At 38.3% G+C, this 1,153,433-nt stretch overlaps 6 protein-coding genes, 1 long non-coding RNA gene and 2 pseudogenes across 12 annotated transcripts; 6 read left to right on the top strand and 3 right to left on the bottom strand.

The window, feature by feature from the left end:
- Positions 1-1,772: 1,772 nt before the first annotated feature.
- Positions 1,773-14,119, top strand: ARRDC3 (arrestin domain containing 3). Of its 3 annotated transcripts, XM_003404982.4 has the most exons (8): positions 1,774-2,255; positions 6,126-6,207; positions 8,321-8,468; positions 9,663-9,765; positions 10,142-10,398; positions 10,716-10,878; positions 11,164-11,318; positions 13,551-14,119. In XM_003404982.4, exons 1-8 carry the CDS (start codon positions 1,976-1,978, stop codon positions 13,605-13,607), a joined length of 1,245 nt encoding a protein of 414 aa, XP_003405030.1. In that variant the 5' UTR covers positions 1,774-1,975; the 3' UTR covers positions 13,608-14,119. The 3 variants fall into 3 exon arrangements, with proteins under 3 accessions (XP_064130084.1, XP_003405030.1, XP_023403417.1); XM_064274014.1 differs by lacking the exon at positions 13,551-14,119 and having other exon boundaries at positions 1,773-2,255; positions 11,126-11,283; XM_023547649.2 differs by lacking the exon at positions 8,321-8,468 and having other exon boundaries at positions 2,223-2,255.
- A 34,611-nt stretch (positions 14,120-48,730) lies between these two features.
- Positions 48,731-50,381, bottom strand: LOC100659680 (small ribosomal subunit protein uS5-like; annotated as a pseudogene).
- A 152,911-nt stretch (positions 50,382-203,292) lies between these two features.
- On the top strand, positions 203,293-218,776 carry LOC135228370 (uncharacterized). Its single transcript, XR_010318891.1, has 3 exons — positions 203,293-203,437; positions 208,096-208,144; positions 216,634-218,776. It is a non-coding gene; the product is annotated as an uncharacterized LOC135228370 (long non-coding RNA).
- Positions 208,634-823,053, bottom strand: ADGRV1 (adhesion G protein-coupled receptor V1). Its single transcript, XM_003404981.4, has 89 exons — positions 822,871-823,053; positions 821,521-821,670; positions 820,319-820,414; positions 817,513-817,617; positions 812,270-812,383; positions 810,112-810,677; positions 809,481-809,751; positions 808,775-809,104; positions 800,801-800,977; positions 798,785-799,008; positions 793,927-794,053; positions 793,643-793,828; positions 792,718-792,898; positions 791,489-791,652; positions 790,249-790,372; positions 788,990-789,256; positions 782,708-782,834; positions 781,852-782,069; positions 780,034-780,777; positions 777,784-778,157; positions 763,171-763,347; positions 759,823-760,003; positions 758,446-758,648; positions 753,313-753,442; positions 750,041-750,121; positions 748,491-748,630; positions 746,135-746,744; positions 740,108-740,323; positions 738,517-738,732; positions 737,586-737,830; positions 736,071-736,252; positions 733,870-734,681; positions 731,747-731,956; positions 716,474-716,604; positions 715,198-715,297; positions 714,370-714,549; positions 713,588-713,751; positions 707,430-707,523; positions 705,392-705,470; positions 705,151-705,289; positions 704,360-704,501; positions 696,228-696,490; positions 692,478-692,653; positions 691,551-691,675; positions 688,787-688,953; positions 688,544-688,690; positions 688,114-688,221; positions 686,995-687,259; positions 685,851-685,973; positions 664,922-665,144; positions 664,418-664,622; positions 659,932-660,078; positions 657,211-657,466; positions 655,582-655,784; positions 651,094-651,270; positions 650,540-650,722; positions 647,642-647,821; positions 644,140-644,304; positions 633,182-633,299; positions 631,441-631,564; positions 630,053-630,191; positions 629,705-629,890; positions 629,221-629,453; positions 626,609-626,757; positions 624,758-624,959; positions 623,798-624,017; positions 621,077-621,316; positions 619,850-619,999; positions 618,352-618,825; positions 613,123-613,266; positions 610,494-610,668; positions 607,490-607,625; positions 603,693-604,795; positions 599,727-599,844; positions 598,503-598,674; positions 595,448-595,690; positions 587,943-588,350; positions 581,502-581,686; positions 578,650-578,899; positions 577,818-577,957; positions 576,115-576,275; positions 566,072-566,172; positions 442,807-442,923; positions 429,290-429,468; positions 322,230-322,387; positions 290,736-290,857; positions 228,278-228,469; positions 225,007-225,184; positions 208,634-211,447 (listed from the first exon to the last, which is right to left on the bottom strand). The coding sequence occupies exons 1-89, from the start codon at positions 823,051-823,053 to the stop codon at positions 211,329-211,331; spliced, it is 18,909 nt and encodes a 6,302-aa protein (XP_003405029.2). The 3' UTR covers positions 208,634-211,328.
- Positions 823,054-918,251: 95,198 nt separating this feature from the next.
- On the top strand, positions 918,252-932,485 carry LYSMD3 (LysM domain containing 3). 2 transcript variants are annotated; one of them, XM_064273960.1, is made up of 3 exons: positions 918,252-918,448; positions 925,619-925,884; positions 929,881-932,485. In XM_064273960.1, the coding sequence occupies exons 2-3, from the start codon at positions 925,630-925,632 to the stop codon at positions 930,544-930,546; spliced, it is 921 nt and encodes a 306-aa protein (XP_064130030.1). In that variant the 5' UTR covers positions 918,252-918,448; positions 925,619-925,629; the 3' UTR covers positions 930,547-932,485. The 2 variants fall into 2 exon arrangements, with proteins under 2 accessions (XP_064130030.1, XP_003405028.1); XM_003404980.4 differs by having other exon boundaries at positions 918,297-918,530.
- A 2,243-nt stretch (positions 932,486-934,728) lies between these two features.
- Positions 934,729-985,400, bottom strand: POLR3G (RNA polymerase III subunit G). 3 transcript variants are annotated; one of them, XM_003404979.4, is made up of 8 exons: positions 985,269-985,400; positions 963,686-963,835; positions 961,178-961,307; positions 955,020-955,076; positions 952,582-952,632; positions 949,436-949,518; positions 944,175-944,318; positions 934,729-939,518 (listed from the first exon to the last, which is right to left on the bottom strand). In XM_003404979.4, exons 2-8 carry the CDS (start codon positions 963,800-963,802, stop codon positions 939,432-939,434), a joined length of 669 nt encoding a protein of 222 aa, XP_003405027.1. In that variant the 5' UTR covers positions 963,803-963,835; positions 985,269-985,400; the 3' UTR covers positions 934,729-939,431. The 3 variants fall into 3 exon arrangements, with proteins under 3 accessions (XP_003405027.1, XP_023403389.1, XP_010587726.1); XM_023547621.2 differs by having other exon boundaries at positions 949,436-949,515; XM_010589424.3 differs by lacking the exon at positions 955,020-955,076.
- A 125-nt stretch (positions 985,401-985,525) lies between these two features.
- On the top strand, positions 985,526-1,019,139 carry MBLAC2 (metallo-beta-lactamase domain containing 2). Its single transcript, XM_003404978.4, has 2 exons — positions 985,526-986,380; positions 1,014,958-1,019,139. Exons 1-2 carry the CDS (start codon positions 985,927-985,929, stop codon positions 1,015,341-1,015,343), a joined length of 840 nt encoding a protein of 279 aa, XP_003405026.1. The 5' UTR covers positions 985,526-985,926; the 3' UTR covers positions 1,015,344-1,019,139.
- Positions 1,019,140-1,073,748: 54,609 nt separating this feature from the next.
- Positions 1,073,749-1,093,171, top strand: CETN3 (centrin 3). Its single transcript, XM_003404977.3, has 5 exons — positions 1,073,749-1,073,881; positions 1,075,715-1,075,850; positions 1,077,662-1,077,776; positions 1,085,539-1,085,730; positions 1,092,786-1,093,171. Exons 1-5 carry the CDS (start codon positions 1,073,865-1,073,867, stop codon positions 1,092,827-1,092,829), a joined length of 504 nt encoding a protein of 167 aa, XP_003405025.1. The 5' UTR covers positions 1,073,749-1,073,864; the 3' UTR covers positions 1,092,830-1,093,171.
- A 16,896-nt stretch (positions 1,093,172-1,110,067) lies between these two features.
- LOC100659392 (ferritin light chain-like) lies at positions 1,110,068-1,110,632 on the top strand (annotated as a pseudogene).
- Positions 1,110,633-1,153,433: the final 42,801 nt, after the last annotated feature.

The following is a 1,153,433-nucleotide window of genomic DNA, read 5'->3' as shown; positions in this document are numbered from 1 at the left end:
ACGAATTTACCACTAGATGGCGAGAAAACACAAGCAGCATATGTTATCAAAGCTAGTACAGGGTCCCAAGTACTTTAACTAGAACTTCCTTCCACCAGGTGTCAACCAAGAGGAAAAATGAAGACACAAATTCATAATTTTAAGCAAAAGGATCTAAACTCTATCAGAGATCAATGGTCTGCCTATTAACTGTCCAAATCTGTACGCTATATATAATGCTGTTCAGTTCAAGATAATGCCTTGTTAACTAAAACCCAACTAATTAAAAGTATTCAGAAAAAAAAAGGGCAAGACCAGTGAGTTTGGTTTATGGTGACTCATTGGGTCAACCTATCCAAACATAATTCACAAAATAAAATGTTTAGACGTGACAGCCAAAAATCTTCCAAAGGATATTTGCTCATGTATATACAGTTTCAGATTCATATTTTATCTATATTTATTATAAGCAATTCTCTTGATTGCTGATAGTCTAGATGAATTAATGCTGTTATGCTTTGAAACCCAGTGTGATTTTATGAAAGTACTGTTATTTTTGTACCAAGAAATTCACAATAAAAAGGGGAAAATTTACCTAGATTTAAGATACAAAAATTACTATGTTGAACGGTCCAAGGCTATCAGTTGAAAATTAAGATGAAAGCTTTACAGAATTAAGCCCCATTTAAATACTAAATCATGCTTTCAGAACAGTCATCTTATGTGCTACCCTAATTTCTAACTAAGATTATTCTATCCTGCTGTAAACAATATGTCAGCTAAACCACTATGTCATGCTGCCTTTTTAGGCCTGTTTTAGGCCAAATTCTATTATTACTCCTCTGGACACGGGAGTAGCAATCATGTCCTACCCTGCAAATGTAGTCGTAGGTGGTGTCTTAAAAAAAGACTTTTTTTCCTTCAAGGAAGTGGTCAAGCCTTTCCCTCCCTGGTGTCATCCTGGAAACAACTTGGTTATTTTTCGTTGCTATTTTTTTTTTTTTTTTTTATCTAATTAGGAGACAGAGGAGAAAGCAGACTATTGACTAAATTATATTTCCTTCTCTTCCTTGATCCTTAGGAGTTATTGTCTTTTAAGATTCCTTTTGGCCTCGACTGAGTTCATTTCCACCCTACCTACAAAGTACCGGTTAAAAAAAGAAAAAAACCTCCAAGCCAATAATGCTCTTGTCTGTGAACAATAATTCTTGTCTGTTTTTATTACGTTTTCTTTTGAAATTCGTTAGATTATGCTCGGTAACCACCCGTTTGCCCAACCGGTTTCACCCCTTCCTCCACCTCCCTTCACACATCACTTTTTCCTCCTCCCATCCAGGCAGCTGGCAAAACCCTGCAGTGCCAGTAACCCACGCTTTGGGCTGGTCACTCAGCAGTTTATCCACATAGCTTTGCAAACAGCAACCCACCCAGTCCTCGTTCCCTAACCGCCCCCTCTTGCCATTATCTTTCTATCAGCGTGTGCTCGGTAAGGAGATAGAGATACCACGTCGAGAGTTTACGGTAGCCTGCCTACCAATAGGAGCCCTCAATGAAGAGAAGTCAGGTTCAGCCTCTCGGCAGCCCCAGTATCTCCGTCCCCTAGCTCGACACCTACTGTACCCACAAGCGAGCCAGCGAACGAGGGAGCGAGCCCGGAGCGGGAGGGGACGTGCAAGGAGGGCGGACAGCAGCCGCGGCGTGCGCATGCGCACTGGGGTTGTTTTTCCACAAAGCTGCTCTTAAAGTGAGCTAGCAGGCTTCAGCCGCCCGTCTTTGTACCAAGACCGCTGAGACGAGCAGGAGTGCGGAGCGGCAGCCTCCCTGCTGCCCTGCTTTTTAAGAAATCTCAATGAACTATTTGTAAAGAATCGCTGATCCTGCCTGCAAGCTTTTTGCATGGCAAAGACATCGATCAGTGTTCAGTGAAGATCGCATTTTATATGCGCTCTTGACTTTTTTTTTCTTACATTATATTTTTATAGATTTTGTTATAAACATGGTGCTGGGAAAGGTTAAGAGTTTGACAATAAGCTTTGACTGTCTTAATGACAGCAATGTCCCTGTGTATTCTAGTGGGGATACAGTCTCAGGAAGGGTGAATTTAGAAGTTACTGGGGAAATCAGAGTAAAATCTCTTAAAATTCATGCAAGAGGACATGCGAAAGTACGCTGGACTGAATCTAGAAACGCCGGCTCCAATACTGCCTATACACAGAATTACACTGAAGAAGTAGAATATTTCAACCATAAAGACATCTTAATTGGACACGAAAGAGGTAAGTTTTTATATTTTTCAGTAGTTTTTAGACCTGTTTTCTTTGGGAAGGTATTTTTTTTCTGAATTAATATGTCTATTTCTAGCGTAACACATAGTTTGATAAAGGCTAGCAAAGTTGGAGTATTTGGATTCTCCTTGACATTCATCGTGTATTAGCCGTAATGCATGCAGGCATCTGCAAAGTACTGCAAACTGCACTTATTCAGCTACCTCTAGTACGCACTTGGAATCCATTTGCACCTTACTTATAAATTCTGCTTAAATCCGATTCAGTAATTTTACTAATATGTTTTCAAATGAATTGCTAAAAGCTACAGCCCAATATTAGTTTTTTTTTTTTTAACTTTACAGCCTTAGCTCTAAAACTGAGTTTCAGTGAAGAAATAGAATATTTTTAAATGGGTAATAAGTGTATTTCATTTTTAATAGTGACACGCAGAAGACTTTAAGGATTGATCATTGTTCTTTGATAAAGGGTTTCCCATGGCTTATTTTGACATATGGTATTAACACCCCCATGTGTTTTTCCCCTATTTTTCCAGTTCTTTTAGACATTTACATCAAGCACGCTTTATTTTAAAGTACAATATCTATCATTATGATAGGCTTCAAGTCAGTTTTAGAAGCCATTTGGGGTCAGTAATTTTCTTTTCCGAGCATCATGTGTAACTTTGGAACATGCATTCAATGAAACCCATGCCAGTCAAATGGAATTGAAAAGTATTCGGCACATCGCATTTGATTTTTGGTTTGAAAAGGGAGATAAAGGGTTCTCAAAGGGAAAAGGGGTCCTGAGATTTCCAATCTATTGTTTAAATGGTTACATTGTGAAAATATAAGAGACTCTAAGCTTGTTTTTCTAAGTTTCCACCCTTTGTTAGAAGCGGTTCAATCCTGTTTGGGACCAGTTCTGGGGGGTGGTGAGGAGGGGCGCTTGTTCTGCTCTCAGCAGATTGGTTACACGCGTCAGGTGGTGGCGATGACTTAATTCCTAGCCCAAGAAGAATATAATGTTAAAACTGGTTATGTAATTTTGTGCTTCTCCTTTTTAATGCAGCATTTAGTTCAAATGACGATTTTTTTAGAAATAGAAGTACAGTTTTGCCTTTTTTATTTAAAAAATATACATCCCTGGCGAAGTGCTAATTGAACTAAGGCAAGTATAGAAATGAAGGATTTGAGTTACCGTATTAATATATTATTTAGAAAATATTATGAAGTCCTTTTAATAGGGTTTTCATTATTGTACACAGGCAACTTGCATCCTGAAATAATTGCTGATTAATCTCTCCAAGTATTAATTCTGATACAAAATGCAAATGTCTAATGACAGTTCTGGTATTTGCTGAAAAGCAGACACAGGAGTTCGTGTGTGTGAACCTTTCAGGAGATTGCAGCCTTTCATAAAATGGATGGGAAGAAACAAAGGTTTTTCTTTAAGGAGTTGAGACTTGGAATAGGGGAAAGTAGAACAATGAGTGTGGGGACAAATACAGTTTCATTAGTTGCTCTGTGATTTCATGGTAAAGAAACTGTCCCGCAACCCATGAGATGCCCCTAACCCCTGCAAAGCGTGGACGAGCGCTTAGCCTGGAATAGTTTCAATGACTTAAAAACTGGGACCTCTCAAACTAGCCTGGTAACTGAGACCCCGCCTCGGGCGGCCCGCGATAGGCAGAGCCGGGTTTGTTAGCCTGTTGCTAAGGCGATGCTAGGCGCTGATTGGATTGGTCGCGGGCGGGTGGGGAGAGTGGGCTCTGGGGCGAGGCTTGGAACCGGCGTGCGCCGGTAAAGGTCCCTCCAGGGCGGCCGTCTCCTCCCCTGCTCGAGTCCCTCCCGGGGCTTTTCGAGGCGCCTCGGGCCCGTGTTACGTCATGTTATCACCCCGATTTGCTTGGGGCACCAAAAAAAATGAATTCAGGCTTCCTCAGACTAAGAGGGGAGAAGCTTCTGCTGACCTTTAAGGTGCCGAATGGCCCTGAACGCAACTTTAGCTGGAAATCCTATTCAGAGGTGGGGTCGGTCGGGTAGCAGGACACCATTTTCCTGTTTTCCGAGTGAAGGGCTCAGGTGGCTTGTGCCAAAAGTGTTTTCCTCTAAGCTGAAGCAAAGTATTTCCCGACATACTCTAGTCACCAGACCAGCTACCTTGATTTGACCTGAGGGGATGGCAAAGGGTGGCCAAGAGCAGAACCGTTTCTAATACCGAAATCTGGGTGGGAGGGGGACCTTGGCAAGTATTCTTTCTCCCCTCCCTTATTGTTTATTGGTGCCTACTAACCCCCACCCACCTCCCAACCGCTCCAGTTTCCCCACTGTTCACTGTAAAGGTGTCGGGGTGGCCCGAGCCAGATCTAACCGGTCACCGGCTGGGGCGTGTAAAGCGGAAGCGCCGCCGCGCGCTCACTCCGCCCCCGTTGAGCAAGCTAGGCTGCGCGCGGGTGCGAGCGCCGCGCGACATATGCCGTATGTATAGCGCGCGGGCGGCGGCGGCGCGCGGGCGGACCGGCTGGGATCTGCTAGCGCCGGTTTAGGCCGGTCCTCTCCTGCTCCGGTCTAGTTCTTGATTGACAGCTCGGCACTTGTTTACCACGGCGCGGCCGCCGCGGCTCGCCTCAATGAGACTGCTGAGCTGGCACAAAAAGGGAGCGAGTAGGAGAGAAAGGGAAGGCAAACTTTGGGCGCCTTCGAGGGGAGAGAAATTAAAAGACCTGAACTCACTAGCCAGTGTTTGGTGCAGAAATCATTTGAGAGGATTTGCGCAGGGGACGACAAAAATAGTACTTAGATGTAAACGGATCACTTTTTTTTTCTTTAAATAAAAGCCGACATGTAGGGTTTTTTTTTTTTTTTGCCTTTTGTTGGATGTAAGAAAAGCTGGCTCACGTTTTTTGTGTAGTAAATTCAAGTTCGCTGAGGAAAAGTTAAACGGTACTACCAGCTTTTCTTCCTTTTTTGGTTAATTAGGAAGGTTTCTATATCAAGAAAACTACATGAATAAGACGAGTATATTATCTAATGCAGAACGCCTCCCACATGTTCGATAACATTTCTACGTTTGTGACAACCAAAAAAAAATAATGCATTTGGCCAAAAGAAATCGGTTATAAAATGGAAGGTCATCCCTTTTTTCTAGCGATTGAAAATAACCTTGTTAGACTGGTTTTTTCCAAGAATGTGGGACAATATTTCCCGGTAAATGGCCACCCTTTAAATCCTACCCTTTGTAATTGGCTATGGGTGTATTTTGTATAAATGCAAGCTTTAAGATGTTGCTAGGGAATTCATAAAGGAAAAGCGTAAATAAAGAATGTGCAATAAAGAATTTTTATTTTTAGTTATGAAACTGACGTTAAAATCACTGTTCTCTTTTTTTAACTCCAACGTCTATTTGATAAAAGTTCTCTAATGGTTTAGGAATTATAACGTGTTATATTCACATCTTTGGTATCATTTTCCCCAAACTGACATTTAAAGTTGACATGAACAGTATTTATTGTATACCTTACGGCTGTAATACGATACATTTAAGTGAACAGGTGGAGACAAAGATAACATTATCTTAATAGGATTTGAAACACTTGAGCTTTTTGTTGCATATATGCTAATATTAGATACAGGTGCTTTACAGTTTGGGTTATTTTCCATTTTCAAGAAAAGCTTGTGGGATATAAGTATTAATTATCCCCGTTTTACAAATGGCGGCTGAGAACTCAAAATGATGAAGTTGGGATCAGAACTCAGATCACTGAGACTCCGAAGCTTGTAGTTTCAATCATTATATGAGCATATGTAGAGCTTGGCGACCATGAGGACTGTGTAAAGGTTTCATAACATGCCTTTTGTTTTCTTTCTTTGCTTGTTTTAGATGATGATAATTCCGAAGAAGGCTTCAACACTATTCATTCAGGAAGGCATGAATATGCATTCAGCTTTGAGCTTCCACAGACGTAAGTATTACAGTAATAGGCATGTTTCATAAATACCCATGATCAAAAGCACTCTTAAATTTTCTAAAAGTAAATACTTTGATTAAAAAAAAAAAAACCCTTTCATTACCGGAACTTGCTAGAGAAAAACAATATTAAAGATAAGCTTTTTTTTTTTTTATCTAGCGTGGCAAAATTATAGAAAGCAAAGATCGATTCTTAGTACTCTGTCCCAAGGTTTATGAGAGTTTTAAAACATGAATAGTGTTTCATTTAACATGAGTGAATGAGGATGCCAGTCAAATGGTAAACATTTTCTAAGTTAACACTTAGTTTATTATCACTTGGCATTGTGAGAAAAGGAAGATGGAGCACATCAAGTCTCCTTCAGTAGTTTCAGTTTATACAAATTCAGTGTTCTACCTTTACTGGTGATACGAACCAGTAATAGTAAGTTTAGAAAGTAAAAATAATTAGAACTATCCTAAATTTAGAAATGATCTTCTTTTAATATGAATTCAGTAGCTTCTGTGCAAAAATCTATTGGGGAGGTGCCATAAGAGATACTATGACCTGGCCTTAAAAGGAAACACCCATCAGAGATGCTTTGAGGCTTGGAATCTAGTATGAAACGAAAATGATACGTTCTTAGTATAATAACGCATTGTTAGGTTATTCAAATTCTATTCAATAATGCCTTTAACGGATTTAAAAACCTTCGAGGTGGCGCTTGTACTGATTATTTTGGAGGATAAACTGAGATTTGCCTAAGACTTTATCAAGTGCCAATATGTACATAATTCTGTATTTGTTAATTCTAGTACTTGAGTAGTTATGTGTAAAACAAAACAAAAAAAAAAAACCCACAGCCATCAAGTCGATTCTGACTCATAGCAAGCCTATAGGACAGAGTAGAACTACCCCATAGAGTTTCCAAGGAGCGCCTGGAGGATTTGAACTGCCAACCTCTTGGTTAGCAGCCGTATCACTTAACCACTACGCCACCAGGGTTTCCAGTTATGTGTAAAGAGTTCATAAATGGTATTTTACATAGTATTCTGTTTACAGTATTACTTGAGAGAACCTCATTTTGAATAGAATGCCCTAATCTGCTTTCTGAGAAAAATCCTAAGTCTGTGGGTAGAATAAGGTTAACATTGGCCTGATTGTTTTCTAAGGATGAAGATAATTTAGGTTTTTTTTTTTTTTTTAAGTGATATCTAAACCAAATTGCTTAAAATAAACTTTCGAAGAGTAGCTTACAGTTTTAAGATTTAGAGTACTACATTTTATTTGTCTGTGCCATACAAGTTAACATGAGGGAGCCTAAAACACACAAAAAAATTGTAAAAATGCTACTACATTTCTCATACCAGTCCAAGCTAACACTCTGTCTTTTAAATAACTCAACGTGGGGTGTTTTTCTAATAAAGTTATGGGAAAAAAAAACCCTTTCAATAAGACCCTCCACAAGTAATAATGTATGAGAGAATTGAAAACTGATTCCCTTAATACAAATCGGTAAAATTCTTTTTTTTTTTTAAGCCTACAGAGTAAAGTTATAAAACATGGTCAGGGAAAAAAAAAAAACTGGTAAACTGGGAAATGTAAAGGCAGTTTTTCAGAGTTATGAGATGTAAAATATTTGAAACTGTAACGACTATTCTAGGCCTTTTCTAGACCTTTTAATTAGTTTCTATAAAAAGAGGTAATAGTTCCTAACTAATGAAGAGTGGAACACTACAGAGAATTTGGTCTGAATGTTTAACCAGCGTATAGAATTTCTGGGTAGAAATAGCTGAACCATTCTTAACTTTATTTTCTTGACCTTTTCAAGGCTTGTTCATTTCGAAACTTTCATAATTTTGCCACTAGCATTAAAAGTATCCTCTTCTTAAAGGAATAATGTTTTTCTGGCTCTTTTAAGCAAAATTTCTATAATAATTAACTATTATGTATCGTTGGAAACAATTTTTTTCCCCAGTGACTTATCCCTTTGGAAATTTAAAAAATTATGTTTGATACCTCATTGGTACATAAACAGTACAAAATGTCAATGTTTCTTTGCTGACCTACTGTATAAATATTAGAAAGAGGTATAAAATTAATATATTGACCTTTATATTCTGCACAGACCACTTGCTACCTCATTCGAAGGCCGACATGGCAGTGTGCGCTATTGGGTGAAAGCCGAATTGCACAGGCCTTGGCTTCTACCAGTAAAATTAAAGAAGGAATTTACAGTCTTTGAGCATATAGATATCAACACTCCTTCATTACTGGTAAGAATTGACTGAGTACTTCATTCTTTGTTTTTGGCACATAAATACAAAAGAATAATCACTTAAAACTATGCAGCCCCTATCGTTTTTAGATAGTGGTTTTATTTTAAAATTTTATAAATGCTAATTTTTTTAATGAATTCAAGAGCATACAAATTAATGAAGAATGCTCAAATTTTTTATATTTTAGTAACTTTAAGTAAATTAAAAACATAAGACCAGTACATCATATGAATTGTCTCTTACTCAGAAGATAACAGCAGTCACAAAAAATAAATCTGTTCCCTGGTTAATTTTGGTGAAAGAGGAACAGTGATACGTATTGTAAAACAATATCACTTAACTTGAAGATAATAAATTTAAAATTTGTACTGTATCGTATTATTCCAACATAGGGATAGTTGTCAAATGATGGGGAGATGTATCACTTTCATTAAAAAAAATTAATTCCTTTTCTTTAATGGAATCCTTTTTTTATTGTATTTTTTCATGATTAATTCAAATTTGACCCCAAGTTTATTTGGTTTAAACAAATGATAACATCTTTAAAGCAAATAAGAATTAATCTTAAAAATGAGTAGTTTTCCCTTTCTTAAAACTGATTTTCACATTCTCAAAGAAAGATGTTAACATTTGGGATTATAACCAAGTTTCTATGCTGCCTTTTTTTTTTAAGGTACTTTAAATGGAATGTGGAAAGGGTTTTTTTTTTTTTTGTTAGTGGGTTGGTTCATGTGTTTTGAGTTACTGTATATATAAACAGTGCAAGCTAAAACCATGTTTATGGGATTGATATTAAGACCTGCACCTCTTTTTTTAATCAAATGGGATATTATATAAAGAAAAATAACCAAACCCATTGCCGTCAAGGCAATTCTGACACATAGCAACCCTATAGGACAGAGTAGAACTGCCCCATAGAGTTTCTAAGAAGCTCCTGGTGGATTCGAACTGCCAACCTTTTGGTTAGCAGCCATAGTTGTTAACCACTATGCCACCAGGGTTTTCATAAAGACAAAAGTAAGGCTTAATTCAGAACTAGTTTTATAGTAAAGAAGATACATTTGGATTCAGGAGAAAACAAACAAAAAAATGTTTTTAATTTTAAATTCTTCAGGAATTTAGGGTTGTATTTTAAAATGCTCTAATATGTTCCAATTTATGCATTGATCTTTTTCTCTTTATTTCTTGCAGTCACCCCAAGCAGGCACAAAAGAAAAGACTCTCTGTTGCTGGTTCTGTACCTCAGGCCCAATATCCTTAAGTGCCAAAATTGAAAGGAAGGGCTATACCCCAGGTATGTTTAAGGTGGATTCCCACAAAAGACAATCTTTCTTCACTTAGCTTTCACGTATACATTTACAATATTGCTACTAAATACAAACACAATACAGTGTTAGTTGGTAATATAAATAGTGCTTATCCAGTTCACGTTTATAAATTGAAATATAATCTCTTCAAATAGGTAGTTCATTTTTATAGCTCTAGTTGCCTACCATTCCTAGGACATGTAGTTATTCATGTAGTCTGTTGAACATTCTAACTTTAGCCTGAGAATCTATATTTGTATTTTTTTTTAATTGTGGTGAAAATATACACAAGAATGCATTTGTCAATGCAGCAATTTCTACATGTCTGTATTTTACTTATTATTTTTTTTAAATATTCTCTAGGTGAATCAATTCAGATATTTGCTGAGATTGAGAACTGCTCTTCCCGAATGGTGGTGCCAAAGGCAGCCATTTACCAAACACAGGCCTTCTATGCCAAAGGGAAAATGAAGGAAGTAAAACAGCTTGTGGCTAACTTACGTGGGGAATCTTTATCATCTGGAAAAACAGAGACGTGGAATGGCAAATTGCTGAAAATTCCACCAGTTTCTCCCTCTATTCTTGACTGTAGCATAATTCGTGTGGAGTATTCACTAATGGTGTGTATAAATTTAAGGGTTATTTTGAAGTCTTAACAGTTACAATGATATCATTTTGTTTTTAATCAAAAATTTGATTTTTATGTTCTGTGTATAATGATTGTACAATCTATAGTATAAACAGTAATTACTAATTTTGTTTTATATGTAAATATACTATGTATACTAATGTATAATGGAAAAAATTTTCTTGTCTGTCGTATGTACCTAAATAAAGAATGAAGTAAATGATAGCCTCAGATAAAATTGCATTATTTGTTTTTAAAAAGGAAATGATACTTGGTATTCTAAACCTACCATATCATTTCACTCTATAGGTGTATGTGGATATTCCTGGGGCTATGGATTTATTTCTTAATTTGCCACTTGTCATCGGTACCATTCCTCTACATCCGTTTGGTAGCAGAACCTCAAGTGTAAGCAGTCAATGTAGCATGAATATGAACTGGCTTGGTTTATCTCTACCTGAAAGACCTGAAGGTAATTGATAATACATACCTAAACCAATCCCGTGTTTTTAAGAGCATAGTTTTGCTTAACATAGTTTTGCTTCTAATATTTGTGACCCTAGATGAACTTTTGTCTTTTCCCTAAAAAGAGAGTAGATGTGCCCCTAATGTTACATTTAAAATCTATGTCTCCCTAGTTTTGATCGCCGAATACTTATTATTTTACTTTGACATTCCTTTTTAATACCTATTATTCTGTATATTTTGACATGCATAAGAACGTGCTGTTCGAATTGCGTGAATCTTTTTCCTCTAGCACCACCAAGCTATGCAGAAGTGGTAACAGAGGAACAAAGGCGGAACAATCTTGCACCAGTGAATGCTTGTGATGACTTTGAGAGAGCGCTTCAAGGACCACTGTTTGCTTATATCCAAGAGTTTCGATTCTTGCCTCCACCTCTTTATTCAGAGGTAAGCATCAACCCCTCAAGTGTGAAATAGTCCGGTTCTCTTGGGGAACAGCATTGCACAATTTAAAAAAATACACTTAGATCTTGGTTATTGTGATGACAATAATAGAAGAACAAATAATTTAGAAAAACAAAAAATAACTTTTAAAGATTAGAGATGTCAGTATTTACTAGGCTTAACACAAACAGGACTGTTCAGTTACATTATTGGGAAAATAGGATAATGATCTAACTTCATGGTGAATTCACATTTTTTTTTTTTTTTTTGAAGAAAGAGTTCCTATTTTAAAGCTTCAGTAGAAATTTTAACTGGTATTTGCAAGCATTGATATAGAATAGGATTTATCTTATTTATGCCCCTGTTTCAATTCTTGCATATTTTAACAATCATAGGGAAAAATAACATCTTAAAAGCATTGCTGTACTGTTAGATTTTTTTTTTATTCATTTTATATCAATGGCAAGTAAGCACTAATGTGAATAAAACGTGTCCCCTATTTGGGAAAAGCTTACAGACTAGTGAGAAAAACAAACCTAGAAGCAAATTATTACATAGCAGTGTGGTGTAGGTATACACAGTTCATTTGAGGAACAATTGACTGGGCCTTGGAAATGGGAAGGGGCTTCCCTGAGGAGGTAACTGTTAAACTGAATCTTGAAGAATGAATAGTCCTCCAAGGGCCAAACAGTCCAGACTAGAAGAGCAGCATGTGTAAAGGCAAGGAGGTCGGACAGGGGAACCCAGCAGTTTAAGGAAATTTCAGAATGAATATGTATACATAGTATACATTTTAAGGGGCTCTGAAGTTGGTCTTGGTAACAAAATAATACCAAAATAATGTTGTAAATCATTAGAATCAGCTTTTTCTTTTGTTTACTGCAGTTTAGACAGCTATTCTATAAGATATTGCTTCCAAAGTAGACCATAAGAGGAATTGCTTTATTCTTTCAGCAGTTTTTTGTTTTTGTTTTTAAAAAACACCATGACTAGAAGAGTTGATTTTCCTTTGGATGTGGTTAATATGAGAGCTACTTTGTTGATTGTAGGATATTCAGAATTTGTTCTTCTAAATTCTTGATCAGACATCATTTTTCCTATCCCATTCCAATACATAAAATTTTACATTAGGTACTAAAAACATTCTGCCAGTTGTTAAATATTGTGGTATATCATTTTTATTCCAACATTTTTGTCTTGCTTATCAAGTCAGTCATTTCTGCTTGATTTGAGGCTTCTGGCTACCCAAGGGGCATTTGAAATAAATAGCAATGGAACTTCCATTAACTTTTGACAATTTGTTACAAATTACGAAGTTTTAAAAACCTGAAGTAAGTTGTCTGTGATTTAAATTGTTAGCATCAAGCCACATAGAAGGTACAGAGTTCTAGATTGTACTGTACCATCAGGGCTCCAAAACCATTTCAAATTTTCTTTTTTTTTTTTTCAAGGTTGCTCATTAAAAGACAGGTGATTTGGCTTTTTTCCTTTCTTTTACTTAAAGCCTCTGAAGGACTTTGGATTACCCCACATTTATGTGCAATTAGATGGAGCTTATCTAAAAGATCTTTCAGTAAAAGTGTTAAACCCAACAATTTGCGTTTCTATCCATTCTCTTTGTACCTGAGAAGCAACTGAAATATATTGACTTTCCTCAGTGTTCGTGAACCAGAGATATGGAATCCCCTAGAACGTTTCAGGTTTAGCATTGTTATCTCCTGATATACAGACTGTGTTCTCTACCTCCTCTGGGCTTTACACCCATGAGTTACCACCTCACATAAACACGAAGAATGCAGTTTGCACAACTGCATTCTTCCTAAAGCTTAGAAAAAGAGTTAACTTTCTTTGTACAGGGATGAAAGGGATACTTTATAAAAGATCATCGCTATGAAGATATTTTCTATTGTGTGTTTGAGTCTTAAGTGTTCCTGAGTGCTAGGTAAAAAATCTCAATTCTCTGATAAAATTTTACCATTGACTTTTGTAAAATAGAGGACTATTTAGGCATATTTTTATAAAATTTATTGGCACTTTATAGAAAACACCAGCACCTTTTCTTCTCCACCCAACGTATCAGATATGAAAAGGGAATAATTTGGTTTAATTTGCTACCAAGCTGTTTGTGCTCTTTCTGATTATTTTTTCTTAACTAGTACTCAGACTTAAAATTATTTGCTGCATTCTTCTAGAGTTTATCAAATAACTTTATAGTTTCATTCTCATTCTTTCTAGGTTGATCCAAATCCTGATCAGTCAACAGAAGATAGACCATCATGCCCCTCTCGTTGAAGGAATACTTGTTTAAATCAAGTTGATGTGGGTTCTGAACTATATCTCTTCCCAACTGAGGACAGAGGAAGTATCCTGGAGACACGTTTTCAGAGGAAGTGGAATTGCTTTTGCCCAGAAAAATGGCAAATACATGAAACAACCAGCGATCATGCTTTAGAAGCCTACAGCAACATTCTGGGACTGCTCCAACATGCTTGAAGATCTAAGCTTTTCTCCTTTAAAACTGGCACATACTCAGAGCAGTCTTCTTAGCCTATGGGGTCATACGTGTCAAGACACCACGTTGTAAAAGAGGGATGATTTCCTTCTTTTGAAAATTTGCACATGCTCAATGCTTACATTGTGCGGTTCAATGTCACTACAGCTTTTTTTTTTTTTTTTCCATTTATGCCAGACTCTTGATACTCTTTTAAAACTTGTTTGTGGTCAGCACAACAAGGAACAAAAGAAAGCTTTGAAAAAACTTTAACATGAAAAAAAAAAAAAACGCACTGACCTTTTTTATTTAATATAGCCTGGACTTTACCTGCGTATGCACATGCTCAGAATTGTCCTACTAGGCTGACCATGTATCACCTCTTCAGCTTGGATCCTATTGTGGATTTATTTACAAACATCAAATGCCTTCAAGCCAATCCTTCTTGCTGTATGTTTTGCAGCCTACTGTAGTAGATACGCAACAGATATGTGGGAAAAGAGATAAGAGGATGAAGCTAATAAGAGACTTTGTCAAGATTGTATACCTTCTTGGTTTCTTTTAAGAATTTGTTGCCTTTCTACTATTACAGCAAAGCAGCATTTTGTTACTGACTGCCTAAAATCACTTAATCTCAGGTGAACGCGTCACTTGCCAAACTGTTGGAATGCTATTTGTGTTTTGTTGCACTGTTAATTTTTTGTTGTTGTTTGGTTGGCTTTTTAGAGAGAGAAATTTGGAAAAGGGACATACACAAAAGTGATAACCCACCCACATTCCCGTTTTATCATCATACACATGAGAAGAAATTAGCAGAGCTAAGAATAAAGGCAGTATGGCAGGCACCAGCAAAGAGTTAAGGGCCATTGCTCTTAATAATTATTATTTTTATTGTTATTTTAAAATTGTGGAAGATTTCCAGTCAACGGGGAAAGTGCATTTATTTCTATACAGAGTTACTTAATTACCTCCAAAACACATATGTTGGAAATTGTTTTTGCTGGTGGAAAGTACTTTAATGAGCAGGAATATGTTTTGACTAGAGAGCTCAGTTTATGCATTTGCTATCCTGCTCAGGCTTGACAGAACATAGGAACCCAAGTTTTTTCTAAAAATGTATAACTTCAAGATTAAATATAGTAGAATGTGTGCTGGGATAACTGTTTTAGTTTTTTGTGTTCAGTTCCTAATGAGAATTGTTTTCCATTTCCTAAAGACTATTTTACTAAACGTGAGAAATCATTCACTTGGGTATGTATAGGTAAGATAGGAAGAGTGATCAATCAGTAATTATAGTTTATATTAAAGAGAATTAGCAGTTGGCTCATAAATATACCAACATCACAATGACATTTAAAATGCATTTTCCAACATACCAAGCGTACTGATTTTTTTTTTTTTTTTTAGAAGGAATTCAGCTCTGACGTTTTTAATGAAAATCAGCATCTCTGATGTTGAAACGTGTGAAATGGGTGTCACATCTATCCTGCCATTTAACCCCACAGTTAGTAAAGTGGCTGAAAATAATAGTAACTCTGGCTTGGTGCTTGACCTGGTTAAATACTGTCTTAAAGCTTCATTCAAAACAAATAGGCTTTTCCATAAGTGGCCTTTAAGAAAACATGGAAGACAATTCATGTTTGAAAACTGCTGACAGGGTGAAGAAAGCCCAGTGTAAAAATGAATCGCGTTTTAAGTGATTCAGTTTAAGGGTTTGGGCTCCCGTAAGCAAACTAATACTAGATAACAAGGTAATGGGGGTGAAATATTTTTTTATTACTGTTAATCATTTTGTGAATGTCCCCCTCAAAAGAAGCTAATGGAATATTTGGCATAAAGGGCATTTGGTGGTCTTATTTTTGTTTGGGGCGGGGATTGTCAGAAAATCCCTTTTCTTACGTCTAACTGACTAGGGAACAATTGTTGATAACGCATAGCATTGGAATACTTATCACCATATACACTTAAAATAACACAAGAAACAAGATGACCAGTATTCTAATAATTGGCATTGGCTCACAACATAAAATGTGATAAAAATTTAAATTTATAAAACTTTATCAAATAAAGTTTTATTTTCTCCTTTAAAGTATTTCTTTACTGTCTTATTTAGAGGCATTACTTTTTCCTAAATATTGGTCAATTTCTGACATAAGAGGTTGAGGTTCACAATTGTATTCCAGTATTGAAGATAGATTCCTGATTTTTCTTTAGGAAAATCCAAAATGTTAGCAAAACCAAGTGCAATATTAAATGTTTGCTTTATAGATTATATTCTATGGCTGTTCTGTAATTTTTCCCCCTTTTTTTATTTGGTGCTGAATATGTCCTTGTAGGCTCTGTTTTAAGAAAACAATATGTGGGAAGTGATTTAATTTTTCCTATTGCTCTTCCTTGTGGAAAATAAAGTGTTTTGTTTTTTCTTTTTTGTAAAATTGTTTGGAGGTTTATTTGAATGTTGATCATACTAGAATGTATCCTACAGGCATACACTACAATTACAGTCTGTTTTAAGCCATTCTGGATATGAGTTAGTTCTAGAACTCTACTAAAGAAAATTACTGAAGCTTTCGAATTTTTAATACTAATCATTACTGTTTTACTTACTCTAAGTTATCGACGTTATTTATTGTTACTTTCTTTTACTCAACTAAGTCAGCAATATACTCAACTTCTTAATACAATAAGAAATAAAAGTGTGGAGAAAGAGGAATTAAAGGACTAGAAGAGGAAACCTAGCTTCTGGGTTCTACAACTTTAGATGTGCTCCTGACCAAGATATGTGAGTGTTGATTTCTTCATCTACAAAGTGGATATCTAGCTCTCTAAGATCCTTTTCACCACTGAAGGCACGAGGTTAAAATTCAGCTTTTAGGTAAGGAAACAATGCTTTAAATCAACTATTACAACAAAGTAAAAACAACATACTGCTTCTAAGTTGTCATTAAAATTTTAGACCAAGTTCAGTACATTATCTCTTAGATTGCATTAAGGGCTATATATAGTGTGTGCTCTTGGAAAAGAACCCTGGTGGTGCAGTGGCTAAAGCACTCAGCTGCTAACTGAAATGTCGGTGGTTTGAACCCACCAGCAGCTGTGCTAGAGAAAGATGGGGGAGTCTGCTTCCAGAAGGACTACAGCCTTAGAAACCCTATGGGGCATTTCTACTCTGTCCTAAGGGATTGCTATGAGCCAGAGTCAATGGGTTTGGTTTTTGGTGTTATCTTGCTCTGTTTAATTCAACTACTCAAATTTCCCTTGTCATTAATTATAATTTATTGAATGGCTGAGCTCAGTATTTTTATCAGGAATTTCCGTTTTAAAAGAGAGAAACTTGAACTAGCCTAAGTAAAAGACTATTTGCTAATAATTCCGTGGATGAACTATCTTAAGGACATCTGGATCCAGGAATCCAAGTAATGCCCTGGGGATATACTATTTTGTCTTCCATCTTTGTTCACTTATCCTGTTTTCATATTGGCCTTATTCTTTCATATTGACCTTATTTTTTAACATTAGACGGACCAGGAAATATGGCCTGTTATTATAGCTCATAAAAGAAATATCATCTGCAGTCCCCAAATCACTTCTTAGGGAAGATTCTGGTTACCTGGGTCACATACCATACCTCATAGAATGGGCTCCCAGTAGAAAGAGTTGTTCTGTTTCCAGATGAGGGGAGAAAAGAGTTCGCCACATTCTTGGAATTTCAAGAAGTATGTTGTCCAAAACAGCAGGAAGGGAATCACCTGTGAGCTCCTTAATAAAGCAGAATATCAGGACCTGCCCAGAATATTGGCCCAGAATCTACCTGTTTACATGATCCCTAGGTGACCTGCATTTACATTAAAGTTTGAAAAGCTCTGCAGTACACCATGGAAAAGTAAAACAGATGAAAATACTGAATAGACAACTTTGTTTTCATGAATTCCAAGCTACTGCTAAGTGAAGATTTAGGACATTTAAGTGAAAAATAACCATGCCATTTTTAATCCCAAAGGGCATTTATGGCTTTATTATTATTTTTTAATATTTTATTGAGTTTTTGGTGAAAGTTTACACAGCAAGTTAGGTTCCCGTTTGACAATTTCCATACAAACTGTTCAGTGGCACTAGTACATTTATCACAACCTGCCAATATTCTCTAAGTTTCTATATGTACAATTTAGTGACATCGATTACATTCAAGTTGTGCAACCATTCTTACCTTTTCTCAGTTGTTCCTCCCTCATTAACATAAATTCACTGCCCCCTAAGGTTCCTGTCTAATCTTTCAAGTTGCTTTTGTCAATTTGATCTCATATATGTGGTTCTTAAAAGAGCATAATACTCAAGACAGACCTTTTTTTTTTACTAGTTATGCTAAGCTATATTGTTTGGCTTTAATAAGACTTAAGGGAATGTATTTGGTTTAAAGATTATCTCAGGGCAATAATTTCAGGGGTTCATTCACCCACTATGGCTCCAGAAAGTCTGGAGTCCAAGAGAACTTGAAATTTTTTTCTGCATTTTCCCCCTTTTCACCAGGATTCTTCTATGAAATCTTTGATCAAAATATTCAGTAATGGTAGCTGGGCACCATGAACAACTGCCAGTTCTGGTCTCATAAGAGGCAGTTGTTCATGAAGGCAATTCGCCACGCATTCCGTATCCTCCTCCTATTCCTGACTGTATGGCTTGATATTTTTGAGAAAACTTTGTAACAACTGAGATACCTTCAGAATTCCTGCGTGAACAGTTGGCATTTCTCAAAAAGTGTTAGGTGCTGTCCAGTCAGCTCCAACTGATAGTGACCCTATGCTATGCACAACAGAACGAAACCCTTCCCGGTCCTTCACCATCCTTACAATCATTGTTATGCTTGAGCTCATCGTTGCAGCCACTGTGTCAATCCACCCTGTTGAGGGTCTTCCTCTTTTCTGCTGACCCTGTACATTGCCAAGCATGATGTCCTTCTCCAGGGACTGATCCCTCCTGACGACATGTCCAAAGAATCTAAGACGCAGTCTCGCCATCCTTGCTTCTAAGAAGCATTCTGGTTGTACTTCTCCCAAGACAGATTTGTTCATTCTTTTGGCAGTCCATGGTATATTCAATATTCTTTGCCAACACCACAATTCAAAGGTGTCAGTCAGTTCTTCTTTGGTCTTCCCTATTCATTGTCCAGCTTTCACATGCATATGATGCAATTGAAAATACCATGACTTGGGTCAGGTGCACCCTAATCTTCAAGGTGACCCTTTGCAACAGATTTTCCCAATGCAATGTGTTGTCTGATTTCTTGACTGCTGCTTCCATGGCTGTTGATTGTGCATCCAAATAAAATGAAATACTTGACAACTTCAATCTTTTCTCCATTTATCGTGATGTTGCTTATTGGTCCAGTTGTGAGGATTTTTGTTTTCTTTATGTTGAGGTGCAATCCATACTGAAGGCTGTGGTCTTTGAGCTTCATTAGTAAGTGCTTCAAGTCCTCTTCACTTTCAGCAAGCAAGATTGTATCATCTGCATAATGCAGGTTGTTAATGAGTCTTCCTCCAATCCTGATGCCCCGTTCTTCTTCATGTAGTCCAGCTTCTCGGATTATTTGCTCAGCAAACAGATTGAATAGGTATAGTGAAAGAATACAACCCTGACGTACACCTTTCCTGACTTTAAACCAGTCAGTACCCCCTTGTTCTGTCCGAACAGCTGCCTCTTGATCTATCTAAAGACTCCTCATGAGCACAATTTGGTGTCCTGGAATTCCCATTCTTTGCAATGTTATCCGTAATTTGTTATGATCCACACAGTTGAACGCTTTTGCATAGTCAATAAAACACAGGTAAACATCCTTCTGGTATTCTCTACTTTCAGCCAGGATCCATCTGATATCAGTAATGATATCCTTGGTTCCATGTCCTCTTCTGAAACCAGGCTGAATTTCTGGCAGTTCCCTGCCAATATACTGCTGCAGCCGTTTTTGAATGATCTTCAGTGAAATTTTGCTTGCGCGTGATATTATTGTTCTACAGTTTCCACATTTGGTTGGGTCACCTTTCCTGGGAATAGGCATAAATATGGATCTCTTCCAGTCAGTTGGCCAGGAAGCTGTCTTCCATGTTTCTTGGCATAGACGAGTGAGCACCTCCAGTGCTGCATCTGTTTGTTAAAACATCTCAATTGGTATTCCATCAATTCCTGGAGCCTTGTTTTTCACCAGTGCCTTTAGAGCAGCTTGGGCTTCTTCCTTTAGTACCATCAGTCCCTGATCATATGCTACCTCTTGAGACAGTTGAACATCGAATAATTCTTTTTGGTATAATGACTCTGTGTATTCCTCCCATCTTCTTTTGATGCTTCCTGCGTGCTCTAGTATTTTCCCCATAGAATCCTTCACTATTGCTACTTGAGACTTGAATTTTTTCTTCAGTTCTTTCAGCTTGAGAAACGCTGAGCGTGTTCTTCCCTTTTGGTTTTCCATCTCCAGCTCTTCGCACGTGTCATTATAATACTTTGTCTTCTTGAGCCACCCTTTGAAATCTTCTGTTCAATTCTTTTACTTCATTATTTCTTCCTTTTGCTTTAGCTGCTCGACTTTCATGAGCAAGTTTCAGAGTCTCCTCTGACATCCATCAAAAAGTGTATGACTATGGGGAAAAGACAGTGTTTTCAACAAACGGTGCTGGCATAACTGGATATCCATCTGCCAAAAAAATGAAACAAGACCCATACCTCACTCCATGCACAAAAACGAACTCGAAATGGATCAAAGACCTAAATATAAAACCTAAAACGATAAAGATCATGGAAGAAAAAATAGGGACAATGTTAGGAGCCCTAATACATGGCATAAACAGTATAGAAAACATTATAAAGAACGTAGAAGAAAAACTAGATAACTGGGAGCTCCTAAAAATCAAATACCTATGCTCATCCAAAGACTTCACCAAAAGAGTAAAAGACTACCTACAGACTGGGGAAAAGTTTTTAGCTATGACATTTCTGATCAGTGCCTGATCTCTAAAATCTACATAATACTGCAAAAACTCAACTGCAAAAAGACAAATAACCCAATTAAAAAATGGGCAAAAGATATGAATAGACACTTCACTAAAGAAGGCATTCAGGTAGCTAACAGATATATGAGGAAATGTTCACGATCATTAGCCATTAGAGAAATGCAGATCAAAACTACAACGAGATTTCATCTCCCTTGAACAAGGCTGGCATTAATCCAAAAAACACAAAATAATGAATGTTGAAGAGGCTGTGGAGAGATTGGAACACTTATACACTGCTGGTGGGAATATCAAATGGTACAACCACTTTGGAAATTCATTTGGTGCTTCCTTAAAAAGCTAGAAATAGAACTACCATACGATCCAGCAATCCCACTCCTTGGAATATATCCCAGAGAAATAAGAGCCTTTACACGAACAGATATATGCACACCCATGTTTATTGCAGCACTGTTTACAATAGCAAAAACATGGAAGCAACCAAGGTGTCCATCAGTGGATGAATGGATACATAAATTATGGTATATTCACACAATGGAATACTACTCATCAATAAAGAACAGTGAGGAATCTGTGAAACATTTCATAACATGGAGGAAACTGGAAGGCATTATGCTGAGTGAAATTAGTTGCAAAAGGACAAAGATTGTATAAGACCACTATTATAAGAACTTGAGAAATAGTTTGAGAAGAAAACATCCTTTTGTGGTTATGAGAGGGGGGAAGGAGGGAGGGTGGGAGAGGGGTACTCACTAATTAATTAGTAGATAAGAACTACTTTAGGTGAAGGGAAAGACAGCACACAGTACAGGGGAGGTCAGCACAATTGGACGAAACCAAAAGCAAAGAAGTTTCCTGAATAAACTGAATGCTTTGAAGGCCAGTGTAGCAGGGGCAGGGGTCTGGGGACCATGGTTTCAGAGGACATCTAAGTCAATTGGCATAATAAAATCTATTAACAAAACATTCTGCATCCCACTTTGAAGAGTGGCGTCTGGGTTCTTAAATGCTAGCAAGCAGCCATCTAAGATGCCTCAATTGGTCTCAACCCACCTGGATCAAAGGAGAATGAAGAACATCAAGGACACAAGGCGATTACAAGCCCAAGAGACAGAAAGGGCCACATGAGCCAGAGACTACATCATCCTAAGACCAGAAGAACTAGATGGTGCCTGGCTACAACCGATGACTGCCCTGACAGGGAACACAACAGAGAACCCCTGAGGGAGCAGGAGAGCAGTGGGATGCAGACCCCAAATTCTCATAAGACCAGACTTAATGGTCTGACTGAGACTGGAAGGACCCCAGTGGTCATGGCCCCCAGACCTTCTGTTGGCCCAGGACAGGAACCATTCCCGAAGCCAACTCTTCAGACAGGGATTGGACTGGACAATGGGTTGGAGAAGGATGCTGGTGAGGGGTGAGCTTCTTGGATCAGGTGGACGCTTGAGACTATGTTGGCATCTCCTGCCTGGAGGGGAGATGAGAGGGTGGAGGGGGTTAGAAGTTGGAGAAAAGGACATGAAACGAGAGTGGAGGGAGAGAGCAGACTGTCTCTTTAGGGGGAGAGTAATTGGGAGTGTGTAGCAAGGTGTATATGGGTTTTTGTGTGAGAGACTGACTTGATTTGTAAACTTTCACTTAAAGCACAATAAAAATTATTTAAAAAAAAGTTATGACTGGCAAAAATCTTTAACTTCTTATTTCTTGATTTTAAAATCAATACAGAGAAGAAACAAAATCTTCAATTCACGAGAAAAATGTTATTGACATGAGGAAATTTATTTTGAATTTTGAGGAATGTAGCCTGTGATCTTTTTAAAAAAAAAATTTTTAATAACCAGGAGATGTGGTTAATGAGTGAATATGGAAGAGCCACTTCAAATCCAAGACAACTAGTAGTTTAAAAATCAACAAGCACATGCCCACTGGGAATGGAACCAGTACCCAGTACCCCTGTCCGATTGTGGCACAGCATGAAATTAAACATATAAGAAGAAAATTTTTTTTTTCCAAATGAGCTTCACATGTATGAATTTAGACAAATGATGTCAAGATGTATAGAGCAAAAAAAAAAAAAAAAGTTACTTCAGGATACTTTCTTGCATTTTTTTTTTAAAGTATATAGCCTAATGTGATTCAAGAGAAATAAGTATAAGAGTTTTATATTAAAATCTGATACAGCACAGCTTATTCTAACTGTAAATGAAATGTTGCTACTTCTAAATTCAAGACTTGCATGTGCTTTCTCATCAATATCCTAGCCAGAGGGAATGATCATTACCTCTGGCACTGATGAATCTCTGAGAACATCAATAAAGTTAGAAGGCTGAGCTAGAACATTACTTTGTATAATGTAGAGGCCTCTTTACTACTTACACAGAACAGTTTTACCAGTGAACAGAAAGATGTGAGAGATTCTAAAATACTGTCCCAATTTTTAACCTTATCAAACCAAACCCATTGCTGTCAAGATGATTCCAACTCAAGGCAAACCTATAGGACAGAGTAAAACTGTCCCGTAGGGTTTCCAAGGAGCAGCTGGTGGATCCGAACTGCCAACCTTTTGGTGAGCTGCCATAGCTCTTAAGCACTGTGCCACAGTGCTCCTTTAACCTTATAAGACAGTTAATTTTATCAGCTCTTAGCTCTAACTGTGATGGTACAGCTAATGAGAGTCAAGGTATTATGCTGTGATGATTTTAGGTGATAGAAATTTCTGCCAAAAAGAAAAGCACTCTGATCTGTATTGAATACAGGATTTTTTACTTATTAGGTAATTTTTGTCAAATTAATTGATAGCTTAAGTAATAACAAAAAAGCAGATTGTTAGAAGAAGCAACCAGCTGCTGGTTTACTTGTTTTGTTTTTTAAGGAAATCATCATGCTTTTGTAATCTAAACATCTTGACAGACCTGAATCCCAAGGAGTAGTTGTCAAGATGTTTAGAATAATAGAAAAATAATAGAAAACAAACACACAGCACATGCATCAGGCAAACAAATAGCATGCTGGTGGCCTGTAAAAGCGTAACCAAAACCTACATCAACAACAAAATCACACATACTCTCTCCTCCAATTTCTTAATTCTGATTTACGAGAGGAAAGGAAAAATGTTCCGTCTCCTCCACCACTTTTCCTCCCATTTGGAGAGCCCATCCTAGGAAACTCTTGTGAGGAAATAGACATAGCAATACATGCTGTGTAGGGAAGCAATGGACCAATGCCACTAACTGTTGAGTTTTTCTAACAGTGTTAAATGAAGGATCAGCACAAAGTTGGTTCCTATGAGGCAGACGTTAAAGATTTCCCAAATGTCCACTCCATCATCTCTAACATCAACTATTCCCTCTCCCCTCAGTACTCTCCCTTCCATCTCTGTGTTTCTTAATTCGCTGCAACATCTCACCGAACTTACAAGCCATATAAAGGAAGTGGCCTACACAGTTGTGGAGGCTGGCAAGTCCCAAATCTGTGCATCAGACATAGGCTTCTCCCAACCCACATAGCTGTAGGGGCTGAGGAACCCAAATCGGCAGTTCAGACTACAGGCTGCTGGTACACAAGGCTGCAGAAGCTAGAGAATCAGGTCAGAAGACAGGCCAACAGCCCACAGGGCAGTGGAGGCTGGCAAATCCCAGAGTGGGCAGGTCAGACAGTAGGCCTCTGGTTCAAATTCCAAGGACCAGAGGCCAATTGATCATAAACTGGACATGGGGTCCAAATGCAGAGAGAGAGCCCCACCTGGTCATCCACACATATACCTTAGATGCAGGCCACACCCCAGGGAAGGGTGTAACTTGAATAAGGGTACGACTTGAGTCATGCCCTCCTACAGGGCTTCAACATAAGACACACTACACCAATCTTGCCTCATCAACATGTAGAGGTCAGGATTCACAACACATAAAAATGGAGGACAACCATACAATATTGGGAATCATGGTCTAGCCAAGTTGACACATAACCCCAACCAACAAAGGTTCCAAATACCTTACTTGCATAGTCCCACTCAATCATTGTGTGTGAGTCACAAAGACCATGGCTAGTTAAGGGCCATTATTAAGTAATTCATTACACTGAAACTGTCTTAAGTAGACTGATCAGAAAAGGCCCAGTAAATGTCCTTATTGTATTGTCCCCTTAACCCCTCCAAAAGAAAACATGATAATAATGTAATATCTGTAAGGGAAAGCTACTCATCCAGAGTAAATACAGTTAGTTATTCCTCAATTTATAAAGTTCAGTTCTGAGCTGTAAAATCAGTATAAAGCAAACTCCCTTGCTTGACACGGGTACTATAGTGCGTAAGCACTCAACTGGGAGTCAAAAAATCTGAGTTCTGATCCGCATTCTACCTCTAAATGGTTAAAGGAACCTGAACAAGTCATTTAAGTTCTCTGGGGCCCTATTTTTCATTTCCTCATCTGTAAAATAAAGGTTTTTTGGAGTTCTTCAGGTAACAAGTTTTTAGCTAGAATGCCTGATGTAAGTTGGGTTACAGCTTTTTATTCAGGCTTACAGCTTCTGGTCTTCAAGTTTTCATATTATTATAAAATTTATCATTTCCCTCTATTTTAACCAATAATGTAGCTTAAAATGTATACAGTTTAATTTCACTCTAGGAAATAGTTTGTAGTACTATGTATGTCATTACCTTATTTCAAAACTGTAAAAGCTCTCCCTGTTCTTTTAAGCCAGCTACATTATTATCCAATAACCACAGTGCTTTGGAAAGAGCACCAAGTCAGGAATCAAGAATCCTAGATACCAGGTCTGCCTGTAGCCAGCTGATCACAGTGCAAACATTAGTATACTCTCTGGACATCAGTTTCTTCATTCTTTATCAATAAAAGTGAAAGTTTTACATGACTTCAGAAATTTCTTCTAGCTCAAATAGGCTGCCTCTAATTCAACAGGCATGAAACTCAGGTTACATCCACAGTACAGTGGGTTTCTCTTATATATGGCCTTTCTGGCCCTGGGTTTGTAATTCTGCCAAAAAATGACTGACTGGGCCTCAGTCTGCCCTGTGGTTGGTTTATTTTACTCACCTTGCGGGGATTGGCTGGTTCACTAGTCAGAAAGTTAGTGTGTAAAGCCACCCAGTAGGAATGAATGACTTGTGATCCACCAAGAGGATTGGTAGTTTCTCAGTTCTACTGTAAGGTCCATGTCTTGAAATTGACAAGGAGTTTGCTATGAGTCGGAATCGACTCGATGGCAGTGGGAGTGGTGGTTTGCTTACATAAGTGGCCAACCCCAAAGAGATTTTTCAGAGTAAGAAAGGAGGAGGGAACCTCCTAAAAGAGTTGCAACATGGGCCAAGGCCTGTAACACTGAAGAGGGTGAGAGGCCTGGAAGGGACCCGGCGGCAGAGGAGAGCAGCAGCTGAGCAAGCCGCTACACTGGCTATGAACTGAGCCAGCTAGCAGTGAAAAGGCTGACAAATGGAAGTAGACCAAAGGCAGAGAGGCCTAGACAGCTAAGATGGGGCATGCATAGCTGAGGGAGCCTGCTAGCGTGGCAGAGAGGCCTGCTAGTGGCAGAAAGCAGCTGTTCTGGTTGGAAGTTTTCCTGCACTGAAGAAGGAAATGATGTGCTGTCCACCTCAGAATAGCCTTCTGCCTTAGACTGGGTTCTCTAAGAGAAGCAAAACCAGTAAAGCATATAAACATATATAGAGAGAGATTTATATCAAGGAAATGGCTGGGGTAGCACACCCAAATGAGGAATATGTTGCCTACAAAATCCAAAGAGGCCCACTAGGCATTGTGCCTCCTTTTTAGTTGTGGGAGGGACCAGTGCAATAATTTATCCTTCACTTTAGAAGGAATATCTTGACATACCTACCCCACACCAGCGGACCCCTAGAAATTTCACTGAGGTGCAGGGTGCCTGAATTTTTGTCGGATCAATTTCCCACCCTCTAGCACACAGATGGAAACCCTGGTGGCATAGTGGTTAAGTGCTATGGCTGCTAACCAAAAGGTCAGCAGTTTGAATCTGCCAGACACTTCTTGGAAACTCTATGGCACAGTTCTACTCTGCCCTATAGGGTCGCTATGAGTCGGAATTGACTCGACGGCAGTGGGCTTGGTTTGGTTTTGGTAGCACATAAAAATTTTGCCAGTAAGTCCAGAGTTATTGACACTTCTTCCTTACTAGGTTCGATCAGTATAATGTCATCATCAATGTAATGGACCAGTGTGATGTGTTGTGGAAGAGAAAGGTGATCAAGGTCCCTGTGGACTAAATTATGACATAGGGCTGCAGAGTTAATGTAGCCTTGAAGTAGGCAACTGAGGGTGTATTGCTGCACTTGCCAGTTGAAGGCAAATGGCTTCCGGTGGTCGTTTGAAGCAGGTATGGAGAAAAAGGCATTTTTCAGACCAAGAGCTGCATACCAGGTACCAGGAGCTGTATTAATTTCCTCAAGCAATGAAACTACACCTGGAACAGCAGCTGCAATTGGAGTCACCACCTGGTTAAGTTTTCAATAATTCACTGTCATTTTCCAAGATCCATCAGTTTTTTGCACAGACCAAATAGGCGAGTTGAATGGGGATGTGGTGGGTATTACCACCCCAGCATCCTTCAAGTCCTTGATGGTGGCAGTAATTTTGGCAATCCTCTAGGAATGCAATATTGCTTTCCGTTTACTATTTTCCTAAATAGGGGGCAGTTCTAATGGTTTCCACTTGCCTCTTCCTACCATAATAGCCCTTACTCTATTTGTCAGAGATCCAATGTGGGGGTTCTGCAAGTTGCTGAGTGTATCCATTCCAATTATACATTCCTAAACTGGGGAAATCACTACAAGATGGGTTGAGGGACCCACTGGACCTACTGTGAAATGGATTTGAGCTAAAAAAAGAGCTAAGACTCCGTTAATAACTTGACCCCCTTATGCCCCTACTCTGACTGGTGGGCCACAGTGATGTTTTGGGTCTCTTGGAATTAGTGTCAGTACAGAGGCAGTATCCAGTAATCCCTGAAAAGTCTGATTATTTTCTTTTCCCCAAAGAACAGCCACTCTCATAAAAGGCCATAGATCCCTTTAGGGAAGGCTGGGAGAAAGATTAACAGTATTAGTTTTTGGCAGTGTATTGGAGTCCTTCCTCAAGGGGACCCGGCCTCCCTTTCATTCAAGGGTTTATAGGTCTTTAAACTCACTCAAGTCTGGGAATCGAGTGAGGGGCCATGACTTTCTGCTCTGGTGATTTGAGTTAGGCTACCATTCACTTGACCTAGAATTCTTTCACTCATACAGATCAAGTAAATATTTAGTAGATTTCCTATCTATTTCACTCCTAGAGACACCACGACTAAGTAGCCAATACCATAAGTCCATACAAGTCAGACAATTCTTATTACTGCTTTGAGTCTGCTGTCCATTACAGTAACCACACCCACCTTGTCTTTGTTAATTGAGTGCCTCCACTTGATCACTACTACCATGAGGTCCAGTCAGCCCCACTGTAGTTAGGTGTCTTAATTCAGTTAGGGCAGTTCCCATTGTCAAATCTGACTTTCATAAAATAGCAATCACAGCAGTCATCAAGGATGCTGGACCTCTCTTCACTAATTTGTGCCTCACGGTTGTGGTAAAAGGTGTGTCCTCTGGGCACTCCATGTGTGGGTCCGTGGGTCTAACCTGATAAATCCACTCTAGCATACCAATTTCCCTAAGCCTTTGGATACCTTCTTTTACAGTATACCAAACCAGTTCTGGTACTTCAACTTGATTTAGTGTAGGCCACCACATACTCCATGCTTCAGCGACCCAACCAAATAAACTATTAGAGCCTTTCCTAACCTCTTGACTGAAACATTGAATGAAGAATCTGTGCTTGGTGGGCCCATGTCAATAAACTCAGACTGATCCATCTTTATGTTCCTTGCACCATTACCCCACATTCTTAATAGCCATTCTCACACATATTCCCCAGGTTTCTGTTTGTACATATTAGAAAAGCCAAGCAGTTCTTTCGGAGTGTAGCATACCTCCTCCTGGGTCATGCTTTTTACTTCGCCTTTTGGGGCTGCTGGGACTTAAGTCTAGTTATAGTTCTAGAAGCCAAAATCAGTGGTGTGAAAGTGTTTTGACAACATTCGGCATTGTCTTGTAAGGCATCTGACTCAGGCAATGTCCCAGTCAATGACTCAAACAAATATCTTTAGACACAGCTGGGTTAATCTCATTAGATGGAGGTGGAGGGGCTAATGGTTTTACTTGGGAGGGTGGGTTACCAGACAAACATGGAGTAATCTTTTCAGATGAGAGTGAGAGGGCTGGTACTGTTGGCAGGAGTGATCCTATGAAATTTAGGGGCTAAGTGTCTTCAGTTTCCTGATTTTGTGCCCATATGTCCCCATCCCAAGTTTCAGGATCCCATTTCTTCCCAATTAATGCCCTCACTTTAACTTCAGACACTTCTCTAGTTTGGCGATTGAGTTGGTGTTGTAATTCATCAACTCTTGCTTTAAGACTCTAGGCTAGTTTTTTTGGCAATATCAGCTCTGTTACTACAAAAAATAAGACTTTCTTTCAAGGCACAAGTAGAAACTTTGAGGTCATTTATGCCACACTTGAACTTTGACTCTGAAGCCCTGAGCTCATCTCTGTCTTTCACCAGTTTGTCTAGCAAAAGTAGGACCAACCAATCAGCTTCCTTATACTTCTCATTATGACAATATTGTAGAAAGATATCACACATGCAATCATCCAGAGCTCACCTTTCACAAATACTTGATCTATGGGTGATGATATTTTGCTGATTTGTATTGCTACCTCATGCCATGGATTAGCAGTCCCCTCTTTACTACTGGAAGCAGACTCATCAACATCTTTAAGACTAACAACTTGAGAACTAATTTAGAAAATTCATCCTTATAATTTTGTTTCTCTAGAACCATTCTTGGTACCAAATGTCTTAGGCTGGGCTCTATAGAGAAGCAAAACCAATAAAGATGTAAATATATATGTATATATAGAAATTTATATCAAAGAAATGGCTTATGCGGTTATAGAGGCTGGAATGTCCAAAGTCCATGGGTTGGAATAGAGGCTTCTCCTGATTCACGTAGCTGCAGAGGCTGGCAGATCCAAGGTCAGCAGGTCAGAGAGCAGGGCTCTTGCTCACAGGCTGTGAAAACTAACAAATCCCAAGATTGGCAGGCAAGACCAGAGGTAAGCTGCTAGCTCAAGTCCCAAGAACCAGAGGTCAGATGAATAAAAGCCAGCTGCAGGATCCAGAGCCAGCAAAAGCCCACAAGCCTTTCCAGGATGTCCACTTATATTTGATGCAGGCCACATGTCCAAGGAAACTCCCTTTCAACTGATTGGCTACTCACAGCAGACCCAGTCATGGAAGTGATCACGTTATATCAAATCTCATCAGAGAAGTGATCACATCATAGGACTGCCAAACTACATCATATCTGAAAATCATGGCCCAGCCAAGTCGACGCAAAAATTTAACCTTCACATCTTTCAAACCTCACCTATGTGCTTCCTGATCCTGATCACAAGTTGTTCCTGTTACTTTCAAGTTTGTCCTGATCCTGAATTGTAGCCTGTCATTTCCCTATAAACCACATAACTGAAAGTATGGTCTGTGAGTTCTGTGCAGCCATTGCAACCAACTATCAAATCCAGCGGAGAAGTAGAGAGCGCCATGGAGGAAATGGCTGGTGTCAGAAATGGTGAAAAAGTTGGAGAGTGGAGGTATGTCTGACCTCCTCCTCATAGGAACCACTTTGTGCTAATCCTGACTGTTACTCCTATTGAATGTAGTGAGTTTCTTTTGTCAAATTTTAGACCCTTCTTTAAGAATGTCACCTAATAAAACTAGGTAATTTAGGTTAGTTTGGCTATTTAGGCATAATTCTCTTACTTACCTAGAATTTTCCCAATTCTAGCACCAAGATAAATATTTTTATCTAGCATAAAGCAATACTAATATATATTCCTAGTTCAACATGCTTAGAATAATAGGAAAATAACAGAAAATTGTTATTTTTATACATAATTTAATAAGTTTATATAAATAGGTATGGTTATATAATTTATGTAATGTATAATGTATATATTTAAATAGTTATATAATTAAAGTGTTTATATAATTTACAAATATATAAATTATATATAAAATTTCAGGACATGACTAGTAAATAAAACATATGTTGTGTTTTATTCTGCTTAAGATAGGAAACAAATTTGTAGAAAGAGCATAGGAGTCTTAGCATAAGAATTTAAAAAAAAAAAAAACCCTTTGCTGTCTAGTTGATTCCAACTCATAGAGACCCTATAGGACAGAGTAGAACTGCCCCATACGGTTTCCAAGGAGTACCTGGTAGATTTGAACTGCCAACCTTTTGGTTAGCAGCCTTAGCACTTAACCACTATGCCACCAGGGTTTCCTAAGGTGGTAAAACTTCTTCTGAGGAAGAGTTGGCTAGTCCTCAGGAGCAACTATAAAGTCACCCGCCTGCTTGTTTATGGTAAAAGGCACTGTTAGCTCTGGCTTACATAAATGGAGGGAGAAAAAATAGGAAGATAAAAGAAATTGAAATGTTCCTTGAAGGGAGATTAAACATTCCTTTATTCACCCTAATGCCATGTACTTCAATCATAATCTACAACTTAGTGTTAACAGTAGATTTTGTCAAGAAGAAAAAGTGAACCTGGGATATTTCCGTTTGGGACAATACCACTAAGGTACCAAGTAGAAAATCCTTGAGAAAAATGTAGTATAAATTCTCTGCTACCAATTTCCCCCTTATTACTCAGTGAGACTTCCTTCCCAAATACTCTTGGCTCAGCTCTAATGGAATACAACATAATAAGAGTTTTGTTACCTAAGGGTATTATCCACACCATTCTATGCCTCTTTGACAGTTAGCTTTCTTGATTCAATAAAGGAGAAGAAAATTGCTTCAATTTAAGGGAAATCTATTAACTTGCTTAGTTCTCTAAGGTCCTATTCTTTAGTATGCTGAAGCACTGGTTTACAAAAAAATAACATCATAGAAATTGAAAAAGTCTGCCCAGATAGAAGCTGGAGCATTTAATTCTCCCTAAATTAGAGAAAAGATTGTGAGATCTGTCTTCCTTAAGTACCTTCATCCCAAACCCATGTAAAGTGATTTGGCAAGTGAGAAATGGCACAAGTGTATTTTCCTTTGGCCTGTCATATAAAATATCATTCTATCAAGCTTCTAGATATGCCAGGTACTATGCAAGGTCTCTTTATGTACATTATCTTATTAATCCTTACAACAACTTTCAAAATAGCATTGTTATTTTTCATTTGGGGCAACTGTGCTGAAGAAACTTTAAGCAACTCTTTTAAATCACATACCTATCAAATTGACTTGTCATTCATACCCAGGATTGTCTAAATTCAATGCCTTGTATTTTACTATAACAATGCATGTATTATTTAAACTCTTATCTGAACCCCTTGTCTTCAGAAAGCCTCTGGTAAGCCCCTGGATAGCATGCAATTCAACAAGACACTGGAATGGTAAATATTGCTAGTACCCATTGCCATCGAGTCAATTCCCACACAGAGCAACACTACAGGACAGAACAGAACTGTTTCACAGGACTTCCGATCTGTAAATCTTTACGGAAGCAGACTGCCACATCTTTCTCCTTCAGAGCAGCTGACGGGTTCGAACTGCTGACCTTTAGGTTAGCAGCCAAGTGCTCTAACCACTGTACCACCAGGGCTCCTAAATATTGCTAGTAGGGGAGGAGAAAAGGCTAGAAATAGGAAAATCACCACCCATTGTCCTCACAGAGGTTCCTAAGGCCAGACTGTCAGCAGCAGCTGCAGGTACAAAGTGAAAGGTCAGTGACAGCAGGACAGCCAAGGGAAGAGGCTGAAGTAGGCTGGGGAGAGAGGACCTGACTCCATGGAGAAAACTGGGTCACAGTGCAGTACAGTGCTCTCCCAGACTTCATGCCCACGGGGATGCCTCAGTGAAAGTACAGGGACTAGTCCCAGCAGTCAGATGACTGGTCTGAACTCTAAATTAATTAACCCCTTCGTGAGATGAGGGAACAATTTCAAGTAATCATTTCTTCAGTGTGTGAGTAACAAACAATGCTTAAAGTTCTCAATTAAATAGAAGTAGGAAAGGTGGTTGATTTCAAAATATTCCTGAGGTACACTAGGCATTTTGGATTTTAAACTTCTAATGTTCATTCAGAAACCCTGGTGGTGTAGTAGTTAAGAGCTATCGCTGCTAACAAAAGGGTTGGCAGTTTGAATCCACCAGGCATTCCTTGGAAAACCCCTGGGACAGTTCTACTCTGTCCTTTAGGGTCACTATGAGTTGGAATCAACTGGACGGCAACAGGTTTGTTTTTTTTTTCTTTTAACATTCATTCATTCAATAACCAAATCAACCCAGTCAACATTCATTATACATAGTGCTAAATGATGTCTATATCCCTATGAAGTCAGAACTGAATCCATTAAATTTTCAGTAATCATATTTTTACCACTTTGCTGCTTGCTATTGCTAGATCTTTCAGGGTAATGGTGACGGCTGCTTTGCTCTTCTCTTCCCATATATCTCTTTACATGTTTTCTCAAATAAATCACTCATCCCCCCTAACATCAATTACCAATGCTATGATAATGCTTCAAACACCCCGTTATCACCAGTCCTACTTTTTCCCATCTCTTTGCTTTTATTCTCAGCTACATCACATGTATTTAGTTGGGAAATGATCCAGTCTCTCAAAAGAAACATTTCTAAAATGAACTCTTCATCTTCCCCCGTGTATTTAACCACACCCCCACAACTTCCCTCCTTCTGGGATTTCTGATCTCTGTTAAAGGAACCACTCTTCTCACCCATTCACTCCATGCCTCCGTTATGAAGTCCTCTCCATAACAATCAGTTATGAAATCCTCTTAGTCCTCTCTGTAAGACCTCTATGGTACCTAGTCCTTCCCTCCATTTCCATTGCTACCCTCCTGGTCTAAGTGCTTTTCTCTTCACACCTCAGAAGACAGGCCTGGCGATCTGCTTCTGAAAGGTTACAGCCTTAAAAGCCTTATGGAGTAGTTATGTTCTGCACATACAGTGTAGCTATGAGTCGGAATAGGCTTGACAACAACTAACAACAACCCTTCTTATTCCCTTACACCCATTTCGAAATCCCTCCTTAAGTCTCAACTCTTCTATAAAGGTTCTTTTTTTGACCATTCCAACTTTCATAGTGCTCTAGTTTATTGTCTTTTGGTCTTGCCTCTCCAATGAGATGACAAGCTCCTGAAGGTGGAGACCAAATTAGTTCTTTTGTATTTCACCCTGTTAGACCTCTACACTGCCACCCACCACACACACATACACACACACAAACACACACACACACACACACACACCCCATAGTGGTACCTGGTCCAGGCTGAGTGCAAACAGATGCTCAACAAATACTTGGGAAATTATTCACATTTGGGTACTGAGAGAAGTTGGTATTACCAGTTCTACTTCCTTTTCCCTTTTACTACTAAGGTTTTGTCCTTGTGAAGAAAAGAGAAGGCTACTCTACTGAGTATTCTTTCTCTATATGTGAAGTAGCAACTGAAAGGACTATCATAATTAATGAAGGTTCTTGGCTACATAACTTCTAAAGAAGGTGTCCAGCTTTCTACCCCTTTTTCATGGTAATAGTTTTCCCTAGCCTATAACTTTTAGCCATTTGGTATATACAAACTAATAAAAAGTGAGCCCTGCTTAACTTAATCTTGTTACCTTGGCCACAGTGAGTCATTCAAGGATGGGCAAATGACCCAATACTGGCCAGAGTAATATAAGGAGAATTTTGTGAGGGTTTCTGGGAAACTTCTTTGCTCTTGCCAAGGAGTTGTCAGGACAGATGTTCCCTCTTTCTTCCTCTGGAAATTGGTGTACACGGAACTACTGCAGCTGTTTATTTACTGCGAAGGAAGCCAAGCTAAACAATGAAGCAGACACAGAGACAAGGGCAGGGCCGAGATACATGAAAGAGAAGTAGAACTGGAGCCTTGATCCGATTATGCCTGAAGCCTGACCTCCGCCCAGTACTTTTCAGCTCTATGATTTTCCTTTAATTTCCTTTAATGCCTAAGCCAGTTTGAGTCTGACCTTTAATTACTTGCAGCCAGAAACATCCTACTTATAGAAGAGAAAGCTAAGCCCATAACACTCAGGAAACTATTCACAAAAGAAAATTCAGGCCCCCCACACCCTTAGTGTCTCAACCTGACCCAACTCATACTCCAATGCTTTGTAAGGATGTTTGTACACACTCTCCGTTATTGTATCTCTGCTGAGTGCTGGTCCGTCCCACTTTACTTTGGAGTACAGGAAACTGAAATCATATTAATTTATCCTCTCAGATCAACAAACTGAAATCTCTGATAGATAGAAGAAATAGAGAAGCAGAATGAATATTTAAAGAGAAAACGCAAGGCAGGATGCTTACGAAAATCAAAACTTCAATAAGACAAGTTGAGGAATAAATGTAAGACTGCTAAAGAAGGCATGGATATCACTTTTGTAGAAGCAGAATAGAAGTCAGCCATTTAAAAAGCGTTCAAGAAAATAGCAACCAGTAGGAAGCCAGGGGCAATATATTCTTGCTATAGTTAGAATAATACACATTAGCTATGTTGCAGATGCAGGGGTCAGAAATTGAGTTAAAAAAAAAATTCTTTTCGAGTGGGAAAGTCCAAAGAGAATCTAGTGACCATAGATTAAGCTCTATGAGGAAAAGTTTAAAACTGGGATAATTGAAAATGAAATACAATTATACTCTGACACACATGTGGTTGTCATGCATCAGAGCTGACTTGTTGGCAACTGGTGGTTTTTAATGTGGTCCAGAGGTCACAAACTCAAATGGCTTCCCTGACCAGAAGGTACTGTCTGTGAGTGAACTGAACACAGTTGGTGGGGCGGGGGGGGTGGGGGGGTGGGGGGGTGGTGAGGACCGAGGACGGATGCTCTGCCCAAAGTGCATGGGGGCTACTCAATTCCAGTTTATTGTCACCCTGTTTTATTTCATATTTTGCCATCTCTGAAATTGGACAGTGTCTTGCAATCTTTGTTGCCCCAACAGCAATCATGATGAAGTTGCCATTGACTGTGCATACACTAGCTTTTAGTTATCCCTGGTGGCAAGACTGGAAAACTATAACTCCTTCTCATTTTAGGACCTTTTGAATTGTGGTTGTTGTCTAAAGACCTTCTATCAATGCCTTTGTAGTTAATGAAGAAAGTGCCAGCATCAAAACTTGTTCATAGGTGTCAGAAGCTTGGAGAAAACATAAGGACAATAGTGAAGCAGTCTTTTTGAAAATGCTGCACCAGTATCTAAAGGCATCAATAAATCTGACTCAAAAAGTAAGTCTGACTCTCTGGACTCCAAAATTTTTTTAGAAATACCTTAATCAATTATTTTGCTTCTATTTTCCTTTTTCTATGTACAAGAGTGACATATGACAAAAATCTGTGTGTCAGATGAAAAGAACTTTTTCAATAAGCAAAAAGTATGTATATTGTTGTTGTTGTTAGGTGCCATCGAGTTGCTTCCGACTCATAGCAATCCTATGAACAACAGAACGAAACGCTGCCTGGTCTTGTGCCATCCTCACAATGGTCATTATGCTTGAGCCCATTCTTGCAGTCACTGTGTCAATTCATCTCCTTGAGGGTTTTCCTCTTTTTCACTAACCGTCTACTTTACCAAGTATAATGTTCTTCTCCAGGGAACCGTCGCTCCTGATATCATGGCCAAAGTACTCTATGTTCAAGAGCAAGTTTCAGAGTCTCTTCTGACATCCATTTTGTTTTTTTCTTTCTTTCCTGTCTTTTTAATGATCTTTTGCTTCCTTCATGTATGATGTTCTTGATGCTTTCCCACAACTGGTCTGGTCTTTGGTCATTACTGTGCAATGCATCAAATTTATTCTTGAGATGGTCTCCAAATTCAGGTGGGATATACACAAGGTCATATTTTGGCTCTCGTGGACTTGTTTTAATTTTCTTCAGCTTCAACTTGAACTTGAATATGAGCAATTGGTGATCTGTTTCGCAGTTGGCCATTGGCCTTGTTCTGACTGATGATATTGAGCTTTTCCATTGTCTCTTTCCCCAAATGTAGTTGACTTGATTCCTGTGTTTTCCATCTGATTAGGACCATGTGTATAGTCACCGGTTATGTTGTTGAAAAAAAGGTATTGCAATGAAGAAGTCATTGGCCTTACAAAATTCTATCATGAGATCTCTGGCACCATTTCTATCACCAAGGCCGTATTTTCTAACTACTGATCCTTCATCTTTGTTTCCAGTTTTCACATTGAAATCACCAATAATTATCAGTGCATCTTGATTGCATGTTTGATCCATTTCAGACTGCAGAAGTTGGTAAGCATCTTCAATTTCCTCATCTTTGGCATTAGTGGCTAGTGCGTACATTTGAACAATAGTCGTATTAACTGATTTTCCTTGTAGGCTTATGGGTGTTATCTCATCAGTGACAGCATTGTACTTAAGGATAGATCTTGAAATGTTCTTTTTGATGATGAATGTGACGCCATTCCCTTTCAATTTGTCATTGCTGGCATAATAGGCCATACGATTGTCTGATTCAAAATGGCCAATACCAGTCCATTTCAGTTCACTAATGCCTAGGATATCCATCCTTAGGCATTCCATTTCATTTTTGATGACCTCCAATTTTCCTAGATTCATACTTCATACATTCAACATTCTGATTATTAATGGATGTTTACAGCTGTTTCTTCTCATTTTGAGTTGTGCCACATCAGCAAATGCTTGACTCCACCCACGTCATTAAGGTCAACTCTACTTTGAAGAGGCAGCTCTTACCTGGATGTACTTTTTTTAGATTTGTGTATATATGGGAGACCTGGTGGCACAGTGGCTAAGAGCTACGGCTGCTAACCAAAAGGTTGGTAGTACGAGTCCACTGGCCACTTCTTGGAAACCCTATGGGGCACTTCTACTCTGTCCTATAGGATTGCTATGAGTTGGAATCCACTCGAAGGCAATGAGTTTGGAGTTTTGGTGTATATATATGTGTGTGATAAAAAGTATTATGTCATAGTTTAATTAGTATCACTTTTCTCTTTCTTAGTGTTATCTAAAATAATGGTACATCTCCCAGTCAATGACATGTTAGAGTCTACAGAATATGTTATTCTTAGAAAAGCAAACAGGATTGGAAAGGTTAAATTATTTACACAGACACACACACACACAGATTCCTTAAGACTAGAAGACAGGTCTCCTTTTCTTTGCGCTGCCATATTTTATCTCTCTTTTGAGCGTCTGTGCATGAACTAGTTTCTCAAGGGTCCCACTAATCCATGAATTCAATTTGGAGACAAGAGTATTTGCCTTCCGTGGAAAGTATGTGTATTTCTTCTCCAAAACACAGAGTATGTGAAATATAAAATGCCATGGCAAGGATAGTGTTTTCTTTTAATGTAAATCACTGCAAAGGAAGAGCTTGATTGTCCAGATTTTCGTCAGGGACTGCAGTGATGTAAGACACAGATTGTATATGTTAGAAGGAAAGATACATTGTGCACATGTGCTCGTTTATGACAGTATGTTTCATCGTAGCGCTTCATCCCCTGGAGAATGTCCTATGCTTTTGCTAGGCTGACGTGTAAAACACAGTGCAAGATGTTCTGATGATCTCTAGATTATGTTTCAGTTTTTAACTTCAGTGATTAATTGTGTAAATTAGTGATTAAAATCTCTGATGTTTTTAAAATCTGAAGGTGCCTAAAGGAAATTCTAGTTCAGTATCATCACAGTGTATATTAGCTCAGATCCTTACAAGTCCTTGCTGGACAGCAGGTAAACATTTGTTTAAAGAAAAAAAAAAAATGCCCTGAGAGAAAAGTTTAAAACAATGTGAGATCCTGGACTTTGTGACAGTGTTGAAGTGTTTAGGGTTTAAGAAAGAGAAGTATCAAAGATTATGCTTCGTATTTTACATTCAACATACAATGCTTTAAAATAAAAATAATAAATGGTTCTAAATTATCTGCAGGTAATGATTTGGAAACTGGACCGGGGGTCATTCAGATGAACGCGTCTATGGATGGGGAAAGGATAAAATCCAAGAGAACTGCTCCTGCTTTGAGACCTTTGATAGCAGTCTGCCAAACTCACAGGTTATGGGTTGTACTGACTTCATGGATGCGCTGTGGAGTTGGGGGTGGAGGTTGGGAGGCAGGACAGGAAAAGCTATGCATGCTGTAAAAATGCTAACAGTCCTACTATCAATCAGACCAATGATATTAAAATCCTTATACTTACTTAATTTTAATTTCTTTAAAGCAAATTATGAACTATTTTAAAAAACTATTTTAGGGCCAGATTTTTTGCCAACATCTAGTCAAGTTTAGAGATTTTTAGACAGTAATTTATTCAACAAAAGGTGCTCTGGTGGCTCAATGGTTAAGTGCTTGGCTGCTAACTGAACGGTTGATGGTTTGGACCCACCAGCCACTCCATGGGAGAAAGATGTGGCAATTTGCTTCTGTAAAAAGATTTACAGCCTTGGAAACACTATGGGGCAGTTCTACTCTGCCCTATAGGGTTGCTATGAGTTGGAATTGACTTGGGGGCAATGGGTTTGGTTGCTTTGTAATTTATTCAACACAATTTTCTGCCAGTCCTAAATTACAGACCCTCTAATAGCCTCAAACCTAAAGTATTTTTCATGTGAATCTAAAATATCCATGCCCTAAAAAAAAAAAAAAATTTTTTTTTTTTATGTTCAAGAAGGGGATAGACTCATCATCAGCCAAAGTTCTGTTACTTTCTGTATCACATCAGTGTTTGCAATGCACCTGTTTCCTCTCAAGGAAATGTTCTGTAAATAATCAGGAACACATCTCAGTCATTCTGAGAGATTACATCAGGGTTAAAAGAAGCCTCGAAATATATATTCTTATGAAGGCTTAGGGAAAAAAAGACTTTTTGGTGTACTTTTTTTTTTCCTCTTCTGATACAGGACTTGTAGAAAACAGTGTGAAATAAAAAAAATTTGAAGATGGACTAAATCCTTTTACCAAATCACTTTCCTTTTTTTCTTTATTACCCATATAAATTGAAATTTTATTATAGAATATTTTTAGAAGCATTCAGTTTTGTTGTGACTTTCATCTCAATTATTTTCAAAGAAGCCAATATGGACATTTTAATCATTTTTATCAATATCTATGTTCATATAGGCCAGCAGTTCTCAAATGAAGGCAATTTTGCCTAGTATCTGGCGTAGAAGTTTAATATTATTAAATGAATGAGCCCCAAGTGTTGTCTTTCAGGATAGTAAAATAAATGATTATTTTGTTTTCAGGGTCCTTCATCTTTTCAGTTCGCTCAGCACATCCTTGTTACGTTTTCTCCTCCTGGATCATCACTCCCCTTAAGCATTATAGCCTTAGAATAAAATACAGGAATACTTCAGGATGAGGGCTCTGCCAGCAGGTATCAGAGCTCCTCACAGCTGACTGCCTGTCCCTTCCCACAAAAAAAAACCCAGTGCCTTCGATGTGGTCCAAGACATGCATCAGGAGTCCCTGGAGCAATTGTTGACGTGTAGATTCCTGGGACTGCAGCTACTCCTATTGAATCAAAATCCCTGGAAGTGAGACTGGACATTTGTATTTTACCTTCATTCCGGGGTGATTCTTAAATCTCACTGATGTTTAAGATCCACTGCTAAGCGAAAAATCGGTGGTTTAAAACCACCAGAGGCTCCATGGGAGAAAGATGTGGCATTCGCCTTCCATAGAGATTTACAGCCTTGGAAACCCTGTGGGGTAACTATGAGTCTGAATGGACTTGGCAGTAGTGGGTTTGGTTTTGCGCTTTTTTTTTTTTTTTTTTGTCCCTAGACTAGACCTTTCTCCCAGGTCCGAATTCATCTTTCCTGATTCTAACTTCCTCTGTTCCCAATTCTCTGCCAAGGCTAATCTTCTGAGAGGTGTTTAGTCATTAATGGTGGATAGTCTTTTAATGTATTTGCTCCCAAAATCCCCTCTCCAAAATTGCATTCAATATCTTTACACACAATAGTAACCCATGGCAGGACTGCCTGCACATTTACAGGCTCAAGGAGGAGAGAATCTGTGATCCCTTTTCCAAAGAAGGCAATGCATCCTCTTTAATGGCCTGGCCTGGCCTGGGTATAACTCTTTAAAGAATATGATTTCTTCTTCCCAAAATCTCTTCTCTTTCAAGTCGTGTATTTGGGAAAAAACAAAAAGCAACGTTCTTGTTAACCATGTTTGTGTTTTACTTCACCACCTGCCAGCTTGACCTAGACAAAACCAGAAGAGTAGCATAAATCAGATTTGGCCTTGATCCTTTATACTTGCTGGGTTATAGGCCAAATACTCATATAGGTAGGTCCTTCTGGTATTTAGGAGAATAAAGTTATTCCAGTCTGCTTTTTTTTTTTTTTTTTCCTGTATGTAATTCCACTAACATGGCAGATGTTTTTTTAAAGCATGGCTCTTACAATGCAAATATTTCAAAAAATAAAACACTAATCATAAAAATATTGTGTATATATATATATATTTGTTGTTGTTGTTGTTAGTTGCCATTGAGCTGACCCCAGCTCAGGGTGACCTTATGTATAACAGAACTAAACATTGCCAGGTCCTGCACCATCTTCACAATCATTGCCATGTTTGAGTACGTTGTTGTGGCTGTTGTGCAAGCCATCTCATAGAGGGTTTCCCTCATTTTCATGGGCCCTGCATTTTACCATACATGATGCCCTTTTCTAGCAATTGGTCTTTCCTGATATGTCTAAAGCAAAGTAAAACAAAACATAAAAGTAAAATAAAAATTTAGCTAGCATTTATTGAGGGCTTATGTTGTGCCGGGAATATACATTAACTTATTTAATTCTTAAAACAGCCTAGATGGTGGACATTGTTATCCTGAACTTACAGCTGAAGAAATGGAAATTTAGCAATATTATTAATTTGCTCAAAATCACAGAACTCTAAGTGTCAAAGCAGAGATTCAAGATTTTGAAACAACTTATATGTCCTTCTCAGACATGCAAAGGGTTGATTTTTGCTTTGTATGTTTATTCATTTATCTGCACAGTTAAAACCTTAACTCAGACAACATTAATTTGAAGTTAATACTATTTAGCAGGAATTGTTGTGACATTATTTTTTATCAGTGAGAAAACAAAAACACCAAGACATTAAATTATTCTCTACCCAGACTCACAGATTCAATTTGTAAGACTAGGGATTTCAACATCCAATACTCCAGCCCAGGCATGAAGACAATCATGCTCTCTGAAAGCACACAGAATATTATTTCTACTAAAATAAATGGCAGTCATTTAAGTTTGATTTTGCCAAACTCTTCCTAGTATCTTATTAAATTAGACTGGTAATACTTCTCCGAGGATATTCGAAGGAGCATGGTAATCATAGCAGAATATATATGCTTTACTATTTAGCACTTTACTATATCAACTTAGGTAACATATTAATAGAACATTGTTAATTAAATAGTTCGTTAATTGTTTTAGATTAATTTCTCTCTCCACGTTGCTCCCACAGCACTTTGTACCAATCTCTATTTTACCACTTACTATGTGGTATCATAGTCATATGCTTACATGTCTGACTGTCCTACCACAAAATGAGCACTGAAGGTTTGGGATCCTATTTTACTCACTTTTGTATTGCCTAATATGGGTTTAATACAGTATCACCAAAGATGTCACCTTGAAAACTAAGGTGCGCTTGACCCAAGCCATGGTATTTTCAATCGCATCATATGCATGTAAAAGCTGGACAATGAATAAGGAAGACAGAAGAAGAATTGATGCCTTTGAATTGTGGTGTTGGAGAAGAATATTGAATATACCGTGGCCTGCCAAGAGAACAAACAAATCTGTCTTGGGAGAAGTACAGCCAGAGTGCTCCTTAGAAGCAAGGATGGTGAGACTACATTTTACATACTCTTGATATGTTGCCAGGAGAGATCAGTCCCTGGGAAAGGACATCATACTTCGTAAAGTACAGGGCCGACGAAAAACAGGAAGACCCTCAACGAGATGCAAGGACACAGTGGCTGCAACAATGAGCTCAAGCATAACAATGATGTGGGTATGGTGCAGAACCAAGCAGTGTTTCATTCTGTTGTACATAAGGTCACTATGAGTTGGAACCAACAAGAACAACAATACAGTATCTGACTTGTAGTACGTGTTCAGTAAAAGTTACTGAATTTGTAAATAAATGTACGGATGCATAAATTAATGATTGACAAAGTGAGGCTTGCCGTATATTAATTTTTGAGGTCTTCAAGTGTGGGACTGGGTCGATTGTTTCTTATTTCCATCTCATTCATATATTTAACACATATTTCTTGAGGACTTACTATATGCTAAACCAAAAAAAACAAACCCAGTGCCGTCGAGTCAATTCCAACTCATAGCTATATGCTAGGCACAGGTAATAAAGCAATGGTAAAAGATAGGAAAGATTCCTGTCAGGAAACTTAATGTCTCTAGTGGGGAAGAGGACACTAAAGAAGAAAACAATGACTTAACACAGTAAAAGTGCAATGAAGAGAATAAAACAGGATTACTGGAGCAGTCACTGGGCTGGAGGTGAGGGAACTCCCTGAGTTGGAAACATTTGAACCAAGATCTACTGATAGGGAATCAGTAGGGCAAAGATCAGAGGGGCAATTGTCCCGGGCAGAGGAAATGGCAAGGGCTTGACATATTCAGGGAACAGGAAAAAGGCCAGTTAGTGGGCGGGGAATGGTGAATGAGAGGCAGCATGGTAGGACATGAGGAGCCAGAGGGTATGGCACAACGTGGACCATGTTAAGGGGTATGGATTTTATTCTAAGTGTATTAGTATACATTTGAAAGGTTCTAAGAAGTGGGCTGAAATTATTTGATTTAGGTTTTTAAAATATCTTTTTGGCTGTTGTGTGGAGAATAGGTTACTAGGGGTAAGAGTAAATGTGGGAAGACAGTAGTGAGGCTACTGAGATAGTCCAGGTGAGAGAGGATGGTAACTAGAACTGGGAGAGGGTAACAATGAGGATGAAAGGTAGATCCTTGACTTAGAGTAGATAGGTGCGAAGGATGGAAAATACAGAATTCCTTTCTCATTTTCTTAGTTATTGTTATGATTTGAATTATGCACCCCAAAAATACGCGTTGTAAATTGTAACATCTATGCCTGTGATTGCTATGAGTCGGAAATGACTCGAAGGCTGTGGGTTTCTTTTTTTTTTTTTTATGCCTGTGGCTTACTCCCATTTGGAAATGGGTTGTCTTTGTTATGTTAATGAGACAGAATTAGTGTAGGGTGTATTTCCAGCCAATAGCTTTTGAGACATAAAAAATAATAAACAAGCCAGCAGAGAGAGAGACGGGGTAAAATAGGTGACAAGACACATGGAGATTTCCAAAAAACCAGAAAGCAGAAGCTGAGAAAACAAGGACCTTCCTCCAGAGCCAACAGACAGAAAACCTTCCCCTCGAGCCGGCACTCTGAATTCCAACTTATAGCCTCCTAAACTGTGAGAAAATAAATTTCTGTTAAAGCCATCTACTTGTGGTATTTCTATTATGCCAGCACTAGATAATTAAGACAGTTATCTAAAAAAAAGACAGTTACCTAGTGCTGCTATAACAGAAATATCACAAGTGGGTGATTTTAATGAACGGAAATTTATTTCCTCACAGATTAGGAGGCTAGAGTCCAAATTCTGAGTGCTGGAGCTATGGAGGAAACCCTCGTGCCATAGTGATTAAGTGCTATGGCTGCTAACCAAGAGGTTGGCAATTCAAATCCACCAGGCACTCCTTGGAAACTCTACAGGGCAGTTCTACTCTGTTCTACAGGGTCGCTATGAGTTGGAATTGACTTGACGGCAATGGGTTTGGAGCTATGGAGAGTAGCCCTGGTGGCATAGTGGTTAAGCACTCAGCTGCTAACTGAAAGGTTTGCGGTTTCAACGCACCACCTACTTTGAGGGACAAATGTGGCAGTCTGCTTCTGTAAAGATTTATAGCCTTGGAAGTCCTATGGGGCAGTTCTACTCTGTCCTACAGGGTTACTAAGAGTCAGAATTGACTCTGTGGCAATGGGTTTGGTTTTGGTCGGATCCAGAGAAGGGCTTTCTCTCTGTCTACTCTAGAGGAAGGTCTTTCCCTCTTTTCAGTCTCTTTTCCTGGTTCATCTGCATGTGCTTTGGCATCTATCTTCCCTAATCTCTGCCTGCTTAATCTTCTCCTTTTATGTCTCAGAAGAGATTGACTCAAGATACACCCTACACTAATACAGTCTTCTTTACATAACAAAGAATACCAATTCCTAAATGGGATTATAACCACGGGTATACTTTTTTTTATACCTGTTGCCATTGAGTTGACTTCAACTCAGAGTGACCCTATAGAACAGAGTACAACTACCCCATAGGGTTTCCAAGGGGTGTCTGTGGATTTAAACTGCCAACCTTTTGGTTAGCAGCCATAGCTCTTAACCACTATGCCACCAGAGTTCCCAATCACGGGTATAACCCAGGAGTAAGGAATTACTATACATATTTTTTGAGGACACAATTCAATCTATAACACCCATTAATAGTGAACAATTGTTTCCTCCCTGTTCTTATTTTCATCCATAACCTTAGAGATGCCAGAATATATGCTATATTATGTCCCCCACTGAAAAATTTTTATGAGCTGGATTAATAAAGTAGATGAGACGTAGTGATGGTGTTGTTTCTGTTAGATGCCATCCAGTTGGTTCTAACTCATAGCAACCCTATGTATAACAGAAAAAAACACTGCTTGGTCCTGTGCCAGCCTCACATTGTTGCAGCCATTGTGTCAATCCATCTTGTTGAGGGTCCTCCTCTTTTTCGCTGACCCTCTGCTTTACCAAGAATGATGTCTTTCTCCAGGAACTAGTCCCTCCCAATAACACGTCCAAAGTACATGAGACGAAGCCTCGCCATCCTCACTTCTAAGAAGCATTCTAGCTGTACTTCTTCCAAGACAAATTTGTTCATTCTTTTGGCAGTTCATGGTATATTCAATATTCTTTTCCAATACCACAATTCGAAGGCACCAATTCTTTTTTGGTCTTCTTGTTCATTGTCCAGGTTTCAAATGCATAAGAGGTGATTGAAAATGCCATGGCTTGAGTCAGGCTCACCTTAATCTTCAAGGTGACATCTTTGCTTTTCAACAAAGAGGTCTTTTGCTGCAGATTTGCCCACTGCAATGCGTCTTTTGATTTCTTGACTGCTGTTTCCATGGGTGTTGATTGTGGATTAAAGTAAAATGAAATCCTTGACAACTTCAATATTTTCTCCGTTTATTGCTTATTGGTCCAGTTGTGAGGATTTTTGTTTTCTTTATGTTGAGGTGTAATCCATACTGAAGGCTGTGGTCTTTGATCTTCGTCAGTAAGTGCTTTCAAGTCCTTTTCACTTTCAGCAAGCAAGGTTGTGTCACCTGTATAACGCAGGTTGTTAATGAGTCTTCCTCCAATCTCGATGGCGTGTTCATATAGTACAGCGTTTTGGATTATTTGCTCAACATACAGATTGAATAATTATGGTGAAAGGATACAAACCTGACTTACATGTTTCCTGACTTTAAACCACACAGTGTCCCTTGTTCTGTTCTAACGACTGCCTCTTAGTCTATGTTCAGGTTCCTCATGAGAGCAATTAAGTGTTCTGGAATTCCCATTCTTCCCAATGTTATCCATATTTTGTTATGATCCACAGAGTTGAGTGCCTTTGCATAGTTAATAAAACTCAGGTAAACAGCATTCTGGTATTCTCTGCTTTAAGCCAAGATCCATCAGACATCAGCAATGATATCCCTCCTTCCACATCCTTTTCTCAATCTGGCTTGAATTTCTGGCAGTTCCCTGTTGATATACTACTGCAACTGTTTTTGAATGATCTTCAGCAAAATTTTACTTGAGTGTGACATTAAAGATATTATTTCATAATTTCCACATTCTGTTGGACCATTTTTCTTTGGAATGGGCACAGATATGAATCTCTTCCAGTCAGTTGACCAGGGTAGCTATCTTTCAAACTTCTTGGCATAGATGAGTGAGCGCTTCCAGGGTTGCATCCACTTGTTGAAACTTCTCAATTGGTATTCCACAATTCTTGGAGCCTGTTTATCACCAATTCCTTCAGTGTGGCTTGGACTTCTTCCTTCAGTACCATTGGTTCTTGATCATATGCTACCTCCTGGAATGGTTGAATGTAGGCCAAAATCTTTTTGGTACAGTGACTCTGTGTATTCTTTCCATCTTCTCTTGACGCTTTCTACATGATACAATTTTTTTGCACATAGAATCCTTCAAAATTGTAACTTGAGGCTTGAATTTTCTCTTCAGTTCTTTCAGCCTGAGAAATGCAGAGCGTGTTCTTCCCTTTTGGTTTTCTAACTCCAGGTCTTTGCACATTTCATTGTAATACTTTGTCTTCTTGAGCTGCCCTTTGAAATCTTCTGTTCGGCTCTTTTACTTCATCATTTTTTCTATTTGCCTTAGTTACCCTATGTTCAAGATCAAGTTTCAGAGTCTCTACAGTCATCCATTTTGGTCTTTTCTTTCTTTCCTGTCTTTTTAATGATCTTTTGCTTTCTTCATGTATGACATCCTTGATGTCAGTCCACAGCTCATTTGGTCTTTGGTCATTAGTGTTCAGTGCATCAAATCTATTCTTCAGATGATCTCTAAATTCAGGTGGGTTATAATCAAGTTTGTATTTTGGCTCTCATGAGCTTGTTTTAATTTTCTTCAGCTTCAACTTGAACTTGTGTATGAACAATTGATGGTCTGTTCCACAGTTGGCCCCTCACCTTATTCTGACTTGATAATACTGAACTTCATTGTCTCTTTCCACAGATGTAATGAATTTGATTCCTGTGTATTCCATTTGGTGAGATCCACCTGTATATTTCCCATTTATGTTGTTGAAGAAAGGTATTTGCAATGAATAGATCACTGATCTTGCAAACTTCTATCACGTGATGTCCTGTGTCATTTCTGTCACCAAGCCCATCTTTTCCAAATACTGATATTTCTTCTTTGTTTCCAACTTTCACATTCCAATCACCAGTAATTATTGCATCTTGATTGCATACTTGATCAATTTCAGGCTGCAGAAGTTGGTAAAAATCTTTAAGTTCTTCGTCTTTGGCTTTAGTGTTTTGTGAATAAATTTGAATAATAGTCACATTAACTGGTCTTCCTTGTATGCATATGGATATCATCCTATCACTAACAATGTTGTACTTTAGGATAGATCTTGAAATGTTCTTTTTGATGATGAACGTGACGCCATTTTTGTTCATTTTGTCATTCCCAGCATAGTAGACCATATGATTGTCTGATTGAAAATGGCCAATACCAGCCCATTTCATCTCACTAATGCTTAAGATATCAATCCTTATGTGTTCCATTTCATTTTTGATGACTTCTAATTTTCCTAGATTCATACTTCATACATTCCACATTCCAATTATTAATGGATGTTTACAGCTGTTTCTTCTCATTTTGAGTAGTGCCACATCAGCAAATGAAGGTCCTGAAAGTCTTATTCCATCCATGTCCTTAAGGTCGACTCTACTTTGAGGAAGCAGCTCTTCCCCAGTCATATTTTGGGTGCCTTCCGACCAGAGAGGCTCATCTTCTGGCACTATATCAGACAATGTTCTCTGCTATACTTAAGATTTTCACTGGCCTTTTTTTTTTTTTTTTTTCCAGAAGTAGACGGGCTGCTGCTTCCTGCTAGTCTGTCTTCGTCTGGAAGCTCTGCTGAAGCCTGTCCACCATGGGTGACCCTGCTGGTGTTTGAAATACTGGTGGTATAGCTTCCAGCATCACAGCAGTACACAAGCCAGCATGATAGGATAAACTGACAGATGGGTGGTGGATGATGGTAGTAGCAACTATTTTTCAGTTTTAAAAGTGAAACAGACTTACTGGTTCTGGTCAAGTCAATTGCTATCTTTTCAAAATCGAGAGTGTTCTTGAGTTAAGATTTAAAATACACCTTATGATTTAAAATTTCATGTGCATAACAGCAGAATGTAAATTTGTATTGAAAGTTTTCTGGAAGTTAGTGTATGACTGATGTGATCCAGAGTATTAGAGTGGCAATTGAATTTTATAAACCTCTGCATTTCTTGTCAATGCCAATTACATGTTACAAATGCAGTTTCCTAACTTGCTACAATCATTTGTGGCTTTGTAATTACATTGCAAGCTAGATGTTCCAAACCTTATTTTTAGAAATGCTAAGTGCAGTCTTCTATTCTTTTACATTCTGTGCAGAAACATAGAGATTATTTTTACCTAACTTGTTTTTCTTTCTTTTTCAGGCTTAATTAGTTCACTTCATTTTTCTTGTATAAAAACACTGTGTGGTAGGTACAGCTGGAGCCTTGGTCCTCTGCACGAAGACTCTGGTGTTGGTCTTTACTAGATGGTCAGTGAATTCCTGATAGGAAGGCTTTGTGAACACAGTTTCTTTCCAGAGATTGGGGGTGAGATAGCTGTAGGTCTTGCAAGTGGCCTTGGCAAAGTTTCCCAGGGTGGCAGTGCAGCCCCTTGCTGAGGTGTTGTGTTATTGTGTGTCATCTAGTTAATTCTGACACTTGGCAACCCAATATGACAGAGTAGAACTGCCCCGTAGGGTTTTCTAGGCTATAATCTTTATGGGAGCAGATTGCCAGGTCTTTTCTCCTTTGGAGCTGCTGGTGGGTTTGTACTACCTATCTTTTTGTTGGAGCCCTAGTAGCATAGTGTTTAAGAGCTCGGCTGCAGTCAAATCCACCAGCCACTCTTTGGAAGCTCTACGGGGCAGTTCTTTTCTGTCCTATAAGGTCACTATAAATCCAAATTGACTTGACAGCAATGGGTTCCTTTCTTTCTTTCTTTTTTTTTTTTTTTATATCTCTTGGTTAACAACCAAGCACTTAACCCTTGTGTCACCAGGGCTCCTTGGCTGAGGTGTAGCAGTCATCAATACTCTCAGCAGCAGCTTCTTGGGCACCTGGGCCAAGACAATGCCAGTATCTGTGGGAGTGGGGATGAGGCACACCAGTATAGAGCCCCAGCAGCTGGGCACCTTTGCAATGAACAGTGTGGGGCTTGCCGGTCTCGTTTCCCTAGTAGCCTCACTGCAGGGGAATGATGGAGAGCTTGGCCAGGATGATGGCCCATGAATGGCAGTGGCCACCTCCTTGGAACACTTAACACCCAGACCAGTGTGGCCGTTCTTGTCTCCAATGGTGACAAATCCTCTGAACCTGGTCAGCTGGCCAGTGCACATCTGCTTTTGCACAAGTATAATTTTCAAAACTTCATCCTTGAGGGATGTTCCCAGGAAAAAGTCAATGATCTCAGAGGCCTCGATTTACAAACAGAAGAGATATAATACCTCCAGGGACTTGATATTCATGTCTTTGACCACGCTACACAGCTTGGTGACAACACTCCTTATCCTTGGCCTTGCCTACGTGATCTCCTTGCCTCAGTCCTGGCCCAGGAGGCTGCTGCCAGAGCCTCAGCGGAAGTCTCCAGGCCTACCATTCCAAGGGGCCCCCTGGGACCTCTGGGGCCTTCTGCAGCACCAGAGTCATCTACCATTTAGTGTTTTCTCGGAGAAGACCGTTTTTTTAAAACAACAAAAAAAAAATTCAGTTTTTAACAAATAGAGATGTAGGCAAAAATGAAATGTAAGTACTAGCACTTTGAGTACATTAAAGTTTACATTTGTGCTCTCTTCTAGGCAAGGTTGAACACAACAAAACAAGCTTTTTGCTGTACGAACCACAAGTATATGAGTCTAAACTGAAGTAGATATATGGGAAATATCTGTTTTTCTGCATAACGCGACCAGAAGTGTTTAAGAGGCAACAGAAGCTGAGTCATATCTTACATGAGGCCGGAGCATCAGTGGGGAAGACAGCTGTGCCTTCTAATTGCTCATGACGATGTTTTATCTATGTATCTGTATTTGAAACAGACAGTCCCCCAGCTCCAGCTCCATGGAAATACGTTTTGCTGAAGCATAGTATGCACATCTTTTTATCAGATATGGCAACTGTTCCAGGGCACAACCAAACTGATCCATAGGCCTAATAACCTGTCTTTGCTGTTTGCTTGTGAGAGCCAGGCTTACTCTTGGAGGGAACAGGAACCATTCTGTGAGAGGGACAAATTACTTCCGTGGCTGTCTGGCATGTAGGGGTGACACTAGACCGGTTTCATTAACACAGTCTGTGGGAGAAATTTTTTAAGTTTAATATAGTAAGAATCTAAGGGGATTCACCAAGATGAAAAAGTACAATAGAGAAAGAAGTGGAATGCCAACATTGAAGAGGAAAGGAAATAAGGGGGGAAAGGGGACATTCCAGGTGTTTTGCTTTATCATTGTTATTACGTGCTTCTTTCGAGAAGTGATTTTGTAACTTTTTGGCAGAGAATTCTGTATCTTCCTCTTTTCTAGGTTTGGGACATGTCTTTCTGTGAGTTAAGGAGTTACTGTAAATGCACGTCCATCTCTCCTCCTTTGACGAAGAAAGTTGCCATTAAACACGCTGCTGCTGCTCCTTTATTTTGCACCAGTGAATGTTTAAACATTCTAAAATAAACATGTTTCAGCTGACTGCTGGGTGAGATTCATTACAGCCAGGAGAAACTCAGTGAAACTGTTCAAGGAGATCTGGTTAATATCGCCATGATTTATGCTTGCGGTAGAAATCGCACTAATATTTACATGAAGGGCATGGTTTGAGGGCAATGGCAAGGCCCGATTGAAGTGGGAATTTGCACAGTCAATGCCCGCTAATGAAAATAGCTACAGTTCAGTGCCGTTTCCAAAAGTATAATTAGGTCCTTCAAATGACATGTTATTTTCACATTTTTACTCTTAAGCTGAGAACTTTTTCTTGTCATCCAGTGCCTGCACTGAGACTATTTGCAAAAATAATCAAGAAAGATAACAGTAGCCTACCTGATAACTTCTAAAAAATATTTGTTGAATTTTATTTTCTGAGCTTTAACAGTTAAAAACAAACAACAACAACAAAAGTCATTAAGTTTCCTAACACAACCAAACACCCTGAGGAACCCAGTAGCTGAGGCTGGAGCCTGGGGACTATGGTTTTGGGGGACATCTAGGTCAACTGGAATAACAAAGTTTATTAAGAAAATGTTCTGCATCCCACTTTGGTGAGTGGCCTCTGGGGTCTTAAAAGCTCGTGAGTGGCCATCTAAGATGCATCAGTTGGTCCCAACCCACTCGGAGCAAAGGGGAATGGAGAACACCAAAGACACAAGGAAAATATTAGCCCAAGAGACAAAAGGGCCACATAAACCAGAGACTCCATCAGCCTGAGACCAGAAGAACTAGATGATGCCTGGCTACCACCAATGACGACCCTGACAGGGAACACAACAGAGAGTTCTTGACAGAGTGGGAGAAAAGCACAGAGCAGAACTCAAATTCAATAAAAATACCAGACTTAATGGTTTGACTCAGACTGGAGGAACCCCCAAAGCCGTGGCCCCCTGACGCTCTGTTAACCCAGAACTAAAACCATTCTGGAAGCCAAAGACGAAGATTAAACTGAACTATAAACACACATAAAATAAAACTCATGAAGAGTGTGATTCTTAGTTCAAGCAGAAACACAAGACCAAACGGGTGGCTCCTGTCCAAAAGCAGGACGGGAATGCAGGATAGGACAGGAGCTGGTTGGATGGACACAGAAAACCCAGGGTGGAAAGGGGGAGTGTGCTGTCACATTATAGGGATTGCAACCAGTGTCACATAACAGTAGGTATATAAATTTTTGTATGAGAAACTAACTTAAGCTGTAAACTTTCACCTAAAGCACAATTAAAAAAAAAAAGCCATGATTCTCCGGACGGTTACTTTAAAAAAAAAAAAAGACATAAATTATCTTTATTTTGCCTCAGTAACATTGCAGAGCTGCATTGTTTGGCACTCTGAACACTTGAATGAGTTCTGCTTTGTTGGAGAAGAAACTTCAGACAAAAAAATTACACAGAAAAGACAGTTCTATTAAAATTCTTGTTGGTTTCCTCCTTAAATGATGAGTGAGACATGTGAAATCTTTAACACTGGGTTTGCCAAGTGTTATGGATAGAATTTTGTCCTTCCAAAAATGTGTATCAACTTGGTTAGGCCATGATTCCCAGTATTGCGTGATTGTCCACAATTCTGTCATGTGATGTGATTTTCCTATGTGTTGTAAATTCTACCTCTATGATGTCAGTGAGGCAGGATTAGAGGTGATTAAGTTATTTTTTATGTCAATAAGGCAGAACTCAATCTATAAGATTAGGTTGTGTCTTGAATCTATCTTTTTTGAGATATAAAAGAGAGAATGGAGCAGAGAGACTGGGGGGAATTCATACCACCAAGAAAACAGTACTGGGGGCAGAGTGCATGCTTTGGACCCATGGCTCCTGCACTGAGGAGCTCCAAAATTAGGGGAAGATTGATGAATAAGACCTTCCCTCCAGAGCCGACAAAAAGAGAAAGTCTTCCTCTGGAGCTGGTGCCCTGAATTTGGACTTCTAGCCTCCTAGACTGTGAAAGAATAAATTTCTACTCGTTACAGCCCTCCACTTGTGGTATTTCTGTTATAGCAGCACTAGATAACTAAGAGACCCAAGTTTTTACTTTTTTTCTTTATGCTTGCTTTCCTAGTCAGTGGTTCTCCAACTTCTTCAGGAGGCAGAACATTCTGGAAGTCAAGATGCTGTCACATGAGAAAATGTGGATATATTTAATTCCATCAAAAAAAAAAAAAAACCCGATGTAGGACAAAAATATATATCTATATAGACATCAGTTATCAATATCTATATTTAGACATCGAGATATAAATATAGATATACAATTATTTACATTAATTTTTTTTTAAGAATATTCCATTTAAGTATTTTAACTCACACTCCCTTGATCTTATGTTTCTAAATGAAACAAGGCTGTTTCCTTGTTTCCAACTAAGGCTGTTTCCATCTTTTCTTATTGGTGTTTGTTACTACTAATTCATTCACTTTTGTCTCCAGCACATAAGATGCAATAGCTGATACTTTAAGAAAAATTCATAGGAGAAAAAACCTAAAATTTAAAAAATTCTCTCCTTTTATTTATTTTTTCTGAGTGTTAAAAAATTTGATTATTTGATTTTAGCACTGAAGACATTAGTCCAGCTCATAGTCTATCAGCAATAGATCTGATCGTAGCTCGAGAATCATTCTTCTAGGTTTAAGTTGAGAATATTTTACAAATCTAATTATTGTTCCAAAGATAAAAACAGAGGGTAACAATATAACCCAAGCTTAGCTGGAAGGCAGCTAGAAACAGGGTCCTTTTAAAAATATATGTATTTATTGAGCTCAGTCTATGCACTTTATATGTATTAATATATTTAATCCTCAGTACAACTCTATAAAGCAGGTAATACCACTCATTCATTTATTAATTCATTTTACTAAGTACCAGGGACTATTCTATGCCCTGGGGGTAGAATATGAAAACAACAAACAAAATCCCTGCCCTTCTACAGTTTATAATTCTAGTCATGGTTACAATTCTATCTGTGTTTGAATCTCTGTTCCACCCCCTACTAGCTCTGTGACTTTCCACCATTTACTAGTTATGCTATCTTGGGCAGGTTATGTAATCTTTCTGTGCCTCAGCTTCTTTATCTCTAAGATACCTTCGAAGAATGACATGCTGAATAAATGAGTTAATAGTTATGAAACACTTAGAAGAGCACCTAGCAGATTGTTGCTCTTGTTAGTTGCCATCTGACTCATGGCAACCCCACGTATGACAGAACGAAACGTTCATCATTGTTTGTACACTCGAGTTCATTGTTGTGGCCACTGCATATTTTGAGTGCCTTCCAACAAAGGGGGCTCATCTCCCAGCACAATTCTGGACAACACTCTGTTGTAATCCATAGGATTTTCTTTGGCTAGTTTTTGGAAGTAGATCACCAGGCCTTTCTTCCTAGTCTGTCTTAGCCTGGAAGCTCTGCTGAAACCTGTTCAGTGTCATAGCAACATGCAAGCCTCCTTTGGTGGTGGTTGCACATGAGGTACGTTGGCCAAAATCAAAACTGGGTCTCCCACGTGGAAGGTGAGAATTCTACCACTGAAGCACCAACAACCTCAGCACATAATGGTAGGGTCCCAAAAGATATTTTATCAATGAATGAAGGAAGAAATTCTGTTGTAAAGGTAGAAGCAACATAGCAGCTTTATTATTGATAGAGGTCCGATTGTTAGATGCTGCTTTAGATGAGTTAGCCAAGTGGACTTGCTAATACTGAATTCAATACTAAACAGAAGGAGCCACCAGTCAGCGAGCGAATCACTTGACTGGTGCCTGGTAGCCCAAGGAAGATTTACATAATGGAAGAACAGAGGAGAGTGCCTGCTTTCTACTGGCCAGATCACTCCCTAGAGGGTAAAGGGCCATGCCTGGTTTTTCTGTCCCCATTTATCAATCAGATGAGTCAATCTATCTTCCCAAGAGCAGAGTGTCAAGGGACAGAGGCCAGGAACGTGCTTAGGAACCCTCTCTCCTGATGGAAACCAGTAAGAGAGGAAAAGGTGTTTCTAACAAATGAGATAGGCACACATTAGAGGGTCTTGAGCAGAGAATGATAGTTTGTGATTCACATTTAAAAAGGTTTCTTCCATTTGCCCCTCCAGATTCACTCTTCTCCCTCCTTCTCTTTTCCCCTGGGGTTAGGGGTGGGGTGGGCCTGTATCTGCAGTATCAAAGGGTTACATTTTGGTGATATCTAGGTATTCCGTTTTCTGGATTCTGGTAACATCTTGCTCTCTGAGGCTCCTTTTTGATTTCTCTGACACCTATCCATACCTCTGTAAATCATTCCTTTATTGCCTCAGATTACCTAGTTTGTGTGCGCCATCTGCTTCGCAACCAGATCCTAACTGATATATAGCCCAGGGTTAGCTGGAAGGCAGCTATGAATATATGTTTTTTGTTTTTTACGCAAATAATGCACAGCTTCTTCATGTTTGCCAACCTTACCCTCCCCTGTGAGGTATTTTCGTAAGCACGGCCATGCCATTTTTTTTTACACATTGCTGTTTAAAAAATTAGCATAGTGCCCTTACAAAAATACCTTGTGGGGGTGAGGGCATGGTTGGCAAACAAATGTAGAAGGTGCACATTATTCGTATAAATATATTGTACATACATATAATACACACACATATAATACATACATATATATAATATGTATACACATACATACGTAGTATATATATATATACATAAAAAAATACATACACATACATATATACATACGTTAGGGAGCCAAAGGTAGAAGCAGGCCGGTTAGGAATCTCTTGCAGTAATCCAGGAGAGAGATGATGGTGCTTTGCACAAGGGTGGTAACAACAGAGGGGGTGAGAAATGGTTAGAGTTGGGATTTATTTTGAAGGTAGAGCCAAGGGAACTTGCTGATGCATTGGGTATGGGCTATAAGAGAAAAAAAGTATCAAAAAGGCTCCTCATTTTATAAATCTGTGGAACAGAAAGGTGCTATTTAGAGGCCTGACAGAGAGGGAATTGACTGTGGTTTTTTTCAGTGGCAGGAGGATATCCTCCAAGAATTTGCAAGATTGCTTCAGCAAGTTCTTTCTTATTGGTAGTGTTCATCTCATGACTTTTACTCCTAGCGCCTGTTCTGTGGTCTTCCGTGGTTTCTCCAATGATCTCTAGAATGTTGCAAGTATCTCCATGCAAGGGAATGAATTTTAACCCACTTTAATTAAAAAAGCAAACACTGTATATGCCACGCAGCCTTTTTAGGAGAAGGGAAAGGGAAAGTTTTAAACCAAATTACCAAGGGACATTGTGATTGCAAATCTCTTGGTAACTCCTGCCCTCAGAATAACACCCTAAATTTCTGAGCAGCACAGAACCCACTAGCCATACAAACTTCTGACTACTTACTACTGATAGCATGTGCCCAGATAGTATGCATAGCAAGTTCAGTATTATCCTAACTGTACGTGTGTCTGCGTGTGCGTGTGTCTGTGTGTGTATAAGGAAACAAACACTGAAAGAATGTAAACCAAATTGCTAGGATGATACCAAAACCAAAACCAAACCCAGTGCCGTCGAGTCAATTCCGACTCATAGCAACCCCATAGGACAGAGTAGAACTGCCCATAGAGTTTCCAAGGAGCGCCTGGCAGATTCGAACTGCTGACCCTTTGGTTAGTAGCCATAGCACTTAACCAGTATGCCACCAGGGTTTCCTGCTAGGATGATAGGTAACTTTATTTTCTTTTTATAAGTTGTCACATTCAAAGTTTTCTGATATAAACAGGTATTAGTTTTAGAAACGGCTTCTATTCTGACACTGCATCCTTATACTGGGCTTACCTGACCGTCTATCTAAAATAGTGATAACCCCCAGCCCACTTGCCCACAAATGCACACGTATACTGTTTTACTCTTCTTCACAGCATGTACCACGACCTGAAATTATACTACTTGTTCATTGTTCATTCCCTCAATAAAATTTAAGCTCTCTGAGGCAGGGCCCTGGCCTGTTTTGTTTATTCTTCTAGTGCCTAGGACAGTGCCTGACATTTAGGAATTGCTCAAATAAATGGTTGTTAATTAATACACACACATGTTTTATTTTAAAAGTATTTGGCAACTGAGAGAAATTGCCATAGTGATTCTAAAATATCTCCACCACTTGTGAGAATAGAAATTGTTACAAATTTTCTAAGGAGGAAACCATATACACCCACTCCTCCCTTATTGACATGGTTAGGCTCCAAAGACCAGGTTGTTAATGTGAAAATCGGCATTAGGAGGAAATGGAGAGTGACCACATCAGATCACAAAATAGAGGCTAATTGTATCATTACGTAACTCTCAAATTGTATCATTAAATAACTGCTTAATTACATCATTACATAACTGCCAAACCATTCAGAATCATGGCCCAGCCAAGTTGACCCATAACCTTAACCATCACAGCCAGTGTTGCCCTCGCCCCACACCTTGGGGTTTGCTACTGCTAGACATATATCATTACTGAGTAAAATAGTCGGATAGTAGATATTTTACTATTGTCATAAATGCAAAATGTCAGCAAGATAGTCAATAAATGAAGAGTAAAAAAAAAAAAAAAGATCAAGATCTTGATTCAGAAACGCCACTTCTGGGGCTTTTAGGAAATTCACACGAATTTTTATTTACAAAAATGCCTTTGCAACATTCATATACTAGTGAGAAAAACAGGGTTTGGTTAAATACATTATGAAAAAGCCATGGAATAATAAAAGTTTCAATAGCAATTAAATTGATATAGAAAGAGGTGCATCATTTATTATTAAATTTAAAAAGTAGGTAAGAAAATAGCATGTTTAGTGTAATTCCTTATACCCGGAAAAACACTGGGAAGGGTGTACTTCAGAATATTAACCAGGTTTATTTCTGGGTGGTGAGATTGTAGATGATTCAGAGTTTCTTCTTTGTGCTCATCTACCCATTTAAATCATCTACAATAAACTCATAAAACAAAGAAGAGGAGGCTGCTCTCTCATTTGTTTCATTTTAAAACAGTGTTGGAATTATTATATACTTTTTTTTTTTTAATCCAAAATGGGCTTCCTAAGGACTCCAAAGTGTATCTCAAAGTGAAAGCGTAAAATCTGCAAATGAATTAGAATCATAAAAAGGTCTGACTATTTTCTCTATTTCTGTTAAAAAAAAAACCCAACATTTATTTAGCTCAAGTGGAAACAACATTTCTCTCAGGGCACCGAAAGGGGTTTGTAGAATTACTGACGTCTGCCCAGAAAAATTATTATTGCAGGTAATCATTTTAGGTTGACAATGAAAACCCTGGGGGGTAAATAAAAAAGCTACAAGCCACCATTACCCTTGAGTGGAATCTGCTGAGGCTGGAGTCAAGTGGAGAGCAACTCTTTCAAATTCAGATCAAAGTACCAAACCAAACCCTTTGCTGCCAAGTGGATTCTGACTGAAAATGACCTTATAGGACAGAGTAGAGCTGCTCTGTAGGGTTTCCAGGGCTGTAATCTTTACGGAAGCAGACTGCCACATCTTTCTCCGGAGGAGTTAGTGACTGGTGGGTTCAAACCACTGATCTTTCTGGTTAGCAGCCGAGTGCTTTAACCACTACACCACCAGGGCTCCTTTTTACATTACAGGACTCACTAAAGGGAGCTCTAAGGAAACAAAAAAGTGTGATCAAAATTCTTTGTTTCCTAGTGACTATTACTGAAGCAGCTAAGGAAATTCTCGTCAGGTAAGCTTGTTGAAGTGAGAAGGGTGGTGTTAGAGGAGAAGGCTGGGGCTGTGGACGTTTGGGTTACTCCCTTAATCTGAGCCAGGGGTTGCAAAAAGGTGATCTGATGATTGAATCAGCCCTACAGGCATGCTGTACACTTAACACTGTTAAAAAAAATTCTAAGTTTGATGCTGTCTTAAGTTCATTTCAGGCTTAGCACCTTGGGGATAGTCCGGTTAATAAATTTACATTATCTCTTCCTGCAGGTCCAGATTTTGATCCCTATATCTGAGCTATAATCCTTGGATTCCTCCTTGAAAGTTGACCAGCGTTGTCAAACAAAAAACCCAGAGAACACTGCTTGATGAAAGTATCGTGCTGCTATATTTTAATAATGGTAACTTCCTCAATTCTCAGGAAATAGCTACTAGATAGGATTTCCTCCCAGGCCTCTTTCTTAAAGCGTTGTCCTGCTACTGTTTATCTGCCAGGGAGAAAACAAAAGCAACAAACAGTAGCAAGCCAGTGTTAAGGAGAAAAACAAAACCAAATGAGTTATAGAGAGTTTAGCAGGCTGGAAAGGGCTGTGTAGATCAGTTGGTACAAGATCTCAGTTGCCAGGGCTTCAAGTTTTGACTTCACCCTGAAGATTATCAGGAATCCTTGATATGGAGATATCAGGATAGAAATTTAAAATCAGCCTCCAAATTTCAGAAAAGAATCTATTGATAAGAGTTCATTTTAAAGATGTGTTTCCATGCTAGGGGCATGAGATCATGCCTGTCACAGTTTCTGTCAGTAACCAGATTAGCAATGGGTGACTCGGCACCCAGGATAATGGCTGGCAAGAAAGGAGTGTGTGTCATATCACAGACTGTCACAGACACCCGGGGCAATGTGATTTTTCAATTAAAAGAGGCAGCCTGAGGGAGTCCCATCCTCTGGCTGCTGAGTCATCCTGCTCTGGTAGCTACTTAAACAGAAGTCTCCATCAGACACACAATCAACACTCAACTCAAACAATGCCCAGTCTTCCAGAAATTGCCCATCCTGCTTGGATTGCCCAAGCCAAGTTCAATTTTACAACTGTTTCCACCCTCTCTTCCCCATATGGCCAAACGACCTGGTTCCTTTCCTTGATACCAGCCTATCCAGCTGGTGCTCCTAGGGAATCTTGGCTCCAGAGACCAATTCTGTTTCAAGTTTTCTCACAGCAGCAGTGGTCTTTCTGACTTGACTTTCTTGTATTTTTTTGTTTTTCCATGTCAGCAAATACTGACTGAGTACCTGTTATGTGTTAGACATTGAACTACAGGTGAGGGTTGGTTAAGGAATGAACAAGACACAGTCCTCAGCTTTAGGGGCTCACTACCCAAGGGAAGAGATCGTCAGGTAACTAGGCAATGATGTGATGGCTCTAAGACCAAACCAAAACCACACCCACTGCAGTCAAGTCAATTCTGACTCATTGCGACCCTGTAGGACAGAGTAGAACTGGCCCATAGAGTTTCCAAGAAGCGCCTGGCAGATTTGAAATGCCGACCTGTTGGTTAGCAGCTACAGCACTTAACCACTATGCTACCAGGGTTTCCAGGCTCTAAGACAGGTAGGTACAAATGAAGTTCTGCACCGATTTTTACTGGGGCACCACTATTCTCTAAAGATCCATCAGCCTCTGTTTATGGCCATCTGGGAGGAATCGAAGGGTTATGGGAGGCATTAAAAGGATATAGGAGGGTGGATGTTCCAGACAGGCTTTTCAAGTCTAACAGTGTATTCCCATTTCCACTTGTCTACCAGCCATTGCCCTGTTTGACCTGGGCCCTCATGGCTGATCTGTCTGGCTATGAGTGCTGTTTATGGGTCTCTTTCCTGCCTATCCTCTAGGTGCTCCCTTCAGTGTGTCAGATAAGGACTCCTTTCATATTTGGCTGTCACCTAGCAGCCACAATTGTCCTGCCCAGAAGAGCTGGCTTTGGCTTTAAAGCTTGCTTCCTGGTTGGGATCGTCTGCCACTCTATTAAGGAACCAGTAAGCTTGCCATTTGGTATCACATATGCTGCAGGTGCTGTTGATGAAACCGCTAAAGAAGCTGGATGTGACCGACGTCTTTGGGAAGGATGAGACTTAGCGTGCCCACGTAGTTGTTGCATCCAAATGCTGTTCCTACCTGCCAACGGAAAGGTATTGTAAATAAAGAGAAAGGGCACTAGCTTATTTTAAGCCAGGAGCTGTGCTAGGCACTATGTAAAAGCTTTATTTAGTTCTCACTGTAATATCGTTCTTATGTTAGAATCTCATAGACTGAGGAAATTACAGCTCAGAGAGGTTAAGAGACTTGTCCAATGAAACACAGCTCTACAAAATTTTGTTGAACTCCAAACTGAACACAAGTCCAGGTGACTTAAAGAACCCTGATGACACAATGGTTAAGTGTTTATCTGTTAACCAGAAGGTTAGTAGTCCAAACCCACAAGGTGCTCTGTGGGAGAAAAAAACCTGATGATGTACTCTCATAAAGATTACAGCCTAGGAAACCCTGTGCGGCAGTTCTATTCTGTCATATAGGGTCACTATGAGTTGGAATCGACACAATGGCACACAACAACTATATGACTTTGAATTTCATATTCTTTAAACTACTGGAATATTTCACAGAAAGAGCTATTCTAATCTGATTATCAGTCTTCTGAGAGTGATATGGGGGCCCTGGTGGCACAGTGGTTAAGCATTTCACTGCTAACCAAAAGGTCGGCATTTCAAATCCACCAGCCGCTCCTTGGAAACACTATGGGACAGTTCTACTCTATCATATAAGGTCGTTACAAGTTAGAATGGACTCAATGGCAACGGGGTTGGTTTTTGGTTTTGGGTTTTAAGGGTGATATGGAACCCTGGTGGTGCAGTGAGCTACGGCTTCTTTTAACCTAACGGTCAGCAGTTAGAATCCGTTTCCGTATGGGGCAGTTTTACTCTGTTCTATAGGGTCGCTATGAGTCAGAATCAATTCGACAGCAATGAATACAGTGTTATAAACATAAGCCTGAGTCTCTGAATCTTTGTCCTGGAACATGTTACCCATCTGAGCAAACTAGAGTAGAAGGTAGCAAAAACACACACTAAAATCTAGTTTATCAGGTGGAATTATGGTTAAATATATTTACATTCCCAGAACTCTTAATATTGAAGGATAAAGCCCACAATGGGAAGATGATATGGGGAAAATATGCCTGTTTTTACGACTTGTTGATATCTATGGGGTTTTTCCTTAAGCCTCAGAACAATTCACAGCATTGCCAGCAGCATTCAGTACATTCAGAACAGGGCTATTTCACCCACAGTTGAACTAGGGCCATGCCTGGGACAGCACCAAGAGCGGTCTTCCAGCAGACATGCCTGGGAGTAAGCCCAGGTCAGGCAGCTAAGAGGAGAGCAGGGCCATTTAAAGCAACACAGTTTATGTAAGTGTGATCTAATTGCTTCCACTGGAAATGGGTCAGATTCAAATCAAGAGAACCAGGGGCCTTGATGATCCAAGTGAAGTCAAACAATGGCTTTGCTTCCAGACTCCTCTGAGATTATGGCCCTGTGACGAAATAACGTCTGGATTCATTCCAATTTGCCATTTTTCCCACTCCCTTCTTGCCTCCTCATAGTTGATTTGCCTTTTTTTTTTTTGGTTAAACATGCTAAACTAAACAGGATATATCGTATGACAGACTGGGATGAATTTGCTGTTGGGAATAGGGAAAAAGTATGGGATAAAGAAATAGGTCTTTTTTGCCTCTCTCACAACTGTGATTCAGTTCTGACTCAAAAGGAAGTGTGCCACAAACTGAATCACGGAAACCACTTCCTGTAGCTGTTTGGTTTATTCTGGAGGGGCATCAGGCCAAGTACTGCCCTGCCCTGACCCTGACTGGCTCTTCAGAGCCAAGGCGTTCACAGCTTGAGGTGGTTTGGCCTCGGATGCTTGAGAACACTACGTATTAAATTACAAGTGTTTTGTTTCCTAGCAAGGAAGCTTTAACAACATAAAAATGAACATACTTTATTTGCAAAACAAGTATATCATTACTCAAGCCGAATATCCTTACTTTTTTGTAAGGTATGTATTCTAGATGACCACTCTCGAGGTCTGAATGTACATTGGCTCTGTTTATCCTGTAGGCAACTTGGGCAGTCTGTTGCTGTTGGGTACCATGAAGTCAACTCTGACTCACAGATACCCTCTAGGACAGAGTAGAACTGCACCAGAGGGTTTCCAATCTTTACAGGAACAGATCTTTTCTCCCTTGGAGCTGCTGGTAAGTTTGAATCGCTGACCTTTCAGGTGGCAGCCAAGTGCTTAATTGTTGCACCACCTGGGCAGTCTGTAAGTTGGCATTAACTAGGTGAGACTTTACAAGTATCCTTTAATCACTGAAGAAATGCTACATTTGCACTTGTTCATTCAACATGTTTTTTTTTTTTTGAGCACATATTTTTTGCCATGTACTTTGCCAGATGGATGTAGGGGATGTTGTAGGTAACAAGACCATACAGCTCCTGACTTCATGGTGCTCAGGTTCTATGCTGTGTGGAAATTATGCCTTTCCCCTCCTGGACAGAGGGGTCATGCTTTGTTCACCATGCAACCCCAACATCTAGCACCCAAACCCAAGCCAAACCCATTGCTGTCGACTCGATTCCAACTCACAGTGACCCTATAGGACGGAGCAGAACTGCCCCGTTGGGTTCTCAAGGAGCGGCTGGTAGATTCAAACTGCTGACCTTTTGGTACCACCAGGGCTCCAACACGTAGCATCCCACCCACTGCCATCGAGTCGATTCCAACTCATAGCAACCCTATAGGACAGAGTAGAACTTCACCATAGAGTTTCCAAGGAGCGCCTGGTGGATTTGAACTGCCGTCCTCTTGGTTAGCCCCTGTGGCACTTAACCACTCTGCGACCAGGGTTTCCAACACGTAGCATAGGGCCCTCCTCCCTTCCTTCCTTCCATCCTTCTTTCCTTTTATGTGTTTATTCAGCAAAAAAGTATTGAGGGAGTCCTTTTTGCAAGGCCCTAACATGTAGCATGTAGCATAGGGCCTTGCAAAAAGGACTCCCTCAATACTTTTTTGCTGAATAAACACATAAAAGAAGGATGGAAGGAAGGAAGAGAGGGAGGGAGGGAGTTAGGAAAGAAGAGAGGGAGGGAGGGAGGGAGGAAGGAAGGGAGGGAGAAGGGCAGGAAGGAAGTAGGGAGAGAAGGAAGGAAGAAAAGAGAGACAGGCAGGGAGGGAAATAGGAAGAAAGGTCATCTCACCATCATATTTTGTTGTACTTGCAGATGAAGACCACAGCATCAAGCCATTTGTTTTCTTCTGTAGTGAGAATTTCAAATAGACTAAAGGTTTCTGTTCTGAGGTGGGTCTGGAGATTCTACAGTGCCTCAGGACACATGTGGCCTCTCAACCAGGGAAGTTCTGGAACAAAGGAGGCCCATTTTGAGACCAGGTGAACGCTAGAAGTTCTGAGAATCCACTCTGAGAGTAAAGAGCTCTTTGTCCCCTTCCTCAGAATGGGTCAGAATCCCTAATAATAGGGAATCTATTATCCTTCTGGTGGTCCATGCCCAAAAGTTGTGTCAGAGAATGGCTGTAAATCTGTGTAACACTGAGCAAGTTATTTACCCATCTGTATTAGTATGATAAGGAGCCCTCATAGCACAGTGGTTAAGTGCTTGGCTGCTAACCAAATTTTGGCAATTTGAACCCACCTGCTGCTCCACAGGAGAAAGATGTGGCAATCTGCTTCCATAAAGATTACAGCCTTGGAAACCCTATGGGACAGTTCTATGCTGTCCTATAGGGCCACTATGAGTCAGAATTGTTTCAAAGGCAATGTGTTTGGTTTTGATTTCTATTAGTGTGGTGCTGGGAGCTATGTCAGGGTATTTCAAATACCAGCACGGTCACCCACGGTGGACACATTTTGGTGGAACTTCCAGACTAAAACAGACTAGGAAGAAAGGCCTGACAATCTATGTCTGAAAATTAGCCAGTGAAAACACTGTGGATCATGACAAAATATTTTCTGATATAGTGCTAGAAAATGATACTTCTAGATTAGAAGGCACTCATGATACACAGTGGCCGCAACAATGGACTCGAGCATACTAGTGATAGTGAAGATAGTGCAGGACTAGGCAACGTTTTGTCCTGTTGTACATAGGGTCATCGTGAGTCGAGAGCAAATAGCAGCAACATTAGTTTCCTAGGGCTGCTATAACAAAGTATGATAAATTGAGTGGCTTATGAGAACAAAAATTTATTATCTTGCAATTCTGGAGGCTAGTAATCCGAATTCTGGGTGTTGGGAGGGCCATGTTCTCTCTGAAGACTCTAGGGGAAGATCCTTTCTTGTCTCACTCAGCCTTCAATAAGTAGCCACCCAAGGCTTTCTTTGGCATGCAGATACATTTTCACATGGCCATCTTCTTTCTGTGTCTCTTTGTGCCTCTTCACCTTTTTTATAAGGACATTAACAGATAGAATTAGGACCCACCCTACTCCTGTATGACCTCATGTTAACTGATAACATCTTCAAAGACCCTGTTTCCAAACAAAGTCATATTCACAGGTACTGGGGGCTAGGACTTCAGCATATCTTTTTGGAGGACAAAAATCAACCCATAACATCACTTCATAAAAATTGTAAGGATTCAGTGAAAAAATGTCTAGAATGTTGCTTGGCACATAATGGGGTCCTTGTAAACAGAAGCCATCACTACTCCTACTTCTTTTTAACACTACCATTACTACTTCTACTGCTTTGGCTTATGTTGCACCTGATAAAACCAGCTGTCTCCCCAGGTATGACAAATAGCTTTATACTTAACAGTAACATTCTATGGCTCAGTGAGCCTCAGCCTTTCTAATCCCATATCCTCCTTTTGACAATCATAAAAATCATGAATTGACCCCAGTCAGAAACTTCTGTCAAGAAGATATTGTCTAGATTACTTACAATGTTTACTATATGAAAGCAGTATTTTCCCCAGACATAAAATTATGATATGTTTGGACAGTCTGCTCTCTACACATTTGGACAGTCTACACATTTGGACTGTCTGTTCTCTACGCATTTGATGAAAAGAAGGAAAACAAAAAAGTTTTAAAAAGGGAAAATGGGGGGAAGAAGAGGAGAAGAAACAGAGAGAGAAGCAAAAAAAAAAACTCCCCACCAAAAACATTTAAGAGTAATGGAGGTTGTATTGAAGTTTTCATAAGTATTGCTATTTCTAGTATACCTCATCCCACAAAGATTGCTTAATATCTCATTTAAACCTTGACTATTTTCCCTTAGAGTCCACACTTTCTGTAGAAATTCCAACATCTCCCTTCACGCAGATTCTTTCTCATTTGAATGACACTTTCTTCCCCTATACCCTCCAAATTATCCTAGAGTGTATCCCTCTATTTTCACAAAGATCAGTTTAACTCCTCTCAACCTCCCCAGTTCTCCCCACCAAACAAAGGCCAGGCAGCTGGCCCTAACTGAAGTTTCCAAGGTATAGGCATTATAGTAGCTGTTTAACCAAGAATTGCAATAGCAATGACAGCAAGCAAATGAATTAGTTCACAACAGACTCTCAGAAGCTCTACAGTATTTTAAAACCTCATCTCCAAGTACAGTTTTGTTACTGTTTTTGTTTGGTTCACTGATGTATCCCAAGTCCAGTAAGAGTACCTGGCATGTAGTAGATTATAAAAATGTATATATATATATATATATAGAATAAATAAATTACTTTGAGAGTTAACGTTTCAAATAAAAGAAAATAGCATTAGATTATTCTCTTTTCTACTTTTTATCTTCTAAATATTCTGTGTGAGACAAATAGTCACACATACTGGCGCAGGAAAGGGTATAGTTTTCTGTCATTCATTTTTTATTATGTCACTTTAGGTCAAATGTCACAGAAAAGTATACTGAACTCTTGACATCAATCTATCTACTTTTTCCACTGCAATATTGGCCCAAGTAAGAAATAACATCAAGGAAAAATCATTTGGGGGCAGAAAAATGTCCTCTCTAAATTTTCATGTTTTGTTTTGATTTTTCCTTAGTGACTGGAGGCCAGTTTCAATCCACTGAAGCACAGATTCCAAATTTTCAATCTGGTTTTCTTGAGTACTGACTGAGTGCCAAGAATGATGCAATGACACAAGATCTCCACCAAGACACACACACATACTCACACACATGTGCACACACACACACACAGCAGAGTTCAGGGCGTATTCTGGTGACTTGCAAGCTTTTCCCCTCCTAATACCTACTCCTAAAATACATATTTGTATTTTAATTTCAAATGGATCCACTCCCTATACTCCTAGCCAAATCTCATGAATTTTTTGCTTAATACACTGGTCAGCGTATTCTAGACCTTAAAAGATATTATAATGGAATAATGTATTGACTAAAGATAGTAAGTATTCTCTACTTATTCTCTTTGTCACTTCTGTCTAAAAGTTTAATTTTAATATGTTTGGGACTGAAGCAATGACTATAAATGTAAAATAATTATTGAAGAAAGAAGTTTGTTTTGTCTTGGCCTAGTAAAAAAGGGACTAAATATTCTAGGCAGCGGCAAAAGAATCACATGTTTAATGTAGTGCAGAGACAGTTCCCTAAAGGAAAAGAAGGACAGCCAAAAGAACAGACGTCCACTACAAGTAACATGAGGACCAGGTCTGGACAAGACCCATCTCTGCCATGAGACTGGGCAATTCACTTAATCTGAGTTTTGGTATCTTCAGCTATGGAATAAAGACATTAATACCTGTCTACTTACTACTTGAATCTCTTTACTAAAGTTAACTGCATCTATTGTTCCATGATTCTATAAATCCAAGAATAATCTTTTCTTATTATAGCCAAGTTCTCCACTATTGACAGAAATATTTACCTCGTTGTTTTGGCTTCTCTAATCCTGCGGGTGTGAACATACCAAGGGGGGTTTTGGTCAGAAGTTAACCATGGCGGTTAAGCTTACTTGTGCTTTTGGTACAGAAGGGAGAATAATTTGAAAGGAGACCAGGATCCAACCACCAATAATATATATTTTTTAAACTTAGTAACTTTCCTGATAATGATAGTAGTTCACATTTGTTAAGTTCTTATTACATGCTAAGCCCTTTTTATGCATTAATTCATTTAATTCTCACAGTCATCTTAGTGGCTGGGTTTCAGTTAGGGTGTTTGACTATAAGTTACAGAAAACAGAACTCCAACTGACTGAAATACTAGGGGCGTTTGTAGGCTCACATTCCTCTGAGTCTTGAGAGAGAGCAGTTTTCAGAGCTGGTTGATGAATCCAGTGACTCCACATTGTCACCAGGCTCCAAGGTTCCTACTCTGCTCTGCCTTCCAGGGTTGGATTCTTTCTCATGCCAATTCCCCTCTGTTAGTAGGATGGTGGCCAGGAGGAAACTGCTTCCTTATATATTATCCAGCAAAGGGGAGATTGAGACCCCTAAAATAATGAAAAAGTTAAAAAATAAAAAATTCCTTCTTCTTATGATTAGCTTAACTTCTGTCAGCTTCTCATCTCTGAAATACTAGGTATGACTAGTATTTTTTTTTTTTGAGCTTCATGTTTCTTAACAGTTATATTTATATATAAAATTGTTTCTTCCAAAAAAAAAATTAAAATCAACTTAAAACAACAAGACAGAAAATCAAACAGGAGCAGAAGTGGGATTGAGGCACAGGTAAATTCCAGCGCTGCCCTGAGTCTTCTGGCTGAGCATAACCTGGAGAGGAGGCAGTGAGAAGGGCTGAGGTGCTCAGTCATCTTTCTGCTTGGACACTTGCACAGTCCTGTTGGCCAGAGCAGTGGGGCTCCCTGGGGATGAAGCATTTGATGTCTGAGAGGTGCCTCAAGGGCCACGTGGGGTGCACAGGTAGGTACACAATGTATGATTGACTAAAGTCCATCTTCTTGAAACCAGAGGGTTAGGATTATCTCGATCAATTTGAATGATTTAGAATTTTCTCCTGGAGCTGGGGCAATTCCCTGAATCATACTGTTGGCTATACAATGGAAGAGGGGTAGATTGAATTCTGGGACACAAACTACAATATGCACTACAAGTAAATACCCATTTTACATAAGAGGAAATTGAAACATGGAAACTTCAAAATAAGGAAGGGTGTTTAACTGAAAGACTACATCACTAGGCTTCAGTCTTGCCTTTTCTACTAGCTGTGTGATTTCTTTGAAAATTGGAATAATAAAATTACTGGAGGGTAGCAGATATTAAAATAGAAACTGTATGCAAAACCATGTAGAGGAGTATTTCTCGAAGAAGCATCACCAGGGAGATTGTTAGAAATGCAAATTATGGGGCTCCACCCCATATCCTGTTTCAACAAACAGATGTAACACTGGAAGCACTTGCTAGTCTGTGCCAAGAAATTTGGAACACAGCTATCCGGCCTACCAACTGGAAGAGATCTGTATACATGCCTATTCCAAAGAAAGGTGATAGAATAGAATGTGGAAATTATCAAACAACATCATTAACATTACATGCGAGTAAAATTATGCTGAAGATAATTAAAAAATGGTTGTACCAGTACATCGACAGGAAACTGCCAGAAATCCAAGCCCGATCCAGAAGAGGATGTGGAATAAGATATATCATTGCTGATGTTAGGTGGATCTTGGCTGAAACAGGGAATACCAGAAGAATGTTTACCTATGTTTTATTGACTATGCAAAGGTATTCCACTGTATGGATTATAACAAATTGTGGATAACATTGTGAAGAACAGAAAGGGAATTCGAGAGCACTTAACTGCACTCATGTGAGCCTGTACATAGATAAAGAGGCAGCCATTCAAACAGAGCAAGTAGATACTGCGTGGTTTAAAATAAGAACAGGTGTGTGTCAGGGTTATGTCCTTTCACCGTACTTAATCTGTATACTGAGCAAATAATTTGAGAAGCTGGACTATATGAAGAAGAACACGGTATCAGGATTGGAGGAAGACTCATTAAGAAACTGTGATATGCAAATAGCACAACCTTCCTTGCTGAAAGTGAAGAGAACTTGAAGCACCTACTGATGAAGATCAAAGACTACAGCTTTCAGTATGGATTACACCTCAACGTAAAATAAAAATCCTCACAACTGGACCAATAAGCAACATCATGGTAAGCAGAAAATACTGAATGTCAAAGATTTCATTTTTTTTACTTGGATCCACAATCAATACCCATGGAAGTAGCAGTCAAGAAATCAAACGATGTATTGCATTGGGCAAATCTACTGCAAAAGATCTCTTTAACATGTTAAAAAGCAAAGATGCCACCTTGAGGACTAAGGCGCTCCTGACTCAAGCCATGATATTTTCAATCGCCTCATGTGCATGCGAAAGCTGGACAATGAATAAGGAAGACCAAAGAAGAACTGATGCCTTTGAATTATGGTGTTGGAGAAGAATATTGAATATATCGTGAATTTCCAGAAATCCGTCTTGGAAGAAGTACACCCAGAAGGTTCCTTAGAAGCAAGGATGGCGAGACCTCATCTCATGCACTTTGGACATGTTATTAGAAGGGACTAGTCCCCACAGAAGGACGTCATGCTTGGTAAAGTGGAGGGTCAGTGAAAAAGAGGAAGACTCTCAATGAGACGGATTGACAGAGTGGCTGCAACAATGGGTTTAAACATAACAGGATGGACAGGACTGGACACTGTTTCAGTCTAGTGTTGTACATAAGGTTGTTATAAGCCAGAACCAACTCTACGGTGCCTAACAACAGCAACTCCATGTCCACTGATTCAGAAACTCTGGGGGTGGAACCCAGCAGTAAGTACTTTAACAAACCCTCCACCCAGGTAAGTGTGGTGATGGTGATGGTGATGTTTGCTAAAGTTTTTGAACCACTAGTCTAACACATGCTTCCACATATGCTTCCATAAAGATTACAGCCTAGAAAACCCTAAAGGGCAGTTCTATCCTGTCATAGAGGGTCACTAAGAGTCGGGATGGGAGTCTAACACATTGCCTGGTGATAAGCTTTTACTTGTCGTTATTGTTCTAAGGACAATGAGTGCATTGACCTCTCACCAGGAGTTCACAATCTACAGAAAGACAAAACTTCTTTAATAAAGACTATATTGATGGACAAGTGCTGTAATGTGCTTTGAAAGCTTATAAGAGGTTCAATTTATTTTCAACAAGATGAATCTCAGAAGGCTTTATAGATTACATGAGAAATGAAAAGGAAGAGAATTTATGAACTGTAAAGCAGTACAGATAATTAAACTTCCAGTGATTACTGCGAAGCTGTACTTAGAAAGTTAAGTCTGGTTGCCGTCAAGTTGATTCCGACTCATGCCAACCCCATCTGTATGAGGGTAGAACTGCACTCCATAGGGTTTTCAATGGCTGATTTTTCAGCAGTAGATAACCAGTTCTTTCTTCTGAGTTGCCTCTGGGTGAACTCAAACCTCCAACCTTTCAGTTAGCAGCTGAATACGCTAACCATTTGCACCATTCAGGGACCCCTTCTAGAAAGCTACCTTAAAATATAGCAATACAAACTAATCAATTAGAGACCTCATTGTGTATGGGAACAAAAACCCACCAAAAGTCAGAAGATGAGGATTTTAGTCCTGATGTTACATTACCAGCTGGTCCTAAATATCCTATTCCATAAAAAAGGAAGAGGTTGGTTTAGATTCCTGAATCTGAACCAGGGAAAAATCAGGTGGAGCCAGGGCTTGTGTAGGCTTAAAGATTCCACAGGGGTGTGGAGACACACTCTAGTTACCATTGGACTAAATGGTCTCTAATCTGTGACTGTAATAATAATCAAAGGTAAAGTTAACACAGTAAGAAAACATGTAAATATTATTAAAATCTATAAGACAGTCTCTGCTTATTTTGCTCAACATCTCTGAAGGTGCTCAGGTACCTGAATACCTAATTAGTCAAAGGGAAATATCTATAATATGCAGAAACTAAAATGTCATCTTCCTTGCATGGATCACGAAGTCCTTGGCAATCATTTCCATACCAGACTAGTGAGTATCGTTCTCATTTTTTAGGTGGGTAAACAGAAGCAACATGAGAATAAAGGCCTTGCTCAGTGTCACACAGTTTAGTCACTAAATGAGACACAGTGGGTATCGGTCTTCTCATCCCCTCAACAATAAAGAGCTTTCAAGCTCTTGCAGTCAACAAGAACTTTTGGAAAGATTACAAAGGCCAGCAAAGGCGTATATATGGATGACATCAACAAATAGTAGGGAAATCAATCTGAAGCTGGGTGTCTAACCTTGCTGACTAAATAGTAGAGGTAGAAGCAAAAGGAAAGTTTGAGCAAAGAAGGCTCTGAAAGAGAATATAGTTCTTCATCAAGTGCTAGATTTATACAGTAAAACAAGAGCAGAATTACTCATTTTTATGTAGTAATTTTTATCTTTTGACTAATTCATTAAGTCATTCATTTAATAAATATTTATTGAGCACCTTCTATGTGCCAAGCACTCTGCTCTGTACTGGAAATATAACAAAGACCAAAGCAGATAATAATAATAATGACAGTAGCCAATATAGCAAATACTAGTAATTGCTTGTTTAAAAATTGTCAAAATTCAGTATGAAATAGCATTCTCTTTGGGCTGTGTCTATTGACTATAATACAGCTAAGGTACCTTGAAATTCCTGCACTGTCTGCCAGAAGAAGCTGTTGAGGGAGCGATGCATTTACCAACAAGAATGGACTCATGCTCACTGCCATTGTAATGGGATCAGAAACTAACAGCATTGAGATTATTTTTACTTTGGCTTTTAAATTACCATCACTAACTCTTCTAACTTTTTCTGTTTCCAACTTACTTAAAGACTGGAAGAGATATGTGAAACAAATGCCATCTTAATAGTATTGCTTTAACAAAAAACAACGGCGTTCCTTTCAACTATGTTTGAGATGGAGTAAGACACAAGCAGATTTGAGAGCAGATATCAGTGATAAGTTCATTCCATATATAGGTAAACTATTAATTTTTAAGAGTAAATTATTGGGAGCTTTAAAAGACATCTCTTAGTCTTTTTTAACATCAACTTACGCTGATGATGCCCTCAGGTATTAGGAAATCTTTTGAGACAGAAGGAAGTGTTGGGAGGTAGGTAGAGTGATGCAATATTTTTTGGTGTCGTGTAATTTCACAATTGTTTTTCAATCTGTTTGGACTTCCAAAAAGGAAGACTGTCATATGTCAACAAGCATATGAACTGAAGCCTAAAGTACTAGAAACAAAAACCATCATGTTTCAAATGCGTGCCCATGTATGCACAAATGTATTCATATTTTTTTAATGGGATGTTGGCTGGCATTAATGTTTGACCTTCTTGTGAGAAACGAAAAATTTTCCCGGACATATTTGTAAGCTTTCTTCATTTGAACATATGAGCCTAAATACAATAAGAAATCTGTCTTCTCCAAGGTCCAAATTAGAGCACGTAAAGTGAAACTGAATTTTCCTTATTCTACAGTGTTCGTCATTCTTGTAGTTAGCATGGTTACAAAGAATATGAATCTCTTAAAATTAGTACAAAGTTGCAGCAAATATATAGATTAAATATAGATAAAAGATTAAATTGATTAAAGCATAGAGATTTTAAAACACAGCTATTGATCTCTCACAGTCTCAGATTTAAAGTTTAACCACTATGCTTTTATGTTAAGAAAAAGTTAATATAAAATTTTCATCAACAGATGAATAGATAAACAAAATGTGGTGCATACATGCAATGGAATATTACTCATCCATAATGAGAAATGAAGTCCTGATACATGCTACAACATGGATGAACCTTAAAAAAGTTATGCTGTGTGAAAAAGGTCAGTCACAAAAGGACAAATATTGTGGGATCCCACTTACATGTATAAAATTTATTAGCGGCTACCAAGGATGGGAGAGAGGGGAAAAGAAGGAATCGTTGTTTAGGAGGCACGGAGCTTCTATTAAGGGTGACGGAAATATTGAAACAGATAGTGGTGAGGGCTACACGACATGAAAATAAAAATAAATAAATAAAAAGTTAATGTAATTATAAATAAGACAACAGCCCATGGTCTTTTCTTTTTAGCCTGAACACTTACGAGAATTTGTGGTGGTTCTTATCAGTTAACCTACTCATTTTTTCCAATGTTCTGTGTGTTTCCTACCCTCTGTCCAACATTTCTGCTACAGTGGAGATGTCTCAGTGGTAATAGGTAATTGAGGAGGAAAGAAAAAACTTAAAGTTATGAAATGGCATTAAAAATAGCAGCAATAAAATATAATTATTTCAAAATGATAGCCTTGCACGCAGGGTGGCCAAATAAAATACGTATTTGGTTTGGAGTCTGGAGACGGTGGGAATTTGTCTCTATTGGGCATTTATTTGGCGAACTTTAGCTAGTTAACTTTTCTGTGACTCCTAATTTTTAAAATGAGGCTAAGGAAAATAAAGACATGAATGTAGTTTTAAAAGTAAAATTTACCCGTTAAATATAAAGTGGGATGAATAGATTTTCTAGAAATAAAATGCAAATTAAACGTTTTGAGGGCAGTTCTGGAAGCAAGGCCTTGAAACAACCTTCATTATAACTGTAGGATCTTTTCCAATGTATTCTTTCAATATTCTTTCAACATTGTATTACTGGGCACCATATACATGTTTAAATATTTCAACTCATAGTCAACTTTTCCATATAGGTTGAGAGTTATTCCACCACACGGCTGTGGCCTTATGTTAAATCCTATGCATGTTAACACTTAATTGCAGAAAAAGAATACCACCACACTAGAATTGTTATGATGATATGGTGAATCACATGTTAGTAGTAACTTACGTGAAGTTTTAAGCTTCTTAGCACAGGTATGGTACTAAAAATAAAATCCCACCTCCCCTAAAACCATTGGACTTCATTTTAAAAATAAACGTTGCATGTATTTCTTTTATATCTTGCTAGTCTAAAATTTTTAATACGCTTTTCAAAGTGTGTAACTCATTACTAGGTAGTAACTTAAGCAAAAGAAGGAATCTAGCTGAACCAGTGACTTGTCAGCAAGGTCTGAATCACGGAAGGTTGGTCTCTGGTGTATCCTCTGGGTCCAAAAAGTAGGAGGCCGGTGGTCCAGCCAGCCAGAAATTGCCTGGCAGCATGAACATCCTGGCTGTTGCTCCGGTAGGTTAAATTTTTTGGCTTTTGCTCCTGATCCAAAAGGTCAAGTGTGAAAACCAGGACTGAAGCCTCTTCTCAGCTGGAGCCAGGATACCCCCAGTTCAGCCAGAAGTTAGTATGAGGGTGGGGTGGCGCAGCATTCCAGGAGTGGCACATGTCAGGGGGAGGTGCCAGGGCTGTGGCCCAATGCAGAGCTGGACTTGCCACACACCCTTTACTTTATTAATATACTGATTTCTGGGTGACTGGGCAGAGATACGGTTGAGACAGAATCAAGATGTGACTTACGTGCTGAATCTGTTAGGACTGGAGACAGGTATTGGGTAAGAGTCAGACTCTGTCCTGTAGATTTTATACTTCCTTCTCCACAGTGAAACCCTGGTGACATTGTGGTTAAGAGCTACGGCTACTAACCAAAAAGGTCGGCAGTTCAAATTCACCAGGTGCTTCTTGGAAACCCTATGGGGCAGTTCTACTCTATCTTTTAGGGTCACTATGAGCTGGAATCGACTAGATAGCAACAGGTTTTTTTCGGTTTCTCCACAGTGAAGAGCTCTGGTGGTGCAGTGGTTAAAGCACTTGGCTGCTAAGAAATGGCAGTGGTTCGAACCCACCAGCTGCTCCACGGGACAAAGACGTGGCAGTCTGCTTCTTGTAAAGATTTACAGACTTGGAAACCGTATAGAGCAGTTCTACTCTGTCCTATAGGGTTGCTATGAATTGGAATCCACTCGATGGCAGTGGGTTTCATTGGTTTTGGTCTCCACAGTGTACCTGAAAGCTGTACCTATTGTTTGTCTTTATTAAGAGTAACGAAATCGTGTTTCTCTCTTTGCTTCTCTTCCATAACCAAATGCTTCTAAAACAGCTTGACTGCATTCCCAACTGCATTAGAAGGTAAGAAATTGTCTCCCAACCTGTCCTCTGTCATGACCTGTCCCTTAAACAGATGGTATTTGATGTTCTTTATAATAAATATAAATTAAAAAAAGAAAACAAAAAACGCCAATGAAAAACTATGCTCGTGGAAAAAAAAAATTATAACAGCTCAGAATTGTATAAATTGAAGGTAAAAGTCCATCTCCCCAACCCTCTGAAGGTAATTAGTGTTAACATTTTGGGATGTATTTTTCTGGATTTTTTTCTAAACACATGTAAGTATATATGTATGTAAGTATGTCTATGTGTGTTATGGACGTGTTATGGATTCAATTACCTCCCCCTAAAAGGTATGTTGACGTACTAATCCCTGATACTTATGAAAGTAACCTTGTTTGGAAATACCAAACCAAAAACCAAACCCACTGCTGCCGAGTCGATCCGACTCATAGCTACCCTATGTTTGGAAATAGGGTCTTTAAAGATATTATCAGTTAATTTAACTTGAGGTCATGCTGGCATACTGTGGGTCCTGACCCAGTGTGATTGCTATCCTTACAAAAGAAGAAATAACACTGAGAAGACAGCAGGTGAAGACCAGCCTGAGACTGGAATTATGCTGCCACAAACCAAGGAATGCGTGGGGCTATCAGAACCTGGAAGAGACAAGGAAGGATCTTCCCTAGAGACAGAGCTGCCCTACCAACACCTCAATTTGGGCTTCTAACTTCGGAGCTATGAGACAACAAATTCCTGTTGTTTCAAGCCACTCAGTCTGTGGTACTTCGTTGTGACAGCCTTAGGAAACTAATAACAATGAGTTTATGCTTTTCTTGTTTTTACAAAAATGGGATCTCGATGCTCCCTTTAACTGCTAAGATGCGTGTGTGGATGACAGTGTGGGCGGGGTGGGGGGAAGGTGTAAATGAGGTTTGCCTTCCTCCTCCTCTCCCTCTGAGGCTTGTCCTGAGCTCTGGCTGTGTGAAGTCCTGGTGGAGGAGAGCTTTCTGTTGTGGGGTCTAGGACATAGTCTGTGCATCCGGGCATGGCCACTGACACAAGCGCATTTCCTTGACACAAGTCATGTTGCCAAGACTGAAGTGTTGTGTTTTAGGGCCTGGCTCAGTCCAGAATCCGATTAATTTTAACCAGCTAGTGGGGACACGTGAATGAGTTTTTGATGTGTGATTCCACTGGAGATTTGAATGATTTAACTGCAGTGTAATTGGAATGACGCTTCCCAGTGGCTAAAATTTTATTGTTCACATATGCACTGTTGTTAGCACAATAGGCAATTATGATGTGTGTGAAAAATCATAGCCTAATTAGTTGCTCAAAAAAAAAAAAGTGTTTTCACACATTTTAATTGTTTTTCTGCTAAGGAAAGTGTAACTGCAAATCATAAAAGGGTAGAATCCTTTTACAGGTGAATTCCATTTCATTATCAGGTATATATCCTGATAATTGGTGAAAAATGAGGAAAAGGCAGACTTTATGGGAAAGTTGAGGTTAAGACACTGCTTTTATGAAAGGCAATTATGGAGACTTATGTTCTCATACACAAATGCACACATCTCTGTACAGAAATATTGTGAAATACTATTTTGTGAAATGTCTTAAGTTTTTCTTTTCTACATTTCTCGTTTTCCTACAGTAACTCATAGGTTAGTGGAATATATTGCCTCAGAGGGAGAGAGGATACAGACTAGAGTAAAAGACTAAGTCGTAGTTGTTTGATTCGATTCCAACTCATGGCGACCGCCTACGTGTCAGCGTAGAATTCTGCTCGATCGGGTTTTCATTGGCTGATTTTTCAGAAGTAGATCTCCAGGCATTTTTTTCTGAGGTACCTCTGGGTGGACTCAAACTTTCAACCTTTTGGTTGTGCATTTTGACTGTGAGTCTGAACTTTAGATTGGCAGAATTTAATTACCTGTTTTACACCTAACATGACACATCCAGGCACCAATAAAACCAAAAAACCAAACTGTTACAGGGCAAGGCTTCCCAGCTCGGGACTAATCCCTGCCTAGGTTCTTGCCTTTTACTGGACAAGAAAGACCAAGAGAGGCTCAGAGGTTCCACACAAACAAAGGTTTATTAGTGGCAGAAAGAAAGTGAAGGTTCGCAAATGGGGAACAGAGAAGGACCAAGCAACGCTAGCCTCTGCTTCCCTGAACAGAGGTTTTTCTGAGGCTTATACGGGTTTGGTGAGGATAATAGGGTAATGAATAATTAGTAGGTTTCTTTTAAGCCACAGGTACTTCTCAGAATGGCGGTACGTACTAAATTAGGCTGCTTGTGCATCTGGAATCCAAGATGGAACCCGTAGCAAAGGCTCCTGGGACTGGGTGGCAGGACTTATTTTGGGGCGTCATGCCTGTGCAGTCACCCTGCAGCGCGGGTCCAATTCCTGTTGCGGGTACTTGCATGATGCGGAAGTCATCCTTTGGTCACCTTGCAGATGTCTGCACATGCTCCAGGGACCAGATCAGGTTAGTCCTTCTGAAAAACATCTTACAAGGCAGTACATTGTTTTTTCTTTCCTTATCGCACACTCCAGGATGGGGGTTTTGCATTAGCCAAGCACATACTATTGTAAGTAAATTGGAAGTTGCAGCAGGTGTTGCAGGGCTCCTTGCCTAGGGGCTCAGTCCCTGTATCTTCCCTATCTCAAAACCTGTTACCATCCCATCAATTCTGAAAATAGCGACTCTGTAGGACAGAGTAGAACTGCCCCACATCCAAGGAGCAAATGGTGGATTTGACCTTTTGGTTAGCAGCCAAGCTGTTAACCACTGCACTACTAGGGTTCCTTTGTGCCTCTGGATCTTGGGGAATTTGAAGTAAAATCTTTTTTTGAGACAGGATGGAAATATAAATTTTAAATGGAGAAAGTCTGTTCCATACTTACCCCTCAAATGTAGGTGGGAAGTATGGTGGGTGGTCCAGTGACCCACATTTGGTTTCGTCTTTGGGGAGTTCATCAGAGACACAGTGCCCTTGAATCGTACCCTATACTCAGTGAAAGGCACTATTTCATGGCATACCATCCAAGGCTCTTCCAAGGAAATACAGTCATGTAGTACTACTTTTATTAACGCAACAGCCCATAATATAGTAAGCAGGTGGTTGCTATATTTCAACATTTCTGATACAGTACTAATATTTATAGCAAAGCCTCTGAGACTTCCTTCTGATATGAGAGATTTCACTAGACAGAGCATCCAAGATGCCTCACTATGCCTCTGACTTAAGTATCCAATACCTCTTATTCAAGGGTAAATGGGCAATCCTAGTCCCACCCCCAATACTATCAAAGCACAGAGCCTACAGAAATTCCTGTCCCAGGTAATAAAACAACACAGCCACATGCCCAGAGGTCTCTACTGTATTTGGCAGAAAATCTTTTCTGATGTCCGGGTGGCCTCAAATAAAGCATCTAATCTCTTCACCCAGTTAATTTATCTGTGATGTTGTTGTTAGGTGCCATTCTGACTCACAGAGACCCTATGTGTAACAGAAGGAAAGACTATAAAAGGGAATAATGATATTGTGCCAGTTTGCCTTGAAGGGGTCTTATGTAAAGTTAAAGATTGCATATGGAAATGCAAAGCACTATGCAAATGCTCTGATTATCATTAACTAGCACCGGCTTTGTTCACGTGGTGAGTCAGTTTGTTTATTGTTTACTACAGCCATTCTCTACCTTAATGTAAAGTGCGGAATCAGCATTTTAACTCTGGGCTTCTAGATTTTATTTAAGATTGACTTTTAATTATTTTGGATCTCTGTGTCTCTCATCCCTACATCCTGGAAAAAAGTAACCCTTTTTCACGGGAAATATAGTTCACTCCTACAAAGGGTGCAGTTTAGAGGCACAGGCGTGGCCAGATAAAAGAGGACAGAAGCATAGGAGCAGACTTAGTGAATTAGGTTTGTCTGACACACATATCTTTTACTTCATCTGGTTATTTTAAAGACAAAAAACAAGTTGTGAGTAGATCAACATTTGGCAAGTACTTTCAGTAAGCAGGGAGCCTTGGTGGCATAGTGGTTAAGAGCTTGGCTGCTAATCAAAAGGTTAGCAGTTCAAATCTACCAGCTGCTCCTTAGAAACCCTGCGGGTCAGTTCTACTCTGGCCTACAGGGTTGACTGTGAGTGGGAATCGACTCCATGGCAATGGGTTTTCTTTTAAGTAAGCAGAACTGTGGTTTCTTACAATTATTAATAAGAATAAATGTTCTGCGTGATGCAGACCTCAAATGCTCGTAAAAAGACCAGACTTAATGATCTGACTGAGACTGGAGGGACCCCAGAGATCATGGTCCCCAGGCCCTCTGTAAGCCCAAGACAGGAATCATTCCCGAAGCCAACTCTTCAAACAGGGATTGGACTGGACTATGAGACAGAAATTAATACTAGTGAAGAGTGAGCTTCTTAGCTCAAGTAGACACGAGACTATGTGGGCAGCTTCTGCATGGAGGCGAGATGAGAAGGCAGAGGGGACAGGAGCTGGTTGAAAGCTTATGGGAAACACAGGTAGAGAGGAGGAGTGTGCTGTCACATTAGGGGGAGAGCAGCTAGGGTTACATCGCAAGGAGTGTATTATGTTTTTGTATGAGAGACTGACTTGAATTGTAAACTTTCACTTAAAACATAACTAAAAAAAAATAAATGTTCCTTGGCATATAGATGTTATTAAAGTACTAAGAAGTTCCTGTATTGTTTAGAAATGTTGGTGAATCATTCTCCAGTCACACTTATAAAAATATATGCTGTATATACTTGTGGAACAAACACATACAAAGTTGCAAATGATCATTTTTAATTTTTAAAGTCAACTGTCTGATATGTGAAGCTATGGGAACGATTCGGAGGTTTTTTTGTTTGTTTTTGTTTTTTTGCTGTTATTTATGTTTCCTTGCTGAAGAGACTTAAATGAGACCTAGTCTACTGGGATGAATTCCAGTTTTATACTTAGGTCTGGCTGTGGAAAAATCCCAGGGTAGATCTAGGAATATCTAGGTTTGGGATGAGAGATTAGATCATGGCGTGGAAATTTCTCCTTTCCATATTGCCTCTTCCTCATAAAGGGCTCTGGGCAAAGCCCTCTTCACCTTGAAGCTGCCCTCACTGACTTGGGACCTGACCGATAAGAAGGCTGAGTAGGGTCAAGGCCTTCCAGGACATTTCCTGGGTCTAGAGAGATTATAGCCCTAGAACTTCTCTCTTGATTCTAGTCCCTAAATTTGATTATAAACTCCTGCAGGCAGGGATTTTATGGCTGTTTTTCCCTCATGGACTGTATCTTCAGATTTTCCTCTCTGAGGAAAAGTGGGTTCTGAGACAATTGAAATAAAAATTTGAACTGCGAGCAGGGAGCCAATTTTATTCTTCCTTAGAGATAGGACTGTGTGTCAGTCCTTATAAACCTAAGAATATACTTTATATACTTCGATTTTTCTCAAAGATTGATTCATATATTATAGTGGCTGCAACCCCATGCACACCAGTGTGTTCCATTTTTATATTACTGACATCTTCATCAGGGACTACTTTCATTTGGAAGGAACCCTTGGTGGCGCAATGGTTAACTGCGAGGCTGCTCACCAAAAGGTCGTTTGGCGGTTATGAGACCAGCAGTCTGCCCGCCATCTTGAATACGCAAAGGGCTGTGTCTGACATCTTCTGTGACATAGGAACTAACTCCCTGTCTTTAAGCCATCTCCTTATTTAGGTATGCTTCCTATTTTTGGCCAAGTTTAAGAAAATAAGAGACTGGCAGGACCAATTGAAACTGGCAAGAACTAAATCTGGCCTGCCTGACATGCGTAGAACCATCGACCCGGTCCTGTGGGTGACCCTGGAACTCTTCTCCCACTGGATGGAACCAAACTTTAGCGGCCCAAGATTGGGGGAAGGCTTTCAGAAGCGAGGGTCGGAGCCTAAGATCCCATTTGAGAGACGCCTCCCATTTTAGATGGAGCAAATACAGAAGACTGGACTGCTCTGGGAACGCCTTTCCAGCCAGACCAATCAGCAAGCTGGCCCCACCTAGAGGCGTTCCTGAAGACCCCAGACCTGATTTAGTTCACCCGTATAAACCCCTTGGGTTATTGTTCTGGGCACGTCTTGGCGACACAAGTCCTGGTGTGCTCCTTTCCTTGGCCAACCAAATAAAACTTACTCTTTTGCTTTCAGCTGTTTTGTGTCTCTGTAGCCTCTCTGAGCAGGCCTGGAACCGTCAGGTTACAGTTAGAACCCACTAGAGACTGAGGGAGAAAAGGCCTGGCAATCTGCTCCTCTAAAGATTAAAACCAAACCAAATCCGTTGTCTTTATGTCGATTGGGATTCAGAGTGACCATATAAGATAGAGAACTATCCCATAGTAGTTTGAACTGCTGACCTTTTGATTAGCAGCCGACCTCCTAACTAGTGAGCCACCAGGGCTCCCCCTGAAGATTACAGTCTAAGAAACCCATGGTACAGTTCTATTCTGTTCTATAGGGTTGCTATGAGTTGGAATGGACTTTGCAGCACTCAAGGATACAAGGATAACCATTTTCCTTTCCACTGACTTTTGTTTATAATTGGTGAATCTTTGGGGACTTGGAAAACTTTCCTAAATTAATAGATAAACTCGTTTATTTATTCAACAAATGCAATTGACTACATTCACTGTTCAATTGGAGTCAATACCAATAAACTCACTGTATTAGGATAAAGCAATTCCATTCTGAATATTCTTTGATAAAATAGATAAACAAACAAAAAAACAAATTGTTGACATCAAGTCCAACTTATGGCAACCCTATAGGACAGAGCAGAACTATCCCATAGAGTTTCCAAGGAGTGGCTGATGGATTCTAAGTGCCAACATTTGATTAGCAGCCAAGCTTGTAACCACTGCTCCACCAGGGCTCAGTAGATACCTGAAGCGTATTATAGGAGAAAATGAGCTAGTCTTGGAATCCAGCCCTAGCTCTACCAATCCTAGATGTGAAATTCTTGGTAAAAATTTTAACTTTTCTCTGTCACAATCTCTATATAAAAATGAAGGGTGACGAGATGAAGCAGAATAGCATTATGATTAAGGCCTCAGGTTTTGCAGTTAAGTAGATCTAGATTCAAATCCAATCCTATTTTGCTATTTACTAGTTTAGTACTGTTGAACAAGTTATATAAAGTTTCTGTCCCTGGTGGCGCAGCGGTTAGGTGCTTGGCTGCTAACTGAAAGTTTGGTGGTTCAAACCCACTAGCTGCTCTATGGAAGAAGTATGTGGCAATCCGCTTCTGTAAAGACTAACCAAACACATTGCCATCAATTCCAACTCATAGTGACCCTATAGGATAGAGTAGAACTGCCCCATAGGGTTTCCAAGGAGCACCTGGTGGATTAAACTGCTGACCTTTTGGTTAGCAGCCATAGCACTTAACCACTACACCACCAGGGTTTCCCTGTAAAGATTACAGCCTTGGAAATTCTATGGGGAATTTCTATTCTGTACTGGAGAGTTGCTATGAGTCCAAATTGACTCGACGGCAACAGATATTATTTTCTAGTTTACTTATCTTCGTTTACTTAAGTTTACTAAAAAAAAAAAAAAAAAAGGAGTAATACCACCTACCTCACAAAGTTTAAATAAAAGAATGTCTATAAGGTATAGACATTCTCAGTATCCGGCTCGTAACAACATTAAATTAACTATGGTTTTAAAAAATAACAGAAATCCTGAAAGAACACAAACTATAAACTCCTTCATTCCTTATGTGAGAAAACGGAAGTATGGAAGCTCCAGGTCACTAAACCAGAGTCTTTGTAATGTATATTTCCAATACTTTTATTAATTATGTGATCTGGACAGTGTACTACCTATTTGTGACCTAATCTCCTATTTACTAAATATATGGAATATTAAACTACCTTCTCATCAACTTTTTGTCCATGTAAAAATGCCAATGATTTCATTGCTTTTTCCGAGTCCTCCTATGTTCAGAGTGTGCTGCTAGATATTGTGGGTGCTACAACGGACGAATAAGAACCAGCCCTTGGTCTCAAGAGGATTAGCTGGAGAGATATTTACGTAGACAGTTATGAGACATGTAAACCATAGGTATAGCCACATGACACTGCCAAAGTTCAAGCATCAAAAGGATTAGACATGGACGATGAATTATATTGTTGGAAATGAGTGCCTTTGAGTTGACTTTTGACTCAAAGTGATCCCATGTGACACAGTAGAACTGCCCCCTGTACCCTGGGTTTTCTAGATTATAATCTTTAGGGAAAAAGATCACCAGGTCTTTCGCCTGCAGAGCCACCAATCTTTCCGTTAGCAGTTGGGTGCTTAACCATTATGCCACCAGGAGTCCTTGAATATATGTTACGAAGCCCTTAAAGCAGTGAAATCTGTTTGGCTTTGGGTGTTAGTGATGGCTTCACAGAGAAAATAGGACTTAACTGCATATAAAGTTTGAAGTAGATTTGGATACCCAGAAAGGAGAGGAGAGGGCAATTAAGTACCTTGCAATAGACTGCAAAAAAGTGTAGATGTAGAGATGAGCACCATTAAGCGTGAGGTACTCACTTAAGCACTGCCTCAATCATTTCTTATGTATAACTTAGTACTCTCAATGTCAACTTCCATTTTCCCAAGTGATGCATAGCCACTATTCATCTGTCAGTTTGTCATACTGTGGTGGCTTGAGTCTTGCTGTGATTCTGGAAGCTATGCCACCAGTATTTTAAATACCAGCAGGGCCACCCATGGTGGACAGGTCTCAGAAGACCTTCCAGACTAAGATAGACTGGGAAGAAGGACATGGCAATCTACTTCTGAAAAAACTGGCCAGTGAAAAACTTACAGATAGCAGCAGAACTTTGTCTGATGTAGTGCCAGAAGATGAACCCCTCAGGTTGGAAGGCACTCAAAATACAACTGGGGAAGAGCTGCCTGCTCAAAGTAAGAGTCAGCCTTAATGACATGGATAGAATAAAGCCTTTAGGACCTTCGTTTGCTGATGTGGCATGACTCAAAATGAGAACAAACAGCTGCAAACATCCATTAATAATCAGAACATGGAATGTATGAAGTATGAATTTAAGAAAATTAGAAGTTGTCAAAAAATGAAACGGAACACTTGAAGATAGATATCCTAGGCATTAGTGATATGAAATAGACTGGTATTGGCCATTTTAAATCAGACAATCATGTGGTCTACTATGCCAGGAACGACAAATTGAAGAGGAATGGCGTGGCATTCATCATCAAAAAGAACATTTCAAGAACTATTCTGAAAAACAACACTGTCAGTGATAGGATAATATCCATATGCCTGCAAGGAAGACCAGTTAATACAACAATTATTAAATTTAAGCACCAACCACTAATGCCCAAAGATGAAGAAATTGAAGGTTTATACCAACTTCTGCAGTCTGAAATTGATCAAACATGAAATCAAGATGCATTGATAATTACTGGTGATTGGAATGCAGAAGTTGGAAACAAAGGATCAGTAGTTGGAAAAAGCTGGCCTTGGTGACAGAAATGACTTGCAAGATCACATCACAGAATTTTGCAAGACCAATGACTTATTGATTGGAAATACCTTTTTTCAACAACATAAATGGTGACTGTACACGTGGACCTCGACAGAATGGAATATACGGGAATCAAGTTGACTACATCTGAGTAAAGAGTCGATGGAGAAGCTCAATATTATCAGTCAGAACAAGGCCAGAGGTAGACTGCAGAACACATCATCAATTGCTCATATGCAAGTTCAAATTGAAGCTGAAGAAAATTAAAACAAGTCCATGAGAGCCAATGTAAGACCTTGAGTATATCCTACCTGAATTTAGAGACCATCTCAAGAATAAATTTGACACACTGAACACCAATGACCAAAGATGAGGGGAACTGTAGGATGACATCAAGAATATCACAGAAGAAACCAAAAGGTCATTAAAAAGAAAGAAAAGACCAAAATGGATGTCAGAAGAGACTCTGAAAATTGCTCTTGAACATCAAGTAGCTAAAGCAAAAGGAAGAAATGATGAAATAAAGATGCTGAACAGAAGATTTCAAAGGGCTGCTCAGGAAGGCCGTTAAGTATTATAATGAAATGTGCAAAGACCTGGAGTTTGAGAAGCAAAAGCATTTCTCGAGCTGAAAGAACTGAGGAAAAACCTTAAGCCTCAAGTTGCAATTTTGAAGGATTCTATGGGCAAAAAATTAAAAGACGCAGAAAGCATCAAAAGAAGATGAAAGGAATACACATTTTACTATATCAAAAAGAACGGGCTTAAGTTCAGTCATTTCAGGAGGTAGCATATGATCAAGAACCAATGGTACTGAAGGAAGAAGTCTGAGCTGCACTGAAGATATTGGCAATAAACAAGGCTCCAGGAATTGATGGAATACCAATTGTGATGTTTCAACAAATGGATGCAACCATGGAAGACCAACTTTTCTTTGCCAAAAAATTTGGAAGAGAGCTACCTGGCCAACCAACTGGAAGAGATCCATATTTGTGCCTATTCCAAAGATAGGTGATCCAACAGTGCCTTAGTTTTTTAGTGCTGCTGTAACAGAAATACCATAAGTGGATGGCTTTAACGAACAGAAATTTATCCTCTCACAGTGTAGGAGGCTAGAAGTTCAAATTCAGGGTGCCAGCTCCAGGGGAAGGCTTTCTTTCTGTTGGTTCTGGGGGAAGGTCCTTGTCATCAATGTTCTTCTTGTCTAGGAGCTTCTCAGAGCAGGGATCCAGGTAAAGGATAGGCTGTGCTCCTGGTACTTCTTTCTTGATGGTAAGAGGTCCCCCTGTCTCTCTGCTTGTTTCTCTCTTTTGATTTAAAAAGAGATTGGCTTAAAACACAACCTAATCTTGTAGATTGAATCTTGCCTCATTAATATAATTGTTGGTAATCCCATCTCATTAACATCATAGAGATAGGATTCACAAAACATAGGAAAATCAAATCAGCTGACGGAATGGTGGACAATCACACAATACTGGGAATCATGGCCTAGCCAAGTTGACAGATATTTTTGGAGGACAAAATTCAATCCATGACAAATGGAATGTGGAAATTATCGAATATCATTAATACCAAATGCAAATAAAACATGCTGAAGATTATTCAAAAGTGGTTGCAGTAGTACATCGACAGGGAAATGCCAGAAATTCAAGCTGGATTCAGAAAAGGACATGGAACGAGGGATATTTTTGCTGATATCAGATGTATCTTGGCTGAAAGCAGAGAATACCAGAAAGATGTTTACTTGTGTTTTGACTATAAAAAGGTGTTCAATTGCATGGACAATAACAAATTATGGATAACATTGCAAATAATGGGAATTTTAGAACACTTAATTGTGCTCATGCAAAACCTGTACATAGACCAAGAGGCAGTTATTTGAACAGAACAAGAAGATATTACATGGTTTAAAATAAGGAAAGGTGTGCATCAGGGTTGTATTCTTTCACCATACTCATTCAATTTGTATGTCGAGCAAATAATCCAAGAAACTGGACTATATGAAGAAGAACACTGCATCAAGTTTGCAGGAAGACTCAATAACAACCTGCATTATACACATGACACAACTTTGCTTGCTCAAAGTGAAGTGGATCCGAAGTACTTACTGAGGAAGATCCAAGACTGGAGCCTTCAGTATGGATTGCAACTCAACATAAAGGAAACAAAAATCTTCACAACTGGACCAATACGCAACATCATGATAAATGGAGAAAATATTGAATTTGTCAAGGATTTCATTTTACTTGGATCCACAAATCAACATCTACGGAAGCAGCAATCAAGAAATCAAACGATGTATTGCGTTGGGAAAACCTGCTGCAAAAGACCTCCTTAAAGTGTTAAAAAGCAAAGGTGTCACCTTGGGGACATGGTGTTTTCAATCGCTTCATATGCATGCAAAAGCTGGACAATGAATAAGGAAGAGGAAAGAAGAATTGACGCCTTTGAATTAATGGTGTTGGTGAAGAATATTGAATATACCAGAGACTGCCAGAAGAATGAACAAATTCGTCTTAGAAGAAGTACAGCCAGAATGCTCCTTAAAGGTGAGGATGGGAAGACTTCATCTCATGTACTTTGGACATGTTATCATAAGGAGCCAAACCCACTGCCATTGAGACAATTCCAACTCATAGTGACCCTACAGGACAGAGTAGAATTACCTCATAAGGTTTCCAAGGAACGGCTGGTAGATTCGAACCGCCAACCTTTTGGTTAACAGCTGAGCTCTAAACCACTCTGTCACCAGAGCTCCCGGAAGGAACCAGTCCCTGGAAAAGAGACATCATGCTTGGTAAAGTATAGGGTCAGTGAAAAAGAGGAAGACCTTCAGTGAGATGGATTGACACAGTGGCTACAACAAAGGGCTCAAACATAGCAAAGATTATAAGAATGGCACAGGACCAGGCAGTGTTTTGTTCTGTTGTACATAGGGTGGTTGTGAGTCAGAACTGACTCGAAGACACCTAACTACAACAACAGTGGTGTATATGAGTGTGTGCATTCACATATGTACATGTTTGTCTGTGCTGCACATGTTAACAGGCTGTGCCTCAAACTTCCAGGCAGCCATAAGACTGCTATGAATGAGACATATGCAGCCACTGGTATTAACCATATTATGGATGCTAAGTTCATCTGAGATTGAGCAGAACATTCAAGACACACAGTGTTGGCAAAATGATAACCATTATTATTATTTATAGAAAGCAGTCAATAATAACAATAGATTCCTAAAGGGGAAACACTTCCCCTTCCCCAAATTATCCATGTCCATCTTATGTCACTGGGCAGGTATGCTGTGGTTCAGGTCAGATATCAGATGCTGTCTTCATGGCTCCCAAGGCTTCTACTTTGCTTCCGGGCCTTGCTGGCCTCTGCTGCCAGCTCCTGCCACACTACCCAGGCCCCCACTGCCCAGTGGGGGATGTGTGCAACCCCTGCACTGGGCATACTCAAGCCTCTCTTGCCCTGTATAAGTGTTACAGCTCTTTTAAATTCACTTTCAAGCCTACGCCCAAGGTGCTCAGCTTTCGTTCTGTGGGTTGGCAAGCCCAATGCCACTGTCTCTCACCATCTTTGCCATCTTTAGTGTTCACTCCTCCTCCTGGGTCTAGGAAGTTCTCAGCACTGGACCCCGGGTCCTTGGTACAAAGGATGTGCTCTGCTACAGACCCTTCTCCTTAAAGGTAGTGAGGTCCCCTCAACCTCTGTGGAACTAACCCTTATATAAGCCTAAAAAACAAAACCCACTGCTGTCAAGTCGAGTTGATTCTAACTCATAGCAACCCCCACAGGGCTTCCGAGGCTGTAATCTCTATGGAAGCAGACTGCCATATCTTTGTTCGTGGAGCCACTAGTAGTTTCAGACTGCCGACCTTTTGGTTAGCAGGTGATCATTTTAACTACTGCACCACCAGGGCTCCTTTATATAAGCCTACTTCTTGTCAATTTCAAAATGTGATCCTTCCACCAAGACCATGAACTAACCAATCCCCTCACTTGACCGTAAGTCACTCAATTTGCATAGTCCTAGCCAATCATTTTGTGGAAATTACAAGACCACAGCTAGAAAGGCCATATAAAAGTGATCCATTGGATCACAATGCTTGTGTGTACACACATGTCAGAACTCTGGACTTTAAATACTGGCCAGGGAAACAATCAAGCTCTTTGACTTCCCAAATGCTCACAACACAGAAAAGCAGATGTCATTTTTGATTCCTCTTGTTCTTGCCCTTCACCCCAAACCATCAGCTCCTCTGGTTCTTCTTCCTCAGCCTATGTCTCAGATCCATTCACTTCTGTTTCCACTGCTACTTATCCTCCCCAATATCAGCCTTCATTATCACTTGCTGTATCTATGCCACAAGTTCCCTGATTTTATTCCTGACACTTGCAATCCATTCTCCATAGCAGTCTAAGTGCTTCTAACATAGAACCACTCTGCTGAAAACCTTTCAATGACCACCAATTTTACTGAGAATATAATCCAAACTCTTTGCTATGGTCTTCAAGGCTCTGCAGGATCTCTCAGGTCTATCATCATTTTACTCTTTACCTCACTTGCTATTCCTTGAACAGGTTAAGGTGCTTCCAGATTCAAGGTCTTTGTGCTTGCTGTGCCTTTTGTTGAAACATTATCCCTTCTATTTTGTGGATCCTTCTTATTCTTCCAGTTTTAGCTTAAAATGTCACCTCCTCAGAGAGTTCTTTGATCAAACTATCAATAATTTCTCTCTGCTATTCTCTGTGATGGGAACCTATGAATCGTGCTTTCTAGCATTTGTCAATTTTTTCTTTCAATTTTTATACTTACGGAATTTGTTAACTTTTTTAAAATTATTTTTTATTGTTGTAAAAATATATGTAATACAACATCTTCCAATTCAGGTTTGTTAACTTTTTTATGTTTGTTTTTCCTATGAAAACATAAACTCTATGATTAAAGACTTACCTATCTTGTTTGCTGTTCAACCTCCAGGATCTCTTACTGAGAAGATCGCTGAGATTATTGAATGAATTAATGAAGTTAATGAAAAACCATGATAGCAAATAAAATTTCTTCATAAAATATAGTTAGTTTAATGACCAGGTTCACCTTCTGATTCTGTAAATACAGGACTATAATCATTTACAAAGTAGTTGCTTTCTTTTGGGAGTAATTTTAAAAAAGAAAAATTTGCTTTACTATTTCAAGAGAATGACTATTACCTTTTAAAAGTAGGTAGCTCAGAGGTGCTCGGAGAGGTTGATGGGAGACTGGCTGCTAACCTCCATCACTAGCTAAGCTCATCAGCCTTACATCTGGAAAGAACCAAATTCCCTTTTCAGCAAAATAAGGAATGGCTACATGTCCAGGGAGTTGACCTGTAATTTAAAGGACAAATATTATGTCCACTCAGCCCAGTGCTGACTATCCTATTCTATCAAGGAGCCCTCTTTGAGGATGGGAAAGGAAGGTTCCTGTATCACTTATCACTTTTCTGGCCAGCTGATGATTGTACATATTCTCTTGATGCAGATTTCTATCATTTCTCTTTCAGCTCTCCTCTCATAATCATAGAACATTAAACAGATGTTTTACAATCAAGTTCAATAATAGTGACAACAGGGTTCAAGCTTTTCTTTACTGAATTTTTTTTTTTACATACCTGGCACTATGCTGAACCTCTTATAGGCACTATCTCCTTTATTCCTGCTTACAAGCCCATAAAAGAGTGATTTCCATCTCCATTTTACAGTGGAAGAAATTGAGGCTTAGAGAAGCTAAGTAACTAGTCCAAGTTCAACAGCTACAAAGTAAACTTGGGTTTCAAACTGAGGTTTGTCTGATTTTATAAACGCCAATGCATTGCCAACATGGATAAGCTAAGAATAACAAATCAGAATCAGGCACAGCTTTTAAAACATCAAATAATGTATAGACATAGTTAAATTTTTTGATATTTTATACAAGAATAATTTAATGCCTTTTTTTTTTTTTTTTAGGCTAGCACATTAAATATATCAGATTTCATTTCCGGTCCATATTGGTCTGTACTACAACACTCATTTTGCTTTTCTGGGCTCTCGCCATCTATTTTCATTTTTTCCTTATTTTACCTCAGTTTGGTGACTTTTTCCTCCATTAAAAAATTGAGTAGTCATGCTTTCCTGTAAACCTGGTGAGGCAGTTCAACCTCTAATAAATTCAGTCTCCTCTGCCAGGAAAGCAGTCAAGATACAAGAACACAATAATGTTTTTTATCATCTCACACGCACTCAGGAATGAAGAGGAGTATAATTCTCTCAAAGCAAGACAATTGGCAACAGCTGGCACAACAACTTTTAAACACCCAGTCTGAGTCTGTCTTGAAAATTAGGCTCCAACTGTGCCTACATGATAATTATCACACCTGTACTGTGACTATCTCACTATCTCCACGTAATGACATAATACCTGCTGTCAACTTTCAGCATATACTCATTCCCATAATATTTTGTAAGACTAACAAGTATCATTTGCACATCAGGACAACAGGGTATTAGTTAAAGGTACAGAACACACAAAGGCATGGCTACCCTGTTCTTTGACAACCCCACATTAAATTATCACATATGTCTCCAGTCTGTAAAATAATTTAATTACTAGAAGGTGATTGGGTAAAATAGGTTAAACTATAGTATAGGTTTCCTTTTTACTAACAAACAGCAAATTGAGTTAACTTTTGTCCATCACCCAGCATTCAAAGGTACAACCGTAGCCACGTTATTATGATTTTAGACTCCAAAGCAGTGTGACAATTTGATGCTTAATTTTCAGCACATGCTTTATTAATTCGTTCTTCCTGTGCCTCATTTTTTTTTTTTTTAATGGAAAACTATAAAAAGATCAGCGCGTTACTCCCCTGCCGGGGGCGGGGTGGGGGGAGCCCAACAACACGAAAACAGCAAGAGCAACTGGAATCTCAGTTTTGAGGAAACACATGGGATTAAAGCATCCGCCGAAAAGCATCTGTTCCGTGTGACTCTTCCCTTCGGCGGTGAAGGCGGTGAATCCTGGACGCCACAGGCTCGGGCGAGGAGGCCGTGCGTGCAGGCGCGTGTGTGACCGCGGGGCCCCGCGGGGATGAGAAGGCGACACCGCCCTCGCAGCGCAGGGGAGGGTCTTCCAGGAAGCAGCGCGCGGACCTCGGCGAACTTAGCCGCTCCTGGTCCGGCCTCCGCCGCCTTCCCTTGCACGTAGCGCCGAGCGTGACTCAGCGCTGACTCACCGGACTCGCTGCCAGTGGGTTTCCCTGCCATCAGCTGCTCCTGCCCCGCCTGCCGCCGGAGCTCAGAAGACTTCACACTCAGTCCTTTCCTGCAAGGCACACCAGTCCTGTAGCTTTCAACAGACCAGGGCAGATTTTACTGCTTTCGAATCCCAACCACCACGGGACTTTACTTGCTTTTTTTTTTTTTTTGAGGACTGAATAAATCCAGTAATTAAATTCTGTCGTCAGAAGCTTGTTGGAACAAATCGCTGATACTGTCCTTCCACAATGACTTATACATGACCTCGACTCGGAATTCGCTGTTGTACCAAGCTCTCATCTTATTTTTGTCCCACATTTTGTGAGGTTATCTTTGCAATATGTTTGATAACTAACCTTGGCATAAACCCACGATTACAGTGACGCAAATCAGGTTGGCACTTGGCATCTTGTGCGGGCATTATGTGAGTTACTGTAATAACCTGGGAACACCTCATAAAGACCCTCTTATCTGCAATCCCAGTTGCTGATTAGATGCCATGTTCATTTTCAGTCTGTCACCACCCTGGAATAGGTTTCAGTTGACTGTTAACATTCAGACAGCAGCCGTATTTCTCCAACTGTAGTCCTCGGACCACCTACCTTGGAAGCTTTGAGGATATTTGGTTAAAAAAAAAAAAAAAAGTAGATTTTGAGATCCCACCCCAAACTACAGACTCAGAATCTTCTGGAATGGGCCCCAGAAATCTACCTTATTAACTGGCCTATCAGAGATTCTTATGTACACTTAGATTTGAAAACTACTAGCGACAGCTTTAGGATGTGAGATACTATACTATGTAGACTTTAGGATAAATCCTTACAACGTAGAACACTTTGCTATAAAGTTGATTTTGAAGTTCTGATAGAAGACTATCATATTTTACAATTTGGTTTTATGTATTATTGTGTTTGCTTTAACTCTATGTATTTTCTTCTTTTAGAAGTTTGAGTATAAAATAATATGAAGTCTGTATAGAGTGCATTTTTTCTTTTTTCAGAATTATATCCCAAACTTTACTTGACTGATGAACTGCCCACAGATCTTTACAAAACTCAAATTCCTGGGCCAGATACCAGCCTAAGAAAGCACTATTTCCCCAAAGATAGAGCCCAATGATAGGCGTTTTGAAATGCTCTGTGAACATTTGCAAACCACCACTATTCCCAATTATAATAGAAAGGTCATTAGCTCTAGAGTACTTGTCCTCCAGGAGTTCTGGTTGAGCACTGGGCTGCTAACCCAAAGGTCAGTGGTTAGAACCCACCAGCAGCGGCTCCAGGGGAGAAAAGACCTGGCAATCTGTTCCCATAAAAATGAAAAAAAAAAGCCCAAACCCTTGCCATTCAGTTGATCATGACTCATAGTGACCCTAAAGGACAGAGTAGAACTGTCCCATAGGACTTCCAAGACCGTAATCTTTTCAAAAGCAGACTGTCACATTTTTCTCCCATGGAGTGGCTGGTGGGTTCAAACCACTGACCTTTCAGTCGGCAGCCAAGTACTTTAACCACTGCACTACCAGGGCTCCTCCTGTAAGGATTACAGCCTAGAGAACCCTATGGGGCAGATCTGCTCCATCCTGTAGGGTTGCTATGAATAAGAATCAACTCAACAGCACACAACAACAGTTGTCCTCCATGAATAGTTGGCACTCTCTGTTCTCTGTCTGCAATGTTTCCCTTTGAAATCACCATTTGAAAAATGAAATTAAAAAGGTGACCACGTAAAATATCAATTTACTATTATACTGATAAATTCATTTTTCTGAAAAGCATCTTATGCTTGAAATCTATGTACCGGTAGTTGACTTGTAATGTAAGTTAATGTAGTTTGGCTCTGACATAAGTATCTCTTTTTTTTTTTTTCCTGTTGTTAGGTGCTATGTTTTTTTTTGTTTTTTTTTTATTGAGTTGGTTCCAACCCTTAGTGACCATTTGCAGAACAGAATGAAACACTAACTGATCCTGTGCCATCCTCACAATTGTTGGTATGTTTGAGCCCATTGTTGAAGCCGCTGTGTCAGTCCATCTCATTGAGGGTCTTCCTCTCTTTTGTTGACTCTCTACTTTACCAAGCATGATGTTCTTCTCCAGGACTGGTTCCTACTGATAATGTGAGACAAAGTTTCGCCACCCTCTTTTCTAAGGAGCACTCTAGCTGTATTTCTTCCAAGACAGATTTTTTTTTTTCAGTTTTCATTATTATTGCCTTTTTTAATTTTATTTATTTATTTCCATTGTGTTTTAGGTGAAAGTTTACAGAGCAAATTATTTTCTCATTTGACAATTTGTACACAAGATATTATCTTTTATTATCAGTATCCTTATAAATTCAATCTTTGAACATCTGCGAGGGATAAAACCAGCAAATTACTTGCTGCAACACTGTATGTAGTACATATTACTAAGGATAAGGTGTACCAAAAAAAACCAAAAAAAACCCAGACGATTGTAAATGCGGTTTGTCATAACCCAAATATGGCGTAAGTCAGGGACGACCTGTATTCTAAATCTTTTTTGGAGGAGGTTATTGGAGAATAATCCGGGAGCGCATTTTGAAATTTTCGTTATTTTTTTCCCCATAAGTACTTTGGAGCTTGGGTAGTGCAAGCGATTTGCGATTGGCTGCTAACCTAAAGGTTAGTGGAACGAATTCACCCAGCAGATGCAGGAGAAAAAAGGTCTGGAGAATTGCTTCCATAAAGATTAGAGCCAAGAAAGCCCTGTTGAGCAATTCTGCTCTAACGCATAGGGCTGCCATAAGCTGGAGTCAACTCGATGGATAACAATTTATTTGTTGTTTTTAGGCACTTTACTTGTTGGCATAGTGGTTAAGAACACAGCTTCTAACCAAAAGGTCCACAGTTTGAATCCACCATCTGCTCCTTGGAAACCCTATGGGGCAGTTCTACTCTGTCCTATAGGGTCAGAATGAACTCGACAGCAAGAAGTTTTTTTTTGTTAACCTGTTTACTCATTTTCTCCTCATTTAACTAGGTAAGATTTTTACACTTCATCTGGGCTAGCATTGTGGCAAAAAACCTAGATCTGACACACACCTGACATAGATGTCTCTCCAGGTAGGCATGGTCTGTGTACCAGCAGCATCAGTGTCACCTGGGAGCTTGTTAGACATGTAAACTCTCAGACTTCACACAGAGCTATTGAATCAAAATCTGCATTCTAGCAAAATCCCCTGGTGATTTGTGTGCATATTAATATTTGGGAAGCACTGTCTTATAATAATACTGAGAGTTAAAATCTGGGGCTGGTGGAGAAAAGGAGAAGAAACCAAATTAGGGGAATTTGGATTTTTTTTTAGTAGTTGGAAAGGCATCATGTAAAAAATAACAAAATAAGCATCTTTTAAAAAAACTCGTCATATTTTATAAAATAATTATATGTCATTCTCACTGGTTTTTATTTCACGTATCTTATATTCTCTCATCTAGATGGTGAACTCATTTTAAGGGCAACCTTCTTGGCATGACATCCCTTATAATACAACGTTGAGTTTGTAGTCAGAATTCAGTAGCTATTTATAATGATAATCAGGCTATGGCATAAAAAAAATAGAATTGGACAAATACGCAAAATCTCACGTTTGAACCTATCTATAACCCATTGCCATTCAGTCGATTCTGACTCATATCAACCCTATGGGACAGAGTAGAACTGCCCCAATGAACTTCCAAAGCTATAAATCTTTACGGAAGTAGACTGCCACATCTTCCCCACAAGGAATGGCTGGAGGGTTCAAACCGCCAAGCTTTCAGTTAGTTAGCAGCCGAATGCTTAACCATTGCGTCACTCGGGCTCCTAACCTATCTATGGTATAAAGCAAAACAAAAATTTTACCACAGAGGATTAGTGATCATAAAAATTAAGCCCTAAATTAAAGAAAATATGTATGTATAGCTAGGAAAACTAAAACTATCTCAGACTAGGGCAAGATTTATATTAAATCCTTATAACCTCAGAAAAAGATAGGAGTAGGAACAGAGAGGCAGCTCTAGGGGAATAATGACTGTTTTTAAAGCTCTTGAGAATTTGTGGAGTCCCTGGGTGGTGCGAACAGTTAAGTGCCCTACTATTATCTGGCAACTCGCCCAGAAACCCAAAAAATCAAACTTGTTGCCATAAAGTCAGCATAGCAACCCTGTAGGACAGAGTACAACTGCCCTATAGGGTCTCCGAGAAGCAGCTGTTGGATTCGAACTGCCGACCTTTTTGGTTAGCAGCCAAGTTCTTAACCACTACACTCTAATTCCAAAAGGTTACAGCCTTTGAAAACTCAGTGAAGTGTGGTTCTACTCTGCAATACACGGGGTCCCATGAGTCAGAATCAACTCAATGGCGAATTTTTTTTTTTTTTTTTTTTTTTGAGAATTTGTAGAGGGCATTTATTTTTGTTCGCCCAGCATTTATTCTCTTTCTTTCCTTTGACAAACCTCTCTTGCTCCTCTCCAGCATTTCCATGTAGGACTGTCAACCACAGAGCTTCCCCTACCTCCTCTTCCCCCAAGCTTGAACACGTAGGACCCTTTTTCCTATGCCCTGGGTATCTAAATCTGGAGTGCAGTCTCAAAAACACAGGAGGTGGTTAAAGCCAGGTCATGTCACAGATGGTGCTCAAAGACACCAACCAGATTTTTTGTGTTTTGTTTTTGTTTTTCACCATCAAGACCACTCAGCGCTGATGGCTATCTTCTCCAAGTCCCAATTGTTTAACTCTTCCTTTTGTGCTATGAGCTACCTGGTATCTTTCCAAATATTGTTAATTTACTATAATATTTTTAGTTTTTTTAATTAACAATTTTAATTTTATATTGTTAAAAAATTATTTTAGTGTATTTTATTTTTAATGGGACCAAGAGTTAGACCAGTTGGTTTCTATTGCTTGCAACGAAAGAAACCTAACTGCTACAAAAATACCAGTGGGAAAACACATACTACCTGCGGCTGCCCCACTATAACAACCTGAAATAGTACTCTGCATTCATGAAAAATTGAATATGTATGCCTGAAATATAACAAAGCTCTTTTCAGTTTCTTTCAATGGATTTTACCAGCTGTCATTATTGCCTGGTACTTCAAGCTGAGTCATTCTTCCCTTTTGAACCACCCAAATTGCCAGAGGGTGCCACTCACTCTTATTATGCTATTTGTGGACACTAATAATCTTCTTTATCGTGCCTCCAATTGCTCGTTACAGCTTTCATGATATTTGCAATATTAATAAAGGAAAGTGCTCCAAAGTTTCTAATTAGAGCTATTCTACCAAGGGGTCAATTGGCAAAATAGAAAAAGAGTACCTGTCATTCCAGGCTAAATATGACCTTTTCTCAGCAAACAGAAAAATAAGATTAGCCTAAAGCTGGCCCTGATCAGAAGGACATCATACTTGGCAAAGTAGAGGGTCAGCAAAAAGGAAGAAAACACTCAACGAGATAGATTGACAAAGTGGCTGCAACAATGGACCACATAGCAACGATTTCGAGGATGGTGCAGGACTGGGCAGTGTTTTGTTCTGTTGTACATAGGGCCGCTATGAGTTGGAACCGATTCGATGGCACCTAACAGCAACAACAAAGCTGTCATACTGACAAACGCTAAATGTGTGTTTTTGGAGTTTGGTTTTCTTTCACTTCTACTGGTAAAATTTAGCCCCTTCTCAAAATCCTTTCTCTTTACTCTCACCAATCTCCTTGCCTACACATGCTTATGCAAACATTGCAAGTAGGAAGTTGTTGGCAACCCTATGTACAACAGAACGAAATGCTGTGGGGTCCTGTGCCAGCCTCACAATCCTTATTTTGTTTGATCCTGTTATTGCAGCCACTTGTCAATCCATCTTGTTGAGGGTCTTCCTCTTTTTCGCTGACCCTCTATTTTACCAGCCATGATATCCTTCTTCAGGGACTGGTCTCTCCTGGTAATATACCCAAAAAATGTGAGACAAGGTTTCACCATCCTTGTTTCTAAGGCGCATTCTTGCTGTACTTCTTCCAGGACAGATTTATTTATTCTTCTGGAAGTCCATGGTATATTCAATATTGTTCGCCAATACCATTGATTCAAAGGCATCAGTTCTTCTTCCATCTTTCTTATTCATTGTCCAGTTTTTGCATCCATATGAGGGAATTAAAAATACAATGGCTCGGGTCAGATGCAGCTTGGTCCTCAAAGTGACATCTTTGCTTTTCAACACTTTAAAGAGGTCTTTTGCAGCAGATTTGCCCAATGCAACACGTTGCTTCCGTGGGCTTTGATTACACATCCAAGTAAAATGAAATCCTTGACAACTTCGATTTTTTCTCCATTTATCCTGATGTTGCTTATTGGTCTAATTGTGAAGATTTTTGTTTTCTTTATGCTGTGGTCATAGGAAGAATAAGCCCCAAAAGGTAGTTGTTTAAAATTAGAGTACATTATGAATGTCATGGTGGGGATTTTGGACTTAGCTTTAATATAATTCTTTAATTGTTTTTGAACTAAGGTAAAGGAAGTGATGTTTATTGAGTGCATATTATTTGCCTGGAACTACATTATCCATTGATTTCCTGCTTATGATATGTGAAGATTTAGCTCCCTCATACCATGTCTGATTTTAAGTAAAATGTTTAAACCTCAAAAGCTTTGTTTTATCAATGGCAGACAATAAGAATCCCACTTTTTAGTAGAGGCTATATGCTCTCCATCTTTCTCTTCATCTCTCTTTTCTCTTTGTACCTCCCAAATTCTGTCATTTGTATACTTCCTTTGACCACATTGATAATGCGATGGCTAAAGTTCTGTGTCAACTTGCCTGGGCCATGATTCTCAGTGTTATGTAATTGTCCTCCATTCTGTGACCTGATGCAAGGGGAGTTTCCTTGGGAATGTGGCCTACATCCAGTACTCTGGTTCTTGGGGTATGAGATAATGGCCTGCTTCCTGACTTGCAGATTTGGGGATTTTCCAGCTCCTGCAGCTCCCTGAGCCAGCAGCCTGCCATCCGACCTGCCAATTTTGGGTTCATCAGTTCCTGCAACTGCATGCATCAGAAGAAGCAACCAACCTGATGCCTGACCCACAGATTTGGGATTTACCAGCCTCCACAGCTGTGTGAGGTAATGGCCTTGAAATAAATCTCTCTCTATATATATTTATGTATGTATACATACTTCACTGGTTTTGCTCCTCTAGAGAACCCAGGTTAAGACAGAGATTGATAACATTTACGTAATTAACTGTTCTGGACTTTTTTATAGGTCAACATTGAAAGTAAAAATTCTTATACAACATTTGCATTGTTAGGGCTACATGAATATTTTCAAAGCAGAGAAATAATGTAGTGTCATTCCATGTCTTTTCCACAACCTATTGGTTTCCTAGAATTTCTAATTGCCTTTTTGGATTTTTTTTTTTTTTGCATTATTTCCCATAATTTTTTCCAAAATTCTCAAGCATCTATTTCTATGGAAACATCCGATTCTAAGAGACATCCAGCCTCTGGTGCCCTCCAGCCTCTTTGAGCCAATTGCTACCTAGGCCTGCTGTGTAGCTACCATTCAGACTTTGGTGCAGTGAAATTCTAGGTTGGAGCCACTGTTTTGTAGATCCTGGACTTATTCCTCCATCATCAAATACCTTTTAAAGAGTGTCTGGGAGGTAAACATACTAAATTATTACATACCTGAAAATGTTTTACCATGCCTTTTACATTTAATTGATATCGAAGCTGGGTATAGAATTCTTGGTTGAAAATAATTTTTCTTCAAAAAGTTTGATAGCATTGCTCCATTGTTTTTTTTTTTTAAATAATGTCTTATTGTGTTTTGGGTGAAAGTTTACACAGGAAATTAGGTTCCTATTTAACGGTTGCTACACAAATTGTTCAGTGACATTGGTTACATTTTTCATATTGTGTCAACATTCTTATTAATTCCATTCTGGATGTTTTATTTCCAGTAATCCAGTTTCCCTGTCCCCTTACCTTTTCTTCTTTGCTTTACAGTAATTGTTGACTCTTTGATCTCATATAGATGATTTTTTAAAAGTGTACAGTACTCATGTGTGATATTCTTTATTTTATGAGCCAATCTGTTATTTAACTCAAAGGTGACCTCAGGGGATAGTTTTGGTTGAAGGTTTAAAGAATATCTCAGAGCGATAGCCCTGGGGAGTCCTCCAATCTCAACTGGTCCAGTAAGTCTGGACTTTTTAATAATTTGAGTTCTGTTCCAGGTTGTTTTCCCATTCTATCAGGATTCATCTGTTGTTGTCCTGATCAGAATAGTCATTAGTGGTAGCCAGGCCCCATCTGGTTTTGGTCCCGGGGTAGATGAGGCCACGGTTCATGTAGACTGTTAGTTCTGTAGACTAATTTCTTTTCTGAGTCTTTGGTTTCCTTCTTTCTCTTTTGGTCCAGGTGAGCAGAGACTGATAGTTGTGTCTTAGATGGTCACTTTCAAGCTTTTAAGACCCCAGACACTACTTACAAAACTAGGATGTAGAACATAAACTTTATGAACTATATTACACCAATTGACTGAGTTGTCTCACAAGACTGCGGTCCTAAGCCTTCAAACTCAGAAAACCAATTTCATGAGATGTTTGGTTATGTCTAAGAAGTATCTGTAACTGTGTCTCCCATGTGGCTTAATATATATATGGATGTATATGCATACACACATACATATATATACACATACATATAAATACATCTATATGTGCACACACGTACACACACATACATATTCATATGCATATATACATACATATGTGGAGCTTTGGTGGCACAGCAGCTAAGAGCTCAGCTGCTAACCAAAAGGTCAGCAGTTCGAATCCACCAGCCACTCCTTGGAAACCTTACGGAGCAGTTCTGCTCTGTCCTACAGGGTCACTATGAGCTAAGATTTTTACAGAAACAGACTGCCACATCTTTCTACTGCAGAATGGCTGATGGGTTCGAATTGCTAACCTTTCAGTTAGCAGCCAAGCTTTTAACCGCTGTGCTACCAGGGCTTCTCCATAAAAATTACAGCCTTGGAAATTCTATGGGGCAGTTCTACTGTGTCCTGTAGGTCTCCATGACTCAGAATTGGCTCCACAGTAAGTAGTACTATCTAGAGAGTGATTCCCCCCTTCCCCCACGCCACGTGTCCCTGGTAACCACTAATGAACACTGGTCTCTGAATACCTATTCTTGTCTTCTTATAAATGTGAGATCATGCAAAATTTCTCCTTTTGTGATTGACTTATTTTACTCAGCATAATGTCTTCCAGATTCATCCACATTATGTTTGGAGAATTCATTATTATCATTTATGGCTGTGTGGTATTCCATTGTATGTATGTACCACATTTTATTTATCCATTCATCCCCTGATGGGCACATAGGTTGTTTCCATCTTTTTGCTATTGGGAAAAGTGCTGTAATAAACATAGATGTGGTGGTTAAAGTTGTGTGTCAACTTTGCTAGTCCATGATTCTCAGTGGTTTGGCAGACAGGTAATCACCCTCCGTTTTGTGATCTGATATGAGCAGTCAATCAGTTGAAAGGGGAGTTTCCTCGGGGGTGTGGCCTGCATCCAATATATTTGGATCTTCTGACAAAACTCAACCTCTCTCTCTCAAGCCTCCACTCAACCCTGCATTCACCTCATCGTTCTTTGACCTCTGGCTCTTGGCTTGCCTCAGAAGAAAGACCTGGTGATCTACTTCTGAAAAACACGAGCCAGCAGCCTGCCCCTGACCTGCCAGCTCCCGCAACCTGTGAACCAGCAGTTTGCCACCTGACCTGTAGGATTTGGGTTCATCATCCCCTGCTACCATGAGAGTCAGGAGAAGCTTCCAGCCTGCCACCTGATCTACACATTTGGGACTTGTCAACCTCCACAACTGCATGAGCCACATCCTTGAAATAAATCTCTCTCGTGTATTTATGTATACACGCTTCACTGGTTTTGCTTCTGCAGAGAACTCAGCCTAATACACTAGGCGTGCATATGTCTGTTTATGTCTTTACTATTAGATCTATATGGTATATACCTAAAAGTGGGATCACTTGATCATAAAGTAGCTCTATTACTAGTTTTTTGAGGAAGCACCATACTGTTTTCTACAGTGATTGCACCATTTTTCATCCCCACCAGCGGTGGATAAGGATTCCAACCTCTCCACATCCTGGCCAGCATTCGTTATTCCCTGCTTTTTTGATCAGTGCCATCTTAGCGGGGGTGAGATGATATAGTAGTTTTGATTTGGAAACCTGGTGGTGTAGTGGTTAAGTGGTACAGCTGCTAACCCAAGGGTTGGCAGTTCAAATCTGCCAGGTGCTCCTTGGCAACTCTACGGGGCAGTTCTACTCTGTCCTATAGGGTCGCTATGAGTCGGAATTGACTCGACAGCACTGGGTTTAGTTTTGATTTGCATCTCTCTATGGGGACTCTATGAATCGGAATTGACTCCATGGCAACAACAACAGCTGTGCTCCATATGGTTTTCAATGCCTATGATTTTTCAGAAATAGGTCACCAGGTCTTTGGAGGTACCTTTTGGTAGATTAACCATTTGTATCGCTCAGGGACTCCTCTTTATTCTTAGCTTTCTATGATTTCATAGTGTCGTTCCTAGTTGTGGGCATTTTCCAATTCATTCTGCTCATCACTTAGCAGAAATTTAAAATTTGAATACCCATGGTTCCCTTCAGCTCTTTAATTATTTCTTTCCCTTCATTTCCTCTACCCTCCCTTTCTGAAACTGCCATTAATTAGGTCTTGGGTTTGTAATTGATTCGCTATGCTTATATTTTCTTTATTCTTTATATTTTGAGGATTTTTCTTTTTTTTTTTTTTAATCTTCGAATCCTTCTACTTGTATTTTCAATTTGGAAATTAAATCTTTAATTTCCAAGGCTGGTTATTTATCAATTGTTCTTTTATTATAACGTTCTATATGTTGGTTTGCTATGAGTTGGAATTGACTCGACGGACTGGGTTTGGTTTTTTTGGCATATGTTGGAATTTCTCTGATAAATTTACTAGGGTTTGTTTTTGTTTTTAAGTTCTGAATTGCATCTGTTTCCTTGTCCCAGGTTTTCTGTTGATACATCTCTTTCATTTTCCAAGTTTTCTTCGAATGTCTGAGGATCCATCGTTGTATTTTTGGATTTAGGAAAGTGACACTGAAAGGCCCATTGAGTGCCCCCTGTATTGTTCATGGTGAGTACAACTGGCAGGCCTGGATTTAGTATACTTAAGCTCTTGTGTCCTCAAACTCCAGAACATTTTTGCTCTAAGGCAGTCACACTCAAAGAGTGCGACCAACTGCCATAGTTTCCTCAAGACAGTGTCTTCAATACCTCTTGATAAGAACATGTTGTTTCTTTGGATTGTAGCAAATTTCTGATTGTCAGTAGGTTTGAGCTAGGTGACGTGAAGCAGGGGAAAGGAGGGCTGGTTTGCTATGGTTCATTATTTTGTCTAAACCTGTTGCCATCGAGTTGATTCTGACCATTCTGCCTCATATCAACCCTGTAGGACAGAGTAAAACTGCCCTATACAGTTTCCAAAGCCATAATCTTTATGGAAGCAGACTGCCACATCTTTCTCCCTCGGAGTGGCTGGTGGGTTGGAACTGCCGACCTTTTGGTTAGCGGCTGGGTGCTTAACCACTGCACCACCAGGGCTCCTCATTCTCTATAGGACCTTCAATTTATCTGGAAGCTTTAGTTCTACTTCTCACTGCTACCCATTCTCATACCTCTCAGTCATTGAGAAGGCAGACTATCTGGGTGCTACAAGTAGGTAAATTTCCACGTTTTCCTAGGAAACTCCTAAAAAGGATAGATCCTTGGGCCCTACCTAAGGATTCTGATTAAGCATTTCTGGGATGGACCCTGGATTTTTTTTTTTTTTAATACCACTCCTGGATCATACATACATCCAGGTTTGGGAACCACCAATAAGTTCTAGCGATTTGAGGAAGAGGTTGCTATGTAAGATGAAGCAGAGGTGGGATCCTTATAGCTTGGCAAATGACTGGATGAGAGAAGAAAAAAGAGAGAAGAATAAAAAGCGACTCCACAGCAATGGGTTTGGTTTGGTTTTTGACCAGGGTTCAAGCCCGAGTGACTCCAAGATTGGTAGTGCCACTAGCATAAATACGAAAGTGATAACTAGTAGTAGGTTTTACTTCCTTCTTGGTATTTTTTCTACCAGACACTATAATAAATGCCATCTCCACAAAATATCACTAAAATGCCACTTTTGTAGTAAGATCGCTAATAAGAATGAGGTTAGATCACATTTGAATTATGAATAGATAGATGTACAAATACATTTTCAGGCTAAAGAACTAGAATTTATAGGTATAAGCTAAACAGCCTATCCACTTTTAACAATTTATGAAAGCAATTAAAAGACATGCATAGAGCATTCCAAAACTGAATGTGAGCAATCTACTGATAAAAAAATTTTCAATTTCTTTTTTAATTGCACCATAGGGTTTCCAAGGCTATAAATCTTTATTGAAGCAGACTGCCACATCATTCTTCCAGGGAGCAGCTCATGGGTTTGAACCGCTGACCTTTAGGTTAGCAGCCGATCACTTAACTGCTGTGTCACCAGGGCTCCTCCTTCTTTTTCAATGAAGTACCCTAATTTCTTAAATGTAAAAGAGCGAAATTTCGAATATACAATAGCTCTCATCCTTAGTCATTACCTCCGAACACACATGCAAGACAATGTTCTCTACAACTCTTCATAATAAGGCTTATATCCTTATTAAAATATTGCTGTTCACACAGTTCAATTTCTATTAATAGAACAGCTTGCTGACTCATTTTGTACATTTAGAGTCTAATGAGGATTTTCAGACCTGCAATAGCTGTGATGACCATTAATATCTCCCAACTATTCAAACACGTTTTTTAGGGGTTAAATAGTTCCAGAAAAAAAATTTTTTTTTTTTAATTAAGGTATAATTTATGTACAGTGTTTTTTACTCTTTTTAGTGCACAGTTCTGTGAGTTTGACAGAGGCATCCAGTCGTGTTACCACCGCCACAATCCAGATACAGAACATTTCCATTACTCCCCAAGGTCCTCCCAAGTCCCTTTGTAGCAAACCTTACCCCCATCCCCAGCCTCTGGTAATCACTGAGCTGTTTTCTGTTTCTATAGTTTCCCCTCCTCCAGAATGCCATGTAAGTGGAATCAGGCAGAGTGCAGTCTTTTGAGTTTGGTTTTTTTTCCACTCAGCATAATGCATTTGAGATTCATCCATTTTCTCGCACATATGAGTACTTTGTTCCCCTTTATTGCCAATAACATTCTATTATATGGATGTAGCAGAGTTTGTTGCTGCTGTAAGGTGCTGTCGAGTTGATTTAGGCTCATAGTGACCCCAAGTAGATCTGCCCCATAGGGTTGCCTAGGCTGTGATCTTTATAGGAGCAGATTGACAGGTCTTCCCACAGAGCGGCTGGGTGGGTTGAAACCACCAACCTTTTGGTAAGCAGCTGAGCACTTAACCATTGTACCACCAGGGTGCTGTATTTCGTTTATCCAAATATTGATATTTAACCATTTATCAATAACATCATTTTGTAGAAAAAATTGTTTTCATGACTATGAAATTATGCTTTTAAGGGTGGGGGGAAATAAATTTCCTTTACGTCTTGAATCCCTCATTTACTTTAGATTTACTTGATTATATATTAGGTGTAACTTTAAAAAAATATATCTTTTTCACATAACTAAGAAAACAATAGAGATTTGTTCAAGTCTTTAACTGTCAGTGTGCATTTGAAGTGTACGTTGTGATTTTAAAGGTTTTCTCTGCCTAGAAGGGGACTGTAACACACATGATTATTGTTGCTGATAGCACCAAATAATATTTTGCTTGAACGTCTGAAGGTAAGTGCTCTAAGAAGACCCTGTTCAACCCAGATCATTGAAATGGCTCACTTCCCATTTAAATCCTACTAATCTTTTATCCCACAGAGGCAACAGCTGGTTTAGAAAAGAGCCAATAGAAAGACCATTCTTGTCCTTCAGGATCAGCGCCAGTGGAAAAAAGTGACCTGAAATGCAGATCACAGGCTTGACATGATGAAAATCTAATGCCACAGCTGTCGTCTCTCGAAGCTGTCACTCATCGTGTTTTAATTTCACAGTTTTGATTTAATCTCTTCTAAATACAGCAGTGGATAAATACAGAACAAGATAAGAGTTCCCAGCAAGGAGCTAGGCAGGTATTAGCACAGCCCACTTTTCACCTGCTCTCCAGCCCTTTGGGTTAGGTTTTCTGTGATGATTCTTCCTCTAAGATACTACTTTTATGTTCATGAGAGCCAGGGCTTCTTTACCAGCTTATCAGCCTAACAAGAATCATAGAGTTTTGATTTCAGGCTAATGTCTTCTCACGGCGATCAGGAGGCTTTAGGAGCCATTTTAAATGGTGACACACAGAAGAGTTGGGTTTGAAGGAAAAAAAAATCAGATTTTTTTTTTGAGTAATCTGCTCTCACATTCCTCCCTTTTCTAAGATCTATAATTAAAAATACTATTATCAACTATGGATTACATTCTTTTTCTTATGAAGCCACCTTAAAAAAAAAACTGCATTAAAAAAGACTACAGCATCAAAAAAAAATTAACTATACTGAGTTATAGTTTACATACAATAAAACGTATCCTCAATACCAGCCAATTTATCTGCTTTCTCTACCATGATAGATTCATTTTGCCTTTTTCATAATAATCTATGAAAAGTATATACTATTTTATGTCTGACTTTTTCACTTAGTATATATTTTTTTGAGCATCATTACTGTCATTGCATATGTCTGTAACTTGTACTTTTTTTCTTCCTGAATATTATTTTGTTGTATGGATATACTGGCAAATGGATAATTGTCTACCTATTTGCCAGCTGACAAACATTTAAACTGTATCTACTTTTGGACTGTTATGAGTAAAGTTTCTATGGACATTTGTGTATAAGTCTTTATGAAGTATTCGTTTTTCTTGGACGAATATCCAGGAGCAAACGGCTGGTGTGTATGGTTAAGTGTATGTTTAACGTTTTAACAAACTGCCAAACTCTTTTCCAGAGTAGTTGTATCATTTTACATTACCACTTACCGCTTACCTTTTACCTTCTTAGAACACTTATATTTACTTTCCCACATTTTTACCAAATTACCCAATTGTTCTACATCCTGAACAGCACTTGGATTTATCAGCCTTTAAAACAATTATGGTCATTCCAGTAGGTTTGTTGAGGTATATCACCGTGATTTTAATATGCGGTTTCCTGAAGACTAAAGGTATCAAACATCTTTTCATGTGCTTACTGACCATTTCTTTGTCTTCTTTTGTAAAATGTATATTCAAATCTTTTGCCAATTTTGTATTGGATTGTTTATCTTCTAATTACTGAGCTATAAGAATTCTTTCAGCCTGGGTGGTGTAAGTGGTTTGCGATTGGCTGCTACTTAGGCAGCAGCTCTGCCGAAGAAAGGCCTGAAGGTCTGTTTCTATAAAGATTACAGCCCAGAAGTCCCTGTGGAGTAGTTCTAGTCTGTAACACGTGGGGTTCCCATGAGTCAGGGGCCAACTCCACGGCAGCTGACAACACGTGTTCTTTATATACTCAGAATACAAGTCCTTTATCAGGTATATTTATTATAAATAATTTCTCCCACCTGTCGATTGCCATTTCAATTCCTTCCCTCCTTCCCTCCCTGCCTTCCTCTTTCCCTCCCTTTCTCTTATTTTGAGGAAGTACAATTTATCAATTTTCTTCCTTTTATGATTTGTGTTTTTGTGTCCTAGGAAATCATGGCCTACCCGAAAGATGCAATGATTTTCTTTTAGAAGTTTTATGGTTCTAGCTCTTATATTTAGGTCTATGATCAATTTCTGGTTATATTTTTGTTCACAGTGTGATATAAGGATTGAGGTTCTTCTTTTCATTTGAATATTCAGTTGGTCCAGCACCATTTGAAGAAAAGACAAACTTCATTGACAATCAATTGGCAACACATGCTTGGGCCTTTTTTTTTTTTTGTAGTCTATTTAATTCAATGTTCATTCAATGAAAAGATGTACACAAATGTGCACATCTGAGAACGCAACTGTACATGAAGTAGGTTGATGGAATAGTCTGTTTTCAGCAGATACATACAGTTTAGCCATCTGATATTCTTCTCCTACCTTTTTTCCCTTTGGCCTTATTTAGGCTCCTATTTTTCCACTCGAGACCTTTCTATTATTGTGGCCCCATTTTTAATTCACCATTATATCCTCTTCATCTATATGTGTAGCAGTTACCAGTTACTTTCGAGTTGATTCTGACTCATGGTGACATGGTGACCCCATGTGTGTGCCAGAGTATGCCGTGCTCCACGGGGTTTTCACTGGCTGATTTTCTGAAGCAGATCACCAGGCCTTTCTTCCTAGTCAGTCTTAGTCTGAAAGCTCCACGGAAACCTGTTCAGCATCATAACAACATACAAGCATAGTGAAAATGGTTAATGTGCCCAGCACCTAACTTAAAGGTTGGGAAGAAAGGCCTAACAATCTACTTTTAAAAATCTAGCCTTTGAAAACCCTGTGGTGCATAGCTCTACTCTGACACACAACCGTTAGCTGATTTTTGTAGGGTCCATTTAAATGATAGCCCAATGAAGTACAAAGAAACTGGAAGAAACGATTTCTAAGAAATCTTTATGACTTGTGTATCGTGTAACATCTAATGCTATATAGTTGTGTAAATTTCTTTGCCACTTATTTTGCAATGGCAGAAAGTATTCAAATATATGCATGTAGGGGGAGGTTTAGAAATTCACACAGAAAGAACATTTGCAAACACATTTTAAAAAGCTGGTTTGGGGGCTGTAATTTTTAGTTCTATGATGCTGAATACATGGCATGGCAATTATACTTGACCTGAAATAAAATAGATAAATAAAGAGAGGAAGGTGATCTATACTAAGGCATTTGGGTTGTGTGGATTCATTTATTACATTGTAAATATTTTGAAATTACCATAACGGTAATTTGTCAGTCCTAAACACAACAGCTGTGCGTACTTGAAAAAATTAGACAACTAGACTGCTCAGTTCTGTGAGTACTGTTTACCAAACTAAGTTGGCTAGCAAAACTCTTATTGTCTTCCTGATATGATATAAACATATATTATTAAATATTAAACATTTATGACTACGTAGTTTAAAAGTTCGGAAAGAAAGCTTTTTACCAATTTTTACCAATTAAAGGAGAATTGTTTCTTACTAAGGCTTTAATTTTAATGTTTTTTAATAGTGCCTAGTAATGTGCCACATACAAGTAGATGCTTAATAATTTTTTTGTCATCAATCATGACTCAATACATCTACACACAAACACATACATACTTTAGCATCGTTGTTGTTAGGTGCCATCAAGTTGGTTCTGACTCATGGTGACCCTAGGTACAGCAGAGCAAAACACTGCCCAATGAGGTACTATCCTCACATGGTTGTTATGCTGGGTCAGGTGCACTTTAGTCCTCAAGCTGACATCCTTTGCAGTAGATTTGCCCAATGCAATATGTCATTTGATTTCTTGACTGCTGCTTCCATGGGCATTGATTGTGGATCCAAGTGAAATGAAATCCTTGACAACTTCAATCTTTTCTCCATTTATAATGATGTTGCTTATTGGTCCAGTTGTGAGGATTTTGTTTTCTTTACGTTAAAGTGTAATCCATACTGAAGGCCGTAGCTTTGGTCTTCATCAGTAAGTGCTTCAAGTCCTTTTCACTTTCAGCAAGCAAGTTGTGTCATCTGCATAACACGGGTTGCTAATGAGTCTTCCTCCAGTCCTGATGCCCCATTCTTCTTCATTTGGTCCAGCTTCTCAGATTATTTGCTAAGCATGCAGATTGCGTAAGTATGGTGAAAGGATACAAACCTGGTGCACACATTTCCTAGTTTTAAACCATGCAGTATCCCCTTGTTCTGTTTGAAAAACTGCCTCTTGTCTATGTACAGGCTCTGCATGAGCACGGGTGAATGTTTTGGAATTCTCATTCTTTGCAATGTTATCCATAATTTGTTTTGATCCACACAGTTGAATGGCTTTGCATAGTCAATAGAGCACAGGTAAACCTCTTTCTGGTGCTCTCTGCTTTCAGCCAGGATCCATCTGACATCAGCAACGATAGCCCTCATTCCACGTCTGCTTCTGTTTCCTGTTGATACAGTCCTGCAATTGCTTTTGAATTAACTTCAGCACATTAATGATACTGTTTGATAATTTTCTGTATTCCATTGGATCACCTTTCTTTGGAATGGGCACGAATATGGATATCTTCCAGTCAGTTGACCAGCTAGCAGTCTTCCAAATTTCTTAGCATAGACAGGTAAGTGCTTCCAGTATTGCATACGTTTGTCAGAACATCTCAATTGTTATTCCGTCAGTTCCTGGAGCCTTGTTTTTCACAAATGCCTTCAGTGTAGCTTGGATTTCTTCCTTCATTAGCATCAGTTCTTGATCATATGCTACCTCCTGAAATGATTAAACACTGAACAATTCTTTTTGGTACAGAGACTCTGTGTATTCCTTCCATTATCTTTGGGTGCTTCCTGTGTCGTTCAATTTTTTGGCCATAATTCATAACTCATTGTCATCGAGTTGTTTCCAACTCATAGCAACCCCATAGGACAGAGCAGAACTGCCCCCATAGGGTTTCCAAGGATCGGCTGGCGCATTCAAACCGCTGAGCTTTTAGTTAGCAGCCGTAGCTCGCCATAGCTCTTAACCGAGGGAATCCTTCAATATTGCAACTTGAGGCTTGAATTTTTCTTCAGTTCTTGCACCTTGAGAATTGCGGAGTGTATTCCTGCCTTTTCTTTTCTAACTCCAGGTGTTTAAACATTTCATTATAATACTTTATTTTGACTTCTTGAAACCTATCCCCCTTTGAAATCTTTTTTTCAGCTCCTTTACGTCATCATTTCTTCCGTTTCCTTTAGCTACTCTATGTTCAAGACCAAGTTTCATAGTCTTTTCTGACATCCATTTTGGCCTTTTTTTTTTCCTCCTATCTTTTTAACGACCTTTTGCTTTCTTCAGGTATCATGTCCTTGGTGTCATGCCACAACTTGTCTGATCTCCAATCAGTGTTCAGTATGTTAAATCTATTCTTGAGATGGTCTCTAAATTCAGCTGGGATATACTCAAAGTCACATTTTGACTCTTGTGGGCTTGTTTTAATTTGCTTCAGCTTCAACTTGAATTTTCATAGGAGCAACTGATGGTCTGTTCCACAGATGGCCCCTGGCCTTGTTCTGACTGATGATACTGAGCTTCTCCATTGTCTTTTTCCACAGATACAGTAGATTTAATTCCTGCATAATACATCTTGTGAGATCCACATGGATAGTTGCTATTTATGTTGTTGAAAAAGGTATTTCCAATGAGTAAGTCATTGGTCTTGCAAAATTTCATCATGTGATCTCTGGCATCGTTTCTATCACCTCAGCTGAATTTTCCAACTATGGATCATTTTTCTTTGTTACCAACTCTCGAATTTCAATCACCAGTAATTATCAATGCATCCTGACTGCATGTTTGATCAATTTCAGACTGCAGAAGTTGGTAAAAATCTTTAATTTCTTCATCTTTGTTATAGTGATTGGTGCATAAATTTGAATAATATTTGTGTTAATGGTTCTTCCTTGTTCTCGATATTGTTAGGTGCTGTCGAGTCACTTCTGACTTATAGTGACCCTATATACATCAGAACAAAACACTGCCTGGTCCTGTGCCATCCTCACCATGGTTGTTTTGTTTGAGTCCATTGTTGCTACTACTGTGTCAATCCATCCCATTGAGGGTCTTCCTCTTTTTCACTGACTCTCTACTTTACTAAGCATGATGTCCTTTTCTAGGAACTGATCCTTCCTGATAACATGTCCAAAGTACCTGAGATGAAGTCTAGCTATCCTTGCTTCTAAGGAGCATTCTGGCTGTACTTCTTCCAAGACAGATTTGTTTGTTCTTCTAGCGGCCCATGGTATATTCAGTATTCTTCACCAACACCATAATTCAAAGTAATCAATTCTTCAGTCTTTTTTATTCATTGTCCAGCTTTTGCATGCATATGAGGTGACTAAAAATACAATGGCTTGGGTCAGACTGACCTTAGTCCTCAAGGTGACATCTTTAACACTTTAAAGAGGTCTTTTGCAGCATATGTGCCCAATGCAATATGTCAATTGATTTCTTGACTGCTGCTTCCATGGGCACTGAATGTGGATCCAAGTAAAATAAAATCTTTGACAACTTCAATTTTTCTGCTTACAACTTCATACCTTGTAGCTTCATGAATATTATTCTATCACTGACAGCACTGTATTTCTGGATAGACCTTGAAATGTTCTTTTTGACAATTAATGTGACACCATTCCTCTCCAATTTGTCATTCCTGCGTAGTTGACCATATGATTCTCTGATTCGAAATGGCAGAGTTTAAACTGACTTTATTCACTATTCCTTGAAATTATTCAGATGATAATCAGCAATTCTATTTCTGTTTTACAGACAAAGGTATAAATATTTAAATGTGGTGTGACAAGCTAAAAATCACGTGAGTAATAGAATAGAATCATAGAGCGTGATTCATTAATTTTTTATTTACAGATCAGCGAGCCCCAGAATATCTCTGTTTCTGAGGTGTTTTGGCAGAATGGATTAAACTACATCTGTGTTTGCTGCTGAGTTGTTGGAAAGAGTCCTAATGCACATTTTATACTAGTGTAAGTTGAAAGTGAAATAAATGGGTAGTGGGAAAGATCATCTTTTCCAAATAAAATCCAGGCTTCATAAAGCAAACATAATCATGATTCATAGAATTCTAGGACACTAGAATGGGAAGAATAAATAAACTGATACATAAAACAATACACAAAGTTTCTTAGTGACTTTTCTCATTTTTGTGGCTCATTGCACATCATGTTTATTTTGCTAACAACTTTGGAAAAATTACTAAACAGCAGAAATGTGAATTCTGGATCTAGATCAATATAGTAACATATGTTAACATTAATATTACTCAAATTTTTTTTAATTCATTTTAATTGGTAAAAAAAAAAAAAAAAAAAAAAGCCTGTTTGGAAACTGCTGTAAATCATTTAACTGACAGGGGCATTGAACGTCTACTTTATGTCCATCAGTGGTCTAGAGTGATGGGGGAGAGATGAAAGTGAAAGTGAGGTGGACTTCCGGCCAACATGGCATCATAGACAGAAGCACCACACCATCCCTCCACAGCAAAGACCCAAAAAACTAAGTAAAATAGAGACAAATGTCAATCCTGGGACCCAAAGTGTCAAATGAAGAGATAAAGAACTTGGCCAAGCACCAAATAGAATAAGAAACTTACAAAGAACAGAGAGCAAGGAGAGAGATGTGCGGAGGTCCCCTATCAGCTAACGCAGCATGGATTCACCATCCTGGGCTCCTGTCAGAGACTGGCAGACAGGGAGCATAGGAAAACAGCTTCACAGAGCTCCCAGCAGGAAAGAGAGCACCTGGTAACCAGCAATACATGCTTCCCCCCACCCCCATTCTCTCCCCACTGCTCTATCTCCGCACCTCCTGGCTGGCAGCAGTGGCTTGGCAAGCTGGGAAGTGCAGCATCTATGCCACTTGGATCCACCCCACCCACATCAGAGATCGGTGGACAGGGAGTATGGGAAAACGTCTTCACAAAGTTCCCAGCAGGAAACAAAGCACCTGCTAACTAGCGATATACATTTTCCTAACCTCCACCCTTCTTCTCCCCACCCCTTTGGCCTCCTCTGCTTCCCACCAGCCGCAATTTATTGGCTGGGAGGCAATGGCTTCAGCCCCAAGCCGGTTGGATTCACCCCACCCACAATGGCTGGCTTCCTGAGTGCCATTTGTCTATTGCAAGTGTTGATTTTTTCTGTTTCTTTTGCTTTCTTCTGTGTCTACCACCACCTCCTCCTCATTTCTTTCAAACATCTGGCTCTGTGTGCCATCTTTGCTTCTTCTTGAAAGGCTGTGAAGTGCAGCTCAACTGGGTAATCACTCCCTCAGCCCGTGACACCACACTGGTGGGTTCCCTGGGGCTTTTTTTTTTTTTTTGCTTTGTTTTGTTTGTTTGAATTCTTTTTCTTTTCATGGCTTGGGAGCCCCATCTAGCCAGGTTGCACTGCACGGCTTAGGAACCACTGTCCCGGTCTGCACAGCCCAGTCAGTGGGATCCCTGGGGGGATTTTTTTTTTTTCTCTCTCTCTTTTTTCCTTTCTGTCTTTCTTCATTTCTCAGTTCTCATCTCTCTATACTTACCTTCTTTTCCTGTCTCCTGAATACCTGGTGCTGTGTGACATCTGTATCTCCTCTAGCCAGGCTATACTGTGCAGCCTGGGAGCCAGTTCCCCAGTTTTTGCAGCTGCACCAGTGGAACCCCTGAGGGCTTTTCTTTTCTTTTTTCCTTTTACCTAGTTTTTTTTTGGTTCTTTTTCCTTTTTGTTTTCCTCCATTTCTTGGTTTCTCATCTCTCCACCCAATGCCAAACTCCTTTAGCACTCTTTTTTTTGACTCCTTTTTCTCTCTTCTCTCTCTCCTCTTTCCCATACCCATATTAGCTCCACAAGTCACAACCTCTCCCCTCCTTCCTGCCTACCTTCACCATGTTCTGAACATCACACCCCCAAGCAGCACAGGCATGGCCTACCAGAACCTGCCCAGCACTGATTCCCAGCCTGCTCTGTCAGCCCTAGGACATGCCACAAACAACCCATCCCAGCTCTTCCCCTTCAGCTGGGCCTACACTACTGCACCACAGCTGAGTGACTGGCCCTGCCCATTGGACAAGGTGGTGAAAAATATTGTGACCAGAGGAGAACAAACAACAAAGAACGCAGAGCCTGCCTGCTCAGCCATAACCAAATAAAACAAAAAGAAGGACAAAGCAAACAGTTCTACAATCAATAAATGAAGAAAATAACTACTGAATGTTCCAAAGACAGCAGACAACATCAAAACATATTAAAAAAAGGACAGGATGGTTCCAGTAGGCATCCAAAATAAAACACCAGATGACTTTCCAGTAAAAGAAAAGGCACTAGAACAACTTGACAGGGAATTCAAATCTCTAATATTCAGAGCTATCCAAGAGTTGAAGCAAAAAGCAGACAAAAATGAGGAAAAAATAGGCAAATTCATGGAAAAGGCAGACAAATTCATGGAAAATACAGACAAAAAAATGGAAGAATTCAGGAAAATAATATAGGAACAAAATGCCAAAATAAATTCACAACTAGAAATCACATAAAAACAGTGTTAGAAATCCAAAAGATGAACAACAAGATTTCAGAAATAGTGTCATAGGAGGAGTAAGGAGCTGGTTTGAAATGATGGAAGACAGGATCAGCGAAAATGAAGACAAACACTTGGATCCAACTCTGAGGAAAAATCCAGAAAAAGAACAAAGAAAAATGAAGAAACCCTGAGAATTATGTGGGATACAATCAAAAGAAAAAATTTTAGAGTGATTGGAGTTCCAGAACAGGGGGAAAAAATGGAAAACACAGAGAGGATCATTGAAGAATTGCTGACAGAAAACGTCCCTAATATCATGAAAGATGAAAAGTTGAGCACCCAAGAATCTCAACAAACCCCTAGGCTAGTCCCCAAAAGAAAATCACCAAGGCATATTATAATCACACTTGCTAAAACCAAAGACAAAGAAAAAATCCTGAGAGCAGCTCAAGGAAAACAAAAAGTCACATACAGAGGAGAAACAATAAGACTAAGCTCTGATTATTTGGCAGAAACCATGCAGGCAAGAAGACGATGGGATGACATATATAAAATCCTGGAAATAAAAATCACCAACTAAGAACAATATATCCTACAAAACTATCATTCAAATATGGTGGTGAAATTAGGACATTTCCAGATAAACAGAAATTAAGGAAATATGTAAAAAAACAAACCAAATTTACAAGAATTATTAAAGGGAGCCCTTCAAACAACATCAGACCACAGCCTGAACCTAGGACGCAAGATTATACCAGCCAGATACCAGCCTAGGAAATGAACTCTCAAGGACTATCCAAAACCAAAAGAATTACAGCAGGGAACCAGAGAGGTTAATCTGTAAATAACAATGTCAGAACAATAAAAGAGGGAGTAAATGGTGTAAGTATAGAACTTTCTAACGGAGGCAAGGTGATACCAAGTAATAATAGACTGGTTCAAACTTAGGAAGATAAGGGTAAGTTTCAAGGTATCCACAAAGAAATTTAACAAACTTAATCATCAAAATGAAAAAAAAAAAAAATAAAGTCTCAATAAAAACAAAATCTACAGAAACAAAAGAATAGAAAAGAAATCCACAAACAAAAGGAATTCAGCACAGGAGAGTAAGAAGAACAAAGAAATGTCAGCATCACAAAAAAAAAAAAAAAGGAAGTACAAAATGACAGCAGTAACCTTACACCTGTCAATAATTACAGTGAATGTATATGGCCTAAATGCACACATAAAGAGAAAGAAGAACGGATTAAAAAAAAAAAAAAAAAGGATCCATCAATAATGCTGTCTATAAGAGACACACCTTAGAAACAAAGATGTAAATTTATTGAAAATCAAAGGATGAAAAAATATGTATCAAGCAAATAACTACCAAAAAAGAGGAGTGGCAATACTAACCTCAGATAAAATAGACTTTAAAACAAAGTCCACCATAAAAGACAAAGAAGAGCACTATAAAATGATTAAAGGGGTGATCTATCATGAGGTCTTACCTGTAATAAACATCTATACACCCAATGATAGGGCTCCGAAATACGTAAAACAAACTCTGATAGCACTGAAAAGAGAAACTGGCAGTTCCACAATAATAGTAGGAGACGTCAACACTCCAGTCTTGGAAAGAGAAAGTGAAATGGTCTTTGCACTCAAAGAATTTATAATGACTACTTTTTTTTTTTTTTATAGTGACTACTTTGTTTCGGTATGACAGAAATAAGCTTTAGGTATATCTTGATATGCTTCTTTAGAGAACCAGATTTTTGTCAGGTACACTCAACTAAATTGGAAGATACCAGGGAATAAATAAACTGTACTGAAAACAGCTGATGCAAGCAAGGACCTGATGTACCTGTTTGATACATTTCAATGTGGAAGAAGTCCTATCAGCCAGGCAACCTCTATGAACTTCATCACCCTCAGAAAGGAAAATAAATATTGGTTCTACATACTGGTGCTAGCAAGGAACACATACCATATATTTGTGTAACTGCACACGAAGGACTTCAATTTCATTTACAAACAGATTTCCAAAATGTCCAGAAGCCAAGAGTATAAAACAAGCAATTAAATTTTAGGAACAGAGCTTAAAAATAAAATATAACTAATTTTTCAATTTTGTTAGGCTTTCTGCCCAATCATCTCTTGTATTTCCTACACAGTCCAAACTGGTTCCTCTTGGTCTTCTTTAAAAGGAAAAAAATAATTATCTTCTTGGTGTCAAAATTTTTAGTAAAATCCCTCAAAGATTATTATCAGACTGCTAGATTCCTTATAGTTAGTTTTGTCTCATGGTCATTATGCTGAATATAACTGCATTTCAATTCAGCCATCATTTATTGTGCAAGTTCCAAGTACAATTCTCTGTGCTACACATGGAAGGAAACACATAAACATAATTATTACCCTATTTTTGAAGTCAAGACACTTACAACCTAACAGAAATAATTCCATAAATTCTATAAAGCCGAATTCATACTAAAATGCACCTGAAGGTGAATTTTCAAATAATCGTCAAAGTAAATAAGCTAATACTACTTTTATTTGTATCATTAAAAAATAGAATGAGGGACTGTCTGAGTCACCTGGTGCTGCCATAACAAAAATACTGTAAGTGGATGACTTTAAAGAACATAAATTTATTGTCTCACAGTTTTGAACTCTAGAAATCCAAATGAGGGCTTGGCAGAGCTATGTTCTGTCTCTGCACCTTGACCCATTGCTGTCAAGTCATTTTGAACTCAAAACTCATAGAGACCCTATAGGACAGAGTAGAACTGCCCTGCCCCATAGGGTTTCCAAGGAACAGCTGGTGGATTCGAACTGCTGACCTTTTGGTTAGCAGCTGAACTCTTAACCTCTACGCCGCCAGGGCTCCTGTCTCTGTAGGCTGTAGGAGAAAGACCTTTTCTTGTTTGTTTCAGTTCTTGGCAGCCCAGGCATTTCTTGGTGTTCTCTGGCATGTAGCCAAATCCTCACACGGTGTTTTTTTCCTTGTGTATATGTCTCTCTGTGTCTGTTTGTTTTTCCTTTATCTAAGACATCACTCAGAAGGGATTAGGTTTAGGACTCACTCTACTCCATATGACCTCATTAACATGCCAAAAGAAACACTCTATTTCCAAACAGGGTCACATTCTCGGGCATAGCGGTTAGGACTTCAACGTGTTTTCGGGGACACAATTCAATCCATAACAGGGAATATAAGGAAAATGTAGTTCTTACAGCTTATTCATTTTTTATATATCATTAAAAAGGAGTTTAATATACATAGAAAAATGTTTTGGTGTAAATTAAATTAAAAATAAATTAGCCCACATTATTGGAACCATCTCCTATTGAATTCAAAATACGAAGGAAATTATATATATAATAATTCCGTTTTAGAACCTAGAAAATGGGTAGCTTTTTCTGAGCCAATCTAAGAAATGCAAAAACTGATATAAAAGTTAACAATAGCTTAGTAATATTTTGAGAACCAAATAGAAGCTTCCTGGGTTTGCTTGAATCTTCTAAATTTAGGCCATTTTAAAAGACATCTATTTTCAGACATTTCTTGTAATCCTAATACCTATAGCTTCCAGAGTGCTTGCTGAAACAGATAAAATAATGAAACGTAGACTTCTAGGTAAAGATGAAGGACTGAATACATCCACATATTTTTGCTTCCGTTCTATAATCTCATCAAAATGACAGAACAGTGATTTAAAAAGAAGCATAACCACAAAGACAAAGGGGACAGAAGAGGAGTCAATACAAGAAAATTTTGGAAACTGAAAAGCAGACACAAGAACGGCAATTATCCATTAAAACTTTGTACCTAAACTGTAGGGAAAGCCAAGAAGTAAACTGATTTGCATTTCAGATTTTCTAAAGGCTCAGAAATTGTTGGCACTTGGTGTTTTTGAAGCAGGGAGAATGTGCGGCTATAAACAGAAGTTGAAAGTGCTTATAAGACCCAGTTAGATGCTCCAAACTTCCATCCCTAGTTTTTCCTCTGCTTTGTATAATGGATCACCTTTGCATCTCCAACTAGGAGAGAGGATTGCAGGTTTATTCTGGAGAGAGGCTTTGAAATGGAGGACACTAGACAAATTGAGTCTAGGGTTATCAAGCTAGAAACAGTGGAATTAAGCGAACTTACACATACTGAGGAAACCCTGGTGGTGTAGTGGTTAAGTGCTACAGCTACTAAGCAAAGGGTCGGCAGATCGAATCCACCAGGCGCTCCTTGGAAACTCTATGGGGCAGTTCTACTCTGTCCTAGAGGGTCGCTATGAGTCGGAATCAACTTGACAGCACTGGTTTTTTTTTTTTTTTTTTTTTACACATACTGAATACTAAGAACTCCAGCTATTTTCTGGAATTTGGTTCCCAGACTGCATACAGCCTCTTCCCTCTAGGCTGTGGAGGGATGGAAAAGTCACCTCTGGGTAATTTAATCAGTCAACAAGAAAGATCTAAAGATCTTGAGATCAGGGTTTCTTAAATGAAATGGACCACCCATATCACCCAAGAGCAAAGCCCTAGTTAATGTACTGCACTGAGAAAATGCTCAGAGCTTCCGATCAGCTTTCTCGTCCCCCATTCTTAGACAACCAGAGGTCACCTCAACATCTGAGAGGAGCTTCTGAAAGGAAAGGCAGAGACAGAAACAATTAGATAAAAGAAACATTGAAGAGATGAATGCAGGCAGGGGGAAGAAAATGAAAATATTACTATGCCCCAGATAGACAAGAAAGAATACTGTATCTGTAAAATCACAGCAGGGGATAGCTACCTTCATTTATTTATTCAGGTATTCAGATATTTATTTATTTAAAAAGAACAAAAAAGAGCCCCTAAAAATTCAAATTCTGAGAGTAGAAATTAAAAAAAAAAACAAAAAACAGAAGAAGATTTGAAAGAAAAGGAGGTAAGCTGAGGAAATCTCTCAGAAAGTAGAAAAAAAATGGGAATAATAAGGGATAAAAGATTTTTTTAAATTGGAGGACTAAAGGATGAGTCCCCAAACCACCAAACCAAACCCATTGCCGTCGAGTAGATTCCAATCCAACACGAAACTATAGGACAAAGCAGAACTGCCCTATATGGTTTCCAGGGAGCTGTTGGTGGACTCAAACAGCCAAACATTTGGTTAGCAGCCATAGCTCTTAACCACTGAACCACCAGGGTTCCTAAAGGACAAGTCCAGAAGGCCCAGTATGAGAAGAGTAGGAATTTCACTAAAGGAGATAAGAGAATATGGATAGAAGAACATGCTCAAATAAAAAAAAGAACATTTTACCGAACTGAAGGATATGAATTCCCACATTGAAAAGGACTACCAAGTGCCCAGAGCAACTATTTCTAATACTTACAGTGTTTTTGTTTTTACTTTTTTTGGGGGGGGGGAGCTAATTTATCCTTCACGTTTCTAAATAATATGCTTGTATTGCTGTTTCTTGATTTTTCACCTTTAGGCAGGGCAGGCATTATCTACTGACTTCCTCCTTTGGACTATGTGGACTTTGCACTGTTTCACCCTCTAACCCCATCATAGCTATTCACGCTTCCCTTCCTCCTATCCACCTTGTATAGTTATATTGCAATTTTGATTACATCAATATTCAAGATTTACATTATTATGTTGATGGAAGAGCTATTCACAGCTGAGCCATGTAGTGTTTTATGAATTTTGTTTGTTTGTTTCCTGTATAACCTTTTGTTTTCCTTGAAATTAATCTTTGTCTTGTGTCTGCATTTGTGAAATTGAGATGTCCAAGAGTTGACCTAATTTCAGACCTGGCCAGACACAAACACTGTCACCAAGAAACAATCTCCCTCCATTGATCTGCTCTGCTTTCTTCTCAGTTACCTTCATTCTCATGCAGGCATTCCCAGCATACATGGCTATAAGCAGTTCCAAGCTTACATGCCAACAGTTTAAAAACTTCAGCAGATAAGGGAGCCTTTTTTTCTGAACAACTCCAGCAAGAGAACCAATCTCTAGCGCAAGAGGATGTGCTCCTAGAGTGGCATCAGTCTTATTTGAGCCTCTTGCACTGAGAATGGGAGAAGGAGTCTGAGCAGACAAAAATGATAAGTAATGGAAAAATGTTAATGTAGTCAACATTTGTATCTTTTATAGCCATCTAGCTCAAACTCAAAAAGGTTCTAGAATTGTACAGGCTAGAAGGAATGAGAGTTTATTTAGTCCGTTCCTCTGATTTAATAAGAGTCATAACGAAATTATTCCAGATTCAGCATCCAAAATTCACTGATGTTGAACTCTGTAAGTGAAGCCTTTTGATTGAAGAAGCACTATATAATTCAAATATTTAAGTTTAAAGTAGTCCAAGGAATAACAACATTATGATTTTAGAGCTAATGCATGAACTTTGTGCTGATGCTCAAAGGGCAGAAATTTCTATGTAAATCAAAATTAAGAAGACATGAATAGATGACAGCCTTTAATATTATCAAACATGTTTTCTGCAGTTCATTTGCTCTTTTAAATGTCGTATTTCATGTTATTTTTTTTGAGTTCTGTGACTTATACAATCAGTTGAATGAGCCAATATTTGACTGTATGAAATTTAGTTTCTAAGCTACTCTACCACATTGTGGGTCTTTCGCCAAATGATTTCTTCCTGGTAGAAATTGCTACAATTTTGGTTTCCAAGGAGGCAAGGCCATCTTCATTTTTTCCCCCTTTTTTTGTAACGTGTCTTTTTTAGCAAACCAAAGTTCTTAGCTATACTCCTCCGAATACCTTGTACTGTAAAAAGATCAAGATTGGAAAAAATATTCTTACCAATAGAATTTCAAAACCAATTAACAATTCTGTAGTTCAGAGACCCTCTTAGTACTGTTACATATCAATCTTTGGTCTTGTCATATTTCTGTTTGTTCTGAGATTCTTTTATTATTTCTCTCCAGCGTGACTAAGTTTATATCTATGCATACAAGTTAAAAAAAACAAAACAGAAAACCTCATTATCTATTTTTTAGGGTTAGGAGACTATGATGACCACTTTTAGTTTATGAGAATAAAACTCTATTATTTGCAAATAGTGATGATAACAATAGGTAACATTTACCCTCACGAAAACCTTATAAGATTACATACATGTTATTATTATTCTCAGTATACTGGCTAGAGCCCAGCCAGACTAAACCCAAAACCTACACAAGGTAATAATAAACTGAAAAATATAGTGACAACATTGAACTGGTCATGACTTAGCCTGTTTCTAGTTGAGAATACCTGAAGGAGAAAGAGACCAATAAACAGTTTGAATGGCATACGTAATAAGCCAATAGGTTTATAATTTGGAGGAAGTAAAAGGTCATTGTTATAGTTGCTTGTAAATGGATCCCTAAGCTACGTAAATGGATAGACTACTCACGGAGTTCAACTACTTAGGATTATATCTATAAAAATGATAAAGATAAATAAATTGGTACAGATCAGAGCCCACCATGAAGAAGTCTTTTTTTTTTTTTTTTTTTTTTACAGTTTTGGAGACAGAGAGAATGTTCTTTTAGTGTGCTACCGTTCAGTGAATCTCTTTCCTGGCACCCCTCTCTATCAACTTTGATTCTTAAAAAAAAAAAAAAAAAAAAAAAAAACCTTTAAAAATATTTTGTTATAACATAAAATAAGTATACAAAAATACATAGACTAACATAACAAACGTATATGTACCTACATCCAACTTTACCAAATTCTAATATTTTGCCATATTTGCTTATTTTTTTTATTATTACGATTTTAAATCATCAGATATATTAGATCATTTGAATAGCATATAGAATAGGTATGTTTGACTTAAAGAAGACTAAAATGTACTCTCCAGCAAAATTAAAAAAAATAGGACATTATCCCTATCTTTGGAGTTCCCTGTATTTTGCTCTTTAATAATTGATAGTTTGGCTGAGTATAGAATTCTAGCTTGGAAATAATTTTACCTCAGAATTCTGAAGGCATTGTTTCATCATCTTCTCAGATATCTGATACCTTTCTGATTCTTCATTGTTCATATGTAACCTATTTTTCCCCCTCATTGAAAGCTGTTTGTCCCCAATATTCTGAAATTTCATAATGACAATATACTGTGATGTGGGTTTATTTTATCCACATACTAAGCACTCTGTGAGCCCTTTCAGTCTGGAAATTTATTACCTTCTGCTCTGTAGAATATTACTACATTACTTTTTTGATAATTTCGTCCAGGACATTTTCTCTGTTCCCTACTATTATTTGAGTGTTGGAACTGATGGACTGGTATCCTAACTTACTTTTATTTTCTCACTTATTTTTCATCTCTTTTGCTCTGCTCTCTAAGAGATTTTCTCAATTTTATCTTTAAGCCCTTCTAATTTCTTATTTTTGTCATATTTATAATTTCCAATAGCTTTTTTTCCCTGATTGTTCCCTTAATAAAGCATTTTATTCTTCTTTTGTGGTTGCACAATCACATTTATCTCTCTGAGGATATAAAAACTTCAAAAAATATATTTTTCTTCTCTCCGTGGTCACTGTTTTTTTGAAGTTGGTGTTTTCTGTTTCTTTGTTCTGGTGTCTATTTATTATATTCCTCAATATCTAGTGGAAACCCTGGTGGCATAATGGTTAAGTGCTATGGCTGCTAACCAAAAGGGTAGCAGTTCAAATCCACCAGGCACTCCTTGGGAATTCTATGGGGCGGTTCTACTCTGTCCTCTATGAGTCCAAATCGACTTGAATGTGAGTCAGAATCGACTCGATGGCAAAAGGTTTTTTTTTTTTTTTTTCAATATCTGGTAGTGATCCTTGGTTGTCATTCTCATTTAAGAACAGGGCATTAAACAGATGTTTGGAGTTACATGTCCATGTTGGGGACTTATTGACCTTGAGCTTTATTATGAGGTGTTTTAGAAAACCATTTCATTCGGGAACCCCTGGCATCTGTACCTCTAGGTATTTTTTATGAAAATTGGAAGATCATCCAGAAAAGACTCTTTCATTCTCCTGCCTTGTAAGTAAATCCTGGCTGCTAAAGTTTCAGAGTCAGGAGGCTGGTGGAGGAGTGCTGGTGTCTCAACATACTGTATGTAAACATTTCACTTAACCCCTCTGTTTTCAGTGTGGTAACCCTGTCCTCACTTGTGTCCTCCAGTCAAGAATTTTGAAGAACACTCTGTTCTATCCTCTCCAGAGGATAAACCTCCAGTGTTCTGCTGGAGTAGGGAAATAGCAAACTTCTCGTTACATGGAGATTCTGGGCTTTTTTGGTAAAGATTACAGCCTAAAAAACCCTATGGAGCAGTTCTACTCTGTCACGAGTTGCTATGAGCCTAAATCGACTCAACAGCACCCAAAACAACTGTTTTTTAAACAATGAGTCAACTCGCCTTTTGTAACCTCAACTTTATTTCCAAAGTTACCAGATACCACAACTGCTGAACTGCCTAAGAGTTTTGAGGCATATATTTTGAAGTACATATCCTTTTTTTTTTTTTTTTTTGCTTTCCCTACTTCATTTAGGGAACTTCTTGAGTTCTGTTTAATCCATCTGGTTTTCAGAATCCGCTCAGATTTCTCATTCTCTTTGTCCTGGTAGACAAATACATCTTTGTTCTGAAGTTTAACTATGATGAATTTAGGTGTGGTTTTCTTTTACCTAGCTTAGAATTCCTTATGTTCCTGAATGTGAAGATTCGTGTCTTTTATCAATCCCTGAATATTCTCAGCCACTTTTTTTTTTATTATCGTCTACTGGAAATTTTAATGTATATGTCACTGTGTTGAATTATTCATCTAGTTCACTAATTCACTGTTCAGCTGCGTCAATGAGCAAATTTTTCAACTGTATATAGAGTTTATAATTTTAATTATTACAGTTTTCATTTTTAGAATTTCTGTTTAGTTCTTTTTAAGTATTTTCTTTAAACACATTAAACATGCTTATTATTGTATATTCTGTAACTTATAATTTTAGTATCTTCGGTCTTTGCAGGTTTTATTCTGTTGTAATGATGTCATTGTATTTTCTTGTTGCTGTTTTTTGAGATTTTTTTAATTTGGCATTTCTGCTTCTTGGAAATTAATATGTGAGAATTCTTTGCCACCTGGATTTAAAACATCTACATTTTCTTCTCTCTGGGGCTATCTGCTATCTGGGGCACTACCAACCGTTTAACATAAATTTTTAGCTTGGACATTTTGAGCCATACTGACTCTAAACCTAGGTTGAAGACTTGAGGTTATCATTATTAAGGAAAACTTCTCACCCTCATCCAGAGCTGAGACCAAAGGAGGCCATTTTCATTACTATTTCTTTTTTCCTTAGTTGTCTCATTAAGGAGGACAGATAGGGCGGGAGGAAGTGATGGCCTCAAGAATTACCACTTGTCATGTGGTTGGCAACCAATGTCACAAAACAATATATATTTTAATAGTTTAACGAGAAACTAATTTTTTTTTTAAACATTCATTTAAAGTACAATAAAAAAAGGAAAAAATACATAAAAGAATTACTATACTAAATGTGTCCTCAAGTATGACTTTTATCCCTTGATTTAAGCTATTAAATCTGAAGCTGTAGACACCCTAGAAATAGCAAGTTCTCCCATCCCCTCCTTCTTGGGCAGCTGCTGCCTTCAGAGCTAGCTTATTCATATTTCTATATTCTTGTTTTCTCATTGTTTTTGGAGTCTGGGAATTGACCTTATTTATTTATTTGGCCAGCTCAAATATGCATTAAAAATATTTTTATACTTTAGCATTTTAAGGAGTGTTTTAAAAGGAATTTTAGGGTCAGGAGAAATTGCATGCAGCTTGCCCAGGATATGCTGTGGACTACAAGGAAGTTGATCTGTTTAATATGAGCTGGGCAGACCTGTGAGCATTGGGGGTGGCCAATTATTTTTCACGTCTCCCAAGTGTTTTTTTACCCCAGAGAGTCTTAGATTAGAACGTATAAAAAGCATGCCTATCAGAATGCAAATATTTTAAAATTCTGGCAGACAAAAAATAGTAACACTCACCAGAAAAGTCATGCATTTTTAGATTCCAATTAGCCATTTTCTGTGAGAAAAATTCTAGTGACTGGATATCTGGGTATCTGGATAATGCTAAGGTATCTCAGTGGCTTAATACAAGTTTTATTTCCTGTTTATATGACATTTCTTTATGGAGTAGGTAGATCTCCTCAGTGACCGTTCTTCAAGGTGTGGCTTGGTAATCTAGGCTCCTACGTAGCAGAGAAATGCCACCTGAAACATTTGACTTCCAAAGGTGTTGCAGAAGTAAGAAAAGCCTGTAGGATTGAGAAGGGTGTTTCCAAGAGACACACTTCTGTTCAATCTGTTTCATTGGCTAAATTGCAGTTCCAACCTAACTCCCTAAGAAGCTGAGATATATAGTCTTCTTGTCTGCCCAGGAAACCCTGGTGGCACAGTGGTTAAGAGCTGTGGCTGCTAATCAAAAGGTTGGCAGTTCGAATCCACTGGGCACTTCTTAGAAACTCTATGGGACAGTTCTACTGTGTCCTATAGAGTCCCTATGAGTTGGAATCAACTCGATGGCAATGGGTTAAAGGGTGTATACCCAGGAAAAGGATTTGGTGAACACATAACATGTCTGTGTCACTGAGAAACACTCTTGGGAATCTACTGGAATTAGAAAATGTAAATTTTTGAAATAAAATGAGTAAGTGCAAAATCGATGAGACAATCAGCACAGCAACCTAAGCATTTGAATTTGTAATTCATCAAATATGATTCAAGCAAATCAAGTTGGTGCCCAGTTCCCTGAGAATCCCTGCTCCAAGACTGTTTTACCACAATGACATGCTGTGAACTATTTTGGGAACCAGCATAATCCCTCAATGGTGATGCTTTGAAAATTATTGGTTAGTCAGGTGAATTTTCTGGATTTATGTTTTCTGGGAAATGTTAACAGATTTGGTTAAGCAAAAACCCTGACCCACAGTATTTCCCAAAACCTCACCTTTTAATCTGTACTTTCTTGTTCTCCATGTTTGAAATTCCTTGCTACTGTTTGCCTTCCAGATAGGCTTGTAATCATCACAAGTTCAGATGTTATCTTTTATCTAAAATCTTCTTGGAGTTTTCTAAAAATAATTGTCCTTTGAGTATTATCTGTAGTTTCAAGAGAAAGCATCCTTGTTGGTGTTCTTTTTTTTTAATATGATTGTGGTCCTCATCATACCCCCTTGTTCCCTAACACACACGTATACTCATAATTAAGATGTGAACATACTGGGAGTAAAGATTGTCTCTTATTGTGTTCAATCTCCAGAAGCTAGGACCGTCTCAAACATATCAAAGGTGCTCCGTAAATATTTGTGGCTTAGCCATAACTCTAGCTTTTCCACATGGTAAAATTATCCAGTTTAGCCCAAGGGTTGAGGAGATGAAATAACCAACTCCTGCTCTACGTCATAGCCCTATTACATGGTCCACATTATAAATCAGATCACTTTAGTCATAAGGAAAAAGAAGACATGGTCTCTAACCTTAATAATCATTATCTCTAAAGATATGCAAGACATATCTAAACACACACACAAATATACAAAGAAATTACAATTAAATTTAAATATGTAGGAATACTTATTAAGCAGAAGGGAGGGAAAGATGGAGCTGGTTGAAGGAAAAGGGAGCTTATGATGTGAGGTGAATATTCACAGGCAATGTGGCAGTGTACCCAGACTGGCTGTCCTCATTCACCCTTTAGTTGCATGCTGACGAAATATTCACTCCCTCTGCTTGGCAGCTGGAACATTTTTAGCAGCCTTGGAGTCCAGACTTGCACACATTTAGCTACCCACTGCTGTTCCTGATTGGCAGTCCTTAAAATGGAAGTCTCTGGAAATTTTGTCATTTAGGAGTCTAATGTTCCTCTGGAAGAATTAAAAAGCAAGTTGCATTGGTCCTTTTCCTATCCAATGTCATTAAACTGCATTTTTTTTACATACAGTTTTGAAATTACATGGTGCTATACATGGATTTTTTCCCATTGAATGAAGAAATCCTGACTCTAATGTTAGCCACTTTTTCAATGACCTCAAGTGACAGGGAACAGCATCGCCATCTTTACAGACATAGTGATAGAGTTAGCTACTTCAAGGAAACAACTATTTATCCATAGAGAAACTGAACTGGTTAGAGGGGAAAAAAGTACATCTTTTTTTTTTGGTTTTGTTTTGTTTTTATTCTTTTTGCCCTGATACAGCTTACCAGAATAGTGCAAGTTTATAAATGTGGGACTCCTGCTAACTGTACTGACTCATGCCCCACAAAAATCACCCTATTTCTCTTCCTATCCCCCTTTCCTGGGCACGCCTTTCTATCCCCCATCCCAATCCTGCTATTCTCAGCCAATCCTCCTAGTGTTGGTCTCTGAACCCTGCTGCTGAATGCTTTGAATGGAATCCTAAGGAGCAATCATACCAGTTGTTGTTGTTGTTGTTGTTGTATGTGGCTTCAGGGGGTGGGGGGGGAGGAGGGAGCAAGTAATGTTACATGACAGCTTGTCTCTGCTCCATGTTCTTCAGTGTTGACTATCAGAAGTTATTACCTGAGGATTAAAAATAAAAAGCTGAATAATAGGAACTTCCATTCCCAGTAATGGCAGGCTAGTAATTCAGATCAAATTTCCTACTCAGTTTAATTTGAAAAGCTGAAAAAAAAAAAAAAAAAGTCTATTAAAGGTACTTGTAAGCTAACAAAGCAGTGAAGGGTTACTACAAGATCTGGAAGAAAATGGAAATCTAAAGATTTGTGTCCTATGCTTGAGGCTGTTTTTCCCCTAAAGACATTTGAAAATTACGGAAAAGGCATGTGAAAGATTGAGAAACTGATGCTCCACATTTCTGACAGTCTGTTGATGCTAGGGGTTCAAAAGTCAAAGCTCATTTCTTCTCAAGCTTAGTATTCATGGGATTGGAACTCTGAAGACCTGTAACCTAGGGATAAGGATGACGTGGAGGCAGGCTAGAGATCTCGGATACTGTAGTCGAGTTCCAAATTATTTCAATCCCTGAAATTGTATTGTTTCCAGATTGCTATAATCCCCAAGTGCCTGGTAGAAGTAAATGCACATTTTCTCTGTGGAAAGATAATATTATCCCAGGCTTCAAATTATATCTATAAATAGTTTTTAAAACACAGGTCTGAAGCACAATCAAAAATACCCAGGACCCTGAGAGAAAAAAATTTCATGAAAAATTAAAAAAACAGACTTACAGGGACACCAGAAATTGGAGTCATCAGACACAGATTTTTAAAAATTATGCTTACTACATTAAAAAAAGCTAAAATGCAAAATTGAGAATTATAACAGACAGCTGAAAAGCATTAAATAAACCATAGCAGATTTGAAAAAGCATCAAATAGAGATGCTAGAACTGGAAAATGCAACGATTGAAATTGAGAATTGAATGACAAAATTTAATGGGTTTAATGGCAGAGTGTAGCTCTGATGGTGCAGTAGTTGAGAGCTACGGGTGCTACAAAAAGGTCGGCATTTTGAATCCACCAGCCACTCCTTGGAAACATTATAGGGCAGTTCTATTCTGTCTTATAGGGCCATTATAAGTTCAAATTGACCTGAGGGTAGTGGGTTTGGTTTTTATGGTTTAATGGCAGATTAGACACAATTGAAGGGCGTCTATGATCTGAATGGTAGGACAGAAGAAAATATGTAGACTAAATCACGAATCAGAATAAATGCCAAATGAAAGGAGAAATGTAAAGATTATAGTGAGACGGTACGATACACATGTGGGATTTCAAAAGCAGAGGAGATTGAAAATAAGACAAATGCGATAGTTGGACAATGACTGGTTGAGAATCTTCCAAAGTTGACAAAAAGCAATAACCCCTAAGAAGGATAAACAAACAAACAAAAATCCACACCTAGGCCAATTATAGTAGAATTGATATAAATAATAACAATAATATAGCAATCTTAGAAGCATCCAGAGGAAAAAGAGGCAGATTATTTTCAAGGGGCAACAAATAGATCAATACCTTAATTTTCAAAAGAAGCAATGGAAGCTAGGAAACAGTGGAACTATATCTCCAAAGTTTTGAAAGAAATAAGCTATAATTTACACTCAGTGAAAATATTCTTCAAGAATGAAGATGAAATAAAGACATTTGTTTTTCAAACAAAAACTGATAGTCTTGGATCAAAACTGCAATAAAGTAAATAATTCTGCAGGCAGAAGAAGAGTAATTCCTGGTGGAAGATCGGCTATTCAAGGAGAGAAGAGCAATGAGAAAGATAAATGTATGGGTATCTAAATGAATGTTGACTAAAGAAAATATTAACATCTGTGGAGTTGAAACATTTGTTGAAGACAATTCTCCACGGGTCTCTCACATTTCCGCACGATTTGTGAGCAGAGCTACCAACAGTTTTGTTTCAGACTATTTTTGAAAGATGTTTGTATAATAGCAAAGAGCCTTGGGAGAAGGAGATTGTGTCTCTCTCTAGAGCAGAGGAGGGAGGTTTGTTCACTGTCCAGTATAATAATGACTCTTTCTGGGGCAAAGTTTAAGCAGATTTACTTGCTCAGGATTTCTCAGCTGTAACACAAACTTACTGAATGCACAGTATCCGGGTCATTCCACATAACCTCAGTTAGCCTCAGGGGGTGTATTCCAAACCCATCGAGTTGATTCTGACTCATAGTGACACTATAGGACAGAGCAGAACTGCCCCATAGGGTTTCCAAGGCAGTAAATCTTTATGGAAGCAGACTGCCACACATTTCTTCCAAGGAACAGCTGGTAGATTTGAACTGCCGACCTTTTTTGGTTAGCAGCAGAGTTCTTTAACCACTGCACCACCAGGGCTCCTTCTGGGGGGTTGTATTAGTCAGGGATATATATATATATATATGTGCGTGTGTGTGTGTGTATATGTATATATATATCCTTGACTAATACAACCCCCAAGGCCAATTTCAATTTCCTTGAAATACTATATATATATATCCATGCATATAGTATTTCAAGGAGTTGGGTCATGTTATTATGCGGGCTGGCAAGTCTAAAATTTGTAGGTTAGGTTACTGGCAGGCTAGAAACTCTCAGGAAGGAGTTAATGTTGCAGTCTTGAAGCAGAATTTTTTCTTCCTCTGGGAAATATCTGTTTTACTTTTAAGGCCTCCAATCAATTGGGAACCCTGGTTGCATAGTGGTTAAGTACTAGGGATACTAACCAAGAGTTCAGCAGTTCGAATCCGCCAGGCGCTCCTTGGAAACTCTATTGGGCAGTTCTACTCTGTACTACTGGGTCACTATGAGTCAGTATTGACTCAACGGCAGTGGGTTTTTTTTTTTTTTTTAATCAATTGGGTGGGGCCTACCCATATTATCGAGAATAATCACCTTTTTGTAAAGTTTACTGATGACAGATGTTAATCAAATCTACAAAATACCTTCACAGAAACACCTAGATTAGTGTTTGATTGAATAACTGGGTACTAGAGCATAACCAGGTTGACACATAAGACAGACCTTCACTGGAGGGATGAGGAATTGACATAAATATGAAGCTCATGCTTCTTCCTGTGCCATCGGCAATAGTGTCCTTTGTCTCTGACCCAGGAATACTGTGACTTTTGCCAACATTCATGAAGCTGTGATAGGCTATTTTGTTAGCTTGCAAATAAAGTAAAATCTCAGTCCTTTCATACTTCTTGACAACTATATATACGTAGAATACACAATAATAACATATAAGCATATATGTATTACTTCCAAGTGGGGGTTAGTCAGGGAATTCAAGTTGACCTAACTTTTGAAAATCAATCAATGTAATTCACCATGTATACAGAATTAAAAAAGAAAAATTATACGATCACCTTAAAGAATGCATAAATACTATTTTAATAATTTCAATATCATACATGATTGCATTGGGCAAATCTGCTAAAAAAGGCCTCTTTAAGGTGTTGAAAAGCAAAGATGTCACCTTGAAGACTAAAATATGCATGACCCAAGCCGGTATTTTCAATCACATCATATGCATATGAAAGCTGGACAACAAATAAGGAAGACCAAAGAAGAATTGACACCTTTGAATTGTGGTGCTGGTGAAGAATATTGAATATACTATGGACGGCCAAAAGAATAAACAAATCTGTCTTGGAAGAAGTATAACCAGAATGCTTCTTAGAAGCAAGGATGGTGAGACTGTGTTTTATATACTTTGGACATGTTGTCAAAAGGAATCAGTCCCTGGAGAAGGATATCATGCTCGGTAAAGTAAAGGATCAGAGTAAAAGAAGACCCTCAATTAGATGGATTGACACGGTGGCTGCAACAATGGGCTCAAGCATAACAACGATTGTGAGCATGGTGCAGGACCGGGCAGTGTTTCATTCTGTGGTACATAGGGTTGCTATGAGTCAGAACCGACTCTACGGCACCTAACAACAACCACATAATTTAAATGCAACTCTAAGCAAATTAGAAGTAGATGGCCACTAAATTCTGCATGTAGGAAGCCATTGAATTGGTGCATGTTTTGTTGTGTATATTCTAACAACAACAATAAAATTTAGAAATAAAAAACAAGTATATGGGCATTACCATAAACTGAAAAAAGGTATCAGAAATAATGCAGAGCTAACATCAGTTGTATTTATATAGCAGAAACAAACAATTAGAAAATACACATTTTAAAATATACAATTTACAACAGCAGGAAAACACAAAATACCTAAAAACAAACAAGACGTGTAAAACTTCTGTGCATAAATCTATGAAATGTTATTGAGAGGAATTAAAGAATGTCTGAATTAACAGAGGGATGTGCCATGCTCAAGAATTTGAAGACGCAATACCATAAAGATGTCATTTTTTTCTAAATTGATCTATAGATTTCATGGAATTCCATCAAAATCCCTAAAAGTGTGTGTGTTTGTATGTGTGTGTATGTAATTGGCATCAACTGAGTCTGTAATTTCCATGGAAATGCAAAAGCTCAAGTGTAACTAGGACACACTTGAAAAATAAGATGGGAGTTCTACTAAATATCACACAAGAGAAAATACAAAGAAGAAAGAATCTTCAAAAGACCAACATTAAAGAAGTAGGTAAGAGTAGAAAAGCATTGAAAGGAAAAGTCATATTATAGACTTAAAATTTTGGGGAGAGGCTAACCCCAGGCTCTGAAATACATGTTATTTTCTAGCAAGTGCTTATTAAATACTTTGAATTTGGAGTAAAAAATTCTGTTTCATCTCTGACTAGTCACATGTCACAGGCATTCTTTCTACATGTGCAAAAAACACGAATTATCATCCCAATTTTACATGTGCAAAATTGGGATGATAATTCTAGAATTACTGAATCAAACATCTTTAAGATGAGAAGTATAATTATTATTATTAAGCTCAGTTTCCTCTGAGATAAGACACATGAAAGTTTTAAATTAGTTATCTTGATGGAAAATTTGGTCCATTCAGAGAGGAAATTGTTCAAACAAATATTTTGGATGAGAGTCCAATAAATTAAATAAAAATGTTCCCATTTTTCAGCTAATCCTATGGGAGACATGTAGATGAAAATAGTTAAACAAATTAGTGCCTGGAGCCCTGGTGGTGCAGTGGTTAAGAGCTGGGCTGCTAACCAAAAAGTCAGCAGTTTGAACCCACCAGCCGCTCCTTGGAAACCCTGTGGGGCAGTTCTACTCTGACCTTCAGGGTCGCTGTGAGTCGGAATTGATTTGACAGCAATGGGGTTGGTTTTTTTGAAATACCTAATGGGGACTAAAAATAGTGTTTCGGCTTATCTCCAATTCATAGTTAAAGTAATTAGTAGTTGAAATGAAAGTATCTCCTGTAACTCTCTAATAAGTATAATAAAAACCCGTCGAGTCAATTCAGACTCATAGTGACACTATGGGACAGAGTAGAACTGCGCCATAGAGTTTCCACAGAGCGTAGGTGGATTTGAACTGCCAACCTTTTGGCTAGCAGCTGTAGCACTTAACAACTATGCCACCAGGGTTTCCCCCCAATAAGTATAATATAACCATATAGATTAATAAATATTTCCTGAATAGCTTCATTGCCTGCTCAGCAATGCAACATTCTACATACATCTATTGCTTCTGTTTGCATCTATCCATTGTGGTTGCTGCTACTGTTAGTGATGCTTATTCAGCAGCCACTGTCAACTCTCTATTTCCTTCCAGGCATATACATGGACTGCAGTTGGAAGACTGTGAATAGCCTATCTGGCAAAAATTATTCATATGATATCATGAAGAATTTGCAAGCATAAAATGCAAATTAATGTATTGTGCAATATTTTAGGGGGTTAAAAATGTTGCTATTTCTAAACTTTGTTTGCCAGGGTTGTTAAAGCACTTGTTATTGAGGATTTTGTTTAAAATTTTAAAATAGTTCATTTTGAATTATCTTCAAGAAAAACACAATTTTGTCCTTCAACAATAAAAATAACCCAAGGTTGTTATAATTAAATATTGCTATGTTTATAGTTCTTTTTATATTAATCATGTACTGGGCAGCTGAGAGTAAACTGGCTAACATCTCCGTGTAGGGATGCCAGGAACAAAATTTCATAAGGCCTTTACCTCTTAATGAAAAATAATGTTTTATTTTTGATTCAGAATATATTTGGGGGGTTTAAATATCAGGAATTTGTGATTTGAATAAATCTTTAGCTCTTTTTTTCCAGGTGTAAAATGATCATTAATCATTATTATGAACATTTAAGAAGACTGGACCTTGGCAGTTTTGTTTAAAAAATAGATTTCATATCCAAATATGTTTATGTCCAATCTTCTCGCTTCAACCCAGGAAGCTGCTTTAAAAAGTTAACAAAAGTTTTCGCAGGTCAAATTTTGTGTGCCTTTAAGTGGGAGGCGAAGGTGTGTGCTGTACAGTGGTGTGATAGAGCTGGTGCATACTGACTCGTGAGAACCAGCTGTAAGCATTTCCTTCCAACTCCACATTCAGAGATGTCATGTTGATGACAGAAGTCAGCAAACACTATGAATCAGGTCTTTTCCCCTGGAGAGTCAGCTGCTAAACATTTACCAGCACACTGTTACTTTAGGGGAAGAAAAAAGAAAAGAAACACAGAGGTGGTTTTAGTTGTAGGAAGAATTTTTAAATGGAGTTCGAAGTGACTTTTTAGGTTTGGAATTAGAAAATATTATTTAAAATTTCAGGTATTTGAATAATATTTTCAGTCTTTTGCGAGATCAGTTAAGGTCCCTGGGTGGCATAAACGTTTTTGCACTGGTTGGTTGTTGGAACCTATGAGGTAGTGCCACCAATTTGCCTCCAGTAAAAATTACAGCCAAGAAAACCCTATGAAGCAGTTTACTCTGTAATGCATGGGGTTTGGTTTGGGGTTTTGGTACGATCAATTAATTTGGAAAAATTTTCAGGCAGCCTATAAGGAATTTAAAGTTATGGGAAGTCCTGAAGGATCTAGTGAATTTATAAAAGAGCTATGCAATGTGTGATCAAATTGCTGGCAAATGAGTATTGAACCAAGTACCTTGGTTCTAGTCTGCTCCAAGTAATCTTCATTTAAAACACAAAATAGTCTTCCATAGAACCTCAGCAAATCCTAATGGGAAGAATCAAAAGATTCTCAGGGCTCTTGGTATAGGCTTGCTCTCTGAGAAGTAAATACATACATGTAGGCAAGGGACCAATTTATTATATTCTCCACTTTGTAGAGCCAACAGAAGTCAGTTTTACCTCAGAGCAATGCAAACATGTAAACTTCTGAAACATTATAATTTGACATTATAAGTTGAGACCATCATGGAACTTTACAAAGAAAAACCCATTCCTATCATTATTATACCTGTCAATATATAATTTGATTTATTATGAAAAAATATAGAACTAGATATTTTGAATACAATATCAGCGCATAGACTGTCCTATCTATTATACACATATTTACAAGTCATAAATAGATGTATGTTCAAACATGTGAAATTACTGTGTTAGCCAGAAGATAAGTAGGTCTATTCTTGTAATTACCATTGTGTTTATTAATCAATGGAGTTCCGGTGATGCAATGGTTAAAAGTTCGGCTGCTAACCAAAAGGTCAGCAGTTCGAACCCAGCAGCTCCTCCTTTGAAACCCTATGGGTCAGTTCTACCCTGTCCCATAGCGTTGCTATGAGTTGGAATCAACTCAACAGCAACGGGTTCTATTTGTTTTCGTTTTTTTGGTTTATTAGTTAATAGTTCCTACCACACACATCCATTTCCTAGCTTATTTCTTTTCCAGTGCACATATCATCATATCACACAGTAAATATTTTTCTGTTTTTATATTGTCTGTTTCTCTACTAAGGAGCCCTAGTGGTACAGTGGTTAAGTGCTTGACCGCTAACCAAAAGGTCGGTAGTTCGAACCCACCGTTTCGTGGGAGAAAGATGTGGCAGTCTGCTTCTGTAAAGATTTACAGCCTTAGAAACCCTATATAGGGTCACTATGAGTTGGAATCGACTGGATGGCAATGGGTTTTAGTACTTCTATCTACTAGAATGTGGAGGCCCATGTAGGCAAAGACCTTTTCAGTATGTTCACTACTTTGTTCCCACTGCTGTGTCCCATCACTGGCGCCTGGAAGATACTCAACGAATATTTGTTGAATGAATGAATGTGAAGGTTGTTTCAGAAGTTCCAACTATGGAAAGCTTTCAGGATTCTACTCTGCTTGAGATTTCACAGTTAACCATTCAAACTCAGAAACAGAAAAGATGCACAAAGGGGGCAGAAAAATGTTACTGGTTTGCCCCAGCTTCATTAAGCATGGGAGTTAGTATATTGAAAGTAGGCTTTAGATATCATGTCTCTTCTCAGTATAAAGATTTAAAAAAAATCTTAATAATATTTTAAGCCTATAAGAAATGGCAATTTTCTATGGCATCAGGTGAGGCCACCATTAATTGACCTGACTTCAAGGACCAAACTCACTCATCCCTAAAAGTCTCAGAGACAGGATACTTTTCAACAACGAAATGAAAGATGATGGTTTTCTTTTCCTCTTTTGGAGATTCACATTCTTGCTGAGGGTTTCTTTGTAAAAATATTTAAAAGTGGTCTCAGGAAAATTTACATCCTACATAGATAATAGTTTTCTTTTCAACAACTTCCCATATGTAGCTATCCTTACAGTTCTTATATTACAAAGGTAATCTAAGGAGTCATTTTAGGTCCACTAGGAAGTAAGTTAAGGGAAAACTGGTAATTAGCAAATATGGGTTGGATAGTGGGGAGATAGCTAGCCTGGATAAATTCAGATTTCCCAGGTTTAAATGTTGTTAGTTGCTGTCAAGTTAGCTCTGACTCATGGCAATCCCATGTAAACAGAATAAAATGTTGTCCAGTCCTGTACCATCTTCATGATCGTTGGTATTTCGAATACCAGCAGGATCACTCATGGTGGACAAATGTCAGCGGAGCTTTCAGACTAAGACATATTAGAAAGAAAGGCCTGGGGATCTACTTCTGAAAATCAGCTAATGAAAACCCTATAGTTTCAGATTTATAGCACACAATATTAAAATCCATTAAATAATACTCTTTTTTTTTTAACTTGGCTTTGATTATATAAAGCTTGTCATAATAAAAACTTTAGTACTATTTCACCTTCTTACATGATATTTAAAAAATTGAGTTATCTAGATGTGTGTATATGTGTGTGTGTGTGTGTAGGGTTTAAAATACTCCATTATTAACAAAAAGTCTTCATCTGACACTGAGCTCCTGTGAGGGCAACAGCTTTGTCTTCCGTGACGTCTAGTATGGACCTGAGGCCACAATCAGTTCTCAATAAATATGAAATGAACATTGCATAACTGACTTTAAAGCTAAGTGTTCCTGCAACTAGGTCTATAGCTTTGAATTGAGAGCTGGACTGGATAGTTTGGACCCTAAATCTTATTTTATTTTTCTGTATTGGCCTGATCTGACTCACAGTGAAATTTGTATAACATTACTAGAAGTAAGTCATTTTTAGCTTATGTATTTTGTAATATCTGACAAAAACTTAAAAATTAAAAAAAAAAAAAAAAAACCTCTTTGGGCAAGAGAATTGGACTGGCCTATCCATATTTAATAATCCTACTCCAACCCTACCAGGTTCTCTTCTTTCTGCTGCTTCTACATCTGGGCTAAAAAAAACATCAACTGTTGGGTCAGTTCTACACCAGAAAAGTTAAGTGAAGAATCATTATTAATTCAAACAGCTTCAAAAGAAACAAAACAAATATACTCAATTAATAATTGTTTGGTGTACCTAAATTCTTCAGCTCTTCTTTCTAAATTTCTCTTTTTGTTTGCTGTGGGCACTATCTCGGAGTTCCTTTGCAAGGTAGGTAGAACTCTCGAAAATTTACTTTTGCTATTTCTACCTATTACTCTATTCATATGAAAAAAAATTTTTTTTAATTTTTATATCTATTAGTCTATTCATAAAAACCAAAAAACCGATTGCCATCAAGTTGATTTCAACTCACAGGGAACCTATAGGAAAAAGTAGAACTGCTCCATAGAGTTTCCAAGGAGCAGCTGGTGAATTCGAACTGCCAACATTTTGGTTTCTTAACCATCTATTTATAGGCATACTGATTGCATGCAAGTTTCCCATGTATGAATACTTATTTGTTTACTGCTATGTCTGGCATGTGGACATTATTTCTGCTCCAGTTTCATTTTTTCATCCATATTTTCCTTCAGGAAGCTTGTTTACAATGTGTCCTTCATTTCTCTTCTTCATTGATCTCCCTTTATTCTTTGTTCTATGAGAGGAATATAGAACCTGGAGCCAACAAAGGAAATAAAAATGTACAAAATAGTATTTCTAATACAAAAGTCCATGTGATCTTTAAGAAGAGTCCAAGTTCAATTGGCTGAAAAGTTTTCTGTGGGCAGAGCATCTTCCCGAGGTCAGTAGAGTTCAAAGAACACAGCAAACTCTGAGAAGCACGCCAATGAATTTTGTAAAAATTGTTTTTGTGTGTGTGCAAAGACACAGAGCTTGGCTGGTCATTCTGGTCTCCAGATGGTCACAGGATACAGCCAGTAATGACCATAGAACATCGTGAAATAGATTATTAGTTTAATCTAGCAACATATCATATTTGTTTGCTTGTAAGAGAATTTGTCAAAAATGTTGACTTTGTTTTCCATCTTTTCTGCTACTACTCCAGGCTAAGTGACCATTATTTTTTGGCTGAATTATTGTAATGGCTTCCTAACCTGTCCCTTGAACAACTTTGCTCCCCTAAAATCTATTCACTTTGTATCCAGACAGATTATTTTAAAACTTAAATTGGATTTTGTCAATCCCAGCCATGGGATTGGCTTCCTTGTCCTTGGCTTCCCACTGTAGTTAGGACAGAATGTGAAAATCTTCACCGAGGCCTACAAGGCCCTGCTTGAATTGGGGCCCCAGCTTCCTTCTACAATCGTAATTCATGCCACTGTCCCTTTGACTCAGTGCTGCAGCCACACTGAGCTTCTTGGGGTTCCTAAAAAGAACTTTCCCTCCTAGAACTTTCTCACAGCTCTTCCTGCTCTCTGCAACAATCTCCTTCCCAATCTAGTGCTGCAGATACTCTCCTAGACATCTCTTTAAAGTTTCATGAGGCAGCAGGCAGTGGTTGCTTTTACTTGGGCCAAAAAAGTAAGGCTTCATGAAAGCGGCGATTCTCAAACTTGAAGACGAATAAGCATTCATAGGCACACAAGTGGCACACAGTGTAATTTCCGCAGAGGGAACAGAATAGATAAAAACGTGGAAGGCAAAAAACAATTTGTTATAAAAATAGTGGTGTCATTTGTTAAAATAAAAAAATAGACCAAGGAACAAGTTATAAGAGAAAGATGAACTGTGCGTTAACCCCACGGCCATTGAGTTGCTTCTGGTCCATGGCAACCCTGTAGGACAGAGTAGAACTGCCCTGGTGGAGCGCCGGTGGTACAGTGGTTAAGAACTATGGCTGCTAACCAAAATGTCTGCAGTTTGAATCTACCAGTCACTTCTTGGAACTCTGCTTTGGACACGCTGAATTAGAGCTCTTTGGAACTGCAAGATGGAGATGAATAGAAAATAGGTAATTGGAAATAATGGAGAAGGACATTAACTGGATATATAAAAGACAGAGAAAAATATGTACATCCAAGAATTATCAACACATAAAATTTCCAGGGAAAACATTGTGAAGTAGTAAAAAAGAAACATCAACATTTAAATAATCGTTATTGTTGTTAGGTACCATCAAGTTGGTTCTGACTCATAGTGACCCTATGTACAACAGAACACTGCCCAGTCCTGCACTATCCTTGCAATTGTTGCTATGTTTGAGCCCATTGTTGCAGCCACTATGTGAATCCATCTTGAGGGTCATCCTCTTTTTCACTGACCCTTTACTTTACCAAGCATGATGTCCTTCTCCAGGGACTGGTCCATCCTGATAACATGTCCAAAGTACTTGAGACAAAGTCTCACCATCTTCACTTCTAATGTGCATTCTGACTGCACTTCTTCCAAGACAGATTTGTTCATTCTTCTGGCAGTCCATGGTACATTCAATATTATTTGCGAACTGCCCCATAGGGTTTCCAAGGAGGGGATGGCGAATTCGAACTGCCAACCTTTTTGTTAGCACTCAAGCTCTTAACCACTGTGCCACCAAGGCTCCTTTTAAATAGTAGGAACAAGTAAAGAAGATAAAGAAGGAGTGGTCAAAAAAGTTTGTGTCTCGAAAGCCAAGGGAGGCTAGAGTTTCAGGAAGGAAGTGGCCCACAGCCTAAATGCAGCAAGTAATTTAATTAAGTGAGAGCTAAAAAGACCTCATGGGATTTGACAATAGGAAAGTCTTTGATGAGTTTTGGCAGGGAAATGTGAGAAACTGGTATATAAGGAAATGTAGCTGGAGATTGAGTCCCTGGGTGGTACAAGTGATTAACGCAGCTGCTAACTGAAAGGTGGAGGTTCGAGTCCCAGAGATGTCTCTGAAGAAAGTCTGTTGAAAACCCCGCAGAGCACAGTTTAGCTCTGACACACAAGGAGTCACCGTGAGCCAGAGTTGACTCAATGCCAACTAGTGGTGGCTGATTTAGTTGGAGATTGAGGAGAAAGAGGGATATAAGAAAATGTAGCTAGAGGTTGAAGACCATTCTTTTGTGAAGGGTGGCTATGGAAGAGATTAGAGGGATAGAGGAACATGGTAGTCAACTATAAGGCACGCACAGAATTAAGGAAGAGTGTTTTATATGTATTTTTTGTAGTAGACAAGACTCCTGTAAAGGGAGAAGGAGGGCAAGGTTGGAAATACAGTATTCGAGGAAACAACTTATGAAACAAGATATTGCAATAGAGAGTAGGGGGCCGGCTTTTGAACCCAAGAGAATCAACTTTTAGTAGAAGAGAACTCTGAGACAGGAAGAAAAGAAATGTCATTGGTTGGTTACACATCTGTTCACTGCAGCTTTCTTCTGTGAGGTGGAAGATACCATCACTGGTAAGAGGTTAGAAGATGCAAAGAGTAGGTACTTGATCTCAGTAACTTTACTGATATATATGATGGTGCAAGACCATTGGGAGAAATACAGATTCTATATGTCAAGGATTCATAGTTATGAGGACTTGACCTACAAAAAAAATAATTTATTCAAGGCTTTGCCATTTCTGCAGATGTGTACATATGGCCTGCTGTGGCCTGGTCTGGCCTAGGAATAGAGAGGCAAGGACAGAGAAAGGGGTTTGAAGTTCAAGGATATGAAAGAATCTGGGAAAGCAGATGAGATCTCAGACAGTCACCATGATTGGTTCTTCTTTGACATAGGCCTCTTTCTTGCTATTAAAGTGTATTTAGGAATCAGCCACAATTCTAGGCACTTTCTGAGAATGCTTGTCTATACCTCACATTTGAGTTTTTAAACATTTTCAGATAACTTTTTAAGTTTGAGAGGTGCAAGAACTTTTTGGGGAGGGGTAGTATAAGGAATTTTCTTTTGTTATAAGAAAGGGTCATGCCTATAGCTCTCACTGGAAACTAGTTTAAATACGTTAATTTAAAACCATTTATCTGATGTATTTAGCATATATTTAATATGCACATTTGGTTTAAATCAACAGTCATATCCGTAGAAGATTCTTTACCCCGTATGTCTGTGAACGTATCATTGTCCCCTTCTACTTGCAGTGGTGCTAAAACTTTCTTAAATGTAACTTTCTTTTTTTAATCTCAATTTTTTAATATTTTGCTTTTTCCCCCCCTTGCCTCTAACTTTTTGACTTTGCCTGTGTTATCCTGCTGAGTTAACAGTGTTCTGGGCACAGGAAAGAGCTGGATAAATACCTGCTGATTGACTGACCCAAATCCCAAAGCAGGATACTCCAGTCACAGGGTCAAATCAGGAAAATCATGCTGCCAACTTAAACCTGTCTTTCCGGTTGCTTCAAGCCACCCATTCTTGGCTAAGCAGCATTTGTGAGCAAACAACCTCGCAGCATTGCTCATAGTGGCTATGCTATTCCTGTCAGGAGCGTAAAAGGAGAACTTACTAAGGTATAAAAGTTTCTAAATGGGGTTTTCTTTGTCTACAGCTGCTACTCTTGATAAGGCTGGTAAATTTTAGGATCACAGGTACACACAGGTACATACACAGAAACACATATGCACTCTCTGTCTATATATGTGTATACAAACACATACACACATATAGACACACACACACACACATACATATTTTACTATAGCTTCATTATGAGTAACAAAAATTCTTGGGACAAGGCCAATGGGTTAAAGCTATAACCAGAGGAAGAGAGGCTGTTCAAGTTAAATTATATTTGAACACCTATTGTTTATAGTCCATTAAAAGAATTTGGTGGATGTCTCTATCGTAGTAGCAAGCTGAGCCTGCTTTCTCCCTTTGTATTTCTGGCAAAGCCATGCTAGCTACTACTCTGCAGTGTTGTATTTTTAGCCTACTGTTTGACTTAAATGTTATTGATTTTTCCTAGAAAGTTTTAACTATTCTATTAAATATACAGGTTTAAAAGTCTTTGCCTGTTGTTTCATGTGTAAATGTTTTAAACAATGTCTGGAGGGCCAGAATTTTTCTATAGGAATGAGTCTTATTCAGTCATTCAATAATTTACTCAATAAATATTTGATCGGGGCCTAACATAACCTGGGATACCATGGTACACAAGATAGATGAGGCCTTTACCTTTGTGGAGTTTATCTGCCAGTGGGGAAGTTATTAAAAAAAGAACAAGTAAAATGACAAATATAAATATAGATTTAGGTGAGAATAGGCATTATGAAGAAGAATAAAACAGGGTGAAAGGATGGAGTAACGGGGGCTTACTGTTTTAGACAAGGTGATCAGAGAAGACCTTTGCGAAGACAGGATTTTTATGCAGAGATTGGAATGGAGTGAGGGAGGGAGACATGAGAAGGCCTGGCGAGGCAGAAGTAGGCAGAGGAGAAAGCAAGCACACAGCCCTGAGATGAGAGGGAGCTGATCAAGATGTGTTCCCAGAACCCGAAGAGGGCCTGTGTGCCTGGTGTAGAGTAAGTGGCCAGGGGGGTGATCACAGGCAAGTTAGGATCATGCTGGGCCACGTAGGCAATAGTGAGAATTCTGGAATTTATTCTACATGTGAAAGAAAGTCCTGAGAAAATCTTAATCCGGGAGTAATGTGAACTGACTTGGAGGGTAGTGATGTTCAGTGGTAGGAGTCTAGCCCTCCATGCAGGAGACCTGGATTCAGTTCCCTGCCAGTGCACCTCAAGCACAGACACCACGTGTCTGTCAGCGGAGGCTTACATGTTGCTGTGATGCTGAACAAGTTTCAGCAGAGCTTCCAGACCAAGACAGTCTAGGAAGAAAGGCCTGGTTGGTTTACTTCTGAAAAATCAGCCATTGACAATCCTATAGTTCACAATGGTCTGATGCTGTAGTGTATAGGTTGGCCATGAGTTGGGGGTTCACTCCATGGCAGCTAACTACAATAACATCATCCGACTTAAATGTTTAAAAGATCACTTTGGTCACTGTGCAGTGAATAGGCCATATGGAGAAAGAGTGAAAACAGGGAGACTAGTTATAAGACTAAGGAAGTAGTCAAGGTCAGAGAGGATAACAGTTTGAAACAGGGTGACAGTGGTAGAAATCAAGATGATATGTGGGTTTGGGTCATATTTTGAAAATAAAGCTGCAAGGACTTTCTGGATGTGGGCGAACATAGGAATTAGGGGAAATGAGGAAGCAAGACCAAGGTTTTAGATCTGAGCAACAGGGTGCATGATGGCTTCATAAACTAAGATAAGGAGCACTAGGAAAGGAAATAGGCCTGGTGGGAAAAACAAGTGTTGTATTTTGGACATGGTAAGCTTGAGCTGACCATTAGACATCCATGTGGTGATTTGGAATAAGCAGTTAGATGAGTATTCAACTTGCGGTGTTTTTATTCATAATCAACTTTCATAAAAGAATCTATTTCAGCAAGGTTGTTTCTTACTTAGTCATAAGAAATTAAAATTAACTTTAGCTGAATTAGACAGAACATTCACATACTGGGTAGCTCACGGAATCATTGGGAGAGTGGAAGAACCACACTTGGGCTGAAGTAATCAAGGAAATCTCCCCCCAGACATCCTAAACCAGAACTGGGTCTGAGAAGGGAACTGCTGCATACATTTTAGGATGATAATGTCCCAAGCTGGGCTTGAACTACCATTTTAGTTTCCATACTGTCCGAAGGCCAGCCTCCCGATAGCAGGTTTATTATATGGACTTTTCCACCAAGGAGAGTCCAATTGTTTGTTGTCATTGGAATAGATGATTTGACAATGATTCTGAATTTGAATTCTTTCCCTGCTCTCCATGATTCTGCCCAGCACCACCATTCCTAGGCTTACTGCATGCTGTATTCTCCATTATGAGCTACTGTAAAGTATATCTTCTGATCCAGAAACATATTTTATAGTAAAAGAAGAAAATGGATTAAAATTCATGGAATTGCTAGTTTTACCATATAACCCATCATTCAGAAGCAGCTGGCCTTATGGGCTTTTGGAATGGCACATCAAATATGCAGTTCTGGTGCCAGGTAGGAGACAACACAGTGAAGTTGGGATATTAGTCTATAAGGTATAGTATGTGCTCTGAACCAGTAAGCAGTTTATGGTACTAATACTTCTGTAGTCAGGATCAGGGAAAGGTTACCCAGTAAACAGTGTAGTGCACAATTTCACCTGTTTTTCACCACATCACAGAAACCCATGTGAAATTATGCACTACAGATTAGTAAGTAAGTAAACACAATTAAGCTCTGCATACCTGGCTTACTGTAAGCCTGTGCATACCTTGCTTACTGGTTAATCCACCCCTGGCCAGAATACGTGAGTCTGGTAATCGCAGGAGTAAAGTGGGAGTGATACCTCTCACTGATTCATCTAATAGCTCATTCACATAAATTTGTCTCCTACTATAGTCCTTTTGGAGCCCTGGTGGCACAGTGGTTAAGAGCTCAACTGTTAAGAAAAGGTCGGTAGTTCAAATTCACCAGGCGCTCCTTAGAAACCCTATGGGGCAGTTCTACTCTGCCCTATAGGGTCACTCTAAGTTAGATTCGACTCAATCGCATCGAGTTTGAGTTTGGTTTTTACAGTCCTTTTAAGCTCTGTTGGATGTAGCCAAGAAAGGACTGCTTCCACAGGGCACCAAATGAAGATTGGTTTAATTGAATTGGGAGCTGAGATTATCATTTGTCCATTTAGGGTTCAGAAACCATGGGATAAATAGTCAAAAAAAGGATTACAGTATGACTGGAATGACTGATCCTAGCTATAAGAGGGAAATAAGGAGCCCTGGTGGCACAATGGTTAACAGCTCAGCTGCTAACTGAAAGATCAGCAGTTTGAACCCACCCAGTGGCTCCGAAGGAGAAAGACTTGGCGACGTGCTCCCATCTCTTAAAGATTATAGCCTAGAATATCCTATGGGAAAGTACCACTTAACAGTAACTCAGCAGCACCTAACAAAAACAATAACAACCTAACATGGAAATAATGCTGCTGTTACACAGTGGAATCACAAAAGGTATTTATGGAAACTCAGTGATCTTCGGGGGTGCCTCTTAGTACTGCCATGTCCAGTACTAAGGAAATCTATAGCAACCCAATACAGGATAGATTGTCAAGGGGTCAGCTTTCTCGGGGATGAAATTATGGATTAACTGAGCAGGTTGAGAATCGTTGGCTGAGGACAAAAAGAACATGGAATGATAGTAAAGAAGGCAAGTCATCAATACCAACTATAGCCCCAAGATGAGTTGCAGAAGTAAGAGTTGTAGTATCTACTCATATTTTCTTTATTTATATATTTTAACAAGTTTCCCTTAATTTTTTCTCCATTTCCCTTATAATTTATATAGTATATTTTAGTGGCAGTGAGCTTTACATATAAGTCCATAGTTTATAGAATATTGAGATAGGACCATGGCACAACCCCAGGAGAACTGGATATCTTCCAGAAAGCCTGAATTTCTATCTGGATAAGACTAAAGGTTATTCCCTTTATATGGGAAGAATAATTACTTTAGGTTAAGTGAGAGCGTTATTTTTTTTGGAACTTTAAATATGGGGAGGAGCTCGTAAGTTGATGTTGAACTGCCAAAGGCTTGGCTTATAAGGGACATTTGTGACTCATTTTGGCTACATAGCAACAGAACCCCTTTCTATATTTGGGAAATTCCCCACTTATGAGTCTTGGTGTGGTGCAGAGAGTCTCTCCCTATAGAGCCATAGAATGCTAGATACTTAACAGCTTTCCTTAAAGTAGAACACTCTTGTGCCCCTAGGTCCAGAGCTGGACTTTGACTAAGGAGCTAGTGATGCAAGAAGCCAAGAACAGGGGTCTTTTTTTTTTTTTTTTTCCTGGTGACTATAGCAATACCAGAAGTTATTTCCTTACAAAAAACAGGTATGAGACTGAGTTCGAATTTTTTTTGGTGGATCGTTAGCTTGAAATTGGGCTCTCCACCCTCCCAATGAGTCTGTAAACTACCAATATCCTTTTGGTATTGAGCTCAACCAGGCAGAGTTGGTTTCTGTTGCTAGATACCAAGAATCCAGGCTAACATAATATCTGTTGAGGCAGTTCCCAACATTTGGCACTGTTATGAATCTCTTTTTAAAAATGTATTGGTCATGGAACTCATATTTAAAAATATTTTTAAGTCTCAAGGAAATGCATTTGTTAAGTCTGTGCAAATTTAGTGAGGTGAAATTATAATAATCATCAGTTTAAAAATATGGAAAATAACATATATGCTTCATCACTCTTTCCAAGAGCTCCAGGTTGAGGATAACAAGGTTGAGATAAACCAAGTGCACACTCGGCAAAAAGCCTCATTAATTCAAATGAAATTGGAGGAAGGACTGTGTACATCAATGAAAGATACCAATTTGTAAAATAAGGAGGTTTTATAATTTCCAAGTACTGATAGCAAATCACTGCATCTACATACCAAAAAACATTACAAGAAATGCTAGAAATTACTAAAAATCTTCCAAGCTAGATTTACAGACTAGACAAGAAAAAAACCTATTGCCATCAAGTTGATTCCGACTTATAGCAACCCCATAGGACAGAGTAGAACTGCCCGGTAGGGCTTCCAAGGAATGGTTGGTGGGATTTGAACTGCTGACTTTTTGGTTAGCAGCCAAGTCCTTAACCACTGTGCCACCAGGGCTCCAAAGAAGGGATAAACGGTACTTCATGCATATAAAGGAGCCCTATGAGGTTTCCCAGTAGTAGTTACACAGGGCAAGCAGATTGAGTAAGCTCCATGTAGGGTGGCCAGATAATTTATCCCCGAAGCCAAGACACTTTTAAGAGTGAAGGAGGGTTCTATTAATAATAATTATGCTGGAACAACAGGTATAAAATAGGACTGTCCTGGGCAAACCAGGATGTACAGTCACCCCAGACAAATGTGTACTTGTTTTCTTGTTAATTGTTTTCTATAAGGGACTGTGGTCAAGAATTTTGATGACGGAAATTGGAAGTAGGTATGTCGCGAGGTTGTATTTGCTGTATTAAGTATGTAGCTTAAAGAAAAACTAGTTCCAGGATTTGCATTTAGTCTAAGCAAATTACACATCTAGAACTTAAGCATCTACAATATGATTTGGGGACATCAGAGTTAGTAATGATAACAAGAATCAGGTCTCAAATCAGTTGGGAAAAGTACAAGTTGTTTGAGACACCTTACCCCCTGCTCCGGTTCCGTAACTAATCATGAAAGCAATGCAAATGTTTTTCTTTTCTTTGACTTGGGTCACATTCCATTGTGGGGTGATGGAATAGTTTTAACCAAGCATAGAATAGTAATTAGCAATTTGGGAGATCCAGTTCTAAAATCTTGCTTTGGTCACATACAACTTACAGTTAGAACCTGACAACATGAAACCACTTGATTTTCAAGGTTAATGGCACGCCTGTTTACTTTGGGCATATTTTCTAAGATTAAACTGGAAAAGCAAAGAGTAGTTTATGGTCCACTTGTCCAAAAAAAAAAAAAAAATATATATATATATATATAAGCCCGTGAGTCTTCTAGTATTTTTCCTATTACACTGGAGTAATAGCTCTTCTCTGCAAATAGCTAAGGCCTCCTGACTCTTGTTTGTAGTCTGCAGTTCTCAGCTGGGCTGCATATTAAAATCACCTGGAGCGACTTTTAGAAATCCTGATTCACAGGCCAAACACCTCCATTAAAGCATACTCACTGATGGTAGAACCCAGGTATGAGTATTTTAAAACACTACCGGTAATTCCAATGTATAGGCAAGGCTGAGAGCTGCTCCTGTAAAGTCAGCTTCATCCCAGCTTTGGAATAATTTAATAATTTAAGAGCTGATTTGAGGAACTCGAGCTGCGCGCTGTGAGCACAGAAGATTCAGTCGTCACAAAACGAACCTGACTTACCAGGTCCGGTATCTGAGCTTCTAGAGTTGCAGGCTGAAGTAAGAAAAAGAGAGAGAAGTAGCTTTGGGTTTGTTGTTGTTGGTTGCCATGTAGTCTGCTCTAGACTCATGTACAACAGAATAAAAAAATGCTCAGCCTGCGCCATCTTCCCCATTGTTGGTATGCTTGAGTTCGTTGTTCGACCACTGTGTATTTTGTGGACTTTCCAGCCTAGGGACTCACCTTCCAGCTCTATTGGATTACATTCTGTTGTGATCCATATGGTTTTCATTGGCTAATATCCAGAAGTAGATCATCAGTCTTGTCTTCCTAGCCTGTCTTAGTCTGGAAGCTCAGCTGAAACCTGTTCACCATGGGTGATCCTGCTGGTATTTGAAATACTAGTGGCATAGCTTCCAGCATCACAGCAACACACAAGCCACCACAGCCCAACAAACTGACAGACAGGTGGTACGCTTTGGATTCAAGAAGCTCCTATTTTTTTAACATGGAGCCCTGGTGGCTCAGTGGTTAAGAGCTTGGCTGCTAACCAAAAGGTCAGCAGTTTGAATCCACCACCCACTCCTTGGAAATGCTATGGGGCAGTTCTACTCTGTCCTATAGGGTCACTATGAGTCGGAATCGATTCCACGGCAATGAGAGTTTTATTTTTAACTCAGCATCAGGTATTTCAATTAGCTGTATACCTTCGGACAAGCTACTTATTCTCTCTTAGCCTCAGTTTCCTTATCTGTAAAATTGACCAGTAACCCCTGTTCTGGCCTGTTACTGTTCCTTGACTTGCTAATGAAACCAGACCTCTTTCCCCATTTAACCAGTTTTGGAAGCTTCCACCTCTAGAAATATCTAGACCCCTGTCTTGGTAACCTGATTTATTAAGATTTGACCTCTGCCTTGTTCATGTAGATTCCTTCTCAATGATTATAATCTGTCCCTGACACTAGTCTGACGGTTTGGATCCTGCCATCTACTGACAGATGTCCCTGATCTTATCTTCCCATGTACATGAGCATTTGCATGCTGTCCCATTCCAGATTCCCTGTTTCTGGGCTCTTGCCACCTGCCCGTTGGACTTTCCAGAACTTCTTTCTGGATATCACTGATATTTGTTACTTATAAGCACCAATATTTATAGCGTATCTACCAAATCGAAGAACAGAGGCACTGCACTCACAGAGAACTTACAATATAGCCAGGTAAGTAGACGAGAAAAGGTGTAATGAGTATAATGACAGGATAGTTCCAGCTCTAAACCATCCCTATATCCTCTTTTCTCATCAAAGCTTAGCACTTTCATTTCTGTTAATATCACAAAATGGGATACTTGTTAAATGTATATTTATTTTAATGTCTTTTTTTTGGCGGGGGAAGACTGGTAAGGAAAATAGTTATTAGCTCTATTATGTTGTACACTCACATTTTGCTGTACATAATAGGGAGGATTTCGATTATTAACTTTGTTTTGATAGTTTTTCAAAGCTCATTTTCTACTTTTTGGCGTACTGCAAGGACACCTTCAAACATATCGGTGAACCTCAAGTGAACTCCATGCGCTCCCTCCGGAATGAGTCAATGTACTGTGTAGATGAGGTATCCTCTGGCTCTGTAAGAATTTACTGAGCCGTCTCCATCTGTCAGTTTTGATAAAGAACTTGCAGGTACGTAAGCAAACCAGCATCAGAGAGAAAAAAGTGCTTGGTGGCTACTCTAGCAATCTACATTATCAAGGAATCAGTAGGGATGTTATCTGAGCCCAACCCAAACCTACTGCCTTCAATTTGATTTTGACTCATAGTGACCCTATAGAACAGAGTAGAACTACTCATATGGTTTTCAAGGCTGTAAATCTTTACTAAAGCAGGCTGTCACATCTTTCTCCCACAGGGCAGTTGGTGGTTTCAAACCACTGAAATTTCGGTTAGCAGCTGAGCACTTAACCACCGCACCACCAGGGCTCCTTAAGGATATTATCTAAGAAGCCCTTTTATCTTTTTTCCCTTCACTGTGCTTATCAGTCCTGACTCTCCCTTCTGTGCATTTCTGTCTTCCCATAACTGCTGCTCCTTTATGTTATCAACAAAAAAACACATCAGTTGTTCTTGAGTTGACTCTGATTCATGGTGACCCATAAGTGTCAGAGTAGAACTATGCTCCATAGGGTTTTTCAATGGCCGATTTTTCGGAAGTAGATCACCAGTCCTTTCTTCCAGCGAGACTCTGGGAGGACTCGAACCACCAACCATTTGGTTAGCAGCTGAGCAAGTTAACCTTTTGCACCACTACCAGAGGGATGAAAATCACTGACTTTACCAGAGACAATCGAAAAGTTGCATATGGCCTGTGGGGGTGATTATTATTATATTATTATTGTTTTGGTACTTTACAGCATTCAGAAATAATTTGCTATCTCCTGGATTCTCTGCTCATGACCAGTTTATCTCAAAGTCGTCCAGTTAACTTTGTGGTGATCAGAGCTGGCTTAGGAAAAAGTAAGAAGGAGAAAAAGGTTAGGATTAGTAAACAATTAATGTCTGGTCTCCTTGTGCTGGTTTCTTAGGGTGCCCTCTGCTGGGCCCCAACCTGGTCTTCTGACTCTGAGAAATAGACTAAGAAACCCATATCTCAGCTCTCATAAAAAACTCACCATTCTGTGCCACATGCAATCAAAAATCTAGTATTTGCTTTCCAAACTGATAATCTAGGTAAACTAATCTATTGTCAATGAACTAATGTGTTTTATTGTATAAATGCAAAAAAGTCCAACATTCTTTGCAGATCACCTCAGTGCACATTTAAATGGAGACTTTATGGAGATAATGCTTTTACTTGTTGTCTAACTCATTGGTGACTAATGCTGGGAATGGAAACGAGGCATACAGGGAAGGCTATGTTCTAAGAAAGCAAAGGCGAAAACTTTTTCCAACAGGCAGGTCCATGTGGCTCCCCCCAAATTATACTGTGTGTGCAGCTGTCTATCTATCTATATGGCCAACCACCATGGAGGTAATTTTCACCCTGCAAACAGGAAGAGAATGAACGTTGTTTACTCCTAAATTTTTGTGAAGAATGCCTTGAGCTCTTTAAAGGGTATTATCTAAATCCTAGTAACAATAAGTGTCTAGTATTGTTTCATGAATTAGTTTTCCGTAAACATGTACAGAGAGTATACAGTCATTGGCTTGACCTCTGCCACTCTATGTACTTTCTTGTCTACCGAAATCAGTTGGGCAATCCCTGTCTGTAAGTACGTTTCCCAAGAACTGGTTAGAACCAGTCTTCACAAGAGGAACCTGTTATGAAACCAGCTGCAGAGGATATTTACTTGGTTGAAGATTTTGAAGGTCTTTTGAAAGATCAACTTACTTGAAAATAAAATTGTTTTCTTTTGGCTCTCACCTAGCCCCTTGAAATCAGGGATGCTTGGGGCCCAGTTAGAACTGGATAGAAAGGGAAAATGACATGCTGGGCCTGATCTGCCTTTTTTCATAAGCTGGTCTCATTGTTTAAATTGGTACTTTTGTAGTTATTGAATGCAAGAAGATAAGCTAACCTGATAACTTATTATCAAGTTGTTGCTGTGCCCAAGATTGGGAACTTGAAGGACATAGAAAAACATTTTTGACAGCTCACCTTTTTTAAAAAAAAAAAAATTTGAATATGAATTTTTTAAATCTTTATCTTTAATATATCCATGTTGGTTTAAAGACAAAAAAAAAAATTGCTTTCCGGTTAAGTTACTATCCAAAAAAAAAAAAAAAACCTGCAGTTAAATAAATGTTCCAGTAAGAAGTATCTGTCTTTATTTTTTGGCTCCTGATATAGAAATTGTGTATCCCCAGAGACATATGTATTCAAATTTGAGAAGCACAAGTTCAGAGGAATAGTGAGGGAGAGGATCCAGTCAGAGAAAAAGAATGTGTATAAATGATTAGTCAGCAGGTGTGATGGTTTAGATTACATGTCAACTTGGATAGGCCATGATTCTCAGTGGTTTGGCAGATACTATATAATCATCCTCCAGTTTGGGGATCTGATGTGAACAGTCAATCAATTGAAAGGCCAATCAGTTGAAAGCCAATCAGTTTCCCTGGGAGTGTGGCCTGCATCCAATCCATATATGGACGTTCTGGCAAAGCTTTGGATCCTACATTTGAGTAGTCATCCTCTGATCTCCGGTTCTTGGGTCGTGAGTTAGCAGCTTGCCACCTGAACTGCAGATCTTAGTATTAGCCAGTTCCTGCAACCACGTGAGCCAGCAGCCTGGCACCTGACCTGCTGATTTGGGGCTTATCAGCCCCTGTACCCACATAAGTCAGGAGAAGCCTCCAGCCTGACAACTGACCTGTGGATCTGGGACTTGCCAGCCTCCACAACTGTGTGAGCCATTTCCCTGAGATAAATTTAGGATTTAATTTTTTCATATATGTCTCCCCTGCTAAATTATAAGACCAGGAAGGTAGGGACTATATTTATTTTGTTCTCTACAATACTGCCTGTCTGTAGTATAGTGTCTTCCATAGGTGCTCAAAAATACGTTGACTGAATGAGTGAATGAATATACTATATGTATATATAACTAGATTTTATAGTATTTTCTCTCTACCTCACTCCTACTCTACCCATTACTCTAGTACAAGGTAACAATGTCTTTAAAATAGAGTAAACATTTTAATTGTAGTATTAGTCTGCTGCAAGTTTTCTTTTAGCCTTTCTTCTACTGCATATTTAAGAATTTTACTCCACATGACCCTGAAAAAATTTTATTACTCTTCTGCAATCTTGAAAGAAATATCCACGGGTTAGACTGAAAAAAAAATACTAGCATACAATGGAATTACCTTGATTTATCTGAATAATGATGTTCTTGGCAATATGCTTTTAATTGTTGCAAAACACCTGTTATTGATGGACTGACCTTTTTTTAAGTTCTTATTTAAAATTTTTATGAGCTAATATCAGGAGAAATAATTTACTAAATTTAATTATTTAGGTTTATCTCTGACCTTTGGTTATGTGTGATATAATTTTATATTATAACCAAAGCAAGTGTGTGGTTGTAATTGAAATATTTTATTTTTGCATTAAAAGCAAATAAAGTGTGTTTGTGCGTGTGTTCGATCAGCTCCCCAACTCTAACACAGTCTAACTTACTTAGGATTTCCCTTGCCTATGGAAACCCTGGTGGTGTAGTGGTTAAATGCTATGGCTGCTAACCAAAAGGTTGGCAGTTTGAATCCGCCAGGCACTCCTTGGAAACTCTATGGGGCAGTTCTACTCTGCCCTATAGGGTCACTATGAGTCGGAATTGACTCGATGGCACTGGGTTTGGTTTTTTTTTTTTTATATAGTCCTATGATGACACAGTGATTAAGAGTCTGACTAGTAACCAAAAGGTTGGCAGTAGGAATCCACCAGCCGCTCCTTGGCAACCCTATGCATCAGTTCTACTCTGTCCTATAGGGTCACTATGGGTTGGAATCGACTCAATGGCAATGAATTTTTTTTTTTTTGTCCTCTTATGTTACCAGTTCAGATATAAAATTGAAAACTTTTTATGAGACTTTTATATCTTTTAAGACCACAATTAATTTTTTTTCCTCAGCCTGTTCTATTGTATGAAGAACAATCAAGAACTTCTAACAGTTCTAAAAAAAAAAAAAAAAAAAACAGAGACCTAATTTCTGATCCTTTAGTAATCTCTCTGGTTCTCCTCTGTATCTCTTTAAATTTTCTATTTTATGGATTATTGTATTAGTGAGTTTATTGCTGGAGAATGACAAGATCTATTGCCTTTCATTCATTCAACAACTTTGGGTTAGGCTTATGATAAGCTTTGGTATTAGAAAGATAAAAAACAGTGCCTGGCTATGGCAGAAGAAGCCCTGGTGGCACAGAGGTTGAGCACTTGGCTGCTAACCGAAAGTTTGGCGATTCAAACATGCCCAATGGCTCTGCAGGAGAAAAGACCTGGTGACCCACTCCCGTGAAAATTATAGCCTAGGGAACCCATGGGGGCGTTTCTACTCTGTCACACTGGGTGTCTTTGAGTCCGAACCAACCTGATGATAAATGACAACAAGAAGCTGTGGCAGAGACTGGATGATTGTTCACCAAAGCCATTTCCTCTTCTTTCTAGGTACACAACTAGACTACTTTTCCTAGGCCCTCTTATCAGAGGCGTGGCCATGTGCCTGAGGCCAAAGGTGTGCAGGCACAAGTGATGTGTGAAACTTGCAGGCCCGGCCCATGAAACTTACTTTTCCTCTTCAAAGTACCAATGTGTTGAAACTGGCTGAGCCACAGGATGGAACTTGGGACCCTGACTCATGCTTGGAGTAGAGCCACCTGGCAATTAGGAACACCTGTTTTGGACTTGATATAAACAAAAAATAAACCTCTGTTGCATTATGCCACTTAGATGTAGGGGTTTATCTCCTACAATGGCTAGCCATGCCCTAATTAATACACTGCACTCAAAATCAACTAGGAAGATATTAAAGAAAAAAATGAAACAAAACCCACTATACAGCACAGTGCTTATTAGTGGTAGAGCCTACTCTGATCTAAAGACAATGGATGGTTTGGGGAATCAGGGATAGTCTCTTAGTTATCTAGGTCTGCTATAACAGAAACATCACAAGTGGATGGCTTTAAAAAACAGAAGTTTAGTCTGTTATAGGAGGCTAGATTCAGGGCGCCAGCTCCAGAGGAAGGCTTTCTATGTCTCTTTCGGCTCTGGGGGAAGGTCTTTGTCATCAATCTTCCCTAAGTCTAGGAGCTTCTTAGTGCAGAGACCCCAAGCACAAAGGATACCCTACGCTCCTGATTCTTCCTGCTTGGTGGCATGAGGTCCCTCTCCTCTGTGCTCTATTGTACCTTTTATATCTCCAAAGAGATTGACTCAAGATATAAGCTAATACTATAGATTGAGCCTTCCTTATTAACATAACTGCCTCTAACTCACCTCATTAACATCATAGAGGTTAGGATTTATAACACATAGGATAATCACATGAGATCACAAATTGTGGGCAACCATAAATCCTGAGCATTATGGCCTAGTCAAGTTAATATACTTTTTTGGGGGACATGATTCAATCCAAAACAGATAGAAAAGGTGACATCTTAACTGACTTTTAGAGGTTGAGTAAGAGAATACCAGAAAGATGTTTACCTATGTTTTATTGACCACACGAAGGCATTTGACTATGTGGATCATAACAAATTGTGGATAACGTTGTGAAAAATGGGAATTCCAGCACACTTAATTGAGCTCATGCAGAATCTTTACATAGACAAACAGGCAGTCGTTTGAACTGAACAAGGGGATACTGCATGTTTTAAAATCAGGAAATGTGTGCATCACATTGTATTGTGTTGTATGTTTTCATCATATTTATTTAATCTGTATGCCGAGCAAATAATCTGAGAAACTGGACTATATGAAGAAGAACAGGGCATCGTGATTGGAAGAAGACTCATTAACAACCTACGTTATGCAGATGACACAACCTTGCTTGCTAAAAGTGAAGAGGACTTGAAGCACTTACTGATGAAGAGCAAAGACTACAGTCTTCAGGATGGATTACATCTCAACATACAGAAAACAAAAATACTCACAACTAGACCAATAAGCAACATCATGATAAAAGGAGAAAATATTGAAGTTGTCAAGAATTTCCTTTTACTTGGATCAATAATCAACACCCATGGAAGCAGCAGTCAAGAAATCAAAGGATATACTGCATCGGACAAATCTGCTGTATTAAAAAGCAAAGATGTCACTTTGAGGACTAAGACGCGCCTGACCTAAGCCATGGCATTTTTAAGCACCTCATATGCATGCGAAATCTGGACAATGAATAAGGAAGACTGAAGAAGAATCGATGCCTTTGAATTATGGTGTTGGTGAAGAATATTGAATATACTATGAACTGCCAGGAGAACTAACAAACCTGTTTTAAAGAAGCACAGCCAGAGTGATCCTTAGAAGTGAAGATGGTGAGACTTCTTACTTTGGAAATGTTACCAGGAGGGACTAGCCCCTTCAGAAGGACACCACGCTTGGTAAAGTAGAGGGTCAGTGAAAAAGAAGAAGACCCTAAACGAGATGGACTGACACAGTGGTCGCAACAGTGAACTCAAACATACCTACTGTTGTAAGAATGGCACAGGACCGAGCCATGTTTTGTTCAGTTATACCTGGGGTCACTATGAGTTGGAACCAGCTCGAGGGTACTGAACAACAACAACAACAGTCAGGAAAACTCAGTAGGGAAGCAGAGTTGAAGACAGAGAGAATTGCATGTACAAAATCCTCCAGGCAAGAAGAGCAATTTCAAAGAATGAAAAGAGTTTGAAAGGGTCAGACAGACAGTTGACTTACTTAGGGGAGAATGGTGATAATTGAGTATAGAGGTAAAATGGGGCTAAATAATAAAAGATGGATAAGCATCTGCCAAGTGAAGAATGAGATGGAGGTGGGGGTGGTAAGAGGGCATTCTGGGCAGAAAGCATAAAATGTACATCACCCAGAATTATAAAAGAATATAGTGAATTTTGGAAACCCTGGCAGCATAGTGGTTAAGAGCTACGGCTGCTAACCAAAATGTCGGCAGTCCGAATCCACCAGGTGCTCCTTGGAAACCATATGCGGCATTTCTACTCTGTCCTGTAGGGTCGCTATAGGGTTGCTATGAGTCGGAATAGACTCGACGGCAGTGGGTTTGATTTTTGGGGTTTTTTTATAGTGAATTTTGGAAATTAAACACAAGTGGTAAGGGTCAGATGATAGGAATACCCTCGTTCTCCTTACCCTGATTCTGAAGACAATAAAGTGCCATTGAATTTTAAAGAAGGGAGTAATGAAACATATTTTCACTTTAAAAATATTCTTTTAGCAGGAAGCTACGTGGGTTTATGTAGTCCCTTAACCTAACTGTGTGTGTGTCTTTTTTTTCCTACCAAAATGTTGTTGTGATGAGAGTTCCTATTGAATTCTACATTATCATTGGATAAGTGATAACAGTTTTAATGCATATAAATCATATCAGGATATACTGGATTTGGAAAGACTGGAAGTAGGGAGACACGTTAGGAGGCTATCCTATTGTCCAGAACATTAATGGTGATTGTACAAACTAGGATGGAGTCAGGGCAAAAACAGAAGAAAGAATGAATTTAAGAAGCAGATTAAGCAATTTAAAGAGGTGGTTTAGGTGGAGGTAAACATCAGAGATTACTTAAAGTCTTTATCTTGGATGAATAGAGAGATGGTGATGCTATTCACTCAAGAAAGACCCAAGTCATGGAAAGAAGAAAAGTTTGGAGGGGAATAAAGGGTTCAATTTTTAGCACGATGATTCTGAGGTGGCTGAAGCACATCCACCTGGAGGTGTTGAACTCTCATTTGGGTAGAATTACAGACTCAAGTTATCGTTATTAGATCAGAATAAAAAAAACCCAGTGCCGTCGAGTCGACAGAATAGGAGAACATAAATTGCAGAGTCTCATCAGTGCATAGAAGGCACAATGTAAGCCTAAATGAAAGTGACAGAGAACGTCTAGGATGAGTAGAAAGAAAGGAGAGCCAAGTATGGAGGCTTAGGGGACACATACATTTCAACACCTAACCAAATAAAAGGAGCAATAAAAGGAGTAGGAAGAAAACAACTTGAGAGTAAGGCTCAGAGTCCAGGGCAGCACAGTCATAGGTGATTAGGCACTTCAAATGCTTTAACAGTGAGGACCAGAAGAGGTTTCCCTATTTATTAATATAGAAGTCCTTGGAGACCTTTTTTTGGGAAGTTTTTTTTTTTTAAGTAATGTGTTTCTGGTGAAAGTTTAGACAGTACATTTTCCCACTTAACAATTTCTATAATATTGTTCAGTGACACAGTGACATTGGTTACATTTTTCACAATGTATCAATATTCTCATTATTTCCATTCTGGTTGTTCCACATCTGTAAATCTAGCTTTCCTGTCCCCTGTCTCTTACCTTCTCAACTTTGCTTTAGGGAAAATGTTGACTAATCTCACAGAGATGATTTTTTTAAAAAAGCTCAGTAGTCACTGCTGATATTGTTTATTTAATAACCCAATCTGTTGTTTAGCTGAGAAAGGTGACCTCTGGGAGTGATTTCAGTTCCAAGTTTAAAGGGTATCTCCAGGTGACAGTTTCAGGGGTTCCTCTAGTCTCTACCAGTTCAGTGAGTCTGGTTTTTTTTTTTTTTTTTTTTAAGAATTTGAGTTTTGTTCTACATTTTTCTCTCATTATATCCAGGACCATCTATTATGTCCCTGATCAGACCAGTCGGTGGTGGTAGCAAGGCACCATCTAGTTCTTCTGGTCTCGGGATAGATGAGGCCATGGTTCATGTGGGCCATTAGTCCTCTAGACTAGATTCTTCTTTGAGTCTTTGGTTTTCTTTTTTCTCTTTTACTCCAGACAAGTAGAGACCAATAGTTGTATGTTAGATGGCCACTACCAAGCTTTTAAGACTCCATATACTACTTACCAAACTAGGATGTAGAACATAAACTTTAGAAGCTATGTTATGCCAGTTGACTGAATTGTCACATTTGAGACTGTGATTCTAAGCCATCAAACCCAGTAAACCAATCCTGTGACGTGTTTGGCTATGTCTAGAAAGTATCCATAACTGTGCCCTCTATGTGCTTTATTATATGTATGGATATATATGCAGCACACACAAACAGATACATACATATGTCTACAGATACACCTGTACGTGCACATGAATATGCTCACAGGGAACTGCCAGAAATTCAGGCCAGTTTCAGAATAGGACGTGGAACCAGGGATATCGTAGCTGATGTCAGATGGATCCTGGCTGAAAGCAGAGAATACCAGAAGGTTGTCTACCTGTGTTTTATTGACTGTGCAAAGGCGTTCAACTGTGTGGATCATAACAAATTATAGATAACATTGCAAAGAATGGGAATTCCAGAACATGTAATTGTGCTCACGAGGAACCTTTACATAGATCAAGAGGCAGTTGTTTGGACAGAACAAGGGGATACTGAGTGGTTTAAAGTCAGGAAAGCTGTGCATCAGGGCTGTATTCTTTCACCATACCTATTCAATCTCTATGCTGAGCAAATAATCCGAGAAGCTGGACTATATGAAGAAGAACGGGGCATCAGGATTGGAGGAAGACTCATTAACAACCTGTGTTATGCAGATGACACAACCTTGCTTGCTGAAAGTGAAGAGGACTTGAAGCACTTACTAATAAAGATCAAAGACCACAGCCTTCAGTATGGATTGCACCTCAACATAAAGAAAACAAAAATCCTCACAAATGGACCAATGAGCAACATCATGATTAACAGAGAAAAGACTGAAGTTGTCAAGGATTTCATTTTCTTTGGATCCACTATCAACAGCCATGGAAGCAGCAGTCAAGAAATCAAAAGACACATTGAATTGGGTAAATCTGCTGCAAAGGACCTCTTTAAAGTGTTGAAGAGCAAAGATGTCACCTTGAAGACTAAGGTGCACCTGACACAAGCCATGGTATTTTCAATCACCTCCTATGCATGTGAAAGCTGGACAATGAATAAGGAAGACTGAAGAAGAATTGACGCCTTTGAGTTATGGTGTTGGCGAAGAATATTGAATATACCATGGACTGCCAGAAGAATGAACAAATCTGTCTCAGAAGAAACAACCAGAATGCTCCTTAGAAGCAAGAGTGGCGAGACTGCGTCTTATATACTTTGGACATGTTGTCAGGAGGGATCAGTCCCTGGAGAAGGACATCATGCTTGGCAGAGTACAGGGTCAGTGGAAAAGAGGAAGACCCTCAAAGAGGTGGATTGACACAGTGGCTGCAACAATGAGCTCAAGCATAACAACAATTGTAAGGATGGTGCAGGACCGGGCAGCATTTCATTCTGTTGTGCATAGGGTCGCTATGAGTCAGAACCGACTCTACAGCATGTAACAACAACAACAACATGCTCACATATGGCATCCTTTACACATATATGCATACATATCTACCTATACAACCACACACATTTTTTGGGGGTTATTATTGCTATTGTTGTAAAATTGTATATGTTACAGCATTTACCAAAAATGTCTCTTATTCTTGTGTATTTCTTAGTGTCATCATTTACGTTGGTCAAGTTGTGGGAACTTCACCTGCATTCTGAATTCCCTTTGGCATCACCAAAAATAATGTGTCTAGTACCTAGTAAGTGATTCCCCCTAGTAACCACCACAGACCGTTGCTTTCTATATTTATACCTATACTTGCCTTTTTAGGAAAGTGAGATTATATAATATTTGTCCTTTTTTGATTGACTTGTTTCACTCAGCATAATGTCCTCCAGATTCATCTGTTATAAGGTGTTTCAAAAACTCATCATTATTCTTTCTAGCTGTGTAGTATCCTATGTATGTACCATAATTTGTTTATCCATTCACCCACTGATGAGCACTTAAGTTGTTTTCATCCTTTTGCTATTGTGAATAATGCTGCAGTGAACATGGATGTGCTGGGAGAAGTTTTGTGAAGCTCATTTCAGATATTTACATAAGTCACATGTGTTTGTACTGGGTTGCAAATATAGAATATATTTCTTACTTAACCAGTTGCTGTCCAGTCAACCTAACTCATGGTGACCCCATGTGTTTTGGAGTAGAACTGTGCTCTAGAAGATTTTCAATGGCTGTTTTTTCAGAAATAGATTGCCAGGACTTTCTTCTGAGGCAGCTCTGGGTAGACTTGAACTTCCAAAATTTTGGTTAACAGTTGAGCATGTTAATCATTTGCAGCACCTCAAACTCCTGGGAAAAGTTTTTAAAAGTGTGGTTGGAATGGAGGCCAGATTGAGTGAGAGAGAAGCGTACGTAGATGAGGAAGTATCAAAGGTCACTATTTGTGAGGGTTAATGTTAATGTTATATGTCAACATGGCTAGGCCATGATTCCCAGTATTGTGTAATTGTCCTCCATTTTGTGATCTGATGTAATTGTCTTCCATTTTGTGGTATTGTGTAATTATCCTCCATTTTTTGTGTTGTACAGCCTAAACCTCTATATGTTAATGAGGCAGGATTAGTGCAGTGTGTATCTTCAGTTACAGCCTTACTAAAAGGCACGACTCAAGTCACAGCCTTACTCAGGTCACACTCTTACTCAAGTCATCACCTTACTCAGGTATCTGATGTAAGGGGAGTTTCCTTGAGGGTGTGACCAGTATTCAACATATTTGGATGATCTGGCAGAACTCTTTCTCACTCTGGATCCTGTATCAGACTCGTCATCATCTGACCTCTGGTTCTAGGGACTTGAGCCAGCAGCCTGTCATCTGTCCTGTCAGTTTTGGGATTTGTCAGTGTCCACAGCCCTGTGAGCCTGCAGCCTGGTGTCTGACCTGATTCACCAGCTTCTGCAGCCTCATAGGCCAGCAGCTTGTTGTCTGACCTGCTGATTTGAGTTTTGTCAGCCCCTGCAACCACATGAATCAGGAGATGCCTCCAGCCTGATGCCTGGCCTCTGGGTTTGGAACCTGCCAGTGTGCACAACCGCACGAGCCACTTCCTTGAGATAAATTTATATATATATAAATAAATGTATATGTACATATATATATATACATATACATGCTTCACTGGCTTTTCTTCTCTAAAGAACCCAGCCTAAGACACAATTCTTTACAGGAATTTTGCATGTGGCTGGAGATTGGAAGAAATGCAGGATATAGGAAACATTCTCTTAGGAAGTAGAAACATTTGAAAATGTCTATAAGGTTTGGGATGCCTCCAATGAAGAGGAAGGCATTGAAGATGAAAAAACCTGGGGATAATAGTAAGGCAAGCTCTTGAATGAGCCGTGATGTATAGATGAGGCCTCTGTTTTCATTGCTTAGAATCATTTTGGCAGCTTCTAGTACCTTGGCTCTGAAATGCATCCATTTCTAACTACGGCTTCCACAGAGGAAATTCCTTCTGCTCCAACAAATCTGTGAGCTTTGGGGATAATGGGACCCCTAGCATAAACACGGAAAGAGGCAAAACACTCACCAGCAAGAGAGGTACAAACTCACCATATGCATTAAACATTGATTTACTGGATAGATCTCAGTCATCTGAAGAAAACACACACACTTCAAAAAATTTGAAATTAAATGAGCTTAATGTAGAGAAATTAATGTTGAAAGGACCGCTTTAGAGGTCAGGTATCACAGTGTGTTTTTTTCTTTTTTTTCTTAAATTCTCCTTAAATCTTGAAAGATATGTATCTGAGGTATAAACCAAGTGTCTTTTTATTTGTTTGTTTCTTTGAATTAATGGTGAAAAAAATAAGCTGTTTCTCAGGGGAAAAATAATTGTTTTAGACTATTTGTTTCATTCCTATTTTTCAACTGGTTCTCCAAGAACATTTTGTTATTATAATTACTAATTTGAAGAAAATAAGTTGTTTTCAATACCACTAACTTTCTACGCCATTCAGTGAAGTAAAAAAAAAAAAACAAAACAGTTTTTTTCTACTTTGCCTCTAATTCTCTGTGTTTAAAATCAGTTACATGTTACCTACCTGCTTTCATGGAGTAGACACTTAATAAGATGGTTTTATCCTAGTTTTGGATGCTTGATGGAACAAGTGGTGACAAGGGATCTAGAGTCAAAGAATTCAGGTTTGAGTCCCAATCTATACCTTACACTAAAACCTAGGTTCTTGGTTTACATGGTAAAAACAAACGAACAACAAAAAAACAAACACGTTGCTGTCAAGTCAATTCTGACTCATAGTAACCCTCTAGGACTGGGTAGAACTGCCTCATAAGATTTCCAAGGCTGTAATCTTTATAGTAGCAGACTGTCACATCTTTCTCCTGAGGAGCAGCTGGTGGGTTTGAACCGCTGACCTTTCGGTTAGCAGCTGAATAGTTAACGACTATGCCACCTAGGTGCAGTAATACTAAATACTAAATATACTCCTTTCCTGGGCTATTGTGAGATAATATCTGTGAAAAAGGCCTATACAAGTATCAGTTAATTGAGACGTCCACAGCCCTTTTTTTAAACAAGTAATGTGATTAATAATCTTAATTGATATGAAATAACTTCATTTCTCATTGCAATGATTGTAAGGATGGCGCAGGACCGGGCAGTGTTTCATTCTGTGGTACACAGGGTCACTATCAGTCGGAAACGACTGGACGGCACCTAACAACAGCAATGACAACTTCATTTCTACAGATAGGGTATGGAAATACACACGGAGAAAGAAGAAAATTTTCACTAGGTTAACAACAAATATCAACCAGCAAAGTTAAGTGAACTTCAAAAAACTTCTTTTGAAGTTTTCCCACGAGGGTTGCTGATATCTGAGCCTTGTGAGTATGATTTGGACAACTAGCCTCTGTTCTTCAGGGTGGACTATGTACACCAGGCAGGATCAAAATAAAAAAAATGAACACCTTGATCCAAAGAATTAAAGTGCCTCTGTGGATTGGCTTTATATTTTTTACATGAACATTTTTTACATAAATAATAATGGAACCTTCAAACAGACTGCCTTTATATTTGCTTAGTTTATTCCCATATAAACTCAACGGTTGACTCTACTGCCTGCTGCCATAGAGTTCCCTTAAACTTTGATCTATAAACAACGTATATGCTTAATCTCACCTGTTTATTATCCACTTATTATCTGTTTATTTGTTCACTGTCTGTCACCTGCGTTTTCATTTTCTGAGATGGCAAGGCCACATACACGCCTTAAGTTGTTTGACGTGCCTTCTAGAGCCTTAATAAACACCTTTTGATCATTTTTATTTGCTGTGATAGAAATGTTCACATTTAGGACTCAATTAAATATGATTCTGATTGTTATTATAACATTAGAACAGTACCTAGGGCATCTCTTCAGGTTCAGATGGTTTATTGTGGACCTAAATTGAGCTCGCGCTGACACGCGCTCCCAGTATAGGGCTCTCCTACACTTTTGATGTACATCGTTTTAAAGCAGATTTTTATCTGCTCCAAAGCTTGCTCAAGTTTCCCGAGAAAATAACTGTTGAGTTTATATTGGAGAAAAGCTAGTGCATATCATAGTTTTTAGTACTGCTGTAACAGAAATACCACAAGTGGGTGGCTTTAAAGAACAAAAATTTATCTTCTCTCAATTGAGGAGGCGAGGAGTCTAAATTTAGGGCATCTGCTCTAAGGGAAAGCTCTCGTTCTGTTGTTCCTGGGGGAAGACTCCTGTTTCGACTTCTGTAAACCTGGATTTCCTTTGTTCCTTGTCATCCTCATAGGTGTTTCTGTCTTCTCCAGCTTGGCTGGCTTATCTCTGTCTAATCTGCTCTCATTATATCTCAAAAGCTATTAGGTTTAGGACAAACCCTGGACTGATATGGCCTCATTAACATAATGGAGAAAACCCTATTCCAAAATGGGATTACATCTACAAGTATAAAAACCCATTGCCCTTGAGTCAGTTGCGACCCATTGTGACTCTAAAGGACAGAGTAGGACTGCCCCGTAGAGTTTCCAAGGAGTGGCTGGTGGATTTGAACTGCCAACCTTTTGGTTAGCACCCATATCATTTAACCACTGTGCCACCGAGGTTCCATCCACAGGTATAGGAGTTAGTACTCCAATACATGTTTTTGAGGGACATAATTCAATCCATAGCAGTGCACTTCACCCTTTTCCATCTCTATCACACAGTACAGTCATACTCAGCTTCCTGAATTAGTCTACTTATCTTTTCCAGAGGCAATCTCATATACAGTTTGTGTTTCTTTTACTGTTAGTATTTTGATCTTTTTGAGTTGTCCTGGTTGAGTTGCACTGTGTGCCGTTTGTACATTATTATCTTTTAGAAGTTGTGGTATAAAGTAAGGATTTTTGATTGGAAGGTAGGCTTTCGATTTTTAAAAGATCTGTAAGCCATTCTAAGGTCTAAAGAGCATATGAGAAGACAGTAAGCCCCTCCCTATGTTTTCAGCTTTGAAGGCATTAGCACCCAACATGACTTGATTGCAACAGAAATACCTTATTTAGAACCACTTAGCTACTTGCTAAGGAGCTCTGGTGGCACAATGGTTAACCACTTGGTTGCTAACTGAAAGGTTAGGGGCTCAAACCCACCAGCTGTTCCATGGGAGAAAGACCTGGTGATCTCCAGCCTAAGAAACCTATAGGGCAGTTCTACCAGGAATCAACTTGACAGGAATGGGTTTAATGGAGCTACTTGCTGTGTTTTTATGTTTTTGTTTTTTGGCTATGCCTTTGGCTACTTGGAGTCCCTGGGTTGTACAGCTGGCTACTAACTGTAAGGTTGGTGATTCAAGGCCAACAAGAGGGGCCTTGGAAGAAAGGCCTGGCAGTTCACTTCTAAGGAGTCAGCCTTTGAAAATCCTATGGAGCGTTATCCTACTCTGACACACGTACATCGTGTAGCCATGATTCAGAGTCATCTCAAGAGCAACTGGTCCTGGTTGGCTACTTAAAAACCAAAACCAAACCTATCATCCTCGAGTCAATTCTGACTCGTGGTGACCCTCCTAGGACCCAAATTTGAAAGAGGTAATAGTTCTTTTCTGTATTTATACTTTTAAAGTTGTATCTTCTCCTACATTTTATAGATTTGTTAATGCACATTTCTTTCACATATTAATGTCTCCAAAATCAAGATATCCTGAAATTACTGGAGTGTATTTTTTAAATCAAGGTATAATTTCCACATTATAAACAGCTCTACGTGTAGTTTAATGAAATTTTACAAATGAATATATTCATATAAACCACATCTTAAGGTAGAGATTCAAGATACATATATATATAAGACACAGAACATTTCCCTTACTTTAGAAATTTCCCTCATGCCCCCACACACCTGCCCCCCACACAAAGGTCACCATGGTTCTGTTTTCTATAAACACGGATTACTTTTATGTAGTCTCGAACTTCATTTAAATGGAATCATACAATTCATACTCTTGTGCCTGGATTCTTTCACTCAACACAATATTTTTGAGATTCATACTTGTCATGTGTATCATTAATTCATTCTTTTTACTTCTACAGTTTTAGGCTGAGTTCTCTAGAGGAGCAAAACCAGTGAAGCATATACATAAATATATTGAGAGAGATTTACTCAAGGAAATGGCTCACACAATTGTGGGGGCTGGCAAGTCCCAATCCATGGGTCAGGCAGCAGGCTGAATGCTTCTTCTGATTCACATGGTTTCAGGGGCTGACAAACCCAAAATCTGGATGTCACGTGGCTGGCTGATGGCTTCTCCAAGAACTGGAGGTCAGTCAGGCCATGAGACGAGTGCAGGATCGCGGGACTGAGAGAGCACGAGCTTTGCCAGAACATCCTTCTATATTGGATGCAGGCCACACCCCCAAAGAGACTCCCCTTCCAACTGATTCGCTGCTGACATAAGATCACAAAGTGGACAGTGATTATACAGTATCACCAGACCACTGAGAATCACGGCCTAGGCAAGCCGACACATGCCGTTAAGCACCACAGGTGGATAGTATTACCTCGTATAACTATGTTGTTGTTGTTAGTTGCCGTGGAGTCAACTCTGCGTGTCAGAGTAGAATGCTCCGTAGGGTTTTCAATCCCTGATTTTCTGGCAGTAGATCACCAGGTCTTTCTTTCAAGGTGTCCCTGGGTGGATTCAAACCACCAATCTTTCAGTTAGCAGCATTAACAATTTGCACCACCCAGGGACTATGTATTTTCCTGTATATACATTCAAAAATAATAAAACAATTTTGAAATAAAAATAACTTCATAATTTTTAATAAGAATGCATATTAACTAAGCAGAGGTAGGTTTTTATACACCAACATATAATTTAATATTGATTTATTTCCTTTTGATTCCTGTGGGGCAATGAATCTCTTTTATATGGCCTTTCTAGCCATGGTCTCATAGCTTCCATAAAAATGATTGGCAGAGACTATGTAAATTGAGTGACTTAATGGTCACCAAGAGGACTGGTCAGTTCCTGGTGGCAGGGCCAGCTATGCCTTGACATTTACAAGAGGTTTCCTTACATCAGGGCCAATCCCACAGAGGTTGGGGTAGGAGGGCGCATTACCATCAAGAAGAGTCTGGAGCAGAGTGGTCCTTTGGACAAAGGACCTAGGGTCCCTGTGCTGAGAAACTGCTAGACCCAGGAGCGAGAGCTGTAACACATAAGATGGCAAGATGTGACAGCAAGCACAGCAGAGCCTAGCAGCAGAGAAACAGTGGCAGCAGTACAAAAAGCAGGAACTGAGGAGACGGGCACGAGGAGGCTTGCACGAAGCAAGAGAGAGCTGAGTGCATTCGGGCAAGGGGCTTGCTGGTGGAGCAGGGTGCCTCTGAGCACTTGCTGGCGGAGCTAAAAAAGCTATAACACTTGCCCACATAGGGCAGAGGCCTGAGTGTGCCCTGTGCAAGGGTTGCCTTGGAGGATCTCATGTAGGGGTCTTCCTATAGCAGGGCAGAGCCAGATGACTCTGGGCAGGAGGCTTGGCATCAGAGCTAAAGAGTTGCAGCACTTGTACAGGGCAAAAGAGGCCTGAGTGTGCCCTGTGCAGGGGTTGCATGCTTCCCCCCACTCAACAGCTGGGGCCCGGGTAACATGGCAGCAAGACAGCTCAGCAGGCTTGGGTAGCGTGGCAGGAGCTGGTGGCAGAGGCTTACAAGGGCTCAGTGGCAGATGCTGGGGAGAGCCTGTGTAGGGGTCTTCCTGCCAACAAGGCAAGGCCCAGTAAGGTCCAGAGGCAGAGCAGAAGCCTCAGGCAGCTTGGTGGTAGCTGGAGGCTGCGGTGACATGTACACAGCATCTGACCTGAACCACAGTGTGCCGGCCCAGCGACATAAGAATGATCGTGGGTAATTTGGGGAAGGGTAAGCGTTTCCCATTTGGGAATTTGTTGTTATTGTCTACCATTTGCTTTCTATAAAAAACAAAACAAACCCAGTGCCATCAAGTTGATTCCGACTCATAGCGACCCTATAGGACAGAGTAGAACTGCCCCATAGAGATTCCAGGGGGCGCCTGGTGAATTCAAACTGCAGAACCTTTGGTTAGCAGCCATAGCATTTAACCACTACGCCATAAATCATGGTAATGTCTTTCACTTTGCCAACGCGGTATTTAAGTATCTTGTGTGTCTGGCTTGATCACAGAGGAAGGTAGCACCCATAGAATGGTTGATACCAATGGGTCGAGGTGCCTCATTCCTAGCAATCTTATGGCTGCCTGAAAGTTTGAGGCACAGCCTATCTGCGTGTGCCATGCATACAATTCCCTGTAGTTGTATGCTTTCCTTTTTAGGGTAGAAGTAGAACAGAGGTAAAGTAGTGTTCTGTGGAATGTCTGCTTGTCCCCTACTTCTTTTTCTGCCACCCATATAGCCACCCCTAGTGGTGTAGTGGTTAAGAGTTATAGCTGTTAACCAAAAGGTTAGCAGTTCAAATCCACCAGGTGCTCCTTGGAAACTCTATGGGGCAGTTCTACTCTGTCCTATAGGGTTGCTGAGTCAGGATTGACTCAGTGGCAATGGTGTTTTTTTTTTTTTTGTATACAGCCTAAAGCATATTCAAAACTTCGAGCAGTTGTCAACTGCTTACAGAAGTGGTTCTCAAACTTTGGTAGTCGTCAGAATAACCTAGAATCTTGTTAAAAATGCTAATGTCTAGGCTCCACCCTGAAGATTCTGATGTTGTTTTTTTAAATGATACATGACAGAACTAGTCACATGGCCCAGGTCTGAAAATCACTGGCAGGACAATATCAAAAATTCTCAATCATAGAATAAAGAGCCTTACATGTATTACACCAACTTATCTATTTAGTTATAATTCCCAATATCCTTTAGGAAAGGCATTCTTCCTTCTTTCTCCCAAATATATGGTACCCATTCTCCCCGCCGTGCTTTTAGCTCAGTCAAATTACATTGCGTTGACTGCTGGCTCACTCTTTCTCTGTTTAGCTAAATTTTTCTCTAATTTCCAAGGCCTGACCTCTGTACCTAAAGATTCCGCAGGTAAGTCCAACCCATAGTCATCTCCCACATTTTTAATTTCTTTATAAAAACCACTGTTATTTAACTGCTTTATCTGTAAATGTCTTGCCTCTCACAAAATCTTCCTGAAACATGGCTTATACTTACTTGGTGTTTCTCACAATCTTCAGTTCACTGCCTGGGTTCACAGCAACAGGAATACATAATACATTTCTTTGCAACAATTGATTGAGTTTTCCCTCTCAGTAGTACAAGGCTTAAAATTGCTACTGCTTGAATGTGGTAAAATATGGTTGCTTCCAGGACTTCAAGCTCACTGGTCAGACTAATCAAAATATAAGGTCTGGTGCCTGAATACCAACTCAGTAGTGCAGCCAGAAGATCATCTGTATTAGCCAGGATTAGTAATGCTGGCGGCTGCAACAGACCAACCTAAAATTTCAGTGGCTTAATACAACAAAGATTTATGTTTCTACTCCACATCCTCATCTGATGCAGATCTGGTGGTCTTCTACAACCTTGTATTTATTCTATTGTACCAATTGCTGTACCAGTTTCCACCCACCGAGGCAGGGGAAGAGCTGGAAGTGACATGTTCCTTCTTCCCTCTTCCTGCAGAACTAGTCACATGGCCCAGGTCTAACTGTAAGGAAGGGTTGGGGATTAAAAAGCACATGGATATTTGTTAAGCACTAAAAATCTCTTCTAGTCCAAAACTCATTTTTTAACTAAAACTGGGGGTAGAGAAGCCTTAGCAACTTACCCATTGTAACCCCTTTAAGACTGAGCATTAGGAAAGATCTGCCTCAATGAGTTCCCTGAAAGCAAAGGATGGGAGATAATAGGGACACAGTGGCAACATAAGGGTACAATCATGGTTTCAGTGCTGTGTAGATCTCATCTGGGGCTCTGAATGTTAGGTCTCCTTAAAGTTTTGTGGCAATAGTGCTAGAAGCTCAAAGGTTGGGGTAGAATGTAAGATTTGGGTATTCCTTGTCCACGGCTTCCCAGCTCTCCCAGAGCTGGAATCAGTTGACCAATGAATCTGGGCTACAGACTCAATATCCTCTCCCTCTTGAGATCTAATGAGACGCCTTGGCCCAGCCTTGGGAAAGTGATTAGAAACTGGCTTGCAACTCATTAATATGGAGGTAGCAGCCCTTTTCTTCCAGGGCTTTGAACCAGTTCCTTCTGGGTGGAATCCCTGCTGGGAATTTGTATTTCCACCCCAGATATACTGAATCAAAATCCACATTTTAACAAGATCTATCAGAATCACCTGGGGATCTTGTTAAAATGTGGATTCTGATTCAGTATATCTGGGGTCAACATGCAAAATCTCGGCAGGGGTTCAAAACGGAATGAACCTGTTTGAAGCCCTTTTTCTTCAGTGACCTGGACTGAGATAAGACTGGACACGCATCCAGCAAAAAAAGAGATTTTATTTTCAGGCCTCTGTACTCCTAAGAAGGAAAAATAGATGCTGAACGCACTGCTGTGTAACAGGTATCCTAGGAATAGTCTAGGATATTAATATGTCCACACCTCACTGCAACCTCATTGCAGCCTGTTCCCCAAAGTGTGGTCACAAAATTAAGAATGATAAGTCAGCTTACTTGGAAATTTTCTTGGTTGGGGAATTTAAGCAATTTAAAGTGAACTGATTTCATTTTCAGTTTGATTTAGACTCACTCTGTTACATACCCCAGTACAGGGACAGGCAGCTGGCACGCATCCGCGTGATCGCTCTCAGGGCAGTAATAACCATCACAGTATTACCTTTCACTCATGGCAGGTGTTCCCGAGGAACTCCAGCACCACAGTTCTGTTTGGCCGATGGAAATACAGCCCTTTAATGCGCTCAGAGTTTCCGGAATCGACTCGACGGCAGCGGGCGGGTTAATGCGCTCCGAGAGCATTGAGGAACAATTGAAACATAACCGCGATGATGGGTAACCATTTTACAATGTGGCTATTGCATTATCTCTGCAGTAATGGCATATCATTGGCTACCACTCATCAATAGGTTTTTATGGCTTGAAGTCATCTAATAAAAAGTGGCAGATGGAGTTTGAGTCTCCTTGGAGAATTGACTAATCCTACAACCTGTGGAACTGCTCTCTTTACATTTATGCCATGGCCTTTTTCAGTGACAATAAATGAATATGACAGGGAAACTGATAGAGAAAGAAAGCAGTGTGCCAGAGTCTAGATTTTTGTGTGTGTGGGTACTGTTCAGGAGCTGACTCTTACTCAGAACGATGGTAATTCCTTTCCACGCCAGGCAAATGCATAACTTTTGTTCACGTTGGAAATTAGAACTTGAGCACAGTGCCCAGATTTGCCAACACAGTAATGGGGCCTTTCTGATACCTACCACTCTGAAAAGATTTTCTTTTTTTTAATAATTTTATTTTAGTTGTTGAGAATATACAGAGCAGAACATACACCAATTCAACAATTTCTACATGTACAATTCAGTGACATTGATTACATTCTTCGCGTTGTGCAACCATTTTCACTTTCTTTTTCTGAATTGTTCCTCTGCCTCACTGCCCCCTAAGTTTCCTGCACAGATCGTATGTTTTATTTCTAACGTAATTTTTGAACATGGACACTCTAATAGTTTCTTAATTGATCTCCCTGCTCCTCATTGGATCCCTATAATATATTCTCAACAGGTTTTTTTTTTTTTAAACAGCTTTATTGAGCTATAATTCACATATCATAAATTTAAGAGCTACGGCTGCTACCCCAAAGGTCGCAGATCGAATGCACCAGGCACTCCTTGGTAACCCTATGGGGCAGTTCTACTCTGTCCTTTAGGGTCACTATGAGTCGGAATCAACTCAACGGCAACGGGTTTTGTTTTTTTATAGTCACGGATACCTTGATATATGTATAATCACCTTTGGCATATATTTTTAAAGCCCAAAATACTGTTTTGTTTTAACAACAACAATTATGATTATTACTAACAACCACAAAAGGCCTTAACTCTAAATCCAGTTGTTTTTATCAAAATACAAAGGATGAAGTAGCCAGTCATAATAAGAGACTATTTTTGGACCACGCCTGAGACAATTGATTATAACCCATCAAATCAAATTAAGAGTCAAAACAAAGACGACTTCTCCATCTAGGTCAGCAATCTACACATGGCCCAGGCGCCAAATCTACAGAGCCCATGAGCTAAGATTGTTTTTTTATATTTTAAAATAATTGAAAAGCAATCTATATTCTGACTCGACAGCAGTGTTTTTTTTTTAATAGATGAATAATATTCTATGCCATCTTAAAATTATATGAAATACAAATTTCACTGTTCATAAATGAAGTTTTATTAGAACACAGCCATACCCATTGATTTACGTGTTGTTTATGGCTGCTTTTGAACAATGGCAGAGTAAATAGCTATGATAGAGACCAGTGGAATATCTGGGTAATTCAAGTGGTTAATGGCTTACTGTTAACTGAAAGCTTGGGGTTCAAGTCCACCCAGAGGGGCCTCAAAAGAAAGGCCTGGTGATCTGCTTCTGAAAAATCAGCCACTGAAAATCCTATGGGGCACAGTTTTGACACACATGGGGTCACCATGAGTCAGAATTGGCTTTACCGCAATTAGTTTGGTTTGGTTTAATAGTGTTAACCTGATTATACTAGGCCCAAGATGGAGTCATTTATGCTAAGCCCCACATCAGCAAACCAAAACCCAGCTAAATTTCTATTTCCTGTAACACCTGGCCTTCCCAAGAACTGAAACCTAAGTCAACCAATTCGCGCTTGTCTCCTCAGCTATGGCATGTGGCCTGGCTACGAAAGTTCCCAATCAAAATATAAGAAAAATAATTTAGAACTAACCAATCAGTCTTTGCCCAGTGTTACTTCCTTGTTCTCTTATACCACTTGTCCATATAACTTTGGCCTCTTCTGGTTGTCCTTCAGAAATCTTGCCTGACTTCTAGATCAGATGCCCCCCAATTCATGAATTATAAATAAAGCCTATAAGTTTGTACCCACATTCAATCTTGGGGAAATTTTGTTTTTAACAATAGAGACCAGCAAAGCCTAAAATATTTATTACCTGACCCTTGACAGAAAAACTTTTTCTGACTTTCATCTGGGTTGTGACTTTCAAAATCTTTTGACTTAATCCTCAGTAATGAAATTTACACTGAGCACTGTAGAGCTACACTGATACATAACTGAATAGTTGTAGAAAATAATACCTATACTATGTACAATGTACTCTGGTCCATTTCATTGCATTTAAAAAAACATTTTTAATGTTATCTCAAATTTTGACCCATGAATAATTGCTACTCACAGTTTGAAAAACATTAATTTGGATCTGGGATCCTCAGTCCTGGTTGCATGTTAAATCGCCTAGGACACTTAAAAAAATACTAGGTCCCACTCCAGAACAACCAAATCGAAATCTCTGTATGCTTGTTTTTGAGTATCAGTCTTAAAACAACAAGCAAATAAACAACCTCTCAGAACGATTTTATTGAGCAGCCACGGTCGAGAATTAATCACCTTGCTATTCAAAATGTGGTTCTCAGGTCAGCAATACCAACATTGCTTGAGAGTTTGTTAGAAATACAGGCTTTCCGGCCCCAACCCAGACTGCTGTAACAGATTCTGCTTTTTCACAAGTCGCTGGGTCCTGTAGAGTCAATTTTCGACTCATATTGACCCCATGTGACGGAGTAGAACTGCTCCATAGGGTTTTCTAGGCTGCAGTCTTCATGGGAGCAGGTCTTTCTCCTCCGGAGCCACTGGGAGCCAACCTATTGATTAGCAGTCATGTGTTTGCACCAATAAGATCCCCGGGTAATTTGTACGCACATTAAAGTGGAAGAAGCACTGATCTAGACTGAATAAGGGTTAGATTAAGCACAGCAGCTTTAGGTAGTCTTCTCTTCTGGAGGGGCGAAAGAGAGACGAAAATTAACATACTCGCCTCAGGTTAGGATTGGATTTGGATCTGCAAGGACAATATTTGAAGCAGCCAAGGATAAAATGTAACCAGAGTTAAAACCCATTTCTTCTTTATGGAAGCTTCTACCTGTAGAAGGCCACCCAAGTCCAAAAAAGTAGAGTCAGAACTGGATTCCGGGAGCATAAAAGAAGTAACTTGAATATGACATTAAAGCTGGGTCTTAGGATATTCTAGCCTTTCCCTCCTTCTCTCCAGCGGCTCCAGTGGGACTCAACCTTTGCACCTGGGCCAGAATCAGACTGACTTCTAGGAATCAAGGTATAGGCTTGACTACTGTTTATGTGATCAGAAACATTTGTGTTGTAAAAAATGAAAGCTCTCTGGTGCTTTTCACCTAAGTGAGATCAAAGGCACACAGGCAGAGTTTCTGCGTTTTCTCTGGTTGCTGAATCCAAGGCTTCCCAGGGACACGGTGAGTCACTGAGGAGCCACGGAGGGATGAAGGCTCCAGCAACCTACACAAACTCCTTGGCAACTGGAACCTTGGATGGAAAGTTTTCCCTCTGTAATTTCCTCAGCCCTCTTGTATGGTTTGAAGTATTTGTGTTCGCATAGCATTTCCAAATACTGGTTTTACCCTCTGCTGACCTGAGCAGTTCCTTTTGCCGCTGTTAACTTTTTAAGTGCTGGTAAGCAACCACAGCATTTAGTTTACATTTTGTTTTTTTCTTTAATTTGGTAGGGGGAGAGGATGTGGGAGCAGAGATACTGGGTTTAGAGGCACACATTGATGAAAATTTAATTAAGTAACACCAGGTCTAGACAAGAATATTAGAAAACCATCTCTTTCCTTTTTTTTTCCCTCCTACTTTTTAACAACTCTTTCCCAAACCAATAAACAAGAAACAAACAAAACCAAAAGTAGGTCTAATTTAAAATGACCACGTCTTAACCTCTCTAGGGAAGTTTTCACAACTTCCCTTGTATGTTATTGCTGTAGTTAAACCCAACAGGGAGAAGGGAGCTCTTTTTATGGCAATGGTTCTCCAAGTACTGTCACCTGGCCAAGAGAATAAGCTTCACCTGCTAGAAATGCAAATTATGGGACCCCCAACCCAGACCTACTGAATCAGAAGTTTTCAGATGACTTCTACCCTACAGGTGATTCTGACGTACAATAATATTTGAAGACCTCTGTTCTAGGGAAGAAGCCCTGGTAGAGTCACGGTTACTCGGCCGCTAATGAAAAGGTCGTCGTGGGTTCAAACCCCTCAGATGCTTCATGGAGGAAAGATGTGGCAGTCAACTTCCATAAAGATTTACAGCCTTAAAAGCCCTATGGGGCAGTTCTACTCTGTCTTACAGGGTTGCTATGAGTCAGAATCGACTCGACGGCAGTAGGTTTGGTTCTAGGGAATAAATGAATTCATACTAGCTGTAATTTAAACTAAGGAGCCCTAGAGGTGCAAGGGTTAAAGCACTTGATTGCTAACCAAAAGGTCGAAGGTTTGAATCCACTCAGCGGTTCCCCAGGAGATAGAGCTGGTGATCTGCCCCCACGAAGATAACAGGCAAGGAAACCCTATAGGGCAGGTCTACACTGTCACATGGGGTTACTATGAGTTAAAAATTGACTTGGCATCATCTAACAACAACAACAACATAATTGAAACTGGTCTCAAAACATGTTGATCTGTTCTGGAAAACAGATAGTTATCGACCCTTACTGTCTTTGAGGAGTTTCTGGATGCTGCAAATGGTGTTAACATGCTCAAATGCTAACCTAAAGGTTGACCATTCGGGTCTACCCAGAGATGCCTCAGAAGAAAGGCCTGGTGATCTACTTCCCCAAAATCACCCACTAAAAACTCTATGGAGCACAGTTGTACTCTGACACACACAGGGTCGCCATGAGCCGGAACTGACTTGATGGCTATTCGTTTTGGTTTACTATCTTTGAAAAACCTGGGTTTATGGAAAAAGATCCTTAGCCTGAGCATAAAGATCAACTTGGTATGGCCACGACAGCACTTTCCCAATAAAAGCTTGAAAATTTGTGTAAACATTACCAAGAGACATTAATCCTCATAGTGACCTGTGGGATGGTCATTTTGTGTTGAAGATGATGTTCTCTCATAGACATGAATCTATCAGATAGAAAAGAACTCATTTTCCAACTGAGTTATAACTTTCCATCCATAAACTAGGTAAATTAATATCTATCTGGGAAGAATTATATTGCCTTTAAAAAATGCAAAGCTTAGCTGTCAAGATTCAGTTAGCAGAAAGAAAGTTTTGCTCATACAACTGCTGTTGTTAGGTGCTGTTGAGTTGGTTCCGATTTGTAGAGACCCTATAGGACAGAGTAAAACTGTTCCACAGGGTTTCCAAGGAGCGGCTGGTGGATTTGAACTTTGAACTGCCAACCTTTTGGCTAGCAGCTGAGCTCTTAACCACTATGCCACCAGGGCTTCACTCATACAACTAGTGCTTTAAAACTAAAGGATGAGCCAATCTGCACACAAACACAAAGACACATGCAGTACACATAATGAACTTACCCAGTAAGTGGTAAAGCATGGCCTAGCAAGGATTTCTGAATAAAACGAAAACTAAAAGTTGCTGCCCAAACCTCTGTGACAGGTGTAATTCCTCTAAGGGATTAAGCCCGGCATCTGTTTAAGCCCTTAGTGGAAATATTTTGAGTTTACACTAACATGCTTTCAGGGTTGCTAAATAAACAGGAACTAAAGGTGCAAGACGCAAATATTTTTCCATTTAGAAAGATTTTTTAAAAAGTAAAGAGTAAGTTTTGAGCAATATTTAAAAAAGAGAACCTACTTGGTTTAGTGGAAAAGCAGGAAAAGGGAATTCCTGGTGGAGCGATTTCTTTGTTCTTAAAATTGACATATCATCCATCCTTTCATTCAAAAAAAACCCCAAAAACCAAACCTGTTGCCCTCCAGTCAATTCCGACTCATAGGGACCCTAAAGGACAGAGTAGAACGGCCCGTTAGGGTTTCCAAGGAGCAGCTGATGGATTTGAACTGCTTACCTTTTGGTTAGCAGCTGAGCTCTTAACCACTGTGCAACAAGGTCTCCATCCGTTCATTCATTCAGTAGTTAAACCAAACCCGTTGCAGTCGAGTCAATTCTGAATCACAGTGACCCTACAGAACTGCCCCATAAGGTTTCCTAGGCTATATGTAATCTTTACAAAAGCAGATTGCCACATCTTTCTCCCTTGAAGTGGCTGGTGGGTTCCAACCCCTAACCTTTCAGTTAGCACCCAATTGCTTAATAACTGCACCACCAGGGCTCCTTATACAGTAGTTAGTCCTGTTGTTTGTTCTTTCCTTCTCTTCAGCTGTTCACACTTCGAGCTTTCCTTTCCTCCCAGTGAAAAAAAAACCAGTTGCCATCGAGTCAGTTCCAACTCATGGCTACCCATGTGTGTCAGAGTAGAACTGTACTCCCTAGGGCTTTCAGTAGCTGATTTTTTGGAAGTAAATCCTCAAGTCTTTCTTCTGAGGTACCCCTACATAGACTTGAATGCCTAACCTTTCATTAATAAAGTTTTTTTTTTTAAATAATTTTTATTGTGCTTTAAGTGAAAGTTTACAAATCAAGTCAGTCTTTCATACAAAAACCCATATACACCCCACTACACACTCCCAAATACTCTTCTCCTAATGAGTCGGCCTGCTCCGTCCCTCCACTCTCTTTTTTTGTGTCCATTTCACCAGCTTCTAACTCCCTCCACCCTCTCATCTCCCCTCCAGGCAGGAGATGCCAACACAGTCTCAAGTGTCCACCTCACCAGCATCCCTCTCCAACCCATTGTCCAGTCCACTCCATGTCTGAAGAGTTGGCTTTGGGAATGGTTCCTATCCTGGGCCAACAGAAGGTCTGGGGGCCATGACCACCGGGGTCCTTCTAGTCTCAGTCAGACCATTAAGTCTAATAGGCAAACTTCTTAACCGTTTACACCACCCAAGGACTCCTCTCCTTTCCTAAGGGATCTAAAATCATCATTGGGTGATGAATATTCTTACTTATAATTGTTGATCACTAGGGAAACACAAAAAGTTTTGATTACTTACAAACTGTGGTCTTGAACAAGTTATTTAAGTTCTCAAGGGCCAGTTATTTTCATTTCTGCAAGCTGTCTCATAATACTTCTTTTATGTGGTTCTTGGTAGTAGATACCCTACACAATCCTGCCAATGTGATTTCCCTTTAATGAAGTGGAACATAGTGGAGAAACACAGCAAATGTTTATTTGGGTATTTTGTTGTATTTTGCAAACTTGATATCAATAGACCAAATCTCTGTTTACTCTAAATATCCTTTAAATGCAAAAGGTCCAGGAAGAAACTATTCACCACCTATCAAAGCCTTTTTATCAGTGGTGCCATATTTTTCTCATTAATCAAGCTAAACATGTCTGTTGTCTGCTTTGTTGTTGTTGTTGTTGTTAGCTGCCCCTTGAGTTGGCTGTCTACTCACAAGGCCCCCATCTGACAATGGGATCAGACTCTTGTGTGCCATAGGGTTTTCAATGACTGATTTTTAGGAAGTAGATCACCAGGCCTTTCTTCCTAGTCTCAGTCTGGAAGCTCTGCTGAAACCTGTTCAGCATCATAGCAACATGCAAGCCTCCACTGACAGACAAGTGTGGCTGCACATAAGCTATGGAGCTCAGTTCTACTCCTTAACGCAGAGTTGCCACGAGTCAGAATTGACTTGATGGCAGACGGTTTGGTTTCTTTGATAAACTACCCTCATTTCTTTTCCCCTCATCACAAACTTATATGTGGTGGTCTGTTTATATTTTACTGGAGGATTTGAGAAAGCTTACAAAAATGTGCACAGCAGGAGAAAAATACATTATGCCATGTTAAATAAAATAAAATTTTGAAGTGGAGCCAGAGTAACCCTCCTAAAATCTGGAGTGTTCAGCCAATTTTCGTGTTTGAAGTAGGCCCAATAAAATTCACCTGTAGCGATCTATCTATCTATCTGTACCTCTATATGCCTCTATGTGTAAATTAGTCAGGTCACTGAGTCGTGGATGGGCACTGGAGATGAGCAGTAAATTGCTGATATCTTTAGGTATTCAAAGACCTTCTAAAAGGTGACCCCATTGTTCCACTAAAACTTGGAGCATTCCAGAGGAAAACTGACATTTTATTTCAAAATAAACTTTGAAGTTGTTCAAGATAAAACTGAACATCTTTGAATATATGTTGAAATGGTGGAAGGACTGCAGGTATTTTGAAATAATTGGAAGCGTTCATGAAAATTGAGATTTGTGGGAAACCTACATCTCAGTTTCATAGAACTTAAAATACGTGATGAGGCTCAAAACAAATTAGCTGAGACTTAGAATGTTGGATTATTTTTCAAGAAAATGGAACAAATTTACTTCTCAATATGAAAAAGCAAGTGGACATTATTCTTGCCACACTCTTGTGTAATAACAATAATAATAAAATCACAGGGAACAGAGAACAATGTTTCAAATATTCACTTATGGATAGGCTGGCCAAATGTTCTGTTTTACCCTGGACGATCCAGGTTTACATCCGTTTTCCTAGTGTGATTGTTAGTAGTGCCCCCACTTGCTCTTACAAGTATCCTGGTTTAAATGATCAATTACATATTTATCCTTCGTTGTTGTTAGTTGCCCTCAAGTCGATTCCAACTCATGGACACCCCATGTGTGCAGAGTTGAATGGCTCCACAGGGTTTTTAAGGCTGTGACTTTTCAGAAGCAAATCACCAGGGTTTACTTCTCAGGTGCCTCTGGGTGGATTTGAACTGCCAACCTTTGTGTTAGTAGTCCTTCTATTAACCATTTGCCCTCCCCCCTCAGGGTTCACCCTTCCTATGCACAATTAGATGAACAACATTTTCTGTGTTGGCTAGTAAAATGCTTATTTGCCGTATTTATAAAAGCAAGAGTTCTCACAGAAACTATGTGCTCCAGTTGGAAACAAACCAACTCATTTTTTTAAATGGGTGCTAGTTCTAGGAGGTTTGGGGTCTTCCCAACATATAATGATAAAAATTCTGCTGGAATTTGGAAATTCCAGTGTCTGGTTAGAATTTTCATTTACTTCTTTCCGTTTGACAAACCACCTCTAAAATACCTCTGGGAAATGCTAGGATTTCTGGCAGGAACACAGGGCAGCTGGGAACATGAAGCCAAACAAAAGTCCACTTGAGGTAGGGATTAAGGGGAGTGTACTTATCGCACTGCAAGTTCCCTTGACAAGTCCTAGGGAGACCAATCTATTTAGAGGTCACAAACCAACTGTGAAGATTAATTAAACCAGCAGGTTAATTTTCCTGATTCAGTCCCCAATTTTCCACAAAAAGAAGTATTTCCAAGCTCTTATAACTTTATCTCTTTCCCATTCATGAGCTGTCTAGAAGAGCACTAGAAACTTCTCGGAGGTTCCATGGAGAGTTCTTATAGCCCTTTCAAGACCCAATTATCTCCTTCGAATTTTTTGTTGATACTATGCGTGTTCACTAATGAAGACATGCTGATTAAAGGACCAGTTCAGAATTTTTGTTATGAGTTATGGATTTTGACACCCATTATCTGTGATTCTGTATGTCTCAGCAGCTTGTGGATGACGTAAATCCTGCCAATATGAGTCAATGATAAAATCTTCTTATTTTTGTAATTTTATTTCTTGAAAATTTGCAGAACTTGAGGTAAAACATGAAGGCACCTGGCAATGACTGCACATGTATTTTATTCTAGTCTTCTTAGCTTTTTTATTATTTTTCATGAAACTTTTCAAAATATGGTACAATGCATTCTTCCTTACCAAAAGCAGTACTCGCAACTTAAATAAATAAAGCCAAGGGATTTTTTTTTTTTTTTAATCTCAGAAAAATTACCACTGCTATGTATTTTTTATAGCAAAAACAGCACTAACAGCTAAAACGCAGAAAAAGCTGCCCCGGAACACTGCAGAGCTGCTCACAGAGGTGCATTCCACCTGCTACTCTTGGAAACAATGATTGGGCCCTCAGAGTGTATGCAGGGTAAGAATAACTTATGTAGTTGTTGTTGTTAGGTACTGTCGAGTCAGTTCCAACTCATAGCAACCCTGTGTACAACAGAAGGAAACACTGCTGGGTCCTATGCCATTCTCACAATTGTTGTTATGCTTGAGCACATTATTGCAGCCACTGTGTCAATCCATCTCTTTGAGGGTCTTCCTCTTTTTCACTGACCCTCCAATTTACCAAGCATGATGTCCTTCTCCTCCTGATAACACGTTCAAAGTATGTGAGACAAAGTCTCGCCATCCTTGCCTCTAAGAAGCATTCCAGCTAAACTTCTTCCAAGACAGACATGTTCGTTCTTTTGGCAGTCCATGGTATACCCAAAATTCTTCGCCAACACCATAATTCAAAGGCATCAATTCTTCTTCAGTCTTCCTTATTCATTGTCCAGCTTTCACATGCATATAGTGTGATTGAAAATACCATGGCCTGAGTCAGCTGCATCTTAGTCTTCAAGGTGACATCTTTGCTTTTTAACATTTTAAAGGGGTCTTTTGCAGCAGATTTGCCAATGTAATATGTTATTTGATATCTTTTTTTTTTTTTTTTAATTTTTATTAAGCTTCAAGTGAACATTTACCATTCCAATCAGTCTGTCACATGTAGGTTTACATACATCTTACTCCCTTCTCCCACTTGCTCTCCCCCTATTGAGTCAGCCCTTACAGTCTCTCGTTTCGTGCCAATTTTACCTTCTTCCCTCTCTCTCTATCTTCCCATCCCCCCTCCAGTCAAGAGTTGCCAACACACTCTCCCGTGTCCCCCTGATTTAATTAGCTCACTCTTCATCAGCATCTCTCTCCCCCCCACTGACCAGTCCTTTTCATGCCTGATGATTTGTCTTCGGGGTTGGTTCCTGTCCTGTGCCATCAGAAGTTCTGGGGAGCATTGTCTCTGGGATTCCTCTAGTCGCAATCATACCATTAGGTGTGGTCTTTTAATGAGAATTTGGGGTCTGTATCCCATTGGTCTCCTGCTCCCTCAGGAGTTGTCTCTTGTGCTCCCTGACAGGGCAGACATCGATTGTGGCCGGGCACCAACTTGTTCTTCTGGTCTCAGGATATTGTAGGTCTCTGGTTCAAGTGGCCCTTTCTGTCTCTTGGGTTCTTAGTTGTCGTGTGACCTTGGTGTTCTTCCTTTGCCTTTGCTCCCGGTGGGTTGAGACCAATTAATGTATTTTAGATGGCTGCTTGTTGGCATTTAGGACCCCAGGTGCCACAATTCAAAGTGGGATGCAGAGTGTTTTCATAATAGAATTGTTTTGCCCATTGATTTAGAAGTCCTCTCAAACCAAGTTCCCCAGACCCCAGCCCCTGCTTCGCTATCCTTTGAAGCTTTCATTTTATCTCGGAAACCTCTTTACTTTTAATCCTGTCCAATTAGGCTGACCTTCCTTGTTTTGAGTGTTGTCTTTCCCTTCACCCAAAGCAGTTCCCATCTACAGATTGATCAATAAAAAGCCCTCTCCCTCCCTCCCTCCCTCCCTCCCCCCTTTGTAACCACAAAAGTATGTGTTCTTTTCCGTTTTTTCTATTTCTCAAGATCTTATAATAGTGGTCTTATACAATATTTGTCCTTTCGCAACTGACTCATTTCGCTCAGCATAATGCCTTCCAGATTCCTCCATGTTATGAAATGTTTCAGAGATTCGTCACTGTTCTTTATCGATGCGTAGTATTCCATTGTGTGAATATACCACAATTTATTTACCCATTCGTCCGTTGATGGACATCTTGGTTGCTTCCAGCTTTTTGCTATTGTAAACAGAGCTGCAATAAACATGGGTGTGCATATATCTGTTTGTGTGAAGGGTCTTGTATTTTTAGGGTATATTCCGAGGAGTGGGATTTCTGGTTTGTATGGTAGTTCTATTTCTAACTGTTTAAGATAATGCCAGATGGATTTCCACAGTGGTTGTACCATTTTACAATCCCACCAGCAGTGTATAAGAGTTCCAGTCTCTCCGCAGCCTCTCCAACATTTATTATTTTGTGATTTTTGAATTAATGCCAGTCTAGTTGGTGTCAGATGGAATCTCATCGTAGTTTTAATTTGCATTTCTCTAATGACTAGTGATCGAGAGCATTTTCTCATGTATCTGTTGGCTGCCTGAATATCTTCTTTAGTGAAATGTGTGTTCATATCCTTTGCCCACTTCTTGATTGGGTTGTTTGTCTTTTTGTGGTTGAGTTTTGACAGAATCATGTAGATTTTAGAGATCAGGCGCTGGTCTGAGATGTCATAGCTGAATATTCTTTCCCAGTCTGTAGGTGGTCTTTTTACTCTTTTGGTGAAGTCTTTAGATGAGCATAGGTGTTTGATTTTTAGGAGCTCCCAGTTATCGGGTTTCTCTTCATCATTTTTGGTAATGTTTTGTATTCTGTTTATGCCCTGTATTAGGGCTCCTAGGGTAGATCCTATTTTTTCTTCCAAGATTTTTATCGTTTTAGTCTTTATGTTTAGGTCTTTGATCCACTTGGAGTTAGTTTTTGTGCATGGTGTGAGGTATGGGTCCTGTTTCATTCTTTTGCAAATGGATATCCAGGTATGCCAGCACCATTTGTTAAAAAGACTATTATTTCCCCAATTGACTGACACTGGTCCTTTGTCAAATATCAGCTGCTCATACGTGGATGGATTTATATCTGGATTCTCAATTCTGTTCCATTGGTCTATGTGCCTGTTGTTGTACCAGTACCAGGCTGTTTTGACTACTGTAGCTATATAATAGGTTCTGAAATCAGGTAGGGTGAGGCCTCCCACTTTCTTCTTCTTTTTCAGTAATGTTTTGCTTATCCGGGGATTCTTTCCTTTCCATATGAAATTAGTGATTTGTTTCTCTATTCCCTTAAAGTATGACATTGGTATTTGGATTGGAAGTGCGTTGTATGTATAAATGGCTTTTGGTAGAATAGACATTTTTACTATGTTGAGTCTTCCTATCCATGAGCAGGGTATGTTTTTCCATTTAAGCGTGTCCTTTTGAATTTCTTGTAGCAGAGTTTTATAGTTTTCTTTGTATAGGTCTTTTACATCCTTGGTAAGATTTATTCCTAAGTATTTTATCTTCTTGGGGGCTACTGTGAATGGTATTGATTTGGTTATTTCCTCTTCGGTGTTCTTTTTGTTGATGTAGAGGAATCCAAGTGATTTTTGTATGTTTATTTTATATCCTGAGACTCTTCCAAACTCTTCTATTAGTTTCAGTAGTTTTCTGGAGGATTTCTTAGGGTTTTCCATGTATACGATCATGTCATCTGCAAATAGTGATAGCTTTACTTCCTCCTTACCAATCTGAATACCCTTTATTTCTTTGTCTAGCCTAATTGCCCTGGCTAGGACTTCAAGTACGATGTTGAATAAGAGCGGTGATAAAGGGCATCCTTGTCTGGTTCCCGTTCTCAAGGGAAATGCTTTCAGGTTCTCTCCATTTAGAGTGATATTGGCCGTTGGCTTTGCATATATGCCCTTTATTATGTTGAGGAATTTTCCTTCAATTCCTATTTTGGTGAGAGTTTTTATCATAAATGGGTGTTGGACTTTGTCAAATGCCTTTTCTGCATCAATTGATAAGATCATGTGGTTTTTGTCTTTTGTTTTATTTATGTGATGGATTACATTAATGGTTTTTCTGATATTAAACCAGCCTTGCATACCTGGTATAAATCCCACTTGATCAGGGTGAATTATTTTTTTGATGTGTTGTTGGATTCTATTGGCTAGAATTTTATTAAGGATTTTTGCATCTATGTTCATGAGGGATATAGGTCTAAAATTTTCTTTTTTTGTAATGTCTTTACCTGGTTTTGGTATCAGGGAGATGGTAGCTTCATAGAATGAGTTGGGTAGTATTCCGTCTTTTTCTATACTTTGAAATACCTTCAATAGTAATGGTGTTAAGTCTTCTCTGAAGGTTTGGTAGAACTCTGCAGTGAAGCCATCTGGTCCAGGACTTTTTTTTGTTGGGAGTTTTTTGATTACCATTTCAATCTCTTTTTTTGTTATGGGTCTATTTAGTTGTTCTACTTCTGTATGTGTTAGTTCAGGTAAGTAGTGTTGTTCCAAGAATTTATCCATTTCTTCTAGGTTTTCAAATTTGTTAGAGTACAATTTTATGTAGTAATCTGATATGATTCTTTTGATTTCATTTGGTTCTGTTGTGATGTGGTCCTTCTCGTTTCTTATTCGGGTTATTTGTTTCCTTTCCTGTTTTTCTTTAGTCAGTCTAGCCAATGGTTTATCAATTTTGTTAATTTTTTCAAAGAACCAGCTTTTGGCTTTGTTAATTCTTTCAATTGTTTTTCTGTTCTCTAATTCATTTAGTTCAGCTCTAATTTTTATTATTTGTTTTCTTCGGGTGCCTGATGGATTCTTTTGTTGCTCACTTTCTATTTGCTCAAGTTGTCGGGACAGTTCTCTGATTTTGGCTCTTTCTTCTTTTTGTATGTGTGCATTTATCGATATAAATTGGCCTCTGAGCACTGCTTTTGCTGTGTCCCAGAGGTTTTGATAGGAAGTATTTTCATTCTCGTTGCTTTCTATGAATTTCCTTATTCCCTCCTTGATGTCTTCTATAACCCAGTCTTTTTTCAGGAGGGTATTGTTCATTTTCCAAGTATTTGATTTCTTTTCCCTAGTTTTTCTGTTATTGATTTCTAGCTTCATTGCCTTGTGGTCTGAGAAGATGCTTTGTAATATTTCGATGTTTTGGATTCTGCAAAGATTTGTTTTATGCCCTAATATGTGGTCTATTCTAGAGAATGTTCCATGTGCGCTAGAAAAAAAAGTATATTTTGCAGCAGTTGGGTGGAGAGTTCTGTATAAGTCAATGAGGTCAAGTTGGTTGATTGTTGTAAGTAGGTCTTCCGTGTCTCTATTGAGCTTCTTACTGGATATCCTGTCCTTCTCCGAAAGTGGTGTGTTGAAGTCTCCTACTATATATGTGGAGGTGTCTATCTCACTATTCAATTCTGTTAAAATTTGATTTATGTATCTTGCAGCCCTGTCATTAGGTGCGTAAATATTTAATATGGTTATGTCTTCCTGATCAATTGTCCCTTTTATCATTATATAGTGTCCTTCTTTATCCTTTGTGGCGGATTTAAGTCTAAAGTCTATTTTGTCAGAAATTAATATTGCTACTCCTCTTCTTTTTTGCTTATTGTTTGCTTGATATATTTTTTTCCATCCTTTGAGTTTTAGTTTGTTTGTGTCTCTAAGTCTAAGGTGTGTCTCTTGTAGGCAGCATATAGATGGATCGTGTTTTTTTATCCAGTCCGTGACTCTCTGTCTCTTTATTGGTGCATTTAGTCCATTTACATTCAGCGTAATTATAGATAAGTAAGTTTTTAGTGCTGTCATTTTGATGCCTTTTTATGTGTGTTGTTGGCCATTTCATTTTTCCACATGCTTTTTTGTGCTGAGACGTTTTTCTTAGTAGCTTGTGAGATCCTCATTTTCATAATGTTTAACTTTGTGTTTATTGAGTCGTTACGTTTTTCTTGGCTTTTTTCTTGAGTTATGGAATTGATATTCCTTTTTGTGGTTACCTTTTTATTTACCCCTATTTTTCTAAGTAAAAACCTAACTTGTATCCTTCTATTTCGCCTTGTATCACTCTCCATCTGGCAGTTCATTGCCTCCTATATTTAGTCCCTCTTTTTGATTATTTTGATCGTTTAGCTATTGATTTCCATGATTTCCTGTTGTGTGTATTATTTTGTTTATTTATTTATTTTTTAGAATTAGTCTTAATTTGTTTGTTTTTGTGCTTTCCCTGTTTGAGTTGCGTTGATATCAGGACGTTCTGTTTTGTGACCTTGTATTGTGCTGGTACCTGATATTATTGGTCATCAGGCCAAACAATCTCCTTTAGCATTTCTTGCAGTCTTGGTTTAGTTTTTGCAAATTCTCTAAACTTGTGTTTATCTGTAAATATCTTAATTTCTCCTTCATATTTCAGAGAGAGTTTTGCTGGATATATGATCCTTGGTTGGCAGTTTTTCTCGTTTAGTGCTCTGTATATGTCGTCCCATTCCCTTCTTGCCTGCATGGTTTCTGCTGAGTAGTCTGAACTTATTCTTATTGATTCTCCCTTGAAGGAAACCTTTCTTTTCTCCCTGGCTGCTTTTAAAATTTTCTGTTTGTCTTTGGTTTTGGCAAGTTTGATGATGATATGTCTTGGTGTTTTTCTTTTTGGATCAATCTTAAATGGGGTTCGATGAGCATCTTGGATAGATATCCTTTCTTCTTTCATGATGTCAGGGAAGTTTTGTGTCAGGAGTTCTTCAACTATTTTCTCTGTGTTTTCTGTCCCCCCTCCCTGTTCTGGGACTCCAATCACTCGCAAGTTATCCTTCTTGATAGAGTCCCACATGATTCTTAGGGTTTCTTCATTTTTTTTTAATTCTTTTATCTGATTTTTTTCCAGCTATGTTGGTGTTGTTTCCCTGGTCCTCCAGAAGTCCCAGTCTACATTCTAATTGCTCGAGTCTGCTCCTCTGACTTTCTATTGCATTGTCAAATTCTGTAATTTTATTGTTAATCTTTTGGATTTCTACATGCTGTCTCTCTATGGATTCTTGCAACTTGTTAATTTTTCCACTATGTTCTTGAATAATCTTTTTGAGTTCTTCAACAGTTTTATCAGTGTGTTCCTTGGCTTTTTCTGCATTTATCCTAATTTCATTTGTGATATCTTTAAGCATTCTGTAAATTAGTTTTTTATATTCTGTATCTGATAATTCCAGGATTGTATCTTCATTTGGGAAAGATTTTGATTCTTTTGTTTGGGGGGTTGGAGAAGCTGTCATGGTCTGTTTCTTTATGTGGTTTGATATGGACTGCTGTCTCCGAGCCATCACTGGGAAACTAGATTTTCCAAGTAGTCAGCTAAAAAAAAAAATGCAGTCAGATCCCTATCTGAATTCTCTCTCTGGCTCCGGGTATTCGGATGTTAATGGGGTCGCCTGGGGAGGGTGGGGGAGGGATCTGAGAGCTAGGAGTGTAGCACCACAGAATATAGAGCTGAACACCACGTTCACGCTCCGCCCCCGTTCGCCAAAATCCGGGCTGGACGGGTCCCTGGCTAGGACACTGCTTTCCTTACTCGGAAACCAGTCCCTTCCTCCTGGGGACTTCCTCCGGTGCGCGGCACCGCTCGTGGGCACTGGGTGGGCGTTTCCCGCATGAACGGGTGGGCCTGCCCCCAGGGTCTATTCAGGCGATTATAATTAGATCCTGCGGTCACGCCCCGCCTGTGCGCGCGCCCAAATCCCAGCGGGATGACTTCCGGGTTGAGACGCTGCTTTCCCTGTTCGGGAACCAGTCACTTCCTCCCCGGGACTTCTCCTTCCGGAGCGCCCCACCTCTCGCGCGAACTGGGTTGGCGTCACCTGCACGGCCAGGTGGGCCCGCCCCCTGGGTCAATTCAGGGCAATAAAAATGGACTCCGTGCTCACGCCCCGCTCGTGCGCGCGCCCAAGCCCCGGCAGGACGGAACCCCGTCTGGGACGCTACTTTCTGCGCTTCGGGACCAATCAGTTCCTCCGCACGGCCAGGTGGGCCCGCCCCCTGGGTCAATTCAGGGCAATAAAAATGGACTCCGCGCTCACGGCCCGCTCGTGCGCGCGCCCAAGCCCCAGCAGGGCAGCACTCTGTCTGGGACGCTACTTTCTGCGCTTTGGGACCAATCAGTTCCTCCGCACGGCCTGGTGGGCCCGCCCCCTGGGTCAATTCAGGGCAATAAAAATGGACTCCGCGCTCACGGCCCACTCGTGCGCGCGCCCAAGCCCCAGCAGGGCGGCACTCTGTCTGGGACGCTAGTTTCTGCGCTTTGGGACCAATCAGTTCCTCCCGGGGACTTCTCCTTCCAGTGTGCCACACCTCTCGCGCAAACTGGGAGGGCGTCACTCGCACGACCAGGTGTTCCCGCCCTCTGGGTCAATTCAGGGTAATAAAAATGGACCCCGCGCTCATGCCCCGCCCGTGCGCGCGCGCGTGCGCGCTTGCCCAGATCGCAGCGGAATGGCTCCCCGTCTGGGATGCTGCTTTCCCTGTTTTGAGACCAGACACCTCCGGGGATTTCTCCCTCTGGTGTGCCGTGCCACACGCGCGGACTGGGTGCGCGTCCTCCCGCACGAACGCGTGGGCCCCGCCCTGGGGTCACTCCAGGGAAACACAGCTGACCCCCCCCCCCTGCGCGCGCCCCGTCGGCTTCTCGCCTAACTCCCGGCGGACGGCACGGCACCCCAGCTGGGACGCTGTTCTCCCCCCTCTCAGATCAGTCACTGCCTCCCGGGTGTTTCTCCCTCCGGCTGCGCCCCTACGCCGCCCGCGCCAACCTGCTAGGCTTCCTCCCGGGATGGGTTCGGGGGGGAAGGGGTGGGCCCCCTTTCTGTGCCGTCTGCCCCCCTGGGCTGTGCCCCAGATCGAGCTCCGAAGGTCACCTGCCTGGTGCGCTGGCTCCTAGTTCTGAAAACAGTCGCTGTCTGCCCGTATTTGTTCGTCCTCCGTCTCTAAGTCTGTGCTTGTTGTTCAGAGTTCATAGATTGTTATGTATGTGATCGATTCCCTTGTTTTTCCGAGTCTTTGTTGTAAGAGGGATCCGCGGGAGCATCCACCTAGTCCGCCATCTTGGCCCCCCCTCGTTATTTGATATCTTGACTGCTGCTTCCATGGGCATTGATTGTGGATCAAAGAAAAATAACTTACAGGAGTTCCAATCTCTTGCAAAGTACCTCTGCAATGCATTACCCCTTATTGAAAAGGCATTATTTACTGTTCAGAAGCTGGAAAAGAAAGGAACCAGTAATATCTGGAAACAGCAAATGGCATAAAGGAGAAAATGGCCCCTGTGACTGAATGAAGACTGGCAATAGCTTATTTTCACCCTAAGTACATTCTCGAGGGAACATAGTAACTGGGAAACTTAGTGAGGAGCCTTATCTCACAGAAATAAAGGCAAACCTGTCAAAGTTTAGAAAATTTGCACATCTGGGAAGCATCACCTAAGACAACGCTCAATCTATGCAAAAATGAGACTCCCATTTAAGATTTTTGAGTTTCAGGAATTTCAAAAGACTCCCAGCCTGTTTAACAAGTTTAACAGGCTAAACGTGTTAAAATCAGGCTTCCCCCTTTCCAAAGAACTCCAGAGGCAAAAAAAGAGCGGATGGGGTACCCTTGTCCCATGGGTCTTGAAAGGGATGGTCAGCCAATAGAGTCCAAGACTTCAATGGAATATTGCCAACTTGGAGAGAAACAATCCATGGCTCTTTAGGCAACTGTGTCCAGAGATCTAGTTTGTGTCACCAGGTCCTCTCTGTGATTCTTACAGGAGATAACTGACTTGAAACTCCATTAGAAAACTATTAAAAAAGACAATAAAGGTAGGATTTTTTTTTTTAAATTAAGGTTTCTAGCTAATTTAGGGAACACCACCCTCACCTTTATCTCAAGCTTTATATGCACAGTACTGAATGAGAGAATGTAAGTGATTATATGAGATGACAGGTAAGAACATTCTTTGTAAAGAAGTTATACAAATGGAGGGCAATGGTTAAAATGTCTGAATCTTTGGAGTGCTCAGCCCCAGGATAGTAGCAATGTTGAGAGCTCAATTGCAACAGACCAGCTGAAACCGGAGAGAGGTGAAGTTTATCATACTTCATAACAAGTAAGTGGGCGGGAGGTGGGGCAAATGTTGTTGCAAGGCTAATGCATTCGCTTCTCTTTCTCAAGCTTGTTTTGGCAGTCAAGTGAGCCAGCCAACTTCTGGAAACAGCAAGGGGAACGGGGCTGGGTCAGGAGTAAATCCTTGTCTTGTTGACCTGACTTTTTATCCTCTTTGTACAGCAATTTCAAGTTGACTCAGGTTGTAATTGTCTTTTCTTACTTGGGTTCAACATTCATGTTTCTAAGACACTGATCTCCTTGTCCCTGAAGCCCAAGAGGCAAATGAAAAAAAAAAAAAAAAGAGAGAAAAAAAAGAGAAAACTGAAGGTGAGAAGAAAGCTAGAAAGAAAAGAGAGCAAAACATGAAAGTGGAGATTATTATTGGACAAAGAGCTTAATTGTTCTGGGTTTCATTTTCTTTTTCTGTAACAGGAGGTAATGATAGTAAATACTTCTTCTGAAGAGTTTCCTCTTTTGTAACATGGGGTAATAATAGTAAATACCTTTTCAGAAAGTTGGGAGGATTCTACAGATAAAGTACATAAAGGATATTAAATATTACTGGTGGTCAAGAAATGTTACCTTTAATTATTATAATAAAAGACTAAAGAGAAGCAGAAGGAGTGTCAAAATTAACAAAAATAATTGTCACATTTGTACCAACGTATCTTTGGCCAAAGAGTGCTTCAAATTTTTTTTTAGTGAGAAACAAATCATAATTCTTGCCCTTGCTGAAATACATGGTACAGCAAACTGATCCTTGCCTCTGGTCACCATTCTTGGTTCCATGACCCAAGTATGCAGTGAATATATACAGCATTGCTTCCTCTAGACCACAATTCTGAACCTGTTATTCTTGTGTGTGTGGCCATAGTTCTTTTGTCATCCTTGGTTTACTTTTCAATAACAATGAAATGATTCATCAAATAACTCATGGATTTTTGCAATGGAAATAATTAGACAGTAGTCAGAGATGCCTCATGGGGTAGGACTCATCTCACTGAGAGTCACACCCTGAGTCCCAAGGGTTCTTTGGTGCCAAGGGTTGAACAGCTGCCACTTGGTGTTTCCGGATTCATCTGGTTTGCTTTTTGATGTTGCAAGAGGCAATAACTGAAAAAAGATGGGGATCCTAAAAGGCCTTAAGAGGCCCTTTTCAATTCTAGGTATTATGTTTGCAAAATTACGCTGGTCTCAGTGAGATCTGCTCCACCCAGAGGAGAAAGAAATCTGTAGCCAGCTAGAGAGAAATGAAGTTGATAAAGGTTCTGCATATAGAAATAAGGAAGAAGAAGCTGGGAAAGGAAGCAAATGTCATTATCTTTACCCTCAGGTACAGCTTATAAGAAGCAGACAATCATCTAGTCATAAACTCTGTCAGCAAGCTCCAAGAAAGGTTGTATGCAAGGCACAGTTTCTCCCTTATGGCAAATCTCTGAGGAGGTCTTCTCTGTCCCTACCTCAGCTGAGAGAAATTCTATGTTCCACTAAATTAGAATCTAATTGTAGTCTTGGTCACAATCTAGGGATAGAAGCAGATGCAATTGATATTCAGGGCATTTTCTCTGTCAATCAAGGAAAAGACTTAGCATTTAGGAATGTACATTTTATACACCCCAGCATTTAAAGACACACCATATGCCAGAGGATGGAGAAACACATAATACCTTTTCTTGCACTGTCTTCTGGACCTCCTTGGCTACTAGGTACGTTCATTCTTGCATAGGTCTTGTGTAGAGGAACTGCTGTAATGCCAGAAGACCATTATGGAAAGGAACAAATCGTGGAAAGCTGGAACTGAAAAAGACATTCAAAACCATCTAGTTTGGTGGTTCTTATCCCTAACTGTGTATTAGAATCACCTGGGGGAATTGTAAAAACTACCAATGCCAAGGCCCTACTCTAAGAGATTCTGATTTAATTGTTGGTGTTAGGAGTCTGAGCAAGACTAGTTTACAGTTTTTCTCCAAGGTGATTCTAATGTACAGCAAGAGCAGAGACCGTATCTTTATTTGTGGCTCTCTATGCCCTAACCGCATCTAACATATAATATTAAAAGAGTGGATAAATGCATTAATTAATTCCTAAGTCTGTAAATTAGACCTCTTCTAGGAAGTCGGAAACAAAGGTGAATATTATGAGTTATGAATTTGATTTTTTCCTATACCTCACTTTGGTAATTCATCTCAGTATTGTTCAATGTAATCAATAAAAAAAAAAAAAAAAAAAGGAAATTGGCTCAAAGGTAGGCTCTGAGGATGCCATTAAAAAAGATAATTGTGATGGTTTTAAAAAGGAATATTAAATTCAAGAAATGGAGACTAATTCCCCTCCCCTTCAATGTGAACTGGACTTAGTGACTTGCTTCTGGCAAATAATGCAGAAGTGATGATGTGTGACTTTGGAGGCTAAGTCAGAAAAAAAGCACTGTGGCTTTCATCTTGGTTGTTCTCTCTCTCTCTGGTCACCTTCTCTGGAGAGACCAGTTATCATACCATAAGAACACTCAGGAATCCCGCAGAGGAGACCACATTGTGAAGAACTGAGGCCTCTTGCCAACAGCAATGTGAGTGAGCCATTTGGAAGTAGATCCTCCAATCCTAGTCAAGCCTTCAGATGATTACAGCCCTGGCTTACAGCTTGACTGAAATCTCATGAGAGCCACTGAGCCAGAAGTTCCCAGCTGAGATGCTTCCAGACCCCTGGCCCTCAGAAACACTGAGATAATAAATGTGTTGTAAGCTGCTAAGTTTTGGCGCAATTTTTTATGCAGCAATATTCCATGGTCCTTGGCTTCCACAAGTTTGCTATGTAGTTGGAGAAGCAGATGTGCACACAAAAACATAACAAATAATAGAAGGCTCTAAATGTTCTATCAGATGAAGAGGATTGCTGAATATTATGGGGACATATGGAATATGTAAGTATTTCATTTCAGCTCTGTTAAATTTGAAGTATTATTCAATTGGAAACAACCAGCAGGAAGCTATAAATACAGGCTGGGAATAGAATGATGGCTAGGAGTTTGGGAGAAAAGAGAACTCTTAAGTTTTATCCTTGGGAATCATCCTCAAATCCTGAGAGGTCTGAGGAAGCCAATGATGGAACTAGGCTGTTAACCTGGACCTTTAGGTAGCACACTGAGTTTTCACGTAATATGCTAAGGGTCTTAGTCATCTAGAGCTACTATAACAGAAATACCACAAGGGGATGGCTTTCACAAAGAGAAGTTTATTCTCTCACAGTCTAGTAGGATAGAAGTCCAAATTCAGGGCTCCAGCTCCAGGGGAAGGCTTTTTCTCTCTGTTAGTTCTGGAAGGAGGTCCTTGTCATCAATCTTCCCTTGGGTTAGGAGCTTCTCTGTGCAGGAGCCCTGGGTCCAAAGGACATGCTCTGCTTCCAGCACTGCTTTCTTGCTGGTATGAGGTTCCCCTGTCTCTCTGCTCACTTCTGTCTTTTATATCTCAAGAGAGATTGGCTTAAAATACAATCTAATTTTGTAGATCTCATCAACATAACTGCCACTAATCCATCTCATTAACATTTAGTGATAGGATTTACAACACATAGGAAAATCACATCAGATGACAAAATGTGGAAATCACACAATACTGGGAATCATAGCCTAGCCAAATTGATACACATATTTTTGGGGGACACAATTCAATCCACAACACTACCAAATCAGTCATTTAATCAGTCAGAATAAAAAAAAAAATTCCAGTTTAAGTGGCTGACTCATCTTTGTGCAAGCTCACTTTTCTAGGCATTAACAGGAACATTTTCTTGCTATTTTTTATGGCTGTATATTGTGTTTCTTTGAACTCTACCAGCAGTGGGCTTCTAATGACCAGTTGTATGAAATGACCCAGCCCCTGCCACAATTGAGTAGATTGCATGTTGAAAACCTGATTCAAAGTAGAGCAACTTGAGACCCATTTTTAGGAATTTAGAATTGGGACTTATTTGGAATACTCTCTTAAGTGAAGGTTATGTTGGTAGCTATTTTCTTCCATATGAATTGGGAAGTACAGAAAGCTAGTCTGGAGAAAGAGAGAAGAGAGACGAGAGAGAGAGGGAGAGAGAGAGAGCGAGAGACTGGTTCTATGGAATATTCCTGTAATTTTATAATAAACTCTCAATTGTCCCTGATTATGGAAGCTGCTTATGAGTGTAGCTTTTCTACAACTTAAAGAGTGCAATGTTCTCACCATTTATGATTTTGCAGTTTTGATTATGAACACTGAAAATAATTTGAACTTTGTCAATTGTAAATCATAATAAGATCTCAATGGCAAAACATCTATTATTTTGTACTTTAAAAAGAATTTCTTTTTCCTAAGATGAATAATTTCCCAGAGAAATGTATAAGTAAAAAATTCATAAACAACATCTATCTAGCTCATGTGATTAGTTTTTTGTGTGAAAATTTGTCTTATTACTCACATAAGATTTTTTTTACCCTTTGGAAAAGAATAATCTATAATTTCCTGTAAGTAAAAGAGCCAAGGAAAAACTTTTCTTCAAGTTTAAGTTGTTTCTTCACTTCTAATTATCACACCTACTATCACCCCATTCAGCCAGAGAAATATAACCTGGTGTAAATCTTTAGAATAATTTTCATTAAAAAAAAAACTTCCAATAGCAAAAATAAACCAAAAACCTGTTGCCATCGAGTGGATTCTGACTCATTGCGACCCTATAGGACAAAGTAAAACTGCCCTGTAGGCTTTCCAAGGAGCAGCTGGTGGATTCTAGCCGCTGACCTTTGGGTTAGCAGCCAAGCTCTTAACCATCACCAGAACTCCTCAAATAGCAACAATGGGGCAATCGAAATCAAAAGTGCCGTTATACTTCCACAGGTCATTGAAGAGATGTAAATAAAGGCCTAAAAAAGTTTGAAACTTATACCCTATAAACATAATGTGTCATCATTTTTATTATAAAGTCAAATAACATTTTATTTTTACTATGTGTGATTAATCAGAGTGATGCGAGCAAAGATTAAGAAACCCAGCAATACTTCCCTCTGTTTTTTTTTTTTTCTTTTTTTCTTTTCTAGAAGGGCAGTGAGGTCTTCTCATGGTGGAAAATTGTCTTGTTTAATGACGTCTACTGTAAGAGATTGTTTTTCAGAATATTTTAACTCCTTTTTGGGTCACTGTCGTCCGTCTGAAAATTGCAAGATGTTTCCTCATGTGGTTTGTTCTTTGTAACAATCCTCTTTCATAACTCTAGTGTCTACCCCTAGCTATCTGTCCTGACACAGGATTTAGCTTTTCATCTCAGGGAATTTGAAGGATTTTAAACATGTATCAGAGTATCAAAAATACTGATTTTTCAGAAACTATTGTTTTTTTTTGTGTGTGTGTGTGTGTTAGTCTTCTTATGAAAAAACGTATGTTCTTATTTCAGTTTCTATCTCCTCTAGAGTTTTCTCATAGCCATTTGTATTGTGTTTCTTATATCTGGTATTACTGGTTTCTTAGATAGCCAGTGATGAGTCTATTAGCTTATTTCCCCTTCAGTTTTTATTCCTTACAAAGATTGAAGGGATTAACATAATCCTAGGCAAAGATATGGAGCTTGAGAAAGAGTGGTGAGAGGAGTTGGCAGGGAGTAATATGCTGAAATGGTGGGGAAGAATAGCTCCGGGTGGATTAAAATGATAATGTCAGAGAGGTATGGTAGAGGGGGTGGCACAGTGTCTGGGGCTGCAGGAGGAGTGACTGCATATAAACATTCCCTGGATAAGCGTTTTTCACCCGAGTTAGCATGACTGTGGGAAGAATTGGGAGAATCCCCCTATGCGGTCAAGACTGTTGGTGTTCACCTATGTCCTCCCCTTCCTGGCACACAACTCAACACATTTCCCAACCCTCCCTGCGTCTAGGTGGGTTGATATGCCTGAGTACCAGGGGAGACTTCTAGTTCTCATCGTAACACATTCCATGAAAGCTTCCATTTGCTCCCTCTTTCCCAATCCACCTTTCCAGAAGTGAAGAATTCCGAGGGCCTAAAAGATAGTGCCACCACATGATGGAAGGAGTTGGGATTTTTGAGTCACTGCTTGGAGGAGAGGCATATGGGACTTTGCGTAAGCAAGAAATAAACTTACGTAAAGAACTAAAAGTTAGGGTTTGTTACAGTAAAAGTTAGGTTTTGTTACACTAGCTAGTACTAATTATTTTGACTAATATATGGTATCACTTTGATTCTTATTTCTTCTTTAACGTCACCACTCTAAGGGAGTAAAGAAAGCAATAAAGAAACAGAAAAATATTACCAAAGGAGAGGATATCAGGGGATAGAAGAGAACAGATGGCATTAGACATGAAAGACTTTGAGAGAGAAAACACTCTGTAGATGTACTGACCTAATTTTAGAACTGAGCAGGACACCCCTAAATGTACTTTCATTTGGTGTATAAGTAGATTGACATGTTTTTAATAACTACAATTAAAAGCATATGCCAGCATCTATCTTATACAATTGTAAATGAAACACAATAAATTAAGTTTAATAGAAAATATAAAATAGGAAATATGAGATATCATGTATCAAGTTCTAAAATTAAAAAAATACATATATTTGTTAATGCGGAAGTAAGCTACATGTATTTCAAAATACCGTGGAGAGAAATAGGAGAGGCTCAAAGCCCCGAGCTTGCTGAGTGGAGGAATGCTGTGAGGACAGGCACTGTATGTGGAGAATGTTTGGATTGTGTGCAATTAAATACGGAGCATGCTGGGCCTGGGAGCCAGAGAAGGTGGCAAGAGAGGACTGCTTTTTCCCTTTGCCTTTCAGTACTTAAATATAGTCACTTAGAAGTCAGTCTCTATTCTACAAAAGAAAAATTTGCTAATCAGATTTGGAACTGTTATTTGAAATTACAGAACATTTGAAGGGTAAAAATTTAAAGCTGTAGTTTCCTTGGAAATGCAGAATAGTTTTTTTCTGAAACTTGGACTAAATCCAAAATTCTGAAATAATACCCCAAATGTTCACTCTTCCATGAATGATTCCTTTGTGACCGTCAAATATATAGTCATTATCTTTTAAATATGCTAACATTGTGGCACCCATTGATTAGGATAAAAGGCCTCCTTTGTTCCTTGCATAAACTGCTGGTGTAAGACTTTTCTTTTGGCTTGGGGCTTCCCTCTTCCTTTCCATGTTCAAATCAGAGATATCCTTGGGCTGAAAGGTAACTCTGAGAATTTATGAGTAGAGGTCCCACAGGCTCTAGCAGCACTCACAGCTCCAGTGGTCATGGAGAGCATGGTGTCCTAATTGCTGTGGTCACCCAATATTATCTGTAATGTAGATTACACAAGTGCATCATTTCCATCAGGAACAGGAAGGAAGCCCAAGGTCCTCACACTCTAAAAATCTCACCAGGTACAACTGCCCGACTAGAGGGTGACTAAGCAGAATGAATGATGCTTTAAGCAACATCTGTGCTAAACCCAGGGTTTAAATAATTTTCAGCCAACTAAATTTTTTTGCTGATTTCAAAGGTAATGCACATTTTATGCAGGAAACTTGAAAAATACAGATAAGTCATAGAAGAAATGGAAAATCTCTGTAATTATACTATTAACAACTTGTTATATACATGTATGTGTGTATAGGTGTGAGGGTAAATATATATTCATATTATAAACATAAATATTCTTTATATATAAATATGTATTACAGTAGATAGTACTTACATATTCATAACTTATAAATGTGTATAAATATAAAATGTATATACAGTAAAACCTGCGAAAGCCAGAACCTGTGTAAGGTAGAAACTTGTCAGAGAAGGAAAACGCAAATGTTTTCCACTAAAAAGAGCAATAGAAAAATGGCTCAGCTGCACCCTGTCAAAGGCAGAAAACTAGCCAGACCCAAAAAAACAAGGCAGTCCCACTCAGTTCCGGCTCTCACAGATTTCACTGTATTATCTTACATATTCATATACAATTATATACAAACACATAATATAAAATATGATATTTATATATATAAACATGCACATATACATATATTTATAATTTCATCATACATATTTTTGTTACCTGTCAACTTTAGATTATATAATGAAATTATCTCATTTAATTCCTAATATTTTTAAGACACCTAAAAAATTGTTTTCTTTCAAGTGATTTCACAATGAACTTTCTTCCTACATTTATTTCATCCTCCAAAAAATTTGTACCATGGAAGAGTACGTATACTATGTAATCTTCTAATCTTACCACTGTTATATTTCTTTAAAGCAAATTCTCTCCTTTGAAATGAAGTTTTAGTCATTAGTGAGAAGTGAGTGCGAGCTAAACTCATCTCTGTCATCAAAAGGAGGTACATTAAAATGTTTTATCGTGTGTACTTCTTTGCACACCATGAGCATATATGGTGCAGTGTCACCAGGGGTCATTGTAGAAACTAGATTTTAAAAGCCTACCTGGTTTGGTATGAATTTAATAGTTTTGGCCATTGTCTATGATTCTTTATGGTCCTTTAAGGGTTGGTCATTGCCTGAGGTGAGTCAGTGGTCCCTGTTTTTCTCATAATAAAAATGATAAATGATAAACCATTTTAATGGCTTCCTATTTCATTAGAAACCTTGGCACTCTCAAAATCTATTTATAAAGGACATTCACATAAGTCACTTGTAAGTATCTGATGACATGCTGAGCTTAAATTTTACTTTGCCTTGAAGGGTGTGAGCAATTCCTTTCCCTGCTTCATGCATGTTACACAGTTCTAAAACAGAAAGCAACTATTGTTTATTCCAAGGGCCATACAGGGCCTTGGGTTATACAGATTATACAACATGACCCCTGGAACTAAGCTGAAGAAATGCATGGAATTTATATTTCAAATTGGCATGTGTCCACTCTGAAGGTCTAAGTATTTCACCATTCTTAGAAGAAGGTGTGGAAGCCAACAGACACTGAAGTTAAAAGGCTTGTCATCTTTAGAGACTTTCTAAATTGTGGCCACAGTTTTATTTATTACAACCTAAATCTCTTGAAGAATGCTTGTTCTCCAAGAAGAAAACTGGTCAAGTAGTTTAAATGCTAGAAAATAAAGCAATCTTTTAACTCCAGATGGACAACCTTGAAGGTATTTGAACAAAATAAAAATCCGCCAACCTTTGATTATAGGCTTCGATAAGATGCATGAGATAGGAACGTATATCAAGTATAGGTATTACCCGGAAACCAAGAAAGTTAGGTAGTTGGACGTGTTTTGCTAATAGGAAATATAAACTACTCTCTTTGTAGCAATGAAGCTACATCTGAGCTTGCTTACATGGAGTCATGGCATGCTAAGTCTAATGGGGTTTTAGAAATATTTGGTGTTTGCATAGGAAGCTTCACAAAGCAGTCATTTAATGAATAATTCTGTCTCTTGGTAAAACCACCTTTAAGTAAACTAGGCAGACACTAGAGTTATACTATGATTTTTCAATCTCTTAGTAAATCTTTTGTGTTTCAAATTTGTCAAATATTTTATAGTGCTTACATCTTTGACTCCCTGACTTAAACATCTGTATTACAAAAGGAACCCAAGTACAGAGCGATGGATCACTTTGTGTGGCCTTTCTCTCCATGGTCTTATAAATCCCACCTAAGTGATTGGACAGAACTGTGTGATAGGGTAATTGTGGCCCACCAAAGGGATTGTTCAGTTTTGCCATCTGCTAGGTTTGAAATGAGCCATCCCAGAAGCGGGAAGGAGAAGTTCCCATCACCACCAGTGAAGAACAGCCAAGAGTGGAGAGCCTGTCCTTTGGACACAGGATCCCTGTGTTGAGAAGCTCCTGGAACCAAGAAACTGAGAAAAAGAGCAAGTTGTAAACTTGAACAGTGAGAAGCAGTGGCAGGAGAGATTGGCAGGAGAGACCGACAGTAGACCAAATAGTGGGCTGAGTGCCTGAGGTGCCTCTGGGGACTTAGTGGCAGGGGCTAAAAGAGCTTTGTAACGCTTGCCTGAGCAGGGCACAGGCCTAGAGCCAGAGAGAGGTATGCCTGTGAGCACAGCTGAAAAGACGCTGTCCTGATGGAAGAACTGTATGCTGAGCATTTCTGAGCCTGAAATGCAACCTGTTACTTCCTTAATAAACCCAATAACCGTGAGTATTGTCTGTGAATTCTGTGTCCATCGCAATGAATTATCGAGCCCAGCAGAGAAGGTAGAGAGCACTGTGGAAAGGATGGTTGTTGTCAAGGCTGGTAAAGATGGTGGAGAGAGGAGGCATGTCTGACCTCCACCTCATAGGAATCAGCCTTAGGCTGTTAGTGTTGATTCTCCTTCCCCCTCGTGGAGTGAAAGGAGGTCAGACACACTGCCCTCATGCCCTTTTTTATACCAAGTTATCTTTTGTCTTTAAGCCTTGCTCAATTTATACTTTTATTTCTAATAAATACATTTATTTGAGGCCCAGAATAGAGTCTCAACCTGAATAGAATTCCTTCTTTTTATTATTTGCTCTTAATATTGGACTCATTATGAAAATCCATTATATGTTCTATGCACTTTTCTTCAGTTGTGGAGTCAGTCTTATTTATTTACATAAGTTCCCTTGTTTCATATCCAGGAAAGTAATTTCCTTTACAGGGGTTCCTAGTTGTCAGCAGGCATAGTCTACTCATTTGAATTTCAGAGGAAACCATAAAAGTCCAAACCCGAACCCACTGCCATTGAGTTGATTCTGACTCATAGCAAGCCTATAGAGCAGAGTAGAATTGCCCCACAGGGTTCCCAAAGCTGTAAATCTTACAGAAGCAGATAGCCACATCTTTCTCCCATGGAGCAGCTGGTGGGTTCAAACTGCTGACCTTTCTTTTAGCAGCCAACCGCTTCGGCCACTGTGCCATAAGGGCTCCTTAAAGGAAACCAAGCACCATGTAAATAAAATAACTATTGAACTTCTTATGAGTCAATTATTTGATCTTCTTAACCCCTAGTAACTACTTCAGACTACTTCTAGTTTTTGAGTTTGTTTTTATTCGAGAGAGTCAGAGAGAGAGCAAGAGTGTGCACGAGAGCGCCCCTGAGCTGTGAGAAGTGCAAAAAGGTTTATACCATCCTGTCAGTTGCCTCTACATTATATTAAAATAATCCAGCTACCCACATTGGGGGGGGGGGATTGGGGGAGCTTTCCTCTGTCTTTGCCACAAATACAAACTGCAGTATTTGTGAATGTTTCTACTTCATCTATGTTGAAAGTGTACTTTATTGGAGAAAACTCTGACCTACTCCACCAGTTGCCACGAGTCAATTCAGACTCCTTGCGACTATGTGTGTCAGAGTAGAACTGAACTTCATATGGTTTTCAGTGGCTGATTTTTCAGAAGTAGATATCCAGGTCTTTCTTCTGAGGCACTTCTGGGTGGACTCAAACCTCCAAACTTTCAGTTAGTGGCCAAGTGCTTTACTTGTCTGCACCATGCAGGAATGATGGAAATTTTAGAGAACAGAAAATGCTAACTGCTCTCTACCTCTCTTAAGGCAGGGCTAGAGCTGGTATTTATTAGATGATTTTCTAAAATCTAGTATTGAAATATATAATCCATATTTCAACCCTTGATGAGGAGGAGGTAGCAACTGTGTGAAAAACAATATAATCTGACATTTACAGGCCAAAACTGGGAAGGGCTGTGTACAGGAACTACCTCCATGAGGTGAGAAGAATTTGCTGATAATTTTGGTTCTTTACTAATGCTGTGACTGGGGTCAGCCTTCAGAAATGGGACTCTCCCTGGTCTCTAATATGCCAAGCACCTAATGTAAGACTGCAGGTGCTAGCATGGGGTGGGGCTGATGAGGAAGGAGAGAGATTCTCAGACTGTGCTGTTGTTGCTAGGTGCCGTGGAGTCGTTCTGACTCATAGGGACCATATGAACAACACAACAAAACACTGCATGATCCTGCACCATGCTCACAATCATTGATATGCTTGAGCCCATTGTTGCAGCCACTGTGTCAATCCATCTCGTTGAGGGTCTCCCTATTTTTCCCTGACCTTCTACTTTACCAAGCATGATGTCCTTCTCCAGGGACTGATCCCTCCTGACAACACATTCAAAGTATGTAAGACGCAGTCTCGCTGTCCTTGCTTCTAAGGAACATTCTGGTGGTACTTCTTCCAAGACAGATTCGTTCGCTCTTTTGGCAGTCCATGGTATATTCAATATTCTTCACCAATACCACAATTCAAAGGCATCAGTTCTTCTTCAGTCTTCCTTATTCACTGGCGAGCTTTCACATGCATATGATGCGATTGAAAATACCATGGCTTGGGTCAGGTGCACCTTAAGAGTAACTAAAACTTCTAAAAACAGCATCAGTCCTAAATAAACCCTGGGCAATAAGATGAAAACAGAATGAGGAACATTTTCTCCATTGCCCTGCTTGTCCCGCCCAGCTCTAAATTATCACTAACTCATGCTGTGGTATCTGAGTTTACATATCCCCTCCAGCAACTAAATCATTAAATAAAAAAAAAAAAAATCATTACCAGGTGGTAATTTAGGTCCATAGGGGGCCCTGGTGGCTCAGTGGTTAAAGCTCAGCTCCTAACCAAAAGGTCAGCTGTTAGAACCCACCAGCCATTCCATGGGAGAAAAGATGTGGCAGTCTACTTTCATAAAAATTACAGCCTCAGAAATCCTATAGGGAAACTCTACTCTGTCCTATAAGGTCTCCATAAGTAGGAATCGACTCGATGTCAATGGGTTTGGTTTAGGTCCTGGGGAGAAGTGGCTGAACATATCCCATCTTAATTTTTTGATATTTCTTCATCTCAATATAACCTTTTATCGAAATACATATAATCAGGTTTCCCCATAATGCAGTGAAAAACATGATATGCTTTATTTAAAAATGTGATTTTAATATTTTTTCAGAAATGCTTATTTCAAAGAAGTGTGTATGCAGAAAAGCAGAAAGTGTAAATAAGCAGTTAAAAGGTAAAGATCCAAAGCTTCATTTGCTGTACTAATATTAGTGTGAGCTGACTTTCAAGGGAGATTAGGGAGGGTTAAAAAAAAACTTCCTTTTTTTTTCGCCTTGAAAAATCTATACTGTTCTAATTTATAAAATTTCTAAAATACCCAGATAAAAGACAAACTCAAAGAATATCTGTTCAATTTTTCAATTTTTTCTTTTGTTCATCCTTCAGAATAGACAATTCTGTATTTGCTATAGAGTCTGTTGTTGTTGTTGTTAGGTGCCATCGAATTGGTTCCAACTCATGTGACCCTGTGTACAACACAATGAAGCACTGTCCAGTCCTTCTGCATCCTCACATTCGCTGTTTTGTTTGAGCCCACTGTTGCAGCCACTGTGTCAATCCATCTCATTGAGGGTCTTCCTCTTTTTTGCTGACTCTCTACCAAGCATGATGTCCTTCTTCAGGGACTGGGCCCTCCTTATAACATGTATGTGAGACATAATCTTGCCATCCTTGCTTCAAAGGAGCATACTGGTTGTACTTCTTTCAAGACAGATTTGTTTGTTCTTTTGGCAGTCCATAGCCAACAGCACAATTCAAAGGCGTCTATTCTTCTTCAGTCTGTCTTATTCATCGTCCAGCTTTCACATGCATGTGAGGCGATTGAAAACACCAAGGCTTGGGTCAGGAGCACCTTAGTCCTTAAAGTGACATCTTTGTTTTTAATACTTTAAAGAGGTCTTTTGCAGGAGATTTGCCCAATGCAATGCATTGATTTCTTGCCTGTTGCTTCCATAGGCTTTGATTATGGATACGAGTAAAATGAAATCCTTGACAACTTCAATCCTTTCTCCGTTTATCATGATGTTGCTTATTGGTCCATTTGTGAGAATTTTTGTTTTCTTTATGTTGAGGTGTAATCCACACTGAAGACTACAGTAGCATTTGATCTTAGTAAGTGTTTCAAGTCCTCTATACTTTCAGCAAGCAAGGTTGTGTCATCTGCAGATCATAGGCTGCTAATGAGTCTTCCTCATATAGTCTAGGTTTTGGAATTATTTGCTCAGCATACAGATTTAATAAGCATGATGAAAGGATACAACCCTGACACACACTTTTCCTGATTTTAAACCATGCCGTATCCCCTTGTTCTGTTTGAACGATTGCCTCTTGGTCTATGTACAGGTTCTGCATGAGCACAGTTAAGTGTTTTGGGATTGCCATTCTTCTCAATGTTATCCATAATTTGTTATGATCCACACAGTCAAATGCCTTTGCATTGTCAATAAAACACAGGTAAACATCTTTTTGGTATTCTCTGCTTTCAGCCAGGATCCATCTGACTTCAGCAATGATAGCCCTTGTTCCAAGCCCTCTTCTGAACTCAGCTTTAATTTCTGGCAGTTCCCTGTTGGTGTACTGCTGCAAACATTTTTGAGTTATCTTCAGCAGAATTTTACTTACATGTGGTATTAATTTCTATGATATTAATGATAGTGCTTGATGATTTCCGCATTCCATTGGATCACCTTTCTTTGGAATGGGCACAAATATGAATCTCTTAGAGTCAATTGACCAGGCAGCTGTCTTCCAAATTTCTTGGCATAGACTAGTGACTGCTTCTAGTGTTCTACCCATTTGTGGAAGCATCTCAGTTGGTACTCTGTCAATTCTTGGAGCCTTGTTTTTCACCAATGCCTTCAGTGCAGCTTAGACTTCCTTCTTTCAGTACCATTAGTTCTTGATAATATACTACCTCCTGAAATGGCTGAACATCAACCAATTCTTTCTGGTATAGTGACTCTGTGTTTCTTTCATCTTAATTCCTCCTGCAGATCTACCCAGGGGACTTAAACCTGAACTGAAGAAGGATCTCAAGTGTTGGTGAGCACAAGATACATTCCTGAATGGAAATTTTTACTTTCTACTTTTTCTGGTCATACTCACATTGTTTGTTTAAACTTCTCTTGTCAGATTTGGGAGACATGGATAATATTGATTAAGCTGTAGAACACCTCAAGAGATTGTAGAACAACTAAAAGCTAAAGTTCCAGAGTGAAATTATTTCTATGTTTTGCTTACTATGATTCTCATTTGGATGCTATCTCACATTCTGTTGGACTTCTACTGGCTCTACCACCAATTGTTAACACCACTTGTACCCAAATAAGAAAGAAATCCTTTTTATATAACTCAAAAAAAAAAAAAACAAAAAACATAAAACAAAAAGAAAACAAATACAACAAAAACAAATGAGAAGCTGAGACATTGCCCAGGGAATTGGTAGGTGCCCTTTAACAGAAAAAGAGGAAATGAAAATTCATGGAGGAGAAGACAACATGCCCACCAAAAGAGAAAGACCACAGCAAAGGGTTATAGTTCCGGGCTTTCAGTTTTCATTTTGGAGAATTTTAGTTTTTTCTTCCTCTGCATTACTATACTTCCCTGGCAGATGTCCCATTTCAATCTACATTGAGAGGAAACAGGATAACAAACTATTGCTGCTGTTGAAATATAAAGCTTATTTGTTTTAGCACTGTGGCTTCTGGAAACCCTGGTTTTTGCTTCCAACATTTAAAAGAATCATGCCGAGCAGTGACAGGTAGTCCATTTGATCCCTTGAGTTAACAAAATGGTGTTTAGGATAACAATAGCAGAGCAGTAACCTGAAGTAAGAACGGTATCTGTCACTGGTCATGTTTTTTGCCAGGTTTTCCCAAATTCTGACAATGTGAAGAAATGAAAATAACTGTCAACTATTGCTGTTTTTGGAGTATGAGACATCTAACTATCTGCTAAAAAAGTCACCAGTGGCTGTGACTTGTGGAGTCTACCCAATAAAATCTCGTATTTCTATAATCATTACCTAAGCCCGAAATTCATTAAAACCCAATAACAATTTTAAAATGAACACCATTTCAGAATTTCCATTTTCAATTTCTGTGTAGTATAATCAATTTTACCAATTACTCCTACCCTAGTAGGCAACAGACGATATACAGCGCAATATAGGTTGAAAGAGAAAACTAGCTTGTCACTTAAAGTAAACTCAATTTTATTACCACCATTTCTAAAATTCCTAAAAAGGATTATCACTCCACCAGAGATTCAGCCTTTGTCTTTTATGCTATTTGATTTTGCTGTAGAGACTTTGTTTTCTACTTGGGATGCCAATGCAAATATGCCATGTCATGTTTTATAAAAAATAAAGTCACGATTCGCAGCAGGATAGAGCACTTGGAAAGTCTTAATCATGACTTCAAGGGAAATTTACTAACGATAAAATTTTCTCTTGGACAAATGCTTTTTAATTTTTTCTTGGGATGATACTGAATTTCTCAAAAATACTTAAGAATCCCAAAATGAAAGGTCAAAAAGGCTTCCTCAGAATAAACCTGTTCTGTTCCTAATGATTCTTCTGGAACCATAGCCAATGAAATAATTACGAACACAACAGGGTTTTTTCTGGTATAGCCTGATTTTCTCATTCTAGGATAAAAAAAGGACTGAAAAATTCAAATCAGGAAATATTTCTCTGAAGCAAACTCTACTCTTTAGAATGATTCTCTTCTAAAATTTTTTTTTTTTTTTTTTTTTAGCTGTGCTAAAATGCTTGATGGAGTTATTTTTAACTGGGGACAGAACACTCATCTTGGAAAATGTTCTAATCTCTAATTTTATAATGAGCAGAAATATATACTTTTGATGAATGACTATACCAACAGCAGTACTTCCACCAACACTTTGGTGCAGAATCATGAAAAGATAAAAGATGTTATGGTTTTCAGGAATTAAAATCTGTGTTCTAGATGAACTGCAGTCTTTAATCTGGATCACTTATATCAACGTTGGGGCCTTGGCGGCACAGGGGTTAACAGCTCAGGCTGCTAACCAAAAGGTCAGGAGTTCAAATCCACCAGCAGCTCTCTGGAAAATCTATGGGGCAGTTATACTCTGTCCTATAGGGTTACTACGAGTTGGAATCAACTCAACGGCAATGGGTTTGGTTTTTATTAGTTTATATCAATGTTAGAAGAAACAGCATTGGGTGCCTTTCTAGATAGAGTTTAGAGGGTCTAGATAGTCAACTGAATGACTAAGGGCCATCCTAGGCTAATCATAGTTTATATCACCAAATTACATACTTCATTTTCATCCTAGCTCTGTAATCTGGTAGAAACCCCCCAATTTTGGGTGATACATCGGTAGGGTCCTACTAGATAAAAGAATTGTATTCTTAACTGTTGCCATATGAACTGATTCTAGAATCACCTGAGAAATATGCTCAAAATGCAAAAGGCTGGGTCTGAGAGTCTTCCCATCTTCTCATCTCCTGTAATCTAGAGTTTTAGAAATTATACTGTAAAACTTTTTGTCTATTAACATTTAGGTGAAAAAGATCATGTACATGGGAACAATAGTCAAATGGTATGAATTATCAGTCATGCCTTAGTTTCCAAAGAAGTGTACAGAATGGTTAGTGCTCTTCACTAGGAATCAATAGGCCTAAAACGAGACCTATATATCGTGACATCTGTCTTATGTCATTTTAATAATCTGCAGAGGAAGCATATGATTTGAAAGTTATTTCTTTATCTTTTTTTTTGTTTTGCAAGTATTGAATTGGATGTCATAATTCCTTAAGAAATTTGAAAAGCAGAAATACATTCAATATGCATATGTTCTTTTATTGCTTTTTTTTGCCCATGCAGTTTTTCATGGTAAATAATGAGCCTAGTTGATATCAAATGGATTCCATTTTTTTATTGTTTGTTATTATTTTCATTAAACAATGTTAGCCATGCAAAATGATTAAAAAATAACTAATAATCTTGGAATATGTACATCCTATTAACTGATATAAATTGAACTGGTCTTTCATTATAGGAGTGATTTTCAGGTTGCACAAAAATAAGTCATTTATATTCCAAACACAACAATCATTTCTGGGATAACCATCCAGTACAGTTCACAGACTCCTATTACATGGCTGCATGTACTTATACAGTTCTATTGCAAAAGGCAATACAAATACGAGAATATCCTCATTCTAATAGTTACTGAGGAGCTAGAGGTGGGTGTCCGCGATGGGTATTCTCCTGAGTTCTACGATCTGGGAGTCAGTCAAGGTGCCTCCCTCCTGGCTGCCTTGACCAGATTCATTATCACTGACACTGAGCCCAGCACCTGCAATAGAAAAAGAAAAAAACACAAAACTCAAACTCTTGGTGTTGTGACTTCTTAAAGGTTAAGTTATATTAAGCCAAAACACATTTATTTTTATTAATTACGTTAGTCAAAAGTGAGTTACACACACAAGAAAAAAGGGACTGTTGGTAATTGTTATGGCATATATAATTTTGGAAAGAATCAAAAATATATATGTGTAGGTATATATGTATGTATGTAGTGTACTTATATATGTATGTATATATATAGGTACATGCATATATATATGTATTGGAAACCCTGGTGGCATAGTGGTTAAGTGCTACGGCTGCTAACCAAAGGGTTGGCAGTTCGAATCAGCCAGGTGCTCCTTGGAAACTCTATGGGGCAGTTCTACTCTGTCCTATAGGGTCGCTATGGGTCGGAATCGACTCGACAGCACTGGGTTTGGTTTGGTTTGGTTTATATATAGGTATATGCATATACATATGTATACCCATCTAAGCGACTGTATATATCCATATATATAATAAGCACATAGGGAGCATGGTTACAGATACTTAGACATAACAAAACACCTCACAAGGCTGGATTTCTGGGTTTAAGGATTAGGGCTATAGTCTCATAGGACATCTTGGTCAACTGGCATAATATAGGTCATAAAGTTATGTTCTATATCCTAGTATGCTGAGTAGTGTCTGGGGTCTTAAAAGCTTATGAGCACCCATCGAAGATACTGCTGTTGGTCTCTATTTGTCTGGAGCAAAAGAGAAAGAAGGAAACCAAAGACTCACTGAAGAAACTAGTTCAGTGGACAAATAGTCTACAATTTCTACGGCCTTATCTACCTTGAGACCAGAAGAACTGGATGGTGCCTGGCTACCACTATCAATCATTCTAATGAGCTCCATAATAGATGGACCCTGATAGAATGGAAGAAAAATGTAGAACAGAAACTCAAATTCCTACAAAGGAAAACAAACAAAAATACAGACCTACTTGACTGAGACTGAAGGACTCCCTGAGACTACTGCCCTGAGATACTCTTCAAACCTTGAACAGAAAATAACCCGAGATCACCTTGTAGCTAAGTAACAAATTGGTTAAAAAAATAGTGAAAATCATCTGTAAGTACTATGTGCCTTTAAAAAAATCAACTATATGAGACCAAATGGTCAACATTACTTTAAAACAAAGATGAGAAAGTAAGGGGGCAGGAAAACTAGATTAATGGAAATGGAACAACCAGAAAGGAAATAATGAGAATGTTCATGCATGGTGAAGGATGTAACCAGTGTCACCAAACAATTTGTGTAGAAATTTTTGAATGAGAGCCTAAACTTCTGTGTAAACCTTTACTGAAAACACAATAAAATATTATCTAAAAAATAAAATAAAAGTGAGCTATACACTTAGAATGCCCAGTTGTCATCAAGTCAACTCCAACTCATGGTGACATCCATGTGGGTCATAGTGTTTTCAGTGGCTGATTATTGGAAGTAGATCTTCAGATCTTTCTTCCAAGGTGCCTCTGAGTGGACTGCAACTGCCAACCTTTCGGTTAGCAGCCAAGTGCGTTAACTCCTATACATTTAGAATAACCCCTTACTGTCCGGTCAGTTCTGACTCAGACTGACCCTATAGGACAGGATACGACTGTCCCAATATGGTTTCAATGCTGCAAATCTTTACGGAAGCAGACTGTCATATCTTTCTCCCACAGAGGGGCTGGTGGATTCAAACTGCTGAATTTTGATTAGTAGCCAAGCACTTAACCACTGCACTACCAGGGCTCCTATATACATTTAGAATAAGTACTGTTAAAACCTAAAAATTATAGAAATATATTTTAAATTTTCTCTCATAGTTTTTGTTAATAGAAATTAATTTATGAAGTTACAAAGTTTGGGTTTGTAATCTTTTCTTTGTTTTCACATGGTTGATAAGGGTAAGCTATTCCCAAGAACAGCATTTTTCAATTATGGGGCTCATTACAATAAAAAAACAGGCAGGCTATTAGAATTTTCAGCAGAGGGGCAAGATGCACAGTTAGAAAACACACAACCCCAACCCCACAAGCACTGGATCTAGCAGGTCCATTGGTTGAGACTGTTGTGTCGTGATCTGTGAAGAAATACACGCATGTGAGACACACTGGTATCCTCTTAGTGCCCTGGAGACCCTGCTCTGAATGACTCAGATCTGATCACAAGATAAAAACAATTATGTAACACAATGGTAAAGCAGAACCACTCAGGAATCCCACAAAGGAGCTGTTATTAACTACAGACAGCACATATAGCCTGTTTTGAATAAACTCCACCATCCACTCACTCTGTTTTCCACAACTCAGACAGAATAACTCAGAAAATTTAAAACTATGCTATAGTAACACCTTGTTCTTTCCTTCTCTAATGGGTGGAACATAAACTCTCATGCTGTTTCTCTGTCTCTCTCTCTCACACGCACACACACGCACACACACACACACACACACTCTCTCTCTCTCTCTCTCTATGGGGATGTGGCCACGGGGTGTTCTGGTTTGAATCACCAGAGATGGGATTACAGCTCCTTGCTCCTCCCCTCTGGGCTCTAGACTCAGCAAATAAGGAGGGAAGTGAAAAACCAGTTGCCTGGGCAGCTGAGACTTCCCTTTCTGTGTGAGAGGTAGGAAAACCTATTCTGCAGAGTTGGCAGCTATGGGAAGATGGCGAATTAGCTTCATTTTAACCTATTTGGAGCTGGAAGCAGGAATCCACTAATGACCGCCTTCTAAGCCAACTCCTCTTCTGAGTCCCTATTCTTCCTACTTTCTGTTAAAGACTGCTGTTGAAACCCTACTTCCTTCTTTTGCTTCTGTGCCACTGCCCTTGTCCATCTTGGTCTCTGACCTGGCTCTTTCCAGGGTTCCTCTGCTTTCTCTTGCCTCTCTTCCTACCACGTAACCACCAGAGGATTTTTCTTCAGCCTGGCTTCAATGCTCCCAGGGTCTGTCTGACCCTCATCTTCACTCTAGCCTAATGTCTCATAGTATTTCTGAGCTCAGGATAGAGCTGCTTGTCTCCCTTTTCACACCGTTATTATGCTGGCACTTCTGCCTGGGATGCCCTTCTCATTCCCTGCCTACAGTATCTGGCTGCCTCCACTCTTCCTATAAATATCAACTCAGGCATCACCTCTGCTCCCTGTGAAAACATGATGATGATCTTTTTAAATTTCTGACACCCTTATTGGATTATGTCTTTCATATCTTTTTATCTCACAGCTCATAGGACAGTGCCCAGCACACTGTAGGAGTTCAGTAAATGTTTATTAAGGATATTAGCAAATTGTACTCAACACCCTAGTTCTTCAAAATGTACTCCCATCTTTATCACCTGTTCTTTTCCTCTGGCCCGTTCTGCATTCCACTGCATTCTCCTACTCAAGAACAAACATCAATTCCCACTGTCAATTTGTCAAGTTTGGAACCCTCTGCTTTGGCTCTTAAGATACTCCATAATCTTGTCTCCACTTTACTAAATGGACATATTTTCAACCTTTCCCCATGGACAGCTTTTTCTCAAACAGAGCAGATTTCCTCACTTATGCTGAATGGGCCATATTAATTCCAGTCTGACTGCCTTCCTGGCGATCCACTGAGGCTCATCTTCACACCCTTTCACATATACTTCTTATACCATTCCTTCAAAATGCAATAGTTGATACATACAAAGAAAAGTCTCAATTTATACCTGACAAAATTACTAATCATATCCCTCTTATATTCAAATTGCCCTGGTTTGGGGTCAACTCATACAGTGACCCCATGTGTGTCAGAGTAGAACTGTGCTCCATAGGGTTTTCAATGGCTGCTTTTTCAGAAGCAAGTCTTTCTTCCAAAGCCCTCTAGGTGGACTCAAAATAGCCAATCTTTCAGTTAGTAGCTGAGTAGCTAGCCAATTTTGCCACACAGACACTGCAAAAGATATATAATCCTATTATAATGCATATGTAAGTCATGAAGCAAAACGATTAGCAAATATCCATGGATTCAAATTAAGAAGTAGAAGACTGCCAAAGATAATGTTTTTAAAAAATTCATCAAATTGCCAAGATTTGTAAATTAATACATTTAACATAAAAATTCATATTTCTGGTTTCTCTTGAAAAGATCAGAAGGCCAGGCAACACTAGGCCTGCATTTCTGCACGGTGAAGAAGTGAAAATGTGCACTAGGCGGTACCCTCCAGTTTGCCGCTGTTTTCACCCTGTCCTCTTGATTAATTTATACTATTTGCCTGTCCCTAAAGGTAACACTTGAGTTGCCACAATGCCTTAAAATAACAAACGGGCCCATGCTTCTCTGCCAGAGCAAGCACAGAAGAGAGGAAGCTGTCCGACTTGGAGGAACCTTCCTGGTGAAGTAATACAGCAGCCGCTAGGAAAGGAGAAGGCCTCTGAGTCCCTGAGGGTGTAGCCCCTGAGGCATGTAGCAGCTTGATCCAGGTGATGAGGAGATAAAAGGCTAAATATAACCAATTTACTAGGGCAAAACTGAGAGGGCTCCATGATTAGCATCAAGGAAGAATGGAGCTGAATTATCTAACATGAACCAACTCCCACTGATTTCTGTGTGGGCCTGCTCTAAACCCCACGAGGAATGCCATAATAAAGCCAGTTTGACGACCACTGGGACAAAAAGAAAAAAAAACACAAGTCCTGAACTGAAAGCAGGCCGAGCAGACTGCAAAGGACCAGAGCAAACTGGACTGGGAGGTATAACGTGGGGTGCAGCTTTACAAGTCAATGGGGTTAATTAGCCTGCTTGTCTAGTTGCCCAGGGCCCTGTGAGGTGTCAGCAAGCCCTATTTATAGGCTCCCCTTGAGTCACCACATCTACGTGACCCACCTCATCTTCCTTTCCAATTTCTTCCCACTTTAAATAAATTCATATTATCCAGATATTAATCCCTCCCTGAGACTCAGAAAGGGCGCATACTACACATAACTATAACATGGTAGATCTGGGAACACAACTCAGGTCTCCCATTTCTTTGTAGTTCACTATTCAGATTTTCTGAAAGGTGTCCTCTGTGCTTAAATTTTAAGCCAAGATTCAATAAAAACATAGCAACGGTGATAAAATAACTCTCCTCTTTAGTAGAGAGAATAGGCAATCTCAACGGAATTATACTAATTTATCTTCATCTTGTTATCAGGAGGGACCAGTCCCTGGAGAAGGACATCATGCTTGATAAAGTGGAGAGTCAGCGGAAAAAAAGGAAGACCCTCAATGAGACGGATTAACACAGTGGCTGCAACAATGACCTCCAGCATAACAACGATTGTGAGGATGGTGCAAGACCAGACAGTGTTTCGTTGTATTGTACATATATGGTCACTATGAGTCGGAACAGACTCCATGGCACCTAACTGCAACAATACCTTCATCTTTAGCCTCAGCTTTTCTCAATATTTTAACATGCTTCTGTTAGGAAACGGTGACCGTTAATCCTATTTTAGAGATACAGGGACTGATTGAGGCTCAGAGGTGTTCAGTGAGTTGTCCACATTACACAGCAGGCAAGTAATGAAATGAAGATATCTACTCAGCCTTCTGCCCCAAATATGTAGGGTATTCTACACGATATTGCCTCTTGAGGTGGCAGCTCTAATCATTTTACTTCCTCGTCCCTGACGCCTCAACCTCAAATGTTCAATTTCGTATAGCGAAGAAATTTCAAACTCCTTGGCACATATTCAAGGCTCCCCCAATCTCAACTCACTTGATAGTTATGGTCTAGTGAACACCCAGAAGTTACAGAATATATTATGAGCATTTAAAATTGCTTTTAAGTATAACAATAAGGTGAACCCAACAAATAACTCATACCATGTACCGAACCTAAACTTTTGTCAGACACGGCACTAGATGCTTTTCATGGACAATCTCTAGTCCTCATGAAAATTTACAACTTAATTCTAATAATCGTTACATGATAAGTGAGGAAACCAATAGGTTAAGTCCCTTGATGAAAGTTACACAGCTAGATACTGTGGAACTATGATTCCAACTCAGGGCACTCAGACATAAAGGCCACTGTTACTATATTTGGTCTTTTTAAATGTGACACTGGTATGAAGGTCATTGTTATGGACTGAACTGTGTCCACCCCACCAAAAGTTATGTTGAAGTCCTAAACCCTGTACCTATAAATATGACCCTTTTTCGAGATAAGGGTTTTCTTTTGTTATGTTAATAAGGCCCTACTGGAGTAGGGTGGGTACTGTACCTAATCCCTTCTGAGCAATGTCTTATAATACGAGCAGAATAGACACATACACACAGAGAGAAGAGATCATTGAGAAATTGTCTACAAGCCAAGGAATGCCAAGAACCGTGATTATCAATAAGGAGAGACCTACCCCTAGCGCTGATACCTTGATTTGGATGTCTAGCTTCCAAAAGTATGAGGCAATATCTATCTGTTCCTTGAAGCTACTCATTTGTGATATTTTTGTTACAGCAACACTAGATAACTAAGATAGTAATATTCTTTCAATCTTTTCTTCAAAATCTTTCAAAATTTCACTTTCTCCCTTTGATTCCCACCTAACTTTGTTTAGTACATGGGGTCACAGAAGTTCTTGAGGTTAAATAAGTCATTGTGGTTTTAGGTCATGTCTCTGAAAGAGAAATTTATTAATGAGTTCTTTGAGGAGTCAGAGTACTTTGGGCCCTGATTCTGAGTGTTTTCATTTGTGTTCAAGGGGCAGTCATTCATTGTCTCCTGAAGGAACATGAAAATCGTGTATAAGTTTCCAGTAGGTAAATGTTTACTGTGGCATCTTTGTCATTGGCTTGAGGTAAAAACAAGGAGATGGAGGGGAATCAGGTTAGTCACTCCGGGAGAAAACGTCTGTGAAGAAAGTCCCTGTCTCTAAGCCCAATATGTTCCAACCTTGACATTTTTTAGAATCCTGTCAGCTTTGGATCAACATAAAAATGCCATCACTCAAAATACTCCTTCTTAAGAATGTGAATAGAGTATATTCCTTCTCATTCAGCTCTTATCCCTGGTGTGGACTGTGTTACTCAGTATCTGTGTTAGCTCAGTATCTTCTCTTTCCTTAAGTGGAGGCTGTTCCAGGTGACTGTTCCCATTCTCGGTATTCCTGGTTGAGGACACGGATGTTACATTAGAAAGTTATTTAAAAACAAAACAAAACTAATAATAAGCAAGGCGCCACTAGTCTCGAACTGAATGTCTCATTTGCCTGCGAAAATGCTGATGCATTTCAGGAACCAATAATTAGTGAAGGACATTAAGTTCTCCGTTTTATTTAAATGTAGATTTCTCATTAAAGGAAAAATATTTTATTAAAAAAAAAAAATCAATGGTGTTTCCTTTTCTTTCTTTTTTTTTTTTTTTTAAGTGTTCAATATGGTTAAACTTCAGATGGAAAAAGAAGTCCATGACTGGCTTTAGGGCCAGGTCATTTTATTGCACGACACATTATTTTAATACACTTGCATTTGTTCTTTTTAAATATGCAAACGAGTGTCTTGACACAATGACCCCAGAAAGCTTGTGTTGCTCACTTCAGAACTCAATTGTAGCCGTTAAACATGAGCTTGGGGCCTGCTGACATATTTGTAAAACAAAGCAATAGTGGTCCTTGAGATAGATCAAGGTTTGCAAACTCAAATGTCACAGAGTGTCTATGTGTATCAGTGAAACGTGCCTGCTGGGGTCTGGACAAACTAGAGAGGTATGTCCTGTCTAAAGAAGGCAACCATTACCCAGCTCCAGTCAAACAGTGTTGTGCTAGATTTCAAACACTCTCTTGCTCAATTTTGCAACAAATTTTGGATTTTCATGGGATCTCTCTAAATGTTTGTGTTGACTCAAAAAATGTTAAAATGCTACGTGGATCAAACAAAACACATCTTTGGGCTGAATCTGACCTGTGGGTCAAGTATAAATTCTGCTGTAGATGCAATGGCATGTGAAGTGCTCCTTTGATTTGACCATATTTTACAATGTAAAGTGTCTCAGGGAGTGGTACTTGATTATTATACTACTTTTTCTAAAAATACAGGAAACCAAGTTTAGAAACTGTTATTTTGGTCTTTTAAAGTATTTATCTCCTAATGAGCTTAGTGGACTTTAAAGAATGCTAGACTATATCTATAAGTAAGCAAGTCATTCCATGCATTCCTGAACAGGATGTATTTAAATACTTGTTATATATTTAGGACCCAGATCTAATTTAATTATGCTGCAAGAATTCATTTTATGTTTCCGGTATCACAAGCTACACCAACAACTGACAGCATTATGCTGCTGTGGACGTGTTCTGCTCTGAGAATTATGTGTAATCCGAAAGCCTTTTTTCAGTCCAAATTCTATTTTATGCAGTTGATAATTTCCTTCTTCCTGAGGCTCTTCTCCCTATTTAGTTCTCTCTCTGACTACACTGCAGTTTCGTTTGTAGGATCTTCTTCTATTGACTCCTTAAATACAGGTATGATCTAAGATTCTGTTCTTATTCCTCTTCCTTTTTCTTCTCTACCCTTCCCTTCCCTCCCCTCCCTTCTCCATCTCTTTTATTTTCTTCTCTTTATTCTCCTTCCCCTCCCCTAGATCCAGCTTACACATCCCTGTGCTTCAAATATCATCTCTGCATGGATGAATTTCAAGTCATGACCTCTAGCCCTGATCTCTCACCTATGATCCAAACCTGCATACTTAAGAGCCTGCTAGACATCTTCACAAGGATAATCCACGAGGCCTAATGATCAGCATGTCTCATCAGTTTCCCTCCCACAAACAGACACTCTACATACTATTCCTTCAGTCATCCAGGGGAGAGGCAGAGCTTTGCAAATACCCTCAGCATTCCTCTTGTGGTCATATTCTTGTTTTCATTTTCACTGTCTTGATTTGAGGGCTTAACCTCACTCCCTTGGAACATTGTAATAACCTCCCAGCCATTCTGATCTCGTCTCTAGATTTATTCCTCATACTTCCATATGAGTTATTTTGCTTCAAAAACCAGTGGGAACATGTCATTCCTTTCTTCTAAAACTTCCATGGCTCACTATGTCCTATAAAAAATCCCAACAGCTTAGCATGGCATCTGAACAGTATTTTGATGTTATGCAAAATATAAGTAAGTGTTCTGCTCTACTCAAATGAATCTATAACCAAAATAATACGACAGGTTAAATGAAGTAGAGTTGGTTTCTTTATTCTAGAACTTTTCAGAGCTGCTAAAACACTAATGTGAATTGTGAATCTCTGCAGTTTCCGAAATACACTTGGTCAGGGGAGCCTTCCATTGAGGAATAACTATAAATATCTCAAAGAAGTTGTTTACAGAAATCCAGCTGGGGTACTATAGTAAAGTGATAACAAAGTAGGTAAGCTACCTGCCATGGATTGAGTTGTGTCCCTAAAAATACGTGCTGGAATCCCAATCCCTACACCTGTGGATGTGATCCTATTTGGAAATAAGGCTTTCTTTATTATGTTAATTGAACCATACCTGAGTATGCTGGGTTCTAAATCTAATCACTTTTGAGTTATATTAGACACAGATACACACACACACACACACACACACACACACACAGGAGAAAACAGATGACATATGAGGATTGTCTCCAAGCCAAGGAGCCAAGGAATGCCTGAGACTACCTACGAGGAAAGAATAGACACAGATGGAACCCTGATTTGTACTTTTAGCCTCTAAAGCTGCAAGAAAAACAATTTCCATTCTTTAAAGCCACCAGTTGTGGCATTTCTGTTACAACAGCACTACATAGTTAAACACTACTATCTTTCAGGCCTTTCTCCTGCTGCCTCGCTCCGCTCACCCTTTGCCCCAGCCACACTACAAGGCTTGTTCTTTCCAAACAGGCTGTGCACCTTTAGCCTTCATGCTTTGGATAGTTCTATCCCCTCCATCGGAATGTCCTTTCCTCCATTTTTCAGATATTTACAACCTACACATTCTTCAAGGATCAACTAAGAGGTTTTTTCTAAAAAAAAAGTCTTGATCTCCTCAATAATAACTTTTTTTCACAATTTACTTTATTCCTTCTTATGTCATGTTTGTATGAATGTCTATTCCTCCCACCAAACCAGAGCCTTCATTTATGTATTTGTTTTTATTATTTACAATATCTAATAAATGGTTTTCCAAGTGACAGAGAACTGTTATTGACTCTAGGGATGAGTTCTTATTCATTTCAATACGATTTGCCAGACTTAACAAAGGACTTGAGAGGCAGTATGCATATTGGTTGAGAACACAGACTTAAGAGGCAGTCTGCCTTGATTTGTTCTGTGGCACTATCATTTTCCATCTAAGTGGTCTTGGGCAAGTTACCTAGACCTCCTGTAAATGGGCATAAAAATGGTTCCTACCTTTTAGACTGTTGTCAAGATAAAACGAACCAATATCAGTACTTAGAACCGTGCTAGACATAGAGTAAGCACTCAACAAATGTTAGATGCTACTCGTAGCTGGAACATAGAACTTATTCAATGGATGATGTATTAATTAAATTATTCGAAATTAACAGCTATTTTTAAGTTAAAAAAATAATTCTATCTCCAGTCCTTAGCTATTATCATACATTTACAGTAAATGTGTAAATACTATATCCTTATGAATCAAAAGATGGAATTATTGCTATGATTATACCTACCCCATTTTAACTTTTAAATACAGACAACAGAGGAAAAACTCTAGTTCAGATTTATTGAACTTGAATAATTGAACTTCAGTAACAGATTTATTGAACCTGAAGCAGAAGAATCAGTTTTGATTTCTGCCTCTGAAACTCACTAGCTACAGGAATTGACCAAGTTACAGGCATTCTTACACTCAGATGTCTCAGGGGTAGACCAGAACAGGGATGGCCAAGAGGTTTTATCTCAACTGCAGTTCTGACCGATGAGGAGTGGCTACCTGGAGTACCAACTTGAGAGGCATTCTGGCCTCCAGCTCAGCAGGAAAGTCTGATGTTTGATAGTAGTGTTTGCCATAGGAGTAGCAGAGGAGAGTGGTGGCAGCTGGCTGAGGGTTTGCCCTCAGGTGATCTTTAAGCAGTTTTCCTTTCAGCCTAGCTTTACATGAGTGTATCATGCAGTGATTATGCTGATGATGACTGTCAAAACTACCTAATTGATTCTTTTATTAAACATCAACAACTGAGCAGATAAATTGGTCAAGACAGTGCGCCGACCATTATAAACCTTTAAAAAGATGCATGACAGATTGAATTATGTCCCCCCAAAAATGTGTGTATCAATTTGGCTGGGCCATGGTTCCTGCCTCTATGATGTTAATGCGGGAGGATGGGCGGCAGTTCCACTAGTGAGGGAGGACTGAATCTACAAGACTGGATTGTATCTTGAGGCAATCTCTTGAGATATAAAAGAGAAGCGAGCAGAGAGACAGGGGGACCTCATACCACCAAGAAAGCATGCCAGGAGCAGAGAGGATCCATTGAACCCGGGGTCCCTGTGGGGATAAGCTCCTAATCTAAGGAAACATTGATGAAAAGGCCAACAGAGAATGCCTTTCCCTGGAGCTGACGCCCTGAATTTGGACTTTTAGCCTAGTTTACTGTGAGGAAATAAAGTTCTCTTTGTGAAAACCATCCACTTGTGGTATTTCTGTTATAGCAGCACTACATGACTAAGACACAGAGTTTCTGCCAGGATGTTTACAATTTGTGGGCAATAAATTATAAATGGGGGAGACAGACTCACCGGATATCCATGGGACACTGATACAATGTAGGTTATGAAAAACTTAAAGTTTGCTTTTAGGGAAACCCAATGTAAAAAGCGAACATTGTTGTTCTAAATATTTTATTTACCTCCCATCTGTTAATTCTAATGGCAAGCATTAACAATTTATCAATTTTAATAAGCATAAATAATTTTTCAAAATTCATGTATTCAGAAAGAACAGTCTAAAAATGAGAGGAATATAGAAATAATATGATAAGCCCACATATCTAGTACTCAAAGGGTACTTTCTCTTGCAAAGAGTTCCTTCCTTTCTCATGATAAGAATATTTGGATTATTTTGTAAATTCCCACGTGCCTAAACTCTTCTCATTTGGCTAACTTCTCCTCAACTCTTGAACTAAACTCTGGAAATTCATACTAGAACACCACTTTAAACCGGTGTCTAAATCAAATTAATGAAGATAATGAGTCTACGTTGAATATCAGTGTGAAACAGGAAGCTTAAGAACATCTATCACAATAAGTGCTTTAAAATTAATCATAAGTAAAACAAAACTGAACTAAATAAAAAGCATTTTAGATAATCTGCGTCATTAAAAAACCCACTGCCACCAAGTCCATTCAGACTCACAGCGACCTTACAGGAGAGAGGGGAACTGCCCCATAGTGTTTCCAAGGAGCGGCTTGTGGATTTGAACTGTCGATCTTCTGTTAGCAGCCATAGCTCTTAACCACTGTGATAATAATTAGAATTTAATTGCTTCAATTCCAAAAATAATACTTTTGAAGTCCTTTGAAGTATAAGAAACTCATAAAAGAGAAAATGAAGTTACAATAAGCTATTTAGGACAACATAATTACTGTAGTAAAAAATAAACAAAAAAAGATTTAAGGATAAGCAAACGGACAATAAAAAAAAGCAAAGAAAATTTTACCTTGGAATAATCATTAATTTATTTCATGAACTACCCAAAGGTACAAAGAAAATATGATGGTATTCCTAGGACTTCGGGAGTATTCTTAAGAGATAGCATGAAATTTTTACTTTATAATGGTAAAGAAAAACATTTTAGCAAAGCAATATACCGTATAGCCACTTAAACTGTATTTACAATATACTTTTAAATAAATATTCCAATAAGTTCATCTGTGATGTGAAGCACGGACATATTTTTTCTTGTTTGTAGAACTGGAAATTAAAAGTTTCACTGAAATTTTGTAGAGTAGTGACAGTTCAACATTTTTTGAGGAAAAAAAGAGAAAAAATCTGCACATATGATTTGAAAATAAGGAAAATTTCTTTATGTTCAAAATAGCTTTTCTAACAAATAATAATATACTATAAATCTAAATATTATTTAGACACTAGAAAGAATGACATTCATGAATTATTTCCCCCCAGAGTGTGTGACTTTCAACCAGGTAGATCCATGGTCTTTTAAGATACTCCATAAGAAGGTCTCTTTGGCAGGTCAGAGGCAAGCTCCCTCAATGAGATCCCAACCAAGATGTCTTATACTGAACTTGTCTCAATATTATCTGGGAGCTCTAGCAAGATTCCAGGACAGAGATATTTACATTTAGTTAGAGTATGTCTTTTTCTTAAAAGCAAATTATAAATCATTTTTAGGTTGTGCTATCTTTGATGCCAAGAACAAAATATCCTAGAGTTTGGCTGGGATTAGGAATGGGTCATGAGAATCAGGATGTAATAAGGGTGGCTGATTGCACTTCTTCTGAAGCTTCATGGGAAGGAGACACAAACTGTAGCACAGTAAGACTGCCTACTTTTATTGAGGTTTGTAGGGTCATACATACCAGTTTTTAAAGCAAATATCAAGTCATCAAACTCCTGGGATTCCTCATCGGCTATCAGTGACCCCTGGCCATATCCTCCCGAGGAAGGGAATGTGGAGCCATTTTGTGGACTTGCCTTTAAGTCAGGGCTGGCCTGACTGGCTTGTTGGAAGGATGCTCTCTCCCAGTCAGGTGGTACCTTTTTGAATTGGGGTAGGAGGGAAAAGAAACCATAATATGAATGCATAAATATTCACTTTTTATCTCTGTATATCATTGTAATGGCCTAGTGAAAGGGCTATTGAAATCTTTAGAAATTAAGTCTTTTAATTTTATCTTTGTTCCTTAGAAAATTATGTCTGTCCGTAAGCAGTCTAATCTGGTGATTCTGAACAATTTCTTTATTGGGATTACTTGTAGATTTCTATGCTGTTACGTGTAGAGAAAGAAAACTACTTTTTTTTTTTTAACTCAATGAATACATTTTACATTTTTGTAGGAGTTATGCAAAGAAAACTCTGTTAAGAAATATAAGAAATGGAGAAGAACCTTCTTAATCCTTAATTTAGGATAAAACATATATATATATGTTATAAAATATATATATAAATATATATATATATGTTATAAAATATAGGAGGCATCTATAAGGGCATAAAACCCAACCCACTGCCATCAAGTCAATTCTGACTCATAGCAACCCTATAAGGCAGAGTAGAACTGCCCCATAGAGTTTCCAAGGAGCGCCTGGTGGATTCGAACTGCCAACCTTTTGGTTAGCAGCCACAGCACTTAACCACTACTCCACCACCAGGGTTTCCTATAAGGGCATAAGGGATTGAAAAAAAAAAAAAAAGTTATTTCATAGCATTCTAAGCATTCCTGTTTTTTGACTGATAATTAAAAAGATAATTCTATCTCAAAATGACTAAATGTATTCATTTCCCTCTAGGCTACTGGTAAACAAGCCCTTAATCCTTCTTTTGCTATGCTTTCCCTCCTATGCATGGCTTTTTAGAATGTTTCTGACAGCCCCTCAATGGCTGCTGGATCAAGGCCAATTCTAAGCCTCTGAGGAATGCAGAGCACACTTTAGGGTATGTTGTTGGGCAGCATCAAAAAGGAATGCTTAAGCAGTGGGCTAGCCAGGAATTGGACTGTCACAGCTGCTGCCTCCCAATATGAGGGACGCCTCATACTGAGAAAAGTGACCTGAGGATTTTAGAAATAACTGGTGAAAAGGACCTTAAAAAAATGTCACTAACAAGGTGAACATCCAGACCAGCACTGTCCAATAGAACTTTTTGTGATGATACAAATGTTTTATATCTGTGCTCTCTAATACAGCAGCTACAAGACATATATGGCTACTGAGTACTTAAAATGCTGCCCGTCTGACTGAGAAACTGAATTTCTAATGTTTTTGAATTTTAATTAGTTTAAATTTGCATAGATACATGTGGCTGTTGTTGTTAGCTGCTGGTAAGCTGGCCCCCGACTCATGGCAATCCAATTCACAAAGGAATTGGACTAATGTTAGGGTTTTCACTGGCTGAGTTTTGGGAGTAGACAGCCAGGTTTTCCTTCCTAGTCTGTCTTAGTCTGAAAGCTCTGCAGAAACCTGTTGGGCATCATAGCAACATGCAAGCCTGCACTGATAGATGAGGATGGCTGTGCCTGAGGTGCACTGGCCAGAAATCCAACCTGGGTCTCCCACGTGGAAGGTGTGAATTCTACCACCACGGCCCTCTATATGTAGCTAATGGCTAACATATTAGACATTTCAGATACAGACAGATACTAGATTGGGTGAAAATTCAAAAAACTTAAACTTTTTTGAAAAGATTCACTTGTGAGTTGTTGATTCTAAAAATATCCATTTCCACTGGTACCAACTGTGATGTTAAACGATTCCCTTTAAAGGACTTTTGGGGTCGAGAAATGGCACTAAATGCCTAACAGTACGAATGATATATTCCAGCTTTTAAATACTATATTTGGTTTGCAGTTATGCTACTTAATTTCAACCTGACATGAATAAAATTATTCTCTACCTCATCATAGAAGGCAAAAAAAAAAAAAAAAAATCTCTGGGCAGTTCTATCTACCTATCATCTTCCTTTCAGATGGAGGCACCTGCCATTTTGAGGATGCAAACTCACATACTGTTCCTCTTGGGTCATTAATACAGAGAAGCAATATGCAATATGAGCTGTGTAAGCTGTGTGCCAAACAGACCTTGGGCACGGCCGGTAATTGGCTGCATTACCACCTCTTCCTGGTCAATGTCTTCAGGTATTTTAAAATCTGAGCAGTGGTCTCAGTAGTATGCACAGCATTACTGACAGGTCAGTGGCAAGGTGATTTAAACATAGGAGATCAAAATGATGTGGACAGAATGCAGAGAGCAGTGGGAGGTAGATGTTACAGAGGAAATCCTGGCTAGGTTTTCTGCTAGAGCTTGCTGAAGCAAGTTTCTGAGCCTTTGTTCTGAAATACTTCCTGATATTTAATTAAGTTAAAACGAATTTCACCCTATTTTCTTTCCACTGAGAGCTTGTTGAGATTGAGGTAATGAGTTGGGATGAAGGAAGAGAGCTGTGAAATTATTTTAAAGAGTAATAGTACTTTAAGAAAAAAAAAATTTTTTTTAATGCAGATTCAGACACTGCCGTGGCAAATTAGGAAGATTCTGAAGAAGGAGATGTCAAATTATGCTGTGTCATTCCCAATACAAATTGCTGGTACAGACCTCAACTCACAGGGTAAGAAAGAAAGAAGAATTAGATAACTGGTGTGAAACCACAGTACCCATTGCTGTGGAGTCAGTTTCAATTCATAGCGACCCTAAAAGATAGAGGAAAACTGCCCACCCCATGGGGTTTCCGAGGCTGTAATCTTACAGACTGCCACATCTTCCTACTTCAGAAAAGCTGGTGGGTTTCAACCTCCGACCTGTGGGTAGCAGCTGAGTGCCATCACGGGTCCTTGATACCACAGTAAGCAAATCAAGTATCTTAGATAAACCAAAAAAGACCCCAAACCTGTTGCTGTAGAGCCAATTCTGAGTCATAGCGACCCTATAGGATGGAGTAGAACTGCCCCATAAGTTTCCAGGGAGTGCCTGGTGTATTCGAACTGCCAACCTTTTCCCAAAGTGAGAGAGAAGCACGAAAAGGGATGGATGGAGTGGTGGGGGACAGGTGGTGGGGTGAGGTGGGAGTATGGGGTTGTGGTGGGCAGGGTTGGGGTGGTCGTAGGGGTGGTGGGAGGTGGTGGTGAGGGCAGGCACCTCCTCCATAGCACTGATAAGATTCTGGGTGGACTTGCTGATCTCCCCTCCAGTAGGAGGCATTCCGCTCCCAGGTGTGAAGAAGGCTGTGCTGGGCCCTGGGTGCCCATTCATTTCCACTGTGTAGCTGGCCTTCATGGGGCAGCACATCTGGTTGTGTAGAATGAAATAAACCACAAACACGTAAAGGCCCTGCAAAAGAAAAGAACACCAGCATGTCAAATGATGACCTCCTAGAATGGCTGAAGAATAAACCTGGTTTTATGTGTAGCTGATTGTTTTTTACAAGTGGTCTCCAAATTCTACCAAAAGCTAAGAATTCAACAACATGCTAGGAGACTAGCAAGATGTCACTACAAATTTCTGGATATAACAAAAAAGTTAGGAAAACTGCCCTCTCACTAACAATTTTATCCCCTTGGTTAAAACCAAAGTAACTGTGAAATCTAGTCCAACTAATACATGCAAACTGAATTGTAGAAGTGTATCTTTCTGGCTTCTAAAACAGAATGTATACTACTAATCAGACATAAGGAGATCCTTGGAAATCCTATATCTGATTAGTAGTGTACATTTTGTTTTAGAAGCCAAAACTCTTACCTTTCAAAAAATTACCTTCTTTTCCCATGTATCTCATTTATTCTCTCTCTCTCTTTTTTCTTAGCAAAATGGTTGAAACAACAACAACAACAAAAAAAACCCAAACCCATTGCCGTTGAGTCGATTCCCACTCATAGCGACGCTATAAGACGGAGTAGAACTGCTCCATAGAATTTCCAAGGAGCGCCTGGTGGATTTGAGCTGCCGACTTTCATGGTTAGCAGCTGTAGCACTTAACCACTGAACCACCAGGGTTTCCAAATGGTTCAGGTGGGACGCTAATTAACGCTCCAAGTCAGCTGTAGATTTCTGGAAGGCCAGTGCTAATCGATAGTCCTGATTTTATTGACATATCTCACCTACTTATCTCATCTGGAAATGGAATCATTGGGTAGGGACTCAAAAGAGTCTTGTGGACTGTTTAATACTTAGCATGCCTTGCTTCTTAGTAAATGTTACATAAGAACAACAAAGCTATCTTTTGTGTTCTTAAAGACCTGCTGGCCCTTTAAATTCTTTTGCAACCACGTCAGATTTGACAATTGCTCTGCTTTCGTCACAGATAGCAAGTCAAATTTTGTATTTGTGTTCTGGCTACCGTCTACACTGGCTGTCCTTCATGATTTCCACAAGGGATCTACTGTATACGTCTAATGGTGTTTCTATAAAACTTGTTAATTTCGACCTTTACACTTAGCCAATTAAAGTACATTCAATTATGCCTTTTTTGTCTGCTAATCCTGGTATCAAAGTTTTGGAAGCAAATAAGAATCTTAGTTACTAAAATACTTATATTAATACACAAACATAAAGGCAAGATACTTAACTAGTTTATTAAATATAAAAAGGAGTTAATGCCAAATTTTTTGAGAAAACACACAAAAAATATTTATTTTGTGAAATTTGCATTTTCCCATGGTTCCTAAAATTTCTAGGAGTGTAGAAACAATAATTGTACTTGTGGGCCTGAAACTTGCAACTGCTGGTATGAAGAATACAAAGTCCATTAGAAAACACCAGGGTTTAAGAATTACAAGCAGCTTTTAATATAAAATGAAATTAAAGGACGATTGCAAGATGTACATGCTCTAGCATTTGATCTCTGCTGCCATCTCGGGTTTGGCTTTTTTTTTTTTTTTTTTTTGGCCATCTCCAGAATAAGGTCATAAATTGATCTTTCTCCTTTTCTACTGGAATGACCCCTCCCCAGGCTGGCCTCTACTTTAACAAATATGTTTTAAAATCAATAGTTTATCTACTAAAAATATTCGTAAAATGTAATTATTCTAACAATGCTATAAAATGAGTCATATTTCTTTTTGAATTAGGGTTTTTCTCGGGGGGGCATTACAATTTTAAATTATGTAGGGAAAGATAATTAGTTTCACGTGTAAATGATGTGACCATTAGCAGAAACAAATCTTCCTGAAAACACACATACACATTCAAGATTGTTTTTGTACAAATTAATTTTTTACATGGATAAGACCTAATTCCACTGGCAACAGCGATAGACAAAACAGGAAAAAAATTAAACTGTCAGCCTTAAAAATTGTGCGAATGTCATTGATTTATTTCAGCATTTCTCTAAGGGCTGTGAAATGATAGGGTAAAAGCTAGATCAGGAAACTAAAACTAAGCTTTGAAATCCATCTCTAAGGACCCATTTGTAAAAACAGCACATTTTCTCTCTTGTTTGTTTTCATATCTAGCTCTTTGTGCTTCAGGAAAGGAACCGCCTGCTGAAAATAACTCGCATGTGAAAACTGCGTTCTTTTTTTTCTTAAAAGATAGAACTATATAGTAAATACTCTGAATCTTATAGTTGCTCCCCAGGAAACATAAACACTATTAAAACAGAAATGAAAGAATAAATGCAGATTGTATGACATTTGCCTGTGTCCAGCCAAGGCTGGGCAAATATAGGAAAAGGACCTTCATAATCTCAAGTACTCAGCTGTGGGGGTTTCTGACCTCAGAATAAAAACAAGTCCCCATTCCAAACATTACATACTAAATCTCAGGCTCTCCTCTTTATGCAGATCTGTAAAAGTACTTTAAAAGAGAAATCTAGAATCTCAATTATTCAACCTACTATTGTTGAACAGCTACTGTGTACACTGCCAGGCAATGAGATACAAGGATAAACCATGCTTTTTACTTTCAAGTTGCTTACGAATACAATAATATCTTACAACATAATGGGATAACTGTTTCAGAAGCAGGAGATACATAATCTATCTGTTCTTTCTATTCATTACCTAGTGAAGGCCTACAGAGAAGAGACTTCCCTTCTACACACTGCTGTTTTGGTTACTTTGTTTCCTCTTCTACTGCAATCATGAAAAATGCTTTCATATTATACAGCTATAGTAATCAGAACAGCCTGGTACTGGTATGACAATAGACACATAGACCAATGGAACAGAATTGATAGTCCAGAAATAAACCCACACATCTATGGTCTTCTGGTTTTGACAAGGGTGCTAAGTCCATTCGATGGGGAAAGAAGAGTCTCTCAATAAATGGTGCTGGGAAAATTCTATCTTCACATGCAGAAAAACGAAACAGGATTCATGCCTCACACCATATACAAAAACAAATTTGAAATGGATTGAGGACCTACATGTGAAACCTAAAAACATAAAATTCATAGAAGAAAATGCAGGGGCAATGCTGTCGGGACTACCTTTTAACAATGGGTTATCTAAAATAATACCAAATGCACAAACAACTAGAGACAAAATAAACAATTGAACAAAATTAAAAACTTTCGTCAAAAGACTTTACCAAAAAAGTGAGAAGACAAGTTACCAACTGGGAGAGTATCTTTGGAAACTGTACATCCACTACAAATCTAATGACCAAAATATATATAAAACTTTGGCAACTTAACAACAAAAAGACAAATACCCCAATCAAAAAATGGGAAAAGGACTTAAAAAGACAATTCACCAAAGAGGACATTCAAATGGCCACCAAACATATGAAGAGATGCTCAATATTATTAGCCATCCAAGAGATGCAAATCAAAGCCACTACACTCCCACTAGGATAAAAAACAAAACAAAAGAAAAACAAAACAACCAATGTTGGTGAGGATGTGGAGAAATTGGAATCCTTATCCATTGCTGGTGGGAATGCAAAAATGGTACAGCCATTGTAAAAACAGTGTGGCGGTTCCTCAAAACACTAAAAAAAAAAAAAAAAAAAGATTACCATATGACTCAGCAATTTCACTGCTGGGAATACATGCAAGGGACTTGAGAGCAGCAACATGAACAGACATATGTACATCCATGTTCATTGCAGTACTATTCACAATAGCCAAAAGGTGGAAACAACCTAAATGGTAATCAATGGATGAATGGGTAAACAAACTATAGTACACACATACAATGGAATACTACTCAGCCAGAAAGAGAAATGAAGTCTTGATACATGCTACAGCATGGGTGGAGCTTGAAGACATTATGCTGAGTGAAATAAGTCAGTCATAAAAGGACAAATATTGCATGATTTCACCTATATAAAAAGACGAGAACAGTCAAATGTATAGAGACCAAAGTTTATTAGGGATTATCATGTGGGAGGAGGGAGTGGGAAAGGGGGGTTATTGTTTATGGAATGCTGAGTTTCAGTTAATGATGAAGGAAAAATCACATTAAGGGTAGGGTTGCACAGCCAATTAACTAACTGCTGTCAGTAAGTTGTACAACTGTAAAAAGTTGAAATGGCAAAAGTTGTATGATAGATACATTTATAACAACAACAAGAAAAATTAATAAAGAGCAACTGCTAAGGCTGCTTATGTACAACTAAATAAATTATGGGATTTGGTTTCTTGGTTTGGAGGTTCAGGGTAATAGTTTCATGTGACAACCCAGTTAATTGGCCTAATAATATTTTAGTTCTACCTCCCAGCCCAATGAGTAGTACCTGGGGTTTTAAAAGCTTGCAAACCACCATTCAAGGTACAATAACTGATCTCCATTTGTCTGGAGCAACAGAGGAAGGAGAGTCAGGAATACAAGGAAATGGAATGTGTAGCTTATTGCCTCCATGAACAACAGCCTCCTCTGCCATGAGACCAGAAGAACTGGATCGTGCCTGGCTACCAATACTGAACGTTTTGATCTAAGGTTCTACAGAAGAATCCTGATCAAAAGGGGAAAATACAGAACAGATTTTAAAATTCTCATGGAAACCAGACTTTCGGGAGCCATATAGGCTGGATGAACCCCCGAAACTGCTGCCCTGAGATAATCTTTAAACCTGAAAACAAAAAATCCCCTAAAGTCTTCTTACAACCAAACAATACATAGCTTAATAGGTAAAGAACGTCTTCCTTGAGCATTGTGCTCTTTTAAGAACTATCTATACAGGATCAAATTGACACCACCAACTAGAAAGATTAGATAGGAAACTTAGGGGGCAGTAAGTTTATGCTAATGGTGGAGGAACAATTTGGAAAAGGAGAGTGAGAATGGTTGCACAACTTGAAAAATGTATTTGATGTCACTGAAATGTACTTGTAGAAACTGGTGAACTGGTATATGTTCTGCTGTGTATATTTTCAATGACAACAAAAATTAAATAAATTTTAAAAAATGCTTTAAAAAATCTTTAGTTAGACTATATCTGGATTAACCATGCCCACTATGGCCAATTCTGTATTTCTTTTGACTCAAGAATTTAAGCTTTCATTAAAAGTGAGATGTGAGACCATATGGTCTAAACCAAACCCATTGCCTTTGAGCCAATTTCCACTCATAGTGACCTTACAGGACAGAGTAGAACTGCCCCATAGGGTTTTGGAGGAGTGGTTGGTAGATTTGAACTGCCAACCTTTTGATTAACAGCTGAGCTCTCAACCACTGCACCATCAGGGCTCCATAATGGTCTAAAGGGTTAATAAATACTCTTAAAAATGTACCATTATCAAGAAGGAAAATAAGTACAGGAGATTTTGGCCGCTTATCTTAATAATTTTTATCAGTCTTCTAGATGAGATGGAAAAAGAATTGATATTACCATTTCACAAATTTAACCGAGGAGTGGTGGCAGGGGAGAAGTGAGTAAACAGGAAGGTTAAACAAGCTGCCTGTATCTGAAGGAAGTGAAGTCTCCGTCGTCATACTCATTTGGGGAACTAATCTGAAACCCAAAGACTTAAGATTCAACACTCAACTAGGAGCAGTTATGCCTTGTGTAACTTGTCACACGGTATCAGGAGAGAGTATAAAACCCATCTATTCTAACAATAACTGCATGCAGGTTGCCTATGTCAGCACCTTTTCGTCCCAGCCTCTCTTATGCAATCATTCTTTCATGTTACAGAAAGCTCTCTGGGCCCATTTCTTGAAGGTTATTTGTCTCTAAATAAAGTAAAACATTAGATTTTACTATGTACATTTCATTTTTCAAATTCTGAATAGTATCTGAGCTAGTGTGACAGACTTCAGATTATATCCTTCACTAATGAGCCGTAACACACTCATACTGCAAAAGTTCTCAGTAATCCTGAATTTAATGTGTTGAGCAACCTGACATAGTGACTCCATATGGCCCCTATTTCTAATATTTATTTTAATTCTGGCAAAGAGTTTTGACTAATGATGTATGATAAAAATATGCAAAGAAGACATTCAGGTAGCTAACAGATACATGAGGAAATGTTCACGATCATTAGCCATTAGGGAAATGCAGATCAAAACTACAAAGAGATTTCATCTCACTCCAACAAGGCTGGCATTAATCCAAAAAACACAAAATAATAAATGTTGGAAAGGCTGTGGAGAGAATGGAACACTTACACACTGCTGGTGGGAACGTCAAATGGTACGACCACTTTGGAAATCGATTTGGCGCTTCCTTAAAAAGCTAGAAATAGAACTACCTGTATGATTTAGCAATCACACTCCTTGGAATATATCCTAGAGAAATAAGAGCCTTTACACAAACAAATATATGCACACCCATATTTACTGCAGTACTGTTTACAATAGCAAAAAAATGGAAGCAACCAAGGTGCCCATCAACAGATGAATGGATAAATAAATTATGGTATATTCACACAATGGAATACTACACATCGATAAAGAACAGTGAGGAATCTGTGAAACATTTCATAACATGGAGGAACTTGGAAGGCATTATGCTAAGTGAAATTAGTCAGTTGCAAAAGGACAAATATTGTATAAGACCACTATTATAAGAACTTGAGAAATAGTTTAAACTGAGAAGAAAACATTCTCTTGTGGTTATGAGAGGGGGGAGGGAGGGAAGGTGGGTGGGAGAGGGGCATTCACTAATTAGATAGTAGCTAGGAACTACTTTAGGTGAAGGGAAAGATAGCACACAATATAGGGGAGGTCAGCACAACTGGACTAAACCAAAAGCAAAGAAGTTTCCTGAATAAACTGAATGCTTTGAAGGCCAGTGTAGCAGGGACAGAGGTCTGGGGACCATGGTTTCAGGGGACATCTAAGTCAATTGGCATAATAAAATCTATTAAGAAAACATTCTGCATCCCACTTTGAAGAGTGGCGTCTGGAGTCTTAAATGCTAGCACGCTGCCATCTAAGATGCATCAATTGGTCTCAACCCACCTGGATCAAAGGAGAATGAAGAACACCTAGGACACAAGGCAATTGTGAGCCCAAGAGACAGAAAGGGCCACATGAACCAGCAACTACATCATCCTGAGACCAGAAGAACTAGATGGTGCCCGGCTACAACCGATGATTGCCCTGACAGGGAACACAACAGAGAACCCCTGAGGGAGCAGGAGAGCAGTGGGATGCTGACCCCAAATTCTCATAAGACCAGACTTAATGGTCTGACTGAGACTAGAAGGATCCCGGTGGTCATGGCCCCCAGACCTTCTGTTGGCCCAGGACAAGAACCATTCCTGAAGCCAACTCTTTGGACATGGATTGGACTGGACAATGGGTTGGAGAGGGATGCTGGTGAGGAGTGAGCTTCTTGGATCAGGTGGACACTTGAGACCGTGTTGGCATCTCCTGTCTGGAGGGGAGAGGAGAGGGTGGAGGGGGTTAGAAGCTGGCGAAGTGGACATGAAAAGAGAGAGTGGAAGGAGGGAGCGGTCTGTCTCATTAGGGGGAGAGTAATTGGGAGTGTGTAGCAAGGTGTATATGGGTTTTTGTGTGAGAGGCTGACTTGATTTGTAAACTTTCACTTAAAGCACAATAAAAATTATTTAAAAAAATGCAGGAGATAGTACTTAATCTGCTATTAATATATATTATATACGAAGAATTGAATCAGGTTACATATTAAAATGTAAATTTTACAGTGGTACCAGCAGTGAAATGTTTTAGGAACAAAAAGACAGGTCTATAGGCAAGAAGAGACTGGTGAAAGGCCTCTGCCATAAGGCATCACATACATAACTGTTTTCTATGAGAGATGATCAAAGACTGTGTTGTCAGTAGCTGAAACTGACTATGGATACGGTATATCATGACCTCAAGGATTTGAAGAGAAAGGAAGAGATTTTGCTAATATAAAATTCCAGTGAATTAAGATGAAAAAGACAGATTAAAGGAATTAAAGAAGCCAATATTGTTGTTGTTGTGCGCCATTTAGTTGATTTTGACTCCTGTTGAACACGTGTTAAAGCAGAACTGCCCCACAGGGTTTTCTAGGCTGTACTCTTTTTTTTTTGTTTTCTATTTTTTTATAGTACTCTAGACGAAGGTTTACAGAACAAACTCTAGTTTCTCACTAAACTGTTAGTACACATATTGTTTTATGTCATTGGTTAACAACCCCACGACATGTCAGTACATTCCCTTCTCAACCTTGGGTCCCCTATTACCAGCTTTCCTGTCCCCTCCTGCCTTCTAGTCCTTGCCCCTGGCCTGGTGTGCCCCTTTAGTCTCATTTTGTTTTATTGGCCCTGTCGAATCTTTGGCTGAAGGGTGAACCTAAGGAGTGACTTCATTACTGAACTGAAAGAGTGTCTGGGGGCCATATTCTCAGGGATTCTCCAGTCTCTGTCAGACCAGCAAGTCTGGTCTTTCTTTCCGAGTTAGAATTTTGTTCTACATTTTTCTCCATCTCTGTCTGGGACTAGACTGTAATCTTTATGAAAGCAGATCTCCAGGTCTTTTTCCCAAGGAACCACTGGGAAGGTTCAAACTGACAAACTTTTGGCTAGCAGCCAAGCACTTAAGCATTGTGTACCAGATTGGTAATGGTATCCCTGAAATAGAGAATCCAATGACTGTAACCGAAGATGAATAAAGAGATAAGACATTAACACAAGAAAAGTTCAAAAATAAGTAATGGAGTCATACAACAAGTGGTCCAATCAATGTTGTTGCTGTTAGGTGCCATCTAGTCTGTTCTAATTCATAGTGACCTATGGACAACACAACTAAAGACTGCCCAGTCCTGTGCCATCCTCATAATCCTTGTTATGCTTGAGCCCGTTGTTGTAGCCACTGTATCAATCCATCTTATTGAGGGTCTTCCTCTTTTTTGTTGACCCTCTACTTTACCAAGCATGACGTCCTTCTCCAGGGACTGATCCCTCCCGGTAAGATGTCCAAAATATGTGAGATGTAGTCTCACCATCCTTGCTTCTAAGGAGCATTCTGGTTGTACTTCTTCCAAGACAGATTTGTTTGTTGTTTTGGCAGTCCATGGTATAGTCAATATTCTTAGCCAATGCCAGAATTCAAAGGCCTCAATTCTCCTTTGGTCCTCCTTATTGATCATCCAGGTTTCACATGCATATAAGGCAATTGAAAGCACCATGGTTTGAGTCAAGCACACCTTAGCCTTCAAGGCGACATCTTTGCTTTTTAACACTTTAAAGAGATCTTTTGCAGCAGATTTGCCTAGTACAATGCATCTTTTGATTTCTTGGCTGCTACTTTCATGGGTGTTGGTTGTGGTTTCAAGTGAAATGAAATCCTTGACAACTTCAATCTTTTCTCCATTTATCATGATGTTGCTTATTGGTCCAGTTGTGAGGATTTTTGTTTTCTTTATGTTGAGGTGTAATCCATACTGAAGGTTGTGGTCTTTGGTCTTCATCAGTAAATGCTTCAAGTCCTCTTCACTTTCAGCATGCAAAGTTGTGTCATCTGAATATTGCAGGTTGTTAATGAGTCTTCCGTTCTTCGTGTAGTTCAGCTTCTTAGAATATTTGCACAGCATGCAGACTGATTAAGTATGGTGAAAGGATACAACCTTGACACATACTTTCCTGACTTTAAATCACGCATCCCCTTGCTTTGTTTGAATGACTGCCTGTTGATCTATGTACAGGTTCCTCGGGAGCACAATTAAGTGTTCTAGAATTCCCATTCTGTGAAATGTTATCCATAATTTGTTATGATTCACACAGTCAAATGCCTTTGCATATTCAATAAAACACACGTAAACATCTTTCTGGCATTCTCTGTTTTCAGCCAGGATCCATCCAACAACAGCAAAGATATCCCTGGCTCCATGACCTCTTCTGAATCCTGCCTGAATTTCTGGCAGTTCCCTGTCATATACTGCTGTAGCCACTTCTGAACAATCTTCAGCAAAATTTTACTTGTGTGTGGTATTAATGATAAACCAAAAACCAAACCCATTGCCATCGAGTTGGTTCTGACTCACAGTGACCCTACAGGACAGAGTAGAACTGCCCCATAGAGTTTCCAAGGAGAGCCTGGTGGATTTGAACTGCCGACCCTTTGGTTAGCAGCTGTAGCACTTAACCACTACACCACCAGGGTTTCCGATATTAATGATATTGCTCTATAATTTCTGAATTCAGTTAGATTACTTTTCTTGGGAATAGGCAGAAATATGGATCTCTTCCAGTCACTTGCCCAGGTAGCTGTCTTCCAAATTTGTTGGCATAGAAGAGTGAGCGCTTCCAGCACTGCATCTGTTTGCTACAACATCTCAATTGGTATCCCATCAATTCCTGGAGCTTTGTTTCTCACCAACACCTTCAGTGCAACTTGGACCTTTTTCAGTACCATGGGTTCTTGACTGTATGATACCTCCTGAAATGGTTGAACATTGACGAAGTCTTTTTGGCACAGTGGCTCTGTGTATTCATTCCATCGTATTTTGATGCTTCATATGTCATTTAATATTTTCCCCATGGAATCCTTCAATATTGCAACTTCTTGCTTTGATGCTGGAAACTATGCCACCAGTATTCAAATACCAGGAGGGTCACCCATGGTGGACAAGTTTTAGCTGAGCTTTCAGACTAAGACGGGCTAGGAAGAAGGACCCGGTGATCTACTTCAGAAAAAAATTAGCAACTGATAACCTTATTAATAGCTGTGAAACACTGTCTGATATAATGCGGGAAGATGAGCCCCTCAGGTTGGAAGGCACTCAAAATATGACTGGGGAAGAGCTGCCTCCTCAAAGTAGAGTCGATCTTAATACCATGGATTGCATCAAGCTTTTGGGACCTGCATTTGCTTACGTGGCATGACTCAAAATAAGAAGAAACAGCTGCAAACATCCGTTAATTATCAGAATATAGAATGTATGAAGTATGAATCTAAGAAAACTGGAAATGGTCAAAAATGAAATGGAATACATAAACATCAATATCCTAGGCATTAGTGAGCTGAAATGGACTGGTATTGAACATTTTGAACCGGACAATCATATGGTCTACTAGACAGAATGCATAGGAATCAAATCAACTACATCTGTGGAAAAAAACCAAAACCAAAACCAAACCTGTTGCCATCGAGTCGATCCCGACTCATAGCAACCCTTTAGGACAGAGTAGAACTGCCCCATAGGGTTTCCAAGGAGTGCCTGGTGGATTTGAACTGCCGAATTTTGGTTAGCAGCTGTAGCTCTTAATCACTATGCCACCAGGGTTTCCATCTGTGGAAAGAGATGATGGAAAAGCTTAATATCGTTAATCAGAACAAGGCCAGCGGCCAACTGTGAAACAGACTGTCAGTTGCTCATATGCAAGCTCAAGTTGAAACTGAAGAAAATTAGAATGAGTCCTCAAGTGCCAAAGTATGACCTTGACTATATACGACCCGAATTTAGAGACCATCTCAAGAATAGATTTGATGCATTGAACATTAGTGACTAAAGACCAGAGGAATTGTGGAATGACACCAAGGACACCATACATGAAGAAAGCAAGAGGTTATTAAAAAGTCAGGAAAGAAAGAAAAGACCAAAATAGATGTCAGAAGAGACTGAAATTTGCTCTTGCATTCTTAGTAGCTAAAGCAAAAGGTTTTATTTTTAAAAGCGAAAGGAAGAAATGATGAAGTAAAAGAGCTGCACAGAAGATTTCAAAGGGCTGCTCGAGAAGACAAAGTATTTGTAATGACGTGCAAAGATCTAGAGGTAGAGAACCAAATGGGAAGGACATACTTGGCATTTCTCAAGTTGAAAGAACTGAAGAAAAAACTCAAGCCTTGAGTCTGCAATACTGAAGGTCTAGTCAATACTACCTATCTTTTAACTAGAAAGTGCTTAGACTCAACAACGGACTCATATATACCAAAAATCAGGAAGATAGCACAGGACTGGGCAATATTTTATTCTGTTATACATAAGGTCACTAGGAGTCAGAGCTACTAGATAGTAACTAAAAGAAACAACAAGAAAGTGCACAAAACAAGGCAGGATAAGAGAATTACAGGAATGAAAATCTTGATTAAAAAATAGGTCTTCTTGTGGGTTCTTTAGCTCCAGAATTACAAAATTGAGATTAAAAATAATAATACCTTCTATTAAACTGTAACTTCTACAAAAGCTGAAATGTTGTATTTTTTAGTTTATAAGCAGGGTGCATTGGTTGTTCAGTGGTGGAATTCTTGTCTTCCATGTGAGAGACCCAGGTTCAATTCCCTCTCAATGCACTTCATGCGCGGCCACCGTATCTCTGTAAGTAGATGCTTTGGTGTTGTTATGATGCTGAACAGGTTTCAGGGGAGCTTCCAGACTAAGACAAACTAGGAAGAAAGGCCTGGTGATCTACTTCCAAAATCAGCTAATGAAAATCCTCCTGTGGATCATAATGATCTCATTTCCTAAGTCTCCATGCCCGGGACCAGCAGCATTTCGGTCCGTTGTGCATGGGCTTGTCATGAGCTGGGAAGAGCAGCTGACAACAACGTGGTACCTAGCATGCAGTGGGGCTTACGAAATATTTGTTAAATAAGAGAATTTTGCTTTTAAATTTCATCAGTGGGAGACAGTAGGATTGGAGAGGGGACAGGAATCACCTTGACAGCTGTTGGATAGTCAACACAACTGAAACACTTAGAAAACCATGGGAACAATTATTGCCCAAATGCCTTTTAACACAAGGCTGCTAACGATGAAATGTTTCAGTTTATGTTTTTCTGACGACACATTTATTTCACCCTTTTTTGGTTAATATCGTTGTTACTAGTTGCCATCGAGTGGATTCCAACTCATAGTGACCCCACGTGTGCAGAACAGAACTGCTCCATAGGGTTTTCAAGCCTGTGACCTTTGGAAGCAGACTGTTAGGCCTGTCCCCTGAGGTGCCTCAGCTCAGTGGGTTCCAGCCACTAACTCTTCCAACTAGTAGTCAAGCACTTAACCATTTCTGCTACCCAGGGATCCTCTAAATGCTTTTAAAAATATTTGGGTGGGATAGGAAATTGCCTCTTATTTACCATAGGTTATGACAAGTTTTTTCGATAATTCCTTATTAATTTAAAGGACACTATGTATTCATAGGAGCCCTGGTGGCATAGTGGTTAAGAGCTCTGCTGCTATCTGAAAGGTTGGCTGTTCGAACCCACCAGCCATTCTGTGGGAGAAAGATTTGGCAATCTACTTCCTTAAAGTCTGTTGCTGTTGTTAGGTGTGGTCGAGTTGGCCTCTGTGCGCAACAGAACGAAACATTGCCCAGTCCTGAGCCATCCTCACAGTTCACAGTTTACTGCCTTGGAAACCCTATGGGGCAGTTCTACTCTGTCCTACAGGGTTGTTATGAGGTGGAATCAACTTGACAGCACACAATAACAACATGTATTCAGAACTAGTAAAATCAATAAAAGTTCAACTGGCTTGGTCTAGATGGCCTTAGACACGTCTGTGACTAAAAATATATCTGGGTAGCAACCTTCACTTTTCAAGATTGGGCTTAGATGTCTATTCAAAATTTTTTATTCCCTAGGAACAAGAATTCTACAAGTTTTTATTGTAAATATTCAGCGTACAGACACAGTAGTCTTTCTTTTATACAACCACTATTTCTATCTGCAATTTAAGAACATTTTCCTCTGTGTGTCACTACTGGACACAAATGTTTGGTTTCAGCTGACTTTGTGATAAATATTCATAAACCAAAAGACAATTATTAGGTCACGCTTCAGCAATCTCATCTCCAGATGATAAAATCTTTGTTCCTTTAGCCTTTCCTTTTGAGGTTTGTTCTACACTGCTTCATCTCTGAGGCTTTCAGTGTTCTTCGTGCTTCTGTTAAGTGTCAAAGCATGGAGCATTAATTAGTGGTGACACCTACTTATCAGGAGCCAGACTATTTCTGACATGATAGAAAGAACTGCAAATTAAGTTGTTTTTAAAGCTACAAGAATACAAACTCCATATCCCTACTAACCCCCTGCTTTGACAGTTCCTATTTCAAAAAATTATCAGAAGTACAAATCAAATTGGGTGGTAGGATTGAGGGGTAGGGAAGATTGGAAGTGGCCATAATACTACTGAGATAGAACTAAATAATGAAGAAGAGGTTTGGAATCTGAGAAGAGCTTCTTTAAAGTTTCAAGAAAAGAATAAAATTGGAATGAGCTTTGAATGAGAAAAAAATATAAAATTGTAAGAATATGTACTGTGATTACTTATTTAAATTTTATTATAATTGTTAAATATTTTTAAGCATACTTTTCTTCAGCATACTTTAAATTGCCCTTCTTAAAAAACAAATCCTTGAACATACATGCATGCACACACTCACATGTATATGCAAATATACATAAAACTAAAATCCAAACCCATTGCTGTTGAGTCAATTTGCACTCATAGCGACCCTACAGAATAGAGTAGAACTGCCCCGCAGGGCTTCCAAAGAGTGGCTGGTGGATTTGAACCTGCCAACCTTTTGGTTAGCAGCTGATCTCTTAACCACTGCATCACGTATATACACATATACATACCTATACACACATACGCATACATATGTACATAAGTAGCCACATACATACATTCTTCATTGTTGTTGCAAAATTATACATTTTCAAAAAAAATACATAAATTTTTCTAGCACTACCAAAAACGTCCTTTTTTTTGTGTGTGCATATGTGTACTTTTTACTGACATCATTTACTTTGGTCAAGCTGTGCACACTTCACTCACATACAGTACCTTTCCTATCACCAAAAATAACAACTGTCTACTACCTAATGAGTGATGTCCCCTCTCCCTGCCCAGCTCCCCTTGGTAACCACCAATGAACGTTGGTTTCTGTATGGATGTGTATTTTTGTCTTTTTATAAAAGTGGGATCATGCAATATTTGTCCTCTTGTGATTGACTCATTACACTCAGCATAATGTCCTCCTGATCCATCCGCATTATAAGATACTTTGAGGACTCATCATTATTCTTTATGGTTGCATAGTATTCCATTTATATATGTACCACATTTTGCTTATCCATTCACCTGTTGATGGGCCCTTAGGCTGTTTTCATGTTTTTGCTATTGTGATTAGTGCTGCAATGAACATAGGCGTGCATACGTCTGTTTGTGTCATTTATATTAAGTGTCTAGGGAATATACCTAGGAGTAGAATTGTTGGATCATAAGGTAGTTCTATTTATAGTTTTTTGAGGCAGCACCATATATGCATGTATCTTCATATACATAATAAAGCACATGGGGGCAAAGTTATGGATACTTCCTAACCTAAAAACCAAACCCAGTGCCGTCGAGTCGATTCTGACTCATAGCGACCCTATAGAACAGAGTAGAACTGCCCCATAGAGTTTCCAAGGAGCGCCTTGTGGATTCGGACTGCCAACCCTTTGGTTAGTAGCCGTAGGACTTTAACCACTACACCACCAGGGTTTTCAGATACTTCCTAGACACAGCCAAAAACCTCATGAGATTGGGGTACTTGATTTGAAGCCTTGGGACCATAATCTCATGGGACTACTTGGTCAATTAGCATAACACAGTTCACAAAGTTCATGTTATACATCTTAGTTCAGTGAATTACGTCTGGGGTCTTAAAAGTTTATGAGTGTCCATCTAAGATACAACTATCAGTCTCACTCATCTGGAGCAAAAGAGAAGGAAACCAAAGACTCAGAGAAGAAACTAGTCTATAGGGCCAATAGTCTATAAGAACCTTGACCTCATCTACCCTGAGACCAGAAGAATTAGATGATGCCCAGCTACCACTATTGATCAATATGATCAGGGCCACAATAGATGGACCCTGATAGAAAGGGAGAAAAATTTGGAACAGAACTCAAATTCTTAAAAGCCCAGACTTACTGAACTGGTTGAGACTAGAGGACTCCCCCAAGACTATCAACCTGAGATACTCCATAAACCTTGAACTGAAACTACCCCCTGAAGTCACCTTTCACCTAATTAACAGATTGGCCCACAAAATAAAAAATATTACCAGCGTGTACTGTTGCACCTTTAAAAAATCATCTACATGAGACCAAATGGTCAATTACTTTAAAGCAAAGATGAAAAGGTAAGGGGGCAGGGAAACCAGATTACTGGAAGCAAAACATCTAGAAGGGACTTAATGAGAATATTAAAACATTGTGAAAACATAACCAAGGTCTCTCAACAATTCGTGCAGTATCAAATGAGAACCTAACTTGCTGTGTAAACTTTCATCAAAAACACAATGAAATATTATTAAAAAACAAACAAAAAAACAAGGCCTTGAAAATTCAGTGTTCAGATATCTCAGTTAACCACTCTATGGATTAAGCTTACTTGTTGCACAATAATAGGTGACCAAAGAATAGTACCAATGACAATGAAAGAGAAAATTAGATAACCCAGTGACAACAAAAATAAGAGAAGAGAAGGAGTCACTTTTCTGTGGGAAGCTAAATTGAATTTCATACATGCTGAAGTATAAACGTGTAAAATATTTTAAGTACTGGACTGGGAATCAGGAGAGAAGGCAGGGCTAGAGATATAAGCATGGAAAATAGCTGTGTAGTGATGAAAGCTGAAGCCATATGGGTGTATGATTTTTTTTTTTTAAATACACTATATAGAGAATACAAGCCAAGTGCTAAGGATTAAACACAGCTTGGGACATGAACAGGAAGAGGAACCAGTGAAGTAAACAAGGAGCAACTGCCTGGTCAGGCTGGTCAGATAAGAGGACAACCTTAATTGCATCAAGGAAGCCAAGAGAAGATTCTATTCCAGAAGAAAGAGGTGATTTATATTGTCGAAAACAGACATTAAGGAGAACCAAAAAACCAAAACCAAACCCACTGCCATCGAGTTGATTCCAACTCATAGCGACCCTATAGGACAGAGTAGAACTGTCCAATAGAGTTTCCAAGGAGCGACTGGCGGATTTGAACTGCTGACTTCTTGGTTAGCAGCCGTAGCACTTAACCACGACACCACCAGGGTTTCCATTAAGGAGAAGGGGCACTGAAAAGAGGCATTTGTTCATTTTAGATGTAACTGATGCCTTTGGGTAGAACAAAATTATAAGAGGGAGAGAAGTGAGAATAGATTGAAATATATATGTTGCTGTTTGGTGCCATCGAGTCGCTTCTGACTCACGGCAACCCTAGACGACAGGGCAGAACTGCCCCATAGGATTTCCAAGGAGCAGCTGGTGGATTTGAACTGCCAACCTTTTCGTTAGCAGCCCAGCTCTTAACAACGACTATGCCATCAGAACTCCACGTAATATATAAACCAAAAAAATCAAACCCATTGTTGTCAAGTCGATTCCAACTCATAGCGACCCTATAGGACAGAGTAGAACTGCCCCATAGTTTCCAAGGAGTGCCTGATGGATTCTACTGCTGACCGTTTGGTTAGCAGCTGTGGCACTTAACTACTGCTTCACCAAGGTTTTCATATAATATATAGGGCTGTGAAAAAAAAAAAAAAGCAATCCTTTGATTAGGGTAATAATCTGATTTATTACATTAGATTAGCCAGTTAGATAAATATATGTTAACACTGTATGGGAGTGCTTTACCCCTTTTACGCCAACCACTTCACTCATTATTACTCTTATTCAGAGTAAAAGATTATACAGGACAGGGCTCAATCCCTTTAAGCTACAAACTCAATCCACCATCCATTTGTCAGTTTATTGGACTGTGGTTGTTTTCGTGTTGCCATGGTGCTGGAAGCTATGCCGCCAATATTTCAAATACTAGCAGGGCCACCCATGGTAGGCAGGTTTCAGTGGAGCTCCCAGACTAAAACAGACTAGGAAGAAAGTCCTGGCAATCTCCTTCTGAAAATTAGCCAATGAAAACCCTATGGATCACAACAAGCATTGTCTGATATAGTGTCAGAAGATGAGAGCCTTAGGTGGAAAGGCATTCAAAATACAGTAGCTGCAATGCAATAATGGACTTGAGCATACTAACGACTGTAAAGATGGTACGGGACCAGGCAATATATCATTGTATTGTACATGGGGTCATTCTGAGTCAGAGCTGACTCAAAGGCAACTAATAAATTCAATGAGGTGCTCCATCTGAAGACAAATACTGAATACACATTGCACGTTTCACATTCTCTAAGAAGCATGACTAATATGGGCGTATCTTCTTGTAAATTTTATGTCTTATTTGACACCAAGGATCCTTCTAGAGAGACTCAAATTTGTATTGCTGATTTACCCCTGTCCTAAAAATTGCTGAAAGTATTCAGGTAGCCAGCCAAAGACACATACCTACCAGACTTCTAAATTTGTTCTATTACTTTTAAAAGGAAAAAAAAAAAAAAAAATCTAGAAAACTTTTATGAAGGTATTCATTTCATCATAATGTGGTTAATTAAATATCAAAGATGATGTAAATGGCCTTGTTTTAGAAATATCCTTGTATGAATCAATTCTGAAACAATGACATAATCTGTGTATGCTTTTATAGATGTGGAACTCAACATGCCATGCTTTTCTGTATGGAAACACGTACACAGGTATAAACTACTCACTGAGAAGGTAAGAAGAAGTTTATCATTACAACTAGCAAAACTGGCAAATTCTGGGTAGTCTCGCTAGGAGATAAATACTCCTTAGAGATAGATATCGCACTTCTTTGGAACCTACATTTATAGGACTGAGATAATCTAGCATCTAAACAGAAATCAATAATAATTCTACATATTAAGAACTAGGATATATGTTGTCAAAATATTATTTGTTATTATTTTGAAACACTCTTTTCTGATGATTAAACAGCTGTTCAACAGGGAAAAATAATTTAATATCTTTTTTGTTGCAATTTTCTTATCAATGAAACAAGGACACTACAATTTCTCCTGGGCTGCTCTATGGAATAATTTTTTTTTTTAGTAGCAAAAGTCTAAAAATGTACAGATATTTTAATCTCAAAAAGCAAAAATCTAAAATCAACCCGAGTTCATGTTTCATATTTATTGCGGGGTGGAGGGAAGAAAGAAAAAAAAAAGAAAACATAGGGAAGCAAAAAAAATATATATATATATTATATCAACTTTTAACACTCAGAAATAACCACTTTATTTTGGATATGAACTTTCTTAAAACTACAATATCTGGAGAAGTTGAGTTGTGTTTTCTCACCCCAACCCATTAATTATGTTTGCATAAGTTTTCATCTGTAAGCACTTTTTTGGAATAAGAGCTCAAGGTTGGATTTACAGTTGGGCAATAACTCCGGATAATCTTGCATGCTCGTTTGTCTGTGACATCCTGACTTCGTTGGAAGTCTTTAGCCTGTTGTCCCGGTGTTTTTATTAATATTATCCCCTTCCCCTCAAGTGTTCACGACAATGAATTATACGGAGAATTTGGCAATTGCTTACCACGGGCTCAACATTGTGGAAGCTATCCTCTTAGACACAGCAGAGCTATCTATATTATCCTAATAAAAACGCACATTCTAACCAGTCCTCTTACGTGCAGATGATCTGCAATTTAAATTCTCCCCTGAAACTCTATGGGGCAGTTCTACTCTGTCCTATAGGGTTGCTATGAGTCGGAATCGACTCGACGGCACTGGGGTTTTTGTTTTAGTCCCTGGGTGGTGCAAATGGTGGTGATCAACTACCAGCCAAAAGGTTGGTGGTTCAAATCCACCCAGAGGAGCCTTGGAAGACAGGCCTGGCGATCTGCTTCTGATCGTAAAGGTTATAGCCTTAGAAACGTGATGGAGCAGTCCTACTCTGGCATAATTGGGGTTGCCATGAGTCAGAACTGACTTGATAGCAACTAACAACTGCCTGACTAGTCCTACTTATTAAATATCAGCTTACTCTAGGACACTGAGATGCTTGTTTGGCCACCCAGCAACCCCACACTAAACCCATTGCCATTGAGTCGATTCTGACTCATAGCGACCCTATAGGACAGAGTAGAACTGCCCTATAGTGTTTCCAAGGAATATCTGGTGGATTTGAACCGCCAACCGTTTGGTTAACAGCTGAACTCTTAACCACTATGCCACCAGGTTTAGGTTAGGTAATTCAGCTCTATGCTTGTGTACTCTGCACACCTCCCTTTTACAGCACTTATTATGCTCTATTATAGCTGCCAGTTTTTGTGTAGGTCTCCTACATTACACCATAAACCTGTAAACTTCTTCAAGGAAGATAACTGAATATCTTCACTGCCATAAACCCAGGACCAAAAATCAAACTCATTGTCAAATCAATTCCAACTCACCGCAACCTTATAGGACAGACTAGAACTGCCCCACAGGGTTTCCAAGGAGTGGCTGGTAGATTTGAACTGCCGATCTTCTGGTTGGCAATTGAGCTCTTAACCACTATGCCACCAGGGCTCCTTAAGCTCAGTGCCCATACTATAAATCCAGCAACAAAAATCAAACTCATTGCTGTCAAATTGATTCCAACAAATAAGGGCCCTATGGGACAGAGCAGAGCTGCTCCATCACGTTTCTAAGGCTATAACCTTTACAGAAGCAGGCTGCACACATTTTTTGCCTGAACAGTGCCCTGCAAATAGCAAGTTCTTCATTAATATTTGCTGAGTGAATGAATGAATGCGCCAAGTCCCGAAAAAAAAAAAAAGCCTGTATTACGTACAGCCTAATAAAATGAGGGCAAGAAAACCAGTACCTCTTTTTTGAAATTATCTAATGTGTCCTGACTCTTTGATGACCTGTATACACGGAGGCAAGAACAACCTCCATGCCTTATAGGCTCATTCTTAACTAAGAAATGGGTCTAAGTGTATTATTTATGCCATCTCCTTAACACGGCTTCCCAGAAATTTATACAGGTGACGCAAATGGTTTGCACTTGACTACTAACCTAAAGGTTGTTGGTTCGAACTCATCCAGCAGTACTACAGAAAAAAGGCCTGGCAATCTGCTTCCATTAAGATTACAGCCAAGAAAACCCTATGGAACAATTCTACTGTAATACATGGGGTAATGATGGCAATGAATGGATATTTAAATATATAGACATGGGGCGCTTTCTTTGGTAGCTGCTCCAGTGACTCAGATCCCAAGTAAGTAAGGGTATGACGTATGTAATCATGAACTTTTATGAGTTGATAACTTAGAACAAAAAAGCACCTAAAGTGGGAGTGGATGAAAGGCAATAAAAGCTGAACTCGTGTGTGTGTGTCTGTATGTGTGTGTTTAAAGCTCATGGAAGTACTTATAAAAGAATATCACATTTTACTACTTTACTGGTTTTGAACATAATTTTAAGTATATGAGGCGACAGTTGTGCTTAAAAAGAAAACTCGCTAAAATTAAGGAACACAAACCTCAAACCCCAAAATTTGGTTTACTTTATGTAGTTTTGAAAATCTCTCATGCAGGAAGTGGTTTATACCTTGACTTCAACTTTTCCCACCCTCATAATAGAATGTGTATTTTACAAAATAATGCAAACCTAGTTGGTAATTTTTAGAACAAATTAAACTGTGGCGTCTATAAGACAAAAAAAATGAAATTCCCATACTCTCTGAGAAAGATTCTTAAATACATAGTGAAACATTTAGGTTCGTATAAAGAAATGTTTGCGCAATTTATGAAAACAATCTATGTATATTTATATGCTATTGATGAAAAAGAGTAAATTTGTATATTCTATAACATGGCAAAAGGATGACTGTGATCCTTTATGTGACTTGTCATTAATAACAAAGTCTGAACATTGAGAAATGTCAGGCCCTTCCTTTCAGATGCTTTACAGAGGGCAAAACAGATTACTCTGTGCTTGCCCACTAACACAGATCCTTACCCATCTAGTTTACATACTGTTTCCTCTTCCCTACATATTTTATGTGTACATGTGAAATTAATAGGCCTGAAATGTGAGTAGTTTGGTCTTTTTCATTTTAATAAATCTTTAATATATAAAGGTGAAGTCAGTGAGATACCGAGCATTCTCTCTTTTTTTTTTTTTTAAGGGTAGTTCACTTTGGGAAAGGGCCACCACCACCATCTTGGTGCTACAGGCAGAATTACTGCCTAACTGACAATAGGTACATACCTTTAATATGCTATGTGATTGGGTTAATCTCTATGCAAAATCTGACAGACTAAATGTATTAAATGAATTAAAAACATGCTCATTGTTTGTACTAGCTAATCAGACCAAGTTAGTGGGATTTCTAGAAGTATAAGAACCAACTCACAAAAGAAGAAAGGTAATTTATGTCTCATTGCACTTCTAAATGTGCCAAGCACTGTATAAGTGGTTTTATAAATGTTGTCATTCGTAACTTCCAACAACCCTATGCAGTAAGTTTATCATTCCTACTTACAGACGTAGGAAGGGAAACTCAGACAGGCTTAATAACTCCCTTAAGTACACAGTTCTCCTGAACAGGCCCGGAAGTCTGGGTGTAGGCTGCAAGCCAGTGGGTTTGATTCAGGGTTGGGACTTTGGTGGGTGGATGGAGAAGGAGTAAAAAACCACAGGAAAGTGATGAGAGAGTAGTTCAGGTGACATCTGTGGGTGGAGACTGATGAGTGGAGTAAGCGAGGGCAGGCAGGAGTTGATGGGGGAAGAAAATGAAGTGGTCAGTGGGCTGGGAGTAAGGATGTGAAATGCCTGGAAGCACAGGGATTTGTGTTCAAAGACTAGAATGTTAGTATTTATATGTGAGCAGTATAGTAATTCAGGGTAATGGCAAACAAAGTTCAGGGTTGGACCAGGGGTGTGGCGTACTTGGAGAGGGCCAGGAGCTGTGGAACCAGGTGTAGGATAGATCAACTACAGATACTGAAGTCACCAGCATGGCCCTAGGACACCCGTGATGACTCTGTCTTTCTTCCCCCAGCCTCATATCCAATGTATTGCCAAGTTTAGTCAATTTTATATCACAAGTATCTCTCAAACCTTCAACTTCTTTCCAAATCCACTGCCAACATGTTGGTCAAAGTTACCACCTTCTCATTTTCATCAAGACATAAAGCTCTGTATTATCTCACCCTTTACTCTCTCCCTTTCCTTTCCTAAAATAATTATCCATAATAAAAAAATGTAACTTTAATGTTGTTATGGCTTGAATTGTGTCCCCCAAAAATGTGTGTTAACTTGGCTAGGCCATGATTCCCAGTATTGTGTGACTGTCTACCGTTTTGTCATCTGATGGGATTTTCCACGTGTTATAAATCCTACCTCTCTGATGTTAATGAGGCAGGATTAGAGGCAGTTATGGTAATGAGGCAGGACTCAAGCTACAAGGTTAGGCTGTATCCCGAGTCAATCTCTTTTGAGATATAAAAGAGAGAAGTGAGCAGAGAAACAGGGGGACCTCATACCACTAAGAAAGTAGTGCCAGGAGTACAGCTTTGGACCCCCTTTGGACCTGGGGGTCCTTGTACTGAGAAGTTCCTAGACTAGGGGAAGATTGATGACAAGGACCTTCCTCCAAAGCCGACAGAGAGAGAAAGCCTTCCCCTGGAGCTGGCGCCCTGAATTAAGACTTTTAAACTACTAGACTGTGAGAGAATAAACTTCTGTTTTTTAAAGCCATCCACTTGTGGATATCTAAGACAGATGTTTATAACTCTTCAGTGCTAACCACTGCTTTTAAAATAAAGGTTCAAACCTCTAATATGGCTTATAAGTTTCTGCATGACCTAGATTCTACTTACTTTTCTAAACTAATTTTGCAAGCTTTCCTTCAATCTTCACATGTAGCTATAGTAGTCTGATTTCAAGTCCCCCCGCTCCAGCCTTTCATATTCATTTATTCAATCATCTCATGAATGCTTATTACACCAGTGGAATGGCCAGGCATGGTTCTAGTGCTGTTCCCTCACATGCTGTTCCCTCTGACTGGAATACTCTCCTAGAACGCATAATCCCTCTTGGGCCTGGTACCACTTACTCAGCCTTCTGATCTCACTTTTTCAGGAATCCCCCAAATTAAATGATGATTTTCTGTTTATTCTCTTATAGCACCCTGGGCAGTTCTTCTGTAAAACTTATCATAGTTCGTAACAATGTTTGTGTGATTATTTTATTAAAATCCACCTCCTACAGTAGAATGCAGGCTCTGTGAGCTTACACATTCTGTTTGGGACCATTCCTGTTTGATTCTCCTCTGTACCGTCAGACCCTAACCTGGTGACTAACTTAATAAATACCTCAGAATGAGTAAATGAGATAAGCTACCTCTTAAAATCTTTTCAGAGGTAACCTAAAATATGAATATATAAATGTATTACAGATGAAAGTAATAACTCAACTTTATCAGAAATTCCAAAGAGCTTTCTAAATAAAGCCACACTGATATACAATGCAAACAGTAAAAATAAATTTAACAATTCATTCTATAATGACAAAACATTCAGTAAACCAATGACAAGTGATCATTTAGGTAACAACTGTTATAGTTTCTTCATCACTAACCAGTGACCCAAATATTTATTTCTTGATGCCCTACCCCAATTATTTATTTAGAAATACACTAATCTTCCATTCCTCAAAGGGAAGAGAAAGCCATGTTATTAGATGGCTTCAGCTTAGGGAAATCTTCTCAGCATTTTTTTTTCCTTTTTAATCTTACTGTTGATAAAGAATTTGGATTCTTTTATGAGTCTAGGTCCAACTTCTGATCACGAATCCCACTCCAAAATTAGGGAGGTGTTAGGGTTTGTGACGAGTACACAGATCTCTACTCGGGAGATCTAAGTTCTAGTGTCCATTCAGCCACAACACAGTGCTGAAAACTTGGGGCTCGAATTTCTACGTCTGCAAAATCAAGGTGCTGTGGACAGGGTTATGTCAAGAAGTCTTTCTAGAATTAAAGTTTGATTCTTTTCATAGCTGCAGAATATAGTTTCAGAATTTATGTTTTGTCTCCTCTTGGAGTTTATCACCAGGGAGTTTAAACTTATGAATTTATGTTCTGTAGACAACTGATCCATTTCCTTGGGCCAGGCATAAATCCCATAGTACACTAATACGCAGTATAACAATCATGAATATTTGTATAGTAAGTCAGCTTTCTGGAACCTGGTCAAGATCGAGTTTTGAACCTGAAAAGCTAAGGATGAAACTTTGATCTCTGGTATCCTCAAAGACAAAGGCAGTCGCTAAAATACACTTGAGAGAAAAAAAACAAGACCAACTTGAACCCATAATTAAAATACTGGCTAATCCAGTAAGGACAAATGACTCCACAATTCATAGGCTGCGAAGAATTCTACCGTTTTTTTTTTTCCCCCAAAGTGTTTAAATTTAGCCTGGCTTATGGTCTGTATGACAGAGAATAATTATTGTTGTGTGTTGTCAAGTTAATTCAAATGCACGTTGTTGTTATCGATGTTAGGTTCCTTTCAGTTGGTTCTGGCTCATAGCGACCCTGTGTACAACATAAAGAAACACCGCCCAGTCCTGCACCATCCTTACAATCATTGCTTTGTTTAAGCCCATTGTTGCAGCCACTATGTCAGTCCATCTCCTTGGGGGTCTTTCTTTTTTTCATGGACCTTCTGCTTCACCAAAATGATGTTCTCCAGGAACTGGTCCCTCCTGATAATGTGTCCAAAGTATGTGAGCTGAGGCCTCATCATCCTTGATTCTAAGGAACATTCTGGCTGTACTTCTTCCAAGATAGATTTGTTCGATCTTCTGGCAGTCCATGGTATATTCAATACTCTTTGCCAGCATCATAATTCAAAGGCAGCAAGTCTTCTTTGATCTTCTTTGTTCATTGTCCAACTTTCACATGCACATGGGGCAACTGAAAATACCAAGTCTTGAGTCAGGTGCACCTTAGTCCTCAAAGTGACATCTTCGGTTTTTAACACTTGAAAGTCGTCTTTTGCGTAGTTTTGCCCGGTGCAATATGTCATTTGATTTCCTGACTACTGCTTCCATGGTTGTTGATTGTGGATACAAATAAATTGAAATCCTTGATAACTTCACTATTTTCTCCATTTTTCATGATGTTGTTTATTGGTCCAGTTGTGAGGATTTTTGTTTTCTTTATATTGAGGTGTAATCCATACTGAAGGCTGTAGTCTTTAATCTTCATCACTAAGTGCTTCAAGCTCTCTTCACTTTCAGCAAGCAAGGTTGTGTTATTTGCATATCACAGGTTGTTAATGAGCCTTCCTTCAATCCTGATGCTGTTTTCTTCTTTGTGAAGTCCAGTTTATCGGATAATTTGCTCAGCATATAAACTGAATAAGTATGGTGAAAAGATACAACCCTGACGCACACCTCTCCTGATTTTAACCCACACAGAATCCCCTTGTTCTGTTTGAATGGCTGCCTCTTGGTCTATGTATAGGCTCCACATGGGCACAATTAAGTGTCCTAGAATCTCCATTCTTCTCAGCGTTATCCATAATTTGTTATGATCCACACAGTCAAATGCCTTTGCATAGTCAATGAAACACAGGCAAACATCTTTCTGGTATTCTCTGTTTTCAGACAAAATCCATCTAACATCAGCAATGATATCCCTTGTTCTATCTCCAATTCTGAATCCGGCTTTAATTTCTGGAAGTTCTCTGTTGATATATTGCTACAAGTGTTTTTGAAATATCTTCAGCAGAATTTTACTCGGATGTGATATTAATGATATTGCTCAATAATTTCCACATTCTGTTGGATCACCTTTCTTAAGAATGGGTACAAATATGGATGTCTTCCATTCAGTTGGCCAGGTGGCTTTCTTCCAAATTTCTTAGGATAGATGAGTGAGCCTTTACAGTATTGCATTCATTTCTTGACACATCTTGACTGATACTCCATCAATTCCTAGAGCCTTGGTTTTCACCAGTGCCTTTAGTGCAGTTTGGACTTCTTCCTTCAATGCCATCTGTTCTTGGTCAAATGCTACCTCCTGAAATGGTTGAACACCGATCAGCTCTCTTTGGTAGAGTGACTCTGTGTATTCCTTCCATCTGCTTTTGATGCTTCCTGCATCGTTAATTATTTTCCCTGTAGAATCCTTCTACAGGCTTAAGTTTTTTCTTCAGTTCTTTCAGCTTGAGAAATGCTGAACATGTTCTTCCCTTTTGGTTTACTAACTCCAGGTCTTTACACAATTCATTATAATACTTTGTCTTCTTCAGCGGCCCTTTGAAATCTTCTGTTCAGCTCTATTACTTCATCATTTCTACCATTTGCTTTAGCAACTCTATGTTCAAGAGCAAGTTTCAGACTCACTTCTGACATCCATTTTGTTTTTTTCTTTCTTTCCTATCTTTTTAATGACCTTTTTCTCCCTTCATGTATGATGGCCTTGATGTCATTCCACAACTCGTCTGGTCGTAGGTCATCAGTGTTCAGTGTGTCAAATCTATTCTTGAGATAGTCTCTGAATTCAGGTGAGATATACTTAAGGTCATTCTTTGGCTCTCATGGACTTATTTTAATTTCCTTCAGCTTCCACTTGAACTTGTGTATGAGAAATTGATGGTCTGTTCTACATTCAGCCCTTGGCTTTGTTCTGACTGATAATATTGATCTTCTACTTTTTCTCTTTCCACAGATGTAGTCAATTTGATTCCTGTGTATTCCATCTGGTGAGGTCCAAGTGTGTACCATCATTTATGTTGTTAAAAAAAAAGGTATCTGCAATGAAAAACTCATTGGTCTTGCAAAATTCTATCATGCTATCTCCGGTGTTGTTTCATCATCAAGGTCATATTTTCCAAGTACCAATCCTTCTTAGTGATCTGACTCAATAGTGACCCAATATGACAGAGCAGAACTGCCCCATAGGATTTCCTAGGCTGTAATTTTTGTGGGATCAGATCTTCAGGTCTTTTCTCCCAAAGAGTACTGGTAGGTATGAACCGCCGATCTTTCAGTTAGCATCTGAGCACTTAACCATTGTGCCTCCAGGGTTCCTGTGGTGTGATGGATCACCTTTATATGGTCTTTCTTGTCATTGTCTTGTAACTCCCACCAAATGATTGCATGGGACTATGCAAATAAAACAAACCAATGGAATCCCTGTGGAGCCAGGCAAATAAGGTGTATGGAATCCTAATGATGGGATCGGTCATTTTTTCCATCCAGCTAGGCTTAAAAAAGAGCCAGTCCCAGAGCAAAAGGGGGATTTTACTACCACCAAGAAAAAGGGCCAAGAGTGGAGCATGTCCTTTGGACCCAGGGTTCCTGTGCCCTGAGAACCTCCTAGACCCAAAAGACAGGGAAAGACAGCTGTAACACCCGAGATGGTATGAGACAGCAAGAAGCAGCCGCAGAAAAATGGTGGCAGCAGAACCAGGAGATCAGTGCAAAACGGTGCAGTGGGCTTCCTGGACCACGGAGCAAGGTGGACACAGTAGGCTTGTTGACCCATGGAGCAAGAGAGCTGAGTGCCTTCTCATAGGGGAGAGGCCAGCCCAAGGGCTCAGGGTCCTGAGGGAGAGGCCAAGGCTCTATCCTGACTGAAGAACGGTATTCTGAGTCATTCCTGATCCTGAATTGTAACCTACTACTTCCCTAATAGTGGGTACTTCCCTAATAAACCCCACAACTGTGAGTATGGTCTGTGAGTTCTCTGTGGCCACTGCAACGAATTATTGAACCCAGCAGAGAAGTAGAGAGTGCCACCAGAGGGATGGCTGGTGTCAGAATTGGTAAAATGGTTGGAGGGAGAAGGTATGTCTGACTTCCGCCTCATAGGAATCAGCCTTGGGCTGATGTTGATGGTGATTCTTTCTTCCCCCTCATGAAGTTATAGGAGGTCAGATGACCTCAACGCCATTTTTGTAGCCCCTTAGTAGAGAATGGTAGTAGGGGAAAAATTAAGAAACATATCTTAAATAATGATTTTTGCTCTTCTTGCTACATACATCACAATTATGTTAGAGAAAAAAAAGAGCCCCTCTAGTAAATGTCAACCATATTTGTTTAGAAAGAAAGGAAATGAATTCCAGAGCTAGTTCTAAAAAAACTCCGTACATGCAACAACATTCTACATATATCTATGTAAATAATTTTGATCTTAAAACACCCACGACAGTTTGCATTAGCTTTAGCCTAGAGAAAATTAAATAGTCTAAACCAAGGCTTTTCCTATTTTAAGCTAATTACTGCTTTTCCTCATCTATACTGTGACCTATGGTTTCAATTATGGAAGTCTTCTTTTGTTTTTTCAACATTAAAGAATCCTCGCCTCCTTCTTTTATAATAATCCTCTGGGAGCTTAGGGCAGCATTTATTTCCCAGTGAACCCTGCCCTTTTAGATTTGCCTAGGACTGGACAATGACGATGATTCAAGTGCTAAGTACTGGGAACACGGGATAGAGGATTCTAGAATTAGCATGGTCATTATCAGCTGGCTTTAAGGACAGCAGAATGAGCCTTTGTGTCTTTACTATATTTTCCAGGATGCATGTGTGGAGAGGGGGGCAGGGTGTCCTTTGAATTTGGGGTATGCCAATATAAGTCAACATGTTGAAAGGGTACACTGAACCTTTCATGATTTTTAGCGTTCATTCAAGTATTTTGTTCATTTACGGATCCATTCACTCATTCAACAAATACTGAGCACCAAATTTAACTTAGCAGAGAAAGTTAAAGACATTAGAATTATATTGTTTATGGAAGGAAGGGCTTAATGATGACTTTAAAATCATCTTCAAGTATACTATGGAATAATGAGGAAGATTTGTAGATGCTTTATTTCAGAAGGTATATATGTGTATATATATATATATGAAACATTGTCTAAAGAAATGAGTCAAAATATACATAAGACATTTTGAGCTCACTTCTAAATCTAGAGCATTATATTTATTTAGTTATATTCTAGTTGTTAGAAAACTAAACAGCGACTGTGTACTACTTCCAGAATTCTTGTATAAGGAAAAGCTGTTTCCCTAATTTTGTAGCTTTCTAGTTGTTGAAATTGAATCTTTTATGAGAAAAATACACAGACCTTTAAAAACAATAAAATTTTACAATCTTGAGGTCTGAAAATTTTTTAGAGCGGATACTGTACCACAGGATACTAATATAAGGAAGTAAAAATAAAACAAAAAGCTCTGAATACCTTCAAGGTATGAATGACTCAATTCAAAGTAAAATTGACTAAAAAATGTCCTGAATTTCTCAATCCACAGAATTAACTGAAAGTGAAAACGGAAGAAGTAGGAAATTGAGGCTTTCCCTAAGATCACGTGCTAAGGTTAACCACTGCAGAAGAGCCAGTGGTGTCGGAGGTCAGCCTTTAAAAAATCTTGTAGCAGTTTACTTTCAATAGATGACTAAAGGGAGTCACAGATGTTTACTTAAACAGGGCATATGGTTCCCAATGAGTACAATATAAGCACAAAATGAATCCTGTTGACTGTTCAAAATTATAATACTTAGCTGTGTGATTAGATTTTAAACTGTATTGTACAGTATATTGTGAGTAATACTTGGCGGGGTCATGACGGACTCTTTAGTTCTGTAAAGCTTGTATATTTCTAGTGAGTTCCAGAACCAGAGTGGCTTTATTCAGGAGTGGGTTAACAAGGTTGTGATTCAACAGCACAATAGACTGTTGATTTTGAAAGCACCTCAGATTTGCATTCTAAAAACAGAAAAGACTTAACATGGATCAGGCCAAGTACTGGTGTCTCCTATGAAGTTAGCTTCCTGAAATCTGACCCAGGTTTCACGCTGTCAGTAAGCTCCTGCTTTATCTGCTGTGTGACTACATGAGCTGTATATCCAGCTGAATAGATATTTTTCTAAGATACAAACTCTTCAAGTGGTCTCTTTTGTAATAACTCAAATCTTTAATATGATTATTATTATCTAACAAACATGAAATCTCAAATGCTTCGTAGGATGCCTGCAGAGTAAATTCAAGGGATAATAACAAACAGTCCTGGTTGGTGATGGGCTCCCATACTGGTAACGGTTAGCTCAACTCTGATCTGAAGGAGTTTATAAGAAGAGTCAAACCATAGCACCTCCAGGAAAGTGCAAGATGCTCTTTGTCCAGGTTGGTGGGAGATGCAATCAGATGTTGCGTGTATTACCTGCTTACTGTAATTCTAGAAACTAGGAACTGTAATCTACAGGACAGACACCTGGCCCCTTTGCAAAGCTGGATGCCTGCCTTCAGATGTTAGAAAATCAAAACCATTAGAATATGGATGTGTTACTTGTTGCCTCTGAGGGAGGCACGTTCATGTAAACTCCCGGCATTTCTCCTGTTACTTCTGCCCTTCTCTGCACCCCACCCCTCCCTACAGACATGGCCCATAAACAATAGAGCCAAGTCACAGAACAAATCTTGTTTCCAGTTCAATGCTGCAAACATAGATTAAGTCATATTTTGGAATTCTTCCACTGAGAAAACTTACAAGAAGCAAAGCAACTTTTCAAAGCATAGCAAAATAAACATTTGTTCCATGACTTTCGGAATTTGGCACATGGAAACTATGCACTTCCAGTAAACTTGGTGAGTTAACTGAGGCACCGACTTCACCCTTCTCATTGCTCAAGGCCACCAGACTGCTCAGGGGGTGGTGGTGACCTCAATTGTGCTGCTAACCCCAGCACCAAGTCTGTTACTTGAGGTAATCTTCAGCTACTTTAGCTCCTCTAAGTGAGATGATGCTGCTGGCGCTCACCACAGTTCTTAGGAAAAATGTTAGACAATTAAGTATGTTCTTTGAATATAAACATTGCTTTGGTAGTACACACTGGAAAATTATTGAGCATGTAAATAACTTGAAAATGTCAGTTTGGGATAAGGTGTTAAAATTCGTTCCTCATTTTAAGAGATATTCCCAAATTGAGGGGATTCGTGAGGGTGGCGGGGGGGGGGCCAGGGGGAGTAGAGACATTGGAAATTTCAAAAAAGAGATTTAATTCAACAAGAATTTACTGAGGACCTTGTGCCAGTCCTATCATTAAGCTTTATGGGCAGTACAGAGAGGAAATTTTCAAAGAACTGAGTAGAAAACAGCCCCAGGCAGCAGGGGATGAGGTGCCAAAGGAGCGAAAATATGGAATCCAGAGATGTAAGGGTTGGTATTAGAATGATTCCTGTAAACTAGTGGGGGCACAGAAGCTTCAAGGAAGTGGCACATCTAAATATGGACCCTTAAGAAAGGTAAGATTTGAAAAAATGTTTAAGAAGGGAGAACAAAATTGCAGATGGGCATAACAGCATGGTCAAAGGCTAGGATATGGGAATGAAATAAAATCCCTTTTTTTAAATCACAGATGACCATAATCGTTGTATTTATTCATTCCAGCTAATACACCCTAGTAATAGTGCTTTGCATGCTTCGTTGATCTGATTACCATGAAAAACTCTAGTACAAAATGCATTTACTCATAAATGTAGAGACTATTTTAAGGCCATGTAACTCTTCACTTTTCCTTTTTTTTAAATAATAAATTTCTCCTTTATTGAGTGCTTGTGATGTGCCAGGCCCTGGGCTAAGCACTCTATATGCGTTACTTCATTTACTGGGACTTAGGGACAGCACTGTAACTGGAATTCAAACTTTAGGCCTGTCTGATTGTGAGTCCTTCACTCTGCTGTAATGTACCACAACCAGTGTTGCCTGGATTCTCTCTGAGCCTTAGGGATTGTCAATAAACTCTCATGGAGCGGGATATTCACCTTAATAACTTCATGATGCAATGTCCTGGATTACAGCTTTTGCTATATTTTCTAACTGTACTCTTGATCTTTCCAAGGAAACACATTAATGCTTACTTTTTATGAAGACGGTAGTATACTGCATGACTCACGCAAAGGGAATGATATACCAGTTTAAAGACCATTGTTTGCATATCTGTAAGCAGCCCCTAGCTTGAAAGGCTCTCTCTTGACAAGTCCAGGGAGCTTCCATTCCTGTGCTTTTCCACTTGTATCAGATTGAGTGGAAGCAAGTTCTGAGACTTGAGAAAATCTGCCATAGGGAGGAGGGAGAAAAGCAGTGTGCTAATTTCTTCCTTTGTTCACTCTCTTGGTTTTATTCAAGATGGTCTCCGAAAGCCTAGCCTGAACCTGGCTGCTCTGCGGTCTCCACTGGAAACGTTGCTCAAACCCGAAGCCTCTGAGGTCTCGCTCCAACTAAAGAAAATCTCACAGCTCTCTCTCTTCTCCCTCCTATGTTTCTCACAAATATGGGCAGTACAGCTCTCTAGATTTTTAAACCTCATTTTTGAAGTGATGCATAATTGTACTAATTAAATTATTATTTTTGTTGTTAGTTGCTCTCGAATCTACTGACTCATGGCAACCCCATGTGTGTAGAGTAGACCTGCTCCATAGGGTTTCAGAAGCGGATGGCCAGGCTTGTCTTCTAACACACCTCTGGCAGGTGCAACCACCAATCTTTCAACTAGTACTCGAGCGCCACCCAGGGACTGCTGCTATTAAATAATAAAAATACGTCTTTAGAGGAGCCCTGGTGTGCAGTCATTAAGACCTCAGCTGCTAACCAAAAGGTCAGCAATTCAAATCCACCAGTCGCTCCTTGGAAACCATATAGGGCAGTTCTACCCTGTTATGTAGGGTCCTTGTGAGTTGATATCGACTCAACGGCAACGGGTTTATATGTTTTTAGAAGTTAACTATAAAAATGCCAATCACACAAACACAGATATAAGACAGCATTTAGGAAAACTATATGAAAACATACTCATTTTCATATAGTTTCTCTGAACTAAACAAATTTATCTGAAACTTCACTTCCTGACCCTATAATTAAAATGTCAAAGTTTGTTATGAACAGGATTTTTTGAGGAAAACGTCTACATTTTACAAAGATTTTTTCCCCCATATCTGTTATCTTTTTCTACTCCTCTATTATGCTAACTTCAATTTATCTTCAGTAGAGGGTTAAAAGTTTTTTCCACAACCATGTTAAATTTACCATTACGAGTTTAAATTCTTTAATTTCCAGACCTGTCTTTTGCTAGAAAATAGATTCCACAAGTACCTTTGTCCTATTTTGCTCACATAACACCTCCTTGGTAAATGATATTAAGCAAGTAAGTTTTAACTTCCTTTTGATTCAGCAACACTAGATGAACCAAAAGTTAAAAGGCAACTTTACATAATAAACCTAATATTAACCTGTTATGGGTTGAATTGTGTCCCCCCAAAATATATGTTTAAATCCTAATCTCTCTACCTGTGGTTATAATCCCCTTAGAGAAGGGGTTGTCTTTGTTATGTTAATGAGGCAAGATTAGTGTAGGGTGTGTCTTGAGTCAATCTCTTTTGGGATATAAAAGAGATTAAACAAGTGAGCAGGGCACAGATGGTGCAAGGGAGATGCCAAGCCCTAGGAAGACTGCCCAGGAACAGAAGCTCAAAGAGATAAGGACGTTTCCCCAGAGCCAACAGGCAGGAAAAGCCTTCCCCTGGAGCCAACATCCTGAACTGGGATTTCTAGACTCCTTGGAAACTCTATGGGGCAGTTCTACTCTGTCCTATAGGGTCGCAACGAGTAGGAATCGACTCGGCAGCAGTGGGTTTGGTTTTTTTTTTTTTTTTTAAACAGTGAGGGTTGCTATGAGCTGGAACCGACTCAACGACAACGGGGGGAAAAAAAGTGAGAAAATCAATTTCTGTTTGTTAAAGCAGTACTAGTTTGTTATGGCAGTACTAGATAACTACGACATAATCCCACTTTACTGTGAGAGAAAAACAGGAAAGACATTTTAAAAAATTATTTTTGCTGTATTTCTGGATGGACAAGCTCAAAATATATTGAAAATTTTAGGATAAAGGCCAAAAAATAGACCAAAAGATCTAGTCTATGAGATTATACATTCATTTTGTGACACTGACAATGTAATGGAATTCACTGATAGCCATTCAGAAATCACACATACACACAAAAATTCTATTAAAAAAAAAAAAAAAACGTGAACCAGACAGAGAAGCAGAAGCACTAAGGATGGACATTAAGACCCTTCCTTGCTTTCTTCTAGATGTGGTGATCACTTGCCTTCTTAAGGAGCCTCCCGTGACCAATCTACTTAAAAATTGCAACCCACTTGGCTGCCCCTCACTCTCCTGAACCTTGGTATTTATCACCTGCCTTGGTGGCATAATGGTTATGAGCTTGGCTGCCAACCAAAAAGCTGGCAGTTCAAATCCCCCAGCCACTCCTTGGAAACCTTACGGGGCAGTTCTACTCTGCCCTATAGGGTCCTTATGAGTTGGAATTGACTCAACAGCAATTTTTTTTTTTTTTAATGCATTACATGGTTTACTTACTATGTTTATTTATATTATCTATCTACCCCCATCACCTCTTCCCCGCTAGAATATAAGTCTCAGAGAGTAGGCATTTTTGTCTGTTTTATTCACTGATTTGTACAAAACACATAAAACAGTTTCTGAAACAGAGTAGATTGATAAATAATTGGTCAATCAACCAATCCATCAATCAAAATTAAGCACCTTCTGGCTCTAACTACAATAATGGGAATGGAGGGGTAATTTCAGAAAATGGAATCTACAAGACAGGGGTAGTAATATTGCGAATAACATTAACATGGCAATAACATACATTTAGCAAATATTTACTAGGTACCTCCATTTTCTTACATGCTTTACATATATTATCTCATTCAATTCTCACAACAACCCTGTGAAATAGTATTATTATCTTTCCCACTTTATAGATGAGGAAACTCAGGCACAGGAATGTTAAATAACTTGTTCAAGATCACAGAACTACCAAGTGGCAGAGCCAGAATTTGAACCCAGGGAGTGTGGTGGAGAGCTTTTGCTTGCTATCCAATCACCCCGGAAGGTGGATAACCAAGGCAAATGGGTTTTCCTATGTTCACTTTCTCTCCAGAACTGGAAGTGGTTAAGTTGTCTCTCTCTTTAAAATGCCATATCTGAAACTAGCAATTTATCTTTAAACCAAACCTGAACCAAACCCATTGCCATTGAGTTGATTTCAACTTATAGTGACTCTATAGGACAGAGCAGAACTGCCCCACAGAGTTTGCACAGCTATAAATCTTTACAGAAGCAGACTGCTGGTAGGTTTGAACCACTGACCTTACATTTAGCAGGTGAGTGCTTAACCACTGGACCACCAGGGCTCTGTCCTTTATCTTTAATGGAGGATTAATTAACAGTGGGACTCCCTGGGTGATGCAAATGATTAATGTGCTCACTACTAACTGAAAGGTTGGAAGTTTGAGTCCACCCAGAGGTAGTCTGGAATAAAGGCCTGCTAATCTACTTGGGAGTAATCAGTCCCTGAAAACCCTACGGAGCACAGTTGTACTCTGACACACATGGGGTCACCATGAGTTAAAGTCAACTCGAGAGCAACTGGTTTTTAAATTTAAAGACATGGGCAGCTGAGTGGGGAGCTACTAAAGACAAACTTTTGCATATTCTATTTTGACAATGTCATTAGTATGTGCTCTGTCAGTGTCAACAATAATCATTTCCCAGCTCATAGTCTGCTAAACTATTCTCAGCCAGTATAACAGAATTAGAAGATGAGATTCAATAGAAATGTATGCCCTTGCACTATTAAATAATGTGATTTTACTATTTTACCTTTTTTCCCAAAAAAGTGTATGAGGGTGTAGTCCATTATTGCTAGATCAAACAGTTCTAATAAATACTAATGGTTATTAGAAAATAACCTTGAAGAAATAGTGCTCCCCCCCCAGCTAAATGCATGTGAGTGCTTGACCGTTCATCATCAGTTATAAAAAAGGAGATGACATCTCTTCTGGAACAGCAAGTCCTGGTTACCATTTGGTAAATGCCACTGTGAAATGTATTGCCACAACTATGTTCTATTCATAAACAACTAAGGGCAGAAAAGCATAAGGGAAAAATTATGACACCCATCCATCCAACGTATATGATAAACTGTATTCTGAATATACATATATATATATATATGTACACATATAGAGTAATCATTAGTAACGTTTGCTGTCAAAATAGTTTCCTCCTTGTTTTTCACCAAAAGTTCCAGAAAGAGAAGGAAAGTAATACAAAGTCATTGATTTCACTGCAACTTAGTCTCTTGTTTCAGAGCCACCAAAACATTTTTAGACTTAATTTTACTGGTAAATAAAACACTTCAGAAGTTCAGCAACAAGTTAATGGTCCAAGTTTGGGGTATTTTTCTCTTTAAGCCATATTGACCTTTATAGAAGCAAAAGAACAACACTTGACATTTTGCTGAAAATAAAGAAACAGAATTTAGCAATTTTTGTCCAACTGTCACAAGCTACAGTTTTAGAGTTGCTCAACTTCTTCCAGACACAAATATCTTACAGGCGTGCTACATATTCTTTTTAAAATCACAAATAAATAAACAAAATTTTTAATTAGATGGGCCTGCTTCTCATATTTGGATGATGTCATCCTCTCCACTCTGGGAAAAAAACAAGAAACACAAGACACAGATGACACTGGGCATGTATGACTTGCTTTTGTCCCAAATACCGTACACATTTCTAAACTGCAACTTGGACAGAGACAAAATTGCAGGCCCTGACTTGGGTATTCAGGCTTCTGGACGGACTTTCATACCACAAAGGAGAAGCATACCCATGAGCTCAGGGGCTGACATTTCTTTTGACTTGCCCATGTTTTCATCTGCTCAGTTGGCCTATTCCTCCACTTGGAACAAAAATAGTCTGCTGTCTCTATCCCAGACACTGGACCACTGGCACTACTTCTATTTTTGGTGGAGATTTCCAATAGCCTGGTATTTAGATGGGCACATTCACAGAACAAGTTAGGAAGGAGCATTTCATCTGGCCTAATTGTTTTTTTTTTTTTTTTAATTGTTTAGCTCCTCTACTTTTGTTGTCAGTGGTCTTTTCTTACTTGTTGCTATTGCTATAGGCTGCCATTGAGTTGGCTCTGACTCATGGTGACCCCTGCACAACAGAAGAAAACACTGTCTGGTCCTATGCCATCTTCATGGTTGTTGGTATGCAGCCATTGTGTATTTTGAGTGCTTTCCAAACTAAGTGACTCATCTTCCCCCACTGTATCAGACAATATTGTTATGATCCACACAATTTTCATTAGCTTATTTTCAGAAGTATATCACCAGGCCTTTCCTCCTAGTCTGTTTTAGTCTGTAAGCTCCACTGAAACCTCTCCACCATAGGTAACTCTGCTGCTATTTGAAAAACCAGTGGCATAGCTTCCAGGATCATAGTATCATGCAAGCCACCACAGTATGACAAACTGACAGACAGGTGGTGGTTTCTCACTTAAGGCTAAGAAATGGGAATAAGCAGTGTCCGTCCCCCTACAATTGCCATTCTGTGCCTCCTTTATCTTCTTTTTGTCTCCCATAGCATCTCACTCTCTTCTGCGTGGACATGTCGCACACTGCCAAGCACAGCTGTGGAGGTCCGGGGCCTGGTTATACTGGGCATGCTCCTTTCCCCTCTGTATCAAGGATAAGTGGACTTGTGCCTGCTCTGGGGCTGTAGATCTGAGCCTCATTTGTAGCCAGGCCTAGCTTGTACTAGTCCAGATCAGGCCCGGAAGGCCTGGCTCTTCCCTTTTCCCCTCTCGGGTCAGCTATGGACTTGAGGTCACTTGAGGGGATAGATCACCCTGAGGCCACCATGGGAGCTGGGGTTCATTCCAGACTGAGTTCAGAAAATGGGTCCAAGAGCTCTAAAAACAACTCTTGAGTTTCTTTTTTTTTTGTATGTTCAGTGTAGAAAATTTGAAAAAAAAAAAAAAAAGAAAACAGACAAAGCCGGAAAAGTCTTTTTCCTCCCTGATCCACATGGACAATGAGGGAGGCCTTTAGTTCACTAGGAAACCATTGGCAAGTGCCTATTAGGTAAGCCAGAGGTTGCAAACTGGCAGCTCGGATACCGCCTGCCAACAGGTTTTGATTGGCCCACGCAGTGCTTAAAGGTTGTCTTTAAATAGTTGCCAACATTAACAAATTAGGAGCTTTCACATAAAAATCTGGTTTCTGTCATCTCTAGAAAAATCAGAAGATCTGGCTGACACTGGATCTGCTTCCTGTCTAGCATACACTAAACTGGAGCCAAGTAGTTGCTGCCCCCTTTAGACAAGCCATGCTCACTCTTGACCACAGTCTCCAGCCAGGCCTACTTCTAGCCCCTACAGACACTGGAGTCTGCAACTTCCGATAGAAGTACCCGTTGCTGTTGAGTCGATTCTGACTCATAGTGACCCTATAGGACAGACTAGAACTGCCCCAACCTAAAAATCCTAAAAATAACTATGCATGACTCGTCCACTGAGAGAGTAAGACTTCAGTACACAGGGATCTACTTCTGCATTAAAAACTCACTTAAGTGAGTACCTGGTGTAAGTACTATTTCTTGTCAATAGGTGATTGCATCAGCTCATCCTACTTTCTTATCTTTCCCATCCTCATCTCTACTGGCCTCTCTGAGCTGCCCTGAGGCTACATAAAAAAACAAAAAACTCATTGCCATTGAGTAGATTCCAATTCATAGTGACCCTATAGCACAGAGTCCCATAGGGTTTCCAAGGAGCAGCTGGTGGATTCAAACTGCTGAACTTTTGGTAAACAGCCAAGCTCTTTAACCACTTCACCACCAGGGCTCCTCAAAACCAAACCCATTGCTGTCTATTTCGAACTCATAGTGATCCTACAGGACTACGCAGAACTGCCCCATAGGGTTTCCAAGGAGCAGCTGGTGGATTTGAACTGCTGACCTTTTGGTTAGCAGCTGTAGCTCTTAACCGCTACGCCACCAGTAAAAATATTTTCCTTTGCCAGAAGGATGGGATGTCACAGTTCTCTGCTGTCCTTGAGTCTGGCGAATCTAATCGCAGTCTTGGCTGGCAAGGGTTTTTATTAGTGACAGAGATATGTAAGTTAAATAATTCTGCCAAGTATGTGTCAATATAAAGATATAAAGTCATGCCAACAGATAGTTCTGAATGCTAAAGGAGAAAAGGGGAGGGGTGTATACATTTTATTACTATGATTTTTAATGCTGATCCAAATTTGGGGTCTAAAGTTGATAAAGACATGATGCCTAAAGTCAAGATAACAAGAGCTCTAAAATATTTTCTTTGCTTTAACCCAAAACTATGGAGATCTCATTTAGACTCCATCTTCGGGAAAGTTGCCAGCCCTCCACTTGTAAAGTAGCAGAGGTTAGCTTTTGGTGACACTCAGCATGACTGCCACTGCAGGGCTAGGTGATAAGTTGGTAGCACAGGCAAAAGACAATTAGGGGCGATTTTCAAAGAGCTTCAGGGCCTGCAGCTGTAAGGCTCCTGTTGACTTCACAGCAGTGGTGTGTCTACATTTCTCTCTCTCACACAGTTCTAAAAACATACGCAATCAACTCTTGGCAGATTTCAGGAATCCGGTTGCCTATCTATGATCCCTCACAGCATCTGCCATTATTAACTCCTACTAGGAACGTGCATTGGCATTCTGAAATGGTACAAGTCTGGATGTTTTATTATTTCTTTCCACCTTTTCTGGATGAGAAATTCACCTTGTCTTCAAAAATGACAGATTCCCCTGCTGAACATTTCTTAAGTGGATTTTTTGGTTTGGTTTGGTTTTTAATGCAGATGTAGGTCCTTGTGTACTGAAGTCTTACTCTCTCAGAGAACAAGTCATGCATAATTATTTTTAGGATGACTAAAAGCCACTCCTTGGAAGCCCTATGGGGCAGTTCTACTCTGTCTTATAGGGTCACTATGAATCGGAATCGACTTCACAGCAATGGGTGAACAGGTAGAATCCCAAGTGTGTGAGAATGATCAAAGTGCATAAAAATGAGCAGAACAACGGGATGAAACAGAAAGCAGATGTTGAAAGGCAAATAAAAATGATAAGAAATTCCAACTGATGAAATAGTGATGGAATTAAGAAAAAAAGAGAGAATTGTCTGTGATTTTAGAAGGATACAAACAGTACCAAGCCCTGAGGTTCCCTCAATGGCACCATTCTCTAGGCCCTAACAATCACATAGTTATTTCACTTTAACGTCCATTTCTGTGGAATCCCAAACTGCAAGTGATGCTGGGAATTCCACTCAGCGGGTTCTCAGCACCGTAAGAGGTACTACGACACAACACCCATGGAAGATGTAGTAGTAAGAGGTACTATGACACAACACCCACGGAAGATGTAGAAGCCACGGCCCATGATCTCAAAAGATCACACTCGGAATTACAATTTTATTTTATGTATTTATGTAGTATTTATTTATGGTAAATCCCTTTCATGGTGCTCTGAGCTCACTCTGTCAGAGTCAATGACAGTGGGAGGAGCAGGTGCATTTGACTGTAGTTCTGTTTGGCAGTAAAGTAAACTCCCTTGTGGTTGTCTCTGAACTTGTCCTTGCTGATGGAATGCAAGAGGCCTGAGTTAAAAATTTGCAGAGCTTAAGGTATTACAAAAGGATAATTTTTAGAACTATTTTTTAAAATTCTTTGAACTGTTTGAATAGATACCATAATAATGTGGCACATAAGCTGCTCATGTCACTACCTCAAGGCCTCTTCAATGCTTTTTGCTACTATTCTCCTACATAAGCATCAATCCAGCCAATGATAACCACACTCTCTCCTGCCTTACGCCTTTGTCTATTCCTTTCTTCTACCTGAAGAATATGAAGAGACTTTCTTCTCCCGACCCATCCAAACTCTACATTCTTTGTACCCCAGCTCTAGGCCCACATCTTTCCTGAAGCCACTCTGACCATTCTAAGCCTTCTTATTAATGACTCTGATTATTATTATTTCTGAAAATCATTACAAATAATACTAGATAGCAACTACCATCAGTACAATGAGAATAGCCAATATTTTCTGAGCACTTCTCTAGCTCGATGAGAGTAGCCAATATTTTCTGAGCACTTCTCTAGCTCCACACACTCGGCCAAGCTTTACATGTACAGTAAGTCGGTAGGTTATGAATGTCTGACTTAGGGATGACTTCACCTTGCCCTTTAATGTTATGTAAATCTGCCCTCACTTTGAAAGAATTGTACCAACCTCTACTCTCAACAAATTCTTCATCACAATCATCCAAACTTGCTGCATCATGTGCAGCTTTTAAATCATCGAAAAGGCTTCTAGCCTTTTCTCGCACTAAAAAAACCCTGTTGCTATTGAGTTGATGTCGACTCATAGTGACCCTACAGGACAGAGTAGAAGCCCCATAGGGTTTCCAAGGAACAGCTGGTGGATTTGAACTGCCGGCCTTTGGTTAGCAGCTGAGCTCTTAACCACTGTACCACTATGGTTCCTTCCTACACTAAAAAAAAAAAAAAAATTAAGCAAGGCTAAATAAGAATCTTATGCACCTGTTCCAATTTACTTACAAATTCGACTTAAAGACACACTCAGAAACAAATCTCGTTCATAACTGGGGGACTGCCTGTATTGTATTATTCAGTCCTCTCAACAATCTTAAGGCAGATACTAGTATTATCCCCATTTTTTCAGAGAGGTAAAGGTAGGCTTACAGAAATTAAGTACCTTTCTCAGTGATTCTTAGTAAGTGATAGACAACTATTGTCAGTATCATAAATCTGGTATTTAATCAATGAATCAATCATTTGTGTCTAAAGTTATTTAATTTTGCTTGTCTATCTCTAATCATTTTTTTATTCCTTCATTTAATAAAATTTACTGAGCACTTGCTCTGTACCAGAATGTTCTATCTCCTAGGAATGAAGTAGTGAACAAAAAACAAAAGTTCCTGTTCTCAACCATACCCAAAGCCAACTCTTCAGACAGGGATTGGACTGGACTATAAGAAAATGATACTAGTGAGGAGTGAGCTTCTTGGCTCAAGAAGACACATGACACTATGTGGGTAGCTCCTGTCTGGAGGTGAGGTGAGAAGCCAGAGGAGGACAGATGCTGGCTGAAGGGACACGGGGAATACAGGGTGGAAAGGAGAAGTGTGCTGTCTCATTAGGGGGAGAGCAACTAGGAGTACACAGCAAGGTGTTTATAAGTTTTTGTATGAGAGACTGACTTGATTTGCAAACTTTCACTTAAAGCACAATTAAAAAAAAAAAACAAAAACTCCTGTCATCATGGAGCTTATGTCCTAGGGGAGGAGAGAGAGGCAATGCCTAAAGTAAATAAGTAAATGATAAATTATATTTAGTATTGGTACATTCCAAAGAGAAAAAATGAAACACGAAAGGGCATATACAATATTGGGTGGGTGGTATTTTAGACAGAGGAGCCAGGGAAGGCCGAGGTGAGATGAGTTTTGAGTTAAGGCCTGAGATTGAGAGAAGTAATCACGGGTATATTTGGAGGAAGAATATTCTAGGTAAATGCAAGAAGCATTCACAGCAATGCAAGAAGACTGGAGCATGCCTGGCATATCGAGGAACAGCAAAGAGGCCAATACAGCTGGAATGGAAGGAAGAAGGACAGCAGTAGGATATGAAGTCAAAGAGATTAAGAGAGCACTAATCTTTTAGAACTTTGGCTTTTACTCTGAATGACAGGAAAAGTAGTTAGAACGCTTTGAGCCAATGAGTGTCATGATCTGTCTTACAGTTTTCACAGGATCATTGTGGCTGCTGAGTTAAGAGAGACATCAACCAGTTAAAATACACCTGGCCCTGACCCTGCCTTCCTTCCAATCTCAACACACTGGTAGAGTAAATCCTTGAAGTGGGGTGAGGGAGACCATCTTAGAATAGACCACACTTCCACCCATCCCAAACTGTTGGAATCCTAGCTTAAGTTAAGGTTATGTGTTGGTTGGAAAGGAAGAGGTGAGACTTAAGTTGAGTTTGAGATTAAAGTTTTAAACTTCACTGACTTTTAACAACTGAATATAACCAAGAGCTACATCATCTACCAAGATACTAATAAGGTATGTGAAAAGGAGATCAGACATAACTCATTCGAATGCTGTGGTTGGAGAGGAATAAAGACATTTTAAGTTGATACCTCACTGCATGGAGACTCCTCAGTAAATCATATACATGTATATATGTTTTCTATTGCCACAAATATAAAACTATAAGTGAACACACTAGATCTCAATTAATGTCAAGTAAAAAAAATGTTGCAGAGTTATTCAACTATACTCATGTACTGCATAGTGCCTGTTTAGGCAACGTTTGACCGCATATATGTCCATGGTTCCATAAGGTTATGAGAGAGTTCAGAAATCCCTATCGGAGAACTGGACATAGTAGATGTAACTGGACGTAGCTAACACAACAGCTTGCCACACCCAACACATGTATCTCATGTCTTTTATAAATAAAGTGATTGTACTGCCAGGCATATAATGGTACAGTATACTACAGTATCCCATATAACTGCTATATATAGGCAGACCCCGGATTACAAATGATTCCATTCCTAAATGTCTTTAAGTTGAATTTGTACTTAAATAGGAATGCTTAGGTACGGTTCATATCTAATGTCAAATGTTTGTGTTAGTATATAGTATATAAAACATGTTCCCAAGGCAGTCTTTTTAACAAATGGTGATGGCATAACTGGATATCCATCTGCAAAAAAAATGAAACAAGACCCATACCTCACTCCATGCACAAAAACTAACTCAAAATGGATCAAACACCTAAATATAAAATCTAAAATGATAAAGATCATGGAAGAAAAAATAGGGACAATGTTAGGAGCCCTAATACATGGATAAACAGTATACAAAACATTATAAAGAACATAGAAGAAAAACTAGATAACTGGGAGCTCCTAAAAATCAAACACCTATGCTCATCCAAAGACTTCACCAAAGGAGTAAAAAGACTACCTACAGACTGGGAAAAAGTTTTCAACTATAACATTTCTGATCAGCGCCTGATCTCTAAAATCTACATAATACTGCAAAAACTCAACTGCAAAAAGACAAATAACCCAATTAAAAAATGGGCAAAAGATATGAATAGACATAAAGAAAACATTCGGATAGCTAACAGATATATGAGGAAATGTTCACGATCATTAGCCATTAGAGAAATGCAGATCAAAACTAAAATGAGATTTCATCTCACTCCAACAAGGCTGGCATTAATCCAAAAAACACAAAATAATAAATGTTGGAGAGGCTGTGGAGAGATTGGAACACTTACACACTGCTGGTGGGAATATCAAATGGTACAACCACTTTGGAAATCGATTTGGCACATCCTTAAAAAGCTAGAAATAGAACTACCATATGATCCAGCAATCCCACTCCTTGGAATATATCCCAGAGAAATAAGAGCCTTTACACGAACAGATATATGCACACCCATGTTTATTGCAGCACTGTTTACAATAGCAAAAAAATGGAAGCAACCAAGGTGCCCATCAACGGATAAATGGATAAATAAATTAGGGTACATTCACACAATGGAACACTAGGCATCAATAAAGAACAGTGAGGAATCTGTGAAACATTTCATAACAGGGAGGAACCTGGAAGGCATTATGCTGAGTGAAATTAGTCAGTTGCAAAAGGACAAATATTGTATAAGACCACTATTATAAGAACTTGAGAAATAGTTTAAACTGAGAAGAAAACATTCTTTTGTGGTTATGAGAGGGGGGAGGGAGGGAGGGTGGGAGAGGGGTATTCACCAATTAGATAGTAGATAAGAACTACTTTAGGTGAAGGGAAAGACAGCACACAGTACAGGGGAGGTCAGCACAATTGGACTAAACCAAAAGCAAAGAAGTTTCCTGAATAAACTGAATGCTTTGAAGGCCAACGTAGCAGGGGCAGAGGTCTGGGGACTATGGTTTCAGGGGACATCTAACTCAATTGGCATAATAAAATCTATTAAGAAAACATTCTGCATCCCACTTTGAAGAGTGGCGTCTTGGGTCTTAAACGCTAGCAAGCAGCAATCTAAGATGCATCAATTGGTCTCAACCCACCTGGATCAAAGGAGAATGAAGAACACCAAGGACACAAGGTGATTACGAGCCCAGGAGACAGAAATGGCCACATGAACCAGCAACTACATCATCCTGAGACCAGAAGAACTAGATGGTGCCCGGCTACAACCGATGACTGCCCTGACAGGGAACACAACAGAGAACCCCTGAGGGAGCAGGAGAGCAGTGGGATGCTGACCCCAAATTCTCATAAGACCAGACTTAATGGTCTGACTGAGACTAGAAGGACCCCGGTGGTCATGGCTCCCAGACCTTCTGTTGGCCCAGGACAGGAAACATTCCTGAAGCCAACTCTTCGGACATGGATTGGACTGGACAATGGGTTGGAGAGGGATGCTGGTGAGGAGTGAGCTTCTTGGATCAGGTGGACACTTGAGACTAGGTTGGCATGTCCTGCCTAGAGGGGAGATGAGAGGGTGGAGGGGGTTAGAAGCCAGCGAAAAGGACACGAAAAGAGAGAGTGGAGGGAGAGAGCAGGCTGTCTCATTAGGGGGAGAGTAACTGGGAGTGTGTAACAAGGTGTATATGGGTTTTTGTGTGAGAGACTGACTTGATTTGTAAACTTTCACTTAAAGCACAATAAAAAATTATTTAAAAAAAAACACAAGGGTTAAAAAAAAAAAAGTTCCCCTTGAGTCGATTCCGACTCACAGTGACCCTATGGGACAGAGCAGAACTGCCCCACTGAGTTTCCAAGGAACACCTGATAGATCTGAACCATTAACCTTTTGGTTAGCAGCCGTAGCTCTTAAGCACTACGCCACCAGGGTTTCCATACAGTATATAGTGTACCTTTATATGCATTAAAAAAATCAAAGAAACACCTCCAGATACACTAAAATATTTTTAACATAATAAAAACCCTGAATTCAAATCTGATTTCGACTCATAGCAACCGTATTGGACAGAGTAGAACTGCCCCGTAGGGTTTCCAAGGCTGTAAATCTTCACAGACGCAGATTTTCACATCTTTCTACCAAGGGGTGGCTGGCGGGTTAGAACCAAGAACTTTTCCGTTAGCAGCCAGAGTGCTTAACAATTGCTCCATCGAGGCTCCTTTTTAACAGAATAATACAATAATGATAGTAACAATGTTTTGATGCACATCGCAAAGTAGTGCCCACTTGTTATTATGAACCATTGTACAAACCTCTAATTTTTAATACAACAGGCTTTACATATGGGGTGTACGTAAATAGGATGTTGGTAACCTGGGGACTGCCTGTATATAATATGCTGTTCACACAACATCCAAGTCATATAACGTCCTGTTTCACAGAACATATCATGGATGTTAAGAGACGTATGACTGTATTTTAAATTCAGTGTTTGGACAAGTGATTTTCATAAAAAGCACAATTGGAGCTTCAAGGACAACATATACTCTTCCATTATGCCCGTGTCTGATATGCCAGTGTTCTGGGAGGCTTATGGAATATCTGAGATTGAGCAAAGAGAGGCTAAAAGAGCACCTACTAATGAAGAAAGAAAAGTGATATCCCAGGAAGACTAGTGATTTTTGCTAGAAACCCAGGTTTAATTTCCAGATGAATCCCTAAATGGCCTGCTACTCTAGAGGCTCCCCTCAATCTCTTGGGTCTCAGTTTTCCAATTTGAAACAAAAGAACAACAGAGAACACGGGTACTTGCAAAATCTACAAAAAGAATGAACGACAAAAGCAAAATTTACAAAACTCTGTTGGCTCCTAACACAAACTACTGTTCATTTTTATAAAGTTTTAGAATAGGATCATAAAGTTCCAGAGTTAGACAGGATACTGTCTGATTACATTCATTTTACAGATGAAGAAATTCCATCCTAGTGACTCAGTAAAGGTCACACAATTAGCTAGTGGCAGATCTGTGCTTCCCAATTCTTAGTCCAAAGCTTTGTTCATGGATTATCAGATCCCATAAGTATACCTCACTCCACAGGTGATTTTGTACAAGTCTATTATTATTTGGGTTATATAGTAATAAACTTTTAACTTATTTCCTTTTACAACAGTGTACTTCAAAGAATATTTTGGCCCCAAATGAAAAGAATTAGGAAGAGTAGAAATTTGAAAAAGGAAAGTTAGTGACTTTGCAAGTCAGCATCTCCAGCCTTGGTTCCTTCTTCTGCAAAATAAAGTCATTGATCCAAGATCACTACGTCAATGAGAATCTGGTAGAATGATACTTTTTTAAACTTCTGGTACATGCACTTGAATAAATAATGGCCCACGTTGTTGGAGAGAAAGGAGCAAAAAGGCAATATATGTTACGAGAGGTAGTAATCCAAAAGAGCAAAGAAAAGAAGGTTGGGCAGGGACTGGTGGCAACCGTAAATGGAAGAAGCACATTATGAAAAGTGTCGATCCCAACAGAATCAAGCACAGGATCTCTCAGAATTCTAGATGCAAAGAACGAGAAACAAGAGGACTTCGGAACACACAACGTGTAAGAGAAAGAACAGGGCTAAAATGAATTCTATAGATGTGAGGGACAGTCATGGCAGCCAGGGAGGATTCTTGGAAAATTCACAGCGGCAAGCAGAGGGATAAGCATGGCCACAAGTATACCATGACAGAACCAGCCCCTCTCTCTCCTTCTCTCTTATAGGCCAATAAAAAGAGGCAGGTGAGAGGAACGGTGTGAGCGAGCAATTAAGATTGGGGCTGTACCATAAAACAAAATGAGGCTAAATGGGCACAGCAACCCAGGAGCATGGACTAGGAGGCAGGAAAGCTGCTAATAGGGAACCCATGGTCGAGAAGGAAGAGCGCTGACATGTTGTGGGGTTGTTAACCAAGGTCATAGAAAATATGTGTACTAACTGTTTAATGAGAAGCTAGTTTTTTTTTCTGTAAACCTTCATCTAAAGTACAATTACAAACAAAAGATTGGGGCTGTATATGATTTTACTAATTCACACTGGTGACTTAAACAAAGCCAAATTACAACCAGATTTTACATTTTGTTTTTATTCACTTTTGCATTAAAAATGTGCATTCCATGCTTATTACGAGAGAAGGGTTCGTGACGCTATTAATGTGACCGCGCAATGTTTTTTAAGTATCCAGGGCTAAGAAAATGTGGTTTTGTTTTGGTAGAAATGAAATGACCTTTCCATTTCTCTGACTCTACTTTTCCTAATAAAATGTTTGATTTATATGTTTCAGAGGCATAAAAAAACAAACACCATGGATTCTATCCAAACAATAAAGTACTAAATTATAGTGTACTAAGAGAAACCTATGAGTTGCAAAACTCTCTGGCTTTCATCATTTATACGTAAATAACATACTGAAGCACCAAAGAGGAGGACATAATGAGGATTTTACAAGTTTAAGAAAAACTTAGATAATAAAATACAGTGAGTTCAGAAAACTTGGAGCACATGATTCAGAGGCACACATCCTTCAAGATACATATTGACTTTGTACATCATGGCTGCATCAAGCTACTTTAACATTTTCCTGATAATTTAATTTTGAAGTGGAGCTCACGGGTAAAGACCAGGACAGTGATGGGGTGTTAGTTTTACTACTGTCAACAGGAACCTGTCGATCTTCACTGACTGATAACATATTATTTCATTTTACTCAAGATTGTACACACCCAAAGCCATATTTGGGGCCCTGCTGGCACAGTGGTTAAGTGTTTGGCTACTAACCAAAAGGTTGGCAGTTTGAATCCACTAGCCATTCCTTAGAAACCCTATGGGGCAGTTCTACTCTGTCCTACAGGGTCACTGTGAGTTGGAATTGACTCGACGGCAATGGGTTTGATTTGGTTTTTAAAGCCATATTGTCACTGGTAAGAGATAAGAAAGCTCCCACCCTACCCCCCCAGGCCAGTATGTATTTGGAAATAAAAAGTATTTTTGTGGATATTTCCTCAAAATATTAGGACTGGTTAGGAAATAACCAAATATGCAAGTGTACAAAATTCAAGTAAAACTGTAAAATTTCTGCATATTTTTTCCCCCTTTAATGGCTATTTAATTGGGTTTTTAGGAAGAAGAAAGCAAACCTTTAAGATACAATGAACGAGATTCACTGAATAAAAGACAGCAAAAGGCTATTACAGAAAATAGTGCTCGGAAACTGGGTTTCTACACACAGAAGAACGAAGTGGACTCCTGCTGCACACCATATATGAATATTAACTCAAAATGGATCAACGACCTAAATATAAGAACTAAACCATAAAACTCTTAGAAAACATAAGGATAAATTTCAAGACTTTGCATTTGGCAAGGAATTCTTAGACATGAAAATAAAAGCACAATCAACAAAAGAAAAAAGAAATTGGGTTCCATAAAAAAAATTTTTTGTGCATCAAAGAACATTATGAAAAAAAAAAAAAGGACACCAAGAAGGTGAAAAGCCATCCTGCAAAATGGCAGAAAATATTTGGAAATCATATATCTGATAAGGTTTCGCTATCCTGAACATACAGAATATATAAAGAATTTCTACAGCTAAACAACAAAAAAGACAAGCAACCCAATTAAAAAAAAAAAAAAAGAGCAAAGGACTTGAAAAGACATTTTACCGAAGAAGGACTACAAATGGCCAATAAGCACATGAAAAGATGCTCAAAACCATTAGCTATCAGAAGAATGAAAATCAAAACCAAAATGAGATACCACTTCATACTCACTAGGATGACTATTATAAAAAGACCAAAAACAAAACAAAACAAACAGAAAAAAGAAGTGCAAGGATGTGGAAAAATTGGAACCCTACTCCATTGCTGGTGGAAATGTAAAATGGTGCAGCAGCTGTGGAAAACATTTTGGTGGTTCCTTAAAAAGTTAAACACAGCATTACCATAAAAACCAGTGGTTCCACTGAGGTATATCCCCAAAGGACATGAAAGCAGGGACTAAAACAGACATCTGTACACCGATGTCCACGCACTACTGTTCACGATAGCCAAGAGACGGAAACAACCCCAGTGTTCATCAACAGAAAAACGGATAAGCAAAATGTGGGATATTCACATGACAGAATATTATTCAGCCATAAAGAGAAATGAAGTTCTGATACCTGCTATGACATGATTGAACCTTGAAAGCATTACAGTGGGTGAAATTACTCAGACACAAAAAGACAAATATTGTATGATCTCATTATATGAAATACCCAAAATGGGCAACAGCATAAAGACCAAAGTAGATTACTTGCTACCAGGGGGTGGGGGGAGGGGAAAATGGAGAGGCATTGCTTAACGGGTACTGCATTTCTGTTTGCGGTGATAAAAAATTTAGTGGTGATAATTACACAACATGGTGAATGTAAACTGTATGCTTAAAAATGGTTAAAATGGCAATTTTTGTGTCATATATATTTTATGACTAAAAAATAAAAAAAAGGCTATGACAGAAAGTCACATTTCTTAAAAGTATCTCATAGGAATATAATATGATCACCCACAGGAATAATCACTTTTCTTAAATTTGTTCCAGGCGTGCATATTTCTGAAGACTCTGAGAAATGTAAAGCATTATCAAATGCATTATTAATCCTACGAAATTAGTAATAATAACTTATTACTACTAATATAAACACTACGGTAACAATATAACAAAGAAGCAGATTCCTCATGGAATTGGAAACACCTGACTAAATTTTCGTATAGGCATGAACAGTGAAAGGAAGCATCCCTGCACAACTTCCCTTTTATTTATACAGTGATTATTCCTGGAGAGTGGATAACTTAAAAACACATTATCAGTTATTAGATAACATTTACGACTGGTATAAAATTCATTTATTAAGACTCTAGCTCCTCCAGCTCACTGCAATAGCTATGGCTGTGCTGCCAGAACTTGGAGGTGAAAAGTATTTGATGAAAAAATCAGAACTGAATTTATTGTATTTTCATTTGCCTATCAATATTCCTTGAACACTGAGAAAAAAAAAATTCATCTAAAAGGACTTCCTTTTGACATATGATCAGGTCACTAATACAAGTCTAGTAATTAGATTAAACAATTCTAGTAAATTTCTTTCCTCATTATTCTACTCAAGATTCACCAACTTTGCTAGTGCTAGAAGAGGAGATAAGTACTCACCACAGCAAATCTTCAGTACAGACTGCTGCAACGACATCAACCACAACAGTCTGCACATACATGTGAAGACGAGAGAAAGCAGAGAAGCAAAAGGGAGGCAATAATTTTTCCAGCACCAATTTCCTCACTTCATTTTAGGAGACCCAGGCACATTTGGGACAACTGCTCCCTGCATTAAACACGGCCAGTGAATCCAGTTTCCCTTCTCTTAGTAATTCCATTACCTCAGTTAGTGCTAATAAGGAGTGCTGCTGGTATAGTGGTTAAGCGCTCAGCTGCTAACCAAAAGGTTGGCAGTTCAAACCCACCAGCTGCTCCGTGGAAGAAAGCTTTGGTAGTCTGCTTCCAAAAAGATTACAGCCTTGGAAACCCTATGGAGCAGTTCTGCTCTGTGCTGTAGGGTTGCTATGAGTCAGAATCGACTCAACTTGGCAATGGGTAGTTAGTGCTAAGTTTTCATTGTGACTTGTCTTCACACAGCAGCCATTAAGTGGAGAAAAGTAAAACCAGAGACTTCTAGTGCTTTCTAGAAATGTTAAAGGCATTTTTCATCTGCTGCCATGTCTCACTTCAGTTGATATTCACTGAAAGATAATATGTGTTGGGGATACCAGAAAACAGTGACATGCATAGATATGATAGTGTTCCAGGGGTTTGGAAAACCCATTCAATCTGGCCTGTTTAGAGGCTATTCAGTTCAGTGCATATGGCCTCTCTGAATGCCCTTTTCAAGCAATCAACATAGCAAAAACTTTAAGGAGTTTACCTCTTCTTTAAGAATCATGATTTTACCAATGTTCTTCCTAAATAAAACCCTAAATATCACATACCAAATTAAATATTACCTACTTAGAAAAGTTGGCTCTCTTCTCACGATGCCTGATTTTATGACTATTTTATAATGAGAGTTGCCATAACTGACCAAGTATCTGAAGTGTTTCTCCTAAATGTTGCACAACACTAGTTATGGAACAAAGGACCAAATATCACCAGTAGATTTTACGTCTACGTCACATATACTATTATCTATACATTGAGGTCTTGTTGCCAAATAAGATCACTGCGTTGCCAGCTCCATGAATGTGGCCTGTGCACCATTAGCATTCTGAACAGGATGAATAATCAGCAATTAGAGGAATGCTGCTCGCTGATTTCAGCTATGGAGGTCCGAAGCTCAGAGGTATTTGTTCCTATGGAAATTATCTTAAATGCACTCGCAATTATGGTGTCATACTAGGGGCAGGGGAAAGGCAGTTGATATTAAAGTATACCTAGTGTGTGTCAGAAATTTTAATATGTATATATTTTTAGGTACTTTCCACAGATACACTGTAAGATATTAAATAATGTGCCTAAGACCACAAAGTTAAAATTTAGTAGGACAGGATTTGTATTCCAAGGTACTTCCCACTTGCTATACCATGCTATTTCTCAAACTAAAGGGAACATTATTTAAAATGCTTGCAGATGGAAAAAAAGTGACGTGAAATTGACTTATTCTGAAGGATGAAGACAGAACTTCCAGGATTTATCTCTCTAAACAGGTTGTTGTTGTCGTTTAAAGTTCAGTCTACACTCCCATTCATGCCATTTAAAAATTTTTTTCCCCCAGAGAAATCTTAGTTGACATTTTTTTAATCCACATTCTAAGAAGGCTGACCTATTTCCTGGAATAGTAACCTTTTGGAACCTGTCTCTCCGGCTGCTCTTCTGTGTAGACAGTCTGATTTTCCTATTGTTTTATTTCCATTTTGTCAAATAGGTATGTGGTCATTCTGCAGCCAGAATATGATTTCTAAATCTCAATCTTCAATAGATATATTACAGATGCTCTGATACACACACACACAGTTCTCTCTCATTAATTCATTCTAGGTGATAATCAAGACATAAAGAGCACCTTATTGGTTAACCTTAAGATGTTGAAGCAAACTCCACTGAGGTGAGCCCCACATTAACTGCTACTTTTTCTCTTTGGGGAAGCAGTTCTTAGTGAGTTTTAATTGCTTGCTCATTCTACTGTACCTGACAGTCCAACATAAAAGAATGTTACAGAGAAATATGCACATAGAGTATTTACATACATAAAATGTACTCCTCCCCCTCTCCCCACCGAATTCTTGAATAATACAAGAAAAAAACAATAAATGTTAAAAACAAAACAAAACAAAACAATGTTAGGCCCTGGAAAAAAATGTAAATTAATTGCTACGGCAAAAGAATGTGGTTTACCAGGTAAAAACTGGTCACAAACTAGTATTTGTCTTGTTTTCCCAAAACTATTTTATAGAAGAGGTATGTGTCTTGACTATTTTAACTTTTGTAGGTTTGTCATCTCAAGTATTAGATCTTTTCACAGGTAGAGGACCACAGAGTCCAGCAAAGGCATGCCACAAGGTTACAATGCAAAAAAAAAAAAAATCAAATATTGCACAGAAGAAAACTTTATAAATGGAAAAAATCATGGGGTAAGAAACTAAAAGACAGAATGAATTAGGCCAGGAGAAATGGAAGCACCTGTTTTGGAAGGAAGGAAACAGGCATCAAAAAGTAGTCTGTTTAGACCTCTTAGTACTGAAACTGCATTCATGGGAGATATTTAGTGGCAGGTCAGACACCGACCCTGTTATCTAGAGAACCCAGTTCACAGAAAGTAAAAATCCTGCATCTGTCTGAAAAGCCCTGCCTGGCTAGTCAATGGGCTAATGAGAAGGCAATGTTAAAAATGCTGCTATTTATTGTCAAATGGAGTAAAATGAAAACACAAAGTTGTTTCACCAGCCCAGATTCTACTGAACACAGGCAGAGCGGCAGGACCCGATCAAGACAATATAAATACGCCTCCTTGTTTTAGCTTCTGTGTATTTATTTTGTAAAGCTTTAGAAATGTTCGGGATGTTTTTAAAGAGCACAGGAAGCATTCATCTGTTTTTCTGACTCACTCTACAAAACAAGTATAGTGATCATTTTTCACTGAACTTGACATGGATCTGGGACAAATCCATGACACAACCCCAACATTCCCTGACTTCTACATATTTATCCCAGGGTTTTCTGGGAAGATTGCCTTTCCACCGTTCATGAATAGCTCAGGTACTGTCTCCAATGGAAACAAAGTGACTTTTCTTATTACTGTTGGCTGTTGGAAAGCAGTTGCAAAGGGAGTGCCTTGAAACAATTAGCCCTCTGTAACTGATTATTTAACAATGTGTATTTCCCAAGAGCTATTTATCCTCAAAAGGAAGCAGCCAAGACTAAGTGTGTATTGAATCTAAGCAGACACCTGCACCAAACCCCTCTGGCTGCTGAATGGGAATTCTCACAGAAGGTAATTAAAGGGGGAATTATTAATTTGTTTCTATGTTCCATTTGAAATGGACTCTGTACCTTTGCATGAGCAAAGAAACATGTTTCGTCTCTCATGATACCACAAGGATCATTTTTCATGTAAGAAAATCCCTTCAAAAAAAATGGCTTTAGGTTTTTTTTTTTAATTGTGGTAAATATATATGTAAAAAAAAAAAATTCACCATTTTAACATTCTCCCCATGTACATTATTCAGTGACATTAATGTTTATCATGTTGTTCAACTGTCACCATTATCTATTTCCAAATTTTTCCATCACCCTTAACAGCAGCTCAGTGTCTCTTAAGCAATGAGTCTCCCTGCGTGTCCCCCCTCCTCCACCACCCCAGCCATCCCTGGGAACCACTAATAAACTTTGGTCTCTGTACACCTGAAGATGCCTTTAGTTTGAAAGCTGAAATTGAACAAACACCAAGAACAGAGACATGGCAAGTAAGGAGAGATGGAACTAAGGGAGGAAAAGAAAAAGAGGGAGAAAATGAGAGAGGGATGGAGGGAAGAAGAGAGGAGAAAGGGAGACAAAGAAGGAGAGGAGGAGGGAGAAAACGAGGAAAGAGGGAAAAGCAGGGTTTTTCTGTATAAGAAAAATGCTTTATATGTTCAAGGCACTTTGGTGGCCACCAAAGAACAATTAAAAGGAAAAAAAAAGAAGAAGGAGAAGGGGAAGAGAAAGGGGATGGCAAGCAGGAAGGGGAAGGAGAGGAAGAGGAAAAGAAGAGGAAGAAGAAACCATTCCTGCCTCTGAGTCACTTATTTCCCAGTACTTAGCAGTTTAAGACATGGAGCTAGGATTGGAAATGATTTTAGCCAGCTGATCCTTCAGTTTGAATACAGATTATATATTTTTAGCTACACGTTCCATGTTGTGACTCCTTCCCTGAAATAGGGAATGATTAAAAAAACTGCCATGGAACATACCGAGACCAGATGCTTATGTAAATGAACATGTAGAAGTCAGTTACAAGATGTTCAAATGAGACTCTGGAGAATGCAGTCTCATGGCCAGGGTGGGATAACCCGACAAGCAAGGTACACGTGGACTTCCTCGTGCATATTTACTAACCTGTAGAAAATAATTTCACCTGTTTCTCGCCACATCAAAATAAAAGAAACCCATGTGAAATTGTTCCCTATAGATGAGTAAGTAAATGCAAGTAAGCCCGTGCGTACCTTTCTTACTGGTTCATCTGCCCCTGCTCACGACTGGCATAATGAGAAGTGTCACACCCCACACTGTGTGAAGTTCTGCTCCCTTGCCAGCTTATGCATTCAAAAAAAATGCATTCCAGTTTTTGGAAAGCTGCTTCTATGTATGTGAACCTTCTCCAAAAACTTATTTTCTAGCATCTCCAAGAAATTCTGGCCTGTTGCTGCTGGTTATCTTCATTATCTTACATGGGATTCCCTACATGTAAGAAGATTGTCAGTGAAATTTTGTCAGAGTACATGCAAGAGAACTCTAGAAGACCTGAAGTAAATGCTGTTTGTCAGTCTAACAATGACTGGTTCGACCTAAAAATAGTACTTTAAAAAATAGTACTTTAAAAGAAAATAATTACAGCTCGGAGTGATATGCAAAATATATAACTTTTGTGGCACAGGCACTGACCAATCAGAATGGATGCACATCTAAGTGCTAGAACAGGGAACTGGAGGCTTCCTACTGAAATCAGGAATTAGCCTCGTAGCTTCTGGAGGTCTGGAATGCTGGGAGAGAGGCCTAAATAGCTGGGAAACTGGATCACATGCAGGGGGTTGGGGCAGTAGCTATTTCTGTATTAAAATTACTGATAGGGTCCTACCAGTGCCTGCCATCTGAGTATCAGCCTTGATGATTACCCCTCACCAATCATTACACAAGTCAAGATATACCTGGAACTACACAGTTGAAGAAAGTTGAGATCTATAAGTATTACCATGAAGCCACTTAGAAATGTCATATTCAACTCATTTATTATTATTATTTTTTTAAGATATGCATTAAGAAAATCAAATATTGGGTTAATAGATCAGGAATGAAAAAAAAATTAGACATAGTCCTTTATAAATTTCTTATAGATAATATAGAGGCATATGGTTATACAGTGGATCCCAAGGATATTCATAATAAGCTACTGTCACAGTGAAGAAGTTCCCTGGTGGTTTGCCGATAGCTATCCTTGGCCTTGTTCAAACATATCAATGAACAACAGAAAAGATAAAGCATGTTTAGTGGACATCTGCTGCTTTTGCCTGCCTAGTACTATTGTTCTTTTCTATTGGTGAAAAAAATCCTTTCTTCTGGTGGGAATTCTATGTCATGTGGTTTTTGTGAAATCAGCTCCACTCTTTCCACAGTTAAAGTCTGCTCATGACCCAGGCCTGGCCAGAGTATCTGTCACCATTTGATTGGTTCCTGGAGAGTTTAAGACCCAAGTCGGGGGCAATCCAATTTCTCCACAGGGTTTTTCTGTTGAAGAATAAGCTCTTTCCTGCTGGGGTTGGTAACCTGGTAGGAGGTGAGTCTTGCGTTGGTGGAGTCCACCATGCTCAGTGCACTCGGAAATCCTGTTGAGGAAATAGAGCTCCGAGGCTATTGGAATTTGAGATTAAACAAACCAAATAACAGTTGCCGTGGAGTCAATTCCAAATCATGGTGACCCGATGTGTTCCATAGGGTTTTCAATGGCTGATATTTATATTGGTCCATGAAACACAATACAATGCTCACCAATCTCCTTTCTTTACAAATTTCCACAAAAGCTCAACAAACCTTTTCCGTGAATATGTGGTCTGATAGGTTACCTTGGCTGCCATTATAGTCTTAAGGTTTAAAATTATTTTATTAATGCGTACTGGTTCAATAACAGAGCCCTAGTGGTGCTCTGTCATTATTTTTTTTAGTGGTGCAGTGGTTAAGAGCTTGGGGCTAACCAAAACGTCATCAGTTGGAATTCACCAGCCACTCCTTGGAAACCCTATGGGGCAGTTCTACTCTGTCCTACAGGGTCACTATGAGTAGGAATCGACTTGATGGCAAAGGGTTGGTTCAATAATAAATTGAAGGTTTCCAACCTCCATTGCATGCCACTGATTTCTAAGCACTCCATTTCTTGACCATCTTTCAACTCATCATAGTCTAAGTTACTTTCTGCCTAGAAACTGCTCCATACCTTTTACTATTTTTTACTTGAAGCTTTCAACCCACTGTCTCTCAGCAAATGGCCTTGCTTCCTGCCTTTCAGGAAAAAGAAAGGGCAATAGATGAAAATGCCATCAACTTCCCACTCTTTCTTAAGTCCAGATTAGTTTGTCACGTCCATCAATCCTTCCTTCTTCTCCCCCCAGCCTCTGAGAAAGAAACATCTCTACTCCTCCCTCAAATAACGCTCCACCACCTCTTCCGTGTTTTTTTCTGTCTCTTCCAAGACATTCCCCTGACAATCAAGTCTGTTCTCCAATTGCTAGTTTCTCCCTTCTTTGTTGGTACTTTCCATAACAAGTTGAAAAACAAACAAAAATCTCCTCTTGAATCAAACAACCTCTCTTCTTAAACTATTACTTTTTCTTTCTGCTTCCTCCATTAAACTTCTTAAAAAAAAAAAAAATGACTCTTCGTGTACAGAGTCCTGTACAGTAGCTTTATACTCGTTATGCCATTTAATTAAGTCACACTATAATCCTAAGTAGTATTTATCTTCATTTCACAGATGAGGAAGCAGAATTCAATAAGTAGCCATGACTCCACTGAGGTCAGTAGAGGCTAGCAGGGTTAGGATCATGTTCCACTAGACCAGTGGTTCTCACACTGTGGTTTCCAGACCTGCATCACCCAGACAGTTATTAGAAATGCAAATTCTCAGACCCCATCCCAAACCAACTGTATCAGAAACTCTGGGGGTAGAGCCCAACAATCTGTGTTGTAACAAGCCCTCCATGTGGTTGTGATGCATGTTACAGTTTGGGAACCACTACACTAGACCACACTGTTCCTCTGTTCCTATTTGACTTCTCGGCAACACTTGACAGAGTTAGACATCACTTCCTTTTGAAGCTTTCTTTTCCACCAGCTTCAAACTTTCCTATTCTTGTTCTTCCTAACTCTCTGATAACATATTCACAATCTTTTTCTTTAGCCCTCTCCCTAAACCTAGTTATTAAAACATCCCACAAACCTGTCCTCTACTGTCTATTCCCAGGTGCAACGCTTGAACATTTATAGTCTGGAATATGACAAGAGCCTACTAGCTGTTCCTCCTGCATAGAGCTGCCCTTCTTTTCAACACACCTTCCTAAAGGTTTCCAGTTATCCTTCCGAAGAGTAGATATAAACATGTCACTTCCATGCTGACAAAACGTGAAACAAAACAAACACAACTTTGATGGCTCCCTATTGCCTAAAGGCTGAAGTTTAACATTCCAAGTGTGATAACATGCTTTCTGTCTCATCTTCTTCCACTTCCTTTCTAACTGCAAAGTCCTTCTTCCCCCCTCTTAACCCTATGCTTAATCCAGCAGCCTGGACAACTAGAACTGTTCTCTCTGCCTGAGAAACCCATCTCTAACCATACACTCATCATTTATTTAATAAACACAAAAGAGTACCTGTTTCAGGTGCCACAAACTTAGAGGCTGGGCAGGTAAAATGAATGAATTAAGTATATCAGGTGTAACGTGAGGCCAAATGCCCCATCTAAAGGGGGCAGCATCTTCAGGACATGAAAATTGTTGCCATGCAAGTATTGTTTTTAAGGATAACTCAAAATCTCAGATTTTTATTTGAAATTTCTCAATTTAAAAAATTGGCAGCTAAGATTGTAAAACTCTAAAATGCTCTGCTGTGTATTACTGTGTCTCAACCAAGTAAAGTACATCGCTAGGCTGTCAGATTGGACCTGGATCTAATTTCTACTAGGCCCTAGGGATTAAAAAGTGACTAAGACAGGGCCTGTGGCCTGAGTGGTTCATCTTTGGGGCTCGGCTCAAATGCTAACACTGGCAGGATTAAACAGTCCCTTCACTCAACTTTCACAACACTTGGTTTACATCGTACCTGCCACAGTATATTATTACAGCTAATTGCCTCTTTTCTTCCTTGAATCAGGAGATCCCTGAGGAGCTGAGGAGCAAAGGCTGTCACTTCATCCTTGTACTGGCAGCACTAGCACACTGCCTGGCACGTAGTAGGTGCTCAATTATATCTACATGTATATAGAGATGTTTTGTGTGTGTATGTATATAAGTATTTGTGTGTGTGTACACACATATATCCTGATGGTGCAATGGTTAAGCACTTGGCTGCTAACCAAAAGGTTGGCAATTTGAACCTACCAGCTCCTCTATGGAAGAAAGACATGGTGATCTGCTCCCTAAAAGATTTTAAAAAAGTAAAAGAAAGCCCATTGCCATTGAGTCTATTCTGACTCATAGTGACCCTATAGGACAGAGTAGAGCTGCCCCATAGGGTTTCCAAGGAATGGCTGATGGATTTGAACTGCTGACCTTTTGGTTAGCAGCCAAGCTCTTTAACCACTATGCCACCAGGGCCTCCCCTTAAAGATTATAGCCTAGGAAACCCTGTGAGGCAGTTCTACTCTGTCACATGACATCACTATGAGTCAGAAAGGACTTGATGGCAACCAACAATGTATACACGCATATATATATATACACTGATATATACATATATATTTATATCAACTTAATTCCAAACTTGTAAATTATTTTGTATTTTTCTTCTCCTAAATTAATATTATACTTTGATTGGGCCCCCTCATGTAAGCTTTGATCTCACTCAAGAGTTTATCTCCTAAAAAGCAAATTTGAATATACTTTTAGTCATACTTCACTTGTATACTATAATCCTAAACATACGTACACATTGTCATTGAGTTGAGTCTAACTCACAGGGACCCTATAGGACAGAGTAGCACTGACCCATAGGGTTTCCAAGACTGTAAGTTTTTAAGAAAGCAGATCAGCACATCTTTCTCCCATGGGGCAGCTGGCGGGTCTGAACCACTGACCTACTGGTTAGCAGCCGAGCATTTAACCACAACATTACCAGGACTCCTAAATATATATAACCATACATATTTTTTCTACATGTGCTGCTTGCAAGATGGCAGTAAAAATGAGGACTTCTTAGAGAGTTTCGTAAAGCCAAGAAATTATTTTAGTCTAGGACAGACTTTTTCAAAGGAAAATGTGTTCATTTGTTCCATTTGTTAATTTCAGGATGCAACTTTTTTTTCCATTTAACAAAAGCACTAAAAAAAGTCAGCTTTAATTTCTACTACAGTTACATAATTTCTAGTTTTACTACCCAAGCATTCTCGCAAAACTAATTTAAGCTGGGCACTGCCGAATTTGGGAGATGTCAGCCATTTTTCAGTGAACCCAAAGGCTCTCGTTTCACTAAGCACCACGCTTAAGAGGAGACTGCCTGAACTCACTGTCTATTTCACGCATCAATTTATATAACTTCTAGACACAGTCACAGTCCAAATATGTGCATAAGTCCTATACTGCTGCCACCTCCAAAGTCTATAAACGTTGACCTTGCAGAAAAAGAAATAGCTTTTTCTAGTTACTTGTACATGTCAAAATGAAGTAGAGTCAATATTTTGTCTTCCCTGTCTGTATAATGAGTAAGCTAGGATATCAGCCACATCTCAGAGTTAAAGATTTAACCCCCAATCATTTTATTCCCAAACTCTTTATGTTTAGCTCCCAATCATTTATTTTATGACTCTTTGCAATGTTATTGTGTGCACAAATTCACCTATGTGTGAGCACTTTATTGTCTACAATGAAAAATCCACGTCCTGTGTTCATTAGGATGAATGTGTATCATTAATAACTGAACTAAGCCTTACCTGCAGACTGTTGAAAATGACAAAGAGGACTAACATCCAGAAGTGTCTGTAAGCCATGTGAAGTCCTCCCCAAATCCATGTCATAGAAATCAGGGCGAAGAGATATAAAACCAGTGGAATTTCTAGAAATCATAAAAAAAAGAAGAATTTTTGAGCTTTACAATACTGCATAGTCACACATACACACAAAAATATTTTTGGCTCCTTTCTGTGATACTGCATATGCTTAAGTACCCATTTTAAAAGAACAACCTTGGAAATCCCATTCTTGTGCCAGAGAAGAGAAAGCACATTGCTGAGTCCACATTCTTTCTCTTCTGTAAATGGGTTTTCTGGTAGGTAAGGGGGTGGGGAAGGATGAGAACTGTTCCTCTCCTAGACTACCACCTACTGGACCATTCAGGAAGTGCCACAGACAACTACAAAGATGAAATATTTTAATCCCAGTGGAACAGTAGATATGTAAATCTTAAAAAAGTGCTCCATCAGAAAACTGTAGGCAGAAAGGTGCTCTTGATATTAGTATATTCCCACCCAATATTTTTTTTAATTTATTTTACTTATTTTTGTTTAAAATAAACACAGCAGAACATACACATATTCAACAATTTCCACATGTATAGTTTAGTGACATTAATTATATTCTTCAAATTGTGCAACCATGTCACCTTGTTTTTACAAATTGTTTCTCCCCCATTAATATAAATTCACTGCCCCCTAAGCTTCCTATCTAATCTTTTGAGTTGCTGTAGTCAATTTAATCTCACACAGATTGTTCTTTAAAAGAGCACAATGCACAAGGCAGACATTCTTTACTGATTAAGTTAAACTACTGTTTGGTTTAAGGAAGACTTCAGAGGATATTTTTGGTTTAGTGTTTAAAAATTATCTACAGGCCATAGTTCCAGGGGTTCATGATATAAAAAGTTTTTTGTATGATGGAAAAACATGTATTCATCTTCTTTCTCTGCCTGAGAACACATCAATATTAATAGCTCAGGTTAACAGCAGAGATGAATTGACTAATTCACGACCGTCAATGCTAAGCTTATTCTACCCATCATTTTCTCCGGCAATTTGTTTCAGTAGTTTCCAGAACAGATTTCTTCAAGGCCAAGGGATTTCATTATCCTTTCCATTTTTTTCTATTTGGAATTTTCTTCGATATTTGGGTCTTAAAGATGGGATTTTAATATTTAAATGACAAGTTATATAAGATTTAGAAAGTAAATCAGATCTTATCAACCACAAATGAAACTCATTTTCAAACTGCTGAAAGGCCATGCCAACTGACAATTCTCATAATAGACCTCAAAGTACATATTTACCCACTGTCACCAATTAGCACTTAAAATTCACATGCACAGGATATTTGAACAGTTAAATAAAACATTACCAAACTGTAAATTTTATTTTGAAGCAATCTGAAACTTACAGAAGAGTTGTTTGGCAACAAAGTATGGCACAACAAACTTGTACCAAACAGTTGAAAACTGCCCATCTGATTCCGCATCACCCCCTGAATATTTTATATGTATTTCCTATAAGACATCCCCCCCCACCCCCATGTAAGCACAATACAGCCATCACACCAGGTAACTAAGAGTACTGCATTACTACCATCCACAAATCCCATTTAAGATTCATTAATTACCCCAGTAATTTCCTTAGTAGCATTAGGGTTCAGTTTAGAACCATTCCTTGCACGGTAGATATGTCTCTGTAGCCTCCTTTAATCCCATGGTTCCTCTGTGTGCCCTTGACTTTCATGACACTGGCACTTTTGAAGATTCCTGGCCAGCTTTTCTTGCAGAGCGTACTTAAACTTGAGTTTGTCTGATGCTTTCCCATGAGATTTAGATTATAAGCTTTTGCAGAAGTATCACAGAAAGTATTCTGTGCTCTTCTCACTGCAGTCTACTGAACGGCATAAGATTTCAATTTGTCCCATTACTGAGAACGTGCATTTTGGTCACTTGATTAAGTAGTGACTGCAGAGATTCTCTACCGTGAAGCTAGCCTTTTTCTCTTTGTAGTTAATAAGTATCTTCTGTGACATTACTTTGAAACTACTGTAAATATCTTTTTCCTTATCAAATGTTTGATTTATTCATTTATTTTTATCATATGAACTTAGGGATTCCTATCCTATTTAATGGATTAAGATTCATTATTGTTATTATTTGTTTTGATATCCAGAATGTCCTTGGTTTGGTTAGTGGTTAGTGTCTTTGTTATGCCATCATTCTGCATGTACTTCCCTGCTTTTTGGCTCAACAAGATATTGGAAGCTCACCTTATATTCTCCCTTTCCCAGTCTTGGTTTCTGTTAGGGTAGAATGGTATTTAGAAACCAAGAGCTGGGAACTAGATGTGCTCATTGCTATTGAGGTATTGCTACTCCCAGTCCCTTCTAGTAGACAGAGTTAGAGAGTATATGTATGTACACACATGTATACACACACACACATGCACGTTTCTATATCAATCTCTAAATAATGAAAATCATTAGTTCCGACCAATACTTCCAATTCCTATCCAATGCCACAGGGTTAACTCTAGTTGTCTCCCTTTCCATACTTATAGCTCCCTCTCTGTTAGTGAGAAATCGTTTTCTCATTATTCTTAATCTGTTTGATCAGCACCCCCGTATGTAACCAATCTTTTATTGTTGTTATCCCCTCCCCTACACAGATGCCCTCCTCAACTCACTTAGGATTGCACATCTCATGCCAGGCTTCACCCCACCACTCACACGGATGTCCTCTTCACAGTGACTGATCGGGCTCTTACACCCCATGCCTGACACCTTCCCTGTGCATGCATACCTTGCTCTGTATCAAGTAACAGCTGCAGGGTTGAATTCAGGAAGGCAAGGCATGCGAAAGGACCAATACGAGACGGTAAAGAAAGGAAAGGAGAAACGAGAAGAGGAAGGGGCAACGGGTATTTTTTTGAGATGAGAGAAGGCTTTAAAAAGAGGCTGTGCTGGTATCTTTTTCAGATACACCCTTCATAAAAAAAATACACAAATTTTCTGAGTTATTATTATAATTGCAAAAGAGAAAATAAGAATAAAAATATAAGGAAAAGTTTATATAGATGAATAATTCCTTGGTCATTAATGCTTTGCAGCAAGACAGGGGAAGGTATATTAAAATTTATTTAATTTTTATAAAAATTCATTTTTGTTTAGAACAATGATGCATCTGTGAAACATTTCATAACATGGAGGAATCTGGAAGGCATTATGATGAGTGAAATTAGTCAGTTGCAAAAGGGCAAATATTGTGTAAGACCACTATTATAAGAACTCGAGAAATACTTTAAACAGAGAAGAAAATATTCTTTGATGGTTACGAGAAGGGGGGAGGGAGGGAGGGAGGGAGGGAGGGAGGGAGAGGGGTATTAACTAAGTAGATAGTAGATAAGAACTACTTTAGGTGAGGGGAAAGACAACACTTTTGGTTCAGTCAGCACAACTGGACTGAACCAAAAGCTAAGAAGTTTCCTGAATAAACTGAATGCTTCGAAGGCCAGCGCAACAGGGGCGGGGGTTTAGGGACCGTGGTTTCAGGGGACATCTAAGTCAATTGGCATAATAAAATCTATTAAGAAAACATTCTGCATCCCACTTTGGTGAGTGGCTTCTGGGATCTTAAATGCTAGCAAGCAGCCACCTAAGATGCATCAACTGGTCTCAAGCCACCTGGAGCAAAGGAGAATGAAGAACACAAAGGCACAAGGTAATTATGAGCCCAAGAGACAGAAAGGACCACATAAACCAGAGACTCCATCAGCTTAAGACCAGAAGAACTAGATGGTGCCTGGCTACAACAGATGACTGCCCTGACAGAGAATGCAACAGAGAACCCCTGAGGGAGTAGGAGAGCAGTGGGATGCAGACCCCAAATTCTCATAAAAAGACCAGACCAAATGGTCTGAATGAGACTAGAAGGACCCCAGAGGTCATGGTCCCCAGATCTTCTGTTAACCCAAGACAGGAACCATTCCCACTGCCAACTCTTCAGACACGGACTGGTCTATGGGATAGAAAATGATACTGGTGAAGAATGAGATTCATGGATCAAGTAGACACATAATACTCTGTCGGTATCTCCTGTCTGGAGGGGAGATGAGAGGGCAGAGAGGGCCAGAAGCTGACTGAATAGACTTGAAAATGGACAGTGGAGGGAAGGAGTGTACTTGTCTCATTGAGGGGAGAGCAATTAGGAGTATATAGCAAGATGTATATAAATTTTTGTATGAGAGACTGACTTGATTTGTACACTTTCACTTAAAGCACAATAAAAATTAATTAAAAGAATTATTTTTTGTTTAATGACATCATGCAACTTCATAAAGGTCGAGAAGACTCATTTTTACTTCTGACAAAATAATATTTAGGAAACTGCCTAAATTCACAAAGTTTTGCAAAGATTAGGTATCAAGTCTGGCAATTGTTCTCTTTGCTCCCACTGTGTAAGTACAAAATTCTATTTATGGCTCTTGCAGAGTACAAAGGGACATGCACATTTTATATGAACAAGAAGGAAGCAATCTTTCAAAATTTGGCCTGTATGGTTCTCTAAGTGCCTAGAGCCAAGCACACCAAAAGCAACTGCTTTGTGTTCACAAAGCTTAGTGGAAAAGCCAAGAGAGCATATCAGGACTGACTGGAAACACCTATGGGCCATGGTTTTCTGGAACTCCGCAGAAAAGCGTGGTAGGTTGGCACCCTATATCACAACCCTTGCATGGAAGAGAGCCAGTCATGAACAACTCAGTGGACGAACAACAGACCCCAGGTTGGGTCTTAAGGCAGCAACGATCAAGATATGATTTCACAGAAAGAAATGTATCTAGAGGCACATCCAAATTCTGTGGGCCTGAAGCATATACAAATTTTGGAAACTTCTTAAAAGAAAATTGCAAAAACATAATTAGGTATAGGATCTTGTAAGGGACCCATGCAAGTGAGGGGCCCTGAAACTTAAGCTTCATCAGATTTACAGTAAATCTACCTCTGAGGAGAAACCTTTCACCCTCTTTAGGGCCTAAAGTAACAGTGATCAAAGAGAAGGCATGGTGGGAGTGGGTGACGCGGATGAAAGTTGAGGAGGGGGCACACTGTTGATTAACAAGTACTGTGAATTCCACTGGGCAAATTAAAAATTAATGCTCCATTTAATAAGAGCTCATTTAGGTTCCTATTTCCTACAGCTGTACCTTCAGATTTGGCGAAGTATTAGTAACTTCCCTGTTGTCTGTACAAGTCAACCTTTATCAGAGTAGGGCATTTATAATTGGCAGTACTAGAAACTTACGTTTAGCAGTAAATTTGTTAACAGAAAACAGAATCATTTCAATGTCTTCAACAAAGTCAGCTCTCAGAAATACTATTGGGCCCAAGGAGTAAGGGTATCTACATAAAAGACTACACTAAGAAAGCCAAGCTTGTGTTAGGATGCAGTTCCACTACCAGAAGAAAAAAATCAAATCGTCGAAGTACTTAATTTAAATACTTAAATTAACAAGGCGTCATTAACGTGAAAAACAAGTAGTTTGAAAAGGTTTCAGTGAAAGAAATTGCTTGTGAAAAAGAGGAAAACGGCAAGTGTATGTGTCGTTTAGTACCACTGTCATTAAGAAAGTCTACAAACAGGAGTTAGTAGATTCCACTGAGGAAGCATAAAATCTCTTCATTTTTTAGTGGAAATATGATTTCCGTTATTTTAATTGCCATATTTTAAGAAAGTCTAGGGCTGTATTAATCTGTTACCTTTGTAATAGCAGCCTTCTCTTTATTGCTATGCACCAGCGACAATAATGGCTTTATTACGGAAATCACACTTTATTTGCATGAAGCTGAAATTTATTCTGTGTTTACAATCTTCTAAAGTACTTGTGTTAATTTTACCTTGCTGACCTTCTGATTCTAACAATTTGGGATGTGCAACTAAAACAAACTCATCGTAAACCAAGGCACACAACTGTGAAATAATGTGGATTTTTTATGGGCCTATTTAGAACAACAGGAATGCATTACTTTTAAATTAGAAAGAAAGGAGAATTGAAAAACAAAAGGTGTCAAAAGCCTTATTTCTAAAATATGGGCCTTTATTCTGAAATTAACAGACTCTAGAGACAAAGAAGTTTCAGGGATCTGAGTTGCTTCTTAATTAAAAAAAATAATTAATTTTTTTTTTTAGTGAGAAAATACTGTATTTCTGAGCCTTCTAAACAAGGGTTAACATTAATTCCACAATGAATAGTTACCCATTAGTGTTCTCAGCAAATAAACCTAAATTCATATAAGCAGACAATAAGACAAGGAGCTTGGGTGGCATAAATGGTTAAGTGCTTGATTGTTAACCGAGAGGTTGGTGGTTCGAACCCACCCAGTGGCTCCGAAGGGGAAAAAGACTGGCAATCAGCTTCCATAAAGAAGATAGCCAAGAAAACCCTATGACTCAGTTCGTTCTACTTTGTGACCTGGGGACCTATAAGCCTAGTAGATAACAATACACCTATTTCAGAGGCCTGCCAAATCAGCATCAGCATACCCGTGGACAGAAAAGATAGCAAAGTTTATGGACTAGGTTTGCAAATTGTTAAACGCCCTACACCTCTCTGGGTTGCTTGCATTTCTAATATTTGGTCACTAGTCCTTTTTTTTTTTCAGTCCTATACTTTTGGAGCCCTGGTGGCGCAGTGGTTTAGAGCTATGGCTGCTAACCAAAAGGTCAGCAGTTCCAATCTACCAGCGGCTTCTTGGAAACCCTGTGGGGCAGTTCTGCTCTGTCCTAAAGGCTTGCTCTGAGTCAGAATCGACTGGATAACAATGAGTAAGTTAGGTTAGGTTAGTCCTACACTTGATCCCAATTTCAGAGTTGTTTTTTTTTTTTTCACTTCATTACTTCTCTACCACATTCCCAAAAGACCTCTTGAAAACCCAGGTGGTTTACAGAGAACCCACTCTAAGTTCTGTGGGTCTGGTATCCAGATACAACTGCAAATATTTGTTGTACCAGGTTAGACTTTGTATATCTCAACACTTTATTATGTGTCATGTCCTTAACTTTATTTAGACATCCTTCTAAATTCATTATTTAGATATCCATTAAGTTCATAATGTCTAGCAAGGACTGCCAGAAGAATGAACTAATCTGTCTTGGAAAAACTACAGCCAGAATGCTCCTTAGAAGCGACGAAGGTGAGACTTCATCTCATGTACTTTGGACATGTTATCTGGCGGGACCAGTCTCTGCAGAAGGACTTCATGCTTGGTAGAGGGTCAGTGAAAAAGAGAAAGACCCTCAGTGAGATGGATTGACACAGTGGCTGCAACAATGAGCTCAAATATAGCAACGATTGTGAGGATGGCGCAGGATTGGGCAGTGTTTCATTCTGTTGTACATAGGGTTGCTATGAGCCAGAACCAACTCAACGGCACCTAACAACAACAGCATCACCTTCTTTCAAATGTGCACTTTAGAGCCAACAATGTCAAAATCTGCATCTCCATCTTTCCTGAGCTCCAGACCTCTTGTTCAAATGGCCCGGCTGGAGACCCTCAACACATCTCAAACACAGTCCATCCAAAGATTAAGTTAGTGTTCTTCCTGTCAAACTTTTGGTTCCTTCTGAGTACTAGTAACACTATCATGCACATAGATTTACCCTGATGCCTTATTTTCCCTCATTGGCCACACCACCAAATAGGACAATAGAGTCTATTTTATCTACTAAATTTCTCTTCTATTTGTCCTTCCTAGGCAGGGACAGATTACACAATAAGAAAGGTGTACATGGGCTTACTTGCTAATCTGTAGTGCACAATTTCACCTGTTTTTTACCACTTCAAAGCTCTGGTGAAACCATGTGGCATTGTTCACTACAGATCAGTAAGTAAACACAAGTAAGCTTATGAGTAACTCGCTTAATGTAAGCCTGTGCATCCCTTTCTTACTGGTTAATCAATCTCATTCCTAGGACATTGCCTTCACTTGTCTCCGTATCATTTAGTGAGACGATTTTGACAGCCTCCTAGGTTGGGCCTTCTGCTCCTATCCATTCTCCACTGTGGCCAGAGACATCTTTTGAAAACATATATGTGTATATTTATATTTATATGTATGTGTCTATACACAGATTTGTGGTGGTTGGTAGGTGCTGTCAAGTTGATTCCGACTCATAGCGATCCTATATACAAAAGAACAAAAAACCACCTGGTCCTGTGCCATCCTCACAATTGTTGCTATGTTTGAACCCATCATTGTTGATACTGTGTCCATCCATCTCATTGAGGGTGTTCCTCTCTTTCACTGACCCTTTACTTTACCAAGTACGATGTCCCTCTCCAGGGACTGATCCCTCCTGATAACGTGTCCAAAGTACTTGAATCTTGCCATCCTCACTTCTAAAGAGCATTCTGGCTGTACTTCTTCCAAGACAGATTTTTTCGTTCTTTTGTTATCTTCAATATTCTTCACCAACATCATAATACAAAGGCATCAATTCTTCTTCGGTCTTCCTTATTCATTGTCCAGCTTTCACATGCATATGAGGTGACTAAAAATACCATGGCTTGGTTCGGGTGCACCTTAGTCTTCAAGGTGACACTCTGCTTTTTAACACTTTAAAGAAGTCTTTTGTAGCAGATTTGACCTAAGCAATATGTCATTTCATTTCTTGATTGCTGCTCGCATGGGTGTTGATTGTGAATCCAAGTAAAACGAAATCCTTGACAACTTCAGTCTTTTCTCCGTTTATCATAATGTTGCTTTATTGGTCCAGTTGTGAGGATTTTTGTTTCCTTTATGTTGAAGATTAATCTATACAGAAGGCTGCGGTCTTTGATCTTCATCAGTAAGTGCTTCAAGTCCTCTTTGCTTTCAGCAAGTAAAGTTGTGTCATCTGCATATTTCAGGTTGTTAATGAGTCTTCATCCAATCCTGATGCTGCCTTATTCTTTATCTAGTCCAGTTTCTCAGATTATTTTCTCAGCATATGGACTGAACAAGTATGTTAAAGGGATAAATCTCCGATGCACCTTTCCTAGTTTAAACCATGCAGTGTCCCTATATTTTGTTCAAATGACTGCCTCTTGGTCTATATACAGGTTCTGCATGAGCATAATTAATTGTTCTGGAATTCCCATTATTCGCAATGTTATCCATAATTTGTTATGATCTACAGAGTCGAATGCCTTTGCATAGTCAATAAAATGCAGGTAAACATCTTTCTGGTATTCTCTGCTTTCAGCCAGGATCTACCTGACATCAGCAATGATATCCCTTGTTCCAAGTTCTCTTCTGTATCTGGCTGGAGTTTTGCTCACTTCTCTATCAATGTACTGCTGCAACCGTATTTGAATTATCTTCAACAAAATTTTACTTGAGTGTGATATTAATGATATTGTTCGATAATTTCCGCATTCAGTTGATCACCATTCTTTGGAATGGGCACAAATATGGATCTCTTTCAGTCAGTTGGCCAGGTAGCTGTCTTCCAAGTTTCTTGGCATAGATGAGTGAGCACCTCCAGTGCTGCATTTGTTTGTCAAAACATCTCAATTGGTATTCCATCAATTCCTGGAGCCTTGTCTTTTGCGAATGCCTTCAGTTCAGCTTGGACTTCTTCCTTCAGTATCGTCAGTTCTTGATCATTTGCTACCTCCTGAAATGGTTGAACGTTGACTAATTCTTTCTGGTACAGTGACTCTGGGTATTCCTTCCATCTTTGGATGCTTCCTGTGTCCTTTAGTATTTTCCCTATAGAATCCTTCAATATTGCAACTCAAGGCTTGATTTTTTTGTCAGTTCTTTCAGATTGAGAAAGGCTGACCATGCTCTTCCCTTTTGTTTTCCTAATTCCAGGTCTTTGCACATTTCATTGTAATACTTTGTCCTCTCAAGCTGCCCTTTGAAATCTTCTGTTCAGCTCTTTTACTTCATTACTTCTTCCATTCACTTTAGGTGCTCTATGTTCAAGAGCAAGTTTCAGAGTCTCTTCTTACATCCAATTTGGTCTTTTCTTCTTTTCCTGTATTTTAATGACCTTTTGGTTTCTTCATGTATCATATCCTTGATGTCTTCCCACAACTTGTCGGGTCTTCGGTCATTAGTGTTCAATACATCACATTTATTATTGAGATGGTCTCCAAATTCAGGTGGGATATACTCAAGGTTGTATTTTGGCTCTTGTGGACTTGTTTTAATTTTCTTCAGCTTCACCTTGAACTTGCATATGAGAAACTGATGGTCTCTTCAGCAGTTGGCCCTTGGCCTTGTTCTGACTGATAATATTAAGCTTTTCCACCATCTCTGTCCACAGATGTAGTCGATTTGATTCCTGTATTTTCCATCTAGTGAGGTCCATGTTTATAGTCACCATTTATGTTATTAGAAAGGTATTTGCAATAAAGAAGTCATTGGTCTTGCAAAATTCTATCTTGCTATCTTTGGCGTCGTTTCTATAACCTAGGCCATATTTTCCAACTATGGATCTTCTTTGTTTCCTACTTGAACATTCCAAATACCAGGAATTATCAATGCGTCTTGACTGCATGTTTGATCAATTTCAGACTGCAGAGGTTGGTAAAAATCTTCAATTTGTTCATCTTTGGCATTAATGGTTGGTGTGCAAATTTGAATAATAGTCCTATTAACTGCTCTTCCTTGTATAAGTATGGATATTATCCTATCGCTGACAGCATTGTGCTTTACGATAGATCTTGAAATGTTCTTTTCGGTGATAAACGCCACACCATTCCTCTTCAATTTGTCATCACCAGCAGAATGGATCGTATAATTGTCTATTTCAAAATTGCTAATACCGGTCCATTTCAGCTTACTAATGCCTAGGATATCAGCTTTTCATGTATTCTGTTTCATTTTTGATGACTTCCAATTTTGTTATATTCATTCTTTGTGCATTCCACGTTCCAATCATTAATGGATGTTTGCAGCTTTTTCTTCTCATTTTGAGTCCTGGCACATCTGAAAATGAAGGTCCTGAAAGCTTTACTCCATCCACATCATTAAGGCCAGCTCTACTTTGAGGAGTCAGATCTTCCCCAGTCACATTTTGAGTGCCTTCCAGGCTGAGTGGCTCATCTCCTAGCACTTTATCAGATAATGTTCCTCTGCTATCTATAAGGTTTTCACTGGCCATTTTTTTTTTTCAGAAATAGAGTATCAGGCCCTTCTTCCTAGTCTTCTTAGTCTGGAACCTGGACTGGAACCTGTCTACCATGGATTGACCCTGCTGGTATTTGAAATTCTAGTGGCATAGCTTCCAGTATCACAGCAACACACAAGCCACCACAGTATGAAAAACTGACAGATGAGTGGTAGGGGCATAGGTAAGGCACTTAATTAATGCTTATTAAATAAAAGAACTGCTGATGTGACTTGGAACACCTTGCCTTTACTGCTGCTTTTATTATCTGAAAGTCTGGATTTCTCTTTAGAGAAGTCCTAGGTGTGAAAGTCCAAGAGTTAAGAGAATACACTTCAGGGAAAAGATAATGTGCTCTACAGTAGTTTGTCTAAGGTACCAAACCAAACAAACAATAACAACAACAACAAAAACAAGCTGCTATTGAGTCGATTTCAACTCAAGGCAACTCCATAAGTGTCACAGTAGAACTGTGCTCCATATGATTTTCAGTGGTTGAGTTTTGGAAGTAGATCACCATGCATTTCTTTCTCTGGGTACACTCAAACCTCCAACCTTTCAGTTAGTACTTGAGTGCTTAATCATTTGTCCCACCCAAGCAGAGACGTTAACTAAGGTATAGCAGGTAGAGTGCAAATCCTAGGGACTGTAAAACCTGAGCAATTTCTACTGGCCATCACAGTTTCCATCACCAGCTGGGAGAGATCATTCGGCAATTTAACACTAATTGCTCTAGGCACTATTTTCCATAGATAGATCCCTGCACCTAGGGAATTCTTGTCTAAGGTACACTAGTCCTTTAAGATGATCCATGAATTAGGCTTGATCTTTGGAGTCAGATCTGCATCCAGTTTCCCATTCAACCACTCTGAACCTTGTGTGTGAGTTCCCAGACTAGTTTGCCTCTCTGTGCCACAATTCCTCATCGATAAATATAAAGGATTGTTGTGAAAGTTTAGTATGATAACTCACCAGGGCTTCAAACCAGTTCATTCTGGTTCAACCCCCTGCTGAGAATGTGCATTTCCACCCCAGATATACTGAATCAGCATCTATATTTTAACAAAATCCCTAGGTGATTTTATGTACACATAAGAATCACCTGGGAATCGTATTAAAATGTACATGTGTACATAAGAATCACTTGGGACTCTTGCTGAAATGTAGATGAATACATAAAAATCACCTCAGGATCTTGTTGAACTGTAGATGTATACACAGTAGCTACAACAACAGGCTGAAACATGGCAAAGATTGTGAGGATGCAGGACCAGGCAGTGTTTTGTTCTATTGTCCACAGGGTCACTATGAGTCAGAACCAACTCGATGGCACCTAACAACAACTTGCATAAGAATCACCTGAGGATCTTGTTAAAATGTAGATTTGGATTCAATATATCTGGTATGGAAATGCAAATGCTCAAGAGGAGGTCAAACTGGAACAAATGGGTTGGAAGCCCTGTAATTCACACAAATTTGTCAAGTATTCATTGACGCTGATAGGACAAATGCCATGTTATTGAACACCTACTGTGCCAAGTACTTGGGTAAAGTGGTGAGCCAAACCATGTGCAAAGAGCGTTTAGCACGGAGCCTGGCACAAACCATATGCTCAATACACATTAACTGCTATCATCACCGTCATTACCACCACCCTCATCATCATCATGAGCTTTGATCAAGTTAGGAAAACAGCACTTGGCTATAGCTCCCTCTTGCATATCTGAAGCTCTAAAATATTACATAGTAAAAAAAGACATGTTAAACTTTTTTCATACTAGAAATTCCCAAACTTATTTGGTTACAGAACCCTTCTGTTTATACTGACATAATCTAAGAGCACGCTTTGAGAAGGTTCTTCTGTGGGCAGACTCTAAGTTCCACCATGTCTGAACTGTCACTGAAAATTTCTGGCCCACAGTATTTAAAATGGGCCTCTCATGTCTTCTATTTCCCTCTCTCTTTCATGATTCGTTTTCTTCACAGCACTTACTAACATCTAACATACTATATAATTTATATATTTGTTCTTTGTTTGCTCTTCTACTAGAATGTGAGACCCACAAAGGCATTATCTCAAGCACTTAGATCCGAGCCTCGCTCATCATGGTAGGAGCTCAATGAATTAGTAGAATGAATAAATAAAAGCCAAATTCTGGTTCAAATTCTTATGTAACTGACTAAGAGGATATGCTACAGTTAAAAGTAAACTTGAGAGTTAAACTGTATCCCCACCATCTCCTTCATGCTCTCTTTAAAGGGGTAGGGAAAGGGTAGGGTGAGATGTGGACTTCACAGCAGGGCAAGGATGGTTGCTAGGATGTAGGCACTTGTTAGAAAGCTTTGGTTTGTGGCTTGCAGGAAAAACTGCCCGTGAGTAACATTCTCATGGACAAAAACACTTCCCTGGGATATACTTATTTTTTATGGGAGGGAAAAAAGAGAGGAAGGGAGATAGAATGTGAGAGATGGAAGCACTAACCATTTCCCAGAATCAGCCCACTTTAAGATTTCCATAGACATATCAATTCCTTTATCAATTCCAGGGCCAATGAGAAGAGTCAGATTTACTCTAGAGTAGTGATTTTCGAACTTTCTAGACACAAACTACAGTAAGAAATGCATTTTACATGTGAACCACATAATTTTGAAAGGAAAATTTGATGAAATACTAATAACGTATGACATACTTTGATCCATTCCATTCCACTACCCTTAAAATATGCTGGCAGTAGGAGTCACCAAAGTGTGTGTGACCTACACTTTATAAACTTCTGCGCTGGAAGGTAATTTAAGTAGCCTGCAGGAAGTCTCAGACAAAGGCAGACATGGTAAACATAACCATAGTGGTGGCTTAAACCTACCACTGTCTGACATAGCTTTATGCTGACACTTTTGGACATATGAAGGATTCAAGCCTTATTTGGAAGTATCTGTGCAGGTGAGACACTGAATCTTCAGGCAGAGAAAAGAATCAACACTGGCCCAGAGTATATTTTCCAGGAGTAAAGAAGAAGAATCTGAGCAAATTCTCAGAGGAGTCTCAAGGTCTGCTGAGAACCTAAATTGCAGTGCTTTGTCAATGGCTGACTTAGGGCTCTCCTTGATGCTAAAGGACAGTCCAGTGTCAGCCCTCCTTTGAGTGTGATTTATTGGGACTGAAAAAAAAATGTTAGAAGCCTAGAATTATGGTCTCGCCTAGCAAAAGCTATATATAATTTTCAATTTGCAGGCTATAATTTTGAATCTAAGGAGAATAACCAAGTTAGATGAGACATACCCACATGGACCTTGCATGGACTGTTATTAGCATAATTCCATTTGAACCATGTACTTCAAGGTTGCCATATAATATCCTACAGAGGGGCGTCAAAATAGGTCTGTGACTATTAAGGAGAAGGTCAAATGATCTGTTTTCTTCTTGGAAAGAAAAATCTTTGGGAGCTATAGGGAGAGGACCTATCGGCCAACATAATTTTCTACGCACTTCATAAACATTTCATAGAATGACATTATGACAATTTTTTTTTTTTAGAACATCAGGATTCTAAAACAAACATGAATTTGGCCAGCTAAAAACTGAAGACTGGCTTAACCTAGTTTTCTAACTACATTATCAGTTACTCAGCCATTAAAGAGCTCAAAACATTCATCTCCAGGCATGCTCAGGCACCTAACAGCAATTTCCAACACACTTAGCTTTTACAATACAATGAAAATGTACAGTGCATCTTTTAATCTGTCTACATCCATATTTTGAATCTTACTAGATAGCCTCATAATTTTTAGAAATTAGGTTACTATGTATTTGGCCATAAATAGCCAGTTATGTTTTATAGATAATTTGATAGGACATCACATCTCAGTCATTAATATTTAATAGGCTCAAACTCAACACTGAAGTCTTGAGTCAAATATGATACATTTTAGAAAAATTAACATTGATGATAAAAATGTATACAAGGAAATATTTTTTATGGGGTTTTAATGTATCAGTTCCCCAAAACTGTTTTCTAGTAGACCCTATATGTCTCAGGGGCCCTGGTGGTGCAGTGGTTAAGCACTCAGCTGCGAACCAAAAGGTCAGCATTTTTTACCCACCAGCTGCTCCTCAGGAGAAAGATGTGGCAGTCTGCTTCTGTAAAGATTTAAGACGTGGAAACCCTATGGGGCAGTTCTACTCTGTCCTATAGGGTCACTATGAGTTGGAATCGACTTGATGGCAACAGGTTTGGTTTGGTTTTATATGTCCCAATCTGGATAAATGTCAGCTTATCCCAATGCCTGTTTTCTTTCTTATTTGTTTCTCCAGCCACCAAAACACAAAACTATGATCTGTTACCTCCACTGCCGTCGAGTCGATTTCAACTCATAGCAACCCTACAGGACGCAGTAGAACTTTATTTGACCTTTTTTGTTTCTATTTTTTAAGCTTCCTTTGCCTTGTCACTATTCTGAAAAATCTACTTGAGTTAAATCCTTTTGTTTTTCTCTGTCATAGTGATTAATTGCATCTCTTCTCCCAATAGCTATCTGATTATCAGGGCATTGTCTGGTCTTAAAAATAATGTTATATTTCCCAAAAGCTTTGGGGATATTACTTACTCTGTTGTTAAATAACTATGTCTGTAAACAGGGAAAACTAATACTAAACCAACAGACAGCTGTTTTCAGCAATATGCAACAACTGACCACAAAGCAGTCTGATATTTATGTTACATAAGGACTTGCCATTATCCATTTAAACAATAGCATGATACTCACAGGTGTGGCACAGACTTTCACGCATATGAGAGGGAACTAATATCTTACTGCTCATTCTTACTAACAACCTTGGCACCAAGCCCTTACTGAGAAAATAAAGAGAAAAAATTATGTCAAGGAAGAAAGGAAATCCCCGGATTGAATGCCCTGTCTGTGATCTAGGGAGAAAGAAGCTGTGGAAAAAAATAACTATATTGATAATATCTATATATTAGTGATTAAAGTATTTGCAGCCAATGATAGACCACTAAGATTTTCCTTCTGCAGTTATCTCTTAAGGTCATATATGTATCTTAAAATTCATGAGATTTTTATTCAGGTTTTTCTTTTCCTTTTTCTCCTCTTACACATGGAATTCCAATTGTTAAGGGTTAGACTGGTTCACAGGTGTTTGATCTCTGTAGCAAACGTAAGATAGGTGCCATAGGTTTTTCCTGCCCTAGGCTTTAAGCTATATGTTTCTACCTGTTTTTTTTTTTTTTTAACCAGGTAAAGTTTATCCAGTTACAAAGTTTGTGAAACACACTTACAAAAATCAACTTTCTTTTTATAGTGGCAAAGCCACTTTCATATAGCCACAGATGAAGTATTTATTTGTGAACACTCCGGCATTAGGGGAAAAAAGGGTGGGAAGGGAAATCCCCACACTTCTTGGAGATTGTATAATTAAATGAGTATAAGGCTTGAATATCACTCATTTAAATTACATGTTAATTTATAATCATACTGATTTATGTTGTTTTTATAAACTGTATTATAGGGCTTTAAATAGCTACTTGACACCTTTAGCCTTTTTTGTGACCCAATTTTTCTTTCTTGAAGTCGAGGCATCCTAATTATAAATCACATTATTTGATACCTTGAACATTATTTATATTAAATTATATAATTTTCTTCTGTCACATTCCATTAAAAGAAAAAGATGGCCTTCAGTCACTTAAATTAAACACATACAAGCAAACATGCACTGAGGTTGAATAAAAGATGCCTGGGGTGTGTGTGCAGAATTTACTCATGGAAGAGGTAGAGTAGCAGAGTAGCCATGAGCATGGGTGCTGGACCCAGACTACTTGATGGCCATTTACTAGCTATGTGACCTTGGGCAAGTTCATTAAATACTCTGAGACTCTATTTCCTCATCTGTGAGTTGAATATAGGAGCTCTAGTGGCACAACGGTTAAGTGCTCAGCTGCTAACTGAAAAGTTGGTGGTTTGAACCCACCTAGCCACTCTGCGGAGAAAGGTCTGGCAATCAGCTTCTATAAAGATTATAGCCAAGAAAACCCTATAGGGAAGTTCTACACTGTTACAATGGATTACTATGAGTCAGAATCCACTTGATGGCACCCAACGACAACAACAAATTGAAAATAGTATTAGTAACTCCCAAACAAGGTTTTGTGGGCTCAGTGAGGACTTAATAGTTGAAATGCAGAGCACTTAGAACACTTCTATATAAACGTTGGCTGTTTCTTGCTATTCAAGAAAAAATAGTTGAGCATTAAGTATGTATTAGATGAAAGTATAATAAGTATGTACTAAATAAAATTTCAAGTTGAAGCTGAAGGTAGTCGCTTTTCTTTGCCAAGAAATCTGGAAGACAGCTACCTGGCCAACTGACTGGAAGAGATCCATATTTATACCCATTCCAAAGAAAGGTGATCCAAAGAATGATCAGATTATCGAACAATATCATTAATATCACGTGCACGTAAAATTTTGCTGAAGATCATTCAAAAGCGATTGCAGTAGTACATGGACAGGGAACTGGCAAAAATTCAAGCCAGAGTCAGAAGAGGACATGGAATGAGGGATATCATCGGTGATGTCATATGGATCCTGGCTGAAAGCAGAGAACACTAGAAGATATTTACCTGTGTTTTACTGACTACGCAAAGGCATTCAACTGTATGGATCATAACAAATTATGGATAGCATTCCGAAGAATGGGAATTCCAGAATACTTAATTGTGCTCGTGAGGACCCTACCTGTACATAAACCAAGAGGCAGTTGTTTGAACAGAGCAAGGGGATACTGTCTGGTTTAAAATCAAGAAAGGCATGTGTCACGGTTGCATCGTTTCATCATACTTATTCAATCTGTATGCTGAGCAAATAATCCAAGAAGCCGGACTATATGAAGAAGAATGTAACATTAGAATTGGTGAAAGACTCATTAACAACCTGCGATGTGCAGATGACACAACCTTGCTTGCTGAAAGCAAAGAATACTTGAAGCAATTACTGATGAAGATCAAAGACTACAGCCTTCCGTATAGATTACACCTCAAAATAAAGAAAACAAAAATCCTCACAACTGGATTAATAAGCAACATCATGATAAATGGAGAAAAGATTGACTTTGTCAAGGATTTCATTTTACTTGAATCCACAATCAACACCCATGGAAGCAGCAGTTAGGAAATCAAATGACGTATTGCATTGAGCAAATCTGCTGCAAAAGACCTCTATAAAGTGTTGAAAAGCAAAGATGTCACTTTGAGAACTAAGGTGCACCTGACTCAAGCCATGGTATTTTCAACTGCCCGTATGCATGCAAAAACTGGATAATAAATAAGAAGACCGAAGAAGAATGGATGCCTTTGAATAATGGTGAAGAATACTGAATATACCATGGACTGCCAGAAAAATGAACAAGTCTGTCTTGGAAGAAATACAGCCAGAGTGCTCCTTGGAAGCAAGAGTTAATCTCACACACTTTGGGCATGTTATCAGGAGGGACCAGCCCCAGAGAAGGACATCATGCTTGGTAAAGTAGAGGTTCAGCGAAAAAGAGAAAGACTTTCAACAAGATGGTTTGACACGGTGGCAGCAACAATGGGCTCAAGCAGAATAAGGATCGTGAGGACAGGGCATGTTCAGGCAGTGTTTCATTCTATGTACGTAGGGTCACTATGAGTTAGAACTGACTCCAAGGCACCTAACAACAAATAAATTTGGTGGATATAAGGATGAGTTACAGTTACATCTGGGTTTAGGGACTGGCTGGAGTTAAAGGTCCATGAACTTGAGTACAAAGAAGAATGCAGTACTATGTCATGAAGGATTCTTAAGGGTCAGGTACAGCAATTCACAATTATTTGATAGAAAATGAAGACCCATGTAAAGTTTCTGAGAACTGGTATGACAAGATCAAAACAGAGCTTGATATCACAGAAAAGTATATGGGTTGGTGGAGAGAACGTTGAGGCAAGAACACAAGTTACGTAACTATTGCAGTGATCTCTGTAAGACACATGAGTCCCTGTGTGGTGTAAACAGTTAAGGTGCTTGGTTGTTAACTGAAAGGCTCAAAATTCCAGTCTATCCAGAGGCACCTCAGAAGAAAAGCCTGGCAGTCTGCTTTGAAAAATCAGCTATTAAAAACCCTATACGGCACAGTTCTACTCTGACACACATGGGGTCACCGTGAGTCAGAAATAATGAATGGCAACTGGTTAAGGGAGAAATAATGAGGACCTGAGGCAAGGGAATGGCAGAGGAATGGCGCCTGCAATGAAAAACAGGAGATTGACACAAAAACATTATAGAGGCAGAATCTACAGTAGTTTCCAAACATCGGAATAACATGAGAAACTTTTTAAATACACAGATTTTGGGACTGCATCATGCCAGATCTGATTCAGTAAGTCTTGTAGTGGGACTCATCAGATCGTAATTTCTGAAAGCATAAGTGATTTTGATATTTAGTGTTGGTGAGCACTGATCTGAAAGTCTAGGCGTGAAAGAAATTATACTGGTTTCAAGGCTTGGGAAATATAAAAAGGGCAAAGGAGAAAGGAGGAAAGGGGAGGAGGGTGCAAGACTTGTAATAGAAATAGGGATCAGAAGAATTAGAACAGGCATACAAGGAAAGTTAATGACAATTTTTATACTTTCTCTGAGGACAAGATATCGGAAAGAAAATGAAGATGTCCAAAAGGCATCCGAAAATGTGAGTCTCTGAGTGGAGAGAGGCATTGGGCTCCAGTTGATAGACTTGAAAATTACCAGTGATATTTAGAGCCATGAGACTGGATGACATTTTACCAAAGGAATACAGAGAAGAGAAAAAGGCCAAAGGTGATCCCTGGAAAACAGACGTATTTCAGAGTTATGAGAGAAAAGAAGAAAGAGCCATGACCTGGGATATGGTAGGAAAATAAAAATCATATAATGTCTTCAAAATCAAGGGAGGTGGGCTTTTAAGGAAGGGTGGTTACTGGTATTGATTGAAGCAGAAGAATTTAAGGACAAGGACTTGAGAGAGGTCGGTAGATTTGGATCCCAAGTTATGGGTGATCAATGAAGAGAAGCAGCAAGATATCCTCAAGGCTTAGCAGTGAACAGAAGGCAATGACCATAGGGAGCCAGGATGGGCTACATTTCAAGAAGTTTGTTAGTAAAGAAAAGGAGAAAGTCAGGGAAGTAGCTTGATAAAGCAACAGCATTTATGAATGAGTAAGCTCTTTTAGGCTGTGAAAACTGATGAATGTGTTTAGACAGAGAAGCTTACAATTAAGATGTAAGCTAACTGGAAAATTCAATGAAGCAAGTGCCAAGAGAAGGAAAAAAAAGAGATGAGAGCCACAATTAGGAGGGCTAGCTTTGGTGAGATGGGAGAAAAAAAGTAGCAAATAAGGAAGACAATGAAGAGAAATAATCAGATGAAAATAAGAAAAGCTGAGTGAGATAACATTGTGTAGTCTTCATCTCATGTATAGTTAGTGGGCATTAAAGGTATTAAGATTTACAGAGAGTGGAATGCTGTTTCCAAGATGATTTAAGAATCAATTAAAGATAATCCAAAGGATTGCCAGGAAGCGCAATGGCCTCGTTAAGGTTACTTAGAATAAATTAGTATCCATTACAGAGTAGCAGTAATTGGTTGGATAAAAAGAAGAGAGCTGTGTGGACGGGTGATCAGAAAAACTGCTTAAGGAGGAAATCAAGTTTGTAAGGATATTAAGGGAGCTAGTGAAAATATTCCTGAAAAGTCTAACAGTGGATTCCAGATTGGATTCTGCAAGGACAGTGACTTTATATACTTTAAAGTATGGTACAGGCACTGAATTATAATTGGAAACAACTTTAAATAACGAGAATGGCAGTAAATAACACATGAAAAAGTTGCAAATTAAGAATAAAATCTATACCTAAGAACTTAGAATTTGGCCAATTAGATAGAGCCATGGTATATGACAAGGTCCCCCCAGTTGATGCCAACGGTGGTCAAGGGGGAAATACAGTGTTGTCAAAGATATAAATATTCCAAGACAAAATAGCCCTCAAAAAATAAATTTTCTACTTTATAGAGGAGTTTTATACACATTCTTTGGCAATGATCTAAATACAAATTCTACAAATTTTAGAAAGACTCATTAAAAAAAAATCAAAGACTGTATTTTCGTCAGCCAAGAGTTAAAAGGAAGACTTCGGTGATCAATAAAAGAAAAAAACTGAATGTGTTCTTAGATCAAAGCAGTAAGCATGAACAACTGTTTTATGTAGGTTTCAAAGGAGTAGAAAGAAATCCCTCATCAGTAATTTTTCCAGGATAAATAAAGAAGGATTTGACCTTTAAAAAAATGTGGTATGCCAGGAGAATTGAAATTTAAACTTTTTATTAATTTGGAGAAAAACTGCAAGGAACCATATGGGAAGTTCACTTAGCCTAGGTACAAAAACTATAAACAATTGGGAATATTCTATTGAGTCAAACTGAGGCATGACAATGGTATGTAGATGACAAGAAATGTCAAACACATTGAGGATTAAAGAATGAAATGTTAACAACACTGAGGGTAAATGAATGTACAACACACCCAAGCAACAATGCAAATGTAATGCTCTTAGTTACTGATACTACACTGACCATGCTTTTCATGAACATGCTAAGCCTATTTATGACGGGTGTGAAGAAGAAAATTAGTTTTGATTCCACCCTCCTTCCCTTACCACCATAAATGAAGAATTTAGCAAGTGAGAGTGAATTCACTTGTAGTGTTAAAGTCCAGAATTATCAGAAATCATGTCACTTTTAGGGAGGGCACATAGTCAAGTATGGCTGGGTCATACAGAGATTTGATGTGGGGAAACAGTGGGAGGTGGGAGCAATTTCCCTTTTAGCTTATAGTCTAAGGGTTACACTGGATAATTTCAATGGTATGATCATTTCTGCCTTTTAGAATGCCTCAATGTGAAATGGGGACAGATAAGAGCCAAGGAACATCAGTCTCAATACTGTAGTTTAAATGTGAGATAATGGGGCCTACAACCTGAGAAACAAACCAAACCTATTGCCGTTGAGTGGATTCTGACTCATAGCAACCCTACAGGACAGAGTAGAACTGCCCCATATGGTTTCCAAGGCTGTAATCTTAATGGAAGCTGACTGCCACATCTTTCTCTCGCAGAGTGACTGGTGGGTTCAAACAGTTGACCTTTCAGTTAGCAGCCAAGTGCTTTAACCACTGTGCCACCAGGGCCACTTATAACCTGGGAAGTAATTATGAAAAAAAAAGAGGGAAGGCATATTTGAGTGATACTTAGGAAGTGTTCAGAACAAAGGAGTTAAGAATCTGTATTCCGTACCCATTACATATTTCAAGGGTTGTTATGCTAATAAAACACTAACACATATTGAGTACTTGGTATGTTCTAGAGAATGTACTAAATACTTTAAATGAGTTACCATTTAACCCTTCAAACAACTTTATAAAGTTATGTGGATGTTTCAATACCATAAACAGAAGGTAGAGTTCTCCTTGGAAATCAGAAGTTGAAGGAATAATTTTCTAGCCCAGGTCACTACTAATTCTTTCTGAGAAATGATGTCTAATAATTATTTTTGTAGAATTAGAGTTCTTTAGGTTTAATTTAATCTTTACATGTTATTAGCAATGGAAGTTTTAATAATGAAATGATAAGTGGTGAAATATCATTGCCAGAGAGTTTATGAGTCACTTGTTCTAATTTGATTCTGCAGTGTTTAACAGCTTTGTGAACTTGGACTTGTTTCTAAGCTTCTCTTTGTGAACTTGGACACATTTCTAAGCCTCTCTTTTCCTTGATTTTCTTCTCTGACATATGAGAATAATAACAGCCATTTCAGAGGATTCTTGTAAAAATTAACTGAGATTATATATATAATGGTCAGCATAGTGAGGTATATGGTGAATCTTAATTAGTAGTGATGATCATGATGATGACAATGACAAAGACGAGGATAACCAGAGCCCAAATAAATTCACATCTGCCACTTATACACAGTTCTCAGCTTTTTCTCTTTCTTTCAGCTCTACCATATCCATGCTCAATGCCCCCTGCCTACCTAGAAGAAAACTAAATTGAACTTAACAGTTTCCATTTGATATTGAAATAACACGAATAGGGAACTACCTTTGTCCTCATCATTGTAAGACTAAGTAAAAGACTGAGGTAACCCACCCTATAGGACAGAGCAGAATTGCTCCATAAAGTTTCCAAAGAATGGGTGGTGGATTCAAACTGCCAACCTTTTGGTTAGCAACCAAGCTCTTTAACCACTCTGCCACCAGGGCTCACTGAAGTAAAGATCATCAGAAAACTTGAGTTCTAGAAAGGCCCAGCTCTGCCACAAATTATCAGTCCCTTTTCTTCTTTGGTTACATGTGTAAATTAGGGGATTAAACAGAAATTTAAGCTTTCTTTCCACTCTGTGATTTTATTTTTTTACTTTTCTTATTGATGTATGAAGTCTTAGGCACATGTTTTTGTTCTAGAATTTTTTTAATGTAACAATAACAAATCATGAATGTTTTCAGAAATAATAATTCAAATGAACACTGAATGACTACATGTCATCTTTTAGGCTTAAAGATCTCTAATTTGAATCTTTGAAGATCAAGGTCATAGATCTAAATCCAAGCAGAGGATGAGCATCCATATGGTTTCTTTAAATATTTGGGATTTTCCTTATCACTACTAACAAAATGTGGGAAGCTTGTCTGAATTTGTGCTCATGGTGATTTTTTTAAGCTCAAGTGGAAGAGACTGTTCATTGTATAGTGAAAAGCTCTGTGGCTTTCCTTAGGTCTCTAGGCATTTTTTTTTTTTCTTTTCAGCAATAGAAATCTGGGAGTAGACAGCAAACAAGCAGCTTACTGCCAAGGACTTGTGAGAACTGTTACGTTGGTCATCCTGGCTTGTATTCAAGCACGTATTGTTACTAAGTAGGATCACTTTTACTCTGTCTTAGCTGAATCCTCAATTTTGCTTTAGGAAAAAAAATCATAGTGCATTTGTTAAATTTTATTTATAAACCGTGAATGTTTCTGAAAAAAAATCTAAAATGAAAATGACATATTTATAATTTTGATGTGAAAAAAATGAGGATACTAGAACCAGAGTGTTTCAGTTATTGATTGCTATGTAATAAACCACCCCAAAACCCAACGGCTGAAAATAATGCATTATTTTTCACACTTCTGCAGTCTGGGCTAGGCAGTTTTTCTGCTCTGTGTGATGTCTACTGGACTGGAACATATGAGAGGGCTAGTTCGCTCACATGTTTGAAATCAGAGCTGGGTTGCCTGAAACAACTGAGGCTGGCTGAACATGTCTCTTCATTTGGCTTCTCCGCATGACTAGCTTAAGATTTCTCACATTATGGTGGTCTCACGGTAATTAGACTTTGTACATGGTGGCTGGCTTCTAAGAGAGAGGAAGCTGAAATTGCTAGTCCTCTTGGAGGCTAGCCCATTCTTGGACAGTATTACTTCCATCACCTTCTATTGGTCTGTGCAGGTCCAAAGCCAGCCCAGATTTAAAGGGAAGAGAAACAGACTCCACCCTTTGATGTGAGGAGTAGCATGCACGTAAAGGGAGGGAAGTAATTGATGGTGGCCATTTTTGGAAAGTGCAACAGAGGGTGTACTTCACTTAGCAGGAGCTCTTTCCTTCTCCTGTTTTTCCTTTGGATTTCACTAAGTTACTTTCAACTGTATCCAAAATCCAAAAAATGTCAGGAGTGAAAAACTCACTCAAAATTTAGGATGTAAGGGACTGATACTTTGTAATAATCATTAAAACAAGTTTCCATTGATTTTCATGATAGCAATGAAATCTTAACGTATATTACTACTGTTGTTCACTCTAAAGATGAAGAAATGGACCCTCAAAAGAAATGGAAGGATTCGTCTTCATATACATTACCAGGTAGAGGTTAGAGTCATTACAAAACTAGACGATTCAAAATACCTCAGATTCACGTTATCCACTGCTAGCTGAATCAAGCCACCTTTACATTTTTACTCATCACATTGAAGCCTATGTGTGGGATTTTTATAAGAAGAAGATTTTTAATCACCTACTTCCTCTTTTTATTCAAGTTAATTTTCCTTCCCTGGTCCATGAATCATTTCTCACATAAGAACCAGCTTATGAATCAGAAAGGAGCCAGTAAATACTAATAAGCCTAAAAGGAGAGACAAGTTTATCATTGCCAGAGATCAAAACCAAACCCTAAAATTAAAGGCTTTGTTTAAAATGCTGTTTGAGACATTTTAAATTTAGTTCAGGGAACATACCTTTTTCATGACTCATTCTCACTGCATATCCACCCCACTGAAGGGAGGGGGGACCACTGAATTTCATTAGGAGGCACGGGCCTTCAAAAATTATGGCTCACAACAGTCAGGCATTAAAAAAGCCACAAAACCAATCTGCCATAGCTGTCCCAGGCCACTCTCAGGGAGGGAAATAATCGATGGTAGCCATCTTTCCTTTGGATACTATTGAATTCATTTGAACTGTCCGAAATGAAGCAATGGTCAGGAGTGAAAAAGTCACTCAAGTTTAGGTTGTAAAGGGATGATACTAGTATTCATTACAGCCAACAAATAAGTTTGTTGATGTAAACTCATTCCTGTTGTCAGGCACATCCAATCTGCAGAAGGGAGTGATTCGTTTAGAGAACACTGTTATAGAAATCACTGGAGATTTCTAGGAAGACGGCTGATGTGAGCTCACCAGTTATTCAAGTATGGCTGGTGCAGGTATTAACTAATTGTATCTGCTCACCAAACCTCACACTAAGATAAATAAATAATCATAGTCATTCTGGTCATTAAAAACAAAACAAATGAAAAACAAAAACAAAAGCAGCTTGGGTATAAAAGGACTATACATTGACTATACATTGATCTTTTCTTCCCATAATACATCTTAAGAAAAACCAAACCCATTGCTGTCAAGTTGATTCTGACTCATAGTGTTCCTACAGGACAGAGTAGAGCTGCCCCCTAGAATTTCCAAGGAGTGCCTGGTGGATTCGAACTGCCAACCTTTTGGTGAGCAGCCATAGCTCTTAAGTACTACGCCACCTGGGTTTCCTCATTTTTAAAAAGTGATATATAAACAAACAAACAAAACTCTTCACAACTTTGACCAAAAATACTGAAAATTTAGCATAATTTATAAAAGTAGAAAATTGCATTTTTTTAATAAGAAAAGGGGATATATTGTCTACTCTTAATTCACCCATTTGAAAATGTTTCTCGTGATACTATCTAATATACCTAAAAATGCTCCATGAATTTAAAAGCACAAGGCAAAGTAGACTAGTGGTTGCCAGGAGCTAGGGCACAGGGAATGAGCAGTGGCTACTAATGGGTACATAATTTCTTTTTGGGATGATGAAAATGTTCTAAAACTTGATTATGGTGTAATTGTGCAACTATGTAAATATACTAAAAATCATGGAACTGTCCAGTTTAAACAGGTGAGCTTTATGGTATGCAAATTATAGGTCAGTAAAGCTGCAAATAAATAAATAAAATTAAACGGGGGGTAGGTGACAATAGGGCTGTAGTTTCTGATCTTTGCTTCATATTTTGAGGGTCCTAACATCATTCTACTTTTATTTCTCTTGTGGATTAAATCCATGTTTGTAATCACTGATTCTAAAGGCTCTCTTTGCTAGGAAGAAGTTTTATATTGTAGCTAATTTCAAGTAGAAGTGTTTATTTCTATGCTTGTTTTCTCTCTCCTTCTCTGGCTACCTCTTCTTGTCTAATGGTTTTGTGATTCCCTTCACTCAGCCCTCCCCTGGCTCTTGGACCATAAAGAGGATTTATTTTGATGGCCCAGGCTCCTATCCACACAGTCACAAGGAATATGGCAGCTACAGTCTATGAGCTCTAAAGAACTTGGCCCAGGTACTTGCTGAGATGCTCTGCTTTCTCCTTGGTTTCTCAGATTCCTGAAAGCCAAAGCCTCAGGCTACTCTAGCAGCCCTTTTCTAGGCTTCTTTCATGCAGTTACCATTTATCTCATCTACTCATTTTGATAAGGACCTTTGGTACCTGCATTAGATAGTACCAAATTCACCATCACAGTAGTTGAGAACCTCCTGAATTCACCTATTTCTGGACCCAGAGGATATCAGATCTATGGTTTAACCTTGTTTTACTACTTTGTGTTTCTGCTCAATTTCTGAACCACAGAGATGTTAAATTTTCTCTTGTCATATTTTGTCTATAGCTGCTATGAATATGGAATTGGGAAGTGAGCAAAACATGAATTTACAGTGCCATCTTGACTGGATAACTTATAGGCTAGTGCAGTGGAATTTTAACAGAAAGATCCAAAGAGAGCATTAATGCCCCTTGGTAGAGTAGATGGAAATTTGGTCTAAAAATTTTGAATTTGAGATAAGTGGAGCACATTCAGGTGGAGATGAGTTACATTAAGTTGCAAATAAGACATAAATGATAAGATAAGATTATCTGCAGACAAAGCTGCAGATATAGATTTGGGACTCACAGATGTCAAGGAAAAAGAAAAACAGTCTTAATAACTTTCAAAGGGATGCAAAAAAATCAGAGCAACCTTATAAATCATTTAATTTCTACTTTTGATGATACAATTGATCCTTTGTCTTACTAATATTATATTTAGCTTGGGTATCCATTCCTACAATTACTAGGATTTATGGTACATTGATGAATATTAATTCATTCATTTATTCACAAATATTAATTATGCTCCTGCTAGTCACTGAGCACTCTGAACGGCCCTGGGAATTCATAGATGAATAATAAATGGTCCTTGCCCTCAAACAATTCATACTTTACTAAGGAAATCAGCCCCCCCACACACCCCAAAACAAGTCACCACCCTATTCTAACGTAAATGCTATAGTGGCTCCAAGTGCAAAGTGCTTTAAAGGCATAGATGAGGGAAGACTAATTCTTTTGTGTTGTCTGTAAAGAGACAATTCCAAAGCTGTAACAGGAGAGGCAGCTTGCTGGGAACTTCCAGAATTTCTATAAAGTAATGAGAAGTATCTTATTGACAGTAAGATCTAAGGATCTTAACTTGTACTCTATCTAGCACACCATTTTTACTTAGGTTATGGGTTTATTTTGGATAGCACTGGGGGAGCTGATGGAGGTCCTTCCTCCTTAAGCTTCTTCCACCTCTCCCTCACCCATCCATAGTTTCTCAAATCACTTAATGAGCACACAAGTGTTGTCAGCTAGTGAGAGGGAGTATTACATTCAAAGTGGAGGGTTCCTGACATGGGCAAAAATGGTACCATCAGGCAGTTTTAGGAAAGAGTAAATAGATTGAGGAAACCCTGGTGGCATAGTGGTTAAGTGCTACAGCTGCTAACCAAAGGGTCAGCAGTTTGAATCTACCAGGCGCTCCCTGGAAACTCTATGGGGCAGTTCTACTTTGTCCTATAGGGTTGCTGTGAGTCGGAATTGACTCGACAGCACTGGGTTTTTTTTTGGTTAAATAGATTGATGTGGTCAGAAAGCAGGCTAAGCAGTAACTAATTTGGGGATGGAAAGATGGCCTGGTGATGGACTGTGAGGACTCTTGTAAGCTAAAGAGATTGGACTTTTCTTTTGGGCAATGAGAGATATCTTGTTGGAGAGTGAGGGGGTCCAATTTACAATTCTGAAATATAGACATCTGAGGTAATACAACGCAGTGAAGAAAAAAAAAAAAGAGACTAGAATCAGAGGGACCAATTAGGAAGAAACTAGGAATATAAGCATAAGATAAGGACTGTTAGATTGTATTATTAAGGGAATAACCCAATCAAAAAACAAAGCAACTGCTGTCGAATCAATTCTGACTCGTAGGCACCCTGTAGGACACAGAACTGACAGAACTGCCCTATAGAGTTTCTAAGGCTGTCATCTTTACAGAAGCAGACCATCACATCTTTTTCCCCCAGAGCAGATGGTGGGTTTGAACCGCTGACCTTTTGGTTAGCAGCTAAGCATTTTAACCACCGCACCACCAGGGCTCCTATCAAGGGAATGGGGGATTAAAAATGCCATAATATCTTTTATTATGCAGGTAAACCTAAATTTGAAAAGCTACTTGTGATGGTTAAGATGGTGTGTCTACTTGGCTGGGCCATGATTCTCAGTGTTTATATGTGATCACTCCTGTGATTGAATCTGCTGTGAATAGCCAGTCAGTTGAAAGGGAGTTTCCTTGGGGGTGTGGCCTGCATCCGAATATAAGCAGATGTTTTGGCTTTTTTGGTCACTCTGGATCCTGCAGCTGCCTCCTGTTCATCTGACCTCCTGCTCTTGGGACTTGAGCTACAGGCTTATCTGCAGACCTTGGGATTCATTGACCATCACAGCTTGAGAGCAGGAGCCTTACTCTCTGACCTGCAGATCTTGGGTTTGCCAGCCCCTGTGGCTACATGAATAGAGAGAAGCTTCTATCCTGATCCATAGACTTGGGACATTCCAGCCTCTACAACTGTGTGAGCCGGCTCCTTGATATGAAAAAAAAAAATCTCACTCTCTCTATATATTTATATGCTTTGCTGGTTTTGCTTCTCCAGAGAACACAGTCTAAGACACTACTATGGAGTAATGCTTCCATTAATACTTTTCTGATATTACTCTTTTTAGTCAGAAATTTCATTGCAACAGAGGTTTTCCAAGTTGAGACACAAGCGTGCTGGAGCTTTTAGCATTCATTATGTTTAATGCTTGAGGGCTATATTTTTCAGATAATCAGAGTACTGTTTTCACTATCAGTGATGCTCTGTGTCACATCCAAGAGAAAGAGGTGATTTGAGCATGTAAAAGATTAACTATGTTAGGGGCTCTTATGTTGTCATTATTGAAGACATGCAAATACTGCCACTTTTACATCACATAAAAAAAACAACCTTACCATTTGGGTAAAGAAACAAGCAACTATTTCCTCCAAAAAAGAATATGCACTTCAATAAAACAAATCTCGAGTTGAATAAAAACACAGCTTCTGGATAAAATTCATGTCCCATGAAAAAGCAGGATTTCTAAATTGGATATTGACTTTTAATTAAATAATTTAAAATTAATTATTACCTTAATCTTTCTGTTTCTACAAATTTATGCTAAATGAGAGAAAAGTAGAGAAGAGCTGGATGGAAACAGTTTTTCTACAAATTATTCTACAAACTAACGTTAGTCTCTTCTCTTTACACCGTGAGGAACATTCTCTTTGTATCTTCTCAGATCTGGTTCAGGATCTAGAGGCTTTTCTTACGTTTTATTATCACACAAGTGACAATGTCTACTGAGCTCCTGACAATGCATTAGACACTATTCTAGGGACTTCATATATGGTATCTTGCTTAAAATCTGAAAAGCACTTAAAAGGTAAAGAATTCTTGTAAGACTGCTATTCATTTGGCTTTAGATTTGAAGAGCTTAGAAAAGAGGAGACTCATCTTTGCTAGCCCAAAAGGGATCCCCCACCAAGGCCTTATAAAATTCTCCCTGAAATCCTAGATGCTCACCCACAACATTTTAGAGTGAGTTTTCTGTACTTAGGTGTGTGGCTATTGTTCCTAGTTAAGAAAATTTCTAGGTGACTCTAATCTAAAAAAAAAAAAAAAAGAATCAAATCATAAAAACCTGTGCTAAGTGTGATTCAAAGGGAAAAAATGAGCTGCAGGGAAAGCCAATTTGAGCTGGAAAGACTTGTACGCTTAAGTAACCAGACATGTGCAGCCACTTATGAAGCTGTCTGAATACATATGTTTTTTAACATCTGTCAGCAGAATCAGAATTCCACATACAAAATATAGAACTCGTGAGTATTGTGGAGGTTGGTCCAGCCCTGAAGAAGTCTCAGAACTTGAGAGAAATAGATTCCGTAGGTTGAACAGGGGTTGTTACTGCTTGAGTTGAAGAAAACTTGGGAAGCAGTTCCCAAAGTCTGTGACTCATTTATTTGAACATTATTATCTTAAGGACAACATTGGAACCAACATTACAACCTTGAGGGCCCTGAAGAAAGAGATGTTAGTACGTGCCAAGAAAAAAAAAGAAGTTAAAAACCTATAGCTTAACTAACCAGGTTGGAATCAACTCAATGGCAATGGGTTTGGTTTCTTCTTTTTTAATAGCTTAACTTTTGGCTTCATAACTTAAAGCTGAGCCTAACCTCACTCCTTTTTTGATAAAAAATACTCAGTGACGTTTCCCCACCATTAAAAATTCCCATCTCCAAGTGCAAATACGATTTCTTTCAAACCTGCAGCATTTGTTCTTCCTCTGAAGATGTCATCATATGCTTTCCACTGTGGCTTCACCTGGTAGGCGTGGATGAATACCACAAACACCACCACAAGGCACATTAAAGGAACCAAAGCAGCAGTGAACAAAGCCGCGTAGATGTTTGGGATGAAACACCTGAGAGAGAGACGAGAATGGTATCAGACATCAATACAAACATGTCTAAACTCAGAATATATAATTTTGGCATGTCGTACTAGCTTTTTGTATCTACATGCTGGCAACTACAATTTTTTGGTTTGCCAAATTGGAGCTCTGTTTGAATAGAGGCTGCATGGTGAAATCTAGCCCATTCCTTCACAAAGCAGGTTTCATGGAGCATTCATCTCTTGAGATACTCATAAAAATTCACAAAAGGTTATGGCTATAAAAATTAGAGAAATGCATATTACACAAACCTCTTGGAGATTCAGGACACATATGTGTATTTTAAAAAAGACTATGGAAACTCATGGAGTAAGTAAATCTGGGCTCTGGAATCAGACTCTCTGGCACTGAATCCCAGCATCACAACTTCAAAAATGAGTGACTTTAGGTAAATTTCTTAACCTTTATGTACCTTTCCTCATCTTTAAAATAAGGTTTATAATGGTATCCACAATAAAAGTTAGTTTTGAAGATTAACTGAAATAATTCACACAAAACATTAAATTTTGTTTAACCCACCATTCCTAGACAACTAACCCACCACCAGATCCCCTCTTTTCTCTCTTCCTTTCTCTCTCTCTCTGTGTGAAACACACACACAGGGTCATGCTATATAGAACTAGTGTCTTCAGGAACACATTTTTGTGAATTACTCACAAATCTAACCATATCCAGTTTATTTTTCAAATTAGTTGGTGGATTCCAGGAGGATTCCAAGGTTCCTTTCTATTCCCTCCCTCTATTTAACCCCAAAAGAAGAAGAATGCTATTAAGGTTTATGGTCACAGGGCTTATGGTGTAGTCACTGTGTCCTGTCAAAGGTTGATCATGCCTGTCCAAGCCTCTCTTGACCTCTCTGGCTCCCCAGGATGAGGGGTAACAAGGGTTGGAACTTAGAAGGAAGCCAGAGAACCTCTGCGTTTTCTGTCTCCTTCCCTCCCTACCTCTTTTTTTCTTCATTTGGATTTTTCTTCCTAGGATGAGCCTAATAGTAGAAATAAGAGATGAACGATCATGTAACTATTGTTGTTGTTGTTGTTAGGTGCCGTCGAGTTGGCTCTGACTCATAGCGACCCTATGCACAACAGAACAAAACACTTCCTAGTCCTGAGCCGTCCTTACAATCGTTGTTATGCTTGAGCCCATTGTTGCAGCCACTGTGTCAATTCACCTTGGTGAGGGTCTTCCTCTTTTCCACCGACCCTGTACTCTGCCAAGCATGATGTCCTTCTCCAGGGACTGATCCCTCCTGACAACATGTCCAAAGTATGTAAGATGCAGTCTCGCCATCCTTGCTTCTAAGGACCATTCTGGTTGTACTTCTTCTAAGACAGATCTGTTCATTCTTTTGGCAGTCCATGGTATATTCAGTGTTCTTCGCCAACACCACAATTCAAAGGAGTCAATTCTTCTTTGGTCTTCCTTATTCATTGTCCACCTTTCACACGCATATGATGCAATTGAAAATATCATGGCTTGGGTCAGGTGCACTTTAGCCTTCAAGGTGACATCTTTGCTCTTCAACACTTTAAAGAGGTCCTTTGCAGCAGATTTACCCAATGCAATGCATCTTTTGACTTCTTGACTGCTGCTTCCATGGCTGTTGATTGTGGATCCAAATAAAATGAAATCCTTGACAACTTCAATCTTTTCTCCATTTATCATGATGTTGCTATTGATTCAAGCGTGAGGATTTTTGTTTTATGTTGAGGTGCAATCCATACTGAAGGCTGTGGTCTTTGATCTTCATTAGTAAGTGCTTCAAGTCCTCTTCACTTTCAGCAAGCAAGGTTGTGTCATCTGCATAATGCAGGGTGTTGAGTCTTCCTCCAATCCTGATGCCCCGTTCTTCTTCATATAGTCCAGCTTCTCGGATTATTTGCTCAGCACACAAATTGAATAGGTATGGTGAAAAAATATAAACCTGACACACACCTTTCCTGACTTTAAACCAATCAGTAGTATCTCCTTGTTCTGTCTGAACAACTGCCTCTTGATCTATGTAAAGATTCCTCATGAGCACAATTAAGTGTTCTGGAATTCCCATTCTTCGCAATGTTATCCATAATTTGTTATGATCCACACAGTCGAACGCCTTTGCACAGTCAATAAAACACAGGTAAACATCCTTCTGGTATTCTCTGCTTTCAGCCAGGATCCATCTGACATCAGCAATGATATCTCTAGTTCCACTCCTCTTCTGAAACCGGCCTCAATTTCTGGCAGTTCCCTGTTGATATACTGCTGCAGCCATTTTTGAATGATCTTCAGCAAAATTTTACTTGCGGGTGATATTAATGATATTGTTCTATAATTTCCACATTTGGTTGGGTCACCTTTCCTGGGTATAACTATTAGAGAGCTAATAAAGCATTATTTTGCCTTGCTTTTCCAGCTCCGTCTTCTTCACCTAAATTTCTCTTGGAGACCATATGAGAGAAGGTATTATCTGAAGGCAAATTTGAGGATTCCCAGGGCTCCATTCTCTCATCTTCAAAATCTTGTTTTTTGAATGAATGATACCTTTGTCATTCCTAAACTAGACATTTCTTCAAGAGTCATTTATTCTCTTGAAAGCTATATTACACAATTGTATCTATTATCACTGGAGTTTAAACAGAACAATGGAGACCAAGAGAAACTTACATTTTTTAATTTTTTGGCGGGGGGGCAATACTGAAACGCCAAGAAAAATGGTTTTAGAGATTTAACCGAAAATTTTTACTCAAGGGTCATAAAGTCCTCTTGTTCTTTACATAAAATCTACCAAAAACCTCAAAATGGAGGATCGTTAAGAAGGGACTCAATATCTAAAACTGTGGTTTTTAGGTATTCTTATAAAGGACACCCAAACAGTTTTGAGTACATGATGTTTTTACTTAATAAGAAACCTCAGCAGTAAGCACTGTCTCTTCAAATATCCTTTTCCCCTATCTTCTGTCTCCTTTTTTTTAAAACATAGAACATCTGAAATCCTGGATTATAATACAATCACCAATACTAATAGATTTTGAAAAAACAAACAAATGAAAAACATATTATCAGTTTAAAAGGAAACCTCATAACCCCAAATATAGGTAATCAAGGGAAACACACATTCTTGCAATTTGGGAAAATAGTGTCTCAATTTTATATTTAAAAAGAGACATTACTAAAGGCCATCATCAGAAATTATTTCTAATTAACATAATCTGCTAAATGTACCCCTCGTGTAAACAGGACACATTTCAAGAGATATTTCAACACACATTTTGCATCTGCAAAAGAGATGTCAGATTGATGAATTTCCTGGCTTTTAGAATTTAGTTTGGACAGCACAAAGCCTGAATCTTTCCCTGTACATGATCCATATGCAGTAAGACCTATAATTTCCGGATGAAATGTACGCGATTAAATAAAACCAGCAAACATTAATGTCCTTGATCTTGAATATACTTCTGCACTACAAATAGCAGTCATGTTGGCTACCTCATTATGAATCCACTGACACAGGCCTACAGGTGCTTAGACAAATTCAGGTGCTGACAAAGGAGCACACAGGCCTCACTGCCTCATTTTTACCTTGAAAAAATGCCATTACAGTTCAATTTCAGGCTGGACAATGGGGTAATTACTGAATGGATTATGAGCAGCTATAGCAGTATAGATGCTTTGTACAGAGTGCTGTGGTAAGGTATGACTCTCCAACATCCACACTCTCCAGTGGTCGGTCACATTTGGTTCTCACCTCTCCATTTGAAGCACTGTCCTAAAGACTTTTCCTCACTACAGAGGATAGCTTTGGAAAGTAGAACCCCTACTAATGGGACACCATCCTGGTTAAAGAAAAAAACAAATGTGAAAGACCTCCTGGAGGTCTGCATTGCCACTTAGGAAAAGAAGGGGATTCCCTAAGTGTTATTGCTCTTAAAAATTTCCCTTGTACGTCTTTCAACTTGTAGGATGACTTGATCACAATGGCCCATTCTTTCAGACAAAGCTGCCTAATCCTAAAGGTATTTCCATTTCCCCCGTTTCTTCAGGGCCCCACAAGTCATGGCCTCTTACAAGCACTGGGCCACTGAGAGTGGCTCAAGCTTGTCCGCTACAAGGTCAACATGGGGCCAGATCATTAACTAGAAGGCTCTGGCCCTACAGCATGCCAAATTCTTCTTGGCAGCCCCTCCTACCTCCCCGTCTAGCAAAGACACTGCAGTACTGCAGGCCCTCCTCCTGCCCACTGCTGCTCCGCTGTGACTCCAATCAAGTCACTCCTAAATGAAAATTACCTGTCCTAGCTCTAACTCATAGGAACTCGAGAGTCAGACAAATCTTCTGAAGCACTAATATTTGCAAACGTGACAAGACTAAAGGAAAACCAGTTGCCTCGAGTCAATTCTGACTTATGGCGACCCCATGTATGCTGGAGTAAAACTGTGCTCCTCAGGGTTTTCAATGGCTGATTTTTCAAAAGTAGTTTTCCAGACCTTTCTTCCAAGGCACCTCTGGATGGACTCAACCTCCAACATTTAGGTTAGCAGCTGAGTGTGTTAATCATTTGCACCCCTCAGGGACTTCAGGGCTAAAAAAGTAGCCTGCAAATGCAGATAACAGACAGGTCCCCACTACGTGAGAACTTCAGTCCATGGAAAGTAGGTGGAGCAGGTTGGTCATCCCACCTCCCCAAATCATACCTTATATACCTAATACCTTCTTGTTTTAAATTCTCCTGATATAACTTTTCCTTTAAAGCTGATAGGAATTATTCTAATTTTCTGCTCAATGCTGTCTGAACGGAATTTCTACTGGTGTATAATAAAATTTCCCATATCTAATTAAAAGTCACAAGATACGTGAATGGATCCTTAAAAAAAAAAAAGCTTTACCAACCAGAATTTCCATCAGTCTAACTGAATAGGACATACAGGTTCCTCCAGGTAGTTTAAGGATTAGATCACACAAAAAAGATGCAGGGAGTTTGGAAACTGTGAATATCACGTTAGAATAGTTTCTAAATAAGATCAGGAATAAATTCTTGGAAAAACTGAATGTAGTGCAAGAAACGACCAGACTGAATGCTATGTACACATGAAGGTTAGGGAAGTAGTTGATTAACATGCTGGCAGTTAATTTTGCCTCAAGAACAAAGCTGGCAGACACCAGAAGACGAGACAAAGGCCATAAGGATCTGATTTCTTAAAAAGGGCAAATAAAGTATATTCCTTGTAATTTCCAGCTCACCCAGCTTCAATGTTCTTCGGCGACCCTTCTCTCTTTTGGTATCGAGTACTCTTTCGAATACTTGCAATCATAAGACTAATTTCTGCTGTTCCTTTTTAAACTTTCATGAGTAAATTTTCTTTCTTATTATAACCCACAGGCAATCTTAATTTATCTCAGGACTTCAGTCTTTTCCCTTGTTTCCACCACAGGAAACAAGCTGATGCTGTTTCATTACCTGCAGATTTGACTCCTCCAAGTCTACCTCTGGAGCATTCACAGTGCTTTATGTTACTTTCTCATTCGTAAGATTATTACCCTCCCTAGGCTGCATTTTACACTTACTGAAGTGTTTTCACTTGTACTATCTGACTTACTTTTCAAAAAAACTTTTGTGCAGTTGGCATGGGGTAATTTAGTGTCTTTATTTCTGTAGGAAATCAGCATAAGAAGGAGCTCAGATGCAGAGGAGTCTAGGAAAGATGCAAGTTCCACTTAGAACTGCTGAAAAAATATTGGGAACTCCCTGTACGTGAGATTGTGATTTGAGTCTGTTTAAATTATATCTTAAAGAACAAGTTGACCCTGGCAAGCTGGAGGACTTGAAAAAATCCAGGCAGCCGACATCTGGGTCACATCTGATTATACAGATAGTTAAAAAAAGACCTAAGTAATAAAAAATTATAAATGTTCATTTCCATGGCCTTCTTTGTAAGCGCTTTTCCTCAACAAGACAACAATAATTGTTAGGATTCACTGGCTCATGTGCCAACATCCCTGAGGTAGGTTTTCTTAGTATTTCTTTAATGATGGTATCTACATCAAGGGCTACATTTGTTGCTTCAATCAACTTTTTCTTTTCCACATGCAAACTCACGGTGGATGCCCTACTTTATCCGGTGAGTAAAGGGGAGGTCTGCCAGTTTTTCTTCTTCAAATTTATCTAATATATGATCAATCAAGAATTGCTCATCATTTATTGCAAACTGATTTCTACTTGCATCAAGATCACAGTATGTTTATTGGCTCCATTAAGTTGAAGAATACAGATGTTTTTCATTATGTACTTATCATTTATAAATAAAATCTAAGCTAATACTTATGATTTCAATATACCTTTCGTTGCATATCTGATTTATTTTCTTTCCAAAGATAATGCTCTTATTTAATATACATCTTAAATTCACCCATGACTTTATGTATGTATGTGTATGTGTGTACGTGTGCGCGCGTGTGTGCGCACGTGCGTATGTGTGCGCGCATGTATGCGTGTGTGCATATGTGTGTGCGCTGCATGTGTGTGTGCGTGCATGTGTACGTGTGTGCGCACGTGTGTGTGTGTGTGTGCGGGCATGTACTCTAAACTGCCCCATTCAAAAGGGCTGGAGTAGTTGACAGAAACACGTTAAGTATGAATACATTTATAAAGACAGAGTGAAATGAAAATAAGATTTTAGGTTTAATTGGGTTCAAGGTAGGAAGATATATCCTTCTAAATGCCATTTTCTGTTGCAGTGCATATGGCAGTTTTCATACCAAGGGGATTCAAATGAATTCTAAAACAGACATTTTAAACTTTAAACAAGAACAATTTTAAGATTAAATTGCAGATTTGTATTTCACAAAGTGAAATGAAACATTAATACACAAACTTAAAAAGGGAGAGAATTGAGGGGGAAAAGGGGAGAAAACCAATGTATTTTCCAAAACTGAATTAGTTGGATAATTAGGAGTATTTTAAATATTACTACTATCATTACTACTATGACAACATACTACTACTATTACTAAAAACAATAATCATACCACACACACGCACCCATTGCCATCAAGTCAATTCCGACTCACAGAGACTCTATAGGATAGAGCAGAACTGCCCCACAGGGTTTCCAAGGCTATAATCTTTACGGGAACAGATTGACACATTTTTCTCTGTCGCGGCTGCTGCTGGGTTCAAACCTCTGAACTTTCCGGTAGCAGCTGAGCACTTATCCACTGCGCCGCCAGGGCTCTAAAAACAATAATACCAGCAGCAAATATTTACTATGTACATAACTCAGGCGCAGAACTCAATCCATACATACATTACCACATATGATCATCACAACAACCCCTTGGTGCAAAAGGGGAAAACGACACCGAAAATATACAAGGTCAAATTACTAAAAGCATAAATGGGCTTATTCACCTTCACTGCTACCTCTACAGTTCCAACATTATTTTCACAATTCCAGGCATGTTCCACAATTGCTGGCACAGCTCAAGCCTTCTGGAAAGGGCAATCCCATGCTCAGCATAACTCTACCCCACACTCCCAGCTACAGATGACTAGCTCGGAGATGGAAACCCTTCCCAAGGACAGCCATTCTTCTTCTTTTTATTTTTTAAATTGTGCTTTAAGTGAAAGTTTATAATTCACGTCAATTTCTCATACAAAAACTTATACATACATGTTTATGTGACCCTAGTTTCTCTCCCCATAATGTGACAGCACATTCCTCCTCTACAACCTGTATTTCCCACATCCATTCAACTAGCTCCTGACCCCCTCTGCCATCTCATCTCGCCTCCGGACAGGAGCTGCCCACTTTGTCTCACGTGTCTACTTGAACTAAGAAGCACACTCCTCACCAGTGTCATTTTATGTCTTATAGTCCAGTCTAACCTTTGTCTGAAGAGTTGGCTTCGGGAATGGTTTTAGTTTTGGGTTAACAGTGAGTGCGGGGGCCACATCCTCTGAGGTCCCTCCAGTCTCAGCCAGAGCATTAAGTATGGTCTTTTTACTAGAACTTGAGATCTGCACCTTTCTTTTCTCCTGCTCCATCAGGGACTCTCTGTTGTGTTCCCTGTCATGACAGTCATCCGTGGTAGCCAGGCACCATCTAGTTCTTCCGGTCTCAGGCTGATGGAGTCTCCAGTTTATGCAGCCCTTTTTGTCTCTTATGCTCATATTTTCCTCGTGTCTTTAGTGTTCTTCATTCTCCTTTGCTCCAGGTGGGTTGGGACCAATTGATGCATCTTAGATGGCCACTTGCTAGATTTTACAACCCCAGATGCCACTCACCAAAGTAGGATGCAAAACGTTTTCTGAATAAACTTTGTTAAGCCAACTGACCTAGATGTCCCCTGAATCTATGGTCCCCAGACCTCCACCCCTGCTACTCTGTCCCTCAAAGTGTTTGGTTGTATTCAGAAAAAGTCCTAGCTTTTGGTTTAGTCCAGTTGTGCTGACTTCCCCAATATTGTGTGCCGTCCTTCCTTTCACCTAAAAAAATTCTTGTCTACTATCTAGTTAGTGAATACCCCCTCCTTCCCTCCCCATCCTCGTACCCATCAAAGAATGTTTTCTTCTGTGTTTGTAATAGTTTTCTCATATAACATTTGTCCTTTTGCGACTAATTTCACTCAGCATAATGTCTTCCAGGTTCATCCATGTTATGAGATGTTCTGAGGATTCATCGTTTCATAGTGTTCCATTGTGTGACTATACCATAATTTGTTTATCCATTCATCTGTTGATGGGCATTAAGGTTGTTTCCATCTTTTTGATATTGTAAACAGTGCTGCAATGAACATGGGTGTGTATATATCTATTTCTGTGATGGCTCTTATTTCTCCAGGATATATTCCAAGGAGTGGCACTGCTGGATTGTATGGTAGTTCTATTTCTAGCTTTTTAAGGAAGTGCCAAATCAATTTCCAAAGTGGTTGGACCATTTGACATTCCCACCAGCACTGTATAAGTGTTCCAGTCTCTCCACAACCTCTCCAACATTTATTAGTTTGTGTTTTTTGGATTAATGCTAGCTTATTGGGGTGAAATTGCATCTCATTGTAGTCTTGATTTGCATTTCTCTAATGGCTAATGATAGTGAGCATTTCCTCATGTATCTGTTACTGCCTGAATGTCTTCTTTGGTTCATATCCTTTGCCCATTTTATAATTGGGCTATTTGTCTTTTTGTTGTTGAGTTTTTTAAGTATGATACATATTTTAGAGATCAGACGCCAATCAGATTTGTTGTAGCCAAAACCTTTTTCCCAGTCTGTAGGTAGTCTTTTCACTCTTTTGGTGAAGTCTTCAGATGAGCATAAGTGTTCATTTTTAGGAGCTCCCAGTTATCTAGTTTTTCTTCTGCGTTGTTAGTAATGTTTTTATACTGTTTATGCCATGTATCAAGGCTCCTAGCATTGTACCTATTTTTTCTTCCATGAACTTTATTGTTTTAGATTTTATATTTAGGTCTTTGATCCATTTTGAGTTTGTTTTTGTGCATGGTGTGAGGGACAGGTCTTGTTTCTTTTTTTTTTTTGCAGATGGATATCCAGTTACGCCAGCACCATTTGGTAAACAGACAGTCTTTTCCCCATTTAATGGACTTTGGGCCTTTGTCGAATATCAGCTGCTCATAAGTGGATGAATTTACGTCTGTATTCTCAATTCCGTTCCATTGGTCTGTATCTGTTGTTGTACCAGTACCAGGCTGTTTTGACTATCGTGGCAGTATAATATGTTCTAAAATCAGGTAAGTGTGAGGCCTCCCACTTTGTTCTTCTTTTTCAGTAATGCTTTACTTATCCGGAGTCTCTTCCCTTTCCATATGAAGTTGGTGATTTGCTTCTCCATCTCATTAAAAAATGTCATTGGAATTTGGATTGGGGTTGCATTGTATCTGTAGATCACTTTGGATAGAATACACATTTTCACAATGTTAAGTCTTCCTATCCATGAGCAAGGTATGTTTTTCCACTTATGTAGGTCTCTTTTGGTTTCTTGCAGTAGTGTCTTGTAGTTTTCTTTGTATAGGTCTTTTACGACTCTGGTTAGATTTATTCCTAAGTATTTTTTCTTCTTGGGGGCTATTGCAAACAGTATTGATTTGGTGGTTTCCTCTTAGACATTCTCTCTGTTGGTGTAGAGGAACCCAACTGATTTTTGTATGTTTATCTCGTATCCTGATACGTTGCTGAAATCTATTCGTTCCAGTAGTTTTCTTGTGGATTCTTTGGAGTTTTCTGTATATAAGATCATATCATCTTCAAAGAGAGATACTTTTACTTCTTCCTTACGAGTTTGGATGGGCTTTCTTTCTTTTTCTAGCCTAACTGCTCTGACTAGGCCCTCCAGCACAATATTGAATAACAGTGGTGATAAAGGGCATAGACAGCCATTCTTCTGCCTTGCCCCTGACATGAATTGGCAATCCTCCTCAGAAATTTGAGCTGAGCTAATTAGCTTTTCTCTCTCGAGAAACAGCTGCCAGTTAGTGGTAGGCTGTTGATGCTCACTATCTGGCTGCCCACCTCACTTGCACTTTTTTTTTTCTTTACGAGATCTTACATTTGCTTTAAAATTCTTTTAATTTAATTTTATTTTGGGGGAAGATATACACATCAAAACATGCTCCCATTTAACAATGTCTACACATATTTTTCAGTGACATTGGTTATATTCTTGACATAGTGTCAACATTCTCATTTCTGCTCTAGTTGTTTCACCTCCATTAATTTAGACTCACTGCCCCCCTAAAATTTTCATCTATGCTTTAGGGTTACTGCTGTCCCTTTGGTCTCATAAAGATAATTTTCTTTTTTTTAAAGCTCAGTACTCAAGGATGATATTCTTTACTTTTTGAATTAAACCGTTTGTTTGTTTAAAGATGGCTTCAGGATAGTTCGTTTCAAGATTTGAAGAGTATTCCAGGGTAATAGTCTTGGGGGTTCCTTCAGCCTCGACAGGTCCAGTATGTCCAGATTCTTTGAGAACTTGAAGTTCTGTTCCATGTTTTTCCCTTTTTATCAGGATCCATCCATCTGTTGTGTCTCCAATTGAAACGTTTGGTAATGGTAACTGGACACCATTCAGTTCTGGTTCATGTTAAAGGAAGCAGTGGCTCATGGAAGTTATTAGTCCTATAGTCCAGTTGCTTCTCTGATTCTTGGGTTTCCTTCTTCCTCTGTTGCTCCAGGCTTACAGAAACCAATTGTTGCATTCTAGATGGCTGCTTGCAAGCTTTTAAACCCCAGACACTACTCATCAAACTAGGAGGTAAAACAGAATCTTTAAAACCAGTATTATGCTAATTTACTTTAAAAAATAGCTTTATTGAGATGTATTCATATACCATACAATTCACCCACTTAAAATATATAATTCAATTATTTTTAGTATATTCACAGATACATGCGACCAACAGGACAGTCAATTTTAATTTTCACCAACTCAAAAAGAAACAGGGTACACTTTAACTATCACCTCCCTATCTGTCCAGCCCTAAGCAGCCACAAGTCTACCAATACTAGAACTGATGTAAAGTCAGGGCTAATAGCCATGTTGCATAAACACACAATGAGCATCCAGAAGAAACTGACAGAGAAAGGAAAGAGAGAGGGGAGGGAAGGAAGAGGAGAGAAGAGGAGGAGAAAAGAGGGTAATAGGGGATGGCCGTAAAGTAAGAGAAGTCTCTGTGGTCCCTGAGAGATGAGAGTCTGGCTTTGGTTTCCAGCATTCTAATTCAAGGTCCAACTATATCTCATTTCCTGCCTTTGAATGTCCATAAGAATGCCAGTGACTCCTTCTATTAGTTTCTCTTTACTTAGAGCTCTACGTGGCACAGTTAACACACTTGCTGCTAACCTTTTGGCTCGCAAGAAAGTCCTGACAATCTACTTCCAAATAAGCAGCCATTAAAAGCCGTATGGAGCACAGTTATATTCTGACATGCATGAGGTTGCCATGAGTAGGAATTGACTTGATGGTTACTGGCTACTTAGAGGGCTTTACTAGGTCTTTAATGCAACTATAATGACCATAACTAAAACATAACTAATGTGCAAGTGAAAAAGAGAGAGTGAACACAGCCACCTGTATTGTTCTTCGAAAAACACTGATCTTGAAGATGTAGTGGGCTATTTTTACTGTGTCTACCTGTTTTAGAGCTCACTATGTTTTTAATCACCTCATATGCATGCGAAAGCTGGACGATGAATAAGGACGGCCGAAGAAGAATTGACGCCTTTGAGTTGTGGTGTTGGAGAATACTGAACATACCATGGGCTGCCAAAAGAATGAACAAATCTGTCTTGAGAGAAGTACAGCCAGAATGCTCCTTAGAAGCAAGGATGATGAGACTACATCTCACATATTTTGGACATGTCATCAGGAGAGATCAGTCCCTGGAAAAGGACATCATGCTTTGTAAAGCAGAGGGTCAGTGAAAAAGAGGAAGACCCTCAACCAGATGGACTGACACAGTGGCTGTAACAATGGGCTCAAGCATAACAACAATTGTGAGAATGGCACAGAGCCAGGCAGTGTTTTATTCTGTTGTACATAAGGTCTGTTGTACATATGAGTCAGAGCTGACTTGATGACACTTAACAACAGAAACATATGCCAGGGTTAGTATTGCTATCTAACCAAAGAACAGGAATAAGGCTAACCTTTAAATATTTAAAACATATCCACATGTTTATATTACTTGAGAACATTAAGCAAAGAAAAATGTGAATATATCAGAGCAATAGTGTTTCATTTACTTCAAAAAGAGCAGATTTTTTAATTCTTTAGTTATTAAGCTGTCTAAAAATTTGGAATAGTCAGATATACTACATCCACTAAAATACAGAATCATATTTTATACAATTGGAGCCCTGGTGGCGGAGTGGTTAAGAGCTCAGCTGCTAACCAAAAGGTTGGCAGTTCAAATCTACCAGTAGCTCCTTGGAAACCCTGTAGGGCAGTTCTACCCTGTCCAACAGGGTTGCTATGAGTCGGAATTGACTCCATTGCAAGGAGGTTGGTTTTGGTATTTTATATAACCAGTTCTCAGTGAATAAGACAAAGTAGCCCACATGCTGGATCATTAAAAAGGTAAAATACATTTGCAGATAAATTTCAAAGATGAAAAATGGCCCAAAGTGTTAATAGGTTAAAACAAAACCAAAGTCATTGCTATCGAGTCAATTCTGACTCATAGTGACCCTATAGGACAGAGTAGAACTACCCACTAGGATTTCCAAGAGTGCCTGGTGGATCCGAACTGCCGATCTTTTGTTAGCAGCTGAACTCTTAACCACTACCCCATCAGGGTTTCCATTAGTAGGCTAGAGACAGTTAATAAAAAAACCGTCTGAAAATCATGACATACAAATAATTTTTTTTCTCTTGCTCTTTCAAGAAACTTGAGTCTGAGTCATCTGTTTCCTGAGCCATTTGATGATACTGTTGAAATCAACCTCTTGGACAGTGCTTGCCAATTTCCTTCCGGGTAGGTTGCAATGAATCAAGCTCCTTCAGGATTTAATCAAAATAAGGTCGGCATGACTTGTTATTTCTCTCATGTACTAAAGCTCTATGTTCTGTAAAATAAAATTTTTGGTACTGGGAAACATTGTCCTAGAGTATTCAAAGGTGTCCTGCCCTTACCTCTTGCTCACCAAGCTTCTGAATAGATGGTTAAAAATTGTTTTCTCTTTGTTATATTCTTCTTGTATCTAAGGATAGTAAAATTGTAGGTATTTATAGAGGTGGTCATGAGAATGCAAGATTAATATCCAAAAATATATTCCATCTTTTTGCCCTGTCAGAATCCACTGATCGCACCTGTGTACAATGGTCCTCAGTGTATGACCGTGATTAGGAAAACAGCTTCAGGTGAGGCTAATCCTTCATCATACAGTCCAAAGGCAGCATGACCCGAACTTAGGCGAATGTCAGAGATGCAATTTTGTTTTTAAAAATCTGGGATTCCAATAAACACAAAATATTTAGGAATAGTTTAAAAGACATTGGAGTCCCTCGGTGATGCAGTTAACATGCTTGGTTACTAACCCAAAAGTTAGAGTTCAAGTCCACCCTGAGGTACCTTGGAAGAAAGACCTGGCAATCTAGTGCTGAAACATCAGCCACTGAAAACCCTATGGAGCACTGTCTATTCTGACACACATGGGGTCACCATGAGTCAAAATCAACTCAAAAGCAGCTGGTTTTAGGAGAAATTGGGGGCCAGGTATCACAGATTAGCATAAATGTTATTTCCTTTTCCTCATAAAGAATTTGTAGGCTTCCAAATATTTCCTCCCTCAATACTCTTACAATACACTTGTATATGCTTCATTTATAGCCCATGAAAAATGTGAGAAGGCTCATGCTGTCACCATGAGCCACTCTACTAATAATGTAGTTGTTTCGAGTGGCTCTGACAAGGCAAAAAAAAAAAAATCCCGATAGCAAAGGTGAATATTTCTTGAAAGGGCACACATCACTCTGGAGACAGATACTTCAACTTTTCATTATCTGCCACAGTTTACAGAACAGCAACCACATTACATTGTCCTGAAGATTAGGCCAGCAGTTATATGGATTTATGTGAAAGCTGCAGATAACCCAGGAAAAGCCCTCCAGACTATTCATTGCAGGGGTGAAGACTCAGTTATACATTGTGCCATCTGTAGTCATGTTAACATTTACAGCACATTGGAGCAACTGATGTTCCTAAATGGTGACTGTCATGGATTGAATTATGTCCCCCCAAAAACATGTGTATTAACTTGGTTAGGCCATGATTCCCAGTATTCTGTGGTTGTCCTCCATTTTGTAATTGTAATTGCGTGTTAAAGGATTAGGGTGGGATTGTAACACCCTTACCAGGTCACATCCCTTTACTGGGTGTGGCCTGTACCATCTTTTATCTCTCAAGAGATAAAAAGAAAGGGAAGCTAACAGAGACGGGGGGACCTCATACCCCCAAGGAGCAGAGCATGTCCTTTGAACCTGAGGTTCCTGAGCTGAGATGCTCCCAGACCAAGGGAAGACTGATGACAAGGATCTTCCTCCAGAGCCAACAGAAGGAGAAAGCCTTCCCCTGGAGCTGACACCCTGAGTTTGGACTTGTGGCCTACCAGACTGTGAGAGAATAAATTTCTCCTTATTTAAAGCCATCCACTTGTAGTATGTCTGTTATAGCAGCACTAGATAACTAAGACAGTGACTTAGATTGATTAAGGAATTGTTAACTGTAGACCTACTATGCTTAAAATGGACCATACATTTCCTTGCACTACCAGCAACATTTTAATTCTTAAAAACCAGGTTAAGTTTCAACTATTAAGAAAATAAGGATAATGTGAGAACTGTATTTTTTTGCAAATAACATGCCCACGTCACACTTGGGTGCATGCACACACATACACGCACGTACACACACACACACACACACACACACACACACACACACACACACACACCACAGCAAGCCTAAGAAAATAATGCCCAAGGGGGTTGTGTGGTTAGCAAAAAAAAAAAAAAAATATATATATATAAAAGGTGCAAGTTATTTGCATAAAAATACAGGAGGTGGGGCTTTATATCAATCACTTTAAGGTCATAGGCCCAAGTTGCTGAAAATATATGGAGCTGTGGCTAGACTTTAACTCTGAGCTCTATGCAGGGCCCATTTCAATCCTGCTGTACTGAATTTTTTATTGAACAAATATTTAAGGATATTGGTCTTTACTGAGTAATGGGTTAGCACATCAAAAATGTGTCTTAAAATATCTAAACACTCTTAATAAGCTCATGGTAGATGGTTGCTAGAGTTGGTCTATGACAATACTATGAATTAGTATTTATTGAGCATTGTTTATATGTCTTGCAATCTTGCAGTTACAGCTGGAAACTTAAGAAATGTAAAAGGATAACTCCTAATGGACAGCCGTAAACTAGATACAGATCGACAGGTATAATCTTTTCATGATTTATGTAAAAAACAGTTCTCAGAAGAAAATGATGTTGCTTTTGAGGGTGTATATATATATATATGATTGATACAAAACCCCACCCACTGTATTTTTACGCAAATATGTATATATATATATATGGGGGAAAGGACATGAAGCCTTTTACTTATAGATTATGATAACAGATCTTACAAAAATAAAGTAAGTAAGTATACTGGTTAAAAATGAAGGCTCTGGAGATGGGCTATTTGGATCAGTCCCGTGTCTACCTCGTACTGACTGTGTGACTCAGGCCAGTATTTAACTTCTCCATACCTCAGTTTCCCCAGTAATACAATAGGGGAGAACAAAGCATCTGCCTCAAAGGAGTGGAGTGAGAGCTGTATGGGTCAGTACATGTTAAGATCTTGGATCAGAGTCTGCCACACTGTAGGGACTCAATTAAAGATAGCTATGTTTTTATTATTATTATTATCATCATCTATTACCAAGCCCCAAATCCTCTTACTTATATGCATTACTTAACCTGTATTTAAATAAAAAGAAGTTACCACATAATAGAGAACATTCATCACATTTTTCACGTGTCAGGGAAAATGCTGCCTATCTGAGTTCAGTGAAAGCAAAATCAACTGAGGTAGTCAGGGAAGCCGTCACGGAAGAGGTAAGATTTGAAACCAGCTTTATCTCTCTCTAATTCTTTATCAAACAGCAGATGCTTAATGTGATTCAACCATGCAAATAAGATCGTCAGCTGTGTCTACAGCCACTCTGTATGGGGGAAAGGAAGAAAACTTTCCTTTTGCTGTTTTTCCTCATGACTCATGCATGTTTCCGAAAAAGCTGTGGTTGAAACAGTTCACAGGGGGACGGATTTTTCCAGTTTGAAAGTCAATTATGGGCCACTCAAAAAAACATAGGTAATAATACTCAAAGAAGTCCAACATCACATGCTCACATCATCACAGGCTGACAAAGCAGGCTGGCCTAGGAGCAGTAGACTGAGCTGCTGGTTCAGGGGCTTCTCTAAAGATTTGAAGGAAGGTTCCTCCCCTGCCACACTCCAGTCTCCACCCCATCCTCCTTCTATCATAAAGTCTCAAAGAGAGAGCACAGGGAAAAGGCCGATTTGCTGATGTTTCTCTAGAAGACAGAGTGTTCTCGCCTCTAGGAAGCCTGCATTTTGTATCAGGTGCCTGCTGCAGGATTCCAGGGTTGACTGTTACAAAACAGGGCATTATGAATGTCCCTGTCTCACCTGAGCTGCCCACCAGAAAGATAACAGCACTTCTTTTCATTAAAAAAAAAATTTTTTTTCTCATAGAATCTTAGAACTAAAAAGGAATTGTAGAGGCAATCCCGTCCTCCCTCTCATTTTTTCCAAGAATTTTTGAGGCTTGCCCAGAACCTGATGGTCCAAACTCCTAGGTCAGTGTTCAAACTGAGGCTCCGAGGCATAAGTCAGATTCATCAGAAAAATAGCCCAAAATGTTTTCAGGGGCTATATTCTGCTAATAATCTAAAACCCCTTTTTAAGGAAGTGTTCTAAGTGCTTTATTTTACTCTGCATATGAATTCCTGGGGCTAGGTAGCTATGTGGAAGCCCTGGTGGCATAGTGGTTAAGTGCTACGGGTCGGCAATTTGAATCCACCAGGCGCTCCTTGGAAACTCTGTGGGGCAGCTCTACTCTGTCCTATTGGGTCGCTATGAGTCAGAATCGACTCGGCTGGCACTGGGTTTGGTTTTTGTTTTTAGGTAGCTACTTAAAAAAAAAAAAAAAATTTTTTTCTGAATAAATCATAGAACGAAACACCAAACATGCATATTTCTGAGCATAATAATCAGAAGTAATGACCCGAGTAGCTTAACCCATACTTATTCCTTTTATGAAACAGTTCTTAATGATACTACACATTAATTTTTTTGCCAAATATAAAAATTCATACAAAATAACAAATTGCATTCAGTGAGAAATGTAACACAGACATGAGGAAAGGGAAATGAATCCCAAATGGCATTCTGTTATTTATAAGCCCTCTCTTACCAGTGCTCTACACTCTCCCCCCAGAAAAAATTGGCTTCAGTTGAGTCAATATTTTATCATAAGGAATTTATTTTTGTCAACAGGATGTTCCTGTTATTTTCAAGTCCTGTAGTTTCAACAACAGGATTTTAGGGCAGTGAAACAGGGAACAGCAGAGCAATATTAATTTCTGGGCATACTCACAAATCTGTGAGAAAAATTCAAATAGTTCCAAATCTGCTTAAAAAAATTGAGGTGGTCTTTTTCATGAACTTCCTGAATTTCTTCTCATAAAAAATAATAATAGTAATCTTATATTCAGTGAAGATTTCCAGCTGAAGTTCTTAACTGCATAATTGTAGAGCTGGGCTGGCTAATGTCTTCAGAAGTTTCCCTTTATAAATGGTGCGCTAGTTTGTTCTTTTCTTTCTTTTTCTCTCTTTCTTTAGATAAAAGTTGCAAGTGCCACAAGATGGAAATAAGTTTTAGAGACATGAAATTTCAAGTGGGTAATATGCAGGCAATCTGGGTGGTATCATGTATTTTTTAATGTCAGGGCTGTTCTTAGTCCCTCATTTGGAGGCCTGTTACCCAGGTGTGTGGAGAGGAGTCATAAGAAATCAGCTCCTCTAAATCAAACCAGCACCTGCTCAAAGACTCGGCTGTCTGCTATCACTAAGAACAGGCTAATCTAACTGGGTTTGATTATGAGTGAAATATACCAAATCCACTACTGTCTGGGACATTATGAATTAGAGAACGGAAGAACAAGATTTCACAAAATAGACGGTGAGCACAAGAAGTGCCTACAGATGTGGATTCTGAATCAAACAGGCCTGGCTTTGAACCCTGGCACTGCTATTTAATAGCTGTGTGGCTTTGGGCAAGTAAGTTACCTCTAAGAGCCCCACCTCATTTGTAAAATAGGACTAAAATCTATCTTCTTCATAAGTCTATTGTGAGGAATAAATGAGACAATGCAATTAAAGTGCTTAGCACAGTGCCTAACACATGGTAAAAAAAAAAAAAAAAAAAAAAAAACAGGCGATGCCATCCAGTTGATTCCAACTCATGGTGACCCTACAAGAGAGGAGAACTGCCCCATAGGGTTTCCAAGGAGTGGCTGGTGGATTAGAACTGCCAGCCTTTTGGTTAGCAGCTAAGTTCTTAACCACTTGGCCACCACGGCTCCAACACGTGGTAAAACCAAAAAACTAAACCCACTGCCATCGAGTCGATTCTGACCAATAGCGACCCTACAGGACAGAGTAGAACTGCCCTGTAGAGTTTCCAAGGAGCACGTGGCAGATTCGAACTGCCAACCTCTTGGTTAACAGCTGTAGCACTTAACCACTATGCCACCAGGGTTTCCAACACATGGTAAGGATTCAGTAAATGAAAGCCCTTATTATCATTTACTTTAGCATTTGACTAGATTTACCTTGTGGAAACACTGGAATGCCTACTCATGTATAGAAATCATGCATGGCATTCAACTGTATTCATATTCCATTTCATATGACACCCAAACACTTGGTTAATACCACTGATTTTTCAATCCATAAAGCCATCATAACCTCTAAATGGATATCTAATATCGTTTCTCAGAAGAGCAAGCATTTCCTTCACAGCAGCCATAGCACTAACTTAAATATAAAAGCTCTGGGTCAGTGGTGAGTCAATCGAAAGCAAGAAAGGCATACAGTGATTTCAAAACGAGTATTTAAATCTCCATTTGTTTCTACCAAGGTAACTGAAAATCGTCTACGCTAAATCCTAGATTTAAAATCACAGAAAGATCAGGTGGTAATTCAGTCTTCAGGCCGGGATGTAGATTATGTAACCATGGAGAGATGAGTTTCTCCAGGGTTGCTGTTTAGACGGGTAGGGGCAACACACACGATCTCAGTGGCCTCCTGCACTTTGCCTAAGCTGCTATTTTCATAGCTACGTTACTGTACTTAGAATTCTGAAAGAAAAAACTTTGGCAGTTGAGGCAGTTTGTTAAAGGCTCCTATAATGTTATTTTAATATCTGAGAGCAGTAAATAGCATCTTCATGATTTTTGTTTTCAGACTTTCCTCTTCAGCAAAGAGCCCCTAGATCTTCCTTATGCTTCTTTATTATTTCTACAAAATTCTAAAGCCCAACTGGTGTTTCTAAAGGAGTTTTAGACAGCTTACAAAGACGCATACTCTACATAAGATAAACTAAAAGTTAAGGAAATTAGGCAAAGAAAAGTAACGAAATTAAGATTGAACTAGAAGTGTGTGCCCTTTGCTAAAAATAAGCTATACATTCAGTCCAGTTCTCTCTAGTAGCTATTTCAGACATGCATGTCCATATGTGCATACACACACACAGTAGTCCAAGAGAAGCTCAACTCTTTCCAATATGAGAGCAGCTTGATTACCATATCATGTAATGGACAATGTTCTTGACCTTATATTCGTGGAAAATCCATCACTGACTTTCACATGACTGCTGTTCATTCATTTAACATGCATTTCTAAAGCAACAACTACGTGCATGCTATTTGCTATGCTCTAATCATCCAGTGTTAAATAAGACGTGCCTACTGACCTGCAGAAGATCAGCGTTTACTATGGAGGAGAGACTCATGCCAAGTCTTAAAGCAATGTGTTAAGTGCGATAGCATGGCCACCTGGACTGTGGGGGGAGCTCAGAGGAAGGCATGAGTAACTGTGTGCAGGGGAGTTGGATGATGAAATCGTATTTGCTAAGAAAGAAATGAGATGAGAATTGAGGGTAACATTGTTACTTAGATGAATTGATATGAAAATAAATTGGGCAGTCTTGAGAGAGCCATATTCCTTTTCTCAGACAATGGCAAGGAAAGGACAATGCTCAAAAATTTTCTCAGCTTTGTTTCCTGTTGGTCCAGGAATCATCTGTGCTCCTAAAAAAGGAAATGTGGTTTGAGATTTTCAGGAAGATAACATAATTATGATTAATCTTTGTTCCTCTGGGGCTATAAAACTTTCAAGGTCAAGGATTTGTGAATGTGCTTTGGTTGGCGAGTTGTGGGAGGGGGCACTCAGAATTACTAATCACATGGAATTAAAATACAGACTTGATTGGCCCAAAAGTACAAGGCCTGTGTATTTTACTAAATTTCAGAAACAACCTACAGAGAAAGACGCATCATTTTATAACTCCTCCAATACAGTCCATATGAGGATAATTATGGAGGAAAGCCCAAGAGAGCTAGCATATAAGAATTTTAAAAGAGCCCGACAACCTAGAAATCACAGCTTTATCAGGAAGGAGGCAGTGACTGAACCAATGTTCCCATCTTAGGAACTTTCAACCAAATGAAAATGACAAAGTATGATCCATGAGATCAAAGCTGACGGAAGCAGAGTCGAGGTAAATTCATTCACAACCCCCTGAAAAATTCCACTTTCTTTTATTAGCCTGTACGGAGCTCTGGTGGTGCAGTGGTTAAGCTCTCTGCTGATAACTGAAAAGTCAGCAGTTCAAATCCACCAGTCACAGGAGAGAGACGTGGCAATCAGCTTCTGTAAAGATTTACAGCCTTGGAAATGCTATGGTGGCAGTTCTACTCTGTCCTATAGGGTCACTATAAGTCGGAATCAACTCTACAGTAATGGGTTATTAGCCTGTAACTAAAAAAAATAACAACTTATGAAAGTATCAAGAGTATAAAAGCAGAAGGCTGAAGAATACTGGAGAAACAATATTTCTGGGGGGAGAAGGCCTGTTGATACTGTTTTTTTCCCCTATCCAATATAAATTTCTCTTTTCTAATAAATAAAAATTCCTCTTAAATTATCGCTGGAATCTGACATACACAACCTAAACAAGACACAAGAGATTTAAGGTGCTTTTTTGGATGTTGCCTGCTAGTAGCATAGCTGTCAGCAAGCAGATATTCCCGTAAAGAAAGAAACATGGCAGAGTGTCTCATTTTTTCAATGCTATCCACAAAAACAGCACGAAACACTGCAATCCACTCAATAAATGCCGCTACAATGCAATTTTGAAAAGTTAGATTTGAAAATGCATCTTTTTTAGGAGAAAATTTCAAGAAAATATGTAGGTTACCAGGGTATCAAAGGAGCCCTGGTGGTGCAGTGGTTAAGCGCTCGGATGCTAACCAAAAGGTCAGCAGTTCGAACCTACCAGCTGCTCCTCAGGAAAAAGATGTGGCAGTCAGCTTCTGTAAAGATTTACAGCCTTGGAAAATCTGTGGGGCAGTTCTACTCTGTCCTATACGGTCGCTATCAGTCAAAATAGACTCGACGGCAGTGGGTTTTACCAGCCTATCATGCAAGCTAAAATCAGATGTCTAAAAGATCTTTGTAACTGCCTGTTAGGGACTGAATTGTGTCCTCCAAAAATATGTGTTGGAATCATAACCCCTATATCTGTGGATGTAATCCTGTTTGGAAATAGAGCATTCTTTGTTCTGTTAATGAGGCCATACCCTAAACCTAATCAGTTCTGAGTTATAAAAAGAGCAGATTTGACACAGAAGTGCACACACACTGGGGAAGACAGATGCCACGTGAGGATCGGCAAGAACCAAGGAACGCCTGGGGCTATGACAAACAAGGAATGGAAAAAACAAGATGTGGATTTGGACTTTTAGCCTCCGGAACTCAGAAAATACATTTCTGTTCTTTAAAGCCACCCACTTGTGGTATTTGTGTTACAGCAACACTAGAAGACTAAGACACTGCCTTTCCTCAACCCTCATAAGAACTCACTGTAGAGACAGTAATGTTAACGTTTGTATTTGCTTAGAGTTCCAAGTGGAGCACTTAGACTTCTTCCTTGACATTAAAGAAAAGCCAGAAAGTTCTACAGCTTGGGTGTAATCATCACTAAATAAATAATGCCAAGATACTAGTCAAATAAAACCACTAGCACTTCTCAGTCTGTGGTCAGGTAAAGTATTTAGTATATTCTTCCATGTTTTATGTAAAAGAAACATTTAAGCCAAATATAAGACTAATGGCTAATGAAATCATAATGAGGTTCTCATTGGTGTAACAACAAATCACTCAGAGTGGTATAACAGCCCTTATTAAGAGGAGAAAACTGATTTACTACTACCGATCAGTAAACTACACCATAGGTGTCTCATTCAGAACAAAAGAAAAAGACATAGCAAGTTAACATTCCAGTGTTCTTACCAACATGCTGGTGTTCCAAACGAATTAATGCTAGACCTGAAATGGCAAGCTAACACCCAGGCAATGCCTAACCCAACTGGGAAAAAAGGTCCCACTACTTTATTTCTAAAATTTAAAGACACTCTATACACCTGACCCTCTATGTACCTGAATAACCCAAACCAAACCAAACCAAACCCAGTGCCGTCGAGTTGATTCCGATTCATAGCGACCCTATAGGACAGAGTAGAACTGAATAGGTTATGGTTAATTATATTTCTATCTCTTTGTCAGCAGGATCTGGAGGAGGACATCTGGAATTTTCCTCAGCAGGCCAGCTCATGGCTCGTGTCAGTGGAATACTTGCACTGGGATACCTGAGAAGTCTGTACATTTTTATAAGGTGTTTCTAAACCTCATATATTTTTCTTCCCTCTTACACTCAGTTTGTTTCCTTCACCTAAGAAATCTCCATTTGAAAATAATCAAAAGACACTGGTGTTTCAAACTTTGAATTTAGCTTAGACTGACTTTTTTCCTCTCTTATGAGTCTGTCTATTTCCATTGATTATGGTCATTTCTTTAATCCCAGTATTTGCCTAAACACCAGCTATCAAGTAACTGCATTATACAATAAAAATTTCTACAATTCTGAATTAATATAGAGGACAACATTTGTCTATAAGTGGCCATTTGGTGTCCTTGGTGTTGTGTTGTTAGGTATCATTGAGTCAGTTCTGACTCATAGCGACACTATGTACAACATAACGAAACACTGCCCAGTCCTGTGCCATCCTCATGATTGTTGTTATGCTTCAGCTCATTGTTGCAGCCACTGTGTCAATCCATCTCATTGAGGGTTTTCCTCGTTTTCACTGACTCTCTGCTTTACCAAGCACAATGTCCTTCTCCAGGGACTGATCCCTCCTGACAACATGTCCAAAATATGTGAGACATACCTTCACCATCCTTGCTTTTACAGCGTATTCTAGCTGTACTTCTTTCAAGACAGATTTGTTCGTTCTTATGGGAGTCCATAGTATATTCAGTATTATTCACCAACACCATAATTCAAAGGCATCAATTCTTCTTCAGTCTTCCTTATTCATTGCCTAGCTTTTGCATGCATATGAGGTGACTAAAAACACCACGGCTAAGGTAAGTAGCACCTTAGTCTTTAAAGTGACATTTTTGCTTTTTAACACTTCAAAGAGGTCTTCTGCAGCAGATTTGCCTAATGCAATCTATCTTTTGATTTCTTGACTGCTGCTTCCATGGGTGTTGATTGTGGATACAAGTAAAATGAAATTCTTGACAACTTCAGTCTTGTCTCCATTTATCATGATGTTGCTTATTGGTCTAGTTGTGAGGATTTCTGTTTTCTTTGGGTTCAGGTGTAATCCATACTGAAGGCTGTGGTCTTTGATCTTTATCAGTAAGCGCTTCAAGTCCTCTGCACTTTCAGCAAGCAAGGTTGTGTTATCTGCATAACGCAGGTTGTTTAATGAGTTTTCCTCCAACCCCGATGCCCTTGTTCTTCTTTATACAGTCCAGCTTCTCAGATTATATGCTCAGCATATAGATTGAATAGGTATGGTGAAAAGATACAACCCTCATGTACACCTTTCCTGATTTTAAAACCATGCAGTTTCCCCTTGTTCTGTTCAAATGACTGCCTCTTGATCTGTGTACAGGTTCCTCATGGGCACAATTAAGTATTCTGGTATTCCCATTCTTTGCAATGTTATTGATAATTTGTTATGATCCACATAGTAAGCTTGGCAAGTCCATTAACAAACACGTGAATTTTGGGAATCACACTCAGGAAATACTGAACAAGTGGAAATATAAGAGCTGGAAGAAAATTGGAAATCCTAAGCACTCCACTTCCTAGAAAAACCTTCTACCCTTTGCTGCCATTATCGGTGATATCATTACCATCTCAAAGAGTCATCTTTGGGTGAATAATAAATGGAAATTAATTATACACTACTCACTACTAATCTTGAATGCATAACAAATCATTGTTTCTCTTATTTATTATGCCATCTCAATAATTCTATAAACATCATAAGTATAAAAAAAAAAAACTTTCAAAGTTTTGAAAGAGCTGCTTATGGTTTTTCCCAACCCAATTTGCTTGCTATATTCTTCATGTTTCACTACCAATTATTCACATAGTTTGGTGAGGTGAGTTGCAGTATTATCATATGCTTTCAAATAGATAAGATGTTGAGGATAATTTAATTATTGTTTTCTACTAAGCATTATGGGGATAAACCAAGGATGTCTCATTTTAATATGAAGGTAAGTGTAAAGGTTTAATAGCTTACTTAGAAATTATTCTTATACTTCTAAACCATATCACTCTTTAAATTCTCTTTGTTAACATGAATAATTAGTGATTGATTCAGATCAGTGGCCTACAATTTTTTTATGGAAAAGCAGGCTACAAATGTGAAAACCACACCAACAAACCTGGCTTTTTGAATAAGGTTATAATCTAGCTACCCTGGTGGTACAGTAGCTAAGCACTTGGCTACTAACCAAAAGGCTGGCAATTAAGACCCACCAGCTGCTCCATGGGAGAAAGATGTGGCAGTCTGCTTCTGTAAAGATCTGCAGCCTTGACAACTGTGTGGGAGAATTCTACTCTGTACTGTAGGGTAGCTATGAGTCCGAATTTACTCGTTGGCATGGGTTTATCATCCGCTTGTGGGGAATAACTGGAATTCCACACAAAATTCCTAAATAAAATAAACTGCCATAAATGTTGGCTAAATATTGAAGATGCAAGCAAGCTATGATTTATTTGTGTGCATGTGATTTTCATTTATTTAAATGAGCTTACAAAAGTACCTAGATTGTGATGTTAAAATAGAAGTTTTCGTTAAGACCCTAAAGTATTGGACATCAAAGTAAACTGGAAGACAGAAAATATTATAGAATTTGTGAAAATATGTGGCTGAGAATAGGCTAAACTTCTCTTCACACATCAAGGGCATTAAACAGGTAAAAAGAGAAGTCAAGAAAAAGGAGTTCTTTTTTTTTGAGAGAGAGTGAACGCATATACATAGCTAGTACATTGTGAGCTAGCTATGTATCCCTTGCGGGATGAAGACTTCTGGTGCTGACTCCCACTTGGGAAATCTAAAGGTGAGAGACAGGCTGGCTTGCTCCTCTTTCACAGGGCTGGAAGAGGTGGTTGGGTTGGGTAAACCTGCACTTCGTAAGTTCATTGGGTCAAAATGTGTATTCATGTTTCTCTGGTGCATTGTGCAAGGAGAACTGGCGTAAAATTATTCTAGCTCCTGTCCAATAGGACCTCCTAGAGGGGCCAACAGGCTTCAGCAGAGAGAAGCTATAGTTACTTCTGAGTTCATGGAGACTGCGAACATAATAAGCAACTAGTCAAGGACTGCAGCCAACTTACAACAGTACCAGTTAAATAAATATGCTTGTATTTTCCTGCCTCTCTTTCCTTTCCTCCGTCCCTATGTTCCAATCCTGGGGGGCCAGGAACAAATATTAGCTAGTAGAGGTGAAAGAGGCAGCGCAAGAAAGAAGTCAACCACACCCTCTTTCCTATATGCCAGTTGTGCCTTATCAAGTCCTTGCTGAGGGAAGGGTAGTAGTTCTAAAGGAATAAAATAGCAACTTTGACAATTCCATCTGCCACTTGTCTGTCAGTTTGTCATACTGTGCTGCCTTGTGTGCTGCTGTGGTGCTGGAAGCTATGCCATCAGTTTTTCAAATATTAACAAGGTCATGATGGACAAACTTCAGCAGAGTTTCCAGACTAAGACTGACTGGGAAGAAGGAGAAGGTGATTTACTTCTAAAAAATCTGGCCAGTGAAAACCTTATGGATAGCAGTGGAACATTTTCTGATATAGTGCGGAAGATGAGCACCTCGGATTGGAAGGCACTCAAAATATAACTGGTGAAGAGCTGCCTCCTTAGAGTTGACCTTAATGACATGGATGGAGTAAAGCCTTCAGGGCCTTCATTTACTGATGTGGCAAAACTCAAAATGAGAAGAAACAGCTGCAAACGTCCATTAATAATCAGAACATGGAATGTACAAAGTGTGAATCTAGGAAAATTGGAAGCTGTCAAAAGTGAAATGGAATGCTTGGAGATAGATATCCTAGGCATTAGTGAGTTGAAAAGCACTGGTATTGGCCATTGTAAATTGGACAATCATATGGCCCACTATGCTCAGAATGACAAGTTGAAGAGGAATGACATCACATTCATTGTCATAAAGAAAATTTCAAGATCTGTCCTGAAATACAATACTGTCAATGATAGGATAATACTCACCTACCTACAAGGAAGACCAATTAAGGCAAGTATTATAAAAATTTATACATCAACCACTAATGCCAAAGAAGAAGAAATTAAAGATTTTTGCCAACTTCTGCAGTCTGAAATTGATCATACATGCAATCAAGATACACTGATAATTACTGATGATTGGGATGTGAAAGAAGGAAGAAGAAGGATCAGCAGTTGGAAAATATAGCCTTGGTGATAGAAACAAAGCCAGGGATCCATAACGGGAATTTTAGAACACTCAATTGTGTTCATGTGGAACCTGTGCATAGACCAAGAGGCAGTTGTTTGAAAAGAACAAGGCGTATTACATGGTTTGAAATCAGGAGAAGTGTGCTACAGGGTTGCGTTTATTCACCATATTTATTCGATTAGTATGCAGAAGAAACAATCCAAAAGCTTGAATATATGAAGACAAAGGTGGCATCAGGATTGGTTTAAAACCAGGAAAAGTATGTGTCAGAGTTGTATCCTTTCATCAAACTTAGTCTGCATGCTGAGTAAATAATCTGAGAAGCTGGACTATATGAGGAAAAATGAGGTATCAGGATCGGAGAAAGGCTCATTAACAACCTGAAATATACAGATGACACAACCTTGCTTGCTGAAAGTGAGGAAGGGTTGAAGCACTTACTGATGAAGATCAAAGACCATTGCCTTCAGCATGGATTATACCTTAACATAAAGAAAACAAAAATCCTCAAAACTGGACCAAAAAGCAAACTTCATGATAAACAGAGAAAAAATTGAAGTTGTTCAAGGATTTCATATTAGTTGGATTCACAATCAATGTCCATGGAAGAAGCAGTCAAGAAATCAAACAACGTTTTGCACTGGGCAAATCTGCTGCAAAAGACCTCTTTAAAGTGTTAAAAAGCAAAGATGTCACCTTGAGGACTAAGGTGGCCCTGACCCAAGCCATGGTGTTTCCAATCACCTCATATGCATGCAAAAGCTGGACAATATATAAGGAAGACTGAAGAAGAATTGACGTGTTTGAATTACAGTGTTGGTGAAGAATAATGAATATAATAACATGGACTTCCAGAAGAAAGAACAAACGTATCTTGGAAGAACTACAACCAGAATGCCCCTTAGAAGCAAGGATGGGGAGACTGCATCTTACATACTTTGGACATGTCAGGAGGGATCAGTCCCTGGAAAAAGACATCATGCTTGGTAAAGTAGTTGGTCAGTGAAAAAGAAGACCCTCAGCGAGATGGACTGATACACTGGCTACAACAATGGGCTCATGCATAGCAACAATTGTAAGGATGAAGCAGGACCAGGCTGCATTTCCTTCACTTGTACATAGTGTCACTATGAGTGGGAACTAACTCAAAGGCACCTAACAGTAACAAAAAGTATTCAATGGAAAACCTGAATAGACAGGTGTAAGGATCCAGTCAGAGAAAGGTAATATTTACATTTATAAGGTATCAATCAACTGACAACACATGTTCTGGCCACTGGATGATCTCTAATTCAAACCATCTACTCTGGCCTTTCTTGTGCTCATTTTAATCTTTGCTCAGGCTATGCTTCATACCTGGAATGTCCCCCTCTCCTTCCACTGTACCTACTGAAATGCTTTTCATCTTTTAATACCTGGCTAAAGGATCTTCCTCCAGTCAGATCCTTCTCTGACCATTTAGACCACAATGCTCTCTTGTACCTGAATTTCTGCAGCACTAATCATGCACTCATCTCTGTATATCTCTCACTGCATTTGCATCTTATTTCTCCAAGCAGACTATAACCTTTTCAAAAACAGAGCTTCATTTGTGCGTGTGTGTGTGTGTGTGTGTTTTGAATCCTGCTCATTGCTAAACATATTGGTACATGACAAAGGCTGAAGAAACAAGAAACATTGGTTGTTTGATCTTTATGGTGCTGCCAGTCTGTACTTAAATGAGATTTCAAAAGGCAAAGTCAATTTGTTTTTATTTGAAAATACTGAAATGACAATATCAAAGCAAGTGTAGTTCTAGTTTGGGTGAGGTGGTCGTCCATTTTTCTGACATCCCCATTTTTACTTAACCTGCTTAGATTAAAGAGCCTGTGAGTATTTTACCCTGTGGTATGGTCCAAAGCAAAGCAAGAGCTTAACAATTCTCTGCTGAATTATTTAAAACTAAAAGTGAGAAAATATTTTTAATAGTAATACTGAAGAAATAAAACCATACTAAGTGATTACTACTTAAAAATCTGACTCTCAACCAGTGATAAAGTATTGCCATCCTTGTATCTTAAATCTTTAAACTTGTACCATTTTTCTTTTCCTGTTTCAAGTATATGTTAAAGTTTATGGATAATGAAAACAAAATTGACTTTGAGAAGTTAAACTACAAGTTTAGGCTATGCTGTGAATTACTATAGACATACTTGTGTGTTGGATATAAAATTTGTTGTTGTTGTTCTTAGGTGCCATCAAGTAGGTTCCCACTCATAGTGACCCCATATACAACAGAATGAAACACTGCCTGTTCCTGCACCATCCGCGCAATCATTGCTATGTTTGTGCCCATTGTTGCTACCACTGTGTCAATCCATCTTGTTGAGGGTCTTCCTCTTTTTCACTGACCCTCAATTTTACCAAGCATGATATCCTTCTCCAGGAAATGGTCCCTCCTGATAACATGTCCAAATGTATTGAAAACATAACCTAAAAACAGGATCTGATTTGTGTTGGGATAATTGTGATTATTTTGTGCTCTAGGGAATTCTAATAGAAAGATCTGTGTAGCTATAGAAATGCATTCCAATGTAAATATCCTTTTAAAATAATTTCTTCACTCATTCATTCATCAAATATTTATTGAGTACCCACTATATATATATATTCTAGGCACTGTTCTAGACTTTAGGGATACAGTGCTACACAGAAGGCTTCACTGAGATTCCCTGAGATTACATTCACTTCAAGAAAACAGATAGTAAAAAAGATCAAATAAACATAAATTACAATAGAGGTAGTGATCAGGACCATAAAGAAAAATAAAGCAGAGAATAGGGATAGAGTGAAAAAAAAGGCCAAGAAAAGCCTCTCTGAGGAGTGACATTTGAGTATAGACCTTAACAAAGTGAGAGAGCATGCCATGTGAATATCTAGAAGAACATTCCAGACAGAAGGAAGAGTAAGTACAAAAGTTTGAAATAAGAATAGCTATTAAAATATCTAACACAAATATTGCTCACAAAGTGCTGAGCAATATTCTGAGTAGTAGTTTACAGTAATCCATTTAATCCTCACAAGAACACTGAGAGGTAAGTACTTATATTATCATTCCATATTACAAATGGGGGCACCAAGGCACCGAGAGGTAAAATAACTTGTTCAAGGTTAAGCCCCAGGAAGAGGCAGAAATGGAGTTTGAACACAAGTAGTCAGTCTAGTTCCAGTATCCCTTTTCTAACCACTAAACAACACTGTCTCTATGTACGAGGGGACTGCTGGGGCTGGGCACTGAGTAATGTCTCTTTACAAAAGTTGTAGCCAGAACTTCTGTAGCCATGAAGAGTATCATCAACAAGGTTTATCGAATTGAACCAGTATAAAACACCCATTGCCACTGAGGGGATGCCTACTCAAAGCAACCCTATAGGACATAGTAGAACTGCCCCACAGGGTTCCCAAGGCTTTAATCTTTATGGAAGCAGACTGCCATATCTTTCTCCAGCAGAGTGGCTGGGGGGTTCGAACTACCGACCTTTTGGTTAGCAGCCGAGCACTTAACCACTGTCTCACCTCGGCTCCTTGAACCAATATAATACTTAATAAAACAATACCTGGCATAGAGATTCCTTTGGAAGAATAATGAACACAGATAGGTTTGTGTCCAGGCAACTCTACTGTACCACAGCCAAGAACACACCATAGGTTAACTTCTTTGATTACATCTGAAATAATGAAGCAGAGATGGAACTTCGGTGCCTCTTCTCATAACAGTTACATCTGGTTTTCCCAGATGGTGAACAGGAAATTGCAGATACACACTAAACTGTGGATAAAGCAACCATACAAGACGCAGGCTGTTGCTGAGCAAACATTAATAAAAATGCTTGGGGTTACTACTGGCTCAAACTATAGCTTGTTTGTTCTCTTGGGAAGGAAAAAGAAAAAAAAAAAAAAAGCCAGAAATCAAGTTTTAAGGATCTCAATAAAGAGCTGGGCAAAACAGTGAACCCTTTCAGCCCGCTGAATCACATGTAAAACCGTCATGGTGGCTGATTTCTAGTGTGCCTCCTGTTTATGGGTCTACAAGCAGAAGTTTGTTAAAGTGCACACATACATAACTTTAAAATGCATAAAGGAAACAAAAAAGAGATTGTTTGTTAATGTGTAGGGTATTGTTTTTTAAAGACTGCCGTATTTTCTTATACTGAAATTTTATTCATATTAAATTATCTTGATTTAATATTTAAAGAGAGCTCTCTGAAATGTGGCTTAAAACCAAATACAGCACGCTTAAGCAATGTGATATTTGCTTTAACACAAGAGGTGTCTCCCGATGTCCAAGTGGACAGCTTTGGTCAAGTGTGAATGAAACAAAACAGTATGCTTGTTGCCATAGAAAAGGTGATATTTTTGATAAAACAACTGCAATGTGATATTTAATAAATTCATGACTTCCAACAGTATTTTTTTTTTTTAATTTAAAATAAAAACAAGGATTTTCTCTGCAAAGAACAATCTTTTCCTAATGCATTAACTGATTATATAGAAGTTCTGGAAGGGTTTGGGAGGTCTTCAAACTGAATGAGCATGACTGTCTAAGCCAATGGCCTAGAGTAATTAGGTAGCAGGTGAACCAGTAAAGTTGATGAAGAGATCAAACTTAAGACATCTCTGAAACAGTACATTAACTTTCAAATTATTTTATCCTTGAAACTACTTCCTAGCAGAGAGTTCATTTTATAATCACACCACCTAGTTTTCTTCAAATCAATAACTTATATATAAGAAAAAGGAAAAACAAACACATTAAGCATGTGTTTAACTGCACACTTACTGAATTTATTTTCATAGCATCATAAAAAACAAAATTGTAAATACAATTAAGTCTTATGATGATTTTAAGATAGAGGTGATATCAACCAATTAAAACTATTTTTTTTATTAACTTTTATTGAGCTTCAAGTGAACGTTTACAAATCAAGTCAGTCTGTCACATATAAGTTAATATACATCTTACTCCTTACTCCCACTCGCTCTCCCCCTAATGAGTCAGCCCTTCCAGTCTCTCCTTTCGTGAAAACTTTGGCAGCCTCCAACTCTCTCTATCCTCCCATCCCCCCTCCAGACCGGAGATGCCAACAGTCTCAAGTGTCCACCTGATATAATTAGCTCACTCTTCATCAGCATCTCTCTCCCACCCACTGTCCAGTCCCTTTCATGTCTGATGAATTGTCTTCGGGGATGGTTCCCGTCCTGTGCCAACAGAAGGTTTGGGGACCATGACCGCCGGGATTCCTCCAGTCACATCGAGACCATTAAGTATGGTCTTTTTATGAGAATCTGGGGTCTGCATCTCACTGATCTCCTGCTCCCTCAGGGGTTCTCTATTGTGCTCCCTGTGAGGGCAGTCATCGATTGTGGCCAGGTACCAACTAGTTCTTCTGGTCTCAGGATAATGTAGGTCTCTGGTTCATGCGGCCTTCTCTGTCTCTTGGGTTCTTAGTTTTCGTGTGACCTTGGTGTTCTTCATTCTCCTTTGCTCCAGGTGGGTTGAGACCAATTGATGCATCTTAGATGGCCGCTTGTTAGCTTTTAAGACCCTAGACACCACATTTCAAAATGGGATGCAGAATGTTTTCATAATAGAATTATTTTGCCAATTGACTTAGAAGTCCCCTTAGAGCATGGTCCCCAAACCCCCACCCTTGCTCCGCTGACCTTTGAAGTATTCAGTTTATCCCGGAAACTTCTTTGCTTTTGGTCCAGTCCAGTCCAGTTGAGCTGACCTTCCATGTATTGAGTGTTGTCCTTCCCTTCACCTAAAGCAGTTCTTTTCAGCTAATTAATCAATAAAAAACCCTCTCCTTCCCTCCTTCCCTCCACCCCTCATAACCACAAAAGTATGTGTTCTTCTCAGTTTATACTATTTCTCAAGATCTTATAATAGTGGTCTTACACAATATTTGTCCTTTTGCCTCTGACTGATTTCGCTCAGCATAATGCCTTCCAGGTTCCTCCATGTTATGAAATGTTTGACAGATTCGTCACTGTTCTTTATCGCTGCGTAGTATTCCATTGTGTGAATATACCACAATTTAATTACCCATTCATCTGTAGATGGGCACCTTGGTTGCTTCCAGCTTTTTGCTATTGTAAACAGAGCTGCAATAAACATAGGTGTGCATACACCTGTTTGTGTGAAGGCTCTTGTTTCTCTAGGGTATATTCCGAGGAGTGGGATTTCTGGGTTGTATGGTAGTTCTATTTCTAACTGAATTAAAACTATTTTATGGTAAGATCAAGAATCCAAAAACTTTCTTCTAGCTTCAGGAAATTTTTCTCTTTCAAGTCTAGTCCAGGTTCTACCTTGAAGAGGTCATTTCACATTGGGCAAGCCACTTAACATAGCTAGGCCTCAATTTCATTATTGCTTAAGTAATGAAACAACTAGAAAAGAAGAGAATATCTTTACTGAACCCAAATTCTATCGCTCAATTCCATTTTGATCTGGATTCAATATTGAGTCTATTCATAAAGGTCTTACAGCCATGAGTTTTGTATTCAGTGTAACTCACGGTATTAGTAAACTCCATCTTCCATAAATACTGCTAAAACAAACTCTTAGTTGTTGATGGTAATAATAAACGGAGGCAGTGAACCAGATGATCCAAAATTGCAGACAGTTGAAACTTACTTGCATCAGTATCATACCGTCATTAATCTTTGACCTAGATTATATTAATTCCACATCCAGCTTCTATTCACTGTAAACACAGAAGCTTGAAAGTTGGCAGTTTACGACTCTGTTATGGGTAATGACAACACCAGCATACATATGATATTTGTTTCATAGATCCACAAAACAGATTCCATACACAGAAAATTATGAATTAGGGGTATATAAATTAATATCAACACACATTCACTCAGTACATATTTTAGAGACTATCAAACTCCAGTCCCTAAGATGCCAATTTGCACACCATGTGATTCCTGCTCTTGTGAAGTTTATAGTCATCTAACTCATCACTCTGCCTTGAAGCAGTATCGTACTTACGCTAGTCAAACACCTCAGTAGGAACACTTTTAAAGATCCCAGGGAAGGTACACAGTTCATTCCAACATTTATTAATTCCCAATTAAGAAAAAAACCACCCCATCTCTAATCCAAATGTTTGATGGTGTTTCTTGAATTTCTATTATTTTGTTTTATGTCAAATATAGACTTTAGAAAAACGGCCACTTTTTCTGTACCAGAACCACATATGTGAAGGCATTAAATTGCTGTTTTACTATTGCAATAATTTTACTTCTTTTATCATCCTCACAAGACTTTATTTTGAACAAAGCATTACACATATATTTATTGATTTTACATTTTATTTTCTAACCATTACTCATCTTTGTGGTGCTCTTCTGAATCTTTTCCAAAGGCTTTTCATCTCTTTCTTTAGCTGAGATGTCCCAACTTAGATACAAGGATATAATTTAAGGGTAGTTAAACAGTAAAATCAAATCATCATTCCCATATTCCATACATAGTTATTATTCATCCCCATTTTCCTTGCTTTTAAAATGCTGGCACCTCCTGATTCATAAGCAATACACTGTAGTCTTTTCATCTTTTATTTGTATTATTGCATAATTACTTCTTCATCTTAGATGTATGTACCTTGCTTTAGTCTTTGAGATCTGCAATTCTACATTTGCCCTTATTGAAATCATCTGTGGTGTCTCAGCCCTTCCCCAATTGACCCATTTGAAGTAGGCATCTATCGTTTATTAGTTTGTATGCCCGTCCATCATCCCTTGCTCATCTTCTGAAACTGTTTCCCGTATAATTCTGGTTAGGTCGGCCAAGACAAACAGGAGACCTAGGTTGGACAATCAGTGCCTTCTCTTCTGGCCCCAGTAATTGGTTCAGAGATGGGTATATAACTTAAACTGGCCCAAACATAGTCTTCCTTATTTTCATGTTGGGAAATTGACATACTTTTCCATTGGGAAGCCAGAAAGACAATATAGGCCTAGAGCTGCTAGTAGCCTTCTTTCCTGCCTCATGGAGACAGCTTGGCTGATAACAAAATAGAGGAACCCAGAGCTGAGTCATGGAATGAGACAGAGCCATGATGACATCTTTTGTATGCAAAGCTATCTGAATCCTACCTGTGATCATTAAGGTTGTGTGTCACCTTGGCTGGGTCATGATTCTCAGTGATTTGGCAGTTATGATATACTTCGGCAGTCGTATTATGTTGTGATCACTTCTCTGATGAGATTTGATATAACGTGATCACCTCCATGATGGGATCTGCTGTGAGTAACTGATCAGTTGAAAGGGAGTTTCCTTGGGCATGTGGCCTGCACTGAATATAAGTGGACATTCTGGCAAGGCTTGGGGGCTTTTGCTCACTCTGGATCCTGCAACTGACTCCTGTTCATCTGACCTCTGGTTCTTGGGACTTGAGCTGGCAGCTTACCTGAAGTCTTGCCTGTCGATCTGGGGATTCATCCATCTTTGCAGTGAGCAAGAGCCCTGCTATCTGATCTGCCGATCTTGGGTCCACCAGCCCCTGCAACTACGTGAATCAGGAGAAGTCTCTATTGTGATCCACAGACTTGGGATGTTCCAGCCTCTACAATCTGTAAGGCATTTCCTTAATATAAATCTCTCTCTATATATTTATGGAAACCCTGGTGGTGTAGTGGTTAAGTGCTATGGCTGCTCACCAAAAGGCTGGCAGTTCGAATCCACCAGGTGCTCCTTGGAAACCCGATGGGGCAGTTCTACTTTGTCCTGTAGGGTCACTATGAGTTGGAATCAACTCAATGGCAATGGGTTTTGTTTGGATATATATTTATATGCTTTACTGGTTTTGCTTTTTTAGAGAACCCAGCCTAAGAGACTACCCTGCTCCTAAGGTTTTTACTTACAGAAGCCATGCTTTTTCTTATGTTAAGGTTAGATTTTTGTCAACTGCATTTTAAATATGAAGATGCTTCCAGAAGTTTCTAAGGAATAACTTTCACATCAAGAAAATCAAGCTCAATAATTCTTTGAATATCTAATAAATAATTCAGAAAGTTTGTGAGCAATAAGACAACATGATAAAAGGACCTACACCTCAACAAAATGAATGCATTGGGAATTCAAGGAGCATTAATGATGGTGTTATACCCTAAATTAAATTGTGCAGCTTGAAAGGGAGCCTACTTCTAGGAAAATCTGAGGTGCAACTAATGGGACAAGGGTATTCTGTCTTCAGTGATTTCAAGCAAAAAAGAGGTGTCTACTGAGGTCAGAAGGCACTTGTGACATCTCAATTCCCTACAGCTCATCTTTCATCTGCACCAAACTTAGTTCTTAAGAGCTCCAGAGAGAATCAGGTTCTCTATGTGTATATAACTAAAATGCTTGCTGTCACTGAAATAGAAGGGAATTGATGAGATAAATTCCCAAGAGGCTAGTTTATTCTTTCTAGGCATTCTGCCTGCACAGTTGCCCATGCCAGAAATCTGAGAATCATCCATGACTTTCTTCTTCTCCCTCTAAATCAAATCAATCACCCAAGTCTGACAAATATAGTTTATAAATATTTTTTAGTCCATTCATTTCTCTTCATCTATACTGTCACAGTCTATAGTGCAGATCACTATCACCTCTTGCCTGGCCTATGGCAGGCAATAAACTCTCAACCCCGCTGTCTGCACTGACCTATTCCCCTAGGACCTGTCCCCTACACAGCAATCAAAGGGTCTTTTAAAAATGCAAATATAATCAGGTCATTCTCTTCCTTAACCCTTTGGTGGCTTTGTGTTGCCATCAAGATCAAGTTCAAAATTTAATCCAGCTCCTGATTATCTTATTCTGCTCTAGTTATCCTGGCCTTTGTGTAGTTCCTCCAAAATCCAGGCTTCCTCCCTCCAGCAGGGTTCTCCTTCTACATAGAACACTTTACTCCCTATTCTTAACTTTGTAATTCCTACTACTCTGCTAGGCCTTTTTTTCAAATGTTACTTCCTCAGGCATACCTTCTTTGACCTCATAAACTGTATCAAGTCTTCCAAATATATAACTTCAAACTTTTTGTTTTTTAAATTTCTGGTAGGATTCACTAAAATTGTAATTAATCATATATATCTAGGCTGTAAACTCCCTGAAGGTAAGCCCTATGTGTTATGTATATTTTATTTCTTTCTCATCCTTCTTATTATAGTGAAGAGATCATTACTTACTTATCCACCTGTATAACTAACTTTACCCCCACTTCCAAATGACAAGTGCTTTCCCCCCTGAATTGAGTGGACAAGTGCTAAAGATAATTATCCAAGGGTCTTTTGTGTTTCTGCATGTCTTGCCAGCAGAGGAACTGAGCTTTTGTTCTGGGCTAGCTCTTCAAGAATGTGTAGAAAGCTTTGGAAGACAGACATAGTGCTTTACTATCCAGTATAATAAAGATAATGTGTCCCTCCAGTGCACAAGTCAGACAGGTTTGCTTAGAGTCCATTATTGAAGATTATGTTTTCCTAAACTTGGGGATCCTCAGCTGTGATGCAAACCCACTGTGCAGGCAGCATCCATTTTGGTGATGGGTGTTGGGGGGCAAGGGGAACTGATATGAACACGGAGTTGTGCTGCTTGCTGTGCCATGAGTAATAAGGTTTTTTCATCTCTGACCCAGGGGTCTCATGCCATCTGTTAGTATCCACGAAACTGTGGCAGGCTAACTTGTGAACTAGCAAGAAGTGTAAAATCTCAGATACATCAGAGTTCCTGACAACAAGGGCATCTTTGCTTTGTAACCCTTAACATTTTTATTTTTTAATTTTTTTTTGCACCTAATTTCTTTCCATTTAAGCCAGGGATTCTTAACTTGGGGTACAAGGATGAGTTTCATGGGCACTGAGTCCCCTATGTAAGAATTCTAGTATTAACATAGTTCTTGAGACAGTATATTGCTTTTTTATCAAATTTTCAGAAAACACTTTTTTTTTTTTAAAGAATCATTTAAGGGTGCATGACTTATATCCTTTTTAATATTTTAAAAAATATCCTAAATAGAATATAAGAATATTTTGAGGATATTAGAATAAATATACACATCATAATTTCCTCAGTAGGCTAATTTTTAATACCAGATTTTTGGGATACTTAATCTATTGAGTTGTCTAATTCTGTAATTTCATTGTTAATCTTCTGAATTTCTGATTGCTATCTGTCCATGGATTTTTCCAGCTTATTAAATTTTTCATTATGTTCCTGAATAACCATTTTAATTTCTTCAATTGCTTTATCTGTGTGTTCCTTGGCTCGTTCTGGGTATTACCTGATTTCTTTCCTGATGTCTTGAAGGGTTCTGTATATTAATCTTTTGTATTCTGCATCTGGTAGTTCCAAGAGGGCATTTTCATCTAGAAGATCCCTGGATTCTTTGTTTTGATAGCTTTGTTGAGGTGATCATGGTCTGTTTCTTTATGTGACTCGATATTGACTGTTGTCTTGGAGCCATCTATAAATTATTGTATTAGTTTATTTTATGCTTGCTTACTGTATCATAGCTTCTTGCTTTGTTTTGTTTTGATATGCCCGAATGGGTTGCTTGAGTGAGCTAGCTTGATTATTTTCGCCTTTGGAACTATGACGTCCTGTCCCCACATGGCTAGAGTTGTTATCAAGTGTATCAGTCTAGGAGTCCATTCACTTTTCTTGTATGAATTCAGCTCAGGTATCCAGGTAGCTGATCATCTAGTGTGTGGTACAGGCTCTGTCCCACAGTCTTAAGAGGGTCAGGGGTGATTGGTATAGTTATTGGTATCTGGTTGCAGCAGGGGGTCATGCTCTGAAAAAGGCAGGGGGCTGAGAATTGTCCCCCAGGTGTCTCTGAAGAAAGCAGGTCCCTCTTCCCTAAAGTGTATAGGTGGGTGGGTTCTGCAGACGGACCATGGGCACCCAATGTTTTTGGTTGTAAGGACTGGGAGGTACAGTTATCTTTGGACCCCTGTCACGGGTGGCTGGGTGACCTGAGTGGATCCACCAGTCTTTAGGCCCCTGATGTGGATAGGTGAGGACCCTGTTTAATAGGTAGAGTGGTATCAAACATCAATCACCCAACTCTCCATTGCACAGCTGAAACAGTTGTAGTCTGCCAGCAAGGGCCTATTCTCCTGAAATAGGCCCACACGGGCCATGCAGTGGGGAAAGGTACTCAAAGTCCACAGACTGTTTATGCCTGGACAGGAGCCGCTTCTGTCCTGAGCTCCCCCCGTTAGTGGAGCTGGCAAATTATCTTTTCTCCCAATTGAGAATTCATCCCTTCTCCAAGGCCAGGAGGATGGCTCCAGGGAAATCAACAGCCACTGAAGCCGGCTTGGGGGCAGGAGGAGGGGCACGTAAAATATATGCAAGCACTTAGCTTTTGCCAAGAGTGCCGTTCTTCTCTGGTTCTGGAAATGTGAGTTGGCTGTGTGGCTGGCTGTTTCTCCCTGTGGAAACTGCGGCCAAAAGCTAGTACCAGCCCACCGCCACTGCTGCTCCGGGAATGGTGCCTGAAGGCTCCTGGCGATTCAGGTCCAGTAACTCCTCTCCGCTTCTGAACCGTCTCTTCCTCCCCCTGCTGCTCAGTTTGTTTTCTAACTTTGCCTTTGATGCTCAGGGCTCCTAGCTTGTCATAAATATACCCGTTTCACTTGTTTTTGGGGGTCTTTGTTATAAGAGAGCTTGCCGGAAGCATCTGTCTATTCTGCCATCTTGGCCCCGCCTGCCAGGATACTTAAAATCTAAAACTGTAATCTATCGGCCTCCTTCTATACCTGGTATTTTTGTTCTCAATTCCTTGAGATGATGTGTGTGGTATGAGTATATGAATCTTAGGTACCATGTATGTATACTGCTTAAAGGTGCCAGACATTGTTGTAAGAGCTTTATCTGTATTAAGTCATTTATCACTTATGATATCCACATTAAAAAAAAAAAAAAAAACAATGCCATCAGGTTGATTCCAACTCATAACGGCACTATAGGACAGAGTAGAACTTCCCCATAATGTTTCCAAGAAGCAGTTGGTGGATTCAAACTGCTGCCCTTTTGGTTAGCAGCCATAACTCTTAATCACTATGCCAGCAGGGTTCCCGATATCTATATAAGTATTATCGTTATTGGATGTTAAAAGGTGAGTTAACTGAAGAGAAAAAGGTGAAGTAACTTGTCCAAGGTCACATGGCTAGTAAGTGCTGGGCCAAGGTTTGCCACTAGGTAGGCAGACATATTAACACATCTATGACCTTAAATCCCCAAGTTATACCGGCTTCTCAATTTGATAAAAAGTCATTATCTTTTGGGGTATCTATTGTTGTTGCAGAAACCCTGGTTGCGTAGTGGTTAAGAGCTACGGCTGCTAACCAAAAGTTCGTCAGTTCAAATACACCAGGGACTCCTTGGAAACCCTATGGGGCAGTTCTATGCTGTCCTTTAGGGTCCCTGAGAGTTGGAATTGACTTGACAGCAATGGATTTATTGTTGCTACAGGCTGGCTTCAGTGTGCTCCTAAATATTTTTTTTTCTTACCAATAAGGCTACTAAATAATATAAAATAATAGCTTACCAATCACAAGAATTATATTCCTGAAAATTTCACTGTTGGTAGTATCAAAGCATTTCAGAAAATTAGGGTTAGGCAAAAAGTTGTAAAATCATTCTAAAACATATGTTAGGAAAAGTAATACTATTTCAAAATCTCATAGAGCAGAATTCCTCTTAGGCATATAGTTTATTTAGCAAAACTCCTTAATAAACCATTTGGAAGTAAAAGCATGAGCCTCAAGAGAAAGAAAAGGTGAGAGCAAGGGAAAGTTGATTTACTTTTCCAAATAAAATGAGAAAAAAATTGTTTTTTTTCCTGGGACATCCCAAAAGGGAGGCAATGAGACCTGAGGAAAGAGGAGTAGGTAGGGAACAGAGAATGTACGGTGCGCTAGATGGTGGAAGGACAGGGCTGGAAGTTGCAGATGATGAAGGCGGAGGGGGACTTTAAAAATAAAGATATTAAACAAGATGTCCATTCCACTGTTCTGTCTGTTCCTTACCCTGACTTGTGTTTGCAGAATTTGGCAGGATACAAAAAAGCAAAAGAATACTGTGGTTCACATGTGTATTGATAAGGAATACAGAGAAGAAAACACCAGAAAAGGAGTTAGATGCAGATAGAAGAGGGAGAATTCAGGCAAAGCAGGAATTCAAAGCAAAAGTTTCCATGGAGAGACTAGTGATGACAGCGTCCTACTCTCCTTTCCTGTGATGAGGAATCAGGCCAAGCTCTCAAAATCATGACATGCAGCACTTCATAAATAAAAGTTCTAGAAGCTTTCTCTTCTTAATAAAATAAAATAATTGGTGTTAATAATCTACTATGACAGGTTACCCTTTCTTAAATGTTCAGAAAACTCATTGTACTTCTGTCATTGACCGAGGCAAATTCTTCCATGAGTTTTAGGTTATGCAAATTTTTAATCTGTCTGATTCACAGCAACTCTAAAGGACAGAGCAGAACTGCCCCATAGGGTTTCCAAGGAGTGGATGGTGGATCCAAACTGCCGAGCTTTTGGTTAGCAGCTCAACTCTTAACCATTGTACCACCAGGGCTCCAAATGTCAAATATACTAAGTTTAAAAAATTTTAAATTGTGGTATCACATGTAATATCAAGTTGTCATAAAACTGCAGTTGGTTAGAATTCTGCACACTAAACTCTATTCAACTTAAATAAAGGAATTGAAATATTTGGTGACCTGAAACAAGAAAAGAATTTTTAAATCATGACATCTTTGAATAAGGCAGCATCAGAAATATGAATCAAGGATCTGATCTGAATATTAAAGTAAAAATGTGGAGAACTTCAAGTCAATATGGTCAGTTGAATACGGTCAATATGGTCACATGAACCTCAATTCTGCTCTACACAACTAAAACGCTAAAAATATAAACAAGAATAATAAAGTTTTAAATACATAGTTTAACTCAAAATATGGAACTACAAATCCCCATGTGCCAAAAATAAAGTCGGAACTCAAAGTTACATTAGTGAGTAAAGACTGGAGTTCAGTGTTTCACAGAGCAACCTGAACTAGGGAGGCCTGGGTTTAAAACCTGTGTAGAGTTAGTAGGGTCCTGCCTACAGGTTGCTAGGGCTGAGTGACATGTAGGAATCTAGGAGCTATGAATGGCTGCCAAGTTCATGAAAGAGGAACCAGAAAAATCTTTGCTCACTGCCCTGGGAAGTGGTAAATCATTCCCAGGCAGAAATTTGAGCTCCAAATCTTGCCCCATGTAGATGTGGCATCCAAATCCATACTATTCATGTGGATCAGGAGTATCAACCTGAATAATTAAGATAAAACTGGTCTGGCACCTGTGAATTGTGTAGCACCCAATCAGAAGGCATAGGGAATTCCCATAGAAAACAATCCTTCCGTTGCTGAGCTTACGATAAAAATTATAAACCATACATGGCAAGAAAGGTTCTTGCACCATTCAAGAAGAGGTTAAAGATGTTATTGACTTTATATTTTTTGCTAAGTATATGTATTTTAAAAAACTATATAAAGTGGTAAAACATATTAGTGTTTAGTCTAACAAATATAAAAAAGGAAGTGATAAAGAAGCGAACAAACTACTTGATTCACAGGAAATAAAAAAGGAGTTAGAAATTTCTCAAAGTTTGTCAACAATCACACTAAATACAAATATATTCAATCTACTAGCTAATAGGTCTGCAGATTTGATTTATACAAATCCAAATACATGCCATATGAGATTTACCTAAAAATAATGACCCATAAAGTTTAAAGTAAAGGGTCAGAAAATGACACATCAGAATAACTCTAATGAAAAGAATGCTGGTTTAGTAGTACTGATATGAAATAAAAAAGAAGTTAAGGCTTGTAAGCATTTATAGAGATAAAAAGGGTCATTATCCCTAGAAGATATGATCTGAGACCTGTGTGCCCCTTACAAGATGGCTTCATAATACATATTGCAAACACTGATAGAATTATTAAGTGAAATTGGCAAACCCACAATCATAATGGGAGATTTTGTGTCTTTCAGAAAGGGATCAAGTTCGCAAAAAATTAGCACGGCAACAAAAGAATTAAACTACATAAGTAAGAGACTTGGCCAATCAAAACAAAGGTCCCCCCCCGCCCAGTGCTGTCGAGTTGATTCCGTCAAATCCGAAAGAAAGGTAGAAAGATAAAAAATGGTTGATTGTTCAACTAGAGAAAGCAGAAGACAATAATAAATACATAAGCAAAAGTTGTTGTTGTTAGATGCCAAGTCGATTCTGACTCATAGTGACCCTATGTACAACAGAATAAAACAATACTCAGTCCTGTGCCATCCTCGCAATCTTTGTTATGCTTGAGCCCATTGTTGCAGCTACTGTGTCAATCTATCTTTGTTGAGGGTCTTCCTCGTTTGCCCTGACCCTCTACTTTAACAAGCATGATGTCCTTCTCCAGGGACTGATCCCTACAGATAACATGTCCAAAGTATGTGAGACATAGTCTTGCCATCCTTGCTTTTAAGGGGCATTCTGGTTGTACTTTTTCCAAGACAGATTTGTTCATTCTTTTGGCAGTCCATGGTATATTCAATATTCTTCACCAACGTCATAATCCAAAGGCATCAATTCTTCTTCAGTCTTCCTTATTCATCATCCAGCTTTTGCATGCATATGAGGTGACTGAAAACACCATGGCTTGAAGCACCATGGCTTGGGTCAGGAACACTTTAGTCTTCAAGGTGACATCTTTGCTTTTTTAACACTTTAAAGAGGACTTTTGCAGCAGATTTGCCCAATGCAATGCATCTTTTGATTTCTTGACCGCTGCTTCCATGGGCATTGATTGTGGAGCCAAGTAAAATAAAATCCTTGACAACTTCTATCTTTTCTCCACTGATTATGATGTTGCTTATTGGTCCAGTTGTGAGGATTTTTGTTTTAAGTTGAGGTGTAATCCATATTGAAGGCTGTGGTGTTTGATTTTCAACAGTAAGTGCTTCAAGTCCTCTTCAGTTTCAGCAAGCAAGGTTGTGTCATCTGCATAAGGAAGATTGTTAATAAGTCTTCCTCCAATCCTGATGCCCCGTTCTTCTTCATGTAGTCCAGTTTCTCGGATTATTCGCTCAGCATACAGACCACATAGGTATGGTGAAAGGATATAACCCAGACGCACAGCTTTCCTGACTTTAAACCACACAGTATCCCCTTGTTCTGTTCGATTTGGAAACAGCAAAGATACAAAACTTCAGCTTCCTCTCTGCACCTCCATGGCTGTGACCTTGGTCCATGTGACCATCATCTCTTGCCTCTATTACTGCAGTAACTTTCTAACTTCTCTGCCTTCTCCATTAACATTTGAAACTATAAATCAGATCATGTCATCCCTCCCACAATCCTCTCAATATAAACCCAGAGTCCTTACTTATAACCACCTGCTTCTCTGAGCTCTTCTCTTCTCCTCCTCTCCCTCCCTCTGCCTGAAATATTTCTTTCCAGATATTCACATGGCTAAATTCCCTGCCTCCTTTAAATCTTTGCTCAGATCTCATCTTCTCAATGACACCTGTCCTGTCCACCCTCTTTAAAACTGCAATCCATCATGTGTCCCCTCCCACCCTCCAGCCCTCCTGATCCTTCTCACCTGTTCCATTTTTTCCATAGCACTTATTATCTTCTAATATCCTACATAGTTTATTTTTTATGTTTTTTTTTTTTTTTAATTTGTCTCTGCTTTATAAACTGCACAAAAGCGGGGCCTGAAGGTCTGTTCCCCCTCCACCCCAATCACACAGCAAAAGGTCTGTCATACAGTAGTTACTCAATAAAATATATTGATTACATAAATGAAAAATAATTGTTTACAAAGCTACTTTTTAAAAAAAACTTGAACAATCTTTGGCTCTATTGATCATTAAAGAGAAAGAAGGCACAAATAACATTAAAAGTGAAAAAGGGGACATAATCTTAAACACATAGATATAAAATCATAAGAAAATAATATGAAAAATTTTATGTCAACAAATTTGAGTACTTAGATGAAATAGACTATTTTTCAGAAAAAATATAATCTCAAAAGTAACTCAATAAAAATAAAAAGCATGAATAAACCAAAATTATAAAAGAAATTAGAGTCAATATTCACCATATAACTCCAAGGCCCCAGGAACCACATCAATAAGGTTTTACAGGTAGATGTGAAGCAAACCTTCAAGGAACAGATTAGGCCATCTTTTGCTTTTTTCTATCAGAAAAATAAAACTTCTTTACCCCATTTTTTATGCTACTGTAACCTTAATACCAAAACCAGATTGGAAAAGTAGAAGAATCATAACTCAATCTTATTTATGAACAAAAATGCAAAAAATACAAATTAAATATTAGCAATCTCAGCCCAAGAATGGATTAAATAAAAGTGGGGCTCAGATTTCAAAGACAATATAACATTAGGATATCTATCAATATAATCTCATCATTAACACATTAAAGGAGAAATATCATACAGCAGTTAAAAAGAGTAAAAGGCGCTGGTGAAATTAGATCCCGACTTGACACTAGTCATAAAAAATACATTACAACAAATATCTAAGTGTAAAAAGTCAAACTTTAAAATTTTAGAAGATAATATAAGAGATCACTTTATGATACTGAGATAGGTAAGGATTTCTTAAGCAAAATAAAAAAACACACGAGGGTTAAAGGAAAATATTGGTTCATGTGACTGCATCAAACTTAAATAGATCATTTGATGCACAGAGTTTAAAAGACAAGGGATGGACTAGAAGTAGATATCTGCAATGTATTTAATGAACAAATGATTACAATCAAGAAAAAGTTATATAAAACTACAAAGTTAGAAAAATGGGCAGCTATTTGAAAGGACAATTCAGCAAGTGTTGTTGAAGCTGTGGGGAGATTATATTGGAAAGATTATATTGACCGATACACAATGTTAATGGCTGCTGGGGACATAAATTGTTTCAACCATTTTGGAGAGTAATTTTTTCAATATCTACTAACATTAATAAGTAGCCCTGGTGGTGCAATGGTTAACCAAAAGGTCAGTGGTTTGAACCCACCAGCTGCTCCATGGGAGAAAAAACCTGGCAATCTCCTCCTGTAAAGACTGTAGCCTAGGAAACCCTATGGCCAGTTCTACTCTGTCATATAAGGTCACTATGAGTTAGAATCGACTGGACAGCACACAACAACAACAATTAACATTTAAAATGTGCCTACATGAGGTCCAGCAATTTCTTTTCTAGTTATATATTCCAGAGAAACTTTAGCACATTTGCATGTGGAAATGTGTTCACTGAAGCACTGTTTATGACAATGAAAAATTTGGGAAAATCTACTTGTCTATCTATTGATAACCAATAAATTGGAGAAATATTATATTCATAGCTTGGCATTTGGAACAGTAAAAATGAGTGAACTAAAGGCGCATGCATCATCTTGGAATAACTTCTAAGACAAGCCAATTGCAGGAAGATAGCTACATTTACGCAAACTAATGCTCTATATAGCTCACAAAGAGTATAAAACATAGATGGAAAAGATACATGCCAACCTTCACACTATGAAGAAAGGGCAGTTGAACTATACCTATGATACATTTCTTAGAAAAACAAACAAAAAAACCTAAAAGGAAACACGAGCTCTTACACACACAGAATCAAAAAATACCTAATGTTTTCACTTGTTGGACTTAGGCCCACTCACGTTTGATAACATGGTAGGTCTGCCTAGAACAACTTGTGTTGAGAGAGGCTTGTCCTTGATGGTAGAGATTCGCTACACTAGAGCAGGGTCAAGGTATTACCAGATAATTAGGATGGATCTAGGGCATAAGTCTAGCCATGTATAAATGGGTATTATTATTGGGAGCCCCCACATGTCTATTCAATCTGTATGCTGAGCAAATAATCCAAGAAGCTAGACTACTTGAAGAAGAACAGGGCATCAGGATTGGAGGAAGACTCATTAACAACCTGCATTTTGCAGATGATACAACCTTGCTTGCTGAAAGTGAAGAGGACTCGAAGCACTTACTGATGAAGATCAAAGACCACACCCTTCAGTATGGATTACACCTCAACATAAAGGAAACAAAAATCCTCACAACCAGACCAATAAGCAACATTATGATAAACGGAGAAAAGATTGAAGTTGTCAAGGATTTCATTTTACTTGGATTCACAATCAACAGCCATGGAAGCAGCAGTCAAGAAATCAAAAGTCGCATTGCATTGGGCAAATCTGCTGCAAAGCACCTCTTTAAAGTGTTGAAAAGCAAAGATGTCACCTTGAAGACTAAGGCACACCTGACCCAAGCCATGGTATTTTCGATTCCATCATATGCATGTGAAAGCTGGACAATGCATAAGGAAGACTGAAGAAGAACTGACGCCTTTGAATTATGGTGTTGGCAAAGAAATTGAATATACCATGGACTGCCAGATGAAGGAACAAATCTGTCTTGGAAGAAGCACAGCCAGAATGCTCCTTAGAAGCAAGGACAGTGAGACTGTCTTATATACTTTGGACATGTTGTCAGGAGGGATCAGTCTCTGGAGAAGGACATCATGCTTGGAAAAGTAAAGGGTCAGAGGAAAACCCTCAATGGGATGGATTGACACAGTAGTTGCAACAGTGGGCTCAAGCATAACAACGATTGTGAGCATGGCTCAGGACTGGGCAGTGTTTTGTTCTGTGGTACATGAGGTTGCTATAAGTCAGAACCGACTGGAGGGCACCTAACAATGTTACTGGGAGAATAAGCTTAATGTGAGGGTGTGGTCTGGGTCAGACAGACAAAGAACAAAATGAAATGATACCAAAATCAACTGTAAGGATATCAAAGCCAACTTAAAGTTTATTGGAAGTATATGGCCACAAGTAAATACCCAACCAGTCGTGGAGGAACAATGAAGCAGATCTCAGTTTATGAAATTTTCTTGCACAAACTAGGATTGTAAACCAGGCCAGCCTTGGCTTTGTTTGGAACTCTAGGTTCTATGGGGTCAGATTCTCTATCTGGGTTTATGGGGAAAGGGGGAGTATGACGAAAAATAGGCAATAGTAGAATTGGCTCATAGTTTCAAGGATTTTTGTAGAAATCCTTCCCTACACCACAATCCAGACTGCCTCACATACATTCAGAACCAGGAATGTAGAGCTCTATTCTTAACCTGTGTATCTATCTCTTCCACCTCTTTTTAAAAGGAACAAAAGCGCAAAAAAAGTTGAAATTCAGCCATTCACTGGTTTATAGAATTAGAAAAAAAAAAAAAAAAAGGACATGAGTAGTAAGTCTGTCTCTTAGGCCCTCCAGCACACAAAACCTGCCATTTAAGAAATTCTGAATCAGGAAACAAATTCTATTAGCAACAAAAGAAAGTGAGCTGGGTTGGTGAAGCTTAGAAAACAGAAGGCTTTTTAAAAAGCTCACTGTAAGATTCAGTATTTACACCACCAACAACATTGTCAATAAATTAGACCTACTATTGTACAACACAGGAAAAAGCAATGTTCCTTGTTTATCTTTGGCTGCTATTTACTTTTAGCTCTGCTGTGGGGGGAAAAAAAAAAAAAAAACTCAACAATGCTAAGCTTTTCCTTAATGAGATCCTGATTAGACATTCTGGATCAATGTGTAAAGCACACTATACGAAGGCAGGAGATAAAAAATAAAATCTCAGTCATTCCCTCCCCTGCAAGCCAAACTGTTAGGTCATTACAGTTTGTGTTCAGGATGGCAATAGAGCCTGCCTCACTTCCATGACCTCTACACTTTCCACCAACTAGCCGCCCTAACTAGCCCAAAGGACTTGGCTTATCCAACTTCTTGACTCCCATTCTCATGCTCTTTTCATATCTTGGGCTGGTCTTGTTTTGCTCCCAAACAAGGTGATGCACCCACTGTATCTCAATTTGTCAGCATTATGAATAAGCAAAATCACCAAAATTAGGCATAGTAAAGAATTTGAGAGGTTTAATCCATAAGTTTTTTAATATGGGTTCTACCACTGGGTTTTAGGGACTCAAGAACTCCATGAATTTATGCCTGCACATATCTTAAGAGAGAGTTCTCAGAGTTAGTAAGTTATCAAAGGGGTTAGCAACCATTGATTTAGTCCACTAATGGTTTCATGGATTGGCAAATGGAGAATTGAGAGATTATTGCTTTCCCTCAGTTAGACACAGTGGCATCACTAGGGTTGGTGTTGCCCAGTGCAGTAACTCATGGTGTCATCCCTCCCTCCATGGACCTCACCCCATATAGACCATACAGAATCCTTAGTAATGCCGATCAATTTTAATCAAAGAATAATACATAATAAGTATGTTTGTAAATTGCTTAAATGCCATATTTCTTAGATTATATGAATACTAACAAAATTGTTTTGTAAAATCTTTCTGTATTGAATTATAACATTATCAGTTACAACATTATTAGTAACTGAGCAGAAGCCTTTTTTGATTTTTCTTCTTTTCCTTTAACTACTACTTTGTTTTCAAAAAAAGATACTGATAAGGTTCACAAATACTAATTACCACAATAACATATCTAAGACATCAGAAAATTTGACAACATCAGCGACTATAAAAACACTGGCGGCAAAGAAAACAGCGCATGTGGACGAAATCATGTGATTTGAAGCATCATTGTAATTGGGTAATAACGACAGCTCTGATCGGAGCACATTAAGAAGGTTCAAAAAGTTAATCAGCATAGAGTTTTAGGCTTGTAGGTATATTGATACACATAAGCTGGACTTAAGAAAAAAATGTTCTTATTGTTTAACTACAGGGGCATTTTTATAAAAAAATAATAGATTTCAGCTGAAACACTGAACAAAAATTTTACAGCCATCTTGGTGTCATCCTCTCTGAGAGTGTCACCTGGTGTAGTCCACACCCCCACATACCCCTAATGACGCTGCTCGTTAGACAGTTTGTTAATGGCAGAGACAGGACTAGTTTTGGGGGACGTGGGCTTCTTCCTGTTCCTATCCTCATCCCACTATAAAAGCTGAGGTTAACTAGTTTTTACAAAAAAAAAAAAAAATGAATTCTTATCTGATGCATTTTACCTGAGGCCTTCAGTGTTCCCGTCTCTGTCACCTGCCAGGTCTTTTTGGCACTCCTCTAAAATCCACTCATGGCACAGATGGCTGTGCCTCCTATGAATTCATGAATGTTTGTGTTCAAAGTGCTACTAAATCTCTTTAAGAGTGTCAACACTGAACATTTTCCCTCCAACAACTTAAATCCAAGGAGGCACCAATCCAAAGTCATCCCTAGTTAATAGTGTATACTTATTTCCCTCTAATCCTCAATATCAAGCACAAGGTTTATGCTTAAAATTTTCCATTTTTCAGGACTTGCATAGAACGTGGGAAAAGAGAATTGTACCAAGATAGAAAACAAACATTATTTCATAATTAAATTACAGGATTTTAAAATAGTGGTTTGATTAATATTTATAAAGCAACAAATGATTTTGACTTTTATTTTTTGAAAGGCATTATTTTATGCCTTGTTTAAATGAAATATTTTATATTTCACTTGCTGGCACCACATCTATTTTGCTTAAAATACTTGCATGTATTTAACCTTCTTTATGGTGCTCCTGGGCGGTGTAAATATTAATATGCTCAGCTGAAAACTGAAAGGTTGGAGGCTTGATTCCACCCAGAGGTGCCTTGGAAGAGCCAAACCAAAAACCAAACCCACTGCCATCAAGTTGATTCTGACTCACAGTGACCCAATAGGACAGAGCAGAACTGCCCCGTGAGGTTTCCAAGGAGCTGGTGGATTTGAACTGCTGAACTTTTTGTTAGCAGCTGTGGCTACTAAGGAAACCCTGCTGGCATAGTGGTTAAGTGCTGCAGCTGCTAACCAAAGGGTCGGCAGTTTGAATCCACCAGGCGCTCCTTGGAACTCTGTGGGGCAGCTCTACTGTGTCCTATAGGGTCTCTATGAGTCAGAATCGACTTGACGGCACTGGGTTGGGTGGCTATTAACCACTGTGCCACAAGGATTCCTCCTCAGAAGAAAGGCCTGGTGATTTACTTCCGAAAAATCAGCCACTGGAAACCCTATGGAGCATAGTTCTACCCTGAAAAACATGGGGTAACCGTGAGTCAGGGGTGACTCACCTTGATGGCAACTGGTACCTAATATCACTTATAAAACATGGAAAGTTTCTTAAAGGGAAACATGATGTAGGCTAGTGGCGTGGAGTACTGATCCTAGTGCAGGTTCAAATCTCATCTAAGCCACTTGCTAACTGTGTGACCCTGTACAAGTCTTATATAATTACTGTGCCGCAGTTTTCCCATTTCTAAAATGGGGATAATGGTATTAACAGTATCTACTTCATAGTAAGTGCTTAGTATTATTATTATTAGATGGCATTTTCTTGGTTATTGCCTCATAAATGTACTGTGCCCAAGTCTTCGAACTTCTGCTTTGTTGAGAGTTAAAGAGCTTTCATGTGTTGAAGCTAACCTGCCAAGCTTTTCTTTGTACCGTGCCTTATTCCTAAAAGAATGTCCAGAATTCTTGGACCAATCACAGTGGAGCAACAATTCTAAAACAGCTTTGTCTCAATTCCCTGTTTGGGTTATGAATCGAGGTAATTCGATTAAATGCAGTGGCCGATCATGGAAATGAAAACCTGTGGTCTTTGTGGTCACTTTTAACTGTTGCTGCTTGGTGACGCCATATGGTCTCTTAACTGTTACTGGTTGATGACTGCCCCTGGCTTCCAGGCTGCCATTCCAAATGCACTGTAGAACGATGGGGACAATAATACACTACTGGCCTTCTCTTTTCCCCATGCCAGTCCATTAAGAGATCAGTTGAAACAAACCATTTTGTCTGAAAGCTTGCCTTTCCTCAATGTGTCTTAGAACAGAAAGAGATCCTAGATGTTGTCCTTGTTTTTGTTAGGTGCCGTCGAGTCGTTTCCGACTCATAGTGACCCTATGCACAGCAGAACGAAACACTGCCTGGTCCTGCGCCATCCTCACAATCGTTATGCTTGAGCCCACTGTTGCAGCCACTGTGTCAATCCACCTCGTTGAGATCCTTCCTCTTTTCCGCTGACCCTGTACTCTGCCAAGCATGATGTCCTTCTCCAGGGATTGATCCCTCCAGACAACATGTCCAAAGTATGTCAGATGCAGTCTCGCCATCCTTGCCTCTAAGGAGCATTCTGGCCACACGTCTTCCAAGACAGATTTGTTTGTTCTTTTGGCAGTCCATGGTATATTCAATATTCTTCGCCAACACCACAATTCAAAGGTGTCAACTCTTCTTCGGTCTTCCTTATTCATTGTCCAGCTTTCACATGCATATGATGTGATTGAAAATACCATGGCTTGGGTCAGGCGCACCTTAGTCTTCAAGGTGACATCTTTGCTCTTCAACACTTTAAAGAGGTCTTTTGCAGCAGATTTGCTCAATGCAATGCATCTTTTGATTTCTTGACTGCTGCTTCCATGGCCACTGATTGTGGATCCAAGTAAAATGAAATCCTTGACAAATTCAATCTTTTCTCCATTTATCACGATGTTGTCCATTGGTCCAGTTGTGAAGATTTTTGTTTTCTTTATGTTGAGGTGCAATCCATACTGATGGGTGTGGTCTTTGATCTTCATTAGTAAGTGCTTCAGGTCTTCTTCACTTTCAGTGCGCAAGGTTGTGTCATCTGCATAATGCAGGTTGTTAACGAGTCTTTCTCCAATCCTGATGCCCTGTTCTTCTTCATATAGTCCAGGTTCTTGTATTATTTGTTCAGCAAACAGATTAAATAGGTATGGTGAAAGAATACAACCCTGATGCACACTTTTCCTAACTTTAAACCACACAGTATCCCCTTGTTCTGTCCGAACAACTGTCTCTTGATCTATGTAAAGGTTCCTCATGAGCACAATTAAGCGTTCTGGAATTCCCATTCTTCGCAATGTTATCCATAATTTGTTATGATCCACACAGTCAAATGCCTTTGCATACTCAATAAAACAGAGGTAAACATCCTCTGGTATGCTCTGCTTTCAGCCAGGATCCATCTGACATCAGCAATGACATCCGTGGTTCCATGTCCTCTTCTGAAACTGGCCTGGATTTCTGGCAGTTCCCTGTTGATATACTGCTGTAGCCATTTTTGAATGATCTTCAGCAAAATTTTGCTTGCGCGTGATATTAATGATATTGTTCTATAATTTCCACATTCGGTTGGATCACCTTTCTTGGGAATAGGCATAAATATGGATCTCTTCCAGTCAGTTGGCCAGGAAGCTGTCTTCCATATTTCTTGGCATAGACGAGTAAGCACCTCCAGCACTCCATCTGTTTGTTGAAACATCTCAATTGATATTCCATCAATTCCTGGAGCCTTGTTTTTCACCAATGCCTTCAGAGCAGCTTGGACTTCTTTCTTCAGTACCATCGGTTCCTGATCATACGCCACCTCTTGAAATGGTTGAATATCGACCAATTCTTTTTGGTATAATGACTCTGTGTATTCCTTCCATCTTCTTTTGATGCTTCCTGCATCGTTTAATATTTTCCCCATGGAATCCTTCACTATTGCAACTCAAGGATTGAATTTTGTCTTCAGTTCTTTCAGCTTGAGAAACGCCGAGCGTGTGCTTCCGTTTTGGTTTTCCATCTCCAGCTCCTTGCACATGTCATTATAATACTTTACTTTGTCTTCTCAAGAGGCCTTTTGAAATCTTCTGTTCAGTTCTTTTATTTCATCAATTCTTTCTTTTGCTTTAGCTGCTCAACATTCGAGAGCAAGTTTCAGAGTCTCCTCTGACATTCATCTTGGTCTTTTCTTTCTTTCCTGTCTTTTCAATGACCTCTTGCTTTCTTCATGGATAATGTCCTTGATGTCATTCCACAACCCGACTGGTCTTTGGTCGCTAGTGTTCAATGTGTCAAATCTATTCTTGAGATGGTCTCTAAATTCGGGTGGGATATACTCAAGGTCATATTTTGGCTCTTGTGGACTTGCTCTGATTTTCTTCAGTTTCGGCTTGAACTTGCATATGAGCAACTGATGGTATGTCCCACAGTTGGCCCCTGGCCTTGTTCTGACTGATGATTTTGAGCTTTTCAATTGTCTCTTTCCACAGATGTAGTCAATTTGATTTCCGTGTGTTCCATCTGGCGAGGTCCATGTGTATAAAAAAAAATTAGTCGCCATTTATGTTGGTGAAAGAAGGTATCTGCAATGAAGAAGTCGTTGGTCTTGCAAAATTCTATCATTTGATCTCCGGCATTGTTTCGATCACCAAGGCCATATTTTCCAACTACTGATCCTTCTTCTTTGTTTGCAACTTTCGCATTCCAATCGCCAGTAATTATCAAAGCATCTCGACTGCATGTTCGATCAATTTCAGACTGCAACAGCTGATATAAATCTTCCATTTCTTCATCTTTGCTTCTAGTGGTTGGTGCGTAAATTTGAATAACAGTCATATTAACTGGTCTTCCTTGTAGGCGTATGGATATTATCCTATCACTGACAGCACTGTACTTCAGGATAGATCTTGAAATGTTCTTTTTGACGATGAATGCAACACCATTCCTCTTTGAGTTGTCATTCCCAGCATAGTAGACTATATGATTGTCCGATTCAAAATGGCCAGTACTAGTCCATTTCAGTTCACTAATGCCTAGGATATCGATGTTTATGTGTTCCATTTCATTTTTGACAATTTCCAATTTTTGTAGATTCATACTTTGTACATTCCAGGTTCTGATTATTAATGGATGTTTGCAGCTGTTTCTTCTCATTTTGAGTTGTGCTACATCAGCAAATGAAGATCCCAAAAGCTTTATTCCATCCATGTCATTAAGGTCAAGTCTACTTTGAGGAGGCAGCTCTTCCCCAGTCATCTTTTGAGTGCCTTCCAACCTAGGGGGCTCATCTTCCAGCACTATGTCAGACAGTGTTCCACTGCTATTCATAAGGTTTTCACTGGCTAATACTTTTCAGAAGTAGACTGCCGGGTCCTTTTTCCTAGTCTGTCTTAGTCTGGAAGCTCAGCTGAAACCTGTCCTCCATGGGTGACCCTGCTGGTATCTGAATACTGGTGGCATAGTTTCCAGCATCACAGCAACACACAAGCCCCCACAGTACGACAAACTGGCATTCTCTTTTCCCCATGCCAATCCATTAAGAGATCAGTTGAAATAAGCCATTTTGTCTGAAAGCTTGCCTTTCCTCAATGTGTCTCAGAACAGAAGGAAGATCCCTAGATAGTCACTATTAATTACACCCATTGCCTCATTGTATGTCCACAAAGGTCACTGATTTTCACACTAAACCCCATGTTCTTTTGGGTATTTATGCATCCATTCTGATAATGTGTATTAAAATGCTTAACTCTCTGGTTTAGGTAAGACATGGCCTCAAAACTTTCCTCTGCCTTCAGGCAATATTGTTGCTTCTTCAATGTGCTAGTTCCTAACTTTGCCTTTAACTGTGTGATTTTTATGCAAGATTAACTTGAGATATTTAAGGTCTATGAGGGGGGAGAAGGATTAAATGGAAGAGCTAAACAGCAGAAGAACAAGGGTATTTTAGAAAGAAGAGAGGGGACATTATGCGGACTGAAAGTTATACTGTAATTCAATTTTAGTGGGTCTTTTACTTTGTGGAATCAAGAACAGTCGTAAGGTTGCCAAGGCTGGGCAGAGAAGCTTACTATAGGCAATCAACTTTCCCAATGTAACAAGAGCACAAAAAGCTACAGTTTATAATTCAAAAGTAGCAATGGAAGCTCTAAAGCCTTTTATCTTGGCACAATTCCCAGGGAAGTCGATGGGGGACCCACTGGTATGAAACGATTCTGTGCAATTTGACGCTTTCCGTTTGGTAGAATTTCGTTGCCAAGGCTTTTGCATCAAGTTACTGAAATCTTAGTGGATATAAATTGTCTCATCTGTCACTTAGCCTGGCAAAAAAAAAAAAAAAATGTACAGGACATGCCTTTTACTGAAAGGAAAGATTCAACCTCTTTAGCTTATTATGCAATAAGCATTCTAAACCCAATGGGAACCTCTCACGCTGTAGTTTGTGTCTAGGAAAACAGACTGTTTTTTTTTTTTTAAATCAAAAAGAAAAAGTTTCAGTGGAACCTAGAACCCCTCATTATGAAATATGCACATACTCTGAGGCACTTTCCATGGATTGGGAATTTCATTTTAAATATTACTGGTTTTTGCAGTTGTTCAGTTTTTCAAAACGTGCATGCAACTGAGGCTGCTTTTAGCTAAATCCCAGGAGAAGAAAAAAAAAAAAACACTGCTGATTTATAGAGGGTGTAAACAAGGTTTAATGTTTTCAAATCCTAAATCTTGGCAGAGTACAGAGACCAGTTAATGAAGCAATATCTTAGAACTTATTAATATACTAAAATAATTCAGGGATACAGAGATTGATTCCCTTCATAAAACAGGATATTATTAACACAAACTTCCTTCTTTTCTCTAGGTTGAAAATGCCCCAACCTTCAATATCACTGCCATTCTTCTGTTTCTCAAAAATGTCAAGTGCTAGATCGGGCTGGTAATACAATGGAGGAACTGGCTGAGATCACCAAGAGAATAAACAGCGGAGACAACGCCATGCTGCCGGTCCGAGTGTCTACAGGGAAGGCACACTGTTTAAGATCTATGTGTATAGTCATTCATATATAGTAACTAGCAACTATCAAGGGCATTAGAACTAGCTGGGGAGGTTTTACAAACTACTTAAGGCTGCACTTAGGCCCTAGGCCTGGAAATTCTGATCCAGTTGGCTTAAGGTGGGGCCCATGCATCAGTGCTTTTTTAAAAAACTTTCCAGGTAATCGTAATGTGTATTTAGGCTTGAAAACTATTGGCCGATAAAATGAAATCCATGAAGGGATACGCTTTATTTGTGAAGTTTTATTGTGGGTAGTTACTGGTTGGTTGGTTGGTAGCTGTCGTGGAGTCGGCCCCAACTCATGGCAAACTCATGCACAATGGAATGGCGAAATGCTACCCAGTCCAGTACCATCTCCATGATTGTTGTGGATTGGACTGCTGTGATCCAGAGGGTTTTCACAGGTTGCTTTTTGGAAGTAGATCACTAGTCTTTTTTCCCTAGTCTATCTTAGTCTGGAAGCTTCACTGGAACCTGTTCAGATCATGGCAACATACAAGCCTCCATGGACAGAGGGCTGGTGGCTGTGCATGTGGTGCATAGCTTGGAAACTGAACCTGGGTTTCCTGCAACGAAGGCTAGAATTCTACCACTGAGTCACTAATGCCCATGGCAGTTGCTATTTACTATACATGAATGACTATATTTAGGTCTTGGGAAACCCTGGTGGCGTAGTGGTTAAGTGCTACAATTGCTAACCAAAGGGTCGGCAGTTTGAATCCGGCTAGGCGCTCCTTGGAAACTCTATGGGGCAGTTCTACTCTGTCCTATGGGGTTGCTATGAGTCGGAATCGACTTGATGGCACTGGGTTTGGTTTGGGTTATATGTAGGTCTTAAAAAGTAAAAAAAAAATAATTTTAAGGGATTTTAGTAACATGGTTTTTACCTTCTTTCTCCCATTAAGCCACTTGCATTTTTTCAAAAAGAAAATGTAGCTCCAACAGCCTTGCTCACAGCCCCAGGAGGAAGTAATGCTAGGACCCTGGGTTCCCCCAACCAAACCACCCCTGGAGCTTGGCACCCCTGTATCCTTTTTGACATGAGAGAGAAATCATGGGTGCGGCTGTGAATTATATTTCCAGACAGGACACCAGAAAACACTTCCAAATGACTTTTACTCAGTATTCTGGCAAGTAAGCCTGAAATAGTTCAGGGAAATTAATCTTAACTTAAAAAACAAACAAAAGATGGAGAGCACACATATACCTTTTAATTTGAATAGACAACAACAGCTGTATATCTGGTATCAGGTACTTGCTTTCCATTCCATTCCCACGGCATCCCTATATTAGGTCTTTATCTGCACAGCTTTATCCCCTCCTTAAACTATCACAACCAGTTAACCAGTTGCTGTGGTTGATTCCAACTCACAGCAACCTCATGTGTGTGTTCCACAGGTTTCCAGGGCTGTGACCTTTTGGAAGCAGATTGCCAGGCCCTTCTTCCAAGGTGCCTCTGGGCAGGGGCAGATTACCCAGTAAGCAAGGTAAGCACAGGCTTACTTGTGCTTACTTACTAATCTGTAGTGAACAATTTCACATGGGTTTCACCACATCTTTGAACAATTTCAGATGGGAAATTGTGAAACTGTGCACTACAGATTAGTAAGTAAGCACAAGCAAACCCACCATACCTTGCTTACAGGCTAACCAGGGATTGCAAATTTGAAAAGTGGCTTTGATTCTGTAGAAAGGTGCTGTGAGGCTGGGAGGGAGACAGATGCCAGCCATCCCTAGAAGCAAAATCTTCGATGTGGTGAAAAATGTGAAATTGTTCACTACAGATGATCTGGTAAGCAAGGTAAGCACCATGCTTACCTTGCCAGTTGGATAATCCACCCTTGCCTCTGGGTGGGTTTGAACCACCAACCTGTTGGCTAGTAGTTGAGCACTTAACCATTTGCGTAACCCAGGACTCCTAGACTGTCAGAATGCCCTCCTAAGTGATCACCTAGGCTCTAGTCTTCCACCTCTAATTTATCCTGGGAACAGCTGCAGTTTCATTTTCATGTTTAGAGTATTTAGTGCTTGCATTTATTCACTCACAAACTCATAATTTAACCACACACTGTGGCATTTTTAATCATAAGAGTGTTTTTCGTATTTAAATTCTGGCTTCATTAACCGTAAAACTTGAACATGTAAGTTTGTTTATAAAGGAGGGTTTCTGTTTAAGCATCAATTCCCTTAATAGGTCTTCAAATTTATCTGTGAGATCTTCAATAGAGAAAAACAGATCATTTCCATTTTAACCCACACAAAAAGGAAGTAAGACCTGTGCAACTAGGAGCTTAAAAAGTATAGAAATATTCATAGGACCCCAAGTTTCCTTTCCAAGTCCCCAGAATTTCACACCTGAATTTAGTTATTTTGAGCTCTTTTGTCTCCTTTAAATATGGCATCTTAAAATAGCAATACAGAAAGCTGCAGCTAAAACTATAACTTCTAAACCTGCTGGAACACATTCAGCCCTCACATTAAGCGAAGCTAAATTACTGTACTCATTTCCCAAAAATTGTTTCCCACAAGTAATCAAGCTTATCTGTGACCCAATTCTAGTTGCTCATGGTGGGGGTAGGGTTCCACAAACACAGAGAGTTGAAGCCCTTGAAGGATTTATGAGCCTGTAAATGGGTGTTAGCCATTTCAAGGAAACACAGTCCAAGCCAAACTCTTAGCTGTTTGTATTTAGTCTTGATTACAGGGGTTACTCAAATAAGAACACAAATGTAGTCAAGACTTAGAAAATTCTTAGAGGCTTTCCTTTCCACAAATCTTAAAGCACAGGGAGCACCCTATATTGGGCCTCTGAAGCAAATCTTTTAGTTTTTTTTCCTTGACTATTTTCATGCAAAAAAAAAAAAATTTTTTTTTCTTTTTATTTTCATGCCAGCAAAAAAAAAAAAAAAGGTTTTGAGGAGACAACAGAAAATTTTTGTAGTTAAACTATTTAACCTCACCTGGGCTCTAAGGATGCTCTACGACCAGCTAGGATGCACCTAAGCTTAAGTTCGGTTTTAGAATAAATATTAAGCTTACTTGGCTATGAATTCTACTCATAAATAGCTGTCATCATAGAGCTTCCACTGCACTGATATAATTAGCATTTACTATGATTGAACTGCAGCCCTGGTGACAAAGTGGTTAAGAGCTATGGCTGCTAACAAAAAGGTCAGCAATTCGAGTCCCACCAGCTGCTCCCTGGAAACCCTACGGGGCAGCTCTATCCTGTCCTATAGGGCCATTATGAGTCAGAATTGACTCGATGGCAACGGATTTGGTTTGGTTTATGATTGAATCTGGAGTCCTGGTGGCACAATGGTTAAGTGCTTGGCTGCTAACCAAAAGGTTGGCAGTTCAAACTCACTAGCTGCTCCGCGGAAGTAAGATGTGGCAGTCTGCTTCCGTAAAGATTTACAGCCTTGGAAACCCTATGGGCAGTTCTACTCTGTCCTATAGGGTTGCTATGAGTTGGAACTTGACTCAAGGGCAATGAGTTTTTTATGATTAAATCAGGCAGATCTGGCTAGAAGAAAGGTAATCATTACACAATTTTAACCAGGACACAATGGAATTGTTTCGAAGATCGTGATTACTGAATCAACAATTCCACTGCTTTTTTTCAATTTCAAAAAATTTTTGAATGGCAGATTGTATTAGCTGTTTGTATGATTTCAGAACCTGTGTCAACATGCTCAGCCACCAAAAACCCTATGAAGCACAGTTCTACTCTGACACACATAGGGTCACCATGAGTCGGAATTAACAACAGCAACTGGTTTGTTTCTTTGTCTATTTTTGGTCAATATATTTATACCCCACTTACCCTCTTTGCTGACTGAAGAGTACACTAAAAATTGTATTGACCTATTCTCATAGGTATGTAATCATTTAAAAATTGGCTTTCACTAGCTCTTCCCTGAATCTACGATACCTTTTCTCACGTGAAGCTGGCCCTTAATTCCCAGTGTTTCAGCTGTTCCAGATGTGGATAATAGGATGCCTTCTAATACCTAAACACTTCTTTTCTTTTAGAATAAAATTCAGATCTGCCAGGACAAGGATCACCGTGGGTCTGTGGCCACACCAGATGCAAAGATTTGGGCGGGGGGCCAGGGGGTGTACAACCACATTATCTTTCTTGCAGCCTTATCTACCTACTGCCATCCTTTGAGGATAGCCAGTGTGGTTTACTTTCATAATAAAGACACACATGAAAGCCAATGACATGGAGTAGGACTATTTCACACAGGAAACGTGGAAGAAAAGCAGCCTCTAACCTGGTTCTCCGTGTGGGCTTAATTAGGCCTCTCATTCTTTCATAGGCTCAGGACTTAAAAGTCTCACCTTTGATTTCCCACCTAATATAAATAAAGCTGACTTCATTAACCCATTTGATCTGCTTCTAGCCACTTAAATTGGATTTTCTGTACTTAACTTTATAAATACAGCATCATAAGGAAACAGAGAGAAAAATAATACCACCAACAGATAGACACTAGGCCTCAGTTAGAACTCAAGGCAAATCTTGCTTACCGATGAATGAAATTGAACAACCTTATGCCTTTTTACAGCACAGCCCTTCAAAAAGATCAGTTATAACAGTTGTTATTGACATTCTTAAAATGAGATGGAAATGAGGTGAGATAATATATTTTTCTTTACCTTCCTTTTGCGATTCAAAGTAAGTCCCAAGAATAATTTAACTGACTTAAAATAATTGCTCTTAGGAATCCAAACCATTGATTTGTTTCTGTTCTGATATGGAAATACTTGCCTTAAATTTACACTTCAAAATAGATACAAAGGGCTCAAAAGAAAAAGCAAATTCTCATTTACACACTAGTAAACTGGAATTAAATAAGCTTGAAAGAATTCAAAATTAAACATTATTTAAAATTAAGTGACCAGTGAAAATATTTCTTTTATTTGAATTGTGATTTAAATAGTGCAAGGACTAACTTGTACCTAAAGTCAGTACTTTTCAATCACATTCCAGAGATTCAGATGGCAATGCAATGGCCTTCAGTAGGTTCAATGTCTTTTACAATGTCTCCTAAGTTCGTTCATTCCTCTTCCCAGAGTCTCCTAAGGGCCTCAATTTCTGACAAACCTCTATGCCTTCCCACTTTAATGCCCTCCCATTCCCTAGCCTCACAGCCTTCCTGATTGACATGCACTATGGCAATGGGTCTTTCACACATTCTCAGCTCTGTCTCACAGCCCGCAAATGCCAGAATGGATTCCAGGCAATGGCGTGATAGAAAGAACACAGGTTCAGTCCAGAGTCAAAGACGTGACTCTGTCACCTCATAGTTATATAACCTTGGGCAAGTCACCAAATATTCCCAAGCTTCATTCAAATATAGGATAATAATGCCTCACCCACTGTGAGAATCCAGTGGGTAATGCACATGAAAGTGCTTTCTAAAACATACGGTCATATGCAAATGAAGCTGTTTGACAAGTTCCTTTTTCTGTGATCAGCTGATTAGGTAACTCAGGCCAGTGAATATGTCAGCACTAAGGAAGTTGTGTAGTTTAGAAAGCTGAAATGGAGCTGGACACATGCTGGATTCCTAGTCTCATTCCTTGGGATCAAGGCAGTGTAAAAAAGCACACACCAGTGGCAGCCTGACAATAGTCACTGGGACCTCCTCAGAAATACTGTAAAGCAGCTAACACTACACAGGCTGTAGCATCATACGCAATCTATAAGGAAAAAACCATAGCCCTCCTGCCATAAACATAGGCCATAAAAAGTCATAATTAGAAATATTATCATATTTCCCCTAAAACTTTCTTAAGCATGATATACTTTGATTATCAGGACCTAGATAGGCCCAATTATTTGCGGTAAAAATTTAAAAGTTGCAGTTGTTCAAATAATAATTATAAGAGGAGAAGACATTAGAGGATTTATAGGTGAGAAAGGACCAAAGAAGAGGGAATAACTAGACAAATGAGTGAGGAAATGCAACTAAGGTCTTCTCTATGAGAGAAGAACTAGATTTCTCTATTATATATTTAAATAGTTATAGTGACTCTGAGAGTTAATTAAATGTGAAGAACTGAAAATATTCATTTTTAAGGGCCATGTGGTTGGACTACATTGTTTTTACCAACACCATTTTATTTAAATGCATTTTTTTTATTACTAAGAACCCGAGCAATTTTATAACTAAAAAATAATGAAGCATTTTCCTAATTACCAGACTTATATTAGAAGAGGAAGGATCAAGTGGTAGCATTTCTAATTTCCTCCCACATAAGAGAAGTAACTTAGGTAAATTACCGACACAGGCAAATCTAAAACTAAAAGGTGCTGCTCAAGCTACCACATCTGTTACCATCAGCCAAGAGTGCAGAACAATCTTATTGTTGGCCTTATTTTGTGGTAAAATATAATGTACCTATCAAGTAGTTTAAGAAAAAAAAAGAGATGTTTAAAACTATTCTAAGCTAAGAATGGTCATCCGTACCAGATCCCAGAAGGAGCCAGCAACTGGATGGTTGGACATTAACAAGCCAAAGCTATTTTTCTTGCCTTCCCTAATCCCTAGGATTATATCCACGTGGGCTTCTATATACTACTTACTTACTAAGGTGTACCTCTGAAATAGACATAGACATTAGCTGCCTGATCAGCATTTATTACCCCTTCTTCTGGTAAGAGCACTTCGAAATTTCCTTTGAGAGTCATGTGATTTGGCTATAGTTGGTTTCACTCTCGGCATATGACCAGATCAATCAGTCTTATCTGCTCCTTTGTCCACACTGATAAGCTCAGGGATGGGCACTGACTCTGTGAAGCCAGTGAGACTCTTATTTAGGACTATTGTTGGGACTATAGAATGTTATGACATCTCACACTCCTTGACTCAGCAATTCCTGAAGTGGAGCCAGTCATAATTAATTTACTTGAGCCTTAGGTTTTTGCCATGCCAGTCTGCATTGGTTTTTGTCATTTGTATTAGCATGAATTACAAGTAATATAATTTTGTTTCACAAAATGTGGGTATTTTAAAAATTAGTTTAAATATGCTTTAGAACACTGTTTTCTAAAGGAATTTCCATGTGACTCTTCCAATATCAAGCTATGTTATTCTCAATTGTCATATGCATGCAAAAGCTGGACAGTGAATAAGGAAGACTGAAGAAGAATTGATGGCTTTGAATTATGGTGTTGGGGAAGAATACTGAACATACCATGGACTGCCAGAAGAACAAACAAGTCTGTCTTGGAAGAAGAACAGCCAGAATGCTCCTTAGAAGAGAGGATGGTGAGACTTTGTTTCATATACTTTGGACATATTACCAGGAGGGACCAGTCCTTGAAGAAGGACATCATGCTTGGTAAAGAAGAGGGTCAGTGAAAAAGAGGAAGACCTTCAATGAGATGAATTGACATAGTGGCTGCAACAGTGGGCTCAAGCATAACAATGATTGTGAGGATGGCGCAGAACCAGGCAGTGTTTTGTTCTGTGTATACAGGGTTGCCCTGAGTCAAAACTGACTCAATGGCACTCTAATAACAACAACAACATTTCACAATGGGATTTAAAATTACCTTCTTGATTTTTTTTTTCTTGATTTATTTGGATGAATGTTCAATTGCATTTTCCCTTTTAATTGATTAAAAGCAAATATGAGATGCAAGACTTAGAATGTCTTTACTTTTTAGAAGGGCAAAAGTTGCCTTTCAGGCCTAAGAACCCAAAAGGAAACACTATTTGAGGTCGAGATATTGAGTAACAAATCTCAGCTTTTCTTTCAATACCTCTCTTTAAAGAGGCACTGCCAAAAACTCCATCCTAGTACGCTGCTATGTAAATCTCCCGTATCTAGTTTACTGATGACATCTTCCATGGAATCTCTGGCCAGGCCCTGAGACAGCAGAAAGAACTGTTTGGCTACCAGCGCTGTCTGGAGCTTCAATTAACTCAAAGTATTTAAGGTCAGGGAGAGCTGACAGAGTATGAAACTGCATTCCAGGAAGCCCACCTGGCTTGGGGAATCTACGCAGGACATCCGGCTCGTACAACAGACAAGGTCAGAAGGGGAAGGAGACGCTCAGGGGCTTGCAGAAACGGTTATTTCCTTTTCAGGACCAGGTTCTTTATTAGGTCTCTGAATTTTCTTTTTCTGAGTGAATATAAAAGACCCAGAGTGCACTTGGTAAAAACTTGGTAGGGCAGGTCATGACTACCCTCAGTAAAATAAATTTGCTTTATAGTATACCATATATATTCTGTACTTTTGCACATGTAATAGTTATCATTGTATTACTACTAAAAATTTGGTTATATTGACTGGTAAGAGATTCTTTTCCTTTTAGGTTGGTAGCTTCCAAACATCAATTTCCATTAGAATCCTATGAGAACTTGTTAAAAGTGCTCTCAGGCCTACCCCAGACCTGAGGAGTCAGAGTCTCTGGAGGTGGGGCATAGTAATCAGATTTTTCAGGTGACTCTGAAGTAGGTCACCTGAGAACCAGATGTTGAGACACATTGTCCCAGGTAAATTCACATCCAAGGGCACAAATTCATGTGTAGTTTGTAAACCTAATTAACAATAATTCCCATCGCTGCTGCCAGGTCTGCAACTTGATGCTTTTATCGTCCAATCAATTTATCAGGAGCCACAGAGTTAAAAAGAGTATGAAATACCGCTCTATCTTGTTGTTTTGTCTGTGATCACCCCTTGTATTCATGCCACAGGAGGATAAAGTGTTCCTGCCTCACCGATGAAGCAGCAGCACAATATAAACAAACAGCTTCAGCTCTCCTTCAGAGGGCAAGACAGAAGATGTTGCATAGGCTTCTGTGGACCTACTGGTGACTTTTAATTAAAAAAAAAAAATCTCATATGGATTTTGTTTGTGAGTGTGCTTATTTTCTACATTACTTTTTAATATGGGATCACCAGAAAGTGCCTGACTTATTTACCATTTACACTATAATACATTTTGCCAATTGTGGTCTAAATGCAGTTCACATGGTTTGGCAGCTGGTCTATCAGCACTGCAGGAGAGAACACCACTTAATTAAACAAATTTTAAAAAGGTACGTATATCAATATTGAAAGTTTAGTTACAGTAGATAGAAGAAGGCTCATGAGTCATATATTTCCATTTTGAAATGGTATATCAATTCTTGTGGACTGCTAGGTACCATTTAGTGCAATGGAATAATAGTTTCACAACTGGTTCTCCCATTGGAACTCATCAGAGTTGAATATTCCTAGGTTTTACAATCATATGACAGTCTAGATTAACATAATGTCCCCTTCTAGGTTCCCCTGTTCTTTCTTCATTTTCCTTATCCATCCCTGTCCCTTTTCTCTTTTTACTATCGCCTGGATTAAAATGAGAGGGATTATTTTTATTACCACACCTCTGCTGTCTACTTAAGCGCTTAACACATAAAAGGTGCTTAATAAATATTGAATGAATGAATGAATGAATGAATGAATGATTAAACATACCAAACAATTTTCTCTTCTTTGGTTGCTTTTTTTTTTCAATTTCATCTTAACTTTACTCAGTCTATCTACTCAAGCTAGAGAAGGCAAGAGAAATCGCATTCCTACCATTTGCTACAGGATACCTAAAATTCATCAACCTGGCCTTTGGCAGGCTTAGAGGATTGATGTCAGCTTCTTCTACCAATGATACTGGAGGACGGAGAATGATTTTTATGAAATATTGGCCAGCATACCCCCTCCCTCCAAAGTCCAGAGATTTTCTTTTTTTTTTTTGATCAGTTTAAGGAAATTCAGGCAGATTAAGAGGCCAAGAAGGAGAACTGTGTAAGCAATATGGGCCCATGTACACAGAAATTTGTCTCTGGGTTTGTGTGTGAACATGTGTGTGAGGCTTGCAGGGGCTAGAATGTGATCAAAAGTGTTTCAGATTTTGGCAATTTCTGAAGAATTTCCCATGATGCAGTTCCCCAAATGATCGATGAATCTTTGTTGGATAAGTAATAAATAAAAGATAATGTTTTTGTTGTTGTTAAGGTAAAGCATGGATCTATATTAGCCAATTAAATGCTAATTAACATTAAAACAGATGTGGATTTGAGCTGTATATATTTCTATAATTATGTATTTTAAACATCTATGAACATGAACATACTCTTCCACACACCCTATTCTCAGCCTGGGACCAATTCCATCCGGTTTTTCATTGAAAACTCAGTATCTAGCACAGTGCTTAACAAATAGTAGCTAAATAAAATAATAAGGAGAGAAAAGGCCACATAAAAGATGATGCAAGGAAATATGTTGTGTCATAAAAAAAAAACAAACCAAACTCATCGCCGTCGAGTCGATTCCGAATCATAGTGACCCGATAGGATGGAGCAGAACTGCCCTATAGAGTTTCCAAGGAGCACCTGGTGGATTTGAACTGCCGACCTTTTGGTTAGCAGCCATAGCACTTAAACACTTCATCACCAGGGTTTCCGTAAGTGATAAGAGTGTTAAAATAAATCGAAAGCTGTTGAGAGGAGAAAGCACGTGCCTGTACAGTGAAAATGAAGCAAAGCTTTTAGAAAGTCATGGAATTTTAAAGTTAATCCCAAAGCTAAGAAAATTTTAAGACAAAGAGAGGTGGGAAAGGAGAACCAATAGTGATTTATTCAAAAAACAAATGCTACAAACAAATGGGTAGAGAAAGGAAGCTCTAAGTTGTACAAAGGGAAATAACATGTAATCCAACTAGACTAGAATAAACAGAATGTTTAACAGATATAGACCAAGCTGAAAAGGTATCCAGGGGCCTTGAAAGCTGGGGTAAGGGAAATAAAATTGTATTTGGGAGTAAGTAGGAAACCTGTCACCACGTGAATGGCAACAGGGGAAGGTAAGCCAGCCTGCCCCACTGTAAAGAACAATTGAAAGGGCTAAAATGCTATTGAAATAGTTTCTATTTCAACATCTCAGATTATGTTTTTAAATGGTAGCAGTGGGAATGGAAAGGTTAGATATGAGATATACTCTGAAGGGGCATTTTATTAGATGTGAAGAGTGGAGGGTGGGGAATGGAGTCAAGGTAAGTTCAGATGCCTGGGAGAATTCTCAGCATTGAAGGAGACTGTGACTCATTTCTTATGGAGAGAAGTGTTTTAGTGAAAATGGATAAGCTGGTTAATTGCTACTACTATTAACGGAATTCAATTCCAAGCTAATAAAGTAGCTTTATTAGATGTGAAATCACATCTGTAAGCACCGTTTTTGTTTGTTTTTGCCTTATCAAATCTAAACAGGAAAAGCCTTTGTGAATGGAAGGCAAAAGCCATATCATAAACAGATAAATAATCTGGTAAAACAGGAGGATATCAAGAGGAAGGATGAGGAAATTTTAAAGTCACCGTTTATTAGTTTTATGGATAAGGAATGTTGTATATTTACAAATTACACTAGTACATTAATACAGCTACTCCTCAATTATCCACTATCTTACTTTAAGGACATTGGCATTTACAATTTACTGACTATTTTGTGCATTAAGGAGGAGTCAAGCCCAGGGGCGGAGGAGGGGGGGGGCGAGGTTTGTGAGAGGGAGGGAGGCTGCATGGGCTGCCCGAGGTTCAGTTCTTATTATGGAGGTTGGGCGGAGGAGCCAGGCTGGGCGAATGCAGGGCGGGAGGGTGGCGTGCAGGGGCCTGGGGCAGCAGGGCCGGGCCGCAGGAGTCAGGCGGGGGACTCGGAAGTCTCTTTCAAACAGGCCTCCTTGCCACCTCCGCAGCCTCCCCCTCTCTCAGGCCTCACCTGCCACCGAGGCGTGTCTCAGGGCCAGTGCACCGGGAAGGTGGAGAGGCTAGGCGGAGAGGTCTGCATGCAGCTCTGGAGCGCGGCCAGGTGATGGTGGGGCCCCTGCTGGCTCTGAAGGCCACGGCGGGCAACCCTGACCCCCAACGCCCGCAGGCTCCACAGTGGTGAGGAAGGGAGGCCTGCCACGCCATGCACATCCCTAGACTTGCCAGGGGCTCCCGACAGGCAGTGAGTGGGGTGGGGTGGATGAGGGGAGCAGGCACTGTGGTGAAAACAGACGAGGTGACTCTTGGGTAACATCAGTTTTCACATAATGATCTGGTCTTTTGAACCTAACCATGTCAGTAAGTGAGTGGGTGTACATACAGATGATCACAGAACTAAACGTTCTTAACATAATAGTGTTCTAAATGATTGGGGAAGAAAAAATGTGGGGTGGATTCTCCTAGCACCTCAGCAGAAGGGTTTTCTGCCACTTACTAGTGTGGTGATGACTTAATGAGGAAACCAATAGCTGTGGCAGAAAGGGAAATGGGCACAGGACTGGGAAGAGATGCCAAATCCAACAAATCAGAAAAGAACTAGAAATGACATGTTTTTAATTACAAAAATGTTCAAATTCAAGTTCTCTTCCTCAGAAAACAAAGTAAGTGGAAACAATTTAGTGACTGCCCCAGCATAAATGTAACAAGACGTATATTTGATGAGTTTTTCCATCTACAAAGTACTATATGCCACTTCTTTCTGGCCTTAAACATTTTGATAATGAGAGCAGTAAATGAAGTTTGTGATACACACAATCAGAAAAACACAAAGCTGAAAGTAAAGGCTCCCAGTTATCTCTTCCCCATCTCGTTCTCTAGAGATAACCAGTGTTAGCCATTTGCTGTATATAGTTCCAAACTTGTTCTATGCATATTAATGTTTGTAATATAAATGGAATTCAACATGCTGCCATCTCTTTCTAAGAAACCGTTCATTCATTCATCAATACTTAGTATGAATATACTATGCTAAGAATCCAAAGCTAAATAACATCTGAAACTTATTTTCAGGGAACTTAGTGGGAAAGAGAGCAAGTGAATCCATTATTACAAAGAGAACACATAGTACTATGAGAGTCATAACTTTAATGATTATTAAATAATATTTTAAAATTAAGATTAGCATACTCCAATGGTATGAAAAGTGATTTCAGGATGTAAATCTTAGATCTATTTATAGAAGATTTATAGAAAGTTTTTAGAGCACACATGAGTTAGCAAGGCATTTTGAGGTAAGTGTATTATAGGTGTTTATCATTTAAAGTATTCATTTTCAAGTAGCTATAATATCTGAAAATAAATGGATTTATTAGCCCACCAAAAATACATTTGAACATCCGTTTGAGCACAAATTTCTTTATTTCCAAATATTCTGAGCTCAAAGAAAAACTAAACTTCACTTACAATTCGTAAGTATGCCTGTACAGGCCAAACAAGAGTCAATGAAAAGGCCACAAAGATCATTTGATCTCTGAGAACAGGACTTATTTTTTTTATCGAAGCCTTTGTCTACAGTCAAGCATTTCCCCTTGTTTTAGAAGATGGCTAGATGTGTGCCCATATTTAGGTGGTTCTTTTGATCTGCCCTAGGAACTGCACATGAAACCACCGCATTTCAGAAATGCTCAATGTGATCATTATTCATTACTCAGGAAGCCTGTGTGTCATATTGTATTTAGCTTTTATGTACCCCCATTCATTTTGTTCCCCTACTAACATCCACTTCCTAACCCACCCATTTTTTAGTAATCCATATTTAAAGACTATTTTGTTTGTAACGTACCACAGACAAATTTTATGAATGAGATACTGAGACGCTAAGAGTATTGCTAGAATGACCCTGACCTAGTCAATGTCCTTTTATTTCTGTAATACCTTCATCGTTACTCAGAAATTAAATCAACTTCTGGTGTTTTGTAAACACCTGAAATACGTATTTAGAGTTCATATAAATATATTAAACTTATTTAAACATACTTAAATGCACCCTTAGTTTTCTGTTGTTTTCAGTCTCTCTCCTTACCTCCAAATATCTGAAGGATCACAATAGAGTGTTTTGAAACCTACCCAATTAAGCGCTATAGGAATTGTAGCATTACTTTATAATAAATACATATTATATAACTTTGGTTCATGACATGACTGATTTGCTTCTCTTTGGCATTGTGAAATGAAAAAAAAAAAAAATTAAAATGGGGTTCTTTTACTAAAATCATACTCAAAAGTTAAAGCATTAACAAAAGAAAACTTCCAATTACTTGGCTCTAATTATATGTCCCACAACAGGTATGTATTACTATATGACAAAGCAAACATCAGAACTGTGAACACTTGGAATAAAAAATAAATTTCATCCTGAAATGTCCCAGGAATATCTTATTTCATATCAAGGAAAGGCCAGCAGTAGGTCATTCTTGGGATATGCCAGAACTGTATTATTTCCCTTGTCTAGTTTCAGTTCTCTTCAACAAGACCAGTATAGTCTGAGGCCTTGTAGCCTGTTTACAATATTGGGCTAGGGCAAACCCACATTTACCTTATCAGAGGATATACAGAAAGTTCTGGATATTACATCCTTCTCTTCATCACCATCAAAGATTGAATTGTGTTCCCTAAAGTATCTATCAATTTGGCTAGGCCACGATTCCCAGTATTGTATGACTGTCTATCATTTTGTCATCTGATGTGATTTCCCTGTGTCTTGTAAATATTATCACTATGATGTAATGAGATGGATTAGTGACAGTTACATTGATGAGATCTTCGAGATTAGATAGTGTCTTAAGCCAACCTCCTTTCAGATATAAAAAAGAGAAGTGAGCAGAGAGACATTGGAACCTTATACCACTAAGAAAGCAGTGTCAGGAGCAGAGGGCATTGTCTGTCGTCTGGACCAAGGGTTCCTGTGCAAAGAAGCTTCTAGTCCAGGGGAAGATTGATGACAAGGACCTCCCTTCAGTGCCGACAGAGACAGAAAGCCTTCCCCTGGAACTGATGCCCTGATTTTGGACTTCAAGCCTATTAAACTGTGAGAAAATACATTTCTCTTTGTTAAAGCCGTCCACTTTTGGTATTTCTGTTATAGCAGCACTAGATGACTATGATAATCACGAAAGATAATTTTTCAGAGATTATAAGAGTGGGTCTTAGGCTGGGTTCTCTAGAGAAACAAAACCAGTAAAGTGTATAAATAGAGAGAGAGAGAGAGAGAGAGATTTACAGCAAAGAAATGGTTCACGTGGTTGTAGAGGCTGGAACGTCCCAAGTCTGTGAGTCAGGATAGAGGCTTCTCCTGATCACGTAGCTAGAGGGTCTGGTGAACCCAAGATCAGCAGGTCAGAGAGCAGGCCTCTAGCTCACAGGCTGTGAAGATCAATGAGTCCCAAGATTGGCAGGCAAGACCGCAAGTAAGCTGTTAGCTCAAGTCCCAAGAACTGGAGGTCAGACGAACAGGAGCCAGCTGCAGGGTCCAGGGTGAGCAAAAGCCCCATAACCTTGCAGGAATGTCCATTTGTACTTGATGCAGGCCACACATCCAGGGAAACTCCTTTTCAACTGATTGGCTACTCACAGCAGATCCCATCATGGAGGTGATCGCATTATATCAAATCTCATCATGGAAATGATCACAACATCATATGATTGCCAAACTACAGTATAACTGCCAAACCACTGAGAATCATGGCCCAGCAAAGTTGACACACAACCTTAACCATCACAGTTTGGAAGGTCATAGCTGTTCTCTTTCACCTCATACATATACAACGGAAAAAAGTTAAGTTTGTAGGGAACTTGCCAAATGGGCAATAGTCTTCTAGTTACTCTGTCTGTAATTTGCTCCTATGGACTACAAATTTGGAAAATTTTTATGGGTGAAAGAAGTAATGAATCGTATATAAATGCAACAGATTATCTGAGGATAACACAGACCAAATTAAGAGTCAGTATCAGTGTCCCTACTCCACTAAGAATCAGATTTTTCCTCCCCCTTGAATTCTCTGAATGTGATTGTTATGATTGGCAACAGTCACTTTCTGCTGTGTTGGAGCTGTTCTATACATGCTCATGAGACTCAATTGTTAAATCCTCAGGAATTGTGTGAGTCAGTTGTTAAACACAGCCATTAGTAAAAAATAAAATTATATACACTTACAAGTGAATTAGTTATATTAAAACAAAAGTAATAAATACTTAAAACTCACCTTGTCCTAATTATTTTACTACATTTTCCTATTATCCAAAGCCTTGAGGCTATTTTCATCTATCGTATCTATTTCCTGGAAATATAATTGTGTATTATTTAGCATCTCTTCCCAATTCTGTGATGTCACAATGGTAGATTGAAATTGGCCATAGTGGGAAATATTTACAACATAGAAAATGATCAGCCCCCCCCACCCTACCACCACCCCCAGAATTGGCTGCTAAACATTTACCAGCACACCAGTGACAGGCTGGATTCCAGGATTACAAAGGAGAATATAATCTTGGCTTCATAAATATTATGGTCTTATTGGGAAGTAGGTAAATTTATGCCTTATTAATGATAAAATAAGGATTAAAAGTGTTACAGAAGAAGACATGCAATTTTACCTGAAGTGTTCAGAGAAGATCTCATCAAATGAACTTTTGAACCAGGTCTTGAAAGTTGAGTAAAAATTCGTTATGCAGAGAAGGGGAGAAATGCTCTTCCAAAAAAGAGCAAAGGGTAAAATATGAAAGGCTCTGGTATGTTCTGGATAGGGTCAATAACTGAATATGTCTACAGCCATGTTTCTCAAGCTTTTCCACTAATGGCAAAGAAAAGCGAATGGATATTTCTGGTCATCTGAAGTTGCAGCTTGAAAAGATCTAATGCTTGGATAGTATTTCTTTAATTTCTTCTGCTTCATCTTAAAAATTCATGGGAATATTTCATTATCCTTCTTATGTATTTTTACTTTTAATAGGGTTATATCCCCTTCACTTTCTTTTTTAATCTCAACCTCTCCATTAGATGGGAAAATGTCTTTTAGCACATCGAAGTATCTATCTTAAGATATGAGAGAAAATTATCAATGGAAACCTTTGTGTATCTTATATATGCTCTGCTCTAAGGATGCAATGATCCACCAATAACCTCTCAGGATAAGGACAGAAATGGACATCCTGGCCCAAGACCACAAAAGAAAGTAGCAGTATGGAACAGGGCAAAGGTGGAAAGAAAAAGAAGTAGATAGGGTGGCCAAGGGAAGAAAAACTTCTTGGAATGACTCTAAATACTGAAGGCTAACTACAGATATACTAAAGAAATCTTTTATACTACCCTCTGGACTCCAAATATATTCATGATCAGGTAGCAGTGGAGTGTGGTCTTCCTTATAATGAACCAGAGGTGAATTTACCATGAAGCTAATGAAGCTTAAGCTTCAGGGCCACTCACTTGCATTTGTCCCTTCTGAGGCCTGGGAGTGATCACAGCAGTATGTTCATGGGTTTTTGTAAAATTCACATAACTAAGATATTTTAATTACAATCAGTTAAGACCACCGTCTTTTCAATTCCAACTTCTCTTCTTCCTCTTGTGTTAGGTGGTGCTGGAGTGACTGGCAATTTTGGGATATGGCTAAGGGGAAGTTCAGATGGGGATATGTTTTGCTAGATGTGTGGGATATAGTCTTGTGGTTTGGGGTCACTTCCACTTACAGTTTTTTAAGTTATAGCTAGCCATCATCCACTGTACACCTTACCTGGCATCAGTGACATGAACATGCAGTCAAAGGTATATGGCAATATGAAAATGTCCTACGGAGTCCAGCCACAGAAGAACATGACAGAAAAATAATTTTGGGAATGTACACAGTCAGAATCTGGTCTGTGGAAAATACTTCCAATTATCAGATGTATAAAATTATGAGTGGCAGATCTGGTTCTCACTGACCCCTATCCCTCTTTTGTCAGAAATATATCCAGTTTATAAAATTATGAATGCTCTTGCTATATATTTTTAAGTTAAATATCACATGTAGTAGAATTTATGAGAATTCTGACTTTGTTGTGCACAAACCTGTAGTGGTACTACAAACAGTGAGGACATCTATGTGATCAAATTTTAATTAACCATGCTAGAGGAAATATTGATATATCATTCAAGTTTCTCTATGGAAAATATTACTAACGGATATCATAAGCAGATTTTCCACAACATAATACAGATGGCCAACAAGTTACAAATTACTGCCTCAAAATAACAACAAAGTTTGGAAACAATTTTAAAACACATTTAAAGTAGTGTTAATTTTTTTCCTTTATATATCACTTGGGTTGTCATTTTTCTTAGAGGAAGTCAATTTTTGGATGAACAGTTATCTTCTAGGTGTTATTTTAGCCAATAAGAGCCCCTCCTAGTGCAATGCTTAAGCACTCAACTGCTAACAAAAAGGCTGGTGGTTTGAACTTTCCTAGCAGCTCCATGAAAGACCCAGTGATCTGCTTCCGTAAACATTACAGCCAAGAAAATCCTATGAGGCAGTTCTACTCTGTCACATGAGGTTGCTATGAGTCAAAATCGATTCAATAACACAGAACAACATTTCAGCCAGCAACTAGAATCTTAAGGCAAATCAGTCAACCAAATAGTATTTACTGAACAGCTACTTTAAGATTAACATAGGTAAGCTATAAAGTTTGAGATGAATACTTAAAAGGTATCCTCCCTTCACTATAGGAACTGAATGTAGTGTAATATATTTAAAAGCAATTATTAAAAATATACATCAGTATTTCAAGGTTTATAAAGGAGAAGAGAATTATAAACCATTGAGATGAGAGGAACTTTAGAGGTTATTTAATTAACTTCTATTCAATGCTTCACTTTGCCAGTTCTCCCTTTTTTGTTATGTCACTTCTTCACATATATGAAGAAAGTCATGTTGTCTTCCCTAAGACTTTTCTTTTGTAGCAAGGCCTCCCTTCTTTCAATGACCCCTCTACATGATGTCATTTGACATCCTCCTAATGATCACGGACATTCTTCTCCTGACATGTCATTATTTTCCACCATTTCCCTTTAGCCTTAGAATTCAAAACTAACTTTATGTCCCAGATGGAGAGGGAGAAAAATGTAGAACAGAATTCAAATTCATGAAAACAGACAAGACTTACTGGTCTGAGACTGGAGCAACCCCTGAAACTATGGCCCCCAGACACTCTACTAACCCTGAACTGAAACCATTTCTGAAGTCCACTTTTCAGCCAATGGTAAGATTGGCCTATACAACAAAAAATAACACATGTGAGGAATGTACTTCTTAGTTCAATCAAATATACAAGACCAAATGGGCAACTTCTGTCCAAAAGCGAGATGAGAAGGCAGGAAGGGACTGCAACTGAATGGGCACAGGGAACCCAGGGTGGAAACGAGTAGCAAGCTGTTACATAATAAGGATTGTAACCAATGTCACAAAACAATATGTGTATAACTTTTTGAATGAGAAATTAACTTGAGCTGTAAACTTTCACCTAAAGCACAATTTAAAAAAAAAACAAAACAAAACTAACTTTATTAAATCAACACTCTTTGGATACATTTATTTAATCAATCACAAAACAACACAACCACATTCAGTCCATATTTTACGATTTTGTCCTTAATAAAATCATGAGACAATCTGTCAAAAATTATAATGTCTGTAGCATTTCCCTGATTACTGGGGACAATATTTGTTTTCCATTTGCCCAACTGTCCTGCTTCCACATTCCTAGACTTTAGTTTATTGAATTATCTCCTATTTTAATATCATCATGCATGCAGGAAGAGGAATGTGAATTTATTTGGAACACTTAGGTGCTCTCTCACTTCTCTGAGATTTCTAGTCTCTTACTGGTAGCCCTTCCCTTCGCGCCTTCTAAATATTCTTTCTCTCTGACACAGAAGATGAAAGCAAAATAGGACTTAATTATCTTTTCTTTTTCTATTACTTCTTGTAGTGGATATTCTCTCCACTGTTGAGTGCATTGTTAATTTGGACATAAATTTTAAACTGCCTCTTCTTTCCTTCAGGTATCCTTTTATCATTTCTAGCAAGACTCACTTCATTTTACGTTTAGGCTTCCCTGTTTTTTACAGTAGTCATTCTTTTTCTATTAACGATGCTCTCACTTTTCTTTTATTATACCTGTCCATTTTACACTTGAGTCCACCACACAGAGAGTGTCTTGATGTTGTTAGTTACCATCAAGTTGGCTACAATTCATGATGACCCTATGTATAACGGAACAACAAGCCGCAGGGTCCTGCACCATCTTCATGATAGTTGGCGTGTTTGAGTCCATCATGGTGGCCATTGTGTCAACCAATTTCATTGAAGGTTTCCCACATTTTCATTGACCTTTGCTTCACTAAACATAATGTTCTTTCCTAGCAATTGGTTGCTCCTGATGATGTGTTCAAAGTAAGCTAGCCGAAGTCTGACCATCTTTCTTCTAAGGAACATTCTGGTCTTATTTCTTCTAAAAATGACTTGTTCATTCTTCCAGCAGTCCATGGTATATTCAATATTCTTCACCAACACCACAATACGAATGCATCAATTCTTCTTACACCCATATTGATTTTCATGACTGTCTCCCCTTTTCTCCCTCATTAGAATAATTTCCAACTATTCTATCTTAATTTGATTTTTTTGCAACTTTCATTCCTCTGGCACTGTCTTTACCTTCATAGTCCCTGCCCATGGAACATTATCCAATTTTTGTCTCAGTGTTTCAAAATTGGTTTTCCTACATTTTAATATGCACAAATATCTGAGTACATTCAGGGTTTTCCTTCCTGTTTATCAAGGGCTCAGTGAGGCGAGGGTCGTTTTCTCCTGTCATTTCTATTCATAGAATTGAACACAATTATGTCAAGTAGTTTGCCTCACTGCTTCTTCCACTTTCTGAGAAATTTTCAGATATTCAAATCAAATTTTATCAGTTGCTGTATTTTAAGCAGATTAGGGATTTCAGTGTATGCCTGGGAGCAGCTACGCATCTGTGGACAAGACAGACAGGCTGGGTTTGAATTCTGGTTCTGCTATCTATAATTGTTGTAAACTTTACCTCTTTGTACCTTTATTTCCCATGAAGAAATGAGTTGCCCAACTGTTTACACGGTATTCAGTCAGCTAAGAAGAGCAAAGATCTCTATCAACTAGAAAGTTGGACAGCTCACAGGAATTTCTTTCTGAACTAGCTAGACTTTTATTCCTTCTGCCAGCAGTACATGCCTCCTACTACATGAATTCCCTTCACACATTGTTACAGAGGCTGTGATTCACCAAATCCACAGGAGTGGCAGGAGCAACGGGGACTGTGTTGGTGCTTGAAAATCTGGGGGCTGAGGCTTTGAGGAAAGATATTAGGCAGACACAGACACAGGAAGAACCTTGGTAGCAGTCTCTACAGGGGGGCTAACATTTCTCATGTATTTCATTTGTTTAAAGTGTTAGAAAACTAGGTGATGTAGTTGGATGAAATTGCTACTTCCATTCTAAAGGCCTTCAGTAGGCCACTGTTGAAGAATGGTTAAACACTTTATGAGCCATTCTGCCATGGGACAAGATATTGTTAATCCATTAAAGAAAACTGTTTGAGGCACATAAACAACATGGGAAATTCTCATGATATAATATTAAGTCAAATAGAAAGGAGATGAAACTATGTGATCCCAATTTTGTTTCATAAAAACAAAAATATATAAATATAGACACAAATGGAAACTCATCAGTGATTAAAAGTACCTATTTTTTTAATGACAGGGATACATCTGATTTTAATATTTAAAATTATATCTCCTCTGTTTTATAAAATTTATAAAACAAATATTGATTACTTTTATAATAACAAAGAAAAAAAAATTTTTTTCAAGAAAAAGAAATAGCAGTCTGATCCCCTGCTCCTGAGAAGCTCCAAAGTAGAAAATACAACCCAAACATCAATTGTCAGAAAATTCTTTACAGCCAAAAAATGGTTTTCCTAAATTGTACTGAGTCTTATTTAGTACTCCAGAGGAGCACTGGTGGTGCAGTGGTTAAGTGCTCGACTGCTAACTAAAATGCTGGTGGTTCAAACCCACTGGCTGTTCAGAGGAAGAAAGATGTGGCAGTCTGCTCCTGTAAAGATTTACAGCCTTGGAGATCCTATGGAGCAGTCCTCCTCTGTCTTATAGGGCTGCTATGAGTCACAACTGACTTGACGGCAGTGGGTTTAGTTTCACATTTATCTTGTTTAAAAAACTACCTATATATATGTGGGCAATTCCTTTTTCATTAGAAATGTCTTCAACAGAATTTATCCTATAAATAACTGATTTGTTTCCCGGGCTAATATACTTGACCGTTCGTGGCTGTACGAACTTTTTCAGCGTACCAAATGAGAATGCTTGAGAGATTGCAAAATACTGTGTAATACAGAGCTTCTGAAAACGAAAGCTGACCAAATTTTTCATTTTATTTCTAAAACTGTCCAAGAAGATAAGGCAGATGAAATGCAATCTCAAAAGTATCTTTTATAACAACTCTACATCCTGCGGTTTTTCACAATTCCTTTTTTCTAATGTTTTCTTCTGTTTGATATTTCAAATACCAGAATACTGAGCACTTGGCATTAAAAAATAATCATCAGTCTTACTGATTCTGTCCCTAGTTAAAAATTTAGGATGAACAAACTGAGCTTCCTTTGGTAGCACATGCTACACTTTTGACTCTGTGTAAATTACCTTAAGTGTTCTAAACATGTTAACTATACCACTATGGTATTTGGAAAATTTAATTAGTGCACAAAATATTTAAAATTGTTCTCTGAAAACAATCTGATTTTATACAAAAGTTCATCTCATACACTAAAACGTAAATTTTCCTTAAAAATGACTAGCAGAAGGATGTGTTAAGAGAGAAATAAAAATTCAAGAAGACAAAAGGTAATAGCCCAATTCACCTCCAAAAGAAAAAATTAAATAAAAACAAAAAGGCCTTGGGAAAGAACTCTTTTCAAATCAATGAAAACGTGAGCAAACAAGCAGATAAAATAACGCAAGGACATGAACAAGCAATTTATAAAAGAAGTAATAAAACTGCTAACATAAACCTATGTAAAGATATTCACACTCATGAGGTTGTGTATGAATAAATGAGATCACTTAATTAGCAAAGTGTCCAGTATATAATAAATGAGCTATTAAAACATAATTAAGAAGATGCAAATTTATATAACACATATGATATATACATTCACATTGATAAATACTGATGATGCCTAGAGGGGGCAAGAATGCAGGGAAACGAGCTCAGTCATAATTTGTTGTATGAGCATAAATAGGTTTTGGAAAACACTTTGGCAATAGGTTTTAAAGTTAAAAAAATTATATATGTATCCATTGACTAATTGCACTGCTCAAAATTTATACTATGGAAAATAATAACACAAGTGCACAAAGATAAATATTCATTGCAGCAATGCAATACAGAAAAGTTGGAAATACTTCAAAAGTCTATGAAGAGGGGGCTGGTTTAGTAAACATAATAGAAAATTAGAATGGAAAATGTGACCAATATGTATGTACTGACATGGAACACTGTACAAGTAAAATACCAATACTTTAAAGAAAGACAGTACAAGGAAAGAAAACTACAGACTGACATCACTCATAAATATTGACAGAATAATATTAAATGAAATATAAGCAATCAGAATCCAACTGCCCATTAAGAAAATAATGCAGTCAATTGGTCTCAACCCAACAGGAGCAAGGAAGAATGATGAACACCAAAGATACAAGGTAATTATGAGCCTAAGAGATAAGAAAAAAAGGACCATATAAATCAGAGACTACATCAGCCTGCGACCAGAAGAACTAGATGGTGCCCTGCCTCAATCGATGACTGCCCTGACAGGGAACACAACAGAGAACCCCTGATGAAGCAGGAAAGCAGTGGGATGCAGACTCCAAATTCTCATAGAAAGATCAGACTTAATGGTCAGACTGGGACTAGAAGGACCACAGAGGACATGGTCCCCAGATCGTCTGTTAGCCCAAAACAGGAGCCATTCCCAAAGCCAACTCTTCAGACAGGATTGGACTGGAATATGGGATGGAAAATGATACTGGTGAAGAACGAGATTCTTGAATCTAGTAGACACACGAGATAATGTCGGCATCTCCTGTCTGGAGAAGAGATGAGAGGGCAGAGGGGGACAGAAGCTACCCAAATAGACACGAGGAGAGAGGGTGGAAGGAAAAACTGTAGTATCTCATTAGAGGGAGAGCAATTAGGAATGTATAGCAAGGTGTATGTAAATTTTTGTATGAGAGACTGACCTGATTTGTAAACTTTCATTTGAGCACAATAAAAATTAATTAAAGAAAAGAAAATAATGGAGGAGGCAGGGTCAAGATGGTGGAGTAGTCAGATGCTTCTGGTGATCCCTCTTACAACAAAGACCCCAAAAAACAAGTGAAATGATTATATTTATGACAAGCTAGGTGCCCTGAACATCAGAGGCAAAGATAGGAAATGGGCTGAAAGGCAGGAGAGGGAGAGAAGGTTCAGAAGCAGAGAGGAGTTGCCGGACCTGAATCACCAGGAACCCTCAGGCACCATTCCCGGGAGCGGCTGTTTTAGGCTGGTGGTAGCATTCAGCCACAGTTTTCTCAGGGAGAAATAGCCAGCTGCACAGCTTATTCACAACTCTGGAACCAGAGAAGAACATTGCTCTTGGCAAAAGCTAAGTACTTGCGTATATTTTATCATGCTCCTAGCCCCCAAGCTGGCTTTCAGTGGCTGTTGATTTCCCTGGGCCTGAGATAGGTGCTGCTGAGCATCCTGAGCCACTCTCCCAACCTTGGAGAAGGAATAAATTCAAAATTGGGGAAAAGATAATCTGCCAGCTCCACTAACCTGTGGAGCTAAAGACAAAAGTGGCTTCCATCCAGGCATAAACAGTCTGTGGATTTTGAATATATTTCCCCCCTGCATGGACCTGTGTGGGCCTATTTCAGGAGAATAGGCCCTTCTTGGCTGACTGCAACTGTTTCAGCTGTGCAGTGGAGAGGTGGGTGTTTGATGTTTGACACTGCTTTGCCTATTAAACAGGGTCCTAACCTACCCACATCAGGGGCCTAAGGACTGGTGGCTCCACTCACATAGCCCAGCTACCCGCGACAAGGTCCAAGGATAACTGGTATCTCCCAGTCCTTACAGTCAAAACTATTGGGTTCTCAAGGTCCATCTGCAGAACCCAACCACCTGTGTTCTCTAGGGAACAGGGACACGCTTTCCTCACAGACACTGAGGGGATGGTTGTCAGCCCCTTGCCTTGTTCAGAGCATGACCCCCTGCTGCAACCAGATACTGGTACCTATACAAAACACCCCTGCCCCTCTAAGACTGTAGGACAGAGCCTCTACCACACACTTGATGACAACTAGCTGGACACTTGAGCTGAATCCATACAAAAAAAGTGAATGGACTCCTAGGCTCATATACCTTAAAAAAGCTCTAGCCATCTGCTGAAAGGACGTTAGAGATTCAAAGATGAAAATAAGCTAGCTCACTCAAGCAACCTATTTGGATATATCAAAACAAAACAAGGCAAGAAGCTACAACACTGTGAGCAAACACAAAATTAACTAATACAATAACTTATAGATGGCTTGGAGACAACAGTCGATATCAAATCACATAAAGAACCAGACCATGATTGCTTCAAGAAGCTCTCAAAACAAAGAATCAAGGGATTTTCTGGAAGAAGGTGCCTTCCTGGAATTACCAGACACGAAATAAAAAAGATAAATACACAGAATTCTTCAAGACATCAGGAATGAGATGAGGAAGTACATCAGGCAATACACAGAAAAAGTCAAGGAACACACAGATAAAGCAGTTGAAGATTTTAAAAAGGTTATTCAAAAACATAATGAAAAATTTAATAAGCCGCAAGAATCCACAGAGAGGCAGCAATCAGAAATTCAGAAGATTCACAATAAAATTACAGAATTACACAACTCGACAGAAAGTCAGAAGAGCAGAACTGAGCAAGTGGAAGGCAGAATTGGTGAGACTGAAGATAAAGCATGGGCACCAATATATTTGAAGAAAAATCAGATAAAAGAATTTAAACAAATGAAGAAACCCTAAGAATCATGTGGGACTCTATCAAAAGAAATAGCCTATGAGTGATTGTAGTACCAGAACAGGGAGGGATAACAGAAAATACAGAGTATTGTTGAAGATTTGTTGGCAGAAAACTTCCCTGATATCGTGAAAGATAAGAAGATATCTATCCAAGATGCTCATCGAACTCCACATAGGGTACTTCTTAAAAGAAAGTCACCAAGACATATTATAATCAAACTTGCCAAAACCAAAGATAAAGAGAGACTTTTAAGAGCAGCTAGGGATAAATGAAAAGGCACAAAGAAGAGTCAATAAGAATAAGCTCGGACTACTCAGCAGAAACCATGCAGGCAAGAAGGCAATGGGGTGACTTTATATAAACCACTGAAGGAAAAAAAACTGCCAGCCAAGAATCATATATCCAGCAAAACCATCTCACAAAAACGAAGGTGAAATTAGGACATTTCCAGATAAACAGAAGTTTAGGGAATTCGTAAAAACCGAATCAAAACTACAAGAAATACTAAAGGGAGTTCTCTGGATAGAAAATCAATAATATCAGATATCAACCCAAGACTAGAACACTAGACAGAGCAATCAGATGTCAATCCAGATAGGGAAATCACAAAAATAAATCAAGATTAAAAAAAGCTCAAAACAGGGAGACAGTGATGTCATTATGTAAAAGAAGACAACATTAAAACAATAAAGAGGGGCTAAGAAATGTAGTCATAGATTTTTCATATGGAGAGCAAGACAAGGCAATATAAAGAATGGGTTTAAACTTAGAAAAATAGGGGTAAATATCAAGGTAACTACAAAGGAGACTAACAATCCTACTCATCAAAATAAAATACAAGAAAAATTGAGACTCAGCAGAAACAAAATCAAGAACAATGAAGAAGGGGAAAACAATATATAAACTACTTAGCACAAAAAATTAAGTGGGAAAAAGAAACTGTCAACAACACACACAAAAAAAATCAAAATCGCAGCACTAAACTCATACCTATCCATAATTACCCTGAATGTAAATGGACTAAACGTGCCAATAAAGAGATAGAGAGTGGCAGAATGGATAAAAAAATGATCAGTCTATATGTTGCCTACAAGAGACACACCTTAGACTGAGAGACACAAACATACTAAAACTCAAAGGATGGAAAAAATATGTATCAAGCAAACAATTAAAAAAGAGTAGGAGTGGCAATATTAATTTCTGACAAAAAAGACTTTAAAGTTAAATCCACCATAAAGGATGAGGAAGGACACTATATAATGATTAAAGGGACAATACACCAAGAAGATATAACCATACACACAACACACACACCATATTAAATATTTATGCACCCAATGACAGGGCTGCAAGATACATAAAGCAAACTCTAACAGCACTGAAAAGTGAGATAGACAGCTCCACGATTATAGTAGAAGACTTTAACACAACACTTTCAGTGAAGGACAGAACATCCAGAAAGAAGCTCTACAAAGACACAGAAGATCTGAATGCCACAATCAACCAACTTGACCCCATAGACATATACAGAACGCTCCACCCAACAGCAGCCAAGTATACTTTCTTTTCTAGAGCACATGGACCGTACTCTAGAATAGACCACATATTAGGTTATAAAGCAAGCTTTAGCAGAATCCAAAACGTTGAAATATTACAAAGCATCTTATCTAACCATAAGGCCATAAAAGTAGAAATCAATAACAGAAAAAGCAGGGAAAAGAAATGAAACACTTGGAAACTGAACGATACCCTGCTCAAAAATGACTGGGTTATAGAAGACATTAAGGATGGAATAAAGAAGTTCAGAGAATCCAGTGAGAATGAAAACACTTACTATCAGAGCCCTTGGGACGCAGCTAAAGCAGCGCTCAGAGGTCACTTATATCAATAAATGCACATATACAAAAAGAAAAAAGGGCCAAAATCAAAGAATTATCCCTACGACTTGAACAAATAGAAAGAGAGCAACGAAAGAAATCCACAGGCACAAGAAGAAAGCAAATAATAAAAATTAGAGCAGAATTAAATGAAATAGAGAACAGAAAAACAATTTAAAGAGCTAATAAGACCAAAAGCTTCTTTGAAAAAATTAACAAAATTGATGAACCATCAGCCAAACTGACAAAAGAAAAACAGGAGAGGAAGCAAATAACCTGAATACAAAATGAGATGGGTGATATTACAACAGACCCAACTGAAATTAAAAGAATCATATGGAATTACTATGAAAAGTTGTGCTCTAACGAATTTGACAACCTAGAAGAAATGGATGAATTCCTAGAAACACACTACCTACCTCAACTAACACAAACAGAGGTAGAACAACTGAATAGACCCATAACAAAAGAAGAGACTGAAAAGGTAATCAAAAAACTCCCAACAAAAAAAAAAAGCCCTGGTCTGGTTGGCTTCACTGCAGAGTTCTACCAAACTTTCAAAGAAGAGTTAACACCACTACTACTAAAGGTATTTCAGAGCATAGAAAAGGACGGGATACTCGCACACTCATTCTATGAAGCCAGCGTATCTCTGATACCAAAACCAGGTAAAGACACCACAAGAAAAGAAAATTACAGACCTATATCCCTCATGAACGTAGATGCAAAAATCCTCAACAAAATTCTAGCCAATAGAATTCAACAATTATCAAAAAAATAACTCACCATGACCAACTGGAATTCATACCAGGTATGCAGGGATGGTTCAACATTAGAAAAACAATTAATGTAATCCATCATATAAATAAAACAAAAGACAAGAGCCACATGATCTTATCAACTGATGCCAAAAAGGCATTTGACGAAGTTCAACACCCATTCATGACTAAAACTCTCAGCAAAATAGGAATAGAAGGAAAATTCCTCAACATAATAAAGGGCATTTATACAAAGCTAACAGCCAACATCATCCTAAATGGAGAGAGTCTGAAAGTATTCCCCTTAAGATCAGGAGCCAGACAAGGATGTCCTTTATCACCACTCTTATTCAACATTGTGCTGCAGGTCCTAACCAGAGCAATTAGGCTAGATAAAGAAATAAAGGGCATCCAGACTGATAAGGAAGACGTATCTCTATTTGCAGATGACATTATCTTATATACAGAAAACCCTAAAGAATCCTCAAGAAAACTACTGAAACTAAGAGTTAAGCAGAGGATCAGGATACAAGATAAACATACAAAAATCAGTTGGATTCCACTACACCAACAAAAAGAACGTTGAAGAGAAAATCACCAAATCAATACCATTTACAGTAGCCCCTGCCCCCAAGAAGATAAAATACTTAGGAATAAATCTTACCAGAGACGTAAAAGACCTATACAAAGAAAACTACAAGACACTACTTCAAGAAACCAAAAGAGACCTACATAAGTGGGAAAATATACCTTACTCACGGATAGGAAGACTAAACATTGCAAAAATGACTATTCTACCAAAAGCCATCTATAGATAAATGCAATTCTGATCCAAATTCCAATGACATTTTTTAGTGAGATGGAGACACAAATCACCAACTTCATATGGAAGGGAAAGAGGCCCCAGATAAGTAAAGCATTACTGAAAAAGAAGAACAAAGTGGGAGGCTGCACTCTACCTGATTTTAGAACCTATTACACCACCACAGTAGTGAAAACAGCCTGGTACTGGTACAACAACGGATACATAGACCAATGGAACAGAATTGAGAATCCAGACTTAAATCCAGCAGCATATGAGCAGCTGATATTTGACGAAGGCCTCAAAACAGTTAAATGGGGAAAAGGCAGTCTTTTTTACAACTGGTGCTGGCATAACTGGATATCCATCTGCAAACAAATGAAACAAGACCCATACCTCACACCAAGCACAAAAACAAACTGAAAATGGATCAAAGACCTAAATATAAAATGTACAACGATAAAGATTATGCAAGAAAAAATAGAGATGATGATGGGAGCCCTAATATATGGCATAAACAGTATACAAAACATTACTAACAAGCAAAAGAGAAACAAGATAACTAGGAGCTCCTAAAAATGAAACACCTATGCTCATCAAAAGACTTCACCAAAAGAGTAAAAAGATTACCTAGATACTGGGAAAAAGTTTTTTACCTATGCCATTTCCAATCAGCGTCTGATCTCTAAAATCTACGTGATACTGCAAAAACTCAACTACAAAAAGACAAGCAACCCAATTAAAAAATGGACAAAGGATATGAACAGGCACTTCACTAAAGAAGACATTCAAGTAGCTAACAGATACAGGAGGAAACGCTCATGATCATGAGCCATTAGAGAAATGCAAATCAAACTACAATGAGATTCCATCTCACTCCAACAAGGCTGGCATTAATCCCAAAAAGAGGTTGTGAATAGACTGCAACACTTATACACTGATGGTGGGGATGTAAAATGTTACAACCACTTTGTAAATCGATTTGGCGCTTCCTTAAAAAACTAGAAATAGAACTACCAGACAATACAGCAATCCCATTCCCTGGAATACATCCTAGAGAAATAAGAGCCTTTACGCCAACAGATACATATACACCCATGTTCACTGAAGCACTGTGTACAATAGCAAAAAGATGGAAGCAACCAAGGTGCCCATCGATGGGTGAATGGATAAATAAATTATGGTATATTCACACAATGGAATGCTATGTACCAATAAAGAACAATGATGAATCCGTGAAACATTTCATAACATGGAGGAATCTGGAAGGCACTACGCTGAGTGAAATTAGTTAGTTGCAAAAGGACAAATATTGTATGACACCACTAGTATAAAAACTCAAAAAATAGTTTAAACAGAGAAGAGAATATTCTTTGATGGTTATGAGAGGGGGGAGGCAGGAAGGGACAGAGAGGGGTTTTCACTAATTAGATTGTAGATAACTTGTATTTTAGGTGAAGGGAAAGACAGCACACAATACAGGTGAGGTCAGCACAACTAGACTAAACCAAAAGCAAAGAAGTTTCCTGAATAAACTGAATGCTTCGAAGGCCAGCATAGCAGGGGCGGGGGTTTCGGGACCACGGTTTCAGGGGACATCTAGGTTAACTGGTGTAATAAAATCTATTAAGAAAACATTCTGCATCCCGCTTTGGAGAGTGGTGGGTGGGGTATTAATTGCTAGCAAGTGCCCATCTAAGATGCATCAATAGTTCTCAACCCATCTGGAGCAAATGAGAATGAAGAACACCAAAGACACAAGGTAATTATGAGCCCAAGAGACAGAAAGAGCCACATAAACCAAAGACTACACCAGTCTGAGACCAGAAGAACTAGATGTTGCCCGGATACAACCAATGACTGCCCTGACAGGGAACACGACAGAGAACCCCTGAGGGAGCAGGAGGGCAGTGGGATGTGGACCCCAATTTCTCATAAAAAGACCAGACTTAATGGTGTGATTGAGACTAGAAGGACCCTGGAGGTCATGGTCCCCAGACCTTCTGTTAGCCCAAGACAGGAACCATTCCCAAAGCCAACTCTTCAGACAGGGATTGGACCAGACTATGAAATAGAAAATGATACTGATGAGGAGTGAGCTTCTTGGATCCAGTAGACACATAAGCCTATGTGGGCAGCTCCTGTCTGGAGGGGAGATGAGCGGTGGAGGGGGTCAGAAGCTGGTCAAATGGACATGAAAATAGAGGATCGAGGGAAGGAGTGTGCTGTCACATTAGGGGGAGAGCAACTAGGAGTATATAGCAAGGTGTATATTAATTTTTGTATGAAAGAGTGACTTGATTTGTAAACTTTCACAAAAGCAAAATAAAATTTTTTTTAAAAAAGAATGCAATACTCAAGTGAGGTTTCTTCCAAGGGTGCCAGGTTGGTTCCATATTAGGAAATCCAATAACATCATTTGTTGTTGTTTTGTGCCACTGAGTTCATTTTGACTCATACTGACCTATATGACAGAGTAGAACTGCTCCATAGGGTTTCCTAGGCTATAATATTTATGGGAACAGATCGGCAGGTCTTTCTTCCACAGAAGGTTCGAACTGCTAGCTTTTACGTTAGCAGCCTAGTGCTTAACCATTGAACCAGCAGGACCCCTTTAATAACACCATAAACCATGCTAACATATCTAAGGAGAAAATTATATGATTGTTCTAAAAAATGCTGAAAAGATCTCTGACAAAATTCAGCACCCCTTCACAACAAAAACACTGAAGAAAATAACAAATGAGAAACCTTTCTTGATTTGATATAGTATGTACATCTTATTCCTAAAACCAGTATCTTTTTTAATGGAGAAACACTAGAGGCGTATCCACTAAGATCAGAAACAAGGCCCTTACCTTGGTATATTTTATTACAACAGCACTAAATAAGACAAAAGCCAAAGACAGAATCTTGAAAGCAGCAAGTTAAACAACATGGCACAGCAATTCTACTCCTAGATACACACTCAAGAGAAATGAAAACATAGGTTCAGACCTATGAAACTTATGGGGAAAAAAAAAAAACACAACAAAACTTTAATACTCCTGTGATATTCTTGTCTGAAATGCATAACATCCAACTAATCGTGAGAAAACATTAAACAAACTCAAACTGAGAGACTTGCCACAAAATAACTGACCAGTGTACATGGAATACCACCATGCATCTGTCAGTTTGTTGTACTGTGGTGGCTTCTGTGATGCTGTGATACTGAAAGCTATGCCACTTTTATTTCAAATACCAGCAGAGTGACCCATGGTGGACAGGTTTAAGTACACCTTCCATGCTAAGACCAACTAAGAAGGAGGACCTGGAAATCCACTTCTGAAAAAACTGGACAGTGAAAACCTTATGAATACCAGCAGAACACTGCCTGATATAGGGCTGGAAGATGAGCTCCTCTGGTTGGAAGGCACTCAAAATATGATTGGGGAACAGCTGCCTCCTGAAAGTAGAGTTGACCTTAATGACTTGGATGGAGTAAACCTTTTGAGACCTTCATTTGGTGTTGTGGCACAACTCAAAACGAGAAGAAACAGCTGCAAACATCCATTAATAATCAGAATGTGGAATGTACAAAGTATGAATCTAGGAAAATTGGAAATCAACAAAATGAAATGGAACATATAAAGATCGATATCCTAGGCATTAGTGAGCTCAAATGGACTGGTATTGGCCATTTTGAATCAGACAATCATATGGCCTACTATACCAGGAATGACAAATTGAAAAGGAATGGTGTCCTATTTGTTGTCAAAAAGAACACTTCAAGATCTATCCTGAAGTACAATGCTTTCAGTGATAGGATAATAGCCATACACCTACAAGAAAGACCAGTTAACATGACTATTATTCAAATGTACACACTAACCACTAATACCAATGATGAGGAAATTGAAGATTTTTACCAACTTCTGCAGTCTGAAAAGGATCAAACATGCAATCAAGTTTCACTGATAATTACTGGTGACTGGAATGCGAAAGTTGGAAACAAAGAAGAACAATCTGTAGCTGGAAAATATGGCCTTGGTGACAGAAACACCCTGGGAGAGATCATGGTAGAATTTTATAAGACCAATGACATATTCATTGCAAATGCCTTTTTTCAACAACAAAAAAAAAGGCTAGACAAATGGCCCTCACTCCATGGAAAACAGGAATCAAATCGACTACATCTGTGGAAAGAGACAATGAAGAAGTTCAATGTCATCAGTCAGAACAAGGTCAGAGGCTGATGCAGAATAAACCATCAATTGTTCATATGCAAGTTTAAGTTGAAGCTGAAGAAAATTAAAACAAGTCCATGAGAACCAAAATACGACCTTGAATATATCACACCTGAATTTGGAGACCATCTCAGGATAGATTTGATGCACTGAACACTAACAACTGAAGACCAGACGAGTTCTGTGTTGACATCAAGGACATCATACATGAAGAAAGCAAAAGGTCATTAAAAAAGAAAGAGAGAAAAGACCAAAATGGATGTCAGAAGCAACTCTGAAACTTATTCTTGAACGTAGAGTAGCTGAAGTGAATGGAAGAGATGATGAAGTAAAAGGGCTAACAGAAGATTTCAAATGATGACTCAAGAAGTCAAAATAAAGTATTATAATGACATATGCAAAGACCTGGAATTAGAATACCAAAAGGGAGGAACACGCACGGAATTTCTCAAGCTGAAATCAGTGAAGAAAAAATTGAAGCCTTAAGTTGCAATGTTGAAGTATTCTATGGGCAAAAAAATGAACGATGCAGGAATCATTAAAAGAAGATGGAAGGAATACACAGAGTCACTGTAACAAAAAGAATTGGTTGATGTTCAACCATTTCAGGAGATAGCATAAGATCAATAAGCAATGGTACTAAAGGAAGAAGTCCAAGCTGCACTGAGGGCACTGGAAAAAAGTAATGCTCCAGGAGTTGACAGGATGCCTATTGAAATACTTCAAAAAAAAGGGACGCCGTGGTGGAAGCACTCACTCATCTACGCCAATAAATTTGGAAGACAGCTACCTGACTGACTAATTGGAAGAGATCCATATTTGTGCTCATTCCAAAGAAAGGTGATCCAATAGAAGGTGAAAATTATCAAACCACATCGTTAATATCACATGCAAGTAAAACTCTGCTGAAGATAATTTAAAAGTGGTTGCAGCAGTATATTGACAGGAAACTACCAGAAATTCAAGCTGGATTCAGAAGAGGATGTGGAACAAGGGATATCATTGCTGATGTCAGATGGATCCTGGCTGAAAGTGGAGAATACCAAAAAGATGTTTACCCATGTTTTATTGACTATGCAAAAGCACTGGACTCTGTGGATCATAACAGAATATGGATCACACTGGGAAGAATGGCAGTTTCAGAACACTTAATTGTGCTCATGGAGAACCTGTACATAGACCAAGGGGTAGTCATTCAAACAGATCAAGAGAATACTGCATGTTTTAAAATCAGGAAAGGTGTGTGTTAGGGCTGTATCCTTTCACCATACTTAGTCAATCTTTATGTTGAATAAATAATCTGAGAAGTTGGACTACATGGCATCAGGACTGGTAGAAGACTCAATTAATAACCTGCAATATGCAGATGACACAACCTTGCTTGCTGAAAATGAAGAGGACTTGAAGCACTTACTGATGAAGATCAAAGACTACAGCTTTCAGTATGGATTGCACCTCAACATAAAGAAAACAAAAATCCTCACAACTGGACCAATAAGTAACACTATAATAAATGGAGAAAAGACTGAAGTTTTCAAGGATTTCATCTTACTTGGATCCACAAGAAATACCCGTGGAGGAAGCAGTCAAGAAACCAAAGGACGTATTGCACTGGGCAAGTCCGCTGCAAAAGGCACCTTTAAAGTGTTGAAAAGCAAAGGTGTTACCTTGAGGACTAAGGTGCACCTTACCCGAGCCATGATATTTTCAATCTCCTCATATGCATTTGAAAGCTGGACAATGAATAAAGAAGACCAAAGAACAACTGATGCCTTTGAATTATATGTTGGCAAAGAGTATTGAATATTCCATTCACTGCCAGAAGAATGAAGAAGTCTGTCTTGGAAGAAGTAAAGCCAGAGTGCTCTTCATAAGTGAGGATGGTGAGACTTTGTGTCACTTACTTTGAATGTTATCAGGGTGGATCAGTCCTTGGAAAAGGAATTGTGGATTGTATTTTGAAATAGAAAAAGGGCATTATGGGAAAAACTAGTGAAATTCAAAGATCTGTATTTTAGTTAGTAGTATTGTATTCTTGTTAATTTTCTAGTTTTGGTCATTGTAGTATGGTTATGCACACTGCTAACATTAGGGGAAGCTGGACAAAGGGTTTATGTTAACTATGTGTAAATTTTTCAACTTCTCTCTTATAGTAAAATTATTTAAAAATTACATTTTTTAAAAAAAGAACTGATATATCTAGATAGAAGTAGTTCAGGGAAGAGCTACCAAGATAGTGATAAGATACAAAAAATATGTCATATGAGGAACTAGTCGAAAAAATCAGAAATGTTTACCTTGGTCCAAAAAAAGTGGCAAATATTTGAAGTTATGTGGAAAATGTTAGTTTTTTTTTTTTAACTGGGGCGAAAATATACATGACAAAACCTCCACCAACTCAACCATTCCCACATGCACAATTCAGTGACACTGATTGCATTCTTCAAGTTTTGTGACCTTTTCCAAATTTCTCTATCATCATTAACATAAACTCAACGAGTATTAGGTTATTTTTGTTTGCTGTTTGTTTTGTTTTTTGGCTTTTTATTCTAACCCAGTAACTGGATCGTGGACTAGAAACTAAAAGAGACAGATTCCTACTTAATATAAGGAAGTCTTGGGAAGAAATTTGTTCTTTCTCATAGAGGAGTTCAAATATAAACTGGATAAATATTTGTGAGCAATGTTGTAAAGGTTATTCAAGGGCTGTATAGAGATTGTATTCAACGTTTTATAACATTCTTTTTTGTCTAGGTTCCACCCTGTGTATGAAGAGGAGGATCTAGGGACTAAGGAAAGCCATGAGGGATGTAAGTTAAAGCACCAGCTGGCATTTTTCTCAGAGACATAAAAAAAAGCAGAGGTTGTTGCTAGGAGAGATAAGGCTGTAAACCAAGATAAGGGAATGAGGTGAGCATTAGTTGAATGAGTTCTATGATCAGTAGCCAGAAAAAGCCAAATAAACTGAACATGTTTAGAATAAGAAGTTTAAAAATCAACCAAGTCTTTGGACAGAGGTTTGAATCATGATAGGCTTTTGAGGGAGTGCCTTAAACTTTACTAAGGCAAGCTAGGTATTTTCGGCCCTTAGGTTCCGTTCCGAAGATCTTGAGTTGAAGCATATTTTCAAGGTCTCTTTGTTTTAGGGCTCTGATCAGATGTGAAATTCTAATCTAAAGCTGCTATTTCTATGTGCATGCACGTGTATTTGCATGTCTATGTGTTTGTGGTATGCATGCACACTCACATGCCATACTCTTTCACCTGAGCGTATCTATGAAGAGATTCTGACAATATTTCACTTTCATAGATTTATGGCAATTTTCTTCAATCCTTAGACAATGAGAAAACAGGCCCTCTATATTAAACTTTTTTGTCATGCTTCTTTTGAAAAGTAATTTAGTAAAAATAAAGACTCACGTATCTTATTCTCCATAAAAATTACACAGAGTTACTATTTCTACTTAGTTCCAATTTAAAGTACACAGAGTTGTCCTCTATATTAACAACACTTCTTCTACTATAGCTAGCAAAATTAGATTGTTTTCAGAGGATTGAGTAATGTATAACATGTTTAATTCAGCTCAGGAGCACAACTGGAATAGGTTGTAATTAAAATTTGCTAAGCATCTCTAAAGCAAAACATGGCCAAGAAGTTGAAATGCTAAAAAACTAAAAGCTGTAATCAATTTTAACACTCATTTATGTATTATTTCATTGAAATTAAATAATTTCACAGCTTGAGTAGACAATTCACTTAAGCCTTTACATATAGTAGTTGCTCAGTATTTTTTTTTAAAGCTTGAGTGCATATGAATTAGTATGAATTAAAGAAAAAAGCCAGAATTTTGAAAGCACAAAGAGATCTACCATCATTATTCCATCATTTTTACTATTATTGACAGTTTTTAATGTGTTAGGATGTTGCTGGCCAGAGACAGGAATACGGAGACAAGAGAAATAGCATCTTCACTCCTCTCACATCTATACCGCATGCCCTAAAACTCATTCCCAATCATGTTATCCTTCAATATTCACATATTTAGGGTCCCATGAAATACACCCTCTCCTCACTTATTAACATGGTTAGCTTCCAAAGACCAGGTTGTTATGTGAAATCCAGGATTGAGGATGACTACGTCATTACACAACTGCCAAATCATATTATTATATAACTGCCAGGTTACATCATTACATAATTGCCATGTTACATCATTATATAACTGTCAAATTATCTCATTACATAACTGCCCAAACATTAAGAATCACGGCCAAGCCAAGTTGATACATAACCTTAACAATCAAATCCAGCACTACTCTTGTCTTACACCTCAGCGTTCATTACTGCCAGATGTATGTCGTTAATGTGTAAAATAGTCAGATAACAAATTTTTACTCTTCTATAAATGTGAAATGTTAGATAACGAGATAGCTGTTAAGTGAGGAGAAGGTGTATTCCCTATGTAGGGATAATTCTCAGAACCATAGTCCCTTTACTCCCCACTCTTGAATCAGTTCTTTGTTTTCTTCTGTCTTCACTTGGGATGGATAAAGCTAGGGATGCCTAAAGCAGCTATGAAATCACCCCAAGGCAAATAGGTGACTACTTCCAAAGACACTAAATATGATCTACTCAGTAGTGTACCTCTGAGCACTCTCAATAGAGAGTTACCTTTGGTAATCAACAACAGTCACTCATTAGGAGAGAATAATTTATTTTTGCCTTTATTTTAGTTAAACATTGTTCGATTATAAGATAAAAAGCAAAATGTTTGGAAGAATTTCTGGGGCTAATTTTAAAAGGTTGATGCAAAATTTCTTTTAAAATGTTTTTTTAAAGGTATAGGAAGCCATCTTTTACTAACTTTGGTATACTATGACTCCTCATGGATTTATAGAATCATCTGGCTAAGTGACAATGAAACAATAACAAATATACATTGACTTTTCTTTTTAAAGAGAAAAGTAAAATTAAAATTTTAAAGGCTCTTTGGGCCTTTCTCCAAATCATGTTGTGAGATTAAAATCTAGATTAAAAAACCCATTTTGTTTTTTGCTAAATTAGCATCTGAAAGTTTATGTACATATAATAAAATTTCTTTCTTACAAGATTTGACAGGCTTCATGCAACATTTAAAATGTTGAGACATACAGAGCCTACTTGGTAACATCTAGGTATTTTATTACTGCGTGAACTTTTATACATGAGTCCACACAATAATAGTATACAATCTATATTATATACACATGTACATATATGAATACATACACATACATATACTATTATTTGCATATAGAACACATGGAAGTATTCTCTAAACCCTCATTTGTATAAATTTATAAAAAAATATTGGGTTGTTAAGGGTTTCCTTTTTCCAGTTCAGTATTTCCATAAAGGGCTAAAATAAAGCTCCACCTCCTTCATAAATTTAATAACTCTTCCCATCTATTCTGTAATGAATCACTAATCTCCAGGTTAAATTTCAAACTACATGGCTGACATAAAAAAAAAAAAAAAATCACAATATAGTATGATTGGAATAACTACAGGGATTTATGAAAGTTCAGAGTCTACTGAGGCTATGTATAAGAGGAAATGCTTTAATCTGAGAATACTTTATAGAGTTGATATTTATTTAAGTTGCCTACAAGAAAAACAGGGATTTTCCAGATAAAAAAAATAAAGGAAGGCATTTGACACATAAAAGATATATTCAAAAGTACAGGTAGAACATTGGAAACATCAATCAGTTACAAAGAGTAACAAGAGAAGATGGTTGGGGGGAATGGTAAAAGAAGGTGGAAAGTTCAGTGTCTTGATATGGATACTTAAAGGTAGTCTCAACAAATTTCAAAGAACTAAACTATACAGACTATGTGCTCTGACCAAAATGAAATTACTTAACATTAAAAACAAAAGGTAAAGTAAAAGCTCAAAACAGTAAGTCACCTACAAAGGAGAGTCAATAAGACTAAGCTGAGACTACTCAGCAGAAACCATGCAGGCAAGAAGGCAATGGGATGGCATATATAAAGCCTTGAAGGAAAAAAATTGCCAGCCGAAAATTATATATCCAGCAAAACTGTCCCTAAATATGATGGTGAAATTAGGACATTTCCAGATAAACAGAAGTTTACGGAACTTGCAGAAATCAAAGCAAAATTACAAGAAATACTTAAGGGAGTCCTCCAGTCAAAAAATAAATTAACATCAGATAACAAACCAAGACCAGAACACAGGACAGAGCAGCCAAATATAAACCCAGATAGGGAAGTCACGAAATAAATCAAAGCTAAAACACTGAAAATAGGGAAACAGAGACATCAATATGTAAAAGATAATAACATTAAAACAAAAAAGGACTAAAAATTGTAGTCATAGATCTTTCATGTGAAGAGGAAGTCAAGACGATATAAAGAAATAAAAGATTTGTTTAAACTTAGAAAAATAGGGGTAAGTATTAAGGTAACCATGAAGGAAACTAACAATCCTACACACTAAAATAAAAAAAAACAAGAAAAGCATAAAGATTCATCAAATACAAAATCAACAACAATAAAAAAGATGAAAGGAAAATACATACAGAAAAATGACTCAGCACAGAAAATTAAGTGGAACAAATAAACTGTCAACAACACATAAAAAGAAAAAATCAACATGACAGCACTGAACTCATACCTATCAATAATTACCATGAATGTAAATGACTAAATGCACCAATAAAGAGACAGACAGTAGCAGAATAGATTTTAAAAAAACACGATCTGTCTATATGCTGCCTCCAAGATACACACCTTAGACTTAAAGACACAAGCAAACTAAAACTCAAAGGATGGAAAAAGCATATCAGGCAAACAACAAGCAAAAAAAAGCAGGAGTGGCAATATTCATCTCTGACAAAATAGACATTAAAGTAAAATCCACCACAAAGGATAAGGAAAGACACTATATAATGACCGAAGGGTTGATACACCAGGACCACATTACCATAATAAATATTTACACACCCAAAGACAGAGCTCCAAAATACATAAGACAAACTCTAACAGCACTGAAAAGAAAGACAGACAGCTCTACAATAATAGTAGGAGGCTTCAACATACCGCTTTCAGTGAAGGACAGAACATCCAGGAAGAAGCTCAATAAAGACACAGAAGAGCTAAATGCCACAATCAACCAACTTGACCTCATAGGCATATATACAACACTCTACCCAACAGCAATCAAGTACACTTTCTTTTCCAACACACATGGAACATTCTCCAGAACAGACCTCATATTAGGCCATAAAGCAAGCCTTAACAGAATTCAAAGCATTAAAATATTACAAAGCATCTTTTCTGACCATAATGCCAAAAAAAGAAGAAACCCATAACAGAAAAAGCAAGGATAAAAAGAAAATATGGAAACTGAACAACACCTTGCTCAAAAACTACTAGGTTACAGAAGAAATGAAGGATAAAATAAAGAAATTCACAGAATCAAATGAGAATGAAAACACATCCTTCCAGAACCTTTGGGACACAGCAAAAGCAGTGCCGGAAGTCAATTTATAGAATAAATGTACACAGAAAAAAGAAGAAAGGGCCAAAATCAAAACATCAACTGTACAACTCAAAGAAATAGAGAGCAGCAAAAAGGAGACCTCGGGCAACAAAAGACAGCAAATAAAAAAAATTACAGCAGAATTAAATGAAATAGAAAATGGAAAAACAATTGAAAGAGTTAACAGGACCAAAAACTGGTTCTTTCAAAAGATCACCAAAATCAATAAACCACTGGCCAAACTGACAAAAGAAAAACAGGAGAGGGAGCAAATAACCCGAATAAGAAATTAGATGTGCAATATGATAACAGACCCAACTGAAATTAAAAGAATCATAACAGAATCCTATGAAAAACTGTACTCTAACAAATTTGAAAACCTAGAGGAAATGGACAAATTTCTAGAAACACACTACCTACCTAAACTAACAGAGGTAGAACAAATAAATAAACCTATAACAAAAGAAGAGATTGAAAAAGTAATTAAAAATCTCCCAGCAACAACAAAATAATTGGGCCCTAATGGTTTCACTTGGCAATCCTACCAAACTTTCAGAGAAGAGTTAACACCACTATTATTAAAGGTATTTTAGAGCATAGAAAAGGATGGAATACTCCCAAACTCATTCTATGAAGCCAGCAAAACCCTGATACCAAACCAGGTAAAGACATCACAAAAAAAGAAAATTACAGACCTATATCCCTCATGAACACAGACACAAAAATCCTCAACACAATTCTTGCCAATAGAATTCAAACATATCAAAAAATAATTCACCATGATCAAGTGGGATTCATACCAGGTATGCAGGGATGATTCAACATTAGAAAAACAATTAATATAATCCATCACATAAATAAAACAAAAGACAAGACCAACATGATCTTATCAATTGACACAGAAAAGGCATTCGATAAAGTCCAACACTCTTTCATGATAAAAACTCTCAGCAAAATAGGAATACAAGGAAAATTCCTCAACATAATAAAGGGCATTTATACAAAGCCAACAGCCAACATCATCCTAAATGGAGAGAGTCTGAAAGCATTCCCCTTGAGAACAGGAACCAGACAAGAATGCCCTTTATCACCACTCTTACTTAACATTGTGCTGGAGGTCCTAGCCTCAGCAATTAGGCTAGAAAAAGAAATACAGCACATCCATGTTGGTAAAGAAGAAGTAAAAGTATCTCTGTTTGCAGATGATATGATCTTAATATACAGAAAACTCCAAAGAATCCTCAAGAAAACTACTGGAACTAATAGGAGATTTCAGCAAAATGTCAGGATACAAGATAAACATACAAAAATCAGTTAGACTCCTCTATACCAACAAAGAGAACTACGAAGAGGAAATCACCAACTCTATACAGTTTACATTAGCCCCCAAGAAGATAAAATACTTAGGAATAAATCTAACAAGAGATGTAAAAGAGCTATATAAAGAAAACTACAAGACACTACTGCAAGAAACCAAAAGAGGCTTACATAAATGGAAGAACATACCTTGCCCATGGATAGGAAGACTCAACTTGTGAAAATGTCTATTCTACCCAAAACAACCTACAAATACAATGCAATCCCGATCCAAATTCCAATGGCATTTTTTAATGGGATGGAGAAACAGATCACCAGCTTCACATGGAAAGGGAAGAGATCCCGAATAAGTAAAGCACTACTGAAGAAGATGAACAAAGTGGGAGGCCTCACACTACCTGATTTTAGAGCCTATTATACTGCCCTGGTGGTCAAAAGAGCCTGGTACTGGTACAACAACAGATACCTAGATGAATGGAGCAGAATTGAGAATCCAGACGTAAATTCATCCACCTATGAGCAGCTGATACTTGACAAAGGCTCAAAGTCCATTAGCTGGTGAAAGGACAACTCGTGCTGGCATAACTGGATATCCATCTGCAAACAAATGAAACAAGACCCATACCTCACACCATGCACAAAAACTAACTCAAAATGGATCAAAGGCCTAAACATAAAATCTAAAATGATAAAGATCATGGAGAAAAAATAGGGACAACTCTAGGAGCCCTAATACGTGGCATAAACAGAATATGAAACATTACTAACGATGCACAAACACTAGAAGAACTAGACAACTGGGAGCTCCTAAGAATCCAACACTTATGCTCATCAAAAGACTTCACCAAAAGAGTAAAAAGACAACCTATAGGCTGGGAAAAAAATTTTGGCTATGACAAATCTGATCAGCATCTAATCTCTAAATCTACAAGAAACTGCAAAACCTCAATAACAAAAAGACAGATAACCCAATTAAAAAATGGGTAAAGTGTATGAACAGGCTCTGCACCAAAGAAGACATTCAAGAGGCTACCAGACACATGAGGAAATGCTAGTGATCATTAGCCATTAAACCCACTGCTGTTGAGTCAATTCTGACTCATAGCAGCCCTATAGGACAGAGTAGAACTGCTCCACAGGGTTTTCAAGGAGCACCTGGTGGATTCGAACTGCCAATCTTTTGGTAAAAGCCGTAGCTCTTAACCACTACGCCACCAGGGTTTCCCATTAGCCATTAAAGAAATGTAAATCAAAACTACAGTGAGATACCATCTCACTCGAACAAGGCTAGTATTAATTTAAAAAAACACAAGATAATAAATGTTGGAGAGGTTGTGGAGAGACTGGGACACTTACACACTGCTGGTGGGAATGTAAAATGGTACAACCACATTGGAAACCGATTTGGCACTTCCTTGAAAAGCTAGAAATATGATCCAGCAATCCCACTCCTTGGAATATATCCTAGAGAAAGAAGAGCCATCACACAAAGAGATATATGCACACCCATGTTCACTGCAGCACTGTTCACAATAGCAAAAAGATGGAAACAACCTAGGTGCCCATCAACGGACTAAAGGATAAACAAATTGTGGTATATTCACACAGTGGAATACTACGCAACGATAAAGAACAATGATGAATCCTCAAAACATCTTATAACATGGATGAATCTGGAAGGCATTATGCTAAGTGAAATTAGTCAGTCGCAAAAGGACAAATACTGTATGAGACCACTATTACAAGAACTCAAGAAATGGTTCAAGCACAGAAGAAAACATTCTTTGATGGTTATGAGGTTGGGGAGGGAGGGAGGGGGCATTCACTAATTAGATAGTGAACAAGAATTATTTTCGGTGAAAGACGGACAACACACAATATAGGGGAAGTGAGCACAACTGGTCTACACCAAAAGCTAAGAAGCTTCCTGAATACAACCAAACACTTTGAGGAACAGAGTAGCAGGGGTGGGGGTCTGGGGACCATAGTTTCAGGTGACATCTAGGTCAACTGGCATAACAAAATTTATTAAGAAAATGTTCTGTATCCCGCTTTGGTGAGTGGCATCTGAGGTCTTAAAAGCTAAGTGAGTGGCCATCTGAGATGCATCAATTGGTCCCAACCCACATGGAACAAAGGAGAATGAAGAGCACCAAAGACACAAGGAAAATATTATCTCAAGAGACAAAAAGGGTCACATAAACCAGAGACTCCTTCAGCCTGAGTCTGGAAGAACTAAATGGTGCCTTGTTGCCACCAATGACCACCCTGACAGGGAACAGAATAGAAAGTCCCTGATAGGGCAGGAGAAAGGTGGGGTGTAGAACTCAAATCCTAGTAAAAAGACCAGACTTAATGGTCTGACCGAGACTGTAGGGACCCTGAAAGACATGGCCCCTGTACTCTCTGTTAGCCCAGAACTGAAACCATTCCTGAAGCCAACTCTTCAGACAAAGATTAGACTGGACTATAGGACATAATATGATATTTGTGAAGAGAGTGCTTCTTAGTTCAAGTATATACATGAGACTAAATGGGTACCTCCTGTCTAGACGTGAAATGAGAAGGTAAAAGGGGAAGGGAGATGGTTGAATGGACACGAGAAATCCGGGGTGGAAAGGAGGAGTATGCTATCACATTATAGGGAGAGTAACTAGGGTCACATAACAATGTGTGCATAAATTTTTGTATGAGAAACTAACTTGAACTGTAAACTTTCACTTAAAGCACAATAAAAAAATAAATAAATAAAATCCAGATATCAAGAGTAATAAAATAAAAAAGACGAGTACAGAAACTGATGAAAGAAAAATGCACTGTCGAAAATATCAAGAAAGTAAGAAGTTAGTTTTAGGAAAGAACAATAATATTGATGAACTCCCAGAAAGAGAGAGAGAGAGAGAAGACACATGTAAGAAAAAAAAGAGAGAGTAAGAGAAAGAACAAATCACATTATCAAGGATGAAAAAAAAAAAAAAAAGCTACAGATCCTACAAACATTAAGAAAATTGAATAGTTATATCAAATGGACAAATTCATTTAATAAAACAGACAACCCACACAACTGACACAGAAATATATAGAAATAGAAAATATGAATAGTTCTATATGTTTTAAAGAAAATGGATCTGTAATTAAAAGTGTTCCTATTAAAAAAAAAAAAAAAACTTTTAAGCCTAGATGGGCCTATGTGAAGTATTCCAAAATATTAAGAAGTAACACCAACTTAAAAACATTTACACCTAACAGAAACAGAGGTATCACTTCCTAACTCTTTTTATGAAATCAGCACAAAATTGCTTCTAAATTTTGACAAAAATATTTTTAAAATAACAACTTGTGTATATTAATGTATTAGTAATCTATTTACAGAAAACTCTGCACTAAAGGAAAATTTATTATGACTATGAAGTAACCACTGCACAACAGAAGAGTTGTTATTTCACGCAACCACAAATCCCACCATTACTTCTAGAGAAGTGTCATGTTTTTAAATGATGATATAGGTATGTTGTTGTTGTTGTTAGGTGCCATCGAGTCGGTTCCAACTAATAGCGGCCCTATGCACAACAGAACGAACACTTCCTGGTCCTGAGCCATCCTTACAATTGTTGTTATGCTTGAGCCCATTGTTGCAGCCACTGTGTCAATCCACCTCGTTGAGGGTCTTCCTCTTTTCCACCGACCCTGCACTCTGCCAAGCACGATGTCCTTCTCCAGGGACTGATCCCTCCTGACAACATGTTCAAAGTATGTAAGATGCAGTTTCGCCATCCTTGCCTCTAAGGAGCATTCTGGTCGCACTTCTTCCAAGACAGATTTGTTCATTCTTTTGGCAGTCCGTGGTATATTCAATGTTCTTCACCAACACCACAATTCAAAGGTGTCAACTCGTCTTCGGTCTTCCTTATTCATTGTCCAACTTTCACACGCATATGATGTGATTGAAAATACCATGGCTTGAGTCAGGCACACCTTAGTCTTCAGGGTGACATCTTTGCTCTTCAACACTTTGAAGAGGTCCTTTGCAGGGTATGTGTTGCCCAGTGCAATGCGTCTTTTGACTTCTTGACTGCTGCTTCCATGGCTGTTGATTGTGGATCCAAGTAAAATGAAATCCTTGACAACTTCAATCTTTTCTCTGTTTATCATGATGTTGCTCATTGGTCCAGTTGTGAGCATGTTTGTTCTCTTTATGTTGAGGTGTAATCCATACTGAATTGAAGGCTGTGGTATTTGATCTTCATTACTAAGTGCTTCAAGTCCTCTTCACTTTCAGCAAGCAAGGTTGTGTCATCTGCATAACGCAGGTTGTTAATGAGTCTTCCTCCAATTCTGATGCCCCGTTCTTCTTCATATAGTCCAGCTTCTCGGATTATTTATTCAGCACACAGATTAAACAGGTATGGTGAAAGAATACAACCCTGACGCACACCTTTCCTGACTTTAAACCAACCGGTATCCCCTTGTTCTGTCCGAACTGCCTCTTGATCTATGTAAAGGTTCCTCATGAGCACAATTAAGTGTTCTGGAATTCCCATTCTTCGCAGTGTTATCCATAGTTTATTATGATCCACACAGTCGAATGCTTTTGCATAGTCAATAAAACACAGGTAAACATCCTTCTGGTATTCTCTGCTTTCAGCCAGGGTCCATCTGACATCAGCAATGATATCCCTGGTTCCACATCCTCTTCTGAAACCGGCCTCAATTTCTGGCAGTTCCCTGTCAATATACTGCTGCAGCCGTTTTTGAATGATCTTCAGCAAAATTCATAAGGTTTTCACTGGCTAATGCTTTTCAGAAGTAGACTGCCAGGTCCTTCTTCCTAGTCTCTCTTAGTCTGGAAGCTCAGCTGAAACCTGTCCTCCACGACTGACCCTGCTGGTATCTGAATACCGATGGCATAGCTTCCAGCATCACAGCAACACACAAGCCCCACAGTACGACAAACTGACAGACATGTGGGGGGTTATAGTATATTTAAATACAAATAATGTAACAATTTATATCCTTACATTGAGATAGATGGCACAATGGTTAAGTGTTTGGCTGCTAAACAAAAGGTCAGCAGTTTGAATCCACCAGTCGCTCCTTGGAAATGCTAAGGGTCAGTTGTACTCTATCATATAGGGTCGCTGACTCGGAATTGACTTGATGGCAATGGGCTTTTTTATTGAGACAGAAGTGATACTAAAAATACTATGAAATTTTTAAAAGCTGGAATAAATTTCATTGAGATGATTTAGGAATATTCTATGTGAATAAAGGAGAAATCTAACCTCGTATGCTGATAATAGGTTAGTCACTTTTCGTCTAATGATTCTGTGTATTAAAACCAATATTTGACAATAATATATTTGACACTTTACTTATTACAGTTTAGCTGGTCATAGGGAACTTCTTGCAAAAGCTTAAGAAGGCAAATACTTTAAGAGTAGACAAATTTGAAATTTGGACATCTGTACCTAATAGTTTATTTCTCCCTTTAAAAATCCTTTTAGAAACATGAAGGGAAAGTCTCTTCTAATTAACATCACTTTCATCAGATTCTATTTACCAAGGCTGGGTGGGTCAGTCTTGCTAGGGAGCTCTTGAAAGGAATGGCCTGCTGGCCAACACGGCATGCCTCAGGCTGCTTTGTATCTGACAGACACAGGATGCTGCAGAACTTTCTGAAATTAATCCTGGCAGTCTAAAACATAAATTAATGCCAGGGGTAGTAAAATGTAATGAACAAGTCATAAATTATTTCTAAAAAGATATGATTCTTTTCTAGGAGATTATAAGCTTATAGAACTTTATACGGACAAAATATGCTATAATTCTATAAAATAATTAGTATGAGATCTTCTTGAATCTCAATGAATAGATAAAATTACTATATACAGTATATTTATTTGTGTATGTGTATGTAACATAGCCAGTCTGCTTTGGCCAAGTGTGGCTTAGGGGTTTATAACTGTGATTGTCCATGTGTAGGATATATTTGTATACATCAACAAGTTTTTATTAAGTGTGTGACAGATGATCGAAAACGATTAGAGACAACAAATAATATTTAAAAAGCTTATCCTTACACGAGACTTTTACTTTCAAAGATTTTTCAAAATTAAAAAAACTAATTTTTATCTTTACGACAATCCTTCAAGGTAATTAGGAAATACTGTCCTCAAAAAATTGTGAATAGACTATTCTTTCTTATTTAATATCTTATTCTTTTCTAATTTTCATTAAACTGAAGAAGATGGTTAAGCATGATTATTACAAAGGGTTTTTTCTCACATGTGGAGTCAATAAAGAGGCTGTGCGCTCCTCAAAACTACAAGATACCAGATTCAGGATTAATTCATATATGTCCATGGGTACGCATGTGTATATGAAGATATTTTAGATTTGAAGACTAGTGTATTTTAATAACCATATCTGAGAAAAATCAAGGTGACCATGTTTCCTTCCCATGTGCTTTTTCACATACCCTCCAGTCACCCTGATACTGTCTTTTGGTATTTAGGGACCTTATGAGTGATGGTACCTGCCACTCACTTCTCCCCTAACAGGTTCCGTAGATAATATGCCACTCTCCAATTTTTCACACTGATTCTATTCTTTATCAAAATTTTCATACTGCCCTGATTTTGATAGGTTCAATTGTCTGCCTCAATCCAATAAACTAAATTTTGCTAAGTAATTATGTACACAAATTACCTTGAAGTATTCAATACACCAACTCACCTGAGAAGATTGCATCTGTAAAAGGAACTCGAGAGATAATAGTTTCACACTTAAAGGAATAATTAAAGGAAATAGAGGCTCAAACAATGTGGCAGGAAAACAAAGATCTTCCTGGTACTCTTCAATCATATCTCTTGGTCAATTGCTTCCACCATCTTTACTAATAAAGCTGCCTAGGAACACAGCCTGGTAAGACAATGTGTTTTGCCTGGATGTACTTACAGGTCACCGTGGATGAGTCCATAGGTCTGTGGCATGCTCTGATGATAGATTCCTCTTAGGATCAGTATAAGGAGAATCACGACAAAAGCTGGAAGTCCCCAACTCAGAAGGAAAAACAGCAGGTATCGCCTCTCTGTGTGTTCATCGTTCATCACCAGTACATACCAGAAGTTCACAGACTAAGGACGGAAACAGAACATAAAATGAACAGACTCTGGTTTAACGGCACAGGACACAGACTCATCTGAATTAGGCATGAAGACTTACTGATCAACAAAGGGCTAGAATCTATTTAATAATTATAGTTTCATTTTATTTTTTTAGTTAGTTCATTCATTCTTTCTTTCATACATCCAAGAAATTCAAGGTGCTCCAAAAGTCTGGAACCATAAGGGACATTTACTAGTTTATTTATTATAGTTCTTATTTTACTTAATTTTCTTTGATTTAATCTCAGTCATAATCTTCTGTGATTGTTCATATACTGATATTTAAACCTACTTTCCATGTGTACTGGTTAAGATCTCGGCTGCTAACCAAAAGGTCGGCAGTTTGAATCCACCAGCCACTCCTTGGAAACCCTATGGGGCTGTTCTTCTCAGTCCTATAGGGTTGCTGCTATGGATTGAATTGTGTCCTCACAAAATGTGTGTCAACTTGGCTAGGCTATGATTCCCAGTATTATGTGACTGTCTACCATTTTGTCATCTGATGTGATTTTTCTGTGTGTTTTAAATCCTACCTCTATAAATGTTAATAAGGCAGGATTAAAGACAGTTATGTTAATGGGGTAGGACTCAATCTACAAGATTAGGTTGTATCTTAAATCGATCTCTTTTGAGATATAAAAGAGAGAAGCTAGCAGAGAGTTGAGGGAACCTCATTACCACCAAGAAAGAAGAGTCAGGAGCATGTGTCCTTTGGGATACAGGGTCCCTGTGCTGAAAATCTTCTAGACCAGGGGAATATTGATGACAAGGACCTTCCCCCAGGGCTGACAGAAAGAGAAAGCCTTTCCCTGGAGCTGGTACCCTGAATTCAGGCTTCTAGCCTCCTAGAGTGTGAGAGAATAAGTTTCTCTTTGTTAAAACCACCCACTTGTGGTATATCCGTTATAGTAGCACTAGATTACTAAGACAGTCACTATGAGTTGGAATCAACTCCACGGCAATGGGTAGCACAGGACACATGGTTGGGTCCCACGTGAACAACTTCATGATGACAATGAAGCAAATAGCTTCATGTTTCCAGGCTTTTTTGGACAACTTTGATGTAGTGAGTACTTATAAGCCAAGCACTGTTCCAGGGAACAGGGCTATAATTGTGAAGATAGCCCCAATATCAGCCCCTTGTGGGAGATATAAAGATACAGACAGACAGATACAGGTAGAGATATAGATAAACCGAAAATGATTACACAGAGAGAAAAGTTCTGTGATGTGGTAGATTTTGTGGCCTTTTTTTTTTTTTTTTTTCCTAGTTTATATTCTTTTTTTTTTCATTCCCTTGACAGATATTTATTGAGATCTTACTAAATTTCAGCAATCAGTCTAGGTACTGGAGATATAGCAGTGACACAGAGGAGTGAGGTATTCTTGAATCTTAGCTTCCAAACAAATAGAAAGTTAAGAAACTAAGGAAGGTACTTATTTTATATCAATGTATTTCTTATTTTATTAAGATAAAAATACAAAAAGGAAAGGTATATAGAGAGTGAAGGAGAGAGGGCAAATTAGATCAAGAAAACTGAGCTCTGGAAATGTGATGATTGGCCCTAAATCCCATATTTAGCTGTATCTAAGCCAAATCTAGAACTTCTATATTCTTCTTTCTAGCAAGCCTCTGTCCATGAGGAATTCTTATGTTTATTATCACTTAGTACAGTAAAAACATTGACCGTCATGTCACACATATTTCACACAATTAACAACTATTCACTGGACAAATCCCCCTTCTCAGTTTGGTATAGTGGAAAGGGTGTGAGTACAAAAGAATTATAATTGAATTATCATTCAAAATGTTTTATACATTAGCAGGATAACTTTGTCCAACTAACAACCTCACTAAATTTCAGCACAGTTTCCTCATGTGTACAATGAGGTTGTTATAAAGATTAAATGAGATATTGCATGTAAAGTACTGACCACGCGAAAATGTTGCCATGTCCCATAAATCTCCTAGTGGGATGTCAGACAGTGTGAAAGCCAAAAGATAAATAGTTTAAGACCAAAAGTAAGTATTGATGCAAAGGAAACCCTTTCTGTGTGAAAAATAAGCATGCCTAATGTTCATGGGAAGGCTTTTAGATTCTGTTTACTGAGGCTTCTGAGTTAGATCCTGTCTGGACCAAATTAGCCTTGAGGGATTACTATTGAACTAAACCGGGGAAGGATAATAAAACGTTTGGTTACTTGGAGATTTTTTTCTCTAAGTTTTATTTCCTGTTGGCATTCCATGTCTTTATGTGCATGTGGTTATATTTGCAATTCTGAAGCATGTTTTGAATTACTGCTTACATAAATTTGTTCTATCTCCTTTTAAAAAAAAATTATTAGGTCCTCCTTTATATAATTAACATACGGATGTGGACCCAAATAAGTGGCAGTATATAAAGTTTCTGTTGCTGAGGTCACTAATACTTCCTCCTAGAAAATGAAAATTCACAAAAGTAAGGCTCACTGATTAACCCATCTCCAAAATAAAAGCACTATTTATTTTCACTGGTGCAGTAGGTGGAAGAAACAAGGACAATACATTCTGGTACATAATTTGTACATTGATTCATCATGATAAAGATCTGGATACTTCCAAAATGTCTGCTTTTACGTAGATGAACATTAGTTCCATTAGTTAGAATCACTGAGCCTTTCGGCAACTGTCTGACCTTTACCACAGGCTCAGATAAGACTGAGACAAGTGTAACTCTGTTAGGTTTATATTCACAATGCTTCTGCTCCAAAGAGCTCAAGGCAGAGTATTGCTGAAATCCTGAACACTCAGTTAAACAAAGGAAGCTCCGAATGTCCTAAGTTTTTGTCAATTTAGAAAAAAAAGTCCTTCCTCTCTTGAATGAATCCAAATCACTAAGGAATTCTCTAAAGACATATACATATATCTTTTTTTTTTTTTTTTGGCCACAGAATGAGAATAATCCATAAGAAACATTTAATTATTTTATAGAAATATTAAATGGTCTAAACATAAGATTTTTTTTGACTAACACAATTCAAGTTTTACTTGAATTTTAAAATGGTATGGTAGGTACATTTTGGGGTATATGCCTCGCTCCGGAGCTCCTTTCTCTAAATACTGCCCCCATACATACAGGCTGTGTTCAGCAGCTCTGTGTGCTCCATGACCCTATTCCCTTGGCCACAGCTGATTTGAACGGTGGGTGAAACCTGACCCAGGCTGGGCCAATGATCTATCAATGAACTCCTTGAAATTTGTTTGGTGTACTATATCTGAGCCAGTCAACTGAAAAGTGAGGACATACATACTTTTCATGGTAAGGGCAGCCATGGGCACAGTGAAGAGAGAAAGTCTGTCTGTAGAGAAGAAGCATGGACAAAGCCTTTCATTCTTGCTTATGGTCCCTTGTGAATTCCAACTGCGCTCAGATTTCTTGGGTTCAAGGAGTTATCCTATACGATTAGAGTTCTTGTATGGTTTGTACATTTATTTTAATTAGTTTAAGTTTCTCTCACTTGTTCTAAAAAAATGTGACTGCGATATACATTACTACACTGAAACAATGAAGTTAAGACTTCTAGTTACTGCCATTTTCCAACAAAAAACAGTGAAGTATTTTGACTATGTTCCTGTCCCTGAAATCATGGTTGCTCCTTTGTAATCTAGAGGCAAGAGAATTAAAAGACCATTATGTTTGCATAATAATTTTATGTTGGCAGATAAATAGCATGTGTAATCTCTTTGTTTAGAGTCTGTGTGTTTATCCAAGGGTGGAACTAATACTATTGTGAGAACTCAATGCAAGGCAAAGGTGTCACTCTCACCCAAATATGCTTCATGCTAACTGAGCACTGTTTGCCATGAACTCGATCTGTTTTACACTGACCTGATAAAGAGTAAATGTGAACTGGAAATTTCAATACGTAAGTCTCTATTTATGTTTCTATTTCTAGGCTTTAACAATGTTGTTAGAATCATCTCAGGAACCATCACAAGACCAGCAGTCATTGCTATACAGTCATGTTACATTTTCAGCCAAAATGTTAATACACCAAAATTTAACAACCTATGTTAATTTGACTTGATTTTTCTACAATTCAGACACAGAATAAAAAGGTCTCCTAAGGCATCAAGATCACTCAAACTGATGTGACATAGGTTCTGAAGGCAAGTCCCGAAAGATTCAATAATATTTTCAGCAGTAGAAACCATCAAATTAGCTACTCTGAAAGGGATAACTGATGAAAATGTTCTGCAGTGTGTTTAAAAATCCGTGATATTACTACACAGTCACAGCTTTAACATAACTCTAACCACTGGTATATTTAAACCACCACTTTCTATTTTCATTATTGCTTGTCAGGGAAGGATGGTGTACAGTATTTGAATTTGCACATTTATCACAATTGTCAGCATTTCAAAATTGCCTGGGTACCTGTAACTTAAGAGAACTAAAAGGTCATTTTAATAAATGAAAATGATTTAGTAGTATTTTTGAAAATTTTCTGTCACAGACACAATCTATACAAATAGAGTAAAGAAGGATTTCCAAAGCCACAAATCTGCAAAAAAAAAAAAAAAAAAAAGATAAACTGTCAGGTGAATAATGGATAATGTGAATAATGAATAATATAAATAATAATTTTTAATTAAAAAATATAAAAAATTTGAAAAGACCTGATGATTAGTAACTTGATTTGGGTTTTTGACACAGCGCTGGAATAATAAACTGTGTAGTTTGGGCCAATATTGCTTGGCTATTCTGGGTTTCAACTTCCCCCTTTGGAGGAAGGAGAGGTTAAACTATAAGCTATAAAAAATTTCCTGACTAACATTTGTGATTCAGTTAGTCTAGAAATTTAAAACAAAACAAACAAACCAGAAGCTGTCAAGCTGATTCTGACTCATGGGAAGCCCATGTGTGTCGGAGTAGAAGTGTACTCCATGGGGTTTTCAAGGCTGGTTTTTTAGAAATGGATCTTCAGGCCTTCTTCTGAGGCATCTCTGAGTGGACTCAAACCTCCAACCTTTCAGTTAGCAGCTGAGAGTGTCAACCATTTGCACCACCCTTAAATACAAATACTAATGATATGGACATACAGACTACAAAATTTAGCGCTGATACAGGCCTTGCAGTTCATCCTACTGTGCCCTCTTATTTAGAGACAAGGAAACTGAGCCAGTGAGAGAAAAGCCTAGCTTTTTCATCATACGATTAGTTACAGAACTGGCTGTGGAGAACTCACCCAAAATGTGTGTAAATAATGATTACATTTAAAATTTATTTCTATAGAAATTCACACAAATATTGACAATATTATTATTTGCATGGGAGCTTATTTTTTGCCCTTATTCTGCACTCCCCGCCCCACTTCACTTTATATGCCAGTGGAGACACATTTTTCTGGTAGAAGTATGGAGAAACCCCTTCTCTCTTCCCTTCCATGTTTTGCTTACACTAAATGAAAACTTATACAGGTTTATCAAAATATTAATGGCTGAAACATAACTGTGAGCTGTGTGGCTTGCAATTAATTTTTGTATAAGTAATTTTGGTTGTTGCGAGTTGCCATCGAATCAATTCCAACTCATGGTAACCCTGTGTGTTACGGAGTAGAACTGTGCTCCACAGAGTTTTCTTGGCTGTAATCTTAAAGGAAATAGATCACCAGGCCTTTTCTTCCATGGTACCACTGGGTGGGTTCGAATAATAGTACCTAATAAAATGTTTTACTAGTTTTATTGAAATTATCAAATAAACGAAAATATATACAACTTATTTTGAGTATTCGGAAAATTTTACTGACTTTAAGAAAAAGTTTATCATTTAGCTTATTTACTAAGTTGATTTATATTCAACCTTGCTTGAGGAAGATTTTTAGGAAACTCGATGCTTTTATTAGACTGAACTCCTAAAGAAGAGGGACAAGAGCTCCCTGGTGACAACTAAAAATGTTAAAAGCAATAATTTAACAGAAGAATGAAGCCAATATTCAATAATCAGGTAATAAAATAGGCCCCATACTAAGCTATTACAGTTACATCTCATTTAATCAAGATGACGGCTCTCTAAATTTTATTGTAATCTCTTTTTACAACTTAAGGAAACTCATGATGGAAGAAGTATATTTCCCAGAATTAGTAACTGAGGATGTTAGAATTTAAACTGATTCTAATTAAGAAGCAAACCAACCTACAAAAAACTCAGAGATAATTTGGGTAAAAAATGGGTTTAAACTAAAAGACTATATGCCTCTAAGCATATTTACTTACATCCCTATACTCATGTCTATTTATTTTAAAGTAGCATTTTCAGTGACTACTATTTTCCAAATGTGTGCATAGGAAAATCGATGACATGCCTTGTTTAATCATTTTCTCATAGGTCAAAATTATGCTTTCTCTACTCCACAAACATAAATTCAATAGTTTACTCATACATCTTCTTATAATGCCTGCAAGTGTATTTGTAAAGCATAAAGGAGAAATGCTTTTCCTTAAAAAAAAAAGTTAAAAATTGGCTATGTGAACTTTTAAATTTTCATGGTATATAGGATAAGATTGGTATCCAGGTTGTTGTGTAATATTTGGTTATTAATTGTGTCACCAGAAAACTTAAACTGATTTATAACATCAAGTTTAGTCAGAGATCACAGATACTATTAATTCTATCCCTTACCATATGTTCTTAGTCATTCATCTCAGATGAAAGTCTGAGAAATGTTACCACATGTCTTGCTCCAGTTATCATCCCTCTTTTTTAATATTTATTATATAAAATAAATTGCAAGGCTTTTTGAGGATTGGAGAATTGAGTATTTCCTGGGTATGTCATTTTTATCTTGGTAATTATCAGTCTGTTGTCCTTAATACCTTTGATGTCCCCAAATTAAATCAGTCACGAAGGAACTCAAATGAAATCTGTTGCCATCAAGTCGATTCTGACTTATAGTGACCCTATAAGACAGAGTAGAACTGCCCCATAAGGTTTCCAAGGCTGTAAATCTTTAGGGAAGCAGACTGATATCTTTCTCCCCAGGAGTGGCTGGTGGGTTCAAACCGCTGACCTTTCAGTTAGCAGCCAAGTGCTTAACCACTGTGCCACCAGGGCTCCTTGCTGAAGAATAACAGGGCTAATTTTAGCATTTCCCTTCCTGTTGCTATGCTCCTACACTGAGTAGCTTTTCTACCAAGGAATAACATGTGCATTTCTTTCTTCATAGCCTGATTATATGGAGAAATTAACACACAAGATGTGAGTACTCAAGTATAACTATAAAATTATTTCTAACCTTACTCTAAAAAAAAAAAAAAAAAAATCCTTACTCTACCACCTTAAAAATAGGTTTTTCCAAGTGAGCTTAAGTTTCAAAATAAAACACTATACTTCGAACTATGCTGTGTCCACATTGATAGACTGCAAGGGCAATCCAATGTCTGGATATTTTTCATAATTGAAGCAGAATGCTCTACAAGGGGTTTAACTTGGTAACAGGAAGTGATCATAAAACTGGGCCAAATGAATATACAGGTATAGTTATGCTTCCATTTACCTATGTTGTATATTAGAGCCCCAAATAATTTATTGTGATCTACTTTCCTTCAGGGATTAACCTACTATCTGGCAGTCCAACTGATAGCATGTTTCAGGTGGATATTAAAAGCATAATTTCTAGGAATTTTTTCTTTGGATACTCCATAAGTAAACAAACATTCAGAGTATAAGGATGCTCAAGAAAATATTATTTATAATAGCAAAAACAAATCAATCAAACACCTATGCTCATCTAAAGACTTCACCAAAAGAGTAAAAAGACCACCTACAGATTGGGAAAAAATTTTCAGCTATGACATCTCCGACCAGCGCCTGATCTCTAAAATCTACATGATTCTGTCAAAACTCAACCACAAAAAGACAAACAACCCAATCAAGAAGTGGGCAAAGGACATGAACACACACTTCACTAAAGAAGATATTCAGGCAGCTAACAGATACATGAGAAAATGCTCTCGATCATTAGCCATTAGAGAAATGCAAATTAAAACTATGATGAGATTCCATCTCACTCCAACAAGGCTGGCATTAATCCAAAAAACACAAAACAATAAATGTTGGAGAGGCTGCGGAGAGACTGGAACTCTCATACACTGCTGGTGGGAATGTAAAATGGTACAACCACTTTGGAAATCTATCTGGCGTTATCTTAAACAGTTAGAAATAGAACTACCATACAACCCAGAAATCCCACTCCTCGGAATATACCCTAGAGAAACAAGAGCCTTCACACAAACAGATATATGCACACCCATGTTTATTGCAGCTCTGTTTACAATAGCAAAAAGCTGGAAGCAACCAAGGTGTCCATCAACGGATGAATGGGTAAATAAATTGTGGTATATTCACACAATGGAATACTACGCATCGATAAAGAACAGTGACGAATCTCTGAAACATTTCATAACATGGAGGAACCTGGAAGGCATTATGCTGAGCGAAATTAGTCAGAGGCAAAAAGACAAATATTGTATAAGACCACTATTATAAGATCTTGAGAAATAGTAAAAACTGAGAAGAACACATACTTCTGTGGTTACGAGGGGGGGGAGGGAGGGAGGGAAGGAGAGGGTTTTTTATTGATTAATTAGTAGATAAGAACTGCTTTAGGTGAAGGGAAAGACAACACTCAATACATGGAAGGTCAGCTCAATTGGACTGGACCAAAAGCAAAGAAGTTTCCGGGATAAAATGAATGCTTCAAAGGTCAGCGGAGCAAGGGCGGCGCGGGGGGGGGGGGGAGGACCATGGTTTAAGGGGACTTCTAAGTCAATTGGCAAAATAATTCTATTATGAAAACATTCTGCATCCCACTTTGAAATGTGGCGTCTGGGGTCTTAAATGCTAACAAGCGGCCATCTAAGATGCATCAATTGGTCTCAACTCACCTGGAGCAAAGGAGAATGAAGAACACCAAGGTCACACGACAACTAAGAGCCCAAGAGACAGAAAGGGCCACATGAACCAGAGACCTACATCATCCTGAGACCAGAAGAACTAGTTGGTGCCTGGCCACAATCGATGACTGCCCTGACAGGGAGCACAACAGAGAACCCCTGAGGGAGCAGGAGATCCCAAATTCTCATAAAAAGACCATACTTAATGGTCTGACTGAGACTAGAGGAATCCCGGCGGCCATGCTCCCCAGACCTTCTGTTGGCACAGGACAGGAACCATCCCCGAAGACAACTCATCAGACATGAAAGGGACTGGACAGTGGGTGGGAGAGAGATGCTGATGAAGAGTGAGCTAATTATATCAGGTGGACACTTGAGATTGTGTTGGCATCTCCTGTCTGGAGGGGGGATAGGAGGATAGAGAGAGTGGGAAGCTGGCAAAATTGTCATGAAAGGAGAGACTGGAAGGGCTGACTCATTAGGGGGAGAGCAAGTGGGAGTACGCAGTAAGATGTACGTAAACTTATATGTGAGACAGACTGACTTGATTTGTAAACGTTCACTTGAAGCTCAGTAAAAGTTAATAAAAAAAAATCAAAACAGACAGGATTTCATCAATAGGATACAGAAAATAGATTCTGGAATAACCATGTTATAGGATATTAGGCAACTATTAGGGGAAAAAATTATGCCTGTATGTGATGAACTTAAAGAAGTCAAAATTTATATATATTACATATATATTTTTTATACACACACATATGTGCTTGTTTATATATTTATAAATATTTGTGTATTCATGGAATATTTCTGGAGGGATACACAGGAAACCATTAATAGTGTTTATTTCTGGGAGTGGGGCTGAGGGTAGAGCAGAAGGGTGGAGAGTTTATTAAATGGGGAGAAAGAAACGTACTTTTCATTTTATTTTGCTGTGGCATTGATTCTGTTTTGCGCCATTAGTATACACTATTTCTAAAATGAAAGTAAATCAAAACAGAAAAAGAAAATAAAACAAAAAAGAAAAACAACTAGCAAACAAGAATAAAGATATTGCAAGATTTTAAATCCTCACTGTCATTTTTACTTAAGTAGACATGACTATGGGGCAGTTTTACTCTGTCCTATAGAGCCACTATGAGTGGGAATTGACTCGACGGCACTGGGTAGACATGACTCTGCTGTTTTAAAAAACAAGCTGTTTTAAGGAAGTGGGAAATGACTCCAGTAATTCCACACAGTGATCTTATATGAAGAGCAAACAGAAGGGTAACTCCATATCCATGGCCAAAGAGGAAATCTATGAGTCACTTACGTTAAAAAAACAACTACAAAATAAGCGAAGTAATTTGTTACTATATTCCCAGCATGTGCTGAGTGGCTAACCTCTCAAAGAAAGGGTAAGTCTAAAGAAACAGTCAAGGCCACCAGTTCCAGAATCTGCCATGAGCCATGCACCTTAGTAAAGAGTTAGAAGTTATCCAGTTTGCTAAGGCTTCACAACTAGTTAATTATCTGCCTCACTCAAAGTCAGCCCTCTCCTCTCTATCAAGGTGATTCTCCCTTGTAAAAACAGTATAAACTATATTGGAAAAGCAGAGTATGAAACATGGTTCAAAATATACAAAACATTAGCCACATATATTTCCTTAACTAGAATATAGGTAGAGTGTAAATATCTGTACTTTTTTTCCTTAGTTACTGTAAAATATAACACGATTTTACAATAATGTGTTAAAAGTATATGATATATAACTGTTTTCAAAATAAAGTCATTTAAATGCATTTATTCTAAGGATTGAAGACATGTTGCCAATCAAAATAAACATGAATAATTCTGACATGCTTAGGCAATGACTGGAAACCTTGGTGGCGTAGTGGTTAAGTGCTACAGCTGCTAACCAAGAGGCTGGCAGTTTGAATCCACCAGGTGCTCCTTTGAAACTCTATGGGACAGTTCTACTCTGACTTATAGGCTTGCTATGAGTCGGAATCAACTTGTTGGCAGTGGGTTTGGTTTTGATTTTTAGGCAATAATTAAAGTTATTACATTTTTTTCTCCTTTTTTTTTTTTAATGGCCTGTGTTTTCAGTATTGGAATGCATGCTTACCAATTTAGAGTGTTTAAATTTTTGGTTTTGAATATGCATTTTGAGAAATATGATCTGGTAACACAAGCCACCAATAGAGAGTGGCACTGTGGCACCATGATCTATGATATGACAATATACCAATGACAGCTAGAGAAGTAATTTATTGTGGGAGCCTTTCCATTAGGCTACATGGAGAACATTTGATTTTCCAACTACGACACTGTTAAAACCAAACCCATTGCCATCAAGTTGATTCCACTCATAGCGAACTTACAAGACAGAGTAGAACTGTCCCAAAGGGTTTCCAAGGAGTGGCTGGTGGATTTGAATTACTGAACTGTTGTTAGCAGCCAAACACTTAAACCCATTAGGGCTCTCTAACTATCACACAGGAAAACCATAATTACACTTGCAAGCCTTATCTCAAAGAAATAAAGGAAAAAAAGGTAAAAGTTTACAAAACTAACACATCCAGGGAGCATCTGACAGAATTCTCAACCTACACCACAATGAGGCGCCATCTGCTGAGCTTCATGCATTTTAAAAGGGACCCACCTTCACGCTAAATGCATTAGAACAGGAATGATGCCTTATCTCTGAGGCCTATAAAAGTTAAAAATTAGGGATAAAAAATGGCAGGTATACCATTAATCCAATAGTAATGAAAGAGTTAAAATGAATTATCGACTTATCGTAAATGTAGGCTATGCGTGCAAATACATTTTGCCAAATTCTCTCCTATGCTGCTATACGGTATAAAGTGGAATCATTGAAGTGTTAATATTCCTTCAAATTTTTCAGCCCAACTCAACTAATGGGATTGGACTAACAGTAGTCTAAACTTCTACATAATTTTTTTTTAAATACTCTATTTAAAAAAATAAAGATTTCAGCAGTTAACATTTAATATGTATTATTATTGCTATTTATAAACGGGAAAATGAAGGCTGGGAAAGTGACAACCTCTGACCACAAAGCAATTCATTAGGAGTAATGTACCCAGAATTCAGAAGTTATTGAATTTTTCCTTTGTGGTTACACCACAAACCATGAAAAATGTGTGGTGTACCATATGAAATACATTAAATTTCACTGGTTTCAATAGTTTTCCTAAACCATTAGCCATACAGCACTCTAATTAGATGACTAAATGTGCATAGGCCATAATCATACTTGTTAAAGACTCAAGAATGGATACAGAATACACCAGTCTCCATTAAGTTGGCTGAAATCTTTTATGCCATTTTGCTAACTCCTCTTCTAAAGCAGGAAGCCCGTCCAAAACATGTTTGAAATTTGGTCATTTTCCTGTTGGAATATATTTCAGTGACTAGATATTCTCTACTTTTAGAAACTACCTCTTCATCATATGACAGTTTCATCGGCTATGTAAGTTCTTGAGTCAAAATTTGCTTCCTTAATTTTTTGACCCATTTGATTTAAATGGTGTTACACAGTTCACAATTCTTTCCTGTAGCAGGCCTTCCATTATTTGTAGATAGCCAGCACATCTCCCTAAATCCTTTCCAGGTTAATTATCTCCAGCTGCCTCAAAGTTTCTTAAACGACTGTTTTCTGATTGGCTCCGTAATGTTCCAGTTCAGACATGACCCATGAAAGTGTTTACAGGGTTCCAAGCTAGTCTGAACACTGTAGATGTTCCATGGCTGCCTTCATATTGCTATTAATGTAACGCAGGTCTAGGTTTTTGAAGCTACTGTAATCGCTATTTTGAAGCAATCTGGTCACACATTTGATTGCTACTGAGTTCATGCTAAATTAAAATTTCAAGACTTTCGCATTAACTTCTTTCAGATTATGCCTTCTTTACTTTTCAAATCTCTCACAGTACAATTTCTCTATATTTGATCTAGCTGGCATCTTAACCCAGGCAGCTTGCTCTTTTAGCAGTCCTCTTAACGCTTTATCATCTGCATATCTGATAAGGCAGTTTCATATGTTTTCATCCAAGTCATTAATCAAAACCTTTGATTAGATCAAGGACATCGACAGAGATCTCCTGCACACTGCAGTGGACCTCTTTCCACGCAGATACAGAACAACACACACAGGGCCAACAAGAAAAGGCCAGCTTAGATAAACTCATAACGAATTTTGCCACCAGAAAAACCTAGCAAATGGAGGATGTGGAATTACATTCATTTTTGTATTAAAAAAATATCACATACTAAGATCACACCAGCCAAATTCATTGGCGGGTTGAAGTGGGGTTGGTGAGGGTTGGGTAGAGTGTGGAGAATAAGAGAATGAGGCACGTACCTGAATGAGCATCCAGCTAAACTGGCAAAGATACAAGTAATGTGTAACAGCAGCCATGGCTGAGCAGCTCTCATCTGCCAGTTGGGGACTTGCATATGCAGATGTCAGAAACACAATCTGTAAGAAACAAATACTTCTAATTTTAAATCATGCTAAAATTAATAAGAGTATTTAAAAAAAATTTTTTTGTTGTTGTTTTCCCACCTGAATCTATGATTCAGTGATTCAAAGGGAAAATAAGTTGATTTGTTGCCCAAACTGGTACGATTCACAGTCATTTTAAAACTGGCAATACATACATTTTGATGTTTCTAAGAAACAATGAATGAAACAAAAGTATGTTTAATGATGCTTTGGGTTTTCAAGAAGAAATGCTCAAAGTAAACCTTGTTCTTATCATTAATGGACAAAAATCTCATGAAATTCATTTTAGCTAAGCAGAAATAGAGGAAACCGGGCTGAAATAACATTCCTGTTCAAGTCAAAGTCAATGAGAAAGAAAAAGTAAGAAAGAGAAAAAAAGAGATCATTTCTTGCCAGGAATTAACATATATAACAAAACAAACAAAATGAATTGCAAATTTCATAACTTATGAGTAACCAAATCCTTGGATTTTTTTTTCCACTGCCTTTAAGACTTTGTCCAAATGTCACCTTTTCCATAAGGCCCCCCTTGATCATACCATCTAAAATTACACCTTCCCTTCTTCTCTCCTTCTCACATATGTGATCTCCCTGACCCTTCTTTCCTTTCCTTCTTTTTAATAGCGCCTATTTCCTTCTAAGGAAACCCTGGTGGTGTAGTGGTTAAGTGCTATGGCTGCAACCAAAGCGTCAGCAGTTTGAATCCACCAGGTGCTCCTTGGAAACTCTATGCGGTGGCTCTACTCTGTCCTATAGGGTTGCTATGAGTTGGTATCGACTTGACGGCACTGGGTTTGGTTTCGGATTGCCTTCTAAAAATATCTTGGGAAACCTTGGTGGCATAGTGGTTAAGTGCAACGGCTACTAACCAAAGGGTCAGCAGTTCGAATCCTCCAGACGCTCCTTGGAAACTCTATGGGGCAGTTCTACTCTGTCCTATAGGGTCACTATGAGTCGGAATCTACTCGACGGCACTGGGCTTGGCTTGGGCATTGCCTTCTAACGTATTGTGTAATTTTCTTTTTATTATTTTTTTTCAGTTATTGCTAGTCTCGATCTCCTGCATGTAAACCCTACGTACGAAGACAGAATCATTGATTGCTTCACACAGAGAATCCCAAACACCTAGCTCAGTGCCTGGCACACAGTAGACACTCAACAAATGCTGGCTGAATAAACAAATGAATTAAGGCACTCTTGTTATTTCTATAATTTTGTGTTTTTCCCCAATATATGACTACTGGGTCAAATTCTCTAATAAAAGGTATAGCTATCAAGGGAAACTCCGGAGCAACAGTATTGTACTATAACCTCTAAATGAGTAAACTCTCCCTTCCTTGAGGACAGAGGCCAAATCTCTGCGGCTATATTTTCAGAGGCCACAGCTGTGCCTGGAACATAGAGTGCTCAACAAAGGTTTCTTGAAAGAATGAATGGCTGATTCCAAAACAAGACAGAGGGGTGTTGCAAACAGAAAACTGACTTATGCCTCAAAACCTCTCTACTTTAAAATAACTAACTAACTAAATAAATACTCTTAATACTGTTTGATTTTTTAAAAAATGAATAGTGATCTCAAAAACAAGGGGAAAAAGTACCTTTTATTTTCAAATTAAATATGCCTCTTCCATATCTCTGTTGTCTCAAAGGCGTGTCCCTCGACTGGAGAATTTCTGCCCCAGGGTGTCCACAGGATAGCATCACCGCGGTGATGTGCCAGGATCTGCCGGCAGTGAGGCCTTGCATGCTCCTACCCTCTCTGTTTTGCAGAAGATGTCTTACCCAGCCTCCTTTGTCAATTATGTAAGAACCAAACCACTCATTTATAAATTTACAAAAATATATATCTCATTCCATGCTGAAGTGACTCTTCCTGTGCGGGAATTATTTATTGAGTGGCTCCTGTACCAGGTATGAAGGAAAAAAATCCGTTTTTTTTTTTTAAGTTATTGACACTGAACAAATCACCTCACCTTTCTGGGCCTAATTTCCTCATGAGTAAAAGAAAGTGGCTGGAAAAGATAAACTCTAAAGTCCCTTTCTGATCCAAGACTCTAGGATTATTTTTAAAATGAGAGGCATTCCTCATTCAACTTTTGTTTATTTAGCCTGGATATGGAGCATTTGTGAATACACACTATTAAAAATGACAAGTGCCAGCATTTAAATAGAAACCAGAAATGTAAATCTCATTTCCTACAATTTTGGTACAAATGGATTCCTTGAAAAAATAAAGTCAACACATTCACTTTTCCAGAACACAACACAATAGCTTTTGAATTACTAGAGCTTATTTTTTAAAAAAATAGACTTTAGCTTTTGTCTAACTTCTGAATTTTATACATTATAGGTCATCTCAGAAGAATGGCCTAGTGATCTACTTTGGAAAACTTAGCCATTGAAAGCCCTGTGGAGCAGTTTCATTCTGACACCAGTGGGGTTGTCAAGGCTCAGAACTGACTCAATGGCAGCTGGCTTGGTTTTTGGTAATTTGATTACGGTAGACTCCTAGACTATTCTATTGATTAGAATCAGATAGCACTTGTCATTGAGCACTTACAATGAGCCAAATGTTGTGCTTTTTACTGGGAGAGTGTGTGAGGGTGAAGCCAGACACATACACAATGCATTAAAACGTGACAAGTGTTGTAACAGGATAAGAAAAAATATCAGGGGAAAGCAGAGTAGAGAGTGATCCCCAAACCAAAAAACTCACTGCTGTCGACTCGATTCCGACTCATAGCGACCCTATAGCAACCCTATAGGACAGAGCAGAACTGCCCCTTCGAGTTTCCAAGGAGTGCCTGCCTGATTTGAACTGCCGACCTTTTGGTTAGCAGCTATAAAAAAATATATATATATATATAAAAAGATAGCACTTAATCACTATGCTACCAGGGTTTCCGAGAGAGTGATTAGTTCTGCTTATGTGAGTCAAAGAAGTATTCAGAGAAGAAACAAAATTGCCTTGGCTTGGCCCACGAGTCCCATTCAGCCCATGAGTCCCACCTGCCCCACCTTCTTGTCTTTATCTTCCACAAGAGCCTTTCATACCAAATCGTCTACTCAAGCTGCATAGACTGCTATTCCCTGAACATGCTCCATCATTTCTCAACTCACTGACATTGTTCTTTCTCTTCTTTCTACCTAGAATTTCTTTTTCTCATCTTCTCCAGATGAAATCAAGTCTACCTTTCAAAATATTTGGCATGTCAACTCTGTCTCAAGGACCTGCCTATTTCTTCCCACCATAAGCAAACCAATCCCTCCTCTGAATTTTAAAACAGAATTTTATTAACAATTTTCTTACAGTCAGACTTCTTCTCTTAGACAACTGTAAACGCCCTTAAGGCAAGAATTTTATTGTGTTCGCTGCCATATTATTTTAAAAAACATGGAGAAAAAAGAAAACAAAGCAAGTACTCATAATACTACACAGCACCTATCATGGATTTGAGCATAGTAGATTAAAAAGAAAAACAAAAACCTAGCTTTACTGAAGTATGAAGATATGACCTACAGATAATAAAAGGCACATATTTAATGTGTGTGATCTTATATGTTTGACACAGGCTTTTGTACACGTGAAACCATCATCACAATCATGATAATGAACGTATACATCACCCTGAAAAGTTTCCTCAGGGCTTTGTAGTACCTCCCTGCAACACCACCCCTGCCGACATCCCTGGTAACCACAGATCTGCTTCCTGTCACTATACGTTAGTTTGTATTTACCAGAGTTTTATATAAATGAAGTCATACAATATGTACTTTTGGGGGGCAGGGGGAGAGAAGGGCCTGGCTTATTTCACTCAGCATAATTATTTTGAGATTCATCTAAAATAACTTATTAACGATTTTTTTTTTTTAGAGGCACCATTCCATTGTATGGATATACCACAGTTTATGTGTCCATTCATCTGTGATGTACATTTAGGCTGTTTCCAATTTTCGGTGATTACAAATATAAACTGCTATGAACGTTTGTATACTAGAGTTTTTAAAAACATATACCTACTCAGGAGTGGAATGGCTGGATTATGTGAGTCTTTTTTTTTTTTTTAAGAAATTGATACATTATTTTCCAAAGTGGTTGCAACATTTTACATCTCTATCAGTAATGTATGACAGTTTTAGTTGCTCCACACATCCTCATTAAAACTTGGTATGGTTAATTTTTCCAATTATAGCCATTCTGTGTGAAGAATGTAAACAATGTCACTGAACAACTTGAGTAGAACTGTTGAATGGGGACCTAAACCGCTGTGCAACCCTTCACCAAAAACACAATAAAATATGATTAAATAAATAAATGTTAAAAAAAAAATTACAGCCATTTTAGTACATAAATAGTAGTTTTTCACTGTGGTTTTAACTTGCATTTTCCTAATAACTACTGGTATTGATCACCTCTTCATATGCTTATTTGAAATTCATGTTTTTCCTCTGGAGAAAGGTCTGTTTAACTTTCTGATCATTTTATAAATTGTCTGTTTTCTTATTACTGCACTTGAGAGCCCTTTCTATATCCAGGATGTAAGTCTTTCATCAGATATATGATTTTCAAATATTTTCTCTAAGCCTGTGGCTTGTCTTCTCATTCTCTTAACAGTGTCTTTTGAAGAGCAAACATTTTTAACTTTTTTGAAATCCAGTTGTGGAGTAGACCGCACTTTTCTTGACCTTTCACATATCATACATTGGTGTCATATCTAAGAAACCTTTGCTTAACCCAAATCCACAGACTTTCTCTCTCTCTTTTTTTTTTTTTCTAGAAATCTGTCAAAGAAGAAACTCATGTACTCTGGTAGAGTGGAAAAGAGAATTAGTTTTACTGAGGGATCATACAACTTGAGTAGGGCAGCACTAAGTTAAAGTATAAAAGTGCTCCCCCACTCTAAAGAAAAAGCAGAGCTTTTTTTATACACAAAGCTCATCATAACTAAAAACATTATCATCTTGTAAGTTATTCTTTCTTCTTACCAGTTGTTTCCAGAGAACAGTCTGTGCAAGGACATTTTTGTTAAATGTTCCTGGAACATTCTTGGTAAGTTCCCCACCACCCCTAAGGCAACTATTTCTCTTCCAATCTTCCCTTTCTGTTTTTTCAAGAGTACCACCAATTAACCCTTCACTGAAAGCTCATTCTGAAAGCCTCTATATGTTGAATGTTTGCTAGCACAAGTCTTATGGTTTTAGGTTTTAAAATTACGTCTCTGATCCATTTTAAATGATTTCAAATACAGTATAAAGTATGGCTTAAAGTATTGATTTTTAAAATTCAGAGATCAATTTTTTTCCATCACTATTTGTTGGAAAGACTATCCTTTCTCCAGTGATTTGCCTTTATCTGTTGTCTAGTGACTTAAAAACTATTGTTTTATTTACTTTTCCGTTTTTGGTTGTTTCAGATAGAAGAGTAAATCCGTTACTCTACCTGGGCTTGAAGCAGAAATTTAGTAGGCGCTCAATACTTTTTGGATCCTGTTATTGTTATTCTATATTTTAATTTAAAGAGCATGGTGCTCTGTTTTCAGCTCAACTAATGAGAACTTAAATCTAAATTAACCATGTACTTATTAACTGTTTTTGTGATTTTTTTATAGCGCACATTTTCATAGTCACTTGGCTTCTCTTGACCACAAGAAGTTGTTTTGTAATCTCTCCTTTCAAACCCAGGTGATGAACAAGCTATTTTAAACGTCAATTTCAAAAAGTAAGATATGTTAAGTCCAACAACAATCACAAAATGCTGAGCTCTAAATTATCTTTGCTACTTGTGAATGACTTATGTCTGCAAAATCCCTTTTAGTGGAAAATCCTGTGTACCTTTAATTCAATGCTAAAGACAAGCAGACCTTTGCATGCTGCCGATTCTTTCCCCGAAGTCTCAATCAAGACAATCAGATCATCTTATTCACAAGCGAATGACATTTCCCTGACACCAACAATGCATTCGGTGGTGACAACTGCCCTTTTGCCTAACTTTTTAGCCCAGTGCAACTATCTGAAAAGGCATTAAAAGCTATCTGAAGACCTTTAACAAAATAGTAAACATAAAACATCAATAGAATTTAGGATAATCTTAATTCTCTTTTTTTAATTCTCTATAAAAATCAGAAATGGAAAAGTAACTCCAAGTAAAGGCTATCAATCTTATCTTGCTTAACTATGCTCAATAGAGACCGCCTGGGGCATGTTCACAGGAACAAAGCATTTGGAAAAAAGCCATCCTTCATTTCATGTATCTTTCCCTTCATCACCATGTGATCAGATAGCATGTTTCCTACTACTTTAATTTTTTCTGGACTAGCATCTTTTCCACTGTTGTTTCTTCCCTATTCCCTAAGAGAATATTTAAGTGTCAGGAATATTCTGTCAATCAATACCGCATGTTAACTTTCACTATTATTAATAACACCTTACTTAACATTCTTACTATTTCCACTGATTTCACACAGCTATTCATTTTTTAATCATTTTTCTAGAAAACTTTAAATATTCTCGGCTAACTCTCCTACAGTCTTCATGTCAGGGAACGTAAAATCTATTATGCTTACTTTCATGGCTCCTTTCCTCCTTCTCTCCTTCTTTACCTCATACAAACCTCAACTTCCTATATTCTGTACTTATGCTACTATTACATAAAATGTGTGGAATTGAAAGGAAAGACCCTTAAATACTAAACTATATATGCCTCTGAATATCTTAGGTGTGTCAGGGAAGTGTTGTATGCAATGCAGTGGTTTTTGGCAACTACTGAGTGTTAGAACTGGTCTGAGCAGGTTTTTATAATTGTTATTTTTTTTAATAGTTGCCATAGTGAAAATACAGTACAAAATCAATCAACATATTTACCGAGTTTCCAAATAGCACCTTCTGTACATGCGCTGTCTTTAGTATATCTCTGCCCCTGCTGTTGTAAATAACTCAGGGCATAGACCCCGTACTTGTGCTAAATATTACTGTCAGAACATTAAGCATGTTACTTGTTTTCTCCTCACATCTAACAATTAGTATGTACAACACACACCATTAAGTAAATCAGTGGCTATTATTCAGAGACTGAGGCAGGTAGAGATTGGGAACATTTTTTAGATAATATATGCTTACAGTCAGATTAAGGTATTTGTTTTAGTATATGACTTAAAACAAGTTAATCAATCAGAAGCTGTCAATTATCATTTTAAAAAGCCTTATGGCTTGTTGTTCTGTGCACATTCCCATTGAAAACCCTATGGAATACAATTCTACTGACACACTCCAGGTGGCCAGGAGTTGGAATTGACTCGACAGCACTGGGTTGCATGAACATCTCAATTTTCTTTCTAGCTCATTAGTATTTGGGATATCTGCTACTCACAGATAAAGACATTTAAAAGAGTCATTATGTAAATGACTTAAATTTACCAAAAAAAAAATCCTTAGCCCCATTCCAGAATGTTTATGGAGGTATTTTATTGTGTTTTTATGTCTTCTTCTCTTTTCTACAAAATGTCATTTTCTCCCTCTCCCAGAGAAACAGCTCTTTATGAGTCATTTGTTAACACCAAGACTAGTCTTTTTCACCTGGTGCATGGCCAAAGAAGCATTACCTGATTTTTACCAGTAATAATAACATTAATAATAATAATCACCATTTAATGAATAGTTATATGTCGGGTACTTTACTATATGCTCTAAAAACATTATTCCATCTTATCCTTAAGTAACCCATGTGATTTAGAGATTGATGACTCTATTTTATGGATGGTGAAAGTGAGGCTTAAGTAAACAAATTTTCCAAGGTCACAGACCTAAGAAGAGGCAAACTCAGGACTTGAGCCAAGTCTGTTGACTCCAAAGCCTATGTTCCTAACCACTTACAAGACAAGATAACCACTTACAAAGCTGCTCATGCTTGCCTTAAAAATCACTAAGGCCACATATTTCTATTGGTATACAAGGTTCTCTAGGGAACACATTAAATCCTAGGGAACACATTAAATCCTTTCATTTGAAGGAAAGGAGGGTGACAGATGCAGAGGACAGCTGGCTAAATATAAATATGTACTATATAAAAAAAAAAGTAATTAAATAGGAAAAGATACATTTTAGAGCTGAACATCAAGATCACCTGAATATTACAAAGGTTGAACTAAATGTTTACATGTAGACTCAGATTTTCGAAGTCTCATATCTTAGTTCTTTGATGACCAAGTTTAGAATTGTTGCAAAACAGAAAACTTCTGTAGATCTGGAGTGGACTTAACTGAATCCTTCACACAGATTAGGCACCCTGAGGTTTGCGTTCCACTAATGTCCTGAGGGACTGGGTCATTAATCGGAAAACTCAGAGACTTGGAATAAAGCCATCCTCGGTTTTTCATTTCATTTTGGCATTGTATACATGACCAGAATCTGGTGTATAATCACACAATCTAGACTGCTACCAAAAAAAAAAAAGAAAAAAACCAAACCCACTGCTGTTGAGTTGATCTCGACTCATAGTGACCCTACAGGACATAACAGAACTGCCCCATAGGCTTTCTAAGAAGCTACTGGTGGATTCGAACTGCTGACCTTATGGTTAGCAGCCAAATGCCTAACCAGTGGGCTTCAAAACTGTGTGACAAGAATATTTAAAATTTATGGTGGGGAATTGCCTTTTGTTTTTTTTTTTTTGCTTCATAAGTTATTAGTTGAAAATATTTTGGTTCAGCTTCCCATGGAATTCCTTGGACTGAAAACAAGCATGAATATAATCTGGAAATGAAATCTTACTGGGTGGAATTCAAGGGAAACTGTGCAAGTTTAATGAAATTCTATATAAACATAACCGTGCTGTTGTTGTTAGTTACCATCGAGTTTAGTCCAACTCACAGCGAACCCATGCAGTGTTCATTAAATCAGAGGCCATAACCTAACCTTACTGTGTAGACTTTCCAAAGTTTTTCGTATCTTCTGCATTCCAATATAAAAAGAAGTCAATATTTTCTAAGTGGAGTGATGTTAGATGTTTCTCAAAAAGAAAAAAAGAACGTTATTCCTTCACATTTTACACTGAGTGAATGATTGGCTTTAATTACTGAGTTTTCATTCCCTTTCTGTGTATGCCTAGGCCTGGTGGCACAGTGGTTACGAGTTCAGACGTTAACCAAAAGGTTAGCAGTTCTAATCTACCAGCCATTCCTTGGAAACCTTATGGGGCAGTTCTACCCTGATCTATAGGGTCACTATGAGTCAGAATCGACCAGACCGCAACAGGTATATCACAAGAAAATAGCATTCCCAACTATCGTATCCAATGTAGAGACAACAAAGAAGGTAACATCAAAGGCTAATTTTCTTGTACAATTGCTTTTGTTGTAATGTTTTGCAAGTAAAAAACTGTTGACTCAAGCTATGAAAACATAAAAAAGGGGATATTTCAATAAAAGAGCTTTTTTAAATTGAATCACCTTTGCATTTTTTTCATTTAATCATTCATTTATTCTGTCCACCAAAATTTGCTGTTTGCCTGTCGCATGCCTGATTCTAGAGCCAAGCTTCTTATTTTAAATCACATTTGGTTTCAGGTCGGGGGTTATTTTGGGAAGGCCCACAGGTGTGAATAAATGATATACAACCAAGTATATGTAGGTCTCTCTGCTTTGGGAAGGAATCTTAGAGCACTCGGCTGCTAACCAAAAGGTTGGTGGTTCAAACCCACCAGCAGCTCCACGGGAGAAAGATGTGGCAGTCCTCTTCCATAAAGACGACAGCATTGGAAACACTATCGGGCAGTTGTACTCTGACCTAGAGTGTCACTGTTGAGTCAAAATAGACTCAATGGCAATGAGTTTCTCTGCTTTAGGCAGTAGTCAATAAGTGTAGAAAATCAAATTGCTAGGTAGCTGGAAAATAAAATAGGGAGACACATTGTTTTCAGATAGAAAACAAGAGAAGCATTATGATTTTGGCTTGTTTATTTACTTATGAATGGGGAAGAAATGAAAACATAGAGCTGTCCATGCGGCATGAACTAATTCTAATTAAGCTACCTTCCATGCCACAGAACTACTAGTAAATAAATAACTTAGTAGGTAGATGATTGCATATCAAATAAAGAATATACTTATTTATGTCTCAAGATAATGTACGGAAAATTCAAAAATCATCACTACACTCTGCACTTTGGTCTGAATTACATTATATTAAGACTAGAAACCATCAAATAAAATTGAACATATAACCAATATCTTAAATGTTCATAATTTTCAAACTTAATATATGTTTATATTAAATGCATCATATTTATGACTTAGGCAAATATGAGAAAGGAGGGTGAACATGTTGAAAACATAGAAGCATCTGGAACGTGGCTCTCAGGAAAAAATTGGGCACATATGATCCAGGGTGGAGCCTATCTGAAGTATTTCAGCAAATTTAATTAGCTAGCCTACAATACCTAAAGGACCTAATCATTCACCCATTAAGAACATGTGAGACTTAGTTTAATATGAACCAGCCAAATTCTCTTGTTAGATATCATGAATCTACAATGAACATAAAAACGAAGATTAAACACTTTGTTCAAATCAAAAGTTCAAGTGGGTATGCCTAGATTTCAAGGCATTCTTCATCCGAACAGGCTGTGCTGTGGACATTGTCATCAAGGGTCACTGCATGATGGAATGAATGAAGGGGCCACAATTGTAGAATTTAGGCAAGCATATTTTACCATTTCCAGTTTATAAGCTCTTTGGAAAACATCGAAGCCACAAATGCTGATTTCATCTCACTGTTGTCAGAACCTGCTAAAGACATTTATTCTTTGGAATTAAAGAGCTCTGAGATTCTCAACTTTTCAAATCTCCTACTCATCTCTTTAAAAAAAAAAAAAAAATGGAATAGCGATTAAGTCATAAACTCCGGAGCCAGAATGCTTAATTTAAGTCCTGGCTCCATTACTTATTAGTTATATGAACTTGGGAAAATTACTTAACCTCTGTCTCTCTCATTCCTCATCTGCCAAATGGAGATGATAATTATAGTATCTACCTCACAGGGTTGTTGTGAAGATTAAGAATACTAATAAGCATAAGTCTTCAGGACAGTGCTTGTCAGAAAGTAAGAATGGATGATTTGTTCAAAGAAGAGCAATTATTCACAAGAAACTGGAAATGTGGATGAGCAACAACTGAAGACTCCACTTATTTCCAACTTATAAATAACTAGGAGCTCAGTAAATATATTTCAAAGAAATATAGAATTCTATGCTATAAATGAAGTCACAACTTCCCATGCGTTTCTCAAATTTTGGTCAGTCTTCATTGTGTTTTAACTGTGTGTGACTGCTCTGGGAGCAGAAACATCAGGATGTTTCTGAATTGTCAAGAGTCTGCATTATTTGAGTACGTCAGTTGAAACAATAAAACAAAACTGACTGTGCTAAAAATGAACTAGATCCTCCAAGAACCCAGTATTCCTGGAATTGTAGAAGGGAGCATACGAATCTCAGAACTGTCCTAAAATGTTGAGTACTATGGGAATGTTGGGCATTGTTTTGACTGGTATAAATGGTGAGGAAAGTAAGCAACATTTATAGGATTCCTACTGTGTGGTAGGCTTTCTGTGGTTTCTATAGATATGCTATTTCAAGAGCTACAGCCATTAACCAAAAGATTGGCAGTTGGAATCCACCAGGCACTCCTTGGAAACTCTGTGGGGCAGTTCTACTCCATCCTACAAGGTCTCTATGAGTTGGAATCGACTCAACGGCAATGGGTTTGGTTTTATTTTTTGGTAATAGTCCTACAAGGTTACCATGTCTGTGTGATAGCTCAGGGAACAGAAACTCAAAGGTGTCATAGCTAGCCAGTGAGCTTGACTGTGCTTACTGGACCCCAACTCCATTCTTTCTTTGGTCTTCTCAGCTGCTTTGATGCTGTTCCATGAAAATTGCTGAAACTGAGCCAAGGGTTGTTACTAGTTCTTTGAATGTGGAAACAAAATTGAGATTTTTGCCACATGGCTTTCAAGAATATTTCTGTTAATAACAGTGCCCTCATATATTTGGAAACCCTGGTGGCGCAATGGTTAAGAGTTTAGCTGCTAACCAAAAGGTTGCAGTTTGAATCCACGAGGTGCTTCTTGGAAACCCTATGGAGCAGTTCTACTCTGTCCTTTGGGGTGGCTATGAGTTGGAATCAACTCGCCTGCAATGGGTTTGGTTTGGTTTTTTGGTTCATATACTTGTTCAAAACTGACTAATGAATTTCACTAAAACCCAGAAAACCAAACCCATTGCCTCGAGTCAATTCTCATTCATAGCAACTCCATACGACAGAGTAGAACTGCCCCATAGGGTTTCCAAGGAGCAGCTGATGGATTCGAACTACCAACCTTTTGGTTAGCAGCCATGGCTCTTAACCACTGCCAGCAGGGTTTCCCCAGACCACCACAGGGACTGGTGTTTTGCAAGTAGGTCACCCGAGCCTTTCTTCTGAAGTGCCTCTGGGTGAACCTGAAACCTCCAACCTTGTGGTTAGTAGCTGAGCGTATTAATTGTTTGCACAACCCAGGGACTCCTATTACAGTAGCCTCCACCCTTTACCTGTGGTTTCACTTTCTGCGGTTTCAGTTATGCGGGATCAACCCTGGTCAGAAAATGTTAAATGAGTACCGTGATGAAATCTTAGTCTTCTGGCTCGGCTCCGTCCTGCCCAGGGGGCCACATTCACATAACTTGATTACAGTAGATTGATATAATTGTTCCATTTTATTATTAGTTATTGTTAATCTCTTACTGTGCCTAGTTTATAATTTAAACCTTATCATAGTCAAAACATAGTATAAAAAACTATATAGGGCTTATTAATATCCTCGGTTTCAGGGATCCATGGAAGGTCTTGGAATGTATCTCCAGTGGATAAAGGGGAATTACTGTACTAAAAACAGAGATTATTTTAAAAAGCTCAATGTATACTATAAGCAAATATCAATTATTAATATAATGGAGTTTGGGATATCCATGTAACATTTTTATTAATATTTTAAGTCTGTGTAGAAATCTCAACTCTCAATCTTTAGACAAAAATTTTACCTCAATAATTACAGATAACTGAGCTCTATTGGTATTGCCATTGACTTACATGAGAATATTACAGCAATTTAAATACCATCTGGAAAAATTAATAAGCTATATAAAAAGCATATTTTATATTTGTAAAAATACCTCCAACTCCACGTAACTTAGATTTAATAAGTTCTCATTTGGGGCCCTGGTGCACAGTAGTTAGCAGCTGGGCTGCTAACCAAAAAGCCGGTAGTTCGAACCTACCGGTCACTCCTTGGAAACCCTATGGGGCACTTCTATTCTGTCCTATAGGGATGCTATGAGTTGGAATCTACTCACCGACAACGGATTTGGCTTTTTTGGCAGTTGAGACTGTAGGCCCACTGAGGACAGGAATAATATTTTATTTATTGGTATATCCCTAATATTTAGTACATCAGTTGGAAACTAGTAAGAATTTAATAAATATTTGTTGAATAAACACTTGTTTGCAGGATACCAATTCACTGTAAATGTTTATAAATTCATGATTTAGAAATTAAATTCAAATTGGAAACCTATTCATTTGATTGCTTGCTCTATTAAATGTTTTTTGCTTTTTAAAAAGGTATTAATAACTGCATGTCAATTGCTCACAGCCTTGGCTTCTAATAAAACAAAAATTGCATTAACTGCTGATTTTTACAAGTAAATGATACAAAAGTAAATTTGAGATATGTAATTATCAGACGGTACTAAATTAAAAATTTACATAGGATTGCTAGGAAATATTTAAAACCATATTATCTATTTTCAAGGACACACAATAATTATAGAAATATTTTCATTCTTTCCGCAATAAACCAGGGAGACACACAGGTCTCTTCAAAATTTTCTGACACTTTAAAAATGATCCATAATTCTGGCTCTTCCTCAATTCAGGGTTGGAAACTAGCAGTTTCATTACCTCCCTACAATCCAATTAAACAAGTTCTTACCTAGCAGGCAGAGAATACCTAGCACTGAAGTGAGCTCTACGAAGACCTTGAGGAGCAGAAGGAATGTTTCCTACTTGGGAAGAGTGGACTAGTGGATGTGAAGGTGAGCAGACCCTGTATCACGGTCTGCCTCACATACCAGCTTCCCTCTTTCCTGTTGTTTCTATATGAGTTAACCACAAACTTTACCAAGTGATTAATTTTTGCTCTGGAAAACAGGAATGAGGATATAAGAGTGAGACTTATTTTTATTGATGGCAGTCAAATGAAACATTCCACATTTACTGAGATATTCAAGTATATTCATATATTCATTCATATCAACCATAGGAAGAGATATGGAAAAGAGAACATTATAAATTAATTATGCTTTAATCAGAGGTATGTACCCAAGCGTAACCACTCCTTGCAAGGCCCCAACTTTTCTCCATCTAGAACACTCCCTGGTGGTGCAGTGGTTAAGAGCTACGGCTGCTAACCAAAAGGTCGGCTTTTCAAGTCCACTAGCAACTCCTTGGAAACCCTATAGGCCAGTTCTGCTCTGGACTGGACGGCAGTGAGTTAGTGTGTTCCCACCACCCCAGTGCTCTGTGTCTCAGTCAGTGGCTCCACCATCTATCTACTTACTCAAGTCCTTGACTCCTCTTTCTTCTTTATTCTGTGCAATTAGTTCTCAAATTCTATCAGCCCTACTTATTAAATACCTCTTGAATATGTCCATTCCCTCCCTCTTATCCCCATTTCCACTATTGCCTCTCACCTGGACTACTTCCTCTTCAGTAACTATATCCTCATGGTGCAATTACCTTAAGAAAACAAAGCAACCAGGTGCTATCAAGTTGATTCAGATTCATGGTAACCCCATGTGTGTCAGAGTAGAACTGCACTCCACAGGGTTTTCAATGGCTGTGACCTTTCCTATACCAATGTATCTTAAAAGTAGGAATGATAAAATGTTCCTCTTGATTCAGAAGAAAAACAGTAAAAATGCAGCATGAAACTTTTTAATCCATTCATTGCTACATTTTTCATTCAAATGACTACCATAATTTAATGAATAGATTGCCAAGTCTACATTCAGAAACATTCAATTGTTAAGATGTTGATATAAAACCATTGTACAAAGTTCGTGTTTAACAATGCGCTATTCTGGAAATGATTAATTAAACTTGGGTAAAGATACCCCTCCTTTGTCAAAGAAACGCTACATCAGAACACTGTGTACTCTACTAAGTGGCTTGCAAACAGTCAATGCAACACAGTTCATTTCAAAATGAGACCCTTTGCCAAAGGAATAGATTCTGACTCACTTACCGTAAGCTCTAAACTACAGCTCCTACTTCAACTACAGCTCTAAAACGCGAGGATTTTTTTTTTTTTGCTTCCTTCTGGCTTATAATTCAAAAGCATCTCAGGATATTTGGGCAGACTCTAAATCAATTCCAGTTATTATGTTTAAGGACACCCTATTATGCACAGAGCCCTAGTTAGTTTTTTTTTTTTTTTTCGACAAAGAGAGGTCCCCTCTTTTCTTCAACAGCTGGTATCATGATCACATCTCTCTCTGTAACCTATGAAAACATTATGTTAAGTGAAATAGGCTAGGCACAAAAGGATAAATACTGTATGATTCCACTTCCATGAAACATCGAGAATAGGCAAATTTACAGAGATAGAAAGTAAGTTAGAGGTTACCAGGGGCAGGGTAAGGGATGGGGAGAAAGGAGTACAGAATTTCTGTTTGGGGTAATGTAAAAGTTTTGGAACTAGATGGCGGTAATGGCTGCACAACATGATGAATGTCATTAATGCCACTTAAAATGGTTAAAATGGCAAAATTTATGTTACATGTTTTTTACCACAATTAAAAAAAAAAGGAATAGAGATACATGGTTTTAAAGATAAAACAGTCATATAAGGTTTATAGCAGACCAGTTGCTCTCTAGGCCTGTCGTACAACTGTCATCCTAGGCTTTCCTTTTACCATCACCTTAAGGATTCCTTTTGTGTCCCTCCTCTGCTCTATCCTGTTTTTCCCGCTTTTTTCAGTGAGGGACATCTCCAGTAGGTATCTGAGATAGGTTACATGGGAGGTAATCTTTGGAGACCTTGCATGACTGAAAAAGTTTTACTTTTTTTCTCTCAGTTGAATAGTAGTTTGGCTGGGAAAAGAATTCTGGGATAGAAATCATGTATGGTCAGAATTTTGAAGTCATTATTCCATTGCTCGCCAATGTGACCTTTCTTGTGTTTTATTCCTCTCTGGAAAATCTCAGATCTTCATTGTGGTCTGATTTTCATAACTACGATGTGACTTGCTTGTTTTGTTTTTGCTGAGCACTTGGAGGGCTTTTTTTTTTTTCATGACTCATAAAAGAGTCATAATTTCAATTCTAAGAAACTGTATAATAATATATCTTGGGATAATTTCATTCCTTCCATTTTCTCTTTTAGATTCCTTACTAACCAGATGTTGAACCTCCTGGCCTGATTCTTTAATTGATACATATATATATATATATATATATTTTCAATCTTTTATTTGCCATCTCCTGTTCCCTATTCAACACCCCAGGACGCTTGTAAGAAAAACGTTAATTCTTTAAATTTTAAATTTTGTTTTCTTATTGAAGTCTAACACACATATGGCACACTAGTTTTAAATTACAGTTAGATAATTTTTTACATATGCTTTATTTTTCTTAGCTGCTGATGAGGGGCTCTGATGCCTGGTCACCCACGTACAACAGAACAAAATATTACCCAATTTTAGACCATCTTCATAATCATTGTAGCCGCTGTGTACTGTGAGTGCCTACCATCCAAAGGAGCTCATTTTTCAGCATTCTATCAGGCAATACTCTGTTGTGATCTGCAGGGTTTTATTGTCTAATTTTTGAAAGTAGATCACCAGGCCTTTCTTTCTACTCTGTCTTAAATCTAGAAGTTCCACTGAAACCTGTCTACTGTGGGTGACCCTGCTGGTATTTAAAATATGATGGCATAACTTCCAGCATCACAGCAACATGCAAACCCCCAAAGTATGACAGACTGACAGGTGGGTGGTGGTATATATGTACACATATGTATACATCTGTGCAATCACCACAAAGATTAAGATATTGAACATTTCCAGGCCCTAAAAAGTTAATTTATCACCCTTCCCAGTCAATACCATGAAGCCTGAGGTAATCACCATATATACTTGCATAGCCACCAATTAGTTCCTATTCTTGAAATTCATATAAATGGAATCACTTAGTATGTACCACTTTGTGTCTGATTTTTTTTCTCTTAGAACATATCTGGTCTGTGAAATTTATTCATGTTACATATAGAAATACTTTGCTCTTTTTAATGTGTAATATTCCATTGAATATACAAAAATTTATTCATCCTACTTCTGATGGACATTAGAGTTGTTTGTAATTTGGGGCTATTATGAGTAAAGCTGCAATAAATATTTCATATACTTGTCTTCTAGTGGACACTTCTCTTATGTATATACTTAGGAGTAAAATTGATGGGCCATGGGATAGGCGTGAGTTTATATGTTTGGTAGAAATTCCCACTAGTAGCATTGATATTGTCAGTTTTTTTCTGCTTCTTAGTTTTAGTCATTCTTATTGATGAATAGTGGTATATCATTATGATTCACGTTTTTTTTTTTTTTTTCAATTTACTTTAATACAGGCTCTATGGTAACCAAGTGCCAAATGACAAGACTAATTTTCACTTCTCATCCAACTTGATCTCTTTGATATTTTATATTATTTAGTATGTTCTCCTTATTTATACTCGAGTTGCTCCTTCTTATATGGCATAAATATTTCAGGCTTTGGAATCAAAGAATCCTGGAACTGTTAGTCCAGTAATGAACAGAAAGATGTCAGGGAAGATTCTTGAACTTTCTGAGCTTCAGTATCTACATCTTAAAATCAAGCTAACAACATTTATCTTGAGGGGCAGTTGTGAAGAATACTTTATAGCACATTTAGTGTATCTCGAACTTTTCTATTCAAGTACCATTATGAGAGAAGAAAGTGTCTGATTCCTTCCGGAAGGCTTGGGGCTGTAGCCTAGCCAAAGGCTTCTTCTTTTTTTAAATGTCATGTTTAATCTTAAAAAACAATGTGAATTTCACAGTTTGCTCCATAATATCATATTTATTTAAATTGAAATACATATTTGTTTTATTACATTGTAAAGTATCATTGATGATTAGTAATGTAGAAGGATAGACATGTGGGTTCTCACTCACCTGGGAACATTTTCCAATATGCCCATGGAATATTCATACCTCTCTTAGGTAAGAATTCCACTATGTAAACTCGTAGGCAGAGTACCTGGATGTAGTCAAGCCCTTCCCTACCCTGTTTCAGGAACTCACCTTCTCTTCCTCCTACTTTTATTTTGTCATTGTTGCTGAGAATATGCACAGCAAAACATACATCAATTCAACTGTTTCTACATGAACAGGTCAGTGACAGTGATTACGTATTGCAGTCATTCTCATGCTCCTTTTCAGAGCTGCTCCTCCCCCATTAACATAAACTTACTGCTACCTAAGGTTTCCATCTAATCTTTAGAGTTGCTGTTGTCAATTTGATTCCATACAGATAAATCTGAAAAGAGAATATCATGGCACACATACACATTTAGTTTATCTCAAACTGCTCAAGGCAGACATTTCTTGCTAGTTAAGCTAAACTATTAGTTTCAGGAAGACTTCAGGGCATATTTTTGGTTTAAGGTTTAAAGATTATTTCAGAGTAATAGTTTCAGGGGTTCCTCCAACCTCCATAGCTCCAGAAGTCTGAAGTCTGTAAGAATCTGAAATTCTATTCTGCATTCTCCCCCTTTTGATCAGGATTCTTCTATAGAATCTTTGATCAAAATGTTCAGTAATGATAGCTGGGCACCATCCAGTTCTTCTGGTCTCATAGCAAAGGAGGCAGTTGTTCATGGAAGCAGTGAGCCACACATTCCATTTCCTCCTCCTATTCTCGACTCTCCTTCTTCCTCTGTTGTTCCAGGTAAAAAGAAACCAATCATGCCTTAGTTGGCCATTTGCAAGCATCTAAGACCCCAGGAACTACACAATGAATTAGGAGTGCTAAGCACACAATTAGGCCAGTTAATGGGGATATCCCATGAAACCATGACCCTAACCACCAAACCGAGGAATCAAATCCCTTGAGGTGTTTGGTTGTACATAAAAAGCCTCAGCAATTACTCTTTTTTTTGGACTTTGTTGTAAATATGTCTATCACACAACTTTTGCTAATTCAAATTTTTACATGTGTTCAACTTATTGACAGCATTTACAATAATCGACTGTGTAATCCTACCCTTAATCAATGTGATTTTCCATCCCTGTAAACTGAAACTCAGTATTCCATAAGCAATAACCTCCTCCCCGCTCCCTCCCACCCCTGGTAACCACTAATAAACATTGGTGTCTATACATTTGCCTTTTCTTATCTTTTTATATAAGTGAAGTCATGTAATATTTGTCCTTTGTGATTGACTTATTTCACTTAGCATAATGTCTTCAAGCTCCTGCCATTTTATAGCATGTATCAAGACTTCATTTCTCCTACTGACTGAGTAGTATTCCACTGCATGTATGTACTACATTTTATTTATCCATTCGTCTGCTGATGGGCATTTAGGTTGTTTCTACCTTTTGGCTATTGTGAGTAGTGCTGAAATGAGCACTCGTGTAAAAATCTCTATTTGAGTCTCTTCTTTCAAGTCTTTTGGGTATATACCTTGAGTGGAATTGCTGGGTCATATGGTAGTTCTATTTTTAGGTTTTTTTTTTTTTTTTTTTTTTTTTGAGGAACCGCCACACTGTTTTCCACAACTGCTGTATCATTTTGCATTCCCACCTGCAATGAATATGTGTTCCAATTTCCCCACATCCTTGGCCAACATTTGTTATTATTATTTTTTTTTAATCTTAGCCATCCCAGTGGGAGTGAAATGGTATCTCATTGTGGTTTTGATTTGCATCTGTCTGATGGCTAATGACATTGAGTGCCTTTTCATGTGTTTGGTCACCATTTGAACATCCTCTTTGGTGAAATGTCTATTCAAGTCCTTTACCCATTTTATGATTGGGTTATTTGTGGTTTTTTGTTGTTGTTGTTAAGCTGTCATAATTTTTATGATGTCCCATTTACTTATTTTGACTTTTGTTGTGTGTGCTTTTGTTATTACATAGATAATCCATTGTTAAAAGCTAGGTCTGACAGCATTGTCCCTGCTTTTTCTTCTAAGAATTTAATAGTTTTAGTTTGCCCATTTTGGTTCTTAATTCAATCCATTTTGAATTTGTGTTTGTGTATTGTGTGAGGCATGGATCCTATTTCATTTTTCTGTATGTGGAAATCCAGTTTTCCCAGCACCATTTATTGAAAAGACTCTTTTCCCCCATAAAATGGACTTAGCACCCTTGTCAAAAATCAGTTGACCACAGATGTGCGGGTTTACTTCTAGACTCTCAATTCATTCCATTGGTCTTATGACTATCGTTATACCAGAATCAGGCTGTTTTGATTACTGTAAGTATATAATATGCTTAAAAATCAGGAACTGTGAGTCCTCCTACTTTGTTCTTCTCTTTCAACATTGTGTTAGCTATTTGGCGTCTCTTGTCATTCCACATAAAGTTGAGGATTGCTTTTGTTTCATTTCTTAAAGAAGGCTTTTGGGATTCTAAGCAGAACTGTGTTGAATCTATGGATCGCTTTAGGTAGTATTGACATTTTAACAATATTAAGTCTTACAATCCATGAACAGGGAACATCTTTCCATTTGATTAAGTCTTCTTTAATCTCTTTCAGCAGTGTTTTATAATTTTCAGGGTATAAGTCCTTCACATCCCTGGTTAAATTTATTCCTGGGTATTTTATTCTCTTAGATGCTACTGTAAATGGAATTATTTCTCTAATTTCTTTTAGATTTCTCATTGGTAGTATATAGAAACAGAATTGATTTTTGTTTGTTGACATTGTACCCTGAAAATTTGTTAAATTCCCCTATTAGTTCCAGGAGTTTTCTTGTGAATCTTCGGGATTTTCTACATACAGGATCATATCATCCATGAATAGAGGTAATTTTAGTTCTTCTTTTCCAATCTGGGTACGTTTTATCTCTTTTTCTTGCTTTACTGCTCTGGTTAGGGCTTCTAATACGATACTGAATAGAAGTGGTGAGAGTGGGCACCCTTGTTTTTCTTCCCAATTTCAAGTGGAAAGCTCTCAGTCTTCTTCGTTAAGTTGGCTGTTGGCTTTTCATATATGCCCTGAATCATATTGAGGAATTTCCCTTCTATTCCAATTTTCTTTAGGGTTTTCATCAAGAAAAGGTATTGGATTTTATCAAATGCTTTTTCCTCCTACTTTTTTTATATGTTGGTGTTCTAGGCCTCCTTCCATGTGTCTTTTATATCCCCATTTTCATCCACCAGTGTTCTGATGCCTCCAAAATCTATATTTCCAGCTTCGATTAATATCCTGAGATTCAAATCTACATTTTTAATCATTCACTTGATACACAATTCACTGACAATTTCCTAGTCACTGAGTCCTCAATTTTTCTCTCTTCTTATTGGAGTGATTAGGATAGCATGGACATACACACACAAAATCTGTCTTTAGAATATAAAGAAATTCAGTTCATTGGCAGGAAGTGCCTTGTATTGTTTTTGCTTTATATTCTCAGCATTTAAACAGGGTATAGGTTAAAAAATAAGTGTTGAGTTGAACTAAAGACAACTGATTTTTAATCCAACCATAACTATGACTATGCTGGTAATATTTCTAGCAAGGTAAAAAATACTTATGAACAATCTTTTATGCTTACCAATAGCAATAGCCTAAAAAATAGTAAGTTATTTCTTATTTTTATGAGTCATTTCTCCTTTTCGATTTTAAGTGTTTAAGGTTTTTGGAACTGTACTTTTAAATATAAACACTCTTGAATTTAATAGAATTAAAATCATGTTTTAATACAAAAAAAAAAAAAAACTATCAGTAGTAGAGCTAAATGAATTCTTTTTTTCATCTGGTAGTATTTAAGGCCCCAAAGAAGATGCTTCAGCAACACTGTAATGTTAAAAGTGTCAAAACTGATGAGAACTTTTAACAATTTGTAAGTTAAATAATACAAATTAATAAATTAACTTCCACGAGAAAGAACTGTCTCATACTTTAAATTGCAAAGAAATGAGCTACACTCTAAGTCTTATGAAAAAAAAAAATTGTTGAAAATAAAAAGGTCTTTTTGTGTTTCAATTATCCTGAGCATAAAGTGAAAACTGCTTGAAGTATATTTAGATTTTGGGTCTAATTTTCACAATATTTAGTGTATAACTATGTAGCCCAGGATGAGTGTTTACTATACTCAAAATATAATCAGAATATCTGAATGTAGTTGTCTCTTTTTAAATTCTTCAACATCAGGCAAACTATTAGGTATTTCAATGTCATCTGTTTATTTATTTTTTATTCTCCTTCAAGTAGAACCTATGTGAAAGGTACAGTGTAACCATAATTTTAAAAATATTTATCTTGTACATTTAAATGCCTGCTGCACTGGGTCACAGACTTAATTGGGGTCACTGAACATCTAGGGAAAGGATAGAATCAAATATTAGAACTGTAGAATATACCTTAAGGACCAGCCATTTTAACCTCATCATTTCACCAATGAAGAAAATTAGCCCAGGGAAAGGAAAAGATTTAATTTACTGAATAAGTACTTTTTTATTCTCTTCTTTGTTATTAGCTGCCATCAAAAAAAAAAAAAAAAAAAAGTCAGCCCCCAACTCCTGATGACCCCATGTCTTACGGAATAGAACTGCTCTGTTTCTTGGCTGTAATCCTTATGGAAGCAGATTGCTAGGCCACGGAACTGCTAGGTGGGTTCGAATCGCCAACTTTTAGCTAAGCAGCTGATCGCAAACCACTTGGGCCACCCAGGCTCTTTTTATGCTTCTAGATACCAAAAATTACCCAGGTAATAAGTATATAGAAATGAATACAACAGACATGAAGCTTGCTCCCATAGAATGTCCATATTAGGATGATAAACCAACCAATACATAAAAATAAATATGGTAAACTCAATAAAAGAAAGAATTAAACAGGAGGCTATACTTTACATAGGAAGGTCATGGAAGACCTCTCTGAGGGAGGAGCATTTTAGGGGTGATATTAAGGACAAGAAAGTGACAGTCAGCTAAATGTGAGGGAAGAAGTTTTGCAGGGGAAGAGAACAGCATGTGCAACTTGCCCACATTATAGAAGAGCTTGTTAGGTTCAAGAAGTTGAGTAATTTGTCCAAGGTCATAAAGCCAGGAAGTAGTAGAATTAAGACCTGGTTTCCAATCCCCAGTCTTTTGATTCCAAGGCCAGGGTCTAAAGCTTTTCCCACTATGTCCCAGGTCTCAAAGATCTTTGAGAAATAACCAACCAACCAACTGATCAATCTATTCACCAATCAAACAACCAACACTTCATTGTTCACTTGTTCAATTATAAAGTGAAGTGCAGGTGGAGGCAGGCACTTCGGACAGAGGACATTTTTAAGAGACAGAAAAAGGCTAGTATTAAATTACAATCCTCCCCCCCTAGCCAAAGCGCCCTAAGAAACACTTGCGAGGGCCAGCTTAATCAATCACCAAGTCTTGCTGATTAATTCTTTAAATATTTCCCTAGCCCCTACTTGGGAAAGGGGGAAAAGGCTTCCTGGAGTCTGTAGTTATGGTCTTTGCTGATAAAAATTACCTACAGGCAACTATTATAATAACTTTTTTAAATATTCATCATCGTATCTCTGGCACACCTAAAAACTCCAAGGCTCACCTTTTCCTCAAGTGTCATGGTAAAACTGGCCTCCAGATATGTTTTGTTTGATCTGCTCAGTGTTTTAAAAATCTAGCCATTTCACACAAAAGCTCACACATTCATTATTCCTTGAAAAATAAGAAGCCCTGGCCACAAGAAATCATCAGTTGGAGTTGACCAATGGCTTCCACTTCGGAAGGACATGTATTCACCACTCATCACCACCCCTGCCAGTCGCTAAAACCAAAAAAACCAAATCCAGTGCCGTCGAGTCGATTCCGACTCATAGTGACCCTATAGGACAGAGTAGAACTGCCCCATAGAGTTTCCAAGGAGCACCTGGTGGATTCAAACTCCCGACCCTTTGGTTAGCAGCCGTAGCACTTAACCACTACACTACCAGGGTTTCCAAAACTGCCCCATAGAGTTTCCAAGGAGTGCCTGGTGGATTCAAACTGCCGACCCTTCGGTTAGCAGCCATAGCACTTAACCACTACGCCACCAAGGAGGGGCATGCCAGTCGCTAAAAAAAAAAAACACTTAAATAGCTGTCTGACCTCTTGCAGGCATTTGGGTTTCTGAACCCTGACCTATGAGGATAAATTTCTTCAAGCTGATCCTACTTCATCTGCACACTCTAACTGCTCTCTAGTCTCAAACTCAGAATCTTACTATTAACTCTGAGAAACTCCTTAATCTTAAGTAAATATATCATATTCCTTTCCGTCTCCTCATCTCTCCTTTTATCCAATTCTACCCCTCCTTCAGGGAACAACTCAAGTTATGGTCCTTTCTCCAAATACACCTGCACCACTATATTCCCAGTACTAACTGCCTTATTGGCACTGCTGCTTAGAGGTTTCTTAATGGAATGCTGCTTGACATTGTTAGTTGTCAGGTACGTTAAAAAAAAAAAAAAAAAAGTACATATGTTCCCACAAAGATTATGTTGTTATTAGGGGCCGTCGAGTCCGTTCCGACTCATAGTGACCCTATGCACAACAGAACGAAACACTGCCCGGTCCTGAGCCATCCTTACAATCGTTGTTATGCTTGAGCTCATTGTTGCAGCCACTGTGTCAATCCACCTCGTTGAGGGTCTTCCTCTTTCCCGCCGACCCTGTACTCTGCCAAGCATGATGTCCTTCTCCAGGGACTGATCCCTCCTGACAACATGTCCAAAGTATGTAAGACGGAGTCTTGCCATCCTTGCCTCTAAGGAGCATTCTGGTCGCACTTCTTCCAAGAAAGATTTGTTCGTTCTTTTGGCAGTCCATGATATATTCAATATTTTTTGCCAACACCACAATTCAAAGGTGTCAACTCTTCTTCAGTCTTCCTTATTCATTGTCCAGCTTTCACATGTGTATGATGTGATTGAAAATACCATGGCTTGGGTCAGGCACACCTTAGTCTTCAGGGTGACATCTTTGCTCTTCAACACTTTGAAGAGGTCCTTTGCAGGGTATGTTTTGCCCAGTGCAATGCGTCTTTTGATTTCTTGACTGCTGCTTCCATGGCTGTTGATTGTGGATCCAAGTAAAATGAAATCCTTGACAACTTCAATCTTTTCTCTGTTTATCACGATGTTGCGCATTGGTCCAGTTATGAGGATTTTTGTTTTCTTTATGTTGAGGTGCAATCCATATTGAAGGCTGTGGTCTTTGATCTTCATTAGTAAGTGCTTCAAGTCCTCTTCACTTTCAGCAAGCAAGGTTGTGTCATCTGCATAACGCAGGTTGTTAATTAGTCTTCTTCCAATCCTGATGCCCAGTTTTTCTTCATATAGTCCAGCTTCTCGGATTATTTATTCAGCACACAGATTAAACAGGTATGGTGAAAGAATACAACCCTGACGCACACCTTTCCTGACTTTAAACCAATCAGTATCCCCTTGTTCTGTCCAAACAACTACCTCTTGATCTATGTACAGGTTCCTCATGAGCACAATTAAGTGTTCTGGAATTCGCATTCTTTGCAGTGTTACCCACAGTTTGTTATGATCCACACAGTCAAATGCCTTTGCATAGTCAATAAAACACCGGTAAACATCCTTCTGGTATTCTTTGCTTTCAGCCAAGATCATCTGATGTCACCAATGATATCCCTGGTTCCACATCCTCTTCTGAAACCGGCCTGAATTTCTGGCAGTTCCCTGTTCATATACTGCTGCAGCTGTTTTTGAATGATCTTCAGCAAAATTTTGCTTGCGTGTGATATTAATGATACTGTTTTATAATTTCCACATTTGGTTGGATCACCCTTCTTGGGAATAGGAATAAATATGGATCTCTTCCAGTCAGTTGGCCAGGAAGCTGTCTTTCATATTTCTTGGCATAGACGAGTGAGCACCTCCAGCACTCCATCTCTTTGTTGAAACATGTCAATTGATATTCCATCAATTCCCGGAGCCTTGTTTTTTTCCAATGCCTTCAAAGCAGCTTGGACTTCTTCCTTCAGTACCATCGGTTCCTGATCATATGCCACCTCTTGAAATGGTTGAATATCGACTAATTCTTTTTGGTATAATGACTCTGTGTACTCCTTCCATCTTCTTTTGATGCTTCCTGCATCGGTTAATATTTTCCCCATGGAATTGTTCACTACTGCAACTCAAGGCTTGAATTTTTTCTTCAGTTCTTTCAGTTTGAGAAACACCAAGCGTGTTCTTTCCTTTTAGTTTTCCATCTCCAGCTCTTTGCACATGTCATTATAATACTTTGTCTTCTCGAGAGACCCTTTGAAATCTTCTGTTCAGTTCTTTTACTTCATCAATTCTTCCTTTTGCTTTAGCTGATCGATGCTCAAGAGCAAGTTTCAGAGTCTCCTCTGACATCCATCTTGGTCTTTTCTTTCTTTCCTGTCTTTTCAAAGACCTCTTGCTTTCTTCATGGATGATGTCCTTGATGTCATTCCACAACTCGTCTGGTCTTTGGTCACTAGTGTTCAATGCGTCAAATCTATTCTTGAGATGGTCTCTAAATTCAGGTGGGATATACTCAAGGTCATATTTTGGCTCTCACGGACTTGCTCTGATTTTCTTCAGTTTCAGCTTGAACTTGCATATGAGCAATTGATGGTCTGTTCCACAGTTGGTCCCTGGCCTTGTTCTGACTGATGATATTGAGCTTTTGCATCGTCTCTTTCCACAGATGTAGTCAATTTGACTTCTGTGTGTTCCATCCGGTGAGGTCCATGTGTATAGTCACCGCTTATGTTGGTGAAAGAAGGTATATGCAATGAAGAAGTTGTTGGTCTTGCGAAATTCTATCATTTGATCTCCGGCATTGTTTCTATCACCAAGGCCATATTTTCCAACTACTGGTCCTTCTTCTTTGTTTCCAATTTTCGCATTCCAATCGCCAGTAATTATCAATGCACCTTGATTGCATGTTCCATCAATTTCAGACTGCAGCAGCTGATATAAATCTTCTATTTCTTCATCTTTGGCCCTAGTGGCACTAGTGCATAAATTTGAATAATAGTCGTATTAACTGGTCTTCCTTGTAGGCGTATGGATATTATCCTATCACTGACAGCGTTGTACTTCAGGAAAGATCTTGAAACATTCTTTTTGACGATGAATGCAACACCGTGCCTCTTCGAGTTGTCATTCCCAGCATGGTAGATTATATGATTGTCTGATTCAAAACAGCCAATACCAATCCATTTCAACTCACTAATGCCTAGGATATCAACGTTTATGCATTTCATTTCATTTTTGATGATTTCCAATTTTCCTAGATTCATACTTCGTATATTCCAGTTTCCGATTATTAATGGATGTTTGCAGCTGTTTCTTCTCATTTTCAGTCGTGCCACATCAGCAAATGAAGGTCCCGAAAGCTTTACTCCAACCACATTATTAAGGTTGACTCTACTTTGAGGACACAGCTCTTCCCTAGTCATCTTTTGATTGCCTTCCAACCTGGGGGGCTCATCTTCCAGCACTATATCAGACAATGTTCCGCTGCTATTCATAAGGTTTTCACTGGCTAATGCTTTTCAGAAGTAGACTGCTGGGTCCTTCTTCCTAGTCTGTCTTAGTCTGGAAGCTCAGCTGAAACCTGTCCTCCATGGGTGACCCTGTTGGTATCTGAATACCAGTGGCATAGCTTCCAGCATCACGGCAACATGCAAGCCCCCACAGTATGACAAACTGACAGACATGAGGGGGACAAAGATTATGCGATTGCTATAAACTTCTTTGTTATCGTTAGTACTCAGCACCCACAACACACATAAGATGTTTGGTGAATGATGTCAATGAGTCATCACCAAAGAAAGATTAAGTAATTAATAATTTTCATTATTCAGTTTTGGATTAGATTAGGTGGGCTTTTTGCTTCATCCTCTTATTTCTGGACAATTCTTTGCTCAATAGGTATCTACCAAGGAGTGGGAAGAAAAAAGAAGAGTATGGTTTTCTTGTGGATTGTTCTAATATCAGGGTTGCTGAGAAGGATGACTGAAACCAATGGCTAAAATAAAATTACCGGATTATCCAAACTTTCTGAGACCGCAATTACCAGGGAAAATTTAAAACTGATTGCATCATCTCATTTTGTCTCCCAAAGCCACTGTAATATAATGAGTCAATCTTGAAAGGCTTCAACAATATGAAATGTCAGGAGGTTAATATTAACTTAGCTGGGGGTTTTATTTCATATGCACCTGAATTTAGACCATTCCTCTTCTGCATAAAAGTCTACCCTGAAGTTGCTGAATCTTTAAGCTCTTTAAGGATGTCCATACGACTGTTTGGGTTATGCAGTTCTTCCAGCTCTGCCTCTAATCAATCGCTGTATTTTCAGTTAGGGGACTGGTTGGCAGTGACTTCTAGAGTAGAAACCATCTAGCAGGTTTTAAACTATTTTGGATTGCTGCCCAGGAATAGTAAAACCCAAAATTAATGAGACAGAACTGATTAGAGAATGATGAGTTTGCAGCATACCAGAAGCCCCATACACAGTGTCTTGCCCACTCAATTTAACTCATTCCTGAAGGCTCTGTTTTCAGAATCGCTATTTGCATGTAAATTTTCACAAGACAGGTCACATAATATTAACCAATTTCACTTCCTTAAGACAATCTTTTGTGACTTCAATCCTCACAAACAGTTAGAAGTGATTTCCTATCTCCTTGCTGATTTAGAGCAAATGCTTTCGATGATGATATTTTCCTAGAATATGTAAAAGAAGTTCTTGGCATGATCTCATTTGGAATTCTTTATAAGCAGGTTTTGCTTTTATTTTTTTCCTTAGGAAGTGTTTAAAACTAAGGATGCTTTTAGCAGTATTCAAAAAGGGGGGAGCAAATTCCAGTGGGAAAATAATGCAGAAGGCTCTGCTGCAACACAAATGGCTATTTCTGTGTTTCTTTCGCAGAAGAATAAGAAGTCTGTGAGAACATTACGCCCATAACCACACATTCAAATGAGAGCCTCTAAATGGCCTTTACAGTGAAAAGATATGAAATGAAGCACGGGCTGAATGTAATTCCCGTCTGAGGGCTCCTCCTCTCTGCTGGTCCCACCTCTTCTTTCCCTGTCATTACTAACCAGCGCCGGTTCAAACTGGCTAGCTCCAGTCTTTGCAGCATCCTTCCTCCCTTTCTCGGGGCTTTTGTTCCAGTTAAAACAGAGCATGGCTTATTGCTTTCCAAGCAGCTTGTGCAATTAACCCACCAGCTGAAACCCACCACAGCACGTCATTCAATAACCTATTAGTTACCTAGTTTTATATGAAAAGAGCGTTTTAATCTAAAGCGAAATAACTGTTATCTTAACTATTTATTATCATATCTGTTTGTATTTCACCTATTCTTCTGGTGAGGAAGATTTTATGCCTTGGCTAATTGTAAGTCATCCTGTGTAACTGTTCTGTTTACTGACTGTATTCCCCACAGAAATATTTTTATAGACAATTTGAAAAGAACCCAAGGAAAGTTAATCCACGTATCCTAACTTTTTCTGTTTTTTCCACCAGACAGGCAGGGAGAGTAAACAGAACAGCCCTGATTCATCCAACAAGGGGAAAACTGGAAAATATCGCTGATACGGTGGCATTGTTAGAAACAGTACACTGGTTTTAGAATTATTTTGAGCATAGAATATGTCCGTCTGTCACCATACTTGTGGGAGGGAGGACTATTCCAAACAAATTACAATTTTCAGAATTAGCATATGTCATTGCCAAAATTCAAACAAAATCAGTTTAAATAATAGAAATATTATAGTCTGATGAAATAAAAATTAGCATTATTTAGTCACACCAAACAGCTGCCACCCCATACTTACTGCAGTTGGCCTTCACGTGCTGAGGACTAAAGCCCTACCCTGTTGTATGTGGAGTTATGGCCTCAGGCTTCTGTGTGTGTGTGTGTGTGTGTGTGTGTGTGTGTGTTTTCAGAGGTAGAAGGGGGCAGACAAAATATGGGGGCAAGGTGATAGGGTAGGTAACCCCTTTTTAGTCAAGGCCTTATATGCTAACACACACTTGAAAAATCTAATGGGATTTAGCAACCTGGAACCAGCTGAGAGAACTGAACTTGGCCTAACAGCAGGCATCACACACTGGAAAGTGAAATTCTGCCTGCCCCTGTGTTTTGTTTGGCCAGTACAGTGTTTTTAATCATTTGAAAGTCAATGGCCTTAGGCAAGGCATGTACTCCTCAAGTCCCCACTGTCACCACTCCCCATGCCTTTATTCGCACATTTATGGTGTGAATAGCCCCTGAAGGCTTTTGAGTTTGTCACCCCTACTTCAGAAGCTAAGGTGAGCCTTATGACCTGACCCCTCCACTAGCCACATCCTAAAGCCTGCTCCCAAGCTCCTGAGACATGTTTTCCTTTCTACCTTAGGAATTCTGCATTAGAAACAAATTCAATGTGGCCACAGATGTGGCAGTTTTGGTGTGTACAAAATACCAGTCTGCCTGCACCCAGTGTACATGTTTACAGTTAAACAGAGCATTCTACCGAAACTCAGCTAACTCACCTGAGATTGTCCCTTTGCCAGGAATGGACAATCTTGGAAAAAGAAGTAGCATCATCAAAATCATGGTTGACTCAAGTTCAGAGTAAATGTCAACTATACCTTGCCTTTCAACTTATCTTGGACTCTTGGAGAAAATAAGAAAATGTCACAGATCATGTTTTTCCTTTGTGGGACAGTGTGAACACTGAGTATGCTCCTGCAGGTCACAAAATAAAAGCAACCATATTTTGGATAAGACAATCAGATTTACGACCAAGTCTTTAAAAGATAGTCAGTGGCGGTTGGTACTCTTAGCCTATTTACATTCTTTCCCTGGAATAACTGAAGTTCACTCGCTATTCTGCTAATCTGCAATACTAGGAGCTGTTTACACGAACAAATCTAAGGACAGGAAAAAAAAGCTACACTGGTATTTTGAAGGCCCAAGGAAATAAGACCACCTAGTTATTTGCCTGGTAAATATGCTGTACCTACACTGCTTGACAAGGCAAGGTGAAGCTCAGAATGACAGGATCTCCTGCCTTGGTAGAAAACTCTAAAATGGTATCCTCTTTGAAGGGTAAGATAAATGTGTTCAACCTCTCTTAAGCTCTCCAGGAAAAGACTACTGTCTGCTTTTCGTGAGCACACACAGAAATGGTCTAACTTATGGCGCTTTTGTAAGGATCACCTGCTATTAGAATGAGAAAGTGCGTAAAAACCTGAAAATTACTATTTAACTGTCAGTTATTATTATTTACTTTAAGCGAAAGGAAATGCTACTCTTCTATCTGTAGAGAATCTAAATTTCCACTGGAAAATTGTTTATGAATTTTAAATATTATTCCCATACGAACAAAAAAGATTTTGCTCTGTAAATTATCATCATTGTTTTCTATATGTAGTTTCATAGTACTTTATATCTTTGTAGTTTAGAGGGTTTTATTCATAATCACATTTATCCTCAATATCTCCATAAAGCAGGAAGAAATTCAAATTGTGTAGAAAGACAGCAGTGAGCCTAGAATGGAATCCACCCTTCCTGACCTTCTGTTTAGTGTTCCATCTGTTAGGCCTTGGTATTTGAATAATGAACTCAAATTAACCTAATCCTCATTGCTCAAAAATTCATTAATCACAGCAGCAAATCAGAACAAAATGCGTAAGTCAATAAAAATTAATAACCTAAAACTATATGTCATTCCTTACCTAGCCACCTAATTAATGACAGAAACTCTAATCCACACCTTGTATCTCATTAAAAATGGGCCCCTTCTTTGATTACTGTGCTATATATTATAATTTTGAGGCTCAAACCAACTGTATGCTTTTCTTTCACTGCCTTGGCTTTCATCATCAATCTGGAGACCTGAACGTGGTTTTCTAGAATCCACACATTTGATTTACAGCCCAATAAAATAGATGATCAATCTTCTCCTGAATTCAAGGCCATAGCTACAGTATTAGAATAACTGATAGTATTCTATCAGTATAGATTTATTATAGAAAATATAGAGACACAGCATGTACAGATATGATTAATATTTCTTTTGCTAGTTTTCCCATGCATGGGAGAAAAAAAATAAAGGTGAGTTCTGCTGGACTTAGTTCCTCATTGAAAGAATAAACGTAGATACTAGAATCACTCATTGTACTTCTCCTACCAATACTGTGCATGATAACCAAACCCAGAATCATAACTTTTTTCAGTGTTTCAGTGATTAATAAAACCCTACCCAATCCAAGCTATTAATAATAAGCTAGAATGTAGGGCCCAAGAGAGTAGAGATTTTATGTGACTTGTATGTTGTTATATACTCAGTACATAGAACAGTGTCTGGCATATAGTAGGTGCTCAATAAAATATCTGTTGAGTGAAAAGGAGTGAGGAATTAAGCAGAGGCTCTGTGGTGGAAGCAGAGTCAGATTAGCCAGGGTAGGTCACAGAAACCCTTAATGGAAGGTGCCTCTGGGGAAGCCTTTAATATACTAACATCTCTTTTGGTATTGAAACTTTACCAGCCACACTGCTATTCTTCCTCTACAAAAAGCACACCCTTTAATACTTAGGAGAGTATACAGTATCAAGAAATGAATTGTAAGTCAAAACCAAACAGCTCTAAAATTGAGGCAATCTAAATAAGAATCCAAACCCATTGCAGTCCTCGAGCCAAATTCTGACTCACAGCGACCCTATAGGACAGAGTAGAACTGCCCCATAGGGTTTCCAACGAGCACCTGGTGGATTCGAACTGCTGACCTTTTGGTTAGCAGCCATAGCTTCAGGCTAATCAAAGTAAATTTTTCAGAGCAATATGTACCACAACTGGAATGTAAAGAAAAAAATGCTTTTGACTTAATTGACATTAAAAATTACTGATTGACAACTCCAGCAAAATTAGTTTTTATTTCTCCTCTTGCTCAAAGAAGGTGTTTGGGATTTCCAGTTTAACATGCACCATCATCGTGTCACTCAGGAAAGTCCCTTCACTCTAAATACATAGCAACAATGGATTAAAAACTAAAAAAAACAGGGTGGGAGGAGTAAAAATGATCGCCACGGTCAAATACAATCAAACAATTTTGTGAACCAGATATGAAACAAAAATCAAGACACTGGGCAGGGGGTGAAATAGTTATCTTGTTTGGCTAAGAGTCTGGAAGTATGCCATGACATCAAAGATTTTGGCTCTTGTGGGGCTAAGGGGAGTTAAAAGGTTTCACAGGAGATGTGTGATGTCTGTCCACCCCCAACGTCCTGAAAAAAGATTAGAAAAATTTTGTCAACTGCTGCCTGTGCTTGTATCTTACAGAGTTGGAGGACTGGGGAGGTAAAAACACAAAGACAGTCTCTTGCCCTGAAACAGCCAGTCACCATTGACTATTACTGGAGTGATCATATCCTTAATAGTACTTTAGATGAGTAACTCAGAAATGTTTTAAGTCTGGATTGTGGAATGGGGGCTTTGAGTTCCGAGTGAAAGTTACTGGAAAATCATTAGACAGGAAGAGGTGATGGAAGGAGGAAAGGAGAGGAGAAGAGAGAAAGGAAGACAAAAAACCTGTCACTCAAAATGAGTTTGCCAGTCAATATTTCAAAACATATTAATAATCTAATGAAAAGAAAAGGCAGTCAATAAAATCAACAATTTGAACTTAAATGCACTTCAGATGAAATTAATTTCATAAAACAATCTGACAAAGATCTTAAAAAAGTACATTGACAGTGACCAGAGATTAATGGAGATAAAATTATCAATAAAGAGAACAAGAGTCTATAAGACATGCAGAGTCATAAATGCAATAAGAACAGGTAAATATAAAATGGAAACTTTAAAACTTAAAAATATAGTTATTGTAATTAAAAGATGCAATAAATGGGATAAACTTTATACTGGTATCAAAGAGTTAGTTAATGAAAGGGAAGTGAATACAGAAGAACCCATTCAGAATGTAGCACAGAGAGAAAAAAGTTAAAAATTATAAAAGAACATTTAAGAAATATTCTTCAGAAAAAGAGTGGAAGGAATAATAAATACATGAAGAGACAATTGCTGGGACTTTTCCAGAATTAAAGAAAAACATGAGTCATTAGGCTGAAAGTATACTCCAAGTACTAAGTAGAATAAATAAGAATAAACCTAGACCTAGGTTTGTTGTTATTGAAATGGCAGAACCTTTAAAACTACCAAAGGGGATGGGGTTGGGCGGGGGGGGGGGGGTGGGGATACAAATTATCTACATAGAATAACAACTGGCTGACAGTGAACTTCTTATTATTGCAACAGATGGCAAGAAACAACAAAGTGAAATTTTCTAGGAGCTGAGGAAATATAACTCTCAACCTAGAATTTTACACCTAACCAAACTATTATTCAAGATTGAGGGCAAAATAAAGACATTTTAACCATAAAAAGACTAAGATAGCTGGCACTAAAAACTCACCAAGAGACCCTTTAAATTAAATTCTTCTGGAAAAAGAAAATTAAACTTAACAGGAAGGCAAATATACAAGAAACAAGGGTAAATACAGAAAGCAACTAAATGTATCAATACCTTTACTGAAAAAAAATGATAATAGATTTTTGTTGAAAAAAACAAGACTCTTGTTACAGTTAGCAGGAGGATACAAAATAATGAATAACTATAGATACTGTTGCAGCTCTGGTGATATAGTGGCTAAAATGCTCAGCTGCTAACCAAAAGGTTAGCAGTTTGAACCCACGAGCCGCTCTGCAGGACAAAGATGTGGCAGTCTGCTTCCGTAAAGATTTATACCCTCAGAAAGCTTATGGGGCAGTTTTACCCTGTCCTATAGGGTCACTATGAGTCAGAACTGACTGGACAGCAGTGTTTTTGGTAGGTACAGACATTGTTATTTTTTATAATCACATATGTATGTTATAATTCCTGAGCGAACACAAACAGATTCCATAATTTCCAAATTATCAGCAAAACGAAGGCTAAAAAAATGATCAATTCAACAGAGCACTGGGGAGGAGAGAAAGGAGAAAGAAGATGATAAATGGAAAACATGAAATGTAGTAAGAGTCCATCTAAATAGTAAAAAAAAAAAAAAAAATTTAAGCATAAAATATTTAGGAGAAAAAAGTCATAGAAATCATAAGCTTGTTCTTTGAAAATATCGATTAAATAGATAAACCTTAAAAAAGGGTTGTTTTAGAAAAAAGGTACAAATAAATAATATCGGGTATGAAAAGGAGAAAGATTTTTATAGATACAGAGATACAACTTTAAAAACTCACAAAAAGATAAAAATACTTTTATACTAATAAATTTAAAACCTTTAAGTAGATGTAGATATAGATATAAGTAGAATGCGAGTATATGTGATGGGGAGGGAGGGATGGGAGAGAAGGTAAGAGAGAGGCAGAGTACCACAATCGAAGCTAGAAACATGTAGATAATAAAAAATGGAATAATCCAGCAATCATTAATTAAATTGAATCCATAATGCAAAATATCCTAGCCCAGAAGAAATCAAAAAGGTTCTTTGGAAGAACACTGTAGAACATGGCCAAAGTCTTTACTCATCACCCAGAGCAATTATAAACAAAGCCCACGGTATATGAGAATCACTTAGGATGTTTGTTACAATTGCAGATTGCCAGGTTTCATCATGGCAGATTCTAATTTTAAAAAAAATACTGGAATATTTGCATTCCTAATAAACATTCCAGGTGATTCTGATAGAGGTGGCCCTCAAGACACACTCTGAGAAACACTGCTTCCTTCAAGACATAAGACATTATGGACATGGGTTTGTGAAAACTCAGTACATCTTCCTGATTGTGGTGAACACATATTATAGGTGTGTATAAAGGGATAAAGGTATAAACTTGTGGTCCTCATAGACTTAATATCTAAACAACAACATAAAAAAAAAAAGACACTATTGAAAGCCATATGTCCATTTTCTTTCAGACTTTTTTTCCTGCTGAAAATATAGAAAAAGGAGTTCCGTAAGTTTTAAGAGCATAAACAAGCTCCCTTTTCTATGTCAGAGAGCAGAACTTGCCCAAATAAGTTAAAAGCTAAAAAAAAAAAAAATTTTTTTTTTTTTATTCCCTAGATATGAGTCCCCTCAGTGCTCTGCTATCCGTCAGGGCCTGGGGACAGCAGAAGTTGGGAGGGTGTGTAATGGAGAGACACAAAGTCCCTGAATCACTCACTCCTGGCCATGAGCAGCCTCCATTGCTAATAAATATGATCATTTCTGTATTTTCCATGGCATGATAAAGGCTGAAAAGCAGAGAATACACAGTATGCAAAATAATTAATTTCTAATTTGCTAAGAGCTAGGACTGAAAAATCTAATCTTCCAGTTCGAGTGTCTTGAAACTTATTGAATAGGAATGCTTTCTTGTCTAAGTGAATAAACTTAACATTTTTATTTACTCAGTATTTACTGCTCTCCTTTGATATAAATGGCAACATCATAAACAGTTAAAAGATTAAAACAAAAAACCCTTTAGAAGTAGTGGTCCCTGTGATCTCAAGGACCCAAGAACCACTGCAAAGGTGATAAGAGACAGAATAGAGGACACATACAAAATGCTGTGTGAGTGCAGGAGAGGGTGCAATTATCCCCATGATGTGAGGGTCAGGAGCTGTGAGCAGGCTGCTCAGAAGAGTTGATAAACAAGATGGGCCTGGAAGGACAAGTAGGATTTTATCAGACTTAGAAAGATACGTGGCAGAACACTGTTCTGAAATAACCAAAGTTCTTCCCCTCTGAATCTCCTTGTTATCTCTAACCACCCACCCATTTAAGCAAGAGCTAGATCGGGCAGTATTAACTGCCTAGGGGAAGGCATTGTAAGGCAGAAGGGAGACATCCAAGGGGTCAAAGATCTGGAAGGATATTGAACAATGACAAAACTTTCCGCCCTAGACTGGAACAGACCTACCAGAATGGTAGGGTGGAAAGAGTAGAGATGGAAAGGAAGCAAAGTGAGGGAAGAAATGGGAGTCCCTGGAAGAAAGAGGAGAGGCTACACCAACTCTCAAGTGGAATAGACAGAAACCTCAGACGGGCTTGAGGAGCTGAGGTCTAGAAATCTACATCCAATTTTTGGGGTATAGCTTTTGCGGTAGAAATTGCTACAAACTTTGTCTAGGCAGTTAGGCCTGATACATGTCCCCCTAGCACAATCTGGTGTACATGCAGAAAATGAGTCCTATTCTCTTGCAGGAGCAGAAATGAAGACCTTAGCCCTGTACTGTGTGTCCCTGAGCAGCTGAAAGACAGACATCTCAGTGGAAGGAAGCCAGCCAGCCTTGAAGTCCAAATGGATGAAGTTCAGAGGACCAAACTGAGGCTCCTACTACCTACCTCCCCAGATGGCTTACTATTACAAGAGTCCCCAAGAACACAGATGCAACTATAGGAAAAGGCCAGGAGAGGTTTCCATCACTCAGCCAATGGGACTCAATTTATCTATGATCAATAGAGTTACATTCCTTGCATATCTGTTTGTGTGGACTGAGATCCACACTCTCTGCAAACAAAGGGACATTCTAGACAGAAGGAACCTAAATAAAACACAAAAGGTAGGGGAGGACAGGTTATTTTCCAGGAATAGCAAGCAGTCTCATGTTGCTTAAATAGTGGGTAGATGAGGCCAAATAGTAAAGGCTCTTGAATACCAAATTCAAAAGTTACGACTTTAAGCTAAAGTTACAGGGAAGCATCATAGGTTTGCAGATTGGAGGTGAGGTGTGCAGGCAAAGAAACACATATTCAAAGCTGTTTTGAGGAAGATAATTAGTGTGGAAAATGTATTTCACAGAGAAGACAGGAGACAAGGAGAATGGTAAGTACTGACTCTTGTGATAATACAAGACATGAGTCTGGCTGGGTGAACTACATATATTTTGTACCCAGAGATCACTGAATGAATCAGCTCCACAAAGCCTTGGATATTGTCTTCAAGGATAGGGGGAAGAAATAAAGAGCAGGGGAGAACCCAAAAGATTCAGCATGTCTGTCATTTAATCCTCAAAACAAGTCAATACACAGGTCCCATTTTCCCCACATTAAGATGAGGAAATAGCCTCAGCAAAATTAAGGAACTTCCTCAAGTTTATGCAGAACCATTGTCTCTTGCCTAGACAACTGCAAAAGCTACTCAAACTAGTTTTTCTACTTTTACTCTAGTCCTATACTGTCTAAACTCAACTGAAAAGGTAAGCTCTTCAGCATAAATCCCATCAATGGCTTCCCAATTTATTTGGAGGAATATCCTACCAGTCCCTCTCACATCTCTCTGGCCTCACTATGACCACTCAGCCCTTCACTGCAGACCCAGGCTCCCTTACTGTTCCTGACATAGACCTCAGGACTTTGTGCTTGCTTTTCTTTTATCTGGGAAGTTCTTTCCAGTTATATGAATGGCTTTCTTCCTCATTTGCTTCAAAATTCTGCTCAAATGATACTTTCTCAGTGAGACCTCCCTTGGCTCTCTATACACAACAGTTGTGCTTCTACTCCTTTCAATCCTCTTACAACTGCTTTTTTTTTTTTATTGCACTGAAGCCCAGTCTGAGATATATCTTGTTTATGTTATGCCCCTCTCCTACCCCACCACATATAAACACCCTAAGAAAAGGGATTTTGTCTGCATGTTCACTGCTATATCCATAGTCCAGAACAGAGCCTGGCTGATAAATGGATTGAGCCAGGTCTCAAACTCTGATATAATAAATTTGAAAAATTATGTTTTTAAGTAAACAAACTGATTTCAATTTGAAGTGCATTTTACATGTACTTTCCCTGAAAACAGAAATTTGGAACTATTTGATAGCTATATTATTTACTATCCCTAAAATGTTAAGTGTGATTATTATTTCTGGCATCGCTGATGACTCTACTTCAATTTCATATGTATAATTATATATCAATGTGTGGCTAGCAATGATGAGACTTTCAGGTGCCAATAAGAAAATCTCCCTTTTATAGTCCTATCACTTTAATCTATATATACATATAACCAAAATCCTTGCTGTCGAGTCCATTCTGACTCATAGTGACCCCATAGGACAGAGCAGAATTGCTCTATAGGGTTTCCAAGGAGCAGCTGGTGGATTCTAACTGCTGACCTTTTGGTTAGCAGCCGAGCTCTTAACCACCAGGGATGGTGCAGCACCAGGACTTCTACATATACATGCATATATACATACACACATATACATTAAAAAAAAAAAAATCTTGCCGTCAAGTTGATTCCGACTCATAGTGACCCTATAGAACAGACAGCTAGACAGATTGACAGATCGATAGATTGATAGATATTCACACGCACACACACTTCATAACAATTTTATGGTCTCTGAGGATTTTTTGAATTTGAAGGCTCTCTGGAAACAAATCACATGTGTTTTTTGTAACACTGAATTCTATTTGAGTTAATATCCTCAAATGTTCACAACTGAGATATACTTAGGGCTTTATATGTTTTTACCTAAGAGAAAAAAATATTTTAAAGGTATTAGTAGAGTTTTCATGAATATTCGACATCAAATTGATCATATTTTCTAACAACGTAAGCCTATCTCCACAAAAATAGTACCTAGAAAAAGAGGTACCAGTCTGAACATTTTCTTCTTTGTTTTTTAAACAAACAAAAAGCATCTTCTCTAGCAAATAGAGACTGGATGCAAAAACCCTTACTTAAAAACAAAAACAGAAATGATGAATAAGTGTCCACAGTGTTTATTGGGGGGGTGTCTTCTGGGCACTGTGCAAAAAAGAGTTTGGAAACAGTGCCTCCTAGTGGGCAGATTTACTCAGTGTAGGAGTGATGAGATGGAAAAGTACCTTTTACATGATAATGAAACGGGATATTTGGGAAATCATACCACTAAGGAAAACAAATTCACAGTCTTGCAAACTCATTTCCTAGCAAGTCACCACTTCCTTGAATTCTCTCACCTGCTAAGATGATTACATACAGATTTATCCACGAGGAAAATAAGCTAAATTGACCAGCAATGCTTGAGAAATCCTTTCCAGCAAGTGGAAAATTTATAACAATTTATGTGGGGAAGGGAAAGAGAGAAAAGTAAAAACTTAGAGCTAGAGTTCGGATGATTCTCCTTGCTGTTCCAGCTTTGTGCCTCTGCTCCTACGCACCACTTATTATATGACCACTAAAAACTCAATTAAATTTTAAGATTTCAGGTGCCCAGCAACAAATTGTTGGTGATTTTTCTCTAAGTCAACACATCGCAAAGGATTTTCAGGCATGTGCCTGTCCAGATAGTTTTTCATTTTTGTCACCAGCTGAAAAACATGGTGAATACAGATTAATAGGTGAAGTTGTTATTGTGTGCTGTCGAGTAGATTCTGACTCGTAACAACTTTATATGATAGAGTAGAACTGCCCCATAAGGTTTCCTAAGCTGTAATCTTTAGGGAAGCAGATCACCAGGTCTTTTTTTCCCACAGAGCAGAGCCACTGGTGAGTTCGAAACACCAAACTTTCATTTAGCAGCTGAGCTTTTGGCCACTGCACCACCAGGGCCCCTTCAATAGGTGAAGGAGGAATGACCAATTATTAAAATATTCCTCTTCAGAAATTGTACTGTCAATTTTTAATTGCATGTTTTTTGTACTTCAATTTAATCATTCATATAAAATTTGGCACAATAGCACTGATAATAGCAAAAGGTTGTTTTTTCTTAAAATTTGTAATTTTAAAAGATTTGCTGAAGGAACTCAAACAGTTACTCATATATCAATGTCCACTGCAGCATTATTCACAATAGCTAAAGGGGGAAACCAACCCAAGTGTCCATCAAGAGATGAATGGATAAACGAAATATGGTATATATACATAAGGGAGTATTACTCAACCATAAAGAGAAACGAAGCTCTGATACATACTATCACATGAATAAACCTTGAAAACATTATACTAAATCAGATAAGTGAGACACAAAAGGACAAATACTGTATGATCCCACTTATATGACGTATCTAGAAGAATGTACATAAAGGTAAGAGTTTATTAGTGGTTACTAGGGGCTGGAAGGAATGGAGAATTATTGATTATTGATTAAGTGTTACTAAGTTTCTATATGATGTGATGAAAAACTTTTGGAAATAGTGGTGATGATCATGTAACACAGTGAATGTAATCAGTGTTACTTAATCGTACACTTAAAAAATGGTTAAAATAGCAAAAGCTTTGTTAATATATTTTACCAAATAATGTTTTTTTAAAAGAGACGTTTGCTGATTTCTAAGTAAAATTGTATTATTCTAGAAAAGCAAACATTTTGGGTAGGGAATTCACCAACTTTGGCATGAATAAAGGGAATTAAATTAACTTAAAAGATTTGATTTATAGAAGCTATTTGAACGTATGTAGCTCCATTAAGTGAGCTATATTATATATTCTTGGAAAAGTGACTTGCTGGATAACTGATCGTTCCACTATCACCCATTTGCTCTAAATCTTCGCTGTCTCTCCATCAACGGTAAAACTGCAAACTTCTTGGCTATCAAGTCTTGATGACTTAGCTGTTGCTCACCAGTCTAGCCTCACCTCCCTCTAACCTCCAATTTTGGTTTACACTCCAGTCACCTCAAACTGCCCTTTGATCCTCTTTCCCCATCCACACAAGTCATATTTTGCCAACGCTACCTGCTTTTATCAATGACACTCACTCTACCTGGACACATTCCAGCAAGTTCCTCCTCTCTTCTTCCTCCCTCTCTTCATCTATCACTTCAGTACTCAGCTCAGATATCATCTATTCCAAGTCACCTTGGGATGAACTAAGTAACCCTTTCTCCAAATTCTCATGGAACATGTTCATAACTCTTATCACTGACATATTGTACTAAAGTGATCTGTTTAGGTTTTCTTCCTTCTCAAAGGCATGCACAGTTCATCCCTGGCTCCCAGAATGCTGCATGACTCACAGTGGACACTCTGCAAGTGTTTATTGAGTCAAACAGTCTGTATTATATTAACTATCACACTGTGAGAGATAGTGATTTAAAACCCAGGTAAAAGTATTGTTCTTGGACTGGAACCCACAGTAATTCTTTATTTCCATTAAATGAAGTCACATTTTCTTATACACTGCTAATTAGTAAATAATTTACTTATCAATGCATAATAGTGCAAGACAAGTTGATCATCGTGTCGGAAAAAGAATTATAGCTCCCACCAAGAAAGCTGGCCTATGGAAATCTAGAAAGAATTCTCAAATATTTAGAAATTAAAATTTTGGCCAACACCAAAATTCATTCACTTTTTATTTGGTTTAAAAAAAAAAAAATCTTACATGCCCAGAGACAAAGTAATACGATTTCATTTAACTTCCACATAACACAGTACTAAGTCATGAAAATCAGTATACAAGCCACCAGGCCAATGAAAGAGCATTGCCGTTTGGTCATTATGAGTTTGAGAAGACTATAAAGGACTGCGCCCCTGATCAATTAAGTCCATAATGAGAACAACTGGGAAAAAAAGGTTGGCAGTCTCATTCACTATATCTGTTTGTTTTTTCCTCAGAGTTTGCAAAAAAGGCTCATCACATGCCTCTGGCAACATACTGGTTTTGTTAGACCAACACTGAAAGTAAATACCAGCATTGGCATTTGTAATGAGAAAGTCGTACATCTGACCCTATAGCTCAGGAAACTGTTGCCCAAGTCACGCCATGATCTGTCCTTAATAAAAGTCCTACTAAGAAACATGTGCCTTTGCCAAAGCTTTGTTAGACAAACCATGCTAGAGAAAAAAAGAAACAAAGAATAAAAAATTTTAGGTCATTCATTAACAAACTTAGAAAGCCAAAACCCATAGCTGAAATTAATCCATATTTTAAATATATATTGGCTGTATTAAATTTCTCTGTATAAAGAATATGAATGAACAAAGAAATAAAAATATGAAAGAAATACAAACCTTCCTCAAAAATGTTTCATGCTTTTTTAGCTCATAGTCATTGATTTATTTTCCTTAACATCGTACAGAAAAAAATACATAGATATGTGTATATTAGTCAACAATAAAAATATAGTCAATGCAGTATAACACATGGACCAACTGATGATCGAAAGCTATTTAGTGAAGATTTACTTAATCAGAAATGACAAATATATATATATATATACTAATAGAGCCTTTCAACTTCTACTGTTTTAAGTGTATATTCTAGTATATATATTACTAATACATTATGCTCCTCTTTACATACTCTTTTTAAAGAAAATAATTCCTTTTAAGTTGATTTCATTAGAAATCTGTAACTTGTGCTGGGATTTTATCATATGTATTAAGAATTAGAGGAAATTTCTGTAGTTAAAAAGATACATTATCCTTTATTTATATACATTTAAATTTTTAAAAATTACCCCTGAAGGTATGTATTTGCATACTGGATCTTGCTGCAACATTTGTTTGTGAAAATATCCTTTTAGTTAATGGCTCCTTTGTAGACAGAACAAAAAGAAATTACGAATATAAACTGCAATTATTCTTTTTAACTTATGTGACTCATGCATGTAAAGTTCACAAGTTTAAAAGGCCATGGTCTGGGAGGGGCAAAAAATGCTTCTGTTTCTCCTGGAGATAAATTATTTGGTTGTTTTATTGCTGAAAATACCCAAATTCCAAGCCTGATTCCCTATAAGACCTAATATTCCCAAGGGAAGACAAAATAAAATACAAATCGGTTCACTCCATACAAATGTGCTGAGAGGCGCTATGTAGCAGATGCTCTCTGGAAGGTGTTGAGTAGCCCAGATTGAAGAAGGTGCAGTTCCTGCATGAGGAACTTCAGGTCTCTACAAGACAATGCATCAAGAAACAACTATCCTTGATGTGATAGGTGCTATTTCTAAAGCCTAAACATCTGCAGTGTCAGATCACGTGGGAGCTAGTTACAAATGCAGGTTTTCATTCAGTAGGTCAGGCTGGGTCCAATATTCTGTATGTCTAACAAACTTCCAAGTGATGCCCATGGACCACACTCTAAGTAACAGATGTCTAAAATACATGCAACACAGGTAAAGCGGCAATTAATTTTGTTTCAATGGAAGGTTATCTAGAAAAGGTACTGAGAGGAGGTGATGATTGTACAGGACAAAGGAAAAAAGGGCTCTAGGCACAGGAAACATCAAAAACAAAGATACAGCTATGAGAACACATAGCATAGGTAAGTGACAGTGTACAGAATATGTGAAATGGGTGACAGGAGACAAGGCCAGAGAAACCATCAAAGGCCAGGTTGTACCTGTCCTACACATCTGTCATGGATTGAATTGTGTCCCCCCAAAATATCTGTCAGCTTAACTGGGCCATGAGTCCCAGTATTGTGTGACTGTCCATGATTTTATGTGATTTCCCTATGTGTTGTAAATCCTATCACTACGATGACATGAGATGGTTTAGTGGCAGTTACATTGCTGAGATATACAAGAGTAGGTAGTGTCTTAAGTCAATCTTTTTGAGATATAAAAGAGGGAAGCAAGTAGAGAGACAGGGGGATCTCATACCACCAAGAAAGCAGGGCTGGGAGCAGAGCGCATCCTTCGGACCTGAGGTTCCTGTGCTGAGATGCTTCCAGGCCAATGGAAGACTGATGACATGGAACTTCCTCCAGGGCCGACAGAGAGAAAAGGCCTTCCTTTGGAGCTAGCACCCTGAATTCGGACTTCTAGCCTACTAGACTGTGAAAGAATAAACTTCTCTTTGTTAAAGCCATCTACTTCTGGTATTTCTGTTATAGCAGCACCAGATAACCAAGACAACATCTGTCACGTACTATGGAGTTTATTTCAGAAGAACTTTAGAGACTCTATATAGATGAGCAATAGTCACCATAATGGACTCAAACATACAACGTTGGCACAGGATTGGGCAATATTTCATTCTATTGTATATAAGGTTGCATGAGTTGGACCTGACTCTAAGGCAACTAACAACTACGACACATTTAACCTGTGCCACCAGGGCTCCTTTATTCTCCTTAAAGGAAATGACAGAAATAAGTATTCTAGAAAAATAATTCTGACATTAGCAGGACAGATTGGAAGAAGAAGTAACTCTAACCAGGCAAAAGGTTATTTGAAATAGTTTAAGCAAGAAATGAAGCTCTGGAGTACAGCAGTGGAAGCTGAATAGGGTAAGGAAGGGAAGGACCTGAAAGACATTTAAAAAGCTATAGATGGCGTAGACACTGGCTGTCCCACAAAATCCATTCTCCTGTGTTTTCTTGGTACCGAGTTATGGCTAGGGGGTGGCTGCCCACTTAGGGACCGTGTTTCTTGGACCCCCTTCAGCCAATGGAATATAAATGGAAGTGATCAGCATAATTAGGCCTAACTTGCTTAAGAGGTAATTTTTGACCTTGAACTTCCACTGTCCCCTCTTGCGCTGGCTGGAATGGTGACCTTGGAAGTCATATGCTGGAAACAGAAGAGCTGTAACTGTCAAAGTCCCTAAAGGGCTGCATGGAGGAGAGCGCCCAGTGACCTGGGACACTCACCACAGGCTGCTGTATGAGAGAAAAAAAAAAAAATCCAGACAAAACTTCACTGTTGTAAGTCTTACGTATTACGCATATGTATTATTATGTATCTTGTTCCAGCAGTTTAGTTTTTAGATGCTAGAGGATTTAGTGATTTATGTAGTTGTGAAGGGTAAGAAAAGCTAGAGATTTCAAAATGACTCTAAATTTAGCAGCACAGACCACAGAGTTGTTGGCGTGCCATTATTCGAGTTAAAGAAAAACAGAAGAAATTGCAGGTCTGGGGAGAAGACGATGAACTCACGTTTTGAAGAATAAGGTTGGGGGGACCTGCAGGATGTTCTGCTAGAGAGATTCACTGGGCTTTAAGACAAGCAGGCCTGGATCTCAGGAGAAGAAGAAAGCTGTATAGGAGCCATGACAGGTGGGGAATAAAACCACCCAAAACTAGGCTTTTGAGACAAGCAGGCCTGGATCTCAGGAGAAAAGAAAAGCTGTATAGGAGCCACGACAGCTGGGGAATGCACAGGTAGAATTTGTACAGCAAGACAGGAAGCTGTCATTACAGAACCCCTGGGCACAAAACCATGGGGAGTAGGGCCCTCCCATAGGAAATAAGTAGTAGAGTTAGAACATGAGAAAGAAGAGGTCCCCCCAAAAGGGAAGGGGGTGGAACAAATCTCACAATGTCAAAACCAGAAACTACTGTTAAAGAACACACATACTCATACAATATGATATTTATATAAAGGTTAAAGACATAAAAATATGACCCATTGCCCAGGTGTACATACACATACGGCAAAAGGATAAAAAGGCATGGGAATGGTAGACCAAATTTGGGGTAATGTCTACACTTCTGGTTGGGCAGGGAGGAATATACAATTAGAGCAGAAAATACAGGAGATTTTAACTCTGTTGATGCTTTATTTATTAAACTGGGGGAAGGCTAGTGGTGTTCGTTTTTTTAAATAATTTATACTATTTCATAATAAATATTTGAAACTAATTAAAATGTTAAAGGAAAAGAGTTTCACAGGGTAAGGGTACCAGCTGCCACCGAGTCGACTCTGACTCATGGAAACCTCAAGTGTGTCAGAGTAGAACTGTGCTTCACTGGGTTTTCAGTGGCTGCTCTTTCAGAAATAGGTCAGCAGGTCTTTCTCCCAAGGTGCCTCTAGTTTGACTTGAACCTCCAATCTTTCATTTAGCAGCTGCTGGGCATATTAACAATTTGCACCAGCCAGGGACTCCACAGGTAGGATGTGGTAAATAATATCAAAGGAAGAGGAGAAATGGAAAAATGACTATTGGATTTGGCGGGCAGCAGTTTACTAAAGAGATTTCGTTAACAATGAATTTTTCTATGTGGTAGGTACAGAAAAATTTGGGTTAGGTTTTTTTTTTTTTTTTAAGTTAAAGGTGCAAAATTCCATATCTTCATTTTAAACATTAACTATACCATTTCTATTGAGCTACTCATGTTTAGGAAACTGTGTAATTGCCTTATAAGGAGAGAAACAGAAATTAATTCTGTTTTCTGCAGTAATTAGAGTAAAAGATACTGTCTTAGTCATCTAATGCTGCTATAATAGAAATACCATAAGTGGATGGCTTTAACAAAGAGTAATTTATTTCTTCACAGTAAAGTAGGCTAACCACCCGAATTCTGGGCATCAGCTCCAGGGGAAGGCTTTCTTGCTCTGTCAGCCTTCTCATCAATCTTTCCCCAGACTAGGAGCTTCTCTGCATAGGGACCCCAGGTCCAAAGGATGTGCTCTGCTCCCAGCACTTCTTTCTTGGTGGTATGAGGTCCCCCAACTTTGCTTGCTTCCCTTTCCTTTTATCTCTTATAGGATAAAAGGTGGTACAGGCCAAACTCTGGGGAAACTCGCTTTATATTGGACCAGGGATGTAACTTTAGTAAGGGTGCTACAATTCTACCCTAATCCTCTTTAACAGAAAACTACAATCACAAAATGAAGACAAGCACACAATACTGGGAATCATGGCCTAACCAAGTTGACACATATTTTGGGGGGATACAATTCAATCCATGACATTCCACCCCTTGGCACCCAAAATTCACGTCCTTGTTACATGTAAGACACATTCACCCCATCATATCATAGCAAAAGTCTTAACTCTAAGCCCAAAATCCAAAAATTTCCTCTTCATCTGTGAAATCTAGACTGCAAGTTATCTGCTTCCAAATGTACAATGGCAGAACAGGCACAAGTTAGACATTCCCATTACAAATGGAAGAAAATGGAGGAAAAGAAGGGATAAACAGGCACCAAGCAAGTCAGCAGAACACATTACATTAGGCCTCATGGCTTTGAAAATAATTCTTTGTTCTCTGAGACAATTTACACAATGGCCCTGTCCTGTAGACGCTAGGTATTGGCCACACTCTCCAGATCCTGAGTGGAGGCCCCTCCTTCCACCTTCCAGAGCCACTAGGACAGCAACTCTGCTCCCTCAGCTTTAGGCGCACCATTTTCCTAGTGCATCTGAGTGGCAACTCCACCCTTAGAAACACCAGAGGCCATGGCTACACCCTTTGAAACCCCAGATGTCCTGGCCATACCTTTTCAGACTAAGGCAGCTTGGCTTCTTGTGTTCCTTGTCTTTTCAGCTTCTGTTTTCTGGTTTCTTGGCTTCTCGGCTCCTCGGGTCTCATGCCCAAATCTGTCGCACTGGGGTAAGAGTTCCAAAGCTCTGTAGCAACACTGATAAGTGCCTGGAGGCACCTCTCTCTGCCAGGAAGCCTCCTGTGCACAGGCACTCAGCTCTCTTGCTCCATGAGTCAGCTCCAGCGCGTCTGGCATTGGTCTTTTGGTTCTGCTGCTGCTGGTTCTCTGCCTCTGCTGCTGCCACTCCTCTATTCATTTACAGTTTCAAAACTGCTTCCACATTTTAGGTTATCTGTTAGAGTAGCACCCCACTCTCAGTACCAAATTCAATTCTGTCTTAGTCATCTAGTGCTGCTGTAACAGCAGTACCAAAAGTGGATGGCTTTAACAAAGAGAAATTTATTATTTCTCAGTAAAGTAGGCTAAAAGTCCAAATTTAGGGCATCAGCTCCAGGGGAAGACGTTCCCTCTCTGTCGGCCTTCTCATCAATATTCCCACAGACTAGGAGCTTCTTCGTGCAGGGACCCCAGGTCCAAAGGATATGCTTTTCTCCCAGCATTGCTTTCTTGGTGGTATGAGGTTCCCCAACTCTCTGCTTGCTTCCCTTTTCTTTTATCTCTTGTAAGATAAAAGGTGGTGCAGGCCACAGTCCAGGGAAACTTCCTTTACTTTGGATTAGGGATGTAACCTTAGTAAGGGTGTCACAACTCCAACCCTAATCCTCTTTAACATAAAATTACAATCACAAAATGGAGGACAGGCACACAATACTGGGAATCATGGCCTAACCAAGTTGACACATATTTTTGGGGGATACGATTCAATCCACTACAGATACTAATAAGATTATTCTTCTCTAATTCACCTAATTATTTGATTAGCTTAGCTCATTAAAAGAATAAACTATAAAATATTGACTGTTTCCCTTTAGCATATTAAAAATAACTCAAGTCTGGTAAAATTAGATAAATTCAAGCAGGTAGCTGAGCTGATAATAATGGAAAGTAAAGACTAACTCTGGAGGGGAAAGAAAGACATTTTTTATTAAGGAACTAACAAAACATTTTAAAATGGGTATTATAAAATATTCCTTTTTCAAAATATTTTTTCTACTTGTCCTAGCTGTGAAAATATTTGATGAGATCTCAAGCTATTTTCTGTACATTCTTTAATGGAACTGAACTCTTACAGCTTAAACTAAACCTCGTCTGAATCACAGATAAACACATTAAATAAATGCAGTACATTTTAGCAAGAAAAGAGATTACTTTGAGGAAGAACTGGATTTTTCAAACCCCAGTTGTTTTTCCTCTTATTTAAAGTAACAATCACTACAAAAAGATCCCAGTAAAATAAAAGGAAGTGAAACACTGATTTGAATTTGTGGCAAAATTTTACATGTATCAGTAATATTTCCTAACTTTATTTTCTCTTATCACCTTCAGTCTGAAATCTTCAGTCCCATCTAAATACCACCTCTCTACTTATTAGGATAAATTGCTACTATGATTGTACAAGTATTTCTATTTCACCTATTTTATGGGAATGTGGAGAAGCTATAGAGAAATACATAAGAAATGAGACAGGAACAAAGATACAGATTCAGGCAAAAGGTAATGATTGGACCAGATGAGTTCTATGATTCTTAATGATTCTGTGATTCTATATATGGGTAACAGGAAAGATGCTATTGGAAGATGGCAAACATTTAAGAGGAGGCAAAAAGGTTTGGATTTGATAACTGGGGTAGTAGGTAGTTCTCAATGCCTTATGTGTAGCCAAAAACCCAGGGAATGATTTTTAGTAGGCAAATGAAAAAAAAAAAAAAGATTTTAGAGAAACATAACCCAAACTCAATACAGGAAACGATGGGCTTTCTGCTAGCTTTGAAAGGTAAATATGGAATTCTTAAGCCCTTGCAGGTTGCTTATTCAAAACCCTGTGCTATGAGTCGGAATCGACTTGACGGCAGTGGGTGGTTTTTATGCTTCTATCGACAAGAACATTAAGCAAAGGCCTATGTACCAGGATCAATACAGAAAGAAAAAGTTCTTATAAGTTTGCACAAAGTCAATGTGCAGTGACGCCTGGAATCAATCAACTTAAACGATCAAGGAAATGGAAAACGTGCCACAGTGACTGCCTGACACAGTCAGGCCTTAAGACTTGAGAGGAAAAGGCTGAATGGAGACAGGATGAAAGTCTATAGAATCATAAATATGGGTATGATGAGCACAAACAGAAACCGGGAACTAGACGGCATCCATAAAGTTTTAAGCACCCATTTCAAAATACATACTACTTTTTTTTTCTTTTTTAAAATCAAAGATAGTAAATTTCTGGAGTATATTATAGCAGAGAAAAGATGTTATTGGGACAAAAATAGCAGGTCCATAGACATTAATGGAATAAACAGTCAGGAGCAGTGACTGGGTTGGAAAATGTTCCTTCTCTCCTCTCCTAAGGCTGACAAAATGGGTTGTGATTAGTACATTTAGAAACACTGTATTTCTCAAAATCCATATCAGAAAAAAAAACACATGAGTCAGGGCCACATTGGTTAGGCTTCTGGGTCATAAACACTGTGAATTCCTAAACTGAAGAGAGACGTCATTAAAGAAACATTTGAGAAAGATACCTGTGACTAGTGTATGTATGTACGTATGTATGTATATACGTATATATGCATGTGGAAAACCTGGTGGCATAGTTAAGAGTTCGGCTGCCAACCAAAAGCCAACAGTTCGAATCCACCAGGCACTCCTTGGAAACCCTATGGAGCAGTTCTACTCTGTCCTATAGGGTCACTATGCGTCAGAATCGACTTAATGGCAACAGGTTTTTATATATATATACACACATATATATTCTACTAAGAATGAAGAGAGGGAGGCTTTGACTATATTAGTATTTGAAATGTAAAAGGCGGTTTAAATAATCATTGTGGAGTGAAAAATAGCAGTGATGTGATCCTACTATGTGCCAGACACCATATTAAAAGATTCATATACAGACAGCACATTTAATCTGCATAACAACCCTGGAAATGTGTTGTTGGTATTTACATTTTAAAGACAAGAAACCTGAGGCACTGAGACATTAATTAGCTGTCCAAAGTCACAAAAATAGCAAGTAGCGGGACTGGACTTCAAACTTAAATGTATCTACGTTCAGAATCTTTAGTCTTTCCACTATCCTTTGCTATCTACCTCTCATACAGATCTTGGTGATTCATGGCTGTGGAAGACACAAGATATAAAACTCAATGAAAATAGACTAAAGCTTGAAAACTAGTTATGTAAATGTCAATAAGATAAAAACTGGCTTCTGGGATACTGACATTTAGATCATTTTTCTCTGGGTCTAGGTTTTCAGGTAGTCTAACAGACTTGGGCTGTCAGAAAACCATCACAGGCTTCCTGAGAGTCATAGAAGTCTTCCTGGATAATCACTAGAACCAAAGGTGGCTCGGGGATTACTTCTCACAAGAACTAACACCTTCCGTGGCTACCAGTCAGGACTGATTCAGCACTCAAACCAAAGGCACTGCGAGCGCCCAACAGCCTGAGAAAGTCTACTAAGACGTTATCTTGCAAGGATTGGAAGGACTGACTCTAGGATCTATACCTCAGTCAAATCCAGTTGCTACCCTTACAGGCTGTGTAACCTTGAATTAGGTATTAGTTATTGCCTCCAAACTCAATTTCTGCATCTGAAAAACAGAATAGTGAAATACAGCTCCCTAACAGCTGTGATAAAGACTGAATAAAATAAGGCAGATAAAGTACTCAGTATCGGGAACACTTTAAAAATGATCCTTTTACAAAAATGATGATGAAGATGATTTTAAAAATGGGAGAGAATGAGGAAGATGAAGAAGAATCCAACTGAAAAACTCGGAGATCCTCTCTGCACATTTGAATTTCTCAGCTCTCTGCTTGTCAGCATGTTTTCAATAGTTGAAGGATAATAGCCAATATAAGATGGGATTTTCTGGTCATTAATATCACACACAAGCAAAATTTTGCTGAAGATCATTCAAAAACGGCTGCAGCAGTATATCAACAGGGAACTGCCAGAAATTGAGGCCGGTTTCAGAAGAGGACGTGGAACCAGGGATATCATTGCTGATGTCAGATGGATCCTGGCTGAAAGCAGAGAATACCAGAAGGATGTTTACCTGTGTTTTATTGACTATGCAAAGGTATTCGACTGTGTGGATCATAACAAACTATGGATAACACTGCGAAGAATGGGAATTCCAGAACACTTAATTGTGCTTGTGAGGAACCTTTACATAGATCAAGAGGCAGTTGTTCAGACAGAACAAGAGGATACTGATTGGTTTAAAGTCAGGAAAGGTGTGCGTCAGGGTTGTATTCTTTCACCATACCTATTTAATCTGTGTGCTGAATAAATAATCCGAGAAGCTGGACTATATGAAGAAGAACAGGGCATCAGGATTGGAGGAAGACTCGTTAATAGCCTGCGTTATGCAGATGACACAACCTTGCTTGCTGAAAGTGAAGAGGACTTGAAGCACTTACTAATGAAGATCAAAGACCACAGCCTTCAATATGGATTGCACCTCAATATAAAGAAAAAAAAAATCCTCACAACTGGACCAATGTGCAACATCATGATAAACAGAGAAAAGATTGAAGTTGTCAAGGATTTCATTTTACTTGGATCCACAATCAACAGCCATGGAAGCAGCAGTCAAGAAATCAAAAGACGCATTGCATTGGGGAAATCTGCTGCAAAGGACCTCTTCAAAGTGTTGAAGAGCAAAGATGTCACCCTGAAGACTAAGGTGCACCTGACCCAAGCCATGGTATTTTCAATCGCATCATATGCTTGTGAAAGCTGGACAATGAATAGGGCAGACCAAAGAAGAGTTGATATCTTTGAATTGTGGTGTTGGTGAAGAATATTGAATATACCATGGACTGCCAAAAGAACGAACAAATCTGTCTTGGAAGAAGTGTGGCCAGAATGCTTCTTAGAGGAAAGGATGGCGAGACCGCGTCTTACATACTTTGGACATGTCGTCAGGAGGGATCAGTCCCTGGAGAAGGACATCATGCTTGGCAGAGTACAGGGTCAGCAGAAAAGAGGAAGACCCTCAACGAGGTGGATTGACACAGTGGCTGAAACAATGAGCTCAAGCATAACAACGATTGTAAGGATGGCGCAGGACCAGGCAGTGTTTCGTTCTGTTGTGCATAGGGTCACTATGAGTCAGAACCGACTCGATGGCACCTGACAACAACTTTCTGGTGATTTACTCCTTTAAGGAAAGGGGCTGGTTCTCTCAGTTACAAGCTTTCTCAGGCTTAAAGTTTGCTCCCTCAGCAGTTTTGTCAGATTCAGAGTTTGATAAAGACTTTAAGAATGTGAAACAGGTCACACATGTTGGTTTTGTTTTGATTCACTGCAATTTTGTTTACTTGTTGTTGTTAGGTGCTGTCGAGTCTGTTCTCACTCATAGCGACTGCCATGGATTGACTTATGTCCCCCCAAAAATGTGTGTATCAATTTGGTTGGGCCGTGATTCCGGGTATTGTGTGATTTTCCTGTATGTTGTAAATCCTGCCTCTATGATGTTAATGAGGGAGGATGGGTGGCAGTTGTGTTAGTGAGGCAGGATTCAATCTACAAGATTGGATTGTGTCTTGAGGCAATCTCTTGTGATATAAAAAAAAAAAAAAGGGGAGCAGAGAGACAGAGGAACCTCATACCACCTAGAATGCAGTGCCAGGAACAGAGCGGGTCCTTTGGATGGGGGCGGGAGGGGGGTTCCTGCAGAGAAGCTCCTAGGCTGGGGCAACAGAGAGAAAGCCTTCACCTGCTCTAACAGATACCTAAAATGTGGAAGCAGTTTTGAAACTGTGAATGGATAGAGGAGCAGCAGCAACAGAGGACCAGCAGCAGAGAACCTGCAGCGGCAGAGAAGCAGCAGCGACAGAGAACCAGCAGCAGCAGAACCAGGAGACCAGTGCCAGATAGCACTGGAGCTGACCTACAGAACAAGAGAGCTGAGTGCCTCTGTGCAGGAGGCTTCCTGGTGGAGTGGGGTACCTCTAGGCACTTATCGGTGGAGCTACTGATCTTTGGAACATTTGCCTCAGCAGGGCAGATGGGGGTGTGAGGCCCGAAGAGCCTAGAAGCCATGAAACCAGAAAACAGAAGCTGAAGAGACAAGGAACACGAGAAGCTGAGCTGCCACACTCTCAAAAGGTATGGCCATGACCTCAGGGGTTTAAAAGGGTGTAGCCATGGCCTCTGGTGTTTCTAAGGGTGCAGTCCCCACTCAGATGCACTAGGAAAATGGTGCCCCTAAAGCCAAGGGAGCAGAGTTGCTGCCCCAGTGGGCCTGGAAGGTGGAGCTGAAGCCCAGGGCCAAGGGGTCCCCATTCAGTATCTGGAGAGTATGGCCAATACCTAGAGTCTGCAGGGAAGGGCCATTGTGTAAATTGTCTCAGGGAAGACAGAATTATTTTCAAAGCCTTGAAGGCTAACGTAATATGTTCTGCTGACTTGCTTGTTGCAGGTTATCCCTTCTTTTCATCCAGTTTCTCTGATTTGTAATGAAAATGTCTAGCTTGTGCCTGTTCTGCCATTGTACCTTTGGAAGCAAATAACTTGTATTCTAGATTTCACAGATGAAGAGGAATTTTTGGATTTTGGACTTGGAGTTAAGACTTGCTATGATGTTCTGCACGTTGCAACGATGTGTTTTTTGGGGGGCCAAAGGGTAGAATATTATAGAATGAATTATGTCCCCCCAAAAGTGTGTGTATCAGTTTGGCTGGGCCATGATTCCCGGTACTGTGTGATATTCCTATAAATGGTAAATCCTGGCTCTATGATGTTAATGAGAGAGGATGGGTGGCAGTTGTGTTAGCGAGGCAGGGCTCAATTTACAAGACTGGATTGTGTCTTGAGGCAATCTCTTGCGATATAAAAGAAAGAAGGGAGCAGAGAGACAGGGGGACCTCATACCACCTAGAAAGCAGTGCTGGGAGCAGAGCCCGTCCTTTGGACCGAAGTCCCTGCACGAAGAAGCTCCTAGTCTGGGGAAAGATGGATGAGAAGGCCAACAGAGAGAAAAAGCCTTCCCCTGGAGCCAAGACCTCGAGTTTAGACTTTTAGCCTATTTTATCACGAAGAAATAAATTTCTCTTTGTTAAACTCATCCACTTGTGGTGTTTCTATTATAGCATCAGTAAATGACTAAAACCGTGACACTATGTACAACAGAACGAAACACTGCCAGATCCCATGCCATTCTCACAATCGTTGTTATGTTTGTGCCCATTGTTGCAGCCACTGTGTCAATCCATCTCATTGAGGGTCTTCCTCTTTTTCACTGACCCTCTGCTTTACCAAGCATGAAGTCCTTCTCTAGGAACTGGTTCCTCCTGATAACATGTCCAAAGTATGTGAGACAAAGTCTCAACATCCTTGCTTCTAAGGAACATTCTGGCTGTACTGCTTCTAAGACAGATTTGTTCGTTCTTCTGGCAGTCCATGGTATATTCAATATTCTTTGCCAACACCATAATTCAAACGTATTAATTCTTACCCATTGTCCAGGTTTCGCAGGCATGTTTGTTTGCTTATTTTGACTGACAGCATGTGGTTGGCATAAGTTATTGTAGTTAATTTTTATCCATTTTGATTGCTTTAGATAATTTACGTTAAAAATTTTTTTGTTGGTAATGATTCAGAAAGGCACTTTTAAATTAGAATAGCCTACCTGTGTCTACATAAACACAACACTATCTAAAAAAAAAAATTACTGCCTCTTAAACCCATACTTCCCCCTACTTCCAGGGAATTTCCCATGGCCCTATTTATAAATGTAGCTATTTGCAGCATTTCCCTCTTCCCGTTTTTGAAGGTAGAAATATAAATGGAATCCTAAAAATAATGAAGATTTAAAATGTGTTTTAAAAAAACCACCCAATGCCGTCAAAATGATAATTCCCAATTCCAGGAAAGCTGTAGTGAAGCAGGCACTCACTGCTGCCGGTATTGTGACTGCTGTGTCGCTTATGAAAGCAATGTGGCCACTGCCAACAGCCGGCCAGATCTCTTCATTCCCTTTGATCTGGTCTGGAAATGATTCAACAGAAATCAAATGATACCGCACCAGTGTCTTCTACAAAAGAATTATTCAACATTAAAAGAATGATTTAATAAATTGTGATAAACCAATACATGGATATTCTCGTGAAAAAAATTGAAGCGTATGAAGAAGCACTGAAAATATTTGCTATCACATTAAGTAAAATAGAATTTATAAGTAGAATATAAAATAATATTGACACTGTGGTTGAAACTATGTAAATGTCGGTTCTTCATCCTGCTACACATCAGATAACTTGCAGAACTTCTTAAAAATTCAAATGCCGAGGCTGCACTGCAAAAGAGGCCCAATTGGTTGACCTAGAGATACCCCCCAGTATTGGTGGTGGGATTGTTTATAATTTTAAGTTCCTTTAGACTATCTTCAGTGTAATTATGTTACCTGAGGCCCTGGGTGGTGCGAGCAGTTGACATGCTCTCTGCTAACCCAAAACTGGGTGATTCAAGTCTACTCAGAGGCACCTAAGAAGAAAGGTCTGGCGATATACTTCCAACAAAATCAGCCATTGAAAACCCTATGGAGAACAGTTCTGCTCTGATACGCGTGAGGTTGCCATGAGTCACAGGCAACTGGATGGCAACTGGTTTTATCAGTAGTTATGTTATCAATTTAAAAATACTCTCACATTTAAAAAATGTTATTAAATCATATAATTATTAAAGTGTCACTTGAAATGAAAAATTGTTATATGAAATCCACATTTTAAAAGTTTCCATTGCCTTCCTAAACAAATACTTTAGTTTCAATTAATTCATGGGAGTGGATTCTAGAAAGAATCCTATACAAATATAGTAAAGGCTAGATTGCAGCTACACTGAATACTCAGAGGCCAAAGGTCTCTTGAATTCAAATATCTCCTCCAGGTCTCTCCCACTCCTCAAGCCCTGGTGCTACACCACTCTCAAAGGAAACCTCCTGGAAACACTACAGATGAGCCAAGATTCTCTGCCTATACATTTCTAAACCCAAACTTGACACCCCAAATTCAAGAGGATCAACAACTTTCATGGGTTTGAAAGTATAAACAAATAACTCTGTTAAGTATGGCCAGAAGCCTTATCTTTAGAGTCTAAATGTTCCTACATATAAATTACAAAATGTTGAACTAATTATTAATTATGTGTACATTTACAAGTACAACCAACCAACCTGCTCTTTTGTCATTATTAATTTTGGTACTTCTACGGACAAAGCATGCCCGCACAGTACATTCTACACAGGTACAGTCTGAGGTCAGGAGGCTGAGCTCCTCCTGTACAGAGCATCCTGCTGGAGGAGGGTCCTCCCAACCACAGCCAACTCCACAGCCCCTGGTTGGCCGAGCACCGATGATAACAAAAGCTAATTTTAGAGCTCAAAGTGTATTTTCTACTTTGTTCCCACCCCCTTTTCTACCAATCTCACAGTCAACCCTAATTTTTGTAGAGTCCTTTTGCATTTCTAAAAGAGCAAAGGCTTCAGACACAATGGAAAAACAAGCAAGGTCACAGACCTCGTCATGCTCAGTTCATGTGGCTCTTCCCCAAATTCCTGACCAAAGGCCGTGGAGATTAATAAGTAATACTAAAGTCAGAGGAATTAAACAACCACCGAATTCTAAGTCAAACCCACAATCACTCTACACAACGTATCTCAGAATAATTTACCAGGGCGCCTTAAACCAGATTCTTGATTATTTTTAATTTCTTATTTGTGCCTGTAAAATTATAAATAATACCTATAACAAATGATAATTAAAAGAAGTTGCCCTAATCTACCTCTGAATTTTGTACACTTTAAAAATGCTGTCTTGTGGAGCAAGGGCGGGGGGTTGGGGACTATGGCTTCAGGGGACATCTAAGACAATTGGCAAAATAAATCCTATTAAGAAAACATTCTGCATCCCACTTTGAAGTGTGGTGTCTGGGGTCTTAAACGCTAACAAGTGGCCATCTAAGATGCATCAATGGGTCTCAACCCACCTGGATCAAAGGAGAATGAAGAACACCAAGGTCACAAGATAATTATGAGCCCAAGAGAAAGAAAGGGCCACATGAACTAGAGACTACATCATCCTGAAACCAGAAGAACTAGATGGTACCTGGCCACAACTGATGACTGCCCTGACAGGGAGCACAACAGAGAACCCCTGAGGGAGCAGGAGAACAGTGGGATGCAGACCCCAAATTCTCATAAAAAGACCAGACTTAATGGTCTGACTAAGACTAGAGGAATCCCAGCGGTCATGGTCCCCAAACCTTCTGTTGGCCCAGGACAGGAACCATTCCTGAAGCCAACTCAGCAGACACGGATTGGACTGGACAATGGGTTGAACAGAGATGCTGATGAGGAGTGAGCTACTTGCATCAGGTGGACACTTAAGACTATGTTTGCATTTCCTGTCTGGAGGGGAGATGGGAGGGTAGAGGTGGTTAGAAACTGGCAAAATGGTCACGAAAGGAAAGACTGGAAGGAGGGAGCAGGCTGACCCATTAGGGGAAGAGTAAGTGGGAGTATGTAGTAAGGTGTATATAAGTTTATATGTGAGAGACTGACTTGATTTGTAAACTTTCACTTAAAGCACAGTAAAAATTATTTTAAAAAATGCTGTCTTGATAAGTTAACATTTTCTAAGTAATAATTCTCACAAATTAATGATAAGGGATATTAAAGAGAAAATGTAATTATATTTGCAATGTTCTCTCACTTAGAAAAATAATAGAAAGAAAATATAATAACATTTATTCTAGGTGTGGGATAATAGGGTTATTTTGCTATTTTCTCTTTAACTCTTCGGTAACTGCTAACCTTAAAGTTAAGAAAAGGATAACATTACAAACATCAGACTCATTTAGTTTTGAGGGGTGCACGTAGGCAGAGACTATAAAAGCTCTTGTTCATGAACCGTCTAACAGTTACTTAGAGAATTAGCCTCTTAAGAGGTCTTGAAGGTAATTGAAATATAGTCCATTGTGATCATATGACAAACGTTAAGTAGAAAAGGTTTCTCGGCAAACAGGTTGTTTTTGTTTTTGTTGTTGTTAATAAATAAACTTAGCTGGTAGATTTAAAGGTCTGCTTAAAGATTATTAACCACTTGACCTATAAGCTTAATGAACAGGTTTAACACTCTCTGGCAAGTAGATATAAATGAGAAGTTGAGGAAATATCCCTTTTACTTAACGTTAATTATTAGATAAAATAACGGTATCTACAAATTTTTGACTTACAAATTTTTTACTAATACACTTGCTGTACAAAACCAAACCCTGTTGAGTTGATTCCGACTCATAGCAACCCTATAGGACAGAGTAGAACTCCCCAAGAACTGACTGGTGGATTCCAACTGCCAACCTCTTGGTTAGCAGCCAAGCTCTTAACCACCGCAACACCAGAGCTTCACTTGCTGTATAGTTCTGTTTTATTCAGTGTAACATTCAGACTTTTTAGTTCTGGAGTCAAGGATCAAGCAATTTATGTTTACTTAATACTTGTGTGACCTTCAGCAAATTAAATAACCTCTCCAAACCTCAGTTTTATCATTTTTTAAAAATGGGGACAATAAGAGTACTTCGCTCAAAGGTTTGTTGTGAGATTTAAAACGAAGGTGTCCATGAAAGATTTAGCACAGTCGCTAGCACAATGTAAAGTCTCAATATAAGTTAGTATCATAATTCAGCTCAACCCGAATCCATTACTATAGTCTCACCCTCTACCCATCACATTGAACAAACGGTTACATTTTCACTGTCAAAGTCAACATGCTCAGAGGGTTTTACCAAATCTTTAAAGATCATGCCAGGGTGAGAAAGAACTATGGCATGATATTTACCTGCAAAGATTTATGACACTGGGGCAGTACAAAAGTATCACATATCTATGAGCAACTGTATAAATACTTTCAAATAAAACAAACTCATGCATCTTGCAAATGGCTTTTGGGTTGCTTGGTTTTCCCTGTGGACTCTCCCACAGAACTTGTTTCAGAGGCGGTTTTGTATAAAAAAAGCTTATCCTTTATGAAAAGCAGAAAACTACTCTGCAACCGGGAGAGACGTGTCACTTGCGATCAATGGGGCTTGTAAGTTTACAAGAACTGAATAGAGGGCACCAGGTTTTCTCAAAAAATGTCAAACCTGCCGCGGAGGAAAAAAAAAAACTAGAAGGCCTTTCTTAAAATTGTATCATAACCTTAATACTACTAAAGGCATTTTACAATGCCAAACTCATATTAATAATTAAATCTGAAAATATTTCTAATCCAACATTTTAAAAGTTAAACTTCTATTAGAACTAGCTGCATAACTGTTCTTGTTGTTAGGTGCCATTAAGCTTATTTTGACTCATAGCGATCTCAGATCTTTCTCCCTTGGAGCCACTGGGTGAGTTCAAACAACCAACCTTTCTGTTAGCAACTGTCATGGATTGAATTGGGTCCCCCCCAAAAAATATGTCAACTTGGTTAGGCCATGATTCCCAGTATTGTGTGGTTGTCCTCCATTTTGTGATTAATATAGTTTTCCTATATGTTATAAATCCTAATCTCTGCCTGTGGTTAATGAGGGAAGATTGGATTATGTTGAAGAGGATTCGGGTGGGATGTAACACCCTTGCTCAAGTCACATCCCTGATGCAATGTAAACGGAGTTTCCCTGGGGTGTGGCCTGCACCACCTTTTATTTTACAAGAGATAAAAGGAAAGAAAAGGGAGTAGAGAGTTGGGGACCTCATACCACTAAGAAAGAAGCACCCAGTGTAGACTACTTTGGGCCTGGGGTTCCTACACTGAGAAGCTCCTATTCCAGGGGAAGATTGATGAGAAAGACCTTCCTCCAGACCCACAAGAGAAAGAAAGCCTTCCCCTGGAGCTGATGCCCTGAATTTGGACTTCTAGCCTACTTTACTGTGAGGAAACAAATTTCTCTTTGTTAAAGCCATCCACTTGTGATATTTCTGTTATAGCAGCACTAGATAACTAAGACAGTGGCCAAGTGTTTAACCATTATACTACCCGGGCTCCTTTGATAACAGTTCTACCAAACTGTAAACATAAGAATTCTCACTTAGAAAATGGTAAATATTTATATAACAGGATAACTATGGTGAAAAATCTTGATATTCATGCTTATGCTTGGGCAGGAGTTAAATTCACCAAACTGCTGTTTCCCTGATTGTAATTGCTGCTACGGTGAGAGATATTTCTATTCCAGAGTTGGCCCAGGATAAATACAGAGCACTGCTTCTATCCAGCCTTAGTTAATAACTGATCACTGAGGAGGCCCTGGCCATTCATTTCCCTAGGCTAGAATGTGCATAATTTCCCAGGGGCCCCACATTATCCATTTGAAAATCGCAAAGCCCTAGTTAAGTGTTTACCTGTGTTTTATTGATGATGCAAAGGCATTCGACTGTGTGAATCTTAACAAATTATGGTAACATTGTGAAGAATGAGAATTCCAGAACACTTAATTTTGCTCATGAGGAACCTGCACATAGATCAGGAGGCAGTCATTCAAACAGAGCAAGGGGATGCTGCATGGTTTAAAGTCAGGGAAGGTGTGCATCATGGTTGTATTCTTTCACCATATCTATTCAATCTGTATGCTGAGCAAATAATCCAAGAAGCTGGACTATATGAAGAAGAACGGGGCATTAGGATTGGAGGAAAGCTCATTAACAACCTGTGTTACACAGATGACACACACTGCTTGCTCAAAGGGAAGAGGACTTGAAGCACTTACTGATGAAGATCAAAGAGACTGCAGCCTTCAGTATGGACTGCACCTTAATGTAAAGAAAACAAAAATCCTCACAAATGGACCAATAAACAACAGCACGATAAACAGAAAAATGATTGAAGTTGTCATGAATTTCATTTTACTTGGATACACAGTCAAAAGCCATGGAAGCAGCAGTCAAGAAATCAAAAGATGCATTGCATTGAGCAAATCTGCTGCAAAAGACCTCTTTAAAGTATTGAAAAGCAAAGTTGTCACCTTGAAGACTAAGGTGCACCTGACTCAAGCCATGGTCTTATCAATCACCTCCTATGCATGTGAAAGCTGGATGATGAATAAGAAGGACTGAAAAAGAATTGATGCATTTGAATTGTGGTGCTGGAGAAGAATATTGAATATATTACGGACTGCCAAAAGAACAAACAAATCTGTCTTGGAAGAAGTACAGCCAGAATGCTCCTTACAAGCAAGGATGGTGAGGCTACGTCTCACATACTTTGGATATGTTACCAGGACGGATCAGTTCCTGGAGAAGGATACCTTGCTTGGTAAAGTAGAGGGTCAGCAAAAAAAGGAAGACCCTCAACAAGGTAGACTGACACAGTGGCTACAACAATGGGCTCAAGCATAACAACGATTGTGAGGATGGTGCAGGACCGGGCAGTGCTTCATTCTGTTGTACATAGGATCGCCACGTGAGTTGGAACCGACTCGACAGCATCTAACAACAACAACTAGTTAAGTGTGGCACACCATTTTTATAGTGAGCTCTTTAGTGATCAGAAATACATGTATATCTTATTAACATAAAATAGGGGTTAAGAGAGGTGGCTTAACATGGTGGTTAGGACACAAGCTCTGGAGCAGAACTATCTGGGTTCAAATTCCTGTTGAGCAGCTTCACAGACATTAGACCTCAGGAAAGTGACATAAGCTGTCTGTGCCTCAAGGTCTTCATTTGTAAACTAAAAATAAAAATTGTTCATTTATAGGGGAGTTGTGAGGATTAAGTAAATCAATATTCATAAAGGGCTTTGAACAGTGCCTGATTAATAAACCATTAATACATGATCCTAATAATACATTTGTGATTACTCCAATTCTCTTCAGCAAATGTATGAATTGCCCCATGTTTCAGGGTTTGTTTCTGGAAAAATTTTCTCACACAGTTCAACTCAGAAAATGGTTTTTAAAGACCTCCAAAGTTTGTCTCGTCTTGTTTCTCATGCAGTAATATACTTGGAGGGTTAGGGAGAAAGAAAATATGTTGCAAATCAAAACATCAAAGACTCAAATATCTTCTATAGAGAAATAAATTTGGACAATATAGGTTTGAGAACTGAAACTATTTAATTTTAAGCAAAAGATGATGCTGTCCAGAAATTTGGAGAAATAATTGGCATTGTCATTTAAAATCATAAAGGTCATGTGGGCTCCAAGCTGTCTCAGGTTCTCCTATCTAGCTTCTTTTTTTCCTTCTTCCTTTCTTTCTTGTAAGGGGACTTGGCGTTAGACTACAACAGGCCTTGTGCTTTTTGAGAGCATTATCTCCTTCAACACCCGTTAATAAGATTCTTTCTGCTACATAACCATAATGACAATAATAACAGCTTTTATTTACAAGGTACTTACCATGCATCAGGCACCTTGTCAGGGAATTTATATGTTTTGTTGCATTTTATGCTCATAACAACTCCATGAGATTGACCTATTAACTAAATTGCCCAAATCACACAGCTTCAAATTGGCAGGGTCAAGATTTGAACACAGATGATGCAAAGGGTTAACCCGCTTGACTACTAACCAACTGAAAAGTTATATGCATATATACACAAAAACTAAATAAATAAAAACGAATAAATAAATAACCCACTGCTGTCAAGTTGATTCTGATTCACAGTGACCCTACAGGAGAGAGTAGAAGTGCCCCATGGTCTGTAATCTTTACACAAGCAGACTGCCCCATGTTTCTCCCACCTAGTGGCTAGGGGGTTTGAACCGCTGATCTTTTGGTTAGCAGCTGAGTGCTTAGCCACTGTACCACCAGGGCTCCTAAATAAATGAAAGGAGTAGAAAATTTCAAAAAAAAAAAAAATGATAAGTCTAAAGTTTAATATTTCTTACTTTTAAAGATAACTGCCATCATATTAAAACCACTAATAAAAAGAAATGAGACATTTCCAGGTCAACTTTCGTGTGACTCTTATGTTTTCTATTGATAAAAATTACCAGAAGTTAAAATAAACTTCAGTTTCCTTCTAGGTAAACCATTTTGTAAAACAATATTGTAGACCAATTGTTTAATTTCTACGGAAATACTGAGAATGAATCCAAATCATACCTTGTAATGAACTCTGAAAAACAAAAGTAAACGCTTACGGATTCAGCACGTGAGGGCTCGATGGGGACGTTTGGATCAGGAGACACACTGTGGCTTCCTAATGTTTTCAGAAGATGAAAGGATTCAAAAGCTAGATGCTTAGTTGTCTGTCATTTCATTGTCATTACATGAAAGAACTGACCAAAGTTAAAAATAGAATTCTCAGTATACTGCCTACCCCCCCTTTCCTGGAGAATCTCACATAAAAATAGAGCCACATCATTCTTACAGTCATCATTACTTTCCTGGGTAAATCCATCAAAAGGTGTTCAGATGTTGCGTTTCTGTTAAAACTCCTCTATGAAGTTTATTTGTGGAATGGAAAGAAAACAAATTCAATGGAACTCTATTTTTCAATATTAAATAAAATACGGCCACTACCTAGTTAATGTAAGAACCATCTCAGACTAGGTTATTATGATCCTCCTTTTTTTTTTTTTTTTTTTCTTTCATCAGTCACAAAGTTCAAATATCTGACCAAAACTGTAATCTGGATAGGAGCACTGATAAAAGAACTCGCGATCACCACTGTCAAATAGACTTAGTTGCACGCACAGTATTTGTAAGAAGCAATATTTCTGAAACTCTCTACAAATACACTCTCATAACACATAAGATTTTCAATCAGTTTCTTGTTAGTAAACAGAAAGATAAAATCTTGAAAAATGAATATTTTCATGTGTGCAGATATGTTTCAACAAAGCAAAATTTAATTAGTTTACATAAAACCATACATAATATTCAGGATAAAGTTACACTTTTTAACTTTCCTATAAACCAGGTTCATTCCTAAAAAAATTTTTGGGTTTTAATTTCAAATCAGACTCTAACCATTCGACAAATGGTATTCCCTATTTAACGTCTTCAGAATTAACCTGAAGACATTCTGCGTTAATCCTACCGCTCCCAGATTCAAACTACCTCCCATTGGGTGTATCTGGTCTCCACATGTTTGTAATCAGGTGACCACTGACTCTGATTACAAAAAAAAAAAAAAGACCACGTTCATGTGCAAAATGTTGACTATTGTTTATGTATAAAGCATATATATAAATTCTCAGAATTAAAAATACGTATATGCTTATATATGGCCTCGCATGCGAAAGCTGCACAATGAATAAGGAAAACTGAAGACGAATTGATGCCTTTGAGTTACGCTGTTGCGGAAGAATGCTGAATATACCATGGACTGCCAAAGGAACATACAAACGTGTTTTGGAAGAAGTACAGCCAGAATGCTCCTCAGAAGCAAGGATTTTGAGTCTGTGCCTCACATACTTTGGACATGTTATCAGGAGGGATCAGTCCATGGAGAAGGACATTGATGCTTGGTAAAGCAGAGGGTCAGCAAAAAAGTGGATGATCCTCGTCAAGATAGACTGACACAGTGGCTGCAACGATGGCCTCATGCATAACAATGATTGTGAGGATGGCACAGTGTTTCATTCTGTTATATGTAGGGTTGCTGTGGGTCAGAACTGATTCGATGGCACCTACGAGCAACAACATATATATGGTGTCCTGGTCGGGCAGTAGTTAAGAGCTTGGCTGTTAACCAGAAAGTCAGCAGTTTGAGTCCACCAGCTGCTCCTTGGAAACCATATATGGAGTCCTGGTGGCGCAGTAGTTAAGGGCTTGGCTGTTAACCAAAAAGTCAGCAGTTCGAGTCCACCAGCTGCTCCTTGGAAACCCTATATGGCAGTTCTACTCTGTCCTATAGGGTCGCTATGCATCGAAATCATCTCGAAGGCAATGGGTTTTGGTTTATACATATTAAAATATATTTTCTTTCCCCTCTCCCCCCCATCATGAGTAATAGCTTCAATCTGCAGTTCCTTGGCAGATTTTTTTTTAAGACACTTGCCCACTTTGTGAGTGTTCTTATGGTTAAAACTAGAGAACACAATCTGTAAATCTAAGGCACACATAAACTGCAATAACTCAAATAAGCTAAAATGGGATAAACAAGTAAGATCCCCACTGACAGCCCTTATATCTTGTGGAGTTTATTCTCCTCCCTCCAGAAACCTGTTACCAAACTTGATATGTGACCATCTGGCATATGCAGTAGCTTGGGTCAAACCATACTTTAAATATTTGTATTATGTATTTATTTTATATATTAAATATTTGTGTTTTTCATTTTTGTTTATATTTGAAATATTTGTACTCCAGTTTTTTAATTTTTAAGATAAAAACACATCGAACTAGTCATTCTAATTTCATTCCACACTCTTACAGATTATTTTGCATACCTTTCAGGTGCAAGCCCTCCACCTCGGAGACTACTTGCCTAGACAAGGAAATACAAACTCTTCAATCTGTCTTGAAAATTCTTCCACAGCCTGGCCTCATCTCATTTATCTGACCGTATTTTTCAGTATTCCCACAAATGAATCCTTCATGATAAGTAAGCTGGTTGTTACAATAAAACAAGAAGGTGGGCAGGAAACTGAGACTGTCATATACTCTGGTTGGAAATGCAGTGTGTGCAGTAACTCAGCAACTAGATAGATAGTAAATCAAAGGTCTGAGTGAGAACAGTAAGTGAGGAGCCTCTGACGGGCAGAAATTAGAGCATATAGGTCACAGGAGTTCAGAGACAAAAGGTAAAAAAGTAATCATGCAGATGAGAACCCCACAGCATAATGACAAGGCTTTGAGAATGGTCAAAAGGTCAAACAGTCAGGAATCAGGAGATCCACTTTAACCAGCACAGAGGTTGGTGAACGGACAAGGAAACAGATGTGAGGCCCAAGCAACAAAGCAATTTGATTCTGAGGCAATTCTCTGTTACGGCCAGGAAGTTTCTTACACGTTTCCTACTGGTTCCTTTCCCAGAACTTGGCTGGTCTGATCCTGTGGGTAGCAGCAGTCTAACGGGAACGTCTGGGGAAAAAGTGGAGGAGGAGGGACCAAGAACTACTCCTTACCATGATGGACAAGCCCTCCATAGCTTGTACCTCTGCTATGACGGGTCCATCCTCCTACAATATCTTCCTCTCCATCCAACCAAATCGTATTTATCCTTCAAAGTCATACTCAAATCCTACCTTCTCCCTTAGTCCTTTAACAATCTCAATTCACCATTCTCTGAACTGTTGCAATTATTTTCTCCAGAGCATTTTAACACAATTGTGTGCAGTTTTTTTTTTTTTCCTTCTCTTGTTTCATGTATTAGCTTCCTCAAAGTGATTCCAAACACCTGGAGAACTATGAATTCATGTTACGATACGCTATGATATGACTCTTTACCCAAACAAATGCACAGATACACACAGATATACAAAATTTGATATACGCTTTCAGACGATTCAGAGATCCTTGCTTTAGCTCAGCTTATTGCGACACCCTGACAAGTTCTGAGCTGGCTTTACATTGTTGGGGAAAAGATTTTTCACCTTTTTTTTTTTTTTTTGGTAGCAGGATGGGAATGTTCCTGGGCAACAATATATTTGGAAACAGGTAGTGGAGCGACTCAAATATTAACCCTTTTCTAGATTTTATTATTTTCAACGTGAAAGACTCGGAGTTGGGTCTTTTGTTCTTTTCAGAATTATTGTATTTACATAACTATGAATCAGATGTACTGTCACACACTGCTAAAATATTTACTAGGGAAAATAATTTGAAACTTGGCAAAATGTAATCGCTTTACAATAATAATGTCATTATCATCATCACTGTCATGGCTAACACTTACTAGGAATTTCCTAAGATCTTAAGGACTTTAAATGTATTAACTTATTTAAACCTCACAACAACTTCAGGAAGTTAATGTTTCTATGGTCCTTAGTATACAGATTAGGAAACTGAAGAACAGAAAGCTTGAGAAATTTATCCAAGGTCACATTGCTGATAACTAGAAGAGCCAGGCGGCAGGTCACTTCTGAGCTCCCATTCTTAATTACCAGCTATTCCTACCTAGAACCCAGATGCTGATCGTGCTAGTGAGTTTCTCACCCGCCAACAATTCCTTCCCTCCCTGTATGCATAAGCTGCTCCTCTTAACAACTAGGATGGGTCTAAACGCCAGTCTCCTTGAATCTGGACTGACCCCATGACTCTCTCTTGGCCTGTAGAATACAACAGAAATGATGTTCTAGGACTTCCAAGGATAATCGCACAAGCTGTGAAGCTTCTCCTTGGGTTTCTTGGAACACTCGCTCTCAGAACTCAGCTGCCATGCTGCGAGAAAGATTAAGCTGCTTGGAGAGGCCAGATGTAGGTGTTCTGGCTCACAGTTTCTGCTGAGCTCCCAGCTAGCAGCTCATATCAACTGTATCAACTCTGAGTGAGCTAACCTGGTTGCATGAGGGAGCCAGCTCAGTGGTCTTCAGATGACTGCTACTCGGGTGGACCTCTGGCTCTGAACACATGACTAAGTAAGTCCAGTCAACCCACAGAGCCAGGAAAGGTAATAGCAAATTGTTAACTTAAGCCACTAAGTTTTGGGGGTATTTTGTTACAGAAGCAGATTAAAGAAAAAAAAAAAGATACAGTGTGTTCTGTGGGTTTTTTTTTTTTTTTCCAATATTCCAATTCATCAGTTTTCTCCCCTACTGTCTAAGGAAACATTGAGAATTTTCATTTTTCTTCTTTCTCTGGCTGTGGTACAATGAATTACTTAAGATGGCCCTTCTAGCCATGGTCTTTGTGACTCACACACAATGATTGAGTGGCACTATGCAAATAAGGTATATGGAACCTTTGATGGTTGGGGTTATGTGTCAAATTGGCTAGGCCATGATTCCCAATATTGTATGGTTGTCCTCCATTTTATGTGTTGTGAATCCTGATTGCTACACGTTGATGAGACAGGACTGGTATACGGTGTGTCTTGGGCTGAACCCTTGTAGGAGGGTATGACTCAAGCCCCACCCTTACTAAAGTTATGCCCTGTCCTGGGGTGTGGCCTGCGTCTAAGATAAATGTGTGTGTCCTGGTGAGGCTCTCTCTCTCTCTGCATCCAGATCCCACCTCAGGTTCGTAATCAACTGACCTCCCCAGAGGCCCGCTGTCTGACCTGCCAATTCTGGGATTTGCCAGCCTCCACAGCATCTTGGGCTGGTGGCCTATCATGTGAACTGATTCGCCAGCTTCTGCAGCCTTATGAGCCAGCAGCCTGTGATCTGAGCTGCCCGTTTGAGTTCGTCAGCTCCTGCAGCCACGTGGTTCAGCAGAAGCCTACGCCGGGCCCATGTGTGAGCCATTTCCTTTACACAGTTCATGAGTTCTGTGAGATGTTGCAGCGAGTTAGGGAACCCAAATATGGGAGGGAGAGTACTGAGGGGAGAGGGAATAGTTGATGTTAGAGATGATGGAGTGGCACGGCATCTTGGAAAAGTTGGACATTTGGGACATCTTTAACCTCTGCCTCATAGGAACCAGCTTTGTGCTGATTCTTCTAAAATAAATTATTTGTTTACTGGTATACCAGATTTGGCTTGTAGGTTGCATTTTTCTGTTGTGGCTGAAACATACTAAAATATGTACCTAAATTGTAGGAAGCTTAACCCCATATTGTAGAAATACAACATCTTGACTTATCAAGTGACAGAAGAGATAGAGTGCTTCTCCATCTTGCCTCTTTAACTACTTGAAGCTAGGCTAAGGATAAGCTGAATTGTTATTTTTGTAAAGGCTAAAGATGACATGCAATGAGAAATGCAATTACAAGAAGCGACCAACACATCCTTTTATGTTACTACTTTGTACCTTTGGGTGAAATTTAAAAGAAGTTGAAAACTTCACTACTGATAAAGGTTGCAAGTTTAAAGAATAAGAGAATGTAATTTACATTAGGTTGTTACAATGAATTTCTCCCTTTGAGTTCAAAGTAAAGGCCAGCAAAAAAGGCCTCCATGCCAAAATATAGTTGTATGAATCATTACTTGTATGAAACATAAAGGATCAGAATAGGAAATGTTGGGCACTAGTCATTAAACACTGATTACTACCCATCATCAGCGTCTCCTTGAGCGTTCAATAGTAGACCCGTTGTAGGTTTTTTTTGAATTTGTAAATAAATTAGTAAATGAATGTTACGGTAATCCACCTAGTCCACTAAACCCATAACATTCATTTACTAATTTATTTACAAATTCAAAAAAAACCTACAACGGGTCTACTATTGAATACGCAAGCAGACGCTGTGGTAGATGCTGGATGAAGAAAGGAATAGAAAGATCAATAAAACATCATATCTGTTTTAGAAAAACTCAGAGAAAATAAAATATTTAAGGTTACCTTATCAAGAGCCCTGGTAGCACAGGGGTTAGGAGCTCAGCTGCCAACCAAAAGGTTGGCAGTTTGAATCTACCAGCTACTCCTTGGAAACCCTACGGGACAGTTCTACTCTATCCTATAGGGTCACAGTGAGTCGAGATTAACTCGAGGGCAATGGAGTTTTTTTGTGTGGCTTTTTTTTTTTTTTTAATCAAGTTCCAAGGAGCCCTCGTGGCACAGTGTTAAGTGCTCGGCTGCTAACCTAAAGATTGATGGTTTGAACCCACTAGCCACTCCACAGGAGAAAGATGTGGCAGTCCGGCTCTGTAACGATTACAGCTCTGAAAACCCCATGGGGCAGTTATACTCTGTCTTATAGGGTCACTATGAGTTGGATTCCACTGGACGGATTCCACTTGACTGAACAGGAGTCAAGTCCCAGGGACTACCTGGGTGGTGCAAATGGTTAAGCGCTTGACTACTAACTGAAAGATTGGCAGTAACCTCTCCAGAGGTGCCTCAGAAGTCAGTCCTGGTGGTCTGCTTCTAAAAGTTCACAGCCTTGAAAATTCTATGGAGTCAGAACTGACTCGATGGCAACTGGTTTGGTTTTAATCAAGTCCAGAAAAGCTGCCCGGCCATTTGAGGATGGGAATGAAGGATGAGTAGTAATTTATCAGGCAAAGAAAAGGGAGAAGTTACAGCAGGCAGCAGTCCACAGGTCAAAGTTATGAGACAACTGGTGTCTGGGGTAGGGGCAGCCAGGGGATGTAAGAAAGGGGAGGGCTGGAAGGTAGGACTGAACGTGGATGCTGTGTTAAGGAGTCTGGACTTCATCTTGTTGACACTGATGCGCCATGGCCAGTTTTAAAGTAGCAAATTAGTAAATATTGTCTGAGTTGGTGGGCAAAAAATTAATAGTCATCAATTTAAGTGATTATTCAATTGGGGACTATACTATGACAATATGTAAATCCAACCAAAGTTATGCACAAAATGTGGACTTACTCTCTTGTTTCCAAAGTTAGCAGTATTGTTTTAAAAGTCAGCTGATTTCCAAACTATCTTTGAGAATAATTCAAAATACATGTGCTACTTAAACCTTAAAGAGAAACGTCAATAGTGACATCATTTAGTTTATTAATAATTATATACATAATAAGGAGCCCTGGTGGTGCAGTGGTTAACGCGTTTGACTGCTAACCAAAGGTTAGCAGTTTGGAACCACCAGTGGCTCCTCGGGAGATAGATGGGGCAGCCTGCTTCCGTAAAGATGTACAGCCTCAGAAACCCTCTTTCATTGCTATCAGTCTGAACTGACTTGATGGCAGTGGGTTATACATACAATAACTAATTTGCTGAGTAATTACTTAGACTATTTTCTAGTTATTTTCTAGTTATATGTCCTAGATGTATCTTTGCAAGAGTTGGTGACTAAGGCCTACCTGGGCTATTATCCGAAAATCACGGATCACAAGGAGAAGTCATCTGTTGAGAGGTTTGGTAGGTCTAGATCTGCATCTCCAAACTGGGAATATAAATTATTTATTATTCAAGTTATTAATATTCCCTTTGATCATGAATCCATCAATTCTGCCCTTTGTTTTACATTTAAGAAATGGAAAACCAATAAAGAAAATAAACTCTGATCTGCTTGCCTGTTGGGTTAAGGTACATTCTAATTTCTTAATAAAGCATATCTGAAAAATCATCCACCGTACATAGTATTTTCCAAACAAAATACCACTATTCCAAAGTAAGAGTGGAAATTACTCAAGTAAAATAAAACATTGCCGTTATTTAAACTTGTAGAAAGCTAGTATAAACATCCCACCTGAAAAAGATAAACATTGCTCAATATTTTTTTAAAAAATAAATTTTGGTGTATAGTATAACAAACATGAAGAACTTATCTCCATCTGAAATCATGCAATATATTATAATTCCACGGAAATATTTTGGAGTAATTACTTTCAAATGAATACAGGAAGAATGTTATTAAGAAGAACAAAGATTAGGAAATATACTGTAGTACATAACCCTGCTGTGGGGAAGGGAACAATCTCTTATGATCTAATAGGATTTTTCCATTCTTAACTTGGTTGATCTTAGACACAAAGCAAATAAATCATTCTTGGTTTCTAAAATCCATGGTGATACTCAAAGGAAATTAATTCTTTCTGCTAAACATGGTTCATAAAAACATATTATTAAAGTCAACCAACTGAAAACTTTAGATTTATAATTTAATGGGACATCATTTTCTTTTTAAATGAGAAATTTTTCCATTCTTAATAGTATCTAAAACAAAAGTGACTTTCCAGTATCAGGAAATAGGTGATACGTATGGTAGAATGGCAAAGATCTGAAGTTGGCAGAATGCAGAGCTTGGAAACTCCAGTGTGGCAAAGAGGACAGCATTTGACAGCTGAAAGCAGGGTGTTGCCTACTGATAAAACCCAGGTGTTCTAGAAGATACCAGTTTTACCACTTTGTGGGGGAAGAAAGGATGTGGTTACCAGTGAAAGTGTAATTAAAATTATTATCAAATACAAACATTACATTGGAATCCAAATGCTATCATCATTTTAAAAATATTTATTTAGAACCTAATGGTACAAAAAAGAAGACAATTGCCTTTTGGTGTTAAAAATCAAAGACAGACACACAGATTTACGCACATCAAAACATGGAATAAAAATTTGCAGAAAAACTATACAAATGGAATCTGAGGCATTAGCATTTCTCATATACATGGAGGAGGCCACATATTTAACTGGGTTGAGGACAGAACAGCTATGGAACCCTTCCTCACAACTGAGTAAACTATGTGGAAATAGTCTGGTCTTTGGTCAATCAGAAGATTTTGCTGAAAGAGCTAGGATTTCAAAATCTTCCAGAAAGTTTACAAAACAGGTATAACATGCAAGCTTTCAAAGGGGGGTGGTAACAGAAAGGAGAGAAATGAGAAGCAACTGAGTAATATAGAACAGTTCAAGGTAGATTTCTTAAAGAAAGGAGTTATCTGGATAATTGGTGTGTTGAGAAAAAAAAAAATCAATGAAGAGAGAATGACTCAAACAAGAGGTCTCCCTTGACCCCTCTGTTTCTCGTACATACAACATCCAATCCAGCCTCAAATCCCATGGGCTTTACAGTCAAAATGTAGTGCAAACCTGAAACCTCTCCTCACTACTATTCCTCTAGTTCAAGCCACTACCTCCTGGATTCCTGCAAAGGCCTATTAACTGTTGTTTTTGCTTCTACTAACCCCCAAGCATTGCTCCGCTACAGTCTATTCTCCACCTAGCAGCCAAAACTTTATCATGACTTCTCCTCACATTTACCCAAGTTGATTATCATAAGCTACCAGACCTTATACTGTCCCTGCATCACATCCCAAATCAACATATTCCCATTCTGTCTTGGCTTTCTCCAGTCTAGCCTCGCTGGACTTCCCGCTGGTTTTCAAAGCAAGAATCCAATAAAACCTATGGCCTGGCCATGTATAAAACCAAACCGGTTGCTACTGAATCAATACTGATTCATTTCAACCATATGTGTGTCAAAGTAGAACTGTGCTCCATAGAGTTTTCAATGGTTGACTTTTCTGAAGTAGATTGTTAGGACTTTCTTTTCAGGTACCCCTGGGTGGTACCTCCAACCCTTTGGTTAGCGGCCAAACACATTCACCATTTGCATCCCCAGGAACTCCCTGGCCATATATACCCATTGCCATCAAGTTGATTCTGACTCATAGCAACGCTACAGGATGGAGTAGAACTGCCTTCCAAGGGACGGCTGGTGGATTGGAACTGCCGACCTTTTGGTTAGCAGTCAAGCTCTTAACCACTGTGCCACCAGGGCCTCAAGTATATTAAAAAAAAAAAAATTTTTTTTTTTTTTTTATATATAGATACTGTTTAATTTTGTAACTTCTCTTAGCTAGAGGATTTGCTATTGAAGTTCAATAGGAATTTATAAATAGCAAATATACATATATATATTTGGGGTAAAAATCAACAAAAACAGTGATTCACTTGATTACAGAATAAACAAAGCAGTATAATATAGGAATTTTCAGATTCATGTTTAAGATAACAACAAGCATTTGTTGCTCTACAGACACAGAGCAAGCCTATGGCTACAGGCGAGTATGTTCCTTTTGAAGAATGAGATGTGTTCGCCAACGCTGCATGTGCAGGAAAAGAATAGGGGTGAAATGATAGGAAAAGAAAAGAGAAACAGGGAGGGAGATGTGTTCCAAGAACCTAAATGTTTCTCAAAATAGCTGTGGTACATGGAGAAGAAAGGGTCTTGATGTATGGGCGACAAGGGTCCTAGAGACAGTAGGCACCCCTGCTGGCACAAACAGCTGTCATGCACACCCTGCACACCATGCCTGGGGTTGTAGCTGAGTAGGAAAGTCACAGATTCCTAGCATCTTTGCATCCTTTTCTAACATGTATATCACATAATGCACTTTCCCACAGAAATGATGATTTGAGATGGTGCAGCTTCCAGGACAGGTCATAGAATCCCACTTAATCCATCAAATTGCTAGGATAGCACATATTTTCACTAAGAAAGAAACTGACATCAATTGAACACCAATTAAGTGCCAAAATGATAAGCTCATTAAAATAAACTCTATTTTAAATATACACTTATTTATATACAGCAGCCTACTTTGGATTCAATAAACTCTGGGAAGCAAACCAAGGAGCCTAAACACTAATGAAAAAAAAAGTAATTTGTGTCCTAAACACCTGAGTATGATTGACTGATAAAATGTACAACAATTACAAATCAGAGGTTGATACTCGTGTAAGTAGTCTGAGTAAAAGTCAAACGAGTTCACACTCATTCCAGGGGCTGGGGGGGAGGAGCTCTTGGTTGCAAAGGTTTGGAAGCAATTGAGGTAATTTGGGTCAGCGGTACAATTCCACACAGGAAGGACAGCTGAATTTCCCAGTGTCGGTCCAGATGAATATTTGATTGTGTTCACTTCACTTCTTTTATTGACCTGAAGTTGACCTCAGACCTGTGGAAAACACACCTCCCTAGCTAAGTGAGGTCAGGACTGAGATGAATCCAATTGCCTTGAAATTCAATCATTTATGAATATTCACAAATTATCCTGCCATAAGACTCAGGGCTGTGCCTTTGTCCTGTTTCTATGACTGTGATACTGATGACCATATTTTCTACAAGAAGACTTAGTAGCCAGACAGAAGCCTGACTGGGAATATTTACAATTCTTGATTGGGTACAATTCAATGCCCTAGTCACATGGTGACTGCAGTTTGCAAATTTGAGATTATTACATCTGGAGAAAAAGGGAGTAACATCTTTAAGAATGGGAGAAACTTGCTGAAGGAGATATTAACCCCTACAAATAGTAATAAAGTTCTACAGGGTAAAAATGGTGCTGGGCAAGAAAAAAAAAAAAGAGAGAGAGAGAAAAAGAAAGAAAACCTGAAGACATATATGTCCCCAAATTACCAGTGACTTATTCTGGACAGTGGTAAGATGGAAGACTGTTATTTTATTCTTTCCATATTTTGGTGGGGGGAGGGGGTATGTTTTCATTTCTTTAAAAAAAAAAAAAGTGCTGCAGGGTAGAATCAATGCCTTTACCTCTTTGATTCCATCCATTCTTCTCTTTTTAAGACAAAAACCACAAGCTCAAATGGCTGCTAGAGAGGAACTGTGTCAAGACAGCCAGCACATCGCCATGTCAAGAGACAGCTGCTCCTCAGCACCAGGGTGGAGCTGCCACAAAGAAATGCAGGATCCGCGTTGCCGGATTTTGAAAACTTTCGACACTGGAAATCTAGATTTTTGTTGACATTTCCTAATTTTAAAATCTCTGTAAATGACTTAAAAAGAAAGACAACTCTCGAGAGTCCAAACAAAACATATCTGCTAGCCCCATTTGGCCCAAGGGTAGAGTGACCACCTAATTTATCGTGTAAGCCAGGACACTTTTGAGAGTCAAAGAAAGTGTTACTAATAACTGCACTAAAAGAAAAGTCATAAACCAGGATTGTCCCAGGAAAACTGGTATAAATGGCTACCCTGGGTCATATTTTATAATCTGCTTAGGTTTTTAGTCTCATTGATAAGTTATTTTCTTTACAGACCTTTAGTTTCCCTCTTGACATTCCATTTGGCCACAGTAGAGTCAGACTTCATGATGATGAAGACAGGAGTGTGTGGCCATTAGGTTCCACAGTCAGTGCCAAAGCCTGAATAGCATGTGGTCAAAATCACCCTCAGAAGTCCTTTAAGTTGCCCATAAACACAAGTTACATATTCGTTTGTTTACAAACCCAGGTGCACATTAAACTTTGAGAAGCACAGAACTAGAGGAAAAAAAAGCAATAATAGTCCATACACAGAAGTCTGGGCATTCAAACAGTACCTTTAAGAAAAGGATTAAATTATCTACTGCGGGATGAGCAGAAAATTCTAAAGAATTACTTTTTGACAGTAAAGTTTATTCCACTTTATTTACTACTAAACCTCTATTACATGTTAACAGATTAAACTAAGAAGTGAAGTGACATCTAAATTAGGGGCTCAGTGGTATAACTCTACTAAAATATTAAATGAAATAAGTATCTGTTTCTTTCTAATATTGTATATCCAACATGAAATTTGTGATAATTGAAACTCCAAGGACCAGGTGGGCCAAAGAAAGGAAGCCAGAGGGATCAGCGAGGACAAACCCACAGCAAGAACCTTCTCTCCTAAAGACCTAGAGGTGGGGGGATGGGGATCTCATCCCAGGAGGACAGGTTGCTAAGGCCCATTAAGTCGTAGGAGAATGTTAGCTGCCCAAAATCCATCAGTCTCACTTGGAAGAAGCTTATTCTTGTTACCAGTGTATTCAGATGAGGTGGAACAGCTGGCATAGAGGGGGTAGAAATGGAGAATGAGGGTCTGGAACTGTACGCTAAGTCGGCAAACAAGACAGAGAAAACTGAAAAGCCCATCCAAAGAAAGGAGAAAAATAAGTGTCTGGAATGTAAACATTAGTGATAGGGTGCTAAGAAAGAGGGGTGAGATGAGGCAAAGAAAGGAAAGTCCGAATCATATATTAGGTAGACACTGAGGTCAAGGTTAGGATTCAGCCAGCAAAGCAAGGTGGTGCAAAGTCAGACCCTGCGAAATAAGCTCTGCAGGCTCTGGTACAGAACAGACACTCTTATCTACAGGTTTCCAGATTCAGCCAAGTTGTTCCAACCTTGTAGTTTTTGGCCAGGTAAAGGATGTTTACATATTAAGGGCCAGATAGGCTAGAGAAAAAAAAAGTGTTATCTAGATAGAGAGTGATCTACCTCCCAGGTAGACAGGAGGCCAGAAATACCGTCCTGAAGGCCTGGGACTAACCTGGGGAGGGGCAGTGTTAGTTCATTATAAGCGTGCAAGCCTGTGGTCAATCTACCAGCGAGTCTGATATCTGACAAAAACCAAACCCACTGCCGTCAAGTCGATTCTGACTCATAGCCATCCAACAGAGCAGAGTAGAACTGCCTCACAGGGTTTCCAAAGCTGTCAGTCTCTACGGAAACAGACTGCCACATCTTTCTCCTGAAGAGAGGCTGGCGGGTTCAAATCGGCAACCTTTTGGTTAGCAGCTGAGCCCTTTAACCACTGTGCTACCAGAGCGCCTTAATATTGAATATATTTCTACTAAAACCAAGCATCTGGGAAGCTCAACTGTTCCATTTACTTTATAGTCTATGATCATGAAATTATTTGAACAGATAGTCAACAAAAGTTTTGCAGAAGCTAATTTTTTCTGTCATGTGTGGCCCTTGGACTTTACGTTTACCTAGAAGACAGAGGCAGCGGCAGAGTCCATTTTAATCTTTAACTATCACTGATTTCCAACAATCAGTGATTCCATCCTCAGTTCATTGCTTTCAGTCGGTTACTTTTAGTTACTGCCCAGTTAGGGTCAGTTACTTCCAATCAGTCATCAGCATTTAAATTTATTCATGTATGCTGGAAAATCAAACAGGTTGAAAGCACTGACCTAAATTAATCTGTCCAACTTTCTATCTAGAGGAAAAGTATTTCAGTATACTACATCCCAATGGTGCACACGTGCTGTGTAAGTGAGGCTGTGAAAGTAGTAACACAAGAGTTATTAACGGAATTAAACCTTGGCACTTAATCTGTTTATCAAGTTTCGGAAACTAATTTCTGTGGCCAATTTGAAATGTAGGTGCACAACTAAAGTATGTTAACCACTTAAGGCAATGGAATGAACACAGAACAAAAAAGGGTGACTGAACTGCTGAAATCCCCTACTTTTTGGCCCAAGCTTAGTTTTGGGACTCTTATGTTCTAGTTCCCAACAGAAGGCATAATTCATTATTTTCTATTTGTTTGCAAAGGCTCTTCAGCACCAAATATTCAAATATGACAGAACAAAACTAACTTGAAATTCACTTAAGACTGTTGGGTGTTTTTTTAAGATTTATATATATATATATATAAATGTACCTCAGTGAGTATGAAGCTTGTAACACTCGCGAAAGTAATACCACACATGCTTACAAAGAAGAAGAGTTTATCTTAGGGGTCGTGTCAAGCAATTTTGCTCACCAGAAAACCTCTAATTTTTAAGATCCTGCTGGGATTGGAGGTAACTAGATAAAGACAGGCATAGGCAAACCAATCTAGGAAAACTCAGGTTAAGGTCAGGGAGTCTGGGAGAACAGGGCGTGGCACCCTCTAACCGTATCCACATGCTGCTGTTGGGGGGGGGGTAAATTACAGGGAGTCACTGAGTCCGCATCCTTCTCCTACAACATTGAGCTGTAAGAGCAAACCGTTCATCACAACAGTAGCTCAGCACAAGGGAAAAATGGTTTCCTGCCCTCCCACCTTAAGCAAACGAAAGCAAATGAAGGCCTACAAGGCAAACAGTAGCCTTCAAAAAAAGGAAAATCTGTCATATACATAGATAAAAGTCAGTAAACGTGGAGCCATAAAAGTTTTCATGTTCCAGGATATCCTAAAAAAAAATGTATTTTTGTCTCCGTATGTGCCTCCACTTTTTTCTTCCTAACTGCTAATGGCACATAAGGAAGAAGCTTTTTTCAGGTTGATTTAGTCCTGATTTGATATTGAAATAGCAGAATATACAGCTACTTTTTGGGGGTACAAAAAAAGGGAAAATTTGGCTATTGATGATAATATTTATAGACAGCTTATGTTTTGCTAGGCACTGTGCTAAGCCTGCAATACTTCTCATGTAATGAATTTAATTCTAAAATATGTGTGCATTATATACATACGTATCTACACACACATTTTATTACTCCATTGAAGGCTATAGTATTCAAATTTTATAGCTGATGAAACAAACCAAACCGACTGCTGCCAAGTCAATTCAACTCATTGAGATTTTATAGGACAGAGTAGAACTGCCCCATAAGGTTTCCAAGGCTGTAAATCTTTACAGAAGCAGACTGCCATATCTTTCTCCAAGTGGCAGATAAGGGTATAAAATCTAGGTCTCCTGAATCCCATATCAATGTTGACTATGAATCATGCTTATATGCCTTTCTTTCAACAGGTTTCATTTATCTAAAAGAAATTAATTTCAAAATTTTTTAAATGTGCTAAATTTTATGCTAGCTCAGCAACGTTCTGGGTTCTATTTCTCCGAGACATTATCTTCTTTAAAACACATATACAGACAACAAAACAGTAAGGACTCTTAGTGAGAAGAAGCTGTTCCATTCTTAAAGCAGAAGTACTCAAATTTTAAAACCTGTCCGTATATTAGAAACCCTGGTGGCACAGTGGTCAAGAGCTATGACTGCTAACCAAAAGGTCGGCAGTTCCAATCCACCAGGTGCTCCTTGGAAACCCCATGGGGCAGTTCTACTCTGTTCTATAGAGTCACTATGAGTCGGAATCAACTCAATGGCAACGGGTTTGGTTTGGTTCGGTTTAGACCCTATATTAGGTTAGTGCTTTCTGGGACTTCATAATCCACCCCCTGTGCCAGTCACCTCTCCAACAAGATCCTGACATAAGGATCACTTCCTTGAGCCCTGATTATCTCCTCTCACATTTAAGGCTGTTTTGTGTTGGTTCAATAACAGAAAAGAGTTGATGATAGAGTTATTTTTCAATAGTTTTTTTTTTTTTTTTCCTTGAGAAATCAAAGTGTTTACTGTTTCATTTACATTGGGTATTTATTTTATTATGTTAGCTTCATTTTTAACAGACATATATTTAAACCATGAAAATAAATCACAATAATGTGTTAGAATAAGGGGCAGATTACCCAATAAGGAAGGTATGCACAGGCTTACTTGCGCTTATTTACTAATCTGTAACGTACAATTTCACCAGTTTTTCATCACACCTTTGATGTGGTGAAACCCATGTGAAATTGTACACTACAGATTAATAAGTAAACACAAGTAAACCCGTGCCTACCTTGATTACTGTAAGCCTATGCATACCTTGCTTACTGGTCAGTCTGCCCCTGGTTAGAACTGTTAATTAGGGAATTTAGTCAGGAACCAAAATATCTGAATGAGGTGTGTCTATTTGTCCTATATACTACCTACAGCAACATAAACTGTTTTCTATTCAATTCTTAAAAGCGAATCTCAATTTTTAAACAAGTTAACTAATGATTCACTGTAACTTCAGAATTGTTTTTAAATTTGATGATTTTGGGCAAAACTTAAGACTATGAAACATAAAGAAAAATTTTCTTTAGTCTTTGAAATTTCTTGGACAAGAACTTCAGATCTACTGAAATTAAACTAATTCATGATAGTTAAACATGATGACTGCAACTATGGACTCAAGCATAACAACAACTGTGAGGATGGTACAGGACCGGGCAGTGTTTTGTTCCATTGTACATGGGTTCTCTGCAAGTCGGAACTGACTCCACGGCACACAACAACAGCAACAATGTGATAGTTAAAAAATAACGATAATGTGATCCAATAATTTACATTTTTAACTGCAGTAAAATCCAGTTAGTTTGACCACTTTGATAATCAGCCATCTCACCGGCTGGAGTTCCAAGACTCATTTGCATCCCCAATCAGCATTCCTCAGTCTAGATACAACAGAACAGATCTCATTCTAATGAGTGATGTAAGTCTTGAGACAGAACAACTTTCAACTTATCTATTTGTACAAAATGAACAAAGAAATACAGCTTTCGATGAAGGTAAAGCTGAGGATACTACTTTTTGATATGTTACTGTTGACTGAATGTTTATGAATGTCTTTTAAGATCTTGGCTGTAAGCTCTAAGTTAGAGTACATCCCCCAAACTTCCCACATCAACAAATTAAAAGTAATTCTAAGTACCCAAAATAATGGAATTCTCATCATCTAGTCTTCTGTCCTGAAATTTACTCTGCTAATGAGGTAGATATTCTATGTATTTACTAAACCGAGAAAGAAAATAGTTTTTAAGATATGCTAGTATCAAGGCCCTGCCCCCCTCTGACCTCATTTCCTGAGAATCACCGCCTTCCCCAATAAGCTCCAGTCCCACTGTCTTCTTTTTGCTGCTCAAGCAAGCATGCCAAGCTTGTTCTAGTCTCTGGGCTTTTGCACTTGCTGTTTCCTCTGCCTAGAATGCTCTTGCCCCGATCTTTGCATTTCCTCCCAGCTCACTTGTCACCTCCACCCTGAAGCCTTTTCTGACTCCCACCTCATCTTTTCAATTATCCTCCAACTGACTTTTACTGTTACTCTTAGCCACTGTCTAACATTAGAGGTTTGAGCCCACCCAGAGGTGCCTTGGAAGAAAGGCCTGGCGATCTACTTCCAAATATCAGCCACTGAAAGCCCTATGGAGCACAATTCTGTGCTGAAAACATAAGGAGTCATGATGAGTTGGTGTCAACATGATGGAAACTAGTGGTGGGGGTAAAGTTATCTTATGTATTCGTTTATTTACTACTTTATATCTGCCTCAAATGATCAAGTAGAGAGTAGAGACTGCCCATTTTTGTTGCCTCATCCACATTAGAAATTCAATAGATATTAAGTTAATGAATGACTATAATTGATCTAATACAAGAAGTTCGATTTAAGGATCAGGTTTAGAAAATAAGACATTGCTCCTTAATATTGACATCCTCATTTAACCAAAATTTACCCTAAAGAAGTTCAAGGTAAAGATTGAATTAGGTTCCATGTTCATTCTTAGGAATAGATGCCCGGCACCCTGTGCTCTGCCATCTGCTGTGTCATGCTTGGGCGACTCTATGCCCATTAAACTCAGGAAACCCACTGACATCTGGGAAGACAATGGGCCCTGCAGAGTCATTAACTGCTGTGCTCTTAAATGAGGCCATGAAATATCGGTTAAATAAGGAATTATCTTGAGAAAAGAATAGTCAAAACCTATTAGTATGCTCACTGTTGGCAGCTAGCAGACAAATACAGGGTCCCCCCCCACACTGAGGGCAAGTCTTCAACTCACTAAACAAAGGAAGGCTATTTCACCTATTAATTTTATACGCTCCTCTATTTGTAGGTGCAGTTAAGTTTACATCAAACTGTGCAGGTGTTCCTGCTGTTTTATGAAGTGATCAGTAAGAGCAGATGATGATGAAGTGAGATAGCAGTATGAAAACAATAATGAAATTGAATACAGATCTGAGAGTTTGAAGGAAGTTCAAGAATGGTGAAAACCTTTGCCAAAATTTGAGCTTTGGAACCGGCTGCTTGTACCTTGGGAACAGCATGTACTATAAAAACCAAACCCAGCCCTGTGCCGTCGAGTCGATTCTGACTCATAGCGATCCTATAGGACAGAGTATAACCGCCCCATAGAGTTTCCAAGGAGCACCCAGCGAATTCAAACTGCTGACCTTTCGGTTAGCATCCGTAGCACTTAACCACTACTCCACCAGGGTTTCCGCATGTGCTATAGAGTGGGGCAAAAATGATTTTACTGCCAGGTGTTTTTGATGCTGTGCTTAATTTAGTTTTCATTTGAAGGCTTATATTGAGTCACATACTTTATTACTGTTAATATGTGAGAACATCTCTTACTATTTTGAGTCTTTACGAGAGTTTAACTATAAGCTATAATTAGCTTTATATGCTCTTTTAAAAGCACAGTGAATTTCTAAGTAAAATTTATTTTTATACCTGAATATTCATCTGTATATCTCCCCATACCAGTTTTCAAAGGAACACTGCAGTTATTGTTGTTGTTGGATGCTGTTCAGTTGACTCTGACTCATAGAGACCCTACAGGTCAGAGTCGAACTGCCCCATAGGGTTTACTAGGCACCACAATCTTTATGGGAGCAGATCACCAGGTGTCTTAGGCTGGGTTCTATAGAGAAGCGAAACCCGTAAACTGTATGAAGAAAGAAAGGGGGGAGAGAGAGAGAGAGTTGAATAATAGTGTGACTTTAAATAGCCCAAACATATTGTGGTGGCCAGCCTTCAAGATGGCTTCCAATCATTCATGCCCCCTTGGTACATTCTCAGAGCCCCCTGGTGGTGCAGTGGTTAAGAGCTCTGCTGCTAACCAAAAGGTTGGCAGTTCAAATCCACCAGCTGCTCCTTGGAAACCCTATGGGGCAGTTTTACTGTCCTACAGGGTGGCTATGAGTTGGAACAGGCCCTGTGGCAACAGGTTTGCTTTGTTTGTTTTGGTTTTGTTTTTGTTTTGGTACACTCTTGAACACTCTTAAACACTGAACCAGAGTTGGTCTGTGTGATCATAAAACATAGAAGAAAGAACAGTATGTGACTTCCAAGACTATGTTGTCAAAGAAAATGTGGCTTCTATCTTGGCTGTGCTCATTCTCTCTTATATCACTTACTTTCGGTGAAGATAGCTGCTACGTTGAGCAGCCTTTGAAAAGGCCCCACAGGCAAGGAAGTGAGGCCTTCTGACAGTAAGGCCAGTGAGGAGCTGGAGCTTCTAGCCAATGGGGCATGAGTAAGCCATCTTGGAACCAGAGTTTCTAGCCCTAGTCAAGCATTCAGATAACTGCAGCCCTGGCTAATAGTGTGTCACGAGACAGCATGGGCCAAAACCACCCAGTTAAGCAAACTCCTGGATTCCTGACCCTCAAACCTTTTGTGAGATAATGAATACTTATTGTTTTAATCTGTTAAGTTTTGGTATAATTTGTTCTGCAGCAACAGTTAACTAATACAGACATCCATTTGCAAAGCATCTGCCCCTGTTACCCCATCTTGGCTGGAAGAAGTCAATGAAATTTTTTTTTTTTTTAATTGTGCTTTAAGTGAAAGTTTGTAGTTCAAGTTAGTTTCTCATACAAAAATTTATACACACATTGTTATGTGACCCTAGCTGCTCTCCTTTATAATGTGACAGTACACTCCTCCTTTCTACCCTGTATTTCCTGCGTCCATTCAACCAGCTCCTGCCCCTTTCTGCCTTCTCAACTCGCCTCAGGACAGGAGCTGCCCATTTAGTCTCATGTATCTACTTGAGCTAAGAAGCACACTCTTCACAAGTATCATTTTATGTTTTATAACAAAAAACCAACCTCACCGCCATTGAGTCAATTCTGACTCATAGCGACCCTACAGGACAGAGTAGAACTGCCCCAAAGAGTTTCCAAAGAGTACCTGGTAGATTCGAACTACTGACCTTTTGGTTAGCACCTTAGCACTTAACCACTATGCTGCCAGGGTTTCCTTATGTTTTAAAGTCCAGTCTGATTTTTGTCTGAAGAGTTGGCTTCCGGAATGGTTTTAGTTTTGGGCTAACAGAGAGTCCGGGGGCCATGTCTTCCAGGGTCCCCCAGTCTCAGCCATACCATTAAGTCTAGTCGTTGTACTAGAACTTGAATTCTTCTGCTCTGCTAGGGACTCTCTGTTGTGTTCTCTGTCAGGGCAGTCATTAGTGGGCGGTAGCCGGGCACCACGTAGTTCTTCTGGTCTCAGGCTAATGGAGTCTCTGGTTTATGTGGCCCTTTCTGTCTCTTGGGCTCATATTTTCCTTGTGTCTTTGATGTTCTTCATTCTCCTTTGCTCCAGATGGGTTGGGACCAATTGATGCACCTTAGATGGCTGCTTGCTAGCTTCTAAGACCCCAGATGCCACTCACCAAAGTGGGAAGCAGAACATTTTCTTAACAAGCTTTGTTATGCTAATTGACCTCGATGTCCCCTGAAATCATGGTCCCTAGACCCCCACCCCTGCTACTCTGTCCCTTGAAGTGTTTGGTTGTATTCAGGAAACTTCTTAGCTTTGGTTTAGTCCGGTTGTGCTGACTTTGCCTGTATTGTGTATTGTCCTTCCCTAACGAAGTAAGTTTTGATCAACGATCACAGTTAGAGATAAGCTACGTTGTGGACATGTATCAAGGAACGAAAGAGTATACAGAAATTATTTATAATTAGTATATCATTGTCCTATGTACTGGGTTGGAATTTGCCCTTGTTATATTAATGACAATAGTCAATAAGCAAAAACATGAAGTTCTAGAAAATGTAAATTAATCTTTCATGATACGAAAACAGATCAGTGGTTCACTACAGATGGGAAAAGTTGAGGAAGGGATAACAAAGGGGTTAGAGGGTGATGAATATGTTCACTATCTTGATTGTGCTGATGACTTTACAAGTATAACACAACCCATTGCCATTGAGTTGATTCCGATTCATAGTGACCCTATAGGACAGAGTAGAACTTCCCCATAGGGTTTCCAAGGAGTAGTTGGTAGATTCAAACTGCTGACCTTTTGGTTAGCAGCCAAACACTTAACCACTGCACCACCAGGGCTCCTTTTACAAGTATAAACATATGTCAAAGCTTATCAAATTATATACTTTACATAGCTTGCTTTTCAATTATATGTCAATAAAGCTATTTTTAAAAACCTATCTGATTACTGCATTCACAATGTGCCCAATTATCAAATTGCCACGATTTTCAGATTGCCAGCTCTGAATCATGTTGGTCTTTGTTACTTTGGATTTTGGGAAGTTAAGAAACCAATATTTTTATTATTTATTGTTCTACCCTTATATCACTGACACAGTCTCATAAGCTGTCACAATACTCTGTTGATCAATTTTAATCAGACTGCTAAAAGAGACAAATATAAAATCTTTTCAAAATAATAAAAATGATATGAAATATGTCAAGCAATATGAAGAAAAGTTGGTATCATGTCCCCATGTGGTCTTGGCCTCTGTAGTAATGAGAAAAGGTGAGCACCTCAAAGAATGGAGGTGAACAAATCTTTGACTAATGATTTTTTTTTTAAGTCCATGAAATATTCTATGACACTTTCCCCCAAAACTCATTTACAGCTCTAGTCAATTTTTTTCAGGAAAAATCACGCTTTAGCCTTTAAATCTTAAAGAATAAAATTTGAGATACATTTACTAATTTGGATTCATAACTTGTCAACATAGACTGAAGAAAAATTACCTGGATGAAAATTACCTTTTATAAAGGGCCATATGTAATTGTTAATTTTATATCTAAGAAACAATATGATATGAAATGAATATTATTAAAAACTTACGTTTTTAAAAAACACCTTCCGTATAGATATACAAAATTTAAGACTTAATGGGAAGTCACCAAAAAGGTGCTGGAAAACCAATGATCTGCCTGGTTTGAACCACCATAGTATAATACCACAGCAACAAAAACATGACCAGGAACTTGGAAGTGTTCATGGGCTATGCAGTAGAGATAGGGAAGATTCGTCAGTTCTTTCCTAACTCCTTTACCATTCTTTATCTAATAATTTATTTGCCCAAATTAAGTATTACATATATTCATCAGTAAACAATTACTGCATCAATATTTATGTAATTTTCCCATGTCAAGATAAAAATTTTCATATTAATACAACTATAGCCTGAATTAAATATTTTATACATAGCCATACATATATGTACTTACACATACATTATATACACACACACATATACACTCAATTATTGCAGGGGGGTTTATGTGATTTGCTTCCCTATGCTGCCAATAACATTTAACCTATTTTAAGGATATCTAAAACAGAAATTCTGAAATTAGGGAGCAAGGTACTTTTATACTATATCCACATAACAGTTTGATATAATTACCTGTTTAACTTATAGTTATAAAAATGCTTAAAATACAATATTATAGGTTTTAATTTTTTTTTATTATCACACCGAATCATCTTCTAGAAGTTGAGGTTTTCCCTTTTTGCTCCTATTGCTCCCCAAATATATTTTCCTTATAAATTTGATGTTACTATTATTTTTACTTTTATACTTATGATTTTACTATAAGTAATTTGCTTTGTTAGAGAACATACTTATTTTTAATAGTCTAAAAATCAGTGATTTTTAGATTGCTATCACTTACTCACCAGTTATTTAAAAGAAGGTGGTTTAATATAAAAGGCTTTAAGATACTATTTTCCAGTTTGTGTTTCAGAGCAGAGTATGTCTGCCCTGCATGGTCATCTATTGCTAGCTATTCTTCTGGTGCTAAGAAAACCAAGGCACAAACTAGGCTGGCACTTCTGGCATGTGAAATATAACTCATAGTCACCGGATCTAATTTTTTAAGGAAAGGAGCAAATCTGGATTTTTATATAAAATCACCTAATTCAAAAAAATTACTTTAATTCCAAGAGAGACCTAACAATGTATTTCTGGGCAGCAAATGGCTAACAGTTTGCCAACTCTGGTGCACAGACCAACGATGAAAGGCAGAAGCAGCACAAATTTATAACCAAATAGAATACTATTAGTCATGCTAACCACAGGGCTGCATATAAGGTTTTATTATTCAGACATTCCTAAAGTCATGTGCCATGTATATCAATACGGATACATTTTAATCAACCTTCTTTCTATTCAGGTTATTTTTAGAAGTGCTTTTTTGTGACTTATTTTAATATGAATGTGATAGGAATGTAAGCAAAGCTATACCTCACATTTTATCATTAGGTGACCAAGAAGAAGAAATATAAAGATTTCACATTTATGAACTCTGTAATTTAAATTAAGAAATACATACACTAGGGTCTCCTGCTTTTAAAGTTCAAAAGCTATTTAAATTTTCCTTGCACACAGCTCAATTTATTGACACAGTTAAAATTTTTTTCTTTTATTTTATTTTACGTGCTTCATGTTCTTCACAAGAAAGGTTATAGGTCTGAACGTGGCCCCTGTTAGCGGAAGCCCCACTCCAGGAACACATTCCAGCCAATACACTACTCAAACTCATTTTTAACTACTTTTGGTTCTAGTAATTCAATACTTATTACTTTGACTTCACATGATTTTTAGAATTTTAGGACTCCACACAGAATCTTTAAAAATTTCATTACATTATTTTCTATAAATCACATTTCTTATATTTTACTTTTATAACTTCAATGGAAAACTATGCACATACAAATAACATTTTTATTCTATTGATTCTTTTATATTCTGTTAGTATAGGAATACTTTATGGGATCTTTAGGAATTGCCAACAAGTACAATGAAGCAAGTTTATATTTAGAAGCCTGAGATGCTTTCACTGGAGGGGTTTCAGACAGCAAGGGAAGAGGCTGCTGGAAGCCCCCATTAGGGTAGCCCGGATGAAAATGTTTAGATCCTTAAGCTTAGACTTATCGATACCAAAAGAGCACTCATCATACATACTTTAAGCTAACATTATTATAAAAAAGGAGAAAATAGTGTAAGACATAATGAGCTACTCATTAGCCTCCACAGAGCAGGATTACTCTTCTTGAAAAAGCAATTATTCATTTAAAAAAAAAAAAAAAACCTATGTTGAGAAAAAACTAATAAAGATAAATCTTTGAAAGATCAAAGAGTTAAACTGAGCACTGACACACATGGCTAAAATGTTACTTTTCATGGAAACAATGGACAAGCAAGTGGAGATACATGAAATGTTAATTACTCTTAATCTTAACTGTTGAAAAATTGCTTTAAGTTTGGGTGTGGCGACTTCTCTTGAAAGACTTGTTGGCACTACAGGGTAGACCTTGCTATGATTTGTTTCCAGTATTGGCCACACCTTGTTTAAAAGAAAAATGACTCATAAGAGGCCACAGTCCAAAATGTGATGTTCGGCATTTAACTCCCTAATGGTATCCCAGGTATAGCCACTGCTTCTACTGTGAGAAAAATATTAGAGAATTAGAAACCATGGTTTCTATATTTCACTAGAATAAGTAACATAGGAACAGTAAAAATACAGTGTACAGTGTCAGATAAGGTAATGAGAAGAAAGGCCACCCAGCAGTTTTGAAATGTGTGCCAACATCAATAAATGTTACTCAATATTTGTTTCACTTAACAAAAATAAGACAAGCAGAAAAGGTGAAAATGGCTAGATTAAGAAAGGAGAAAACAAAGGCTTCCAATTCAAAGGCTGACTAAGCAAATCTGTTCTACCATGATAAAAACACCAAGTGATGTGCAATATGCAACACCAAATGCCTATTTGTTTTCAATGAAAAAAGACCAATTATAATCATTTCTTCCTCCAGTGTCTATAGGCATATTTAATAATGTTTTAATATATCATTCCAATTTTTCCCAAGAGTATATTTTTAAACACTTAGACTAGCCACAAAAACTGTTATTACATATCTGATTCTCTTAAACAATGATTTTTCAATACGATTTTATTATTTTTTATTTTTATGGTATGACGTCCTGATGATGCAAATATGAGAAAAGCTCCTTCTCTGCTGTTTATGAGTTCACAGTGCAGTAATGGGGCAGAAACCCGCACAAGTATTTCTGTTGAACGATAAAATAATGCTATTATAGAGTTAGACAGGGGTCAGTTTTCTCTTGGAGTTCACTTCCTTCGAGAGGGAAAAAAATAGATTTTAATGCTTTCAAGTTCCACTAGTCAAAATAAAGCGATTGAACAGATCTCATGGACACTTAAGTTTGATACCGTAATGACTCCTCCATGCAGACATGATCTTAGAAGAACTGCAGGGAAAAGATAATATATAACACAATCAAAATGGTAAAATTGTGGCACCAAAGTCAAAAGCTAAAGAATACTCTTCGTTTTTATTTGTTTTTCTAACCTCCTTCAAGTCAGAGCATGTAGGCGACTGCCTATCTTATACCTGTATCTAAGGCTAACCCTGTGTTTGCTTTTTTTTCACATACATGAGAAAAAATTAGTTCCTGTGTCTCGAATGTTACATTTTATTTTTTTTTAAATATGGTACAAAAATCCTACTCTGAATCACACAACTAAAGGAAGTAAGTGTTGTCTGGTTACTACTGTTTAATATTTACACATAAACTATATAAAAATATGATAGATGTAGGATGGGATGAAGTAGAACTGAATTATTACAACTCCATGTAAAGTTTAATTTTTAGGTTTCCACTTTGAAAATCACATCAGCCATTTAAAAAAATCTTACCCAAATTCTATTTCTCATCTACCATGCACTTAAAGACCAAAACAAACAAAACCCAAACTTTCATGAATTCATTTAATAAATATGTACTGAATGCTTACTGTTGGCCAGGCACTGTGCTAGGCAGTGAGTACACAGCAGTGATTAAAAAACCATAGTCCCTGCCCTTATGGGGTGTACTGTCTCATGACAGAAATAGAATAAAAAAGTAACCAAAAATGTTGAGTACCATAGAGGAAAGAAGAAATGAACCGAGAGAAATTTGTGTACTGGGGGAGGAAGAATATTAAGTACAGTGAAGCAGAGTGAGGAAGGAACTCTCCCTGAGAAGGTGACATTTAACCTGATCCCTGAAGTAAAGGAAAGAATCTGCAATGTGAAGAGCCAAGGATTAGGAAGGACATTCCAGGCAGTGGTAACAGCACCCACAGAGGTTCCAAGGCAGAGCGTCTTCAGGGGACCAAGGGAAGGCCAGCGAAGCTGGAGCACAGTAAGCAGGGCGAGAGTGCTGGGGTAGTGGAAGCAGACTGGAGGGGCAGGCTGGAACTGGCCACGCACACTCTTACAGGCCATATGAAGAAGTTTGAACTGAAACTGAAGAGCAGTGGGAAGCCATTGGAGAGTTTCAGTAGAGGTCGTGCATGGCATTTTTTAAAGACAGCACTGGCTCCTAAGTAGACACCAAATTGGAAAGGAGTTGGAGGTGATGCAGTCAGGCCAATTAGAAATCTATTTCAGTAATCACAGAAGACACAATGGTGGGTTAGGTAAAAGGTAGTGATTATCAAAAAAAAAAAATGAAACCCACTGCTGTTGAGTTGATTTCAACTCATAGAGACCCTGTAAGACAGAGTAGAACTGCCCCATAGAGTTTCCAAGGAGCACCTGGTGGATTCGAACAGCCAACCTTGTGGTTAGCAGCCGTAACACTTAATCACTATCCCACCAGGGTTTCCAAGATAGTGGATAGCTTTGGGTGAAAAAAAGTAGATGAGATCATTGTACAAGCTGGAGGTAAGACCAACAGATATTGGTGATAGATTTGATAAAGTAGGTAAGGCAGAAGAAAGAATGAACAATGCTTGAGGAACTCAGTGAATGATGGGCCCAATTACTAAGATATGGAAGGCTGTGAGAGGAACAGGTTTCAAGGGAACATTAAAAATTCTGTTTGGACATGTTAAGTATGTCAAGAAGAACTGTCAAGGGGCAACAAAATATACAGGACCAGAGCTTCAGAGAGAGGTATGCAGTGGAGATAAAATGTGCAAGTCATAGGCATACAAATGGTACTTAAAGCTATGGCTAATGATGAGGTCATTAATGGAGAGAGTATAGAGCAATATTTCTATACTTTTAGTGTGCAGAAAAATTGCCTGGGGAGATACTGATTCAGTAGGTTTGAATCTGCGTTTTTATTAAACTCCCCAGGTGAGTCTCATCCTAGTACCTTTTTGTAAAATACTGCTACTAAAAAAAAAAAAAACAGAGACCAAAAATAGAGAAACTCCAGCAGTTGGTTGCTGGCCAGAGAAGAAAAGCTTGAGAAACTGAATCCAGAGACCAAGCAGGAGAGAGTGGTCTATGCCATTTATACATCTTCAAAGGGAAATGAAAAGGTGCCTATCAGTTATTACTACCAAGAATCTCGTCAGAGTTCCTTTGAGCAAGTTCCTATTAAACAGTGTCAAGAGTAGGCCTCTAAAACAATAGGTTGGTGCAAGCGCTCAATGCTGTCCAATGAATGTATGCTTTGTCACTGTAAAAAAAAAAAATATATATATATATATATATAGACAATAGCAGCAACTGTATTGTTGGTTCTTTTTAAGTATGACTACTCATATAAAGTGGGGGGTTAGCAAAAAAGAAGACAACCCTCAAAAAGATGGATTGACATAGTGGCTGCAATAATGGGCTCGAACAGCAATGATTCTGAGGATGGCGCAGGACCAGGGAGTGTTTCATCCTGTTTTACATAAGGTCGCTATGATTTGTAACCATCCTGACAGCACCTAACAACAACATAACACTCATATTGCTATACCAAAATCAGGAGAGGGCATTGTGAGATTAATACTGGCCATGCTAGAGTTACTTCTTACTGCGAAGGGCAGGAAATGAGTAACACCACTAGCCGTTCCCCTTTTCTCCTTTCTTTTTTAAATATGTAGTTCAATGTCCTAGTATTGATTTAAACTCCTTAAATGATAGGCTAAAAAAGTAGAGTCAGAGAAATTGTGAGGCTGAATCATTTCTATCCCTTGCTCTAACCCTATATTGTTAGCAACCCCTTTCGTAGCATGCTGTATCTCCATACTATTCTAACTGCTTAGAACTGTCACCATTCAGTCCTCACCTTGTGTCAGCCAAACCAAGCTTCAGAACTCTCCATGTGATTCCTTTCAAAACTTCCCACATTTCACATAGCCTTGAGTAACAACTGAGGAGTCCCTGGATGCTGGCAAATGGTTAAGGACTAACCAAAAGGTTGGTTGTTTGAATCTACCCGGAGGCACTCAGAAGAAAGGCCCAGCAAGCTACTTCACAGCCATTGAAAACCCTATGGAGCACAGTTCTACTCTAAAACACTTGAGTTGGAACCGACTTGACAGCAACATGTTTGGTTTTTTTGGTTTGGCATAAAACCACCTGATCTATAAAATTATGCTGATGGGTTTATTATTTCCTACAAATTTGCGTTTTAACAGGAGCTTTCCTAGAGACAAACTTTAATTTGAAGGAGTGAAGCTAAGGTTGGAGAATTCTACTACCATCATGGAGAAGATATATTAAGTACGGAGAGGATAATTTTAACCATCCTCAGTCAACACCCCACAGATCGCTACTCATTTCACCTGTAAAGTCCTGACAGACATATTAAGAAGTCTTTGAGTTAACCACCTGGGAGCAGAAGGGATTAAAACTGTTTCAGAAAGCTGATTTCATGTTACATGACAGCTGAAAGAAGTCTTGAACAAGTGCATCCATGAGTCTGCCTTGTGCAAGATTTACACAGAGCAAAAGATTTTCTTCATCAAATAAGAAAACTGGAAGCAGTCCTTAAACGAAGGGTTGTAAATCGAAGACTACCAGGAACAAGAGAATTAATGCAAATATGTGGAGTAACCAGATATAAAACAACACGAGGTCTTGAGTTATTTGGCAAGCATTCAAATTCAATGTATGGGAAATACCGTGAGATCACACACACCACAACTGTGGGCCAAACTCAACCCAGAGGACATCAGTGTCCCTGCACTAAAATTTCCTGTCTCCGTGGAACAGAAATAAGAGCAGGGACTGAGGGGTATAACAAGATGTGGGACTTTCAGTGCTAAAACCAGGACATTCCCAGGCAAACTAGGACAGTTGGGCCACCCTAAATCAAGAAAATTATTGCTATATGCTTTGGGTTGGGGAACAAAACATAATGACAATGAGGGGTCTAGTTCTTATAAAAAGGTATAATTGGTAGTTTTGATTGAGAAAAGTTATCAGGCAGACATAAGGAGAAAAGGCAAAAACATCACTAAAATATTCTCCAAACAATAGCTAAAGTGGTAAATCAAAGGGCCATAGGACCTAGTATATGTCACTGACATTATCTTTTCAATATTGTACCCCAAAACAATATTGTACATATGTATTAGCAGCCCTTGAAAGGACCATAATATGAAAGGATTCAGGGGCAATTCTATTATTCAGTTACGCTGAAATCAACATTCTAAAGTCAAATGAGATGACTGTCCTATAATTTAAAAACAACAGGATATATTTCATAAAGTGTGTAGAAAAAAAAACTGATGAAAAAATAGATTGTCTAGAAAATCCCACTGCTGCTGAGTCAATTTCATCTCAGACTGGCCCTATAGGACAGAGTATAACTGCCCCATAGGGTTTCTAAGGCTGTAAATCTTTACAGAAGCAGACTGTCACATATTTCTTCTACAGAGTGGCTGGTGGGTTTGAACTCCCAACCTTTTGGTTAGCAGCCAAGCATTTTAGCCACTGCACCAGCAGGGCTCCCCCTCCATACCCAACCCAAAACCAAACCAAACTCATAGCCGTGGAGTTGATTCTGACTCACAGCAACCCTACAGGAGGGAGTAGAACTGCCCCATAGAGTTTCCAAAGAGCAGCTGGTGGATTCAAATTGCCAACCTTTGTTTAGCAGTAAAAGGGTCAACCCCTGTGAAACCTTCTAAAGTCAAATGACATGATTGTTTTATAATTTAAAAACAACAGGATACATTTCATAAAGTTTGTAGAAAAAATAGACTGGTTATCTAGAGTAGTTGTATTTTTGCACCCTAGGGGACATGGGGCAATGTCTGGCGACTTTAGCATATACAAACAGGTAAGTGGTGCATCTAAAATTTTCTTGAAATATGTTAAATGGGAAATATCACAGAGAAGAGTTTTTATAAAGTCTATAATGATACACAGTGGGGAAGAAAGGCTTTGAAATGAGCCAGAGTTACATGCGTATTTACAGCTCCATCCGTTACTAAGCAGGAGACCAGACAAGTTTGTCTCCACATCTGTAAAATGGAAATTAAAAAGATAAAGTATCTGATTCTTAACCGAGTGCTCAATACTATCACTGCCTTTCTTGCCCTCCAAAATGAATGAGACTCCAAAAAACACGGAAAAGTTTTATGAGAACAATTTTCAAAAAGGAGAAAAAACTGCTCTTTCAAAATGATTATACAAAACCAAAATTAAACTTCATAATCTATAAATAGCTTTTTGTGTTAAGGCGAAAATATTAATGGAAAAGGTAATCTCTTTACACACCTATAAGGAAACCTGCAATTTTCTTCCACACGTAAAGTTTAGAAGTTCTTCAGTCGGCTTAATTCTTAGAAAAAGTTTATTTTCAAAGGTAAAGACAAAAATGCCCCACAGTTAATACTTGGTACGTCTTCTTTTCAATCTCTACTCATTTTTCCAGATTTATTTTTTACAGTTTGCATCAATACTGCAGGGGCAGATGGGAACTATTACAAAATCTGAGCATCCTTCACACACAGGACCCAATCTTCTTCCTAGACTGTGACCTGCCAGTCAAAGTCTACCCTTCAGGAGTTATTCAGTGGGATGAATTTTATGGAAAAATACAAGATGAAAAGTTAACAAAACCAAAAACAGCTAAGACTTATAATGAAGGTTTGTGATCAGCCAAGCCTATTAATTGGTAGCACATTTAATGGGGACTTAAATAATATTATCAACAGCCCAATTATGAGACCCCTTTACTACAAAAAAAAAAAAAAAGTCAAAGTAACTGGGTCATAATTTCCGGCAATATTGTTACAGGTGCTCTAGTCTTAACTTTTTTCCCCCCCGAACTTGATTAAGCTAGAAATAATGAGCAAATATGAACTCTTCCTGGAATGCATCATTTAATTTCTTTTCAAAAGTGATAGAAACGCCAAATTGCAACTGCACGGGTGGTATCCAACGGTTTCTTGGCAAAGTACTGAGGTAGGATCTAAGAAATACAAAATATTCCATCAATTATCAACTAAGGATGAGACGCACAATGAAGCTCCTTATGTTGGTATTTACCCTGCGGTCTGATTTTGTTAAAATGCAGCCCAAAATATCATCCAGCTATGAAGAAAAGAATGCATCACTAAGCAGTTTAAGTTTTCCTTAAGAGCTGAAGCAGGAGATGTCGCAACTCTAAGTACGTCAGGCAAAACCATGGTGTTTATCGAGTAGCGGGTAGGGAATGGGCTGACGAGAAAAGGTCATAGCTAAAACGTGACCACTGTTCAGTACGAGCTTACTTACGAGGGTAAGAGACTACTAATCTCATAATTTTGAGATTACTCCCATATCCTGACATATTAACAATACTCTCCAGAACACTGACCTAATGGGATGGTGGTTGCTGTTGTTTCGAGTTAACAAACTTTTTGTGAGTCATTGATTTCGTAAAGCTGAGCTAGGAAGCAACTCCATGATGGGCCTTACTGCACCCACTTCTGATCCTGTCACTTCTCTGATAGAAAATTTCCAATCCCTGGAAAGTAAAGTCCAACTTTTAAATAGAGATTTCAAAGGTCTGCTATAAGCTGATCTGAATCTGTCTTTCCAAGCTTTTCCTCCAACACCCTCATTCAAGGACTATGCATGCCAGTCACAAGGCCCTACTCTGGGGTTTTTTAAACACATCCTGTACTTGCCCAAATCCAAGCTGTCATCGATGCCATTTTTCTTTGCTCGTAACACTTTATTCCCACTGACAGGCACCCTCCAACTCTGATTGTTCTAGTTTCATCTCTCCGGCTAACGATTTCAATAAATTCCAGAAAAAGAGAAAGGTAACTGCTACACATAACACATATTCATGTACATATATTAATACATACACACACACACACATATTTGTACAATTTAGTGATAAAAAAAGAATCAGGCTCACATTGGTGCATATCTTAGCCTTTCTGCTTCATAGCTACTATACCTTGGCCAGGTATGATTAAATTCTGTGAGACTCCATTTACTCAGCTATAAAATTAAGATGATAATCTCTACTGATAACACAGTTGTGAGAATAAAATAAAGTAGCGCACGCAAAGTGTCTGGAACATAACAGGAGCTCCAAAACAATGTCATTATCAATACCATTACGTCTCAAAGAATAAGCATAAGATGAAAAAATGTGGAAAACCTAGAAATGGCTTCTTAAAAATGTATTTTAATTGAATTAAAATTTAAAATTAAATACATGCTACATAACACCTGGTGACCCAAATGGCTAAATGCTCCACTACTAGCTGTTGGCATCCACTCAGAGGTACCTCAGAAGACAGGCCTGGCAGTCTGCTTCCAAAAGATCACAGCCTTGATAACCTTACTCTGTACATGTGGAGGCACCATGGGTCAGAATCGACTTGACGGCAACTAACAACAACACATAACATCTGGAGAAAGTGAAGGGATAAAATAAAAAAAAAGCAACACAAAAAAAAAAATTTAAGAACTAAAGCTAAATCTCAGAAGGAAGTGGTAAAAGACCTTTTCTATTATGATAAGGTGAATTAGGGCTTCTATAACCAAAATATAAAAGATATAATATAAAAAATATAAAATTTAAATATAGAAAATATAAAAATTTTGTATAACCAAAATAACTTTGTATCACATATTTTAAAAGAAAAAATAATTTAAAAAATTAAAACACAAAATACTGTGTTTTACTCCTGTAATGTCATACCTTGTTTTTGGATATGAATACTGTATGTTCTTTTCTTTCTAAATCTCCTTTCAGATTTACACCTTACCTTGTTTACTGATTCTTCTCGTTTTCAAAATATGTACATGACCACTTTTCAAATGTATATGATAAATGGGTGCACTTGTGTGTATAAGAACATTCTCTCCCGTGGATCTCAAAACAATTTCTGGAAAGATGGTGGGAGGGGTGACTCTTGGGTGTCAGCCCTGTGAAGTCCTCCCCCAGCTTTTGCTGGTGGACGTTCCCCTTCCTTCTTCCTGCATGCATACTTGAACAAAAGCCTTATTTAAAAAACATCTGAGTCAGTGGTCTTATCTCCACTACGCCTTTCCCAAGTCATTCTCCTCTTGAAATCTGAAGCAGGCTTATCGCAGGGTAAAGAAATTATTCACCTAGAGCTGGTCAATGGTTTCTCTCCTCAATTGTTCTAGTCTGTCTGAAGAAAGAGGATTTAATAAACAAATAGGGTGAGAGTCCTTACCTTCAAGGAAATTATCATCTGTAAGTGGGGAAAAAGCGTAAATGTGCAATAACAAAGGATGTATGACAACTACACAACACAGTGTAGCTGATTTCACACTCTCCTTGTTTTCTTTTGTTTCTGTCTGCATCAGTCTCTCCGCCAGCACTTTTTACACTGTCATCTTCTTGAGGACATGATCATGACTACATTGGAGTAAGTGAGTTGGTTTATTAATTTTTTTTAAAGTAATATTTCACTGAGTTTTTGCTGAAAGTTTACACAACTAAGGTTCCCATAAGACAATTTCCACATAAATAGTTCAGGGACATTAGTTACATTTATCATAATGTGTCAACATTCTCTTTAATTGTGTTCTGTTTGTTCCATTTCCAGTACTCTAGTTCCCCTGCCCCCTTAACTTCTCACCTTCGCTTTTGGGTAAGTGTTAACCTTTGGGTCTCATACAGATGGTTTTTAAGTAGAGCACCGATCTTATGGGTAATATCCTTCACTTTGTGTGCCACTATGCTATTTCACTGAAGGGTGATTGCAGAGGGTAGCCTTGGTTCTGGGTTTAAAAGTGTCTCAGAGCGATAGTCTCAGGGATTCCTCTGTTCTCTACTGTTCCAGTTTGTCTGGCTTTTTTTTTTTTTTTTAAGAACTTCAGTTCTGCTCCACATTTTTCTCCCATTCTAACCAGGACCACCTATTGTGACCCTGGTCAGAACGGTCATGGTGGCAGCCAGATACTATGTTGTTCTTCTGGTCTCAGGGTAGATGAGGTCGTGGAAAGTGTTTGGCTGTATCTGAGGAGTATCTGTATTTGTGTCTTCAGTGAACATGTCTGTACCCACATATTGGTATTTACACGTACCTACAGATAATTCTATCTGTTCTCACTTATGTACATACCTGTACCTACTTAATACGCCTATCCATATGTGCTCAAACAACCATTTTTACTTTGGTTGTGTTGTGATCACTGCATCCATATTTGGTGCCACTTTTCCCATCACCAAAAATAACAAGTCTCTATGATCTAAAGCATAGTCTCCTCCTCCCCCACCCCCAGTAGCCACCAATGAACGCTGGTTTCTCTCTATATCAGTTATTGTCTTCTTATAAAAGAAGGATCATACAATATTTGTCCTTACATGCTTGACTTATTTCACTTAGCATTATGCCTTCAATGTCCATCCATGTTATAATGTGTCTTGAGGAGTCATCATTGTTCTTTACTGTTGCATAGTATTCCGCTGTATGTATGTACCACAATTTGCTTATCCATTAATCCACCGATGGGCACTTTGGTCGTTTCCATTTACTTGCTATTGTAAATAAGTAGCAATGAACACAGGTGTGCATGTGTCTGTTCATGTCGTCATTTTGAGATCTCTAGGTTAAAGACCTAGGAGTGGGACTGCTGAATCCTAGGCTAGTTCTATTTCTAGCTTTTTGAGAAAGTGTCATACCATTTTCATTACTGGTTGTACCATTTTACAATCCTACCAGCAACGGATATGAGTTCCAATCTCCTCACATTCTCACCAACATCTGTTGTTATCTGTTTTTTTTTTTTTTAATCAGTGCCTTTTTAGCCAGGGTAGGATGGTATCTCATTGTAGTTTTGATTTGCATCTCTCTAATGGCTAATGATCGTGCACATCTTTTCATATGTTTGTTGGCTGCTTGGATGTCTTCCTTGGTGAAAGTTTTATTCATGTCTTTTGCCAATTTTGTGGCTGGGTTGTTAGTCTTTTTGTTGTTGAGTTCATACAGTTTTCTAAGGGAGATTTTAGACATTAGGCCCGTATTGACTAAGTCTTTTCTGAAGAATTTTTCCCAGTCTGTAGGTTGCCTATTTACTCTTTTAATAAATTCTTTTGATGAGCATAAGTTTTTAATTTTTATGAGTTTCCATTTATTTTGTCTTCTTCTATTTGTGTACTTGTCGTTACGTTTGTTACGCTATTTTTATAAAAGATTAGGTCCCATAGTTTTCTTCCAGGAATTTTTGGTTTTAATTTAATATCTAGGTCTTTGATCTATTATGAGTTAGTTTTTGTGTATAGCGGGAGGTAGTGTTTTCATTTTTCAGGAGGTGGATATCCAGTTTTGCCAGCACTAGAGACTTTCTGCCCCACTGAATGGACTTTGACCCCTTACTGAAAATCAGTTGTCCGTAGATCCATGGATGACTGGGTTTTATTCTGAGTTCTCAATTCTATTCCACTGGTCTATGTACCTCTCATTGAACCAATACCAGGCTGTTTTGAAGACAGTGGCTGCATAGTATGTTTTGATATTGCGGAGTATGAGGCCTCCTGCTTTTTTTTTTTTCCCCCAATATTGCTTTAGTTATTCAGGGTTTCTTTCCTTTCCATATGAAGTTGTTCATTAGTTTTTCCGTTTCAGTAAAGAATGTTGTTGGGATTTGTATCAAGATTTCATTGTATCTGTAGGTAGGTTTAGGAAGAAAGGACATTTTCACTATATTAAGTCTTCCAATTCATGAGTACAGGATGTCTTTCCATATTTGCAGGTCTCTTTTAGTCTCTTGTAGTGGCGTTTTATATTTTCATTATATAAGGCTTTTATGTCCCTGGTTAGGTTAATTCCTAGGTATTTTATTATTTGGGGAGCTATTATAAATTGTATTGTTTTCTGATTTCTTTTTTGGAGTAGTCTTTGTTAGTGTAGAGGAATTCAACTGATTTTTCGGTATTGACCTTGCAACATTGCTAAATTCTTCTATTAGTTTCAGCAGTTCTCTTGTGAAATCTTTAGGGTCTTCTATGTATAGGATCATGTCATTTACAAATAAAGATAGCTTTACTTCTTCCTTTCCAATTTGGATACCTTTTCTTTTTATTTTCATATTGCTCTGTCTAGGACTTCCAGTACAATGCTGAATAAGAGTGGTGATAATGGGCATCCTTGTCTCATTCGCATACTCAAAGAGAAGGCTCTCAGCCTTTCTTTACTGCGTATAATGTTGGCTGTTGGTTTTGCATATATGCCCCTAATTATGTGGAAAAATTTCCCTTCTATTCCTATTTTGTTGGGAGTTTTTATCAGGAAAGGGTGTTGAATTTTATCAAACGCCTTTTCTGCATCAATTGATATGATCATATGGTTCTTTTCCTTTATTATATTTGTGTGGTAAATTACATTGATTTTATAATGTTCAATCACCCTTGTAATCCTGGTATGAACCCACTTGATCATGGTGCATGATTTTTTTGATACATTGCTGAAGTCTGTTGGCTAGAACTTTGTTGAAAATTTTTGCATCTATGTTCTCAAGGAATATCGTTCTGTAATTTTCTGTGTCTTTGCCTAGTTTAGGTATCATGGTTATGCTGGCTTCATAGAAAAAGTTCAGTAGTGCTCCTCCCTCTTCTATGTTTTTAAAGAGGTAGAGTAGGACTGGTGTCAACTCTTCACTGAAAGTTTGGTAGACTTGTCCAGTGTAGCCATCTGTTCCTGGGCTTTTTTTCTTGTCAGTTTTTTTGATGACATCTTCAACCTCTTCTTTTATAATGGGTCTGTTTAAGTTTTCTACCTCTGTTTGTGTTAATTTGCGTAGATAATGTGTTTTAGAAATTTGTCAGTTTCATCTAGGTTTTCAAATTTCTTGGAGTATAATATTTCATAGTAATTAGTTATGATCTTCTTTACCTCTGTTGGATCAGTTGTAATGTCACCAATTTGATTTCTTAATTTGGTTATTTGCCTCTTCTGGTTTTTTTCTTTTGTCAATCTAGCCAGTGGTTTATCTATTTTATTGCTCCTCTCTAAGAAGCAACTTCTGGTTTTGCTGATTCTATTGTTTTTACATTTTATATTTCATTTATTTCTGCCCTAATCTTTATTATTTCATTTTGTCTGGCAGCTTTTGGCTTCTTTTGCTCTTCCTTTTCTATTTGTTTAAGTTGTTGCTTTAAGTTAATGATTTTGGATCTTCTTTTTTAATGTAAGCATTTATTGCTGTGAGTTTCCCTCTGAGGACTGCTTTTGCCATTTTCAAGGGTTTTGATATGTTGTGTTTTCATTTTTGTTTGACTCTAGAAATTCTTAAGTTGAATTTTGATTTCTTCTATGACCCAGTAGTTATGTTTTCAGTTGTGTATTCTTTAGTTTCCATGTATTTATTTTTTTCCTTTTTTTTTCTGTTGTTGATTTATAGCTTCAGACCATTACAGTCAAAGAGGATGCTCTATTTGACTTCAATCTCTTTAAATTTGTTGTGACTTGTTTTGTGTCTTAGCATATAGTCTATTCTGGAAAATGATCTATGTGTGCTGGAGAAGAACATGTATTGTTTTGATGCTGGGTAGCGTGTTCTATATATGTCTATTGGTTTTATTTAAGTTCCCAATTTCCTTAGTGATCTTCTTTTTAGATGTTCTGCCTATAATTGAAAGTGGTGTGTTGAAGTTTCCTACTATTATTGTGGAGTTGTCTGTTTCTTCTTCCATATTAGTCTGTATTTATTACATGTATTTTGGACCATTGCTGTTAGGTGCATATATATTTATAATGGTTATTTCTTTTTGCTGGATTGACCTCTATATTATCATGCAGTGTCCTCCTTTAAGGGGCCCTGGTGGCAAAGTGGTTAAGAGCTCGTCTGCTAACCTAAAACCCTACCAGCTGTTCCACAGGAGAAAGATGTGGAAGTTTGCTTCTACAAAGATTTATAGCCTAGGAAATCCTACAGGGCAGTTTACTCTATCCTAATTGTCGCTGTGAGTCAGAATTGACTCGACACCAGTGGGTTCGATTTTTGTTTTGGTCCTTCTTTAACTGCTGTGATAGATTTTGATTTAAAGTTCATTTTATCTGATATCAGTATGGTCACCCCTGCTCTTTTTTGTTTACCTATTGCATGGAATATTTTTCTCCATCTTTTTATTTTCAGTCTATTTGTGTCCTTATGTTTAAGGTGTGTTCCTTGTAGACAGTAAAAGGATAGACTGTGCCTTTTTTTTTTTTTTAATCCATTATGCCACTCCCTGCCTTTTGCATGGGGTGTTTAGACCATTTACATATAAGGTTATTACTGAAAACAAAGTGTCTACCTCACTCGTCTTATTTGTTTTCTGAATGTTTTGTATCTTCTTTGTTTTTTTCATTCTGGGTTTTCTATTTTTGTTTATATTTGGCTGCTTTCTTGTGATGAGCCTTTTTGCTTTCTTTCTTCTATTCTGCATTTTTTTCCTCAGTGATTTCTTAGTAGTTACCACATACACTACATTACACAACTTATACTTGCAACAATGCTTAATATATGAGTTAACATACAAACTTTTATAAATTTTTGCCTGTGTATAGATACAAGTATTTACTTAATGCTCTTGCTTTTCCATTTAGAATACTCCTTTGAGTAATACTTGCAAAGCTAGTCTGGTAATGGCAAATTCCCAAAGCTTCTGTTTTTTTGGAATGTCTTGATTTCCCCCTTATTTTTGAATGACATTACCAGGTAAAAAAAATTCTTGGTTGGCAATTATTTTTATTCAGTATTTTATATATGTTGCTTCATTGTCTTTTGGCCTCTAGAGTTTCTAGGGAGAAATCTGCATTGATTCTTATGAAAGAACCTTAGTATGTTATGTTGCGTTTTTCTCTTGTGGCTTTCAGAATTCTCTCTTTGTCTGTGGTTTTCAAGAATTTTATTATGTTATAGCTTGGAGTTAATCTTTTTGTGTTTCTTCCAATTGGGATTTGTATAGCTTCCTGTATTTACACACTTGATTCTCTTCAGGTGTGGAAAATTCTGATTATCTGGTGGAAAATTGTTTCTCTGCCTTTATTGTCATGTTGGTCTGGTTAATGTTAGATTTTTTAATTTAATCCCATATATCCATTTGAGATTGTTCACTTTTCTTTGTTCTTTTCTCTTGTTCCTCTTGAGACTTGATAAGTTCAGATATTTTGTCGTCTAGTTAATTTATTCTATTTTCTGTCTGTTAGACTTTATTGTTGAGGGTTTCTCTTGTTTTTTCTAATTCCGTTGCTTTATTCTTCAGTTCCAGTAGTTCTCTCTTTTTTTTTTTTTTTAATGTTTTCAATTTCCTTGTTGAGTCTCTCATTTTGTTCTTCCATTTGTTTCCTCATCTCCACTAGTTTGTTTTCTGCGTGCTTTTTACTTTCTTTAAACATATTTAACACCATAGTCTGAAAATTTTTAATTCTTTCTGTTCGTCTGGCTTCCATAGGATAAATTTCCTTTTCTTCATGTTTTCCTTTTGATCGGTCTTTCTTTTCTTGTGATTTTGTATGTTTTACTATTTTTTGTTGAACTTGGGCCATTTTGCTACTTTTTTTTTACTTTAAATTCTGTATTCTGTTTTTTTGTGTGAAAATTTTCTGATTGAGCACTCCAGTGACACAGAGGCCACCCCAAAAGCTGGGAAAAGGCTAGGGCCTACACCCACCAGCCACTCCACTGGAGAAAGACGTGGAACCCTGCCTCTGCAAAAATTCACAACCCTGGCAACCCCATGAGGCAGCTCCACTGCACCCCACAGGGTCACTATGAGTCAGAATCTACCTAGCGGCAGTGGGTTTTGGATCCTCTTCTGAGAACTAGAGGGCACCTTATCCTTAGTTTTTTGTTTTTATTCAGTGCTGATTCAGGAGTTCTGGATGCTTGATCTATGGAATTCAATATGCATGCGCGGGGTGGGGGATTAGCTGGTTGAAGATGGAACTCAACTTTCTTGTAGAAAAGGTGGGGGACTCTTAATGTCTTTCCCTCACAGGCAACCTTGCATACGCTCTCCCACAGTGTCTTGCTGTGGGGGGAAGTCCACATTTCCCTATGTGCTGCCCATCCGTCTGAAGTATTCCCTTTGCCCTGCTGCCCTTGCAGTCCCTTCTGGTCCTACTGCGCATCCGTCTCAGGCCCCAGCAAGATTCAACAGCATTCTCTTGCAATGCCATGGTCTCCCTCCGCCCCCTCCCGGTTACATAGCCCATTAACTCCCATGGCCAATCTGTGTTACCTTAAAAAATTGGGCTACGGCTTCCTCACATTACCTCCCTTTCTGTGTTCCCTGTTTGGGGTGTTGTCCAGCCCAAAATGGCTATGATGAGCAAGTGCTCTAGATGTTAGTGGGTAGGTTCTCCCAGCTTCTGTGCTGTCTCTGTTCCTCCTCTACCCTGCTTCTGGACACACCCCGGCTCTCTAACACCTCAGCTACCATCCAGAATTCTGATATCTCGGTCTGTGCCTGTTTTTATTAATAGTTTGGTGGGTTAGCTGCTGGGGGAGTAAATGGGAGCATCCACTCACTTCACCGTCTTGCTCCATCCTCCAGTTTGTTTCTTTACTCTTGCATGGAATTTAAATGATGGTGAACACAAGGAATATATAAAATATACACCTGTGACTTTTCATAATTACCCTCAAATGAAGGTGCAGTTCAGGATGAAACCTTAATTAAAACTTCAGAATAGATGCTAAGAAACGTTTTTGGGAAACATTACGTGTTTTAAACTTACACAAACAACATTCCAATGCTGTTCCAAGCCACTTACTTTAGGCTTCTAGTCCCATTTTAAACTTAAGTGGTAAACAATCTTTTCTTCAAGCTGCTTTCTCTCTCATGGCCACCACTGACGCAGATCATAGCTAGAAGAAAGGCCTCTAAGGATTAGGCAGTGTGCATTATACGTAACTTGGCAGCCACTTGTAAACTCCAAAGAGAGCAACTCTAATATAAGTCACCGATTGTGAAGCTGAATTGCTTCCTCTTTCCCAGTTTCTCACAAAACTGTTTGAATTCAGCTTCCCCTCTCCCGAACACCAGCCAAATCTGACGGAAGTCTGTTCTCTCAGACTTGTTTCTATTTAGGAGAAATTGCTTATATTGTTTTTCTAGAGCCTATTAATAACTTAGAAAAGAGTTACACATGCTACATTTTAAACAATCTCTTAAATATTTTCCTGTGGTATTTTTAATGTATTTACCAATGCTCTGAGCTGTATGTTTACTTTAAGAATATGAATTCAATAGTAAACTCATAAAGGTTAATATAGCAAATATAAACAGGATACAGTTTCTATAGTTTTACAGTTGGGATTACCACAATTTCATAGTATTTTTTTTTCTGAATTTTTTCATATAAAGGCATAAAAAAAGTACTTAATACTTTTATCTAAATTTAAATATTACAATATACGGCTATATTGATTTATGCCTGTATGGGTCTTTAGCACACGGTTGCAGTGGACTGTATTTGAAGTAACAGTGAAAAATACACTTTAAGCCTGATTAGCTTTTTCCTATTTCTTCACTTGAACTAATAACAAAGGATTCATTGGGGACGTTGTAAGAAAACACTCTTTAAAATATGAAATAGCCTATTTTCTTAATGTATAATGAATGCTTCAGTTTCTAAGGGGCATTACTTCAGTGCATCAGTACAAGACAATAGGAAAAAAAACTGGTAACCTACTGACACCTTACAGGAGGGAGACTACTGAATTTTCAGTGAGCAGCGGGATAGAATTGCATACTTTGGCCGTCTCAGGTTACACCAGTTAACACCTTTCTAAGAAAAATGCTTCTGAGACATGAAAATGCATCTGTGAAACAAAATTCTTATCCTAGAAAAACCTATAAGAAATTCTCATTGCCTGTTACTTCCCCAAACATCCATTCTACTCAGGCCTGGAAACTCTTCACCATCTCTTCCAGGTCTGCACCAGAGGAAGCTCTCCATGCCTTAGACTTGCTTGGTGCCTGTTATTTCTCCCATTTGTAATGGAAATGTTTACCTTATGCCTATTCCACCAATGTACTTTGGAAAGAGGTAACTTGTAGTCTAGATTTCACAGGCTCACAAATGAAGAGGAATTTTGCCCCAGGAGATTTTGGACTTGGACTCTATGTAAGACTTTTGGTATATGATGGGGTGAATATGTTTCACATGAATTTTGTGGGGCCAAAGGGTGGCATGTTATGGATTCAATTATTCAATTGTGTCCCCCCAAAATATGTGTCAACTTGGCTAGGCCACGACTCTCAGTATTATATAATTAACCTCCATTGTGTGATCCAATGTAATTACCCCATGTGTTATAAATTCTAACCTCTACGATGTTAATGAGGCAGGATTAGAGGCAGTTACGTTAATTAAGCAGGATACAATCCACAGGGTTAGGTTGTATATTGAATCACTTTCTTTTGAAATATAAAGAGATTAAACAAGCAAGCAGAAAGTGGAACCTTCTACAACAAAGAAGAGCTCGGAGCGGAATGCATCTTTTGGACCTGGGGTCCCTGTGCTGAGAAACTCCTAGACCCAGGGGACGATTGATGCTAAGACACATGGAGATTTCCAGGGAAAGCTCGGCCCACAGATGTTGAAAGGAGACAAGGACCTTCCCCTAGAGCAGACAGAGAAAGCCTTTCTCTAGAGCTCCACTCGTAACCAGCAAAACTGTCCTGAAGCCTTGCAAAACAAACAGAACAAATCCAATACAGAGGAATCCTTTCTGCATCAGTAATACTGCCAGACACAGCCCAATCATTTGCCTTTACTAATGTCTGTATATTAATTATATGTAGATTCTACTTAGTAACCACTTCTCATCTTTCAAGACAGCTTAAGCATTTTCATCTCTATAAAGATTTTTCTGACTCTACATTTCACCCTGGATAGAATTAATGACTACCTATTTTTTGTTCCCACTGTGTACTGTACAGACTTCTAACATACCTTATGGTAAAACCCACTGCCATCGTTATGATAGTCTATTACAATCATTTATTTACATGTTTACCTCCTTCCTAGTATACTATAAATTGCTTATTTATCTTTATGTCTGTAGTTCCTGGTAAAGAAACTGATATATTACAGATGACACTAAGTATTTGTGAATGAGAACAATGTATGGCTTCTATACAACAAGATAAACTTAAATTGTGCTCCCACAAAAATTCGAGAAAAGGTCCTTTTCTTTTGTTACCAAGAGAATAGACTTTTCTGATACTCTGAATAAAGAGTGAAACAAGAGGTGGTAGACAGACTTGCTTGCCCTCATCTTGTCTACATCCACACAACAGTCTTCGATAATTAACCCTGAAAAAGTTCTCAGAAGAGCAATTTTTAATCTTTAGGGTTGAAGGTTGCTCAAGGGTAGATTGCTGGTATAACATAAGGCCATTTTTTTAATGGAGTCTCACAAGTATCTAGTGAAGTAACAATAATGGTGATCACAAACTGAATTAAAACACTTACAATCTAACTTTTCTGACTTTCTGGGGTTAATCACTTCCTAGGGTTACTCTTCGGCCTTTGAACCTCTGTGGAGTGAAGACACCATGTAGGCAATACTTACACACCTAGATTTATGTAATTGTGAATGCTTGTATTGTCCTTCTAAAATAAATATTTATTGAACACTTCTCTAGAGATTTAAAGTAGCAAGAAAAATTAATCGACACTTTTACTTTTTATCTAAGGATCTCTAAGGTACAAAGATTTTCATTTTTTGAAGGGTAGAGGATTGGAGGTTTATCATTGTTATATCTCATTAAGCCACATGTTTGTAAAATACAAAGCATTCTAATAAATGCCTTCAGCTACCTGTGGGTTAAAAAGCCTTTCGGGGTGTGTATCAGAGATAATAAACTCAGAAACTAAGACTGATTGCACCACAGTTATAAATATGACCTAACATGACAGGACAGCTCATTCATTATGTCTAGACATATTGCAGTATGTTATGCTATTTCATCTCAGCCCCAATTCCAACATACTATGAATACAACAGCTTTGTTACTTATATCTTTATTTTAATGGTGTTTAGTAATTACTTTAGCACTACAGGTACTTATTAATTAGTTATTAGAATTAGATACTATCTGGTTTAAGTGGCTACATTCAATCTTATCACAAAATGTTATTCCTGTGGAATATGGAAAGATATTACTTAGGAATGAAGTTCTGTATACGGCAGTGGTCATTTTTTCTCTCACCTCTCACTTTGCTTCTCAATAAGAAGTTACTAAAACTGCTTTAAGAGCCAAATCTCTATCTTCACCTATTGTCCACAAGCTTCAGAAACCTTAATATTTGCTATCCAAATCACTTGCAGAAGCATCTACCCAACCCCAGGAAGCTGGGTTCCAGAAGTTTGCCTCTTCCCCTCCATCTCACCTCTCCCACCCCACTGCTATGCTGCAGACCTTGCTGTTCATGTCTACGAACTTTTGAAGGAAGGAGAGCCATATAACAGAGGTTGTGGGAGTGGCCCGGGTTTTACTCAAGTTCCCAAACAGAAATTAGAAAGTGCTTTAACATGAAGAAAAAATATAAAGTACAATTAGGTCCGTAATAGCCAGTAATATTAAGGGTTCAATGGGATTTTGGTGAATGGTTTCGTATCTTTTCTTTGTAACATTTTTTTTTTTTTTGCAAAACTAATTCTGAATTGAACACGTTTAAATTACAAAGAATTATAATGCATTTTGTTTAGAAAATGGAGACCACTTCAACATTGCATTTCTTTAAGAATATAAATAATGTCTTTAAACCAATCTGCCTTTTATTTTTTTTAAGGAACTGAGACTAGTGGAAGTCCTCATGTTCATGAGAAAAGGATGATAAGTTAGTTTCGGATTACCAAAGAATGTTCTTTAGGCTGGATGGTGCCCGCCTACCATTACTGAACATTTTGATCAAAGATTCTATAGAAAAATCCTTACTAAAAAGGGGAAACTGCAGGACAGAATTCCAAATTCTCATGGACTCCAGACTTTCTGGAGCCAATGGGGCTAGATAAACCCCTGAAACTATTGCCCTGAGATACTCTTTAAAACTTAAACCAAAATTATCCCCTGAAGTCTTAAAACCAAACAATAGTTCAGCTTAACTAGTTAAAAAAAAAAAAAAGTCTACCTTAAGTATTATGCTGTTGTAAGAACTATCTATATGGGATCAAAGTGACAACAGCAACTTGAAAGATTAGATAGGAACCTTATGGGGCAGTGAGTTTATGTTAATGGAGGAGGAACACCTCAGAAAAGGAGGGTGAGAATGGTTGCACAACTCAAAGAACATAATCAATGTCACCGAATTGTACATGTAGAAATGGCTGAATTGGTGTTATGTTTTACACTGTATATTCTCAGCAGCAACAACAATATTTAGAAAAAGAATGTTGTTTAGGGGAAATCCTACCATTCACTTTAATTCTTTTTTTATTTACTTAATGAGGTTTTACTGAAAGTCTAAAATGTACCAAAAAGCTTTTTATGGGTTCTAGAAGCATTTCAATAAACAAGACTGGCAACTCCTGATCTAATGGCACTTACATTCTAGGAGGTGTTGAAAGTAGGGAGGGGGGAAGGAGACAGAATATAATAAATAGACAAAATAACTCAGACACTGATATATGATATGAAGTAAATATAAGAGTGATGTGATATTGTAGGGTAAGGGGGGCTACTCAGGGAAGCTATTTTGAAGTGAAAACATGTGAGCTGAGTGTGAATGAAGAACAGATGAATATAGGAATTAGAGAAACACTGGGGAAGGGCATTCCAGTCTTGGAGATCAACCAGAACCCAGAACCTAGGACAGGAAGGAACTGGACATGTTTGGGGGTGGGGGGAGGAATCACTCCAACTGCTGAAAAGAAAATGGACAAAACATAAAAAGGTCACAGTAAAACCAGAGAGGATAATTTGAAGGTTACTACAGAGCAGGAAGGAGCCTTAGTGGCACAATATTTAAGCCCTCAGCTGCAACTGCTAACCTAAAAGCTGACAGTTCAAACTCACCAGCTACACCTAGGGAGAAAAGACCTGGTGATCTGCTCCTATAAATATCACAGCCTAGAAAACTCTATGGGGCAGTTCTACTCACTCATATAGGGTTGCTATGAGTCCATACTGACTTGACAGGACACAACATTATGGAAGAGAGATGGCTTATATGGGCACGATAGTGGTGAAGATTGAGTTGAGACAGATAGAATTGGGATATACTCTGGAGGCAGCGGAAAAAAAATACACTTAAATCCCAAATAAGGTTAACTTTATAAGCACATTAAAAAAAAAAAGTGACATCCATACTAAAAAGTTTTCAAAATATGCTAAGGTAGGGAATTTGTACTCAGAAGTCAGCTTTCATTTAACGTTGATTTTTGTATTCTAGAAAAGGGAGAGGGCTAAGTGGGGGTGGGAGGGGCCTCAGAGGTGAGATCTGAGGTTCCTAAGGAATTTCTTAGTTTCCATGTCAAACTACATTAATCAGTTGCAAATGCGATCATCTACAGATGAAATTTGGCAAGGCATGTATGTGGTTGACATGTAACATGTAAACATTTCAGTCTGGCAATAACATTCACTCTTACAATGAAAACGTAGTGCCTGAAATCAAGTCTCTCCCCGTCCCTGGCAGAACACAGAATATATGTTCCTAGGAGATGGTATCTAAACAGGACTGTGCCAGGAAGGCAGTTCTGGGCTGCACACAACTAACTAAAGACTGCTTTATTTTTATGACTGTTGTTATTTTGGTCCTCTTATTTACCTTTTGACATAGTATATGACATAAAAAAAGAATTGTCTCTTTCCTCAGGTACTTAAAGCTCAGCAAGGCAGACAGGCAACTAAACATAAGATACTCTGTGGAAGCATAAAGCAGCTAACTTCAATAGATACAACTTCCTTTATATGCAAATTTAAAAATCAATTTTGTAAAGACCACTCATTGAAAAGATTCACAATAAGAAGCAAGCTTTCAGAAAGAGTTAAAAAGGAGACTGAACTGGGGTCTTAAACACTAGCAAGCGGCCATCTGAGATGCATCAATGGGTCTCAACCCATCTAGAGCAAAGAAGAATGAAGAACACCAAAGACACAAGGTAATTATGAGCCCAAGAGACAGAAAGGATCACATAAACCAGAGACTCCATCAGCCTGAGACCAGAAGAACTAGATGGTGCCCAGTTATAACCGGTAACTGCCCTGGCAGGGAATAAAACAAAGAACCCCTGAGGGAGCAGAAGAGCAGTGGGATGCAGACCTCAAATTCTTGTAAAAAGACCAGACTTAATGGTCTGACTGAGACTAGAAAGACCCCAGAGGTCATGGTCCCCAGACCTTCTGTTAGCCCAAGACAGGAACCATTCCCAAAGCCGACTCCTCAGACAGGGATTGGACTGGACTATAGGATAGAAAATGATACTGGTGAGGAGTGAGCTTCTTGGATCAAGTAGACACATGAGACTATGTGGGCAGCTCCTGTCTAGAGGGGAGATGAAAAGGCTGAGGGGGACAGAAGTTGGCTGAATGGACACAGGAATACAGGGTAGACAGAAGGAATGTGCTGTCTCATTAGTGGGAGAGCAACTAGGTGTATATAAATTTGTGTATGAGAGACTGACTTGATTTGCCAACCTTCACTTAAAGCACAAAAATTAAAAGAAAAAAAAAAGACTGAAGCAAAACCTACTACCATGGTTACACGGTAGTAAAGTAAATGTTAAAACTGTCTGCAAGAAGTTTTTATAAAAAAAGAGAAGAAGCTCTTATTATTCTTCATGGAAGTGGAGGAAAAATCCAGGGCCATGTGTTTCCCGCTGAGGGTTTCTGAGGCCTCCTTTATAGGGTTGCTATGAGTCAGAATCAACTTGATGGCAATGGGTGGGTATGGGAGGCTTCCTTTGCAGAGGGGTAGTGGGAATGGCCTACGGAGTTGACAGACCTGGGACAGGTGATATACCTTGTAGCGTGTCAGATATCTCACTTGTAATACAGAGGCAATAATAATAATATTAACTATTCCATAGAGTGTTATGAGGACTACTTGGAATTATGCCTATCATCAAGTGCTTACCACAGTCTGGCAGTACAGAGTATTCCAGTAAATAAATATCTCCATATTTTAAAAATATATGCCTACTTCAAATTTCATATGTATGCACACACACACTCACATGTACAAACTCACTCCATATATATATTAGGTATATATATTACATATATTTTAGGGCCCTGGTGGCATAGTGATTAAGAGCTCAGGCTGCTAACCAAAAGGTCAACAGTTCAAATTCACCAGCCACTCCTTGGAACCTCTATGGGGCAGTTCTACTCTATCCTATAGGGTTACTATGAGTCCAAACCAACTTGACAGCAATAGGTAAATTACATATATTTAGTTCTTGAGGTTCTAATAATTCACACAAGCAATAAGAACACAAACAACTAGAAAATACTCAGATTGGGAAAAAAAAATACTTCACTGGAAAAGTATAAACAAAGCCAAATTAATGACAGTGTCTACAGATGACGTGGACCAACAGAAAAGCCTTTATGGGGCAGCAGGGTGAGGGGTGTGGTAGCAGGCTTGATAGTGCTGCCTATTTGCAAAGGGTGGGGCTCAAAAACTTGTCACCTCCCTTGAGTTGATTTAAGAAAACCTCATGAAAAGAAAACAAGGCTCTAGTTCTGCAGAGGACATTCTGAAGTCTTCAACTCAAGAGAGGAATCCAAAGGCCTCTGCATGTCGTCTGGCAGCAGCAATCACCCTTCAACTGTTTCCTTTCCTCTCCTCCAACTCCCGCCTCCACCGTAGTATTATGCAGCACCTACTATGGGCCAGGCCTCGTGTTTCCTGCTTTTCAAACATGATCGATTAACCTCTAAACAACTCTGCAAGGCAGGCATTCTTATTATTTTTCCAATGAGAAACCTGCAACTCAGGGATGTTATCCCATTTGCGGTAATTCCAGAACTAAGGCCTTCCCCCTATAACTCCATATTTACGACAGCTACTCATTAAACATCCAAAAACACAAACTTTCTCATATGCTGATTTTCCCTAGTTGGAGACATCAAAGCAAGTCTTCTAAAAGTCAAGGATAGTTTATGTTTCTGAGGCTGTAATAGAAGATTCCAAACTGGTATTTTCTGGTAAAGTCTGGATTTGCCTCGCAAGTTTTCCTAGTAACAAAAGCCATGTTGCAAACATGATAATGTCACTGTAGCCTCATTCAGAGTATTACTCACTCTTTCTGTTGTTCTGCTACTTCAGCACTTGGGAAAGTTTGAATTTCCCAGTAGTGTGACCATGATACTATTTTTGTATCTTAAGCGTTCATTTATTTTCAATTTAGTGAGAACAGTCTATGGTTTAGCTGAATTGTGAAAGCTTGCTGAGAAAAAAAGCTGGATTTTATTAACAGAAGATTTTTTAAAGGGCAAATTTGATTGTAACGGAAACAGGCATACTCAAACAAGAAAAAAAACAAATGAAACACATTGTTTTTTTCCAGAATTCAATGCTCTGATCAATATCTTAGTTTCATTCATTATGAATACCAAAATCTAAATTCCCCAAAGCATAATATTAATATTTTTGTTTGTATGATGGAATACAAAATTATTTGATAATCACTAGTTACAAATGTGCTTAATAACTGATCTACAAGTTCACATGAATACCAAAATTGCCATCACAGAAATTTGGATTCAATAAATGGAGGAAAAAAAAGAAAGAAAGCTTAAGTTTCAGCTACAGCAATAATCTCCCAGATAACATGATTAGGCTAAGTGTATTAGCAAGGAGTCACTTGCATTAGAAATAAGAAGTTCCAAAACAATCAAAAATATAAATAAAAACATGAACCAAAGAAAAATTTACTAACCCCTATTACCCTTTCATCTGACTTCTACAGGAAGTTCTCTTTTTAAGAAAATGAAGATACTGATGGAGGGGGTGGGGCGGAGTGGGGAGTGGAGGAGACTGGCCCCCTTGGTCATAGCCCCGGGTCAGCTTCCTTTCAGAAAATCTTCTATGATTAGAGCCACCAGAGGTGTTCTGTCTTCCTGTGCCCCAATTGTCCTCCTTTTTCACTGCCACATTTCTCACACATCTGGTCTGAAACAGCCTCTTCCATTTCCAATTTACTCTTTAACATTTTATGTCTAATTTTCATCATTTCTCTTCAAGGTTTCTTGCAACCTTTTCTTCGCAAATTTGAAGACTAATCTCCCACTGATTCTCAGTCCTCTCGTTTGAAAACGTAAATGTTCACTACGCTTTAATGCTCTCCTTTTAATGGTCCTTCTCATTCCATACAGCACAGTATTTAAATACATGGGTTGTGCAGCCAGAAAGACTTGTGTTTAAATCCTTCTTCCCTCATTTTCTACCTACGAGAGTTAGGACAGGTAATTGAACCTCTCTTTGTCTCACTTTTTCCATCTTTAAAAGGGGATGGTTATAGTACCCACCTCATCTGATTGTTATAAAGAGTAAACTAGGCAATACAGATAAGACACTCAGCCCAGTGCCTGGCCTTAGCAAGTCCCTAATGCCATTAGCTATATTCACAAGCTCTCTACACAACCTGTCTCAGAGAACCCATTTTACAGTGTCAAGACCTTCACTTTCATGTAATAACTTCTAAATCTTTAGCTTAATGCACTACTGAAACTTTAAACTCCTGATGCCCAAGGTTGCAATGGGCTCAAATACAGCAACGATTGTCAGGATGGTGCAGGACCAGACAAAGTTTGGTTCTGTTCTGCATCGGGTCACAATGCATCGGAACCAACTCCACAGCACTAAACAACAACAACCCATAAACCTTTTAGCCTTTCCTATTTACATCAAATGAAACCACCAGTTTCAAATCACAGTCACCTGAAAGTCTTTTACCTCCTTTAGTGATAGGTACAGTGAATCTCATTAAATCTTCATTTAGGGGACAGCAGAACAAAGTGGTTAAAAGCAATGACTGGAGCCTAGCTGACTGCTTGAATTCAAGTACCGGTTCTGTCACTTACTACTATGTGACCCAGAGCAACTTACTTCAACCCTTTCTGCTCAATTTCCTCATGTGTAAAATAGGAATAATGTTAGCACCTTCTTCATATAGTACTTTTAAGTACCATATTAATTTTCATAAAATAAAATTTGCAATGTGGTCTTTTTATTGACCTAGAGAAGTGATACTATAAAACTTTCATAGCAAAACAGCATGTTTTTATTAGTTCTTATTCTTTCTTCTGAAATCTCACTGTTACTACATTGCCCACCCTTACAACCCATCATAAGCAGATGATGGTAAAAGCTGTCCACCCTGCCTCTCTAAATTGATCTCCTAATTCTAGCTTCTCCTATGCTTTAACTCATTTTTTTTTCATTTAAACCCACACTGCCAGATTAATCCTCAAAACATTCATTTCATCTGTGACTTTGTGGAGTAACTCCATCAGTGACTCAGTTCTCAGGCAACATGCAACCACCTCACCTGCAGTCAAGCCTTACCTATGTCTCTGTGCATATCTCCAGGCCTTAGCCAAATGAGTCTTACCATGTTCTTTCTTACCTCTGTGCCTTTAGTTTTGTTTCGCTCCCTGCCTAGAATGTGACACATGCTAACGCTTCAAATCTTATACATTCTTCAACAGCCAGGTCAGATTCCACTTGCTCCATGGAGCCTTTGGAGGCTAAGACCTCTATCCTCAGGCCATGTAGTACCATATAGCACAATATAGATGAGATCATCTATGCATATACTTTGTTCTTACCATGAGGTTACCGTTTTAGATTGCTATTACATGCTTCATGTGTGCATATCTTGCTTGGTATTTCCCATCGCACAATCTCGATACTGTGTATACGATAGACGAGGTGGACGTGGTTAAGATGATGGCCGAATGAACGTCCTGATCTGGGACAAGTAGGGTTCTTCAAATGTTATTTTAATTTCACCACTGGATGATTAAATGGGCATTTAAAGTCATGAATGTGATATTATTTTTTGGCCATATTGATGAGCATACCTAAAGTGAAAGCCAAATAGTTTAATAAATTCAACTTTAATCTATATTAATATCTGTGTGCAGAATGCTCTTTAGTCACACTCACAGAATTAATCTTTACATGAAGAAAAGATACAGTTCAATACCTCAGAATACTTTTGTACCAAAAAATAAAAGCTCAGCATGACTAAAGTGGTAATAATTGCAAGCTCTTTATATGAAAGAAAGAACTTGGGGAAATCTGGCTATCACTTCTTCCTAATGGTTTATTTTATGTCCAGAAACAATATTGAGAGCTTCTACGAGGTGTGAAATGCTATGAGAAGGATGAAAGTAGAACCATGGTCTGTACTCTGAGTTATACATTAGTTTGCTCGTCTAAGGACCTTTCCCTTTCTAAGTAACTCAGGTGAAAGAAAGAAAGAAAAGAAGTAGGAGGAAGCAACAGCAGAAGCCTTTCTTTAAGGAGGAAAAGGTGAATGTTTGTAAACAGTTTCAAAGGCAATTATGTTTTAAATGAAAGTAAACAATTAATGGGATTTCTTAGACACAAAAATTTTAATAAAAAGGAAAATAGGTTGATAGTATGGGTGTAATGATAATAATAACAACAGCAACGATAACAACAACCAAGGATGTACTCGGGTCATTATATAGCCAACCTAATAATGTCTTAACACTCAGGATCTGAAGATCCCACCTCAGACTTACTGGTTCAGGGTCTGCATGTGAACAAGGTGGCAACACTGAAGCTTAGGAAACACTTTCCTAATCCGTTTACACCAGCAACTACCACATAATCGTAAATGTTTGACTGAATGACGACACTCTGTGCTTCTCAAGTTTCCAATTCGCAAAGCAAGATCCAATTTCTATCCTTGTACTTAAACTCTTAAATACTTTTCTCCAATAACACAAGTAAAGATAACAAAGGATATTCTGGTGGTTAATCAAAACTTTCAGCTAATCGAAAGGTCTGTTCTGGTTAATAAACATTTTACAATCTCTTCCTTAGTCTTCTTCAGTTGATAAAAATTATGCTTGCTAGATACATGTTTTCAAGCCCTAAACACACAGTGAGTTCTTGTTGGTATTCTCAACAAATCAGTGCAAGCTACTGTAGAGAAACCAGGCAGGCCCTGTAGTAGCTGGAAAGGGCTGGCATCTGGGAGCTCACACATCACTTCTGGTCTAGGTCATGCGCAGACAATGATTCTCAAAAATTCTCGAAGATACTAGATGCCCAAAGTTAGAATGACGTAAACTGCAGATTAAAACAGAATCTTCTGGCAACGGTGTCTGAGAAACAAGCCATTGCAAAACAACTTATTCCAAAACGTTGCAGAATGAAGAAGTGTTTTGCTCAGTTCCCCCACCTTATGCAAAATTCCAGAAAACGTCACTGAATTTTAGGGCAATTTCTTTTTCCCATCTTGTGATCCTGCACATTCAGTGCTACCAAAAACCTTAAGTATTTCAATTTTCAGATATTTACAATGTTATCTGACTTCAGACAATGAATAGATTTGCTGATAAATTTAATCATATTTATACACATATTTTCTATATAAAATTGCTTTTCAGAATATGTGTTTAGACTGTATAAACAAACAAAAAACAGAGGGAAAAGCAACTATTTCCCCCTTGTTAAGTATTTTTAATCAGGTTAAATGCAGTTCTGTCTTATCAACATGTTTTCTACAAGGAAAATTCCATTCTTTTTTTAGATTTTTAAGAATTGCTTTTCCTGACAGAATCCCCACAACTGAGAACCCTGAACTATAAACTTGTCCTTTGTCCTAGTTGTTTACTAGGCTTATCAGGGCACACATGGCTTGGCAATGTGATTCCAAGATAAAAACCCCAAAGATATAATTAGATGTTTTTCCGAGAAATATTACCCAATGCCATGAAAATTTATTTGCTATTTTTCACTTCATATTTGAAGGGATGGCCCCACAACTTCTTGCAATTTAATCATTTTCTTATAGATGAAAGAGAAAAACTAACTTGGCATTGAAGAAAAATATATATTTTTTGATAAACAATACTGAAAATACAGATCTATAATTCTACAGTGTGCTATCATCAGGTCTTGCACAAAACTTCTGTGACATATCACTAAATACACTTTCTACACCAATAACGTACTTCTTAAAGCTTATCAAAGCATAAATACAATGATGAAAAATAATTTTAAGCCCCTGAATCTAAACATAAACGATAAAAAGATCCAAAGGCAGTGATGAACAAGCTTCTTTATGGTATATTACTGATGCATTTAGTTCAATTCTGAGCAAAGGAAATAAAAATACATACAGAGGTAGGAAACCACAAATGTGTGTTTGCTGTGTTGCAAACTAACATTCTCCAGCCCAGGTAAAGTACAGCCGTGAAAGCATCTCTTAAGTTTTCTATGGAACTCCATCCATCTTTGCTAAGCGACAATCTTGCAAAAAAATATCTTCTACTGCCACCTTCTGGAATTTTAGAGTCAAAGAGTCTAAAAGATGCCGGAATGACATAAACTCCAGATTAAAGCAGAACTCTTTTGACTTTTAAAGTAGGAACAATCTTTGGACTATCATCTACACCTATCCATTTATGAGTAATTAACTCTAGAAATAGAGAAGGAGACTCAAACTTGATCACATTTTGCCTGATTGCTGACTCACCAATCATATACACACTTCCAAAAGGAAGTCAGGGCCTATCACATTTCCATTCTTCCCTTCTCCACAGAAGCCACTGAATTTGGTCCTAGGTCAGCTATAAAGATTTGGAACAGAATGGTCTTGGCAGACCTGTCTTTCAGAGTATTTGCTACCTAAACACTCTGGGTCAGCTATGAAGTTTTACTCACCCAGCCAAAGAACAACAGGCCAAGCCTGTATTTTTGAAGACTTGAATAGAGGAAATTTAAACTCTAAAGATTTCAGTAGAACAAGGATGGAGGATCCAAAATGAGAAATCCAAGGCTAAAACTGGACTCTATAACTGGAGCAATAAACATGATTTTAAAATTCAGAAAGGGTAGGCCCATGTTACTGTAGTCAGTCTCATTTCCCTGGGGGCTCTAAGCATTTTTAAAGGTCTTTTCTAAAACGTTTTAGGGGAGATAATATATTCCCTTTAGAGGTATTTTTAACAGCAAAATAGATAGATAAACCATTTTCAGAAAACAGCACTTTCAACAATATACCAATTTTTCTTGCCAAGGATAAGCCATGGACATTATTTTTTAGCTATTTCATGTCACAAGTCATACATCATACAACTTTTCATACCACAATGTATCATATATGCTAAAAATATACCAAAGAACATGGATTTGACTAACCATTTTCTCTAAAATTAATGTTACGTACAATGTGAATCGGAAGGCAATGGCCCAACATATAAACCCTGGGTCTTTCTTACACATCCCTAGACACAAGCAAATTTGTATGCTAGGACACAGAGGAGTTGTCTGTAATTCTACAGTGCTATAATTAAGTCTTGTACAAACTCTGCTGCCAAAAAATCACCAGAGTGGGTGGAGAATACAGTCAAGTAAACTCTAATTATGGAAGGCGGGTTTTGTAAGATCTTACATACAAAAAGCAAAGGCAAGATCAGAGAGTTAAGACAGGTTACCAAGGCAATATAAATAGCCTTGTCAAATTCAATGTAAGTTCCCTTTTGGTAACAGGTAGTTTAAAAAGGCAATCTGAGGCCCTCTGCTTGGAATCCAAGACTCAATTTGTTCCCTGAAAAATACAGTTATGAAAGCTACACGTCATTGTAACGAAAAAGGCAAAATCCCGAAGTCTCAGCTAATTTTTCGTCTAATATTTCAGCTTCTTCACTGGCTGTTATTTTCTAAGGAGCTGTCCAGAGTGCAACAAAATGTATTTTAGCATTCTAAAAGATAGTGAGCAAATCACAACTGTGCAGCAGAATCAATTTACACCTCTTGTACACACTCACGTAGCCAGCACCCAATTAAGAAACAGAACATTTTCTGCACTCCAAAAGTGCTTCTCCATATCCAGAAAACATACAAATTCCCTCAGTATAGCACATTCCAGGGCTTCGAACTCCTGCTGAGAATTTGCATTTCTAACAAGTTCCCTGCTGAGAATTTTCATTTCCACCGCCAGATATACTGAATCAGAATCTACATTTTAACATGATCCCTAGGTGATTCTTATGTATAACTTTCTGGAACTTGTTAGAAATGCAAATTCTCAGTAGGAGTTCAAACCAGAATGAGCAGGTTCAAATTCTGGTATATTCTTATTGCCTACATCTCTAATTACAGCCTTAACGTAAAAGTGATTATGCTTCTTGCCCTTTGCTCACGCAAACATCTCTTCCTAGAATGCCCTTCTTTCTCCTTGTCAAGCAATTAGTGAACTCTAATACTCATTCAAGCCCCAGCTCAAGTATCACCGCCTCTACAAATACTTCCCTGCCCTTCACAGAAAAATAAAGAACTATTTCTTCATCTATATTCACAGAGTAGTTTGTAAATAGTCTATGTTCATTTGTACCACACTCATTATAGTTATTTACATGTCCATCTACTTTTCTAGACTGTAAGCACCTCATGAGCAGAAAAGAAAATTTCATCTTTTGGTTTGTCTTTTGTGACTTAAACTGTATGCTTTGCACTGTGTACTAATGAATGACAGAATCATACTATTTATTCTGCAATGCTCCTAAACAATTTCTCAAAAGACAATGTTCCGCCAAACTGTATTCCATAATATTAAATAAAGTAAAATATATAATCTAGATGTTTTAAAGTATGTACCAATTTAGTAGTCATAGAATTTATAACATAGCATAATACTTTACTTAAATAAATTAAGTAAAATACGTTAATATGTGTACATACTTCAGTAATATATTTAGTACGTAATTAGTTGACAATAGGGTGCTTTGTAATGAGAAGAGGCTGTCTTCTTGTAAGCTATGATACTAGGTACTTCTCTGCAGAACGAAGTTCACAAATACACATTTGGGCCTGATTTTCTCATATCCTTATACTGTTGCCTGCCTCCCATTCTCCTCCACAACAAGGCTAAACAAAAAAGCTTATTTCAACTAAGTGGAGATTACACATTACTTATACATCCAGTTCAAGGATCACTGATGAGCGAAAATGAACATCTCATGACAAGTTGGAAAATGTCAGAGCTCTCCTACCTGTGTACCTAAGCTGGCTACCATCATGTGAGTCAGAAGTTTAGCTGCAAACATGGAGTACCTGGCACAGAAGATATGGGAAAGAACGGCCAGGGAAAAACCTGTAGAAACAAAAAAAGTCCATGTGTGGTTTTACAATGCATGAACAGACAAACAGTAACATACCAAAAATCTCTGCGACAGTTAAGTACATAAAGACTGCAGCCTGCCTATTCTGCAGAGCATAATACTTCTGCAAAAGTATTGGTTGCAATTTTAATTTACTTCATTTTGCATAACATAAGCCTTCACAGGTATCAATTAAATACAAAAGATAATTTTAAAATATCTACATGTTCACTTCTCTGCTAAAAGGAAATTATAAAATTGAGAAGATTAATAATTTTCACTAAGCATTTGGTGTTTTACTTTTACATTATTCAAGTTTTACTGTTTAAGAAAAGAATGGAATTCCAATCTAATCTACGAACAGGTGGGCTGGCTAAACAGAGATATTTAGGGAGGCAAATAGTATTTTTCAAGCATCAAATTGTGAATAGTCCTACCAAAATTCATGTTCTGTAATTACTCCTTTTTACATACTAGGAATAGTGATGTAATTACAACAGTGGTAATTAGGAATTTTAAAGGCAACCTTATGCACTGAGTGCCAAAACCAGGAATAAAATGTGTTCTTTGACCTTGCAATGACTTAACCTGAACATCTACATTTCTAAGTGGTGTAAACAAAATCATTTTTATTTTTAAATCTACTTGAATTCACCAATTTATCCTATTTCCAGGGTGTAATTAGAAACTCAGCTATAATCCACAAATCATTTATCTTGCAATTCCTTTAAATGTTTTTAATGTTAGGTTTTAAACTCTGAGTTTATGGATACTTTAAAAATATTTTCTTCCTTTTAAAATTTAAATGCAGTACATATAGAAAAAAAAAAACATATAGAAGGAAGAAAAAATGATCATTGGTAACCCATTTGCTTTTTCACTTAAGCCTTTTACTCCATTGTTTTCCTTAAAACCCATTAAATCCACTGCCATCAAGTTGATCCCAACTCACAGTGACCTTGTATGACAGAGTAGAACTGCCCCATAGCGTTTCTGAGGGGTGCTTGGTGGATTCAAACTGCCAACCTTTGGGTTAGCAGCCCAACGCTTAACCACTATGCCACCAGGGTTTCCTTAGACGGGTTATTTTATCTAAAGATTACCAAAACACAACAACTGACATGTGTATGCTGCTTTACCATGTACTTTGCATGCACTACCTGATTTAATTATTAATATCTCCTTGACAAAAGAAGACACTGCATGTATTTGACCATTTTGTTTGTTCCCTTCTCGAAGTCATAAAACACAATAAAAACACACTACATGTTGACATCCGTAGGCTGGAATCTACAAAAGGCCCACGTGGGACTAGATGACTCATTTTCTGTACAGAAACGCCTTGGTAATTCCTTCTGGGAAAAGTTCTCAATTGTATTTTCAGATTTTAATACAGTAAATTAAGCTCCACACTGGAGGGGAAGCTTTGCATTAGTCAAGGCTTTCGGTCTAGAAATTTGGTCAAGATATCTGGAACAATACGTATTTAGGAAGGCTGCCATGGAGTGTTCTGGGACAGGTGTGCAGGTCCTGAGGCTGCCTCCCAATTCCACCCACACAGGTAAAAGGTATGTCTTCAGAAACTGCGGAGTCCTGCCAATTTTGCACCTTTCTTTAGGTAGTCTATAAACTATCAGATCTGATATTCTGAGCTCACTAACGTAGCTTGAGTTCTCTGACCTAGCCAAAGTCAGCTTTTACTGAAGGTTGTACATGCGTGTGTATTTAATGTACTGATTTAAAAACAGGGTCATGGAATATTTTTCATCATAAGCTACTTGACCACTCATACGTGTTTTACTGTAAGTTCACTGTGGTAGACGATAACAAAGTGAGGCAAAGGGGATTAGTGTCGAGCAAAGGAGAAATACACTATGACTCAACTGTTTTTCTAGTTCACAAGAAGAGCTTATTCATAGCCATTTCCCTTAACATAATCCCCCATTATACTCCAGATATAAATTTACTGAAGTTAAACTTGACCAGCTCAGAAATATTTAATTAAATATATTAAACATCAATTAAAATGTTTGCATGACACCTGGTGGAAGTCCGGGATTCAAAGAAAATGGGCTAGAGCCTATTAACCTAAAACTATGTGATGAGTATCCAGATGCAATTTCTACTGAAAAGAGAAGAATACTGCTAAAAAACCTCAAGCAGGCTGTGCCCTGGGCCAAGGTAAGCTCATCCGGCCTGAGATTTAAAGAAAAAAATACTTCTTACCAGGTTTCTAAAACACTAAACGTTCATTATTTATCTTTTCTTATCTGAAGTTAAATAGCTGTATTTAGCATATATGGTTTAAAATTACAACTCTATTAAATTTGTATTCTATTAAATGATATAATTTTTGTTTAAGTTCTCATAATTATGCAAATGACAAAGTACAAAATATTGTAACTATTACCTAAAGTCATACTCTAAATGGTTTTAAAAAACAGATTTCTTGCCAATTATATAGACAAAAAGCTGAGTATTCTTTCACTTTTTTCCCTAGCATTATATAGATTTCAGACTCAGAAAAGAACAATATGAATGATTTTTCGACAAGATTCAAAAGTGAGAAGGAAGATAATTACACTTCATAAAATAGTAGTGTTGACAATCTTTGATTTAGATAAGAAAAACTTGGAAGAACTGCTAGATTCTTTTGCTCTTACGAACTTTGACTAAAAATCTTCCTGTGTATCTGTCTTAGTCATCTAGTGCTGCTATAACAGAAATACCACAAGCAGAAATTTATTCCCTCACAGTTTAAGAAGCTAGAAGTCTCAATTCAGGGCACCAGCTCTAGGGAAAGGTTTTCTCTCTGTGTCAGCTCTGGGGAAAGGTCCTTGTTTCCTTTCAACATTTGTGGGCCCGGCGTTCCTTGGAGATCTCCATCTGTCTTGGCATCAATCTTCCCCTGGCTCTAGGAGGTCCTTAGCGCAGGGACCCTGGGTCCAAAGGACACACTCTGACCCCAGCTATTCTTTATTGGTGATAATCAGGTCCCTCTCTCTCTGCCTACTTCTCTCTCCTTTATCTCTTACAAGATAAAAGGTGATTTGGACTACAACACAGGGAAACTCCCCTTCCATCAGATCAGGGCTGTGACCTGAGTAAGACTGTTGCATCCCTTCCTAATCCTCATTAACATGGCCAAACCCTGCTTCATGAACATAAAGGACAGCTCATTCCCAAATGGGACCATAACCACAGACATAAAAACCGAACCAAAGCCATTGCCATCAAGTTGATTCCAACTTATAGCAACCCTATAGGATAGAGTAGAACTGCCCCATAGGATTTCCAAGGAGCGAATGGTGGATTCGAACTGTCAACCTTTTGATTAGCAGCTGAGCTCTTAACCACCAAGCTACCAGGGCTCCACAGCCACAGGCGTAAGGGCTAAGTTTTACATCACAAAATAGAGGATAGTCACACAATGAAATGGAGGACAACCACACAATACTGGGAATCATGGCCTAGCCAAGTTGGCACATATTTTGGGGGGACATCATTTAATCCATGACAGTGTCTTTACAATATCTGAATGTTTCTACATACATGAACATATGTAGTATTTGTATACGACTCTGTATATTCAGAAGGAGCCCTGGTGGCACGGTGGTTAAGCACTTGGCTACTAACTGAAAGATCAGGAGTTAGAGCTCACCAGCTGTTCTGAGGGAGAAAAATGTAGCAGTCTGCTTCCATAAAGATTGTAGCCTTGGAAACTCTATAGGGCAGTTCTACTCTGTCCTATATGGTCACTATGAGTCAGAATCAACTTGATGACAATGGATTTGGTTTGGATATGATATGTATCACTACAGAAGGTATATGTTATGGATTGAATTGTGTCCCCCAAAAATATGTGTTGTAAATCCTAACCTCTATGTCTGTGGTTATAATCCCATTTGGGAATGGGTTGTCTTTATTATGTTAACGAGGCAGGATAAGTGTAGGGTGTATCTTGAGCCGATCTCTTTTGAGATATAAAATAGATTAAACAAGCAAGCTAGGAAGTAGAGATGGGAGAAGAGAAACGTTAGATCACGTGAAGATCAAACAGGTGCAGAAGCTCAGAAGAGACAAGGACCTTTCTCCACAGCCGACAGAGAGAAAGCCTTCCCCTAGAGCTGGCACCCTGAATTTGGACTTCTAGCCACCAAAACTATGAGAAAATAAATTTGCTTGTTAAAGCCATCCACTTGTGGTATTTCTGTTATAATAGCACTAGATAACTAAGACTGCATATTTCCCAAATAAATGAAATTTACCCCTCCAAAAACATTTTCCTATAATTTCTTAAAATATTTATAGATTATAAATATATATGCATATCATACTTATCTACAGACAAATCGAAACTAAGCCAAATTATCATTAATTCACTAGTAAATCAGTATTAGCTTTTTAGGTGAGTTCTTTTTTTTTCTATTTCTCCATCTAATACTAGCTATAACGTTTTCTGCTTATTGTTGCTCATCTCTCTTGATTCCCCTATTTCTGTAGCTCTCCCCTCAGCAGAATGTTTTTTTGATACTGCTACTAATAAGCTAAGAGCAGGAAAACAAAATACCCGATCCTGAAAAGATTCCTAGGTTGAATAAAAGTCAGTATGATTCTAAAGCACCTTAAAGTACACAATTTCCAAGTATCAGAGCTAAGGACTTACCGCAAAAGAATAAGTGACCAGTCTTCATACAACCAGGATATTAAACCAGCACTGTCTGATACAATCCAATAGCCACTAGCCATATGTGATTACTAAAATTTGAATTGACTAAAATTAAATATAATTAAAAATTCAGTTCCCTAGTAGTGCCAACAGTATTCCAGGGGCTCAATGACCATATATGGCTAGTTGCTACCGTATTGCTCAGTGCAGGACATTTCTATCTCTGCAGAAAGTTCTATTGGAACGCTGTGTTAAACTATCATGGGTGAAAGCAAGAAAGTGTATATTATATTCCAGAAAAAAAATTCTTAACAATTATTAAAACGAGATGGTTTGGTACTTCAAAGTATGAACTTGATTCACATAGCCACAAGTACATCTTATTATTGGAGGATGTCAGATCAACACTATATTCATTTATTTTTTCACTTAAAAATAGTTATTATAAAACCATATCAGGGAGTATCAGGCATTGCAGACACAATGTTCAAGAACAAAGATACTTGAACCAGACCAGAAGAACTAGATGGTGAACAGCTACAAGTGATGACTGCTCTGACAAAGAACATAAGAGAGAACTCCTGAGGGAGCAGGAGAGCAGTGGGATGCAGACCCCAAATTCTCATAAAAAAACCAGACTTAATGGTCTGACTGAGACTAGAAGGAACCCAGTGGTCACGGCCCCCAGACCTTCTGTTAGCCCAAGACAGGAACCATTCCCAAAGCCAACTCTTCAGGCAGGGATTGGACTGGACAATGGGATAGAAAAAGATGCTGGTGAAGAATGAGCTTCTTGGATCAAGTAGACACTTTGAGACTATGTTGGCATCTCCTAACTGGAGGGGAGCTAAGAGGACAGAGGGGGTTAGAAGCTGGAGGAATGGACAAGAAAAGAGAGAGTGGAGGTAAGGAGCAGGCTGTCTCACTAGGTGGAGTGCAATTAGGAGTATATAGCAAGATGTATACAAATTTTTGTATGAGAGACTGACTTGATTCGTAAACTTTCACTTAAAGCACATTAAAAATTAAAAAAAGATACCTGAAGCTCTTTCCCCTGCTTTTCTCTCTCTACTTCTATCTGTCTGTACCTTCTCCTGGACTGTGACTAGTTTATGCAAGGTCACAGTACACAATTCTGGTCAAAGAGATGTGATAAGAAACATTCCGGGTGGCTTTCAAGGAAATTTTCATTGCTCTTAAAACAGGATCCAAAAGGTGTTTTTCTTCTGGGGAGCCTAGGCATTATTGTGTATATGATGCTTGGAGCTGCTGCAGCCATCTCAAGATGTAGGGACAAAGCTGAGAAAAAAAATCGAGAGTAGCAAAACAGAAAAATGAACGAACCTGGTCCTCTATCGACACCATGAAGGTGCTGAATTAATCAACCTTGAAACTAAATCTCCCTTTTAAAGACATTTTGAGTTGTCCTCTGTTACTTGTAGCCAAATTCATCCCAAATAACACACACACACACAGAAATCCAACACCTTTATGCCCTGCTAGAATTAAAACTAACTTCTCACTTCTTTATCATCTGCAGTTACTCCTTCAAACCACTTTTTTTTTTTTTTAGTTCTTCAGCATTTTTATTCTATTCTTTTTGTGAATAACTCTACATTTGATAGTCAAGATAAAGATGCTTTTTTTTTTTTTTCTTTTTTAATATAGATACCCTCCCCAATAATCATAATGGCTATTTTAAGACAATGACAACAGTGAAAACATGAACTTAATGTTTTTGGAAGAAACTGACACAAACTTTTAGAAAATATTTCTTATTTGTAAAAATAAATTTGAAGTGAATGAATGGCATCTGCGAAGTTATTTTTTCTGGAAAAACTATCATAATCTCAGCCTGTAAAAATATAAAAATCCCAACTACAACATTCTTGCAGTTTAATAAACTTTGAACAAAAGAATAACTATGCTTCAAAGGCCTTTGGATTTTGTTTACCTATCCTCTAAGCCTTATTTTTAAGTAATTTTTAGACAATTACTTCCTGTTACATTGTAGAAAGTTAGCCTTGTGTTGACATTTATATACTTAAACTTAGCTGTCTATAAAAAGTAAACAAAACCATTAGCCATTTAAAAGGAAAAAGCTGTAGTTTGACTAATGTGTTAAAGCGTTTCTCAACTGTAAGAGAACCAAAAGAAAACAAAAACAAATGAGACAAAGATGAAGACTGTCGTTCAACTCTAATCTCAGCTTTAAAACCACTCTGAATGTAAGAGATTCACCACACATTTTACTAATATTAAGACTGAAATGGGATATGGAATGTTACAGAATCTCTTTAAGATCATCTTGTTTTGAATCTGAATGCGATTTCTAGGGTCTTATGATCTCTCTTTAGAGATTCACATTCAGATTCAAAACAAGATAAATCCAATCCAATATTCTTTGACAGTACAACATCAAAAGAGATATGGGGAGCCAGAGTGGTCTTCTTTGACATCAACCTCTAAACAGTAATATGTACTTCAAACATGTTGTTTCCTTAATAAGTATACTATAAAATTATAGCATCATCATCTAAAGTTATTTTGAAGTTGTATTTCCCTCAAGTCATCTTTCAGGTGAGCTCCATAATGTTATACTCTACTGCACACAGAGATACTTTACCTGTCCTCTCTTTCCATTTTTTTCAGCCTTAAGGGATAACCTTAGTTGAATTTACTGGCATTTATCATTTATGATTTTAAAGGTCACATAAAATATAAACCCTCATCATTCATCGTTCTAAGCTGAGGATTACTAAACATTTTGGTCTATGTGTCCATTTTACATAATTTGTTTGTTTCAGTTGTTCTAGTACAGTAACCAGAATTCCAGACTAGGATTGGTCCAGGTACATTGTGATCTGTCTTTATTTTTTTGTTTCTAAGTTTAAATTCTAACTGTATGTTACTACATTTAATGAAAAGAGCTAGTCAGATTGTTACCAGATTCAGAGGGAGATTTGGAGTATCCTTACCTAAATTATAGAATCTGCATGTAACACATAAAATTCTCTTTTCTCGTTCCTGGAGGCCCATCAGAAAGATGAGCATTCATGCTCCCTTGAAGATGAAACTGAGGCACAAAGACAGGCCCTTTTTAAATGCCCATCTCCTAATCTCCAGAACATGCCATGTAAGTCATGTTATGACAGATGGGGGTGGAGGGGGGACACAAACATTTCAAATACAACCCAAAAGTAGACACTGACATTTAGGTATTGATTCTCACGTGGGCAAATCTAGGTAGTTTTTTTTCTAGAGTGAGTTGCAGCAAAGATATATTTGTTAATGATTCTCTCAGGAAATACTGTCTAGTACTGACAGTTTTTTTTTTTTTTTTTTGTATAAAATTGGGATAACAGTCTCTCTTTAGTTTTTAAAACTCATTCTATTGATGTTCAGTATTCAGAACAAGCAATTTTTGTGAGTCATAACAGCACTTCATGAAAACAAGTATAATGACATCTAGATTTAGTTTCAGCTTTGTATCTTTTGGCCTTGTTTTCTCATTCTATGCAGCTTCTGTGCTCCTTAAATATAGTAGCATTAAAGTAAAATAAGATATTTTCACGTAATTTTGGGGCTGTAGGGACCTAGAAGTATCTACTAAGCAAGAAATATCTTCCTTTATGAAAGATATTATTAAGAATAAGAAATTATTACCTTTTGCTATTGAATCTAAGCACAGGTTCAAAATTAAGATACATCAAGAAAAAATATAAAACTTTATAAAATTTACCTATGTCGAAAAGATTCTAACCACCACAACAAAGAATACTACTTAATTATTTGCTTCAATCTCCAGAAAAACTTCCTAACATGTAAAGATCATTTGGAGGACTGTCTGCACCCTAAATACATAACACACATGTTCAATGATAATCACACTTAGAGACAAAACACCACTAAAGCAGAACGTCAGAAATTTTTTAATTAACATCTCTTACGTAGTATAATTATCAGTCATATTTTAGAGGTGAGAAAACCAAACTACAGAGAAACTAAGTCATTTGCTTCAGGTTCCACAGCTACCCAATGAAAGAACCAGTATTTGAACCCAGGCAGTTTGGCTGCAGAGTTCATGTTTTTAAGCATTACCGTATCTATATGGCAGCACTTGGACTGACCTCTCTATAATGACATCTAGATGTTTCAGCCGTGTAAACCCAACCCATGTATTTTCAATTGCCTCATACGCATGCAAAAGCTGGGCAATGAATAAGGAAGATTGAAGAATTGATGCCTTTGAATTACGGTGCTGGCAAAGAATATTGAATATACCCTGGACTGCCAGGACTGCCTGGACTGTCTTAGAAGCAAGGATGGCAAGACTTTAGTCTCACATACTTTAGACATGTTATCAGGAGGTTCCAGTCCCTGGAGAAGGACATCATGGTTGGTAAAGTAGAGGGTCAGCGAAAAACAGGAAGACCCTCAACAAGGTGGATTGACACAATGGCAGAAACAACAGGCTTAGACATAACAATGATCATGAGGATGGTGCAGGATTGGGCAGTGTTTCGTTCTGTTGTACACAGGATTACTATGAGTTGGAAATGACTTGATGGCACCTAACAACAGCAACATCTATATCCTCTTGGTATAAACATTGTTCAGAGAAAAAAGCTGTGGGTGGGTGGGACTGGGTAGAAACAAGATTTTAAGGAATTCTCAGACTTACAACCATATAATTAAGTCAGCATATGAAAATAATTCTATACTTGTAGGTAAATAACTTGACCAAAACTAATACAATGAAAGTTCCTATTACTGCCAGAAATGGTGGGCCTGGAATGGAAAGTGAAAGAATTTATTTTTTAACACAGTGGTTGGCATACTTAGAGCTCCCAAGTTGTAGAATATAAATCAACTCACGGGTGGGTATTTTTTTTTTTTTTTTTTAATAAAAATACAAAATGCTTTGTATGTATTATCTCACATAATCCTGACATTCTCACTTCAGAGTCTGCTCTCTAACCCATAGCGCTGTGAACTGCATCCTTTCCTATTATCTAGCTTTTACCCCACACTGTATCTTACTCTCCTTATAAGGTGGAACTATGTCTTGTCCTTCACTGCTTCCTCAGCACAAAGTGCGCCCTCCATAAATATTTGTTGCATGAATTAATGAATAAGACAGTGGGAAAATTTATTTTTCCCACAGTAAGTTTGAACCTTGCATATATAAAAGGACTATGGCAAAACAGGCTTTTATTCTGCTTAAAATATTTAAATTTATTAACTCAAAGATACTGCAACTGACCTGAGATACATATAAATCCTGAAGAGAAAAAGGCTTCATTGTATGAAGACAAGTTGTCAGTCTGGGCGAAAACAGCATACACGGACATGTGTGAACAGGCACATTCCACGTAGTCTGAAGTGTCCTCAACCACCTTGCAAAACTGACTGTCAGACAACCAGCTAGGGAAAAAAACACAACAGTCACTATTCCTCTTTCATCAGCTTAAGGAGTTGAGATAGCCTTTAAAGAAAAAATAACTTGCTGAACTTAAGTGTTCTTTACCCAAGAAGAAACACTGGAAGGAACATCATGTCTGGGAAATGGTGATCCCACAAGACACCTTAAGAAGACAGCCTAAATACCAACCAAACCTGCAAGAGTGTTCCAGGTAACAAAGAAGTTGGTCCTCTTAACAGAGCATCTTTCTAATCTAAAGGAAATGTATCCCAAAGTTTTCAATAGAAGGCACTCTTCTCTGTCATTAAAAAATCCATTACACGTGTAGTGCTCACCCTTCCTTAATTTCCACAATTCCTTATGCTTGTAAACCACTTATTTATACCCCTTTCTAGGATTTCTTCATCATCTTTTTTGTACTGTGGAGCCACTTATATTGCATATATGTTTTCTAAGATTCCTTCAAGTGTTCCTTCTATAAGCCCTGCCTAATTTAGCACAAAGTCCTCGTTGTAATAATAGAAAATACAGCCTCACATTGAGTTAAGAATATAAGACTTAACTCAAATTATAGATTCAAGCTTGAAATATTTATTATTAATCATATATTGAGGATTACAGAGTCTCTACATGTTATGTTTAAGATCTGTCATCAAGCACAAGGAATTTCAATTAAAAAAAACTTTTTTTTTCACAAAGAATTTTGCTGTTTTGGAGGGTGGTTGGTTACTAAGGTAAACTGTTAAACTTATTTAGAATTTTAGTTTGTGTGGCTGAAATTCAGTAATAAACAGACTCTACTGACTGAACTGGAAACGCTGGTGGCGTAGTAGTTTAAAGCTATGTCTGTTAACCAAAAGGTTGGCAGTTTGAATCCCCCAGGAGCTCCTTGGAAACCCTATAAGGCAGTTCTACTCTGTCCTATAGGGTTGCTATGAGTCGGAATCAACTCAACGGCAACGGGTGGGTAATGACTGAACCTGGAACCTAGACCTCTCAGCCAGAGCTACCTGACCCTGCACGAGCTCTGAGTGGTGGTAACTCTTCTGGAACTTGGCGGTCTTTGGCAAAGTAGATTCAAAGAAAGACTCACTATATTCTTCCCATTCCTGTGCATGGCTTTAATCCCAAAACTCTAAGCCATCAATACATGGGTGAGAATTATATAACCTTGCTATCCCTCTAAATGTAGAGCATCAGCTCCAGAAACAAGCCCAGCTGAAAGGGGTAAAAAGAAGGAATTTCCTTTCTTGTGCAACAAATTAACTGATAATCTGAATTGGGTAGAACTCATGCTTCCTCCCAGGAAAGCGGTAATCATTAAGAAGTAAATAATGTGTTACATATTTAAATTGTTTTATGGCATTTGCCACCTGAACAATGCTAAGACCATTTCCTATGCCACTCACTCTTATTATGGTAGAGGTTTTTCTCCAGTCTAACGTCTCACCTGAGACTACCACCTCCGTTCAGTACAGAAAATTCGGCTCAATGATACTGGAATGGGGAACAAACACTGATTTTAAAAACTCATTAATAAGTACCTTGCAGCAGCCTGATTCCAGAGGAGACAAAGGGATGTTTGGGGAACAATTCTAGGTTCGGCAGCATAAATCCTGTAGAGAACCTCATTGTTGTCAGTCAGGGGATGTGAACTTTGACCTTTCACGCTCAGTGATAATACCTATAATGTCACAAAGGACAGAAAATCTAATGTTATTTTCTAATTAGCGTCATGACTGAATCTCCCATTCTGAACATTGTCTCATTTTTCTAGTCACTTCAGTCGCATGCTTACTACCACATTAATAGTTAGCTTACTTGTGAATGCAGCGCATCTGGTTTTCTGTGGCAGATATTCTAACTCCAGTTACTCAGCAGTCTTTAGCTGACCACTCTCGGTTTGACTAAAATTGGCTGACTCCGTCACGAGTGAAGTATATATGATCTTACATTAATGAGGAGCCCTGGTGGCACAGTGATTAAGAGCTATGGCTGCTAACCAAACGGCTGTCAGTTCAAATCCACTAGCTGCTCCTTGGAAATCCTAAGGGGCAGTTCTACTCTGTCTTATAGGGTTGCTGTGGGAGTCGGAATCAACTCCACAGCAACAGATTTTTGGGTTTTTATATTATTGAAAGCTATATATATACATAAGTTTTTTATATATATATATTTTACTCAATAAAACATGAAGAAAATACTTCCAACTATTTTTGAAACTAAACAGTCTACAAATAGTTCAGAAAGATAGAAAATTTTGCACAATTAGTTCACCATGAGCAGCACCGATCAGATCACGCAAATAGATTCTGAAGAGTGGCTGCTAAGGAAAAATCAGATTCCAACCGTGTAATTCTTGAAATGACAAATTACCTTATTTTTCAGGGCAGGAAGATTATTCCCAGCTGTAAACCACTGCTGACTGCTATACTCTGTGAACTGGACTAATTTGCATGTACTTTTCCCAGCCATTATTTCTGCATCCGGGACATCCAATAACCTCTCAGGAATTCGAATATAATCGCCTTCCTTTCCTTCAAACTTGTGCCCATTGATTTGCTGAGGATACCAGTACAGGGCCAGTATTGACAAATACGGACAACTGTCAAGGATGGTTTTGCTTCTATAACAGAAAAGCAAAAGCTCTGCTAAAATGATATGCAATTTGCTCGTGTACATCCACTTATATTTGCTAAAATGCACTGAACATGTAACAATGACACTATAAACCCAGAAGCAGTGAGGGGATATGTTTTCAATTCTTTTATGATTAAATCTCATGATTTTTGCACAGAACTTTCTGCATTCTTTTGCCTGATCCTCCTGGTAACCAAATACATGGATTTCTGAAAGCTGTTTCATGGATGTCAGATATAATCTGTGACTATACAATGTGCTTTCTGTGTTGGCCACATAGAATTGGTCAGACTAGGCTGAGGAAAGGGTATGTCCATTAAACTGAAACCCTCTGCTTTATTTAAGGGTAGCATAAACCTCACACATCTAGAGCTATGTTTTCATTAAGTCTACCTCACTCCTTTCTAACTAACCAGAGCACTGTTAATCTTAAACATGTCACTGGTAAGGGATCTTTACTCATTTAAGAGTTATGTTTTAAAGATCTCCTAGGCACAGTGAAGTTGCTTCCAAACCTCAGTGTGTTGAAATCGCTTAGAAGCTTGTTTAAAAATACAAATTTCTAGATAAATAATACTCTAGACTCACTAAAACCTTGCCAGGGACGGACACTGGGATCTAGGAATCTGTATTTTTAACTAGTCCCACATAAATGTGATGTAACGTGTCTGTGAACCCAGCATGTTTGAGAACCATGAAAAGATTAAAAAAAAAAAAAAAAAAGGTCCTAACCCTAACCCTGAAATAATCTTTGGTCTCTGACCCCTGTCTGAAGAATATATTATTAGGTAACAAATTATGCATTAAACACTAAAAGTTACATGAGCCATGATAGATGTAGAGACAAGATCATGGATCTAAATGATGCCTTGTCAAGACCTCTCTCCTGGAAAACGGAGCAGAGAATTTTAAATGGAAGACTTGAGAAAGGAAAGGAAAGGGTAAGGACTAACTTCTCCCTCCTCTAACTATACACCATCTCTAAAAAATTCTTGTCCACAATTTTAACTATCACATTTGAATAGGTGCCTTAAAGTGTCTATCTTTAATCCAGCTATTTATCCAGGGCTCTGCGCCCCTGTATCCAAGCCTCCTATTAAGACAGCTCAATCTGTACAGGCCATAGGCACCTCCATATCAGCCTGTCAAAAGCTCAGCTCTTAATCTCCCCGCCTAGTTTCCCACATCTTCACTGGTGACTCCCAGCCTAAAAGATACTTCTGCAGACCCCCAAACTAGGCTCCACGTGGGTGAGACTAGTGAACCTCAGCTCCATGGCTGCACAGTCCCATCTCTGCTCCCCCGGAATCTATCAAGATTTAGCCCAGTCAGTGCCATCATGGACTCCACTACCTTGGAAAACTGAGACCAACACCACACACAACCTCGACACAAAGGTGCCACCTCCTGGCCCTTTGTAGGGGCCAGTTTAAGATATTACATTCTTAACCTCCTCTATCCATGTCCTTCCACTACACATATCTTGACCAGTCTCACAATCTGCCTCACATTCCAGCTGAAGTGAAGGGTGGAAAAAAACAAACATTAACATGCAGACTGGCACTACTGCATGTCTATGGTGACCAACCTCAGCTGGCTCTCAATGCCCGGTGACATAGTTTTAACCTAAGAACTCACGTTAAAAGTACTACAAACCTAATTTTTAATTAGTTGTTGAGAGTTCACAGAAAGTGCCCTAAATGAAAAGATTATTCAAATTATTATACCAGATTTTTTAAATGTCTTCTTCAAAATGTCTCTTAATTTTAATGTGACTTCAATGAATGAATGCTGATGATAGCATTCGTTAAAAGAATAAATAATTAATTTAGTAGAGATTTATATACACACTCTTAACTAGACACTGTCCACTAAATAACAACCGTTGCTTTTTAAGTAACATATATATTACACTGTAAGAATTAGGGATAAATTTCAACTTACAACCACTTTTGTGCTAAATCAAATAAAAACAAAACATTTTTAAGTTGTTATACTACAATGATCCATTTTACCTTTTAAATATAATTTCTAACAACATGACATTTGAAGAATAGTAACACATAGTTAGAAAATTAACTATATAATTAATAATGAACATTAACCACATTTTTTTTTTTCTTTTCATCTTGCTAGCTTTCTGCCATGAAACTCTAGCCATGAAACAACCAGTCTGAAAATCAACAATGTTCTGAAAGCTACCTCCAAAAGGATGAAACTAAACCATACTTCAAGGGGAAGCAAAATTAACAGCACATCAAAAACTCATAAAGGTTAGAGTCACTTTTCTTTTTCTCGTATTCAGAATGTATCTTCTATTTATTATATACCTAAGGATAAACAATAGGACTTCTTATTTTTTAAAAGGTATTGCAAAATAAGAATACATTGTTGACAGCATAAATTCATTTTTTCATGATGTAGGTTTCTTCAAATAATTAACTTCACTTACCCAAGAGATACAATGCATTGGTAGTATAGTTCTTAGTTATATCATCTATATCTCAAATTTGCATTACATATTGCTTTGTAAACTATGAAAAAATACATAGATATGAGGAACCAAAAATATATTAAAAGACACTTACTTTTCACCAGGAGAGCCACAGGTAACATCAGTCAACAGAGAAAAGGCAAAACTCTCAGTCATTTCAGCAAAGTGGCTGAATCCCCTAGTATCCCTGCGCTTTGGGTTAATAAGAGCACAAAGAATTTCATAGAAGAGATTTCGGCTTTCAATACTGAACACTTGATTTTTTCCTTCAACTGTTATCTGGAAAAAATTCAAGGATGAAAGTATATCATCTTCAAAAATAAAGTTCTTGTTATATACATTGTGTATATAATACGTCTCCTTTGTTAACAATTATTAACATCTGCACTTAAAAGAGGAAACTCTGGTGGCGTAATGGTTAAGAACTACTGCTGCTAATCAAAAGGTCGGCAGTTCGAATCCACCAGGCACTCCTTGGAGACTCTATGTGGCAGTTTTACTCTGTCCTATAGGGTCACTCGCTATGAGTCAGAATTGACTCGATGGCAACGGGTTACGGGTTTGGGCACTTAAAAGGTATAAATAATTTATAAGGGAAAGGCATAATCACAAAAATATTTCCTATTTGATTAGTAGATACAGTCCAAGACGGTTGCATGGATCACTTGATTTTAATCATAAAAATTAACATCATAAGGGAAAATTAATCTCACTTTTATATACATCCCAAGGATTCTTATTCTTTTGATCAACATCTTAAAAATTAATTCTTCAAGAATATCTGTCAATAATAGAAGGAAGATTATTCTTTACTATCTATTTTTCAGTAATTGGAAGCCATGATATATCACCAAATTTTTAAAGAGTCAAATGAGAAAATCCTTCTCCAACCAAGAGTAGCCCAGAGCTCCTCGCACTCTTGCCTTTATCAGTAAGTATGACTCCTCCAACTTTAAATGAACTGAATCATTTGTTGTTTGGGAAATGGAGGTGGAGGTGAAACAGCCTTCGTGATTTTTTTCCTTGCCAGAATGATGGGGATCACATTTTTATTGTCTGACTAATCATGAGTGTGAAGCTATTGATTTCTCATTCCACTAAGTTCTTAAATACCTGAGAAAACCAAAAAAGATCACTGCCGTTGAATCAATTCCGACCCTTAGCAACCCTATAAAACAAAAACAAAAACCCTACAGGACAGTGAAACTGCCCATAGGGTTTCCAAGGCTGCAGTCTTTATGGAAGCCGGTAGCCACATCTTTCTCCTGAGGAGCGGCTGGTGGGTTCGAACCAAGTGCTTAACCACTGTGCTACCAGGGCTCCTTACATAACTGAGAAGTCCTAATTAATTTTTTAAAATCCAAATTAGTCATCACTTTCTAGGTGATTCCTACACTAATCCGCACTCACCAACACGCCTGATCACTCTGTAATTTGCACGTACCATTATTAATGAATTTATGACAACCTGGAAATGATCTGTTTGTTTCTCCTATTAGATGACCTCATTGAGTAAATGGGTCATGTTCCCCACATTATTTTGTAGCTCTGTAACCTAGCACAGTACCAAACTCACAGCAAGACTCAAGATCTGAACTTATTAGGGTAGCCATCTCAACGATAGTAAGGAGGAGTAGAAAATAATCCACAGGCAAAGTATGATAAAAGGTACAGAACAAAAACTTTACAAAGTAAAAATTACAATAGGGGCAGTGAACAGTCCATTGGGCATGGAAACAAACAAACAATATTCTAAATGGAAGACAAGCTCAAGATAGTCACCCAGAACTCAGAGAAAATATAACAGACAAGTAGGACAAATTCACAGGATCCAATGAGCATATAAAAAAGCACGTAGAAGAAGAAAAAAAAAAAAATTGTTCCTTGTTAAGCTAAAAAATATTCATGTCAAAAGATGCAGAGATTACTTCATATCAAAGACTATTAAGGGACAATATCAGATGTATCTTGTTAATTTTTTAATATTATTTCAAGAGTTAAAAAAAAGTTCTACCAGAAAACAGACAGGAAAAAAAAATTACTAATAGAGAAATGAAAATCAGTTTGACATCAGAATTTTCTGAAAATGAAACACCAGAAGCCAGCAGTGCAACATGTACAGAAGTTTAAGGATTAAAGGATTCTAGAGCTAGCCAAACTTTCATTCATATTCAAGATCAATGCAAATTTTGTTAGTAAAGCACTCACAAAGAAAACAAAAGGCTATTTAAGTAACACGTGCTTTGTATGACTCTGTTCTCAGCATTAACTCCTCTAGGTCTCACAACCATTTTGTGAGGAAGGTCCTACTGCTTTCTTTGTGGATAAGGAAACTGAGGCGGAAAGAGGGAGACTAACCTGTCCAAGAACACAGATTTGGTAAATGAGAGGCCAGGAGGGGCTTACAACAGCCGCCCTGCCCTCACTCTCCAAATCACCTATTTGCTCATCCTAAAATAATAACACAACTGCCAGGCAAGTCGGTCAAAATTATTGCAAGTACAAATATAAAACCAACCAGTAAAATAAGAGTTAAGTTTAAATTATCGTTGGCATAAATACAAAATAAGTCCAATGTAAAAAAAAAAAAAGCATTGAAATATAAGATACATATTAAAAAGTATATGATAAAAAAAACAGTCTGGCTCTAAAAGGCCATTTTACATAAACAACAACAAAAAACCATAAAAAAACTATCAAAATTGGCTTATGAACAAGGACAAAGTTTAGATCAACCACAGGAAAAAAAATGAAAAAGCTGTCAAGATGGGGTGGGGGAGACCTTTCAGAGGGAAATCTATGAAACTTTCCCAGAAGAAATAATCCCTGAGCTTGTTCAAGTGTTCCAGGGCACAGAAGTAGAGGTAATGCCTCTGGAGGTGTTTTACCAAGCTTCAATAATCCTCAAACCAAAACCTGACAAAAATTTTAAATTACCATATTAAATCCACCACGGTCTTAAAAGGCTGCTTATTGTTATTAAGGCAACTGACAGCTTTTTAAAATAATTTTCACTGCACCATGCCTGAGCAAATCAGGGTTTAAGAATATTACGTCATAGTAAAAATTTGTCCAAACCTACTGCTGGATTTTATCCAGAAAATCTTTACAGTGAGTCATTTAAAGCTGTTGCTCTTATTTAGCATAATATTTGAATCTTCTGAATGTAAATAAGCCATTTTTAGTGTGTGTGTCATGGTAATATCTAATTCATAATTCAGTTTAATTATTTATGATAGAACCAGTAAAAAGAAATCAACATGTGCTACTTGATAATTCTGCTTAAGTATTGATTCTCAACCGATAACATGTAGCTTTCTTAGTAACATATAGTAACATGCAGTTACTATGGAAAAAAAAGTACCAGAATTCCCTTATATCTTCTCTATATTATACAAAACTAGGCTTTCTTTTCTACCCTAGAATGTAGTTACTGTACAGTCTTTCTTTCTTCTTGGCTAATATATGTTGCTCTAAAGTAATAGGTTGGAAACCCTGGTGGCATAGTGGTTAAGTGTTACAGCTGCTAACCAAAGGGTCGGCAGTTCGAATCCACCAGGCACTCCTTGGAAACTCTGTGGGGCAGTTCTACCCTGTCCTATACGGCCACCATAAGTCGGAATTGACTCGACGGCACCGGGTTTGGTTTGGAAAGTAATAGGTTATACAGAAGACAGAATTTTTTGGAGAAACTAAAACTTACAAATATGAAACAATTTCACTTAGAATATAAGACCTTATAAAGCTCTATCCAGTACTTGAAAGCTGTATTTTGTATTCCTAATTTGAAGATATATTAGAGTATATTTTAATTACCTATGGTACATATATATTGTTGCCAAATAAAGTACAGGTCACCTAGTTAAATAATGCATAATTTTTAGTACAAACATTTCCCAAAGAGTGCATCTAAAAAACATTAATCTTCATGTGAAAATTTTAGTATTTTATACTAAATAATTTGTCTACCTGAAATTCAAACTTAATGAGGTGTCCTGTGTTTTTATTTGTTAAATTTAGCAACACTATCTATGTGTGATTATCCACACAGTGCCTGTTTCAGGGCTTCGAACCAGTTCAAACCCCTGCTAAGAATTTGAATTTTTAACAAGTCCCCTGATGAGAATTCATATTTCCATTCCAGATATACTGAATTAGAATCTACATTTGAACAAGATCCCCAGGTGATTCTTATGTATCACTTCCTGGGCACTTGTTAGAAATGCAAATTCTCAACAGGGGTCCAAACCAGAATGAACCAGTTTGAAGTCCTGGTTTCATTATTGTTCTTATGACTACAAATGTCTAAAACATGAATAATAAAAGTCAGTCTCCTAAATTATCAGATTTCAGTACTAATGTACATATAAAAATGGTATTTGAGAAGACAATATACTATAAAACTAAAAAAAAAATTAGTTGACAATAGCTTGACTTGCAAATAATCAAGAGCAAAGAAGGCTTCAGTTGTAACGCAATAATACATTTTCTTTTAGGAATTCAAATGATGTTTTCTACTTGATTTTTATGATATATTTATAATATTCTGAACGTATTTTATTCCTCTAACAATCCCCAGGTTATTTATTTCAATAAAGTGTGTTAATATACAAAAAAGAACTACATACTTTTATAATGATTACTCAAAACAAGTTAACTACATTTACCCATAGGCGTTTCATAATTGCTTCATTACTCATGACAGAACCAATAAAAAGAAATCAACACGTACTACTTGACAACTCTACTTAAGTGTTGATTTTATTCCCAACTAATAACAGGTAGTTCTTTTATATAAGTTACTAAAGAAAAAAAAAATTTCCTTATATCTTCTCTACAGCATAAAAAACTAGGTTCTCTTTTCTACCCAAAAACACAGTTACTGTACAGTCTTTCCCTCTTCTTGGCTAATATCAGCTTGCCATTGCCCTATGCCATTTTATCATTAGAAAATGTTAAGTAACAATAAAGTTCTTATCTTTAGAACTTTTTTCTCTACATAAAATAGTAGTCTCTTCTCTTTGAAAACTACTTGGCAAGGCTTCCTCTTTTTGGCTATATACATTATAATTTTCTTTTCTTCCTTTCAGGCACTGTATTTTAGGAGATACCATAGGAAGTAAAATAGGCAAAATAATTTAATGCCCCATTATGTACATTTTAAGTATTTAAAGGTCACTGGCACAGTGGTTAAAGTGCTCAGGTGATAACTGAAAAGACGACAGTTGGAACCCATCAGCCACTATGCGGGGGCAAAAGACCTATCACTCTGCTCCTGTAAAGATTACAGGCCAGTGGCATCACTAGGGGTGTACAGGGGGGTGCAGACTACACCCCCTGACACTATGAAAAGAGATGATTCCAAAATGGCCCCAGGGTCCAAAGCAGCAATGGACGAGCTGGTTCCGCTGGGAGAGAGGCCACTAAGGCAGTTGTCACCCTTCACCCAGTGCAGTAACTCATCACCACCACCACCCCTACCCCCTCATCACCCTCCAGTTAGGGTGCAGGTGGCTGGGCCATGGCACCCACCATTGGTAGAGAGGAGGGTCTCCATCTTGGTCAATGGGAGAGGGAAGGAGCTGTGCGGACCCATGGGGAGCAGAGCCGGACCAGGCCACTCCATCCACCAGGGGGGTACGCTGGCCGGTCCCACCCCAGGTGGAAGGGGGGGACACAATGAGTTACCACGCTTGGTGACACCAACCCTAGTAACACCACTGTTACATCCTAGGAAACCCTATGGGGCAGTTCTACTCTGTCTATAGGGTTGTTATGAGTTGTAATTGACTCGATGGCATACAACATGTTGAAAAATACAGTATTCTAAGTTTATATGTACATACTTAGAGCTCTTTATACTTGAATACAAATACGTCGATAAGAAATATCTTGATAAGAAAACCCCAAATAAACCCCTATAGGAGTCTTTTCCTTTAGTAATTTTTCTTTTCTTTTCTTCATTTATAATTCTTAGAATATTACATCTCCATTTAATTCCATCATTTGCAGAGATGAAAATTAATGAAGATATTAAACATAAAAGCTAGTTGGTCCAAGTCCATGCCAACCTGAAGGCCCGAATCATCTGGGTATTCCTTTATCCTCCATTTCTGCCCAGAAGCAGCCACAGACAAACAGAGGGCAACAGCTTCTTTCCTGCGGCACTACAACTAAAAGAACTACATGGATAATCTAGTCCAACTCTTCTTTTTATGGAATCTGAAAACCAAGGCACAGCCCCCAAAGTTAATCAGCCAGTTTCTGAAGAATTAGAATGAGCCTGCAGTTGCTGACACCTGGTGCCTCTATTCAGACCCCAGGCTATCAACGTTTTCAAGAGCACAGCAGTCACTTACCATTCCCCAGTTTAAGACCAAGTTTTCCAACGAGACATCAGTCACATCCAAGAAACAGTAGACTGTCAGATATTACAAATTCCATTCTTATGTTCAGAAATGTAATACTATCATAATTTCATTATAATTTACATAATAACTGACACCAACTGCTTACATCTGCAAGGACTTCTTACCTTGCCTATTAAATGCAAGATGGCGCTGAGCTGTTCATCTGTGTTCTCCGTGGCCACTTTCATGTTAATGTTGTGGAGCACCCTGTTGAGAATGTCACTATCCAGGGGCTGGTGCAGCTGTTCTGCAAGCCCCCAAACAGCCTGAGAATCCAAGTCAGCGACGAGAGTGATGTTGGCAGTCCCGTATACTTTATCAATTCTGGCCCCACCTTTTGGGTCAAAAAGCACAATCTGGAAGCGTTTAGGAAATGGATTTAAAGATGCCATCTCTGGGGTTAGGATGATGTCCACTATGGTGTTTCTCTGCCCAGGTTCAAACACCAGTGTGCCTTCAGTTCTCACAAAATCCTTCCCAGAAATAGCTGGAGATATGAGAGTACGGCCGATTGTTTCAGCACTCCTCAGCTCCTAGAAATTAAACACCGCCACTTCGGTGAAACTATAACACGTTTGATCTTGTTCTAAACAAATTCTTACTATTTAAACAAATTCTATTTCTCTTAGGCAAAATGCTGAGCAACACCAACCTTACTACTAAAACATGAGGTTTTAGTTTTTGTAATCTCCTAAGAGAGAAAAACATGTATCATTTCGTGATGGGGTTAGGAAAGCTAGATGCCTTTCAGAGAGGATAACAAAGAAATAGGAATTCAAGGTCAGAGAACAGACTGAGAAAGCAAATTAGAAAAGAAATATCACCATTCCCTCTTACAGAATTTCTCCAATTGTGAATGCACTAAAAATTGTGAGTGCACAACTCTAAATAACACATACTGTAAGATACAAGTATCAAGGAAAAGATGAGAAATTTACATTTTAATTCACACCTAGAAATTTTTCTTGGGTTGAGGGGTAAGGAGGGAGTAAGGAGAAGAGGGAGGGAAAGAAGGAGGAAGCCAAAGAAACTGGCCTCTTGTTATTTACACTTAGATATGGAAATATCCTAAGGAATAAGGTCCTGGACATAAATAGTTCTGAATTCTTCAAATTATGGTTATTAAAAGTATTTTGGGAAGTGAAGCATGAACACACAGCTAAGGAAGAACCAAACAAATGTGTATTTATTTACTACTGAGCCAACAAATCGGTGGCTTATTAAGGATGCAGATGGGACTAGCAGAATACCTGTTCTAGTGGATGAGATAGACAATGTAAAGGCTATGGAATTAACAATATAATTTTACATGAAGACGAGTTCTATGAAGAAATATAACTGGATAAGGGGAGGTAGGGTGATAGTAAGGGTACTATTTTAGATAAAGCTGGTCATGGAAGGTCTTGAAGTGAGGTCTGAACAGACACCTCAGTGAAGTAAAGCAACAGGCCATGTAAGGATCTGGAGAAAATATTTAGGCAGAGCGAACAGCAACTGCAAAGGTTCTAACATGGGGGCCATCCTGGAATATCAGAGGAGGACCAGTAGCCCAGTGTGACCAGAAGAAGGAGGAAAGTGATAAAAGCTGAAGCTAGAGACGTGGACAGGAGTTAGATCATGTAGGTCATTATGCTAAGCGTGGTAGGAAGATACTGCAAGATTTGAGCAGGAGAGTAACACATTTTGTTTTATATTTTCTTGAGTGTTCTGTTGTTTATAGTTAGGTTGTAGCAAGAGATGAACATGAAGGAAAGGAGAAAGGATAGGTGGTTTTTGCACCACTATAAGCAAGAAGTAATGTTAGCCTGGAATAGTGTTGTATGAGTGAAAAGAGTGAGAAGTTTTCAGATTACGAATATATTCTGAATGTAGCACCAACGGGACTTTCTGATGAATTCAATGTTGGTGCAGAAAAAGAAAAGATTGAGCTTAACTCCTAGCTGTTTGCCTGATTAACTAGATGAATGGTATAAACGTGGGATAAATATATTGAAATCAAGAGTTATTTATTATAAATATTAAATCCAAGATGCCTTTTAGACATTCAAGTTTAGATGTCAAGCAGCAGCAATAAAATATATGAGTTTGGATCCAGTAAGAGACAAGGCTAGAGATGGAAATTTGGGAGTGACCAGTCGATAGGTGATATTTAAGGAACAAGCCTGGATGATCTAATCAACGGAGTAGATCTTAGCTGGACCCCAACATTTACTGGTCAGAACAAGCCAATGAAGGTGACAGGAAGGAACTGCCAAAAATGTAAGAGGAAAACCAGGGAAGTGTGGTATTAAGAAGTTCAGAGAAGATTTGCATAACTCATGAAGGAGGAAGTAATGAATTGTGTCAAAAACTCAATGAAGCTCAATGAAGAGGAAGGCTTTTCAGGAGCATATTCAGTGCAATGGTGGAACAAAAAGCCTTACTGAAGGGAGTTTAAGATAGAATAAGCATAATATCTAGGGCAGACTACATAGCCTGAAAAATGCTCCAACTGAAATGACTAAAATGTTGGATAAAATATTAAAAAATCTTTTAAATGCATTGTGAGGCTATTAAGAAAGGAATGAACTATGGGGCCAAAAAGGGTTAAAGTATCATTAGTATCTATGAGTCAGAATCTACTCAAAGGGAATGGGTTTATGGGTTAAGGCACTACCATTAATACTGTTTGCTAAGTCTATAATTTGCAGGGAAAAATGACAAAATGGATATTCATGAAAATATATTGTTCATAAATGAGTGTCTTTTATGAGTTACATGCTAACAAAGACGTGTTTTTCAAGGAATTATTTATGAATAATATAGAACAAATATAAATAAGTATGATAGAGATACTGACATTCAGATTTTTGGGGGGGGCAACTTCGATTCCCCTTTTCATCTGAATGTATGAACCAGTTGAAACTGGCTCAAATCGCTTTATTATCTGTTCTTCTCCAGTTCCCCTTCTACTCTTCAAAGTAGTGAACATATGATGATATGTATTTCATGAGAGAAAAAGAAGAATAAACCACTTTTTTTGACTCATTTCTCTTCCTACCTTACAGTCAAAACAAAAATGTTAAATCCTCCCCCCGGCCCCCCCATGAATCAAAATACTTCTCTTTCAACTGACACCACTTCAAGGCTGCTTAGAATGAAGTTTATTTTTAGGGTGTTACATCAAAGAGGCAAAAGTCCTGGTGGCACAATGGTTAAGCACTCAGCTGCCAGCCCAAATGTCAGCAGTTTAAACCCACCAGCCACACCATGGGAGAAAGATGTGGCAGTCTGCTTCCATAAAGACTGTAGCCATGGAAACCATATGGGGGAGTTCTACTCTGCCCTATAGGGTAGCTATGAATTGGAATTGACTCGATGACAACAAGTATATTACAGACAGTTTTGTCTCTTCTTTGCTGAGCTGTGAACTTTGTCATAAAGGCAAGCTTTTCTACCTGGAAAGCTTCCAAAACAGCTTACTAGAGACAATTCAACTCCCATCCTCCTATCTCTGGCTCATGTGGTTGCTACAACATATTTGTCATATATATGTTACATTTTATGCCCAGAAGGTTCTACTTGTTTGGGCCACCCAGTATGAGTCACATAACCAAGCACATAATAAACTAGACTTCATAATAAAAATTTGTAACGTTGAAGCCTAAGAGTCACCAGGGTTGGAATCTTGAAAAAATGCTGCTATGGACTGGATTGTGTCTCCAAAAAAATATCCTGAAACCCTAACCCCTGTTACTTGTTGTCTTAGGCTGGGTTCTCTAGAGAAGCAAAACCAGTGAAGTGTCTAGAGAGAGAGATTATATCAAGGAAAAGGCTCATGCAGTTGTAGAGGCTGGAAAGCCCCAAGTCTGTGGGTCAGGTTGGCAGTTTCTCCTGATTCATGTAGCTTCAGGGACTGGAGAATCCAAGATCAGCATGTCAGACAACAGGTCTCTAGCTCACAAGCTGCAGAGGCCAATGAATCCCAAGATCGGCAGGTAAGCCACTAGCTCAAGTCCCAAGAACTGGAGGTCAGATAAACAGGAGCCAACTATAGGATCCAGAGCGAGCAAAAGCCCGCAAGCCTTGCCAGAAAGTCCACCTATATTGGATGTAGGCCACATCCCCAAGGCAACTCCTTTTCAACCGATTAACTACTCACAGTAGATCCCATCATGGAGGTGATCACATTATATCAGATCTCATCATGGAAGCAATCAGATCGTACAACTGCCAAACTGCATCATAACTGCCAAACCACTGAGAATCATGGCCCAGCCAAGTTGACACACACCTTAACAATCACAGTCCATATGAGTCAGACTACTCTGATTATTACTTTGACTCTCCTGTCCATCATGGTAACCATGCCCACCTTGTCTTTGTCAACTGAGTACTGCCACTTGGCCCCTACTACCATAGGGTCCAATCAGCCCCATTGTCATTAGGTGTCTTAATTCAGTTAGGGAAGTTCCCACTGTCAAATCTCACTTGAATAAAATAGCAGTTACAGCAGTCCTTAAGGATGGTGGGGCCCCCTTCACAAATTTGTTCTCCATTGTGGCAAAAGGTGTGTCCTCTGGACACTCTGTGTATGTCTGTTGGTCTAACCTGAATAATCCATTCTAATATGCCAGTTTCCCTAAGTCTTTAGAAACCTTCGTATACAGTATACCAAGGCAGTTCTGGTGCTTCAACTTGATTTAGTATAGGCCACCATATAACGTGTGCTTCAGCAACCCAACCAAATAAACTATTAGATCCTTTCCTAACTTCTTGAGCTGAAACATTGAACGATGAATCTGTGCTTAGTGGGCCTATGACAATAAACTCAGACTGATCCATCTTTATGTTCCCTGCATCATTATCCCACACACATAATAGCCATTTCCACATATATTCCTCAAGTTTCTGTTTGTATATATTAGAAAAGTCAAACGGTTCTTTTGAAGTGTAGCGTACCTTCTCCTGGATCACACTTTGTACTTCAGCTTTGGGGGTGGCTGAGATTTAAGTCTAGTTATAGGTCCTGAAGCCAAAATGGGTGGTGGGGATGTATTTTGAGAACATTCAGCATTGTCTTGTAAAGCATCTGCCTCAGGTGATGCCACAGGCAATGACTCAGACTACAGCTCTCAGACACAGCTGGGTTAATCTCATCAGATGGGAGTGGAGAGGCTAATGGTTTCAATGGGAAGGGTGGCTTACCAGACAAAAATAGAGTAATCTCTTCAGACAGGAGAGAGCTGGTTCTGTTGGCAGGAGTGATTCAACAGAATTTAGGGCTCAGCGTCCTCAGCTTCCTGATTATCTGCCCATATTTCCCCATCCCATGTTTCAGGATCCCATTTCTTCCCAATCAATGCCCTCACTTTAACTTGAGACACTACTCGAGTTTGGGAATTCAGTTGGCATTGTAATTTAGCCACTCTTGTTTTAAGACTTAGGTTTTGGTTTTTGGAAGTATCATTTTTGTTACTACAAGAAATAAGGCTTTCTTTCAAGGCACAAGTGGAAACTTTGAGGTCAATTATGTGGTGCTTAAGCTTTGATTCTGAAGCCTTGAGCTAATCTCTTTCTTTCACCACTTTGTCTGGCTAAAGTAAGACCAACCAAGTAGCTTCCTTATATTCCTCATTATGACAAAACTGTAGTCAGGTATCAAACATGCAATCGCCCAGAGCCTTGCCTTTCACCAATATCTGATTTATCGGTGGTGGTATTTTGCATATTTCTATTGCCACCTCAGTCCATGGATTAGCAGTTCCTTCCTTACTACTGGAAGCAGAGGCATCAACATCTTTAAGATTAACCAGACTTGAAAACCAATTTAGAAAATTCAGGCTTACAATTTTGTTTCTCCAGAACCAGTCTCAGTACCAAAAGTCTTGGGCTGGGTCCTCTAGAGAAGTAAAGCCAGTAAAGCATATAAATATAGAGAGATTTATATCAAGAAAATGGCTCATCCAGTTGTAAAGACTGGAAAGTCCTAAGTCCATGGGTTGGGCTCAGGCTTCTCCTGACTCACGTAACTTCAGGGGCTGACAAACTCAAGATTGGCAGGTGATACAACAGGCCTCTGTCTCACAGGCTGTGGAGGTCAACAAATCTCAGGCTGGCAGGTCTCTGACTCACAGACTGCAGAGGCTGATGATTCCCAAGATCATCAGGTAAGCTGTTAGCTCAAGTTCCAAGAACCAGAGGTCAGGTGAAGAGCCAGCCAGCTTGCAGGATCCAGAGGGAGCAAAAGCCTGTAAGCCTTGCCAGAAAGTCCACCTATATTGGATACAGTCCACACCCCCAGGAAAACCCCTTGCAACTGATTAACTACCCACAGCACATCCCATCATGGAGGTGGTCATATCAGATCTCATCATGGAACTGATTACGTCATTATATGACTACCAAACGACATCGTAACTGCTAAACCGCTGAGAATCATGACCCACCCAAATTGACACAGAACCTTAATGACACTTGTGAATGTGATCTTGGTTCGAAATAGGGTCTTTGAAGATATTATCAGTTAACGAGCACTGACATTGGAGTAGCGCAGGTCTTAATCCAATATGATTGGTGTCTTCATAAAAGAGAAGAGACACACAGAGGGAAGGTGGCCATGTGAAAGATGGAGTTATGCTGCAACTGCAAGCAAGGAACACCAAAGATCACTGGCCATCACCAGAAGTTAGGAGAGAAGGATGGAACAGATTCTCCTTCAGAGACCTCAGAAGGAATCAACATGGCAAACACCATAATTTTGGGCTTCTAGTCTCCAGAACTATAAGAAAATAAATCTCTGTCATTTTAAGCCACTAAATTTGTGGTACTTTGTACAGCAGCCCTAGTAAACTAATACAAGGGGAAATGGTAGCATTCACCAGCTGAAGGCTTTCAAATCTTGGGTTCCCTGGAATTGTATGATTCAAGGAAAAAACGAGAGTGCACTAATGTGGGTAAACTTCAGTCCCCACAGTCATGCTTCAAGTTGAGTAGATACAATTTTCTGTGCTTTAATAGGCAAAGATTTTGATACTAAAACAAAATTTAAAAAAATACTGCTAGAAAGGTGCAGAGGTGTTGTTTGTATCCAGCTCTGAATCAGGTCACTTAGCGCGATGCAGTATTATTGTATTGGGTCTCTAGATACCCATCGGCTACCTCTCTTTCAGTTGATGTCGCATAATGGGATGGATTGTGAAAGAACAGGCAGTAAGAACTCACAAACTCACAGCTTTGAAGGAATATACCTATTGGTGAGTTTTTGAAGTTGCGAAGAAGTAAATTTTCAACTAGTTCAGATATAAACCTTAAGATGGTCCTTATTTTTTCATTCCAGTCATATACAATTACACTATAAAGCACTTTGAACTCTTTAGAAATTTTCTAGAACGGATTTATGTAAGACAAATTGCACTGTATAATCAACTTTGTCAAAGAAAAATGGAAAAGCCTATCAGTTTAACACATGATACAAGTGTTATCCATGAATGAAGAACTGAGCTATTTAAAGGATAAACAATATAAATTAATATAATGGGAATTACAGTGATACTGTCAGAAAGCAATGTATCAATCATTCTTTTTCATGACACTCGCTACAGTTAAATAAGAAAACCTTAATGTGCATTAATATGTTTTCCATGCTTACCTGGGTACTGTAGTTAACGGATATCATTAGTGCTGGCCCAGAATCTCTGGCCACCTGCAAACTGATTAAAGTGGACTTCTTATAAGCCACTGCCAGCCGAGAACCCACAGAAAAATATACGAGGCTTTGAGGTTCATTGCCCCGTAAGACTTTAATCTGAGCAAATCTGGCACTGTTGTTTATTGCAGCTCCAGCAGTTACTTCATAGAGCTCCACAAAAAAATACATTTCAACCTGAGGTATCTGACAATGAGAAAAAGGAAGGCGGAGAGGAGGGAAAGGGCTGTTACTAATACATTTCCATTTTTTGGTAATTCTGATATTAACAAATTATATCATTCATATACATAATTACAGAAATAAATATTCTGTAAAATTATAAAATTAAATTCTTATATTAGATTACCATGGGATTTATTTTTTTCACTCTCTTCCTAAGGAACACATTACTTTCTCTGGGTGAGCTTCTTACTAGAAAATCAATGTCAGGAGACAGCCTGTGTGTACTTCAATACGAAAAAAGACAAATATAGTGTATTCATACAATGAAATTCTATTTAGTAGTCAAAAGGAATGATCTAGTTCAATATTCATTCAGATGAATCTTAAAAACACAACGATGAGTGAAAAAATCGAGTTGCATAACAGTATGTACGGTATGATACCATAAATGTAAAGTGAGAAATGACGCCATGCTAGATATTGTTCATTGATACATATTTGTGTAAAGATTTTAAAAACATCATGACAGCTGTTGCCCTGAGTAGAGGGGTCAGGGTAGAGTTGGGGCAGGATAGGGAGTTAGAGAATCACATTGGAAGTAGGGAAAAAAAGGTCAGCTTTGTTAGGTTTTATTTTATTTCTTGTATTTTTAATAGGTGTAAAATAAATATTACCAAATACTGATAATAGACAATTCTGTGATTTTATATATTTTTCTAAATTTCCCAAAATTAAGTATCCAACAAATTTAATCTACTGGTTATAGTCTGCTCATGTGTTACCTCGGTTCTTTCTCAACAATTTTAAGAATTTTTTTTTTTTCTAAAGCCTAAATTCAATATTACAACATACTGTCAATCGCCTGTTTTTACTAATGATTATTCTTACATGAAAAATCTAAAAGTGTTAGCAGTATTGTTAGTCTCCTGGCTTAACCCAAAGAAGCAAAGGTGTTACATTTTTTGACTGTACATTTCATTGTCTAATTTGGTATAATGCATGACCATGATTTATCAGCAAGGGTCTTATTCACCATTTGTTTTGTGAGCATTTTAACGATCACGATCATGTCGCGAAACAATACAACAAACCCTTTAGTATTATCCAAGAATGTCATATCTTAGTCACACAGTAAATAAACTTTAATCTCCTTTTGTTGTCTGAAGAAATGTGGTTAGCTTTCCTATAGCCCATATCATTCCTTACTTTTCCTGACCAACTGTCAATAAATATTAAAATATAAAGATAACTGTACTCTTCTCACTTTTGAGAAACCAAATTTAGCAAATATAATAAACTAAAACACTAGGGAAGTATGGGTAACCATATTTAAGAGCTATTGTTCCCTAATGGCTAAGTGAACTTGAATTCACAAGTTTTTTTTCTAACTAAGGATTTCAGTACAATGCATTTCCAACAGAGACTCTTGTCTTTATTTTCCAGTAAAATATTCCTTCTCATTGTGGTGATGATTAGAACATTACTAAAAACCACTTACACTCAAAAGACTATGTTACAATCTCAGTAAAGAATTATCTAAAATTGAACAGTGTATATAGATGGATGCCAACACTTAATTAGACTAGAGACAAAAGAAACCTTCCAGTTTTACAAAGAAGTGCTCTATTCAAGCATACATCTGAAGTATATTGGGAAACCAAGCCATACTGATCAAATCTGAGCCTCTCTAGACTCCCAAGCCTGATTGTAGGGAGACCTCACAAGCACCCATTTCATGTGTAACTGCCAGCAGGTCTCTTCCCTGGTTAGGTCATAAGCATTGCAGGATGATAGCATTAAAACAGAGTCCTGGTGGTGCAGCAGTTAAGAGCTCAGCTGCTAACCAAAAAGTCGGCAGTTCAAATCCACCGGCCATTCCTAATGCACAACTTCAAAGGAAGGTATGAAAATATGGGTATCACTGTAACCTTAGGAAAAGATTAATATAACTGTTACAGTAACCCTCAGAAAGTGAAAGAACAAGTAGAGAAGTAATGAAAAATAATAAATCTACAGGGTTGTTGTATTGTAATAGTCTTAAGTACAGTTACATGTTTGAAATAATTGTATTTGTGTATGTGTACTCTATTGTTGTTCAGCATGTACAAAGAACCAGTTACACCTTTTGTGCATTCATGATATTGTGGCCAGTGTTTGTATTAAATATTTGAGTTTAATAATTTAAGCAACAGACCAAGAGTGCTCCCTGGGCATTAAAGAATCAGAACAGTCATTAAAAACAAAAAAGAAGGCCACACGATTGCTAACCACCTTAATGCTCTGACTGGCATTTGGATAATGCAGATTCGCTTGGAGAGAAGGGGGAATATCTTTCTCCCGGGTGCTGTGTGAAATGTGCACCACTAGAAATTTATCCAAAGGCCCCCTAAGCATGTCCTCCGTGCTTCTCTGGCAGATCAAAACCTGAACTCCCCACCTACATAGGTACTGGGAACACGAAAAATTTCAATTTTATGAAACGAAAGAGGCAAAATCCTAAGCATTCAAGCAATCAGAGAGAAATTAATCTAGCTAAAGATCACTCAAGGAATCGTTCATACAATGAACAGCTGGATCATGGGGAATCTTGGAAATAACAAGACATACAAAAGAAGAAGAAGACTGACAGGCTTATTTAAAAACATTTGTAATGTAACAAATGCTAAGTCTGAAGCCTGTTACTCAGCAAAGAGATTTAGATGTTATAGCAAGTCAAGACAGGAAGAATCTCCACATCAGCAACGTGTTAAGTTCCAATGAAGTGGTTTTAAAGCAAGTAATTGTGAAGGAATACAGTTAGGGGTTGACAATACTGTATCTCATCATTTCTTACCTTCTCTGGTTTGAGCTCAATAGTGATGAAGCATTTTGTTTGACCCATTACACAGGTCGTGATCCCTGATATAGACAGAAGTTCATCAGTCAGGTTCACACCATCTTTCTGGATCACAGCAGTGGTTTTGTTAAATGAGACTCGCCAAAAGACCCTGACGTCTTCAAAGGCCCTGTGAACAAACCAAACCCACACAAATTCAGTAACACACTGTGTTTTTACTCTGTCTAACTGCACTTCTTCATCCAAAAGACAAAACCACAGATAAGGATGAAAATGACTAATTTTTCTCATTACAGATGAGAAAATAAAGGCATTTCCATGACATGCCTTGAACTTACACTATTTTATATTCAGTAAGTATTTATTGAACTACTATGCATCATAATTGTGAAAGTGAATAATATATATTTCCTGCCTACTATGTACCAAAAATTTAAAAATAAAAGTTATAGAGAATCCTTTTGAGCATTTCCTTTAACCACTGAGCATGTCTTTTAACAAGAATTCTTCTAAAGGAAACCACTACTATTGAAAATAGTTATTGTAAAGGTAAAGGTCAAAAGATGACCTGTGTTTTCTCATAATATTTAGGACCAAAATGGAAATGTAATATCTATATGGACATGTATGCACACCTGAGTACATGCATGCGGTGAGCATTCAGAAGATAAACCAAAAACCAAACCCACTGCCACTCAGTCAATTCCAACTCATAGCGACCCTATAGGACAGAGTAGAACTGCCTGACAGAGTTTCCAAGGAGCGCCTGGTGGATTCAAACTGCCGACCTCTTGGTTAGCAGCTGTAGCACTTAACCACTACAGCACCAGGCTTTCCATTCAGAAGATAGGTACGATAAAATATTAAGTCACAAACAAAATTCTGGTATTCCAATTCCCCCCTCACAGTAAAATGGTTACGTACACAGACTGAAGGGAGAATAGTAAATATGATGAGGTGATGATCCACATCATAGTGTATCTGACAGTTGTATGGTACTTTATGAAGTACGAAAAAACTCAAGGTAGCCCTAAGTCGTAATCATAAATCAGGTGTGTTAAATCATGAATTAAGAAGTAAAGCATCTGAACCCTGACATAACAAGTTCCACTAGACCTTCTTCTGTCAACTTTTCATCTTGCCTCTACCATCTTATGAATTCAAATTAGATACCGAGTGGACACACAGGATGGTATATCTTCTACACGTAAATATACATACCTGTTGGGCTGCCTTCTGACAATAAGATTTAGTCTTCTCTTATCAGCTCCTTCACCCAGATCTAGTCCACTCTGGGACTCCTCGCTGAATCCAAAAATGCCATTCTGAAGATCACTCCCTTAATGGAGAAACGGAGGGTTATATTTTAAAAATGCAAAAGTTCTCCAATGCTTCATTAATCTCTCCAGCTCAGGTGGTATAAAGGCGAGAAATTCATAATTGAATGGAGGGGAAATTACAAATTTTAAAGATCTTTACTAAAAATAAATTAGAGTCAAAATGATTGTATTTAAGGTGGCTAAGAGCCCTGGTGGCACAGTGGTTAAGAGCTCAGGCTGCTAACTCAATGGTCGGAAGTTCAAATCCAACAGCTGCTCCTTGGAAACCCCATAGGGCAGTTCTACTCTGTCCTATAGGGTCTCTACGAGTCGGAATCGACTTGACAGCAATGAGTTTGGTTTCGGGTGAACACCTTAAGAAGGGGCCTGGGTGATGCAAACGGTTTGTGCTTGGCTACTAACAAAAAGGTTGGTGGTTCAAGCCCACCCAGCAGAGCCTCAGAGGAAAGCCCCCATAATCTGCTTCCATAAAAGAAAACCCTACGGAGCTCAATCCTACTCTGTAACATGTGGGGTCGCCATGAGTCAAAATCAACTTGATGGCAACAGGTTTTAACACCTTGAGAATAGAAGACCAGAAGCAAGTAAAAGTCAAATTCTACTCCCCACCCAAAGCACACATAGTCATCTTTCTCTGGTGAGAGGCTATATTTGGTACTTGACATTTTATATACATTTATACGTTATAGTCTGTATTTTCTCATAGACTATAAGCTCCACCAGAGAGGCAACTGTGCTAGTCACTGATATATCCAAGAACAGTGCTCAGCATTTAGTAGGTGTTTAATAAATACTTATTGAATAAATAAACTCCATCTAACTGAATTACCTTTCTACAGGAGAGCCGATCAAAAGACTATTTATGCTACACACTAGGTTATTTGCCCCAGAGAGAAATACAGTAGGATTATTAGTGAACTCGTAAGTATCTCTGAGCCTCAGAAACTCCTCTGAGCAATACTGGAGGTTACAGGCACCATGACATCAAAAAATGAGGCAATGACCCTAAAGGAATCACCCTCAGAAATGACTTTCTTCATTATCCTGAAATCTGATTCCTAAGGTATCCAGGAGACAGAACTTCAGAAGTTAGAAAAGAGGAAATCACTTAACTGTGCTAATAGTCAACAGTACTGGGTCTATTTCTCAGGTCTGAAGCGTGAGTGAACATGGAGCCAGTTGATGAGGACATGCATGTGACGAAGCACATTTGCCCAATGTATCACGTGTGTTTTGTCTTAGTCAGGTAGCCCACTCTCATCCTCATCAATTATCCCTGCCATCATTTCTTAGCACTGTACTAGAACCTGAAGTAAAGTCTTTCTTTTCAGCAGCAATTGTTTTCTAGTCATCTTGGGTGGAAAGTTGGGCTCTATAAGCAGATTATAAACTTCTTATAAGTAGAATCTTAATTTTTTCTTTTCCAGAGCAATAGCAACTAGTATGGTTGTAATTGGAGACCTGGTGTGCAGTGTTTAAGAGCTGGGCTGCTAACCAAAAGGTTAGCAGTTCAAATTCACCAACCACTCCTTGGAAACCCTATGGGGCAGCTCTACTCTGTCCTATAGGGTTGCTATGAGTCAAAATCGACTTAATGGCAACCGGATTTGTTACGTTTGGTTTGGTTTTATGGTTCTAAGTAAAATAGTACCTCCCTTTCCACATCCACAATAATAAATCTGACATTAAATTTGTAGTAAGCTGATTCAAGACTTCTAATGTGCCAGTGATCAAAACCAAAACTAAATAAAGTATATCTTCCTGGATTTATTTTGAGATTTTCTTCTGAAATCTAAATAGGAAACATTATGAGGATTAGTTAAGGTACGAGGAGTCTGCAAAATTCATCATCTAGTTAAAACAGAACTATTATATTACCAAAAAAAAAAAAAAACCAAACAGGTGGGAAGAAGAGCATTCACAGGCAGAATATTCTAAAGTTCTTTACTTAGGGTATGAAACCAAAAAAAAAAAAAAAAAAACACCAAGCTCATTGCCAATGAGTCAATTCTGACTCATAGTGTCCCTACAGGACAGAGCAGGTCTGCTCCATAGAGTTTCAAAGGTTGTAATCGTTATGGAAGCAGACTGCCACATCTTTCTCCCAAGAAGTGGCTGGTGGGTTCAAACTGCTGACCTTTTGGTTAACAGCAGAGAGCTTAATCACTGCACCACTAGGGCTTCTCTTAGGGCATTAAGACAATGTGCCTAGTGATGTCATCAGGTAAATTGCAACATGTGATGTTAAGACTTGTGTATGGTGGAAAGTCAATCATTTGCCATATGTGTTGATCAATTCACCTTATATAGGGAAGGTAAACACGAGAGGGTCTAGTCAGGACCTCACAGTCATCAGCTGAGTATATATTTGCCTGATGAGCTAAGCTCAGAGCTGATGTATGGATAGGCATTAGAATGTCATACCAATAAGATATGAAATACTTTCATTCCAGTTGGTACACAGCTGCTGTTCCAAGACCCTACAGAGCACTCTGCCACTATCCTGACAAGCACCAAAAGATCACCCCATGTGGCAGTAACCAATGGGGTAATGCTTGACACAGCAAGCAGTCTCTGGCATTCATCTTGATTGGTTTGTGTCTGAGCAAAACTTATGGCTAAATATTCTGACTGTCACCCCGGTCATATTCAAATAATATAATAAACGATCTATGTCATGGAATGCGAAAGGGGCTGTTGAGTGACAAAGTTCTTTCAGTGGAAACATGTAGGTGGCAGTAAGTCAACATGAATCAAAATCAGTAAACTCATAGAAGAGAATTAGAATTTAAAATACTCTTCAAGTGAACCATAAGAACAAATAGCATTAATTCTAATCAACGTAAAGTTAGAGGGTAACATAAATGAGATGCCAAAAAATTGTAAAATTATAATTGGATGAAATAAAAACTCTAGGAAGCATCAAGAATCCTAAAGCTAGATCACAAAGATGTTTATTCTAAAATTTTTATTTTATGAGAGGAAAATAAAGCACAGACACTTAATGATTTTTTCAAGGTCTCCCAATTAATAGCTGAAAAACAGAGGCCTCATGGTTTTTAGTGCTTTTTCCACTTCACTGTTCAGTCATAGCCAGTGTCGTCTGAAACTCTAAAACACTGTAAAATTCATGACTGCTTGTATAAAAGACCAGAGTATATAAAAATCACGAGATGGTCTTCCAGTACCCTAATTAGTGTAACATATTGGTGAGTTGAGCTATCTCACTTAAGGAAACAGCATATGATTTCAGAGGAAAACTTCAAATTACCAACTGAAGACTTTAAAATAATATGCATGAGGAACTCTTAAAAACTAATTGAATTTTTAAGCTATTATATATTACAGTAAAATAGTACAGTGGATATATATAAACTGCATTGAGTCAAAAGTAGGACAAAAGGAATTAGTTTTAATCTATTTTACAATGAATACAAAGAATTTCCTGACAATGAGATCTTTGTCTTTATTGAAAATGGTTGGGTAATTTAGAATGGGGTTTCAAAACAGGACAAGTTAGCGTATATTTGAATGACTCAGTTAAGTATTTTCCAGAAGGAAAAATGGACCTGAATATTTTTAAGGTTTTCTCTATGTTGGACAAGTATGGATTTACAGACTCTATATCTGGCTCTGGGCCAGTGGGCCAGTTCTAGCTGAAACTTCAATACCAGGTCATGAGTTCAAGTCATACGTCCATGCTAAAGGCAGAAAACAGTGTCTTAATGAATATCTATGAGTGGTTCAAATAATTCACCCTCTTTGATTACATTTGATAGACTGATCTTATTTCAAATACTGTATCATAAAAAAGTGTATTTTTATCTCCAACACTTCGAAGATATACCTGTGATAATGACCATGGCAAAAGCTGCAAATCCAATATCATCCTTGCCCTTCACGATCTGTGCTCCCCCTTGAGGATCTGTGAGAAATACATAGAAGAATTCCTGTCCTTCAGGCTCGTCATCATCCAAAATTTGAACTGATACTTTTCTTTCTCTTTCTCCATCTAAAAACGTAAGGATCAAAGTTTGTTCTTGAAAGTCTTCTTCACTTGCCCATGTTAGGTTGGAAATTCCATAGATATCATGAAAAGGCCATGCATCTGGTTCCTTCTGAGCACATCTTTCCCCAAAGGTTTTAACTGTTATACTGACATTCCCAGTAGACCCACCAGTTCTTCGGATAAGAACTTCGGCAATATTGAGCGTGCCATTCTTCATCTCCTCTTCAACATAAACAATAGGTGGCCCAAGACTAAATGTTCCATGAATAGAAACATTGGCAGTTACCGTGTCCATGGCAGGCTTCTCGGACGTGGTAGACGTACTAGGAAGGGTGACAAGTTTCTCAGGCATGGGAGATGTACCAGTTGCCTCAGTAACAATGGCAACCATTTCAGTTGGCTGTGAGATGGCAGTTATCTTAGTTGTGTCAGGGTGTGTGGCAGAGTCAGTTTCTACAGGAATGAGAGCTGTGTCACCTGTTGCAGCCACAGTTGTCCTGGGGGAAGAAACATCCATTTCCACCAGGCCATCATTATCTAATATTGTGATCATTGCAACACTGAAATCTAGATTCAATCGTGGTGTCCAATTAGCATCAAATTTTTTTAGTCCCGTAATTTCTACTGAAGTTAGATTGATATAAAAAATTTCTTCTATCTCAGGGAGCGCATCATTAATAATGGCTATTTCAAAATCAACCTCGGCTTGGAATTTTCTAAAAAGAAGTTCCCCATTTTGAACAGGCTCAAAGTCTTCCAGTGGCTTTGCACTTCCTGCAGTTGTTTGATATAAAACTTTGATCAGATCACTGTGGAACCCAAACAATCTCTGTACATGTAATCTGATCATCTGTACATCCTCTGACATGATGACTTGTCTTGAACTAGGGGAAAACTGAAAGACTCCCATTGGTTCAATTTCAGCAACCGTGAAACCAGATCTGGAAAAAAAATATATTAAACCCATGAAAGAACTGATGAAAAACAGAAATACTACTATAAAGGTTTATCTTTCACATATTTAAGATGTTGCTCATGAGGGTTTGCATCTCACAAATGACATGCCCTTTCAAATATTTTAAAATCCTATTACTTATTGATGAACATATCAGAGTACAGGAAATGTAAAAACAGGAGCTGCAGTAGTGGGTGACAGGACCTAGCAAGGTTTAGCTAAGTGAAGAGCACGCAGGTCTCTGGTCTGCTACTCCAGTCACCCCATAGTTGCTCCCTGAAGGACCTGAAACATCAGGCTCTTTTATCATTAGTACACAGGGTACCAAAAACTCTGGGATGCTCTGGACTTTATCCAACTTTTTTATCTGCCAAGTAGAAATTGTTGCTCCTACTAGGAACAAAATCCTTGCTTCCTCTATCTAGCCAGTAATGCAACTATCCTCTCACACAAATGTAGCTAAAGTTTTATATGCAACATCCATGACTGAACCATTTATTCTTAGCTTTTTCCTTATACACTTGTGTTGTGAGCTATTAGTTACATTAAAAAAAAAAAAACAAATCATTGCCATGGAGAAGATTCTGACTTAGCGATCCTAAAGGTTACAATTGGTGGCCCATCAGCCTAATCCAGACCACAGATATATTTTCTTTGCTAAAAGCAGTTTTACTAAATTTGAATGCCTTTAGGCAGAGCATCCCAGGCCCCATCATTCACTATTGTCAAACACCCATCACTCAGCAACTAGCATATTGACTGAAAGCACAGACACTGACCAAGACAGCCTGGGTTAAAATCGTGACCCCAAACCTTATTAGCTGTGTGACACTGGGTTTGTTACATAATATACCTGTGTCTCAGTTTCTTCATCTATAAAATGGGACCAATGATAATACCTACCTCATAAGGAGGTTGTTGTGAACAGTATATATACATTAAGACAATGTCGGGCCTAAGGTAAGCACCAGGAAACTGTTAGCTATTACTGCTGCTGTTAAGGGCAACTTGATCTTGTGACCCTGAAATATGTTCTCTGACCAAACATTGTTTAAATGGCATATGTAGAATACCAAAAACTAAACCAAACCGAGTGCCGTCGAGTCAATTCTGACTCATAGCGACCCTATAGGACAGAGTAGAACTGCCCCATAGAGTTTCCAAGGAGCACCTGGTGGATTCGATCTGCTGATCCTTTGGTTACCAGCCGTAGGACTTAACCACTATGTCACCAGGGTTTCCATATGTAGAATATAAAACCATATTTGATGCTGCCTACCCATATTCGGTGCATACAAACATGGGTACTAGAACACAAGCTGGTTTTGCCCACACATTTTTCCCATTGTACAAATAAGTAAACTGAAGCACAGACAGATCAAGTAGCATTTGCGTAGTCACACAGCAAGTAAGTGGTAAAAAAGCCAGGACTAAATCCACGAGTCTGGCGTTCGGGCCTACCCTCTGTTATTCTATCACACTCATCCCAGTTAAAGGAAAAGTAAAAAAAAAAAAAGTTCGTATCAATTTATTTTTTTCTAAATTTCTATCAGTCTTCCAGCTCTACGATCCCTTGTTAACATGCTTCACATTTTCCCTCTTTTCAAAAAGCAAGGAAATCAAAAAATAATCACTGAATTATGCAAATATAGGTAACAGTTAAAAACATAAGTGCTAGAGATAAATGGCTTGTGTTCAAATCCAGACTTCTTCATTTACTAGCTATGTGATCTCAGGAAAGTTAATTAACTTCTCTGTATTGTAGGTTCTTTTTCTGTAAAATGAGATAATAATAGCACCTAGATGGGGCATGGATAAGTTGATTATTGTTATTATTATTTTTCCAGTGGTCCATAATATTACAGCCCACAAGGTCCCCAAAAGCCGGGTTCTCTATTTTTCAAATATGTAATGGATACCTGTAGAAAGACCTATGTAATGCCTATGTGTATAAATGACCCATGTGCAGATGACAGTACTTTAGATTGTCCTTGCTCCAATTGTGGGTGGGGGGGAATAGAACATAATTCAAAACACTGGAAACCCTAGTGGTATAGTGGTTAAGAGTTTATGGCTGCTAACCAAAAGGTCAGCAGTTCAAATCCACCAGCAACACATTACAATTGATATAAAAACTAATTCTATTATTTTTTTTTACTCTCATCCTTATTTATTAAAACCAATATTATAAAAACTACTGGTGCCAGTTGCCACTGAGTAAATTTCAACTCACGGCGACGCTACATGTGTCAGAGTAAACTTGTGCTCAATGAGGTTTTCAATGGCTGATTTTTTAGAAATAGATCGCAGGCTTTTCTTCTGAGGCATCTCTGGGTGGACTTGAATCTCCAACTTTTCAGTTAGCAGCCAAGCACATTAACTGTTTGCACCACCTAGAGACTCTTCATTTACCCCAGACTAATTCTCTTGAGTCAGAGATCAAGGTAAACTCTCTTTAAGGGCAGCAATGGGTATGACTCTCTTGAAAGTTGTCCCCCCTCCTCTGTGGTATCCTTGGCATACAAGCCATATGATGCTGACCCCTGCTTTCCCTTACACTAAAACGGTTTTTGCATCTGCCTTGAGGAAAGTGATCCTGTGACTTCTTCTGTCTTGACCAATACATTCCAAATAACATATTCCTCATAGAACTTTTAGCTGAGAATCGGGTTGCTCTTACCGAAGCTGAGCTCCACCTGGTACACTGCTCTGCACTCCTGAGAGGTGAATGACAAAGGCTTCTGGTCGACCAGGACTAGGAGATGTCTGCAACACAACTCCTTTACTGTGTTCACCATGAGAAAATGAGAGGCTCCCTGAAAGCAAACATGAAAAGGAAAAAAGGGTATCATTTCTTAGTTCTTACACTAGGATGCAAGTCTTAAAAATGTAGTGAAACAGTTTCTTTTCCAAAATTCTCTTCCAGTCCACAAAAGAGAAAGTATAATGATTGTATTAAAGAGAGTTTGGGGGTGGGGAGGTAACTAAACTCCTAGAAAGCTCCCTAGACCACACAAACTTTGCCTTCAATCCCTGTCTGTCTGCATTTATCTATTTTCTTTTAATAATAAAATCCAGTAGTGGAAAGAGAATGGTGTCAGGCAGGCTTTGGTTTGAATTTGGTGTTAGGCAAGCTTTGGCTTGAATTCTGGCATCAGCATATACTTCAGAGGTTCATATTGAAGTAGTTTAGGGTGCTGTATCATAATGTATGTATTTTACCTTAAATTACTTCAGGAAAAAAATGTCATAAATACACCAGAATGTTAACAACCATTAACTGGTGAGTTTATGGGTGTTTACTGTACTAATCACTTTACTTTTCATTATGTTTGAAAATTTTTATTATAAAAGTTCAAAAACCTGAAAACAAAACTACCTGAAGATATCAATGTATTGCTTGGGAACTCTCGTTATTTTAATCAACTTGTTAATGAATTGACTAAACTTCTAAATCACACATGAACTCATAAAGAACAATACTTCTACAAACACTTTTTTTTTTTACAAACCTACTACATGGCTACTAACACAAACAAAACAAAACCAAAATTATATGGGGCTGTGCCTGTCACCCAAAGAGGTAGAAGGCACAGACAGGTAAAATATTAGTGTTTCTGAGGTAGAAAGGGCTAGAAAATGAACGGGAAGATCATTAAATACCTTTAGCTAAGGGGATGTGCCGAAAGGACAATAAAGAGGAGTCAGTGTTTGGTAAATTAGAAGAGGGTCCCCATCCAGTGGTTAAAGCAACCCCAGTATAAGGCAGTTCTAGTGCTGTGGCATGGTGTCTCTCAATCCAGCATCTAAACTCATTCTTTTTATAATCCTGGGATTCCAGTTGGGATTAGAAGATGACATGACAATGCTGTCATTTTGACTGTCCCTCATGCCCACCTTCTAAAAGACTACAGTTATCATTCCTTCTCTCTCAATGATCCCAAGACTTTGGGAAAGTGAAAATTAATCTATCCTCCCTGACAGACAGGATCTCAGCCCGTGAAGCAGGGTTTAAATGGCATTTGCCTGGTGACCAGCAGGACACTGTGAATCAAGGAGAGAGAACCTCAAAGATTCTAAGCCTTCTGGAGGGTACTTTGTAAAACTGGCATCATATGAATTTGCAGTGAGCTTTTTGTAACACGGCACAGGTCAAACCATCAAACATTCATATCTCACCAACTGTCAAAGAGCTAATGGCATAATAAAAAAATTATTAGGTGAAGTAACGTCTGCCCTATTGTAAGAAATATTCAGATGGACACGAAAATAGATTTAAAGCTGTGGCTTTTTACCATACAGTCCAAATGAGGTTTTCTAGAACTACTTTTTTTTTTTTCTTTTCTGGAACTACTTTTAACAAACTCCTAATGTATGAACTAGGGCCCTGGTAGTACAGCACTTCAAAGCTTAACTGCTAAACAAAAGGTTTGAATCCACCAGCTGCTGCTTAGAAACCCTATGGGGCAGTTCTACTCTGTCCTATAGGATCTCTATGAGTCAGAATCAGCTTGACAGCAACGTTTTTGTTTTTGCTTTTGTTTCTTTTTTAATGTATGAACTGGAGCCCTGATGGTGCAGTGGTTAATAGTTTGATTGCCAACCCAAAGGTCAGCAGTTTGAATTCACCAGCCGTTCCTTGGAAACCCTATGGGGCAGTTCTACTCTCTCTTATAGGGTCGCTATGAGACAGATTAGGCTCCATGGCAGCAAGTTTTTTGGTTTGTAATGTATGAACTGAGCAGTCTGCTTATGGTTGCCGTTGTTAGCTACCATCCAGTCAGCTTCCCACTCATGGCGACCCCACGCACAGCAGGATCAGACCACTGTCAGCCATAAGGTTTTCACCGGCTAATTTTCAGAAGTAGATCTCCGGGCCGTTTTTCCTAGTCTGTGTTAGTCTGGAACCTCCAGCATGACAGCAACACGGGAGCCTCTACTGAAGGGGCAGCAGTGCCTGAGGTGCATTGACCAGGAGCTGAACCGAGGTCTCCTACATGAAGGATGAGAATTCTACCACTGAACCACCACTGCCCTCCAACCAGCTGCTGTCGAGTTGACTCTGACTCATGGCGACCCCATATGTGTCAGAGTAAAACTGTGCTCCACAGGGTTTTCAGTGGCTGATTATTTGGATGTAGATCAACACGAGGCCTTTCTTCCAAGTTGCCTCTGCCTGGACTCAGCCTCCATCCTTTCAGTTAGCAGCCAAGTGTGTTGACTGCACCATCCAGAGACTCTGCAGTCTGCTTAGTGACCACTATTTTGGGGGAGAGGTATGAAGTTTTTAATTTTATTGAACAAGGTTACTATCATTCTCACCAAGTGCCTGCACACCCTGATCATGTAAATATGGGAAGATCAGGAGCCCTGGTGGCACAGTGGTTAAGCACTCAGCTACTAAATGAAAGGTCAGCAGTTTGAAGCCACCAGTCATTCCATAGGAGAAAGATGTAGCAGTCTGCTTCTCTAAAGATTTATAGCCTTGGAAGCCCTGTAGGGGGGTTCTATTCTGCCCTATAAGGTCACTGGGAGGTGAAATCAACTCAACGGCAATGGGTTTGGTTTTCATACTAGAAGACAACCATTGCAGGGTCCACAACTAAGTATATCCCAAGAAAATAAGTTGCCAATTACTCACCTCCATGTTCTATGGGGCTAATCAGAGGAAAATGACAACTCACCCAGTTTGGGGGTCATGTTGCCAGCAACAATGAATTCGGGAATTTCCATCCCAGGAGCATATCCCGTAGTCCAGGCAACTGTGAGAGAACCATATGTGCCTCTCCTAGAGACCACAACATGGCTGGTCCCAGCAGCCACATCCGTAAGTTGAAAAGCAGTAGATTCAAATCCAACCTAAGGAAAAACATGCTTAGAATATTTTATTTCTCTCTAAAGCTTCCTATGTTCTGAAAGAGCAAGTTAAATATCAACCTTCTCTTTGTTTATAAAGTATATTTTCTTTTGTTTTAAAACATATTTGTTTAAAAATGGAAATATTTAAGAAAAGACATCTAAGGGTTGAAAATTTATCAGATTATAGTTGCTGATCTTATTTTCATTATAAAAATGCAATCCTTGGAGTGAACAATATCCATAAAAGATAAATATAATTATAATTAAATAAAAGAAAAACAGAAAAAGCTTGCATTTTAATATAACTTGTCCATGGGTCTTTCTAGAACTTGACTTGTCTAGAATTGAAATGACTTCTTTTAAAGAAATAATAACGAATTTTTTCATTTCTAAAATGAGCCAGATGAACTAGACCTTCTCTTAAGGTTCTTTTCAGCTGCTTGATTCAATTTGATATTTTGTCTTTGAGGATCAGAAAGCTCCAAAGAGTTCTTAAAATATTTACCTTCATCATACACATCAAGTAAGATCTTGTTGTAAGATGAAATGGGTTCTAATCAATACGCGTAATAAAACCAAACCTGGCTTCACACTGGGATATGGACAACTAAGTTTGTCTTTATAAATTTGGGATGCCAACAGGCACCATATGGTCAATAGTTACGTATTATGAATTATTCACTCCCCCCTGCCTTTTAAATAGGGATGAAAAGTACCAGAAAAATATGAAAGGGTGTCATGTGGTAGTTCTGAAGTAACAGTGGAGGGAAAAAAAGCTTCAATTTAACACAGCCTAGCAGTTGCCAAAGTTTTACTGTATCTAAGATCACACTTGCTACCTGTCTAGAGGGCTGTTTGAAAATGTCCTAGCTGTACCATACACACATATACCCATACAAATACTGGTAGGAGTGCAGAGGACACACCAAGGGCATGACTATACCATGACTGTCCTAGACCTTGCCATTTGGGAACACAGTGTTGTGACAATGTACATGGATGGACAAGGAGTAAGAAATATTTTGCTACTCCAAATGGAACAGTTCCAGTTGAAAGGAATCTTTTGTTATAACAACTTGTGAGTAAAGAGAGAACAAAACTTCACAGCATTAGTAAATCCTATTCTCTCTTGAAGAGGTAAAAGTAAAATTCTCTCTCCCTATTTATTTTTAATGCTGATGGACTGTATTTTAGGGGACAAAGTAATTTCATTTCATTCCTAGAGAAGCTGCCCATGAGGGGGTAGCTGAAGAATGTCCTCTCAATGGGCAGAATAGCCTATACTCCCCACCCCTGCATCTCTGCAGCTTCCACGCCAGCATCTTGTGCCAGGCTTGCTTTAGTCACTTTAAGCTCTCATCTGAAGGAGTAAGAAGGAACGATATTTTCATAATGGCATCAAAAATACCCAAAGATTACCATAGTCAGAGACAATAGCCATCCCCCCCATACTGACAGAACAGGAGCCATGGTGGCGCAGTGGTTAAGCGCTCAGCTGCTAACTGAAAGGTCTGTGGTTCAAACCCAACAGCTGCTCCGAGGGAGAAAGATGTGACTATCTGCTTCCGTAAAGATTTACAGCTTTACAGCTTTGAAAATCCTATGGAGCAGTTCTACTCTGCCCTTTGGGATCACTGTGAGTTGGAACTGACTTGAGAGCAATGGGTTTGTGTTTAGGTATGGACATAAATGTTATTCCACTTTGTTGAGCTTTGGGCAGAAAGAGAATATCACAGTCTATACTGTTAGCTAAAAAGAAAAATTCTGAAATGAGACCTATGCAGAAATGAGATTTCATACGACATGCAAAACAAACAAACAACAACAGAAACAACAATAAAATGGGTTTATACTGACAGGATCGGCCTAAAAGGAAATAAAGCCCTCAAGTTGTTCTTTGTTTTCAAACGAATTTATGAAGTAACTGGGAAAATATCCTATGATGAATGAAATCAAGTAGAAGATTCAAATACTTACCTGCAATCATGCCACAGGATCTGACAACTAGCATTTATCTACATCAAGGCAAACTTCCCATAGTAAACCGAGGCCCAAAAATTAAAGACAAAAACTCACAATTTTACTAAAAGAATAGCCTGAAATACTAACTGATGTTCACTCTAATTTAATGACTTAGCGTATCTCAATATTTTACTCTTCAATATTGAGGAAAGACATGAAATTTTGACTGCAGAAGACTTATTTTAAAAATTCTGTACTTTGCATTCAAATTCTGTAAGATTTATATTTTCTAATGGTCCAAAAAGTAAATATATTTGTCTACCTAATGCTGAAAATTTACAAGTTCTTTTCATATAATGTACCTATAGTGTACTTTGATACCCATAGGATTACCTAGATTTAGAAATAGTTAACCTTAAGAAATTCTCTAAGAATTTTAGTAAGAGTTGCCCTCTAGTGTTTCCTAATTGTACAACACTGACAGCATTTTACCTGAGAATTGGCAGCTTTCTCAGGGACAGGAAGAAGAGCTGACTTTCCTTCCTGGAGAATTTTTGGCGTTCCATAGACACGTCCACCACTGAGCATCACAGTCACCAGCTGCAATGTGAAACTAGAGCCCAGTAATAGGAAGACCTATTAAAAAACAGAATCAATAATTTTTAAAATAGTAAATAATTTTCAGAGAAAAATACTGACATTAAACACAAACCTTTAGCACACTGCCTATGGTTCCTTTAGTATCAGACAGTTTCATCAATATTTGCCCTTTTCCCTTGTTATAAGTCAAATTACCAATATGAAGACTGAGGAGAATGATAGTTGTGAAAGAAAAAAAAAAAAAAAGCACAAATTTTCAAATTTCCCATTTGTGCCCAAAATGGCATTAAGAATAATGGGAATCATAAAAATAGTCATGAAAGCATCTGTCAAGGGAATGGAAAGAACATACAGAAAAATAGTGTCAACTCTTAAAACCCAGCAAAACTTGTCTTCTTCCTCTTCATTGAGTAACAAAAAAATAATGCTAATGATAAACCAAACCAAACCTGTTGCCATGGAGTCGATTCCAACTCATAGTGATCCTATAGGTTAGAGCAGAATTGCCCCATAGGGTTTCCAAGGAGCACCTGGTGGATTCGAACTCCTGACTTTTTGGTTAACAGCCAACTTCTTAACCACTGCGCCACCAGGGTTCCACTCTAATGATATTTATTCACAGCGGGTAATGAATTACGTGGCCTGATTATCTGGGTATCCTGGATACATAAAAATTACTAATACCATGTATTAGATTACCAATTTTCAAAGTTTTAGAATCTAATAAGAGAAATTCTGAATTTACAAATTGGTTTTATTCTAAAAGTTCTTTTGACTCTTGGAATACATTTTCCCATAGAAACATTGTTATTCATAATGGTTAAGCCCCCAAGTAATTTCATAACTCAAAATATTACTGAAAGCTCTGTACGTCTTCTTTGGCTGTAGAAAAAACCTTTTTTGTGGAGTCCCTTCTTTTTTTAAACATAATGTACTTACACATACATCGCTTCTGCAAATGTGTAAAATATGTACCTTAATAGTTTCCAACTTTGTGCAGCATGAGGGTAACAGATGTTTCGTTCATTCAATCATCATTCATGCAAAATGATATTCACTGAACATGAACCATATAGGCCAAGTGCTAAAGATTCAGAAATAATCACAGTACCCTGGCTTCAGCCATATGTATGGTGCCTCCTATAAGGGTCACTGGCTGGTCAGTTAAGGAGTTTTTATCCCCATTTCCCAAATATTGAAGGGCCAGGTGTCAGCTTAAACCATGCTCTTCTGCTCGTGGGTCTGTTGAATCAGCCAGTCCAACATACACAGACTGTCTGACGTCGCAGCTTCCCAGGGTGCCAGAAGTTAAACATTAAAGTGAACATAAGCTATCCATCTCATCGTTTCTTCTCAGGACGACTTCAATCTGGCTACCCTCTGGGCCAGCCTTTCTTAACTATGAAATAATTAATCCCCAGTGCCATGATGCATCCAGTGTATGAAATAAATTATTAACAAATTTGTGACATTTTATGAATCATCTTGAGGGCAACACAAAACAAAATTTATAATGGTCTTGCTCTCGGAGTGAAGAACTCATAAAGTAACAATAAAATGGAACTCTGGACAGAGAAAGTTTTTAAGTCATTAATTGTCACCATGATCCCTATGTTTGTTTCTGGCTATTTGAGTAGTTGGACTTTAGCTCATTTGTGAATAACAGAATTTTATCTTTTTTTGCAGGACGTAACACGGTACTCTTAAAATTAACACCGGGTGACCATCAATATGATGCATAGTGTCTAGTATAAACAAACTTTGTTCAACATATTGAATATGTGTTTCACTCTTCAATGATTGCTTGTTCTTTAAGAGATAACCCAGTACTTGTTTTTACCTTGTGGTAGCATAAAAAGCTGACGGTCATGTGCACCATCTACTGAAAACCTGTGGCAGCTAATGTCATTACTAACCATATGTTCTAATGACTTCTTGCAGATCTAAAGGTTTTACTGCAGTGTCAATTTAATATCTGCATGTGTGTTAAATCTCTGAATACCGTGTAATTAAACTGATGTCTGGTGATGGTGACGGTGATCATTCCACACTTTAAATTCAACAAAGTAATTATTTCTCTCTTAGCTGGAAATCACATTTGTTAGCTATGGTACTCATTTCAACATTATATTCATGATTCCATTCACACTTTGTGTATCTGGTTATAAATTTTATATAGCATTTAAGTTGGTACTTAATGCAAATCAATTTGATCTGAATATACTGTTCTGTGTGTGTGATGTGTGTATGCACCTTAATTCTATGAGCCTTGGGAAATTGATCCTACAAATATCACACAATACACACAGTATAAGGCTTTTTTTGGGCAAAGTGATATATAAACTCCTTTTCTTTATTAAATTAATGGCTTTGGTGTTATGTAGAGATATTTGTAGAATGATTTCAGGACAGAGTTAAAGTATTATGAAAATTACAGCTTAGTAAATGTTTATTGTAAAACAAAAAAAAGTAAAAGTTGGAAACAAAGAAGTATCAGTAGTTGGAAAACATGGCCTTGGTGATAAAAATGATACTGGAGGTCACATGATAGAATTCTGCAAGACCAATGACCTATTCATTGGAAATACCTTTTTTCAGCACCATAAATGGCAACTATGCATGTGGATCTCATCAGATGGAATACACAGGTATCAAATTGACTGCATCAGTGGAAAAAGATGACGGACAGGCTCAGTATCATTGAGTCATGACAGGGCCAGGGGCTGCCTGCTGAACAGACCATCAATTGCTCATATAAAAGTTCAAACTGAAGCTGAAGAAAATTAAAACAATTCCATGAGAGCCAGAGTATGTCTTTGAGTTTATCCCTTCTCAATTTAGAGATCATCTCAAGAATAGATTTGACACACTTAACATTGATGATTGCAGATCAGACAAGTTGTGGGATGACATCAAGGACATTATACATGAAGAAAGCAAAAGGTCACTAAAAAAGACAGGAAAGAAAGAAAAGACCAAAATGGATGTCAGAAGAGACTCTGATACTTGCTTCTGGACTTAGAGTAGCTGAAGCAAAAGGAAGAAATGATGAAATAAAAGAACTGAAGATTTCAAAGGGCAGCTCAAGAAGCCCAAGAACTATAATGACATGTACAAAGATCCGGGAGTTAGAAAAGCAAAATGGAATAACACACTTGGCATTCCTCAAGCTGAAAGAACTGAAGAAAAAGTTCAAGCTTCAAGTTGAAACACTAAAGGATTTTTCTTGAATATTGAATATTGAACAAAATATTGAATGATGCAGAAAGCATCAAAAGAAGATGGAGGGAATACACAGAGTCACTGTACCAAAAAGTGGTCAACGGCCAACCATTTCAGGAGGTAGCATACGATCAAGAACCAACGGTACTGAAGGAAGAAGTCCACGCTGCTCTGAAGGCACTGGTGAAAAGCAAGACTCCAGGAATTGGCTGAGTATCAATTGAGATGCTTCAAGAAACGGATGCAACACTGGAAGCACTCACCCCTCTATGCCAAGAAATTTGGAAGACAGCTACCTGGCCAACTGACTGGAAGAAATACCTATTTGTGCCCATTCCAAAGAAAGGTGATTAACAGAATACAGAAATTATCCAACAGTATCATTAATATCACACACAAGTAAAATTTTGCCAAAGATAATTCAAAAATTGTTACAGCAGTACATCGACAGGAAACTGCTAGAAATTCAAGCCAGATTCAGAGAGTATGCGAAACAAGGGGTATCATTGCTGATGTCATATGGATCTTGGCTGAAAGCAGAGAATACCTGAAAGATGTTTGCCTGTGTTTTATTCATTACACAAAGGCATTCAATTATGTAGATCCTAACAAATTATGGTTAACATTGTGATGAATGGGAATTCCAGAACACTTAATTGTGCTCATGCAAAACCTGTACATAGACCAAGAGGCAGCTGTTCGAACAGAAGAAGGCGATACTGCATGGTTTAAAATCAGGAAAGATGTGCTACAGGGTAGTATTCATTCCCCATACTTATTCAATCAGTATGCAGAGGAAATAATCCGAGAAGCTGGACTACATGAAGAAAAATAGGGCATCAGGACTAAAGAAAGACTCATTAACAGCCTGCGAGATGCACATGACACAATCTTGCTTGCTGAAAATAAGAGGACTCGAAGCACTTACTGATGAAGATCAAAGTCCACAGCCTTCAGTATGGATTACACCTCAATATAAAAAGAAAAACAAAAATCATCACAACTGGACCAATCAGCAACATCACAATAAATGGAGAAAAGTTAGGAGTTGTCAAGGATTTCATTTTATTTGTATTCACAATCAACATCCATGGAAGCAGCAGTCAAGAAACCATTGGATGTACTGCATTAGGCATATATGCTGCTAAAGATCTCTTTAAAGTGTAAAAAGCAAAGATATCACTTTAAGGATGAAGGTGTGCCTGATGCAAGCCATGGTATTTTCCATTGCCTCATATCCATGCAAAAGCTGGACAATGAACAAGGAAGACAGAAGAAGAATTGATGCCTGTGAACTGTGGTGTTGGCAAAGAATATTGAATACACCAGGGACGGCCAGAAGAACGAACAAATCTGTCTTGGAAGAAGTACAACCAGAATGCTCCTTAGAAGCAAGGATGGTGAGACTTCATCTCACATACTTTGGACATGATATTAGGAGGGACCAGGCCTAGAGAAGGACATCATGTTTGGTAAAGGAGAGAGTCAGTGTAAAACAAGAAGACCCTCAACGAGATGGACTGACACATTAGCTGCAATAATGGGCTCAAACATAGCAACAATTGTGAGGATGGCAGAGGACCAGGCAGTGTCTCATTCTGTTGTACACAGGGTCACTATGAGTCGGAACTGACTCGATGCCACCTAACAACAACATCATCATCTAGACAAAACTATTCTATCTTCAAACAGGAACATACTTACTCCCTTCTAAATTGCAAATTTTTGAGAACATGTTTAATCCAATAATTACTATACATTTTCTAAACATTTTTCATGATTACATTTACATATTTGAATAAAATTTTAAGCTGATCATGAGGTGAGCCAGGGTTCTCACAAAGAAGCCAGGTTCATACCTTTTTTGGAATGATCAGAAAACTAAGAAACGCCACCAACCTGATTCTTTATTGGCACTGTGTCCACTTTATATCTGGCACCATCTTTGACTACCACTTGCCTCTCTGCATTTTCAGTAACAACTGGCTGTTCCTTACGGTCAGAAGATACTCGGAATCCAACAGTCACATCTCCAAATGTTCCAGCATGCCGGGTGACATTAATTTGGATATATCTACTAAGGTTCTGCCCAATAAGTATTGCCTGGCGATCAGAATACAAGGCAAATACTCCATGTGGGTCGCCATTTGCAGAAACAGAGAATTGTGTGATGCTTTTTTCCAGATCCAGCTCTGCCCCTCCCTCAACAGAAACAAGCTGGATCACATAATCTTCCTCTATCTCAGGTATGTCATCTGGTAGCAAATGGACATTGAAGCTCACTTCACTCTCTCCATCAGCAATGGAAAAAAACCCTTTTGTGGAAAGAAAGTCTCCTGTAATATCAAACTCGCTACTTAATTCCCAATAAACCTAAAAGAAAAAGAAAAAAATCCAACAAAATTAAATAATTCAATATATTAAATTAAAATCCTTTAAATTATGTTTTCCTCTATATTACAACCAAAAAAAAAGTGCATTTTAATTGGGCATCATTATATTCAAAGCTTAACTTCTCAAGTATAAATAAGTTTGGAAAGTACATGAACCCTATCAGGCTGTCATATGCAATCTGCAGGACAAGATTACAAAACCTCACTCTTTTACTTGCTCCTAAAACAATAACAGTTTGAAGAGAGAAAGAGAAGCAAGTTAACTTTAATGCATTCACTAGTGATCTACGGACAATATTTGAAGATAAAAATGAGTAGATAACCTGATATTCATATCGGGGAATATCTATAAGATTTCAAGACTTAAGAATTACTTTCCGAGAATTTTAGGCCTCCAAGCCATGCAGTTTCAACAGAATAAGTAGTAGTTAATATCCAATACCAGAAGAGAGGTAAGTAGACAGAGAGATAGCATAAAATATGTGTTGCTGGTAAACAAATGACCTTGATTTGTTAGTCGAGTATCCAGCTGACTTACAAGGGCATCTCCAAATGTTCTACGTCAGTACACACATAAATGCAACCTCTTAAAAAAGCAGCTGCTAGATGCAAAAAAGTCTATAGAGAAATAGAGTCCTGAGGAATACGGTAAGTGATTCACAAAAAATCACTGAGAGGCTTTAGTAAGAAAGACTTCACATTACAGCAAACAAGGAAATACAAAACAGTTCAGGCAGACGCTTCAGGATTAAGTGTGAAAATGAACTTTCTGGCCTAAGCGTAACCAAATTTAGAGAAAGGGCTGGAGCTTAAGCCTGGGTAGAGATACTAAAACTAGTCGTGCTTAAACGAAGCCTCTCACCTTCTCTGTGAAAACCCACATATCTTCACTTTATCAGAAACCTCAATTAACCAGGATACCACCGTTTCTCTGTGCATCTCAACGACATTTGTTAGGCAAATTGTTACTCTACATAGCAAAAATCAAAAAGGAAAAATGATACCGTAATCTCTCCTAAAAGGCCCTTTACTCTTCTGACAAAGAAAGTAATGAGCAGGGGTTCTTCGGAAGCCAATGGCTCTGAATACGTCTTCTCAGATAGAGACTCGGGAGCAAACTGAACCACTCCATTTGGATCACCAAACTTTTGTATCTAAAGAATATAAACAGAGAGCAGAGTGAATAATATAGATAACCACTGCAGACAAAATTACAGTATCCAACATACCAATACACAGGTAAGCAGAGGAAATGAAGAAAACATAAAAATGACACTCACTTATAATCTACTTACCAAAAAACCAAACCCAGTGCTGTCGAGTCGATTCCGACTCATAGCGACCCTATAGCGACCTTATAGGACAGAGTAGAACTGCCCCATAGAGTTTCCAAGGAGCTCCTGGCGGATTTGAACTGCAGACCATAGCACTTAACCACTACGCCAAATCCACTTAGCCACCCAATTTTTCAAAAACCTTCTTTACTACAATAAATAGGTTCCTATTCCTCAAGGATAATAAGAATAACTGTCTAGAAAACCATAAAATGTACAATCAGAAGACAGTATTTTGGTGTCAGAATTTAACTTTATTCACCTCGTATTTGCTTCATTTAACCAGTTAATTTTAGCTGGCTTCTTCCTACTGGCCATGACATAATGTAGAAAGAGGCAAATGGGCCCCACAACGGTATTTTTCAAACAGGAAATAAAATGTGCAATCTTTCTGCATTGTTTTCAGTAGCCTTGGTATCCAGCAATTTCTGCCCCCGATGAACTGGTGATTCACACCAGACATACTGACTTCCAGCTCTGATCTATACTGCCAACATTGTGCTAAATGAACAAGTACCATTCTTCTGTCAAATAATAAGACTTACTAGGTAGCAATTTTTATAACCAATGTTTAGGACGATATACCAAATACCTCCTCTCTAAAAGTGCCAAATACTGCCAAAAACACAAAGTTTTCTCAAAGATTGTAAAGCATATTTATCACCATATTAAATTTTTTTAATTACGAATATTCAGGCTACATAATGGACTAACGTAACAATCCAGAAAGTTCTACCCATCAGAATTACTGTGACTACTTGGTTTTATAATTTCCAGTTCATTATAAGCCTCTAAAAAAAAAAAAAAAAAGCCTCTAGGGTTTCAATAAATGTAAATGTGTTTTCTGATAAACCCATTAAATCCAAAATTTTGTGGAAGGAAAGAAAACAGACTTACTGTTAATGTAACATCTCTAGCTCTGGAGTCTAATTTAGCTTCTCCTTTAACAAGTTTAAGTTCAATAATGAAAGTTTCTTCAACTTCAATTTTTTCATAAGGGTAGATTGTCAGAATTATGGTCCTTATTCCCCCGTCTCCCTCTTCAAAATAGAAGGACCCGCTCACTGGGTCTGCAATGTCACCGTTCTGTGGTGGTAACACATCCTGTGAATTGGGTCCTCGTATCTCCCAGTCCACCTGAAGGGTATTTTTTTTTGAAGTAAAGTTTATACAGTTACTGTGGCATATATAGTACTAGAAAAAATACATAAACATACATAAATTATTCTAGAATATCTTCTGTGAATTTGTTTCATCATTTGTTTTTGTCAAAAAAAAAACAATTGTCAAAAAGAAACAATAATTGCAAATATAAACTACATACCTATATCAGTTTTCATTGATAAAGTTGTCTAAGAGATGAAAAATTGTAATATTTCATCATTTGCCATCATGACAGGTAACAAAGTATAAAAGGTAAAAGTAACATGTAAAAATGTAGAATGTTTTATGTATATGTAAGAGAAATAAAAATTTTAAAAATATATGTACTATAACACTGTCCAATAGCATGCACAGTTCTTCCAATCAAAACCTATTTGAAGAAGATAATAAAATCAGCCGAAGAGTTGGCTGGGTGTACAGACCCTTCTAAATATGCTTAAATAAAGTCCTAGCATAAAAGAACAGAGTTTTTCATGAACTGTTACGAGAAAGGAAATTTTTGTATTATAATAAATGTATTCATAAAATTTTTCATAATTTAAACATGTATACTTTTCATACTATCTTCTGCAGAAAGAAAATTGGCCACTTCTCTTTGTTTGTTACCTAATTTTTCATCAACATTGGACAGAGCTGGCCATTTCCTTCTTCCTGAAACTTGGTGCCCTGTCTCTTTTGGCTTACATGATGCTCTGCCTCCCTGGTTTTCCTCCTAAAACAGAACTCTTGATTCTCCCCCAAGCTTCTGAATCTCAGTAAACACTACGATTTAGTTCAAGCTAAACTTGTTGGAGTTACCCTTGATTCCTCTCTTTCCCTCAGCCTCCACTCTAGCCCAATGATATTTTTTCCTCCAAAATATACTCCGTGTCTATTCATCTCTCATCATATCCATGTCCATCACCCTTGTCCAAGCCACCATCAGTTTTCATCTGGACAATAGAGGGTAATAGCCCCCTAACTCGTCTTCCTGTTTCTTCTCCGGCACCTTGACATTTTCCTCAGGGCAGCCACAGGTGAACTGCTTAAAATGACAATTTGGTGATACTGTTCTCCTGCTTAAAACTCTCTAATGGCATCCTATTTGCAATTATAATAAAATCTTTAACCTGGTTTATGAGGTCCTTATGATCAAACACCGCTGGACCCCTATGCTCTATCTTGTGCCGTCATGTCCTCATCTCCAGGCCTCCCACCACATGGACTTCTCCACACCTCAAACATGTCAAGCTTGTGCCTCTGCACTGGCCATTCCCTCTGCCCGAATGCTCACCCCTCTAGCAATTACATTACCATCTCTTACTCATCATTCAGCTTTCATCTCAGGTATCACCCTCACCATCCAATCTCAAGTAGCCAGCAAGTCCGAGTTTACATTCCTGTAGAGTTCTTCGGAAACGCTGGTGACACGGTGGGTAAGACCTAAGTCTGCTAACCAAAAGGTTGGCAGTTTGAATCCACCAGGTGCTCCTTGGAAACCCTATGGGGCAGTTCTACTCTGTCCTATAGGGTCACTATGAGTCAGAATTGACCTGATGGCAATCGTAAAGGTAGAGCTCTTAATATTATCAGATAATTTTTTTCTTGTTGATTTAATTACTTATTGCCTGACTACCCGCAAAAATGAAAACTACGAAAACACAGACAAGGTGTATCTCGTTTATCAGTGTATTGCCAGTACCTGAAACAAGGTCTGGCACACGTAATGCACTCTACAAATATTTGTTGAATTAATCCATTTTTTACCAGAATCACTCATTTAATTTCTAACTTGCTTGCAAGAGCACCCCGAGGACAGTTGTATGCCTCACACATTTTTAGGTGCTTCAAAGAACTCAGAAACTGCTTTAAAATTATTAGAGGATTAATAAATATGCATTGATTGTTAATAAATAAATGAATATATTTGAGAAATATGAAAATCCAACACCATACTCGACCTATCAAGTTATTTTTAAGACCATGGTAAGAATAACTCTACCTGTTCCGGTTAGAATGGGGGGAAAATATAGAACAAAACTCAAATTCATGAAAAAGACCAGACTTACTGGACTGATAGAGACTGAAGGAACCCCCAAGGCTATCGACCTAACACACCCTTTTAACCTTGAACTGAAGCTACTCACAGAGGTCACCATTAAGCCAAATAATAGATTGGCCTATAAGATAAACACCACCACCCATGAGGAATATACGCCTTAGAACAATCAACTATATAAGACCAAAGGTGCAACATTTGCCCAGAAGCAAAGATGAGAAGGCAAGGAGGGGCATGGAAACTGGAGAGATGGAAATGGGGAAGGCAGCTTGGAAATGGGGAGAGTGCTGACACATTGCCCAGGTAGCAACCAATCAATGTCAAAGAACAATTTGTGTATGAATTGTTGAACTGTGTAAACTTTCACCTAAAACACAATAAAATGTTCAAAAAAATAAAAAAAAGAATAACTCTACCTGAATCTCTCCCAAGAGTCCTCCAGTCCGCTCCAGTACCAAGGATAAGATCATTGTGGAATTTGGGTTAGGAACAGAAATTTTACTTTGATTGAGAAATCTTATAACTCCAAAGGGCGCGTCACTCTTGGCAATCGTAATTCTACTCACTAGGTGGCGCCCAAGGACCGCTCCACCAGTAGCTCCAGCGAGCAGAATTTCAATCGGCTCCTCAAATTCACTGCATAGCAAGAAGAGCAATTCTGTGACTCTAAACATATTAAAATGCCTCTAAAATCCAAATAACTAGTCATTTTCCAAATTGGTCATACATATTCAAGGCACAGCAGTCACACACCAAGTGGTAAGCAGAGGATGCTCAGTTAAAAGCATGAATGATCACCATCAATATTACCTAACTTGGAACAGCTATCAGCCTCCCTCTTTCCCCACCCCTTTTAACTGCTTAATATATTAAGGAAGGGAACTGAAGGATGGTTTCACATTTTGATGAAACTTTTGCAAGTCTAAAGGAACAAAAATTATTTCTTCTAATTAAAAAAAATAAAAGTGGCATATGCAACCAGGTGGATCTCAGCCCTTTTCCCAACCTTCGGCACCCCAAAAAGTTTCTCATTTGTTTCTTATCATTGGGAACATGCATTATTTAAAACTCTATTATCAATGCAAGATGTATGTAAGGATTGTGGATCTCGTTAGGTGCCATCGAGTCGATATTCTACTCACAGCAACACAACGTGACAGGGTAGAACTGCCCCATAGGATTTTCTAGGTTACAGGAGCAGATTGCCAGGTCTTTTTCCCTGCAGAGTCACTGGGTAGGTTCAATCCACCAACCTTTAGGTTAGCAGCCAAGCGCTTAACCCTTGCACCACCAGGGCTCCTTATGTAAGGATCAGGACACAATATTCATGCTTTATGTATGTTCATATTATTTTTTATATCAGTAAGTGTTATTACCTTTCATTGTCATCAATGATGGAGACATTTATAAAACTTAAGTTCTGCCCATGCTGAAAGGTAACTGTGCTACCATGCAGGGCATAATCGACACCGCCAGGAGTAGCAGAGGAACTCTGAGAGATGAAATTGGCTGTCACAAGGCCGTAAGTCCCATGCAGTCTCACCACTGGGATCATGATTACCCCGGCATCTTCCTCAACTGTAACAGGAATCTGGAAATTAACTGAAGGCCAGACCAAGCAACTACCTTTTATAACTACCTTTTATCAGTCAAATGAAACATGGCATTAAACAGCAAGGTACAACACAAGCACACAATTTTTTCCACAGTTCATCTATCACTTTAAAAAAATGATTAGTAAAAACTTCATGACTCTTCTTTTTAGTACTAAAATAGTTTATCAAAAGCTGAAATGAGCAATGTAAGTTAGAATTTAAATAATGTATCAAATCATTGGCATAAGCATTCTTCCTTAGTGTGTTACACACATATAAATGTTCCAAGAAAATGCTAGATGGACAGAAAAAAACACACACTTAAATTATGTGTACTCAAAGGAAACCACTCTATATTGTTTCTATATACTTAGCTGAAATGTAAATAAGATACAAATAAATGAGGTTTATTTATTTCTATCATCTGAATGTTTTAAAAAGTCTAAATATAAATTCTATGACATTTCTAGTTCCTATGAAATCTACTGGTGAATCTGAAAAATGAATTTTCAGTTTTATTTCAACTTTTAAAATTTTTTTCCAAATTATCTTTAGTCCTTCTTAAATTGTGGCTAACCTCTGCATATTAACGTATCATTAATACAGTTCACGTTAAACCAGAAAAAAGCACCCAAGCCTATTGCCGTTGAGTCAATTCTGACTCATGGCTAAATAATACTGCCCATACATCATAAATGTGAATACGGACTGTCCAAAGTTCCCCAAAGACAGTGAATAAAAAAGAAGCCAGTTAACAATAAATAATTCAAAGTCCAATGTCTTTCTTGATGCAAAAATGCAATATGACTTTTACTAGCTTTAGACTGAAGTTCACAAAATAATGACATCTCCCATTACCTAACCCATAAAAAAAAAAAAAAAAACCCATAAAGTCAATATAAACCAACTCTTAAATCAATTTTTAACCAATTTTTTAAATAGTCAGATAAACAAAGAATTTTGATGGAAATGATGAAACTGATGAACTGACAGCAAGAAAACATGTTAATTTTAAAAGGTATATACATATTTTGCATTTGAATAAAATCATTTCCTAGAAAAACAGCCACCTTTTCTACCCAAGAAGGTACATATTCTGCATTCTGCATCTACAAGGGGGAGAAGTGGCTGTCATGGGCAAATTATTATTAGAAACTCTCTTAGCAAAGCAAGATCAAGGATCCAGATGCCACCTGCACCTGCAGTCCAATAAAATAAATAACTTCAAAGGTGATTATTCATTGGAAACTGAATATTCACTGATATCTAATCACTAATTATGCATTGAATACATTAGATTTTCATAAAAATGTTTGAAACAAAAAATTTCAATAATCCTAAAGTTAAAACATAACTTTGCTAGATTGCCTCACTGCTAACCATTCAGTTTTGCCATACACAGGTTTAAGATTCAGGACTGTCCAAACATAACTCAAAATATATTTTCAAAAAATATATATACATATATATATATATAAGAACATATGTGTGCAGATACACACACACATACTAAATCTAGTAAATCTGTGCATAGGAATTCAAACTGACAACATGACAATTCCATGTTCAGGTAGTTTGCAATTCAGAAAGTGGTGGTAAACTTACTTATAAAGTAAGGGTCACTGAACCTACCTTCAAAGGCAGTATACCTTGGGTCAAATTCAATGATCCCCTCTGCATTATCATTTTTCATTATTATGATTCGAACAATGGAGATATTTCCAAGTTCAGGGGGTTGATCTATCTGAAGTCCATTTTCTTGGATGGTAAAATCATACCCTCTTGCAATTCATAAAAAAGAAAAGAGGAATGTAATTGCTTAGCATGAATTGAAGGGTCCTCTTAGCTCCTAAAATCTAGGCCAATTAGTCATTTTATTCCTTTATAGAATCCCCTAAACTAAAATGCTCTTTTTTTTTTTCTGGAATGATTTTTTGAAACAATTTTTTGTGCTAGTCCCAATTATTACTGTCTCCACGAAACCAAAGCTAATATATAAAGTTACTACGCTTAGGCAATGGGAAGATAATAAAGCTATTAGGAAATGGGGAAGAAGCTACAGCAAAAAAAACCTCTCATGTGAGAAATACTCTCCGGAATACCTAATACAGTGATGAGTCAAAGAAAGGAATGCACATCAAACTACAGTGTACTAAAAGCTAGTAAACCACCTGGCTCAAAATTTACAGTTTTAGGTTGTGAGGGTTACTTTAAAAGAAATGATGAGTGTTGTGGCACCAATTAAATTTCAAGCTAAACCATCAAGACTTAAGAAAATATTTTAATTTCTGAGGAGGTCTATTATAATCAATGCCTCTATTCTTTAACGACATATTTTTACAAAGGTGATTTTTTTTGTTTTGTTTTGCTTTTGATTTTTTAGATATTACTCCCAACAAACAAAAGTTTTAACTTTCAAGGTTTTATGTCACTCTAATTCCGGATGTGAAAAAAATTGGCACTTAACCATTTTTAGTTCTTCTTTCAAATTCTGTTTAATTGGTATTTATAATCTATCAAGTTCTGAAAGGTTGGGAGCTGGTTAATAAGATTACATATAAGACAAAATTTAAAAACTGGAGGTTAAAATATTAAATGGCAAGAGTAATTTTATCAGGAGTCTACACAGGCTGTTGATTAGCTGATTACCACACTACCTACCAAAGCAGTAAATTTTCTAGCAACTAGCCAAAAAAGAAACATACTGGATTATAGCACTTTCCTTTTCAGATTAAAGGAAGCCTAGAAATTTTTTCTGGAAGGAAAAACTTGTTTCCCCAGAATTAACTGTTTGGTGACCCAATTATTTTCTGCTTTGAATTTTTTGTTGATACCATGTGTTTTCATTAATGGAAGCATTCTGAATCATGGTGTGCGTCTGAGTTTTTGGTAGGTAGTATTTTTTTTCTTGCCCCCCCCACCCCCCGCCTACAAGCCTACGCTAAGTGTTCAGTGGTAAACACAAAGTACTGCTAATTATACCCCAGAGTCCCCACCTGGGTCTATAGGTACATATGTGTAACAAATACAATTTTTCAAAATTTCTATTTTTCCTACCCATAATTCAGACACCTTATACGACACCCTGTAAAAAACAGTAATTTGTGGCACATGCCTGTTTCTTTGATTTCCAACAGTCATAAAGGACTCTGCCTTGTGGCAGCACGCAGTCAATACTACAGGAGCTTCCTCATAAACCCCAGAGGCTGAAAAATGTCATGGTCAATATGTGAGTAGCAGAGACGGCAAAATAAGCCTTAAGTTAGCCAATAATACAGATATGAGTCTGCGTTTAATGAGCTACAAACCTTTATTTAATTAAAACTTTTATTTAATTAAAATAATCAGTGACCAGCTCCAATTTCAACATATTTAAAATGAGTACGAATTCATTCCCACTGCCAGACACATAATCACTTCTGGGAAACCTGAGAACTGAAGTGTATGTGAACCCACAATAATTTTTTCCCAGGTGGACTAATATACGCTGTATTTAAGTCACTGAATGAAATGCTTTCAATTTAAAAAAAAAAAAAAAGCCTTTAAAGCTTGCCATTTATGTAGCAAATGCAAAAACCTTTTACGCGCCAGAAAAATTTCTTCAGGAGTTGAATAAATGCCTTGTCAACATTGAGACAAGGCTCCATACGGTTTACTATCATGATTAAGACAATGAGAGGGGCTTCACATGGGTAACTATTGATCTTCAGTGAAAACATGGCACACACAAATGGCCAACTCTTTTAGACTCAAACTTGTTTCCTGCTTCAAAACTGCTATTGGGGAAGTGCCTATCTTCATTCAGCCATAGAGAACACAAAAATAGTCCTCACTGATACCAAGGAAAGAAATCCCTTGTCCCAGCCCTTTCTTAGGTGTAGAAACAGTGGGAAGCAAATTCTGCCACACAGCTGATCTTTGGCCTAGAGAACATTTATGCTATTTCCTCCTGAGTTACTACACACCCATATCAGGTTCAACTCCTGGGCCATACAGAGTGAATCCACACAACGGAAAAATATTCTTTTAAGTTTGCATAAAAAATTATATTTTAGAAAATTGAAAAAGAAATAATATTTAGCCTTTGTCATAACTTCCCTATTATGTCCTGTCCTTACATTGTAAAAATCAGAGAAAGAGCAGGGAAGAAGCAGTTTCAGTTTCGTGTTCATCTCTACACAATGGAGCTTCTCCTCTCTCTCTCTCTCTCTCTTTCATTTTTCTAATTTTCTTTTTTACTTTACCTTCCCTGGAGTTCCACCTTTGTAACCGCTAGAGTAAATTCCTCAGGGCCTTCAGGAAGGTCATCGTCCAATATCTCGATATATACGCTTTTCGCCACCTCTCTTGGTTCAAAGAGGAGCTCCCCTGCCGCAGGGGTAAAATCCACGCCCGCCTCGGCGGTCCCACTCAGAGTCTCATACCAGAGCCTCACAAGGCCAAAAGATCCACCTGAACGGGTGACCGTGATGTTAACCTATGTGAGAGGCATATTGGTATTTGATTTGGATGTTTAATCTCCCACACAATACTTAACTTTTACTGTCTCTAATTAATGATTCTCTTTAGTAAAATTACGTTAAAAATTACAAGTTGAAATAATGATGCTAGACGCAAACTACCAAGTTTGTGAAAACTTTGGGATACGAACAAAACACACTTTATAGATCATTCAAAAGATCAAAACAAAAATGATGTTTTAAAGACTTCAAGCATTTTACTCTATACCCTTTGTGCTTCTTCTGACACTTGCAGCTGCTCCTGTAAGAAGGCGAATCGGCCGTAGGGAAAGTCACTGGCCACCACCATGATACGGGCAGTTCGGCTGGATTCACTCAGTATTCCTCCCTCACTGACTGCAGTCAGCTGAAACTCAAAGAAACGCTTTTCCTCAGGAATGTCATCATTCAAAGCCTAGAAATGGACAAAAAGAGCCATTAACAGTATAATCTATAAAATTTAAAGACATATCCTTTTCATACAAACAACAACAACAAACTCTGTGATATTAACCACTACCTCCCCACCACACACACACAGAGCTAAGGGCCTACTAGAAACCAGTGACATTAATACCTGTATCAATACGATGGCTGCAGACTGTCCATCTTGCATTGTCAGTTTTCCAGATGTTTCCACAAATTCCCCCTCTGAAGGAGGGAATATTCTCCAGTACACGGTGACTGCCCCCAAAATCCCTGGGCCACGAACAAGGCTACACAAAAAAACACAAAAGTTTATTTAATACATTTTTATTGAAGGAACCTTTCCTGAATATTTATTTCAACAATAAACAAGCTTTATCAACATCAAAAGTATTTATGCTTTTAAATAATATCAACTATAAACCAAAAAATGTATTATACTTCCAAGATAGTTACACCCAAGGTACTGAGCTAGTATAAATCTATCTTGACAAGAATCCTGGCAAAAGCTGAACACTGAAAGTGGAAGATTTAAAGGAATAAAAAGAAGTATATATAGATTTTTCACATATGGAGTACAAGATATAAACAGTCTAACAAAGTTCTCTAAAGGATAGTAAATACTTCACACTTGCATATGCTACCAGAAAGCCAATGAAAAAGATAAAGTATTAAGTCAAATCTAGCTACTTCATTGATAGCTACTCCTCACGAGAACACTAAGGTAAGCAAACTTGTCTATGGCCAAGCTAGTTATATGACAGACTAATTTTAGAACACTTAGAGTCATAAAATGTTTGATCTAGATGATTTCCTATAGAATGATTTTGTAGCTAAGACATACAAGTTTTACCCTCTTATTTCAAATATTTAGTGACAAACAAAAAAAATATCCGTTGCCGCCGAGTCAATTCCAACTTATAGAGACCCTACAGGATGGAGTAGAACTGCCCCATAGGGTTTCCAAGGAGCGGCTCGTGGATTCAAAGTGCCGAACTTTTGGTGAGTAAACAAGTTGTTAACCACTGCACCACCAGGGCTCCATTAAGTAACAGGATGGGGCTTAAAGCATAGATCTGATCTCTGTAAAGGCTGCACGAATAACCCAAAAGAGAAACCTCTTCATGATCTAACTTCAAGGTAAACCAGTTGCCCTCAAGTCAGTTTTGGCTCCTGGCAACACCATGTGTATCAGAGCAGAACTGTGCTCCACAGGGTTTTCAGTGACTGATTTTTCAGAAGTAGATCGCCAGGCCTTTCTTCCGAGGTGCTTCTGGGTGGACTCGAACCCAGATAGCAGCTGAGTATGCTGACCTTTTGTACCACCCAGGGACTCCAACTTCAAGACTGATCAGGATATTTTTCAACATCTGTCAAAAGTTTGTTTACTTTTCACAAGATGTTATCAACGTATAAAATAATAATGCTTGAAGGCCATGTAAGTATTGAAAACAATGTATTTAAGATATAAAAATGCTAATTATTTAAATAAAACTTTATAACCACTACCTAGGTAAAGAAAAATTGTGAAGCCCTTACCTGATTATAGCAGTTCCATTATATTTTGCTGAGGGTTCCCCAATGAGGACATGCCGAGATGATGGAGCTATCCCAACTTCTCCTGACACTCCCTTATCTCCCCGAAGGATTACTGATGCACTTCCTAAATTGAAGATGATGTATACTGCTTATGTAACAAATACAGGTATGCACTTATATACGCCAGGCAATGTTCTAAATCCTTTACTTATGCTAACCTATTGAATCCCTCATGATAATCACGTAAGTTAGATATTAACATTATCACCATTTTATTAATAAGGACATTGAGGACACTAAGGCACATGTTAAAGAATATGAAACCATGAATGATTTGTCATACATAAGTATGTTACAATCAGATGGAAATACGTTTTGAGTTTTTTTTTTTCAATATTGATAAACCATTTACCCTAACCCATTCATATATTCCTTTTATTGTGTCTAAGTAGTATATATGATACCTACCCTGATATTTTAACATGATGTAGCAGCTTACTTAAAACTTATAGAAGAATATGTGCATTGGTACGACTTCCTGCCAGGCTTGGTGGAGAGTAGTCTTACATAAAAATGCATAAAGAGTAACTACCCCATGTATATACGGTGATACTTGCTACATTTTGAGAATCTCCTTGACCACAGAATTCTACTTTGGGCCACACCCCTGCAGAGGATGAAGTTCTTGGTGGCAAAAAAAGACAAGTAATAGTAACCAAGCCCTCAAACCAAAGTTTCTTGACTATTTCTTGTGATTATTATTACTTGTAGCATGATAAGACCATTTTAAAACCATTCATCTTTTCTCTGCAGATCCAAGAAACAAGTGATATCATATGGACTACAGGCAAATGAGAATTATGATGCTGATTTCTGAAATGTCAAAATATCTAAATAACTACTTTCAGATGAAAATAGGTAGAACCCCCTGCTGGCAAGTCGATTCTGACTCATAGCGACCCTACAGGACAGAGTAGAACTGCGCATTGGGTTTCCAAGGAGCAACTCTGGATTCAAACTGCTGACCTTTTGGTTAACAGCTATAGCTGTTTACAACTGTGCCACCAGAGCTCCAAAATAAGTAGAGATGGGACGCAATATATTAAACAAAATAAAATGTTGAATATTAAAATAACTTATTATAAAAGTATTACGCGACCATTGTATGCATGTTTGGAAAACACAGGTAATTAATCAAATCACTATTAACATTTCAAGTAAATAATTCCAAATACATGAATGACATGCACATGACAAAAATGGGATACTACTGAACATACTGCTATGACCCCACTTTATTAACATAACAATTATCCACATAACTAAGTATTCTTAATTTCAATGTAATTAAGGATCATTTTGCTACATCACTTTCAATGACTGTATACCATTCTGTCATATCTAACCATTCTCTTATTGTTGGACCATTCAAGAAGCTTCCATATTTTATTCTATAAACATTACCACACTGAACACCTTTACTTAAAAAAAAAAAAAAAAACACAATTAAGCAGTATGAAATCTTTGACCTATAATCTTACCAGCACTGGGTAATACAATTTTGAAAAGTCTTTACCTGTAATATGGGTGGAAAATGACATCTTTATGTTTCAATTCGATAATACATAAACATTGTAAGAATGATAAAACCTAACATTGCCTACTTTGTAACTATTGATCATTTGGTTATATTTTTCTGAGTTTCTACTCTTTAATTTCCTAAAATGTGAATTTTTCTTACCTCTCACTGGAGATATTTCTACCTCATCAACTGATAGCAGCTGAATGATGAAACGCCTGTCCCCCTCCGGCACAGTATCCTGAAGTATGTGCAATACAATGGTCTTCTGGGACTCAGTCTACATCAAACCAAAGAACAATAAATTATCCACTTCAACCAAAGCCAAATTTTGAATGTTCTTATTAGAAGACTAAGGTTTATGTCCGTACCTTAGTTTTTATTTTTCATTTTATTAATTATTTATTTTTTGTCTAAAGGAGCATGGGTTCCTTTTAGAGAGAATTACTATTTAAAAATTAGGTCTGACCATAAATCACATTTAGGTTGTTAATGGGAAAAGAGGTAAGAAAATTTCAACACAACCCCCTAAATTTACTGAAAATTTTGAACCATCGAAAGTCCAGTCTCTTAAAGAGAGCTAGATGGTCAGAGCATGGTGTAAATGAGATAAGGGTCAAAGACTCATTAATTATAAGGGACAGTTGTTGTTGTTAGGTGCCATCAAGTACATTCGAACTCATAGTGACCCCATGTGAAAGAGCAGAACTGCCCCCATAATGTTTTCTAGGCTGTAATCTTTAAAGGATCAGATTGCCAGGTCTTTCTCCTGAGAGGAGCTGCTGGGTGAGTTCAAACCACCAACCTTTCCATTAACAGCTAAATGCTTAACCAGTGCACAATCAGGGCTCTTTAGCTCCATTCAAAGGAGAAAACAAACTACGGATAATACTGAATAACAGTCTTAGGTTCAATTGATCACCCTGAGGAGGACGCTGGCTGGAAATCCAACTCATTGCATGTGATGCAACTCGTAAATTAGTGACAACACCTTCCTACTTAACAAAAAAGTATCTGAACGCAGTAGTAAAGGGGCCTAACTCATAAGAAAATTTAGTTTGTTTTTTTTTATCCAAGAACCTGGATAAAAATGTACGCCCATTTCAGTTTTCCTTTACCTTCACTTCTAAAATTTTGTTTTGCTTTGTTTTCATACAGATCCTGCTTGTTTCTTGCTAAATTCATTCTGGGTTATTTTATACCATTTTTATTATTGTGCATTTTTTTCTCGCTATTACTAAATCAAAAGAAAGTTAATGATTTTATTTTTTATTTAATCTTTTTTTCTTCAACCTCAGGTGCAGAGTTTGGATGATCCTAGTCCTGTCTTCTTGAGACAACAGACGGTTTGTCTTGACTTTATTATATTTTATTTTATGTTTGTCCCCTTTGTTATTAGTTGTCATCAAGTGGATTCTGACTCATGGTGACCCATGTGTACACAGCAGAACTGTGCTCTGTAGGGTTTTCAAGGCTGTGACCTTTTGGAAGCAGATCACCAGGCCTGTCTTCCAAGGTGCCTATAGGTGGGGCGGGGGTGAACCGCCAGCCTTCCCGGCTAACAGTTGAGCACTTTTGTGCAACTCAGAGATCTTGTTCCCTTTACCCGCTCATTTCAATCCTAACCCCCCAAATTCTCCCCATCCTATCATTCACTCTTAAATACATCTTGTTCTACATCTTAAGTTTCTATCCAATATACATTGTTTAGATTATTCATGCTTCCATATGGTGATGTAGTTTATATACCCTTTTCGTTGTTGTGGGGATTTCATTATTTGCGCTTACATTACAGGTAGTCCCAAACTTATGTATTCTACTTACAGTGGAATGCATTTACAACCATCCATTTTTTTGTGTGTGTGTGCTTTTTTTTTGTACATTTTTTTATCATTAGTGATATGTACTACATACAATATTCAGCATTTAATTTGCTGATATTATCATTCTCAGATGCTCACTTGCCAATGTTTAATTTTATGAGTTACTGTTCAAAATACTGCCATAGAGATTTAGTTTTCTAAACTAAATCAAGGTCTTCAGTTGCTTGAAAACATGGACCCAAAAGCTGATCACTTGCTAAAGTCGACAGGCAGATTTGAGAAGCATTGAGATGTTACTGCAAAATATATGAAGAAAAAAGAAAAAGGACCACACAGACAACTCTCCCGATTTTTCAGACTAGAAACACCATCCCTACCTCCATTCCCAGCGGTAATCCAGATGATCAAGAACCTTTCACAAGTGGAGTTATTACCACAACTGACAAAATGCTAATGCTGTCCAACTCTTCATCATCATCAGAGTAAATTTTTATGATTTCTATATTTTTTTAATGTTTATATGTATTAAAATATATCTGTAAATTTATATGTAATGCGACTCCCAGAGGCAAATAAACATTGGATTTATGAAGATACTGAACCATAGAAGGCAATAATAATGAAAGCTAAAAAACAAAATGAGGTATTCAACTTATGTCAGAACCGACTTGCAGTGGAATCTTTGGAACAGAACCCCGTTGTAAGTCAGGGACTACTTGTATTTACATTATTTGTCTAATAAAAGCTATGTGTTAATACAAATAACTTTGCCATGAATACTCTGATACACAATTCTTTATGTATGTACTAATTTCTATACAGTGTTATTGATTTCACATATTTTATACTCATATTCCTTTCACTGTAAGGCAGCTTTTCATAACATGACTTCCATTTCTCCAAAAACCTTACAACCAGTAATAGGAAAAAACAGATGGTTTCAGGTGGTAATTCCCAACCAATGTTTTTGGAACACTTGCTAGAAGAGCTAGTAATTAATGTTGTAGGATAAAAAGGTGGTAGGAACATTTCATGGGGTAATAAATTCAGAAAACCCAGACAGCTGGTTTCTCCTATTCGAGATTCATACCACACACAAGTATATTAAAAGTTCTAAATCCCCTCACACACATAAACATACAACCTACTTTACTTAGATTAACCAAGATTTTCCCAAATGTAATTGAACATGGAATTTTTTTTTTTTTTCTCTAAAGTTCAGAACAATTCTTACTATTATACAGGACTGCAGAGTAGTAGTTTAGGAAATGTCCCTTTAGACATTCTCAGGAAAATATAAATTGTTTCCTAACTTCTTGAAATTCAAAGCCCTTAATTTTTTAATTACACAATGCTGAAAAAGATTTGGGCTTCACTGTATTAAGCTGAAGTAGCAACCTGTTATTTTGGAAACCCTGGTGGAATGGTGGTTAAGTGCTACAGCTGCTAACCAAAGGGTCAGGAGTTCAAATCCACTCCTTGGAAGCCCTATGAGGCAGTTCTACTCTGTCCTATACAGGTTACTATGAGTCAAAATCAACTCGATGGCAACCGGTTTGGTTTTCTGGTTGATCCTCATTTTACAACTAGGAAATCGAGCATGAGAGAGATCAACGAATTTTTCACTATTAAATGCTGCAGTGAAGATCTGTAAAGCTATAAAATCTGTATCTTTTTTTTACTTCTCAGTGGTTACTTCGAGTATCATAAGAGAACCAAGACTTGAAAAAAAAGCAAAGTAGATGAGAATGGTACAAACATAGGAGATGAAAGAATTCTGTGATTGTTTATGAACTCCCTGTAGAGGGAACCTAGAGAGAATTTAATATTAATCAAGAATTGTGAAACACAGAAGGAGAAGTATGATTTGTCAGAACTATAAAAAACACAGTGAAACACAGTGCTCATGAAGTAATGATGATTGACAGTGTTGAATACTAAGGGAAAACCAAGCAAGGGAAAATATGTAACTAATTTTTTAATGAGGCAGATTTTGGGTAGTATGAAAAAAATGTTTAAGATAAATTGTAAAGTAAAAAGAGCAAGCTACAGAACAGATTGCAGAGTAAAATTCCATTTGTGTAAGAACATGTATGCTTGAATATGCAGACAAAAATTTTGGCAGGATATGTAAGAAATTGTCAACAGTGGTTACTGCAGTGAAGTAGAAATGGGCAATCAAGGAGGATACAGGGAAATTTTATTTTTTATTTTACACCCATCAGTATCATCTGAGGTATATGTCAGGAGAAACTATATTCTTTTAACAGATTAAAACATAAAGACAGAGGGAAGAAACTTCTGGATTATGTTGGCAGCAGATCAGTGGGGAAAGTTTACTTTCTTCAAATACACAGGTAGGTACCATAAACTGGCAACACTAGAAACTGAAAATAAAATAACATCTCTAAAATCTAGGGAGAATTGCCACTATCGGAAAAATCAACCTGGGGTAGACATAGGAGTGCCTGGTGGTGCAAATGGTTAACATGCTCAGCTGCTAACCGAAAGATTGGAGATTGAGTCTACCTGGAGATGTCTTGGAAGAAACACCTAGCAACCTACTTTCCCCAAAAAATCAACCACTGAAAACCCTAAGGAGCACACTTCTACACTGACTCTAGTCACCACTGAGTCAGAGTTAAGTCAACAACAACTGTTTTACTTTTTAGATGATACACACACAGTCTACACCCTGAACCCAAATAATTGGGAGAACCACAGAGAAGTAATGATCCATTCCCTTGACTTCCCTGAGCTTCAGGCCACAGAGACTACACCAAGCAAAAGAGTTAGCAGCCACCCCCACACAGAGCTGTTGTATTCCCACTCTCATCAACTCTTCCCCCTCCACATCAAGTCAGAGCTTACAACTCCCAACATGCATACAGTAAAAGGGATGAGAGTAATCATATGCATCCTAGCAATTAGATCTCCCATGAATCCATTTAATAAGGTGTGAGAAATAGGAGTAGGAACTAGGAAGAATGAACAGCTTGAGTAAAAAAAGATGCTGAAATAATGCTTTTTGAAATTAAAAATCTCAAAGAAATAATACAATTGCAAAAATAAAATGTTCATGAGAAGCAATAAATAGAAGAATTCAAACTGCAGAAAATTTGATCGGTGATGCCTAGGACAAACAGAAGCTGTTTCACCAGAATGCAGATGAAAAAGTAAAGACAAAAGTGATGTGCACCAGGGTTGAGAAGCTCCTGGTGGCACAGTGGTTAATGCACTCAACTGCTAACCAAAAGGTTTGTCGTCTGAATGCATCAGCTGCTCCGCGGGAGAAAGATGTGGCAGTCAGCTTCTGTAAAGATTACAGCCTTGGAAACCTTATCGGGACAGTTCTACTCCATCCTATGGGTCAGTTTGAATCAGAATCAACTCGATAACTCGGTCTGTTTTTGTTTTGTTTGGGGGGGGGTGGTTTGGTACCATGGTTATGTGTAAATGTATTAATCTAGTTGTTTTCTGTATATTTCTTTTCCTCTATTCTTTCTCTCCCCAGAAGCCCTTTTATCTCTCCTAATCTACACTGAAAAGAAGCCCTAGTAATGCAACATTTAAGCACTCAGCTGTTAACAGAAAGGTTGATAGTTTGAACCCACTAGCTATTCCTCGGAAGAAACACGTGACGGCCTACTCCCATAAAGATTACACCTAGGAAACCCTATGGGGCAGTTCTACTCTGTCCTATGGGGTTGTTGTGAGTCAAGATTGACTCAACAGCACACAACAACAACAACAATGTATGCTGAAAACAACAGTTCAAAGAAATCACTCAGCTAAGTGCAAGATAAGAGGGGAAAGGAATAATAGCAAGTTTTTTTTTTTTTTTAGCACTCTTGGGATCAGCACCTGTGGAAAGGATAAGAAGGAAATATCATAGGATAGAGAGGGCCGTCAAAGTGGGTAGTAGAAAGATGACTTTATTCTTTAAAAACAGAAAAGAAAAGAAAAGAAAAAAGTGGGAGGGACTCTTAGAGCAAGCTTCTCTTGAGCATGGCCTACCCTAGTCCTCTGATGTCTGCTAAGATCTCCCTCACAGAAAGGACTCATTGCCTCATTTGCTAGGAGTGCTTCCATCAGATGGCTCCCACTTGTTCAGGTGTCTCTGGAAATTTTCCCATCTGAAGAGATTCCCCTCATTCAGGGTCAGATCCTCTTCATGGCATCCAATGAGTGCTCATCACAAGAATAAAAAAGCTCACCCCTGCTCCAACTCAGAACAGCTCTGAAGAGTTAGTCCCTCTTCAAAACCAGCTGCAGCATCAGTTTAAGGATGCACCATGGCAGCGCTTCACCTGGCCCAATCCTGCTTCTTTCTTTCCATAGGAGTTGATCCCAAAAGCACTCCCTGAAAAGCCTCCTGACAATAATCTCCATCTAAGAAATCTACTGTGGTGGCTTGCGTGTTGCTGTGATGCTGGAAGCTGTACCACCAGTATTTCAAATACCAGCAGGGTCACCCATGGTAGACAAGTTTCAGCTAGGTTTCCAGACTAAGACAGACTAGGCAGAAGGACCTGGTAGTCTACTTCTGAAAAAATTAACCAGTGAAAAACTTAAGAACAGCAGTGGAACATTATCTGATACAGTGCTAGAAAATAAGCTCCGTGGGTTTGAAGGCACTCAAAAAATGACTAAGGAAGGGCTGCCTCTCAAAGTAGAGTCAACCTTAATGTTGTAGATGGAGTCAAGTTTTCGGGACCTTCATTTGCTGATGTGGAATGACTCAAAATGAGAAGAAACAGGTGCAAACATGGATCGATTAGTAATCAGAACATGGAATGTAAGATATATGAATCTAGGAAAATTGGAAGTCATTTAAAAATGAAAAGTAACACATAAAGATCAATATTCTAAGCATTAGTGAGCTGAAATGGACTGGTATTGGCCATTTTGAATTGGACAATCATATGGTCTACTATGCCGGCAATGACAAACTTAAGAGGAATGGCATCACATTCATCATCAGAAAGAACATTTCAAAGTCTATCCTAAAGAACAATGCTGTGAATGATAGGATAATATCCTTATGTCTACAAGGAAGGCCAGTTAATGTGACCATTATTCAAACTTACACGCCAACCACTAAGACCAAAAATGAAGAAATTGAAGAGTTTTACCAACTTCTGCAGTCTGAAATTAATCAAACATACAATCAAGAAGCACTGATAATTACTGGTGATTGGAATGCCAAAGTTGGAAACAAAAAAGAAAGAACAGGAGTTGGAAAATATGGCATTGGTGACAGAAATGACGTCAGAGATTACAGGATAGAATTTTGCAAGATCAATGACTTCTTCTTTGCAAATGCCTTTTTCAACAACACAAATGGCGGCTATACACATGGACCTTGCCAGGAATCATATCGACTACATCTGTGGAAAGAGATGATGGAAAAGCTCAATGTCGATCAGTCAGAACAAGGCCGGGGACCAAATGCACAACAGACTATCAATTGCTCATATGCAAGTTCAAGTTGAAGCTGAAGAAAATTATCACAAGAGCCAACACATGACCTATAGTATATCCCCCAAGTATTTACAGACCACCTCAAGAACAGATTTGATGCACTGAACACTAATGACCAAAGACCAGACAAGTTGTGGTATAACATAAAAAACATCATACGTGAAGAAAGCAAGACGTCATTAAAAAGACAGCGAAAGAAAGAAAAGACAAAAATGGATGTCAGGAGAGACTCCGAAAGTTACTCTTGAACATACAGTAGCTAAAGAGAAAGGAAGAAATGATGAGGTAAAAGAGGTGAACAGAAGATTTCAAAAGTTCCCTCAAGGAGACAAAGTACAACACTATAATGAAATGTGCAAAAACCAGGACTTAGAAAACCAAAAGGGAAGAACATGCTTGACACTTCTCAAGCTGAAACAACTGAAGAAAAAATTCAAGACTTAAGTTGCAATATTGAAGGATTCTACAGGGAAAATATTAAATGCCACAGGAAAAATCAAAAGAAGATGGAAGGAATACGCAGAATCATGGTTGACATTCAACCATTTCAGGAAGTAGCGTAGGATCAAGACCTGACGTTACTGAAGGAAGAAGCCCAAGCTGCACTGAAGGCATTGGCAAAAAACAAGGCCCCAGGAATTGATAGAATACCAATTGAGATGTTTCAAAAAATGGATGCAGCACTGGAAGTGCTCACTCCTTTCTGTCAAGAAATTTGGAGGACAGCTGCCTGGCCAACCTACTGGAAGAAATCCCTGTTTGTGTCCATTCCAAAGAAAGGTGCTCCAGCAGACTGCAGAAATTATCAAACAATATCATTAATATCACACACAAGTAAAATTTTGCTGAAGATCATTTGAAAGGGGTTGCAGCAGTATATTGACAGGGAACTGCCAGAAATTCAAGCCAGATTCAGAAGAGGACATGGAATGAGGGATATCATTGCTGATGTCAGATGAATCTTGGCTGAAAGCAGAGAATACCAGAAAGATATTTACCTGTGTTTTATTGACTATGCAAAGACATTTGACTGTGTGGATAAATTATGAATACCATTTTGAAGGAGAATTCCTGAACACTTATTTGTGCTCATGAAGAACCTGTATATGGATCAAGAGACAGGCACTCAAACAGATCAAGTGGATACTGCATGGTTCAAAGTCAGGAAAGGTGTGCTTCAGGGTTGTATACTTTCACTACACTTATTCAATCTGGATGCTGTGCAAATAATTTGAGAAGCTGGACTATATTAAGAAGAACAGGGCATCAGGATTGGAGGAAGACTCATTAACAACATGTAATATGCAGGTGAAACAACCTTGTTTGCTGAAAATGAAGAGGGCTTGAAGCATTTACTGATGAAGATCAAAGACTACAGCCTTTAATATGGATTACACCTCAACATAAACAAAACAAAAATTCTCACAACTGGACCAATAAGCAACATCATGATAAATGGAGAAAAGATTGAAGTTGTCAAGGATTTCATTTCACTTGGATCCACACTCAATGCCCATGAAAGCAGCAGTCAAGAAATCAAACAATGCAAATCCACTGCAAAAGGTCTCTTTAAAGTGTTGAAAAGCAAAAATGTCACTTAAAGGACTAAGGTGTGCCTGACTCAAGCCACGGTATTTTCAATCACTTCATGTATATATGAAAGGCAATGAATAAGGAAGACCAAAGAAGAATTGACGCCTTTGAATTATGGTGTTGGTGAAGAACACTAAATATACCATGGACTACCAGAAGAATGAACGAATCTGTCTTGGAAGAAGAACAGCCAGAATGCTCCTTACAAGTAAAGATGGTGAGACTTCCTCTCACATACTTTGGGCATATTATCAGGAGGAAGCAGCTCCCGGAAAAAGTCATCATGCTTGGTAAAGTAGAGGGTCAGCAAAAGAGAGGAAGACCCTCAACGAGATGGACACAGTGGCTGCAACAATGGGCTCAAGCATAACAACAATTGTCAGTATGGCTCGGGACCAGGCAGTGTTTCGTTCTCTTGTACATAGGTTTACTATAAGTCAGAACTGACTCGACGGCACCTAACAAGCATAAGTGAGGAATTACTGATCATTATTATGAGAAAATCATTATTATGAGAAAATCTTTACGGGAAGTTGAGACTAATTTCTAAATTCTACTCTTGTGCCACATGAGCAGTTTCAGGACACGACTCGCCATGTACCTAGATTATGTTTGAATGGCCAGGTGTCAGAATCTGAGAAACATCTCAGGTGGATGAACTACAAGATAATCTGGCTTGAGATCATTAATGCCATCAGAGGAACCAACACCTCAAAAAGAGAAGCAGAATATCTATGTGGCACATGAAATGTCAGAGGATTTCACTGGTTAATTTTCAAAACACCTATCAGAAAGCATGAAGGAAAAATCTTTGTGTACTGAGTTGAAAGCTGGTGTAGAAAGCTCCAGAGAAAGGTTACTAGACTCTGAAGAAGTAGACTGTGGAGCATTAGGATTACCCGATCTTTTAAAATTTTTGGTGGCATCCCCTTGGAAAACCATCTGCGGAGTTTCTCCTATCTTCTTTAACTTGTTTTTTCTACTTCTTTTATGGAAATTGGTCTTTCCAATTTTCTGTATTTATTAGGTTTTTTATATAGATTTTTAAATTTGTTTGCCTAGTTTGTATAGTCACAATTTCCAATATTTCCTCTGTTTTGATGTTTATTTCCTTCTTTCCAAATCTTATTTAGTAAGGTTTTTTGTTGTTGTTGGTTCTAAAATTTCAGACAGCGTATTTATTTATTCATCAGCTCTATTGTTTTTGTTTTCTAACTAACTGCCTTCTGCTTTCATCTTTATTAATTTATATTAATAGGAATATATAAATTTATATAAATAGGAATTTAATTAATTAATTTAATAGGAAGGATTCATCCAACATGACTCTAAAAGAAAAAAAATCAAATAAAATAAAATTAAAATATTGATAAATTTAGACTCTCTATTTTCTTCTATTTGGTCTATTTGTCTATCCCAGGGCCAATCATACTGTCTTACTTAACTCAGTTATATATAGTCTGCAATTTGGTTAGAAAAGTCCACCCACCATGTTCTTTAAGAGTTTCTAGCTATTTTGCTCTTTTGTATTTCCGTATATATTTTAGAGTCAGCTTGTCAATTCTCCTCCACCCACCTCCCACAACTCCACCCTCACCCTCAGAAAAAGAGATGCAATTTTGATTAGAATTGTGTTGGTAAATATCATTTGGCTCTGGTTGGATTGGGGTTATTCTCAGTGAACTAATGATAGGGTTGTAAAGATATGGATAATGGTATCTGGGGATACAGATAATGGACAGAAAAGGAAAAAGATACCGGATGGGGATATCAGTTAAGAGATTCTATCCAAGGATAGGTGATAAAGGCATGAATAGTCATAACCATGACAGAGAAGAAGGACCAGTCAGAAAAGGCATTTAAAAGTGGGACTTGACCAGATTTGGTGATTAAGTATATGTGAGTGTTACAAAAAAAGGTGGAGATGGGCATAACGCCTGTCTAGCTCAGTTGAATAGTTTTGCTCTCATTAGGAGAAATGTCGAGAGAAAGGCAGCTTTGATGCTGGAATGTAGACAAGGTCTAAATTAACTAATTGAATTACAGATATATAAGGGTGTTTTTTTTTGTGTGTGATTTTTCCCCACAACTCACACAGATTTCAAAAAGTTCCAGATATACTGAGTACTAGCATATGAATTCACCAGTATCAATATGAAAAAGAAAATTAAGCAGTGACAAATTAGATGAAAACAGCAGGAGCCCTGATGCTGACCATACCTCGTCAAAATGAAGTGTCCCATTCAAAGGACTGAGATCATCTTTAGCCATCTCATCTATGGTCCACTGAAGTCGGACAGCTCCCTTTCCTTCTGGGGACCGGACAACCGTTAATGTCACATAAGAGTCAGGGTCATCAGACAAAAGGGATTCATCAACCATTACCTGAAAGAAGAAAATCCAGCATGGTGAAAAAAGCAGCAGGAGAAACAAACCTAAACTCACTTCTATTGAAAAATTTATAGTGACTGCAATTTTTAAATTTAGAACTCCATTCATGGCATGTTACAATCACGTGGCAGAAAAAAAAAAATGTTTCACCAAACCCGATTTCCTTTTTATCCTAGATATTCAAGCAAATGGCATTTCCTAGCTTTTCTTACAGTTAGGTGGGGCCATATGATGGGATTCTGGACAACAGATTACAGGCAGAAGCAACATATACCACAAATGCGCTGACCAAAACTTCCCACGCAAACCCCTACATTCTCTCTCCATGTGCCAGGTGAGTGGAGCAGACTCCAACAGCCTAGAGAGGACAAGATGGAAGGGGTCTGGTCCCTGAGTTGCTTCTTGGAGGGGAGATTTTTCAAGAAAACCACTCAGCCAGGAACACTGGCATAGAACTCTTTCATAAGGAAGAAATAAATTCTGGTTATATTAAGGAGCTGGGATTTGGGGGTTCTTTGTTAAGGAAGCCAAGCTCCCTGCATAATAGAGACCTAAACCAACTTCCAAGCTATCTGCAATTGCCACCTTCAATGCGTCCAAGTTAAAAGAGGCTTTATTAACCTGACAATAATGAAAAAAGGAGATTCAGTGTGTTAATTTACCTGTACTATTTCTTTTATTTGAGACCTGGTTCAACTGAATTATCTGTATTGACTCTGTGAAGCAAACTGCAAATTGATCCTACGTTATGCACTTGATATGGAGCCCTGGTTGCACAGTGGTTAAAGCACTCAGCTGCCAAAAGGCTGGCAGTTCGATCCCACCAGCTTCTCTACAGGAGAAAGATGTGGCAGTTGGCTTTCGTAAAAGATTTACAGCCTTGGAAATCCTACAGAGCAGTTCTATTCCGTCCTGTGGGGTTGCTATGAATCGGAATCGACTTGATGGCAATTAGTTTGATTTGGTTTGGTTTCACTCACTTGATACGTAAATACCAAAACACAATACAAGGCTTTCTGTGTTCGAGTTAGATAGATGTTTAATAAACCTGTAATGCAATCTTGTTTTAGTCTTTTAAATGAGGTTTTGCATTGGTGCTAAGATTAGAGATTTGCTTGTTAAAAAAAAAAAAAAAATGCTGGTAGGCACCAACAAATCAATTTTCAACTTTTAATGAAGACATGTGACAGAGTAGAACTGTTCCACAGGGTTTTCTTGGCTGTAACCTTTACAGAAGCAGATCGCCAGGTCTTTCTGTCACTCAGCCACTGGGTGGGTTCAAACCACTAACTTTTGGTTAGCAGCTGAGCCCTTAACCATTGTACCACCAGGCATTCTACAGAGATTTGGAGCCAACTATTATTTTTTTTATTATTTAATGAGTTCTTACTATATGCCAATTATTTCATATACTTTATATTATTTAAGCCTTTAAAAGTAAATTTCCATGGGTCTTTCCTTTTCCTGGTGCTTTCGTAGACTATATTGCCCTAACAAGTAGCTTATTTATTTTGACAGATTTATATTAATAATCTTCTCCCAATGTTCTTCAGTTCTTAATCTAATGTCAGTGTCACCAAATAATGCTAACAGAATGTTTACGGTGTGTATAATACTGTATATCTTAGATACATGTTAAAAGAAAATCAAGAGGCTTTTGCAGTAAGAAAGATAAGATATAAGAAAAGCTGCCATGAAGGGCTGAGCAGCAAACTACTACCAGTACTACAAACAAAACAAAACCCACTGCCATCGAGTTGATTCTGACTCATAGCAACCCTATAGGAGAGAGAACTGTCCCATGGGGTCTCTAAGGAGCAGCTGGTAGATTCAAACTGCTGACCTTTAGGGTCACAGCTGAGCTCTTAACCACTGCATCATCAGGTACTACCAATAACTACCAACTACTGCATCACGAGGTACTACCACCAACCAGGTACTACCAACAACTTACACCTATTGAGCCGTGCTTACATTGCTTATTGGACAATCTGTCCCTGCATCTGAGCAGGGTGCAGACCTGACAACAAGCTGTAGCTCCAGCTTTACAACCACAAGGACAAGGACAGTAATGATAATGATAATGGACATTAGCACAATGTGTTAATTAATAAAAATGGTGAACTTCCAATTACCTATATAAGTCATTAAATAAAGTGAACAGTGATATATGGAGCCACAAAAGCTGCTGAGTATATGAGAAATGATCTGAATATTTTTATGATTATTTCATCTTGGAATTTCTATTAAAAGGTAAATTGATAATAATTATAACAAAAGCATCATGTAATACTAACTATAATACTGTTTATAGTGCTTTGTTTTATATTGATGATATAGAGATAATTTAGACTAGTTACCAAAACTGGCTTTGAAAATATTTAATTCCCGTGATTGATTAAACTTTTTTTTTTTCTCAGGAGTTGAACCAATAGTTATTGGGCTCCCTCTTCCAGGTCCTCAGAGCAAAAAGCCAATGAGAAGTAAGAAGGAGGACAGAGAAAAAATATAGAGAAACACATGAGCTGGGGTGACTTGTGTTTTGTTCATTAAAAGCCACAGTAGAGTAGAAGAAGGGTGAGTAGTATAAATCCCTCACCAGCTAAACAAACCTATCCTGGGTGTAACACCCAGACCATGACAGAATCCTGCTTTGGGATCAGAATGGTGGTCTGGTAGTGGGGCAGGGAGAGAATAAATGAAACACACAAAAAAACAAAAGCCAAACTCACTGCCAATAAGTTGATTCCTATTCACAGCAACCCAACAGGACAGAATAGAACTGCCCCACATGGTTTCCAAGGCTGTAATCTTTAAAGAAGCGCCATGCCACACCTTCCTCCTCATGAGCAAGTGGTGGGTTCGAACTGCCAACCTTTCAATTAGCAGCTAAGCACTATAACCACCTGCCACCAGGGTTCCTCTGAGAATAGAAGACATGGGCAAAAAATATTGTTTCTTTTATATCTTGGTCCACTACACCAAACAGAAATCTGTTCTCTGTTTAAGAGCTGTCATTATTATCAGACCATTTGCATAGGTTAAAGAAGGATTAAAATCAGTTCCTAAATCACTGTTGTTGTTCTGTGCCATCAAGTGGATTTTGAATCATAGTGACCCTACAGAACAGAGTAGAGCTGCCCCAAAGGGTTTTCTAGGCTGAAATCTTTATGGGAACTAATTCACTAGCCAACTGAAAAGTCACCTGAGAAGAGAATCATAAATCAGGGTAATGAACAATTTCAAAACAAAAGTTAAATACACCTTCATACAAAAATTACAGGAAAAAAAGATAGCCTACTAAAGGCACTCTCTGATACATTTAACTCACACTCTTTTCTTCAAATCCAAATACTCCAAATGGAGAATCATTTTGTGGAATAACGACAGTTACCACAATATCATCACCAAGTCTGCCACCTCCAGCTACCCCGATTAAGGAAATATTGAACATCTCTATGAGTTCAAATTCAGCATCATCGATGACGGTGATTTCTATCGTGGCAGTAACCTACAAAAGAAAAGACAAAAGGAAGGAAAAAGGATGTAAATAACTGTAAAACAACTTTTCTTGGTCATATGTAGTTTAATTTTTTAATTGAAACTTAGAAACATCTTACAAAAGAAAAAAGCAGATTTTTTATATGATGCACTAAGAATAAAATGAAAAGTCACATATTTCTATAATTAAAAGTCAGAAATTTACAAAACCTATTATTTTCAAGAGAAAGGAAATTACTTACATAATAAAATAGTGTTAATTACAAATACAAAAAATTATAAAGCCTTCTTCATGAATAACTTTTGTTTAATGCCATGTAGTACTCTTAACTGCACACGTAAATCTTAGCACGCTTGGCATTGATGTCACATGATGTAAAATGGTACCATAAAAACAATCATTTCCTTTAACAATTGAAAAAAATCTTACCACATTCAAATACTGTTCTTGTAATGTAGGGTAAAGAAAGGATGGAAGAAAACCCCTATTTGTGGTTTTAGATAATTATGATCAGGATTTAGTTAATCTGTCTGGGTCTACGTTAAAAAACCTTATAGCTTTTAAGTAAATAAAACGTAGTCCAGCTTGAGATTTCACTGTTGTCATTATTGTTAGGTGCCGTCGAGTTAGTTTCAACTCATAGTGACCCTGTATACCACAAATCAAAACACTGCCGGGTCCTGTGCCATGCTCACAATCGTTGTTATGTTTGAGCCCGTTTCCTTATTAGTCATAAATATACTCTTTTTTCTTTAAATTGTACCTTACATGAAGGTTTACAGAGCAAACTGACTTATCACTAAACAATTAATATACATATTGTTTTGTGACATTGGTTGCCAACCCCATGACATGTCAACACTCTCCCTTTCTCAACCTTAGGTTCCCCATTGCCAGTTTTCCTGTTCCATCCTGCCTTCTTGGCCTTGCACCTGAGCTGGGATGTTCACTTAGTAGTCACAAAATATTCCTTTTGTAATCCATATTTAATTTTATTTTTTTGTATCCCAGAGGGAAATTCCACTACTGACATAAACACTGACCAGATAATTAAGTTTTCCTATCTAAATCCACCCAAAATTTTTAGTTTAACAATAGGCAAAATCAAGAAATCTGGATGTCACACTTGGAAAAGCAGAAAGCTTATTAAAATGTCTGCAAAATCACATCTGTACTGTAGAATACAGAATACGTTCCCTACAGGATGCGAGTCTTAAGAATGAATATGACCCTAAGGACACTACTAAATGATGGGACATCAATTTCATATCTAGAGTAAAGTGTTGATAATACAACTAGAGTTGGAAGGCTAACCAAACACACTGCTGTGTAGTTGATTCTGACTCACAGTGACCCTATGGGACAGAGTAGAACCACTCCATGAGGCTTCCAAGGTTGTAAATTTTTATGGCGGAGTCCTGGTAGTACAGTGGTTAAGGTATTTGGCTGCTAAAGAAAAGGTTGGCAGTTCTAACCCACCAGATGTTCTGCGTGGGAAAGATGTGGTAGTTTGCTTCTTGTAGAGTCACAACGAGTCAGAATTGACTCCACAGTAGACTGTCAGATTTTTGGTTTTGGTAAATCTTTACAGAGCAGACTGCCATGTCTTTCTATGGGGGACCAGCTGCTGGGTTTGAACCACTGACCTTTTGGTTAGCCATCAAGCGCTTTAACTATGGCAACGCCAGGGCTCCTCCTTGGAAGACTACTTCAATAAAAAATCAATTTATTTGTTTCTGTTTTCAATATAAAAATCTCATTTACTTGCATTTCCCCTCCTTTTAATAGGAAATGTTTCAAAGCTCTTAATTTATTGAAACACTCATGATTTAAAAAAACTTAACCATAATTGGCCTTAATGTGTAAGAAAACTGAGATGTGTATGCTCATTTCTTAGCTTCACTTTACTGCCCCCCTAGTTAACTGATAAATTGAACAATATTATGCAAATATGTCTAGGTAAAATCAGGCTAAGTGTAGACAGATAGTGCTATTTCAAGTTACTAACATATTTTCATGGATGTTCATATGCTTTTTCCACTTGATGATTATAAGAAAATTATAAAAACATCTTATTCTTGTATATTATAAAATGCTCAGTTTGAAAAACCTATAATTCTTGGGGAATATTCTGCAATTTTTAAGATTGGTTAGCCTAAGAATAAAATACTGTTTTAATGTTTTTTCTAGTTTTAATTATATAAAATTCCTTAAGAATATTTTGTTCCTTTCCTATTATTTTAGTTTGTTTTGAAATTTTAGAAAAAGGTTTGGATTTTAAAGTTCACATTTCTACTGCAAATTCTAAATAAATAAATGCTTTCAAATAAATCCTTTTAAGCATTAAGAAATAAATAGGATAAAAGATCCTAAGATTCATAAGAGTAGTCTAGCTCGTCAGGTAGCTATTATACATTCTTAAGCCCTTTGAAGTTAACTATTATTGCTTTTATAACTTCAGTTTTAAATAGAATCAGGTGGGGGAGTGAGAAAAGGGTGAGATTATCTTTTTTTAATGTTCTCTTCCTATGTTCATTAATGACTTTTCCATAACTAATAACATTTCTGTTTGGCTTGGCATAGAACATTTATGTATTTACGAATTATATGTATTTTTTTTATGTATTTGCAATACGTTTAGCAATCACTGACACACATTCATTGGTGAATGCCTATAAAACATTTGAATATAACCATAAAATGCTTATGTTTCCATGAATAGCATACTTGTCCATTTGAAAATTCAAGAATCCCTTGAGCTGGTTTAAAGTCTTCCAGGTCAGCACTGTCCAGTGTTGCTTTCCAATAAACATTTATTGCCCCAAAGCTTCCAGCCAGCCGGACCACAGGTATTTGAAGAACATTCAAAGGTGGAGGCACCTCATAGGCAATAATAACGCCACCAGCATCCTTTAAGTAAGGAGTATAAGTTGAAAGGCAAGACAAAAGTAGAAACTCTTATAAGTCATCACTTTATAAATTTATCATTTTCATTTATATTGCTTATACGTCACCCTTCAAGGAGAAATTATAGTTGGATATAAATAGGAATAATTGTTCTTGGAACTCTTAGAATTTAATGAAAATAACTTGCTTGATCACTTGGTCTCGTTCAAAGAGAACTAAGAATTAGTCTGTAAGACAAATTTGGTTGCTCTTCTATTTAAAATATCCACAAGCAGAGCTGACTCTTTTGCAGGTAATATAATATTATAAAACACTGGACAAATTAGCAGGGACAAACTTGTATATTGCTATAAATATATGAAAGTTTCTCTCACTCTGGTAACATGAAACTTAAAAATTCCTCTGGGATCATCATTTTCTTCGATTGTTATCTCAGCTATTTCCATCCCAGGTCTGCGTACAATTGGCTGTCCTGCAGAGAAGTCGGAGTTTACCAGGTGCACGTTGGTGATATTGACAATAAATCCTTCCTCCAACTCTGGAGCATCATCCTGTGGTGTGGGGGAGGGAGATGGTGTTTTATTTTTTTAAAGATATGCAATTTTCATCACTTACTGACGATGACCAAAGACCACAATCTTCAGTATGGATTACACCTCAACATAAAACAAAAATCCTCACAACTGGACCAATAAGCAACATCATGATGAATGGAGAAAAAGACTGAAGCTGTCAAGTTGTCAAATCAACAGCCATGGAAGCAGCAGTCAAGAAAACAAAAGATGCGATTCATTGGGCAAATCTGCTGCAAAAGACCTCTTTAAGTGTTGAAAAGCAAAGACATCACCTTGAAGACTAAGGTCTGCCTGACCCAAGCCATAGTGTTTTCAATTGCCTCATATGCATGCAAAAGCTGGACAAAGAATAAGGAAGACCAAAGAAGAATTGATGCCTTTGAATTGTTGGGTTGGTGAAGAATACTGAATATACCAGGGACTGCCAAAAGAACAAACAAATCTGTCTTGGAAGAAGTACAACCTGAATGCTCCTTAGAAACAAGGATGGAGAGACTATGTCTCACGTAATTTGGACATGTTATCAGGAGGGACCAGTCCCTGGAGAAGGATATCACACTTCGTAAAGTAGAGAAAGATCCTCAACGAGATGGATTGACACAGTGGCTGCAACAATGGGCTCAAGCATAACAACAACTATGAGGATGGCGCAGGACCAGGCAGTTTCGTTCTGTTGTACACAGGGTCACTATGACTCAGAACTGACTCAATGGCACCTAACGACAACAATTTGCATCAGAAACCTGGTATCCTTTGGTAAGGAATACCTGACTGTCCACAAGAATGGGAAGCTCTGAAACCATATCAAAAAATTCTTTTTTTAGATTTTAACACACTCCTACTGCCAACTTCAGGATCTTTTGTGATATTCAAGCTTACTGTGATGTATCAATGGAACCCTGATACTCATTAGCAAGTAAAACATTTTTAAAACATACTCCTAAATTTGGATCATATCCTATTGAATTATTTTTTGCTCATATAATATCCCAAAGAAATTTAGGTCAAATTGGTAAATGCTATAGGTCCACAGAGCCAAAGTATGACACTGAATATATACCACCTGAATTTAGAGACAATCTCAAGAATAGATTTGATGCATTGAACACTAATGACTGAAGACCAAACAAGTTGTAGGATGACATCAAGGATACTATGCAAAAAAGTCATTAAAAAGACAGAATACAAAAAAAAAAAGAACACAATCGATGTCAGAAAAGGCTCTGAAACTTGCTCTTGAACACAGAGTAGCTAAAGGAAAGGGAATCAAAAGAGTTAAACAGAAGATTTCTGAAGGAATCTCAAGAAGACAAAATAAAGTATTATAATGAAATGTTCAAAGACCTGGAGTTAGAAAACCAAAGGGAAGAACATGCTTGGCATTTCTCAAGCTGAAAGAACTGAAGAAAAAATTCAAGCTTGAGTTGCAATAGTGAAGGATTCTATGGGCAAAAATTTGAATGACACAGGAAGCATCAAAACAAGGTGGAACACCCAGTCAATGTACCAAAAAGAACTGGTCGATTTCAACCATTTTGGGATGTAGCATATGATCCAGAACGGATGGTACTGAAGGAAGAAGTCCAAGCTGCACTGAGGCATTGGTGAAAAACAAGGCTCCAGGAATTGACAGAATGTTACTTGAGATGTTTCAAGAAATGGATGCAACACTGGAAGTACTCACTCATCTCTGCCAAGAAATTCAGAAGACAGCTACCTGGCCAACTGACTGGAAGAGATCCATATTTGTGCCTATTCAAAGAAAGGTGAATGTGGAACTTATCAAACAATATAATTAATATCACAGAGAGTAATATTATGCTGAAGAAAGTTCAAAAATGGTTGCAGCAGCACATCAACAGGGAACTTTCAGAAATTCAAACTGGATTCAGAAGAGGACACGGAACAAGGGATATCATTGCTGATGTCAGATGGATCCTGGCTGAAAGCAGAGAATACCAGAAGGACATTTATTTACCTGTGTTTTGTTGACTGCACAAAGGTATTCGACTATGTGGATCATAACAAATTACGTATAAGATTGTGAAGAATGGAAATTCCAGAACACTTAATTGGCCTATACATAGGCCAAGAGGCAGTTGCTCAAACAGAACAAGGGGATACTGCATGGAATTAGGAAAGGCGTGCTTCAGAGTTTTATGTTTCACCATACTTATTCAATCTGTATGCTGAGCAAATAATCCAAGAAGATGGACTACATGAAGGAGGAGGCAGCATCGGATTGGAAGAAGGCTCATTAATAACCTGTGATATGCAGATAACACAACTCTGCTTGCTGAAAGTGAAGAGGACTTGAAACACTTACTGACACAGATCAAAGACTACAGCCTTCAGTATGGGTCACACCTTAACATAAAGAACATAAAAATTCTCACAACTGGACCAATAAGCAACATCATGATAAACAGAGAAATTATGGAAATTGTCAAGAATTTCCTTTTACTTGGATCCACAATCAACACCCACGGAAGCAGTAGACAAGAAATCAAAGGACATACTGCATTGGGCAAATCTGCTGCAAAAGACCTCTTTAAAGTGTTAAAGATGTCACCTTGAGGACTAAGGTGTCACTTTGAGGACTAAGGTGTGCCTAACCCAAGCCATAGTATTTTCAATCACTTCATAAGCATATGAAAGCTGGACAACGAATAAGGAAGACAAAGAAGAGTTGATGCATTTGAATTATGGTTGTTGGTGAAAAATATCGAACATGCAATGGGCTGCCAGAAGAAGTAACAATCCGTCTTGGAAGAAGTACAGCCAGAATGCTCCTTAGAAGAGAATATGGCGAGATTTTGTCTCACGTGTTTTGGACATGTTATCAGGATGGATCAGTTCCTGGAGAAGAACATCATGCTTTGTAAAGCAGAGGGTCAGTGAAAACGAGGAACATCCTCCATGAGATGGACTGACACAGTGGCTACAACAATGGGTTCAAACATAGCAATGATTGTGACGATTGTGCAGGACCAGGCAGTGTTTTGTTCTGTTGTGTATAGGGTTGCTATGAGTTGGAGCCAACCAGTCATCCCCTAACAACAACATATATTTTTTAAGTGAAAGCTCGTGATGGTTAAGGTTATTTGTAAACTTTTTTTTTTTGGCTAGGCCATGCTTCTCAGTGGTTTGACAGATATCATGTAATCATCCTCCATTTTGTGATCTGACCCAATCAGTTGAATGAAGAGTTTCCTTGCGGGTGTGGTCTGCATCCAATATATACGAATGTTTTGGCAAAGCTTGCTTTCTCTTAATCCTGCTTCCAACTCATTATCCTCTGACCTCAGTTCTTTGGGTGTGAGCCAGCAGACTGCCACCGGACATGTACATCTTGGGATTCATCAGCTCCCATAACCCCATGTGACAGCAACCTGCCACCTGACCTGCCAATTTTGGGTTCATCAGGTCCTGTAACCACGTGAGCCAGAAGAAGCCTCCAGCCTGATTCCTAAACCATGGATTTGAGACTTGCCAGCCTACACAAATGTGTGAATCATTTCCTTGAAATAAATCTCTATTTATATTTATATATATACTTCACTGGTTTTCCTCCTATAGAGAAACCATCCTAAGACAAACTCCCGATGTAAAAACCTATATTTTAGTGACTCTTAAAAATGTTTCACTTATTTTGAGTAGGTAATAAAAATTTTCAAAAATCAAAAGGAATACACAGAGAAAAGGAAAAAAGTCTCTTTTCACCCCATCTCTCATGTTTTTCTTTGCTTGTCCTGTCTAGTACCTACCATTATTGCCACTTTCAGTTTCTTGTACACCATTACTGATGTATTCTTTCATTCATTCATTAATATTCCCTTCCTCTCTCTTTTCCTTTCTCTCTGTGTGTGTGCACATGGGACTTTTTTTCTAAATTAAGAAGTTAAAACCAGATGTAAGCCATGTGAATCTTGATTCAATTAACCATATCATGAAATTAAAATCCTGCCCGATCAAACTGGCAATGAGAATGACCAGACTGAGTTGGGACGTTTAATATTCAGAAGACATTGGTTTGAAACAATTAATCAACCCACATAATAGTGGATTCAACCAAAGTTCATTTACACAATCTAACAGTCTCAAAAAATAAATATAAATAACTGACACACTGGTCATTTTTTCCAGCCAGTTATTAAATATTTAATTCTCTGAGTGTAAATATTAAAGGGCTCACATTTTTATGTGTAAAAGCATCCCTTTTAAAGATTATTACCTTAAGTGTATTTAACTCTATTTCACATCATATTCATTGCAGTCTAGACTCACCGACAAAATAGCAACTTTGGCATGAGTTTCTGTCATGTTTTCTTTCATTATCATTATTGTTTCTTGGAGCACATAATCTTCATTTTCAGTAGCTTGATTATTGATGTGCAGTAAGAAATTCGGTTTAGCTATCAAGTGAATGGCAATATCCCCAAATAATCCTTTATCTCGAACAATTAGTAACTGAAGAAGAGTGATGTTCTCTGTAAGATAAACATGCTTCAAGTAAATAAGCTTTTTCACTTGCTGCCAATGCTCTACAAAGCATTTATGGTGGGATATTCTACATTATTCCTTTAAGATAGTTAAGGAAAAAGAGATAGGACAAATACAATTTATACTCTCAAGGAATGTTTCGTTCCTGTCTCCATTGTCCCCACATTTGTGCTGAGAATCATCTTCAACTCCTAGCATTATATCCCAGCTCTATCCCTTAATTTCTGGCTCTCTAATGCACTTTTCTATGCTGCACACGTCCCACACATTAACAGAAATTTCAGGAAATATTAAGAAAGTGCCTATATGCACGTTCAGCCTACTTGCTGATTACAAGTGCTCAGAAGAGCCTTCAAAATGACAATCATCATTTAATGACTAATCATTAGAATAAGAGAGCTTGTGTTCTTCTAGTAAGGCACCTACCACAAGTCTCAAAGTATTTCATAGCCCTTAGTTTTTATTTCATTTCATAGATTTTTTTTTTTAATTTCACTTGTCACAAAAGATGAAAAACAATATGTGCCTATTAATCTCTCCCACTGGTCTGGCAGTTCCTGATGACCAAAGATTATATCTTTGTTTCCAGAGCGCACAACTCAATTCCTGGCTCTTACTAGGTGGTTTCAAAATGTTTGCTGAATGAGTTAATGAATGCATTATCTTACTGTAAATCCGTTGCTTCTATTCCCATATAAATGGATATAAAGGCAAAGATACCTAACGACATGTCATTTTTTCCCCATTGATTATTTAAATAAAAGTTTCTTGAAAGCAGGATGTCCATGGTATTAACCGTAAATTTCAGAATCTTCACATAGTATTTTCCACCATATACATACATAAGTGAAATGACTTTTATCTACAATAATCTCTTCATCCTATAGTTTATATGAACGGTTATTTAGGGGAAGATTTCAGCACTAAACTCAAAGGATGTAGGAACTGACCACCATATATTTCACAGGAAAAAAAAAAAATCTAATTACTGCTTTGGGTTAAACAATTAGTGCCTTACGTATCATGTGCATTTCACTGTCAGGCCCATGATTCCCTGTAATTACTGAAAACCTATTATAGAGGGGAAATACGAGTGAGGAAAGAGAACAGATAAATAAAAAAGGATGAAAAAGAAACAGAATAACAAACAGCCATGATTTACTAAAATACTAATATTTCAGTTATGATGGTTGTATCTTAAAAGAGTAAAAGTATTTCCTATAGCATTATTGCTAAAGGATTACATAGATGCAAAATTTAATAAAGATAACAAGAAGTGAAAAGAATTGGGTATGACCTGTCAAACTGAGAAAGTCATATGAAAAGAGAAATTTACATTCTTTGTAAATATTAAAATTAGATTACTCAGTAAAATTTTGTATTCGAATCTGAAAAATATTTAACAAGATTTACCTTTTGGCTCTGCTACTCTAACAAAGACAGACTCGGCATGCCAGCCCACCAAGCCATAGGGTGAGTCATTGGGTAGAGTAGTTATCACAGACTTGTTCCTTTTCTGATCAATAGTAGCACCTTTTGATAGGTCCTCAACCCCATCTGTGGTGATACTGATGAGTCTTACGGTCACAACCCTGGATAACTCAGGTACATCATCAGCCAGAATAGTCAGAGTGATTGTAGACAGTGCCTGGCCTTCGGAAAATGAAATCTACAATTTTAAAGAAAGAAGATTCATTTTGTAATTATCATTGTATAGTAAGAATATCAAAAAGTTTGATTTTGTTTAATACTGACCACAACTTACATAACAAGGTATTCAAGAAGCAAAATATGATTCTACAAATAAATAAGTTTTTTTTAACATAAAAAAGTAGAAGGTTATCAGGAAAAATATAAAGTAAACCACTTCTAAAATTTAAGCTGGTTGAACATGTAGTAAAATTGTCATATCCTACAGCCTACATTCCATTATAATATAGAGTATATAGTCTCTCTCTCGGAATCTAAGTCCCAGATACTGTATGTAAAACAAACAAAAACACCAAACCCGTTGCCGTCAAGTCAATCCAAACTCATAGCGACCCTACGGGAAAGAGCTGAACTGCCCCGTAGGGTTTCCAAGGAGTGGCTGGTAGATTCAAACTGCCAACCTTTTTGGTCAGCAGCCAAGCTCTTAACCACTTCACCACCAGGGCTCCACCATATATAAAAAGCTATAAAAATTAAATACGGTGGTCCACTAGTTTAAACATTTCTCTCTATACAAATTTTGCGAGAATTGCTATTTCCTTTGGCCAAATTTTGAATAGATGTCCCATTTAACATTGAATCAACCAAAACAGAGGTAGAGAGAGAAAGGTAAGAGATACAAATCAGAGCCTCTCTTTTCTCCTGTGTAAAATCTTTTGATGTCTCTCCCATGTATAAAGAGTCAAATCCAGATTTTCTGGATAGGGCTTCTTCTTGTTTCTTGAATGCCAATTCCCACTGTTCCCCACCTCATATCCTATTCTCCAGTAATATGGCTACAGACTATTTACAATTGTCCAATTGCACACCTATACCCCTGTCTAACACTCATCCCTCCATCTAGAGAAAGCACTTGAGGATCTAAACTCAAAAGATGTATTAATAGAATCAGGGGTCAGCAAACTACAGCCAGCTGGCCAAGTCCAACCAGCTGCCTTTTTGTGTAAGTGATGTTGTATTGGAACGCAGCCAAGCTCATTCCATTACATATTGTCTGTGCTCTAGTATAAAAGTAGTTAAATAGTTGTGACAGAGACTGTATGTCCCACAAAATCTAAAATATTTACTATCTTGCTTTTTACAGAAAAATTTTACTGGCTCCTGAATAAAATAATTCTTCAAAAACATAACTGACACTTATGATAATATGCATTTAAATTAGGAACGATTTTAATCATGTTTATATAAGAAATTTTAATTGGGAAAAAATATTATTCAGAACATACAGGACCTAACAAATACTACTTATATTTTTGGCAACTTGCCGTAATATAAATATTCAGTGCAGTAATATTGCTATAACATTCTTAATACACAGAAACTCTAATCATCTTTCAAATGATACAGGAAGCTGGAAATGATGCATCATAATATACACCTGTTTGTATCTGAGGCAATTCCATGAGAGGTCCTTTGTAAGAACTCTTTGGGGAAGCATTTGGCCAAGATGCAGGGATTAATCTATGAAACTCAAGGCAAGCCAAGGAGGCAACCAATCTCCCAACCAGCTGCTAAAGGCTCCCTGAACCTTCCTCTTTGCAGGTCATCTATTTCTTTGATCTATTCTGATTCTATTTTTGAGCCTGGACCCCAATTTTATACTGTCCTTCTGTAGAGGATACTGTGCTTCTCTGCCCAGATCCCTTATCAGGCTGATGCCTTCATTCCCCAACTGCTGGTAATAACAGCATCAGTGTTCCTCATTGGGTATTGCCTTCAGTTGCAACGAACTGTCTCACCCACTCAGAGGGTGGCCTGAGGTCAAGGGTGACCAATACAGGAATGCAGAGGCTCATCCACTTTCCCTATCTGGGAACAATTCCAAAGAATTACCTCGGCTCCAGATCTCCCCCATAGGATTGACCTTAGTTGCAATCAATCACCTGGGGATCAGTCTCAGCCTCTGCACAGTCCCATCTTCCTCAGTGCCTTACAGGTGTATCTTCTCTATAAACCTTCTGCCCACAACTTTCCATCAAAAAGTCTATTTATAGTAAATTCAACTTTCATCACTCCTTAGCCCAATCTAGTTTTTCAAAAATCTAGCTATCTACAGACTTCATCACTATTTCTTCTCCCATTTTACCTAAATCTTGATCACCACATTTCCATCCTCAATTTGATTGCTTTTATCTTTTCTGACCATATAATACAACTAAAATTTGGTCAACCAATGTATTGAACCTCAAAAAGGTTAACTATTAATATGGATAATTTTGGTATTATATATAAAAGAACAATAACCACAACAACAAAACTAACATTAAGTTATATCCCTTTCTATGGTGATTAGAGTCATAGTACGAATCCAGTGTTGACACGATCAAACACAAACAATTCATCCATAAGGCAGGGTTTGGTCCCATGCACCAACAGTAACCACGATTTAAAAGTGACTCTCTCATACTTGTATATATTACATACCATGCCTGAGGTAGGAAATATATCACTAATACTTCCATCAGCTTCCCATGCTACGGTTATATGACCATATGTTCCTTTTATGCGCTCAACATTCAAGGTTACTAGGCTATCTCGCTCCATTTCTTCTACTTGCTTATATAATGAATTCTAAAAAATACACAAAAAGCCACAAAGGTTATTTGAAATTACCTGGGTATGGTTTTCTTTATTTAATATTATTAAGCATTCAAAATCTTTAAAATACTAAGCCACACGATATACTGTTAAGTGAAAAACAACAGTTAAAAAAAAGTAATGTGGATTGACCATGATTTTGTTTTAAAATGTGCAGGTCTGAAGATGCAAAAGACTAAGTTAAAATAAATGAAAATGTTAATATTTACAAGATTATTTTTATTTTTGTCTTTATACTTCCCTATTTTTTTTATACTTCTCATATTTTCTTCAAAATGAAAGAAGAGTTTCCTTGGGAGCTAGGAGAATTAGGTTCTTCCCCTGTGTAACCTCTGGCAATCCCTCTGGGCCTTTGTTTCCGATTTGGAATAAGGCCAAGGTCGCATTCAAATGTAACAATCTTATGAGACTCTGACAGCCCTTTCTGGTCATTTGCAAATGTCTCTTATCCTTAAATTCATATCCTCTAACATGTTTCTACTAACTATCCAGCTTCCATTGATGGTGGTTCATTCTCAGCTTACGGTCTTTAAGACTGTTATTCTTTTCAGAAATGTTCCTTTCCCCTCTGTTAGGATTTCTCACTTTCTTCTTGTTCTCACCTATGCTTTCTACTCTCTTTCTCTCATCCCAATCTGATTTCCACTCTGTGTGACCATAACAATCCTCCCCTAAGACTTGCAACACCTTTTTGCCAGTCATTTAATGTACTTTCCCACAAAACCAATACTTCAAAGAATCCCTTCTTATGACATCTCTGGTTTCTTCACAGGCAACAGGGCAGGCATATGAAATACAAAGACCTTTATTTTTAATCTTCCCAATAACATTTTTCTTGTCTTTTTACTATGTAATCTGAACAGTGGCTCCCCCATTAATTTCTTAAAGTTTATGAAAAGCTTCTATTTAGAACACTAATTTGAGTAGAGATTTTATTCTATAGTGATATTTTACACAGCATTTTAACATATTGTTACAGATGTTACATAGTAATAAAATCTTGCTCAAGGCAATAATACATTCCTGCGGAAAATGACTTGATTTTAAAATACGCATATAATTTATTCACAAAAGAAAATGTCTTGTAAAAGAGAAGTCTCTATCTGGCTCCATGTCCTCCAGTAATGAGGGTTAATAAAATAAAGATTTAAGGCAGTCAGAAAATAATGCAAGAAACTCTAAATCTCATCTTGGATCTAGGTATCCAGGCACAAGAGGGTAGTATTGAGAAATTCTGTTCAGCGAACTGAAGGAAATCAGAATACTACCTATTGTCAAGGGTAAAACCATAGTGACTTATGTTTCTAGAACAATTCTGGAATAAGCTTAAGCTTCATAGAGAGAAATCTACCATATTTAAATAGGTGTGGAATAGACTGCGCTCTCTACATGTAGCAAGGCTCCAAGGCAAAAAGGTGAAAATGAGTGGCAAAGCAAGTTGGTTCTTGCCACAGGAAGTACACCTCTGACCTACATACATATATGAGATCCTGAGAAGACCACATGAGTGTTCTGTTTCCCGTGTAATGACAGGTTCATATTAAGCATGAGCTGTGTGCCAAGCACCTTCTGGGTACAAGGATAAAGCTGTGAACAAAGGAGTTGCCCAGCTTTTTTAAATGATTATTATTAGTTTTTAAATTCTAGTAAAAATAAACAAAACCAACAATAGACAAATTAGGCAATAATAAGTGCTGCGACAAAAAAATAAGGCAGTATAAGAAGATACGGAATGATGGTGAGGAGTTGCGATCGTAAATCAGGGACGGCCTTTCTGGTAAGGTAACATGTGAGGAGAGACCCGAAAACAGTGTGGAAACAATTCATATTAATAGCTGGTGAGGGTAGGGGTCCTCTTCTTCCTTTCCTTCTTTATAACTCTCCCCCAGATCATATGTCTTAGAGTTACACTCTCCTACATGGTAGCCACGGGCCACACGTGGTCACTGAGCACTTGAAATGTGGCTAGTCTTAAGTGTAAAATGCACACAGAGTCAAAAAAAAAAAAGTATGAGAAAATAATGTAAAATGTCTCATGAATAATTTTATAGTAATATGTTGAAATTCTAATATTTTAGATACACTGGGTTAAATAAAATATAATATTAAACTTAATTTACCCTTTTTCTTTCTGCCTTTTTTTTTAATGTTGCTACTAGAAAATTTAAAACGACACACATGCCCTGCATTTCATTTCTATTGTGCAGCGCTGCCTTAAGGGGAAGCTGATGTGCCCTTAGCCCCAGGGATGGGCCAGACTGGGTAACAATCTTGTGACCCTTGCAAGCTATCGCTTCAGGATATTATCATATCCCAAACTCCTCATTTTCTCCTCCAAATCTGCTCCTTCTACTGTCGTCTATATCATGGCGAATGGCAACTCCATCCTTCAGGTCTCTCTATCACTTATTGCTGAATTATTTCAATAGTCTCCTAACTGATCTATTTCTGTCCATGCCAATTTATCATCTATCCTCAATACTGTGGCCAGTGTGGTCCTGTTAAAATGTGAGTCAGATCACGTTGCTCTCCTACCTCATGAAAACCAAAACCAAGCCCATTGCTGTAGAGCTGATTCCGACTCATAGCAACCCTGTAAGACACAGTAGAACTGCCACATAGGGTTTCCAGGAAGTGGCTGGTGGATTTGAACTGTCGATTTTTTGGTCAGCAGCTGAGCTCTTAACACTGTGCCAACCAGGGCTCCACCCTCTACCTCAACCACGCCCCCCCAAAGGCTCCCCATTTCCCTCAGAGGCCAAATTCAATACTATGGCCTAAGGGGCCCAAGATGATTGGCCAGCCTTTCACCTTTTGGCCCTTGTATTCTATGACACTGACTTCTGCCACAGTTCGCCTAATGGCTGCTTCAGAGAAGCAAGCCGTCACTCAGGGCCTTTGCCCTTGCTAATGGTTCCCTCTGCCTTGATTATGCTTCTCCCAGATAGGCACATAACTCATTCCCTCATCTCCTCCAGGCCTTTGCCCTCATGTCACTTACTCAGTGTGACCCTCCTGATCATCCTACTTCAGATTTTCAAACACAACAACCCCTAACCCCTCCTTCACATGCTCCATCTGCCTTTCCTCCTTAGGTTTCTCCCTAGCACTTATCACCATCACATACAGTACATATACTTCCCATTTCTTTGTTTACTATCTCTTATGCCCCTCTACAATTTGATGGCCATGAAAGTAGAGATTTTTACTGCTTTATTACTGCCATATTTTCAGCACCTGAAATAGTATCAGGCACATAGGAGGTGCCTGTTAAATATCTGCTGCAAGAAGAATGAATGAATGAATGGACAAGTAGCCCTGCTGTGGTCAATCAGATATGAAAGGAAATATTCTGCAGGCTTTTGGGAAATTTCTGCCTTACTTAAAGAGAGAGGCACATAAAAAAACTTCTTTCTCACCAACCGGACATGAACTAACAACAACATGAGCCTTCAAACAAGCAAATAAAGGATCAGCTTTGTGTTGGCAAAGTGGAGAGGTAAAAAGAACCTGGACCACGGTGACATGGCTGAGTATACCACCTACCCTGAAGCCCATCTTCTCTATGGACATCTTCTTAGTGTTTAAACCAGCTTGAGTCAAGTTTTCCGTACTAGCGGAATATTTCAGAGAAAGATGCATGATAATTATAGTTATAACTCTAGTTAAGAAATTAGGATACACCTTGCAAATAGGAATACATGATACAACAGGATGAGTGTCTTTTTTGCTTATTTGTATACGAATATAAAGTCTGGGCATGGAAGCTATAGAGCTGAGAAGATTTACACTGTTCTCTTTACTTAAGAAAAAGTATCTGGATGTGTACAGTGCACATACAGTTATATACATTTGAATAATGGTGTCTTAGGCTGGGTTCTCTAAAGAAGGAAAACCACACAACCTTAGACATCACACATGAAAAAAACAAAGGAATACTAGGAAAGTAATATATTTGTATGTAATGTGTATCCGGGATCTGCTTTGTCATTGTCCTCTGGTAAAGAGGCTAAGAGCAGAGCTAAACTCCTGGGCCCAGACCAACTAAGATTGAAGCCTATAAAAAAAGAATCAGAGCAATAAAAGATCACGTCAAGTTAACTCAGAGGGGCAAGTATATAAGACTGTAAACATGATGGTGTCAGTAGAGTTCACTTTAGAATGCAAAGTAGGAGCTGACGCCAGAGAAACAGAACAGAGAAAGGCTTAACATACTCAAAGCTTGACTCAGTGAGTGCTGATAACAACTACTATATAAACACAATGAAGAAATCATTTTGACTTCTAACTGAAGAATCTTCAGTACTATTACCTGAGCAAATGCAACAATTCCATAGGCATCATCATTAGACACAATGGATATTTTTACATAGCCACGAATACCAATCTCTGCGCCTCCTTTGGGATTTTTCAGTTGAACTCTGAAGGATTCTTCTTCCTCTGGAGCTACATCATCAAGGATATTTACCGCTATTATAGCTTCTCTATCTCCAGGTTCAAACATCAGTTCACCTGAGCTAACATAAGAAGTATATATAGAATAAATCAACTACAACAAATTTAAGAAATAAACATAGTAGATTGCTTATAAAACTCTCATTACATTTATTAAGGGATTTCACAAATAAAAATTATAATTAACAATGCTAATATAATACTGAACAACTTGGTAGAACAGATATTAGAAATAAGGAAAATTACCAAATTTCTGGCTCATCGATATCTCTTATATTTTGTACATTTTTTCAGTCACTAAATATTTAGAACTTAGGTGGCATAAAGCATAAGGACATCTGGCATAAAACATGGCACCTACCTGGGAATAAAGTCAGACTGCCTGGAGATGTAGGCCAACTCATACATGTGTGAGTGGGTAGCTCCTGCCAGCGCAATTAAATTCTTGCTGGAATTAAGGGACTTCACCGTAACAGAAGCTGCACCATGAGCAGAAGGTGCTCCCAGAACAAAAGAGAATTGATTCAGCTCTGAATTCCAGCGGTAAAGGGCAGACACATCTTGGCCAATAAGAAGTATGTGGACTGCAAGAAGGAAAGGAAGGCAACTAGGCTGAAATGTAAGTAGTAACCTCACACATTCCCTATGCTGGACTCAAAGCAAAACTCTTACAACTCTCAGAGTTCCACTTTGATTTCTGAAATTAACTCAACATAATTCAATTTCTGAAATAAAAAAGTAAACAATAACTTTTAAATGCTATGGAATAATCAATCCAGCCTCACAATGTGCACAAAATCCGTTTAATAAAAAAGAAATTGCTAGCTGGTAAAACCCTAAATGGATTTTGGACTCTTTTGTATTTGTTTTAATATTTACTTACTGGATAGCACAGTAGGATATTTTTTTAAGTGAAAAAAAATGCCCCAAATTCCACCACCAAATGTTTAATCTTTATATTTTCCTGTCCAGTCATCCCATATGAATTCATAATTGACATAATTATAACAATGGAAACAAAATTTTTTTTCTTAATGCTATATCATACACATTTTTATATTTTGCTACATGGTATTTATAATTTTAATTCATAGAAAATAATCTATAGGGTTGTCTACAAAATATATTTAGTAATTTCCCCACACTAGATGTTTACAGTTGTTTTTCATTTAATTTTTCAATATTAAGGCTAACAGTAAAGATGGAATTTTTCATTTTAACTGTTTTCAATTGGTAAATTCTTAAGGGCGGTTAATTAGGTCAAAAGATATGAACAATGTGATGATTTGAAGTTTATTCTGCCAGGGGCTTCTGAAATGTCATTAGGAATCCATGCTCTTAGTAGTTCAAAACAATGACACATATTTGCAGCTACAGAAATACAAATATAGGGGAAAGTGGTTTACTACACCATATATACCACTTAAAACTATGGAGAAAAATGAGAAGCCATAGAGAAACATGCAACGAATTCTAGTACTTAGAGAAACACTTCGGAAAATACAGATAGCAAATGATGCTGATTAGGTATCAAAATAGGAGAACTGGAAACGATAAGTGTCTTTTAAAATTTTAATCTATAACACCCAATATCCTTACTTTTACATATCAATAACTCGTGATCATTTTTACTTATAGCAATTAAAGTACTATTGCTTTTTAGTAAATGCTGCATGTAAAGATAAAGATTACCAAGAAAAGTGTCACTAGTAAACTTTCATTTTAAAATGGTCACATACTTTTTACAAAGTTTTGTAAAACTGGAGATAGTCAATAAAAGGCAAACTCGCCAGACAGACCTCAACATTGCCCAAAGTTAAAGATTCTACAGTCTCAATCAAGATCATAAACAAAGGTGTTCTGAACATCACTGATTAGGTGGTCTGAATAGGTGCCTTACCCCTGGTAGACATACCCTATACACTTCATCTCCAATCTAATTAGTAAAGTAGGAAGCAAATAATTAGACATTCACAGCAGGAGATGTGGAGGGGCTCAAATTTGCATTTATGTATGCACAAACAGTTTCCTTAGAAAATAGACATTTGTATTGTTCAAGACCATGAAATTAGGCCAGGGAACTTATAAATAAAAAAAATCTCTACCTTGGAGAAGAGCATTTTAACTAGTATTGATTATAGAATTATTTCCCATTTAGCAAAACTATTAAAAAAAAAAAAAAAAACTAAAGCAACACAACTAGATAAGATTATTTAAGGAGTGATTACAGATTTACAGAAGTCCTAGAACTAAGTGCTAAAGCAAACATGCCCAACATTTAAAGACCTGGGAATATAAGAAGTAACCAGCAAGGAACAGAGCAATTAGGGAACACTGTATAGAAGCAGTGTCCTCAGGAGAGAACTAGAGTTCAGAGCAAAGTGAAGGGAAGATTCTGAGAAAAAGTTCAGACACCGTATATATGTTCCATAGGGCACTATGGAAGGGTTTTAGAAGTTGGGGGAGGTGAGAGTTGGGCACCAGATAAGAGGATATACAGATATAGGGATGAGACTATCTCTAACCCCAGGGGTCTTGGGCTTCTTGTGGTGACTAAAGAGGGAGGAAGAGTGTGATTAAGTGGCCTTAATCCAGATGTTTTTCAAAGGAGGGAGGTTAGATGAAGCTGAGAGTATTGGATAGAAGAGGAAGGCAGGGGTGAATGTCCTTCCAGCAGCATACAGACCTTTGAGGATTAAATGACCTTCGAGGATCAAAAGGGCTAGAACACCGCCTTAAACATAGTAAACACTCAGCAAGTGTTAGCTATAGATATCTGTATTTTCTGACTCTCTTGCCCATGTATGTTCCTCTAACTGCTCTTTAGAAAGAGGAATTCATCAAGGCTTGGTTCAAGGGCCCCTTCTCTCACAGTGCATAGTCTCTTTCTAGACAATTTCATCTATGCTTGCAATAAAATGTCCCTCTGCAGTTATGAACTCCCAATTTATACCTGCAGTCTAGGGCTCCCCTCCAAGCTCTAACAGTTATCTCTTACTCAGTATCTGTACATGGATGACTTAAAGGCATCCCAATTTTAACATGTCCCAATGAAACTCTTTATCTCTGCCCCACAACCCTGGTCTCTCCTAGTGGTCACCATAATAGTTATGGGACCACCAAACTTCTGTAACTGTAAGTTGCAGAGAGTAGGAATTATCCTTGACATCATCTCTCTCACTCACATCTAATCTGTATCAAATCCTGTCAATTTTACTTGTAACATATTTTCTGAATCCATCTACTTCTCTCCTTATCTGATTTCCCATTTGCATCACCCATCACATTCCAAGCTCCATCATCCAGTATCATCAGTCTGAAGTAGTCTTCTACAGCCTCTAAGCTTTTCTCCCTATGATAACCTAATCCCCTGTTTAAAACAGACAGCACACACACTCTCTCACACACACACACACACAAATATTCCCCCACTACCTTTTGGATAAAGACCATACTTGTTGCTATTGAGTCGATTCTGATTCATAGTCACCCTATAGGACAGGGCAGAACTGCCCCATACGGTTTCCAAGGTTATATTCTTTACGGAAATAGATTGGCGGTTTTTTTCTCCCACATAACAGCTGGTGAGTTCAAACTGCCAAGCTTTCAGTTAACAGCCGAGCTCTTAACCACTGTGTCACCAGGGCACCTTCAGGTAAAAAGCACAATCCTTTAAATTCCTATCAGGAGTGTTTACTGATTACACCTTCAGGTACAATCTGTACCACTCTTCCCTTACCGCCTATGTCTGGGCCACATCAGCCTCTTCCAGGTCCTTCCCTAAAAGCACATGTTCACTCTCATCGTCTGACCCCTTTGCACATGCTGTTCCCTTTGCCTAGAGCCCCCCCATGCTCAACGCTTTGCGTCATTAAATTCCACTAAATCTACAGGTCACAATTTAAATGATTCTTCCTCAGAGAAGCTTTCTGTGCACTCCTTAGACTGGCTCAAGTCCTTCCCTTTTTGTGTTACAAGAGTACATCTTCATGGCAGGTGCATGTTTGTAAATACAAACTTATTTGTATGATTGTATATTTAATGCCTCTCTTCCCTACTACACGTTAAACTTATGCAGGACAGAAACTATACCTGATTTTGCTTACCCTTGTTCCCCAGTGTCTACTACTGTGCTTGGCACATAATGGACACTTCAAAATATCTATTTAATAAATGAGAGAAGGGAGAAGGGAAAGGTAAGTGTATACAGCCTTTTGTCTTTTTCATAGTCATTCCTCCGCCTCCATTTAAAGAAATCAGTCACCACCCAATAATCTGTCAAGTTATTACCAGAATAAATACGTGATCCTCATAACCATGGCTTCAATCTAATACTTTTAACAAAATATTTGACAGGTTCAAAATAAGAAAGTCCTTGAATATTATTTAATGCATAATTTCAGCTTTCAATGGATCTATAATAAGCCATTCTAAATAATTACCTATAATCTTTTCATACTTCTACAACCTCAAGTCACAGAAACAAAAGAATAAAGAGACCTCAAAATGGGTCCTTTAATAAGCCTTAGGCAGAATTTTTCAAATTCTTATAGAAAATGTGCCTATTGTATTTTTTAAAAAATCTTTAGAAGAAATTCTATAACTTCAATTAATGGCTCATTCAGTCAGCACTCATCATCCTTAAAAACATTCATTAGGCAACTATTTTGAATAACAATAAGTGACTCGAGGTTAGTCCACTTGAAAACGTGAAATATAAGAGAAGTAAAAATGATAAAGGTACAAAATTAAAGGACAAATTGGCAAAAACTAAACAAATACATGATGAAAGATATATATTCAGTAAATCATTTTTAGTGAATGATAAGACAGTCACTCAAGTTGTGAATTGTGAGATAACATCACAAATGTATGCCCTGTTAGAGTATTAACAATGTAAAGAGAACTTATTTAAGGAGAAGAAGAGCACAATGGAGAGACAGGCACAGGACTCTAATGGCAGCATGAACCTAGTGTGGAGGCCAGAAAACAGTCCTGATGGGAAGTGGCCAGGGTCTGGGATAATGTGGTATGGACATAGAATTGAGGTCCAAGGAGTAGGAAACAGAAACGAGTGAAACAATACAATAAAAAAAAAACCCTGAAAATGATACAAAGATAATATCTGGTTTCTGGTCAGCAGCTGAAAGGACTTACTGGTGAAATTATTTAAAGGTTACTATTTTTTTTGTTATGCCTTAAAAAAAAAAAAAATTTTTTTTTTTTTTTTTTTTTATGCCTGGTAGAGAAAGCAGCAGTCGTGCATTTAAAAGAAAAACTTCAAGAATAGACTGCTCGGAGGTGGAGCCAACATGGCTCTATAGACAAAAACACAAACCAACCCTCCACAGCAAAGACCTGAAAAAGTACATAAAACAGATACAAACGTCAATCCTGGAACCCTAAACATCAAATGAAGGGATAAAGAACTCAATCAAGCACTGAATGGAAAAAGAAACTGACAGAACAGAGAAAGAGGATAGCTATGGAGTGGAGGTCCCCTACCAGTTAAGGCAGCACGGTTTCACCACCTTGGACTACAGCCAAAAGGAACTCAGACAGGGCGTATGGGAAGGGAACTTCACAGAGCTCCCAACAGGAGACAGAGCACCCAGTAGGCAGGGATACATGCTTTCTCACTCCCCACCCTTCTTCCCTCTATGCTACCTCCACTGCTTTCCAATGGGCCACATTTATTTGGCCAGAGGGACACCAGCTCACTGCCACCTGGGTCCGCCCTGTCATTAACAGCCAGTTTCCCCAACACCATATTTTTAAAAATGTCTTTGTTATTGTTTTTTTGTTTCTTCTCTCTCCCTTCCTTCCTTTCCTTTCTCCTGCCCAACGAGTCCCATGTGCCATCCCCACCCTTTCTTCACGGGCTGGGCTACATTGCTTAGCTAGAGAGCCACTAGCATGACCTCCCAGGTTCTGTGCCACACCCATTGACCAGGTCCATCAGCACAATTTTTTTCTGTTTCTTCTGTCTCTCTCTCTCTCCCTTCATTTCTTTCCTTTCTCCCACCCACCTATCCCTGTGTGCTGCCCCATCCCTTCACAACAGGCCATGTTGCACTGCTCAGCTAGAGAGTTGCTAGCACTCGACCTCCACAGTCTGTGATGCTCCCACCAGCCGGTTCCTTCGGTGCCATATTTTTTGTTTTTGTTTCTTCTCTCTCTATCCCTTCCTTCCCTTCCTTCCTCTCACCCACCTAGGCTCATGTGTTGTCCCCACCCCTTTTTGGCAGCAGAGCTGCACCACTTGGCTAGGAAGCCACCAGCACACAGCCTCCCAGATCTGTGCCATCCCCACCAGTCAGCTCCCTCAGTGCCATATTTTTGCCTGTTTGTTTTGTTTGTTTCTTCTCTCTCCTTTCCTTCCTTTTCTGTCTCCCACCCACCTAGCCCCATGCACTGTTCCAGCTCCTTGTCAAAGGGCCATGCTGCACTGCTTGGCTAGAAAGCCACTAGCACACAGCCTCTCTGGGTCTGCCCTGCCCCCCGCCTGCCGAATCCTACCTCGCCACCATTTAATTTACTTTTTTCTCCAGCTTATTTTTTTGTTTGTTCATTTCTGTTTCTCTCCTTTATCTCCCTCACTTAGCTCCTCACATCACATCCTCTCCTTTCTCTCCTGCCCATCTTCACCACACACTGAGCATCATGATCATGCCTCCAAGTGGCACTGGTGTGGACCCGCAGACCCCTGGACCCCTCCTTGGACCCCCCCCACCCAGCCCCATCAACCCCACTTGTGCTGCAAATGACCCACTTCCACCCCTCCACCCATGCTGGACCTGCCCTCCTGCACCACAGCTGAGCTACTGGCATTGCTCACATGGACAAGGTGGTGAGAAACATTGTGCCCACAGATGAGCAAGCAACAAAACATGTCCAGCCCATAAGCCCAGACATAACCAAATAAAACAGAAAAGCAGGACGAAACAAAACAAAAAAAAAAATCTACCATCGGTAAACGAAGAAAATAATTCCTGAATGTCCCAGAGACAGCGGACAATATTAAAACATATTAAAAAACAGGCCAGGATGGCTTCTGAAAGCAACTAAAATAAAACACTAAATGACCTTCCAGTACAAGAAAAGTCACTGGAACTACCTGATAGGGAATTCTGAAGTCTAATATTCTCCAAGAGGTTAGGAAAGAGTTGAAGAAAAATGCAAACAAAATAAAGAAAAAATAGACAAAACCATGGGAAAGGAAGACAAAATCAGGGAAAACACAAAGCAACGGAAGAATACGGAGAGATAATACAGGAACAAGATTTCAAAATAAATAAACAACTAAAAACCATACAAAAAAAGGAATTAGAACTCCAAAAGATAAACAAAAGATTTCAGAAATGGACAGTGCAACAGGAGGGTTTAGGAGCAAATCTGAAAAAATGGAAGACAGGATCAGCAAAATTGAAGACAAATCCTTGGATACCACTTTGTTTGAGGAAAACTCAGGTAAAAGAATGAAGAAAACCTGAGAAGGATGTGGGATACAATCAAAAGCAAAAATCTGCACATGATCGGAGTTCCAGAACAGGTGGAGAAAACGGAAAACACAGAGAGGATCACTGAAGATTTGCTGACAGACAACTTCCCTAATATGAAAGATGAAAAGCTCGCCATCCAAGAAGCTCAATGAACCCCATACAGGATAGACTAATAGCCAACATCATTCTCAACAGAGACAAGCTGAAAACATTCCCCCTAAGAACAAGACAAGAGCAAGACAAGGATGCCCTTTATCGCCACTCCTATTTAACATTGTGCTGGAAGTCCTAGCTAAAGCAATAATGCAAGAAAAAGAAATAAAGGGTGTCCAAATTGGTAAAGAAGAAGTAAGCCTATTCCAATTTGCACATGATATGATACTATATATAGAAAACCCAAGACGCCACAAGAAAACCAACGGAGCTAATGGAAAGATTCAGCAGCAAGATAAACACACAGAAATCAGCTGAATTCCTATATACCAATTAAGAGAACTACAAAAAAGGAAATTAGAAAAGCAATACCATTTATAATAGCCCCTGTCATGGACTGAACTGTGTCCGCCAAAAAAAACCTGTCAACTCAGCTAGGTTATGATTCCTTTGTATGATTGTCTATCATTTTATTATCTGATGTGATTTTCTTATGTGTTGTAAATCCCATCACTATGATGTAATAAGATGGATTCACAGCAATTATATCAATGAGGTCTACAAGACTAGTGTCTTAACCCAAACTCTTTTGAGATATAAAAGAGAGAAATGAGTAGTGAGACATGGGGACTGCGTACCACAAAGAAAGCAGCACCAGGAGCAGAGTGTGTCCTTTGGACCTGAGGTTCCTGTGCAGGGGAGCTCCTAGGCCAAGGGAAGATTGAGGACATGGACCTTCCTCCAGAACCAACAGAGAAAGCCTTCCCCTGGAGCCGAAGCCTTGAATTTGGACTTGTAGCCTACTAGATTGTGAGAGAATAAATTTCTCTTTGTTAAAGCCATTCACTTGTGGTATTTCTGTTATAGCATCACTAGATTACTAAAACAACCCCTAAAAAAATAAAATATTTAGGAATAAATCTAACCAGGGACATAAAAGACCTATACAAAGAAACCACAAAACGCTACTGCAAGAGACCTACATAAATGGAAAAACATACCATGCTCATGGATAGGCAGACTCAACATTGTGAGAATGTCAATTCTACCCAAATCGATCTACAAATATAATGCAATCCCAATCCAAATACCAACAGCATTCTTTAACAAGATGAAAAAACTAATCGTTAACTTTATATGGAAAGGAAAGAGGCCCTGAATAAGTAATGCACTATAGAAAAGAAGAATAAAGTTGGAGGACGTGCACTACCTGACCTCAGAACTACTATAGAGCTACCATAGTCAAAACAGCCTGGTACTGATACAACAACAGACACACTGACCAATGGAACAGAATTGAGAACCCAGATGTAAATCCATCCACCTACGATTACCTGATCTTTGAAAAAGGCCCAAAGTCCATTAAATGGGGAAAAGACAGTCTTGTTAACAAATGATGCTGGCAAAACTGGATGTCCATCTGTAAAAAAATGGAACAGGACCCATACCTCACACCACACACAAAAACTAATTCCAAATGAATCAAAGACCTAAATATAAAACCAAAAACTATACAGATCACAGAAGAAAAAATAGGGTTAACGCTAAACACCCTAATACATGGCATAAGTAGGATATAAACGATAACTAACAATACACAAACACCAGAGGATAAGCTAGATAACTGGGATTTTTTTTAAAAATTCAAAACTTATAGTCAACAAAATAATAAAAAGAGAACCTACAGACTGGGGAAAATATTTGGCTAAGACAAATCCAATGAAGGTCTAATCTCTAAAATCTATAGGAAAATCCAAAACCTCTGTAACAAAAAGACAAATATTCCTACTTAAAATTGGGCAAAGATATCAACAGACACTTCACCAAAGAAGACATTCAGGCAGCTAACAGACACATAAGGAAATACTTGAGACCACTAGCCATTAGAGAAATGAAAATCAAAACCAAAATGAGACACCACCTCATGCTGACATTACTGGCACCAATCAAAAAAACAGAAAATAACAAATGTTGGAGAGGTTGCAGGGAGACTGGGCCTCTTATGCACTGCCGGTGGAAATGCAAAATGGTACAATCATTTTCGAAAACGATATGGCACTTGCTTGAAAAGCTAGAAATAGAAATACCATACAATCCAGCAATCCCACTCCTAGGAATATACCCTAGAGAAATACGAGCCATCACGCGAATAGACATATGCACACCCATGTTCACTGCAGCCTTATTCACAATAGCAAAATGATAGAAACAACCTAAGTGCCCATCCACAGATGAATGGATAAACAAACTATGGTAATATACACAATGGAATGCTACACAACAATAAAGAACAATGATGAATCTTTGAAACATCTCACAAAATGGATGCATCTGGAGGGCAATGTGCTGAGTGAAGTAAGTCAATCATGAAAAGACAAATACTGTATGAAACTGCTACTATAAAAATTCATATTTCTTTACACACAGAAAGAACCAATATTTGATGGTTACGAATGAGGGAAGGGCGGAGAGGGAAAAATACTAGACAATACATAAGTGGTAACTTGGGTGGCGGGTAAGACAGTACACAATACTGGGAAAGTCAGCACAGCGTGACCAAGGCAGGGTCACAGAAGCCTCATACACACATCCAAGCTTCCTGAGGGACTGAATTACTGGGCTGAGGGCCGGAACCATGGTCTTGGGGGACATCTAGCTCAATTAGCATAGTTTATAAAGAAAATATTCCTCATTATACTTTGTTGAGTAGCATCTGGGGTCTTAAAAGCTTCTGGGCAGACATCTAACACACTCCCCTGGTCCCACCTCGTCAGGATCAAGGGGGAATGATGAAAACCAAAGACACACGGGAAAAATTAGTCCAAAGGACTAATGGACCACAACTACCACAGCCTCCACCAGAGTTGAGTCCAGCACAACTAGATGGTGCCTGGCTACCACCACCAACTGCTCTGACAGGGATTACAATAGAGAGTCCCGGACAGAGCTGGAGAAAAATGTAGAGCAAAATTCTAACTCCCTAAAAAAGACCAGACTTACTGGTCTGACAGAGACTGGAGAACCCTAAGAGGATGGCCCTTGGACACCCTTTCAACTCAGTACTGAAGACATTCCTGAGTTCACCCTTAAAAATCCATAAAACAAACAATAATACACATAGCTCAACCACATATGTGAGACTAAATGGGCACACTGTCGCAGAGACAAGGACAAGAAAGCATGAGGGGACAGGAAAGCTAGACAAATGGAAATGGGGACCCCAAGGTCAAGAAGAGGAGAGTGTTGACACGTTGCAGGGTATAACCAGTGTTACAAAACAGTATGTGTATTAACTGTCTAAAAATGAGAAACTAATTTGCCCTGTAAACCTTCATCAGAAGCACGGTTAAAAAAAAAGACTCCTCTCTTTGTGCTAAACCCTCTTCTCTGCTCAATACCATTCACTTTGTAGGTTTTATTAACTTTCACTAGTCCCATGTATTAAGGTGTTCAAAACCTAAATCTCTAGCTCTGATTCTCTTCTCATTTCAGTTCCACATCTTTAACCATCCACTGATTCCTCTACAACATCTCAAACTAAAAATACCTACAGCCAAGCTCATCACATTTCCCTCTAAAGTCATTTTCCCTATGTCCTTTCCTAATTTCATCAATACTCTCCCTCCAATTGCCACAAGGCTTGGTAACTTTTGCTCCTTGCATTTGAAAAGTCAAGTCTTGTTCAATCCTCTTTTCTCTTGCACCCAGCACTTCTCTTCCATTGCTACTGCTGCCACTGCAGTTCAAGGCCTTCTTTAATTTTTGTCTGAGAGGCTGCAAGTTACTATATCCAGCATATTCTATTCACAGCTAAGTGGAGTTTTAAAACATGCCTTTAACCATCACTGGAAACCCTGGTAGCATAGTGGTTAAGTGCTACGGCTGCTAACCAAAAGGTCAGCAGTTCAAATCCACTAGGCGCTCCTTGGAAACTCTATGGGGCAGTTCTACTCTGTCCTACAGGGTCGCTATGAGTCGGAATCGACTTGACGGCAGTGGGTTTGGTTTTTGGTTTTTTAACCATCACTTGTCTTTGAAATGCATTCAAGGGTTCCTGTACCTCAGCAGTGCTCAGAGTGTGGTCTAGGGACCCTGGGGATCCTTTGGACATTTTCAGGAGGTCTGTGAAGTCAAAACTACTGTCATAACAATACCAAGATACTGTATGCCCATTTCACTCTGATTCTTTCACGAGCATATGGTAGAATTTTCCAGAGGCTATTTTTTTATATGAGATGTAGACATGAAACTCCAGGTATAGTCTATTAAATCAGAAATTACAGAGATTTGAAAAAAAAAAAAATCAATGCCATTTTTCTCACAATGATTTTTTAACTATACTTATTTTCATAAAACGTGTTATTTATGTTCACCTGTAATAAGTTTATTGTTAAGTTTAAAGGAATTAATAAAATTCTTGCACCATTCTCAGTTTTAAGTCTTAATACAATAAATATCAGTAGTTATAATCTATACGAACAAAAACTATTTAAGATCCTCACATGTTTAAAAGGAAGAAAAATTCCTGACACTAAAATGTTTGAAAACCACTGCATTATCTGAAGCACAGTTCAAATCCCTGGACTTGATGTTCCAAAGACTCTTCTATAGATTCCAGTATGTGTCTCCAAGTTTAGCACCACTACGTTCCTAATCAAATCCTCTCTCCTCTTCACTGTAGTCTACTAACTGTGCCCTCAATGCCATAAACATATCTTTGCTCATACCTTCCCCCCTGCCAAAAATGTTTCCTGCCTCTATCTATCAAAATCCTACCAATCCACCAAGTCATAGCTCAGCTCTCCTCTTAAACTACAACCACTCCCATTTAAAATTATCTCTTCCCCTCTGAGTTCTACCACTCACAGGGCAAATTGTATCAGTACTCTACCTTGAATTATTATCTTTTATTTTTTATTTATTTATTTATTTTTGCTTTTCTAACTAGACATTAAGTCTTTGGGGGCAAGGAAGTCATTTGAACTTGAAAACAAGAACTTATATATAATATAGAATTAATAGATATTTGCTGTTTAATTCATAATATAAATAATCAAGGCAATAAAACCAGGAACAGAATTACCATGTCTCAATTTAAAATCGTGACTTTGGTTTATCTGGACTTGTCTGCTGACCACTCAGGCTTAGCTTCCAACTTCTTCTCAGCACCTTGTCAGGAGACACGTGTCCCCACTAACTGTGCCCTGCCTGCACTGTTCACAACTGCCAGGGCCTGACAAGCTCACTTCTTTTCCTTATTATTATTTACCTACCCAAGTGATTCCTTGCTAACTCTGAAATAATCCTACAGGCTCCAGACAGCATTAATCCTTTGGTTCTTGCTAACTGAATTTGTTTCCGAAACCATAAAACCAAAATCACACCCACTGCCATTGAGTCGATTCCGACTCATAGCGACCCTAGTGATTAAAAATCTTGCATATGTTTCTGACATGTGAAGAAAAGTACAGAGAACCCAAAAAGAAATTCCGACTGTGGAAGACAGTTGAGAGAATGATCAATGACAGCAAAATTCTCTGTTATTTTCCAACTATGTTTTAAACTGTTAAATGCAAATACTTGTTATCACCTTATAAATACTTACATATTTTAAAAATATATACTGGGCGGGGCCAAGATGGCTGACTATGTAGAAGCTACCTCAGATGCCTCTTGCAATAAAGACTCAGAAAAACAAGTGAATCGATCACATAATGACAATCTATGAACCTGACCATCAAACACAGATCTAAAGAGTTGACCTGAGTGACAGAGACTCAGCCAGCGTGAGCAGGCTGCACCCTGATGTGGCTAACAAGAGAACGAGCAACCACGGGGAGACAGCACCTGGTTTTGGAGCCTGGAGTGCTGTGTCCCAGCCCGGGAACCTTGGCGCTGAGCTTTGGACTAGGATTGGAGGAACTGACCACGGCTTCTGAGACAGCACAAGCCTGACCCTCGGGGGCAATCTCGACCAAGCCAACACACACAGGATACACACTCCTCGGGAATCTCAGATAAAACAGTCAACACCAAGCAAAATAAGTAACTTTGTCTATATTCCTGGGTGCTACTCTCTCCTATCTATCTGATCCCTGCCCTCACCGTCCCAGGTGGCTTCATTAACATTGGAATTTCCTGGGCCAGGGAGTGAAGTGCTCTGCGGTTTTGTTTGTTTGTTTTTTGTGTGTGTCTTTTCCTAACCCATTGTCCTGGCCTGAGAGAAGCAGCTACAAAAAATCCAGGGACCAAAAATGCTTCCTTGACATCCCGAAATGGGACTAAAAATACAGAACCAGCTCCAGCCAAGCATATGAGATCGACGGTCTTGGGCTTTCATCCCTACAGGCAACAAGGTGGCTATTATAATGCAAAGGCAATTCTGATAGTGATCTGACTGTAATTGTTTTAGCGGATTACTGGAAAGACAAGTTTCCCAGGTCTGATATCTCTACGTATTAAACAGAGCCCCCACTAACCCACAACGGGGAACTGAGGGCTGAAGCTCCACCCAAACCACCTAGCCTCCTGCCACAGGGGTCTGAGGATAGTGACACCTACCAATCTGTAGAGGTACATGCATTGGGTGCCTAAGGTACAGCTGCAGAGCCCACCCACCAAAGTGCTTCAGGAATAGAGACACACCTACCTCACTGGAACTTGGGGGAAGCCTGTCAGCATCCTGCTCCCCCTGGAGTGTGGCCCCCTGCTGCTAGTAGAATCTGGTGCACACAACTATCACCACTACTCCTCTAACTGAATAGGTGACAGTCTACACCACACACTTGGTGACCCAAAATCAGATTCTACTCAAGAATAGTGAATAGACTCTTAGGCTTATATATCTGGTAACAGCCCAAACCAGCTGGTAATAGAACATAAGTGATTCAAAGGCTACAACAATCAAGACAGTGCAATCTAATAGCCCATGTATGCATACTGAAAGAAAACAAAACAAGATAAGACTCAGTGAGCAAATATAAAATAAATCATTACAATATTTTATAGATGGCTTGGAGACAGCAGTCGATATCAAACCACATAAAGAAGACCATGATGGCTTCTACAACTCCCCAAATTAAAGAATCAAAATCTTTCCCAAACGAAGATACAATCCTGAAATTGCCAGATGCAGAATATAAAAAACTAATTTACGGACTGCTTCAAGACATCAGGGATGACCTCAGAAATGAAATAAGGCAATCTACAGAAAAGGCCAAGGAACACACTGATAAAGCAGTTGAAAAATCAAAAAGATTATTCAAGAACATAGTGGAAAAATTAATAAGCTGCAAGAATCCAAAGAGGGACAGCATTCAGAAATCCAAAAGATTAACAGTAAAATTACAGAATTAGACAACTCAATAGGAAGTCAGGGGAGCAGAATCGAGGAATTGGAATGCAGAGTTGGGGAGTTTGAGGATAAGGCAATTAACACCAAAATAGTTGAAGAAAAATCAGATAAAAGAATTTAAAAAATGAAGAAACCCTAAGAATCATGTGGGACTCTATCGAGAAGAATAACTTGCGTGTGACTGGAGTCCCAGAACAGGGAGGGATAACAGAAAATACAGAGAGAATAGTTGAAGGTCTGTTGGCAGAAAACTTCCCTGACATCATGAAAGACGAAAGGATATCTATCCAAGATGCTCATCGAACCCCATATAAGATTGATCCAAAAAGAAAATCACCAAGACATATTATCATCAAACTTGCCAAAACCAAAGATAAAGAGAAAATTTTAAAAGCAGCCAAGGATAAAAGAAAAGTCTCCTACAAAGGAGAATCAATAAGAAAAGTTCAGACTACTCAGCAGAAACCATGCAGTCAAGAAGGCAATGGGATGACATATATAGAGCACTGAAGGAGAAAAACTGCCAGCCAGGGATCATATATCCAGCAAAACTCTCTCTCAAATATGAAGGTGAAATTAAAACATTCACAGATAAACACAAGCTTAGAGAATTTGCAAAAACCAAACCAAAGCTACAAGAAATGCTAAAGGAAATTGTTTGGTCAGAAAATCAATAATATCAGATACCAACACAACACAAGGTCACAGAACAGAACATCCTGATATCAACTCAAATAGGGAGATCACAAAAACAAATTAGGATTAATTTCAAAAAGAAAAAAAGCTCAAAACAGGGAATTATTGAAGTCATTATGTAAAAGACCACAATAATCAAAAAGAAGGACTAAATACAGGAGGCATAGAACTGCCATATGGAGAGGAAAACAAGGCAATATAGGATGATACAAGTTAGGTTTTTACTTAGAAAAATAGGGGTAAAGATTAAGGTAACCACAAAGAGGTCTAACAATTCCATAACTGAAAATAAAAACCAAAAAAAACATAACGACTCAAAACAACGAGACTCAGCAAACATAAATTCAACCACTATGAAAATGAGGATCTCACAATATACAAAGAAAAAGTCTCAGCACAAAAAAGTAAGTGGAAAAATGAAATTGTCAACGACACACACATAAAGGCATCAAAATGACAGCACTAAACACATACTTATCTATAATTACGCTGAATGTAAATGGACTAAATGCACCAATAAAGAGACAGAGAGTCTCAGACTGGATAAAGAAAAACGATCCGTCTATATGCTGCCTACAAGAGACACACCTTAGACTTAGAGACACAAACAAACTAAAACTCAAAGGATGGAAAAAAACATATCAAGCAAACAACAAGCAAAAAAAAGATCAGGAGTAGCAATATTAATTTCTGACAAGATAGACTTCAAAGCTAAATCCACCACAAAGGATAAAGAAGGACACTACATAATGATTAAAGGGACAATAGGCCAGGAAGATATAACCATATTAAATATTTATGCACCCAATGACAGGGCTGCAAGATACATAAAACAAACTTTAACAGAACTGAAAAGTGAGATAGACACCTCCACAATTATAGTAGGAGACTTCAACACACCACTTTCAGAGAAGGATAAGACTTCCAGTAAGAAGCTCAATAGAGACACGGAAGACCTAATTGCTACAATCAACCAACTTGACCTCATAGATTTACACAGAACACTCCATCCAACAGCTGCAAAGTATACTTTTTTTTCTAGTGCACATGGAACATTCTCTAGAATAGATCACATATTAGGTCATAAAACAAACCTTTGCAGAATCCAAAACATCGAAATATTACAAAGCATCTTCTCAGACCACAAGGCCATAAAAGTGGAAATCAATAACAGAAAAATCAGGGAAAAGAAATCAAATACTTGGAAATTGAACAATACCCTGCTGAAAAAAGACTGGGTTATAGAAGACATTAAGGAGGGAATAAATAAATTCATAGAATGCAACGAGAATGAAAACACTTCCTATCAAAATCTCTAGGACACAGCAAAAGCAGTGCTCAGAGGTCAATTTATATCAATAAATGCACACATACATAAAGAAAGAGCCAAAATCAGAGAACTGTCCCTACAACTCGAACAAATAGAAAGCAAGCAACAAAAGAATCCATCAGGCACCAGAAGAAAACAAATAATAAAAATTAGAGCTGAACTAAATGAATTAGAGAACAGAAAAACAATTGAAAGAATTAACAAAGCCAAAAGCTGGTTCTTTGAAAAAATTAACAAAATTGATAAACCATTGGCCAGACTGACTAAAGAAATACAAGAAAGGAAACAAATAACCCAAATAAAAAACAAGACGGGCCATATCACAACAGACCCAACTGAAATTAAAAGAATCATAACAGATTATTATGAAAAATTGTACTCTAACAAATTTGAAAACCTAGAAGACATGGATGAATTCCTAGAAAAACACCACCTACCTAAACTAACACAATCAGAAGTAGAACAACTAAATAGACCCATAACAAAAAAAGAGATTGAAAGGGTAATCAAAAAACTCCCAACAAAAAAAAAGCCCTGGCCTGGACGGCTTCACTGCAGAGTTCTACCAAACTTTTAGAGAAGAGTTAACACCACTACTACTAAAGGTATTTCAAATCATAGAAAATGATGGAATACTACCCAACTCATTCTATGAAGCCGCCATCTTCCTGATACCAAAACCAGGTAAAGACACCACAAAAAAAGAAAATTACAGACCTATATCCCTCATGAACATAGATGCAAAAATCCTCAACAAAATTCTAGCCAATAGAATTCAACAACATATCAAAAAAAAAATCCACCATGACCAAGTCGGATTTATACCAGGTATGCAAGGTTGGTTTAATATTAGAAAAACCATTAATGTAATCCACCATATAAATAAAACAAAAGACAAAAACCACATGATCTTATCAATTGATGCAGAAAAGGCATTTGACAAAGTCCAACACCTATTCATGATAAAAACTCTCAGCAAAATAGAAATTGAAGGAAAATTCCTCAATATAATAAAGGGCATCTATACAAAGCCAACATCATTCTAAATGGAGAGAGCCTGAAAGCATTTCCCTTGAGAACAGGAACCAGACAAGGATGCCCTTTATCACCTCAACATAGAGGTCCTAGCCAGAGCAATTAGGCTAGACAAAGAAATAAAGGGCATTCGGATTGGCAAGAAAGAAGTAAAATTATTACTATTTGCAGATGACATGATGTTATACACAGAAAACCCTAAGGAATCCTCCAGAAAACTACTGAAACTAATAGAAGAGTTCAGCAGAGTCTCAGGTTATAAGATAAACATACAAAAAATCACTTGGATTCCTCTACATCAACAAAAAGAACATCGAAGAGGAAATCACCAAATCAATACCATTCACAGTAGCCCCCAAGAAGATAAAATACTTAGAAATAAATCTTACCAAAGATGTAAAAGACCTATACAAAGAAAGCTACAAAGTACTAGTGCAAGAAACTAAAAGGGACCTACGAAACTGGAAGAACATACCTTGCTCATGGATAGGAAGACTTAACATATTAAAAACGTCTCTTCTACCAAAAGCCATCTATACATACAATGTACTTCCGATACAAATTCCAATGACATTTTTTAATGTGATGGAGAAACAAATCACCAACTTCATATGGAAGGGAAAGAAGCCCCAGATAAGTAAAGCATTACTGAAAAAAAAGAAGAAAGTGGGAGGCCTCACTCTACATGACTTTAGAACATATTATACAGCCACAGTAGTCAAAACAGCCTGGTACTGGTACAACAACAGGCACATAGACCAATGGAACAGAATTGAGAGCCCAGATATAAATCCATCCACATATGAGCAGCTGATATTTGACAAAGGCCCAGTGTCAGTTAATTGGGGAAAAGACAGTCTTTTTAACAAATGGTGCTGGCATAACTGGATATCCATTTGCAAAAAAATGAAACAGGACCCATACCTCACACCATGCACAAAAACTAACTCCAAGTGGATCAAAGACCTAAACATAAAGGCTAAAACGATAAAGATCATGGAAGAAAAAATAGGGACAACGTTAGGAGCCCTAATACAAGGCATAAACAGAATACAAGACATTACTAAAAATGACGAAGAGAAACCAGATAACTGGGAGCTCCCAAAAATCAAACACCTATGCTCACCTAAAGACTTCACCAAAAGAGTAAAAAGACCACCTACAGATTGGGAAAAAACTTTCAGCTATGACATCTCCGACCAGCGCCTGATCTCTAAAATCTATATGATTCTGTTAAAATTCGACCACGAAAAGACAAATAACCCAATCAGAAAGTGGGCAAAGGATATGAACACACACTTCACTAAAGAAGATATTCAGGCAGCTAACAGATACATGAGAAAATGCTCTCGATCGTTAGCCATTAGAGAAATGCAAATTAAAACTACGATGAGATTCCATCTCACTCCAACAAGGCTGGCATTAATCCAAAAAACACAAAATAATAAATGTTGGAGAGGCTGCGGAGAGATTGGAACTCTTATACACTGCTGGTGGGAATGTCAAATGGTACAACCACTTTGGAAATCTATCTGGCGTTTTCTTAAAAAGTTAGAAATAGAACTACCATACAACCCAGAAATTCTACTCCTCGGAATATACCCTAGAGAAATAAAAGCCTTTACACAAACAGATATAGGCACACCCATGTTTATTGCAGCACTGTTTACGATAGCAAAAAGCTGGAAGCAACCAAGGTGTCCATCAACGGATGAATGGTTAAATAAATTATGGTATATTCACACAATGGAATACTACGCATCAATAAAGAACAGTGACGAATCTGTGAAACATTTCGTAACATGGAGGAACCTGGAAGGCATTATGCTGAGTGAAATTATTCAGATGCAAAAAGACAAATATTGTATAAGACCACTATTATAAGATCTTGAGAAATAGAAAAAACTGAGAAGAACACATTCTTTTGTGGTTATGAGAGGGGGGAGGGAGGGGGGTGGGAGAGCGTTATTTACTGATTAGTTAGTAGATAAGAACTACTTTAGGTGAAGGGAAGGACAATACTCAATACAGGGAAAGTCAGCCCAACTGGACTGGACCAAAAGCAAAGAAGTTCCTGGGATAAACTGAATGCTTCGAAGGTCTGTGGAGCAAGGGCAGGGGTTTGAGGACTAGGGCTTAAGGGGACTTCTAAGTCAATTGGCAAAATAAATTCTATTATGAAAACATTCTGCATCCCACTTTGAAGTGTGGCATCTGGGGTCTTAAATGCTAACAAGCGGCCATCTAAGATGCATCAATTGGTCTCAACCCACCTGGAGCAAAGGAGAATGAAGAACACCAAGGTCACACAATAACTATGAGCCCAAGAGACAGAAAGTGCCACATGAACTAGAGACTTACATCATCCTGAGACCAGAAGAACTAGATGGTGCCCGGCCACAACTGATGACTGCTCTGACAGGGAGCACAACAGAGAACCCCTGAGGGAGCAGGAGATCAGTGGGATGCAGACCCCAAATTCTCATAAAAAGACCAGACTTAATGGTCTGCCTGAGACTAGAAGAATCCCGGTGGTCATGGTCCCCAAACCTTCTATTGGCCCAGGACAGGAACCATTCCCAAAGACAACTCATCAGACATGGAAGGGACTGGACAATGGGTAGGAGAGAGATGCTGATGAAGAGTGAGCTACCTGTATCAGGTGGACACTTGAGACTGTGTTGGCATCTCCTGTCTGGAGGGGAGACAGGAGGGTAGAGAGGGTTAGAAACTGGCAAAACGGTCACGAAAGGAGAGACCGGAAGGAGGGAGCTGGCTGACTCATTAGGGGGTGAGTAAATGGGAGTATGTAGTAAGGTGTATATAAGCTTATATGTGAGAGACTGACTTGATTTGTAAACTTTCACTTAAAGCACAATAAAAATTATTTTAAATATATATATATATGTATATATACTTAATGTCACTCTTTATCTTTCTCCAGACGAAAGAAATATATTATCTTTCTCTATTCCTCACTAATAATTCCCCCCATATTTTAGTCATTTCAATTATTCTCAAGCACAATGTTCATTTTAAAAACACATATCCTTTTGAAATTCAAGGGTTTCAGGAAGGATTATTGTACAAATCTTGATTTTATATTCCTATTAAAATATCAGTGTCCCAATCTGATACTTCACCTAATTCAATCAGATTAAAATCATTTTTTCTTTCTACACTGTTTCTAAGGATTAATTAGTAGTTTAAAAGCCCTTACCTATTCCTGAGGCTGGTGTAAAGGAGTGGATCTGGTGAACAGCGGTAAAATTCAGAGACTGAAAATATCTGAAAGAAGACTGTCCTGTCTCCCAGATAAAAATGTCGATTGAATTCTGAGCTCCTGCAATAATGGGATAAAAAATCAAATCTGAAGGCAAAAGTTACGGGGAAAAAAAAAAAGACAAAATTACACATTAAAACTAGAATGAAAATATCCAATGTCATTTTTTAAAATTTAGGACATTTATCAGAATTTACTTAGTTAAAAAAACTGCAACTTAGGAAACACTTCAAAAGTCTTTTAGCACATGGAAGAGATTGGACAATGGGTTGGAGAGAGATGCTGATGAAGAGTGAACTACTTGTATCAGGTGGACACTTGAGACTGTGATGGCATCTCCTGTCTGAAGGGGAGATGGGAGGGTAGAGAGGGTTAGAAACTGGCAAAATCCTCATGAAAGGAGAGACTGGAAGGAGGGAGCAGGCTGAATCAGGGGGAGAGTAAGTGGGAGCATGAAGTAAGGTGTATATAAGCTTATATGTGATAGACTGACTTGATTTATAAACTTTCACTTAAAACACAATAAAAATTAATTGAAAAAAAAAAGTCTTTTAGCATTTACTACACCAAGTATTATCCACTAACAATGTTCTGATGTTAAAGATAAAAACAGCAACAAAATGTTTTATTATTTTTTAGGGATGTTGAAATTTTATCCCTAAAATTTCCACTAAGAAGAAAGCATATTCATAATCAGAATATTTTGAAATAAATAGTTTTATCAAAAGCTGATAAACATTGTTTATTACTACTATAAATCGTCCATGGCATGCCAAGTAAAAAATATTAAAAATTTACCTGTTCACACTTTGGGTATAATATCTTCAAACATCTTTCTACTTTACCCACCCACACATAATTTTATTTTAATAAAATTTTGAAGTAGTGGTTAAGAACATCACATTAGGGACATAAACTTAAAAATTTTTTCCCCAAAGTCTATTTCTAGCAGATAGTCAATGCTTGTCAATAGATTAGCTAAAAAATTATTACCAAAGTATTTTCATATAGAACACGCTAATGAATGCTAGATGACTTCGATAAAAACTATATATGCATTTTAAAGACTATATTTTCTCACCTAGAAAGATGTTTTTGGCAAAAATTAAGTAAACGTCACCACCTGAAGTCAAAGCCTCGACTTGCGTTGTCCCACTGACCAGCACTTCAAGGAAGTTAATAAACTCATCACCAGACCATCTGAATAAAAGGGCATTTAGCCCGGCATTAGCCTGGGAAAGAGCTAAGAACACATAGCCTCCTCTGTTGAACAAGGCCATGCACAGCACACCTCGTACAGGGAGCTTCTGATGCAACACGAAGCTTCTTCCATTCCATCTAAAGACCTATAGGAAACGTTCAAACACACAACCCTTTACCATTAGGAAGCAGGTACTTGTGAAAATTTAACCAATGTCATATGTTTATTCCTACGGATCTTATTGTATAGTTAGGAGAATAATTTCACAAATGAAAAAATATCAAAACTGATGCTCTCTTTTTGTGTGCATTTATATGGGTGTGTATGCATGTACACACATGGAGTGGGTGAAAAATATGTTACCTGAAAATAAATCAGTTTGGAATATATATCTGGCAGTAGTTAGTGATATTAGTGATAGTAGAGGAAAGAGAAGGTAAAAGACAGGAGAGAATTAATGTAAACATGAACAGTTTAGAACTGAATAAGAAAACTATAATATCATTACCCACTGCTCACCCAATAGACTACAAAGACAAACACTTAACATTTTTAGTCTCCATGTTGGCAATGCATTTAAGGTTATGGGAGTTTTGAGGAACGACAAAAAATTACAAAATAAGCAAAATCAGTATTAAAAGATCTAGTTTACCAAAGTATGATTGTTAGACTGATGTTGAGAGCCCATCTGGCAATGTTAATCAGGAATTTTTAGTGTTACCATCTATCCAGTTGTGTAATTTTTCTCCATGGTGTTTTCCAATTAAATTAAATTCTAATTAAGTTTTTGTGTTTGTTATATATCTATGCTGGCTCTCAAAGACAATACAGCAGTCATAACTTTGTTTAAAAATTAGCTGTAATCAATATCAACATTCTAGTTCACTATTTTACCTCAATTGAATTGTAATTTTCTTTATACTCAACTTCAGACCATATCTTTGATGCATTTCAATTACAGTACTAAGAAGAAAAAAAAAAATTTTAAAAGAATCAAACCTGAGTCAATTCAGAATCCGCTTGTTGACTTGCAACAATTAAGTAATTCTGACTGTCGGAAGTAAAATATCTTACTTGAGAACTTTCTGAAATAATGATTGTTTGTATCTGCAAAAAAAACAAGAGAGTAGGAATAAAAATTCAAAGAGAATTTAACTAAGAAAAGCACTGGATACAGTAACAGTATGAGGTAATATTTGAAACTTCAGTCTGAAAATAATCATTTTGATTGCTAGGTATGCATATCCAGGGGTCATTTCAAGAAAGACAAAGCAGCCCTTGATGAAGACACCTTGTTAAAATATGTATTAACTTGCAAAAAGTCCTTTTTCACATTAACATAAAACATACATTATCTTCCATCTAAATAAATCTTACAAATTTGATTTTTCTTTTAATAAAGGAATCTACAATAAAAAATGATTTTTACCAGTAATAATTTGAATCCAGATGTGACTGTGTACACACTGTTAACAGAAGACCTTTCCTGATTTGTTTCTTCATGAGTAATTACAAAGTAGGGGGAAAGACCAATATTAAAGGTCTCACAGGTTTTAGGATTTTCTATAATTAGATCCTAGAGAATGAGAAATAAGAACAATAGTAATTCACGATGCATCCAAGATTTAGACGTACATTTTATTTTGTCCACTGTAAAATAAGTGGTATTTACCTCAACTGGAATAAAAATCCCTTGCCATCGATAAACAGTAGAAAATCTCATAGACGATTTTCTTAACATTATACCATATATTGAATCTTCCAAAGTAAAGAAACACCAGTCAGAAACTGATTCATTCAGAAAACTTTGAAATATGGAAAACACAACATCCATTCCCCCTGAAAGGCAAAAATCATCATTTACTAGTGCAGAATCCTTGCAAAATCCTTGCAAACCTTATCTATTCTAAAGTCACTGTTTGGACAAGACCACTGAGTCTGTTACTTAAAATAAAAATTCTTTTATGATTTACATGCGTTAGGTTAGAGCACTTAAAATTAACAAATACAATTTTTAAAAATTGTTAATACTCTACAATCATATAGATTTTCTAGTAATATTTTAAAATAAATGCCAAATGTATATTAAAAATATGCTGAACATGATTATTACCAACTTTCATAAAGATGATAAACTGTATATGAGAACTTTTAAAATATCCTGTAAAGAAATATATGAAATACTGGGTTTTTAAAACTTACACTATTAATTTGAAACAATGCCCATCCAGTGATTTCTCCCTCTAAATTATACATATTTTAAGAACGTCAAAAGAAATTACATATTTCAAACGACTGTTAAGGTCTTTATCAACCTGCTATAACTGGAAATATCCTAAAATTCTGTATGACCAAAAAACAAAATCCTTACAAAATGAAGAATAACTATTAAAAAATCCTATGTATTATTATCATGATTCTTTCCCAAAGAAATAAATGCTTAAACTTTAGTTAATGGTATCACCATGATGCAGCAAGAATAAATTCCAAGGTTGAAATCTAGTTTCCTCATAAAATGATGACTTTTGATTACCAATTCCAGAAGTCATAATGCCAATGCCTCACATGCAATATCCATTAGAATTTCTTTTCCTAGAAATCCAATATCTATAGTTCCTGTTTTGCCACATTTTAAAGGTAAACCACAGCTTTTTTATTAAGAGTCCTGAATGGTCCTGACCATACAGGCAAATCCTTCCCTACCCTAATTCAAGAATTTGAAGGAAGAGAAAGCAAAGATTCCTGGCATTTAAGAATCTCCACCCCCACAAGTACTTCCAAAAAAAAACAGGTGAAGTTCAAATAATAATAGATAACTGAATCAGAAAGTTTCTTTTTTGGATTTCATTCCTCTTGTCTTCTTCTGAATACTCAATCTTTGCTTATCTACTAGGTCTTTTCTATTATAATTTAAACATGCTCAGGTCTTTTCAAATTAAGCAAACTAAAGAACCCCCTGGACGCTATACCCCCTACCACTACCTTTTCTAGATCCCACCCTCCCAGCCAAAATTCTGAAATAGTTGCCCATGTTCAAGGTCTCTATTTCTTTACCTCCATACAAAATGTTACTCAGTTCTTATACCTCCACATATATAGCTCTTGTTATAGTCAGTAATGCCTTCTATATGATTAACTACAAGAGATATTTTCTCAGTTCGTATCTTACTAAACTTCTCAGTAGCAATTGACACAGTTTATCACTCCCCCCTTTGAAATACACTCCTCTGTTGGTGTCTGCAATCCTCTACTCTCTTGAGTCTCTCCCACCAGGTCCTCTAAGTCTCCTTTGCTAGGTCATCCTCCTATCCCTAATCATTAATTTGAGCTTTCCCAAAGCTCAGCTCTGGGTCCTCGTCCCATCCTTATTTGTAGTCTCTCTTTCCAGGTTAGTATATCAACTTAGGAGACTTTAAATGCAATATACTTGCTAAAGATTCCCAAATTTACCTCTCCAGCAGAGACCTCTCCTTTGAGGTCTAGAGAAATTTCCTCTCAAAAGTAACTCAAATTCAAAAGTGTAAAACCACGTTTATTTACTCCCGTCCCCAAAATAACACGTTGTCCATTTCTAGTGTTTCCTTGCTTAGTGAATAGCAGGACCATCCCTCCAATTGTACAAGCTATAAACCTCGCAGTCGTCCCTAATATCTCTATTATTAGAGTTCCCTAATACCTACCTCTCATATCCAATCCATCACCAAGTCCAAGCTACCAATATCTCTTCCCTTTTGGTCTCCCTGCATCATCTCTTATTCTTCTGTACTAAATCATTCTCTACAAGACACCAAGAATAGTATCTTCAAAATGTAAATGTGACCATACTACGTATATGTGGATATACACATGGTAACCTTTCGCCATGCCTAAACCATTCAAAGGCTTTCCATCGCCACTGGAATAAAGATTGAAATCCATAACATATTTTTCAAGTTATTAAATGATCTGGTTCTGTCTATCTCTCTGAACTCAACATACTCTCTTAAAGCCTTCATTTTGGACATGTTCCTTAGGCCTCTAAGCTTCTAACTGAACTACTTCCCACTCTCACTTCCTTGTTCCTCCAACCCAATTCTTTGCATAATCAATTCCTATTCATCATTAGCTCTTAGTTAAAACACTGATACCCCAAGGAAACAGTCCCTTATGTTCTCACAGCATCTAGATCTTTCCTTTTAAAACATTAGAGTTTAAACTACACAGTGATTTTTGCTTATTTATTTCCGTCACCCCTTCAACTGTAAGCTCCTGGAGCTCAGCACCATCCCTGGCATATGAAGCTCTCAATAAATATTTGTGAATGCAATAAAATAATTAGATGTCTGTTTTCCATTTTCAATAGATCTATTAGACACAATTCAGGAGAAAAATGTAAACCTTATACATACAATCTTTCTTGGTTATAGAATTTTGTTCTCATAAGAAACTAAACGTACTCATGCCAAAGGCTGTTTCAGATACTGTCTCCCACTCCACACTCACAGCTAAATCAATGCCATTAGTACGTGACACATTTAAATATATAGTCTTGTTGGCTTCTTCGATGGCTACAGAGGTGACTCTAAAAGAAACAAATGGATTGTGGAAAGCAGAGAAACTATGATTTCTACATATTTAAAATAAATATCGCATTGCTAGCATATACTTAATACACATTTAAATTTACACAAGCCAAGGTGAGATCTACAAATTTCATATATCAAGAAGACCAGACTCTAAAGCCAAAAATATCCACTGATGAAAATAAAAAGAAAAATAATCAACAGAAATGTAACATTCTGATACTACAATCATGAGAAAATGCTTAAAATCAGTAATTTCACCCTACATGCTCTAAAAAATAAAACTTTGTCATTCCTGTCTCTTCTCACATAACTCAAAAAATTTTGCAGGAAAAAAAATGACTCAGGAAATTCTTAGCATATTAATGAAACTAGATTTATTGGAATATTTTAAGCTACAAAAATAAAAATTTGTCAGCTTCCAGAGGAAATTTCAGACTATAATCCTGTTAACATGCTTGAAGAGCTGACTTGGTTTTAGCAGCTAAATATATCTTACATTATTTCTCAGTTTTTATTATTATTAAAAACACAAAATAGTGGAGGCCTTTGCCTGAAAGTATGAACTCGGAGAAAACAAGACTGCTAACCACACCATTAGACAGAACATGTTTAGCTTCTTGCACTCCGTAATGAGACAGCATGAGACTTCTCTGGATCTATGTGCTAGAGCTCATTTTAAAGTTCCCTTTAAAATAATCGGAGATCAATTTACTTGTGCATTTTCTTTGCATCAAAAAAAAAAAAAAAAAAGTCCTACTTAGATTGAGATGTGATAATTTCTTTATGAATAAACTATACCTATTTTCAACTGCAGAGATACTGAACAGACCCAGAGGGGCCTGATTTTGTAAAACTGTTATCAGGGTTTGAACAGGTGCCCCTAGTCTAGCACCTCCAGTGGGGTTAAACAAGGTGCAAATAAAATGCTCATCCATTTCTGGTTCCGTGTCTAATATGGCAGATATGTGTAGGGCCTGAAAACCAAATCAAAAAGATAAAGTTATTAGAATATAGCATTTTGCAACACACATACAGAGAAATTTGCTAAGCATTTTTGCCAATAAGATAATATGTTTGGGGAAATGTCATCTCTTTTTTAATAGAGATTCCCACAGTGTAAAAGTTACAACAGCTTTAACTTACTACTTTCAGAATTTTCATTACTGTGATATATTGCACTGAAGTGTCTAAAAAAGAAATATTTCTGGTATTTAAAAAATAACACTAAGACTAAAAAATCAAATGTATTACTTCATTTTCATTTATCCCACCCTGGCTATACAACTTCATCGGTCTCATTCAAGTCTGGGCTTCATATTAAAAAGCTGACATAAGTGGAGCAACCCCATAATGGAAACAACCCGAATGTTCATTAAAAGGAGAATGGATAAATAGTGGCCTACTCAATAAAACGCTACCCAATGTCAAGTTGATTATGACTCATGGCAACACTGCAGGACAGAGTAGAACTGCCCCTATAGGGTTTCCAAGGCTGTAATCTTTACGGAAGCAGACTGCCACATCTTTCTCCCAAGAAGCAGCTGGTGGGTTTGAACTGCTGACTTTTCAGTTAGCAGCCGAGCACTTTAACCACCACACCACAAGGGCTCCTCAATGAAATGCTACTGATACACGGAACCACATGGATCTCAAAAATTAGGTTAAAGGAAAGAAGCCAGGCAGAAAAAGAGCACATAAAATCTATGATTCTATTTATATGAAGTTCAAGAATTGGCAAAACGAGTCTTCAATGATAGAAAGTAGTTTCCTCTGGAGAGGACAATGGTGCTATTAACCGAAAAGAGGCAGGAGGGAATCTTATGGTATGATGGTAATGTCCAGTACCTTAATCCATATGCTGGTTACATGCATGTTGTTGTTAGGTGCCAGTGAATTGGTTTAGATTCATAGCAACTCTACAGAACAGAGTAGAACTGCCTCATAGGGTTTCCAAGGAGCAGCTGGTGGATTTGAACTGCTGACCTTTTGGTTAGTAGCCAAGCTCTCTCTCTGTGTGTGTGTGTGTGTGTGTGTGTGTGTGTAGTCATTGAGCCATACACTTAAGGTATATGCCTTTTGCTTTAGCTACTCGATGTTCAAGAGCAAGTTTCAGAGTCTGTTCTGACAACCATTTAGGTCTTCTCTTTCTCTCCTGTCTTCTTAATGACTTCTTGTTTTCTTCATGTATGATGTCCCTGACGTCATTCCACAACTCGCCTGGTCATTAGTATTCAACGTGTCAAATCTATTCTTGAGATGGTCTCTAAATTCAGGTGGGATATACTCAAGGTCGTACTTAGGCTCTAGTCAACTTGTTCTAATTTTCTTCAATTTCAACTTGAACTTGCATTTGAGTGACTGATGGTCTGATCCATGGGCAGCCCCTGGCCTTGTTCTGACTGATGATGTTGAGCTTTTCCATCGTCTCTCTCCACAGATGTAGTCGTTTTGATTCCTGTGTATTCCATGTGGTGAGGGCCACGTGTATAGCCACCGCTCATGTTGGTGAAAACGGGATTTGTAATGAAGAAGTCGTCAGTCTTCCAAAATTCAATCCTGGAATCTCTGGCATCATTTCTATCACCAAGTCCATATTTTCCAACTACCAATCCTTCTTCGTTTCCAACTTTCACATTCTAATCACCAGTAACTATCAAGGCCTCCTGATTGCATGTTTGATCAATTTCAAACTGCATAAGTTGGTAAAAATCTTCAATTTTTTCACCTTTGGCCTTAGTGGTTGTTGCATAAATTTGAATAATTGTCATATTAACTGGTCTTCCTTGTAGGCATATGGATATTATCCTATCGCTGACAGCATTGTGCTTCAGGATAGATCTTGAAATGTTCTTTTTGATAATGAATGCAACACCATTCCTCTTCAAGATGTCATTCCTGGCATAGTAGGCCATAAGTTTGTCCAATTCAAAATGACCAATGCCAGTCCATTTTAGCTCATCAATGCCTAGGATATCGATCTTTATGTGTTCCATTTCATTTTTGATGATTTCCAATTTTCCTAGATTCATACTTCATACATTCCCAGGTTCTGATTATTAATGGATGTTTGCAGCTGTTTCTTCCCATTTTGAATGGTGACACATCAGCAAATGAAGGTCCTGAAAGCTTGACTCCATCCACATCATCGAGGTGGACTCTACTTTGAGGAGGCAGTTCCTCCCTAGTTGTATTCTGAGTGCCTTCCAACCTGAGGGGCTCATCTTCTGGCACTATATCAGACAATATTCCGCTGCTATTTATAAGGTTTTCACTTGCTAATTCTTTTCAGAAGTAGACTGCTGGGTCCTTCTTCCTAGTCTCAGTCTGGAAGCTCAGCTGAAATCAGTCCTCCATGGGTGACCCTGCTGGCATTTGAATAGAGGTGGCATAGCTTCCAGAATCACAGCAACACGCAAGCCCCCACAGTACAACAAACTGACAGACACGTGGGGGATACTTTATATAGCTGATTTTTCTCCCGCTCTGTCCAGGACTCTCTATTGTGACCCTGGTCAGAGCAGTCTCTGTGTCTTTAAGTCAAATTTGTAAGTCTGAACAGGTGCTTCTGGTTCTTATTTAGCCTTACTTTAGTGCAAGAAAAGGCTTGAAGCCACACGTGCAGCAAGTGAAGGTGATTGTAATGAAGAATTTGTTGCAAGAGTAGTAGTTGGTTCAATCATCTCAAAGTAAGGGCAAATTCACGCCACATTAAAGGGCGTGTACGAGTTGTCCGCAAATTGGAAATTCATAACTCAGGGACTTACTATAATCTCAAATCCATCATTTTTTCTCCAGTGAGCTATACTTATTCACAGTGGTATAATTTTTGCCTTCCATGCAGGAGATCCAGGTTCAATTCCCCACCAATGCACCACATGTGCAGCTAACACCTGTCTGTCAGTGGAGGCTTGCACATTGTTATGATGCTGAACATGTTTCAGTAGAAATTCCAGACAAAGCAAACCACAAAGAAAAGTCTGTAAATCTACTTGAAAAAAAAAAAAATCAGGCAATGAAAACCCTATATATCACAGTGGTCGGATCCCGTTGTACATGGGTCATCATGAGTTGGGGGCCTGACTTGACAGCAGCTAAAACAACATTCAGATAGAATATCTGCTTTTCAAATGAGCAATCTGAAGTTAGCAATTATAATTTATTCAACTAAAATATGACAAAAGGAGTGACTGGCTGGGCTGTAATGACTACCACAAATGGCTTGGAGTTTCCTTTAATTTATGGTTTGTAGACAATATAAAGTGATGTATACCATTTAAATATACTTAACACTTTAAACAGCAATGTTTGTTTTCTTTATTATTTACACATTCCATTACCCTATTACCGGGTCAAACTCCTCCAGCTGCACTCTATACAGACTCCACTACAACACTTGAAACATAGTAATCTAATTGTGTCCTTATCTATCACCTGGCTGAGAATTTTCTGGTTTTTTTTTTTCTTCCTTAAGATCTAAAGTGTTCCTTTAAAATTATGTTGTAAATTGTAAAGCTAATCCTTCCTTCTTATTAAAGGTTCATACTGTACCTTGAATTGAATACCTTCTTCCAAAACAATATAGCCTTTGGAAGGGGTCAGATCTTTAGACTCGGTTGAAGAATTCACCTCTGTCACAATGAACTGAACTGTCACAGTTCCAAAGAGTCCTTGCGCAGGTTCCCGAACAATGTACAATACCGCAACACTCTCTTGTACATAGACGGCTGTTGGTTCTCTTACGAAAAAGTGCTGACTGTTGTTAAATGACAGAACTCCAGGGCCATCATCATTAGCAAATACAGTAACTAAGGCTGTCGAAATGAAAATATTAAAACAATAAATCAAAACAGAATGAGTTGTAAGTGCTGGAATAGCATGAATGTTTAAATGGAAACTAGGTGAACTCTTTGCCAGATAACTTTAGAAAAAAAGGAAATTTTAAAAAGGATTTAATAAACTTCAATAAACCCAGTGCCGTCGAGTCGATTCCAACTCATGGTTTCCGCTTCAATATTCACTCATAAAAATATTCAGTACTCCTGCAATAAATGGAAGCTTCCTCAATCTGATGAAATAGAGGCCTACAGCAAATATCAAGTTTAATGTTGAAATATTAGAAGCATCCTCACTAAAAACAGAAACAAGACAATGACGCCAGTCACTGCACTACAATACACATTGTCCTACAGAAATCAGCTAGGTAACAGGTATAAAAATAGGAAGGAAGAGCCAGAACTAGAACGGTCACTATTTTCTAAATGATATAATTGTCTACTTAGAAAATCCAAGAGAAAAATATTGTTGGAACTATTTATTTTATATAAGTCAGAAATGTAAGCTGAGCAACCTTAAAAAATCAACAGTTTTCTATTTACTACTACTACCAAAAATATTAATAGTAACAACTGCAACAATATCTAATACTATTTAGCACTTGCGAATTGCTTAACTAATTGTCAAGGATTTTGTTTTACTTGGATCCACAATCAACCCCCATGGAAGCAGCAGGCAAGAAATCAAATGATGTGCTGCATTGGGCAAATCGGCTGCAAAAGACCTCCTTAAAGTGTTAAAAAGCAAAGATATCGCTTTGAGGACTAAGGTGCACCTGACCCAAGCCACGCTATTTTCAATCACCTCATATGCATGTGAAAGCTGAACAATGAATAATGAAGACTAAAGAAGAATTGATGCCTTTGAATTACAGTGTTAGTGAAGAATACTGAATATACCATGGACTGCAAGATGAATGAACAAATCAATCTTGGAAGAACCACAGCCAGAATGCTCCTTAGAAGTGAAGATGGAGAGATTTTCCCTCATGTATTTTAGACAAATTATCAGGAAGGAGCAGTCCCTGGAGAAGGACCTCGTCCTTGGTAAAGCAGAGGTTCACAAGAAACAGGACGATGCTCAACAAGGCGAACTGACATAGCAGCTACAACGATGGGCTCAAACCTAACAATTATGAGGATGGCACAGGATCGGGAAATGTTCCCTTCTGTTGTACACAGGGTTGCTACGAGTGGAACAGACTTGACGGCACATAACAAAAACAACGATTGCTTAACCTATGTTAACTTGTTTTAATTCTAACTCCAACCCTATGAGGTCTATTATTCCATTTTACAGAAGAGATGAGTGAAGCACAGGTAGATAATATGCTAAAGCTCACTGGCTAGAAAGTGGCAGAAGTGGTGCACAAAGCCAGAAAGTCTGCTTCAGCACACGCATTCTTAAAGACTATTAAAATATGGCAAAGTGGTTAAGAGCTCAGGCTGGTAACCAAAAGGTCAGCAGTTCAAACCCACTAGCTGCTCCTTGGAAACCCTATGGGGCAGTTCTACTCAGTCCTATTATGTCACTACGAGTTGAAACTGGCTTAACGGCACATAACAACAACAATACATCATCTATAACTAATTTTAAAATGTAACAGAAAAGGGACCTCATTCACAACAGGAATAATGTCTAGGAATCAGTCTGAAGTATGTAAGACCAATAGGAAGAAAACAATAGGTTTTAATGCATGATCGTGGCAGATACTGTCAGTGGTTCACCCATGTCCCTTCTACCTACTCTTGAATCGCTTGCAGCTGTTCCTATTTGCCCAACAGCCTGTCAAGTCTTTATGTCTGAGCACAGCATCAGACCACACAAGAGTCAGGACAGAAGTGCTGGAGACTTACCATGCAAAAGTGACCTTCAAACAATGAGGAATGGGAGGCAGGGCACCAGCAAAATTGAGACTCAGTTGACCATAGCAGTACCTGTTCATTTAACACATCTTCTATCAGCTTTCCTCTCTCCCCGTTTCATTTCCTCACCATGTGTCAATCACCTCCCAAGTAAACTTCTTATATCCAAATCCTAGTCTCAGGGTTTGTTTTTAAGGAAAGTCAAACTAAGGCAATGATATAAAGGATGATCTAAGTAAGTAGAGAAGCATATCATATTTCTAAATGAAAAAACTCAGCATCATAATGATGTCAAGCATCTCCAAATTAATCTAAAATTTAAATTCAAAGCTGTTATGAATTGAACAACATCCCCCACAAAGACAGCTTAAAATCCTAACTCCTGTAACTGTGAATGTGACCGTGTTTGGAAATAGGTTTTTAAGATTAACTTGAGGTCATACTGAAGTAGGGTGGGTCCTAATCCTCTGTGACTCCTGACCTTAGAGAAGAGATATGAAAATAAAAGTAAAAACCAGTCCCTGGGTTACTTAAAATTCTTTCATGTTTTTTATTAAAACTCAGATGTTTTCACATAAAGGCAATAACTTCAGAATAAACTTTTTTCCTGAGGCTGTGGCCTTTTTTTCAGATCCAAACATGTGTCCTTGAGATGAAATCATTTTCTTCTAGAGCACAATGGGATGTATGGGAGGGTTGCTGGTATGGACACCACGTGTTGGTTAAGAATCTTCTATGTCACAACTTAGAAGAAATGCACAAATTTCTAGAAACACATTACCTACCGAAACTAACACAAACAGAGGGAGAACAACTAAATGAACCCATAGCAAAAGAAGAGATTGAAAAAGTAATTTAAAAAAACTTCTCCCCCCCTCCAAAAAAAAAGCCCTGGCCCTCCCGGTTTCACTGGAGACTTCCACTAGACTTTCAGAGAACAGTTACCACTACTACTAAAGGTATTTAAGAGCATAGAAAAGGATGGAGTACTTCCAAACTCATTCTATGATCCCAGCATTTCCCTTATACCAAAACCAGGTAAAGACACCACAGAAAAAGAAAATTACAGACCTATATCTCTCATGAACTTAGATGCAAAAATACTCAATAAAATTCTACCCAATAGAATTCAACAATTATCAAAAAAAATAATTCACCATGACCAAGTGGGATTTATACCAGGAATGCAGGGATGATTCAACATTAGAAAAACAATCAATATAATCCATCATATAACTAAAACAAAAGACAAGAACTACATGATCTTATCAACTGATACAGAAAAGGCATTTGACAAAGTCCAACACACATTCATGATAAAAACTCTCAGCAAAATAGGATTAGAAGGAAAATTCCTCGACATAATAAAGGGCATTTATACAAAGCTAACAGCCAACATCATCCTAAATGGAGAGAGTCTGAAAGCATCCTCCTTGAGAACGGACTCCAGACAAGGATGCTCTTTATCACCACTCTTATTCAACATTGTGCTGGAGGTCCTAGCCAGAGCAATTAGGCTAGAAAAACAAAGAGCATCCAAATTAGTAAGTAAGAAGTAAAAGTATCTGTCTTTGCGGATGACATGATCTTATATACAGAAAAACCTAAAGAATCCTCAGGAAAACTACTGAAACCAATAGAAGAGTTCAGAAGAGTATAGGGATACAAGATAAACATACAAAAATCAGTTCGATTCCTCTACACCAACAAAAAGAACATTGAAGAGGAAATCACCAAATCAATACCATTTACAATAGTCCCCAAGAAGATAAAACACTTAAGAATAAACCCAACCAGAAAGGTAAAAGACCTGTACAAAGAAAACGACAAGACACCACTGTAAGAAACCAAAAGAGACCGACATATGCAGAAAAACACCTTGTTCATGGATAGGAAGACTCAACATTGTCTATTACACCAAAAGCGATCTATAGATGCAATGCAATTCTGATCCAAATTCCAATGACATTTTTTAATGAGATGGGGAAACAAATCACCAACTTCATATGGAAGGGAAAGAGGCCCTGGATAAGTAAGCATTACTGAAAAAGAAGAGCAAGTGGGAGGCCTCACACTACCTGATTTTAGAAACTATTATACTGCCACAGAAGTCAAAACAGCCTGGTACTGGTACAACAACAGACACAAAGACCAATGGAACAGAATTGAGAATCCAGACATAAATCCATCCACATAGGAACAGCTGATATTTGACAAAGGCCCAAAGTCTGTTAAATGAGGAAAAGACAGTCTCTTTAACAAATGATGCTGGTATAACTGGATATCCATCTGCAAAAAAATGAAACAAGACCGATGCCTCACACCATGCAAAAAAACTAACTCAAAATGGATCAAAGACCTAAATATAAAACCTACAACAATAAGGATCATGAAAGAAAAAATAGGGACAACGCTAGGAGCCCTAATACATGGCAAAAACAGTATACAAAACATCACTAACGATGCACAAAAACCAGAAGAGAAACTAGGTAACTGGGAGCTCCTAAAAATCAAACACCTATGCTCACCCAAAGACTTCACCAAAAGAGTAAAAAGATTACCTACAGACTGGGAAAATTTTTGGCTATGACATTTCCGATCAGCATCTGATCTCTAAAATCTACATGTTACCGCAAAGACTCAACAACAAAAAGACACATAACCCAATTAAAAAATGGGCAAAGGATATGAATAGGCACTTCACCAAAGGAGACATTCAGACAGCTAACAGATACATAAGGATATGCTCACCATCATTAGCCATTACAGAAATGCAAATCAAAACTACAATGAGATACCATCTCACCCCAAAGAGGCTGGAATTAGTCCAAAAAACACAAAATAATAAATGTCGGAGAGGTTATGGAAAGGCTGGAACACTTCTACACTGCTGGTGGGAATGTAAAATGGTACAACCACTTTGGAAATCGATTTGGCGCTTCCTTAAAAAGCTACAAATAGAATTACCAAACAATCCAGCAATTCCACTCCTTGGACTATATCCTAGAGAAATAAGAGCCTTTACACGAACAGATACATGCACACCCATGTTCACTGCAGCACTGTTCACAGTAAAAAAAAGATGGGAGCAACCAAGGTGCCCATCAATGGATGAATGGGTAAATTATTGTACATTCACACAGTGGAATACTACACATCAATAAAGAACAATGATGAAACCATGAAACATCTCATAACATGGAGGAATCTGGAAGGCATTTTGCTGAGTGAAAATAGCCAGTTGCAAAATGACAAATATTATATGAGACCACTACTATAAGAACCCTAGAAATAATTTAAACACTGAAGAAAATATTCTTTGATGGTTATGAGGGTGGGGAGGGAGGAAGGGAGGGACAGGGGTATTCACTAATTAGATAGTAGACAAGAACTATTTTAGGTGAATGGAAGGACAACACACAATACAAGAGAGCTCAGCACAACTGGACTAAACCAAAAGCAAAGAAGTTTCCTGAATACAGCCAAACTCTTTGAAGACCAGAGTAACAGGGCGGTGGTCTGGGGACCATGGTTTCAGGGGACATCTAGGTCAACTGGCATAACAAAATATATTAAAATATTCTACATCCCACTTTGGTGAGTGGCTCTGCAGTCTCAACTGCTAGCAAGCGGCCATCTAAGATGCATCAACTGGTCTCAAGAGACAGAAACGGTGACATAAATCAGAGACCACATCAGCCTGAGACCAGAAGAACCAGATGGTGCCTGGCTACAACCAATGACTGCTCTGACAGGAAACACAACAGAGAATCCCTGATGGAGCAGGAGAACAGTGGGAAGCAGACCTCAAATTCTTGTAAAAAGACCAGACTTAACAGTCTGACTGAGACTAGAAGGTCCCTAGACCTTCTGTTAGCCCAAGACTGGAACCATTCCCAAAGCCAGCTCTTCAGACAGGAATTGAACTGGACTATTTTTTTATAAGACAGAAAATGACACTGGTGAAGAATGAGCTTCTTGGCTCAAGTAGACACATGAGACTACGTGGGCAGCTCGTGTCTGGATGGGAGACGAGAGGTGAGAGTGTTCAGAAGCGAGGTGAATGGAGATGAGAAGGTAAAGGGGGACAGAGCCTGGCTGAATGGACACGGGGAATACAGGGTGGAGAAGAGTATGCTGTCTCATTATGGGGGAGAGTAACTAGCAGTACATAGCAAGGTGTACATAAATTTTTTTACAAGAGACTGACTTATTTGTAAACTTTCACTTAAAGCACAATAAAATAAATAAATAAAAGAATCTTCTATGTCACAACCTACTCCATAAAGTTTATGTTCCATATCCTAGTTTGGTAAGTGGCATCTGGGGTCTTACAAGCCTGTGAGTGACCATTTAAGATAAAACTATCTATCAGTCTCTACTTATCTGGAGCAAGAGAAAGAAGGAATCCAAAGACTCAAAGGAGAAACTAGCCTACAGGACTAACTGCCTACATGAACCACAGCCGCAACTATCCTGAGATCACAAAAACTAGATGGTACCTGGCTACCACTACCAACTGTTCTGACCAGGGACACAATAGATGGTCCCAGATACAACGGGAGAAAATTGTAGAACAAAAATCAGAGTATTAAAAAAAAAAAAAAAGGCCAGACTTACTGGGCCAGTAGGGACTAGAGGAACCCCAGAGATTCTCTCTCCGACATACTCTTTAAACTTTGAACTGAAATCATTCATGGAAGTCAACTTTCAGCTAAATAACAACTTGTCTCATAAAATAAGCAATATCACCCATGAATACTGTGCTCCTTTAAAAAAAAAAAAAAATCATCTATATGAGGCCAAATGGTCAACATTTACCCTAAATCAAAGATGAGAAGGTCAGGGGTACGGGGTAGAGGGTGGGGGGTGGGGGGTGAGGGGGGAGTGGGTGGCAAGTAAGCTAGATTAACGGAATAATCAGAATGGAAATAATGAGAATGCTGACATAATACAGAAAATGTAACTGTATCACTGAACGATATGTATAGAAATTGTTAAACGGGAACCTACTTTGCTATGTGAAGTTTCACCAAAAACACAATATTGCAAGGTAAACAACAGAAACTTCTATGTACAACAGAAAACCTAATTCAAACTGACTTTAACAAAGATAATTTATTGACTCATTTAAGGAAATGAAAGAATCCCAAAGAACACTCAGCGACTTGCAAAAAAATGAGGTTGAAGAGGCAGTCAACATTCAGTGCTCTGTGTTGACCTGGCTTATTTATCACCACAAGGAATGGAATTAAGTGACATTTTAGAGTCCCTTCTAAACCTAAAGTTCTGTATGTCTATGACATTTCCTCCTTTGTCATTTATTTTTCCTCCTCTACACAAAAGAAAAATGTTGCAGACATTTACAGCTTCTGTAAAGATTTACAGCTTTGGAAACCCTATGGGGCAGTTCTACTCTGTCCTGTAGGGTCACTATGAGTTGGAATCAACATGACGGCAGTGGGTTAAGCAGTTAGCAGGGACCTGACAAGCAATGACCAGGATGACTTTTAATGACAAGGTCAAACTGTTCAACCGAGGAATTATGGCTCCTGTAGTCTGTCTGATCTATCTATACCTTTCACCCCTAGGTGGAAATCCTAAAGCAGTTACATGACACTAAAACAGTTACCTTGTCATTGCTTCTGTTGCTAAGCAGAAAATTTGAAGCAGAGCTAAAATTCCAAAGGAAAGATACCTACAAATTAACTACAATCTACAATCATTGTGAAAATGATTTCATATTGTCTTTGGTACCAACCTACTTTTTTGTTTCTTACACACACGCACGGACACACACACACACACACACAAACACACAGGCTAGAAATACTGTTATATTGACACAGGACTTCCAAAATGCTTATTTTTCATTCTAAGCTTTGAAAATCATTAAGACTTGCTAATCAGTTTACATCTGCCAATGTGTTCAGAAAAACATTATCAAGGAGGGGGAGTTGTGTAAAAGAAATTATCAATTACCTGTTGTATTTGCCCCCAGCTCTAGTCCAGGAGAAGGATTTGTTAAAATCAGCTGAAAATTTTCATCTCCTTCTGGAATGTCATCATCAAGAATCATGACGTCAATATTCTTATACCTTTCTCCATCAGCAAAATGAAGAATCTGTCAAAAAGGTAAATACATACAGTATTACATATTAAATAACTCTCAGAGTTTTATAGAATGTTTAGAAACAAATATGATATAGTTATGGGTATAAAGAGTAAGTGATCTTACAGAATCTTTTTCTTCTTTTTCGCATGGTAAGTTTTTATTTAAACTTACAACATTTAAGAAGAAAAGCAAAATAGGGGAAGAGAAGAAAGCATACATTCGGTTAAGGAATAAAAGGCATAAAAAGACAAAGTAAAATGTATTTAGAAACACCAAATGTGCTTCAGTAAATTCAGACAAATATGAGTCAAACTTTCAAGTAGCTTCAGACACACTTTGTTTGGCAAGATCAGCAATTAAATAAATTCTTTAACACAATAACAAGTTTCTTCTAGTATCAAATACTGTAATAAAATAGTAAATGAATACAGAATAACCTTTAGAATGGTACTGAAAATTCTAAATATATCTTTAAATAAAACAGTGAAAGAAATCATCCCATCATGTGAGTCTTCTGTGCTGATAATATACAGTGAGATACGTAATGTTTTATTATTTTAAGATTTACTTATACAGAACCTAAATCACTATGATTCTGAAGGAATAATGATTATAAAATCATTTGTAAAAGTGATCTGTGCTTGATCTTGAGTCCTACCATTGGGGTGAAGATATAATCCAGCCCCAGTTGTGCTTCCAAATTCTGTGCATACACAAACAAGGAAACGTGGCCAAGAGACCCTCTGCTCCTCTGGGCTACCAATGTTAAACTTCCCTGGGTTTCATTTACTTCAAACCTATAATAAAGATAAGACAGTTTTTTTTCCTTATAAGGTGATTTTGTAGATGGTAAAGAATCTGAAACCCAGAAAAAGACTCTAATGCAATCTTAGGTTTACCTGCTATGCTGCCATTCAATTATGCCTTGGGCACCATCATTGGCATCAATAATAATTTGTGCAGTCAAGCCTTCTGAATCTAAAAAAAAAAATTGAAATACCATTTGAAAATGACTAATAACAACACTAATAGATGTGCAATAAGACAGTCTGCTCCAGATTATGTAATTCCTAACATAGGTAATGCCGACATTACTCAGAAGAGATTTAAAAATATAAAGATAAGAATGCTTATAACCTCTGAATGAGAAAACTTTTTGTTAAAAAGAGGAACTGATTTATAGAATGTTAATCGACTGAGAACAGCATGATAAGAAATAATAAGCAACTGAGGAAATGGGATTTTTTCTATTTTAACCAAAAAAATTTTTTAATGTTTGGTACCTTTTTTTTACCACTAGTCTACATTATTAACATTTCAGGAGGGAAGGAAAATGGGGGCATTTGAAAGGCATAAAAGAATAAGAAAAAGCAGAAAAGAAATGGGAAAAGGAAGATAAGGAGTGCTCCAGAGAGAAATACAGGTGGGAACAGAGACAGAGAGAGAGAGACAGTGAAAAGTTGAGACAGGTAGGGTTGATGAGGAAAAGGTCTGGTGGAATAAAGAGAGACTCAGGCAGACAGAAACTTCTCTAACGCAGGTGGACAAAAATTGCTTATTTTGTGTTCTGTCCATCAAGTTCAGTATATTATTAATACTCAGTTTTGAAATATTAACGAACTGTACTACTGTTTTTTTAAAAATGCCTCGACTGTCCTTTACCTTTTAAATTTCAGAGGCTCTACCTTAGTCTAGGATACTTATGGAAGCTGGCTAAGTAGGGCAGGGGTGGGGGCAGGGGTAGGGGAGTATAATTCTCTCTAGAGAGAAGAGAGCATCACTGTCAAGAAAAGAAGATGAAATCAGGATTCATGGCTATCAGACTAGAGGCTACGAAGCACAGATTCTAAAGTCAAGCCATGCCAACTGAATCCCAGCTCTACCACGTACTAGCCGTGTGGCTTTGGGCATCTTACTTAGCCTCTGTTAGCCTCAGTTCTGTCATCTGTAAAATGGGAATATGTAAGTAATGATGATATTAATATACAAGGCACTTGGAAAAGGAATATTCAACAAATTCCAACTATTCGAATTACTTTTAAAATGAGTATGAAAAAAATGAAGTATTTTTTTAGTTTTCTTAGAAGGAACAATATTTATCTCTCATAATAATTACTCTGTGTAAAGAGCCTACTTGTTGGAAACACATATTTCTTTTGCAAAAGAACTGAAACTGTTCAAACAATATGTTAGAAACTCATAACTGCCTTTCAATATTTTCAAAGTGGTCACTGAGCCTCTTGGCTATGCTTTTCATCCCCTAATCCAGCTGCATTTTCCCTCTACCCCCCACATCTTCTGAATGGGGTCATCACACCCAAAAGCTTCAGACAAAATTTCCCAACAGTAAATTTCCAAACTGCAAACAGGAGCCTGTAATTTAAAAACAAGAATACATCTTTTTAAAGAAACCTGCACAAATTCGTACCAAGGTTCAAATTTTACCTTTAAGTCTGTAATGAATTAACTGAGTCTTTTCTAAAAGCATGAAAAGAAAAGATAAAAAGGTCAAAAAAACAGCAGAGAACACAACAAAGAAAAGTCCTTATTAACTTAAAAAAAAATACAACCACCTGAGAGTTAGAAAATAGCTAACGAAAATTTAAAGAGAAATGAAAGGGGCATGCCTTCAGTAGGCTCAATGATGTAAAGAACTAATCTCATCTGAGGATTACAGATTTGGTTATAAACTAGTTGTAAAATTTAAAGGGCATCTCATACTAACTGTTCAATGTCCTTACACTGTCCAATAAGCAAAATTAAAATATATGATAGTCGCTAACTTAAAATAAATCTAAAAGACTAACATTTTCACACATAGCCGAGATTAACAAATGCCATAACGATTACCCCTGATTAAAAAATGAAGTACCTTTATTTCATTTAAAGTTAGTGAATAAAAAGGAAGAGAAAAACAAAACAAAACAAAAATCATACCTAGTCTGGGAGGAAATGAAGTTAAAGGAGCCATGATAAGTTCAACACAAGTTAAATTCACCAGGAAATATTCTTCTAGCTCTGGTGTATCATCCTGCAAAAAATACACCCATTACAATACATATCATTATGCTCTCAAAGTAATTACCTCTTTCATAAGCTGTTTTTAAATTATCTTAAATGGTCCCCAGAAAATATAAAAATGTAAAATTACAGTAGAACATATTTAAATTCGTTTTAAAAAATAAGGATAAAAATATTCAACTGATGCCTAGCTGCTGTGATACGCAATTAGGTTGAACCATATGAAACTGCTTATCTATAATTTTTTACCTAGACTAATATGATATGTAAAACAATCATATAAATATATAATATATTCGAAATATAACATGAACAAGATTTAAAAGTAACTTATCTTAAATATCCAATGTTTAGAATGAGGAATAAAATAATATCATGAAAAAGGTACAGGTTTTTGGTATGGATTGAATTGTGTCCCCCAAATATATGTGTTAAAATTCTAACCCCTTTACCTATAAATATAACCATGTTTGAAAAGAGGGGGTTTCCTTTTATAATCGTTAATAGTATCATACCAGCGTAGGGTGCATCTCAAATCTAATCACTTTTGAGTTATATAAAAAACAGAAAAGACACAGAGACCCACACAGCAGAAAAGACACACACACAGCAGAAAGACACCATATGAAGACAGATACACACAGCACTTGGATCTACAAGCCCAGGGATAACAAGGATTGCTGCAGCCACTGGAAGCTGAAAGAGACACAGAGGGACCTCCCCTAGAGCCAGGCCCTGAATTTAAACTTCTAGCCTCCTGAATTTTGAGAAAATAAATTTCTTTTCTTTGTTGTTGTTGTTAAGTGTCCTCAAGTCAGTTCCAACTCATAGCAATCCTAGGTACAAGAGAATGAAATACTGCCCGGTCTTGTGTCATTCTCATAATTGTCGTTAGGTTTGAGCACATTGTTGCAGTCACTGTGTCAATCCCTTTCGTCAAGGGTCTTCTTCTTTTTTGCTGACCCTCTACCTTACCAAGCATGATGTCCTTCTCCAAGGACTAGTGTCTCCTGATAACATGTTCAAAAGTACATGGGAAGAAGTTTCACCATCCTGGCTTCCAAGCAGCACTCCAGCTGTATTTCATCCAAGACAGATTTGTTCGTTCTTCTGGCAATCTGTGGAATATTCAACATTGTTTGCCAACATCATAATTCCAAGGCATCAATTGTCCTTCAGTCTTCCTTATTGATTGTCCAGCTTTCACATGCATATGAGGTGACTGAAAATATCATGGCTTGGGTCAGGCACATCTTAGTCCTCAAACTGATGTCATTGCTTTTCGACACTTTAAAGAGGTCTTTTGCAGCAGATTTGCCTGATGCAATACATCGTTTGATTTCTTGACTGCTGCTTTCATGGGCTTGGATTGTGGATCCAAGTAAATTGAAATCCTTGATAACATCAATCTTTTCTCCATTTATCATGATATTGTTTATTGGTCCAATTGTGAGGATTTTTGTTTTATGTTGAGGTGTAATCCATACTGAAGGCTGTGGTCTTTGATCTTCATCAGTAAGTGCTTCAAGTTCTCTTCACATTCAGCAAGCAAGGTTGTGTCATCTGCGTATTGCAGGTTATTAACAAGTCTTCCACCAATCCTGATGCCACATTCTTCTTCATATAGTCCAGCTTCTCAGATTATTTGCTCAGCATACAGATTGAATAAGTATGGTGAAAGGATGCCCCCCTGACACACACCTTTCTTGATTTTAAAACATGCAGTATTCCCTTGCTCTGTTCAAACGACTGCCTCTTGGTCTGTGTACAGGTTCCAAATAAACACAAATAAGTGTTCTGGAATTCCCATTCTTTGCAATGTTATCCATAACTTGTTAGAATCCACATAGTTGAATGCCTTTGCATAGTTAATAAAACAAAGGTAAACATATTTTTGGTATTCTTTGCTTTCAGTCAAGATCCATCTGACATCAGTAATGATATCCCTCATTCCACATCCTCTTCTAAACCCAGTTTGAATTTCTGGCAGTTCCCTGTCAATGCACTGCTGCAACTGCTTTTGAATGATCTTAAGCAAAATTTTACTTGTGTGTGATATTAATGATGTTGTTTGATAATTTCTGCATTCTGCTGGATCATCTTTCTTCAGAATGGGCACAAATATGGATCTCTTCCAGTTAGCTTGGACTTCTTTCTTCAATACCGTGGGTTCGTCATAACATGCTACCTCCGGAAATGGCTGAGCACTGACCAGTTCTTTTTCGTACAGTGACCCTGTGTATTCCTTCCATCTGCTTTTGATGCTTCCTGTGTCATTCAATATTTTGTCCAAAGAATCCTTAAAAATTGCAACTTGAGCCTTGATTTTTTTCTTCCATTCTTTCAACTTGAGAAATGCGAGCACATTCTTAGCTATTGGTTTTCTGACTTCAGGTCTCTGCACATTTTGTTATAAAATTTTACTTTGTCTTCTTGAGCTGCCCTTTGAAATCTTCTTTTACTTCATCATTGCTTACATTCACTTTAGCTACTCTACCTTTAAGAGCAAATTTTGGAGTCTCGTCTGACATCCTTTTTGGGCTTTTCTTTCTTTCCTGTCTTCTTAACCACCTTTTGCTTTCCTCATGTATGATATCCCTGATATAGCCCCACAACTCATTTGATCTTAGGTCATTAGCATTCAATGCATCAAATTTATTCTTGCAATGTCTCCAAATTCAGGTGGGATATACACAAGGTTGTATTTTGGCTCTTGTGGACTTGTTTTAATTTTCTTCAGCTTCAACTTGAGCTTGAATAGGAGCAACTGATGGTCTGTTCAACAGCTGGCCCCTGGCCTTGTTCTGGCTGATATCAAGCTTTTCCATCGTTTCTTTCCCCAGATGTAGTCAATTTGATGTCTGTATTTTCATCTGGTGAGGTCCACGTGTACAGCTGCTGTTTTTGTTGTTGATAAGAGGTATTTGCAATGAAATCATTGGTCTTGCAAAATTCTATCATGCTATCTCTGGCATTGTTTTTATCTCCAAGGCCATATTTTCCAACTACCAACCCTTTTTCTTCATTTCCAACTTTCACATTCTAATCACCAATAATTATCAATGCATCCTGATTGCATGTTTAATCAATTTCAGACTGCAGAAGCTGGTAAAAATCTTCAATTTCCTCACCTTTGGCATTAGTTGTTGGTGCATAAATCTGAGTAAAAGTGGTATTAACTGCTCTTCTTTGTATGAATATGGCTATTATCAATCACTGACAGCGTTGTACTTCAGGATAGATCTTGGAAATGTTCTTTTTGACGATGAACGCAATGCCATTCCTCTTTGATTTGTCATTCCTAGTGTAGTAGGCCATATGACCGTCTGATTCAAAATAGCCAATACCAGTTCATTTCAGCTCACTAATACCCAGGATATCAATTTTTATACATTACACTTTATTTTTGACAACTTCCAATCTTCCTAAATTGATACTTCACACATTCCACGTTCCTATTATTAATGGATGTTCACAACTGTTTCTTCTCGCTTTGAGTTGTGCCACATCAGCAAATGAAGGTCCCAAAAGCTTGACTCCATCCATATCATTAAGGTCAACTCACTTTCAGGAGGCTGCTCTTCCTCTGTCGTATTTTAAGTGCTTCCAACCTGAGAGGCTCATCTCCCAACACCGTATCAGACAATGTTCCACTGCTAAGATTTTCACGGGACAGTTTTTTCAGAAGTAGACTGCCAGGTCCTTTTTCCTAGTCCATCTTAGTCTGGAAGCTCTGCTGAAACCTGTCCACCACGGATGATGACCTTGCTGGTATTTGAAATACCAGTGGCAAAGCTTTCCGTATCACAGCAAAACAGCAAGCCACCACAGTACAACAAACTGAAAGGTGTGTAGCTTTTCTTCAAAGCTATCTAATTGTTATATTTTTTTGTTACAGCAGCAACTATGTAACTAGGAAAGCATCACAGTCAAGGAGATTTAGTATAAAATTCTGTAGTTTTAGGTGATTTTAACTTTCAGTACCTCAACTCTAATGTCTTTAAATGGGGGATATAATAGCTATTTTATGAGATTGTAATAATAGTTAAAATAATGCCTGTGGAGTCCCTGGCCTAGATAAGGTACTTAAATATGGTAGCTATTCTTATTAGTCACAAATCCAAATAATAGCCATGATAATAAGGCAGGTGCTTAAAACATAAGGACTAGAAAAACCGATGTCAGGAGTGACCAGCTAGCCACCAATATTTATATAGGAATCCAACATATACATATGCTAAGAACACCCTATGGAGTAGTTCTCGTAACAAATAGGGTCACCATGAGTCAGAATCAACTCAGCGGCAATGACTTTTGGTTTTTGATTTTATGTATATAATACCAATATGTACAAGCCAACATATACTTCCCTCTTCACTTTATATTTAATGGAGATACGTTTCCATGTGGGAAAAAAATAATGAACATCACAGACTCTGGTGTAATATACGTAATGTATAGACCAAAATGTGTTACAGAGTCAGTGAGGTAAAAGGAACTCCACGCACCTCCCCTGTCCTTCCCTACATGCACTAGCTCCTTCCCCACAATACGCTAGGTCCAAGCTACCCCTAGTGTAGCTTATTTCCTGGATGTACAGGCCTACAACCTCTTAATCTAGTGCTACTCAGGAAGCAGAAAGGCTGCAATGAGGAAGGGAGAAAGAAAAGTAGAGCTGGATCCTCCATGTTCATAAAACCAGACCCTATGAACAGAAGAGTGGCTATATATCATTTGCTTTAAAAACTAATATTTCTAACAAATAATCTTTTTACTTCTATTCAGTTATACTAATGCATTATATATTTGAGACATGACCTACCTTAACATTTTACCAAATCTTGCTTTGTATACTACATACTGAAATAATATTACCTTTTATCTTATGGCTTTAGCATTCTCATAATATTGTATTATATACAGTACCATGGTAATAATCAAGGAGCTCTGGTGGTGCAATGGTTAGGCGCTGGGCTGCTAACCAAAAGTTGGTGGTTCGAACCCACCAAGTGGCTTGGTGGGAGAAAAGACCTAGCGATCTGCTCCTGTAAAGATTTATAGCATAGAAAACTCTATGGAGCAGTTCTATTCTGTCTTATAGGGTCACTAAAGGATCGCTATGAGTTGAAATCAACTCAGCAGCACACAACAACAGCAGCCATGGTGATGGATAAAATAAGAGTTACTCACTTCGGATGGCAGATAGCGTTAAATGACTTAAAATTTTGTAAAAGTAAAAAGCCTCGAAGAAAATAAAACCTCTTTAAAATTGAACCCCAAAATAAGTAGTAATGAAAAAATATTTTTCTAAGGTAATATTCATTTTCTCTTTCTCAACTCCCCCCCCCCATATCACCTCCTACCCCCTCCACATGCACTGTTTTTATAAACTTCTTAGAAATGTATTTGGGTAGCTGAAACACTAACTTCCAAAGACATCACAATATGAAAACTCATTTAAAATAGCAATTCCAGTCACTAATGATTAAGTTTGATGGTAATCACATTTATACCTCTAGTGAGTTCCTCACTCTCTCTAATTTAACCAATCCTACCAACAGAGATTTGCTGGTCCAATAAATCCTTTGGAGTAATCAAAATGCTTCTTTGAAATCTCTTGGCCTATGTGCTCTAAAACAGGACTGCCCTAAGGAAATTCTCTTTATCGCAAGATTTTTCTGTAATAAAATACATAACAGCACACCACCTTATCTAAACACCTAAGAACTGAACCGGCCAGTGAGGTTTAAAGAAAAAAAAAATTGTAAAATAAATAAGCTGATTTAAAGTCACCAGCAGGGGAACCAATCAAAAATGAATTCTCGAAGTTGCTAAAGATAACAGTTGTATAGTATATGTAAATCTTATACTGAAAGCAAAGTAATATAAAAATATATATATATACCAGACAAGTGTAGTCTATATGAAATCTAATGTCTTAAAATGTAGAGGTTATCGAATGTCCCTTGTTAAATGTTGCTGCTTATAATATGTTACAGATAGAATATTCTATCAATTTCTAATTTCTATGTGGTTACTTCAGGTTTAATACGGTAATAACCTAAGATTTTTACCTCAAGTATAGTAATGTTGATGGCTGCTGATGTTTCCCCTTCTTCTAAAATCAGAAAGCCAACTATTGGTACAAAATCCACTTTTGGCTCTGCTAGGTTTCCTTCTGTTTGGTTTTTCAGACTCAGTATTCCAGGAACTGTGGTATATGTGACATTGATAACTCCTAATTGAATTGGTAGGAAAAAAGATGTAACTATGTAAACTTTTAAAATAATATCACACCCTGCACTTTTTGGCTTTCCTAAAAGCACCTAACGTGGAATGTATCATTGGCCCAATTGCTCACCCCTTCCTACATCCATAGCCTTTGCCAAGTAACAGCTCAGTGATCTCCTACTGTGGACAAAGAATACCTTTAAACTCTGAGTGTGGCCCTGTGGCTTGTTTTAGCCAATAGTACAAGGTAAAAGTGACGATATGCTAGGTCCATGCCTAAATCCAAGAAGGCTTTGCAGGTTTTTGCTTGCTCTCTTGTGTCTCTGCTGGTCCCAGGAGAAGAATGAGAGACACATGGAGGAGAGCGATCCCCTAGCCAAGCCCAGCCTATAGGAATGGACCACAGACAGTCATACGGGGCTGAGATTTTATGATTATTATACATAGCTATACTTATTGTAACAAGAGACAATTCCCTTAATCTGTACAATAATGAAGTCCTGCCCCCAATTAATATTCATTTTTTTCCTGTCTGATTAATTTCAGCAACGGCTTTCATCCTCACACATAAAACACTACAAAAGCCCCTGCCTAGAAACCCCAGTAAATCTAGAGTAACACAAACCTAAAGATCCAAATTCTCTGTTGATGAAAAGCTGAATGGTTACGTTAGCCTCTTCTACTAATATGAACCTTGATGAAAGAGCAAAATTTAAAACTCCGTGTGGTTCATCGCTGGCTTCCACTGTGAGCACAGCTGCATATCCTTGAGCATCAAGCAAAGCCATGCCTGCTGGCGGAACCCCTAAAAATGTCAGGAACCTGGTCAGGAAATCTGACAGTGATATGGCATTAACTTCTAAGTCCTTGAAATATAAATGCCCTGTCTGAAACATATTACAGTAACCAGAAAGTACTTTACTTTGTTCACTTCTTTAACAGAAATCTTCAGGTTGATCAACAGTCTAGATTTTATTTCCCTTTTTATAGACAGAAAATCAATAGCTTTCTCATTTCACTTACTATTGTCGTTATTTGCCATATTGGTCATGTCTGAACCACAGACATTGAGGAAAGTACCCAGATAATTTGCACTAAAAATCATTACATTTGAATTACCCAGATAATTGCTCCAAGTATATTATATAATATGTATAATATAATGTGTCTGATAGCATAGAATTAATTTGGGGAAAAATCCCACTTTTGGAAAGGTATTTTATTCTACAGGTAAATATTTGCCAATACTTTTATAGGGTTTACTCCTGAGCCCATAAATATAAGCATCTTTTTTTAAATAAGGTGATTTTTAACATAATGACAGGCAATATTTAAAGTAACATTTTTTCTCATTGCATCTATATGTTAAATACAGATAGCAAGAATTATTTCTTCTTTTTTTCAGAAAGGAATATTATATTAGAAAAAAATTTTAAACTGCATTGTAAATTACCTTGTGTCCTGACGTCATACAGAATTACTTGGTATACTTCTTTCTCCTCAGGAACATTGTCATCCAGCAAATGTACAAATATTGTTTGATTCAACGACCCCTGTGTCAAACAGAAAGAAGTCCATCCCCTCTATTATTACTGAACACAAACTATCTGCTGCTTACATTGCCCTTACAAACTGAGTATCCAAACATATTTTCATTTAAATTAAGAGTTCCGTGGCTTAAAAAAATAACTAAAATAGAAACCATTGATTCATGGGAAACCAGGCTTACAGTACATAGTCGCTAACAGTAGAAGGTCTTGAATGCTGAGCCAACGAATGCAGATTTTATCCAAGGAACAATGTAACTACTGAAAAATTCAGACGAGGCAATTAGTTGGGGAGATTTCTAAGACACTTTTCTAGCTGGAGCAGGAAAAAGAAAGCCAGTATAGCAGCGGCCAGTTACTAGAAGTCCTATGTAGTACTCAAGGTATTAGGGGCTTGAATTAAAACACACTATCAAAGAAGAATTCATTCCAAATGAGTGTAGAGAAGAAAGGAAGTTGATAAAGTCAACGCTGATTTATAGCCAAGAAATGCTTTTCCAGTTATTTCCTTCCAATCGTTTTCTTTAAAACTATCAGAAAGAGCCCATAAACAGAACCTTAAAAATATAATGCAAACAGGACTTAAAATGACATTTTCTTTTAGAGCTCTATTTACTGCTGTCATGTGTTTAAAGTTCCAAGACAATGAGGAGTAAGAGGCACTGTCCATCATCTTCAGAATGACATAGTCGACACCAACTGTGGGAGGCCAGAAGAGTAGCCAAGATAACTTGGCTCAAATACAGTAAAGCCTGTGAAAACCGGAAACTGTGTAAGGAGAAAACCTGTCCGAGAAGGAAAACTCAAACATTTTCCATTAATACAGAATGATAGAAAAGTGTTAAGACTTGCACCTTGTCAAAGGTGGAAAACTTGTGAGACCTGGAAAAACAAAGCAGTCCCTTTGAGTTCCAGTTCTCAAACGTTTCCCTGTACAGAGCTGACATTACCTGTTTCCTTCAAATAGATCTACCAAAGCACGTACAGAAGAACAAACCCTTTCCTTAAGACTTAGAAGATCTTTATGAGTAATGTTCTTCCTTTAGGTCTCTAAGCAACCAATCAGTCTTCTCATCAGTCTCTTTTAATCTTTTATTACATAATAGGACTTTTCCTTTTTTCTTTAAAATATAACACTTTCTATAGCTATTTGTGGTATAGCTTTTTTTCCTGTGATATTACCTCAGAAAAGAAGAGTTGCCCAGTAAAGTTAGCAAAATTGAGGTCTAGATTTTGTCCAATAATTTTCCAGTTAATAGTGACATTTCCTCGACCAGGGGGTGTTCTGATCACATAGAACTCCAAAATTTCTCCTGCAAGTGAAATGTATAGGTTGGCAAATGCTTAATGAAAAAATGAACTTAAGATTTGAAATAAACATAACCCAAATCCCAAGCATGCAATAATTACAGCACCTTTTCCAAGAACATTACAAAATTTGTTTGAATTGTCTAGAAGCTTTATACATGCTTATTGTTTATTAACACAGGGATCCCTCTTCTAAATGCTTCCATTTAGTGGAACTTCAGGAAGTTCAGTATGTAGCATCACAAAAGCACATGCTAAAATGGAAAACACAAACATATGTACACTTCAAAACATGCACCAGAACATGAATGTTCTGTTCAAGTTAAAGAAAATAATAAAATCCTCATGATTAAAGCTAGTAATAACACAAGTAAAGTCTTCCTTCGTTGCTCAAAAGGACACAAATTCCTTACACTGATATGCAATGTGATTTTACATAATGCATGCATAAAAATGCTTGCAAATACCTGAAAATCACATTTCTTTAGATTGTAACTTACATATACCATCAATGATTTTGTTTTATAAAAAAAAATATAAAGGAAAGGTGTCAAATCTATATCAACCTCTATAACGACCAAAGTTTCAGTTATCCTTCCGGGATGATTGAGGTATTTTAGGCACTTCCCATTTCTGGCTTTTATCCTCATGTAATACTTGGCAAAATTAAAGAAAATCACGGTAGTCATTTCTTTTAAATTCCTAAAAGTAGAAAGTAACCTCCTAGGGAGTACTATCAGTGGCCATGTAGCTTGCTGAAAATATGCTTAATTTACAAGTCCTATGTGATAACGAAGACAAGTTAAAATATGAACTATGTGATGAAAACAGTTATTATGAAAAGATAAATGGAATGATGTTTGAAAAAGCTTAAAAGTACACATCCTCATTCAAATTTTGTAGCATAAATATATAGTTGAAACCATGAATATTCTTTTAAAAAACATCGCTTTTACTTAAGCAAATATCTTTTGTGTTTCTAAACACTTTTATCTAACACTTTTTAAACAAGAAGAATGGAACTAAAACAATGAAATACAAACATCTTTATCAAAGATTTTTTTTAAACGACCACAATTTTTAAATGTCGATGATAAAAATGAATAGTTCTAAAAGAAGAAAAGATTTTTAACACAGTATGAATAAATTAGAGATTACCTTAATTTCTATTTCTAAAACACACAAAATAAGTTTTTCATATTCACTTTAAGCACACACAATTTTAGTTGACATGTACTATTTTGGGAGTGGAAAATAAAAGAAACAAAAGCATCAGAAAGATGTTTAAATAAAGTGGCCTCAACCACCTCAATATTCAATTATGCATTTTTAAATGTTACAATACAAAGAAAAAACTAGTCGACCACCACATTAGTTGACTGTTTCTTGGTTTTTGTTTGTTTGTTCTTTAAACACATTAAGGACTGCTACTTAGGAACCAGGTTTTCCAAAATTTTGAATGTAACTGGAAGACTGTACAATTGGCTATAATTGTCAGCATACCATTTAAATGTTTTATACTTGTATAACTCATATAAACAAAATATAGGCACTACTATGAAACCATGGAGTCTCCATATTGAACACCACGCTGAATTTACTATAGAGCAGGTTTATACTGAACAATGAGGGTTCATTACTGAAAAACATAGAGAGCCTTGATGTTTATAGAATCATGGTTTTCAAATTTCTGAAAATCACAAAACCTGGTAATAGATCAAAAAGAAAACTATGGAAGTTTGACCAAGTGTTAAAAATGCAATAAGAGCCCAGCCAAGCGGCTGACGCTCGCAGCGGAGGTGCCCAGGCCGCCGCCGGGGCGAGGGTTCGCACCGCTCCTCCCGCTTTACGGCTGCTGCAAACCCGGCCCGTGCTGGCAGCTGTACCGCAGACGAGCCCGCGCCCGCGCCGCTCAAATCTCCCAGCTGGACGTTGGAAATAGCTTTTGATGGTCTAGGGACTCTTTCATTTGACCCCAGGAGACGGGGCCAAGATGGCGGACTAGGCCGACGCTACCGCGGATCCCTCTTGCAACAAAGACTCGGAAAAACAAGTGAATCAATCACATACATAACAATCTACGAAGTCTGAACAACAAACAGAGATTTAGAGACAGCGAACGAACAAATACGGGGAGACAGCGATTGTTTTCAGAGCCAGGAGCCAGCACACCAGGCAGGTGACCTTTGGAGCCCGAGTTGGGGCAGAGCCCAGGGGGGCAGACAGCACAGACAAGGGGCCCAGCCCTAGCCCCCGAACTCATCCCGGGAGCGAGCCCAGCCGGTTGGCGTGGGCGGCGTGGTGGCGCAGCCGGTGGGAGAAGTCGCCGGGAGGCAGTGACAGGTCTTGGCGCGGGGAGAGCAGCGTCCCAGCCGGGGAGCCGTCCCACCGGGAGTTTGGCGGGAAGCAGGCGGGGCGCGAGCGCAGGTACCAGCTACATTTCCCAGAATTGACCCGGGGGGGGCCCAGTCGTTCGTGCGGGAGGCGCCCACCCAGTTCGCGAGAGCAGCGCAGCGCGCCGGAGGGAGAAATCCCCGGGAGGAAGTGACAGGTCTTGGAGCGGGGAGAGCAGCGTCCCAGCCGGGGAGCCGTCCCGCCGGGATTTTGGCGGCGCGGGGGGGGCGTGAGCACAGGGACCACCTACATTTCCCTGAATTGTCCCCGGAGGAGGGTCCAGTCGTTCGTGCGGGAGGCACCCACCCAGTTCTCGCAAGCGGCGGGGCGTGCCGGAGGGAGAAGTCCCGGGAGGCAGTGGCTGGTCTTGGAGCAGGGATGCGGCTGGAGGGATGGGGAGCCCCCGGGAGGCAGCGACACATTTTGGACACGGGAGTGCACCGTCCCAGTAGGGGAGCCTTAACCTTGGGGGTGGGGCTGACAGCGGAGGATCTGACCGTGACGCCAGCGGGCCAGACCCCCCGGGGGGCAATCTCCACACACCCAGTACATATAGGCAACGTGCCCCGCAGAAATCTCAGATATAAGAGTCATTCCAAGTAAGACAGACAACTCTGGCTATATTCTGAGGTGCTATACTCCTACTCTCTGATCCCTCCCCCACCCTCCCCAGGCGGCTCCATTAACATCCGAAAAGCCTGAACCAGAGGGAGAACTCTGATAGGGATCTGACTGCATTTTTTTTTTAGCGGATTTTCTGGAAAAACTAGTTTCCCAGTGATGGCTCGGAGACAACAGTCCATATCAAACCACATAAAGAAGCAGACCATGACAGCTTCTCCAACCCCCCAAACAAAAGAATCAAAATCTTTCCCAAATGAAGATACAATCCTGGAATTATCAGACACAGAATATAAAAAACTAATTTACAGAATGCTTAAAGACATCACAAATGAAATTAGGCTAACTGCAGAAAAAGTCAAGGAACACACTGATAAAACTGTTGAAGAACTCAAAAAGATTATTCAAGAACATAGTGGAAAAATCAATAAGTTGCAAGAATCCATAGAGAGACAGCATGTAGAAATCCAAAAGATTAACAATAAAATTACAGAATTAGACAACGCAATAGGAAGTCAGAGGAGCAGACTCGAGCAATTAGAATGTAGACTGGGACATCTGGAGGACCAGGGAATCAACACCAACATAGCTGAAAAAAAATCAGATAAAAGAATTAAAAAAAATGAAGAAACCCTAAGAATCATGTGGGACTCTATCAAGAAGGATAACTTGCGAGTGATTGGAGTCCCAGAACAGGGAGGGGGGACAGAAAATACAGAGAAAATAGTTGAAGAACTCCTGACACAAAACTTCCCTGACATGAAAGACGAAAGGATAACTATCCAAGATGCTCATCGAACCCCATTTAAGATTGATCCAAAAAGAAAAACACCAAGACATATTATCATCAAACTTACCAAAACCAAAGATAAAGAGAAAATTTTAAAAGCAGCCAGGGAGAAAAGAAAGGTTTCCTTCAAGGGAGAATCAATAAGAATAAGTTCAGACTACTCAGCAGAAACCATGCAGGCAAGAAGGGAATGGGACGACGTATACAGAGCACTGAAGGAGAAAAACTGCCAACCAAGGATCATATATCCAGCAAAACTCTCTCTGAAATATGAAGGAGAAATTAAGATATTTACAGATAAACACAAGTTTAGAGAATTTGCAAAAACCAAACCAAGGCTACAAGAAATGCTAAAGAAGATTGTTTGGTCAGATGACCAATAATATCAGGTACCAGCACAATACAAGGTCACAAAACAGAACGTACTGATATCAACTCAAATAGGGTAAGCACAAAAACAAACAAACAAAGATTAATTCTAAAAAATAAATAAACAAAATAATACACATAACAGGGAATCATGGAAATCAATAGACAAAAGATCACAATAATCAAAAAGAGGGAATAAATATAGGAGGCATTGAACTGCCAGATGGAGAGTGATACAAGGCGATATAGGACAATACAAGTTATGTTTTTACTTAGAAAAATAGGGGTAAATAATAAGGTAACCACAAAAAGGAATATCAACTCCATAACTCAAGAAAAAAGCCAAGAAAAACGTAACGACTCAACTAACAAAGTTAAACATTATGAAAATGAGGATCTCACAATCTACTAAGAAAAACGTCTCAACACAAAAAACTATGTGGAAAAATGAAATGGCCAACAACACACATGAAAAGGCATCAAAATGACAGCACTAAAAACTTATTTATCTATAATTACGCTGAACGTAAATGGACTAAATGCACCAATAAAGAGACAGAGAGTCACGGACTGGATAAAGAAACACGATCCATCTATATGCTGCCTACAAGAGACACACCTTAGACTTAGAGACACAAACAAACTAAAACTCAAAGGATGGAAAAAAATATATCAAGCAAACAATAAGCAAAAAAGGAGTAGCAATATTAATTTCTGACAAAATAGACTTTAGACTTAAATCCACCACAAAGGATAAAGAAGGACACTATATAATGATAAAAGGGACAATTGATCAGGAAGACATAACCATATTAAATATTTATGCACCCAATGACAGGGCTGCAAGATACATAAATCAAATTTTAACAGAACTGAAAAGTGAGATAGACACCTCCACATTTATAGTAGGAGACTTCAACACACCACTTTTGGAGAAGGACAGGACATCCAGTAAGAAGCTCAATAGAGACACGGAAGACCTACTTAAAACAATCAACCAACTTGACCTCATTGACTTATACAGAACTCTCCACCCAACTGCTGCAAAATATACTTTTTTTTCTAGTGCACATGGAACATTCTCTAGAATAGATCACATATTAGGTCATAAAACAAATCTTTGCAGAGTCCAAAACATCGAAATATTACAAAGCATCTTCTCAGACCACAAGGCAATGAAACTAGAAATCAATAACAGAAAAACTAGGGAAAAGAAATCAAATACTTGGAAAATGAACAATACCCTCCTGAAAAAAGACTGGGTTATAGAAGACATCAAGGAGGGAATAAGGAAATTCTTAGAAAGCAACGAGAATGAAAATACTTCCTATCAAAACCTCTGGGACACAGCAAAAGCAGTGCTCAGAGGCCAATTTATATCGATAAATGCACACATACAAAAAGAAGAAAGAGCCAAAATCAGAGAACTGTCCCGACAACTTGAACAAATAGAAAGTGAGCAACAAAAGAACCCATCAGGCACCCGAAGAAAACAAATAATAAAAATTAGAGCTGAACTAAATGAATTAGAGAACAGAAAAACAATTGAAAAGAATTAACAAAGCCAAAAGCTGGTTCTTTGAAAAAATTAACAAAATTGATAAACCATTAGCTAGACTGACTAAAGAAAAACAGGAAAGAAAACAAATAACCCGAATAAGAAACGAGAAGGACCACATCACAACAGAGCTAAATGAAATTAAAAGAATCATTTCAGATTACTATGAAAAATTGTACTCTAACAAATTTGAAAACCTAGAAGAAATGGATAAATTCTTGGAAAAACACTACCTACCTAAACTAACACATTCAGAAGTAGAACAACTAAATAGACCCATAACAAAAAAGGAGATTGAAAGGGTAATCAAAAAACTTCCAAGAAAAAAAAGCCCTGGCCCGGACGGCTTCACTGCAGAGTTCTACCAAACCTTCAGAGAAGACTTAACACCACTACTACTGAAGGTATTTCAAAGCATAGAAGAAGATGGAATACTACCCAACTCATTCTATGAAGCTACCATCTCCCTGATACCAAAAGCAGGTAAACACATTACAAAAAAAGAAAATTATAGACCTAGATCCCTCATGAACATAGATGCAAAAATCCTCAACAAAATTCTAGCCAATAGAATCCAACAACACATCAAAAAAATAATTCACCCTGATCAAGTGGGATTTATACCAGGTATGCAAGGCTGGTTTAATATCAAAAAAAAACTATTAATGTAATCCATCACATAAATAAAACAAAAGATAAAAACCACATGATCTTATCAATAGATGCAGAAAAGGCATTTGACAAAGTTCAACACTCATTTATGATAAAAAACTCTTACCAAAATAGGAATTGAAGGAAAATTCCTCAACATAATAAAGGGCATCTATGCAAAGCCAACAGCCAATATCACTCTAAATGGAGAGAACCTGAAAGCATTTCCCTTGAGAACGGGAACCAGACAAGGATGCCCTTTATCACCGCTCTTATTCAACATCATACTTGAAGTCCTAGCCAGGGCAATTAGGCTAGACAAAGAAATAAAGGGTATCCGGATTGGCAAGGAGGAAGTAAAGCTATCACTATTTGCAGATGACATGATCGTACACACGGAAAACTCTAAGGAATCCTCCAGAAAACTACTGAAAACTAATAGAAGAGTTGGCAGAGTCTCAGGTTATAAAATAAACATACAAAAATCACCTGGATTCCTCTACATCAACAAAAAGAACACCGAAGAGGAAATAACCAAATCAATACCATTCACAGTACCCCCAAGAAGATAAAATACTTAGGAATAAATATTACCAAGGATGTAAAAGACCTATACAAAGAAAACTACAAAGCTCTACTACAAGAAATTCAAAAGGACATACTTAAGTGGAAAAACATACCCTGCTCATGGATAGAAGACTTAACATAGTAAAAATGTCTATTCTACCAAAAGCCATTTATAAATATAACGCACTCCCGATCCAAATTCCAATGTCGTATTTTAAGGGGATAGAGAAACAAATCACCAATTTCATATGGAAGGGAAAGAAGCCCCGGATAAGCAAAGCACTACTGAAAAAGAAGAAGAAAGTGGGAGGCCTCACTTTACCTGATTTCAGAACCTATTATACAGCTACAGTAGTCAAAACAGCCTGGTACTGGTACAACAACAGGCACATAGACCAATGGAACAGAATTGAGAACCCAGGTATAAATCCATCCATGTATGAGCAGCTGATATTTGACAAAGGACCAGTGTCAGTTAATTGGGGAAAAGATAGTCTTTTTAACAAATGGTGCTGGCATAACTGGATATCCATTTGCAAAAGAATGAAACAGGACCCATACCTCACACCATGCACAAAAACTAACTCCAAGCAGATCAAAGACCTAAACATAAAGGCTAAAACGATAAAGATCATGGAAGAAAAATAGGGACAACCCTAGGAGCCCTAATACAGGGCATAAACAGAATACAAAACATTACCAAAAATGATGAAGAGAAACCAGATAACTGGGAGCTCCTAAAAATCAAACACCTATGCTCATCTAAAGACTTCACCAAAAGAGTAAAAAGACCACCTACAGACTGGGAAAGAATATTCAGCTATGACATCTCCGACCAGCGCCTGATCTCTAAAATCTACATGATTCTGTCAAAACTCAACAACAAAAAGACAAACAACCCAATCAAGAAGTGGGCAAAGGATATGAACACACATTTCACTAAAGAAGATATTCAGGCAGCTAACAGATACATGAGAAAATGCAGCCGATCATTAGCCATTAGAGAAATGCAAATTAAATCTACGATGAGATTCCATCTCACACCAACTAGACTGGCATTAATCCAAAAAACACAAAATAATAAATGTTGGAGAGGCTGCGGAGAGATTGGAACCCTCATACACTGCTGGTGGGAATGTAAAATGGTACAACCACTTTGGAAATCCATCTGGCGTTATCTTAAACAGTTAGAAATAGAACTACCATACAACCCAGAAATCCCACTCCTCGGAATATACCCTAGAGATACAAGAGCCTTCACACAAACAGATATATGCACACCCATGTTTATTGCAGCTCTGTTTACAATAGCAAAAAGTTGGAAGCAACCAAGGTGTCCGTCAACGGATGAATGGGTAAATAAATTGTTGTATATTCACACAATGGAATACTACGCATCGATAAAGAACAGTGACGAATCTCTGAAACATTTCATAACATGGAGGAATCTGGAAGGCATTATGCTGAGCGAAATGAGTCAGAGGCAAAAGGACAAATATTGTATAAGACCACTATTATAAGATCTTGAGAAATAGAAAAAACTGAGAAGAACACATACTTTTGTGGTTACGAGGGGGGGAGGGAGGGAGGGAGGGAGAGGGTTTTTTATTGATCAATCAGTAGATAAGAACTGCTTTGGGTGAGAGGAAAGACAACACTCAATACAAGGAAGGTCAGCCCAATTGGACTGGGCTAAAAGCAAAGAGGTTTCCGGGATAAAATGAATGCTTCAAAGGTCAGCAGACCAGGGGCTGGGGTCTGGGGAACATGGTTTGGGGGACTTCTAAGTCAATTGGCAAAATAATTCTATTATGAAAACATTCTGCATCCCACTTTGAAATGTGGCGTCTGGGGTCCTAAATGCTAACAAGCGGCCATCTAAGATACATCAATTGGTCTCAACCCACCTGGAGCAAAGGAAAATGAAGAACACCAAGGTCACACAACAACTAAGAACCCAAGAGACAGAAAGGGCCACATGAACCAGAGACCTACATCATCCTGAGACCTGAAGAACTAGTTGGTGCCCGGCCACAATCGATGTCTGCCCTGTCAGGGAGCACAACAGACAACTCCTGAGGGAGCAGGAGATCAGTGGGATACAGACCCCAAATTCTCATAAAAAGACCATACCTAATGGTCTGACTGCCACTAGAGGAATCCCGGTGGCAATGCTCCCCAGACCTTCTGTTGGCACAGGACAGGAACCATCACCGAAGACAACTTATCAGACATGAAAGGGACTGGTCAGTGGCGGGGAGAGATGCTGATGAAGAGAGAGCTAATTAAATCAGGTGGACACTGGAGAGTGTGTTGGCAACTCTTGACTGGAAGGGGGATGGGAAGATAGAGAGAGAGGAAAGACGGCAAAATTGGCACGAAACGAGAGACTGAAAGGGCTGACTCAATAGGGGTAGAGCAAGTGGGAGAAGGGAGTAAGATACATGTAAACTTACATGTGACAGACTGATTGGAATTGTAAATGTTCACTTGAGCTTAATAAAAGTGAATTATAAATAAATAAATAAATAAAAATAATAATTTTGCCAAAAAAAAAAAAAAATGCAATAAGAGCACAGGGACATGAAAACAATGTGTAGGTCAATAAAGATCCATGCTGAAGGGGAATGTGTAACCACAGTAATACAAAAATAAGGCTTGTAAGGCTGTACACAGAGATTTGGGAATAAATACAAAATGAGAAGGTGAAAATAAAAATGAAATGCTCAGGAAAAAAAAAACTGAAATCCTCTTATAAGCTTACTACATGTGAAAATTAAAATACTCAACATCCACATAGTAAAAAATAGTACCACTTAATAAATCCCACCTTCGAATATTTAGTAAATTATCATGGATATAACTTGGAAGAAAATATTGCAAGAAACACAGTCTGAAGCACGATACACACACACTCATAGGTGAATACAAGGTAAACAAAAGAAAACAAAACCAAACCCATTTTCATCAAGTCAATTCCAACTCACAGCAACCCTATAGGACAGAGTAGAACTGCCCCACAGGGTTTCCAAGGCTGAAGTCTTCACGGAAGCAGAATGCCACATCTTTCTCCCGTAGAGCAGATGGTGGGTTCAAACCATCAACCTTGTAGTTAGCAGCCAAATCCTTAACCACTGTGCCACTAGGGCTCCTAAGGTAAACAAAGCATTCCTTAAACATAATCGTGTAAGGCCACTGCAAAGCTATTGTGTCAATAGCAAGAATTTTGTGAATTTTTTTTAAAGAAATTAGTAATACAAATGAAGATACTGACTCTGCCTGTTTAAGGCAGATTATTAGAAAATGCTTCCTGGGCAAAATAACTGGATATACCAGAAGGCTACTACTACCTGGAGGATGTGGAGTCAAAAAGCAGTTGTAGGAAGAAGGAAAACTCCTTAGAAACATGTGCTTAATCATCTAAACCTAACGGGGTGGGCAGAACGAAGATCTCCAAGAGGGTACGTTCTGATTTTCAGATGACACATTCTCCTAGGTATTAAATCCTCTCCTCGTGTTTGCCCAGGTTGAAAGGGTCTAATGAGCGCCCTGGCCTACCAAATAGTCTGACTACATTACTGTAAGATCATCTAGATATGAAGCCAACAGAGGCCACGGAAAAGTGGTGACACATTTTAACTCTGAAGGAGAAAATGTATCAATAGGGTCTAAATCAAAACACCAAATCCATCACCATCGTGTTGATTTCAACTCACAGAGACCTTATACGACAGGGTAAAACTGTCCCATAGGGTTTCTGAGGCTGAAATCTTTTTTACCAAAGGAGATTGCCATATCTTTCTCCCATGGAACAGCTGGTGGATTTGAACTGTTTATTTTTCGGCTAGCAGCTAAGAGTTTAACGATGGTGCCACCACGAATACATACAGGGTCCAAACCTAGCCTAATGCAGATAAGAAACATGATTTTAAGATGCATCTTAATAAACTTGAGTGTTTTGGTCATTTATTCCCCCAACAAACCAGGATACCTTTCGAAGATAAACAATATCGACTACAATGTGTGTAAAAACAATGGAAGACTAAAATACAGGAAATGTATTTTAACAGGTTCATCGCCTACCATCCAAAGTGACTGCCCTCTACAAAAAAAAGAAAGCGGGTTCAAATAATTATAAACCAAACCCAGTGCCGTCGAGTCAATTCCGACTCATAGCGACATTATAGGAACATGAATAATGTGAAACACAAAGCATCAATATGAACAGTTAAGAAAAAAAGTCGAGTGTTTCTAATACAGCAGTTCTATATTTTGTTTTTAAAAGAACCACATTTCTTATTCAAATCTTTGCCTAAAGAAGATTCACGCTGTCTCTAATAAAAGGAAAAACTGTAAATCCACTGAGCATGAGGCGATTTATCATGCTGCTGAGTTGGGTGGCCAAGTGAAATATCTAACACAGATTTATACATAGTTTGCAACCATAGCATGATCCATTCTCACACATTTCTAAATTCTGTCCATTACATTTGAAAGAAAATAATATTTACCACTGAGCATCTCTCCAATGGCTTTAGGACAAAAATAGAGAAACAGGATTCTATTGAATTCAGTAAATTGTTAAACACTAAGGCAATTCCTTCCCGTGAATCAAAAATGCATTCTAAAGCTAGAGGTTCAGCATAGTCCATGATTTAAATCTAATCACATAAATGAAACCCCAACACTAGGCCAAAAACAATGCTAACATTGTTAAAAACCCATACAGCACGATATTTTTTTTTAACCCCATCTGTCTACCAGTTGCCTTTGAAGAACCACCATGAAGTTTTCATTAATTCACTTTGGTAAACTCATGCTTAACACACATTTCTATATGTTAATTTCACAATAATATAAACACTACACACAAAAAAATAATGAATTCTTGAGGTCCAATATAATGTTTTCGGGGAAAAAAATTAACTTCTAGGGAAAGGTTTAGTAAAAAAAGGAAAGAAAAGTAAGCAAAAAACAGAAATGCCTCCAAGTTTTTACTGAGAAAATGTAAAAATCTAGGCAGTATTCATGCCAGCAATAAAGTCATTCAGTGTTTTAACTCCTGTACCAAGCTCATGCTTGTAGACTGATATCCTAAACAGATTTTTAGAACCAATAACACATCGGGACTATTGGTTTTAATTACTAATCCTTTTCCCTCTTTGTATCTCTTGTAAATACTGAGCTGTGGGAAACTAAAGAGACTACGACGTGGTTTTCAGGTTACATTTGTCCAGGCCAAGAGAAGCGCAGGTGCCAGGGTCAGCAGATTCTCTGAGATGCTGCAGTCCTCAGCAGGAGAACCTTCGTTTCTTCAGAGCCCTCCAACCCACCACTACCATCACCCCCCAAACTCTCACTTTCTCAACACTAGCTGCCTCCTGGAAACCCTGGTGGCGTAGTGATTAAGTGCTACAGCTTCTAACCAAAAGGTTGGCAGTTCGAATACACCAGGCGCCCCTTGGAAACTCTGTGGGGCAGTTCTATTCCTGTCCTATAGGGTTGCTATGAGTTGGAATCGACTCGACCGCAACGGATTTGGTTTTTGGTTTTTTAGCTGCCTTATAGTTAAAATCCCTTTAGACTGATCTTGGGCATCCAAATTCTTTTCTACGCTCTAAAAAAAAGCCCATCACATTTATAGAAATCATATGCCTAAACTAGCTCTAAATCCCTCCTTAAATCTAATCTTTCCTAGTCCCTGATCTTATTTATACCCTCCATGCCACTAACCCTTTGTTTCTCTGCTTCTACATTATTTTCTTTCATGTATTTCTTAAACAAAACAAACATAATTCCAAAATATTCCTATCTAATCTGTTTTCTCCCGTTTTCCTTGCTCACATAGCCAATGAGTAGAACATTCCCTATGGCAGTGCTTCTCAAACTTTTATGTAGTAAAGGAAGGGGGCTTTTGCTTGTTTTTAATTTGGGTTCGGTTTTTGCCCCAATCCAAAATCGTGGATTGACACATTTGTAAAATTCAGTGAAATGGATGATAGTAGATAAACAGCAAAAAGAACAGACATACAAAATATAAGCTCATAGGTAATGCTTTTGGATATTACAGCAAATTTAAATTGTTACAAAGTTTCTTAGAAAGTTATTTCCATTTCTGAACTTATCTTGTCACAGAACAATAGCAAACACTTTGCAGACTGGCACTGGTCTGAGGACCACACTGAGTAGCATAGCCAGGAAGCCCCTAAGTCCGTTTGTCATCCTTAGATATTGCTTTTTTTTTTTATTGTAAAAACACACATAACACATTTGCCAATTCAACACTTTTCATGTGTACAATTCAGTAACATCAGTTACATCACGTTGTGTGACCTCACCAGTATTCACTGGGAAATTTTCCAAATTCCTCTACAGTTGCTACTGTTTTCTCTAGCTCCATCTGAGGATCGAATCTCACTTGTTGGTATGTTAGTATTAGACACACTCACATAATTATTTCTTCTTCTGGTAGCCAGTGAAAACATACCCTCTCATTGGTCTCTTCCCACCTTTCTGGCTCGGTTTCTGTCTCCTCTCAGGTCTTCTTCCTTTTCTAGTACCTTAGTCTGCTGTTTCCCATGTCTCCATCCTTGATAACTTGCTTTTCTTTCTCTACCCACAAAGATCTTATTCCTGATTTCAACTATTATCTCTACGAATCCAGTTTCTATCTCTCTAACCTGAAATAGTGTCAGGTTCTCTCCCCAATTTCCTTCTCTCACATAAATGTTATTGTTTCAGTTCAAATCCATTATTCTTCCAACGTAAATCACTTCAAACAGTTATCAAAAGTTCCTACACTGTTAGGTTCTGCAGTGGATACAAGTACAAGGAAAACAGTCTCTTCTTACAGGCCGCCCTATAGCACGGGCTTTGGATTCAGACAGAACAGGGTTGTTATTGAGTCTCTCAAAACATCAGTTCCTTCTGTGACAGTCTGGGTTTACACTACTACAAACCCACTTTACAGAACGATTGTTAAAATTAAGCGAAATAGTGAATGTGCAACCTCTGGCACACAGAAAAATCAATAAATGTTATCGTTCTTGTCATTACTATTAAGAATAACTTCTCCTGCCATGACTTTTTACTTGTATTATGTTATAAATAATTTTTTGACAGTTGATGATCTGTCTTTAGATTGGACTTATGGCAATTTGTTAGTCACTTGTACTTGCTATTGCTATGACAACATCCTATTCTAAACCATTAAGAACAGTAAAGAGTTTTGGAAAATGGCTCATACATTTGCATATATGTTAAATAATGCAGTAAGGTGAAACGTAACACACGAACACGCATTCAAGTTCCAGCACAGCCACTAACCAGCTGTATGACCTTGTCAAGTCATTGATCTCTGTTTCTCAGTTTCCTCATTTGTAAAATAGAAGTGCAAGTGCGTGATCTACATCTGTTTTCTTAACTCTATGAGGTAAATTTTTTATTTTTTAATTCCAAACACAAACTATGTGGTGAAACACAGGCTATAAATACCTGTATTATTTCAAAACAGGTTTATTCAAAGGCAAAAAACACTGCTATAGTATTTTTAAAACATAAAGATTGGCCTATATACGCAAAATCTTACATTTGACTTGAAATATTAAAAAAAAAAGATTCAAGAAAATTAGTTTTTTAAGGAAAAAATGTAATTCCTATGTACATTTTATAAGGTTATCTAGTTTGGCATTTTGTTGATAAAATATACAAATGCAATATAAATCAATTCCAGGCACAATCAATAATTACTGGTTATAAACTATTTGTTTTTACAGGGAGCAAACGTTTGACCGTTTATTATCAACAGCTTCTACTGACATATACTACACACGCCAGAAACTATGCTACACATTTTATATTCATTATCTCACTTAATTCTCGCCAAGAAACCTATGAAGTAGGTGACATTTTCCCCCGTTAAACAGATGCGAAAGCTGAGCATCCCAGATTTGACTAACTTCCATAAAATCACTCCGGTGGAGAATGTTAGCTAGAACACAAATCCCAGTCGCAAGGCTCCTAAATCTAGTTAAACACATCACTATATAGCACTATCCCAGATAAATTCAATGTGAATTAACACACACAGCTCAACAAAACAATGAAAGAAAAAAACACTGGAAGCTTTAAAAGACTAGAAAGATAGTGACATCCACGGAAAAGAAAATAAATGTGCTCAACAGAAAGAGGAACCCACCTTCACGACCTATGACAGATCTGGAAGCTGTTTGAAAGCTAACAATTCCTGCCACATTGTCATTGGCCAGAATGTTCACTTTAACGGTGTCGGAGCTGGGCAAGATTCTACTTCCGCCTTCGGTGTACACCAAACTCACTATGATGCTCTCATCATCCTCTGGCTCGGAGTCATCCAAAATGGTTAAAATAATTACCTTTTTGGTTTCACCTATAAAAAAATGAATGGAATAAAACCAAAGTAATCAAACCACCAACATGCCTTCACAGAAGCCCAAAATATCTTCTGTTAAAAAATTGTAAGTAAATATATTTAAATGCATTATAACGGTTCAATGCCATGAGAAATATAAGCACTACTAGAAACAAATTTTTGAATGTTAATCTGTACCTTCCTCTGCATATAAAACACAGGAAAATTTCATCAACACGGACAGACTAGAGAGAAAGCCATTGTGAATTATGGCTAAGTTAAAGAAACTTCAAAGAATCGTGGCTTTACCTTCTGGTCTTTAGCCAAGAAAAACGACCTGGCTAGGTGAACAGCTTCTAAAGCATCTTCTGTTTAGAAACAGCTCCCTCTAGGAAAGTAGAGTCGTTCTAGCATTACTGTGAATAACTAATCAAGGAATCAACTCAAAACCTTGCTGCAAGACCAGGAACATTTAGGGAATCATGGTCAAAATGGGGAACAGAAAAGATATCGCAAATTCTGAGCAAAAGAGCCTGAGTGAATTGAGCCTTTGGGTAACTAGATATCAGCATTAAGTACCACTTTCCAGAAAGTGGGGCAAAGAAGAAAGAAGGTGCAAGAGCAATTTGATTCGAAGGGAGAAGTGACAATGACAAGGGCTAAGCAATCTACTTTTCAATTTGGCCTAGAACCCTACTAGTATCGAGGTGACCACTAAACAACCCTCAACTCAATGTTCCTTCTGCAGTTCAGCATATTGTTTCCACATTTAACTCCTCCCTCTTTCCTGGAAGAAGATGAAAGGGTGATGAGAAGAAGGCAGAAAAAACAGAAAGGGAATTTGAATACTTGTTCTCTCTCTCATGACCCTTGTGCTTTTCCATCAATTCAGCAGTGTCAAGGTTGCCCCCAGAGAGTATACATTATCTACAAATCTAAGTTAGCTATAACATATAGTCCATTTTGCGTTTGTGTGACTTAAAATTACAGTTCAATATAATAATAATTTGTATAATGCTATTAGTTTATATGGAAACCCTGGTGGCATAGTGGTTAAGAGCTATGGCTGCTAACCAAAAGGCAGTGTGAATCTCCTTGGAAACTCTATGGGGCAGTTCTACTCTGTCCTATAGAGTTGCTGTAAGTCAGAATCGACTCAATAGCAACGAGTTTGTTTTTTTTTTTTAAAAAAAACTTTATATTATAACATGCTAAGCAAGCATGGTGGGTTTTTTTGGGTTTTTTCTTGTAGTTTCCAAAGCCACTAGAAAATTTGACTTTAAATCTTCAGCTCCACTCCCTCCTAATTAAATTTTCATTATTCCTTTTGAAATAGACAGAAATGTTTCCAATTGCCAACCTGCCCCCATCAAGAATATCTGATTCCACTATTCCTGAAATTATTTACTAGGAAATAACCATTACAGAAATGTTCCATACTTTTTAAAAGCTTACTCTCAAATATAATACTTATTAGATGTTTCCAAAAATGTACTTATATGCAGCATGGTCCCAATCGCTCTTTCTAAAAAAATTAAAAAATACATGCATAAAAAGTTAGGTAAAAGAAGATGTAATGGATTGCTCTAGAATATGGGGTTATGGACATTTCTTTCTTTCATTTTGTTATATATTCTGAAGTTTTTAAGTATACTTTACTTTTCCAGTCAGAAAAAAAGTAAAATTCACACATTCTCTGAAAAGCTTCTCTTTTTAATAAACTAAAGAGATATGTATGTAGGACCATGTCAGCCTACACATGGCTTGTCAACCACTAACAAGCCAATTAACTTCTATTTTTCTGAAACCATACTAAACTTTTACATATATACAAGAAAGTACACATTAAGAATTCTTATGAACACAATTATAAGAATTCACTATGATAACTTTGCCAGGAAAACTGAAATCCATTGAGAGCCATCACTCACCTTCAGCAAAAGTCAGAATGCCTCCAGCACCAATGAAATCTAAGCCTTCAGTAGCCGTCCCACCAACAACACGCCATTCGACTGTCACTTGACCTAAGCTGCCTCCTGTCCTATGGATCATCAGGTCCACTGTGGTTTGTGGCTGTTCCTGAACTTCGACATACAAGCCGTCTTCTGAAGTACTGGGACTAACACTGTAGATCACAAACACTCCAAAGGCATCACCATTTAATGCTATGACAACTGTAGAAGTATTTGGCTGCCCTATAGTTGGCTGATTTTTAAAACTAGCTGTGATGTTCATTAGGTGAACTTCAAGAAGGGAAATCAGGAAACTCTCATCCACCTCTGGGAAATCATCAGGAAGAACAGAAACCGTGAGATTTGCAAATTCATCGCCTTCTAGCATTGTGGCCCATTGCCTAGTCACAGGCTCATAGTCACTACCAGCCACAGCCTGACTGCTAAAGAGAGATGCTACCCTGGTTGTGTTTTTCCTGTAGGTCCAGAAGCCTGAGTTGTTGCCAGTTGGGCTGATCCATAATGTCATCCAAAAACACTGAGGGCCCTCAGAAGCACTGAAAAATGAAAATGCTAGGCAAGCATGTTCTTTGAGGCACAAAGTGGCACAGGTATACTGGGGTTCCCCCACAGCAGAGACATTCACCCAAGTTCTCTGAAGTGGGTCTGGCACCCCCTGAATTGGCGGTTCGTAGTAGGACAGTAAATCTTGACCTTCCTCAACAGCAAGAGCTACTACATCAATATCAGAAGTACTGTAGAGCAACAGCAGCCGACCGAAGTGCCCTCCGCTAAAACATGGAGTGATAATTAAAAAACAGGTTAACCACGCCAAGTGATACACGCACTACATACAGAGAAAAGCTGATGCTGGTTTTCACTTTCTTTCTAAAATGTGTTAAAAGCACTAGTACAATCACAACCATGTAATTACATTTGTCTTTCAATATTTTGTTTTCTCATGCAAGGAAACCTTGCTAGTTTTGAATCAAGCAATACTTAACTTTTAATCAAGTTATGAAAATACCTTGCAAAGTATGCAAATAACATCCATCTCAGAATTGTCAAATAGAATTAAAGAGCCGAATTTCCATTACTGAAACAAAGTAACAATAATATTGGCATGAGTACATTTTGAAGGAATATAATTACTTGCCACAAGGTCCCAGGAACCTGTATTTTCTATTTCTGAAGAAGCTCAGTGAACAAGTATGCTGCCTTGCAAAAGGAATGGAGGGGGAAAAAAACCTGAAAATCAACCACTTCACAGATAGCATCTGAGTGGTCTTTAATTTAGAGGCTAATTGTATTTAAGCTCTAATTCGAAGAATCACAGATAAATTTCTGGGGTTAGAAGGTCTAATGATTCACTACCCATTTCACTAATAATGTTGTTGTTCTTGGGTGCCCTCAAGTCGATTCCGACTCATAGCGACCTCATGTGGAATTGCCCAATAGGATTTTCTAGGCTGTAATCTTTTCTTGCCTCATAGGATTTTCTAAGCTGTAATCTTTACAGAAGGAGCCCTGACGGCAAACTGGTTAAGCACTTGGCTGCTAAACAAAAGGTTAGTGGTTTCAACCCGTCAGCCGTCCCAATAGATCTGGGGACCTGCTTCCATAAAGATTACAGCCTAGGAAACCCCTATGGGGGCAGTTCTACCCTATAATACAGGGTCATAGTAAGTCAGAGGAAACCCTGGTGGCATGGTGGTTGGCAGTTCAAATTCACCAGGTGCTCCTTGGAAACCTATGGGGCAGTTCTACTCTGTCCAATAGGGTCACTATGAGTTGGAATCAACTCTACAGCAATGGTTTGGTGTAAGTCAGAATTGACTGATGGCACACAACGACACTAATCTTTAAGGAAGCAGATTGCCAGGTCTTTCTCCGGTGGAGCTGCTGGGGCCAACCTTTCGGTTATCAGCTGAGCACTTAACCACTGTGCCATCAGGGCTCTGATAATAGGTAAGTGTATGGCACTGGGTTTATATATATATGTATATATATATATATATGATGGGCTCTTTATAGCAATAGGCATAATTCAATTAACAAATTACTATAACTTACAAAATAATCTACAGTGTAGAAAAATCATCAAGGCTAAAATATGTGCAAGAGATCCTTCCCCACCACCCCACCAACTCCCATGCCTCCCACAGATCCAGCTCATATACCTTCGCCTGACAGTTATGTTAGCACAGGAACTTCTTTCCAGAGGCTCTTGAACGCGATAAACCGACTGAACAAAGGCTACTGTACCGTAAGGATTATCATTGGCAGGAATAATAACATTAGCCACTTGATCTAACCCAATAGTACCTCCACCAAAGGCATCAGTTAGTTGCACTTGGATAACCTAAAAATACAGTGAAAACTTCCTTAACAGCATCCAGTTCTGAAATTAGAATAATAAAGATGCAGAAAAAAGAAATATACATATATCAAACAAATCCATGCAAGTACAAACATAAAATGGAATGAAATATAAATGAGCTCAAGGAAACTCCCTATTACATTTTCAAGCCCAGTATGAAACAGGATAATTCATCATCAACTTTTAATAAGGGAGCATGATTATACATAAGAAACATAAGCTATTTAAATTGCTTAATATTCAGTTATATATGTAACCTCATGAATCAATATTAAGACCCTTGTGTATACTTACCATTTTAACACTATGACTTTTATGTCCTATACCTTTCTTTTATTTAGGGAAAATAATGCATAGTTAATCAATATGTTTTATTTTCTATGTTATCTTAAGTGGAAATTCTTTTATTTAGGGAAAATAATGAATAGTTAATCAATATGTTTTATTTTCTATGTTATCTTAAGTGGAAATTCTTTGTCAAAATTTAAAACAAAAAATATGGTACCACAGAGCCATCTAAATTCAGAGAGAAGGAAAGAGGTTTTGTATGTAGTAAATAATATCTAATTTTTTAAGGAGATAATGACACAATTAGCATTCAAAAGAAATTTTATGATTCTTCTATAAAAATTTGATACTACCAAAGAATAAATGCTATTAAATGTTATTTTATGACATCTAGGCCTTAATAATCCCTGCATTTCATAAAACAAAATTATCTTCAGCCAGTATATATTAGTGATGAATGACTTTTCCTACTGAGACTTTTTTTTTTTTTTTTTTTGGTACTTTGCCTCTTCATCACAAAAAATAAATTACCAGGAAGATGTATCTAACATGGTGTTTGTCATACAGTAAATTCTCAATAATGTTGAAGAATAAATAAATGAATGACTAGAGAATCAAAATTTACACTTAATTAAGATTGACTGACTCATATGCAAACCAAAATGAATTATAAATGCAAGCAAATTAAGCGTTTATGAGAAACAGTAAAAATTTAACCAAAACGTTGAAAAGTACAGGGTAACTGTGCAATATATATATACATACATATATACACTAGTAAACTGGCTTGTGTACACAAGCTATTTATACAATATTCTTGCTTTTGTTATCTGTACCTTATACTATTGTATGTATATTATTTTATCTTATAGTATAATATCTTACACTATTGGCTGTTTCCATATATTGAACGTTCTTACAGAATATGACATCCTCTCTAAAATGTCACAATAACAGCCATCTGCTCTAGTTATTATAAGACAAGGCATGTTTTACAGTGTCAATCTATACTAGCCATTCCTCTCACCTCTTCAATCTCCGGAACGTCGTCAGCCAGGACCTCTAACAACAAGGTTTGAATGGTTTCCCCAGGGGCAAAGGTCACATTACCTGAGACAACTCGCAGGTCGCCAGTAGCAAGCTGTCCATTAATGGTGGCAACCCACTGAACAGTAACATTGCCAAGTGTCCCAGAATTTCGAATTATTGGCAGGTTTACCTTCACTGAGTTAAACTCAGGTTCCTCTACAATAAATTTAGTAATCTGAAAACCTGAAGGGCAGAGCAGAGTTAATTTCAAATACAAAATGAAACTGAGTCAACATACTAAACCACTGCAGTAGCTATGTCCCCACAAAGCCAAAATAACATGCTATGATACAAATTTGTCATGCCTGCCAAAATTTCCAAATTATTTTTTCATTACAGTAGAAGTAAAAATAATAAATTCAGATGCCCACAGGAACCAAGCAAATACCAGACACAAGTGAAGTGGGTCTAGTGAGTTCTGTGGCTAACTGGGCAGGAAAAGCCTGGTCCAAAAGGTAATTGCTATTTAACTCCCATAAGTGATGTCATACAAGATGGGGGCTCGATGTTGCCAGATATTCCTGTTTATCAAGAAAGTCTAGAAATCCAGGTTGTTGTGTATAGTCTGATTAAATTAATATTTTTTTTTTAAAGAATTGATTAAGACTCACAAAGCACATCTAGGAGCCATATCTAACCTAAAATCCAGCAGTCTGTGACTTCTGTATATATGCTAAGAGGCTGATTTGTTTGTTAAATAAAATAGTAACTACTGTCAGTAACTATGGTATCCTGTATGTCAGCAATAGCAGTTTATAAAAAATGATAACATGACCAAATCAAGCCTGAGTCTCTAAAAGTAAAGGAAAAGGCATTTTACATGTCCTTTACAGACAAGTAAAAAGAGACAAAAAAACTAGTGTAGTTACCAAATAATCCATAGGGGTCATCAGAGGCCTCAATAATAATGATCGCCTCTGTTAACACCCCTAGTTTGGCTCCTCCTGTTGTTTCATTCAGCAGTTGCACAAGAAAAGATTCTTCCAGCTCAGGGTAAATGTCATTAATGATATATATTGGCACAGCTTTACTGGTTTCCCCTTCTAGCAAGACCACATCCGATGAAGCTATACTATAATCTTCACCTACAAGACAAAAAGCAAAAATGCTAACAAACTTATTATAAAATATAATCATAAACACTCTATATATTAGGGAATCACTTTTAAGTATTAAATTCGATGGGTATGTCTAGAAAGAATTCTTTGAGGTTATTGAGTGTATCTATTGTAAACAAGAATATTTTATGTCTCTCACTAGAAAAATGGGTTCAACAGTATCACAAAATAATTAAAAAGGTCTCCTAACAGTGTTCAAGTTCATTCTTTTACTTTCAGAAAGTTTTGTAACATAGTTGTTCTGTTTAGCAAACACAAAGAGACAGAGACTCATCCATCAACACAAGATGGTCTCTTCTCTACAAAAGAAAAAAAAAAGCTGTGTACAATACTTTCAGAACAAAGAACTGAACTAGAATTCTGGTTGCACTGGGGAGACCAAATTATACATTAGCATCATCGATGATACGGCTGGAAACTGGAATTTCCTGCAAATCGGATTAAAAACTGCCACTGTAAAACCTGCTCAGGAAGGCAGCAGCTTTTTTTTCTGGCCAAACAGTGGGTGGGGAGAGAAGGGACACTCCCTGTGAAGACTGGGGGCTAATATTCTAGAATACAATCAATGCTCACATCTGCAAATATGTTAGGGCACCTAGAGGCAGTCAGGCATTCCTGGAGCTGTCCACCCTCAAATGCACATACATACCCACCAAGGGACTAGGTGAGCCTGGCTTCTTGTCCAGATGATTTATTTCAACAAGTCAGGCATTTTCCTTTTTTTACCCCATCCATTCACATTCATGTTCCTATGAGTGCACACTGAAAAGATTCTAATTGAATAGCTCTTGGGTAATCGCTTTCTAAATGTTATAACTTCATCACCGAAGAAGATGGTCTCCTAGTGTTTACATTTGGTGATGAAATCATCTTTCCTATACATAAAATAGTCAATGCTAAACATTATCTCTTCCATGTTCTCCATAAATAAGCAAGCACTGGCTCAGAGACAAGTCTGTTGTCAAGCACCGAAACCATAAGGCCACTCATTTATTCCTGCATTCCTCAGCAGTCATTTACGCATGAATCCCTTTCACAAAACTAAAAAGTACACACAGAGACAGCCTAACAATGTTTTCCTTAGTTTACTTTTCATTGCTTTGGGCATATTTTGGTCATCATAGCTCTTGAATTCATATACAATGCTGCTGACAGTTTTCATAAATTCTACAAATGCACAGTGTCCAAAATATTTGATATAAACTCTAGGTCTGTGCCTTGAACACATACAAGGCTATAGTTGTTTTCTGGCTTATTTTTCTAAATACATCTTTGAGGAACTTTATTATCAAGGATACACTGTCCCTCTAAAACAATTCATTTCTCGTATTTTTTTTCTCACCAGCAATTGCAGTTATTGGCACAGCTTTAAACTTCACAGAAACCTCTGCAAATGCTCCTCCTGTTCTAGTCACATTGACAATGGGTCCAACATGATTTTCTGCCACTCGAACAATTGGCGCTGATAGCTGAAGTGTTCCAAACGCATTATCGTTGGCAATGATAATTAGATGAGCAATAGTTTCTGCCTTTGGCCCAAGGCGTGGAGAATTTGGAACTGAAAAATAGAATAATTAAAAGCTAATATATTGAAGTCCTAAGAACTGGCCAAAACTCATCAAGAAGGTTCAGCAAGATTCCATCAGCCAAATGAGATGATCATTTTGGGTTTTCACTCTACTATTTACATTTTTAAAATATTTATCGAACGTAACTTTCTTCAAACATAGACTATCAAACACAACTACAAATGCAAGGACAGAAGACAAATTAGATAACCGGTACCTCCTAAAATTAAATACTTATGCTCATCAAAGACCTTATCAAAAAAGTAAAAAGAGAACCTGCACATTCCCAAAGGGGAATGACATATCTGCTAAGGTTCTAGTATCTAAAATATATAGAAAACTTCAACAACTCAACAACAAAAAGACAAATAATGTAATCAAAAAATGGGCAAAGGGCAGTAACAGACACTTCACCAGAGAGGACATTCAGGCGGCCAACAAACGCATGAAAAGATGCTTGTGATCATCAGCTATTCCAAAACCAGAAACCACAGCCATAATAGTTGATTCCAATTCATAGTGACCCTATAGCAACATTAAAAATGAGATACCATCTCACTCCTGCAAAAATGACACTGATCAAAAAAACAGAAAACAACAAGCACTAGCAAGGTTGTGGGAAGACTGGAACTTGTACACTGGTAATGGGATTGTACAAACACTATGGAAAAAGGTATGGTGTGTTCTCAAAAAGCTAAAAATAGAAATACTTTATGATCCAGCAATCCCACTCCTAGGTATATACCAGGGATATAATAGCAATGACTTGAATAGACACCTGCACACTGATGTTCATTGCAGCATTATTCACAATAGCAAAAAGATGGAAGCGACCTAAGTGTCCATCAACGGATAAATTGATAAACTGTGGTGCTTATATACAATGGAATATTATAGCTTTTTATAAAGACTAAAAAAAAAAAAAAAAAAATTTTTTTTTTTTTTATAAAGACTAATGATGAGTTCTCAAAACATCTTATAACATGGATGAATCTGGAGGACATAAGGCTGAGTGAAATAAGTCAATCACAAAAGGACAAATATTGTATGGTCTCACTTTTATAAAAAGACAAAGTACACATAGAGAAAGCAACATTCTTTGGTGGCTACCAGAGAATGGACAGGGAGAGGAGAATCACTTTCTAGGTAGTAGATGCTTATTATTTTGGTGACAGGAAAGGCAATACTGAATATGGGTGAAGTCTACACAACTTGACCAAGGTAAAGGATAACACTAAAAAGTACACAAGAATTAAAAGATGATTTCAATAAATGCTATAACATATACAATCCTGCAACCACAGTAATAACAACCAAAAAATATGGGTGTGGTTACATAGGTAGATATGGATGCATATGCGTGTATAACAAGGCATGTGCGAGTACTGTATTTTTACACAAATAATGCATGTCTTCTACATTTGTTTGCCAAACGCTCCCTCACTCTGCAAGGTATTTTCAAGAGTACCACTAAGCTAATTTTTTCAAATGTTGCTGTAAAAAAATTCGCATAGTGTGCTTGCAAAAATACCTCACGGTGGGAGGGAGTGGTTGGCAAACAAATGTAGAAGGTACGCGTTAAAAAAACGTTATTTGCATAAAAATACAGTATACAGGTACGCATGTTTAGGTGTACCTCTAGGCAAATGTATACAGATGTTTGTTGTGTGCTGCACATATATTTATACATGTAATAAAGCACATGGGGGCACAGTTAAGAATACTTCCTAGACAACCAAACACCTCGCAGGATTGGTTTACCGGGTTTGAAGGCTTAGGGCTATAGTCTCGTGGAACAACTCAGTCAACTGGCAAAGCATAGTTCATAAAGATAATGTTCTACATCCTAGTTTGGTAAGTAGTGTCTGAGGTCTTACAAGCTTGTGAATGGCCATCTAAGATACAACTAGCGATCTGTACCTGTTTGGAGCAAAAGGGAAAGAAAGTAAAACTCAAAGAAGAAATTAGTCTACAGGACTAATAGCCCACACAAACTACAGCCTTATTTATCCTGAGACCAGAAGAATTACAAGGTGCCCAGCTAACACTACCTACCATTCTGATGAGGGACACCATAGATGGTCCCCGATAGAAGGAGAAAAATGTAGAATTAAACTCAAATTCCTTAAAAAAAGCCACACTTACTGGGTCGGTAGAGACTAGAGGAACCCCCGAGGCCATTACCCTGAGATACCCTTTAAACTTGGAACTGAAGCCACTACCGGAGGTCACCTTTCAGCCAAATAACGGAGTGGCTCATAAAACAACCAATATCACTCATGAGTACTGTGCTATTTTATAAAATTACCTATATGAGTCCAAAGAGTCAACATTTACTGCAAAGCAAAGATGAGAAGGCAAGGGGGAGCAAGGAAGCTAGATTAATGGAAACAAAACAACCAGAATGGAAATAATGAGACTGCTGACATATTGTGAAAAATGTAACCAATGTCACCTAACAATACGTATAGAAATTGTTAAATGGGAACCTAATGTGCTGTGTAAACTTCTACCAAAACCCAATAAAAAACATTTATTGAGTGACTGCCATGTACTAGCACTAATCTAAACATTGGGGATACAAAATTAAATTGAACTGAAAGTTCCTGCTCTCTTGTAGCTTACGTCCTAGGAATATTTTTATTAGAGAATTCTTAGCAAGGGCACAGTTACCCAACAGGAATATTTTAAGAAGTAATAGAAATCTGTCAAAAGGGAAAAATGATTAGACTATAGTTAATCTTCACTTTGCATAATATTACAACAGATAATGATGAAATCTACAGAATTATGTTTTTCTAATTAGCTTACCACCTTGCCATAAATAGATAGGCTATTTCTGTTTCAAAAATTGAATAGGGAAGTATTTCAGTTCCTTGCCCTCAAAGATCATCTGCAAACAATCCTAATCGAATGCAATCACTGTCTCTCTTACTGCTTCACTGTCTTCCTTCACAAATCTGTTCCTCCCAGCCCAATGTCTGTTAATAGACTCACTCAACTACTGCATCGAGAAATCAGAGACAGCCTCAATACCGCATCAGTGAAAATTTCAAAGCTCTCTTTTACTCTCCATTGACTTCAGAGAGAGCGAAGCTGGTTTTGAAGGCATTTAGGGTCCTTCAAAACTCTTCCTAATTTATTTTCTAGGTTCAATTCCAACCAGCACCCTTGACGAATCAACATAAAAGGTGACCCTTTAACACAAATGAAGCATAAACAAACCCTTATTAGAGGTAAATAATTTTGAGTTCATATTTAGAATACCCTCTAATAACTTGTTATTTGGAAGTACATGATTACTAAAATTTAACATTTTCAGACCATTTAGCCTAAAAACCAGGAATGATAGCATTTAATGTCAATGGCATACTCCCAAACTATACTAAGTGATATCATAGTTAAAATCATAAATGATAAATCAAAATAATGAAGTCCAACTAAATTAGAAAAGCGTGTGGCAACACAGCTGGAGCGGCAGGTGACATTTTCTGACTGTGGACTATTTGCCAGGCATTGTTCTAAGTGCTTTGTGCATTAAGTCATTTAATTCTCACATCATCTCTGTATGCAGGTAACGTTGTCTCTATTTTACAGATGAGGACACCAAGGCACAAGAAGTTGACAAAGTTACCTAATGTCTTATACTAGTACATGGTGGACACTGTCAAGAGGCATCCTGTAAATGTTGCCTACTCTCTTGCTCCTTACCTATAATTCCTCATCAAACCAGGTGTAACACCTTCAGTTATTACTGACCGTTCATCCTGCCCTTTGCTCTCACCCAGGTGTTGACTGCCAGTCTTCTCACAGTGTTCTCCTTACTCATGAGGAAGAGCAAAGGATTACCAGCCCCTACACTGATTTTGTCAATTACAATTTGAGTAAATGTCACACAGATTTGCACACAATTCTCCTTTAATTATTTCACATCAAACCCATTGCCATCAAGTCGATTTTGCCTCATAGCAACCCTATAGGACAGAGTAGAATTGCCCCACAGGGCTTCCAAGGAGCAGCTGATGGATTCGAACTACCAGCCTTGTGGCTGACAGCTGAGCTCTTGACCACTGTGCCACTAGGGCTCCATTTCACATCATCCCAAACTCAAACCCAAACCCACTGCCACCGAGTCAATTCTGACTCATAGTGACCCTATAGGACAGAGCAGAACTGCCTGATAGTTTCCAAGAAGCAGCTGGCAGATTCGAACTGCCGACCTCTTTGTTAGCAGCCATAGCACTTAACCACTACGCCACCAGGGTTTCCTTTCATAGCTTATGGTTATCCTAAATTGCCCCAGGTATGCTGCATGTCTCCAGAAACATAATAAGCATAAAATACACGCTGATTATTTCTCCCATCCCATAGCACATAGGTTCTCTACATGTAGCACTTTATTATAATAACCTTGCTCAGATTTATTGAATGCTTACCGTGTGCAAGACACTGTATTAATTTTTAGAATATTGTCTGACTTACTTCCTATAATATTTCTATATTATAGATAATGAAACTGAGGCTTAAAAAAATTACGTCCAATGTGTATTACCATACACTGGAACACAAATTATCTAACACCAGTACCCACAGCCCCTCGCAATTATAATATGCTGTACTCCCTCCCGGTTTTATTTTTATCTTACTCAATAAACTGTGAGTTCCCTGAGAATCAGGGTGTATTTTATAATTCTTATTTAATGAGACTAATTATGTCTTATTTTCATTTCTTTGCTATTACAATTCATAAAAACCAAACCCGTTGCTGTTGAGTCGATTCCAACTCATAGCAGCCCTACAGGACAGGGTGGAGCTGCCCCATTGGGTTTACAAGGAGTGGCTGGTGGATTTGAACTCCAGACCTTCTGGTTAGCAGCTGGGCTCTTAGCCACTATGCCACCAAGGTTCCTTTTAAAAAAGGGGGGAAAGTTAGTGTTATGCAAGAATTTTTAACCTTGATTGTGATCTGGAGATTAAATGTCAGCAATTGCCATATGACGTAAAGTTCCTTCTGTAACCTTGGACTATGATTACTTACACTGCAGGCAAGAATGCTGCTCACCCTATACAGTATATTCATGCCAGTGTTACAAGGTCAAGAAACTTACTTGTAAGAAACCTTAATCTATACGGCAGAATATAACCAATATGCAGATCTCAGGATCTCACATTTTGGGTTATATAATTCCAGTTTCAATAAAAGGCTTTATATGTTTCATATACATATTATCCTAAAATTGAAATTAAAGTATTCCTTGCCAATATACAGAGCCTCCATTGATTAGGGAACCTTCCAGAAATGGATCAAAGAGAGGAAGTTTCAGGGTCCTGCTAACAGGATTATCCTTGGGATCTCCAGATAGATTTTTAAATGTTTTGGAAGCTACAATATATAGCACAATCCTACTGTTCTTGTTGCTGTTGTTAGCTGCCACTGAGTTGACTCTGACTCATGACAACCTCACGCATAACAGAATGAAATGTTTCCTATTCCTGCACCATCTTCAGGATCATTGGTATGTCTGAGTCCATACAGTTTGAATCCAATAGTACTAGAGATCAGTTATACATGGATTAAACAGAAGCTTCTAAAATTTAGAACTTAACTGACTTTTTTAAAACATGATTTCTAAGAGGTGTCCTGCTTATGGCTGTGTTACAGACACAGGTTTGGAAGACGATGCTTTTAAAATTATCAATTGCTGTATTATTTTTATAGAATTTTCTATGTTCAATTCTAAGTTTATTGTCTTAGTATTCTTATCTCTAATAATAATATTAACAAACTAATGTATACTTACTTGGGCGATTCTGTACTTTCTCTACTAAAGTGGAGTTAAGCAGTTCAATAAACACAGATTCTGATCTTTCTGGTTCATCATCATCCAAAATGGAAATAGTTATTGTTGCCTCACTTTGGTTAGCTCTAAAAATAACAAATCCAGAAGCTGGTATATAGTCTCTTCCTTGAGTTGCTTTAGCTAAATTAGGTGGAAAATAAAGTGTTTTTTCCATATCATCCATTGTTGCATACATAACTATGACTTTTCCCATGAGACCTTTCAACCTTATTATTGACAACGTGATGTTTTGGGTTGCTTCCTCAACCTCAATAGGTCTATTTTTCTCGGAGAAAATGAATACCCCATAAGGATCATCGCTAGCCAAAACCGTTAATGTGGCATTGGTGTGAACTCCTAAAGAGCCACTGGAGACACTGAGGATTGACACAGAGAATGCCTTATCCAGTTCTGGATCTTCATCTGGCAATATTTCCACTGTGATGTTGGCACTCCTCTGCCCAATCTCAAACGTGATGTTGCCAGAGGTGAGGGCAAGATCGCCATCAGGATCAGAGTCTATGTTCCACCGCAAAATCACCTGAGATAGAGCTCCATGACTTCTCATAACCTATGAAAAATTTAATATTAAAAGATAGTAAAAGAGGGATTAAGATAACTGACTTAGAGGTTAAATACATATGGTAGTAACATTAAATTTTTATTTTATTTTACATAAGTTTTTCTCAAGACTAAAAGTATTTAACAAGTGATCACTGAAATTACAAACTGAACGTTTTTAAATTCTAACTAAATACAGCTGTATCTTTTCTGCAATCCTGATATACATTAGTAATAAATTAAATATAATTAACAATGTATTATTTTTAAGCATATTCAGGGAAATTTTTACATTCCCTGAAAATAAGGTATGTACTGCATTGTAAGAAATAGATCAGTGATATTTTCCTAAAATGTTAGCTGTAAAATATTTTTTTAAAAATCGTATTTCCTTTTATCTCCAATACAATATGAAAAACAAAATCACATAAAAACATATTTGGCCCAAGGTATATTTAAGAAGGAAGAAATGCATTTGTCAATAGTTTGTTAAAAATGAAAAGCTTAAAAATCACTCCAAATAAGTCCCAATTAAAAGTAATCTTTGCACGTACTTAAAATATGAATGTTAACTCAAAAAAAAAAAATTAGACATAGGAATTTTACAACACTTGGTCCTTTCCCTTAATTCTTCTTTTTTTTCCCTTGAGTGATGAGTCCTCCTTTCTATAATTGTTCCATTTATGCTATAATAGTTTATTGAAAATCTACCAAAAGAGTACTAAAAGGATATATTTTGAGTGACCTTTCTTCATTAGTTGTAGGAAATAAGAAAGCTGGGTGTGTTTCTAGCACCTCTGATTCATTTAACAATCCCCAGTGCAACAGAATCCTGCTTAATTCCCACTTGAAACAAAGCAGAGTAAATATGCACAGAAAGACTTGCTATTATTGCTGTTGACAAATGTTCTGGATTTTCATTCCTTCCAAGAGATAAAAAGAAGATTGCACTTCTCCACTCACAGGCACTATCGTGAGACTTGCTCTGGCTAATGCAAGTAAGTGGAAACGATATAAGTGGAAATGATGTAAGTGGAAACGATGTAAGTGGAAGCGATGTAAGTGGAAGTGATGCGGATTACTTCCAAAAAGAAGCCATAAGAGCCACTATGCAATTGTCCACATCCACACAAGCACCTGTTGAGGTGTAGCCTTTTTGATCCTTGATCCCTAGGTGATTATAATGATCAGAGCCCCTTGTCAACTTAAGTTGTACATCCACCATGATTAAAAACAAATTTTTGTTGTATTTAGCCACTGAGATTTTGGAAATGTTTATTACCACAGCCTATGCAAACTAAGGAAAACTTGGTGGCATAGTGGTTAAGTGCGATGGCACTAACCAAAAGGTAAGCAGTTCAAATCCACCAGGTGCTCCTTGGAAACTCTATGGGGCAGTTCTACTCTGTCCTGTAGGGTCGCTATAAGTCAGAATTAACTTGATGGCAATGGGTTTGGTTTTTTGTTTTTATACAAACTAATACAAAAATCTATGTAAAACAGATTTGTGGTACAGCTCCGTTACATTCCTTAAAGGGTCAGGAACCCTCAGAACAATAAGATAAGTCTATACGCAAAACTAAAAACAAAAACAAATACCAAATCACTATTTAATTATCAATGTGCATCGTCTGTGCCATTAGGATTACTCTATTCCACCCACACAGGAAAAAAAAAGAATACATTTTCATAATACAATAAAACAGCTTTAAAAGAACAGAAAATGCCCTGAAACGAAGGAGGAAATTGTACTCACATTTAATATAACAGTGCTGTACCCATCCTCTGGTTCAGTTCCATTGACAAATAGTGACTCCGGGCTAAATTCAAATACACCATGAGCATTGTCAGAGGCCGCGATTGTTACTAGAATTTGGGAAGCCACTCCTAGACTGGCTGCATGAACAAGTCCCAACAAATACGAAAAAATGTTAATCAGGAATTTACAAACCAAAGGAAAAGCCAGGGAACAACTTTTTCAAAAGAATCATTCCATTCATTAAGTTCTAATTTGTTTTAGAAAGAAAGGCAGACACAAAAGGTTGCCACACATATTCATGCTTTTATGACCTCTCTCTACTTTGGCACTAATGTGATATACAAGTGCATTTGGTGAATAAGGAAAACTTGTTTTTCTTTTTCTTCTCTATGAAAGAGAACATTCTTCCACACAGACGCTATGAGGAAGGTCTCCCACGACCTTTGCTGACCTCAGAAGAACGTGAGCCAAATATGACTCTTCTCTTTATGAAACGGTAGCTTCTCTATAATTCTAGGCCTATTTTATCATTATACTATGACATTATAGATCTACCTTTCCTGACCGTGAACAATACAATCCTGTAACTAAAAATATGTCAGGATCTAAAGAAATACCTAAAATTTTCACGAGAAGCATGTTCAAGTTTAAGTTGTATTGACGCATGCAGATAAGAAAACAGACAATTCCAAAAGTAATAAAGTAATTAAATACAGTTACATGAGGCATTGATGGAAGTCAGGAATGAGAGGAGGGACAAAATATGAGTTCTGACACTAAGATATAAAACCTGACGCTGTGAGAAAAGAAACATTTGAGGTTCATTAGCATTCTGCCTCAAGAAACAAGTATTCTAAGTATTCTCTCCTAACATGGAAAAATATTTGGGGGAAAAAGCCGAATCATGTTTGTGTATGAATCCACTTCAAAATTCCTCTTCTTTCCAATATTCCCAACCCATTAACTGGCAACTTGTTCACTCCATTTATTTTCTCCTTAAATTTTTTTCCTGTTTGTTTTGATTAAATACTACATGTAAGAACTCATGGTCCTTTTCATACAGAAAATAAGCTTGATGCATTTACGGTTAAAATACACATGTATTATTTTTCTCATTTTAGGGTACTCAAAGCTATGTAAAATGTTTTTCACTATTTGTTTTTATGAATAGTATTCAAGCAAAATGGTACTTAAAAATCAAATTGTACCTATTCTGGAAAATTAAATCAATCTTACTTCAAAGTGTGACTGTGAATAATTTTTCATTTCTATTCAAATTAGAATCAGGGAACTGCACTAGGCTCCTGGAAGGAGGAGGGTCTGGGCTTCAGGGGCAGGCAGGGATTTGACTGTAACTTGATCCCTTTCTAAGTGACTACAACAAGAAGCCAATAGTACTTCATAAAGTTACCGTGATAGCTAAATGAGATAAATATGTAAAGGACCTACATATGGTATGTGTCAATAAATGGTAATTATTATTGATTCTAAAGCAAGAAATTAAAATGAAAACTTTTAACACTAAAGAGCTTGGGACAGCTGCTTACCACGTTTGTGAATAGTTGGAAGGAAGAATTCCATGTCCCCATCACCACTACCACTGCCATCAACCCTAAAGAGTTCAGCCACTTCATAAGGAGACACACAAAGACACAACCCACACACAACACAATGACACAATGAGAAAATTCAGAGTTCTTAAAACATAACAAGCAAGGAGGAAATGCAATAATATTCACCCAATGACATGCATCCTTCCATAGAAAATAGATTATTTTAAACGATGAAAGTGTAACAAGTTACCAATTTACCAAAACTTCATTTACAGATTTAGGAAATACTCCATGTAAGATTTAATTGGGATTTCTCATTTCTGCTGATTTAACTAATAACATTTTTAAATTTTCACTACTTACAACAATGTAAATAGTTTTCAATATTTCAAATATTTGTGTGTGTGTGTGTATATATATATATATACTTACATATATAAATTTACATAGGCCTGTATGCCTATAACAGTCACCTTACCACTCACAACAACTAACTTAAAATTAGGGAAACACATCTAATACTTCCTTCCATCCACACATTCAAATCTCCACCGTATTTATCAGCCTCAAACTTGATCACATCCTTTCACCACTGGCATTGTGGGACGAGCCCTAGATAAGCAGTCTCAAATGCCCTACTTCAGCCCTGGCTATGAGATATACTAGCTAAAAAACCTTCAGTAAGTCACCTCTTGGTACCTCAGTTTTCTCACCTATAAAAGATGCCATCTTTTATAAAACTGTTGTAAAGATCAAATAAAATAATGCAAAATAAATAGCACCGTACAAATATAAAGTAACTTGGCAACAGATCAGGAATATAATAAAGAGGAAAAGGTTATACCTTCACCTCCAATATATTTTATACCCCAGTTGTTATTTTATCAAATGTTTGCAAATAGAAAAGACTAACAGCAGCAATGACAGCAGTAGAAAAGACAAGGACTAAGAGAAGCAAGGTCACATCCCTACATAAATGCTTCTACCAACATCCTTGATTGACATTATGCTCGTTTAATATCTGCCCTGTGATTCTTTTTTTCTCTCAACAGGACTGATATAACAGACATGAGGATTTATTGCTACCAAGAACCTTGAAATCATCTTACAGACTTAAAAAGCAAAAAGGAATTCCAGGTACCATCCAGTTACATGGTTTGCTGCCATATTATCCAGGAGTCACAAGAAAGGGCTGTGAAGTTCAACACCAGTGTACTTTTGCTAACGGAAAGCGTAACAAAGCGGGAGAAGGTGTGTCCCCTTGGTGCTCAAAAAAATTTAGCTCTATACACTATTGCATTTATTAGGCAGTCCCTATCTATGACTCCAGAGAACTCCAACAGTAAGACCAGTGTCCAGATTGCTACTAATGGGAGGGAAACTCAGATTCTCTGCTACTGCTGCTTACTAAGAAACCATAAGATTGCTTTTCAGATTAGTACTCATGTATAAATTACCATATAACAGTGTATATTCCAGAGATTTGGAGAAAAGGTTTTACATAAAATCACAAATACCACTATGAACACAAGACTATTTGATGCTCCTTTATTAATTAATTCTAAATAATAATCACTAACATCTCTTTGTAGTGTTTGGCTACAAATGATACAAAGGATAACTTTTCAAACATTTTATAGTGACCTTTACATAAATGAAATTCCTGTCATGAAAATATGATTTGGAAATGTGAGGACTTGTCTCTGGAAGACAAGTAAAGCCGGTATTTTTACATGACACCTGCCAAATAGGTCATCCAACATATTTTCACTATTCCATGCATTCAGCCAAGCTGTGGCAGTTCACTTGCCTGCTCCCAAATACTGGCTAGGTCTCCTTTGTTTTACCTGGGCACTGAGTACATGGCAGGGAAATTTTGGGAAATGCTCAAATTCCCACTTATCCTAAAAAAAAATTTCAATATTTCTGTCCTACCCAATCTCTCCGTTTGGGTGACATATTTAGTACTATGAGGTTTCTTTGTTCTGTTTTTTTTTCATCAGAATGACATTCTATAATAACAATAACAGGTCTTGTCACAGAAGGGTCTGTTCTGGTGAACAGCATAAAACCCAGTGCCATCCAGCTGATTCCGACTCATAGCGACCCTATAGAACAGAGTAAAGCTGCCCATAGAGTTTCCAAGGAGCGCCTGGCAGATTTAAACTGACAACCTTTTGGTTAGCAGCCATAGCGCTTAACCACTATGCCACCGGGGCTTCCGGTTAATATTATACCGACCCTCAATTTCTTGCACTTACAAGAGTAATATAACACTCCCAGTAGCACCACATAACTAAACATATGAATGTTTCTGCAAAGAAAGAAATAAAAATAATGGCTCTAAATGGGGTAAATGAAGATTATAAACAGCCTCACATCTATCCAGACGAGTTTTTGCCACAAAATAAGCTTCGGATCCCAAAACCTCTGCTATTCATTTGTCTGAATATCAGAATTGAGGATAAGGCATTGTGAACCTATTTTGAACCTATTTACTGATAATCAAGTTATAGTAGATTATCTACAGGACCAGCTTTTAACCTGAAGATGGTGAAGCAGTAGTTAAGAGCTCAGCTGCAAACCAAAAGGTCACAGGTCAAACCTACAAGCTGCTGCTTGGAAACCCTATGGGGCAGTTCTACTCTGTCCTATAGGGTCACTATGAGTCAGAATCGACTCAACAGCAACAGGCTTGAGCTATATCTAGAGATAGTTCTAAAGTGAAAATTAGAAAAAAGGAAGACAGGAGACAGGTAACTTTAGGGGCACCTACTATGAATGACAGTAAAATTCGGTCACTCAGTACAACTCTACTATTCCGTTCTAAAAGCACATCTTCTTTAAGAAAAGAGAAATGGATAATAAAAGGAACAAAACAGCACAAAAGTGATGCTCATATAATAAATATATGGATGTATTTTTTTTATTAACTCAGAATTAACCAAACTTCACAGCAAGAGTACATGTAAATAAAATTATGAGTTGAATATTAATATATAAAACCAAGACAAAACAAATATGTAGAGAGACAGACATTTTCTTTTTACCTATAAAGGGATTATCAATGAGAAAGCATCCACCATAAATTTTAAGTAATTATTAACCTTCAGGCTGCTCTCTCCAAAAACTAGTCATTAATTCATTTAAAAAAAAAAAAAAAGGATAGTGTTAGATCATTAAAATGTTACTTCCTTAATAGAATCTACTGTCATCACAGCCAGTGAGAAGGTAAATATTGGAAAATGTTAAGTCACCAGTCTTACCTCCTTCCTCTGAGTTTAACAACTCGACTTTGAATGACTTTTCCAGTTCAGGGATAGAATTATCAGTGATGTTGACAGAAATATATTTATATCTTTCTCCAGGTTGAAATTCTAAGGTACTAGCAATACTCTGAAATACAAATAAAATTTTTTTCCATTAAATTGTAATCATTCTGTATACAAATTACCAAGACAAGAATATTTGCTATACCCCCAATTGTTCTATACCCAAACAGAGGAACACAAGTGAAAAATAAAGTTGAGAATATTTAATGGATATGAGTGGTATTCAATATAAATGCTAAATATTCTCCAACCAAATAAATTGGGATGATTTTTCTTTTTCTTATGTACCTACTCATACAAAAACTAGTCAAGGCAAATGAAAAGTCTTAATAAGTGACATCCACAAATTCCTAAAGAATTAATTCAATGAGATGCAAGGGATTCTCCTAATCAAATATATTTAGAAATGTTAAAATACCGCTTTGAGAAATTTAAATATTCGGGGCATAATAGTAATGTTATTTTCATTCAGAGAATCTCTCCGAGCAATAATAAAAATCAGACTTTTTAACATTAACCTTTCCTTGACTAAACTTGGAATAGCAATTCATAAAATAGGTCATCTTTCAGAAGAGTTCAAATATAACAAGAAATGGAAAGAGTTATTCAAAATCAAAGTTTTAAGGTTCTCTTTTCTCCTGTAATCGCTTAGATAAGAATATTCCCCTCTAATTTGTGAGAATAAATTTTAAGGTTATTGAAGTGGCACAAATCAAAATGAGAAGAAACAGCTACAAACATCCATTAACAACCAGAAAGTGGAATGTACAAAGTATGAATCTAGGAAACTGGAAGTCCTCAAAAATGAAAGGGAACGCATAAAGATTGATATCCTAGGCATCAGTGAGGTGAAATGCATTGGTATTGGCCATTTGGAATTGGACAATCATATAGTCTACTATGCAGGGCATGACATATTGAAAAAGAATGGCATTGCATTCGTTGTCAAAAAGAACATTTCAAGATCTAACCTGAAGCACAATGCTGTCAGTGACAGGATAATATTTATACCTCTACAAGGAAGACCAGTTAATTTGACTCTAAATCAAATTTACACAACAACCACTAATGACAAAGAAGAAGAAACTGAAGATTTGTACCAACTTCTACAGTCTGAGGAAACCCTGATGGTGTAGTTGTTAAGAGCTATGGCTGCTAACTGAAAGGTCGGCAGTTCAAATCCATCAGGCACTCCTTGGAAACTCTATGAGGCAGGTCTACTTTGTCCTATAGGGCCACTGTGAGTCAGAATCAACTCGACGGCAGCAGGTTTGGTTTTTTTGATTTTCTACAGTCTGAAACTGATCAAATATGCAGTCAAGATGCATTGATAATCACTGGTGATTGGAATGTGAAAGCTGGAAACAAACAAGGAGGCTCAGTGGTTGGAAAATATGGCTTTGGTGATAGAAACAACATTGGAGATTCCATGATAGAATTTTGCAATACCAACCACTTATTTATTGCAAATACCTTCTTTCCAACAACATAAACAGAGAATATACATGTGGACCTTGCCAAATAGAATACACAGGAATTAAATCGACTACATCTATGGAAACAGACATGGAGAAGCACAATATCATCAGTCAGAAAAGGCCAAGGGCCAACTCAGGAACAGAGAGTCAATTGTTCTTATGCAAGTTTGAGCTGAAGGACAAGAAAATTAGAACAAGTCCAAAACAGCCAAAAAAGGACTTTGAATCTATCCCACCTATATTTAAGACCATCTTAAGAATAGATCTGAAACACTGAATACTAATGACTAAAGACCAGATGAGTTATGGAAAGACATCAAGGACATCATACATGAAGAAAGTAAAAGGTTATTAAAAAGACAGGAAAGAAAGAAAAGACCAAAATGGATATCAGAAGAGACTCTGAAACTTGCTCTCAAATGTAGAGCAGCTGAAGTGAATGGAAGAAATGACGAAGTAAAAGAGCTAAACATAATATTTCAAAGGGTGGCTCATGAAGACAATGTATCATAATGAAGTATGCAAAGACCTGGAGTTAGAAAACCAAAAGGGAAGAACACACTAGGCATTTCTCAAGCTGAAAAAACAGAAGAGAAATTCAAGCCTTGAGTTACAATACTGAAGGATTCTAACAGCAAAATATTGAATGACACAGGAAGCATCAAAAGAAGATGGATGGAATACACAGAGTCACTGTACCAAAAAGAACTGATTGACTTTCAACCATTTCCAGAGGTAGCATATGATCAAGAACTGATGGTAGTGAAGAAAGAAGTCTAAGCTGCACTGAAGGCACTGGTGAAAAACAAGGCTCCAGGAGTTGACAATACCAATTGAGATGTTTTGACAAACAGATGTAGTGAGTGCTACAGGTGCTTACTCTTCTATGCCAAGAAATTTGGAAGACAGCTACCTGGTCAACTGATGGGAAGAGATCCATATATGTCCCCATTCCAAAGAAAGGTGATTCAACAAATGCAGAAACTATCAAAAGATATCATTAATATCACACACAAATAAAATTTCACTGAAGATAACTCAAAAGCAGTTGCAGCAGTACATTGACAGGGAATTACCAGAAATTCAGGCCAGATTCAGAAGAGGGCATGGAACAAGGGATACCATTGCTGATATCAAATGGATCTTGGCTGAAAGCAGAAAACACCAGAAAGATCTTTACCTGTGTTTTATCAACTATGCAAATGTATTCAACTGTGAGGCTCATAACAAAAAACAAAAAAAATCTTGTGAAGAACATGAATTCCAGAACACTTAATTGTGCTCATGAGGAACCTGTACATATATCAAGAGGCAGTCACTGGAAGAGAACAAGAAGATGCTGAGTGGTTTAAAGTCAGGAAAGGTATGCATCAGGATTGTATCCTTTCACCATACTTATTCAATCTGTGTGCTGAGCAAATACACTGAGAAACTGCACTATCAGAAGAAGAATGTGGCATCAGGATTGGTGGAAGATTCATTCACAACCTGCAATATGCAGATGACACAACCTTGCCTGCGGGAATTTTGAAAACACATATTTTTAAAAGAAATCCAGTATACTATACCCAGTTTTCCCAGTTTTATGGTGGGACAGTGGTTAAGTGGTTAAGAGCTTGGCTGTAGTTTGAATCCACCAGGTGCTCCTTGGAAACCGTATGGGGCAGTTCTGCTCTGTCCTATAGGGTCGCCATGAGTTCACATCGACTTGATGGCAACGGATTTTTTTTTTTAAGCTAAGTTGAGGAACCCAAGTACCAAATTACTTATTCACACCTTTATTCACTTTTTCAGTCTTTGCCAAGTACATAGAATGTGTCTGGCACCATTCTAGAAGCTTGGGATGTAAGCTACAATGTAAGCACCAGATGGTGGAGATCACCTGGGACTTGTTATATAAGAATAAGGCTAGGATCAGTGATATTCAATTGCTTCCTGTTCTGTTCGTGATCCCTCCTGGAACTTCTGTATCTTTCCCTAAAACATGCATACACACATACTCACATACAAAGCCTAAGAAGTCTTACTTTTGTTCTAACCCAGACCAGAGAGAACTTAGGCACCATTGAGAAATAACGAAGGCCAAAGTTGTCAGGTTATCAGGGAGAAGCACAGGCAATGGCTCAAAGTGATAACAAGTGACAACCAGAAAATCTAAGCACTCCTCAAAACCCTCAGCCATGTCTCCAGAAGTACTAGCTTTCTGACAGTCATGAGAGATGGGGACAGCCTTTTTTTTTTTTTAAGTTATTAAAGAAAATAATGATTCAAATGGAGGTTGGAGGTATTCAGACTACCTAAGAAATGATGATCATTAAGATGAGGACTGAAACATTTCTTTAAGAGAATGCAGGAAAAACAACACTAAGCCAACACTAAGATGAGATGTCTAGTAGAAAAGGTTACATACTAATTTAGCTAAGGGCACAATAAATGTCAAGGGCAAAAAAATTTAGACTGCCTAAGAAAATGTGCTTGAGAAAGAAAAAATCCAGGAAAAAGCAGATAGCTAGACTACAGCCAAACTTAATTGGTTCAGTTAGCCAAGGTTTCTGTGGGCGGGGAGTATACTGTGGGCGGGGAGTATAGCTGTGTACAAATTACTGAACACTGTATCATTTGTGTGTTTCGTTAGGAAGAAGAGGGGAAAAAGAATGAATACCAGAGTAAGAGATAAAGATTCTTTGGGAAAACAGAAATGCTGAAGGATATAAAATCCTTCTTGAGAAGGACTGCCCAGAAGAAAGTATGAGAGTATGAGTATTGGTAATAATAACAACAGTGATAGGTAGCGGCTACTGAGTATCACTACATACATGTCATGTACAGTAAAGACAATTAAAATATTGAGATCAGTCCTCCAAATGATCCTGCCCAGCAGGCATTATCTCTCTTTTACAAATAAGGAGACTGAGGTTACAAAAGATAATATGAGTTTCCCAAGCCCAAACATGCAAATTAACAGTTAAAACCCTGATTTATCTAGTTCCAAGATCCAGTCCTTTTTACCAATGCCACTTTGCTTCTTATTTGAAGAAAAAAGTAATTTAAATTGAAAAGAAATAGAAATATCTCTTTTAAAATTTGGTTTTGTTTTATGGATATAGGTAGGAGGATTGAAAATGTGTAAGATATATAATTTTCAATATATTTGAGCAAAACCTGTAACATTAAAATAAATAATACAAGTAATGGAGCCCTGGTGGCACACTGATTAAGAGCCACAGCTGCCAACCAAAAGGTCAGCAGTTCAAATCCTCCAGCCACTCCTTGGAAACGCTATGGGGCAGTTCTACTCTGTCCTATAGGGTCGCTATGAGTCGGATTCGATTCGACAGCAACGGGTTTGTTTTGTAAAGCCTATGACAAGTGTGAGAGAAATCACTAAGGCAGCTATTTAAGTGTTGTATTTTAATGCATGAAAATGCCTTAATTTACAGAGAACAAAAATGCTGCAAAGCCATCAGTGCTTATTTTCTTTGTTGATTATGTTCCAGACACTGTGCAAGTCCTTGCCAATCCACCAAGGAAAGTATTTATTTCTGTTTTACAAGGTGCAAATACAGATTCAAAGGGCTAAGTGAGTTACCTGGTAGTCATCAGGACTGATTGCTGTCAATGAAACGGTTCTAAATTCCGCCATAACCCTACCCAGGAGTCCTTGCGCACGGACAACCAATAACCGGATTTCTCCATCCTCCTCCTGCACAGTGATGTGCGGAACGCTGCTTGCAGGCAGGGTCATTGCGTCCTCAGGCTGGGGAGGCAACCCTGTGGAGAACTGCAGCAAGCCTGGTGGATGCAAAGAGAGGCAGGTCATTTTCTCCCGCTACCTGTGGAAGAGTTTCTTATTCATTTGAAACCACCTTGCACAATTATTTTTATCACCAAGCTGAAATTCTGAGGGCATTCACTTAGAAAAGACATTGGCAAAGATAAGATTAACATACTTTCGATGTGGAATGTTTATAGCTCAAAGTCAAAAATTAAAATAATAATTTTCCTTATTTTTACCCCGAAAAAGCTTTTTCTTTTTTGCCCATGCATCAGTAAAATGAATAGAGATGAGGTTTTAAAACATATTTCTTCAAATATTTACACATATTTGACGTTCTAGAATTCATTCTCCAATGTATACCCAAAAAAAAACCCAGTGCCCTCGAGTCGATTCCAACTCATAGAGACCCTATAGGACGGAGTAGAACTGCCCCATAGATTTTCCAAGGAGCACCTGGCGGATCCGAACTGCCGACCCTTTGGTTAGCAGCCGTAGCACTTAACCCACTCCAATGTGTAGCAGAACTCCAATGTATAGTAGAACCTAATTAATGGCCTAATTAAATCCGAGGTATTTACAACACTTTTTAAATAATTTAACTATGAAAACCAGAGTCGAAGGGCCTCCCATGTTTCCTACCTAGCCCTTTTAACAGATGTTCTTCTTGCTTTAGTCCCATATAAAAAATACTACCTTTCAATACAGAAAACTCTCAATTTATTAGGATAGACATGTATGGTAGTTCACAAATTAATGAAATTATCACTTTTCAGCATAAGACAAAAATATACTGTTAACATAAATATACTGTAAAAACTGTACTTTTTGAATCCTAATTTTAAATTGCAAAGCATGTCAATTATTCAGGGGTTAACATATCACAGTAGGATAATTTTTGGACTTTTTTAATTTGATAGTCATGCCTAGAAATACTTTTCTTACTTTAAATAATCCTGCATAAACTGCTCAAATTATCTACATTGTTAAAATCTAAAAAAATGGTCTTTATATTTTCTTTGGTAAACAAATGTTCCTCAAAACGGTAGCTTAGCTGTTAAAGGGCAGAGAAGTTATAGGGTTCAGACGAATTTTACTTCAATCATTTGTGAAAAGTCTCTTAAGTAGTTCTTAACAAGTTCAAGTCCACCCAGAGAAGAGAGGATTATATTTGCAAAAGGGGTTGGTCACCATATGGATGATCACTAGCTTTGATGGTGATATCTGTTGTTTCCTTCTCAGGATCTATGCTTGCACCACTGGTGGGAGTAGAACCCAGTTTTCCATCTCCAGAAATTGCAGACACCAGTGTCACACGAAAATACTCATTGAGCTCAGGGATATCATCATCAAGAACATATATATTCAGGACCTACAAATGTAAAAATCCAGAAGCATTAAGCAATGAGGCATACAGAAATTAACATGTCAGAGGAAAATAAAATAACCAATTAAATTATATTTAATTGAAGTTCTTATTTACCGTGACTTATTTTCTACATGAACTAAGTGTGAGACTATTGTTCATGGAAAGTTTTTGATGAAACTGGAGGTCACTTATACTTTCACAACAGAAAAACTACCTCATACTCCAAATTTAATACAAATGAGATAATAATTATAAGACTAACTTATTAGCTGATCAGAGAAGTAACATTAAGAATTCTGCAGTTTTCCACAAAAGCTAAGAAGTTTCCTGAATAAAATGAATGCTTTGAAGGCCAGCGTAGCAGAGGCAGGGATTTGGGGACCATGGTTTCAGGGGACATCTAAGTCGATTGGCATAATAAAATCTACTAAGAAAACATTCTGCATCCCACTTTGGAGAGTGGCATCTGGGGTCTTAAACATTAGCAAGCATCCATCTAAGATTCATCAAATGGTCTCAACCCACCTGGATTGACAGAGAATGAAGAACACCAAAGACAGAAGGTAATTACAAGCCCAAGAGACAGGAAGGGCCACATAAACCAGAGACTACATTAGCCTGAAACCAGAAGAACTAGATGGTGCCCGGCTACAACCGATGACTGCCCTGACAGGGAACACAACAGAGAACCCCTGAGGGAGCAGGAGAGCAATGGGATGCAGACCCCAAATTCTCATAAAAAGACCAGACTTAATGGTCTGACTGAGACTAGAAGGACCCCAGTGGTCATGGCCCCCAGACCTTCCGTTGGCCCAGGACAGGTACCATTCCTGAAGCCAACTCTTCAGACATGGATTGGACTGAACAGTGGGTTGGAGAGGGATGCTGGTGAGGAGTGAGCTTCTTGGATCAGGTGGACACTTGAGACTATGTTGGCATCTCCTGCCTGAAGGGGAGATGAGAGGGTGGAGGGGGTTGGAAGCTGACGAAACGGACATGAAAAGAGAGAGTGGAGGGAGAGAGCGGGCTGTCTCATTAGGGGGAGAGTAATTGGGAGTATGTAGCAAGGTGTATATGAGTTTTTATGTGAGAGACTGACTTGATTTGTAAACTTTCACTTAAAGCACAATAAAAAAAGAATTCTGTGGTTTTCCAGATGTTGTAGATTGAATTGTGTCCCCCAAAAGTATGTGATATAAATCCTAACTTCTATGCCTGTGGTTATAATCCCATTTGGGAACGGTTGTCTTTGTTATGTTAATGAGACAGGATTAGTGTAGGGTATGTCTTAAATCAATCTCTTTTGAAATATAAAAGAGATTAAACAAGCAAGTTACCAAATGCCTTTGCACAGTCAATAAAACATAGGTAAACATCTTTCCGGTATTCTCTGCTTTCAGCCAAGATCCATCTGACATCAGCAATGATAGCCCTTGTTTCACATCCTCTTCTGAATCTGGCTTGAATTTCTGGCAGTTCCCCATCCATGTACTGCTGCAACAGCTTTTGAATGATCTTCAGCAAAATTTTACTTGCGTGTGATACTAATGATTTTGTTCAATAATTTCCACACTTACCTGTGTTTTACTGACTATGCAATGGCATTCGACTGTGTAGGTCACAACAAAATATGGATAACATGTCAAAGAATAGAAATTCCAGAACACTTAATTTTGCTCAGGGGGAACCTGTACATAAACCAAGAGGCAGTCATTCGAACACAACAAGGGGATACTGCATGGGTTAAAATCAAGAAAGGTGTGTGTGCATTAGGGTTGCATCCTTTCACCATACTTATTCAATCTGTATGCTAAGCAAATACTCGAAGAAACTGGACTCTGTCAAGAAGAATGTGGCATTGGAATTGGTGAAAGACAACCTGTGGTACACAGATGATGCAACACTGCTTACTGAAAACGAAAAGGACTTGAAGCACCTACTGATGAAGGTCAAAGACTACAGGCTCCAGTAGGGATTGCATTTTATCATAATGAAAACAAAAATCCTCACAACTGGACCAATAAATGACATCATGATAAGTGGAGAAAAGAGTGATGTTTCTCGAGGATTTCATTTTACTTGGATCCACAATCAATGCCCAGGGAAGCAGCAATCAGGACATCAAACCATGCATTGCACTGGGCAAATCTGCTGCAAAAGACCTCTTTAAAGTGCTGAAAAGCAAAGATGTCACTTTGAGGACTAAGGTGCACCTGACCCATACTATTATACTTTCAATTGCCTCATATGCATGCAAAAGTTGGACAGAGAAGACAGAAGAAGAATTGATGCCTTTGAATTATGCTGTTGGTGAAAAATACTGGATACACTGTGGTGTGCCAGAAGAACAAGTCTATCTTGGAAGAAATACAGCCAGAGTGCTCCTTGGAAGCAAGGATGGCTAGACTTCATCTCACATGCTTTGGACATGTTTTCAGGAGGGATCAGTCCCTGGAGAAGGACATCATGCTTGGTAAAGTAGAGGGTCAGCAAAAAAGAGGAAGACAGAGTGACTGCACCAGTGGGCTCAAAAATAACACTGTGAGGATGGCACAGGACCAGGCAGTGTTTCATTGTGTTGTACATAGTGTTAACTATGAATTAGAACCGATTAGATGGCACCTAACAACAATAACAACAAACGAGAAAGGAAGAAGTCAGAGATGGGGGAAGAGAGATGCCAAGCCACACGAAGATTGCCCAGAAACAGAAGCTGAAAACAGGCAAGAACCTTCTTCCAAAGCTGACAAAGGAAGACCTGCCCTAGAGCCGGCACCCTGAATTTGGACTTTTAGCTTCCTAATCTGTGAGAAAATAAATTTCTGTTTGTTAAAGCCACCCATTTGTGGTATTCCTGTTACAGCAGCACTAGATAACTAAGATTTCATATTATCAGTAATAATAAAAAACCCACAAAGATATACTTTAAACTACATCATTTTTATTATATGGGATTAAAGAACAAATAAAACTATAACACATATTATTCAAAACCCTTAGCTTTTCTTTTGCATAAATAAATACAAAAGTATTTTGTACCATGATATATACCTAATCTCTTAAATATTTACAAGTGCATAACTAGCAAGAAGCTGCAAAGAAATTACAGGCAAATACCTCATAAAAGGCTTTCCAGGAGGCTTTCAAAGAAACAATGAAGGTAGATTTACCTCTGATCTCTGCCAAGGAAGAAATGTGATAGTTCCACTGGCGTTAGCAAAGTCATCAACAAGGTAATTAATGCCGTCAGATTCGATCTGTGAGATGGTGTAAAAAACACGCACATAATCCAGGGCCCCTCTGGTTCGCTCCACCACACATGAAATGGTGGAGCCTTCCTCTGCAATCTGAAATTGAACATAAATTATTTATGAACTATACTAGTTCAAATAAAATTACAATGTTTCATGAAATCCTCTTACCATAAACTTAATTCTGTAACTTTTTACCTCCCAAAAGACTAAGGAGGCCATTACATTCCCCCAGATATATTTTTCACTACTAGAATGTATTTAATCATTCATTTTCTCTCTTTCCTTTACAGGTACGAATGATGGAAATGTAATTCAGTCATTAACTCCTCCTGTGTTCTTGCCCCTATGCTAGATGCTATGGCTACAGACAATGATAAACACGTAGTTCTTTCTCTGGATAAGCATGGAGTATAGATAAATAGTTTTAATGATGAGATGAGCCCAGTCAGACCAAATGGGGGTGGAGGTTAGGGGTAGAGGGTGGAACGTGACAACAGGGAAAGCTTTCTAGGCATGGGCATAAGAAACAATGTAGTGTGGAATTATTGGTAAAATCATTCTGGGGGTTGTATAAGGTACCAAGCAGGGAGATTGTGAGAAATACCTAGAGGGGAACAACAGGAACGATATTCAGATCAAGGCAGCCATTTTATGTCATTCCGTGTGTGTGTGTGTGTGTGTGTGTGTGTGTTATTCATCTAAACACTTTAAAATAACACCTAAAAATTATTTGGAGCATGAATTTGGAATATCTTTTACACCAAGGTCTTCACACTCTTAAATTCTCAGTGCCACAACTCAATATTAACAAACATATAATTCATGGAAAAAGAATTAAAACTACAGAGATAAGATGCAAATCTTAATGTACATGATGTCATTCTCTATTTTTCATATGAATCATAAACATCTCTAGTCAGCATTAGATAGAGCCACTTTGGTGCTGATATTAGGGCTGGAGAAAATAGATTTGGAATTAGTCTAAAAACAAACAGTAGTCAAAGCAGTTAGCAATGAGCATGGAAGCACCAAATGTTCTAGTAAGTCCTCTGAGTTTCACAGAACAGCAGCGCTCTTACCCAGATGTGTAGCAGCAACTCTAGTGCCTCAAGGTAAACAGGATCAATCACCCCTGGGGCAATACTGTAACTATTTGCCTGCTGGTCCACTGCCATGAGAAGCCCAAAGTGGCCAGGGGGTAGTTCAGTGGAACCCTCAGGGTGTCTCGTACCCATAGTTCCACCTCCAGAATCACAACTTTTAATGCAGTGGATTCTACAACATGGAAACAGGAAACACAAATTCTGGCAGCGAGCCACCATGGTGATGGAAACTGGGCCCAGTCTCACTTCTACCTCTTGTCTCATGAGCCTATGTGTTCTGGTTACTGGGGACACAGAACCAGATACCAGCCATGGGATGCACGTACAGCACCCTGGATGACAACACACCAACCCTACAAGAAGGTGTCCCTGAGCTGGCTCCTTGCTGAGTCTTTAACAGGCCATTTCATTGATGTATTAGACCAGGTGTTTCAGAAATAGGGTTAATCAATTCTATGGCTATGTGCCCAATGTTACACCTCCTTCACATAAAATGAATTCCTTTGGAAACCCTGGTGGCGTAGTGGTTAAGTGCTACGGCTGTTAACTAAGAGGTAGGCAGTTCGAATCCACCAGGCACTCCTTGGAAACTCTACGGGGCAGTTCTACTCTGTCTTATAGAGTTGCTATGAGCCAGAATCAGCTCGACAGCAGTGGGTTTTGACTGACGTAATGTGATGTAGTTCTTATCTGGACATATCAGGCATTATTTAAGCCTTCAGATGATAAGGTGACAGAGGTACTAGGAAGAGTAAACCCATTAGCCAGAGTTAAGTGTGGATTCTGTTGTTGTTGTTGTTAGGTGCTGTACAGTTGATTTCCACTCATAGCAACCCCATGCTACAGAGTAGATCTACCCTGTAGGGTTTTCTAAGCTGTAATCTTTACGGGAGCAGATCACCAGGCCTTTCTTTCACAGAGCTGCTGTGTGGGTTTGAACCATCAACCTTTTGGTCACAGCCAAGCATTTAACCATTGTGCCATCAGGGATCCTGTGTCAATTCTAGTAAGAATAAATTGCAGTGCCCTCTGAAATGACAGGGTCTTATTAGAATCAGCCCGTCACCAAACAGCTCTTTGGAAAGTGCTTAGCTTGGATCTCCACTGCTTGTTGGTTGGACATTCAGCAGTCACAGTTGCTAGATCAGTCTTGGTGGAAAGGAGTTCATGCTGCTGGGCCCACACAAGGTCTCCATCCCCACCATCACTCCGTTAATGACACTGTGGAAGCCGAGGAGAGAGTGTGTCTGTCATTCATTGAATGTGTCATCCTGACTTCCTAGCTGTTGAGAGCCTCCATGCAAAATCCCAACAGCCTATTCAATTGCCTCTTCCCCGAACTTCCTTGTCTCTATCTAGTCTTGCTCCTTCCAGGCCCCTGACCAATGTGTCACGCCATTAGCATTGCTCAGGTGTCCATGGATTCATATTTCAGGGCATTTCTCCCTCCAAATATTATGAAAGACCAAGGGGACTATTCACAGCTCTGCCCACTGCCCAGAGCCACACCTGATTGGGGCAGTAGAGTGGTGGCAGCCCACCTTCAGCTAGCACCAATATACCAAGCCATCTGTGAAGCACGCCTGAGATTTTTCCTTTCCTCCTCTATCAATTAATTAGATGAAGTCCCTGAGTAATGCAGTTAACACAATCAGCTGATAATTGAAAGGCTGGCTGTTTCAGTCCAACCAGAGGCACCTTGGAAGAAAAACCCGGAAGTTTATTTCAAAATAATCAGCCTTTGAAAACCTTATGCAGCACAGTTCTACTCTGACACACATGGGGTCGCCATGAGCTGGAGTCCACAGCAACCAGTTTGTTTATTTAATTACTTACATATTTTAATCAGTTTGTCACAGGTTTTGGGAGGAAGCATTAAAGAGTTTAAGCTTTAAATGGGACCATTTTTAAATGTCTAGTAAAGATTTAAAAGGTATGTCAAGTAAGCAGCTAGATAAATGAATCTGGAATGTTGGAAAGAGGGGAAGACTGACTATAAAATTGGGAATCATCAATATATATAAATAGTATTTAAGGCCATATACAAATGTTATATAAATCTGTAATTACACAAATGGTATTTAAAGACTGGATGAGATCACAAAGAAAGTAAATATAGATGGACAGAAAAGGACCAAGTACACTCAGTTCAGCTGAAATGCTTATTTTGAAAATGCAAAATTGTTCCAATGCAATTGATACACTAGGAAACAATTAGAGCATAACATGAATTTCTCATTTACTTATGCATAATTTCATACACAAGAAACATGAACACAGAAAACTGCACGCACTTGAAACCAGCTATGTAGGAATACAGTTACACAAACTGTATTCATCTACCAACTACCTCAGTACAACACCGGTGTTATAAGCCACATTTATCTGCATCTAGTCTGACAACTTTCCCTCTGATTTCAGATAAACCCCCCTGTGTCACTTCGCTACAACTCTTCCAATGCCCACTTTCACAAGCAAATTTCAAGTCTTTTTCGAGGTAATACATCACATTTATTGTAGTGTTTAAGTATTAAACATTTAATGCGTAAACTGTGCTACCATTTTCAGCCTATCTTTCTTGTTAAGTGTTACTAACCAAGTCTGTGAGTATTGTACGACCAACCCCAATTTTCTGCTAACTCCTACGGTTTTTACTAAACAATGTTGCACAGCATAGTGGTTTTTAGGAACTTCTCTATGACGTTATGGCATAACTGGCCGTACTGAAGCTGGGACTCTCCAACCTCACACTCCTACCCTTCTTCACTTTACTATTTTTCAGGCATTCTCAGACTCTATCATCTTCTCTTGAAATGGGGATCATAATGTCTCATGGATTTTGGTGGGAATTAAAGTGACTTGCATGGTGCCTACTAATATATTAAGTGCTCCAAAAGCAAAAAAAAAAATACATAGATAAGGAGCCCTGGTGATGCAGTGGTTAAACCACTCAGCTGCTAACCAAGAGGTTTGCTGTCCGAATCCACCAGCTGTGCCTGGAGAGAAAGATATGGAAGTCTACTTCCATAAAGATTTACGGCTCTGGAAACCCCATGGGGCAGGCAGTTCTACGTTTATTTTCCAATCACTCTCCCCCCACCCACCCCCGCCCCCATAAGGTATTTTTATAAGAGTGCTATGCTAATTTTTTTTTTACTAGCATAGTGGTGCTTAGAAAAACACCTAGCAAGGGGAGGAAGTGGTTGGCAAATAAACGTGGAAGGCATGTGTTATTTGTGTAAAAATACGGTAGTCTTCACCTTAAAATACAGACACACATACATAATAACAAAAAGCTGTGTAAAAATATTTCCAAACTTTATAATGTTGTTGTTGTTGTTAGGTGCCATCAAGTCAGTTTTGACTCATAGTGACCTGATGTACAACAGAATGAAACACTGCCTGGTCCTGTGCCATCCTCACAATCATTATGCTTAAGCCCATTATTGCAACCACTGTGTCAAACTGTCTCCCTGAGGATCTTCTTCTTTTTTCGCTGATGCTCTACTTTGCCAAGCACGATGCCCCTCTCCAGGGATTGGTCCCTCCTGACAACATGACCAAAATATGTGAGACATAGTCTCGCTATCTTTGCTTTGTGGTTGTACTTCTTCCAAGACAGATTTGTTTGTTCTTTTGGTAGTCCGTGGTATATTCTTCTCCAAAACCACAATTCAAAGGTGTCAGTTCTTATTCGGTCTTCCTTATTCATCACCCAGCTTTCACATGTATAGGAGGCAACTGAAAATATCATGGCTTGGGTCAGGCGCACTTTAGTCTTCCAGGAGACACCGTTGCTTTTCAACACTTTAAAGAGGTGTTTGGAGACACCGTTGCTTTTCAACACTTTAAAGAGGTCTTTTGCAGCAGATTTGCCCAATGCATTGCGTCTTTTGATTTCTTGACTGCTGTTTCCATGGCTATGGATTGTGGATCCAAGTAAATGAAATCCCTGACAACTTCAATCTTTTGATTGAAGTTTATCATGATGTTGTTTATTGGTCCAGTTGTAAGGATTTTTGTTTTATTTTGAGGTGTAATCCATACTGAAGACTGTGGTCTTTGATTTTCATCAGTAAGTGCTTCAAGTCTTCTTCACTTTCAGCAAGCAAGGTTGTGTCATCTGCATGACGCAGGTTGTTAATGAGTCTTCCTCCAATCTTGATGCCCCGTTCTTCTTCATATAGTCCAGCTTCTCAGATTATTTGCTCAGCATACAGATTGAACAGGTATGGCGAAAGAATACAACCCTGATGCACAGTTTTCCTGACTTTAAACCATGAAGAATACCCTTGTTCTGTTTGAATGATTGCCTCTTGATCTATGTACAGGGTCCTCATGAGCACAATTAAGTGTTACGGAGTTCCCATTCTTCGCAATGTTATCCATAATTTGTTACGATCCACACAGTCAAACGCCTTTGCACAGTCAATAAACACAGGTAAACACCTATCTGGTATTTTCTGCTTTCAGCCAAAATCCATCTGACATCAGCAATGATATCCCTGGTTCCACATTCTCTTCTAAAACCAGCTTGAATTTCTGGCAGTTCCCTGTTGATATACTGTTCCAGGCGCTTTTGAATGATCTTCAGCAATATTTTACTTGCGTGTGATATTAATGATATTGTTTGATACTTTCCATGTTCGGCGGGAATCACCTTTCTTGGGAATCGGCATAAATATGGATCACTTCCAGTTGGTTGGCCAGGTAGCTATCTTCCAAATTTCTTGCTATAGATGAGTGAGCACTTTCGGTGCTGCTTCCGTTTGTTGAAACATTCTCAATTGGAATTCCATCAGTTCCTGGAGCCTTGCTTTTCGCCAATGCCTTCAGTGCAGCTTGGACTTCTTCCTTCAGTACCATTGGCTCCTGCTCATACGGTAAATCCTGAAATGGCTGAACGTGGACCAATTCATTTTGGAATAGTGACTCTGTGTACTCCTTCCATCTTCGTTTGACGGTTCCTGAGTAGTTCAATATTTTCCCCATAGAATCCTTCAGTATTGCAACTCGAGGCCTTTTTCTTCAGCTCTTTCAGCTTGAGAAATGCAGGGAGTGTTCTTCCCTTTTGATTTTCCACCTCCAGGTCTTTGCACATGTCATTATAATACTTTACTTTGTCTTCTTGAGCGGCCCTTTGAAATCTTCTGTTTGACTCTTTTACTTCATCATTTTTTCTTTTCAATTTAGCTACTCAATGTTCAAGGGCAAGTTTCAGAGTCTCTTCTGACATCCATTTTGGTCTTTTCTTTCTCTCCTGTCTTTTTAATGACCTCTTGCTTTCTTCATGTTTGATGTCTTTGATGTCATTCCACAACTCATCTGGTCTATGGTTATTAGGGTTCATGTGTCAAATCTACTCTTCAGATGATCACTAAATTCAGGTGGGATATGCTCAAGGTCCTACTTTGGCTCTTGTCAACTTGTTCTAATTTTCTTCAGTTTCAACTTGAACTTGCATATGAGCAATTGGGGGTCTGTTCTGCAGTCAGCCCTTTGCCTTGTTCTGACTGATGATATTGAGCTTTTCCATCACCTCTTCCCACAGATGTAGTCAGTTTGATTCCTGTGTATTCCATCTGGTGAGGTCCAGCTGTATAGTTGCAATTTATGTTGGTGAAAAAAGGGATTTGCAATAAAGAAGTCATTGGTCTTGCAAAATTCTATAATGAGATCTCTGGCATGATTTCTATCACCAAGGCTATATTTTCCAACTTCTGATCCTTCTTTGTTTCCAACTTTCGCATTCCAATCTCCTGTAATTATCAGCATATCTGAACTGTGTGTTCGATCAATTTCAGACTGCAGAAGTTGGTAAAAATCTTCAATTTCTTCATCTTTGGCCTTAGTGGTTGGTGCACAAATTTGAATAATGGTCGCATTAACTGGTCTCACTTGTAGGCGTACGGATATTATCTTATCACTGACAGCACTGTACTTCAGGATAGATCTTGAAATGTTCTTTTTGACAATGAATGCAATGCCATTCCTCTTCAAGTTATCATTCCCAGCATAGCACACCATATGATTGTCTGACTCAAAATGGCCAATACCAGTCCATTTCAGCTCACTAATGCCTAGGATATTGATGTTTATGCATTCCATTTTATTTTTGACAACTTCCAATTTTCCTAGATTCATACTTCATACATTCCACGTTCCAATTATTAATGGATGTGTGCAGGTGTTTCTTTTCATTTTGAATCGTGCCACATCAGCAAATGAGCCACCAGCCTTTCCGTTAACAACCAAGTGTTAAACCACTGTACCACAAGGGCTCCTGTGATACATACACAGGGGTCCACTATTCTATTTTCCCTTCTTTGGTAATTAAATGATAACTACTGTTGTGAACTGAATTGTGTCCCCCAAAAATTCATGTGTCAACTTGACTAGGCCATGATTCCCAGGATTGTATGGTTGTCTTCCATTCTGTGATCTGATGTAATTTTCCTGTGTGCTGTAAATCCTAATCTCTGCCTATGATTAATGAGGCCAAATTAGGTTATGTTAAAGAATATTAGGGTGGGATGCAAAACCCTTACTCAGGTCACAACCCTGATCTGATGTAAGGGGAGTTTCTCTGGTGCATGGCCTGCATCACCTTTTAAAAGGAGAAAAACGCTAGCAGGATGATGGGGACCTCATGCCACCAAGAAAGAAGTGCTAGGAGTGGAGTGCAGTGGAATTCTTATGCTGAGAAGCTCCTAGACCAGGGGAAGATTGATGACAAGGACCTTCCCCAGGGCCAACAAAGTAAACCTTCCCCTGCAGCTGACACCCTGAATTTGTACTTTTAGCCTCCTAAACTGTGAAGGAATAAATTTCTGTTTATTAAAGCCATCCATTGTGGTATTTTTGTCACAGCGACACTAGGTAACTAAGATAACTACCATTAAAAAATATTTGTTAATTCAGCTTTCCCCGCTCCCACCAGAGGTCTGATTCAAGAATGGGGTCCTGGAACAAGAGTGGTATCCAGCAATATGAATAGAAATTTCAATAGAAATTTCAACAGGAGGTTGTTCATAGGTAACACTTTGAAAAATATTGGTCTACAGGATGTAACCTGTAATATCATATGATTCAGACATAGACAGTAAATACTAAAATTTTTTTTTCTACTATATATATTTAAAGTACTTGTTTAATTGTCTTTAAAATCATGATGCAAGCAAATGTTTAGGCCAGTAATATGAAGAGGTATAACATCATGTAATCATCATCAAACTGTCATCACTGAATTTTTTGCTAGAAACAACAGTTTCCAGTACTGTTTCCTCTTTTGAGTCAGGAATCTACCAAAATCTTCATATCTGCAGAGAAGTGATAATACAGGTGAACAAGGAGAACAGCTTTTGAAATCTATTTTACTAGAAAAAAATAATAATAACAGTATTCTGAGCCATGAACAGGCTTTCTCTATTGAAACAGAAAATTCAAGCTAAACAATTATACATCCAATTAATTTTTAATTTTGTTTCATGCTTGGGTAATGATCTGTGATATCAGATTATATCAATATCACTTAGATCTAAAGGAGTCTACTCGCATAACATACGGCAGACACTTAAAAATACCATCCAAGTTGAAATAATACTCAAATTTTCACAAAGATCTTCTTAAATCATAAATTTATAAATATAAAATATAATCCAAATATTACCAAAAAACCAAACCTAACCCCCATTGCTATCAAGTTGATTCTGGCTCACAGCAACCCTAAGGACAGAGTAGAACTGCCTCATAGGGTATCTAAGGAGTGGCTGATGAATTCAAACTGCCAACCTTTTGGCTAGCAGCCAAGCTCTTAACCACTATTAGTTATAAAACTAAAACTAAAATGTCTAACTAAAGTTTCACGTACCACTATGAAATCTCATGACTTTCTAACTATTTGGCATGTCATTTTAAAAGATATGAAAATGGTGCTACAATAAGGTAGAGAGAAAATAACAAGTAGAATAACAAAATATGGGGAGGCAACATGAAAATGTGGTTAGACTGAATATCGTACAAAATTATTCATCTGTTCAATATAGATCCTATTTGGAATTCAAATGACTGTTCGGTATGGATCATTAAGGCACTAAAATGCGTATAGGTTTATTTATTCTTTCATGATAATTTACTAAGCCTTGTTATTTGCCAGGCCATGATGTACCTAGTTAGGGGGAAACAAATTACAAAATAATCATTATCTCCTCTTTCAGTACATCAAGTAGCAACCTATGTTATATTCTACATATTTTCATTATTTGTTTAAGATGTAATTATGCTTTTGTTTTAACCTTAATAGTACTTTATGTCAAATGAATCTCTAAACAACGTAAAAACATAACAGAACTCTGAGAGAAGTCTTTAAAGAATATCTAATGCCTTCAGAAATTTTGAGGGGATAAAAAGATTCTTTTTCAAAGTCACTGCAGCAACATGATGGAGAAAAAATTTAAATTATCCATCTTTAAGCAGTCAAGCTCACTTTGGAGAATACAAGTGCTCCAAAATTCTAATGTTGAATCGAAAGCTCGAATTTTTATCATTGGCAACAAGTACTGTCAGTTGTTCTCTTCAAAGTCACTGGCTCACTTCCTTCATTTTCAAGAGAATGCCTGCCAAATACCCAAGTGTGAATAGCCAAAAGTTATCGGTCATTCTTTCAAATAAAAATTGTTTTCCATGAAAAGAGCAGCTGGTTCAGCTCACAATTCAAAAATTGCACACTTTCCTTGAAGACAACTATCATATTTTGATAATGCGCAGAAGTGCATTGTGTTTCCCATTTTGTGATGTTGTTGTTTTAAGTTGCCAGTGATTCAGTCATGGAGACCTTATATACAACAGAACAAAACGTTGCCCAGTCCAGTGCTGTCTTCAAGATCACTGGTATGTTCGAGTCCATTGTTATGGCTATTGTGTCAATCCAACTGATTGAGGGTTTCCCTCCTCTTCATTGACCAAACATGATGTCCTTTTCTAACCCGTCTCTCCTGATGGCATGTCCAAAGTATGTGAACCAAAGTTTTGCCATCCTTGCTTCTAAGGAGTATTCTGGTTGTGTTTCTTCTGAGACTGATTCACTCATTCTTTTGGCAGTCCACAATGTATTCAACATTCTTCACCAACGCCACAAGTCAAATGCATCAATTCTTCTTCTGTTTTCCTTTTTCATTGTCCAGCTTTCACATGCACATGAGGCAACTGAAAGATCATGGCTTCGATCAGGCACACCTTAGTCATCAAAGCGGTATCTTTGCTTTTTAACACTTTAAAGAGGTCTTTTGCAGCAGATCTGCCCACTGCAATACATAATTTCATAACTTGACTGATGCTTCTATGGGCACTGATTGTGAATCCAATTAGAATGAAATCACAGACAACTTAAATTTTTTCTCCATTTTACCCTGATTTTGTTTATTGGTCCAGTTTTGAGGATTTTTGTTTTCTTCATGTTTAGGTGTAACCCCTACTGAAGACTGCAGTAATATTTGACCTTTATCGGTGAGTGCTTCAAGTTGTCTTCACTTTTGGCGAGCAAGGTTCTGTCATTTGTATATCACAGGCTGTCAATAAGTCGTCCTCCAATTTTGATGCTGTGTTCTTCTTCATGAGCACAGCATCAAAATAAGTATGATGTAGGATACAATCCTGCAGCACCCTTTTTCCAATTTTAAACCACTCAGTATCCCCTTGTTCTGTTTGAACGACAGCCTCTTGGTCTATGTACAGGTTCTGCATGAGCACAATTACGTGTTCTGACATTCCCACTCTTCATAATGTTATCTGTAATTTGTTATGATCCACACAGTCAAATACCTTAACATATGAAAAACATAGGTAAACATCTTTCTGGTATTTTCTGCTTTCAGCCAAGATCCATCTGACATCAACAATGATATCCTTTGTTCTAGGTATTCTTCTGAATCGGGGCTCAAACTTTTTGCAGTTTCCTGTCAATGTACAGCTGCAGTAGCTTTTGAATTATTGTCGGCAAAATTTTGCTAGGATGTGATATTAATGTGATACAGAATCTCAAAAACACAGGAACTCAAGGGTCAAGATTTTATAAAATTAATGTTTTTTTACTGATTCAACAAAGACACTTTTAAGTGATACCTACATTATTTTAAACAGTGGGTAGGTGGGGTAAATAACACGATGACAACTAATTCCACTTGGTGCCCCTGCCTTAATTTGTGCTAAGGTGTTAACAGTTTTACCCACCATTGGCTTTTTCAGTCCAAATGTCAATAAAGTGAAAAAAGCAAATAACATCTTAGTATTTTTATGAAATTAGGTTTGACCCTGAAGACCTTCTGAAAGATCTCAGGAACTTCCAGGAGCACTTGGACTACGTGTGAGAACCACTTCAGTAAGAAAAAAGCAATCATTAAATATTGATGACGATGAAATTGATGATGGTAATTATTTCCTCTTACTCCTCTCTTCACATCACACCAAGAAAAGCAGAGGTTCTTAACATTTCTATTTTTAACATTTTCAGAAACAAAAATTCTGTAATCTTCCTTCCATGAAATTCTAAAGTTCAATCTTTCAGACAACTTTTCCTGTATCAACCATCTAAATGTTTCTCTTTCAAATATAGATACATTCTATTTATTTCCCATGTAGGTTTGGAGACTAAACAATCAAGTTTTCTTTTTCTTTCCAGCTAGTCCAACCTGTACAGGTGTTGTGGCCTACATAGGGAAGCTCTCTCTTATACAATTAAAGGTTTGACTGGCCCTGCCCAAGGCCAAAAATGTCCAGGAAGAGGAAAAGATACTTACCTCAGTAGAGGTAAATCAACACCAACCATAACCTATTGATGGAACTTGTAAGACAAACCAGCTTTGAAGATCTTACTATCATCCAGAAACCCAGAGAAACACTCAGAAGCTACTCCTCAATTTCAGCAATTTTTGTTGTTGTTGTTGTTATGTATCTTTTTGTTTTCTTCAGTTTATCTGTTTATGCAGTCTAACTAAATCTAAACATAACTAATATTTGAACTGCCATAAGCTTCTTCAGATCTTGATACAAAATATAATCATCATAAGTTCAACAAATATTTACTAAGTACCTACGCTGCTCAATACACAATTTTACGTGCTAAATATACAATAATGAACAATAGGCTTTATTATGCTTGCTGCTCCTTCATTTTTGCAGTGGAGAAGGGATAGAGAGTAAATAGTTTAGATTTATAAATAATAAAGTTTAGAAGAGTGAGCCATGCTAAAAAAAAAACTAAAACTAATGAAGGGATGTAGAGTGACCAATAGAGATAAGGGAGTGTTACACATCTCCACTGAGGAAATGTCTTTGGAGCTGAGACTTGAATGACTAAATGTGAAGGCCTGGAACAACATGTTCCAAACAGAAAACACCGCAAATGGAGACGCCCTGGGCTCAGAACCAAAGCAAGGTAAATGTGACTGAAATATACTGACCAAAGGAGATGATTATACAAGAAGAGGTCAGAGCCATAGGCAAGGGCCATATTATGAACAGAACTGAAGTCATGTTAAGGGAAGCTGATTTTTTTTACATGGTACCATATGGTTTTTACAGAGCCCTGGTGGCACAGTGGTTAAGGGTTCAGCTGCTAACCACACAAGCCGGCAGTTCAAATCCATCAGCCACTCCTTGGAAACCCTATGGGCAATTCTATTCTGTCCTACAGGGTCGCTATGAGTCACAATTGACTTTACAGCAATGGGTTTGGTTTGGTTTTATATGGTTCTTATAATCTGATGAAAGCCCATCTATCTTTTCAAAAATAGAGGTGATGATATTAAAGATACAGAGGGAAAGACAACAGGCTAAGAGGCACAAGACATGAGTTCAAATCCCAGTTCTTTCCATTGGTTATCAGCCATAGCTCTTAACCACTGTAGCACCAGGGTTCCCATTGTATCTTAGAAGGAAAAGAAACGGGGAAATTAATACTTACTAAGTTTTTTTTCAGGCCTAGTAAATGTCAAGCTTTGAACCAGGCAGTTGATCCTGCTCATTTAACTCCACTTTGGTAAGCTATTTTCTGAGGCCTCCTAAGCCTCAGTTTCTAACCCTATAAATTGGAAAGAGTAATAATTAATACCTGTTATACCTATATTAGGAGCTCTGGTGGCACAGCAGTTAAAGTGCTCAGCTGCTAAGCAAAATGTCGGCGGTTCAAACTGACCAGCCGCTCCCCGGGAATGGCAGCCTGTTTCCATAAAGATTTTACAGCCTTAGAAACCCTATGGGCAAGTTCTACTCGGTCCTACAGGGTCACTATGAGTCGTGATCGACTCGCTAGCAACAGGTTTTTCTGGGGGGCGATGGGTTTAGTTTGGTTTTTGGTTTTGTACCTATATTAGAGATTATCAGAGAAAGCTGCATAAAACTTAATATGTAAGGGTTCGCTGCTGACTGAATTTCTATTTAAAAGCATTGTCGTTATAAGTAAATATATTTCTTTAAGTTGCAGATTTGTATGACATTTGTCTTTGCTAGTGTTTTTTTTTTTAGTGTAGGACATTCTATTCCTGGTGTGGAAGAGACAAGCATTTCTAAATCTTTGAGTGTCACCAAACCAAATAACTAAGACAACTAATCCAACACTCCAGAGAGCCAGTCCCTCTAATCTGAGCTACAAGGAGACCTATAATCTAGATATTTTCCAGCTCTACCCATGTATGTTTTTCTTAATCATTTCAATTTACATATATGCCCTTTTAAACTTATTAGAATTAGCTTGCCAAGGGAAAGCCTCTCTTGCTTTTGGCATCCTTTCATAGACATCGAGCCATTACTGTCACACACAACACCTGTGAAGTAGTTTCACAAGCTCTCATATTACTGAACAGGAAACCAAGATGATTACGAATCTTTGAAAACTTGGAAAGAACTGATAAGGAAGTAAACCAGCCTAATGAATTAAACTGTCCAAGAAGGTTGATAAGAAAGACATTTATCGCCAACAAGGAGGAATGTAAGTACCTACTTAACATGCTTTTCAAATGTGGAAAAAAAAATTTTTTTTAAAACAAGTATTTTAAAAAAATTTCAATTATAATTATTCATACAAGCTTTCAATATATATTATTTCATTTACTGATATACTACCCAAAACAGTAGCTGAAAGATAAAATTACACATATTGTATAATTGTGGGTTCTATGAAATACATTAACTTTAAAGCTAATTGCTAAAGTTTAATCTGTGAAATTGTTATTACTTCTATCAGCTCATTAAGCTTCTGATTCAAACTATGAACTCGTAAGAGCAACAATCTTATTTATATTTGCAACCACTGTCTGTAGCATAGTGCAGGACTTAGAGTAGACGTTCAAGCAATCTTACCAAATGAAAGAGAGTACACTTCCCAAAATACCCATCTATCCAACTCTCAAAATTCTCCATGCTCACTTCTTACCTCTGGTATACAAGTTCCTGTGAAACCAAACAAGCCATTGGCATTGTCACTTTTTTGTATTATTAATCTTGCTGTAGTATTTTCTTCAGAAATGCGAGCTCCTCCATACACAGAGACTAGTTTAAGATTGAATAATTCTTCTCCTTCCTCTTCATTGTCATCTCTTGCAGAAACAATGAATGATTTGTTAGTTTCTCCTTGTCTGAACTCCATATATCCAGAAATGGGGTGTAAATCGCTCTTTGCAGGCATGGTATAAAGTTCATAAATTTCTTCAAGGGTCAGTTTCCGCTCAAAAGACCTCACATCCTGCATCAAACCTGTAAATCTGTCATTGCCATTCATCCCTGCCCCGATTCTCAGAATCCCAGCACCTGAAAATAGAAAAAAAAAAAAAAATAGACAGGTGTAAATGCTGCGATAGCCACAATTCGCCTATCCTAAATTACAAATATGAGTTAGAAAGTAAAATGATTTCATTGAAAGGTATTATTAAATATGTAAAACTGGTATAAAATCAAAGGCTACCTTCGGTTATGATAAACGCATCGGTAATTAATGGGATCATAATATTTTAAACTAAACCAAAAAACCAAACCAAACCCATTGCCGTCGAGTCAATTTCGACTCATACAACCCTACAGGACAGGGTAAAACTGCCCCATAGGGTTTCCAAGGAGTGCCCGGTGGATTTGAACTGCTGACCTTTTGGTTAGCAGCCGTAACTCTTAACCACTACACCACTAGGGTTTCCATTTTAAACTGAAGGTGTTAGTAACTACCTTCAATTTAAATGACATCCATAATGGAAAATTTTAACAGTCTGTCAAATCACATTTCTGGCAGAAAAATAAACATGTACACAGACACATACACATAGGTAAGCATAAAAAAAAAAAATTATGTGTGTATGTATAAATGCACATTTGGATAATAATTTATTCCACAGCACTTTCTAATTTACTTATATATACAAAAATGAAATGATTCAATTTAGTCATCATTTTAAAACTTCATTCTTTCTGAATATCAAGGCTTGAACTGTTAGAAACTCATTTTGAGTCAAATAAAGTTGTCAGAAGTCAGCAAAAAGGTTTCTGTGAAACAAATATACCTCTTTATCCAAAAAACTGATGGAATGGAGGTAGAAACAGAAGTATTCCTTGCCAGAAGCAACTTTATATGCAAGTCTTAGGGACTTTTTTCTTATAACAATATGTAGTCTATGTCACTAAACCTTAATAACAACCCTTTTTAGGAATTCACCAGTTCTTATGTCTTTACTTGCTCCCTTGCAACAATTCAATTATAATATTTATATACGAAGAGAACTTGGTAGTAATTTTGCAAAAAAGTACAAGTAATACTTCTCATCAATAGCTGCAGTGATTTTACAGGTCACTACTTGTTAGGGTAGTCACAAGTAACCTGCATATTATTATCACTATGGCTCCCATATCTAGTACAGTGGCTGTGGACTGACTACCAGTCTGCACGGCAAACCAAAACCACTCCTTCACTGGAGCTCCTGATTAGGTGGGAAATCTTATGTTGATGTCTCTCCTAAATAATTATTTGTCAGCTAAATAATATAACTTCCCCCTAGATTCTCTCAAAACCACATACACAGGGCTCACCAGCTGGAAGACTATCTACAGTCACGTATAGATAAATGATCCTATCTCCTTTAGCTTTGTTTCTACGGTTTACTAGAAGCAACACTGACCTAAAAGTCAAAGGTTTATATTCAAGTCTATCACTTGCTATGTGATGTTGGTCAACTTATTTACTAACTCTGAACTCCATTTCCTTAGCTATGAAATATTTAAAATACAGGACTATTGTAAAGTCCAAATCAGGCAATATATGGAAAATGCCTTATAAATGTAAAACACTACACAAATTTGAGGCATTTTAATCCTATGCATCTATGAGTAATTCTCTGGAACAAACATGATCCTTATTTCTCTAATTTTAGAGAGACAAATGTTCCTCCTCTGTAATTCTTTTCTTTCTTCCTACAATTGATCTGTTCATGCATCTCTCTCCAGAGGCTATTCTAGGTCCCTGAAGAGCACAGACTTAGCCTGATTCATTCCTGCAACACGCACCACATAATTTATTATGATCTTCGTAGACACCCAGTTTTGTTTAAGGAAATTAAACCAGTACACAAGCGGAGTTTTTAAAAAGTTGTTAGCTTTTTAAAAAAATTTCAGCTGGTGCCCTAGATGAGAAGAAGACACTCACCATCCATAATGGCTTCTCCTTTCAAACTCTTAATTCCTTTGGGCATTGCATTTCCATCAAGGTAGAATTCAAGTATGCCATCATCCAAGATAATCAGAAGGTGAAGCCAAACATTTTCTTCTAAATATTTCATGGCTGTTGTCTTGGCAATATACGTAACATTGGAACCCAAGGTTTTGTAATGAAGGGCAAGTGTTACATGGGATTCATTTGTTTGGATTTTTACCCCATAGTAGATGCTTCCCTGACCATCATCCTTTGCTATAATAAATCCATTGGTATTGGCATTAGGCATTACCCAGGCTGAAAATGTAAAGTTGGCAATTGTGTTGTTCCTGGAGGGATGGTATTTGGGATTAACAATCCCAAACGCACCCTCTAGTCCACTGAAGTACAAAGCATCTGTTCCACTATGGTGGCGCCGCATGTGAGGTTGTAAATGCACAGTGCTGGGAAAAATTCCAACCAGTAAAAAATCTATCAGTGGAGGCAACCCAGCCACGAACTCACTGGATAGTATTTCCCAGCCTACTCGTACATCACCAAAGGCACCTTGTTGCCTCAAAATAGTGAAGTTAGTAATGTAAGACATATCATCTTCTGAGAGGACATCTTCGGCCACTTCCCTCTCTAAACACTCTGGATCCAAGATGAAAACTCCAAAGGGGTCATCATTGAATGGAATCATTACTGTCACCTGGAGGTTGGTTTCTGCTAGTTGGCCCCCAGGACCTGGGGACCCACCTGTAATAAAAGAATTTATAATAAATGAGAAATCAGAATTTGAATTATTTCCTAGCATAAGGTAAAGCCACCACCACCCATCTGTCAGCTTGTCAGGCCTGCATGTAGCTATGGTCCTAGAAGTGTTGCCACTAGCACTACAAATACCAGCAGGGTCACACATGGTGGACAGGTTTCAGGGGACCATTCAGGCTAAGACGGATTAGGAAGAAGGGACTGGCAATTTACTTCTTAAAATCAGCCAGTGAAAACCCTATGGATCACATCAGAATATTATCTGATGTAGTGCTAGAAGATCAGCCCCCTAGGTTGGAAGGCACTACAGAATGGCTGCAACAATGGAGTCAAATGGGCTAAGGACCATGAAGACAGCAAGGACCAGGCAACGTTTCGTTCTGTTGTACGTGGGGTGGCTATGAGTCAGACCTTACTCAAAATCAACTAAAACAACGACATAAGGTGAAGAAAAAGGAATGTGTTTAGAAGACAAAGTTCTAGTTAAATAATTTACTAACTGATCACTGAAGACTGTGTCACTATATGGCTTTTTTAAGAGAAAGACCTTGCAATCTGCTCCTGCAGCGTTTACAGCCATGAAAATCCTATGGGGCAGTTCTACTTTGTCATGTGGGCTCACCATGAATTGAAATCGACCTGACACCACCTAGCAACAACAATGGCTTTTTACCATGTTCTCTGGGGCATAATACCAAATAACACACTTCATTGTAATTTTAGTAATAGTCGTGATTTGAAAATTTGTTTAAATTATAGCACAAAGACCAAATATAATATAAATTTATATTTCCTATTTTCTACTAATGTTTTGTTGTCAGAGACACTGCATTAGGTGTTGAAAAGTCTACATACAAGTTTCAGTTTCACAAAACTAAAGCAAGCTAAGATTATAAAATGAACATCTATCGAAATACATCTATCAAGATATTTTAACATGTAAATCAGACAATCAAGACATACTCAGTTTTTCATCCACTGCATTTTCCATACAGCTCTATTTAATTAAAAATATAAAAATCTGGTGGTAAAATAAAAGAAATGGAGAAAACACATCACCTGATATGTTTACAAGTTTTAGAATGTAAAATTCATTGAATTCAGGAATTTTATCTGGAAAAGCACGGAGAATTACTGGTTTTGCTCCTTCCCCACCCATGAAGTTAACAGTTCCTGAAGTTTCATAGAACTCTTGTCCAGGCTGCAAAGCAGAATCATTCTGAAACAGCTGCCAAGCCACAGAAACACTGCCAAAGTGTCCTCGATGCCTCAAAATCCTACATAAAAAATTGAAGGAAATTATTTTTATGAAAAAGTTTTAAGTAGTGAATCTAACTCTACTGTGAGTTTTCTGTGTTATCTCAGAAGTATACATTTTCTATTATCCTTAATATAAACCAACAAGCCAGAACTACTAAGCAACCATGAAGATTCTCCTAGAAAGGGAAGAATAAGGTAGAACTTCATATAATAAAGAAAAGCAATCTTAAAAGTTATGTTCTTCAAAACCGAAACAGAAAAACAAATTCTAAGCTCAATCAAAAAATATTTCAATGAGAATTAGTAAATGTTCTTCAAAAGCAAAATACAGGGTAAGGGTGGTCACATATCATTTGAGAGAAGAGTTCCTAAAGACCTTGAATAATTCGAGTCTCTCGGTCCTGACAAAGAATGGAAATTTGAAGTGAGATGGTTAGGGAAAATAATTTCTGCTTACTAGCTGAAGTGTTAGGATTTTTCGACAAGTCGCAACAACATAAGGTGTACAGTTTATTTAGACAGCCAGTTTTGAAATTATTCAATTCTTGACTAATTTTTTTTTAATTTTGAAAGATTCAAAATATTTCAATTTTTTATGTAAAGGTTTAACTTTGTTTTATCCAATTCTAAATTTGTCTTATCCATATATGCTTACCAAAATGCATTAGTCTTCCCTTCTTCTACTGCTTTGTCTATGGGCTCAAGAGAAAAAACACCATTTGGATCATCATTTGCTTCAATTATCACTGTAGCTATTCCATATTGATACACTACTGTATCACCTATATTGAAAGAAAAAAAAATGTCAAAAAGGTAGCTAACCTACTGTTACATTTATATTTTTAATTAAGAAGTAGTTTATAATTAAGTTCAATTTTCAGCAAGAATTTCCTTACTGAAAGTCACACCCCAAAATCCACTGCTGCTAAGTCGATTCCAACTCATAGCAACCCTACAGGACAGAGTAGAACTGCCCCATAGAGTTTCCAAGGAGTGCCTGGCAGATTCGAACTGCTGACCTCTTGGGTAGCAGCCGTAGCACTTAACCACAATGCCACCAGGGTTTCCTGAAAGTCACACAACAAATGTAAAATATTGCTCTATTTCTTCAAAGACTATATATAGATGTACACACACACACATATGTACACATATACACATATATAGAGATACCTAAATAAGTTCCTATTTCTGTCTTTTGAGAAAATATTTAATTGTAAAGAAACTACATTATTGAAAAACATGTAAGACACTTTTCTTCACAATAGGATGATTGCTTCTATAGCTTATTCAGAAATGAAAAACAAAATTTCTAATTTCAAATTTTTAAAGTAGTTTCTTTTATGTCACAAAAATAATGAAAGGATTATCCCATGACATAAAAATATTCTTATACCTATCGACTGGACTCATTGGTTCAGATTTTCATTTCAGATCTTTGTCTTTAGGGGACAGAATTTGATCTGGTCATAGGAAGAACTAAGAAATCTCCATGGTATTGAACTTGATTCCTCTCTACTCCAATTCTTTCCACAGCATGTTAGCACCATCACTGCCTACACATAAGATCTCTGCTTATCACCTCCCTGAGGTTGATGCAGCTTTGTTTTTGCTCCAGCTGTTCCCCGTGCAAGCAAAAGTCCTTCCCAGCTTAACTCCTGTGGCTAATTCTTTGTCACTACTCGAGACCCAGCTCATGCAACACTTCTTCCAAGAATTTTGAAGGTTAAGCTAAGGGCTTCTCTGCTGTGTTCCCACAACACTGCACTATGTGAATCTGTCCTAACCATTATCACATTACAATCATCTACACACACACACACATACAGATATACCATTTGACTGTAAACTCCTTTGACAAATTCTGTACATTCAATTCCATGTGCTAGAAGAGTACAACAAAAACCCATGGCCATCGAGTCAATTCCAATTCATAGCGACCCTACAGGACAGAGGAGAACTGCCCCATAGGGTTTCCAAGCAGTGGCTGGTAAATTCAAACTGTTGACCTTTTTGTTAGTAATAGAGCTCTTAAACACTGTGCCACCAGGACTCCACCCTAGAAGAGTCGATGTTCACTAACTGGTACATATAAGTCCCTGGGTAGTGCAAAGGGTTAAGGCACTTAGCAGCTAACCAAAAGGCTGTCAGTTCAAGTTCACCCAGAGGTATCCTAGAAGAAAAGCCTGGCATTCTACTTCAAGAAATCAGCCAGTGAAAACCCTATGGCCAAACAGGAACAATTACTTTAAAGCAAAGGTGAAAATGTAAGGGGACAGAGAAACTAGATTAATGGAAACAATGAGAATGCTTCTGCATTATGAAGAATGTAAACGATGTCACTGAACAACTTGTGTAGAAATTGTTGAATGTGAACCTAAACTTCTGTATAAACCTTAACCAAAAACACATAAAATTCTATTAAAAAAAAAAAACTCTAGGGGGCACAGTTCTACTGACACACATGGGATCACTGAATTGGAACAGCTCAATGGCAGCTGATTTTTATAAATAACTTACGATGTTAGCTGAACTCATGCAAATAAAACTTTCAAAAGTAGATGAGGGGGAAAAAAAATCTAGACCTTTTTACATGGTGTTAGTCGTAAATCCTAACCCCTATACCTGAGAATGTAATCCCATTTGGAAATAGTTTTCTTTGTTATGTTAACGAGGCCATATCAGTATAGGGTATATCTTAAGCCAATCACTTCTGAGACATAAAAGAGCAGATTAAACCAAAGAACAGAAGGTGAAAAAATACAAGACCTTCCCCCAGAGCCAACAGAAAGAAAGCCTTCCCCTAGAGCCAGTGCTCTGAATTTGGACTTCTAGTCTTCAAAAATGTGAGAATATAAATTTCTGTTTGTAAAAACAAAAAAATTAGATGAGAATAACTCCTAAAACTAAAATTACTAGAAATAAGAATTATACAGTCACCGCATTAAAAATAATTTATATAAACATACAACTCTACAAACCCTCACTTCATAATTAGCCAAAGAAAAGGAAAAATAAGACATACAAAGTAGACAGTATATCAGACAATACAGACTAATATAACAAATTATCATATCATATAACCTATCAAAAACAAAGAAAAATAATAAAATCCATTTTTGACAGAGTTTTACTATTACGTACATATCACTAGTGATACTAAAAATTCATTCTGTTTTTCTACAGAGCAAACTGACAATTTTTAACATGTGGTATAAAAATGGTCACATCCTTTGATATAATAACTCAATCACAGGACATATACTCTGAGCAATAATTATCAAGAAAAACACCCACTGCTAGCACTAGGACATGTTTGAAGAACATATAGAAAAGAAGAGGAAGAACTGAGAAAGTATGAGTAAAAGCACAAAATCTAGAGATTTTTATCAGCTAACTCTTTTTTTTTTAACTCTTCATAGCTAAAATCACTAGATTCTCAGGTGCTATCATTTCTAGAAATATATTGTAGACAAATGCTGGGGCAGTACAGATACACACACACACCTCAGGCCAGTCACCAGTCATCCATTCATTCTCTCTTCCTCTCTCTCTCTCACAGCATATATATTTCTCCAACAATACATTTTAAAAAATAAACAAGCTAAACCTCTTCTTGCAGAGTTCTTTTCCATTTCCCTTACAAGTGGTTCAGGGTGTTTTGATGTGCTATCTTAACCCTAGTAACATTAACATTTCGTTCCTGAGGATAGTTTAATGACATTTTGATTAAAAAAAAAAAAAAATTGGGATTCAAAAATTTCACCATTATTACACCAAATTAATAAATTTCATCAAGAACTTATCTCTAAATTGTTTTAAGGCCATGTCAGTCTGTCATCAACTGTCTATACTTCATAATAAAACTTTCTAATTTTTTTCCACTTTTATTTCACTAAAATTATTTTTATCTGCAAAAATGTCTTTCACATAAATTTGACAACAATGATTTGATTCATCAAATAATTTTGGTCTACATAAGATTTGGCTAATTATGTTTGTTCAGTTGTGAACTTTCTTTTGGGGCAATTATTCTACAAAGTCGATTCCTTCCTCACAAGATGATAATTTTTATTTTTAACTTTTTTGGTATTCTTAGATTAAAAAAAATAAGCCATGTGAAAAATAAGAGATGGAGAAAGACAAAAGGAGAAAGAGAGGAAAAGGGTAGGGAGAAAAACAAATGGGGACAAAGAGATAGGGAGAGTGATAAAGACACAGCAAAAACAGAAATTAGATCTTTTTCTTTTCCTCATCCTCTTCCTGAATATTTCACTGCAAAACCCATCAGTCGGGACACAAGGGAGGCATTTACCCCGGGTTTGGAGGTGGGGACACTAAGGCAGCCCACTTCAAGGAGTTAGAGCTCAGGCAAGGTAAGGACGCAACTCCATAGGAGACAAGCTTGGTGTTGGGTGCAAGGTAAGGACGCATCTCCATGGGACAGAAGCTTGGTGTTGGGTGCTGAAGCCTGAGCGGGGTGAAGAGAGCATCCACATGGGGCAGGGGGCTTGGCCCATAGCAGGAAAATAGAACCCAAATGAAGTAAAAAACGCATCGTCATTGTGTGGGAGGGTAACAGAAGCCATAGGAAAGTGGTTACGTTAAAGGGGGAATTAATTAAATAAGTAAATATACTAAAGATAACGGGAGCTGGTTTTCTCACTATCGGAGAAGAAAAGTGACAACTATGGAAAGGGAGAAAACTAGAATGCATCCTGTGATTTGTGAATAAAACCAGAAACCAAACCCATTCCCATCATAGGAAATGGAAATATCATTGTGAACTAATGGTCTTCTATATAATTAGGATCTTAGTCATCTAGTGCTGCTGTAAGAGAAATACCACAACTGGATAGCTTTAACAAAGAGAAGTTTATTTTCTCACAGTCTAATAGGCTAGAAATCCAAATTCAGGGTGTCGGCTCCAGGGAAAGGCTTTCTCTCTCTGTTGGCCTTCTCATCAATTGAACCCTGGACTAGGAGCTTCTCCTAGCAAGGACCCCGGGTCCAAAGGGGATGTGCTCTGCTTCCGACACTGCTTTCTTGGTGGTATGAGGTCCTTTCATCTCTTGCAAGATGAAAGGCGGTACAGGCCACAACCCAAGGAAACTCCCTGTACGTGAGATCAGGGACGTGACCTGAGCAAGGGTGTTATGTCCCATCCTAATCCTCTTTAAGCACAGGCAGAGATTATGATTTATAACACATAAGAAAATCACAAAATGGAGGACAACCACACAATACTGGGAATCATGGCTTAACCAAGTTGACACATACGTTAGGGGGACACACTTCAATCCACGACAATTAGATAAAGAATTAAGATGTAAGAGTGTGTATGTGTGTGTGTACACATACATAAATTTACTATCTTTGCACACTGAGGAGCAAAACCTCAATTGCAATAAACCTACGTAATTTTTTTTAATGTCTAGATCCTAGTTTCTAAACACCACTCTTCACTATTCAGAACTAACACTGGAGGAATGACTGATTTCAGGATTGTGACAGAGCAAGTGCAAGAGAACCCTGAAAATACTCAAAGAATGATAAATACACATCAACAAGGCAAAGAAGCCATCTTGAACAGGCTACCACTGGCCAAATTTCGGAGAATTTGAGCATCAAAATCGGTAGCGATTATAACAAAATAATCCACTGCATTAAATAGAAATCATGAGTGCATACTGAGAACTACCTAACGGAAAATTGAAATTTTCCAAGCACTGCCCCACAAAATATATATTAATTGCTAAGGAAAGAGTTTTACGGTGGAAAAGACTGGAAGACTGGTGGTCACCACCTTAATGGTGGTCAGAGTGAGTATCACAGTAAAGGGATAAATCAAAATCGTATGCCAACTGATGGAACATATGTGAACACAGCATCATTTCTGTGAAATTCCTGGAAAGGATGCATAATGTGAATCTTCTAATCATGAGGAAACATGAGAGAAACCCCAAACAGGTGACATTCTACAAAATAACTAGCCTGTAATCTATTTTTTTTTTTTAATCTACTATATTGAGAAAATATTCCAGACTGAAGAGATTAAAGAGACATGACAATTAAATGCAGTGCATGATTTGGGGCTGGATCATTTTGCTAGAAAGCGTATCATTGGGACAACTGAAGAATTTGGATGGGGTCTGAGGATTACATGGTAATAACTGTTTAATGTTAATTTCTTGATTTTTAGAAATGTCATATTGTGGTTTCTAGAAGGGAAAACACACCAATATATTCGGGGGGTGATGGTACATTATGTCTGCAACTAACTCTCAAGAGATTCAGGGAAAAAAAGTTTTTTTGTATTCTTAAAAGAATAAAATAAACATCAAGAGAAACCGTAGCCCTTCCAGTTTACTAGAGGTGAGGTCAAAGCATTCTCAAGGTCCATACAGTGGAGTCAAAATATCCTGTTCCACTTATAAGATAGAAGAGAAACAAGAGCCTAACTTCCCTTTGTAGATTGTGATTAATTTTGGCTACAGTTCCAGAGAATTAGCAAGCAGCCAGTTGTGGTCACCCACCTACAGAACACAGCTTCACAGCCAGTGTCCCCAGCACCCTGCTATGAGGGGAAGACGTTACAAGAAACTGATCCCTTAAGCTCCTGAGTGACTAGGGAAGGCCTTGTGCACCTATAGTCCCAAGGCTCATTGCTTTTAGCTATGTTTCCTCTTCCTTATATAATTTCCTACTTGTGACACATTGTGAAAAAGGTTAAAAAATATTGTCAGTGAGTTTCAGGTACATGAAGCTTCAACACCCCATCCCTCAAGAAAAACAAAAAAATAATAAGAATAATCTTGCTCTTGCCCAGGCACAGATAACAGTAAGTACTACTTGGCACCACCTCTGTACAGGAGTGCTTACTGTCATCTCAATAGAACACTGAAACAACAGACTTGCCTTAAAATAATTTATTTACCTGTTGAATTAAAGAGGATTATGTAAAAAGGCTCATCTGTTTCTGGGATATCATCTTCATTGACAAATACAGATATGCTCTGCTCTCGTCTTCCAATCTCAAACACAAGAGTTTCTACTTTTTCAACAGGAACAAAATCTCCCTCTCTTGAGGTTGCTTTCCCATCCATGGTGGCATATTGGACAGTGCAGGCAACATCAACAGATCCATTTCTAAGAATGGTAAAGTTAGCAGTCCTACCTTCCTGAATCCTCACTACACGAGGTTCTGAAATATCCATAAGGAAAAGAAGGAACAAGTGAGCTTTTTTATTTCATCGACATATTTTCAGACCATTTATTTCTTTAATTTGCATTTCCCTCTGTCCTTTGCCCCAAGAAATGCTCATCACTGAGTCTTTGCTTGAAAAAGCTCCATCCCCAGCTCCTCCAGGCAGCTTCCTTTGATTATTCCAACAGTTAGTGGCCTTCCTTTTTCCTTAATTCGTAAAGAATCAATCCAGTCTTAAACACCCCATTTGGCTGTTAATGACACACTTTTTTAAATCCTTATTTCCAAATTTAGACTTAAAGTTCATTAAGAACAGGCCCAGATATCTTATATTTAATTTTTCCACAGCAGTTAGCAGAAGGCTGAGTACAGGACCAGCTCATTAATTATATGTTAACTGAAGGTTAATGATAATGAATCAATAAAATTTAAGAGGTTTAAAAAAGATTTTTGCAATGGTAAAGTTGACCTATATATAGCTTACAAAAAAAGTTTAAGAATTAGACGCCAATTAAATCTCATAAATAAAACTAAAAAAAATGCCTCAAGTGGCAAGACAGTTCTAAAAATAGCATTAAAGTGAAAAAACAGGGAAACCATAATTGAGATGCCCACTAAATATTAATTATTACAGCATGTGGCCAGTCATTAAGTATAATACTCAGGCCTTGAACCAGCTGGACTGTATGGAGGAGATCGTGTGGAAGACTGTTTTTTTCTGCACAAAGAAAAAAAAAATCATTTAAAGCAGGAAAATAAAGCCTAACAATATAGTACTTATTTTCTTTTTCCTTCAGATCTCCAAAAATATTTTTTAAAATTCAAATAAATTGAAAAAGAATCACTTGAACAAATCATGAAATCATATTTAAACAAGAATCAATTGCACTGTAACTAAAATGTTAAGTTAAAAACCTTGATAATTTTAACTTAACATATATATACTGTAGGAAAGATGCAAACTCATTCCAATAAGACAGCAATACCACCTGCAAAATAAATGGGGTCATCATTTCTTCTAATCCTCAGAGTTGCAGTTGTTTTATTTCCTATTTTAGCTCCCCCAGTGGCATTAAGTAGGGTAATGGTAAATTCTTCCATTTCCTCCGGAATCTTTTAGAAAATATGTTACACAGGTTAAAGTCAGGTGATTGTACATATAATTATATATATCTATTTTTCATCTTTTTAAAGGGCTCTATTAATTGTACTAATGTGCATTTCTATTTCTGAGGCAGAGTCACTCTAGAATATTCAATTAGGATTCAGACCAAAAAAAAATTTTTTTTAATGTGTATTTATCCAAACATCCATTTTATTGTTACTAAATATAATATTTAATGAAAACAGAGATATTTTTGCCGTCTATAAACTAAAAATAGAAATCCTACAAGCTCCTGTTATTTCTATTAGAAATTGGAAAATTTGTTTACAAGAAAAAATGGAACAGAAAAACAACTTCTTGATACTCACTTAGAACATAATTCATTACAGTAACTAAAGCTCAGCTAGCTCTCGAAGGCCTCTTAAACACCCTACTGAATTGTCACTCAGGTGGGTCACAAAGACCTCACTCCTGTTTCATAAAAGAGATGCCCCACAGCTCTGGGCGTAATTGTATCCCTAGGTGGTCACTGTCTCTCTTTCACTTCATCCACGTGAGCTGGTCTTTTCCTCATTCTAAAACAGAAAAGGGCTGGGATTTTTTCTCTTGAGGAACAAACATGAGGGAAAGAGGCAGGCCACCACAGCTGTCCTAAGCCTATCACTGCCTTTGCCTCTCAGAAAGGTTCACTCCCCACTGTTGCTAAATTCTCTAACAACAGTATTTTCTTTCTTTTTATTATCGATAAGAAGAAACACCACGCTGGATCCATGATCCATCTGGCCCAGTGTCCTGATTCTGGGAGTGCACAATACGACAGCTGTGTGAAATCTTGATAGATGGTGACCTTGTCTTCACAGGGCCTATCTACCAGCCCAGGGATTAACCCTTCCCACAGCCATGAATCCCTGATACTTGACACATAAAGTGTCACTAACCTCTATTACTTTTAAGAGCTAAAAATGCCTTCGGAGGAACTAAAACTTATAGTCAGATATGATTATATCTGAGCTCTTATCACATACTTGCATAACAAAATTATCATGAGGATTTTAATTATTTAATTAAAAAATTATTATGCAATGAGAACAACTAAAGCAGAGTATTATATACGCGATATTTACCTCATCTGGTAGAGAAAAAATGGTGATATTTTTTGAAAATTCCTGATCTCCAAAGAAAACAGTCCCTTGGACAGGAATTACATCTTGTGTAAAGTCTGGACTAACCACCCACGATACACTAACATCGCCAAAGTTGCCTCGATTTCTTATTACATCATAAACAGCTGTGAAATACAAAAGTATATGACATGTATGAGTATGTATCAATTTTAAAATGATGAGTAAAGAGATTGTTGAAATTAACAAAACTAAGACTTTTTTTAATAAAGGTCAATTATTTGCTTAGCACGGTCTCTAAGGTACACTTAAAAATGTATTAGCTTTCACCAAAAATACAATAAAATATTATTATTTAAAATTGTATTAGCCTAGTCCTCCCTCTGCAGACCTACATCTCATCAAATAAACAGAGTCAAACTTTTCTATCACAGTTCGAGATTTTAAAAGCCATTCACCATATGAAACAGATTGATGATGAAATTAGATGCACCTCTCACAAAGTCCAAGAGGGCAGCAGTTTGAATCTGCCAGGCGCTCCTTGGAAACTCTATGGGGCAGTTCTCCTCTGTCCTATAAGGCCGCTATCAGTCAGAATTGACTCGGTGGCAATAGGTTCACTGATATCACAAACTCCTGGAAACCCTGGTGGCATAGCAGTTAAGTGCTACAGTTGCTAACCAAAACATTGGCAGTTCAAATCTACTAGGTGCTCCTTGGAAACTCTATGGGGCAGTTCCACTCTGACGTATAGGGTCCTATGAGTAGGAATCGACTCAATGGCAACAGGTTTGATTTTTTGGTATCACAAAGTCCTATAAGGATATTTGCTTTAGGCAAATGTAGAAAGCTTCACACTCAAAAGTTAGCCAGACACTGCTCTAGAAAGAAAATCTGTCTCATTTCTTGCCACTTTAATAGTTTTGTAGTAGTAACTTGGTTTTAAAGCTCCTCTATCTGACCTGGCTCATTCCTGAGTGTTTGAGTTCTTGTGCATATGGTGAACTGAAATCAAAATACAAGTGAAGCCTTCGGTATCATCACAATACTATGTAAGAAATAAAAACAGCAATGCAAAATGTGACTCAAAACAAAAAGACCAATTTCTGCACTACATGTAGTTTCTAAGCAGAATGGGCAACAGGAAATTGCTTGTTAATAAACAATAAACAAAAAATAATTTATTTCTTCTTCAATGAACATAATAGAATATAGAAAGCAGAATAAATTACCACTGTATGTATCGTCTCCTTTACTTTCATTTATCACAACAATTAGACGATCAGAAACAAATTCTATAACCCCATGAGGATCATCATTTTTCAGAACTGTTATGTTGACAACCGCAGCACTGCCCAACTTGCTTTCCCGTTCACCATGGCTGCTGAGGACCACCCAGTAGTGTTCATCCAACTAAATTGAGCATGTCAAATTAGAAAAAATATAGAGTTGAAATTTTTAAAGTAAAAGAAACTATGTATTCAAGAATATTAGTATACTCAATTTTTCAGAAACATACAATGCATTAAAAGACAAAAGAACTGATATTATTTCTAAAATCTTTTTAACATTCTCCCATCAATTCAGAAAGGTAATTGACATAAGCATACATTGTCCAAAAACAGAAAACATGATAATATTCTAAAATAGTAAGAAGACTGAACCTTTCTCTAATGGTCCAGTCAGTTAAACTAATGAGTAAATAAAATACATTAAATTTAAAAGCCACATATACATTGGTGTGTAAACATAATGGAACTATGCTTGGTTCCATTAATATAAATGAAATTTACTTCCTCTAAAAATAATTTTACAGCAAAACTTCTTCAAAACCATATCACTCAAAGTTCAGTCAACAGAAATTACATAAAATAAGGCTTAACAACTAACAAGTTAAAAGATGAAAACAGGATGGCACACTGACAGCTTCAGATTGCTTGGTATTTCTGCATGTAAGACAAAAACGTGCCATTTAAATTTGAATGAGTCTTATTTTGTTTTCTGGCTTTTCTTTCCCCCCAACATAAGGACTCCTCAGTCCTTTCTTCCCCATTTCCGTCTGTGTCTCTTTGCCAGTGCACAAAATATTTATATTCATAATATGCTAGATAACATCAATCCTCAGCAAAAGCACAAGGTAAAAATAAAATCCCATACCTCTGGTATCCCATCCAATCTTGTTAGCAAGGTGATTACGATCTCCCTCTCCGCAGGTTTAAATTCTAGCACCCCCATGTTTCCATAGAACTCATTGCTATCTCTTGGCTCTACTCGGTACTGTAGAAACTGCTTCACGAGAGCCCCCCTGGATCGGATGATGTGAAGCTCTACGGATTCTCCTTCCTTAAAAGAAAACAAAATTCACAAACATTCGAATTCTTCTTGGTGCCGTTCTCGTGAAGTTGTGAGCACAGGATGGAATGAGTTTTTTTCATACTTACGTTTATAACATAGGGTCCTCTGGAAGCAGGAGAAAATTCAAAAACTCCTCCAGGGTCATCATTTTCCAAAATAATTAGATCCCGGCTAGTATATCCAGATTTCAGCACTTGATTTTCTACATTGACCCTGGAGAAGTCAGAGGGGAAAAAGGTACCAGCTGCCTATGGTTTTTCTCTTGAACTTTCCAGGCTTCTAAGGCACAGTTTCTAACATTTACAAATAATGGGAAAGGAAGTTACTAGGATTTAAAATCTTAAATTGAATATAAGTGTATTAAAATTAGAAGTTTTACTCACAGGAGTTACGAGAGAACTTCTATTTGAGTTTATTCTCTTTTTTATTTGACTGAAACCACACACTGCATACTGACATCAAGAATACAGTAACCAAAGGCCATAAATGTAGTATATTTTATTTTTATGAAGTATCAAATTTGTTTCCACAGTGTTAGAAAATTTTAATTTTTAACGTGAAGTTAGCAAACATACTTAAACAAAATAGCATTTAATTTTACATTCACTTGAATTTCTTTAAAAAGCTTATTATATAAGATGATACTACCTTTATGTAGACACTGTATAATCACTTAGCAAGCCAAACTAAATGAAAATAAAAAAATGTGATAAAACTATGATTCGATTTTAGAAATACACTGTGTCCTTTAAGAGGCTTTACATTCACCTCAATTTTAACCTCATGCACTTTTTTTCTTCTAGAATAAATGAAAATGTAGGTCATATGAGAAAATTCAATGGAACAGGATGAATCTGAAACGTGCAGCATGTTATAACAATTCCTATACATACCTCAAAAGAACATATTAAAATAAGATTTTTTTTATTTCTGATTTTTATGTTCCGTGTATAATTAGAATGATCAAAGCGACTTATATTGCAAGGCTCTGAGGGTTTAAAAGCCAGCAGGCTCTTTGAGAATTCCCAATCCTGCAAGCTGCTCTAAACCTTTCCAAATGTCACTTCCTATTGAGCCAAAGAGTACTTATGATCAGACCTCAAAATCACAATGAAACCACAATTAATACGTAGAAAGCACAGCTTGCTTCCTATGTAATAGAGAATCTGAATTAACATCCTTCTAGCTTTTGCAAATCTGACAATCAGTACTTAGCATGCTAGTTGCCACAGAAGAGATAAACCAAATTATAGAACTGTTATTTGTCATATTTCAGTGAAGTCATATGGTTTTCATAGCAAATATGCCCATATCTCATTGATATTGATATTTTCTTTAATTAAAATTTCCTATGTCAGTGGTTTATGTCCTATGTCCACATAAGCTAGAAGGCAAGAAAAATGGATCAGAGTATAAAATATAACAGTCCATTCTGAGCTATTAAATTTATTTATTTTTAGACTTTCTTGAAAAATGCCACGCTATGTAAAAAGACAAATTTTGAAAAGATCTGTATACAACAACTGGGAAAATGTAGGCAAGAAAATGCTTAGATGCACTCAGAAAACCAATGGGAGAGATGAGACTGCTACTTGATAATTTTCTGTTAGACAAACTACAGGATTCATAAAAGATCTTGTGTAAGAATTTCAAAAGCAAAGCAATCACTGTTCTCTAGCTTATGTGTAAACTATAAAGGAAGTCAGAAGTTTAAGTTCTTCAAAACATATAGTTACATGCTTTGTACTGTATAAAATTTACAAAAATACAGCTATAATAATTCTCAAATTTTTTATGAAATATCCCAAACACATTCGTAATTTAAAACTCCTAGGACAAAAAAATAACTCCACATATGTTCTACTGTCATTAGAATATGAAACTACACACAAGGCAGGCACAGGCAGATGGACAAGCAAAATTACTCAAGGACAGTGGATCATGCAGAAAGGCAGCCTTGTCGAAAACAATCACTTGCAAAGCAAAACGCTGAATACAGGCGTTATTTTGTACACTTACCCAAAATACACCACAAATCTTTCGGTTTCTACCCTGTCAACACAGAAAGAAGTGTGGGAGGGGGAAAAAAGGAGACAGGGGCACCATTTGCCAAAATCTCACTAATACTGCTAGAAGCTTAGAATGGCAGGTTTCAAATAAAGCTAAAGAAAGAAAGAAAGCCCTTCTTTTTTTCCCAAGAGCAGCAATGTTCACTTTATGGGAACTCTGCACACTGGTACTTTGCTATTGACAACTGCTAGCAAGAGGTTCAGCAGTTCCCACTTATGGAAGATGACCCCATGGCCAGCCCGCATGTCAAGACTCATTCAAGACATTCCTTTCCAGGCCTCCTCCAAGGCGCTTGTGCCTGCCAAGCTCTGTACATACTCACAAACCGCAGCAGCTGAGCAAATTTCATTCAGCCCTATTTATAATTAGTAGTTTTAATTAGGTTTTAAAATAAAAACCTCAGTCCTCAAATCTAAAGCCGGTTGTTCCTCGAGTTAGAAAAAATAAAACTTTGTACACAGAGAAATACATAGCTTTCATCGTATGCCTGGGAATATACTCCAGAAGTGATAAAATATCACTATGTGCTTTATTAATGACACATATTAAACACAATTTTATATCAAGATATCTAAATACTTTTCTAAATCCCCAGTTTATTTCATTTTCAAACAGCCTTGAAAACATAAAAATGTAGTGCCTTTGCACTTCATTTTCAAAGTCAAATATACATTTACAAACATGGAGTTATATATCACATACATTAACTGAACTAAACTGGTTTTATGAAATTGTTTCTAATTTGGGGGAAACTGAACAATCAAAAATTTTTAACTAGAATAGTATTGAAAGTATCAGAAATTGCTTAGAATCAGGACAACCTTCATCTATATTCAGTTGAAAAATACAGAACCTGAATTTGCCATTAAGAGAAAATTATAAACTATATCACAATAAAGCATTAATTATTTTGTTACAATACTGATTGTAACTGATTCTCAACTTACTATCATTTATCCATCATTTCACTTTAGTTTTATTAAAAATTAACAAAACTGAGATCATTTTGATAAAACAGCCTGCTATTTCAAATCACAGATCTTATTCTCATATTTTATTTAACTAAATATATCTTAGAAATGCTCAAGTGTAATTTGCTCATTCTTGCTCACACACAACTGAGATAATACAAGCATACTCTAGTTACTAACTGAATTAGGACATTTTATTAAACATACGAGCTAACTTCCTCTGTTTTAAATGAGAGGGGCTATTAATTTCTGAAACCCTTTATCCCATGTTTTAGAGTTACCGGTATACTGTTTTTACCCAAAGGAGGAAAAAAGGTTAAGAAATAGAATACATGAAAATAGTATTTAATTAATTTCAAATGTTTACATGATGGGGTTCAAAAAGAACTGTCTTGAAAGCATGTGGCTATAAAGAATAAAAAAAAAAAAAAACATAAATTTTCAGAGGAATTTAAATCATTCTTTAAACATTTAGTTCAGAGCAGAAACTCTCAGCTGAGCTTATAAATTTTATGGATTACTACACTTTCCGATTATAATCACTCTTCATTTTTCATTTTTTTCCAAAGATTTAATGAGTGCTCAGACCTAATTTAAAGAAAAATGGACATAAGTGAAAAAACAATAATTTCTAGTTTGTATTTCACCAATTTTTTTCCATCATATGAATTATCTTTCCTTAGGATTTAATCTAAAATATATATTAAAACCATAAATTATTTGGGCTTATTTTTCTTAATTTGTGTGGTTTTGTTTTGGGTTTTTAGTTTGGTGCTTTTTTTTTAACTTTTTATGTAAGGAAAAAAGTCAACATAATGTGGTTCTCAAAGCAAATAAAATTAACAGTGGACATTAAATAATTTGTTTCCTGCATTCTAAATCCTTCTTCCACATAAAAATCAAAAAAAAAAAAAAAAGCTCATCACTTTTTTAAAGTTGTGTCCCTCTCTCGTTTGAGTAGTAAAAAAAAGGTTGGACTAAAACCTGAAATGTGTTCAGACAAAATATCTACGAAGAAACCAAGAGTCTGATAATAAACTACTGACAGGAACAGGGGTTATACAATATAATTATTACTACTTCAGTCCTGATTAACAGTACAAAATAGCATTCACTGAATTAATTTGTGATTTTTACTGTTTCTAAAATTTGAATTTACAAAGCTTTCAAGTCCCATCATGCTTCTCTAATACATCTCAGCTTTAATATAGAGAGATCTACAGTAAAACAGTTTGCTTTAAATACTCATTAACATCAATTAAACATAGTAGTTACTTTTTCAGTTTTTGAAGGGATTTTTTTTTATTTACTGGAAAAAATATTTCTTTGAGAGAATGCAATCTTTTCTTAATATAAATTACCCACTGAGGAATGCTAAGTAAATCTTTATTACAGAAAAAAAATACCACTTAAATTTGTATTATTTTTGATGAGCTGAAAATTATGTATTACTTAATGCTTACATTCTATGTAAAGAGAATTTCATTATGTGAAGATTAAAAATTTCTTTTTACTCACTCAAAAGGCTCTAATCCTCTCCCTTATTGAAAACAAAGCTAAGAGAACTATTTGCTTAACCTAACATTTTAGATCTGTTGCTGCCTATTTTTTAACATAGCAACATATTAGCTGTGCTTAAGAGTTACCTGATACCTCCCAAACATTCTCTACGCAACGCTTCTTCACAATAAATAGTAGAGCAAAAATTACCCGAAAAATACAATATTCAGTCTAGACAAGCCATCAACAAATAACTTAAAAAGTTAGAAGGCCAGCATAACATTATCTACTTGATTTTTCTTAACATTACATGCAGAACAGAATTAATATAAAAAGCAAAACTATTAAGACAGCACAAACCTGTAAATATTGCTAAATGTTACCTAAAGGAGTTATTTATTACCTGTCTAGAGAAAGTGTTATAGTTTCATTCATTTCCGGTATGTCATCAGCTTTGACAGTAATGTTGATTGTTGTGTCACTTTGCCCAGATAAAAACACAACAGAGCCATTAAAGGGGCCTATATCATCCAGGGTCACTGCTTCTGAATTAAAGCCAGAGGGCTTCAAACTCCAATAGACAGTAGCCTGCCCATCTGTTCCATCCCGATGTAAAGGAATGTGTATCTTATAAAAAAGAAAAAAAAAAAAAACGGAAAAATTTCTTCTGAAGTGTATGCTCAAAACTTACATAAGCACTGCATTTCGTGCACGCACAGGTTATTTCAGGTATGCTATACAGAGAAGTGAACTATTAAATGACATCAGAACACAATCCAACAAGTCTTTTTAAGCATGAAAATAATTTTAGATTTTACTATTTATTAGTTTTGCTAATCAAATACATCTGCAAAATTATCTGCATCTAAAAATGTGCCTATCCAGCAATTTGTCTAATAAAAAGACAAATATTTTAAAAGCCAAATAATCCAAAAAACATTGAACAAGCTTGCTAAACAATAAATTTCCATGAGAGGGTCTCTGAAAATGAATTAATATGCAACAATACAAGCTGAAAAATAAAATTTTTATTAAAACTGTAAATTATATGCAATGTAAATTAATCCCACAGTGATGGGGGCAAAATAAGAAAAATTGTCTATTCAATTTAATAAATGTGGTAGAAACAGAAAGAAAATCAGATATTCAAATTATGGCTCTGGGTTACCTTGGGCAAATTATTTAACCTCTCTGAACTCAAGTTCCTCATGTGAAATGACATGAATGGTTCCTATTTTGCAAGTTTGTGGTATTAGAAATCATTTAAGTACAGCATCTAAGACAGTGCCTCTCCATACCAAAAAAAAACTTGCTGCTGTCAAGTCGATTCCAACTCATAGAGACCCTATAGGACAGAGAAGAACTGCTCCATAGGGTTTCCAAGGAGCGGTTGGTGGATTCGAACTGCCGACCTTTTGGTTAGCAGCCAAACACTTAGCCACTGCACCACCAGGGCTTTTCCTCTCCACAGTATGAGCTAAATAAATGGAAGCCATTATCAATAACTATGAAAACCAATTATTTACTGGTACTTTCATTCAAGGGTAGTACATTTTAAATATACTTAATGAAAGAATTCCAGATCTGAACTTTAACACAATTTAAATTAAAGCTAAGTGTGAGAGACCAGGAGAAGGGACAAACTGTGGGCCAGGGAATGGTGAAACTAAAGGACACAGCCAACACGAGGCCAAGAGGAGCTTGGAGCAATTCAATCAAGGTGTGTGGTGTGTGTGCATTGGAGGGGGAGGGGGTGGAGGGAGAGTCTTATATCTGTGAGTATGCTTTTACATGGAAGTGTGTGTGTGTGTGTGTGTTGTTGTTAGGTGCCATCGAGTCAGTTCCAACTCATACCAACTCTATGTACAACAGAACAAAACACTGCCCAGTCCTGCACCATTCTCACAATTGTTGCTATGTTTGAGCTCATTGTTGCAGCCACTGTGTCAATAAAATTCCTAAGATTCAGCACACCATAACTTTACTACCACCATCTCACCTCCATCGCCAAGCTCAGAGCCCAAGGCAGCCGCCCCATCGTACCAAGGCATTTACATGGAGTACTCAGAGTTGGAGCGGGTCAAGAACACTGGTGGTACACATGACTTGGCCATTAAAAATCAAAAAAAAGTTTATGTTTGGTTACGGCTATGTTGAATATCATAGCACTACGAAAAGCAGCCCCATCAAAATATCCTACATTCCCTATATGTAATTAATTCTAATTTTATTCTTTTGAATATGCCAAATGATGATGGAAAATCACAATCTTACCAGCTACTTGTGTTAAATTATATATTCAAGGCCTGCTATAAATGCGGAAGCTTTCAAGATCTGTTAACTCTGTAAGAAAGATGGTGTCTGTACATAACCGCAAACTCATTAGGCCTCACCAATGAGAAAGAGAAAGTCTACTTACCACTTCAGCAGGAGAATCTTCTGGTTCATGCAGAATGATTGGACGGTTACTAATAAAGCCAATTTCTCCATTTGCAATGTCTGGAGTAACCAGTAAAGAAATATTTCGGATTTTTCCAAATCTAGGGCTTATAGGTGGGATTGGGGGAATTATGTTCACCAATTCCACATTTTCCAACTATAATAAGCAAACAAAAACACTAAAAATTAGAGTAGAAACTTCTAAATTAAAAAAAAAAAATCTTAATAGCATGGAGTGACAAAATAGACATGGGTAACGGACACCAATAAATTAACAACTTAATTCTCCTCCTGCCTCATTCGCCATCCCTTACCAATTTCCTGCACTGGCTTTTTGGGCTCTTTCTGTGCCTCAGATATTATCCCCCAGAGTTCTTCCTAAATCCTTTATCTTGTAATTTTATATCCCCACCCTAATAAACTCTGGATCTCTATTTCAAATTTGAAATTCTTATTACCAATTGCCAACTAGACATAACTCGAATGTCACAAAGACACCCTACAGATGCTGTATTGCTGGCCTTCCACTCATGGCTACCCTATGCACAATAGGATTGGACCATTGTGATTTGCTGAGTTTGCACTGGCTGATTTTTCACAAGTACACTGCCGGACCTTTCTTTCTAGTCTGTCTTAGTCTGAAAGCTCCATACGAACTTGTTCAGCATCACAGCAACATGCAAGCCTTCACTGATAAATGGTGTCTGCACTTAAGTTGCATTGGCCAACTTTACAGACAGAATGTCCAAAATGGCAATCTCTACTTCTGTTCCATGACTCTCACCATCACAGTCACCACTACTACCATCTGCTTTTCCTCCTTGTTGCCTGTATCCAACTACTTTGACCTTAAAGCCAAACATCAGAGAGTTGACCACATATCTCCTTCCACTTATCCGCTGATCCAATTGCACAGTCACTCACTTCCCCCTTCACTGCTAGAGAAAATTGAGTATCAGAAGACGATTAAGAACTCCAACTTGTAACTTAACACATTGTATGTTTAAAGAAATGCAACACATATATAGCACATAGTGCCACTGTAATGAATGAACATAACCACCATAATAACTTTTGATGGTGTTTTCCTCATCTGGAATGCCCTCCCTTCAACATCTCACAAGTCCAAAATGCATCCACCCTTAAAGACCAGCTCAATTTTCTCCTCTTCCACAAAGATTTCCTTGGACTCTCCAATCCTCTTTATTCTACATCTTTCTGAACTTCTACTGCTATCCTCACTAAACCTAAAATTTAACTATAAAGTTCATATATTGCTTGTTCAGAGTCCCTGGGTGGTAAAAACGGGGTTGCCATGAGTCAGAATTGACACAATGACAACTGGTTTTGAAACTGCTTGTTTATCATCATTTTGTGTGTTCCAGACTTTATTAGCAATTGTGTTCCTTGCTTCATTTTTCCCAATATATAACATAGATCTGAGAATGCACAAAAAGTACTTGTTGATTTATCCCTGCAACACAAACTGAGCTCTACGATGTATCAAAAACCTTCAAATTCCTAAAGGTTCTAACAAAATCTATTCATATGACGTTCGCTTGAAGAGTTTAGGAATAGATAACCAATTGGAGAAGTGTAAAATCCACAGGAATATTAAAAATCAATTTTAAACTTAATGAGCCATTGTGGATCTCCCACCCTTCAGGGTCCTCTGTTAGTCTTTCTAATGTGGACATGATATCACTAAGTAACCACCAACAGAGACTTGTGATTTAAGTAGGTTTTTCAGAAGTGATCATAGGCTGGTGGTACTGAGCCCCCACATCCTCTCACATTCTGTGACGAACAATATACACTTTAAAGGACAAGAGGTAAATGCCTTTTTTAAAATGTCACATACTTTGCTTTGAAAATCATAGAGAAAGATATGAAAAAACACATTTGGTAAATATTCATTTAAGTAAAAGACAAAAAGGTATTGGGCCGACCAATGTTGTGAAATACTAGTATGAAGACTAAGCCAAGCGCAGCGAAGCACATGATTCTACAGTGGCCGTGTGTGTATGAGCACATTTCTGAACAAACACTCTTGAGCCTGTATCGTCATAAAGAGCTAAACTGATAACACTGTTTAAAATGTGAAGGAAAGAAACCCAATATAGTTTCAATAAAACTTTCTAAAAAGAAGAAAATTTTCTTCAAAATTACTTTGCACCAAAAAACTATAGAATTAACTACAGATACATTATTTTTGCATAATAAAAAGAAAAAAGACATAGAAGGCTAAGAAATGAACTGCTCAAAAAGAAAATGCTAATTTTACATGGCTTATTTCCTAGTCTCTAAGCCTTTGTTACTGGGTTTCTTAAGCATCTGCTAAATCAAACCGCTCCATTCAACAGGGGCCATTCTTTGCTTTCAGAGAGTTTGCAGCGGGGACGGGGCATTAGTAACCCCATGCCCGCCAAAAGTCATATCTCAGACTAATGTATTTAACTGCCAGGGTTACTAAAGAATGAGGCGCTCATATCTCAGCTTCTCCTTTCTTCAGTTTCATTCAACTTTCCATGCAGAGTCTGATGTCTCCTGTTCTTGCACTGATCATCCATTATGTACTATACAAACTACACAACCTTCTCATTCCAACCAGCTATCCAGCACCTACAGCTGTTTTGAATCTCAAGGAATTATGTCAGTGACTAATAATGCCTTTTTTTCCCTAAACAAGTATTAAATTAACTGTCTGCACTGTAAAGGCTTTGTTTTTTAACTGAACAGAGGTACACAAAGAATGGAGTCCGGAATCATTGGCATAAACAGCTTTCTAACACAGTCTGGATCACTGAAATTCTGACAGCACATGCTTCTTCAAGTTTTTCCTTAGTTTTCAAGGTTATCAAAAACAAATTCCATCATGATTTATAGCATGCTGAGAGTAAAAGAACTAGGGTAATATCTGACACACAGGAGGTTCTTAATAAGAATTTATTTACATAGGGATTTTTTCATAATACTTTGGTAGAGATACTGGAAGTCTTCAAAAGACTAAAAGTTTACTATAGAGGCTACTGTTACGAGCATATGTACATGGATCTCCATCCCCAGTAAAAACTTGTTTTGAGGTAACAAGAGAAAATCAGAAAACTAGAATGGAAAGAGAAAAGTAGTTTTCCACAACTCAAAAGCAACATTTCTGCATCATCAATTTTCAAACTCATGTCCCATAACTCCAACTACTGCAGGAACACCATATTGCTCAGACCTTCGTGAAAGCAAAAGCAAACGTGTAAAATCTTTGCCTCATTTAACTTATTTTAATAATTTGCTTTTCACATGAGTTGTAGTCTATGCAAGGTTGGAGACAGACAGAAGAGAAAACTGAACACTGAGATAAAACCAAAACCAAACCAAACCCATTACCGTCCAGTCAATCCCAAGTCATAGCAACCCTATGGACAGCGTAGAACTCCCCAAAGGGTTTCCAAGGGGCAGCTGGTGGATTCAAAGACTGCCGACCTTTTGGTTAGCAGCCAAACGCTTAACCACTGCACCACCACAGGGCTCCAGAACACTGAGATCGTAGGGACAAAAAAAATCTTAAACACATATAAATGAGAATATTCTGATTCCAGAGGACACCGGTAGCAGAGAAGATGGAGAGCACTAGCACCAAAAAAACTCAAAACCAAACAGAAAGCCTCCATTAAGTTCTGCAACTCTACCTGCCAAATTATTATCTTCAAGAGACTTTTGCAAATTTTCTGGTTTGGGAAAAACTACCCTAAGTGAGAACTGGTGAAATCAGTATGCATTTTCATATTAATAGGATCAACTTAAAGAACAAACAAGTTATGACATGTTTTTGCATAAGACCAAGCTTAAATAATTTTTTTTAAGTTTGTAAATATATCTCTAGATGTGTTCAACTGGCAGCATTTTAACTTCTTTCTTAATATAACCATGGCCCTGGGCTTGACCAGTTTCTCTATTCCACTTTCCTGATCCAGATCTACTACCATCTGGTCAGTCATCTCATGACTCCATTCCACAAGCCGCAGGAGGAAATGAACACAACTGGGAATAAATCCATGTTCTGTACACCCATCACCCCAAGAAGAAAAACTCATAAGTCCCCAGAAAGTAAGTTACCTCATAGACAAAAGCATGCATCATATCAAAATTTCCCCACTTGAAAATACCACACTGAGTGAAAAAAGTCAGTCACAAAAGGACGAATATTGTATGGCCCCATTTATAAGAAATAAGCAAATGTATAGAGACCAAAGTCTATTAGTGGTTACCAGAGATAGGAGGGAGGGGCAAAAGGGGAGTCTTTGCTCAGGTGGCACTGAGTTTCTGTTACCAGTGGTGGAATAATTTGGAAACAGATAGTGGGGATAGTTGCACAATATGACGAACATAACCAATGTCACTGAACTGGACAAGTACAAAATGTTGAATTGGCAAGTATTTTGTTACATATTTTTATTGTAATAAAATAGTTTCAGGAAGAGTGGGAACAAGCATCTTATAAAATTTTTAAGTTAGGCTTTTTTTCCCCAATTTTTGACTTTTTAAAGTAATAGGAGCCTGGGTGGCACAAGCGGTTTGTGATCAGTTGCTAACTGGAAAGTTTGCAGTTCAAACCCACCCAACGGCTCCATGGAGCAAAATCCCTGGAAATATGCTTCTTTAAAGATTACAGCCAAGAAAACATGACGACGGAGCAGTTCTAATCTGTAACACATGAGGTTGCCATGAGTCGAGGGCTGACTCAATGGCAGCAAACAATATTCTGGCTAAATATTAAAATAATATTTTAATAAATATTAAGCCATTTAATACTCTAATTTAAAAAATTAAACATAGAATTACCATAACCCAGTGCCGTCAAGTCGATTCCGACTCATAGCGACCCTATAGGAGGACAGTGTAGAACTGCCCCCTAGAGTTTCCAAGGAGCGCCTGGTGGATTCAAACTGCCAACCCTTTGGTTAGCAGCCGTAGGAGCTTAACCACTATGCCACCAGGGTTTCCAGAATTACCATATGACCCAGCAATTCCACTCATAGGTATATACTCAAAAGACTTAAAAGCAGGAGCTCAAATAGATACTTGTACACTAATATTCACTGCAGACTTACAATAGTCAATAGATAGAAACAACCCAATTGCCCAACAACTGATGAATGGATAAACAACAATGTATACATAAATACAATGGAATATTATTCAGATATAAAGAGAAATGCTGCACTACAGATGACCTTTGAAAATATCATGCTGAGTGAAATAAGCCAGACACAAAAGGACAAACACATGATCCCATTTATAGGAAATATCTAGATTAGGGAAATGCATAGAGACCAAACTTTACCAGTGGTTACCAGTGGCTGCGCAGTGGAAAGGGGTGTTACTGCTTTTACGGGTTCTGAGTTTCTGTTTGGAGTGATGAAAAATTTTTTCAAAATAGAGGGGATGACTGCACAGTACAGTGAATGTAATTAATGTCACTGAATTTTACAAGTGGCAAATTTTTTGTTATATATATTTTCCCCATTTGGAGGAAGTACAATAAAAAAAAAGTAATAATAATAATGACGAAAAATAAGATCTTCCTCCACTAGTAACAAAGTCTTTGGGGAAACTGACAAAGCATCCCTCTGGGTAGGCAAATTACAAAAAGGTATACTCCAGATACTGAGAAATCATACATTCCCATAACGGAGTGCCCACTAGCTCCCTTGGCCAAGAGTCCTCATGCAATGCACTAACAGCACAAGCATGAGCAATGGCCCAGCTGAAAAAGACAAGCGTCTTCAGAATGAAAGGGTTCATCCCACTGAGTGCTAAGCAAGGGAAGATATAAAAAGCTTTCAGAGATAAAGAACAAGCTACCTACAAAAGCAAGTAATCTGTACCCTCAAACTTCTCGTAAACAAATCCAGATGTTAAAAAAGACAATACCTTCTAAATTCTGAGTAAAATATAATATTAATCTACAAATTTCTACCAAAGCTAAACCATCAATGTTACTTTGAAATAAAGAAATTTTCAACTATTCAAAAACTCAAAAGTTTACTTTATAAGGGGACTTCTAAGTCAATTGGCAAAATAATTCTATTATGAAAACATTCTGCATCCCACTTTGAAATGTGGCGTCTGGGGTCTTAAAAGCTAACAAGCAGCCATCTAAGATGCATCAACTGATCTCAACCCACCTGGAGCAAAGGAAAATGAAGAACACCAAGGTCACACGACAACTAAGACCCCAAGAGACAGAGAGGGCCACATGAACCAGAGACCTACATTATCCTGAGAACAGAAGAACTAGTTGGTGCCCGGCCACAATCTATGACTGCCCTGACAGGGAGCACAATAGAGAACCCCTGAGGGAGCAGGAGATAAGTGGGATGCAGACCCCAAATTCTCATAAAAAGACCATACTTAATGGTCTGGATGTGACTAGAGGAATCCCGGCGGTCATGGTCCCCAAACCTTCTGTTGGCACAGGATGGGAACCATCCCCGAAGACAACTCATCAGACATGAAAGGGACTGGACAGTGGGTGGGAGAGAGATGCTGATGAAGAGTGAGCTAATTATATCAGGTGGACACTTGAGATTGTGTTGGCATCTCCTGTCTGGAGGGGGGATGGGAGGATAGAGAGAGTTGGAGGCTGCCAAAGTTTTCACGAAAGGAGAGACTGGAAGGGCTGACTCATTAGGGGGAGAGCAAGTGGGAGTAAGGAGTAAGGTGTATATTAACTTATATGTGACAGATTGACTTGATTTGTAAACGTTCACTTGAAGCTCAATAAAAGTTAATAAAAAAAAAAAGTTTACTTTATACATACCCTTTCTGCACAAATATTTGAGGATAGGTACACTACAACAAAACTAAAACATAATCCAAGAATAGCAAGTATGAAGCAAGCACAGAAAGCAGTTAGCACAACTAAGCTCCACATTCAACATATATGATAAGACAGCTGGAAGAGCTCAATAACTTGCTGAAGATGCCAGATAGAAAGGCAGCAATCTGAAACTCCAGGGCAAGCAATAATAAACTTGGAAAAAAATATGAAACAAATTTAAATGTGGCAGGATTCAAAGAAACTGATGGAATGAGGTTCCACTCAATATTTAGCAAATCTGTAGCAAAGAAGTATGACTTAAAATTTTCTTTATTAATCCATTCATACCTGAGTCTACATCAAGTTTATCTACCTAATCAAAATCTGAGAAGACCTTTAATTATTTTCTGATTTTTAGAATCAACTAATACCAAACACATTAAAAAAAAAAAAAAAACCAGTCTCACAAGTAATATATAGCTGTTTTAAACTTTGACAATAAAAAATAATGTTTTGGTTAAAAGAAGTTAAGTAAAATAAGGTGCAGTAGAAGGCTATGTTATGGGGCACTTAGTTTCTCAGTTTAAATAGTTGAGAGTCTAGAGATTCAATCTACAGATAATAGACAAAGAAATAGCTGTTTGAGTATATTATTTAAAAATATTGACACAATTTTCCTCATATTGCTTTTTTTATCTGGAAGGCCTTTCTTACAATATCCATCATACAAATCATATTTATCCCACAAACCCCATACCAATGTCACATTTTCCCAAACCAGCTCAAAAGAATGGCAAATCTCTGTTTTTCCCAGCCCTCCTCTATGACCGTTAGTTACTTCATCCGTCACATTCTGACTTGAATTATCATGCCTGGTGTACTTGTATTATCATCTAATTAAAATATGAACCTTCTAAAAGTAGAAACCTTGTCTTATTCATCCTTTACAGTTTAGGAGCAGGCACAGTCTCTCTTTGGTCTGTTTGGCTACCTCAGTAACTTTTAGTAAGCACTAGTAGAATCCAAAATATAAATGATGGCAAAATAACAAAGAACAAAAAGGCTAGTTAACGTTCTCACACATGTATGTAACCTTCTAGTTTAAAAAAGTTGAAATTATTTTAATCATTAAGGTACCTGTACTAGGAAGTGGGCCCCATTCTGAAGAAATGCGTCATTTCTTATTGGTAATTTTGTAGTGACTTGAGTTTTTTGCTCTGGGAATGTAAGGCTATTTCTCCTAGATATATTTAAGATGCCATCTTTTGCTCTCAAAGTGTCCACAGGTCCAGCAGGAATATAAAGTGCAGAGTAAAGCATCCTCACATCTCCTTTAGTTCCACCTTGTCTTAAAAAGCTCAAAGATAAAAATCGTTCACCTGGGCTACTTTCAATCTTCTGGTTTTCCATAGGAAAAAATGTTATCAGGCCATAAACATCATCACTATCCTGAATGTAGAACAAAAGCTGCAGATAAAGGAATAAAACATTAAAGGGCAGAATTCTCACATCTGAGCTTACCAAACTGTTTATTTCTAAGGCTATTCTGATTTTTAACATTATTTATATATCATGTCTAAAATGATCACTTCTTATATGAAACAGAGTAAAAGATGAATCAAAACAGATTTGAAAACTTTACTAAATTATAGTTTGTGAGCTTTTTTGGAAGCATTTATTTGCAGAAAGAAAAACCTTGAACAAGGAAACAATAATCATTTCCATTGCCAGTGTTCTTCCTGTCACATAAAACTAAACATAAATTTAATTTATATGCCCAAATCCTCTGGCTCTTCTATAGCACAGAAATATTCACAAGCATAAATCATAACAAGAGATCTACCTCTGCCGGTTCGCTCACTTCTGCACCTCCACGTATTGTGCGAGGCTGAATCTGAAGTAGATAAGCTTCTGCCTCTTCTGGGAGATCGTCATTCACGACAGTAAAAGGAATTGATGCCACCATCTGCCCTTGGGCAAAATGAAGAACTCCAGAACTCGGTCTGATATCTGCTGTTACTGGTGAGGGATCACTGCTATTCCGTGTCAACACCCAGTTCACAGAAACATTACCATGGGTACCACCATTTCTGACCACTGTGATTTCTTCAAATCTAGAATGTTTTAAAATGAAATGTATATGATCACATAACGTATTGTGGTCACTTTATTTCACTTGGATAGGCTTTCTCAATATCAAGTGGTCATCAGGCTCTGGTAAAAGCAGAATCTACATCACAGAGTTGTTTTTAATATAAAGGAGTAGATATGTAGATGGGTCCTGGAGCACCTGCATAATATAACTTTATTTGCGTATTTAAATCACATCTCAAATAAGAAAGAAAACAGTGAAGCCATGGTAAAGGAAATGATACGTGCTCCAACAGTCCAAGTGATGTGTTCAACACCACAAAAATTACATCTTGGGAAATGTATTAAAATAGTTGTAGTAACAAGTTTAAAATAACCCATACCTTGAGACTGTATCTTCATCAATTATAACCATCCTTTCAAACAAGATACTGTTGAATGAGAGGACCCCGTAAGGCTTGTCATTTGGCTTAATGGTGACTTGTACAATAGAAGGGCCTAATAGCACAGCATCTCCCCATAAGGAATCCTTTAGTAACACAACATGAAAGGATTCAGCAATCTCTGGTATGGCATCGTCAATGATTTGAAATTTCAGGTGTGATTCATGAACAAAAGGTGGAAAAACAATAGTTGTGTTTAGCTGAAGATCAATGAAGTCTACATTTTGCTGGGCATGTGCTGTTGAATTCCCAGTTATAACGGCATAACTGATTGAAACTTCATATTCATCAGATCCAATCAGATTTCCACTATCATCCTTTCCACGAAGTACTGGAATTATGAGTATATGATCTTCCTCAGGTACCAAAAAAACACTCTGGGTAAACCTCACAGGACTATCATTTTTCTTAATGATGATCTCAACTGAGCTCATAGAGGTGTTGATCTCTGCTCCTCCTTCTACACTTTTCAGCTGAATCAAAAACATTTCGTCATTTTCAGGTATCTGTCAAAGAAATATAAATTGTGACAAAACATCAATACCGAAAAACACCTGCAAAGCAACCATGGTATAAAAAGTCACTATGTTTCAATATAATTAGAGATTTTAAAAAATCTTTAATTAAAAGGAACAAACAAAAAGAACTGCTTAGTCTCCATTTACTAAAATATTTCCCAAAAGTAGGTGATGTGTTTTAGATAGGAAGAGAAAGTGAATAAGGCAATGGTATGAAAAGGTAATGAAGAATAGGTAGTAATGCCTTTCAGCCTTGATCAGTCTGTAGATAACGCTAAAAATTATATGGTAAAAATAGAGTTAAATTCTAACCATCTTTACCCGGTTGGTAGAGGTAGTTAGAAGCAGCACTCAAAGTCTAACAATATCTCAGAATTCAGAAAATTACATTAAATATCAGATTAAAATTATTAGTTTTCAGTCATGAGAACTATACATGCTTCTCTCTGGTTTCTAATTCAGGAGTCGAACATATGATACCAATCATATGACTTCCAAAACGCATATCACGCCTCTGGAAAATGAGCTGTAAGAATCACTACTAAGCAAAATGTTGATGATTAAAGCAAACCTTTTTTCTTTTGTAACAGCACAGAAATCCTAAGGTTACTCTCCTCTGCTCTGTTTGAGCACTTCCTTCATTATAAATTCCACTTTTCTCCTCTATCAATAGCAATATAAAAAGTAAAATTCTTTATCTCAAAAAATAAACCTATATAATTCAATTGAGGGTCTTTTAAATCTACAGTTGTATATCTACAAATTACAACCTTTCAGTGTTCTGGGGTCTGAAAACAAAAAGGTTTTAATGGCTTCCAGAACCAGACAAACTAGAGCTACAGATGCTACCTAGTGCTTCATTTTTTTCAAGAGAAATACTGTTTTATAATAATGTCTTTGAATGCATTTAGGTCTTTCTTCTGTAGGGGTTTATTGTGATTTGGTTCTAGGATTTTTGTTCTAGGATATTCCCTATTGTGTGTGTGTGTTCTGGCAATACTTAGATGATTTTATGGAAAGTCATGTTTTGTCTTTAGCTTATGGGGACATCTTGCATGTTAATATTCATGCTTATTCTTCCTTAGCAGTTAAGCTAGCTAGATTATGTATCTCAATGTTTGGTAGCTTCATTGTGAAATGTGAACCTTTAAAATATCCAAACAAGAGAATATCATTTGTAGTAGTTTTTTTTTTTTTTTTTTGCTCTTATAGCAAAATGTTTATGCTAGATAAGTAGTACTGTGCCTGCTCAAAACAGAAAATCACTATCAAAAATCAGTCATCATGGTTACCAAATGCTTAAATGTTTGTGTTAGTACGGTTCCCAATTATATTCACATTTGTCAGCTTTTAGATGAATATGTGGACTAAGTATGGTAAGTATTAACATGATAAATCTAAAATACACAACTATTTATAGCTAAAGTATGATTGGCCGCAAAGTACTGATGTTATGTACATATGACTATTTTCTAAAATAATTTCGAATACTGAGCACAATGCTTGATATAACCTCTCTAACATGCCTGTAATACAGAGACACAGTCCTTGCCCCATATAGGTATTTAACATCATCCCACCTCATCATCAAGTACTGTCAAGTTATAAATTATGGTTGCTCTGCCAGGGGGAAAGGTGATATTCCCTTTAACTGGACTCAAATCTTCTTCAGGTGGATTTGGGCCACCTTCTACCTGCAAAGAAATGTGATGCCATCAATAAATACAAAACGTTTCATAAGACTGGTAAAACATTGTTGTTGACATCAGCTGGCAAAACAATCTGGTTTATTTTTAAAATGTTTTGCAAGACGAATTATACCACTCCTAAGTCTGTAGGAGCCTTGGTGGTGCAGTGGTTAAAGTGCTTGGCTACTAACCAAAAAGCTGAAGGTTCAAAACCACCAGCAGCTCTTAAGGAGAAAGATGTGGCAGTCTGATTCCTGTAAAGATTTACAGCCTTGGACACTCTATGGGGCAGCTCTACTCTGTTCTATAGGGTTGCTGTTAGTCCGAATCGACTCGAGGGCAGTGGGTGGGTATGCAAGTCAGACCTTCTAATTAATAGCCAGGGCCTGTAATGTAATTATGGAGCCCTGGTGGCATAGTGGTTAAAGCTTGTCTACTAACCAAAAAGGTGGGCAGTTTGAATCTACCAGCCGCTCCTTGGAAATCCTACAGGGCACTTCTACCCTGTCCTACAGGGTCACTATGAGTGGAAATCTACTCAACGGCGGCGGGTTTTTAATGTAATTATAGGTCCTGACTACAATTACACTAAACTATGTGGTTTCTAAGAGTTCTCTATTTTTTCTCAACCATTAAACCTAAGAAAAAACTATAAAGATTTCTCCTCGAGAGGAAGGGTATTCAAGATTAGTAAATTCCCTTAAGTAACAGAATGAAATATTTACTCCACCACCGACTGTGTGGCCTTGGGCAAGTTATTTAAAAACTCTATGCAGCATTTTGTTTGTCTTTAAAATGGTCATCATAATATTCACTTCACACACTTGATGTGAAGATTTTATGAAATAATTCACTTTAAAATTATTTATTGAGTACTCTGACCTCTTCTATGTGCTAAGGATATAGCAGTGAACAGAGGAAATGTCATACCCACCTGGACCTTACATTTATGGAAGGGAATAAACAACAAATAAATGCATATGTGTCAGATGCTGAGTACTAGGAAAAATGATTAAGAAGAGCATAAGGGAAAAGTGAGTGCTGGGGAGAGTTGCTACTATTATTACGCAGTGACAATCAGTGAAAACACTTAGAAAAAGTATGGCACTATTAACCAAAAATAAAAAAGCCCATTGCCATTGAGTCAATTAGTACTCAAAGCAACCCTGTAGGACAGAGCAGAACTGCCCCATAGGGTTTCCAAGGCTTTAATCTCTTTCTCACATGGAGCGGCTGGTGGGTTCAAACCGCTGACCTTTTTATTAGCAGCCGAGCGCTTTAACCACTGCACTGCCAAGGCTCCTACAGTATTACTAAATGCTCTGCAAATGTTTCCTGTAATTATTTACACAAACTAAAAGCTAAAGATCAAATAAAATATCTTTGAAAATCAATACCCAGTAAAAACCAATGCCGTCGAGTCAGAGAAGTTTAAAACACTATAATCCAAATGCCTTAACCCTTTAACACCGATTTTTTCAAAATTTTCCATTTTGCTTATAAGACTTATTTTTTAAAATGTATCCTCTAAATCCATATTCCTAAGTACATGAAATATTGCTAGAGGCTTCCTGTGTAGAACACACAAGACTACTGCATCTTTATTTAGTGTTTACTATGTTTTTCATGGCCTTGGTGATAGAAACAATGCCGAAGAGCTTATGATAGAATTTTGCAAGACCAGAGACTTCTTCATTGCAAATACCTTTTTTCAATAACATAAACAGGACTATACAAGCGGACCTCACCAGGTGGAATACACAGAAACCAAATCAACTACATCTGTGGAAAGACATGATGGAAAAAGCTCATTATCATCAGTCAGAACAAGGCCAGGGGCCATCTGTAGAACAGATCATCAATTGCTCCTCTACAAGTTCAGCTGAAGTTGAAGAAAATTAGAACAAGTCCCACCTGAATTTAGAGACTACCTCAAAGAATAGATTTGACTCATTAAACACTAATGACCGAAGACCAGACAAGTTGCGGAATGACATCAAGGACATCATACATGAAGAAAGCAAGAGGTAATTAAAAAGACAGGAAAAAAAGAAAAGAACAAAATAGTGTCAGAAGAGGCTCCGAAACTTGCTCTGAACTGTAGAGTACCTAAGGCAAAAGGAAAAAATGATGAAGTAAAAGAGCTGAACAGAAGATTTCAAAGAGCGGCTCCAGAAGACAAATTATTGTAATGAAATGTGCAAAAACCTGGAGACAGAAAACCAAATGGGAAGAACACCCTCAGCATTTCTCAAGTTGAAATAACTGAATAAAAATCCAAGCCTCGAATGCAGTATTGAAAGATACTAAAGGAGAAAATATTAAATGACACAGGAAGCATCAAAAGAAGATGGTAGGAATACAGTCACTACATCAAAAAGAATTGGTCAACGTTCAACCATATCAAGAGGTAGCATATGATCAAAACCAATGGTACCGAAAGAAGAGGTCCAAGCTTCACTGAAGGCATTGGCGAAAAACAAGGTTCCAGGAATTGATGGAATACCAAATGAAATGTTTTAACAAACAGCTGCAGCACTGGAAGCTCTCACTCGTCTATGCCAAGAAATTTTGAAGACAGCTACCTGGCCAATGGACTGGAAGAGACTCATATTTGTACACATTCCAAGAAAGGTGATTCAACAGAATGCAGAAATTATCAAACAATATCATTAATATCACACGCAAGTAAAACTTTTTGGAGATGATTCAAAAACGGTTGCAGTGTACACTGAAAAGGAACTGCCAGAAATTCAAGACAGGTTCAGAAGAGGACATGGAATGAGGGACATCATTGCTGACATCAAATGGATCTTGGCTGAAAGCAGAGAATACCACAAAGATGTTTACCTGTGTTTTACTGACTATGCACAGGCATCCAACTGTGTGGATCATAACAAATTACTGATACACACTGCAAAGCATAAGAATTCCAGAACACTTAATTGTGATCATGAGGAACCTGTATTTAGGCCAAGAGGCAGTCGTTCAAACAGAACAAGGGGATACTGCATGGTTTAAAGTCAAGAAAGGTGTGCATCAGGTGTGCATCTTTTCACCATACTTATTCAATCTGTATGCCGAGCAAATAATCTGAGAAGCTGGACTATATGAAGAACAGGGCATCAGGATTGGAGGAAGACTCCTTAACAACCTGGGATATGCAGATGACATAACCTTGTCTGCGGAAAGTGAAGAGGACTTGACGCACTTACTGATGAAGATCAAAGACCACAACCTTCGGTAAGAATTACACCTCAACATAAAGAAAACAAAAATCCTCACAATGGGACCAATAAGCAACATCATGATAAATGGAGAAAAGGCTGAAGTTGTCATGGATTTCATATTACTTGGATCCACTACCAATACCCATGAAAGCAGTAATCAAGAAATCAAACACATTGCATTGGGCAAACTTGCTGCAAAAGACTTCTTTAAAGTGTTAAAAAGCAAAGACGTCACTTTAAGCAGTAAGGTGCACTTGACTCAAGCCATGGTGTTTTCAATCACCTCATATGTATGTGAAAGCTGGACAATGAATAAGGAAGACTGAAGAAGAACTGATGCCTTTGAATTATGGTGTTGGTAAAGAATATTGAATAAACCATGAACTGCCAGAAGAACAAACAAATCTGTCTTGGAAGAAGTGCAGCCAGAATGACCATTAGAAGCAAGGATGGCAAGATTTCATCTCACATACTTTGTACATGTTATCGGGAGGGACCAGTCCCTGGAGAAGGACGTCATCCTTTGTACAGAGTGAGTGAAAAAGGGGAAGATTCTCAGCGAGATGGATTGATACAGTGGCTGCAACAATGGGCTCAAACATAACAATGATTATGAGAATGGTACAGGACCAGGCAGTGTTTCATTCTGTTGTACGCAGGGTCACTATGAGTCAAAACCAACTCTACAGCACCTAACACACGACAATGCTTTTCATGCGTCATTGTCCTCTCCTATTTTATTTTCTTCTGTAATTATCATAGCTACAATATGATGTAGGTATGTATAAATACGGACAAACCTCTTATGTGTTAGTGTAATTATGTAACATAAATCCAAATATCCATTTTATTGATATTGCAATTACTGATTAAAATAGAAACTGGTATCAGAACTTTCTAATGCTAGAATGTTTGAAAATAGTACATGACCATGTTCTGAGTCTTCTAAAACAGAAAAAATTAGAGGAAGATGTAAATTTGCATCTCATAGAACATCAATGTAGTGACACAATGGTACACATGTGATCAGTAAGCAATAAAGCAGAATAGTTACAGCTGGCATCCTGAGAAACAGACCCCACCCATAGTCTATTCCTTCATGCCACATCCTGTCACATCTAAGGATCTCCACGGCAGAGTGCAACTGCTGTTAATACCGTCCATTAAATATGTTTAAAAAAAAAAGCGGGGGGGATATCTACAAAGACTATATATCCTGGTGGCGTAGTGGTTAAGAGTTCGGCTGCTAACCAAAAGGTCGGCCATTCAAATGCACCGGCTGCTCTTTGGAAATCCTATGGGGCAATTCTACTCTGTCCTATAGGGTCGCTATGAGTCGGAACCAACTTGACAGCACCTAATATATTAAATACAGCGAAAACTGTGAAAGCCAGAACTCAACAGAACTGCCTTGTATATCCAAGTCTTGCAAGTTTTCTGCCTTTGGTAGGGCAGAAAATTTTTCTATCCCTTGTTTTAGTGGAAAATATTTGAGTTTTCCTTCTCTGACAGGTTTCTGTCTTACACAGGTTCTGGCTTTCGCAGGTTTTACTGTAATTTTACATAAGCCTAAATAATCCATGGGCATTTTTAAAATTTATATACTTGAAAAGGTTTATCATAAAGGTTTTATGAATTTTATAGAATTAGCATTATTATTTTATTTTGTGATTCATTATTATACCAAATCTAAAATGATACATTGTGTTTCATGTAAGCATGGTACATTCAAGAAGCAAGGAAAACATTTTTATATTAATCATAAAATTTATCAGATAAAAGTGTTTTTTTCATTTTTATTCAAGGTCACATTTATTATACAAAGGACCTTGATTATTAAAACTCCAGCCAACTAGTAAAAGCTCTTAAGTGTTACCATTTAAAATTATTTCAGAGTAAACTTACCTCAAAACACACAGTGACTGTCCCGTATGTTCCTTTTTCCCTAATTAGAGTAAGAGGCACAGACTCATTTCTGCCCCTGGGCTCACTCACTGTGATTGAGGAGAGCTGTTGGGAAGAGGAAGGACACTGATCAATTAGAGGTAGGAGGAAGTGCAAGCTGTTACCTTAGAAATACTAAATTCCATGTACAAATCAATCTGCCTTGTACTCTAAGAATGTGGTATTTCCCAGCATTAATTAACTGTTGCTAACACAAACACTTAAAAAAGCTAAAAATAATACCGTAAAGGGAACATACAACTAGCCAAACAGGATATGTAGGTTCCTGGCCTGGTTCTACCATCAACTTGCTCTTCCACTAACGAATCATAAAGATCACCTAGTCCAAAGATGATTAATTCATGAATTTCATGAGTTTCATGAAAAAGAGTGAAGTTGCCTGAACAGATAACTCATTGGTACCACCGCTCTGCCATGCTCCCATCAGCAATTCCCTCCTTATTGGTCAGCTCACCACTGAAAAGCTGGCAACTGCTAATAACTTTTTCAGATACTGATCACTGGTTGGGGGAAAAAGAGCCAGGATTTCAAATATTAAAACATGCTTGGCTGGCTGAAACTCAGGATAAAAAAGGAGGAACAGGGAAAAAGCCAAATGCACACCTGCAAAGACAGCAGTGCCAATCTCTCAGGGTGACACTAGGTCTCAGCATTCCTCTCCAGTAGTGAAGTTTCAATGAGATAATTTGCATAAAGTGCTTATCTTAGTGCCTGACACATACTAAGGGCTCAATAGATGTTGACTAATATGAGTCGGAATTTACTCGATGGCACTGGGTTTATGGGTTTATATAATTATCATCATCAATGTCATTCTTCATCATCAATATAATCATCATCAAGGCTAGGAATGAAAGCCAGGCTATTGAGCACCCACTGTGTGCTCAACAGATGTTGTTGTTGCCATCCGATCGTTTTCAACTCATAGTGATCCCATATGATAGAGTAGAATTGCTCCCATATGATTTCCTAGGTGTAATCTTGATGCGAGTAGATCTCCAGGCTTTCTCCCACAGAGCATCTGGGTGGATTCAAACCACCCACCTTTTGGTTAGCAGCCGAGGGTTTAACCATTGTGCCACCAGGACTCCCTGATCAACAGATACTTAGTTTAATTTTAAACATATAGGCCAGGTGTCCAGCCAGAAGCTGCCTGAAAGCGCTGAGACCCCACCATTCAGGGATTTTCAACTGATGCTAAGAAATATAATGGCAAATCCAGCTGTATAAGGATGGGGGTGTTAGGTTTGGAAGGGGTATAGAGGAAAGGCAGTGTGGAGAGAAATCACTTTAGTTGCCTTGCAAATTCTCTCAAGTCCTAAATGTAAGTTTGTACCAAATGCTGTCCAAGCGAGGTAACTGTGTTCAAAATGAGTTTTCTTTTTAAAGATCGACAAAATTTAAGGCAGCTCAAGCCAAAGAATTACTAAACAATTAAAGGATCCTGTTACGTAATTAATTAATTAATTTTTGTAAATGAAGATATAATCCAACCCAAACCCACTGCCATTGAGTTGATTCTGACTCAAGTGACCCTATAGGACAAACTAGAATTGCCCCATAGGGTTTCCAAGGTTGTATATCTTTACAGAAACAGACAGCCACATCTTTCCTCCATATAACAGCTGGTGGGCTCAAACCATTGACTTTTTGGTTAGCAGCCAAGCGCTTTAACCACTGCAGCACCAGGGCTCCCTGAAGATATGAGAGGTTACAAAATGTCTACTAAATACCTCCTTTTACTTAAGATACTGTGAGTATAAAAATTGTATATTACTATAGCCTGATGGCAATGGGTTTCAATGGTTTTTATAGCCTACTTTATTTCTTTTTTTTTTTTTATTTCAACAGCAATTTATAGTACTAAGAAAATGACATACAGTGCCACCAGCTGTAGTAGCCTTCTAAATTAGAAAATAACTAAAAAGTTGGGGAGTATTACATCATATCCAATTAATGATAATTAATAGCATGATTCAAAAGGACTCCATATCAGGAAGTTTATCGTAGTCTAAAACTTTGTGGCAAAATTCAGTTGTATTGGAGACAAATTTTGTTTACAGAGTTGGAAACAATTTATCTCAAGGAGAGACCTGACTTGTGCATTTGCTTCTAAAGAGAAAACCCTCTGAACCTAGTTAAGATTAGCTAGGGACACAGGAATGTGGTAGTAAAGGAAAGAAAGAGAAATGCTGAGCAAAATTGAGGGGGATGAGATAGGGTGTTAACCTTCAAGAAATATTAATTAACAAGAAAAATCCCAGGGCAGAGATTGACTATAGAATTTTTAAGAGCTGTAATGTCTGCATTGCAATTTTAAGTTTACTATATATGTTTTCAATATTCTTTCAATATGCTTTTTTTTCTCTCAGTCATTCAATACCTGCAGAAGAGTCTGACACAGACAAGACCTTCTCTAAGCGGTGTCTGGGGAAATCAAGCAAAAGGCATTGGGTTGCATGCCTCAGTTAAAGACCAGCCATGACAGGTAACAAATGAGTCAGGTAAAATGATCAGTAGATAAAGAAATTAGGACAAGAGCTAACCATGACAGTCTTGGCCTCCTTAATTCCCAGAAATCTTAGGTAGAAAAAAATGTACCTTCTACAGGATACGGAATAGGGAGAGAGTTAAAGCAAATTTTATTTAAACATCAAAAGACAGGATGATGCTAGCTGACATCACATAAAATAATCAAATAAATTACTATCTAGCAACCACAAAATTAATCAAATTGTACCCATACCATATTAAATGAAATAATCCCAAAGGCATTGTCATTTGATAATATTGTTATAGTAACGGTCCTTGGCCATCCAAGTTTCACCTTTGCTGAGGGGTTCTAAAATAAAAGCCCAAGAATAAAGCAATAAATAAAAAATAACAAGAAAAAATATTTTAAAAGAATTTTTAAGTAATTATCCACCATATGAATAAAAATACAAGTACACTTTTATTGTACATATGAAGGAAACATATTCAAACTAACTCAACATCGTAAAAGAGCCTCAAACATGAATTCCTCAGAAAAATTTTGAGAAATATTAATAACTATTAGTAATTATGTTATAAATAATCACTGACTAGCAATACTACAATATTATAATCATATTATAATTACTATAATGGCATTATTAATATTCTAGCAGGGAAGTAGGTATCCAGCATGAAATTCTGTTCATAATTTTTTTCTTTTACTATACAAGGTACTGAAACTTAAGAATTAGTTATTCTATAAATCATAGAGCTAAATTAAAGGTAAAATAGTAAAGTAAACTGTCTTGTAAAAGTGGGGAGAGTTTTCTGTGACATTCATCCTCAGCATAAAGAATACATATTTAAATAGAGTGGTTTACAAAAGCAAAACATGACTGTTTTAAGCATCATTTTCACAAAAATTTCAATCACACTTACATAATCATTCTAAAAAATATTCTCAATGTCTTTCAGAAAAAATTAACTGGAGCAATGTTAGCAGTCATTGCCAAAACCAATGATCAAGCCATAAAGGGTAACTAAACCTTAGGTTATTCAACTATTCAAGTATTTTTCCCGGGGGTACTCTGAACTCATTCTAAGGCACAGGGATCTCCCACTTCCATGCCTGCTTTTTATATCCTTCTGCTTTGAACTCAAGAAGTCACGGTCATTCTTTGTGCACCTGGTAGCAGGGGAAAGATAAAAGAGAAAAAGGCCAAAGGGAAGACAAGGTTTTCTTGGGCATTTGTCACAGCAATTCTTAAATCAGCTGAATAGATCTGAAAACTAGCTATAGAATCTTAAGGTTATCTGAGGTATACCAGACTGTGGAATTGCCAAAGGGATGGTCAGTTCTGGCTTCGATGAATATCGCCACTGGTCACCTGCACTGGCTTGTCTCTAAAGAAACAAAGTGTTTAAGTCTTGCAAGATTTTTATGAGGTTAAGGTTCATGGAAAAAGGACTTACCTGTAATGTTAAGTGAAAAATAAAAGTTTCATCAGGCTCTGGCAAGTCATCATCACATACTGCTATGTACACTGTCCTATTTGTTTCTCCAGCAGGTATAAAAGCTGCAGCATATGTGTCAAAGAAGTCCCTGGTGTCTTCGCCATACAGCTAGCAAATGCAAAAAAAAAAGTCTTCCTTACATAATACCATGTTAAGTAAAAACAATGCTAATTACAACAATCAACAACAACAAAAGGAAAAAAAAAACATGAATCTTTAAGTGGCACTGACACATACAGATAGGAAGTACCAAAAAATATAAAACACAAATATTTTAACAACTGGTAAAACTCATGTACCAAAAAAAAAATTATTATGGAAAGAAATTCTTCTATACAGAAGCATTTGTTTATGCTCCAAAAGGAAAAAAGAATAATTACATAGAAACATAATGATGAGATTTTTTTTCCCCTCTGCCCCTTAACTCATCTGGAATAGACTACAGTAAGTCCCCAGGTTAAGAACGTCTAGTTTACGGATAACTCATACTTGCCCTTTAATGTTGTGTAAATTTGCCCTAATTTTGAAAGGACTGAACAAACCCCTAGTCTCAGCAACTTCTTCGTCACAGTCAGCTTCACCTGCTGCACGTGCAGCTTTTAAATCACTGAAGACGTCGAGCATAAGAACCATGTGCACCTCTTGGACTTCCCTACAAATTTGACTTAAAGACAATTTAGGAACAGATCACGTTCATATACGGCAACCCTAACAAGAAGATAAACTGTAGCTAAAATTCCGTCAAAGAGGTGGAAGTAGCCTGCCAAAATGTTTCAGGAAAATCAATTAATTTCCCTATCAATTTCAAAAAAACTGCCCTTACAAAAATTTCAACTTGAAGTTGTACTTATATTCTTCTATAATGACCCAAAGAAAGGCCCAATTCTTTAACTTTTGATCACCTCATTTTATAAAATCAGGCATTTCTAATAAGATTCTCAGTGGAGTAATAATCATGAAACCGTAAAAGAACAACTTCTTGTGCAAACCCAATTGAAATGTCCTTCACCAGAGAACTCATAGAGAATAATTTAATTACTAGAAAAATATGATTCAGCATAAAAGAAAAATGCAGGACATATATAGGGAAATTTTTGTCAATCATTTAAGACCACTGTTTTTAAAATGCTGTTGTCAAATGTACGTGCCTACCTCAGAACACTCTACAAACCTCTAAGAGACATGAATGTAACAGTGTATCTGCAGATCATTTATTATAACAAAACTACTCAGAACACTAAACAGTAAACAATTCTCAAGAAATTTCATACATATTTCAATAAGAAGAGAACTATGATCACTTCTTACCGATACAATTGCAATGACATTTGCTGGCTCTCCTATCCTTTCGATGACAAGACGAATAACTGTTGTACTTGTTTCATTAACAACAAATTCTGTTTGTCCAGCAAATCTTACTTCTGTGTCTCCAAACACAAAGGGCATGAATAAAGCTGAAAGAAGATTTACTAATAAAGATGCAGAGGGCATCCCTAGAGGGAAAAAAAAAAAAAAGGATTTTATTCATAAAATATATCTATTTCCATTAGAATGTGTTGTCTACACATATATAGACAGAAACATTAAGCAACTAAGACATAAATACATCAAATATTAATCCATGTAACTCAAATGTGTGATCACAGATATAAGTTAAATAATCACGATCTCTTCCTATCGCTCTTTTTTACCATTTTTCCTTCCCTTTACTTTCTATATCAAGACAAGAGTTATAAGTGGTCTTAAACTTATTTGTTATATTCAACCCAGATTTAGTTTATTAAAAAATTTGGTCACCATCACTTTATCTTAAGAAAAACCACAGGGAAATTCGATCAAAGCCCATCTTCCTTCAAGTGCAACTGTGAAATACCAGACAAAACTAAAATTGTCAAATGGATCAACAAACTTAATAGGGCTTATTCATCCATTTACTTGATGATCATGGAAATATGGAAGACTTCTTGAAGCTGGTACATAAAAGAGTTGAAGCTAAATACTTAGCAACAATTTCTTGGTTAGTGTCTATTATTTCTTTGAATTTGTCTGAATTAAGATGGCTATTTAAAAATTTTCATTACTGTAAGCAAATGCTAAATCCTTTCAAAGAGGAGGTAAATTTCCCGGGCTTAAATTACTAGCTAAAATACTAAGGCCACTTCTTAGAAAATGTCTATGTTGCTTTAGAAATAAGCAAATTTGGCAAATGTGTGTTTCCTTCTTCTCCATAACTTCTATTGTTTTCTCCATACTACAATGTGCGTGTTAATGAGTCATCAATTTTGTTCCTATTTTCAGCACTGTGTGATTCTAGTGCTTTCAGAAGCACAACAGTGCAGGGCCCTCTTGAAAGTGCTGCTTTTTTGTAATGTAGATGACCTCTGAAAATGTGAACAACTTATCTCATGGATCATTAAGATTTCAATGGATCTATGCGACCAGTCACACAAACATAATAAGTTCATGCCTTTTAAAGAAGGGTTGCGTTGTGTACTCATGAGCCAAAATGCTTCCTATTAATCTTTACCTTGGTCAAGAAGTAACGGAACATTCATACATGTAGTACACCTTCTTATTTCCCACACGTGCCCTTATATTTAGGGACCACAAAATACATGTGTTCTTGATATATTTTAAGGTTTAAATGCAATTTTCTCAGCCAAGTATATTCCAACAGTACAGTCTGAGATTGCTTAGTGATGTCTCGTATGCATATGCCTACAAAATCCATAGACAAGGAATGCAGAGTTCAGATGGAGGCCACAAGAGGGACAGTAGGCCACTAAGGACAGATTCTGAAGGACTGGATCTTTTTTTGTTTTTGTGTCCTTTCTCCAAGGGAGTCTGCCAGAGGGCTAAGTGGCTTGGGAGAAGAAGTAAAATGGTTCTTTCCACACCAGCTACAAACTCTTCCCTGAAATCTAGGCCAGGAACATTTATCAATGGAAAGGAAAAGAAAAAGAAGAGAGGAAGGGAAGGAAAATGCAGAGCTGAGGTGGGAAATTGGGAGCAGTTCTGGGCTAAACCAAAGACAACTGAAGAAAATGTTTCACGAAATTCTGAAGCCAGAATGGTTATCCCACCCTACTTAAGACAAACCAAACCAAACCCAAAGCCGTCAAGTAGATTCCAACTCACAGCAACCCCATACGACAGAGCAGAACTGCCCCACAGGGTTTCCAAGGAGCAGCTGGTAGATTCAAACTCCCCATCTTTTGGTTAGCAGCCAAACTCTTAACCACTGTGCCACCAGGGCTCCTTAAGACAAACAGAGGGAAAGAAATCAACTAGGGACAATGTGAATACAGAATGGAGGAGTGAAGGGCCACAACCTAGGCTTTAGATGTATAAGAAAAAGACTGCCTCTGGTCTACTCTGATTTTGAAAGAAAAATCTAAAGTCTATGAACAGCAGATATGATAGGACCTTGAGTTGAGAGAATTACAAAAACACCTGAAGTTAGAAGGGAGAAAGGGTATAATGAGATGCCAGCATGAGAAGGAATCACGGACGAGGGACAGCACAAGTTCTTAAAATATGTCCTGTGTAAGAATCAGCTAGAGAGTTTGTTAAAATGCTAATTCCCACTACCAAAAATTCTGATCCAGTGAGCCTAAAGTAGGTTCCAAAGATCTGCATCTAACAGGTAGCTCTGATTCCATGCAAGTGATCCTTGGGACACTTAGAAAACACTGTCCTGGAGTGTGAGGAAGGTGGACATATGCTAAGCCACAACTATAGCTTTAAGTTAATTACTGAATTCTTCAATACTGTATGTTTGAGCTAAGGGGCTCTGGTGACAAAACAGTAAAGTGCTTGGCTATTAACTGAAAGGCTGGTGGTTCAAATCCACCCAGGAGCTCCATCAAAGAAAGACCTGGCAATCTGCTTCCATAAAATTAAAAAGATTACAGACTAGAAAACCCTGTGGGGCGGTTCTACTCTGATACATGGGGTCACTATGACCTGAAATCGACGCAACAGCACCTAACAACAACATATGTTTGGACTTACTACAGACTTCCTTATGTTTTTCTAAATATTTTCACATTGAATTTTAAGATTCCATACATTCTGAAGAAAAATTGTAATGACTTATAAAAAGTAATCATGATAACAAATGCTTATGTTCTATATAAAATGTAACAGATACATTTAATTCTCACCAGAGCTCTATGAGAAAGGTGCTGGTATCATTAATCCCATTTTACAGCTGAGGAATCTAGGACACAGGTTAGTTAACACATGGCAGTGTTATTTAGCTAAATAAACAGCTAGGCAGGATTTGAACCCAAGAGTTCACCTCCAGACTGCCTACCTAACAACCACATTGTACTGCCTCTTACAATTTATTTCTAGAAATGAGTAATATCATTTATGCTCCATGCTGGCAAGCATTCAATATTTTAAACTCATGCAAAATAATCAAAACTACCATAAAATGCATAATTATGAGTCTTCTAAAAGTTTGAACATTATTATTCTGATAAACGTAAGATTTATTTAAATGAAACTAGTTCTCTTGACTACTTTAAATATTTAACAGCATCATTTATTAATGTCAGAGCCAATGAGCTCAAATGCTGCATTCCTGCATTTTCCCAAGCAATTAGAGCTCCAAGATCTTGTGTTCACATCAGTAAATTCATCTTAAATTGGTCCACATCAGTGAGTTTTAAGATTATGGGAAATGAACAAACAAGCATGATTGGAAGTGCCTCAAATTCCGTGACATCATTGATAATTATGCCTCCTAGGCTTTCATCTATTCACAATTGTAAAAAAAATTGTTGGGGCAAAGTTGGCAATCAATACAAACTAAAAGACGAAAGAAAAAAAAAAGCTTTGAAAGTAAATTTCCATTAAAAGACAGGGCATAATTGCACACATGCTGAATGGCTTCTTTTTTGTAGTAGATAGGGTACATTTTCCTCTATCATACTAAAAATCTAGTCTTTGGAAGTTTCTTTATTAAACTCAGAAGACTAGGCATTAGTGACAGACATAATACATAAGTCCTAAGTCTATCTTGAGTCGCTTTTTTATTTAATAAAAATTTTACATGCCCCATCAATTCACTTATTTTTAAACTCTATGAAACGAATTTTGAACAATATTTTTTACTATGATTTAGGTAAAAGTTTACAGAGCAAATTAGTTTTTCATTAAATAGTTAATACACAAATTGTGTTGTGACATTGGTTGCCATCACTTCGATGTGTCAACACTCTCCCCTTCCCCACCCCAGTTTCCCTGTTTCCATTTGTCCAGTTTTTCTGTACCTTTCCTGCCTTTATGTCTTTGCTTTTGGGCTGGTGTGCCCATTAGTCTCGTACACATGACTGAACTATGAAGCATGTCCCTCATGTGTTACTGTTGCCCCTACAGACATGTCTACTCTTTGGCTGAAGGGTGAGCCTCAGGAGTGACTTCAGTACTGAGTTAAAAAGGTGTCCAAGGGCCATACTCTCAGGGTTTCTCCAGTCTCTGTCAGACCAGCAAGGCTGGTCAAACAATATTTAAAAACTATAGTGTTTGGGTTTTTAGTTTTAGTATGTTTAGTTCATATTCTGTCACAATTATAAAAGAATAATTTTAGCATTGCCAACGTTCTTCCTTCTCTCTGTAATGGCATAATATTCCAATACATAAAGCTTCTTCCTTCCACCTATTATCCACGTTCTTCTCCCATCTCCCACTCTTGCCTGGTATAATTCAAAGGAAATGAAAACTGTCCCTGCCAATAGATCCCTTATCTCTTAAAACAATTTGAGATTTAGGTTACTTTCCTGCTTCTTATTTCCTGAATTATCTCCATGAACTTTTGATAGAGTCCTGATAGCATACACACACAAAATCTGAGGTTCTAGGAATTCATATTCGATCTAATTAACAAGTCACCTAACGGCAAAAACATTTCAGAACTAAAATCTGGAATATATTGGGGTAGCTCCTATAAAGTAAACCGGTTGCTTTCAGAAGAGCAGTGTAGAGTTCGGTGTGACATTTGCATATTGGGCGTCTATTGTACACTGTGCAACACCCTATGCTAGTCACTGAAGATGCAAAACTGCATAAGATATGGTCTTTGACTCCAAGATATTCACCAGGTGGGCATATGATTCACTTCAGGCCAATCAAAACCAACAAGACAATCCTAGGACAACTGTTTAAGCACAGGGATATAGATTGCCTCTTCTACTGGATTTAGAATAGGGATGATGGCAGCCAGTTTCCCCCACCACCTGGAAATTCAGCCAGCACAGCTGAAGATAGAGTCAAGAGATGGAGAGAAGCAAATTTTGATAATCAACATTATTAGTTTCTTGAATCCAGCTTTACCTCTGGACTTTACAGTTACTGAGGCAAGAAAGTTTTGTTTTTTGTTTTTGTTTTTGTTTTGCTCTACCTGGCTTGGATTGGACTCCATGCCACTTTCAACATCAGTCTTTGCCCACCATTTCCCAGTCTATGATATTCTGAACTCATATTAGGATATACTATGCAGAAGGTTCCTGCCTACCCCAACATTCAATAGCCTTAGTCTTCCTTAAGCACTTGCAAAAGGACACCACACTAGTTTTGTTGCCTGTTCTCTTGCAATTACTGCCATCATCTGTACTCACAGTCTAATTTTTACCCTCTACCTTAAAACTGACAATGAGTAAGAAAATTCAGACACTTAGACAATGCAAGGGTGTCTTCACAGTAGAACAAAGCAAGATAATAGAACAAAGCAAAAACATAGACTTACTGTCCTGAAAAACTTAATACCCTTCTAATTGTCACAGAGGAGTCCTAATATCATATATCTTTTAACTAACCTGGTATTGATTCCTTTCTATTACTGCTTTCCAGGACACCTAACTCTTTCTTCTCTTTTGAAAACCTACCACTGCTTGTCCAACTTTATTCCCTAACTGGGTTACTTAGCACACAAACACACTGTTATGGATTGAATTGTGTCCCCAAAAAATATATGTTGTAAATCATAACCTCTATGCCTGTGGTTATAATTCCAATTGGGAATGGGTTGTCTTCGTCATGTTAATAAGACAGGATTAGTATAGGATGTGTCTTAAGTCAATCTCTTTTGAGAGATAAAAGAAATTAGACCAGTGAGCAAGAGAAGCAGAGATAGGGAAAGAGAGATACCAAGTCATATGAAGATCTCCCAGGAGAAGCTCAAAAGAGACAAGGGCCTTTCTCCAGAGCTGACAGAGGTAGAAAGCCTTCCCCTAGAGCCTGCACCCTCCATTTGGACTTCTAGTCTCCTAAACGGTGAGAAAATAAATTTCTGTTTGTTAAAGCCATCCACTTGTGGTATTTCTGGTACAGCAGTACTAGATAACTAAGACAGGATTTGGTACTAGGAGTTGGGTGCTATGCTACCAAATACCTACAATGTGGAAGAGTCTTGGAATTGGGTAATGCGTAAAGGCTGGAAGAGTTTTAAGGTAAAAGCCTAAGGAACCCTGGAGGTGCAGTGGTTAAGTATTTGGTTGCTAACTGAAAGGCTGGTGGTTTGAATCCACAGCCACTCCAAGGGACAAAAATGTGGCAATCTGCTTCTGTAAAGATTTACAACCTTGGAAACCATATGGGTCAGTTCTATTCTGTCCTATAGGGCTGTTATGAAATGGAATTCGACTCAACAGCATTGGGTTTGATTTGCTTTTAATAGTAAAAGCTTATATTGCCTCAAAGAGACTGCTGGTAGAATTACGGATGTCAACCGCAACCCTGGTGGGGGCTCAGAAGGAAGTGAGGGGAGCTATGGAAAAAGGCTCTATCATCTTAGAGAATACATACAGCACCAGCAATAGAATGTTGCTGGAAATGTGAACATTAAATGTGCTTCTGGTGAGGCTTTAAGAGAAAATGATGAACATGGGATTGGACAACAGACAAAGGATGATGCTGTTTATGCAGTGGCAAAGAACTTGTCTGAATCATGTCCAAATGATTGGTGGAAGGTAAACTTGTACGTGATGAACTTGGATATCTGGCTGAAGAGATTTCTAAAAGAGATCTTAAAGGAATCATGTGGTTTCTCTTTGTTCACTTACACTAAAACATGAGAGGAAGAGATGGACTTAAAAATGAACTGGGCGAAATGAAGATAGAACTTAAAGATTTGGAAAATTCTGTTGTACAAACTAAGGACATGTGTCCTAGAATTTTCACCAAAGACCTGGCGATGCAAACTTTTGTTAAAGATACTAAGACTGTGACTGATGGATCTAACCAACTAGCACAGCAGAAAACCTATCAGCTTAGACTGAGGCAGACAGAGAAAGAACATTAGAAAAGAATCCCGTCTGTCCCTTGAAATTCTGCAGGTAGGAAATGGGCCAAAGGAGCTACACCTGTTGTCCTCCAAGAAAAGAAAAAGACCATCCCTGGAGCAGCTCGAAAATCAGCAGAACTGTTGGAAGGGGCATGGGAAGCAGGGCCTTCTCACTTTCAAAGAGTAGGGCCACAGTCTCCTGGATCATAAAGGGTGGGACCACAGCCTCCTAGCTTTCAAAGAGTGGGATCTTCACCAACTTGGTTCCAGAGTGTGGGGCTGCCATTAAAGTGTACCAGGAAGATGAGGGCACCACCGAAAGGTGAGGGGTTGGGGCTGCCACACCTAAGGTCCGGAAGAAGAGAGGCTGTCAGGGCCAACAGGGTGGAGTCACTACTCAGATGGACTAGGGAAATGGGGCCACCCTAAGCTGCAGGAACAGAGTTGCCATCCTGATGGCCCTGGAAGGTAGAGCTGAAGCCCAGGGTCAAGGGGCCTCCACCCAGAATGAAAAGAACATGTCTAACATCCAAAGACTGGAGGGCAGATGGTCCCAAAGAACAGAGGATTATTTTCAAGCCTTGAGAGCTAATGAATTTGTTCTGCTGGGTTTTGGAATTCCTTGGTCCCAGTTATCCCTTCTTTCTCTCCAATTTCTCCTATTTGTAATACAAATGTCTACCTTGTGCCTGTTCCACCACTGAACTTTGAAAACAGATAACTCATAGTCTAGATTTCATAGATTCACAGAGGAAGAGGAATTTTGCCCCAGAATGGAATACACCTAAAGTCTTACCCATATTTGATTTAGATTATTCACAGGATGAGGTATGGGACTTGGAGTGGATTTATGACTTTTGGGAAAATGTGATGGTGTGAATGTGTTTTGAGTGTGGCAAGGACACAAATTTGGAGGGCCAAAGGGTAGAATATTATGGACTGAACTGTGTCCCCCAAAAATATGCATTGTAAATCCTAACCTCTATGCCTGTGATTATAATCCCATCTGGGAATGGGCTGCCTTTGTTATGTTAATAAGACAGGATTAATGTAGGTTTGTCGTAAGTCAATCTCTTTTGAGGTATAAAAAGAGACTGGACAAACAAGCAAGAGAAGCAGAGATGGGGAAATATGCCAAGCCACCTGAAGATCTCTCAGGAGCAGAAGTTCTAAGAGACAAGACAAAGGTAGAAAGCCTTTCCCTAGAGCTGACACCTGAAGTCAGACTCCTAAACTGTGAGAAAATAAATTTCTGTTTGTTAAACCCATCCACCTGTAGTTATTTCTGTTACAGCACCACTAGACAACTAAGACACATAGTAAATGTCATTTACAAAACAACACTTCCCAACAACGTGTCATAATAGCTTTTGAATTTTAAATCCTGCTTTTATAGAGTAGTAGCTTCTTCCCATCTTGTGTCTCATTAATGAGTATCTCCGGAACTGTAACTGGTACAGCATATTCTGAGTAAATGGGAATAGTCATCTATTATAGGCATCAACAAGTCTGTAGAAGCACAGGAGAATAAGGAACAGAATAAAATAAATGAGAATCAAGACCCAATAGATGCTAATGTAAAGAAAAACAGAAGAATTCAATTGAGTTTTAGGAATATTGCTAAAATTAACTTTTATATAGAAATCTTAACTCGATTTGAAAATTAATTTTTCTTCTTAAGCTTCAGAATAAACAACTGTACAACCTCTGTGAGTAGTAGGACAAGGACCTGAAAAGACAAACATTATCAATGTAAAAATGGAGTATTGGCCTTTCAGCTTTAGCTGTTGCCTTGTCAATGCTGTAGCAAGCATCTTCCCACGGTGTGACCACCAGGTAATTAATACGGAAAATATGATCCTAATGGAGCAAGGTTTTCAAGTGTAGAATTACTCGAATTCTATTACATTTACTAAGGAGCATTTTAAAACTATAGAATTACTACTGTGGAACAAGAGAAGTTCCATCATTCATATCATCAATTATTCAGCCTCTAAGAATTCTTAATCTGTGTTATTTGTATTTGGCAAGTAGTATAAAAATTGACCTTTTTCTTCTTTCACACCAAAAGAGAACTTAAACTTGCAACTTTTAAAGGAAACAAAGTAAAGCTGCAAACAGAGTCAATACAAAATATTATTAGAATGATAAAGGGGATAGTCTCATAACTATTCAGACCCTGGATAATGTTACTTATTATCTTTATCCTATTTTTTATGTTCTTTCACATTTTAAGGGATACATTTTATTTTATTCATTGTTTAATAATAGATATGCTTATTGCACAGTATTAAAAAGGAGCAAAAAAGTTAAACAGTGAAAAATAAGTCTCTCTTAAATCACCCTTCCCCAGCCACATGCTTGTCCTACAGATAGTCAACTACAATTGCCAACGTCGTTTGTCTCTCTCAAGAGTGTGTGCTTGTACAGATTTTCCTCTATGTCTATAGAGAAAAATTCTTATTCCTGGGGCAGATTTTGTTTTGTTCTGCATACAGACTACAGGAATCAGCACACCTCTCCAAGATTCTGACGAACAGAGGGATACCAGGCTTCAGTGTGGGCATTCATGTTGGGAGCATGTTTATTGTCTGTTACACACCATCATCATTGTGGATTTCATTAACAGAAGTGATAGTGTCCACTGACTTTCACTTTGCCTATCAATTCACTCTCCAGGGGAAAGTAGACACAAATATGGCAACTTGCATTTTCCTAGACTACACATGAGTCGGGATCGACTCAACGGCACTGGGTTTGGTTTTGGTAGTTTTTGACACATTGCCAAACCTCTCCAATCAGGACTGGTTGTCTTCTATACTTGGAATGCAGCAATTATCCTGGGATTTCCTTTGATTCTTTTCTGTGTTTAAATCTCCTGCTGGTTGATTTCATGTTTTCCTCTTTCTTGGTTTACACCCTTGTTTTGATGGAGAATATCCTCCAATAACTTCCTGAGAAAGAATATGTAGACATAAATGTTTTAAGTCTTGTATGTCGGGAATTAAGGAGCCCTGGTGCCAAAAAGAAGCTAAGCACTTGGCTGCTAACTGAAAGGTTGGTGGTTCGAACCTATCCAGCAGCTCTGAAGGAGGAAGACCTGGCAAACTGCTTCCATAAAGATTATAGCCAAGAAAACCCTATGGGGCACTTCTACTCCATCACATGGGGTTGCTATGGGTCCGAATCATACATCAACATGTTAACAATTAACATGATACTGTCCTTCCACTTAACTGACAGTTTCATTGGATACAGACTTTTAGGTGGAAATAATTTTCTTTCAGAATTTTGAAAGCCTTGCTCCACTGTTTTCAAGCTTCCAGTGTTGCTATTTAGAAATTCAAAATCAGCAAAGATGAGAAGGCAAGGGAGCAGGGAAACTAGATTACTGGAAATGGAACAACCAGGACAGAAATAATAAGAAAGTTGACACACTGGAAAATATAACCAATGTCACTGAACAAATTGTAATGGAATTGTTATATGGGAACCTAATTTGTTCTGCAAACTTTCACCAAAAACAAAACAAAATACTGTAATAAAAATTAAAAAAGAAATCCGAAGTCATTTTGATTCTGAAAAGTTGTACGTAACCTGTTTTGTTTGTTTTCTTCCCTCTATAAGATTCTCTCTTTGTCTCCAGTGTTCTGAAATTTCACAGAGATGTATCCTAGAATGGGTTTATTTTCATCCATATGGCTGAGTATTCAGTTGGCCCCTTCAGTCTGACAACTCACATCCTTCAGTCTTGGGAAATTTTCTTATATTATCTCACAATGATTTCTTCCTCTCCATTTCCACTGTTCTCCTATTACAGTGAAACCTGTGACAGCCTTGTTATCCCAGGTCTCAAAACTTTTCCACCTTTGACAGGGTACAGTCTTACCACTTTTTTATTGCTCTCTATTAGTGGAAAATATTTTAGTTTTCCTTTTCTGACAGGTTTTTGGCTTACATAGATTCTGGCTTTCACGGGTTTTACTATATTTGATATTGATATTCCTGAACTAGTCCTCTTATTTTTCTTATCTTTTATTATTCCATTTCCAATTATTTGGCTTTTGTTCTACTTTCTGAGAATTTAACTCATCATTAAATTTCAATAGCCCTACTCATTTTTGCATTTATGCTATCGTAAGTGAACAAATTGATATCAACAAATTGAATATCTAAAACCTAGGTTTTATTCTCTAAGTGTAATAGTGTCTTGTTCTTTTTCCACAAATACAATACCTTCTTTTATTGCTCAGAAAATACTAATGATATATAGTATTTCTTTTTCTTCATATTCTCTGTTATCTCTAAGTAGGTTTTCTTTTTTTTAATTCTGGAATTTATCTTTTATATTGGAAGATTTCTTCAGATGTCTGGTAGTTCTTGGTTTTCTGCATATGCTTAAAAGTAGAAGACTCAAATCATGACTGGATGCTCTGAGTAGACGATCTATATATCTGCATATGATTAAGAGTAAGAAACCAAAAAGATGACTGGAAGCTCTGGGAGGACGTGACATCAACTTTGGCAGAAATGACTGAATCAGTTCTTAGGAAGTCCCAGTTTTAGTACTGTTAGAAAGGATTTTACTAACCCGGATGATTAGGTTCCCCAGAGAAGAATCTGCCACTCCTCTATCTAAAGTAATGGCTACAAAACTTCTGGGAGCCAAGTGAGGGAAATGGGCTGGAGGTCTCTGCATTCAGTAATCATATGGTTGCTTAATTAATTCCCTGTTTTCTTTAGGGATCTACACCCTGAAACATGCTTCTCATCACTCAGTCAAGAGAACATTCTGTCTTAGTCATCTAGTGCTGCTATAACAGAAATACCACAAGTGGATGGCTTAACAAAGAGAAATTTATTTTCTCACAGTCTAGTACATTATGAGCCCAAATTCTGGGCTCCAGGGGAAGGCTTTCTCTGTCAGCTCTGGAGCAGGGTCCTTGTCCTCAATTTTCCCCTGGTCAAGAAGCTTCTCAGGCGCAGGAACCACAGGGCCAAAGGATGCGCTCTGCTCCTGGTGCTGTTTTCTTGGTGGTATGAGATCCCTCCCCCCTTGCTTCTTTCTTTTATATCTCAAGAGATTGCCTCAAGACACAATCCAATCTTGTGAATTGAGTCCTGCCTCAGTAACACAACTGCTGCCCATCCTCCCTCATTAACATCATAGGGGCAGGATTTACAATACAGAAGAAAATCACACAATACCGGAATCATGGTCCAGCCAAACTGATAGACATATTTTTGGAGGGACATAATTCATTCCATGACAATTAATTCTCTGCTTTCTTTTTCAAGATCTACACCCTGAAACATGCTTCATATCACTCAGTCAAGAGAACACATTTTACCCACTCCAGAGAATAAATACCAGATTTTGGAGGTGTGGGGTGGGGTAGTCAGCAGTAGTGTAGGATGCCTACAGGGTAGAATGGATGAGGATTCACGGTATCTGACTTCCCGTGCAGCAGTTTTCCCCCAGCTAGTTGCTCACCCACCACCCACAGTCCTACGGATAACTGGTGCTACTATTTCCTGTGCCTTTTGAACAGCCTTCTGTGTAAATCTGTCTATTTCTCTTCCTGTTGTCTCTATCCTTATGCATTCTTTTTCCAAAAATTCTCTTTACTATAAAGTTTTAAATGGTTTAAACGTTGTTGTTGTTGTTGTTGTTAGGAGCTGTTGAGCCAGTTCCAACTCATAGCGACCCGATATACAACAGAATGAAACACTGCCCGGTCCTGCGCCATCCTCACAGTTGTTGTTATGTTTGAGCCCATTGTTCCACCCACTGTGTCAATCCATCTTGTTGAGGGTTGTCCTCTTTTTCACTGACCCTCTACCAAGCATGATGTCCTTCTCCAAGGACTGAACCCTCCTGATAACATGTCCCAAGTACATGAGACAAAGTCTCTCTATCCTCGCATCTAATGAGCATTATGGCTGTATTTCTTCCAAGACAGATTTGTTAACTCTTTGGCATCCTTAGTATATAACAAGTATGAACTAGTCCATATGTCACAGCACAGTTATTTCTACAAATTAAATTAAATTCTACTCAAGACACTATGCTCCATGCTGGCAGAAAATCTAGTTTTACTCTTTATACCACCCTTATCTGTGTACTCCAAGAATTTCAATGGCTTATACATTCCTAAAGGAGGTCTGGTGTCTCCCACACTACAGTCCTCCAGAAATTGAGCCTCAGTAACATGTGTGTTATCCATCACTGGTTCTCCTCCATGTCTGACCTTGCTGCTTCAGACTGTGGCCCTAGTGGCTCACTGGCCCCAGCTCCTGGCACAGGTCAGTATGACCCTTCAAAGGAGGACGAAGTAGAGAAAACACATTTTCTTTAGTGTTTCAGTATCAAAATAAGAGAATATATTTTCTTGTTTAGTTGTATAAGCTGTGATTAAAACCTTAGCCTTTGAAAATTTCGATTACTTGCTCTGTTGTTCCTTTATAGAAAACAAGTTCCTTTGTAGAAAAACAAGGTAATTGAGATTTTTGTTGTTGACTAAACCAGGGGACAAGACAATGAGCAATACCATCAGGACTCAAGATAACTGAGCAAAACCCAGATCCATCTTGTGACCGAAACCAGGATGGAAATAAGAAACCTGCTAGATATCAACAATAGGTCACTTCGTCATTATGTCCAACTCAAAGAAGAATCAACATTCCTGGAAATCTCTAAATCCTGACCCTCTCTCTATAAAACCCTCCAGTCAGCCCTTTTGGGGCAGACAGAATTTGGGGAACCCTCTGTCTCTTGAACACGGTATTCAATGAGGCCCTCTTGCTGCTTACTTCCTCCTGTCTCAGGATTGGCTTTGCGGTAGGCAGCCCGAATCCACGATTCGCAGTAACAAATTCTGGTGCCCAACGTGGGGACCTTTGTTGATTGAGATGCAGCGGCCCCGGGCGGGGCTCAGACTGGCCAATTGACCCTTAAGTGTCCACTGGAGGTTTTCTTTAACCTCAAAAGGGAAACGTTGCCCGGTCCTTACTCTTGCCACGGCACCACCGATTTCTAACCACACAGAAATAAGGTAAGCCAAGAACAAGACCGGTTAAGAGAAAAACCCCTGGGGTGAGTCCACAATTCCTCTCCCTGTCGCTCTCAGGGCCAGGGCAGATAGAGCAAGCCCAGAGGTGGCTTAGACTCGGTTTCTGAAGCAAGTGCTGCTTCGGATGGCTGACCTGTGAGTAGGTTCGCACAGGGGACTCTTGGTGGCTCTAGAGTCTTGGTTTTGGTTTTCAGATGTGAATGAGGCTGTTGAGATTACCTCTGTCATCCTAGGGGTTGTCTGGGAGGTTGAGGCTGCTAAGGTTGTCAAGATTACCTCTGTCATCTCAGGGGTTGTCTGGGAAGTTGAGGCTGCTAAGGTTGTCAAGGTTACCTCTGTCATTCTAGCGATTGCCTGAGAGGTTGAGATTGCCGAGGATTGAGTGTGAGGCCAGCCAAGTGGTTGTATGTGTATATGTGTATGCGTGTACGTGTATGTGTGAATGTGAGAACCTCGCTTGAACCTGACTGACGGAGAATGTCCAACTAAGGCATGCGAGGTGTTGCGCCGTTTCTGCCACCATGTCAGCCCCTGTGTCTGTATAAGACCTGTCCTCAAATCTGTGAATACTTTTGATCCCAGTTGATGAAGTGTGATGATTGGATTCATAAATTTTCTGTAGCATATCATGCTCAGGTGTTGTTGGAAAAAAAAAAAAAAAGTATCTCAGCGAGAATTGGGGACAAAAAATTGATGTTAGGGGCATTTTGACTGAAATTAAGTTGATAACAGCAGAGATTGACTTTCAAGTAGATTGGGCCACAAACTGCATTCAAACAGAAAAGAGAAAGAGCCTCCGCTTTCCATCACAGTTCAGAAACTACACTAGGGACCAGGGATGGGAGGGAGATCCTCCATACCCATAGAGTCCCCCTTAGTATGCATTCTGACCAGTTGGAGGCGATATAGTTATGCCCCAATGACTAAAAAGAAAATGACTTTTCTATGCAATAATGTGTGGCCACAATGTAAACTGGCAAGTCGGGAAGCTTGGCCAAGGTTTGGATCGTTAAACTGTAATACGATTTTTCGATTGGATCTGTTCTGTAGAAGAGAAAAGAAATGGGACGAAGTCCCCTATGTTCAAGCTATTTCAGAATATGCACCCTTCTAACCAAGTTCTTTTTCAAGGCAAAGAGAAGCCAAAAGTACTTCCAGATTGTTCCAGCAAAGACCCCTTGCTGGAGGGATGGGCTCCAGTTTCGGCTACGGCTCCTCCTTCTCCTTATGGCGGCGGTGATGCCGCTGTCGGGAGAGGACAGGGTTGAGGGAGGAGAATACACACTTCCCCACCGGGGCCGGAACCAGACTCTAGTACTAGTCCATTGAGGGGAGCAAGAGGGGGAGACACAGAGGAGACGGACGGTGGAGACGCGGCTTCAGGTATGGTTTGCCTTTCTCCTACCTGGCAGGGTAGAGTTTTTGGTGAGGGAGCCCCCAAACCCCAGATAGGGCAATATCCCCTGCAAGAGGCACCAGCGGGGGTGGATGAAGCAGTCCGTTCCCAGAAGCCGATACTGGTATATACTCCATTTTCCACCTCTGACTTATATAACTGGAAAAATCACACCCTGCCATATCGGAGCGACCCTAATCGCATGACTGAACTTTTTCTTTCCATGTTCTCAACTCACCGCCCTACTTTACTAACTACCCTCCTTACTGCAGAAGAGCGGGGGATGGTGTTAGAACAAGCACCAAAAGATGCAGATAGACTGCATGATTTAGACCCCACTTTTTAATGAATCAAGGCCCCCGGGTGTGGAAGCTGTCCCTGCCCGAGATCCCATATGGGATCATAATAGTGCTGATGGGTGGGGTCGACTTCAGCTATATCAGAATTGTCTCATTGTGGGTTTAAAGAATGGGGTCTCTAGACCTAAGAGTTTGCAAAAAATAAGAGAAATAATACAAGGAGAAAAAGAAAACCCTTCTACCTTTCTGGAGAGGGTGACGAATGCTTTCCAACAATATACTGATATGGACCCTGAGACCCCAGATGATTCCCAACTTCTGAATATGACTCATTTTCCAAATGCCCCAGACATACATAAAAAGTTATAGAAGCTAGAAGGAGGTGTGGGCATGCCTATAGGACGGCTGCTTGAAATTGCTTTTAAAGTATATAATAACAGAGATCAGGCAGCCGAACAAAAGGAGAAACAAAATATGAAACAGGAGGCTGCTTTGCTGGCTGCTGCACTGTCACCTCTGAATTCTGAGAAAGAGAAAGGGCCTAGAAAGGGGTTAAGGCCAGAACATAGATCAAGACCCCTTTTGGGGTTAGACCAGTGGGCATATTGCAAAAGGCTGGGGCATTAAAAATGTCAATGTCCTGACACCCCAAAGAAACCAGTGCCGCCAGCCACCCTGCAGGCTTACCAAGAAGGACCATCCCCTGGAGATGAGTCAGAGTGACAGGGCCAATATCACCTTTGGCCATCTCCCACCGTGAGCCCTGGGTGACCCTTAAGGTGGGAGGAAGCCCTATAGACTTTATCTTGGACACTGGGGCAACCTTCTCAGTATTAAACATGGCCGAATCACCCCTTAGCCCGCGAACTGCACCAGTGGTTGGCATTACTGGAAAACTGAGTACTCGCCCCTTCCTACAGCCTGTTAGCTGTGAAGCTGGCAGTGAACTCTTGTACCATGAATTCTTATACATGCCCGAATGTCCAGTTTCCCTCTTAAAAAAGAGGGATATTTTGTCAAAGCTTGGGGCTCAGATATCCTTTGGGACCTCCTGACTTTTAATTCAGGTTCCTCCATAGGCTGCATGCGCTTTCCTAGCGGCCCTCCTTAACAAAGAAACAATACCCCATGGAGAAATCCCTCTTTACATAAGAGTGAGAGCAACCCAGAAGTCTGGGCTTTGGAACAGGCCCGGGGCAGGCGGGCGAGTGAAGTCAGCCAAACCAGGAAAGGTTACTTTAAAGTCCAGAGCCCCAGTTGTCAACCAGAAACAGTACCCGCTTTGCAAAGAAGCTTTGGAAGACATAACACCCTTGGTGCATCAGTATATAACGACTGGCCTCTTAAGATATTGTAGGTCTCCCTACAATGCCCCTATTCTGCCAGTAGTAAAACCAGGAATGGAAGAATACCAATTTGTACAAGATCTTAGGAGAATTAACCAAATAGTAGAAGGTACACATCCAGTAGTCCCAAATCCCTACACCCTCCTTGTCACCATACCCAGCCAGTGTAAATGGTTTTCAGTGCTACATTTGAAAGATGCATTCTTTTGCATCCCGTAACATCCTAACTCTCAGCAATTATTTGCTTTTGAATGGACTGATGCAGCTACTGGGGCAAAACAACATCTTACATGGCAAGTTCTAGTCGAGATTTAAAAATTCTCCCACTATTTTTGGAGAAATTTTGGCAAGGGATTTGAGGTTATTAAAACTGAATCAAGGTCTGGTTTTGCAATATGTTGATGATATCCTGGTGGCTAGCGAAACTAAAGAAGACTCCGATCAGAATACTGTCTTAGTTTTAAATCACTTGGCAGAGTGCGGGTACCAGGAATCCAAGAAAAAGGCCCAATATTCTCTCCCACAAATTAAATATCTGGGATTCCAGATTTCTCAAGGACAGCGAGACCTCCTCCCAGATCTAAGGGAGACAATCATGCGAGTGGCAATCCCTCTCTCAAAGCGACAGCTAAGTCGATTTCTGGGAATAGCTGGGTTTTACCGAATTTCGATTCCCAGGTTTGGAGTCTTGGCGAAACCCCTTTATGAAGCCCTAAAAGGGGAAGAAAGAGAAACTTTAGCATGGACTAAAGAATGTCAGCAAGGCGTTCACAAAATTAAATATAAGTTGATGACGGCCCCAGCGTTGGGACTGCCTGATTTACAAAAGCCTTTTTAACTGTTTGTGCATGAGAGGAAGGGGATTGCTGTGGGAATTCTGACTCAGACTTTGGGCCCGGCCCGACGCCCCCTGACATACTTCTCAAAGCAATTAGACGCTGTGGCTAAGGGATGGCCACCGTGTTTGCAGGCAGTGGCCGCAAGCTATGACTTGGTTCTGGAAGCCGAGAAGTTCACACTTGGCCAAAAAAAAAAAAAGTGACTGTAAATACCCCACATACAGTTCTTCCTCTCTTAGAACAAAAAGGGGGGTTCTGGCTTACGGTGGGCAGCATGGGATGATATCAGGCCATCCTATCAGATAACACTAATGTTTTGAAAGCTGTCTCCTCCCTGAGCCCCAGTACCTTGCTGCCAATAGCTGAGGACCCGCCAGTGCATGACTGTGTAGAGGTCATTGAAGTCTATTCAAGTAGTCCTGACTTGTCTGATGTCGTGCTACAGGATTCTGATGTTGAAATATTCACAGATGGAAGTAGCTTCATGCATGAAGGACATTGGGCAGCAGGATATGCGGTGGTAACCCTGGCAAATACCTTAGAGGCTGCCCCCTTGCCTAAGAGAACTTCGGCCCAGAAAGCTGAACTCATAGCTCAAAGTCGAGCTCTTCGTCTGGGAAAAAGGAAGTAAGCGACCATTTACACAGACAGCAGGTATGCTCATTTAGTTTTACATTCCCATGGGGCTTTATGGAAGGAGAGAGGACTCCTGACAGCCACTAATAAAGAAATAAAAAATGTGCCTGAGATCCTTGAGCTCTTAGAAGCTGTCCACGATCCTCCCCAGGTGGCAGTGGTATATTGTCCAGTGCATCAAAAGGGGCAATCCTTTGAGGCAGTTGGAAATCAGAAAGCTGATATAGAAGCAAAAAAGACAGCCTTACAAGAGTGGGAAAAGGTAGGGCAAGAGTTAGCCCTGATTCCCCACTTAAACCTCAATGAATTCCCCCAGCCATCATATACCCCCAAGATTTAGAGTGAAAGAGTGGGGGTTTCAATCTTCACCAGGCTCTAGTTGTCTGACTAATTCTGAAGGGAAAATACTATTACCAGAAGACCAAGTGTCTAACATAATATCAACTCTACATGAGAGCACTCACTATGGGAGAGACGCCAGTCTTGAACGGATCCGACAAATAGTTGCGGGGCCAAAAATTCTCAAGGCAGTATGTGAAGTCACTAAAAGATGTCCACTATGTGCTAAGAACAACCCAAACACAGTGCCCTACTCAGCAAAGCCAGGAATCCAACATCGAGGAACAAACATGGGAGAAGACTGGCAAGTGGATTTTATGGTGATGCCTCAAACACATGGAAACTTCAGGTATTAACTGGTTTTTGTGGACACGTACTCCGGGTGGGTAGAGGCTTTTCCGTGCCAGGCTGAACAAGCTTAAGAAGTGACCAAGGCATTACTTAAAGAGATTATTCCCCAATTTGGCTTGCCACCCTCAATTCAGAGCAATAATGGGGGAGCCTTTGTTGCCCAGGTAAATCAAGAACTTAGCAAGGCCTTGGACATCGACTAGAAGCTGCACTTGGCATGGAGCCCACAATCTACTGGAAAGACTGAAAGATGAACCATACTTTAAAAAAGACTCTTGCTAAACTTTGCCAAGAGACCCACTCCACTTAGTTACAGGTATTACCAATTGCCCTGCTTAAGATTCAGGTGGCCTCTCAAAGCAGACTCAAGTTAAGTCTTTATGAACTTATATATGGGAGACCATTCTTGAAACAGTCAACTTTCCCCACCTCCATCATGACGGAGGTCCAGAAAAGAGATTGGGTCTGAACCTTAGGAACAGTTATAAGTACCATTAACAAATGTGCATCTTCCCGTTTGTCTTTCCCCTCTGATGTGCCTCTTCATAGGTTCAAGCCAAGAGATGGGTCCTGTTAAAGGTTTGAAAAAATCAACATCCAGAAGATCAACTGGCCCCCATCTGGCTGGGACCATATGAAGTCCTTCTAACTACTCATTCCTCTCTGAAACCGGCCAGAGTAACTGCATGGGTGCACCATACTAGAGTAAAAGTGGCCGCGCCTCCTCAAGAAGAGCCTAGGAAAAGGACTGAAGAATCCTCATATACCTGCACCCCAGTGCAAGGCCTAAAGTATATTTCCTCAAAAATTCAAACATGACTCTAATCCTTATTTTTTTCCTATTCCAGGTCGGGCCTGCCTCAGCCGGGAAAGAGTCAAGTGAGGCTCCTGGAATTTTCCAGTCAGGAGGCACCTTGACTTTACAAGTAGGAGATACCCTGACTCTCCCTTGTGTTATCTCGTCTTTGAGCCCTGTAGGTCCTATTAAGTGGATTCGAGAATCTCCAGACAAAGAGCAGTCTACAGTTTGGGGAGTGACTGAAGATTTTCCTCAAGCTTCCTCTATGGCAGACACTACTGAATCTAAAAATTGTGATTTTTCTATTATTATTCAGAACATCACTCTATTTATATTTATAAAAAAGCATACCCCATAGATGTTGAGATCAGCTCGCGAAAAGGGAACCATCTCACCTCCCAGATGGCTGGGACTGGTCATCTAATGGTCTAGTTGCCATGTCCCAAGCCGTGGCTAAGGGCTTGGGCCTTCCAATGCTTAAATGGGATCCACTTTGTGGGGTGCCTCCAGGCACTTATCAGCGGAGCTACTGAGCTTTGGAACACTTGCCCCAGCAGGGCAGGTGCAGGCATGAGGCCCGAGGAGCTGAGAGGCCAGAAAACCAGAAACAGAAGCTAAAGAGACAAGGAACACAGGAAGCTGAGCTGCCTTAGTCTCAAAAGATACGGCCATGACATCAGGGGTTTCAAAGGGTGGAGCCATGGCCTCTGGAGTTTCTAAGGTGGTTTTGCCACTCAGATGGCCTAGGAGAATTGTGTGCCTAAAGCCGAGGGAACACAGTTGCTGTCCCAGTGGGCCTGGAAGGCAGAGCTGAAGCCCAGGGCCAAGAGGCCTCCACTCAGAATCCAGCAAGTGTGGCCAATACCTAGAGTCTGAAGGGCAGGGCCATTATGCAAATTGTCTCAGAGAACAGGGAATTATTTTCAAAGCTTTGAGGCATAATGTAATCTGTTCTGCTGACTTGCTTGGTGCCTGTTTCATCCCTTCTTTTCCTCCAGTTTCTCCCATTTGTAATGGAAATGTCTAGCTTGTGCACCTGTTCTGCCACTGTACCTTTGTAAGCAGATAACTTGTATTCTAGATTCCATAGATGAAGACGAATTTTTGGATTTTGGACTTGCAGTTAAGGCTTTTGCTATGACACGATGGGGTGAATATGTTTTGCATGTTGCAAGGATGTGATTTTGGCAGGGCAAAGGGTGGAATGTCATGTTGAATTATATGCCCCCAAAAATGTGTGTATCAGTTGGGCTGGGGGCAACTGGTATTGATTCCTGGTATTATGTGATTTTCCTATATGTTGTCAATCCTGCCTCTATGATGTTAATGAGGGAGGATGGGCAGCAATTGCGTTGGTGAGGCAGGACTCCATCTACAATATTGGATTGTGTCTTGAGGCAATCTCTTGAGATACAAAAGAAGCCAGCAGAGAGACAGGAGGACCTCACACCACCAAGAAAGCAGCACCAGGAGCAGCACCAGAGCAGCGCAGATCCCTGCACCTGAGAAGCTCCTCGACAAGGGGAAGATTGAGGACAAGGACTTTTCTCCAGAGCCAACAGAGAGAGAAAGACTTTCCCTGGAGCTGATTCCCTGAACTTGGACTTTTACCCTACTCCTCTGTTTGGAAACCCTGTGGGGGCAGTTCTACTCTGTCCTATAGGGTCGCTATGAGTCGGAATCGACTCAACGGCACTAGGTTAGGTTTTACTGTGAGAAAATAAACCTCCCTTTGTTAAAGCCATCCACTTGTGGTATTTCTGTTATAGCAGCACTAGATGACTAAAAAAAAAAAAAGACATGTATATTGCCATCAAAGATAAATCAACTATTTTGAAAAAATATATACATATATCTCCGGTCAAACTCCTTTTGGAAACAACATGTTAACTGAAGGTTCTGAACAGTTGTGAAAGTGAAGTTTATAATTCAATAAAATCAAAGATTTACTCAAACTGGTTTCATCTGGACATTCCCTTAAATCTGAATATTAACATGTTTTGTTTTTTAATTAAATACTTAGGAAAAATTTGGGGGGGGTTGGTGATTTTTTTCTATAGACATTATATTTCCTTAAACATTAAATAACTGAAATCTCACAAATAATTTTTTTCTAATTTGCGACTGTGAACCAATGGAAAATGTAAGTGATTTAAAGTAAATTACTAAATGAGCATGCATGGAAAGAAACAAACAAAAAAGCTTAGTCTTTTCATTCATGCACACAGTTAAATTTTTAGCAGGACACCTCTGTACAGTGTTTGAAAGCATCTTACAAGAAACACACATGTGACATGAGGACACTATTAATGTGCTCTGGCTGTTTCTAATATTTATTCATCATTCAACAACATTCAAAAATACTTACTGAGTCCCTGCTATAGGAAAGGGCCTGGGGACACAGCAGTAAACATGTCTAAAATCAAGACATTAACAAGAATTCCATCTTGAATAAGGTCTGTCCCTAAGTAAAAAAAAGGTAAATCCTCTTTAGATCAGTTTTTACTTCCCAATTGTATCCACCACATTGATGTTTGAACAGTTACTAGAAAATGAACTGTACATATTAGTACATTCTAATTTAGAGAAAAGTTTATTCTTCTTTGCTTTCATTGCATCAACAGAATCTCCATCAATATTAACTGTTCATTCTTAAACTTTTACAACAGTTCAAACATTTATTGAATTTTTATTTACCTTTCTACAAAATTCTCTCTCTTCCTCCATAGACTATATCTATTCTGTCTCCAAATATGGAACACCCATACTCTTTTCAAAGAATAATTCACCATCGACATTTCTGAGCCCACTGTTTCATGTTTGTTTAGGACTTTACTCTTCCTATTAGTCTCCTTTCCTCTTATATCTTCTCTCTCCTCGTCTCCCAGTGTACTCTTACCTACAAACAACTCCTCGTTCTCAGCCACACTTCCGCCTCATCCCTACCCTTCCCTTCAATATCAGACTTAAACTTCCCTCTTAACAATCCCAGCTTTTTTCTAGTCCCTATAAAAGACTTCTAATTCCAACTCTTAATCTCTCCCATAAGCTCCAACCAATAGTCCCCCTATGCCCACATTTTAATAAGACTAAAGAATTCTGCTTAGGAAATAATTTGTACAGATATTATATAATCCTCTTAAAAATTCAAAATACTTAAAGCATACATAAAAGCTCCAAGGAGTCCTAAAGAACACAGATTTAATTTTATTTAACCCATCATTTTCAAATCTATCATTTCCCAAAGCACAGAATAATTTTCCCCTATTTAAAACTACTTGCATCCTTAACACTTCGATCTAGCCATTCCACAATTTTAAGCACATGACTTTGATGGTGGCAGGAAAAAAAATAATCCTTCTTAAATAAATAAAGCCCCAGTTCTAATTACTGAACTCAAGACTAACAAATTCAACTGACTACTGGATATCTCCATGCACCATGTGCCAGCAGTCCTTCAAGCACGTCTCAAATAAAAACAGTTATACCTCCCAACCTATCTCTTGCCTCTGTCCCCTATTTCTACACTCTCATAGCAAAGATGAGTTGAGCATCTCTCTCTTATGATTCACTTTCAGTATTTTTCCTTGACTTATACCAATGAAGATCATCCACTAAACTCTGGTTTCTTTAAGAAAGGGGATCATTATTTATCCTCCTCTGCATTAAGCCTAGTTTTTTTTCCAAATCACTTACCAATACAAATTTGTCTGTTTATTTTAATTTTAAAGAACAAGCTATATTTCTCAGACTTATAAACACTTCTTTTGAGGTCACACTACCTAGGTTAAGTCCACCCCAGTTCTTACTATCTACATTAGTTTAGCAACTGCTTTAGTGTCTCTAAATATCAATTCTGCCCTGTGTCTGTCAATTTGCCCTACTGTAGAGGGCTTACCTTTTGCTGTGATGCTGCCTATGCCACCAATACTCAAATACCAACAGAGTCACCAATGGCAGACAGGTTTCAGCTGAGCTTCCAGACTAAGACAGACCAGGAAGAAGGATCTGGTGGTCTACATCTGAAAAGAATTAGCCAGTGAAAATCTTATGAATAGCAGCGGAACATTGCTTGATATAATGCTGAAACATGACCCCCTCAGGTTGGAAGGCACTCCAAAGATGACTGGGGAAGAGCTGCCTCCTCAAAGGAACATCAGTCTTAATGATGTAGATGGAGTCAAGCTTTCAGGACCTTCATTTGCTGATGTGGCAAGACTCAGAAGAAGAAGAAAATAGCTGCAAACATCCATTAATGGTCAGAGGGTGGAATGTACAAAGTATGAGTTTGGAAAATTGGAAATCATCAAAAATGAAATAAAACTCATAAACATCAATATCCTAGGCATCGGTGGACTGAAATGGATTGGTATTGGCCATTTTGAATCAATCAAATGCCCTACTATAATGAGAATGACAACTTGAAGAAGAACAGTGTCGCATTCATAATCAAAAACAACATTTCAAGATCTGTCCTGAAGTACAACACTGTCAGTAATAGGATAATATACATACATCTGCAAGGGAGCCCAGTTAATATGACTATTATTCAAATTTATGCACCAAACGCTAACGCCAAAGATGAAGAATTTTACCAACATCTGCAGTCTGAAATTGATCGAACATGCAATCAGGATGCACTGACAATTACTGGTGACTGGAATGCGAAACTTGGAAACAAGGAAGAACCATTGGTAATTGGAAAATGTGGTCTTTGTGATACAAGCAACACCGGCGATCGCATGATAGGATTTTGCTAGATCAACGACTTCTTCACTGCAAATAACTTTTTTCAGCAACATAAATGGCAACTATACACGTGGACCTCGCCAGATGGAATACACAGGAATCAAATCGACTACATCTGTGGAAGAAGACGATGGAAAAGCTTAATATCATCAGTCAGAACAAGGCCAGAGGTCAATTGTGGAATACACCATCAATTACTTATGTGCAAATTGAAGCTGAAGAAAATTAGAAAAAGTCCACGAGAACCAAAGTATGACCTTGATTATATTCCACCTGAATTTAGAGACCATGTCAAGAATAGATCTGACGTGCTGAACACTAAAGATCGAAGACCAGATGAGTTGTGGAGTGGCCTCAAGGACATCATACGTGAAGAAAGCAAGAGGTCATTAAAAAGAAAGAAAAGACCAAAATGGATGTCAGAAAAGACTCTGAAAGTTGCTCTTCAACACTGAGTAGCTAAAGTGAAAGGAAGATATGATGAAGTAAAAGACCTGAACAGAAGATTTCAAAGGACAACTCGAGAAGACAAAGTAAAGTATTATAATAACATGTGCAAAGATCTGGAGTTTGAAAACCAAAAGGGAAGAATATGTTCAGCATTTCTCAAGCTGAAAGAACTGAAGAAATAATTCAAGCCTAAAGTTGCAATATTGAATGTTTCTACAGGGAAAAGATTAAATGATGCAGGAAGCATCAAAAGAAGATAAAGTACATACAGTCACTATACCAAGAAGAATTGGTCGACATTCAACCATTTGAAGAAATATCAATGAAGCCAGCATATCTGATACCAAAACCAGCTAAAGACACCACAAAAAAAGAAATTACAGACCTATATCCCTCACAAACGTAGATAAAAATCCTCAACAAAATTCTACCAATAGAAATCAACAACATATCAAAAAAAAATAATTTACCACACCAAGTAGAATTCATACCAGGTATGCAAGGATGGTTCAACATTAGAAAAACAATGCAATCCACCATGCAAAAAAAAGAAAAGAACCACCTGATCTTATCAATTGATTCAGAAAAGGCATTTGAAAAAGTTCAACACCATTCATGATAAAAACTATCAGCAAAATAGGAATAGAAGGAAAATTCCTCAATATAATACAGGGCATTTATTCAAAGCCAACAGCCAACATCATCTTAAATGGAGAGAGTCTCAAAGCATTCCCCTTGAGATCGGGAACCAAACAAGGAAGCCTTTTATAACCACTCTTATTCAACATTGTGCTGGACATCCTAGCCAGAACAATTAGGCTAGATAAAGAAAAAAAGCACATCTAGATTGGTAAGGAAGAAGTAAAAGTATCTCTATTTGCAGATCACATGATCGTATACACAAAAAACCCTAAAGAATCCTCAAGAAAACTACTGAAACTAAGAGTCCAGCAGAGAATCAGGATACAAGATAAACATATGAAAATCAGTTGGATCCCTCTACACCAACAAAAAGAACATCGAAGAGGAAATCGCCAAATTAATTCCATTTATAGTAGCCCCCACAAAGATAAAATACTTAGGAATAAATCTTACCAGAGACATAAAAGACCTATACAAAGAAAACTACAAGACACTACTGCAAGAAACCAAAAGACACCTACATAAGTGGAAAAACATACCTTTCTCATAAATAGGAAGACTTAACATTTGAAAAATGTCTATTCTTCCAAAAGCCATCTATAGATACAATGCAATTCTGATCCAAATTCCAACGACATCTTTTAATGAGATGGAGAAATAAATCACCAACCTTCATATGGAAGGAAAAGAGGCCACGGATAAGTAAAGCATTACTGAAAAAAGAAGAACAAAGTGGGAGGGCTCACTCTACCTGATTTTAGAACCTATTATACCGCCACTGTAGTCAGAACAGTCTGGTACTGGCACAACAACAGATACATAGACCAATGAAACAGAGCTGAGAATCCAGACATAAATCCATCCACATATGAGCAGCTGATATTTGACAAAGGCCCAAAGTCAGTTAAATGTGGAAAAGACAGCATCTTTAACAAATGGTGCTGGTATCACTGGATATCCAATTGCAAAAAAAATGAAGCAAGACCCATACCTCACACCATGCATGAAAACAAACTCTAAATGGATCAAAGACCTAAATATAAAATCTAAAACGATAAAGATCATGGAAGAAAAAATAGAGACAATGCTTGGTGCCCTAATACATGGCATAAAGAGTATACAAAACATTACTAACAATGCAGAAGAGGAAGTAGGCAACTGAGAGCTCCTAAAAATCAAACATCTATGCTCATCCAAAGACCTCACCAAAAGAGTAAACAGATTACCTACAGACTGGGAAAAAGTTTTTTAGCTATGACATTTCCAATCAGCGTCTGATCTCTAAAATCTACATGATACTGCAAAAACGCAACTACGAAATGACAAATAACATAATTAAAAAATGGGCAAAGGGTATGAACAGACATTTCAGCTAACAGATACATGAGGAAATGTTCACAACATTATCCATTAAAAAAAAAAAAAACCTAGTGCCATCGAGTCATTATCCATTAGAGAAACGTAAATCAAAATTACAATGAGATTCCATCTCACCCCAACAAGGCTGGCATTAATCCAAAAAACACAAAATTATAAACGTTGGAGAGGTTGTGGAGAAACGGGAACACTTATACATAGCTGGTGGGAATGTAAAATGGTACAACCACTTTGGAAATCAGTTTTGCACTTCCTTAATAAACTAGAAACAGAACTACCATACGATTCAGCAATTCCACTCCTTGGACTATATCCTACAGAAATAAGAGCATTTACACGAACAGATATATGCACACTCATGTTCACTGCAGCACTGTTTACAATAGCAAAAAGATGGAATCAACCAAGGTGCCCATCAACAGATGAATGGATAAATAAATTACAGTATATTCATACAAGGGAATACTATGTTATGCATCAATAAAGAACAATGATGAATCCGTGAAACATTTTATAACATTGAGGAATCTGGAAGGCATTATGCTGAGTGAAATTAGTCACTTGGAAAAGGCCAAATATTGTATGAGACCACTATCATAAGAATTTGAGAAACAGTTTAAACAGAGAAGAAAACATTCTTTGATGGTTACAAGAGGGGGGAGGGAGGAACGGAGGGAGGAAGGGTAGGAGAGGAGTTTTCAGTAATTAGAAAGTACATAAGAACTACTTTGTTGCTGCTGTTGTTGTTGTTGTTATTAGGTGCCGTCGAGTCGGTTCCAACTCATAGCGACCCTATGAGCAGCAGAACAAAACAGTGTCCAGTCCTGCGCCATCCTTACAATCATTGTTATGCTTGAGCTCATTGTTGCAGCCACTGTGTCAATCCACCTCATTCAGGGTCTTCCTCTTTTCCGCTGACCTTGTGCTCTGCCAAGCATGATGTCCTTCTCCAGGGACTGATCCCTCCTGACAACATGTCCAAAGTATGTAAGACACAGTCTCGCCATCTTTGCCTCTAAGGAGCATTCTGGCCGCACTTCTTCCAAGACAGATTTGTTCGTTCTTTTGGCAGTCCATGGTATATTCAATATTGTTCGCCAACACCACAATTCAAAGGCATCAATTCTTCTTCAGTCTTCCTTATTCATTGTCCAGCTTTCACATGTGTATGATGTGATTGAAAATACCATGGCTTGGGTCAGGCGCGCCTTAGTCTTCAGGGTGACATCTTTGCTCTTCAACACCTTGAAGAAGTCCTTTGCAGCAGATTTGCCCAAAGCAATCCGTCTTTTGATTTCTTGACTGCTGCTTCCCTGTCTGTTGATTGTGGATCCAAGTAAAATGAAATCCTTGACAACTTCAGTCTTTTCTCCATTTATCATGATGTTGCTTATTGGTCCAGTTGTGAGGATTTTTGTTTTCTTTATGTTGAGGTGCAATCCATACTGAAGGCTGTGGTCTTTGATCTTCATTAGTAAGTGCTTCAAGTCCCCTTCACTTTCAGCAAGCAAGGTTGTGTCATCTGCATAACACAGGTTGTTAAGGAGTCTTCCTCCAATCCTGATGCCCCATTCTTCATATAGTCCAGCTTCTTGTATTATTTGCTCAGCATACAGATTGAATAGGTATGGTGAAAGAATACAACCCTGATGCACACCTTTCTTGACTTTAAACCAACCAGTATCCCCTTGTTCTGTCCGAACAACTGCCTCTTGATCTATGTAAAGGTTCCTCATGAGCACAATTAAGTGTTCTGGAATTCCCATTCTTCCCAGTGTTATCCATAGTTTGTTATGATCCACACAGTCAAATGCCTTTGCATAGTCGATAAAACACAGGTAAACATCCTTCTGGTATTCTCTGCTTTCAGCCAGGATCCATCTGACATCAGCAATCGTATCCCTGGTTCCATGTCCTCTTCTGAAACCAGCCTGAATTTCTGGCAGTTCCCTGACTATATACCGCTGCAGCCATTTATGAATTATCTTCAGCAAAATTTTGCTTGTGTGTGATATTAATGATATTGTTCTATAATTTCCACATTCAGTTGGATCACCTTTCTTGGGACTAGCCATAAATATGGACCTCTTCCATTCAGTTGGCCAGGAAGCTGTCTTCCATATTTCTTAGCATAGATGAGTGAGCACGTCCAGTGCTTCATCTGTTTGTTGAAATATCTCAATTGATATTCCATCAATACCTGGAGCCTTGTTTTTCGCCAATGCCTTCAGAGCCGCTTGGACTTATTCCTTCAGTACCACTGGTTCCTGATCATATGCCACCTCTTGAAATGGCTGAATATCAGCTAATTCTTTTTGGTATAATGACTCTGTGTATTCCTTCCATCTTCTTTTGATGCTTCCTGCATCATTTAATATTTTCCCCATGGAATCCTTCACTATTGCAACTCGAGGCTTGAATTTTTTCTTCAGTTCTTTCAGCTTGAGAAACGCCAAGCATGTTCTTCCCTTTTGGTTTTCTATCTCCAGCTCTTTGCACATGGCATTATAATACTTTACTTTGTCTTCTCGAGAGGCCCTTTGAAATCTTCTGTTCAGTTCTTTTACTTCATCAGTGCTTCCTTTTGCTTTAGCTGCTCGATGCTCAAGAGCAAGTTTCAGAGTCTCCTCTGACATCCATCTTGGTCTTCTCTTTCTTTCCTGTCTTTTCAAAGACCTCTTGCTTTCTTCATGGATGATGTCCTTGATGTCATTCCACAACTCGTCTGGTCTTCGGTCACTAGCATTCAATGCGTCAAATCTATTCTTGAGATGGTCTCTAAATTCAGGTGGGATATACTCAAGGTTATATTTTGGCTCTCAAGGACTTGCTCTGATTTTCTTCAGTTTCAGCTGGAACTTGCATATGAGCAGTTGATGGTCTGTTCCACAGTCAGCCCCTGGCCTTGTTCTGACTGATGATATTGAGCTTTTCCATCGTCTCTTTCCACACAAAATAAGAACTATTTTAGGTGAAGGGAAAGACAACACACAATACAGGACAGCTCAGCACAACTGGACTAAACCAAAACCAAAGAAGTTTCCTAAATAAACTGAATGTTTCAAAGGCCAGCGTAGCAGGGGTGGGGGTTTGGGGTCATGGTTTTAGGGAACATCTAAGTCAACTGGCATAAAAAAATCTATTAAGAAAACATTCTGCATCCCACTTTGGAGAGTGGCGTCTGGGGTCTTAAACACTAGCAAGCAGCCATCTAAGATGCATCAACTGGTCTCAACCTACCTAAAGCAAAGGAGAATGAAGAACGCCAAAGACACAAGGTAATTACTAGCCCAAGAGACAGAAAGGGCCACATAAACAAGAGACTACTTCAGCCTGAGACCAGAAGAACTAGATGGTGCCTGGCTACAACTACTGACTGTCCTGACAGGGAACACAACAGAGAACACCTTAGGGAGCAGAAGAGCAGTGGGATGCAGACCCCAAATTCTCATAAAAAGACCAGACTTAATGGTCTGACTGAGGCTAGAAGGACCCCAGAGGTCATGGTCCCCAGACCTTCTGTTAGCCCAAGATAGAAACCATTCCAAAAGCCAACTCTTCAGACAGGGATTGGACTGGATTATGGGATAGGCAATGATACCGGCTAAGAGTGAGCTTCTTGGATCAAGTAGACACATGAGACTATGTGGGCAGCACCTGTCTGGACGGGAGATAAGAGCCAGAGGGGGGTCAGAAGCTGGCCAAATGGACACGAAAAGAGAGAGTGGAGGGAAGGAGTGTGCTGTCTCATTATGGGGAGAGCAATTAGGAGTAAAGTGTATATAAATTTTTTTATGAGAGGCTGACTTGGTTTGTAAACTTTCACTTAAAGCACAATAAAAACTAAAAAAAAAAGAAAAAAGAGAGAGCGAGATAAAAGGAAAGGGAGCTAGCAGAGAGGGGGGGAACCTCATACCACCAAGAAACGAGCACCGGGAGCAGAGCGCATCCTTTGGACCTGAGGTCCCTCCAATGAGATGCTCCCAGACCAAGAGAAAACTGATGATGAGCCAGCAGAGAAAGAAAGCCTTCCCCTGGAGCCAGTGCCCTGAATTCACACTTCTAGCCTACTGCACTGTGAGAATAAACTTCTCTTTATTAAAGCCATCCATTTGTGGTATTTCTATTATAGCAGCACTAGATGACTAAGACACACATTGTGCTTGCTGAAGTAGAGGGTCAGTAAAAAAGAGGAAGACCCTCAACAAGACGGACTGACACAGTGGCTGCAACAATGGACTCAAGCATAACAATTGTGAGGATGACACAGGACCAGACAGCATTCCATTCTGGTGTACACAAACAGGGTCACTATGAGGCCTAACCAACTCTATGGCACCTAACACCACCAAAAAACATCAACTGCATCTCTAAACCTCAGTTTCTCATTTGAAAATGTAAGATTATATCATCTATCTCAAAAGATAGCCTTGAGGATTAGATGAAATAATGTAACACTCTTCACTTCGAGCAACCACTCAATAATTGTGCATTATTATTATGAAATTGCTCAATTTTCATTAACAAAGTGATAGCTTCCACATGGATGTTTCAAGAAGTAGAACTTTAGGTTGCAAGTATTTTTAAGAACTCAAAGAGAAATTTACTTTGAATGTGCCTGATGAGTTGATTTTTAAAATCATTGACAATTTTCTCATAGGTAATTTGTTCTCCTTGTTGTGTGCCGTTTAGTCGACTCCCACTCATACTCTACTCATAGAGTGGAACTGCCCCATAGAGTTTCCTAGGCTGAAATCTTTACCGGAGCAGATCACCAGGTCCTCCCCTCCTCACAGAGCCGCTGCTGTGTTTGAACCACCAACCTTTTAGTTAGCAGCCGAGTGCTTAAATACTGTGCCACCAGGGCTCCTTAATGGCTAATTAAGTGTGTACGTACTGTGCCATCGGCAGTTACACTTTTTCTTTAGCAACAACAACATACTAACACTTCACCTGTAATAAAATCTAGGGATTAACTATAAATTACCTACATATTATTGTTAGTTTCCTTCCAGTTGGCTCCAACTCATGGCTACCTTACGGACAACAGAATTAAATGTTGGCCAGTCTTGCGCCATCTTCATGATCATGCTCACGTTCGCTGTTGCAGTTGCTGTGTATTCTGAGTGCCTTCCTACCTAGAGGGTTCATCTTCCAGCTCTGTATCAGACAATATTCTGTTGAATATTGAAAGGAGACTGCCATGCCTTTCTGCCTAATCTTTCTCAGTCTGGAAGCTCAGCTGAAACCTGTCCACCATGGAAGACCCTGCTAATATTTGAAATACCAGTGGCATAGCTTCAATCATCATAACAACACACCAGTCACCACAGCAGGACAAACCGACAGACGGGTGGTGGAACCTAAGTATTGTTGTTGTTAGGTGCCATTGAGTCAGTTCCAACTCAGAGGTGACGCTTTACACAACAGAATGAAACTCTGCCAAGTCCTGTGCCATTCTCACAATCATTATGTTTTAACCCATTGTTGCAGCCACTGTATCAATTCATCTCGTTGAGGGTCTTCCTCTTTTTCACAGACCTTCTACTTTACCAAGCATGATGGGCTTCTCCAGGGACTGATCTTTCGTTATAACACAACGAAAGTACATGAGACAAAGTTGCGCCATCCTTGCTTCCAAGAAGCACGCTGGCTGTATTTCTTCCAAGACAGACTTAGTCATTCTTCTGGCAGTCCACGGTATATTCAATATTTTTTGTCAATACCGTAATTCCAAGGCATCAATTCTTCTTTGGTCTTCCTTATTCACGGGCCAACTTTTGTGTTCATATGAGGCGACTGAAAATATTATGGCTTGGGTGAGGCGCACCTCTTAGTTCTCCAGTGACATCTTTGCTTTTTAACACTTTAAAGAGGTCTTTTGCAGCATATTTGCCCAACGCAATACATTGTTTTATTTCCTGACCGCTGCTTCCATGGGAACTGATTGTGGATCCAAGTAAAACAAAGTCCTTCACAATGTCAATCATTTCTTCATTTATCACGATGTTGCTTATTGGTCCAGTTGTGAGGATTTTTGTTTATGTTGAGGTGCAATTCATACTGAAGGCTATAGTGTTTGGTCTTCATCTGTAAGTGCTTCAAGTCTTCTTCGTTTATCTACACATCACAGGTTGTTAATGAGTCTTCCACCAATCCTGATGCCACATTCTTCTTCATATAGTCCAGCTTCTCAGATTATTTGCTCAGCATACAGACTGAATAGTATGGTGAAAGGATGCAACCTGGATGCACACCTTTCTTGATTTTAAACCATACAGTATCCCCTAGCTCTGTTTAAATGACTGCCTTTTGGTCTATGTACAGGTTCCACATAAGCACAATTACATATTCTGGAATTCCCATACTTTGCAATGTTATCCATAATTTGTTATGATCCACACGGTCATATGCCTCTGCACAGTCAATAAAACACAGGTAAACATCTTTCTGGTATTCTCTGCTTTCAGCCAGGATCCACCTGACATCAGCAATTATATCCCTCGTTCCACACCCTCTTCTGAGCCTGGCTTGAACTTCTGGCAGTTCCCTGTGGATGTAATGCTGCAACCACTTTTGAATGATCTTCAGCATAATTTTACTTACATGTGGTATTAATCACTGTGATATTAATGATATTGTTAAATAATTTCCACGTTCTATGGGATGACCTTTGGAATAGTCACAAATATGGGTCTCTTCCACCTGGTTGGCCAGGAAGCTGTCTTCCAAATTTCTGGGCACAGATCTGTGAGCACCTCCAGGGCTGAATCCGTTTGTTGAAACATCTCAATTGGTATTCCGTCAATTCCTGGAGCCTTGTTTTTTGCCAGTGCCTTCAGTGCAGCTTGGACTTCTTCCTTTAATACCTTCGGTTCCTGATCATATGATATCTCCTGAATAGGCTGAACATCAACTAATTCTTTTTGGTACAGTGACTCTGTGAATTCCTTCCATCTTCTTTTGATGCTTCCTGTGTCATTCAGTGTTTTAGAAGTATATGAATATATCCCCCAGCTACAATTAAAACAGGGACCTTCCAGATCTGTTTGGAGCTTGGAGTGTTTTTATAAAATCTAAAAGGTAGGAATATCATTTAATCAAAACAAGAATACAGTCATTAAGACAAATCTTTCATCATCTGTTTTACTTTTCTAAAGCTATTTTCTTCCTTCTCTTCCATCCTACATTTTCTTTTCAGCTGCAAGACATTTCTTGAGGGGGGAACCCTCAGTTTCCCCCACTGCAGCATTTCACACCCTTCTGTGAAATCCTTTGTAACTAAAACTTACCTTAGAAGATAATTCACAAGTGAAAAGGAAGTCCTTAATGGAATTCATTGTGTGCGTCACCTACTGTATCTTGTATCTCTTGACTTTGCTTTAGGAGCTCCAGTGCCATAAATTGAAATACTGGGAGAGTCTTTTTCTAATAATGTAATGACTTCTTCAGACTTGCTTCTTTTCTAATTTTGTCTCTGATCAATGTGTCCAGGGTACATGATACTTTGAAGTTACACCACCCACTCTTCCCTCACATTCTATCATGGTAATTGCTCCTCCCTTCAATCACAAAATGTAGGCTAATCAATTGCCTTTTAAAAAGGGGTATTGTCCTGGATCAAAGAAGAAAGAAGAACACTAAGCTCACAAGGTAATTACGAGCCCAAGAGACAGAAAGGGCTACATGAACTAGAGACTACATCATCCTGAGACGCGAAGAACTAGATGGTGCCCGGCCACAACTGATGACTGCCCTGACAGGGGACACAACAGAGAACCCCTGAGGGAGCAGGAGAGCAGTGGGATGCACACCCTAAATTCTCATAAAAAGAGCAGCCTTAGTGGTCTGACTGAGACTAGAAGGACCCTGGCGGTCATGGTCCCCAAACCTTCTGTTGGCCCAGGACAGGAACCATTTCTGAAGCCAACTCATTAGATATGGATTGGACTGGACAATGGGTTAGAGAGAAATGCTGATGAGGAGTGAGCTACTTGCATCAAGTGGACACTTGAGACTATGTTGGCATCTCCTGTCTGGAGGGGAGATGGGAGGGTAGAAGGGGTTAGAAACTGGCAAAATGGTCACAAAAGGAGAGACTGGAAGGAGGGAGAGGACTGACTCATTAGGCGGAGAGTTAATGGGAGTATGTAGTAAGGTGTATGTAAGTTTATATGTGAAAGACTGACTTGATTTGTAAACTTTCACTAAAAGCACAATAAAAATTATTTTAAAAAAGGGGGGGAGATTGTCATGGACTGAACTGTGCCCCCCAAAAATATGTTAGGGCATGAGTCCCAATATTGTGTGGTTGTCCTCCATTTTGTGATTATAATTTTATGTTCAAGAGGATTAGGGTGGGATTGTAACACCCTTACCCAGGTCACATCCCTGATCCAATGTAAAGGGAGCTTCCATGGGGTGTGGCCTGCACCACCTTTTATCTCTGAAGAGATAAAAGGAAATGGAAGGGAGCAGACAGGGGGGCCCTCATACCACCAAGAAAGCAGCACCTGGAGCAGAGCGCATCCTTTGGACCCGAGGTTCCTGTGCAGAGAAGCTCTTAGTCCAGGGGAGGATTGATTACAGGGACCTTCCTCCAGAGCCAACAGAGGGAGAAAGCCTTCCCCTACAGCTGACACCCTGAATTTGGACCTCTAGCCTACTAGACTGTAAGAATAAATTTATCTTTGCGAAAGCCATCCATTTGTGGTATTTCTGTTACAGTAGCACTAGATAACTAAGACAGGTATTATATCATCTCTTTGTGTCTTTAACAATTCATGAAATGTAAGAGAATGCTTTTTTATTAATTCTTATTCTTCCAACTTTCAATCTCAATTTGATCCTCTTTTAAGTTTAGCAGAGTCCCGCTGAAGTTTAGCATGATTAAATCAACTGAGTTTTGAGGTTATACAAAGGTAGTTGGGCCAAGTGTGAGGTTTTTACAGCAATTGGTTTATGTGAATTTTTTTCTATCTTAGGCTCACTTTTCCATTATCAGAGGACAACCCTTCCCACTCTAAACATCTCCTGCTTCCCTAACATCTCTACATCAAGTGATGATATAATCACACTGAAAAAATAATTATTTCTAATGGCTTCAGGGCATAGTATTTTGAATGTCCATTCTTAGTAGAATAAATTCTAAGGACAAATACAGCTGTTGCAAAAAGTTTATGCTTCTTCATTCAGTAATTCGTGTTGGGGGGGTGTTGAGGTCTTGCTGTGTGCTACATAGTACATCTACATCTCCTACAAGCTCTGGAATAATGTCTACATTTGCACTACTGCTTTTATGCAAATGTTTTTTGGGGGGAGCAAACAAAACTTTAAGGTGAGAGTGGATATTCTGGCTACATTTTTACCTCCATGAACTCCAAAAAAGCTGTCTGAGTTCTCATTATTTTTTTCTTACCTTTGCCACCGAAACAACAGCTGAGCTTAATGCAGTTTTTTTTTTTTCCTTCTCTCCCCTGTGGCAAATCTCCCCTTTATTCTCTTTCTCTCTTCCATGAGTGACAAACACAGTTCTTTCCTTCTTTCCCCCTTAGACGTTCTCCCAAGCACAGTAAATGACAAAGCCTGGAGGTGGGATCTGAGTTTGGCAACATACCATGCCACATGGGCTCCCATTGGCTTAATGCCTAACCCTAGCCCAGGCTGTACTCCCTCGATCCCCCCATCTATTGTGCTCTCCCCCTCCTCACGCCCCAGCTCTGTGAAACTCTTTTTCTGTTTTAGTTTCTGTACAGTATCTTTATTTTATTTTGTTGTTGAGAATACATACAGCAAAACATACATCAATTCATCCATTTTTATGTAGACAATTCAGTGACAGTGATTACATTCTTTGAGTTGTACAACCATTCTCACCTTCCTTTTCTGAGTTGTTCCTCCACCATTAACAGAAACTCACTGCCCTCTAAGCTTGCTGTCTAACCTTTAGTGTTGCTGTTTTCACTTTGATCCTGTATAGAGTTCCGAGCAGACATTTTTTACTAGTTAAGCTAAACTATTGTTTGGTTTTAAGAAGACTTCAGGGGTTCGCTCAGTATTCTTAGGGTTAATGTTTGTAATATGTTGAAATTAAGTTTTTATATTGTAGAATAATACTTTGAAATCATATTTTATGTATCATAGAATATATTTTTGTAGCTATACATGTTGATAGATGAAGCAAATAATAAATAATTATATAAAAGAGAGATTACAATAAAAATCAAACAAATTATGTAAAATCTCTGTAAGTTTAATTTTATATTGGAAAATTAGTATTAATTCAAGACTTTTTCTTTGTAAAAATACATACTTCCTGGCTCTGACTAGTGAAAAGGCTCAGAAGTAATGTCAACACAGTAACAATAAACATCACAAGTGCCCAGATTTTTGTCTCTAAACACCATTCCCCACTGAAAGGGACTAAGGCTGCTGAGAGAAATGAAAATCTGCAAAATGAACTTGAACATCTAGTAATGCTAGCAAGAGAAAGTTATAGATTAGCGGGGTCATGTCAAGGAAACACCAGAGGAATATAAAAGAGTTCCCATTAGTGAAAGATTAGAAATCTCAAAGCATATAAAAGGATACCAACGGCAACTGTTTCAAAACCACTGAATATATAAACCCGTGTGTTCTTAAGAAACCGAAAAAAAAAAAAAGAACAAATAAAGCTCATTGGTCACCAATGAAAGTAACTAGGGCATCAACTCCTTGATCTGAAATTAACATTTAAAGGGAAAGAATTAAACATTCATCTTGCCTCTCCAGTGTAAACTCTTCTTCAAGGCAACCAAATAGCTTAGTTGTTATGGAAAAGTTCTTTCCAGAAGAATTCAGCTATTGAGGGAAGAATGAAAGAGTCAGAACAGCACCTGTTTCCAGCCTCTAATAAAACAATTAGGGAAGTGATCATTAGTGGATAAAAACTGAGGTAAATTTGACAATAGAGTAATTCGGCTGTCACCAACTAAACCGCTGGTGAATCCCAGATGACCAAAGTGAGAGAAGCAGACATGATGTGCCTCCTGATGTGATGCAATATTTATGAAGTTCACAGCACCACCGACGCAGCATTTGTGCCCAAAAGGCTAAAAGTGAACCTAATCAAGGCTTAGTGCTAGCTTCCAGTTTACAGGAAAAATGGGGACTAAAGAAACATGTTAAGTAATAGAAAAGTAAAGGAACAAACAAATCCACGGGACATTTTACAAGACAATTTGCCAAGTTTCTTCAACAAATCAATAGCGTGGGAGATAAAAGGATATCTAAGGAAACCTAAGAGACTATCAGTTGGAATATCTGGAACTTATTTGTATCTCAAGTAGAAGAAATCAACTACAAAAAAACATTTTTGAGACAATCAAGAAAAGCTGTATATGGAATCATAACTGAATGATACCATGGAGTTATTGTTAATTTTGTTGGGGATGATACTAGCATTATGCTTATGGAAGAAAATATCCAGGCATTTTTAGCTACATTCTGTAATATGTAGGGATACATGAAGCAAGTATGGCAAAATCTTGATAATTGCTGATACTGGGTCATAGATGTGAAGGGGTTCATTTTACCACTCTCTCCACTTTTGTGTATGTTTGAAAGCTTTCATAATAAAGAATAACTTTATGGCAAATCCCACTTCAAAACTCTGAGCTTAATTTAATTTTAAATCTTCTTTCTCCCCAATGAGAGATCGCTGCTAGCTGGTGACTTGTGGTTAGAAAAGGAGTTATTGTCCTTCTTTTTTCTCTTTGCTCACCTACAGTTCTTTTCCCTCAGCCACCTCATTTCCCACCCTCTCCCAAAGACAGAGCAAAATGGGGTTGGGCCGAAGTCAGGAGCAGGTGACTAATTAAGTACGTACATTTTGAGCTTAGGCTTCAAGTCCCTAACAATTTTTAAGTTAATTTTGTACTATTTCACTTGAAGAGAAGCTTCAAATTATACGGGCTTCAGGCATAATCAACTACTCTAAAATTAGTGGCTTAAAGCAACAACCACTTATTTTGCTCATGAAAAGAGCTTAGAAAGGTTCTTCCCTGCTTAGAACTTTTATGAGATAGCGTTTTCTCTGGCTCTAGCTAAGTTTCTCTTGTGGACGTGCCTGCAGGTTCTACAGAAGTTTCACTGCAGGACCCACCCCAACAACCGCAATCCCCTAGAAAGAGGCACTGATACTCTTTCAGCTGGCAGATCCAGATCCCCTCTCAGCTTCTGCCTCTGGCAACATACCCACATCAAATTATTACTAGGCTCCCCACAGCCCAGGCAGGTTGCCCTCTTGGGCAAGATCCCTTTAAAATGACCTCAGACTAAAATTCCTATTGTGGGTTTCACAGCAAGTCCTTGGGGCTCACTTCTTTTTGCCCTGCTGTGGGAGATGGTGTAGTTTATCCCAGATACAACCTTCCATCCTGCTCCCAGCCTCAGCCCAGAAATAAATGGTGCCCTGCTACCACTACTTATGGCTCTGACAGAGACCACAATAGAGAGTCCTGGACAGAGTAGGAGAAAAGTGTAGAACAAAATTCTAATTCACAAAAAAAAAAAAAAAAAGACCAGACTTACTGGTCTTACAGAGACTGGAGCGACTCCCAAGACTACAGCCCCAGACACCTGCTAACTCAGAATTAAGCCATTCTCGAAGCCCACTGTTCAGACAAAGATTAGACAGGTGTATAAAACAAACAATAAGAGAAACGTGCTTCTTAGTTCAATCAAATATATTAGACCAAATGGGCAAGTCCTGTGCAAAAGCAAGATGAGAAGGCAGGAAGGGACAGGAAAACTGGATGAATGGACACAGGGAACCCGATGTGAGAAGTGGGAGAATGCTGTCACACTGCAAGGATTACAACCAAGATCACAAAACAATCTGTGTATACATTTTTGAATGAGAAACTAACCTGCATTGTAAACTTTCACCTAAAGCACAAAAAAAATATTTTTAGAAAAGAAGACACTAAAGAGCCTAATCATCAATAATCTGGGTTTAATTTGTATCAATATTAACTAATAGTTACCTTTACTAACTGCTTTACACATGTTAACTCATTTGACCCCCATAACAATCATCTGAAATAGGTACTACTTTATGCCCATTTTCAGATGAGGAAACTGAGATACAGAGATTAAGTAATTTTGTCAAGATTAGACCTTGAAAATGCAGACCCAACCTGCCATGGTCCAGATCCCATGCTCTTAACTAAATTTTAAATTAACATTCTTTATTAACAAAAGAATCTCACTAACGGTCATAAACCAGATGCTACCAAGTAAATTTCAATTTTTGGTGACACCGTGTGTGTCAAGTAGAATCATGCTCCATAGAGTTTTCAGTGGCTGATTTTTTCAAAGTAGACTAGCAGGGCTTTCTTTTGAGGTACCTCTGGGTGGACTCAAACCGTCAATCTTTCGGTTAGCAACTGAGTGCATTAACCACCCAGGGACTCCGCTAATGGTCATACAGGAAAAATAACGTTTAAAGCCACTAAATCTATGCCATCCCTCAAGTAAAAAAAAAAAAAAGGCATTAAATGAAAAGTGTGTATACTTCCTATAATCTAACCCTGTCTCTCACTGACACATAGTCTGCTGTTTCCAACACTAACGAATAGAAGCCCACACCTAATGGTTAAAGATATAATGAGAATATATTACGTACAATTTCACACCCACAATGGTTTGCCATGTGCAAGATAATTAGTCATAGTATAGACATTATTTGTGGGTGCCATGATGCTTACATAGAGCAGAAGCAATGAAAAGAGGACAGGTCCTAATTCTACACATGCTTAATTTCTCTCCTTGTAGAGGAGAGAAATTAAAAAAGTATGCTTGTAGAGGAAGGGAAAAGGTGTTGTGGGGCTGGAAGAGCAGAGTTAGGGTATTAAATGTATGGTACAAGAAATTATTGATATATTAATGAGATTTTTTAAATTCATTAAAAATCAGTATAAAATCTGAACAAGTTTTAAGATAAGCTAATAATAAAATGTGAAAGTAAATCACTATCTCAGTGTGTATTTCAAGCCCTTGATAAAATGCTTCAATAATCAATGAATGAATGACCAACCCAAAAAGGGGATGAAATAAAATCCCGTGTCTTATTCATCTAGTGCTGCTATAACAGAAATATCACAAGTGGATGGCTTTAACAAAGAGAAATTTATTTTCTCACAGTCTAGTAGGCTATAAGTCCAAATTCAGGGCGTCAGCTCCAGGGGAAGGCTTTCTCCCTCTGTTGGCACTGGAGGAAGGTCCTTGTCATCAATCTTCCCCTGGTAGAAGAGCTTCTCAGGCACAGGGACCTCAGGTCCAAAGGACATGCTCTGCTCTCTGTGCTGCTTTCTTGGTGGTATGAGGTCCCCAACTCTCTGCTCCCTTCCCTTTCATCTCTTGTGAGATAAAAGGTGGTGCAGGCCAACACCTCAGGGAAACTCCCTTTACATTGGATTAGGGATGTGACCTTAGTAAGGGTGTTACAATCCCACCCTAATCCTCTTTAACATAAAATTACAATCACAAAATGGACGACAACCACACAATACTGGGAATCATGGCCTAACCAAGTCAACACATATTTTGGGGGAACGTAACTCAATCCATGACACCCTGCAAGCTAAAGCAGCTTCGAGAAATCCTATCAATACTACTTAACTAGTAGGAATACTACTTAGGAAAGCCAGGGCATTCTAGTCACCTAAAAGCAAGAACAATTTCCAAAGCTTTCTGGTTTTCTCTAAGAAAGGCAAGAAATACTATGCAAAAGTGCCATACAGTGGTCAAATTCTTTTACATTGATATTCAAAGACTATTTCCCATCATTTAAAATTTTTATAACAAATGTTCAAGATAAGTGAACATGGCTGAAGTTTGCAAAAAAAAAATTTTTTTAATTTTAGTGATTTTTCAATATACTACTACTTGATGAAAAGGTTTAATATGGATTTTTTAACTGACAGCTAGAAATTTATTTATATTAGGAGATTTAAGATAAGTAAATTTATTTTAAAACTAATAGAAATATTTTTGTGAGACACTGAAATAATAATACTAACAAAATACTACATTCTGATCATCATTGTGATTGTAATGAGTGGACAACTATTGGGCACTGAATTGAAGACCTGGGTTTACGTTGCTATTCTTTTTAATTGCTTGTGTCCACCAAAGCACTCCACTTGACTTTTATAAATCTTGGTTTCCTCATCCGTAAAGCGAAGACAGTTAACTTATAGTCACATTGTTATCAGGATTACTGTACATGAATTAATTTATGTGAACATATGCTGCAAATCATAAGGCACAATGCAAATACTTTTTTTAGGTTTTTACAAAGAACCTGAAATATTTTGCTTCCACCTGAATTAGACAAATTGGTTCAAACATCAATTTATTTTACAAAGCACATCAGACCCATTTAGGAAATCCCTTAAAGGTTTTGAAAAAACAATACACAAATGCACCCAAACACACACACATACCAGAATTAATGATATCTGATTTTTTTTTTTTATATAAACTGTATATTAGTGATTTGGACTTATTTTGACTCAAAGCCTAGTTCTCAAGTGATTTAGAGAATTGTCCTAATGAGCAACATAACTTTTTTAAACATCCATAATTTGACTTAGAAGAAAAGATAAATATTTCTCATTTAGATGTGACTTGCTGAAAAGATGGAAGCTATCAGGAAAGAACATTTCAAGATCTATCCTAAAGTACAACACTGTTAGGGATAGGACACAAGGAAGACCAGCTAATGTGACTTTATTATACAAATTTATGCATCAAACACTAAGGCCAAAGATGAAGAAAATGAAGATATTTTTTACCAGCTTCTACAGTTTGAAATTGATCACACATGCAATCAAGACACATTGATAATTACTGTTGACTGGAAGGCAAAAGCTGAAAACAAAGAAGAAGGCTCAATAGTTGGAAAATATGGCCTTGGTGATATAGACAATGCCAGAGATCACAGGACAGAATTTTGCAATGCTGATTTCTTCATTGCAGATACATTATATCAACAACATAAATGGCAACTATATGTGAACCTCACCAGATGGAATACACAGGAATCAAACAGACTACATCTGTAGAAAAAGACAATCGAAAAGCTCAATATCATCAGTCAGAACAAGCCAGGGGCCAACTGTGGAAAATACCATCAATTGCTCCCATGCAAGTTCAAGTTGAAGCTGAAGAAAATTAGAGTAAGTCCATGACAGCCAAAGTATGACCATGAGTATAGCCCACCTGAATTTAGAGACCATCTCAAGAATAAATTTGATGCATTGAAAACAAATGATCAAAGTCCAGATGAGTTGTGGAATGACATCAAGGATACCATACATGAAAAAGCAAGAGGTCCTTAAAAAGACAGGAAAAAAGGAAAAGAACAAAATGAATGTCAAAAGAGACTCAGAAACGTGCTCTTGAACATAGAGTACCTAAAGCAAAGGAAGAAACGATGAAGTAAAAGAGATGAATAGAAGATTTCAAAAGGTGGCTTAGAAGACAAGGTAAAGTATTATAAAGAAATGTGCAAAGATCTGGCGATAGAAAACCAAAAGGACAGAACACACTCAACATTTCTCAAGCTGAAAGAACTTAAGAAAAAATTCAAGCCTCGAGTTGCAATATTGAAGGATTCTATGGAGAAAATATTAAATGATGCAGGAAGCATCAAAAGAAGATGAAAGGAATACACAGAGTCACTGTTCCAAAAAGAATTGGTCAACCTTCAACCATTTCAGGAGGTAGCATATGATCAAGAACTGATGATACTGAAGGAAGAGGTCCAAGCTGCACCGAAGGCACTGGCAAAAAACAAGGCTCCAGGAATTGACAGAATACTAATTGAAATATTTCAACAAACGGATGTAGCACTGGAGGTGCTCAGTCATCTACATCGAGAAATTTGGAAGACAGCTACCTGGTCAACCGACTAGAAGAGATCCACATACATGCCCATTCCAAAGTAAGGTGATCCAATAGAATGTGGAAATTATCAAACAACATCATTATTATCACATGGAAGTAAAATTTTGCTGAAGATCATTTAAAAGCGGCTGCAACAGTACAGAGAACAATCAGAAATTCAAGCCAGGTTCAGAAGAGGATGAGGAACCTGGGATATCACTGCTAATGTCAGATGGATCTGGGCTGAAAGCAGAGAATACCAGAAAGATGTTTACCCGTGTTTTACTGACTATGCAAAGGATCATAACAAATTCTGAACGACATTAAGAATAATGGGAATTCCATAACATTTAATTGTGCTCGTGAGGAACCTGTACACAGATCAATAGGCAGTCATTTGAACAGAATAAAGTGATACTGAGTGGTTTAAAGTCAAGAAAATTGTGTGCCAGGGTTGTATCCTTTCACCATATTTATTCAATCTGTATGCTGAGCAAATAATCTAAGAAGTTGGACTATATGAAGAAGAATGGGGCATCTGGACTGGAGGAAGACTCATTAACAACCTGCAATATGCAACTGACACACCCTTGTTTACTAAACAACATAAAGAAAACAAAAATCCTCACAACTGGGCCAATAAGCAACATCATGATAAACAGAGAAGTGATTGAAGTTGTCAAGGATTTCATTTTACTTGGATCCACAATCAACAGCCATGGAAGCAGCAGTCAAGAAATCAAATGATGCATTGCATTGGGCAAATTTGCTGCAAAAGACTTCTTTAAAGTGTTAAAAAGCACCTGACCCAAGCCATTGTGTTTTTGATTGCCTCATGCATGTGAAAGCTGGACAATGAATAAGGAAGATCAAAGAATTGATACCTCTGAATTATGGTGCTGGCAAAGAATAATAAACATACCATATTGCCAGAAGAATGAACAAATCTGTCTTGGAAGAAGTACAGGCAGAATGCTCATTAGAAGCAAGGATGGTGAGACTGCACTTCACATACTTTGGAAATGTCTGGAGGGACCAGTACCCAGAGAAGGACATCATGCTTAATAAAAGTAGACCAAAACCAAACCCACTGCTGTTGGGTCAATTCCAACTCATAGCAACCCTACAGCAGAGGGTCAGCAAAAAAGACGAAGAGCCTCAAGGAGATGGATTGACACAATGGCAGCAGTACAGAGCAGCACAGATTGTGAGGATGGTGCAGAACCAGGCAGTGTTTCGTTCTGTTGTACACAGGGTCACTGTGAGTCGGAACTGGCTTGACAGCACTTAACTACGACAACAACAACATCAGGGAATTGGATTCAGTGCACATCAGATAACGTTTCTGATTTCAGCCTAGCCTGGATAAGAAAGTCATGCTTCTCACTCTCATACTTCCCTTCTTAGAAAAGCCTGCATCACGCTGCTGCGACAGAAGTTGTTGGCTGGAACGTGTTACTTTATTTCATTTTCACACAATTCGGTGGCCTTAAATTTCTAGTTAATTGACAGAGATCTATGCAAAGAGGGTTCTGAGCAATAAATCTTCCTTGCATTTGACCCATAACTTGACCCTGAACCTAACAGAATGTATATTAAAAAATGAGAAATTCCTTCTATATGCATCGTGGCATTTGTATCCATCTTCCTTCTATACTAAGGGCAGAGGAGGACACAGGCTTTCAGATTTGTATCACCCCTCCACCCCAGTCCTTTCTCTTTCCATTTTTTCCCAATTACTTTCTTTTCTCCTCTATCCAAGTGCAAAGAACCCTTTCCTTTTCCAAGGGAAAATAAAAACTGTTATGTTCTCCATCATAATCCTTCCAATTTCTACTGGCTATTTTCCCATCAGTTTTGTTTCTGTCCTCTTTTTATTCATTAAATTCTTCTTTTCAGCATCTATTATTAATGCTTATATCTCTTCAACAGCTAAGGGATTAAAATACCATTCCTTAATCACGGCACCCAACAGATCACTATCACATCTCTTTTATTTCATTCACTAAAAAACTAGAAAGGATAGTCACAACTGACTACCATGACTTCATCTATAATCCACAGCCGTCGAGTCAATTCTGACTCATAGTCATCTATAACTGGGTTCACAAATGCGAAAAGGCTACAGGTGCCAGACAAATACTACAAATGAGTGAGGCAGGCTTGTTGTAATATAGCTGGGAGTTGTAAGCACTGTGGCAACATAGAGCATTTCAGGTCCCATGCCCTTAACACCCGGTTGATTGTTGGCTTGGGAGGCTGTTGGCCCAGTATTACTATATGTGATCTTCCAATTTTTCAAGAGAATCTAAGGATCTGGATTTTAATGGGAAATTTCAATAACTTTAAATGTTGGTATTCCAAATCTAAAAAAGAAAATGCAGGCAAACTAAAGTGTATGACCTACATATGGCCTCTGCATGAAAACCAATCACTGTCAATTTGAATACTGCCCCAAACACTTCTGAGAGGACTCTCTCAGAAGTTACACTCTACTAGCTATGTGTGGCTTTGAAAAATGGCTAAAGATCTATGAGACTTAATTTTCTGCTCAGTGAGATGGTAAGATGAGGATAAAAGGACATACCTTGCAGGAGGGTTGTAAGGAATAAATGAAACAACACATAGAAAACACCACCACAGTACCTAGCACAGGATAAATTCCCTGTAAATGTTTTGTCCTCCAAAGCCTCCAACACAGCAATCCTGGCTTCTGAGTGTGTCCTAGGACAGTCAAATCTATTTGTTTCTGCCCATGAAATTCACTTCCAGAGAACTCATTCCTCTCTCCTCCATTGAATTCCAATACCGTTACCACCTAAGTTAAAGTAGCTCTTTACTTTGCAAATTGCTCACCTTTGTTCCCAGCAATCAGCACAACAGCCGACACATATGTAATGACTGAATGGATAACTGAATGGATGACATATTCTTCAGAAGAATTTATCTTCAGCTTATCTTACAGACACAAAGCCTGCTTGTATACAGAAGTTACTCAAAAGTTCAATAAGTACCCCCTTCTTCAGTGCCCTGATGGCCCAGTGGTTAAGAGCTTGGCTGCTAACCAAAATGCTGGCATTTCAAATCTACCAGCTGCTTCTTGGAAACCCTATGGGGCAGTTCTACTCTGTCCTATAGGATCACTACGAGTCAGAATCAACTCAACGGCAACGGGTTATCCCTTCTTTAACAATGTCTCAATTATCCATCATTTTATATTCCTACACTGAAAAACAAGAAATTATCACCTTATATCTAAGTTATTGTTACAGCCTCCTGGCTCACCTTCATGAATCTGTTCTCTTCAGCCCATTCCACTCAATCTTCCATATACTACCACCTGATCAACCTTCAAAACAAGTTTTTATATCAATCTATTGCTCAAAAATGGACAGTTATTCCCTAATGTTTAAAAAATTTTTTTTTTTTTAAATCTGATTCTTGTTCTGAAAACCCAACCCAGGGGCCACCAGTAAAACAGTGAGGTAAGGACCACTGAAAATCCGCTTATCCATAAAAGCAATGAGAATGCTGGCAAAAATTGTCAGAATCAACTATTTTGGAACTCTGGAATTTAACAAAAGGCTTATAGCAATCAGGAAGCAATTATTAAAGAAAAACAACTCAATCTCAATCAGAACAGTAAGCTTTGTAGCATTTTAATTTGCCCTATTCACATCCTTTCCTTGTAAACTCCATACCAAATCAAATCAAACAAAACACATTGCTGTCAAGTCAATTCTGACTCATAGCAACCCTACTAGACAGAGTAGAACTGCCCTACAGGGTTTCCAAGGCTGGAATCCTCACAGAAGGAGACTGACACATCTTTCTCCCGTGGAACAGCTGGTGGGTTCAAACTGCCAACCTCTTGGTGAGCAGCCAAGCACTTAAGCACTGCACCACCAGGGCTCCTGTCTCTAAGCTCCATAACAGCCTCGAAAACCAACAGTCTACAATTACACTGAAAACCAGCATCCTGTTAGTCACTGGGATGTGGAACATACACACAATGGAACACTACGAAACAATAATGAAAAATGATGAATCTTTGAAACACCTTACAACATGGATAAATCTGTAGGACATTATGCTGAGTGAAATGGAAAGGCTCAGCAGTAGATTCCAGAAGGTAGAAGAAAGAAAAAATCAGTGAATATGAAGATAATTGAGATTATCCAGAGTAAGGAACAGAAAGACAAAAGAAGAAAAAAGAAATGAATAGAGCCACAGAGCACTGTGGGACACCATTAAGAATACCAACATATACACAACAAGAATCCCAGAAGAGAAGAGAAAGGGGTTGAAAGAATATTTGAAGGAAAAAAAAAGCAGAAAACTTCCAAAATTTGATGAAAAACATGAATCTAAATATATGAAACGTTTACCAAAAACCAAGTTAAGATAAATTCATACAGATTCATGTCTAGATGCATCATAACCAAACTATTAAAAAACAGATGGAATCTTGAAACAAGTGAGAAGCAAATCATCACAAACAAGGGATTCTCAATAAGATTAACAACTGATTTCTCATCAGAAACCATGGAGCCAGAAAGCAGTGGGATGACATATTCAGAGTGCTGACAGAAACAGACTATTAACCAAGAATTCTACATTCAGCAAAAATATCTCTCAAAAATAAAGGAGATGAACATATTTAATGTACTGAAGTGTACATATGAAGACTGTTGAAATGACAGATGTTTTGTTACCTATGTTTACCACAGTAATAAAAAATTAAGGAGATATTAAGACATTCCCACATAAACAAAACCTGTGAGAATTTGTTACTAGCACACCTGCCTTACAAGAAGTACTAAAGGGAGTTTTTCAAGCTGAAATGAAAGGACACGAGTCAGTTAATCCACATGAAGATATAAAGAATACCAGTAAAGTAACTACATAGGTAAGTATAAAAGGCAGTATATTTTGTTTATAGCTCTTTTTTTCTTCTATCTTATTTAAAAGACAACTGAACTAAGCAATAATTATAAGCCTGTTTTGATGGGCATACAATGTATAAAGATGTCATCTGTATGACAATAAGCGCATAGAGGACGGGGAAGGAATGAGCTACACAGGAGCAAAGTTTCTGCATATTATTGAGATTAAGTTAGTATTAGCCTCAACTAAATTGTTATTAAGATGTTAACTGTAATTCCCAAAGCAACCAATAAAAAAGAAATGAAAAGAATATAATAAAAGAAATAAATATTGAATGAAAATGGTACACTAGAAAATATCTGTTCAACATAGAAGAAGGCAGTATTGGACAAATCATAGAAGAAAAAACATAAGACACACAGAAGACAAACAGCAAATGGCAGACATAAATTCTACCTTATCAGTAAGTACATCAAAAGTAAATGGATTAAACAAACCAATTAAAAGGCAGAGATTGGTAGAATAGCTTAAAAAATGATCTAACTATCTGCTGTCTACAAGAGATGTTTTAGATTCAAAAACACAAATAGTTTGAAAGTAAAAGGATGGAAAACATATACCATGAAATCAGTAACCAAGAGAGAGCTGGACTGGCTATACTAATATTATATAATAGGCTTTCATACAAAAAATGTACTAGAGAAAAAGAAAAATATTTTATAATGATAAAAATGGTCAATCCATCATGAATATATAACCACTATAAACATATGTGCCTAACAAAAGATTCCGAAAATACATGAATCAAAAACAGAACTAAAGGGAGAAACAGAATATTCAACAATAACATTTGGAGATTTCAATATCCCACTTTAAATGATGAATAGAACAACTAGACAAAAGAGCTACAAGAAAAGAGATGACCTGGTCAACACTATAAACCAATCAAGCCTAACAGATATCTATAGAATACTCTGCCAAACAAAAGCAGAATATACATTCTTCTCAAGTTTACAAGGAACATACTCCAGGATAGACCATGTAAGAGTCCATAAAACAAGTCTCAATAAACTGTAACACAAAGGATATTTTACAAACAAAACAAAATAAAATTAGAAATCAATAAACAGCAGGAAATTGGGAAAATTCACAATAAGTAGAAATTAAACAAAACACCCTAAATAACCAAAGGGTCAAGGAAGAAATCACAAGAAAATACTGAGAGGTATAAAAACAGAAACACAACATACCAAAATATACAGGATGAAGCTAAAACAGTGCTTGGGGAAAAATATATAGCTGTAAACACTTATATTAAAAAAGAAGAAAGATCTCAAATCAATAACCTAACTTTCCGCCATAGGAAACTAAAAATACAAAGCAAACCAAATGCAAAGCATGCATAAGGAAGAAAATAATACAGATTAGAGTGGAAATAAACAAAATTGACAATAGAGAAAATCAACAAAACCAAGCATAGTTCTTTGAAAAGATCAAGAAAATTGACAAACCTTTAGCTAATCTGGCCACGAAAAAAGGGAGAATATTTAAATTAGTAAAATCAGGAATGAAAAAGGTGACATTACTACCAACAATACAGAAATAAAAAGGGTTATGAGAAATACTATGAACAATGGCAAACCAACAAATTAGATAATCTAGATGAAATAGACAAATTCCAAGAAAGACACAAACTACCAGTATCAACTAAAGAGACAAAAAATGAACAGGCCTATAACAAGTAAGTGGAAACCCTGGTGGCATAGTGGTTAAGTGCTATGGCTGCTAACCAAAAGGTCTGCAGTTCAAATCCACCAGGCGCTCCTTGGAAACTCAACGGGGCAGTTCTACCCTGTTCCACAGGGTCGCTATGAATCGGAATCAACTTGATGGCAATGGGTTTTTTGTTTTTTTTTTTTTCTGGTTATAACAAGTAAGGAGCCCTGGTGGTGCAGTGGTTAAGAGCTTGGCTGGTAACCAAAAGGTTGGCAGTTCAAATCACCAGCCGCTCCTTGCAAACTCTATGGGACAGTTCTACTCTGCCCTGTAGGGTCGCTATAAGTAGGAACTGACTCGACAGCAATGGGTTTTTTTTTGTTGTTTATAACAAGTAAATGAGTAATCAAAAAACTTCCGACAGTGAAAAGCCCAGGTACAGATGGCTTCACCGACAAATTCTACCAAATATTTTAAAAAGAATTAACGCTAATCCTTCACAAACTCTTTCAAAATAATAGAATATAAGGGAACATGTCTCCAAATCATTCTCTAAGGCTAGTATTACCCTGATATGAAAACCAGAGACATCACAAAAAAGGAAAGACCAATATCCCTTATGAATATATAATACAGAAGCAAAAATTCTTAACAAAATACTAGCAAATCAAATAAGTATAGTTTATTTTAACATATAAAATAAACTATACACAATGACCAATGGGATTTACCCCAGAAAGGCAACACTGGTTCAAAACACGAAAATCTATCAATGCAGGGCATCATATTAATAGAAAACAGGACAAAAACCACATGATCATTTCAGTGAACATGAAAAAAGCACTTGACAAAATTCAACACCTTTTCACGATAAAAAACACTGAAACTAAGAATAAAAGTGAAACTCTTCAACCTGATAAAAACTATCTACAAAAAAAAAAAAAACCCACAGCATTATTCATAATAGCAAAAAAAAAAACCAAAAATAATAAAAATAACTCAAATGTCCATCGACTGATGAGTTGCTAACCAAAATGTGAAATGTGGTACATCCATACAATGGGATAGTATTCAGCATTAAAAAGGAATGAAGAGAAAAAAAAAGAGACGAAGTACTAACATACAGTATAACATGGATGAACCTTAAAAACATTATGCGAAGTAAAAGAAGCCAGTCACAAAAGGCCACATATTGTATGATTCCATTTAATAAATTGTTCCAGATAGGCAAGTCTGTAAAGAAAGTAGATTAGTGGTTGTCTGGGACTAGGCTGGAGGAGCAGGCACAAGGGGGGAAAAGGAAGGGATGGAATGAAAGCTTATGGGTACAGGGTTTCTTTCTAAGGTGATGAAACTGTTGTGAAATTGATTGTGGTGTAGGTTGCACAATTTTTGTACATACTAAAAACCATTGTATTGTATACTTTAAAAGGGTGAATTTTATAGTATGTGAATTGCATCTGAACAAAAATAATCTAACCCACCCTGCACTTCCAACCATCTTTTTCTTTTCCTTCAAATGTCCCAGTAAGTTGATCTAATGTGCTTACAGGACAAGACACCTGGATCATTCTCGCCTCTGCACCTTTGATTCAAGCTACTCCCCATACTCTTTTCTCTACCACTCCCCCTCTCCTCCTCCACCACTCCTCAAAGTCCAGATCAAGTCCCACTTTTTCCAGAAGACTTTCTATCCTTAGCTGATGAGTCTGCCAAAGGATAAGTGAGCCTTCTAAATATCACTGCTGCTCATCCACACTGTTGAATTCAACTCAGTAATATGCTAATTGTAGCTGCAGACAGGGCTTTCTCTACGTAATCACATATCTAAAATATAGAAGACAATGCAATTCTTTTCAAAATTATATCGATCACTTGAAAGGCTTGTCTCTAAAACACTTCTCTTTATTATACCTTCTTTCGGTTAAACATTATTTGAAAAATGAGAATGTATTATTTTACTTCCAAATAATTACATGAGTGCAACTTTGCAAAAACAGTCCTTGCATTAAAAGATGAGCTAAATTGAATTACAGCCCCATGACATGGATTAAAGGATAATATCATTCCAATTATCCTAACAAAAGGATTATCATAACACACAGTGTTTCCTACAGAGGAATATGAGTATATACTATGAAGCATATTAATATTACCTAATTATCAGAATTCAAGAGTAAAGAGATTAACAAAATCTTATTTTAAATTAGAACATAGATACAATACCTCAGATTATTTCTGCAATATGCCTCAGAACACTTTTTCATTTGATGTAACACTTCAAAATTTCTTTTATGCATATTACCAACAGAATTAATTCTTGCAGGAAGAACAAAATTAATATAATTAAAAATGTCTTCTTCTTTGTTAATTTTGAGTCATTTTAGCTCAATTAATTCCAGTATATACCCTCTGTTTATCGTGCATACTACACACAGAAATAAACTATTAACAGTGTTACACAATGCATTTTTGGGGTTGCATTTTATTTAAGCTATTCTATATCTTTCAAACTGTGCCACATTTCAATAATGACTATTTAATAATTACATTCATTCCCTTATTAGCTTGGCATTTCATTTTTCCTTGCCCTGTGGCACCCTACAGTTGAAGGGAAGGAAAACTCCCTGTCGATTAGTTATTTAAGACCAGCAACAATAACTAGGCTGGAGAGAAGGCTACTTGGAGAGGATTACATAAGAGCTAGCGCTCACCAGCCTCAGACTGGGAGCTGCAAATTATAAACCCAAGTACTTCGTTGCATGTAACCAAACTGGCTGGTTGAAATGCTAATTGCCTTTCAGCAAAACTAAAGACAGACAGGGGACCTTGTGCTTCAGAGAATGAAATGCATTTTTACTCCACTTCTGTACCTTTGTCTTGCTGAGAATCATTTGAAATCTATTCATAAAGGTAGAGCTTTCCCTAATCTTTAAAATGTGGGAAATTTATTTAGCCCCTACCAGCACCTCCGATGTGCTGATGTGCCAAGAGGCGAACAGATGGTTGGATTAAAGCCATGTTAAGCCCCTAATAAAGTAAGGCATGAAAGAACTCTACGCTCAAATATATAGCACAAACCAAGGAAATGTGCCTAGGGAAAAAGAGTTTTGAATAACAAATTTATGAAGTTAAAATAATCAAACACTATGATCTTTAAAACGTTAATATATCCAATATAGTTAAATTCAAATGCATATAAAGAGCTGTCACTGCCTCTCTCAAAGAGACTCCTGGCCTCCCTTTATACCTAATAATTTTGTGAGTATTAGTTCAAAACTCATCTATGGACAAATATTGCAACAGCTAGTTTTTCCCCTTTAAATGAAAGTCCATTCTGAGTTTTCAGAATCCTGAATAAATGAATGAGAAATGCCCTATCAGCATCTCGCCCTCATTTGAGGTATAGCCAGACTTAACGCCTGACTGCACCAGAAAAGGGTCCCATGACCACCTGCCTTGCAGCTGGGGGAGGAACTTGGTCTGGTACATTTTAAAGTGTATAGTGTGTCACACTGAAACCAGAAAACACAGCCTTTGTATTACTATAGCCTCCTGTGTCCCAGCCCCACCTTTCTCCTCCTCTGCCACACCTCTTTCAGGGCAACAGAGCTGGGGGGCTGTGTCTTCCTAGGTGGCCTGACATTCTGATATATTGGGGAGCCAGCCACACATGTGAAGATGCCTCAGGTCCCCCAATCCTTGTGAAAGGAGAAGAGGAAGCATGCCTGTGTGGGAAATAAACTTTCTGTACTACTTCATTCTGTGTGAAGTAGAAAGAGTCTTGTTTATTAGGAGTACGTTTATCTTAACTTTTCATAAAGTTTGAACTGCCTGGAAGTGATAGAATACTAAGACTAAATAGAGGTTTAACCCGTAAACAGTTTCCATAAATAATTCAGCATCCACCCTGATTCTGCAGGAGTTAAGGGAAGAAAGACATCTCTCTTGCTGGATGAACACCAAAACCTTTGGAGAGTAAGGTTTCTGGTGATTTTTCTTTCCTTTTTTTTTTTTTCCTTCTGTACTGTTTGAATTTCCTACATGTCTTTGTATTATATCTGTAATCAGAAAAAGTTCATTTCCCAGTCTTAAAAACAATGAGAAGTAGGGAGGTAGGGAGGTACCGTGGGAAGGAGGTAGGGAAGAAAGAACGGAGAGAAGAAGGAAATATAGACTTAAATGTGTGTGATACTTAGCTGTGTGACTTCTCCCTCAAATCAAAGATAAGCTCACCCAAACCTCTCCATGGTAACATACCACGTTTTATACTCAAATTAAACAATCACCAGCTAAGGAGCTCAATATGCTTTATCCCCCCGCTGCCGTCGAGTCGAATATGCTTTATAAGCGTCTGTAAATTGTCTAGTTATCCTCCATGTGAGGTAAAAATGGTGATGGCACTGTACAGATTTCACATCTAGAGCATAAAATAATGACTTATCACAAGTGAATTGGTAACAAAGTCATTTATTTAATTTATTAATCACTTTGCTCCATCCTACAGACATTAGAGAAGTATATAACACAGTTACTCTTTCTTGAGGAATTTTGAATTCTAGCTGGGAAAATAATACACAACCAACCTTAAAGTTTTCAACAACAGTAGAGAAGCCATGGGGATTTTAAGAAAATCCATGAGCTGGCATTTGGCAATAAATCAAACATTTAATAGCCAAGTTAACCTTTCACTTTTGGTGTGGCATTCATTATCCTCTTGAACATGAGCAAGGGCAGCTCCTAGTAGAAAGACTCTGGAAATACTCTTGCCTAGTACTAGCCCCTGCCCTCCCATGTTACTTCTAACAGTTATTTTTACTACCATGAAAGCATTTGTGTTCCAACTGTATCTCATTATCATTTGCCAACAATGAATACAACTGCCATTCAATATTTGCTAAATATGTACACCTAAAACTATAACTCTTACTATTAAAATATAATAAATATTGACTGATAAATCATTTCTTTCATCTTTGGTATCAAGGCTCAGGGCTGTTACATAACTGACCTTCACACCATTATGGATTTACAGTGTAGTCTAAGATTACTCTAGTTTACCCCCAGTTTCAGCTTTTAATCATCATGTTCAGTATTGAATACGTACTTAGGATACACATAAAAAAAACCTCTGATCCTACACTCACTAACTGGAGAATTCTGGACAACGAGCTGAAACTTTCTGTGTCATTATCCATAAATTTGGAAAAAAAAAAAAAAAAGACCCGTTGCGGACAAGTCGATTCTGACTCATAACGACCCTATAGGACAGAGTAGAACTGCCCCATAGAGTTTCCAAGGAGCGCCTCGTGGATTTGAACTGCTGACCTTTTGGTTAGCAGCTGTAGCAATTAACCACTACGCCACCAGGGTTTACAAATTTGGTATACCACTATGTAATTCATGGTGATGCTGTGAATGTTAAATGAGATTATACAAAGGGCTTCCCAGAATTCATGACATAAGCGTTCAATAAGAGGTTACTACTACTGTCATTCATCATGGAAATAAGAACATGGCGACAGGATTCAGTCACACATTTTTTTTAGTGAATACATTTTGGGTACTTCTTTTAAAAAGTGATAATCTTGAGACATATAAATTTTAGCTGAAATAAACTTTTTTTTTAAACACTTAGTCCAGTCCCTTTATTTTATAAATGAGGAAACCACAGCTCAGAAGCATGGGTGAATGGCTCAAAGTCATTGTAAATTAATGGCTGAGCTAGGATGCTATACCAAATTACAAATACTTAATGTATTTTATTATAACACAGTTCAGACTGCATTTGGCACCCGTACTCCCCCCCGCCCCTACATTTTTCTCAAATGTTCCGTAGGCTTAAGAGTTTGTCCTTAGTCTATAAAGTTAGCGGGTGTTCATTTGCATAGAACATCCTTTTTTCTTTTCTTTAAAGCCCTTTTTGTGTATGTGTTGTTCAATCCAGTTCTTTTGATAAAAGACACATAATGGAGAGAGAAAAACACTTTAGCAATTTAAGGTAATAACTTATGCAAGAAATTTTGTAATAATCCTGTATTAAGGTATATTTTTGACCTTTAGCTAGTTATATGCTCTTTAGATTTTATAACAATAATTTTTGAAACAGTATGCAGCTTACTTATGAACACATTACACACATTTTTAAAAGTTGCAGATTTCATGAAATGTGAAAAGTTAATAATGCACTTTAAAAATCTTTTTTTCCTTGATCAATATTGCCATAATTTCTTGTTTTTTAGTTTTAAGGAAAAACAATTTTAAGACATTAAAAGTGTGATATACATAGATATCTATACCCTTGTAGAGCAATAGTTAAGCGCTCAGCTGCTAACCAAAAGGTCTGCAGTTCGAATCCACGAGCCGCTCTTTGGAAACCCTACGGGGCACTTCTCCGTCCTGTAGGGTGGCTGTGAGTGGGCATCCACTTGCCGGCAACGGGTATGGGTACAGATGTACATATAAATAAAACCCACTGCCAGCGAGTCCATTCCCGCTCACAATGACCCCACAGGACACAGCAGAACTGCCCCATGGGGTTTCCAAGACTGTAATCTTTACCGAAGCAGGCTGCTCCCTATCTTTCTCCCGCGGAGCCACTGGTGGGTTCGCAGACCTCTCAGCAGTGGAGCGCTTACCCAAACTCTGTGAAATCAACGCATTTCCGTCAAAGTTCTTCTACGCATCGGTTATTTTGGAACATAAACAAGACTCTAAGTTTATCTCAACCCTTCCCATTATTATTATCTATGACGCGTCGTTCTTGGTCGGTTATTTTCCAACCAGAAATTTTTAAATTAAAGCTATGGTTCGGGTTTCAAACAGGCAGCAAGAGAAGAAACTTTTCACTCATGCTCATTTACTCCTCACCTTCTTTTTGATCGACAGCTTTTGGAAAGAGTGCGTGGGAAGGAATGCAACGCTTACTGCAAAGCAGCAGCCGTGGGCACTGTGCCCCATGACTCTCCGCCCGCCGCGCAGACGGCGTTCCAAGTCTCCGGAGCCTCCGCCGCCGCCCCCCGCCCTCCCACCCTCCTCCAGCAACAGGTGCCGAAGCAGCGACCCCACGCTGCCGCGGATGCTGCGGGCGCTCCCCCGGGGGCACCTGGATGCTGGCAGCACCATCTCCCAGCCATAGCCTACCTGGCCCCGGGGTCACCGACATCCACGCGAGCCCTGCGGTCCCCACCGCTCCTCCCTTCATACGCCTTCGCTCTTCTCGCTCCGGTCCCCACGCCTCGCCCGGACTATTGACTCTTCCTCCCTTTATCCCGCCAGGAGGGAGTTCCCATCTTCCTCCTCCTCCTCTCCCCCTCCTTCTTCCCCTCCATCCCTCTGCTCCAATAGGACCCGCGACTCTCGGGGCTGCGCTCACCTGACCAGCGGAGCAGGGGTGGCCTCCCACCACAGCGCGCTCTCCTCTGCACAGCGGGCAGCCAGGTCCGCACTCTGGCGTCGAGAACACCCTGCCTTGGCCATCCGTAATGGACTCTTCCAGCAGCGAGGCGCCTAAGCTGACCCGCCGGACGCAGGGAAGCTCGAACCCTGCTTCTGCTCGCGCTTCGTAGGCGGGGTGCGGAGTAGGAGCTTTCCAATAGTTGCTCGTTAGCTAAACTTGCTAATTGTCCCCACAGGCACAAGACCTATCTCCCCCCCACCCCACCCCACCCCCACCCCCACCCCCCCCAGGCAGTGGGGCATTCCGTCCTGGGGCCCTGGTACTACATTGTATGAGGTTCCCAGTTTTTTCTTCCTGAGGAGAGGACCTATTTTACCGAGTTTTGCTTCTAAAAAGCCATTTCTTTTAGATTAGCCCAAAGGACTAGTGGACACCACAACTACCACAGCCTCCACCACGCTGAGTCCGGCACAACTAGACGGTGCCCGGCTGCCACCACTGATTGCTCTGGCAGGGATCACAGTAGAGGGCCCCAGACAGAGCTGGAGAAAAATGTAGAAAACTCTAATCCACAAAAAAAAGACCAGACTTACTGACCTGACAGAGACTGGAGGAACCCTGAGAGTATGGCCCCTGGGGACACCCGTTTAGCTCCGTAATGAAGTTACTCCTGAGGTTCACCCTTCAGCCAAAGATTAGACAGGCCCATAAAACAAACAAAAAAAAAAGACTAAACGGGCACACCAGCCCAAGGGCAAGGACCAGAAGGCAGGCCGGGGCAGGAAAGCTGGTAACGGGGAATGCAAGGTTGAGAAGGGAGAGTGTTGATATGTCGTGGGGTTGTTAACCAATGTCACAAAAAAATATGTGTACTAATTGTTTAATGAGAAGCTAGTTCAGTAAACCTTCATCGAAAGTACAATAATAAAATAAATAGTTGATTTCTTTTAACGTTGACTGAAACACTCCCTGAGGTATTCACCCCATGAGAATGTGTGTGTAAAATGATAAAATATTAGAAAGGAAGAACCTAACCCACACACATTTATAAGCAGGGACTGAAGTCAACATCTGGGAAAATTTATCTCCACATTTTTTAAATAGGATTATTAATTCCTATCTTATATAGCTGTTAAAGGGATTAGATGAGATCTGTGTAAAGTGGTAAACCCTCGACAAATGTGGACTATTATTCCCAGGGCTTAAAAGTGAAGCTCCCAATGTCCAACCATAACATCAGCAACATGCAAATCCCCATTTTCACCAGAGCTTTTTTAAAAGCACGTGCAGCATTCTTAGAATCATTTAAATTTGAAACTGGGAGAGATGTTAAAGATTAGCAGTCCAGCACCACCTCACTGACAATTTTATGGAAAAAAAAAAAACTAAACATTATTGCTGATTGAGTGGCTTTGTTAAACGCAGAGGAGGGACTAGGTCCTATATCTCCTAATTCTAAATACAGTGCCCATGGGTACCCTTCCTAATGAATCAGAATAGGAATAACCAGGTAGTTACTTTTGAGTTACAAACTGCTATCCCAGAAAACTAATGTAGCATTACCACTGGCTGCTGTTGAAAACCTCATTTCAAAGCTCCTGCAGTCAACAAACAACTGGGCATCAAAGGCAAAGGTTATGCAGGCAAAAAGGTTCTCACAGAGAGAAACTGCATGGGAATGAAAATGTTGCACATCAAGGCACTAAAAAAAGTAAATGAGAAAAGCAATATAAATGATCAAGGAGATTGAACAGTTTTCCCGTGAAGCAAATGTCAAAGGTTGGACCTGGGCCTGGAGGCTGTGATGTGACTGAAGTCTGTAAATCCATCCTGCATATTAACAAAGTAAACACAGACAGGCGTGCTTACTAAATCCTGCAGTATAGGAACTGAACCTCAAGGATAATTTAAAATCAAACCATGAATGAAATACCTGTGCATCCATAATGTAAAACAGAAAACAAAAAAGATTAAAAATTTTATTGAATTTTTTAAAAATCTTACTAAAATATATATTCAATGCAGTTTTATTTCATTATTAGCATGGTTAAAGGCTTCATTTGTGATTAAATTTTACTTTAATTTATTAAGACCTTGTCAAAGTCAATATCTACCAACCAGTTATTCCAGCTTAATTACTGCTTCACCAAGTGCCATGATTAAACACATTCCCCCACAGCTTGACTTGCCCAGAATGCATATTTACTCTTTGAATGGCTTGAAATGAATATTTACACCCATCATCCTCCTTTAATCTACATAACGGAAAAAGTGGTTATGCATTAATACATATTACTGATGGTTTAGTAAGCAGAAGACACTGGGGGCATTGTGGGAGAGACAACAATTTCTAAAACTCAACTCTGAATTCCTTGAGCTTGTATTCTCTCTGGGGTGAAATTTTAATCAGCCAAAAAGCAAAAAGTGCAAGGGGAAAAATGAACAGCCCGGAGAGTACAAGAGGATCTCCAAAGAGGAATATATTATATAGATGCTGGAAGGCTTCTCCAGAGAGCTGAGGATCCTGGTCTTGAAGAACAGACTCACAGAAAAGAGTATAGCTCGTATTTTTAGTCCATATATTTGACAAAGTAGAGCCCTTGGGTGATGCAAAGGGTTAAGCATTTGACTACCGACCCAAAGGTTGGTGGTTCTAGCCCACTCAGAGGCCCCTAGATAACCATCATAACTTGTCTAAAGTGAGAGAAGTCTCGCCATCCTCACTTCTAAATAACATTCTGGCTGTACTTCATCCAAGATAGATTTGTTCCTCCTTCTGGCAGTCGATGGTGTACTCATTATTCTTTGCCAACACCACAATTCAAAGACATCAATTGTTCTTCAGTCTTCCTTATCCATTGCCCAGCTTTCACATGCATATGAGGCGACTGAAAATACCATGGCTTGGGTCAGGGCACGTTAGTCCTTAAAGTGACATCTTTGTTTTTTAACACTTTAAAGAGGTCTTTTGCAGCAGATTTGCTCCATGCAATACGTAGTTTGATTTCCTGACTGCTAGTTTTTTTTTTTTTAGTTCCATGGGCACTAATTGTAGATCCAAATAAAAAGAAATCCTTGACAACTTCAGTATTTTCTCCATTTATCATAATGTTGTTTATTGGACCAGTCATGGGGATTTTTGTTATCTTTATGTTGCGATGTAATCCAGTGAAGGCTGTAGTCTTTGTTCTATACCAGTACTGTATTTTTACAAAAAATTATATGTCCCTTCTATGTTTATTTGCCAACTATTCCCCGTCGCCTTGAGGTATTTTCATAAGTGCTGCTGAATCAATTTTTTTTTTTACATGTTGTTGTAAAAACAAAAAATTAGAATAGCATGCCCCTGGAAATACCTCCCTAAGGAAAGGAGCTGTTGGCAAACAAACCTGGAAGGCTCACGTTATTTTCATAAAAATATGATAAGCACTTCAAGTCCTCTTCACTTTCAGCAAGCAAGGTTGTGTCATCTGCATACCACAGGTTGTTAATGAGTCTTCCTTGAATCCTGATTGCAAGTTCTTTTTCATTTAGCAGACTGAATAAGTACGGTGAAAAGATAAAACCCTGACGCACACTTTTCCTGATTTTAAACCAGGCAGTACCCCATTGTTCTGTCTGAACAACTGCCTCTTGGTCTATGTACATATTCATCCTGCAGCTCCTCTGGTTTTCGATCATTAGTTTTCAATGTGTCAATTTTATTCTTGAGATGGTCTCTAAATGCAGGTTGGACATATTCAAGGCTGTACTTCGGTTCTTGGGGACTTGTTTTAATTTTCTTCAGCTTCAACATGAACTTGCATATTGAGCAACTGATGGTCTGTTCCGCAGTCGGCCCCTGGCCTTGTTCTGACTAATGATACTGAGCTTCTCCATCGTCTCTTTCCACAGATGTAGTCAATTTGATTCCTGTGTATTCCATCTGGAGAGTTCCACATGTATAGTTGCCTTTTATGTTGTTGAAACAAGATATTTCCAATGAACAGTTCTTTGGTTTTGCGAGATTCTGTCATGGGTTCTCTGGCGTCATTTCTGTCACCAAGGCCATATTTTCCAACTATTGATCCCTCTTCTTTTTTTCCAATTTTCCTATTCCAATCACCAGTGATTATCAATGCATCTTGATTGCACGTTTGACCAATTTCAGACTGCAAAAACTGGTAAAAAATCATCAATTTCTTCATCTTTAGCACTAGTGGTTGGTGCATACATTTGAATAATAGTCATAGTAACTGGCCTTCCTTGCAGACATATGGATATTATCCTATCACTGACAGCATTATACTTCGGGATAGATCTTGAAATGTTCTTTTTGAGTATAAATGTAACACTGTTACTCTTCGGTTCTCCTACAGAAAACTTCTTGAGGCCCGGAATTATATCTTTATTTGTCTTTATATCTCTGAGGCATCATGTATCATTAAAACCAAAAACCAAACCCAGCGCCGTCAAGTCGATTCCGACTCATAGCGACCCTATAGGACAGAGTAGAGCTGCCCCATAGAGTTTCTAAGGAGCGCCTGGTGGATTTGAACTGCCAACCCTTTGGTTAGCAGCCGTAGCACTTAACCACTCTGCCACCAGGGTTTCCCATATATCATTAGCACTCAAGAAATATTTCTTGAATAAATTAATCATTTAAAACACATGATAAAAAAATAGAACTGGATAACTAAAGCAATTTTTGCTTCTGTATAGAGCAGGGGTTGAAAAACTACTGCTGTAGGGCCATTTCTGGCCCACCACCTTCTTTTGTAAATAAGTGTTACTGGAATACAGACATACTCATCTGTTTACATAGTCTTTGGTTGATTTCATGCTACAATGACACAGTTGAAGTTGTGACAGAGGCTCTATAGCCCACAAGCCTAAAATATTTACTATCAAGCCCTTAATAGAAAAAGTTGGCTGGCTCCCACAATAGAGGTTTAAAGAAGATGACATATAGTTCCTGTTGAATGCGATTCAGTCACATCATGGCTAATCCACATCCTACCAAAAAAAAAAAAAAGTTGCCGTTGAGTAGATTCTGACTCAAAGTGACCCTATAGGACAGAGTAGAACTGCCCCATAGGGTTTTGAAGGAGCAGATGGTGGATTTGAACTGCTGACTTTTTGGTTAGCAGCTGAGCTCTTAATCACTGCACCACCAGGGCTCCTCACATCCTACAGGTAGAAGTAACTGGGATCACCTGGCTGTTCTGTCAGGTTAACAGCAACTCCCAGGAACCAAAGCAGGGTGAGTGTGAACGTTCTGTCATAGGTTAAAGGAAAGCCATCTTGTTCCAAACAAGTAATCTTGTCTCTTTTTTTTCTGAATCATCTTTGTTTTCATTTCTCTGATGGCACTAGTCGCATTGTACTTTTGATCATTACAATTTATGTCTTCTCTTACTTAACCTGGACTATATGAGGCCTGAGACCACATTTTGTTCATGATCATCTCCTGAGTACCTAGTGATGCTTCTGGATAAATATGTACCCATTTAAAATATGCATTACAGTCAGCGGGATTATGGAACTCTTCAGAAGAAAGGGAAAGAAAAGTCTATCAGTTTTGAGGTACTCTGCTTTTAAGAATTATTAAGAGGTCAATTAAATGAAAATCAGTTTGGAGTAGAACTAGGTTAGTAGATGGTAGCAGAAAGGTATAGCTCTGTGTGAGAGACTGTTCAGGGGATAACTCAGGTTTTTCTGAGGCTCTTTATTCCCCCAAAGTCCCAAGACTATTAATTTGCTTTCTCTGACCCGGGAGCAGAATCCCTAGCTTAAAGTATTCTCAACTATTACATGAATTCTGTAATCTCTTTGGAACAGGAAATTGTTTCCTTGGCTCAATAGTTCAATTCTGGGTCTGATGGTAGGATCTCCTTCTGAGTTATTTGTTCAGTCACATCACTCATTCAGCAAATATTTAATGAGCTCCTACTGTGTGCCAGGCTCTTTGAAAAACTAAGTTTAAACTCTATTTTTCCCAAGTGCCGAGATGATAAGCACTAAAAGTTACTGAGAACTCCATACTGGTACGCAAGAGGGGAAGTTTAGGTGTCTTATTCTTAGATTTCAGGTGGGTCAGAACACGTGAATGGGGGAGAGAAAGGTGAGGCCAGCTCTGTGGCAAATTCATGACAACACCTTAATTTTTTTTCTTGTGTGGGGCTCAAAGCTCAAACAGAAGAAACTTGAGGTAATATCCTACTTCCACTTTTTGGGCGGTGGGGAGGGGCAGATACTGCCTAAGCTTTGGAGAAATTCCCTTATACATGCACACACTTAGATATGGGAAACCTTGAGTATTAGAAGCACGTTTTTCTAGGAATTAAAAAAAAAATCTTTTGAGAAGATTTATAAGGCTTACTTAGTATGCAAGGCTAACTAAATTGGAATAGGAAGGAAAATTGTATAGCATCAGTAATTTCCTCCTAGGGTTTAAACAACTAATTACTCTTTACAGTGTGAATTTTAGACCCATAGAATTGATTCAATTAGGATTACTATAGGGAAAAAGGCTCATACTCAGTGCTGCATTTAGGCAGAATTAGGAACTAGGCCAACTTTGTCTTTAGAAACTTCAACTTTCCTCTCAGTGTCCTTCTCTCTCAGTGGCACCTGCTACCTCCCACCTGCAGGTGCTCGGTAATCCTTTTCCTTTTTTTCTGATTTCCTTATTGAAGCATGATTTGAAGAACAAAGTCTTTCTAAGTTGTAGATGATAGATGAGGTTTAAACTATCTGATTCAGGCATATTTGTACTTTAACAGGGGACCAAGTCTTATGTTTTGCTAAGGGTTGGATTTTGAAGTATAAAGAAACAGACTCTGGGGAACTTTTTTACTTGACAGCCTTCTAGGTTCTTCACAGAGCCCTATTATACAAATCAGTCTCCTCCTCTCTCCCCCTTTCATTCTTCCTTCCTTTCCTGTGTATTGAGTTTTTATGTGCCAGAGCCTATTCTAGCTGCTGGGGATAAGAGTAGTGAATAAGATAGACATGGAACCTACCCCAATGAAGCTTTTCTTCTAATGGGTAGGGAAAAAAAAACCAACTAAACAAGCAAGTAAGATATTTGTTAGAGATAAATGATAATAAAGAAAATAAAATGAGGGTAAGAGTGGCTCTGGAACTTACCAGAGAAGGTACTTCTGAGGAAGTAATAGTTGAGCTATCTCTCAAATGAGGGATAAGATGGAAGGAATACACAGAGTCATTCTATCCAAAAGAATTAGTTGATGTTCAACCATTTCAGGAGGTAGAATATGATCAAGAACTGATGGTATTGAAAGAAGAATTCCAAACTGCACTGAAGGCATTGGCATACACAAGGCTCCAGGAATTGACAGAATACCAACTGAGATGTTTCAAAAAACGAATGCGATGCTGAAAGTGCTCATTCGTCTATGCCAAGAAATTTGGAAGACCGCTATGGCCAATTGACTGGAAGAGATCCATATACATGCCCATTCCAAAAACAAGCGATCCAACAGAATACAGAAATTATTGACCAGTATCATTAATAGCACATGCAAGTAAAATTTTGTCAGAGAAAATTCAAAAACAGTTATAGCAGTACATCAACAGGGAACTGCCAGAAATTCAAGCCGGATTCAGAAGAGGTTATGGAATGAGGGATATCATTGCTGATATCTAACAGATCTTGGCTGAAAGCAGAGAATATCAGAAAGATGTTTACCTGTGTTTTATTGACTATGCAAAGGCATTCAACTGTGTGAATCATAACAAATTATGAATACCATTGTGAAGAATGAGAATTCCAGAACACTTCATTGTGCTCATGCGGAACTTGTCCATAGACCAAGAGGCAGTTGTTTGAACAAAGCAAGGGAATAGAGCTTGGTTTAAAATCAGGAAAAATGTGTCAGGGTTGTATTCTTTCACCCTACTTACTCAGTCTTATTAATTGCTGAACAAATAATTCGAGAAGCTGGACTATATAAAGAAGAATGCGGCATCAGGATTGGAGGAAGACTCATTAAAAACCTGTGATATGCAGATGACACAACTTTGTTTGCTGAAAGTGAAGACTTGAAGTACTTACCGATAAAGATAAAAGAATACACCCTTCAAGATGGATTACACCTTGACAAAAAGCAAAAATCTTCACAACTGGACCAACAAGCAACATCATGATAAACGGAAAAATAATGAAGAATTTCATTTTACTTGCATTCACAATCGACACCCATGGAAGCTGCAATCAAGAAATCAATTGACTTATTGCATTGGGCGAATCTGCAAAAGATCTCTTTAAAGTGTTAAAAAGCAAAGATGTCACTTTGAGGACTACGGTGTGCCTGACCCAAGCCACGGTATTTTTAATCACCTCATATGCACATAAAAGTGGAGAAGAATAAGGAAAACTGTAGAAGAATTGATGCATTTGAATTATGGTGCTCACAAAAAAAACATTGAATATACCATGGACTGCTAAAAGAACAAACAAATCTGTCTTGGAAGACATATAGCCAGAATGATCCTTAGAAGCGAAGATGGTAAGACTTCATCTCATATACTTTGGACATCTTATCAGGAAGGACCAGTCCCTGGAGAAGGACATCATGCTTGGTAAAGTAGAGGGTCAGTGAAAAAGAGGAAGACCCTCAATGAGATGGATTGACACAGTGGCTGCAACAATGCGCTCAAACATAGCAATGATTGTGAGGATGGGGCAGGACCAGTCAATGTTTAGGAGGGTCACTATGAGTTGGAACTGACTCGACAGCACCTAACAACAATAACGACAATGATATATGAAGTCTCAGAGATATAAAGACATGTAAGGCTATGGTTCCAGCCCTCAAGATGCTTTCTGTAGGAGAATTTGTTGTCCTGTCCCACACAGTCCCTTTACATATTATGTATAGTCTAGCCTTGATTCTTTGTTTGAAACCTGGGTTATTCCTTGCCCTAGGTCCTCATTTTTATAATTTACTGTTTCTTTATTCATAATCTTCTAATTTCTGATAAAAATGTTTACCTGACCTTCGTAACTCTGTATGTGCAGGTTCAGGCTAACTTCATATTTGCTCTTATCTAAAATTGTGATCCTTAACAGACTGGCCTGAATTCCTCATTCTCATCTTCTATTTTATTTTATTTTTTAATACCAGTTAACAACTACTATCACCATCTGCAGCAACAGGTGCTTCTTGTCTACCTGCTATGAATGTATATATAAATATTACGAGTCAATGTACTGGTTGGGACAATTTCTGCTCCCCAGAACTGTGATTAGGCACAAGCTGGGACCAAAAAGGCAGTAAGTACTCAGCTTCTAAAGAAATCTGGAAATACCTTTAGAAGTTAGGCCAGACTCTGCCCCTAGGACTGAATATACAACTATCACCTGCCTCTATCCCTACTTCAGGGGAAGGAGAAAAGGAAAGAAGCAGCAGCCAAGAATAGTTAGCCTAGGGGAAAGGCTCTGGCTTTCCTCTCTTCTGTAGTAGCCACATGAGATGGAGCTCCAGTAGAATTGTGGTAGAGATTGGAGATGATGGTATAAAGGGGGGACTGGCAACTCATCGCTCTGTTGGATGTCTGCTCAGACCAATGGACTTGTTGAACTTCCCTGACCCTACCACTAAGAGGAAGGAGAACTGGGAAAGAAAAATGGCAGAAAAGAAAGAATCACATAAGGGACCAGCCTCACTCCCACCCTGATACAAGGATGAGGAGATATCCATGGATTAAGTGACACCATGAAAGCTGCACTTGAGCAAAATCTTGACAAAACCCGATCCAAGAAAACAGCCTTAACTGTGAGATCTCAGGAACAAGAGGCTGTATAGCTAAGTAGCTGAAAGGCGAGGAACACAGTTCAAGGAATCGTGCAATGAGGAGGGCCCATAGAACCCACCAGAACTTACCCATGCACCTTTGAGAAAGTCAGCATGCCAGTCACACAGAGGATAGCTAGTCTGTGTTGTCTGCAAAAGTAGTTACAACCATAAAGAAAAGGACTACACCTATAAGTAGTTAAGTAAAAAGATATTTGTCCTTCTCCTGCTTTCCCTCCCAGCTCTCAATATCACAAGAGTTAGGCCTTGAAAAAGAACAGATAGAAAAGAGAGGTATTCTAAAACTAGAATCTCCTCCATACACACACACGCACACTTCAAGAACTGGTTACATCTCCTCCTCATTTCAGACCCCTTTGGGGCCACTGGTCTAAATAGTAATGTGGGGAGAGTTTTGGATATGATTTGAAATTTGGGGGTTAAACTACAGTAAAGTTATGGAATTTGCCCAAGAGATTTTCTACCCCATAGGGAAGAATGATTTGACATAGGACACTTAGATAAAGAAAATGGAGAAAATAACATTTTCATTTTTAACCCCATTCAGTAAAATTAGTTATATCAGCATTTCTAAAAATGTGTAATGTGGATTTTAGTTCCCCAAGTTTACAAATGGTAAAAGGGTCCACAGTCTGATCATAAATGTGGGAAACATTCTTAGAAAATCACTAAGCACAATAAGTACTGTAGTAAAGTATCCAGTTTAAATTTGTTTAACCCACTGTTCTATAAACTTATTTGATCACAGAACCCTTTTTTTCTAAGTGATTTGTATTAATATCCTTCAGAATACACTTCTGGAAATGTTCTAAAGAAGTATTTAAGCTTGGCTGTTGGTCTAAAACCAAAGTCATATGAATTTCAAATTTCCAGTTAATGGAAAAAAACTAAAGTTTCTTTTGGGTTTGGGATTCTTATATTTCAGGCCATGCCTGTCTCTATCAATCTCCCCAGGGCCACAGGAGTCCTATGACTCTAGAGAATGCCATTTACCTGGAAATCTATGTGAGCAATGCCCCCTGGAGTTGTCCTGCCAATGAGTACCACAGGACAACATGTACTTTATGAGGGAATGAAAAACTGGGGAAGGTCTTGGAAAAGGAAAGGAGTAAGTCCTTCTGGGGGGCATAAGGCTTATATCAGAAAATAAAATTGGAAGCCTGAAAAAAGCAGAAGCTTATTAAGGTGGCTCCAGAGAGGCATTTTTCACATCTTTTCTACTCTACACAAAGACTTCTATGATCAAACTTCTGCAGACGATAGGCAAAACAAAACTGATACCAAAGCCCCAGGACAGCTGACATCTGTACGATTCTATGAGGGAGGAGGCAGAACAAAAGAGAATGGCTGAAAGGATTTAAACATAGCTCCAGCTGGAGAGGGCTACACACCTTCCTAGGAAGGAGTTAGAAATGGGGAGTGTCTCAGCCTTGGTTGGTTATGGCTGGGCAAGCTGGGGCCTCTGAAAGCTACTTCCAAGAGTTAGAGAGTAAGCCAAAGAGAAGAGATTGAAGACCTCATAGGAGTCATGGTATCCATATTTTCCTGTCTAGCCAAAGACTTTGGTTACCCTGGAATTTATTTAGACTATTTATGGTTCATCTAGAGGTGACCAACTTATCATGATTTATTGATTGTTTTGAAATCTCTAATCTGTTGTGTCAGAACCATATCCATGAATGATTTTGTACCCATGTAGATGAAATACACAAAGAGTAGTTCCTCCTTAACTTGACTGAAATGTTTAACAAGGTAGCAATCCATCACAGACAATAGAAGTTGAAGTGGCATTTTAAAATTTTTAAAACAGAAAAGTGATGGCAAAACAAGAACACTTTTCTCTCTTGCTTTTTTCATGTGAAATTAATATCTCACTTTTTTTTGTACTTAGTTATATCTACTTTTTCTAAATGTCTCCTACTCTCAGCATTTAATTTTTCTAAAATTAATAAGTAAATAGAAAAGGATGAATTATGATTTTTATGTTCTACTTAAAATGCTTTGAATCTTTACCTTCCTAAGTTAAAAAAAAAATTTTCCCTCAAGATGTCTATTTACAGAACATGATGCCTGAGGCTTGGTGAGATTAGCAGAATAGTTTCTATTTTTAAAGAAACAGAAAAGCAAAATTAAAAGCATTTCACATGGTTAGATTCAGATAATATCAAAAGATATTATAGTGAAGATAGGTTGAGCAAACTTAGATAAATATATTAATCTTTCTTTCATACCTTAGCTTCTTTATCTGCAAAATGGAGATTCTTCTAATACCTATAGCACAAACTTATACGTGGATTAAATGCAGTCTAAAATCCTGGTGGCGTAGTGGTTAAGAGCTATGGCTGCTAACCAAAAGATTGGTGGTTTGCATCCACAAGGTGCTCCTTGGAAACCCTATGGGGCAGTTCTACTTTGTGCTATAGGGTCACTATGAGTTGGAATCAACTCAATGGTAACGGTTTTGGTTTTAGTACATAGTAGGATTTCAATAGCTGACAGAAAAACAATAAAATAAAATTAAAGCAATAATTTCAGCTGTCTTTTATATGCAGTTGAGAAGGTTTTTCTTTCAAGTTAACCAATCCAATAGTGAAAATGTTACCATGTTAATTATGCATTAATAAAAGAATAAACTGAACTAATTCATAATCACATACTTGAAAGTATTTTCCTATTAAAATAAATTTTTTTCATTGCTACGATGCCAACCGCATGTCTTTAATATATCTGGATATATTTTATACCAATGAAGAAAAGAACATGTACATAATTGCTAATAGCTCTACATCAAGTATTAAGATCAAGTAACAGCCAGTGTACTATATTGCTTTCTAACAAATAGTTTCATCTCCTTACAAATCTAAATATATATGGTAGTAGTATTTGCACACAATTTAATTTCTTTTTATTATGGACATATGAAATATTCCATTATCTGGCAAAGGAAGAATTAAGTACAATTTTTATGTCCTGTACAAAATATTATAAATCTTTATCTTCCTAAGTTAAAGATATTTTTTCTCAAGAAATCTGTTTAAAAACATTTATAGAAAGTGCTGTCTAAGCCTTTTTAAAATCAATAATGGTTTGTTTCTTAAAAAGAAGCATGTCTCAAAAAGTTTTTCTTGTATTTTATAAGGAATTTCCCCATAAATTAGATACTAATGTATATGGAATTTTAAATCCTTTAAGAACAGCTAATTGAATCTTTTTTTTTTTTTTTTCCAGTTGCCTCTGGTTTAGGCATGTGGTGCGTGGTAGTTCTCGTGGTTGTCATTTTGCTTCAATGGCAGTGGCAGGAAACCAGCCAGGCTCATAACCACACTGCATATCAAAATGTCACCATGGCAGCATTTGTCTACTTGTCGGAGTCCTTCTGTAATGACTCAGCCATTCATTTTGTTGAATCAATATTGAAGCTTTTGAGATTTATTACTTGAGGTTTGGGAGGAGACAAGGCAAACAACTCCTTCATTCCTAACATCAAGTTCTCGTTGGGCCAAAATTATGATTTCTCTCTACACTTTTTTTATAAAGATGACGATGAGGTTGCCACGCCTTGTATAATTCTCTTGTAATATGATTGTGTTTACATGCCTGATAACAGTGAAAAAGAATTTAAAATATACAAAAGCATTCTGTGGGCTATAGTAAACTTATTGCAAACTAAATTAAGATAGCTAATTTCCTGGGAGGTGTGTATATGGGCAAGGGTTAAGGGGCATAAATCTTTTTAGATAAAGTTTTTAAATCTTTGATTTAAATTTTTTTAATTCCATTCTCATGCATCCCACCTTGAAGCATAACTAATAAAAACAGAATAGGTATGTTATCTACCAAATATTTCCATTTAATAACTTCCATTTATCAACACCTTTCCTACTGAAAAAATTTAAAATTATAAATCTGACCTTTTCTATTTTAAAATACTGAAATTTCTTCAAAGACTTTTTTTAATAATCATTTAAGTTTCCAGTGGATAGTGGACTGGGCCACAAAATAAGTCTGATTTCTCAATCCCAGCACTGGCTATGTACATTTTTAGCTGTCAGTTAGCTAAGCTTAGTGCAGCTAATACAGTCCAAAGATGAAATTATGAGAATTTTTCATAACTATACCTCTGATGGGCAGGATCCTAAAGTGTCTTTGAAGCTTCGCTGGCACATAGGGCCAGGCCAAAGTGAAAGAAGACAAGTTTCTCTTCAGTATTCCTCCTTTAGATCTTTTCCCAGGGGTAGGGAGTCTCCTACTTAACATCCCATGACCTAGGCCAGTCCTATCCAAATCTGCACAGGATGCTGATCCAATTATCCTAAAAAGGGCAAGTCTATATCCAGACAATCTAATGAAGTCATCTGTGTTGGGTTACGCGCAAAGCTCTCCCAGGACCCCCAAGCTCTACCAAGGAGACCTCCAATCTGAAGTGATACTTATTTTACCAGCGGCTGCAAGCAAACAAAACCATGGCAAACACTATTTCCCACATGGGTGGGAAAATCAAGCCCAGTGGAGAGGGGTTTGAATGATAATGTGTTTGGGGAGCATGCAAGATCTTGCAAAGTTTGTATCTTATATGTAAGTGCCTGGTTCACTTAACACAGACATATCTGCCGATAGTTTTAAACTCAAGTTTGAAGTGGTCTAACAAATGTCTGGTTAAAAAAGTGTCTTCTACATAATGCTTTAATATTTTGTCTATTGCTTATATATAATGTAGATCTGGTGATATCAGAAAATTTACATTGGAATTGTCTCAATTTTCAGAAAATCAAAACTTTTTTGAGTTTTCTTCTTTATAGAATTCTGAGAAACCAAAGATATTGTTAACATTATGCTTAAATAGAAAAGGACACAATACTCCCAAACTTATTCTATGAAGCCAGCACATCCCTGATACCAAAAACCAGGCAAAGACACCACAAAAAAAGAAAATTACAGACCTATATCCCTCATGAACTTAGATGCAAAAATGCTCAACAAAATTCTAGCTAATAGAATTCAACAACATATCAAAAAAATAATTCACCGTGACCAAGTGGGATTCATACCAGGTATGCAGGGATGGTTCAACATTAGAAAAACAATTAATGTAATCCATCATATAAATAAAACAAAAGACAAGATTTACATGATTTTATCAGTTGATGCAGAAAAGGCATTTGACAAAGTTCAACACCCATTCATGATAAAAACTATCAGCAAAATAGGAATAGAAGGAAAATTCCTCAACATAATACAGGGCTTTTATTCAAAGCCAACAGCCAACATCATCCTAAATAGAGAGAGTCTAAAAGCATTCCCCTTGAGATTGGGAACCAAACAAGGAAGCCCGTTATAACCACTCTTATTCAACATTGTGCTGGACATCCTAGTCAGAGCAATTAGGCTAGATAAAGAAATAAAGGGCATCTAGATTGGTAAGGGAAGAAGTAAAAGTATCTCTATTTGCAGATGACATGATCTTATACACAGAAAACCCTAAAGAATCCTTAAGAAAACTACTGAAACTAATAGAAGAATTCAGCAGAGTATCAGGGTACAAGATAAACATACAAAAAACAGTTGGATCCCTCTACACCAACAAAAAGAACATTAAAGAGGAAATCACCAAGCCAATACCATTTACAGTAGCCCCCAAGAAGATAAAATACTTAGGTGTAAATCTTACTTAGGAATAAATCTTACCAGAGACACAAAAGACCTGTACAAAGAACACTACAAGACACTGCCACAAGAAACCAAAAGAGACCTACATAAGCAGAAAAACATACCTTTCTCATGGATAGGAAGACTTAACATTGTAAAAATGTCTATTCTACCAAAAGCAATTTATAGATACAATGCAATTCCGATCCAAATTCCAATGACATTTTTTTATTAACTTTTATTGAGCTTCAAGTGAACGTTTACAAATCAAGTCAGACTGTCACATATAAGTTTATATACACCTTACTCTGTACTCCCACTTGCTCTCCCCCTAATGAGTCAGCCCTTCCAGTCTCTCCTTTTGTGACAATTTTGCCAGCTTCCAACTCACTCTATCCTCCCATCCCCCCTCCAGACAGGAGATGCCAACACAGTCTCAAGTGTCCACCTGATATAATTAGCTCACTCTTCGTCAGCATCTCTCTCCTACCCACTGTCCAGTCCCTTTCATGTCTGATGAGTTGTCTTCGGGAATAGTTCCTGTCCTGTGCCAACAGAAGGTTTGGGGACCATGACTGCCGGGATTCCTCTAGTCTCAGTCAGACCATTAAGTATGGTCTTTTTATGAGAATTTGCGGTCTGCATCCCACTGATCTCTTGCTCCCTCAGGGGTTCTCTGTTGTGCTCCCTGTCAGGGCAGTCATCGATTGTGGCCGGGCACCATCTAGTTCTTTGGGTCTCAGGATGATGTAGGTCTCTGGTTCATGTGGCCCTTTCTGTCTCTTGGGTTCTTAGTTATCGTGTGACCTTAGTGTTCTTCATTCTCCTTTGCTCCAGGTGGCTTGAGACCAACTGATGCATCTTAGATGGCTTGTTAGCATTTAAGACCCCAGACGCCACATTTCACAGTGGGATGCAGAATGTTTTCATAATAGAATTATTTTGCCAATTCACTTAGAAGTCTCCTTAAACCATGGTCCCTAAACCCCTGCCATTGCTCTGCTGACCTTCGAAGCCTTCAGTTTATCTCAGAAACTTCTCTGCTTTTGGTCCAGTCCAGTTGAGCTGACCTTGCATGTATTGAGTATTGTCCATCCCTTCACCTAAAGCAGTTCTTATCTACTAATTAATCAGTAAAAAACCCTCTCCCACCCTCCCTCCCTCCCCCCCTCATAACCACAAAAGTATGTGTTCTTCTCAGTTTATACTATTTCTCAAGATCTTATAATAGTGGTCTTATACAATATTTGTCCTTTTGCCTCTGACTAATTTCTCTCAGCATAATGCCTTCCAGATTCCTCCATGTTATGAAATGTTTCACAGATTCGTCACTGTTCTTTATCGATGCGTAGTATTCCATTGTGTGAATATACCACAATTTATTTATCCATTCATCCGTTGATGGACACCTTGGTTGCTTCCAGCTTTTTGCTATTGTAAACAGTGCTGCAATAAACATGGGTGTGCATATATCTGTTTGTGTGAAGGCTCTTAATTCTCTAGGGTATATTCTGAGGAGTGGGATTTCTGGGTTGTATGGTAGTTCTATTTCTAACTGTTTAAGATAACGCCAGATAGATTTCCAAAGTGGTTGTACCATTTTACATTCCCACCAGCAGTGTATGAGGGTTCCAATCTCTCCGCAGCCTCCCCAGCATTTATTATGTTGTGTTTTTTGGATTAATGCCAGCCTTGTTGGAGTGAGACGGAATCTCATCGTAGTTTTAATTTGCATTTCTCTAGTGGTTAATGATCGAGAGCATTTTCTCATGTATCTGTTAGCTGCCTGAATATCTTCTTTAGTGAAGTGTGTGTTCATATCCTTTGCCCACTTCTTGATTGGGTTGTTTGTCTTTTTGTTGTTGAGTTTTGACAGAATCATATAGATTTTAGAGATCAGGCGCTGGTCGGAGATGTCCAATGACATTTTTTAATGAGATGGAGAAACAAATCATCAACTTTATATGGAAGGGAAAGAGGCCCCAGATAAGTAAAGCATAATTGAAAAAGAACAAAGTGGGAGGCCTCACTCTACCTGATTTTCGAACCTATTATACTGGCACAGTAGTCAGAACAGCCTGGTACTGGTACAACAACAGATACATAGACCAATGGAACAGAATTGAGAATCCAGACATAAATCCATCCACATATGAGCAGCTGATATTTGACAAAGGCCGAAAGTCAGTCAAACGGGGGAAAGACAGTCTCTTTAACAATTGGTGCTGGCATAACTGGATATCCACCTGCAAAAAAATGAAACAAGACCCATACCTCACTTCATGCACAAAAATGAGCTCAAAATGGATCAAAGACCTAAATATAAAATCTAAAATGATAAAGATCATGGAAGAAAAAATAGGGACAACGTTAGGAGCCCTAATACATGGCATAAACAGTATTAAAAACATTACTAAAAATGCCAAAGAGAAACCAGATAACTGGGAGCTCCTAAAAATCAAACACCTATGTTCATCCAAAGACTTCATCAAAAGAGTAAAAAGATTACCTACAGACTGGGAAAAAGTTTTTAGCTATGACATTTCTGATCAGCACCTGATCTCTAAAATCTACATGATAATGCAAAAACTCAACTACAAAAAACCCAATTAAAAAACGGGCAAAGGATATGAACAGACACTTCACTAAAGAAGATATTCAGGTAGCTAACAGATACATGAGGAAATGCTCATGATCATTAGCCATTAGAGAAATGCAAATCAAAACTACAATGAGATTCCATCTCACCCCAACAAGGCTGGCATTAACCCAAAAAACACAAAATAATATATGTTGGAGAGGTTGTGGAGAGACTGGAACACTTACACACTGTTGATGGGGATGTAAAATGGTACAACCACTTTGGAAATCGATTTGGCAGTTCCTTAAAAAACTAGAAATAGAACTATCATAAGATCCAGCAATCTCACTCCTTGGAATACAAGAGCCTTTACAAAAACAGATATATGCATACCCATGTTCATTGCAGCACTGTTTACAATAGCAAAAAGATGGAAGCAACCAAGGTGCCCATCAACGGATGAATGGATAAATTATGGTATATTCACACAATGGAATACTATGCATCAATAAAGAACAATGATAAATCTGTGAAACATTTCATAACATGGAGGAATCTAGAAGGAATTATGCTGAGTGAAATCAGTTAGTTGCAAAAGGACAAATCTTGTATGAGACCACTATTATAAGAACTCAAAAAATAGTTTAAACAGAGAAGAAAATATTCTTTGATGGGTATGAGAGAGGGAAGGGAGGGAGGGAGAGGGGTTTTCACTAATTATATAGTAGATAAGAACTATTTTAGGTGAAGGGAAAGACAACACACAATACAGGAGAGGTCAGCACAACTGGACTAAACCAAAAAGCAGTTTCCTGAATAAACTGAATGCTTCGAAGGCCAGTGTAGCAGGGGCGGATGGTTTGGGGACCATGGTTTCAGGGGACATCTAAGTCAACTGGCATAATAAAATCTATTAAGAAAACATTCTGCATCCCACTTTGGAGAGTGGCGTCTGGGGTCTTAAATGCTAGCAAGTGGCCATCTAAGATGCATCAATTGGTCTCAACCCACCTGGAGCAAAGGAGAATGAAGAACACCAAAGACACAAGGTAAATATGAGCCCAAGAGGCAGAAAGGGCCACATAAACCAGAGACTACATCAGCCTCAGACCAGAAGAACTAGGTGGTGCCTGGCTACAACCGATGCCTGCTCTGACAGGGAACAAAACAAAGAACCCCTTAGGGAGCAGGAGAGCAGTGGGATGCAGACCCCAAATTCTTGCAAAAATACCAGACTCAACGGTCTGACTGAGACTAGAAGGACCCCAGAGGTCATGGTCCCCAGACCTTCCATTAGCCCAAGACAGGAACCATTCCCAAAGCCAACTCTTCAGACAGGGATTGGACTGGACTATGCGGTAGAAAATGATAGTGGTGAAGAGTGAGCTTCTTGGATCACGCAGACACAGACTATGTGGACAGCTTCTGTCTAGAGAAGAGATGAGAGGGCAGCGGGGGGCAGAAGCTGGCCAAATGGACATGAAAATAGACAATGGAGGGAAGGAGTGTGCTGTCTCATCAGGGGGAGAGCAATTAGGAGTATTTAGCAAGGTGTATAGAAGTTTTTGTATGAGAGACTGACTTGGTTTGTAAACTTTCACTTAAAGCACAGTAAAGATTAAAAAAAAAAAAAGGTTATGCTTAAAAGATTGCCATGCAAACAAATACAGTGTTGGCATTGTATTGGAGCAAACCCACATGGAATACTCCCAAAGAAAATGGAGTTCTCTAACACTCCTTAGTTTTTCTTTTCCTTTTCTTTCTTTTCTTTGCTCTTTTTTCCAAAAGCAAGGAAGTGAATTGTGAATATTTCCTACAAGAAATGCTGAACTGGTTAATTTCTGATAATTATAAAATCACGGGTGGCCCCTAGTTCAAAGAAAATATATGAGCATAGACTTTAACTCTGTCCCTTTATCCACTGCCAAAATGTATTATCAGTAGAACAGAATGTGAAAGCTGCAGCTTTGATATCAAAGGTGCTGAAAGTATTCATCTTTTGGTAGTTGTTCTACCACCATATGGACTAGAATAAAAGGAAAAAGAATTATGAACCATCGACTTGAATTATGCAACTGAAAAAAAGCAAAGGCAAATCATAACCAGATGGTTCTATGCTTACATCTTATTTTAAAAATTTTCATTGATATCACCAGGCAGCCAACACACTCTACTGGCAGTGTGAAGTAATTAAAAATAATACAAAAGAAAAACTCAGACTAACATATTATTATTAAACCAGGAAAACATTTATAGCAGAGAAATATTACCAGAAGTTTCTAGGAGCTTCTTTAAAACATCAATATTAGGCTGAATTACATGAAATTGATATTTTCCTATGTTCAAATGGTCGAATATTAGCAAAATTGTTGAATAATGGCAATTTCATATGGTTAACATGATGTGTAATTTCTCTCTTAATTGAAAAAGGCAGTCTGTTCTTTGTTCTTATTCAACAGAAGAAAATATATTTACTAAAATTTTTTAGTCACCTTGTATTCTTTGTGGAATGGTTCCATAAACACATTAGTCAATTAATGTTTCTTTTTTCTCCCTCAATTAAGAAATATTTTTTAAATTGGATATACCAAAAATTTTCACTTTTCACTCTCTTTGGGCCTACTATTACCTGGGAATGAAACAATTTAAGGGAAGTCCTTCTCTATTTAAGATAATGATAGAAGGATGATATTCTTCCCCGTTTGAAGAAGCCGATCAACTCTGATCCTATATCCCTTTTACAAATGGTTATGTAAGCAGTTTCTGGCTACCTCCCACTGGTACCTTGAGGGGCCCCGGAGGCACACTGAGGTATTGGAGAGATGACGGGGCACTGCTGGAGAGGGGCTGAGTGAAGCCTTATACTGCTGGAATTAGAAGGAAAAGGAAAACCCTGTCTATGGATGATTGTTCCAGCTCTAATCAGAAACACTACATCTCATCTTAGGTCGAGGGAAAGCAGAGCTGGAAATAGGAGGTAAAGCCAAAAGGCTAGATGCTGGCTTATCATAGGAACAGCGTTAAAATCAGAGAAGAAAAGAGGGAGGGAAGAGGGCAGAATGGGACTGAGGTGAAAAATAAAAACTTTGCCACAACCTAAAGATATAGCATTGTGGGTGGGGGTGGGGTTAGTCAGGCACTGTCTGTATTCCAGAGCTCAGCAACTAGAATAGAATCAATACCCAAACAAATGTCTGGCCTATGCTCAGACAGTTGCAGTTGGCTCCCATTGTAGGGGCAGAATTTGGATGGTATTACTGAGAAAATTTCATGTTGTCAATGATGATCTACTCCATCCAACAACCAGAAGAGTTCTGTTTGCAGTTCACACAAAGGCAACACAGCACACAGTTCTGGACCATTTCCCAGGAGGACACTTAAACAACCCCTCCTAAATTAGAGTCAAAGGTCAGAGACAGCCTGAAGATACTGAGAACATAGTTCTTTTCTAGAGCTCAGTATAAGACCAGCCTAGAAGGAAATACTAGAAAGGGGTTCAATATCTATGTAGCCAGTTTATTGAATTAACTGAAATCAGTTCTTCCTCGCCACTGTCTTTTTAAACTTGCACTGTTTAAAATGAAATCTTGGGTAGATTCCATGTTTCACATTCATTTTCAACTATCAACAAATAGTCTCATTTCTCAGGTATTACAGAGTCTGGCCCAATCTGGTCTCAAAACTTAACTTACATTTAAGCTTTGAGAGTTAGTTCTTTGTCTTCTTGAGCCTTACCCAGGTTATAAAGCCTGCAATGGAGAACGAGAGTGTGGTCATCCTTTTTCTAGATTCCTCCCAACTTCACACTTATTCCTTTTCTCTATGCTCTTTTCTTGCTCCTTCAGCATTGGGAAGCAAGGAAAGGAAGAAAGGTAAAGAAAGGTTCTTTCCCAAATGGGTTATTTGGAGACTTCCATCTGTGGGGATATCCCACCTGCAATTTCCTGACATGCTCTGTGTCTCCTAAGCAGGCCACTTGCACTTAACACCCAGTCCCTACCCTGTGGCAGTCCATTACAGATCTCTCTAGATAGGATTCTCTGGTGGAGTACCTTTAGACAATACAGACCCAACTGTCATGTCCACAACTGGTCCTCAGAACACCACACCTTTCCCCCTGCCATTACTCTGCCTGCAGGTGGGCTCAGGATAAACTTTCCTTTTGATTTTTTCAGGGTGAGTCAGGCATCAATCCCTCTATCCCTCATACACCATGTTGAGCTCTCCAAGTGGTTCTCTGACTCTCGACCACATTTACATGGGTTTTTAATGGAGGTAGAACAAAGAACACACTTACAGCTCTCTCCAAAGGAATTCTCACTAGAGGCCTAAAGGTCAATCTCCTGAACTATATTTACATGCCCTGGAGATAGGTAATCAGCACAGTGAATCACAAAATCAGTTATCTTTTTTTTTTCACAATGCAGTTAGTGGTTAAACTTGCAGATTTCAGAGTAATTCTCTGGGCTTCAAACCCTGCTCTAGCATTTACTGGCTTTGTGACCTGAGATAAGATATCTAGCCTCCTAGTGTCCTCATACACAAAATACTGTAATCTGTAATATAAATAATAAATTAAAGCAATAGCCACAGCATGATGTTGTTTTAAAAATTTAATAAATAAAGCACTTAGAAGAGCAGCTGGTCACCAATAATGAAGTAAAGGAACATCACGTGCCTTCTGGATATGATGCACTGAGAAGAGCTCAAGATCACCTACGTAGTATTCTTGCCAAGATAACATTTGGCCTGACTCTAATCATGAAAAAAAAAAAAAATCATGAGGAACCAATAAAACAAATCTAATTTGCTGTACAGTCCACAAAACAACCTTAGCTTAGGTTTCTCAAAAATATAAAAATCATGTAAGACCAAAAACACAAGTTAAGGGGAGGGGAGCTGGAGAAGTGTTCTGGATTTAGAGAAACCGAAAAGTCATGTCTACTAAATACAATGCATGATCCTTGATAAAACCCTAGACCTGATTTTAGATTAAAAAAAAGATACTAAAAGAAAACCAGATAAATGACATAATTGGGACAATTTGGGATATTCAAATATGAACTAAATATTAGAGAGTAATACTGTCTCAGCATTATATTTCCTGAGTGATACTATATTGTAGTTACGTAGACGCATGTCCTAGTTCTTAGGAGGTATGTGCTCAAGTATTTAGGATGTCATGATGTCTGCAACTTATTTTCAAATGGTTCTTCAAAAAAGTGTATTTAAAAAATGGCAGATACATAATAAATCTCTTAGAACAATACCTGGAACATAATAAACAATCGGTAATTATAAGCTATATTATTAGCAGCATAGATGGCTCAGCACCTAGACAAGAAAAAAAATCACATTTAAAGTTGTTACACCTGTTCATTAAATCGAATTAATATACTGAATCATGAATTTCCTAGAACAATGCCTCTTCACCCACCACTCACCATTCTCCAACAGTCAACTCCATGAATTTAGAGGCTCCACCTTTCTTCCTTCATCTTGTTGGATCCCTGCAACTATGCCTTCAACTGCCATCTCCATTCTAGCAATAGAAAGGCAACATCTGCTTCTTTTCATCTCCTGCCTTAACTTATTCAATGTCTACATCCCTCCCTTCAGAACACACCCCCAACTATTAATACAGTTTCTAACTCTCTAACTTACATTTTGGTAGCTAATATCAGGAGAAAAATTTTTTCTAGTTGTGCCTTAATCTATAACATTTAAAGTACACCTTACCTATACAACAAGATCATTTGTATCTTAAAACCTACACAGTAACTTGGCTTAGATAACTTTGAGACTACACCTTGCAGTACCGCTGAGTTTCACATTTTTTAGAGTCAGTACTCCTTTACTTTCTTAAAAATTTAAGGATCCAAGCTTTTGCTTATGGAAGTTATATCTACCAATCTTTGTTGTAGTTGTTAGGTGCTGTTGAATCGGTTCCAACTCATAGTGACCCTACCTACAACAAAACGAAAACACTGCCTAGTCCTGCGCCATTCTCATAATTATGTTGGAGCCCACTGTTGCAGCCACTGTGTCAATCCATCTCGTTGAAGACCTTCCTCTTTTTCGCTGATCCTCTACTTTACCAAGCATGAATCCTTTTCCAAGGACTGGTCCCTCCTAATAAGATGTCCAAAGTATGTGAGACAAAGTCTTGTCATCTTTGCTTCTAAGGAACATTCTGGCTGTACTTCATCCAAGACAGATCTGTTCATTCTTCTGGCAGTCCATGGTATATTCAATTTTCTTTGCTAACATCATAATCCAAAGGCATCAATTCTCGGTCAGTCTTCCTTATTCACTGGCCAGCTTTCACATGCATATGAGGTGATTGAAAACACCATAGCTTGGGTCAGGTGCACCTTAGTCCTTAACGTGACATCTTTGCTTTTTAACACTGTAAAGAGGTCTTTTGCAACAGATTTGCCCAACGCAATACATCATTTCACTTCTTGATTGCTACTTCCATGGATGTTGATTGTGAACCCAAGTAAAATGAAATCTTTGGCAATTTCAATTTTTTCTCCATTTATCATGATGTTGCTTATTGGTCCAGTCGTGAGGACTTTTGTTTTCTTTATGCTGAGGTGTAATCCATACTGAAGGCTGTAGCCTTGGAACTGTATTAGCGTTTCAAGTCCTCTTCACTTTCAGCAAGCAAGGTTGTGTTATCTGCATATTGCAGGTTGTTAACGAGTCTTCCTCCAATCTTGATGCCACGTTCTTCTCCATATAATCCAGTTTCTCAGCATATAGAATGAACAAGTATGGTGAAAAGATACAACCCTGATGCACGCCTTTTTCTCATTTTAAATCACTCAGTATCAAACAACTGCCTCTTGGTCTATGTACAGGTTCCTCAGGAGCACAAGTAAGTGTTTTGGAGTTTCCATTCTTCGCAATGATATTCATAATTTGTTATGAGCCACGTAATCGAATGTCTTTGCATCGTCAATAACATACAGGTAAGCATTTTTCTAGTATTCTCTGCTTTCTGCCAAGATCCATCTGACATCAGCAATGATACCCCCATGCATAAATATCAATATTTACCATATTAAAAATTAAAACTAAGAAATAGTTAAAATATGTATTTAATAATTTATTTAAACTAAACCAAATTTGTGTTACAAACATATTTTGTGAAAAATAACTATATTTTCCAAAGTAAAAATATTTTGTGAGAATAGTTGTATCATTTTACTTTTTTGCAAATCTCTATAAAGTCTGGGTTAATAGAAGTCAGCTGGATTCTTATATCTGCTCTGCATTAAATCTGTTGCTCTATATTGCTTTGGTGGGAGTATATGAAGAAGGTCCAATCTCAGAGATAAGAGATACGCAGCTGAAAAAGGAAGGGGGATTTTAATCATTTTTTTCAGATAATTTTGGATATTCTTTTTTGATACTATACCAAGAGTCAACAAGTGATAGCTAAGGTTAGTTGCAATGTGGCATCTGCAACCACGTGAATGAGCTTTTTTTTTACTTTGTCACATGTAAATCCATGGGTTTAACTTGTACCTTGGAAGGATATTTAATCCATGAATGACTTGATAACATTGTGCATTATTCATTTGTAAAATATTGGTTCACTTAGTTATGCAGATTTTCCAAATTTTTTTTTTTAACATACATCATTACATGATGTCATAGATTGAATTATGTCCCCCCCCAAAATGTGTGTATTAATTTGCCCCAGGCTATGATTCCCAGGGAAACCCTGGTGGCATAGTGGTTAAATGCTATAGCTGCTAACCAAAAGGTTGGCAGTTTGAATCCACCAGGCTTTCCTTGGAAACTATGGGGCAGTTCTACTCTGTCCTATAGGGTCACTATGAATGGACTCCACAGTAGTGGGTTTGGTTTTTTGGTTTTGGTATGATTCCCAGTATTGTTTGTTTGTCCTCCATTTTATGATTGTAATTTTATGTTAAAGAGGATTAGGGTGGGATTGTAACACCCTTACTAAGGTCATATCCCTGATGCAATGTAGTTTCCCTGAGGTGTGGCCTGTACCACCTTTCTATCTTACGAGAGATAAAATGAAAGGGAAGGAGGCAGAGAGTTGGGGACCTCATACCACCAAGAAAGCAATGCCGGGAGCAGAGTGCACCTGGGGTCCCTGCACGGAGAAGCTTCTAGTCTAGGGAAAGATTGATCAGAAGGCTGACAGAGAGAGAAAGCCTTCATCCCCTGGACCTAATGCACTGAATTTGGACTTCTAGGTTGCTTTACTGTGAAGAAATAAATTTCTCCTTGTTAAAGCCATCCGCTTGCAGTATTTCTGTTGTAGCAGCATAGATGACCAAGACACATGATATCTGAAAATCACATTAATAATAGCACCACTAATATCATCACAAAACTCTTCCAGTTTCAGGAAGCTGGCATGCTCACAGAGGTGTGTGAAAGTTTTCCAAAATTCTAAAGCTTGCTCGAAAACTTAAAATTTATCAATGATAGCAAATACTCTCGTTTTCCTTGAAGTAACTGACTTACTTTTTATTATCATGAAAATGTAGGTTAAATATCCAAGTCTGATTGACCATAGTTTTTTTGTCAATCATTCTTTCAATGAAAAACAGTGTTCTAATGATGAGAATCGCTCATTAGTTCCCAACTCAAACAAGGGCAGAAGAGCTTTTCCTCCAGACGACATGTACTTTAATATGCAACAGAAAGGCTTTCTGCACATTGACCATTCCATCAAAAGGAATAACAAAGTCATGTACTCAAAAGTTGAAATTTAATAAAATTAATAAATTTTACGGCTTCCTGAACGAATACTCTTAAGCAAACATTCTTTTTCCTTCTTTCCTCTCTCCCTGCCTCCACTCTGTCCCTCCCTCCCTTCTTTCCTTCCTTCCTGTAAGCCTGTGGCAGTGGAGAATACAATGAATATTAATATAATTTGGTGCTACTGCCTAGATTCTTCCACGATTCTTGCTAAGGATTCATTATGAGTGCAAATGATTACACAGAGAACAATGAAAATAACTTTTTAGAATTATTGTAAAAATAGTTTTGACCTTGAGGACCCCAGGAAGGAGTCTCAAAGACTCACAGGGGTCTGCAAACCACACTTCGAGAAGGTTTGCCATAACTATCGAAATCAGTTTTGCACAGGCAGGCCTGGTGATTTGCTTCCGAAAGATTACAGACTTGAAAACCCTATGGAGCAGTTCTATTCTGCACATGTGGGATAGTCATGAGTCGGAATCAACTCGGCAGCAAATTACAACAATAACACTTTAACTTCATAAATGTTGAAAGAGGTGGATGTTACCATTCTTACCATAATCTCTTTGCTTACGTTTTCCAGTCCCTTAGCAATACATTTAGGTACTCTCATTACATACTCCCAATCAGCAATAACAGGTTATACTTCCAGTTCTTATGAAATGAGGATTTTCATGGGAAAAGGGCAGATATTTAGGGAAATGTGAACAGAGTTCATGGAATGTGGTAGAGGGTATACGAAATCCGTTTATGTATTCATACTACATTCATGTCCAAACTCCATCTCATCCAGTAACTAAAACCAAATAAAGTAGGACTAGCCTATCTATTTTACTAGAATAGATTATGTAATAGATTTACGGCTTTGCTTTATGAACAAACATAATATTTCTATACAAAGACTCACACCTTCTCAAGCTAATGCCTTCTTTTGCATCAGCGTTAATGATACAGCCTATATAAATTATTTTTTACAAATCCAACCATAACATACAAGAAACGTTCTTTTGAGGATTAAACCCACCCATTGCCGTTAAGTTGATTCCGACTCATAGATTTTTATCTCTACAATGAATCAATTGAAACAATAAGATTTAGAAATCTTTTTAAAGCAAGTATTCATTTATATTTTGTTATGTTATAGATAACTAAATCTGTAGAATGACCTTAAGAACACAGTAATGAAGAAGAGGTCAATCAAGTTTCAATTAGTATTATTTGATTCCCCTACAAAATAATAGATTAGGTTTTGAATCAAAATGTACTTCAAAAAAAAATCTTTTTCAAAACAACAAATCAAAGAAGTGTCAGTATGTTTCTTCTTAATAGGCAACTCATTTATCAACATCAATTATTGCCAAATACACTATTCTGCATCGAAAGAAGAAAGGTTCCACTGCTCTTGCTATATCTCCCACTGAGTAAATCCAAGTGTGAGACACACTTTGAAGTCAGCAGGCATTCTTTGCTTCATATAATTCTGAAGGAATTTAGAATCCAGATAGGATTAAACTTTGGAAAGAAGAGGAAAATAAAAATTCAGCTCAACCTTAACTATAAATAAAAAAAAGTATGGTGAGAAGGGAAAAGGGAAACTTTACTTAGATCCAGCAATTGCTACAGTGGTAAATGTGGCTTTTTTCAGAATAAATGGGGAATGAGTCACTAAACACTGACTTGCTGATCAAATAAAGCATGCAAGAAGTAACCAGTGCAAAACAAATCAATCACAAAAGAATAATTACTGTATGATTTCACTTTTATAAAAAGACAAGAATAAGTATATATGCAGAAACCAACATTCACTGGTTATCAGGGATGGTGGGGGGGGGAATCGCTCTACAGAGAGTAGAAATTTGTTATTTTTAGTGATGGGAAAGGTATCACCAAATGTAGGTGAAGTGTGCACAACCTGACAAAAGTGATGTCACTAAGAAGTACACACACAAAAAGGATGTTTTGGGGAAATACTATGACATATGTGAGGTCGCTATGAGTCAGAATCAACTTGATGGCACATAACAACAACATGACACACACAATTTTTCAGTGACCAAAAAATACATGTGTAATTACATACATAAATATATGTGTATAGAAAAAACCAAACCCATTGCTGTCAAGTCGATTCCAACTCATAGCGACCCTATAGGACAGAGAAGAACTGCCCTATAGGGTTTCCAATGAGCGGCTCGTAGATTCAAACTGCCAACCTTTTGTTCAGCAGCCTGAGCACTTAACCACTGCATCACCAGGGCTCACTCCTTTTTGTATATGGATGTATCTATATATATGTCAGTGTAAGTCAGAATCAACTCAACAGCAACAGGTTTGGGTTGTTTTTATATGTATATGTACCTACATGTGTGAACATGAATATATATATATTCACATATACAATATATTTATATTATATATATATATTCATATGTATAATAAAGCACAGTGGCTGCAACAATGAGCTCAAGCATAACTACGATTGTAAGGATTGTGCAGGACCGGGCAATGTTTCGTTCTGCTGTGCACTGGGTTGCTATGAGTCAGAACTGACTCGACGGCACCTAACAACAACAATATATAATAAAGCACATAGGGAGCATGGTTACAGATACATCTTTGACATAATCAAACACCTCGCTGGATTGGTTTTCTGGGTTTGAAGATTAGGACCATAATCTTGTGGAACGACCTGGTCGATTGGCATAATACAGTTCATAAAGTTTACATTCTACATCCTACTTTGGTGAGTCGTGTCTGGAGTCTTAAAATCTTGCGAGCAGAATCTAAGATACAACTATTGGACTCTACTCGTCCAGAGCAAAATAGAAAGAAGGAAACCGAAGACTCAGAGAAGAAACCAGTTTTTAGGGCTAACAGTCTACACAAACCATGACCTCACATATCTGAAACCAGAAGAACTAGATGGTGCCCAGCTACAACTACTGACCATTCTGATCAGGGCCATAGTAGATGGGTCCTAACAGAATGAGAGAAAAATATAGAACAGAACTAAAATTTTTAAGAAGTCCAGACTCATTAGACCAGTTGAGACTAGAGGACTCCCTGAGAGTCACCCTGAGATACTCTTTAAACCTTGAACCGAAACTATCCCAAGGTCACCTTTTAGCTAAATAAAAGATTGTCTCACAAAATGAAGAATATCACTCTTGAGTACTGTGCTCCTTTAAAAAAATTATATGTGAACAGTCAACAATTACTCTAAAGCAAAGATGAAAAGGTAAGGGGGCAGGGAAAATAGATTACTGAAAATGGAACAACCAAATAGAAATAAGGAGAATGTTGATACACCGTAAAAAATGTAACCAATGTCACTAAACAATTTGTGTAGAAATTGTTAAATAGGAACCAAATTTGGTGTGTAATCTTTCATTGAAAACAAAATAAAATATTATCAAAGAAAAAAGGAGTAGCCAGTGCAAAAACTGTTCTTAAAACTAAAGTTGGGCAGCCTAAAAGAACTCGGTAACTTGAAAAAAAAAATATTTAAATCAAGTATGTTTAATGTAAATCAGTCTGATATTTAATGTCTCACTCTGATTCAAGCCAACCTCTCTCTGGCCTGAATTACTGCAATAGCTTCTTAAATGATCTCCCTGCATCCACCTTACCCCTCCTGAGAGATCTTTTTAAAAGGCATATCATGTCTTCCTCTGCTCAAAACCCTCCGAAGGTTTCCCATCTTGCTTGGAGTAGAAGCCAGTCTTCGCAATGGACTACAAAGTCCTATCCCATTTGGCTCCCTCTGTCCTGTTGGACCCCACATCATACTGCTTTCCCTCTTACACAATCCACTTCACCATGCTGGCCTTCTTGTTGTTACTCCAATATATCAGGCACAATCCTTCTCTTAGGACTTGGCACTTGGCCGTTTCTCTGCTTGGCATGTTCTCTCCCCAGGTATCAACATGGCTCACACACTTGCTACTTTTAAGTCTTTCTCCATCAGCTTTTCCACCAGGCCTTTCTTTACCTACTCTATTTAAAATGCAAACTCTCCCATCCCAAAATACTCCAACCTTCTTCCTTAATTTTCCTTCACCATCTAACAAAGTATTGTTTTACTTATTTATTTCATTTTTATCTATCTTCCCACACAAGGATATATGCACTGTATGAGGGCAAGGATTTCACCCTGTTCATTCACTGCATATTCCTAATGCTTAAAACAGAGCCTACAACACAGTAGGTGCTCAATTAATATGTATTGAAAGAATAGATGTGATTTCTTTCCATATTTTGTCAGCTAAGTATTACCTTCACTTTAGGCATGTATACCTCACTACTCTGTGATTCTGTATATGGGCACAGATGCTTTGCTTTTGAACTTCTTGGTTTTTTCAGACATTGTTGGTTAAGCTGAGGATTGTCACACACAGTCTATAACTATCCAGAGAGACCTAGACTAGACTGTGAAGACACTTTGCCTCCTCCATTCTTCCTTTATGTTTCCCCAACCCCTTGCCTTTCTGACACCTAAACACACTACCAATCACTTAAGACCTCTAACTAGATGTCCACTCTCTGGATTCTGACTTGCTCTTCACCTTCCAATGATCACCTTCTGCCCTTACCACTTCCATAGACTGGGTCACCCTCCTCTTCTCTTTTGGTGAAGTGGACTTAATCGACTTCTGTCTGGCCATCTTAGGTCTTTGGAGGATTAGGCACAAAAGCAAGCAGGTTACAGGCTCTGGAGCATTTACCTGCACTGATTTGCCTATATGGTCAGAGTGATTACAAAGGCTTTAGGAAATTAAACATTTCAACATATAGTCTACTTAATTATAAACAAGCAACTATCCTTGCTATATGTACCAACTTCCTAGGTAAAAAATTTAAGAATAGCATTTGTGAGACTAGTTTTCATCTAATAATGTCTATATATTATGGCAATTGTTGTAGATGGTCATTTTCAAGTAATGTGTCACATCCCTGAAGTATTTACTAGCATTTATAATCAAGTCTGGATTCTTAAAGTACCCTTGACTCTTCTCTTACCCACATTATGGCAGAGCTGTGATTATGATAATCACTACATTTTAAAATCACAGGGGTGAAAGGTAACTAAAGGGTCATCTGGCTCATATGCTGACAGGACATACCTAACTCAAACAGTCTGGATTTTTCAAGACTTCTAGAGAAGAGCTATAATAATTTCCTTTTCGTATAGATTACTCAAAGATCAGAGATGAGGGAATTTCTTTTTATATTTCATTCCATAATCCAGTTTCAGATTTATTTGAGATTACTTATTTCCTTAGTGTACAGCAGTTTTTTCCAGCTTTGCTTCTAGAAAGTAGAATTAGTAAGAAAAGGCTGATAAAAAGATATAGCCAAGACTAAAAGAGCAGGGCTGAATGAAATCAGACAGGAAAATCAAGAATAAACATAAATGGAATTCAATGTTCTCTTACCCTTTTATTTTATGATTTCCAAGAGAACTGATCTGGCTCTTTTCTGCAGGCAGACACTGTCTAAATACAAACAGGCTTGGAAATGATTAAGAGATGGATGTCTTACTACAGGTTAACTGTGGATAAAATAAGCCCAGATATTCAAGAACTAAAATATGTTCACTCAATATTTTTGGTGATATATTTTTTAATAATAATAAAAGGACATGGTAATAAAAACTCAACCTATATAGAAGGGTCTAAAAAAAGAAAAAGACTTGGTTAACGTTCAACCATTTCAGGCGGTAGCGTATGATCAAGAACCAATGGTACTGAAGGAAGAACTCCAAGCTGCACTGAAGACATCGGCAAAAAACAAGGCTCCAGGAATTGACAGAATACCAATTGAGATGTTTCAACGAATGGATGCAGTACTGGAAGTGCTCACTGGTCTATGCCAAGAAATCTGGAAAACAGCTACCTGGCCAACTGACTGGAAGGGATCCATATTTATGCCTATTTCAAAGAAAGGTGATCCAACAGAATGCAGAAATTATCAAACAATATCATTAATATCACATACAAGTAAAATTTTGCTGAAGATCATTCAAAAGCAGTTGCAGCAGTACATCGACAGGGAATTGCCAGAAGTTCAAGCTAGATTTGGAAAAGGACGTGGAACAAAGGATATCATTGCTGATGTTAGATGGATCCTAGCTGAAAGCAGAGAATACCAAAAAGATGTTTACCTGTGTTTTATTGACTATGCAAAGCCATTCAACTGTATGGATCGTAACAAATTATGGCTAACATTACAAAGAATGGGAATTCCAGAACACTTAATTGTCCTCATGAGGAACCTATACATAGATCAAGAGACAGTCATTCGAACAGAACAAGGGGATACTGTGTGGTTTAAAGTCAGGAAAGGTGTGTGTCAGGGTTGTATCCTTTCACCACATTTATTCAATCCGTATGCTGAGCAAACAATCTGAGAAGCTGGGCTATATGAGAAAGAACGTGGCATCAAAATTGGAGGAAGACATTAACAACCTGCGTTACGCAGATGACACAACCTTGTTTGCTGAAAGCTAAGAGAATTTGAAGCACTTACTGATGAAGATCTAAGACTATGGCCCTCAGTATGGATTACACCTCAATATAAAACAAAAATCCTCACAACTGGACCAATAAACAACATCATAATAAACGGAGAAAAGATTGAAGTTGACAAGGATTTCATTTTACTTGGATCCACAATCAAAGCCCATGAGAGCAGCAGTCAAGAAATCAAATGATCCATTCCATGGGGCAAATCTGCTGCCAAAGACCTCTTTAAAGTGTTAAAAAGCAAAGATACCACTTTGAGGACTAAGAAGCACCTGACCCAAGCCATGGTGTTTTCAATCGCCTCATATGCATGCGAAAGCTGGGCAGTGAATAAGGAAGACTGAAGAAGAAAGCTGTGGTGTTGGCAAAGGATACTGACTATACCACGGACTGCCAAAAGAACAAACAGCTCTGTCTTGGAAGAAGTACACCCAGAATGCGCCTCAGAAGCGAGGATGACGAGACTCTTTCTCACATACTTTGGACATGTTATCAGGAGGGACCAGTCCCCTGAGAAGGACATCATGCTTGGTAAACTGGAGGATTAGGGAAAGAAGAGGAAGAATCTCAAAGAGATGGATTGACACAGTGGCTGCAACAATGGGCTCAAGCATAGCGACGATCATGAGGATGGCACAGGGCTGGGCAGTGCTTCATTCTGTTGTACACAGGGTTGCTATGAGTTGGAACTGACTCATTGGTACCTAACAACAACAACACAAAAGAAAAAGGAAAAATTTCCCCACTCTGCTGCCATATCTAGTCCCTTTCAACCACTGTTAAAAATTCTTTGTGACCTTCCAGAAAGAAAAACCAAATACATATCTGAATAGATGTACGTGTGTGTGTATGTGTACATGAAATATTTTATTCCAAAGAAATAACAACATACTCCCTATGTACCCATTGTCATTGAGTAGACTCTGACTCATAGTGACCCTAGAGAACTGAGTAAAACTGCCCTATAGGGTTTCCAAGGAGAGGCTGGTGGATTCCAACTGCCGACCTTTCGGTTGGCAGCCAAGCTTTTAACTTCGGTGCTTTTGTCTCTAAAATATACACTTTGAAGACCTTTCCACATTACCACAGTAATGGAAGCTCCAGGATTAAGGTAACTTCTCTCCCCAAGTGTCAACATGGCTCACGTACTTGCTCCCTTTAAGTGCTTCTCCATCAGTTTTTCAACCAGGCCTTTCCTTACCCACTCTGTTTAAAATGCAAACTCTCAGAAAACACTCCAACCTCCTCCCTTAAATTTCCTCCATTTATTTATCACCATCTTTTTTTTTTAATATACTAACGTTTTACTTATTTATTTCATTTTTATCTATCTTCCTCCACAAGAATATATAAGCTCTAAGAGGGTAAGGATTTGGGACTGTCATTTTAGCCACTGTATCCTCAATAACTAGAAAAAGGACCTCCCATACATTTTTCCTTCAATACAATTTTGTTAGATAAATAAATAAATCAACGAATACAGATAAACTTCATTTTTTTAGCAGATGTCTAATATTACATTGCTTAAATGGACCACAAATTATCTATCCAGTCTGTTACGAACATTTACAATGTTTGCAGATTTTAGTACTAATAAAAATTTCTGAACATATCTGTTAAATATATGTATGTGAATCTAAGATAATTACTTAACAATGCAATAGTTTAGTCAATTACATTTTAAATTTTTATAGATATTGCCAAGTAACACTCCTAATAGATTTCAGCAATTTACACTCTTACTATAACACAATTTTGATTCTTGAACAAATCTTATAACCTATAAGTTAATGACAGAAAACACAATGCCTACAATCTACATATTCTTTCTCTACAGTCTTTTAGTGGAAAGTGCATCAGATCAATCTCAAAAAATTGAAAATTCTTTTGGCTTTGCTGAGCACCAAGGACAGCCTTTTTCTCATAGACAAAGTGCTTGCTCCTACTGGCCAGCTTTTTGGAACTTGGCCAAAATTCACAGCTAACTGCTTCCTTTGTGTATTCTAATAACTCCATATAATTCTGTTATTGCCCTTTTGGAAAAATTTCAATAAATTTGCTTTTGTGAAACTCAAATAATAAATAGCATGCAGATATCCTCAAGAAAGTACTTATACAAAGGAAACAGGTAGCAATCCTGCAGAAGTGCTTGAAATTCTATCGCTCTGGCTCTCATACGGATTCCGCTGCCTATTGACATTAAAATAAGAAAACCTATATGCTGAAAGAAGGTTGTATTCACATTAATATTCATGAAGGGTGAGCAGCTGAAGCCCTAAACATCATGTAGGGAATATACCCTTTGTCTACTGATGAGAAAATGTCTCAGTGATAAATGGTTACAGACAGTGGTGTCACAAGGGCAACAGCACACAGAACAGCTTGAACAAACTCTTTTTTTTTTCCAAGTCTTCTTCCCCTGCAGTTCTCTTTGTAGCATTGTAGAGCTCAGCGCCTATCCCCTCAAATAAAAGAAAAATATTGCAACGCAGAAATTCTAACCTTTGTTGAGGCACTTCCCAGAAAACGAAAAACATACCCGTTGAAAAAAATTTAAAATAAAGCTTCAAAGGCTTCACGATTCATAAATAGTCAGATGTTCTGAAAAGACATGATCCCCACCCTGCACCCTGGCTGTTTGGGCCTGAAGTGGATATCGTCCTAAGACATAGCATGGTCGTCAAAGTGCAAGTCCGTTAACACAAACACTGGGAGGCATCAGACACATCATTAAAACGCTTTACACTCATTTACATAAATTCAAATACATTATCACGCTCTTATCAAATTTAGTACATTCAGTGAGAAAAAAACATACAAAAAGTCACAAGTTTGTATTTTAGCAAACTAGTATCTTCTGGCTCCCACCAGTGACTATCAAGGAGCCCTGCTCGCGCAGTGGTGAAGAGCTCAGCCTGTTAGCCAAATGGTCTACTTTCAGATAATTTTCAAACCAAAATAATTTTAAGGTACAATTTATGGACAGCCTGTCTCATTAAGTGAGCCCTGGTGGCACAGTGGTTAAAACGCTTTGCTGCTAACCAAAAGTTTGGAGGTTGGAGCCCACCAGTCGCTCCCTGGGAGAAAGATGTGGCTGCTCCCGTAAAGATTTACAGCCTTGGAAACCCTTTGAGACATTTCTACTCTGTTCTATAGGGTCGCTAGGAGTCGGAATCAACTCCATGGCAGTGGGTTTGTTATTTTCGTGTTTTGTCTCATTAAAAATAGGAAGCTTGAGAACCAGGGCTCTAGGAGCAGACACTTCTCCAGGCCTGACTCTAGGTGGCTCACTTTCCTCACCTATAAATAAAAGGCCTAAAACAAACGCGCCCCCCCCATCCCCGACAAAGGTTTCTCTGCAGTATTTTGCCTTCTTCTGCAGCCATTTGGAGGCCTCAGCATGAAAAAATATAATAAGCATGGCATAATATATATTTTAAAACAGGGATGTCAACACTGCTTTTGAGGCGTCCATCCCTACCCTAAAAAAACCTCGAGACGCAGAGCAAGAAAAAAATAAACAGCTCCCCGACAAATCCTCAGCACCGCCCCCTCCTCAGGGTTTTCCAGACAGACTGCAGCGCTTTGTGGACGCTGGACAAAGGCGGCCCCAGCAGGTCACTCGAGGACGAAACGCCGGAACGCGGACCGGGCCCGCGGTACTATTCTACCAAAGGGGCAGGGGGCGGGGTCCGACGGGCAGGAGGAGGGGCGGGGCTTGAGCTAGGACCCGCCCCCGAGCCTCGGCGGCATCCTTGCGCTTGCGTGCCGGGAGTGGGCTCCGGTTCAGAGTCCCGGGTACTGGCTCGCCCTCGCGCCCCCGCCCTCCGCCTCCTCCCCCACCCTTTCCCGCTTCCCACTTGACGCGATGACGCAGGACAGGTTTGCGGACGTGGCGGAGGCGCACGGCCCGGAAGGAGGAGACGTTGGATGCGGTTGTCGACTACTGGCAACGGAGGCTCGGCCATGAATTTACCCGGGACGGCGGCGGTGGGCCTGGCAGGCGTCTCCTCGCTGCGTCCCCCCTGCTAACGGGACAGGTAAAGAAGCCAGCGGGAGGTGGAGGGGCGCGCCGTCCATGTCGGCGGAAGAGGCAAAGAGGCACGGAGACCTTGGCCGCAGGTGCGGTGGATGTGGAGGGAGGAACAGGGGACGGAGACGAGCGGGTCTGGAGGCAGTCCCGCGTGAAGGGACTCCCTGGGGGCCGGGGAGACCTGCGAGGCCAGCCCCTCCAACACCTTTCATTATACTGTCGAGGAAACAGACCCAGAGAAGGAACTCCCACCTGCCCGACTGCCGGAGCAGCGCATTTCTCCCACAACTTGTGTTTGCGCTGAGCGTTGAGTGTAGCTCTCGCCCACAGCGTCCAAGTGTGCTGGTGTGATACAAAATCTGAGATCTAATCCCCGCATCGGTTAACAAGGGAAGAAAAGAGCAGGCGTGGAATGGAGTGGGAGGAAAGATAACTTTTTAAAAATTGGCCTTGGCGAATACGGTGCCTGTGGTTCTCAGTACTGAACTAGCTTTTGCTTTGTGGCCCTTTTATTGCTCCTTGCTTAACGAAGGTCGGCGCGAAACACTCGACAGTAGATATTGTACAGTACAGGGTGTTTGGGAAGCCGTTTTCAGTTATTGAGTTCATGAATGCTTTTAACACTGTATCCATCGGTGATCACTTTTTTGCGTGCGCTTGCAATCTCTGTAACATGCGCTTTTCCAAAGAGAATTTCGTGTCTGTTTCCTGCCTTAGGGAACCCTGGTGGCGTAGTGGTTAGGTGCTATAGCAGCTAACCAAAAGGTCAGCAGTTCAGATCCACCAAGGCGCTCCTTGGAAACTCTATGGGGCAGTTCTGCTCTGTTCTGCAGGGTCGTTTGTGAGCTGGAATCGACTCGACGGCAGTGGGTTTGGTTTTTTTTTTTCCTTCGTTTTTGGTTTTCCTGCCTTAAGAGAATTGAGAGGTGAAGAGAGTTGAGCTAGATAACTTTATTACTGTGTACTTGCTAATCTTAATTATCTTTCTGGGCCAGATTCCAGCTTTTCACTTAGGTTAAGGACACAACCAGTTCTTGATTACTGAGAAACAGAATACCCAGTTTTTGGTATTCTGCTGCCTAGATTTTTTGCATAGAAGAGTAGAGAGGTAATGAGACAGGTGAAGTTCTAGCCTTTAAATATTATTTAGTAATATGCTATGGAGAGATCGATATAAATGTTTAAAGTGGTTATGGGGCATTCCTCAGTGAATTTCATTTAGCTATATTAACCTAGCTTGGGTTTCAAAGAACAAATTATCAGGGAGAAATGTCTAAAGGGTAGCATAACTGGGTCAGTATAAAAAACCAGACCAAACCCAGTGCCGTCAAGTCGACTCCGACCCACAGCGACCCTATAGGACAGAGTAGAACTGCCCCATAGAGTTTCCAAGGAGCGCCTGGCAGATTTGAACTCCTGACCCTTTGGTTAGCAGCTGTAGCACTTAACCACTATGCCACCAGGGTTTCTAAGGGTCAGTATAGCCATGTGTAATTTGCTGTTAGCCACATGTAATTTGCTGTATATTAGTGGTTCTTAACCTTTTATGATCATGGACCACTTTTGAAATTGTAAAAGTAATAAATATTCTCCCTAGAAAAATGTTCCGTGCTGTAGAGTTGCTTCCGACTCATAGAGTTGCTTCCGACTCATAGCGATCCTGTCTGTGTACAAGAGAAAACACTGCCCAGTCTCACAATTGTGGCTGTGTTGCATCCGGTTGTTGCAGCCAGTGTGTCAGTCCATCTCATTGAGGGTCTTCCTCTTTTTCACTGACCGTCTACTTTACCAAGCATGATGTCCTTCCCTAGGAACCAATTCCTCTTGGTAACAAGTCCAAAGGACCTGAGATGAAGTCTCACCATCCTTGCTTCTGAGGAGCATTCTGGCTGTACTTTCAAGACAGATTTTTCATTCTTCTGGCAGTCCATGGTATATTCAGTATCCTTCGCCAACACCATAATTCACATGCATTAACTTTTCTTCAGTCTTCCTCACTGGCCATTTTTCACACGCATATGAGGTGACTGAAAATATCATGTCTTGGGTTAGGTGCAGCTTAATCCTTTAAGTGACATCTTTGCTTTCTAACATTTTAAAGAGGTCTTTTGCAGCAGATTTGCCTGTTGCAATAAGTCCCTTGATTTCTTGACTGCTGCTTCCATGGGCATTGATTGTGGATCCAAGTAAAATGAAATCCTTGACAACTCTAATATATTCTCTGTTTATCATGATGTGCCGTAGTGGCTGCTAATCAAAAGGTCTAGCAGTTTGAATCCACCAGGAGCTCCTTGGTTCTACTCTGTCTTACAGAGTCGCTATGAGTCGGAATTGACTCGACCGCAGTGGGTTTCGGGTTTGGAGTATCGTGATGTTGCTTATTGGGCCAAAAAAAAAAAAAAAAACCAAACCCACTGCCGTCAAGTCATCCCGACTCATAGCGACCCTATGGGACAGAGCAGAACTGCCCCACAGAGCTTCCAAGGAGCACCTGGCGGATTTGAACTGCCGACCCTTTGGTTAGCAGCTGTAGCACTTAACCACTACACCGCCAGGGTTTCTTTATGTTGAGGTGTAATCCATACTAAAGGCTGTGGTCTTTGATCTTTATCAGTAAGTGCTTCAAGTGTTCACTTTCAGCAAGCAAGGTTGTATCTTCTGCATATCACAGGTTGTTAATAGTCTTCAACCAATCTTGATGTCAAATTCTCCTTATAGTCCAGTTTCTCAGATTATTTGTTCAGCATACAGATTGAATATTGATAAAACCTTGATGCACACCTTTCCAGATTTTAAACCACATAGCAAAATGTACATATGTATAAAATTTTGCCTACAGATGTTCACAGATATTCATCAGATTAAAGACACTTAAAGAATAAAAAGACTTGGTTAAGTGGAAATAAACTGTTAGCCATTTAGGTGAAGTTGAGTTACTCTCAACCTTTTGGAGAATTAAAGCGTCTTTAAATTGTCACTTGTTGGAGAATCCTTGAAGGATCTGGTGTGATCATGACTTCAAAACTGTTTTTGAGATGTAAAATATGGATGGCTTCCTTAATTTGATGCCTGTCAAGTTAGGAATCCTAGTTTTTCTATTAACTGGGGGAACAGTTGAAATAGTTAATCTAGTTAATATGTAGCTATTAGTTACCTGTGTTACCTGAATAGGACCCTTTATGTTTTTAAAGCAGTGCAGCGCTATCATAGAGCAATGTCAGAAACTTTTTCAGTTGTTGGATTCAGTTATATGAAATAGCTCAAAAATTTTTACAAGTATGTGCCATCCATTTTACAAATTGGAGTTGGTCCCTTCTGATTTTTTAATTTTTTCCACTTGTCTTCCTTAACCTCTCCCTAGCATTTTGCCTCCTGGGCAGATCTGGGCTCAGTTCCTGGGCAGTGCACCCCATGTGCAGCCATCACCCATCTTTTAGAGGAGATTTGTGTGTTGCTATTTTTTTATGATGCTGAACAGGTTTCAGTGGAGCTTCCCAAGACTAAGACAGGCTAGAAAGGAAGGCCTGGTGATCTACTTCTGAAAAATCAGCCAATGAAAACCCTCTGGATATGGGGTCCTCATGAGTCATGGTGACTCGGCAATAGCAAATAACAAATATAATAGTATTCAGAATTGAACTGAGTCTTTCTTCGAGACATTATTTTGCTTTGACGTGGCATTTTCTTGGTTTTCTCCTCTTCTGAATGCTGCTTTTCCATCTTCTTTGCAGGTTGATTTTTCTCCACCCAGATAATAAATTTTAGAATTCCTCAAAGGTCAGCCTTAAACCCTCCTAATCTGTACTTTCCCACTTAGTAATTTCATCCACACCCACAGCTTCAGTTTTCTCCTATGTACAGATGAATCATGAAATTATACTCTAACCTAGACCTTTCCTCTGAATTTGACTATATATCCCATTTGTCTGTGTGACATTCCTTTTTGCTGTCTTAGAGGAGTTTATAATCATAGTTCCTCATCCACCAAGCCCTTCTTCCACTGTTCCATATCTCAGAGAATGGCACCACCGATTCAGTTACACAAATCGGAAATCTTGGCATGTTACTGAACTTCTTCCCTCTCTTGATATCTGATCCACATTCCTAAGTCCTAAGTATTTTCTCTCTGTAATGCCACTTAATACCTGTCTACCTCCATTCGCAACAACAAAAAGCAGTCTGCTATAGGGTCACTATGAATTGGAATGGACTCAACGGCAGTAGGTTTTATCTTTTATGTGAACGATTAATATAAAGTTAAGACTGTGGAATTGGTTTATGTTCTTGTTTTTATTTATTTTTAATGGGAATAGATCAACTTGATGAAGGTGACTTGAGAGTTAGTATTCAGGTGAATAAAAAGTATTTACTGATGCATGTTTTTAACTTAAGTCAGCTCTGAGTCTTAAAAAGGCTTTTCTGAAGTATAAATGAACAAAAGGACCTAAAATCTGTTTAGTCTATATGAACCATAAATGAGTTTAATGAGGACTCTAACTTAAGGTGGGTGAAAAGCTCCCAAAACCAAAACCAAACCTACTGACGTCAAGTTGATTCCGACTCGTAGTGACCCTATAGGACAGAATATAATTGCCCCATAGGGTTACCAAGGAGCACCTGGTGGATTTGAACTGTCAGCCTTTTGGTTAGTAGCCAGCTGCTTAACCACTACACCATCAGGGTTCCCAGGGAAGAAGAATTCCCAGGGGAGAGCAAAATAATGGCCTGTCTTAGTAAAAAGCATAGAAGGCATATACCAAAACAAACCTTTTCCTATCAAGTTGATTTTGACTCATGGCAACCCCATTTGTTGCAGAGTAGAACTGCTCCATAGAGTTTTCTTGGCTGTAATCTTTACAGAAGCAGAACACTGAGTGGCTTCAAACCGCCAGCCTTTAGGTTAGTAGTTGAGTGCAAGTGTTTGTGCCCCAGGGACTTTAGAAGCATATTGTACTATAAATAAATATAGAAGTTACAACAATCCAGGGAGGTTAAGTAGGTAGTGCAAAACATATTTCAATCCCACATGAACTTAAAATGCAGTTTTGGATTTGCGAAAGTATTCTGTGTATGTATAAAACATACTTTGATCCAATTAGAGCTATAAATTGTATGTATGGTCACAAGTTTTAAAAATATAATACAAAATTCATTCCCTAATTTTTTACTGTGGGAAATATATAACATAAAATTTGCCATTTTGACCATTTTTAACTGTACAGTTCAGTGGCATCGAATTATATTCACAATGTTGTGTAGCTATCACTACTATCTAGTTGCAGAACTTTTTCATTACTCAAAACAGAAACTCTGTTCCCATTAAGTAATAACTCCCCACTCCTCTCTCCCCCAACTCCTGGTAACCTGCAGTCTCCTTTGTGTCTCTGTGAATTTTCCTATTCTAGATATTTCATGTAAGTGGAACCATACAATATTTGTCCTTTTTTTGTCCGGCGTATTATTGTCCAGATTCATTCGTGTTATAGCATGTATCAGAACTTCATTCCTTCTTAAGGCTGAAAACTTAATTTCTTTCACATGCTCAGAATAAGGGAATGTGATTTTTTTTTTTTTACCTACTCCCCCCAAAAAGAAATTTGCCCTCATTAAAATGCAATTAACACCACATGTGGTCATTGTCTCCAAGCTAAAAATGTTCACTGTACTTTAACAGTTATAAAACTTGAACTTTAATTTTTTTACTGTGTTAAATATATGTTATAAAACATTTATCATTTCAAGAATCTTCACATATATAGCTCAGTAATATTAAATACATTCATCACGTTCTTCAACCATTGCCATTCCTGAATTGAACCTCAGGTTTAAAAAAAACTGAAACCTGAATCTAAGATGCATGTAAATCAGGAAATATTTTTTAGTTTAAGGTTTTAAACACTATCTCAGGGCAGTGGTTTCAGAGGTTCATCCAGCCTCCATCACTCCAGAAAGTGTGGAGTCCATGAGAATTTGAAATTCTGTTCTACATTTTCCCCTTTTTGATCAGGATTGTTCTATAGAATCTTTGATCAAAACGTTCAGTAACGGTAGCTGGGCACCATCCAGTTCTGGTCTCTTGGCAAAGAAGGCAGTTGTTCATAGAGGCAATTAGCCACACATTCCATTTCCTTCTCCTATATCTAACTCTCCTTCCTCTGTTGCTCCAGGCAAATAGAGACCAATTGTACCTTGAATGGCCACTTGCAAGCTTTTAGGATTCCAGGCATTATGCAACAAATAGGAGGTAGAACAGAAGCGCTGAACAAGTTATTAGGCCAGTTAATTGGGATGTCCCATGAAGCTGTGACTCTAAACCTCCAAATGAAGGAGTCAGATCCTATGAGGTGTTTGGTTATACGTAAGCAGCCTTAGCAGCTACTCTTGTTTTGTTTTTTTTGGTCGATGTCAGTATAGCTATCACACAATTTTTGCCAATTCAACTACTTACAGGTTTATAGCTTATTGACAGCAATTATATTAATTGGCTGTGCAACTCTACCCTTAATCAGTGTGATTTTTTCATTACCATAATCCAAAACTTAGTACTCCGTAAGAAGTAAGCCTTCTTTTTCCCCTCCTGGTACCCACTAAGAACCTTTGGTCTCTATACATTTGTCTCTTCTTGTATTTTTATGTAAGTGAGGCTGTATAATATTTGTCCTTTCGTGGTTGGCTTATTTCACTCAGGATAAGGTCAAGCTCCAACCATATTGTAGCATATATCAAGATTTCATTCCTCTTACTGGCTGAGTAGTATTCTGTTGGATAGTCTTTAAACCTTAAACCAAAATATTCCCTGAATTCTTCTTAAAACTAAACAGTAGTTTAGCTTAACTAGTAAAGAATGTCTGCCTTGAACACTGTGCTCTGTTAAGATCTATCTGTATGGGATCAAATTGACAACAGCAACTCAAAAGATTACATAGGAACCTTAGGGGGCAGTGAGTTTATGTTAATGAGGGAGGAACAACTTGGAAAAGGAGGGTTAAAATGGTTGTACAACTTGAAGAATATAACCAATGTCACCAAATTGTACATGTAGAAATGGTTGAATTGGTATATGTTCTTTGTATGTTCTCAACAACAGAAATGAAATAATTATATTTAAAAAATAAAAGATGCATGTAAATCAGTATTAGTTACATTCTAAAGTTTCCTGTGCTTTTTGTTGTTGCAGATTTTGACATTATGGCAGGAAGGCATCAGAGTCGTAGTTTTCCTCTTCCAGGGGTCCAGTCGAGTGGACAAGTACATGCATATGGAAACTGTACAGATAGCGATGTGTTGGAGGAGGATGCTGAAGTGTATGAGCTTCGATCCAGAGGAAGAGAAAAAGTCCGAAGGAGTACATCGAGAGATAGACTTGATGACATTATAGTATTAACGAAAGATATACAGGAAGGAGATACTTTAAATGCAATAGCCCTTCAATACTGTTGTACGGTAAGTTTTAATTTTGCATAATGCAGGCAAAATAAATTATTTGTTCATTAGACCAAATTGAAATAAATTCCGTGTCTTTTTATCTGTCTCTTCCTTTCTTCCCCCCCGCTTTTTTTTTTTACTTTTTTTCTTCTTGTTATAGAAACCTGTATCATGTTGGTGGATGTTAACTTTTTAAAATTTTAAATGAATACTTGAATTTCTGTTTATTTCTAAACCCACTAGTGTTTGTTCAGTGTTGAAAAACACCTAAATATGTTTTGTTACCTTTTTCTCCTTAATTAGGTTGTAACAGAATGTAGAAATACGTAAGGAGAAAACGTTCCCCGTCCCAATTTCCTGAGATAACTCATCTTAATAGTTTGTGTACTTCTTTCCACAGCTTTTTTAATGCACTTACACACACACAATATTGAGAGGGGAGAGTTGATAATTTTTATGTTTTAAAAATTGGTTTATGCTATGCGTATTACTCTGCAAATTGCCTTTTTCATTTCTTACTATATCATGGACATCCCTCGTAGCTAGATAGCTTAAACCATTCCCCTGCTTATAGGTAGTCAGGATTTTCTCAGTGTTTCGCATTGTACAACAAATATCACCATGTCTGTGTCTTTAGATGGCAGTACCTTTATTTCTGTGGGATGGATTTATAAAGGTGACATTGCTGAGTCAAAGGAAAGGCGTATTTCTAATTTTAAATCCATTTTTTATTCTATGTCACTGTCTACCTGGGGAAAAGTTTGATCCATGCAGTAAGAGAGCATTGTTGTAAGGTTTATAACAATAGTGATGCAGAATGGTGGAGAAACCTGGTGGTGAATTGGGGGAGATACAGTAAAGAGGCTATTGAAATAATGTAGATGAAGATGATAAGGACTTAGGCTAAAATATTTGTGATAAGAGTACAGAATAAGCTGATAGGAAATGTACTTGGGGGAAATCACAGGATGTATCAGCTGGTTCCTTATTTGGAATGAGGATTGATGAAGGAGATTAGCCTAACATTAAAGGAAATACGGTGGCGGCCAAAGTAGTGGAAAAGATCATGTAACAGTAATGGAGTTAAGATAAACAGTGTTCCTTTTGCCAGCCACTCAACTAGCAAAAAAGATTAATCTTACAAAAAGATTTATCACTATTTTAAAATACAAAAGCTAGTGCTGTATTCCACTTAAAAATATTCAGTCTTAATTATTAAAAATATACCAATCACAAAACAGTAATGGAATAAAAACAGTACAGAATTCTAAAAGAAACCAGTGAAGTTAGCATAACAGAGGAAACATAGGGACATTCAGAGAGATAACCTAGGTAGATAATAAACCTTGGAAAACTAGTTCAGAAAGTATTGAGTAGTTACTGGTCAGAATATACAATACCAAGCAAAAGAACATTTAAAGAGAATGGAGTCAGGCTTTGAGTTTGTCAGTAAATTTTCATTTAAGAAAAAAGACTAGGTAGAAAAATGGCACATCACTTTATCTTAGCCATCTTGCCTCCTAGTTATTTTGTGTTACTCCTTCCCACTCCACCTACACACATACACTCCAAGGAAATTGATTTTTTCCAGTGTAATCTTTTTCAGTCTTTATTGGATTTGATCACTCCTCAGCATTTGATTCTGCAGGTTTCTGATTTTCCGACTACTAATATTTAATAACAGCCAGCATTTATATAACACAGTCTACCACTATTCTGACTGCTTTACATACATTTTAATTCATTAGTCTTCATGTTACCCTTGTAAGGTAGGTAGTATCCTTACTGCCATTTTACAAATGTAGAAACTGAATTGCAGAGAGGTTAAACAATTTCCCCCAAATCGCGCAGCTAGAAAGTGTCAGAGCAATGATTCAGAGCCAGATAGTCCATGTTCTTAACCATCATCATCATATATTGCCTCCCTAGCTACTCTTTTGTGGAAACCCTGGTGGCGTAGTAGTTAAGTGCTACGGCTGCTAACCAAAAAGGTCAGCAGTTCGAATCTGCCAGGCAGTCCTTGGAAACTCTATGGGCCAGTTCTCCTCTGCCCTTTAGGGTCCCTATGAGTCGGAATCAGCTCGATGGCAGCGGGTTTGGTTTAGCTACTCTTTCTTAATCTCTTTAGTGTATTTCTCTTACTTAACATACCCCTTAAATGTTGCTATTCCTCAGGCATCTTTCCTATGTCATCTTTTTCTCCTCAGTCTTTTTCTAGTGAATCTGTCTACTGTGATGACTTTAATTGCCATTTTTACTGATGATCCACGAATTTTTATCTCTAGTTAGAACGTTCTTCTGAGTTTCAGACATATATCTACAACTGCCTAGGGACATCTCCACTCGCATATCCCATAAGCACCTCAAACCCAGTTTTTCTAAAAGCCGCGCTCATCTTCTCGCTCTCTACGACGTCCCATATCTCAGTGAATGGCTTCATCATCCACAGAGTTAACTAAACATACTAGACCCACTTTACCTCTCTGATATTAATCAGGTGACAAATGATCAGGGCGTAGATTAAAACATTGATGGAAATGAATGAGATTAGTAATTTTAAAGGTGATGGGAGAGCCTGGCATACCAATTAGTAATCTGAGAAGAACTCCCCCAACCCCCTTTTCACAGTGGCAGATGGATAGGATATACAGATAGGTTGAAGACAATTTATAAGGAAAGCTTATAAAAATGATTAATCTTGGGGGTAGTTGAAAAATACATTTATACTGAGAAGTTAGGAAAAAACAGCTTCAGAAGACCAACTGAAGAGGTTAAATTACTATATTTTATCAATTCTAAGGTATATGTTTTCCCACATTTTTAATATCTCTGAAAATGGAATGATGGGATCTTCAATATTTGGTGGAGTTTTTTTCCCCCTTAGAGATAACGTAAAAAAATGGTACATCTTAAAGTTGATAGTATCTTAGTTTTGATACAGTAATGGTAGTTTAGTTTGGTAGTTGCCCTACACCTATGCTCCACTTGGCAAACTGAAAGAACATAAGTATTTGTAATCCTTCCTCCACAATTGTTTCCAAGCAGTAGAGGTGTGGCATTTGTGGATGGTGCATAATTAAGGGAAATAGCAAAGTGTCTTAGTCATCTAGTGCTGCTGTAACAGAAATGCCACAAGTGGATGGCTTTAACAAAGAGAAGTTTATTCTGTCACAGTCAGTAGGCTAGACGTCCGAATTCAGGGTGCCAGCTACTGGGGAAGGCTTTCTCTCTCTGTCGGCTCTAGAGGAAAGTCCTTGTCATTAGTCTTCCCTTGGTCTGGGAGCATCTCAGTGCAGGAACCTCAGGTCCAAAGGGTGTACTCTGCTCCTGGCATTGCTTTCTTGGTGGTATGAGGTTCCCAACTCTGCTTGATTCCCTTTCCTTTTATCTTTTGTAAGATAAAAGGTGATGCAGGCCGCACCCCAGGGAAACTTCCTTTACATTGGATCAGGTATGTGACCTGGGTGAGGGTGGTGGTACAATCCCACCCTAATCCTCTTTAACATAAAATTACAATCACAAAATGGAGGCTAACCACACAATAAAGGGAATCATGGGCCAGCAAAATTGATGCACACATTTTTCGGGGGATATAATTCAGTCTGTGACACAAAGGATCCTAGAATCTAGCTAGATAGCCAGCATTAGTGTTAAAAAGTGCTGTTGAGTCGTTTTCAACTCATAGCAACCCTACACAACGCCCCATAGGGTTTCCGAGGAGTGCCTGGCGGACTTGAACTGCCGACCATTTGGTTAGCAGCCATAGCACTTAGCCGCTACACCACCAGGGTTTCCTAATAATATAGATGGTATTAAAAAGTAATTGATGATTCCCTAAGACTGGTAGATGAAAAATGGTGTAGAACTGTTACTTACAAAATAAATCTCCCTGGGTATGGTAACTTAATGGTTAAGACCAACTTTTTTTTTCCTCCAGAAGTAACCGATGAATGACTGTTGCTACCTCTTTTGATTTAGAATTCAGATGAATGTTTTTTTTTTTTTTTTTAACAGGTAGCAGATATCAAGAGGGTTAATAATCTCATCAGCGATCAAGACTTTTTTGCCCTTAGGTCTATCAAAATTCCAGTAAAAAAGTTTAGTTCATTGACTGAAACCCTTTATCCTCCAAAAGCAAGACAGGCTTCACGTCCCTCATCTGTCCCGTGTGCTCCAGAACAACAGGAACTTGTGCCTGCTAATGATTCTCTTTCTTCCAGTGAGTCCGCTGGTAGCTTTTTAAAAGAAGTGGACCGAGACATAGAGCAAATAGTAAAGTGTACAGACACCAAAAGAGAGAACCTTAATGAGGTGGTATCTGCCTTAACAGCACAGCAGATACGTTTTGATCCTGATAATAAAAACACTCAACGTAAGGATCCCTATTATGGAGCAGACTGGGGTATCGGATGGTGGACAGCAGTAGTGATAATGTTGATAGTAGGTATAATAACGCCAGTATTTTATTTGCTATATTATGAAATTTTAGCTAAGGTGGATGTTAGTCACCATTCAACAGTGGATTCTTCACATTTGCATTCAGGAATCACACCTCCATCACAACAGAGAGAAATGGAAAATGGAATTGCCCCAACGAAAGGAATACACTTTGGCCAACAAGATGATCATAAACTATACAGACAAGATTCACAGTCACCTGCTGCTCAACACAAAACATAGCAATGAGTTCACAGTCACTTTGTAGCACTCACGTGTGTGCATCTGGAATGTGATGAATCAATTATACTCGATAACCACTTACAACGAAGTATTTAGGGAGATTGAAGATAACTTTTTTTCCGAGCCATTTATAAGCGGAGTGTGTATAAAATCCTTAAGCTTGCTAGTTCATGTTGAGAGCAAGCAGTCTGTTTCTGTTACATCACTGCTTGAAGAGGAAGTGAATTTATATATGTGTTTAGGAAGTTCTAAATTCAGAAATGTATCATTTATTCAAGACTAGTTATGCTTAAGTTCTATTTTTTGGTTTAAAATTATTGTTAAGTTTATTATAATGTGAATGATAACATCAGATGTCTGCAACTGAAGAATATATACTACTGTGAGCCATCAAAACATTTAGTTGCAAAAAAAAAAAGCTGGTTCCAGAATTACTTATGATGGCACATACTTAATACTCCATTTTGAAACTTTTAAAAACACATTTAACACATAGTATATGAAGAAATGAATGGGAAAGTAATGTGTAATTTCTGTAATAGAGGGTAAGAAACAGATTGAATATTTTTAAGCCTCCAAAATAATGTGTTATGGTTGGGAATTTGCCATTAGGTCACTAGAACACTGGAATAGGTCAAGACCTAAAAGTGATCTTTGTCCCTAAAGGTTTTCTTTGTTTCCCTAGGCAGGCCCTTTAAACTCTGCACTTCCGCAGTTCTTTGATGAAAAGTATTATACATGTACAAATTAGCATTATTTAGGAAATAATTCCTTACGTACTGTGATAAATCATTGCTGTTACATGGAGTAACATGCCTTAAAGACATTTAATGCCTTAAAATTTTATGTAAACTGGTATAATTTTTAGAATTAAAATTGAGCATTACTTCAAATGGTCCACTCAGATTCATTACATTTTGTTAGGTGCTGTCGAGCTGGTTTTGACTCATAATAACTCTGTGCAACAGAACGAAGCACTGCCCAGTCCTGCACCATCCTCACAATTATTGCTATGTTTGAGTTCAGCCACTGTGTCAGTTCATCTCCTTGAGAGTCTTCCTCTTTTTTGCTGACTGACTGCTTTACCAAGCATGATGTCCTTCACCAGGGACTGGTCCCTCCTGATAACATGTCCAAAGTACATGAGGTTGAAATCTCATTATCCTTGCTTCTAATGAGCAGTCTGGTTTTACTTCTCCTAAGACAAGACTTGTTCATACTTCTGGCAGTCCATGGTATATTCAGTACCCTTTGCCAATACCCTAATTCAAAGGCATCACTTCTTCAGTCTTACTGTCCAGTTTTTGAATGCCAATGAGGTGACTGAAAATAACCATGGCTTGGGTCAGGCACACCTCAGTTTTCAAAGTGATATCTTTCCTTTTTAACTTAAAGAGATTTTATAACAGATTTGTCCAGTGCAGTATGTCATTTGATTTCTTCACTACTGCTTTTTTTTTTTTTTTATATGGGCTGTATAAATTTATCTCCACTTCCCTATCAAACACAAGTTAATGGGGTCAAAACAGAACTTTATTGTCTGCCTCTGAGGTCTGTTGAAGAAAATGGCTCATTAAGCAAAAACAAGGCCTTCTGCATTAGCAGTAGCAAAGTGCTTTATTTATGGATTCCTTAACCTCTGTTTTTCAAAGAGAAAATGCCTGAATTACACTCTTTTCCCTGAACTACAGAATCAGATTGGGGAACAGAGACGGAAGGTGTGTGGATGGGCCAAAAGGGCTTGGTAGTGCTGCTTCAAGACAGATCTATGGATCATACAGTCTGACTGAATAGAAAGCATCTCATATTGGTTCCCTTGTTTTTTTCTTTAAAGTTTTATGTTCTTAAAATGTAACCAAAATGATGCAATAGAAGTGAGATTCATGGAATTTGGATTGCCTGTTTTGTCTATAATAAAGTGTGTACTTTATTTATATAATACCACCTCATTTTCTGGGCATTATTTCCTAAATTTTAATGTTTCTGCTTTCAGATCGGTCATTTTTTATCTCAAACTCCAGTCTTGATATGTATGGTGAATATATATATATATATATGTAAATAAAACAGCGTTTTATGTACTTTAAGGAGCACAGCATCATTACAAAGACAAGACAAAGAAGTCAAACATTAAAGCCCTTGCATATTTAAGAAGACCTTAGACTGTTACCAAAAAGTGTTAATAAGGAAGTTGTAGCAAATTGATTCTTTGAGTAAATCTTTTAGTTTAAAATTTTTTAAATTATTTTAATGTGCCTTGAGCATCTTGAAAAGAGGAGCGTGAACTTTCTAACCTATACTCAGTGTTAACTTGGTCGGTTTACATTGTATTTATTAAGCCTGCTGAAAAATGAAGTTTTAGGGAAGAAAATACAGATTATTTTAGGGTAGAAAGGACGAGGTATCCTTTGATGAACATTGTTTATGTCAAATTGATGAAATTACGGCTAGTCAGTGATTGCTTTTTGCCAGCAGTACTTTGAAATTATGGTGAAAGGGTATGGTTTCCAGAATAAGTAACTCATTTTTTAAAGTAATGAGGTATACTGTGTATTTGTTGGTTAAAAATCCTGTTTTGCAGAGTAGCTTTTTGAAGGAAAAAAATAACATAACCTTATGATACCTTCAGGCAGTTTTCCTATTTCTATATATTTAAATTGTATATTTTTTAGTTAATTAAATTAAATTAATTTGAATTTTAATAATTCTATGTATACATGTTATATATATATAAAGTACAGATTTTAATCTCTTAAGTGTCAATTTTTAAAGAAAAATTTCCTAAGCATCTAATAGATTGTATTTTAACTTTTAAAAAGTACTAATATACATCCAGCTTGTAGTAAATGCAAATTACTCTGCCTAGCGTTAACATAAGCACACAGTTAACTGTGTGATAATTTGGACTTTAATTGCATTGAAACCCTGATCTGAATTCACTTTGAGACTCCATTTATATTAGTAAATATATATATACACATAGGTATGTATATATGCATATGCATACAGGTATTAGCAAATGTAAAAGTAACAGAACTGAATCATTACATTTGGTTCACTTAAAAATTTCATATTTTAAATGAAGAAAACTGATTATTTTCAGGGCAGATTCCAAAGTCTGGGCAGACATGGTTATGGTTGTTTTGAATTAACGGATGCCATTTGCATTAGTTTCTTACCCCACACCCAGAAAATTACAGGATTCATCTATTCATTAAAGGATGTATTTCTACAGCGGATACATTGAGATAGATTATAGAGTCTACTGGCCACATTAAGGATTAGTAAGACTGTAAGAAAATTCTTTGTTTTTTAAAGCTTTTTTCTTTTTCTGGCTTCTACCTGCTTGTTCAGTGGTCTGATGAACAGTTCTTTAAGTGAACCACTACTTAGTAATTAGTTCTTTTTAAAGGTATCACAGTGGTTAAGAGGCTGCTAACCAAAACGTTGGCAGTTTGAATCCACCAGCTGCTCTTTGGAAACCCTACGGGGGCAGTTCTACTCTGTCCTGTAGGGTTCCTGTGAGTTGGAATTGATGCGACACCACCGGATTTGGTTTTTTGGTTATTTTGGAAATGATCTAATAGGAAATACAAAGGATACGGTTAGAGTCTTTCATAAATAGGAAGCAAGGATCCAATCAAAGTGTGACAGGGTAAAGATGGAATTTTTAAAAGTGTGTATTTAAATGGTGCATTATGATGGAAATCACTTTTAAATTACAACAATGTTGCTCAGGAAACAGTATTTTTCTTCCAAGTATCTGCATATTGCACTGTTAGATCATAGAAATATCTGAAGCCTTTATTTAATTCTTTTTATGTATGCAAGTACTATAAATCTTCTGTATTTTATACAAATGCAAATGTAACTGTAGAACATTGTTAGCATGTACATCTGTAAAAAGTGGTTTTTAAAACTGTTTGCCCTGTTTTCCTATTTTAAAAAATCTGCAAAATGTAATAAAATTTCTATTTTATTTTTCAATCTAAAATGGTAGCCGGTGAATTTAATTGAATACAGCAAACTACACTGTCAATCTGTTTGACCTAGAGGTATGATGTAAGATAGATCAAATTGCTACAGGTCTAGCAATTCCGATTTCCCATTTGTTATACTTAAACAAATCCACTGGATTATTTATAGGATATGAATAAAATGAAGTAAAATTTTAGACAAATGTTCCTTGGGGATCCTCCTTAGGGAGGAAGACCTGGTGAGGCATGGTCCATGACTTCATAATAAGTCTTGGGTCACTAAGTATGTAACAGTATGCCCTATTTATATGTAAACTTTATTATCATGAAAACAAAAAACAGCTACAACTTCCAGAACGTTGATTTTTAGAAATTACCAGCAACAAAAGAATTGAGAAAGTTCTTTGGAGTTTTTAGTTTTCCAATGAAGGACTTTGTGCTATGATTTCTTTTTTCCCCCCATTCTTAAAAACATTTTGGAAATTTTTGCAAACTCCAGAGCCTTAAACTACATAAAGGTAAAGCCATTTACACTGTACATTTGAAGCTGCTGAGGGAAGGAAAGATACTTAACAAGATCCTCTGAATTAGCATTGTCTGGTATTCTGGTGGGGTGGTGGTTAACCACTTGGCTGCTGACAGAAAGGCTGGCAGTTTGAACCCACCAGCTGCTCCACAGAATAAACACATGGCAATTTGCTTCCATAAAGATTACAGCCTTGGAAATGGCTTGGGCAGTCCTACTCTGTCCTGTAGGGTCGCTATGAGCCAGAATCAAGGGCAATGGGTTTGGTTTGTTTTCTTCTGGGAATCCAGTATAAGTCCATGACACCAATGATTACACTAATAAAAACAAACTTGATGCTGTCGAGTCAATTCCAACTCACAGCAACCCTCTAAGGACAGAGTAGAACTGCCCCGTAGGGTTTACGAGGCTGTAATCTTTAAGAACACTGCTACATCTTTTTCCCACTGAGCGGCGGGTGGGTTCAAACTGCCAACCTTTCGGTTAACAGTTGAGCACTTGAACTATTGCACCACCAGTTGTTCCCTACACTAATAGACTGTCTGCTAAATGTCTTGGTTTGCTATCACAACTTTTTCCCTAACCACATACTTAGCATTTTCTTTTGGTGGTGGTGGTGGTGTTTGTTCAAGAATATTTGATACTGGGGACATCCCTGCTCAAATTCATAGTTATTTTACTTGGCAAGGAGCCCTAGTGGCGCAGTGATTAAGTGTTCAGCTGCTAACCAAAAAGGTCAGAAGTTTGAATCCACTAGCTGCTCCGAGGGTTTTTTTAGCTGCTCCTTGAAAACCCTATGGGGCAGTTCTATTCTGTCCTATAGGGTTGCTATGAGTCAGAATCGACTCGATGGCAATGGGTTTAGTTTTGGTTTTGGTTTTTTAACTAGGTTAAATCTATTAACTAATTATTTCTACCAAGTAAACGCATATATTTAAGTAGGTTCAAAACAAGACATCTTAATATAAAACAAAGCACAATTTAATTTTGTTAATAATTGTAAACAAATACAGAAGAATAGCATTATAGCAATGAAACAATTTTGCTTTTTATATAGCAATTTTAAAAACACTTTACCAACAAGCAATGTTTTAAAGTTTATCTTCCTATTGTTATAAACCTAAATGTGCAGCAAAATACCAGAAATCAGTGTAACAGCAGATTAATTGTGAGTAGATAAAATGCAAATTGGGCAGCCAAAAGTATCTGGAAGGTGCTCTGAAGAGGAGATAGTGAAAGCAGGTTATATATAGAGGGTCCAGGCAGGATAGTCTCCTGAGGGTGATTGTTGGTTTCTTAGAGCATATGCAGAGCTTCAGGGTAAGTCAGTTGTAAAAAAAGTCATTAAGGACATGCCATATATCCTAAAGCACAGCTTCCAGTCAGCTTCTCAAAACTGCCTGCACACAGACAATTCTCCAAAAGAGCCCAAAATCTAAGGCAAAATAGTCTCCTCTGAACTGCTTACTAGGCTATTATTTGACTTGAAGGTGACTCCAGGAAAGCCAGTTCCTTAAAGGCTCAAGGTTCAAGAGGACACCTAAGGGCAAATGGCCCAGGTGGGTCACCCCAATTCCATGGGCCCAGAAATATGGATTCCAGAAGAATAAAAACAGTTTCTCACTGGAATAATTTAATAATCTGAGATTTTAAGCCAGAAAAACAGGACTCATGCTGGTAAAATCACCTGCAAATACTTCCTGCCCATTTGTCTCAAAATTAACTTACTTTAAAATTGTAAAATGATCTTCCAAATAGGGGAAGACAATGCCCATAAGAGAAATGGCTGGGGTCCTCCATGAGTAAATCCTTGCTCAAAGCTCTGCCTTATTATCTGCAGGACTAAAATGGTGGGGACAAACTGAAAGCTAGGGAAAGAAATACCTTTACCTTCAGTGAATTCGTCTGGTTCAAACAGTTCTCTGCAGGTTTATAATAAAGCAAGTAAATAGAATTGCAGAGATAAGATTTCTATGAATTAAATGTTATTTGGCTAAATGAAGAATGAATACTGAATGAATAAGGAAGACCAAAGAAGAATTGATGCATTTGAATTATGGTGTTGGCAAAAAATACTGACCATACCATGGACTGCCAGAAGAACAAATAAATTTGTCTTGAAAAAAGTACAGCCAGAATGCTCCTTAGAAGAGATGCCAAGACTTCATCTCATGTACTTTGGGCATGTTATGAGGCTGGACCAGTCCATGGAGAAGGACATCACCCTTGGTAAAGCAAAGGGTCAGTGAAAAAGAGGAAGACTCTCAATGAGGTGTACTGACACAGTGGCTGCAATAATGGGCTCGAGCACAGCAACAATTATGAAGATGGCAGGGGACCAGGCAGTGTTTCATTCTGTTGTACAATGGGTCACTATGAGTCTGAACTGACTGGACAGCATCTAAGAACAACACTGAAGACGTGAGAGAATAAAACACCTATGTTAATTACCCGTTGCCGTCAAGTCGATTTTGACTCATAGCGACCCTATAGGACAGGGTAGAACTGCCCCATACGGTTTCCAAGGAGCGCCTGGTGGATTTGCACTGCTGACCTTTTAGGTTAGCAGCCATAGCTCTTAACCACTATGCTACCAGGGTTTCCCCTATGTTAATTAGTGATCCTAAATGGCTTCATTTGGCCATTACTACTGAAAACTTTGTGAGGTTTCTACTCTGAGTAGATTGCTGCTTTAAAATACACTTATTATATCAATATTTTCCATTTAGAATCTTTTCAATATTTGATAAGCTCCTTTAAACAAGAAGTTATTCACATAATAAACAACACACCACTAACCTAATAACGGTCCTCACAATCTGACGAAGTATTTGCCACTAGAAGTGATCTTTTTCCTGAGAAAGTCATATTACAAAATGGCACAAGACAATTTAAATTTTCTTCAATTTTTCCCACCATAATATAAGATGGGAAAATCAAATTATATTTTGTGAGGAAAACACATTTCTTAAAGCTGTGTTTTCTGTCATTTTCCAAGCTACAGTTTTTTTTTAACCAAATTTAAATTAAGTGATGATTTCTATAAGGTAAGAAAATGAATACATGTGGAAAATTTTGGTTGGTGTTTAAACAATTTTTATAGGAAATTTTTACAAATGAAGAAACTAAGTCACAGAAAACCACGCTCAGTTTCAAGATTGAGTCTAACAGTACAGGTAGAAGTAGAACCTGGGTCTCTGATTCTCACATTAGCAGGTCGTGGGTGGTATTTTCCAAAGGGAAAAATAAATTATTTCGTTTGGTGAGTGATATTAACAAATCCTTTTTATAATATATAATATGAATTTCCACGAATATCTTTGGCATTTGTCACAGTCTTTGGAGGCTGAGATTTTTAAGTATTTTCCCCCAAAATATACAAAGACAGTGGAGGGGGGCTAGCTTTTAAGTAAAAAACAAAACAAAAAAAAACCTAATCTTAATTTTAAAATTACCTGAGTTTCATCCTGCATTATTACATAAATCAACTGTATAGTTTATGAGTCCTGTGAAACATAACAGAGGCCACCACACCTCACAGATATCACACATATGCATTCTGTAGCGAGATTTATATGACTAAAACTTACTTCACACTTTTGTATATTACAAAGTTAAATGTCTCAGTTTGATTTTTTCATTAAATCCAACTATTCAAAGATGTCAAGCTTATTACAGTAGAATGATTAATTCTTATATTGTATGAATGAAGTTAGCCCTACATTCAAGTAGTTATACTATTGCCCCTGGTGAATGTCATCTTCACCTGGCTGAGATGTGAGCTGTGACATTTACATAGCTCAGATTGGCCATTTTCCTGGTAAATTTGCTTTCAATCATAAAACTTCCAATCTCCAAACTTTGTACGTGTAAGAGCTCAGGTAGGTTTATATAGGCATAATGTAGCAGTACAGAACATACCATGTAAAAAAAAAAAAAAGTTATTTTCAAGTTTCTGTTTTTTTAAAGTGCTCCATGTGCAGCATTAAATTTTAGACTACAGAAATCCATTATGATGACTAGTAATAGTTTTACAAAAGATCAGAAATTAAACAAGAATAATTTGTTCAAGTATGAATGCATAGATTTAGAGATGCAAAGGCTCTTTAGGCACAAACGAATCCAAATAATTCTTTAAAAAATCCACTAGAATACATTAAAGGATGACAGAGGTGTTTACAGGGAATGTCAGAGCGTCAAAGATTAATTTGTAAGCTAACTACTATGTAAACACAGTGGTTCTAAAAGTTTTGGTAACAACTGTCCAACACAACAGGAACAAAAATAGAATACTTACTCATTCCTTATCAGAAATAAAAGCAAACAAGCCTGTCCAGATATTCAGAAACTGTATCATAAAAACTTTTTGAGAAACATCATGGCTAATACGTTGCTTCATCCATGTTGTCGTCGCTGTCTGCACCAAAATCATCTCCATCTTCAAAGTAAGAGTTAATGTAGTCATTTTCCTAAGAGAAACGAGATAGTCCTCAATAAACATTAAAATGAATAGACAGTGACATTATTAAAGAATACAATAGAGGTTGTCCCATTAGTCTAAATTTACCAAATTTAGGTAATAGGAAAATACACCAGGCTTAAAAAACATATCTGCTTAAAAAATGCATTGGCTTTCACTCAAGTCTACCTGTGCCGCCTTCTCTCAGACCACCACCTCCTACTGTTCTCAGCTGTTCTCCTGGCATCAAACAACTAAGAGAATGTGAAGGGTTTCCCAATATATCTTGGTAGAATGATACAGTTACCAGGAATGAGCTTAACCACTACTTATTTCGCCAAATGCTCAGACGCTCAGGAAACAAAGCCAATTTACACTAGCATTCATTAGACTATACAGAAGTGAGGTTTTTGGTTACAAATCAAACTGAGCATAAGCAGAGACTTTTTGCCTGTGACCCTAATACTCCCCAGCATGTTTTCTCCTTTTTCAAAACGGGTGACGAAGAGCTTGACGATAACTAACGCCATGACGAACCTGTAAATTTTTCTCCTTCTTCTGCCTGCCACCTCCTTGCATACTTGTTACTTTGCTTTTGACCCAATGTTAATGACTTTGTTCTCTGTTTGGTCTGATGCAAATAACTTTCTTTTGTTCTGTGACCACCTGTGACTTACAACTCCCCCACAGGAAAATCAGAGCCCAGGTGTCTGAAATGTATGTCTTCAGCCTGATAAAGAGATGTCAGGCCTGTATTTCTTTAGTCTGATTAAGAGTCTTCTGTCACTATCTTGCAATGAGTAACTCCTCCAGCCAGGCCATCTGTGGACTACAAAGACACTTTTTGTAACCCTTGTAAAATTCTATATAAGCTCTAATGTAAAACTGCTCTTTGGGACTCCATAGAGACAGCCTGTGTTGCTGATGTATACATCTCCTGAATAAACTCTTTCTGACTCGGAGTACGTTTCATGGGCTCAACTGCTCCAGGGTATGCTTGCTATCAAAAAAAAAAAAAAAAAAGCCTCAAGATGAGTAAACCCAAACCTGGACGATGACATGTCACATTCCATCCAGGCCCCTCAATCTCCTCCTTTAGATGAAGAGGGATTAGGCCCTGGGGGAACATTCCAATTCTCATGACTGATTGAGACTATTATCCATGTGAATGACTCAGAAGCTAACTGTGCTTTCTATCTTTAAAGAATTAATTCAAAAATGCATTTTGGATACAGATTAAAATAAACTGAAGTGTTATCAGTCAGTTGGTGTGTATGAACTGTATTTGGATTCTGATTGGAACAAACTAAAAAAAATGTTTTGGAGGCAACTGGGAAAATTTGAACACTGGCTTGATATATAATATTAAGGAAATATATTTCACTGTGGTAGGTATAACAATGATATTGTGATGTTGTTATTTTTGAGACACATCCTGAAATATTTATGGATGAAATGATGACTAGGACTTGCTTCAAAATAAGGGGGAGAGGCATAAACAGATTAGATTAGTTTGAAAGATTGGCTATGAATTGATCATTGCTGAAGCTGGGTGATGAGTCTGGAGGTGTTTATTATTGATTTTTTTTTACATGAACAAAATCTGCCATAATAAAAAAAAAAACAAATTAATCTCCACATCCCTACTGTCTACAACAGTAATTATGACTGAATAAGCAATAAACAGAGACTATTCCCAAAAGGCAGTTTTATTAGTTATTTTTTGAAGACTTTATTTTAAAGGGGGAATATATATACCCAGGAAATACATATAAAATAGAATGGCCAGAAGGTAATTTGAATTACTCAGATAAAAATTTCATTACTTTGTCTTCCCTGAACACTCTAAATCTCTGCATCAAGCTCAGATCCTTCCCTCTCCAGTAAGCTGGCCTGGTTTCTCTGTCGCCAAGAAATCCAACCATGTCTAGAAACCTGGCTAAAGCCTGGGGCCAGTGTACCTGAGAGGGGTGGCATGGTTGAGAGTTCAACTTAGGCCACCTTGTAAGTGAGAAACAGGCTAGGACACCTATGTGGAAATGTAAGAAAGCCAGTTTGTACATAAGAGTGGAAATGAGTTAGGAAAGGACACTCTACTATTCCAAATCGGGCATCTGCCACTTGTGTCTTGGACATGAGCACCTCCAAGTATGTTTAATGACTCAACTTAGGTAATTTTGTGATGTTGTGATCTTGATATAGGAATAAAGTAGCAGACCCTGTTGAAACTGATGGATAAAGTAAGAATTTCAGATCATCTCTAGAGTGAATTTATCCAAATTATCCTTACTCTACTATCAATACAAAATTGGACCTTGATTCAATGATACATTCTGTAATCTAAGAAATTATCATTTTTTTTTTAACCTAGTGATTCTCCCTACTTGCTGAAGACTCCTACCAGGCTATCTGACTCCAAATCAGATACAGATGTACATGCTTAAACGGTATGGGGCTTTCACTTGAGCCCTTGCTTCTTTAATTGCAATATGCAAAAGACAGAAGAAGGAAAAAATAAAACCTGAATACTGTCTTCAGTTTTATATACAGGTGTTACATAGATACTTTGCTCCATTTTACTCTTCAAAAACAAAATGCTCATCAAATCCGCAATATATTGAGTAAATTGATTAACATTAAAAATGCTAATTAATTAATTGCCAAACACAGCAAAGAAGCTGACTTTAAATTTAATTTCTTTAAAGGAACCCCCTAATCCATTCCTAACCCATCCTCACACTCAGAATGAAAATCATTCTTCTATTAGAGATTTCTTTAAAAAAATAAAATGTAATTCTATAACCCACTGGTGGTGCTCAGCACTCTGCTAAGGCTCGACACAGAATTCTCTAACAACTAGAATTCTGTTGTTTGGCTCCACTTTCTGCGTGAAGGTGCAATCATTGACTAAGAGTGAAGGTAAAGGTGGTAAAGTGGTGGAGGGGGGGAGGGGGCGGTTAAGAAGAATGCAGATGATTTGAAATAACTGCTGTGGAGAGCTGACTTGACAAGAGAAACGTAGAAAACGTATGAGCCAGTAAAAGAGGACTAGTAGTGAATTTCTAGTGGCACCAATTTCTGCAATTCCTCAGCAGTGCTCAATAGGCAGGTTTGAAGGGATGAAGGGGAAGACAGTGAACTGAACAAAGGCTGCCTTGGTCTAGAGTGTGTACTGGAGGACAAGGGACAAGAGTAATGGCAAGAAAGACTGCAAGGCTCCTTGAGGAAGGAAGTAAGGACAGGGAACCAGTAAGATGGACATATAGGAACCTAAGGACTAGAGTCTCAATCTTGTCAAAGTGCACTGGGAATAAAAAAGAAACGATCTGGAAGGAGAGCTGGGGTCAAATGTGGTGTTTAATTTTAAAATGTTTTGACTTAAAAATTATCTGGAAGAATCAACAGAGAATACACAGGAGCAGTCTTTTTAAAAAACAAAAAAGCAGGGCAGAGAAGACACACCCTATAAATATTAACAAATAATTAGAAGCTTCTGTTAACTGGAGCAGCTTAGTGATGGTTCAGGAATAGACAGACCAATAAAACAGAGTCTGGGAGCACATCTGAGCAGATAAAGGAATCTAATAGTTAAAAAAGGAAGGACGTCAAATCAACAAGAAAGGCAAATTATTTAACAAATGAGTTTAATAGCTGGCTAGCCAGCTGGAAACAGATAAAACTGTACCCAGACCTTTTCCTTTATACCAATATAAATTTCAAAAGAATCCAAAATTGAATGCAAAATAATTAAAGCATATAATAAAGGATTTCAGAATTGGAGCAGTCTGAGGTGAAGAAAAGATGCAGAGTATAGTGTGAGGAGCTGAAACAGAGTGAAAAGAAAGGTCACTGGAATGGAGATGAAACTCTCAAGAAAGGATTACTAAGTGAGGTATCTACAAAGTCCCAAAGAGGTGCTGACCAACAAAATTATCCTGCTCAAAAATGTCTCAACTGACTCCAGTTTATTTTTAAGTGCACCATGTTCTAACAGTTGGAATTCACAACTCCAGAGCACTGAGTCCTGACTCAGTCATACACCTGAGGTTGGACTATAATGTTCCCTAATAGTGTCTGGAGGCACTGAGTGGTGCAAATGTTTAACACACTTGGCTGCTAACTGAAACTGAAGGTTTGAGTCCACCCAGAGGCATGTTGCAAGAAAGGCCTGGCAATCTACTTCTGCACAAACAGCCACTGAAAGCCCTGTGGAGCACAGGTCTACTCTGACACACACGGGATTGCCGTGAGTCAGAGTCCACTCGAAGGCAACTGGTACTAGAGTCCCCATGCACTCTGGGCTTTGAAACACACTGGCATTGCAGGAACTCTCCTCAGACCTAAGCCCTTAATTACCTAAATCTCTGATTTAAAATTCCCTTCAGATAAATCGTAATTACACTAATTTGATCAACTTCCCAAACTTCTGCTTGCAAAGTTGCCTATCAAATTATTTTTATCTCCTAAATTCAATCTGGCGTCATTATAATTTCAAAGTTATAATAATTCTGTTGACACCAAGGACTTGATGACAGCGATAATAACATACTTCTGGTTCCCATCAACTTGTGTGTTTGCTAGTTTTAACCATATACCCTACGCCTGATGCCGGATTACATAATCCTCAAGCTTAGCGCTTTGTTACAGTTCCAAAATGTACCATTACCTCTTCTTGCTCCTCTTCGTCATACTCCTCCTGTTCTGCAGCATCATCTTCATCATCATCACCTTCCTTACTTTTCTCTTTGTTTCCTTCTTTCTCTTCAGTTTCCTCATCTGACTTTTCGCCATCATCTCTCTTTTCCAATTCCTGGTATAAGTGAGTTCCGTTAACTTATAAAGAAATTACTAGACTTTGACCCAGCCTTAGAAGAACATAGTTACCTATCACCCTATTCTTATTGTCTCTTACCCCCACCTAGGAAACTGTGAGCTTACTAAAAAAACAAAAACAAAAAAAAGGAGGAACTCACTGTCCTATAATTACACTACTATTTTATTTGATTTTGTTACTTCATTGTAAGTCTCAGGTAATGATGGGATTAACCGTCTCTTTTTTAATGCATAATGATTTATTTTTATAATTTCTATCCTATCTCCTTCTAAAATATTTGAGGTGAGTCAGTTTATGAAGAATTTTCAGAATGTTATTTTTCATTCTAACAAAAGTTTAAAAATGAAAACTATTAGTAAATTTCAAAATGCCTATGTTTTAGTTTAAAAATAATATCATTTAAAACAAAATCAAGTCATCCTGGGGTGCATTAGCTTATTTGCAGAGTATGTCCCTACCCCTTTTTTTCCTTGATGATTTATTTTCCCATCCTCAGGAATTTCCGCCTCTTAATGTATCTGGCAGGTTGAGAAGGAAAGCAGAGATTAAAACTCAAACCAGTGCTAATCAGTTAACATTAGCACTCATTAGCAACACTAAGAGAGGCGGCAGAGAGGAAATGCAGAATTAGAATAAAGCTTTTCCTTGCCTGATAAAAAAAAAAAAAAAAACCTGATGGTTCCAGTTTTCCGCCCTGTTAAAATCACTATGATACTTTTCACAGTGCACACATTTTTTTTAACTTTAAAACTACATCTTTGTATTTCTATTATGAGTACCTACAATTTCTTTCTTTGATCAACAATCATCTATTTTCATTGTTATATCTGTTCACTACAGTGTACTATGTTCAATTTGCACACGCGATAGAATTTCACAGGTTTTCTAGGAGGTTGGCACCAGCAATATTTTCACATATTAACACTCATAGTTAACGTACAAGATCACTTTAGTTAAGATGTGATTACTCTTAAAAAGTAATCAGAACACTAATGCAGGAATCTGCAATTACTCCATTTCTATTCTAAGATAGAGATTATATATTTATATATACTATAGTTGCTTTATAGATTATATATACGGAAAACACATTTTGCACTTGGAGTGACTAAAAAAATAAAACCAAACCCATTGTCCTCGAGTTGATTCCGACTCGTAGTGACCCTATAGGACAGACTAGAAAGCCCCCAAAGAGTTTCCAAGGATTCGAATTGCTGACCTTTTGGTTAGCAGCAGAGCTCTTAACCACTGGGCCACCAGGGCTCCGCTTGGAGTGACTACAACTTAGATACTCCTTTACTGGTTCTTAAATATGTATTTTTTAAAAAATCCTTTTAATTAGATTTGAACTTACAGGAATCAAAGGCAATAGAAAGACAACTACAGACAGACTCCCAATTTCTATCAAAATTAAAACTCCACCTTTCTGTCACCTCACAAATAAGGCCGTAAGAGATTTATCTTGATATTGACCCATATGTTACCTTACGTGAATTATTACTACAATGCAATGCATGTAATTTTTCTGACAATTCCTTTGGAAAACAGTAACGAAAAGTGTTTATAGTTCTTTTGGCATGTCTATAATATTGAATGAGGTCCCTGGGTGGCACAAGTGGTTTGCGATCAGCTGCTAACCTAAAGGTTGGCAGTACAAACCCACCCAGAGGCAGAAGAAAGTCTTGGCGATCTGCTTCCATTAAGATTACAACTAAGAAAACCCTATAAAGCTCCATTCTACTCTGTAACACATGGGGTCACCATGAGTTAAAATCTACTTGATGAGAAAGGTCTTTTGTTTTTTTTAACAATGATGAATACAAGTACACATATATATTATGATGCTTCATTAATATTAATTAATATACAGTATTTTTATTACTATTTTAATCAGATTAAAAAAAACATTGCCATTGAGTCAATTCCGACTCATAGCAACCTTACAGGACAGAGTAGAACTGCCCCATAGGATTTCCAAGGAATGAAAAGGCTGGTGGATTTGAACTGCCAACCTTTTGGTTAGCAGCTGACCTCTTAACAACTGTGTAGTTAAAAAGGGAATTGTAGTGCTCTATTTACCTTTTTTTTTTACCTAACTCTGTGCAAGGTATACACTATAACTGAAAAATCACGCTAGTAACTATTTTGTAATTACTTACAGAACTATTTAAAGGAGTTATATGAAAATATTTTTAAAATACAGAATTCATTCAGTGCTACATAGGACCTAGAATGTCTTCACTTCTATTATTGCCACTTCAAATATCTTTAAATATAACAACCATCGTCTTTATTCCTATCCCAGTAAAACAACCCATTGCCGTCGAGTCGATTCCGACTCATAGTGACCCTAAAGGACAGAGTAGAACTGCCCCATAGAGTTTCCAAGGAGCACCTGGCAGTTTCGAACTGCAGACCATTTGGTTAGCAGCCGTAGCACTTAATCACCATAGAACTAAATCAAACCTATAAAATACCTAAACAAGTTAGCAAAGAGCAAATTCATGCAACTTTTACAAAATGACCTCTGAGCCACATACACTGTCTTATAACTTCATTCATTTTGTACTAGTTTTAGCTCTTCTACTTAGTAGCCTCCATTTCCTCTTCTGTGAAATCTCTAACCCTACTACTTTACAGACTTGTTGTAAGAACGAAATAAATAATATAATGCAAAAACACTTTGAAACAGCTCTTTTATGGACAGGGAACAGGTCTTCTAGCTCAAATATTATACAGCCACCACTCTGGAGCCTCCTATATGTCATGAAGAAATGAGATGCTCAAATATTAATTTACTTCTGTCTGATTATTCACACATTAATCATGAACTCAACTCTACGTCACTCCCTCTCCAGCCATAGATGTTTTATTAAAATAAAACCTACAACTGCTTTTACTGAAGAAATGAGCAACACAGGGGTCATCTGAAAGTTAAGTTTGCTCTATTAAAACTGCTTACTGGGATTTCTCGATTTAAAATTCCAGTTTTAACAATGTGTGTACTGAAAGAGGTGTTAAAATGTAGGGAATAAGGAGACACAATTTGTTCTGAGGAGAAACTACACGGAGACGTCCAGATCAATTAGGGAGTAAGATGACACAATTTGTTCTGAGGAGAAACCACACCGAAAGGTCCAGATCAATCTTCCTCAGAGCACGTGTCAGCATCTTCTTACCAGGAAGCTTTAAGAACAGCCAGAACCTGTGTTCAATGAATACAAGTTGGCTAGTTCTGCAACGCCACCTCCACCTATCATTCCATCAAAGTTAAATCTGGCAGCTATCACTGTTCCTTCATCAATCCTCCTGGCTGTGTTTTTAGTCATGTTATCTCCAGCTCAAGTACTGGTCAAAAAATAAATTAAGAGTTTCTGCTACCAAGCAGCTGTGCCACCTTAGCCATGAAAGTAATAGTTTCAAAGCTTTGACTTCCTCATCTGTAAATAAAGAATAATAGTAATAATAACCACTTGTGTCTGTTACAGAGCCCTGGTGATGCAGCAGTTAAGAGCTATCGCTACTAACCAAAAGGTCGGTAATTTGAATCCACCAGCTGGGTTTTGGTTTTTTTTTTCTGTTTTTTGAGAAGTCTAAAGGACATACTGTATGAAAACAGTTCATCACAGACCATGGCACATAATACTTTGTCAGTATTACCTGCTATCATTAATTTAACATCGTCATCAATAAAAGATAATAATGCATTGATAAAAAAAAAAAAAAAACCCATTACCGTAGAGTCGATTCCAACTCATAGCAACCCTTAAGACAGAGTAGAACTGTCCCATAGAGTTTTCAAGGAACGCCTGGTGAATTTGAACTGCCGACCTCTTGGTTAGCAGCCGTAGCTCTTAACTACTATGCCACCAGGGTTTCCCATGCACCGATGATAGTGGGAGTAAATTGGTGTAACTGCCATGGATAACAATTGGACAATATTTATCCATATCACAATGCACATACCATTTAACATTTGACTCAAAGAATCCACTTCTAGAGATTTACCCTACATACGTGAAATTACATACTTAACATGTATTCACGTGTATTCATTGCAGCACTGTTTATATAGTAAAATATGATGAAACATTATACCCATCAATAGGGCATTGATTAAATAAATTATGGTTCATTCTTCAGTTGTAGAAAAAAAACAAGGCAACACTACATATACTGACATACAACCAACTCCAAGATATTGTGTTAAGTGATAAAACGAAACTGTGGAAAGTGTAATATACTGCCATTCGTCATTTAAAACAAGAAGAAAAAAATCTGTATTTGCTATGCATAAAATATTTCTGACTGTCCACAGGGAAGGAACTAGATGTCTGGAGACAGGGATGGAGGGTGACTTTTCAGTGTATTAACCTGAACTCAACATTTTTATTTTTGAAATATTAAAACAAGAAAGGTAAAAAAATAAGAAAACTATAAGGGTACAGTTTTCACCCTAACAGAATCTTTTACACTTAAGGCACAGAGGAAAAAGCATAGAAAAGTACATATACACCAAAAGGAGAAAAAATTGAGAGTTTTTAGAAGAAATACATTTTTGGCATGAAACTCATGTTTCTTTCCCCTTGCATAATTCAAATCAGGGGGGAATGGGGTCATAATGGAAAAGGTAGCAGGTTATAAATGGTGAGATGTGTTGGCAAAGGAGGAATGGTTAAGTACTCGGCTGCTAACCAAAATGTCGGCGGTTCGAACTTGCCAGCTGCTCCGCAGGAGAAAGATGTGGCAGTGTGCTTCGGTACAGGTTACAGCCTTGGAAGCCCTATGGTGCAGTTCGGCTCTGTCCTATAGGATCACCATAAGTTGGAATTGACTTGATGGCGAGTTTGGTTTGGTTTTTTGGTATGTCAGCAAAAAAAAGTGAGTGGTTAAGAAAGACAGGATGGAACCTCCATACTCCCCCAGCCAAGAATGTTTAAACCTTCCCAGTTACCCTGTGTGCTGGCTTGCTTCTGCCAAATCCACATTATTAAAAAGTGAGAGAAGGCTGAAAGGTTGAAGTAAGAAGGCAAAAAGATGTATGACATTTTATATTTTTTCAGTTCACATGTAGAATAAGAATAAAACCTTACCTCAATTTTTTTCAACACATCAGCAGTATTAGTGAGTGAAGTGACTTTGCCGGCATCTGTTGCCTTTTTGGATTTTGGGCCTACTGAAGTAAAACAACTAGTTGATGCATTTTTCTGTAACAACTCTGGATTATATTTCTTTGTCTTTCATATACTGTCTACCATAATGGTATGTCATGATCGATCTCATAATTTGTAGACTGAATTAATGTTCTCAAATAAATCATCACAGTGCACCAATTTTTCAACAATAAGGAGTAAACGATTATCACATAATAGGATAAATTCTCTAAGACCGTCACCTGATTTATTCTAATGCTGAAAATTTGGATTGACAATTAATATCACCAGGCCCAAAACTGCTAAAATGTTACCTCAGGTAGAAGCACTAGGGTACCAATGAAAGATTCTCACAAACCTGTCTTTCGCACCAGCTTTCTGCTCACTGATCAGTATACTTTATTTTAACCAAAGCAATTTTAATAGGTTTGCAAAATTAAAAAAAAAAAAAGTGCAAGATAAATATGCATTCACCAAGAAGTTATACTCAGCGTGTATATATACATCATCTCTATGGAATGAAGATTAAAAATGGTTAAACTGAACACGCCCATCACAAATCTGGAAATTCAAAGCATCATAATAAACAAAATTAAGAACGTTAACAGTTTTGAGATACAAATTTTTTTTAGCCATATAAAAAATACTGCACTTTGAGGCTATTCTAAAACAGCACGGAAGACAGAACTAGTTCACATAGATCCTGCCTGTCTCTTACAAAAGCACTGTGATACGCTACAAACTGTCCCATCATGATCAGAAGTATTACAGTTCTTTTCCAAAATCCAACTAAATACAAGAAATTAACTTGGTAACGGGGGAAAATATGGCCCAGAAAGATGTAATTTTGTTAAAGATTAACATTTAACCTACAGAAGAAGAAATTTTTTAGACTGGTGGATGACCCATAACTGACGAAATGACAATTTACTGTGTTACACCAAATTATTCCTTTGGGAGTCACTGAGTTCATGGCTCCCAAACATATATTTTGCTCAAACAAAAGTAACAGATTTAATTGATGGATAATTTTCTCTGCTCCAATCCCTTGGGAGCAAAGAATGTTTAAGGTGAACCGTGCTACACACAGTTTCATAGATGTATAAGATCTCAATATATATTATAATATTGAGCCAAAAACTATTAGCTAAGGATATAATTTATTTACTCCATGAAGTCTTTTTCTATAAACATCATTCATCAAATTATTTTGTTTTTATAACACATAAGTCTGTTCAGTAAATACTATAGCACATGGTCAGGGAAGTATTAAAAATGCTTATTTATAAGAAAGTCTAGTGGCAGACTCAAGTCCATTCAGCATTCTTTGCCACCTATCATTCTAGTTTTATAAAATGCCTAAACCTTATGCATATAATTGGGGAAAAAGTATCGAATTAGCTAAATTTGTTGAAAGACTGTTTTAACTCCAAAACATTGGCATGAATATTTTTTCCACCTTTGGCCAAATACATAAAGATGGCAGATAGGCAAGTTAGAAAGAACCAGGATACTTGATGGCATTGCTGAGCAACTATCCCAACATCGACCACCACCACTTATTTCTAAAATTCTTCTAAGAAAAGTAAAACTCAAGTTGGTGTTAATTAGGTTTTCTGAGACTTGTAGCCAAATACGTTTGCAATTAATACCAACAACAACAACAAAAAAACCAAACCCATTGCCGTTGAGTCATTTCTGACTCATGGCGACCCTATAGGCAGAGGAGAACTGCCCCATAGGGTTTCCAAAGAGTGCCTGGTGGATTTGAACTGCCAACCTTTTGCTTAGCAGCCGTAGCTCCCAACCACTACACCACCAGAGTTTCCGTAATTAATACAGTAATAGTTATTTACTGATTTTCATCTTTCAAGACTATTAGTTATTCAATGTTTTTCCTTCCTGTTTCTGGAAGCATCATTTCCATTCTAAGTTAAACTCAGGCTACTTATGCTAACTTTCAGACAGCCTTTATTTTTGCTTTTAGTTTTTCTCTTAATTTCATCACAACCATTTCAACCCATATTCTCATAATCCACCTGGGCTGCCTAGGTCTTTCTTGGCCTCCACTTATTCTCATTTAACAACTCATACGTATAAAGTAAAATCTAAAACTTCACACTCTCCTGTGGTTCTTTTTCATCTTTTTTCCTTTGTTGATTCAATCTTCTCTATCTGCCCATTAAATCTTGGAATTCCTCCAAGCTTAGGCTTAGGCCCTCGTTTCTCCTAATTCCCTGATTTTACCTTAAACAGTCTCATACTTTCTCACTGTCTCAACGATCATATCTATGCTGATGACTACTATCTCCATCTTGAAGTCCATTCCCCTATATTCAAGAATATATTCTACATTTCTATTTGTGTATTTCAAAGGAACCCCAAATAACATGTATGAACTGAACTCACAGTTTTCCTTCACAAACCCAGTCTTCATCCAATGTCCCTCTTTCAATCGCATCCTAGTAAACTCCTACACATTTTTCAATCTTGACTCCAATTCCACGTCCTCAAAGAACCCATCCTTGGCCTCTCTCAAAGGACAGTGAATTTTTGTTTAATGTTTTTTCTCAAATTGACTGTAAGCTCTATGAATGCAAGAATTATTCCCACTTGGCTCATTGTTTTATTCTTCTCAATACACTGTCTGGTAATATGTAGTAGATAGCTCACCAACTATTTACTCAATGAAATTACTAAAGAACGAAATGGAAGCTTTCACTCTGGTATTTTTATGTACAACATAGAGTTCTATCAGTTCCTAAATTTGTAAACCTTTTTTTGGCTAAAAACTTAAATGTAGCCAGTATAGTTATAAAAAAATTGCAAACATGTAAATGAAGGGTCCACATAATTGAAATTTCTCCCAGCACGTCAAAATTCCACAGCTAAAGAAAAAACTAAACGAAAAAACGGAAAACAGCAACAGATAAAAACAAACATTTGCAAAATAATTAAAATTTCAAACATATTTTAAGCAAAAGCACTGAGAACATTGGGTGTTACTTCAGGTAGACAATTCCATACCAATTAAATTTAAGCAACAACCCTTTCCTACCTGGATTACTATCATATGGTCAATGTACCTTTTTTACATTTTTTCCTTGGCATCAGCTCTCTTGGGAGTCTCCTCCAATCTGTGTGGACAAAAGAAGAAACATAAAAATTGCATTTACCTCTAGAAATCAGTGGCATTGGACAGAACTACTTAAAGGACACAGTGACAGTTGTCCATGCAATGAAAATGTCTTGGAATCTGACAGTACAGATTCAACGTGAAAATCCAAATGTAAAAGACAGTGATAGTTCTTCTTCTATAAAGAAAAACTTCATTAAAAGAGCTTTGAAATGGTGCTATAAAATTTCTACAGCATTCTTTTAACAATGAAATAGCATTTTACATAAATAGCATTCACATAAATTTATATAAATAGCATTTTACATACAGAGGTTTTCGTAACAATTAAGAATGAAAATGTAAAAATACAAATACATATACACAAAACCAAGTAGATTCCGACTAATAGCAACCCTTTAGGACAGAGGAGAACTGCCCCACAGGGTGTCCAAGGAGTGCCTGGTGGATTCGAACTGCTGACCTTCTGGTTAGTAGCCACAGCTCTTAACCACTATGCTACCAGATAGGAAAATTACTTATGATATATTGTTGAATAGAAATATTTCTAAAATGCTATGTATAGATTCCATTAAAAAAAATAAACCTAACATATAAATATGTCTACACATATAATATTCATGCAGAGAAAGCAGTTGGTTAGGAAATTTTATGGTAATTGTGTGTGGGTACTAGTATTACCACAGTTAAGTTCTTAAGTATTGTTTATTTATTATTTGGCTATAAATACACTTTGTAGGAGCCCTGGTGGCACAGTGGTTAAAAGCTCAGCTGCTAACCAAAGGGTCTGCAGCTTCAATCCACCGGCTGCTCTTTGGAAACCCTATGGGGCAGTTCTATTCTGTCCTATAGAGACACTATGTGTCAGAATCAATTCAATGGCAATGGATGTGTTTTGGTTTTTTTCGTATTTTGTAAGTTTTTATGTTGTTGTGCGCCATTGAGTTGATTTCAACTCCCAGCGATTATACAGGACAGAGGAGAATTGCCCCATAGGGTTTCCAAGCTGTAATCTTTACAGGAATAGATTGCCAGGTCTTTTGTTCCTCAGAGCGGCTGGTGGGTTTTAACTGCTGACCTTTCAGTTAACAGCCAACCGCTTAACCATTGCTCCATCAGGATTTCTTAAGTTTTGAATAGTAATAAGTATTTCTTACCATAAAGGTTCTTTCAAAAATTAATGTACGTGATCAAAATCCTAACATATGCAAAGTGAAATAAAGTTTTAATAATTATCTGAAAACTTTAAAATTAAAAATATAGAAAAGTAAATTCCCTCAAATAAATGATTTTGCCTGTAGCACCTAAGCCATTCCATTAATCTGTCAATTTCTTTTCATTTTTAAGATGGAAGTAACATTTAAAAATGATTTTAAAAATACTACCCACTAATAAATCTCAGTGCATTTTGTACAAAACATTTAAATCACATGTCATTTCACCTGAACTAATAAAATCACTTTGAATACATTTATTTTTATAAAGTACTCATAGACGATCATGAGAACGTATGTAAAGGGAATCATTTGGGAGATGATTTATGAAGCAGAAAAAATCTGAGACGTGAAAGTGTTTCTGGGGGAACCCACGCTTACCAAAGATCAACACTGAAAAAAGAGAGCAATATAACCCATGGAAGTGCTAAAGCTCTGTTAGTGCCATTTATGATCCTACATAAAGTGCAGTTTCCATAAAACACCAAGGACAAAGAAGTAAAAGGAAAGTGAAGTAAATGAGGAGACCAAGGTGCCAGTGCTGAAAAGTCATCCTAACAAGTCACTTCACTTCTATGGCAACTGTTTTTCATCTGTAGAATGAATGAACTGGATGAGATTTCCTCTAAAACCCCTTCCACCTTGTCTGTGTCCAAGGTAAAACTTCTAAATGTTGAAAACAAAACCTTCTTAGGTATGGTTCTGTTGAAAAGGTATCGTCACAGCTAAAATTAGTCTATGTCTGCTTGAGAGCTAGGCAGATCCATGAGCTTGGTCTAAAATATCCTTAAAACTGGATTTTTATTTTTTTTCTCCTCGAAAAGCTGTAAGTTCGCTCAGGAGCAAAAAAAGTAAGCATTATTGGTACTAAAAATTAAAATTGTGATTGTGGCAAAAAAAATTAGAAATCACAAATGGGTTTAGCAAGTCCTATTTTTATAAAAAAAGTATTTTAAGAACTTTCACATAAACACTTCAACTCTTCCTTGTTATGGTATTAAAAAAAAAAAAAAACTTTCATCTTAGTATCCCAAAGACTTATATTACTAATTAATTACAGAAAAAGAACTGAACTACTTTCCTATGGCAAAAACAGAAAATTGCCCTATGAAAAGATATGGGGTAGGGAGATAGCATTTAAATATTATTTTAACATTGTCTATCTTAAAATTACCTGGTACCCATTCTTCTTTGTATATTTTCATATAGTTTTTACTATACCTTTCAATATCTAGAAAAAAAGAGAGAAGTACTCATCAGAAAAATCCAGAAAAAATCTAAACTTCATTCTTTTTAAAATAACTGAAAACACCAGATTGCATCTTGTACTTCACAGAGAGTTTCCTACACTTGTACGTAAGGTATTCCTGAACACAAATTGAAAAGTTCAATGAGAATTACATGTTTGAGGAGGTGGCAAGAGACAGCTAGATATGAAGGGTCAGGAGCAAGGAGAGACCTAAACTCTAATTATGGTCCTTAGTCAAACAACCTGACTCATCTGTGAGCATGTTCACCACAGCCCAGAGCCAGGGCAGGGAGGTCTTACTCAGAATCTTCCATTTGCTTCATGTGACACTGCTCTCTACGTTCCAATCTTTAACCCTTATGTAGCTGGGACACATTTAGTGCCTAAGTGGGGGTGGAGGGCTGTTTGATCACCTCTAGCATTAATTACACATATAATTACTCAGTTAGACTCCTCGATGAATTACTTTTCATAACCCATTGGGGAAGAGAATGCGGAAAAGGAGAAATAGTGAAGGTTGGACCAGGTGAGGGGTTACCTGTAGGGGATATGAAGGACAAAGCTGCAAGCCCTCTGAGTTTGTCCAGTGGAGATCTACAACTTTGGCTCTTGCTTCACTTGGCCCACTTTGCCACAAGGAACTCCCTTGATGAGGGCCCAGACCCAGCAGAGGTTAGCAAGCAACATCAACAGGCAAAAACTGGAAACCATGGTTCATCATAAAAAGTGGTTTAGAAATATAACCATGAAAAAGAAAGGTCATACAAAAGATGAATATATAAAAACCAAGAACTAAATTTTTTGCTGGCCTTTTTCCTATATTAAAAAAAAATGATTCCAAAAAATACAAGGGCCATGGTGTTAGAGAAAGACAACTAAAATAAATAGTAGATGAAGAGACCAAGAGGCCAGGCTTTTTAGACATTTAACTATTTGACTTTACGTCAAATGTTTAACTAATCTTGCCCTCAAGTTTCTCATCTATAAAGACAAGTTAGTACAAATTAGAAGATTCCCAACATTTACATTACAAAGACTTCTTTTTTATTATTTTCTTCAAAACAGATTCAATATTTTGAAAAGTTTTAACCCTCAATATACCAGGGAAAACAGTCATTAAAAATTATTACCTGGATCTACCTTTTTAAAAAATATATCTTATATTTTTAAGTTATTTTACAAATAATTTACAGGAGATAAAGAAATAGTGAAAAAAAATTACTGAAACACAATTTAAAAATGGGCAAAGAATTTGAGTAGACATTTCTCCAAAACATATACACAGATGGCCAACACACACATGAAAAGGTGCTCGACATCATTAGTCATGAGGAAAACCCAAATCAAAGCCACAGTGAGATACCATTTCACACCAAATACGTGGCTATTACGAAAAATAAAACAAAACAACCAACCCAGTAACAATGTAGTCAGTGATTATAGCTGCTGAGCTGCCCTTAGTTGAGGTGGCCTCAAACCTCTGGGCAGCCCATTTTTTGATTGTAGAATTCCAGATGCCTGACAGCTTTCTTTCATTTTATCCTATCTCTGTCCCTTCAGTCTAAGCCGACAGCATTGAGATGGCTGACTGGATCCATGAGTCACACACCTAATCTCTCAGTAAAAAATTGTCTAGGATACACTTGGTCCTGTTTCCAGAATACAACGTCTGGATAGGCTAAGAATTTTCCAAATCTTTGAAGTGCTGGTTCCTGTTTGCTTAACAATTCCTTCCCTCAATTTTGCTTTCCTTTCACATTTTACTATAAGCAATAAGGAGAAACCAGGCTACACCTTCCACACTTTGCTTGGAAATCTCCTCAGCTAAATATCCAAGTTCATCACTTACAAGTTTTACTTTTCACCCAGCAGAATATAATTGAGTCAAGATTACTGTCATTTTATAACAAGAGATTGCCTTTCCTCCAATGTCCAATAACATGTTCATCATTTCCTTTTAAAGCTTCACCAGAAACACCTTTAACACTCAATTTTTCTCAACTTGATCTACAGACTCAGTGCAATCCCAATCAAAACCCCAGCAAGCATTTTTGTAGGTATTAAACTGATTTTAAAGTTTATATGAAAACACAAAAGATCTAAAATGCTAATACAATACTCATGAAAAAGGACAAAGCTGGAGAACTGACACTACCCAACTTTGAGACTTACTTTAAAGCTATAGTAAATAAGACAGCATGGTATCGGCAAAAGAACAGAGACATAGATCATTGGAATAGAAAAGGGAGCCCATAAATAGATCCACACAAATATAGTCAACTGATCTTTGACAGACGATCAGTTTAATGGAGAAACGATAATCTTCTCAACAAATGATCCTGGAACAATGGGATGTTCATAGCAAATAATTATAAATTTAGTCAAAGACCTTATACCTTTCAAAAATATTAACTCAAAATGGATTGTAGACTATAAAACACAAAACTATAAAACTTCTACAAGAAAACACAGATTTGGCAGTGAGTCTTTAGACACAACACCAAAAATAAAATAAACCTACTGCCATCGAGTCAATTCTGACTCATAGCAACCCCACAGGGTTTCCAAGGTTATAAATCTCTATGGAAGCAGATTGACATATCTTTCCCCACAGAGCCACTGGTGGTTTTGAACCACTGACCTTTTGGTTAGCAGTCAAGAGCCCTAACCACTGTACTACCAGGGCTCCTTAAAAGTAGAATAGATGCTGTAAACATTTGCTCCATGAAAGACAGTTATGAGATTAAAAAGACAAGTAACAGACTGAAACAAAAAAATCACAAAAATATATCTAATAAAGAACTTGTATTCAAAATATACAAAGAACTATTAAAACTCAACAATACAAAAATAAACAATCCAATTAAAAGATGAACAAATGACCTGAACATATACAAATCTTAGGATATATAAATGGCAAATAAGCATATGAAAAGATGCTTGACATCATTTGTCATTAGGGAATTGCACATTAAAACAATGATGAGATATCACTACATACCACTACACACACACCTATTAGAATAGTTAAAATCCAAAACACTGGTATTACCAAATGTTGACAAGGATGCAGGGCAATAAATTCTCTCAAGGGTTCGACATGAGGGTCAGAGGGTTGAATAAATATAGCATAAGGAGTTTATAGGGCAATAAAAGTATTCTGTATAATAATGTAATGGTGAATACATGACATCATGCATTTATCAGAAACTTTATGGCAAAAACTCAGAACTTTATGGCAAAAAGAGTGAACCTCAATGTAGGCAGTTAAAAAATCATTTAGGATGTCTAGGGATGCTAGGAAGGAATGCAGACTGTGACAGAGAATCGAATTGTATTACAAATGTACAAAACAACCCCACTAAAAGCGAGAAGAAAATGCGCTGGCCTAAGCAAATCTGAAAATGAGTGGAGTCCATAAGTCTAAAGGAAAAGGCAACATCACATAAGCAGTACACTCTAACTGATAAAGTTGTTTTGTCACCGGGGTACAGGTTAATAATTCTAATACTGCTATACATATATACTGGAGTCGAACACTTAAGTAAATGGATGATGGAGGGTGGGAGGCAAGTCTTATTGTTGGGGTGGAAATTTACAGATAAGCAAGGGGAGGAGGCTAGAATGAACTATGTGGTCACAGAACAGAGTTGGAGACAACAGCATGAACTCATGCTTAGTTTAACACAGATACTGACTGTTACATACAGAAATATTTATAGATATCTCCATACATATTTTTCCTTGCTCTGTCAGCAGAGAGGGCATATAGGCAATGACACCTCTGTAGCAACAAGCAATCTAGTGCCCAGATCCTGGCTTTTCATACCATTTTCTAATAAAAGAAACCAAAACTCCTTGGAGAAATGGCTGATTTTCAAATTGGTGCAGGAAATATACAAGGTCAGCCTTATCGCCAGAAAATAAGAAAATTCTCAAAACAAAATGAAATCTACATTTATGGGAGTATGTTAAAAGGACACAGATGCAAACCAAAAGAGCTTTCAACTGTTCCAAAGGTGGAACAAAGTGAGGAATAAAATTTAAAATTATATTACAAAGCAAATATCCATGAGTCCATACTGATATAAATGGCTTTGCAAAAAAATGAATACGAGAGAAGAGACAAATTTCTCTTACAGGAGAATTCCAAATAATTTATGCAGATACTCTGTCCTCAGGGAGGGGAAGCAAAATCCACATTCCTTAAGCTTAGGGAGTCCATACTGATATAAATGGCTTTGCAAATAAATGGATATGAGAGAAGAGACAAATTTCTGTTACAGGAGAATTCCGAATAATTTATGCAGATACTCTGCCCTCAAGGAGGGGAAGCAAAATCCACATTCCTTAAGCACAGGCTGCTCTTTGTGTCTTCCTTCCAAAGAGTATAGTATGGAAAGTAGGAAAAAAAGAGTAACTTTCAGTAGAGGTACCTAACAGACACTACCTCAGCCAGGTGATCAAGGTCAGTATCACTGGTAATAAGTCATGTTGACAGTATGTTCACTTAATATGATGTGATGAAAACAGTACTTTACCTTTGCAGTCTTCCTCCCAAAAACCCATAGCCCCAGTATAATCATGAGAAAAACATCAGACAAATTTCAATAGAAGGGCATCCTCCAAAATATTTGACTAACACTCCTCAAAACTGTCAAGGTCATCAAAAACAAAAACTAAAAATCTGAGAAACTGTTAGTCTAGAGGAAACTAAGGGGACATGATGACTAAATATAATCTGGTACCCTGGTTGGGATCCTACAACAGAAAAAGACACTAGATAAAACTAAGAAAATGTGAATAAACTATGGACTTTAGTTAATAATGTATCAATATTGGTTCAATCTTACTTTAACCTTTAAAATGAGTGCATTAATTTCACTTTGAACTCAAATAGAAAAAAGCATGCAACATAATCATGAAAGTAAAAAAATTTCAGTATTTTTAAGGTAAAGATATCTCTTATCAAACCATCATATACCTTCAAGCGGCTATGTTTTAAAAAATTAAATAAAATTATCTAAAATGCTTCTTATAGTTATAAACACATGTAATAGCAAGATAAAAGACTTTCTTTTTGATTCTCGGCCAATTGTGTATCCGTTAGAGAGAAGAAAAGGGAATGCATTTTTAATACTAATGGAATGAAATAATACTATATGAATTTCTTATGTTCTAATGATGTTGTTTTGAGAACTCAGGGGTGATATTGATCTCTCTAATTTCAACAAACAAGGGAAGAAACTGAAAATCAATATCTTTCTTCTGCGCTAAATAACTACTCAGGAATGGGTTCCCTTCCTCCAAAACCATTTCCCACTTCCAATCTCAGACCGTCAAGCCTTCTCTAACTGTAATTTCTCCTCTTTGCCCTTGGCATCACAGATGAATATATATTTTATGTTTTCTCACTTATCTGGTACATGAGTGGTAAGCTAGGAAATAGTTAAGGCTTTTCAATGTTTTATTCTAAATATATAATCAGAGACCTGCATAAAGATTTCTGTACAAGGTATAAGAACAGTTATTACAGCATTATACATATGAGCAAAAAGTTAGAAACAATTTTAAATCTAATTGTTGTTAGTTGCCTTCAAGTTTATTCCAACTCAGAGCGATCCCATGTGAATAAATTACGATGAATAATGTTATGTCCATACAATGAAATACCAGTCATTTCCCAAGAATACTTAAAATTTTATAAGAAGAATTTATAAGATTTTATAAAAAATACACATACACACACAGAGGAAAAAGCTGAAATACACAATACATTATTAATAGCAACTCTCTAGATGTCAGCATTATGGGTGATTTTTACTGTTTTAGTACTTTTCTATGTGTTTTACAATTATCACTAAACATATAAAGCTTTTATTACGGAAGCTTTATTTTTAAAAATAAACATCAGAAGTTTTAAAGTGTTTTTCTTTGTTGAATCAATGTACATACGCTTTTTCAAGAGTTGATAATTTCTGATCAAAAATAATCAATCAGCATCAAATAATCACATACATTGTGCCAAAACACTGTTTCATATGTATACATTAAACGATGTAATCAAAGAGTCAAGTGCAAACCTTGTTTTTCTTCAGGCGTTTCTATGAAATAAGGCATTCTTTTCATCGTTTCTCTAAGCTCCTGTTTCAAGGCCCGCATATAATCTTCACCTTCTCCTGTTTTCAGTGGCACTGCTTTATAATCTGTATCCTGTTCAAATTCAGAGACAACATTGATTTTCTTTTAAATAAATATTTTAATATGCTCTTTGTCTATATTCTGTAAAATGTCCGTTTTATTTCCCGGGGTGGTCTGGGGGACTTCGACACATATCCCATTTCTTACTTTCTTGTTATTTTAGAGGTAGGAAAGGTGGGTAATTTTCCTAATGGCCCTAAAAACCACACAATCATTTTGCTGTATTACTATAGTCTATTGACTTATATGGTTCCACATTTTAAAAATCTAGGCTCCCAAATGAGAGCAAGTGCTCCAATTTCTATTAGCCTCAATTACATAGAGAGAGTTAATTTTCAACTCATGCTAACCCCATGTGACAGAGTAGAACTGACCCATAGAGTTTTTAAGGCTGTAATCTCTATAGAAGTATCACCAGGTGCTTCTCCCACAGAGCTGCTAGGTAGGTTCTAACTGCCTACCTTTTGGTTAGCAGCCAAGTGCTTAATGGTTGTGTCACCATTAACCTCAATTAGTGGTGTTGATAATGGTGGGACCAATAGTGTGTTAAAAAAAAAAAAAAGCACCTATCATTTAGCAAGTACTTACTACAACCAGAATGTACTCAATATTCAACATTCATTACTTTAAGCATTTCCAATATTTCCTCTTTTACAGTGAAAAAATTGAGAATTGAACAATTTGCAATCCTGTAATTGCTAGTAAAAGCAGAATTTTGAACTTAAGTATTCAATTAAAAAATACATACATATATATAAGAGTTTGTATATATATACACATACACACGTATTCATTAAAAACTGGGCCCTTGGGGTACACAGTAAAGACAATTCTGGTTTCAGTGGACAAAAGACAGGATACAGTTTCAAAATTCGACTCAGAATCTATTCATCCATTTCACATCTACTTATTCAGTACCTGCTATAAGCCAGACACTGTTAGACAACAGAAGATACCATGGTGAATTAATAAAAGTCCCTGCCCTCATGAAACTTATGTTCTAGGGGTGAAACACACAGCAAATAAATGATCAAATGAAATAATATATAATATCAAGTAATGATAAGTGGCATAAAAAAATGAAGCAGAGTAAACAGTGACTGACAGAGTACATGGAGGGTAAACATGGCTGGCCTCTCCATAAGTCACGTGTGAGCAGAGACCTGGATGAAGTAGGGAAGCCATTCACACAAAGAACTGGGAATAGATGGCTACGGGCAGGCTAACTGGCAGGAGGAAAAGCCTGAGAGAACAAGGGTACCAGCAGGGCTGAGGAGTGAGAAGGACCATGGTAGGAAAAGGATCAGAGAGATGAGACAGACCAGAACACACAAAACCTTTTAGGGAGTAGTGAGGAATTTTAATTTTATTCCAAGTATAAAATCACACTATACACTAGCATTCCTAGTGTTTAGAAATAATCTCTAATCAGGCACGGAGAAGAGCTTACTCTTAAAAAAATCACCATATGGTGACATTATATGATTATAACATATATTTTGCATTTCTGGTATTCTCAATACCAGAAAAGCAAAATATCAAAAGCAAAAAGCAGAGACTGTCTACGCGAGAAATCTCAATTCCAGACCCATTTGCCTGGGACCCTTTACTTACATAAATCCTTCAATGACAGCCTTTTTCTTGTAAATAGGGAAAGGACTCTTGGGTGGAGGGGTGCCTTATTTCTATGACTTTTAATTTTTTTTAGCACAACACATACACACCTGGACATGCAAGCTTACCTTTTAAATTAAACATAAAGCAATAGCATTAAACATTAATTATGCCCACTAAGCTTGATGCATGTTCTAAAAGCAACACACACATAGCAGAAGTTATTATGTTTAGAGAAACAGCAACAAAATTCAAAGTCAATTTGATAAAGCAGGGAAATAAGTAAAATACAGACAAAAGTTTAGTGGGGAAAAAAGACCAAGTGGTATACCAAGAGGCAAAATTAATTCTATGAATACATTATAAGAAAATCAGTAAGCAAAAGTATGGGAGGGTAGGAGATTTAAACCACTGTTAAAACTCAGCTTGACTTTAAAATATGATTTTGCGATCAGAAGATATCAATGACAGCAATAAATGATACAAAGTTCGAAAAGTAACTTTTCCTTGGTTCATACAATACTGAGTATATTCATGGAATAGCATATACTGTTTTGCTTTCTGTATTTTAAGAAAGCAGACTGGAAATAAGAAAAAGTTCAGGAATGAACAGCTGAAATACTTAAATTAAAGCTAAATGAAACTTAAGCTCTCTTTTACTTTCTTATGATTTAGGATACCATACTGATATCATATATTCAAGTCCTATACAGAATTTTAATATTCTCTGAAACATGAAAAACATACCATGAGAATTTAGCTATCCATGTACTTACAGGAAATAACGGGGGTGGTTTCAGTACGACATCAGGTAACTTTTCACCTCTAGCAAATCCAACTGCCTCAATATTAAAGCTATAAGCAGCGCGTCCCCTTCCTTTATTCCCAGCCATCAGAACTGCTTACACCAGAAAAGTGAGCAAATTCTGAAAGACATCATTAATTATTAAAGTTTATTAGATCATATAAAAAAATGCGACTAATATTTTAAAGCAAAATGCAAAATTTTACCCTTTACATAGCAAGGCCAATTTAAAATACTGGAAAGCAAACCTTGTGAAGAAATAAAATATGTTATATCTGATTCATGAACCACTCACATTCAGCTGGCCTGGCAGGTGAGATGATGACGGCCTCATCTAGCTCACGCAGTGTCCTCGGTGGACAGCTGACCCTGTCTCCTCTGAGACACTGCCCTGACCACTGCACAGTGAATGTAATTCCCTCCACCTGTCTGTGGTTTCACAACTGGGTCTCAGGCACATGTAAAAAATGTGGACAAGAAAAGGTCAGGCTGGTCAAAAGAGGAGGTGGCCTTGCTTTTTTATATGAACTTGAAGACTATCATCAGTCATACAAATTTTAAATGATTTATTCTTCCCAAAATTTGAGTATTAAAAAGGACTCTTGAAATCTAGTCCAATGCTATCCTTTTAGAAATGGGATCAGTAAGGCCCCTGAAAAGGAGCCCTGTTGGCACAGCGGTTAAAGCGCTTAGCTCTAACCAAAAGGTTGGCAGTTCGAATCCACCAGCTTCTCTGCGGGAGAAAGATGTGGCAGTCTGCTTCTATAAAGATTCACAGCCTTGGAAACCCTATAGGCAGCTCTGCTCTGTCCTATAGGGGTGTTATGAGTCAGAATTGGCTATGTGGAAGTGGATTTTTTTTGTTGAGGGGGACTAGGGTGGGGTGGGGATAAGGCTCCTGAAAAGGTTTGTCTAAGTCAAAAAAAAAAAAAAAAAAGTTCGGAGAAAAATAGTTGAAATAGTTAAAGGTCAAATAAACCTACAATCTTATCAACTATGCAGACAATAGTGATATGACAGTTCAGAATCTTCTTAAAGATGAGTACAGTATTAGGTGAGAAGTGGGCCAGCAGTACATTTATAAGGATTCCTACTGTAGGACTCTGTCACTGCAACTCTGCATTCAACTGTAGGGATGATTATAATGCACACTCCTTAAATCTCTTTCCCTACAGGTAATATTGTGCCATTTAACCCTTTCAACCCAAGTGAACCATAATATGTCCTGGCATTCCACCTGGGGGAAGACGATGAGCTACTGTGATTTCTGCCCCATCAGTTTCATTTCTGAATCTAGTAAAATTACACAAGCCATACAGCTTCACACAGTTGTATTCTTAAAAGTTTCATTCCAGGACTAAAAGGCCATTAATGTAACTGACACCTACCAGGATGGCTATTAGCAGAAAAACTGAAAATAACAAGTGTTGACAAGGATGTGGAGAAATTGGAACCCTCATCCATTGCCGGTGGTAATGCAGTATCATGCAGCCACTGTAGGAAACAAATGGATTTTTCCTCAAGAAGTTAAAACAGAATGATATGCTCCAGCAACCTCACTCCTAGGTATATACCGAAGAGACTGAAAAGCAGGACTCAAACAGATACACATACACCAACGTTCACTGCAGCGTTACTCACAATAGAAAAAAAATGGAAACAACCCAAGTGTCCATTAATAGATGAGTGGATAAGACAAAATGTGGTGGTGTTGTTAGGTGCCCTACAGTTGCCCTACATAGCAACCGTATGTACAACAGAACGAAACACTGCCCAGGCCTGCACCATCCTAACAATCATTGCTATGTTTGAGACCATTGTTGCAGCCACTGTGTCAAGCCATCTTGTTTGCTGACCCTCTACTTTACCAAGTATGATGTCCTTCTCCAGGGACTGATTCCTCCTGATAACACATCCAAAGTATGTGAGGCAAAGTCTCACAATCTTCGCTTCTAAAGACGATTCTGGCTACACTTCTTCAAAGATAAAAAAACCCAGTGCCGTCAAGTTGATTCCGACTCATAGCAACCCTACAGGACAGAGTAGAACTGCCCCATAGAGTTTCCAAGGAGCGCCTGGCGGATTCGAACTGCCGACCCTTTGGTTAGCAGCCACTGCACTTAACCACAACGCCACCAGGGTTTCCTCTTCAAAGATAGATTTATTCATTCCTCTGGCAGTCCACAGTATATTCAATATTCTTCGCCAGCACCATAATTCAAAGGCATCAGTACTTCTTTGGTCTTCCTTTTTCGTTGTCCAGCTTCTACATGCGTATGAGGCAATTGAAAATACCATGTCTTGGGTCAGACACACTTTAGTCCTTAAAGTGACATCTTTGCTTTTTAACACTTTAAAGGGTCTTTTGCAGCAGATTTCCCCAAGGCAATGCGTGTCATTTGATTTCTTAACTGTTGTTTCCACGGGCATTGATTGTAGACCCAAGTCAAATGAAATCCTTCACAACTTTAATATTGTCTCCATTCATTATGATGTTACTTACTGGTCCAGTTGTGAGGTTTTTTATTTTCTTTATGATGATGCGTAATCCACGCTGAAGGTTGTAGCCTTTGATCTTTTATCAGGAAGTGCTTCAAGACCTCTTGACTTTCAGCAAGCAAGGTTGTGCCATGTGCATAGTGAAGGTTGTTAATGAGTCTTCCTCCAATTCTGATGCCCCGTTCTTCTTCATACAGTCCAGCTTCTTGGATTATTTGTTCATCATACATATTAAATAAGTATGGTGAAAGTATACAACCCTGACGCACACCTTTTCTAATTTTAAAGCAGGCAGTATCACATTGTTCTGTCCGTACAACTGCCTCTCGGTTTATGTACAGGTTCCACATGAGAACAATTAAGTGTGCTGGAATTCCCATTCTTCCCAATGTTATCCATGATTTGTTATGATCCACACAGTCAATAAAACACAGGTAAACATCTTTCTGGTATTCTCTGCTTTCAACCAAATCTATCTGGTATCAGCAATGGTATCCCTCATTGTGTGTTCTCTTCTGAATCTGGCTTGAATTTCTGGCAGCTCCCTGTCGATGTACTGCTGCAACCGTTTCTGAATTATCTTCAGCAAAATTTTGTTTGCGTGTGACATTAATGATATTGTTCAATAAGTTCCACATTCTGTTAGATCACCTTTCTTTGGAATGGGCATGCATATGGACCTCTTCCAGTCAGTTGACCATGTTGCTGTCTTCCAAATTTCTTGGCATAAACGAGTGACAGCTTCCTGTGTTGTTTCTTTTTGTTGAAACATCTCAATCGGTATTCCGTCAATTCCTAGAGCCTTGTTTTTCACCAATGCCTTCAGTGCAGCTTGGACTTCTTTCGTCAATATCATCAGTTCTTGAGAATATACTACCTCCTGAAATGCCTGAACGTTGGACAATTCTTTTTGGTATAGTGACTCTGTATATTCTTTGCATCTTCTTTTGATGCTCCCCACATTGTTCAATATTTTGACCATAAATGAAAAAACCAAACCCAGTATCATTGAGTTGATTCCACTGATAACGATTTTGCCCATAAGATCCTTCAATACTGCAACTCAAAGTTTGAATTTTTTCTTCAGTTCTTTCAGCTTGAGAAATGCGAAATGTGTTCTTTCCTTCTGCACATTTTATTATAATACTTTATTCTCAAGGCACCCTTTGAAATGTTCTGTTTAGCTCTTTTACTTCATCAATTCTTTCTTTTGCTTTAGCTACTCAATTTTCAAGAGCAAGTTTCAGAATCTCTTCTGACATCCATTTTGGTCTTTTCTTTCTTTCCTGTCTTTTTAATTGCCTTTTGATTTCTTTATGTATGATGTCCTTGATGTCATTCCACAATTCATCTGGTCTTCTGTCATTAGTGTTCAATGCATCAAATCTACTCTTGAGATGGTCTCTAAATTCAGGTGGGATATGCTCAAGTTGTACTTTGGTTCTTATGGACTTGTTTTAATTTTCTTCAGCTTCAATTTGAACTTGCATATGAGCAACTGATGGTCTCTTCTGCAGTCAGCCCCTGGCCTTGTTCTGACTGATGATATTGAGCTTTTCCATACACTCTTTCCACAGAGGTCAATTTGATTCCCGTGTATTACATCTGGTGAGGTCCACATGTATGGTCGCTGTTTATATTGTTGAAAAGAGGGATTCCAAGTGAATAGGTTATTAGTCTTACAAAATTTTATCATGAGATTGGTCATATCGCCAAGGCCATATTTTCCAACTACTGATTTTTCTTCTCCATTTCCCGCTTTCACATTCCAATCATGGTTAATTATCAGTGCATCTTGATTGCATGTTTGATTCATTTTAGACTGCAGAAGTTGGTAAAAATCTTCAATTTCCTCATCTTTGGCATGAGTGGTTGATGTGTAAATTTGAATAACAGTTGTATTAACTGATCTTCCTTGTAGGCCTATGATACTGTCTTATCATTGACAGCTTTGTACTTCAGGATAGATCTTGAAAAGTTCTTTTTGACAAATGTGGTATATACATGCAATGAAATATTATTCAGTCATAAAGAGAAATTAAATTCTGATGCACGGTATGACGTGAATGAATTTGAAAACATGCTGAGTGAAATATGTCAGTCACAAAAGGACAAATATTGTGTGATCCCACTTATATGAAATATTTAGGTTAGGCTAATGCATAGAGACAAAAGTTTATTAGTGATTACTATGCACTGGGGGAGGAACAGAATTGGAGTTATTGCTGAAGGTATACTTATGAACTTTGTTTGGGATAATATAAAACTTTTGGAAATGGATGATGATAGCACAACATGGTAAGTGTAACTGATGTCACTAAATTGTACACTTAAAAAAGATTAAAATGGCAAACTTTTTGTTATACATATTTTACCACAATTAAAAAACAAAAAGGTTATTAATATTATTTTCCTCAATAGAAGCTTCATAGACACATCCAAACTCCCTGAGGAACCAAATTACTGGGCTGAGGCCTGGGGACCATGGTCTCAGGGGACATCTAGCTCAACTGGCATAATATAGTTGTCATGGATTAAACTGCATCCCCCCAAAATATCTGATTCCTAGTAGTGTACGATTGTCTATCATTTTGTCATCTGATGTGATCTCCCTATGTGTTGTAAATCCTATCACTATGATGTAATAAGATGGATTAGCGGCAGTTATATTGATGAGATTCTCAAGATTAGATAGTGTCTTAAGCCAATCTATTTTGAGATATAAAAGAGAGAAGTGAGCAGAGGGACATGGGGACCTCATACCACTAAGAAAGCAGTGCTGCGAGCAGACCACGTCTTTTGGACCTAAGGTTCCTGCACTGAGATGCTCCCAGGCCAACAGAGGACTGATGATAAAGGACCTTCCTCCAGAGCCAACAGAGACAGAGAGCCTTCCCCTGGAGCCAGTGTCCTGAATTTGGAGTTCTAGCCTACTGGACTGTGAGAGAATAAACTTCTCTTTGTTAAAACCATCCACCTGTGGTATTTCTGTTATAGCAGCACTAGATGACTAAGGTAATAGAAAATGTTCTACATCCTACTTCGGCAAGTAGCGTCTGGGGTCTTAAAAGCTTGTGAGTGGCCATCTAAGATACTCCACAGGTCTCACTCCGTCAGGATCAAGGGAAAATGAAGAACACCAAAGACACAAGGGAAAGATTAGTTCAAAGGACTAATGGATCACAACTACCACAACCTCCACCAGACTGAGTCCAGCACAACTAGATGGTACCCGGCTACCATCACCAACTGCTCTGATAGGGATCACAATAGAGGGTCCTGAACAGAGTTGGAGAAAAATGTAGAACAAAATTCTAACTCACAAAAAATGGCCAGGCTTACTGGACTGACAGAGACTGGAGAAACCCTGAGAGTAAGGCCCCGCACACTCTTACAGCTCAGTACTGAAGTCACTCCTGAGTTTCACCCTTCAGCCAAAGATTAGATAGACCCATGAAACAAAACAAGACTAAATTGGCACATCAGCCCAGGAGTAAGGACAAGAAGGCAGGAGGGGACAGGAAAATTGATAACGGGGAACCCAAGGTCAAGAAGGGGAGAATGTTGAAGAGTCTCACGAGAGGCAGAACCAACATGGCACTACAGACAGAAGCACTATACCATACTTCTGCAGCAAAGATTTGAAAAACTAAGTAAAACATATACAAACGTCAATCCTGGAACCCTAAGTACCAAATGAAGGAATAAAGAACTCGATCAAGCACCGAATGGAACAAGAAACTGAAAGAGAACAGAGAATGAGGAGGGCTACGGAGTGGAGGTCCTATACCAGCTAATGTGGCCAGATTCGCCATCTTGGGCTACAGCCACCAAAGAACTCAGACAGGGAGTATGGGAAGGTAACTTCATGGAGCTCCCAACAGGAGACAGAGCACCCAGTAACTAGGGATACAAACTTTCCCACCCCACAACCTTCTTCCCTGTATGATGCCTCCACCGCTTGCCAATAGGCCATGGTTGCTTGGCTAGAGAGACACCAGCTCACCATTCCACAGATTTGCCATCTTACACCTGAGCCACCAAGGACTGCAGACCCTGCATACTGGAAGGCAACTCCACAGATCTCCCAGCAGGAGTCAGGGATACATGCTTTCCTGCCCCTCATCTTTCTTCCCTCTACACAGCCTCCGCTGCTTGCCAACAGGCCATGGATGGTTGGGCAGAGATACACCTGCTCACTGCCACTGGGGTCTACCCCACCCCCACCATCTAGCCCCTTTAGCACCATTTTTTTATTTTTTGATATTGGTTTCTTTTGGGGGGGGGCGGGTTTTGTTACTTCTCTCTCTCTCCCTTTCCTTTCTCTGGCCTAGCTAGCCCCATGTACCATCCCCTCTCCTTCTTGACAGGTTGCGATTTTTTGGTTTGTTTAGTCTTTTTCTGTTTGTTTTTGCATATTGTTTTTTGGGCTTTTTTGGTTGTTTCTCTCTTTCTTCTCTTCCTTTCTCCCACCCAGCTAACACCGTGTACCATTCCTGCCCCTCTTCTTGGCAGGCTGTGATTTTTTTGTTTGTTTGCTTTGTTCTTTTTTTTCTTCTTTTTCTGTTTCTTCTCTCTCCTTTCTTCCTTCCCGTTCTCCCACCCACCTAGCCCTGTGCAACGTCCCTGCCTCTTCTGGAGGGGCCGTCCTGCACAGTTCAGTTGGAGAGTCACTGCGCGTGGCTTCCCCAAGTCTGCGCTGCCATCAACAACCAGCTCTCCCTCATCGCCATTTTATTGTTTGTTTTATTTTTTCTTCTCTCTATCCCTTCCTTCCTTTCTCCCATCCACCCAGCCCTGTGCACCTCCCCCATCTTCTTGGTAGGCTGTGCTGTACTGCTTGGCTGAAGAGCCTCTGGCACACAGCCTCCCTGGGTCTGTACTACCACCACAGGCCAGCTCCTTCGGTGCCATATTTTTTATTTATCTTTCTGCTTCTCTTTTTCCTTCCTTCTCCCACCTAGGCCCTGTGCTGCCTCTGCCCTTTCCTGATAGGCTACCTGGAGAGAGTGACATCAGCTTGCTGCTAACCCAATTCTGTCCTACTGTCAATGGCCAGTGCCCCTCCACCATATTTTGTGTTGCTTTTATTACTACTTTTATTTGATTGTTGGGTTTCTTCTCTCTTTCCCCTCTTCCCTTTCCTTTCTCCCACCTAACTAACCCCATGTGCCATCCACGCAGTTTCTCAATAGGCCAAGCCACACCACTTGGCTAGAGAGCCACCGGCACACAACCTTGCTGGGTCTGCCCCACCCCCAGCCACCTAATCCTACCACACCACCATTTTATTTACTTTTTCTTTTATTTATTTATTTTTCTACTTCATTTTTTGCTTTTTTTCTACTTTTTTTTGCCTTTGTTTCTCTCTCTTCTTTCACCCATTCACTTAGCTCTGCACATCACATTCTCTCCTTTCCCTCCTGCCTATCAGCACCATGTGCCAAGTGCCATGAGCCCAAACAGTACCAACACAGTCCTCTGGACCCTGCCCTGCACTGCCCCCCAGCCCTGCTCCATCACCCCAGTTTGCTGTAAACTACCCATCCCCACCCTTCCACCCCCACTGGACCCACCCTCCTGCACCATAGCTGAGTGGCCGGCCCTCCCCAATTGGACAAGGTGGTGAGAAGTATCATGCCCACAGGTGAAAAAGCAACAAAACACACCCATCCTGCCTACCAAATAAAACAAAAAAGTAGGATAAAACAATCAATAAAAGAAGACAATAATCCCAGAGTGTCCTGGAGACAGCATACAATATCAAAACATATAAAAAACAGGAGAGGATGGCTCTAGAAGGTGACCGAAATAAATCACCAGGTGACCTTCTGCTAGAAGAAAAGGCACTGGGACTACCTGATAGGAAATTCAGAACTCTAATGTTCAGAATTCTCCTAACAGATGAAGGAAAATGTAGACAAAAATAAGGCAAAAATCATGGAAAAGACAGACAAAACAATAGAAGAAATCAGAAAAATAATACAGGAACAAAATGACAAAATAAACAACTAGAAATCATACAAAAACAGCAATTAGAAATCCAGAAGATAAATAACAAGATTTCAGAAATGGACAGTGCCATAAAAGGTTTTAGGAGCAAACTGGAAACACTGGAAAACAGTGAAATTGAAGACAAATCCTTGGATATCACTTTGTTTGAGGAAAAATCAGAGAAAAGAATGAAGAAAAATGAAAAAACCCTGAGAACAATGTGCGATACAATCAAAAGCAAAAATTTGCGTGTGATGGGAGTTCCAGAACAGGGGAAGAAAACGGAAAACACGGACAGGATCGTTAAAGATTTGCTGACACAAAACTTTCCTAATATTATGAAAGACAAAAAGTCGACTATCCAAGAAGCTCAACGAACTGCATATAGGGCAGATTTCAAAAGAAAAACACCAAGACATATCATGATCATACTCACTAAAACCAAAGACAAAGAATCCTGAGAGCAGCTCAAGAAAAACGAAAAGTCACATACAAAGAGGTAATGAGAAGCGGAAAGTGTTGACATGTCGTGGGATGGGCAACCAATGTCACAAAACAATTTGTGTATTAATGGTTTAATGAGCAACTAAACTGCTCTGTAAACCTTCATCTAAAGTACAATGTGTGTGTATTACTCCCCTCAGTTTTACATCTTTAATGGTGAGGGAACACATCACAAGACCAACGAGCGGCTACTTCTTTACACCTTTTTGTCGGTCTATAATTTGGATATAAGTTGGTCCAAAAGCCTGAGAAATCCCAGCTTACTTTATCCAAGGGCCAACACTACAAAAGAAGTAGTTCTCAACCCTGGTTATTATTAGAATCACTTGGGTAGCTTAAAAACTAGAATAGTGTTTCTTAAAGAGTGGTGTCTGGACCAGCAGCATCAGTATCACCAGAGAACTTGTTAGAAATGCAAACTTTGGGATTCTACCTCAGATCTACAGAAACAAAAACTCTGAGGATGAGCCCAACAATTTGTGTTTTAACAAGGCTTCAAGATATTTCCGAAGCAAGCTAAATTCTGTGAACCATTCAACTGGACCAATCAAACCAAGATCTCCGCAGGTAAGGCTTGGGCATCAGTTTTTAAAGCTTCCCAAACCCTCTGAGCCCGTTGCAGTTGACTCGATTCCGACTCACAGAGACCCTATAGGACAGAGTAGAACTGCCCATAGGGTTTCCAAGGCAGTAAATCTTTATGGAAGCAGACCTCAATATCTTTCATCTGTGGAGCTACTGGTGGGTTTAAACCACCGACCTTCTGGTTGGCAGCCGAGCACTTCACCACTGTACCACCGGAGTGCCCTTAAAGCTTCCCAGATGCTTCTAATCTGCAGCAAGTGTTTAGAGCATTGGGAGAACTGCTCTCTTCTACATCTTAGCTTAACTTGTAGACTCAGGTGCTTCAAAATCTTAAGTTTAAAAGTTATACAGATTATCCTCTGTGACTTAAGGAAATTTGCCTTAAAGGTGAAATGGCTGTAACTGCTGTAAATTTCTGTAGTACTCAGGATGTGATCATCTGCCCTTTTAATTCACTTGCATGGAATAGCAGTACCAAGGCATTGTACTTTAAAAGGTCCGTTGATTCGACATTTTAAATATCTTTATTATATTTATGGGTCCAGTTATACACATGGAATCAAATAATACGTTCGACACCTTTCTATTCTGAAATATTGTTTCCTTTTTGTGAATTGCTCCAATAGGATGGCATTTGATTTCATATAATGGCTATAATAAACTGAGAACATATTGAGATATGATTTTGCACTGTACATTTTATAAATTCATCCTTACATGTCACCATATTTAAAAGTTTTCCCTTCTTCATAACTGCTAGAACATTAAAAGTTGATTTTATTATTATCTTTAATGCTGCCATTTTTAACTAAGACTCTTTGTATGCCATTTTTTGGGTGCTGGGGTTGTTTTTACAACTCATACTGAAATCATCAGCAGTGGGTCTGTTGTTTTTACTTTTTATTATGGACATTTTCAATCACGTACAAAAGTAGAGAGAACCGTAGAATGAACTCCCACGTACCCAACATTCAGCTTCAACAATTACCACTGTATGGCTGCTTTTATTTCATCTATACTCTCCCCCGACCCCCACCCCTCACCCCCAGATTATTTTAAGCTTTTTAGTTATGTATTTTCTCTAAAAGGTTAAGGGCTTTAAAAAAAAAAAAAAAAAGATACAATAACAGTAACATCACATTTAAAAATTTAACAATAATCCCATAATATCATTTTATATACAATCGGTATTCAAATTTCCTCAGCTGTCACATAAATGTTTGCTATAGTTGGTTTGTTCAAATCAGGATACAAAAAGTTCACACATGACATTTGACTGACATGTCTCTTAAACCTCTTTTAAACTGTAACAGCTCCCCCTTCTTTTCTTTCTTACCATTTATTTGCTAAAGAAACTAGGTCCCGGTCCTGCACCATACTTCTCAAACGTTAAGATACATGCTAATTCCGTACATGGGAGTCTTAAATGCAGATTCTGATTTAGCTGGTCCCTAGTGCAGGTCCTGAGATTCTGCACGTCTAAAAGAAAATAAAAATTCTCAGGCAATACCAAGTTGCTGGTTTGCAGGCCACACTTTGAGGAGCGAGGCTGTATAGCTTCCCATATTCTGGATTTGGCTGACTGCATAGATGAGATGTGGTTAATGCATTCCCCTATTCCCTGTATTTCCTATAAACAGGTGGACTAGAGGCTTACTCAGGTTTGGGTTTGATTTTTTGTGCAACAATATTTAAGGGAGATGCTGTGTTTTTCCTGCTGCATCACATCAGGATGCACACGAAGTTTCTCTCTGGGTGATGTTCAGGCTGATCAGTGGGTTCCGGCACTGAAAGTCTGTTTCAACTAGTAAAACATTTCCCATCAGCTTTTCTCCGAAGGATTTTAGGAGCCATTAACGATTACTGTCTAGATCCACTATTCCATTACAGATAGCAAAATGGTGATACATAAACTCTAAGATTCTGTATCTATTAGCTGGAATTCTATCAGGAATCAATTTTTCTCATCTACTAAACTGAAACACAACTCGTACAGGAAAGGTACTTTTTTAATCAATCAAGTTTATTCCATTCCTCCCCATTGCAAGAGAGAGAAAATATCCAAATGGCCTTGTTTCAACTGCTGAGTCACTGAAGCATATGCTGAGCCTACAAAAACCAGGTCTCCCAAGTATGGAAATCGGTGAGTAGAAGGTTCATTCCTTTACTCTAAGAAACTCATTGTGGGAGCCTAGCAGGCATGGTCAAGATCACTGAGATTCCTTCCAGTTCAGGATTTGCCACTAACTAAAGATAGAGAACAATTCTAGGCAAGGCTCCCCAAACTTGCCTGTTGGTAAGAACTACCTGGGGGGCTTGTTAAACTTACAGTCCCAGGCAGTCTTTAACTCCTAAACCTACCGTATCAGAATTGGCCCTGGGAAGCATTTAGGAAACTCACACTAAAAAGAGGGTACGTTAATTAATCCTGCTTGATGGAAATACCAACTGAGAAATATCCAATTGCTGACTCAGAAATTCTGTATTTATCTAGCAATCTTTGGGTATATAAACTGCTACCATTAGTGAATATACTGCCTTCAGCAAAAAAAAAAAAAAAAAAAAGAAAATCCTAGCTCTTGAGAGACCCTTAATAATTACTTGGTGACATGGATTGAATTGCGTCTTCCAAAAATGTGTGTATCAATTTGGCTAGGCTTATGATTCCCAGTATTGTGGGATTGTGCACCATTCTGTCATCTGATGTGATTTTCCTCTGTGTTATAAATCCTCACTGTATGATGTTAATGAGGAGGGACACGTGGCAGTTATGTTAACGAGGCAGGACTCAATCTACAAGATTGGATTGTGTGGAGCCAATTTCTTTCGGGATATAAAAGAGAGAAGCCAGCAAGGAGTCAAGGGTATCTCATACCACCAAGAAAGCAGCGCGGGGAGTGCAGCGCAGGGAGCACAGCGCATCCTTTGGACCCAGGGTCCCTGTGTGGAGAAGCTCCTAGTCCAGGGGAAGATTGATGACAAAGGCCTTCCTCCAGAGCTGACAGAGAGAGAAAGGCTTCCCCTGCAGCCAAAGCCCTGAATTTGGCCTTCTAGCCTACTAGGCTGTGAGAGAATAAGCTTCTGTTTGTTAAATACATTCACCTGTGGTATTTCTGCTACAGCACCACTAGGTGACTAAGACATATGGCATTCTGGTCAAAAAAACCTATCTTCCCAGTTTGGCTATTGTGAGTCAGTGTCAGACATTTGAGGGAGCTGGTAAATTAATTTTCTTGACTTACAGAGCTGAGAGATAGTCTCTGGACTCTGTTAATTGTCTCATGGAAGAAATGGCTCACAAGTCAGGTCTAAGCATCACTCTTTGAAATCCTTTAATTTAATTTAACCACTCCCTTGTTCCTTTCTCACTCTATCAAACATCTTGAACGGTTTATACCAGCTTTCCTCATATCTTCTTATCCAAATCTTCCTCAACTTCGGAGGGCCTAATTTCATTCAGTCATTCATTCAACCAGTATTAAGCATTCCAGGAACTGTGCAAGGAACCAGAGAGCACTGAACAAAACTTAGTCCCTGCCCTCAGGACTAACGCTTCAGTGAATTTAAAAATACTAGTAAGTAAACAAGAGTGAAATACTATGTTTGTTCTTTGGAAAAAAAAAAATAAATCATGGTAAAGGGATACAGAATAATGTAGGGCTATGGTGGTGACCAGAGTCCTTGAGTGGTGCAATGGGTTAAGCCCTCAGCTACTAACCAAAAAGACTGGCAGTTCAAATCCACCCAGAGCCACCTCGAAAAAAAGTCCTGGTAATCTATTTCCAAAAGCTCACAGCCACTGAATACACTATGAAGCACAATTCTACTCTGAAACACATGAGGTTGCCATGAGTCGAAACTGACTCAAAGGCAACTGGATGGTGGTGACTTTAACACAGGATGGTCAGAGAAGGTCTTTCTGTGGAGAATCTGAGCAGGGCCCTGCAGAGGGCCCATGAGTCACAAGATGGCGGGGTGGGGTGAAGATGGATACAGACAGAGGGAACAGCAAAGGCAGAAGCCCAGAGGAAGCTCATAGTTGGAAATGCATAAGGAACAAGAAGTCAGTATAGCTGGTAAGGAGCAAGGGGAAAGGCTGCAGAGGCCAGATCTTGTGGAGCTCTGTGAGCTGTGGTGAAGGGTTTAGCTTTTATCCGACTTGTGATGGAAAACGACATCCATAAGGGTAAAATGCAAAGGTCACTAAAGGTCCCTGTCATGGATTGAATTCTCTTCTCCGAAAAATACGTGTATCAATTTGGCTGGGCCATGATTTCCAGCGTTGGGTGGCTGTCCTCCATTTTGATAGTAATTTTATGTGAAAGAGGACTAGGGTGAAATTGTAACACCCTTACCCAGGTCGCATTCCTGATTCAATGTAAAGGGAGTTTCCCTGGGGTGTGGCCTGCAACACCTTTTATTTTTCAAGTGAAAAACAGAAAGGGAAGCAGCAGAGAGGTAGGGAACCTCGTACCACCAAGAGAGCAGCTCTGGGCACAGAGCCTGTCCTTTGGACCTGAGGTTCCTGCACTGAGATGCTTCCAGAACAAGGAAAGACTGATGACAAGGACCTTCCTCCAGAGCTGACAGAGAGAGAAAGCCTTCCCCTGGAGTTGATGCCCTGAATTTAGACCTGTAGCCTACTAGACAGTGAAGGAATAAATTTCTCTCTGTTAAAGCCATTCACTTGTGGTATTTCTGTTGTAGCCGCACCAGATGACTAAGACAGTCCTGTACAGGCAAAAGCCACTGGCCTTTTCTCCTTGTTCATGCTCTTGGACTTCTGAAGTACACAACTTTTAACTGCCTCTTCCCTTTTGAAACTCTTTCTTCCCTGGACCTTATTAAAATACATTCTCTAGATTCTCCTACCCCCACTGACCAATTTTTCTCTAATTCTTTTCTTAACTCCTCCTAAATACAGGTTTCCTCAAATTTCAATCTTTGATCTTCTGCTCTTCTTTTATCTTTGGGAAATGTACCCCTCTCAGGCTTTGATTGGGATGCCCTGGGCAGTGCAAACAGTTAACGCACTCACCTGCTAAACGAACAGTTAGAGATTAGAGTTCACCCAGAGACACCTCAGAAGAAAGGCCATCTACTTCTGAAAGGTCATGGCCACTGAAAACCGTGTGGAGCACAGTTCTACCACGACACACACGGGTCAACACGAGTGAGGGGAGACTCCACAGCAACTGGTACTGGTACTCAGGTTTGATTACCTCTAGCACTGACCCCCATCTTAATTTCAGCCCATTTTCTCACTACCAAAAGGATATTCAGATGTCATTTTAAACCCCAAATACTAAGATCATCGTCCCCATATATTAGCTTGCCTTTCAAATATAATATCTCTATTTCTATACATGGTAGACCATTTTCTCAGTCACCAATAGCTGAAGATTTGGAGTGAGTCAATATTGATTCCTCATTCCTTTCCATCCATCCTATCAAATTAATCATTTAATTCCTCCTTCAAAATGTCCCTTCCTTCCCATTTCCTCTACCAGCTCAGCCCTTTCCACCTCACTCCTGATTAACTGCAATAACCTCTCTGTGGTATTCCTTGCTTTGTGACATTACTTCCTCTTTATTGTATTCTTCTACATTATTCACCCTAAAGCATAACTCTGATTACGATACTCCTCTTGTCTTGGCTAAAGAGTTAAACCCAAACTCCCTATCCAAGTAGTCAGAGCCCTTTTTAATATGGTTTCACCTTACCCTCCTGACTCACTAGTCTGTCATCATGTCCTGACTGCCATTCCCCCATCATCTTCAATCTACTCCCTCTCCCCTCCGCCTGGCTGCATCCCTTTTCACCATAACATCCCGCTTAAGTCCGTCAATATCCACAACATTCATTTCATCCCGCCTCACTCTTGTTAGATATATGGATTTTAAAAAATTGAGGTAAAAAATACTGCTACACTGTTGAATTCTAAAAGAAATACAGACAATGCCCCTTTTAGGAATTGGACTTTTTCCACAGGGGTGGCTTTTCACTTATGTTTTGTAATTTTTTGTTTCTTCAACTGTACTAACAGTAGAGATTGTACATACCCCCCTGCCTACCTAGCATAGTGCTTTATATACAGCAACAGCTTCACAATTAGAGTTAAGCTTTCCCATTTTCCCGCACTGAACTGATTTCACTAGCAAATCTACCACAGAAGTACAATTCAGTGAGGCCTTCTATCAAGGTTTTGTTTGTGTTTAACTTTCTGAATATAATGTTTGGGACCTTTGGCTACACACTGGAATCATCACGAGAGCTTTAAAAATGTTCTAGGCTTCTCCTCCGAACAATAAAATCAGAGTCTCTGAGGGGCAGGATTCAGGCATCAGGACTGTCTAAGCTCCCCCGGAGATTATGACGTGCAGCTGCAGATGAAACCTTCCCAGAGGAAAGTAAGGCCTCGGAGGTTAACTTCCTAAGGACACGAAAGTTACTTCCTAAGAAACGCGGAAATGATTTAAGGCTTCAGGATACCTCTACATTGTCTTCAGTTATACTAAGCTAATTTCCAGGCTAGTTGAAAACCTTTTTAATCCCAGGGATGTCATTCATCTTTACAGTGAAGTGAATTAATAAGGACAAGTTGGCTATATTTAAAAATGTAAAGTCAGCAGCATCACCCTCTTTCCTATTAGGATGCCTCCAAAAAGTTCTCATTCAGAATTGTTCTGAGATGGTTTGAAAATGGGTACAATTCAAGCAACTAAGAGCCAAAATGCAAAAACAGCCCAATGTCATCAAGTAAAACCACCACCTCATGCCAGGGACTGAACTAATCTCTGAAAACTCTCCTAGCTCTAACATTTTATTAGTGGTGGCTGAAAGGTATTGCCTTCCACGTCTCTCATGCAGTTCCTTGCACATATTAGCTAGATGAATAAATGTACACACAAACAGATGGAAGCAGGCATGGAAGAGAGGGGAAGCACTGAAAGCCTGGTGACAGTATCACCGTCTTTCACTGTAAGTAAACGAATGTAGCTGTTGACTTTCTGCCACCCTGGCCCTCCCAGGTTCCCAGCCTTCTCAGATAGGTCAGTTTTAAGAAGTACATATGAAAACTGAGAATCTGGAAACCAACTCTCTGTGCCTGGTAGCCTTTAGGAAACACGTGTCCCTCCATTAGTTCACGTCTCAAAGTGGTGATCACTGGCCTAAAAACTCTTCCCAGTGAATCCATCCACTTCTTTGGCCTTGGGTAACCTCCTTATATAGTTCTCCGATCTTTAAATCCAACCCTGGTCTCTCTTCTCTGTTAAGAACTCTATTTTGACTGCCTTCTGCATATTTCCACTTGTGTATCTTACGTGTATCTCAACTCAGAATGTCTTAAACTGAACTCTCCATCAATATTCTATCTATATCTGCTTTCTTGATGAATGACACCTAAGTTGTCCCAGTCAAAAACCTGATAGTCGTCCTAAACTTCTCTCTTTCTCCCTCGATCCCTATATCTAATAGTAGAGACTATCAGCTCTGTAACAAGCACTTGATCGGCTGCTAACCTAAAGGTTGGCTGTTTGAACCCAACCATCTCCAAGGAAGACAGTGCAGGCGGACTGCTTCCGTAGAGATTACTGCCAAGAAAACCCCATGGGGCAGTTCTACTCTGTAACATGTGGGTTCGACGTTGAGTCAAGCCAGCTGGTAACAGTATCAGCTCTGTGTTCTCTCTCACATGTTCCCCTTCCTTCACTTCTGCTTTAGTTCAGGTCCTCATCGTGTCTCAACTGGACCTCTACGACAGTTGTTGTTAGGTGCCCTGGAATGGCTGCTGGCTCATAGCAACCCTATATACAACAGAACAAAACGCTGCCAGGTCCTGTGCCATCCTCACAATCATTGCCATGTTTGCGCACATTGTTGCAGCCACTGTGTCAAACCATCTCACTGATGTGACCCCTCACTTTATCAAGCATGACATCCTTCTGGGACTGGTCCCTTCTGGTAACAGTCCAAAGTACATGAGACAAAATCTCGCCACCCTTGCTTCTAAGAGGCATTCTGGTTGTACTTCTTTCAAGACGGATTTGTCTGTTCTCCAGGCAGTCCATGGTATACAGAACAAATAAATTTCCCATGGTCAGACTCTCCCTTATAAATATAAATCTTGATGTGCCACTTTCTTCCTCAACTAACATCCAACGGAGCTTTTGAGTCTAACTTTCTGCCTCTGGCCCCATGCGTCCCACACTGCAGCCATGCCCAACTCTGCTATTCCCAGCTCTTGCATGTGGTGTGCCTTCCACCAGGAGTGCCCTTTCTCTCACGTCCAGCTGATATATCCCTAGCATCTAAGATTTCATGCAAACCTCACTTCCTCTATTTCCATTTCCAAACTACACACAGGTAGGCTTCCCCCTTCTGTGTTTCCCAAGTACTACACTGTTTTTAGGAGCCCTAGCGGCACAAAGGCTAAGAGGTCAGGCTGCTAATCAAAAGGTCGGCAGTTTGAATCCACCAGTCACTCCTCAGAAATGCTACAGGGCAGTTCTACTCTGTTCCATAGGGTCGCTATGAGTCGGAATCAACTCAATGGCACACAGGAACAACACACTGTTTTTGTGGCTTTTTATAATCATGTTGTAATTGTTCAATTTTTGGGGGATCTCCCCAGGGAGCCTCTTCAATCATGCCTTCCTCAAGTATTTATTGAGCACCCTCTATGTGTCAGGCCATCTTGCTATGGGGAATATAGCAGTGGAAAACACAAAGTCTCTGTTCTCATGGGGCTCATAGTTTAGTATGGGAAATTAAAGTAGATAAACATAAATTAATTTTATAGAAAAAGTCAAGTAGTGGTAGAAGAAAAAATAAAGCAGGAAACACAGTTGTTTTGTGGAAACTGTGGTTGAAGAAGTCCTCTTGTACTGGATATTTGAGAACAAACCTGATAAAAGTGAGATAGAGAGCCATGCAGAGAACTAGGAAAGGGTATCCAAGGGGGGAGTGTGATACAGGCAGAAGGGTCTGTAAGTGTGAAGGGTTCCTTGGAGACTTATTCATCTTTTTATACCCTATCACTACCCAGAGCCTGGCAAAAGTACCATAAAATATTGGGTGAATTAGTGCTGAGCACATGGTCTAATAAGGATATCACTCCATTTCACTTCCTAGAGGAAAAATATCCAAACTATAGTAAGCACTGTATTTCCCTGCCAAGAATATCCTAATACATAACTGTCTTTTAAGGCAGCTTCTCAACAATGTCATTCCTCAACAATCCCTTCCATCTGTACTCTTATAGCACCTCAATTTTACTTCCTCTGTAGTATATATAGGAAACCCTGGTGGTGTAGTGGTTAAGAGCTACGGCTGCTAACCAAATGGTCAGCAGTTCGAATTCACCTGGAGCTCCTTGGAAACCCTATGTGGCAGTTCTACTCTGTCCTTTAGGGTTGCTATGAATCAGAATTGACTTGACGGCAACAGGGTTAGGTTTGTGGTACATATAAGGAGCCCTGGGGGCACTGTGGTTAAGCGCTCCGCTGCTAACCAAATGATCAGCAGTTCAAACCCACCAGCATCTCCATGAGAGAAACGTGTTAATCTCTTCCGTAAAACTTACAGCCTACGTTAAGACAACACACAATACAGGAGAGGTCAGCACAACTGGACTAAACCAAAAACAAAGAAGTTTCCTAATAAACTGAATGCTTCGAAGGCCAGTGTAGCAGGGGCAAGGGTTTGGGGACCACGGTTTCAGGGGACATCTAAGTCAATTGGCATAATAAAATCTATTAAGAAAACATTCGGTATCCCACTTTGGAGAGTGGTGTCTGGGGTCTTAAAAGCTAGCAAGCGGCCATCTAAGATGCATCAATTGTTCTCAACCCACCTGGATCAAAGGAGAATGAAGAACGCCAAAGACACAAGGTAATTATGAGCCCAAGAGACAGAAAGGGCCACATAAACCAGAGACTACATCAGCCTCAGACCAGAAGAACTAGATGGTGCCTGGCTACAACCGATGACTGCCCTGACAGGGAACACAACAGTCAATCCCTGAGGGAGCAGGAGAGCAGTGGGATGCAGACCTCAAATACTCATAAAAACACCAGGCTTAATGGTCCACCTGAGACTAGAAGGACCCCAGAGGTCATGGTCCCCAGACCTTCTGTTAGCCCAAGACAGGAACCATTCCCAAAGCCAACTCTTCAGATAGGGATTGGACTGGACTGTGGAACAGAAAATGATACTGGTGAAGAGTGAGCTTCTTGGCTCAAGTAGACTCATGAGACTATGTGGGCAGCTCCTGTCTGGAAAAGAGTTGAGAGGGCACGGGGGGTCAGAATCTGGCCAAATGGACACGAAAATAGAGACTAGAGGGAAGGACTGTGCTGTCTCATTAGAGGGAGAGCAACTAGGACGGCAGTGGTATATAAATTTTTGTATGAGAGACTAGCTTGGTTTGTAAACTTCCACTTAAAGCACATTAAAAATTAAAAAAAAAAAATCACAGCCTAGAAACACTGTGGGGCAGTTCTACCCTGTACTAAGGTCTCTATGAGTCAGAATTGACTCCATGGCAATGGGTTTGGGTTTTTTTGTGGTAAATATCACACACTACATTGTATTGCAAATATTTGTATATTGATATCATCATCCCTCAAATTCTTAAGTACCCAGATCATATCTTTCTTACACAATTCTGTTCTTCACACAGAATCTAGCTCAGGGACTTACACATAAGAATGCCCCCAAAGGGGCTGGATGAACCCCTAAAACTACTGTCCTGAGATAATTTTAAAACTTAAACCAAAAATATCCCCTGAAATCTTCGTAAAACCAAACAATAGTTTACCTTAGTCAAAAATGTCTGCCTTGAGCATTATGCTCTTTTAAGATCTATACCGGATCAAAGCAACAACAACGTTAGAGGGCAGTTAGTTTATGTTAATGCAGGAGGAACAACTCAGAAAAGGATGGTTAGAATGGTTGCACAACTTGAAGAATGTAATAATGTCACTTAATTGTACATGTAGAAACGGGTGAATGGGTGTATGTTTTACTCTCTTCACAACAACAAAATGAATGCCCCCAAAGGAGCGACTGGATAAACCTCTAACTTGATTAACAAAATCTTCATAAAGGTCACATCCCACCAAGCACCTTCACAAGGTAAGCAAGAGAGTAAACCTCTCTTTCCATGAGGCTTATTAGTACAGTTGCCAAAAAGGTTTTCATGATTACCTTTTATAATGCTGTCTCATGGGTCCCTTAATACTTTTTTCTGCTGCCGATTGGGGAGGTCAGTCAAGTTCTCACGGGAATTTTTAAGCCTAAACGAACGTTTAATAGCTGGAGGAGGACGGGGTGCAGGGGGTGGGGAGGTATAGGATAGGGATCAGGCATGAACAGTGGAGGTGATTTGTGTGGCTCGCAGGCCACACCCTGTTAATAGATGCTTTTTCCTTCCTCACAAGCTGCCTCCACCTTTCCTTAATCGAACCTTTATACTAACTTTCTCTGCTCTCTTCCAAGTGCCGATAAACTAGCCAAAAAATAAAATAAAAGGAGAGAAAAAATATAGAATTTCGTTTTTTAGAAAAGAAAAACCTTATTATGAGTCCCACGATACGGGGTAAAGTATCAACAGTTAAAACACTGTCCTCAGCTGCAAGTCTGCGGCAATGACTAGTGCCTAAAAAAATTATATGCCAAACCCCAGGATCTGGTACATCTCCTCCCACTAATAAAAACAAATTCCCTTCTAACTCACTGCAAACAGTCCCAGGAAATGCAGGCCAGGTAAGATATGGAAACGACGATTTCATGTGATTTTTAGGGGAGTAGGAAAAGGACAGGTAAAGCTATCTCCCAATGCGCCTCAAAGCAGGGGCTCTTTAAAGAATCTCTACTCCTGACTACCCCCATCCACTCCACGTGCCCCTTTAACTCCCCACTATGGTCCTCACGCTCGCCCAAAGGCCCCGATTGCTTGCTTCGTTACCTGGTCACTAAGGCTCGTGGCTTTGGCAAAACTATGCAGCAGAAGTGCCGGCCGGCAAAGAATGGGTGCGAGCAGAGGGCGCCGAACCTGCGGGCCGCTGGTACCACTTTAGCAAAAGCGCGCTCCGCCCTCCACGCGGCCCCGGAACCGCGTTAGGATTCCAACCAACTAGCCCCGCCCACCCCTTAGCTAAGCCCCACCCCCTGAGCCAAGAGTTTTTTAGCCCTTGGCAGGCGCCGTAGTCGCCGTCTAACCGGTTGGCCTGACTCCGTGCCGGATGAGAGTGAGCATTGAGACGCGTTGGGGGTGGACAGGCCTGGTGCAGCCTCCCACAGCTCAGTCTCTGCAGTCAGACCCCCCGGGGTGGGGAAAGTATCTCTTGTGCAGTGGCTCCCGTGCTGCGGTTGCACAGGCTACTACTGCTCCTGCGCCCGAGTGCGGCTAGTGCTGCCCCCGCGCTCTGCGGACCTGGCGGGAGGGGCCCCACCTCCTCCTACCTCTCCCCCTGCACCTCCCTGCATCCTCCGCCCCTCGCTCTGCGCCTGCTCCCAGGCTGCGGGCAGACAGCGCCACAACCGCCGCAGAGTCGCGGGTCTGGCCACAGTGCAGGAGGTACACACGCCCACACCTACCTCGCCCGGCCGCACCCCTGCCCAGGATGTCGGCGCTCGAGTGGTATGCCCACAAGTCCCTGGGCGACGGTATCTTCTGGATTCAGGAACGCTTCTACGAATCGGGCAACCGCGCCAACATCTGGCTGGTGCGCGGCTCGGAGCAGGACGTGGTGATCGACACCGGCTTGGGGCTGCGCAGTCTTCCTGAATACCTGTATTCCTCTGGCCTCCTGCAGGACCGCGGGGCCAAGGACGAAGCAGAACGCCGGCCTCTGCTAGCGGTGGCCACACACGTGCACTTCGACCACTCCGGCGGCCTCTACCAGTTTGACCGGGTAGCTGTGCACCACGCTGAGGCCGAGGCTCTGGCTCGCGGGGACAACTTTGAAACGGTGACATGGCTGTCCGACAGCGAAGTGGTGCGAGCGCCCAGCCCTGGCTGGAGGGCCAGGCAGTTCCGAGTGCAGGCGGTGCAGCCCACCCTCATCCTGCAGGATGGTAATGAGTCCCCCCATGGGCGCGCGCTGTCTAATTGAGAGAGGGGATGTCCGAGGGATGCATGTTGCAGACCTGCATGGCTGTAATGGGGGCTCGTTTTAGCACACCACAGAAACGCCATTTCTGTTTTAGCTTTCCCCGAGTAAATGCCCACCTTTCCAGAGCCACGGCAATCACAGTCTTCCCTACCTGAGACCAGCTTTGGCCCCTTGAAGCGGTTCCTAGAAGGGCGGTGAAAACCGATCCCACCCCCTAGTCAGTTTCTTGTGTCATGAATAGTGGTAAGACTACGGGGACTTGTGACTGAGGCTTTCCCATTCCTTTTCCAGGCACCTTTCTGACATTTCTGGGTGTTTTTGTAGCTAGAAGACTTCCAACGAATGACACCTCACAAAGTGCGTGTCATGCTCTATGCTTTTGAGAAACGCTGACTTTATCTGTTCGGTCACCACCTAGTACGAGCAATTTCCACCTGTAGGCTTAGAAAGCTGTCAGAGTGCAGAGGTTCCAATCTGATCATGCAACCCTACCTTCCAGATTTCTAATCTTGTTGTTGCCTCACTAGAGAAAAAGCTTGATTGTAAACATAAGGGTAGAATATGCTTTGAGTCTTGTGTTAAGATAGATATCTGTTGTGGTCGAAAGCAAAATTCGAGAAGGATTAATAAGGAGATTGCTTCTGGTGGTGGTGGAGTATGTAGCCTAATGCGTAGATAGTCCTAGTTCTCTTTGGCTCTGTGAAGGACAGAATAGGATTCAGAGAAAAACTCATGGAATAAAACACAGTAAGGCCCCAACCTATCCCCACCCTCAGGAATTAAATACTTGAGGTAATTGGCCACAGGAGCAATATCTGGCATATTAATTTCCTTTTTTATTTTTAAATACTTTTTTTTAATCGCATTTTATCCTTAACATATTCGAAGTGAAAAACACTGGCATCCAATAAAATGACTTGCCTAAGATCCACAAAACAAAATAGTGACAAAAGCTAGGATTTGAACCAAGGCACAATAGATGAAAGCGTGCAGAACATACATAAATCCTACCACATAAATATTATAATTCTGAGTAGGATGCGAAACCTTTTCTTTTCACTTTGACACCATCGTTACTAATGAGTCGAAATAAACTTGACAGTAGCAGGTTTGGTGTTTTGGTGTGTGAGGTAGAAAAAATCCAGCTGCTGAAGTACAGTAAGGTACTAGAGCTCATTTTATGACCAAACAATATCACAAAAAATGAAATAACACAAAAACCAGTTTATCTTATGGACAGGGTTTTGATCATCTCAGATGCTAAAAAAATAGAAAGGAAAATTAACATCTCATTCCCCCACTAAAAAGTTTTTTCATCGAAGAACTGATTTAGATGGGGGAATCTTATGTTACCTGACATTATGAGACACAGGAGAAGTACATTTACATTAAATTTACTTTTGGTTCTTGTATTTCTCGATATAATTAATACTTTCAGAGGTAAGATTTCGGCACAGTTGATGGGTATGCAGACTCAGTTCTGGCACTCACAACAAAAAATATTTACATTAGTATTAAAATATATTTGAATTGTTCTGAAGATTACTTTTGATCCTATGCCAGCAATGGGAAATCAAGGATAAAAAAATGATAGGGATTATTGTTTTATAGATGAAGAAAATCTGTTGCCATCCAGATGGTTCTGAGTCATAGCAACCCTCTAAGACAGAATAGAGCTGCCCCATGTGGTTTCCAAGCAGCGGCTAGCAGATTCAAACTGTTGACCTTTTAGTTAGCAGCTGAGCTCTTAACCACTGTGCCACCAGGGCCCCTATAGAGGAAGAGAGAGTTTAAAACAGGCCTGACTATTGTGCCTGAGATCACATAGCCAGTTTGGGAAAGAGCTGGAAGTAGAACCTAGTTCCCATTAGAACCTAAAATCCCAGTACGTGGTATAATCAGTGTTTCGGAGGTGTAAAGAGACTGCAAGCTACTTGTGTGACACTTTAAGCCTTTTTAAAGTGTGAAAGAAAGCTTAATTACCAAACGCTTTCAAGACGATAATACTGTGTTATCAAAAGTTGTTTTTCTTTGGGAGTCAGAAGCCTCACTCTCTGACACACTCCTCCCCCATTGCCATTGAGTTGATTCTGACTCATAGTGACCCTACAGGACAGAGTAGAATTGTCCCATAGAGTTTCCAAGGAGTGCCTGGTGGATTCGAACTGCTGACCTTTTGGTTAGCAGCCGTAGCACTTAACCATTATGCCACCAGGGTTTCCTCACCCTCTCAAGCAGTACCTGATTTCCTCTCTTCTTAGGAATATTACTTTCCTGTATCTTCTAAATGATGTGGTCTGCTAACTTGTTATTAACAGACTCCACATGCCTAGAAGGAGATATAAAACATTTATATTAAAAGTTCATACACGGTTACATACTCGTACTCAAAGAGCTCTTAAGATAAGGTCTTCATTGCTTTGGTTAGAATACAAGGAGATGGAATTCATTTTTTTTTTCTTCCTTAATTACTTTTCATTTAGTGCACTGTTTGTCGTGGGGAATGATAAATCTGTATTCTGTATCACTGATCCAAAAGTTGTCTCGTAAACGAGGTAGGTACCAGGAGTACGAGGGAGAGAATAGCCATATCACTAAAGTCGTTATTTTTGTCAGAAAAACAACTCACCTTGTTCGTAGTTGTCTTAGTCAACTAGTGCTGCCATAACAGAAATACCACAAGTGGATGGCTTTAACAAAGAGAAATTTATTTCCTCACAGTAAAGTAGGCTAAAAGTCTAAATTCAAGGCGTTAGCTCCAGGGGAAGGCATCCTTTCCCTGTCAGCTCTGAAAGAAGGTCCTTGTCCTCAATTTTCCCATGGTCGAGGAACTTCTCAGGCGCAGGTACCCCGGGTCCCAAATGATGTGCTTTGCTCCTGGTGCTACTTTCTTGATGGTATGAGGTCCCCAACTCTCTGCTTGCTCTCTTTCCTTTTATCTCTTAGACATAAAAGGTGGTACAGCCCACACCCCAGGGAAACTCCCTTTATATTGGATCAGGGAAGTGACCTGAGTAAGAGTGGTGTTACAATCCCACCCTAATCCTCTTAACATAAAATTACAGTTGCAAAATGGAGGACAGCTACACGATACTGGGAATCATGGCCTAACCAAGTTGATACACACGTTTTTGGGTGGACGTAATTAAATCCATGACAGTAGTGAACTAGTATCTTCCTAAAAAAAATAGCAATATACCTTAGATTTATACGGCACACTCTTGAATGAGCACACATCATTTTACCTATTTTTTACAATATTAAAGTGACATGAAGAGTCTAGGCGTTTTTGTCTGTTTCATGTGCCTATGCAATTTACCCAGAGTCACCAAGACACTGTCTAGACCAACATTAGAATAATTGTAAATATTCTGTGTGTTAGAGAGTGGTTCTCGGTAGATTTAAATCACCTGTTGTTAGCAGCCATTTAGTTGGCCCCAACTCACGGTGACCCCATGTGCAATGGAACTGAACACTGCCTGGTCCTACGTCATTTCCATAATTGGTTGTGGATCAAACCAATGTAATCCATGGGGTTTTCATTGGTGCTTTTGGAAGGTTAAAAACAAAAAATACAGATTCCAGAATGCACATCTAATTTGGCTCCCTCCCACATCCCACCAACCATTAATAAAGGAACTGTGTTTTGTTTACTTGCTTGTTTTAAGTATCAATCCACACTGACCGAGAGAACTATTTTGGATGCTAGAAAGCAGATGTGAGTTAGCAGTTTTATCGAGGAGAAATCAAAAGCCAGTCCAAAAAGGCCCAAAAAAATCAGGAAGTTGCAGTACCAGGTAGCTGAGTTGAGGCAAAGGGAAGGACACTAAAATAAGTAAAATTGGTTGAAAGACGTTTAAGAAGTTGTTAAAACGCTAGATTCCCTCCCCCTAAGTGAATGTCCATTCCCCACCCAGTTTCTTTTCTGAAGATAGTCAAACAGTGGGGTTTCTTTTTTTACAGCACAAATTAATTTCTCATTCAAAAATCTGTACACAAATTGTTTTGCAACATTGGTTGCAATCCCAGCAATGTATCAGCACTCTCCCCTTTTCCCTTCCCTTTGTCCATTCCTCCAGTTTCCCTGTCCCATCCTGCCTTCTTATCTTTGCTTTTGGGCAGTTGCCAGTTTGGTCTTATATACTTGATGGAACTAATAAGCGCATTCCTCATGCATATTATTGTTTGTTTCATAACAGTGGGGTTTCTTGATTGAGTGGTGGCAAGCAGTATTGAGTGCAGGGGTTCAGTATGGAAAACAGGAGGAATAAGTCATGTATGTGTTCCCTGCTAGCTTTCCAGAAGAATGAGCGCCAGGCCTTTATCCCCCAGGGAGGAAATTGGAAGAATCTCATCTGGGGAATCTGCCCAATCCAAGAGCAAGATGCTAAGGTGCTGATCCAGAGTAATCCTTAAGTAAACAACCTGGCATGATCTTTCTATGGTCAAACTTAGGTTGGTAAACCCCATGCAGTGTATCTCAGGCAACCTTTTCAACACCTATTCTTAAACAGGCAATCAAGTGTTAAGAAAAATCTGAGAAAATTCTCTAACATGAGATCAAATACCAAAACAAACAGCATAAAGCAACTCAGGGTGGGGAATGGAGGGCAATAATTAATATCATCAAGGGGATAACAGAGGTAATGCATCCAAGACATCTAAGAGACAATAGAGGGTATTTTTTAAAAAATAACCATGGGCAGAACAATATCAATAAAGAACTCTTAGAATTTAAAACATATATGAAATTACTTAATAGTAGGTCTAGAAGATAAAGTTGAAAACCCAACAGAAAGTATAGTGGATAAACAAAGATGGAGCCTAGGAGAGAAAAAGATAAGTAGAGGGCCAATTTTGAAAATACAATATCGCAATATTAACACAGACAAAATGGAGAGGAAATCATTATGGAGAAAATTCAAGAAAATATCCAACAAATAAATGCTTTTCCAGTGCAAACAAATTGCATAGGAAAGGAAAAGTAATTGTACCTTAAAGTATAATATATTGAGTATTATTATGAACAAAATTATAACTCTTGAGGGATGAGAAATGTATACATTTATGGTATTGGTAGGTGGGGGTTGGGGAATAAAGAGCTAAAAATTCTTACATTTCTTGGTGAAAGTCAAGGGATACTTCTTAAAATGGAAAAGCCTAGAGGTATCAATACAGGTACAAAATCAGTAAAATATAATTGCTAAATCAGAAAAATAGAGTATAAACATTATTTAGAGATAACTACCTCTAGTAGAGGTAACTGCCAGAAGAAATAGCAAAAATTGTTAGAAATGGCTGCCTCTTGGGAGCAGGGTTGGGAATAGAGCCAGAATGGGACAAATAGCTTTTTCTTAACATTGAGACCCCTTCTGTAATATTTTATTTTAAATATGTGCCTGCATTTTCTTGAATAAAAAAGGGAGATGCCAAAGTGGAAGGGGCTTAAGGCATTTGAGAATTCTGCTGAGAGGTCTAGTGTGGCTGGAGTGTGGTGATGACTGCGTCAGGATAAGGCTGGAATATAGGCAGGAACACAAAGGACATGAGATACTATTAAGAATTTTGGCTTGTCCTAAGTGAAACAGGGACAGCCTAGTGGCATTGTGGTTAAGAGGTACGGCTGCTAACCAGAAGGGCGGCAGTTCGGATCCACCAGCCGCTTCTTGGAAACTGTGTGGGGCAATTCTACTCAGTCCTATGGGGTCCTGTAGGGTGGCTATGAGTTGGCTTTGACAGAGGGCTTGACTGGAATTATATATATATGTGCACATTATCAGCTCATGGAAGGCATTTAAAGCCTTCCATGCTGATTTTTTTTTTTTAAATCAAGAATGAGTGTGGGATTTTGTCAGGTGCTTCTGTAAATATTGATATGATGATGTGATTTTTCTTCTATAGCTTATTTATGCAACGGATTCCATTAATTGGTTTTCCAATGTTGAAAAAGCCTTGGTCATGATATATAATTCTTTTTATACATTGTTGGATTATATTTGCTTAATATTTTGTTGAGGATTTTTGGGTGCATCCCCATGAGAGATACTAGTCAGTCTTTATCTGATTTTGGTATGAGGGAAATACTGGCCTCGTAGAATGGGCTAGGAAGTGTGTTCTGTAAGGGCTCGTCTATCTCTACTGCACAGGCAGACAGGCTATGCCTCAATCTTCCAGGCAGCCATAAGACTGCCAGAATGAGGCATGTATATACCCACTGGCATCAGCCATTCCATGGGTGCTGCATTCACCTGTGATCGAGCTGGCCACATGAGACACTCTCGGTGTTGGCAAAGCAAAAGCCATTATTATTGCAAACAGTAAACAGTAACAGATTCTCAAAGGGGAACTGATAATACTTTCTCAAATTACCCATGTTCATTCTTGCTGGGCAGGCACACCTTGGTTTAGGTCAGATACTATGTTCATACCACTCCTGCCTCAGGCTAATACCACGCAGCCTGGGGGGCCTACATGGCTCCTAAGGCTTCTGCTCTGCCACTGCGTCCCTCTGGGCCTTGCCTTGTCACTGGGAAGACCCCAGAACAGGATTTCCTGAGCCACTGGCTCATTTTGTGCTACCCAGGCCCACGTGGTTCTCGCTCTTGCTGCCCTGCTATCCAGGCTGGCACTGCTCAAGGGCCTTTGTGGCTCCTGCCATGCTGCCCAGAGGTGGAGGGGAGAAGTGTTGCACAGGGCATACTCAGGCCGCTGCCCTGCATGGGTATCTTAGTCATCTAGTGCTGCTGTGACAGAAATACCACAAGTGGATAGCTTTAACAAAGAGAAATTTATTTTCTCAGAGTGTAGTAGGCTAGGAGTCCAAATTCAGGGCATCAGCTCCAGAGGAAGGCTTTCTCTCTCTGTCAGCTCTGGAGAAAGGTCCCTGTCATCAATCTTCCCCTGGACTAGGAGTTCCTCCATGTAGGAACCTCAGGCCCAAAGGACAGGCTCTGTGCCTGGAGCTGCTTTCTTGGTGGTGCGAGGTTCCCTACCTCTCTGCTCCCTTCCCTTTCCTTTTATCTCACGAGAGATAAGAGGTGGTGCAGGCCACACCCCAGGGAAACTCCCTTCACATTGGATCAGGGATGTGACCTGGTTGTTACAATCCTGCCCTAATCCTCTTAACATAAAATTACAGTCACAAAAGGGAGGACAAACACAGAATATTTTGAATCATGGCCTAACCAAGTTGACACATATTTTGGGGGGACACAGTTCAATCCATGACAGTGGGCAAGTGTTACAGCTCTTTTGCAGCAGGCAAATCTCTGCATGGAGGGCCTCTCTCTCTCTCCTAGCTTTCTCTCCATGGGCCGGCAAGCCCACTATAGTCATGTCTCTCTGCAGGGGCTGACCAGCCCACTGTCTCTCCATCTTCGATGTTATAGCTCTTTGTTCTGAGTCTAGGAGATTCTCAGCACAGGGACTTCAGGTCCAAAGGACACACTCCACTCCAGACTCTTCTTGATGGGGGTGAGGTCCCCCAAATAACTGGGGTTGGCCCCTTATATAAACCTAGCAGGATGGCAAAATTGACCAATCCCCTAACTGAACCATAGAGGGTTCAGTCCTTTTGGGTGGATTTTTAAACCACTGTTTGCATAGTAAATTGACCAATCCCATGCAGGATTGTAGCCCAGCTAATCATTTTGTGGGCGTTACAAGACATGGTTAGAAACTGTTTCATAGCACCATATGTTCCCTCCATTTCTATTTCTGGAAGAGATTGTAGAGAATTTGTATTAATTCTTCCTGCAGTGTTTGGTAGAATTTACCACTGAAGCCATCTGGACCTGGTACTCTCTTTTTGAGAAAGTTATCAATTGCTGGTTACATTTCTATAAGGAAATATAGGCCTATTCAGATTTTCTTTTTCTCCTGTGTGAGTTTTGGTAAATTATGTCTTTTAAGGCATTGGTCTGTTTCATCTAAATTATCAAAATTTTGTCATAGAGTTGTTTATAATATTCATTCATTACCTTTCAGTGTTCATGGAATCAGTAGTGATGACCTCGCTTTCATTTCCGATGTTGGTAATTTGTGTCTGCTCTCCTTTTTTCTTCATTAGCTTTTTGATGGAGGTTTATCCATTTTATCAGTCTCATCAGAGAATGAGCTTTTGATTTCATTTATTTTCTCTATTTGCTCTTTTCAATGTCATTGGTTTCTGCTGTGATATTATTTCTTTTCTTCTTACTTTAAGCTAAAGTACTCTTCTCGCTCTAATTTCCTGAGGTTTAGAAGCTTAGATTGAGTTTAAATTTTTCTTTTTTTCTAATATATACACTCAATCCTAAAAACATCTCTCTAAGCACTGCTTTTCCTGCATCCCACAAATTTTCTTAAGTTGTGTTTTCATTGAGTTCAAAATACTTTCTAAGTTTTACTTCGTGTTATTTAGAAGCACGTCGTTTAATCTCCAAATATTTTCTGATTTTTTCCAGCTCTCTTTGCATCGATTTGTAGTTTAATTCCATTGTGTTCTGAGAACGTACTTTGTATTATTTTAATCTTTTAAATTTGTTAAGGTGTGTTAAAATACCCTGAATATGATTTCTCTTGGTGAATTTCCATGAGTTGAGAAGCATGTGTATTCTGCTGTTATTGGATGAAGTATTTTATAAATGTCAATCAAATGCAGTTGACCAGTGGTGATGTTCAGTTCAACTGTATTCTTACTGATTTTTCACGTGCTAGAACTGGCAATTATTGACAGGGGTGTGTTGAAGTCTCCAACTCTAATAGTGGGTATGTTTATTTCTCTTGGCAGTTCTATCAGTTTTTGTCTCACATATTTTGATGCTCTGTTGTTAAGTACATACACATTAAGGATTGTTATGTTTTCTTGGAGAATTGACCCCTTTATCATTATGTGATATGCCTCTCTTTATAATCCTCCTTGCTCTGAAGCCTGTTTTGTTTGAAATTAATATAGTTACTCCAGCTTTCATTGATTAGTGTTAGCATGGTATACCTTTCTCCATTTTTCTTCATTTTAGTCTATATGTGTCTTTATTTTTAAAGTGGTTTTCTTCTAGATAACATATAGTTGGTGCCGTGGTTATCTAGTTCTGCTGTAACAGAAATACCACAAGCAGATGGCTTTAACAAACAAATTTATTCTTTCACAGTCTAGGAGGCTAGAAGTCCAAATTCAGGGTGCCAGCTCCAGAGGAAGGCTTTCTCTCTGTTTTGGCTCTGGAGGTAGGTCCTTGACGTCAGTCTTCCCTGGTTCAGATGCTTCTCAGTGCGGGGAACACAGATCCAAAGGACGCCCTGTTTTTCTGGCTCTTGTTTCTTGGTGTTTTGAGCCCTCCCCCCCTCGCTTCTCTCTTTCACATGAAAAGAGATTGACTTGAGACACAATCTGATTTTATAGATTGAGTCCTGCCTCATTAACATAACTGCTGCTAATCCCACCTTATCAGCATCATAGAGATAGTATTTACAACACAAAGGAAAATCACATCAGATGACAAAATGGTAGACAATCACACAATACTGGGAATCATGGCCTAGCCAAGTTGACATCTATTTTGGGGGGGACTCAATTCAACCCATGGCAGTTTGGTCTTGTTTTCTTAATCTACTTTGTCAGCCTCTGTCTTTTAATTGCTATATTTAGAACATTCACATATAAAGTGATTATTGATATAGTTAGATTAATATCTACCATGTTTATAATTGTTCTCTATTTAATGCCTTTATTTTTTATCTTCTTTTTTTCCCTTTTCTGTTTTTGGCTGATAATTTTGTGTAATTCCATTTTTACTCCTTAGTGTATCATTTATAATTCTTTTTAAAAAATTTTAGTGACTACACTAGAGTTTACAATATATATTTACATCTAATACCATTTCGATTTCAAATAACATTATACAACTTCATGGCTAGCACAGGTACCTTGTAACATGGTATACCCAATTCCTTCCTCCTCTCCCTTAAAGCATTGCTGTAATCATTTCACTTATTTATAAACTAAAAACACCCAATAATTGTTGCTGTTGTGCAGAAAAAACATTTAATCTACTAGATCAACTAAGAATAAGAAAATAAAATATTTTGTTTGCTTCATTTATTCCTTCTCTAGTGTTCTTTCTTTATATAGATCCAAGTATCTGATCTATATTATTTTCATTCTGTCTGAAGAGCTTCTTTTAACATTTCTTGCAAAGCAGGTTGTACTGGGGAAAAATTGCCAAAATTTTTATTTGTCTGAGAAAATCTTTATTTTTCTTTCCCTTTTGAAGAATAATTTCTCCAGATAGAAAATTCTAAGGTGGTTTTGTTTTTGTTATTATGGTTGTTTTTTTTTTTTTTTTCTTTTCACCCATGTGTTAACACTCCCAGTATTATACCACAGTCCCTTCTTGCGTGGTTTCTGAAGAGAAGTCCAATGTAATTCTTATCTTTGTTCTTCTGTGGTGGGGAAGGAGTTTTATTCTCTGGCTTGTTTCAAGATTTTCTCCATTGTCTTTGATTTTCCTGCTGTTTGAGTATGATAAACTTAGTTATAGATATTTGGGTATTTACCCTATTTGGTGTTCTCTGAGCTACCTGGATTGGTGGTTTGGTGTCTGCCAACAATTCTGGAAAATTTTCAGCTACTATTAAGTATTTTTCCTGCTCTGTTCTTTCTTGTTCTTTTGGTAGTCCAGCTGTATATTTATTATACATTTTGTAATTGTCCCACAGTTTTTCGATATTCTGTTCTGATTTTTTCATTCTTTTTATTTTCTGCATTTCAGAATAGGAAGTTTCTGTTGACGTATCTTGAATCTCTGATTCTTTCCTTGGCTGTGTCTTGTTCACTGATGAGGCCCTCAAAGGCATTTTTCATTTCCGTTATAGTGTTTTTTATTCTTTTTATTCTTAGTTTCCATCTCTCTGCTTACATCACTCATCTCTTTTTTTCATGTTGTTAACTTTTTCCATTAGATCCCTTAGCATATTAATCATAATTATTTTAAATTCCTGGTCTGATGATTCCAAAATCTCTGCCATGTCTCTGTTTGATTCTGATGTTTACTTTGTTTCTTCAAACTGTGTTTTCTTTTAGCATGCATTATAATTTTTTGTTGAAAGCTGGATGTGATTTATCAGGTAGTAGAAACTGAGGTCAATAATACTTCAATGTACATTTTATGTTTATCTGGCTAGGTGTTAGACTGTGTTTAATGTATGTTGTAGGTGTCAAAGGCTGCAGTTTCCTCTGGTGTCATTGTTGTTGTCTCCTTTTCTTGTCCTTGGGTTTACCCAGAAGCTCCTTCTTAAATGGTATCTGTCTTGCAGCTCTTTCAGTTGTAGTCCACTGTTAACTATACTGGGGCCCTGTTGATGTGATTGGTGGTAACGCATTGGGGAGGTGAAGCATTCTGTAATCTTACCATAAAATTTCACTCTTTTAGTGCATCAGAGTACCTGGGCTTTAACCTTTGGAAGAGCTTTGTAGCCTACCCCCACCAACGTGATACATGTGAGCATTGGTAGTGCAGTGGTTAAGTGCACAATTGCTAACCAAGAGGTCAGCTATTCAAACCGAGCAGCTGCTCCTTGGAGAAAGATGTGTAGCAGTCTTCTCTGTAAAGATTACAGCCTTGGAAACCCTGTGGCAGTTTTGCTTTGTCCTACAGGGTTGCTATGAGTTGGAATCAACTCAGTGACAATGGGTAATATGAGATAGAGCGGGTTCATACTACCCAATCGCTTTTCCTCTAGGTCAGATAAGACTCTGGCAAAGCAGTTTTCCCTGAGAGTGGGCCCCTGCCAGGGAGAACAGAATACTCTGGGCATGTTTCAAAATGGGTACTTTTCCCCTCCCCTGCTCAAAATACGAGGGGATTTTTTTTTTTTTCTAATGATATTTTGTGTTTTTGGTGAAAATTTACACAGAAAATTAGGCTCCCATTTAACAGTTTAAGTTTGGGTCACCCTACCAGGTAAAGAACTGTAAACAGTTAAGGTGCTTGCTGAAGGTAAAGGGAACACAGAATGAGTGGTGGAAGAAGGTAGTTCTAAATACCAGCTATGACCATGTGACCAGTTGCAGAAATGAGGACTGTAGTTGTTATGAGTATTTCTTCCTTATATGTGTGCATTAAAAATTTTTGTTATATTCACTTAAAAAAAGAGTCCTGGTGGCACAGTGGTTAAGCACTCATACTGCTAATCAAACGGTCAGCAGTTCAAATCCACCAGCTGCTCCCTGGAAACGTTATAGGGCCATTCTACTCTGTCCTATAGGATCGCTTTGAGTTGGAGTCAACTCTAAGACAACGGGTTTGGTTGTTTTTGTTTAGCTTTGTTTTCACATAAAATATAAGATGTAAACAGGGCTCATGCATTTTCAGTTGTACATGTGTTGTTATTATGTTAGGCACAAGTATGACTTTATAATTGTCTTTATTTAGAGATGTATACGGATGCCAAGTTGACAAGGGGTCAACTGTGGTGGTTAACGTTGTGTGTCAACTTGGCTGAGCTCTGATTCTCAGTGGTTTGGCAGTTATGATGTAGTTTGGTAGTTATGTAATGATTTAATCACCTCCATGATGAGATCTGTTATAAGCAGCCAATCAGTTGAAAGGGAGTTTCCTTAGGGGTGTAGCCTGCATCCAATATACGTGGACTTTCTGGCAAAGCTCATTGGCTTTTGCTTGCTCTGGATCCTGCAGCTGGCTTCTGTTCATCTGACCTCTGGTTCTTGGGACTTGAGCTGGCAGCTTACCTGCTGATCTTGGGATTTGTCACCCTCCACAGCTCCTGAGCCAGAGGCCTGCTATCCGACCTGCTGATCTTGGGTTCACCAGCCTCTATAGCTATGTGTGCCAGGAGAAGCCTCCAGCCTGACCCATAGAGTTGGGACTTTCCAGCCTCTACAACCACATGAGCCATTTCCTTGATGTGTGTATATATATATATATATATATATGTATATGTGTGTATGCTTCATGGAGCCCTGGTAGCAGTGGTTAAGAGCTCGATTGCTAACCACAAGGTCAGCAGTTAGAATCCACCAGCCACTCCTTCGAAACCCTATGGGGCAGTTCTTCTCTCTCCCGTAGGGTCGCTATATGTCAGAAAATACTTGATGGCAATGATTTGTTGTTTTTTGTTTTTTTTTGATATGCTTCATTGGTTTTACTTCTCTAGAGAACCTAACCTAAGGCACCCCCCTTAGCTTCTCATCTGTGCTTTAGGATAAATGTTGACTGTTTGGTCTCATATAGACTTTTTTTTTTTTAAGGAGCACAATATTCCTGGGTAATATTGCCTATTTTATGTGCCAGTCTGTTATTTAACTGAAAAGTGACTCCAGGAGTAGTTTCAGTTCAGAGTTTAAAGGGTATCTCAGAATAATGGCCTCAGAGGTTCCTCTAGTCTTAACTGGTCCAGTAAGTGTAGACTTTTTAAGAATTTGAGTTTTCTACATTTTTCTCCCATTCTGTCAGGGTCCATCTATTGTATCCCTGATCAAAATGGTCAGTAATGGTAGCCAGGCACCATCTAGTTCTTCTGATCTCAGGGTATGTGAGGCCATGGTTCGTGTAGACTGTTAGTCCTGCAGACTGGTTTCTTCTTTGAGTTTTTGGTTTCCTTCTTTCTCTTTTGCTCCAAACTAGTAGAAACCAATAGTTGTTTCTTAGATGGCGACTTGTGAGCTTTTAAGACCTCACATGCTACTCACCAAACTAGGATGTAGAACATAAACTTTGTGAACTACATTATGCCACTTGACCTAGCTGTCCCCAGAACACCAATCCTGCGAGGTGTTTGGTTATGTCTAAAAAGTATTCATAGCTATGCCCGCTATGTGATTTGTTATATATATATATATATATATATATGAATATACATATGCCTATAGATACACCTGGAGACCGTGGTGGCATAGTGGGTAAGAGCTACAGCTGCTAACCAAGAGGTCAGCAGTTCAAATTCACCAGGCGCTCCTTGGAAACTCTATGGGGCAGTTTTACTCTGTCCTACGGGGTTGCTATGAGTCGGAATCGACTTGACGGCAATGGTTTTTTTGTTTTATAGATACACCTATACATGCACACGTATATACACACATGTACCTGCCTATACACACATATGCATATGTACCTACTTATGTAACCACAGATTTTTTTATTGTTTTTGCAAAATTGTATATGTTATAGCATTTACCAAAAACATCTTGTGTACTTTTTGGTCACTTCATTTACCTTGATCAAGTGTGCATACATCACCCACATTTGGTATTCCCTTTCCCATCACCGAAAATAACAAGTGTCCACATCTAGAGGTGGAAAAACCCTGGTGGCGTAGTTTAAGTGCTGCGGCTGTTAACCGAAAGGGCAGCAGTTCAAATCCACCAGGCACTCCTTGCAAACTCTACGGGACGATTCTACTCTCCTTTGTAGGGTCACTAGAGAGTGATTTCCCCTCCTTCCCCCTCATATCCCTGGTAACCAGCAGTGAATGTTGATTTCTGTATACCTATTCTTCTCTTTTTATAAAAGTGGGATCATACAATATTCGACCTTTTGTAATTGACTTATTTAGCATAATGTCCTCCAGATTCATCCATGTTATAAGATGTTTTGAGGACTCATCAGTTTTCTTAATAGCTATATAATATTCCATTGTGTATATATACTACATTTGGTTTTTTCATTTCATTTGTTCGCATGAGAGGATTTTCTGTGATCTTCATCATGAGAACCTGTTCAGCCTCCTGGAGGTAAAACTCATGGGGGCTCATCTGAGACTGGGGCCCCAGGATTTTAACTCTCAAGCAAGTCAACACTTAGCCTCCAGCAATTACTCAATTACTGATTAATGCTTCTGCTCCCAGTAAGCTGTGATTGTCTGTACTTGTCTGTTTCTCCAGTTTTCAGGTTTTGCACTGTGACCTCAATTCTCTGGTCAATCTAAGAAGAGTTGTTGATTTTCAGTTTATTCAGCTTTTGTCTTATGATAATGGGGATGAGGACTTCCAAGCTCTTTTGCACATTGGAGTGAAAATGGAAGTCTCCCAGTCTGTTTTAACAAGTCCTACAGGTAATTCTTATTCATGCTAAGGCTTGAGAACCATTGGTAACTTGCCTGATAATGAGAATCACCTTGGTCCTTTGTTCAGCGTATATATTTTCGACCTATTCCGTGGAAACTGTTTGAGAAAATCTAGAATGGGCCCAGGATCAGTGTATATTTAACAAGCATTGCAGATGATTTTTACCATCAGGCGAATTCTAGAAACCTGGATTTGGGGTGGTTTTTAAACTATCTTGTTGTTGTGTGACCTCAAGTCAATTCAGACTCATAGTGACCCTATATGACAGAGTAGAATTGCCCCATAGGGCTTCCTAGGCTGTAAATCCTTATGGGAGCAGATCGCCAGGTCTTTTCTCCCACAGAACTGTTGATGGATTCAAATCATTGACCTTTCGTTAGCATCCGAGTGTTTAATCAATGCACCACCAGGGCTCCTTTCTTTTCTTATAACCTGTTTAAAAAAACACCTGGAAAGCTGTTGCTGCTGGTCTCCTGGTCCTCAGGTCACACTTTGCATAACACTGTTGTAGAGAAGGATCAGTTACAAGTGGAAGAAAGTAAAAGTGATACAGATAATGACACAAATGTCACTTCAAAAGCAAATAATTGGAAAGTCACTGTATTTTTTTTTTTTTTTAAAGGCCCTTAGGAAATTGATGGAGCCCTTGAATGTTTTTGCCTAAAGACCATATGAGAAGAAAGTATCATTTTACAGAGCACAATATTATTAAATTTAGTCTTACCTGAACCTTAGCCAATCTTTGGCAGAGTAGTTTGGTACTGTTTTGAGTAATAAGCATTTGCATACACGTCTTTGTGTGGGTGTATATTTTCATTTTTCTTGGGTAGATACGTAAGAATTGAATTTCTGGGTCACATAGTATGTCTTAACTTTTAAAGATAATACCAAACTGTCTTACAAAGTGGTTGTCTTAGGGTTTTCTAGAGAAACAGAACAGTAAAACATATAGACAAAGAAATTTTTTGAGGAATTGGCTAATAGGATTATGAAGATTGGCAAGTCCAAGACCCATAGGTTAGGCAACATGTTAGGAATTCTGGTAGCCTTGTTCCCAAATTGGTAGGTCAGGGTTTGGGAGAGAGAAAGAAACTATGGCAGAATGTCTACTTATACTCTGGAGGCAGAATCCTCCCTCCTCTGGAAACCTCAAGTTTTGCTCTTAAGACCTTCAACTTACTGGTTGAGTTCCAACCAAAGAACTAGGCACCATAGCCGAGCCAAGTTGACAGAAAAAATTAACCATCACAGTGGTTATATAATTTTACATTCCCAACTGCAATACATAAAGAGTTCAGTTTCTCCACATCTTTATCAATACTTGGTGTTGTCAATCCTTTTGATTTTAGTGGTGGCGTAGTGGTTAAGTGCCATGGCTGTTAACCAAAAGGTCAGCAGTTTGGCTTCACCAGGCACTCCTTGGAAACGCTATGGGGCAGTTCTACCCTGTCCTATAGGGTCTCTATGAGTCAGAATCAACTTGGTGACAACGGATGTTTGTTTTTTTGGTTAGTGGGTGTGTAGTTGTTTAATTCATATTTCCCTAATGGCAATGATGTTGAGCATCTTCTCAAGTACTTATTTGCCATTCATATATTTTCTTTGTTAAAGGGTCTATTAAAACCTTTTGTCCATTTTTTTACATTTAAAAATTTTATTGTGAAATATATGTAAGCAAAAAATTGCCACTCTAATCTCTTTTAATTATACAATTCAGTGATATTAATTACATTCACCATGTTGTGCAAACATCTCCACTATTTCCAAAACTTTTTAATCACCTCAAATAAAAACTCAGGTACTCTTTAAGCAATAACTCACCATTCTCCCCTCTCTCAGACCATGGTAACCACTAATAAACTTTTATATCAATGCATTTGCCTGTTATAGATATTTCATATAAGTGGGCTCATACAATATTTGTCCTTTTTTGTCTGACTTATTTTACTCAGTATAATGTTTTCAGGGTTCATCCATGTCCATAGCATGTGCTAAAATTTCATTTCTCTTTGTAAGTGAATAATTATTCCATTATCTTTATCCAGTCATCTGTTGATGGTGTCCAATTTTTAAATGGGTATCTTTTTATCAGTTTTTAGAGTTTTTTTTTTTTTTTTAAATATATTCTGAATATAAGTCCTTTATTAGATAAATGTTTTGCGTGTATTTTCTCCCAGTGTGGTTTTCCTTTTCTTTTTTTTAATTGTACCTTTTGAAGCATGAAAGGTTTTAATTTGGATGAAATCCAATCAGTCATTTTTCCATTATGTTTTATGCTTTTTGTGTCATATATAAGAACTCTGCACTAATCTTGCCTCATTAACTTGTTTTCCTGGGATAAAATTCACTTGGTTATCTTGTTTGTGAGCTGCTAGATTCAATTTGCCAGTATTTTGTTAAGGAGTTTGAGACTGTATTCATAAAATATAGTCATAAACAAGGCAGCCCATTCCCAAATGGGATTATAACCCCTGGCATTGAGGTTAGGATTTACAACATGTATTTTTGGAGGACACAACTCAGTCTATAACATTATCATTTTAACAAAATTGAATTTTCCAAACTATGAACTTTGGATATCTCCTTTAATTTCTCTCAACAGTACTTTTTTAGTTTTCAGTAGACAGGATATGGATGTATTTGTTAAATTGGTTCCTAAGTATTTTATTGTTTTTCATGCTGCTATGAATGGAATTTTTTTTTTTTAATCTTTTTCTGATAATTCATTGCTAGATAAAGGAATACAATTGATTTTTGCATATTAGTCTTATATCCTGCAACATTACTTAACTTGCTTTAGTTTTAGTTTCCTAGATTTTTTTGGATTTGCTACATATAGTATATGTTGTTCATGAATAAAGACAGATTTACTTTTTATTTTCCAATCTGTATGATTTTACTTTGTTTTTCTTGGCCTATTGCATTGACTAGGACCTTCCATACAATGTTTAATAAACTTGATAAGAACAGACATCTTTGCCTTGTTCCTGATCTTAGATGGAAAGCATTCAGTCTTTTATTCAGTAAGATGTTAGCTGTAGGTTTTTTATAATGCCATTTATCAGGTTTAGGACTTTCCCTCCTATTCTTAGTTTGCTGAAAGTTTTATCCTGAATGAGGATTGGCTTTTGTTAATTTTTTTTTTCTGCATCCGTTGAAATGGGCATATGGCTTTTCTCCTTTATTTTATTAATATGGTGTATTACATTAATTTTCAGAAGTAAAGCCAAACTTGTATTCCTGGGATGAAACTCACTTGGTTATCTTGTTTGTGAGCTGCTAGATTCAATTTGCTGATATTTTGTTAAGGATTTGAGACTAGATTCATTAGGGATATTGGTCTGTAGTTTTCTTATATTATCTTTGTCTGGCTTTGTTATCAGGGAATACTGGCCTCATAAAATTGAGATGGAAAGTTTTCCCTTCTCCTTTGTTTTTTGAAAGTCTTTATATTGAATTGGTGTCACTTTCTTAAACATATGATAGAATTTACCAATGAAGTATCATTGAGCATACATTTTTTTTGGGTAAAGATTCTAAAGTATTAAATCCATTTCTTTATTTGATATAGATCTATTTAGATTTTCTGTTTCGTCTGGGATCAATTTTAATAGTTTATCTCTTTCTTAGAATTTGCCCCGTTTTACCTAAGTTATAAAATTTGTTGGCTTAAAGTTGTTCATAATGCTCTTTTATGCTCCTTGTAATTTCTTTAGGGTCTGTCTCCTCTTTCATTCCTGATTTTGGTAAATTGTGTCTTCAGTAATTTTTTCTTGATTTGTCTAGATAAAGCTGTACCAGTTTGTTGCTTTTTTCAAAGAGTGAAGTGTTGGTTTCATTTATTTCTCTGTAGACTTTTGTTTCTTCATTATTATCACTCTGATATTATTTCTTTCTTAGTACTTTTGTATTTGATTTGCCTTTTTCTAATTATTTAACTGGTCGTTAATTTTTAACATTTAATCATTTATAAAATAAGCATTTAAAGCAATAAATTTCCTTCTAAACACTTCTTCAGCTGCATTTCACAATTTTGATGTTTTGTTTTCATTTTCATTCAGTCCAATTCAAGATATTTCCTAATTCACCTTGTCATTTCTTCTTTGATCCATGAGTTATGTAGAAGTGTGTTGTTTACTTTGCGTATATTTGGGGAGTTCTCACATTTATTTGTTACTGATTTCTAAATAAATCGTTGTGACAAGAGAACATGCTTTGTGTGATTTATTTATTTTAAATTTAGTAAGACTTTCTTTATGGCCTGGCATACAGTCTGTCCTTGCAAACATTCCATGTGCAAAGAAAAAAATGTGTACTCTTGCTGTTTTTGAGTAAAGCATTCACTATATGTTAAGTCAAGTTGATAGTGTTGTTTAGGTCTTCTGTATCATTACTATTTTCTGTTTACTTGTTTTATCAGTTACTAAGAGAGAAATGTTGAAATCTTCAATCATAATTCTTTATTCTTATTTCAATTCTGCCAGTTTTTGCTTCATGCATTCTGGGTCTCTGTTTTAGGTGCATATACATTTAATATCGTTAGATTTTCTTAACGTGTTGACCTAATATATTGCCTTATACAACATGCCTCTTTTATTTAGTAGTATTCTGTGCCTGAAAGTCTGTTTTATCTGATATTAATATAGCCAATCCAGTTCTCTTATAATTAATATTTATATGGTACAACTTTTTCAACCTACTTTTTTTTCTTATATTCCCTTTCTTATAGACTACATATAGTTGCCTGTATTTAGTCTTGCTTTTGTTATCCAGTCTGACAATGTCTGCCTTTGATTGGACCGTTTAGTCCATTCATATTTAAAGTAATTATTCATATGCTTGGATTGAGTTAGGCCTTTCATTTTGATATTTATTTCTCTATATGCCTTATTTCTTTTTTGTCCCTGTTTTACCTTTACTGTTTTCTTTTGTGTTCAACACAGCATGATTTTTACACCATTTTTCTGTGTATGTGCATATGTTTGTATTAGAGATTACAATATGAAACTTTAACTTGTCACAATTTACTTCAGGTTCATACTGATTTAATTCCAGTAAAAAAGCAGTTTTACAATCGTATAGCTCCGTCTTCTCCCCCTATCAAGAACTGTTAAAGGGGCCCGGGTAGCGTAGTGGTTAAGCACTTGGCTGCTAACCGAAATGTTGGTGGTTCAAACCCACCAGCCACTCTGTGGGAGAAAGATATGGCAGTCTGCTTCTGTAAAGATTACAGCCTAGGGGAGGGAGGTGGAGCCAAGATGGCAGAATAGATGCTTCCAGTGAGTCCTCTTACAACAAAGACCCAAAAAAACAAGTGAAATGAGTATATTTATGACAAGCTGGGAGCCCTGAACATCAAAGGCAAGTTTCAAAAACAAACGGAGGGGGAGGGAGAAGAAGAGACGGTTCAGAGACAGAGAGCAGTTACCAAACCTGAATCGTGGGGAGCCCTCAGGCATCATTCCCAGGAGCAGCTGCAGCAGGCCGGTACTAGTGTCCGGCTGGAGTTTTCTCGGGGAGAAGCAGCCAGCCACACAGCCTACTCACACCTCCAGAACCAGAGAAGAACAGCGCTCTTGGCAAAAGCTAAACACTTGAATGTATTTTACCGCTCTCCCTCACTCCCAAGCCAGCTTCAGTGGCTGATTTCCCTGGGCCTGAGATAGGCCCTGTTGAGCGCCTAGAGCCATTCTCCTAGCCTTGGAGAAGGAATAAATTTGCAATTGGGGGAAAAGATAATTTGCCAGCTCTACTAACCGGGGGATCTCAGGACACAAGCGGCTCCTGTCCAGGCATAAACAGTCTGTGGACTTTGAGTATCTCCCCCCTCTGCATGGACCTTTGTGGGCCCGTTTCAGGAGGATAGGCCTTTGTTGGCACACTCCAGCTGTTTCAGCTGTGCGGCGGAGAGGTGGGGGTTTAATGTTTGACATTGCTTTGCCTGTTAAACAGAGTCCTCACCTACCCACATCAGGGGCCTAAGGACTGGTGGCTCCACTCAGGTCACCCAGCCACCCGTGACAGGAGTCCGAGGATAACTGGTAACTCCCAGTCCTTACGACCAAAAACATCAGGTGCCCATAGTCCATCTGCAGAACCCACCCACATGTACATTCTAGGGAACAGGGACATGCTTTCCTCACAGACACATGGGGGACAATTCACAGCCCCTGCCTTGTTCAGAGTGTGACCCCCTGCCGCAACCAGATACCGGTACCTACACCAATTATTACCCCTGGCCCTCTGAGACTGTAGGACAGAGCCTGTACCACACACTTGATGATCAGCAACCTGGGCACCTGAGCTGAATTCATACAAGAAAGGTATATTAGCCCAGACTAATATACCTGACGACAGCTCTAGCCATCTGGGGACAGGACATCAGAGCTCCAAAGGCAAAAATAATCAAGCTAGCTCACTCAAGCAACCCATTTCAGCATATCAAAACAAAACAAATCACGAAGCTACAACACAGTAAGCAAAGAAAATAAACTAATACTGTAACTTATAGATGGCTTGGAGACAACAGTCAATATCAAGTCATATAAAGAAATAGCATCATCGCCTCAACAAGCTCTCAAAACAAAGAATTAAGGGATCTTCTAGATGGAAAGTGCTTTCCTGGAATTACCAGAGGCACAATACAAAAGATTAATATACAGAACCCTTCAAGACATCAGGAAGGAAATGAGGCAATATGCGGAACAAGCCAAGGAATACACAGATAAAGCATTTGAAGAAATTAAAAAGATTATTCAGGAACATAATGAAAAATTTAATAAGTTGGAAAAATCTATAGACAGACAGCAATCAGAAATTCAGAAAATTAACAATAACATAATTAGACAACTCAATAGAAAGAGGAGCAGAATTGAGCACAAGTGAGCAAGTGGAAGCCAGAATTTCTGAACATGAAGATAAAACACTTGGCACTAATATATTTGAAGAAAAATCAGATAAAAGAATTAAAAAAAATGAAGAAACCTTAAGAATCATGTGGGACTCTAGCAAGAGAAGTAACCTACGAATGATTGGAGTACCAGAACAGGGAGGGGTAACAGAAAATACAGAGAGAATTGTTGAAGATTTGTTGGCAGAAACTTCCCTGATATCGTGAAAGATGAGAAGATATCTATCCAAGATGCTCATCAAACTCCACATTAGGTAGATTTTAAAAGAAAGTCACCAAGACATATTATAGTCAAACTTGAAAACCAAAGGTAAAGAGAGAATTTTAAGAGAAGCTAGGGATAAACGGAAAGTCACCTACAAAGGAGAGTTAATAAGAATAAGCTCAGACTAACTACTCAGCAGAAACCACGCAGGCAAGAAGGCAATGGGATGACTTACATAAAAAATTGAAGGAAAAAAAATGCCAACCAAGAATCTTATATCCAGCAAAACTGTCTCTCAAATATGGAGGTGAAATTAGGACATTTCCAGATAAACAGAAGTTTAGGGGATTTGTAAAAACCAAACCAAAACTACAAGAAATACTAAAGGGAGTTCTTTGGTTAGAAAATCAACAATATCAGGTATCAACCCAAGACTAGAACACTGGGCAGAGTAATCAGAAGTCAACCCAGACAGAGAAATCATGAAAATAAATCAAAATAAAAAAAAACACTCAAAACACGGAAACAGCGATGTTATTATTGAAAAGAAAATAACATTAAAACAATAAAGAGGGACTAAGAAATGTAGTCATAGATCTTCCATATGGAGAGGAAGACAAGGCAATACAAAGAAATAAAAGTTAGGTTTAAATTTAGAAAAACGGGTAAATAATAAGGTAACCACAAGGGAGACAAAATATCCTACACATCAAAACAAAATACAAGAAAAAAATAGAGACTCAGCAGAAATAAAATCAACAACAATGAATATGAGGAAAGGACAATATATAATCTACTCAGCACATAAAATTAAGTGGGAAAAAGAAAACCAAACACAAAAAACATCAAAATGATAGCACTAAATTCATACCTATCAATAATTATGCTGAATGTAAATGGACTAAATGTACCAATAAAGAGACAGAGAGTGGCAGAATGGATTTAAAAAAAGATCCGTCTGTATGCTGTCTACAAGAGACACACCTTAGACTTAGAGACAAAAACAAACTAAAACTCAAAGGATGGAAAAAATACATCAAGCAAACAACAATCAAAAAAGAGCAGGAGTGGCAATATTAATTTCTGACAAAATAGGCTTTAAAGTTAAATCCATCATAAAGGATAAGGAAGGACACTATGTAATGATTAAAGGGATAATACACCAAGAAGATATAACCATATTAAATATTTATGCACCCAATGACAGGGCTGCAAGATACATAAACTGTATCAGCATTGAAAAGTGAGATAGCTCCACAATAATAGTAGGAGACTTCAACGCACCACTTTCAGTGAAGGACAGGATATCCAGAAAGAAGCTTAGTAAAGATACGGAAGATCTAAATGCCACAGTAAACCAACTTGACCTCGTAGACAGATACAGAACACTCCACCCAAAAGCAACCAAGTATACTTTCTTTTCTAGTGCACATGGAACATTCTCTAGAATAGACCGCATATTAGGTCATAAAGCAAGCCTTAGCAGAATCCAAAACACTGAAATATTACAAAGCATCTTCTCTAACCATAAGGCCATAAAAGTGGAAATCAGTAACAGAAAAAGCGGGGAAAATGAACACTTGGACCGAACAATACCCTGCTCAAAAAAGACTGGATTATAGAAGACATTAAGGAGGAATAAGGAAATTCATAGTATCCAATGAGAATGAAAATACTTCCTATCAGAACCTTTGGGATACAGCGAAAGCAGTGCTCAGAGGGCAATTAATATCAATAAATGCACAAATCCAAAAAGAAGGGCCAAAATTAAAGAATTATCCCTACAACTTGAACAAATAGAGAGCAACAAAAGAAGCCCACAGGCACCAAAAGAAAACAAATAATAAAAATTAGAGCAGAACTAAATGAAATAGAAAACAGAAAAACAATTGAAAGAATTAACAAGACTAAAAGCTGGTTATTTGAAAAAAATCGACAAAACTGAGAAACCATTGGCCAAGAGGAAGCAAATAACCTGAACACGAAATGAGATGGGCGATATCACAACAGACCCAACTGAAATTAAAAGAATCATATCAGATTACAATGAAAAATTATACTCTAACAAATTTGAAAACCTAGAAGAAATGGATGAATTCCTAGAAATACACTACCTACCTAAACTAATACAGAGGTAGAACAACTAAATAGACCCATAACAAAAAAAGAGATTGAAAAGGTAATCAGAAAACTCCCAACAAAAGAAAACCCTGGCCATGATGGCTTCACTGCACAGTTCTACCAAACTTTGAGAGAAGAGTTAACACCACTACTATTAAAGGTATTTCAGAGCACAGAAAAGGACGGAATACTACCAAATTCATTCTGTGAAGCCACTGTATCCCTGAAACCAAAACCAAGTAAAGACACCACAAGAAAAGAAAATTATAGACTTATATCCCTCATGAATGTAGATGCAAAAATCCTCAAGAAAATTCTAGCCAATAGAATTCACCAACATATCAACAAAAATGATTCACCATGACCAAGTGGGATTCATACCAGGTATGCAGGGATGGTTCAACATTAGAAAAACAATGTAATCTATAATATAAATAAAATAAAAGACAAGAATTACATGATCTTATCAATTGATGCAGAAAAGGCATTTGACAAAGTTCAACACCCATTCATGATAAAACTCTCAGCAAAATAGGAACAGAAGGAAAAATCCTCAACATAATACAGGGCATTTATACAAAGCAAATAGCTAACATCATCCTAAATGGAGAGAGACTGAAAGCATTCCCCTTGAAATCAGGAACCAGACGAGGATGCCCTTTATCACCACTCTCATTCAAAATTGTTTTGGAGTTCCTAGCCAGAGCAATGAGGCTAGATAAAGAAATACAGGGCATCCAGATTGGCAAGGAAGCAGTAAAAGTATCTCTATTCGCAGATGACATGATCTTATACACAGAAAACCCTAAGGAATCCTCAAGAAAACAACAAACTAATAGAAGAGTTCAGCAGAGTATCGGGATACAAGATGAATATACAAAAATCAGTTGGATTCCTCTACACCAACAAAAAGAACATCGAAGAGGAAATCACCAAATCAATACCGTTTACAGTAGCCCTCAGGAAGATAAAATACTTAGGAAGAAATCTTACTGGAGATGTAAAAGATGTATACAAAGAAAATTACAGTACACTTCTGCAAGAAACCAAAAGAGACCTACATCAGTGGAAAAAAATACCTTGCTCATGGATAGGAAGACTTAACATTATAAAAATGTCTATTCTACCAAAAGCGATTTATAGATTTAACGCAATTCTGATCCAAATTCCAGTGACATTTTTTAATGAGTTGGAGAAACAAATCACCAACTTCATATGGAAGGGAAAGAGGCCCCGGAGAAGTAAAGCATTAATGAAAAAACAAAAACAAAGTGCAAGGCCTTACTCTACCTGATTTTAGAACCTATTATACCCCCACAGTAGTCAAAATAGCCTGGTTCTGGTACAACAACAGATACCTGAACCAATGGAACAGAATTGAGAATCCAGACATAAATCCATCCACATATGAGCAGTTGATATTTGACAAAAGCCTCAAAACATTAAATGGGGAAAAGTCTTTTTTTAACAAATGGTGCTGGCATAACTGGAGGTCCATCTGCAAAAAAATGAAACAAGACCCATACCTCACTCCATGCACAAAAACTAACTCAAAATGGATCAAAGACCTAAATATAAAATCTAAAATGACAAAGATCATGGAAGAAAAAATAGGGACAATGTTAGGAGCCCTAATACACGGCATAAACAGTGTACAAAACATTACTAACAATGCAGAAGAGAAACTGGATAACTGGGAGCTCCTAAAAATCAAACACGTATGCTCATCCAAAGACTTCACTAAAAGAGTAAAAGATTACTTACAGACTGGGAAAAAGTTTTTAGCTGTGACATTTCTGATCAGTGCCTAATCTCTCAAATCTACATGATACTGCAAAAACTCAACTGCAAAAAGACAAATAACCCAATTAAAAAATGGGCAGAAGATATGAACAGACACTTCACTAAAGAAGACATTCAGGTAGCTAACAGATACATGAGGAAATGCTCACGATTGTTAGCCATTAGAGAAATGCAAATGAAAACTACAATGAGATTCCATCTCACTCCAACAAGGCTGGCATTAATCCAAAAAACACAAAATTATAAATGGTGGAGAAATTGGAACACTTATACATTGTTGGTGGGAAAGTAAATGGTACCACCACTTTGGAAATCGATTTGGTGCTTCCTTAAAAAGCTAGAAATAGAACTACCATAGGATCCAGCAATCCCACTCCTTGGAATATATCCTAGAGAAATAGCCTTTACACAAATAGATATATGCACACCTATGTTCATTACAGCACTGTTTACAATAGCAAAAAGATGGAAGCAACCAAGGTGCCCATCAACAGATGAATGGATAAATAAATTATGGTATATTCACACAGTGGAATACTACGCATTGATAAAGAACAGTGATGAACCTGTGAAACATTTCATAACATGGAGGAATCTGGAAGGCATTGTGCTGAGTGAAATCAGTCAGTTGCAAAAGGACAAGTATTGTATAAGACCACAGAAATAGTTTTATAAGAACTCAAGAAATAGTTTAAATAGAGAAGAAAACATTTTTTGATGGTTACGAAAGGGGCGAGGGAAGGAGGGGGTGAGAGGGGTATTCACTAATTAGATAGTAGATAAGAACTACTTTAGGTGACAGGAAATACAACACACAATACAGGGGAGGTCAGCACAACTGGACTAAACCAAAAGCAAAGAAATTTCCTGAATAAACTGAATGCTTCGAAGGCCAGCGTAGCAGGGGCGGGGGTTTGGGGACCGTGGTTTCAGGGGACATCTAAGTCAATTGGCATAATAAAATCTATTAAGAAAACATTCTGCATCCCACTTTGGAGACCGGCATCTGGGGTCTTAAACGCTAGCAAGTGGCCATCTAAGATGCATCAATTGGTGTCAACCCACGTGGACCAAAGGAGAATGAAGAACACTAAGGACGCAAGGTAATTACAAGCCCAAGAGACAGAAAGGGCCACATGAACCAGAGACTACATCGTCCTGAGACCAGAAGAACTAGATGGTGCCTGGCTACAACCAATGACTGCCCTGATAGGGAACACAACAGAGAACCCCTGAGGGAGCAGGAAAACGGTGAGATGCAGACCCTAAATTCTCGTAAAAAGACCAGACTTAATGGTCTGAGACTAGAAGGACCTTGGTGGTCACAGCCCCCAGACCTTCTGTTGCCCCAGGACAGGAACCATTCCCTAAGCGAACTCTTCGGACAGGGATTGGACTGTATAGTGGGATGGAGAGGGATGCTGGTGAGGAGTGAGCTTCTTGGATCAGGTGGACACTTGAGACTATGTTGGCATCTCCTGCCTGGACGGGAGATGAGAGGGTAGAGCGGATTAGGAGCTGGCAAAATGGACACGAAAAGAGAGAGTGGAGGGAGGGAGTGTGGTGTCTCATTAGAGGGAGAGCAATTGGGAATATGTAGCAAGGTATATCTAAGTTTTTGTGTGAGAGACTGACTTGATTTGTAAACTTTCATTTAAAGCACAATAAAAATTAAAAAAATTACAGCCTAGGAAGCCCTATGGGGCAGTTCTATTCTTTCTTCCATGAGTCGGAATCAACTTGAGGGTAGTGTGATCAAGAACTGTGAAAAGGAAATTCTACCCTACTTGTAAACTAGCAACTTAGCCTGGCAGAGTTTACTTTATTCTGACAGAAGTTATGAGGGGACTGGGTCAGAGACACAGGACAGTTTACTACCAACTCACAGTACCCACAGCATCAATTTGTACTGAGTCCGCAAGCCCCAGTTCCCAGTGGGTGACACAAGGACCAAAAATATAATACTCTTCACTAGAGTGGCATTCATAAATTGTGTGAACAGGATACTGGTATGTTCTGAAAAATAAGTTTGGTGGTCGAATAAGTTTGAAAAATTCTACAACTATATCTACCTCTTACATAGCCTCAGTGTACATTAGCATATTAAAAGCTTTAAGAAGACTTACAGTAGATAAAGCTATTTAATTTTCTTTGAAGTAAAGTTCCCCAAAATTATTTGACCACAGAATCTTCTTTTTGTTTTTTTACATATTGTAACAACCTGCGAAACTAGTGTTACATGTTTCTCACTTTGGCAAACACTGGTCTAGCGAACAATAGAAATATAGCCAACTTATTTTAAAATCATTGTTAAGAAATATGATGAAATAAAGTAAAATAAGTGTAATCCATCCCAACCTCTTTGAAACTAATGTTTTTCTCTTCCTTAAATGAGTAAAGTATGCAATATGTTTATCTGTATACTCTTTCCATTTATAGGGGATGTGATCAACCTTGGTGACAGACAGCTCACTGTTATGCACATGCCTGGACACTCCAGAGGCAGTATTTGCTTACATGACAAAGACCGAAAGCTTCTCTTCAGTGGAGACGTCCTGTATGATGGAGCACTGATTGACTGGCTCCCATACAGCAGGATAAGTGACTACGTTGGAACCTGTGAACGGCTGATAGAATTAGTGGACAGAGGTCTGGTAGAGAAGGTGCTTCCTGGGCACTTCAATACCTTTGGAGCTGAAAGGCTTTTTCGATTGGCTTCTAACTATATTTCAAAAGCCGGTGTATGTCACAAAGTCTCCACTTTTGCCATGCGATCTCTTGCGAGTTTAGCTCTTCGTGTAACAAATTCTAGGTCTTCACCCTAGTATCTATATTGATACTGTATTATAACTGATTCTGTATTAATCCAGTTCATTTGGTGTGGTTTAAAATGATTAAAAGTGAGCATTTCAAGAAATGCTTTTATATTACTACTGTATCTTAGAGAAAAAACTAAGAATGAGTAAGCCAAAAAAGGAAATTTTTTGTTTAAAGTTTTTCTTTATTTCAAATAAGAAACCACTGAAATAAGCTTATGATTTGCCAAACCTGTCACCTTTTAATGTTTTCTCTAGAAATTACATAGTAATACATGGGGAAGGAAGGTGGTACTTTGCAGGAAGAGAAGGAACTGTCCTTGGCTCACATTTGTCTTACTTTATTTCCTAGATGACCTAGAAAAAAAGGCATGTATGGAAAAAGAGTTTTATGTTTGTACTCTGAAGTTGATATTTTCAGTGTATTATTTAAAGATTAAAGGTTCTTGGGTTTAAAGTACATTAGAACTCAATACAAACAACCTACCATTTTAAAGGACAGCTAAAACACTCCATTTTTATGGGCCTGAATTTTTTATGCCTCATTTTATTTTTTCTTAATATAATTATAGCATACATTACATGTTGTGTAATTTCACTTATGAAAAGTAAAATTTTTGTTTTATTGCAAAGCTTTAAATATAAACTGCAGAAGCGCTTCAGTAAAACTACAGTATATTGTTGTTTGTTATGCAGTGTAGTATTTTCAGTCATAAAAGTGAAATTTAAATGTTTGTAATCTAACTAAAAATTGTAAGATTTCTCTAAAGGACACTGTCAGGCAAACTTGAAAATATACACATTGAGAATAATTTTTTATTGTATCCTATTTTAGTATTAATAGCTATTATGAACAAAATTTTTCTTCTTAAATCACAACTTAAGTATGTGTCATATTTGATAGTATCAAAACAACTATAGCGATCTACAGTATTTTGATACAGACCTTTCGTTTACTTAACATGACATGCATATATACCACAGAAGGCTTTTCAGATTAATTACAAAATGTGCGTTAGATATTGACAGAGTGAATTGCCTTTTTTATCCTGATCCACAACACCTATTCCTGTTCAGTATTCTTTGTCTGGAATGAAAAGAAGCCTACATTTGTAAAGTCATAGGAAAGGTTATAGCACTATTTAGTAAAATGTTTTGGTTTGGTCCTCTTAAGAACAATTTATTAAAAGTCTTTTGAAATATTTCATAAAGATTTTTTAAACTTTTTTTTTAATCGCTGCCTTTTTATTACTGACATGCCTAAGACCATATTGATACAGTTTTGGAGATCAGTTTTTCTAATATTAAGAGAGTCCAGTAATTTTGATTTCTGAAAAATTATGAAATTTTTTCTACCCTACAGCTGTCCAGGTTCTTTAGTTTTATATTCATTTAGCATGCACACACACACACACACACCACATACACATGTATACACACATAGTCATACACATATATGCGCAGCACTGTGCTAAAAACTGTGGAAGGTTAACAAGTGAAATAGACTACATTTCAGCTGGAGGTTGAAGGCAAACATAAAACACGAATAATAATAATATATAGAAGGTGAAGTTAATATGAAGTATATGCGAGTGTAAGGGATATAAATGGAGGAGTATGAAGTTTGGGAGGAAGAGGTTCCCAGAGGAAGGGTTTTTTGGAAGGTTGTTAAGTGGTCAGGGTAGGAAACAAAAATTGCCGAGAACAGGGATGTAAGCATTGCTCTCTAGAGTAGCCTGTTCCTGTGACAATTTAATTTCCAGGAACCCCATATCTTCCAAGCATCATGTATTTAGCATGAAAGAGACAGGGTTGTGATTGTGCATATTAGTCATCCTTAATGAGAAATGAGCTTACTGTCACATACCACCAAATAAACCTTGACTTGGAATCGGAAAGGAGGCCACGATTTGCTCAAATGTAGAATATCGTGGAAGTTTCTCTAGAATGGTCATTCAAGGCAGTAGATCTCTTTCAACTGATGTGCAACATCAAGAATACAGTTTTGGTTCAGGGCAACTACAAACAATCGCTTAATGAGCCTTAAATATAGCCATTATTTTTATATCAGTAGCACAAAAGAAAACCAAAAGTCCTTAATCATTGACCATTTTATCATATTTTGGGACTTTTTTTTTTTTAATCAGGGTATAGTAGGCGCTGAGTTTTATTAGGAAATATTTAAGCCTACTGAAGATTTCTTTATTTACTAAAAGTGCAATTTTTCAGAACACATTGATTTTATGTTTTAATTTCCTGATTTTTTTCACCTTTTCAAATAGTACCATAACATGAGACTGTGATATTTTGCTATGCTTCAGTATGAATTAATTGGGGAAAGAATCTATCATTCGTTGAGTGCACATGCTAGGCGTTTTAAATATGCATTGTTTAATCCTGGCCCCAGTGCAGAGAGATAATTGACCAAGCTGACACAATGCAACTTTGGACACAAAGCTGGTATTTGAACACATATCTGTCTGCCTCCCAGCATAAAATTGGCAAAGTGTATTTTTACTTTCCAACGTGCCACATGTGCCAAGAATAAATCACATGTTAAAACATATAATAATAGCATATTTTTAAAAATATGTTTTCACCCTGACAGTGATCCTTGTTACAATATATGATTTGGGGGAATATTAATAAAAAGTATAATTTAAAGTTGTCAAAATATAAGACATTTAGAAATAATTATTTGTCTTGTTAATACTAAATCTTTGGAAAGTCTGAAACAAAAACTTTGTGTGTTATCCTGATAAAGTTGAATAAATGTTTATGTATATTTGTTCTTATGTGGATAGTAATATGAATGAAACATGCACAAATTGTCCTCCTATAATTTTCTGGTAAGTGTAAGTAAACATCTGTGTGGTAAATATTAAAGTGGACATTTTGAGTCTATAACTGGTATTTTTCTTTAATAAAGTTAGCAAATGTCAGTTAAATTTCTTACAATAGCATTTGCTGTATGAAGTGCAGTTTTGAAAAGCTTGTGATAAATAAGATGTCAAATCAACGGGAAAGAATAGAGGCTCTTGAAACAGAAAAATACCCATATAAGCCTTTAGTATTTAATAAACATGGCATTTCAAACCAACAGGTAAAAGATGAACTATGCGATAAATGTTCCAATTGTTAACGTGAGGAGAAAAAGGTCCCTGCCATCGTAAAAATAAATTCCAAATGGATTCAATACCTAAATTTGAAAAACAAAACCACACATGTATTAGAAGAAAATTTAAATGATCATTTTTAAGACCTTAAGATAGGAAGATCTGCTTTATAAAGAAACAAAAAGCAAAATTATATCAAAATTTAAAATGTCTGTACAACTAGATGCCATAAAAAAATTTATAAAACAGAGGTTAGAAAGAAAATATTCACAACGTGTGTAACGGGAAAAAAATGTAGCAAATATAAAGAACATCTATAATGGGTTATAAGTCATTTAGAAAAAGGTAAGCTTCCTATTAGACAAGTGGGTAAATTATATGAACATGTTCATAGAAGAGGAAACACAAACAGCCAGTAAACATGTAAAATAAGGCCGAACCTCACTAGTAGTTAGGGAAATACAAATTAAAATAATGACAGAGTTTACACTAACCTGATTAGGAAATTTTGAGACTATGGATTTTGGCAAGGGTAAGTAGAAATGGGTATTTTCATGCTAAGCCTGTGGAGTGGTCCAGCCATTTTAGGGGGCACTTTTGAAGTGTGATTTGGTACATTCTGACTTTGGGTTAATAATAACTGGTTGAGCACATCTCTGTTCCTTTCTGAAACTTAGTAAAGTGAAAGAGAAAGAGATTTTCTTTTCTTTTTTTTTTTTAGGCATAAACACATAAGAATAAGAAGAATGGTAAAGGAGACAACAACAGCATATTTGGGAATGCTGAAAAGCTGATGGATAAATGAAAACTGATCTGGTAGATCCAGGAAAGCTGAAAACTATGCCCAAAATGGAGAAAATCAAGAAGCAATATTTTTACAGCACAAAAACCCTTAATAGGCTCAGGAATTGACACTATCAGGTGCCTCTAAGAGTGGGGTAAAAGTCTTTTTGATTCAAATTCGGTTTGAGATTTAGGCTGCCAAATCCCTCATTCTCATGGGTGGATTACCCAGTAAGCAAGGTAAACGCAGGCTTACTTGTGCTTACTTACTAATCGGTAGTGCACAATTTCACATATTTTAAAAAAAACCTGAAGTTGTACACTACAGATTAATAAGTAGGCACAAGTAAACCTGTGCTTACCTTGCTTACTGGGTACTCCGTGCCTGTCAGGGATTGTAAATTGAAAAGAAGCTTTGATTCTGTAGGAGGTTGTTCTAGGGCTGGGAGAGACAGATGCCAGCCTTACCTAGAAGCAGTCTTTGGTGTGGTGAAAAAATGTGAAATTGTTAACTACGAATGATCTGGATTGGGTAATCTGCTCTTGCACAACTAAGCAATTTTACCTCTCCACCTCAGGGAAGATTGGAGGCTAAATTGGATTTCCTACAAAATTAAGTAATCTTTGGCTTCAAGGGATGCACTTGTACGGGTCCTTTCCAATGCCCTGGGAGTGGCCTAAGCAATGTACTCAAATGGTCTTACTATTTGCAAAAGTAATTTGTTTTTATTCTGTCTCTCAAAGAAATCCTCAAAATTACCTAAGCCTCACAAAACTGAGATGTGCTCCTGATTAGAGGATTTTTATGTAGAAAGGGTAAAATAGAGGATCTGTATATGGGGGAACCTAGACTGTGTTAAGCATGGGAGTACTGCATTGAAACAGGAATTTAGTAAAAGTTTATGCTTTGACGAAGGTTTGTGTACTAAATATTCAGACCCCCAGTCTCCTCAAGCCTAGCTCAAATATTGCTAGCAGCTAGGATTATACCCTCCAGGTGGGAGACTGAAAGAGCCTTTTCTCAGGAATTTGACCCTCAAGAGAAGAGAACTAATGATACTGAATCTAAAGTCCCCAAGGAAAGAGAGCTCACCCCACAATTTCTCAGCCTCCCCTCCCCGTTCCCTGACACAGAACTCTAAAGTTCTCTATTCTAAAATTATACACACACGCACATGATAAAACCCAACGTCTTATAGAAAAACCAAAAGAGTGAATGGAAAACCTCTAAAAGCAGTAAGAGAATTTAACAATGTAGCAAGATACAAGATCAACATTAAAAATCTATAGTCTAATGCTAATTTAATCAGATAAGGCACTTTTAGGGAACTAAGACTGACCTTACTGACAGAGCCAGTGTCTACAGAATGCCCTCAGGAAACCTGGCTTGGACTTGTCTGATAGGGCCCCTGATTTACAGGTGGTAAGGAATGTCACCAAAAACAGGATATTTTGGAGACCTCAAGAATAAAGGAATTTACACAAATTTATAGGTGCTGTCTGTCAAACGGAAACCCTTGTGGCGTAGTGGGTAAGTGCTATGGCTGCTAACCAAAACGTCGGCAGTTCGAATCCACCAGGCGCTCCTTGAAAACTCTACGGGGCGGTTGTACTCTGTAGTCTAGGGTCCCTATGAGTCGGAATCGACTGACAGCAGTGGGTTTGGTTTGGGTTTGGGTCTGTCAAACCTGGTGCAGAGAGTGTCTTGAGTTTGGGTTTCTTAGGCTTGGGACAGTAGCTAATGTTGTTAGGTGCTGTAGAGTTGGCTCTGACTTATAGTGACCCCATCTGTGTACAACAAATGAAACACCACATCAACCTGCACCATCCTTACTATCATTGCTGTGTTTGCAGCCACTGTGTCAATCCCTTTAAATAATAGAGGCTTTAAAAAATCCAATCTGGAATTTCTTATGAAATCTTTTAGATCAGGGTTAATTTTATACTTTTTCAATACTGTATAACTTTAGATTTTGCAAAGCAAACTTTAAAAAGGCCTATATGGTAAATCACACTCTTTTTGCACCTACGTAAATAATAAGGCCAAATCTGAGACCAGCCTTGCTTTGTGATTCAGAATAATCTTTCTTTGAGGTTATTTTTATGGAAAGAGGAGAGACTGTAGGAAAAAAAAAAAGAAATTGCTCTTCATTGGAAAACCATGCACACACCCTTCCGGGTTATCTGATTTTATGGAGCTTCTGAACTTCGCTTTTGAGCTATTTTACCACTCTGTAAGTGATAGTTAGATGATAGCCCAACCATTGCCATTGAGTCAGATTCTGACTCATAGTAACCCTATAGGGGAGTACAGTGGTCCCATGGGGTTTCCAAGGCTGTAAATTTTTACAGAAGCAGGCTGCTGCGTCTTTCTCCTGCAGAGCCAGTGGTGGGTTCAAACCGCCGACTTTTTGGTTAGTAGCCAAGCACTTAACCACCATGCCACCAGGGCTCCTTTAGATGATAGCAATGCATAGAATTTTGTCTGTAGACATCCAAATAAGTTTTGTCTAGGGGAGGGACAATAGGATCCCTTCTTGCCCCCAAAAAGGTAGTTGTATGTCCCCCTGCAAATCCATTTCAGTATTTCTTATACTTACCCTCTGCTCTTTGACTTCTCCTTTGACCCAGTTGTAACATCATTAAGAAAAGTTAAATAAAATCTTTGACATGTTTATCATGTGAGTTTCATAATTTTACGTTTTTTAAAATTATTCTTTAACATGATTCACCCCATATAGCCTGCTTATACAGCAGTTTTTTGTTTTTGTTTTTTGCAGTACTTTTCATATGCCCAGTGCTGTCTTATTTGTATTAATTTACTTGCTCTTCACAACAAGGTACTATAAAGCAGGTACTATTAATATCTTGCCTCCCTTCACCCTTTTTTTTTTTTTTCCCAAATGGGAAACATGAGACATTGAGGTCACAGATAAATGAACCAGGATTAAAATCCAGGCAGTTTGGCTCGAGTCCATGCTCTTAACCACTACTCTATACTTCCTATAAAAAGTAGAACTGGCCCATAGGGTTTCCAAGGAACAGTTGGTGGATTCGAACTGCCAACCTTTTGGTTAGCAGCCAAACTCTCAACCACTGTGCCACCAAGTCCCCTCCTATAAAAAGAGAAGGCTTTAATTTTGAGGACTAATCTTGAGTCCCAGACACAGATTTCTCAAGATAATAAGTTTGTTTCAATTTTGGATTTGACTTCCCTTGCAGCTTGAAGGAAAATGTGCTAGCTTCATAACACCAATATTTCTAGTGATTTTGGAAAATGCGAAATAGTTATTAAAAAAAAAAAAAAAAGGCATTTTTGCCCTCCCCTTGCCCCTAGTGAGTATCTTATGAGTTGTATTTTCTGTGATCACTGGAGTCTTGACCAGCTCTGGGCACTGGTAAGGATGAGTTTCTGGGCCTTCAAGTTAGGAAGCCAGGCTCCCCTGGCCGGTTATCCTTGGATGACCTTGCCTCACCTCACCATTTCAGCTTCCTCTACTCTTTCTCCACTTATTTCTGTATAAGAGTTCATGGTGTTGAAGATTCTGTATTATCAAGAAAAGATTAAGCTATGTTCATAAACTTCTTAGGAAAATAAGAAGTTTTTAACAAAATTTAGAACGATTTGTATCCCAAATGATAAAAGTAAGTAAGAACCTTAAAGGAAGTCTCACCCAGCTATCCAGAAAACTGCCACCCAGAATGCTTTATTTCCCAAGGTGTCCATGCACCTGAACTTTTTACTGCATCAATTGCTGGCCTTTCCAGCATTGCATGGAAGGTCATTCAGCATTAGATAAATCCTGCCCCTTCACCGTGGAGCACGCTATGCCGCACAGGCTTCTGTAAAACTCTGGAGCAGTGCATCATGTACTCAGTTCTGCAGCTGTTCCGCAGATGGCTACCATCGTTCGGTAATCCCCACAGTGAATTAAACTATGCCAGAAGCTAAAAGGCAGAGCATGCAGACCTGCCCTCCAGTTTTTTAAAAAAACAATCCAGAATTATCCGGATAACAAGAAGAAGAAAAGTAAATTTAAATCTCTTTATATAGAAAAGGGATCCCTGGTGGCACAGTGGTTAAAGCGCTCAGCTGGTACCCAAAAGGTCAGTGGTTCAAACTCACCAATTGCATCACAGGAGAAAGATGTGGCGCCTCTTTCCGTAAAGATTTACGGCCTTGGGAACGCTATGGGGCAGTTATATTCCATCCCTCACTCTGCGCCACAGGGTCGCTATGAGTCACAATCAACCCCTCCGGAACGGGTTGGGTTCTTTTTTTTTTTTTTTTTTTACAGTCAATATGAGTCACAATTGACTGGATGGCAGTGGGTTTGGTTGGTTTTTGGTTATACAGAAAGAAGAGAAATAACTATTTTCAACCTTGACAGTATATTGAAATCAACTGGGAGTTTGTGTTTTGTTTCTTTGTTCGTTTAGTATCAATGCCTGTGGGGACCCACACAAATTAAACCAGTATCTCTAGGGGTAGGGTGTGTAATTTTAAAAGCCTGGGTATCTAAGTGTTTAAAAGTTCTAGAGGAGATTCTGATGCTCAATGGCATGGGTTGAGAATCACTGTCTGGAATGTCACTTTAGGTAACTTTAAGCAAGGTATTTGTTAACTCATATTAAACCCAAACCAAAACCAAACCCAGTACTGTCGAGTCGATTCCGACTCATAGCGACCCTACAGGACAGAGTAGAACTACTCCATAGAGTTTCCAAGGAGTGCCTGGCAGATTCCAACTGCCCACCCTTTGGTTAGCAGCTGTAGCACTTAACTACTATGCCACCAGGGTTTCATTAACTCATTTCCCCTTTTTTTCAAGATTTCCAGGGGTCTTTTGGATTGGGGAAATCAACACGTTTTTAAATAAGTATTTTAAAAATCCAGTGACGACAAATGTCTTGGTCATGGTCTAGCTGGTCACCCCTACTCTTCTTATACTAGACGCAATGCCCAGATCAGTTAAGCTTGCTGCCTTTGTGTTTGGGACAGTCATTTTGGCTGGGGCTTTAGAGGATGAAGAGCAACCTATGCTCTAACGAGACAGGGGTGACTGGTGAAGCCAGATCAGAACAATTAGGTACATTCCTCCAGGTACAGTTTCTGAGGCTCCATTCTCACTTCATCTGCCACCGGCCTCTTGCCTTCATGGTCAGGTTCTTCCTTAACTTTATCTTCTGTTGCCATCCATTGAAGATTGAATGGGCTCCAAACTTGAGATTCCTTGTAATAGGCTTTTCTGAGAAGCAAGGGATTTAAGTGAACAGTTTGTCTTCTGTATTATAAACTGTGAATACAATAAAACATCATTGTACAAGACACAAAATATGGTTATTCAGGTACCTTTTCCTCATCTTTGGCTTATGTTGAATAAGTCTATATGTGCATCTTAGCATACATGTTACTTGGTTAGAACTAAGACTTTTTTGTGAGAACTGAAACTTTTGATTTCGACAACTCACCACTAATATTCCAGAACCAGTCACTTTAGATATGTCATGGCTTTGGTTTCTACAGGAAACAAAATAGAATCTCAAGACGGATTATTAGGTGATTTTTTTTGTGTGTGTGATTTGTAATCACCCAAACCAAAGTCCTGTTCATAGGACCAGCTACATAATTTGCAAGGCCCAGTGCAAAATGAAAATGTGGGACCTCTGGCTCAAAAATTATTGAGAATGTCAAGATGTAACAGCAGAGCATTAAACCAAAGCCCTTCTAAAGTCGGGCCTGTGTGACTGAACAGGTCATATTTCTGTGAAGCCAACCTTGCCTTCGTGTTCTCCACCTTCCTTAAACTTTCTGCAATATGTAATACCCTCAGCCAAACCCCGTTTTTCAAACTCTTTTTCCCTGGACTTTCATGGCCTGCTCTCTCCTGATTCTTTTCTCGCTCCCAGACCACTCTTTTGGCTTCCTTCACTGTCTTTTCCTTCTAAATGTTGTTCATAACAAAATAATAATAAATATAACTATCTGTAATATGAGCCAGAATCAACTCAATGGCAATGGGTTTGATTTTTTGGTTTTGGGTAACATAATTATCCACATAGTTGGTATAATTAGATAAAAATATAAAGGTTCTTGCAAGTAAAAGAAAAGAAAAAAGAGGTGTTTTAAAAAATGTTTTATGCTTATATAGGCATTTTCTATAATTCATATAAATTCTGCCCCATAGGGTTTCCAAGGTTGTAATCCTTAGGGAAGCAGATTGCCACATCTTTCTCCTTCTCCTGTAAAGCAGGTGAATTCAAACCATTGACCTTTCAGATAGCAGCTGAGTGCTTAACCACTGTGCTACTAGGTCTCCTTCCTGGCCATTAAATAGGTGATAAAATTAACTCCTTTTAATGTATTAAAATGACATTATTCCTATGGCTAGAACTGCAAAAATTACAGCCTTTAAATGTAGAGCTGGAAGCCACCAAGAATTTGATATTTATAATGGAAATACAAATTATTGAGAGAGTTACACAGGAAATGCCAAAGAAATCTCAATTTGAACCAGAGTTCTATTTCATTTATTTTTAGCACATTTTAATTTAGTCTTCAGAGTCATAATGATCAAAAACTCTTGAGAATCAGCTGTTAAGAATCGCCATGGAGACCACAGCATATTCTCTGGTCACATTAGTGAGGTCTATCCATTCTACCAAGAGTTTCCTATATCTGGCAGTATTGCCACTAGTAGATAGAGATTACCAATTGTGTAGTTGCAAGTAACAAATAGAAGGAAGCCTGGTAGCACAATGATAAAGTGTTCAGCTGCTAACCAAAATGTCAGCAGTTCAAACCCACCAGCTTCTCTGAGGGAGAAAGATGTGGCAGTCTGCTTCCACAAACTTTTATAGCCTTGGAAAACTCATGGGACAGTTGTACTGTGTCCTATAGGGTCACTACAGTTGGAATTGACTCAACAGCAACAGGCTTAGTGTTTTTGGTTATACACACACGCACACAGAAACACACACACAGGTAAAACACAGTAGACAGGAAATTAAGGTTGATCCTTGCACTTTTTTTTTTACTTGCACTAGAACTCTATCTGAATGACAATTCAGTCAGCAAATATTGATTCCCAACAGTGAGCTCAGCACTAGGACAGCATTGGGGTAGGGGGTGGAGAAGACAGTATGTGATAACATTGATCTTTTATTCTCAAATATTTTCTAAGTTTCGGGAACTTCCAAGCCACAAAGGACCCTCCATTTCTATTGGTTGCCATTTGGTTCATATATGTATAGTCTAAACCCATTGCCATCAACTTGATTCCCACTCATAGTGACCCTATAGAGCAGAGGAGGACTATCCATAGGGTTTCCAAGGCCATAAATCTTTATGGAAGCAAACTGCCACATCTTTCTCCTGTGGGAGCAGCTGGTGGGTTTAAAACACCAACCTTTCAGTTAGCAGCAGAGCACTTAACCACTGCACCACTACAGTTCCTTATATATAGTCTACGCACGGTTATTGTTTGCCTTCTCAGAATTTACCTCTTCAATAGACTTCAAATGGAAGAAGGCATCTAGAAAATTCTCTCAGGTAAATATAGTTTTTGGTGATTGTAAAAATGGCATGGGGTCAGTGTCTGACCTCCCCTGACTTCACAAGGGGGAAGAAGAATCAAAATCAACATCCCTGGGATGATTCCTATGAGGCGGAGGTCAGATAGGCCTTCTCTCTTTGCAGTCTTTACCAACTCTGACACCAACTATCCCTCCCACATCACTCTCTACTTCTCTGTTAAAAAAAAAAAAGGGTTTGATAATTCATTGCAATGGCCACACAGAACTCACAGACCATACTTATCATTATGGGGTTTATTAGGAAAGTAACAGGTTACAATTCAGGCTGAGGAACACACAAGGATACAGTTCTTGCATCAGGACAGCCTCTTTTCAGCTGTGCTAGCAGGCACACCTCTCCCTGACCTTGGGCCTCTGCCAAAAGGCATTCAGCTTTCTTGCTCCATGTGCCGGGAAGCCCACTGTGCTGCTGCCTGTGGCTTTCTCCTTCCTTGGTGGTGGTGGGGATCTTCTCTTTTCTGCCTCTAGGGTCACTCATTTCAAGTCCGGAGGAAGGCAAAACTAACCAATCCCTTTGGTGGGCCACAACTACCATATTTGCACAGTCCCACACAACCACTTGAGTGAGAGTTACAAGGCTAGAAAGCCCATAGTAAGTAATTCATTACACTTCAGTGTGGGGAGCCATGTAATGTTTAGTTTCCTTCTCTCTCTCTTTCTTCCTTTCTTTCAACTGGTCAGCTCCTAAAAAATCAGGAAAATCTACATGACAATTTGGTTTTCTTGCTTCTCTTGAAAAATCTGAAAATCGATAGTTTGGCGTCTATATTTCCACATAGCACCAATTGTCTGGACATGAGTAGATTGGGCCCCATACTATGTGCTATATTATACCATATTGCTACCCTCTAATTTAGGAAATAATATCGAAATCATTATTCCCCATCCTTGAGCATAGAGAATGTGGCACAGCTGGAGCTGGACTCATGAGGACATATCAACTGGGCCCTGAGGTATAAATACAATAGCTAGGACAATCTTGGAAAACATCTTTTAGGGAGCTTAACATCTTTGATAAGATTTCCCCCTACTACCAAGGCACTGGTTTGGGGTTCATATTTAAAAACACTGTAAACTGAGTATACTAATAGTAATTTGGAATTTCAGTGACCACTTTGAGAAAATGAGCTTCCACTTGTGATGTGTTTTTCTTTCCTTTTTGGGAAAATTTTGCCTGATGCTCAAGTTTTGTCAAAAGATCTAATATTCTTCCATTGGAGGCTCTGGCAAGTTAATAAGTTTTTTCTAGAACCTGTTTTTTCCATTGAATTGAATCAATCTTACCAAAAATTTCTATATTCACTTTAAGAGACTCGGATCCCCATATCCTTGCTTTGTGTGGTATTGTTCAGTGAGTTTATGTTGTTTTTCTGTCTCTTTTTGTTCTAAGAGTTTCTGTCTTATATTGGTTGGAGGCTATGACTGAGAATTAGTGTTTTTTGTAAGGCTATCTTAACCTCAGTTTTTTCCTCATCCAGAAAAACTGCATCTTGTTTCTGTCTTACGATTTAGATTTTTAGTTTTTTTTTACACTGAAAAATTTTGTTTCTAAGTCAATCTTAAAAGCAAAACCTTTCTAAGTAATTTAAGCTAGATATTATATGAAATGTGTTTTATATATAAAAAAAAGAATACTTTTGTCTTAAAGTAAAACTAGCAGTTCCAGAACGGTAAAAGGAAAAGAACTAGTTATCTTTTGCCTTCCAAAATATCTAGCTGAACTTAAATATATGTAAATGAATTGGAACGACCTAATCTTGTCTTCTACCATGAGTTAAAAAATAGGGATTTTTTTTTTAGAGCAGGATCAGGCTTCCCTAGCCCCCAGTTTTCAAGGTTGTATAGCTCCAGGGAAGCTTTTGAAAGACCCTTTCCAACTAGGTGGAGACCTTTTTAAGGCAAAAGGAAACAAGAAGAAATTGCTGCCTGACTATAGTTATCAGAAATTGGGTGGATCCCAATAGTAAAAGAACTGTAAACAAGTTCTCTCTATTGTAGGGGAACTTTAAGAAACCAAAAATTAGAAATCACAATGAGACATACCTGAAATGGCCTGGAAACTATTTCCAACCCTAGCCAGAGACTTAAGGTTATATCCATATCAATGAATTGGTCAACTGAGCAGAGACTTTGTGATTTCCAAACCCAGTTGATAAAATCTTTAAAGGCTAAAATTAGATTGGGAAAAATATGGGAAATAGTAAAAGTTGAATGAAAACTTAGAATATTTAAACAGACTTTCTTTCAACAACAGTTATGTTTTATGGTATACAGACTTAAAATAATTTCTAAGACCTTTTAGGTAACTTACTGATATTAAATTGAGTTAACAGATAGTCATCATAATTTCAGCTTATATACTTTGGCTTTTTTTTTTTTTAATTGTACTTTAGATGAAGTTTCACAGAACTAGCTTCTCCTTAAACAGTCAGTACACATATTGTTTTATGACATTGGTTAACAACCCTACAACACGTCAACACTCTCCCTTCTCGAACTTGGGTTCCCTATTACCAGCTTTCCTGTCCCCTCCTGCTTTCTAGTCCTTGCCCCTGGGCTGGTGTACCCCTTTAGTCTCGTTTTGTTTTATGGGCCTGTCTAGTTTTTGGATGAGGAGTGAACCACGAGTGACTTCATTGCTGAACTAAAAGGGTGTCTAGGGGCCATATTCTCAGGGTTTCTCCAGTCTCTGTCAGGCCAGTAAGTCTAGTCTTTTTTTTTTTGAGTTAGAATTCTGTTTTATGTTTTTCTCCAGCTCAGTCCAGGACCTTCTATTGTGATCCCTGTCAGAGCAGTCAGTGGTTGTAGCTGGGTACCGTCTAGTTGTACTGGACTCAATCTGGTGGAGGCTGTGATAGTTGTGGTCCATTAGTCCCTTGGACTAACTTTCCCTTCTGTCTTTAGTTTTCTTCATTCTCCCTTGCTCCAGAAGGGGTAAGACCAGTGAGTGTCTTAGATGGCTGCTCACAGGCTTTTAAGACCCCAGACACTACTCACCAAAGTAGAATGTAAAACATATTCTTTATAAACTATGTAATGCCAATTGAACTAGATGTTCCCTGAGACTGTGGTTCCCACAGCCCTCAATCCAAGAATTTGGTTCCTCAGGTATATACAGTGGCTTTTTATGCCACAAGAGAAAGAATGTATATGCATTTAAGTCTGCTAATGAGTGTGTTCATTTTTGCCATTTTAAAGGGATACACTGTAAGAGATATACAACAAAGACAATGTTTAAGAGGTTTTGTTAAAAAAGAAATTTATGTGATAATGGTCAAAGGTTGTATCTGTCTGACTAAAGTTTAATGGTTTAAATTACAAAAATTTTAGGAGTTTAATGTTAAATAGCATATTGAAAAAGAATTGGGTTTCTCCTGTTAAAATAACAAAATTTTCTTTGATTTCTGAGTTAACTTGTTAATTTATTCTTTGCACACTCCGCCTCAAAGGCAAAGGTTTGGTTTCTCATTAGAATAAGATTTCTGTGTCAAAAACCAAGCTGCGTGGCTTAAAAAAAAAAAAAGCTGAGATATTTACCTTTAAGATCTTTGGTTAAGTAACTTAAGTCTTGTTTCTATGTAACCTGTAATAAACTCCTGACGACTTTGAAACTTCATGGAAAGCCATAAACATTTTTATAAAGGAAAAGTGATAAAAAGGTTTATTTAATATGTTATCAACTGCATAGGAGATAGTGTCAAAATCAAGAGAAGTACCTGATTCTCTTTGGGTTAAAATTTATCTGTATTTCCTCTTATGTTTTTGCCTAATATTAGACAGCAAATGCATAATATTATGTCACAATTTTATTATTATTTCTTTACTGCTAACTTGGTTACAACTTCATTTTTTTTTTTTTTAAATCTAGCATCATCAAAGCCAATGATTTGGGGAATTCACATCCTTTACCTTTGAAGTTTTTTTTTTTTTCCCATTCATGTATTTAGACTTGATAATCTTGGTATATTCCAACTATATGATATTATGTCTCAAGTTATTATGTATTATATCTGAAGCTCTTTGAAAATAAGATTAATGGTTATATTTAGAAATATTTTTATCTAATTTTTTTAACTGATTTTATTTGGTCTTTCTGTTATACTTATGATTAATTTCTATAAGGTCTTTCACTATTAAGAGTATTACTTTTTATAAATTAATCATGGCCATATTAAGTTTCTCATCTCCAGATAAGTTTTTACTTTGCAGATTTGCTAAAAACCTTTGACCAAAATATCTCAACAAAAAGATGGACTATACTGGATTTGTGAAAAAGGACTGTGACTGCACTAAATTAAGATTTCCAGAGCTCTTATGCAGAAACTGATGGATTCGGAGACTGCTGCTGATCCGGAATCACGTGGAACAGAAATTAACTACATAAGACTGAGTAAACAAAGGGAAACTATGGGTTTTATGTGGGAATATTGCTAATGTTTTAAACTCCTACTTTCTGGATGTAAGAAACCATTTTCCTTTCTCTTAAATTATCTGACTAATGGGTTTAGATATTCTAACTCTTCAATTACAAGTTCTTGTTGGTAAACTTAGCCAAGTTGTAACTATCATTATCAGGTAAGTGTCTGAAGTTTGAACTACGATTTTACAAAATAGAACATTATTAGATATCCTATTAGTTCCCTCAAGGAACAGTTTGTGCCTTAATAGATAACGTTGCTGTGCTTATATTAATACACAGTCTGGGGTTTTGCATAATGTAGTTGCTGCCGAGTGAGGCACATGAAAAGCAATTACTGATGCTGCTTATGTATAAACAAAAACCTCATGAAATTTTTTTTCCTTAGTTCAAAGACCTTAGGGTCGTGGTTTCATTGGTTATTTCAGATAACTGGCTTAATATTAGTGTTTCTGCTATACTTCCTAGTTCGCTATGTGGTGCCTGGGATCTTAAAAACCAGATGGTGCCCAATTACCATTTATTGAGCATTTTTGATCACAGATTCCATAGCAAGGTCATGATCCAAAGGAGGGAACCATGAAAAAGTTGTATGTAATTCTCTTGGAATTCAGATTTCTGACTTTCTTGAAGACTAGGGTAATCCACACAGGCTATTGCCTTTGGGTGTCCTTTTGAAGCTTGAGCTTTGAGAAAAAAAACTGGTTCCTGAAGCCACTTTGAGTCAAACAATGGTCTAGATAAACTGGTAAGACCATTTTGCTCTGGGCATTGTGGTTTTTTTTTTTTTCTTAAAGAATTCAGTCTGTTTTGGGAAACTGACTCCTGACTCTGAAGATCAGACTGAGAGTTACGTTTAAGGTAAACCAGTAATTAGTTTAATTAGTCTTCAAGACAATATCGTATGAAATACCAGTCTCATGTTTGTAATCAAACTTTACAGAAATAATGTATCTTAAAGAAGCCAGGTTCTCAGAGGAGATCAACCTCATGGCTCAGACTCCATTTTATCTTAGGTTCCACTTCTGCTTCTGAGAAAGTGACCCATGACTGTAAATAGCTAAACCAAGGAGGGGCAGCTTGCCCTCAGGGAGAACAATTACTATTTTTTTAAATTGTGCTTTAAGTGAAAGTTTATAGTTCAAATCAGCTTCTCCTACAGACATTTATACACACATTGCTATGTGACCTTAGTTGCTCTCTCTATAATGTGACAGCACACTCCTCCTTTCTACCCCGGATTTCCCATGTCCATTCAACTAGCTCCTGTCCCTTCCTGCCTTTTCATCTCTCCCCCAGACAGGAGCTGCCCATTTAATCTCACGTATCTATCTAAGAAGGACACTCTTCAGGAGCATAATTTTATATCTTATAGTCAGCCTAATCGTTGTCTGAAGTGTTGGCTTCGGGAATGGCTTTAGTTTTGGGCTAACAGAGAGTCCAGGAACCATGACTTCCAGAGTACTTCCAGTCTCAGTGAGACCATTAAGTCTGGTCTTTTTACTAGAATTTGAGTTCTGCACCCCACTTTCCTCCTGCTCGGTCAGGGACTGTCTATTGTGCTCTCTTTTGTGTGTGTGGTTTTTTTTTTTTAATTAATGTTAGCCTTGTTGGGGTGAGATGGTATCTTACTGTAGTTTTGATTTGCATTTCTGTAATGGCTAATGATCCTGAGCATTTCCTCATGTATCTGTTAGCTGCCTGAATGTCTTCTTTGGTGAAGTACTTGTTAATATCCTTTGCCCATTTTTTAATTGGCTTATTTGTCTTATTGTTGTTGAGGCTTTGCAGTATCTTGTAGATTTTAGAGATTAAACCCTGATCAGATTCGTTGTAGTCCAAACTTTTTTTCCCAATCTTTAGGTTGTCTTTTTACTCTTTTGGTGAAGTCTTTTGATGAGCATAAGTGTTTGATTTTTAGGAGCTCCCAGTTATCTAGTTTCTCTTCTGCTGTTTGTGCATTGTTAGTAATATTCTGTATACTGTTTATGTCATGTATTAGGGCTCCTGTCCCTATTTTTTCTTCCATGATTTTCATCGTTTTAGATTTTATATTTAGGTCTCCAATCCATTTTGAGTAAGTTTTTGTACATGGTGTGAGGTATGGGTCTTGATTCATTTTTTTGCAGATGGATATCCAGTTATGCCAGCACCATTTGTTAAAGACACTGCCTTTTCCCCAATTAACTGACTTTGGGCCTTTGTCAAATATCAACTGCTCATAGGTGGATGAATTTATGTCTGGATTATCAATTCTGTTTCATTGGTCTATATATCTGTTGTTGTACCAGTACCAGGCTGTTTTCACTACTGTGGCAGCATAATAGGTTCTAAAATCAGGTGGTATGAGACTTCCCACTTTGTTCTTCTTCATTAATACTTTACGTATCTGGGGGCTATTCCCTTTCCATATGAAGTTGGTGATTTGTTTCTCCATCTCATTAAAAATTGCCAATGGAATTTGGATCGGGATTGCATTGTATCTGTAGCTCACTTTGGGTAAATTGACCTTTTCACAATATTGAGTCTTCCTATCCATGAGCAGGAAACCCTGGTGGCGTAGTGGTTAAGTGTTACGGCTGCTAACCAAGAGGTCAGCAGTTCAAATCTGCCAGGCGCTCCTTGGAAACTCTATGAGGCAGTTCTACTCTGTCCTATAGGATCGCTGTGAGTTGGAATCGACTCAACGGCAGTGGGTTTTTTTTTTTTTATCCATGAGCAAGGTATGTTTTTTTTTTTTTTTGCTTATGTAGGTCTCTTTTGGTTTCTTGCAGTAGTGTCCTGTAGTTTTCTTTATATAGGTCTTTTACGTCTCTGGGTAGATTTATTCCTAAGTATTTTATCTTCTTGGGGGCTATAGTAAATGGTACTGATTTGGTAATTTCCTCTTTGAAATTCTCTGTTGGTGTAGAGGAATCCAACTGGTTTTTGTATGTTTATCTTGTATGCTGGTGCTTTGCTGAAATTTTCTATTTGTTCCAGTAGTTTTCTTGTGGATTCTTTGGGTTTTCTGTGTATAAGATCATATCATCTGCAAAAAGAGATACTTTTACTTCTTCCTTACCAATTTGGATGCCCTTTATTTCTTTATCTAGCCCAATTGCTCTGGTTAGGACCTCCAGCATGGTGTTGAATAAGAGTGGTGATAAAGGGCATCCTTGTCTGGTTCCCGTTCTCAAGGGGAATGCTTTCAGACTCTCTCCATTTAGGATGATGTTGGCTGTTGACTTTGTATAAATAAACCTTACTATGCTGAGGAATTTCCCTCCTATTCCTATTTTACTGAGAGTTTTTATCATAAGTGGGTGTTGGACTTTGTCAAATGCCTTTTCTGCATCAGTTGATAAGATCAAATGATTCTTATCTTTTGTTTTATTTATGTGATGGATTACATTGGTTGTTTTTCTAACACTGAACTGTCCTTGCATACTTGGTATGAATTCCACTTGGTCATGGTGAATTATTTTTTTGATATGATGTTCAATTTTATTGGCTAGAATTTTGTTGAGAATTTTCACATCTATATTCATGAGGGATATTGGTCTGTAATTTTCTTTCTTTGTGTTTTCTTTACATGGTTTTGGTATCAGGGTTATGCTGGCTTCATGGAATGAGTTTGGTAGTATTCCATCCTTTTCTAGGCTCTGAAATACCTTTAGCAGTAGTAGTGTTAACTCTTCTTTCAAAGTTTGGTAGAATTCTCCAGTGAAACTGTCAGGGCCAGAGATTTCTTTTGTTGGGAGTTTTTAAATTACATTTTCAATCTTTCCTTTTGTTATAGGTTTATTTAGCTCTAACTCTGTTTGCATTAGTTTAGTAAGTAGTAGTGTGTTTCTAGAAATTTGTCCATTTCCTCTAGGTTTTCAAATTTGTTAAAGTGTAATTTTTCATAGCATTCTGTTATGATTCTTTTAATTTCAGTTGTGTTTGTTGTGATATCACTCATCTCATTTCTTATTCGGGTAATCTTCTTCCTCTCTTGTTTTTCTTTTGTCATTTTGGCCAATAGCTTATCGATTTTGTTGATCTTTACAAAGAACCAGCTTTTGGTCTTGCTAACTCTTTTAATTGTTTTTCTATTCTCTATTTCATTTAATTCTGCTCTAATTTTTATTATTTCCTTTCTTCTGGTGCCTGAGGGCTTCTTTTGGTGCTCCTTTCTATTTGTCCAAGTTGTAGGGTTAATGTTTTGATTTGGTCTTTCTTCTTTTTGGGTGTGCATTTATTGCTATAAATTGACCTCTAAACACTGCTTTTGCTGTGTCCCAAAGATTCTGGTAGGATGTGTTTTCATTGTCATTTGATTCTGTGGATTTCTTTATTCTTTCCTTAATTTATTCTATAACTCAGTAGTTTTTCTGCAAGGTGTTGTTCAGTTTCCATGTGTTTGATATTCTTTCCTTGCTTTTTCTGTTGCTGATTTATACTTTTATGGCTTTATGGTCAAAAAAGATGCTTTGTAATATTTTGATGTTTGGAATCTGTTAAGGTTTGCTTTATAGCCTAATATGTGGCCTATTCTGGAGAATGTTCCATGTGCATTGCAAAAGAAAGTATACTCATCTGCTGTTGGGTGGAGTGTTCTGTATATGATGTCTATGAGGTCAGGTTGGTTGATTGTGGCATTTAGATCTTCTGTGTCTTTATTGAGCTTCTTTCTGGATGTTCTGACCTTCACAAAAAGTGGTGTGTTGAAGTCTCCTGCTATTATTGTGGAGAAGTCTATCTCTCTTTTCAATGCTGTTAGAGTTTGTTTTATGTATTTTGGAGCCCTGTCGTTGGGTGCATAAATATTTATAGTTATGTCTTCCTAGTGTATTTACCCTTTAGCCATTATATAGTGTCCTTCCTTACCCTTTGTGGTGGGTTTTACTCTAGAGTCTATTTTGTCAGAAATTAATATTGCCACTCCTGCTTTTTTGTTTTTTAATTTTTATTGTGCATTAAGTGAAAGTTTACAAGTCAAATCAGACTCTCATACAAAAATTTATAAACACCTTGTTATATACTTCTAATTGCTCTCCCCCTAATGAGACAGCACAGTCCTCCCCTCCTCTATTTCTTTTCATGTCCATTCAGCCAGCTTCTGACCCTCTCTACCCTCTCATCTCCCCTTCAGACAGGAGATGCCAACATAGTCTCGTGTGTCTACTTGATACAAGAAGCTCATTCTTCACCAGTATCATTGTCTATCCCATAGTTTAGTCCAGTCCTGCTCTTTTTTGATTGTTGTTTGCTTGATACATTTTTTTCCATCTTTGGAGTTTTAGTTTGTTTGTGTTTTTAAGTCTAAAGTGTGTCTCTTGTAGGCAGCATATAGACGGATGATTTTTTTTAACCATTCTGCCACTCTCTGTCTTTTCATTGGTGCATTTAGTCCATTTACATTATAATTACAAATAGGTATGAGTTTAGTGCTGTCATTTTGATGTCTTTTTTTGTGTGTGTGTGTTTTGACAGTTTCTTTGTTCCATTTAATTTTCTGTGCTGTCATTTTTCTTTATGTATTTTTATTTTTTTATTCTTGTTGATTTTGTATTTGCTGAGTCTTTATGTTTTTCTTGTTTTTTATTTTGATGCATAGGATTGTTATTTTCCTTTGTGGTTACCTTAATATTTACCCCTATTTTTCTAAGTTTAAACCAATCTTTTATTTTTTTTAATATTGCTTGACTTCCTCTGCATATGAAAGATCTACGAGTACATTTTTTAGTCCCTCTTTTTTGTTTTAATGTCATTTTTACATATTGAAGTCTCTGTTTCCCTGTTTTCAGTGTTTTAGCTTTGATTTATTTTTCACTTCCCTATCTGAGTTGATATTTGGTTGCTCTGTCCTATGTTCTAGTCTTGGGTTGTTATCTGATGTTGTTGATTTTCTAACCGGAGCGCTTCCTTTAGTATTTCCTGTAATTTTGGTTTGGTTTTTGCAAATTCCCTAAACTTCTGTTTATCTGAAAATGCCTTAATTTTGCCATCATATTTGAGAGACAGTTTTGCTGGATATATAATTCTTAGTTTGCCATTTTTTTCCTTCAAGGCTTTATATATGTCATCCCATTACCTTCTTGCATACATGGTTTCTGCTGAGTCGTCCAAACTTACTCTTATTGACTCTCTTTTGTAGATGACTTTTCATTTATCCCTATCCACTCTTAAAATTCTCTCTTTATCTTTGGTTTTGGCAAGTTCAGTTATAATATATCTTGATGACTTTCTTTTGGTATCTACCTTGTGTGAAATTCAATGAGCTTCTTGGGTAGATATCTTCTCATCTTTCATGATATCAGGGAAGTTTTCTGCCAACAAATCTTCAACAATTCTCTCTATATTTTCTGTTATTCCCTCTGCCCGCCCCCTCTCTGGTACTCCAGTCACTCACAGGTTATTTCTCTTGATAGAATCCCACATAATTCTTACAGTTTCTTCATTTTTTTTAATTCCTTTTTCTAATTTTTTTTCTCAAATATGTTGGTGTCAAGTACTTTATCTTCAGTGTCACTAATTCTGACTTCCATTGCCTCAGTTATGCCCCTATGACTTTCTATTGAGTTGTCTAATTCTGAAATTTTATTGTTAATCTTCTGGATTCCTGCTTGCTGTTTCTCTATGAATTCTTGCAACCTATTAAGTTTGTCATTATGCTCTTCTGTAACCTTCTTAAGTTCCTCTATTGCTTTGTCTGTGTGTTCCTTGGCTTGTTCTGGGATTTGCCTGATCTCCTTCTTGATTTCTTGAAGCGTTCTGTATATTAATCTTTCATATTCTACCTCTGGTAATTCCAAGAAATTCTCTTCCTTTGGAAGATTTCTTGATTCTTTGTTTTGGAAGCTTGCTGAACCCCTCATGGCCTGCCTTTTTATATGATTTGATATTGACTGTTTTCTCCAAGCCATCAATAAGTTATCATATTTATTTATTTTGCATTTGCTTACTGTTTCCAGCTTATTTTGTTTTGTTTTGATATGCCCGAATAGACTATTTGTGTGAGCTAGTTTGATTATTGGTGCCTTTGAAGATCTAACGTCCTGTCACCATGTGGGTAGATCTATTACTAGGTATGTGAGCCCAGGAGTCCTTTTATTTTTTCTTATATGGATTCAGCTCAGGCGTCTAGGTCTTTGGTCACCAAGTGTATGGCACGGGCTCTCACCTACAGTCCTAGATGATCAGGGGTGATTGATGTAGGCACAGGTATCTGGCTGCAGTAAGGGGTCATGTGCTAAGCAAGGCAGGGGGCTGACAGCTGCCCCTGAGTGTCTGGGAGGAAAGTGTGTCCTTGTTTCCTAGAGCATGTATGTGGGTGGGTTTTGTAGCTGAATTACAGGCACACAATGCTGTTGGCTATAATTTCTGGGAGGTACCGCTTGTTCTTGGACCCCTGTCATGGGTGGCTAGGTGGCGTGGGTGGAGCCACCAGTCCTCAGGCCCCTAATGTGGTTAGGTGAGGACCCTGCTTAATGAGCAGAGCAGTGTCAAATGTCACAAATCTGCCACTCTGCCATGTCGGTGATACAGCTGAAGTTAGGCTTCAGGTATACACCCTGTTGTACTGTGCTAATGAGGGCCTATGCTGTTGAAATTGGCCCACACAGGTCTATGCAGGGGTGGAAGGCATTCAAACTCCATGGACCCCTTATTCCTGTGCCTAGGCAAAGGAGCTGTGCCTGCCCTGAGTTCCTGGCTTAGGGGAGCTGGCAGATGATTTTTTCCTATTCATTAATTTGTTCACTCTCCAAGGCTGGGAGAATGGCTCAGGGCACATGATGGGTCCTACTTCTGGCCCAGGAGACGTGGCAATCTCTGAAGCCAGCCTGGGACCCAGTGCAGAGCAGGGAGGGGGAGGTAAACGGGACAAAATTTTTCCCAAAGTGGTGTTTTTTGATCCCCATGGTAGGTTAAACACATGTATTTATCTTTTTCCAAATGAGCACCGCTTTTCACTGTTTCTGGAGGCTTGAGTAGACTGTCTGCCACTCAGTCTCTCTCAATGTAGAAAATGTGCCCCAAGCACCGCTGCTTGCCTCATGCCAGCTGATCCAACCTGCAGGGTGCCGGTTCCCACTGGGTAAGGTCTGGTAACTCCTCGCTGCTTCTGAACTGTCTCTCCCTCCCCCTGCTGCTCAATTCAATTCCTCAACTTTGCCTTTGATGTTCAGGGGTCCTAGATTGTCATATATAATTGATTCACTTGTTCTTTCGAGTCTTTGTTGTAAGAGGGACCACAGGAAGTATCTGACTACTCTGCCATATTGACCCTGCCTCCCACTTAATATGTTTTAAAGAGATTAATTGAAGACCTCCAACAGGAGAGGGCGATTCTGTATTATCTTGCTAATCATGAGTTCTCTAATGGAAACTTGTTTGTCACATGTAAATTTTTCTATATTTTCTGTTATCTTTAGACAAATTTTGAGTGGTCCTTATGGATATGTTTTTTCATGGTAGATCCAACTATACTAGTTTAGATGATTCCTTTCCAACTGATAGTGAATTTACATGGGCAATCCCTTGTTTAGATTCCTGATGAATGCATGGCAATACACTTTGGGAACTTTAGGATTACCTTTAGATATTCACAGTAATGATGCTAGTAAATATTGGAAAGGTAATGTTAAATTGTTACACATCATAAAATGAAAGTCAGGAGAAAACTCATTGGCTCAACACTCAGGGTATGGTTGGTAGTTTAATCCCTACTTATAGTATATGTGAATTGGAGAAATCTTTAAGAAATTTATCAATCACTATGGGACTAATAGCAGATGAAGTTGCTAGTAGGAAGGAAAACAACAGCAGTCTCTGATCTCATAAGACCAGGTGACATGAGATAACAGAATAGCCTTAGATTTTTTTATTAGTCAGAGAAAGTATAGTCTGTGCTGTAGCAAATACCTCTTGTTGCATTTGGATAAGTAACACAGGAAAAGTAGAATAAGATATATATAGAACTGGACAGTAAGCTACTTGGATACACACTGTAACACCCTTACAAACACCAGAATTATTTGGTTGGTTGCCATCAAAAATAAGTACATGCGCTAGATCACTGCTGCAAGAAATAGTAATATTCTTTGTCTCCATCCTGATAGTATTAGGCATAATAAAACTTAGTTTCTTTTGTCCTATACACTTAAAAGGCAAAAGAAGCCTCGGGCTAAAATGTTAATGTACATTGAGTCTGCTCTTTTCCGCAATGTGATTGATTAGAATGTCACTCTTACTTAAGGTCCTGATGAAGAACCAGATGGTATCCGGTGGAAAACCAGCACCATAAGTTTAAAGAGCCCACAGTGGCCACCATTTAGGAGCTCGACCAAGTCCAGGTATTGATCATGATGTGTTATTGCCAATCTCTGATCAATAAGAGGTAATGACTTAGGACATAATATTGGAGTCATTATTCCCTGTCTTTGAGCATAGAGAATGTGACCCAGCTGAAGCTGGACTCACAAGGACACATCAACTGGGCACTTAAGTATAAAGACAATAGCTAGGACAATCTTAGAAAATGTCTTTAAGGGAACCTTTCACATAAACCAATCAAACATAACAAAAAAGACTTTCCACTCTTATTTTTTTAGATTAGCATTTAGTGAATAGAAAATTTGCCAGACAAATGAAGACCCTCCTGACTGTCCTTACTGAAACCTGTACCAATGATTGTTAAGAAAGACAATTCAAAATATACGATCACAGTTTCTAGCCAATCTGTGAAAAGGTGAAACTTTCAATGGTTTTGCCCATTTTGTAATGTTAATGTATACTGATGATTCTGTAATATTCCTTAGTCTTGGGCAGACATGACTCTAGCAATATGCTTGTCCGTTTTCCCATTCTTGTCTATTCTGTAATATTTCCTTTGATTTGGGCAAACATTATCTTTGGCAGCATGGTTATCTGCTTTCCACTTTTGCCTCCTTTTTGAATATACGCGGAATAAAACTTTATTTTTGCTTTACTAAACTTTGTGATGTTTTTACCCTACAACAACTCAAATTAGATATCTGCCTTACCCTTGTAGGCATTTATATTTGCAAACTGTGACCTTCCATAAATGTACTGTGTTTTATTATTATTTTCCAAATCTATTCTCTGGATTTAAGGACATTGTGTGGCACTAGGGAGTGTTGAAAAGCAAAGATGTCACCTTGAAGACTAGGGTGCACCTGATCCATGTCATGGTATTTTCAATTGCCTCTTATGTATGTGAAAGATGGACGATGAATAAGGAATACCAATGAAGAATTGATGCCTTTGAATTGTGGTGTTGGAGAAGACTATCAAATATACTATGGACTGCCAAAAGAACGAACAAATTTATTTTGGAAGAAGTATGACCAGAATGCTCCTTGGAAGCAAGAATGGCAAGATTATGTCCATCTCACATATTTTGGACATGTTGTCCAGAGGAATTAATCCCTGGAGAAGGACTCCATGCATGGTAAAGTAGAGGGTCAGCTAAAGAGAGAAAGACCCTCAACGAGATGGATTGACACAGTGGCTGCAACAATGGGCTCAAGTATAATAATGATTGTGAGGATAGTGCAGGACTGGGCAGTGTTCCGTTCTGTTGTACATAGTGTCGCTATGAGTTGGAACCGACTCAACAGTACCTAACAACAACAATGGAGTGGTGTCATATCACACACAAAATAGTGGGCCAAGTCATTTTTATTCTCTTTTAAATTAGGGACTATGCTTTTCTCACATCCTGCCACATCTGCTTCTACCAAAAATCTATTGCTGTAAAGCGAATTCTGACTCATAGTGACTGTGATGATTAAGGTCATGTGTCAACTTTGCTGGGCGATGATTCTCAGTGGTTTGGCAACTGTGTAATAATGTAGTTTGGCAGTTATGTAAAGATGCAATTTGTCAGTCATGTAATAATATAGTCATCCTCCATGATGTGATCTGATGTGATCAGCCAATCAGTTGTAAAGGGAGTTTCTTCAGGAGTGTGGCCTGCATCCAGTATATATACGGATGTTCTAGCAAAGCTCACTTGGCTTTCTCTGGATCCTGCATCCAGCTCGTTATCATCTGACCTCCATTTCTTGGGACTTAAGCCAGCTGCCTGTCGTCTTACATGCTGATCTTGGAATTTTTCAGCCTCTGCAGCCAATTTTGGATTCATCAACCTTTGCAGCCCATGAGCCAGCAGCCTGCTGTCTGACCTGCTGATCTTGGATTTATTAGCCCCTGCAGCTACGTGAGTCAGAAGAAGCCTTCAGCTTAAGGCATGACCCACGGACTTGGGACTTGCCAGCCTCTACAACTGCATGAGCCATTTCCTTGAGATAAATCTCTCTCTCTCTCTATATATATGTATACATTAAGACATTGCCCCTATAGGACAGAGTAGAACTGCCCCATAGGGTTCCCAAGGCTGAAATCTTTAAGGAAGCTGACTGCCACATCTTTCTTCCACAGAGCAGCTGGTGGGTTTAAACCACTGATCTTTAACAGCTTAGTGCTTAACCACTGTGCCACCAGGGCTCCTCTCATCTACTTCTAGAACCAAGGAAACTCATTGTCAGCTCAATTCATTCCAAAACTTAATGACAGTGTCCCTGACTTAATTCTTGGTCCTAATCACCATTCATGCAGGAATTCTTGCGCAAAATTTGCCTCCTTGTGGTTTGCCCTAATATTGCAGCTCCTGAAATAAATAGATTTTCCGCAATTATATTGCTCTTCCCACCAACATATATATATTTAATGGCAATGCCAGGGAAAAGTGTCCAATATTTGGAAATAGGCAGAAGAGATTACTGAGTTTAGCTGATCTTCTAGAGATTATCTAATTATATAGGGTGTGTACCTTCGACAACTTTGTATTGAGGAGGTTATTTTCCATTTAAGTAGGGTAGAAATTAACTTGTACAAAACCGATGACAGTGTAAATAATTCTTGTCTATAGCAATTCAAATTAATGAATTTTCTCTGGTAGAAACACAATGGATCTCTGCTTTGTTGAAAAGATAACTCTAAGCAAAGAATTTGATTGCCCTATAGAATATTAGCTTAGTTTTAGAGATGTTAGCAAGTAGATTTCATCATTCCTGATTGAGTATGTGCATGTGTATGTGTGGTTTTGAAATTTCCCTTTGAACTGATTCACTCATTAATTAAAATATACTACATGTGTTCATTTTATATTTTTATGGTTGAAAAACATTTTTTTTAATTTTTAGCATTATACTTTAGCAGTAAAAAGCCTGATGATGTGATCATCATATTTCAATAGCTCCCATTAAAAAACTAACTCAGATTGATTAATAAATATATAATTTTAGTCACATTGGACAAAAATCGGTGTAGCAATCTTGAAGTAGAAAAAGCATTTTATGAATAGAGGCTAGTCTTTGTATGCCATATATAATTTGTGTGTCTGTGTATACGAAAGTGAAATCTTCTCTACCAGTGTTGTCTACTTTCAAACCTTTCCTTTCACTCTTGGCTGTGATTTTTAATCTACAAAAGAGGAAGAAAAGATAATAAAATTGGGTGAGAAAAGGAAACGAGACAGATTCTAGAGCACTTGTTCAGCTATTTGTTTCTCCATGAAGTTTCCTCAGAGGTCTAAACCCTGGGAGGTATGTGCGCTACAAATTAAAGCCATTCCTTTTCCATCTCAGTGACCCACTGAATTCTCTGATTATTAAGGAAGGACATTAATTTACTACAACCCAAACGCAACAAAATACTCTTTAATTCTACTGGAGTTTTCCTGTCTGTAATTTCCTTCTTTTAAAATTGAGGAATAGCAATTTGGTAGTTGAGGGGAGAGCTTTCTTTGAATGTTTTCAATAACGGTTTGTCTAGTTGATCCACAAAGAAACTAAGACATTGCCACCTAGTGGTTTAATTGATAAAATTCAGTAAAGTAATTTTTCTTATGAAGATTCACATTAATATTTTCTTTACGTGGCTCTGAATATAAAAACATTCATTTTAATAAAGTAATCATCAATATACTTTTTCAAATTAAAGTTTCTGATTTGGCCACTCTTTTTTTTTTTCCAAGTTATATTCTTTTTCTATTAAGCTCAATAGGATATGAATTAAAACTGGTAGAAATCTTTTTATAATTGAATATTAATAAAGGATGTTTTGCTGAAGAAATTATCAAATGTTAAACAGCCTAATCCAAATAATAAAATAATAGAAATCAAATTATGATCAAATTAATTTTTTTAAACAGATTTAAAAACTAAATTATACAAAATAAATACGTATACATTACGTGAAGTTTTAACAGCAGTGTTTTCTATGAATTAAAGGTTTTTTTTTTCCCCATACCAGAATCCATAAAACATTTCAATCTAAAAAATTTTGAACCTTTAAATTTATAAAATTTCATCAAAACTTTATTTATTTCATTTATTTTGTGCATTGGTATAGATTTTTGTAGTCCTGTGTAAAGAAAAGAATCACCTTATTCTACTATAGAACTATTTTGTTTCTAATAACAGCATGAGAGACATAAACTCCTGCAGACACTCTGCCTCTGTCTGGCCACAAAAGGGATTGCCCCGGTCTTCCCTCAGACGTCATAGAACATCATAAGCCTAGATATCATCAAAAAGCAGCTATTTTTTTCTTCAATTTTTGAGTATTCCGATTGCTCTTTAAAGGCAAACTTTACACTTTGGAGACCATAATGGCTTAACCTGAATTAAGCAGAGAAGACCTCCCTTCTGACAGATCTTTGGTCTGGAGAATGCCCAACATGGTATCAATTCAGCCTGGGATCAAACAAGATACCTAGTCTTTTTGTCTTTTCATGGTATCTTCTAGGTTTGATATAAAAGGCTGGAGGGGAGACATGGAAACTAGACAGGGAGGCAGATAGGCTCAGTTTATAATCCCTGTGTGAAATGATGACTCTTTCTAATCTAAAAACAATTCAGGTGCAGAGACTGCCATGACTCTCCTGGATAGTGTGGGAGAGGTAAGGAGGTGTCTTAGGCTGGGTTCTCTAGAAAAGCAAAACCAGTAAAGTGTACAAATATATATAGAGAGTGATTTATATCAAGGAAATGGCTCACACGGTTGTGGAACATCCCAAGTCTGCGGGTCAGGATAGAAGCTTCTTCTGATTCACATAGCCGCGGGGGCTGATGAACCCAAGATCAGCAGGTCAGAGAGCAGGGCTCTTGCTCACAGTCTTCAAAGATCAACAGATTTCAATATTGGCAGCCAAAACCACAGGTAAGCTGCTAGCTCCAGTCCCAAGAACTAGGGGTGAGATGAACAGAAGCCAGCTGCAGGATCCAGAGCGAACAAAAGTCCATGTTTCTTGCCAGAAAGTCCACTTATACATATATGCAGGCCACACCCCCAAGGAAACTCCCTTGACTGGGCTGCCCACAGCAGCTCCCATTATGGAGGTGATCACATTATATAAAATCTCAATCATGGAAGTGATCACATCATCATACGACTGCCAAACTACATCACAACTACCAAACTACTTAGAATCATGGCCTAGCCAAGTTGACACATAACCTTAATGATCACCGGAGGAGAAGGGGTATTACTGTGCATACTTGTCCTCATGCTACTGCCATCCCCCTCAACTGCTGTCAGAATCTGGAAAACTCCAGATCCTGCTGAGGCTGTTGTAAAAAACAGAACAGACTCAAAGTTTGGAGTAAGATTTGATTTTGTCATTTAATAAGGCTGCATGAAGGAAGGAAGTCATGTGGGCACACACAAGCCAAAGTTGGATGGCCACACTCCAAATTCCTTGGCTGACTTTGGTAAGTATGCGGTTTATATCCACGAAGGGGAAAGAAAAAATTAGACAATGGATTTTCTTTAGGTACATTAAGTTTACCAAGTAAGCCAATCAAGCCCAAATATTATAAGACTGCTAAACTTTAAGAGCTATTTGTTAAACTAATAACCTCTTTTGAAACAGGTCACAGTGTTTATCTAGAGGAAATAAAACAAAAGGGGGTATCAGGTTGTAGAAATGTCAAACTTCATCTGGCTATATAACATGTAGATCTGTTCAGTATGAGGGATAATTTCCACTTTGCAATCTTAGTAATCAACACCATAATTCATACTTGCCCTTCCCATCTCAAATACTGAATTAGAATCTATGGGATTGAGGTTCACGCATATCTATTTTTAACAAGTTCTCAGGTCATTCTGCTTTATATTTGAGTTTGAGAACCAATCTTCTAGGCTTCACTGACAAAACTGATAAGACTAAATACTTTTCATGGAAAATGTAGTAGGGCAATCAAGGGTGAAAAATCAGAACAACCAGTCAAACTTTACAGCCACTTAGCTGGAGGACTGGCAGATCACCAATAAGATTCACAATTTGCAATACTATTTGTACAGGGAATAATTTTCCAATAAGTCTTATCGCCATAGACAGCAACCTGATAAAATCTCTGTGAAAGAGTGGAAATACTGAAAACTTAAACAATTTCATTCATTCATTCAAGAGTTACTTATTGAATACCAAATACATGCTAGGTGCTATGTGGTTGTTAGGGGCAGTTGAGTCCGTTCCAATTCATAGCAACTGTATGCATAACAGAACAAAACGTTGCTCAGTCCTGTGAATCCTCACAATAGTAGGTATGTTTGAGCCCATTGTTGCAGCTACTGTGTCAATCCATCTTGTTGAGGGTCTTCCTCTTTTTTGCAAACCTGCTGTTTTACCAAACATGATGTCCTTCCCCAGTCCCTCCTGATAACATGTCCAAAGCAAGCAAGACGAAGTCTCGCAATCCTCACGTCTAAGGAGCGTTCAGTCTGCACTTCCTCCAAGACAGATTTGCTCATTCTTTTGGCAGTCCGTGGTTTATGCAATATTCTTCACCAACACATAATTGAAACACACCAATTCTTTGGTCTTCCATATTTATTGTCCAGCTTTCGCATGCATATGAAGTGATTGAAAGTACCATGGCTTGGGTCAGGCACACCTTAAACCTCAAAAGTGACATCTTTGCTTTTTAACACTTTAAAGAGGTCTTTTGCAGCAGATTTACCCAGTGCAATGTCATTTGATTTCCTGACTGCTGCTTCCATGGGCAAAAGAGAAAAGGAGAGTTAGTGTTGGCTGAATTGATGAGATATGGAGAAGAGAGTTGGCGGGTTGGGGAAAGGAGGTGGTGTGAATCCAAGTAAAATGAAATCCTAGACAAGTGCCATCTTTTCTCTGTTTGTCATGATGTTGCTTATTGGTCCAGTTTTGAAGATTTTTGTTTTCTTTATGTTAAGATGTAATCCACACTGAAGGCTACAGTCTTTGATCTTCATTAGTAAGTACTTCAAGTCCTCTTCACTTTCAGCAAGCAAGGTTGTTAATGAATCTTCCTCCAATCCTGATTCTGCATTCTTCTTCATATAGTCCAGCTTTTTGGGTTATTTGCTCAGCATTCAGACTGAATAAGTATGGTGCAAAAATATAATCCTGGTGCACACCTTTTTTGATTTTAAATCACTCAGTATCCCCTCGTTCTTTTCAAATGACTGCCCTTTGGTCTATGTACAGGTTCTGCAGGAGCACAATTAAGTATTATGTTAGGCATTAGAATTACAGAGAAAACAGTTCTTTCCCTTAGGAAGCTCTTAGCATAATGAAATGATTCTCAGGCTTCAATGTGAATAAAAATCACCTTAGGTACTTGTTAAAAATGCACGTGCTCAGTATCTGATTACGAAGAATGCTGGTCTAATTAGTAAGAAGTTAAACAGACATTTACAGTACAACTGGTAAGTTTTAAGCTATATGCAGAGAACATTGATCCAGACCAAGAAGGAAGGGGAAATATCAGCAATAGTTTCTCATAGAAGCTAGAAGGTGATACCAAGTTAAATTTTTAAATAAAAACTAGCAGTTGTCTAGATGAAAAAAGGTGGGGAGACAGTGTTTGTCTTAGGGCTTTTTAGAGAAGCAGAATCAGTTATACACATATATATGGAAATCCTGGTGGTGTAGTGGTTAAGTCCCATGGCTGCTAACCAAAGGGTCGGCAGTTCAAATCCACCAGGTGCTCCTTGAAAACTGTATGGGGCAGTTCTACTCTGTTCTATAGGGTCGCTATGAGTCGGAATCGACTCGATGGCACTGGGTTTGGTTATACACACACACACACACACACACACACAGAGACACACACAGATTGATTTTAAGAAATTGACTCATGTGATTGTGGGGGCTGGCAAGTCCAAAATCTGTAGGTCAGGCTGGAGATTCCTGCAGTCTTGTGTCCCAAAATCCATAGATCAAGCGAGGGAAGAATGAAAAACATTGGCAAAATGTCTATTTATACAGTGTTTTTACATACATAATGCACACATCCTGTGTTTGTTTGCTGGCTGTGCACCCCTCCTTGTATTTTCATAAGCATTTTATGCTTTTTTTTTTTTTTTAAATATAGCAAATTGTGGAAGAGGATCATCATGGTAGCGCTTATGAGGGTGCCTTCAGGGTGGGGGGTGCACTGGCAAACAAACGCAGAAGGCGCAAATATTTGCGTAAAAACATGGTAGTCCGGAGGCAAGATACACCTTAAAGAAAACTCATTTTTTGCTCTTAAGGCCTTCAACTGACTAGATGAGGCCTAACCACATTATGGAGGGTAATCCACTTAAGGCCAACTGATTTAGTCACATACAACTACTTCATAACATCTAAACTAGTATTTGACCAAATAGCTGGGAACCATGGCCTAGTCAAATTGACACATAAAATTAAACCATCACCATATTATAGGATAAGCATGGGCAATGGCATGGAATAATGAAAAAGCATGGCAGAATCAACTGATGGCGACAGTATAGGACTCACTACAGAAGGTGTCTTAATGTCTGGAATTTAGGGTGAGTCCCAGGTGAGATGTGATTAGAGAAGTAAGCAGGACCTGGTCATGAAGGGTCTTGAATCCTAAAGAGTTTTAATTTTACCCAAAAATAAGTCGTCAATCATTGCAGTACTTGAAGTAGGAGTATGGCCTCATCAGAGTTGGATTTTAGAAAAAACATTCTGGTGGGGGTCAGGCTGAAGCAATAAAGGAGAATGGCTGAATGGGCAGTTAGAAGGTTTATATAATAATTAAAGCAAGACACGCGAAATGCTAGCTTTAAGGTTATGTTGCTGGGTGTGGAAAAGGCAAAAGGCAGAGACGTTAAGGTGCTTGAATTGAGATATGGAGAAAAAGTCGGCGGGTTGGGGAAAGAAGGTGGGGTGAAGCATGACTTCCAGGTTTTCTGGTTTGTGTCAACAGTGATACCATTCCTCTCATCTCCTGAGTAATGGAGCTTCCCCTTTTTAATTGGGAAGATTTTCCCTTTGCCATTGTAGTGCTTGATACTTGTAGTTTATGTAGCTACATCATTTGCTGAGTGCTTACTATGTCCCAGGCACTACTATGATAAACACATTATCTCACTATAGAAGATACTGTCAGTGCTCTGCCTGTATTAGAAGATACTGTCAGTGCTCTGCCTGTATCCCCTTGGCCCACTCCAGAGGTCACCAGCAGGCTTCGTGGACAGTTACTGTAAAAACCAAAAGCTTCCTACCTCAAGCTCTGTATCTTTTTGCCTGAGGGTTTCTCTTGTTCTCTGGAACGTGACCAGCCTGTGCTCAGAGTAGGCCAGGAGTGGCTAGGTGTTAATGGCCCCAGGAGCAACTCTCAGCCAATGAGAAATGGGAGGTTGGGGACAACTATCCAGCTTCCTAGCTCTTTGGGGGAGGATGCTTGCAGGGATTACACCTCAGCTACTCAGTGATAACACAGTCATTAACACAGCCATTATTGACTTTTCTATTTCCCTGTCTCACTTTATCAAGCTCTCACTACTCTTCCTAACCACTTGCACCTAAACCTTTGTCTCTGGGTCTGCTTTTGGGAAAACCCAAGATAAGCCATGCATCCTCGTGACAGCCCAGTGAGGAAAGTAGGATCTATTACTATCACCATTTTATATATATTCAAACTGAGGTTTAGAGAGGTTAAATAATTTGTCCATATAATGTAACTGGTAAATGCTAGAGCCTGGATTCAAACCCTGTGCTCTCAACACTATGCTATATTGCCAACCTCAAATTTCAAGACGCAAACTAGGCATTACCAATTGCCGTGTAAAAGCCAGAGACAGTCTGTCAGTTTCTTTGGGTAACACTGAGACTGATTATTTCCAGACCCCAATCTTTAGTATTAAAGAGGCTGATCATTTATTTGACTTGCTGCTAGCACATGTTCTCTCTCCTCATGTCCACTTTAGAGGCCAGAAGATTCCTTGTGTGCTTTCTTACCCTTATTACATATGGTAGTAATTATGGAGAATTTCAAATTTCGAAGCCGAGATCACTTTTGAAAAGAGGTCAATGTAATGATGTAATGACAGAAAGTGGTGTCTTAACCTTTTGCTTTAGTTGTCAGATCCCCTCCCCAACCCAAGCACTTTCTTGGTTTATTTCCTGGTTAAGAATTTGAAGTGGAAGTGGGGGATGAAATGAAATGTGCAACGGCTACTTGAGATCAAGAAAAACGGTAAGTTCAGAACTCAGCTATAGCTCGTGTTTTTCTCTCCTTGGCTAAAATGTAAATAACCGCTGAAGGGAAATATGAAATAAGAGCATTAAAAATCAGAATATCTAATCTCAATTCCTTTACCAATTAGCTGCGGGACATTAGGCAAATCACCTAACTAAAGCTCTTGGTTTGTAATCTATGAAAAGAAGGGTTTTGAACATAGATGATCTATAAGTTCCTTTTTAGTTTTAACATTTCTGTAATTCTATCAAGTACTGAGTTGGAGTTACTTGGATGAAGGAGTCTCAGCTCTAAACGTACTAGTCTACTTTCCACTCCCTGCACATATTTTGTACTATCCTAACTTCATGCTTTTTCCTTCCATCTGGAATGCTTTCTCTTCTCTTATAAATTTCCATCCAACTTTTAAAATTCTTTGTCTTAATGATTGCAGAAATAATCATGGCCTCCTCTGAATTCCTAAGCATTTATTATCACACCACTCATTCATATGGCATTTAGCATTTATAGCACAAGAAAACACTGCAAGAGACATTCCAAAAGGCACAGAATACAGGATTAATTGCAAGAGAAGTGGTTTGGACCAGTAGTTCTCAGCATGTGGTGGGCAAATCACATAGCGTTTCTATGACTCTACTCTTTCTCTCTCACTGATCAAACCCACACTAATGTGTCATAACACTCCAGGTTGAATATAATTAATATATGCATGAACTCAAATACCTGCATAGGCCATAACGCACAAAGTGAAGCAGGAATAGAATAATGAATAAAGACTGACAAGAAAAGAGAGAGCTCAAGTCCCACCTAAAGGGGGCAGCAGTGTCTTAGCTGTGAGGGAGTGCAGCTCTTGAAGCTCAAAATCCAAAGTCTTTGTTCTTTGTTCTTGATTTTTAAATGTTGGCAACAAATCGAAAAATGTTAAGTATAATTTCTGCAGGCATCATTTAGCTGGTAGGTGGTCTCTGGTCATCTCCTCCTCAGCCCATTGTAGTCCGGCTTCTCCAGTGAGATTGTACAAAGCATCCTTTACTAGATTTGTGACCCAAGACAAGAAACTTCTCTGAGCATCAGTTTTCCTGCTATGATATCAGCCTCATAGGATATATGTGAACAGTAAATGAGAAAACACCTGTAAGACATATCACACAGAATATAGCAGAGAGAAAGTATGCCACGAGTGTTTGTTCCTACTGTGCTCCAATCACACTGCAATCCAGGTTCATCTGTGAACATGTCTTAGCTTTACACATCTTTGAGCCGTCTCTCTCTCTGCCAGTGCACACTCTTCTCCCCTCATCCTCTGGCTTTTTAATTCCTTTGGTAAGTTGCCTTCCCAAGTTGTCCATATGTTTCTTGATGGCAAAGACTACCTTAGCTTTTCCCCCACACACTATAAAGCCTTTTTATTCTAGGAAATAATAAAGATGAGAGCAGAAATCAATGAAATGGAAAACAGTAAAACAATAGAGAAAAATTTGTAAAGACTAAAAAGGGGGGTCTGGTTCTTTGAAAAGATCAATGAAATGGACAATCTTCTAGTAAGGCTGACAAAGGAGAAAGACTCAAATTGTAAATATCAGGAATGAAATGGGCTAACAGTACAGATTCTGCAGATGTCCAAGGATAATAAGGGGATATTACAAACATCTCTACACACATAAATTTGATTACTTAGATGAGAGGGACCAATTTCTCAAAAAATGCAAACTACCATAATTCTCCCAATATGAAATGGATAATTCAAATAGCCCTCTAATTATTAAATAAATTGAATTGGTTAATTTCTAGTCTCAGATGGTTTCATTGCAGAATTCTACCAAATTTAAAGAAGAACTAACATCAGTTCTACACAATCTCAGGAAATAGAACGGGAGGGAACACCTCCTATCTTGGTCATCTTGATGTTGCTATAACAGAAATACCACAAGTGGATGGCTTTAATTAAAGTTTATTCTCTCACAGTCCAGTAGGCTACAAGTTCAAATTCAGGGCACCAGCTCCAGGGGAAGGCTTTCCCTCTCTGTCGGCTCTGGAGGAAGGTCCTTGTTATCAGTCTTCCCTTGGTCTGGGAGCATTTCAGCACAGGAAACTCAGGTCCAAAGGACACTCTCTTCTCCCGGCACTGCTTTTTTGGCGGTATGAGGTCCCGCTCTCTGCTTGCTTCCCTTTTCTTTTATCTCTTGTAAGCTAAAAGGTGGTGCAGGCCATACTCCAGGGAAACTCCCTCTACATTGAATCAGGGACATGACCTGAGCGAGGGTGTTACGTCCCACCCTAATCCTCCTTAACCACAGGCAGAGATTATGACTCGTAACACATAGGGAAATCACAAAATAGAGGACAACCTGGGGATCATGGCCTAACCAAGTTGACACATATTTTTGGGGGCACAATTCAATCCATGACACCTCCCAGTTCACATTATGAAGCTAGTATACCTTGAGATCAAAACCAGACAAAGATGGCTTCAGCAAAGAATTCTACGATTTTCAGAGAAGAGTTGACACCAATTCTACTCAAACGATTCCAGAACATAAAAAAAGAAAGTAATATTCCTTAATTCATTCTATGAAGCCAGTATAACCGTGCTACCAAAGCCAGGCAAAGACACCACAAAAAAAAAAAAAAAAAAAGAAAGAAAGAAAATTACAGACCAATATCCCTCATGAATATAGATGTAAAAATTCTCAACAAAATTCTAGCCAACAGAATTCAACAGTATATCAAAAAAATAGTACATCATGATCAGGTGGGATTCATACCAGGGATGCAAGGTGGTTGAACTTTAGAAAATCAATGTAATTCACTACATAAATAAAACAAAGGAAAAGAATCACTCGATCATCTCAGTTGATGCAGAAAAGGCATTTGATAAAATCCAACACCCTTTCCTGATAAAAACTCTCAGCAAAATAGTAATAGAAGGGAAATTCTTCAACATAATTAAGGGCATATGTGCAAAACCAACAGAAACCCTGGTGGCATAGTGGTTAAGTGCTACGGCTGCCAACCAAGAGGTCAACAGTTTGAATCCACCAGGCGCTCCTTGGAAACTCTATCAGGCAGTTCTACTCTGCCCTATAGGGTTGCTATGAGTCAGAATCAACTTGACGGCAGTGGGTTGGTTGGTTGGTTGGTGCAAAACCAACAGCCAACATTATTCTCAACCAAGAGAGATTGAAAGCATTCCCCTTGAGAACGAGAATGAGACAAGGATTCTCATTATCACCACTGTTATTCAGTATTGTTCTGGAAGTGCTAGCCAGAGCAATAAGGCAAGAAAAAGAAATAAAGGGTATCCAAATTGGAAAGGAAGAAGTAAAACTATCCTTATTAGTAGATGAAATGATCTTATATGTAGAAGCTCCCAGGGATTCTACAAGAAAGTTACCTGAACTAATAGAAGGGTTCAGCAAAGTCGCAGGGTAGAAGATCAACACGAAAAAATCAGTTGGGTTCCTCTACAGTAACAAAGAGAACTCTGAAAAGGAAATCAAGAAAACAACACTATTTATAATAGCCCTGAAAAGGATACAATACCTATGAATAAGTTTAACCAGGGATGTAAAAGCCTCATTCAAAGAAAACTACAAAACACTACTGCAAGAAACCAAAAGAGACTTACAAAAATGAAAAACATTCCATGCTCATGGATTGGAAAACTTAACATGGTAAAACTGTCAATACTACCCAAAGCGATCCATAGATATAATGCAATCCCGATCCAAATTCCAGCACTCTTTAATGAAATGGAAAAGCTAATCTTCAACTTTGTATGTAAATAAAAGAGGTCCAGAGTAGCCAAAGCAATGTTGAAGAAGAAGAACAAAGTAGGAAGCTTCACGCTTCCTGATCTCAAAACTTACTATAGAGCCACAGTAATCAAAACAACCTGATACTGGATTAATGACAGATACATAGACCAAAGGAATAGAATTGTGAGCCCAGACATAAATCCATCCATCTATGGGCAGCTAATATTTGACAAAGGGCCAATGGGAAGAAACAGTCTAAAAAATGGTGCCTTCAAAGCTGGATATCCATTTGCAGAAAAATGAAACAGGAGCCATACCTCACACCACACACAAAAACAAACTCAAAATGCATCAAAGACCTAAACATTAAACCTAAAACTATAAAGTTCTTGGTAGAGAACATAGGGACAAAACTAGGGTTCCTAATTTTCAGCATAAAGAGATTTTCAAGCACAACTAAAAACGCATGAACATCAGAAAATAAATAACTGGGACCTCCTAAAAATTAAATATTTATGCTCATAAAAGACTTTACCAAAAGATGACCCACCCTAACAGGGAACACAACAGAGAGTCCCGGATTGAGTGGTGGAAAAATGTGGAGCAGAATTCAAATTCACATAAAAAGATCAGACCTAATGGTCTGATACAGACTGTAGGAACCCCCGAAACTATGACCCCTGGACACCTTAGCCCAGAACTAAAACCATTCCCAAAGCCCACTCTTCAGACAAAGATTAGATAGGACTATAAGACAAAAAATAATATAGGGGAGGAGTGTGCTTCTTAGTTCAATCAGATACACAAGCCCAAATGGGCAGCTCCTGTTTGGAGGCAGGATGAAGAAGCAGGAAGGGATAAGACCTGGTCAAATGGACACAGGTAACCTAGGGTGGAAAGCGAGAGTGTGCTGTCACATTGTGAGGATTGCAACTAATGTCGCAAAACAATACGCGTATAAATTTTTGTATGAGAAATTAACCTCAGCTATAAACTTTCACCTAAAGTGCGCACATGCATACACACACACACAAAGAGTAAAAAGAAAACCTACAGGCTGGGGAAAAAAAAATTACAATGACATATCTGGAAAGGGTCTAATTCCTAAAATATGTAGAAAACTTCAACAGCTCAACAACAAAAAGACAAACAATCCAATCAAAAAATGGGGAAAGGATGTGAACAGACACATCATCAAATAGGACACTCAGACGGCTAACAAACATATGAAGAGATGCTTATGATCATTAGCCATTAGAGAGCTGCAAATCAAAACTATAATGAGATACCATCTTCCACCTGCAAAAATGGCACTGATTTAAAAAAAAAAAAGCCAGAAAACAGCAATGCTGGTGAGATTGGAACTCTTATACACTGCTGGTGGGATTGTAAAATGGTATAACCACTATGGAAAACAGTATGGCACTTCCTCAAAAAGCTAGAAAAAGAGAAATAGTTTATGATCCAGCAATCCCACTTCTAGGTATATATCCTAGAGATATAGGAGCAGTGACATGAATAGACATATGCATCCATGTTTATTGCAGCATTATTCACAAGAGAAAAGAGATGGAAACAACTTAAGTGCCCATCAATGGATGATGGATAAACAAATTGTGGTGCATATGTACAATGGAATACTGTGCAACTATAAAGAATAATGACAAGTCCATTAAACATCTTATAGATGAAATTCAAGGACATTATGCTGAGTGAAATAAGTCAATCACGAAAGAACAAATACTGTATGGTCTCACTTTTATAAAAGTCAAGAATAGATATGCACACAGCAACTTCCTTTGATGGTTACGAGGAATGGGAGGGGGAGGGAGGGGAATCACTTGCTAGATAGCAGACGCCTGTTATTTCTGGTGATGGGAAAGGCAATACACGATATGGGGTAAGTCAGCACAACTTGACCAAGGTAAATGAAGACACTGAGAGGTAACCAAGAATAAAGGACAATTATATTAAATGTTATAACATACACAGTTTGCAACAGCAGTAATAACTAAAAAAATCTGTTTAGTTACAGAGGTAGATACATATGCTATATATGTATAGGAAGGTATATGTGAGTATATGCACATGCATATGTATATTTGTAGGCATAAGTATATACATGTTTGGGTAAGCTACATACATATTCATATATACTAAAGCACATAGAGGGCACAGTTACAGAGATTTCCTGGACGTATCCAAACACCTTGTGGGATTGGCCTACTGGGTTAAAGGGCTTGGTATCATAGTCTTGTGGGACAACTCAGTCAACTGGTATAATATTGTTGGTAAAGATAATGTTCTACATCCTGGTTTGGTGAGTTGAGTCTGGGGTCTTAAAAGCTTGCAAGTGGTCATCTAAGATACAACTACTGGTCTCTTTCTGTCTGGAGCAAAAGAGAATGAAGGAAACCAAAAACTCAAAGAAGAAATCAATCTACAGGACTAATAGCCCATATAAAACACAGCCTCTTCTAGCCTGAAATGAGAGCTAGATGGTACCCAACTACCACTACCCACCGTTCAGACCAGGGACACAATAGAAGGTCCCAGATAGAATGAGAGAGGAATGCAGAACAAAACCCAAATTCATGAAAAAGACCAGACTTACTGTGCTGAGAGAGGCTAGAGGAACCCAAGCGACTATCACCCTAAGATATTCTTTTAACTTGGAACTAAAGCCACTCCTAGAAGTTTCCTTTCAGCCAAATAATAGATTGGCTCATAAAATAAACAATATCACTGTGAGGAACATTCTCCCTTAAATAATCGATTATACCAGGCCAAATGGTCAACATTTACCCAAAAGCAAAGATAAGGAGGCAAGGAGGGGCAGAGAAGCTAGGTAAATGGGAACAGAACAAACAGAATGGAAACAATGAGAATGCTGACACATTGTGAAAATTGTAACCGATGTCACAGAACAATTTGTACAAAAATTGTTAAATGGTAACTTAATTTGCTGTGTAAACTTTCACCTAAAACATAATACTAAAAATAAAAAAGACAAAGATAGTAAACAAAAAGAAAACAACAGACCAATATCCCTTATGTATATGCAGAAATGCTTTATAAAATATTAAGAAATAGAATTACATACTATGATAAAGAGAAGCTTAATCCTGCGATGCAAGGCTGGTTTTATTGAAAATCAACAAATACAGTCCGCAATATTAACAGATATTATGACCGTATCAATCAATGTAGGAAAAGTACCTGAGCAAACTCAACACCTACAAAAAATTTATAGCATCTACAAAAATCCTACAGCTAACATTTTATTTAATAGTGAATGACTGCATGTTTTACCCTAAGACGAGGAACAAGGCAAGGATGTCCACTGTCACTGATTTTATTCAGCATTGTGCTGGCAGTTCTAGCCAGTATAATAAGGTAAGGAAAAGAAATAAAATATATTCAGATTGGAGAGGAAAAAATAACTGTGTCTATTTACAGATAATGTGATTGCTTACATATAAAATCCCACAGAATCTATTTTTTAAAAACTCTCACAACTAAAAAGTGTGTTTAGGAAGGTTGCATGAAACCTGATAAATACGTAAAAAGCGATTGTATTTCTGTATATATCAAACTCTGGTGGCATAGTGGTTAAGTGCTATGACTGCTAACCAAAGGGTCGGCAGTTCGAATCCGCCAGGCGCTCCTTGGAAACTCTATGGGGCAGTTCTACTCTGTCCTATAGGATGGCTATGAGTCGGTATCTGGGCTTTTTTTTTTTTTTTTATATCAATGAACATGTGAACATCAAAATTAAAAAATACAATACCATTTACAATCACTAAAAAAAAATGAAAGAACCCCCATAAAACTTACAAAACATGTACAGGACTTATATGTGGAGAACTACAAAAAGCTTATAACAGATATCAAAGAAGATATAAATAAAAGGAGAGACATACCTTGCTCATGATGGGAAGACCCCATGTATGTGGAGTAGAACTGCTCCAAGGATTTTCATGGCTGCGACCTTTCGAAAGTAGATCACCAGGCCTGTTTTACGGGTGCCTCCGGGTATGTTCAAACTGCCAATCTTTGGCTAGTAGTGGGGCGCTTCACCATTTGAACCACCCAGGTACTCCTTGTTTAGAAATAGGGTCTTTGAAAGTGTTATCAGTTAGGTTAACATGAGATCATTTTGGAGTAGGGTGGATACTAATCCTACATGACTGTCTTTCTGTAAGAGAAAATACACAGAGACAGAGATAGAGGGAAGATGCCATTTGGTGCTGTAGCTGCAAGCCAAAGAACGCCTGGAGCTACCGGAAGCTAGGGGAGATGCATGCAACAAATTTTCCTTCAAAGTCTCGGAATGAATCAATACAGCTGACACCCTCATCTTGAATTCCTAGGGCCAGGAACTGTGGGACAATAAATATCTCCTCTCACAAGCCACCCAGTATGTGGTATTTTGTTACAGTAGTCCTAGTGTTGTTTTGCCATCCAGTTGGTACCAAGTCATGGTAACCCCATGTGCCACCGAGTAGAACTGCTCCATAGGGTTGCCTTGGCTGTAATCTTCAGAAAAGCAATTCATTAGGCCTTTCTTCCACGGAGTCACTGAGTGGGTTTGAACTTTTAGGTTAGCAGTTTATCACAAAACAGCTTGCATCACTCAGGCTCCTTAGGAAACTAATATAGATAACCAATTACGGAACTGGCCTTGCTTCCTTAGACCCTCCTCAAAATTGCTCCATCAATGCCAAACCTTTTCATAAGTCCTTTCTAGCACAGTCTCCCTGAAACATTTCACAGTTCCCCATGATGTGTATTCTCCTTCACTGCAAAAGATAAGCCCAGCTTGTTCAACTACAAGTATTTCTGGTGGTTTTGGGGAGAAGGGCATTGACAATGTAAAGTGGCCCCAACCCTCTTTATTATTACTTTTTAGTCCAACTTATACACACTGGTCTGTACTTTTCTTTATTTCACTTAATGATGTCTTTTAAATATATTACATATTAGTAATATAGATTTATCTTACCCTTAAAAAAATTTTTTTTTTACTTTTTTTTTTAAGAGCTATGTAGTAATTCCGTGCTATGAATGTCAGTTTCCTGGTGGTACAGTAGTTAAGAGCTTGGTTGCTAATCAAAACATTTAATTTGCCTTCTGCTCATGGGCATTTAGAATTTTTCTAATCTTTTTCTCTTATAAGCTCAAATGAATAGCATAAGTGCAAGAATATCAAACGATACTTTCTGAGAAATATGAATACTGGTTCAAAGGGTACGTCCATTTTAAATTTTGATACATACTGTCTCCAAGGCTCTCCAAAGAGGTTGCCCCAACTTACCTTGCCATCAACAATACTGAAGGAAGCCTTTTCCTGCCACATCCTCCACAGTAAGTTTGTATCGCCAAACTTAAATCTTTGCAAATCCAGTAGGTGAAAATTTGTATCTTTTTGTGGTTTATTTGAGCATTTATCTTATTTTTAGATAAGTTTAGGAAGTTTTCATATGTTTAAAAGTCATTGATAGTTCTTTTTATGTGAGCTGCCTTCTTATATAGTTTCAGAGCATGTTATAATATATAAACATACTGTGTTAAGTATAACAATATTTAATATATAACATTATATTATATGTGTATAATCTTTATATCTTATTTCATATAGTATTTTACTTTCTATTGAATCTTACTTACAGAGCTTATTATATAATATGAAAATATATGTGTATATTTCCTCAGTCTATCCTATGCATGCCACTACTGTGATTCTTACCTTCTTTTGTCTATATTCATGAAGTTTCCATTTACCATTATTACTCAGGTACGGGCTGTTTTAAGTTCTAAACATAACTCTTTTCAGTATTTCTTTTTTCTTCTAGTTACCAGTTCCCATCCCATATCCTATTCTTCAATAAAAATGCTTTTTTCTTCGTTTAATTTTTTTTGTTCTGGTTTAATAGCCCAATTCTCTCTCTGACTGTCTAAGCTGTTGCCACAGTAATCACTTTATATAATTAGTTGTCCCAATTTTGGGAGAAGAGGGGGGATTTTTTTCTGAGAACATTAAGATTTTTAAAACTAAAAGAACCATATTTTCCTCCTGCTTTTAAAGTTGTCTGCCTAAAGTATGTAGGTGGTAGCTAAAAATAACCCTATTAATATGCTCTCGTATACAGTAGTATGTTTAGTGCCTTATTACTGATGAAAATTCATCAAAAATAATGAAAAATTCTTTGTTTCTAACTGTTGTAATAAGAACACCTTTGAGTTCAAAGACATCCATGAATCTACAAATAACCCAACAACCCAGTGCCGCCGAGTCGATTCCGACTCATAGTGACCCTATAGGACAGAGTAGAACTGCCCCATAGACTTTCGAAGGAGGCCCTGGCAGATTTGAACACTGACCCTTTGGTTAGCAGCCGTAGCACTTAACCACTAAGCCACCAGGGTTTCCGAATCTACGAATAATAAAAAAAAAAAACAAAAAAAACCACCCTCTAAATACAACTTGCTTGATTTTAAGAAACATAAAGCCAGGTAAAGAAAACGTTACGAAATTTCTTTTTCTTTAGCCAAGGCTCACAAAAAAAATGGTTATCAGACCACTGCTAAAAAAAAGATCGGGCCCACGCCTCCCGCCGGCCTCGGACGCGGAACCTGGGACGAGCGGGCGCAGCGGCGACGGGGCGGCGTTGGATTTTTTTTGTTTGTTTTTTCTCCCCCCGCCCCAACTCCTTTTTCTCTCTTTTTTCTTGCTTTCCTCCCCCGCCCCGCCCCGCCTCGGCCGCCGCGGCCCCGTCATCCTCCTTCCTCTCCGCGGACTCCACGTGGACCAAGCCCTCTCCCTCTCTCTCTCTCTGTGTGTCTGTGTCTCTGCCTCTCCCCCTCTCCCCGTCTAGCTACTAAATATTCTGATTTGAAGGATACAAGATTCATAAATTGTTTTCGGTTTTAGGCAATGCTTCATAGAGAAGCTTTCAATACATCCAAATAATTCAGACTAGACAGCTTACTTTTTAAGTGGAAAGCAGCCTCTTAAAAAGATTTTCTTGGTTCTACTTTATTTTCATTATCTTTTTCCGCATATTTAGTCTTTTTTTTTTTTTTTGTTCTTTATAGCCCATAGTACTAGATTCTATCTGTATTCGGTGCTGGAAGCAGGGAGAGTAGATAATCCTAGACCTAAGTGCGACTACCTATATTGCCTTTTGTTGCCCTTAATTCTGGGCAAGGGAGGTCTCTGCCCAGGCCCTGTGCTTTGGAACGCACTCTGATCCCTCTTCAGCTGCACTTCTCCACACAAAGTGAAGAATCTCATGGGTCTAAGGGGATACACCTACCTGGAGTCCACATCACCCCTTCAGGACCTTGAGATCCAAGGTACTTAGGACCCCAAATTCTCCACCCAAGGTGAAGACTCTCATGGGCCTAAGGGGATACACCTACCTGGAGTCCACATCACCCCTTCAGGACCTTGAGATCCAAGGTACTTAGGACCCCAAATTCTCCACACAAGGTGAAGACTCTCATGGGCCTAAGGGGATACACCTACCTGGAGTCCACATCACCCCTTCAGGACCTTGAGATCCAAGGTACTTAGGACCCCAAATTCTTTACTCAAATGGCTCTGAGACTGCCTCTAGGGCCTTTGTATGTCTCTTTTCCAGGAGCATCCACCCAAATGAGAAGCACACCAAAGGAGCACACCATAGACCAAGGGGCGGTTATTTGCTACTGGTGAGAATGGAGCTTGAACTTGCATAGCCTGTACTTACACACATGCACTGGAGAACCCTCGGAGTGTGGGACAGAATCTGGAGAAGAAAGAGAAGGCAGGATCTGGCTTTTCCCATATCATTTGTACCAGTCCACAGAAATGTTAGGGGAGTGCCTGGCAACTAGATCCCTTATCCTCTACTGGGTCTTTTATCCTGACTCCAGATTATTCATTTTTGCAAAGCTGTTCAAGAGGGATGTGTGGGGATGGGGAGGGGGAGGTGGTGGTGGTGGTAATTTTCAGCAACTCTGGCCCTTTTTAAGAGAAAATAACATTTACAGATTGTCTTCTATGGACACTTTACGTATACTAGATCATTTAATCTTCATAGCAACCCTGTGAGGTGAGCGTAATCCCCAGCATATGGATGTGGAAACTCAAAATGTAAGGTAATTTGCCTGGGATTTCACAACCGATGAAATAGCTAATGGCTTTATCATGCCCTCAACCTCCAGGCACCTTTTCCCCTTGTTTCCTGACTTGTAGTGGATGTCATCACTTCCTATTGTATTAAAAAGGTCAAGGCCAGGTACAGTGAAAGTTCTCACATTATCTTCTACTTCACAGTCTCTTAGTTTTTTTCACCCTACCCTTTTTTAGCTCTAGTTAATGAGGAAGGTGTCTTAGCTAACTGCTCCATTTTTGCTCTTGACATTAAGACATCTAGCCTTATCAAATTTCTCTTCTCCTCCCCTACTCCCATCTTTAACCTGTGCCTCATCATTGGCTTCTTCTCCCCTGACAAAGCATTCCCTATTCTAAAATAATTTTAAGAACAACTGGCTTGACTTGGTGATACCCTTATTATCTCCTTAACTCTCACCTCTTCACAGCTGAATTTCTTGAAAGAAGTTTATTCTTATTGCTTCATCATTATTTAACCTCTTGTGATCAATTTTCCCTAACTCTACAAAAACTGCAGCCAAAGGCCCCAATGAAAAACTACTATTTTTGATGGATAACATGTCTATTAAAATATATAAAGTGCAAATGGCTCTGAGACGCCTGCAAGTAGTAGAGTCAGATGATATGCCTTTGTATACTGCTATTTTAGCAGTGCAGTTAGATGATTTATACTTCGTATATACACCTGTCTTTGTTTCCTAGGGCTGCTATAACAAACTACCACCGGTGAGTGGCCTGAAAGAACAGAAATTTATTTTCTCACAGTCTGGAGGCTACGAGTTTGAGTTCAGGACATTGGTAGGGTTACGTTCTGTCTCAGCTCTGGGGGAAGGTCCTTTCTTGTCTCTTTCAACTTCTGGTGGCCCTGGGTCTAACCTTGGCATTCCTTGGCTTTTAGATGGACCCTCACCTGACGTCTTCCCCCCGTGCAGTCATGACTCTGTTACTCTGTTTCTTAGTCTGTTCTCCTCTTTGGTAACCACCACTCAGAAGGAATTAGGACTAGGACCCACCCTACTCCAGTCTGATTTAACTGATAATACCTTCTAAAAAGACCCCGTTTTCCCAAAAAAGGTCACATCCACAAGTGTAGTGGTTAGGACTTTTTTCTTTGGATTCCTAGAGTAGGCCCACTATTTCTTGTATTAACAACCTGCGAAATGCTGATGATACAACCTTGCTTGCTGAAAGTGAAGAGAACTTGAAGCACTTATTTTGAAGACCACAGCCTTCAGTATGGATTACACCTCAACACTAAGAAAACAAAGATCCTCACAACTGGACCAATAAGCAACATCATGATAAACAGAGAAGTGATTGAAGTTGTCAAGGATTTCATTTTACTTGGATCCACAATCAATGCCCATGGAAGCAGCAGTCAAGAAATCGAGTGACGCATTGCATTGGGCAAATCTGTTGTAAAAGACCTCTTTAAAGTGTTGAAAAACAAAGATGTCACTGAAAGGACTAAGATGTGCCTGCCCCAAGCCATGATGTTTTTAGTTGTCTCCTACGCATGTGAAAGCTGGACAATGAATAATGAAGACTGAAGAAGAATTGACAACTTTGAATTATGGGGTTGGCAAAGAATTTTGAATATACCAGGGATTGCCAGAAGAATGAACAAATCTGTCTTGGAAGAAGTACAACCAGAATGCTCACTAGAAGCGAGGATGGTGAGTCTTTGTCTCACATATCTTGGACCTGTTATCAGGAGGGACCAGTCCCTGGAAGATACCATGCTTGGTAGTGTAGAGGGGGTCATCAAAAAAGAGGAAGACCTTCAATGGGTTGGATTGACACAGTGGCTGCAACAACAGACTCAGGCATAACAAGGATTGTGAGGATGGCACAGGACCCGGCAGTGTTTGGTTCTGTTGTACATAGGATCGCTGTGAGTTGGAACCAACTCGACGGCACCTAACAACACCACTGCATATTTATTCTCCCTTCCCTGCCCACCCATCTCCTGGTAACCATCAAAGAATGTTTCTTTTTGTGTGTAAACCTGTTCTTGACTTTTTATAATAATGATGTCACACAATATTTCTCCTTTTCTGATTGATTTATTTCACTCAGCAGTGTCCTCTAGATTTGTCCACATTGTGAGATGTTTCAAGGATTCATCATTACCATTTATTGTTGTGTAGTATTCCATTGTGTGTGTACCACAATTTATCCATTCATTCATTGATGGGACATTTAGATTATTTGTCTTTTTGCTAATGTGAATAATGCAGCAATGAATATGGGTGTGCATATGAGGAATGAATTCATGAACTGGGAGACCAGCTTGAGTTCTGCCTAGAAAAAAGCAGGAAAACACAAAGACAACGAAAATATAAAAGCTTTAAGGTAAGGAGGAAAGAAGGTAAAGCGCTAAAAACTGGATAACAGAAGTCCCAAAAAGAGAAAAATAAAATATAGAAGAGGATATATTTGAAGAAAATTTGGGAATAAAGTCTCTGGGATTAAAAAAAGAAAAAAATGAGAGACCCTAGATTGAGAAAGTTTCAGAGTTCCAAAGAGGAGAGAAAAGGAAATAAATAAAACCTAGACACTTATACTGAAATTTAAGAATAGCAAAAACAAACGGAAAATTCTAAGAGCTTCCAGAGAGAAGGAGATCACATACAAAGAACAGCACAGTCGTGTCTCACAGCTCTTTATTTCTCTAGGATATATACTTATGAGTGGGATTGCTGGATTATACGGTATTTATATTTCTAGCTTTTTAAGGAAGCACTATACCTTTTTCCATATTGGCTGTACCATTTTACAGTCCCACCAGCATTGTATAAAAGTTCCAATCTCCCCAAATCCACGTCAGCGTTTGCTGTTTTTCTGATCAGTGCCATTATTGCCGATGTAAGATAAGTATCTCATGGTAGTTTTAATTTGCATGTCTCTTCATGTGTGTGTTAGCTGCCTGAATATATTCTTTGGTAAAGTGTCTGTTTATGTCCTTTGCCCATTTTTCGATTGGGTTGTTTGTCTTTTTGTTGTTGAGGTGTTGAAATGCTCTATATATTCTAAAGATTAAACCATTTTCAGACATGTCGTTGCCAAAGATTTTTTTCCTAGTCTAAACCATTTTCAGATATGTCGTTGCCAAGGTATTTTTTCTAGTCTGTAGGTTCTTTTTTCACTCTTTTGGTGTTTTGATGAGCGTAACTATTTAATTGTTAGGAGGTCCCAATTGCCTAGCTTATCTTCTGCTGTTTGTACATTTTTACTTGTTTGACAGTCTATTTATGCCATAAATTAGGACCTAGCTTTGTCCCAATTTCTTCCATGAACTTTATAGTTTTAGGTCTAACATATAAGTCTTTCGTCCATTTTGAGTTAGTTTTTGTATATGGTGTGAGATATGGATTCTTTTTCATTTTTTCCACAAATGGATATTGCGTTTTGCCAGCACCATTTGTTAAAGAGACTCTCTCTTCCCCCATTTAACGTACTTTGGCCCTTTATTGAAGATCAGCTGTCCTTAGCTGGATGGATTTATTTCTGGATTCTCAATTCTGTTTGATTGGTCTATGTGTCTGTTGTTGTACCAGTACCAGACTGTTTTAACTACTGTGGCTGTATAGTAAGTTCTGAGATTGGGAAATGTAAGGTCTCCTACTTTATTTTCCTTCTTCGATAATGCTTTAGCATTATTTATTCTCTCTTGCCATATAAAGTTACCAAACCCTTTGCCATCCAGTCAATTCCGACTCATAGTGATTCACAGTAGAACCACCACATAGGGTTTCCAAGGAGCAGCTGGTGGATTCAAACTGCCAACCTTTTGGTTAGCAGCCAAATGCTTAACCACTGCACCACTAGGGCCCTATATAAAGTTAGAGATTAGTTTTTCCATTTCAAAGAATATTGTTGAGATTTGGATTATTTTGGTTATTTGCATTTTCTCATTCTTTTCCTTTGTCAGTTTGGCCAGTGGTTTGTCAATTTTATTGATCCTTTCAAAGAACCGAGTTCTAGTCTTGTTGATTCTTTCTATTATTTTTCTATTTCATTTACTTCTGCTCTATTCTTTATTATTTCTTCTGGTGACTATGGGGGCTTCTTCTGCTGATCTTTTTCTATTTCTTCGAATTGAAAGGTTGAGCTATTGATTTTGGCCCTGTCTTCTTTTTTGATGTGTGCATTTATTAGTATAAATTCTTCTCTGAGCGTTGCTTTTGCTGTGCTCCATAGATCTTGGTATGTTGTGTTTTCATTCTCATTCGAGTCTAGGAATTTTTTAGTTTCATGTTTAATTTCTTCTATTAACCCAGTTGTTTTTAAGGAAGCTGTTATTCAGTTTCCATGTATTTGATTTTTTCCCTTGTTCTTCCTGTTACTGATTTCAAGTCTTATAGCACTGTGATCAGAGAAGATGCTTTATATTATTTTGATGTTTTTTAACTTACTGAGGCTTACTTTGTGGTCTAAAATATGTTCTATTCTAGCGAATGATTCATGTGCATTGAAGAAGAATGTATACTGTGCTGCCATTGGGTGCAGTGTTCTGTATATGTCAATGAGGTCAAGTTGATTTATTGTGTTATTTAGATCTTCTGTGTTTTGTTGAGTTTCTAGTTGTTCTGTCCATCAAAATTGGCATGTTAAAGTCTCCTATTATTTTTGCGGAACTGTCTACTTTTCAGTGTCAGAGTTTGTTTTGTGTATTTTGGATTATTGGGTGCATAAATATTTACTATGGTAATATCCTTTTGGTAGATGGACCCTTTATTCTTTATATAATGCCATTCCTTGTTTCTTATAATGGATTTTGACTTAAAGTCTATTTTATCAGAGATTAATATTGCCACTCCAGGTCTTTTTTGTTTACTGTTTATTTTTTCCATCCCTTGATTTTTAAATTATTCATGTCTTTGTATCTAAGATGTGTCTCTTGTAGGCAAGATATTGATTGATCCTGTTTTTTTAAAATCCATCCTGCCACTCTCTGTCTCTTGACTGGTATATATAAACCGTTTACATTCAGTGTGATTATTGATAAGTATGAATCTACTGCAGTCATGTTTTTCTTTGTGGTGTGGACAGTTTCTTTGTTCTGCTTAATTTTCTGTGCTGAGTTATTTTCGTTTGTGGATTTTCTTCATTGTTGGCGATTTTATGTTCACTAAGCCTTTATGATTTTCTTTTTTATTTTAGAGAGTAAGTTCATTAATATTTTTGTGATTATTCTGAAATTTACCTTAATCTTTCTAAGTTTAAAACAATCTCTTATTTCTTGATATTGCTTTGGCTTTTTCTCCATATGGAAGATCTATAACCATACCATTTATTCCCTGTCTTAGTTACTTAATGCTTTATTACAGAAATACCAGAAGTAGATGGCTTTAAGAAAGAGAAAGTTAAGTTAGTCTCTCACAGTCTGGGAGGCTAGAAGCCTGAATTCAGGATGCCAGCTCCAAAAGAAGAACTTCTGTCTCTGTGGCCCTGGGGGAAGGTCCTTGTCATCAATCTTCCCTGGTTGAGGAGCGTGTTAGTGCAGGAACCCCAGGTCCAAAAGATATGCTATTCTCCTAGCTCTTGTTTCTTGGTGGTATGAGGTCCCCGTCTCTGTGCTCACTTCTCTCTTTTATATCTTGGAAGAGATTAATTTAAGACACAAACTAATCCTGTAGATTGTCCTACCTCATTAACATAACTGCTGCTAATCCAATCTAACATCACAGAGGTAGGATTTACAACACATAGGAAAATTACATCAGATGACAAAATGGTGGACAATTTCACATTACTGGGAACCATGGTCTACCCAAGTCGAAACATATTTTTTGGGGACACAGTTCAATCCATGATATTCCCCCCTTTTTGTTTTGAAGTTGTCAACATTCACAAATTGATGTTTCTCATTCCGTTTTCAGTTTTGTAGCTTTATTTTACTTTCAGGGTTTCTTTATCTGGGTTAATATCTGAGTGATGCTGTCGTGTGTCTTAATCTCCGGTGATTGTCTGATGTTGGTTATCTGAAGGATTCCCTTTAATATTTCTTGTAAAGTTGGTCTTCTTTATACAAATTCCTTTAATTTCTGCTTATGTGGGAATGTCCTAATTTCGACATTGTATTTGAGAGCTAATTTTGCTGGATATATGACTCTTGGGTTGTCAATTCTTTTCTTTCAGAGTTTTACATATGTCACCTCATTGCCTTCTTACCTGAGGGGTTACTGCTGAGAAATCAGAGCTTAGTCTTACTGGTGTCCCTTTGTAGGTGATATTTCATTTTTCCCGAGCTGCCCTCCGAATTCTTTCTCTTTAGTTTTGGAAAGTTTGATTATGATATGTTTTGGTGATCTTTTGGGGTCTATCCTGTATGAGGTTTGTTGAGCTTCTTGGATGGAAGCTTTCTTGTCTTTCATGGTATCAGGGACGTTTTCTGCCAATAAGTCTTCAAAAATTCTCTTGCGCTTTTTTGGTCTCCTCCTACTGTGGAATTCCAATCATGCTTTTAAATGATTCCTTTTAATAGTGTCCCACATAACTCTTAGGCTTTCTTCACCTTTCATTTTTTTTTTTTTTGATTCTTCCTCAAATTAGTAACAAGTGATTTGTCCTCTATTTTGCTGATTCTTTCTTCCATTGATTCAGTTCTACTTCTATGTCCAACCATTATTTCTGATATTTTATTGTTAATCTTCTGGATTTCTAGTTGCTGTTTTATATGGTTTACAATTGTCTGTCATTTTGTTCTTATATTGTTTTCCTGAATTCTTCTAGAGTTTTGTCTATATACAACTTTTGAATTCCTTATCAGGTTGTTCCATTACCATCTCTTCCTCAGGAAAATTTTCTGCCCCTTTGCCACTTGCTTGAGCCATCTTGTCTTGCTTTTTTATACAGTTTGATATCGTCTGCTGTATCTGAGGCATTAAGGTACCGGGTTAGTGCTAGCAGTTACTGAATTCTCTGGAGGTCAGGGCAGGAGGCCTCATATCCATTTGTGGTTCTATGTGTGACTTTGGTGGTGTCTGTTGGCTGAGAGTGATTTTCTCACTAGTGGATATGGTGGATCACACCCACTTGGAGTCCTCTGTAGTTAGGCTTGTATGTCTTCCCTTACCTGATTGAGTGTAAGTGGTATAGCTGGTTCTTTCCCTGATATTGGGTCACAAATGTTGGGTAGTCTGGGTCCCTCCGCAGCCCTTGTGGGACCATGTGGTAGGTACTTCTGGGTTGATGCTCGTAGTTAGTGTATCTGCTGGAGAGCACGAAAGGTCATCTTTGTAGGGGATAGGCTCTGGGTATAGGCACAAATGCTCTCACTGGGCCAATGGGCACTGGAGTGCTCCTGCTGGTCACTATGTGGTAGGTACTCTCCATCCACTTGCTGGGCTGCAGGCTAGGGGGCATTTCTGCTGGTTGCTGGGCAGTGAATGTAGGCACACTCCTGCCAGTCTCTGTATAGCAGGCATGCTCCTGCTGGTTGCTGGGATGCAGATGCGCTCCTGCCGATCACTAGGTGCGCTCCCACTGGTCTCCAGGCTGCAGGTGTGCTCTGACCAGTCCAGCAGTCCTGGGTGCTCCTGCCAGTTGCCGGGTGGCAGGTGTGCTCCTGCTGGTTGCTGGGCAGTGGGCGTGCTCCTGCTGGTCTCCAGGCAGCTGAAGCAGACTCCCGCCAGTTGGTGGGTAAGGGTGTGGGGGATGCTCTTGTTTGGCTGCTCCAGGCAATTGAGGCCTGGTTCATTTAAATGTGGGGGAGTGCATGGAGACTGGCTGGGTGTGGTTTTACTATTCAGTGGGTGCTTCCCGGCCAAATGCTCAGGCACTGCCACTGGCGAGTAGTACCTTTCCTAGTTCCTGGCTCCCTCCCCTCTGCGCGGTTTGTTTGCACAGTATCTCTTCCTCCTGTTGTGAGCTCCATGTAGTTGCCTTCCTGTGCTCCTTACCCAGGAATGCTGCCCGCTTTGTTTCAAGATGGCTATGTTGTGCCAGGCGAGCTGGCAAGGTGCTGAGGATCTGTATATCTCCATGTGTGCTGTTTTCTTTCAGTCTCTCCTTCCACTTGGAGCTCAGTCTAATTCTTAATCCTTCTGTTTAATGATCAGGGTTCCCTGGTTGTCCTGTATCTGTTTCACTTAGTTTCTAAAGTACTTGATGTAGGGGGACATTCTGCGTGTCAGTCTAAGCCACCACCTTAGGCTTTCTGTGCCTAGTTTTTTGGTTTTATTCTATTATACTATCTTTACAATGGGCTGCAACGATGCGATCAGACATAGCAACGACTGTGAGGATGGTGCAGGATGGGTGCCATGGATTGAATTATGTCCCCCCAAAAATGTATTAACCTGGTTAGGCCATGATTCCCAGTATTCTGCGGTTGTTCTCCACTTTGTGATTGTAATTTTATGTTAAGAGGATTGGGCGGGATTGTAACACCATCCTTACTCAGGTCACCTCCCTGATCCAATGTGGAGGGAGTTTCCCTGGGGTGAGGCCTTTACCATGTTTTATAAGGGACGCAAGCAGAGAGTTGGGGACCTCATACCACCAAGAAAGCAGCACCGAGAACAGAGCACGTCCTTTGGACCTGGGGTTCCTGCACCTGAGATGCTACCAGACCAAGAGAAGATGGATGACAAGGACCTTCCTCCAGAGCTGACAGAGACAGAAAGCCTTCCTCTGGAGCTGATGCCCTGAATTTGGACTTATAACCTTCTAGACTGTGAGAGAATAAATTTCTCTTTGTTAAAGCCATCCACTTGTGGTACTTCTGTTATAGCAGCACTAGATGACTAAGACAACGGGACAGTGTTTTGTTCTGATATACACAGGGTGCTATGAGTTCAAACCGACTCAGTGGCACTGTTGTGGATTGAATTGTGTTCCACAAAAATGTGTGTCAACTTGGGGCTAGGCCATGAGTCCCAGTATTATGTGGTTGTCCTCCATTTTGCGATCTGATGTAATTATCCTCTGTGTTTTAAATCCTAACCTCTATGACGTTAATGAGGCAGGGATTATAGGCAGTTATGGAAATGAGACAGGACACAATCTACAGGATTAGGTTGTATCTTGAGCCAATCTTTTTTGAGATATAAAATACAGAAGGGAGTAGAGAGGAGAGAGACCTCCTGCCACTGAGAAAGAAGAGCTGGGAGCAGTTCATCCTTTGGATCCTGGATCCCTGTGCTAAGAAAACCCTAGACCCAGGGGAAAACTGATGACAAGGACCTTCCCCCAGAGCTGACAGAGAAAGCCTTGCCCTGGTGCTGGCATCCTGAATTTGGGCTTCTAGACTGTTAGAGAATATATTTCCGTATGTTAAAGCCATCCACTTGTGATATTTCTTTTATAGCAGCACTAGATAAATAAGACAGGCAACTAATTACCTGTCCATATTTAGCCCATTCTTCTAAGCCTAACACATATGCCATCTCCCTGAAGAAGCCCTACTGTGTTCTTTCCCTTCTCTAAACCTTTATATACATCCCTTATCTTTATCCCATTGCTGTCAAGTTGATTCCAACTCATAGTGACCCTATTGGACAGGTTAGAACTGCCCCATAGGGTTTCCAAGGCTGTAAATCTTTCTGGAAGCAGACTGATGACATTTTTGTTCTGCAGAGTGGCTGGTGGGTTTGAACCACCGACCTTTCAGTTAGCAACTTAGCTCTTAACCACTGCACCACCAGGGCTCCTTCCTTATATCATAACCCATTGCTGCTGAGTCAATTCTGACTCATAGCAACCCTATAGAAGAGAGTAGAACTGCCCCGTAGGGATTCTAAGGAGTGATGGTGGATTCAAACTGCTGACCTTTTCATTGGTAGCCAAGCTCTCAACCACTGCACTGCTTTATATCATGTTAATAAGTTAAATATTTTCTCTCTTCCTTACTCACACACTCCCTCCCAGGATTTTATTCATGTTTACGAGATTTGCAGCTTAGCTCAGTACTCTTCCCAGCAAGATTCTATGAAATGCAGCACATATTTTTGATGCATTAGACACTGTATGGATTGTTAGTGGCATTGAGTTCACCCTCAACTAATAGGGACACCATGCACAATGGAATCTGATCATTATGAGCCATAGGGTTTTCACTGGATGATTTTTCAGCAGATCACCAGGCCTTTCTTCCTGGTCTTAGTCTGGAAGCTTGGCTGAAATCTGTTCAGCATCATAACTACACATGTCTCCATTAACAGACATATAGTGACTGTGCTTGAGGTGCACTGGCCAGGAATCTAACCCAGGCTCCACGTGAAAAGTGAGAGTCCTACCATGGCCTTCAAATAGTGCTAGGTTGCTAGGACTAGAGTTAAATGGAAGATACAAGTCTGGCCTTCAAGAAGTTCAACATAGTGGGGAGATGAAAAAGTAACCATATTAGCCAAATGAGCATCAAAAAACTTGGTTTGTTACTTAAAGTAACACCTTGTGTATGAACAGTTTACAGCCCTGGAAAATAATATGAGGCACAGTGGACAAATCCCGTCAAAGGAGTTCAAAGGAGAAAGAGGGGGGAGAAGAGGTGTGATTACCCATAGGGCCTGCTTTGAAATCACTAGGACAAATATAAGGGGGGGAAAATGCAGATTTATACCTCCTGGAATCACAACAGGGAAAAGGAGGCACTTAAGGATAGGTTTTAAACTCCCTAGCTCTTGGGCCATCCAAAATTTTAAGAAAACAGTGGCGCCAAGTTTCGCTGACCTCATCACCCATCTGCTCCCTTTAGCTAGCTGGGAGACGGCTTGCAACATGACTCTTGCCTTCCTTTCTTCCGAGGTAGCTCGTCTCCAAACAGCAGCCAGTACACCGGCGCACTCAAGCGGACATTCGTCCACCCCACCGCCGAACACCGCAGAGGCGACCAGATCCGGGCCCCGCAAAGGATTCCGGGTAAAAGCATCTGGCCAATCTAAAGGGCCGACCGAGCTGCAGGAGGGACGAGCAAGGGCGTTTCGTTGTTTGACGTTAAACCTGTCCAATGAAAATACAGAGTCAGTGCGGGCCCCCGCCCCAATAGGCAGGATATTAGCCAGTTTCAACCAATCCAACTCAGAAGTGTTATCTTGTGGGCGTTCCTTGACGCTGCTGGCGCCGTTGGTGTCTGTTGAACGGGCTTTGCGAGTCGGGCTGTGTTGGTAGGGTGTTAAACTCGTTCTTGAGAGGAACGTCTCTGTCGGAAGAGAACATGAGTTTAGCTCTGAGGTCGGTAATGAGGAGACAATGCTCTCCACACCCCGGAGCGGGACCCAGGGGTGGGTGTGTGGGCGTGTGGAAAGAAGGCAGTTTGAGATGAGGAGCGGGGCGGGGACGGAATCTCGGCCAACTTTCTTGGCCGCGGAACCCTTACGCTAGGAGCCCTTGGTGTCCCGTAGGTGATGAGTTCCGGCTAAGGTGATCGTTTCTGTCAACCCGTTTCGGTTTTTGGACTGCCAAGGAGGCAGCTACTGTGTTAGCGATCGTGGAGGGAGTGAAATATCGCGAGGCTTTCTGCTCTGGGTGTCCCTGCGAAAAACCAGGCCGTATCGTATCCTTCATTGAGTTCAGTGATCCCAACCTCCGGCCCCCACCTTCTGTTAAGTTGCTGACGTAATCACTCAGTTATAAATTTTGGAAATAATGCAAAGCTCCTCCTTGTTCTTCTCCCCGGGCCCTGCTTTGCGGTATAACTGGAGACACGTTTTAGTGACTTTAGTTGACAGTATCTTAGATTTCCTTAGATTGAGTTCGTTTCCCTTCATTCCAGCCTTTAACCTTCCCGCTCCACTTGCTTCTCCCTCCACCATCCCCATGTAGACGTTTTATCAGAAAAATATCCGTGTAGTTACGCCACTCTAAAAGGTGCTGTTTTCTACTAGTGGGCAGTTGTGGTATTCTTGGATTGAGTCAGTTGTCGGTCGGTTGCAGACTTGTCCTCTCGGAATCTTGGGACGGTAACGACTGACCCCGGGAATGTCGAAGCTTGTGTGAAGCCTGGTCTCTTGTGAAAGAAAGATCTTCCTTACCTTTGTCATGCTTCACCTCCTGGTCACTTTCTAGCCATCTCTTCCTTTTTTTTTTTTTGGTTGCGGATTTCAGAGACCAAAACAACTGGAAGCGCGAATAACATGTTCTAATAAAATCAACTGGATTTTACATTATAAAGTTTTATACGATTTCTCTATACATGTGTTGCATCACCATTTGAAAATTTGGACCACATAAAGATTGGCGTCTCTTAAGACGTTTCTTCTGGCTTTTGAAATAAATTTTGCTTTTATTTTTCTTTAAGCTTTTCCAGAATTTGTTATAAGAAATTTATAATTTACATGCTAAGTGAGACTAGAAGACCATTGAAGCTTCATCTTATCTATATAGGATTAGCACAGTATTATGTACTTTTTCTTTTTGGCGTTTAATATTCGTGATATGTTTAGATTCAGTATTTTGGTTGATTTGTTAATATCAGTGGATTAAATCACAAAGTGCCAAGCCATTAGCAATATGTAATGTAAAAACGTTTTGAACCTGCAGTGCCAAAATCCTTAGTAAGTTAATTGATAAATTATATGGTTTTATTTACTTTTTTTTGTAGTAATTTTTAGGATAAATTATAAGCACTCTCAAAGGTAAATCGAGTATGTATGGTTTCATAAATTATGAATTTTACTTGGAGGTTTTTTTAACTATATATTGTAGGATGATATGAATAAAGTTTGCTTTTTTGTTGTTTGGGGTTTAATAAAAGTAATGTTTGTTGTTTGGGGTGACGTAAAAGTAATGTTTCTTAATCACCGTTGTTGTTGCTTCCACAGTAATATTAATGGGAATTAACACAAAGCTACGAGGACTGAAAGTTAGGTCTTTGTTTTTCTTTCGAAAACCTGTAACGCTCTTCGGTTTTGGGAAGAGGCAAATTTATAGAAGCTCAGACAATTCCTTTTTAGAAAATCATTCACTGGATAATTTTTTATTTGTCTTTTTGCAGTCTTAATAATTCAGAGGCATAAGAGAATAGAATTAGAGTGGACTAACAACTTTTTTCTGTCCATTTCATAGAAATGAGCTTGTAGTAGACAAAACAAAGAGAAAAAAGCGAAGAGAACTCTCTGAGGAACAGAAGCAAGAAATTAAAGATGCGTTTGAACTATTTGATACAGACAAAGATGAAGCAATAGATTATCATGAGTTAAAGGTAATAAATCCTTTAAAATACATGTCTGTGTTATAATGATTTGCATTGTTGATAGTTTAAATATTTTTAACTGAATTGGTTTTAGGAATATGAAACAATTTTAAGCTTTCACAGTAAAGTGCTATAATAAAACTGAATACTACCCCTTACATACCTTTTCAAAACTCCCTTTTACATGGTAAAATGAGTTTTAAATAGTATTTTAAGCAGTATTTGAAACCTTGCATATATTCTTATGGCAGTTACTTATTTTTCATTCATGTAATTGAAAGATTTCAAACTATGGGATTTAAACAGCTCTTACTATATTCTTGCCATTTTTTTTGATGAATCATTTTTTCAGTGTTTTTTTTTTTTTTAATTTTAACATGTTAGTAATAAGGTTTTAATCTACTGTCTCTGATGCAACCAACAGAAGTGATATCTAATGTTAATGGGGAAAAATGTCAACTTTAACGCCTAGAATTATTTATAAACATACAAGGGGAAACTGTTTTTGTTTTAAATATTGTGGTAAATATATATGCAACAAAGTATTTGATATTTCAATAATATTTATATGTACAGTTCAGTGACATTATGTTCATCATGTTCGACCATTACCCTTATCTGTTCCCAAATTATAGAGAAAAACAGTTTTGAATGGCTTTCTAGTAGCCTTCATAGGTATGTGAATATAATAAATGTTTATTTGGTAGTTTTAATTTTGGTAACTTTGTATGGGATTTTTAAGGACAAAATTCTGAGTAGGGGAAAGAACTGTGCAGTGACAGGATGGAATGTATAAAAGCAATACTAGGCCTATAAGTCTGGCTTTCTCAGTCTTGAGGTCCTCTTAAACTCTCTTCCTACAGCTTTTTTTAGTTACCCACATTTGATCATTTCTTCTATTCTTGCTATTACTCTCTTGATTTGGGACCCTATTTCATATCTGGAAATATAATATTTGGAGCTTCCTAAATGGTTTCTTCACTTGTAGTTCAGCCTGTACACTACCGTTAGTTTCATCTTTCTAAAATTCCTTTTCCATGTAGTGCACACTACGTAAAGTTCAGATTCCTTTGCTTTCTGTTGAATGCTCTCTACACTTTGACTACCACATACTTTTCTCATTTACTAACTTACTTTCTCTTCTGCCTGAATTCTTCCCATTCAGGTCAGGTAGGCAACACTGTTCATTATCCCTCAACTCTATTCTTTGCTTTTGATGTCTGTTTTAATAATAGTCATCCTCTTCTAAATGTCGTCTATCCCACTTCATCCATCCATCAGGGAACAACTAAATCTCTAAATAAGACTTTTTTTTAACTAGTATCATGTGTCTCCTTCCTTGTTACTAGTAACAAGCTAGCTTCTTCCTCTGAACTCAGGGTACTAGACTACTTACTTGATAACTGGTCATACAGGATCTGATGGTAATTTTTATCTTAATGTGTTCATCTTCTATTGTATAACTTTTTAATATTTATGCCATGTCTTTTTCCTATTTAGGTTGTTAATGCCTTGTGAACAGATAGCTTGTTAAAATTATTTGTACACTAAACTAAGTCAATGCATTGGATAGTGTATTCTATAAATGTTGATTGGTTTGTCATTTAAAAACTATAAATAAATGATAAAATTTTCCATATAATTTCAATAATGAAGAACAATAACTATCATTTTTTTTTGAGATGTAAAACATGCAAAAGAATTATATGTTTTGTTAGTGTGATATCATCTCCTAACATGTAGAAACTTATTTAAGAATTTGAAATCACTTCTTTTGTACAGAGTGCTTTATCATTTGCTTTTCCCTTTTAATCCAAAAGGTGGCAATGAGAGCCTTGGGGTTTGATGTAAAAAAAGCTGATGTACTGAAGATTCTTAAAGATTATGACAGAGAAGCCACAGGGAAAATCACCTTTGAAGATTTTAATGAAGTTGGTGTGTATCTTAATAGTTTTTGTAATCAGCAGTTTTTAGGAAATTGTCTGGTTAGTAGCAGTTTTTTTCTTTTTTTAATTCTCTAGGTTATGGAATTTTGTTACAAAGCATTGTTATATAATGTGGCACTTGTTCAGGTACTTATTTTTTGTCACTCTTTTTTCTTATTTCTGAGGAAAAATAATGTTTACAGCTTTGCTGTGGCATTTATTTTTTCGTTTATAGTTCTGAAGATTCCAACCACAAAATAATTTTGTAGCTTTTCATGGAAAGATGTCTTTGCAAGTAATGCGTGTTTATATTATAAAACTAAAAGGGTAATTAAAAAATTTTTCTCTCAGTAAGGTAGAAAATTTGGTATCCTGTTGTTTGTAAAATATTTCCCAAGACTTTTCTGGTATGTGATTTTTGTTGGCAAAGTGGGTAAAGAAGAAACTGGTATCTTTATAAGTGAAGCTTGTATCTTCCGGATGACAAAATCTGTGAGGGAGTACATTCTCTGGATGACCTTGATCTCTGTGAATAAGGAAATCTTTATTAGAGTTGGAAATAGGGAGAGGATTGTAGTAAGGGAGGAGTTGACTGACAGGAAGCAGGAGACATTTCAGAACAAGCAACTGAAGATAATGTGTCGTGGGCTTCATATGGTAGACTTTCTATATATTTGATTTTAATGGATTATTTCTCAAAAGAGAAGATTCAGAAAGGTAAAGCATTGCTATTATAACAAATATATTGCTTAGAATATTATACAAACAGTGTCCAGACCCACTGCTGTCAAGTCAATTCCTACTCATAGCAACCCTAGAGGACAGAGTAGCACTGCCCCATGGAGTTTCCTAGAATCGCCTGGCAGATTCGAACTGCCGACCTTTTGGTTAGCAGCTGTAGCACTTAACCACTATGCCATCAGGGTTTCCACATACAGTGTATAAATATTCAAATCTATCTTACTGAGTTTTCTAAACCCTTGTCATATCACTTTTTATGGGTCAGTGTATAAGCATATTATATAGTTATTATTAGATATATTATTTTTAAAATGTGGAAACAAATTCCATTATACACATACAAACACTCCCCTTGTTTCAAATATTAAGAGGCAGTATGAGAGAGAGCCAAAACAAAAAGGTAACATTTAATAGACAAAGATACTAGATGCATATCATTAGTAATTTTTTTTTAATTTGAAAGCTCAGACAAGAACGGGGGTAGGGGTGAAGGGAAGGGAAGGGATAAACCTAAAAGAGAAAGAAATCACAGCACAGAAAATTGCCAGTTTATTAGCTAAGAGATGAATGTTTAAAGAGGCAACTTGGCTCTTTAGGGAGCATATTCTTTTTGTCCTCTAATTTATAGAATTATTTACTTGAGGAGAGGGGGAGAGCCACTTTCATTCTCCCCTAGTAGAAGCTCTCCAGGGGTTTACAATCACAGCATTCCAAGTTTCAACTTAGGTTTTTTATTTATAGGAATAAGGTGTCAGAATGTAGTGGAAATGGTGCTATTAGGGTAGAGCTATAATTCAGGTACATTTAGTATAGTGTAGTGGTTTTAGAATGGACTACCCTGGAACTAGATTGGCTGGAGTCAGATACTAAATTTGCTGCTTACTAGCTGGGTCGCTATGAGTCGGAATTGACTTGACGGCACTGGGTGGGTGGGTTTTAGCTGTGTAACTTGGTCACTTACTTTTCTATGCCTCATTTTCCTTAGCTATAAAATGGGAATAGTTATACTATCTCATAGGGTTCTTGTGAGGATTAAATAAGTTAATAATGTGTGAAGTGCTTAGAAAAGGACCTAACCTTGTATGTACCAAAAAAAAAAAAAACAAACCCCATTGCCATCGAGTTGATTGTGACTCGTGGTGACCCTATAGGACCAGAGTAGAACTGCCCCACAGGGTTTCCAAGGAGTGGCTGGTGGGTTTGAACTGCCGACCTTTTGGTTAGCAGCCTGAGCTCTTAACCACTGCACCTTGTAAGTAAGTGCTATTTACTCTTACTACTTGAACAAATAGCCTTTTTTTTTTTTTTTAAGGATCACTAGAAAGCATTTGTATCACTGGACATAAAAAGCTTTCTATTCTGAGTTCTTTAATTTTTTATGATTGTTTTTCATAGTTGCAGGCTTTTTTAAGTACTGTATCATTGTAATTATTTTGGCAGACGCAGCAAATTTTTAGTGAATATAATTTTGAAATTGTGATTTTAGTAATAGTTGAGACCAGAGTCCCATGCCACCTCTCCCTTTCCCTGCCACCCATTTTCTCTATTGGTAATAGAGCAGAAATACTGGGTTCCTTTAGAGTAAATGGCTCTGGCTAAAAAACTCTGACTCAAAGATCAATCTTTGACTGGCTCAGTGCACGCTACAGCTGTCTTATGACTACCTGTTGAGAATACCAGTTTGAAATAAAACTTCATTACAGATTGGCAGTCAAGCAGTCAACAACTATGTATTCTCCCCATTTGTTAATTATTTATGAGTAATAATTGACTGCAGATGAATATGTTTCATGCTTTGGTATAAGTGCCTCCAAATCAAAACATTTGAGTCTTTAGTTTTATGTGGTTTTTGAAAATAATTACTAAGGACACTGTCCCACAGTTATATCTGGATGAATAAGTCTGCCATTTAAAACTGGATTCCTCCTAGAAAAAAGGTATTAACAATATATTTAATAGTAAGCTTAGAATAAAAATAGCCTGAGACCAGTGAGTAACAGGTGCTTTAGGAATTGCTGCCTTTAAAGTAAGACCAAGCTAAGTCAGATGTTTGTACTCCATCTATTTTTGGCATGTACTACTTATTCAGTTGCCTGTTTAGAATAGAATATTGTATTATTATTTTGACTTTGCTTATTTAACAGATATTAGCTGAAATTTTTGCTGATTTAATAAACATTTGAATTTTTGTTGTGAGGTACTGTGCTGGAGAGAGGGAGGGGAATTACTTGCAGGTTACTAAGAGGTTCTTCTCTTAGGGAATTTACAATTTAAATATAGGTGAGAATAAACTGTGATACCATATAGTAAATTATAATTTTATCTAGGGCAAAAGTCAGGGAACTACAGCCCTTGGGCCACATCTAGGCTACCAGCTGTACACAGCCACACCCATTCTTTCATGCTGCTTTGGTGCTACAATGGCAGAGTTAAGTAGTTGGCACAGAGACATTATAGCCCACAAAGCCAAAATACTTATTATCTGGCCCTTTGCAGGACATAGTTGTGAGCCCTGGTCTAGAGGAATTGAGGAAGACTTTATAGAGGGGATTTTTAATTTAGGTTTCTGGGCGTAAGAATAGGATTTCATCCCGCAGAGAAGATTGCAAGAGTAGAAAAAGGTATCACGGTCACAGAAAACAACAACAACAGAGTGGTAATAGAAGTATAGGGTGTTTGGGAAACTTTAGGTAGTGCCCTGTGGCTAGGGGATAGGGAGGGAAATGGCTGGATAAGTAGGGAGTCTCTCCAGATAGATAAAATCTTGAATACTGTACAGAATTTGGACTTTGGTCAGCAGATGATTAATAGTTTATAAAGAAGACAATACGATACGTTTTATCGGTAACTGATGATAGTATGGAAAGCCTGGTGGCATAGTGGTTAAGTGCTATGGCTGCTAACCAAGAGGTTGGCAGTTTGAATCTGCCAGGTGCTCCTTGGAAACTCTATGGAGCAGTTCTACTCTGTCCTCTAGGGTCGCTGTGAGTTGGAATTGCCTCTATGGCAGTGGGTTTGGTTTTTTGGGGGGATGATAGTATTGAAGATGGGTAGGAGGAAAGAGAGACTAAAGACAGAGAATAATACACTTTAGGTTGAAGGTGGTGTGGGTGAAATGAAAAGGAATACATTTAAAGAGTAAAAAAGTTAGTGTCTTTAGGACTATAAAGTCTAATCACTGATTAGGTTTATGGGATTAAAAATGAATCAGATTTTTCAGTCATGGGAAACTAGCTGTTAATTTTATGCTGGGGTGAGGAGGCAAGGGAGGCAGCGGTAGCTACCTTAGTGATAATGGGAGAAGTTTAGATTTCAGCATGTTGAGTTTAAAGTAACTAGTACGTTTGGATAGAAACTTCCAGGGGGTGGTTAGAAATATAGTTGAAGCCACATTTCCTAGCATTATCTTTTATGAGTTTTGACTCACTTAAACGGGTATTTTTTAATTTGATATATTTCTTAACTGATTTTTATAATGTGTAAGGTCCAATCATCTTGATGAAATGCATATGTCATTATAATTAAATTATTTGAAAATAGAGTTATGTTAACAAAAGGTTGGAGTTTTGTGAAATAAATGTAATCCATCCTAATGGCTTATATGTCAAATAGCTTGTTTTTATTGAAAAAATCATTATAATTAAATTCTACTTCATAGAGCAGGAGTAGGACATGAAGGCATGGCGGAGAGTCACCATAAAGTTATATACTGGGTAATGTTTTAACTGTCCAGGTTATAGGAATGTATAGTTCTCAAGAAAAGCTGCATTCTAAGGCAGGGTATCGATAAAAAATGACACATAGTCTGAAATAACTAGCACAATTAAAGCACCAGTGGGATAAGAATTTATACATCTTGGAGCCCCATCTGTTCTCCAGATCACCCTGTTGCTTCCTTAAGTACATTAATACTTTCAGCAAGCTGCTTTTTTGATTCACCTGTCATGTAAATTATTTAATTGGTGAAGAAAATTTCTTAACACTTTTTTTTCCCTGTCCTGCTTTTTTGTTGGGACTAAATTCAGAATAAGTTGAGCATGAGCCACAGAGTTAAGTGTAGTATTTTATTTTGGTTTTAGGGCTGTACATATGCCAACTTCTTTTTGACTGAATATTTATGAGCCTTGGTGATTTGCATACTTATAGTAATACACTTCAATTAGTTACTTGGAAGACTTTTTGGATAAAATTAATGGTTAAAACTGAATGTATATATATAGATGATATAACATTAGTTTGAATAGATGCTTATTCTAAAGCTTATTCAAACAGATAAAATCTAATAGCAGCAAAAAAAAAATAGCTTATTAGAGCCTTGAATTGTAATTTTTCCTGTTGGATTCATTAAATGTTCAGATACCATCTACAAACAGTCGTAAATTTTTCATGATTCTGTAAACTTCAACAGGACTGAGTTATTTTTAAAGGCACAGTGAAAGTCATACTTTGTCTTGAAGTGCTAGACCAGTATGTAGACTTCAGAAATACTTATTTAGATATTTTCAGAATTTTATCTAGTAAATTAAAAATTTTAAGGTACAGATTTTGCCTCAATTTGTATTGTGGCTATTAATGAAAGACAGTAGTAATATAAAAATAACGTTAAACTTATTATTTCATTATTATCATATATTATTGTGTCCAGTGTATTAAAATAAACTGTTGTCAGAGAAGACATTCAGGCAGCTAACAGACACGTGAGGAAATACTAGTGATCATCAGCCGTCAGAGAAATGCAAATCAAAACTACAATGAAATAGCTTCTCACCCCGACATCACAGGCACTAATCAAAAAAAAAAAAAAAAAAACATTGAAGAGATTGCAAGGAAGGTTGGAACTCATATACACTGCTGGTAGGGATGTAAAATTTTATAACCACTATGGAAAATGATATGGTACTTCCTAAAAAAGAAGTATGGTAAAAATACCATACAATCCAGCTATCCTACTCCTAGGAATATACCCTAGAAACATGAGTTGTGACAAGAATAGATGTGTGCACACCCATGTTCACTGCAGCATTATAAACAATAGCAAAAAGATAGAAACAACCTAAGTGTTCATCAACAGATGAATGGATAAACAAATTGGGGTACATACACACAGTGGAATGCCACCCGACGGTAAAGAACAATGATGAATCCGTGAAACATCTCATAGCATGGATGAATCCAGAGGGCATTATGCTGACTAAAATAAGTCAAATCACAAAAGGACAAATAATGTATAAGACTGCTATTATAAAAACCCAAGAAAAGGTTTATACATGAAAAAAACAATCTTTGGTTGTTATGAGGGAGGGGAGCAGTGGGGAGGGGAAATCGTTAACTAGATAGTAAACAAGTGTTAACTTTGTTGAGGGGAAGGAGAACACATAACACAGGGGAAGTCACAACTTGACCAGGGCAAAGTCGCAGAAGCTTCCGGAAAACATCCAAACACCTTGAGGAACTGAGTTACTAGGGCTGAGGGCTGGGGACCATGGTTTTGGGGGACATCTCGGGTAGTTGGCCTAACATAGTTCATAAAATGTTCTACATCCTACTTTGGTGAGTAGTGCCTAGAGTCTTAAAATGTGAGTGACTATCTGAGATAAGTCTATTGGTCCCATTCTGTCTGGAGCAAAGGAGAATGAAGAAAACCAAAGTCACAGGGAAAATATTAGTCCAGAGGCAGAGGACTAATGGACCACATGAACTACAGCCTCCACCAGCCGGAGCCCAGAAGAATTACACGGTGCCCGGTACCCAGCTACCACAGCTGACGACTCTGACAAGGATCGCAATAGAGAGTCCTGGATGGAGCGTGAGAAAAATGTAGAACAAAATTCAAATTCACAAAAAAAGATAAGACTTACTGGTCTGTCAGAAACTGGAGGAACTTCTGAGACTGGGGCATGAACATCCAGCTAACTTGGAACTGAAGCCACTCCCAAAGTCCACCTTTCAGCCAAAGATTAGACAGGCTATAAAATAAACAGTAACATATGTAAGGAATATGCTTCTTAGTTCAGTCAAACATAAGATTTCAAATGGGCAAGTCCTGTCTAAAAGTGAAGGTGAGAAGGCAGGAGGGGACAGGAAAACTGGATGAATGGACTTGGGGAGCCCCGGGGTATAAAGAGAAAGGGGGCTGCAGCCAGTGGTGCAAAACAATTTGGTTATAAATTTTTGAATGAGAAACTAATTTGCACTGTAAACTTTCACCTAAAGTACAATAAGGTAAAAAAAAGACTTGCTGTCGAGGTATGAAATTTCATGTTTATTTTCACAGTTAGTAGTTTATTTTCAGTTAGTTATCTGAGAGTTATCTATCTTGCAGAACAAAATGAATGTGACTTCAGAGAAACTTCCTTCCCAGAGCTTTTTTTTTTCATTTTCTTACTGCAATCAGATTCAATCCTTTTAACTGCTTTACATACTTTAGAAAACCAAGGAGTTCTTCTAACCTTGAAGCGTATGAAGACATCACTGGAATTTTTGATCTCCTGCCTGAGATTGTGCCTGTATCAGTGACGTCATTGTGTTTTGTTAATTTGTCAGTTTTTGTTTGTTTTTAAGCTGGATTAACCAAGAGGAGAAGAATCAGTATAAGTTTAGCCAATGAACAGTCTTTTATCTAGTTTCCTCTAATTTTTTTGTTGCTATGTTGCCTCTACACTAGGTTACAAATGCCTAGACATGTGTGCTCAATGTCAGTGAAGCATAGTTCAATTCTTAATAATAGCAAACTTTAAGTATATATGGTGTGTGTGTGTATGTAAAACTTTATTTCGACTTTGTGCAATAGTTTTCTTAATTCTTATAATAGGATATATTAATATAAAAGTTAAAGTTTTAAATATGGTTTTGGTCTTTATAATTTCAGGGTTATCTCTTTTGAGTTTTTGGGCTCAATTTGTCATTTTGTTGCCAGACTAAGTATTGACAGATTTGTAGCTTTTAATTTTATCTTACGTTTGGTTGGTTTCACAGATGATTATCTTTTTTGATTATGCAGGCTTTTCCTTTTTTTTCTTTCTTTACTATAGTGACAGATTGGATATTGGAAAGGGATCCACATGAGGAAATATTGAAGGCATTTAAACTATTTGATGATGATGATTCAGGTAAAATAAGCTTGAGGAATTTACGACGTGTTGCCCGAGAATTGGGTGAAAACATGAGTGATGAAGAACTTCGGGCTATGATAGAAGAATTTGATAAAGATGGTGATGGAGAAAGTAAGTTTTGAATAAGACGTATTTTCCAGGTATTCCTGATGCTACACATTGAGTAAATTTTTCTAAAACCAAATGATTTTCAAGACCCTTTGCAACCTTTCTCTTTTTACTCAGTGTTGTTGTTCATCTTTTAGTGGGCTTTGTTGCATAAACATATTACATATTCAATTCAGAGTAAAGGAGTTCTTTAAAACCAGTTGTACAGATAGTAATATGAGGCCCCACACTTCGAGAAGGTAGTTACTTATCTCTGAAGGTGAAACATCACCAAAATTTCAGTCACTCAGTAAAACTTCAGTCTTTCATGTCTTATTCTTCCTCAGCCTACATGCACTTCTAGACTAAGTTTTGTTGATTCTACCCTTTGAATGTTTTGAACCTGTTTTATTTCTTTGTTCACTGCTGCTGTCCTAGTTTTGGTCCTAATTTCTTTCTAGAAATGTATTATAATAGCCACATTTATTCTTCCCTTGGATGCCTACTGTCATATCCTGTGTGCTGACCAGGAATAACAACGGGGAAAAAACCAGATGTGGTCCCTGCCCTCAGGGAGTTTACAGTCCAATAGTAGCCTTCTAATTTGTGCCTTTAAACCACTAATCGCTCCGATAGCATTTTTTCCCTAAAATACTTGGCTGATTATCATTTCCCTTATCAGGCACTTCACTGTCTACATAGTAAAGCTCAAAGCCTTCTGTGATCTTCCCTACCTTAGGTATAGTTTTATTTCCCACTGCATTCTTCCACTTTTCTACTCTAATCCTCACCTTCCATTTGTACACACTGAGACAAAACACTATCCTGAAAACATTTTTTTATGCTGTGCCTTTCTTCATGTTGTTCCATAATTCCAGAATGACCTAATTACCATTTTTTTGTCTGCTAAAATATTAATCATTCTTCTGGGTACATTTTAAGCACCATCCTTTTCTCAAAAGTTTTTCCCAGTGGTCTCTGTTGGTGTGAATTATGAGACGTCCATTGAGGGCCCATAGCATTTAGACAAACAAAGTGTTTAAGTACTTTCATACTTTGCCTTCTGTTATATACATGTCTATTTCTGCAGTTGTATTTTAAGCCCCTTAAAAGCTGTGTGGACTCATATAGTAGGAAAGGACAGTATAGGAAGGCTTGAAACTTTAGAATTATACAAAGCTGGCTTTGAATTGAATCTCAATCATTCCTTTAATTGCTTTGTAATTTTGAGTAAGTTTTCAGCCTCTTTAAGTCTCAGCCTCACCCTTTGTGAAAATGGGGATGGTAACATCTTCCAGGGTGGTTGTGAGCACTGATTGAAGATATTAAATGTAAGCTTGTTTTCCTTTTCTTTCATCTTTACTCATTTTGTTTTTCCCTCTATTTTCTTAAGCATGAGTGTTCTACTGTTTCTTAACTTAAAGCCCTGAGCATGAATATGTGTTACAGTAGGTGTATGTTGGTACAGTACCAAAAAGGCAGGTATGTCCAGTTGATTCCAACTCGTGGCAACCCCATTTGTGTCAGAGTGGAACTCCATAGAGTTTTCAATAGCTGATTTTTAAGAAGTAGATCACTAGGCCTTTAGAGTGAGCAGCTGAGCACATTGACCACTTGCACCGTGCAGAAACTCCATACATACACGTTAGCTGCCATCAAGTCAGCCCCCAATTCTTGGTGACCCCAGCCACAACAGAATAAAACACTACCAGTTGTGATCCATAGGGTTTTCATTGGCTGATTTTTGGAAGTAGATTGCCAGGCCCTTAGAAATACATACTTTAATAAGAAAATAAGATAGTAGCAACTAGTTACCAGCTCAGATTGAAGATTGTATATGGGAATTGTACATTACTTTGATGTCTCACGATATGTGAATATTAACACTATAAAGCTTTTTCTATTTTATACTAGCTCCTTGCAGGTATTAGTGTAATTATTCGTATTAAAAAAAAAAAAAGACTAAATCCTCAGGAAATGTAAATGATTTCCTAAGCTATCACCCTAATATTTATACTTAAAATCCACTGTCTTTACCTTTTTTTCTAAGTCTTTTCTAAACCAATCCCCCCCACCCTCCAAAAAACAAACAAAAAACCCAGTTACTGTTGAATTGATTCTGACTCATGGCAACCCCACGTGTATAGAACTGTGCTTTATAGGGTTTTCATGGCTGATTTTTTGAAAGTAGATTGCCAGGCCTTTCTTCCAAGATGCTTTGGGTGGACTCAAACCTCCAACCTTTTGGTTAGCAGCTAAACATGTTAACTGTTTGCAACACCCAGGGTCTCCAAGTCTCCTCTACCTGTTGATTATTACATCTTTAAGGGAACTCTTTTCTCTAAAGACACCCTCTTTAGTGACACAATCATGATACCTGTTTCATAAATCTTTTAATAATAGTTACTATGCGTGAGTCAAAAGATCAGAGTTATGAACTTTTTTTTTTTTTTCTTTACTGGGTACATGTGAATTAGCTTTTAGTTATTAGCTTCATTTGACATTCGGAGAAAATGTCAATTAGGCAGCTGCCTCTTAAGTTCAGAGCTGATGTGTCACTTCTAAGAAAATGTAATTCATTTTTCACATCCCCTGCTAGACTATTCTGTCTGTGGCTTAAGTGACTCTCAGAGTTCATACCTGTGCTCTATTGCTTAAAGGTTTTTATCCTCAAAATACTTCTGCTCTCACTGCTTGCATTATTCTGTTTTAAGTCATTGTACAGCTGTGCTTGGGTTTGTTTCTATTATTTATTCAAGTGACTAACAGACAAAATAACATTTTTTTTTTCCAAGTGATTGATTACAAATAAAATACGTCTATTGAATAGTCTTTTTATTTTTAAGATTTGTTTCTTTTGGGGGAAGGGTGAAGAAGGAGGGGGGGTCTTATCAGATTAGCCCAATCCAGTAGTTTCTAATCTGGGCTGTGGTTTTCTAGGGATAGGGGAGTTCTGAGATATTCCATGGGGTCTGGGAATTCGTGTATGCATCAGATGTTGTCTGTAGACCATATATGTACTTGACAGATTGACATTTTTCTTAATTCATAGTAGGTACTTGTCATTATATATTTTCTCGAGATACGTTAAGTACAGCTGTTGTGGCACTTCCAAAAAATTGTCTGTTGTCGAAAAGGCATTCTCATGTTCAGAAACAATGAGAACCCCAGTTTTAATCCATTTAGTCTGGCTTTGGAGTATTGCCTTAACTTAAATGGGTCTCTGTAGCTATAAGAAAATCTGTCCATTTTGACAAAGTAGGAAATTACATTTCATCATAATGTATTAACCTAATCACTTAATTTGGATTCTTTGGGCTGTAAATGAAATTTTGTTTATAGATACAAACTAACTTGCTTGTATATGTGAAACTGGTAGAAGATCTTAATGCTTTCTGTTTTTTTGGAACTGTAGAAATTGTTTTGTCTTTATGAATTTTCCAAACTGTCCCATACCTAAGAACAGTGAAAATGTTTAATTTTTTATGTGTATAAATAATAAACATGGTGAATGAGGAATTAAAAGAAGATACCAAACACGATATAATTAAAGCTATGGCAATGATTTAGAAAGAATACCACCACCACCCCCCCCCCCCCGATATATAAAATAAAACGGAAGATCTTTTTGGAAACCTGAAGGCAGCATTTAAGAAGCTGAAATGGACCATCTTTTAAATAATGATGATGATAATAGTTAACAATAATCTCGCGGTTACTATATGTTAAATACTGTGCTTAGCATGTTACACTGTGGATTATGTCAGTTTTCGTAGTAGCTTCTGTGAAGTAGATACAATAGTATTCTTATACATGCATAGGATAGATGCGTGCATAGATGAGGAGATTATGAGAGATTAATAACCTGTCTAAGGTGATCATACGGCTAATACATGGCAGAGCCAGAACTCAAAACTTAGGTACCTGTATTTACAAAACACTTGTTTTTAACCATAACATTGTACTGTCTCTTAGGCTATAAAGTAAAATGTCAATTAGGTTTCTGTGTTTATGGATTTTTAAGAAAAATTATGTGCTATTATAAGAAGCAGTGTGTTAGCAAAATATTCAACTGGCACATTAGATGCTAAAATTTGTTTCCTCCCTTCTGAAAACAGATGGTCTCTAAGGTACTTAATCTACTTAACTCTCTAAAATTCTTTATTTTTGTGACTTGTAATAAGATTTGCCCTGTGAAATGGTTGATTTATGTAAATTTTGTTAAAGAAGGCAGTGTAGAAGAAAATGAAATGTCATATTTGTTTGATTCAATAAACATTTTGTCAGATGCCTATTTTATGCGAAGTATTTATTGTGCTAGATTTATTAGCTATAAGAACTCAGTAATGTAGATGCTATTGATGGAGAAGGGGTTATAAAACTGAATGTACAAAGACATTACAGATTCTCTTAATTGTCTGAGGGTCTTTCTGGTAGTAAAAGAGCTAGCCTAGTTTTCTCAGCCACTTTCTACCCTTCTGCTTTCCATTTTTTGGACTTAAGGATTCTGTTTGTAGGTATGAAATCGTGAAATAGTTTAGAAAATATTTTTTAGATGTTATTATAATTTAAAGTATATGTTTATATATGTACACACACACACAGCTAATGTTTCAATGGTTTTAGAACTTCTCTGTGAAGCTTAATTTGAAATTTGACTATTGAAATTTTACACATTGAGGGAAAAAAGATCCAGGTCTCCAACCAGCATAAGTACTTTTCAGACTTCACGTATTTTATTTATGGCTTCTCTTTTATTCTTAGGATGATTTATAGCCACATTATCCTAAGGGTGCTTTTATGTTATTTTCCTTAAGAACATACGCTTGCTTGCTGTTTTGGTCTAGTGCCTTAGTCGATTGACTAAATAAGGGGTTCTTAAATTAACCTCCACATGGGTTAAATGTTTAAAAATTTGACAAATTTATTTTTGGGGGGAGAGAGAAGGAGTCGGCTTTCATATGATATTCAAATGTGTCTAACTACAAAGGAACATTACCTAGGTTTATAAGGTCGTTGAAAGTAGTTTAAGAGTGTTACAAGTTTTGTATTCTGTTTTCACCATGGCTTTCATAGTGTTTGGTAGATGTTTAATACCGAATGCATGGATTCATGGTTCTCTGTCAGCTTCCGGACAGCTCATTCTTTTTACTCCTTATAGCTGACTTTTGCCAGGCATTGCACTATTTTTTCTCTATGTTCTTGTTGGTGTTCTCCGACTCCTGTCAAATGAAATCCTCATTTTTATTTTAGAGCCCAAGTCAAGATTTATGTTTACTTAAACTTATCAATAATAATTTTTCCCATTATGAAGTTTTTTTCCCAACACTCATGTATGGCTTTTATTTTAGTAATAGTTCATGCTTTGTATTATACAGCAGATGTCTATTTCATGTATAAAACATGGCTAACATAATTACTGAAACTGTTTTTCTATGTGGCTTCTGGAACTGACATTTTTTAAATTCCTTATATACATGTTTTATCTTCTCACTATTTTTAAATTGGTTTAATTTTCCTAGCTTTTCATTATGAATATTCTCATAGAGAAAAATTATTAGACTAGTACAATGAACACCACTGTACCTTGTACCTATTCAATAATTGTTAACATTTAACCATATTTGCTTTATGATGGTGTATATGTATTTTTTTGAACCATTTGAAAATAAGTTGCATATATCATGACACTTGACCCCCTAATATTTTAGCACGCATCTACTAAGAATGTTTTCTCTGATAACCACGAAGCCGTTGTCACACCTAAGAAAATAACAATAATTTTGTAATACCAAATATCTTCCTAATTTCAAGATATTCTAGAATGGAAACCCTGGTTTTTTATATGTGTGTGTGTGTATATATATACATATGTATATGTATGTGTGTATGTGTGTGTATATGTATATATATATAACAACACCTAGTTCGTGTTGGGGATTCAGTAGGCACTTAAGAATATTTGAATCAGTCGAGTTTTTCTCTGTTTGCCTTTAGGGTATTAAGAGTTGGCAACAACCTGAAAGATTATCTGGTAATTGAACACTTTCAGATGAAGAAAACAAGATGCAAAACTGTTTTGTGTCAGCACTAGCACTGGAATCCTGGGCTCTGATTTCTCAGTGTAGTGTTCTTTACCATTATCAGACCTAACATTCATAACTCGTGCCTTGTTAAAGTGTGTATTGAATCTTGGGGCTCATGAACTCATCTATTTTATGAAAAGGAAGCATTCTTTTCTGAGCACTTTACTAGTAGTTGGTGTGAGTGCACGTGTGTGTGTGTTGGTTTTTAAAAATTATATTTAATAAGATTCTCTTCTATTTATTTTTAGATTGGTGTCTTAAACATCATACTTTGTAAATTCTTACTGACTTTTATTTGTAATTTTGGTAAACTATTAGTCTGTTTATCAGTAGTTATTTCTTATATTTATATCTATAATAGTTGCTATCTTACCTTTGTAAATTAAGATTAATTCTGTACATCTTTTTTAGTTGCCATTTCCATTGATACTTTTTGTTTTGAGGTATGCTAACCTGGTTTTTATTATTTTTTCTTTTAAAGCAGATTTTTTAAATATATAAAAGTTAGAAAACATTTCGATTTTTTTCCCTAATGTTAATATGTTTTCATCGTCTAGAATTCCACTTTTATACGCATGATATGTTGAAGGTTAAAAAGAAAGGGTTTGCTAAATGAACTGGTAGAATAAAGATTATAAAGAGGATTGTTTAACTCTCTGAAAAATTAAAATATTCAGGTTCTTTTTAAAGTGTTTTAACAAGTGGGTACAAACTTCTCTGTCTGAAGTTTTTGTAACTCATGCCTTTTCCCCATTTAGTATTACAGAATAATGATTGATACGCTGTTTGTTACATTTCATATATTTTTGTATTCACAGAGATCTGTGTAATACACATGTTTAACTTCCTAGTAAAGAAGTAAAATCCAAAAGCTATGTCTTGATTTATTAATTCTGAATAATATAAAATTAAAGAAATAGTGCAATATAGTAGCATTCTCTTAACAAATAATATTTATATTTCTGACTGTCATACTTTTTTTTCTTACCACAGTAAATCAAGAGGAGTTCATTGCTATTATGACTGGTGACATTTAAAGAATTATAAGAATAATCACTAAGAATGTTGCAGTTACCATCATATCTGTTTTTATGCCTGGAGCCGTGTAAAAAAAGAAACCAACCTCTTTCTTTTTTCCCGAAGGACCAAAAATAAGCATCTTATGTATTTGTATTTTACTACTGTTAAGTTTCTTTATATAAACCGTTGTACTCAAATAGTTCAGTTTTGTATTTATAATACAGGTTTTATATAAAGTTTAAACAGTTAAATCATGTGATAGAGTCTTCTTTGAAGGTTTTTGACTTAACGTTAGTAGTCACTTTTGGTGTACAGGTTTTTCAGACTTTCATTAATAAAATGTTTAGTAGTATTTTAAAGCTTAGTAAATATGTTTTATTTTGATTCCTGATGTCTTTTGAGCCTCAAGGGTATTTTTCTTAATTTTTTTCTGTTTATATTTCACTAGTTTCTGAAACAAAAATTGAAATACAAATAGCAATAGAACAGTACATTTTTCTATTGCCTAAGATTTCATCAAGTTTGATATTCTGTCTTTCAGTACAAGGTGACGCAGTATGGGCATGAGTCCTTTTTTAAGAGCCACGTCTTTCCGTTTGGAGGGAAAAAATATTGTGCATATAGGCCTATTTACTCTCATGTATTATGTTCTATATCTTATTTGCTATCTTAACTTCAAGTTATGACAGTAAAATCTGGATATTCCCCTCTTAAACTAATTGAATGGATACAGTTTGAATCACCTAACTTCCTGACAAAGTGAAAGATTTAAATTTTGGAATTTTGATCTGCTGAGATTAATTGTCACTCAGTTAAATGTCAAAGTGGTTAAAATAGAAAATTGTAAGCTACAGAAACAATTAAAGGTTATGTTTTACCTAAATAGAGGAACATTCCATGATTCACTAGGAAACAGTAGACAGACTTTTCAAGTATTGGTGGGCACTTCTGCCTTGTAGGAGGGAGTATGTTACTGAGCTATATGAGGTTTGTGGATGATAAATCATGGGGAAATGGTACCTATTTTGCTTCTTCAAAAAATAAGCTGGTCCAGAAGAACTAGTTGATGCCCGGCTACAACTGATGACTGCCCTGACAGGGAACACAACAGAGCACCTCTGAGGGAGCAGGAGAGCAGTGGGATGCAGACCCCAAATTCTCATAAGACCAGACTTAATGGTCTGACTGAGACTGGAAGGACCCTGGTGATCATGGCCCCCAGACCTTCTGTTGCCCCAGGACAGGAACCATTCCCAAAGCCAACTCTTCAGACATGGGTTGGACTGGACAATGGGTTGGAGAGGGGTGCTGGTGAGGAGTGAGCTTCTTGGATCAGGTGGACACTTGAGACTATGTTGGCATCTCCTCTGTGGAGGGGAGATGAGAGGGTAGATGGGGTTAGGAGCTGGCAAAAAGGACATGAAAAGAGAGAGTGGAGGTAGAGAGCAGACTGTCTCATTAGGGGGAGAGTATTTGGGAGTGTGTAGCAAAGCGTATATGGGTTTTTGTGTGAGAGACTGGCTTGATTTGTAAACTTTCACTTAAAGCACAATAAAAATTATTTAAAAAAAAAAAAAAGCTGGTGGTATGGGCTCTTCCAATAAGAGAGTTGGCTTGTCTATTTCAGTGATCTTCCCTTAGACTTCATGTTTTAAAGTACATTATAAATGAGGCAGTTTAACTGTTGTGAGCCTTCCAGAGTATTACATAGAAAGTTTTCCACTCAAAATTTAAGAAAACTCAGTAGGAAATAATACAACAGTGGTGGCATTTCAAATAGTCTTCTAGAAAGCAAGAATTGTGAGCCTAGGATAAGACTTTAATTTTGAATGTGAAATTTGTTTGCAGCAGTAATAATATCCAGGTTGAGTGGATTTGAAATATAAAATTACTGATGAATTGCTGTCATGATCACAAAATACGTTAATTTCCAGGACAGTGAGGACTACAAATAAAACACATAAAATCTGGCAGTATCCCAAGCTACTTTTTGTCACTTGCAGAGAGTTGAGGCTGTGGTCTCCATAAGCCATCTGATGATAGTCTCTGGAAGTAAATTCTATTAGATGTTTGCTAACGGTGTGTGTGTGTGTTTAATTTTATTATGGTGAAAATATACATAATAAAACATGCCATCTCAACAGTTTCTACATGAACAATTTCAGTAAAATTGATTACATTCTTCAAGTTAGGCAACCATTCTTGCTATCCTTTTCCAAATCATTCCATTACCATTAACATAAATTCAGCGCCCCTAAGCAAAAACTTCCCCTCTCTCCCTTCCTCCCAACCCTGGTAACCACTAATCTTTGGTTTCTAAATATTTGCTTACTTCATGTAAGTGAGATCATACAGTGTTTGTCCTTTTGGGACTAAATTTGCTTAGCAAAACGTTTTCTAGGCTCATCCATTTTTTGGCAAGAATCAGGACTTCATTTTATGTCTGAGTAATATTCCATTGTATGTATATAGTACATTTTGTTTATCCATTCATTTGTTGATGGACATTTTGCTTGTTCCAGCTTTTGGCTGTTGTGAAAAGGACTGCAATGAACATTGGTTTACAGGTTATTGTTTGCATTTCTGCTTTCGCTTCTGGTGGGTATATACCTAGGATTGGAATTGCTGGGTCTTATGGTAGTTCTATGTTCAACTCTTTGAAGAACCATCGCACTTCTCCAGAGCGCCATTTTACATTCTCATCAGCACTGGATGAGTGTTCCAGTTTCTTCACAATCTTGCCAATACTTGTTTTCCTTTTTTTAATCACTGCCATTCTAATAGGGTTGAGGGTATCTAATTGTGGTTTTGATTTGCATCTCTCTAATGCGGAAACCCTGGTGGTGTAGTGGTTAAGTGCTACGGCTGCTAACCAAGAGGTCAGCACATGGAATCCGCCAGGCACTCCTTGGAAACTCTATGGGGCAGTTCTACTCTGTCCTATAGGGTCGCTATGAGTTGGAATTGACTTAATGGCAGTGGGTTTGGTTTTTTTGGTTTTAATGGCTAATGAGGAGCCCTGGAGGTGTAGTGGTTAAACTCTCAGCTGCTAAGAAAAAGGTAAGCAGTTTGAGCCCATCAAGGGTTTCCAAGGTTTACAGCCTTGGAAACCCTGTAGGGCAGTTCTGCCCTGACCTATAGGGTCGCTGTAAGTTGGAATTGACTCAACGGCAGTGGGCAATGGGTTCGGTTTTTTTTTTTTTTTTTATGGCTAATGACATTGAGGAAACCCTGCAGGTGTAGTGGTTAAGAGCTACAGCTGCTAACCAAAAGGTCGGCAGCTCGGATCCACCAGGTTCTCCTTGGAAACCCCATGGGGTAGTTCTACTATGTCCTATAGGGTCACTATAGTTGGAATCGACTCAATGGCAATGGGTTTGGTTTTGGTTTTAATGACATTGAGCATTTTTTCATGTGTTTGTTGGCCATTTGGATATTCTCTTTGGTGAAATGTCTGCTCAAGTCGTCGGCTTATTTTTTGATTGTCTTTCTGCTGTTGAAGTTGTAGATATATGGTTCCTGAAAGTTTTCTCCAATCTGTGGATTATCAACAAAGTGAAGAGACAATCTACAGATTGGAGAAAACTTTCATCGCTTTGTTGATAAGGCCTTTTGATGAACAAAATAGCTAATTTTTTGAGGTCCCATTCATCTATTTTGTCTTTACCTGCTCATGCTTTTGTTGTCATATCTGAGACTGCATCATTAAAAATAGGTCCCATAGCTTTGCCCCTACATTTTAATAATTTTATGGTTTTAGTTTTGGCATTTAGGTCTTTGATTCATTTTGAATCAGTTTTTGTGTATGGAGTGAGGCATGGATCCTGTTTCATCTGCATGTGGAAATCCAATTTTCCCAGCATCATCGAGGAGACCCCTTCCCCACTGAATGGACTTAGCAACCTTATTGAAAATCAGTAGACTGTAATTGTATAATCATATGTTCTTAAATTACTTATAGAGTTATGCAGACCAAAGTAAAGAAGGCAAAATAGTTTCAAAAACCATTTAAAGTACGTAGTTAAATTTAAATTACATAAGTAATAGTAATAAATATATAATTTTTTTTTTCCAGTCCCATTTCTCTCTGAATAATATCGTATTAGTCAGGGTCCAGACAGGAGAAAGAGCACAGCCAAGTATTTTAACAGAGTGTAATATAAGGAATAGATTAAATTGGCACTGGAGAGCCAAAAAAGAATTGTAACACTGAAATACTTTACTGCAGAACTACTGTTCCTAGGGCTGGAGAAACAGAGGGTAGAGGTCTGGCAGAACAGGGACTCAGACATCTGAGAGGGAAGCACTGCTTGGTGATGCTGGTACTGATGAGGAATGATGAAGCTGGTTTGAGGAATGCTAAGAACAAGCTGGAGGCTGGAACCAAGTGCCACTGCTGGAATGAAGAACTGTTGCCTTGGGGATGCTGATGGAAACTGCAGGCCAACTGGAAACAAGACTCTTTTCCTCTCCTGCCTTCCTATTTCTTTTCTCCCAGTGCCTCCTGTTAACGGAGCCTAACAATACTCAGGACAAAGAATTACGGTTTACATAGTCCCAGCCTCGGTATTACAAAGCTGAGTATAGAATAGTGGTTTGGAGCTGCCGAAAAAAAAAAAAACAGCTTAATAGCTATCATATTTATCATCTGAACCAGGCTGCCTTTGAGAGTGAAAGGGCTTGGGGGAATATTACTTATCCTGGGACAACAGGTATAAATCAGAACTGTCCTAGGCAAAGTGGGACGATCACCTGATCTGGGAATGGCAGCCCAGAGATGATTTCAACCTGTTTCCTTTGCACTTACATGAATGTAGGAATAGATTTTTTTTTTTTCGCATGAATATTGTGTGTATTCTGCAGCTAAATTTTATAAGGGAAAAAAAGTTTTTAAAAATTTAGAATTTATCGAACGCTTTTTTTTTTTTTTACTATATTCCAGGCACATACAGGTATTTATATATGTTATATATTTAATCCTTATAATCATCTGAGGCAGAATATTGTTGGATTATTTTTACTTTACACATGAGGAAACCAAAGTTTAGAGGGCTTAAGAGACTTATTCAAGGTAAGTAACTGTTTAAATTGGAATTTCAGCCCAAGCTATCTGACTCCAGAGCACACTCTTATAACAACTGTCTCATTGCAGTGACATTTATGGACTAACTTAAGATGTAAAGGAACAGACGTTTAAAACTGTACAGCATGTTACCTGATTAGGGCCCTTGTCCTGGAGCAGTCAAGCCAATGAAACATACTGCAAGCCAGAAAGAGAGAAAGTTTGTTACGGAGATGAATACATCACTGGGACTCAGCAACAACACAGCCTGTGTCTGTGGAGTCCCAAAGAGCAATTTTACCTTAGAGCTTATAAAGAATCTTACAAGGGTTACAAGTGTCTGTAGCCCCTAGATGGCCTGGCCGGAGGAGTTACTCATTATAAGATAGTGACAAAAGATACCTGCCAGACATCTCTTTATTAGGCTAAAGATACACCTATCAGATACCTGAGCTCTGATTTTTCCTGTGGGCGTTGTAAGCCACAGGTAGTCCGAACAGAACAAAAGGTTATTTGCATCAGTTTAAAACAAAGAACAAAGTCTTTAACAGGTATGTGAAGGAGGAGGCAGGCAGAGGAAGGAGAAAAACTTAAAGGTTCATCCTAGTGTTAGTTATGTCAAGCTCTCAGTTGCCCATTTTGAAAAAGGAGAAAACATGCTGGGGAGTAAAACTGGTAGAATTTGGGATTCAGAAGCTCAGCAAAAGCTAAACATTTATGATTAATCTAGTATGGCATCGTGTTCTGTTTTATTCCATCTGAGTTCCTAGTTGATGTCAGGCCTCCCAAAATTAACAATCTTAAAAGACTGTGTTGTCACAGAAGCAACACATTGAAAAGTAGATGTCTGGAAAAGAAATACATTAATTAAAAATACGGTATTCAGCAAATGATGAAAAAATGCATGTTATTGAGTAGAGAAAACTCAAATGATTTCCATTTTGAGAGTAACATTTATGAAAACATTTTTTTCCAGCCAACTTTTGTGGAGGGGTTTTATTGTAGGGACTCCTTGAATGAGGAAAGAGCTCTTAAAATTCTTAGTAGGAAATGGAAGGAACCCTGGGCTTAGGAATATGGCCTAAAAAAGAGTGTGGGAGAGGATCCTTAAGGGATTGAGCTGGAGGTGTTGGGAGCAAGGTTTACTGGCCTGGACCTGCCAAGCTCCTTTAGGTCTCAGTGGAGGTGCATTTCTCAGAAAGAAGGTTAGCACAGATTATTTTAATAGTAGAATTAAGAATTGCTCAGATTTTGGGTTGCAAGCAGGATTTCTTGTAATGAAATATGGCACTTAACTGGATGAGAGCTAATTTGGGTCCTGGAGATCTTGGTTAAACAGCCTAGGCTCATCCATTCAGTTGGAATAGGTTTTCAACTGAAGTGGGTTAATTTGTCTGCATTTTCTGATTCTGAATTCAGTCATTTGTCATTCATTGAAAACTTTATCCTAGACCCTATGAAAGATTGCCAAGTAAAATCTAAAACTAGTAAAACCACATCTCTGATTTCTCTGAGATAATATAGTTACATTTATATTGGAGTTACTTTTGCAGTGTATACTCTAAATATTAAGTGCAATTATTGATATTATCTATTGTCTACAATAATCCAAATCATTTTTATATTTTGAATCTTGGAAATATGAAAATCTTGTGCTATTCAGAGAATATTTAAAATATTTTTTCATTATATGATTTTAGGAAATTTACTGATATTTTATAGAATTAAAGATCAGCAGGGTTACCTCCATTTTCTACTTAATTAAAGATGTTTTAAAATGAATTTTCTTTCTTCCACAATAAAAGAAATCAGGGATATTTAACAGAATCCCCGGAGTCCAACATTTCTAATTTTAATATGCTTGTAACATTTGTCCTACACACTGCTGTGTTCTCTGAAAAGAACGATCATTTTCACTGTGTGGTATTGCCATGAACTGTCTGTCCCCAGAGTCTTCAGAAAGGTCTGTGTAAGTCTAACAGCAAGGGAATGTGTACTGCTGTAGAACGTGAATTTAGGTGACTTATGAACGTTTTTTTTTTTTTTTTTTTTATGGACGCCTCTTTAGAGTAAAAATCATCCAACATGTATCAGTTAAATGTTAAGTGATGCAAATATTTCCAAATCAGATTCCCCACCATTGGGGACCTCTTTAAATGTAACATGTTGAAAGTTTGGGGTTGACATACTGAGAGGCAATCAATAGAAAATATGCAATTTTTCTTATCTTGATAGTTCATGTATTTAAAGCCCCTGCCAAACAAGATCTGCGTTTCTCTCTCTTGTTTTCTATTAAGATTTAAAGTGTTCAATTAAATCTGAAGTAGCTGGCCAAAACTAAACTTTCCAGGAGACTTTTTCTATACCAGTCTTGCTGGGAGATAATTGATGCTAATCGAAATCCTAGGGATAGTAGGACATTTTTCAACATTGGCAATAAAAACAAAGTAACTCCCTCAAAGGGGGAAAAAAATAGAATCAAGTTTTGGATTCTAAGAATTTTCCTTGTACAAGAAAACTTTGTTCAAATCTAATTGGTTGGCTTCACTGCCATAGTAAAGATTTAAAAAAAGCAAAAACCAAGACTGTGAAAGAAACTAAAAAATTAAAAATCTGTTCTAACTACTTCATTTGGTTTTGGAAAAATTAAATGAGGTTATCTTGTGGAAATATTTTGTGAATTGCAAAATTACATTTAAAATATAAGTTATAATGAGGATTGTCCTGTAGTTGGAATTGTTGACTTGTGGGTCCAAGTGACCTATAGTTCTACAATCTGATCCTGGAAGTTCTGGAAACTCCAGGGCCTTTAGGGGTCTCTAGAATATACTCAGGATATTGCTCGGGGGTAAATTCTTAACTTACAAGGACCCTGTGTGTCAGAGTAGAACTTCCTCATAGGATTTTCTAGGCTGTATTATTTTTGGGAGCAGATCACCAAGTCTCTACCTCCCACCCCCTACCCTCCAGCCCCCAGCAGCTGAATGGTATCAAATCAACCTTTTGGTTAGCAGTCAACAGTGGCACCTAACAACAACAAATTTTAAATGCAGGTTAGTTTTTTCTTGAGAGTTTTCAGAAGCAAATCAGCAAGGCAAGTGTTCAGACTATTTGAAGGAAATTTATTTTCAAGTAGCCTAGGACGTCTCAAACTAGAAAACTATATAAACCATATACAGTCAACATTTGGTTGAAATAAAGTCATATCTCAAGTTATTAAGATCAAAAGTTTTTTTTTTTAAAAAAAGTTATTTTCAAAAAGCTAATCTTGATTCCTAACAGCAGTTAGGGTCTCTGCTTCTAAACGGTTAATTCATGTGAAGAAGAGATAGAACAGGCAATTTTTAAAAAAAGGAGTCTTAGTTTCTACTTTATTTATAATTCGCATCTCATCTTTTTCCAAAAAGGATTTATAACAAACCGAGAAGCACAAATACAGTAAGATTACTAAATTAGAAATAGTAGATCACAAATGAGATGGAAGGAAGACAAGACAAATACAGGGTCTGCTTCAGTTATTCGGGGTCAGATGAAAGAGTTTTTAGAATAACTGGTTAAAACACAAGAGGTCTATACAAGACTCATCTCCCCATCACTAATTGCTGCCTTTACGAGATTTGCTGTCCCCTCTTCCCCATCACCCATGGGACTAGAGGAGAAATGCTGAGTTAACTGAAAAGCCTCTCTGGATGAAGTGGGTGTGGGAAACCTAAAGCAGCCCCTCCTCATTCTGCAGCAGACCCCTTTAGCTACCCGACTCCCAGCACTATACCAGTTGCCATTGAGTCGATTCTCAACAGGGTTTTCAATGGCTGATTTTTTTCAGAAGTAGATCACCAAGCCTTTCCTCTGAGGTGCCTTTTGGTTAGCAGCAATTTGCACCACCCAGAGACTCTTCCAGCACTATGTATAGAGTTTTCTTGGCTGTAATCTTTACAGAAGCATGCCTGGGTGAGTTCGAACTACCAACCTTCAGGTTAATAGTTGAACGCAAACCGTATGTGCCACCTAGGGACCTTTCCTGCACTATAAAAATCAAATAGGGTTTCCAAGGAGTGGCTGGTGGATTCAAACTGCCAAGCTTTTGGTTAGTAGCAGAGCTCTTAACCACTGCACCAACAGGGTCTGGCCCAGCACTTATAAAAATAACCCACTGCCATTGAGTTGATTCTCACTGATAGCGACCGTATAGGACAGTAAGTAGTACTGCCCCACAGGATTTCCAAGGCTGTAAATCTTTATGGAAGTAGGCTGTGCCGTTTTTCTCCTGCAGAATGGTTGGTGGATTTGAACTGCTGACCTTTTGGTTAGCAGCCGAGCTATGCCTTAATATTGTTAATCTACAGGTTATTTAACCTACTCCTATATAATCAAGAAATTTGTTCCAGGAACACAGCTGAGGTAAAAGATGAATGAGGATCTAGGGATAAAAGAGAGCTTGACTTAGAATATGGCTTTCAGTATGAATGTGGAGGTTTCTGATGTGTAAATTAATTCACATATTGCTCAATGGCTTAGCCCATACCACTTTCTAAAAAAAAAAATCTAGGAACATAGAAATGAAAGAAAATTAGGATTGCTATAATGTATGGCTCGGTATCTAAAAATGTGGCTCACGATTCTGATGAATTAAGCATTGAGGAATAAACTAACCATGTTGCTAGCTGTTCAGGGGTTCCTAAGCCTTTAAAAAAAAAAAAGCCTTAGGGAAGCCAAATATTTAGTGGTGATGTGGGGGAAGCCGGCAGAAGTCATAAGGAAATGAAGAAGGAAACTGGAACACTGGTGGCAGAAAAAGCGTTGCTAGTAGAGTCATGGGCCTTTGAACTTAAGTGATTTACAATTCTCGGATCTGATCTTGGAAGTTCTGGGATTTCCCAGGACCTCTAGGGTGTGGGAAACAGCTAAAGAAAGACAAACATCATTTAAATCTCAGTTTTTGCCCTGGGATGACTCTACCTGAACGTCAGTTTTCAAGAGAGTACTTAAGGAAATCTGAGTTCTTATTATTTCAAGGTGATTGTGCTTCTGGCTAGGCATCTGCTGATGGAATTGAATGGGGAGATGTGGTCCTAGTTTCACATCAAGACCTGTTTCATTCATACTTAGAAGTCACACACTTACTTCTTCCATTATATGTCAGTTGTTAAGCTATCATCGCATGTAACCTAACAGTGAAAAGTGTATCTCCTGGTATTTCAATTTGGCAATAGTCTTGTGAGTTTTCAGTGAATAATGATTGAGCTTCTACTCCAAAGAGCCGTTTGCCTTGTAGAAATTAATAGAAACAGACCAATAAGAGCAATCATTAACTAGATTTTTTTAACTCTATAAATGTAATTTTTAAAAGCTTCATTATGTTTAATATTAAATTTTGTTAATCTGTATCAAATACATTTTTATGGACTTTGGGAGTTTTTTTTTTTAAGGGGAAGGGTTTGATTGCTGCAGTTATGAATATATTAAGTACAAATTCTTATGTACAAGAGATGGCAGCCAATCCACGGGCCTTCTAACCTCCTTGTTTAGTCAGGCAGTTTTTCTCAGAAAACCTTTCTCTTTGCATTTCTTCAAACAAGAATGTGCTTAATTTGACTTCAAATTAGAATAGTGATTTGGAAGGAAAAATAGGACAAAATATTCTTTAAAGCTCCACCAGGGGGACCTATTGCTACAACTAAAAACCTGAATCTGCGCTGCATTTCACATGACAGTTACGTGATGTTGTATCTTTAATATTTTAAGTGTATACACCTGTTTGAAAATAATCTTTTATATCCCATATAAATGTATTTCTCATGTTGTAATTTTATTTTTGTACAAGTAAAAATTAAAATAGAGAAAGTATGAGGTTTTGTTAACAAGCCTTTTTAAGTAGAACACCTATGAAATTAGAATATAAATTCAGTCTATTTTAGAGTAATTTGTATTTAAAATATCTACAGGATTACTTCATAGAGAGCAGAGAAAAATATTTTTCATAGAATTCATGTTTCTAAATTTTGCCAATTCAGTATATATATATATTTTTTACTCCAGTGGCTTTTGTCTGGGATTTAAAGGCTTATATTCTTATTAAAACATGTTAGACTATAGTATTTATAATCACAAATGGGTAAGCTCTCTATAGTCTTTTTTGCCTGACTTCTAGTTGTGAGGAAATTCTTTTGTGTGCTTTCTGATTTTACATACTTTCTTAGCATCAAGTACTCTCCTATCTCTTCCTTAATTTTTTAATGGTTCAAATATCCTTTTTTCTGAGAGCACTATTCTTTTCTCTGTACTAGGGCTTTGTACTTAGTTTTTGTGACTACCTTCTTCCTAATTTTATTGATTAGAAGTAACTTACACATTAATGATTTTCCATGGTGAACAGAGTTTACAAAGACTGTGAGGCAGATATTACTACCTCTATTTTTCAGATCAGGAAATCAAGGCTGAGAGTGATTACATTACTTGGTTAATGTAATGTACTTTTTTTTTTTTTGCCTTCTGATTCTAAGTCCAACATTCTTTCCACAATACTACAGTTGTTTTCAACATATTCCAGTTGTAGACTAATCGTTGTTCAAAGCATATTTCTCCAATTTAGACTAGTAAATTTATAATTTGATTGTTATCTGGGCCTTCTGTCCAGACATGCTTTTCTGTATGAAATCATGCCTTGTTATGGATAACCTATTTGAATAATTTCCATTGTCCTTAATAAAGACCAACACATCCCATTTAAATGTAGCAAGAGATGATTTTTGTAGATACTATAATTATGCACGTGGCTCAATAATGTAATGATATCTTTGAATTTCTGCTTACATGCAACTCACGTACATACATATACACACATACAGCATTTTTCTCCTAAATAAAAGGTTTAACTCTACATTATGAAGAATGGAACACGATTCACACAAAAGGAAATGAAAATGTTTCTTAAACATATGAGAAGTGTTATTTATACGGAGAGAAAGGCAAAGTTAAACTATACGAAACCACATTCATATACTAGATTATTTTTATAATACACTCTTAGCTAGGTGGTAGTAGAAAATAAATAAATAAACCAAATACTCTTAACACTATTGGGAGTGGAGGGCAATTGGCAATACCTATCAATAGGATAAGTGCACACACCACTTGACCCTGCAGTTCTGTTTCTTGGAATTTAGCCTATGGATACACTTGTACACATGCAAAATTATTTATGTTATAAGAGTATTGACTGTAGGTTTATGACAGCAACAATTGGAATGAGTCAAATGTCCCTTGATAGAAGATTAAGTGGAATGCTATACAACTGTTTAAAAGAATGAGCTTTATATACATAAAGAAACTCTTGAAGGATACATAAAGGACTAATAAAATTGACTGCCTGCTTGGGATTGGAAGTGAGAGAGGGAACTGGGTGGCTGAGAGACGAGAGTGGGAGAGATAGTTGCTTTCTTTAGAAATAGTCTACTGATTTGAAAAATTAAGTGAAAGAGAGAATGTGTAAGCCAGAGATTAAGCACACACATGTGTTTTTACTCCCTAAAATGAACAGTAAAGCGATATTTTTAAAAAGGCACATACCCATAAGGACAAAAAAAATGAAAGAGGAAGAAACAAAATTTTGGAGGCTGGAAAGCAGATGAATGACTGACACTGACTCAGCAGACATAGAAAGCCAAATCCTTTGCTGACAATGGGAAAAGCCAAGAAGTTTTCACATTGCAGAATATCCAAAAGGTTTAGCAATTGGCATCACTAGGCACCTCTGAAATGGGATTGAAGGTGGGGATGAAAATAGGAAGATTGGTCCAAAGTCTCTTTAAGAAGCAGAGATTTCTTTTCTTAACTTTGCACAGCCAGGCAACTTCCCTGCCCCAACCTGACAGAATATTGGATTTTTTGTTTCTGAAATAGGTAAAAAAAAAAAAAAAAAAACTCTCTGAATTGAGATATACTAGGAAGAGGTGAGGGTTGGGGGTAACTTGCTGAAAACAAAGCGATTAACTTATTATTTGCATACCAAATACAGAGATCCCTCATCCATCTTTCCACACTTGACTCACAAAATGTTAGTAGTCCATTCCAGGCAGAGGAAACTTCTTTATGAAATCTGACCAGTCAAGAGAATAGATAGTTGGGGAGCCCAGTGAAATGACCCAGCAGAACATCCTACAGTAAAGCTCACATTTGACAAGCTCCAGCATTTACTCAGAGCTTTGGAACAACTTTTCAGTACCTCACTATTAAATACGTAAAATCAAATGTCATAAGTAACTGAGGAAAGCTTCTAACATGAAAGATAGAAACTGTAGTAGACGCTGTCTTGCACTGCCCAGATCCCCCTTAAAGGACTGAGACATTCTTTCTCCTACCTGCTGGGAATATTGACTGCTGAAGACTCACAGCTGAATGGCTGAAAGGAGCACGTTCCCAGGAATAGCCCATAACCAAGGTCTGTTTGAAACGTGGACGGGGTTAGAGGGTGGGAGTAGATGAGAGGTGAGTGAGGAGGTGGATAGATGCTAAGAACTAGCTCTTTTGCCTCAGTTGAGAAAGATTGTAAGGGGCCATCCCAGCTCAAGAGCTCCCTAGTGGGATTGACTAAAACCTCTAATGCAACTGCATCATAGCTCAGTTTCTCAGTTTGCCCAATTCCACTTCCCTCACGCAAATGTATTGTTCTTGAGGGCATTCCCCAGTAAACCACCTGTAACGAAATCTCAGTCTCAGGAAACCCTACCTATGACAGAATCCAAAACAAGCCAAAATAAAAAGGAAGAAACAAGTTATTAACCTCCTCAGATAAATAAGATATTACATTCATGATACAAAAGAGAGACTCCATAAAAAAGGAACGTTGAAAGCACATAAAAGAATTTTGGAAGTTAAAAATATGATGGCAGAAATGAAAAACTCAGTAGATAAGTTGCAAGACAAAGTTGAAATCACAGAAAGAGCAAAAAAACAGAGGAAAAGAAAGGTAGTTAGAAGGTCAGTCTAAATATCTGGCACCTGAATAGAAGAAATTTCAGAAAGAGAGAAAAGAGTGTCATGAGGAAGAAATGGGGGAAGCAATACCAGTAAAAATAATTCAATAATATTTCTCAGAACCTAATGAGTTTCCAAACTGAATGCTTGACCCAATTATGAAAATAGGGCTCTTCATAGCGAAATTTCAGAATACTGGGGGTCAGAAAGAAGATTCCCAAGCTTCAAGAGAGAATAAGTCACCTACACGTTTGAAGCTTGAAGACAATAGATCAATAGATTGAAAGTGGTGAAGAAAAATGACTTTCAACCTGACACTCTATACCCAGCCACCTATTAGGTGTGAGGTAGAAGTATTATCACACATAAAAATAAATACTGAGGTGGGTGATTCTAGGTCTATAACTGGCTAATTCAGTTGCCTGATAACACCATTAAGGACCAGATTTTTTTCTTATTTCTGTGCTGCCATCCTTAGTATGGAAACCCTGGTGGCATAGTTGTTAAGAACTATGGCTACTCACCAGAAGGTTGGCAGTTCAAATCCACCAGGCACACCTTGGAAACCGTATGAGGAAGTTCTACTCTGTCCTAGACGGTTGCTATGAGCTGCAATCAATGGGACACAACACTATCCTTAGTATGCAGGCTAATCTCCACATAGTTGGGAGATAACTGCAGTAGTTTTGGGACTCGTGTCCTCATAAATAATATCCAGAGGCTGCATAGGGAAAGAGGACATTCATCCTCATGTGCCTCTGTAAGAAAAGACCACTTTCCTGGATATTCCAGCATGCTACTCCTCACTTCTCATTGGCCATGTTTGTATCTCATGCCATTGCCTAAACAAGTTAGCCCAAACCAAAACAAAACCCACTGCGGTCGAGTCAATTCTGACTCACAGTGACCCTATAGGACAGAGTAGAACTGCCCCATAGAGTTTCCAAGGAGCCCCTGGCAGATTCGAACTGCCAACCTCCTGGTTAACAGCCGTAGCACTTAACCACTACCCTACCAGCGTTTCCACTGATTAGCCAGAGTAATTGAATTACCACTGTTGGCTTAATCTAAATAACAGTCACTCTGTGGGGCTGGAGTGGGGCTCAGACTCCTGAAACACACCTCTGACCCATACTTGAACAAAATCAGGATTATGTTAGCAAGGAATTGGAGAGAAATGAGAGGCAACTAACAGTGTCTGGCACAGAAGAGAAGGGTAACTGCCATGGAATAGGAAAGAAGAAATATACATTTTACTGACACATCTGGCCAGACAGGAAGGGAAAGTACAAAATTCCTCCAATGGGAGGAGGAAAGAGAGAAAGGGAGGCAAAATGTCAGAGAGGAATGCCCTTGCTCCCTTCTTGGTGTTTGAATCCAGGGAGGGGTATTGTGGGCAGGGGCTAAGGGTGATAGAAACAATCAGAATCTTAAGAGAAGTGACCCTCGGTCCTGACTTTTCAGGACACAGCCTGGGACATTCCAAGTCTCTTAGAGACACCCCCAAAATTGGAATAAAGTCACATTCAGTTTATCACTGTGAAAGAGATTAGAAATAGCTGGGGGACCGGGCTAGATGAATGGGTTTGGCATAGTGTGCGGTTTCCGTACAATCTGAAGTTCTGGCAGTAAATGGATGGCTGCCGTGAGTCTGTGGCAGAGACCAAGGATTCTTTAGGTTGGATCTGAAAAAACTGACAAAGCTTGCTGTTTCACAAGGGAGTCCCCTGCTCTATGACCACTGCCACTGCCTATGAAAGCTTCACCCTGTACCCACGATTTCCCAATGGGAGGAAGTGAAGGGTAAGGTGAAAACAGTCTTGACAAAGAGTTTGAATTGACTGAATACTTAGGATTTTAAATGTGAATAGACTGAGTTACATTTAATTGGCAATTCTGCCATCTGCTGGAATGGGTTTCAGAATAAGAAAAAATAAGTTATAGAGAAAAACTAGTATTTTTCCTTACCACTATATGAATTTTGGCCTTGCTATATTTCGGGATTATCTTCCTTATTCACCTCTGGGGGAACATTGTGGGAAGGTGGAAAAGGAAAGAAGGAATGTCTAGAGATACACAGGGCCCTCTTGAGAAATGGCTAATGCTAGAATTAACATGTTTTTAGGGAACATCAACTGTTGCTGTTATTGTGAGGTGCCGTCTGGTTGGTTCTGACTCATACTGACCCTATGTACAACAGAATGAAACACTGCCCAGTCCTGTGCCATCTTCACAATGATTGTTATGTTTGAACCCATTGTTGCAGCTACTGTGTCAGTCCATCTCATTGAGAGTCTTAATATTTTTTGATGATCCTCTACTCTACCAAGCATGATATCCTTCTGCAGGGACTGGTTCCTCCTGATAATATATCCAAAGTATGTGAGATGAAGTCTTGCCATCCTCACTTCTAAGGCACAGTCTGGCTATACTCCTTCCAAGACAGATTTGTTCATTCTTCTGGCAGTTCATGGTATATTCAATATTCTTCCCCAACATCATAATTCAAAGGCATCAGTTCTTCTTTGATCTACCTTATTCACTGGCCAGCTTTTGAATACATCTGAGGCGAATGGAAATACCATGGCTTGAGTCAGGTGCACCTTAGTTCTCAAGGTGACATCTTTGCTTCTTAACACCTTAAAGAGGTCTTTTGGAACAGATTTGCCCAATGCAATATGTCATTTGATTTCTTGACTGTTGCTTCCATGGACATTGATTGTGGATCCAAGTAAAATAAAATCCTTGACAACTTTAATCTTTTCTTCATTTATCATGATGTCGCTTATTGGTCCAGTTTCGAGGATTTTTGTTTTCTTTATGTTGGTGTGTAATCCCACTGAAGGCTGTGGTCTTTGATCTTCATCAGTAAGTGCTTCAAGTCCTCTTCACTTTCAGCAAGCAAGGTTTTGTCATTTGCACATCACAGGTTGTTAATGAGTCTTCCTCCAATTCTAATGCTGCATTCTTCTTCATATAGTCCAGCTTCTCAGATTATTTGCTCAGCATACTGATTGAATATGTATGGTAAAATGATACAGCCCTGATGTGCACCTTTCCTGATTTTAAACCATGCAGTATTCCCTTGTTCTATTTGAATAACAGCTTCTTGGTCTATATACAGATTCTTCAAGAGCACAGTTAATTCCCATTCTTCACAATGTTATCCATAATTTGTTATGATCCACACAGTCGAATGCCTTTGCATAGTCAATAAAACTGTGTTTTGTGGTTAATTTCTAATTGTCAACCAACCATAAGCTCCCACATCCATCAGAATTACTCTGTCCAAGAAGATGCCAGTGTTAGCTGCCTGGTCAACCTGCATCTGCTGACCTCCTACATCTACCTCTCTCTGGTCTTTTATTTCTACTGTGACCATGTGGCTTTGGAAGGTGTGGGACACTTCTTCTATTAGCTGGTGAGGGAGAAGCAGGAGGGTGCCCAGCATCTGCTGAAGCTGCAAAATGAGCACAGTGACCGTGCCCTCTTCCAGGACATGCAGAAGCTGTCCCAAGATAAGAGAGTAGAATCCAGTATCCCATGGAAGTTGCCTTGGCCCTGGAGAAGAACCTGAACCAGGCACTTCCGGATCTGCACGTTGTAGGCTCTACGCGCACAGACCCCCATTTCTGTGACTTTCTGGAGAACCATTTCCTTGATTAGGAGGTGAAACTCCTCAAGATGATGGGCGACCACCTTACCAACCTCCACAGCCTGGCTGTCCCCAAATGGAGCTGGGCGGGTATCTCTTCAAGAGGCTCACCCTCAAGCAGGACTAGGAGCCTAGCAACCTGTGAGGGCTCCTCTGCACTCCCCTGCCACCATCAGGGATCTGCCTGAACTTCCCGCCAGCTACAAGGCAGCATCTTAATCACTCTGGAGCCCCTCTCCCAAGCCCTGGACCAAATGGAAACAATAAAGATTCTTTTTGCAGAAAAGAACAAAAACAAAAAACAATTAGGATTATGTAAAAATAATATAAAACTATCTTTGCTAACCTTTTTTTCCTCTAAAAAACTAATATGGTAATAAAACATTTTTAAGTAAAAGTAAACCAAATATGATCTCATTTAGCTTGGTTTTAAAAATGCATTTATTAAAATGTTTTTATTATGTAAAGATAACCATGATTCAGTAAAGAAACAAGCTACCAGGTTACTTATACGTATTTTGTTTGCATTATGTTTTCTTTTTACTGCATATGCTTAACCAGGTGGAAAACAACAGAAAATTTCCATTTTTTAAAAAACAAACATAACCTGGTCAGGGACTGAATTTACATTCTAATTGCATTATAATAAATCAGGAATGTTTATGGTCACATCTAGCACCCAGTTAAAACTCAACACATGTATAAAAATAATAAGAAAATTTGTTGCCCAAAATGTTGTAATAGCTACTAAAAATACATGAATAAATTTTAATATCCAGACAGGAAACAACAGACATACAGTGTGTATTTGAGGCACATGTATCATTTGAACGGGAGCCAGAGTTATGGAGCTAAAGATTAAAGTGTGATTTAGAGATATATTCCACTTCGCTCACACGTGCATCGCCTCCATTAGCATTAATGGAATTTGCATGCACACAATTAGAGGAGAGGACTGAAATTTGCTGAAAGGCAAAAGAGGAATGATTTTTAACTTTGCCTGTAATTCCAGAAGTGTAGGACTGTATTATTAAAAGCTCTGTGAAAGCCCTTAATTTAGGGACTGAGATATAGAAGCTCTATATCAAACTACTACATGTATACTTCGTTTGTATTATTAGGGAAAAGTGAGCCTGGCAAGCTAAAGGATTTGTCAAAGGCTGTTCTGGGATCATGATGCTGTGTGGGGATGGCGGGGGGGGGAGGGTGGAATATATATAATATATATATTACATATATATACACACCCGCATATATATATATATATATATATATATATATATATATATATATACACACACACACACACATATATGCTTTTTTGGATGTGGATTAATTTGAGGAAGAAAAATAATTTTTAATCTTGGACTAAACATAATTGATGTTATTGTGGCCATTAACACACACACACACACCCCCAGCAGTTACTCACATTCACCTGTATTAGTTTTCTAGGGCTACCATAAAGTGGGTGGCATAAAGCTATAGAAATTTATCGTCTCACAGTTCTGGAGGTTAGTAGTCAGAGTTCAAGGTGTCAGCTGGACCACCTCTCTCCAAGGCTCTAGGGAAAGATCCTGTCCTCTCTCCCAGCTTCTGGTAGCCCCAGGTGTTTTTTCCTTAGTTTGCAAATGCAGCATACATCGATCCCTGCTTTCATATTCACATGGCTGCAGGGACAGATCACCCAATAGGCAAGGTACGCACCAGTTTAATTGTGCTTACTTACTGATCTGTAGTGCACAATTTCACCTGGGTTTCACCACTTCAAAGATTACTACAGATTAGCAAGTAAACACAATTAAGCCCGTGTTTACCTTGCTTACTGGAAACCGGTGCATACGTGCTTACTGGTTAATCTGTCCCTACATTGCTGATTTCCTTCTGTGTCTGTCTTTGTGTCTCTTCTCATCTTTTATAAGGCTGCCACTCACATCAGATTAGGACCCACCCTCTTCCATTATGACCTGATGTTAACTGATGACATCTTCAAAGGCCCCTATTTCCAAATATGATCCTATTCATAAGTATCAGGGGTTAGAACTTCAACGTATCTTTTTTGGAACATTTCATTGGTTGTTCATAAAAAAAAAAAAAAAATTATTATTTTTTTTTTGTTCATAACAACCTATAAATACATATTTCCTACCCAGGCATTATAAAAGTATAAATATTTTCAGCTTGTTGAATGAATTTCTTTTCCTTGCTGCAAGATTATCAAATAAATTCTTAAATCTTAAGATCTCAGGGAAAGCTTTTGAGGAATTGGAGGGAAAAGTAAATTTGTGACCTTCCATCTACCATTTCCCAGGAAACAGCTCTCATTAAATATACCTTTTCTTTTAGTGGGTAGCAGTTAGAAATAAATTAGGTAAATAAAGATTCAGACCAAGAAGGAGACAAGTGATAGACTTAACTTTCTGTGGAAGTAATTGTATCTGAAGGTACAGTTTATTTTGAAACCTTAGCACTTTCTTCATCGGTATTATTATTTGTAAGTCACTTTTCTGGCTGTGGTGACCTAGAGATAAGATAAAGTCTTGACTTTATGGATTTTACAAGTGGACAATATACATTAAGAACTTTAAAAAGGTCCCCACTTTTTGACCTAGTTATCCCGTTTTTATTATGTTATTACAATGCAAAAAAACAGTAATCTGCTTAAACTGTCCAACAAACAATACAACAGAACTCCAAAGTATGGGCGAATGCTATGTATCAAATGCCTAGATAACCTTTGCATATGTATGAAATTTCTCTATAATAAGGCGTGGATATCTCAAGGTAGTGGAGCAACTTTTAGTCATCTTGATGGCTTTCTGCCCTTTTTGAAATTTCTGAGCATACAGTGCCTTTTAAGTTAAAAATGTTTTTAAGGTCCTTTGAATCAAAAGATGTAAAATTGTAGACTTTAGGGATAGAAGACATTTGTGAAAAGCAAGGTCTCACTATTTCCCCTGCTTACATAAATCCTCTTCCCATGATTTCTGAAAGGCTGCCAGTTCCTGTGCCAGAACCCCTTAGTGGATTCTTCTGTGGCATAAGAAACTATCTCAGAAGTGTTTTAGGTGTTGGGTCTGAGTAGAGATGTTTGGGCCAGACTTGAGCCGTTAGTGAGAAGTGACTGGAGAGAGAGCAGGAGTGTTTTCGTACTTCTTACCAAGAAATGTGAATTATCAGGTGCTCAAGTGCAAAATATGTCGTAATGTATTCACAAGTATTCTGCTCTACTCCCAGGCATATGGAAGGATTGAACTTCCAAACCCTCTGAAGTTAGGTTGGTTATGTCACATGTTTTGGCTAATGAAATCTGAGCAGAAGCGATATATGTCAACCAGGGGTGGAAGTGTTAAATGCCTGTGTGCAGTCTATCGCCTTTCCTTGCTGTGATGATCATGGAGCTGTGTGTTCAGATGAGCTTCCACAGCCTGAGGTTTTTAGTGCTTTAGTGCCTTAGGATTGGAATCTCCTGCTAATATACCTTTAATATTCAGTATGGAAAGAAAATGTGTTAAGCTACTAAGATTTGGGGTAGTTAAGTATTATAGCCTAGCCAGGTCTGGTTGGACCGATACAAAAAGTAAAGCACAAATTATGATGTTTAGATATCTTAACAACACAGATTTTTGTCTACAGAACACTCACCGAATAGTTGATCTTTTAAATGAATAGTTTGATTTTTTTTTTTTTAACCCAAATTGTTATATACTAACAGGTCATGAAGACTTGCTAATCTTTAAAATCTCAGATGTCAAATAGTTTACATGTTGAACAGCCACCCTTTCTAAGGCAGGGGGTGTCTCTAAGCTTTAACTTTAGCTTTCTCGATAGGTAATACCAGCCACATGCAATTCACAAGACAGTTGAAGTTCCAGCAGGATCCATTACTGTAATCAAAGCTGCCAGCAGAGGGGCAAAGAGCAGTGTGTGAGCTCTTTCGTGGCTCAGCCACAAAAAAAGAAAAGCCATCTACAAATAGGACCATTGCTTTAGATGTGTGCAGGTAAAGGAACATTTGGTGAATGGAGAATGTTTAGCGTATTTATTTATTAATTTGTTTCATTATTTTTATTTTATTTATGTTAAACTAGAATTTTGTAAGTATGATTACGTGGCTCACAGTTTATCTGCCACTTTATAAGCATCCTGTTATATTTCAGGTAAGTTGCAACAAATTGCAGGGACTTTATTAATCTCTAAAGCATGCTATCTTGGGCTGAGTTCTCTAGGGAAGAAAAACCAGTGAAGCATCTATATATGTGTGGGTGTGTGTATATATATATATGAGCCCTGGTGGTGCACTGGTGGTGCAGTGGTTAAGAGCTTGGCTGCTAACCAAAAGGTCAGCAGTTCAAATCCACTAGCCACTCCTTGGAAATCCTATGGAACAGTTCTACTCTATCCTATAGGGTTACTATGAGTCAGAATTGACTCAAAGGCAAGAGCTTATATATATATATATATATATATATATATATATATATATATATATATAATACACAGAGAGAAGGAGACAGAGATTTATCTCAAAGAAATGGCTCACATGCTGGTAGAGAAAGGGTGGCAAGTCCCAAGTCCATAAGGTATCAGGCTAGAGGCTTCTCCTGACTTACGCACCTGCAGGGACTGATGAACCCAAGATCGACACGTCAGATAGCAGGCTGGTGGTTCATGGGCTGTGGAGGCTGACGATTCCAAGATCGGCAGGTAAGATGGTGGGCTGCTGGTTCATAGGCTGCAAAGGCTGACAAATCCAAGATCAGCAAGAAATAAGGTAGGTCGCTGGCTCAAGTTCCAAGAGGTGGAGCTCAGATGAGGATGAGCTGGATGCAGAACTGAGAGCTAGCAAAAGCCAGCAAGCTTTGCCAGAATGTCCATATATATTGGATGTAGACCACACCCCCAGTGAAACTTCCCTTACAACTGATTGGCTGATCGCATCAGATCACATAATGGAGGTAATTACATTATATCACAGAAAGGAGGATAACTACATCATTATATAACTGATAAATTACATCATTACGTAACTGCCAAACCACTGGGAATCTTGGCCCAGCCAAGCTGACACACAACCATAACTATCACAGTCCATCCCTTGTCAACTTGGCACCTGTACACATCTCCTTAAACCATACATGCACTCTGAATAAAGAAAAGTCATACTTGTGCCTAACATGATACAACTAACATCTGTACAACCGAAAACACACTAGCCCTGTTCACATCTTATATTTTATAAGTGAGGAAAACAAAATTATTTGATGCACACATACCAGGAAGGAATACTCAAAACAATTACAGTCCAGGTTTCTACAGCTGGTCACTTGGTCACTACCTTCTTTCACCACTTATTCCGTACTCCCTTTTTCCTCAGCAAGCACCCCAATTAGTCATGGTTCTTTTCCTGGTGGGGTGACCAAGAACTTCATTCCTGAAGGGACTGGCCATTAGCAGTAATGTTGGAATTGGTTTGTTGTAGTTTTCCATTGACTTTAATCACAGGGCATGGCAGTACTATGAGATGTCCTAAGGGAATTCCTGTATTCAAGACATACTCTTCTTTACCTCCATTATGTAACATCAATCCAATTTCCCTTGGTAATCAGGATCAATAACACCAGCCAATTCAATAACTCCCCTTTTTGCCTGTTGATCCAGAGACATGGGACCCCAAATTGGCCAGGAGCCATGTTTAACTTCCAGTTCAATGAAATCAGAGTTGCGTTTCCTGGTGGAAATATTCCTCCCTTTGGAACTAAGATCTCTTGACCTGCAGAGCATTGGGTCACTGGGACGGGAAGCAAAAATTTTGCAAGTAGGTCACTAGAGGTAATAGTGAGTGGTGCCACTCCCACGTCTACCCTTTGATTCCTAGACCCATGAATCCTGGCTATAGGAGAAAGAACACCATATATTGGACACTGGTTTAGAGCGCATATAGCCTCTTGGAGAACATTGTCCCAACCTTGAAAGGTATTTCCACCCAGCCGGCACCGTAATTGTGTCTTTAGAAGGTCATTTCATTGTTCTATCAAGCGAGCTGCTTCAGGATGTTGGGAAACATGGTAAGACCAGTGAATACCATGAGCATGGGTCCATTGCTGCACTTTATTTACTGTGAAGTGAGTCCCTTGATCTGAGGTGGTGCTGTGTGGAATACCACGATGATGAATAAGGCATTCTGTAAGTCCGTGGATGGTAGTTTTGGCAGAAGCATTGTGTGCAGGGAAGGCAAAACCGTTTCCAGGGTAAGTGTCTATTCCAGTAAGAACAAAATGCTGCCCTTTCCGTAATGGAAGCGGTCCACTTGAATCAACCTGCTATCTTGTTGCTGGCTGTCACCTCGAGGGATTGTGCCATATCGGGGACTCAGTGTTGGTCTCTGCTGCTGGTAGATTGGGCACTCAGATGTGGCTGTAGCCAAGTCATCCTTGGTAAGTGGAAGTTCATGTCGCTGAGCTCATGCATAACCTCTATCCCTGCCACCATGGCCACTTTATTCACGAGTCCATTGGGCAGTGGTGGAGTGGCTGGGGAAAGAATGACGGATTTTTACAGATGTATCATCCTATCCACTTGATTGTTTTAAAATTCTGCTCTGCCAAGGTCACTCTTTGATGAGCATTCTACATGAGAAAAATATCTTCACTTCTTTGGCCCATTCAGGAAGGTCTATCCACAAAACTCTTCCCCATACCTCCTTGTCTCCAGTTTTCCAATCATGTTCCTTCCAAATACCTGACTATACAGCCAAATCATTGGCTACAGCCTATGAATCAGTGTACAATTGCACACCTGGCCATTTCTCCTTCCAAGCAGGGTGAATAACCAGGTGCAGTGCTCAAAGTTCTGCCCATTGGGAGGATTTCCCTTAACCGCTGTCCTTCAGGGAGGTCCCAGAAAGGGGCTGTAGTGCCGCTGCTGTCCACTTTCAAGTGGTGCCTGTGTATTGCACAGGACCATCTGTAAACTAGGCACAAGTTTTGTCTTCCCCAGTTAACTGATCATAAGGAACTCTCTATGAAGCCATAGATGCAGGCTGAGAGAAGGCAGGTAATGTGACACTGTCATGGTATCCCACACAGCATCACCTTGGATCAAGGGATTCACTTCACAGCAAATGAAATGCAAGAATGGGCCCATGCTCATGGAATTCATTGGTCTTACCATGTTCCCCATCATCCTGAAGCAGCTGGCTTGATAGGACAATGGAATACAATTTTCTCAAGCAACTTACTTGTGCCTTGAGGTCCTGCTCAGACCCAATCTCATATATACCACTTCCATTTAGTGATGCAGTGCTGGTGTGTACATACAATTTTACGGTTCTGTGGGTCAGACAACACCCAGCTCATGACGGGCAGCTCAGGCTGTACGGTGACTTGGTGGCCCATGATTAAGTGTTCAGTCTCTACTAAGGCCCAGTAATAAGCCAAAAGCTATTTCTCAAAAGGAGAGTAGTTATCTGCAGAGAATGACAGGGCTTTGCTCCAAAATCCTAAGAGTCTGTGCTGTGATTTACCAATAGGAGCCTGCTAAAGACTCCAAACAGCATCTCCATCTGCCCTGGACACTTCAAGCACCATTGGTTCATCCAGGTCATATGCCCAAGTGGCAGAGTGGCTTGCATGGCAGCCTGAACCTGTTGTACAGCCTTCTTTTGGTCTTGGTCCCACTCAAATCTAGCAATTTTTGAGTCTCTTGATAAACAGGCCAGAGTAGCACACCCAAATGAAGGATATGTTGCCTCCAAAATCCAGAGGCCCACCAGGGATCGCGCCTCCTTTTTAGTTGTGGGAGAAGTCAGATACAACAACTTATCCTTCACTTTAGAACGAAAATCTCAACATCCCCCACACCACTGGACCCCTAGATAGTTCAGTGAAGTGGAAGGCTTGTGAATTTTTGTTGGATTAATTTCCTACCCCATAGCACATGTAGTGGTTAAGAGCTACAGCTGCTAACCAAAAAGTTGGCAGTTCAAATCCACCAGGCACTCCTTGGAAACTGTATGGGGCAGTTCTACTCTGGCCTATAGGGTTGCTATGAGTCAGAATCGACTTGACAGCAATGGATTTGTTTTTTTGGTAGCATGCAAATCAATAAGTTCAGAGTCATTGATACTTCTTCCTTACTAGGTCCAATCAGCATAATGTCATCAATGTAATGGACTGGTGTGACATCTTGTGAAAGGGAAGGGCAATTAAGGTCCCCATGGACTAAATTATGACATAGAACGGGAGAGTTGATATACCCTTGAGGTAGGACAATGAAAATGTATTGCTGGTCTTGCCAGCTGAAGGCAAACTGCTTTTGGTGTTCTTCGAAACCAGAATCGACAAAAAGGCATTGGCCGGATCAATAGCTGTGTAACAGTTACCAAGAGATGTATTAATTGGCTCAAGTAGTGAAACTACATCTGGAACAGCAGCTGCAATTGGAGTCACCACCTGGTTAAGTTTATGATACTGCACTATCATTTTCCAAACTCCATCTGTTTCTTTGCATAGGCAAAATAGGCGAGTTGAATGGGGGGGTTGTGGGAATCACCGCCTCTGCATCCTTCAAGTCCTTGATAGTGGCAGTAATCTTTCCAATCCCTCTTGGAATGTGATATTGTTTTTTTTGTGTGTGTGTGCTTTAAGTGAAAGTTTACAAATCAAGTTGAACTCTCATACAAAAATTTATAAACACCTTGCTATATACTCCTAATTAAAAAAACTCTCCCCATAATGAGACAGCACACTACTTCCCTCCACTATCTCTTTTTGTGTCCATTTGGCCAGCTTCTGACCCCCTCTACACTCTCATCTTCTCTTCAGACAGGAGATGACAACATAGTCTTATGAGTCTACTTGATCCAAGAAGCTTATTCTTCACCAGGATCATTGTCTATCCCACTGTCCAGTCCAATCCCTCTTGGAAAAGTTGGCTTTCGGAATGGTTCCTGTTTTGAGCTAAGAGTAGTGTCTTGTTGTTTTCTATGTATAAGTCTTTTACATCTCTGGTAAGATTTATTCCTATGTATTTTGTCTTCTTGGGGGCTTCGGTAAATGGCATTGATTTGGTGATTTCCTCTTCGATGTTCTTTCTGTTGGTGTAGAGGAATCCAACTGATTTTTGTATGTTTATCTTGTATCCCCATACTCTGCTGAACTCTTCTATTACTTTCAATAGTTTTCTGGAGGATTCCTTAGGGTTTTCTATATATAAGATCATGTCATCTGCAAATAGAAATACTTTGACTTCTTCCTTGCCAATCTGGATGCCCTTTATTTCTTTATCTTGCTTAGTTGTTCTGGCCAGGACTTCCAGCACAATGTTGAATAAGAGTGGTGATAAAGGACATCCTTGTCTGGTTCCCGATCTCAATGGGAATGTTTTCAGACTCTCTCCATTTAGGATGATGTTGGCTGTTGGCTTTGTATAAATGCCCTTTATTATGTTGAGGAATTTTCCTTCTATTCCTATTTTGCTGAGACTTTTTATCCTGAATGGGTGTTGAACTTTGTCAAATGCCTTTTCTGCATTGATTGATAAAATCATGTGATCCTTGCCTTACATTATTTGTTTTTCTAATACTGAACCATGCATGCATAAAAAAAACAAAAACAAAAACAAACCTGGTATGAATCCCACTTGGTCATGGTGAATTATTTTTTCGATATGTTGTTGGATTCTATTGGCTAGAATTTTGTTGAGGATTTTTGCATCTAAGTTCACGAGGGATATATGTCTGTCAATTTCTTTTTTTGTGGTGTCTTTACCTGGTTTTGGTATCGGGGATATGCTGGATTCATAGAATGAGTTTGGTAGTATTCCATCCTTTTCTATGCTCTGAAATACCTTTAGTAGTAGTGGTAACTCTTCTTCGAAAGTTTGGTAGAACTCTGCAGTGAAGCCGTCTGGACCAGGCCTTTTTTTTGTTGGGAATTTTTTGATTACCTTTTCAATCTCTTCTTTCATTATGGGCCTATTTAGTTGTTCTACCTCTGTTTGTGTTAGTTTAGGTAGATAGTGTGTCTCTAGGAATTCATCCATTTCTTCTAGGTTTTCAAATTTGTTGGAGTACAATTTTTCATTGTAATCTGATATGAATCTTTTAATTTCAGTTGGGTCTGTTGTAATATCGCCCATCTCATTTCTTCTTTCGGTTAGTTGCTTCCTCTCCTGTTTTTCTTTTGTCAGTTTGGCCAATGCTTTCTCAATTTTGTTGATTTTTTCAAAGGACCAGCTTTTGGTCTAGTTAACTCTTTCAATTATTTTTCTGTTTTCTATTTCATTTGGTTCTGCTTTAATTTTTATTATTTGTTTTCTTTTGATGCCTGAGGGTTTCTTTTGTTGCTCTCTATTTTTTCAAGTTGTAGGGATAATTCTTTGATTCTGGCCCTTTCTTCTTTTTGTATGCGTGCATTTATTGATATAAATGGACCTCTGAGCACTGCTTTCACTGTGTCCCAAAGGTTCTGATAGGTAGTGTTTTCTTTCTCATTGGATTCTATGAATTTCTTTATTCCATCCTTAATGTCTTCTATAACCCAGTCATTTTTGAGCAGGGTATTGTTCTGTTTCCAAGTGTTTGATTTGTTTTCCCTGCTTTTTCTGTTATTGATTTCTACTTTTATGGCCTTATGGTCAGAGAAGATGCTTTGTAATATTTCAGTGTTTTGGATTCTGCTAAGGTTTGCTTTATGACCTAATATGTGGTCTATTCTAGAGAATGTTCCATGTGCACTAGAAAAGAAAGTATACTTGGCTGCTGTTGTGTGGAGTGTTCTGTATATGTCTATGAGGTCAGGTTGGTTGATTGTGGCATTTAGATCTTCTGAGTTTTTATTGAACTTCTTTCGGGATGTCCTGTCCTTCACTGAAAGTGGTGTGTTGAAATCTCCTTCTATTATTGTGGAGCTGTCTATCTCACTTTTCAATGCTGATAGAGTTTGTTTTATATATCTTGCAGCCCTGTCACTGGGTGCATAAATATTTAATATGGTTATATCCTCTTGGTATATTGTCCCTTTAATCATTATATAGTGTCCTTCCTTATCCTTTATGATGGCTTTAAATTTAACGTTTATTTTGTCAGAAATTAGTATTGCCACTTCTGCTCTTTTTTGATTGTTGTTTGCTTCATATATTTTTTTCCATCCTTAGAGTTTTAGTTTGTTTGTATCTGTAAGTCTAATCTGTGTCTCTTGTAGGCAGCATGTAGATGGATTATGTTTTTAAATTCATTCTGCCACTCTCTACCTCTTTATTGGTAAATTTGGTCCATTTACATTCAGTGTAATTATGGATAGGTATGAATTTAGTACTATCATTTTGATTTTTTTTTTGTGTGTTGCTGACAGTTTCTTTTTCCCACTAAATTTTATGTGCTGAGTAGATTATCTTTATATATTGTCCTTTCCTCATATTCATTGTTGTTGATTTTGTTTCTGCTGAGTCTCTTTCTTTTTCTTGTATTTTATTTTGGTGTGTAGGATAGTTTGTCTCCTTTGTGGTTACCTTATTATTTACCCCTATTTTACTAAATTTAAACCTAGCTTTTATTTCTTTGTATCGCCTTGTCTTCCTCTCCATATGGAAGATTTATGGCTACATTTCTTAGCCCCTGTTTATTGTGTTAATATTGTCTTCTTTTACATAATGACATCACTGTTTACCTGTTTTGAGTGTTTTTTTTAATCTTGATTCATTTTTGTGATTTTCTGGGTTGACATCTGATTGCTCTGTCTGGTGTTCTAGTCTTGGGTTGATACCTGATATTATTTGTTTTCTAATCAGAGAACTCCCTTTAGTATTTCTTGTAGTTTTGGTTTGGTTTTTACAAATTCCCTAAACTTCTGCTTATCTGGAAATGTCCTAATTTCACTTTCATATTTGAGAGACAGTTTTGCTGGATATATGATTCTTGGCTGGCAATTTTTTTCCTTCAGTTTTTTATATAAGTTATCCCATTGCCTTCTTTCCTGCATAGTTTCTGCCAAGTAGTCTGAGGTTTTACTTATTGACTCTCCTTTGTAGGTGACTTTTCGTTTATCCCTAGCTGCTCTTAAAATTCTCTACCTTTGGTTTTGCCAAGTTTGTTTATAATATGTCTCGGTGACTTTCTTTTAAAATCTACCTCATGTGGAGTTTGATGAGCACCTAGGATTGATATCTGCTCATCTTTCACAATATCAGGGAAGTTTTCTGCCAACAAGTCTTGAACAGCTCTCTCTATATTTTCTGTCATCCCTCCCTATTCTGGTACTCCAGTCACTCGTAGTTATTTCTCTTGATAGAGTCCCACATGATTCTTAAGGTTTCTTCTTTTTTAAAAATTCTTTTATCTGATTTTTATTCAAACATATTGGTGTCAAGTGCTTTATCTTCAAGGTCACCAATTCTGCCTTCCACTTGCTCGATTCTGCTCCTCTGACTTCTATCGAGTTGTCTAATTCTGTAATTTTATTGTCAATCTTCTGAATTTCTGATTTTGATTCTCTGTTTTGAGAGCTTGTTGAAGTGATTATGGTCTGTTTCTTTATGTGGTTTGTTATTGACTATTGTCTCCAAGCCATCTGTAAGTTATTGTATTAGTTTGTTTTCTGTTTGCTTACTGTATCCTAGTTTCTTGCTTTGTTTTGTTTTGATATGCCCAGATGGGTTGCGTGAGTGAGGTAGCTTGATTATTTTCACCTTTGGAGCTCTGATGTGCTGTCACCAGATGGCTAGAGCTGTTATCAGGTATATGAACTTATGAGTCCATTCACTTTTCTTTTGTGGATTCAGCTCAGGTGTCCAGGTAGCTGGTCATCAAATGTGTGGTACAGGCACTGTCCTAAAGTCTTAGAGGGGCAGGGGTGTTTGGTGTAGGTACCAGTATCTGGTTGCAGCTGGGGGTCATACTCTGAACAAGGCACAGAGCTGAGAACTGTCTCTCCACTTCCCTGTTCCCTAGAGTGTACAGGTGGGTGGGTTCTGCTGATGGACCATGGGTACCCAATGCTTCTGGTTGTAAGAACCGGGAGGTACTAGTTATTCTCGGACCCCTTTCGCAGGTGGGTGGGTGACCTGAGTGGAGCCACCAGTCCTTAGGCCCCTGATGTGGATAGGTGAGGACTCTGTTTAATAGGCAAAGTGGTGTCAAATATCAAACACCCACCTGTCCACCACACAGCTTAAACAGTTGCAGTCTGCCAGCAAGGGCCTATTCTCCTGGAATAGGCCCACACAGGTCTGTGCAGGGGGGAAAGGTATTCAGAGTCCACGGACTGTTTATGCCTGGACAGGAGCTGCTTTTGTCCTGAGGTCACCAGGTTAGTGGAGTTGGCAAATTATCTTTTCCATCTGTTGTAAGTTTGTTCCTTCTCCAAGTCTAGGAGCATGGCTCCGGGCACTCAAATGGGCCTATCTCAGGCCCAGGGGAATCAATAGCCACTGAAGCCAGCCTGGGGGCAGGGGGCATGGTAAATCATACTCAAGTACTTAGCTTTTGCTGAGAGTGCTGTTCTCTGGTTCCAGAGGTGTGAGTAGGCTGTGCAGCTGGCTGCTTCTCCCTGAGAAAACTGTGGCTGGACACTATCGCCAGTTCTCCACAGCTCCTCCTGGGAATGGTGCCTGCGGGATCCCAGCGATTCAGGTCTGGCAACTCCTCTCCACTTCTGAACTGCCTCTCTCTCCCTGAGCCACTCAGTCCATTTTCTAACTTTGCCTTTGATGTTCAGGACTCCTAGCCTGTCATAATATAATCGTTTCACTTGTTTTTTTGGGTCTTTGTTGTAAGAAGGATCATTGGAAGCATCTGGTTATTCCACCATCTTGGCCCCGCCTCCATGACATTTCTTTTGGTTTTACTATTTCCTTCATAGGGGAAGTTCTAATAGCTTCCACTTGGCTTTTCCTACCATAATAGCCCTTACTTCACTTGTCAGAGACCCAATGTGGGGGTCTGCAAGTTGCTGAGTATATATATTCCAATTAAGCATTCTGTAACTGGGAAAATCTCTATAGGATGGGTTTGGCGACGCAGTGGTCCCACTGTGCAATGACCCTGAGCTAAGACTCCACTAATAACCTAACGTCCATATGCCCCTACTCTCACTGGTGGGCCGTGGTGATGTTTTGAGTCACCTGGAAGTAGTATCAGTTCAGATTCAGAGCCAGTAACCACTAATCCTCAAAAAGTTCGATTATTTCTTTTTCCCCAGTGAACAGTCACTCTTGTAAAAGGTTGTAGATTCCTTTGGGGAAGGCTGGGAGAGAGTTTAACAGTTAAATTTTTGGCAGTGTAGTGGGGTCCTTCCCTACAGGCACCCAACCTCCCCTTCATTCAAGGGGTTGTGAGTCTGTAAACTGGCTCAATTCTGGGAATTGATTGAGGGGGCCGTTACTCTTTATTCTGGTAATTCGAGTTAGAATTCACTTCACCTAGAATTCTACTGCGTGTACAGATCAAGTAAATATTTAGATTTCTCATCTATTTCACTCCTAGGGACACCATAACTAATTAGCCAAAAATATAAGATCATAGGAATCAGAGTATTCTGATTACTGCTTTGACTCTGCTGTGCATTATGGTAACCAGGTCCACCTTTTCTTTGTCGATTGAGTACTGCCACTTGGCCCTTACCACCACTGGGTCCAATCAGCCCCATTGTAGTTGTTGTTGTTGTTAGGTGCCATCGAGTTGGTTCTGACTCATAGCAACCCTATGCACAACAGAACAGAACACTGCCTGGTCCTAAGCCATCCTGAGCCATCGTTGTTATGCTTGAACTCATTGTTGCAGCCACTGTGTCAATCCACCTCATTCAGGGTCTTTCTCTTTTCCACTGACCCTGTACTCTGCCAAGCATGATGTCCTTCTCCAGGGACTGATCCTTCCTAACAACATGTCCAAAGTATGTAAGACGCAGTCTCACCATCCTTGCTTCTAAGGAGCATTCTGGTTGTACTTCTTCTAAGACAGATTTGTTTGTTCTTTTGGCAGTCCAAGGTATGTTCAATATTCTTCACTAACACCACAATTCAAAGGCATCAATTCTTCTTTGGTCTTCCTTATTTATTGCCCAGCTTTCACATGCATATGATGCAAATGAAAATACCATGGTTTGGGTCAGGCACACCTTAGTCTTCAAGGTGACATCTTTGCTCTTCAATACTTTAAAGAGGTCCTTTGCAGCAGATTTGCCCAATGCAGTGTGTCTCTTGATTTCTTTTCTGCTGCTTCCATGCTTGTTGATTGTGGATCCAAGTAAAATGAAATCCTTGACAACTTCAACCTTATCTCCGTTTATCATGATGTTGTTCATTGGTCCAGTTGTGAGGATTTCTGTTTTCTTTATGTTGAGGTGCAATTCAAACTGAAGGCTGTGGTCTTTGATCTTCATTGGTAAGTGCTTCAAGTCCTCTTCATTTTCAGCAAGGAAGGTTGTGACATCCGCATAACACAGGTTATTAATGAGTCTTGCTCCAATGCTGATGCCCTGTTCTTCTTCATATATTCCAGCTTCTAGGATTATTTGCTCAGCATACAGATTGAATTGGTGTGGTGAAAGAATACGAACCTGACAAACACCTTTCCTGACTTTAAACCAACAAGTATCCCCTTGTTCTGTCCAAACAACTGCCTCTTGATCTATGTAAAGGTTCCTCATGAGCACAATTAAGTGTTCTGGAATTCCCATTCTTCACAACGTTATCCATAATTTGTTATTATCCACACCGTCGCATGCCTTTGCATAGTCAGTAAAACACAGGTAAACATCCTTCTGGTATTTTCTGCTTTCAGCCAGGATCCATCTGACATCAGCAATGATATCCCTGGTTCCACATCCTCTTCTGAAACTGGCCTGAATTTCTGGCAGTTCCCTGTCGATATACTGCTGCAGCCATTTTTGAATGATCTTCAGCAAAATTTTCCTTACGTATGATATTAATGATATCGATCTATAATTTCCACATTCGGTTGGAACACCTTTCTTGGGAATAGGCATAAATATGGATCTCTTCCAGTCAGTTGTCCAGGAAACTGTCTTCCATATTTCTTGGCATAGACAAGTGAGCACCTCCAGTGCTGCATCTGTTTGTTGAAACATCTCAATTGATATTCCATCAATTCCTGGTGCCTTGTTTTTTGCCAATGCTTTCAGAGCAGCTTGGACTTCTTCCTTCAGTACCATCGGTTCCTGATCATATGCCACCTCTTGAAATGGTTGAATATTGACTAATTCTTTTTGGAAAAATGACTCTGTGTATTAATTTCCATCTTCTTTTGATGCTTCCTTTGTCATTTAATATTTTCCCCATGGAGTCCTTCACTATTGCAACTTGAGGCTTGGATTTTTTCTTCAGTTCTTTCAGCTTGAGAAATGCTGAGTATTTAGTTAGGTGTGTCAATTAAGTTAGTGTTGTTTCTAAAGTCAAATGTGACTTACTTAAAATAGGAACCACAGCAATCTTCAGGGATGCTGGGACTCCATTCACAAATTTGTTCCTCACCGTTGTGGTAAAAGGTGTGACATCTGGGCACTTCATGTGTTGGCCTGTGAGTCTAACCTGAATAATCCACTCTAACATGCCAATTTCCCTAAGCCTTTGGATACCTTCTATAGTATATCAGCAAGTCTGGTACTTCCACTTGATCTAGTGTAGGCCATCATGTTATTCATACTTCAGCAAATCAACCAAACGAACTTAGATCCTTTCCTAACCTATCAACCTGAAACACTGAATGAAGAATCTGTACTTATTGGGTTCATATCAACAGACTCAGACTGATCTATTTTATGTTCCTTAAACCATTACCTCATATCCTTAATAGCCATTCCCTCACATATTCCCCAGGTTTCTGTTTTGTACATATTAGAAAAGTCAAACAGTTCTTTTGGAGTGTAGTTTAACTCCTCCTTGGTCACACTTTGTATTTCATCTTTTGGAGCTCACCAAGATTATGTCTTGTTATAGGTCTAGAAGGCAAAATGGTGGTGGGGATGTCTTCTGAGAATGTTCAGCAATGTCATGCAAGGCATCTGGCTTAGATGATGCCCTAGGCAATGACTCAGATGACTCCCCAGGTGATGACTCTGAGGCAGCCCCAGGAAATATCTCAGACAAAGGGTTTTCAGACATGCCTGGGTCAATCTCATCAGATGGGGGTGGAGGGGCTAATGGTTTTGTTGGCAGGAGTGATTCAGTAGAATTTAGGGGCTCGGTGTCACCAGCATTCTTATTATCTGCCCATATGTCCCCATCTCAAGTTTTAGGATTCCATTTCCTCCCATTCAATGCCTGTACTTCAGACACCATTCGAGGCTGGGAATTCAACTGGTGGTGTGATTCAGCCACTCTTATGATAAGGCTTTGAGTTTGGTGTTTGGCGATGTCAGCTATGTTACCACAAGAAATAAGGCTTACTTTTAGGGAACAAATGACACCTCTCATGTCTTTTCTGCAGTGCTTGAGCTGTGATTCTGAAGCCCTGAGCTCATGTCTTTCTTTCACCACTTTGTGTAGCGGAAGTAGGTTTAGCCAACCAGCATTCTTATATTTCTTATTCTGACAAAATTGTAGAAAAGTTTCAAACATGCGATCACCTAGAGCCTCACTTCCCACCAATACTTGATCTATTGGTGGTGACATTTTGCATGTTAGTGTTGCCACCTTATGCCATAGATTAGCAATGCTGTCTTTACTACTGGATGCGGAATCATCAGCACCTTTAAGACTAATCAAAGTTTAGAACCAATTAGAAAACTCATCCTTACAATTTCATTTCTCTAGAACCACTCTCAGTGCCAAATGTCTTAAGCTGGGTCCTCTAAAAAAAAAAAAAAATTTTTTCTAGAGAAGCAAAACTAGTGAAGCACACATATATATATACACAAACACAAACACACACACATAAAAAATATGTATGTGTATATATGTGTGTGTGTATATATATGTGCTTCACTGGTTTTGCTTCTCTACATATGTATATATGTGCATATATATACATATTTACATATACACACATATACATATACATACACACACATAATCCATATATATATATATATATACACACACACATATATATATATATAGAACCCTGGTGGCACAGTAGTTAAGAGGCCATTTGCTGACCAAAAAGTCAGCAGTTCAAATCCACCAGCCACTCCTTGGAAATGCTTTGGGGCAGCTCTACTCTATCCTATGGGTCACTATGAGTTGGAATCGACTGAACCGCAGGGGGAAGTTTTTTATATATATATATATATATATATAAACCCTGGAGGTGTAGTGGTTAAGAGCTACAGCTGCTTACCAAAAGGTCGGCAGTTGGAATCTACCAGGCACTCCTTGGAAACCCTATGGGGCAGTTGTATTGTGTCCTATAGGGTCTCTATGAGTCAGAATCGACTTGACTGCAACGAGTTTGGTTTTTTTGGCTATATATATATATTTATATATGTATGGAGAGAGAGATTATCTAAAAAAAAAAAAAAGGCTTATGTGGTTTTAGAGGCTGGCAAGTCCCAAGTTCGTGGGTATAGATGTCGGGCTGGAGGTTTCTCCTGACTCAGGTAGCTGCAGGGTCTGATGACCCAAGATCAACAGTCCAGACAGCAGACTGCTGGCTCAGGGGCTGTAGAGGCTGATGAATCCCAAGACTGGCAGGCAGTATGGCAAGCAGTAGGTTCAAGTCCCAAGAACCAGAGGTCAGATGATGGTGAGCCAGATGCAGGATCTAGAGCAAGCTAGTGAGCTTTGCCAGAATGTACGTATGTATGTGTGTGTGTATATATATATGATGTTATATATACACATATATGTATACACAAGTATACATATATACACATACATATACATATATACATACATATACACATGTACACATACACACACACACACATATATATATTATGCAGGCTACACTTCTGAAGAAACTCTCCTTACAACCGATTGGCTGATCACATCATGGAGCATGAGTGCATCATTACATAACTGCCAAACTACATCATTACGTAACTGTCAAACTACATCATTACGTAACGGCCAAACTACATCATTATATAACTGCCAAACTACATCATTACATAACTGCCAAAACACAGATTTATGGCCCAGCCACGTTAACATAAAACCTTAACCATCACAGTCGTTATGAGCTTTTGGTAGACGTAGATGTGGCAGAAGGTGAGTAAAGCATTGTCCCTAATTTAAAAGAGAATAAAAATGGCTTAGCTCCCTATTTTGAATGTAATGTGGTGCCACTCCATAGTGCCACAAAATGTCCTCAAATCCAGAGAATAGATTTGGAAAATAATAATGACAATCAAATGTAGTACATCTCAGGAACTAATAAAGGTCACAGCTTGCAAACATAAATGCTACAAGGGCAAGGCAGATACGTAATGTGAGTAAAGCAAGATGGCTATAATATAGCAAACAGCATGGGACCCATAACAAATTGGGAAGCTCATGCCCCATTTAAAGAAAGAAACTAATAGTCATGTCCTGACAGCTGGTGCTAAGTGAAAATACAGATCCCAAACTACTGGATTTTGTATTTTTCAAGAGAAGCAATAAAATCAAATTGCTATGAAGATTTTCACTGGCTTATGCTTTTCAGAAGTAGACTGCCGGGTCCTTCTTCCTACAATGAGCTCAAGCATAACGATTGTAATGATGGCACAGGACCGGGCAGTGTTTTGTTCTGTTGTGCATAGGGTCGCTATGGGTCGGAACCGAATCAAAAGCACCTAACAACAACAACAATGTGAAGATTTTACTGATTTTTTAGGAGCTGGCCACTTGAAAGACAGAAAGAGAAAGACAGACGAGAGAGAGAGGCAGAGAAAAGGAAACTAAACCTTATGTGGCTTCCAGAAAGAGAAAGAGAAAGAGAGAGAGGGGCAGAGAAAAGGAAACTAAAGATTATGTGGCTCCCCCCACAAAAAACATATATATTTGCCTGAGAGAACTTTCCAGATGATCGTTTCCATTTGAAGTCTCTTGAACAGGTAAATTCTGAGAAGGGAAACAATAATCAATTGTAGACCGTATATATGTATATGAACAAACTGGGAACCAACAGGAAGGAAGGGTCTTTGGGGTTTGGGAGTTCTTATAACAGAAAAAAAGACCAATTTTATCACTTACTGTCTTCTCCACCCTCTACCTCAATGCTGTTCTAGTGCTGAGCTCACTGTTAGGAATCAAAATTAATATTTGCTGATTGAATTGTCATTCAGATAAAGAGCTCTGGTGAAAGGATTAACCTTAATTTCCTGTCTACTATGTTGTAACTTAGAGATCTCTGTGTGTGTATAATAAAAAAAACCAAACCCGATGCTGTCAAATCGATTTCAACTCATAGTGACCCTATATGACAGAGTAGAACTACCCTCATAGGGTTTCTAAGCCTGTAAATCTTTAAGGACTGCCACATTTTTTTCTTTCCCCCATGGAGCAGGTGGTGGTTTTGAACTGCGTACCTTTTGGTTGGCAGCTGAGCACTTTAATCACTGCACCAGCAGGGCTCCTACTGTGTGTGTGTGTAATACATCTTAATTTCTTAAAATCAATGGGGAAGGAAAGATGTGAGTGGATTGTTAATAGTACAATTCCAGAATGGATCTGGGAATACATTATTTTCAGAGAAGACTTTACTCCTTTGCCGTCAAAGAATGCCACAGAACTGTCGATGTTGGAAAGTGTATCTTAACTGGCCAGAATTTCTGCGAGGCCAAAAATCCTCCACCACCGCCTATTGGTCCACAGGGGTCACCTGACCTAAACTGAACCAACCAGATTCTCCTTCTCAGAATTTCGAACATGGATACTAAGACAGTGAGTCAGACAATGGTAAATGCTTGAACTTAAAGGTAAGGGCAAGACACAACAAAGGACAGCAAATCAAAGCCAAGTACAAGACAATGTATAGGGGCTCAGAGATGCCAAGAGTAAGCCCAGAAGCACAGAGAGAAGCAGAGACCAAGCCGCTTTGAGAAATATGGAAGGAAGTATTGGGTTTCTAACAGTCCTTTTCCGTTCTCCAGATGGCTCAACTGTACTTGATCATGTCAAATGTTTTTGAAATGGTCGGTTTTATTCTTTTGATATCCTTTTTACTGATGCTAAATTGAATGTGTATTTGTTACTTAAAACCACAAACCCATTGCCATCAAGCAGGGGTGAATTAACCAGTAAGCAAGGTACATATGGGCTTAATTGTGTTTACTTACTAACCTGTAGTGTACAATTTCACATGGGATTTACTATGTCTTTGATGTGGTGAAAAACAGGTGAACTTCTGCACTACAGATTAGTAAATTAGCATAAGTAAGCACCTGCGTACCTTGCTTATTGGGTAATCAATCCCTGGCATTGAGTTGATTCCAACTCATACTGACCCTGTAGAACAAAGTAGAGCTGCGCCATAGGGTTTCCAAGGCTGTAAATGTTTATGGACGCGGTCTGCCACATCTTTCTCCAGTAGTGCAGCTGATGGGTTTGAACTGCTGACGTTTTGGTTAGCAGCTGAGCACTTAACCATTGCACCACCAGGACTCCTCCTATTTGTTACTTGCAACCACACAGTTGATGTCCCCATCTGCTAGTGGCAACACTGCCAGATATAGGAAACTCTTGGTAGGATGGAGAGACCTCACTTATGTGACCAGAGGATATGCTGTGGTCTCCATGGTGATTCTTAACAGCTGATTCTCAAGTACTTTTGATCATTATGACTCTGAAGACTAAATTAAATGTGCTAAAAAAAGAAATAAAGTAGAACTCTGGGTCAAATTGAGACTTCTTTGGCATTTCCTATGTAAAACTCTCCATAACTTATATTTCTATTACAAATATCAAATTCTTGGCGGCTCCCAGGCCTACATTTAAAGGTTGAAATTTTTTGTAGTTCTAGGCATAGGAACAACATCATATTAATATTTTAAAAACAGTCAGTTTTATCACCTGTTTAATGGCCAGGAAGGAGCCCTGGTGCCGGAGTGGTTAAGCACTTGGCTGTTATCTGAAAGGTCAGTGGTTCGAACCCACTGCTTCACGGAAGAAAGATGTGGCAATCTGCTTCCATAAAGATTACAACCTTGGAAACCACTGGGGCAATTCTACTCTGTCCTATAGGGTTGCTATGAGTTGGAATTGACTCGATGGCAATGAGTTTGGTGTTTTTTTGGAGGAGGCAGTTTTAATAGCCAGGTATTTTTAAAAGCTGGAAATGTGCACAGTAGCTCATTGAAAACAAATCATCACATGAATGTATTTCTCCTTGATTTTTTGATCAATGATTCAATTGCTTTTTGTTTCTTCTTTCCCCATTGTGTCTCATTTTTCCTTCTGTCTGACTTGATAGCATAGAACACATTCCCAATATTTTTTGTGTATTCGTTTGTTTATTCCAACAGTAGTTCAGTACTGTGTATCTCACAAGTGTTAAACGAATAAGGATTTGAAAGAATTACAGAAAATGCCTATATAAGCATAAAACATGTTTTTTAAACACCTTTTTTTTCAAGTCTTTAACTGGCAAGTAGCTTTATAATTATATCTAATTATTCCAACTATGTGGACAATTATGTTACAGATAATTATATTTCATTATTATTATTTCACCATGAACAACATTTAGGAGGAGAAGATAGCGAAGGAAGCTAAAGGAATGGTCTAAGGAGTGAGAAAAGAATCAGGAAAGAGCAGGCCATGAAAGTCAAGGGAAAACAAAGCTTGAAAAACAGGGTTTGGTTGAAGGTATAACATGTTGCTGAAAGTTTAAGGAAGGTAGAGAACTTGGAGAAAAGGCTGGCTTCATGGGCATATGACCTGTTCAGTCATACAGCGCCTGGATTTAGAAAGGCCTTGGTTTAATGTGGAAATCCTGGTGGCGTAGTGGTTAAGTGCTATGGCTGCTAACCAAGAGGTCGGCAGTTCAAATCTGCCAGGCGCTCCTTGGAAACTCTATGGGGCAGTTCTACTCTGTCCTACAGGATCGCTATGAGTTGGAATCAACTCGACGGCAGTGGGTTTTGGGTTTTTTGGTTTAATGCTCTGCTGAGCCCTGGTGGCAGAGTGGTTAGAGCTCGGCTGCTAACCAGAAGGTCAGTAGTTTGAGTCTACCAGCCACTCCATGGAAACACTATGGGGCAGTTCTACTCTGTTGTATAGGGTCGCTACGAGTCAGAATTGACTTGACAGCAACCAGTCTGGTTTTTGGTTTGGTTGCCACCTTGAAATTCTTAATAATTTTTGAGCAAGAGGTCCCACATTTTCATTTTGCACAGGGCCCTGCAAATTATGTAGCTGGTCCTATAAACAGGACTTTTGCTTGTGTGATTAGAAATCACCAAATACTCAGTCTTGAGATCGTAGTTTGTTTTCTGGAGAAATCAAATCCATGACTTGTCTAAAGTGACTGGTCCTGGAATATTAGTGGTGAGTTGGAGAAATCACAAGTTTTAGCTTCCACGAAAAGTCTTAGTTCTAATCAAATAACAAGTATGTTAAGATGCACATATAGAATTATTCAACGTAAGCCAAAAATGAGGAAAACGTACCTGAATTAACCACATTTTGCGTCTTGAGAGAATGATATTTTATTGTATTCACAATTTTTAATATGGAAAAAGAAAAAAAACAAAAACCCAAAACCACTCACTTAAGTTCCTTGCCTCTCAGAAAAGCCTATTCCATGGAATTCCAAGATCTGAGCCCATTCAATCTTCAGTGGATGGCACCAAAACATAAAGTTAAGAAAGAACCTGACTGTGAGGTAACGAAGCTGGTGGCAGGTAAAGTGAAAATGGATCTTCAGAAACTGTACCTGGAGGAATGCAGTTAGTTGTTCTAGTCTGGATTCACCAGCCACCCCTGTCTCATTAGAGCATAGGTTCCTCTTCATCTTCTAAATCCTCAGCCAAAATGACTGTCCCAAATCCAAAGGCAGCAAGCTCAATTGACCTGGGCATTCCATCTAGTCTGAGAAGAGTAGGGCTGACTAGCTAGAACTTGATCAAGTCATTTGTCACAACTGGATTAAAAAAAAAATTATTTAAAAATATGTTGATTTCCTCAATCCAAAAGATCTTGGGATATCTTGGAAAAAGGGGGAAATAATGAGTTAACAAATATCTTACGTAGTTACCTAAAAGGACACTTGAGATAATGATTCTCAACCCGTGCCATTGAGCATTAGAATCTCCTCTAGAACTTTTAAATACTCAGACACCCAGGCTTTTAAAATTACAGACCGCCCCCCCAATGCACAGAGATGCTGATTTAATTTGTGGGGGTCCCCACAGGCATTGACATTAAAACAAACAAACAAACAAACAAACAACAAACAAACTTCCAGTTGATTTAAATGTGCTGGTGAGGTTGAAAATTGTTATTTCTATCTTTTGTATATAAAGAGAGATTTAAATTTCTGTTAATTTTTTTGTCCCCCAAATACCTCCAGACTGTTTTTTTTAAAAATTGGAGGGCAGGTCTGGGATGCTCTGCCTTTTAGCTTATGGCATAGTTTAATTCACCGTGGGGACTACCTAACGATGGTAGCCATCTGCGGAACAACTGCAGAAGTCAGTAACATGATGCGCTGCTCCACAGAGGTTTTACAGAAGCCTGTGCGGCATAGCGTGCTCCACGGTGAAGGGGCAGGATTTATCTAATGCTGAATGGCCTTCCATGCAGTGCTGGAAAGGCCAGTAACTGATGCAGTAAAAACTTCAGGCACATGGACACCTTGGGAAATAAAGCATTCTGGGTGGCAGTTTTCTGGATAGCTGGGTGTCTCAGGCTGGGTTCTCTAGAGAAGCAAAACCAGTAAAGCATATAAATATATATATAGAGAGATTTATATCAAGGAAACGGCTCAGTGGTTGTAGAGGCTGGAACGTCCCAAGTCTGTGGGTCAGAATAGAGGCTTCTCCTGATGCACGTAGCCACAGCGGTTGGCATACCCAAGACTGGCAGGCCCGAGAGCAGGGCTTTTGTTCATAGGCTGTGAAGATTGACAAATTCCAAAGATTGGCAGTCAAGACTGCAGGTAAGCTGCTAGCTCAAGTTCTAAGAATCAGAGATTAGATGAACAGGAACCAGCTGCAGGATCCAAAACAAGCAAAGGCCCACAAGCCTCGCCAGACTATCCACTTATATTCAATGCAGGCCACACGCACAAGGAAATTCCCTTTCAACTGATTGGCTACTCACAGCAAATCTATCTCACAATGGAGATGATTGCATAATATCAAATCTCATCATGGAAGTGATCACATCATCACACAACTATCAAATTAGTGATAATCATGGCCCAGCCAAGTTGACACACAACCTTAACCATTACTCTGGGTGAGCCTTCCTTTAAGCTTCTTATCTACTTTTACCATTTGGGATGTAAATCATTCTAAATTTTATTAAAAACTTCCTATTTTCCTGAGAAGTTTATGAATGTAGTTTAATCTTTTCTTGATAACACAGAATCTTCAACACCATGAACTATTATAGAGAAATAATTAAATAAAGAGTAGAAGAATCTGAAAATGGTGAGGTGAGGCAGGGTCATCCAAAGACAACAGACCAGGGGAGCCTGGCTTTCTAACTTGAAGCCCAGAAATTCATTCGTAGCAGTGCCCAGAGCTGGTCAAGTGTCCAGTGATAACAGAAGATATAACTCATGAGATACTCACTAGGAAGCACGGAGAGAGCAAGAATGCCAATTTTTTAAAAACTGTAACTGTTCCACATTTTCCAGTATCATTAGAAATATTAGTTTTAGGAAAATTAGCACCTTTTTTTCCTCAAGCTGCAAGAGAAGTCAAATCCAAATTAGAAACAAACTTACTGATTTATCTTCAGAAATCTCTGTGTCTGGGACTCAAGATTAGTCCTCAGAATAAAGCCTTCCCTTTTTATAGGAATTATAGAGTAGTGATTAAGAGCATGGACTCTGGAGCTAAACTACCTGGATTTTAATCCTAGTTCATTTATCTGTGACCTCAATGTCTCATGGTTTCCATTTGGAAAAAAAAAGTGTAGGGGAAGGCAAGATTTTAATAGTACCTTGCTGTGAAGAGCAAGTAAATTAATATAAATAAAACAAAACAGCATTGGACATATGATAAGTATTGTAAAAAAAATAAGTCATGTATAAGCAGGTCAATATGAGGTGAATTATATTAAAGGATAATTATAAAAAGGTATAATCATGACTCTCACATGGTAAAATGAATATGTCAAAGATTTTATTTAACTCATTCTTAATGATGTTACAACTGGGTCAGATGAAGAAGAAGCCAAGAGCAGAGACACCTATAGATTAGAAATTATGAAATGGATTTGCAGTGGGACATAGAACTGTTTTTTTGGGGGGCAAGAGGAGATCCTATTGTTCCTCCACCAGACAGAACTTTTTTGGATGTCTATAGACAAGAATTCTATGCATTGCTATCATCTAATAGAGCCCCAGTGGTGCAGGGGTTAAGTACTTGGTTGCTAACCAAAAGGTCACTGGTTTGAACCCACTAGCTACTTTGTGTGAGAAAGATGTGGCAGTCTGGTTCCATAAAAATTTACAGCCTTGGAAACCCTATGGGCCAGTTCTACTCTGTCCTATAGGGTCACTATGAATCAAAATTCGACTCAGTGGCAATGGTTGAGCTATCATCTAACTACTACCTACAGAAAAATAAAATAGCACAAAAGCAAAGCTCAGAAACTCCATAAAGTCAGATAACCCAGAAAGGTATGCATGGTTTTCCATTGAAGCATAATTTTTCCCTACAGTCTGTCCTCTTTTGGTAAAAAGAATCTCAAAGAAAGATTATTCTCAATCACAAAGTAAGGCTGGCCTCAGTAGATTTGCCAGTTTCCCTAAGCCTTTGGATACCTTCTTCTACAGTATCTCAAGGTAGATCTGGTACTTCAACTTGATTTAGTGTAGGCCACCAGGAAATTCCTGCTTCAGCCAACCAATCAAATAAACTATTAGATCTTTCTTAACCTCTCGAGCAGAGAGATTGAATGAAAAATCTGTTCTTTGTGGACCCATATTAATAAACTCAGACTGATCCAACTTTATGTTCCTGGCACCATTATCCCATACACTTAATAGCCATTCTCTCACATATTTCCTAAGTTTCTGTTTGTATGTATCAGAAAAGTCTGGCAGTTCTTTTGAAGTGATGTATACCTCCTCCTGGGTCACACTTTGTACTTCACCTTTTGGGGCTTGCTGGGACTTAAGTCTTGTGATAGGTCTGGAAGCAAAAACAGGTGGTGGAGATGTGTTCTGAGAACATTCAGCTATGTCTTGTAAGGCATCTGCCTTAGGTGATGTCCCAGGCAATGACTCAGATGCTTCCCCAGGTGATGACTCTGAGGCAGCCCAAGGTGATGTCTCAGACTAAGGCTCTTCAGACTCAGCTGAATTAATCTCATCAGATTGGAGTGGAGGGGTTAATGGTTTTGTTGGCAGGAGTGATTCAACAGAATTTAGTGGCTCGGTGTCACCAGCCTTCTGATTATCTGCCCCTGTGTCCCCATCCCAAGTTTTAGGATCTCATTTCTTCCCAGTCAATGCCCTCACTTTAACTTCAGACACCATTCGAGGCTGAGAATTCAATTGGTGTTGTAATTCAGCCACTTTTATGATAAGACTCTGGGTTTGGTTTTTGGCAAAGTCAACTATGTTACTACAAGAAATAAGGCTTTCTTTTGGGGCACAATTGGCAGCTTTCAGGTCTTGTATGAGGCACTTGAGCTGTGACTCTGAAGCGCTAAGTTCAGCGAAAGTAGGACCAAGCAACCAGCGTCCTTATACTCCTGATTCTGACAAAATTGTAGAAAAGTATCAAACATGCAATCATCTGGAGCCTCACTTCTCACCAATACTTGATCTATTGGTGGTGATATTTTGTGTATTAATATTGCCACCTCACACCATGGATCAGCAGTGTTCTCTTTACTACTGGATGCAGTCATCAGCACCTTTGAGACTAACCAGACTTGAGAACCAATTTAGAGAACTCATAATTTTGTTTTTCTAGAACCACTCCTGGTACCAAATGTCTTAGGCTGAGTCCTTTAGGGAAGCAAAACTAGTGAAGCACATATATATATATATACACACACACACACCCCTTAAATATATATATATTTTATATATAAAATTTACCTCAAGGAAATGGCTCATGCAGTTGCAGAAGTTGGCAAGTCCCAAGTCTGTGGGTGACGCGTCAGGCTGGAGGTTTCTCTTGACTCATGTAGTTGCAGGGGTTGACTGTTTTGGATTGAAATGTGTCCCCCAATAACATGTGTCAACTTGGCTAGGCCATGATTTCCAGTATTGTGTGATTTTCCACCATTTTGTCATCTGATGTGGTTTTCCTAAGTGTTGTTAATTGTACCTCTATGATGTTAATGAGGCTGGATTAGAGGCAGTCATGTTAATGAGGTAGAACTCAATCTACAATATTAGGTTGTATCTTGAGTCAATCTCTTCTCTGTATAAAAGAGAGAAGCAAGCAGAGACAAAGAGAGATCTTCAAACACCCAGAAAGAAGAACCAGGAGTGAACATGTCCTTTGGACCTGGGGCCCCAGTGCTGAGAAGCTCTTAGACTAGGGAAAGATTGATGACAAGGATATTCCCCCAGAGCCAACACAGAGAGAAAGCCTTTCCCTGAAGCTGGCACCCTGAATTTGTGCTTCTAGCCTCCTAGACTGTGAGAAAATAAGTTTCTCTTTGTTAAAGCCATCCACTTGTGATATTTCTGTTATTGTTGTTGGGTGCCATTGAGTTGGTTCTGACTCATAGCGACTGTATAAGACAGAGTAGAACTGGGTTTCCAAGGAGCAGCTGGTGGATTTGAACTGCTGACCTTTAGGTTAGCTGCCAAGCTCTTAACCACTACACCATCAGGGCTGCATTTCCGTTATAAAAACTTGTTGCTGTCAAGTCAATTCCAACAGCAGCACTAAATGACTAAGGCACTGACGAACCCAAGATCAGCAGGTCAGACAGTAGGCTGCTGGAGGCCTACAAATCCCAAGATTGGCATGCAATATGGCAGGCTGCTGGCTCAAGTCCCAAGAAATAGAGGGTCAGATGATGATGAGCCTGACCCAGGCAAAGGCTTTTCAGACAGCTGGGTTAATCTCATCAAATGCGGGAGAAGGGGCTACTGCTTTTGATGGCAGGAGTGACCCAACAGAATTCAAGGGCAAAAACCAGTGATGTTTTCCAGAATGTCCATATATATTGGATGCAGGCCATACCCCAAGGAAACTCCACTTACATCATATCATGGCGGTGATTACATTATATCACAAAATGGAGGACAGCTACATCATTACATAACTGCCAAATCACCTCATTACATAACTGCCAAGTCTCTGAAGGTTATGGCCCAGCCAAGTTGACACACAACCTTAGCCATCATACATGTATTATAAAGAAATGCCATGCTTTTATAAAACAGGTAATTATGTAGCACCTTTTTTACTAAGACTGTTTTAGTCATCTAGTGCTGCTCTAACAGAAATACCACAAGTGGGTGGCTTTAACAAAGAGTTTATTTCCTCACAGTAAAGTAGGCTAAAAGTCCAAATTCAGGGTGTCGGCTCCAGAGGAAGGCTTTCTCTGTCAGCCTTCTCATCAATCTTCCCCCAGACTAGGAGCTTCTCCTTGCAGGGACTCCAGGCCCAAAGGACGCACTCTGCTCCTGGCACTGCTTTCTTGGTGGTATGAGGTCCCCCTGTCTCTCTGCTTGCTTCTCTCTTTTATATCTCAAGAGATTGCCTCAAGATACAATCCAATCTTGTAGACTGAGTCCTGCCTCACTAACACAACTGCCTCCCATCCTCCCTCATTAACATCATAGAGGCAGCATTTACAATATATAGGAAAAACGCAATACTGGGAATCATGGCCCAGCCACGTTGATACACACATTTTTGGGGGGGACCTAATTCAATCCATGACAAAGACCATAGACATTTTCCTTGGTGTGTCTAATTTTTTGCTTTTCTTTGTGGAATGATTTTTTTTTTGATGTAAACAAAAAAACTCAGTTGCTGTAGAGTTGGTTCTGACTCCTGGCAACCCCATGTGTGTCACAGTAGAACTGTTCTCCATAGAGTTTTTAATGGCTGATTTTTTGGAAGTAGATTGCCAGGCCTTTCTCTCCAGGTGCCTGTGGGTGGACTTAGTCCTCCAACCTTCATTTAGCAGTTGAGCACATTAACTGTTCACACCACTGAGGAGCTCCCTCCATGTAAATAAAATAGTAACTCCTAAATTCCCAAGTTTATATGGCCTCAGTTTTTACCACCAGGAGAGACAAACTAGAATTGCTTAATGCTAAATTCTCTTCCTGGAAAGAGAATCTAATTGGACAAGATTTGGTCTAGTACCCAGATAATTGTGACTATGGCATGCAGTCAGTGAGTAACATATAGATGCCATGACCCATCTGTGGAGAAGGTGGAATATTAGTTCTCAGAGAAAGAGGCTGACACCCAGAATGTGTATGGTGCAGATAATGGTTGGAACGCAGTATAGGTGAAAATCATTGCCCCGGGTATCATTATCACAGTCAGTTTCTAAAATTGTTCCCTTGAGCCATTATAGCTGTTAAAAAATTTCTGTTTTTTTTTTTGTTTAAACTAATAATATAAACGTATTGATGTGATTTTTAGGAATGCCATTTTAACAACCAAGTTGTGCTTCATAATAAAAAGTATTACCTTACATACAAGAATAATATCAATGAATATATAATAACATATGTGGGCAATGGGGAGGGTATTGAGTTATAGAAAATGTATGAAATAATTTAAACATTATTAGAAAAGAAATATTTTGTAATTCAAACAATTAAAATTTCAAGCTTAGAGAAGTGAAGAAATTGTTAAAGATTTAGTGTTTCCCAAATTGTTAGCTTTACAAGCTGCTTCTTAAAAAAGGTTTCAGGCTTTATATGATCTCAGAAGCTGCTCACTATATTCACTTCTTAGAAATTCACATTTCATATCAGCATGTCAAAAGTTCTGATATGTCCTATAGTAAAGTTGTTTAACTTTGTAACCCAAATTTTTTTAAATACTGATTTTTAAAAAATGCTACAGCACTAGGATTATGAACTCAGCAAGCTGAGTACTATTTGTTAGCTTTTTTATATTTCTGGAGTTAGCTTGAGTGATCAATTCTAAGAATACTTGTTTTAGAAAGGAATAATAAGGCAAATCTTAGTATTTTTCCAATTTCCTCAAACACTTGATTTTCAAACAGCCCCCAATAAGAATGACAAATCACTAAGGTTGGGCAAAGACCATATCACTATGGGAAACATATTGCACATTACTGATAATTCACAGACTTTAGTTTGTGTTTGACAGCTCTACAAGTCACAGGGGTCTTTGTTGTGAAGTCAAGCTTAGGCATTTTCATCTTTACTTTTATATACTATTAGCATGTCATCTCCATGGATACCATTACAAACAGATGTTCTTGGCTGAAATCACCTTGAGAGTTCAAGTTCAAGTGGTGATAATGGACAGGAAAAAAGGATAAGATCAAACAATGGTTATACATCTAGTCCTTTATGTATTTATTCATGTATTTATGCAACAAACATTTATTTAACATTTACTATGTTCAAGGCATTATGCCAGGCATAATGTTGAGATAGGTAGAATCTCTGCCCTTTTAGAGGTGACATTCAGTTATGAGAAGTAAGTCTGCCTGCAATCTGATGATGTGAATGTTGTGCCATATTCCAGGAATAAATACAGGCTTTGCAGGTGGTGGTGAGTGGGGACTAGTACTAAGGAGTTTTGAGGTTTTTGAACTCTTAGACAAATTACTAAAGAAGACTTAGTGGTTCCCAAACTTGAATGTGCATTAAAATCATCTGGAGAGCTTGTTAAAACATAGAGTGCTGTATCACAACTCCAGAGCTCCTGATTCAGTTAGTCTGGAGTGGAGCCTGAGAATTTGTATTTCAAACAAGTTCCCAGGAGATTCTGATGATTCTGGTCCTGGGACCACAGTTTAGTCCTCCCCTTTTTCTCCTTTCTTCTGACCTATATTTTCACATCCAAATGGCTTATCAGGATATTTTTCTAAACAAAGACAGCTTCTTCTCTCTTTAAGAATTCTAGTGCCAGCTGTTTTATAAATTTTAAATCCTGCTACCTATATATTAATTTTTAAAATAACCATTGTCAACCCAAGGCTGCTGACCATGTCCTTAACAATGTGCATTTCAACCATGAATATACTAAGCCTATGAGCTCCTTGGCCATTTTGAATCAATCATATGGTCTACTATGCCAGGAATGACAAATTGAAGAGGAATGGTATTGTGTTCATCACCAAAAAGAACATTTCAATATCTATCCTGAAGTACAGCACTGTCAATGACAGGATAATATCCATACACCTACAAGGAGGACCAGTTTAATATGACTATTATTCAAATTTACCCACCAACCACTAAGGCCAAAGATGAAGAAATTGAAGATTTTATCAACTTCTGCAGTGTGAAATTGATCAAACATGAATCAAGATGCACTGGTAATTACTGACCACTGGAATGCAAAAGGTGGAAACAAAGAAGAAGGATTGGTAGTTGGAAAATATGGCCTGGGCGATAGAAACAACACCTGAGATCACATGATAGGATTTTGCAAGACCAACGACTTCTTCATTGCAAATGCCTATTTTCAACAACATAAATGGGGACTGTATGCATGGACCTCATCAGATGGAATACAGAAGAAACAAATTGACTACTTTTGTGGAAAGAGACAACAGAAAAACTCAGTATCATCAGTCAGAAAAAGACCAGGGGCTAACTGTGGAGCAGACCATCAACTGCTCATATGCAAGTTTAAATTTAAGAAAATTAGAACTAGTCCATGAGCACCAAAGTATGACCTTGAGTATATTCCATCTGAATTTGGAGACCAGCTCAAGAATAGATTTGATGCATTGAACACTAATGACTGAAGACCAGAAGAGTTGTAGAATGACATCAAGGACATCACACATGAAGAAAGGAAACAATCATTAAAAAAAACAAAATGGATGTCCGAAGAGACTTTAAAAGTTGCTCTTGAACATCAAGTAGCTAAAGCAAAAGGAATAAATGATGAAGTAAAAGAGCTGAACGGAAGATTTTAAAGGGTGGCTCAAGAAGATTAAAGTATTATAATGAAATGTGCAAAGACCCGGAGACAGAAAACCAAAAGGGAAGAACATGATTGGTATTTCTCAAACTGAAAGAACTGAAGAAAAAATCCAAGCCTCCAGTTGCAAAATTGAAGGTTTTTTATGGGGAAAATATTTAGCAACACAGGAAATATCAAAAGAAAAAAATGGAAGGAATACACAGAGTCATCTTACCAAAAACAATTGGTTCACTCACATTCAATCATTTCAGGAGGCAGCATATGATCAAGAACCGATGGTACTGAAGGAAGAAGTCCAAACTACACTGAAGACATTGGCGAAAAACAAGGCTCCAGGAATTGACAGAATATAGATTGAGAAGTTTCAACAAATGGATGCGGGGCTGGAAGCACTCTCTTGTCTATGCCAAGAAATTTGGAAGACTGCTACCTGGCCAACTGACTGGAAGAGAACCATATTTATACCCATTCCAAAGAAAAGTGTTCCAACCAAATATGGAAATTATCGAACAATATCATTAATATCACCTGCGAGTAAAATTTTGCTGAAGATCATTCAAAAGCTGTTGGCAGCAGTACGTCAACAGGGAACTACCAGAAATTCAAGCCAGATTCAGAAGAGAACCTGGAACAAAGGAATATCATTGCTGACGTCAGATGGATCATGGTTGAAAGCGGAGAAAGATGTTTACCTGTTTTATTGACTAAGAAAAGGCATTCTACTGTGTGAATCATAACAAATTATGGGCAACATTTTGAAGAATGTGAATTCCAGAACACTTAATTGTGCTCATGAGGACCCTGTACTTACTTATACCTAGAGGCAGTCGTTCGAACAGAACAAGGGGATACTGCATGGTTTAAAGTCAAGAAAGGGGTGCATCAGGGTTGTATCCTTTCACCATACTTATTCAATCTATATGCTGAGCAAATAATCTGAGAAGCTGGACTATATGAAAAAGAACATGACATCAGGTTTGGAAGAAGATTCATTAACAACTCGTGATATGCAGATGATACAACCTTCCTTGCTGTTAGTGAAGAGTACTTGAAGCACTTACCGATGAAGAACAAAGACCACAGCCTTCAGTATGGATTACACCTCAACATAAAGAAAACAAAAATCCTCACAACTGGACCAATAAGCAACGTCATGATAAACGGAGAAAAGATGGAAGTTATTGAGGGTTTCATTTTACTTGGATTCACAAATAATGCCCATGGAAGCAGCAGTCAAGAAATCAATGTGTTGCATTGGGCAAATCTGCTGCAAAACATTTCTTTAAATTGTTGTAAAGCCGAGATGTCACTTTAAAGACTAAGTGCTCCTGACCCAAGCCATGGTGTTTTCAATCACCTCATGTGCATGTGAAACCTGGTCAATGAATAAGGAAGAGTGAAGAATTGATGCCTTTGAGTCATGGTGATGGCAAAGAATATTGAATATACCGTGGACTGCCAGGAGAATGAACAAACATGTCTTGGAAGAAGTACAGCCAGAAAGCTCATTAGAAGCAAGGATGGCGAGACTTTGTCTCACATACTTTGGACATATTATCAGGAGGGACCAATCCCTGGAGAAAGACGTCATACTTGGTAAAGTAGAGGGTCAGTGAAAAAAGGGAAAATCCTCAACGAGTTGTTTTGGCACAGTGGCTGCAACAATGGACTCCAGCATAACAACAATTGTGAGGATGGCAAAAGACTGCATAGTGTTTCATTCTGTTGTACATAGGGTTGCTATGAGTGGGAACCAAGTAGATGGCATCTAACAACAATGATCTACTCAAATACAAAGGTGTGAAATATTAGGTCTGGTGTACACACATTTATGTGATTTTTGCATATTCTTGATAACTTCTGAGTTATTATGTATCATGAATATTGTTTTTAAAAATCTCAATTATCACTTGACATTCTCTTTCACATAAATATGATCAATGAAAATTTCAAAATCTCTATTTACTAGACAGCAACTAACCTCAGTTTGAGGTTTTTAAATATACTTTCCTTAGAGCACAAAGGTAAAATCCAGAGTTACTGGGTTTTAGATTCTGGGCCAGGATTCTGTACCTTCAACATCTAATTTCAGAGGTTTGAAAAAAAATGATTAGTGGGAAGGATGATGGCTGAGGGCTGTTTTACCATTAAAAATAGGTTCCATTATGTTCTGTACCCTTACTTAATGCTTCTCAAATTTTGCCTTAGGATCTCCTGAATCAGAACCATTCCTTAGTTGTACCCCAGAGTACGTACTAAATTGGAATAGAATCTCTTGAGGTAAAATTGAGGAATCTGTCATGTAGCAAGTTCTGTACAACACAGTATGAGAAGCATTGCTCTGCTTAGTAAAACAGAATGAGAAAGATTTCCAATAACAAGCTTGGAATCTAAGAAAAGGATTTTCTCATTCGTGATTAATTAACCAAAGATTATGTTAGTGAGAACAATCTCCTAATTATTTTGATTAATCAAACCTTTATTGCAGCATGGATTGTTGATTAATTCTGTTTGAAGAGTTTTATCTGTACCTTTTAGTGAGTCAGTGAGAGAGGCAATGAATATTGAACGAGTGACTTTATGAGCCAGGCGTTATTCTAAGAGTAGAGAGGTACAGGGTGAACAAAATTGTCTAGATCCCAGGTCTCCTTACTTCTACTCCAGTGCTATTTGTGTTGATTTTATTTTTCTACGATTTATTTTTGCCTCTCATGCGGTTTTTAGTTTTAATATAATTAAAATTTCATTCAAATTTTTTTTACTTTATCTTTTTCAGATTTTACTGAGGTATTCCTCTTTGTGGTATAGCAGAGAGATCTTTGGCACTGAAATCAAACTGAATGTTAATTCCATTTCTGTCACTTATCGGCTGAGCCACTGAGCACTTTTAGTAAGTTCCCCAAGCCTCAATTTCCTCATCTGTTAAATGGGGATAATAATACCTACATTATAAGTTATTTTAAGAATGAAACAAGTAGCTTCTTACTTATTTCCTTCACTTTTTTCTTATAAAACTTTTGCCAATTTTTGTTTAGATTAATTTATCTTGACTAAAGGTATTTATCATTTTCAAATTCCCATGTGTGTTTACATTTTTCTAATAGGCAGTTTGAAGATGATTAAAGGTGTTTTTCTGATTAATTTGTTTTCGTTTCTATTCATAGTATGTGATATTGATCTATCTTCCTTTATGAGGAAAGCATGTGTCAAAATTGCAACATAATGAGCACTGTCTTACTCAAATCACAGCTTCTTCTTTAAGCAAGTGCTGTGGTATATTCTTCTGGAGGTGCAAAGAAGAGAATAAGATATAATCTCTGCCTTCAGGTATCTTGGGTTCAGCAGTGGGGGAGATACCCTAAACAAGCAGAAAGGTAAATAAAAATAGAAGATTTAAATAACCTTCAAAGCAACTTGTAAAAGCTGCCCCAGGTAGTACCTGAATAATTGTCAGACTACAGTCAGCATGAGTATTAGCTAATGCAACTCCCTAAAGAATGGCTAACTTTTTTAAAAATAATTTTTATTGTGCTTTAAGTGAAAGTTTACAAATCAAGTCAGTCTCTCAAACAAAAACCCATATACACCTTGGTACACACTCCCAATTACTCTCCCCCTAATGAGACAGGCCGCTCTCTCCCTCCACTCTCTCTTTTCATGTCCATTTCGCCAGCTTCTAACCCCCTCCACCCTCTCATCTCCCCGCCAGGCAGGAGATGCCAACATAGTCTCAAGTGTCCACCTGATCCAAGCTGCTCACTCCTCACCAGCATCCCTCTCCAACCCATTGTCCAGTCCAATCCATGCCTGAAGAGTTGGCTTCGGGAATGGTTCCTGTCCTGGGCCAACAGAAGGTCTGGGGGCCATGACCACTGGGGTCCTTTTAGTCTCAGTCAGACCATTAAGCCTGGTCTTATGAGAATTTGGGGTCTGCATCCCACTGCTCTCCTGCTCCCTCAGGGGTGCTCTGTTGTGTTCCCTGTCAGGGCAGTCATCAGTTGTAGCCGGGCACCATCTAGTTCTTCTGGTCTCAGGATGATGTAGTCTCTGGTTCCTGTGGCCCTTTCTGTCTCTTGGGCTTGTAATTGCCTTGTGTCCTTGATGTTCTTCATTCTCCTTTGATCCAGGTGGGCTGAGACCAATTGAGGCATCTTAGACGGTTGCTTGCTAGCATTTAAGACCCCAGACGAAGAATGGCTAACTTTTACATGAAGTAAAGGCATCCACCTAAAGTTGATATTGGCAACCAGAATTACATTCCTTCCCTGCCCTGCTTCCTGTCTCCAGGGTAACTCAGGGAGTGCAAAGGAATACAGCCTATAGTTATTTACCAATCTCTATTTTATTGCGAGGTCCCTGGGTGGTGCAAATGGTTAACACTCTCAACTGCTAACTGACATGTTGGTGGCTCGAGTCTAACCAGAGGCACCTGAGAAGAAAGGCCTGGAGATCTATTTCCAAAAAGTCAGCCACTGAAATCGCTGTAGAGCATTGTTCTACTACGACACATACGGAGTCACCATGAGTCGAAACCAACTCGATGCAGCTGATGGCGGCAATTGCAAGGTCGTGAGACATAAAACTGGACCTTTCTTCTTAGTGTTAGAAAGTATTCTCGAGAACAGCATGGAAGCATGCAGAATTTAATCTTTATTTGTAATGGGCATAATAGCCAAAGAGAAGTTTTAAAATGATGAAGCTGATGAAATATTTCCTTTTCCCACTTCATGGTATTAGAACACACGATATAAAACAATTGATTATGCTTTGATTTTCAAATACCTGCCAAAAAAGGGTGGAGAAACCAAATCTGTCTAGTCAGGCAAAATGAAATCAAAAGTCAAACAATAGTCAAATGAATTAATTTGTTTTAGACATCTGATTTGAGTATTTCAGGTTTTTTTTTTTTTTTTTCCTTTCTCCACACTCTCCCTTACCACTGGTGTTTTATATAAAAAATTTCCGTTATTTTTATGATCTGTATATTTCATTTAGGTTTTGTGAGATTCGTATATATGTGTTTGTAGGAACTATATGTTAAAATTACCTATACAAGACCAGAGAAATATGTGGAAGGGTTACATTAAACTATTAACATTTGTTATCACAGGAGGGTGAGATTTGCAGGTTGATGAGAAAGGGTTATTAACTTAAAAAATCCCTCCATTGTTTGACTTGTTAAAATAAACACAAATTTCTTACAATTATTTTAATTAAATGAATGAAAAATGAAATAAAAGAGAATATACAAACAAAATAAGCTCACCTGAGGTAGTTTTCAAACCAAGCATCCTTTCCAGGTTGAGGCAAGGCCCCCTTATAGGTTGTGGTAGGCCTGGAAGAGGGCAATTTGGAAATCATCTCCAAGAAATTCTGACTCTCAGGGGCACACCAGCCCAGGGGCAAGGACTAGAGGGCGGGGGGGCAAGAAAGCTGGTTATAGTGAACCCAAGGTGGAAAAAGGAGAGTGTTGACATGTGGGGCTGTTTATGAATGTCGTAAACCAATATGTGTACTAACTGTTTAATGAGAAACTAGTGTGTTCTGTAAACCTTCATCCAAAGTACAAAAAAAAGAAAAAAAAAATTCTAACTCACACACCCTTGCTATAATTTCCCACCCAGTTGCCCTCTTCTCACCCATAGTTAAGAGCGTCTACTTAGAGCAAATAAACCTTCTTGGTTTATTGGCCAATGTAATCCTACACCTTTATAACCTAGTGTCATATGGCATTTATAGACAGAGAGGCCCCAAAGAATGTCATTCATGGTTCCATCAACATTACTGTTTTTTCAAATTAGTTTCAGGAATAAGTAAGCGAACTATGTGTCTCAGCCAATCAGCCTACATCAACCAAGAAAAACTTTTGAAAAAAAGCTATATAGATTTTATGTAAATTTGGTATTTATGAGCACCAAACTTTTAGCACTGACATTTGACTGAGAAGAAACTTCATTTACAGCAGTGGCAGAAATGAAGTTCACTGTGAACTAGTTTTGGATGCCATATGCTTCAACATGTTGAAGAGGAGGGGGGAAAAGAGGCATTTTAAAAACAGATTTTTCTTGCTCTCACTGTGGATGATGTTGCATGACAACGTTGTGACATCATAACTTACGCTACTTTACTTGCTGTTGCACCAATATAGCATCAAGGCATGTAACGGCACCTTGGATGTATGTAGTGCTTTCCTTCCATGGAACTTAAGACACTTCACAAGCATTTTCTTTCTAAACCTCACAACATCTCTCTAAGGTATTGCCAAACCGGAGGCAAATTTCACAGTTTAATCATGTGGAACACATTGGTAAATATAGATGTGCCTTTTAGAAAGTTGCTTCAAAGTGTATTTTGCAGCTCAGGAGACGTTTCTCAGGGTGTAAACCAGTGGTGTAATGTAAAGCTTTTGGCCCTCCCCCGTGTGAGCTGGGATGAGAGGCGCGTTTGGCACGACTCTTACAGCAGCGCAGGAGGAAAGGAGGGTCTTGTGCAGAAAAGGCAGGCTGACTGATTTGTTATACTTTCGCCCCTCATTACACATCTCCAAGGCCACACAGGGGTGCTTCCTTTTCCTCCATCTCATTCTTTTCTTTTCAGCATCGAAAAAGAAAAATGAGCTATAAAATTTAACTTGTAATTAAGAGCCTGGTTAGGTTTTCAGGCCAGAACACATGAAGTCCATTAAATTTGCAAGGCCTGTTGATTATAATCTTGGCAGTTTAACTAGTAATTATAATATAGTTTTAATGGAAAACAAGTTCGTCTTATGAAATGGCAGTGGGGCAACATTTAGAGATATGCCTATTTCACGCTCCCACTCCTCTACATCCACAGCAAATGGGAATGGGCTCATTCTCAGAATACTTCTCCCTCCCAAATCCCACTTTTTTTTTTCTTACCAGAATCCACCTCTCCCAATCCCTAGAAAAGATCAGTTGATATAGAGTGGAGAGACCTGGGTGTGAATCCTAGTTGTGTCCTGTACTAGCTATGTAAACTCTGAGCGAGCACCTAACGTTGCCTGAGCCTGTGTTTCCCCATTTGTACTTTATAGATAATACTCAACTCAGAGGGTCTTGTGAAGATTAAATAAAATAATGTGTGTGGAACAGCTTTGTAACTTCTAAAATGCTATCCAGATGGAATGCATTAATTTCAATACTGGAGAGCCATCCAGCTGCTAAGAATAAGGCCGGTCAGAAACATTTTGACTGCCCAGTTTTCTGGAAGTGATTTAAACTACACTTTTGGTAGGATAATGACATAATTTATCATTCAAACCAGGACACTTTTGAGAGTGAAAGGGGAAAAGGCTATTAATAATTACACCAGGACAACAGGCATAAACTGGGACTGTCCCAGGCAAACCAGAGTGTAGTATCAACCTGTATGTAGGGAACCTTTGGGTGGGAAAAGCCTGTGCCTAATTGTACATGGGGGCGATTGTATTGTCTGAATAAGAACATAATTTATTGACCACATACCGTATTCTTGCACCTCCTTCTATAGCTTGTATTTCCCAAAATGGGATATGTGAGGCCATTTCAAGTGGAGTACAGCAAATATCAATTTTTTTTAAAACTATCATGTCAAATCTATAATTTCAGAAGTGAAAAAGTTTTATTTTAAAATAAATTTATCTAGGTAAAATTTTGAATTGATTTAAGTCCCTGTTATCTTCCCATTTTCTGGCCCAAATCCCTTCCACTTTAAGTGAAAGCCCCCACCCCAATGGAAAAATAGGGAAGGTTTTGTTATTGTACCTCTCCAATTTTGGTTTCTAAGGCATGACAGCAGTGGCATTTCTAATGCTCACCTTACTTTATTTACACTCAATTTTCTTTTTGTTTGTGACTTCAGTCAATGGAAACATGAATGTTTCTTATTGTTTTTGTTTGCTTGAAAAGCAACTTTAGCTAATGTAACACGACGGTTGGACAAGAATGATTAGAAGTCAGACATTAGCAATTATACCAGTTCCTAAAACACATCAACTTTGTTTGAGAGATGGTTATTTATAGGCATCTGTATGCACTTGACCTCAGGGTTTGTAAAGGTTTACAAGTATTTATCTATGATTTTATGTGTATTTTCAGAGTTTTTTTTTTTTTTTTTCTTGTGAAACTTTGAAAAATGAAGAGAATTAAGTTGTTTCTAAAAGCCAGAGCAGCCTGCCATCTCTTTTTCTTTTCTGGGCTACGGTCCAATTTGCACAGCAGTTGCAAAGAAAAAGCAAACGCATCACTAGATTCAGCGAGAAATATTGTAACAGTATGTAATCTCTGTCAAGATAAAATTGCTTTGTGATTTACATTACAATAAATCCTGACCTTTAAGTGCTGCAGACTAAGCTAATCTGTGAAGTACTTTATTCCAACACTGAATCAGCGAGTGAAGCTCAAGCAAAGTGACTGTATGTGTCCCACCGTGATGTGGTTAAAGAGCCTATATATATCGACGCAGATTACAGAGCATTGTTCTATGTGTACTATAATAAGTATTATAATTGAAATGTTCAGTCTGTTTCACCATTGTGAAATAATAGAATTATTTTAACGTCTCTTTTGTTTGCCTATTATGGGAATTACAAATAGCTACATTTAAATATCGTTAGGGCCTGATTTAGATTGACGACAGCAAGGAAATTTAGAATTAAGGCTAAAATACCATATGATATTTTGACCTTAATTCACATTTTATGGCTGTTATTTCTCTCTCTCTCTTTTTGGCAAAGTAGTTAAAATGTCATGTTGAATTTCTGGGTTCCAGCTTTGAATTGTTGGCTTTTTGTCTTCTTAAGTCAAGTGTTAGGTTTATGAGTCATTGGAAAGTGGAATTTTCTCAGAGATATTATATTATGAATTTATAAGATACCTAGGATTTATAAAACTTAGAAGATTCTTAGCCATGATTGCTTCAAATATTTCTTCTCTCCATCCATTTCTCGGCTTTCGTCTGGATTTCGATTATGTACATTTTAGACAACTTTACATTATCCCACAGACCACGGGTGTTCTGATTTTGTTTTTTAGTCTCCCCCCCCCGCCTTGTTTCATTTTGGATAATTTCTATTGCATGTCTTCAAATCCATTTATCTTCTCCGCCCCCCCCGGGAATTAATCTGTTGTTAATTCCGTCAGCTGTATTTTTCCATTTTAGGTACTATATTTTTCATCTCTAAAGGTTCTGTTAAAAAAAAATGTTTCATTTCTCTCATCACATTCATATTTGCTAATTCTATCATCACTCTCATTTCTGGGTCTATTGATGGATTTTTCATCTGATTATGGGTCTTATTTTCTGCTTCTTTTTCATGCCAGTTGTTGATTAGATATTGAAAATTGCTATTTTTTGTCATCTGGTCCTGGGATTTGTTGTATTCCTTTAAGTAGTGTTGGATTTTGTTCTGGCATGCAGTTACATTCTTTATAATCAGTTAGATTCTTTCAGGACTGGTTTTTAAACTTTGTTAGGCAGATCAAGAGAAGCTTTTAATCTAGGGCTGATCCCTGGCCAATTCACCTCATGTGCAGACACCCCCTGTCCTGTCATTGGAAGCTTGTATGTTGCTATGATGCTAAATAGCTTTCAGCAGTACTTCCAGACTAAGATGGACTAGGAAGAAAGAACTGGAGATGTACTTCCAAAAATCAGCCAACGAAAAACCTATGGACCACAACAACCTGAACCGCAATCCATCAGGGGCACGGTGCAGGATGGGGCAGCATTTCACTCCATTG

The sequence above is a fragment of the Loxodonta africana genome, chromosome 2 (assembly GCF_030014295.1).
Source record: "Loxodonta africana isolate mLoxAfr1 chromosome 2, mLoxAfr1.hap2, whole genome shotgun sequence".
Taxonomy (NCBI): Eukaryota; Metazoa; Chordata; class Mammalia; order Proboscidea; family Elephantidae; genus Loxodonta; species Loxodonta africana.
Note: the sequence above shows the minus strand (reverse complement) of the source record. Positions and strands in the feature narration are given on the sequence as shown.

Coding starts and splice junctions, on each gene's coding strand:
- ADGRV1 (XM_003404981.4), bottom strand. CDS start 823,053: ATGCCCTCTGCATCTTTATTAGTAAATCTTCTTTCAGCTTTATTCATG. Junction 799,009..800,800: donor AAGATTCTCCTGCTGAAGTG/GTAAGTAGACTT, acceptor CTTTTTTATAAG/ATACACATTCCTTTACATCG. Junction 748,631..750,040: donor TCCAACTATTCACAAACGTG/GTAAGCAGCTGT, acceptor TTGTTCATGCAG/CCAGTCTAGGAGTGGCTTCC.
- MBLAC2 (XM_003404978.4), top strand. CDS start 985,927: ATGTCGGCGCTCGAGTGGTATGCCCACAAGTCCCTGGGCGACGGTATC. Junction 986,381..1,014,957: donor CACCCTCATCCTGCAGGATG/GTAATGAGTCCC, acceptor TTCCATTTATAG/GGGATGTGATCAACCTTGGT.
- ARRDC3 (XM_003404982.4), top strand. CDS start 1,976: ATGGTGCTGGGAAAGGTTAAGAGTTTGACAATAAGCTTTGACTGTCTT. Junction 2,256..6,125: donor CTTAATTGGACACGAAAGAG/GTAAGTTTTTAT, acceptor TGCTTGTTTTAG/ATGATGATAATTCCGAAGAA. Junction 6,208..8,320: donor AGCTTTGAGCTTCCACAGAC/GTAAGTATTACA, acceptor TATTCTGCACAG/ACCACTTGCTACCTCATTCG.
- POLR3G (XM_003404979.4), bottom strand. CDS start 963,802: ATGGCTGGGAATAAAGGAAGGGGACGCGCTGCTTATAGCTTTAATATT. Junction 961,308..963,685: donor AACCACCCCCGTTATTTCCT/GTAAGTACATGG, acceptor GAATTTGAACAG/GATACAGATTATAAAGCAGT. Junction 939,519..944,174: donor ACGAAGAGGAGCAAGAAGAG/GTAATGGTACAT, acceptor CGTTTCTCTTAG/GAAAATGACTACATTAACTC.
- LYSMD3 (XM_064273960.1), top strand. CDS start 925,630: ATGGCAGGAAGGCATCAGAGTCGTAGTTTTCCTCTTCCAGGGGTCCAG. Junction 925,885..929,880: donor CCCTTCAATACTGTTGTACG/GTAAGTTTTAAT, acceptor TTTTTTTAACAG/GTAGCAGATATCAAGAGGGT.
- CETN3 (XM_003404977.3), top strand. Junction 1,075,851..1,077,661: donor TAGATTATCATGAGTTAAAG/GTAATAAATCCT, acceptor TTAATCCAAAAG/GTGGCAATGAGAGCCTTGGG. Junction 1,077,777..1,085,538: donor TGAAGATTTTAATGAAGTTG/GTGTGTATCTTA, acceptor TCTTTACTATAG/TGACAGATTGGATATTGGAA.